Here is a 1,153,433-nt window from a genome sequence, read left to right on the forward strand (position 1 = left end):
TGTATTTTATCTCAATGTTTTATGCATGAGGGCAGGACGTAATTTCTTCCATCAGTACTCCATAATTAGCCCTGTTACCAACATCACTGAGAACCACCATTTGCTATGACTCAATTCTGCAGCATGGAAGGGACGTGAAATGTGATCTAAGTTGGATGTGTGTGCATACAAAAGGTGCAACACAAAGTCACCTTTCATCTTTATTCTCATGCCATCAATAGTTTAAAACTATACACAGCTATTTACTTGTAGCAGCTAGAGAAGCTGGAATTGTTCTGGAATGGGAACAGTTACTGAAAAAATTAATAGAGAAATTCAAAGTTCTGAAGGGTCTTGAAAGAGTAAATAAAGAGGAAACAATTTCTCTGGCAGGAGGGTTGGTAACCAATACATAGAAATTTAAGGCAATTGTTAAAAAAAACCTGAAACATTAGTTGTTCCGATCTGGGATGCACTGCCCGAAAGGGTAATCGAAGCATATTCAATAGTAATTTTCAAAAAGGAATTGGGTAAATATTTGAAAGAGAAGAATTTGAAGTGTTGTAAGGCAAAGAAAGAAGTGAATTTATTAGATAGCTTTTTCAAAGAACTGAGACAAACAAAATGGATTACTTCTGTGCTTATACAATTCCATGATTCTGTGGTTTACTATGTGGATTGAATAACTATAACTTAAGATACAGCTAGTGACAGAGTGGTACTGATGGTGAGGGTGATTTTATAGGAAGTGAGATGTCCTACCTCACTGTTTGACATACTAAATACAGTAGATGGGAGAAGGTGGTAAACCAACCTTTCACAAGACAATTAATTCGGAGTCCCATGCTTATATTTTGTGGGAGTGGGTTTAAATTCAGCTGTGGCAGATAGCTTAATAAAAATCTGGAATTAAAAGCTAGTGTTATGGTGACCATGTAACCATTGTTAATTGTCACAAAACTCTATCTGATTTCCTGATATCCTTTAAGGAAGGAAATTTGCCATCTCACCCCAGTCTGGCCTACATGTGAGTTAGACACACAGCAATGTGGTTCACGCTGAACTGGCTTCTGAAATGGCCTAACAAATCACTCAGTTGTACTGAACCATTACAGAATCTAAACAAAGGAATGAAACTTGACCAACCACACAACCAAATGCCAACAAAGATATCAGAAACAATAACAGCAAACACAGCTGTGTCCGTCATGCTAAGTCTTCCTCATAAACATCTGGGAACTGGGTCTCCCAGGCTAATTACATTATGGCCAGATTCAGTCATATTCATGGATTGATGGCTTACAAATAATGTTGAAGACACCACCATCACTATCTCTGGATATGTCTTGTTCCATTGAAAGGACAGACCGACTAGAGTTGGCGGCACAGTGGTATACAGTCAGGAGGGAGTTAACCTGGGCGTTTTCTTTATTGTCACCAATAAAGCCTTATGGCATCAGATTCTGTGTGGGAAATCATGTCTCACAAACGTAATTGAGTTTTTTGAGGAAGTAACAAACAGGATTGATGAGGGCAGAGTGGTAGATGTGATCTATATGGACTTCAGTAAGGCGTTCGACAAGGTTCCCCATGGGAGACTGGTAAGCAAGCTTAGATCTCACAGAATACAGTGAGAACTAGCCATTTGGATACAGAACTGGCTCAAAGGAAGAAGATGGAGAGTGGTGGTGAGGGTTGTTTTTCTGACTGGAGGCCTGTGACCAGTGGAATACCACAAGGTTCGGTGCTGGGTCCTCTACTTTTTGTCATTTACATAAATGATTTGGATGCGAGCCTAAGAGGTACAGTTAGTAAGTTTGCAGATGACCACCAAAATTGGAGGTGTAGTGGACAGCGAAGAGGGTTACCTCAGACTACAACAGGATCTGGACCAGATGGGCCAATGGGCTGAGAAGTGGCAGATGGAGTTTAATTCAGATAAATGCGAGGTGCTGCATTTTGGGAAAGCAAATCTTAGCAGGATTTATACACTTAATGGTAAGGTCCTTGGGAATGTTGCTGAACAAAGAGACCTTGGAGTGCAGGTTCATAGCTCCTTGAAAGTGGAGTCACAGGTAGATAGGATAGTGAAGAAGGCGTTTGGTATGCTTTCCTTTATTGTTCAGAGTATTGAGTACAGGGGTTGGGAGGTCATGTTGCGGCTGTACATGACATTGGTTAGGCCACTGTTGGAATATTACGTGCAATTCTGGTCTCCTTCCTATCTGAAAGATGTTGTGAAACCTGAAACAGGGAGAGGCTGAATAGACTGGGGCTGTTTTCCCTGGAGCGTCGGAGGCTGAGGGGTGATCATATAGAGGTTTACAAAATTATGAGGGGCATGGATAAGGTAAATAGGCAAAGTCTTTTCCCTGGGGTCGGGGAGTCCAGAACTAGAGGGCATAGGTTTAGGGTCAGAGGGGAAAGATATTAAGGAGACTTAAGGGACAACTTTTTCACACAGAGGGTGGTACATGTATGGAATGAGCTGCCAGAGGAAGTGGTGTAGTCTGCTACAATTGCAACATGTAAGAGGCATTTGGATGGGTATATGAATAGGAAGGGTTTGGAGGGATATGGGCCAAGCGCTGGCAGGTGGGACTAGATTGGGATGGGATATCTGGTCGGCATGGATGGTTGGACCGAAGGGTCTGTTTCCATTCTGTACATCTCTATGATTCTATGACTCTATAAATAAGGAAACCTTGAGCTGCTTATCCCTTTCTATTACCCCCTCCGTTGACTAATCACTCAGTACACTTCCATTTTGAAACCACTTGGAGGAAGCACTAACGATGGCAAATGCATAGCATGTACTCAAGGTGGAGGACTTCAATGTCCATCACCAAGATTGGGTTGGAAGCACCACCAGTGACAGAGTTGGAAGAGTTCTTTTGGGTCAGCAGTGAGTGATAAGAAAAAAAAACAAGAAGGAAAGATGTACTAGCCCTCATCCTTACCAATGTACCTGTTGTAGATGCATCCACCCATTGGTAGGAGTAACCATCACACCATCCTTGTGGAGACAAACCTGTCCTGGCATTAAGGATACCCTACAGTGTGTTGTGTGGGTCTATGAACGCGCTAAATGGGACTGACCTGAACAGATCTAATTTCCAGTTTTCCAGAATTATACTGACAGGTAAAGAGATCATCTGTGTTTCCACAATACTGGTTTTCATCTCAGTTTATGTCGAATGTTTTAAAACCCTGATGAGTGACCTCCCATGATCCGGCAAAGACCTGGTAACAATGTCTGCCAGGTTATGAAGGGACAACGTGTATATTGCCATTCCTGCACTGTCACTGGGACCAAGTCCTGGAACTGACTTCTTTACAAAACATATACCAAGGACTGCAGTGGTTTACAAAAGTAGTTCAACACCACCTTCTCCACGACATTTTAGCAAAGCAAGACAATAAATGTTGGCTTCACCAGTGATAATGACATCCTCATAAACAAATAAATAAAAACGTTTCCTTGTTTAACATGATGCACCATTGAATTTGATTCCCACCAGATGCAATGGTTGGATGGAGTGCTGGGTGACATTTTCAATTCAGAAACCTGCTGTTTTCATCTACACGGTTCAAAAGAGTTTGAGTGGAGCCGGCCGCTTTAATAGCAACAGGAGGAATTTAATTTTCAATTATTCAAAATTCTAACAATTAATTGCAGTTACAAATTTTACACATTTATCAAGCACATGTTCAAAGTTATTATTAACTTCAGAAAATTATGGTCCCAGATACTATCAACTCTGCAATGCAATGTATTCTGTTACTGCAATGATATGAAATCATGAACAGAAGTATTTTAAGATATTTAAGATAATTATGTACTCATGGAAAACTCGAACAAGAACATGCTTGACATCTGGAGTAGCTGCAATGACTCAAGAAATTCCACTATATGGAGACAAGCTCTTTTACCCACCAAGTCCGTGTTGAGATTTGATTCCATTTTCAACTTGTCTAACATTACTGCTACTTACTCTGCATTACATGTAACATTGTTCTTAGCCAAGCAATAACCTTATTTCCTTTAAAAAACATCATACTCTGTGCCTCAACGTGATTTGTAGCAACATAATAAGCCATTATGTTTTCCAACCTCCCCTACTGCTTATTGTGATCTCTCTTAAACGTGTGCCTTCTTGTTACTGTCTCATTGAAAGAAGTCAATTACTACTTGCCATAGCATCACCATACATAACTTAGAAGGTAACTATCAGACCATCCGTGACCCTTCTCCATTCTAATGAAATAAAGTCCGAACATCTCAAATCTCTCTTCACAAAAATAATTCCTCATCAGTAGCAACATGCTCATGAACCCAGAGTTAGATGTTTCCCTTCAGCCCTCTCCATTGTAACTTCAGCAGAGGTGCAGCAGAACTCTTGTTCAGACATTGCTTAATTAAAATCTTTTGAACATTCATGCTTTATTTTCTAACGCTCAGGCCTGAGTCATGTCCAAGCATGAACTGAGTGCAAACTGATGAATGTCAGGCAGCGATAGCCTGTGTCTGATCGCACACACCATCCGAACAGTAGTGTTTTTGGAGTTCAGGTTATTGCTTCAAGTAGTAGCCGCTACCTTTAGCCATTACAAGGAAACCTGATTCCTTTAAGGTGCTGCTGGGCATGTGTAAGCAATGAGGTAAAAACAATGACTGCAGATGCTGGAAACCAGATTCTGGATTAGTGGTGCTGGAAGAGCACAGCAGTTCAGACAGCATCCAAGGAGCTTCGAAATCGACATTTCGGGCAGAAGGGCTTTTGCCCGAAACGTCGATTTCGAAGCTACTTGGATGCTGCCTGAACTGCTGTGCTCTTCCAGCACCACTAATCCAGAATGTGTAAGCAATGACTGACTGTTAAAATGACCACTGTCCTTACCCTCTCACCTTTGGAATCATTCCAAACTTCTGCAGTGGCCCACAAATACATAAGATGTGATCCCAATGATTTGTTTGGATTATTCCGAGGCACTCCAGGCTGGTCTCCCACATTTCACGCTCTATAAATTCGCGGTCACTCAAAACGCTGCTGCCGATGTTTTGAATGGCACAAGGTACTGTTCCCTTGACAGCCCAGTGTTCACTGACCTATATTGTTTCACATTTTACTTTTAAAATTCTCACTTTTGTTTTCAATCCCCTCCACAGCCATGTTCCCTTGCTGTTTCTGTAACCTTCTCCAATCCAACAGCCTTATCAGATCTCAATGCTCCTCTCATTCTGACCTCTTGTGCATTCTCAGTGATAATTGCTCTAGCATTGGTTACCCAGCCTGGACTCCAAGCTGTGGAATTCCCTCATTATTTCTCTTTGCCTCCAAACTGCACCTTCTTTACGAAACTTCTTAAAACCTACCTCTTTGACCAAGAATCTGACTTAATGTCTCCTTATCTGGCTCTGTGCTATCATTTTGTTTTGCAATGCTCCTGTGAAGCACCTTGGGACATTTCATTCTGTTGCAGGTGTTATATAAATAAAGGTGGTTGTTGATGTTGTTTATCAGGGCCGGCAATGATTATGTCGTTGCATTTGGATATATCAATCCGATTGGATGGGTATTCAGGGTTAGAGCTCTGACTGGGGATTGTAATAAATGCAGAACGCCATCTACTGCACACAAACGAAAATATTTGCACCACTAAATCAACCAAGTGTATTCAGCAGCTGCAAGGGCTTCCATTCCATGAATGTGTTCCTGGAATTACTCGGAAAAAATTGGCAGGGAACAACCATAATGTTTTCAACCTCTTGTGATCAGAGAATACATGCAGTGTGGAAGCTGGCCATTTAGCCCATTGACTCCACACCAACCCTCCTACCCAAACTCAATCCCCTGGTCTATCCCTATAAGCCTGCGTTCCCCATGGCCAATCTACCTGACCTACACATCTTTGGACTGTGGGAGGAAACCAGAGCACCCGGAGGAAACTCACGCAGACAATGTGCAAACTTCATGAACCAGGTCCCTACTATGGTGAGGCACCAGTGCTAACAACTGAGCCACCTTGCCACCCAGTTATCTCTGCCCTCTTTGGACCTCCAAGCAGACCTGAAGAGTAGTAGGTAGGACACAAGGAAAATTAACAGCAAATTTGACTATCGACACTTGTCATCAATGTGGTCAATGAGAACCCATCAGCATGCATGGCACATTGGCTCAGTGGTTAACACTGCTGCCTCACAACGCCAGGGATCTGCGTTCGATTCTCGCTGTGGGGGACTGTCTGTGTGGAGTTTGCACACTCTCACTGTGTCTGCGTGGGTTTCCTCCAGGTGCTCCGGTTTCCTCCCACAGTCCAAAGATGTGCCGATTAGGTAAATTGGCCTTGCTAAATTGCCCAAAGTGTTCAGGGATGTGTAGGTTAGGTGCATTCGTAAGGGGTAAATATAGGGTAGGGGAATGGGTCTGGGTGGGTTACTCTTTGGAGGGTCAGTGTGGACTTGTTGGGCCGAAGGGCCTGTTTCCATATTGTAGGGATTCTACGATTCATTGCACTGAGCTCTATGGAGCCACCAGATGAGTGTCCTACCTGTCCATCTTCTTTCCCACCTATCTGTTCCACCCTTCCTTCCAACCTATCACCATCATCCCCCCCCTGCCCCTGCCTGCATCCACCTACCTTCTCTTCAGCCCTACCTGAACCCTTCTTATTATATTTCAGCCCTCTTCCCCCACCCCCCACATTCCTGATGAAGGGCTTATGCCTGAAATGTCGATTCTCCTGCTCCTCGGATTCTGCCTGACTTGCTGTGCTTTTCCAGCTCCACACATTTCGACACCAGCTGAGTGATACTATGAGTACCTCAGGTGATTAACAAACTTGGAACATGCTCCACATAAAATTATCTGCTACATTTCTTATATTTGAATAGAGACTACAATTCAAAAATACTTCAGTAGCTGTATAATACTTTGGGAATTATAGTGATAGTTTCAGGTGATGGAGAAATGCAAGACATTCTTTCTGTTAAAAACCAGCCATCCTTTGGACATACCCCTAGCTATTGCTCCCTGTCTACTCCATTTTCATGTCCACTGTCAGTCAAGTTAAAAGAGTTGTCACACAGCAACTAAAAATAGACAACGTGGAAGGTAAAATATTTTACTGCACTAAAGGATGGATACTTCACAACGTAACATGCTCATGTTGACATACTTGACAAATTTGAAAAGCATTCCTCTTTAAAACAGAACAAAGGACTGCAGATGCTGGAGATCTAAAACAAAAACAGAAATGGCTGCAGAACGTCAGCAGGTCTGGCAGAATCTGTGCAGAGAAAGCAGAGTTAATGTTTCAAGTAAAGTAGCTTTTTATTTATCCTTTCGACCATATGCAACTGATACAGTAAAAACGAGACAGCGTTCTTCCAGGGCTGAGGGTGCTACATGGACAGCACAAACTACACGATCATACATAGCATAAAGTGCATAAGAAGTGCAAAGCACGCGAATTACAGCATATTAGAAGAATGATAAATAATAGACATTTTTACGGCAGCAATTTCAAAGTTGTGTGAAGAATTTCACATGGGAAAGAGTCCGATCATACAATGTTAAGGAGCCTTGTGGCTTGGGGGAAGAAACTGTTGCACTGTCTGATCGTGAGAGACCAAATGTTCCGGTATCTTCTGCCAGATAGCAGGAGGGAGAAGAGTTTGAGTGAGGGGTGTGTGGGGTCCTCCACAATGCTCAACCTTTCGGCTGCAGTGTGTGGCATAAATGTTTGTAATGGAGGGGGGAGAGAGACCCCGATGATCCTCTCGGTTGTCCTCCCTCTCCGTTGTAGGGTCTTACGATCTGAGACAGTGCCATTCCCAAACTGGACAGTGATGCAGCAGCTCAGGGTCCTCTGAATACACCCTCTGTAGAATGCGGTGAGGATGGGGTGTGAGAGGTGGGCTTTCCTTAGCCTGAGCAGGAGGTAGAGATGCTGCTGGGTTTTCTTGACTATAGAGCTGGTGTTGAGGGACCAGGTGGGACTCTCCGCCAGGTAGATGCCAAGAAATTTGGTGCTCTTCACGAACTCCACCGAACGACCGTCGATGTCCAGCGGAGAGTGGTCACTCCGTGCCCTCCTGAAGTCAACAGTGACTTCTATTGTTTTGTCCACATTCAGAGACAGGTAGTTGGCTCTGCACCAGTCCGTGAGCCATCGCACCTCCTCTCTGTATGCTGACTCATTGTTTTTGCTGATGAGACCCACTACAGTCGTTGCATCAGTGAACTTGATGATGTGATTCAACCTGTGCATCGCTACACAGTCGTGTGTCAGCAGGGTGAACAGCAGTGGACTGACCATCCAGCCCCTGGGGGGGCCTCCGTGCTCAGTGTGATGGTGTTGGTGATGCTGTTCCCAATCCGGATTGACTGAGAACTCCCAGTCAGGAAATCGAGGATCCAGTTACACAGGGAGGTATTTAGGCCCAGCAGACTCAGCTTTCCAATCAGGTGCTGAGGAATGTGTGTTAAATGCAGAGCTGAAGTCTATGAACAGTAATCTGACTGAGGTGTCCTTCTCCTTCAGGTGGGTGAGGACCTAACAGAAGGTGGTGGAAATTGCATTATCTGTTGAGCGGTTTGGATAATATGCAAACTGCAGGGTTTCCAGCGGGGGTGGGGTGGTGGGGGGGGGGGGGGTGGTGGGGAGCAGAAGGCAGAAAGTGGAAAGCAGGGTCTTAATATGTCTCATCACGAATCTCTTGAAGCACTTCATGATGATGGGTGTTAGCGCAATGGGCGGTAGTCATTGAGACAGGACGCTGAAGACCTCTTCGGCATGGGGACTGTAGTACCAGTCTTGAAGCACATTGAAACTATGGAGTAGCTTGGGGAGATGTTAAAGATGTCTATGAGAACATCTGCCAGTATGTCAGAGAATCCTCTGAGCACTCCGCCAGGGATGTTATCTGGTCCATTAGCTTTACATGGGTTGACTCTGCGTCAGGTTTTTCTCACGTCGGCCATGGTAAGACATAGCGCCTGGTCATGGGGCGGGGACTGGTGGTGGAGTTCCTTGCTGCCACCTCATTTCGTGCCTCAAACCATGTGTAGAAGTTGTTCAACTCATCCGGGAGGGAGGCATCACCAGCACAAGCAAAAAACGCTGGTCTGTGGTTGGTGATGGCTTGGATGCCCTTCCACATGCTCTGGGTATCACTGCTGTCCCGAAAGTGGCTGTGTATTCTCTGTGTGTGCGCATGCTCTGCCTTTTGGATGGCCTGGGTCAGGTTGACCCTCATTGTTGTTAGGCCTGCCCTGTCATCTGTTCTGAAGACGGAATCACGGGGCCTCAGCAGAGCACATACCATTGCAGTCATTCATGGCTTCTGGTTGGGATGAGAAGGACCCAGTGACGTCGTCAGTATATTTGCTAATGTAGTGAATCACCAACACCATGTACTCCTCCAAGTTGATGAAATCGCCATCAGTTGCTGTCTTCCTGAACACGCGCCAGTCAGTGCACTCAAAACAGTCTTGAAGAGCAGAAGTGGCTCCTGCCAGCCATGTTTTCACCTGCTTCCAAACCGGTCTGACATGTCTGATGGGCAGCCTGTATGCTGAGATTAGTATGAGGAGCTGAGGTGGGGCTGGGTTGTCCAGGGAGCAGACATTGGAGAGCAGAATGCATGGGAGAGCTGGCCGCCTCCAAATTGTTTTAAGCCTGGTTTGTTTGAACTCCTATCTGCTTACCGTGCTTCTGCCCCCTCGCATGCTGCTTCCGATGGCTCAACATCCAGCTACTGGTATCAGGTGAGGCCGAGGCCTTGGGGCCTGGTCTCTGAAGCAACCAGAGATCGCGTAGCTCCTGCTGCAGCTCTCCATCCAAGTATCTTTTCAACCAGTTCCTGTTCTGTAGCAGCGTTTGCAGACTGTAAAAGTGTCTGCAAACATCGGGTTTTCTGTTTCTCCTGGAATTTTGTAGCTCTAGGTCCAGAGAGGCCACTGCAAGCTGCTGCCACACCGCCATCTTGGATTGATAAATTTGGTGACTCGTCATCAGAGAGCTTTACTTTTTCTCCTCCTACTGTTTGGACATTACACCCCTCTAGTTTCACTAGAGCTCACGGCAGGTTGTTCATATCCCTGCTATGATTCACGAAACTCTCTTGGTCAACGTCATCTGAGATTTCAATTTCTAATGGTCCCACCAAAGGCTGAGTAAGGGCTTAGTCCTGAAACATCGATTTTCCTGCTCCTCGGATGCTGCCCAACCTGCTGTGCTTTTCCAGCACCATTCTCTCGACTCTGTTTCAGCTGCACCCTCAGTCACTGAAGGACAAGCCAACAAGTCAAGGTTCTGACCGAGGGGGCGGGCAACATATGAAAAGCCAACAAGTGGCGTTCTCCTCACATGTTCCTTTTTACTATCATTGCCGTCCTGAGTCAATGGAAGATCACTCGTAATGCTAAGCTGGAGAACAGGCAGGTGAAGATTAATTACGTGTTTGAAGACCAAAAGTGGTTGTCATTCTGGTTAAGACAGGCAGATATTTTGACCTTTTCACCTTTTGACCTTTTGACATCCTGAGTCTCAGTTTAGGCAAAGCTCTAGTCACAACCGGCTGGGATTAATTTAAGAGCCATATTTGAAACTCTTCAAGAGATTCTCTCTCCATGGGAGACTTTCTCACAAATCCCTACAGCACCAATCTCCCATCAACTTAATTAGAGTCATAGAGATGTACAGCATGGAAACAGACCCTTCGATCCAACCCATCCATGCAGACTAGATATCCCAACCCAATCTAGTCCCACCTGCCAGCACCTGCCCCATACCTCTCCAAACCCTTCCTATTCATATACCCATCCAGATGCCTTTTAAATATTGCAATTGTACCAGCTTCCACCACTTCCTCTAGCAGCTCATTCCATACACGTATCACCCTCTGCATGAAAAAGTTGTCCCTTAGGTCCCTTTTATATCTCTCCCTCTCACCCTAAACAATGCTCTCTAGTTCTGGACTCCCCCACCCCAAGGAAGAGACTATTGTCTATTTACCCTGTCCTTGCCCCTCATCATTTTATAAACCTCTGTAAAGTCACCCTCAGCCTCTGACACTCCAGGGAAGGCAGGCCCAGCCTATTCAACCTCTCCCAACAACTTAATTAGGTTCATAGAGATATACAGCACATAAACAGACCATTCAAATCCCCCAACTCTGGCAACATCCGTGGAAACCTTTGATACTCCATCCTCTGTGTTGTTTCCTGGGAATCTGCATGGAATAGCTGACAAATTCTGACAAAGTTGCTCTCATACTTTCACTATACCTCTTTTCACTGTTATATCTAAGGCTCAGTATGTGCATCCAGCTAAGTGGAACTTAGAAAAGGTTATGTTCCTTGATGTAGACTTTTCACAGCTGTTTGTACCATTTGCCTGCTCCGGCTTGCTTGTGAATTGTGAATGACCAGGTGAAAACAGAACTGCCTAACACGAGCCACTGAAATGTGAATATCTGCAGTGGTGCATGGCTGTACATCCTTTGATGGTTCACCTTCAGAGAGACTGAGTTCCCTTGGGGAATCATGATCATGCAGCTTCAGTAACTCTTGCTGAGTGCATGAAAAACCTGGCAGATAAAAGAAAGGGAGATGAAGTAATTCAGAAAAAGTAAAGCGTTTGGGATGATCTGCCACTGGTAAAATCAACTAGGAGAAAGGGAGGACTGCAGATGCTGGAGATCGGAGCTGAAAAATGTGTTGCTGGAAAAGCGCAGCAGGTCAGGCAGCATCCAAGGAGCAGGAGAATCGACGTTTCGGGCTGAAGAAGGGCTTATGCCCGAAACGTCGATTCTCCTGCTCCTTGGATGCTGCCTGACCTGCTGCGCTTTTCCAGCAACACATTTTTCAGCTCTGGTAAAATCAAGTCAGAGTTATGTGTTTTCAGGAACCGAGATGTGCCACTTACCTTCATGAATTCTTTCACTGCATTAAATAATTGGAATTATTCATGGCCCTTATTAATATATAAATAAGCAGGCTAGTTTGTCCTTTGAGCCTGATCTGCCATTCAATAAGATCCTTGCTGATTGGTTTTATTGTACTTGGTGTCCTGTAGAAGTGTTACACACAAATGTCCACTTCTCCACCTCCTGATGCTGCCTGGCTTGGTGTGTCCTCCCAGTCTCCTGTCCGTCTACTGTACTACGTTATGTTGGGACAGAATCCTTTCACTGGTTAGTCACATGACACTGGTGAGTGTTCAACCTGTCCTTACAATTCTTGTTTAGACTTGTTTGAGCCTTTACAGAGTGCAAGGCTTCCAAATAAAAGCCTCCCTGTTGAGTTGCAGCTAATTACAGGTTTGTGTGTTCTTAGATCTGACTGGAGCCTAGTAACTGCCCAGTACAGAATGATCTGATTTTAACTTTAACTCTATATTTCTGCATATCCCAGATAACTTTCCAACCCCTTGGTAATCAGGAGTCTATCAACCTCTGCCTTTAGTAACTGCCCTGTACAGAATGATCTGATTTTAACTTTAACTCTACATTTCTGTATATCCCAGATAACCTTCTTAGTAATCAAGAATCTATCTACCTCTGCCTTAAAGCTTCTGCAGCCACTTCCTTTTGAGGAAGAGAATTCCAAAGACACTCTTCCCTCTGAGAGAAAGAAGTCTTTCCTCACCTGTGTCTTTCACCTCCAATCATTTTCCTTTCCCTTTCCCTTGTGCTTTGTGCTCTCTCCAATCCTGGGTGAAAGAACATTGAGAATGACCAAAAGTCTTCTATCTATCCAATAGGTCTGTTGTATATGATGATGGTGACCATCACATTGACTCACCACACACTGGTGGGACTGGGATTATACAGTCATAGAGTTATAGAGCTATACAGCTATACAGACCATTCGGTCCAACTCGTCCATGCTGATCAGATATCCCAAATTAGTCAAATCCAATTTCCAGAATTTGGCCCATATCCCTCCAAAACATTCCTGCTCATATCCCAATCCAAATGTTGTTTTAAATGTTGTTGATAGGAAGTTTATAGAGGATGGGTACTGCTGAAATATGAGCATATCTGAGGAGGGTTTTTTTTTAGACTGGAGGCCTGTGACCAGCAGTATTCCACAGAGATTGGATTGGGTTCACTTTTTTGTCATTTATATTAATGATTTAGATGAGAATACAGAAGGAATGGTTAGTAAGTTTGTGGATGAAACCAAAACTGGTGACACGGTGGACTGTGAGGAAGATTATCTAAGATTACAAAGAGATCTTTATTGATTGGGTCATTGGACTGAGGAGTGGCAGATGGAGTTTAATTTGGATAAATGTGAGGTATTACATTTTTGTAAAACAAATAAGAGCAGGACTTACATAATCAAAAGTAGGGCCTTGGGTAGTGCTGTAGAACTGAGAGACCTCGAGGTTCAGGAACATAATTCTTTGAGGTTTGTGTCAGAGTGGTTAAGAAAGCATTTTGCTCACTTCTCTTCATTGCTCAGACCTTTGAGTATAGGAGTTGGGAGTCATGTTGAGGTTGTACAAGACAGTGGTGAGGCTACTTCTGGAGTATTGTGTCCAGTTCTGGTTGTCAGGTTATCGGAAGGATATTATCAAACTGGAAAGGGTTCAGAAAGGATTTACCAGGATGTTGTGGGGAATGGAAGGTTTGAGTTATAGAGAGAGGCTGGATAGTCTGGGACCTTTTACACGCATGAGTGGGAGGTTGAGGAGTGACTTTGGAGGACTTTATAAAATCATGAGGGACATAGATAAGGTGAATAGCAAGGGTCTTTTCAGTAGAGTGGGACTAGGAGGCGTATTTTTAAGATGAGAGGTGAAAGATTTAAAAAGGACATGAGGAACAGCGAGTGGTTTATGTGTGGAATAAACTTTCAGAGGAAGTGGTGGATGTGGGTACACTTACAATGTTGAAAAGACATTTGGATAAGTACGTGAAGGTTTGGAGAGATATGGGACAAGCACGGGGAGATGGGATTAGTTTATTTTGGGATTATGGTCAGCATGGACTGGTTATACCCGAAGAGTCTATTTCTGTGCTGTTATGACTCTGCAATCCAGTGAGTGGGTCATAGTCAGTCCTGTAGCTCCATAACTGCCAGTCCAAGAGATAGGTCTAACGAGGTTGGGGAGAGGTACAGGCATCAGTCAGGGATCTGGGCACCACACCTGGGCAGTCCGTATCGGTCATTTATCAGGATGGGTCATGGTCAGTCCATCGGATCCATCCACAGGCACGAAGAGGAGCTGGATTAGAGGGTAACAAGGGAGCTGCTGCAATGGAATGGACTGGGAGGATGACAGTTGTAAAGGGGGAATTAACTGATTCTTGAAGAGGTAAAGCATGGATGAGAACAGAACCATGGGTGCGGGAGATTTTGTTTGTGGTGAGGAACATACTGGCTTCAAGTGAGGGACAGTATACAACAGTTCAGGACTTCTGAAGAAGAATCACATCAGACACAAATGTTAACTCTGTTCCTCGCTCAATAGACGTTACTTATTCTGCTGAGTTTCTCCAGTATTCTGGAGTCATATAGTCATAGAGCATGGAAATAGGCCCTTCAGCCCAACTCATCCATGCCAACCAGGTTTCCTAAACTGAGCCAGTCCCAATTGCCTGTGAATGCCCCAAATATCTCTAAATATTTCCTATCTATGTACTTATCCAAATGTCTTTTAAATGTTGTAATTGTACTTACGTCTACCACTTCCCCTAACAACTCATTCCATATACGTACCACCCTCTGTATGAAAAAGCTGCCCCTCAGGATCCTTTTAAATCTTTCCCCTCTCACCTTAAACCTATGCCCTCTAATTTTGGACTTCCCTACCTTGGCTTTGAAACCTTACCTCTGCCCCTCAAGGTTTTAGAAACCTCTACGCTTTCACCCCACAGCCTCCTACGCATCAGGGAAAAAATGCCCAGCCCATTCAACCTCTTCCTATAACACAAACCCTCCAGTCTCAGCAACATCCTTGTAAATAATTTTTCCACACATTCCAGTTTAATAACATTCTTCCTATAGCAGGGTGACCAGAATTGTATGCAGTCCTCCAAATGTGTCCTTACTAATGTCTTGTAAAGCTCTAACATGATGTCCCAACTCCTGTACTCAATGTTCTGCCTCATGAGGGCAAGTATACCAAACTGCCCTGCGTACCTTTGATACTATTTTCAAGGAGCTATAAACCTGCACCCCCAGGTCTCTCTTTCTATAACACTCCCCAGGGCCTTACCATTTAAGTTCTGCCCTTGTTTGTCTTATCAAAATGCAACACCTTGCATTTATTGAAATTAAACATTATCTGCCATTTCTGATCCCATAGGCCCTGTTGTTCTTTGAGTTAATCTTCACGCTACCACCAATATTGGAGCCATCTGTAAACTTACTGACCATGTCGCCTATATTCTCATCCAAATCGTTCACGTAAATGACAAACAACAGATTTCTCTTCCAGCATCTGCAGCATTTTGCCTTCATTCACCTGTCAAATTTGTATTTTGTCTACAGGTGACTACACAATACATGTACTTACCTGGCCAGGTAGCACCAGCGTGGATCTTATGCAGCTTAGGAACTTCAAAAGGACATTGACTTCTTGGTGAAGGAGATGGAGAGGCAACAGATGAAGTTCAATGAAAAGAGGTATGAAATGATACACTTTAGTATAAGGGATATGGAGAGATTGTATAAAACAAACTCCAAGAGGCATAAGAATCAGAGAGAGCAGTGTGTATGTGCAATGGTAGCACGACAGACAGTGTGGTGAATAAAGCACAACATAGGTAAAAACAATGACTGCAGATGCTGGAAACCAGATTCAGGATTAGTGGTGCTGGAAGAGCACAGCAGTTCAGGCAGCATCCAAGGAGCTTCGAAATCGACATTTCGGGCAAAAGCCCTTCATCAGGAATAAAGGCAGTGAGCCTGAAGCATGGACAGATAAGCTAGAGGAGGGTGGGGGTGGGGAGAAAGTAGCATAGAGTACAATGGGTGAGTGGGGGAGGGGATGAAGGTGATGGGTCAAGGAGGAGAGGGTGGAGTGGATAGGTGGAAAAGGAGATAGGCAGGTAGGACAAGTCCGGACAAGTCATGGGGACAGTTACTGAGCTGGAAGTTTAGAACTAGGGTGAGGTGGGGGAAGGGGAAATGAGGAAACTGTTGAAGTCTACAATAATGCCCTAGGGTTGAAGTGTTCCGAGGCGGAAGATGAGGCGTTCTTCCTCCAGGCGTCTGGTGGTGAGGGAGTGGCGGTGAAGGAGGCCCAGGACCTCCATGTCCTCGGCAGAGTGGGAGGGGGAGTTGAAATGTTGGGCCACAGGGCGGTGTGGTTGATTGGTGCGGGTGTCCCGGAGATGTTCCCTAAAGCGCTCTGCTAGGAGGCGCCCAGTCTCCCCAATGTAGAGGAGACCGCATCGGGAGCAACGGATACAATAAATGATATTAGTGGATGTGCAGGTAAAACTTTGATGGATGTGGAAGGCTCCTTTAGGGCCTTGGATAGAGGTGAGGGAGGTAAACGGAGGAGCCTTGGGAAAAGTTGATGAACAGAGAGATCTAGAAGTTCAGGTCCATTGTACCCTGAAGGCGGCTGCACAGATGGATAGAGTGGTCTCAAAGCATATGGTATGCTTGTCTTCATCGGACGGGGTATTGAGTATAAGAACTGGCAGGTCATGTTAAAATTGTACAAGACATTGGTTCGGCCGCATTTAGAATACTGTGTACAGTTCTGGTCGCCACATTACCAAAAGGATGTGGACGCTCTGGAGAAGGTGCAGAGAAGGTTTATGAGGAGGTTGCCCGGGGGATGGAAGGTGCTAGCTATGAAGAGACGTTGAGTAGGTTAGAATTGTTTCATTAGAGAAGAAGGAGATTGAGGGGGGACCTGATTGAGGTCTACAAAATCATGAAGGGTATAGACAGGGTAGATAAGCTTTTTCCCAGGGTGAAGGATTCAATAATGAGAGGTCACGCTTTCAAAGTGAGAGGTGAAAAGTTTAAGGGGGATACACGCAGCAAGTACTTTACACAGAGGGTGGTAGGTACCTGGAATGGCAGGCACAATAGATTCATTTAAGATGCGTTTGGACAGATGCATGAGTAGATGGGAAGCAGGGGGATACAGATGCTTAGGAATTGGGTGACAGGTTTAGACAGTAGATTTGGATCGGCTCAGGCTTGGAGGGCCGAAGGGCCTGTTCCTGGGCTGTAAATTTTCTTTGTTTTTTCTTTGCTCTTTGTTCTTTCTAGGTCCTCCAAACTAGAAGCAAATAAGCCAGGAGCAAATACGCAAATGCATCAAAAAACTAAAGGTTCCATATTGCTGGGTCAATAGCAGCAGCAGTAGTGGGCTGAAGCCCCAAAGTGGGCATTAAATGCCTGCTGAAGGGCCACAGCTGGCATCAGGGCAAGGCCATCCATGTGCCTTCCATCCACCTATAGACTTGGGGTGGAAGTGCCACAGAAGAAAATACAAAATTTCGGACTTGAATACAAGTGTGGACACTATTCTAGTAACAGAAAGGTTAAAAAATACATGATTGTATAATAATTGCCATACTGTTCACTTAAAAGTTAATTTGATGCAAAACTTCAGTATGTAACAGAACACCTTGACATAACGAAGCGATGATGTGTAGTTCAGATGACACTTTTTCAAACCTTTCTATCCTGAGAATAATTGCAGCAGCAATTTGCTTTCACACCCCACCCCCTAGTGGTAAAACTTTGAAGTACAAATTACAAACTGTTTGAACAAATAAAACACTATGCTGCCAACCGTCCAATAAGATGCAGAATCCATCCGATTCCCAGCACGCTATAGAGCTTGCTAGGTTAATTGTTAATCATTAAGTATGGTATTATTTTAATAATAATGTGAATAATTGCTATAATTTGCTTTTACAAGATCCTGAAGTTAAAGTTTTATGAACGGCAGCTGTGGAACAGTGCCTGATGAATGATGTTTGTTGTTTGTAATCAGATTGGTGAAACCAAGATTGTATTCACTGATGGTGCCAAATATGTGAATAACTGATAAGCAGTTGCAGGCCCAATGGTCACCATGGATTCAGACTGGGAAAATCTTACCCACTCTACTGCCTTGGCTTTGTTGAGCATTTGACAATTAAAATGGATACAGAATTGCCCAATTGCTGGCTGAGATTACTAATAAGGGACTTTAACTTGAATTATTAAAAGGGCTGACATGAAGTATGTTAATTTACAGTTCACTGGCCGCATGGTGGACATGCCAGGTGGTTGTGATATCTCCTCTGTAAGGGTCTGTGTCAACACTAATGTCATCCCTCAGGTGTGTGCTATCGGTTTTCCAGTGGGCACAATAACTGAGTACAGTACCTTGCCATATGACCACAGGCACCCATCAGAGATCTTCAAGTAAATAGAATTCATGCACGTTATTTGTGTTCCTTTCAGATAACAAGAGAATATTGTTACATTAGCAATGTCTGCAACAAGAATTTGTATTTATAGAACACCTTTGATGCAGTGAACTGGTCCAAAATGCTTCCCAGGTGACCAAAATCTGGCTAACCAAAGAGCTTTAAGGAACGTCTGCCAGGAGGAAAGAGAAGAAAGAGGTTTAGAGATAGAGTCTGGATTTTAAGTCCTTAGCAGCTGAAGACATGGCCACCAAGGATGGTGCAATTAAAATCAGGAATCCACAGGAGGTCAGCATTGGAGAAACTCGGATATCTTGGTACAACGTACAGCAGAACGAGACTACAGATGTATGGAGGAGGTGAGTCCATGGAGACACTTGAAAACAAAACGAGAGTTGTAAACTGAAGGCATTGCTTAACAAGGAGCAAGTAAAGGTAATGGGTGAACAGCATGTGCTGAGATGGGATGTGCACCACAGAGTTATGCATTAGCTAACTATATGGAGGCTGAAGGGTGGGTGTCCCACAGGGGTATATGCAGGCTTTCAGTTATACTGTTTTCAGTACCCACAACAATCCTGGAGAGAAAGTGGATAAGGATCTTCACCAGGTCAAGGGTCTCCTATAACTAACGTTTTGACCCAGAAGTGAGTGCAGAGCTGAGAAATTTTCAAACTTGCCACATCCACCTCAGGAAAAAAGTCTAGAGTCGTACAGCACAGAAACAGATCATTCAGTCCAACCAATCCATCGCCGATCATAATTCCAACTAAACTTGGCCCACCTGCCTGCGCTTAGCCCATATCTGTAGGGGCAGCATGGTGGTTCAGTGGTTAGCACTGCTGCCTCACAGCTCCAGAGACCCAGGTTTGATTCCAGCCTTGGATGACTCTCTGTGTGGAGTTTACACATTCTCCCTGTGCCTGTGTGAGTTTCCTCTGGGTGCTCTAGTTACCTCCCACAATTCAAAGATGTGCAGGTTAGATGAATTGGCCATGCTAAATTACCCATAGTGTTCAGGGATATGTAGGTTAGGTGCATTAGTCAGGGGTAAATGTAAAGTAATAGGGTTGGGGAATGGGTCTGGGTGGATTACTCTTTGGAGGGTCAGTGTGGACTTGTTGGACCAAATGACCTGTTTCCACATTGTTGGTGTACTATGGTGTTGAACAATGGGATCTTCATTCAAAGTCAGAGCTCCTCGGTCATGAAAGAGATAACTGTAAGATAAAGCAACAAAAAAAGAGGCATATGACAGTTTGGTAATACCAGTAAGAACCAGGCTGAATATTATAAAACTGAGAATGGAAATGAAAAAGGAATGAGAGGCTGAGGAAGAGTTGAGAAGAGACTGGAAGGTAAACTGAAAAGGGAGCCCAAAAGTCTTCTCAATCCTAAAAATGATAAAAGGGTGAGAAAAGGAGAAATGAGGCTAATCAATGGCTCTAAGATGACTTAATATGGAGATAGTAGGTTGACATACCAAATGTACTTGATTTTGCGAAGGAAGACGATACTGTCCAAGTCATGCAGAAAAAATGGTCGTCATGATTTGGAGATGCCAGTGTTAGACTGGGGTGTACAAAGATAAAAATCACACAACACCAGGTTATAGTCCAATAGGTTTAATTGGAAGCACTAGCTTTTGTATTGCTGCTCCTTCATCAGATAGTTGTCAACCACCTGATGAAGGAGCAGGGCTCTGAAAGCTAGTGCTTCCAATTAAACCTGTTGGACTATAATCTGCTTTTGTGATTTTTAACTATGCAGAAAAATGATCATTAAGACACTGGCTGGACTAAAAATTTATGAAGAGGAGATATTGGTAGATTGGTTGTACTTAAAAAGTTGGAACGTTATCAAAACCAGAGAAGACCAAAATTGTAGGAGACGTACAGAAGAGGATGAGATTAGGGAGTTTCCAAATCAAGTATCTGACACTGACAAGCGAGAACCTGGTTTGAAGTGTGTGTACTTCAATGCGAAGAGCATCCGAAATAAAGTGGGTGAACAGGCAGCGTGGGTTGGTACCTGGGACTTCGATATTGTGGCCATTACGGAGACATGGATAGAGCAGGGACAGGAATGGCTGTTGCAGGTTCTGGGATTCAGATGTTTCAGTAAGAACAGAGAAGATGGTAAAAGGAGGGGAGGTGTGGCATTGTTGATCAGGGACAATATTACAGTTGTAGAAAGGATGTTTTGGGACTTGTTAACTGAGGTAGTATGGGCTGAGGTTAGAAACAGGAAAGGAGAAGTCACCATGCTGTGAGTTTTGTATAGGCCTCTGAATAGTCCCAGAGATGTAGAGGAAAGGATAGCAAAGATGATTCTCGATAGGAGTGAGAGAGACAGGGTAGCTGTCATGGGGGACTTCAACTATCCAAATATTGACTGGGAACACTACAATACGAGTACTATAGATGGGTCAGTTTTTGTCCAGTGTGTGCAGGAGGGCTTCCTGACGCAGTATGTAGACAGGCCTACAAGGGGTGAAGCCACTTTAGATTTAGTACTGGGTAACAAGCCTGGCCAGGTGGTAGATTTGGAAGTGGGTGAGCACTTTGGAGACAGCGATCTCAATTCTGTTAGGTTTACTTTAGTGATGGAAAGGGATAGCTTTACTCCACTGAGCAAGAGTTACAGCTGGGGGAAGGGAAATTACGATGCAATTAGGAAAGATTTAGGAAGCATCGAATGGGGAAGGAAACTGCAGGGGATGAGCACATTAAAAATGTGGAGCTTATTCAAGGAAAAGCTCCTGTGTGTCCTCGATAAATATGTACCTGTCAGGCAGGGAGGAAGCTGTAGAGCATGGGAGCCGTGGTTTACGAAGGAAGTAGAATCTCTGGTCAAGAGGAAGAAGGTGGCTTATGTTTGGACAAAATGTGAAAACTCAGTTAGGGTGCTTGAGGGTTACAAGGAAGTCAGGAAAGACCTAAAAAGAGAGCTCAGAAGAGCCAGGAGGAGACATGAGAAGTTGTTGGCGGATAGAATCAGGGTAAACCCTAAGGCTTTCAGAACGCCTCATCTTCCGCCTCAGAACACTTCAACCCCAGGGCATCAATGTGGACTTCAACAGCTTCCTCATTTCCCCTTCCCCCACCTCATCCTAGTTTCAAACTTCCAGCTCAGTTACTGTCTCCTTGACTTGTCCGACCTGCCTATCTTCTTTTCCACCTATCCACTCCACCCTCTCCTCCTTGACCTATCACCTTCATTTCCTCCCCCACTCTCCCATTGTACTCTATGCTACTCTCTCCCCACCCCCACCCTCCTCTAGCTTATCTCTCCATGCTTCAGGCTCACTGCCTTTATTCCTGATGAAGGGCTTTTGCCCGAAACGTTGATTTCGCTGCTCCTTGGATGCTGCCTGAACTGCTGTGCTCTTCCAGCACCACTAATCCAGTATTTGATTTTCAGCATCTGCAGTCATTGTTTTTACCTTTCTATAGGTATGTCAGGAATAAAAGAATGATGAGAGTGAGCGGCACGGTGGCACAGTGGTTAGCACTGCTGCCTCACAGCGCCAGAGACCTGGGTTCAATTCCCGCCTCGGGCGACTGACTGTGTGGAGTTTGCACATTCTCCCCGTGTCTGCGTGGGTTTCCTCCGGGTGCTCCGGTTTCCTCCCACAGTCCAAAGATGTGCAGGTCAGGTGAATTGGCCATGCTAAATTGCCCGTAGTGTTAGGTAAGGGGTAGATGTAGGGGTATGGGTGGGTTGCGCTTCGGTGGGGCGGTGTGGACTTGTTGGGCTGAAGGGCCTGTTTCCACACTGTAAGTAATCTAATCTAATCTAAATTAGGGCCAATCAAGAATAATAGTGGGAAGTTATGTATGGAATCAGAGGAGATAGGGGAAGCACTAAATAAATATTTTTCGACAGTGTTCACTATAGAAAATGGAAAGATACAGAGATACTTGCATCTAGACTAGAAGAGATTGAGGTTCACAAGGAAGAGGTACCAGAAATACTGCAGAGTGTAAAAATAGACAAGTCCCCTGGGCCAGATGGGATCTATCCTAGGATCCTCTGGGAAGCAAGGGAAGAGATTGCCAAGCCTTTGGCATTGATCTTCAAATCATCATTGCCTACAGGAATAGTGCCTGAGGACTGCAGGATAGCAAATGTGGTTCCCTTGTTCAAAAAGGGTAGTAGAGACAACCCTGGTAATTACAGACCAGTGAGTCTCACTTCAGTTGTTGGTAAAGTGTTGAGAAAAGTTATAAGAGATAGGATTTATAACCATCTAGAAAAGAATAATCTGATCAGGACAATCAGCACGGTTTTGTGAAGGGTAGGTCATGCCTAATGAATCTTATTGAGTTTTTTGACAAAGTGACCAAACAGGTAGATGAGAGTAAACCGGTTGATGTGGTATATATGGATTTCAGCAAGGCGTTCGATAAGGTTCCCCACAGTAGGCTATTATACAAAATGCAGAGGAATGGGATTGTGGGAAACATAGCAGTTTGGATCAGTAATTGGCTTGCTGAAAGAAAACAGAGGGTTGTAGTTGATGGAACATGTTCATCTTGGTGTCCAGTTACTAGCGGCATACCGCAAGGGTCGGTGTTGGGTCCACTGCTGTTCATCATTTTTATAAATGATCTGGACGAGGGCTTAGAAGGGTGGGTTAGTAAATTTGCAGATGACACTAAGGTCGGTGGAGTTGTGGATAGTGACGAAGGATGTCGTAGGTTGCAGAGAGACAAAGATAGGATGCAGAGCTGGGCTGAGAGGTGGCAAAAGGAGTTTAATGTGGACAAATGTGAGGTGATACACTTTGGACAGAGTAATCGAAATGCAAAGTACTGGGGTAATGGTAAGGTTCTTGGGAGTGCAGATGAGCAGAGAGGTCTCGATGTCCATGTACACAGATCCCTGAAAGTTGCCACCCAGGTTCACAGGGTTGTTAAGAAGGCATACAGTTTTTGGCCTTTTATTAATAGAGGGATTGAGTTCCGGAACCAGGAGGTTATGCTACAGTTGTACAAAGCTCTGGTACGGCCACACTTGAAGTATTGTGTACAGTTCTGGTCACCGCATTATAAGAAGGATGTGGAAGCTTTGGAAAGGGTGCAGAGCAGATTTACTCGGATGTTGCCTGGTATGGAGGGAAGGTCTGATGAAGAAAGGCTGAGGGCCTTGAGGCTGTTTTCGTTAGAGAGAAGAAGGTTGAGAGGTGACTTAATAGAGACATATAAGATAATCAGAGGGTTAGATAGGGTGGACAGGGAGAGCCTTTTTCCAAGTATGGGGACGGCAAACACGAGGGGACATAACTTTAAAGTGAGGGGAGATAGGTATAAGACAGATGTCAGAGGTAGTTTCTTTACTCAGAGAGTAGTAAGGATATGGAATGCTTTGCCTGCAACGATAGAGGATTTGCCAAGTTTAAGTGCATTTAAGTCATCATTGGACAGGCAAATGGACGTATATGGAATAGTGTAGGTGGGATGGGCTTCAGATTAATATGACAGCGCGGCGCAACATCGAGGGCCGAAGGGCCTGTACTGCGCTGTAATGTTCTATGTTCTATGTTCTATAAGACGCATTCAGACGTCCCAAGAGCAGTAAACAGGAAATCACAGAGTCACTGGGATAATCCCTAGATACAGGGTGGTACCAAAGGACTGATGGACTACAAGTGTTGCACTCTTTTCGAAAAAAGAATGTTAGGATAAACTCAGAAACTAAAGATTAAACTGACCTTAACAGTGGGAAAGGTCAAAGAAACCAAAACTTATAGCAATATGAACAGTCACACGGACAGAGATTATAAAGCTGGCTGAAAATTAGCAGAAACTTGTTAAAGGCATGTGGCTGTCGTATAAAGGATAAAATCTGACTGTGTGAAAAGGGAATAAGACACTGTGGAAATAACCACAGGAAATAATGCAGCATCACATGACATGATGAAGGCTTGTGGGACAGGTGTGATAATTATGGGTGATTACGCTCGACAGAATTTATTGTTTTCTAGTTAACCTGGATCAGGTAGGACTGAAAGCTGAGTCTCCCAGTGAACATTACCACTGCACCATCTGAGGGCCCTTGTGATCAACATATAGATTAAACAAATCAAATTGGCATAGTTAACAAAGACAATGAGTTCTTGAAATATTTTCAGGACAGTTCCTTTTCCTTACATAAGCACATTCTATAGTAAACTAGAGAGAATGATCTTCTCGATTTAGTAACATGCAATGAGACCAGATTCATTAATATCCTCACTCTGAAGAAGCCCCTAAGTAGCAGTGATCAAATTATGTTTGAATATCATATACAGTTTGAGGGAGAAATCTAAGACTAGCATTTGAAGTTTAAATGAGATTAATTATGGGGACACGAAGACATTGCTGGCTAAAGTGAACTGGATTTAGGGGATAAATGAATAGAGATGTCGTGGCAGACATTTAAGTAGCGATTTCAGAATATCCGAAAAGGCACTTCCCAATGAGAAGGAAAGACTCCAAATGATGCACTGTCCAAGGACAACTAAAGAAGCCAACAATAGCAACAAATTGAAAGAAAAATTGTAAAAGTTCACAAAGGTGAACGGCAAGTTGGAAGATTGGGCAGAATTTAAAGAACAGCAAAAAATATCAAAAATAATAATCACAGTGAAATTGGAGTTTGCGTGAAATCAGTGTGAATCTCAACAGGCGTTTAACAAGCAAAATAAATAAAATGACCGTTGATCCTTTTGAGTCAGTCTGAGGAATTAATAATAGAAAATACGGAAATGGTGGATGAAATGGACAGATATTTTGAGTCTGCCTTCACAGTGAAGGATATAAACAATAACCCTGAAATGATTGTGAACCAAGAGGGGGAAAGGAGGAAGATCACATTTCACCAAACGGTCACTGTCACCATGGTGACGGTTGAGTGACAGATCATTGTCTACTGTTTTCAGGCCAGAAAGATCACAAATTTACCCAATAAAACAGATCAGCACAAGAAGATGGCTTTCAGTCCACTCCATGTATTTCAGTTTTGAGTCATTTAAACATTCAGTCTCAATTCCCTGAATGCTTTAATTACAACTTATTCAAATAATGTAACTCTTTTCCTTTTCTAAGCCGGTATGCTTACCCCATGGTTTCTGAGTGGACGTTCCATACTCTAATATGCTATTTTTAAAAAATTGTCCTTTCATCAAGCAGAGGGCAGCACGGTGGCTCAGTGGTTAGCACTGCTGCCTCACAGCACCAGGGAACCGGGTTCGATTCCAGCCTCAGGTGACTGTCTGTGTGGAGTTTGCACATTCTCCCTGTGTCTGCGTGGGTTTCCTCCGGGTGCTCCGGTTTCCTCTCACAGTCCAAAGATGTGCAGGTCAGGTGGATTGGCCATGCTAAATTGCCCATAGTGTTCAGGGATTTATACATTAGGTACATTGGTCAGGGGAAATGTAGGGGAATGAATCTGGATGGGGTACTCTTTGGAGTGTCGGTGTGGACTTGTTGGGCCAAAGGGCCTGTTTCCACACCGTAGGGAATCTAATCTAATCTAAAGCGATCTGATGTCACTTTCAGCAGAGAACTCAACATTTGTTGCCTATCTGCAGTTACCCTGGAGAGGATATTGGTGAGCACTGAACTGGCAGGAAATGAATGCCAGGATTTTGACCCAATAATAGTGAAAGATCAGTGCTATATTTCCAAGTCAGGATAGCATGTGGGTTGGAGGGAGATTGCAGATGGTGGTGTTCCCATGCACTTGCTGCCCTTGTCTCAGTGTAGTGGTTACAGGTTTGGAATGTACAATTGAAGGACACTTTGTGAGGTATACTACATCATATATATGGTACACCTGCTGCTGTGCACTGGTGATAGACGGAGTGAATCTTTAAGCTGGTGAATGGAATGTGGTGTGTTGATTTGTCCTGGATGGTGTCAAGCTTCTTGTATGTTATTGGAGTTGCATCCATCCAGGTAAATGGAAAGAATTCCATCATAGTCCCGAATTATGCTTTGTGGATAGCATTAGGATAACAGGAGATGAGGTACTCACAACAACATTACCAGCCACTGAATTGTCTCATCCCCACCTTATTTTATAAGGCTGATCCAGTTATGAATCTGGTCAGTAATAATAGGAAGAATGTTGATGATCGAGTATCTGGCATTGGTAATGCTGATGTTAAAAGGTGGTTGGATTCATTCTTGTTCAACATGGCAATTTCCTGACAACTAAAAGTGGCAAGAATGTTACTTGCTATTTATCAGCCCAAGCCTGAACATTGCCCAGGTCTTGCTGAACCCAACTTATAGAATGATGGAATCCCTACTGTGTGGAAGCAGGCCAATCGATCCATCGAATCCGCACCAGCCCTCCGAAGAACAACCCACCCAAAGCCACCTGATCCCATTAACCCTGATTTTCCATGGCTAATCCACCATGTCTTGGGACATTATGGGCAATTTAGTATGGCCAAATCACTGAACCTGCACATCTTTTAACTGCAAAAGGAAACTGGAGAACCCAGTGAAAAACCATGCAGACACATGCACACAGACAGGTGCCCGGAGTCAACCCCAGGTCCCTGGTGCTATGAGGCAGCAGTGATGACCACTGTGCCACCCATTGTGCTGTCTCCTTCTCTATTCCATTCTTGGCAGACCCTTTGGACTAAAGGATGCCTTTCTTCCACTTGTGTGTTGGGGCTACTGAGGTGAGTTAGCAATCCAGCACCAGACCTGCACAGACTGGCACAAACAGGCAGGTGATGAGGTAAGTGGGTAAGATGCGAGGGTTTTTGAAAACTCCTTCTGCTCTTTGCATTTGACCTCCACCTTCCAGGCATGCTTGGAATATTTGACATCTTTGCAAATGTTTCTTCTACAGTTTGGGCAGCCTTGGGCTAGAGATTTTGGGAATTTAACATTTTCTCAAGGAAAGCATGCACATCCTGTGCCCTCCTGGTGTCTGTTTGCTATGATGAAACTTGGAAAAGAGAGTTTATTTTAGAAGTCTTGTTTAATTTTAATTCAGTTATAGGATGTGGGTATCACTAGCTAGACCAGCTTTTATTGCCCATCCCTAATTGCCTTGTGGTAGGGCATTGACTGAATGGACTGCTGCCATGGTATAGCAGGCAATGTGGCCCCTGAACAATACAAATGCAGGCAGCAATTGCATCAATATCTGAAGACTCTCAACTTATACTAAACACAATGTAGTTATCAGCTAGCATCCCCACTTTACGTTGTGTGTGTGTGTGGGAGTCATAAAGGGGTAATTGAAGGTAGTTAGAGTTAGGACCTAAGGACTTCCTCCTGAGGTGTCATGGGGCTTTCAACAATGACACCCATCTTTCCTGTGCTAGGTATGACTCCACCTTTGAGGAGTATTCCTTCTGAGTCTCATTTTGTGAGGAAGCTCTGGTGCTATGCTCAATCAAATGCTGCCTTGAAGTCAAGAGCAGTCACTCTCCCCAAACCTCTGGAATTCAGCTCTTTTGGCCCAAGGTTACAGTATGATTACAGTGGCCCTAGTGGAGATCAGCTGGGCATCAGTGAGCAGGCTAGTACTGAATAAGTGCCTTTTGATATCATTGTTGATGGCACCTTCCATCAGTTTGTTGACTGGTGAGAGTGAGACTGATGGCTTAGTAAAAGGTCATATTGGATTTGTCCAGCTCTTAATGGAAGGAACATATCTGGGAAAATGTCCACATTGTTGGTTAGATACCAGTGTTGCAACAAAACCGATCAGGTACTGCAAAGTGAACAGCACAAGGTTTTGGTATTACAGCTGGTATTTTGACAGGGTCCATGATTTTACTGTATCCATTGCATTCAGTTGCTTCTCCACATCCTGTGGAGTAAACTGATTTGATTTTTTGTTGTTACATGTACCTAGGTGCAGTGTTGGTAACAGCAGCCTTTTTTACAAGCAGTACAGGCAGATTATAGACATACAGATCATAGGGTGAATAAAAAAACTTAAGACAGAGGCATACAGGCTATGTTGCACAGGACGTGCACTAGGCAAGATCAACATTCGCAAGATCAGTGTTATTTGAAGTGAGAGAGTCCATTCATCAGGCAAATAACAGCCAGGAAGGAGCTGTTCCTGAACCTGCTGGTGTGTGTTCAAGCTTCTGTATCATCTTCTTGACAGAAGGGGGTGTCAGAGAGCATTACCGGGCTGCGATGGGTCTTTGAGAATGTTGGTCGCCTTTCCATAGCAATGAGCCATGTAAATGGAGACCATGGATGGAAGATTGGCTCCCGTGAAGGTCTGGGCTGTTCACACCAGCTTCTGCCATTTCTTTCGGCTCTGGACAGAGCAGGAATGGTTGAAATGGTTGAGGACAGGCACCTCTAATGCGAGGAGAAGGCTGAGATGAACCATGTCTTGATTTACAAGAAAAACGTATTATTCCTTTATGAACACCACTTCCTCACCATTACCCTCCAACCCTTTGTTCAATGCCTCAACTGTTCCTGATTTGTCATCAAATACTGGATGTCTGATGTGTAATCTGAGCAGAAATTGTCTACAATGACATATTGGAAAGATTAAAGCCTTTGCTTTTTCACTCTCCCGTAACCTCTGACTCCAACCTTTTAATGTTACCTGTCTCCCTACCCACTGACTGAGGTGTGAAAAAGCCTGGTTACAGCCTTAGTATTCTATTTGACAGGGACTGTGTATCTGACCTTGTATCCTTTCCATAAACAAGTTCGCCTATGTCCGCAAACATTTTCGAGTCTGTTTGCCCTCCTCAGGAGAGTCGACGTTTTTCTGTCAGGTGGCGAGAAGTCTACCTTTATGTATTTGCATCTCATTAATTGTGCAACTCTAAAATTAACTGCATCTTCCCAATTCGCTTCTGCTTAATCGAAATACTCCATGCATCAGAAAGTCAATTACATCTAATTGCTACGTCCCTGTCAGCTTGGTCTTCCACCTACAGCCCAGGTGAACTCATTGCTTATGTTTTCATCGAATGTTGCTAATGTCCATGGTCTTCACTTTTGCTCTCAGCTCCGCTATTGACGCAGATATGGAGAGGATATCTCTTGTTGCCCAGCAACCATGTTTGTATACGCCTGCACCATACAGAGCAAACGCTGTCAGGGCCAGACCGAGACCCAGACGGGGCAATGGACGGACCGAGGGCCAGACGGGGCAAGGGACGGACTGAGGGCCAGACGGGGCAATGGACAGACCGAGGGCCAGACGGGGCAATGGACGGACTGAGGGCCAGACGGGGCAAGGGCCGGACCAAGAGCCAGACGGGGCAAGGGGCCGGACCATGGGCCAGACGGGGCAATGGACGGACCGAGAGCCAGATGGGGCACGGGCCGGACTGAGGGCCAGACGGGACAAGGGACGGACCGAGGGCCAGGCGGGGCAAGGGGCGGACCAAGGACCAGACAGGGCACGGGACGGACCGAGGGCCAGACAGGGCATGGGGGCAGGACCGAGGGCCAGGCGGGGCAAGGGGCGGATCAAGGACCAGACAGGGCATGGGGGCAGGACCGAGGGCCAGAAGGGACACGGGCCGGACCGAGAACCAGAGAGGGCAAGGGCTGGACCGAGGGCCAGACGGGGCACGGGCCGGACCGAGGGCCAGACGGGGCAAGGGACGGACCGAGGGCCAGACGGGGCAATGGACAGACCGAGAGCCAGATGGTGAATGGGATGGGATGAGAGCCAGACGGGGCGTTGGGGTGGGCTGCCTTTGCGTGGCCGGAAGGCGGGAGGGCCGGGTGCTTTGCTGGGTTGCGGGGGGTATCTGTGTTATATGCACTGTTTTATTGTTTGGTTTATCGGACTGCCTGTATGTGATTGTGTTCACTGTTTCCTTCTGGATAATGGAAAGTGGGATTAGATGTTACCTCATCTACCTGTGAACCGGTTGCACGGTGGGGTTTAGGGTCTGGCTTTGCCGCCCCTTTCCCTGTAACCTGCTGTTTCTTGTATACGGCTGTTCATGTTAACTGTTTGTTTATAATTTGTACTGATTAATAAAATATTAAACATCCAGAGCAAATGCAGTCAACCTTCATGAAGACCGTGGCAATGTGTGAGTGTGAATAGGAAGGGGTACTTCGTGAGCTGACAGTAGACTCCAGTCAGTCCATGGGTACTGCTGTAGTTAACACAGAGGCTAATCTGGTGGGTTGGTCTAATTCGGGTATGAATGAGTATGATTTAGTAGCCATTACAGAGACTGGTTGGTCACAATTTGGAATTAAGTATCCAGTAGTGTCAGACTACTTGGAAAGATGGATTGAAGGCAAAGAAGGTGGTGTAGCTCCGATATTTCAGGATGACATCAGGGAAGTGGTGTAGGTTCTATGGAGAGTAAGTCTGAATCCATTTGGGCGGAAGTTAGAAACTCTAAGTAAATGGCACTGCCAGGAGAGATCTGTAGGCCACCAAATAATAACATCACATTGGAACGGGCACGAAAGAAACAAATAACTAATGCCTGTAAAAATCGTACAGCAATTACCATGGATGATTTTAATCTACATGTCAATTGGCATAGAGGTTGATTAAAGTTTCTCTGTAAGAAGTAATCTTTAATAAATTCATACAGGACATTGGTTAGGCCACCGTTGGAATATTGCATGCAATTCTGGTCTCCTTCCTGTCGGAAAGACGTTGTGAAACTTGAAAGGATTCAGAAAAGATTTACAAGGATGTTGCCAGGGTTGGAGGATTTGAGCTATAGGGAGAGGCTGAATAAGCTGGGGCTGTTTTCCCTGGAGCGTCGGAGGCTGAGGGGTGACCTTATAGAGGTTTATAAAATCATGAGGGGCATGATAAACAGACAAAGTCTTTTCCCTGGGGTTGGGGAGTCCAGAACTAGAGGACATAGGTTTAAGGTGAGAGGGGAAAGATATAAAAGGGACCTAAGGGGCAATGTTTTCACACAGAGGGTGGTACGTGTATGGAATGAGCTGCCAGAGGATGTGGTGGAGGCTGGTACAATTGCAACATTTAAAAAGCATCTGGATGGGTATATGAATAGGAAGGGTTTGGAGGGATATGGGCTGGATGCTGGCAAGTGGGACTAGATTGGGTTGGGATATCTGGTTGGCATGGACGGGTTGGACCAAAGGGTCTGTTTCCATGCTGTACATCTCTATGACTCTATGCTGCTGTAGAGAGGGACCTCGGTGTCCTTGTGCATAAATCACAGATGGTTGGTTTGCAGGTGCAACAGCTAATTAAGAAGGCATGTAGAATTTTGTCCTTCACTGTTATAGGGATTGAGTTTAAGAGCAGGGATGTGATGTTGCAGTTGTATACGGTGTTGGTGAGGGTACAAAGAAGGTTTACCAGGATGCAGTCCGGACTGGAGGGCTTGTCTGACAAAGAGAGGTTAAGGAAGATAGGACTTTTCTCTGTGGAGAGAAGGAGGAAGAGAGGAGACCTGATCGAGGTATACAAGGTAATGAGAGGCGAGGATAGAGTCAACAGCCAGAGACTTTTCCCCAGGGCAGGATTGACTGGCACGAGGGGTCATAGTTTTAAGATATGAGAAGGAAGGTATAGAGGAGATATCAGAGGTAGGTTCTTTGTGCAGAGAGTTGTGAATGCATGGAATGCGTTGCCAGCAGTGGTGGTGGAAGTAGAGTCATTGGGGACATTTAAGTGACTGCTGGACATGCACGTGGACAGCAGTGAATTGAGGGGTGTGTAAATTAGGTTATTTTAATTTAGATTAGGAGTAATCCGCTGCACAACATTGTGATCTGAAGGGCTTGTTCTGTGCTCTACTTTTCTGTGTTCTTTCAAGTACAATTAGGCCAGGCTTTTCTGGTCAATCAGTTGGAGATTACAAACTCAGTCTGGGGTTTGGATCATGCATAAACCAGAGGGTTTCAACTGTTCTCTGGGACATTGTCAAGGCTGCAGGCAGCTTAGGTCTGGGGATTGACATTATAGCTGCTAGATAGGTATAGACATAATAGCGAAGCAGTCAATTCAATACAAACACAAGTCGGTACCAATGCAAAAAAGTCCCAGCGTTACTAGGAACAAAGTTACAATAACCTTTAAAACTAAACATACTACTTCTGATCCTGTTTGACCCCTTAAGGTTACAATACCTCCCCGAGTTCCTTGTAGATTTATGTAGTCACTCTCTTTCTCTGCCTCCTGCCACGCTGACCTCTAAGCACAAGGTCTGGGGGTGAACCCTGTTTTTAGAAGTTTAAGATAGTTTTCTGGAATTTTCTATTGTTTTTGCCAATCAGGGAGATACACTTTAACAGTTAAAACAGTCAATCATTTGGATGGTGTACTATTGTTAATGTCTTCATGTAGCAGGGCCTGGTGCGTTTCTGTCTGGACCCTCCTTTTAGTGGATAAGTTAGTGTGGGTTTGTCTGTCCAGGATAACTGCTGTCTTTGACATTATGCTAATGTCATTAGCACCTGGCTGCAGTGTTTGCATTGTGTCTGTGTGTTTACGGTTTCAGAATTTCACTTGGCCAATGTAACCAGCAACCCTTGCTGTTGGCCAAGTTAGCGGTCTGTGTTTTAGCACCATATCCCCCCCATTTGAACAGAAATAAGCTTATGTGAATGAAGTTCAAACCTAATTGTAAAAGTTGGTTATGTTTGTTGTCGGGGAGCCTAGGTGTTCACGTGAAAGCCATTGTGTACATAGGCTTGACTAATCATATAATTATATATACAAAAAAAAGGAAACTCCTATTGTGATAATCCATACAGGACTGAAATGCATAGACAACATTTGGAAGTATAGCACATGATCTCAGAAGCCCATACCAGGGCAAGACCCTCCTTATTGTTCACCACATGTGATTCACCAAGTCCCTCACACAACTCACTGTATAGACAATAAGGGATAAGCGTGCGATCATGTGAGCTAACCTGGTCTAGGCACTGGCTATGGGATTATATTTAAATTACATGTCACTGTACTTTAATTCCAAAATGAAAAATCCTGTACACCAAGCTTTTTAACCTGCCTGACCTTGATTTTGATTTATTAACTTGTTACTCTGAAGTTTGGTTCTGTAAACAAACAGCCATCGCCCAGAGAACTGCGATTAAGTTTAGGCCTTCAACATCAGCTGCTAAGGAATGTTAATCCCATCAGTTGAGACAGTATACTGCTGAAATTGTTGCAACCGAATAAAAACTACAATGTGCTACAATGAAATAAAGCAGCGAGTCACTGAATTGTTACAATGCGGGAGGCCATTGTGTTTGCAGTGGCTCTCTAACCTTTTGAGTGACGGACAATCTCCTGCATTTTCCCTGCAATGCTGCACATTATTTAAATAGAAACAATTATCCAATTCTCCCTTGAAAGCCTCAATTGAACCTGCTTCCAGCACATTCCCAGGCAGTGCATTCCACAATCTAACGTCGCTGAATGAAAACATTTTTTTTCTGAGCGTTACTTGCTTCTTTTGCAAAACATTTTAAAATATCTTTTCTGGTTCTTGAGATCCATTTACAAGCAGGAATATTTTCACTTTTGCCTCTCTGTTAAGACAGTCCATGAATTTGAATACTTCTATCCAATCCTCTCTTGACCTTCTCCTCTCCAAGGAAGACTGCCAAAGTTTCCAAATTTTTCCTCATAACTAAAATGTCTCATCCCTTGCACCTTTTCTGCACTGTCTTTAATGTATTCACATCCTTTCTATAATGTGGCACCCAGAACTGTACACAAACTCCAGATGTGTTCTAACTTGTATCTTACATAACATTAAATACACAGTGCAGGCCTTTTGGCCCACTATTTTGTGCCAAGCATTTATCTTAATCTAAGGTCAACCTAACCTACATACCCTTCAGTTTACTGTTATCCATGTGCTTGTCCAGCAGCTGTCTCTGACTCTACTACCACCACTGGCAGTGCATTCCACACACCTACCACTTTCTGTGTAAAGAACCTACCTCTGACATTTCCCCGAAACCTTTCTCCAATCACCTTAAAATTATGACCCCTCGTGACAGCCATTTCTGCCATGGGGAAAAGTCTCTGACTATCTACTCTATGCCTCACATTACCTCGTACACTTTTATCAAGTCACCTCTCTTCCTTCTCTCCAGTGTGAACAGCCCTAGTTCACTCAACCTCTCTTCATAGGACAAGACCTCCAATACAGGCAGTATCCTAATAAATTTCCTCTGCACCATTTCTAAAGCATCTACCTCCTTCTGACAATGCAGTGACTAGAACTGGACACAATATTCCAAGTGTGGTCTGACCAGAGTTTTTGTAGAACTGCCACAAAACCTCACAGCTCTTAAACTCGATTCCCCTGTTAATGAATGCCAAAACACCACACACCTTCTTAACAACCCTATCAACTTGGGTGGCAAATTTGAGGGATCTATGTATATGGATCCCAAGTTCCTGCTGTTCCTCCACACTGCGAAGAATCGTGCCTTTAACCCTGTATTGTGGTGGAGAAAATGTAGAGAATCACCAGGAATTGCAGAGAGTTCTTCAAGAAGCAGGTCTTTTATTTGCAAACAAAAAACTGTGACACTGAGAAAGCAGATTCTCGAATGCCCACAAACCCCAGGGTCATTTAATGTCCTGTTTCTGTTAGCTTATCAGCCTGTCCAACTTTATTAATCAAAGTACCTCACTCTAGCTACACAATAAACCAGTGATGTTAGTTCCCATTATCTCTTTAGTTGTACATTCTACTTAATGTTATTCTAATGTCACGGTTAGATATTTATTATCATCTCTCCTAGTGATCTTCCATCCCAGACTAACCTGTCACGATTAGATATTTAGCTATTCCATCTATTACAATAGTTTCCTGTCTCAAGCTGACTCTACTATTAATTAGATATTTAATGTCATGTCCCAAATATTTATGGTCCCAATCTTGTCATATTGACACATAACAGGGTGACTACGTTTACTGTTATCTTATCTCGCCATAGTGACCTTTCAGCCTTAACCTTACTCTGCTAATTGGTGTAAGAGCATTTCACTATTCTTATCCCATTCTGCCTTCCACAGACCACAGATTGCCAGTGGTCTTCATGCTTTAACCCTTCCCATGCTTTCACACTCCTTATTTTCCATAGTATTCAGCATTCAAATTCAACCTTCCAAAATGAATCACTTTGCATTTATCCAGGTTGAACTCCATCTGCCACTTTGCAGCACAGGTCTGCATCGTTTCAATGTCTTGTAGCCTGCAACAGCCCTCGACACTATCTACAACACCGACCTTTGTGCCATCGGCAAAATTACTAACCCACCCTTCTACTTCTTCATCCAAGTCATTTATAAAAATTACAAAGAGCAGAGGCCCAAAAACAGATCCCTGCAGGACATCACTGAGCACTGACCTCTAAGCAGAATCCCTTCCATCCACTACCACTCACTGGACGCTTCTAGCCAGCCACTCTGTATCTAAACATCCAAATTCCCCTGTATCCCATACCTCCTAACTTTCTGAATGAACCTACTGTAGGGCACCTTATTAAATGCCTTACTGTAATTCATATACACCACAGACCTTCGTCAACTTGTCTCGTTACATCCTCAAAGAACTCAATAAGGCTTGTGAGCCACGACCTGTCCCTAACAAGGCCATGCTGACTATCTTTAATCAAACTATGTTTTTGCAAATAATCATCAATTCTATCTCTCAGAATCCTTGCCAGTACCTTGCTTTCCACAGATGGAAGACTAACTGGTCTGTAATTCCCAGGGATTTCCCTTTTTTTTTCTTGAACAGAGGAACAACATTCACCTCCCTCCAATCATCCGGTACTGCTCTTGTGGAGAGTGAGGATGCAAAGATTATCACCAGTCTCATTCCTCACTTCCCATATGAACACTTGGATATATCTGGGCAGGCCCTGAGGATTTATCTATCATGATGCTTCCCAGAATTTCTAGCACATCCACTTTCTTAATATCAATTTGTTCAAACCAATTTACTTGGTCATCCTGGTGTTCTCACTGTCAACACGGTCCCTCTCTCTAGTGAATGCTGAAGCAAAACACTCATTTAGGGCCTCCCCACCTCTTCAGACTCCAGGCACAAGTTCCCTCCACTATCCCTGATTGGCCCTATCTCTCTCAGATCATTCTCTTATTCCTCACGTAAGTGTCAAGCGCCTTTGGGTTTTCCCTAATCCTTCCTGCCAAGGTTTTATCGTGCCCCTTCCTAGCTCTACTCAGTCCATTTTTGAGTTATTTCCTAGCTACCCTGTACTCCTCTAAAGCTGTGCCACATCATTGCTTCCTCAACCTTAACTAAGCTTCCTTCTTGTTGTCATCCAATGTTCCTTCACCTTACCATTCCTTGCCTGTCTCAGTGGGACGTTATCCAACACTCGCAACAAGTGCTCCTTAAACAGCCAATTTATACGCTACAGCTCCAGTCTAGTAGCAGTATAATTTCCCCTTCCCTTGTTAAATGCCTTCCCTTCCTGTTGGTTCTCTCCCGCTCTACGGCTATGGTAAAGGTGAAGCAGTTGTGGTCACTGTCATCGAAATGCTCTCCTACCGAGAGATCTGTCCCCTGGCCTGGCTCATTGTTTAGCACCAAATCCAGTATGGCCTCCCCCTCTGTTATCAGCCTACCTACATATTGAGTCAGGGATCCTTCCTGGACACACCTGACAAAATCAACTTCATCTAAACCATTGCACTAAGGAGGTTCCAATCAATATTGGGGAAGTTGAAGTCACCCATAACAACAACTCTGTTACATCTGCACCTTTCCAAGATCTGCTGTCGAATCTGTCCTTCCATCTCTCTGCTCCTTTTTGGCAGTCTATAGGAAACACCCAATAAAGTGACTGTTCCTTTCCTGTCACTAACCTCTACTCATACTGACTCAATAGACAAACCCTTCTCAACAACCTTCTTTTCTGCAGTTGTGATGCACTCCCTAATTAACAATGCTACTCCCCCTCCTCGTTTATTCCCCTCCCTGTTCTTTTTAAAGGATCATCCAGCAACCATTCCTGCCCCTGTGAATTTCATGTGTCCATTATGGCCACAACATCATAGTTCCAAGTACTGATCCATGCTCAAGTTCTAATTTCCTTGCTCTTGTATTCAATCCCCTATTAATTAAGCCTAGAATACTGTAAGATTTCTTAGCAGCTCTCTCCACCTATCTTGTCACCTGTAAAGACTTACGTACACATAGCCAGGTCTCCCTGTTCCTGCACATCACTTAGAATAGTACACTTCATGCAATCTCTTCGTGTTTTGTATCAAAGTCTATCACTTCACAGTTCTCTGCATTGAACTCCACCAGGTGTGTCCAGAAGGATCCCGGAGTCGATATGTAGATAGGCTGACTAGGGAGGGGGAGGCCAGCTACCTACTCCACCAGGTGTCAATGTCTTTTGACGATCTACATGAGACTCTTCTGAAGAAGGATCATTTGACTTGAAACATTGACTCTGTTTTCTCTCCATAAATGCTGCCAGACCTTCTGAGTTTTTCCAGCAATTTTTGTTCCTAATGTTTTTGTTCCCAATACCATCCCCTGGGGAGCTCCAGCCTGACAAATACCCATTAACCACTCTCAGTTTCCTATCCCTCAGTTAATTTTGTATCTAGCAAAACAAAGGTAATTCAGTTGGCATGATTCTCACATCGTAGTAAGCTCACAGACTTGAGGGAAGAGATTTTCCTCCTCAAAAGGAAAAAAAATAGTTGTTTTGGCAGCTGTAAAGTGTGCCAGGTTCTGGATGTCTTGGATAATGCAATTATACAAGTAAAATTTGTAACTCACTAATCATACTTTCAATGCAGTTTTGGTTTGATTGTACAGAGATCTTAAGCATCTCAGTCTGCCAAACTCTCCTTGTGATCTTCTCCTGGTACACTCCTGTCCTTTTCCTTTCAGTTTTCTCAACATTTGTTCTCTTGATATTATTGAATGTTCTCCTACGACTAAATCTATTAGTCATCCTGGGTTGCCTGAATACTGAAGCTGTTCATGTTCAAATGCAACAAGATCTGGACAATATCCAGGCTTGGGCTGACAAATGGAAAGTAACATTAGCACCAGACAAATGCCAGGCAACGACCCATTACCAATAAGAGACGATCAACCACTAACCCTCTTTATTTAATGGTGTTACTGTCACTGAATCCCGACTATCAACATCATTGGGGTTACCATTGACCAGAAACTCATGAACACAGTGGTTACAGGAGCAGGTCAGAAGCTAGGAATGCTGTGGTGAATAACTCACTTCCCAATTCCCCAGAATCTGTCCACCATTTACAAGGTACAAGTCAGGAGTGTGATGGAATACTCCCCACTTGCCCTGGATGGATGCAGCTCCAACTATACTCAAGATATTTGACACCATTCAGGACAAAGCAGACCACTTGATTGGCAGCACATCCACAAACATCCACTCCCTCAGTCACTGACACTCAGTAGCTGCCCTGTGTCCTATTTACAAGATGCACTGCAGAAATTCACAAAAAGTCCTTAGATAGCATGTTCTAATCCATGACCACTTCCATCGAGAAGGACAGGGCAGCAGATGTTTGGGAACACCACCACCTGCAAGTTCCCCTCCAAGCCACTCACCATCCCGACTTGGAAGTATATCTTCCTTCCTTCAGTGTTGCTGGGTCAAAATCCTGGAATTCCCTCACTCATGGCATTTTGGGTCTACCTACAGTATGCAGACTGCAACACACCACCACCTTCTCAAAGGCAATTATACTCAGGCAATATATGCTGGCCAGCCAGCAACACCCATGCCTGAGTGAATTAAAAAACATAATATGTTTGCTGTAAGCAAACTGACTAAAATAAGAACTCTACATTCCTTAATGCAACTAATAAAAAGGCTGGAAGGTGGTGATTTTTTTTTTGTGCAGGCATCGGGGGAACCCCCCCACCCAACAAAATGATAACCCCACTTTGGGTTTTCCTGCCTGGCTTCCAAAATCCATCCAACCATCTCCCTCCTTAAACTGCCTGATCTCTTTCTGCACTAATAGACTAACCTAAGTCTTTGGCTATTAGGCTAAAGTATTTTGCTGTTCTTCCTGCTTGAAGTCTGATGCTACTGAGACTGCTAGAGCTGCTGGCTGATGTGGTGATTACAAGTCCCACCGTGTGCCTGTTGAATCCATCTCCAACAGGTTAGGATGCATGGACTTCCAGGTTCATCTTGTTCTAGAGGCATGGATTCTCTTTACTGCTAATACATTCACTTTTTAAAGGGTCTTTTTGAACTAGAATTGAGTATATGCTCTTTATTTATATTGTCAAATTTTAAATATTTTATCATGTTATACAGATTATGTGCACCTTAGGGTTTATTTGATGCCACATTACAGCGTTACAGTGTGGAACAGTGCACAGCAGGTAGTAATATGGTGCAAACCTGAAGAAGGATCACAGATATTTAATCAAATATCTTTAGGCTCAAAAACAGCCAAGGAGAAAGCTCTCACAACCTTAAGAATCATCCAGGTTCAGCATGCTGGGATACTGAAATTCCTGTTTGTTGTATTTAGAAATGAAATTTTTTGTTCTTTTCACAGGTCTTTTCTTTTGAGTATCTTAATCACAATAACATTTAATCCAGAAACGGGAACCCAGAAAAATCCTCTTGTGTTGATGAAGCAGTTGCGGGTGACCTCCTGCTTGCTTATAGGTGAGGGGCCTGCCCTAACACAGAAAGGCTGATCCCTCCCTGTACAGTGTTTCTTCTACCTTGCCTTACAAGTTCATCGCACCTTTTGCATACAGTTTCTGCTTTTGTTTGCTATCTAGGTAAGGGCCAGAGTTGCATAATTCCAATGTATCGAGGTGCAAAAAGAAACAAGGATGAAAAATGTGCAACCCAAGGCAGATGGCTACATACCTGCATGGACCATTGAGACTTTACATTTCAATTCACAGAAATCACATTCAAAATGTCCCTTTCGCCTTAAATGAAAGGCAGAAGGTAATAAGTATTTTAAATATCAATAGTTTGACATTGAAGTATTGTTGGAGTCAATAAAATGTGGCGCTGGAAGAAACACAGCAGGTCAGGCAGCATCTGAGGAGCAAAAGAGTTGACGTTTCTGGCTTGACCTTTCATAAGGACTGTTTTAATAATCATGACACAATGCTGTATGCTGTTATAATCTTTTTATTACTATTTGTAACATCTAGAAAAAGAAGTCACTGCACTGTGTAGTGACAAAAAAAATTGCAATCATCTGCAATCACATAAACCAACATGAAAATACAATTACATAGCAAAAACTAGTAGTAAGTTCTTAAGATCATTAACAGCCAACAATATACTTGTCTGGCTTCCCTGGAATCTGAAACAATTTTCGTAAAATAAACGCATTACAATACAAAACGGATCAGTACCATTGGTTCACACTTTATGCTTAAAGGTACAGATGGAGCAAAGGGATAGAAAATGGAAACCATTTGTATTTGAAATGTTATCTGTAAACGAAAACAGAATCTCTACTGATACCTCATGAATCAAATCATGAACAGTCTGAAACATTCAGTTTATGGGTTACATAATATATCCAGCCTAATGTGTGACCGTATTGAAATAGCTCAAGACACTAGAAAAGAGATTTGCAAATCAGGCATTAACACACTGAATTCAAACTTAAATGTCCCCACCTACACACACAGTTGAGTTTCGGAGTGAATGGGATGAGAAATCAAAGTCACCTCTCACTGGATTAACAGAAAATACATATTTAAACAATGCATTACCAATCTTGGTAAATGAAATGGAGAATAAACTTGGCCAAGGTATACAAAAAGGAACCAATTTGTGTCACAACATCAGTAAATCAATTTGTATCAAAACTATACTGAAGTAGATTGGAGGGAGCTGGGGTCAAGAGGTTGTAACACAGATTAATCAGACAGTAAGGAATTGGATGTTAGGAGTGGCTCTACTGTACAGGTGGTGTAGAATAGTGACCTGTGCTCCTAATGCACAGCTCTCCAAACAACAGAATAATTCACTACAAGTGACAGTACCCTAGTACCTATCATGGAATAGATACAACTAGATCTGTAAACAGTTTAAATGTTGAATATTAAATTGTTGAGCAATTACATAATAGAACTTCTCTTTTGAAGCACACCTTATTTCAGATGTTGTAGTGTTGTGATCTTCCCTAGTGTTTATGATCTAGAGTGCTGCAATTGTAACATTCCTGACAGCCTCATAAACCAGCAACTGTAATTAGCAAAAATATTTCAGGCCCTACACAAATACAGGTCCTACCAATCCTGAAACAGGATGTTATGAATACTTTCCCCTGTTTTTTGATTATCTTATAAGTAAGTTCAGTCACAGTGCTACATTTGTTGTTTTCAATGGGGTTATAACTGTGATGTACCCCAGTGGCCCTTGTGCCAAGGAAAGGGAAAGACCATCAAGTCTCCTTGACCTGATCAATCTCCTGTGACTTCTGCTGGATTTGCAGATGAGTAGGCAGTAGGTGAGAACAGGATCAGGCAGTGATTGTCACTTGATGAGTTGCCATTTTAAAATATTTAAGTTTACGTAAAAGCTGCATTTCCTCATTGTAAACATTTCTCGTTTTCCTCTAACCAACTACCCTTGACTAATCCATATAATCTCCTTCTTTAATGGAATGTATTAACTGGACAAATATTTGTGCAAATCTGATGCTCTGCACTTTGAACCTTTTCCCTTGGCTGTTTTAATTGAGTTCTTGCTTCATATTTCACAGCATTGTTCTACGACAAACCGTTGAAGCTTCTTCTATCACAAGTACTTATTGAAACAAAATTTTCCAGAACTAGGCTGTGTCCATATTCTGGATAAGCCCAGACTGAATAGATTCAGAATTTTATGAATGACAGGCGCATTTGTTAAAACAAATGAGGAAAATTGTACACGGTATTCTTCATTTTATAACAAAATAAGACATTCAATGTAAATCATTTTAAATGGCAATCTTCATGTTGCTGTAAGCACCCAAGTGTTGGGTCACTATTAATGTGAGTTATGGAGTGTGTCCTAAAATGAGCAAAGGGAAAAATGCCTTCTCCAAGTCAAGGGGTGAAATTTTAGGAAGGAAAGGAATCCAGAATTTCCTGCTTCCATTAGACAATTCTGCACACCAATGAATCTGTACTCCCAGCTTTGCTGTGGCTTTCCACCATTGTATTGCTCCAAAAGTAGCTTTCACACAACTCCAGGACTTACACCATCATTAAACCCAACAGCAAGTGACCAAAGTCAACAGACTCCATTGCAGGAGAAAATACACAGTCCAAAATGAAAGCACCAATATTTATAATAAGTCTGTTATTTACTTCCATAAAAAAAAAAGAAAAAGCAGTCTTCCAAAATAGTTAATACCAGAGAAATAGTCCAATCACGAGATGTAGTATTTTGATTGTCAAATTTAAAGTATGCTAGATTCAAGTCATGAGTCACATTGGTTTAACAACAGAAGAATTGGGTATCTGTATAAACCATGCCTAGTACCATGTATGTGGAACAGTTTTCAATAGATTTTGGTTAAGATTTCTTGTCATCTTTAAATTCATTTTCGGTTAGACAACACATGGTCAACTTCTGAACTTGCAAAGAGAAGATACCTGGAAAAATATTATCAATCAAAAACTTTATTAGATATCAGAGTTTGGACTCCAAACTAAAAACATATTAAATGACTAAATACATAAAATTTGTGGGATGAAATTAGTCTCCACCAGGACCTTAAAATAGGCTCACAGTAAATCAGATGATTTTTCATTTGCTGAGATTTTAGATTCCATTGTTATGACTATGTAAGGCAGACTGAATCCATTCCCCATTTTTAACATAGTCTCAGTGAGCCACAAGAAAGATTTTTAATTTTTTTTAGCATGGGGCTACATCACCTTTCAATCAAAATGTAGTCACTTGGTCACAATTAAGGAACCAAATGCAAGTGAAAGAAACAGAAATTTTGTTACCAACTCTGCAAAAAAAAGGAAAACATAACAATCAAAACACAAGCCAAATTAGGTCTAAGTTTAAAAGAGGGAGAGGATCTAATTCAATATAAAGATGAAGAACATCTGCAGCCAAAGTGGGACTCAAGGCCTGGCGATGGCCTGGCCTGGCAGTGGAGCCAGATACTGGATTAGTGGTGCTGGAAGAGCACAGCAGTTCAGGCAGCATCCAACGAGCAGCGAAATCAACGTTTCGGGCAAAAGCCCTTCATCAGGAATAAAGGCAGTGAGCCTGAAGCGTGGAGAGATAAGCTAGAGGCGGGTGGGGGTGGGGAGAGAGTAGCATAGAGTACAATGGGTGAGTGGGGGAGGAGATGAAGGTGATAGGTCAAGGAGGAGAGGGTGGAGTGAATAGGTGGAAAAGAAGATAGGCAGGTCGGACAAGTCAAGGAGACAGTAACTGAGCTGCAAGTTTGAAACTAGGATGAGGTGGGGGAAGGGGAAATGAGGAAGCTGTTGAAGTCCACATTGATGCCCTGGGGTTGAAGTATTCCGAGGCGGAAGATGAGGCGTTCTTCCTCCAGGCGTCGGGTGGTGAGGGAGCGGCGGTGAAGGAGGCCCAGGACCTCCATGTCCTCAGCAGAGTGGGAGGGGGAGTTGAAATGTTGGGCCACGGGGCGGTTTGGTTGATTGGTGCGGGTGTCTCGGAGATGTTCCCTAAAGCGCTCTGCTAGGAGGCGCCCAGTCTCCCCAATGTAGAGGAGACCACATCGGGAGCAACGGATACAATAAATGATATTGGTGGATGTGCAGGTGAAACTTTGATGGATGTGGAAGGCTCCTTTCGGGCCTTGGATAGAGGTGAGGGAGGAGGTGTGGGCACAGGTTTTACAGTTCCTGCGGTGGCAGGGGAAAGTGCCAGAATGGGAGGGTGGGTCGTAGGGGGGTGTGGACCTGACCAGGTAGTCACGGAGGGAACGGTCTTTGCGGAAGGCGGAAAGGGGTGGGGAGGGAAATATATCCCTGGTGGTGGGGTCTTTTTGGAGGTGGCGGAAATGTCGGTGGATGATTTGGTTGATGCGAAGGTTTGTAGGGTGGAAGGTGAGCACCAGGGGCGTTCTGTCCTTGTTACGGTTGGAGAGGTGGGGTCTGAGGGTGGAGGTGCGGGATGTGGACGAGATGCATTGGAGGGCATCTTTAACCACGTGGGAAGGGAAATTGCGGTCTCTAAAGAAGGAGGCCATCTGGTGTGTCCTATGGTGGAACTTGTCCTCCTGGGAGCAGATACGGGATGGCATTTTTGCAAGAAATAGGGTGGGAAGAGGTGTAATCCAGGTAGCTATGGGAGTCAGTGGGTTTGTAAAAAATGTCAGTGTCAAGTCGGTCGTCACTAATGGAGATGGAGAGGTCCAGGAAGGGGAGCGAGGTGTCAGAGATAGTCCAGGTAAATTTAAGGTCAGGGTGGAATGTGTTGGTGAATTGCTGAATTGCTCAACCTCCTCACGGGAGCACGAGGTGGCGCCAATGCAGTCATCAATGTAGCGGAGGAAGAGATGGGGAGTGGTGCCGGTGTAATTACGGAAGATCAACTGTTCTACATAGCCAACAAAGAGACAGGCATAGCTGGGGCCCATACGTGTGCCCATGGCTACACCTTTGGTCTGGAGGAAGTGGGAGGATTCAAAGGAGAAATTGTTAAGGGTGAGGACCAGTTCGGCCAAACGAATGAGAGTGTCAGTGGAAGGGTACTGTTGGGGATGTCTGGAGAGGAAAAAACGGAGGGCTTGGAGGCCCTGGTCATGGCGAATGGAGGTGTAGAGGGATTGGATATCCATGGTGAAGATAAGGCGTTGGGGGCCAGGGAAACGGAAGTCTTGGAGAAGGTGGAGGGCGTGGGTGGTGTCTCGAACGTATGTGGGGAGTTCCTGGACTAGGGGGGATAGGACAGTGTCAAGGTAGGTAGAGATGAGTTCAGTGGGGCAGGAGCATGCTGAGACAATGGGTCGGCCAGGGTGGTCAGGCTTGTGGATCTTGGGAAGGAGGTAGAACCGGGCAGTGCGGGGTTCCCGGACTATGAGGTTGGAAGCTGTGGGTGGGAGATCTCCTGAGGTGATGAGGTTCTGTATGGTCTGGGAGATGATGGTTTGGTGATGGGGGGTGGGGTCATGGTCGAGGGAGCAGTAGGAAGAGGTGTCCTCAAGTTGGCGTTTGGCTTCAGCGATGTAGAGGTCAGTGCACCAGACTACCACTGCGCCCCCTTTATCCGCTGGCTTGATGGTGAGGTTGGGATTGGAGCAGAGGGATTGGAGGGCTGCGCGTTGTGAGGGTGAGAGGTTGGAGTGGGGGAGGGGGGACGACAGGTTGAGGCGGTTAATGTCCCGGCGGCAGTTGGAAATGAAGAGGTCGAGGGCAGGTAATAGGCCAGCGCGGGGTGTCCTGGTGGATGCAGTGTGTTGGAGGTGGGCGAAGGGGTCCTCAGAAGGTGGGCGGGAGTCCTGATTGTGAAAGTAAGCTCGGAGGCGGAGGCGATGGAAGAATTGTTCGATGTCACGTCGTGTATTAAATTCATTGATGCGTGGATGGAGGGGGATGAAGGTGAGTCCTTTGCTGAGGACTGATCGTTCGTCCTCAGTGAGGGGGAGGTCTGGAGGGATGGTGAAAACTCGGCAGGGCCAGGAGCTGGGATCTGGTGTAGGTGTGGAGCTGGGAGTGGGGTCGGAGCCAGTACCTGGAGTGGGTGTGATGGTGGGGGGAATGGGGGTGGAGGCATGAGCAGGGGTAATGTTGCCCTCGGGGTTCTGGGGTGTGGGTATAAGTGACAGGGGGGGTCTGTGGGGGCCGTGTCAGCAGAATGCAGGTGAGTGGCGCTGGTGGGGGTGGAAGTGGTGGTGATCATGGCAGTAGGGGTGGTGGAGGTCACTGAGCATGTGGCATCAGCGATGATGTGAGGGCCGGAAGTGGCTGTGGGAGTGGCCATGATGTGGGCGGAAGTGACATCATCACTCAGCGTGGGGGTGGTAGCTGTGTCAGCCGCATGGCTAATGGCGTTTCCGAGGCCAGGGAATCTTCTGGAATGTTTGAGGAGCGCTGGTTATGGAGGTGGGTGGATAAAAGTTTGTTGTACTTACAGTTTTTGATGTTTGAGATGGAATTGAAATACTGTTTGTTGAGAGAGACTCTTAGTTACAGGGAGAGTGCTGGGTGTTAGTGAAGTGGGCCCAGCAATGAAGAGATAGTGCCTAAAGTGGAGTGACTCCTACAATGGTGGGCCCAGTGCAGGCAGCAGCAAGGCACTGGAGGTGCCCCTTTATGTTAGGTGCCAGCATGGACTACGTCAGAAAGATTGGTAATCTGACCTTTTTACTTCTTTTTTTAAAAATTTATCCCTACGACCTACAATGCTGGACTACTTATTTCTTTAACTTTCTATTTTGTTTCGTTTCCTAAGAATTTGACCTTAAGTATCTGTACCGGAGTACCTAAAATGGTGCTGTAATGCAGTGACTGGAACCTTTTCACTGTACTCATTTGAGTATGTGACAATAAAGCTAATTTGATTCAATTCAAGAATATACAGTTTAAAAAGTTCTTGTAATGCTGTGCTCTTACAGTTGAAACGGAGATCATGACTGTCTTAGTTGATGTCCTGTATTGGCAATCATAGTGCAATTTGCAATATCCTTAAATTCTAAGTGGTAATATGTTTTCTCCAATTATCACCGGCAGTGGATTTTGAGATTATGAGAAGGACAAGAGACAAAAAAAATCTTCCAGTTCTTGCTATTACCAATCTTTTGTTTTAACTCTCTGTAGTTACTAAATATGGATTCATTTGTTTCTTTCAGAGTCTGGCTTCACTGTGTTTCAAAGATGGATAGTTTTGGGTGATCCTTCATGCCCAATACATGCAGCTTATTAGACAAGTGTAAACTAGAATAGATTATGTAATCTTTTTATGCCTCATACAGCTGACCAGTTTCAACATTCATAAAAAAAATGGTAATTCACTTCAGGCAATTCTTTGTTTAACATTGGTTTCCTGAACTTGCCTCAATTTCTGGTCAAGCGATTTCTGCAGCTGTTTGGTCCTTCTTAAAATCATTTTGGTATATAAATATTCCCAGTATTAACTCAGACAATCAAAGTTAAAAATTGATAGTCTACATTTTTTCCAATATTGTGACTTAGTATTGCCAAAATGTTTAATTTTAAGCTAAGTGAAAGGTGCAATGAAACTGGGAAATTACAATTCAAAAAGAGTTGAATCTTGTTTAATGAATCTCAGTGGAAATAAAAGACTGGGAGCTTTGAAAAATCGCTGAGTCTAATGTAAACCAACTTTTTCCATTCTAGATTTACTGAATAATGATATTAATGAAGAATGAAAATAACACTGGAATCATTTTCATTTAGGATTATTATTGCAAAAAATTAGCCACCCACTCACAATTTTAACATATGTGCATCAGGTTCATATTTACTAAGAAAAGAACATCAGTACAAGGGATGAGAGAAGGAGAGGGAGCGGGAAGGGGGGGGAGAGAGAGAGAGAAAGAGAGACAGAGAGAGATGGGGGAGAGGCAGAAGGAATCTGTGCTCCCTCAACAAACTTATTTTCAGTTTAATCACAATATCTGAGAAAAAGAATTCTGATTGGCTACATCATCGCCAAGCCTAATAGTGCATAGTTAGATGGGATTCGGGATATTGACACAATACATGAACAATTGATGGATAATATCTGACCCAATTCTATTGTCAGAGCTCAGGGAAAGATAATCAGGAGTGACAGCAAAATAACGGTAATATCTTAAACTGATTAAATAGCAACAATGAAGCTCAACAATAATGAAGCTCTTACTGCAGTAAGAAAAGCATCCTACTTGCTTCACAGAAGCATTATCAAATAACATTTAACTACATAATGAGACATTAGAGCAAGTAACCAAAAATTTGTTAGAAGTAGGTTTATGAAGCTTCATATAAAGCTATAAAGGGTGAGAGGTTCAGGGGGAGTTTCTGAACTTGGGCAAGATTGGGAAAGTCAAAATCTGATGTGCGTCAGGGACGAGAGTTGGAAGAGCAAAATTATGTCAGTGGATTGCAGGCATGTATTTGGGAAGGAATTTAAAAATAAAGAGGAAGATTTTAGAATTGAGGCATTGTTTGACCAGGAGCCAATACAGGTTGAAGTGCAGATGGGCGGATGGTTAAATGGGAAATTAAAAGAGAAAATGCTGGAGAAACCCAGCAGATCAGGCAGTATCCGTGGAAAGAGAAACAGAGTTAATGTTTTAAGTCTATATTGGACTTGAAACATTATCTCCTTTCTCTCTGTAGATGCTGCCAGACCTATTGAGTTACTCCTGCATTTCTTCTTTCTATTTTAAGTTTTCAGCATTCCCATTATTTTTCTTTTATTTGGATGGTTGAGTGGGATTTTGTACAAGTTAGAATAGGAGCAGCAAATGGACTTAAGTTGATGAAATATGCATGATGGGACACTGGTCAGGAGAATGTTAATATAGTCAAATCTAGGGGTAATAAAGATTTGGAACAAAATTAGATCTCTGCCCTCTGGAGTTCAGGTGAATAAGAGGTGACCTTTTTGAAAAGGTCCTGAAATAATTTGAGAGGCTAGATACCAAGTGGACTTTTCCCCTAGCTAGGGAGTCTAGAACTAGAGGTCACAGTCTTATCATAAGGACCATTCAGGGTTGGGATGGGAGTAAGTGTCTTCACCCAGACCATTATGAATCTTTAGGATTCTACACTCCAGAGAAGTATTCTTAAGAATATTCAAGACTGGAATTGATAGACCTTTGGACAGATACAGATAGTCGGTAATGGATCAATTACACAGTCTTACTTGAAGGCAGAACAGATTCAAAGGGCCTTCCAGTCCACTTCTGATCATATTGATGTTATGGAGACAGTTTCAGCAGATGAACTTGCCCATTTGGAAACTGAAGGGTTTATCTGTAGATTTTTCCTTCCTAAGTACAATTGGTAACTGTTCACTACCAAACATCTGACACACACAGACAAATGCACCATTTTTGAAAAGCTGTTATACGTAAAACACAGATCAACTGTGTCAGTGACCAGAGTAGTAACATACAGACCTCTGTTACTGTTACAAACGATTCACACTTTCGAACTGCACCACTGCACAAGCCATGTAACACAAGTTATGTATTTATTCATAACCACTTTGTCCCTGTAATGTGGCAGTGGATAAGGCATAATTGACACAAGTCTAACTACCAAAAAGCAGTAGATCCCTGTAGAACTTACGTAATAGTTTTTCAAGGCACTTGGGTCGTTTATCAACGGGGAGGTACACACAGAGGAAGTAAACTGGAGCTCCTGAGAGTGCAACTGCAATCCCAATTAGGGAATTAATGGTGTCACTGTAGAGGGGCATCAGCACGAGAAACAAGCTGCACAGGCAGTACACAATGGGAAAAAACAAGCTGAGCTGGAAAAAAATGGCAAGCAATAAAATTATAAACAATAGGTGGAGTTTTGTAGAGATGCACATTATATATTGCTATGATATTACATCTCTATCAAGCAATGCTAGCTTTTACAAAATAAAAATCAAATAATTTTGCTTGTACCACTCTTCACACCATCAAGTTGACAAGATCCTTCAATTAAATTACCAGTAAGTTGGAAAGTCTCTAATGTCGTTCCTCTATTTAACAAGAGGAGAGAGGTACAAATGAGTGAATTACAGACCAGTTATCCCAACAGCTGTTGTCAGGGTGTTACTGAAACTTGTAATTAGGGACAGGGTGACTGAAAATTCTGTAAATGTTTAACTGTTGAGACAGAGTCAGCATTAAATTGTAAAGGGTAGGTTATGCCTGGCAAACCTAATTGAATTTCTTGAAGAAATGACTTAAGTATTAGACAGGAGAACCCCTACAGATGGTATTTATATGGACTTCCAAACAGCCCTCAATAAAGTCGCTCTTAAGAGACAATGAGGTGAAGATGAGTTATAAAAGCCAATTTATTGACTTGGTTAGGATATTAACCAAACAGCAGGAGACATAATGAATAGGGATAATGAGCAGGTAATCGAATTCACAGGATGTATCTAGTGGTATTCCACAAGGATCATTACTGGGGATTCAACTATTCACTGAACTCATTACCAACTTGCAAGATAAAGCAAAAAAAAGGAAATGTTGGAGAAATTCAGCAGGTCTGGCGGCATTTCTGGACAGAAAAATAGTTAATGGTTTGAATTTAATGTGCAAAGTATTCTGGGTAATCCAAGATGGAGGATGGGGGAAATATTGTTACTGTAAGAGCTCCTCATTTTCTGAGGTATTTTCAGTATTGGAGCTGATTTCCTTGAATTCAAGGAACAGGAATTATGCTTTATAAGTTTATGCACTGTTCTGGAACGGGAAAATAAATCAAAACAATGGCACTTTAAAAAGGAGAAAGAGAGACAAAGGCAGTGACCATATGGAAATTGAATCAAACAGAGAAATAAATGTGTACAGCTGTCTGACCCAACAGTTAGCTGGACGGCTAACTGCCTTTGCTGTTTGATTTCAAGTATCGCTGGACACTGGCGTTCATCTAAGAAAAATTAATAAACAGTGAAATTCACAGTTGACCTTCGAGAAACCTGCATGGGGGAGCTCACAGCAAAGCAGCAGCTAACTGGCTAGTTCTTAAGTGTAACCTTACTGTTTTTAATTTGTAAATCAACAATAATGAGTAGAGTGTTTTTTTTAATTGTACATTTTCATTGAAGTGTCTTTTGATTAAACTTTAAAAATATAGGTACTAAACTAGCCTGAGTAGTATTTTGAGAGCAGTAAGACTGTGCTATTTTCTGGGTTTGCAGATTGTTAAGGTGCAAAGATGGCTTTCAGTAGAGTGATGCGCTCTTCTTGTCAGATGTGGGAGTTTAGGGAGAGTTTCCACATTACTGATGATTATGTCTGCAGGAAGTGAGTTTGGTTGCGAATCCTATCGGATTGCATGTATAGGTTGGAGCAGCAGTTAGAGGCAATGAGGAATTTACAGGAGCTACAGGTAGTTGCAGGGAGGGAGATAAACTGCAGGTAGATGGGTTACTTCCAGGAAAAGTAGGAGAGGAAGGCAGGCAGTGCAGGAGTCACCTGTGGCTATCCCTATCTCAAAAATGTAGGAAATGATGGACTTTCAGGGGAATGTAGCACTGACAGCCAGGTTTCTGGTATCGAGACTGGCTCTAAATGCAACGAGAGATACATTAGGTTCCAAATGATCAATTTTGATACAGGACTCTCCAGTTAAAGGTACAAAGAGACTATTCTGAGGCCAACAGCGACACATCAGAATGTATGTCGCTTCCCTGGTGCCAGGATTAAGGATATCTTGGAAAGAGTGCAGAATGTTCTCAAAGGGGAGTGAGACCAGCAGGAGGACGTTGGAACTAATGACATCCAAAGAGAAAAGGATGAGATTCTGAGAAGAGAAAATAGGAAGTTACACAAGAATTTGAAAAGTGGGTCCTCGAGAGTAGTAATATCTGGATTATTCTCAGTGCCACAAGCTAGTGAGGGTAGGAATAGGAGGATAGAGCAGATGAACGCATGGCTGAGGAGCTGGTGCAATGGAGAAGGATTCACATTTTTGGTTAATTGGAATCTCTTCTGGGGTAGAAGTTACTTGTATAAGAAGGATAGATTCAACTTGAAATACAAGGGGATGAATAAACTAGCAGGAAGATTTGCTAGAGCTGCTCAGGAGGACTTAAACTAGTAAGGGTGGGACCCAGGGAGATTGTGAGGAAAGAGATCAATTGGAGACTGGGACAGTTGGGAAAAGGGGCAAGTCAAACAGTCAGGGCAGGCAAGAAATTAGCAGAGAACAAGATGGGGCTCATAAATTAAACTGCATTTATATCAATGCAAGAGGCCTAACAGGGAAGGCAGATGAACTCAAAACATGGCTAGGAACATGGGACTGGGATATTACAGCAATCAGCTCAGGAATGGACAGGACTGGCAGCTTAATGTTCCAGGAAAGATAAAAAGTTGGGCAGAGGAGGGGGAGTGGTGTTTTTGATAAGGGATAACATTTTGGCAGTACTTAGGGAGGATATTCCTGGGAATATATCCAGGGAAGTTACCTGGGTGGAACTGAGAAATAAGAAAGGGATGGTCACCTTATTGGGATTGTACTGCAGACCCCCAAATAGTCAGCAGGAAATTGAGAAACAAATTTGTAATATCTCAGTTACCTGTAAGAATAATATGGTACTTATTGTAGGGGATTTCAACATTTCAAACAGACTGGGACTGCCACAGTGTCAAGGGCTTGGACAGAGAGAAATTTGTTAAGTGTGTACAAAAAAATTTTCTCGATCAGTATGTGGACATACCTACTAGAGAAGGTGCAAAACCTGACCTACTCTTGGAAAACAAGGCAGGGCAGGTGACTGAGGTGTCAGTGGGGGAGCACTTTGGGGCCAGCGACCATAATTCTATTGGTTTTAAAATTGTGATGTAAAAAGATAGACCAGATCTAACTGTTGAAGTTCTAAATTGGAGAAAGGCCAATTTTTACAGTATTAGGCAAGAACTTTCAAAAATTGATTGGAGGTAGATGGTTGCAGATAACAGGATGGCTGGAAAATGGGGAGCCGTCAGAAATGAGATAACCAGAGCCCAGAGACAATATTAGAGTGAAAGGCAAGGTTGGTAGGTGGAGGAAATGTTGGATGACTGGAGAAATTAAGGCTCTGGTGAAGAAAAAGAAGGAAGCATATATCAGATGTAGACAGCAGTGTATAGAGGCAGTAGGAGTATACTTAAGAGGAAAGTCAGGAGGGCAAATAGGGTTAAGGAGAATCCAAAGGGATTCTACAACTACATTAAGGACAAAAAGGAGAGAATAGTGTCCCTTCATGATCAGCAAGATCATCTATATGTGGAAACAAGGACTTGGGGAAAGATATTAAAAGTGTATTTTGCATCAGTGGTTACTGTGGAGAAGGATATGGAAGATACAGAATGAGGGGAAATAAATAGTGACACCTTGAAAAATGTTCATACTATGGGGAGGAAGTACTGGCTGTCTTAAAACACATCAAGGTGGATAAATTCCCAGGACCTGATCAGGTGTACCCTAGAACTCTGTGGGAAGCTAGGGATGTGATTGCTGGGCCCCTTGCTGAGATATTTGTCTCATCGATACCCACAGGTGAACTGAATAGAATCTCTACAGTGTGGAAACAGGCCATTAGGCCCAACAAGTCCACTTTCAAAGAGTAACCCACCCAGACCCATTCCCCTACCCTATTTACCTCAGACAGAGGTCATTTACCTTTGACTAATGCACCTAACTTACACATCACAATGAGCAATTTAGAATGGCCAATTCACCTGACCTGTGCATCTTTGGACCGTGGGAGGAAACTGGAGCACCGGAGAAAACCCATGCAGTCACGGGAAGAATGTGCAAACTCCACCCAGGTAGTTGCCAGAGGGTGGAATTGAACCCAGGTCCCTGACACTGTGAGGCAGCAGTGCTAACCACTGAGCCACCGTGCCAACCACTGTGCCACCGTGCCAACCCAAAGTGCCAGAAAATTGGAGGTTAGCTAATATAGTGCCACTATTTAAGAAATGTGGTCAGAAAAAGCTAGGGAACTACTGACCAGAGAGTATGACATTGGTGGTGGGCAAGTTGTTGGAGGGAATTTACCTGAGGGACAGGATTTACATGCATTTCGAGAGTCAAAGACTGCTTAGGGATAGTCGACATGGCTTTGTGCATGGGAAATCATGTTTTGAAGAAATAACCAAGAGGATTGATGAGGGCAGAGCGGTTTACGTGATCTATGTGGACTTCAGTAAGGCGTTTTACAAAGTTCCTAATGGTAAACTGGTTAGCACGGTTAGATCACATGGAATACAGGGAGAACTAGCCATTTGGATACAGAATTGGCTTGAAGGTAGAAGATAGAGGGTGGTGGTAGGGGGTTGCTTTTCAGACTGGAGACCTATGACCAGCAGTGTGCCAAATGGATAGGTGCTAGGTCCACTACTTTTCATCATTTACATAAATTATTTGAATGTCAACATAGGAGGTATGTTAGGAAGTTTGCAGATGACACCAAAATTGGAGGTGAAGTGGACAGCAAAGAAGGTTACCTCAGATTGCATTGTGATCTTGATCAGATGAGACAACAGGCCAAGGAATAGCAGATGGGAGTTTAATTTGGGTAAATGTGAGGTGCTGCATTTTGGAAAACCAAATCAAGGTAGGACTTTTACACTTAATGGAAAGTTCCTGGGGAGTGTTGCTGAACAAAGAGACCTTGGAATGCAAGTTCATAATTCCTCGAAGTGGAGTCACAAGTAGATTGGATAGTGAAGAAGGCATTTAGCATGCTTGTCTTTATTGGTCAGTGCATTGAGTTTCATTGTTGGGAGGTCTTGTTGCAGCTGAATAGGACATCGCTTAAGCCAATATCAGAATACCAGATGCAATTCTGATATCCCTGCTATCGGAAGGATGTTGTGAAACCTGAAAGCATTCAGAAAAGATTTATAAGAATGTTGGGCCAGGGTTGGAGGATTTGAACTATAGGGAGAGGCTGAATAGACTGGGGCTTTTTTCCCTGGAGCGTCAGAGGCTGAGGGGTGATCTTATTGAGGTTTACAAAATTATGACGGGTATGGATAGGATAAAATAGACAAGGTCTTTTCCAAATGGTATGAGAGTCCAAAACTAGAGGACATAGGTGGAAGGTGAGAGGAGAAAGATTCCTTTTAAATCTAAGGGGCAATGTTTTACACAGAGGTGTAATGAGGTGCGGATGAAGTGGTGGAGACTGATACAATTATATTTAAAAGGCATCTGGATGGGTATAGGAATTCAAAGGGATTAAAGGGATATGGGCCAAGTGCTGGCAAATGGGGACTAGATTACATTAGGATATCTGGTTGGCATGGACGAGTTGGACTGAAGGGTCTGTTTCCATGCTGTACGTTGCTATGACTCTCATGACTTCTTCAAATCGAAAGACAGGTTAAAAAGTGCTCGTGAATCCAAACGTCAAGGCTGAAGCACTTTCAATCACTGAACCATAAGGGTCAATTTGTTGCTGCGTCTCAGTATTTTGCTGAAATCCTCATCGTCAGAAATGCCACTATGTATCGCTGGAGACTTGTCCTCCAGAGACATTCAAGCTGTTTCACTACATGCACTGCCATTTACAATCTTTCCCCTATTGTAAGGTCAGACATAGGGCTGTTCAATGAAGTTTGCAATGTTCCAGAAACATTTGCAATTTCTCATAATTAATTAGTTCATTCCCACATGCAACAAAGCTTGGTCAACATTCATGTTTTGGCTGACACAAATAAACACTTGCAACGTTCAAACTGGAAAAGGCAAGCTTGAGGATTAGTTCATTGACTTTTTCAAAACAATTTTGTATAAAAATATGTTCTGAATGTGTTTGAAATCAGGATTAACTAATGGCCTCAGAGCAAATGATCTACTCAGTAAGAATGAACACATGTTAAACGTGGATCTGAAACTAGTGTCTTAAAATTAATTAAAAGATAATTACAAGTCTATGAAGGGAACTAGCCAAAGAGGAATTGGAAAATAGATGAATGTATCAACTAGGAACAGATGGAGGTCACATGGCCTTTAAGCCTACTCCTCCTGTCATTAGAATTATAGCTGCTCTGAGTCAACTGCAAATCCACTCCCTTGCCTTTCATCCATAACGCTAAAGTCCCTTGTAGATCAAACGTTCTCTGACTCAGTCTTGAAATTATTATGTAACTTAGCATCTATTGCTTTCTATTGGTTAGAATTACAAACATGAATGCCGTCAGAATGGAAATTGTTCCTTATTTCCATCTTAAATTGGACACCCCATTTTTTGATACTGTTCTAGATTCTCACACAAGAGGAAACATCTTCTCAGGATCTAACCCAAAAAGCCCCCTCAGAATCTTATATTTTTCAACAACTTCACCTTCCACTCTTATACATCTCAATGAGCCTGACCTGCTTATAAACCTTCCCCATAAGATAACCACTACATTCCTGAAAGCAGTCCAGTAAATTTACTCAAAACTGTTTCCGATCCAAGTATATCCCTGGCTAGGTGGCCAAAACTGTAAACTGTATGTGGTCTTATGCTCTGTACAGTTGTAGCAAGATGTCCTTACTTATATAATGCAATCACTTCAATAAAGGCTGTCATTATACTTGCTTTCTTGATTAAACTGCCTCTGCATGATTTCTTTTTGGGATGCATAACAAAGACACCCAGGACAGTCTACTGCGGAAATCTGCAATCTCTCTCCAACTCTATAATATCCCTCTTTTCTATTCATGTCGAAGTGGTGGAGACATCACACTTTCCCCTATTATATACCATCTGTCATCTATATTACTTTGCAGTGTCCTCCTCATAAGACAAAAAAAGCATCCCAAGTGAAGTAAAGCAGCAGGCAAAAGATAATCACCACTACTAGAGAAAATGTACTAGGAGAACCAATGAGACTAAAGGAGATAAATGAGATTTATAAGTCAGGTTAGGTGGATTGGCCATGCTAAATTGCCCAGAGTGTCCAGGGATGGATTAGCCATGGGAAATGTGGGGTGACAAGGATCGGGTAGGGGATGGGCCTGGGTGAGGTGCTGTTCAGAGGGGTGGTGTGGACTCCTTGGGTTGAATGGCCTGCTTCCGTAGTTAGGGATTTTATGATTCTAAATCCCCTGCACCCTAGTAGAAAGTGAGGACTGCAGATGCTGGTGATCAGAGTCGAAGAGTGTGGTGCTGGAAAAAGCACAGCAGGTCAGGCAGCATCTAAGAAGCAGGAGAGTCAACGTTTCGAGCATAAACGTCCTAGGGTTAGCAAAGAAGTGGCTGCTGAGAAACTTGATATATTGGTTGTAATCTTCTCGGATTTCCCAGATTCGAGAAAGATTCCAGATAATTGGAAAAAGCACAACTTTAATTCAAAAGGAGGGAGACAAAAGGCTGGGACACAGTAGGCCAGTTGGCCTAACATCTACCTTTGTGAAAATGCAAAAAAATCCTGTTATTCAGGAATGAGTAGCAGAATGTAGAGAATTATAATACTTGGGCAGAGTCAACATAGGGGTTTTATGAAAGTGTTTGACAAGTTTTCAAGAATTCTTTGAGGATGTCACATGCAGGGAGGGTTAAGGGTAACCTATCACTACTATATATTGAAATCAAAGTGGCATTCAATAAGGAGCCATACAAAAACAGTACCACAAAAGGTATGAGCTCATGATTTTGATGTGCTATATTAACAATGGATTGGCCAATAGGAAATGGAGATTCAAGATAAATGGACAAGCAGGGAGAAGTGTTGGTGCCTTTACAAACTACATTAATGACCCAATGAAGGACCTAACTGTATGACAATCACGATTTCTGATAATACCAGAAATAGTCAGGAGAACAAGTCATGATGAGGATACAAAGAGTCTGAAAATGATTGGAGATAGGTTAAGTGAGTAGGGAAAGATTGGTAGATATGGTCTGATGTGGAAAAATGTGAAGTTGTCCACATTGGCAGGAATTGAAAATATTATTGAAAATGAAAAATGACTGCGCTATAATACTACAGTATCGCGGGACCTAGGTGTACTTGTTCATGAGTCTCAAAAAATTAGCAGGCAGGTATTGCAAGTAAAATGTTGATCTTTATTACAAAAGGAATGGAGTATACAGATACGAAGTCTTGCTACAGTTACGGGATTAGCGATACCACCCCTGGTGTACTATATTTAGTATGCATTGCCTTACTAAAGAAGGGGTATAGTTGCATGAGAAACAGATCTGAGAAGGTTCATTAAACTGATTCCAGGGATGATGAATTAAATTATGAGTCAAGTTCAAGCAGGTGGAGTCTATACACATTGTCTAAAAGAAGAAAGTGATGTGATCTTATTGAAAAGTACCGAGGTTCTGCAGGGGATTAAAAAGGCAGCTGCTGAGAGGATGCTCCATGCCACTCTGCCACATGGCACAATCTAGGGGGCACAGTTAAGTTATTTTCTATTTAAATAAAGATGTGGAGGAATTTCTTCTAGGAGGGTCTTTCGACTTTGGAATTTTCCTTCCCAGAGAACAGTGCAGGCTGGTGACTGAACTGAGGTAGATCTTTCATTGACAAGAGGATCAATGGTTATCGGAGCTGGCAACAAAGTGAATTTAAGGCCATAATCTCTGTCTACTGAATGACAGAGAAGGTTCAAGATGGTGAATGACCTGCTCCTATTTATTATGATCTTATTCAGTTTGAGGCATTAACCAAATCATCCAGTAAGTGTGGGCCCAGCTACCTCTCCTTGATACTTAAGTCACATTGCCATCGTCAACATCTCAAGGCCTATACTGACAAGAAACATAAATACTGCAGTGCTTACAGCTGTTGGGAGGCTGGATATTAGATTAGATTAGATTACTTAGTGTGGAAACAGGCCCTTCGGCCCAACAAGTCCACACCGACCCGCTGAAGCGCACCCACCCAGACCCATTCCCCTACATATACCCCTTCACCTAACACTACGGGCAATTTAGCATGGCCAATTTACCTAACCTGCACATCTTTGGACTGTGGGAGGAAACCAGAGCACCCGAAGGAAACCCACGCAGACACGGGGAGAATGTGCAAACTCCACACAGTCGCCTGAGGCGGGAATTGAACCCAGGTCTCTGGCGCTGTGAGGCAGCAGTGCTAACCACTGGCTAGTAACTCAAAGCCTCACAATATATCAATGATGGAACACTATGTGTTGAATGTGACAAATAAGTGATAAAAAGATTTTCTCCAGACCAGTATAATGCAATAATGTTACGTGTTTGGTAACAGACCTTCACTTGACCGGATACCTCTTCCTACAGTTACAATATAATATTTATGATATTGATAATCAGACCTTCTATTAGACGGTTACAATGTAATGCTATAATATTTGGTTACAGACCATTCTCTGCTTAACTCTAGTACAACATTGATTGTACATAGGAACAAAGCTGTCTGGACAGTTACAATGAAACATCAACAGCACCTGGGTGCAACCCTGTCTCACTCTATTGCATGGAGCTTTTAACACTGATGGAAAAATGTCAGGGATTTAAACAGCTTTTAAAAAATGACGACAACAGTCAATGACTTGACCATGTTACTCTCCCAACAATATAGTCAGACCTGCTGAGCAGGTCCAGTACTTTCTGTTTTTATTTCAGATTTCCAGCCTTTTGCTTTTATAAGAGTTTTTTTTTTAAATCAGCAGGTGTCATTTTAAGCAATGTTCTTACCTTTACAGGTCGTGGTAGATCTGGAAACTTCCACCTCAGATAAATCTGACTTGCAACTGATAGGCCAATAAAGAGCCAATAGTTAAAACTGAAGTAATTAATAAGGTTGTAAATATCTTCTACGCAGAGAAAGATTAAAGCCATTCCTCCCTAAATAATAAAACAGAAACCAAGGCAGTCAATATAAAAACAAAGCACAAACAGCGAATGAAAACCATTTCAATTAATTTTGATGGTTTACAATTTTAAACACATTTTGATGTTTGTACAGTGTACTGCACGATAAAGAACATGGACAAAATGGAGGGAACTCAGTCTGATATTTGTCAGATTTGTGTACTGATGTTTGTTTGTGGCCTTGTTAGCATATAACTTGCTCTATGAAGATGTGCAAAAATTGCAGATTCACTTGGAAGTTAAATGAGTGAGTACCAGAAGTATGTTAAGGGGGAGGGGAGTATGTTAATTATACAATGGATTTTCAAGAATGCTCAAATGTTTTTTCAGATATCCTCCAAACTGCAGAGAGTGAAATCCATAGCACCAGAGTGTGCACTTGCAATCAATCAGTCTCCTGCTGTAGTTCCAATCTCAACAAAGGTGTCAGAATAAATGCCGAGGAGAGGCCAGAGTCCACCCAGTGAGGAGGACTAATCTGCCTACAGTCCATTGCTGGTTAGACAGTGGCACAGACCAAAATCTGGAGCATATTCTAATGCTCAGTTGAAGCGAAGTGTTGGGGGAAAATATGAAAACAAAATACAAAAGTATGGGTGGAGTGAGCTGTCCACTAATCTTTCTGTTATCAAGTTTACAAATTCAAGCCAAATATCAGCATGAAACTTGAACTTGCTGTTAGACTCATGTTTGCATGACATTGGACAATCATCAATGAAGTAAAGGAAAGCCCCTGTTACTGATATCATGAGTCGTATTGATATCTCAGTAGGAACAGCAGTCACTTTCACAGCAGATTTCTAACAAGGATTTCTTTTTCCCTGTGTCTTTCAACCTGTGTCCTTTTCCCAGACAAGACAGCGGGAATCCCAGAATTGGTTTCTGAATTTTTGAAGTCCTTCTGAGTCTGACCAATTCCATGGAAATCCAGGCTCAAAGCCTTTACGGTGAAAACTCCACTGCACTAAATCGCTCGAGGGCAGCTGGACAGCTTCTTCCAGTTTCAAGCCTGTATCCCTCTGAACTAGATAGCGAAGACAAAAACTTGGATTTTCGCAACCTGTTTTGTTATGGTTATTCTATCTATTGAGTAACAGTTTAAAAAAATGTTTTTAATTGAAAAGATTTCTTTTTTATAAAATTACAAAATTATAACAATAAACCAATAACCACACTTCTATATATTAAAAAAAGACAAACAAAACAAAACTATACTCATGTACAAGATAAACAAATCAGTCAAAGTAATAAATAAATAAATAAATAATTTAACACCGCTCGGTGCTACGAAATAATAGCTCCCAACCTTAGAGAGCCCTAAATATTATACACCCGCATCTATTCGAAACTCTGTTGGGACACCAAGTTCGCGTAAACAAAGCATTATGGCTATATAAAGGCCCTCATTCAAATGGCAAAGAAATCTGCTTCTAGGTAACCCAAAAAGGGCTGCCATGTCTTACAAAAATGTTCAGTTTTTTGGTGCACCATATCTGTGAGAACGTCCAGAGGATTATGCTCCATGATTAGCTTGCGCCAACCCAACAGACCCGGGGGGGGGGGGGGTTTCAGACATCTAGCACGTCAAAATGTTTTTTTTGCTCAAAAAAAAAAGAATATTAAAAAGTTTTCTCCCATGTCTATGTAAAGAAGATAAACTGGGCAGGCCGAGGAGAAGAGAGACTGGGTCCATCTTAACTTCCGTCCCCAAGACCCTCTCTGTTACTCTTGTCACAGCTTTCCAGTACATATGAAGCCTGTGGCAGAACCACAGGCAATCAGTGAGAGGACCACACTGAAGATACTCCCACCTTAAATTTCGAGAGAGGATCTGGTGCCAGATGGACACTATGTAGAATCTTCAATTGCATGGCATGGGTCCTGTTACAAATTGAAATCTTTTTTGCATTCTCACAAATATCCTCCCATGCCTCAGAAGAGATCTCAACTCCTAACACTCTCTCCCAAACCTCAGATCAATATCATCGAAGGGAACACCCCACAACAGGTGAGAGTGTGCTCTTGGCATGAAGCACCCTCTTCTCTATCAGATTTGTAGAAAATTGGTCAAAAGCATAGTTTCTTTTTGGATAAAATCTGTAATCTGGAAGAAACGAAAAAGGCCTCTGCTAGATAGTCCATACTTATGGATTATTTGGTTAAAGGATGTCATTATTTACCCCTCAAATAAATCACCCAAACACGAAACTCCCCTAGCTGTCCAGAATTTAAACTCGGTGCATTGTCCATGGCTGGAAACCTGGCATACCAGCTTTAGGGTAAGAAAAGATGTTTTAGACATATTACCCTCACACTGCTGAATTGCCCTCCATGCTTTGATAGCATTAATAATTATTGGATTATGGCAAGAAGAAGAAACAAAGAGAACAAAGAAAATTGACAGCCTAGGAACAGGCCCTTTGGCCCTCCAAGCCTGAGCCGATCCAAATGTACTGTCTAAACCTGTTAGCCAATTCCTCAGCAAGTTCTGCAACTGTCCTCATTTTGTCTAGAAATAACAAGCTAATAAGAGGAGACTTTGCTTGGGAGGCCTCAATATCCAACCATATTGACGCCGGGTCCTCACAGACCCAGTCACTTACAAAAGATAAAAGGGAGCTTAATTGATATCTTTTAATATCCAGGCAGTCCACTCCCCCCAGCTCATGGGGCAATTGCAATTTTGGGAGCTTAATCAGGGGTCACCTATGGTGCCAGATAAAAGAGCTAAACCAACCATTAAGTCTCTAAAAAGCTTGCCTGGGAAAAATCAAAGGGAGTATCTGCATAGGGTATAGCAGATGAGGAAGGGCATTCATTTTAATAAGAGCTACTTGACCTAACCAAGATATTGGAAGGGCCTCCCATCTTTGGGGATCCTGTTTAATCTCGTCTAACAAGCGGACAAAATTAGCCTTAAATAGCTGATCAAAGATAGGATTAACAAAAAGGCAGAGATACAGAAAACCTCTCTGTGACCACTTCAAGGGAAACTGTGACTCACCCTCAATGTCAGATTTTCCCAGAAGACTCCCCATAGACATAGCCTCTGATTTTGAAAAATTGATCTTGTAACCCAAGAAAGAGCCAAATGAATTGATACACTGTATCAAACGAGGCTCAGTAATTGTGGGGTTTGAAAGAAAACTAAGAAAGTCATCCGCATATAATGTGATCTAATATGCCTTTGATCCCACTTCTGTTAGGAACCCTACGAATAGCCTCTACCAGTAGCTCAATCACCAACGTAAAAAATAGAGGTGAAAGGGGACAACTTTGCCGACTGCCCCTACAAATATTAAAATTGCTAGATCTTACACCATTGGTGAGAACCGCTGCTACAGGATCACTATAAAAGGACCCTCACCCACCTAATAAAGACTTCACAGAGATCAAACCGTTCCAAAGTATAGAAAAGGTATGGCCACTCCACCCAATCAAATGCCCTCTTTGCATCTAAACAAATCACTAATCCTTGAACCGATTGCTGCTGAATCACATTGAGTAACCTCCTCATATTGTTGGAGGATCTGCGGTCCTTTACAAAACCCATCTGGTCCTCAAAGTTTGTGAGAAGATTGTAGCTTGGGTGTTCGTTGTTGTGGTTCTGTTCACCGAGCTGGGAATTTGTGTTGCAGACATTTCGTCCCGTGTCTAGGTGACATCCTCAGTGCTTGGGAGCCTCCTGTGAAGCGCTTCTGTAATGTTTCCTCCAGCATTTATAGTGGTTTGAATCTGCCGCTTCCGGTTGTCAGTTCCAGCTGTCCGTTGCAGTGGTCGGTATATTGGGTCCAGGTCGATGTGCTAATTGATTGAATCTGTGGATGAGTGCCATGCCTCTAGGAATTCCCTGGCTTGTCCCATAATAGTACTGTTGTCCTATTATAGGACAAGCCAAACAGAGGTCAGCCAGGATCACAAGTAAGAATCCCAGTCCCTTCCCTAATTGAAGCAATAGATTGGGGGGCATTCTTTTTCCTAGCCAGATATGCCAAATATTTGCCCGGCCTATCACCGTGCTCAAAGATCCTTTGCTTTGCAAAGGCAAGTTCCTTCCTCACTGTCTTTGAGAGAGTGGAATTTAAGGCAGACTGAAGAGCTGTGCCCCGCTGCAACTTAACCATGTCAAAACACGCCGACTCGGCTGCCTTCAGTTGTGCCTTGAGCAGGCGCTGCTGCTCTCCCTTCTGTTGCTTCTGACTGGCAGAGTAAGAAATAATTATCCCCCTAGCATAAGTCTTCGCAGTCTCCCAGAGAATAGACGGGTTACTAGCCGTATCCAAATTGATGGCCAAGAATGCTTTAAATTCATTAGAGAAGTACTTAATGAACTTGCTGTCCTTGGGAAGAAAGCGATTCACTTGCCAGTACCATGAACCTGTTACATTACCTTTAATCTCAACCACTAAATACTGATGCGTGATTGGAGATGGCAATATTCCCAACTGCGCAGAATATCACCGAATCCAAAAAAGTCACGGGGGTTAGGAAAAGATCAATCCTTGCATGGCACTTATGCAGATTAGAAAAAAATGTAAAGTCCCTAACCATAGGGTGGAGACATCGCCAAATGTCCACCAGCCCCAGTTCCACAGAGAAATCAGCTCGCTGCTTAGACTGTGGTGACGGTTTTGGGGGGGCCTTTGGGCATTCTATCCACTGTAGGGTCCATAAGGCAGTTAACACCCACTGCTATAACGATATGCCCTGATCCAAGGGCCATCAATTTGGAAAATGCATCAATCAACAATTTAAGGTGGTGTGCCGAGGGATAATAAACATTCAAATACCATACTCTTCACTGTATATTGAGGCTTTAAAAATTACAAACCACCCTACTCATCTTTAATATGACCTCACTTAAATGGGGGATTCTTCTGGACAAGTATGGCCTATCCCCTGCTCTTAGTATTGAAGGATGAGAAAAACACCCGATCAAACCCACCCTGCTGTAACTTCAGATGTTCCTTATCAAAGCGAGTCTCCTACAATAAGGTTCAACGGCACTTTTTCCCTCTTGACCGGCGAATGACTCCCCTTAAATGTTCTAGGTGCACTATTTAAGAACACAGTTAGCCATGACCCTCCACAACAACCTTTCAACTCCCAAGAAGAAGAATTTGACTTACAAAATTTGGAGCATGACTAAAAACAGACTCATGGAGTCTAAAAACTATATGCATTATAACTACTATACCTAACAGAACTTTCAAAAACTACATCTCCAAAAAAAACCAAAAAACTAAACCAAGTACAAAACACAAAAGGCATTTGATGAGGGACTCTAACCCCTGCCCACAGGGGGTGCTTTCACCTCCCATACACATCTCCATTCCTCCTACCAGCCTGAGCTATACCCCAAATCCAAGCAAAGGAGAGAAAAAAAAGAGGTAATATAAACTATTAAAACAAAAGTGAGCACACTGCCCATTGCCAACTATACATTAACACCAATTAACACTGGGGGAAAAAAATCCAATAATACTTTAAGGAAAAGATAGGAATACAGAAAGCAAAGGAAAAAAAAACATTATTGTCTATATCCTTCAGTCTATTTTGAAGTGTCCAAAAAGTTTTTCACTTTTTCTGAGAAATTAAATGATCATACAGAGTTCTCATGAGTAAAACAAAGCACCACTGGGTACCTTACAGAATATTGAATACCAAGGTCCCTCTGTTTTCTCTTATCCTCATCAAATGCTTTCCTTTTATGGATTATGGCCACAGAAAAGTATTGGAAGAACATTATTCTGGATCTCTTGTACATCAAGGCCTGTGGATCCTTCCCCAGCATTCTGGAAGCTCCCATAACCCTCTACTTGTCCCTATAGCACTGGAATTGCACCAAGACCGGGTGGGGGCATTAGTCTGGGCCAGACCTGCTCACCGCAACCCGATGCACTCTATTGACCTTCACGCGGTCTGCCCAACCAAGGCATCCCAACCAAGAAATCACGGCAGCCAGTCTTCAAAAAAGCTCACTGGCTGCTCACCTTCCACTCCCTCCGGCAGGCCAACAACCCGGATATTCTTTCTCCCACCTCTATTTTTGAGGTTGTCAACCTGTCTGGTTAAGGCCCAGACCTGTTTCAAGGGCCTGGATCCGCTTCGTCGAGGACTTGAACACGGTCTCTGACATTGCAGTTCACCGCTCGACTTCTTCCATCCACTTTCCGAGCCCTTCTAGCTCCTTCCCGTGCTTGAGCTGAATGGCCGAAAGCAGCTTCAGCCGAGTACGACTCTCCTCGATCATCTCCCGGAGCTTCCAAATTCTACAGCCAAGGGCTGCTGGGTAGGTGATTCCGTCGCAGTTGCCGTGGGCAAAGCCGATGCCATCGGCGAACGTCCTGTGCGTTGGGACTTAGTCAAACTTTTCCCTTTAGTCATTTGCCAAAACAAGATTTAAACAGTTCCATAACTGTTTAACAAGTTTTCTTGCAGAAAATATTGTTAAGTGGGGAGGGGGCAAAAACACCACTACGCCTGGGTTGGGGTGCAGAGCTCAGCATGGCTGGCCTTTTAGTTTGCTGCCATCTTAGATCCCAGAGAGGACCACATTTAACATACAAACATCTTCAAATAAGTTTCAGCAAACATTTTTTTAAATATTATTAAAACACAGTAATAAAAATAATTCCTAATTTTACTTACATTAAAACACAGGGCTGGAATCGGGGTGTACTTTAGAACATGGATCATACACAGAACACTGGGTAGATGACCCTCACGTGAAGCGACAAAGTAAAGCCTGTAATATGACAAGTTAGACTTAAAGGGGTGTGAACATGCTATCAACACAAGCAGCATCACAACTTAATGACCTACTTAATATACAGCGCAATGAAACCACAGACAGAGAAGTGCAGTTTAGCAAGTGAGCAGGTATTTTGAACACAGGATAGATTGCTAGTCTGGACTAGAAATGTCCCAAACTGGCTCTCAAACAGTGTATTTTGAAAGGAAACACAGAAAAATCAAAATTTCACACCTGTTACTGTTAAAGATCAAAAAATGAAAGAACATGCATATGTACAGTATATTTCACAACCTCCAAATATTCCAGAGCACTTTACAGCTTGGTGAGTACAAAGTTTTTTTGAAGTGGAGTAGGAAGAGCAGTAGAATAGTACAACAGATTGCTAAACAAAAATAGAAAACACTGCAAATACACAAAGATATCAAAATCAAAAATGGATCAGATATTTTCTGCTATTCACACTGACTATTAACACCAATTCTGCATCTATATCTCTCCGCGACTAATATTTGCCTCACATCAGGATACCCTCACATTGATTCCACTTGCTCCACCCCTACCTTTTTCAACTGCACAAAACAATTATTTTCAAACCTTGTTCAATTACAATGGCAATTCACATTGAATTTAAATTTGTGAAATTCTTTACCACAGATGGATATAGGGGTGGACTTGTTAAGTATATTCAAGACTCTCAGTCTTATAAAGTCAAATGAGTATAATGCAACCTACTCTAGCTTTCCTCATGAGAAAATTTCTCCAGAGCCAAAATCAGAGTTGTGAATGCATGGAATGCGTTGCCAGCGGTGGTGGTGGAGGCAGAGTCATTGGGGACATTTAAGTGACTGCTGGACATGCACGTGGATAGCAGTGAGTTGAGGGGTGCATAGGTTACGTTATTATTAGATTAGATTAGATTAGATTACTTACAGTGTGGAAACAGGCCCTTTGGCCCAACAAGTCCACACCGCCCCGCCGAAGCGTAACCCACCCATACCCCTACATCTACATCTACATCTACCCCTTACCTAACACTACGGGCAATTTAGCATGGCCAATTCACCTGGCCTGCACATCTTTTGAACTGTAGGAGGAAACCGGAGCACCCGAAGGAAACCCACGCAGACATGGGAAGAACGTGCAAACTCCACACAGTCAGTCGCCTGAGGCGGGAATTGAACCCGGGTCTCTGGCGCTGTGAGGCAGCAGTGCTAACCACTGTGCCACCATGCCGCCCAAAAGTGGGCCAAAGGGACTGATCTGTGCTGTACTTTTCTATGTTCTAACCTAGCGAACCTCCTCTGGACTGCCTCTATTGCCGGTATATCTTTCCCAAGATAAGGAGGCCAAAAACTGTTCACTACTCCAGATGTGATCTGAATAGTACTTTATATATTTTTAACAAGACCGCCCTAGGTTTACACCCTATTCATTTTGAAATGAAGGTGAACAATCCACTTGTCTTCTGTATTACCCGCTGAACTTGGAGGTTAACGTTTTGTGATTCATGCACGTGGACTCTCAAATCCCTCTATGTTACAGTTGTCTGCCGGCTTTCTCAACTTAAATAATATTCAGCTCCTCTATTCTTTCGGCCAAGTTGCACTGCATCATATTTTCTCAAAGATATTCCATCTGTTAAGTTTTGTCCCCTCAATCTGTTGATAATTTTGGGATGCTATTAGTGTGAAGACTGATGCAACTCCTCGGTCATTTCCTGGTGATCCATTATCTTTTCCCCAGCCTCATTCTTGGAGAAACATATGCTTACTGCGGTCTCTTTCTTCCTTTCCTAGATACTTAAAGAAGGTCTTACTATCTGGTGTTTTTGTATTATTTGAAAGATTATCCTCAATACTTATTTTCTCCCTTTTTTGGTCCTCTTTGGTTGGCTTTTAGAAAGTTCCTAATCCTGTGGTTTATCGCTAATCTGTGCTATATTGTATGTTTATTGTTTCAATTTGATATTAACATTAACTTTCTTGTACTTAGTGTCAATTTCATCAACACATTTGAGTATTGTGTATAACAAATGTTTTAAGAAACATAGTAGAAAGATAAATAATTCAAAAATATAAATACATTTCCTTAATAAAATATTCTAATACTGCATACATATTTAGTAACCAAGCAAGACAAGGGAGTGTTTCTTTAGTGTCAAGTTCCTGTTCATTTGCATCAATAGGCACATAACTTATTTGAGCAAACTGACAGCAACTAGAGAACAATCATAAGACTGTTAACACCATAAGATATAGGAGCATCATTAGGGCATTCGGCCCATCAAGTCTGCTGCACCATTCAATCATGGCTGATATGTTTCTCAACTCCATTCTCCTGCCTACTCCCCAGAACCTTTGACCCCTTACTAATCAAGAACCTCACTATCCCTACCTTAAACACACTCAATGATTTGGCCTCCACAGTCTTCTGTGGCAGTGAGTTCTACAAATTCACCACTCTCTGGCTGAAGAAATTAGTCATCATCTCATTTCAAAGGGTTGTCTCCTCACTGTCAGACAGTGCCCTCGGGTCCTAGTCTCTCCTACCAGTGGAAACATCTTCTCCACCTCCAATCTATCCAGGCCTCTCAGTATTCTGTAAGTTTCAATGACATAACCCCCACCCCTAAAATCCTTCAAAATTCCATCAGTATGGAGCCAGTGATCTCACCTGCTCCAGGAATGCCCATCAATTCTGGAAAGCCTCATCTGGATCTGCTCCAATACTGGTTCATCCTTCCTCAGATATGGGGCCCAAAACTACTCACAATATTCCAAAATGTTTTGACCAGAGCCTGATATAGCCTCAGTAGTACTTCTTTGCTCTTGTATTCTAGCCCTCATGAAATGAATACTAACACTGCATCGGTCTTCCCAACTGCCAACTGAACCTGCATATTAACCTTAACAAAATCCTGAACTTGGAATCCTGAGTCCCTTCGTGCTTCAGATATCGGAGACCTATCCCATTAGAAAATAGTCCACACCTCTATTCTTCCTACTAAAGTGCATAATCTCACACTTTCCTACATTGTATACCATCTGCCACTTCTTTGCTCACTCCCCTAATCTGACCAAATCCTTCTGCAATCTCCCAGCTTCCCCAACACTACCTGTCCCTCCACCTATTGATGTGACATTTGCAAATGTAGCAACAATGGGCCAAGGTGTGGCAGATGGAGTTTCATTTAGATAAAGCTGTGGTGCTGCATTTTGGAAAGGCAAATCAGGGCAGGACTTATACACTTAATGATAAGGTCCTGGGGACTGTTGCTGAACAAAGACACCTTGGAGTGCAACTTCATTGTTCCTTGAAAGTGGAGGTCACAGGTAGTTGGATAGTAAAAAAGCCGTTTGGTATAGTTGCCTTTATTGCTCAGTGCATTGAGTACAGGGGTTGGGAGGTAATGTTGTGGCTGAACAGGACATTGGTTAGGCCACTATTGGAATACTGCAAGCATTTTTGATCTCCCTGCTATTGGAAGGATATTGTGAAACTTGAAAGGGTTCAGAAAAAACTTACAAGGATGTTGCCAGGGTTGGAGGGCTTGAGCTATAGGGAGAGACTGAACAGGCTGGGGCTGTTTTCACTGGAGCGTCGGAGGCTGAGATCTTACAGAGTTATAAAATCACAAGGTGCATGAATAGGATAAATAGACAAGGTCTTTTCCCTGGGATGGTGGAGTCCAAAACTAGAGGGAATAGATTTAGGGTGAGAGGGGAAAGATATAAAAGGGACCCAAGGGGCAACTTGTTTACACAGAGGGTGGGGTGTGTATGGAATGAGCTGCCAGAGGAAGCGATGGAGGTTGGTACAATTACAACATTTAAAAGGCAACTGGATAGGCAAATGAACAGGAAGACTTCAGAGTGATATGGGCCAAGTCATGACTAATGGAACTAGATTTATTTAGGATATCTGGTCAGCATGGAAGAGTTGGACTGAAGGGTCTGTTTCCGTGCTGTATATTTCTACGACTCTAAAGTCAAAACTGCAAAATTGGCTTCATCATAGAAGACAGGGAGAAGCTTTGGAGGGACATTTTTCTGACTGGACGCCTGTGACCAGTACTGTCCTACATGGATTAATGCCAGGACCATTGTTGTTTGTAATATATATGAATGATTTGGATGAAAATACCCGCAGTTTGATTATTAAGTTTGTAGCTGACATGAAAATTGGTGGAGCTGTGGATAGTGAAGAAGGGTATTAAAAGGATACAGCATGTATACATCATTTGGAATGTTGGGTGGAGAAATAGCACATGGAGTTTAATCTGATCAAATACGAGGTGATGCATTTTAGGAGGCCAAATGCAAAAGCAAAGTATTTGGTAAATGGTAGGACCCTTAGGAGTGCTGAGGCACAGAGGGCTCTTGAATCCAAGTCCACAGCTCACTGAAAATGGCAACAAAAATGGATAAGGTATACAGGGGGTGTCTGGCATACATGCCTTTATTGGTTGGGGAATTGAGTACAAAGGTTAACAAGTCATGTTGCAATTGTATAAACTTTAGTCAGGCCAAATTTGTGCAGTCTCAGTCACCACAGTATAGGAAGGATATGGAGGCTGTGGAGAGGTTTACCAGGATGTTACCTGGATTGGAGTATATTAACCAAAAGGAGAGGTTGGACAAATATGGATTGCTTTCACTAGAACACTAGAAGGTGAGGGGCAATCTGATAGAAGTATACAAAATTATGAGAGGCATGGATAGGGTGGACAGTCAGTCGTATTCCCAGGGTGGAAATGTCAAACACTAGGTGGCATAAGTTAAACGTTAGCAGGGGCAAATTTAAAGGCAAGGTTTTTATACAGAAGATGATAGGTTCCTGTAGTGCGCTGCTAGGGGAGGTGATAGCAGATATGATAGCAACATTTAAGAGGCATTTGGACAGATGCATGAACAAGGAGAGATTAGAGGGATAAGGACCACATGCAGACAAATGGGATTAATTTAGAATGGCATCACTGTTGCCATAGACATGGTGCGCAAAAGGGCCTGTTCCTGTACTGTAATTCAGACAGCATTTCAAAGATATGTTGCAAATAAAAGGTTAAAAAAACTTAAATCTAGACAAACAAACACCAATGGTGTCCAAAACCTGATCAGTAAAAAGAAAATTTATAAAAAGGATTATTGTTGCTGCATCAGCATAACACTGTTTCTTTCTCAGGACCATAAGACACAGAATTTGTAACAAAAGATTACAATGTATCACTGCTTCACAACCACCTGATGAAGCAGCAGCGCTTCGAAAGCTAGTGCTTCCAAATAAACCTGTTGGACTCTAACCTGTGTTAGGTGATTTTAACTTTATTTAGTTACACTATAGGTACTGCAATAACATCTCAGGGTCTTTTCTATAAATCAGCAAGACTCAAAATCTGGCAGAGACCTGGTTTTGAGACTGCTGGTACTTGACCCATTTTTATGGGTTCCCCAAGAAAGGTGATGCAGGGATTTCATGAACTCTCCAGTCAAACAGTGTGACTCCTGTCCCCTCCAGTAAGGACTAAATGGACAGCATTTTCCACTCCATTGAGCAGGGTGGGCAACAGCAAGAATATTCGGAAAACATGAAAAAAATAAGTTTCTCAACGTTGAGAAAAATGTTTGATTTTCCCTTTCCAGTTTAAATGGTAGTTGCCAGCTTATTTAAACTGCATTTTGCACCTCATTAGCAGTCAATCTCAGCTCATTTCAATGCAGCTCCAAAGACTCCCTCCTTCCCTGAGAAACTGGACAATGCCATTCCCAATATGGAAGAGTGGGGTTAGTGGCAGCAACTCCCTCCTTGCTTCGCCAGGCCTTCAGCCAACTGTGTCTTCATGACTATTTCTCAGCATCCTCCACTCTTTATCTATTCAAGTAGGCGTTGCCCAGCCACCACGATGTCCACATTATCACGGCTACTTTGGCCCAACTCACACATCACCTCTGCCAGGTTACTTTGTCCACAAGGACACTCACATATTTCATGAACGTACACATAGCACATTTTACTATGCTTTGCTTACTTTTTTTTGGCACTCATTCCCTTTACTCTCATCTAGAGGCTGCCAAATCCTGCTGGCTAACATTGATCTTATCGCAGAGAGGGAGCTAGGTAGCATGTTACATTCCAGTAGTCAGCTACCTTACATTGTGCTCCATCAATGTCACATCTACAGCATGTGCCAGCCACTTACATGGCAAACACACTGCGAGTACTTCACGAAAATGGTCTTGTCTGAAGCTCCTGGCACACCAGTTCTGACTGGGTCCATGGGGGTCAGTGAGGGGGGGTATCGCCACACTCAGTCAAAGTGTTGGAAAAATCCCAGTCAAAGCATTGCTGGCTGTTTGTCAGGCACTTGGCCCAACGCGAATCTGGGAACTGAGCCATGATCAGACCTGCAGATCAAGGGCAGCTAGTCCAGGCTACCAATCACATAATGGCACTAGTCCAGGGGCTAGGCTGTTCTCAGTCAGGACTGTCCTCGTGTCAGTCTGGGGTGGGAATGGACCATGGTCAGCCCTGGAGAATGTGGGTATTATCCATCAGTGAGCTGAGAAGGGAAGCTATGGTCAGTCCTGGGGAAAAAGAGAAGCTGAAATCTGGGTACAAGGTTCATTGGACTGGGTCACTGAGGGAATGAAGATAGTGAAAACTGACAATTCATGATAGAAGTTTCAGATTTCAGAGCACAGGAGGGGATGTGAAGTTGTGGGAGAGGTGTCTTCACAGATTTCAATTATTCTGGCCTCAACATGTGCAGAGTGTATGGCCAACACAGGCATAGCAATTTACAAAGTCAGGGCTAGATTGGTTTATTGACAGTTACATAAAGGAGATGAATGGAAACAGGGTGACACTGAAAAGCAATCCTTTATTTGTGCAGAATTAACATTAAAAATTATAGCGGTTACATAGAATCATAGAATCCCGACAGACCATTTGGTCCAACAAGTCCACACCGACCCACCAAACAGTAACCCACCCAGACCCATTCCCCAACCCTATTACCCCATGTTTATCCCTAACTAATTCACCTAACACTATGGGCAATTTAGCATGGCCAATTCACCTGACCTGCACATTTTTGGACTGTGGGAGGAAACTGGAGCATCTGGAGGAAACCCACACAGACACGGGGAGAATGTGCAAACTCCACACAGTCAGTTGCCCAAGGCTGGAATCGAACCTGGGTCCCCTGGTGCTGTGAGGCAGCAGTGCTAACCACTGAGCCACCGTGCCGCCCTACAGCATCAACCAACCCATTGTGATGTAGATGCATAAAGCCACGCAGAGGCAATCTTAAAATTCTCATTTGTGTTTGCCACTTCTGTGTCATTTTTTGCAGCAGATATCAGATGCTGCTGCTTAGGAGCTGCCAATCTCACACAGTGAACTGTAAGTATAAACAACATTTAAAAGGCATTTGGACAAACACATGGATAGAAGAGGATTAGAAGGATATGGGCCAAGTGCAGGGAAACGGGGTTAGCGTGGACAGGTATCTTGGTCAGCAAGCACGAGTTTGGGCTGTCTGTAGGACTCTATGACAAGGTCAAGGTCTGTGATGCTCAAGAATGGACTTCTTTGACAGCATGATAGCATTCTCTCCAAAGCGCCTGCATTTTGTTTTCCCAGCGTAGCAGTAGCACTTTGGATCTGCAACATACATCTGAATAAGGAACCATAGCTCAGAGCTCCATATAAAAGCATGACATTGGCAAAGCTTCTGCAGGATTGTTAAAACAACAGCCACTTCAAAATAACTGATGAAGAGGATCAGGAGAAGGGTTACTGATGTGTTGTTCAATTCTCACAAATTAGTAGCTCACACACCTGAGGCAGAACCTACATTCCTGGAGCATTTCCTGTGGCCTTGTTGGAAACTAGACAAAAGAAAAAAGGGGGGAAAAGGAGGGGCAGGCATTTCTGGAGTTTCCCGAGAGGAATATTTTAAGAGTAATATTTGCTTTCCTTCCTCTCTATGGGGGACGACTAGCAGCACTGTTTCACCCTGAAAAGGAGAAGCATCTGGAGTGAGGTTGAGGTCTCTTTCCCCTTTCACCTTCACACTGATGCTGAGCCACCAAAAGCTCCAGAAATGGAGTGAAGGTCCATGTGCATATCTGCAGGAACTGAGCATACCAGGCATGGCTTTCCATAGCAGTAGCCAGCCTGTCCATGAAGGCAACCAGATGCCTACAGGCAAGAGACACCATGGTACTGATAACATTAGTGGAACTACCCTTGCAGGGTACAGCAGGTCATTCCATCTTCTTTTGGCCCTGCTTTGTATTGCGTTTGACTCTAGGCTGGCATTTCCTACCTTACAACACAAATTTTCTGTAAAAATGTGTTTGGGACATCTGAGGTTGTGAAAGACATTAAATAAATGCAAGTCTTATTTTCCTTTAAATTCATCAAACAGCCATTTTTATTTTATATAAAGTTTCTGAACAAGTGAAGATACTGACCTCATCTCTCAAGTTAGGTGGTTTGCAGTCCTTTCCCCATTACCTTAACTAAACTCATTGAACTTCAGAATTACCTGGAAGATGCAATGATGGACGAATTGAGGCCACCGTAACAGGATATTGCCACCGACAATGGTATGAGCCATTTTACATAACCCAGAACTTGATCTGCAAAGGTCTGGAGAAACACGGTCATCAATAATTCAGAATTTCACCTTCTGTTTGCAGAATCCAAGTGATAAAAACAATTCACTGGCTTTCATTGAGTTACAATCTTAACACATCTTCTGGTGACTTTTATTCATTTAACTAGTGAGAAGTTGTTTCTTAGGTACAGAGAACTAGAGTTACAGATTTGTTTAAATTAAAAACAACAAACAGAATAGGCTCATACAAGAATAAAAGCAAATATTCTTGTAATATTCAGTAATGCAACAACAATGAGCTGTATCAGATTTTATGATGTAAATCTTCTAAATCTAATCAAGCATGGAGTTTGGGATAATAGTTCAAGGGTTATTTCTCACAAATCAAGTAAAACTACTTAAACTCAACCTTCTGTGATGTCAATTCTTCATTTGGGTCATTCTCATCAGAAATGAACAGTGTGGAAACTAAAGAATTACTGAACAATCTCACAGCATCAAACCCCCTCGCCTCCCCCCCACCAACTGGTAACTGCAGTAGAGCAGACAATTGCATACCATGCTGCAGGAACAAATCATGAACAGTACTTGGATTTGTGCTGTATTAAAACCTCTCGCTTACTGAAAAAAAAATATTATACTTGTCACTTTAAATCTTGTAAAAATGGTCAAGATGATTCATATATTTCCTAATTAATGATATAAAACATCTGCCAGCCCTCAAAAGAATCAATAGCAGAAGGTTCTGATTAAAAGCAAAAGAAACCTATGAAACTTTAATGGGGAGATGACATGTGAGGACACATGATTCCAATTGAAGCTAATTCATGCTATTCTGTGTATATATGCTTTATTGTTACTATCTAGCTGAATTATTATTTGGTTTTCAATCTATTGTGGTTGCACACCATCAGTTTCACAAATTAAACTGATTGCGTAGAATAATTTAGAACAGATGGAGGTTATGCAGCCCATCATGTTGGTGCCAACTGTCTACAAGAGGGACTTTGCTAGTCCCACTGTCCCACCCATCCGCCCAGTCCTGCAAACTCTTGCTGTTCAGCTGTTTATCCAATTGAGTTTTGAAAGCCATGATTAAATTTGCCTCTATCACAGCCCCATGCTCCATTCTTCATGTGCTGGAACATTCTGTCAATGGCAACATTTTCTTCCTATTTACTTGATCTGCACCATTCCGGACTTGGAACACGTCTAACAAAATGCCCTTTTTAAGGAGAACATGTAGGCCCAAATTCTCCGAACCACTGAATAACATGAGCCCCTCATCCCTGAAATCATCTTCCTAAATCCTTTCTGCATGCTTCCTAACCCTTTGCATCCTTCCCACAGAGCACTGCCCAGAATTAGACAACAGGACTATTTTTAGGTGGCAAATCTGATTACTCCAAAATAGCTCTGAACCTGTTTTTAAGTTCCTTGAACAATTAACAAGAGGAGACAGCATGATGTGGCCATTTTGTCAGAGGACAAATAACTAAAAGTACCAGAGCATGCTTCAGAATCTCACCAAGACATAAATCTTTGACAGCTGCAGCATCCATCCAAATGATGACGAGACATCAGAAAGCTGGTGCCTAGCTCTGTCATCTTGAAAGACCACTTACGAATGTCAAAGACTATCTCTAGGTTAGACAGTTGCAGGCAGTGCAAACTGTAATTTTAAACTAACCAAGGCTCCTTAGACAGGAGCCTCCAAACCTGCAACCCATACCAGCGAGGTGAACAGCAGCTTCTAAACCTGCAACCTATACCAGCGAGGTGGACAGCAGCCTCCAAACCTGTAACCCATTCCAGCGAGGTGGACAGCAGCCTCCAAACCTGTAACCCATACCAGCGAGATGGACACTAGCCTCCAAACCTGTAACCCATACCAGCGAGATGGACACTAGCCTCCAAACCTGTAACCCATACCAGCGAGATGGACACTAGCCTCCAAACCTGTAACCCATACCAGCGAGATGGACACTAGCCTCCAAACCTGTAACCCATACCAGCGAGATGGACACTAGCCTCCAAACCTGTAACCCATACCAGCGAGATGGACACTAGCCTCCAAACCTGTAACCCATACCAGCGAGATGGACACTAGCCTCCAAACCTGTAACCCATATCAGCGGGATGGACACTAGCCTCCAAACCTGTAACCCATATCAGCGAGATGGACACTAGCCTACAAACCTGTAACCCATACCAGCGAGATGGACACTAGCCTCCAAACCTGCAACCTATACCAGCAAGATGGACAAGATGCATGAGGACACTGCAAGCTACAAGTTCCCCTCCAAGCTATTTACCATCTGACTTGGAACTGTATCACTATTCCTTCATTGTCACTTAGTGAGAATCCTGGAACACTTTTCCTCACAGCACCTTGAGTGCCCCTACACCTCAGGATTACAGCAATGAGAGATGGCAATAACCTAGCCGGCAGTGCTGGCATCTCAACAGCAAATAGAAAAAAAATGGTCCAACGTGGACCTACAGGTTGGGATCAGAATAAACTGGTTTGAGATGCAGAGGTCTCAGAGCATACTTGGTTCCAAGAGTTGCTACTTAACTAATGTAGACCTCTCATTTGCAATGGAAACAATTAGCAACTTTCAAACAAGTTCAGTACATTGAGGAAGGGAAATGCAAATAACATCATTGCAGGGCAAACTTCAACAGGTGTAAAGTGAGTCCCAAAAATGTTCATTGTGGGTATATTTCAATCTCAAAATGAGGACTTACCACAGCCACAGCATCACTGTGGAGGATGGTGGGAATATCCAGGACAGCATAATAAGCCACATTTGTTAGGATGTAGATACCAGTGACAAGAGGCATAGAAATGGCAATGGCTAACGGTAGATTCCTTTAGGAAAGCAAACAACATCGTTGTCACATACATAAATGCAAAAACACAGCAAATGAACAGTAAATGATTCTTTTACCATAGCTTCAACAACCAAACCTAAAGTCATTGTAGGTTTTATGGTTTACAACCCTCCTGGAATAACCAGCTGTTTTGTGGAATTGGTGGTTCCTGGTGGAAACAGCAGCCCAGATGTTTCAGTTATTTAAGCCTCCTTGCCACAGTGCTCAAACATCCCCAGTCACCCCCAATGTCAATCATGGTGGTTTGTGACACCACTACTGTAATAAATCAGGAATTGGAGTGCAGAGTGCTGGGAATTGGTTGAGTAAGGAATATCTTATTCTGTTCCTAAAAAAATAATTTTGCTTAGCATTTAAAAGTTATTTTAAAGAATTCTAATTTCCATTCAGGAGTAAGCAGGGATATACAAGCTCTCTACATGTGGTGCAGGGATAATATCACATTCTAGGCTAATGTCCAGGGAGTATGGGTTCAAATCTTATGTAGATAGTCCAACTAGGGAACAGGCTGTATTATTAGGGAATGTGCCTGGCCAAGTGATTAAAGTTCTAGTGAGGCAGCATTTTGGGAACGGTGATCATAATTCTGCAATTTTTAAAAATAGTTATGGGGAAGCATCTGACTGGTCCACAGGTAAAAGTGCTGAACTGAGCTAAGGCTAATTACAACAGTATTAGGCAGGGTCTGCAACGATTGGATGGGGGGATGGGGGAGGGGAGGAGGCAGCTGTTTGAGGGGAAATCCACATTTGACATGTAGGAGTCTTTTAAAAACCAGATGACCACAGTTCAGGATCAGCATGTTCCTATGAGGATGAAAGATAAGAATGGCAAGATTCAGGAACCTCAGATGATGAGAGATATTGTCAGTTTAGTTAAAACAGAAAAAGGAAGCATATGTAACGTTTAGGACACAGAAATCAAACTAGGCATGTGAAGAATATAAAGGAAGCAGCAAAGAACTTAAAACATGAATGAAGAGGGCTAGAAAGGGCCAAGCAATGTCCTTGGCAAGTAGGATTAAGGAGAATCCCAAGACTTTTCATATGTATATTTGGAGCCAGAGGGTCATTATAGAAAGGATTGGTCTACTTAAGGACAAAGGAGGGAATGTGTATGTGGAGCTACAGGAAGTGGATGAGGTCTTTAAATGAGTATTTCACATAGTATTCAACAAGGGGAAAGACACGGATGGTGTTTGTTGACACTTTAAGGTCATTTTGATATTAGATGGAGGAGTTGTGGGTGGTTTGAAATATATTAAGGTAGCTAAGTCCCCAGGACATGATGAGATCTATCCAATGATACTGAAGGAGACAAGGATGCAGACTGCTCGGGCCTTGACAGAGATCTTTGGATCCTATTTAGCCACAGGCAAGGTCCCAAAAAACTGGAGAAGAGCCAATGTTCTTCTTTGATCAAGAAAGGCAACAAGGATAATCCAGGAAATGTTAGACCTGTTATCCTTACAGCAGTAGTAAGAAAATTACTGGAGAAGATTTTTAGAGCCCAGATTTACTTGTATTTGGAAAAAAATGAGCATACTCGGGATAGTCAGCAAGGCTGTATGCAGAGGAGATCTTGTCTCGCAAACATGATTGAGTTTTTTGACAAAGTGATGAAGATGATTGATGAGGATAAGACAGTGGATGTTATCTACATGGACTAAAGTATTTGACAAGGTTCCTCATGATAGGCTGCTCCAGAAGACCAAATCACGTGGAATCCATGGTGACTTAGCAAGTTGGATACAACATTGGTTTGATTATAGAAGACAGAGGTGCAAGTTTCTGGCTGGAGATCTGTGACCAGTGGTGTTCCACAGGGATCAGCGCTGGGATCTCTTCTGTTTGTAGTATGAATAATGACTTGGATAAAAATACTGGTGGTCTCATTACTAAGTTTGCAGATGACATGAAAATTGGTGGAGTTGTGGCTAGGGAGGAGGGTTGTCAAAGGATGCAGGATATAGATGAGATGGAAAGTTAGGGGAGAAAATGCAAGTGGATTTTAATCCAGACAAGTGTGAGGTAATGCATTTTGGGAGGTCAAATGGAAGAGGGAAGTGGCCGGACCCTTGGGAGCATTAACATACAGAAGGATCTTGGGGTCTAAGTCCATAGCACCCTAAAAGTTGCACATAAGTGGATAAGATGGTGAAGCAGGTATATTGCATGCTTGCCTTCACTAATCAGAGTTTTAAGTAAAAAGGTTAGCAAATCATGTTGTAGCTATATATGACTTTGGTCAGGCCACATTTGGAGTACTGTGCACAGTTCTGGTTACTGCACTATTGAAAAAATGTAGAGGCTTTGGAGAAAATGCAAAAGAGGTTTACTAGGATGTTGCTTGGATTGAAGAGTATTAGCTATAAAGAGGAGTTTGGATTGTTTTCATGAGTTTCAGTAGCTGAAGGGTGACCAGATAGAAGTGTATAAAATTATACGGGGTATGGTTAGGTGGATAGTTGGAGTCTTTTTCCCAAGGTAATAATGTCAAATACTAGGGGGCATGGATTTAAGGCGAGAGCGGGAAGGTTTAAAGAAGATGTGTGAATAATGTTTTTTTACACGAAGGGCAGTAGCTGCATGGAACGCGCTGGCAGGGGAGGTTTGTGAAGCAGATACGATGGCATAGGTTAAAAGGCGCTTGGACAAACACATGAACAGGCAGAGAATTGAGGAATATGTATCATGTGCAGGCAGATGGGATTAGTTGAGAATAGCACGATGGTCAATGGACATGGTGGGCCAAAGCTAACTCAGAGCCTGTATGGAGAGGTAATTCACTGCAATGTAGCACTGACTGTGACTTTCAGCAAAGTGCTAGAGATGGATGAGTAAAGGAGTTAGGGGAAGGAGGCACTTCTTTGCTTTCTCTAACATTTTCTCCCCGTATCAACTGCTGCTTACTCAACGAGAGCACAAGTAATTTGGTGAGTATCTGTTAAATGGTTACAGTCTGGTCTATTCCTAAGGTTTTAAATAGTCCAGGAACTTGTGGTTGATATTTCCAATCACACTGTTCAGGGATATTAGAAGACACCTCTGCAGCAGCTGGGATTTGAATCCAGGTTTTCTGGCTCAGAGATAGGGACACTACCACTCCACCACAAGAGCCCAATACAAACTGGTGTAAGGTTCCTAAAACATGAAAGAAAGGAAAATAAGCAATGAAGACATTAACTAAAGTACAGTAAGATTGGCAGGACAGGTGATGTTTCATGGCTGCAACATGTATGAGCTCCTGGATGCCAATGTGATCGAGTTCGACAGGAAGTGTTTGAGGCTCGAGAAGCTTTGGTTGAGAGAATCGGAGGTGGGGGGCTGAGTTGTAGGCACTGCCTCACGTCAGGGAGGAAGAAGGTTCCAAAGATATTCATACCAGGGGGCACTCACGTGCCTTGTGACTGGGTCCATTGATTTGATAAGTGTTCAGTGACAGGAGAAGGTGGCTGCTCCTGAGGCAGATAAGTGAACCTTAGGCGCAGGTGCCCTAGCCTTTGCAATTGTCTAACAATTTTGAGATTCTTTCACCTTATTCGGATGTAAATTGAGAGATGCAGGGCGAGTGAGATAATTGGATATGGCACTGTGGGACAGGAAGCCATTCAAGTGCAGCAAACGAAAATGAATGTGGTAGCGGTGGTACAGGACAGAATAGTAAAGGGCACTGAACACTGTCCTCTGTAGCAAAGAGCAAAGTCTGCAAAGCGATGTTGACTGTCTGGTATCAAGGTTCAGGACATCTGCTCCGTGCTGGAGAGGAGCTTACAGTGGGAGGGGAGGATCCAGTTGTGTTGTTCCGTGGTCCCCTAACTGTACCAGACTGTAGGATAGATGATAAAGGAATAAATAATTGGAGCTTGCCAGAAAGGTATGGTGATAATCATGGGAGAGTTTAATCTATAGCAGACTGGGAAAATCAAACGGGCAAAGCTCGCCCAGATGAGGAGTTCATGAAATGCTACAGAATAGTTTCTTAGAACAGCATATTCTGGAGCCAACTGGAGATAAACAATTCTGCACCTTGTGTTTGAAATTAGGTAGCATTACTTAATCACTTCATAGTGGAAGTTTCCTGTAGCAGTGATCATTACATTCAGTTTGAGGGAGAGAAGGGGCAGGGGGACAGACTAATATGGGTAAATGCAAGAGCATGAAAGTACAGTTAACCCAAGTTAATTGGTAAATTAGGTTAAGTGATAGGTCAACAGAGATAGTGGCAGACGTTCAAAGGCATATTTCAGAATACACAGGATAGATACATTCCAAGGTGAGAATCTAATATCTGTGTTTAACTAAAAAAGTTAACAATACGGTGAAGCTTTTGTTTTAGAAAGTACAATTGCACAAAGATAGAGTACACATCAGAAGACTAGAAAGAATGTAAAACCAACAAGGAATGACTAAAAGATTAAATTAAGTAAAAAAAAAAGTAGAAGAGAAAGCTAGCTGAAAACATGAAAATAGATAAAAATGTGTAGAGATAATGTGTAGAGATAAAAACATTAGCAAAGTGAGTATTAGTCCCATAGAAATCTGGGAATTCATAACGGAAATTTAGGAGATCACCGATTAATTCATAGAATCATTACTGAGTGGAAACAGGCCATTTGGCCCATCAAGTCCACACTTACGCCCTGAAGAGCATCCCACCCAGATCCAGGCCTCCTAACCCTATCCCTATAATCCTCCATTTCCCATAGTGAATCCACCTAGCCTACACATCCCTGGACACAATGGGTAATTTGGCATTGCCAATCTGCCTAGCCTGTACGTCTTTGGACTGTGAGAAGAAACTGGAGCTCCCCCCCCCCACCCAAGGAAACCCAATCAGACACAGAGAGAATGTGTAAATTCTACACAATCATCTGAGGGTGTAATTGAACCCAGGTACCTTGTATTGAGCCACGGTGCCACCCCAAACTGACGTCTACTAACATCTGGAGGAAAGTGTCAAAATTGGGAAGGCTGTCACAGAGACCTGTCAAACAGTAGTCATGTTACTGAGAATTGTACCTTACAATGTGCCAGACATTACCACACCATCTCCTATATGTCCTGTCACAGTGATGGACAGAAAGGAGAGTTGCCCTGGGAATCCTCAATGTTGAATCCACAACTGACAAATGCTCATGGCATCAGATCGAACATGGACAAGGAAACCTGTTGCTGGTTACCAATCAATATTGTGTTTTTGACTGTAGACTGATTGGGAAAATAACTGTTTTAAAAGTCAAGAACTTTTGAAGGATTACGGCACTTCTTGAAAGCAATTAACCAGACTATCATTGTAAGTGATGTTTGCACAAGCGGTAGGGTAAATTGAATTGCAGATGAACCAGGACCAGGAGACTGTGTACAAATGGAGGTTTGACTGACAACAAGTAGCTGATTGGTCTGTGAAATGGTGACCATTTATCAATGACAAAGGCATTTTGCCTGCCAACAAGTATGTGATTGGTTCCAAGGAAACCAAACTACTTGGGGTAATAGTGTTTGAGTGGGGAGCCATTGGACCTCCAGTAGGGAAGGAGCCATTTTTCCTCTGCGTTACAAAACATCTCATACTTGAAGATTGTCAGTTTATGTTGGAAGTTGTGACTTTTAATTTATTATGTCAGAGATGTTGTGAGCAGAGGTCTTGGCTCTTCTTGTGGGGCAGCATACAACTAGAAGGCATAATCTCACAATAAGGGATTGCCCCTTTAAGAGGTGTGGAGGAATTTCTTCTCTCAGAGAATAATGAATCTGTGGAATTCTTTACCATACAGAGCTGTAGAGGCCGAGTTACTTAGTATATTCAAAACTGAGATCGAGAGATTTTTAATCAGTAAGGGAATCAATGGTAATGGGAAAAGGCTGAAAGTGGAGTTGAGGATTATCAGATCAGTCATGATCTCACTGCTTGATGGAGCAGAATTGATTGGCTGAATGGCTTACTTCAGCTCCTACATCTTACGGGCTGTTCTGATGAGTCCATACACCTTAATTAGCTACGCTGCTGGTGGCCATTATTTCAGAAAAGACAAGAGACATATCGAGTGACACTCCATATTTCTCTCAGATGGTCTTCTAATTCCACAGAGTGGAATGCATCAATAGACAATAGACAATAGATGCAGGAGTAGGCCATTCTGCCCTTCGAGCCTGCACCGCCATACAATATGATCATGGCTGATCATTCCTAATTAGTATCCTGTTCCAGCCTTATCTCCATACCCCTTGACTCCACTATCTTTAAGAGCTCTATCCAATTCTTTCTTAAAAGAATCCAGAGACTGGGCCTCCACTGCCCTCTGGGGCAGAGCATTCCACACAGCCACCACTCTCTGTGTGAAGTAGTTTCTCCTCATCTCTGTCCTAAATGGTCTACCCAGTATTTTTAAGTTGTGTCCTCTGGTTCGGCACTCCCCCATCAACGGAAATATGTTCCCTCCTGCCAGAGTGTCCAGTCCTTTCATAAGCCTATACGTTTCAATCAGATCCCCTCTCAGTCTTCTAAACTCAAGGGTATACAAGCCCAGTCGCTTCAGTCTTTCCGTGTAAGGCAATCCTGCCATTCCAGGAATTGACCTCGTGAACCTACGCTGCACTCCCTCAATAGCCAGAATGTCTTTCCTCAAATTTGGAGACCAGAACTGTACACAGTACTCCAGGTGTGGTCTCACCAGGGCCCTGTACAGCTGCAGAAGCACCTCTTTGCTTCTATACTCAATCCCTCTTGTTATGAAGGCCAGCATGCTATTAGCCTTCTTCACGACCTGCTGTACCTGCATGCTTGCCTTCATTGACTGGTGGACAAGAACACCCAGATCTCTCTGAACAGCCCCTTTACCTAATTTGATACCATTGAGGTAGTAATCTGCCTTCCTGTTCTTGCCACCAAAGTGGATAACCAGACATTTATCCACATTAAACTGCATCTGCCATGCATCTGCCCACTCACCTAACTTGTCCAGGTCACCCTGTAATCCCCTAACATCCTCATCACATTTCACCCTACCACCTAGCTTTGTGTCATCAGCAAATTTGCTAATGTTATTGCTGATACCATCTTCAAGTTTTAATCGAACAGGGGATTTATAGAAACAAAATATATAGTTACTAAATTGTACGAGAAGTCAGTCAAAGTTTGATAGTGACTTATTGAGTAAGCTGAATGATGAATTGCTAGTACCTTTCAACACTCAAAAATGCCATCTATCAATTGTTTCTAGCTGCCTCCACCAGATGGTTGTCAGCATAAGTGTCCAATAAAAATGAGAAACATATGTGGAGGGAGACATCCCAACAACTAACTGCTGGAACAGTTCAAGGAATGCGTAATATGAAAAGGTTTAGCTTGAAGTGGGTTGCTGTTAAATCAGTGTTTTTTTGGGGTGGAAAGAAGAGGAGAGAGAAAGAGAAGAGACTTAATGTGACTCATTGAAAATGATCCCTCAGGACTCAGAACTAAGTGCAGAAGAGAGGATAATATTTATCAGTTAGTGCACTTCATGACCATAGCCTCTTAAACTAAAACAGGGATTGCTCGAAAATATCTCAGCAAGACCAGCAGCATCTGTGCAGGGTTAAAGTTGCAGGTCCAGTGAACCTTCTTCAGTTCTGTTTTCTCTCCATAGATGCTGCCAGACCGACTGAGTAATTCCAACAATATCTGTTTTTCTTTCTGATTTCCAGTTTTCTCTGTATAGGCTATTTTCACCTTATATGATTTGTCCTCAGTTTCACAAATTGAGATAAAGTCTTGATACTCACCTCTCAGGGTTTTGGATCTCTTCAGTCACAAAATTAAGTGTGTCCCAGCCAGAATAAGAATATAATGCTGAATACAGAGCTAGAGCCATCTCACCACCATTTAATTTGGAACCTTGAAAGGAGTTTTGGAATTTATCTGTTTCTCCTGCAATAGACAATTCCAGTATTAAGAAATGGAATTTTGTACGTCTCTGTGAATAGGTCTTATAGAATCCAAGATTCCCCACAGTATGGAAACAGGCCCTTCAGCCCAACAAGTCCACGCCGATCCTCTGAAGAGTAACCAACCCAGACCCATTTCCCTACCCTATATTTCCCTCTGACTAATGCACCTAACACTATGGGCAATTTAGCATGACCAATTCATCTGACCTGTACATCTTTGGACGGTGGGAGGAAACCGGAGCACCCGGAGAAAACCCACACAGACACAGGGAGAATGTGCAAACTCCACAGAGACAGTCGCCCGAGACCAGAATTGAACCTGGATCCCTGGCACTGTGAGGCAGCAGTGCTAACCACTGAGCCATCCTGCCCTCAGGCGCCCCGTCTTCAAAAGGTAAAGGTCCTGAAACCTTTGTAAATATATGTAGTAATTTTTTAAATTTGGCACCAATAAGATTAGGAGTATGCTGGTTCATCAAATTGATTATATGAACCTCTTGATTATCTATGAAGTATTAGAAACATAGTACAGGGGATATACATGCACTGTTAAACTTTACTTACAGCATCACTCACTTAAGAAAGAATGCAACTTTCCCTTAGATATAGTGTACCAGCAGACAGCCTTCACCCTTGTCCCCTCAACTGACTGCTCAGACATCCCAGTATTTGAGGAGGAATCGACTCATTATTGAAACAACTTTTGGTATTTTGTGTGGCCATTCAATTGGACAATAAGTATATTTACATTGAGGTAAATAAATTAAAACCTATGATGATTGGACAGAATAAAACAGCAAACTTTGCAGTATTTGAGGGATATCATTTTTTTGTCAGTTTATCAAGAGTGCCAGTTCATAAGATGCCTGTTAAAACAATGTTTTCTGTATATAACCTTTTTACAAGGCACAAAAAAAATCTTTTTCAAAAGAACGGTTACATTTTCCAGTCTCAAAAATATAGGTACACTTTGAGAGTGTAGACAGTGACATGATAGGGTTCAACAGGCAGGTGCAGGGCTGAACAATACAAACTGCAGTCTTGCAGAATAAATCAAGGTTTAATTGGCCCAGTTGGTGGCACTAGAGTAATCCAACAATTATAATGAATCACTGAAAAACTGGGAGAGCTGCCAATAAATCCCACATTCCCATGGAGCAAAATTCTGTTCTTAAGTGCTGTGCAGAGTTCATAAACATACAGCATCAAGGAAGGAAAAGACAAATCTACAGGTACACAGCACTTTGCACATCCTCAACATGTATTTTGAATTGGAGGCAATGAGACCAATGAACTTCAATATTACAAAGTCCCACAAGCTCCCAAACAAACATAATATTTTTGAGTTAGCATTAGTGGAGGAAGAATAACCAACTGCACTTCTTCAATTAGTGCCATGGGATATATTAGATTTTACCTAGACAGGCGCTGGTTTAACATTTTATTTAAAGAACAGCTATTTGAATAATGCAGTACTGTCTCAATATGGTGCTGTGGTGCCAAGTTAGATTACATACTCGCCAGAGGGATAATTAAACATACAGCCTTCTGAGCCAGGCAAGAATCCAATTTAAACTAAAGCAGCTTATTATCTCCCATTATGTATTGGCAGAAGGATTGTACTAGAGACAGAGAGAGACATATTTCAACTCTCGTAACTTGTAACTGCAGTTTGCCAATGGGTCAAAGAATTTAAACAATGTTGGGACTCTTCTGCAGCAGTTAATTACTTTACAAACATAAAATGATTGTGTACTGTATGTCTCAAAAGATTTCCAGACAGTTAGAAATGTGTAACAAATTAAAGCGGTTTACCTTGGCAAAGCTGCACCAACCCAGCTATGATGATGATGATCAAGGCAACCACTTTAGCAAAGGTGGACACCACCTGTAGTGTAGCTCCCCACTTCACCTTGGCACAATTCACCAGTGTCAGCATACCTTTATATTCAAAACATATAGTCAATTATTGAACAAATTCAAGAAGATCCAAAACTACTCCAATCTGCCTTCCTATGTCATTGTCTTTGTCTGTGCTTCCAAAATATATTCAGTAGCTTATGTGGCAACCATATCTCAAAGTCCTAAATCAGGTCATGGGGGAAATACCTTCAGTTAGGGAACTTCCCACAGTCAAAAACAATGCATAATTTTTTTAAACATGCGTTCAAGGGATTTGATGTCACCAGTTAGACCAGCATTTTTTGTCCATCCTTAACTGCCCAGAGGGCATTTAGGAAACATTCACATTGATCTGGGTCTGGAATGTAAGCCTGAACAGGTAAGGACGGCAGTTTCTTTTCCCCTTATAGACATTAGTAAGCAGTTAGGTTTTTCTGACAAATCGTCACAAGGTCATTATTAGACTCTCAATTCGAGATTTTGTTTTAATGGAATTCAAATTTCACTACTGCAAGACTTGAACCCAGGCCCCAGAACATTTCTTGGGTCTCAGGATTAATAGGCTGGTCATTTTACCACAAGGCCAATGCCTTCCGATCTCTTAGTCCAGGGACTTGGTCACAGTTAGTCAGCTGCTTGATGTGGTCTGGGGTTTCATATCACTGTAGCCTGGGGAGTGAGACACACTGAGTCCTGCAGGCCCAGTGAAACCAGTCAAGAAACTGGACTGAGATCAGTCAGGAGCCTGGTCGCTCATCAGTCAGGGCTGTCCATCCAAGTTGGTTAAGGGGGTTGGCACAGTCCGATCTGGGGGCCTGTGCACTGCAAGTCAAGGTGAGTTATCAGAGGTCAGAGGTCATCGCTCTGGTAGAAAAGCTCGATAATTCAATGGGGGGGATGGGAGGCAGCATGCTGGGCTGGAGAAGAGACAATACGTGTATGGGGGGGGGGGCTCAAAATACAAAGCGGGGCACAATAGTGCATTGGAAAACATGTGTGACTGTGGGAAAGAGGTCATCGATGGTCACCAACACTCTGCAATCAATGGAAAACAATGCATTATTATGTCTGGTTATGGCTAAGTGTAAGCTCAGGGGTAATTTTAGAAAATGGAGATTTAAATTGAAGAGTTTAGAATGGTGGAACCTCAGAACTGATGAGTTTAATCGGGACCACAAGGAAGAAAAGAAAGTGAAGGTTTGAGAGGACTCCTAGATTACCAGACTGAGCCTGGGATTCACTCAGCAAAGCATGTTCCCTTCCTGCCTTATCCAAATCCCAAATCCCAAATCCACACTGGAAATGTGAAATGGTGCCAGCAAAACATGGATGGTGAGTTGGGTGGTTTTGTCTGTCTGAGCACATAGGTTCTACCTGTGAGTGATATGAGGCCTTTACAGGACCAAGTGCACTAACTACGCACTTACAGGTTGACGGTAGCTGAGTATCCAAGTATGTGCAATCAAATCCTGGTCACAAATAATCTTGACTATGCCATGGGGGGGGGGGGGGGAGGCAATTTCCTAGTGGTATAATTACTAGAGTGTTAATCCAGAAACTCAGCAAATGTTCTGGGGACTCGGATTTAAATTCTGCCATGGCAGATATTGAAACTTGATTTTAATGCAAGAGATCTGGAATTAAGAAGCTACTGATGTCTGTGAAACTGTTATTGAATGTTGGGGAAAAACTCACCTGGCTCACTTACGTCCTTCAGAGAAGTAAATCTGCCATCCTCACCTGATCTGGCCTGCATGTGACTCCAGAGCCACAGCAATGTGGTTGACTCTGAACTGCTCTCTGAAATGGCCGAGCAAGCCACTTAGTTGGAGCAATCGCTAAGAAGTCTCAACAAAGAATGAAACCAGATGGACCACCTGGCGTTGACCTAGGCACCAGAAAGACAACAGCAGAAACACTGTAAAGTTCACCTTGGGGACAGTGCAAATTGGGAGAACTTTTTCACAGACTAGTCAAGCAACAGCATGACATAGTCATAACTGACAGACAATGTCCCAGAAACCACCATCACCATCCCTCTAGATGTCCTGTTCCACCAGCAGGATAGACCCAGCAGCTTAGTGTGCCAGGGTGCAGGTGCTTGAGGTGGGACAGAGTTGGTGGAAGAAGGGGAGGGGGGAGTTACATTTTTGATCAGGGCGAGTATCATAACAGTAATCGGAGATAAAATAACTGAAGGATCATCCAATGAGGTTTTGTGGGTGGAGCTAAGAAGTAAGCAGGGGATGGTAATGTTATTGGGGCTGTACTATAGGCCCCCAAGTAGGCAATGGAAATCAGGGGAACAAATTTGCAGGGAAACTGGGGAGACTTGCAGGAGCAACAGGGTTGGTCTTAGCGGGGGATCTTAATTTGCCTAACATAGACCGGGACCGCCAGAGCGAGCATTAAGGACTATTTTTATTTTTGACTTTTATTTGTTAAGAGTGTTCAGGAAAGTTTCCACAAGCAGCATATAGGGAGTCCTACTTAGGAAGGGACAAAATTCAACCTCTCTTTGGGAAATAGGACAGGATACATGGTGGAGGGGACAGTGGGGGAGCACTTTGGGACCAGTGACCATAGCTCTATCAATTTTAAACTAGTTATGGAGAGGGACGAAACTAGTCCACAGGTTCAAGTTCTAAACTGGGACAAGGTAAATTTTGATGGAATTAGACAGGAGATTGGAGGGGTTGATTGGAGAAGTTTGTTTGTAGACAAAAGGACGTCTGGCAAGTGGGAGGCCTTTAAAAGGGAGATAGGTAGAGTTCAAGGTCTATGTGTTTCTGTGAGGGTGAAAGGCAAGGTTGGCAAGAATAGGGAACCCTGGATGACAAGTGATATTGAGGCTTTGACCAGCTAAAAGAAGGAGGCATAGCTCAGATGCAGGTAGCTGGGATCAAGGGAATCCCTGGAGATATATGGAAAATACAGGAGTTTACTGAAGAATGAAATCAGGAGGGAGGAAGAAAAGGGAGCATGTGATAGCCTTGGTGGAGAAGATTAGGGTGAATCCACAGAGGAACGTTAAGTATATTAAAGGAAAAAGAACAATAAGAGAGAGAGAGAGAGAGAGAATGAATAGGACCCCTCAAGCACCAAAATGTGTAGAATCGCGAGAGACGGGCAAGGTTCTCAATGAGTATTTCCCCTCTGTGTTTACCATGTTACCATAGAGAAAGGCGAATTGGGAACTTGCGGAAGTTATTGGTGATATCTTAGGGATAGTCCATATCACAGTTGAGGTGGTATTGGATGTATTAGAAATGTAAGAAATGTATGAAGGTGGATAAATCTCCTGTGTTGACCAGATATATCCAAGAACACTGCAAGAGGCTAGAGAAGAGATTGTGATGGCCCTGGCTGATATTTGTGCATCATCGTTAGCCATGGGTGAAGGCTAGCAAACGTGGTGCCATTATTCAAGATGGGCTGCAAAGAAAAGCCTGGGAATTATAGACCAGTAAGCTTAAGATCTGTTGCAGCTAAGTTATTTGAGAAGACTCTGAGGGATAAGATATACATGCATTTGGAAAGACAGGGTTTGATGAGGACTAGTCAGCATGGCTTTGTGAGTGGGAGATCATGCCTCCCAAATTTGTTAGAGTTCTTTAAAGAAGTGACCAGGAAGATGGACAAGGGCAGGGCGGAAGATGTCGTCAATAGGTATTTCAGTAAGGCCTTTTTTTATTGAAGATATTTTTATTAAACATTTCTTCGTTCCAAGACCTTAAAAAAGATAAATTACAACACCAGCAAACATTATTCTATATACATATAACAACAAAAAAAGGAGAAAAAAAATGCACAAGAGTAACAACAATACACCCAAAACACAACAATACCCATGTGCAAAACAGACAATCAGTAAAAGGTAGTTAATGAACAAATGAACAAGCAAAACAGCTCAGTACAAAACATTAGATCTTGACCTCCAAGAGCACCAAGTATTACACATAAAATATTCAGAATTCTTCCTTCAAGGATATTAAGAACATTTATCAGGATGCCAAGGCTACACAAAAGCTCGAGTTAAAGTGGCAGATCAATCTGCATCAGGCTGCCATACCCTATAAAAATGTTCTGTTTTCCGGTGCACCATAATTGTAAAAAAGTTCCAGAGGGATATTTTCCAGAATAAACCTATCCCAACCCTGCAGAGCCGGCAGGGGGGTGTCCAGAAACCAAACAATTAAAATATTTACCTTGCACAGAAAGTGAAGTTTCTTCCTATGAGCATCCAAAGAGGGTATATTGGGTAGGCCCAGGAGGAGAGAGATAGGGTCCATCTTAATCTTGGCCCTCAAGACTCTCTCTATAATCCCTGCCATAGAACTCCAATACTTACAATAGTAAGTTTGCAGATAACACCAAAATTGAAGGTGCAGTGGACAGCGAAGAGGGTTACCTCAGATTACAACAGGATCTGGACCAGATGGGCCAATGGGCTGAGCAGTGGCAGATGGAGTTCAATTTAGATAAATGCAATGTGCTGAATTTTGGGAAAGCTAATCTTAGCAGGACTTATACACTTAATGGTAAGGTCCTAGGGAGTGTTGCTGAACAGAAACCTTGGAGTGCAGGTTCATAGCTCCTTGAAAGTGGAGTCGCAGGTAGATAGGATAGTGAAGGCGGCGTTTGGTATGCTTTCCTTTATTGGTCAGAGCATGGAGTACAGGAGTTGGGAGGTCATGTTGTAGCTGTACAGGACAATTTTGGTTTAGAGCGTGCAATTCTGGTCTCCTTCCTATCGGAAAGATATTGTGAAACTTGATAGAGTTCAGAAAACATTTACAAGGATGTTGCCAGGGTTGCAGAATTTGAGCTATAGGGAGAGACTGAATAGGCTGGGGCTGTTTTCCCTGGAGTGTTGGAGACTGAGGGGTTTATAAAGTCATAAGGGGGATGGATTGGATAAAAAGAGACAAGGTCTTTTCCCTGGGGTGGGGGAGTCCAGAAGTGGAGGGCATTGGTTTAGGGTGAGAGGGAAAATATACAAACCTTTTAACACAGAGGGTGGTGCAAGTGTGGAATGAGCTACCAGAGGAAGTGGTGGAGGGTGGGACAATTACAGCATTTATAAAGCATCTGGATGGGTTTATGAATAATAAGGGTTTACAGGGATATGGTAAATGCATGCTGATAAATGGAACTTGTTTAGGTTAGGATATCGGATTGGCATGGACGAGTTGGACATCTCTACGACTCTATGATATGCCTTAATCAGAGATCTTCCCCCAGGTCAGACAGCATCCATGGAGAGAGAGCAAGCTAATGCTTTGAGACCAGATGTCTCTTCATCAGAGGTGAAGTAAAGTGTGGAGGGAGGCAGCATTTACTCTGTAGTTGGGAATGGGGGCGGGGGGGGGTGAAAGAGAGTGGGTGTGGTGGTGGTGGGTTTAAGAGTGCTGATGGAGAAAAAGATATTGATAGTTCAGATTAAGTGACTGGAATGTGAGAATGGCAGAACATCGGTGTGTGTAACTGCCAGACTTGAAAGAGAAGACAGCCCCACTGGAGTGGAGGGGAGAAAGGACATGGTGACAGAGCATGTAACAAGTAAAGCTACAAAGGGAAGAAATATGAATTGTTTCACAATTTGCAGGTATTGAACTCAATATTAAGTCCAGAAGGTTATAAAGGGCCTCGTCTGAAAGTGAGATGTTGTTCTTCCAGCTTGCGTTATGTTTCACTGGAACACTGGGGCATGCAAGGATAGACGCGTGTGCATGCTAGCAGGACGCAGTGTTAAAAAAACCAGCTACGGAAGGATCAGGGTCCTGCTTGTACACAGACCGGAGGTGTTCTGCAAAGTGGTCACCCTGTCTGTGTTGGAAGGAGGTATAGGTGATGTGCTGCTTTACCTGGAAAGACTATTTAGGCCCTTGGATGGTGAGCAGGGAGGTGGTGAAGGGGCAAGGTTGTTGCTTCTGCAGTTACAAGGGAAGGTGTGTGGGGGGGGGGGGGAAGAGAGAAAGAACTTGTGCATCCCGTAGGGAATGAGCCCTGCAAAATGCAGACTAGGGAAGTGAGGGGAAGCTGCGTTTGGTGGTGGTGTTGTTCTGCTGGTGGAGAATGGTGGAGAATGACCCTTTGAATGCAGAGCCCGGTGGAATGAAAAATGAGGGCCCAGGCTGTTGATAGTGATGAGAAGGGGCAAGGACAGAAGCATGGATGATAGGTCAAAACCCTTTGGGGAGCTCGTCAACCACAGTGGGCTGGAAACCACGGTTATGGGAGAAAGAAGCCATGTCAGCAGGTAGCATCATCTAAACAGATGTGACGTAGGCAAAGATCTCTGCTGTGATCACCCGTATTTGTTGCTTTTAGTACAGATTTCAGCATCTGCAGTAATTTACTCCTTCATTGCTTTTTATCTGGAGTTTATTTGAAGTAATTTACAGCTACAGGGTGCCTCTGATGAATCTCTGCAGGAGGTAGTTCCATGTGGGAAAGTCAGGGATTAGACAGTCGCCCGAGGCTGGAATCGAACCTGGGTCCCTGGTGCTGTGAGGCAGCAGTGCTAACCGCTGAACCACAGTGTTGCCCCCTTTTTTAAAAAAAAATCAGTAACCCACCCATTCCCCTACCCTATTATTCTACATTTACCCCTGACTAGTGCACCTAACAAACACATCCATCAACATTCTGGGTCATTTAGCACGGCCAATTCAGCTAATCTATTTACCCTATCAAAATCTCTCTTCCTTTTGAAAACAGCTAGAAGATAACTGCTTGTCCTGCTCTATTCCAAGGAGAACAATCCTCACCTTTCCATATAATTGAAGTCCCTCATCTCTGGTTACGTCTCTTGCGTCCTTTTAGGTTTTTGCATTTTAAACAGTGTGGAGTCCTGCATTGTTCACCACATTCAGGTAAAGTTCTGAAACTCTTTGATGCCATATTCTATTTTTCAATGTAAAAATTCAAGTAACATGTATTTTTTTCAAAAAAATTGTTTTACAGCCATTGAGAGTCTCACATATAAGCCCTACTCTCTCCTTGTAGGAAAGCTTCTTCATCTCAGCAATCAATTTAGTAAAACTTTACTGCATCCCCTTTTGAAGGTAAATATATCCTTGGTTAGGTGAAGAGACCAAAATTGTGCACAATTCTCCAGATGTGATCTCACCTGCAGTAAAGTTTCCTGGCAATTGGAAGCAGAACAGGAAACACGATTATCCTAGTGAAAACTTCTTCCTGCCTTATTTCAATGATGTTGTTGTACAGTAGCAGAAACTGTACTGGTGTCTGGTTGAACACATCAGCTGGGGCCTGTCATGACCAAGGATAACAACTCCAGATCATACTGAACTGAACTCCAACATTGTTTTAATTCCAACATGAAACAAGGCTGCTTATCTTTTTGTTCACGTTTGGGACATAAAGACTGGCCCAGCCAGTGACGCTTATTACCTACCCCTAGTTGCCCTTGAGAAGCTCGAACTGCTGCAGAACACCAGCTGGACATTGACTCACAATGCTATTACGGACGGAATTCCAGGATTTTGACCCAGTAATGTGTTTCCAAGTCAGGATGGTGAGCGACGTGGAGGGGAATTTGCAGGCGATGGTGTTCCCATGCATCCGCTGTCATGTCCCTCTAGATGGAAGTGGTCATGAATTTCCAAGGTGTTGTCTGAGGATCTTTGATGAATTTTTGCAGTCCATCTTGTAAACGATGCCACTGAGCATTGGTGATGGATGGAATGGATACTTGTGGATGTGGTGTCAATCAAGTGGGTTGCTTTCTCCTGGATGGTGTTCAGCTTCTTGATTGCTGCATTCATTCAGCTGAGTGAGCTGCCAGAGGGTGTGGTGGAGGCTGGTATAATTGCAACATTTAAAAGGCATCTCGATGGGTATATGGATAGGAAAGGGTTAGAGGGATTTGGGCCGGGTGCTAGCAAGTGGGACTAGAATGGGTGGGGATACTAGTCGGCATGGACGGGTTAGATCGAAGGGTCGGTTTCCGTGCTGTACATCTCTATGACTCTAAGTGGGGAGTATTCCATCACACTCCTGACTTGTGTCTTGTAGATGATGGACAGGCTCTGGGGACTCAGGAGATGGGGACTTACTCGCTGCAGTTTTCAAAGCCTTTGAACCTGCTCATGTTGCCCAAGTATTTATATGGCTGGTGCACTTTAATTTCTGGTCAACGGTAATAGCCAGGACAATGAGGGATTCAATGACGGTAACACCATTGAATGTCAAGGGATGGTGGTTAGATTGTCTGTTATTGGTGATGGTCATTTCCTGGCATTGGTGTGATGTGAAACTTCCTGGTCACTTGTCAGCCCAAGCCTGGATACCGCTTAGTTCTTTTTGCATTTGATCATGGACTGCCTCAGTATCTGTGGAGTCGCAATTGGGGCTGACCTTTGTCCAGTCATCAGCAACCATCCCTACTTCTGACCTTAATGATGGAGGGAAGGTCATGGCTGAAGCAACTAAAGATGGTTGGGCCTAGGACCCTAACCTGAGGAACTCCTGCAGAAATGTCCTGGAGGTGACCTCTGACAACCACAATCATCCTGTCAGTGTAGTGTTTCCCCCTATTCCCACTGACTGCAGTTTTGCTAGGGATCGATGATGTCACACTCAGTCAAACACAACCTTGATGTTATGGGCTGTCACTCTCACTCCTCTCCGGAAGTCAGCTATTTTGTCCATGTTTGAACCAAGGCTGTAATGAGCTGAGTGGCCCTGGCAGAATCCAAACTGGGCACCACTGAGCAGGTGCTGCTTGATAGTACTGTTGACGACATTTTCTACTACTTTACTGACAAATGAGAATAGAATGATGGGTTGGTAAAATCGGTCAGATTATTTTTGTCTAGCTTTTGTGTGCGCAGTACATACTTGGGAAATTTTCCACATAGTTGCAACACTGGCCTCTACAATAACTCGAAAAACTTGGTACAACCAAAAGACTGTGGGCATAAATTCAGTAGCTGTCAGCAAGGGGGAGACTCTAGGGGCCATGTCACATTTGATGTTGTGTCAAGGAAGCTTCCAAGTGATTGACGTGAAATGGGCAAAGGGCACAATAAGCTGAATTGTTGCCACCTGGGAGTTATCTCTGATTGAACCTAGTGGGAAAAGAGATAGCTGTATGGTCAGAGATATGTTTGGGTCTTCCTTTTTGAGAATACAAAAAGAACAGGGATTGTAAAGGAGTCTAACCCTGGTCTAGGTGAGCAGGCAAAAGAATGGGTGCTAGTGAACTGTGTTACAAGAGCAATAGACAGAAACAGAGCTCAATGGCATGGATTTAGATCAGAGGAGACAGATATAAAGCTTCAAGAGGTTCAATGATTGCACATGGGCAGTCAATGGCAGTGAATGCACCAGTTATGTCTCGCATTCTGTCCCATTCACAAGTCTCCATTCACTTACCTACTAACAACTTTGAACAAATTAGGACACCTTCCTAACACTCTTATATTTCACTGTGCCCTCACACATTTAGTACTGCTGCAAGTCTTATCACTCATATCTCAGTTCACACACACTGCTTGTTATTCAACCATGAGAGCCACATCCACCGGATACTCACTGATGTTCTTCCCTCTCCCGTTCATCGATGGTAATGTAGAAACGGAGGCAGATGGCGGGTCAGTGCATGCAGGTCTTAATCCCCATTCTTGGAATGATGAACTGGCCAGTTGCAGCTGTTATTGTATTGGCTTGCATACTCATACCTCATCCTCCTCCTCATAATCCACAATCCCTTCAGATTTATAAATTACAAACAGTGGAATTATGTATCTCTTATGTTGCCTCCTTCCATTACACTTTTCCTCTTAGATACCTTGGCAACTTGGCCATCACTGCTGGAGAAACAAAGACATTGAGACGGGATGTTCCACCTTATCAGAGATTGGGTTCACACCCAGATTCTTTTGCAGAGGACTGAAACAGACTCTGTGATAGGCTGCCTGCAGAGGAACACAGATGGGTGAATCAATAGTTGGTGAAATGGAAAACCTGCCAGTCAGTCTGTGGTTGAAGAATTTAGACGAGTCTACTACCAACTTGGCTGAAGTCCTTATGCAAATCTCAAGACCTATCTTTTCCAGCACAGCAATAGTAACCACTACATTTATAATGTATTCAAACATGGTGCAATGTCTAATCGTCTGTATCTCAGCTTTCATTGCAGCACATTCCACCAAATGCTGAATGTTGCAACAGAACCGAAGACTAACCGACAAGCTTACCTTCCTCGCATCAAGATTGTTACTTAAATTATTCAAAAGGGCTTTCATGATGTTTATTAAATCAGCAATCTGTCCTCTTGCATGCTGAGGACTGCAGAAGAAGTATCCCAGAAGAGTGATAGTGGTTCAGTGGAGGAGGAACTCAATGTCCCCTCTAAAAGGCTGGATTCACACTCTCACCCCTGCATCAAGACCAGTGGTCCCATCCATTGGTCAGGCAGGCTACTGCCACTCATGCCAAAATGATGCACCTCACAGCTGATCCTTCCATGCCCACAGCTCTTTGACACCCATCCTCCAAGATCATTTGTGTCTTCAAATCCCTAAAGTCAACAACGCACACACTCCCACCAACACCCCCAAACAAAGGTTGGCAGTTTTCCATGAGCCAGGCTGCTGCCATCGCTACAGAACTGAGGATCAGAAAGATTTGGAAATGTTTCATTTTTGCCCCATGGCCAAGCAAACACCATGAAGGCCAACTGCGAACAGGGAATGGGGTTTGTATTTAATGGTATTACAGATGGACGAGTTATCAGTAATAACCTGCTTTAGAAACTTGTCCAGTTGTGTGATACCTTTGCTCATTCCCTATCATCCTGTGGTCAAATTGGTTGTCAGAAACCATAACCCGATCTGGAAATAGGTGCTTTACCTAGATAAATTCATCCATCATCTATTACATTTTAAATCGTACTGATAGAAGTGAATGGGATTCAGTCCTCTTCCCAAAAGATGAGCTGTGAGAGGTAACTGGGGAGGGGGCATGGAAGGAAGTCAAAAATGCCACTGCTACAGACAAACTATTCTACATACATTTGGCAAAAGTCCCTTGCAAAAACATAAAAGCCCTCTGGAAAAATGGTTTAAACATGATGTCAGGACCAGAGGGATGAATTCACACTCTTGCACACCATCATACTTCAATTAAAACATGGTTTCCTGATTCAAAAATGAACTAGCTAATTACAAGGTTTTGAGTGTAAGAAGAATTTTATCACTATTAACTCTGAGGAAAAAAACATATCAAATACACACAGGTATTGAAGTTTAAAAAGGGGAGAATTTCCAGTACTAAAAATAAAATTCAAGACTAAACAGTTAAAAGAATATCCCTGGAGTATTTGAGGTAGTAGGTTTATCCTGAGATCACAGTTGTTGAATTAATGACTTGTATCCCAAAATGTGAAACTTCCTGAAATGTCTAAATCCAAACAGGAGGCTAGTTTGTCATTTTAATGATGCATTAATTTCGGTTCAGTGTGGACCTTGTTTATTTATATTTTAATGAACTGACTCCACATGTGATCACTGTGGTCACCTTCCTTCAGCTTTTTTTTGCCTTTTTGAAAACAATTTTAGGCCATAAAGGATCCTAAGTGTTAAAAATATGACAGAAGTTGAATATCATAACAGTGGCTAACAGCAGAGTCAAGTATCATTTTGGGGGTAAAACTGTACATCTAACCACAAAACAAAATCAGGATATCCAAATTTTGAACTTTAGCCTCTTCGGGGTGACGCAACCTACCAGATTACTGTGTATACCAGCTTGTGTTTCTAGATTGAGAAAAACTTATTGAAGTTCTCAAACCATCATTGTCCTGTTTGAACCATGGACAAGGCTCCTGAAGTTCATTACATAAAAGCAGTAATTGTTCTTAATTCAGGGTAAAGATCACAAAATGGAATTTAATGCAAATCTTGGAAGAGTAGGGTAGGTCGACCAAATCACTTTAACCAGTCTTCGTCTTCTCCTCAACATAAATTGAAAATTTTTTCTTTTGCTTCATGGAAACTTTTATCAAATGTTACACCTCACCAGGGTAGCACACTGGAAATCAAGCCCCACTACTGTATTCCCAGAGCCATCACAACAGTTAAAGATTTTATCAAAATGTGTAAATTCCCCAATTTATCTGTCTTTTAGACCCAGGCTGACAGAAAATATAGACCATATTTCTGTACTTGAAAGAATTATTTATTACAAATAAATAAATTCTAGCGACATGTAAATGACTATGAACCACTGACATAACTCTATGAATTAAAACTGTAATGTCTTTATAAAATTCCACACACTTGCAGACAGACTCAAAAATAATGATGTTCCAGATGGAGGGAATAATTGGGAGGGCAGCTTCATGGTCCCTGTCCACAGGGCTCACTGAGATGATACTTGCCTCAGACATGCTGCTCCTCAAATCTTTCTTTTCCGGGTATTTCCACTTGTTTGCAGTTGGCACAAAGCAACTGGTTCACAACTTAGAGTGTCTGACTGAGAGGTTAAAAACAACAGCTGAGAGCAACTGATGAGGAAAAACAAACTGAACCTCTTCTGGCTCCAAGTTTTGTTTTCACTCGAGAGAAAAGGACACTATTTCTCCTTCCAGAAGGTCTGAAGCTTCTGTCTATGTCATTGACACTAGTGAGCTGTTGGCTACTTCAAGACAGAGATGTACAGCACTGAAACAGACCCTTCGGCCGAACTAGTGTTGGGAGCCAATCACATAGTTGGTGGCAGACAGAAAGCCTTTGTCATGAACAACTAGTTATCGCGCCACAGACAAACTAGCTACATGCTGATGGCCGAATCTCAATTTATATATACCTCTTGGATGTCAGGCCGTCGACAGTAACCTGCGCCAGTGCTTGAACAAGCAACAGTGTAAACAACACTTACAAGGAGTGTCAAGTGATATGCTTTTAAAAAGTGCAACACTCCCTTCCACAATCCTTGGTTTTTAAAACATAGCCTGTTTTTTTAAAAAAAAACCTTTTCACATTCTAGTCGGCAATCAAAGCATGTTGCAGATATAAATACATGAATCAACTTCTAACAACTCAGTGATAGACTGAGCATAGATAGAGGTTTTAAAGGGACAGTGAAATACATCACTGCCATATGAAGAAGTATTTAGATTTAGAAGGATATAAAGCAATGGATCAATGGATTGTCCTTTCACCTGAAGGGTCTAGGTTTGAATCCTGACCAGGATGGATGAATCAATCCTACCATGCACTGCTGATTATATGGTCCTCTGTACAGGACATTTGATCAGTCTAAATTCAGCTTTCAAATGGGCTACAGCTTCACAACAAATACAACTTCTTCTCATTCAGTATTAATGACTAACCGACTTACTCAGAGATGTCATAAAAGTCACTGCAAACATTGGAACAGAATGCTGCTGTGGACAGTTCCCATAAAAAATGGACTGTTTCATTTCCTGCTGCGAATGTTTCTCACCCAGAACAGCAGGAATGAAACCCACAAATCTGAAGACGACAGAGAATTTTTAACTTTGTTTGTTTCTGTGAAGCTGCATCTTATTGATGCAGCTAAGAGTAATCAAACATAGTTACCTGCCAGTTTCTCATCTGTTTAAAGACAGCAAAGTGCCAACTGTGTAAATAAGAATTACAAACTACTTTCCATACATGCAATATATTACCTGGGATATTCTTGAATATGTATCAATTGCCTCCTCTGAGTGGAGTAATATTTCATTTATATCCACATACTGGGAAATAACTTGGTCAATACAATAAAAAGTGTCACAGTAAACATACAGTTAAAAAGAAATGTTAAATGACTGAGACTACTGTAGTTCGGTACATCAAACCTTCTGTAATATAAGGTAACAAACCATATGGGTGGCTCAATGGTTAGCACTGCTGTCTCATAGCGCCAGGGACACGGGTTCCATCCCAGCCTCAGATGACTATCTGTGTGCAGTTTGTGCATTCTCCCAGTGTCTGCTTGGATTTCCCCTGGGTGCTCTGGTTTCCTCCCACAATACAAAGTTGTGCAGGCTAGGTGAATTGGCCAGGCTAAGTTGCCCATGTGGTGCTTCGGGATGTGTAGGTAAGTGCATTAGTCAGGGAAGACATAGGGTAGGGGAATGGGTCAGGGTGGGATATTCTTTGGAGAGTTAGTGGACTTGTTGGGCCAAAATGGCCTATTTCCATACTGTAAGGATTCTATGATTAACATAAAAGCATTTGAAATATTATGAAACATGAAAACAGAAAGTGAAAAACGCTTGCATCCAGCATACCCCCCAGTTTCTTTTATATAAGTCAGCCTTCAAATAAAATTTGGAACTGTATATTGGCTCTCATAAGGTCACCTCACTAATCAAGGTCACAAAGCTTATCCGGATTTTCATCATGGAAGATATTACTTAAACGGACCTTAGAGGTTTATAAAATCATGGGGGGCATTGATTGGATGAATAGACAAGGTTTCTTCCTAGTGTGAAGGAGTTCAAAATTCAAGGGCATAGGTTTAAGGTGGGAGGGAAAAATCTTTTTAAAAACCTGAGGGGTAACTTTACCATGTGGAGTGTGGTGAATGTATGGAACAAGCTGCCAGAGGAATTGTTGGAGGCAGATACAATTACAACAATTATCTCCCCCATTACCTGCGGTTTCACACAGCTTTGCTGATCTTTGAGGGGCCCTATTCTCTGCCTAGTCACCCTTTTGTCCTTAATGTATTTATGGAATCTCTTTGGATTCTCCTTAGCTCGATTTGTCAAAGCTATCTCATGTCCCCTTTTGGCTCTCCTGATTTTCCTCTTCAGTATACTCCTACTGCCTTTATACTCTAAGGATTCACTCGATCTCTCCGGTCTATACCTAACATGCTTCCTTTTTCTTAACCAAACCCTTAAATTCTTTAGTCATCCAGCATTCCTTTCACCCTAACAGGGGTATACTGTCTCTGGACTCTTGGTCTCTCATTCTTGAAGGCTTTCATTTTCTAGCCATCCCTTGACCTGCGAACATTTGTTTCAATTTTTCTAAGTTCTCCCCTAATACCTTCAAAATGAGCATTCCTTCAAATCAGAACTTCAACTTTTAGATCCGGTCTAACCTTTTCCATCGCTATTTTAAATCTAATATAATTACGGCCGCTGGCCCCAAAGTGCTCCCCCACTGACACCTCACTGCCTTATTTCCCAAGTGTAGGTGAAGTTTTGCACCTTCTCTAGTGGGTGCATCCACATACTAAATCAGAAAACTTTCTTATACACACTTAAATTCCACTCCATCTAAACCCTTAACACTATGGCAGTCCCAGTCTATGTTTGGAAAGTTAAAATCCCCAACCATAACCACCCTATTATTCCTACAGATAACTGAAATGTCCTTACAAATTTGTTTTCAAGTTTCCCATTGACTATTGGGGAGATCTATAGTTCAATCCCAATAAGGTTATCATCCTTTCTTATTTCTCAGTTCCACGCAAGTAAATTCCCTGGATGTATTCCCAGGAATGTCTTAAATACAGCTGTCATGCTATCCCTCATCAAAAACACCACTCCCCCTCTTCTCTTGCCCCCCACTCCCCCATATTCTTCCTATAGCATTTATATCAAAGAACTGATCATGGAAATTAAACACGTGTACTTTGAGCCACTTAATTTTTGTATAAGACAGACAATGTCCAAAGCCAGTTACAAGACAGATCATTTTGAAAGAGACTAGTGATCATTTAATGAGCTAAATGTAGTATCTCCCAAGTTTGCAGCCAACACAATGTTGGATGGGAGGGTGAAATGTAGAGAAGATGCAGAGGTGCTTCAGTGTGACTTGGACAATTTAAGTGAGCAGGCAAATGCACAGCAGATGAAGTATAATGTGGATAAATATCAGGTTATCCACTTTGGAAGCAAAAGAGGGAAGACCGAACGGACAGAGATTGAGTAAGGGGAAGTTTCCACAGGACTAGAGTGTCCTTGTACACCAGTCACTGAAAATAAGCATGCAGGTGAAACAGGCTAGAGTACAGGGATGTCTTGCTGCAATAGTACAGGGCATTGAATGAGATCACACCTGCAGGTTTGGTCTCCTTCTCGGAAGATGGATGTTCTGGCTATGCAAGGGAGTTAAATGAAGATTTAATAGACCAATTCCTGGGATGGTAGGACTGATGAATGAACTGAACCTGGATTAGTTAGGATTATAGGAGAAAGTGAGGACTGCAGATGCTGGAGATCAGAGCCAAAAAAGCGCAGCAGGTCAGGCAGCATCAAGGAGCAGGAGAAATCGACATTTCGGGCATGAGCCCTTCTTCAGGAATCATTAGGATTATACTTACTGGTGTTTAGGTGAATGAGGGCAGGAATCTCAGAAACCTGTAAAGTTCCAGCAGGACTAGACAAGAAAACACATGAAGAAATATGCTGATGACTGGGGAGTCCAGAACAGGGGATCATGTTTTAAGGATATGGGTCTGTGGAACTCTTTGCCACAGAGAATGGTTCAAGCCAAAGCATCGAATGTTTTCCAGAAGGTGTTAGAAATGAACTCTCAGGATAAAAAAGATGATAAGGAAAGGGGGGAGAAAAGCAGGACGAGGGATGGAGTTGGATGTTCAGCCATGATCATATTGAATGGCAGAGCAAGTTTGATGGGCTGAAGGGCCTCCGGCTGCTCTTATTTTCTATGTTTCACAGTACTTTTGTAATGATATCTTTGTCCTCCCTGGAATTCTGGCCATTTGAAGGTTTAGAAACAGAACTTGGCAAGAGGGATTCTTTTCAGCCATCTTGATGCACTGTCCAGTCCAATATAGTAGGAGCTTTGCTTGAATGCTTGTAGAGTTGTCTTCAAGAAGGGCAGTAGTGTTTACTTGACAATGCTGCCATTGAATCCTCAGAATAAGAAGGAAATACAGAGACTGTCGAAGGGAACACGTCCAGAAATAGAAGAAAAACAAATGCATTCTTGAGGTTAAAATCTACTGAAGCTCCAAGAACTGTGAAAACAACATCTGGTGCGTAGATTAAAGTGCTTCATAGCTTTGGGCTCAAGAAAGAAACAGCTCAACGGCAGCTTACAATGACAATGCTGACAGAGTGATGCATCAAACCCTGTTTGTGCCACTCAGAATTATTCCACGATAATTCAAAAAGAGTTACTGCACCTTCTGTAGAAACTTTTGGGAAGTAAACAGAAGATTTGTTTACTTCGTTTTTTGCTAATTCTGTGAGGGCACAGTGACCTATGGTATTTGCTAGCTCTCATGATCTCAGGAGCCGAATCAGAGGCAATAACAGAGATACTTTATTTTTGTGTTGCATCAATACACGAATTTGATCCGACTGCTGACTGTTGAGCTGTCAATTACCACGACAGTTAGAGGAGCTATTCCTTTAAAGCTTTCCATGCACACATGAATGCTTCACCAAAAACATCAGACCAGATGAGGGATCAGCAAATTTGAAGCACGAAAGGTCAAATCAAAATTAATCTGACCAAATCGAAGCTGGCTTTCTTTTTTATCTCCAACTGCTATTCTGTGCATTCACAAGTTGAAGAGCTTCCATTATTTTTCAAGGCCTGCTTCCAAACTAGAAGACTGTTTTTGACATAATTAATAGTTTTATTCACTCGGCCAAACATTTAAAAACATCCATACTAAGCTCCCTCTCTTTCATTCAGAAGCAAAAACCAATCAAATGTTCCTGAAAGCATTCAGTCATCAATTATCATTCTTGTACATTTCGACAGCAGGGCAATGTGACTTACAGACTCAAACATTACACAGCTATTACAGCACCCGCCTTATACAACACTATTGAGAATAAACAGACTCAGGGGGGGCCCCCTTGTGGCACAGTGATAGTGCCCCTAGCCCAGGTCCAGGAGGTCTGGGTTCAATCTGCTCCAGAGGTACGCAACAACATCTCTAAACAGGTTGATTAGAAAAATAGGGTATTTTTTTAAATTAAAAAATTAAACAAATTCAAAAGGGTCCCTGTGCTACACTGGTTGCTTGCTTATCTCAGAGTAAGGAGAGTTAGGTTCAAGTTTCACTGCTTCCAGCGATATGTAACAGCTTCTCTAAACAGGTTAATCATAAAATATCCAAACTGACTCAATCACAAAAGCTAATTTATGAACTAATTAACACTATTGCCAACCTATCTAACCAAGTGTAAGGTTTTAGGATCTCCAAATATTTACCCTAAAAAAAAATTTTTGAATTTAAATTAAGAACTTATTTTATGTAACATTAAAAATCACAACACCAGGTTATAGGCCAACAGGTTCATTTGGAAGCACTAGCTTTCAGAGCGCCGCTCCTTCATCAGGTGCTTCCAAATAAACCTGTTGGACTATAACCTGAGTGTTGTGTGATTTTTGGCTTTGCAACCCCAATCCAACGCCGGCACCTCCAAATCATATTTTGTGTCAAGCAACATTCAGATTTCAAAGGCTGAATTCACAAGTGTCACCACACTTTGCTGGAACAAAGAAATACTAAATAAAAATAGGAGATCGACTGGTCAGCCATTGATCCTCTTCTTCTGATCAGGTTCAGATAACAGTTGAGAGGCGATGGTACCTGATATTAGAAATAGGGGTTTTAGAGAAATCTGCAGACAAATATTGGAATGACTTCTATTCATTAGCTTTAGCAGCAGTCTCAGCATAACAAACTGTGCAGCTGTCATATCTCACAAGGAACGGGTAAAGGATGGAGGTTTGCAGTATGATTGATAGTCTAGTGAGTTAATACCTGATGCAGACTGGAGGGAGGAGTCTGAGGTCAGGTTTTTAAATCTTTCGTTTACTCTCAGTCTGAAGAACTGAGAGACACGACGCATCACACATTCTCAATGAATGTAGCGAATTCAAGGTACAGGAGACCCTTTACTGAAACATCTTGTCAGCTTGTATTTGCAGATGATGAGAGTAAAAATATACCCAGTTTTAGGTTATAGCGGGCCAATTTATAAGATGACTAGTTAAGCAGAAATCAAGACAATATTTGCAGCACACTCAGAATTTGAACCATGTGTTAACACTAATAAATAAATACTAAAGTTCCTTCAGCATTGATATAGAGCTTGAACTTCCTTCCAGCATCAAAACCAGCAGCTCACTGTCAAAACTTTTATTCAATTCTTTTAACTATTAAACAAAATAGAACTCAGAATACGTCAGGATAGAAGCAGTGAAAGCATGAGACTGGACGAAAACCAGTTCTGAAGAAAGATTACCAAATTCAAATATCACACCTGGCGCCAGACACAGTCCAAGTGAGTATGCGGTTCGGGCATTTGGGAGTCTGTGGGGGAATTTGGTGCAAAGGGAAGAGGTGTTTACTGCTCACTTTTTCTGTTCGTGGTTTTTATGGGCTTTTTAACTGGATGAATTGAAGATCAGCATCAGGGGCGAAGCATAAAACAAAGTGATGTCACAGGAAAACCAGGTAAATTCATTCATTAGCTGCTAATTTGATTCCGTACTATTGATTATTTTCAGACTGAAGGTAAATAGGAGAAACGTTTACAGATTATAAACTAAAATACCAGTAGGAAACTTCAAAAAAACAATTAAAAGATAATTAAATAATTTAGAGATGTAGAGCCAGTGCGATGTATTGTAACTGCATGATGTGAGAGTTGGAGGACACCATTGTCATCATATGGACTACACCTGCAGCAGTTGTTGGTTGTTCGAGGAATTCTGGCTCAGAATTGACGAGCTGGACTCTGAGTCTCAAACACTATGACGCATCCGCGATGGGCAAAGTTACATGGATGCTTTACATCAAGAGGCAGCCACACCCCTTCGGTTACCTACCTCTAATTTGGACAGTGTGACTGTGAGCAAAGGGATCCAGGAGATAGTGCTGAAGGTGCTTCAGCCCTTGAACCTGACCAACTGGTTTGAGATTCTTCCTCCCTGTGCTGGGAATGTAGGGAGGATGAGCAAATTAACCATAGAACCATGGTACAGGGAGCCATGTATTTCCAATATCCCTGGAGATATTTTTAGTCACTCATGGGATGTGGGTGTCACTGACTGGGCCGGCGTTTGTTACCTGTTCCTAGTTGCCCTTGAGAAGGTGATGAGCTGAGCTCTTCAGCTGCTGCAATCTACATGTAGTATGTTGCCCCACAATATCCTTACGGATGGAATTCCAAGATTTTGAGCCAGCAACAACAAATGGTGATATATTTCCAAGATTGGACAATCTCTTGCAGGAGGTGGTGTTCTCATGCATCTGCTGCTCTTGACCTTCTTCGTGGATTTTTCCTTGGTTTGGAAGATGGTGTCCAAAGATCTCTGGGTAATGCCTGCAGGGCACCTTGCCTTATAGATGGTGGACAGGCCTGGGAGAGTCAGGAGATGAATTACTCAATGCAGTATTCCTAGGTTCTGACCTGCTCTTCAGCCACTATGTTTACGTGGCAAGTTCAGTCAAGCTTCTGGTTAATGGTAACCCTAAGAATGTTGGTAGTGGGGGATTCAGTGATGGTAACACCAATGAATGTTAAAGGGTGGTGGTTAGGTTCTCTCTTATTGGAAATGGTCATTGCCTGGTATTTGTGTCGTGCAAATGTTACTTGTCATTTGTTAGCCCAAGTCTGAACTATAATGTGCAGGGGTGTCCAGTTGCAGCTGCTGGTTAACAAGGTTTCAGAGCCAGAATAGTGGTGGACTCGCTGGAGCTTCCATGATGCTGAGACTTTTGTGCTCACCATGTTCAGTGAGGTGTTCACACCACAGGTAAAGGGTGAATAGGCAAAAATGGGTGACCCCCAGGCAGAGCACAGGAAGGCAGATGGTGCAGGAGCACCCTCTCTCTAACAGATGTACTTTCAAGAGGGAACTGGCTTCTCAGGCATAGCAGTTGAAGATAAGTCCATGGTGCCATGGATTGGTCTGGTGCATTAGAGGAGAAAGAATAAGAAGGCTACAGTGATAGGGGATTCAATAGTAAAGGGAATAGATAAGTGTTTTTGTAGTACAAAATAGTCTCCGGGATCATGTTACATCTCTGGTGCCAGGGTCAAGGATGGCTCTGAGCAGCTGCAGGACACTCTGAAGGGAGGAGGATGAATTGCCAGGGGTTGCAGTACAGATCAGGTTTTTTTTAAAATAAAGAGGTCCATAAGCAGAACGTAGGAGTTAGAAAGCAAAGAAGAAAGAAAGATTTCAAATAGGTAGTAAATTCAAAATTCCCAACAGTGCCACATTTTTATGAGTGTAAGCATAACAGGAGTGAGCAGGTGAATGTGTGGTTGGAGAAATGGTGTAGGAGGGAGGGATATAGATCCCTGGGATTGGTACAAGCAGGACGGGTTTTATCCGTGCAGGATTGGGAATAATGTCCTTGATGGGGATGTTGCAAGTGCTCTCAGAAGAGCTTAAATGAGACTGACAAGGGATGAGAACGTGAGCAGGGAGAGCAAGGAGGGAAAAACAATAGATAGAAAGATACGAAACAAAAGTGGAAAGCAGAATAAAGGGCAATGAATAAATGGGGCCATACAGCAAAATAAAGCAAAGATGACTACAATGGTTAAAAAGACAAGTCTAAAGGCTTTAGGTCCTGATGCATGGACAATTCACAATAAGAGAGTTGAATTATGAACACAATTAGATGTAAGTGGTCAGGAGATACCTGCATTCAGAGACATGGCTATAGAGTTACCAAGGATGGCTTTAATTTACATATAAATCAGACAAACCAAACTAGCAGTGGTATCATGTAGGAGGATTTACTGGAGTGCGTAATGTGATTTTTAGGCAAATATGTTGAGGAACCAACTAGAGAAGGCGATTCTAGTCTGGGTACTGTGCCAGATTAGAATCCTGTTGTACCAATGCCCTTGGGAAGAATTAGATTAGATTAGATTAGATTACTTACAGTGTGGAAACAGGCCCTTCGGCCCAACAAGTCCACACCGACCCGCCGAAGCGCAACCCACCCATACCCCTACATTTACCCCTTACCTAACACTACGGGCAATTTAGCATGACCAATTCACCTGACCTGCACATCTTTGGACTGTGGGAGGAAACCCACACAGACACGGGGAGGACATGCAAACTCCACACAGCCTGAGGCGGGAATTGAACCCGGGTCTCTGGCGCTGTGATGCAGCAGTGCTACCTACTGTGCCACCGTGCCGCCCACAATGACCAGAATACAATTCTTTGTCAAAGAGAAGAATGAAGTAGTCAAATGTGAAACTAGAATCTTGAACTATGAAGGTATGAGGTGAAAACTGGCATGGATGGATTGGGGAATCTTACCAAAGGGGTTGACAGTAGGTAAGCAATGAACCATATTTGAAGGACGTGTACATCAACTGCAACAATTATTCACTCCTGTCTTCCACGAAAATAAATATGGCGTACAAAGGAAATTAGAGATAATATTACATCCAAAAAGAGACATATAAAATTGCCAGAAACAAAATCAAAATCGAAGGACTGGAGCATTTTAGAATTCAGCAAAAGAAAGCAACAAGTGTCAAGAAGGGAAAAATACTGTGTGAGTAAAATTGCAGGGTACTTAGAATTGGATTTAAAAGCTTCTATAAACGTGAGGAGATAAGTGCCTTACAGTCAGAAGCTTGGGGTGGGGGAGGGGGTGGGGGGGGTGGAAATTATAAAAAGGGGAACAAACAAATAGCACAAGTGAACACATACAGTGATTCTGTCATCATAAAGAAGGAACAAATAACCTCCCAGAAATGTTCAGGAACTAAGGGTACAGTGAGACAGCAAATTAAAGGAAAATGCTGTTGGGGATGTTAATGTGATAAAAGGCTGACAAATCTCTTGGTCTAATAATACACTTCCAGAGCACTAAAGGAAGTGGCCCTGGAAAAATTGGAAGCATTGATGGTCATCTTCCAAAGTTCTACAGACTCTGGAGCACTTCGTACAGATTGGAGGAAGGCAAATGTAACTGTGGGCAGCACAGTGCCTCACAGCGCCAGAGACCCGGGTTCAATTCCTGTCTCGGGCAACTGTCTGTGTGGAGTTTGCACATTCTCCCAGTGTCTGCGTGGGATTCCTCCGGGTGCTCCAGTTTCATCCCACAATCCAAAGGTGTGCAGGTTAGGTGAATTGGCCATGTTAAATTTCCCGTAGTGTTAGGTGTAAGGGAATGGGTCTGGGCGGGTTGCTCTTCGGAGGGTCGGTGTGGACTTATTGGGCCGAAGGGGCTGTTTCCATGCTATAGGGAATCTAATCAAATATTTAAAAGAAAGGTCTGTTAACATCATATCATTAGTGGGGAAAATGCTAAAATCTAATATAAAAGACATGATAGTAAACATTTAGAAAGCATTTTTGGGATTGGCCAAAATCTGCACAGGTTTATGCAAGGGAAATCATTCCTTACAAAATCTACTGGAGAGGTTTTAGGATGTAACTAATAGGATTGATAAGGGATGCCAGGGATGTAGTGTATTTAGATTTTTAGTAGGTTTTTGATGAGGATCCCTCAGGAGGTTAGTTGGCAAAGTTAAAGCAAATGGGGTAGAGGGTAACATATTGGCATGGATTCTGAGTTGGCTGACAAACTGGAAACAGAGTGGGAATAAACGGTTGGCGATGGCAAGGATATCACAGGGATCATTGCTTGGGCCCTGGTTAGGAAACATTTCTTCATTCAAAGGGTAGCGAATCTGTGAAATTCTCAACCAAAGAATGCTGTGGAGGCCGGTCATGACATATATACCAGAAAGAGATAGATAAGAGTTTTAGATTTTAAAATCGTAACATGGTAGAAAGTGGGAATATGCTCTTGAGACTGAGGATCAGCCATGATCATTTAATGGTACAGCTGGCCCACAGGGCTGGGTGGCCTACTCCTGTTCAGTCTTCTTCATGGAGACACATGGAAACTGGATCACTCTCAGCTCCACGTTAAAGCCTCAGGGGCATATTGAAGAGATCTAGAACCAAGGAATGCAATGTGCAGCCCCAATCATACATCAACTCAACTTGATACTCATGAACCAAATTCCCAACCACAACCCGAAAGCACCAATACCTTTGGGCCAACTCAGTAAAGTTGAAGACAAAGGGAATAATTCCTGACAACCCTACGAGAATCCCAAAGATGTACTGATGTCCAAACCTTTTCATATATCTAACAACCCTGTAACCAAACCACAGCCAAACAGAGTGCTCTGCATTCTTTTGGAGTCGACCAGGATGGTGAAAAGGGGGACCACGACATTTGGACAGGCAGGGTCTCCAACCATTTTGTCTAAGCTTGTGCCCTATCGACAATAGTCCAGTTTATGAGAATGTGGTAGTGCACAGGGACAGCGGTAATGAGTGATAAAGCCAAAATAGATTGGTGTAAAGAATGGGTGCTTTGGGCAATGTGGCACTGGAAGGGACCCTTATGTCCTAATGGTCAGTCACTGCCCATCTCAAGGCAGGCAGTACACAGCGAGAAAGGTGCTGACCTGTCAAGGTTCATCTCCTTCAAGCTTATAACATCTACCCAACAAAGAATTAATTGCACCAAACAAGCAAGAAGAAGCCAACTTTTCAATTGATAAGCTGGAATGTCAGGACCATTAGCATGGGACTGACAGTAAATTTGCAAGTGGATAATTATGTGCACAAGTATGATCAACATGGCTAAACTCTTGATGTACAAGGATATAGCTCTAGGAGACCAGGCTCATCAAGCCAATTACTGAAAGAAAACATTATATATTCATGTGACCCAGGAAGCCCTCAAAGGAAACAGGCAAGCACTCTGTCTTGTTGATAGAACCCCCTCACACATGGTTCAAAACATATCCTCCATCCACTCTGAACTCAAACAGAAACAATTAACCTCAGTACCTATGCTCAAGCTGTGCCCCACTACAGAACTGAATGGCCAGATCCTCAGAAAATTGACAATTACCAGAATTCCTAATTGAAAATCTATTTACTTACTGGGGAGTTTCAACAGAGAGTGGGCATCGACTGTAAGGCACTGACATTGTACCCGGGACATCACAGCCTGGGAAACAAACAAGAACAGACAGGACTTTGAGCTTTGCTGCTATCACAAGCTTTGCGTAATTAACGTCTTCATTCAGAACAAACACTGCCAGCAGGTATCCCAGAGACATCCAAGATCGGTGCACTGGTGCCAACTGGACCCAATCATTACCAGGTAGGATTCTGAACAACATTGTCAACACATGTAGCTACACAGCACTCCTTTATGTACTAGACGTGGTGAAGTTTCCAAAAAGTAGAATTCCTGTTTTTGCATCGACATTAACCCTACTGCCTATACAAAACAAATCCACAATTCAATTAAACAGATGCTCACTAGCATTTTTACACAGTATGGTAGAGAAATGCAACATACTTTGAGACACCACCTCCAATATCGCATTCTCAACACAAGAAACAAAAGTGGAAAAGCACAGACTGGTTTGAGGGACGAAACTTCAATGAAGCCATGCAATCTGCTTTCAGTGATTACAGGATTGATCCAAGTGAATACTCAATGCACACTATATCAAGCTGCCTCTATTCCTGATGAAGGGCTTTTGCCCAAAACTTCAAGTTTCCTGCTCCTCGGATGCTGCCTGAACTGCTGTGCTTTTCCAGCACCACTCTAATCTAGACTCTGATTCCAGCAACTGCAGTCCTTGTTTTTACCTGCCTCAAGTAAAGTCCAACTAACTGCTGGGCAGTGCATCAGTGACTACTGGCCACACCTCTACAATTATCCAGATATCCTTTACACATGGAGCATCAGGGCACATATGAAGGGATCAAGAAACGCAACAGGTTGAGAGAAAACAGTTCCACTGAAAGCAAAAGCAGGGAGGTCACTACCATTTGCAATAAAACTGTTGGGGAAATGAGTGAACACTCTTGAATTGTACTCTCAAACAACAAGGGAGCTCCAGACAGTCATCCTTTCGAGACAGTGCTGTATATCAAACCCAAAGTGGAGGAGTTTAATAAAACAATTCTTCCCATTTCCACAAGTACAGTTCCATGCTAATGCTTTATCAGCTGAATACCGACCTCAAACTTGGAGAACAATCACTCTGGTAGTATCTGAGTAAACGCGAGGGGATAGGGAGTGGTTTCGAATAGGTTTACTGCAAACAAAAAAAAAATGGTGACCCCTGTGCAACAGCCAGGGTGACTGCAATGAAGAACAAGGTCAGAAGTCACATGACACCAGGTTACAGTCTAATAGGTTTATTTATAATCACAAGTTTTCGGACCACTTGCCCTTTGTGATGAAGGGGCAGTTCTCTGAAAGTTTATGATTTCAAATAAACCTATTAGACTATAACCTGGTGTTGCACGACTTCTGACCTTGTCCACCCCAGTCCAACACTGGCACCTCCAGATTGAGGCTGCAACGAAGAACATCAGAGCTGCCTGCTCCACTTTATGGGATGTGTATTTTCTTGTGTTGTCTTTGTCAGACTACAGGTTCTGGCTGACTGAGATTCAGTGTAAGAACAGTCCAGTTTCAAAACTGGAAGATCAATATTATCACCTCAGCTTAAAAGTGGCAAGAGTATTACTATGAACAAAAGAGATTGCAATGCATCACCTCCTCAACCTCGCCAACACATTTGACCAGGTAAGCAGAGGCAATTTAGTTAAGCTTGAAACAGTTGGTTAACGTGATCCTCTTTTCATGGCAACATGACAGCTGACCTTCCCTATGATGACGTCACAGTGGAATCAGGCCGGGTTGTGCTCTGGAAGCAACCCTCCCTGGCTTTGTTTTTTACTGCTGTCATATGACTTCGGGGCAGTTACATATTGAAGACTCATTCACCTCGGATCTTGTCAAAATCTTTTCCATGAAGTTGCTCTTCCTCACTACTGAGCCACACTAAGACTCCATATGGTGGATTGGATAGACTGTCACATGAATGGCAGAGTCTGCAGTTTGACTATCAGTGTGGAAGGCACATCATGGTCCAGGATGTTGCCAGATCATCATTTACCACCAATGACAACATGATGTTGGAGGCTGTTCGATAGCTTAACATATCACAATCACCGGCAACCTGTCACTTGATGCTGAAGTCAACACACAAATCGCAAAAGCTACAGCTGTTATGTTCAGATTGAGTAAGAGTATAGAACAGCATCAATCTCTTGGAGAATACTAAATTGAGAATTTACCAAGCCTAGTCCTTTAATACACTTCTTTGTAGAGGTGTGACCCTTACTATTTTCCAGGCAAGACAAATGCCCGAACAGTTCTCACCTTTTGTCTCAGATGTATCCTCATCATCTCTTGGAAGGTCTGGATCACCAGCTCAAGTCCTGGCATGTGCTAATTCCATCAACAATCATGCGATGCTAAGCCAATGATGTCTGCGGTAGCGAGGCCACATTCACTGGATGACTACCAATAAAGCCATGCCCTCCTGGGCTTTCATGCCTCCATTATCAGACAACCACATGTGACAGATGAAGTTAACGGACACTGACACCAGTGTCCACAGTTGTGACATCGAAAGGCTGGAGGTGGAAAGGCACTGGAACAAGCGAGCAGAAAGGAAAAGCTCAGCTGGTTGAGAAGAAAGCATTCTGCATTTTTGTCAGCCCAATCTTCCTCGGCAACAAATGTGGACTGCCTTGCCAGGAGGTAGCTTGCGAGCTGTACCGGGTGATCCTTAATGCAGGTGGCCAGCAAGTCACAAACTATTTCGAGATGGAAGGCTGCCGTTAGTGCATGGCCTTATGAGGCTTCACTACAATATTTATTACAGGCCTACACGGAAATAATGTCTACCCATAAATGTCTTACCCTTGATCCTTGACCCCCATGTTGCATAAAATCCCTGAGCCACTGGAATTTCTGACTTATTACAATGTCATGTTACCTCACAAAATAACTAAAATTTACTGGTAAGTTTGTTTTTATTTCGAGCATAATCATTTTTTTTAAAGTTAGGATGTGAACAAGTTGACTAGATTACGTTTTGACTGTTTTTCATCTTCCTTAATTATTTTTAGAATGAAATAGATTGCTTGACTACTTCAGAAGGCATTAGGAGTCAATTATGTTGTGTGAGACTGCAAATCAGATATATAGCCCAGAAAGGACAGACTCTCCTCTCTGAAAAACATGAGCAAACTATTCTATCGTAACAAACCAATAGGTTTCATGGTCACTTTTTTCATGATACCAGCTCCCAGGATACCATGTTCGTTGAATCCAGTTTCACAACATCATACTTAGTTGAATATTAGCTCCTTACCTATGCAAAATGCAGCCAATAATCGAACAGCAGAATAAGGTGGATCACAAGTTGGGAAAAAGGGCTGAATGAGATAATTGGCAAATGTGATGGCAATGACAGCTTGGCATGCTGGCTCAACAATCAGTAGAGATGTCCAGAGACGCAGAAATGCCAGAAAACCTCCAAACGACTCCAGAATGTAGGCATAGCTTGCTCCAGATTTCTTTATAGTTGTTCCAAGTTCTGCATAGCAGAGTGCTCCAAAGACAGAAAATACTCCTCCCATTGCCCAGATAATCAATGAAAGGCCATAGGAACCACTGAATATTAGGACTCCTTTGGGAGAAACAAAGATGCCAGATCCAATCATATTTCCAACGATCAGGCAAATGCCATGCAACAAGGAGATATCCTTCTTAAGTCTCAAGGAATCACCAGCAGATTTCTTAGAATCAACCTCCATGTTGTCACAGTGAAAAGGTGGATCAATTCACCTTACATTATCAGAAAACTACGTCCAAACTGAAGACATGCCTTAGGAATCTGTAGAAACAAACAATGAGAAAACAAAAAATTAGAAGATGCAGCACATAAATTTTAAAATGAAACAAAGTAATAAACAATGAAACGTTTTTCAGTCTCCTTGTGCTTAAACATTGAGTCTGTGGTTAAGCATGGTTTCTTATGCACTGGCACTTCAAATCCATCACTGTAACTCAAGTCCATCACATAAATAAAATTCTGTATGTGGATCCTAAACTACTTTGAATCAAAACATGACTGTCTAAGTACTGAGAAGGATGCAGTGTCTCCAGTGTTGCCAGTACATCATACTAGAATAAATATAGGCTGTCCAATGTTCAATCTATATTTTAGTCAGTAACCTCAAAAAGGCAAATTATAGCATTCAACTTAAAAATATGAAATTGTTCTAGGAGTGCAAACAAAAGTATTTCAGAATTCTGAGAGAGTCTTGTTCTTTCACCATGCTTTAACTAAAGAAAACATGAACAGGAGGAGCACTGACGTCCTGTGAGAGAGCAAGAGCGAGAGCGAGAGAGATGGTTTTGAAGTTAAAGACAGCAGGTTAATTAGAGAAGACAGGCAAGAGCAAGTCAGAGAATGGGGTAATTCTGAAGAATTAAACTGCATTTATTTCAATTCAAGGGGTTTTACAGGTAAAGGAGATGAATTCAGGGCACGTTCGGGAACATGGGACTGGGACATGATGGCTATTTCAGAAACACGGATAAGGAAGGGCAAGACTAGCAGTTCAATATTTTGGGGTATAGATACTATAGGAAAGATGGCAAAGAAAGCAAGAGAGGAGGGGATGTGGCATTTTTGATTAGGTCAAACATAACTGCTGTACGTAGAGAGGATATTTCTGAGGGATCATTTAATGAAGCTAAATGGGTGGAACTCAGAAATAAGAAGGGAATGATCACCTTGATGGGATCATACTACTGGCCTCCCGTGAGTCAGAGGGAAAAAAAATGAGGAGCAAATCTGTTGAGAGATCTCAGTTATCCTTAAGAATAATAGGATGGTAATGGTCGGAGACCTTAACTTTCCAAACATAGACTGAGACTGCCAGTGTTAAGGACTTGAACAGGGAGGAATATGTTAAGGAAAATTTTCTTGAACCCTTGTATCAATATGTGGATGTACCTATTAGAGGAGCAAAACCTGACCTCCTCTTGAGACATAAGACTAAAGTATTAGTTGGGGAGCACACTTTGGGTCTAGTGATCATAATTGAATTAGTTTTAAAATAGTTATGAAAAAGGATAGGCCTTTGTATAAAAGTTAAAGTTCTTAACTGGTGTAAGACAAATTTTAATGGTATGTGACAGGAATTTTCGAAAGTCGATTGGAGTAGTCTGTTCGTAGGTACACCTGGCAAGTGGGAAGCTTCTAAAGTGAACCGATGAGAGTTCAGAGGCAGGATGTTCCTGTTAGTGTGAACAGCAAGACTGGTCAGGGTCGGGAGCAATGGATGAATAAAGATATTGAGACTTTGGTCAAGAATACGGAGGCATGTGTTAGATATAGACAACTGGGATCAAGTGAATCTCTTGAAGAGTAGAAGGGATGTAGGTTCATTGTTAAGAGGGAAATCAAGAAGGCAAAATGGGTGGCACAGTGGTTAGCACTGCTGCCTCACAGTGCCAGAGACCCGGATTCAATTCCTGCCTCAGGCAACTGACCGTGTGGAGTTTGCACATTCTCCCCATGTCTGCGTGGGTTTCCTCCGGGTGCTCCAGTTTCCTCCCATAGTCCAAAAAATGTGCAGGTTAGGTCAATTGGCCATGCTAAATTGCCTGTAGTGTTAGGTGAAGGGGTAAACGTAGGGGAATGGGTCTGGGTGGGTTGCGCTTCGGCGGGTCAGTGTGGACTTATTGGGCTGAAGGGCTTGTTTCCACACTGTAAGTAATCTAATCTAATCTAAACTAAAATGGGGATATGAGATAGCCTTGGCAGGTAAGATTAAGAATAATCCAAAAAGATTCTACCAGCACGTTAACAGCATGATAGCAGCTTGGGAGAGAATAGGATCCCTTAAGATCAAAGGGGTTGTCTGTGTTTGGAACCACAAGAGATGGAAGAGATACTAAATGAATATTTCATGTATGTCTTTACTGTGGACAAAGACTTGGAAGCTAGGAAAAGCAGGAAACTAATTACTGATGTATTGAAAACAGTCTACATTACAGAAGAGGTGGTACTGGAAGTCTTAAAAAACAAAGGTGGACAAATCTCCACGACCTAATCTAAATTGAGGGGTTTGAATAGATTCATATATTGAATAATAGATGCTGAAGAGTGTGTACAGGCTGGACTCTACTACAGGGGTTTAAGGTGCTTTGTATATTGAAAATGGATATCAGAAATTGATGTACAAATTAAATCTAACTGAAGGGAATCAGGGTGTTTTATGTATAGAATAACAGACACTCCACAACATCTTCAAAACACTCCCAGGAGCAGGTATTGCACAGGGTTAGGTACAGAGTAAAATACCAGCTCCACATACTCTTTGGCCACAGGTTTGAAATATTATGGCCACACTGTCCAATGATTGTAGATCGGTCTCGGAACTTTGTATCATTATTTAGGGAGCTTTTCAGCTCAGTGAGCCTTCACAGCTCTCTCTCTCTTGCGCGCACACACACACACACACACGTCTGTGCCTCTCCCTTTTAGTCGCCCTCTTTGCCTCTCACTTCTCTACCTCCCTCACCACTCTCTTTCTGAGAGTACATGACAGTATTTTAATGTTAAATCAGACTGTGCAATTCGTGTAACAGTGTATGCTGTGTCCTGAAGGGTAGAGAATTGGCTGGCGGACAGTAAACAGGGTAATTTCCAGCTTGGTGAGCTGGTTCTCATAGGGGTGCCAGAAGGGTTGCTGTTAATGCCACAGCCATTTATAACTGATATCAATGATTTCGACAAAGGGAACAAGTCTCCAGATTACTGACAAGACTAGCTTCGGTGGGAGAGAAAGTTGTGGGGATGACCAAAGAGGCTGTAAACAGGTAAGTGGCAGATGAAATATTATGTGGAAAAAGTGTCTGTTTTGTGACAGAGATTTCCAAAGTAACTCAGTGACATACTAAAATATCCTTCCACTGCCTGTCCATACTTCCACACCTAATGAAAGCATGCCCGAGGGAGGTCAGCTTTCTGAATGATATAATAACATTGCATCATGAAGGTACTGAGTGTAACTGAATTCACTATATCTCATCACATCACCTTTTGTGCCACCTGTATTGCTCGAATTCTATTTTAAATAATGGCAGAGAAAATATGTGGTGATACATGATTCAGGTTTGTGAGAAAAAATATAGGAAAAAGTGTTTTTGCTTAAAATGATGAGAAATTATGAAATATTATTGTCCAGGGTGTTGATGGTATCAAAACATTAACGTGATGGTAGAGCCAACAGTTAGAAGGCAAATGATATGTTACCAAGTATTGCTAGGAGATTGTTAAAGGCTAGGCCAGACCCCCTCAAACATTTCAAAAAGGTAGCCCAGATCCTAACTTAGCGAGTTGGTTTATGATGTGGAGGAGCTGGTGTTGGATTGGGGTGGACAAAGTTCAAATTCACAACACCAGGTTACAGTCCAATAGGTTTACTTGAAAGCACTAGCTTTTGGAGCACTGCTCCCTCATCAGGTGATCACGGATTCTTAACCTAGTTGTTTTAAACAGGTGTAAAGTGAGTATTCCCGGTCAAACCACTTAGTCTTAAAAAAACACAATTTATTTACAAAATTACTGAATGAAACACAAAGGACAGAAAATAGAATGCCGAATAACTTATCCTATTCGAAAACCCAACAGACTTTCCCAACTTCATGATGCTGTTCCAAATGCTTGCCAATCCCCATAAACACCTCTTGGCACAAAAAGGTAAATTCAAACAAGTTCTTACGAGGTAGAGGTCAGTGAGATAGAATATCAGCTTGGACCTTCTTCTGGGTCCAGCAACGTTTTCATATGCTTACAAAAAAACCCCAGAAATCCTGAACTGGGAGAAGTGGCCCCTCCCTTTTCATTGTAAAAGTATTTTGTTCTTAAACTTGAAAGCGTTCTGCCTGAAGCAGTATCTGTTAGCTATGAACAAATTGACCTTAAAACCCTTCAAACTTTTTGGAGCTGGTGTTGTTTACAACTTCTCTGGAAAAAAATGCCTAGGACTGCATAATCTTGTTAAAGGAGCAGCTTCGTCATAAGATTGGATTAGGAATGTGAGGAGGTTTTGCTGTGAATCGCTCCAGGTCAGATATTCCTGTTCACTGAAGATATTAATATCCCTTTGGAGTTCCTCCTTCACACACACAGACACATGTCGACAAACACATGCTCACTCATTCTCTCACACAGGCATGCAGGTTATCTTACACAGAAACTCTCACATGGATACACACACAGAAGACTATCGTGCACTTGCACACTTTCATTCTCACACACATGCACAGGCACACTCTCACAGACATACATGTAGGGTAATACAAACTCACAGAATCACACAATCTTACACGCACCTCTGTCATACACTCCACCACAATCTCACAAACAAATTCAACCACAAACTCTCACTCCCTCAGTTACAGTCACTCCCTCAGGGTCACACTCACTCTCTCTCAAATATATGCAAAAGCACACATTTATCTCAGCGTCCAGGAGGTCTGTTTATTTGCAAATCTGTCTTTTTCTTAAAAAAAACTTTTAGATAGCTCAAAATTAAAGTCAAAGTATGTCAATGTAGGATTTGATAAATTCTGATTTTCTGGAAACTCCAGGTTAAAACTCTGACAGATTTGGAACAAGGCGTCACACCTACAATTCAGACAGGTTATATTTTGTATATCCCTATCGTATTTTCCTATTTGAAGTTTGAAAAGTGCTGACACTTCCAATTATCTCAGCACTCACACTTGAAACACTCTGGAATTTGCGTCATCAATTAAACGTGGGTCTCCTTTGTGACAGAGATTTCCATATGCTGTTTCTTCGAAGCAAATTAACTTTTCGACAATGCAGGGTTGTATGTATGAATGAAAACAGCTTTGTGCCTCTCCTGTACTGACAGAATTCCAGATGCAAGCCTAAGTCAAAGTTAAACTGCACTCAGTTTAACATTGTACCACTGAGTTTATATTGTTCTTCCTCAGTAAAACATCCAAAAGCATTGGTTCACATCTTGCTGTATTTCACCTGCAGGAGGCTGACAGATGGTAATGTATGAAGTGTGAGGTGTGTTTTAATCTGCAAAACTGGGATGAATGATTCCAAGGAAGCGAGTCTGCCATTTTAGGTTGTTCACAGCAGCCAGTTCATGTTAGCACAACACTGACATTGTTTTCTGTTTAGAAAGTCAGCAAGAAAGAGTGGGGACTTGGGAGTCTATATCAATGAGTCCGTTTCAATGTCATATCCAGTCTGTCCCTTTTATCCAGTATACTAAATCCAGGAACTGGATATGATGCTGGAGACCGGTAAAATTAAAACATTTAAAAATCACCTGGATGGGTAAATGAATAGGAAGGATCGAGAAGGATAAGGGCCAAATGCTGGCAAACATGACAAGATAAATTTAGGTTATCTGGTCAGCATGGATGTGTTGGACTGAAGGGTCTGTTTCCATGCTGCATTCAATGACCTGATTAAATGCATCCCAGGACACTGTGTGAAATTCGGGAAGAAATTACAGGGTCCCTAGCACAGCTATTTGTATCATCTATCAGGTGAGATGCCAGAGAACTGGAGAGTGGCTAATCTTATGCCTTTATTTAAGAAAGGCTGTCGGGAGAAGCCTGGGAACTGTAGACTAGGGAGTCTGACATCAGTGGTAGTAGGTTATTGGAGGGGATTCTGAGAGATCGGATTTGTGTGCAAAACTTGACTTTTCTTTCAGGATGTAATCATAAAGAAAGGTGAGACAGAGGACAGATGTTGTCTACATGGACTTTACTAAGGCCTTTGACAAGGTTCTGTGTAGTAGACCAGTTCGTAAAGTTAGATCACATGTGATTCAGGGAGCGCTTGTCAATTGGTCACAAGATTGTGTACCTCGGTGCCCTTGTACCTATGGTGGTGCCTGAAGTGGTACCTTGTAACGTTTTCACTACTTATAGGAGTACATGTGACAATAAACCTAATCCTAATTCTAAAACTGGCTTGCCAGTAGGGGACAGAGTGTTGTGGTGGAGGGTCATTGTTTGAACTGGAGGTTTGTGACCAACAATATTTTGCAGAGATCAGTGCTGGAACCACTGCTGTGTGAGTCATTTATATAAAAGATTTGGATGAGAATTTAGAAAGCATGGTTAGTACGTTTGTGGATTATATAAAATTAGTGGAATAGTCAATCGTGAAGAAGGTTATCTAAGGTACAAAGAGATCTTGATCAATTGGGCTACTAGGTTGAGGAGTGGCAGATGGAGTTTAATTTGGATAAATGCTGAGTGTTGCAATTTGGAAAAGAGAACAAGAGTAGGACTTGCACAATGAAATGTAGGGACCTGGGTAGTGTTGTCAAACAGAGAAACCCAAGAGGTCAGGTATATAATTCTTTGAAATTTGCGTCACAAGTAGACAGGTTGGTTCAGAGGACATTTAGCACACTTGCCTTCACTCCTGAGACTTTTGAGTACAGGAGTTGGGAAGTCATGTGGTGGGTGCACGAGGCCACTTTGGAAGGATGTGCTCAATTCTGGTCAACCTGCTTATAGGAAAGATATTACAGTATTAAATTGGAGAGGGTTCTGAAAAGATTTACCAGGATGTTTTCGGGACTGGAGGATGTGAATTATACAGATAGGCTGGGACTTTTTTCACTGGAGTGTAGGAGGTCAAGGGGTGATAGAACATAGAACAGTACGGTACAGACCCTTAGGCCCTCAGTGTTGTGCTGACCTTTCATCCTACTCGAAGATCAAACTAACCTAGATGCCCTTCATTTTGCTATCATCCATGCCCCTAATGTATGTTACTGTACGATCACTGTTAATGGCATATTCCATGCACCCACCACTCTGTAAAGAACAAACCTCTGACATCTCTCTCAAAACCTTCCTCCAATCACAGACATTTCCACCCTGGGAAAAAAATTTCTGTCTATCCACCCTTGTATTCCTCTATCAAGTCACCTCTCATCCATCTTCACTCCAATGAGAAAGCCCTAGCTCCCTCAACTTAAGACATGCCCTCCAGTCCAGGCAGCATCCTGGTAAATCTCCTCTGCACCCTCTCTAAAGCTTCCACATCTTTCTTATAATCAGGCAACCAGAACTGAACACAATATTTCAAGTGTGTTCTAACCAGGGCTTTATAGACCTGCAGCATAACCTCGCACTTCTTGAACTCTATCCCTCTGCTAATGAAAGCCAACACACCATATGCCTTCTTAACAACCCTGTCAACTAGGATGATGTTAGGAGGTTTATAAAATCATGAGGGGTGTTCAAAACTAGGTGTCATATTTTTAAGGCGAGAGGAGAAAGATTTACAAAGGATCTGATGGCCAACTTTTTCACATGGAGCTTGGTTTGTATGTGGAATGAACTGCTAGAGGACGTGGTAGATTGCAGGTACAGTTACAACATTTAACACACATTTGGACAGGTACGTGAATAGGAATGGTTTAGAGGGTTAATAGGCCAAACGCAGGCAGGTAGGGTCAAGTTTAGTTTGGGAATCTTTGACAGTGTGGACAAGTTGGACCAACGGGTTGGTTTGGTTGATGTCTTGGTGGACCCAAGCACCCCAAAACAACGAGTTATTCTATCCTGGTCTAAAAACATGTATAAGGTATGAGCAGGTAGGGAAACAGTTAACTTTAGGGTTGTGTGGCAAAGGCTCAGCTAGCATGACTTTGACCAGATAAGAACTTGCAGTAAACAGTGAGGTGCTGGAGGCAAGGGTAGTGGTTTAAGGAGGTAAAGAACATTGCCTGTGTAATGCCAGATGGCTTAATCTTTACTGTTGATGCTTGCTGATTGTAATGGTAATCAGTATAGATGTTGCCTTATTTAGAAGCTGCTCCCTGTAAGTGACTATATACTTCTTTAAGAATCTGTTATTCAAGAGAAGACCGAGAACTCATGTCCTTGTGTACATGGGCAATCACTCTCTCTCTCCAGGGCTTGGAATAAAAGGTGAAGAAGGTACAGTTAGTAAGTTTGCAGATGACACCAAAATCGGAGGTGTAGTGGACTGGTCCATTGCTTTAGTTACACTGATCATACAAGTACCAAAAAAACACCAAAGGGCTTTAAAGAAATTTATCACTACAATCGGATTTCAAATCAACATCAAACAGCACACTGAATATGAAACCCTTCAAAGCACAAAATTCAATAAGTAATCTAGGTCTCACATGTCCTAAGAAAGATTGTGGGGAAAGGAATCAGCTACTCCTTTGTTTTGGACTGTTCACATTAAATAATCTGCTCTCTCAAACAGCCCGATTCCATTCAAACAATAAGTGTTGGTAAAGTAGGATGGTTGCAACAAAACCACCAGAAGAGGAGGAGATAATTGTAATAGAAAGCTGGACCAGGTTAACAGACAGTGGGACTGGCAGTCTGAAGTGTATTTATTTTAATGCAAGGAATATAATGCAAGGCAGATGAGCTTAGAGTCTGAATTAATACATGGAACCTCAGTGTTTTCGCTATTACAGAAACTAGGGTGGAGAGAAGGAAGGATTGGCAGCTCAACGTTCCAGGTTTTAGACGTTTCAGGTGTGATAGAGAGGGATCAAAAAGGGGTGGGGGAGTTGCATTACTGATTGAGGAGGATGTCACAACTGTCCTACGATAGGACATCTTGGAATGTTCATCCAGTAATGTCATATGTGTAGAACTCAGGAATAAGAAAGGTTATGATGGGGTTATCCTAGAGGCCTCCCAATTTCCAGCGGGAGATAAGAGGAACAGATATGTAAGCAGATCATGGAAAGATGTAAAAAACAACAAGGTTGTTGTGGTGGGTGATTTTAACTTCCCCAATATTGACCTGGGGCTCCCTTAGTGCCAGGGATTTGGATGGGACAGAATTTGTTCAGGAGGATTTCTTGAAACAACGAGCAGATAGCCCAACAAGGGAAGGGGCCATACTCTACCTTACATAATGGAATGAGCCTGGCCAGGTAACTGAAATTTTAGTGGGGAAACATTTTGGGAACAGGGATCATAATTCCATAACTTTATCCTTAAGTTTTAACATAGTTATGACTGGTCATCAGGAGAAACTGCTAAAATGGGGGGCAGCTAATCACAACAGTATTGGGCAGCAAGTGCAGACATTACATTGGGGTCGGCTGTTTGAGGGTAAATCCACACTTGACATATGGGACTCTTTCAAGGCCAGTTGATCAGAGTTTGGGGCGAGTGTTCCTGTGAGGATGAAAGATAAAAACTGAAATCAAAAAAGGCCCTTGAGAAATACAAAGGGAGCAGAAAAGAAAATAACTTAAACAAGGAATTAGGAGGGTTAAAATGGGCCATGATGGATACTTGGCAAGGAGGATTAAGGAGAATCCCAAGGCATTTTATGGCATACTGGTAGCAAGTGATAGGAAAGGATAGGTCCACTCAAGGACAAGAGGGAATTAATACATGAAGCCAGAGGAAGTAAGTGAGCTCTTTGATTAGTACTTTGCATTGGCATTCACCACAGAGAAAGATAAAAATGTGATAGGATTAGGGAGCGATACTTTGATATTCTAGCAGATGTCACTGTTAAGAGAGAGAGAGAGAGAGAGATGATGGTGTTAGATGTCTTGATAAACATTAAAGTTGATAAGTCCCAGGGCCTGATGGGATCCATCCCAGGATACTGAAGGAGGGAAGAGAAGAGCTTGCTGGAGCCTTGTTAGAGATCTCTGTCTTCTTTAACCACAGGCAAGGTCCCAGAAGACTGGAGAATAACCAATTTTGCTTTTTAAGGACAACAGGAATAATCCTAGAAATTATTGGTCAGTGAGTTTTACATCAGTGGTAGATTATTGAAGAAGCTTCTTACAGACAGGAATTACTCATATTTATAAATGAATAGACAAATGATGCAGATAGCCAGCATGCCTTTAATGTGGGGGAGGTCTTGTCTCACAAATTTGACTGAGTTTTTTGAGAAAGCGGTAGAGATGATTCATGGAGATGGGTTAGTGGATGCTGTCTACGTGGACTTTACTCAGGCATTTGACAAAGTTCCTCATGGTAGGCCAGTCCAGAGGATTAATTCATACGAGATCCACAGTGAGTTAGTAAAATGGATATAAAACTGGCTTGGCCATAGAAGACAGAGGGTGGTTGTGGAGGGGTGTTTTTCTGACTAGAGATCTGTGACCAGTACAAAAACCTCTTGTTTGAAACGTACATAAAATATAGATAATCTGATTAGTAAGTTTGCTAACATGAAAACTGGTGGATTTCTTGACAGTGAAGAAGGTTTTCAAAGATATCGATTGGTTGGATAGTTGGATGGAGAAATGGCAGATGGAATTTAATCTGAACAAATGAGAGGTTAAGCATTTTGGAAGGTCAAATGCAAGACAAAATTATACAGTAAATGGTCCACACCAGGAGCAGTGATATTTAAAGGGATCTTGAGATGTTAGTCCATAGCTCCTGAAAGTGGCAACATAAATGGATTAACTGGTGAAGGCAGTATATGACATGTTTGAGATGTTGTGTTATAGGTATCATTATTAATTCACTCACCAGCTTGCTATATTCACTCATACCACATTCCCATTCATAACTCATTACGAGCTTGCTATATTTACTAAAACGTGCTTTCTTTCATTCATAAAACTACATTTTTGTAGTACATTTTACTATGACAAGGTAGACTAAATTAAAATATCCCTTCAAACCCATTATTGCTTCTTTACACCTTCAATCCTGATCAGACCTTCCTACATCAAAAACTCTCTCTGAATGAGTGTCAACATTGTAACCTATTCAGAAACAATACCATCCCATCCTCAGGTCTCCATGCCTCAACCGAAATTGTAGCAAGATTGCAACATTAAGCAGCCCTTACTGTCTCAGGACCTGAATAGATTACAGAATATCGAACAAACAGTTTCTTCAATTAGTATGTTCTTGTCAAATACACATTAAATAGGGTCGCCATTCCCTTTATGAAATTTACTATCAAAGCTGCACTTCCGTGAAATTGCATGAATGAAACGGTCAAATCCGTAATCTGAAATAAAATCTCATGACCCAGCTGCGGTAATCAGTTTAATGTCCTTTATACTTTCGTTTAATGCACATATAATTTCTACTATATTCCGATAATATAGGCCTTGTACTTTTACTAATACTCACTGACATACAAGATCATAGGACTAACACCTCTGAATTATGCAAACAGACCGGACACTTTAATCCCATCAGGAGCAGCAGCCAGTACTTAGCAAACGTTCAAACAATTTCCTGTTTCCCCAGCTCAGATGGCATGCAAACATTTTTGAATACAATAGGTAAAACTATGTAACACCATAGTGATAGGCTTTTACTGTATATAAGGCTGATGTATAAAGAGGCCAGTGTAAGAACTGTACTTTGGGGTTCCATCACCACCTTGAACTGTGCTACTGTGGATGCTTAATAAAGAGACTGTTTTTATCACTCACCGATTTCAGTCAATATTTGCACATGATCCCACGCATGCTTGCCTTCATCAGTCAGGGCATTGAGTATAAAAGTTGACAAGTCATGTTACAGCAATAGAAAACTTTGGTCAGGCCATGTTTGAAGTACTGTGCTCAGTTCTGGTCACTGCACTATTGGAAGAGAATGTGGAGGCTTTGGAAAAGGTACAGAGGTTTACGAAGACGTTGCTTGGATTGGAGAGCGTTAGCTAAAAAAAGGGGAGGTTGCAGAAACTTGGATAGTTTTCACAAGAGCATCAGAGGCTGAGCAACAACCTGATAGAAGTTTATAAAATTATTTGAGGCAAAATAGGAGGAATCAGTGGAGTCTTTTTCCCAGGGTGGAATGTCCATTACTAGGGAGCATGGGTTTAAGGAGAGAGGGAATAAATTTGAAGGAGATGTGTAAGGTATTCAGACACACACACACACAAACAGACAGGGAATAAAAGAATCAAGAGAGTGGTGCTGGAAAAGCACAGCAGGTCAGGCAGCAGAGGAGCAGGAGAATCAATGTTTCGGGCAAAAGCTCTTCATCACGGAATAAAGGAATAAGGACCTTGTGCCAGAAGATATGATGCAATTCTAAATTAATCCTGTTTGGCACAGATTTGATGGGCTGAAGGACCTGCTCCTTCACTGTACTGTTCTATGTGATTGGGAAGTGTATCTCTTTCAGATAGTGACATGGCCTGGACCTCTGGAGTCTTCCTGCCTCTCCATCCCATGCTACGTTTGTTCCGTATTTACCTCATGGTCTTTTGCCTTGCACTAGCATCGGTTGCAACTAATCTCTTGTGCTCCCCGCCCTAACACACTCTCCCTTCTGTTCCAGTATTCAGCCTATTAATCTTCTTAAATACATATAAATGGCTCATGTGTGCACCAGGCACTACTTCCAGTTCTGCGAGTGACAGGAAATGGAGAGATATTGTAAGGAGTGAGGTTCGAAGATGGGGTAGTAAGTTGGCCAGTAACACATTGGATAAAATTTAAATACAGAGAATTGTAAATTGGTAAAATTTTGGTAGGAAGAAGTAGGAGAGACAATATAAAGTAAAAGGCAAAATTCCAACGAGAGGGTATGAACTGCAAAACTGAGGTGAAGATGCGCACAAATTGCTGAAGGTGGCAGGGTAGGTTGAAAAGGTTCACAGGATGCTAAATTTCGTAAATAGAGAAACAGTGCAAAAACAAATATATTACGATGAATCTTCATGATTCAGCCTCTAATAAAAGTATAATGCTAATTTCTGGGTTCAGCACTTCAGGAAAAACATGAAGAGTCAGGGCCAATGGACTTCAGAAATGTACATTGATTGGGGAAGCAAATATTGGACTCCGTTTTAGGTTGTGAGGAAATATGATACAGCCGAAAGTGAGGACTGCAGCTGCTGGAGATTACAGCCATGAGAGTGGTGCTGGAAAAGCACAGCAGGTCAAGCAGCATCAGAGGAGCAGGAGAATCGACATTTCAGGCATAAGCCCTTCATCAGGAACAAAGCAGGAGAATCGACATCCCTCAACTTAATACATGCCATCCAGTGCAGGCAGCATCCTGGTAAATCTCCTCTGCACCCTCTCTAAAGCTTCCACATCTTTCTTATAATCAGGCAACCAGAACTGAACACAATATTTCAAGTGTGTTCTAACCAGGGCTTTATAGACCTGCAGCATAACCTCGCACTTCTTGAACTCTATCCCTCTGCTAATGAAAGCCAACACACCATATGCCTTCTTAACAACCCTGTCAACTAGGATGATGTTAGGAGGTTTATAAAATCATGAGGGGTGTTCAAAACTAGGTGTCATATTTTTAAGGCGAGAGGAGAAAGATTTACAAAGGATCTGATGGCCAACTTTTTCACATGGAGCTTGGTTTGTATGTGGAATGAACTGCTAGAGGACGTGGTAGATTGCAGGTACAGTTACAACATTTAACACACATTTGGACAGGTACGTGAATAGGAATGGTTTAGAGGGTTAATAGGCCAAACGCAGGCAGGTAGGGTCAAGTTTAGTTTGGGAATCTTTGACAGTGTGGACAAGTTGGACCAACGGGTTGGTTTGGTTGATGTCTTGGTGGACCCAAGCACCCCAAAACAACGAGTTATTCTATCCTGGTCTAAAAACATGTATAAGGTATGAGCAGGTAGGGAAACAGTTAACTTTAGGGTTGTGTGGCAAAGGCTCAGCTAGCATGACTTTGACCAGATAAGAACTTGCAGTAAACAGTGAGGTGCTGGAGGCAAGGGTAGTGGTTTAAGGAGGTAAAGAACATTGCCTGTGTAATGCCAGATGGCTTAATCTTTACTGTTGATGCTTGCTGATTGTAATGGTAATCAGTATAGATGTTGCCTTATTTAGAAGCTGCTCCCTGTAAGTGACTATATACTTCTTTAAGAATCTGTTATTCAAGAGAAGACCGAGAACTCATGTCCTTGTGTACATGGGCAATCACTCTCTCTCTCCAGGGCTTGGAATAAAAGGTGAAGAAGGTACAGTTAGTAAGTTTGCAGATGACACCAAAATCGGAGGTGTAGTGGACTGGTCCATTGCTTTAGTTACACTGATCATACAAGTACCAAAAAAACACCAAAGGGCTTTAAAGAAATTTATCACTACAATCGGATTTCAAATCAACATCAAACAGCACACTGAATATGAAACCCTTCAAAGCACAAAATTCAATAAGTAATCTAGGTCTCACATGTCCTAAGAAAGATTGTGGGGAAAGGAATCAGCTACTCCTTTGTTTTGGACTGTTCACATTAAATAATCTGCTCTCTCAAACAGCCCGATTCCATTCAAACAATAAGTGTTGGTAAAGTAGGATGGTTGCAACAAAACCACCAGAAGAGGAGGAGATAATTGTAATAGAAAGCTGGACCAGGTTAACAGACAGTGGGACTGGCAGTCTGAAGTGTATTTATTTTAATGCAAGGAATATAATGCAAGGCAGATGAGCTTAGAGTCTGAATTAATACATGGAACCTCAGTGTTTTCGCTATTACAGAAACTAGGGTGGAGAGAAGGAAGGATTGGCAGCTCAACGTTCCAGGTTTTAGACGTTTCAGGTGTGATAGAGAGGGATCAAAAAGGGGTGGGGGAGTTGCATTACTGATTGAGGAGGATGTCACAACTGTCCTACGATAGGACATCTTGGAATGTTCATCCAGTAATGTCATATGTGTAGAACTCAGGAATAAGAAAGGTTATGATGGGGTTATCCTAGAGGCCTCCCAATTTCCAGCGGGAGATAAGAGGAACAGATATGTAAGCAGATCATGGAAAGATGTAAAAAACAACAAGGTTGTTGTGGTGGGTGATTTTAACTTCCCCAATATTGACCTGGGGCTCCCTTAGTGCCAGGGATTTGGATGGGACAGAATTTGTTCAGGAGGATTTCTTGAAACAACGAGCAGATAGCCCAACAAGGGAAGGGGCCATACTCTACCTTACATAATGGAATGAGCCTGGCCAGGTAACTGAAATTTTAGTGGGGAAACATTTTGGGAACAGGGATCATAATTCCATAACTTTATCCTTAAGTTTTAACATAGTTATGACTGGTCATCAGGAGAAACTGCTAAAATGGGGGGCAGCTAATCACAACAGTATTGGGCAGCAAGTGCAGACATTACATTGGGGTCGGCTGTTTGAGGGTAAATCCACACTTGACATATGGGACTCTTTCAAGGCCAGTTGATCAGAGTTTGGGGCGAGTGTTCCTGTGAGGATGAAAGATAAAAACTGAAATCAAAAAAGGCCCTTGAGAAATACAAAGGGAGCAGAAAAGAAAATAACTTAAACAAGGAATTAGGAGGGTTAAAATGGGCCATGATGGATACTTGGCAAGGAGGATTAAGGAGAATCCCAAGGCATTTTATGGCATACTGGTAGCAAGTGATAGGAAAGGATAGGTCCACTCAAGGACAAGAGGGAATTAATACATGAAGCCAGAGGAAGTAAGTGAGCTCTTTGATTAGTACTTTGCATTGGCATTCACCACAGAGAAAGATAAAAATGTGATAGGATTAGGGAGCGATACTTTGATATTCTAGCAGATGTCACTGTTAAGAGAGAGAGAGAGAGAGAGATGATGGTGTTAGATGTCTTGATAAACATTAAAGTTGATAAGTCCCAGGGCCTGATGGGATCCATCCCAGGATACTGAAGGAGGGAAGAGAAGAGCTTGCTGGAGCCTTGTTAGAGATCTCTGTCTTCTTTAACCACAGGCAAGGTCCCAGAAGACTGGAGAATAACCAATTTTGCTTTTTAAGGACAACAGGAATAATCCTAGAAATTATTGGTCAGTGAGTTTTACATCAGTGGTAGATTATTGAAGAAGCTTCTTACAGACAGGAATTACTCATATTTATAAATGAATAGACAAATGATGCAGATAGCCAGCATGCCTTTAATGTGGGGGAGGTCTTGTCTCACAAATTTGACTGAGTTTTTTGAGAAAGCGGTAGAGATGATTCATGGAGATGGGTTAGTGGATGCTGTCTACGTGGACTTTACTCAGGCATTTGACAAAGTTCCTCATGGTAGGCCAGTCCAGAGGATTAATTCATACGAGATCCACAGTGAGTTAGTAAAATGGATATAAAACTGGCTTGGCCATAGAAGACAGAGGGTGGTTGTGGAGGGGTGTTTTTCTGACTAGAGATCTGTGACCAGTACAAAAACCTCTTGTTTGAAACGTACATAAAATATAGATAATCTGATTAGTAAGTTTGCTAACATGAAAACTGGTGGATTTCTTGACAGTGAAGAAGGTTTTCAAAGATATCGATTGGTTGGATAGTTGGATGGAGAAATGGCAGATGGAATTTAATCTGAACAAATGAGAGGTTAAGCATTTTGGAAGGTCAAATGCAAGACAAAATTATACAGTAAATGGTCCACACCAGGAGCAGTGATATTTAAAGGGATCTTGAGATGTTAGTCCATAGCTCCTGAAAGTGGCAACATAAATGGATTAACTGGTGAAGGCAGTATATGACATGTTTGAGATGTTGTGTTATAGGTATCATTATTAATTCACTCACCAGCTTGCTATATTCACTCATACCACATTCCCATTCATAACTCATTACGAGCTTGCTATATTTACTAAAACGTGCTTTCTTTCATTCATAAAACTACATTTTTGTAGTACATTTTACTATGACAAGGTAGACTAAATTAAAATATCCCTTCAAACCCATTATTGCTTCTTTACACCTTCAATCCTGATCAGACCTTCCTACATCAAAAACTCTCTCTGAATGAGTGTCAACATTGTAACCTATTCAGAAACAATACCATCCCATCCTCAGGTCTCCATGCCTCAACCGAAATTGTAGCAAGATTGCAACATTAAGCAGCCCTTACTGTCTCAGGACCTGAATAGATTACAGAATATCGAACAAACAGTTTCTTCAATTAGTATGTTCTTGTCAAATACACATTAAATAGGGTCGCCATTCCCTTTATGAAATTTACTATCAAAGCTGCACTTCCGTGAAATTGCATGAATGAAACGGTCAAATCCGTAATCTGAAATAAAATCTCATGACCCAGCTGCGGTAATCAGTTTAATGTCCTTTATACTTTCGTTTAATGCACATATAATTTCTACTATATTCCGATAATATAGGCCTTGTACTTTTACTAATACTCACTGACATACAAGATCATAGGACTAACACCTCTGAATTATGCAAACAGACCGGACACTTTAATCCCATCAGGAGCAGCAGCCAGTACTTAGCAAACGTTCAAACAATTTCCTGTTTCCCCAGCTCAGATGGCATGCAAACATTTTTGAATACAATAGGTAAAACTATGTAACACCATAGTGATAGGCTTTTACTGTATATAAGGCTGATGTATAAAGAGGCCAGTGTAAGAACTGTACTTTGGGGTTCCATCACCACCTTGAACTGTGCTACTGTGGATGCTTAATAAAGAGACTGTTTTTATCACTCACCGATTTCAGTCAATATTTGCACATGATCCCACGCATGCTTGCCTTCATCAGTCAGGGCATTGAGTATAAAAGTTGACAAGTCATGTTACAGCAATAGAAAACTTTGGTCAGGCCATGTTTGAAGTACTGTGCTCAGTTCTGGTCACTGCACTATTGGAAGAGAATGTGGAGGCTTTGGAAAAGGTACAGAGGTTTACGAAGACGTTGCTTGGATTGGAGAGCGTTAGCTAAAAAAAGGGGAGGTTGCAGAAACTTGGATAGTTTTCACAAGAGCATCAGAGGCTGAGCAACAACCTGATAGAAGTTTATAAAATTATTTGAGGCAAAATAGGAGGAATCAGTGGAGTCTTTTTCCCAGGGTGGAATGTCCATTACTAGGGAGCATGGGTTTAAGGAGAGAGGGAATAAATTTGAAGGAGATGTGTAAGGTATTCAGACACACACACACACAAACAGACAGGGAATAAAAGAATCAAGAGAGTGGTGCTGGAAAAGCACAGCAGGTCAGGCAGCAGAGGAGCAGGAGAATCAATGTTTCGGGCAAAAGCTCTTCATCACGGAATAAAGGAATAAGGACCTTGTGCCAGAAGATATGATGCAATTCTAAATTAATCCTGTTTGGCACAGATTTGATGGGCTGAAGGACCTGCTCCTTCACTGTACTGTTCTATGTGATTGGGAAGTGTATCTCTTTCAGATAGTGACATGGCCTGGACCTCTGGAGTCTTCCTGCCTCTCCATCCCATGCTACGTTTGTTCCGTATTTACCTCATGGTCTTTTGCCTTGCACTAGCATCGGTTGCAACTAATCTCTTGTGCTCCCCGCCCTAACACACTCTCCCTTCTGTTCCAGTATTCAGCCTATTAATCTTCTTAAATACATATAAATGGCTCATGTGTGCACCAGGCACTACTTCCAGTTCTGCGAGTGACAGGAAATGGAGAGATATTGTAAGGAGTGAGGTTCGAAGATGGGGTAGTAAGTTGGCCAGTAACACATTGGATAAAATTTAAATACAGAGAATTGTAAATTGGTAAAATTTTGGTAGGAAGAAGTAGGAGAGACAATATAAAGTAAAAGGCAAAATTCCAACGAGAGGGTATGAACTGCAAAACTGAGGTGAAGATGCGCACAAATTGCTGAAGGTGGCAGGGTAGGTTGAAAAGGTTCACAGGATGCTAAATTTCGTAAATAGAGAAACAGTGCAAAAACAAATATATTACGATGAATCTTCATGATTCAGCCTCTAATAAAAGTATAATGCTAATTTCTGGGTTCAGCACTTCAGGAAAAACATGAAGAGTCAGGGCCAATGGACTTCAGAAATGTACATTGATTGGGGAAGCAAATATTGGACTCCGTTTTAGGTTGTGAGGAAATATGATACAGCCGAAAGTGAGGACTGCAGCTGCTGGAGATTACAGCCATGAGAGTGGTGCTGGAAAAGCACAGCAGGTCAAGCAGCATCAGAGGAGCAGGAGAATCGACATTTCAGGCATAAGCCCTTCATCAGGAACAAAGGGCTTATACCTGAAACGTCGATTCTCCTGCTCCTCGGATGCTGCTTGACCTGCTGTGCTTTTCCAGCACCACACTCTTGAGGAAGTATGATGCAGCCATTCAAAATTATTAGGAATCTTTACAGAGTAAATAGAAAGAAGTTGTTCCCACTGGTGCAAGAGTCAATAACGAGAGAACAATGGTTCAAGGTGATTGACTAAAGAAGCATCAAGGGCACAAGCAAAATCCTTTTTTATGTAGCGGGTGGCTAGGATCGGGAATGCTCTGCCACGGGGGATAATGCAAACAAATGCAGTCACAATTTCAAAAGCATCTAAACGGAAAGAATTGGTAGGGCTACGATCATAAGGGTGGGGGGATTGGGGTCAGCTAATGTGCTCTTGTAGAGAGCTCGCATGGACAGAATGATTCTTATGATCGTCTTCTGTGCTGTAACCACATTATGAACCCTCGCTAACATTTCGGCACGAAGACTGAAAGAGATGTGTTAAGTTTTACACTTGAGGATTGCCTCTTGCTAAAAACCAAGTCAAGAAAATTTGATAAATGTGACAAACTCAAACTGGTGCCATAATTTGCAGAAATATCACTAAATTATTTTCTAAAAATTTAGACTTATCATTGTGACATTTATCTATGAAGAAGAAACATGCACAAAACTAGATATACCAATCTGATGGCAAATCACGCAAATCTCTTCAAGGTACATTACACGCTAGTTTCAGCATTTCAAAAGAATCAGCTCAAACTGCACGGAGCTAAACAAAAGACTGTCACAAAGCATCTCAATAAGCTTGCATTTTCTTTCTTTCTGGAATGTTACAAAGTTCTTGGGAAGGTGCACTGCTTCTCAAAACGCCATTACTCAGGGATCACCAGAAAATTTACAATTTATTCAAAGCTTGCAAATTTCCTGATTTACATGTCTGATGAAATCAAGCTAACAAAAAAAAAACATAAGAATAGAAACCTGGCCTAACAATAGTTATTTAGATACTTATTAAATCAACCAGTTCAGAAATGTTGTTATTATACACCCCTAGGAACAGGTGGTACTTAAACCCAGGTCTCCCGACCACTGCACCACAACACCTCTACAATAATCGCTACTTTTTTATCTAATGAACCTGTTCAGAGATGCTATAGAGTTATACTAATTTACAGCACAGAAACAGACACTTCAGTCTAACTCATTCATGCTGACCACATAGCCTAACCTAACCTAGTCCCATTTGCCAGCACTTGATCGATATCCCTCCAAACCCTTCCTATTCATATACCCATCAAGATGTCTTTTAAATGTTGCAATTGTACCAGCCTCCACCACGTCCCCCTGGCAGCTCATTCCATACACGTACCACCCTCTGCATGAAAAAGCTGCCCCTTAGGTCTCTTTTTTTTTTACTGTGTACAGTTCTGGTCTCCAAATTTGAGGAAAGACATTCGGGCTATTGAGGGAGTGCAGCGTAGGTTCACGAGGTCAATTCCTGGAATGGCAGGATTGCCTTACACGGAAAGACTGAAGCGACTGGGCTTGTATACCCTTGAGTTTAGAAGACTGAGAGGGGATCTGATTGAAACGTATAGGATTATGAAAGGACTGGACACTCTGGCAGGAGGAAACATATTTCCGCTGATGGGGGAGTGCCGAACCAGAGGACACAACTTAAAAATACGGGGTAGACCATTTAGGACAGAGATGAGGAGAAACTACTTCACCCAGAGAGTGGTGGCTGTGTGGAATGCTCTGCCCCAGAGGGCAGTGGAAGCCCAGTCTCTGGATTCATTTAAGAAAGAATTGGATAGAGCTCTTAAAGATAGTGGAGTCAAGGGTTATGGAGATAAGGCTGGAACAGGATACTGATTGGGAATGATCAGCCATGATCATATTGAATGGCGGTGCAGGCTCGAAGGGCTGAATGGCCTACTCCTGCATCTATTGTCTATTGTCTTTTATATCTTTCCCCTCACACCCGCAACTTATGACCTCTAGTTCTGGACACGCCCACCCCAGGGAAAAGACTTTGTCTATTTACTCTATCCATGCCCCTCATGATTTTATAAACCTCTATGAGGTCACCCCTCAGCCTCTGACTCTCCAGGGAAAATAGCCCTTGCCTATTCAGCCTCTCCCTATAGCTGAAACCTTCCAACCCTGACAATTCACACCTCTGGAGCAGGTAGGACATGAACCCAAGCCTCCTGGTCCAGATATGGAGACACTAACATTGCACCATAAGCAACCCCTAATTACTAATTATTACAAATGTTAATCACAAGTAAACAACTATGAACAATCAACATGTGGCTCAAACACTAACCCCCTTTTAAAACTGCCACACACGTTTGGACAGATAGACCCCAACAAAAAAAGCCCAATCTATTGCTAAATACTGCCAACAGGACCAAAACACAAGTACTGATACACAACAACTCACAGCATAACAAGTCATGTCTGCGGATTTCAGAATTTTTTGTAATCAAGACCACATTTTCTTTGCATAAAATCGAATGATAATTTGTATAAAGACCACCTAATTAACTAGATGTTTGGCTTCAAAGTTAAATTTTGGGTAACAAAAAACAAGTTTTTTGTACACTGCACTCTAGCTTAACTTCCCATGATCAAGTCACAATGTGGCATAGGAGTTTCTGTGATAGAGTTAGTGATCTTATGTCGAGTGCATGCATCTGAAAGCCTGCAACGTGCATGTCATTTTTGGCTTTCTAAAGTCTTTCGATAGTCACCCAAACATAGAAGATTTTGGATCGCTGCCATTTTAGCAATCATAGAGAGCAAAAGTAACAAATCACCATGGTACGGAAAGCATGAATTTCCCACACCTGTCGGCATACATTTGTTCAGTCTAATTCCTAAATTATACACAGCAAGTTTGGATCTCAGTACAGCCAATTAAGATTAATGATGTTCTTAGCTCAAAGCTATCAAATTTAATTGCATTCACTTCTATTCTGACCTCTTATTAACAATAATTCTATCTTAGATTAGATCATTGCCTGTTGGACTTCTTTGAAGGGCTGTCACTTTGGTTATGATTTTTTTTCAGATCAATAACCATATTTTCATTGAAGCAACACTAATCATACATTGATTTAAGACTGAACGCAAGCAGAAATTCACCCGAACCTGCTACTTATTAAATAAATTGACGTAATTTTAATTTTCATGGTTACCTCAGTTAAAGATGATCATAGTAAGGTTATTAAACAGTTTCTCCAGCAGGCTGGAAGAAATGTAAGATTGTGCCTGAATAGGTTTTAATGACATGATAACTACAACTGAATATCTCTTTGTATCCTTTAAAAATTAATCCAGATTTTATCTCCCTTATCAAAGTGTCAAAGACCCTCATTACACCTTTGGAAGCATGGCTTTTGCATTAACAGTTAACTCATTTTGCAATAGCACACCCCAAATATTTCACATATAAAGAACTATTATTTTGTAGGGTGAATGTCACAGCTATTTATACATTAGCTTCCACAAACATACGCAGAATGAGTGACATTGTTATCTGTTTTTTATGCTGGTGAGAGTAAACGTTAGTCAGAACATTGGGACAATTGCTATCTTTTTCAGACAGGCCCAAAGGATATTAAACATCCATTTGAAAAGGTTATGGCCCTTGGTTTAATGTTTCATTTAAACTTTGCGACCTCTAAATATAACCGTTAGCCTCAGTGAAACTTTCAAAAGACATTTTGAAGCAACAATTCTGAGCTGAGATGATAAACAGAACATCATGGATAGCAAGGCAGGAAATGAATATACTTTAAATCTTCAATATAAAAATCGCAATATTTGGTTTTGCACAACTAATTCTGGGTGTTTATTTGTTTTTATTAGAAACTAATTCTGTTTTTATATTCCAGTGTTTACTACAAGAGTTAAACTGATACAGTTGAAGAAAAACAAAAGAATGGTTAAATCCATGCCAGACTTTTGCAAGGTCACACTCATTCACTTGACGTTATCTTCTCATGTCCATTAACGTCAAAAGTTTCTCAGAAAATCAGCTCAATTTTACTTTCCCGAGCTTTTATGTCTCAGCTTCTTATTCAAATTTTCCTCTTGGATTAGGAAATAACTTGCACATGATATTTGTTCCCAGGTTGGGTGCACAGTAGAGGAAAAGCTTGCCTCTGTGAACCCAACATATTAAATGACCACCCCCATTTCTAATTGTTGCTGGATGTGCAGCTGGGGAGGCATCCAAACGGCCAAACATGTCACCTACACGCTCAATGACTTGTACAAGGAAAAGATTTCCTTGACCCTCATGTTTTTAATCCCTGATGTCAACAAAAAGGCATCCATTCAGCAAGAAACTGGAGCTGTCCATTGTTATGACCAAATCCAGGCTGAGTTTCAGCAAGTTTTTATAGTTCTGGATGGGCTACCCAAAATGATTAAACTCCCAAATGAGGAAGGTTGAACTGACTCCCCTTCTTCATCCACCTGCCAACTCAGTATATTCCAACAAGGTTAATTTTAAAAGAATTTATGTTTCACCAGGCCTTCATTAGTTATTGAACATAAATCAAAATAATAACATAACACACAGATTAGAAATAAGAAGGGAGTTCTAAAAGAAAACAAAAATGGAGATCTACACAGACCAGTCTTTCTGGGTGATCATGAAGAATAGGTAGTAGAATGTTGATAGGTGAACATCGAATTGTTTTGGCTTTTGCAGGTTAGTTATGTTTATTTGACCTCTTTCCTTTGGATGGTGATTGGCTGGCAGCACTCAGCGTGAGAAACCTTCAGTTGTACTCTTTCTAATGACTGGCTTGTTAGTTAGTTAAATTATAGCACTCAAAGCAGGGATAACTAGTGACTAATTCTACTAGCTCAAATCCAGGCCAGTGCACCTTCTTCCACTATGACACGTAAAACAGGCTTGCAGTCGATTTTAACCTTTTTTTTAAAACATATATTCAGCATGGGGCAAACACAAAAAATGTCTGGAAGAAGTGGCATTCTGCTGAGGTAAGATAGTTCATTGTTTGATTATCTGTTCCTATTACATCTTTCTCTCTGTTTGAGGTTTCCTGGATATTCCACAGGTATTTCATGACATTTTGCTAGACATTACTGAATTTACATCCACAGTCTTTTGTCTGTCACAGTCTTCTTATGTGCAAGTCTTCAGGCTAACAGGGCTGGAAAAAATGTCTTGAATTGTTCTAGCACTTCAAATCATCTGAGCTGAAAGGAAAGTTAAAGTGGTCTTTCGAATTCACTGAGAAAAGGGAGTGTATCTCAGGAACACAGAGAATGATATCTAGTGATTGTGCAGGTAGTCACAAAAGTGGTACACTTGCAACCTAACACTACCTTTAATGCAATTCATTCGCATTAGAAATTAAGAAGTGAAGATGGAGTGATACTTCAGTTTAATTGAATGCCTCTAAAGGATAATGTTAGGAAAAAAAAGGTTGAATTTCAGTTTTGCCATTTATTTTAAGACCTTTAAAAACTGTCTTTATAAAATACAGCTTTTTCTTTTCATTTGCATAATAAATGTTATTATTTTTAAATGCACGCATTGACATCTTTGTGTGAATATGATCAATGACTGACCATCACAGTAACAACATCACAAAAATGAAACTTATCGATCAAGCCAGGCTCATGCTGGATTAGGAGTGGTCCATTACTGGGATCATCGGCTTGACCATTATTATACTTTCTTTCCTTTCTCTTCCCTGTGCGTGTGTATGCACATGAAGTCACAAACACTATTCTCAGTTTGAATATGTGAAGATGTAATACGCCTGGTTTCACTCAAAAGGAGCTTGATATATATCACTTTTAATGCGACTTCACCAAAATAGAGGTTCATTTTCAAAAATAAACTAAATCTCTTTACAGAGAGAAGGCGAGGAGAATAAAGGAGTTCACACTCTCTCCTGCCCATCTTATCTTTCAATTAACTTCTTAGTTCGCCAAGAATGATGCATCATTGTTGTTGAGTGAGAGATATTGTGTTATGACATATGGTGTTATAGGTTATCTTTATTAATCCACTCACCAGCTCACTATATTTTTGCTTCCTTTTCACACCTTATCAGCCCAACAGCCTCTCTTTCTCACTAGAATATATATCTTTGTTGAGAGTTATGATACATCTCCTTGAAATGTCTGCAACTGCTTCTCTACCATATTGTCCTTTAGCCTTGTTTCCATTACAACCTACCTTTTACTCTGTCTTCGTACTCGTGAAATTACTGTCTTAAATTAACAGAATTACAAGTGCAAATTTTTCACCTGCAAACTGAATGTAAAATTCTATCATGATGGTATCAATCTTACCTAGAATAGTCTTGCCTAGAAGGCCATTAACTCTTTTTTTTCTGATTGCAGGTTGCTCAGTGGTTAGCACTGCTGCCTTACAGCACCAGAGACACAAGTTAAATTCCACCTTCAGGTGACTGTGCAAACACCAGAGATTCTCCCCGCGTTTGTGTGGGTTTCCAGCGGGTGCACCAGTTTCCTCCCACAGTCCAAAGATTTGCACATTAGTTGGATTGGCCATATTAAATTGCTGATAGTGTTCAAGGGTGTGTAGGTTAGTGCATTAGCCATGGGAAATGCACGGTTACAGGGGAAAAAGGGTAAGGCGATGGATCTGGATGGGATACTCGTCAGAAGGCCATTTGGACGTGTTGGGCTGAATGGCCTGTTTCCACACTGTAGGGGTCCTATGAAAATATGATCAGATTCAAAACAGTCCTTTACTTCTTTCTTTTTAGAAAATACTTATCTAAGAAACTGACTCAAATACATTCTTTGAACTTGTCCTCGAGACTCCCTTTGTCAATTTGTCTAATTTATAACAAGAATCTGAATTTCCTACAAATATTGCAGTACCTTTCTTAAATAAAAGGTTTTAAATAAATACTAGGTAGTTATCTTTTACAAATGACAGAAATTGTAGGAAGACAGGAAACAGAGAATGAGGGATTTGAATAAATAATTAGCAACAAAACAAACTTAGAAAGTGGGACTAAAAGCCAACAAATTTCCTGGACCAAATGGTGGACATTCAAATGCTTTAAAATAGATGACTGTTCTTCTTAAGCAGTACCTCAAGACAGAGATGACTTTCTTCCACTCTGGAGGTGTAGTTCCTGAGGAAACCAACAAGTACAATATTATATTATATCTGCACACCCGGCCACAGATGAGGCCAGAGGGTGAGACGATCAGATGTTTGCATGCTCCTTCCAGAGTTTGCTCCACTGGCCTCTATCTAGGCCTAACAGAAGTCCTGGAAATGACTAATATTTTTGCAGGGTGCCCTTTCTTTAGTTTCAACAGTTCAGGACAAGAGCTTCCCAAGCAATCCATCATGGCTGACAGCAAGCTGGTGAATTTCCTGTGCTATTTTCACCCGACATCTGCTCTTTATATCACAGAGGGGTTTTTTTGCTGGGCATTAGCCTTCCTTGGCGTTCAGATCTGCATTCTTTCCTACAGATTTTGGTGGTGCTTCCATTCATGAATCACCTTGTGTTTGAGAAATAGGAGCTCCCAGATTGCCTGGTCACTCTCGTGATTCCAGTCCTAATATCTTCTGGTACAGAAAACTAGATCCTCCGCATGTGTTGTTTATGATGGATTCAGGGACAAACCAGGTGCCTTGGACATTCTTTTGTTCCTATTTGCTGAACATTGACTGTATAAGGCCTTTCACCATAGAATCCTTAAGTCTCCAGTGACATGGCATTTCCTACAGAAGCATTTCTGCTGCTGCTGTCATTTTTGGGCCAGGCTAATGGTGATAGTAGACTAGCTAAGACAATAGTTGGTCTAGCAGTTGTCAGCTCCTGTTATGTTGTTAGTAATGCAAACATCCTTGTTGTCCTTTATCAGATGATAACATAGTCAAGCAGGTACCAATGTGAGGAGCAGGGTGCTGGTATATGGTCTTGCATTAATCTGTCTAATGAAATAAAGTGTTTGTTCTAACGAAGCCATGGTCTATGCATTTTGTCAAAGTGATGACTATACTGCTGCTTGCCTTCCCAATTCCTTCTTTGCCAATCAAGCTGTTCCAGAGGATTGTATCCCTCATAATACTGCAATGAAATCACCAAGCAGGATCAATTAATCTCTTATTACTACATGGGACAAAGCTTGGTCAAGGCTGGAGCCTCTTTGGTCTCATCCATTGCTTCCAGGGCAGGGTATGCACATAGATGACTGTAATGTACTGTTTCTGCTCTATGAATAAAACTATAATCAGGTCAGACTGCCCCTGATGGGGCACTATAGCAAAAACACAAATAAACAGTTCACAGAAAATAAAAAGTGAACAGAAACTTACTGAATCAGAACAACATTCTTTGGCGTGAAGATGGATTCCAACTCAGGTGGGGTACTGCCTCTGGGCTTGGGTGAACTGAAGGGTCAGAAGGTGTTTGCTTATCCCTTAGGGGAAAACACTGAGTTGGTGAGCTAGTTCACTTTTCATGGCAAAACCAACATCAGAATCGCATTCACAAACAAAATCAGATTTTGAGATTTGTAGCTCAGGTGGAGGTTCGGGATGTAAGCTTGCTCGCTGAGCTGGAAGGTTCATTTTCCAGATGTTTCGTCACCATCCTAGGCAACATCATCAGTGAGCTTTCAGTGAAGCACAGGTGGCATTGCCCGCTTTTTATCTGGGTGTTCAGGTTTCCTCAGGTTGGTGATGTCATTCCCTGTTCTTTTTTTCAGAGGGCGGTATATGGGATCCAAGTCAATGCGTTCCTTTGGCAAACAGGCTACGATAGCATTGTCGGCAAAAGGGAGGACTGCAGATTCTGGAAACCAGAGTTTAGATCAGAGTGATGCTGGAAAAGCACAGCAGGTCAGGCAGCATCTGAGGAGCAAGAAAATCAACGCTTCGGGCAAACGCCCTTCATCAGGATGAAGGGTTTTTACCCGAAACATCGATTTTACTGCTTTTCGGATGCTGCCTGACCTGCTGTGCTTTTCCAGCTCCACACTCTTGAGGAAGTATGATACAGCCATTCAAAATTATTAAGGATTGTTACAGAGTAAATAGAAATAAATTGTTCCCACTGGTGCAAGAGTCAATAACGAGAGAACAATGGTTCAAGGTTGTGCCCTTGATGATTCTTTAGTCAAAATCCTTTTTTATTAGTGGGTGACTAGGATCGGGAATGCTCTGCCACGGGGGATAATGCAAACAAATGCAGTCACAATTTCAAAAGCACCTAAACGGAAAGAATTGGTAGGGCTACGATCATAAGGGTGGGGGGATTGGGGTCAGCTAATGTGCTCTTGTAGAGAGCTCGCATGGACAGAATGAGTCTTATGATCGTCTTCTGTGCTGTAACCACATTATGAACCCTCGCTAACATTTCGGCACGAAGACTGAAAGAGATGTGTTAAGTTTTACACTTGAGGATTGCCTCTTGCTAAAAACCAAGTCAAGAAAATTTGATAAATGTGACAAACTCAAACTGGTGCCATAATTTGCAGAAATATCACTAAATTATTTTCTAAAAATTTAGACTTATCATTGTGACATTTATCTATGAAGAAGAAACATGCACAAAACTAGATATACCAATCTGATGGCAAATCACGCAAATCTCTTCAAGGTACATTACACGCTAGTTTCAGCATTTCAAAAGAATCAGCTCAAACTGCACGGAGCTAAACAAAAGACTGTCACAAAGCATCTCAATAAGCTTGCATTTTCTTTCTTTCTGGAAATGTTAGAAAGCTCTTGGAAAGGTGCACTGCTTCTCAAAACGCCATTACTCAGGGATCACCAGAAAATTTACAATTTATTCAAAGCTTGCAAATTTCCTGATTTACATGTCTGATGAAATCAAGCTAACAAAAAAAAACATAAGAACAGAAACCTGGCTTAACAATAGTTATTTAGATACTTATTAAATCAACCAGTTCAGAAATATTGTTATTATACACCTCTAGGAACAGGTGGTACTTAAACCCAGGTCTCCTGACCACTGCACCACAACAGCTCTACCATAATCGCTACTTTTTTATCTAATGAACCTGTTCAGAGATGCTATAGAGTCATACTAATTTACAGCACAGAAACAGACACTTCAGTCTAACTCATTCATGCTGACCACATATCCTAACCTAACCTAGTCCCATTTGCCAGCACTTGATCGATATCCCTCCAAACCCTTCCTATTCATATACCCATCAAGATGTCTTTTAAATGTTGCAATTGTATCAGCCTCCACCATGTCCCCTGGCAGCTCATTCCATACACGTACCACCCTCTGCATGAAAAAGCTGCCCCTTAGGTCTCTTTTATATCTTTCCTCTCACACCCTCAACCTAAAACCTCTAGTTCTGGACATGTCCACCCCAGGGAAAAGATTTTGTCTATTTACTCTATCCATGCCCCTCATTTTATAAACCTCTATGAGGTCACCCCTCAGCCTCTGACTCTCCAGGGAAAACAGCCCTTGCCTATTCAGCCTCTCCCTGTAGTTCAAACCTTCCAACCCTGACAATTCACACCTCTGGAGCAGATAGGACATGACCCAAGCCTCCTGGTCCAGATAGGACATGACCCAAGCCTCCTGGTCCAGATATGGGGACACTACCATTCCACCATAAGCAACCCCTAATTACTAATTATTACAAATGTTAATCACAAGTAAACAACTATGAACAATCAACATGTGACTCAATCACTAACCCCCTTTTAAAACTGCTACACACGTTTGGACAGATAGACCCCAACAAAAAAAGCCCAACGTGCATGTCATTTTTGGCTTTCTAAAGTCTTTCGATAGTCACCCAAACATAGAAGATTTTGGATCGCTGCCATTTTAGCAATCCTAGAGAGCAAAAGTAACAATCACCATGGTACGGAAAGCATGAATTTCCCACACCTGTCGGCATACATTTGTTCAGTCTAATTCCTAAATTATACACAGCAAGTTTGGACCTCAGTACAGCCAATTAAGATTAATGATGTTCTTAGCTCAAAGCTATCAAATTTAATTGCATTCACTTCTATTCTGACCTCTTATTAACAATAATTCTATCTTAGATTAGATCATTGCCTGTTGGACTTCTTTGAAGGGCTGTCACTTTGGTTATGATTTTTTTCAGATCAATAACCATATTTTCATTGAAGCAACACTAATCATACATTGATTTAAGACTGAACGCAAGCAGAAATTCACCCAAACCTGCTACTTATTAAATAGCTTTAAATACTTTTCCAGCATCACTCTGATCTAAACTACGATAGTTTTGTGACATTCAGCTCTGTCACCACTGGGGCTGTCCAAATGGATCCACATTCTCCTGTCTCTGTGCCACTTTTATCCACTCTGCTGCTCACGTTATCCCACTGCTCCCCTCGCTGTTTTTGTTTAAAGTAAATGACTACAGAGATAATGAATGCATTGATTTTGAACCTTCAGATTTTCCTGGTCTCTGTAATGTTAAAATTAAATAGGAATCTCTCACTGGACATTGATGTCATATCAAAGAGTTAAACTGCATTTAGTGAACATTCTCGAAGTGGGTGGGGTCGACAGTCAGGCAAGAGTGTGAATCACTCCCATCCTAATTAGACAGTCATTTGCTACTCGTCCCCAAATATTATTAACTTAAACTATCTCTTCCATTCAGAAATGCTTTCTCGCCATCCCCTGAAGCTAGGACATCTCACACCTGCATTGTCTTGGGGAAATCACTCAGTCCAGAAATCATCTACATAATGACTCCCCAGGATTATGGCATTAGCATTATCTCCGAGGATGATCTCATCATGTCATTGTACCTGGAGTAACATGTGACTGAGTGACTGGGGGTTGTCTTGAGTGGCATGTGACTGTGGGGGAGTGGCCAGAGCATCTGTACGCATTGCAACTGACCTGTATAAAGGAGAGGTGTTTCCTTTGTTCAGGGCCTCACTTTGACTCAACCTCGCATGTCTGCGATGGGGGTCAAAGGGGGGTCACCTAGCTTGTGCAAGCTTTAATAAACTTTTTATGTTTGCAGAAGCTGGTGTGTGCTAATTACATCACGTGTGAGAAACCTTGGGAAAAGAACCGAACAACTTCAGAATGGTTCCTGTGATCTGTAGGCAGCAAATGCAATGCCAGTATTAAAAAAAAAGAGGGAGACACAAAGCAGAGAATGCAGGAAAATGATCCTGATAATAGCCATAGGGAAAAATGTTAGAATCATGGCATGGTCTATTATGTGCTCATGATATGACTGGACAGAGGTGAGCACAGATTTATGGAAGAAATATCATGCTTTAACTAAATTGTTCAGTTTGTTAACAGTTGCAGCTCGTGGGGTAGTTGAGGGGGAACCAGTGGACAAAGTGTGTGGACTATCTAAAAGCACAATATATATCCACAGTAGAGTTTCTTCGACAAAATCAGGGCTCAGCTGAAGACTGGTTAATGTATATAAAACCAGGAGTAAGAATGTAAAAATAATTTCACATTATAATGAGTGGGATACCATTGAGAATGCGTACAGGGTATAAAGCAGGCAAGGAAACAGCTGAGTTTTGTGAAACAAGAGATTCAGCTGAGCAAGACTGAGATCAGATAAGAACTTACAGTTAACAATTGGGTGCTGGAGGCAAGGGTAATGGGTTAACAAGGTGGAAAAGTAGTCATTATGTAGAACCATTTCACAAGAAGAGACAGCAGTCAGTATGTAACCTCAGTTAACAAGGTGAAAAGTATTCATTCTGTGAACCAGTTATAGATTAAGCCAGCAGATGGCTTGATCTTTACTACTGACATTCTCTGATTGTAACGGTCACCCAATCAATATGTATGTGGCCTTATCAGGATGGTCCTCCCTGTAACATGACTACATAATTCATTGAGAAACTGGTCTTCCAGAGAACTCATGTTCTGTGCACATGGGTAAACGGGCTCTCTCTCTCCAGAGCCCGGAATACAGATAAAGGAGATAAAGCCATCCCTGCGTCTGAGTGTTTTGCTTTGACTGAGGTTGAGGGGGAAAAGAGGTGAACAGAATGACACCATGAGGCTAAGTACTGGGTCCTTTCTCGAGACCAAGAAGTGCAGTGACGATTGGAGTACTTGAATACAGCTTTATTCACAAACATGTATCACCTAACCCCTCAAATCAGACTTTCAACCCTTTCTCATTTACTGGAAGACAAAGTACAATCCCAACAATTTGTCTACCAAAAAACAATTAACAAGTTCATTAAATGAAAAATAGACTTCTCATTTACAACTTGCATTGAGAATCTGAATTAATTCAAACTTGTGATTGAGTCCTCTATTGTTTGTATTGCCATGAAAAGTCTTACCCGAGCAATGAAGGCTGAGGGATATTATTATTTTTAAATACAGAGACACCTGACCCAACTGTGTCTCCCACTCTTGAGTACCGTACACCAATTAGAATCAGTACCCTGCATTTGACACACCTTGTCACACAAGTACCAAACTAGGGATCACAAAACTGAACTATGTATAAGTGGTTGAAAATCTAATGAATCCATGATCAATCGCACCTGGAATGTCCATCTGTGACCTGAAATCTGTCAAATTCTGATAGTATCACACAAGCATTTAACAAATCATCTTTCTTATAGACATCACTCAGAAACTCTAAGACGACACAAACCATCACTGTCGCTTCACAGAAGATGTAAAAGCAGTAAACATGAAGGTCCTCCCTGGTTTCTCTTTTTGTAGAGTCAAAACACACTACAACTAAAATGGATACATGGTTCACAGTCTGAAAATACTGTAGGGTAATCACAACTCAATTCACACTGAAAATTTGCTACTAGTTTCCTCAATAACCACTCCTGTTTTAGATTTAAGGTAAAAATGCTAATTCTTAGTTTCCACCCTTTACTTTTACTTTTAACACTACCATCATCTGCTATGATGTTTAGTTTCCCAAAGTCTGTGGTTTTATGTCTAGCCTCCACCCAATCTTACACAATGTTTACTTATATCACCCACACCTCCAAACCCAACTGCCACAATTCCAGTCTGATTCTACTCATAGGAACAAGAAGTGAATCCCATAGTTAATGGCTATTATTTACATAAGTTAAGAAATTAATAGGATTAACAAACTTCAATGGGTTAGATGAAGGAACTGAGTACAGTTGACAAAGTCAGGTTGGAAAGGAAGCAATAAGGAAAACACAAACCCTATGAAAGGACACAGGCAGAGATTGAGCAAGAAATTGGAATTTGGAATGTAATGTGCAGAAGAATCAAGTTTTCCACTTAGTAGGAAAAACAGAAATAAAATTATTTAAATAGTGAACACAAAGCAATGCTGGCTGTCAGAGAGCCTAGATTTCCTTATACAGAAATTGGAGGTTTAGCTCGCAGTTAGGAAAACAAATGATATATTATACTCTAATCTGTCGAAATAAAGGCCAATAGCAAAGAAGTCTGACTGCAGTTATACATGGCCATGGTGAAGTTACACTTAGGAACATTGAGTACTGTTCTGGTCTTAGTCATGGAAAGATATATTTATCTAAGGGAAAATGCAACCTAAGCGTATTCGACAGATTTCCAAGAATGATGGGACTGTCATGTGACAGCTGAAATACAAGTCAGAGTATGTTTTTATATCAGGTCACAGAGTGTTTTTATACAAACACAAAAGATATGGAATAAATTAAAGGAATTGCAGACACAAATTCAATATGAAGAATCTAACATAGTAGATATTAGAGAGACATGGCAAAAGAAAAGTCAAAATTGGGATCTAAATTTGTCAATTTATAACATGTACATGAAAGGTAATGAAAATGGTACAGGGAGCAGTAGCCTTAATCATGAAGTATGAAACCAATTCCCTTCAATGATAGGATTGGAATAGGAGATGAGCAGATAGTGGCAATTAGAGAAATAGGTAAGAATGTAAAGTTGTACTCAGTTGTGTATCGGGTCTCTGGGGTAGCAGCTGTGAAGTGGTAAATGCAGCACTTATCTGAGCATGTAGGTAATATAGCAAATTCTTGTTTCATATTGCTGTGCTGTACTTTGCTTACTTCAATGTCATTCAATTGCAACCTGCAATCTTGTTTACAATTCCAAGATTCAGTTTGAAGTTGTTTTGCACAGGTATGACATCAGGCTAGATGACTGATTTGTGCCATATTAGAGCAGTCTAAGCAGTTCCCTAACCAACCCTCTTGGTGATGACTCTCCTGCTTACAGTTCTGCTGCTCCCAGACTCACCCCTTGCCAATCCTTGTCCATGCAAAAACATCCACCACATGCATGCACCCTGTGAGGCGAGGAAATGACATCAGCCAAGCCAGGTCGTTGTGGATGTGACAGGAGTAAAGACAATGGTCTTAACAGTTGCACCAATGCTTCCACATCAGGACCCCCACTTTCATCACCCAACAGCTCCAGTTTCAGAGCCTATGTCCCATTAACTGAAGGTCCGAGGTGCAGATCTGCCCCACTGTGAAGCAGGTTATTAAATATTCATTCATCGTGTGCAGGTTTCACTAGGTCAGCATTTACTGCCCATCCCTAATGGCTTGTGAGAAGTTGTTAGTGAACTGCCTTATTGAACTCTGCAGTCGTTATGGTGTAGCAACTTCCAAGATTCTGACCCAACATCTTAGAAGGAAGGTCAGGATTGTGAATGTCGTGGGGAGGATCTTAAAGGTTGTGCTGTTCCTAAGCTTCTACTGCCCTTGTCCCTAACAGGCCACATGTTTGGCATTTGGGGTGGGATGAGGCGGGTGGGCATGTGGAGAAATAGGAAATAAATATAATAGCTATCACTGGTGAAAAAAAAATTATTCAGGAGCGAATGGGGCTAAAGACCAAAAAGTCTCCTGGGCCTGATGGGAGGCATCCTAGGATATTAAAGAAAATAGCTGCTGAGGTAGCTGATGCAGTGCTAATAATCTACCAAGAACTCTTGGGTTCTAGAAATGTCCAATGTAACACTTTTAACTCAACAAAGAACCATGACCAAAATAAAGCCAGTTAGCTGAAGATGGAAAAATGTTCAGAACATATTATAAACAAGGGGTGGCACAGTGGCACAGTGGTTAGCCACACAGCACCAGGGTCCCATGTTCAGTTCCAGCTTCAGGCGACTGTCTGTGTGGAGTTTGCACATTCTCCCGGTGTCTGCATGGGTTTCCTCCGGGTGCTCCAGTTTCCTCCCACAGTTTCCGCCTACTTGCGGAACCTTTCAGAGAACAACTCTGGGACACCCGGACCAACCAATCCAACCACCCTGTGGCTCAACACTTCAACTCCCCCTCCCACTCCACCAAGGACATGCAGGTCATTGGACTCCTCCATCGCCAGACCATAGCAACACGACGGTTGGATGAAGAGCGCCTCATCTTCCACCTAGGAACCCTCCAACCACAAGGGATGAACTCAGATTTCTCCAGTTTCCTCATTTCCTCTCCCCCCACCTTGTCTCAGTCCCAACCCTCGAACTCAGCACCGCCTTCCTAACCTGCAATCTTCTTCCTGGGCTCTCCGCCCCCACCCCACTCCGGTCTATCACTCTCACCTTAACCTCCTTCCACCTATTGCATTTTCAACGCCCCCTCTCCCAAGTCCCTCCTCCCTACCTTTTATCTTAGCCTGCTTGGCACACCTTCCTCATTCCTGAAGAAGGGCTCATGCCCTAAATGTTGATTCTCCTGCTCCTTGGATGCTGCGCTTTTCCAGCAACACATTTTCAGCTCTTTCCTCCCACAGTCCAAAGATGTACAGGTCAGGTGATAACTGGGACTCCCACTCAATTCCTTCTGAGTTTGGAAGAATTAGAAGTAGTTCTAAATGGCGTTAAATAATTAATCAGAATGGCATTCTTATTGGCTGAAACTCACAGCTGAAACCAGATAATTTCACTTGTTTCTCATTTTTACAGGTAACTGGTTTATCTTGAACTTGAGCACAACTACAGAAATGCATCTGGTCTTTGTTCTCCCATGGTGCTCCAGCTCTCTTTCCATTTAACATCTCACCATCAAATATTTCTCCATGCACCCAAGCTAGCTGATATTGTAAGTAGTTTTTGCTCCTTACTATTTCCTCGGTGGCTACTATGCATTTCAAAGATGGCACGAGCTTATTATTGTACCCTCTTTTCATATTTTCATGTTCTCATTCATTAGTAACATTGTGAATGACAGCATGGTGGCTCAGTGGTTAGCACTGCTGCCTCACAGCACCAGGGTCCCAGGTTCGATTCCAGCCTCAGGCGACTTGTGTGTGGAGTTTGCACATTCTCCCCATGTCTGCGTGGGTTTCCTCCGGGTGCTCAGGTTTCCTCCCACAGTCCAAAGATGTGCAGGTCAGGTGAATTAGCCATGCTAAATTGTCCATAGTGTGAGGTGCGTTAGTCAGAGGGAAATCGGTCTGGGTGTGTTAATCTTCAGAGGGTCGGTGTGGACTGGTTGGGCTGAAGGGCCTGTTTCCACATTGTAGGGGATCTAATCATTACAGCATATATATTACATATTATTAAGCCAAACTTGTTACAATGAGAGTGTTGCAATTTATGGTTGTCATACACTATTTTCTTAAGTGTTCATGAGGAGCTATAAAGCCAAAGATTTCTATGAAGTTAGGTTTCTCACCTCCCTATGTTGTTCCCCCCCCCACCTGTAATAGGTACTAACAGGTACATTGAGGAGACTTCAGGAGGCCTAAACTTTGAGAAAGGAACATCAGTGAAAAGAAGCAACAGGAGCTGGGAACAGAGGAATAATGGGCCGACCAGAACGCTCCTTCAAGCACACGCACGGCAGGAGATCTGGGATTGATATTGTAAACAGCCTGCACACAAAATATTGCTTTCTGAGTACTTCCAATTCTTTGAAAAACTTAAGAGCATGAGGACCTCCCTGTGATGTACGCTAGTTACTCTAGAGAACTTCAGTAAAACTGTGTGTATCCCCTTTCAAATATACTACTGGATTTTTGTTGCCATTTGTAGTAGAGCTGTCCTTTATAGGCTTAAGCATGGAAGTGTTCTAATTAACATGATGGAACTCTGAGTCTTCCAAGTGTGAGGGTCTGTTTTGTCTGATTTCACTGAATTAGTTGCACCGTTCTCAACGGATGAAATCTTACTCTTGTGTTGAGGGTTCCTGCAAGAACATGGGCCACACATGTATCTGTGCAAGTGGCTGACTGTGCACAATCACATGGTGCCCAGTCAATTAGTTAGCAAAGACAAGGGCATTGGCATGGTGGGCAAGTGCAGGAATTTGCTGACCCTAACATTACCTCCTGGGGTCAGGCTGCATTTGGGTAGGTATCCCCTTCCTATCATCCTATAGCAATTGTTACTTGTTAGTTGTGTGTAATCCTCAAGAGTGCTGTTGCCCTCCCTGCTCACCTTTGCATCTGTCACTGCCTGGATCCCAAAAAGATCTGTGAACCTCACAATGGTTATTCACCATTACTTGCTATGTCCCAGAAAAGACAGCGAGTGCTCCCCAAGGTTCAACAATGCTTTTCAAGGAAGGTACAGTCTGCCAAATCCTGGGAAGAGAGATTTGCCATACAAGGAGAACTGGTGTTGACTAGCCATGTATTCACTAGGCAAATAACCCAAATGTCTTCTTTAACCACCTTGTACATCTCTCCGGTTGTCTTCAAAAATCTGTAAGAATAAGCACCAAGGACTCTTTGATCTTCAATATCCCCTAAGTTCCTACCATTCATGGTGTACTTCCTTTTCTTGTTAGTCCTCCCAAAACGTATCACCTCATATCTTTGTGGCCAACAGTGTAAGCAACTGGGCCCAACATAAAATTGAAAGCACGGCCTAACGAATGCAAAAAGGCCAAAAGCCAACAAATGTAGATCTGAGCTGATCATTGCGTTTGAACAATGGGAGAGTCATGATGATCTGAAACCCATGAAGAGGTACTCAGCCAGAACAAGAGGGAAATGCATTGTGTTTGTGTACAGAGGAACTTCGATTTTCCAAATGGCACAGGTGGGGAGTATTTTGTTCGGATAATCGAATGCCGGATAATTGAGATTCCTCTGTATTTCCTGGTTTTGACCAGACCCCTTGGCATCACAGAGTAATCATGTTTTATAAAGGGGATGGGTAAACCAACAATGACCTGACCTAACTTCATTGGACACTGTGACCCTGCCCGAGCTAAAGTCAGAGTACATTCTAGAAGGGCTGAGAAAAGGGGAGATAAGAAAGGATACCTGGCAAATGACTTGGCCAGCGAAGACGCCGCGTGTGACCCACTGTTGTTCGAAAATGACTCAAGTGCCCTCTCAACGTGCTCAGTGAACTGGATGAAGCAGCTCAATGAAGAAGTTCACCAGAGCAGGTCGTCGGTGTGTTTTTCAAACAGTCAGCCTAGTAGGGAAAAATTAACTTGTATAAGAGTAGTTTGCTTAACTTGCAAATATGTTTTAATAAAACTAAATTTGAACCACAGTTCTTTGTTTGTCTCAAATAGTAGGAGCGTCTGAACAAATACGTTTTATGAGTAATAAACTGGTTGCAGTATCAATATTTTTCAGGATTAAATGCCATTTGTCATTGGTCTGCCCATCTCATCAGCCCACCTATCTTGTCAGGTACTCAGAGGCTTTCCTCCTTGCTATTTACCATACCACCAATTTTTGCGTCATTTGCAAACTTACTGATCAAGCATCATACATTCAAGTGTAAATCATTAATGGACACAGCAAACAACAAAAAGACACAGCATTAAACCTTTTGCTATGCCCCTGCTGACAGGCATCGAAAGCACAAAAACAACCTTCGAGCAATATGGTGCAAACCAATTTCAGACCCAATTCACCAAACTGCCCTGACTCTTGCCTTCTTGACCAGTCTCCCATGCAAGGAGTCATAAAATGCCTTACTGAAGTCCATGTATACCACAACTGCTGTGTTACCATCATCCAGACATCTAGTCACCTTCACAAAAACCTCAAACAAACCTGTCAGACATGATTCCCCCAACAAAGCCACGCTGATTACCCTTGATTAATCATCGCTTGTGGAGCTATTCTGAGAATTTCTTCCAATAATTTCCCTGCCTCAGATGATATTTGACACACTGACCAGAGTGACTTGGTGTTTCCTAATACTCTTCTTGAGCAAATGGTACCACGTGAGCAGTCTTCCAGTTCTTTGCTACCTCTGCTGTGTTCAGAGAAATTTGAAAATTAAATGTTGTTATGGTCCCTGCAAATTTCTCTGTTGCCCCTCACTGCAGCCTGGGATATATCATTCCTGAGCTGAAAATGTGTTGCTGGAAAAGTGCAACAGGTCAGACAGCATCCAAGGAGCAGGAGAATCGACATTTCAGGCATGAGCCCTTCATCAGGAACATCATTTCTAGGCCAACATGGTGGCAGAATGGGCTCCTGTGCCAGAGCTCATCCACTCCATCATTTTTTTTTGTTTGTGTTTCTTTTAAAACTTGTAACTTCTTAAAAGCATTTTAAAAACTTACTCAGATGTCGCAGGAAGGAGAGGCCCTTTGCAGACTGGAGGCAAAGCCTTGAGCTTTGGAAACCCAGCGAGGTCTAGAGATTGAGCCCAGTGCAGTCTGGAGGCGAGTTTCTGCAATGGGCTGGGGTGGAAGGACTGTAAATTGAGTTTTTTAAAATTTTCTTTCATTCTTTTGCATGACTTTTTAACTTATTATTTTGTCTATTTTACACCAAATACTTAAGTATCTGTGCCATACTTGGTGACACTGCAAACTTCTTACTCTACTCAAAGTCTGAAAAGATTTGTAGCTCGGGTGCTCGTTGTTGTGGTTCTGTTCGCCAAGCTGGGAATTTGTGTTGCAGACGTTTCATCCCCTGTCTAAGTGACATCCTCAGTGCTTGGGAGCCTCCTGTGAAGCGCTTCTGTGTTGTTTCCTCTGGCATTTGTAATGGTTTGAATCTGTCGCTTCTGTTTGTCAGTTCCAGCTGTCCGCTGCAGTGGTCAGTGTATCGGGTCCAGGTCGATGTGCTTATTGATTGAATCAGTGGATGAGTGCCATGCCTCTAGGAATTCCCTGGCTGTTCTGTTTGGCTTGTCCTATAATAGTAGTATTGTCCCAGTCGAACTCATGTTGCTTGTCATCTGCGCGTGGTCGTGTCATTTCGTGGCTAGTTGGTGTTCATGGATACGGATCGTTAGCTGTCTTCCTGTTTGTCCGATGTAGTGTTTTGTGCAGTCCTTGCATGGAATTTTGTACACTACGTTGGTTTTGCTCATATTGGGTATCGGGTCCTTCGTCCTGGTGAGTTGTTGCCTGACAGTGGCTGTTGGTTTGTGAGCTATTCTGAGTCCTAGTGGTCACAGTAGTCTGGCTGTCAGTTCGGAAATGCTCTTGATATATGGTAGTGTGGCTTGTCCTTTGGGTTGTGGCATGTCCTTATTCCTTTGTCTTTCCCTGAGGCATCTGTTGATGAAATTGCGGGGGGTATCCATTTTTGGCGAATACATTGTATAGTTGCTCTTCTTCCTCTTTTTGCAGTTCTAGTGTACTGCAGTGTGTTGTGGCCCTTTTGAATAGTATCTTGATGCAACTTCTTTTGTATGTGTTGGGGCGGTTGCTTTCGTAGTTTAGGACTTGGTCTGTGTGTGTGGCTTTCCTGTATACCTTTGTGGTAAATTCTCCAATCGATGTTCTCTGTACCATCACGTCTAGAAATGGGAGTTGGTTGTCCTTTTCTTCCTCTCTAGTGAATCGGATTCCTGTGGATGTGGTGTTGACAATTGGTGTGTTCTCTATTTCTGTGTTTTTAATGATTACAAAGGTATCATCTACATATCTGACCCAGCGTTTGGGTTGAATTTGCGGTAAGACTGTTTGTTCTAACCTTTGTATTACCGCTTCTGCTATGAGTCCAGAGATGGGGGAGCCCATGGGTGTGCCATTGATTTGTTCATATATTTGGTTGTTGAATGTGAAGTGTGTTGTGAGACACAGGTCTAGTAGTTTGAGTATGCCGTCTTTGTTGATAGGTTCAACGTCCTGTTGTCTGTTCTGTATGTCCAGCAGGTTGGCTATTGTTTCTCTGGCTAGGGTTTTGTCGATGGAGGTGAACAGTGCCGTTACATCGAATGAGACCATAGTTTCTTCCTTGTTTATGTGTATATTTCAGATGATGTCCAAGAATTCCTGTGTCGATTGTATAGATTGTCTGGATCCGCTGATCAGGTGTTTCAGTTTCTGCTGTAGTTCTTTGGCCAGTTTGTGTGATGGTGTCCCTGGTAGTGATACTATGGGTCTGAGTGGGATGTCTGGTTTGTGCACTTTGGGTAGTCCATAGAATCTGGGGGTGTTGTTGCTTTCAGGTTTCATTCTTTGTAGGTCAAACCTGGTTATCCGTCCATTTGTCCACTACATAGGACAAACAGGAAGACAGCTAACGATCCGTATCCATGAACACCAACTAGCCACGAAACGACATGACCAGCTATCCTTAGTAGGCACACACGCAGATGACAAGCAACATGAATTCGACTGGGACAACACTACTATTATAGGGCAAGCCAAACAGAGAACAGCCAGGGAATTCCTAGAGGCATGGCACTCATCCACAGACTATCAACAAACACATCGACCTGGACCCAATATACCGGCCACTGCAACAGACAGCTCGAACTGACAACCGGAAGTGGCAGAGACAAACCACTACAAATGCTGGAGGAAAGATCACAGAAGCGCTTCACAGGAGGCTCCCAAGCACTGAGGATGTCACCTAGACAGGGGACGAAACGTCTGCAACACAAATTCTTACTCTACTCATTTGACTGCATTTGACAATAAAGCTAATTCAAATTCGATTCAAATTTATCCATCATCTGCTAAAACCATTAATATGTCTTCCCTCTCAAAATTGTAGTTTAATCAATTATTTCACAGTCCTCTTATCTGATTTCTAAATCTACACGGTGCTGCTCTGTCATGAATGCAGACGTAAACGCTCATTTAAAACTTCAGCTCTGCCTTACAGCTCTAAACACAGATTATCCTTACAGCCCTCCTGGGCATCATCCTTTGTTTAGTTATCCACCTAATATAGAAAACACCTTTGGATTATTACTTTATTTTATCTATCAGTGCTTTTCTATGTTCACTCTTACTTTCCTAATTGAGGTAATCTATTGGATGTTCTCTGCACCTCTAGGGCTTTTGAACCCTCAGTATTTACCATAAGCTTCTCTTTATTTTCCTTCATTTAATCCTCTATGTTCTTCAATACCCAATGTTCTCCTGAATTTCTGGTCTTCAACTTTACAGGAATATGTTGGCCCTGCTTTTTCATTACTTCATTTTGAAAGACTCTCACTGCTCTGATGTCTCTATTTTGACAAGACCCTGTCTTAAAATCACCCTTCCAACAACTCAAAATCATTATTTCCTGTCCATCTTTTAGCTTTTCTATGATTGCCTTAAATCTTACTGTGTTATGTTCATCATCAAAATGCTTGCCCACTGACACTTCTATCACATGCCTGGCTTTGTTCCCCAAATTCAAGTCCAGCACTGCTGTGTCTTGTAGGACTTTGTGTTGGCTTTAAAAAGTTCTCCTGGATAAATTTTAAGAATTCCATCCTCTCTAAGCCTTTTACACTTATGTCTATCTCAGTTAATAATAATGAAGTTGAAATCCACTATTCTTACCCAATGCTGAAACAATACTTTGAAATTTGCCTACTTATATGACCTTTTATTTCACTCTGACTGTTTGGAGATCTATAGTATTCCCAGTAATGTGATTTTCCCCCTTTTTATTGTTCTACTCACATGGCCTCAACTGAGAAGCCTTCTGGAATGTTGGCCCTCCTTTTCACATCAATACTGCTGAACAATTTTCCTCTTTTACATCCCTCCATATCTTGCCTGAAGGTTCTAAACTCAGGAATGTTGAGCTACCAGTCCTGGCTCTCTCTCAACCATATCTTCATGATAGCAATCATATCACATCCCCACGTGTCAATCAGCACCCTCAACTCATACGTTTTACTCAGAAGACTTCTTACATTAAATTAAATGCCATCTAACCTTGCTGAGCTCCCTCAAGTCTAAGCTTAACTATTTATCTCTGCCTACTAGACTGACTGACCTTTTTTTCTAAATTTGTCTGCACCACCTCTTACTGTTGCTCCACTCCATGTCCCACTAATCTGCCAAATTAGTTTAAACCCCAAACAACAGCACTGGCAGTCTCAGCTGTCAAGAATGTTGGCACCAACTGTACAGCCACACATCTATCTGCTCTAACCAGCTATTAGCTTACTCACAAGCACATGGCACCACAAGTAATCCAGAGACCATTAACTTTCACCTGCTTCTCAATCTGCTACCTAGCTTTCTCAATTCTTGTTGCAGATCCTCAACACTTTTTACCTGTCATTGGTAACAACGTGAACCACAATCTAAAGATTGTCTGTGCTTCTTCTCCAGAATCCCCTGCAGCTTTTCATTGCTATCCTTGACTTTATCCCCAGTGAGGCAACACACTGTCCTGGAGTCAGATCTGCAACTGCAGAAATGCCTGTATGCACCCTTCACTATGGAGTCTCCTATCATTATAGTTCTTCCTCTACCTGCTCCTGCTTTGTGCAGCAGGGCTCTGATTGCACTCCCCACAGGAGCCAACACTCCCACGAATTTCCAACACAGAAAGACTGTTCATGCCCTTGAGGGACCGACTGCCTGCCTTCCTTCTTCTGAAGGATTGTCACCCATGGCTTTCCTGACTAAATTTCCTCAAATCAGGGTGATGATGATGTCTAGAAACATTCATGTAACTCTCAGCCTCAAATATATTACAGTGCCACAAGTTAGCCTTCAAGCTCCACAATGCAGTGTGGAGTTGAGACAGAGGATTAGGACTAAATAACAGGCTTAATGGGTTTGATCTTGCTCCTATTTTCTATATTTCAGTACAAGTAGTGTACATATTGCACACTGGACCCATTCTCACACACCACAAATTGCTCCCTGTCAAGCAACACATCAATTTTTATATTTTGGATCCTGGTTTTAAGAAAAAACAAAAAACTTTGAAAGTGGAGTCACAGGTAGGTAAGATAGTGAAGGTGGTGTTTGGTATGCTTTTCTTTATTGGTCAAAGCATCAAGTTTCGGAGTTGGGAGGTCATGTTGCAGCTGTATAGGACATTGGTTAGGCCAATGGAATATTGTGTGCAACCCTGGTCTCCCTGCTATAGGAAAGATGTTGTGAAACTTGAAAGGGTTCAGAAAAGATTTACAAAGGATGTTGCCAGAGTTAGAGGAACTGAGCTATAGGGAGAGGCTGAAACTGTTTTCCCATGAGCATCAGAGGCTGAGGGATGACCTTATAGAGTTTTATAAAATCATGAGGTGCAAGGATAGGATAAATAGACAAAATCTTTTCCCTGGGGTGGGGGAGGGCAGGTCCACTACTAGAGGGCATCGGTTTAGGGTGAAAGGGGAAGATATAAAAGGGATCTAATGAGCAACTTTTTCACGCCGAGGGTGGTATGCGTATGGGATGAGCTGCCAGAGGATGTGGTAAAGTCTGGCACAATTACAAAGATTTAAAAGGCATCTGGATGAGTGAATGAGTAAGAAGGGTTTAAAGAGGGATATGGCCCAAGTCGTTTAGGTTAACTGGTCAGCATGGAGAAGTTGAACCAAAAAGAGTCTGTTTCCATACTGTACATCCCTGTGACTCTGTGACCCTTCTTCAGAACTCAATGCCAAGTGATTACCATGGCTTCTGGGAGTCAGGCTCAGAGAACTAATGAAAAATGCTAGACTTTCAGCACAACAATTCAGATATTGCCCAGGAGTGCCAGAAGGAAACCACCAGTGTGCAGGATTGAACAACTGCATGAACTGATAGATGGAGTGGTCTTCCTCTATGACCTGAAAACTATTTGATGCCAACCTTTTTCCAATGCTCCCAAAATTTTTCCTTCGAACAGAAGTTGAAGGGACTTGGTGGTACAGAGGCAATGCCAATGGACTAGTAATCCAGAACCATACCACGCCAAGTGATGAAATTTTAATTCAGTAACAATTTGGAATAAAAAAAAACTGGCCTAATGAAAACAACATAACTTTCAATTGACAAATAAAAACAACCATTTCATTCACTTATGCCTTTTAGGAAAGGAAATCTTCCATCCTTCACTCGTCTGGCCTGCACATGACTCCAGAATTACAGTAATGTACTGGAATCTTAACTGGTCTCTGGCAATTAAGAGTTGTGCAATAAAAGGCCTCTGGCCTCACAGCGCCAAAGACCGGGGTTCAATTCCCACCTCAGGCAACTGTCTGTGTGGAATTTGAACATTCTCCCTGTGTCTGTGTGGGTTTCCTCTCACAGTCCAAAAGATGTGCAGGTCAGGTGAAATGGCCATGCTAAATTGTCTGTGGTGTTAGGCGAAGGGGTAAATGTAGGGGAATGGGTCTGGGTGGGTTGCTCTTCAGAGGGTCGGTGTGGATTTGTTGGGCCGAAGGGCCTGTTTCTGCACTGTAAGTAATCTAAAAAAAATGCTGACCTAGGAATGAAAAATGACACAAATGTTCCCTCTGTCCCTCAACTCTCAGCGCTCCCATTGCAGGCAGACTTGACAGTGATTGCAGGAGAACTAGGAAACAGTGGCCCCACAAGTATAGAATGTAAACAAAGTGTTCAAATTACACCCGTCAGCACTGTCTTTGGTAAATATGCGATTGTGTGCATTCTTAATCATAGATACGCTTTACAGATGTAGGAACACACATACATATATTAAGGTTCATCAAATTTGAATAAATTTTCAAAGAAACCAAGCTTAAAAAATACAAATTCAGAACTCAAATTTAAATTAGTCAGCTTAGGCGCATATGTGGAAACTAGAGGTTTAGGTTTGGATGACGATGAAACACTCTCTCACAGCAGCAAACAGCATATTAAGGGATTTCCAGGTACATTGGTAGAGACAAAGATCTGACATGAATCAGTTCGATTGAAGGAGATTTAACAATGTTCCTTCCCTGCACGATCCAAATTCATACCTATCTGATGACTTTACATGGAAAGAAACTAGCAAGATTATCATAAATAGAACAAAAGAATTCTGAATGCTGGAAATCTGAAACTAAAACCAAGAAACTTAGCAGGTATAGCAGCATCCATGGAGAGAAAATAAAGTGAATGTTTTGACTCCAGTGACCATTCTTCAGAAGAATACCGATTACAAAAAGGCACTTCGAGAACTACTCAGTTGTCAAGGTGTAATGAAAAACAGTGTGGGGAATATAAATTTCATATGATGATCTGCAGTAAGAGAGGAGTCCTGATGTTTGTTGCCAAATCACTGATATGGGACAACAGATGATAAAAGTCAGAGAAATGAGAATTATTTTAACTATGATATTCAAAACAAATTTATGATTTTGGAGAGCCACTATAAATCCGTGACAAGAACAAGAAAACAAGTGGGATTGGTACTGAGTGAAATATGAACAATGGCAATTTGACAGTTAGATTTTAGGAAATGCGAAGGTGTAAAGATGACCAAAAATAGTACCACAGTCTGAATTAAAAGGGGAATAAATGAAGGTTTAACTGCAGATGAACTGACATTTGGGTGGGGACAAAATCTGTTACAATGACAGAATTAGTAGTCTGAGACAGGAAGAATTCCAGGGCGTGATGTTCAATTCCTTGGCAGGTTCAGTCTAAAAAAATAGTTGAGGAGAGAGAATTTGTGTTGTGCTGAAGTACGAAAATATTTCTTAAGGGTCGGTTTGGAGTATTGGCTTCAGTCATCTCAATACTTTGTTAAGATTTACTCAAGACTACATATTGAAAACACAGTCACTATTACTTCATGTCTCTGAATCTTTTCACCAAAGAACAAGATAACATTGGCAAAGAGGACAAGGAACAGATCCTTCACGGCCCCTAAAGCTATTGATGTTTGGGGTCCAGGTGGGAAAATAAAATGCTGTTCATAATGGTGTGTTAAGAATCAAATGGTGCAGAGTAGAAAAGGCAATGCAGTTAGAATCAGACAAACAGCAATGAAGTGCTATCGAATAAAAGCAAAACAGATGTTGGAAATCTGAAACAAACACAGAAAGTGGAGAAGCTCAACAGCTCTGACAGCATCCATGGAGAAGAAACAAATTTTCGTCCAAAATAACTCTGCTTCAGAACTATTAAAATGGACTTGGTTGAGTCAAAGAAAGTATCCTTAGCAGCATAGTGATATTTTTCATCATTGCAACATTAAACTTCCCCTTTGCTTTGTTTTTTTTTGGCACGAAGTATTTGTGTGGAATCATTTTTGTTACCTATGTTCAGTAACAAATAGTTAGAGTCATAGAGTTAAAGAGATGTACAGCACAGAAACAAACCCTTCAGTCCAACCTGTCCATGCCGACCAGATATCCCAACCCAATCTAGTCCCACCTGCCAGCACCCGGCCCATATACCTCCAAACCCTTCCTATTCATATACCCATCCAAATGCCTCGTAAATGTTGCAATTGTACCAGACTCCAACACTTCCTCTGGCAGCTCATTCCATACACGTACCACCCTCTGCGTGAAAAAGTTGCCCCTTAGATCTCTTTTATATCTTTCCCCTCTCACCCTAAACCTATGCCCTCTGGTTCTGGACTCCCAAACCCCAGGGAAAAGAGTTTGTCTATTTACCCTATCTATGCCCCTCATAATTTTGTAAACTTCTATAAGGTCACCCCTCAGCTTCCGACGGTCCAGGGAAAACAGCCCCACCCTGTTCAGTCTCTCCCTGTAGCTCAGACCCTCCAACCCTGGCAACATCCTTGTAAATCTTTTCTGAACCCTTTCAAGTTTCACAACATCTTTCTGATATGTAGAATCTACTGTTCTAAAATCTGATCGTTTCAAACACAAACAAACATTTTCCCAACTTAGAAAGCTCTCGTTTTGCATCGAGACTAAAAATGTTGCGAACCAATCCAAGTGTATCATATTAAAACTCTTAATAAATTTATCTAGCTCTACTCAATATGCTCTATTTTCCTTTTTAAATATTCCATCTTTATTTAAGTAATATGAACATATTTTACTATTTATTTAATGAATGGAGACATGAAACAATAAATACCCAAGCTGTAGCACAATGAATTTGATCACCAAAAGTACTGCTTCTGTTTCAGGTAAATTGTGACATTTTCAGCGACAAAGAGTTAGTTATCTTGTATCTACTAACATTAAACAGATCAATCTCCATCATAAACTGCACTAAACCCATCCCAAAGTAGCTAACGGTGCTCAATAATACCAACAGAGGCCATGTATACCTGAATACCTACTGTCTGATGCTCAATGCATATGTGAGCAGAACTATTCAGCTCTTGGTCTCATTGTAGCCTTGTCTCAGAATTGAATGAAAGAGCTAAACATCAGGGGAAAAAAGTATCATCCTGAGCATCAAGGCACTAAGTGTGACAAAGCAGTTCTTAGAAACATTGTAGTCAATAGCGGTTACTGACAAAATGATTCAAGTTAAATCATTTTCAACCCAGGTGGTGATTATTGATGTTGATGGTTAGTTAATCCAAACTTAGGATTTGGTTGCATTTCATATCGAGCAGCTTGCTATGCTCAGCTGTCTTCAGCAAGTATATTGATCATCTTCCCTCATCTCAAGTGGAATATGACAATTGCAGTGCTGAGCTCTGATGAACAAGTGACAATTTAACGTTGTGTCAGCTAAATACCAGGCAATGGTCAGTACAAACAGAAGCAACTTTTACCATATTTTCTGACTTTCAACAGCACCATGACCAGCAAGATTCGCACCATTGGCAGATTAAGGTTAGCAGCGACCAGAGCCCTGATTAGACTAACCACATTAACACAGGGACTAAAATAGAAATGTGCTCTACTCAACCCCTGACTCCTCAAGACTACTCCACCATACACAAGTTTCACATCTTTGGTTAATAATCAACATCGTCTTAGATAGGCTTCTAGTAGGTGTATCACTCAAGTTGAAGGACCAGGACAATTTAAAAGATTGGCATCCAGCTCCTTGCTTTGCAGCTGGTCTTCGTGTGGAACACTATTGCACTGTGACAGCAAAACATACTTTCACAAATCACCGTGTTTGCTTCACCGCCTCCCAATCTCGAATACAAAGAACAACGTCAGCAAAGAATCCCCATTAATTCTAACATTGAACTGGTGTGTGACCTGCTGGCAAAGGTACAAACAGTTCCCAAATAGTTTCATCCTTGCTGAATCATGGTCCGAAAATTTACAACCCAATCACATTTTGGGAGCATCATCATCGCAAGGTAAGCAAAAGATTGAGTAAGAAACCGCCAGTCACCGAGCGATATATCTGTATGACTAAATGCAATCAAGGTTGAGAAGTATCGGCCTACATCCCAAGGACAAGTTTTAAGCAAGTTATTTTAAGACTTCATTGTGTTGCCACATGATGTACCAATGACATATCGACAATTGCAACAATTGCCCTCCCATTTGTACACTATTATGGTTTCATTTATTTTCAATTCTGTACAACAAATTACAGGTACAAGTCTCAGGTTGGAATCGCCAGGCATGCATTCAACAAAGAACCAGAAGCAACGACATGCAATACCAAGGTGACCATTTAATGTTGGTTAAACCCAAATCCTTGGACGATGCAGAGAATATCCCTTCGTTCTGCTAACTACAACGTAACGATTCATTAATTCCGAGAACGTGCTGCATTTCAACAGACTGTTAAAAAAAAATCAAAAACACACGAACACAGCAAAACGTCTCAGCGTACGAGCGTATGTCTTAAATAACAACATTAGGACAACATCCAGAAACCAGCAAAAGCCGATCAACACTTGCGAAGTGACACAGTCAAAGCAGCCCCAAAGTGGGTAGGTGTGTTTACGCACCCACCATTCGAAAAATAACAATTCAAAAAAACAAAGGACAATTCTGTACCTTTCTGTAGCCGATTCTCTCCACCCTCTCAAACAATCAACAAGGCAGACAGTCCTCTTATAACCTGCTGCTTTCGGGTGAGAAATTTTATACTCCCCTTGCCCGGCGCACTGAAGCACGTGGTAGTTCCTGCTGCTCGGTGGGAGATGACGGAATTTAAGAATTGGCTTGAAGCAATCCAACATTTGAGAGAGGGTTCAAGTGAAGGAGAAAGGAGATTGCATCAGTCTGCACCCAGCAGTTTAAAGGCGGTCTTTCTTGTTTGGGTGGGGGCGGAGAGAGCAACACGCGCCCAATTTGGCACAGCAATGAAACAAAACATCGTTTACAGGGTTACATTTCTGAATATGGGAGAGTGAAAATGGCAAATGGAAAAAAAAAACATTGAGGAAATTTAAAAGAAATGCAGCAGAGAGAGGGAGAGAGAAGCCGCTCCGGCCTGGCTCGCACACAATGCCCGCCCGCAGACACGGGTTAGAACGTGGAGACACGATCCCATCAGCAACATAACATTCCAACCCCGCGGCACGCACTCTCTGCCATGGACAGCACTCCCTTCAATCACAGCTCACCTCTCAAAACAGCGAATCCCAGCGAGCCGGCCGCCAACAACACAGTCAATCCCAAAAATAAACACATCTCCTCCTCCTCTCCCGTGGGCCGTCTCCTTCACTCTGCGCGTTGCTAGAAAGCACTTTAAGATGTCATGGCAAAAAACGGGAAATTGCTGCAAAAGCTCAGCGGGTCCAATAGCATCGGTGGAGAGAGATCAGAGGTAACGCTTCGGATTGAGTCACCCTTCCTCGAAGGGTTTATTTTTTCTCCCTCATTTGAATTGCAGAATGACACAATATGACTTCGTGTAACCAGATTTTGCTGGCAATATCCGAATGGTCTGCCTTCAGTGTGTACACTCCCAGCACTGTTATCGTTATAGATAGTTTAAATGACGATTGCTATCCAAATGCTATTTTCAACAATTTTGAGCAAGTTTTTTTTTCTATGAGAAAGGTCACAATGTTCTTTTAAACTCCAATTTATTTGGCTTAATGAATGCCAAACTAACCAAAACAAAGAGTGGATGAAGAATACAAACTGTTTTTATTCCACTATTACCATAATGCCAGGGGCTGGTTCAATGGTGAGTGTAGGTCTTCCAGAGCAATGAGTTGACCTCAACTTAAGTGTTGCAGACTGGCACATTCCAAGGTCCAGGACTATGTGCTGAGGGACACATTAAAGCTTTGGACAGCTGCCACCAAGGTGCAGTGGGGAAAGACCACCATCTTAAGGTCGTTCTGCCAAAGTTAAATGGGGGTCCATTCAGTTATCAGGTACCTCAAACGTATGTAAATATACAAGGCAACCACACCCTATACCGGCGGAATTGTTCTCCGCGGTTTCAGTTACCAGTGAATTAGCGCACTCTGAACTTATTATAGGGAACCAGGGGGCTGCTGGGAAGGTAGATTTCCCATTGAAATGAATGGGTTTGCTCCTATCTGTGGTAGGTCCAGGAATATACCCCCCGCGGGTACGGGGGTACTACTGTAATGTAACAAATGCCTTTGGTTTATTTGCTGCATAAAGTCAAATCCACTGTTTGTTTGTTCCTTCATATGTTACTGTACAGAGCTGAACCATGTTACTGACTATGTTCTGAATGATATTATGAATAAAGCATATTTTTGAAGTAAAAAGAAAGAAAACAGGGGCAGGAGCAGCACCAGTCATACCTAAAAGAAAGCTGCCAAGCTGGTGAAGCTGTGAAATAGAGGTAGAAAAATGCTGAACAGCACCTTGGCGCAGGTATGGAAACACAGTTATGAAATGCTACCACTGATCTGATCAGATAAACGCTCTGCAGTACTGTAGTAATTTTGGTGGGCAACCAAACAAAGAGTCTTTTTCAAGAATACCCGCATTGTAAATAGTAACACAGCCCTGCGCGTCAGTACAAAAGGTAGTTGCAAACATCACCAGCCAAGACGTACAATCCATAACCCATTTGCACCTCCTCATGATCCTAACCATCAGATAAACTGGTCTTCAGCCATTTCAATTCACTCCAAGTATCATGAAGAAATAGTTGTGTACAGGTGGATACAGCTAGGGCCATGGACCCGAAAAACATCCAGAATGTATTGCTGAAAACATTTGCTCCAGAACTACCTGTGCTTTTTACTAAGCTGTTCCAGTGTAGTTACAGCGCTGGCATCTACCCAAAAAGATGGGAAATTGTCCAGGTAGGTCCACTGTAAAAAGGCATTACAAATCCAACCCTGCCTATCAGCCTGCTGTTAAACGTCAGTGAAGTGATGGATGTTGACATCATAACATGGGAACAGAAGAAGGCCATTCACTCAATAGAGGTTGCTCCACCATTTGATATGATAATGGCTGGTGATAAACTCTATCCTCATAACCCTTTATGCCATTGATAATCAGTAATCAATTGATCTCAAATATACTCAAAGACTGTGCTTCCACAGCCCTCTTGGTACAGAATTCCAAAGACTCAAAGCCATTTGTCTAAAAACTATATATCTCCATTTCAGTCCTAAATAGCAGCCCTCTTACTTAGATAAAATTCTGCCTCCTGGTTTTAGATTCCCAAAAAGGAGAAGCATCTTGCGAGTCAATGCTTTTAAATATTTTGTAAATTTCAATGAAATCACCTCTCATTCTTCAAAATGTGCCATAAGGATCGGTGCTGGGTCCTCTACTTTTTGTCATTTACATAAATGATTTGGATGCGAGCATAAGAGGTACAGTTAGTAAGTTTGCAGATGACACTAAAATTGGAGGTGTAGTGGACAGCGAAGAGGGTTACCTCAGACTACAACAGGATCTGGACCAGATGGGCCAATGGGCTGAGAAGTGGCAGATGGAGTTTAATTCAGATAAATGCGAAGTGCTGCATTTTGGGAAAGCAAATCTTAGCAGGATTTGTTCACTTAATGGTAAAGTCCTTGGGAGTGTTGCTGAACAAAGAGACCTTGGAGTGCAGGTTCATTGCTCCTTGAAAGTGGAGTCGCAGGTAGATAGGATAGTGAAGAAGGCGTTTGGTATGCTTTCCTTTATTGGTCAGAGTATTGAGTACAGGAGTTGGGAGGTCATGTTGCGGCTGTACAGGACATTGGTTAGGCCACTGTTGGAATATTGCATGCAATTCTGGTCTCCTTCCTATCAGAAAGATGTTGTGAAACTTGAAAGGGTTCAGAAAAGATTTACAAGGATGTTGCCAGGGTTGGATGATTTGAGCTATAGGGAGAGACTGAACAGGCTGGGGCTGTTTTCCCTGGAGCGGAGGCTGAGGGGTGACCTTATAGAGGGTTACAAAATTATGAGGGGCATGGATAGGATAAATAGACAAAGTCTTTTCCCTGGGGTTGGGGAGTCTAGAACTAGAGGGCATTGGTTTAGGATGAGAGGGGAAAGATATAAAAGAGACCTAAGGGGCAACTTTTTCACGCAGAGGGTGGTATGTGTATGGAATGAGCTGCCAGAGGATGTGGTGGATGCTGGTACAATTGCAACATTTAAGAGGCATTTGGATGGGTATATGAATAGGAAGGGTTTGGAGGGATATGAGCCGGGTGCTGGCATGCGGGTAAGTAAATAAATCGAAAATTTATTCTTTTGTGAGGTAAAAATCTATTTTTATTAATTGTGAAGTATAAAAGTACTTAAAATTAAACAATGTATTTTTTTCATCTAATTCATATTTTCTTTTGGTGAAGCAAACCTTCCAGTTTTCTAAAAATGTACAAACAGTGAATTCAGTTTTTCCACGAGGTTTTCTTTTTCCCTGACAGAGAAAGAATCTTGTACAAGAGATTGCTTGAAGTAGAGTCTGGACCATGATTCATCGGATTAGTACACTAACCTCAGCAGTTGCAGCACTCCATCTGCATTCTCCAAGTTGCCTGGTAAGGGCACAGAATTGTTGTTGCCATTACATGAACAAGGCAGCTTGATCCTCTTAAAGGCTCATCAGCTACTCCATCTGTAGTCATAATATGGGAGCAAACTACTGCAGATGCTGGCATTTGTACTGAAACCAACAAATGCTGGAAATCACAATGGCTCAAGCAACATCTGCGGAAAGACAGCAAGCTAATGTTTTGAGTTTAGATTACTCTTCATCTGAGTGGGCACCTATAATCATACTTGACTGAAACTAGTTCTGAACAGTAGGATGAGTAGAATCTTCAACATTTCACAGAGGTGGGTTTGAAGGGAGCACCACAAACAAATGTTGATTCTTCAGCTTTTGGGTGGTGGGTCAATGCATTTTGGTTCAATGCATGTTTATAATGCTGGAATCTGATAGCCAGTCCATGAAGGTGATTCCAGTTTCCATGGACTCGTGAGACTTTGGATCAAAAATAGTGAAGGAGACCTTCCTGTTGATTATGATTTACCACTCTCACAGCTGATGATTCAGTAATTATCTGTGTTGAACACCACTTGGAAAATCACAGTTGGTTTCAAGGCCATAGGGTGAATTCTGAGTGGAAAATTAAATATCTATCACTAAACTAAATCAGTAGCACCACCAATGACCCAGCTGGCCAAGTTCGGAAGGACATATCCTTCACAGGCTGGACATGCAGACTCTCATAGGATCAGTCTGCCATGCACTGCAGACCCAGTTGGGAAAGAAACCGTACCCCCACCCCCAAGACCATGCTAAAAATGGAATGAGAATGGGAATGAAAGCACACCAACATAGCTTGATATCAATCTTGTTCTGGATGGCAACAAGTTTAACTGTTTTTGGAGCTGCATTTGATCAGCAAAGTAGAGAGTATTCGATCACAAGAAGACTTGTTTGCAATCAGGAAGTGAGTGAATCGCTGCAGAGTTCACAGCCTCTGAACTGCTCTTGCAACTATACTAGTTATATGACTAGTCCCGTTCAGTTTTTGGTTATTGTTAATCTGCACGATGTTGATGGATGGCAATTCAGCAACAGTAATGCCATTGAATGTCAAATAGCAATGGTAAGGCTTGGTCTCTTGTTGGAGATGGTCATTATCTGGCATTTGTGTGGAACATTTGTTCTTGCCACTTTTCAACTCATGCCTGGATATTGTCCAGGTCTTGCTACACATGTGAATGTGTATATCTAAAGTCGTTAATTGTGTTGAAAATTGTTCACTTATTATCGCATATCCACAATTCTGATCTTCCGATGGAGGGAAGATCACTGGTGAACATTCCTGCATAGCCCCTGAGAATCTTTCATTCCCTTGGACATAAAGAATCTCATCCAGCTCTGAGCGAATAGACTGAGCAGGATCCACCCAGAGGAATGTGTACATTCTGATGGAATTTTGCTCAAGTGCAGGTACAGGCAAGGCTTGCTCATCTTGCCCAATATTTGAGCTTGCAGCATAATTCAGACCATTCAGCCTATCAGATTCCTTCCATCTGGCATACAGCAGGAAGGGACATGGTGAAACAGTGGGAATGACTCTTGAGAAGATATCCTGATATCAGGGTCATAGATCTAACTGTTTTCAGGAATTTGGAATCATCGAGATGTCCAGCACGGAAACAGACCCTTTGGTCCAACTCATCCATGCCGACCAGATATCCTAATCTAATCTAATCTAATCCCAATTACCAGCACTTGGTCCACATCCCTCATAACCCTTCCTATTCATATGCCCACTCGGATGCCTTTTAAATGTTGGAATTGTACTAGGCCCCACCAGTTCCTGTGTCAGCTCATTCCATACACGCACCACCTTCTGTGTGAAAAAGTTGCCCCTGAGGGGTCCCTATTAAATTTTTCTCCTCTCATCCTAAACCTATGCCCTCTCGTTCTAGGGTCCCCCACCCCAGGGAAAAGACCTTGTCTATTTCTACTATTCATGCCTGTCATGATTTTATTAACTCTTATAGAGGTTAGGATATCTGGTCGGCATGGACACTACAGGAAGCTGATATCCACGAGCTCCAATTTTGTATGGCTTCATTGATGCCATGTTTAGTTAAATGCTGCTTGATGTCAAGGGCGGTCACTCTCATCTCATCCCTGTACTTCAACTGTTTTGTCCACATTTGAACCAAGGCTGTAATGAGGTGGGGAGCTGAGCGCCCCTCGCAGAACCTGAACTCTGCATCAATTTGAAGATTATTGCTCAACAAATGCTGCTTGATAGCACTGGTTGCGACCTCCTGCATCTTTTTGCAAATGATCAGGAGTAGGCAGAGGAGAAGGTAATTGGCCATCTAACAAAAATTGTTTTTTGTAGACAGCACATATCTGGGCAGTTTTCCACATTTCCACATCAATGTCAGTGTTGTAACCATGTTAGGGTATAGCTTGGCTAGGGTGCAGTTAGTTCTGGAGCACAACTCTTCAATACTATTGCCTGAATATTGTTAGGGTCCAGCCCGATGCAGTAACCTATGCCTTCAGCTATTTCTTGATACCACACCATCTCAATCCATCTTTTAGTAGTAAGGCATCCCAGACAAAAGTCCAAAACAAATTCAAGGAACTAATTTACACCCTTCCACTCAATAGCATAACACCATCGAACCTCAGAACTAACAGGGTATTGTGGCTCATGTCCCTGAATAGGCCTTCTCAGGCTATAACTTACTTTTTCACAAAGTGATATGAAGTGTTGGACAAAACATAATGAGGGAAAATGATTTATTGAAGCAAAGGCACAGGTAAATTGAAGGAATAAATGGTTGCTTAAGCCAGACAGCTGAACAGGGCTTACTCAGTATATACTCAATAAAATACATATGCAAGCATGCCACAAAATCTGTATTGTGTCAAAGAGTCATAGAGATGTGCAGAATGGAAACAGACCCTTCAGTCCAACTCGTCCACGCCGACCAGATATCCCAACCCAACCTAGTTCGACCTGCCAGCACCTGGAACTTCCTCTGGCAGCAAATTCCATACATGCCCCATCCTCCGCATGAAAAAGTTGCCTGTTAGGCCCCTTTTATATTTTTCCCCTCTCACCGTAAACTTGTGCCCTCTAGTTCTGGACTCCTGCACCCCAGGGAAAACACACTGTGTATTTACCCTATTCATGATACCACATGAATAGTGGACCCAGCATCAATCTTTGTGGTCACAGGTCTCCAGTCTGAACAGCAACCTTTCTCCACTATCCGCTGTTTTCTATTTTCGAGCCAGTTCTGTATCTAAATGGCAAGTTGTCCCTGTATTCCAAGAGACCTTGCTAACCAGTGTCCCATGGGGAACCTTGTCGAACGCCTTACTGAAGTCAATAAAGATCACCTCCACCTCTCTGCCCTCATCAATCTTTTTTGTTACTTCTTCAAAAAACTCAATCAAGTTTGTGAGACATGATTTCCTATACACAAAGCCATGCTGACTATCCCTGATCAGTCCTTGCCCTTCCAAATACACGTACATCCTATCCCTCAGGATTCCCTCCAAAAACCTGCCCACCACCGAATTTAGGCCCACTGGTCCATATATCCCTGGTTTATCCCTACCACATTTCTTAAACATTGGCACCACGTTAGCCAACCTCCAGTCTTCCAGCACCTCACCTGTTACTATCGATGATACAAATATCTCAGCAAGAGGCCCAGCAATCACTTCCCTAGTTTCCCACAGAGTTCTCGGGTACACCTGATCAGGTCCTGGGGATTTATCTATTTTTATGTATTTCAAGACATCCAGCACTTCCTCCTCTGTAATATGGATACTTTTCAAGAAGTCACTATTTCCCCACATTCTGTATCTTCCATGTCCTTCTCCACAGTGAACACTTGGTAAAAAATACTGATGCAAAATTACATGCCTGATGTTGCTTTATGCTGTCTAAAGATGAGAAAATCATTGAATGACTAAACTGAAGTTGAAGTGGGATGATGAAAGCCATTTTCAAAGCCCCAGTAAAAGTAAGTGCGGTAATGGAGATGGGATAGTAGCATGATAGGCCAAATGTTTAACTTATACTTCTGATTAATGAGGATTTGTGAAATTGTCTGTATATATCAAATGCTGCAGTATTTCTAATATGCTTTTCCACCTTTAGATAAGTACATTTACAATTAGTTAAATCTTTCTATTTCAGTTAAAACCAGTAAAGATATCAATGTTGGGAACCAAACAGGTTTAACCAGGTTTAACAGGAGTGTGTTGTAATGCTCACTTGCAATGTCTTGTACAGCCGCAACATGACCTCCCAACTCCTGTACTTAATACTCTGACCAATAAAGGAAAGCATACCAAACGCCTTCTTCACTATCCTATCTGCCTGCTACTCCACTTTCAAGGAGCTATGAACCTGCACTCCAAGGTCTCTTTGTTCAGCAACACTCCCTAGGACCTTACCATTAAGTGTATAAGTCCTGCTAAGATTTGCTTTCCCAAAATGCAGCACCTTGCATTTATCTAAATTAAACTCCATCTGCCACTTCTCAGCCCATTGGCCCATCTGATCAAGATCCCATTGTAATCTGAGGTAACCTTCTTCGCTGTCCACTACACCTCCAATTTTGGTGTCATCTGCAAACTTACTAACAATACCTTTATGCTCACATCCAAATCATTTATATAAATGATGAAAAGTGGTAGACCCTGCATCGATCCTTATGGCACTCCACTGGTCACAGGCCTCCAGTCTGAAAATCAACCCTCCACCACCACCCTCTGTCTTCTTTGAGCCAGTTCTGTATCTAAATGGCTATTTCTCCCTGTATTCCATGAGATCTAACCTTGCTAATCAGTCTCCCATGGGGAACCTCATTGAATACCTTACTGAGGTCCATATAGATCACATCCATTGCTCTGCCTCATCAATCCCCTTTGTTACTTCCTCAAAAAACTCAATCAAGTTTGGGGCGGCACAGTGGCTCAGGGTCCCAGCACCAGGGTCCCAGGTTCGATTCCAGCCTCGGGCGACTGTCTGTGTGGAGTTTGCACATTCTCCCAGTGTCTGCGTGGATTTCCTGCGTGCTCCGGTTTCCTCCCACAGTCCAAAGATGTGCAGGTCAGGTAAATTGGCCATGCTAAATTGCCCATAGTGTTAGGTGCATTAGTCAAATGGGTCTGGGTGGGTTACTCTTTGGAGGGTTGGTGTGGACTGGTTGGGCCAAAGGGTCTGTTTCCACACTGTAGGGAATCTTATCCAAACACTGAAAGTTTGTGAGATATGGTTTCCCACACGTAAAGCCATGTTGCCTATCCCTAATCAGTCCTTGCCTTTCCAAATACATGTACATCCTGTCCCTCAGGATTCCCTTCAACAACTTGCCCACCACCAACGTCAGGCTCACTGGTTTTTAGTTCCCTGGCTTGTCCTTACCATCTTTCTTAAATAGTGGCACCACGTTAGCCAACCTCCAGTCTTCCAGCACGTCACCTGTGACTATCGCTGATATAAATATCTCAGTAAGAGGCCTAGTAATCACTTCCCGAGATTCCCACAATGTTCTAGAGTACACCTGGTCAGGTCCTAATTTATCCACTGTTATGCGTTTAAGACATCCAGCACTTCTTCCTCCGTAACACCGACATTTTTCAACACGTCACCATCTATTTCCCTACATTCTACATCTTCCATGTCCTTTTGCACAGTAAATACTGATGCAAAATACTCGTTTAGTATGTCATTTAGATGGAGCAACTACCTGCAAATGTCAGAGAGCCAATGTCCGAGATGGCTGTAAGTGTCAAAAGCTTATATAACTCACCTATTTCAGCTCCTTAGGAGAACTTCCATTAGGCAGTGAACCAATGCCTGTATTTGGTGGAGAAAGAGGCCACGGAGGGGGGAGGAGGAGGCTCCAAAAGGGTAGGAGAAGGAGGTTGAAAGAGGGGTGTGGCAGAAAATGCAGGATGCAAAATGCATTGGGACAGAAGGAGGCTGCAAGAGAAATTGAGGGAAAGGCAGTTGCAAAAAGATGTGGGAGAAAAGGTTTGCAAGAGATGTGGTGTGGGAGGAGGAGGCTACAATTAAGAGGGAACTGTTTTAAATCTGTCAACAAAGGATTAATCAGCTAATAGTCAGCTAACCAGGAAAATTTGAAAGCCCTGAGGAGATTCTATAAAAGTGAATGTGTAAACTCTATCTTAAGGCTGTATAAGTTCAGCAGATACTGCATAATGAAAAAAACATAATGGATACTCGAGTAATTAACACTGTCAATTGTCAAATTTAAATTTGACATGCAATAAAAAGGGAAGTTATTTGAATTTGAGTTTAGTAAATTTCTTTTCCTAATGTGTTGTGGCTTCAGGTTTAATGGGGTGTTGATAATTATTGAGGATGTTGATAACTTCTCCTCATTCTGCTTCAGTATGTGTGTAGATATCCATAAGTCAACAAAAATGTAGAGGGTATTGTTACTATAGGACTGTATCACCTAATTAATGGGTCAGCATGAACTGAGAAGGAACCTTGGAAAATTAAAAATTAGCCCCCAAAATCAAAAGGTGGCCCTCAAATGTTGAGAAGTGCCTTTGATAAAGAAAATAAATTTTGACTCTGTTCAAGTTTTAAGTTTGTTCTTAATTCTAAAACATTTTTGTAGAACCCAACATTGACCACGAAGTGAAGCAGCCTGCTGACCTCCATGTTCCATTGTCTGAGATGTCCTTGGTGGTTGTCCTCTCGTTATCTGAGGCCTAGAGGACTGTAGCCTGCTGAGGTTCTCCCTCATCTGCTGGAAACATTGGGGTCACTAACAGAGGGGAGGAGAAGCCACAGTGCACCCTTTTAGCACCCTGAGATGACAACCTCATGGCATCTTGCTGTGGTTCCATCTTTCTTACCTCCTTCAATCCACTAGCCTACAGTGTGCACAATCCATATTCCCATCAATGGATCAAGTGTATCTTCTGTTTGCTCAGTTCTCCACACCAGACTGGGGGTATCCTCACTCTCATGTCGTGGGACTCTCCCTTTTTATGGCTCACCTGCTAATTTGACACCCTCCTCTTCAACAGGTGTCAATATGCAGATGGTAGGCAGGTCACCACCAGTCTTGAAGCACCCCTCAGCGTGATGTGTTCTTTTGCCCTGAAAATGGATAGAAGGATTAAGTGTTACTTGAATGGGCAGTTAATGACAACGTATGCCTGTGACTACTCCTGTGCCCTTCCTAGTATGTGTTCCAGACATGCATCGTCTTGCAACTGGTGCAACTTTCACAGCTTTAACCAGTTCCCACACAGTCCGCCCAAGTGTACCATGTGATGCTCAAGCCTAGTACCCAAAATCCTTCTCTGCCTCCCTCTCCACTTGCACTTCAGTGACGACAGCTTGTCACTTATCCTTGCCAAATATAAGAGATGCTGAGCCCATTTCATAACACTAGACTCAATCCCATCTCAGGGCCTCCTGTTGCTATTACTTGAAAGAAAGACCCTCCAGTATTCCTGGGCAGCCTGGAACAAGGCTTATTGAAAAGCTTTATTGAACCTTGGGGAGCACTTGCTGTCTTTTCTGGGACATAGCAAGTAATGGTGAATAACCATTGTGAGGTTCACAGATCTTTTTGGGATCCAGGCAGTGACAGATGCAAAGGTGAGCAGGGAGGGCAACAGCACTCTTGAGGATTACACACAACTAACAAGTAACAATTGCTATAGGATGATAGGAAGGGGATACCTACCCAAATGCAGCCTGACCCCAGGAGATAATGTTAGGATCAGCAAATTCCTGCACTTGCCCACCATGCCAATGCCCTTGTCTTTGCTAACTAATTGACTGGGCACCATGTGATTGTGCACAGTCAGCCACTTGCACAGATACATGTGTGGCCCATGTTCTTGCAGGAACCCTCAACACAAGAGTAAGATTTCATCCGTTGAGAACGGTGCAACTAATTCAGTGAAATCAGACAAAACAGACCCTCACACTTTGAAGACTCAGAGTTCCATCATGTTAATTAGAACACTTCCATGCTTAAGCCTATAAAGGACAGCTCTACTACAAATGGCAACAAAAATCCAGTAGTATATTTGAAAGGGGATACACACAGTTTTACTGAAGTTCTCTAGAGTAACTAGCGTACATCACAGGGAGGTCCTCATGCTCTTAAGTTTTTCAAAGAATTGGAAGTACTCAGAAAGCAATATTTTGTGTGCAGGCTGTTTACAATATCAATCCCAGATCTCCTGCCGTGCGTGTGCTTGAAGGAACGTTCTGGTCGGCCCATTATTCCTCCGTTCCCAGCTCCTGTTGCTTCTTTTCACTGATGTTCCTTTCTCAAAGCTTAGGCCTCCTGAAGTCTCCTCAATGTACCTGTTAGTACCTATTACAGGTGGGGGGGGGAACAACATAGGGAGGTGAGAAACCTAACTTCATAGAAATCTTTGGCTTTATAGCTCCTCATGAACACTTAAGAAAATAGTGTATGACAACCATAAATTGCAACACTCTCATTATAACAAGTTTGGCTTAATAATATGTAATACATATGCTGTAATGATTAGATCCCCTACAGTGTGGAAACAGGCCCTTCAGCCCAACCAGTCCACACCGACCCTCTGAAAATTAACCCACCCAAACCCATTTCCCTCTGACTAACGCACCTAACACTATGGACAATTTAGCATGGCCAATTCACCTGACCTGCACATCTTTGGACTGTGAGAGGAAACCGGAGCACCCACAGGAAACCCACGCAGACACGGGGAGAATGTGCAAACTCCACACACAAGTCGCCTGAGGCTGGAATCGAACCTGGGACTCTGGTGCTGTGAGGCAGCAGTGCTAACCACTGAGCCACCATGCTGTCATTCACAATGTTACTAATAAATGAGAACATGAAAATATGAAAAGAGGGTACAATAATAAGCTAGTGCCATCTTTGGAATGCATAGTAGCCACCGAGGAAATAGTAAGGAGCAAAAACTACTTACAATATCAGCTGGCTCGGGTGCATGGAGAAATATTTGATGGTGAGATGTTAAATGGAAAGAGAGCTGGAGCACCATGGGAGAACAAAGACCAGATGCACTTCTGTAGTTGTGCTCAAGTTCAAGATAAACCAGTTACCTGTAAAAATGAGAAACAACTGAAATTATCTGGTTTCAGCTGTGAGTTTCAGCCAATAAGAATGCCATTCTGATTAATTATTTAACGCCATTTAGAACTACTTCTAATTCTTCCAAACTCAGAAGGAATTGAGTGGGAGTCCCAGTTATCACCAACATTTCTCAGCCACTTTTAACTGGATCCGGTTGTTTGATTTAACATTCTAATTGGTTGAATTAGAGCCCGGTTGCATACAAGTTCTTCCATGTCGGATCAATTGTCTTGTGGAAAGTTTCAGTTGAAACCAGCTGCAGCCAACTGACTTGGCTTGTATATTAAGTCAGATCATACCAGTTGAAATCAACAGGTCTGACTAGTTTATTTTAAGTGAAGGCAAATTAACTGAGTTGTTTACTCTCCAACGGACTTGCCCCAGTGGACAACAATTTCAACTCTTGAAAATCAAGATCTTGAGCATGATTGATTTCTGCCATAAGCAACAATTGGAATACGTCAATGCTGAAAGGATGGAATAATCAATATTCATTTGAGTGAAGCATATTTATTATTTCCTTTATTTTTCATGTAAAGAAAATCATGTGACAATTAGAATGGAGATTTGCACATATTTACTTTGACATCTGGTATTATAAGGTAACTAATACATTGGCAAGTTTCCAGTTCACGAAAGCGATAACATCAGGTTAACATACAGACTTTTATGATTCAGTTAAAGATAGTTTGAGTCTAAGTTTTAATTTATCCTTTGAATTCAGCAAACTTTCCACAAAATCAAATTTACGGAGCTGTGCTATCCAGTTGACCAACATGCACATTTCTTTCCCTTTGTCAGTCAAAGCTAAATGTTGGCTCCGCAAGACTTAGAGCAACTTTGGAAAGGCTTGACTATTTTATAATTTACGATGAAAATACACCAGATGCTGAAAATCTGATATAATTACAAATATTTTGGAAAATGCTGACTGAAGTGGACAAAGGATTATCTCTGCATAAAATTTAAACTGATTTCCAGAAGCTTTTCTCGCCAATTATACACTGTATTTAGTAACAATTTTGATAATGAAATGGGAAGATACATATATCCAAATTCACTGACACAAAGCTGGTTGGAACTTCAAATAGTGTGGATGGAAACACAGAATTATGTTGATGGGATTCAGTGATTGTGCAAAACAGTGGCAAGTGGATTACAATGTTTGCAAATATGAGGCCACTCAATTTGGACCCAGAAAGGACAGAATGGAGTATTTTGCTAAAGGAAGATAGCAAGAAACAGTGACCTTCTGATTTATATAGGTGTGCAAGTGCAAATATGATCAAAGTGTCAAGAACAGATGTAAAGAATAATTTAAAAAAAGATAATATGAAGCTGCCTCAAGGGACACTTGTGATACAGTGGGAGTGTCCTGACCTCTAACGCACCTAACCTACACATCCCTGAACACTGGTCAATTTAGCATGGCCAATTTACCTCGGAGATTTAGGTTCAGGTTGTACCTGTTCCAGAGGCGTATAATAAACTCTCTGAACAGGTTGATTAGAAAGTATCTGGTATAAAGCCTTTTATTTAGAGGACTAGAATACATAGAGGTGAGAGGGCTCTTGTGATACAGTGGTAGGTGTCCCTACCATAAACCAGGAAATCTGGATTCAAGTCCTATCAATTCCAGAAGTGTGTCATTACACATCTGAAGATGTTAATCAAAAAATAATTAAAGGGAATAGAAGTAATACTTCAGTTTAAGCCCCTGTTAGACTACAATGCATTATTGAGAGTGGCCATGGGCACTACACCCCAGGAAGGACATATTGGCCCTGAGACAATCTAGTGTAAATGTACTAGAATTTAAAACAAACACTGAGAATGCTGAAGAAACTCAACAGGTCTGGCAACGTCTGGTGAAAATAACAGAACTAACATTTTTGAGGCCTCTTATTCTGAAGAACTGTTTCTCCAAGGATCCTGCCTGACCTGCTGAGTTTCTCCAGCATTCTGTGTTTGTTTCAGATTTTCAGCATGTGCAGTATTTTATTTTTATTTTACTATACTGTTGTATAGTAAATACAACTCTCCAATACAACTCTTCTGTTGTAGTCTTGGAATTTAATAGATAAAGGAGGGCTTTTACTGAATTCTTCAAGTTCTTAAATTGAATAGGTACAGTAGGGAGGAAGAAATTATTTACTCTGCTTGGATGTCATGTTCTTGGGTATAACATGGCCAACATTAAGGGCTTTACTGCATACCACACGGATATCATTACCTGATGGGAGCCTTAAGAAGTACACATCATTAACACCATATGTTGATGGTGCATTGCCTTGCTACTATTGTTTCCCAACATTTATATTGTACCATTTGTGTGGATACGTTGAAGTGGTGGGGGTGGGGGGGAAGGGGGGCATGGTGACTCAGTGGTTAGCACTGCTGCCTCATAGTGCCAGGGACCCGATTCATTCCAGCCTTGGGCAACTGTCTGTCTGTGTGGAGTTTGCAAATTCTTCTCGTGTCTGTGTGGATTTCCTCTGGGTGCTCTGGTTTCCTCCCATAGTGCAAAGATGTGCAGGTTAGGTGAATTAGCAATGCTAAATTGCCCACAGTGATCGGGGATGTGTAGGTTAGGTGCATTAGATTTACCCCTGACTAGAGTAATAGGGTAGGGGAATGGGTCTGGGTGGGTTACTCTTCGGAGGGTCAGTGTGGCCTTTTTGGGCCGAAGGGCCTGTTTCCACACTGTAGGGATTCTATGGTAACTCCCAGAAATATGATCCTTGCAATCATCTGAATAATGAGATGTTTACCAATGTTGCAAAAGGAGAAGTGCTGCAAATATAACAAAGTTCACATGTCCTTTGCAGAAAGTGAGGGCTGCTTACCATATGAACAACAGAATCACAAGCAATCCAAACTAGGGCCCATGAAGGAGTCAGTAGCCACAGCAGTGAGGCCATGATCATTTGAAACCAACTCTGCTGAACCGACCAGGAGGTTATGATGTCTGAGTTCCAACTACCAAAGCAAATGTCCTTCACCCAGCTCAAGGGAGAAGCTTGTACGACACGAGGACAAATGAAGCATTTCAAAGACTTGCTGAAGGCTTCCCTCCGTCCTGAGAAAGGGTCACTGGACCTGAAATGTTAACTCTGATTTCTCTCTACAGATGCTGCCAGACCGCTGAGCTTATCCAGCAATTTCTACTTTAGTTTCTGATTTCCAGCATCCACAGTTCTTTTGGTTTTTATTTTAGTTTGGGCAAACGGTAATCATTAGATGTCGTCTCAAAAATTGTTAAATGGCAGGAGGCCATCGTGCTGGCAGTGGCTCTTCAAACAAGTACCTTTATCTGGTGTTGATCTCCTTCTTCCCCATACCATTCCACATCTATCCAAATAATTATCTTCTGTCCAACTAAAACTGCCTCCACACCTTTCCAGACAGTGCACTTCTTTCCCTAACTATTCTCTGTGAGAGTCAATAAAATGTGGAGCTGGAAAGACACAGCAGGTCAGACAGCATTGCGGAGCAGGAAAGCCAATGTTTGGGTCAGGACCCTTCATCAGGACTGGGGAGGGGGAAGGGGGCTTAGAAATAAATAGAGGGATGGAGGTGGGATGGGAGAAAGGTGAGGGGGTTGGGGCTGGGGGAAAAGTAGGTGGGATGGTGATTGGTGGATGCAGGGAGGGGATTATTGTAATTGGTCAGTGGGAAGGGTGGAGCTAACAGGTGAGAAGGAAGACATTCATCAATCTCCTCTCAGCCTTCTCTCCAAGGAGAACAATCCTAACTTCTTCAATCTATTTTCAACTAAAATTTCTCATTTATGAACATACCTGAAACTAGCCATTGAGTAATGTATAGTAAATCTTTACTGTTCATCAGGATTGAGCCTATCCTTTACTGAGAATTGTGTGGACATTCCTTCACAATATTAATAACTTAGATTATTACCAGGAAGATGGATCAATTGTAGTCAATTTACCCAAGGCAGAGCAGATGGTTCAGGTGAAAGACCATGCCATTGTAATAGCCATAACTGTTCAGGCATTTTCAATCATAACTTGAGCTTCTTTCTATCAGGGAGAAAGTGAGATGCTGGAGATCAGAGCTGAAAATGTGTTGCTGGAAAAGCGCAGCAGGTCAGGCAGCATCCAAGGAGCAGGAGCATCGACGTTTCGGGCATGAGCCCTTCTTCAGGCTCATGCCCGAAACGTCGATTCTCCTGCTCCTTGGATGCTGCCTGACCTGCTGCGCTTTTCCAGCAACACATTTTCAGCTTCTTTCTTTCAGTCCCATACCAACCTCCTTGGCTTAACTTCCCAATGATCCATGACCCACCAATTAGAGAACCTCCTTTTCCTTCTGCACCCTCCGTCTACTGACACAGTGGTAAATAGCCCAACACATCCTCCTCACATCACCTCACTTCCATACACCTCACTCATCCTTGAGCTTCCAACAGTTACCTTCAAGTCTTAGGAATTCAGAAAAAAACTTCCTAGTATGACCCTTGGTCTGCCACAATCACTCTAGACTCCAATCTTCTGATACTGAAGTTTTCTGTATGGTCCAGTATGTGTGCACTAAAGGAGATCATAGGGCTGTCAACCCCTTGTCTTATTCCCTCCTTTAGTCAGCAACAGCTATCCTTCAGTGCATCCTCTAGCCTTCTCCCAAACCTAGGGTCACAGAGATGTATATCACTGAAACAGACCCTTCAGTCCAACTCTCCAGGTCAACCACATATCCTACATTAATCTCATCCTATTTTGGCCTGTATCCCTCAAAACCTTTCCTATTCATATTCCCATCAGGTGCTTTTAAAATGTTGTTATCGTACGAGCCTCCACCACTTTTTCTGCCAGCGCATTTCATACACAAATTACTCTGCATGAAAAAAAATGCCCCTTAGGTCTCTTTTAAATCTTTCCCTTCCTACCTTAAACCTATGCCCTCTAGTTTTGCACTCTTACATCCCAGGGAAAAGACCTTGTCTATTTACCATATCCATGCCCCTCATGATTTCATAAACCTCTATAAGGTCACCCCTCAGCCTCCAATGCTACAGGGAAAATAACCCCAGCCTATTCAGCCTCTCCTTATAGTTCAAACAAACTGTTCCAGTACAGTAACAACACTGGCATCCACCCGACAATGTGGACAATTGCCCAGGTATGTCCTATGCATAAAAAGCAGGAACATCCAACCTGACCAATTACCACTCCATCGGTCTACTCTTGATCATCAGTAAAGTGATGGAAGGGGTCATCAAAAGTGCTATCAAGCAGTACCTGCTCAGTGATGCCCAGTTTGGGTTCTGCTCGGGCCACTCAACTCCTGACCACGTTACAGCCTTGATCCAAACGTGGACAAAACAGTTGCATTCCAGAGATGAGGTGAAAGTGAGAGTGACATCAAGGCAGCATTCGACCGAGTGTGGCATCAAGGAGCCCGAGCAAAATTGGAATCAATGGGTATCGGGGGCAAACTGTGGTGGTTGAAGTCATACCTGACATATAGGATGATTTAGGGTGTAGGTTTGCTCGCTGAGCTGTAGGTTTGATATCCAGACGTTTCATTACCTGGCTAGGTAACATCATCAGTGGCGACCTCCAAGTGAAGCAAAGCTGTTGTCTCCTGCTTTCTATTTATATGTTTGTCCTGGATGGGGTTCCTGGGGTTTGTGGTGATGTCATTTCCTGTTCGTTTTTGGAGGGGTTGATAGATGGCATCTAGATCTATGTGTTTCTTTATGGCATTGTGGTTGGAGTGCCAGGCCTCTAGGAATTCTCTGGCATGTCTTTGCTTAGCCTGTCCCAGGATAGATGTGTTGACCCAGTCGAAATGGTGGGTTTTTTTCATCCGTGTGTAGGGCTACAAGGGAGAGAGGGTCGTATCTTTTTGTGGCTAGCTGGTGTTCGCGTATCCTGGTGGCTAACTTTCTTCCTGTTTGTCCTGTGTAGTGTTTGTGGCAGTACTTGCATGGAATTTTGTAGATGATGTTGGCCATCCAGGACAAACAAATAAATAGAAAGCAGGAGACAACAGCTTCGCTTCACTTGGAGGTCACCACTGATGATGTTACCTAGCCAGGTAATGAAACGTCTGGATATCAAACCTACAGCTCAGTGAGCAAACCTACACCCTAAACCTCAACCTGAGCTACAAACCTTCACAACCTTGCATATAGGATGATGGTCATGGCTGTTGGAGGTTAGTCATCTCAGCTCCAGGACATTTTTGCAGGAGTTACTCAGAGTAGTGTCCTAGACCTAACCATTTTCAGCTGCTTGTTCAATGACTATCCCTCCATCATAAGGTCAGAAGTAGGGATGCTCACCAATGATCGCACAATGTTCAGCACCATTTGTGACTCATCAGACATGGAAGCAGTCCATGTTCAAATGCAACAAGATCTGGACGATATCCAGGCTTCAGCTGACAAGTAGCAAGTAACATTCATGCCACACTATGACCAGGCTATGACTATCACCAATAAGAGACAGTCTAACCATCAACCCTTGGCATTCAAAGGTTTTATCATCACTGAATCCCCCACTATCAACATCCTGGGGGTCATCGTTAGCAGAAACTCAACTGGACTCACCACATAAATACAAGGGCAGGTCAGAAGCTAGGAATACTGTGGCGACTAACTCACCTCCTGACTCCTCAAAGCCTGTCCACCACCTACGTTGCACAAGTCAGGAGTGTGATGGAATACTCCCCACTTGCCTGGCTGGGTGCAGCCCAAAAACACTCAAGAAGCTTGGCATCATCCAGGACAAAGCAGCCCGCTTCATTGGCACTACATTCACAAGAATCCACTCCCTCCACCATCGATGCTCAGTAGCAGCAGTGTACGCTATATACAAGACACACTGCAGAAATTCATCAAAGATCCTTAGACAGCACCTTCCAAGCCCATGACCACTTCCATCTGGAAAGACAAGGGCAGCAGATTTATGGGAACACCATCACCATTGCGTTTCCCTCCAAGCCACTCACCATCCTGACTTGGAAATATATCACTGTTCTTTCACTGTTGCTGGGTCAAAATCCTGGAATTGCTTCCCTAATGGCATTGTGGGTCAACCCACAGCAGGTAGACTGTAGCAGTTCAAGAAGGCAGCTCACCATCACCTTCTCAAGGGCAAGTAGGGACAGGCAATAAATACTGGTCAGCCAGAAACACCCACATCCTACAAATGTTTAAAAAAGAATGTCTGGAGCTGCTGTATCTTCAGGACCAGCTGAAAGAAATGGTGTTAGTCAGTTTTGAAACGTGATCCACCATTTAACCTCCCATTGCATATCCCTGAACACTAAGGGGCAATTTAGCATGGCCAGAGTATTCTCACCTGCATGTCTTTGGACTGAGAGAGGAAACCGCAGCATCCAGCAAAAACCCATGCAGAAACACGGAAACTGTGCAAACTCCACACAGACAGTCACTCAAATCTGGAATCAAACCCAGGTCTGTGAGCCAGCAGTGCTCACCACTGAGCCAGCATTCCCACATTATCACCTATCAAGATAGCCATTTTTCTCCCTGTAGCTTTGAAACTTCCCGCATTATCCATGATGTTATATGACCATCACCCTTTACATGTCTTTTCTCCTTTCTGTGCCTACACCTATTAGCATTTCCATGTCCACCCTAGTCCCTCCCACTTTCCACGCCACAATTCTGTGACTCCTCAATACAAGACTATCCAATACATGACCATCTAAGTTCTACGACCTTATAACTCTCATCTTACTGTCTCTCAATCTCCTGTTTAATGTGACCTTTCGCTCTGCTGCCAATACCCTGAGTTCAAAACCCAGAACCCCACCATTAATAATACCAGTCCCTCTATCTGGTCATCCATTCCCTGAATGCCTCTTCTCCACCAACAAGATCATCACCACAGCCATGATGTTTGGTTCTTTCCTCCTTCAGATGTACTTGCAACGTCACCTTCCCCCACCACCTCGGACAGCCTCTCTTCCTCTTGCCTGTCTCAAACAGCCTCTATCACTCTCTCCTTCCTTGCCTTGGACATCCTCCTTTCCCCACTTCCAACCACAACCAGACACCTCCATATGATTTCCTTTCTCCCCTGACTCAGTAAGCCTCCTTCCCTCCTTGTCTCAATCAGCCTTGCCTCAATGCCTTTTACTGCCTCCTTCCAATCTCTTTCTAAAGAGGAGAAAGCAGAGACTCCAGCAATGACACCACTTCACCTGCTGTATACCATATATACAGTATTCGCTTTTCACTTAACATGGAATTTAAATTGAAATCTTGCGAGATTTCCTTTCAATGAGCACTCAAGCCATGCAAGTATGTCGTGGTAGATTATTTTACAAAATAATACATGGAGATACATGTCAATGATCATTTATTGAGCACAAAATTTCAAGGTAGTTAACTCAATAAGGATTCATCAGATATGTATACATTGCAAGTCATATAGACAGTACATTTCTCAAATTCTGAAATGGTCTGTTTTAGACTTGTTTTTCACACACTCCAACAGGGTGCAAGGTGCCTGTTACCCCCTGGTCTCACCACTCCCTATCTTCCTAGGTGCCATCCAATCTACTCTCTGAAGCTTGGGCTTGGTTCCTATCCTTAACTAAACACTATTGCTTTGGCATTTCTTGGTGTGATACAGAGTCGCCTCACATTTCATTTCCAAATAATGCCTCTAGGGTTCATGCACATTGCATTTTCACAAAAAAGCTCTTATCTGTCTGCTACATCAGCATCTGAACATGTTTGCAATTTAACTATTTTTCTTTTAAACTGACTACTTTCTTGAAAAAGAATAAATGGCAAATTAATCTTAAATGATTTACATGACCATTGCTAACGAAATTACTTAAAACTCTCTCTCTCTCTCTCTCTCTCATTCTAATCACAGCTGGAATTTCATGTGGATTTATAGATTAATTCATGTGAGACCCAAACTCCCCCTTAATAAATGCATATGAAAGGTTCACTGTTGGGAAGCTCAGCTTTCTGTAAAAGTTTCAAGAACTTCATGCCAGAGTTTCATTCCCCTGCTGAGAAGCTGAACTTTGATCTCTCCCACAATTAACTTCCTGAGATTATCACAAGGTACCACGTGCAAGGAGGCAAACTGTGGACAATTAAGCAGAGCACACAGGAGTCATTTAACACAGTTCACTGATCCAGCCAACTACAGATTTTAAATGACAGTTGTAGACCTGTGCTGACTGGAATCATATATTTGATCTTGTGTTTAATTATTTTTGGGGGGGATTTTAAATCAGGGGAAAAAAAAGAATTTCTAAGCTTTAAATTTTAAGAGTTGAAAAATGTGGTGCTGGAAAAACACAAGAGGCCAGGTAGCATCCGAGTAGCAGGAGAATCGACATTTCGGGCATAAGCCCTTCTTCAGGATTTCTTTTGATTTGCAGACATGCATATGCCAAGTGTGTCAGCTTTCTTTGTTAGCAAGAAGCGATCCTTGTCAAATTTGCCCAGGTTGTCAAATGCAATACTCCAGATTGACTATTTTGCCTGAAAATTATATTCCATTAGGATACTACTCGAGATCAGTAGTGAGGCAGCTGATAGTCCTTGGAGTTTGTAAGCTTTGATTGTCTACAGCACGTCTGAACCACTCTATTGAATTGAACATAAAAGAACATATGGCTAATAGCTATTATAAAAAATACTCAATGTTTTCTACCATGTGGAACTGAACAAACTCCAAGCACATTAGTTCTATTGGTCTAAATAAATTCTGAAGACATTTAATCAGGTGGAACTGTACACACTAAACTAATTCAGCCCGTTCCATTGTGCAAGCTTAAACCTTGTCCCATTGAGATACTGTGATGAGAAGTGTTGGTAACAAAGACAAATCACAGGATCACAGAACTGTGGCAGCTCAGGAGGCCATTCATGTTACACTAGCTGTTCAAACAAGCATCATAATGTAGTAACAATCTCCTGCATTTTCCCACCATACACTTGCAAACTATTGATTTCCAAATGATCATCCAATCCCCTCTTGGATGCCTCAACTGAACCTGCTTTTACCACATTTCCAGTCAGTGTATTCCATACTTGGGACTAATTGCTGGGTGAAGAAGTTTTTTCTTACATTGTTCATGCTTCTTTTGCACGTCACTTTTTAAGTCTAGACCCTTTAGATCATCTTCCTTTTACAAACAGGAACAACTTCTCCCTATATATCTATTCAACCTGCTCCTGATTTTGAAAACTTCCATCTACCTTCTTTGAGCCCTCCTCTCTTCAAAGAGATCTTCCTCAATCTTTCCTCATAACTGATGCTTCTTATTCCTGGATTCATTCTTGTAAATTGTTACTACACTCTCTCTCCAATGCATTTACATACTGCTAAAATGTAGCACCCAAAACTGTACACAATACTCCAGGTGAGGTCTTACACGTGTTATACAAGTTCTACATCACCTCTTGCTTCTCTTTGTAAAGCTCAGAATAGTGTATGCCGTCATAACTGCTGGCTTGCAAATGACAAATGACTGTATCTGGATACATAGGGTACTGGAACTAATTTAGTTTTAATAAACTATTTATGGATAACAAAGATATTTCATGAAAAGTCATCCATCCGTGAAGACACTGCATCTAATAATTTCAAAACATTTCCAGGGTTGTGCCTCCAAGTAGTGATTACTCTCTTAAAATTGCCCTTCTTCCAGTTTAAAATTAGTTTCCAATCCGACATTTCACATTTCCTTAATATTAGTCATGGATGATTTGAATGTGGGTTTGGAAGTAATGATCTTAAAATTTTGTATATAATATGTAAAAATTATCATGATTACTACAGGCAGATTCAGATGCACTGTAGGGTTGTGCTTCCAACTGGCAAATTATGTTTGACTTAAAAATCTGCAGTATTAAGCATGTGAGCAGTGTGAATTCTGGACATATGCATACCTTTTAGATGAAAGAACCTGATGGATTTCATCCTGGGGTCTTGAAAGAAGAAGCTAGTAGTACAGTTGATGTGATAGTTTCAATTTTCCAAAACTCATTAGATTTGTGGTTCGTGTGTGGAATGAACTGCTAGAGGAAGTAGTGGATGCAAACACTATTACAATGATTAAAACACATTGGATAAGTACATGAATAGGAAAGGTTTGAAGGGATATGGAACAAAAGCAGGCAGGTGGGACTAGTTTGGTTTGGGAATGTGATCAGCTTGGACTATTGGACTGAAGAGTCTGTTTCCGTGCTGTATGACTCTATTTAAGGTAAGCTTCCTTTAGATTGGAGAATAGCTAGGCTAACTCCTTTTGTTCAAAAAGAGAGGCAGAAAGCAGGAAACTGCAAGCCAGTTAGCTTAACATTTGTCATAGGGAAAATGTTAGAAGTTATCAATGAAAACATTATAATGGGGCACTTCGATATGTTCAAGGTCATCGGGCAGAGCCAACATGGTTTTCTCAAAGGGAAATCAGGCTTAACTAATTTGTTGGATTTCCTTTGAAGAAGAGATCTGATCAGGTGTACCCCAAAACTCTGTGGGAAGCTAGGGAAGTGATTGCTGGGCCCCTTGCTGAGATACTTATATCATCGATAGCCACAGGTGAGGTGCTGCAAGACTGCAGGTTGGCTAATCTGATGCCATTACTTAAGGAAGGTGGTAAGGAAAGTATGACTCTATAATTCTATAACTGTAGGCTGGTGAGCCTGACATCAGTGGTAGACAAATTGCTTGGGGAGTGGTGGGGGGAGGGGGTTGAGTTGGGTTTGTGAGGAACAAGATTTACACACATTTGGAAAGGCAAGGACTGGTTATGGAGAGTCAACATGGCTTTGTGCATGGGAAATCACGTCTCACTGATTTGTTTTTTGAGAAACTGACTGAGAGGATTCATGTTTCAAGAGGGCCAACATCATCCCTGTGCCTAAAAAGGCTCATGCAGCATGTCTCAATGACTATCGCCCAGTGGCCCTAACTTCGGTGGTCATAAAGTGCTTTGAAAGGCAGTCATGGCATTAATCAACTCCAGCCTCCCCACTACTCTTGACCCACTCCAGTTTGGCTATCAGACCAAAAGATCCACGTCAGATGCCTTATCACTTGCCCTTCACTCCTCCCTCGAACATCTTGACACCAAGAACAGCTACAAAAGAATCCTACTCATTGACTATAGTTCAGCCTTCGACACTATTATCCCCTTGAGACTGATTACTAAATCAGGGCGGCACGGTGGCTCAGTGGTTAGCTATGCTGCCTCACAGGGTCCCAGGTTCGATTACAGCCTCGGGTGACAGTTTGTGTGGAGTTTGCACATTCTCCCCGTGGGGTTCCTCCCACAGTCCAAAGATGTGCACATCAGGTGAATTGGCCGTGCTAAATTGCCCATAGTGTTAAAAGCATTAGTCGGAGGGGAAATGGGTCTGGCTGGGTTACTCTTCGGTGGGTCGACTTGGGCTGAAGGGCCTGTTTCCCCACTTTTGGGAATCTAAAGTTAGTGATGTCAGACTAAGCCCCACTCTCTGCAACTGGATCCTCAGTTTCCTGACCCACAGGCCACAGTCAGTGAAGATTAGGGACAATATTTCATCCTCACTAACACTCATCATTGGAGCCCCTTGAGTGCGTACTCACTGTATACCCATGACTGCGTCGCCAAATACCAGACTAATGCCATTTATAAGTTCGCTGATGACACCACCATAGTCAGTCAAATCTCAGATGGCGATGAAACAGACCACAGACGGGAGGTGGAAGACCTGAAAACATGGTGCACTGAGAACAACCGAGCTCTCAACCAGCAAAACCAAGGATATCATTATTGACTTTTGGTGTGATGTTATTCATGTTCCCCTACACATTAACAACACAGAGGTGGAACAAGTGGGGAGTGTCAAGCCCCTGGGAGTGGTCATCCACAACAAGCTTTCTTGGACTCTTCATGTGGACGTACTGGTTACAAAGGCCCAACAACATTTCTTCTTTCTCAGGCAGCTGAGGAAATTTGGCATGATGGCGAATACCCTTGCGAATTTTTATAGATGCGCCATTGACAGCATTCTGTCTGGATGTATCACTACCTGGTATGGCAACTGTACCATTCAAGATCGGAGATGGTTACAGAGAGTGGTGAACTTGGCCTGGACAATCACAAAGGCCAACCTCCCATCTACAGAATCCATCTACCAGGCTCACAGTCAAGGAAAGGCCGCCAGCATTTTCAAAGATACATCTCACCCTCAATGTTTTTCTAGAACCTCTACCATCACGGAGAAGGTAAAGAAGCCTGAACACATGCACCAGCTGGTTTTGAAACAGTTCTACCCTACTGTTGTTTTAACATTTGCTCCAAATCATGCCTGTACCTGTATTTTTGTTTTTGCTGGTGTTTACCTATTATTTACTTATCTGTTCAACTTAACTCTGTGATCTGCCGATATTGCTAGCAAGACAAAGCTTTTCACTGTGCCTCGGTACGCGTGACAATAAATTCAATTCAATTCAATTCAATTAAGGCAGAGTGGTGGACTTCAGTAAGGTATTTGACAAGGTTAAATCACACGGAATACAGAGAGAACTGGCCATTTGGATATATAACTGGCTCAAAGGTAGGAGACAGAGGGTAATGGCAGAGGGTTGCTTAACAGACTGGAAACCTGTGCCCAGTGGTGTGCCGCAAGGATCGGTGCTGGGTCCACTGCTTATTGTCATTTATATAAATGATTTGGATGAGAATATAGAGGTATGGTTAGTAAGTTTGCAGATGACACCAAAACTGGTGCTTTGTGGACAGCCACAGGAGTCGGTGCTGAGGCCTCAACTCTTTAAAGTTCATGGAAATGATTTGAATGAAGGGACCAAAAATATAGCAGCGAAATTTGCTGACATCACAAAGATAGGGAGGTGAGTTGTGAAGATAATACTAGGAGCATCCAAAGATAGGTTAAGTGAGTGGGCAAAGATCTGACAAATAATTATAATGTGGGAAAATGTGAAAATGTCCACTTTGGTAGAAAGAATAAAAAGGAAACAGTTATGTAAATCACACAGCTCTGAGATAGAGTCACCCAGTTTTCACAATTGAACTCATCCCATTGCATTTGGTCCCTCCATACCTACCTCATCTATGTACTTGTCTAAAATGAAAACATTGTACTCGCTCCCACTACGATGTCTGGCAGCCCATTCCAGACACTCACCACCTTCTATGTAAACAAATTGCCCTCTGGACCCTTTCGTATCTCTCCTCTCTCACCTTAAACCTAGGCTGTCTAGTTTTATACTCCCCTAACATGGGCAAAAGCTTTTGGCTATCTACCTTAGCTAAGCCTCTCATGATGTTATAGACATCTATAAGGTCACCCTTCAGTTTCTACGCTCCAGGGAAAATAGTCTCAGCCTATCCAACCTCACCCTATAACTCAACCCTTCTAATCCAGGTAGCATTTTAATAAATCTTTTCTGCACTCTTTCTAGTTTAATAATATCCTTTCTACAGTACAGACTAGAACTGCACACAGTACTCCAAATTTGGCCTCATCAATGTTTTGTACAGCTGCAGCAAGACATCCCAACTCTTATACTCAATGTCCTGACTGATGAAAGCAAGCATTCCGAAAGCTGCCTTCACCACCCTGTCCACCTGTGACTGTCAAGGAGCTAGAGGCTGTACCTTGAGATCGCTTTCTTTAATAACACTCCCGAGGGTCCTAACATTGACTGTGTAAGTCCTGCCCTGGTTTGACCCACCAAAATACAAAACCTTACATTTATATAATTTAAACACTATCTTCAAATACTCAGCCACACTGGCCCAGTTGATCAAAATGTCACTTCATTCCCAGACAACGTTAGAAATCACACAACAGCAGGCTATAGTCCAACAAGTTTAATTGGAAGCGCTAGTTTTTGGAGCACTGCTCCTTTATCATGTGGTTGTGGGTCTCCTCACTGCCTGCTATAGCACCAATCTTGGTGTCATTTGCAAACTTATTAACCAAACCTTCTAAATTCTCATCCAAACCATTCATATAAGATTAGATCAGATTAGATTACTTACAGTGTGGAAACAGACCCTTCAGCCCAACCCTCCGAAGAGCAACCCACTCAGGGTGGAAAAATTTATCCTATTTATCCTATCCATGCCCCTCATGATTTTGTAAACCTCTGTAAGGTCACCCCTCAGCCTCCGACGCTCCAGGGAAAACAGCCCCAGCCTGTTCCGCCTCTCCCTATAACTCAAATCCTTCAACCCTGGCAACATCCTTGTAAATCTTTTCTGAACCCTTTCAAGTTTCACAAAATTTTCCGATAGGAAGGAGACCAGAATTGCATGCAATATTCCAACAATGGCCTAACCAATGGCCTGTACAGCCGCAACATGACCTCCCAACTCCTGTACTCAGTACTCTGACCAATAGAGGAAAGCATACCAATCGCCTTCTTCACTATCCTATCTGCCTGCGACTCCACTTTCAAGGAGCGACAAACCTGCACTCCAAGGGCTCTTTGTTCAGCAACACTCCCTAGGACTTTAACATTAAGTGTATAAGTCCTGCTAAGATTTGCTTTCCCAAAATGCAGCACCACGCATTTATCTGAATTAAACTCCATCTGCCACTTCTCAGCTCATTGGCCCATCTGGTCAAGATCCTGTTGTAATCTGAGGTAACCTTCTTCGCTGTCCACTACACCTCCAATTTTGGTGTCATCTGCAAACTTACTAACTGTACCTCTTATGGTCACATCCAAATCATTTATGCAGATGACAAGAAGTTGAGGACCCATTACTGATCCTTGTGGCACTCCACTGGTCACAGGCCTCCAGTCTGAAAAACAACCCTCCACCACCACCCTCTGTCTTCTATCTTTGGCCAGTTCTGTATCCAAATGGCTAGTTCTCCCTGTATTCCATGAGATCTAACCTTGCTAATCAGTCTCCCGTGGGGAACCCTATCGAATGCCTTACTGAAGTCCATATAGATCACATCTACTGCTCTGCACTGATCAATCCTCTTTGTTACTTCTTCAAAAAACTCAATCAAGTTTGTGAGACATGATCTCCCAAGCACAAAGCCATGTTGACTATCCTTAATCAGTCCTTGCCTTTCCAAATGCATGTACATCCTGTCCCTCAGGATTCCCTCCAACAACTTGCCCACCACCACCGTCAGGCTCACCAGTCTATAGTTCTCTGGCTTGTCTTTACCGCCCTTCTTCAAACAGTGGCACCACGTTTGCCAACCTCCAGTCTTCCGGCACCTCACCTGTGACTATCGATGATACAAATATCTCAGCAGGAGGCCCAGCAATCACTTCCCTAGCTTCCCACAGAGTTCTTGGGTACACCAGATCAGTCCTGGGGATTTATCCACCTTTGTGCATTTCTAGACATCCAGCACTTCCTCCTCTGTAATATGGACATTTTGAAAGTTTTTGAACAGCTTTTGAAAGTTCTTGCCTAATACCATCAAAATTGGTGTTTCTCCAATTTCGAACTTCAACTTTTAGATCTGGTCTATCCTTTTCCATCATGATTTTAAAACAAATAGAATTATGGTCGCTGGCCCCAGAGTGCTCCCCCACTGACACTCCAGTCACCTCAGCCTTATTTCCCAAGAGTCAGTCAAATTTTGCACCTTCTCCAGTAGGTACATCCACATACTAAATCAGAAAATTTTCTTGTACAGACTTAACAAATTCCTCTCCATCTAAACCCTTAACACTATGGCAGTCCCAGTCTATGTTTGGAAAGTTAAAATCTCCTACCGTAACCACCCTATTATTCTTACAGATAGCTGAGATCTCCTTACAAGTTTGTTTCTCAATTTCCCTCTGACTATTGGGCGGTCTATAATACAATCCCAATAAGGTGATCATCCCTTTCTTATTTCTCAGTTCCACCGAAATAACTTCCCTGGATGTATTTCTGGGAATATCCTCCCTCAGCGCAGCTGTAATGCTATCCCTTATCAAAAACGGCACTCCCCTCCTCTCTTGCCTCCCTTTCTGATCTTCCTGTAGCATTTGTAGCCTGGAACATTAAGCTGCCAGTCCTGCCCATCCCTGATCCATGTTTCTGTAATTGCTATGATATCCCAGTCCCATGTTCCTAACCATGCCCTGAGTTCATCTGCCTTCCCCGTTAGGCTCCTTGCATTGAAATAAATGCAGTTTAATTTATTAGTCCTACCTTGTCCCAGCCTGCCCTGACTGTTTGAATCACTACTGTTCTCAACTGTACCAGTCTCAGATTGATCTCTTTCCTCACTATCTCCCTGGGTCCCCCCCCTCCCCACCCCCCCCACCTTACTAGTTTAAATCCTCCCAAGCAGTTCTAGTAAATTTCCCTGCCAGTATATTAGTCCCCTTCCAATTCAGGTGCAACCCAAGTTTCTCATACAGGCCACTTCTACCCCAAAAGAGATTCCAATGATCCAAAAATGTGAATCCTTCTCCCATACACCAGCTCCTCAGCCATGCATTCATCTGCTCTATCCGCCTATTCCTGCCCTCACTAGCTCATCGCACTGGGAGTAATCCAGATATTACTACCCTTGAGGACCTCCTTTTTAAAGTTCTGCCTAACTCTCTGTAATCTCCATTCAGACTCTCAACCTTTTCCCTTCCAATGTCGTTGGTTCCAACGTGGACAATGACCTCTTGCTGGCCCCTCTCCCCCTGTGAGAACATTCTGCACCCTCTCTGAGACATCCTTGATCCTGGCATCAGGGAAGCAACACATCATTCTGCTTTTTTGCTGCTGGCCACAGAAACGTCTCTGTACCTCGGACTAAAGAATCCCCAAACACAATTGATCTCTTGGAATCCGACGTACCCCTCGTTGCATTAGAGCCAGTCTCAATACTAAAAACTTGGCTGTTCATGCTACGTTCCCCTGAGAATCCATCACCCCCTACATTTTCCAAAACAGCATACTTGTTTGAAATGGGTATAACCACAGAGGTCTCCTGCACTAGGTGCCTATCTCTCTTACCTTTCCTGGAGTTAACCCATCTCTGTGACTGTATCTGAGACTTTCCCCCTTTCTTGTAACTGCCATCCATCACATACTGTTGCTGTTGCAAATTCCTCATTGTCTTTCCAACCGATCCATTTGATGTGAATGACTCGCAACAAACAGCATTTATTGCATATTTAATCCGCAGTAACCCTTAAACTCTCTTTAAACTCCCACATCTGACAAGAAGCACATATCACTGTACTAATGGCCATTTTTGCTCCTTCACAATCTACAGACACAGAAAATAACACCATCTTATTCCTCTACAAAACACTGCCCCAGGTTAAATTAATAGTTATAGCTTATATTTTAAGTTTAATCAAGAGACATATCTCCAAAAAAAATCATCAAGAAAGAACCCACTCTACTCAGTACTGCAGACTTTCTGCAGGCCACTTAAAACAATTAACTTATCTGATTCTCTGCTGTGAACTTCACCAAAACAGGTTCCTCCAAGATCAGTTGTGAATTTCACTGTTTGTTAATTTTCCAAGATGTACTCCAATGTCCAGTGATACGTAAATTCAAACAGCAAAGACAGTAACTGTGCAGGTTCACTGCTGTGTCAGTTTCTTTCTCTCTCTCTCTCCTGCACTGATCTCACCATGTGTTTCCTTTGTCTGTTCTTCTCCCTTTTAAAACTGCTGTTGTTTTGACTTTTTTTTCCCAAAGTTCCAAAACAATGCAACAGCATATAAAACAGTAATTGCTGCTCCTGGAATTCGTGAAAATCACCTCCAGCACCTAAAATATCTCAAAAAAAAGGAGTAGCTCTTACAGCCAGAAATTTTTCCCATCCTCCATCTTGGATTACCCAGAATCCTCAATCAAAAAAAGGCAGTGAATGCAAAATCTTTACATGTTTTGAAGGCATAGGTAGGTAGATTATCAGTCATATGCAGGAGTGTAGAGTTAAGATTAAAATCAGATCAGCCATGATCTTACTGAATGGTGATCAGGCACAAAGGGCTATCCTTGTTCTCCCACCCTTGATATGAGAGATGTTGGAGTCAGAGCACCGGGCGTGGTTGGAGATTTGGAAGATGAATGTGAAAATAAAAGTTGGGTGCGAGGAAGAGGTGGTCGGTAACGAATTGAAGAGGGATATGTCTCTCCATATCTCCCAGTTCCAAAATTGAATTGGTCAGTTGTACAAGTCTGCATAGTCATGTCTCCCACTGGTCGACCAATGCTCAAATGGAGACTTCTAATAGGATATAAAACATGGCAAATATACCAAGTTGCTCTATAGTTAATTTCCCAATACATTCTAGAGTTTCGATGGGGCAACATACAAAGCAAGGCCAGACTTATATGTCCCTATCAGATCACCAGGATTTTATTGCAAACAGTCACCTGGCTTCATGGTTGTACATTCTGCAATGTTACCTTTCATTTAATGTTCTGACATTTTGCAAAGCAAACAGTTGAATAGTTACTTACCTCCAACCACACGGGATGAATGTACATTTCTCCAGCTTCCTCATTTCCCCTCCCCCCACCTTATCTCAGTCCCAACCCTCAGATTCAACACCACCCTTTTGACCTGCAATCTTCTTCCTGACCTCTCCGCCCCCACCCCCTCTCTGGCCTATCACCCTCACCCTCACCTCCTTCCACCTATCATATTCCCAGCGCCCCTCCCCCAAATTCCCTCCCCCCTACCTTTTATCTCAGCCCGCTTGGCACACCAGCCTCATTCCTGAAGAAGGGCTTATGCCCGAAACTTCGATTCTTCTGCTCCTCGGATGCTGCCTGGCCTGCTGTGTTTTTCCAGCACCACATTTTTCAACTCTGGTACTCCAGCATCTGTAGTCCTCACTTTCTCCTCGTTACTTACATAAGTAATGTTCCCTGTTCTAGCTCTCAAGTGTAAAAGCAATTTTAAAAGAACACATGACGTAAGGATTCTTAAGTGCCAGGATCATATTTCTTCTATGATTTTAATTAACCTGCTACGACATGTAATTACACACCTCTGACATAAATGGGACTCAAACCCAGACCTCTATTGAATGAATCAATGATTTTATTGTCACATATATTTTCGTGAGAAAAACAGTCAAATACAATGAAAGGTTTCCAGTCGCCATGATCTGGCACCGTTTTGAATAGATTTTACAGGCAGACTACAGAAGTGCCACAAGACCATTCTGTGTTGTTATATGGTGCCACCTAAAGGTCTACTAATTCAGTTTTGCTTCTTTCATCATTCAAAACAAGCTTTCAATTCTGACTCCATGTAAGTATATATTCAGAAAGGATGCGTTTTATTATCTTAATCATTTACGCTTTGGGTCTGTTAACATATTTGAACAAAATCAGGGTGGTTATTTGAACATGATTATAATTGCTCACCTTTTTAACTTACGGAGAATGAGTAGGGAGATACCTTTTCCTTTGTCTGCAGCGGAGTTGGATTTGGGAGAGAACGAGAGGAGACAGCAGAGGAGGAGACCTGAGAATGAGCAGAAAATAAAAATTGAGCGTACACATAAGACCATAAAATAAAAAAGTAGAATGAGGCCATTTGGCCAATCGAGTCTGCTCCACCATTCGATCAGAGCGGTTATGTTTCTCAACCCCATTCTTCAGCCTTCTCCCTGTAACCCGAGATCCCTTTACTAATCAAGAACCTGACCATTTCTGTTTTAAATCCCCCCAATGACTTGACCTTGACAGCCTTCTGTGGCAATGAGTCCACAAATTTTATCCCTTCTGGCTGAAGAAATTCCTTCTCATCTCTGCTCTAAAGAGTCATCCCTTCAGTCTGAGACTGTACCCTGGTGTCTCCTACTGATGGAAGCATCTTCTCCACGCCCATTCTACCCAGGCCTCTCAGTATTCTTTGTTCTCCATTGCATGTACACACAACCTTGGGAGCTTGGGAAGAGAGAACCAGGAGCAAGGAAGAGACTCCAGGATCAGACAGTAGAGAAAAAAGTAACATCACAGGAAAAGTCGTTAGTTCATTGGTTGGCAAGTGATTGCTCATTTGAATACCTATTCTAAATTGCTTTCAGATTAAAAGATTAATCAGAGAAACATTAGACTAAATGCTAGTAAGATAATTTTAAAAATATTGAAAGCCAAATAATTTAGAGATGAAAGTCCAGGAGATGTGTTGTAACTGTATGACTTGGGAGCTGCTGAACCCCATTGTAGGTTAAATTCCCTACAGTATGGAAACAGGCCCTTCAGCCCAACCAGTCCACACTGACTCTTCGAAGGGCGACCCTCCCAGACCCATTCCCCCTGACTAATGTGCCTAACTCTACAGGCAATCTAGCATGGCCAATTCACCTATCCTGCACATCTTTGGACTGTGGGAGGAAACCAGAGCACCCGGAGGAAACCCACGCAGACATGGGGAGAATGTGCAAACTCCACACAGACAGTCGCCTGAGGCCAGGATTGAACCCAGGTCCCTGGCACTGTGAGGCAGCAGTGCTAACCGCTGAGCCACTGTGTCGGCTGTGGTTCACAGTGACCACTCCAAGTCCTGGTTGCGCGTGGAACAACAGCTCAGAATTGATGAACTGGAGTTTGAACTTCATGCATTTTCACACATCAACAGGTGGGGAGACTTACTTGAATGCTGTGTTTTGGGAGGCAGCTACAACCTGTAGGTTAAATACTTCAAATTTGGCCAGGAACAGGAGGCTATGACAAGTGCGGCAGGTCGTGGGATCCTTAATTTAAGATTGGAAAAGCCTCAGCTCTTGACCCTTTACTTGCTCACTCTGTGGATGAAGAAAGGGACTGGAGGGAGGATAGTCATGTACTATGATGGAGTGGTCATTTAAATGGGAGGTGCGAAAAGTGATAGTGTTGGGGATTCTGTAATTGGGGGTACAGATAGGATCATTTGTAAATGAGAATGAGACTTCCACATGGTGTGTTGCTTGCCTGGTGCTGAGGCAAGGGACATCTTGAACTGCTTGAAAGGATATTGCAGTTGGAGAGGAAGGATCCATGTTGGAACCGACAACAAAGGCAAGAGATCTTGTTTGGGGAATATCAGGAATTAGGAACAAAACTAAAAAGAGGATCTCAATAGTTATCATCTCTGGATTATTACCCGAGCCATGTGCAAATTGGCAGAGATAAGAAAGTTAGGGAAGTAAACATGTAGTGAAAGAAGCAGTGTGGGACTGGGGGTCCATATTGTGGGGTATTGGCAGCAGTATTTGGACAGGAGGGAACTATACCATTGGAATGGACTCCACCTGAATCTATCTGGATCCAGTGTACAAATAGAAAGAATTTTAAACCAGTAAATAGCGTGCGGCAGGGGTGGTTTGGGAGAAGTCAATTCCATTTCAGAATCAAGTAACAGGATATAGAGAAAAGAAACAGTCAGGCATCCTACCTCTGGTTCATCAAATCTTGGCAATATAATAAAAAGAATGTTGATTAAACCATGTCAAGAATCACCAGGTTATAGTTTAACAGGTTTATTGACATCAAGCATTCTGAGCGCTGCCCCTTCAACAAGTGCAATGAAGAGAGCACCCAGGCACAGATTTTCTAATCAGACAGCTCAAAAGATCATACAAATGGTGTGAGTGGAGTACGGCTTCATGGGTACGGAACTTGGCTATCAGCTTCTGCTGGCTGATTCTGCGTTGTTGTGTATCTCGAAGGCTGCCTTGGAGGATGCTTACCTGAAGATCGGAGGCTGAATGTCCTAGACCACTGACGTGTTCCCAGACTGGGAAGGAACCCTCCTGTCTGACGATTGTTGCATTCATCTGTTGTCGTAACGCCTGCAGTCTTGCCAATATATCATGCCTCAAGGCATCCTTGCCTGCAGTGTATGAGATAGACGCCATTGGCCAAGTAGGAGAAAGTGAGGATTGCAGAGTCAAAGTGTGGCGCTGGAAAAGCACAGCAGGTTAGGCAGCATCTGAGGAGCAGGACATTTGACGTTTCGGGCATTGATTCCAGATTAAGGGCTTATGCCTGAAACATCACCACACTTTTCCATCATTGGCTGAGTCACAAGAATCTGCCATGTACATGGTGGGTGGTGTTCCCATCTGTGATTGTAGGAGCCATCACCAACAGAGAATAGCCAAGCAGAAACCAATATTGAAGTCCTGAACCCATGAAACTGGCCTCAACTATGATGTTGGGTTTATATTGCACTATGTGACCCTACTATACTGTTCTGTAAAATCTCCTTACTGTCCTGTTTTGACATCATCACCTTGATAACTTGTTATGATCACTCTACCTTAATTAGTTTGTCCAGTTTGTGCAACTTGTTCCTTTGATTATACCCTGAGCATACAACTCCTACACTGAGCATCTTATTCCAGTCATTTGGCGTGTCCTCAGCACCACCTTATTCTTAATGTTGTATCATCGATTGTCACAGGTGAGGTGCCAGAAGACTGGAGGTTGGCTAACATGGTGCCACTATTTAAGAAAGGTGGTAAGGACAAGCCAGGGAACTATAGACCAGTGAGCCTGACGTCAGTGGTGGGCAAGTTGTTGGAGGACATCCTGAGGGACAGGATGTACATGTATTTGAAAAGGCAAGGACTGATTAGGGACAGTCAACATGGCTTTGTGCGTGGGAAATCATGTCTCACAAACTTGTTTGAGATTTTTCAAGAAGTAACAAAGAGGATTGATGAGGGCAGAGCCGTTGACATGATCTACATGGAAGGTTTGTGAAGGTTTGTAGCTCAAGTTGCGATTTAGGTTGTAGGTTTGCTCACTGAGCTATAGGTTTGATATCCAGACGTTTTGTTACCTGGCGAGGTAACATCATCAGTGGCGACCTCCAAGTGAAGCGAAGCTGTTGTCTCCTGCTTTCTATTTATATCTTTCTCCTGGATGGGGTTCCTGGGGTTTGTGGTGATGTCATTTCCTGTTCATTTTCTGAGGGGTTGATAGATGGCATCTAGATCTATGTGTTTGTTTATGGCGTTGTGATTGGAGTGCTAGGCCTCTAGGAATTCTCTGGCATGCCTTTGCTTAGCCTGTCCCAGGATAGATGTGTTGTCCCAGTCAAAATGGTGGCTTTTTTCATCCGTGTGTAGGGCTACGAGGGAGAGAGGGTCATGTATTTTTGTGGCGAGCTGGTGTTCGCGTATCCTGGTGGCTAACTTTCTTCCTGTTTGTCCTATGTAGTGTTTGTGGCAGTCCTTGCATGGAATTTTGTAGATGATGATGGTTTTGTCCATGGGATGTACTGGGTCTTTTAAGTTTGTTAGTTTTTGTTTGAGAGTGTTGGTGGGTTTGTGTGCTACTAGGATTCCGAGGGGTCTTAGTAGTCTGGCTGTCATTTCTGAAACTTCTTTGATGTATGGTAAGGTCGTGAGGGTTTCTGGCTGTGTTTGTTCTGCTTGTCGTGGTTTGTTCTTGAGGAATCTGTGCACTGCGTTTTTTGAGTATCCGTTCTCCTTGAATACATTGTACAGGTGGTTCTCCTCTGTTTTGCGTAGTTCATCTGTACTGCATTGTGTGGTGGCTTGTTGGAATAGTGTTCTGATACAGCTTCGTTTGTGTGTGTTTAGATGGTTGCTGGTGTAGTTAAGTATTTGGTCAGTGTTTGTCGGTTTTCTGTATAGGCAGGTTTGTAGTTCTCCGTTGTCCTTTCTTTCGACTGTGACGTCCAGGAATGCGAGTTTGTTGTCGGTCTCTTCCTCCTTGGTGAACTTTATGCCTGTGAGGGTGTTGTTGATGATGTTAAATGTCTCTTCTATCTTGTTTTGTTTTGTGATGACAAAGGTGTCATCTACGTAATGGACCCAGATGGTTTGATGGTTGGTAGGGCTGTTTGTTCTAGTCTTTGCATTACTGCTTCTGCTATGAATCCTGATAGCGGAGATCCCATGGTTGTGCCGTTGGTTTGTTTATAGACTATGTTGTTGAAAGTGAAGTGGGCAGTGAGGCACAGGTCCACTAGCTTCATGATGTTTTCGTTGGTAACGTGATTGATGGTGGTTGGGGTGTGTGTGATGGTCTCTTCTAAAATTGTGGTAAGTGTTTCCTTTGCCAGGTCGATGTTGATGGAGGTGAACAGTGCTGTTACGTCGAATGAGATCATTGCTTCATCTTCCTCTATTTTGGTGTTTTGGATGATTTTTCGGAATTCTTGGGTGGAGTGGATGGAGTGCTGTGACTCTTCTACTAGGTATTTCAGTCTTACGTGTAGTTCTTTGGCCAGTCTGTAAGTTGGTGTTCCGGGTAGTGCGACTATACGTCTGAGGGGGGCTCCTGGTTTATGGATTTTTGGTAGTTCATAGAATCGTGGTGTGTGGGTCCCGTCGGGTTTCATTTTCTGGAATTCTGTCTTGTTTAATTGTCCGGAATTGTGTAATTTTCTGAGGAGATATGTCATTTTGTTTCCTAGTTGTGGGGTCGGGTCTAGCACCACCTGGTGGTAGGTGTTGGTGTCTGCGAGTAGCGCATTGGCTTTCTCGATGTAGTCCCTTCTGTTCAGGGTGACAGTGAGCCAACCTTTGTCTGCAGGTAATATAACAATATTTTTGTCTTTTTTGAGGTTTTCTAGGGCTTTCTTTTCTTGTGTGTTCAGTTTGTTTCCCTCTTTCGGCTCAGAGTAGGTGTAACTGTTTGTCTGATTGTTGTGGTTCTGTTCGGCGAGCTGGGAATTTGTCTTGCAAACATTTTGTCCCCTGACTAGGTGACATCCTCAGTGCTTGGGAGCCTCCTGTGAAGCGCTTCTGTGCTGTTTCCTCCAGCATTTATGGTGGCCTGTCTCTGCCGCTTCCGGTTGTCAGTTCGAGCTGTCCGCTGTAGTGGCCGGTATATTGGGTCCAGGTCGATGTGTTTGTTGATAGAATCTGTGGGTGAGTGCCATGCCTCTAGGAATTCCCTGGCTGTTCTCTGTTTGGCTTGTCCTATAATGGTAGTGTTGTCCCAGTCGAATTCATGTTGCTTGTCATCTGTGTGTGTGGCTACTAAGGATAGCTAGTCGTGTCGTTTCGTGGCTAGTTGGTGTTCATGGATGTGGATCGTTAGCTGTCTTCCTGTTTGTCCTATGTAATATTTTGTGTGGTCCTTGCATGGGATTTTGTACACTACATTGGACATTACTCACCAGAACGAAGGACCCGATACCCAACATGAGCAAAACCAACGTAGTGTACAGAACCACAACAACGAGCACCCGAGCTACAAATCTTCTCCCAAACTTTGTCTGTCTGATCGTTTGTTGTGTTTCTTCCGTGAGATTATTGTCCTTCAATGTGGTTTCTCATGCCGTTAGGAAATCCTTCTTGTAACGTCTTGGTAATTGAAATTTAATCCTTTGACTAGTACCGCTTTTTCTGTGTCTGATAGGGTCCGGTCTGATAAGTTCTTCATCAATAACCTGTGTTATCGGTTTTGTCTTTTTTTGTGAGTTTGTCAAGTTTTTTCTTCAGGTCCTGATTTTTCTTTATCTGTGTTTGTCGTTGTTTGGTGTTTATGGCTCGTTCTACCGCCTCTGTCCATTCTGGATTTGTTGCTTGTTTGAATAACGGTTTTTCGCGCACAATTTCCCATTTGTACTTTCGGAGTCTGTGGTGGGCGTCATTGAATAGTTCTTGGAGCATTGTTCTGTTAAACTTCTGGCTTGAGGTGTTTTTATCGGTGGTTTATATTGGAGACATTTTGGCAGTACCTGTTTTCTTAAACATTCATGCAGGAAGTACAGTTGTTCGTGGGTGGAACTCTTTCGGATGGCATTCCTTTCCCATCTTCGGGCAAGTTGTAGCATGTTGCGCCCATAGGCTTTTGCAAGGTTTGTGAAGGTTTGTAGCTCAGGTTGAGATTTAGGGTGTAGGTTTGCTCACTGAGCTGTAGGTTTGATATTCAGACGTTCGTTACCTGGCGAGGTAACATCATCAGTGGCATTACCTGCAGACAAAGGTCAGCTCACTGTTATCCTGAACAGAAGGGACTACATCGAGAAAGCCAATGCGCGACTCGCAGACACCAACACCTACCAACAGGTGGCGCTAGACCCGACCCCACAACTAGGAAACAAAATGACATATCTCCTCAGAAAATTACACAATTCCGGACAATTAAACAAGACAGAATTCCAGAAAATGAAACCCGACGGGACCAACACCCCACGATTCTACGGACTACCAAAAATCCATAAACCAGGAGCCCCCCCCTCAGACCCATAGTCGCACTACACGGAACTGGCCAATTTACAGACTGGCCAAAGAACTACACGTAAGACTGAAATACCTAGTAGAAGAGTCACAGCACTCCATCCACTCCACCCAGGATTCCTAAAAATCATCAAAAACACCAAAATAGAGGAAGACGAAGCAATGATCTCATTCGACGTAACAGCACTGTTCACCTCCATCAACATCGACCTGGCAAAGGAAACACTTACCACAATTTTAGAAGAGACCATCAAACACACCCCAACCACCATCAATCACGTTACCAACGAAAACATCATGAAGCTAGTGGACCTGTGCCTCACCACCCACTTCACTTTCAACAACATAGTCTATAAACAAACCAACGGCACAACCATGGGATCTCCGCTATCAGGATTCATAGCAGAAGCAGTAATGCAAAGACTAGAACAAACAGCCCTACCAACCATCAAACCATCTGGGTCCGCTACATGGATGACACATTTGTCATCACAAAACGAAACAAGATAGAAGAGACATTTAACATCATCAACAACACCCTCACAGGCATAAAGTTCACCAAGGAGGAAGAGACTGACAACAAACTCGCATTCCTGGACATCACAGTCGAAAGAAAGGACAACGGAGAACTACAAACCTGCCTATACAGAAAACTGACAAATACTGACCAAATACTTAACTACACCAGCAACCGTCTAAACACACACAAACGAAGCTGTATCAGAACACTATTCCAATGAGCCACCACACACTGCAGTACAGATGAACTACGCAAAACAGAGGAGAACCACCTATACAACGTATTCAAGGAGAACGGATACTCAAAAAATACAATGTACAGATTCCTCAAGAACAAACCACAACAAGCAAAACAAACACAGCCAGAAACCCTAACCACCTTACCATACATCAAAGAAGTTTCAGCAATGACAGCCAGACTACTAAGACCCCTCGGAATCCTAGTAGCACACAAACCCACCAACACTCTCAAACAAAAACTAACAAACTTAAAAGACCCAGTACATCCCATGGACAAAACCATCATCATCTACAAAATTCCATGCGAGGACTGCCACAAACACTACGTAGGACAAACAGGAAGAAAGTTAGCCACCAGGATATGCGAACACCAGCTCGCCACAAAAAGATACGACCCTCTCTCCCTCATAGCCCTACACACGGATGAAAAAAGCCACCATTTCGACTGGGACAACACATCTATCCTGGGACAGGCTAAGCAAAGGCATGCCAGAGAATTCCTAGAGGCCTGGCACTCCAACCACAATGCCATCAACAAACACATAGATCTAGATGCCATCTCTCAACTCCTCCGAAAACGAACAGGAAATGACATTACCACAAACCCCAGTAACCCCATCCAGGAGGAAGATATAAATAGAAAGCAGGAGACAACAGCTGTGCTTCACTTGGAGGTCGCCACTGATGATGTTACCTAGCCAGGTAACGAAATGTCTGGATATCAAACCTACAGCTCAGCGAGCAAACCTACACCCTCGATCTACATGGACTTCAGTAAGGCATTAACAAGGTTCCCCATGGGAGACTAGTTAGCAAAGTTAGGTCTCATGGAATAAAGGAAGAACTAGCCATTTGGATACAGAACTGGCTCAAAGGTATAAGACAGAGGGAGGTGGTGGAGCAGTGGTTTTCATCTTAGAGGCTACTTTTCATCATTTATATAAATAATTTGGATGTGAGCATAAGAGGTATAGTTAGTAAGTTTGCAGATGACACCAAAATTGGAGGTGTAGTGGACAGTGAAGAAGGTTACCTCAGATTACAACAGGATCTTGATCAGATGGGCCAATGGGCTGAGAAGTGGCAGATGGAGTTTAATTTAGATAAATGCGAGGTGCTGCATTTTGGGGAAGCAAATCTTAGCAGGACTTATATACTTAATGTCGACTAATGGTACACTAATGTCCTAGGGAGTGTTGCTGAACAAAGAGACCTTGGAGTGCAGGTTCATAGCTCCTTGAAAGTGATGTCGCAGGTAGATAAGATAGTGAAGGCGGCGTTTGGTATGCTTTCCTTTATTGGTCAGAGTATTGAGTACAGGAATTGGGAGGTCATGTTGCAGCTCTACAGGACATTGGTTAGGCCACTATTGGAATATTGCATGCAACTCTGGTCTCCTTCCTATTGGAAGGTTATTGTGAAACTTGAAAGGGTTCAAAAAATATTTACAAGGATGTTGCCAGGGTTGGAGGATTTGAGCTATAGGGAGAAGTTGAACAGGCTGGGGCTGTTTTCCTTGGAGCGTCGGAGGCTGAGGGGTGACCTTATAGAGGTTTATAAAATCACTGGGGCATGGCTAGAGTAAATAGACAAGGTCTTTTCCCTGGGTGGGGAGTCCAGAACTAGCAGGCATAGGTTTAGGGTGAGAGGGGAAACATTTAAAAGACACCTAATGGGCAACTTTTTCATGCAGAGGGTGGTACATGCATGGAATGAGCTACCAGAGGAAGTGGTGGAGACTGGTACAATTGCAACATTTAAGAGGCATTTGGATGGGTACATGAATAGGAAGGGTTTGGAGGGATATGGGCTAGGTGTTGGCAAGTGGGACTAGATTGGTTTGGGATATCTGGTCGGCATGGGCGGGTTGGACCAAAGGGTCTGTTTCCATGCTGTACATCTCTATGACTCTGCCTTAATTAATCGGATTATAGGTCATCCCTTCACTCATTATTCAGCTCACACTGTGCGACACTTTTGAACACCTGCAGAGATCTACTGTTTGGTCTGTCGAAACTCCAGTCACACCGTTTGCTTGATCTTTGACCTCTCTGATTATAAAGTCTGTGTCTGGGTGCTCTCTTACTTCATCTGACAAAGAGGCAGTGCTCTGAAAGCTTGTGATTTCAAATAAACCTGTTGGACTGTAACCTGGTATTGCGTGACTTTTGACCTTGTCTGCCCCAGTCCAACACCAGCACCTCCACATCATCATTAAACCAGGAGAGAGAAGTCCAGCGGCATGCTGGCTCAGTGGTTAGCACTACTGCCTCACAGCGCCAGGAACCAGTGTTCAACTCCCCCCTCGGGGGACTGACTGTGTGGAGTTTGCACATTCTCCCCGTGACTGCGTGGGTTTCCTCCGGGTGCTCCGGTTTCCTTCCAGAATCCAAAGATGTGCAGGTCAGGTGAACTGGCCATGCTAAATTGCCAATAATGTTAAGTGCATTAGTCAGGGGTAAATATAGGGTATGGGAATGGGTCTGGGTGGGTTACTCTTCGGAGGATCAGTGTGGACTTGTTGGGATGAAGGGCCTGTTTCCATACCGTAGGGAATCTAATCTAAGTAACAAACAGGTAAATAAAGCATCGATACTGAGGGACAGATTACAGTGTATGGCCCAAATAAGAGATCTATGTACAAATGCTTGGAAAGTAAGGAATAAATTAAATGAGCTGCAAGCACAAATTGAAATTGGATATTATGATACAGCAGCCATGTGTTTAGATTCAAACGTGACTTTGTTATTAAGCCTGCCATTAAGGATGGTGCTCTTGTTGTTTGTCGTCCTGCCCTCTCCTTTGCAGAGGCTGAGCGCCAACTCTTAGATACCTTCTTCTATTTCCCCCTGGACCAGGACCCCCAACATGGCATATTTGACCATTGTATCAAATACAGTCACCAACCTCATTTCATCTGGTGATCTCCACCCACGTTGCCTCTGAGCTGATAGTCCCCCAGCTTACTTCTAAAGCCTTCCAAAGATTCACAAACAAACTGCTGGGCAGATCCATTGTTTCTGCCTGTTTCTGCCCCACAGAACTCATCTCTTCCTACCTTGACTCAGTCATTTCTCCCCTTGTCCAGTCCCAGCTCACATACATCTGCGATTCCTCTGACACGTGTTGCAATTTCCAGTTTGCAGGTTCCAGCCTTCTCCTCTTTTTGCTATTGACGTTCCATCCCTTTAAACATTCATCCTGCACCAGGATGGTCTCACAGCTCTCTGCTTCTTCCTGGAGCAAAGGACTGAACCATCCCCACCCTCGCACTCTCCTCCCTTGCCCGGCCGAGCTCATCCTCACCCTGAACAACTTCTTTTTTAACTCCTCGTATTTTCAGAGGGGGTGGCCATGGGTATCTGCATGGGCCCCAGTTGTACCTGTCTCTTCGTGGGGTATGAGAAACATTCCTTGTTCTAGTCCTATTCCAGGCCCCACCCACAACACTTTCTCCAATATATCAATGGTATCATCAGTGCTATTTCCCTCTCTTGCCTGGAATTGGAAAGGTTCATCGATTTTGTTTCCAATTTCCACCCTGCCCTAACTTTCACCTGGTTAATCTCTGACTCTTCTCTTGCCTTCCCCAATATCTCTGTTTCCATTTCTGGGGATAGACTGACCACTAATATCCACTATAAACCCACCGACTCCAACAGCTATGTGGACTATACATCCTCACAACCTGCTTCTTATAAAGACTCCATTTTATTCTCCCAGTTCCTCCGTTTCCATTGCATATGTTTTGATGAGGCCAACTTTGACAAGGGAGCCTCCGAAATGTTCACCTTGTTCCTCAAGCGAGGATTCCCCTGCATCGTTGCGGACAGGACCCTCAATCAGGTCTGACCCATCTCCCGGACCTCCGCCCTCACCCTCCTGCAACATCCCACCAGCATCCATATCCAGAAGATCATCAGCCGCCACTTCTACCACCTCCAGCAGAGTGCTACACCAGACACATTGCCCCCTCCCCTCCTTTGTCCGCCTTCCACAGGGACCATTCCCTCCAGGATACTCTGGTCCACTCTTCCTTCACTCCCAAACATTTCCCCGACCACAGCACCTCCCCCTGCAACCACCAAAGGTGTAACACCTGCCCATTTACTTTCTCCCTCCTCAGTATCCAAGGGTCAAAACATATCTTCCAGGTGAAGCAGCACTTTACCTGCACTTCACTCAATCTATTCTACTGCATTTGCTGCTCACAATGTAGTCTGATAAATGTGTTGCTGGAAAAGCACAGCAGGTCAGGCAGCATCCAAGGAGCAGGAGAATCGACGTTTCGGGCATAAGCCCTTCTTCCTGAAGAAGGGCTTATGCCCAAAACGTCGATTCTCCTGCTCCTTGGATTCTGCCTGACCTGCTGTGCTTTTCCAGCAACACATTTTTCAGCTCTGATCTCCAGCATCTGCAGTCCTCACTTTTTCGACAATGTAGTCTCCCCTACACTGGAGAAATGAAGCAATCTAGTCTACTGCATTCAGTATTCACAATGTAGTCTCCTCTACACTGGAGAAATGAAGTATAGACTGGGTGACCGCTTCGCAGAACATTCAAAAAAGATCCTGAGCTCCCAGTTGCCTTCCGCTTTAACGGACCACCCTGTTCCCTGACCCACATCTGTGTCTCAGGTTTGCTGCAGTGCTCTAGTGAAGCTGGAAAAACAGCACCTCATTTTCTACTTGGGAACTCTGCAGCCCCCCGGACTCAATATCGAATTCAATAATTTTAGGGCTTGAACTTTGCCATATCCTAGCCCTGTACCCCACAACCAGGCCTTCTGCCGTTACATACGCCCTACTGTTAGCCACTAACAGTCTCCATTAACAGCTATTCACCAAGCCAGTCAAATTGTTATTGACACCTTTGTCTGTCCAACTGTTCTTCTCTCGTTTTGGACTCTTTCCGTCTCCATCATTTACTTCTTACCCCCTTCCCTCAATCCTATCTTCTGCATATAAACCAATATTTTCTGAGCTAGCACCAGTTCTGAGGAAAGGTCACCAAACTCAAAATGTTAACTTTGATTTCTTTTCACAGATACTGCCAGACCTGCTGAGCTTTTCCAGCAACTTGTTTTTGTACCAGATTATATTGTTTACAGGACATACAGGTAAAATGGTGGAGGTAGTGTAGCTCTACTGATTAGAAACAAAATGAATTCTATGGTTAAGGAAGGTACAATGAGGGGAAAGCATTCAGCGGAGACTGTATGAGTGGAACTGAGAAACAATAAAGGATCTAAAACTATAATTGGTATGTATACATAGCTGTAGGAGTGTTCACCAAGTTGGGAAGTTAATTTGCAGACATTTTGTCCCCTGTCTAGGTGACAGCTTCAGTGCTTTGGAGCTTCCTGTGAAGTGCTGCTGTACTGTGTCTTCTGGAGTGTATTTGGTTCCATTCCTGCTGCTTCTGGTTGTTGGTTGTAGTGGCCGGTATATTGGGTCTAGGTCTATGTGCTTGTTGATGGAGTCTGTGGCTGAGTGCCAGGCTTCTAGAAATTCTCTGGCCATCCAATATTTGGCTTATCCTATGTTCGTTGTGTTGTCCCAGTCAAATTTGTGGTCCTTGTCATTTGTGTGTGTGGTTACTAGGGCCAGTTAGTCATGGCATTTACTGGCTAGTTGGTGGTCATGGATGCGGATTGCAAGTTGTCTGCCAGTTTCTCTTACATTGTTGTGTGCAGTCTTTGCATGGAATTTGTAAATTATGTTTGTCTTGTACAGGATGGGTACAGCATCTTTTGTTCTGATGAGTTGTTGCCTGAGCATGGTTGTCTGTTTATGGGCTGGAGGAGTCTGGCTGTCAGTTCAAAGACGTTTTTATATAAGGTAATGTGGCTAGTGTGTTAGGGCATGGCACGTCCTTGTCACGTTGTTTGTCTGTTAGGCATCTGTGGATGCAGGACAAACTGGCAGACAAGTAGCGACCTGCATCCATGAACACCAACTAACCACTAAACACCACGACTAACTGTCCTTAGTAGCCACACACACAGAGGACAGGGACCACAAATTTGACTGGGACTACACAATGATCATAGGACAAGCCAAACAGAGGACAGCCAGAGAATTTCTACAAGCATGGCACTCAGCCACAGACTCCATCAACAAGCACATAGACCTAGACCCAATATATTGGCCATTACAATGAACAACTGGAACCGGCTACCGGGAACAACAGAAATGGAACTAAATAAATTCCAGAAGACACAGTACAGCAGCACTTCACAGGAGGCTCCAAAGCACTGAAGATGTCACTTAGACAGGGGATGAAACGTCTGCAAATCAACTTCCCAGCCCAGCAAACATACTCACAACCACAACAACCAACACCTGAGCTACAAAATCTTTCTGCACACCTGAGGTATGTACACAGACACCCTGGTAGCTATGGACTCGATTGTATAAATGCAGAAATTAGGAAAGTGTGCAGCAAAGCTAGTGTAGTATTATTGGGGCATTTTAACGTTAATGTAAGTTGAGGGAGGTAGACAGGCACCCCATCAGAAATTTCTGGAATATGTCAGGGATCGTTTCCTCGAGCAGTATGTCCTGGATGCAACAAGGAGGCAAGCAATATTGGATTGAGTAACCAGCCGGATTTAATTGGTAACCTAATTGTGAGTGAACATTCATCAAATAATGATCATAATATTATCGAGTTCAAAGTAGCATTTGAAAGTGAAAAATATAAATCAGCTATGAGAGTTTTAGATTTAGGTAAGATTAACTAACAGAATGAGACAGAAACTCTGAACTGTAAATTTTGGATAATCTACTGATGGGTGAAACAACTGAAGCACAGTGGAGCATGTCTAAAAAAACATTTAACAGGTGAGGGGTAGTCTTGGTGTTGGCCTATTCCCCTGAGCCACAGCAATCACCCAAGCCATCATCCACTTCAACTGGACATCAAAGATGGACTGTGTCTGAAGATATACCATACGTAAAGCTCTGAATAAGACAGAAGAATGAACATACCTAATGTCAGCATCAGCCTGATGGCCATCTTTTGCTTGTGGTTGTATCAAGCTGCGCATAGACACTTTGCACGCAAACACCAGGTGTCACTATGTGCTAAGTTTCTACCTGTTCCTGGTGTTATGAAGGATGGGCCTGGTCTTTTTTCCGTGAAACATTCCAAAAAGTTGGACCATTCTGTATCATCTGTCTCTTGTGGAAAAAAATTGCAAAGGAAAACACCTTTAAACTATAAGTCCATCAGGAAATGATCAGCATGGAACATCCTCAAGACCCTGTGGGAAAAGAAGAGGGTAGAGCCTATTGGTGGTTCCCTGAGCAGAATGAGAGTCATTTGGCAAAATGCCTCATCACCAGAACTTTCCAGCAAGCACCAAGACATTGCTTAGCTGGTGGTGAGAAGGGCATTAATTGTGAGATCCTTCATGTACACTTGAACTCTGTGCCACTCGAAGTGGTTATGGTGGGGGAAAAAAGAGACTGTCATACATTTCCTTCTGGAATGTGCTATTGCAAAGAGGGTCTGCAGAGAGATGCACTGGTTTTTGTTGAGACTCATCCTGAGCAGCTCTGTGACCCAGGACTCTGTACTCTATGGTCTGTTCCCTTGGACACACACTGAGAGCAACATTGACTGTGCCCATGGGGGCCATTAACTCAGTAAAAGGCACTCTTTGATCTGCCTAAAACCTGTTGCTCTTCAGTGTAAAGTGTTGACCTCCAACCAAATGTTGTAGACTGGCTCATTCCAAGGTTCAGGAATGCATGCTGAGCAACACAGAGCTTGGGGCAGCAGCTCCACCATTTCAGGTCTTTCTGCCAAAGAATAATGGGGGCAAGTAGGAGGCCAGAAGAACACAGCAAGCTAGGCAGCATTAGGAGGTGGAGAAGTCAACATTTTGGGTGTGACTCTTCTTCAGGACTTGGTGGGTTTCTGGGGAGCTGTAGATAAAAGCAGTAGCGGGGGCCGGGTGGTGAAGTGGGGATAGGTGAAGACAGGTAGAGGGTACGACCTGGTTGGTCAATGGGAGGAATTAATCCAGTTGGTGGCAGGGAGGAGGGGAAGAGAGGGGGAGGGGCTGGAAAGAGAGATTATTTGAAATTAGAGAACTCAATGATGAGTACTCTGGGCTGTTGGCTGCCCAGACGTAAAATGAAGTGCTGTGCCTCCAATTTGCAGTTTGGTTCATTGTGGCAATGGAGGAGGCCAAAGATGGTCATGCTGGAAAGGGAGTGGGAAGGGGAATTAAAATGGGTGGTGACTAGGAGTTCAGGTCGGCCCCTGCAGACCCAGCTGAGATGCTTGGTGAAATGTGTTTGGTCTCCTCGATGTAGAAAAGACCACATCAGGAGCACCTGATGCAGTAAATTAGGTTGGAAGAGAGGCAGGTGAACCTCTGTCTGGAAGGACCATTTGGGGCCCTGGATGGAGATGATGGGGGTGTTGTACCAGCAGGTTTTGTATCTTTTCTGGTTCCAGGGGAAGGTACCTGGGAGTTTTGGGAGGGAGGGGTCAGTGGAGAGAGTGGTGTAAATAAGGACTGTCAAAGGGAATGGTCCTTGTGGAAGGTAGAGAGGGGTGGGGAGGGGAATTCTGTGTTACGATCGAGCCCCCCATAATCACCTGATGAAGGAGCGTTGCTCCAAAAGCTAGTGTGCTTCCAATTAAATCTGTTGGCCTATAACCTGGTGTTGTGTGATTTTTAACTTTGTACACCCCAGTCCAACACCAGCATCTCCACATCATTTCTGAATGGCAACATGGAATGGTCTAATGGTTGATGTTCCATTGGTGGGCTTGTGCAAGGCAGAAATGGAGCATGAAAATAGATGTGGAGAATGTTAGCAAAATTAACCATCAAGAAAGCACTGACCAAATAGTTTCCAGCTATGCTGAGAGCCATTTGGGATTGCCAATCTCAGGAAATCTTGGTCGTGGGTAAGATCCTGGAATCCATTGTGAAGAATAAGATTTCTGAATACTTGGAAGGGTATGGTAAAATAGGGCGAAGTCAGCATGGTTTCATCAAGGGGAGGTCAAGCCTGACAAATCTGCTGGAACTTTTTGAGAAAGTAACAAGCAGGTTAGACCAGGGAGATCCAAAGGATGTTATCTGCCAGGACTTCAAAAAAAAGCCTTTGACAAGGTGCCATACAGGAGGCTACTGAATAAAGATATGGGCCCATGGTGTCAGAATACTGAATAGCCTGGGCACAGTGGATGTTGGGAAGATGTTCCCATTGGTAGGAGAGACAAGGAGAAACTTCTTCAGCTAGAGAGTGTGAATCTATGGAATTTACTGCCACTGAAGAGTGTGGAGGCCAGGTCATTGAATATAATTAAGACTGAGATAGATAGGTTCTTGAGTATCAAGGGTTATGTGGAGAAGGCAGGAGAATGGGTTTGAGAAACCTATCAGCCACGAAGCAGACTTGATGGGCTGAATGGCCTAATTTCTGCTCCGATGTCATATGAAATCAGGACTTGTTTGAACGAAGGGTTCTGTGGAGATTTAGAAAAGCTGGAGCAGAAAGGTGCTGAAGACTTGTCAAGGTGAAACTCGAGTAGAATGTTGGAAAGAGAACAGATTTTGTAGGGAGCAGGATCAGTTCAAACATGTGCCAGGAAAGGCACACTGCTGAAAGATAACAAAACTGGGAAAATCTGGGTCAGTAAAATAAAAATAGAAAAATGAAAATGGGAAAACAGGAAAGCAGGACAGTCTGATAGATAACAGAAAAAGGAAGGACTTGAGGGAACTGTCACTGTACAGAGTGGGTGAATGAACAGGAGAATGTAAGTAGCATGGGGAAAGAGAGTAAATCTAACACAGAAGGAAGACTGAAGAATAGGAAGTGATGAAAGAAAGTAAACAATGAGTGGTTGATCAGGGAATGGTATGAACAATCAGAAAAACGGAGAACTTGTAGAACAGGGTAGGATCAGGTGAATAGGGTTGAGGCAGACTGGGTTGGTGAAAATAGTGACGGAATCTGGGGTTAGATTGGTTAGGTCCTGGAGCAATGAGGAATGTTAGGGGATTCAGGATTGTTGAGGAATGTCGGGCAAAAGCCAAGGTAGCTAAGGAGGTTACCTCCAAAAAGGGGAAGGTCAGTTTGTAATTAGATAGTTGTAAAATTGATCTGTTTTTTCTCTTCTGTAGCAAAGAGATGTGTCAGTACTTAGAGTCATAGGGGTGTACAGCATGGAAACAGACCCTTCGGTCCAACCCGTCCATGCCGACCAGATATCCCAACCCAAACTAGTCCCACCTGCCAGCACCCGGCCCATATCCCTCCAAACCCTTCCTATTCATATACCCATCCAAATGCCTCTTAAATGTTGTAATTGTACCAGCCTCCACCACATCCTCTGGCAACTCATTCCATACACATACCACCCTCTGCGTGAAAAGTTGCCCCTTAGGTCTCTTTTATATCTTTCCCCTCTCACCCTAAACCTATGCCCTCTAGTTCTGGACTCCCCGACCCCAGGGAAAAGATTTTTGCCTATTTATCCTATCCATGCCCCTCATAATTTTGGTCACCCCTCAGCCTCCGACGCTCCAGGGAAAACAGCCCCAGCCAGTTCAGCCTCTCCCTGTAGCTGAAATCCTCCAACCCTAGTAATATCCTTGTAAATCTTTTCTGAACCTTTTCAAGTTTCACAACATCTTTCTGATCAGAAGGAGACCAGAACTGCACGCAATATTCCAACAGTGGCCTAATCAATGTCCTGTACAGCTGCAAAATGACCTCCCAACTTACTCCTGGCCTATCTATTTTAATTTGTAATTTAGATTTATTTGTGTAGTGTGGTGTCAGAGAGGGCTGATATCACTTCAGCATGTGGATATTTTAGGAAAGAAGTAAGCTACAATGGAAGGATCCTGTCACTATGGAAACAATTTGAACAGATTATGTAAATTTCAAAATGCGTGGCTGTAAAGGAGAAAACAATAGAGGAGATTTCAATCTTTTGGTGGGCAGCTTTACAAATTAATGATGACCATGGAATTTCTTACAAAGGGATAGTCAATCTCAACAGTTTGTGTATCTTTTGACACCATTGCTACCAGCATTGAATCTGTCCCTACAATATTAGAATTGTATAGGTACTTGGTCACACTTATAATAGGAACAAAATGAATGAATTAATTTTCTGAAAGAAAATATCACAAATATTCTAATACAATTTTTTTCAAATTTACATGTACTTAAATCTAAAGATTATTCTATGAGCATTTAAGTGATCAACATGTACAGTTTTCACATCAAAAGTTTCCTTTGTCAGTTTTCTTTCATCATCCAAGGTATGGGATTCTAACTAGGAAAAATGGAGGACTGCAAAATGCTGGAGATCAGAGTCAAGGGTGTGGTGCTGGAAAATTGCAGCAAGTCAGGCAGCATCCGAGGAGCAGGGGAATCGATGTTTTGGGCATAAGCCCTTCATCAGGATTGAGGCTTGTGGGCCAAGGGGGCTGAGAGATAAATGGGAGGGAGTGGTGGGGTTGGGGGTAGGTAGCTGAGAATGTGATAGGTAGATGGAGGTGGGGGTGAAGGTGAGAGATCGGAGAGGAGGTGGAGTGGATAGGTGGGAAGGAAGATAGACAGGTTGGACAGTTCAAGAGGGCGGTGCTGAGTCAGGAGGTTGGATCTGGGATAAGGTGGGGAGGGGAAAATGAGGAAACTGGTGAAATCCACATTGATCCTGTGGGCTTGGAGGGTTCCAAGGTGGAAGATGAGTCTTTCTTCCTCCAGGTGGCACGGAATTAGGGTTTGGCAATGGAGGTGGCCCAGGACCTGCACGTCCGTGGGGGAGTAGAGGGGGAGTTAAAGTGTTCAGTCATGGGGTGGTGGGTTTGCTTTGTGCGTGTGTCATGGAGATGTTCCCTGAAGCGTTCCACAAGTAGGCATCCTGGCTGTCCAGTGTAGAGGAGACTGCATCGGGAGCAACAGTAAATGATGTGTGTGGAAGTGCAGGTAAATCTCTGATGGATGTGGAAGGATGTGGATTCTAACTCACTAGTTTTCACTAACTGACACCAATTTCTTATTAACTCCCTGAGTTGTTTTGAAAAGAACACTTCGATTCTCAAATTAATCTGAATGCAGAATCAATTCAAGTATCTTTTTAAATGTTGCAACATGACATGCAATGTGTTGAGATTATTATCTTTTCCTTAACATGTTTCTGGAGACTTCAGTTTGTAGGGACATTCCAACAATGGAAATAGATGCAAATTTGTTTAACTTTCATAATAAATTTAGATGCACTGAAATACCCTTTGGTGATTTGTGGAGGTAAATCAATTATTGTAGGCCCAGCAGGAGGATGGAGGTAATCGGGAGTGATGGAGAGAGACAAAAGCAACATGTGCAACCCAGCACTGAAGGAAATGGAGATACTATAGTTAGCCCAGTGTGAGAGAAAAGATACAGCAGAATCATAGTCAATCCAGTGCAGAGGAAAATAGCAGAAACATGTCCAACCCAGTATAGAGGGAAGCAGCACAGCCAGACTAGCAGGGGTGTGGGGACAACAGTAGCACATCCATCTTCATGTAAGGATAAACAGCATCAGCATACCTGGGTAAACACAAAGGAAATCACCAGGACTGGGGTGCCATATTTTGGAAAGGCAAATCAGGGTAGGACTTATACACTTAGTGGTAAGGTCCTAGGGAGTGTTGCTGAACAAAGAGACCTTGGAGTGCAGGTTCATAGTTCCTGGAAAGTGCAGTTACAGGGAGATAGGATAGTGAAGATGATGTTTGGTATGCTTTCCTTTATTGATCAGTGCATTGAGTATAGGAGGTCATGTTGCAGCTGTATTGGACATTGGTTAAGCCATTTTTGGAATACTGTGTGCAACTCTGGTTTCCCTCCTATTGGAAAGGTGCTGTGAAACTTGAAAGGATTATAAGGATGTTGCCAGGGTTGGAGGGTTTGAGCTGCTGGAAGAGGCTGAAAAGGCTAGGGCTGTTTTCCCTGGAGCGTCGGAGGTTGAGGGGTGACCTAATAGAGGTTTATAAAATCACGAGGGACATGGATAAGGTAAGTAGATAAAGTCTTTTTGCTGGGGTGGGGGAATCCATAAATAGGGGGCATAGGTTTAAAGGTGAGAGGGGAAAAATATAAAAGGGACCTAAGGGGCAATGTTTTAAAGCAGAGTGTGGTGCATGTATGGAATGAGCTGCCAGAGGAAGTAGTGGAGACTGGTTACAATTACAGCATTTAAAAGGCATCTGGATGGGTATATGACGAGGAAGGAATTAAAGAGGTATTGGCCAAGTGCTGGCAAATGGGACTAAATTAGATTAGGTATCTGGTTGGCATGGACGAGTTGGACTAAAGGGTCTGTTTCTGTGCTGTACATCTATAAGGGAAGTAGGAGCAGCATAATTACCCAGCAGGGAGGGAACCAGCAGAATTGGCAGCCCATGACAGGAAATACAATCATACAGCAATCAACAGTTGACCTTTATCACTAACATAATGTATCACAATTAATTTTATTTTCAGTGATTCATTTAGAACTATTGCTGGCAATGAGAAGAGATTCCTTGACAGCATTAGGAACATTCATGTGGTATCTTAGTCAATACTTCTCTCTCAATTAACACTAAGGAAAAACAGATACATTTCTTATAAATTCACATGTATTTTAACTTATTCATGAAATGTGAGCATTGCTGTCAATTGTTAATTGCCCAAGAAAAGGTGATGGTGGTTCATCTTCTTGAACCATTATGAACCATGTGATGTAGGTACACCAGCAGTGCTGTTAGAAGGGAAATTCTGACATATCAGAATGGGGTACAGCTTGGAGGGAACCTTCCAGCAGGTTGCCATAGAATAGGATTGCGCACACTTGTGCCATTTCTGTTAAAGAGCAATCCAATCTGTTCTTTCCCAACACTTGAACAGTATTTCCTCCTTCAAACAATCTTCCAATTCCCTTTCCAAGGCTGTAATTGAAACTGTACACATCACTCTATGAGGCAGCAGTGGAGTAGCAGTGCAGCTTATCTATTCCATTCACCTTTATTATTTTTCTTTTTCTGTTTTTAATGTTTTTCTATTAGTATAGATAACATCTAATTATTTATTCCTTCATTTAAAAGCTTCAGCCATGAGTTTCTTCTAAGCAGCAGTCGCTTCCGGCAGTCCGAAGTGGTGGTCTTTCCCAGTGTGTTGGTCTCAGCCTGCAAAGTGGTCTCTGATGGAACAGTTTGAGATCTCGACGGCAGTTCAGCTCAACTGTAATCTTTGGCGAGCGTTTCCAGCTCTCGGTGTTCTGATGTTTCGTGTGGCAGTCTTGCCTCGGCACAATGATCCAATGGCTCAGCGTTTTTTTAAAGTGGTGTTCTTAGCAGCGATTTTTGTTCAGAGGCTTTTGGCCCAATGGAGCAGCATCCCGGCTTTTCAGTTTTTGGCCCGTCCTGTCATTCTTGTTGTGGATGTTGTTCTCATTCTACCTGTGTCTATTGTCTCTTAAGTAGCTTTGAGACCAGGAGCCTTTAAAAGGTCTTTGATGAACTTTGTCTTCTATTTACTCTTTGTAACTTATGAATTTACCATGACTTCCGTCATTAATTTCGGTTTAAGGTAGGGTGACTTAGAACATGTTTTGTTGTATTTTTCTTGTAAAAAATACATATGACAATAAATTCCAAAGTCTGGTTAACGATCCTTCTACCTTTAGACACGGTTTCTCTTTATTTATTTAAAACCTCAATGATTTTAAAATAAAAACCTCTATTTAATCTCCAACTCTGCTCTATGTAAATTCACAGATTGGAGGGACTGAATTGTAATCCCTTTGCCTGACATCTCTCGTAAATTTCAGCAAGGCCTTTGACAAGGTCCCAAAACAGAAAGCTGATAAAGAAGGTAAAGGTTTATGAAATCCATGGTAGCTTGGTAAGTTGGATTCAAAACAGTCTTAGTGAAAGAAGACAGAGAGTACTAGCAGAAGGGTGTTGTGGCTGGTGCCAAGTAAGCAGTAGCATACTACAGGGGTCAGTGCTGGATCCCTTAACTACTTGTGATTTTCATAAATGATGTCGATGAGAACGATGTGGAGGTGCCGGTGTTAGACTGGGGTGGACAAAGTTAAAAAATCACACAAACATCAGGTTATAGTCCAGTCGATTTATTTGGAAATACCAGCTTTCAAAGCACTGTGTGGACTATAACCTGGTGTGTGATTTGTAACTTTGTAGGTGAGATCGTGACGGGGGGAGATAACAAGTAAACTTGCAGATGACACAAAGATTGTCCAGGTGGTTGACAGTGAGATGGAACATGTTGGGCTACAGGCAGTTTTAAAGAGATTGACCAAATCGGCTAATCAATGGCAGATGGAATTGAACCTTGATAAATGTGAACTGATGCACTTTAGAAGAAAAACAGGAGAAGGAAATACTCAATGAATGGCAAGACACCAGGATCATTAGAGGGATTTTGGGTGCTTGCCTTTATCAGTCATAGACAGATTATAAAAGTAGGGAGGTCATGTTGGAGCTATACAGTATTTTGGTTAGGCCACAGCTGGAGAACTGTGTGCAATTCTGGTCATCACACTCTGGGAAGGACACAATTGCATGGAGGGGATTCAAAAGAGATTCAGCAGGATGTTAGCCTGGATGGAGTATTTCAGCTATGAAGAAAGGCCAAATAAAGTCAGCTTTCTTTTTTGGAGTCCAGAAAGTTGAAGAGGAACGTAATGATTGATCTAAGATTGAGGGGCATGGACAGGGTTAATAGAAACATCTATTTTCTCTTCGATAAAGGCTCAATAACAAGGAGGCATACATTTAAAGTGAAAGGCAGGAGGTTTAGAGGGGATTTGAGAAAAAAACTTCTTCACCAAAGAGGGGTGTCTGAAATGCTCTTCCTGGAAGGTAGTTGAAGTGGGAAACCTTGCAAATTTTAGAAAGTACATAGATAAGCACTTAATGTTTCATCACAGTCAAGGCTGTACGCCTAATGTGGGAAGGTAGCACCAGAGACCCAGGTTCAATTCCCACCTCAGGCAACTGTCTGTGTGGAGTTTGCACATTCTCCCCATGTCTGCGTAGGTTTCCTCCGGGTGCTCCGGTTTCCTCCCACAGTCCAAAAATGTGCAGGTCAGGTGAATTGGCCATGCTAAATTTCCCATAGTGTTAGGTGAAGGGGTAAATGTAGGGGGAGTGGGTATGGGTGGGTTGGTCTTCGGAGGGTCAGTGTGGACTTGTTGGGCCGAAGGGCCTGTTTCCACACTGTAAGTAATCTAGTAGTACAGAATCAATGGGCTGAAGGGCCTCTTCTGTAGTATACAATTCTATGAAATCTCTTCTGTACCCTATCCAAAACTGTGTGCAGAACTGGATGCTAGTTGTTGCTTTAGACTATGTTTTATATACATTTAGAATTACGCTCTTTTGTACTTCATGCATCTATTTATAAAACTCAGGAGTCTTGTCCTATTATTTTCAAAAATTTGTGCACATACACCCTGGGTCTCTCTCATCTTGCATCTCCATTAAAATTGTATCATTTAGCTTTTCTCTCCACAAATGCTATCACACCTGCTGAGTGTTTTGAGTAATTTCTGTTTTTGTTTCATTTAACTTACATTGTCTCTGCACAAACCTCCTGCCAAACTGTAGCATCAATTTTCTGTATGAGTTTCACTAGCCTAGGTCCCTTGAAATCTATAAATATCTTCCTCATTGTTACTACACTTCCAACTTTTGTGCAATCGGAAAATTTATGTTTTGTATTCCCAAGTTCAAGTTATTAATGTATAACAAAACTAGCCGTTAACGCAGTACTCAATTTTGGGGAAGACCTCTGTATCTTTACCTTCTGGTCTGAAAAATCCTTTCACCACAACCACTTTCCATCCCTTAGACAATTTGTGTTCATGCTACGATTAATCAGTTGGTTAACATAGTCTAACAAGTCCAATGTACAGCTTTTTATTGAACACCTTTTGAAATTTCATGTACACAACATTGCCCTCATCCATCCTCTCTGAATCATGCATAGTATATATAAGCTTTAGTATGCATTAGCTTGCAGGTTTCATTTTAAAGCACTTCTGACACTATGGTAGTGTTCCTATCCCCAGTCCATAGTTCAAATCCCACCTACTCCAGAGGTGTCTTAACATTTCAGAACGGGTTGATTTAAAAATATCCACACAGGCTTGGAATTACCTTGGTCCAAATAAAGCAGAATGCTCAATTACATTTAAAAATATTCATGACACATGGGACTATTCAACTAATGTATCTGAAGTTTATTAATTTTATCAGATGAAATTTACCTTTCATCACTTGCAAATTTAGCTTAGATCAATAATTCTAGTCAGGTTATTTATAACCCTGGGATTTCCTTACAAATATTAAACTAGAGTTACAATTTCTTATTACAACTAAGTGTATACTCTCTGGAATTTAGAAAAATGAGACATGATTTCATTTCAATATAAAAGATTCTGAAAGGCTTGATTGGGTAGGTGGGAAGTTGCTTCTACTGACAGAAGAATTCAGAGTACGGTCATAAATTTAGGGTAACGGATTGATCATTTAAATCAGAGAAGAGAATTTTCTTTACCCAGGGATTTTCCCATATGTCTGCTGCACCTGCTGTTTGAGATGGTACAGATTGGAGGTTTGTAAGGTGCTGTTAAAAAAGTCTTGTTGAATTGCTTCAGGGCTGTGTGGATGAGGAAAGCTACTGCCCTTATGTACCAATTGTGGAGGTAATAAACAGGTGAGGTGGTGAATAGAATGCTAATCAACAAGCTGCTTTGTCAAGGATGGTGTCATCTTCTGGAATTGCACTGATTCAGGCAAGGACAGTCCTGACCTGTGCCTTGCAGATAATGCATGGATTCTGGAAAGTCAGAAGGTGAGTTACTTAATACAAAATTACCAGTCTCAGCCATCCCCTTGTAGCCACAGCACTCTAATGCATATGCAATTAAGTTTCAGATCCATGATAACCCGGAGGTTGGTAATAGTGGGGAATTCAACAGGTTCTGTCTTTTAGAGATAGTCATTGCCAGGCACTTGTGTGGCACAAATACTTATCAAGTATGTATCAAATTGAATGTTATCTATGTTTTTGTATACAGGCTGCTTCAGTATCTATTGAGTTGATAATAGTATAGAACATTACACAAACAGCAAACATTCCCACTTGGATGTTCTATTGAAGGTTAGGTCATTGGTGAAATTCGACCCAAAACAGTACCCTGACAAGCTCCGGTAGTGATACACTGGGACTGAGATAATTAGACTCCAACAATCACATCCATCTCCCTTTCTGCAACACATGACTCCTTAGCAGTGGAAAATATTCCTCTTGATTCCCATTGACTTCAATATCATGACTCTTTCATGACCTAATTGATCAAGAACTGCTGGTCACTTTTGCCTCATTCCTTGAGTTCAGGCCTTTTGTTCAGGTTTTTAACCAAGGCTGTAGTGAAATTTGAAGTCAAGTAGCTAGGACAACAAAGGGAAATCATGGGCCCTTGCCCCATCCCTGACATCATGTGGCTACCCAGAATTAAGAATGATAGGTTAAACCCGACTGTGACTGTTTCACAGAGGTTTAGCAAAAATGTCTTCTCATTTGTTCTCTATTATTCTATTTATGGAGTGCATTAACAGGTTAGTTTTCAGCATTGTATATTTTATAACCACGTCTTTGTCAGACAACTCCACACAACATGGTAATTCATATCATGAAGAAGGAAGTGAGGACTGCAGATGCTGGAGATCAGAGCTGAAAATTGTGTTGCTGGAAAAGCGCAGCAGGTCAGGCAGCATCCAAGGAGCAGGAGAATCGACATTTCGGGCATAAGCCCTTCTTCAGGATTCCCGAAACTGTGCTTTTCCAGCAACACATTTTTCAATTCATATCATGAAGCTCACTGAATCTGGCCGATATCCAAACAGTAACATTCAAAACACTTAAACCTCACAGACATCACAAGCAACCACCCCAAGCACAAATCAGAACATCTTGAACTAACAACACAACATTCTATTTGTGCTTGACTCTTAGTATCACTGGTACATCACTCTTAGTATCACTGGTACATTCAAAAGTAGTGAATGGAAATCTGCTGCAGTAAATTAGAAACAACCAATTCACCTACAATAATATGCCATTTCTATCCACATAAGTGGGTTTTGTAACGCATAGGTTCGAAATGTAAATTTCACTCTGGCAGGTAGAGAATTTTAAATTCCTGTTTTAAAAACTAACGGCCGTGAAAGTATCAGATAGCCAGAAAAATAGAACTTGTTCCGTGTTGTCCATCAGAGGAGGAAACCCTCATCCCTAACTGGTTTGAGCACATATGTGATTCCAGTCCAGCACCAAGGTAATTGGTTTAACTAGTTTTTCATCTCGCCCAAGGAGACACCAGTCACATCCAAACTGTACCTAGTTTCAGTAGAAGGATGACAAGCACAAAGGCTAACCATAATTGGATCTTTCTCTGCCTTAATGACACCACTAACTCACCTTCCAAATTGAAAATGGTAATAAATGATAGCCTTGCTTGCAATACTGCTATCCTAAGAATGAATCAAAGCACAGTTTCTCTTGGTAGCCTTCCCTTCCTTCCACAGGGACGGCTGTGTGTGTCAAGATACACATCATTCAAAGACTGTGATCTTGTACAAGAACAAGGTTAATTAAGAGGCATTGCAACAGTTTTGAAGGCATCATACTGCTGAGCATCATGGTAAAATGTTCGCCTTGCTCGACTGGAGATCTTGCCTGAATAAAATTGTTTTGAATCCCAGAATGGTTTCAGAACTGAAAGATCTACAATCGATGTGATTGTCTCATTCCAGCAGTTGCAAGAAAAGTGACACAAACAAAGGATACCATTACAGCTCACGGCCATTGACCTAAACAAGACATTTGACCAAGTAAACTGAAGTGGTCTATTTAAGCTGCTGGAGAAGACTGATGACCTGCCAACGCAGCTCAATGTGATTCCCTTTATTAATGACAACATGAGGAGCAAGCACAGCTATGACAGGGCAACAACAGAACACTGAGATCTGCAAAGGGGTCAAACATGGTTGTCCTGTGACAAAAACATTCTTTGGCATATTCCTCTGTTTGCTGCTGTCATTGCCCTCAGCTATTTGACAGAGCGTGTCACATCAAACGTTATTCAGCCTTGCTCTACAGATATCCAAGATAAGTGTGCACCTCATCGAGTTGCTTATTGCTGGGGATGCTGCACTAACATTCCTTATCATGAAACATCTTCAGTAGTAAATGGACACTTTCTAAAGCCTTTAATATGTTTGGGTTGACCATCAGCATCAGGAAGCTTAATGTCATGGTCCAGGATGTTGTCATATTGCCTGCTGTCAGCAGATACAATGTGAGACTGGAGACTTATGATGGCTTCACAAACCTAACCTTCACAATCACTGGCAACATGTCACCAAATACAGAATTCAACACATATTGCAAAAGCTACAGTTGTTAAGTGCATACTGGGTCAAGCTGAAACAGCAACCTACGATTACAAGCCATCAAGCCTCTGCACTCAGTGCACTCTTCAACAGTAATAAAGCCTGGTGACCAGATACTAAAAACGAGGAAAACTTGAACAGTTTCCAACTCCACTGTCTCAGATGTATCCTCAGTAACTCAATGGGAACAGGTCACCAACTCAGACTCATGGAGTCTGTGAATTCCATCCACATATAGTTATTACTAAGCTTATCTGGTCACCGTAATCACTCAGGAAGCAGGACTGAAAAACATAGAGCCAGTAATCTTGGCAACAAAGGCTAGTCCCAACCCAGGACCGACAGTTCTGCAGAGCCATCCCTGGGTCTGCCTTCTTTTCCTTATCCACACATAACTGAATGTCCTTTTCTCCCCAGCACCAAATCTCCAAGGACACCGCTGCATGAACGATGCCGTGGGAGAGGAGCTGACAGTTGGCTGATGTGATCCCTCCACAGCCCACTGCCTAGACCCATTAATAGATAACTTGGCCCAGTCCAGGTTGGATCTGCCTTATAGATATTTGCCTCATTAACCTGTGGAGGGATTTATTGCACACCTCTGTAGCAGGTGGGACTTGAAACCAGGTTTTCCTGGCTCAGAGGTAGGGACACTACATTGTGCCAAAAGACACCCTCGGTCTGTTCTTTTTTTATACAAGTAGACTGCTTATTAAGAGGTTACAAAGGCAGGTTAAACAGAATCCAGGTACAAATTCATTTCAATCAATCCTGTTTGGACATAATTTGGAGTAGGTGGGACTTGAGCCAGATAGCCTGACTCAGAGGACAGGACACTGCAAGTGCACTACAAGAACCCTCTGGGTCTGCTTTAGTATTTTTCTAAATCAAACCCATTCTGAGATATTATTAAACACCTCTGCAGCAGGTGGAACTTGAACCCAGGCCTCCTGGATCAGAAGTAGGAACACTACCACAGTGGCACAAGAGCCCTCTGGCTGGGTCTGTTTCTTAGAATTAGTTAATTAACTGAGTATAAAATTCACCCAGCTCTTGTTAGGTTCTTTTTCTTGAGATTCTTACACATTTGATGCAACTGCAATTTGCCAACTTCTATTAAGCAAGTACAGTTACACGCTTTTTGGAAGAACCGATAATACTTGGACATGCTTGCGAAGCAGTGTCAGGAATTCTTCCTGAACAAATAATCAGTTCTTCCTTTATACAAAGTCTTTACATCACCATTAGTAATGCCCACAAGACAGCCCCCAGCCACTCCCTCACAGTCACATGCCACTCAAGACACAATGCATGACCTGATCATCTCCAGAAACAATGTAATGTAAATCATCTGTTAATGGCCAGATCTGTTGCAAATCTTTTATTTTGTAATTGGAGGCCATGGTCAGAATTTTAATTGCAATGTCTAATTGATTCTGAATGGGTGACAATGATGCAAATGGCTCTGAATGGCAAGGGATGGCTATGTAAAATCATGCTGAATAACTAGGAAATGGTTGTGCAAATAGCTCTGAATGGCAGGGGATGGGAATATAAATTCCTTACCTTCTACCTGTAGGACATAGACATACCACCCTAAGACAAAGGCTTAAACACTACCCTCGAGATATCCAATTTCTTGCAGATCAGCAGAGCAAATTAACCATTTAATATCTCACTCCCACAGTGGGATTTGAACTCATATCACTAAAGCATTAGTCGTAATCTCTGTATTAGTATCCTAATAATGTAACCACTTTGCTACCAAGTACCACTTGGGCTGCTTATTTCTTCCCTTTTTTTTCCCCAGAATGCTATCATGAACAACTAAGTGTCTTTCCCACCAATAAAATACCACTACTTCTTTCGCAAGTTCGAGAGCACTGATGGACACTGTGTGCTCCTTCCACACGAACACCTGGGCTGAGTCTTGCTTTTTATTCATTGTTTAACCTAGTTTTCTGATCAATCTGTTCAGAGAGCTCCAGCTGGACAGGTCATCACTAGTTACCAGGGAAAGTCATACTCAGTGAGCTTCATGAGAAGGTTGTTAAGTGATAACCAATCGGCCTTGTAGGGGTCATCATGATCACTTTTGTCCAATGGATGACAGTTATTTCTCCAAAGACCTTCTGGATCATTACCTTCAGGACATTCATAGTTCTACCACCAAAAAAAACCTGCAAATGAGATATAAAGATGACATTGATAGAACATCCTGGAAGCAGCTGCCAATGATTGGGGCCTTTGGAAACTCCATTCCAGAAAGGGCAGGAGAAATGGAAAGGTCAACTTGCTAAGATGTTTAACACTAAGTTGGCCACCACATTTTGAAAACCTGTCTCAGACGACTGCCTGAAGTGCAGTGAAAATGCACACAAATCTCTCTTATATTTAGTAAATTTACAGTGCAGAGGTTATTTTAAACTGACTTGTTGCTCACCATTTCTATTACAGATTTGATTTTCATCACTAACACTTCCTATTATCACCTCTGCAACATAGCCTGACTTCTTTGTCACAGTGCACCTGTGACTGAAACTCGTTCATATTTTAGTTAACTCTAGGTTTGACTATTAAACAAACTCCTCGCTGATCTCCCACATTTCACGCTCCATAAACTTCGTGTCATTCATACCATTGCTGCCCATGACCTTACTTTTTAATCAAGTCATTCTCATATATCATACCTTGGTTTTCTAACTGACATTGGATCCTGGTGAAGCAATACCTTGATTTTTAAAATTGCACATTGTTTTCAAATCCCCTCCACTGTTTCCCCTTTTCCACTTCTGTAATCTCTATAAACCCTGGACTTCCCTCCCTACACCTCTCCACCCTGCTTTAAGACACATTTAAAAGCCAAATTCTTTGAACAAGTTATCGGTCATCTGACCTAATACCTTATCACATAGTTCAATATTATTTTTTGCTGTGAAGCTTTATTACAGTCAAGATGCATCATCAATATAAGATTTTAATGTTGTTACAGTAACAAGTAAATTAAATGCAGGATCTACTGTATTCCTTAAGCTGTTCCCAATATATTGGAAGATTGCTAACTGCAAGAGTGTTACATTATGAAACATACTGGCTTCATGATGCTGGAGTTTCCGAATTTTTGAGGTAGTTTGCTGCCATTAATCCTCCTTTGACTTTGGCCTAAAAAAGGGATTCATGGGAGAGAACATGCCACCACTGAATATGTACAGAAGATAAAATAACCAGATGGTTTATTGCATGATGGCAATAAACACAACTACACTTAGACAGGTTTAATTAGTAGAACCTTTGGGAGATCGTTAAGAGACATCAGCTCCCTCTGAAAGTTGGAATGGAACCCCTTGCCACCTCCCACAGACTGTGTATTATCAATAGACAGGGTGGAGCCAATGTAACAGCAACATTAACTCCTTCAGAATCATTACCTTATACAAAACAATTCTTGATAGGCACCTGCAGCTGATAGTATTTAATACATTTACAATGATAAAAATCCTGTTTGATACCCCATGTCCAAATTAATCCTCTTTGAATAACATACTTCATCCTGATAATTGTTTCAAATAAAAGTTTTGGAGCTTTAATTATGCCACAGATGGCCATGGTAGAAATAGTGTATATAATCACTCATTTAGATGTCCAAGATTTCTAGACAAAAGCATGTCATAGATATTTTTACTACTGATATCATTCTTTTGTTGAATGTTGTCATTTGTTTATAATTAGGGGTTTAAATGTAACACTCTCAATTGGTTTATCACAGTCCAAAACCTAAAAAAAGTAGTGCCTACTGACATGACTGAACAATTTCACACCATTGCTTGCAGGTGTTGCTACAAATTTTAAAGTTTAAAAGGTAAAAGACAGTGTAGCATAGTCTTTCTAGCAATTTAAGCCATGCAATAAAAAGCCAAAGGTACGAATGTTCTCTTGGCAAGATTTCATTTCAAAGCAGATATTGATGGAAGAGGAATTTCCTTGCATTTTTTTAAACTTATTTTTGTAATCTTTTTGTCTCTCTCTAGGAAATGGAACAGTTGAGTTGGGTGTGGAGCATTAAGGGTCATTGCCTCATTGAGAGGCAATAAGACTGAAAGGGACAAATGTTCACAGCTGGTAGTTTGTTTATGAGAAGATATTGGTAACAACGAGAAAGACATGGATCAATGTGATTCAATAGTTGCAAATCTGGAAACCAAGCATATTAAAAAATCATTGCTGAGAATGGCCAGGAGTGGCAGATGGGCTTTAACTTAAATAAACGTGAGGTGTTGCATTTTGAAAGGCAAACCAGAGTAAAACTTATACAATTAATGGTAAGGCCTTTGAGAGTGTTGCTGAACAAAGGACCTGGGGGTGCAGATGCATTGTTCCTTGAAAATGAAGTCAGTGATGAACAGAGTGGTGAAGAAGTGTTTGGCACATATGCCTTCACTGGCCAGAACATTGAGTCTATGAGTTGGGATGTCATGTTAGGGCTGTGGAGGACATTGGTGAGGCCACATTTAGAGTATTGCATACAATTCTGGTTGCCCTTTTACAGGAAAAATGCTGTTAAACTTGAGAGGGTGCAGAAAAATTTTACAATGATGATGCCGGGACTGGAGGATTTGAGTTAAAGAGGGAGGCTCGATAGGCTGGGGCTTTCTTCCCTGGAGCATGGAGACTGAGGGGTGACCTTAAAGACAGGCATGGATAAGGTGAATAGCCAAGGTTTTTTTTCTCCAAGGGTGGGGGACTCCAAACCTAGAGGACATAGGTTTAAAGTGAGAGGGGAAAGATTTAAACAGAAACTGAGGAGTAACTTTTTTAAACAGAAGGTGGTACGTGTAAGGAATGAGCTGCCAGAATAAGTGATGGAGGCTGGTCCAATCGCAACATTTAAAATACATCTAGATGGGTATATGAAAAGGAAGAGTTTCGAGGGATGTGGGCCAATACTGATAAATGGGACTGGGTCAGATTGGGATGTCTGCTCAGCGTGGACGAGTTGGAGTGAGGGCTCTGTTCCATGCTGTATAACTCTATGGCTAAGTGCATAATGATATGCAGCCAATGTTAGTTCTTCTTGCCTTAACAATAGCATTAAGACTGGTTTCACTTATGAAAGTCTAAGTTAATCAATGCTTCACTGGTATCATAGTACATTGGAGGACTGAAAAAGCAGATTTCAGTGTCTGCAAGGCTGTGCAAGAAAAATGCATGAAAATTAATTATTTATTTCATGTAGTACAACATCTGGTAAAGAAAGTGATGAGAAGAAGATCATGCTTTATATCAAAATAAGCTTCCCACGAATTTCCTGGTATATTTGTGAATTGCTCATTTATCCATATTTGTTACTGGTTGATATATCTCAACTAGATTCTCAAAAATTAGTTGTCAACCCAGGAATACTTAAGAAGTAAGGCAGTGATAAAAATGTCTTCCAGCTGTAATTCCTAATATCTTCCACTTTTCTTAAAAGCACTCCATATTTTTTCTAAGGATAGTGATCTATTGTTGAAAGCAATGATTGAAATTATCTCCACAGGGGATTCAAGATGGCGGCAGTCTGAACAGTCTGTTGTGTTGGGCTCTGTGCCATATCCCAGGCAAGGTGGGGTGCCCCACACCCACCCTGCAATACCCACCCCAACCCCGCACCACTCCCCTGCTCCCTGCCCCCGCCGCACACTGCAACCAATTACTGCCATGCTGCCAAAGCATCACCAGGAGATCTGGGCTTTCGATCAGCACATCGAAATGGTGGAACAGAGGACCCCAGCCTTGGAGGCTGTGATGGACAGCTCTGAATCCTGGAAGGCCAAATTCAGGCCCTGCAGGAACAAGTAGATGACCTCAAAAATCGAGGTTGGAGAAAAAAATCTATGGATCTTGTGTTTACCAAAGCATGAAGGTGAAAACCTTGCTGGTTTTCTTGAGAAGTGGCTTCCGGGGTTGCTGGGGCTGGAGGTTGAGTCGGGCTGGGTGAGTGTGGAGCGGATCTATGGGATCGCAGTGAGCAGGTCCAGGCCGGCCCAGCACCCCTGCCTGGTCCTAGTGCGACTCCAGCATTACAAGCAAAAGCAATTAATAATAGAAACGTCAGAAGACTGGGAGGGAATCCACAGACTTTGGCTTATAAAGGTTCGAAGGTAATGCTTTTTCATAACTTTTCTGGGGCCATAATTAAGAAAAAGAAGACCTTTGATGATGTAAAGAGAAAATTAAGAGATTTAAACATTCAGTATTCTCTGAGGTACCCAACAGTGCTGTGTTTCAATTATGGGGGACTGTCTACAACTTCGACTCGGTGGACAAATTGGAAAAATATTTGAACTTGCTGAAATGATAGACTTTGGCCGAGGGGGAAGGAGGAAAAGATGTGTGTGGACAATGGCATAGTATAATTTTTTTTAATCTTCTGTCTCTTTGTTCTTTTCCCTTTTGGGGTCTCAGGCATTATAGGCTTGGCATTACTTTGGTGTAAATCTGGTATGTTTTATATTATATCTGTTTGGTGGAGCGAGCTCAGGGTGGGAAGGGGGTGTGAGAATGGCCTACACCCGCTCCTATTTCCAACGTCAGATTCACAAGGGTGCTGTGAGGAAGTGTCCTCCCACACCCACACCCCTTGCCATTTCCGTGTTTGCCATTTCTATCCACCTCTGGGTCTTACCTCACCAGTGGGCGCTGTCTCAGGTTGGCAAGGGGCACCGGGATCCGAAAGATACAAAGCAGACGACGCGCTCAGGTGACACGCTCTCATGTTTGTGTGCGATTCCCCGCCATCTCTATCAGCGAAACCACAACAACCCTCCTGAGCACGCACCCCTCCCATTTCTAGCCACTGACCCCTTCATGGCCTGGACTCCCACCTCTCTGGATTTTCCACCCTGGTCACTCAGTGACACCTTCCCCCATCCTCCGACACTTACCCGCCACTCCGCTTTACTACACTGCGGTGAAGTGCCATTGCCTTGGCTTTTCCAGGAGTTGTCAATGTCGCTTGTTGTTGTTGCTTGAGATCGCAAACCCTTGCTTGGTTGCCGCTCCATGATAAATTGTCCCCCCTCATTGGAAGGTATTGACAATGCCATTGGGATAAGGACTGGTGCAGTGGCTCTATGGTTAGCGTTGCTGTCTCACAGCGCCAGGGATCCGGATTCAATTCCAACCTCGGGCGACTGTCTGTGTGGAGATTGCACGTTCTCCCGCTATGTCTGAATGTGTTTCCTCCGAGCGCTCCAGTTTCCTCTCAAAGTCCAAAGATGTGCAGGTTAGGGTGGATTAGCCATGCTAAGTTGTCACATAGTGCCCAGGAATGTCAGGTGAGGGTAGATTGGCCATACTAAACTATCTCTCCCATGTCCAGGGACATGTAGGTTAGGGTGGATTGGCCTTGCTAATTTACCTGTAGTGCCCAGGATCATGCAGGTTAGGATGGATTGGCTGTACTAAATTGTCCCATAGTGTCCAGGAATGTGCTGGTGAGGGGCAACAGGGAGGGGGAATTAAAAAAAATGTGAGGTGCTGCATTTTGGGAAAGCAAATCTTAGCAGGATTTACAAACTTAATGGTAAGGTCCTAGGGAGAGTTCCTGAACAAAGGGAACTTGGAGTGCAGGTTCATAGCTCCTTGAAAGTGGAGTCGCAGGTAGATAGGATAGTGAAGAAGGCATTTGGTATGCTTTCCTTTATTGGTCAGAGTATTGAGTACAGGAGTTGGGAGGTCATGTTGCGGCTGTACGGGACATTGGTTAGGCCACTGTTGGAATATTGTGTGCAATTCTGGTCTCCTTCCTATGGGAAATGTGTTGTGTTGTGAAACTTGAAAGGGTTCAGAAAAGATTTACAAGGATGTTGCCAGGGTTGGAGGATTTGAGCTACAGGAAGAGGCTGAACAGGATGGGGCTGTTTTCCCTGGAATGTCGGAGGCTGAGGGGTGACCTTATAGAGGTTTATAAAATCATGAGGGACACGGATAGGATAAATAGGTAAAGTCTTTTCCCTGGGGTGGGGTAGTCCAGAACTAGAGGGCATTGGTTTAGGGTGAGAGGGGAAAGATATAAAAGAGACCTAAGGGGCAACTTTTTCACATAGAGGGTGGTACATGTATGGAATGAGCTGCCAGAGGAAATGGTGGAGGCTGGTACAATTACAAAAGGCATCTGGATGGGTATATGAATAGGAAGGATTTGGAGGGATATGGGCCAGGTGCTGGCAGGTGGGACTAGACTGAGTTGGGATATCTGGTCAGCATGGACAGGTTGGACTGAAGGGTTTGTTTCTGTGCTGTACATTTCTATGACGGTTATTAATTATTTTATTGTTCTGTTTTGCTGAGTAAAGGGTGGTTAGACCTTTGATGTAAAGATGTGTGGGGTTGAGATGTGGAAGGGAGGGGAGGGTGTCCATTGTTAACTTAAGGAGTGTAAGTAAGGTTTGGGGCGCAGTCTTAACTGGAAGGTGCTAGGATGGTTGATGTTGGGTGTGAACGATCCCTATGGGCAACAGGTGGGATCTCTGGAGATTTGTGTTTTTTGTGTTTATTTGTTCAAGTTAGGAGTAGGGGTTAATTTTTTTAGTTTTAGTAGTTTTGGTAATGTTTGTAGGAATACTCTTTAGATTTGACAAAGTTTGTTTTTTCTCTACTCATCGCACACTGGGGCTTCTTCCTCTCCGGGGACCGCGGGCTGTCATGTGCATTCATGGCTAGCGATCTGTTCAGGTGGTGCACCTGGGATATCAATGGGAGCCATTCCCCCATTAAAAGGAGAAAGGTGCTCTCAAATCTTCGGAAGGAAAGGGTTGACATCGCACTGTTGCAAGAGACACATTTAACTGATAGGAAACATCTTAACTTACAATGGGGGGGATACGATAGGGTATTCTTCTCCTCCACCAACTCCAAAAGCAGAGGAGTGGCCATACAGGTACGAAGGAACCTCCCATTTCAGGTGATAGATCAAATCAACAATGAACATGGATGGCTCATTATTCTCAAGGTGCTGATATCTGGAAAAGAGTACGGCATCCTGAAAGTTTACTGTCCTCCAGCGCATCCTCTCAAATTTTCAGTTGATGCAGTCTCTAAATGAATAGCTTTTGCGGTACGCTGTATGATAATAGGAGGAGACTTTAATTGTCTCATGGACCGTGGGGTAGACCAGATGCCAAGAGGGCTGTCAGGTACACCTCGGCAATCTAAACAGTTAGTGGACTTGTGTGAGGAGTTGGGGCTAGTGGATGTGTGGAGGTGTCTCCACCCGAATGGGAGGGACTTTACCTTTTACTCCAACCCACACAAGTGCCACACAGAATTGATATGTTCTTTGTTCCGTCGGTTTCTGTGGATTTGGTGTTGGCCTGCAGGTTTGGGAGCATAACTATTTCGAACCACGAAGCAGTGTATTAGATGTTGAGACCAAAGGTAGTGGAGTAGGCATGCAGCACTGACGCATGGATCCGTTTCTGTTGAAGAATGACAACATTGTACAATATATCACAAGGGAGTTCAAGGCTTTTTGGGACATCAATCAGGGTATAGCCAGTAATCCATCAGTGCTCTGGGAGACCACGAAAGCATTCTTAAAGGGTGCTTTTATTTCATACTCAACAATGAGAAGGAGGCAGAGAGGAGAGCAGCAGGTGATGCTTGAGGCCCTGCTGAAGGGAGCCGAATCGGCATATTATACCAGACCATCCGCGGTCAAATTGCAATGGGTCATGCCTCTCCAAGCTGCTCTGGACTCAGAGTTCACACAAGTGGCGAAGAGAGGGGTCTCCTTTGCAAAGCAAAGGCTGTTTGTTTAGGGGGATAAGCCCAGGTAACTACCTGGCTAGGAAGAAAGTGCTCCACGGTCTATTGTGCCCATCAGGCAGAGAACTGTGGGTGGCACAGTGGTTAGCACTGATGCCTCACAGTGCCAGAGACCCGGGTTCAATTCCCGCCTCAGGCGACTGACTGCATGGAGTTTGCACATTCTCCCTGTGTCTGCGTGGGTTTCCTCCGGGTGCTCCGGTTTCCTCCCACAGTCCAAAAACGTGCAGGTTAGGTGAATTGGCCATGCTAAATTGCCGATAGTGTTAGGTGAAGGGGTAAATGTAGGGGAATGGGTGTGGGTGGGTTGTGCTTAGGTGGGTCGGTGTGGATTGTTGGGCCGAAGGGCCTGTTTCCACACTGTAAGTAATCTAAGAACTGGCAATGTCACTCAGGAACTGAGGAATATCAACGCCAGATTCTGGGAGTTCTATGCAGGGTTATAACATTCAGAGGGCTGTGGGCATGGAGAAGCGAGAATGGAATCCTTCTTTGAAAACTTGGACGTCCCCGATATAAATACAGATCAGGCCTCCCTTTTAAATGCACCTCTGACAGTACCGGAGGTGCAACAGGTGGTAAGGTGCCCAGTCAAGACAGGTTCCCGAGTGAATTTTACAAGCAGATCATACACATTAGCTGAACCACTGGTAGAGCTATATGGTCATTCGTATAGCCAGGACTGCCTTCCGCCCTCTCTTAGGGAGGCTAATATCTCCATTATTTTAAAGAAAGGGAAAGACCCCAAAGATTGTGCATTGCACAGACCCACCTTGTTGTTAAATGTGGATTTTAAAATTCTATCAAAGGTGTTGGCTGTGAGGTTGGAGAGGCTGCTGCCCGTTATTATAAAAGAGGACCAGACGGGTTTTATCAAGGACCGCAGCTCCTCCAACTATATCAAGCTGTTGTTGAATACAGTCCAAATGTCAATGGAGAATGATTGCAGGCTTAGTGCTCTCCCTGGATGCAGAAAAGCCTTTTGATCGGGTGAAATGATCGTACCTCTTTGATGTTCTAGATCGTTTTGGTCTGGGAGGGGCCTTCGCCAGGTGGGTGGCAGTATTATATACAAGCCCCAAGGCGACAGTTATCACAAATGAGGTTAAATCATGCAATTTTGGTGTGGGGAGGGGTAGCCGACAGGGGTGTCCTATCACTGCTACTGTTTACCTTGGCACTGGCAGAGGTTATTTGAAAGGACCCTGAAAGAATGGCACCAAAGGTGGGATTTGTGGAACACAAAATCACTCTCTTTGCTGTGCCCTTCTGTTTTTGGCTAACCCTGAAAAGTCCACACACTGGCTAATACAAAATATTAAATTATTCGGCAGCTTTTCAGGATACATATCTTAAAATCGGAAGTTATACCCGTGGGGAGATTGGTGGAAGGACTGAAGTTGGAGGACGGAATGGAGTTTCCTTTCAGATGGTCACAGAAAGACCTCCCAGATCTGAAAAGGTACCAAACAGGCACCCTGTTGTCATGGGTGCACAATGACCTAAAATTGATACGGCTTGATATAGAGGCCTCGCAGGCGAGATGTCCCCTTATAAAGGTACTGTTCATGGATAAGATGAGATCTGTGGCTGAGCACTGTGTGAGCCCGATTATCATAATACAGTAAAAACATGGAGGATAATGCGGCAGGATGAGGGCAATTTGCTTAAGAAGTCGCCATTCACCCAATTTAGACTGGGGTCAATGGACTCCAGCTTCAGAGTATGGGAAGGTGAAGGAATCTCCTGTTTGGGAGATCTATTCGACGGAGAGGTTTATGTCTTTCAACCAATTAGATCAGAAATACGGGATCCCCAATAGGAACCGTTTCCGATATTTCCTGGTTCGGGATTAATTACAGAAGAAGGCCACGCTCTTGACCCAGCCATACAAGTCAGATCCAGAACGAAGAGTGCTCCGATATGGGGGCACTCTCTTGGTTAGTACCATATATCATCTGCAGAGAGGGAATGCCTTGGGGGAGCATGGAGAAACTCCATGAGATTTGGAATCAGGAAGAAATCGCATCAGAAACACAAGAGGATATATGGGGGAATGTAAAGAATATTTTGATATGCAATAAGGCACAAGTGATGCAACTGAAGATCCTCCACAGGGGCCACATGGCACCAGAGAGGTTAGTAAAGTTTAAGAAAGGATCGTCCCCGAAATGTCCCAAAATGTAAAAACAGTACTGGCACCCTTACACATTGCTTTTGGTCCTGTTACAAGATCTACAGATAGTGGGGGACTATAGTGAATGAACTGGAGAGGATCCAATGTCCCTCCTTTGGGACTACCAAATCTTCCTTCTTTGGGTGAGCACGGGGAAGAGATTATTCAACATTCTTACACCCGAATGAATTGGATATCAGAAAAGCCTCCAGGTCTTGCAGGGTGGCACAGATTTGTGATGGAACACAGCCCTCAAAATTACCTGACAAGTATGGTGTGCCACAGAACATAGCAATGAGACATGGTGGCCCTTACTCAATTATATAGACATAGATCTGTCGGCAGTACTGATTAGGGCCTTTATATAGACACAAGGGCCATATATGATGGTCTGGGGACCCCGGTGTGTGGAGGGGGCACGGAAGGAGTGGCCTAGTAAATACAGGTATATTTACTGTTGCTCCCGTGGATGGGAGTCTTGATGAAGGTGCAGCGAGTGGAGTATTGTAATAGAGTACAATGTAGTGTACTTTAATTTTAGTGGATTGTGATTTAATTTAATGTTATTTCTTTAATTTGAGTTTGTTAATTTGGGTTATGATTTGGAGATGCCAGTGTTGGACTGGGGTGTATCAAATAAACCTGTTGGGACTATAACCTGGTGTTGTGTGATTTTTAACTGGGTTAAGTAAATATGAGACAATTGTATCTTGAAGGATAGTAGGCAGTTTATTGTCAATGTTACTTTAATTTCATAGTACAATATTATTTCTACTTTTCTGTAGTTTTGTACTTCTATAACATTTTTGGTTTGTTATTTTTGTAATTTTTTTTTCAATAAATATACATTAAAAAAAAAGAAACTGACTCCACCACATTCTTAGGAAGTGCATTCCAGATCCTAATTGTCATGGTGTTAGGATGTTTATCCCCATGTTACCATCTCTTCTTTTTTAACTGAAATTGGTGTCTTTGGTTTGTGATCCTTCTACTAATGGCAATAATTCTTCCCTATCTACTCTGTCAAGATACATAAAAAAAGAAATTACTGGGAAAGCTCAGCAGGTCTGGCAGGATCTATAGAGAGAAATCAGAGTTAACGTTTTGGGTCAGGTGACCCTTTGAGGTCCATCTTGATTTGAATACTTCTATCAAGTGTTCTCTCAATCTCCTCTAGAGAGTACCATCCCATCTTCTCCTAATGTACCAAAATGTTCACAGCTATTGATTTGCATAAATTCTTCTCATGTGCTGAAGATTAGATTTTAATTCCCAGAGATGCAAACAATCATGGCTATCCTCTATGCATTCTATATATTTTATTAATCTTAGTTAAGTTCTGTAAAACTTCCCCTACACCATACCCAAAAGCAATTACTTATTCCTGCTTCCACGGTTCTCTCTCTCTATTGCTTCCACAGTTTGATGACACGAAAAACACAGACGTCCTCTGCCTGTCTCTCCAGATAGTTATCACTAGACCTCCCTTTCCTACACGTTTAAATGTTCAGACCAACACTCCAATGGCAGTGAGTTTTACACATTAAATTTTCATGGAGGCTTACATTTATAATTACCTCAGTTTGGTGCAGCTGAAGATGTCCTTTGAAATACAACTTACTCTAAAACAGCTTCATGGCGTACCATTGAGGACCATTAACAATGATAAACACCTCACAATTTTTTAAGCAAAAAGCTGTTGTTGCAGGAGGGCTATATCAGCAGGTGGCGACTTCATCCTTTTTTTTAAACGACAAATCCAGGAGAGTGCCTGCACTGGTTTGCGGCTGTCTCTACTCCCACCGAGGAGACGCCTTGTTTTGTGTGAGGGTTTTGAGGGATACGGGGATTTCCGGCCATGCCTAGATCTCGCGAGCTGAGGGGGTGGAGTGTTGCGGTTTTGTCCTTCCGCTTAGACCTGTCTGCAATCAACGTGAACGGCTGGAGGTGGAAGATGGTGTGAAAGGACTTGAGCGATTGGACAGCGGCAAAGCCCCGGGGGTCGTTGAGGAATAGGAAGGCGAAGGAAAAGCAAGTGGAGCGTTCACTAGGAGCAGTAAATCCAGGGGCACACACACACACACACACACAGAGAAAGGCTACATTGTGGAACACTGAGACATGGCAACATTGTAACTGGGCGATAATGTAACCGCTGTGCACCCTTCACAAGCTCCAGCAAGCAGCAAAGCACAAGGCAACTTTCACACAGCAACAGCAGCAGCACCGTGTTCTCTCCCGGAAAACATGACTGAAGAGGTTTCCGAGGTTCCCAAAGAGCTGCTCGGTGAGGAACGAGTTCAAGCTTCTTGAGAATAAGCAAGCCGATGTTGATTTTTTTAAAAATCTCGATAAGAAACGAAACAAAATCTGAATGGAATTGCTGAACCTTCTAATTTGTTCGGGGTTAGATAAATATTTTCTGTCGTAGTATCCAGAGGATATATCGCGTTTGTTTATCCACTTTCAAATGCGTGCCGTATTTAGCTTAGTTTTGCTCCTGCTGAATGTGTCGATATTTCCTGTGCTTTAATCGAGGTTTGTCATGTTTTTAGTCACATAGGGATTCTGTTTTGATTTGTACGGAATCAAGCAAGTGCGGGCAAGTGAGTTTACTTAGAAAAAGATAAATCAAAGATCTGGATCACACGTGATTCCCAAGGTTACAATATGGATAATGAGTGACTTTTTAATTTAGCCATTACTTTTATTGTTTCTCAGACAGCGTCAGGGATGTTATTGGGAGGAAGATTAAAATCATCGCAAAGAAGAAGGTGAAGCTCGAAGTCAAAGGCGACAAGGTGGAAAATAAAGTTTTGGTAAGAGATCAAAAACGATAAAATTATAAAATATACCAAGGACACGTTCTGGTCCGCTCTCCTGTTGATGCGATGTTCAACATTATAACACTATATAGACTGAAGTACAATGAGATAGATGCCGCGCTTTCACCCCGGATCAACGCGCGCCTCTTCCAAATCTGTTGCGTCAAAATTATGATAAACATTACTGCATCGTTCAAGTGGATTATCAAACCGAAACGGTGGGTGTTGAGGAGAAACCGTGTACTTTGCCAGGTTGGTGTACGCACAGCCTTGATTATGTTAGGGTTAGTGGGGGGTGTGATTTAAAAATAACAAATAGTTGTTGATGGCCATTTGGCCCCTCAAATCTGCTCTGCTCTGTCACAGCTCCACCATACTGTTGCACAATCCTTTTACTTACTTGGATCTCTTGAACATAATGACTACATATCCATTAAGGAATGTCATGTTGGAAGAAGAAGAGGCGGAGAGGTATAAGGAGGGGTTTTCAGTGATTTTATTTTGTTCCCAGGCTTAAGCAACTCAAGTCATGGCCACCAGTAGTAAAGCAAGTAAAATTCTTGAATACTGACTAGGTGAGACTGAAAGGAGTGTGGATAAGGGTTCCACTGGTTCAGTGACAGTGTCCCTACTTCTGAGCCAGAAGACCAGGTTTAATCCCACCTGCTTCAGAGGTGTCTAATACCATCTATGGTCTGGCCAGTTAGAAAATATTGCAGAGGAGTCTGAACATCTTGCAAGTGTTGTGCGACTCGAGATTACAGCAATAGGGATGGGGCAGAGTTAAGGATGATGTGAACTTTAAAATTTAAGTTGCTTTTCTGAGAGCCATCGTAGGTCAGAGAGCTCAGGTGATAGGTGAACAGAGCTCATCTGAGTGTTAAGGAACTGACAGCAGTTTTGGATGGTCTTCAGTTTAGAGAGGGTAGAAAGTGGGAACCGAGTAAAGCATTGTAATGGAATTTAACCGTTCCAGTAGTAATGAAGACATGAGGATGAACTGAGATGCCTGAAGACACTCGGCAGGTCTGGCAGCAGCAACAGTGAGAAAGCAAAGTTAATGTTTCCAATCTAGTTACCTTCAGAAATTAGGTGATGTTGGACAACATAATGAAGTGAAAGTAGGTTGTTTCAGTAATGTTTGCACTGAATGGCCGAGTCTTATTCTGAGACAAGAATGGAAACTGCTGGTGGAACTCAGCCATGGCTCTCTGACCATGAAAGATGATGGGTTGTATTGAAAACTCAGTTGCTTCACTTGAGACCTTCAGAACAGGAAACTTCAAACCTTTGCAAAGTCTGCCCTATTCGTGACTCTCACCAAGTGGTTAATGCAACATCCTCAGGACAAAAGTGGATGCATGAAATGTGCTAGATGAAAGTGAGGACTGCAAATGCTGGAGTTCAGAGTCCAAGTGTGGCGCTGGAAAAGCACAGCAGGTCAGGCATCCGAGGTGCAGGAGAATCGCCGTTTCAGGCATAAGCCCTTCGTGGATGAATAAAATGTGCTACTATGTTAGCATAACCTACAACCTAAGGATGTTAAAATGCTATTTCAGAAGTGCCACCCTTCTTTGTTTGCTTCTGTCCATAACTTACAATGAATTTAGTTGGATGGATAGGAAATTGGATTGGATTATGCAGAAGCTAAAGGTTCCAGCTTTTAACTTCTAGTGGGCAATGAAACACTTTCAAATCACCATTTTGGTATTGGTTAGGCCACTCTTTGAATACTGCATTCAAGTCTGGTCTGCTTGCTACTTGAGAGGGTTCAGTAAAGATTTACAAGGATTTACAGGTTTGGAGGGTTTGAGTTATTGGGAGATGTTGGGTAGGCTGGGGCTATTTTCTCCAGAGCATGTGAAGCTGAGGGCTGACCTTTTTTAGAGGTTTATGAAATCATGAGGGGCATGGATAGGGTGAATAGGCAACATCTTTTTCCCCAGGGTAGGGGAATCCAAAACTAGAGGGCATAGATTAAGGTGAGAGGGAAAAGTTTTAAAAGGGACGTAAGGGGCAATCTTTTTACACAGAGGGTAGTGTGTATATGGAATGAGCTGCCAGAGGAAGTGGTGAAGGCTGATACAATTACAACATTTAACAGGTATATGAATAGGAAGGGTTTAGAGGGATATGGGCCAAATGCTGGCAAATGGGCCTAGATTAATTTAGGATATCTGATCAGCATTGTCAAGTGAGACTGAATGATCTATTTTCATGCTGTACATTTCTATGACTGTGCTGGGAGCATCTGTGGGGAGAAAGTAGAGTTAACATTTTGAGTCTGACGACTTTGTAGTTCTTTGTTTTGTCTCTTATTCTGAGACGGCAGAGAAGACACTTTCACTGCATGTACCATGTCTAGTTCCTTAAGAACTTTGTTTCTGTTAAATTACCACTCATTCTGAGAAACTCCAAGGAATGTAGGCTTACTGAATGTGGTTTACTCAGTCTGTTCTTATTGTGGGGGGAATTAAAAGTCCTTATCCCAGGAATCAGTCTAGTGAACCTTCATTGCACTCCATTTAGGTCAAATATATCCTTCCTTCGACAAAGTGACCAAAACTACACAAATAATTCCAGTTGCAGCTTCACGAATGCTCTGTATAATAGCATTAGTTTATTTACTTTAATCCCTTGTAATGAAAACAGTAAATTATTTGTCTTTTCTGTTGTACCCCTATGTAACGTGGTGTGATGCATGTGTGAGGATGCCTAGATCCCTCTGAATACAAATTTCCCAATTTCTCACCATTTTAAAACATGTTACTTTTCCAAGCAAAGTGGATCATGTTCTCTTTTTTTATTCCATTTTGCTTTCCATCTGTATTAATTTTCTTGCCTGTTCACCCAACCCGTTTATTCTTAAAAATTCATTCATGGGATATAAGTGTGACTGGCTGGATCAGTGTTTTATTGTTGATCCCTAGTTACCCTTGAGAAGGTGGTGGTCAACTGCCATCTTGAACCACTGTAGTTCCATGTGCTGTAGGTACACACAATGCCCTTAGGGAGGGAATTCCAGAATTTTGACCCAATGACATTGAAGAAACAGCAATATATTTCCAAGTCAGGATGGTCAGTGGCTTGGAGAGGAGCTTGCAGATGGTGGGATTCCCACGTATCTGTAGTGGCACGATGACTCAATGGTTAGCACATCTGTCTTTCAGTGCAAGGGACCTGGGTTCAATTCCACCCTTAGGTTACTGTCTGTATGGAATGTGCACATTCTCCCATGTGTGCATGGGTTTCCGCTGGGTGCTCTGGTTTCCTCCCACTGTCCAAAAATGCACATTTTTGGGCAATTTAGCGCAGCCAATCCACCTTAGTGAATATGTGGATTATCCATGGGAAATGTAGGGTTGCAAGAATAGGATCAGGGGGTGGGGGTCTGGGTGGGATGCTGTTTGGAAGACTGGTGTGGAATCAAATGTTTGGTTGCACACTGTAGGGATTCTGTGATATGATATCTGCTGCCCTTGTACTTTGAGATGTAAAAGATCATGGATTTGGGATGATTGTCTAGCTATCACCATTGTTAACAGCTAACCCGAGAATACAACCTTTTTTAAAAAAAAGGTTTTGTGATTTACACATGAAACAAGTGAAACTATCACGGTATTCTAACAGATGAAAGGCTTAACAGACAATCAATTTTTCAATGTATAATTTCAGTTACATCACACTGTAAATTTTTGCTATAAATTCTGTGTTAGGATTGAGCCCTTCACTACCACCCGATGAAGGAGCGACGCTCCGAAAGCTAGTGTGCTTCCAATTAAACCTGTTGGACCATAACCTGGTGTTGTGATTTTTAACTATGGATTTGGAAGGTGCTGTTGAAGGATCTTTGGTGAATTTCTGTAGTACGTCTTTTAGGTACACACTGCTGCTACTGAGTGCTGAAGGTTGAGGAAGTGAATGTTTCTCAATCAAACGAGCTGTCTTATCCAGAATGCTATCAAACTTCTTGAGTGTTGTTAGAGCTGAATCCATGCAAGTTTGGGAATATTCTGTCACATTCCTGGCTTGTACCTTGTAGACGATAGGCTTTGGGGAGTCAGGAAGTGAGTTCATCACCAGAGGATCCCGAACCTCTGACTTGCTCTTGTCATGACGGCGTATTTATATGGCTTGTCCAGTTCACTTGCTGGTCAGTGGTAACCTCCAGAATGCTGATCGTGCAATTGAGTTCCAAGGGGCAGTGGTGGGATGGTTTCTTCTTGGAGATGGTCAGTGCTCAGCATTTATGTAGTGCAAATATTACTTGCTATTTGTCTGCCCAATCCTGGATATTGCCCCGGTCTTGATGCATTTTGTCATGAACTGCTTCACTTGGGCCTGGAACTCTACCTTGAGGAACTGGAATTAAAATGACTGACCTCCAACAACCGCAACCATTTTCCTGTGTGTCAGATATGACTTCAGCCATCAGAGAGTTTGTCCCCTGATTCCCATTGACTGCAGTTTTGCTGAAGATCCTCAATGCCACATTCAAGTCACGTGCGGTCTTGATGTCCAGGGCAGTTGTTTGAATTTTGTTGTTTTTGTTCATATTTGACCAACGCTGTAATGAAGCCAGGGGCTGGCTAGCCCTGGTGGATCCTAAACTGGGCAACTTTGAGCAGGTCATTGCTAAGTAACTACTTCTCAGTAGAACTGTTGATGACCCTTACGTCACTTTACTGATGATCAAGGGTAGACTAGGGCAATTAACTGGCTTGCTTGGATGTATCCTGCATTACTGAGCAATTTTCCACATTGGCAGGTAGATCTCAATGGTATAGCTATACTGGAATAGATTGCTTAGTGGTCCGCCAATTTCTGGAGCACAGGTGTGTTCAGTACTGTTGCTGGAATGTTGTCAGGATGCAGGGTATTTGCAGTATCTTGTGCTTTCAGTTGTTTTATTTTTGATATCACATGGGAGTGAATTGAATTGGCTGAAGACTGGTATCTGTGAAACTGGGGTCTGCTAGCTGAGGCAGAGGTGGATCATCTGTCATGATTGTATGAAGGTCAACCGCATGGACCTCATTGGATCAGGAAATTCATACTAATCAGGGAGCCCTGGCTAACAGATATAAACAGGACTGCGAGAGGCTCTGTTCGCTCTGAGGAAGCCAGACCAGTGTTAAGTAATTTGCATGTACAAATAGTGATTTAGTGAAGGTATATGGACCTCTGGAGTTATTTCAGTAGCGACCAGAAAATGTACGCTCCTGAAGACATCTTTGGTTTTGGTAAGCATTTGTGGCATCATGCTATGCCATTGTCTGGGAAGCTTTACTCATTTGATCCTGCCATTGAAGACTGGGTCCAGAATGTGGAAAGCATGCATTACTTTTTCCAGGCAAATGACATTGAGGCAGATGAAAAGCAACAAGTAATTCTCCTGACAGCTTGTGCACATTCAGCTTTCTCAGTTATTAGGAGCCTAACACTTCCTGAGGCACCAAATACTGAAACCTTTCAAGAGTTGATGGACTGAGCTAAGGAATATTATGACTCCAAGCCCCCTCTAATTCTGAGATGCTATCAGCAGTTTGAGAACCGGGGAATCCATGTTGGAATTTTGACAAGGTTAAGATGACTGGTAGAGGTGTGTGACTTTGTTGTGACTATTAATGAGTTGCTGAGAGACAGTTTGGTCTGTGGATTAACGATGTAACCATGTAAAAGTGACTACCAGCTGAAGCCCATCTAGACTTCAAACAGACACCATAACTGCCTTTGTCATTAAAAAATGCACCAGATGAAGAATGTATTAGTCTATGCTGATGGAAGTAGACACCCTCACCAGGCCAGCTGAGCTGGGGGTCGGGGGTGGGGGAGATACACCATTTGAGTGAAGGCAACTGCATAGCCTCACTCAGGATATATCCTGAACCGAGTCGCTCACGGTCAGCCCACAGAAACACCCCCAAAACAAGGCCAAGCCCAGGTCAAATGGTTCACACTTTCTGCAGGACCTGGACTGGCAAACCATTGTAGTTGTTGCTAGTATGTGGACTTGAGACAGCAAAAGAGACCCACTCGACCTAAATGGAATAAGAACTCAAGCTGGTATTCAGGAGAGTGCATGCACTGGAAAGCCCACCTACATCTGACTTAGAACAGTTAAATTGTTTAGCAACATCCAAATCAGAGCCATAAGCTTAAGGTGAGATAGGAAAGATATAAAAACAACCTGAGGAGTTACTTTTTTAACACACGATAGTGTGTGTATGGAACAAGCTGGCAGAAGAAGTGGTGGAGGCTGGTACAATTGCAACATTTAAAAGGCATCTGGATGGGTATATGACTAGGAAGGGACTAGATCAGATTAGGATATTTGGCCAGCACAGACGAGTTGGACCAAAGGGTCTATATCCTTGTTGTATGACTCTTAAGTATTAACCCTCTAAATACAGGTAGTTCTCATATTAAGCATGTTTCAGCAGTGGGATTTGGCTATAAAGTTGCTCAAGAATTGGGGAATGGTATTTAAGTATGCTCACCTCTGTTTGCAATAGTGTAATTCTAGCGGCTGTTGTTTTGCATGCTTTGTTCTGCACATTGGTGCTGACATCACTAGAGTCTTCTGCCCCGTTCTGCGCGTGTGCCGATGTCAGCTGCTGTTACAGCATGAGGGTCAGTACTGTACATGGAGCAGATTCATCTCAAACGTTAAACTAATGTATTCTCTCCTCTCTCTGCGCTCTCTCTCTGCGCTCTCTCACTCGCTCTCTCTCAGACAAGAATATTCTTGTCTACTTCCTGCAGGGCTGCATTACTCTTGCACATACTATTTGCCTTGCTTACTTGTTTTTGTACCTGCATATCTCTCGATCTAAACCAACCCCCAAGAAACCATCAACCACGTCCGCAACCACAACTGCACTTTAAGGTGGTGATGACCTTCTGTCCCTGCTTTAACAACAGTTTCTCAATGTAATGTGTTAAATTTTTACTTTTGTTTTGTTAATAAATTTTGATTTTCAACCTTCATTCAGACTGGGCTATACTTTGTGTTAGGACTTTTGAGTGATCGTGAGTGATTTTCTTTTCGTTTGCTGGTCTGCCCTAACCCCACTTTTCCCATAGACCCTATTATTTCTAATAAGTTAGATTTCGCTGGAAAACAGCTGCAGCGTTATAGGAGAACAATCTGTAACCTAAAACACATGTATGCACACCAAGGTAAGCAAATAACTTTCCCTGCATAAAGTGCTGGTCATAGACAATTGGCCATCATTTATCAACAGGGAGTTCAAGTATCTCTTCAAGTCGAATGGCATTTGACTTATAAGGACAGCTCCATACCATTGTCATCCAATGGTTTGGGAGCAAGAGCAGAACACCATTTCAAAGCAAATTAAGCAAAAGCCACAGTTTACTTTAGGGAACAGAAATTGTCCTACATGGGCAAGACATGTCCTACATGTGAGGTCAGGTCCCGTGATGTGATGTACAAAGTTTGGATAGGTGAGGTGATCCTGAACAGGCACGTGGATTGCATGAAAGCTGCAAATTCGCAAAAGAAGCAGGAGGACAACATACCCAGCCCCTTGGAACAGCAGGAAAGCCTGTTGGAACCCCTCCATCTCTCAGAGAAACCTCTGAATCTGAGATGGACGTGGCGTGAGCCTCAACTTCTTTACTGCCTCAAGAAGAGAATGAGTTTCTTAGAAGATCAGGGCACAAGAGGTGGGCTACTATTGGAATGTGCTGCCCGTATCAGAGGCTGAGTCAGTGGAACTGAACCCGGTGTGAAACTGCCCTAGCAGAGACTACAAGAAAAGCAACACGCCTACATCCTCGGACTCTATACCTGTGAGTGAGGTGTCTGATGTCTGGAAGATGGGTAATGTTGTACCTTTTTTTTAAGTAAAAGGTATGGTACAGGACAGTGGTAAGGCTCCTTTGGGAATACTGTGTCCTGTTGTAGTTATCTAGTTATAGGAAGGTTATTATTAAGCTGGAGAGGTTCAAGAAGAGATTTGCCAGGATGTTGCTGGGACAATAGATTGGATAGGCTGGACTGATGACCTTTACAGAAGTTTATGAAATCATGAGGGCTTTAGATAGGGAAAAGGCAACTACCATTAATGGTAAGATTGGGGTTTTCGAGACAAGGAAGGTGAGAAGAGAGATTTAAAAAAGGCATGAGCAAATTCTTTGCACCCGGGTGGTTCACTTGTGGAATGAACATCACGAGGAAGTGGTGGACATGGATATAATTACAACATTTAAAAGATGTTTGGATAAGTACACGAATAGGAAAGGTTTGGAGGGATATGGACCAGGAGCAGGCAGGTGGGATTGTTTTAGTTTGGGAATATATGTTTGGCATGGACTAGTTGGACCAGAGGGTCAATTTCTACGGTGTATGACTCGATGACTTAGAGGGTGGAGGATGTACTGATTTGTAACTAGGTCAGCCAGTTGGACCTCATTGAATATGGGTTCCATAATTGGGGCTGTAAACCTATTCTACTTAGGAAGCCATGGCTGACTAATATAAACAGGAGTGTCAGAAATTCTGACTGACAGCTGGCTTTGAGGAAGCTGGACCGATGTCCAGTACAATGTACGTGTTAATAAAGGCCCTATGCAGTTATTTTGTAATCCAGTTGGGTTTTTTTTTTAATGATGATTTCTGAGAATGCTCCTCAACCTTTCATTTATGCTCTAGCTAGGTTCTGCTGTCATTGAGGATGGAGATATTTGTGAATTATTCTCCGGTGATTTGTTTAATTGAATGTCTACCATTTCATGCCTGAGTGTGATTGAATTGCAGAGCTTAAGTCTGATCTGTAGGTTATGGAATTGCTTAGCTCTGCCTATCGCTTACTGCTTATGCTGTGTGGTACACAGGTCATCATGTTTTATAGCTTCAGTAAATAGACACCTCCATTTTAGGTATGTCTAGTGCTGCTGACACGCTGTCTTGCACTCTGCTGTAAACTCTCCATTCCTTTTGCAGTCTGTTGCAACCTCCTCATTACTCCCTTCCGATTTTAACTTTCTGTTGTCAACAGACTAGGATCAAATACTGATCCCTTTGAAACTCAAAGGGGAAATCTGTCAACCAGAAAGTGTTCCATTTATCCCTGTTTTTTTTTCAGTCTACCAATCAATCCACAGTTTGTGCTCATGTATTTCCAAACCTGCAGTTCCAAGTTTCGTTCAATTTCCCTTCTCTCACACCTGAAGATTTTTTAAACTCTATATGCTACATCTGCTAGTTACCCCTCATCCATTTTATTAGTGATATCCTCCCAAATCTTAAACAGATTTGTAAAACATGATTTCCCTTTCATAAATCCATGTTGACTCTATCTATCTGATGTTTTTATTTTGTGTGTCCTATCATAACATCAAGCTATAGATTTTAACGTTGTGCCTAATACTTTTTAGGCTAACTTGCTTATGACTTTAATATGGAAAGCAGAAATTAAATAGTGAGGTAATGATTTACTGTCTTCTCATCCTTGGGAGCTGTTGTAAAATCTTAAAGAATTCTACAAGATGAGCTTAGTTGGCTGGTCAGCTGGTTTGCAATGTAAAGTTATGACAACAACATAGGATCAGTTTCCATGTTGGCTGAGGGTATCATGGAGCGCTCTCCTTCTCAAACTCCTCCCCCTTCCCTGAGACATGGTGACCCTCAGGTTAAACCATCACCAGCGCTGTCTCTCGCGCTCTCCCACCCGAAGGAGAGAACAGCCCACTGTTCCAATAGGACTATGCTGATGTTACTTGTACCTTTCTCAGTAGCTATTTAATTCTATTGCTGAAGTTTTTAGCATTTAGGAGCAGCATTGAGCCATTCCTACGTTTTTAGCTTGCTCACTGTTAACTAAGTTTGTGGCTCATTTGCGTCTTAATTTCATTTAACTCACCTTTTGTTCCATTTCCATTCATACTCTTCCCAACCAAAATGTGTTGGGGAATTGTGCAACTTCAGTCTTGGGAGGGGCGATCAGAAAAAAGGTAATAATTACTTTCATAAAGTTGATATTTCTTTATTGTGAGCATCATTGATTGTTTTTGACATTGTCAATTATCTTGACTTCAGCATTAGTTGCATTACTGGAACAAGAAGTGCTGAAAATGAAGTGCTAGATGCACACAGTGGGTTTCTCAGTATCTGTCGAGAGAAAAAACCGGTTAATTTGTTAGGTGCAGGCTATACATTTAATGGCAAAATAGGGAATGGGGAGAGCAGACACTGACTTCAATATAATGAGGTAGCTAAAGGACTTGGATGAAACCGAGAAAAAGATGAAAATACGGTCTATCACTTTTCCACTGGTGTGCTCCTAATGGTAGGATTCAAATGGGTTTGCTTCTGATGTCGCACAATTGTTTAAATTGTAGTTGTGGTGTTAAACTGCCTAAAGATCTGCCTCAATTTGTACAGGATTCCAGTTCTCACAAACATTTTGTTTTACAAGTGTTTTGAAATCTTTAAATTGAACTTGTAACTTGAAGTTTGCAGGACTTGAACTGCATATATGTTGTGACTTCTGCATTTAACTTACCCTCTTTATATGGGCATTAGTTGGAAAATGGCATTGTAATGTTGGAATTAGATTGAGGCCTGTGATTGTGCATACAAGTAACTCCCGCTTTTCGAGCGTTCACTTTACACCAATTCGCTTTGATGAAAGGTCTACTTTAGTACCTGCTTTCTCTAATCGAAAGAGGATTTTCGCTGTTACAAAAAAGCGTGCACAGTGAGAGCAGCACCGCCAAGCACCTTCGCTGGGAACTACACTCAGCATCAAGCCGTCATAACTTTGAATGGTGTCTGTGAGCACCTGTACTTCATCTCAATTTTATTTTGTGCATCAGTTAGCAAGATGTGTCCTAAAGTATTCTGTACCTCCCACCACCCCAACCTCCGATGGCCTTTACTATATGTTAGTGTTCAGGTTTTGTGTGTTATTTGGTAGGTTACCTTTTGGGTCTGGGAACGCTCAAAAATTTTCCCATATAAATTAATGGTAATTCCTTCTTCGCTTTACGCCATTTCGTAAAGCTCTACTCTGATACCGGGGGACACCTCTATAAAGAAAGAGCTCATCTCTGTCATGTCGGTATGAATTAGTTCTCGCTATACCATTATTCCAATCAACTGCCAAGTTGAATTTTTAATATTAGAGAATTTTTAAAATTAGTGAGAGAAGTGATGCTTCTTGCATTACAGCTCCTTCCAGTGTATGAAGTGCATGTGTGTGAAATCCTCCTTTTGTTTTTGGTGATCTAACTGTGACCTGGATGGAGTCAACTCTGAGAATACTTCTGCATTTCTTTCCTGTGTTCTACAAATAACTGGTCTGCCTTTTCCAACGTGAGGACATAAAGAATCTCATTGGTTGTAAAGTACTTTAGATGAACAGTCACTAACGTAGAACAAGCAGTAGCAAGTTGTGAACAGCACTGTAGTAGGAAGCAGATAACCTATTGTTGCAGTGATATTGTTGGAGGAACATAGGAACAGGAGTAGGCCCCTCGAGTCTGCCCTGCCACTTGGTAGATCTGTGGCTTCTGCTTGCCTTGGGACCATAACCTTGCTACCTGTGCTTAATAATAAATTATCTTTCTCAGCTTTGAATTTAATAATTGAGTTGGCATCGACTGCCCTCTGAGAAAGAGTGTTGCAAATTTTCATGACTCTTGGATCGAAGTGCTTTTAAACGCCTATCTTGTGTGATCTGGCCCTAATTCTTAACGCCTGAAGTCAGGGTATCAACCTTGTAAAACCTGTGTTGAACTCCCTTCAGGGCCAACACATTGGTGTGGTGCCCTAGTCTGGTCTCAGTACTTTTAGTGGGGTCAATCTAGGGTTTTGTATAACTGCAGCATAATGTCTGCTTCCTTATACTACAGCTCTTTTCGATATGAGAGTGGGCATTCCATTAGCCGCCTTGACTATTTTTGCACCTGTTTGTGGCATCTTTAAAGAGCTATGCACTTGCACCCCCAAATCTAATTGGATGTTCATTGTATTTACATTTGTGCCGTCTTAAAAAAAACTCAGATCTATTGTTTTTCAGTCTGAAAGGGGAATCTCACACTTGTATTAAAATCCATCTGCCACAGCTTTGACCATTCACCTAAACTAGTAATATCCTGTTGTAACTTTATACTGTCAGAGGAAGTGGTGGAGGCTGGTACAATTACAATATTTAAAAGGCATCTGGGTAGATACATGAATAGGAAAGGTTTAGAGGGATATAGGACAAATGCTGGCAAATGGGACTAGATTGATTTGGGATATCTGGTCAGCATGAGCAAGTTGGACTGAAAGGTCTGTTTCCATGCTGTATGACTCTATATAACACTGTCTACAATGCTGCTCAATTTTGTCACCAGCAAATTTGTTTACTCTACTTTGTGCCATTATTGTTAATGAATATTGGCCTCATCACAGATCCCTGAGGGATGAGTCAAGTCTTGTCAATTTGAGTACTTACCCATCATTCCAACTCTGCTTCCTGCCACTCAACACATTTCCTAACCATGTTAGTAGCACCACAACTGTTGGACAATTTCAACTTAAGTAACTGAGATAATAGATGCAACCAGTTTATAAGATGGCACAGACCATGTTTTGGAATTGAATCTACCTCTTTCATTTATTTTTATAGTTTTCAACAAAATATTTGGGCACTCCAACATTTGTGATATATACTTATAAAGCATTTGGATTATGTTTGTGCTTCATAATGCACATTGTGGTTGAGGGTTTATTGTAATAATTTAGTTTATATATTTTATCTTAGACTCTTTGTAATATTCAAAATATATAAGGCAAATGCAGTACAGTAACCAGTAATTTACCAACAAAACTCTGAAATTCTGAATAGAAGTGGAACAGTTAGAATTAACTAATTCATTAGGAAATGTTATTAGATGAAATATTGTTTTGTGTTTCTTCCTAATCCTGCATAACTACACAATTAATCTTCAGTAACTTTCTAAAAATTTGATTTCCAGGTACTTTTGAGATGTTGTTTTGGCATTTGAAGTTATGTGTTGTTCAGGAACTACAGCAGGTCCACTTTTATTATTTGACCTCTGAATTAATCAGTGCACGTGCCCTGGAATTTAATCTTCCCTCCAATAACATCAGTAGACAAATCCATTAATTTTTATTAATGTTTTGACGGGAGGTGTGCTTGGCATGCACTATTTGATCTCATATTTGGTTATGCAACCTTCAAATTAACTAGTCTTCAAAAATAATTAATTGATTGTGAAATGCTTTGGAATGTCCTGAGGATATGATAATTTGTACTTGCAAAGCAAAGTTACTTATTATGTTGAGGGGAAGGGTGGGGGGGGAAGCATTTAAAAAAAAAACTTTGAGGCTGTTATCAACATTGTGTATTGTGATAAGTGACTCATTCCTTCATTGCATATTGTTTGTCAACAGTTCACTAAGTGCTACATAATGCTACCTCATCAGCTTTGAGTGTTGTGGGAAGTGATTCTGAAACCAGCAGGTTTTTGTACTGTTGCATTATATTTCTTGTGTTTAAAAAAAATTCCTCTTTTAAATTTCTCTGTTAAAACTAGCCATGATAGCCAGTCCTGAAAATACCCATGATTCATTCTGCTGCTTTTTAACTCCGATTTATTTTCAAATATGCTTTTTCAAGGATATTAAAAACTCCAGTGATTACTTTGCTAATGTGTAGGCTGTCAAGAAAATCATTTTTGACTTGACTGAACTATATGTTATATGTATTTGGACAGATCGTAGACCTGCCAAAGTTTGAGAAAAGATGTATTTTCAGGTGTGTTATAGAACCTAATTCCCTTTTTTTTAAAAGAAACTATTATTTTCCTTTTTTATTTATTCAAGGTGAAGTGTAAGCTGCTTACTTAATATGTGCTTTGTTGTCAAAGTATAATTTATTTAATGCTCTGAATCCATCCTAATATTATCAGTAGGATAATGATGGATCTGCTAATTTCAGCCATTTTCTTTGCTTGCAACTCGGGATTAAGGAGACTGGGATTAATGGAATTCTGTCTGAATATGCTTTTCTAAAATAATGTGTCATTTAGTGAACTAAAGCAGGAAACGAAGGATCATGTGGTGACACAGGCTTAATTGTGATTTGTGGTAAATACGCAAAACACAATTTCAACAGTGCTGTACAACTAAGGCCGCATTTTCCTTTCGGAATAAAATAGGCTTTCAGTTTTAAGAGAGCAAAGTGGACTTCCTACCAATTTTGTGGACTTAAAAAAGAAAGTAAGATTTTATATTTGGTATTAAAATAACATGCACATGACATAATGCCATGCGTGATAAAACAGGAAAAGATGCTTCAGAGGCATAATCAAAAATGACAACTGATTAATGGATATGTGAAGTGTTGCGAGGCTGCATGGAAGTTAGAATAGAAAAGAATAGAGAATTTAACTTTGGTTGATGGACTGAAGGACGTTGCAGGGTTGGCAATAAAATGTGGCTGAAGCAGTTTAAACATGAGGATGAGGATTTAAAATTTTTGAGTAATGAGTGTGAAGGGACTAATGAGTGAGACAGTGCAAGTTCAGATTTAGTCAGCATATTAGATGATGTGTAGCTTGCAGAGTGAATCAAGGATTGGAGGCTTGCTACCAAAATATTAGCATAAATATGGCAGGGGTGAACATTTCAGGGACACGGTTAAAAAACACAAACACATTTGTAGTGGAGGAAGTAAGCTAGTGTTTCACCTGCTCGCTGATACTGTTTCCTAAACAAAATTCCAACATTCGAATACTGCTGCATCTTGTGTATAGTCCATAGAAGCGTTATTTTGCCTTCATGGAAAATTGTGCTTTTACTGCAAACTATTATGTTTTGTTGGCCATAATAATCTTGTATTCAGGAGAATTGTGTTCAGTTCTCTCTCTGTACTGACTATTCAATTTTGACATTTTGCTTCCCTTGAACAGCCTTACTTTTAAAATTGGAGATTCTGTTCATATACAATTTAGGAGGATAATAGAAACAAGATGGGGAAGTCAAAAATAGAAACCTGTATGTTTGGAGTGATCTCCTCTTTTCATTTCAGTGCTTCTGAATTAATTTTTTAGAACTATTGCATGAATGTGTTTGAAAATTAATGCAGCATTCTCCTCTGCTTTATGACAATTGTTATGTCATGTAATGTACAGTGCCACATTCTGGTAAGGTAGAACTTTATGCCTTTTAAGGCCACAATGTCAAATTATTAGGTGTAAACAGCTTGAGTCATTCAGAGATCAGCTGTTTGTTTATGGATTGAAATGCAATTAGTAGCTCAGTATGAAAAGGTAGGGAAATTTATCAGTGGAATACATTTGAAAGCTTTGTATCTAAAATGCATGAAGCATTTGAAATAAAGTGGATGAACTAATTGTGCAGATGTAAACTGGTACGATTTAATTGGGATTATGGAGACACGGCTGCGTGGGAACTGGGTGTCCCAGGGTATTCGGGATTTAGAAAGGACAGGCAAAAAGGAAAAGGTGGTGGAATGGCATTGCTGGTTAAAGAGGAAATTCACACAATAGAGAGAAAGGATATTAGCTCTGACAATGTGGAGTCTGTCTGGGTTGAGCTGAGAAACACTAAGAAGCAAAAATCATGAGTAGGTGTGGTATTTAGACCCCCAAACAGCAGCGGTGATGTTGGGAATGGCATTGAACAGGAAATTAGAGGGGTATGTGATCAGGGAATGCCAGTGAGCATGCGTGATTTCAATCTGCACATAGATTGGGCACATCAAATTAGCCAGAATGCCATAGGGAAGGAATTCTTGGAGTGTATATGGAATGGTTTTCTTGACCCATATATGGAGGAACCAACTACAGAAGAATCCATCTTAGACTGGGTACTGTGTAATGAGAAGGGAAACATTGTCGATTGAGCTGTGTGAGACTCCTTGGAGATAAGCAACCATAAAATGATAGACGTTTTTTCTATCAAGCTGGAGAGTGAGTCGGTTTCCTTTATTAAGAATCAGCACTCTAGTCTCCAAGTCAACTATGACGATATGAGGTGTGATTGGCCTTAATAGATTGGGGAGAGTTACTTGAAGGGATGACAGTGGATAGGCAATGACAAGGTATGCATGGCGAACTGCAACAACAGTTTCTTCCTATCCAGCACAAAAGCAAAATGGGTCAGATCACTAATCCATGGATTATAAAGGAAATTAGAGCTAGTATCTGATCCAAGGAACAAGCATATAGATTGGCTAAGAAAAACAATAGGTCTGAGGATTGGGAGCAGTTTAAAATTTAACAAAGAACCACCAAGGAATTGATGAAGAAGGGGAACATACAGTAAGAAAGTAAGCTTGCAGGGAATATAAAGACTGACAACAAGTTTCAGTGGTATGTGAAGAGAAAGCAAATAGTGAAGAACAAATGTAGGTCCTGTACAGGCAGACAGAAACAGAATGTATAATAGGGGACAAAGAAATTATTGAGGAACTGAATACATATTTTGGCTCTGCCTTCACAAAAGAGGATACAGTCAGATACCAGAAATGTTGCAGAAGCGAGATTTGGTGAGAGGTAATAACTGAGTGACATCGCTATTAGTAGATATGATGTGGAGATGCCAGTGTTGGATTGTGGTGTACAAAGTTTAAAAATCACACAACACCAGGTTATAGTCCAACAGGTTTATTTGGAAGCACTAGCTTTCAGAGCAGTGCTCCAAAAGCTAGTACTTCCAAATAAACCTGTTAGACTATAACCTGGTGTTATATATGATTTTTAATATAGAGAAATGGTGCAGGAAAAATTGAGGAGATTGAATGTGGATAAATCCCTACGGTCTGAGAGGTTCTCTGGGATGTAGACTAAGGAAATAGCTCAAGAACTAGTGGATGTATTGATCGTCAGGATTCTATAGACTCTGGAAGGTAGCTAATGTTACTCCAATATTCAAAAAGGGAAGTAGAGAGAAAACTGGGAATGATAGACCAATAAGCCTAGCGTCAGCAGTGGGGAAAATCTTGATCCATTATCAAGGACTGTGTAGTGGAGCACTTGGAAAGCAGTGGCAGAATCAGAAGGGCAGCGTGGAATTAGGTCTGGGAAATCCTGCTTGACAAATCTGATGGAATTCTATGAAGATGCAACTAGTGGGGTTGACAAGAGGGAGCCAGTCAGAAATCCTGCATAAGAGATTATTGTGCAAAATTAAAGCGCATGGGATTGAGGGGGAAGTGTATTGAGATGGTTAGAAAATGGCTTGGCAGAGAGAAAACATAGGAATTAATGGGTCCTTTTCAAATTGGCAGGCAGTAACTTGTGGAGTGTCACAAGGATTGGTGCTAGGACCCCAGCTATTTACAATATTTATTAATGATTTGGATGAGGGAACAAAATGTAACATCTCAAAGTGTGCAAATGATACCAAGTTGGGTGGGATGGTGAACTGTGACAAAGATGCAGAGATGCTTCAGCATGATGTGGACAGATTGGGTGAGTGGGCAAATCCATGACAGATGCAGAATAATTTGGATAAGTGTGAAATTATTCACTTTAGAAGCAAAAACAGGCAGGCAGGTTCCTACCTGAATGGGTGTACATTGGGAGAGGGGAGTGTGCAGTGTGACCTAGGTGTTCTTGTGCACTAGTCACTGAAGGTAGGTATCCAGGTGCAGCAGGCGGTAAAGAAGGTAAATGGTATGTTGGCCTTCATTACGAGAGGTTTCAACTACAGGAGCAGGGATGTGTTGTTACAGTTATCCAGTGCCTTGGTAAGGCCACACCTAGAATATTGTATGCAGTTTCTGATTAAGGATCTGAAGGCTTACCAGGCTGAGTCCAGGGACGACAGGATGAGACATATGAGGAGAGATTGACTAGGTTAGGATTGTTTTTGCTGGAGCTCAGATGAGTGGGGGAGGATCTCAAAGAGACTTATAAAATTCTAACAGGACTAGACAAGGTAGATGAAAGGAGGATGTTCCTGATGATGGGTGCATACAGAACCAGGCATCCCATTCTGAGGATTTGGGGTGGACCATTTAGGTTGGAGATGAGGGGACATTTGCTCACCTAGAGTGGCAGGCCTGTGGAATTCATTGCCATAAGAAGTAGTTGATTCCAAAACATTGAATGTATTCGAGGGGTGGCTAGATATAGCACTTGAGGTGAATGGGACCAGAGATTATGGGGAGAAATCAGGTTTAGGCTGTTGAGTTGGATGATCAGTCATGATTGTGACAAATGGCAGAGCATGCTGGAAGGGCCAAATGGCCACTTCCTCTTCCTGTCTTCTATGTTTCTCTACAGTTTAGTAACAGTCATTATTGGCCATGATATACATGATTATAGGTAGAACAAAAGTTGTGTTTAAGTGCAGACAAAGTGTTCCTCATAATATTGCCAAGTTAAATATTACACAATTTCCAAAGACTATGAAAGAAATCCTGCATCACCTGAACTGCAGTCAGGATAGCCTGGTTACACGTGCACAATAGACACTTGATTGAGCCTTTTTGTGGCCAGCGCTACAAAGGAATCATATCTTCCTGAACTGATCAAGTAGTTAGTGGTGTCATATCACAGTGGTATCATATCTCATTGAACTGATCAGTTTCCTTTCCAAGTAGTTTGTGGTATCAGCCAGCAAAATCTATTCTTCTTTTTTTCAGAAATATTTGTGTGAAGCCTGTATACATTAGTCTGAGTATTGCTTTCCAGCAGTGGTTAGAAGGATAGGAAGCAAATAAATGAAGATCGAATAGGATATCCTTTATTGTAATGTATACTCAAGTATGGAGTACAGTGAAAATAGTAGTGTTTACAATGTTGCCCTATATGGTGCCATCTTAGGTACAAAGTACCTGGATACGGATCTTGGATACAAAATTACAGGAAGGGGAAAAGAAAGTTACATTACCTACAGTCGTTCATAGTGTGAGTTAAAGAAATGAGAATAAAGTTTAAAAAGATAAGCATGACAGTCTTTCAGGAGATCAGCGCAGGGGGCTTCCACACGTGGTCTGACTGGTTTCGCAAGCTGTTGACCGCATGCACCAGTCTCCAGTCCAACAACCACCAACCACTCCAGCCCACTGGCTGTTCCCACTTCGCTCCATGCCTCCAGGCCACTCTACTTCAAGAGAGAACACCAAGAGGGTAAAAAGGGGGAGATAAGGAAAACCGGAAATAAACAGAAGGTGTAGCGAAGCTCCTGTTTGAGCATCCTAATCTGCTGCCATCTTTACCGACACAATACTGTGTTTTCAAATTGTGATGGAGCAACTGTTTGTGGACATGACATCATTTTTATCATGATAATGATGAAAACAATGTATGTATTTCCATCCTTTGACTGATCTTTTACTTGTAAATGTTTTACGAAGGCTGAACTTAGCATACATGTTACACATTAAAATTGGGAAGATAGATCTTTTTAAATTAAATACCCCCACACCATTGCCATACAGCAGCAGTGCTTATTTTTCCCCACAGTACCCATGTTGTGCGTGTTGTGCAGGGATTTGGTCAAAACTCCATTTGTATAAAAAAAATTGTTATTCAATATTCTACCACAGGGAAAAACACCCGTGTGGCCAGGGAACAAGTATCGAGCAAAGCCCAGCAGGGGCAATGCTTCTGTGAGAGAAGTGAAAGGGGAGGGAAGGGATCAAACCGAATAGAATTGGAGGGGGAAATAAAGCACTTCATGCTCTATGGCCAGGCTCAGGAGCAAATTCACAAGGAGATCCTCCAACATCCATGCACCCCTCTGCACCATGTGCCCAAAGACCAGGAGCATGGGGCTGAAGTGCAACCAAACGTGGAGGAGAAAGTCCTTTTAGGTAACTAAAAACGGAGTGCAAATACCGTCAACAAATATACACATGGTCCACAGACTCCACAGTGCTGCAAAACAAATAGTTGGTCTGGGAGTCCATGAACCACCACAATCTGTGGTTGCGAGGGACAGCCGCATGCAACTTCCTCCACCCCAGATCCCTGAGGGAAAGAGGGAGGTCTCCTGCAGAGAGAGCCCTCCACTGGGAATCTCCACTGCCTAGTGGTAAGTCGGCACACCAAGGCGTGTCCAGCCAGAGTGTGAAGAAGAGGTGGATGGTGTGCAGCAGCAGTCTGTACATGGCCTGCTGTTTGGCCTCTCTAAACAACATGGAACATATATTTCAGAGGCAGCTCGGGTTGTGGGGCACAGGTGTCCAGGGGAAGTACAGGATCCTGGGGCCAGTATAAAATTCTGTCCATGCAGGCAGGATTCCATTGCACAACTGAGCATCCTCCAACTGGTGTATGACATCTGGTCTGAGCACCACCATGTTAAGGCATTGCCTGGCAGTGGTGGGAAGATAGTGAATTAGTGTGTTAGGTTGTTTTCCAAGTACATTGATTTCAATAAACAAATACATGGGTCTCCAATTAGTAGTGGTGATAGTTCGGTGAACTTGCTGTGGTTGAGTCTGACATCATGAAGCACCTAGAATTGGCATTTAGTTCCTGTCTAGTTAGCTGATCTTAATACTGATTGTGATGGTCTACTTCTGTGTCAATTTAAGCCATGGAAAAATGAATATAGTCAGGATCGGTGTCCCTGAGAGAACTGTAGTCAATACTGGGAAGCAAGCAAATGTATCTGTGTGGCTGGATACGAGGAGAGGACAAAATTGAGTTTGGTTGTGATTGTCAAATAACTTCAGGACACTGTAGATTTAGGGAAAAAGATTCTGGATTAGTGGTGCTGGAAGAGCACAGCAGTTCAGGCAGCATCCAAGGAGCTTCGAAATCGACGTTTCAGGCAAAAGCCCTTCATCAGGAATAAAGGCAGAGAGCCTGAAGTGTGGAGAGATAAGCTAGAGGAGGGTGGGGGTGGGGAGAAAGTAGCATAGAGTACAATGGGTGAGTGGGGGAGGGGATGAAAGTGATAGGTTGTGGGAGGGTGGAGTGGATAGGTGGAAAAGAAGATAGGGAGGTCGGACAAGTCATGGCGACAGTGCTGAGCTGGAAGTTTGGAACTAGGGTGAGGTGGGGGAAAGGGAAATGAGGACACCGTTGAAGTCCACATTGATGCCCTGGGGTTGAAGTGTTCCGAGGTGGAAGATGAGGCGTTCTTCCTCCAGGCGTCTGGTGGTGCGGGAGCGGCGGTGAAGGAGGCCCAGGACCTCCATGTCCTCGGCAGAGTGGGAGGTGAAATGTTGGGCCACAGGCCGGTGTGGTTGATTGGTGCGGGTGTCCCAGAGATGTTCCCTAAAGCGCTCTGCTAGGAGGCGCCCAGTTTCCCCAAAGTAGAGGAGATCACATCAGGAGCAACAGATACAATAAATGATATTGGTGGATGTGCAGGTAAAACTTTTGATGGATGTGGAAGGCTCCTTTAGGGCCTTGGATAGAGGTGAGGGAGGAGGTGTGGGCACAGGTTTTACAGTTCCAGCGGTGACAAGCGAAGGTGTCAGGATGGGAGGGTGGGTTGTAGGGGGACGTGGACCTGACCAGGTAGTCACAGAGGAAACGGTCTTTGTGGAAGGCGGAAAGGGGTGGGGAGGGAAATATATCCCTGGTGGTGGGATCTGTTTGGAGGTGGCGGTAATGTCGGCGGATGATTTGGTTTATGCAAAGGTTGGTAGGGTGGAAGGTGAGCACCAGGGCGTTCTGTCCTTGTTACGGTTGGAGGGGTGGGATCTGAGGGCGGAGGTGCAGGATGTGGACGAGATGCGTTGGAGGGTATCTTTAACCACGTGGGAAGGGAAATTGCGGTCTCTAAAGAAGGAGGCCATCTGGTGTGTTCTATGGTGGAACTGGCCCTCCTGGGAGCAGATATGGCGGAGGCAGACATTTCCGCCACCTCCAAAAAGACCCCACCACCAGGGATATATTTCCCTCCCCACACCACCACCCCCCCTCCCCCCACTTTCCGCCTTCCGCAAAGACCGTTCCCTCTGTAACTACCTGGTCAGGTCCATGCTCCCCCACCCCCACCCTACAACCCACCCTTCCATCCTGGCACCTTCCCCTGCCACCACAGGAACTGTAAAACCTGCGCCCACACCACCTCCCTCACCTCTATCCAAGGCCCTAAAGGAGCCTTGCACATCCATCAAAGTTTTACCTGCACATCCACCAATATCATTTATTGTATCCGTTGCTCCCAATGCGGTCTCCTCTACATTGGGGAGACTGGACGCCTCCTAGAAGAGCGCTTTAGGGAACATCTCCGGGACATCCGCACCAATCAACCACACCGCCCTGTGGCCCAACATTTCAACTCCCCCTCCCACTCTGCCAAGGACATGGAGGTCCTGGGCCTCCTTCACCGCCGCTCCCTCACCACCAGATGCTGGAGGAAGAACGCCTCATCTTCCGCCTCGGAACACTTCAACCCCAGGGCATCAATGTGGACTTCAGCAGTTTCCTCATTTCCCCTTCCCCTACCTCACCCTAGTTCCAAACTTCCAGCTCAGCACTGTCCCCATGACTTGTGCTACCTGCCTATCTTCTTTTCCACCTATCCACTCCACCCTCTTTCTCCCCCCCACTCCCGACCTATCGCTTTCATCCCCTCCCCCACTCACCTATTGTACTCTATGCTACTTTCTCCCCACCCCCACCCTCCTCTAGCTTATCTCTCTACGCTTCAGGCTCTCTGCCTTTATTCTTGATGAAGGGCTTTTGCCCGAAACGTCGATTTTACTGCTCCTCGGATGCTGTCTGAACTGCTGTGCTCTACCAGCACCACTAATCCAGAATCTGATTTCCAGCATCTGCAGTCATTGTTTTTACCTGGGGGGAAAAAGAGCCAGGTGCTGAATCTCAAATGAAAACTGGATAATTCTGGAAATACACATTGTTTGCCAGAACCTTGAATGTGGGAGTTGGGATGTCATGTTGGGGACATGTCCTGTACAGGACATTTGGTGAGGCCACTTTTAAAATACTACAAACCGTTCTGGTTGCTCTTCTATAGGAATGATTGTTGTTAAACGTGAGAGGCTTCAGAAAAGATTTTCGAGGATGTTGTTGGTGCTGGAGGGTTTGAGTTACAGCCAGAGGCTGAATAGGCTGATGCTATTTTCCCTGGAGTGTCAGAAGCTGAAGGGAGACATTATAGAGGTTTATGAAATAATGAGGGGTATGGGTTGGGTGAAGAGCCAAGGAGCTTTTTCTCCTCTTGTTCCAAGTCCAGATCAAAGGAGTCCCTGGCATGATGCCTTTGAGATTCCTAGGACATGTGCAATAAAGTAGAACAGAACAAGGAATGACTTTGCACAATTTTTCAGAAGTGCTAAATAGTTTTGAGGCCTTAATACATAGTGTTCCAAAAAGTCCTTAATGTGTCTTTATAAACTTCATCAAGTAAGTCTGAGTGTTGCTTTGAGAAATGCTGAATATCTTTAGCACTAATACCTTTACCACTTATTTATTAATCACTGTTAGTGGATATTATTTGAATTGTTAGTCATTAATGTTATATGCAGCCCCTTTGCTCACAGGCAGTATAAGTTGTTGGTCAGACCTCCCATGATTGTCAAGTTGGTTATTTCTGATATGCATTTTGCCTTTTTTACCTAAAGCAAGCCAAACTGTAATTCTACCTCACGCCACCATAGACATTTTGTAGGCTCACTCTGGAGTGCCTAAAGCATGCAGTATAGGGAAAAGTGCACCTTTTTGTTAATGTTTGGGCTTCTAGATCGAGATGGCTAATGCTCATGAACCTGTATGTCAGAGCAAATTATTTATTTCCTGGAAAATAGGAAGGAGAGGTATTGATGGTGCTGTGTAGTTGAGGAGAAACTGTGTTTGTGGAACAAAATATCTCAGCTGTCATAAATTATAGTGCCCTTCTGCAGTGACATTAAATACTTACCTCTGTTGGGAGCATTTTATTAAGTGGCTTGGCTGGTAGAAGAGTTAGATTTTTGGGTTTCTTTTTGTTTACTTTTGGCTTCCATGTTACTGACTTTGTAGTTGTTTCCTAACTGCCTATGTTCTTGTATGTTTTTATTTTCTTTGTACAACTAACTTTAATAATCCTGCCTTGGAGAATGAACAGAAAACTCAGTTTGATTCCCTTGCTTTCTGGTATTGCCTTATGCCTCAGAATCCTTCCTGGTCTAGAATGGGAATGGAATAATGCGACCATAGCCCATGTTTTAGGTTTTAATTTCCTAATAGATTTGTTAAAATAGTTGCATGTGGAAATTTACGGCTAGTACACATGTTTTGTTTATTCATGGGAAGTGGGTATTGCTGTCTCTGCTAACATTTATCGCTCATCCTTAGTCGCCCTTGAGATGGTGGGGTGAGCCTTGAACTGCTGAATCCCATTGAGTGCAGGCACACCCACAGTGTTATAAGGGAGGTGGTTCCAGGATTTTAACCATAAAAGAACAGCGATTTTAGTTCAATATCAAGTTGGTGTGAGATTGGGAGGAGAACTTTACAGCTGGTGATGTTCCCATGCATCTGCTGTCTGTACACGTCTAAGTGATCGTGTCACAGGTTTGGAGGGTGCCCTGGAGAGTTGTTGCAATGCATCTTGTAGATGTTACACACGCTGCCATTGTGTATCACTGATAGTGATTGTTTTGCCCTGGATAGTTGAGCTTCTTGAACATTGTTGGAGTTGAACGTTCCAGGCAAGCAGGAGTATTCCATTATATTCCAACTTAGGCCTTGTAGATGGTGGACGGGCTTTTAGGTAGGAGGTGAGTTACTTGATCAAAATTCCTAGCCTCCAACCTGCACTTGTAGCCACAATATGTTTATTGCTGGTGTAGTTAATGATTCTGAAGCAGTGATTGTTGGATTCTGGCTCATCTGTGAAGATCTTTGTCTGAACCATGTGTGATGTGATTGTGATTGTGATTGTTACTTGCCACTTAGGGGACCATGGTCAAAAATTGTGGAGCTGGAAAAGCTCAACACAGCAGTTCAGACAGCACTTGAGGAGCAGGAGAGTAGACATTTCAGGAATGTGTTAGGAGACCAGGTCTTGCTGTATTTAAACATGGGCTGCTTCAGTATCTGAGGAGCCACAAATGATGCTGAACATTGCACGGTCATCAGCAAGCACCCCCCACTTCTGATCTTCTTTTATGGAGGAATGATCATTGAAGCAGCTGAAGATGATTGGTCCTAAAACACTATCCTGAGGAATTGTGGGTTCTTCTGGTGCAGTGGCAGTGTCCCTATTTCTTGGCCATGAGGGTTCACCGGGTTCAAGTCCCACCTGCTCTGGAGATGTGTGATAAAATCTGTGAATAGGTTGATTTAGAAAACGTCTACCATGAGAAACTTCTGCAGTGATGTATGTGAATGAGATGATTGACCTCCAGTAATCACAGCTTCTTCCTTTTTGTGATTGGAATGACTGCAAGTAGTGTTAGAGGTACCCCTTGATTGTTGCTGACTCCAGACTTGCTCGGTCACCTTGATGCCAAACTCTATCAAATGCTGCCTTGATGATAAAGGACAGTCGCTCTTATCTTACCCTTGCAGTTCAGGTCTTCTGTCCATTTTTGGGACAACATTGTAATGAGATCAGGAGCTAAGTGGCCCTGGTAGAATCAGAGCAGAGTATCAGGGAGCAGGTTATTATTGAGTAAATGCCTCTTGACAACACTGACCGTGCCCACTGTGATCACTTTAATCAAGGGTGTGCTGATGGGATGGTAAGCAGCCTGGTTGGATTTGTTTTACTTTTTGTGGATAGGCCACATGGGCATTTTTTCATCTTGTCAAGTAGATGCATGTGGTGTAATGATCCTGGAACAGTTTGGTTAGGGGCTTGGCTTTTTCTGGAGCATGAGATTTCTGTACTAATAAATTTGCCATGGTGGAGAGTTATAGCCATGTCCTTAGAGTGTTAACCTGGGTCTCTGTGTTATGGACCAAGCAAGATCCCCCCCCCCACCCCCACCCCAAAACATTTCCAGAAAGTAGCTCAAACTCTAACTTTGCATTAAGCAGGTGTAATGTGGATATTCCAGGAGCAGTGCAGTTGGTCAAACCATTTAGTTTGACCACCAATGAATTGTTTAATAGCCAGCCATCATTCGTGATTGGATGTGGCAAACTTTGGATCTGATCTATTTCTTTTGGCATTGTATACTAATTCAATTTTTTATTCTTCATAGCTTTTTGAATTTTTTCAGCACTTTCAGAAGTGCCCAGCTAACCTTTTTTTGAGATGCATTTTCCTCAAAGACTGTCTCCTTTCTTGACTCATAATATACTGAATATGTGTCTGTTCTGATGGTGTCTGTTTAAATGATTTGAACATATGCAGGAAAGGACTGTCAACATATGGAATAGCCTGAAGAGCTATCATAATAATGATGCGTTATTAGAAAAGATTGCATTGTTTTTAAGGGCTTTTTTTTTAAAAAAAGAGTAATTTCTCCATGTCCAACACATTTGAACTTGGAACAAAAATGACGATTCAGTTTATTCTGGCATATCTCAAAACCTGATTAGAGCCAGTCAAAGGTTAATCTCTCTCCAATGCCATTTTTTGCTGCTGAAGATGAGCTTTTCAGTGAGCTGCCACCATCAAAGCATGTAGATTTCAATCAAGCTCTTTGTCCATCACGATGATATGCTTTGCAGCATCCTTGAAAATTGGAGGGGGGGGGGGGTCCCAGAGGACTGGAATTGCTAATGTTGTCTCCTTGTGAAAGAAGGGTAGCAGGGATAATCCAGGTAATTACAATCCTGGAGTCAGTGGTAACAAAGTCAGTGGTGAAGATACTAGGGGATCAGATATGTACCCATTTGGAAGAAAATAGGCTTGTCAGTGATAGACAGCATGGTTTTGTGCAGGGAAAGTCATGTCTTATGAACCTAATAGAATTCTTTGAAGAGATTACAAAGTTGATTGAGGGAAGGGGTGTGGATGTCATTTACATGGACTTCAGTAAGGCATTTGATAAGGTTCCTCATGGTAGGTAGGCTGATGAAGGTGAAGTCGCATGGAGTCTCGGGTGTCTGGCTAGATGGAGAAAGAACCGGTTGAGCAACAGGAGACAGTAGTAATGGAAGGGAGCTTCTCAAAATGGAGACCTGTGATCAGTGGTGTTCCACAGGGATCCGTGTTGGGACCACTGTTGTTTGTGATATCCGTAAATGATTTGGAGGAAGGTGTGGGTTGCCTGATTAGCAAGTTTGCAGATGACACTAAGATTGGTGGAGTAGCAGATAGTGAAGGGGACTGTCAGAGAATACAGCAGAATATAGACAGATTGGAGAGTTAGGCAGATAGAGTTCAATCCGGACAAATGCAAGGTGATGCGTTTTGGAAGACGCACTTCCAGAGCGAACTATACAGTAAATAGAAAAGTCCTGGAGAAAATTGATGTATGGACAGATTTGGGTATTCAGGTCTGTAGAGTGGTCAAGAAGGCACATGGCATGCTTTCCTTCAGTGGACGAGATATTGAGTACAAGAGTTGGCAGGTCATGTTACAGTTGTATAAGACTTCAGTTCAGTTGCATTTGGAATACTGCATACAGTTCTGATTGCTACATTATCAAAAAGATGTGGATGGTTTGGAGAGGGTGCAGAGGAGGTTGACATGGATGTTGCCTGGTATGTAGGATGCTAGCTATGAGGAGAGGTTGAGTTGATTAAGATTATTTTCATTGGAAATAAAGAGGATTAGGGTGGGCCTGATTGAGGCCTACAAAATCATGAGGGGTATAGACAGGGTAGATAGCAAGAAGCTTTTTCCTAGAGGGAAGAACTCACTTACTAGGTCCCAACACGGATCAGGAGTACAAAGTGAGAGGGGAAAAGTTTAGGGGAGATATACATGCAAAGTTCTTCATGCAGGGGGTGATGGGTGTCTGGGACGCGATGCCAGTGAAGTTTGTCGGGGTGGGAATAATAGCGTTATTTAAGGTGTATCTCGACAGATAAATGAATGGGCAGAAAGCAAAGGGATACAGATCCTTAGAAAATAGATGGCAGATTTAGATAGAGGCTATGGATCGGCACAGGCTTGGAGGGCTTAAGGACCTGTTTCTATGCTGTAATATTATTTGTTCTTTGATTGGCAACTGATTTGATTCCTCTAATTAATATTTCTGTATTTATGTCCATAAGTGGCTGGAACTGATCCTATTTAATGGATGAACCAAAATGAATGGTGTCCTGAAGTTGGTGATTTCTTTAGATCCTTCTGTCCTATTCACTGGTCAATATTAGTGTTTGTTGCTCAACTTCAAGAAGAAGTTGGCTTCCGTACATTTGGGATTCCGTTCCCTACGTGTTGGGATCTGTGTGAGCATTTCTTCAGAGCAGGGTTCGGACATTTTGGGCTCAAGCATAACTGTTTCTTTGGTGGGTACATGATAGAACTGCATCACTCAGTGTGCTGATTCACATGGCAGATGATGCCATAATGAACTCTGTTGGTTGGTTCACTCTTAATCTTCTGTATGTGCACACCACACTTTCTAAGATGGCTGATCTAAAAAACTGCATCTTATGTCGTGTGTTTCCCAATAGCACCGATTCTGTCTGGAAATATCTGTTGTATATCACAGACAAACTCTGTCATTACTCTCTTGACCTCTCTGCCATGTTAGGTATATTGGTGATCTTGTGCATGGTCAGCATTTATCCCATCGAGTCCTTAAGAATCCCCTATGTTTCAATGTGATCAACTCTAATTCTTCTAAATACCAGTGAGTCCAGTCCCAAACCTGGTTAGCCTTTGCCCAGGAGACAGTCCAATCATATCACAGATCATCTAGTGAACATTCTCTAAGCTGCCTCCAATTCAAAGATATCTTCCCTTAAAAAAATGGGACAAAAACTGTTCATAATACTCCAGATGTGGTCTCACCAGCACCATGTACAGTTGCAGTAAAATTTCCCTACTCTTCAATCTCAACTCCCTTGACATAAGAGCCAACATTGCATTCACCTTCCTGATTACCTGCTGCACCTATGTGCTACCTTCCTTTTTTGTGCACAAGTGTCATTACCTGTAACAGTTCAGTTACAGCTATCTGCAGCTTATCTCCATTTTAAATAATACTCTGTTCTTTTGTTCTCCCTTCCAAAATGAGTAATGTCACACATTCTTTTTACTGGGATCTGTCTCTTGATTAAAATTTAAAAATATAAGCCATAAGTATTAAGTTAGCCTGGAGCAATGTTTTGTCGAGGAATAAGATGGTGCTATTTTCTCCAACTGTAGATAGGAATGAGCCAAATGGCCTTTAGTAGAGTGATGTGCTCTTGTCAAATGTAGGAATTTCGAAAGAATTTCAGTGTTGCTGAGGATTATATTTGCAATAAATGCCATTGGTTGTGAATCCTGTCCAATCGAATGGATCAGTTAGAGCGACGTTTAGAGGCAGTGAGGAATTTACAAGAGCAAGGTTGTGTGATGGATGGCAGTGATAGGATGGAGGAAAAGCTGCAGATACAATCAGGTAGAAGGGTTAACTCCCAAGAAATGTACCAGAGGGAGGCAGGTAGTATAGGAGTTTTCTGTGGCTGTCTCCATTTCAAACAAGTTTGCTGTTTTGGAAAATGTAGGGGGTGATGGATTCTCAGGGGAATGCGGCATAAGCAGCCAAGTTTCTGGTGTCAAGACAGGTTCTAACATAATGAGGAGTATGTTGAGTTAGGGGACACTCTAGTCTGAGGCACAGACACAATTCTGCGGCCAGTAGGGAATAATCCGAATGGTGTGTTGCCTCCCTGGTGCCAGGATCCAGGATGTCTGAGGGTGCAGAATGTTCTCGACGGGGAGCAGGACCAGCAGGAGGTTATTGTACACATTGGTACTAACGACACAGGAAGGAAAAAGGATGAGATTGAGGGGTGAATATAGAAAGTTAGGCAGGGAGGACTTCCTTCATGATGGTCATGGTACTTAATTCCTCCGCTGTATTCTTCAGTGTTAGTAGAATGTTCAAAGTATTTTCACCCACAAATAATCTGTTTAACTCCTCTGTCATTTACTTGTTCCCCACAAATATTGGCCAGATTTGTTTTCTAAGGAGTTTTTGGTGACTTTGACTTCTCTTCCTTTTGTATATTTAAAGAAGCTCTTACTGTCAGATTTTATTTTCCTCTGGTTTTCTCTGATATTTTATTTTCTCACTATTCTGATTCTGAATTATCCCAATCTATGAAGCAAACACTGACCTTTTACCTCGTTTATATGCTTTTCTTTCAACTTTCTCCTTCACGTCCTTGGTTAGCCATGGTTGGTTTAACCCTTTCTTACGATCTTTCCTATTGTCTTTCATGCTTATCTGTCTGTACAGTCCGCTTTAGCTAACTCTACCCTTATCTCATTGGAATTCCCTTTAAGTTAAACACAGTTGTTTCCAACTCAAGTTTCTCACACTCCAGTATTAACTTCTATCATATTATGATTCCCTACTTTCTCCAGGGATCGTCTCCCCAGAAGTACTTTATTAAGCCTGCCTTATTGCCAGAACCTGGATAGCCTGTTCTCTGGCTCCATGAAATACAGTTCTGAGCTTATCCAAATGCACTGTATGGATTTGTTGTCATAGCTACCCTTTCCAACTTGATTGACCCAATTAATATGATGGTTACAGTCATCCTTTTCTTTTAATATGCTTCTATTATTTGATTTTGTAGCTTTTCCTTCAGAGTGGTTACTGTTTTTGGGGATGTGTTCTCTACTCCTACCAATGTTTTCTTTCCCTTATTTACTTTTTTGTTGTTTACCTACCTTTGCCCAAATCAACTCGACATCATCCAAGCCTGTCACATCTCTCACAACTGTCCTCATTTCATCGCTTATTGACAGTGCTACCCCAACAGCTTTTCCTTCCCTTCTGTCTTTTAAAAGGTCAACTAACCCTGAATGTTAGGTTTGCAGTTCTGCCTTCTTTGTAAGCATGTCCTCAATGGTTACAAGATCATATCCTTTTACTTCGATTTGCACTGTCAATCTATCCATCTTATTCTGAGCGCTTCACCCGTTTAAGATGCAAAGTGCTGTCTTTTTTTTTGCCATTTTAATCACACTAACATTTCTTTTGTATGGTGGTCCTCTTTACCTCTCAACCATTATTACCCTATCCCCCATGTTTGCATTTAATGTTCTTTCTTTTATTGCTGTCCTTGTTTCTCTTTTCCTTGTCATCTTGCTTAGGTTCCCATCCCACTGCGATTGTAGTTTAAACCCAGATATCTACCTGACAGAGAGAGAGAGAGGGGACTGAGAGACACCAGTCAGTGTGCAGACAAAGTGTGCAGCGTCCCAGCTCTAGTAAAAACTTGCACTAAATCATCATTCTTGGTTCTGCCCTGGTGTAACCTATTAGACCCTAAGGTATAGGAACAGAATTTGGCCATTCAGCCCATCACATCTGCTCTGCCATTGGTCAATGCTGATATATTTCTCAACATCATTCCCCTGCCTTCTCCCTGGAACCCTGGATCCTCTTGCTAATCAAGAACCTATCTATCTCTGTCTTATATGCACTTTAATGGGCTCTTGAAATCAAATAATATCAATTAATTTATGGTGATTCTTCTTTTGACATCATTAAAACAGAATATTGCCCTTTTCTCAACTATAATGCACAAAATAAAGTATTTTCAACTCTGAGTAATAACTGTAGAACACATACTCACCATCTACTCACCCAGTCAGCAGCTTCCTCTTGCCCTGTGTCAGTTTTGAATCCTGATGTCACCTTGGGATCTCTGCCTCTGGTTTGAGTAAAGGTGTTACAGAAAGTTTTCCTGTTGTTCTACTTGGCTGCTCCTAGCCAGATTTGTGCTCTTGCTGACCTCTAGAGCTCTGTACTGTAAGAGATGCTTAAGGTTGCTGTTTCCCCTCACGCCACAACGTCTTTCGAAACCTGCTTTTATATAAAGGAGCAGAAGTACACACCAATAAAAGAAATGGAGGGAGTGATCACCTCCTCCTTATTATCTAACTCCCTCGTTGCCCAAATTCCAGTAATGCTCTAATATAACAGTGCAACACGCCAGAGCATGCCCTGCAAAGCCTATGACTTGCACACAGATTTGCCACAGCTGCGTTTCCTTATCAATGCACACTATGCAAGGAATGGGTGACTCATTATGTACAGTTAATTGGTGTCAATGTTTGAATAACTAACAATGATCAGGATATAAATCCTTTTCAGGGGTCTGACTGGTAAGATGTGCTTGCTTCATTGTGAAATTTGGTTGTGGGCATGTATTTCCTTTTATTCTGGCAAATAATGCTAATAGCAGTAAAACATTCTAGTTGTTTGACTTCATCTCCACACCCCACTGTTTGCAAGGTGGTAAGTTTGTTGACTTTGTGACTGAAGGTTTTTTCCACACTGAATTTTCACCTTGGTTTGTCTGGCTGCTGACCTCACATATACACTGACAGGGATCTCTTGTTCACTCCTTGTTGCTGCAAGCACGGTGTACCTGATTACATATTGGCTGCATCTTTGTCTTCTCTGTAACTAGATTTCCTACATGAATTAGTCCAGTGTTTGTTTCCATCACGTGGCTTGCACAGATCTTGGAACGCATGACAGTTTCACGGTGTGTGCAGTAGACTAATTTCCCACTTGAATTGGTTCCTTTTTTGCATCCAGGCTACTGCGTCAATACTGATTAGTTGCACCTCAAGCTTGCAGGTGTTGTCCAGCTACAATGGCTTCATGTTTTCTGCCATCTTTTAGCAGTATGTTAGCCTTTTGACCTTTTTCTCCAAAAGTTCATTTTTGAAGGCTCCAAATATATAATCAGCTCAGCACTCTATAAATTTCAGTCCTTGCCCTTGTCATGGAATGTGCTGCTGAATTGAACAGTTATTTCTTGTGGTTGTCTGTCAGGAATTAACTCCACGTGGTAAACTCTGAAGTTCCTTTTGATGTAAAACTGATCCTCCAGCATGTTCCATAACTTAATTGGATCTTCCTGACCCTTAAGAGACAGACAGACAGACAGGCATCTCTTTTCATTTTCACTAGTTGATTGGTTATTTGGTTCAATGGTGGACAAATGTAAAAATCATAATTCTGTCTTTTGTTTGAAAAAACCCAACTTTTGATAGGACATCTGTAGCATTCCTGTTCAATTTGATTGTCACCTTCATAAGGTTTGCCAACTTTTACAAAAAAATATAACCTGCCTCTTTACTACTGTGTGGACAGTTTAATCAGTGTAGCTGCAATGTTTTTTCTTTGCTGCTCTGTCTTTGGCTGTGGTTTGGCTTTATCCCTCTGGGGTAATTAGGATTACTTGTTGGCCTGGAACTTTTGAAGTTTGAAACTGATTTGCTGGTCCCAAGAATCACTGATCTGACTAGTCCACAAGTCTTGCACTTACTGTACAGCCCTTGCAGAAGAATTCTGAGCATTGAGCTTTCAATATACATACAGACTATACTGTAAAAAGTATTGACTTTGAAGGTAAAGTAACTATTGCTGCAGGTTAGCACAGAGGAAATTATGAAATGTTACGATATACTGCACGGTATAATGTTCAGTAGCTGCTGGTCAGTGTTCTAGATCCTTGTCACCTGCTGATTACCATGTTCTCTCTGGAGTGTTATCTCAACAGCTACTTTGAAATGGGTATGTGTTCGGGGGCATTGAGAATGTGTTGTATTCAGAAAATCTAATTGAATGTGATGCAGTATTTATAATGAGTAGTGACACTTCTATGTTATATACATGAACAGCATACAGTAATGAAATGCAAGTGATGGCAGTTACTCCTAAATTTTGCTGATTTCTCTCATTTCTTGTTCTGTGCTGACGGAGGTTATTTTAGAAATTTTCAGCACTGGTTATGCCTTCAAAATAGGACTTCATTTTTCAGATAGCCTTGACATTTTTGATTTACCAAATGTGAACACTGAAGTGTGGTGAATAACGTAACTGAATACTGGATTAGTGGTGCTGGAAGAGCACAGCAGTTCAGGCAGCATCCAACGAGCAGCGAAATCGACGTTTCGGGCAAAAGCCCTTCATCAGGAATAAAGGCAGTGAGCCTGAAGCGTGGAGAGATAAGCTAGAGGAGGGTGGGGGTGGGGAGAGAGTAGCAGAGAGTACAATGGGTGAGTGGGGGAGGGAATGAAGGTGATAGGTCAAGGAGGAGAGGGTGGAGTGGATAGGTGGAAAAGAAGATGGGCAGGTCAGACAAGTCCGGACAAGTCAAGGAGAGAGTGCTGAGCTGGAAGTTTGAAACTGGGGTGAGGTGGGGGAAGGGGAAATGAGGAAACTATTGAAGTCCACATTGATGCCTTGGGGTTGAAGTGTTCTGAGGCGGAAGATGAGGTGTTCTTCCTCCAGGCGTCTGGTGGTGAGGGAGGGGCGGTGAAGGAGGCCCAGGACCTCCATGTCCTTGGCAGAGTGGGAGGGGGAGTTGAAATGTTGGGCCACGGGGCGGTGTGGTTGATTGGTGCGGGTGTCTCGGAGATGTTCCCTAAAGCGCTCTGCTAGGAGGTGCCCAGTCTCCCCAGTGTAGAGGAGACCACATCGGGAGCAATGGATACAATAAATGATATTGGTGGATGTGCAGGTAAAACTTTGGATGTGAAAGGCTCCTTTAGGGCCTTGGATAGAGGTGAGGGAGGAGGTGTGTGCACAGGTTTTACAGTTCCTGCGGTGGCAGGGGAAAGTGCCAGAATGGGAGGGTGGGTCGTAGGGGGGTGTGGACCTGACCAGAGGCCTCCTTCACCGCTGCTCCCTCACCACCAGACGCCCGGAGGAAGAAAGCCTCATCTTCTGCCTCAGAACACTTCAATCCCAGGGCATCAATGTGGACTTCAACAGCTTCCTCATTTCCCGTTCCCCCACCTCATCCTAGTTTCAAACTTCCAGCTCAGCACTCTCTCCTTGACTTGTCCGGACTTGTCCGATCTGCCTATCTCCTTTTCCACCTAACCACTCCACCGTCTCCTCCTTGACCTATCACCTTCATCCCCTCCCCCACTCACCCATTGTACTCTATCCTACTCTCTCCCCACCCCCACCCTCCTCTAGCTTATCTCTCCACGCTTCAGGCTCACTGCCTTTATTCCTGATGAAGGGCTTTTGCCCGAAACGTCGATTTCGCTGCTCGTTGGATGCTGCCTGAACTGCTGTGCTCTTCCAGCACCACTAATCCAGTATTTGGTTTCCAGCATCTGCAGTTATTGTTTTTACCTCGTTGATAATAACGTAACTGAGCCAGGACTTGGGCATAGGATATGAGGGAATTTGAAAGAAAGTGCTCAATTAACTTTGTTTTTGCAAAACTAAAGCACATGATTAAAAAGACAAGCTGGTTGACAGCTCCTGTAGTGAAATATCTAGTGTGCAAAATATACTGGGTCTGGCCAGAAATTTGGATGGAAAACGATATCATCCACTAATATCATTTATTGTATCCGTTGCTCCTGATGCGGTCTCCTCTACATTGGGGAGAATGGGCGCCTCCTAGCAGAGCGCTTTAGGGAACATCTCCAAGACACCCGCATCAATCAACAAAACCGCCCCGTGGCTCAACATTTCAACTCCCCCCTCCCACTCTGCCAGCAGCGGATACATGGGCACACCATCAACTGCAAGTTCTACTCCAAGCTGATCACCATTCTGACATGGAAGAAACAGCAGTGTAATGACAGCTGGGTCTATTCCAGCAGTGCCATAGTAAATCGTGTGGCAGGGAAATATCTCTGCTGCGAGGAACATGGAAAGTCATGAATAGTACTCTTCACCTTCCAATATGTTGCAAACATCAATCATCAACTGCTCTAATATAACTGAGACTTAACTTGGAACATTATGAAGAGTACAATTGTGATGGATTGAATAGGCAAAGAGTAAATAAACTAGCAACAAAATAAATGAATAAAGATAGCCCCTACTCTTCTGTTTGACCAGAGACAATAAAACAGTCTTCTCCAATAATGATGGCAACTAGGCAGGTAATGAGATGCAGTCATCATTTGTGATGCTAAAATGAAAATGCTGTCATGACTTGAAATTGCAGGCTGACATACACTCAAGAAGAAAATGATGAAAAAAATGTAATGCAGAACTGAGTACATCCTGTGCTATTGAATGGCAAGCACCTTGCCATGTAAACAGAATGTATTATATTTAGATGGTTTTCTGTGATTCATTTAAGGCTGCCTGTGAAGAGACCTGTCTATTATTGCAATACTGGTTTGACCAGAACAGGAAGGATGATTAGCTGCCTTGGTTCATTGAAGTGGATATGTGTTAACTATTCAAGGATAATTTACAGAATGAGTACCAGCAAGTTTTGAAAAGATTGGGCCGGAACTGAGCAAAGAGGCATTGTGCATTGCAAAGCACAGAATTCCCCCACTTCTTGACCTACGGTATTTATATGGCATGACCAGTTAAGTTTCTAGTTAATAGTTCCAGTTCTGTGTTAATGATCCAGCAATTAGTGATACCATTCAATGTCGAAGCGAGATAATCCCCTACACACCAGTACAGAAGGTCCATATTTGAATGTCTCTCTCATGAATATTTGTACTTCAGAGCATGATCTTATACAGGGTGTAACTTTTGAAGACCCAACATATGAACATTTCTTTTATTTAAGGTTGGCAGCTTTACACTGTCCTGCATTCTGTTCAGATTTGCATACAAATAAATTCTGGAATAGAATCCATACACAACCCAGGGATTGCCTTTTACGTGAAAGACCGAGGGACATGACACCATATGACCTGGAAGGACAAAGGCAGCGAATACATGGGAACACCATCAACTGCAAGTTCTACTCCAAGCTGATCACCATTCTGACATGGAAATATATTCGTGTTCCTTCAGTGTCACTGGGTCAAATCCTCAAACTGCCTCCCTGACAGCATTCTCGGTCTACCTGCAGCAAATGGATTACAGCAATTCAAAAAGGCAGCTCACCCCCCCCATCCTCTCTCTTGAGCAATTAGGGATGGGCAATAAATGCCAGTCCCATCAATGATGCTGTCAAACCATGAATGACTTTAAAAAGAATTCTTGGCTTCCCCATTCTAAGAGTGGAAGTCATTATAGATCCATCTCCTCCAATTGAGTTATTTCAGTTGTTGTTCAGCATTGACTGCTAGATGTGGCAGAACTGCAGTGCTCAGATCTAATTAGTTTGTTGTGTGATCATTTAGTTTTGACAGTCCCCTGCTGTTTATCCTATTTAGCATGCAAATAGTCCTCAGTTGAAGCTTCACCAGGTTGAAACTTAATTTTTCAGGGCTGGTTCTTGTATATGCAATTTAGGAGGAGGTTGTTAAGGTCTGTTGGCTGGACAGACAGACATGTAGGGTAATGTGAACAGTGTGGGTTCATTTACTGTACCAGCTGTAGGACTCCCATGAAGGACTCCCATCACAACCTCTCCTCTTTCGGCATGGTGACCCTCCCTCCAGTTAAACAACAGCCAGTCAACTCCCTTTAATGAGACAGTTGCCCTATGGTGCAGTAGAACTATGATGAATTTACTTCACTGAACCAGGGTGATCCCTTGGCTCTTTGGCAATGGTAGAGTGGGAGATTTGGCAAACCCTGAGATTACAGTTGTGGGTGCCAACTGGGCATGACTTTGAAGTGAAGTTGAGACCTTTTTCTCCATGAGATTCAAACAACAGTCATTCCTATCCATGCTGCTATGGACAAATTAATCTGACAGAATTCAACTAAATGGCTTACTAGGCCATTTCAAAACACAGCCACATTTCTGTGGATCTGAAGTCACAAGTAGGCCCGGCCATATAAGAATGGAATACTTCCTTCCCTGGAGAACCAGATAGATTTTTACAAGAGTTGAATAACAGTTTTGTGATTAGCAGCTGGCCCGGTGACAATTGCAGGACTGTAACTAAGATCCAATTCCATTATCCGAATAGGTTGAATTATAATTCACACTCCCTGAACATCACTTTCCTCTGGTTTCCTAGCCTAGTGACATTACAGTGATGCTACACCTCTTTATGGGAAATTTGAGAATGGGCCTTAGAAATTCTGTGGTTAGGGGAGCGCAGCAAAAGGACAAAGCACACACTATTTTTGAGGAATATATATGGCTGTGATATCAAAACCTGAAGCAGAAGTGAATTGCCAGGCTGATTTTATGTGAAAATTTATTTTAGTATGCATTTTTTTTATTGTTCCTTACACAATAGTAACTTTTTTTTGAAAAGAAAAACAACTTGAGTAACATGACTATGATAAGACAGCAGAGCTCCATGTTCTGAGCTGCAATCTGCTAGCAGAGTTCTATCACCTGATTGCTGAGACCACAGTTACATCATGACAAATGCAGAGGTTCACCCTCAAGCCTAATCCCGAGGAAAAAAAAGAGCAGCATCATCATACTTTTTAAATTATTTCCTCCTACCTATTTCTATTCCTTCCTATCATGGTAATTACACACAAGTGTAACAACATGAATGTTTGTTGAATGTATAGTTTCTACTGCTTTATTACATTTAAACACCTTTGTTAAAATTAATTATTTTTTTGTTTGACAGCTTTAGAGAGTTCTCTGGTTGGAGATGTGACCGAGACACCAGAACAGCCTTTGCCGTATGATTTGCATCAATATTAGTTCAATTCCACCGCGTAAAAGCAAGGCTTTTGAATTCTTCCTGAATCCAGAATTCTTCCACAATTTAAAACTTTGATTACAGTTTGAAATTAAAAATGCATGCTATTACAAATGTTTCAATGTTATGAAACAATGTAGTAAAATTACTTCTGTTGACTGAGTGTCTGCGAAAAATGAAACAAGCCATTTGTTCAGCATTGCAGTGATTAATAGTTTTGGAGTTTGTAACAAAGTACAGATAACGTACACTTTTTGTTTCTTATTTGTGCTTGTAATTGGCCAATTTACTCTGATTACATTTTACAATTTTCATGAGATGATACTATTTTGGTGTTCATGTTCTAGGTGTATCAACCGCCCTCCTGGTACCTTAACTCTACATGATTGTATTAGCATCGGGTCAGACAGTCGAGGGTGGAGTAAAGACCTAGGTCTCGAAGTTTGGAGATTAGTTTGGTTGGAATTATAACGTTGAAGGTTGAGCTATAGCCAATATCTAAGACCTATTCACAAATTGGTCAATTTTCCGATCATTTCCCATAAAGAGTGAGACATCATGGTAATGCCAGTTGACTTGTAATCGAAAAGGATATGATCTGTTAATACTTCACCGTTCTGAAGAAGGGTCACTGGAGCTGAAACGTTAACTCTGATTTCTCTCCACAGATGCTGCCAGACCTGTTTTTTTTTCAACAATTTCTGTTTTTGTTACATCACAGCTCAGGATAGTTCTTGATTTAATCTGATATTCATTATTCTATGCTTCCCAACAATAGTCAGATTTTTTTTCTCTTGACTTCCTTTTCTTTCTCTCCCACCTCCTAGCTGAGGATATTTGCAGCAATCCGGTCGGCTGTATTACCGGGCTGAGATCAGCAAATTTACACTCTTAATATCTTCTGGGTATTGAGCAAGTAATTTTATAATGTGCAGTGCATCAACAAAATAATATTGAAATGCTTAATACTCTAAGTCCTCTTGCTTAATCCTCAGTCTACCTGGAATTACATTTCATAATTACTTTTCATATAAGTTATTGCTATAACAGGACACAAGCTTGTTTGTACTTAATCACTTGACCTCATTTATTGCACACCATACATTTTAATTGGTTTGATATACTCTTGCGAACATTGCATTCGCTTACTTTTTCAGTGGCTTTCTTTTCATGTCATTTTCATTACATTGGATGCTCAGTCAATATTTAGCCATTTCCTCATGAGTGTGAGAAATTATAGATTATTTATCAGAATATTTTGAAAATATAGTCACCAATGCAGAATCTTCAACACACACGCTTTCACTTTTTTGTTGCTGTCGCTTTTTCAGCCAGGTGTTTACAAAGTTAGCATTGTTCTTTTTGTTTTTAAATCATGAACAGTTTTTTTTCTCAAAAGATATTCTCTATTAGATTTGTTTAATATTTAAAATAATATTTCTTAAATAATATTTATGATTTTATAGAAATTTTCCCAGAGGTGGTAGGCATGTGAATAAGAGTTGGTGGTAGTTTAGATGCACATGACTAATGTACATAAGGTGGAGCGAGCAACAAAGAAACAAGATTAGATTAGATTAAATTAGATTACTTACAGTGTGGAAACAGGCCCTTCGGCCCAACAAGTCCACACCGCCCCGCCGAAGCGCAACCCACCCATACCCCTACATCTACCCCTTACCTAACACTACGGGCAATTTAGCATGGCCAATTCACCTGACCTGCACATCTTTGGAGTGTGGGAGGAAACCCACGCAGACACGGGGAGAATGTGCAAACTCCACACAGAGAGTCGCCTGAGGCGGGAATTGAACCCGGGTCTCTGGCGCTGTGAGGCAGCTGTGCTAACCACTGTGCCACCGTGCCGCCCAAATGATGGGAAATGAACAGAAAAATAGATATATTGGAGATTACTTGAAGAAAATGTGTATTTTTGATGATGAGCATGGCACAATTGCTGTTCTGATCTCAGACCTTGGATAATGTTTTAAAAAAATGTTTACTGTTTAAAAGGAAAAGGCGGCAAAGGTATTGACATTTTTGAAATTCTGGAAGTACCTTTCATCCTTCATCCTCTTAAATGTCCATTTCTATTGATGCCAAAAAATAAGTGCTGCAGGGGTGGGAAATGATGTCAAATTATCCATGGTTGGCAGATTGCAGTGTATAAGGTGAACTGTGTACTGCCATCAAAGATCATTGATTGTGTGGGTAAATATTAGTATGCCTGAAGCTGGACTCAGTTAGGCAAACTGGTATCCTTATGATGTGAAGCTGCAACCATCAAGATGATCAGTCAGATTTGTCAGTTAAACCTTCTAGGTGGCAGACATGAGTTGTCCAGAGGCAGATGGTGGAGAATTTCTGAGACAATTGTTGCAGAATACCGACCCTCCACTCTGCACTTACAGTGAGAATGATGTTCTGATAATTCCAATTAACTGCTTGATAACTCTTAATGAATAACTATAGAAACAAGGATTCCTATGCCACTGTGGTCATGTGCATACCTCTGTATCATAACGCATCTGAACAGATTGATTGAAATATCTGCAATTATAGAAATTTGGCATCAGTTATACAGTTTAAAGGTTGGGGCGATAACTAAATTCCATTTTCCTTGTGATTACTAATTTGACACGAATGCTGTCATAGTCAGAGAGGACTGTGGGTCTGCTCTCCCATGAGAGAAAGCTAACTGGTAGTGGTCTAATCTGAGGGTCGCCATGCCTCAGGAGAGATTGAGAATGACTGTCCTTCCTGGTATCCTCATCCAGTGTGGAAATTGAACCCATGCTCTTGGCATCACTCTACATTGCAAACAAGCTATCCAGCCTGGTGTTATTCAGGTCCAAAATATGACGATCAAAGTGCCTTTTTGCAAGGAGGAGTATCTCAAAGTAAACCAAATGGGAGATTGGAATTTTGAACATGACAGTACTTTAAGAAACTTGGTGTAGGAGGTTAGGAGGAAAGCTGAGGCCTATCTGAAGTGATTAGATGATAAGTGGATTCATACTTCTCTGATGTCTGATACTCAATAACAAATTTAAGAATCTGCAGATATTTTAATCAATCTGTTCAGATGTGTTATGATACATCCCTGGAGCAGGTGGGACTTGAACATGAGCCTTCTGGCTCAGAGGTATGGACATGACCACTGTGGCATGGGAATCTATCAGCTATATGTAGCTCTTGTATTTCGCTTACTGCAATAGTGAGAAAGCTTGCATGACAGTTTAACGGAAGTGATTCCAGAACAGACGCAACCGGTTTCTAACATTACATCTGACTGTAAAGAAGTCACAATATATTGATCCTTTCTCTATATTAACAACACCAAATCAAAGCTTTGTTGTAGAATTAAATTGCCTTGAGTTGTCAGTGGAATACCATGCACTGGTGATGCTTTTTTTCCCCCACAAACAAAGCAATATGTTTTGTTTACACATTCTAAACATATCAGAGTTTCATATTCTATGATAAAACAAATATGAGCTTACTTGACTTGTGGAGAGATGTGTTTGTTTTTAAAACAAACATCTTTTTTGTATATTTTTTCACGTACTCATTACGGCAGCATTTTGTCTTAAAGAATTAGGAGCTGGAGTAGGCCATTCAGTTAGCTCTGCCACTTAATACAATTATGGCTGATCTTATCTCCCCCTTGCCTGTGGTTTTCTGCTTGCTTACCATGACCTTCAGCCCTTTATTAATTGCCAACCTATCTGTCTCCTCTAGTTCAGTATCTTGGCGTCCACTGTATCCAGTGCAATCTGGGTAGTAAACTCCACAGATTCATTCCTCTTTGTGAGAAGTAATTCCTCCTCATTCCTGTTTTAAATCTGACATCCCATAGCCTAAAACTACAACCTGTCACTCAAGTATGGAATTTTCCTTGTTTGCAGTAATCTACTTAGGGAGCCTGACCTCTTAGGTTTAACATAGTTATCCATCCAAATTCTTTTGTCGCAACAAGGAAAGGCATTTTTAACTGCAATATGAAGTATCATCTTCCCTCAGAATCGAGAGATAGAGCTGTACAGCATAGAAACAGACACTTTGGTCTAACCCGTCCATGCCGACCGGATATCCTAAATTAATCTAGTCCCATTTGTCAGCATTTAGCCTATATTCCTCTAAACCCTTCCTATTCATTTAGCTATTGAGATGCCTTTTAAATGTAGTTGTACCAGCCTCCACCACTTCCTCTGGCAGCTCATTCCACACATACATCACCCTTTGCGTGAAATAGTTGCCCCTTATGCTCACTTTAAACCTATGTCATCTAGTTTTGGACTCCCTCATCCTGGGGAAAAGACTTAGGGTGAATAGACAATCTCCTGGGCTGTGAGGTCCCCAAGACAGGTTTCTCCAAGATCAGCTGTGAATTTTAAAGTTTGTTTATTTTTTGGATGTAGGTTTGCTCGCTGAGCTGGAAGGTTCGTGAAAACATCCTCCAGAGATACTTGAAACCAAACAGCAGAGGCAGTCAACTGTGCACGTTCACTGCCTGGTTCCACAGCTTTGCAGTTCTCCATTTTTGTTTACACCTCCCACATGGTCACTGCTTTGTCTGTCTTCCTCTTTTTGAGCGTCACGTTGTTTTGATCTCAAGTTCGGAAACAATGCAACAACTTATAAAACAGTAAAACAGCTGCTCCTAGAGTTCATGGAAATCTGCTCCAACACTGAAAATACTTCAACAAAGGAGTAGGTCATACAGCCACAATTTTTTCCCATCCTCCATCTTGGATTACCTAGACTTCTTTAAACTTGCACAGTTATTGCAGCTGTGACTTTAAAAGAATGAAATCACTGTGGAAAAGGTCTGGTGCCATTAAGTACAGCTAGCAGATGTGGAGTTGTACGGTGTGCTTGTATTTTCAAATTCATGATTGCAAATAGAAGTATTGTTATAACATTTAACGTTATAATAAAGCGTATTGGTCCTCCTTTTAAAAAAGGAACCTGTATTTTGATCTACACTTGCCAACTGAAGTTTCGGCATGTTCACCATTATAAGAGCAATTTTATTTTCCTTGTCAAATGCTTGAGGTACTGTGATGAGGGGACTTTTGAATAACCCTGGACAAGAATTCTGTGGGAAGGGTAATGGCCTTTGTGTAATTACTACAATGTTTTATTTTGCAGACAGTAAAATTGGTTTAAGTATAGTATAATCATTGAATGTCTTGATAGTTGGAAGTATTAGACTTGAGATTGGTTCTGAACAGTATAATTAAAATCTTAAACTGTACTGTTGTGCACATGATTACTAGATTGTAATGGTGGATTTGCAGTCAGTAAATGCATTTGAGATTCTTGTGGAACCATTTCATATACATTGCATAAAGCTTCTGTTCAAGCTGAGCTCATATTAACTCAGTTCCTTGCACTAATTGACCTTCTGTTGCGATCAAGTGGATGCATAGAATGGTATTTGAGTGGAAAAAAATCATCTCCACAGAATGGTTTGGGTATTCTCATTAGGAGGATTCTACTTCAATAGGATACATGATGCTGTAGGGTTTGAGGAGCCCGTCAGTATAGAAATGCACCAGAATTGAAACATCAAGGGAAATAAGGACAGACTTGGCGAGAAAGAAAAAATCGCTATGAGAAAAACAAAATTTAGGAAGGAAAATAAGGAAAACAATTTCAAAGTAATCTGAACCGATTAAGGAAAGAATTTCAAGATTTGAAGTCTGACAGAATGGTGGGTCGGGGATGGAAATGCTTTACAATGGTGATTCCCATGTCTTACTATTAACAGTAAATATTTTCATGGTTTTGCACATCGTGAAGACTTTGTGAATTTCCTTGTCAGCAACATAGAGACCACCCAGCTGTCTCTGCTGCCCCACCTCCCAACTGGCAAACCAAGCTAACTCTCACTCCTATCCTTGACTTGAAGCCCATTTATTTTACTGTATTTGTTTCTCCACTTCTACTATATGTCTTGGTCCCCCTTCTGCTTTTTCCTGCCATACTTCTTTGCCCTTTCCATAATTCGTCGAATTGATAAAATGCAATTGTTGCAGCTCCCTGATCTCCTCGCTGAGCTCCTACCTAAGATCTCTTGCTATTTTCAGTTCACTTGATTTGGTAAGTAATTGGGGATTCCTCCCTTCACTTATTCTCAAAGATCATTGAATGTATCCTCTATTAAATTAGTGGCCGTACGTCCCCCAACTTTGTATTCCCTTCATCTTCCGTAAGACTGCTACCCAATTTCCAACATCCCCTTCAAGTCATGCTCGCAAAGTTCACTTTTTTTCTCACTAAATTTTGTTGAAATAACTGCCTAGCAGTGCCTTAGACTTGCATTTGGATCTCACCATACATTTCTAATCTTATTTATCTTGTCATATCCAGCCTTACAATCCTGTCTCCCTTGACTTCACCTTTTGCCTTGTTATGTATCTCCTTTCTCCTTTCCTTCATAGGATTACTTTCTGACACTTGCCCTAACATCTAGGATACACTTGCGAAAAACTGCTTCCTTTCTACTCCTCCATTTTGTTTGGAAACAGATTCTGTACTTATTTCGCAAAGAAGGAGAATGAGCGTGAAGAATATTCATTACTATTTTTAAGAGATTGTATTTGTGTGATCTTCCAGTGTTTCTCAGCAGTTCTCATTATAAACACTGACACAGGAATTTTATAATGGATAAGCAAAAGGAGAATTTCTTTGAAATGTCTGCATCCTGCTCCAAATGTACCTTGTCCTCTGTTCACTTGCTTATACAGTATTGCAGGAGTTTTGGCTAGAAGTTTGCATTGTAAAATTTCTAGCAGGTGCTGTGAACTTCAGTGCAAAATGTGCCTTTTTATTCAATTCCTTCTTGCAAAATTAATAAATGTTGACTTGAGAAATCCTAAGACCGTATCTAAACACCACCTCTATTATTAGAAAATGACAATTGAATCAAAATTTGTTACTGTGGAGCCTAGCGTTGCTTACCCCTTTACTCTGAGAATAGTTATTGAGCATTTGTGCAAGCAGCTCAGTCATAATCATATCAGGTCACATGAAACTGGAGCTTGAGTCTGTGGGGTTCCCAGGATATCCTGTCTTGCCATCCTTTGTGCTGCAAATAGTTGTGCTCAAATAAAATCTCTTATTGTTCCTTCACATGGCTGTAGCTTGGCTGCACTACATTTGACAAAGGAATGATGTGCTTTATCTGTTTAAGTTATGTAAGATAATATTTAAGAATTAACGTGCTCCTTCCTTATCTGTCACATATTCACATTAATGTTTTGTTTTTGACTATATTAGAATACAGTCTAGACAAGATTTAGCAGCTGTTTTTTTTTGAGAGCTATACACTGTGCCTTAATAGTTGTAGATCTATTTAGAGTTTATTTTCACTGACTCCTTGTGTATTGACTATGATTCTCGGATTGGAAACAGTTTGACAGTTTGTCAATGTCATGTAATTCTAATATATGTTAAAAATCTCACAACACCAGGTTAGAATCCAACAGGTTTATTTGGAAGCACTAGCTTTCAGAGCACTGCTCCTTCATCAGTAGCTAGTGGGGCAGGATCAAAAGACACAGAATTTACAGCACCAGATCATGCAACTGATATGATATATTGAACAAACCTAGATTGCTGTTAAGTCCTTCACCTTTTAGAATGAGTTGCAGGTTTCAATGTATTAATATCTAAATCCCAGAACTACTTTCAACACAATCCAGAGGTAACTTAAGGTTTTATTTTAAAAAAAAAAGTGACATCTCCGCTCAGACAGCGCATTAAAGGCATAAGTTTAGTGTCTGTCTGGAATCCAATCTTAATTCAGACTGATTCTATTTCCAAAGTAGGAATTTATAAAATGTCACATGAATTGACAGCCTGTAGATTGTGTGTTTTTTGAGCAAAATGGAATGCAACTGCAAAGACAAATCTGCAAATGCAAATTATTCCCATAGGGGCGTGTGTGTGTGTATGCGCGCACACATGCATGTGAGGGAGAAGGAGTGTGTGCATGCTTGGTTGAATATGTGTGAATGTGACAGAGCATAAGTCTGTGAGAGTGTGTGCTCATGGGTGAGTTTGGGGAGGGTGTGTGTGCATGAATGAGAGAGGGTCTCCCTGAGTGTGTGAATATGTAAATGTGTGTGTGTGTGTGTGTGTGTGTATGTGTATGTGTGCTTGTGTGCAACCTCATTCTATGTGACATTTTTATAAATTCTTACTTTTGGAGATAGAACTATCTGACTCAAGATTGGGACATAGACCGACTCGAAACCTCACACCTTTAATGCATTATCTGAGCTGAGGTGTCACTTTCCTTTTATTAAAAAAGGATTTTCAAAATGAATGAATAGTGATTATAATACCAAGTCAGGAGGGTATGTGGCTTGAAGGGGACCTTGGAGATGATGTTTCAAGTATCTACTTACCTTATCCTTCCAGAGAGTATTGGTTGTGTCAGGTGGGAAGCAGTACTGGCTTGGGGGAGGTAGGAGCTGAACACTTCTGTGGATTCTGAAATGTTGACTTAATTAAAATTACATTCCTGAACAGGCTTTGCACATGTCGAGTAATGCTCCAAGTGAATCCTTCGAAAAACGCAGGGTAAATATAGGGCAAAAAGCCCTACCCTGCCTGGTTCTTGCCAGCTGATTCAACTCATAGAAATAAGATTGGGGCAAAACCAGTAATCAGGTTTAAATTCCCATTTCTGTGCCACAGATCTGTGCACATTGTCTCTCCCTCAGGTTGCCGAGGCACATCATGTAAGTTGAGTAAGAAGCCTTTGCCCATATTGGAAGATTTGGGCCATTGGTTGCTCTTCCCATGTAATTAATTGGTTATAAAGCACTTTAGAATTCTCTGGTGGCATAACAAAGAGCTATAAAATGCAAGTCTTTTATAACTTCTTTGCAAAAGCACTAAATCAGCAAGTGAATGTTTTTTGAAGTGTTTCCAGGAGCTTCTCCAGCATTCTGTCTCCAAGGTCTGTGAATGAATTTAGCTGTTATTGTTTTAACAGGGTTACTGAATCATCCCTGTGTATAGAATATGCAATGAGTTTACATTTTTCACTTTGTCATCATTAAATACAATCTATAATGTGCAGTTCATAGAACATGTATGACACCATGGACCGAAATTGTGAAACAGAAAAGTACAAAAGACAGAAAAAAAAATCAAATGTTTTCTTTTTGTTTTAAGCTGTCTAATTTTCTGAATGTTTTTGCTTTGCCTGAGAGAGACTGTGTGCCAGGGTTGTTCTAAGTATCTTTTTGTTTCAGGCTGTCAGGCTGGATTAAGGTCCTGGTCATTGAGCAAACTTTCCCCAATGTTTCCAATGTACGTCTGCAGCAATTACTACTTCTAGAAAGAACTGTGAGAAATACAGAGCAGAGAACCGTTGCAAGTGTTTTTGGAGTGGAGAAAATCATTGTTTATAATGTTTGAAAAAGAAACTGGCACAGAGTTTGTGGGAGGTGAAGAGACTAGTTTGATCTATGTGAAGAACTTTCCATGTAAAAAACTGTCAATATTTGGAGAAAAAAACTATTTTGGCATTTAAATGTTTTGCAAAATTATTATTCTTGATGGCATTACAGACATTTAATGTGTAACCCAAAACGTTTCCAGAATTGGTTAATGGCCATTGTTTCTGAAAATTGCTCTATTGTAGTGATAGGCACTTCATTCAAGCTGTTTTTTTTTGACAATATTAAATAGCAACATGATGGAGCTCTGAAGTTTAAATTTATCATGCTGTTTAGAGGATTTATAATTGCATTTGGAAAAGCCATTAGATTTGCAAAGGCTTGAATATTGTTCCCTTGTTTGTTGCCCAAGCCTATTTAAAAATACTACTTTAAATCATTTTTTGAAAAAAAAATGTTCTTAATTATTTTTCTTATTTACTTTAAGTTCAAATGGATAACACATTGAAGTCCAGTATTTTTACATGTGGTGATGGACTGAAAATAGTGTGAGAGAAAAATGAGGTCTGTGTATTTCTCCGCAGAAACTGAATGCAGTTGTGAGAAACTGATCTTCCACACCGCATCCTTCAGGCGGTCCAGATCTGTGTTACCATGTGGTATGCCATGCACAGTATCTTAATTCTATTGCTACAAAGGCTGTGCCATTGAACAGTGAATTGGAGCGCTGTCCGATTGTCAAGGTGTATGAACTGCGAACTTAGCCACTTTGATGGGTTGGCTGTGCAGAATGAATCCAACTGAGTTGCTTTAAGAGAATTACAGCTTAAGAGCAATGCGTTATTGTGGTATTAAGAGACCTGAAGTAAAGTTGCTTGGTTGCATTTTGTGGAAGTATATAGTATATGGAGCACAGAGAAAAATACAAAATAGTTCATGGGAAAAGTGAAAATTGAATATGAATTTTAGTATCTATGACATTGAGGGAGATGTTACCTGTATTTGAAATTCTTTTTCATAATTATGATGGAATTATTTCAGTAATGGATCTGGAAAGTTGCAAATATGTGTAACTTTCAAGTATGCTTTATTGAAATGCAGGTTTTTTTCTCCAAATCATTACTTGGGTTATCCTTTTTCTTGTTTTTCTTTTTTGTTACTTTTGAATCTTATTCCTTTCAGTTTGCTTGAAATCTGACTTGCAAATCCAGTGAGGTTCCAAATCTGCTTGCCTAATGATCTGTGATCAGTGCAGCTAAGTTGACAACTGGTGGCAACCTACTTATTTTTACTCTTGCTCCATAAAATGCTCTTTGCTCTCAGCACTATATACTTTTGGTTCTAAAAGTTGACTTATTTTCACCACCTCAACAACAAATTTGACCCACTGATGGGAGTGGCTGGATTGAATCTGGATAGGGACACCCTGTGATACAAGAACCTGATTTGGAATCAGATGGAAACAGGATTGATGGACTGAATGACCTTCCGCAATGTTCTGTTTTCTGCAAAAGAAAAAATCGCATTCCCTGTCTACAATGAATGCCATTATACCTTGGGACAATCTCTCTGGATTGTTCTTAATTTGCTGTTCATGTCACCACTCTTTGAATCCATTATGCAGATTTTATGCTATTGAATATGCACATAATGATTTTTAGCAAGACTATCTGTAGCAACTTAAAATAGCAGTGAATCATGTTGATCACCGCAATACACTGTGAATGTTTTCACTCTGTTTCTTGAAGCTGTAGGAAAAAATAACTACTAACAAGCTTCGCCTTGGCCAGTCTGTTGCATTGGCCACATGATTTGGCAGTCAAATCAGATGCTTTCAGTGCAAAATGTAATCCAACAGTACCATCTTTGTTTTATCTCACAAAGAAAATAATGAAGGTCTGGGTGATGGGTCCTTGAGAACTTCTGGGGGATGCCTAAGATTGAGTTATGCAATATTTCATTCTTGTTAAATGACACCAAATGAGAGGAAATGTTGGTTTCACACTAAGTTCTTGTAGTTTTCAAAATGCTCACAGAGAAAAGCTCCCGAAACACTCAGCAGTTGATAGCTTTTTAAATTTATTTCCAGTCTCCATTTTCATCCTAACGTTGGACCGTACTGTTTTTACTGATGATTCTTCTATTGTTCACATTGTTAAATCATAGATAATTGTAATTGTGTTTAGGTTCTCATGTTTTAAGTAACTTACTTGTCTATCTGTTATACATGCTGGAACTGACTTGTTTGTTTGTATGCAAGTCTAGTTTGGATTGATGTCAAGGTCAATTCACTTTTTGATTTGAGAAAAGTCATTTTAATAAAACGAATTTCCCATGGTGTTGCAGCAGTACACCTAATTCTGAGCACAGTAGCGGAGGTGAATGGGAGTGCTTTGTTAGGCAGGATTTGGGAGAACTCCCGTTTCGTGAGTGGCAAATGATGCTTTTGAGAACAGTTGAGACTTCCAGGCAAGTTAAGACCTTTTTTAAATTACTGAAGTGAAGCATTTTGTTAAAAATGTTAGTTCAATTTAGCTTGCTAAATGCTACAGTACGTGAAATTCTGAAATGAAACCAGAAATTGCTAGAGAAGCTTAGCAGGTCTTGCATCATCTGTGGAGAGAAAGCAGTTAATTTCTTGAGCCTAGTGATGCTGTGTTTTATTTTCCAGTCTGAACCAAGCATTATATAGTTTATTTTGTACTACTGTCAGATTGTAATGCTTTCTCAGCCTGTTGTCAGAACGGGGTCCAAGACATAGACGATTCACATCTTCAGATTTGTTCAAATACAATTGATATTTCTTTGATAGTCCATGTTATCCGTTATGAGTAGATATCCTCATGGGTGGCACAGTAGCTCAGTAGTTAGCAGTGTTGCCTCCCAGTGCCAGGGGCCTTGGTTCGATTACCACTTTGGTCTGTGTGGAGTTTGCACGTTCTGCCTGTATCTGTGTGGGTTTCCTCTGGGTGCTCCAGTTTCCTCCCACAATCCAGGAGATAAGTGTTAGGTACATTTAGGCAGGGGTAAGTATAGGGTAGGGGAATGGGTCTGATTGGGTTACTCTTCATAGGGTTGGTGTGGACTTGTTGGGACAAATGGCTTGTTCCCACACTGTAGGGATTCTAATCCTCTGCCATTCAGTGCCACAGATCTTGGTTGCAGTGATTATTGTTAAATATCTGGTTCTAGCCAGAGCATTTGTAGAAATTCTTTTCATCCCTACATTGATTCCTCAGCATTTCCCCAAGGAGCCATCATTCCCCTTCTTGATGCTACTCCAGTTTGATGAATCAAATTCCATATCCAAGCTAATCGCTCCATGTCTATCTCTTAACAAGCTCCTTAGCCTTTCTTATGCTTTGCCTGATTGTTTTGGAGAAGCCATAACATTATCCAGCCAAAAGCTGGAAATCTTTAAGCCATTGTCTTTTTTGCCTCTGTACCCACTCTGTAGAAACTACTAATTATCTATCTCTGCACCATATTCTCCCTTACCCATTACCCCCCCCCCCCCCCCCAACCGCAACGTGAATATACACATACTCCGATCAAACTGTGACGGTTTAGAATATTGTTTGACCACATGTTTAATTTCCATCCCATGCAAAAATTACCTACTTTTCCTCCATGTATTGTTTGTTTCTTTTCTACAGCAGTCCACCTGCTGCTGACAATCTCACCATTGCTTTTATCACTTCCAGACTTTGTCTCCACCCCTACCCCTTCCATTCTTTGGAAACATTCACTCACTGGAAATCTGTTGCCTCCTTGCTGCCTTGTATTGGCTCTTTGGATACTGGTTGTGATTCTGTATATGTTTTATCACATGCCCTTCCTCCTTCAAAAGGTTTGACTAATGATGAGACTAATGTCCAGCCTCGTGGTGTATTTTCTTCACGTGACAAGGGGAAATCAAGTTGACTCTTCGTTATCAGCTTGGATGATGCTTAACAAACAGCGCTTTTCCCTACCTTGAATTTTTCTATTCAGAGCAAATGAAAAGATTCAAACAAAACAAAGTGTGGTATGTGATATTTATTTGTTGAAGATGGATCTATCTTTCTTATAATTCTAACACCAATGTTGTCATTACTATTGTCTTTTTACCCTTCTTCTTCTTTCTCCTTCTCCTTAGTGTTAGGCAGTTTTAAGTCCAAATCTTGGTCTAATATGATGTTCTTTTGCAGCTTTCCAAGAGGAAAAATTATTTGAGGACAAATTAACAACAAGGATTTTCTGTTCAGTCTGTGGTCATAGGACATATTCACTCAGATATCTGGGCAAGGGACAGCACTTGAGAGTTGTAGGAATCTAATATTTGCTATCAACGTTATAAATGATGCTGAAAAATCCCAGAATAACCTAGAGTAATAGGAAATTTAAAAAGCTGGAACCATGAGTGAAGTATATCTTTTTTTATGAATTCACTCACGGGTTTGGGCATTGCTGGCTGGTCCAGCATTTATTGCCTGTCCTGAGTTGCCTTTGAGAAGCTGGTGGTGAGCTGCCTTCATGAACCACTACAATCCATGTGCTGTCGTAGGACCATACGGCAGAAATTCCAGGATTTTCACGCAGCAACACCGAATCATGAGTGGCTTGAAAGGGAAGTTGAACGTGCTGATGTTGCTATGTATCAGCTGCCCGTGTCCTTTGAGATGCAAGTGGTTGAAGGTTTGGAAGGTCTTGTCAAAGGATCTTTGGTGAACTTCAGCAGTGCACCTTGTAGATAATACTGCTGCTACTGAGCGTCAGTGGTGGAGGATGTGGCTGTGGTGCCAATGGAATGGCCTCCTTTGCCCAGGAAGGTATCAGGTTTCTTGACTGTTGTTAGTGCTGCATTCTTACAGGCAAGTGGTGCGGATGCCATCATATTCCTGACTGTGCCTAAACCATTTGAAAACAACAGAGTTCAGAGAAGAAACAAAACTTGCACAAGTTCAGGACATCACAAAAAAAGTTGTGAAAACTTGATGAGTTAACTTGCAGGTTCAGTCATAGTTATGTTGTAGAAAATTGAAATATGTTCCCAAGTCCCTTCATAATCTTGTATCTCCATACTCTTCAGTTCTCTAACTCTCGGATTTCTGCCCCGGTCTGATTTCTTATATTGCTCTTCTTTTCATTGCTCATGCCTTTAGCTAAGCATTGAAATTACCCATCCAAGCCTTTCTGCCTCTCTACCTCTTTCCTGTTTATTCCCCTTCTAAGAATCTTCATAAAGCCTAACTCTTTGTCCAACGTAGTCTAATATTTCCTTATTTGATTTGATGTTAAATTTGTATGTTAATGTTACTGTGAAACATTTTTGATTGGGGTGGTGGGGGGAGATGTTTCACCACATTAAAGCTGCTGTATGAATGCATCCAGAGTAAGTTTCTAGATTTCAGGCTTCATTACTTGCATTGGGAATTGAAATGCCAAGAGGCAAAAACGTTTGTGGCACGGTGGCTCAGTAGTTAGCACTGCTTCCTCACAGCACCAGAGTCCCAGGTTCAATTCCAGCCTCAGATGACTGTCTGTGTGGATCTTGCACATTCTCCCTGTGTCTGCATGGGTTTCTTCCAGGTGCTCCAGTTTCCTCCCACAGTCCAAAGATGTGCAGGTCAGGTGAATTGGCCATGCTAAATTGCCCGTAGTATTAGGTGCATTAGTCAGGGGGAAATGGGTCTGGGTGGGTTCCTCTTTGGAGGGTCGGTGTGGGCTTGTTGGGCCGAAGGGCCTGTTTCCACATTGTAGAGAATCTAATCTAATCAAACATTTCATTATAAAGCCATGTCTATTATCATGAATTATTTGTGGTAATAACATGTTAAGCACATTTAATTCTCATTTGGATGTGGAGGTATGTTTTGGTGAGCAAATGACAATGTTTTGGATTTTTTTTGGGGGGGCGGGGTTTGGGGGAGGCATTACAGGTGGTGAATGCGAGGTAGCCTATTGATTGCATGGTGTCACAGATGGCATGAGGATTATAGGGGTGGTGGCAGGGTATGAGAGGTGGAATGGGGGTATGGGCTTTGAATCAGGGAAATGCGAAGTGGTATGTGCTGGATGGGAGATATGAAACTGGGGAGTTTTAGGCAAATTTGAAGCTGGGCAATTAGTTGGCTAGGCCTTCAAACCAGCATCAAGGACAGTGCATCCGAATTCAGTTTTATTAGATTGCTACAGATATAAATGGATTTCCAATTATTATCAAATCTATCACGTTGCTTGGCTTTTGAGCACTTCATATAATCACAAACCCAGTGCGCATTAATGAGGTGGCGCAGGGAACAGCCACACTCCTCTCAAATTCCACTAGGGCAGGCAAAATTCACTTGGAGCTTGACCCTCAAAGGACAGGTTGCTTTTTAAATCTCGACATGGTTGAATGTGCATTTGCAAGCTCTGCTTACAAAGGTTACATTTTTATCAAAATGGGCAAATACTCAGTCCAGTTAATCAGTCTGAGTACAGCAATTTGGAAACCGGAGTTAGAGGATTCACTGGACATTTTAATCAGATATAACCTTTTGAAAACTTCCCCTCAACAACTGGGACAAAGTAATGCTCTTCGGAGATAAAATTGTTTCACTTTTCAGTGAATCAACAGAACTTAGTCTGCATGTGATAGCCATAATACTACTACACAAAACTATATTAATTATTTAGATGTGGTGTGTAGATGTTTTGATACTTACAAAGCCTAAAAATAAGTCTGAGAGCCAAGTAATCTTTTTGGGCAATGCCTTAAGCCTTTGTAACCTATTAAACCCATTGAGACTTTGCTCAAGGCATCAAAGGAGAGGTGTCGTTCCCATGGTTGGATTGCTCTGATTGTTTTGTGATATAATCACTTTAATGAAAGTTTTGCAATAAAAATGTTTACATATATTTGTTCCCTTCAAAGAGTTGACATTAGAATGTTGAGGATGAGATTGGCAGGGGCACCTATATTCTACTGAGCAAACCCAAAGGCCCTTGAAAGATATTGAACAAATTACTAATTCAAACATTTTATTAACCTGCACTGGGATCGGGAGTGTGCCAGTTGATCAAATATTCTGGATAATCAAGAAGTCCATATTCAAAGTTTGGTAGAAGATTTGTAGCTCGGGTGCTCATTGTTGTGGTTCTGTTCGCTGAGCTGGGAATTTGTGTTGCAGACGTTTCGTCCCCTGTCTAGGTGACATCCTCAGTGCTTGGGAGCCTCCTGTGAAGCACTTCTGTGATCTTTCCTCCGGCATTTGTAGTGGTTTGAATCTGTCGCTTCCGGTTGTCAGTTCCAGCTGTCCATTGCAGTGGCCGGTATATTGGGTCCAGGTCGATGTGCTTATTAATAGAATCTGTGGATGAGTGCCATGCCTCTAGGAATTCCTTGGCTGTTCTCTGTTTGGCTTGTCCTATAATAGTAGTGTTGTCCCAGTCGAACTCATGTTGCTTGTCATCTGTATGTGTGGCTACTAAGGATAGCTGGTCATGTCGTTTTGTGGCTAGTTGGTGTTCATGGATGCGGATCATTAGCTGTCTTCCTGTTTGTCCTATGTAGTGTTTTGTGCAGTCCTTGCATGGGATTTTGTACACTACATTGGTTTTGCTCATCGGGTCCTTCGTTCTGGTGAGTTGTCTGAGAGTGGCTGTTGGTTTGTGTGCTGTTATGAGTCCTAGTGGTCGCAGTAGTCTGGCTGTCAGTTCGGAAATGCACGTGATGTATGGTAGTGTGGCTAGTCCTTTGGGTTGTGGCATGTCCTTGTTCCGTTGTCTTTCCCTTAGGCATCTGTTGATGAAATTGCGTGGGTCTCCCTTTTTCTACGTAGAACTACGAAAGCAACCACCCCAACACACACAAAAGAAGTTGCATCGAGATACTATTCAACGGTTTCATCGGTTCATAGATTAAGTAAAACTGATCAATATTAGCAAGAGTGAGATTCATGGAATCATGCAGTAGAGAAGAGGTCCTTTGACCCACAGTCCCACCTTTCTGCACTACTGAGGTAGCCTTGAGTGTTATGACTTCAAGTGCTCATCCAAGTGCCTTTTTTAAAGATTGAGGTTTCCCAACTACTCTCCCAGGTGGTGCATTTCAGATCCCCACAGTGTGAAAACGGTTTCCTCAAAACACCTCCTGCCTTTCACTTTCACATTATGCACCTTGCTATTGATGGTTCGATTAAGGGAGTAGTTGCTTTCTGTTCACCGTACTCATGTCCCTTATAAATTTATACATCTGTGGGCGCAAACCACCCCTCCCCCCACCCAACCTTCTGTCTGCGCCAAAGAAAATAACCCAAACATATTCAACATCTCTTCAGAGCTGAAATACTCTATTACGGGTAACATCCTGGTGAATCTCCTTTGCACCCACTCTAGTGCAATCACCTCGCTCCTATAGTGTCAAATAGCATGGTGCTGGAAAAGCACAGCCGGTCAGGCAGCATCCAAGGAGCAGGAGAGTTGACATTTCGAGCATGAAACCTTCATCAGGAATGTGTGATTGGCGGGGGGGGGGTGCCCAAGGGGGTTGAGAGATAAATGGGATGGCGGTGGGGCTGGTGGGAAGGTATCTAGAAATGTGATAGGTAGTTGATTGTGGGTAGTGATGATGATATGTCAGAGTGGACGGTGGAATAGATAAATGAGAAGGAAGATGGACTGTGTGGGACAGTTCAAGAGGGCGGTGCTGGGTTGGAGGGTTGGACTTTGGATAATGTGGGGGGAGAGAAAATGAGGAAACTGGTGAAATAGACATTGATTCCGTGTGGTTGGAGGGTTCCAAAACAGAATATGAACTGTTCTTCTTCCAGTCGTCGGGTAGCAAAGATTTGGCGGTGGAGGCTCAGAACTTGCATGTCCTTCGTGGAGTGAGAGGAGGAGTTAAAGTGGTGGGCCACAGGGCACTGGGGTTAGTTGGTGCTCTGATGTTCTCTGAAACATTCCCAAGTTGGTGTCCTGTCTCCTCAGTGTAGAGGAGACCACATTGAGAACAACGGACATAGCAACCACATTGAGAGCAATGGATACAGTCTTTGCAAGAGGTATAAAACCTGCACCCACATCCTCCCCACACCCCCCATCAAAGACCCCAAAGGATCCTTCTACATCCAACAGAGATTTTCATGCACCTCCAAACACCTCATCCACATGCACTGAACAACCCCACCGCCCTGTGGCCAACCACTTTGCCAAGAACATGCAAGTCCAGGGCTTCCTCCAACTGCCAAATCCTAGCAACCTGACACCTGGAGGAAGAACGCCTCATTTTCCGGCTTGGGCCCCTCCATGGGATCAATGTCAATTTCACCAGTTTGCTCATCTCCCCTCCCCCCACCTCATCCCAGATCCAACCCTCCAACTCGGCACTGCTCTCTTCAACTGTGCTACCTGTACATCTTCTTTCCCACCTATCCACTCCACTCTCCACTCAGACCTATCACCATAGTCTGCCTATCTCATTCCGAGCTACCTGGGCCCCCTCCCACATTCCTGATGAAGGGCTTTTGCCCAAAATGTCGATTTCCCTGTTCCTTGGATGCAGCCTGACCGGTTGTGCTTTTCTAGCACCACACTCTTTGACTCTGATCTCCGGCTTCTGCAATCCTCGCTCCCTCCTATGGTGTGGTGACCAGAACTGCATACAATACTCCAGCTGTGGCCTAACCAAAGTTCATTACAGCTCCAACATAACCTCCCTGATTGTATAGCCTGTACCATGATTGATAAAAGCAAAAGTCCTGGCTGCCACGCTAGTTAGCCGATGAACCTGTCCTACCACCTTCAGAGATCAGTGGAAAAGCAGCCTAAGATCCCTCTGTTCCTCTGATCCTTCTAGTATCTTGGAGTACTCCCTTGCCATGTTGATCATTCCAAAGTGCATCATCTCACATTTATTCACTTTGGATTTTTTGGCTAAGGTAAGTTTGAATTGTAGATGACAAAGGTATTTGTTAATAAAAGCTAATATTTTATATATTATCCTGGATAGACCTCACTTCGAGTATTGCAGTCAGTTTTGGACATTGACTATCTAAAAGATCTAATTGCTTTGGAAGGGATAGTACACAAATTCATTCAAAGTTACCAAGATTAAAAAGATTACATGATGAGGGCTGGTTATGTTAATTTCAGTTTAGAGGTAGGGGTGATCTAATTGAGGTATTAAATTAAGCAATTTTTTGGATAGATATAAGGAAACTGTCACATAGAAACCACCCAGAACAATGATTGCATTTAGTATTTCCTCCACCTGCATTTCCAATTGTTCAGGAAGAAACTGAAGCAGTGTTATTCCCGGGAAGTGAGATTAATTTTTGTGCAAGTAAGAAAACAACAAGAAAACATTTTAAACGAGTTAAGGTTGTGAATCTTGAGATTTTGAGGCTACAAAAGGCCATGTGTTCTGGAACTTCCAGATCCCAACTTTAACTATGCATGCGATCTTTGGCAGAGACTCAGTGGTCAGGTTTTACTGATGGTGACAAACTCAACTAATTGTTGGCACACACTGTATAAACTGATGCATGAATATTGACACTTGGCTGTGGTGCTGGGGAACTGTTGCCAACAGTTGTGGAACTGAGTGTGAATAAAATGTGATGCTTGTGTTAAATTTTGAAGCTACATCCACTTGGGTTGAAAAACACAGTAGCACAGTTACAGAATCTATCTCTAAACCTTTTGGTATTTCATAGAGAGACCATTATGAGCTAATGATCTGATGATGCAGCATTTAGCCTGGTACACCAGCAGACAGCAATATGTATCAGAAGTGCTGCTATCTGAATGAGATGTTAACTTAAGGAGCCATATGCCCTGCTCAGGCAAACATAAAAGATCCCATTGCATGATTGAAAAGAAAGGCAGGGATACCCTAGCATTTATCTCAGCCAACATCATTAAAACAGATTGTCTGGTTATTACCACATTTTTCTTTGTGGATCTTGCTGTATGCAATTTGGTTGTGGCATTCCTTGCAATCGTGATTGCATTCAAATAATTATTTGGTGGCAAAGCACTTGAATGTCCCAATGATGCAGTTGGTGCTGTATAAATACAAGTCTTTCTTCCTATTTTGTTGGTGAGTGTTGTTTTGTCACGTCTGATGATGAAACAATTTGAGGTGCTGAACAGGTGTCTGTATACTTGATAATCTGCGTAAGCGTTACTGCTGTGGTTTGGGACAGTCAACAAACTGATGAGAACAGTTAAGGCAGAGGAGCAACTCACAGCAGATATTTCACAATGTGAAAGAAGGCCTCTTTTTCATTCTACTCTGCTCACGTGAAAAATCACAATTATCACCGTGCAAAAGGAGGCCATTTGAGCCATTGTGCTTGCACCAACTCTTTAAATGAGCTTTATGATACAATGCCAGTCACTCGTTTTACCCTTGTAAGGCTGTGCAATATTTCTATTCAAATATTCATCTAGTGCCCACTTGATTGCCTGAATCAAATCTACCTCCATCGCAGTTCCTAGCAGGGTATTTCAGACCAAAATTATTATCCATATCTCTCAAATCTCCTTGCTAGTTTCTGTCAATGCTCAAGGCTAAATATAATCTAACCCTGAAAAGTTATTTCTTTTAACTCCTTTCAGGTTATCTCCAGGGTTCTACCCCTTTTAGGTTATTTCAAGCTTGCATTTTATTGTATTCTTTCCTGGGGTGTGAGCTTGCTGCTCATGATGAATTGCTGTTGAGAAGGTGGCAATGAAATGCCTTTTTTTTAACGGCTGCAGTCCATATGGTGTGGATTCACCCACAATGCTATTAGTAAAGGAGGTCCAGGTTACTGACCCAGAAACAACGAAAGAACAGTGATATCATTCCAAGTCAGGTTGATGTGTGGCTTGGTGGGGACTTGGCAAGTGATAATGTGTTCAATGTTGTCTTTGTGGCTTTGCTTCAGAGCCAGTATGTTGTTTGAGTGTACTGCGTTCCCTGCTCAGAATCCGGTCTTCTCCACATTTGTGGTGACCACGTGCAGCTTGGGTGGCCACTTTGTGGACGACTCCACCTCGTCTGCAAGCATGACCCCAAGCTGTAGATTTAGATTTAGGTTTTATTGTCATGCATATTGGTACAGGAGTACAGTGAAGGATACAAAGTTGCCACTCTCTGGTGCCATCTTACTATGCAAAAGACAGGATTAAAAACAGAAACAGAGGTAAACGAAACAGCCAAAATAAAAGGTGATGTCCAGATCACTCCCCCCACCTCCCCACCCCCCCCACCACCACGACACATCATGAGTCCTCATGCCAGGTAAACAAAGCCACAAAGTCCATCCCTCAATCTCTAAACACTCAGATGCCCTGGGTCCCTGTACACCACCACAGTCAGAATGCTACTGCCACACCATCAGGTACCCAGGCCCAGCTATTGCCTGGAGCTGCACTGCTGCTGCTGGAACTGCGTTGCCATTCTTCAGCACCATCTTGCCCCCACTGACATTGCTGCCATGGGCCCCTGCTGGGCCAATCCCAGCAATGCAGCTGCCGGCTCCCAAATGGGGCTCCAACTCAACGCTGGGCTGACAACACTGAATCAGTGTTGGTGACTCCTCCTGGCTTACATTGCAGCTGCTGCCACCACCTCCTGTGACTAGCATTTCAGGAAAGGAACCCACCACTGCTGACACTTCGGAAGGGGACTGATGCTGCCGAGAAAGGGGGGAGAAAAGAATAAAAGTGGAAGGAAGAGAAAAAAAGGAGAAAGAAAGAGACTTGATGTAAACTTGATAGAATACCACCTAGCCCTCCACTTTCTGAGCTCAGAGTTCACCAGTTTCAGACTAGTCTGTGCTATTTCCTTTCTTTCCTCTCCCTTAGTAAGTGTTGTTTTTAGTTAGTAGCAGCACACCTGCTCCAGGCATTGCTTTTGTTTCTTTCCTTATCCCATCACCTTTTTCATTCAGCCTTGTAAGTCTAACTCTTCAGTAATTCAAGCTTTCCTGACTTTCACTCCACCAGAGTTCTCCTTTTTGTCCATGTAGTATCCTCTACCAGCTCAAACCCTATTACATCTCTTATTTCCCAGTTCTGATGAAAGGTCACAGACCTGAAACATGAGCTCTATCTTTTCACTGATGTCGTTTATAGTCTGCTGAGTGGTCCCAGCAGTTTCTGTTTTAATGTCAAATTATTTCCTTTAGCTGCCAAACCCTATCTACAAGAACAAGGGCAACAGATTCATGAAAACACCACCCCCTGCAAGTTCCCTTCCAAACTGCACACCGTCACAAATCCTGCTAGTCCCTTTCTAGCAGCACTGTGTGCCCCTTCACCTCCAGGATGTGGCAGTTCAGGAAGACAGCTTATTACCACCACCACCTTGATGGCAGTTAAGGGTGGGAAACAAATGCTGGCCTAATTGGTGACACTGGTACATGATTCCAGCACTTATAATATTCTGCTCTTCAACGTTATTTCAACCTTAGCTTTTGAATACTGTTTGAGAATGTAATAATTCAAAATATTTACTATATAATGTTTTGTTTTTTCTGACCGTCCTCGTGCAGTTGTGGTTCTGAAAGAAATATATAGTAGTTTCCCTTCACCATCTGTGTCCTTTTCTTTTATGGGTATGTCTCTCCTTCTGAAACAAATTGCTTGTTCTTGTGTATGCCTTATGGATATTGTGATCAGATATTTACTGAAGTATTTTCATTGACTGACTTAAGCTGACTGGAAATTCTGGTTGGTATAATGGTTTGTATTCTGGGTAGCATCACTGGTCGTCCATGTTCCTTAGATAGGGGAAAAAACTAATAATGAAAGATGAAGGATACATTTTCACTCTTTAATCCCATGTTTCACAAAATTGATTGAGTTTTTTGAAGAAGTAACAAAGAAGATTGAGGGCAGAGCAGTAGATGTGATCTATACGAACTTCAGTAAGGCGTTCGACAAGGTTCCCCGTGGGAGGCTGATTAGCAAGGTTAGATCTCATGGAATACAGGGAGAACTAGCCATTTGGATACAGAACTGGCTCAAAGGTAGAAGACAGAGGGTGGTGGTGGAGGGTTGTTTTTCAGACTGGAGGCCTGTGACCAGTGGAGTGCCACAAGGATCGGTGCTGGGCCCTCGACATTTTGTCATTTACATAAATGATTTGGATGCGAGGATAAGAGGTACAATTAGTAAGTTTGTAGATGACACCAAAATTGGAGATGTAGGGGAGAGCGATGAGGGTTACCTCAGATTACAACAGGATCTGGACCAGATGGGCCAATGGGCCGAGAAATGGCAGGTGGAGTTTAATTCAGATAAATGCGAGGTGCTGCATTTTGGGAAAGTACATCTTAGCAGGACTTATACAATTAATGGTAAGGTCCTAGGGAGTGTTGCTGAACAAAGAGACCTTGGAGTGCAGGTTCATAGATCCTTGAAAGTGGAGTCGCAGGTAGATAGGATAGTGAAGATGGCATTTGGTATGCTTTCCTTTATTGGTCAGAGTATTGAGTACAGGAGTTGGGATGTCATGTTGCGGCTGTACAGGACATTGGTTAGGCCACTGTTGGAATATTGCGTGCAATTCTGGTCTCCCTCCTATCAGAAAGATGTTGTGAAACTTGAAAGGGTTCAGAAAAGATTTACAAGGATGTTGCCGGTGTTGGAGGATTTGAGCTACAGGGAGAGGCTGAACAGGCTGGGGCTGTTTTCCCTGGAGCGTCAGAGGCTGAGGGGTGACTTTATAGAGGTTTATAAAATTATGAGGGGCATGGATAGGGTAAACAGGCAAAGTCTGGAGGGTGTCCAGAACTAGAGGGCATAGGTTTATGGTGAGAGGGGAAAGATAGAAAAGAGACCCAAGGGCAACTTTTTCATGCAGAGGGTGGTACGTGTATAGAATGAGCTGCCAGAGGAAGTGGTGGAGGCTGGTAGAATTGCAACATTTAAGAGGCATTTGGATGGGTATATGAATAGGAAGGAATTGGAGGGATATGGGCTGGGTGCCAGCAGGTGGGACTAGATTGGGTTGGGATATCTGGTCGGCATGGATGGGTTGGACCGAAGGGTCTGTTTCCATGCTGTACATCTCTGATTCTGTGACTCTATGACCATTCCTGAAATTCATCATTTTCCTAAGTTTGTGGTCACCCTTCTGAATCACTCATTTAATTCTACCTCCATATTTGGATCCACCTGTGATCACACATTTTACAAGATGTTTAGATGACCCAAACCACACCTCCCACTTTATTCTGAGGTCATCACTCAGTGCCAACCACTGCCTTATGCAAACGTTTGACTTGTTTCTCCTCTGGTTATTCTCCACTTTCAATGAAGCGGAGTGAGAGAGAGAGAGACACTCGTCAGTTCACTCTGCCATTTACAATCTTGTGGCATCATCATCATCAAGTTCAGCAATTGCAGATTGTTGTCACTGCCTCCAATTGTTTTCAGACAACAGCTACTGATTATTTTGTTATACACACTTCTACCTCGTCTAGACTTGTCTTTTGCCCTATGAGCATCTTCCTTGTCTTACACCATTGTCACTTTCTCTCATTCTCCAAACGTTAATCACATCACTCTGTCTCTGAGCATGGTAAAGATCCAATAAATTAAATTCACTGGAAAATGGCAAACGTAGGACCGCAGAACCCTAAAGTGCAGTTAGAGACTATTTAGTCCATCGCGCTTTCACTAATCCTGCGAAGAGCATGCTACGCAGATGTACACTCCCACCCTATCCTCATAACCCTGCATTTACCATGACTAATCCACCAGCCTGCACATCCCTGGACGCTCTGGGGCAATTTAGCATGACAAATCCACCTAACCTGCACATCTTTAGACCGTGGGAGGAAACTGGAGCACCTAATGAAACCAACGCAGAAACGGGAAGAACATTGGAACTTCACATAGACAGACACCCAAGGTGAAAATCAAACCTAGTGTTATGAGACAGTAGTGCTAACCACTGAGCCACCATGCTGCCCCAAATGTAAGGTGAATAAACTGAAATATTGGGTTGAATGTTATTAAGAGTGAGCTAAGTGTCAATTTAGATGGAAAATCGGTCTTTTCTTTCCTTTGGAGGTTGAGAATATCACCATATTTTCTCAATAGTCTTGCCATTCTGAACGTGTGAAAATTCAGCCTCTTCACTCTATTTTTCTCTCAGCAGACGTTGCCTGACCTGCTGAATAATTCCAGTGTTTTCTGTTTTAGTTAATTGTTTTGTACATGTTGGTGAAATGTTATGGTGCATTTTGTCTACATCAAACGAAGTAGTTATTTAAATGACAGTGGTCAGACTAATATTTGTAGAACTTAATTTAGGGTATTTGGTTGATGAAAGTTGGGTCCCAGAGAGCTTCCTGAATAATATGGCCGGTTAAAAATAGAGTTTACTGCTATCACAATTTGAATTGTATTGCCCTGCTTCTGAAATGAACTTTGAACTGTTCTAATGCAGAGGATCACTGCAAATAGTGAAGCATGGTCTGGGCTTGGCCAAACGATCAACAAAAGTGTCAGCTGTAGAAAAAATGTTTTGTTCAGATACTGCATAAACTGGCAGTAAATCGACAAGCGCACAAAGTTTAAAACCAGGCACAAACCCTCCCCAAACCTTTCTGTTCCACACCCAGCCAAAAAGAGATCAAGGATACTGTAACTGGAGCTATTATCCAATACTGATAAAAGTTGCAAACAAAGTGAAATGCTGTATTTGGACAGCAAGTAGGAATCTGAGTAATGCTGTGCACGCCTGGTCTTGACAAAGATGAAAAGATTGAAAGTCGTCGTTTTAAGAATCCAGATATTCAAAAACATTTAATAAGTCTACAGCTTGAGATTTTGTGATATCAGGAGAAAGAGGCATGCTTCATTAGCACAGTTATGAAAGAGGCTCTGATTTCTACTTTATCTTGATTTTATCAGCCACTTATAGACTCGTGAATGGTAGCTATCAACTCGATTTAAAGACCAGATTAGTTTATTGACTGATTAGTTGCATACTGAAGCTGTTGTATTCTTTCTGCTCCATTCCAAATTCCATTCACTAGTTAACCAAGCTATCCCTTTCCCGGCAGTGATCTAAGATATAGTCTGTCGTTTTGCAACGTGCATTTCAAATTTTATCCTAAAAATGAGCTTTGAATCTCCTATTCTACCATATCTAAGTGGGCCTATTTTTCCCAAAAACAATATCACTTAACTTCTCTGCGTCTCAACTCTTCTGCTGCTGAAACTTCATTAACTTTAGGCCCAGCTATTCTGACACATTCCTGGCTTATCTTTCAGATTCTATCCTCCATGTACTCCAAAGTTCTGTCTGTATCCTCTTAACTTGCAAGCCCCATTCAGTCCTGTGCTTGTTGTTCTATATCGACTCCTGGTCAAGCAATGTTTTGGTAATTAAATTTTCATCCTTGCTTCTTAATTTCTCCATGGCCTGACCCTCCCTCCCTATCTCTCTCATCTTCTTCAACCCTACATCTCTCCCAGATATGTGCTAATTTAATTGAAATTTCGAACACTGGTAGCTGTGCTTTCAGCTGCCTAGCCTATAAGCTTTCAAATCTTCTCCCAAATGATATCTCAGTGCCTCTTGACTTCGCTTTTATCCTTTTTGGATGCTTCTTGAAATCAATTCTGTGACCAAGCTTTTACTCACCTGATCGAATATCTCCCTGTCTGGCTCATACTTTGTTTTAGTATGCATGTGTGAAGCATTTTGCAGTTGTTTCATTACATTAAAGACATTATCACATATGTAGGTTGTTAGATATTTGAGTTTATGTTGGGAAGCCTGCACAACATGTTGTATGCTCTTGTGTGAGGCCAGAAAGCCAAAGGTTGAAATACTTATTAACCATGAGTATTAACATCTCATGTTGCATGCTAGTTTGCAAGACCACACTTGTTTGTCAGTGAAATTCAAGTGGGACTTTATGAATTCCTTTGGTATGTCTGGTGAAGAGCTGGCTTTGAATAACTGACAAATATTTTGGGATTCACTTACATTAAAATTGTATATTTGATGAAAAACAATTGCCCTTTGCTTCAAATGAAGCCTGAATTCAGTATTGGGGGCTGATTGACCTGCAGCAAAACGAATTAAGTACAAAGCAGTTTCAGGCTAAAAGTAGTAAGATTTATAAACTTATCAAATGGCTGCAGTGAGAGGATTGTGTGTTAGTGTAAAACTGGTGTGGGAATGGAAGAAATAGTAATTGGGCCTGATGAAGTTGTCCAAGACGAGATGTGCTTTGAGATCAGCAATTAACGTTTGACTTGATCTTGAGAAGCATGTGCTGGAATGAGTTCTCCAAAATTGTTGAAATAAATACCACACACTTTTTGGGTCAAACCCTGAGTCCGGCAGAGATTTTAAACAAATGAAAACAGAAATTGCTAGAAAAACTGAGCAGGTCTGGCAGCAGTTGTGAAAACAGTTAACCTAATTTTGAGTCTTTAAGAATCAACAGTTAGTGGATATGGCCATTGAAGCAGTCTAGTGTTGCAACATTATTCAGAGAATTCCAAAATTACTAGTTTGCTATGGTTCACCATCATAGAACACACATGGAACATACATCAGTACAGGCCCTTCAGCCCTCGATGTTGTGCTGGCCTTTTATCCTACTCTAAGATCAGACTAAACCTACATACCCTTCATTGTACTTTCTTCCATGGGTCTATCCAAGAGCCGCTTAAATGTCTCTAATCTATTTGACTTTACTACCACTACTGGCAGTGCATTTCACACACCCACCACTCTGTACAAACAACCAACCTCTGACACCTCCTCATAACCTTCCTCCACTTTCTTTAAAATTATGTCCCCTTGTGATAGCCATTTTTGCCATGGGAAAAAGTCTCTGTCTATCCACTCAATGCCTCTCTTCTTCGCTCCAGTGAGAAAGGTCTTAGCTCCCTTAATCTTTCTGCATAAGACGTACCCTCCAGTCCAGGCAGCATCCTGGTAAATCTCCTCTGCACCCTTTCTAAAGCTTCCACACCTGTCCTATTATGAGGCGACCAGAACCGAACACAATATTCCAAGTGTGGTGTAACCAGGGCTCTATAGAGCTGCAGCATAACCTCATGGCTTTTAAACTCCATCCCCCTGCTAACCAAAGCCAACATACCATACGCCGCCTTAAAACCCTATCAATTTAGGTGGCAACTTTTGAGGAATCTATTGACATGGACCCCAAATTTGCTCTGTTCCTCCATACTGCCAAGAATCCTGCCTTTAACCCTGTATTCTGCAATCAAATTTGACTTTCCAAAGTGAATGACTTCACCCTTTTCCAGTTGAACTCCATCTGCCACTTATCAACCCAGTTCTGCATCCTGTCAATGTCCTGTTGCAACCTACAACAACCCTCCATACCATTGACAAATCCACCAACATTCGTGTCACCAGCAAACTTACTAACCTATCTCTCCATTTCCTCATCCAAGTCATTTTAAAAAAATCAAAAAAAATGGAGGTCCCAGAACCGATCCCTGTGGAACACCACTGGTCACCGAGCTCCAGGCTGAATACTTTCCATCTCCTACCACCCTCTGTCTTCTATGGACCAGCAAATTCCATATCCAGACAATCAGATATCTTTTTGTATCCCATGCCTCTTTACTTTCTGAATGAGCCTACCATGGGGAACCTTCTCAAATGCCTTGCTGAAATCCATGTACACTACATCCACTGCTCTACCGTCATGAACGTGTTTTGTCATATCCTCAAAGAATTCAATAAGGTTTGTGAGGTAGGACCCGTTCATCTCAAAGCCATGTGGGCAATTTCTAATTGCACTATGGTTTTCCAAGTAATCATTAAATCCTGTCTCTCAGAATCCTCTCCAATACTTTGACCACCACTGACTTAAGACTGACTGGTCTGGTCTGTAATTCCCATGATTATAGCTTTTTGAACAAAGGAATAACATTTACCACTCTCCAATCATCTGACTCTATTCCAGTAAACAGTGAGGACGCAAAGATCATCGTCAAAGGCTCAGCAATCTGTTCCCTCGCTTCCTATACTAACTGAGCTTATATCCTGTCTGGCCCAAGGGATTTATCTATCCTTATGTTTTTCAGAATTTTCAGCACATCCGCCTTCCGAACATCAACCTGACAAAGCATATCCGTCTGTTTCACGCTGTCCTCAGAAATGTCAAGGTCCCTCTCCATAGTGAATACTGAAGCAAAGTATTCATTAAGGACCTCCCCTACTTCCTGTGGCTCCAGGCACAAGCTCCCTTCACTATCCCTGATTGGCCCTACCCTCACAAGTGTAGAACGACTTAGGGTTTTCCTACCCACGAAAGCTATTTTTTTAAAAGCACTAATATTGCAGTTACGCCAAAGGGTTTGTTGTCTGATGTTCCGTCTTTGAACCTGTGCTTTAACCATTCAAAGGTCATGTTCACACTGAATGGAATAGATGGATGTTTAAGGGGAGAAAAGCTTCGAGTAGAGATATGTTTTTCGGCCCAGTTTAATGTTCTAATGCAATTTCATCATTGAATCATGAGATGCTTTTGGAGCACCAAGTCATTGGATCATTCCAAAAAAAATGGAACATCTAACTCTGGATTGTGAGGAAGATTTTTTGTGGAGGTTGATTCTAGAAGTGTTAATGCCATATGAGATCAGAATGGGTTACTTACAATGATGCCATAGCCAAAGCTCAAAATAGATTTGATAAACGTCTTCATGTTGGATGCTGAAGGTAATAAATTTGACCGCTTTAAAGGACTTCCATTGTGGTTAAAGATACCCTTGTACAGATAATTAATCATGAACCATGCTGATTTAAATTAATGAGCTGTGGGTGTTTTTGTTTCACATTTCAAAATTGAAATTACCCACGCTGGTGGTTACCAGTTTTGTTTTATTTGATGTATAAGTCACATGGATATTTGGAGATCTCCAACTTTCAGGCCACATTGAATGCATTCCTTTGATTTGTTTGTGGAAACAAATGTCTAGATTAGAGTGGTGCTAGAAAAGCACAGCAGTTCAGGCAGCATCCGAGGAGTAGTAAAATCGACGTTTCGGGCAAAAGACCTTCATCAGGAATATAGGCAGAGAGCCTGAAGGGTGGAGAGATAAAGGAGAGGAGGGTGGGGGTGGGGATAAAGCTCTATGCTACTTTCTCTCCACCCCCACCCTCCTCTCATTTATCTCTCCACCCTTCAGGCTCTTTGCCTGTATTCCTGATGAAGGGCTTTTGCCCAAAATGTCGATTTTACTGCTCCTCAGATGCTGCCTGAACTGCTGTGCTTTTCCAGCACCACTCTAATCTAGACTCTGATTCCAGCATCTGCAGTCATTGTTTTTACCTTGTGGAAACAAATGACAGCCCTGCTCTTGTACAGTTGATAGCGAGAAATCAGATTTGTGGTACATGGAAGTCAAGGAAGGCTAGTAGCGATTTGTTCCAGCTGTCACACTCGTGTAGTTTGATTGGACTTGAACAAGACCCTCCTGGCTCTGATTATGGTCTTCTGGGGTGAGTAGTAGCTTCATATTCTGACAACCCTGAATTACATCACCATTTATTTCTTTGTAAAAAAAAAACAGAATCTCTTTACTTTTGTGTTTGTTTTTAATTGTGGACTGAAATGGGAAAAGAACTGTTTTAAAAGCTAGAGTGTTGAAGGATTACTTGCACTTTTTAAAAAGTGAATGCTGTTTACACAACTGTTGGTCCAAACAGTGGGAAAAGCCTATTTGGAGGAGCTGGAGTCAGGAGTCTGTGTGCAAATGGAGATTTGACTGGGTAGCTAATTAGTCAGTAGAATGGTGACCAGTTATTGATGACACAGACTTGCCGACCAACCACTATGCTCAGCTCCCAGGCAGCTGAACAGTTTGGGGGTGTAAGTGTTCGGGGCAGAGCCATCGGAACTCCAGAATGAAAATTGTGTTATCTGCAGTAAAAAAGCGTCTGAAGCCTGAAGATATATCCCCTTCCCAGATGCTGTTGGCTGTGACTTACGTAAGTATGAACCAGTCACCCTGTGCACCTATAAACGAGTGAAAACATCTGGAGAAGGAAGATTAAGGAATAGCATTCTGATCAGCAAAAGAATAATTTCAGCAAATCATATGGAGCAGGAGCAGTGAGCTGCCTTCACAGTCTTGCCCTCTGTATATAAGACCCTTGTTTTTGTTTGTCTCTGTGTGCATGTGTAGGGTGAGTTTTATAAGTGGATTTGAGTTTTAACTTGTAGAGTTGTATGTCAAAGGTTCGCAATTGTTTACCTGTAGTTAAAATCTACTTATTTACAATAAATAGTCATTCTTAATAAGTATCAGAAACCGGAGTCTAAATGAAGGTTAAATCGGGGAATTCCGTGATAAATTCTTTAACTTTTTTCACAACATCAGGAATAGCAGGGCTTGATTTCCAGCATACTACCCCGTATGAAGTCTAAAATCCTTTTACAGAAAGAAACCTTAAACTTTAACTTTTGATGTCTGCTTGGACTCTCTGCAACATAGGCAGTACTGTACAATTAGAGATAGTTGCACTTGACCTATTTACTGACCAATTCTTGCATCCATTCACAGTTTCCATGATTTATACCTAGAGCAGCTTTCACCTCTGTCAACGTAGTTTATACTTATTACCAATGAACTCCACTCCATTCCGACCAATCATTTACTCCGTACACTCTCTCCCTCTGCTCTACCTTCTACATATAAACCGACATTTCCCTAGCTACCATCAGGTCTGAGGAAGGGTCACCTAACCAAAATGTTAACTGTGATTTCTCTTCACCGATGTTGCTTAACCTGCTGAGCTTTTCCAGCAATTTCTGATTTAAAGCATCTGCTGTCCTTTCAGCTTCTACAGCCCTCCCAGGTCTAGCAGGATTTCTCCAGGCACTGACGCGATATGGGGAGTACATTTGAATATACATTTTGATCTTTAGCTATGGTTGTGGAAAACAAAGTTGGTGCTTTAAAAGCTCAGCTAGCTGCAAGGAAAAAGATTTGTGCATCATGTTAGGCCTTCCTATTGGTCTCTGGCATATACTGCAATGTTTAGTGTGTTTCTCCTGGTTGTTTAAAACAAGAAGGCAGTACTAATTAAAAAGCAGTTAAGGCTCTTGTAGACATTTGCAAAATTGAATAAGTCATTCAGTCAATTTTCTTTTATCCTGTTTTAAACATTTCTTTATGAAGATTCATCCCTGTTTAAAGGGAGATTTTGTAATGGAGTTTTAATCTATTTGGATCATTGTTACAGTTAGCATTTAAACTATTTGTAACTGATTCCCAAAATACCTGCAGCAGTAAAATTGATGTACACCCTGCTAATTCATGATGGGATTGGGGATTTTGAAGGTCCAGTTCTCTTTCCCAGTATATACCCACAGAGGCCCCTGCATCCACTCAGCTCGTCTGAATACCATCTCTTTCCATAGTACCAAAGTGAATCCTCTTCCAGCTGTTGTTTCTTCACTTTTCCTGATGTTGAAGATGATTGTGGTCAGATTCTGACCAGCGGAAACACCTTGTGCACTCAGCATTGCTGCCTCATGGTGCCAGAGATCCAGGCTGGATTACACATTTGGGCGACTGTGTGGAGTATGCACATTCTCCCTGTGTCCGTGTGGTTTTCTGCTGGTTGCTCTGGTTTCTCCCTATAGTGCAAAGGCGTGCAAATTAGGTGCATTGGCCATGCTAAATTGCCCATAGAGTTCAGGTATGTGGGGGTAAGGTGTGTTAGCTATGGGAAATGCAGGTTTGCAGGGATAGAGTAAGCAGATGGGTCTGGGTGGGATGCTCTGTGGAGAGTTGGTGTGGACCTGTAAGGCCGAATGGCCTGCTTCCATGCTGTGGAGAATCTAAGATTCTTAGCTACTTTAAAGTTAAATTTGACATGCTTGTCCAGTTGTCAAAGTTACCTGCTAGTACAAATGGAGTTAATTCGGCTGTACCTAGATTTGTTACATAAAAACAATACGGGAGAAATGAAATATTGTATTGTATAAAGGTAAAGTTAGACACCTGTTTCACCAATGAGTTTTCAATGAATTCCGATATTATTTTTGGCATGACTTGAGAAGTAGTTATTGGAATTTTTAAAATGTTTAAAACGTTCCTGTGCAGAAGATTGCATTGATTCAATGCTTCATGATGTTGAATAGTGTTGTCTTCTACATTTTGGAGTAGGTATTTTTGAAGAATAAGACAAAAGTACCCTTTTTAAGAATGGAATATATTATGTAATAGTTTCAAGTGATAATTATTGGCTCTGATTCCTAATTTCGGGGCCTTTATGTAATTTATGTTGTATTTATTTGTTTGCATGGAACATCCTCCTGTTTATATTTCAGTTTCCCAGATATATCTCTTTACCGTTTTGTCATTTTGATGAACTTTTTAATTCCCACATTTAGAGTGAATTGACAACTCTCTTTGGAACATTGAAACAATATCCAGAAGAGTTGGTGCATTTAAAAAAAAGTAAACATTTGAACATTATAATTTAAAAGTATAGAATATAATTCTGTATGTTATCCTCTATGTAATGAAGTTAAATTAATTTGTGAAACCTCTATAATTTACGAGAAGATGAGTGAATAGCTCCATGTGCAGATGCTATCGTCTCGAATTGAGGTTCAGTGGAATTTGGTAGAATTATTGAAATGCTCCCTGTGAAACCCTGGTAATAGATAGGATTATAACTTTTCTACTAATCTTTTATAGGGCTTAGTGAAAATGGCCACCAAAGGATATTGAGGGGATTTTCAAAACCGTTCCTTTTATCTTCAGGATTGATATTATTAGTTGCTAAAAATCTAAGTTTGTCTAAAAATGCTATTGAATTTGTACCTTTTGAAAAATTATCAATGCTGTTTTATATGCATTCTTTATTTGGTTAAAGCTAACTGCAATGTAGAGCAGCATTGCTGCAACTTGACTAACATGTCAGTTATTGTTCTGCTTACTTCCACCATCTATTCAGTATTCCTGTCCTTTAATTGAATAAATACGTCCATTTAAGTTGACTTCACCTCCTTAATGATTTTGTAAATCAATTAGGTATTTATCTGGGCTCCATGGTTGGTTGAATTCATAAATTAATAACCAAATTTTTATCTTGCAGCTAATCAATTTTTTATATTGATGAATTTAAGTATACTGTAGTGACAGCTAACTGTTGAGTTTTTAATTCATCTAATGGTGCCAAATACTTGGATAAAATTTATGTAGGTAGCTCCATTCAAAAAAAATAATGTTTAGTTCTCAATTGGCTCAGCCCGTACTTCAGGAATATTCAAGGTTCAGATGGTATTCTAAAAACCACGTCCTTTTGTGTTTGGGGACTGATTTGGGGAAGTATACAGTCTTAAAACCAAGGATTGTGGAAGGATTGCCGCACTTTTAAAAAGTAAATTGTTGAGAATTGTAAGTTTTTTGTTTGAGCAGTGAGGGAGGCTATTTGTAGACTGGCACCAGTCTGTGTTTACAAACCGTAATCCAGCTGGTAACAGGTTGCTGATTGGTTGATTTGTGCAGTTGTGACAAGTTGTGGATGCCAAAGGCCATCGGCCTGACAACTGGCTCACAGATAGCTGGACAGCTTGTGTGGGAACAAAAACAGACATTGTTGTAAAAACTCAGCAGGTCTGGCAGCATCTTGGAGAGAAAGCAGGTCCCAGAGAACTCCTCTCTTCTTACCTCGACTTGACTTGATCTTTTTTTCCTCCCTTGTCCAGTCCCTTCCCACTTAGATCCATGACTGTTCTGTTGCTTTATGCCAGTTTTGGAATTTCCAGTTCGCAGGCAGCAGCTGCCTCCTCTTCAGCACGGATGTGCAATCTCTTTACATGTCCATCCCCCTCAGGATGGCCTAAGGGCTCTCTGCTTCTTCCTGGACAATAGGCCTGAGCTGTGCCCATCCACCACTAATCACCCTCCACCTGGCCAAGCTTGTGTCTTCACTTTGAATGATTTCTCCTTTGACCTGAAGAAAGTGAGAGGAGTTAAAGGTGATGCTGTTGTTATCTGAATGGGTCCCACTTATGTCTGTCTCTTTGTGTGGTATGTAGAACATTTCTGCCTCCACCCATAGCTCTTTCTCAGGTACATCGATAACATCGGTGCTGCTTCTCTCTCTTGTCTGGAATTGGAAATGTTTATCAGTCTCTAGTTTCCAATTTCCACCCTGTTCTCACCTTCATCTGGTCCAACTCTGACTTATCCCTTTCCCTTCTTTGACATCTCTGTCTCCATTTCTGGGGATAGGCTAGCTACCGATTAACTCTGGAAGTCAGTTGGTTTACAGTAAATATCTTGGCTATACATCCTCATCTGGTAAAGACCCCATTCTGTTCTCCCAGTTTCTCTGTCTCTTGTCGTGCCTGTTCCGATCATAACAACTTTGACAAAGGGGTCTCCAAAATGTCCATCATCTTCCTCCAAACAAGGATTTCCCAACACCGTAGTCGACAGGGCCTTCATTTATTGCACTTGAGCCCTCACCCCATCTCTTCTCCCCCCCTCTCCCCCCCACCCCACCCCAGCTGTGATAGGGTCCCCCTTGTCCTCACTTACCATCTGACCAGCATCCACATTCTAAAGATCTTTACCTGCCATTTCCAGCCAGACATATATTCCTTTCTCTCTCTCTGGTCATTTTTCTGCAAGGACCATTCCCTCAGGGTCACTTTGGCCTATGTCTCCTTCACTCCCAACACCCCCCTGCACCTCCATGGCACCTTTCCTTATGAGAGCTGAAGCAGCAACACCTACCCATTTAACCTCCTCGCTCTCATTTCCCCCCCGCCACCAACATCCCTATGCTGCTAAAATGGTTCCTTGTAGAACTCTGTCAAAAAATAATAGTTTCTTAAAATGATGAAGCATACTGACCCTTTTAGAAAGGATTCACATTGTTTAGGGACAGAAAACTAAAGTTGGATTAGAGGCAAGGCTGACTCACTATGTATACAATAGCAGAAAAAAACTGCAAATGAAAACTGTGATACCGTATGTTTCTGGATTCAAATATCAGTTCCCTTTCCCAGTTCTTTGGTTACTTGCTCAAAGTATTCTCAGGCTTTCATGCAGACAATATTTTCCTTGTACAGTCAGTTCTTCATGAAAGGGACCAACATCAATACAAATATACATTTTCTTGAAGTTGCTAGTCAGCAATTTTTCTGTATTCACAAGTGAAATTAAACAAAAATACGTTGTCAATTTCACTGCGCCTTCAATATATAAACTTTAAAAAAAACTTAAGAAAAATAAAAGCTAAATAACTGAAAAAATTAAAAATAATCAGAACAAGAAATTTATTTAAATGACAATTTGATAGAGTACAATTTAAAAAAATCCAAAACCATTTTGTTACTGTCTGAAGTTCCTTGCTTTTAATTTGCATAAATCCTCACTCTTTAGCCTTTCCCTGTAAAATGAGAAACAAAATTCCATGTTCCCTGTAAGCATCAAATAAACTGAGCAGCATGTTTCTCAAGAACTTAAAAAATTCTGAACGGTGATGTTACCTAGCATGGTGATGAAATGTCTGCAAACAGATTACTGTTGGTATGATCAGCAAGTTTGCAGATGACCCGAAGATTGGTGGATGAGCAGAAAGCATAAGGGACTGACAGAGAATACAGGAGAATATAGATAGACTGGAGAGTTGGGTGGAAAAGTGGCAGATGGAGTTCAGTCCAGACAAATGTGAGGTGATGCGTTTAGGCAAGACTAATTCTAGAGCGAATTACATAATGAACGGAAGAGCCTTGGGAAAAGTTGATAGGCAGAGAGATGTGGGAGTGCAGGTCCATTGTACCCTGAACTTTGCTGCACAGGTGGATAGAGTGGTCAAGAAGGCAGGGTATTGAGTATAAGAGCTGGCCAGTCATGTTAAAATTGTACAAGACATTGGATCGGCCGCATTTAGAATACTGTGTACAGTTCTGGTCGCCACATTACCAAAAGGATGTGGACGCTTTGAAGAGGGTGCAGAGAAGGTTTACGGGGATGTTGCCTGGTATGGAAGGTGCTAGCTATGAAGAGAGATTGAGTAGGTTAGGTTTATTTTCATGAGAAAAAAGGAGATTGAGGGGGGACCTGACTGAGGTTTACAAAATCATGAAGGGTATAGACAGAGTGGATAGAGACAAGCTTTTTCCCAGGGTGAAGGATTCAGTAATGAGAGGTCACGCTTTCAAGGTGAGAGGTGGAAAGTTTAAGGGGATACACATGGCAAGTACTTTAGGCAGAGGGTGGTGGGCGTCTGGAACACGTTGCCAGCAGAGGTGGTAGAGGCAGGCACGGTAGATTCATTTAAGATGTGTCTGGACAGATGCATGAGTAGGTGGGGAGCAGAGGGATACAGATGCTTAAGAATTGGGCGATAGGTTTAGACAGTACATTTGGATTGGTTCAGGCTTGGAGGGCCGAAGGGCCTGTTCCTGGGCTGTAAATTTTCTTTGTTTTTTGTTCTAAATGTACCAGCTCAGCAAGCAAACTTACAACCTGAACCTCATCCTACGTTACGAATCTTCTCAAATGTCGCAAATGACTGACTCTCGGCAGAGTTTTTAAATGTAACTTCAATCGACATTAGATAGAGATGCTGAAGTCATGTTAGATTACTGTAATCACATCCATTCTGTATTGGGTTATTTTGTAATGGGTGTTTCAATTGGATTTTGCAACTACGCAGAAAGGATTTTTTCATATTTGTCGACAGAAGATGCAAGAATGGCAAATGTAACCATGCCTTATGGACAATTTCTCCTTAATTCTGAAGGTGTTGATTGCACTGACAAAGTTAAAAATCACCCAACACCATGTTATAGTCCAACAGGTTTATTTAGAAGCAGTATCTTTTGGAGCACTGCCCCTTCACAACCGCCTGGTGGAGGAGCAGTGCTCCGAAATCTAGTGCTTCCAAATAAACTTACTGGACTATAATCTGGTCTCGTGTGATTGTCCACTCCAGTCCAACACTGGCACCTCACATCATCACCATTTGATGGAATAGGAACTACGTTGGACTGTGAAGTGAAAATTCCACTGCAGATAATGATCTATGCCTCATGGATTCCCAGTCTTGAGTTTGATTTGTTTGAAATCTTTCCCATTTAGCATTGTGTTAGTGCCCCACAATATATTGGAGGATATCCTCCTTATGATTCAGATATTTTTCTAAATGTGGGGCTGGGCACATTCAGTGGAAATTAACATGACACCTCTCCCACTGAGAACCACCTATCAGCATCTCTCTCCTTTATCAGATACCTCAAAACCAGTGCCCAGGGTTGCTAGAAGCTGTTAGCCAATCAGAGGCTGGCAGCTTTTGGGTCTGAAGGGTCACCAGTTGAGATGTACTCCTGAGGGAATCCAGTGGTAAGAAGGTATGGCTTTTTGGTGTGGACAGGGAGGGTTGGGAGAGGAGTGTTCAATAGCCAATAGCAGAGTGCTGGGGTTTAGAGGTTGCCTCCATGCCTGCCAACAGTGTCTTTGGTTTCCCACAGCTTGGGGCACAATTGAGTACTCCCAAATTTGACAGGCATGTCTATCTAATTTCCCAGTCAAACACCTAACCTCTTGCCTGCCTGGGAGACTGATGATTGAGCATCCAGTGAGTTGACGTCTTTTGGTGCCCTTAATGGATGACTCAATGACCTTTGATAGCAGGCAAATTGAGAAAATCTCTCATGGAATTTCTCATCCCGAATTTCTTGTTTAGTTGTTTTCCCTTTTTACCATCCCTCTTGGGGAAAGAATTTACAGTATCATGGATAAAGGAGAGGAGAGACAAAACCTAGTTAAATTGGTCTTGCTGCTGACTGGCACGGATTTGATGGGAAAATGGTCATCTTCACAGTCACCATTCTATGATTTGATTAAAACCACAATTTTTCTGGACTCCTTCAGCAGGCATCTGTTAGCCTTTTTCCATTCGTTGTTTGAAATTATTTAATTGCTTAGGCCTGAGAATGTGTACAGGATATGAACAGGCAGGGAAAGAGTTAAGTTCTGAGTTGTGTGAAACGAGGTTCAGCTGAGCATGACTCTGATCAGATAAGAACTTACAGTTAACAACTGGGTGCTTGGAGGCAAGGGTAATGGGTTAACAAGGTGGAAATGCAATCATTATGTTGAGCCATTTAACAATATTGGAGGCATTCAGTATGTAAGGTCAGTTTAATAAGGTGAAAAATATTCATTTTGTGAAGTCAGTTAAAGTTAAGAACATTCATTGTGTAACACCAGATGGCTTAATCTTTTGCTGTTGAGACTCGCTGATTGTAATGGTCACCCAATGAATAGTATGTTGCCTTATCTGGATCCTCCTCCTCGTAATATATAATTTATTAAGAAACTGCTCTTCTAGAGATGACCACGAGCTCATGTCTCTGTGCACATGGGTGATCGTTCTCTCTCTCCAGGGCCTGGAATAAAGATGAAGGAGATAAATCTACTGTGTTTCTGAGTGTTTTGCTTCGACTGAGGAGGGAACAGGACGACAGACTGACCTGAGCAATTTTCAGCCTTTGTTTGGTGTTGTACCCTCTAAGGTCACTTCCCTGCATTCACTAGCTACCTGAAAAAGGAGCTTGTCCCTCCAAGTAAACCTATTGGACGATAACTTGGTGTTGTGTGATTTTTAACTTCATTTTAAAAGCTTGTTTGTTCAAACAGTGACTTAATTAAATGAAATGAAACTTAAGTATGGCACTATGATATATGTTTCCTTAAACTCCCATGCTTGTGATTTTTGCATGTCTCTCCTAAATATCTAAACCAGTGGGAAGTTTTATGAGTTGTAATAGTAGGGGATTTTAATTTTCCAAAATTTGACTGGGACTACCATAATGTTAAACATTTGAATGGTGAAGAATTTAAATGTGTTCAAGAAAATGTCCTTTTATCAATTTGTAACTGTTCCTATAAAGCGAAAGAGCAAAACTTGACCTTCTCTTGGGTAATAAGGCAGCGCAAGGACTGAAATGATAGTAGGGGGGCACTTTGAGTCGTGATCATAATTCTATTAGTTTTAAAATAGTTATGGAAAAGGATAAGCATTATATAAAACTTAGTCTTTAATTGGAATAAGCAAATTTTGATGCTATGCAACAAGAAGTTGAAAAGCAAATTGGAGTAGACTGTTCACAAGTAAAGGGATATCTGAAAAGTGGGAAGCTTTCAAAAGTGTGATAATGAGAGTTCAGAGTCATTATGTTCCTGTTAGAATGAAAGGTAAGGCTGATAGAATTATAGACCATGGGTGAATAAAGGTATTGAGGTTCTAGTCAAGTATAAGGGCATTGCATATTAAATATAGACAATTGAGTTCAAATGAATCTTTTGAACAGGATAAAGAGTGTAAATTCATTCTGAAAAGGGAGATCAGGAAGGCAAAGAGGGGATATGAGATAGCCTTAACAGATAAGGTTAACAATAATCCAGAGAGATTCTACAAGTTCATTAAGAGCAAGAGAGAATAGATTCCCTTAAAGATCAAAGAGGTTGTCTTTGTGCTGAACCTCAGGAAATGGGAGATATATTAAATGAGTACTGCACATTTGGTTTTTACTGTGGAGAAAGAAACTGAGGTTAGAGAACTCTGGGAAATAAATATTGATGTTTTGAAAGCACATCACATTGCACAATAGGAAATGTTAAACGTCTTGGAAAACACAAAGGTGAATAAATCTCCAGAACCTGACCTAGTGTATCCCAGGACGCTGTGGGAAGTTAGGGAGGAAATTGTGGAGCCCCTTGCAGAAATATTTGTATGATTTATAATTAGGCATCAGATGATTGGAGAATGGCTTTCGTTGTGTCCCTTCTTTAAGAAGGGATATAAGGAGGAGCCTGGGATCAAAAGACCTGTGAGTCTGACTTCAGTGGTGGGTTGTTGAAGGTGTTACTTAAAGCTAGAGGATTTATGTATTTGGAGAGGTGAGGAATGATTTAGGGATAGTCAGCATGTTGTCAGGACACATTTTTAAGGTGAGAAGTGAGATATTTTAAAAGACATGAGAGGTAACCTTCCCCCTTACCCCCCCCCCCCCTCTCTCCAAGAGTGTGGTTTGTGTGTGTGTGTAATGAACTTCTAGTTAAAGTAGTGGATGCAGGTACAGTTACGGCACGGTGGCGCAGTGGTTAGCACTGCTGCCTCACAGCGCCAGAGACCCGGGTTCAATTCCCGCCTCAGGCGACTGACTGTGTGGAGTTTGCACGTTCTCCCCGTGTCTGCGTGGGTTTCCTCCCACACTCCCAAAGATGTGCAGGTCAGGTGAATTGCCCGTAGTGTTAGGTAAGGGGTAGATGTAGGGGTATGGGTGGGTTACGCTTCGGCGGGGCAGTGTGGACTTGTTGGGCCGAAGGGCCTGTTTCCACACTGTAAGTAATCTAATCTAATCTAATCTAATCTACAACATTTAAAAAGCATTTGGATAAGTACATGAAGAAATATTTGAACGGATATGGGTCAGGTACAGGCAGGTGGGACTAGTTTAGTTTGGGATTATGGTCGGCATGGACTGGTTGAACTGAAGGGTCTGTTTTCATGCTCCATGACTGAGTTAATAAATAAGATGTTCCCTGCATAAGCACATAATGTAGTACATAGTGTGGGATAATTGAATGCTTTTACCTAACAAAATGAGGTTGGAGGTGAAATGTAACAATTAAATTCTGAATACCAGCAGATCTGGTCTTTTCAGTTCACACCAGTGTACTTATGGAAGATTTCCATCAAAATGTGTTGTTGACAATTACTGATTGTGTACATGCTTTATGGCTGTGTGCACACTTTACTTTATAATTCATATAAAGATCTATCCCATTTGAAAGATATTAGAAGGAAATTCCACACATGATGTTCAAAAAATATATAATAAAAGAATCCTTGACCTTAATATATTGTTCCATTGAATAAATTAACAATGGAAGTTAGGATTTATGGTCTGATCCAGCACTGCCTTAAAAGCCTAACCTGTATATAGTAAGTGGGCATGAAACACATTAAGCTACGCAATTGCTTCGTGATGCTTTCAGTGTATGTAACATTCCACATGGTTCTTTGTGAAGGAGTAGACTTGGGATAATTCTGAAGTATATGGACCACATTATGTCTTTCAGAAGCCAAACCCTGTAGTGACTTTAGTTTAACAAGAAAAGGAACAGTAGGGTGCATGAGTCTTTAAGGTGGATACACATGAGTCTTTATTTAAGTGACTGCTAGCAGTTGACTATAAGAGGAAGTGGCTTATTATGAACTCACTTAATTCACTGTCAGATACTTGACTGATATGTTATGAAACCTGTGTCAATGATGACATGACTCTGATCTCCATTACTGTGTCTGTGAAATGTTTTTTTTTCTGCCAGTTGAGCCATTGTTTGAATGTTCATTGAATTTCTAAATATGAGAACCAAGCAGAACTGTGCACCAGTCTTTGAGCATTTTGGATAGACTAAGATGAACATAATTCCTTTATTTCTTGTTTGAAGTCATTTTATTCTCTTTGCAGTTAAAATGGTCTGCTACAATATGTAAATTGCACTAGTGGGTATAAATGATGTTTGCTACTTTTTCAAAAGATGATTTCTAAATTGCCCCCGAACTCAATTTCTAGGTTTCTGTTGTGAGGATGCTATGGTCTTTGCATCTGGCCACCTTTTCTCTTTGAAGTGTTCAAGTGATTTAAGTCGGCCTTATTTTTGCAGCTACAAAATAATCTATTTTGTAAAATGATTTCATTTCTAATTGACCTCAGACACAACCTAGGAGAGTTAGGCGCTATTTTTCTTAAGGTTTGGGGCCTGATATCATGCCAACTGAGAGCTGCAGTTTAGATCAATACAGCATACTATCGAGGTTAATTTCATGAAATAAAGAAGTGCCGGCAAATGTAGTGTCCAGGGGGTCAGCCAGCTCTCTTGGCTCCATGGCTGGCTTGTGATGTAGCTTGATGCCAGTAGTATGGGTTCAGTTGTTTCACCAGCTGAAGTCCGTATGAAGGTCCTGCCTTCTTGACGTGAGGTGTGCTAACTCTTGGATTAAACCCACCACCAGTGGTGAGAGAGAGCAGCCCTGTGATCCTTTGTCACTATGGCAACTTTACTAGATTTCCAAATGACACTCCGAAAGGCCCCATGTAAAAGGTTAATGGCTTTTGGATTTGTTGAGCTGGAAGATGAGGTAATGGATAGAAAACAGACAGTTGGGCAAAATTGAACATTTTCAAGTTGGCAGTCCGTACCATAAGGTATTGAAGTGAAGTGGCTCAAGGATCAGTGTTGGCCTCATCTATTTACAGTTTGTATTAATGATTTTATATGAATTACTGTTTCTTCATCCAAGTGACCCTCATTCCCAGGAATGAATAAATGTTCTTTCTCTGAACTGCTTCTAAAGCAATTGCATATTCCTTTCAAATAAGGAGATCACAAACTATGATAATACTCCAGATGTGATGTCTCTGAGTTGTGTACAGCTGTGGTAAAACATCTCCACTTTTCTGTTCCAGTCCCCTTGCAATAAATTCAGTATTGCAATTGCCTTCTAAATCACTTTCTGAACATCCATACTGATTTACAACTTAATGTGCCAGGACACCCAGAATCCTCTCTACCACAGTTCAGTAATCTCTCTGCATTCAAATAGTATACTGCTCTGTTTTTCATTGCAAAATGGAAAAGTTCATATCTCCTTCCAATATGGTTGGCGGAACTGAAAGCGGTGAGGAAGACACAAAGAGATGGCAAAGACAGGAGATTGACTGACTGGGCAAAAAGTGGTACAAGGAGTGTAATGTGGTAAAGTGGGAGGTTATTCACTTTGGTATTGTTAAGAATTGTTATGACCAGGTGAAAGGTGAATTGACTCTATTCTTTCCAACTGCCTCAGTCGATCTCAAATGAATATTTCATTTCTCTTTCACATACAGCGAAATCACACTTCAATTAAAGCATAGTTCAAAATGAAGTAGCTATTTACAAGGTTTTCTTGAGTGAAGGAAAGGAGTCTTATTCCTCACTAGCTCCAAGAAAAATAATTAAAAATGACATCAAACACATGGTAAAGATATAAAGCTTAAGAGGAGGGTAGTTAGTACAAAGAGGAATAGGCAATGGAATAAGTTCTTGGAGTTTTTGAGTTGTTACATTTGAACCTGAGACCATGCAGTATTGATGTCTAGCAGCCTTAGCAGGAGCAAAGTTTATAGAATCCTATGGTTCTTGGTGATTGGATGCTTTTCCAAATTGTTTTAGCACCAAAACTGGTTTTTCAGATGTTTGTGCATGCTGTTAGCAATCGTTGTTTGTTCCCTCTCCCCCTCCCATTCCCCCTTGGCAAAGAAGCTACTGAAATATTCCTAAATCTTCCTTCATTATCCATGGCCTGCAGCAGTCCAGCTGCACTGAGGTGGGTAGTCGCAAGAGTTTGTGTTTTCAAAATGCACAATTCTCCTGCAGTACTTGTGTAAATCAAAACAGGAAGTGCAACCCTATTGATTGACTCAGTTCACTAATTTCACAATCTTCAGATAAAGTTAAATTCCTGTTCAAGTGATATCATGTATTTGATAATGATATCCTGAGTTTTGCTCAATTGGTTTATAAGGTCATGGCAGACATTTAAAGGAATGGCTTTTACTACTTGAAAACCATTTAGTCTATGAAGATTTGAAGAAGGTTGCCATAATTTAAAATATCTTGGGAATCTGTCAATATTTTCAAGAATGTTTAAAAGGACTTTTTAAAAAATTTACAGGGAAAATAACAGGTGGCATTGGTGGCTCAATGGTTAGCGCTGCTGCCTCACAGTGCCAGGGACCCGGGTTCGATTCCTGCGTCGGGCAGATTGTCCGTGTGGAGTTTGCATGTTCTTTGTGTGGGTTTCCTCCAGGTGCTCTGGTTTCCTCCCACAATCCAAAGGTGTACAGGTCTAAATTGTACTAAATTGCCCATGGTGTTAGGTGCATTAGTCAGGGGTAAATATGGGGTAGGGGTTTGGGTTGAGGTGGGTTACTCTTCACAGGGTCGGTGTGGACTTGTTGGGCTGAAGGGCCTGTGTCCATGCTGTGGGGAATCTAATCTGAAATTTGAATGAACTATAAAGGGATTTGTTGTATTTTTCTTGGCTAATGAGAAATATTCATCCATGTTATCTGACTACCTTTGACCCAGACGCCGTGAGCTTTCACATGCAAACTGCGTGACCAGGCGCACAAGTATCTAGCATAAGGAGAGATGCAGCAGAGAGAATAATGGAGAAGTTACATTTATAAGGAGCTGTGTGCATGCTAAGCAGAAAGTCAAAGAGCAGAGATTGTGGATTGTTGCTGCTTAAGGTTTGCTACAGCTGATGAGAGAGTTTCACAGGTTGTATTAATTGGGTCACATGAAGTAGCCTCTAGGGAATCTGTGCCATCAACCTTGTTGCGAACTTAGCTAAGCATGCTGTGCAGGAGTTTGGCGTTTGGGGGACCAATGTCTTTCGGGTCAAGTCATATGAGGAATGTTTGAGGACTCTGGGTCTATACTCAGTGGAGTTTAGAAGGACGAGGGGGGATCTAATTGAAACATACAGAATACTGAATGGCCTGGACAGAGGGGATGTTGGGCACATGTTTCCATTGTTAGGAGAAATTAGGATCTGAGGGCACAGCCTTAAGAGTTAAGGGAAGACCTTTTTTAGAATGGAGATAACAAGAAACTTCGCCAGAGAGTGGGGAATCTATGGAATTCACTGCCACAGAAGTGGAGGCCAGGTCATTTTGTATATTTAAGACTGAGATAAATAGGTTCTTGAGTATCAAGGGTGACAAGGAGAAGGCAGGAGAATGGGGTTGAGAAACTTAGCGGCCATGGTTGAAAGGCAGAGCAGACTAGATGGGCTGGGTAGCCTAATTTCTGCTCCTATGTCTTATAGTCTTAAGTCTTTTCAATAAAAAAGCAAGATTGTGTAACAGAAGCTAAGTTAAGAACTTTGGACCTGCACATGGTGCAACATGTCTGGAGAATGCTGGAGGAGTTCATAGTTTGTGAGGTGTGTCTTTGTACTCATACTTCCAAGCTTAACTTTTTGCTCTCAAGTATCATTTGTCTGTTAATTCATGTTTAAATTGTTTTGGTTCTGTTTTCAGTTAAAAATACTATAGCGTGGAATCTTGTTGGCAATTTTGTTTGGGACTTGGTCAGTGAATTTTGATTATTTTGGTTCACGTTTCCTCACGTTGCCACATTCTTTTCTGTTTTTTTTTTGTTGTCCACTGGAGCTTTGAGGGAAGAGCAAAAACTCCTTTAGGAAAAAAATGCCATAGGGACCCCCTTTCCATGCCTTAAAACTTCAATTATATTTCCCCTGTTCAGAATGCAGTCACTAACACTACTGTTTTAATTGACACTGCTATTGCTGAACTGAGAATTTATTGTGAATAGGTTTATTTAGTGAGCAGAGAAAAGGTTAGTAAAATACGCAAGGATATTGCAGCTCAATTGGATGTGACATCCATGATTTAGTTTGCACCAAATGAATGGATGGCTTTTATGATTGAGATTGAATGGCCTCTCCATTTTCCCAGTTGTCATTTCATCATTGTGTATTTTTTTAAAAATTGATATTCCTGCCAATTAAGCAAGAGTTTATATTTTATATCCTAAAACCATTAAAGAGATAATGATAGGTTTTCTGCTGTTATAAAAAGAAAAGAGAGTATCTGGTGTAAGTACAATTTTTTTTTCCCCTCTCTCTGCCTGTCTGTGTCTCTCTCTTCCCCCAGCCCCCTCTCTCTGTCTCTCTCTCTCTCTCTCTTTGTCTCTGTCTGTCTGTCTGTGTCTCTCTCTCTCTCTCTCTCTCTCTCTCTCTCTCTCTCTCTCTCTCTCTCTCTCTCTCTCTCTCTCTCTCTTTCTTCCCCCCCATCTACTTTTTCTCCATCTCGCTCTCGCTTTCTTTCTCTGTGTCTCTCTCTGTCTGTGTGTGTGTGTGTGTCTCTCTCTCTCTTTTCCTTCCCCTATCTATCTAATTCTCATCTCTCTCTCTCTCTCTCTCTCTCTCTCTCTCTCTCTCTCTCTCTCTCTCTCTCTCTCTCTCTCTCTCTTCCCAATCTCTCTCTAGCTGTTTTTGTAGAAACAACAATACTTGGTTAGGTTTGTTTTTTTTTAAAGTAGCTATCTATGGAATCTGAGTCGTGAACTCAGCAGACAGGATTTAAAAACTTGCAAGTCACATGATGAGGGCTAAAAAATTCACTGCAGATCTTTATTCCTTTAGTGTCTTGGTTGATTGATTTATTCTGGCAACAAAGCAGGGATTTAAACAAACACAAACAAAACCAGAAATTTCTGGAAGAGCTCAGCAGGTCTGGCAGCATCTCTGGAGAGAAATCAGAGTTCATGTTTAAGGGCAGGTGGCCCTTCCTCAGAACGGCTCTCTGTTCTGAGCAAGGGTCAATGGAGCTGAAACATTAACTCCTCATTTCCTCCTTTGTGGAGGGGTGTAGACTACAGATGCTGGCATTTCAGATGAAGAGCCCTTCTGCTCCACGGATGCTGTCTGATCGATTGTGCTTTCCCAGCACCAAACTCTCTGACTCTTTCTCTCCACATATGCTGCCAGACCTGCTAGGGTTTTCCAGCAATTTCTGGTTTTGTTGATTTTCAGCATCCATGGTTCTTTCAGTTTCGTTTTTTATTAAGTTTTTCCTTACAAAATTATGAAATTACAAAATTAAGAAAATATGACATTGTAACACCAAAAACAATAAGCAACTACTATACTGTTCTACAAAAGAACTCCCAACTACACTCATTACACATCAATAACTAAATAAATAACACTGCTCAGTGTAACAAGACCACAGCTCTCAACCTTCGAGAGCATCAATTATTAAACCCACTTTTGCTCGAAATTCTTCCTCTCAGGACATTAGGCTTGTTAAACCAAACCACTATGGCTAGACAAAAGCCCTAATTAAAATAGTGGACAAATCTGCTTCCAACTAATTCAAAAAGGGCTGCCATGTTTCATAAAAATTGCCCGTTTTCTGGTGCACCATGTTTGTAAGAAAGTCCAAAGGAATGTGTTCCATAACTAACTAATGCCACCCTGACAGACCTAGGGGGGAGGGGGGGAGTGGCGGGGTTCTCAGACTCCCAGCACATCAGAATGCTCTTCCTTGCACAAAAAAGTGAGGATGTTAAAAAGCTTTTTCCCATGTACATCTAAGGGAGATAAATTCAGCGAACCCAGGAGAAGAGAAACCAGCTCTACCTTGACTTCAGTCCCCAAGACCCTCTATTACTCCTGTCACAGTGCTCCAGTACGCACGGAGTCTGTGGCAGGACCACAAAGAATGAGTGAGGGTACCTGTATTTATTTTACACTTGGGGCACATTGAAGATTCTCCCTGCTTAAATTTTGCAAGATGATCTGGGGCCAGATGAACTCTATGAAGAACCTTTAATTGCATGGCATTGGTCTTATTACATATCAAAATCATCTTCGCATTCTCACAAATATCCTCCCAAGTTTCCGGAGTGATCTCCACCCCAACTCTCTCTCTCTCCCAGACATCCGCAATTGCTGGATGTCACCTGAGGAACCCCCTCCCAGCAAATGATAGAGAGTACTCACTGAAAGAGTGCTCTTATCCTGAAGCACCCTCTTTTTCCATATCAGACCTATAACAGTCAGCCAGAAGGGTAGTCTGTTTACGGATAAACTCTCTGATCTTAAAAAATTGGAAGAGGCCCCTACTCGATAATCCATACTGAGGAGATTTTTGATCAAATGACATTAACGTTTCATCTTCAAACAGGTCAGCCAAACAAGAGAGTCCCCTATCTGTCCAGGCCTTAACCCGGGATCCAGTGTCCCCGGCCGGGAACCTGGCATACCAACTATGGGAATATGGAAAGAAAGCCTCCCTGTGCCCACTTAAATGGGAACCCACTTTCAATGTCTGGTATTCCCCTAAGATCCCTCGTAGGCATAGGCTCCAATTTTGAAAAATTGATCTTGTAACCTGAGAAAAAGCCAATGAGTTAACACTTATCAACTAGGGCACCAAAACTGCTGGGTTTGATAGAAAAATGAGAACATCATTCACATATAATGTGATCTTATGCACCTGCGACCCTACCTTTGGAGCAGCTATATTAGGGTCCCCATGAATGGCCTCTGCCAGCAGCTCAATCACCAATGTGAACAGCAACGGTGAGAGGGGACAGCCCAGCCCAGCCCTCCCCCTACCAGTGTTAAAATTATCCGACCGTATACCATTAGTGAGAACCGCTGCCAAAGGATTACTGTAAAAGACCCTTATCTATTTACTAAAAGCTTCACCCATGCCAATCCTCTCCAGGGTATAAAAAAAGATACGGCCATTCCACCTGGTCAAATGTCTTCTCCACGTCCAAGGAAATCACTAACCCTTGGACCGTCGCTGGGCCACTTTAATCATGTTAAGCAGTCTCCTAACATTATTAGAAGATCTGTGATCCTTTATAAAGCCCGTCTGATCCTCCTTAACAATAGAGGGCAATACCATTTCCAACCCCAATTTGATAAAATTTTAAATATCAGAGTTTAAAAGCGAGATGCGTCTGTAAGAAGTACAGTCTTCTGGGGTCTTCCCTTTCTCGGATAAGAGAGATATTAGCTTCTCTCAAGAATGGCGGGAGGCAATTCCGGCTATATGAATAGTTATACATGTCGTCCCCGACAGTACGCTTACAAATTCTTTATAAAACTCACTGGGCAAGCCATCAGGGCCAGGCACCTTCCCACTTTGAAGTTGCCTCACCGTCTCCTCTGTCTCTTGCTGTTAACGGAGCCCTAAGGAGAGACGTCTGCTCAGCAGACACCCCAGGAAGATCCAAATACCTAAGAAAAAACTCCATCTTATCCCATCTGTCCTCCCAGCATTCAGACTGGTAAAGTTCAGAGTAAAACCTCTGAACCTCCTCATTGATTTTTTTTTAGCATTGTAAGTAAGAGTCCCATTCCCGTCCCTAATAGACTGGGAGGCAACTTCTTCCTGGCCAAATATGCCAAGTGTTTACCTCGCCTATCACCATGCTCAAACAGGCTCTCCTTTGCAAAGGGAAGTTCCTTCCTTGCCGTATGTGTGAATACGGAGATTAAGGTGGATCGGAGAGCTGTGATCCATTGCAGCTTAGTCACTGATGGTCTACTGTAGTATGGCGTCTCAGCTGCTTCCAGTTATGTCTCAAGCAGATGTTGCTGCTCTCACTTCTGTCGCTTCGGGCTGGCAGAGTATGAGGTAATTATCCCTCTAGCATAGGCCTTAGCAGTCTCCCAAAGCATGGACTGATTATGAGCTGTACCTGAGTTGTTGGCCAAAAAAGCTTTAAATTCCCTGGAGAAGTATTCTACCAACTTGCTGTCCTTGAGGATGAAGGAATCCATTCACCAGTACTGTGAGCCTAGTATGTCACCCTTAATCTTAACCATTAACTATACTGCTGCATGATCAGAGATGGCAGTATTCTCAATTGAACAGGATACCACCAAATATAAAAAAAGCCACAGCAGTTAGGAAATAATCAATCCTTGTGTGTCGTTTATGAGGATTAGAAAAGAACATAAAATCTCTGCCTGTAGGGTGTAAATGTCTCCAAACATCTGCCAACCCCAGTTCTACACACTGATCACCCAACTGCTACAATTCGATGCTGCAATGCCAAGGCCATGAGCTTTGACAGTGCATCAGGCAGACATTTAAGAGAGTGGGCCGGAGGAACATAGACATTGAAAATATCATATTCTTCGCCATGTGTAATGACCTTAAGAAAAACAAGCCGGCCATACTTCTCTTTAACACACTCTATTAAATTAGATGGGAGGCCATTCCAGACAAGTATGGCCACTCCCCTGATCCTAGTGGTAAAAGACGAGAAAAACACTTGATCAAACCCATCCTAATTTATGTCTTCTGTCTTCATATGTTCTCATATTCAAATTTAAATTCTTCAGAATTAACCACCTCTCTTCCAAGCTGTGTAAAATTAGAACTTATTGTGGTCACTCATCCCTAAGAGTTCTTTTACAAAACGATTGTTCAGTAGCCCTTTTTGATTCCATAATAGTAGATCTAAACTAGTATAGCCCCTAGTTGGCTCCTTAGGATAATCAGAGGGTTAGATAATTTAGACAGTGAGAGCCTTTTTCCTCAGATGGCGATGGCTAGCATGAGGCAACATGGCTTTAAATTGAGGGGTGATAGATCGAGGACAGATGTCAGAGGTAGTTTCTTTACTCTGAGGGCAGTAGGGCGCGAAACGCACTGCCTGCAACTGTAGTGTACTTGGCAATGGGTCATTGGGTAGGCATAAGGACGAAAATGGGATAGTATAGGTTAGATGGGCTTCAAATTGGTTTCACAGGTTGGTGCAACATTGAGGGTTGAAGGGTCTGTACTGCGCTGTAATGTTCTATGTTCTATGCTGCAACTTCAAGTGTACCTTGTCATGAAGGTGGGTCTCATCCTAAGGCTCGACAACACCATTTTCCTTTTAGCTGGCGAATGAATCTCTCTGATATTCCAGGTGCACCATTTAAGAATGCTGCTAACCGTGATCCTTTACAATCACCTTTGACCTGCCAAGAGGAAGAATTCTAGATGAGAGTGGTGCTGGAAATTCCACTCGACCCTTCATCCCCCCCCCCCCCGACCTATCACCTTCATCTCCTCCCCCACTCACCTATTGTACTCTATGATACTTTCTCCCCACCCCCATCCTCCTCTCCTTTATCTCTCCACCCTTCAGACTCTCTGCCTTTATTCCTGATGAAGGGCTTTTGCCCGAAACGTCGATTTTACTGCTCCTCGGATGCTGCCTGAACTGCTGTGCTTTTCCAGCACCACTCTAATCTAGACTCTGGTTTTCAGCATCTGCAGTCATTGTTTTTACCAAGAGGAAGAATTTGTCTTGCAACACGCTGAGCATACTCAAAAGGAAACTCAGAGCCTATTTAATAAAAAAACAAAAAAACTAACTACAAAACACAAAAGGCACTTTATGGGGGAGTCTACCCCCTGTCCACAGAAGGGGCTTACATTTCCCACACACACCTCCATCCCCCTACTTCCAGCTCGAGCCGCACCCAAGCAATGGAAGAAACCAAACAAAGGACATTGTAAACACAAAGTTATAACAAAAACAGTGAGTACTCTGTGTGCCCCCCACCCCCCTCAATATATCAATATCACTCCAGCGTGGAGAGGAAAAACCACCCACCAACAACAGCTTCTTTGGGAAAGGAGTGAAAGTACAAGAAATAAAAGCAAGTCAAAAAAACCAGGCATTATTGTCTGTGTCCATAAATACATCAACATTAATTTAAAGTGTCCAAGAAGTTTTTGGTTTGCTCCAAGGAATCAAACGACTGCACAGTCTCCTCCTTAAGTAATGGGTATCTCAACGAACATTGAATACCAAGGTCCTTTAACCTTCTCTGAACCTCATCAAACAATTTCCTGTTATGGATCACTGCTTTAGAAAAGTCCTGGAAAAACAATATCTTAGTTCCCTGATAGGTCAGGGCCTGTGGATCTCTCCCCAACCTTCTGGAAATTTCCATGACTCTCTGCTTGTCCCTGTAGCATTGAAATTGTATCAGAACCAGGTGGGGCTGCTGACCCTGACCGGATCTGTGCACCGCAACCTGGTGAGCTCTGTCAACCCTCACCTGGTCCGCCTCGGCATCCCAGCCAAGAAATTGTGGCAGCAGTCTTCAAAGGACTTTGCTGGGCTGCCCACCTTCTATGCCCTCCAGCAGCCCAAGACCTGGATATACTTTCTCCTACTTCTGTTTTTCAAGTCATCAACTTACTCAGTCAGGGCCCGAATTGTTTCTCAAGGGCCTGGATCCACCCCGCTGAGGCCTCAACCTCTTTCTCTGACGCCACAGTCCACTGCTCAACCTCTTCAACTCGCTTCCCGAGCCCTTCCAACTCCTCATGGTTTTGCAGCACGGCCGAGATGGGCTCCAGTTGATAATGAGTCTCTTCCCTCATCTACTGGATCAGCTGTCGGATGGCTCCAAGTTCCTCCATGATGATCTGTTGTGCAGGCGTTTCTTTCACAGCTGCAAAGGGAGCTGCAGCTGCTTCCCCAGTTACAGTCTAGGGCCAGCCGAGACTTTTCGATTGTCCTGACTGTTGGGTGTTTGCTTCCCCTTTGTCATTCTCACACGCTCGAAAATTGATTTTGAATGGTTGTATTACTGTTTAATACTAATATTTTTCCAAAAAAGCAACTAAAGTGGGGGATGAAAAAATATTGCTACCCTGGTTTGGGGTGCAGAGCTCAGCAAGGCTGATCTATTCAGATTACCGCCATCTTGAATCCCCTTTTCAGTTTTGTTTCAATGTGAAAATGGCTGTTAGATTTCATGACCACCTCGCCCCAACTGCCTAGTGATTGTAATAAGGTCATGGCTTATGTATCCTCGTTGTAACTTGATGTCATAATTAGGAATCTTTTCCTCCGGCCGGGTCCCATTGTCCAAATGATAATGCCTGTTTGTTTGACTTTGTGTAGTTGCCTGGTTGCTATAATAATGAGCAAACTGATGCTTACAGCCACTACCGTTAATTCTCTTTCAAGGTATTGTTCCGAGAGCAGCTTTTTAGACAAGTGTCTTCATTTCAGATGTTTTTGAATTGCAGCAGGTATGATGCAAATATATAGCCATCTTTGACAGTGAACTCAAGTCAAGGGAATATGGCTTTATTGGGGATGTCCTGTCAGTAATTTGAAAATCAGCATGGTTTCAATATAATTACCAAACAGATCAAAAGTTTCAATTGACTTTTCCCACCAATACACGATAATGAGTTAAACTGAACTATTTGCAAGATGAGGTGGTTGTATTTGGAAATGGCCAATTGATAACTGTTATTGATAACTGAACATTTTATTAAACTGGTTAATGGGGGTAATAGTGAGAAATCCATAACTAGCCTGCTAGTTAAGACCGATGATGTCAGCCAAGTTTCCAGTCCTTGACCCAGACCGGGCTCAAGTATATTGATATCAGGTGAAGTTAATTAGATTTAGATTCCCAACAGTGTGGAAATAGGCCCTTCGGCCCAACCAGTTATCACCAACCCTCCATAGAGTAACCCATCCATACCCTTCCTTCTGACTAATGCACCTAGCACTATAGGGAATTTAGCATGGCCAATTCACCTAACCTGCACATCTTTGGACTGTGAGAGGAAACCCGAGGCTGGAATTGAACCAGGGACCCTGGTGCTGTGAGGCAGCAGTGCTAACCACTGAGCCACCATGCCGCTCTGATGTCAGCTATGATTTATTCTCTCTTTCTCTCTCTTCCCCCCTGCCGCTCAACTGCCAACCCTTTTTCTCTCCCTGTCCTCTGTTTGAATAGACTGCCAATATTTGCTGTTCAACCTCCTCCTTGAAAAATAATCAGGTGAACAAAACATCAGAAAAATGAGGAAATGCAAGATAAAAATAGAGGTTACCTCTAGCTTTTTTTGTAATCTTTTGGTAATTTCTTCAGTCATTGATCGTGGAGGGCACTGGGCTATTTTTGCTCTGATTATTTTGACCAAATTACACAATTGAATTCAAAAAGAATTTGTGTAGTCTCCTTTTTTTTTGGAATATGTTCATTTAACATTTCTAATAAAAAAAATTCAACAATTACATATATTTAAATAACATTCTTGAGATATTGCGTTTTGTTAGTTTTAGTTCAACACGTAAAAAATGTACTTGGTTTGTGACAGTGATCTAAGTGCAAATTAAATTCTCTGAAAATTGGTGACTACTCTCTTTATCCTTTCAGCAAAAAGCTGCTTCGGTTACATTAACACAGCTATGTGAAGTGAATGTGATCAGTATAACATCAGTTCTTATTATAGTGATTATGTATTTCAGTGATTGCAGTTGGAAAATTGTTATCATGGGTGAATGCTTGACTTATGTATCATTTTTGTCCATTGTAAAGAATTGTACATAAATTCTTTATACACAAATATAATTGGTTTATTCCACTGCCCTTTGTTTTGTCCTTGAAGTGAATTATGTCACCCTGCAAAAGAAATGGAGCTCCATATGGTCGGAGCTGATTTTAATGGGTAGTTGTTTTCAAACTGAAGTGCCTTAATTAATGAGGAAAACTATTTTCAGATGTTTTATTATATCTTGTTTCATATAGAATACTCTGCAACTTTTTGAAGCCGCCTCAAATGCTGATTTCCAGTTCTGTTGTGTGATCTCTGGTGGTCTATATTGAAGGGCAATTTCTATAACAACTGGACCAACTTAAAGTAACTTGGTTATTTAGTTATTCTGATTCTGCCATTAAGTATAGTATATTACTAATCAGCAAATACCACAAGACCCTAAGCTGAATTCCTAGTTTGTACAGAGCAGGCTGATTTCAGAGAAATAATAGAGAAAGCAAAACAGTGGGTGTGCTGGTCATGGCAGCTTGTCCAACCCATTTCTGCTCCAGAATTTGTTTCGCACCTGGTCAAAGAAAAACTGAAGTTAAAGGTGCAGCTTTACTTCAAGTACTTTCTGTTTTATTACGTATTTATTTAGCATCAACAGAAGACTCATCAAAAATTAAAATGCTATCAAACATGAATAACAATTAAATGAGTTGAAATTTTCATACTCGAAGAACAAATAATGTGAGGTTGGTACGTTTCACTGGCCTGGGGTGTTTAATTTGATTTTCACTTATTTGTGGTCAATGTCAAATTAAGTTTAATTTTGCATGTAGTTTGTGGATTGTCCCAACAGAAAATTCAGGCCAGGTGATCTTGTTGATAACTGTAAATTGGTTTTTTGGTGAAGTTGCCAACATTCTACTGTGCTTTGACTGTCAATGCAGCAAAAATAATGTTCGATGAAAATTTCTGCCTGAACCTCTTTATTTGCTGTTCCGGGATGTCATCCTCTCTGGCAAGGCCACCATTTATTACCCATCCTTAATTTCCTTGAAGGTGAATCCCCTTGAATCACTGAAGCCCAAGTGATGTGGCTGAACCTGCTGTGAGGGAGGAAATGTTTGGATTTTGATTCAGCGACCTTGAAGGAGGGGTAACTCTTCCATGTCAGGATTGTGAGGGGTTTGGAAACAAACTTGGAGGTTGTACTGTTCCCATGTGCTTGCTGTGCTTCTCACAGGCCGCTTGACCCTTGTCAATCTATGAGATAGTACCTGATATGGCATACATTATCCTTCATCATATAGTGGTGGTGCAGATGTGATGCGGATCAAGCAGCTGCTTTGTTTTGCACAAAATCATGAAATCCTGACTGTGTAGAAGCAGGCCAGTGGGTCCACACAAACTGTCTGAAGAGCATCCCACCCAGACCCAAACTACTAATCCATCCTTGTTACCCTGCATTTCCCATGACCAAGCCTCGCTACCCCAGACACTATGGGAATTTAGCATGGTCAATTCACCTAACCTGCACATTAAATTGAATTCAATTTATTGTCACGTGTACCAAGGCACAGTGAAAAGCTTTGTCTTGTGAGCAATTCAGGCAGATCACAGAGTCAAGTAGCATAGATAAGTAAATAATAGATAAACAGCAGCAAAAACAAAAACACTGGTACAGGCGAATGTTAAGAGTTTGAGTTTCCGTTCAGTTTCTATCTGCTGTTAGGATACTGTTTCAAAACTGGCTTGTGTGTGTGTGTGTGTGTGTGTGTGTTCAGGCTTCTGTACCTTCTCCCCAATGGTAGAGATTGTAGAAAAACATTGCTGGGGTGGGATGGATCTCTGAGAATGCTGGCGGCCTTTCCTTGACAGCGGGCCTGGTAGGTGGATTCTATAGATGGGAGGTTGGCCTTTGTGATTGTTCGGGCCGAGTTCACCAGTCTCTGTAACTGTCTCTGATCTTGCCATACCAAGTAGTGATACATCCAGACAGAATGCTCTCGATGGCACACCTATAAAAGTTGGCAAGGGTATTCACCATCATGCCAAATTTCCTCAGCTGCCTGAGAAAGAAGAGATGTTGTTGGGCCTTTGTAACCAGTGCGTCCACATGAAGAGTCCAAGAAAGCTTGTTGTGGATGACCACTCCCAGGGGCTTGACACTCTCCACTTGTTCCACCTCTGTGCTGTTAATGTGTAGAGGGCCATGAGTAACATTCCAGCGAAAGTCAGTAATGAGTTCCTTGGTTTTACCAGCATCGAGAGCTAGATTGTTCTCCGTGCACCATTTTTCCAGATCTTCCACCTCCCTCCTGTAGTCTGTTTTGTCGCCATCTGAGGTCCGACTGAATATGGTGGTGTCATCAGCAAACTTGTAAATGGCATTAGTCTGGTATTTGGCGATGCAGTCATGGGTATACAGTGAGTACATTAGGGGGCTGAGTACACACCCCTGAGGGGCTCCAGTGTTGAGTGTTAGTGACGATGAAATATTGTCCCCAATCTTCACTGATTGTGGCCTGTGGGTCAGGAAACTGAGGATCCAGTTGCAGAGAGTGGAGCTTAGTTTGAGATCACTAAGTTTAGTAATTAGTCTCGAGGGGATAATAGTGTTGAAGGCTGAACTGTAGTCAATGAGTAGGATTCTTACGAAGCTGTTCTTGGTGTCAAGATGGATTAGTGGTGCTGGAAGAGCACAGCAGTTCAGGCAGCATCCAACGAGCAGCGAAATCAACGTTTCCAGCACCACTAATCCAGTATTTGGTTTTCAGCATTTGCAGTCATTGTTTTTACCTTGGTGTCAAGATGTTCTAGGGAGGAGTGAAAGGCAAGTGATATGGCATCTGACGTGGATCTGTTGGTCCGATAGGCAAATTGGAGTGGGTCAAGAGTAGTGGGGAGGCTGGAGTTGATTAATGCCATGACCAGCCTTTCAAAGCACTTTATGACCACCGAAGTTAGGGCCACTGGGCAGTAGTCATCTTTGGACTATGCGAGGAAACAGGAGTGCCTGGAGAAAGTTCACACAGATACAGGGAGAACGTGTAAACTCCACACAGTCACCTGAGGCTGGAACTGAATGGAATCACCATGCGACCCAGGAAGTCCTCAGTGGATTTGTAATCCATCCCCTTTACCACTTGGCCACAACTACTTAACCCATGGTGTTCAGTTTTTGTTGGTGCCACACTCCTTCATTCACATGAAGAATATTCTATTCTCTTCCTGACTTCTGACTTGTAGATGATAGACAGATTTTGGGAAGTCCGGAGGTTAATTAGTTGCTGAAGGAATTCCAGTCTCCAAACAAGCCTTGCAGCTGCAGTATTTATATGGCTAGTCCAGTTGAGTTTCAGGTCAATGTTAACCCTTCAGGATACTGGTAGTGGGATTTCAGCCATTGAATAACAAGAGAAGATAGTTAGGTTTTCTTTTGTTGGATACGATCATTGACTAACACCTTGTAATGTGAATACGTAGGCTCAGGGCTCTCCTGGTGGCAGTTTTAGTGAGAGTTGTAGAGTTATACAGCATGGAAACAGGCCCTTCAGTCCAACTCCTCCAAGTGAACCAGACATCCCAATCTGACCTAGTCCCATTTAGCCTGTAATTCCTTCCTATTCATATACCCGTCCAGATACATTTTAAATGTTGTAATTATACTCTCCTTCACTACTTCCTCTGCATGAACACAGCACTCTGTGTGTGAGAAAGTTTCCCCCAGGTCCCTTTTTTTAAAAATTTTTTTCCCCTCCCACCTTAAACCTATGACCTTTAGGTTTGGACTCCTCTATGCAAGGGAGAAAAGATCTTGTCTATTCACCCTATCCATGCCCCTCATGATTTTCTAAACCTCAGTAAAAGTCTTTGGTTTTCGATGTTCTAGGAGAAAAGAGCTTCAGCCTCTATATAGCCTCTCCCAGTGACTCAAACCTTCCAGTCCCAGCAACATTCTGGTAAATCTTTTCTGCACTCCTTCAAGTTTAACAACATCATTCCAATGGAAAAGTGACCAGAATTGTATGCAGTATCCCAGTAATGACCTCACCAATGAATCCCAACTCTTGTGCTCAGTGTTCTGATCAATGAAGGCAAGTATGCCAAATTCTTCCTTCACTACCCGTTCCTTCTGGGTAACGAACCAGGCCAGGTATTAGAACTAGAGGTAGGTGAGCACTTTGGGGACAGTGACCACAATTCGGTGATTTTTACTCTAGTGATGGAGAGGGATAAGTGTGTACTACAGGGCAAGAGTTATAGCTGGGGGCAGGGAAATTATGATGCGTTGAGGCATGACTTAGGATGTGTGGATTGGAAAAGTAGATTCCAAGGCAAGAGCGTAATTGATATGTGGAACTTGTTCAAGGAGCAACTATTGAGTGTCCTTGATAAGTACGTACCTATCAGGCAGGGAGGAAAGGGTCGTGTGAGGGAGCCGTGGTTTAATAAGGAGTTGGAATCCCTTGTTAAATGGAAGAGGGCGGCCTTTGTAAAGATGAGGCGTGAAGGTTCAATAGGGGCAATTGAGAGTTATAAGGTAGCCCGGAAGGACCTGAAGAGAGAGCTAAGAGCAGCAAGGAGGGGACATGAAAGGTCCTTAGTTGGTAGGATTAGGGAAAACCCTAAGGCTTTCTATAGGTATGTTAGGAATAAAAGAATGACTAGGGAAGGAATAGGTCCAATCAAGGATAGTAATGGGAAGTTGCGTGTGGAGGCTGAAGAGATTGGGGAGGCGCTGAATGAATACTTTTCGTCAGTATTCACTCAGGAACAGGACATTGTTGTCGATATGAATACTGAGGCATGAATAAGTAGAATGGATGGCTTTGAGATATGTAGAGAAGAGGTGTTGGAAATTCTGGCAAGGGTGAAAATAGATAAGTCCCCTGGGCCTGATGGCATTTATCCTAGGATTCTCTGGGAAGCAAGGGAGGAGATTGCAGAGCCATTGGCCTTGATTTTTGTGTCCTCTTTGTCGACAGGACTAGTGCCAGAGGACTGGAGGCTAGCAAACGTGGTTCCCTTGTTCAAGAAGGGGAGTAGGGATAATCCTAGTAACTATAGGCCAGTGAGTCTCACTTCTGTTGTGGGCAAAGTCTTAGAGAGAATTGTAAGGGATAGGATTTATGCACATCTGGATAAGAATGATGTGATCAAGGATAGTCAGCATGGTTTTGTGAAGGGCAGGTCGTGCCTCACAAACCTTATTGAATTCTTTGAGAAGGTGACTAAGGAGGTAGATGAGGGGAAAGCGGTAGATGTGGTATATATGGATTTTAGTAAGGCGTTTGATAAGGTCCCCCATGGTAGGCTACTGCAGAAAATACAGAGATATGGCATTGAGGGTGAGTTGGAGGTTTGGATTAGGAATTGGCTCTCTGGAAGAAGACAGAGGGTAGTAGTTGATGGCAAAGGTTCATCTTGGAGTGCAGTTACTAGCGGTGTTCCGCAAGGATCTGTTTTGGGACCATTGCTGTTTGTCATTTTTATAAATGACCTGGAGGAAGGGTTAGAAGGTTGGGTGAGCAAGTTTGCGGATGATACGAAAGTCGGAGGAGTTGTAGACAGTGAGGAAGGATATGGCAGGTTACAGCGGGATATAGAGAAGCTGCAGAGCTGGGCAGAAAGGTGGCAAATGGAGTTCAATGTAGCTAAGTGTGAAGTGATTCACTTTGGTAAGAGTAATAAAAAGATGGATTACTGGGCTAATGGTAGACTACTTGGTAGTGTGGAAGAGCAGAGGGATCTTGGTGTCCATGTACACAGATCTCTGAAAGTTGCCACCCAGGTAAATAGTGCAGTGAAGAAGGCATATGGCGTACTGGCTTTTATTGGTAGAGGAATTGAGTTCCGGAGTCCTGAGGTCATGCTGCAGTTGTATAAGACTCTGGTGCGGCCGCATCTGGAATATTGTGTGCAGTTTTGGTCGCCATACTATAGGAAGGATGTGGAGGCACTGGAACGGGTGCAGAGGAAGTTTACCAGGACGTTGCCTGGTATGGTAGGAAAATCCTATGAGGAAAGGCTGAGGCACTTGGGGTTGTTTTCATTGGAGAAAAGAAGGTTTAGGGGTGATTTGATAGAGGTGTACAAGATGATTAGGGGGTTAGATAGGGTTGACAGTGAGAACCTTTTTCCACGTATGGAGTCAGCTATTACAAGGGGGCATAGCTTTAAATTAAGGGGGGGTAGATATAGGACTGATGTTAGGGGTAGGTTCTTCACTCAGCGAGTCGTAAGTTCATGGAATGCCCTGCCAGTAGCAGTAGTGGACTCTCCCTCTTTATGGGTATTTAAGCGGGCATTGGATAGGTATATGGAGGATAGTGGGCTAGTGTAGGTTAGGTGGGCTTTGATCGGCGCAACATCGAGGGCTGAAGGGCCTGTACTGCACTGTATTCTTCTATGTTCTATGTTCTATGTTCTACCCTCTCAACCTGCAACTCTACTTTCAAGGAACTACGCACCTACACCCCATGGACTCTGTTTGGCAACGCTCTCCAGGACCATATCACTAAATGTACAAGTCTTGCCCTGATTTGCCTTTACCAACACCTCATATTTAGCTAAAGTAAACTCCACCTGCCATTCCTCAGCTCATTGGCACATCTAATCATGGTCCTTTTGTATTCTGTGATCTTTTTCAATGTCCACTCCACTGTGAATTTTGGTGTCAACTGCAAACTTAATAACCCCATGCCTCCTATATTCATATCCAAGTGTTTTATATAAATGATGAAAAGCAGTGAACCCAGCACTGATTCTTGTGGCACACCACTGGTCACAAGCCTCTATTCTGAAAAACAGCCCTCTGCCACCACCATCTGTCTCGTGCCGTCAAGCTAATTTTGTGTCCACTTGGCTAGCTACTGCTGGATCCCATGTGATCTAACCTGACTAACCAATCTACCATGCAGTACTTGGTCGAGCGCTTTGCTAAAGTGCATATAAACAACATCCACTGCTCTGTCGTCTTCAATCTTCTTTGCCACCTCTTCAGAAAACTCAATCAAGTTAGTGAGACACATCTTTCCATTCACAAAACCTTGCTGACTATCGTTAATCAGTCCTTGCCTTTCCAAAGGTATGAAAATCCTGTCTCTTAATCCTTTTCATCAACTTATCCACCACTGATGGAAAACTCACTGGTCTATAGTTCCCTGACTTTTCCTTACCACTTTTCTTAAATAATGGCACCACATTAGCCAACCTCCAGTCTTCTGGCACCTGACCTGTGGCTATCGATGACACAAATGTCTCAGCAAGGGGCCTAGCATCTCTTTACTAGCTTCGCACAAGGTCCAGAGGATTTATCCACCTTTCTGCATTTTAAGACATCCAGCACCTCCTTTTGCCTCATGGACACTTCAAAATATTACATTTTTTTTTTCCTCCACCTTCTCTAATTTTCATATTCTTCTCCACAGTAAATGCTGACACGAAATACTTCTGTCGTATCTCCCCCATCCCCTGTCGTTCCACATATAGGTTGGCCTTGCTGATCTTTTGAGGGACTATTTTCTCCCTAGTTACCCTTTTGTCGTTAATGTATTTGTAGAATACCTTTAGATTCTTTTTAACCTTATTTGCCAAATCTATCTCCTGTCCCCTTTTTTGCCATACTGACTTCCTCTTAAGTACACAGCCTTTATACTCGTCTGTGAATTCATTCGATCCCCGCTGTCTATATTTGTCTAATCTTCCTTCTTTTTCTTAACCAAAACCTCAACCTCAATTTCTCGAGTCACCCAGTGGTTTCCAATACCTACCACCCTTGCCCTTCACACTAGTAGGAACATACTGTCACTCTGCATTCTCGTCCCGCAACTCCCCCCTCAAACCCCACCCTTCCAACCGGAACAAGGACAGAATCCCCCGGTCCTCCCCTTCCACCCCACCAACCTCCATATACATCGCATTAACCGCCGACATTTCCACCAACTCGAAATGGACCCCACCACCAGGGATATATTCCCCTCTCCACCCCTATCCACTTTCCACAAAGACTGTTCCCTCCGCGACTACCTGGTCCACTACCCCCAACAGCCCACTGTCCCCTCCCAGCAACTTTCCCTGCCACCGCAGGAATTGCAAAACCTCCACGCCCACACCTCCCCCCCTCACCTTTGTCCAAGGCCACAAAGGAGCCTTCCACATTCATCAGTGTTTCACCAATGTCATTTACTGTATCATTGCTGCCGATGCGGTGTCCTCTACATTGGGGAGACTGGACAACTCCTCGCAGAGTGCTTTAGGGAACATCTCCGGGACACCCGCACCAACCAACCCCACCATCCCGTGGCCCAACATTTCAACTCCCCCTCCCAATCTGCCAAGGACATGCAGGTCCTGGGCCTCCTCCATCGCCACTCCCTCACCAACCGACGCCTGGAGGAAGAACGCCTCATCTTCCGCCTCGGAACACTTCAACCCCAGGGCATCAATGTGGACTCCACCAGTTTCCTCATTTCCCCCCCCCACCCACCTTACCTCAGTTCCAACCTTCCAGCTCAGCACCATCCTCATGACCTGTCCCACCTGTCAATCCTCCTTCCCACCTATCCGCTCCACCCTCCTCTCCGACCTATCACCTTCATCCCCACCTCCATTCACCTAATGCACACTCAGCTACCTTCTCCCAGCCCCACCCCCCTCCCACTTCTCTCTCCACCCCTGAGGCTCCCAGCCTCCTTCCCGATGAAGGGCTTTTGCCCAAAACATCGATTTCCCCCACCGCCCCTCCCCGGTCCTCTGCTGCCTGCCTGCTGTGCTTTTCCAGCTCCACTCTAATCTAGACTCTAATCTCCAGCATCTGCAGTATCCACTTCTGCCTAGTCCTCTCCATCCAAGCCTGTAACACTGACAGTCCCAGTCTGTTAAATCACCTATTACAACACACTTTTTCTTTCAGATATCTGAAATCTCCTTGCATATTTATGTTGCAGTTTCCTGCTGACTATTGGGGGAGGGGGCTATAATACAACTCCAACAAAATGATCATCCCTTTTTTAAGTTCCACCCATATAACTTCATCGGATGATCTCTGAATAGAGCAGACTGGACCATCAGAAATTGAATGATGCTATAACTGACTATCAGAGATTTTGTTTCCTACAGCTTTCTTCCTGTGTCTCTGGAGACAGCTACATGTATTAGTGTAGTTTCACGAGTGATTGCAGTTCTGTTACCTCATTCAAACAATGACGCTGCTTATTTTTGAATCCAGACGGTTGTGTGTCTGGAGGCTATTATGCTATTGCAGCTCTTGTAATTTGCTTCTTGCAGTATATCTTCCGGTTGGAGCTACTGGTCAGGAATGGTGGTCCGTCTGACTTCTATTTTTGTCACTCATGGTCTCTCTTCAGACCACAAAGACCCTGCCTTTTACTTTATTAATAGTGTAGATGTTTTTTTTTATCTTTGCAGCTTCAGTAATTCAAGCACAGATGTGAGAATCTCCTTTGGAACATATCATCTGTCTGTGTTCTTCGGTGATTTATCAGGTGCTTGCTTGTTTAACACATGCACAGTTCCATCAGCATGTATAAGTTCCCAAATCAAAAAGTGCCTGCGACTGAGCCAGAGAGATGTTCACCATTTTCCACCACTATACCCCCCCCCCCCCCCCCCCCACCTCAAATACTGACTGAATGGCAGCTTGTTTGTGCGCCCCCACTTCTGGGCGAATTCTGCCAAAGCCAGCATCACATGTGTCACTGGAAAAGAATCCAAGGTCACTGTTGGTTTAAACCCAGCTCCTTTGCTTGGCTTTGTGAGGCCTATTGAACATTGACAGATTGCAGTCTGTCTTAGTACAGATGAGTTAAGGAAATGGGTTTCATCACAGTGACTGTACAACATGTACTGTTGAACAAATGATTTGTTTCCTGAGGGATATGAGGATTCGCCTTACTTCATTAATTAATGCAACCCTGTCCCTTATAACTTAACACCTAGATGTCTTGCCTCCTTGTCTAAAGTTATTAGTTGCTGTTTTGTATCATCTGGAACACATCATGCACACACTCCCTTTCTTTTTTTACATTATTCCCCTTTCCACCCTGGAAGTGGGCCAAAAGAAGCCCTGTTGAGGGCCAAGGAAGCCAGAAGAAATGGTCAAACACTTCTCTTACCGAACAGGTCACAGTTAATTGATTCTACTTTCCTGGCAAAATGCTAAGAAATATAAAAATATTCAGTGGAAAAGATATGCTTAAGAGACTGATAGAAGAAAATAAGGTTGACATAAAGGTGTGTCCCTTGGATAATGCAGGGGCTGAATGTGAGAAGTGAACAGTTAATGTTTCTCCTATATTTGGCTGTTTGACAGGTTATAAGAGTCAGCGAGCTAAGCCCAGCCTTGCCTTGAGTTTTTTCCATGAGCACAATCTGGTATTAGAAACAAAGCTGTACTCCGTCTGCTGATTGGGAAGATACTTGGAATTTTGCAACGATCTCCGTATCAATTTGCAAAATGTTCAGAAGCAAAGAGAGGCTAAGGAAATTGTGAAGCCATTTTTAAATCTTAACACCTTAAGTTTCAATTTGTTTTACCATCACTCTTGCGCGTTAGGAACAATGTCCTTACGAGTGTATTGAAATCAGGGTAATGATTTGGAGGTGACTGGGTTGGACAAAGTTAAAAATCACACAACATCAGGTTATAGTCCAACAGGTTTATTTGGAAGCACTAGCTTTTGGAACGCTGCTCCTTCATCAGGTGCTTGTGCAGTGTAAATCAAGGTAGTGTTTCATTATTTTGCCTTTGCCACACAGTCATATCAAAATAAGTATAATACTGAGCAGGTAAGGATTATATGTTCATATAGACCCAAAATTACAGATATATACCGAACCTGAAAATCTTGTCACAAATATGAGCCAGCCCTGCTTGTGAGCAGTTAGGAGATATTTTCCTTTGATCGCCAGTTCCCAGCCAGATTTGTGTCTGGGGATTCAGCAATAAAAGGTTGATCACTGGGTGTGACAGATCAGAATTTGGGTAATTGTCAAACTTCCTTGCAGCTGCAAAATTTAATTGCATTCCAAGTGTGAAGATGAAGAATACTCTATGCTGCTCTTCACCTTTTGCTTCCAAAGCATGAATCATTTTCTTGTTTTACACGTTATGAATTATATTGTCATCTTTCAATTCATGCACCTCTTTCTTTTGTACCGTTGACTAAAAGAAGCAGGGAAATTCCAGTGCATTAGAAAATAGGAAGGGCCCATGATGGAAAAGTAAAGATTGCAATTTTCAGGTGGTGATCAATATTGCTATCATTTTTGATGGATTGTTTATCTTCAGATTTCCTGAACTCCTCGTTCCTCTTTGTAATTTAGTTACATTCGGGCTTTGTTTTCTTATCCTATTGCCTTTTATCGAAGGATTGAAAATGGGACTTGCTCTTTTTTTTGTTTCATCGACAGAATGTGTGCAAGAACTGTCGAGATTTTTAATCAGTTCTGGAAGAAGAGATTGAGCTGCATTCAGAACCTCTGAATAAGTTTGCATTTTGTTTTTTTTCAATAGATTTCTGGTTCAGTTGATTGTTGTTTCCAAGTCTGTCTGTTTAATTACTCTGCTGAAGCCTTTGATTATACTTTATAACTGGTCAGAGGACTATCCTGCAGGTCTGTGGTTAGCTTGTGACCAGTGGTTATTAAATTTCCATGCATAAAGTACTGCAATTGATTCTGTCTTTGATTTATTTAAATTGAATTAAATGGATGGGGTAAGCACCTTAAATAATATACATTTTTTGGGGGGAGAGAAAATTATGTTGAAACAAGTCTTAAATTATCTAACTGCAGTATGTATTACTGCAGTTCAGTGTTACAAGATGATGGACTTTCAGCTCATGTTCATAGAGAAATCAGAAACAATCCGGAAGATTCCTTATTGCCAATAATTATTTCTTAAATGATTAAGGGCTTTTGCACAACAGATATACCTAGCACTCTCTTTGACACTTTGCTGATTGAGTTAAAGTAAACTTCCTATTATTAATCCTGAGTTTGACATGTACAGTCTTCGCCCATGTTTATTTAGATGTTGCAACTTCAAAGTAAACTTCATTTCTCTTCTGTCAAATTGAACTTTCCGGTCTCTCTGGTTTTGATATTTGAATTGATGTTTTGGCTTTGTCACCTATTAAGTATTCAATTCTTGCATCTTATTTTTGCTTGAATCAAGAAAGCTCCTTGGCTTGAGCTGCGTCATGATTATGAAGTAAACATTGTATAAAGTTGCAGCTTTGCTTCTGTTTTGCCAATTTCTTTCCTGGCTTGAGAGACCAAGAGCATGAAATGCTTGAGACCTTTTCCACTGAAGCAGAGAAGATATTTTTTACTTCGGAGCTTTGATAAAGCAAATAAAGAATGATTATTTCCTCTGGTCAAGTAGGTAGTGGCAATGAGGAGAAAGTGAGGACTGCAGATGCTGGAGATCAGAGCTTAAAAATGTGTTGCTGGAAAAGCGCAGCTGGTCAGGCAGCATCCAAGGAGCAGGAGAATCGACATTTCGGGCATAAGCCCTTCTTCAGGAATGAGGAGGGTGTGCCAAGCAGGCTAAGATAAAAGGTAGGGAGGAGGGACTTGGGGGAGGGGCGTTGGGAATACGATAGGTGGAAGGAGATTAAGGTGAGGGTCAAGGGAGGTCCTTGGTCGCCTCCATTGTCAGACCATGGCAACATGATGCCTGGAGGAAGAGCGCCTCATCTTCCGCCTAGAAACACTCCAACCCACAAGGGATGAATGCAGATTTCTCCGGCTTCCTCTTTTCCCCTCCCCCCACCTTTTCTCAGCCCCAACCCTCAGACTGAGCACCGCCTTCTTGACCTGCAATCTTCTTCCCGACCTCTCCGTCCCACCCCCTCTCCGGCCTATCACCCTCACCTTAACCTCCTTCCACCTATCATATTCCTAACGCCCCTCCCCCAAGTCCCTCCTCCCTACCTTTTACCTTAGCCTGCTGGACACACTTTCCTCATTCCTGAAGAAGGGCTTATGCCCGAAACGTCAATTCTCCTGCTCCTTGGATGCTGCCCGACCTGCTGCGCTTTTCCAGTAACACGTTTTTAAGGTAGTGACAATGGTCATCAATGTAGAACTGACCAAAGGGAAACATTAGCAGCAATTTTGAAATGTGAGGACTTTCCAAATTGAATTGCAGTAGAGATCATTGCATTGTCTAAGGTAAGAGTAGGTGACCATTGAGAGACAGGCTGTCAAGAGAGATTGCTGGAGCAATCAAACTTCTCTCTCACGAAACCAAAGATCGGGAGTGAGATGTAGTGAGTAGGATGTTTTTTGCTGGAACCATCAGTGATTCTGAAATAATGTGCGCTCTGTTTATCACTTGCCTGAATTTTACCGGAGACACTCTCTTGCATGCTTTGCTTCTGATGTTATTAATTATGTACCAACTGTGGACACACACAAGTTAATGCTGTACGAATGCAATAAGATCAGCTCCCATCCCAAAAAGGCTAATGAGTGGATAAAAAAGCAGATCTTGGAAGGACCCCATTTACTTTCAATATTGGAATGTTATGTTTATCAGATCCTCTTTAAATTAGATAACCAGCTGCCAACTAAGTTGACCGTCCGTGATCGTAGAGTAGGAACATTTTCTGGATTCTTTGACACCAAAGGCATGTTGCTGTTTATACATCTTGTACAATTGTTAATCTGATTTTTGATCCCAAACTAATTTGTTTGTTTAGAGGTTTTAGGTTTCTTTGCTTGCTTCTGAAATCGGTACTCCGAATGATACACTCTTCAATAGCGAGTTCGTGTTCAGATGATGTAACTCTAATGAAAAGTGGCAATGATATCTTGTGAAACTAACAGATTTAAGAAGCTTATGGTAACTGTTGAAGTCAGAGATTCTACTTCGAATTCCAAGTGACTTCAGATTGCCACCTGCCTTTCACTGTTCCAAATGAGGACTGGGTAGGATGACACTGAAGACTGCTCAGAGGCAGTTGCAAAGAAGTGTCATATTGGATTCAAAACATTAACTCTCTTTCTTTCTCCACTGATGCTGCCAGACCTGCTGAGTTTCTCCAGCACATTCTGCTTTTATTTAAGACTAGGAGGAGGCCTTTTTTTTTCCCCCATGATTTGGTTTGAAATGCTGCCTGGTTAGGATGAGGAAGAGAGATCTGATCCTTTTTGAGAAGTGATTTCTGTAACATGTGGAGAGTACTCCAATCTACCTTACTGAAACTGAGTATGGCACATCATGGTTGTGCCTTGGGTAAATAATGATGATTTGTCTGCTGAGAATCTAAAACTTGTTTTGTTTGAATAATGGGGGATGGGTGGTGTGGGGATGGGGAATGCAGTTTAAATGCAAAGGGAAAAGTAAAATGTTTGTTTAAAATTTTCTTGGAGGTAATCACATTTCAGTAGTCTTTCATTCTATTGTTAGTTTTGCTTTACATTGTATGGGTTATTATGGTACTTAATCGGTTATTTAAATTACCTACTAGAATTCACCGAATGTTTTGGCAAACTATATGCCATCAATCAACCAATCTGGGCAGGGCGAAAGACAAGTCCAAAAATAATCACATATGCATTCATTTTTGTCAGTGACCAGGAGATTCCACCCACCAGTGCAAGAAATCTGTAACAAACATGTGCATCATCACCCTCGATTGTTCATCCGAGTCCCTTTCAACAATGAATGCTGAGCAGTATCCCACTCAGCCACTCCACTACCTCCAAATTGTCCTGTCCAACATTCAGTACTGGATGAACAGAAATGTCCTATAACAAAACTCCACAGTGGTTAGCATTGCTGCCTCACAGCGTCAGAGACCCGGGTTCAATTCCCGCCTCAGGTGACTGACTGTGTGGAGTTTGCACGTTCTCCCCGTGTCTGCGTGGGTTTCCTCCGGGTGCTCCGGTTTCCTCCCACAGTCCAAAGATGTGCAGGTCAAGTGAATTGGCCATGCTAAATTGCCCGTAGTGTTAGGTGAAGGGATAAATGTAGGGGAATGGGTGGGTTGCGCTTCGGCGGGTCGGTGTGGACTTGTTGGGCCGAAGGGCCTGTTTCCACATGTAAGTAATCTAATCAAATCTAAAAAACTATTTGGTATCCACTACCAGGTTTACTTCCCCAGTCACCCATTTGGCAACAAGGAGATCGAACTAGACTAGCGCCACCTTTTGACTCTTCAAAGAGCACCTGATGATGTATCCAAACCATCACAAAGACTGTATATTTCCAACTCTGACTTTGCTGTTGAGCTCTCATTCATGTCTTTGTTATCACTGCAAATATTTCTGTGCACTCTGGGTCAGAATACTATTTTGCACTTTGTGTAAGCTGAAGCTTACTTTAAAACCAATTGTCCATTAAGCCCTACATACCATGAGTGCTGTTTACTGACTGTATTTTCTCCTGCTTAACGAATGTCACAATTTAAAAATTCTTATTCTTTTTTCCAAATATATCCAAGCCTCTCCTTTCATTATCTCTGTAACAATTCTAGCCTTGTAAGGCTCCAATTCTTATTTCTTGCATATCTATGACTTTAATCATTGTTGTGTGTACTAAAGCCTTGAGCCGTACCCTCTCAAATCCTTTCTTTCAAAATCTTTTCCTTTTCCATATCTATACTTTTTCCCTTTAAGGCACACATTCCTGAAAGTCTGTCTCTCATCCTTATCTATTGTCACTTCAAGTGGCTTCCTGTAAAATTCTTTCAATAATGCTTCTATCAATCCGCTGGACGAATTCTATTTTGTTAACTTCGCTAATATAAATGCAAGTTTGTTTTTGTTGTAATTGGTGCCACATCAGTTCAATCAAAAGGGATTTGACCAGCTCTTAAACAAAAATACTTCAGGAGTGGAGACAAGAACTAAATACTGAGGAATGCAGGATTAGAAAGCCAATTGAGGAGTTTGCTCTCGTCCACTTTTTGAATAAATGTAACTTATTCACATTAGTTCATTCACAAGAACACTTGAAATACCTGATTATGGTTGGTGCTGACTTCTGAACTGTAATCTATTGGATCTTAGTTATTGGTAGATCATTTTCAATTTAGTTTTATTTGCTGCTGTTTAGCACTGCCACATGTTTGTTTTGTTTACACTCCTCCTGTCGGGTTGTCTAGTGGCTTAACCTTTTGCTTCACTATTAAAATTGTGCAGTTCAACTTCAGTATTAGGCCTGATCTGGATCTATAGAACAAATGAGACTTAGACCCTCTACGTAAAACACTGATGCTGCAGCTGTAGGGAACACATACTATTTTTTAATTGATTTATATTCCATGCTGTACATCTCTATGACTCTATTCAAATCCAATAAAGTAATAATTTTAAACTATAACAGGAAAAGCAGTTTGTTTTAAATGTGCATGTTCTGAATTTTTTTTTCTTTTTTTAACTCCATAGGTGCTGACATCATGCCGGGTTTTTCTGTTAGCAGCCCGAATCCCTACCAAGGTACTACTTTATTTGACTATCTTTCATAATCCTGATTTCAACTTAGGGAATGAGCAGAAGAATATGGAGGGACTATGAAATTTACACTTGGTGGCTGTTGCTAGAAATTAAAATTCTTCAAGTGTATCTTGCTTTCATGAACACTTGAAGGTGGTTTTAGCCGTATGTGCAGAAGGAAAGCAAGCGGACAGTTTGAATTCTCAAAGTCTCCTGAAGCCTCTGGGAACTGCTGCTGCTGTGATTTTATTGCAAGTGATAGGGGTGCAATTGCAAAACTTTCAAGGTCCATTTTAGTGTGCACATGTCAGGTGCTGATGGTATGACAATGGACTGAGAGGGCAACTCTGCATGGCATTGGATCAAAGCCAGCTGAAAGCCTGGAATGTCGATTTTCATATATTTATTGCCTTGCTTTTGAGTACAGGAAGAGAATATGTTCTCTGATCCCGACAAAGAAACTTAATGTATCTGTTTCTTTCCAATTGTGTGGATCCAGCAGTTACGATAGCCAATCCTATCATACTTATTTAGTGGTCTGTCTCAGTACTTTTATGGAATTGCGATGCTTCCTACACATTACGTGCTTGAAACCTGGACTGTGGTCCAACACAACACAACATAGTGGCCAACTGCATTTCTTTCCAACACAACTCCGAAATCAAATAGTTAATCAAAAAAGGTAAAAATAATCTCAAATTGAAAGGAAAAAAAGATGGTGTGGAAACAATTAGTGGTAAATGTAGGATTAAAAGCAAACAAGAGGACCAAGCCAAAAAAAGGGGAGAAAATAACCTAAGCATAAACCAGCAAGCAATATAAAAATAGGTAGTAAGAGCTTATTAAAAAGTGAGAGAGCAAAGAAGAACATAGACCCTCCCCTCCACTTAGAGATGAAGCTAGAGAAATATTAACAGGAAACTAGGAAATGGTGGAGGCATTGTGTCAATATTTTCCATAAAGCTTCAAAGGTGAGGATATAAATAGCATTCCAAAAATAATAAATCAAGGACCAAAAGCTAGAAAGGATGCAAATATAATAACTATCACTGGAGGAAGAAGAAAGCACCAAAATAATGGGTCTAAAGATCGATTAACTCCTTTAGACCACCATTTCCTCCTCTAATTTTCTTTCTGGCTGGTTAGGCCTGAGGTCCACGCGTTGCAGTGAATTCTGGAATTGGAAGTCAGTGCTATGATGGCATGGAATGTTGGAGTGACCTCATGTGTGTGCAGCCACACACTCCGCTTAAGAGGGAATGTTGTCCTGGATGGGTTGCATTTTAAGACATTGAAGGAAGTAGATACAGAGATAGTGGTTACCTTGGAAACAGATGTTCAAGAATCCTTAGGAAAGAAAAATGCCATAGGATTAGAAAACTTGAGCATAACCCCTTACACAACAAGGACAATTACAGACTAGTTAGCTTGATATCTATCAATGGAAAAGTGCTAAAGTCTATCTTAAAGGAAGTAATAGCAGGGCATTTTGAAATACAATAATATAAACAAGCTGTCTCGGCATCAGTTTACAAAAGGGAAATCATGCCTGGCAAACTTATTAGCATAGTAGTTTGGTTAGCAAGATTAGATTGCATGGGATCAAGTGAGAGCTCCCCAGTTGGATACAAAATTAGCTTGATGGTAGGAGACAGAGTGTAATGGTAAAGGGTTGTCATTCACACTGAGGGCTATTGACCAGTGGTGTGCCACAAGGATCAGTGGTGGGTGTACTGTTATTTGTCATTTACATCAACAATTTGGATGAAAATATAGGAGGCATAGTTGGTAAGTTTCCAAAAAAACACCAACAATTGGTGGTAGAGTGGACAGTGGAAAAAGTTATTTAAGAGTACAAGGGGGTCTTGAACAACTGGACCAATGAGCCGAGGCATGGCTGATGGAATTTAATTTAGGTAAAGCAAACCAGGGAAGGACTTCTAAAGTTAATGATGGGAGCCCTTGGGAGTGTTGTCAAACAGAGACTTGGGGGTTACCGGTACATAATTCCTAAAACATGGCATCATAAGTAGACAGGGTGGTGAAGAAGATATTTGATGTGGTTGCCTGCGTCAGTCAGAGCATTGAGAACAGGAGTTGGGATGTCATGTTACAGCTTTATGAGACATAAGGACATATTTGGAGCAATGCGTGCAATTCTGGTTGTCCTGCTACAGGGAGGGTGTCATTAAACTAGAAAGGATGCAAAAAAGATTTACAAATATGTTAGCAAGACTGGAGGTCTGAGTTATAAGGAGAGGCTGGTTAGGCTGGGATTTTTTTTCCCTGGAGTATAGGAGGCTGAGGGGTGACCTCCTTGAGGTTTATAAAAGTATGAGAGATCTAGATAAGGTGAATAACCAAGGTCTTTCTCCCAGGGTAGGGCAGTCCAAAACTACAGGGCATAGCTTTAATGTGAGATGGGAAATATTTAAAAGGGACCTGAGGGACAACCTTTTCACACAGAGGGCGGTGCATATATAGAACGAGCTGCTAGAGGCAGGGACATAGGTGAGTACAGTTACAAGATTTTAAAAGTCAATTTGGACAGGTACTTGGATCTGAAAAGTATAGAGGGATATGGGCCAAATGGGACTAGTTAGCATTCAAAGGATTAGATTTTAGATTACTTACAGTGTGGAAACAGGCCCTTCGGCCCATCAAGTCCACACCGACCCACCGAAGAAGCGTATGCCACCAAGACCCATACTCCTACGTTTACCCCTTCACCTAACACTACGGGCAATATAGCATTTTTGGATTGTGGGAAGAAACCGGAGCACACGGAGGAAACCCACGCAGACACTGGGAAAATGTGCAAACTCCACACAGTCAGTCGCCTGAGGTGGGAATTGAACCCGGGTCTCTGGCGCTGTGAGGCAGCAGTGCTAACCACTGTGCCACCGTGCCGGCTGAAACTTTTTCTGTGTTATATTACTCTATGACTCTTATTCTTCGAGGAGGTAAAACCAGAAAAAATAAAGGGGAACCAAAAGATCTTCTGCATTTAGAATTGCAAAAGGCGTCAAATTTTAAAATAAAAAGCACATAATGTTTGGGTAAATATAACATGAAAATAGAATTGGCTAACTAATGAATTGGGATAAACAGGGATATTGAGGGTTGCAACCTGTAACTAGTGGAGTACCATATGGAATTAGGCCTCGATTAAAGATTGAATGGACTGTCACCATGTTTGCAAATGACATAAAATAGGTGCGAAGATGAGTGATGAGGAGAACAGAGTGTACAGAGGGATATGGACAGGTTAAATGATTGGGCAAAAACTTGGCAGATGGAAAATAATTTAGGAAAATGAGGTTATGCACTTGGGCAGTAAGAGTAGAGGATCTGAATATTATTTTAAATGGGCGAAGACTACAGAAAGCTGCAGCGCAGAAGGAATGGGGTCCTTGTGCATATATCACAAAACGCTAGCATCCACATTCAATGGGTAATAGAGAAGGGAAATGGAATTTTGGCTGTCACTTGAAAAGGATTGGAGTACAAAAACAAGGAGGTTTTGCTAAAATTGTACAAGACACCCACAATACTGTGAACAGTTTTGGCCTGCTTTTCAAATATAAGATATACTGACATTGGAGGCAGTCCAGAGAGAGTGTGTTTGATTAATCCTGGGTATAGAAGGATTTGAGGAGAGGCTGAGTAAGTTGGGATTGTATACATTAGTTTATTGGTGACTTTATTTTCAGAGCTTGACAGGGTAGATGTGGAGAGGTTATTCCTTATTTGTGGGAAGATCTAGGACCAGTGGACATAATCTCATCTTAAGGAGTTGCCTGTTTAAGGTGGAGGAAGATAGATTTCTTCTATCAGAGTGTAGTGAATTTTTAAATTCTTTACTGAGGAAGGTTGTTGACAATATTTAAGGCTGATATAGACCTTGTAATCAGTAAGGGAATGGAGGGTTAAAGGAAAAAGGCAGCAAAGTGAAGTTAAGGATGATTGGATCAGCCATGATCTCATTGAGTGACAGAGCCGTCATGGGCTGAATTGCACACTTCGCCCCTGCCTCAGTGTTGTCCATAAAGAAGCTTTCATGTGTAAGTGTCCTTTCGACCATTTTTTTAAAAAAGGAGCATAAATGCTCGTTTCTTGTGAGGAAAAATGTGCACATTTATAATCGTATAGTAGTTTTGACACCTTAACCATTTTTCCTATTATTTACCTTTGTGGTTATTTTTAAGATCTTTGTGAAGGGTAAATTGACTTCAGTGTCGACATTAAATTGCAGATAGTTTGTGTAGATATAATTTGGATGTTATCGCTCCTTGTGTAAATTTAATAAATTATTACTTTTTTTGGTTTGTTGAATGGCTGCCTACGTTAGTATTGATACTAATGCCAGTTGTTGTACTTCAACAAATCGAAGTGATCTTATGAAAAAAATCAATTCCTAACCTTTTGCACTGCACCTTGTGCTTCCTGTTCTATTTTTTTCCCCAAGTGTGTGAGACTGAAACTGAGGCTGATAATTAAGACACAGGTAGATCCAACAGGGAATATGGAAGAAATGTCTTTATCTAGGAAATTGTTATATGAAACCTGCTACTATACAGTAGATCCTTCTTCCTTTTATGCACTTTCGTATCTGTTTGTCCAGTGCAGCATCTTCTCACTGAGAAATCAAGTTTCAGTTTTCCATTTTAAAGTTTTAGCAGCGTTTGCTGGCACCCGTGTGCATGATTGAATAGAATGACATATTGTCATGTTGACAATATGTCGTCACACGTAAATGCTGCACGCGTGTACATTTGAAACAGGGAGGGGTAATGACAATGGAGGAGAGAATTTGGGATAAAGGTGGAAGATTAGGGTCATTAGGATCCAGGTGGCTCTTGCCTTCTCTCTGTATTCCATTCCACCCTTTTTATGCCTTTCCTCCCTCCTTCCCGCCTTGCTCTCTCTTTCCTCCTCCCCCAACTCCCCAACCAAACTGAAGAGTATATCAGCGGCTGTAATGCACTTTGAGATTTCCAGTGGTCATGAAAGATGTTTTATAAATGTGATTTTTAAAAAATATTTTTGAAACTAGGGACAATTGCAGTTTTTGAGAGAAAGGAATCTAACCACTGTCCATGACCATCACTTAACTCCCCCACACTCGACCTGGGGGCTAGCACCAACTAGAAACTCAACTGAGCTCGCCATATAGATACAAGAGCAGGCCAGAGGCTTGTTGCAGTAATCTTAAAGCAACTCTCCACCTTACTCCCAAAGCCTGACCTCTATTGATAGGGCACATGTCAGGATTGTAAAGGAATGCTCCCTACTTGCCTGGATGAGTGCAGTTCGGACAACATTCCAACTTGACACCATCCAGGACAAAAAAGCAGCCTCCTTGATTGGCATGATATCAAACATCCATTCTCTCCACCAGTGAAGCTTAGTTGCAGCACTGTGTACCATCAACAATATGCACTGCAGAAATTTACTAATGATCCTTAGGCAGTACCTTCTACACATTATTACCTCGAAGGACAAAGGCAACGTGGAAACATAACCACTTGCAAGTTATTCTTAGCCACTCACTGTCCTGTTACATGTCACTGTTTCTTCAGAGTTAATGGGTCAAAATCCTGGAATTCCTTCCATATGGGCGTTGTGGGTCTATCTACAGCACATAAACAACAGTATCTCGAGAAGGTAGTCCACCAGCCCCACCTCAAGGGCATCTAAGGACAGGCAACAAATACTGGCCCTGCCAATGGTGTGTGAGTCCCATGAGTACATTAAAAAAAATGTAACTGTGAGTAAGTTCTGAATTACAAAGCAGTTTTGACAAAGCAGATTGGACAAAGCAGATTGGACAAAGCAGATTGGACAAAGCAGATTGGACAAAGCAGATTGGACAAAGCAGATTGGACAAAGCAGATTGGACAAAGCAGATTGGACAAAGCAGATTGGACAAAGCAGATTGGACAAAGCAGATTGGACAAAGCAGATTGGACAAAGCAGATTGGACAAAGCAGATTGGACAAAGCAGATTGGACAAAGCAGATTGGACAAAGCAGATTGGACAAAGCAGATTGGACAAAGCAGATTGGACAAAGCAGATTGGACTGCTGCTCTTTGGCTGGCATCCAGAACAGACAATTCAAATGACAATTCTATCCTTCTATAGGAAACAAAAATGGAGTTGAACTCTAACAACACATTAGTGACCTGGTAGATTTGGGTTTCAAAACAAAAATGTCATTTTCAAGTCATCCGACAAGGATTATTTACTCCCATAGTTGAAAGGAAAATGCACCGAATCCACAAACTTGCACATTTCAAGGATAAAGCTTTAATATCTGCCTGAGAATATGTTTAAAGAACACAACTTTCATTCTTCTTTTAATTTTAAGGTGTGGGTATGGTGCTGCTCTGTCTAGTAATTCCAATTTGTGGTATCAAAAGATTTTTCTGCTCTCATACACCCAGTCATGCATGTAGTTCATAATCCTGTCTTATCAAAGGCACAGGACTGCAAGAGTAAATCAGCTATTAGCATCAAAATAAACTAATTAAACACATTTTTTTGTGGTATTTATGCCTGAGCATGATATGAGTAGATAAAAGTTCAGAATGTTGTAGAATTCTCTAGTTGGATTCTTGAGAAATGCTGCATTTAAAGGAACTTACAAATGTATTTCCATGTATATTGAATGTTTAATGATCTCAGTGCACTTCATAGTTCAAAAGTAGTAATGATATAAACAACAAAATCTTCTGGCCAGATTTCCCTGCTGATCTAGTGGATTTTGGATCCGGATAAGATCAGTCATAATCATGTTAAATGGCGGAATGGGCTCAAAGGGCAGAATTGCCTACTCCTGCTCCTCATACCTCTGTTCCTTTGAATAAATATTCTGAGACCCCTATGTTTACTCGAGGGGCAGAAAGGGTCTTAGTCTGATATCTCAAATGAAAGGTGACACTTCTTTCAGAATAGCACTGCTTCAGTACTGTGTACGGTTCATTTGAGTTTACAATTTCCTCTTCTTAAGTGAGGGTAAAGTATTGCTTTTTAACTCAAGAGATTCAATAGACAAGAATTCTATCACTGATTCAAGACTGATGCTCAGTTGGAAGCTTTGTGCTGAGCAGCAAATCATCATGATGCAGTGACCTTTGGGGTTTGGCAGTTCTCCGTTGTGAATTGTCTGTCTGTGCTAGCCTGGTGTGGTCATTGGATTGACTGCTAGTTGTTAAATTGCATTAATTTTCAAAACCTTTCTTTGATTCATACTTGTCTTATCTGAAAGCTGTTTGATTTATGGTTGCTTTTTTGTCAACCTGCAGTACCACAATTAAGCAACCTGTCTTCATACAGGAGAAAGCGAGGGTTGCAGATGCTGGAGATCAGAGTCGAGAGTGTGGTGCTGGAAAAGCACAGCTGGTCAGGCAGCATCCGAGGAGCAGGAGAGTTGACATTTTGAGCATGAGCCCTTCAGCAGGATGCCACACTTTTGAACCTGTCTTTATATGTTAACCTTAGCAATGAGAATCGGCAGGCTGTCATTGGCAGGGCTGAAACTCTGGTCATTTTCAGCTGCTTCAATTATCTTCCTTTCGGCACAAGTCAAAAATTGTAATGTTTGCTGATCTTCACACAGCCTTCAGTTCCACACTCAACTCCTGGTTGTTCAGAAATATAAGCCTATGTGCAGGAAAACCTGAACAAAGAAATGCAGAGCTCAGGCAGCATCCACAGGAAAGTAGGCTAATGTTTCAAGTCTAGATGACTCTTCATCAGAGCTGACAGAAGTATTTAGGCTTGGTTTGTGAAATGACAACTAACATTTGCACCCCTTGTGTCAGAGAATATCCATCATCATTGTCCTTGCTGAATCACCCACTGTCAATATCCTGGTGCTCACCATTGACCTGAAAATGTGTTGCTGGAAAAGCACAGCAGATCAGGCAGCATCCAAGGAGCAGGAGAATCGACGTTTCGGGTATAAGCCCTTCTTCAGGAATGAGGAAGGTGTGTCCAGAAGGCTAAGATAAAAAGTAGGCGGTCCTCACTTGCTCACCATTGACAACTTGATGGGAGAGACAAAAACAACTGCAGATGCTGGAATCCAAGCAGGAGACTGGAAGAACACAGCAAGCCAGGCAGCATCAGGAGGTGAAGGAGTCAATGTTTCGGGTGTAACCTACCCCTTGACTTGAAGAAGGGTTACACTCGAAACGTTGACTTCTCCACCTCCTGCTGCTGCCTGGCTTGCCATAAACTTAATGGAGCAGCAATGTTAATGCTGTGGCTCCAACAGCAGTTTGGAAGCTAGCTATTCTGCAGCAAATAGCTCACCTGATGTTTGAAACCACATTTATAAGTCGCAAGTCAAGAGTGTGATGGAGTACTCTCCATCTTGGTTTCAATTGGTGCGTTATGTCTGATTTTGAGTGCCGTACTTTAGGAAGTATATGAAAGCTTTGGAACACAATGCGGGGGAAAATAGAATGATTTTCTGGGGTGAAAGACTTAAGTGTGCAGATATTTTGGAGAATCTGGTGGTATTCTCCATGAGAATACAGTATTGAGAGGTGATCGAGATGCTGAAAAATCATGAGGGGTCAAGACAGAGCAGATAGCGGTATATACTTTGCCAGAAGGTGACTAAGGACCAGCTTTGTTGAGTTTTGTGATGGGATTCTCTAAGCTCTAATGAGATTTCTCTCTTCTTTGTTTAAACAGCTTGATTCATTAGCTACGCACCGTGCCTCTGTGGTGTCCCACTTGCATTATCTTCCACTTAGCAATGGCAGAAGTGCTTGCCAATGATGGGCCCTTCCAGGATTTCTGGCAGCATTGTTGCCAACTGGGAACTGCCCTTCACAGTGCACAGGTGTGCAAATTGCTCTACTGCTAGCCTTGAGACATTGTGGGACCCGGACTGTGAGATCCCATACATGGCCCCAGTGGATCTTCGGAAGCAGTTTGTAATGTTATAAAAAAAATTAGTACAGCTGTCACCTTTAATGGCCCCATGTATGGAATGGCCGCCCACCTCTTTGAATTACAGGTCCTGCTTCAACAATTGGGTTCATCCTGTGACAGGTTCCCTTCAGTCTGTGGTGACACTGTGACTTGCCTATCTGAAGGATGACAGACTCTGGGCCTCCAGTACTTCCTTTGCATCCTATGGGGAGCTTTAGTTGTGACTTCATATGAGCAGCTGCTGAAGGCTGCTACTACTCCTGGGTTTGCTGGCACATTTCTTCCTGTTCAGTTTCTCTATATCTATGGTACACTGCGATGGCAGCCACTGCTGTGCCTGGATCTATTGCCCACGTTCCAATGAATCTGTGGGGAAATCAGAAATAGAACAGTCCTTAATAATGTAAGCAGTCAGCAATGACCTCTCTTCCCCTTCCCTCTTGCTCACGTGTGTGCTGTCTCTCTCTCTGTCTCTCTCTCTGTCTCTCCCTCTCTTTCGCTTCCCCCCGCCCCCAACTTCGCTCACGCATGTCCTCTCTTGCAAATTTGCAAAAACCTTCTATGTAACAGGATGTGGAGCATTCCGACAATGAGGATGCTCAACATGTTCATCAGTTGATGTAGAGTATTGTATTCCAACATGTGCAGCACAAGCCATGCCATGCAAAAAAACAATAGGAGTTTGTAAGCGTTATGTGTTTATCAATAGCTTGTTCTACACTCATCCAAGAAAGGCAGCATCGTACACATGAGTGTGTTGCTGGATACTTCTGTTTCAAGGTGAGAGAAAATGATCTCTTGGCCCTTGTGCATCCTCAGGGATCTTTGTGAATTGTGACCAGCATGTGGTCTTTTCAGGGTGCCCGTGATTACTTTTCCTTCACAGAAATCATTTTTCTGTAAAGACAAATGAGATAGTCAAGATTGCTTGTAACCAGGGTTTGTATCCCACAGTTAGACACTGCAGGCATTTCACATGCAGTGTTCTATAATTACAGGTATCTTCAACCTTGACTCTGTCAGTGCCTGATTAATGCAATTAGTTGGCCCTTGAAGGGCCCCACATCGCTCATAAGTGCTCGGAAGACTAAAGGCAATGTAAGGTTGCACTTAGCAAAGTGTGCTACAGTCTCGGCCTCAAAGTTGAGGACCCTCACCTCCCAAAAGCTCAATGTTCCTTTCTGACTTGCATTCCTTGCCAACTCCATCAATACTGAGCTTTCACATATTCCCATTCAACTCCTTCATATATGTCTTCATGTTTCAACATAATCCCTGATCCTCAGGCCTAGAGTGTAACTATGCCAACCACTGTTCTGGATTATTGCCACCCTTTTGAAGCCAGGGTGATTGTGATCATCAATGACTCTCCTCTCCTGCAATTACCTATGTCTTCCATTGATACATGTTGAGTTGCCTCCTTTCGCAACTGTCTCCTCTGCTTCCCAGCATGCTGCCTCCAGCCCCCACAATGGGCATCCTCAGCTTTCCCACCATAGTTACTATTGATAATCATCTTTTGACTTTCATTGAGCAGATTCCCAGCACAGACTGTAGCACATACCCTTGAACCATTTGATGGGCAGCCCTGACTGATGAGTGACACGATCCCTAAATTATACTTGTGTAGCACCTTGACTGGCTTCCTGTGAATCTCCAGGCATGTTGCACTGGACCTGCAAAACTGACAGTGGCCCATTCCCAGACTATAGAGTTGCAGAACCCCTGATCTTGACTCACCAAAGCAGCTGACTGATGGTGCTCTTGACTAATTGTCCTGATATCCCTAACTGAAAACGATATTCCTTGACTTGACTGAAGGTTACTCCTCTTAGACTTTGAGACGTGGCCATTTGGTTGAAGCAGTTGCAGTGTTATTGGCACATGTTACATGTTTACCATTGATGTAGCATGGTGCTTTATAGCAAACAGTACTTCCTAAATGCTGAATTGAGCAAGTTAATTTTATACTGTTGCTCTGAAAATAATTTGTTTGGCAACGTGAACGATACAATTAGGCAGTCATTTTAAATGTAGGAGGCTGTGATTGTAAATATTTAAAAACAAGTAATGCCGTATTCAATGATATTTTAACTTTTAAAACAACACTTTTCCTATGTTGTACCATACTTGGCCTGTATATGGAGAAGACATTTTGCCCCACTGTGCTTATGTTACTTTTCACCAAATACCTGTAAGTGTAGTCATCTCATTTTCTTAATCTGAGACAATTCATTGACAGCATATTGAGAAAAACTGCAACAGCTTATTGAATTGCAATATAGGAATAGAATTAAGGGATTAAATTATAACTCCGACCACACAGAGTAATGCTTGAATTTATAAATTGGCCTTGTCACAGTGTGAAGTTACTGTCAACTACAGAACTGGAAAATTAATTTGCATAAAAGGGTGACATAGTGGCACAGTAAGGTAAAAACAATGACTGCAGATGCTGGAAACCAAATACTGGATTAGTGGTGCAGAAAGAGCACAGCAGTTCAGGCAGCATCCAATAAGCAGCGAAATCGACGTTTCGGGCAAAAGCCATTCATCATTCCTGATGAAGGGCTTTTGCCCGAAACGTCGATTTCGCTGCTTGTTGGATGCTGCCTGAACTGCTGTGCTCTTCCAGCACCACTAATCCAGTATAGTGGCACAGTAGTCAGCACTGCTCTCGTTCAATTCCAACTTTGGGCGAGATTCTGTATGGAGATTACAAATTCTCCCTGTGTCTGTGTAGGTTTTTGGCAAGTGCTCCAGTTTCCGCCCACAGTCCAGTGATTTACAAGTGAGGTGGATTTGCCATGCTAATTTACCCTTTGTGTCCAAGGATATGGAGGCAAGGTGGAGTGGGTCATGGGAAATATGGGATTAAGGGGATAGAGGGTAGGTTTGGGTGAGATGGTCTTCAGCGGGTCGGTATGGGCTCAATGGTCTCTCTCTGCACTGCAGGGATTCTATGATTAATTATAATTGTTGCCACCGTGCAACAGTGCATTTGCCTACAGTATTTTATAATAGAAGTAATGGAAAGTTGTCATTAAAGGTTTAATGAGAAAACAAATTTCAACAAATGGAAAGTTTAACATAAATAGGGAAGATGCTGTCCAAGTTTCAAACTCCTGCAAAAGCTGCAAAACCACTTATGGGAATTCTGCTGAGAGCCTTGCCACTCATGATGGTGTCACATGATAGATATTTACTCGACATGACAGAAAAGGTGGGACTTGTCCTTTCCATAAATCTTTAAGTGTGATAGAACTTAATTATTACTAATAACCATGCTGACCCTGAAAATGTACAATTCCTAGTGTGAAGTTTAATTTCTTCTTCAGTTTTTAATAATTAATGGAGCATTTCGTTTTTCTCCTTCTGTCTCCATAATCATGCTCCCTTTATTACATCCTTCCTTCCTTCTTTCATTTTTTCTTTATGCATAGAATCCACATTAAATCACATGTTCTTAATGTCACATTTTGGTTTAAACTTTGTTTAGCACAGTGTATCAGTCTGATTAGTTATGACGATAATGCAAAGATTGTGTCTTTTTTATTTTTGTGAGTTGTAAAATTGTGGGAGTGAAATGAGAGCGAAATGTTTTGGAACCAGTGTCTGGCAAAGAATGCTACACCTTGGGCAACTGAGCAGCTTTGGGCTGGAAACAAAATACAGAGAGGAGATTTGATCCCACCAGCTCAAGAGCTGTCTCTCTGTTCTTTGCAGACAAAAATCAGTTTATCTTTCCTTCACTTATCACAGTCGGTAATTTTTAATTGATATCAGCTTCCTAAAGTCTCTTGCAAACCAGTGGAAGTATCCAGAGAAAGACAACTGAAAAGCATTGTTCTGATCAAAGTAAGAATCACCTCAGCAGCCCATAAATATTCCTTCAATCCATAACCTATTCTTCCCTATTTGTTTTCCTGTGTGCATCCGTGTAAAGGGGAGTTTATTAAGTGACTAGAGTTTCAATTTGCAGTGTGTGTTTGCCTGCTCTGGGCTTTCTATCAACCTTGGTCTCAAAATTGTGTAAATTGGAGAATTTTGTGAACTTACTATAAAATGTTTAACTTGTGTGTAGACTCCAGGAATAGTGAGCTGGATCTCAATCCAGTGAGTCAGGACAGTATGCAATTCCTTGACCTGTGTTCTCACATTCCAGATCCTCTGTAGATAAAGACACAGATATAAATTAGATATAGGTGAAGATGCTATACCGTTAGCTTATAATTTATTTTAGCCTCTGTTTCATAATTTCCATCTTCCTCATTGTAGGGCTGTAGTTCGTTAGTTGATTTTAATAGGTCAATGTTGATGTAAGGATCTTGTCAAGTGAAGGATTCTTGGCAGATAATAGGTTTTCTGTAGTCACATTTTAAGAGTTTCACTCACAGGTCAACTTGAAGTTGGCACAAATCTCTGTTGGATCTCTTACATTCAGTGTTTTGATGTGAATGACTTGTAGTAATTTGATAGTTTTCTGGAAGATCTTTCTGCAAACAGCTCCTCCTAGCTGGTTTTAAAAGCAGACAACCACATGACTCCCTCAAATGTGACAGTGCAAAGTTCAGAGTTTATAGTTCAGTCCTTTTTCCAAATAAGGAATTGGTGTTAGTTGATTCCAGAGTTTCTTCTTATGGTTCAGCACCATGAGAGCTTGAAGCAGTTAGGATCTTCACTTTTGAATCACCTATTCAGGAATATAAATATCCTTTTTGATTGGCTTAAGAAATTTGAAATGACCCTTTCATTCCCTCTTTGGAACAGGTTTCAAGCCAGAAAAGAGGGAGATCGGGTAATATTTTTTGAGCTTTCCGTATCTAGATTTGAAAAATGATATTTTAATAGTCAGAATAAGACATGCTGCTACTGGGCACATTAGTTATGAAACTAAAACACACTTTTAGCACACTATAACACAGCCAGAGAGAACGCTTTTTGTTGCCTTCTGTGCTGTCCCCATTTCAAACATGTTTTTGCTGTTTTGGAAAATGTAGGGGTGATGGATTCTCAGAGGAATGTAGCACGAAGTTTCTGTATTGAAACCGGTTGTAATGTAATGAATTTATGTTAGGTTCCAAGTGATCGATTGTGATAGGAGACTCTCTAGCCTGAAGCACAGACAGATGTTCTGTGGCCAGCAGTGAAAAATCAGAATAGTGTGTTGCCTCCCTGGTGCCAGGATCAAGGATGTCTCAGAGAGGGTGCAGAATGTTGTCATGGGGGAGAGGGACCAGCAGGAGGTCATTGTTCACATTGGAACCAACGACATAGGAAGAGAAAAGGGGGAGATTCTGAAGGGAGGATATAGAAAGTTAGGCAGGAATTTAAAAAGGAGGTCCTCGGGGAACTAATGAGGGTAGGAGTAGGAGGATAGAGCAGATGAATGCGTGGCTGAGGAGCTGATACATGGGAGAAGGATTCACATTTTTGGATCATTGGAATCTCTTCTGGAGTAGAAGTGAACCTGTACAAGAAGGACGGATAGCACCTGATACCAAGGGGACTAATTTTCTAGCAGGGAGATTTGCGAGAGCTGCTTGGGAGGATTTAAACTATTAAGGTGGGGGATCGGACCCAGGAAGATAGTGAGGGAAGAGATAAATCTGAGACTGGTGCATTAGGGAATAGGAGCAAGTCAAACAGTCAGGGCAGGCAGGGACAAAGCAGAGAACAAGGTAGGACTGATAAATTAAACTGCGTTTACTTCAATGCAAGCGGCCTAACAGGGAAGGCAGATGAACTCGGGAGCATGGGACTGGGATATCATCGCAATTACAGAAACGTGGCTCAGGGATGGGCAGGACTGGCAGCTTAATGTTCCAAGATACAAATGCTACAGGAAGGATAGAAAGGGAGGCAAGAGAGGAGGGGGAGTGGTGTTTTTGATAAGGTATAGCATTACAACTGTATTGATTGAGGATATTCGTGGAAATACATCCAGGGAAGTTATTTGGGTGGAACTGAGAAATAAGAAAGGGATGATCACCTTATTGGGATTGTATTATAGACCCCCTAATAGTCAGAGGGAAATTGAGAAACAAACTTGTAAGGGGATCCGTTATCTGTAAGAATGGTAGGGGGTTTTAACTTTTCAAGCATAGACTGGGACTGCCATTGTGTTAAGAGTTTAGATGGAGAGGAATTTCTTAAGTGTGTACAAGACAATTTTCTGATTCAGTATGTGGATGTACCTATTAGAGAAGGTGCAAAACCTGACCAACTCTTGGGAAATAAGGCAGGGCAGGTGACTGAGGTGTCAATGGGGGAGCACTTTGGGGCCAGTGACCATAATTCTATTCGTTTTAAAATAGTGATGGAAAAGGAGAGACCAGATCTAAAAGTTGAAGAAAATACATTAAGGACAAAAACCTAACTAGGGAGAGATTTAGGCTGCTTTGCTGATCTTTGAAGGGCCCTATGTGTGGAGCTGTAGGGGATGAGGGATGTAAAATGAGTATTTTACATCAGTGTTTGCTATGGAGGAGGACATGGAAGATATAGAATGTGGGGAAAAAGATGGTGAAATCTTGAAAAATGTCCATATTACAGAGGAGGTGGTGCTGGATGTCTTGAAATGCATAAAAGTAGATAAACCCCAGGACCTGATCAGGTGTACCCGAGAACTCTGTGGGAAGCTAAGGCCCCTTACTGAGATATTTGTATCATCGATAGTAACGGGTGAGGTGCCAGAAGACTAGAGGTTGGCTAACGTGGTGCCACTGTTTAAGAAAGGTGGGTAAGGACAAGCCAGGGAACGATAGACCAGTGAGCCTGATGTTGGTGGTGGGCAAGTTGTTGGAGGGAATCCTGAGGGATAGGATGTACATGTATTTGGAAAGGCAAGGACTGATTAGGGATAGTCAGCATGGTTTTGTACGTGGGAAATCATGTCTCACAAACTCGAGCTTTTTGAAAAAGCAACCAAGAGGATTGATGAGGTCAGAGCAGTGAATGGGATCTGTATGGACTTCAGTAAGGCGTTCGACAAGGTTCCTCATGGGACACTGGGTTAGCAAGGTTAGATCTCATGGAATACAGGGAGAACTAGCCATTTGGATACAGAACTGGCTCAAAGGGTGGTGGTGGAGGGTTGTTTTTCGGACTGGAGGCTTGTGACCAGTGGAGTGCCACAAGGATCAGTGCTGGGTCCACAACTTTTCATCATTTATATAAATGTTTTGGATATGAACATAGGAGGTATAGTTAGTAAGTTTGCAGATGACACCAAAATTGGAGGTGTGATGGAAAGCAAAGAAGGTTACCTTAGATTACAACGGGATCTCGACCAGATGGGCCAATGGGCAGAGGAGTAGCAGATTGAGTTTAATTTAGATAAGTGTGAAGTGCTGCATTTTGGGAAAGCAAATCTTAGCAGGACTTATACACTTAATGGTAAGGTCCTAGGGAGTGTTGCTGAACAAAGAGACCTTGGAGTGCAGGTTCATAGCACCTTGAAAATGGAGTCACAGGAAGATAGGATAGTGAAGGCGGCGTTTGGTATGCTTTCCTTTATTGGTCAGAGTATTGAGTACAGGAGTTGGGAGGTCATGCTGCGGCTGTACAGGACATTGGTTAGGCCACTGTTGGAATATTGTGTGCAATTCTGGTTTCCTTCTTATCCGAAGGATGTTGTGAAACTTGGAAAGGTTCAGAAAAGATTTACAGGGTTGGAGTATTTGAGCTATAAGGAGAGACTGAACAGGCTGGGGCTGTTTTCCCTGGAGCGTCGGAGGCTGAGGGGTGACCTTATGGAGAATTACAAAATTGAGGGGCATGCATAGAATAAATAAAGTCTTTTCCCTGGGTAGGGGAGTTCAGAACTAGAGGGCATAGGTTTAGGGTGAGAGGGGAAAAATATAAGTGACCTAAAGGGCAACTTTTTCATGCAGTGGGTGGTACGTGTATGGAATGAGCTGCCAGAGGAAGTGGTGGAGGCTGGTACAATTACAACATTTAAAAGACATCTGGATGGGTATATGAATAGGAAGGGTTTGGAGGGATATGGGCCAAGCACTGGCAATGAGACTAGATTAAGTTAGGATATCTGTTTAGGATGGACAAGCTGGACTGAAGGGTCTGTTTCCATACTGTATATCTGAGTTGATGGTTTTTAATTTTGTTGTTAGTTGGTAGTTTTGGAAACCCCATGATCTGATTGTTATTCTTTGTTATCCTGAGATTATACAATAAAAAGCAGTCATTTTGTGTGTCTCACAGTGTATCTCCTTCGCTTTGAAAGTACCAGTCACTTTAAGGACCAACCATTTCTGCGTAGGGGTGCTGAGAAATTTTCACAGAAGACTTCCTTCCATACACACTATTATAAATATTATGTATTTCTTGTTTAGTGGAACTTCATCAGTTAATAAACCCATGATGTTTGCATGCTGTCTTAATGTGGCCATGACATTTTGAGTTTGCTATAATTTTTGCTTGAAGCAAGTGTATGTCTCATCACCAAATCAGCTCACTCTTCACATTGAGAGTGAAAGGAACAATGAGGTCTGGCCCACTCTGTTGGAACCAAGGAAAAGTTGGATGCTCCATAAAAACAGGAACTTCTGTAGAATTTTGCCAAGATTTGATCTGCACACTTGTGTCAGTGGGAACTTTTAAGGCTGCTTCAGGTTCGATACCTCCCCCTGTTTTACTAATTCAAAGCGTTTGTCACCTCCCCATTTACCCTTTAAAGTCTTCCAAATCCTCTGGCTTCCCATTAATCTTCAACACACTGCATGCTTTTTCTTTTGCTTTTATGCTGTCCCTGGCTTCCCTTATCAGACATGGTTGCCTCATCCCCCTTTAATATATTGCGTCTTCCATAGGATGAATTTCTGCTGTGCATGCCAAATAACCACACTTCTATTCTTACTGCCTAGAAAACCTTCTAAGCCACTGTGTTTTGGTCTGTGTAGTAGCTGTCCTTCCTGCAGTCTTTCCCTTCATCCTATCTGGTAGCAAGTACATTGGTCTTGTCCAACAAGTGCAATGTCTGTCATCATCCTGGCAAACTCTTGCTAATGGGTATGATTATCCATCTCAGAAATTCATGGGTTCTGCGCATCCTTGCACAGCTGATGGCCCCAATCCTGGAGCTGCTGTCTGATCTCATGCTTTGACAGGAGTTTCCAGGATCGCTTAGCCTTGGAATTGCGAGACAGCTTAGAAATAGGAAGGATGTTTCTGATGGTGGGAGAGTCAAGAACCGGGAGAGGGGTCATAACTTAAGGATAAGGGTTAACCTTTTAGGAATGAGCTGAGGAGAAATTTCTTCCCTGTATTTTGGCCCATGTCATTTGTGTTGGTAATGATCCTACAACTAGCCAATTAAATTGCACCTTCCTGAAATTTCTGTTTATTCTCCTGTAAAGATTTCATTTTCAAATTGTCATTCAAGCCATTTTACGTGGCTCTGTGGTCTCTTGCCTCAAAAAATATTATTGTAGTAAAATGTTTTATTTCCTTTGTAACTTCCTTGTAGAAAACAGTGCTCTTCTGAAGCCGTCCCACCCCCAACCACCACCACCACCACCACCACCATGTTAGCAATTCTCCAACGAGTTGTAACCGTCATTTACCTTTAACCAGGCATGCTTCATAATTTCGAAGGCCTCCGATTCCTTTCAGTCTTTGTTTTTATGATTGGAATAATCCAAGGTATGAAGATTATTAGTATACATTTGTTTCTTGAAATATATTTGAAAGCCTATTATGATAATTTTTAAATTATTGAAGACAGTAGCAAAATTAAATTTATCATTATTTAAGGTGTGTGAATAACATTTAGCAGCAAATGAGAGAGCTACAAGTTTGCTTTAAAATGCAGGTCATGGCTAAAAAGATCAGAATTCCTGAAAGGAAGCAATTCCACAATCTCTGAACAGAATATAAATCCAACACACAATTGTATTTAATCTTACAATTTACTCTAGATATCTAAACTTTCAAAAAAAATGAAATAACTTGTGACTTGAAGGAAGTGAATTTTAGCATTTTAGTGTTTTCCTGTATTGGTCCAAAAGGAAATTATAAGCATCATTGTATTCTAATATTTCCAGTAATTGTTCTGTGTAGGAAGTGGTTTCCTGAATTAGATCTGAAAATGTGTTGCTGGAAAAGCGCAGCAGGTCAAGCAGCATCCAAGGAGCAGGAGAATAGACATTTCGGGCATGAGCCCTTGAGGAATGAGGAAAGTGTGCCCAGCAGGCTAAGATAAAAGGTAGGGAGCAGGGACTTGGGGGAGGGGCTTTGGAAATGCGATAGGTGGAAGGAGGTCAAGGTGAGGGTGATAGGCCGGAGTGGGGTGGGGGCGGAGAGGTCAGGAAGAAGATTGCAGGTTAGGAAGGTGGTGCTGAGTTCAAGGGTTGGGACTGAGACAAGGTGGGGGGAGGGGAAATGAGGAAACTGGAGAAATCTGAGTTCATCCCTTGTGGTTGGAGGGTTCCTAGGCGGAAGATGAGGCGCTCTTCCTCCAGGCGTCGTGTTGCTATGGTCTAGTGATGGACGAGTCCAAGGACCTGCATGTCCTTGGTGGAGTGGGAGGGGGAGTTGAAGTGTTGAGCTACGGGGTGGTTGGGTTGGTTGGTCCGGGTGTCCCAGAGGTGTTCTCTAAAACGTTCCGCAAGTAGGTGGCCTGTCTCCCCAATATAGAGGAGGCCACATCGGGTGCAGCGGATGCAGTAAATGATGTGTGTGGAGGTGCAGGTGAATTTGTGCCGGATATGGAAGGATCCCTTGGGGCCTTGGAGGGAAGTAAAGGTGGAGGTGTGGGCGCAAGTTTAGCATTTCTTGCGGTTGCAGGGGAGGTTTGGTTGGTGGGGGATGTGGACTTGACAAGGGAGTTACGGAGGAAGTGGTCTTTTCGGAACGCTGATAAGGGAGGGGAGGGGCGGGAAATATATCCCTAGTGGCGGGGTCCGTTTGGAGGTGACGGAAATGACGACGGATGATATGATGTATATGGAGGTTAGTGGGGTGGTAGGTGAGGACCAGTGGGGTTCTGTCCTGGTGGTGATTGGAGGGGCAGGGCTCAAGGGTGGAGGAGCGGGAAGTGGAGGAGATGCGGTGGAGGGCATAGTCGATCACGTCTGGGGGAAAATTGCGGTCTTTGACGAAGGAGACCATCTGGGTGGTTCGGTATTGGAACTGGTCCTCCTGGGAGCAGATGTGGCGGAGACGAAGGAATTGGGAATACGGGATGGCGTTTTTACAGGGGGCAGGGTCCGCATCAACACGGACATTTACTATAAACCGACCGACTCCCGCACCTACCTAGACTTCACCTCCTCCCACCCTGCCACCCGTAAAAACGCTATCCCTTATTCCCAATTCCTTCATCTCTGCTGCACCTGCTCCCAGGAGGACCAGTTCCAATACCAAACAACCCAGATGGCCTCCTTCTTCAAAGACCGCAATTTCCCCTCAGACGTGATCGACTATGCCCTCCACCGCATCTCCTCCACTTCCCGCTCCTCTGCCGTTGAGCCCCGCCCCTCCAATTGCCACCAGGACAGAACCCCACTGGCCCTCCCCTACCACCCACCAACCTCCATATGCATCGTATCATCCATAGTCATTTCTGCCACCTCCAAATGGACCCCGCCACCAGGGATATATTTCCCTCCCCTCCCCTATCAGAATTCCGAAAAGACCACTCCCTCCGTGACTCCCTCATCAGGTCCACACCCCCCACCAACCCAACCTCCACTCCTGGCACCTTCCCCTGCAACCGCAAGAAATGCAAAACTTGCGCCCACACCTCCCCCCTTACTTCCCTCCAAGGCCCCAAGGGATCCTTCCATATCCGCCACAAATTCACCTGCACCTCCACACACACCATTTACTGCATCCGCTGCACCCGATGTGGCCTCCTCTACATTGGGGAGACAGGCCGCCTACTTGCGGAACGTTTCAGAGGACACCTCTGGGACACCCGGACCAACCAACCCAACCACCCCGTGGCTCAACACTTCAATTCCCCCTCCCACTCCACCAAGGACATGCAGGTCCTTGGACTCCTCCATCGCCAGACCATAGCAACACGATGGCTGGAGGCAGAACGCCTCAACTTCCGCCTAGGAACCCTCCAACCACAAGGGATGAACTCAGATTTCTCCAGTTTCCTCATTTCTCCTCCCCCCACCTTGTCTCAGTCCCAACCCTCGAACTCAGCACCACCTTCCTAACCTGCAATCTTCTTCCTGACCTCTCGGCCACCAACCCTCTCCGGCCTATCACCCTCACCTTAACCTCCTTCCACGAATCGCATTTCCAATGCCCCTCCCCCAAGACCCTCCTCCCTACCTTTTATCTTAGCCTGCTGGGCACACTTTCCTCATTCCTGAAGAAGGGTCTCATGCCCAAAATGTCAATTCTCCTGCTCCTTGGATGCTGCCTGACCTGTGCGCTTTTCCAGCAACACATTTTCAGCTCTGATCTCCAGCATCTGCAGACCTTACTTGATCTCCTGAATTAGATCTGCCTACCAGTCTTTAAGATCATAGTTTCTTTCAAGCACAAAATATATGAAATATTATGGAAATACTGATTCAAATTATCTGTTGACCCCTCTCAACACTACCCATTGGCACCACAATAATGATGAGAAAGAACAGGACACACTTTAAGCAAATATTACAAAAGAATATTCCTTAAATGTCAGGAATAAATGTAATTCCAGTTTGAAAGGCTATTGCAGCACTTGTGAAGAATTGAAAAGTAACATACTTGTGCACAAACCTGTGTGTGATGACCTTTTTCTTTCAAGGTTCATGAACTTGTGAAATGGAACTTGAGCTGCTTTGGCTGAACCATGAGAGTTGGTTGCCTGCCAGCTGTTATTGTTGTAATGATGATGGTATAGGGATGTCAGCGAAAATAGAAACATTAATGCATCTTGTGCATTTCTATCCTGTTTAAACCTATTTCCTTAACCCACTACTTTTATCTTCATGACCTGTAGGCATTCCTTTGATGCATTTGTGACACCTGTATAAAAACTAAAAGAGATTAATTAATCTGACTAGTCTTAACTCTCACTTTTGGAAACTTGGTGCAAAAATACTTGTTATTGCTATTCTTTGAGTTTGAGGGTTATTTGTAGATGCACTGAGGCAATATGTGAGCAAAGTTTCTTGGTAGATGACTTTGTTGGATAAATGTGGAATGCTAATCTGCTACAGAAATCTTTTTTTTCCCCCAGTAAAATTGAATTAATCATTTCTCTTCAGCTCCCTTAGATTCACGCAAGAATATATCAAGTATAAATAGGAGTCGATGATACAATCCCTCCGTTCTGCTTTACCAATTGGTACGATAATGGCTGATCGCATGCTTAAGCTCTCTCTTTTTCTACCTATCTCCCGTAACCATTGATTCCCTGGAATACTAAAATGCTGTCTACCTCAGCCTTGAATATAATTGAGGCTGGAGGCGACACAATTCTCTGGTGAGGAGTTTCAAAGATTGGAAAACTTCTGAAGTGAAGAAATTTATTCTCCATTCAACCTAAATGATTAATCTCCCTAACCTGAAACTCTGTTCCGTGCTGTACACTCCCCAGCTAGGGCAAACAACTTCATTTTCCTGCTCCTCGGATGCTGCCTGAACTCTGATGCTGTGCTTTTCCAGCACCACTCTAATCTACAAACAATTTTAGAATCTTGTGTCTCAATTAGATCACTTTTCATTTTTCAAAACTACAGAGTATAAGCTTAATTTACTCAGTCTCTCGTTGAATGAAAACCATCACATCCCATTCAACCAATCTAGTAAATGTTCACGGGGTGTCATCTTTACTATGGGTATCTACTTGCATAAATATGGAAATCAACTGTACAAGGTACTCCAGACCTGGGCTTTAAAGACCCAATCTAATTAGAGTCATAGAAATGTACAGTACGGAAAAAAGACCCTTTGGTCCAACTTGTCCATATCCCAATCCAATCTAGTGACACCTGCCAGCACCTGGCCCATATCCCTCCAAACCCTTCCTATTCATATACCCATCCAGATGCCTTTTACATGTTGCAATTGCACCAGCCTCCACCACATCCTCTGGCAACTCATTCCATACATGTACCACCTTCTGTGTTTAAAAAAAAGGTTGCCAGTTGGGACTCTTTTTATATCTTTCCCCTCTCACCCTAAACCTATGCCCTCTAGTTCTGGACTCCCCCACCCCAGGGAAAAGACTTTGTCTATTTATCTTATCCATGCCCCTCATGATTTTATAAACCTCTATAAGGTCTTGTAACAAGACAAACTTATTTTTATTCTCCCATTCCCTTGCAGTAAGCAAATGAGCTGATGGGCCAAGGAGTGGCAGATGGAGTTTACTTTAGATAAATGAGGTGTTGTATTTTGGTAAGGTAAATCAGAGCTGGACTTTTACACTTAATGGTTCGGTCTTGGGAAGTGGTTCTGAACAAAGACATCCTGGGGTGCAGATTCATAGTATCTTGAAGGTGGAGTCACAGGTAGACAGGGTAGTGAAGAAGGCATTTGGCACACTTGTCTTTATTGCTCAGTATAGGAGTTGGGATGTCATATTGTGGCTATAGAGCCTGGCCATTTCACCTAACCTACACATCTTTGGACTGTGGGAGGAAACCAGAGGAAACTCACGCAGACGTGGGGAGGATATACAAACTCCACGTCGTCACCCGAGGCTGGAATCAAACCCAGGTCCCTGGCACTGTGAGGCAGCAGTGCTCGGCACTGTGCTGCCCAGTTACTCTACGAAAAATTCCAGAAATTTACCAGGTGTGATTTCCTTTTTGTGAAGCTTTGCTGATTCTGCTTGATTAGATTATGTACATCTAAATGCTATGCTATTATTTATAATAATCTAACATTTTCCCAGTAACAGACTGTGAGCTAACTGGCCTTCAGTGAATGAATTAGTTGAGCAAATACATATAAACGGTATGATATAGTTGGGATTAGAAAGTCATGGCTCCAAGGTGATTAGGAATGGGAACTGAATATCTGGAGGATTCTATTTTTAGGAATGGCAAGGGAAAGGTGAAGCTGCATTGCTGGTTATAGAGAAAATTAATGCAATTGAAAGGAAGGATGTTGGCTTTTGAAATGAAACGTGAAGAGCTCAAACAGCAAAGGACAGAAGAAGGTGGTGGGTGTTGTATATAGATACCCAAACTGTAATGTTGGGAAAGACCTTAAACAGGCAATTGACATGCAAGTATTAAAGTTACACCTGTAAATATGGTCACTTTAATCTGCATATAGATTGGGCAAATGAAATCAGTAACCATACTGTAGAGGTGCACTTCGTGGGATTTATACTAGATGGTTTTCAGGATCAGTATGTTGAACCAAATAGAGAACAGGCATCCTAGATTGGGTATTGTGGAATGCAAAGTAAATAATTGACAATCATAGTGTGTGAGGCTTCTTGGGAAAGAGTTACCAGAGTACAAGGTTCCTCTTCAAGATGATGAGAGATGTAATTGATTTGAGACGAGGGACCTGAATCTAAAAGGAAACTATGATGGTGTGAGTCACAAGCTAACTATGATTAAATTTGTGTGTAACTTTAAAGGGATGATGGTGGATAGGCACCAGCAGACATATAATGATCATGTGGATGAACCGCAACAATTTTTCAAAAGATTTAAAAGATGTTGCCAGGATTGAAGAGTTTGAGCTCAAGCGAGAGGCTAAATAGGTTGTGGGGCTACTTTTCCTGGTGTGGAGGCTGAGGGGTGACCTTTATAGAGGCTTGTGAAATCATGAGGGGCATGGATAGGGTGAATAACCAAGGTCTTTTCCCGGGGTGGGGAAGTCCAGAACTAGAGGGCATAGGTGAGAGGGGAAATGTTCAAAAGGGGCAGCTTTTCATGCAGAGGCTGTGTATGGCTTGAGCTGAAGAAGGGCTTATGCCCGGAACGTCAATTCTCCTCTTCCTTGGATGCTGCCTGACCTGCTGCGCTTTTCCAGCAACACATTTTCAGCTATGGCTTGAGCTGCCAAAGAATGTGTTGGAGGCTGGTATAATTACAACATTTAAACTGGCATCTGGATGAGTGCATGAATAGAAAGGGTTTAGAGGGACATGGGCCGGGTGCTGGCACAGGGGACTAGATTAATTTAGGACATCTGGTCAGCTTGGATGAGTTCGACCAAAAGGTCTGATTCTGTGCTGTAAAACTCAAAGACTTTTATGTCCAAAATATGTTATTTGTCTTCCTAATTGTTAGTCGTGTCTGCATCTAACTTTGTCTGTATCTTGTATAAGTCTGCTCAAATTTCACAACATTTAGAAGCTCATTGCCTATGTTTCTACTTTGGATATCAAAATTAAAAACTTCACATATCCTGACCTATACTCTGAGCCACCTTGTTGCCACACGCTTAATTTAGGTCAATCTATTTGCAACCTGTTAGTATCCACCTTCCAGCGTACAATTATATGTAGCTTAGTAGCTACAGCAAACTTTGATATATTATTCATGCTCTCATCATCTAAATCAATGAGGTATATTGGAAGTAGTTAACGTCCCAGTATTGATCCTTGCCATATTCCACGAATTATTGCCTGTGAGCTTCAAAATGCCAGATCTGTCTTAACCTTCAGCTTTTTGTCTTTAATCAATTATGCGTCCATGCTGATATTACCCCCAACTTCACAAGCCGTTAACTTGTGTATTAATCTGCAAGCTCAAGTATACAATGCTTACTGGCTCCCCTTTATCTATCCTACTTACACTAACACTAACAAATTTGCCAACCTTGATTACTCATGCATGAAACCATGTTAAGTGTGTCATTATTTTCTGAGTGTACTAAACATTGCTCAATTATAGATTCTATAACTTTCCTCATAATGTCAGGCCGTAGTGCCAGGAATGTTGGAGAGTCTACGGAATTTAGGAAAATCAGAGCCAGAATATCTGTTAGCTCTCTCAAGCTATCTTTTGTTTTAAATCCCTAGGATGGCATGGTGCCACAGTGGGTAGCACTGCTGCCTCACAGCGCCAGAGACCTGGGTTCAATTCCCACCTCAGGCGACTGTCTGTGTGGAGTTTGCACATTCTCCCAATGTCTGCATGGGTTTCCTCCGGGTGCTCTGGTTTCCTCCCACAGTCCAAAAATGTGTAGGTTGGGGGAATTGGCCATGCTAAATTGCCTGTGATGTTAGGTGAAGGGGTTAATGTAGGGGAATGGGTCTGGGTGGGTTGCGCTTCGGCGGGTCGGTGTGGACTTCTTGGGCCAAAGGGCCTGTTTCCACACTGTAAGTAATCTAATTCTAATTTTTAAAAAAAAAAAGTCGTCTATCATGTCCTCTGGATTTGTCAACTTATAGCCCCTTAAATTTCTCCAGTTTTTCATCTTTGCTGCTATTAATTATTTATCTGTTCCACTACTAATTTGCCATTGTATATCTCTTCCTGTTACTTTATTTGTATTGTCTACATGAAGATAGACACAAAACATTTGTTAAATATCTTTTGCCATTTCCTCATTTCCCATGATAATTTCTCTCTCTGCCACCAAGAGACCAATGTTTACTTTGGTTTTTCTCTCTTTTTGATCTGCTTGTTGTTGTGACTGATTACCTCGAAGTTGATTTTTTTTCGTGTAGCTAAAAGAATGACACAGTTACTGTAAAAGACTAAAAGCATGATTGACAAAACACTATTATTGGAGGTGATACTTTGAGAAACCGATTGGAAATTACCCCACCTTCTCACATGTAAAAACACAGCACATCTATAGGTTACAGTGTCCCTTACATGGACATTACATTCTCCCTACAATAAATCCCAATTGATTCTTAGCCACTGAGAGTTTGTTCTTTTCTCACCCCTGGAAACTTCCAATCTTAGAGTTGTCTTTCAACATGAGATTTTACTTTCTTGGAGAAGTTTTTTTTCTGACCCATGCTATGTGACCAATACAGCCTTGTTTTTAGTCTTCATGAATCTGGTCTTTTCAATCAGTGTGTGCTTCCATTTTGCAGCATCTGAGAGATTCAAAACAGTATATGTATATCCTGTAAACTTATCTTTACAATGGCACCTTTTGTTTCCTTTCCCATGGCAATGGGATGCCTGTATAGAAATACTAATGAATCCTTAAGACCCGATTCTCTTTCACCTTGGACCTAAATGAATTTAAAATTTTCAAAATATATTGGTGTATAACATGACATTTTCAACTTTTTTTTGTGGGACTTTGGTGATTTAAAGCATGCAAGCTGCTACTTTTGTCCCAGTAAAACAATTGAAGCCTGCCTTGATTTCAATAAACCAACCAAGCCATCCAGACTTGCTTTCAAGTAGACTTCAGTATAATTTATTTGACTTCCTTAGCTTTATCTTAAAATTTTACATACAGTCCTAAAACAAAATCCTCTAAACTTCACATCTGTAAAATTATAAAAACTCTATTATTTTTCACAATGTTAATCTATAGTAAATACAATTTGTCTTGCGGAAATCAACTTTGAGTACAAAGAATTGCTTCCTTAAAAACAAGACAGAAAGGAAACGTCACATTGGCAGAATGACAACCTGTGTTGCTATAGGGGAGCACCTATATCACAGCCAAAAGAGAATTAAGAGAAATGGAGAAAGAGGAAAGAGTTCTTGTTTGCTCCTTCTGCAGCATAAGCTTATCTGGAAGGTTCATCTAAGTTTGTGAAATGGTGTTCTACAAACTTATCTTCCAGGCTATCTTTGGCAATTTGATCTGGCCAAAGTGCATGAAGATTACAGTCCCCAACGATCATTATAATAGTTAATGCTTGTTGTATGTGCTGCCATCCCAATGTTGTGAGTGTGTCGGTTCCATTGGGGTTTTGTGTGCAGAGGATGCCACCTTCCAGCTTAACAAGAAGAGTTTCTTGCAGCGTCAATAACCTGTTGTCTGTTGCATCTCTCCAACTATTCACAGATTCCCAAAATTGATCTCTACATTGCTACAAAGACTGTTGGGAAGACCTATCCTTTACTAACATCTGTTACTAACAAGTTCTCATGCCATCTGCTTATTATTCAATCAAATAGTTGCTGTTTCAAACCCGCATACAACATGCTTTGTCCAGTGGCTTAGCTCCTGTCAGGGGCCGACAAATTAATTCCACCAGCATTCTCTGACTCTTGTTATTCTCAGTCTCCGTCCATATTGATTTGTCTTCTGAGTTAAACTTACTTCTTATTAATGTTTCTAAGTCATCCTTTATTATGACAGCACAGTTCCTTTTCCATTTTGTTAGTCTTTTTGAAACTTGTTTATTTTAAAATTTTGTTCACCTTATGGCCATGTCTTTGTACTGGCAGTCAGATCTAAAACGATTATTGCTATTGCAAAGATGGTTTGGATGGTTTATAAACAGGACGAAGGTCAGACATTCTTTGCGAAAGCACACAACACCTCCAAACACTTTTTTTTTATAAGTAGTTACACACTTCTGAAGTCTAATCATTTGTTGTAATGTAGGAATTGGGGCAAATCATATGCACATAGTCATGATTTGGAGATGCTAGTGTTGGACTGGGTTAGACAAAGTTAAAATTCACACAACACCAGCTTGGAGTCCAACAGGTTTATTTGGAAGTTCTAGCTTTCGGAGCGCTGCTCCTTCATCAGTTGATTGTGGTTATTTTCCACAATGAAGGAGCAGCACTCCGAAAGCTAGTGCTTCCAAAGGTTGTGAGAAGATTTGTAGCTCGAGTGCTCGTTGTTGTGGTTCTGTTTGCCAAGCTGGGAATTTGTGTTGCAGACGTTTCGTCCCCTGTCTAGGTGACATCCTCAGTGCTTGGGAGCCTCCTGTGAAGCGCTTCTGTGTTGTTTCCTCTGGCATTTATCGTGGTTTGTCTCTGCTGCTTCCGGTTGTCAGTTCCAGCTGTCCGCTGCAGTGGCCAGTATATTGAGTCCAGGTTGATGTGTCTGTTGATAGAATCTGTGGATGAGTGCCATGCATCTAGGAATTCCCTGGCTGTTCTCTGTTTGGCTTGTCCTATAATAGTAGTATTGTCCCAGTTGAACTCATGTTGCTTGTCATCTGCGTGTGTGTGGCTACTAAGGATAGCTGGTCGTGTCATTTCGTGGCGAGTTGGTGTTCTTGGATACGGATCGTTAGCTGTCTTCCAGTTTGTCCTATGTAGTGTTTTGTGCAGTCCTTGTATGGGATTTTGTTAGATTTTATTAGAACAAACAGTCTTACCGCAAGTTCAACCCAAACCCTGGGTCGGATGTGTAGATGACACCTTTGTAATCATTAAAGCACAGAAATAGAGAACCCACACCGGATCATCAACGCCACACTCACAGGAATCCAAATCACTAGAGAGGAAGAAAAGGACAACCAATTCCCATTCCTAGACGTGATGGTACAGAGAACACCGAACGGAGAATTCACCACAAAGGTTTACAGGAAAGCCACACGCACAGACCAAGTCCTGAACTATGAAAGCAACCACTCCAACACAAACAAACAAAGTTGCATCAAGACACTATTCAAAAGGGCCACAACACACTGCAGCACACCAGAACTGCAAAAAGATGAAGAAGAATACTTGTATACTTGAGGAAGAAGAATACAATGTATTCGCCAAAAACGGATACCCCTGCAATTTCATCAACAGATGCCTAAGGGAAAGGCAACGGAATGAGGACATGCCACAACCCAAAGGACTAGTCACGTTACCGTACATCAAGAGCATTTCTGAACTGACAGCCAGACTACTACGACCACTAGGACTCATAACAGCTCACAAACCAACAGCCACTCTCAGACAACAGCTCACCAGGACAAAGGACCCGATACCCAGCATGAGCAAAACCAACGTAGTGTACAAAATCTCATGCAAGGACTGCACAAAACACGACATAGGACAAACAGGAAGACAGCTAACGGTCCGTATCCATGAACACCAACTAGCCACGAAACGACACGATCAGCTATCCTTAGTAGCCACACACTCAGATGACAAGCAACATGAATTCGACTGGGACAACACTACTATTATAGGGCAAGCCAAACAGAGAACAGTCAGGGAATTCCTAGAGGCATGGCTCTCATCCACAGATTCTATCAACAAACACATCGACCTGGACCCAATATACCGGCCACTGCAGTGGACAGCTGGAACTGACAACCGGAAGTGGCAGAGACAGGCCACTATAAATGCCGGAGGAAAGATCACAGAAGTGCTTCACAGGAGGCTCCCAAGCACTGACGATGTCACCTAGACAGGGGACGAAACATCTGCAACACAAATTCCCAGCTCGGCGAACAGAACTACAACAGCTAGTGCTTCCAAATAAACCTGGTGTTGAATTATAACCTGGTGTTGTGATTTTTAACTATGTGCACATAGTAAATTCTCACTAACAGTGATAGTAATGTAATCAGTGTTTTTGTGATATTATCTGAATAATGAATATACTTGGGATATATTCTAGCTTTTTGTCAAAGCAGCACCATGTGATCTCTAGATCCACCTGAGTAAACATTTGAAGCTTCAATTTATTGTCTCATCGGAAAACACAGCAGTCCTTCAGTGCTGCATTGAATCATTGGCTTTGGCTTTTTTCTACACCGCAACCTAGAACGCACCTTGAATCCAAGCAGTGTTAGTTGACAATAGATTGCTAATGCTAATGCAGATCTGTACCCAGTTTGAACCTGAGACCTTTGTGATGTTAGTGTTCTGCTATAACTATTTATGGTAATGAACCATGCTTTGCACATTTAAACAAAAAGCCTTTAGTTTTCATTTTCACTATGTTTAGTTTGACATTTAGGAGACTGTGGAAAAGAACAAGGTGCAATCCAGGCCAAGATTAGTTAACCAGGATAAACTGGCCTTACTGGGGTATGAATGGATTTGATTCTATGAATTGAAATCCAAAGTTTCAGTTTTTTTCTGCCAACCATCAATTGTCTGCCTTTAAAATGAGAGCACTTGAGCATAATCAAGGAATAAACCCACAAAGTGAATGGGTAGGCAAACAAATCTACAGCTGTCTAGAATGTGAAAAAGATAAAGCTTAAGAAGAAAAAGTGTGCTGCTGATAGGTGTCAAGAGGATACTGGTTGAATATAAAAGGTTCAAAGCAACATTGAAAAAGCAAGACAGAAAAGCAACATGGGTATGATAAAAGACCAGCTCCCAACAAAAAAGAAAGTTTTAATGTCATCTCGAGGCATATAAATCATAAAAGGAGGAGTATAGGAACCAAAAAGGGGATTTACGTAGAGGATTGGGTGTAGCTGAGGTATTAAATAATTATTTTGCATTCATCTTTACTAAGGATGACAATACTTTGCAGGTCCTGAAAAAAAGAGTTAGTAATTCATTCACTTGAGGAACTAAAATTGAAGAGATATTAGATAGGCTGCGTATACTTAAAGCTGCTAAGGCGTCATAGAGATGTACAGCATGGAAACAGACCTTTCAGTCCAACCCGTCCATGCCGACCAGATATCCCGATCCGATCTAGCCCCACCCGCCAGCACCCGGCCCATATCCCTCCAAACCCTTCCCATTCATGTACCTATCCAAATGCCTTTTAAATGTTGCAATTGTAACAGCCTCCACAACATCCTCTGGCAACTCATTCCATACACGTACCACCCTCTGCATGAAAAAGTTGCCCCTTTGGTCTCTTTTATATCTTTCCCCTCTCACCCTAAACCTATGCCCTCTAGTTCTGGACTCCCCGACCCCAGGGAAAAGACATTGTCTATTTATCCTATCCATGCCCCTCATAATTTTGTAAACCTCTATATGGTCACCCCTCAGCCTCTGACGTTCCAGGGAAAACAGCCCCTGCCTACTCAACCTCTCCCTATAACACAAATTCTCTAACATTGGCAACATCTTTGTAAATCTTTTCTGAACCCATTCAGGTTTCACGACATCTTTCTGATAGGAAGGAGACCAGAATTGCACACAATATTCCAACAGTGGCCTAATCAATGTCCTATACAGCCGCAACATGACCTCCCAACTCCTGTACTCAATACACTGATCAATAAAAGAAAACATACCAAACGCCTTCTTCACTATCCTATCTACCTGTGACTCCACTTTCAAGGAGCTATGAACCTGCACTCCAAGGTCTCTTTGTTCAGCAACATTCCCTAGGACTTTACCATTAAGTGTATAAGTGCTGCTAAGATTTGCTTTCCAAAATGCAGCATCTCGCATTTATCGAAATTAAACTCCATCTGCCACTTCTCAGCCCATTGGCCCATCAGGTAAAGCTCCTGTTGTGATCTGAGGTAACCTTCTTTGCTGTTCACTCCACCTCCAATTTTGGTGTCATCTGCAAACTTACTAACTGTACTTCTTATGCTCGCATCCAAATCATTTATATAAATGAAAAAAGTAGAGGACCCAGTACTGATCCTTGTGGCACTCCACTGGTCACAGGCCTCAAGTCTGAAAAACAACCCTCCTCCACCACCACCCTCCGTCTTCTAACATCGAGCCAGTTCAGTATCCAAATGGCTAGTTCTGCCTGTATTCCATGAGATCTAACCTTGCTAACCAGTCTCCCATGGGGAAACTTGTTGAACGCCTTACTGAAGTCCATATAGATCACATCTACCACTCTGGCCTCATCAATCATCTTTGTTACTTCTTCAAAAAACTCAATCAAGTTTGTGAGACATGATTTCCCACGCACAAAGCCAGGCTGACTATCCCTAATCAGTCCTTGCCTTTCCAAACATATGTACCTCCTATCCCTCAGGACTCCCTCCAACAACTTGTCCACCACCAACATCTGGCTCACTGGTCTATAGTTCTGGCTTGTGCTTACCACCCTTCTTAAATAGTGGCACCATGTTACCAACCTCCAGTCTTCTAGATCAGGACCCAATGAAATGCACCCAAGTTGACTGAGCAAAATGAGAATGGAATTGTAAAGGCCCTGGCCATCATCTTTTCAGTCATCTTTAGGCTCTGGCGGTACTGAAGGAGTGAGGAATTGCAAATGTTATACTCCTATTCAAAACAGGGAATAAAGATTATTGCAACATTACAGGCCAGTTAGTCTAGCTTCAGTCGTGGGACAACTTCGATAAAAGATGAGTTGAGGAAAAAAGTCATTTGGGTATCTGGGTTAATTCAGGAAAGCTGACATAATAAAAGTAATTAACTGAGATTTTTTTTTAATGAGATAAAAAAAGAGAGCTGATGAGGGTATTGCTGTAGTGATATACCTGGGCTTTCAAAAGGCATTATGTAATGTGCCACACAACAGAACAACTTCCTATTTCATGGAATAAAAGGGACAGTAATGATGTGAAATTGACTAAAAGGAAACAGAATGATGGGTCATGGATGTTTGCAGACCGGAGGAAGGTTTGTAGTGGGGTTCCCAAGTGTTTATTGTTAGGATCCTTGCCCCTTGACCTAAAATATATGTAGACTTGGTTCTTTTAATCTTTGGAAAACTTGGAAGCCTCTTGAACAGCGGGAATAACATCAACTTCAAAACAGCATTGAAAGGTTGATGGACTGAGTGGACAAGTGGTAGAGCAGTGTCAAAGGATTCACTTCGGTAGAAAGAATGCAGAGTGACAATATAAACACAGGTCCAGACTCATCTGTACAGTTCTAAGCATCACATTTCAGAGCAGACAAAAAGGCATTAAAAAAGGAGAGAAGATTCATGAGAACTATCCAAGAATGCTGAGCTTCATTGAAGTAGATAGGTTGTAGAGGATTTCACAGAGAAGAGAAGCTTGAAGAGAGATTTAATAAAAATATCAAAGTCCTGAGTCTGGATGGGGTAAATGGGGAGGAAGAAGTGTTCCCATTTGGTGGATGGATGAAGAATAAACAGGTACAGCTTCAGAGCAATTGACGGAAGAGCGCTGGTGATGTGGAAAAGTGTTTTCATACAACAAGGCACTGGGATCTGGGATGCACTTCCTCACAGTATGATAGAGGAGGGTCAGACAAGGCTTTCAAGAGCGATTGGATTATTATGTGAAAAGGAAGCATGTGCAGGGCTATGGGGAGATGGCCCAGACGTGGTACCAGGTGACTGGCGGCCTTTGGAAAACCAGCAGCCAAGAAGGGCAGAATAACCCCCGAGTGAATGTTAACTATTGTGTTATTTTGTGATAATTTTGCATTACTCATTCCTGTTTTTCTCTGCTTCCCTTTACCAAATTATTAAACTACTTTATTACCTTGGCTTTTCTCTTTAGATTGTTAATTTTCCATCACATGACTGTCCGTAACTCTACCTGCTGTGGTTTACCTTTCAGGTTAGATTCCCTACAGTGTGGAAACAAGCCCTTTGGCCCAACAAGTCCATACCGACCCACTGAAGAGTAACCCACCCAGACCCATTTCCCTCTGACTAATGCACCTAACACTATGGGCAATTTAGCATGGCCCATTCACCTGATCTGCACATCTTTGAATTGTGGGAGGAAACCGGAGCACCCGGAGGAAACCCATGCAAACACTGGGAAAATGTGCAAACAATCACCTGAGACTGGAATCTAACCCAGTTCCCTGGCATTGTGAGGCAGCAGTGCTAACCACTGAGTCACCATGCCACCCTTTAAAACCCCATTCTGGGACAATGGTGTACAGTTTGCTTGCCTATTGCTCCCATATTGGCTTCAGTAGAATCTGTACCAATGGATTAGTGCCCTCTTTCACATGTTTTTGTGCTAGTGCTGTAACAACTGAAGTTGTCTTCCCACACCACTCTTTGAGCCATCTGGTCAGTTCTCTTATTTGCTGTACTTTGCATGAATTGAAATATGCCTGGGGTTTCAAACCCAACATTATCTCTCAGGTTTTGCTTTTTAATTTGGACCCAAATTCCTCAAATGCTGTCAGCAGGAAATTATGCGTTGTATTACCCATGTAATTGGTTCCCATGTGGACCATGACAATTAAATCCTCCCCCTTTCACTTCAGAGTTCCCTTCCAGTGGCAAAGAGATGTCTTTAATCTTTGTACTTAGCAGGCAACACAACCCCCTTGTTAACCATGATTCATGGCTCCAGAGAACACATCTATCCCTTGAATTTTACTGTTCTCTGTCACTGTTTTTCCTTCACCTACTTGAATGGTTTTCTGCACCATGGTACTATGGTCAGTTTACCCATCCACACAGGCACCTACCTACTTCACACTTTTTTTGTCAAAGTTGAGGATTGACACTCCTTCATCACTATGTCGTAAATCCCCAGGCCTGCCTGTCTTGCAGTAACATCATCTCTCCCTGACTATTGACCAAGTCTTGTATTCAACTTCACCAAGGGGACATTGCTATCTACTCCATTGAAGTCTACCAATAACTCTTTCCCCCTTCCTGATACCTCTCGTCTGTAATTTGGATTTGAGATCAACAGCTTTGAACTAAAATTGTTTGGGATGCAGATGCCTGAAATTGAAATGCTGTCTGCAAACTTGCAAATATTGTGGTAACAGCACAGTGTCTGTCCTGCTGTATTTATCTGTGGAGTCAATATAGATACTGTATATGCAGAGTCAGACAATGTAAATTGTGCTTGAGTTACTTGCAAGCGTGGCAATAGATTACAGTTATTGAACTCTGTGATATGTATCTGCTCACACAAAATTTTAAATGATCAATATGCCCTTAGTATTGTAGTAATGTATAATGCAATAATCTTGCCTTTTTTTCCCCCCTGTTTATTTTGCAGTTGGAACTCACTTTCAACTATCTGGAGATTCAAGGAATAAGTTGCTGTAAGCCTGGACAGGTGAGTTTTGTTCTATAGAACACTTATCCGTAATCCTGAGAAATCAATCTTGACATTGTAATTGTAATGATGTTAATCCTGTAGGTATTTACTGGAATTACAAATGGAGGTCAAGCAATTTCCGGCTGGGTTAAAAACTGGTTGAATTGAGGAACAGAAAATAAACAAATCAAAGTGAAACTTGTTGTTTCTTGATGACAAATGAAATGCCAATATATAATTTATTGTTACCATTTGTAGGGCAGCAGTGCTTGAATCCACAGTTGCTGCCTAATCATAACATTTTTGGCTTTTATAATGGAGTTTGGATTTCTACTATTTGTAGAACCTTGATATTTTTCAAACTTCTATCTTGCTAGCTTAGCTTCAATTTTCTAACCAAAGTTTTGTTCTGTTTCCTTTCTTTCATATAATTTAAAACAAAACTTATATTTCCTTGTTGGCTTCCATTTTTGTTAGTTTTCCCCCTAATTTCTTCACCTTCATTTTCCATGTCATTGAGGGTCGTGCCACATTTTTCAACTGTAAATATGGCCCTACAACGTGGGTTAAGTTCATGGAACTGTAAATTGAATACTGGACAGTGCCCAGGAATATCATGCCTGGTCTTCCTCCCACCTTTTTCCATTTGTGAAAAACAGATCCAGGTCATTCTGCTATAACGTGCCTTCCTGTGAAACCCCATGCTATGGAAAATCGCATTATAGAAAATTGTGCTGCATAAGATCACTATAGAAAGTTGCTATACCCGCTCAGTATAAAGTTGGTTTTATCCAAACAGCATCCACAATTCATCAATCGCCTTTTAGCCAATTCATGTCAACGAAATGCATTGTACCAGAATGACCTGTAACTGCCTTGGGCATTCCTATGGCAAAAAATGGGAACCACTTATTTGGGGTATTTGCTGCTTTATCTGGGAATATCTCCATCAGTGTTGTGACATCCCTTTTGTCAAATGTGAACTACAGTCCTCGTTCACTCAGTAAATAAGTAGCATCAGTATGTATTTCTGTATTTTCCTGTTTGCTTGTAAAATTATTGCATATTAGGGTGTATCTATACTAGAGTAGTAATGTAGTTCTGTGGTTATCCAGGTCAGATGATGTACCTCACATGGAATGATCTGTTCCTTTATAGCGGTTTAAAAAACATTTATGATTCATTCATTGACTTCCAAGTTATAATTGTCATAAAGTCGCCAAAAATATTTGACTGATGGACCAATAAAAATAAATGCTGTTTCCAGTAGAAGATCAAGGCTCTCTGCTGTACATAAAATGACATAATGATGCTGCAGTAATTATGTAAATAACATGTTCTAATCTTTAATGGGAAGAAATGAATATTAATCCAGGAGTAGGCATATCATACCAAAACATAGCATGTAGTTCCTCAAAGTGAACATTCTATTAAAGCACACTTTTATGTGTATGGGACAATTTAAATTTGTAACGACAGTGTAAATACATCATTAGTTTTATTTATTTCACTAATATCTATTGTATGTTCTTAACCGTGGGAAGTGTAAGAAATGTCAGTTATGCTCAGTATACTGTATCTTTGTCAGAAGGCTGTCGTTCCAAGTCCAGCTAATGTAAGGGAGATGGAGATGTCCTGGCAATATTTCTGGAGCAAAGGTATTCTGCGGATACCGGTTCAAAACCCACCATGGCAGCTGGCGAAATTTGAATTCAATGAAAATTTGGAAGAAGCTGTTGGCCAATTTTGTAACCACTGTCAATTGTCATTAAAAGCTTGTTTGGTTTATTAACGTCCTTCAGGGAGGGAAATCTGCTATCCTTGCCTGATGTGTCCTAATATGTGATTTCAGGCCCACAGCAATGTGGCTGCCTCTTAAATGCCCTCTGGGCAACTAAGGATGATCAGGAAATGCTGATCAAGCCAATGCTGCTCTTAACCCAGGAGTGAGCTAAAAATAAAGTTGCAGCTCACATCAGCAGGAGAAGTAGCATGCAACAGGCTGTAAGGCAGTGCTGTCAGGAGGGAGGAGGAGAGAAAGTTGTTAAAAAGGACAGAAATACACTGAATGCACACAAGCACAAAAACTCCTTCTGCTCATGTAAAACATATTAACTTGTCCTTTTAATCATTATAAGAGATTTGGATCATCAATATCATCATGAACAAGTGTTTTTTTTGGTTTTCTAATTTTCCTCATGGCTACCCAATAGGATTTCCTTTGAAATCTGGAGGTACAATATCTTTGCAGAATGAAAGTTTTGCTCACAGAATAATAATATAGTTTCTAAAAAAAGATTGTTAATGTTTCATAGCCTCGAAAATAAAAGGCGAAAAGCTGTGTATTGCATTTTAAATCATTTTTATAATCTCCAGGCAAATGTGATGAGCAAAAATTGATTCAGCTGAAGTGGAAGTGTCTTGTTTCCACACTGTAATATAAGTACCCAGTTAATGTAGCATCTGAACTTAGTGAGATCAACATGAGTGCTCTTGCTGCTGTTTGTTGCTTCAGGGAAGCTGCCCAGCTAATATAATTAATTCATATTGGTCATGGAAGATTACTTACTAATTTCAGTTTTTAATAATAAAAGGGGATGAAGGAATTTCCAGCCCTTCAATCAGACATCTTAAGATCATCCTGGTTGAGGAACCCCTGTTATAAGTTACATCTGGTCTAGCTTTGGGTCATTAATAGTATGGGTTAATTTGAATCTCTTTATTCCCCAGCTTCTATGCAAAAGTATGTCTGGTACATAGAGCAGACAAGTTATAGTAATCAGATAGCACTATCAAGCACTAACAAAATTAGAAATTGCTGGAAAAGCTAACATTATTGAACTTGATATCGAATCTAGACGGTTGCAGGATTCCCAAGCAGAAAATGAGGTGGTGTTCTTGCAGTTTGCGCTGAGTTTTGCGTGAGCACTTCAGCAATCCAGAGATAGAGATGTTGTCCAGAGAACAGAATGGTGTGTTGAAATGGCAGGCAATCGGAAGCTCAGGGCCACTTTTGCAGGCAAAATGTAGGTGTTCTGCAAAGCTGTCACTCGGTCTACACTATGTCTCCCCAGTGTAGTGGAGAGCATGCTGCGAGCTGTGAATAAAGTAGATTATGTTTTGTGAAGTGCAAGTGAGTCACTGCTTCAATTGGAAGGTGTGTCTGGGACCTTGGATACTTTTGAGGAGAGAAGACATAAATGGGCAGGTGTTACAAGTTGCAGATGGAGGGGAAGGTGCTGTGGGGAAATGTTGGGAGTGGACCAGGGCATTCTGGAGGGAATGGCCCGTGCAGAATGCTGACAAGGGAGGGGAGGGGATTTTGTGTCTGGTGATGAAATCCCATTAGAGGTGGCCAAAATGGCATCTTTTGGATGTAAATGCTGGGGGGATGATTGGTCAGGACAGCAGGGACCATATCACTTTTGTGGGAGGGAAGAGAGGGGGTGAAGGCCAAAGTTTGGAAGATGGCTGAGGACAGTGATGGGGAATCCACGGTTGAGGATAAAGGTTGTCGAAGTTGTCATCATCAGAACAGATGAGATGGAGGAACTGGTAGATTGGAATAGAGTCTTTACAGGAAGCTGGTGTGAGGATAAATAGTTGAGGTAACTGTCAGATCTGGTGGGTTTGTAGTGGATATTGGTGGCCAGCGTATTCCCAGAAATGGAAACAGAGATATCGAGGAAGGGAAGGGAGAAGTGAGAGATGGACCAGGTGAAAGTGAGAGCGGAGTGGAACTTGCAAGCAAAATGGAATGTTTTCTAATTCCAACTGAAGGGGGGGTGGGGGGTGGGTAGCGCCATGATATCTGATTAACTTCTGATTTTGTTTCGGATTTCCAGCATCTGCAGTTCTTTGAGTTTTTTTGTTTCGTACGTACAGTTGAAACAGTTGGCAAAAAAGCACAATGTGCTAAATAACCACCTTCTGCGCCCACAATTCTGAAAGTGTGGAAAGAGCCCAATTTAATTTTATTGTGTTGAAACCATTTGATGCCCCACTCAAACTGTCTGAGGTGGGTTTTCCCATCTCCAAATGGTCACAATTTGGATATGGCACCACTAAAGAAAATGGACCCAGCTGTTCCTACCCTCCTCATGTTTCAAAATAAATTAAACTCCAACTGGCTTTTAATAACAATGATGTGGAGGTGCAGGTGTTGGACTGGGGTGGACAAAGTTTAAAAATCACACAACATCAAGTTGTAGTCCGCCAGGTTTAATTGGAAGCACAAGCTTTCGGAATGTTGCTCCTTCATTAGGTGGTTATGAAGCAGGACCATAAGACACAGAATTTATAGCAAAAGATAGAAGTGTTGAACAAACCAAGATTGTTCAACTAGGTTTGTTCAATGTATTATTGTATCACTGTGATCTTTTGATGCAAATTCTGTGCCTTATGATCCTGCTTCACAACCACCTGAAGGCGCAACATGTTGAAGGAGCAACATTCCAAAAGCTAGTGCTTCCAATTAAACCTGGTGGACTGTAACATGGTGTTGTGTGATTTTTAACTTTAACCAACGAGTTAGGCATAAAACTACAAAACAATTATTCCTTAGCGTTAATAGCTTAAGGGTAAACATGTAACATGGTTTTGGAGTGTCCATCCATTTGATGGAGTAACATCAAATTGTCTCCGTTTGTAACACTCAACTCTGACAAATAATTGTTAATTAAATTAACATGTAAGCACATAATCTTGGCATTTTTGACCATTTTATTGCCAAATTCATTTTATGTGTGGCTTTTTGAGGGTGAAAAGCCCAGGTTTCTGGAGTAATTCCTTATTGCTTAGACCAGCATTAGATATAGTGCACAAATAATGGTTTCACCAGACGGAGGGCACCTTGATTATGATTTCACTTTGCCCTGCATTACACTGTTTGGGCTGTACAGTTCAACCATTGGGCTTGTTGATTGCTGCTCCACATGTGGCTGATGGGAATGCAAATGTAATTAATTAAATTAATGGCTATGAATAAATGTGTGTAATGTCTCTGCCTTAACTCGCGTCAAGTCATATTCATCCACTACCCTTATGCTTGCTAGCTTAAGTAGATCATTGGTCAGTCAATACCTTCTGTGTCTGTCTGTTTATTTCTCTCTGTCTCCCTCTTCCTCCTGTCTCTCTCTGTCTCTCTCTTCCATCCCCTACCCCAACCCCTCCACTTCTGGTTCCCCTCCTTTTCTCCTCCTCTTTCTTTATCCCTTTTTTCTTCCTCTCTCTCTCTCCTCTCTCTGCCTGTCTCTTCCCCTCCCCGTCTCTCTATCTCTCTCTTTCTCTGTCCCCTCTCTCCCCCACTTTTTCTCGCTCTCTTACTCTCTCGCTCTGTCTTTCTCTCTCTCTCTTCTCCCCCCCCGCCCTTTTTCCTGTCTCTTTCTCTCTCACTCTCTCTCTTGTTCTCTCTCTCTCTTGCTCACTCTCTTTCTCTCTCTGCCTGTCACTCAGCAATTTCATCTGCTTAAAGGTAGTAGCTCTCTCTCCTTGTTAAGCATATCCCTCTTCAGATAAATGGGTCTCACAAAGGCTCCATACAACTGCAGCAAAACTCCTTTACTCATGTACTTGTATCATCTTGAATTGAAGGCCAATCTACTATCTGCCATTCTAATTGCTTGCTGAACCTGCCTAATAGCCTTTGGTGTGAACGAGAACAAGCAGGTCCCTTTTGGACAAGTGAATTACTCAGCAAAGGAAAACTGACCTTGATTCTGTGAGCTAACTGTAATAGGGAAATGTTGCTCAGAGTTGGACAAGTACAGTCTATTGTTTTGTTTTCAGGATCATTGTATTTCTTGTGTTTGGAAATGGCCTCTTTTGGGGAATCCGGCCAGTGAAACGACTGTAAAAATAGATTTTGGATTGCCTCTTGCATTCCTCACAGGTGTAATAGCACACAATTGTGTACGATTTCATCAAGATGTGAGCGCAATAACTAAAAACTGCAGAATAGATTCTAGTTGGAGTGCAGTATTTAATGAACAAGTCCCGCCATTTTCACTTAGGATATAATGTTTCCATGTCATAAGCACATTCTAATTTAATGTTCTTTTAAAATGCCCTTGTCCTGCTCATCAAACGCCTGATGCTGCACTTTTGAGCTGTTGCAGTCACCAGATGAAGAATCAAACCACATAAATGAATGAACATTTTCAAAGTGTACAACATAATGTGATTCCACAATAGTACTACCTGTGCAGGCAATCTACTGAGAGAGGGGGGACGTTGGGCCTTTCACAATCTTAGCTTTTTTTTTACTTGTTCACTTGTCTATATTCATGGAATCTATTTCATATCTCTCTCTCTCTCTCTCTCTCTCTTTCTTTCTCTCTCTCTCTGTATCTCTCTCTCTCACTCACTCACTCACTCACTCACTCACTCACTCACTCACTCACTCACTCAACAAAGTTTAGTCTATATTGTTGGCCTTGTCTTCCCCTGTTACGTTATATTTGTGTAAGTGAATCTCTGGTCTTTCAGATACATGCAAGCAAGGGATGAATTACCCATACAGAAGGTTGTGTAAATATGGTTCATACTAAAATAAATTTAACACAAATTTGTTTTTTAACGAATCCTTATATTGAATAATAAACATAGTTAAATGGTTGTCTACACCTCCGGGTATTTTAAATTCTCATACTTGTGGCCAGTTACAGAATGTACACCCTTTGGCACACAAGCATAAAGGGATAGGAAAGTTGATTTAAAATGTGAAAAGTAAAGATATGGATATTAATTCACAGATTGTCAGAGTCCAGTAAAATGGTGTCCAATGAAGTTTCTTTACAGTCAGAGCTTATATTCAGGCAGGCTCAACTCGGCAAGGCAATAGATTAAATGGCAAGATCTCAAAGGTTATAATCTTTGGATTACTGCCAGTACCGCATACTATGGCTTCCAAAAATAGGAGAATAAAGCAGATGAATGCATAAATCAAGAGTTAATGCAGGAAGGGAGAGCTTGAGATTCCGAGATCACTGGAAACATTTTTGGGCAAGTACAAGTGGGATGGTCTGTATCTGAACCAGAATGGAGCCAAGATCCTTATGGATGAGTTTGCAAGTGCTTTAATTTAAACTAGTTTGGCAGGTGGAGGTGACTCAGTGTTCAACAGGAACGCAACACACTTTAGTAAAGGAACCAAGGCAGAAGGTGTTCAACCATGTTGAATTTCAAGGGGAGTAAGATGAGGCTAAATATCCTATGGTGCTAGAAGCATTCTAGGTAAGACAGATGAGTTAAGGGCATGGATTTATACATGGAATTGTGAGGTTGCCATCACAAAAATGTGTTAAGGGAGGGGCATGAATGAAAGCTCACAATTCCAGGACAGAACATGAAATTCTTGAGGCAGGACAGGGAAGGATGTGAAATAGGAGATGGTGTCACGCTATTAATTAAGGAGTCCATAAAGAGGGATGATATTTGGAAAGGTTTTCAAAATGGCAGTCTTGGAATTAAAAGGGAGTAGTCGCAGTGCTGGATGTGTATTGTACACTCCAAACAGTCAGGCAGGAGAGGAGCAGATAGGTAGACAATTCACTGAAATGTGTTGCAACAGAGTAATTATGTTCGGGGATTTCAACTTCCCCAATTTTAATTGTTGACAGTCATACTGTAAAGTGTTTGAGGTGCTCATTTCTTGAAATGTATTTAGGTGAGCTTTTCATATCAATGTGTAGAAGGTGCATCAAGGGACTGTGCAGTGATTGAATTAATTATGGGAAAGCAAGCCAGGCAGGTGATAGAGGGGGCAGTGGGAGTGTGCTTTTGGGATAGCGACCACAGCACTAAGTTTTAAGTTTGTTATGGAAAGGGAAAAAGATGGACTGCGAAAGAAAAAGTTATTGATTTCGGGGAAGGTGGATTTAATTTAAATAGGGCAGACTCTGGCCAAAGTAGACTCGGAACAGTCCTTGTGAATAAATCTGAAGCAGAAGAGTGAGAAGGTGTTAAAAATTAGAGTGCACAGGCTCAACCTATCCTCTTTAGGGTAAAATGTGGGGGCATTAAGCCTGGGGAATCTTAAATGTCTAGGATAAGAAGGAAAAGAGAGCCTTTGAACAAATACAAAAGGAGCAAGTCAGTGGAGGCTCAGTTGTAGTATAGCATGTGCAGGGGGGGATAGTAAGAAAAGAATTAGAAGAGCAAAAATTGTGCATGAAACAACGCTGACAGGTAAAATTAGGGAGTCTCAAAATATTCCATAAGTATATCAAGGGAAGTGGATAACCAGGAAAAGGAGTAGGATCTATAACGGACCAAGGGGGCAATCTCTGTGGAGCTGGAAGACATTGGAAGTGTGTCAAATGAGAACTTCATACCTGTCTCAAGTCAGGAATTGGAGGGTGTTGGTACAGAATGTGGCAAGAGGAACTGAGACTCTTGAGCAATTTGACATAGAGAGGGAGGAAATCGTGGAGGTTTTAGTGGGCTTATAATTGGACAGTTCCTGGTTCCAGATTTGTTGTATCCCAAATCGTTTGGGAAATGAGGATGGAAATTACAGGGAGTCTGACCTAAATTTTTTATTCCTCTCTGGTCACAGGGGAGGTGCCAGAAGATAGGAGGACAACTAATGTGGTTCCACTTTTCAAGAAGGGCAGTAGAAATAAACCAGTAAGTTTCTAATCAGTGTTAGAGAAATTTATTGAGACGATTCTGAAGACGATTTGGGGAGGCAAAGTTTGAACCGTGTTACTCAGTATGGCTTTCTAGGAGGGAGGTTATGCCCAATAAATTGAACTGAATTTTTTGTGGAGGTGACAAGCTGTGTAGATAAGGGTAGTACAATTGATGTAGTTTATATAGATTTCAGCAAAGCTTTGACATGGCCCCACTTGGGACATTGATAAAGAAGGTAAAAGCATATGAGTCCAGGGTAAGTTGGCTCCACAATTGGCTGAGTGGCAGGAGACCGAGTGTGGTGGTACAGGGCTTTTTTTTTGTGTACCTGGAGGTCGGTGTCCAATGACATACCACAGCGATCAGTGCTGTGTCCTGTTATTGATTGTGATATGTATAAATGATATAGTAGGAACTAAGGGCGAATGATAAGTATGGTTCCGGATGATGAAGATTGGCCAGGTGGTTGACACTGCGGAAGAATGGCTTAGGTTCCAAGAAGATATAGACAGATGGGTAGATTAGTGGCAGATGGAATTTAACCTGGAAAAGTAAGAGTGATGCACCTTTGAAGAAGTAACAAGACAAGGGAATACTCGAATGGTAGGATACTAGGAAGCTCAGTGGGATCTTGAAAGGTCACTGAAGGTGGCAGGACAAGTTAATAGGGTAGTTAAGGAATAAGAATCATTTGCCTTTATCAATTATGCATAGATTAAAAGAGCAGGGATGGTTTGTTTGGAGCTGTAAAGGACTTTGGATAAGTTTTCGCTGGAATACAGTATGCAATCCTGGTCAGCACACTGCAGGAAGGATGTGATTACACTGGAGGGAGTGCAGGAGAGATATACTGGATGGAGCAGTTTAGCTATGACCTGATTGAGGTGTATAAGATTGAGGAGTGTGAAAAGGTTGGATAGGAAGTAGTTGTTACGCATAGTTAAGGGGTCAGTAACGAGGGGGCATTTATTTAAGGGGACAGGTAAAAAGTATAAAGGGAATTGGAAGAGATGTTTTCTTCACCCAGAGAATGATGGGAAGCTGGAATGCACTGCCTGGGAGGGTACTCGAGGTGAGAAACTTCGCTGCCTTTAACAAGTTCTTGGATGAGCACTTGAAATGTTATAATATTTGAGACTGTGGGTCAGGTGCTGGAAAGTGGGGCCTGTGTAGATTTAGAGTAGTTTTTTCAGTGCAGGTTTGGTGGGCCAAAGGGCCTCTTCTCTGCTTTATGATTCTGAGTTGCTAAGTATTTTAACATTGACAAAGGACACTAATATGAATAAGTTTATCTATTCTTCAATTTGAATACGTTGGGATTTTTGGAGCCAGACTTTCCGAGAAATGGCAGTCTCATGCCGATTTGTTTTTATGAAATGAGGGCCCTGCATGGCTCACAATGAGAGTCTGATCACAGCTTCTTCAGAAGTGCAAAGCCATACTTCTGTTTTGATGATTCGTTCATAGTGCAGAACTGTTTAATGGCGGATGTCAATCTATGCCCCTTTTTCATCACAGTCAGCTGCTGTATTTTGAATCCTAAAGATCTAGAGTCACAGCCACTGCTCTCACTGTGAAGTAAATGTGAGGTTAGGATGCCAAATAGGTAAGTGGGTAGGATTTCAAGTGTGTAAGAGGCTGGTTGCCAGATGGATAAGATGCCAAGTGGAATGGGGAAATGAAGCTGGGGGAATAGGGTGCCAGGTGGTTGGATACCAGGTGGGTTAGGGTGCAAGTTGCCAAAAGGCTGGGTAAGTGACTGATCGTTTAGGATAGGTCAGGATAAATGGGAGATATTGGGTCTGGCAGAGGATAGTTGTCAGATTGAATTTCACGGAAATGGGGGTTGGGCGCAGAGGCACATTGGGTTTTGACTGAGAGAGGGGTCCTCGAGGGCAGACTAAGAGTGGGGACAGTTGTGGCAAACCAGGTCCAGATTGGGGAGGGATGGAGGATAAATTGGGTCTGCAGTAGAGCCGAGGTGCAAGTAGATGCAAGGAGATAGTGGGGTATCCGTTTGGGTCCAGGAGAGTTGTAATTGGAAATATGAGAAATAAGTAGGGGGGGGTGGTCAGCTGAATCGACATTTGGGAGTTAGGCTACGTTTTCAGATGGTCTTGTGTCTTTTGTTGATCATATGGACTCAACTCACTTGTATGGTTAAAAACTAACAGATTTTCTGCCATCTGGTTAAAATATTAGCAACCTGAATGTTAACAACAAACAGACTCTTGTCAGATTTAAGCAAGAGGATCCAGGAATCACAAATAAAACTTTCAGAGATCAGTGAAGTTTTTATTATGTGACAGGGTTTCTGGGTTAGTCATTTTAGTTACTGGGGCAGTTTCAGTCCTGGTCAAAACCACTCTTCGGTTTTGAAGAAGGGCCAGTGGAATTCAATTGTAAACACTGTTTTCCCGCCACAGGTGCCAGTACACCTGCCGAGTTTTCTGTTTTGTTTCAGATTTCCAGCATTCGCTGTTCTTTTGTTTTATTTATCAAAATTATTGTTCATCTTCTGAGCTAGATCGTGTGCTGTAGGTGCCTTTTTTTTTGAGGTATAACCTGTTTCAGTAGTGCTCTTTATGTACCATACCCTGCTGGGGGGGGGAACACATCATCTGCAGTGCTTTTTCATTTATTGACTGCGACGTTCCCATAGTTACAAGGATGTGAGTTCCAGGAGGATGGTGCCTAAACTCTGTCCTATTTTTAAAAAGTCCAGAATTGTAGTCAGCTTGCATCCTGTAATTGCACCCTGATTTTGTCCAGCAAAGTTTGTGTGTTTAAAATTAGTTTTTAAACAGTTTATGGTCTGCTTTCATGTCTTAATGACATGTAACCTGAGATTTTGCAAGGTATTAGATTGTCTTCTACTTCTGCTTTAGCATTTTGAAAACCAAAACTGTTGTACAAATGTACAGTATGCAACTGGAAGATGTATATAGGCCCAACTAGCGAAGCTCCACTCAAACCTCACCTTTTTTTCATCTAACTCTACCAATATAATCATTTTACTCCTACTCTGTCATATGGTTGTCCTGTTTTCCTTTAAATGCTTTTGTATTATTTGGTTCAATACCTCCTTTGGACAGAGTGTTCCATGTTCTCACCACTCATGGGCAAAAAAAATCATCTTGTGAATTTTTAACGTGATTTTCTTTTTTGGTTGCTGTCTAATGTTGGCACCTTCAGTGATATTCTACCCCTCAAGGAAATATTGTTATTGTATCCATGTTGCTAAAAGCTTTTCTCGTTTTGACAACCCTATTAGGTCACCCCTCAGCCTTCACTTTCCCAGAGTAAATACAATCACCTGTTAATGCCTTCATTTTAGCACATTTCTGGAATGAACCTTGTTTATTTTCTCTGCCCTTTCTCCACTGTCTCAATATGCCTTTTTATAATAAGGGCTGGTTAGCTCAGTTGGTTAGATGACAGGTTTGTGATGCAGAGTGAATCCAACAGCTGGTGTTCAGTTCCTGCACTAAATCCCCATGAAGGACTTTCCTTCTCAACCTCTCCCCTTGCCCAGGGCCTGGTGCCCCTCTGGTTAAACCACCATCAGTCATGTTTCTCTGAGAGAGCAGTATTTCCTGGTAGGACTTTACCTTTACCTTTATATTATGACAACTGCAACAGCACACTGTTGTCTTAAGTATGATCCAGGTTTATCATCTCTCTTTTCTTCAATTCTGTCCCTTGAGAAATAAACCTTGGAGCTCAGCTTGCCTTTTTTTAATGGCCTTACTAAACTTTGCAACTTTTAGTGATTTGTGTAATGTTCTGAGACCTTTTATTCTGTTACACCAGCTAGCTTTGTACCTTGCAAGTAAGATATTAATTTCCCATTTTTCCAAAGTACTCCCTCATTTATCTGTGCTGAACTTCATGCACCAGTTGTTTGCCTATTCTGCAAGTTTGTTAATGCCCGGTAATTATTTGTATTCCTCCTCAGTATTTTCTATCTCCTCCTAACCCCTTCCAAAATTTTGTCATCCATAAATTCAGAAATTGTTTTTGTTTGTCTGCATCGCAAACCTGTCCTCCTGCCAACTGAGCTTACCCACCCCTATAATAAGGATATCGAAGCATTGGGGAAACTGCAGAGAAAATAGACAAGGCTGGTTCCAGAAGTGTGTTATCAGGAAGGAATTGACAGCTGAGGTTATTTGCTCTGGAAAAATTTAAGTACTTAGCATACATTATGGACAGCACTGGTACTTTCGGAACATCACTTCTTGCCTTCTGGCAATTTAACTACCTTTCGTTCCCATATTTGTCCTGAAGCCTGTTCAGTAATCCGTTCTTCTTTCGTTTTGGCAATACACCGAAAGAACACGCCCACTACATAGTTTATAGCTTCAGAATTGTTACACAAATACAACTGTTTGAATTATCCTGCAAGAAAGGGAAACTGCCACCACTCCTGCCTTGGGGTACACTTGATTCCAGCATCATACTATCTGCCTGCAAGGTAAATTGGGATTGGCAAAAATGATCAATATCAATAAATCCCATGAGAATATAAAAACAACACTACTGCAGTTTGTAGCTTTATATCTGAGGTTTGAACTGTTCAAAACAACAATAGAATTCCCCACTCTGCTGGCTGGTTGTGACATGATTCACAATTTCTCCAGGGCCATATGGTGAATCATCATGTTTTTAATTATTAAACGTTATTACTTTTTTTAAATCTTGGGATCGAACTTTGAGTCAGAGCACTATGCAATGTGAGAGCATGTTTTAGCTTCATGTGAATAGTGTTGTGTTTGTACTATTTACATGTATGAACAGATTCAGCTTTAGTTTGATTTATAGACTTTGATATTATGACAGTAAAATTTTAAAATCATTTATTTGTGAATATTTTCCTTGTAGTTCCACCCTAGTTGGGGCCACCGGTTTGCATTTTGCATGGAGAAATAGAATATGCGAGGAAATTACAACATTGCTAAAGCCTGGTGTCGCAACGTAATTAAAAAAAGCAATCTTATTTATACAGTCTTCCACCAGTAGGTGCAAACATGATTTAATCGGAATGACATTTAGATTTTGTCCAGGGGTTGGTGAAAGTGAATGTCAATGTAGAATACAGAACATAGAACATTACAGCTCTTGGTCCTTAATGTTGCGCTGCCCTGTGAAACCAATCTGAAGCCCATCTAACCTACACTATTCCATTCTTGTCCATATGTCTATCCAATGACCATTTAAATGCCTGTAAAATTGACAAATTAAGAACTGTTGCGGGAAATGCGTTACACACCCCTACTACTCTCTGCGTAAAGAAACAACATCTGACAGCTGTCCTATATCTATCACTGTTCAATTTGAAGCTATGCCCCTTTATGTTAGCCATCACCATCCAAGGAAAAAGTCTCTCATTGTCCACCCTATCTAACCCTCTGATTATCACATGTCTCAATTAATTTACCTCTCAAACTTCTTCTCTCTAACAAAAACAACCTCAAGTCCCTCAACCTTTCCTCTTAAGATCTTCCCTTCATTACCCGGCAACATCCTTGTAAATCTCCTGTGAATCCTTTCCAAAGCTTTCACATCCTTCCTATAATGCGGTGACCAAAACTGTATGCAATACTCCCAAGTGCGGCCGCACCCGAGTTTTGTACAGCTGCAGCATGACCTCATTGTTCTGAAATTCAATCCCTCTGTCAATAAAAGCTAACACACTGTATGCCTTCTTCACAGCCCTATCAACCTGGTGGCAACTTTCAGGGATCTAGAGATCTCTCTGCTCATCTAAACTACTAAGAATATTACCATTTCCCCAGTACTCTGCATTCCTATTACTTCTTCCAAAGTGAATCACCTCTCACTTTTCAGCATTAAACTCCATTTGCCATCTCTCAACCCAGCTCTGCAGCTTATCCATATACATCTGTAACCTACAATATCCTTGTCATTATCCACAACTCTATCGACCTTCGTGTCGTCTGCAAATTTACTACTCACCCTTCTATACCCTTATCCAGGTCATTTATAAAAATGATAAAACAACAGTGGACCCAAAACAGATCCTTGCGTTTCACCCCCAGTAACTGACCTCCAGGATGAACATTTCACATCAGCCACCACCCTCTGTCTTCTTTCAGCTAGCCAATTTCTGATCCAAACTGTTAAATCACCCTCAATCCATGCCCCCATATTTTGTGCAGTAGCCTACTGTGGGGAACCTTATCAAACATCTTACAGATATACATTACATCAACTGCTTTAACCTCATCCTCCTGTTTGGTCACCTTCTCAAAGAACTCAATAAGATTTGTGAGCCATAACCTACCCTTCACAAAACCGCGTTGACTATCCCTAATAAACTTAGTCCTCTCTAGATGATTATAAATCCTAACTCTTATAATCTTTTCCAACATTTTAACCACAACTGAAATAAGGCTCACTGGCCTATAATTACCAGCATTGTCTCTACTCCCTTTCTTGAACAAGGGAACAACATTTGCTATCCTCCAGCCTTCTGCTACTATTCTTGTATACAATGATGACATAAAGATCAAAGCCAAAGGTTTGGCGATCTCCTCCTTGGCTTCCCAGACAATCCTAGAATAAATCCCACCTGGCCCAGGGGTCTTATCTATTTTCACACTTTCCAGAATTGCTAACACCACCTCCTTGTATACCTTATTCCGGATTAATCTAGTAGTCTGTATCTCAGTATTCTCATCGACCACATTGTCTTTTTCCCATGTGAGTACTGATTAAATGTATTCATGTAGTGCTTCCCCCATCTCCTCTGACTCCATGCACAACTTCCCATGACTGTTCTTAATTGGCCCTGTTCTTAATTTTACTCTAGTCACTCTTGTACCCCTTATATACTTATAGAAAGCTTTTGGGTTTTCCCTGATCCTATCCACCAACAACTTCTCATGTTCCCTCCTCTCTCGTCTTAGCTATCTCTTTAGATCATTCCTGGCTACCTTGTAACTCTCAATCACCCTAACTGAGCCTTCACATCTCATTCTAACATAACCCTTTTTCTTCCTCTTGGCAAATGATTCAACTTCTTTAGTAAACCACAGCTCCTGCGCTTGACAACTTCCTCCCTGCCTGACAGGTACATACTTAGCAAGGACTTGCAGTAGCTGTTCCTTGAATAAGCTCCACATTTCTATTGTGCCCATCCCCTGCAGTTTCTTTCCCCAACCTGTGCATCCTAAATCTTGTCTAATCGCATCATAATTGCCTTTCCCCAGCTGTAGCTCTTGCCCTCTAGTGTATACCTATCCCTTTCCATCGCGAAAGTAAACATAACTGAATTGTGGTCACTATCACCAAAGTGCTCACCTACCTCCAAATTTAACACCTGGCCAGATTCATTACTCAGTACCAAATCTAATGTGGCCTCGCCCCTTGTTGGCCTGTCTACATACTGTGTCAGAAAACCCTCCTGCACACATTGGATAAAAACTGACTCATCTATATGACTTGAACTATAGTATTTCCAGTCAATATTTGGTAAGTTGAAGTCCCCCATTACAACTACCCTGTCATTCTCGCTCCTATCCAGAATCGTCTTTGCTATCCTTTCCTCTACATCTCTGGAACTATTTGGAGGCCTATAGAAAACTCCCAACAGAGTGACATCTCCTTTCCTGTTTCTAATCTCAGCCCATACTACCTCAATTGACGAGTCCTCAAACATCCTTTCTGCCACCATAATACCAACCTTGACTAACAATGCCACACCCCTCCCTCTTTTACCATCTTTTCTGTTCTTACTGAAACATCTAAATCCTGGAACCTACAACAACCATTGCTGTCCTTTATCTATCCATGTCTCTGAAGTGGCCATAACATCAAAATCCCAGCTACCGACCCATACTGCAAGTTCACCCACCTTATTCTGGATGCTCCTGGTGTTGAAATAGACACACTTCAAACCAACTTCAAGCTTGCCGGTGCCCTTTTGCGATCCTGAAATCTTATTTCAGATCTCCCTAATCCATCTCCTGTATACTTTAATTATAGTTTGGGTTCCCATCAGCCTGCTGAATTAGTTTTAAACCCATCTGAAGAGCATTATTAAATTTCCCCCACAGGAACCCCTCTGGTTCAGGTGAAGACCAGCCTGTTTGTAGAGGTCCCACGCACCCTAGAATGAGCCCCAATTATCCAGGAATCCAAAACCTTCCCTCCTGCACCATTCCTGTAGCCACAGTTCAACTCCTCTGTCTCCCTATTCCTCACCTCGCCAGCATGTGGCATGGACAATAAACCAGAGATAACAACTGTTTGTCCTTGTTCTATGCTTCCATCCTTGCTCCCTGAATTTCTGCCTTAAATCCCCATCTCTCTTCCTACCTGTGTCATTGGTGCCTATCTGGACCATGACTTGGACCTGCTCCCTGCCCCCCTGAAGGATCCTGAAAACACAATCCGAAAACCCTGGCACCTGGGAGGCAACACACCAACCGTGACTCTGTCTTGTTCCCACAGATTCTCCTCTCTGTCCCCCTAACTGTGGACTCCCCAATGACTAATGCTCTGCTTCTCTTGCCCCTTCCCTTCTGTGCAACAGGGATAGACTGTGCTAGACACCTGTACCCTGTTGCTTATGCCTGGTGTCCTGGAGATGGCTGTTACAGTATAAGTTTTCTTATGTTTTTATTATTTGTCATTATCAAAAACTGTCTTTTTGAGTAATCTTAATGTGGATATCATTATGTCCTAGTTATTGGACCTTGTATTGGATGTCGAGAAAGAATGATCCACCCTTGCTATTTGTGTTACTGATAATCAAGCTGCTTAGTGTTGTACTTTCCAAGCTTTGGTTTTGAAACAAATTGCTGGGAGTAAGGATGAAAGATAACTTGTCTGGTGACTTTAACACACAGATTGCTTTCAAAATTAGAAGAGGAGATGAAACTAGGTATAAATTAGGAAAGGTGACCGCAGTTCAGTTGAAAATCTGGCAGGTTGTTTAACACAGGTGCTGAGAACAACTAGACTGAGGACTATCAGGAATAAGGAGGACAGGCTGTACAAAGTATCGGAGTAGCAGGTTCTGAGTGGTGTGGCAAGATATAAGAAGTCTGGAGGAAGGAAGTAACGTAACAGAGGCAATGAATAGCTCTTCAAGAATATTATTAAGCTAGTTCAAAATCCCACAACACCAGGTTATAGTCCAAAAGTCATCATTTGGAGGTGCCGGTGTTCCATTGGGGTGTACATGGTTAAAACTCACACAACACCAGGTTATAGTCCAACAGGTTTATTTGGAAGCACTAGCTCTCGGAGCGCCGCTCCTTTGTCAGGTAGCTGTGGAGCAGGATCATAGACACAGAATTTATAACAAAAGATTACAGTGTCATGTAACTGAAATGATGTTTTAAGATTGCTGTTAAGTCCTTCATCTTTTAGAATGGAGTTGCAGGTTTTGGTTCATCAATATGTAAATCGCAGAACTTCTTTTAAGTCACATTCTCGAGCTAACTTTAGGTTTTATTTTAAAGTGACATCTTGGCTCAGATTAAAGGTGTGAGGTTCCAGTCTGAGTGTATCCCAATCTTGATTCAGACTGGTTCTGCTTCCAAAGTAGAAATTTATAAAATATTACATGGATTGACTACCTGCAGATTGTGTGCTTTTTGAACAAAATTGAATGTATCTGCAAATATAATTCTGCAAATGCTAGTTCACTCCATAGACTTGTGTGTGTATGTGCATGAGAGAGAGATTGTGTGTCTGTGTGTGTCTGTGTCTGATAGAGTCTGTATCTGCGTGTGTGCATGTTTGGTAAAGTGTGTGTGCGTGCGTGCGTGCGTGCGCGCGCGTGCGCGGATGAGAAAGGATCTGCGTGAGTGTGTGTTGTGTTTAAGAGATAGAGAGTGCGTATAGTGCAGTGGGTCACCTGTAGTGTGGCATGAACCCACGGTCCCAGTTGAGGCCATCCTCATGAGTTCCGAACTTGGCTATCAGCCTCTGCTCAGCCACTCTGCATTGTTGTGTATGCTGAAGTCCCCCTTGGAGGATGGTCACCTGAAGATCTGCGGTCAAACGTCCCTGACTGCTGAAGTGTTCCCCACTGGCAGCGATTGTTGTGCAGTGTCTGTTCATGGGTGTTCCCTTCCAGTGGGGAACATTTCAGCAGTCAGGGACGTTTGACCGCGAATCTTCAGGTGACCATCCTCCAAGGCAGACTTCAGCATACACAACAATGCAGAGTGGCTGAGCAGAGGCTGATAGCCAAGTTCGGAACCCATGAGGATGGCCTCAACTGGGTCCTTGGATTCATGTCACACTACAGGTGAGACCCTCACCCCCACCCCCACCCCCACCCCTACTCCCACTCCCACTCCCACTCCCTCACATACTCACACACTCTTACATACTCACACATTTATGCAGACTCTCTCACACACACACGTGCTCTATCTCACCTACGAGCGTGCACACACACCCTCTCGCAGTCTTACACTTCATCATACTCTCTCTCACACTTTACCAAGCATGCACATACGCAACTGCATACTCTCATATGCATTCTCACTCACATTCTAAATGATTACAAAAAAAAAGTTTTCAATTTCACCTATATGGACAGATTTTATTTTTAACATCTGAAACTGGCACTGCTGACATCTGCCTATTTGATATGCTGATCTCAAATAAAATTTGAAGCTGCAATTTTGTGTTTGAGGTTTGGGTGCCAGCAAGATGCTTCCTGTACAGTCATGCCCTGTGATAATGTGCTAAACTGTGGATGAAGAAGATTAAATGGCATAGATCTGAAACCAATGAGGGTGTTATCTACAGTGAATACTATGGTAATCATAGTTATACTTATATACTCATAATTACTTCATTAATTTGGCTAGTTTATTATCATCCTATCTAAATGGTGTTTATTCAAAAGGCTGCCACATTTTGCACTTGAAAGTAATTGATTATGACACCTGAGAAATGTCAAGGAGTTCAGTAACTACCTATCATAACATAAGGGATAGGAGCAGGAATGGACCATTTTATCCACGACCTGCCATGTCCTTTTATATGATTATAGCTGATTTGCCTCAAGCTGCAGCTTCTCTTCCATGATCGCTGTTTATGGCTCTCTATTCCCCAATATTGCAAAATTCTTTCTACCTCCTCTTCCAATTCTTTCAGCAGTCTAGTCTCTCCAGTTGTGAGGTATTGACTCCATTACCCTCTAGGAGAAAAAAAGTCCTTATTCAAGAGTATCTCCTTATTCTGTAACTCTGCTCATTAGTTCACGAAGCCTCAAATGATAGAAACATCATTTCAAAATCGATCCTGTCAAAGCTCCTCAGAATCCCATGTGTTTCAATAAGATTCTTCCAGATTGTAGTGAATAAATGTCTAACCTATTTCACCATTCTTGATAAGATATCCCTTTTATCCCAGCAATCAGCCTAGTTGACTTCTTTGGAACTGCCTCCAATGACATTATGTGCACCCTTAAATATGGAACCGCAACTGTACTCTAGGTGCTGCCTTATTTAATACCCTGCACCGTTTACAGCAGTGGGCTGTTCGGCCCCTCCAACCTGCTGCACCATTCAATAAGGTCTCTGCTGATCTGCCGTCCTCACATCCTCTTTCCTGCCCATTCCCCATAGATTCTTGTCTCAATAAGGGAATCAAGAGTTATCATTCTCAGCCTTAAATATACACAAGGACCCTCTAAGAAATGAAATTCCTTCTCCTCTCGCTCTTCAATTGGTGTCCCTTTATTGTGAGACTATGCCCTCTAGTTCTAAACTGTTGGGAAATATCCATGCTGCATTTATCTGTCAAGTCCCTTAAAATCCACATGGGGGATGATAGTGGAAGTGGGACACATTGGGGGAAGACAGATCTGAGACAGTGCAGTTGGCTTCAGGGGAGGGAAACTCAGTGAGTACCACTGGTCATGTAAGTGCACCTTGTCAGATAGAAGGTGAGGACAGAACCCATGTCAATGATGATGCCCACCCTGCAGTTGAGCAGTCTATTAAAGAAGTCCTGCACTTCAAAATGAAATTGTCCACTTCAGTGTGTTACCAGGGATGATGGTTGTCTCTTCCAGTGCAAGTAATGCAGTTATAAGAGGAGACAAATAATTGGTGATAAAATTAGAAGATCATTTAGAGTCATAGAGATGTACAGCATGGAAACAGACCCTTCGGTCCAACCCGTCCACGCCGACCAGATATCCCAACCCAATCTAGTCCCACCTGCCAGCACCCATCCCATATCCCTCCAAACCCTTCCTATTCATATACCCATCCAAATGCGTCTTAAATGTTGCAATTGTACCAGCCTCCACCACATCCTCTGGCAGCTCATTTCATACACGTACCATCCTCTGCGTGAAAAAGTTGCTCCTTAGGTCTCTTTTATATCTTTTCCCTCTCACCCTAAACCTATGCCCTCTAATTCTGGACTCCCTGACCCTAGGGAAAAGATTTTGCCTATTTATCCTATCCATGCCTCTCATAATTTTGTAAACCTCTATAAGGTCACCCCTCCGCCTCTGACTCTCCAGGGAAAACAGCCCCAGCCTGTTCAACCTCTTCCTGTAGCTCAGATCCTCCAACCCTGGCAACTTGCTTGTAAATCTTTTCTGAACCCTTTCAAGTTTCACATCTTTCCGATAGGAGGGAGACTAGAATTGCACGCAATATTCCAACAGTGGCCTAACCAATGTCCCGTACAGCCGCAACATGACCTCCCAACCCCTGTACTCAATACTCTGACCAATAAAGAAAAGCTGATGTCAATTACCATATGAAATATGCTGTAGATTAATATTCCATGTTGATTACATTTTTAAAGAGTTAATTGAGGTTTCCTGTTGCAGTTGGAAACTGCCCAGTCATATATTTTTTTTTAAATTTCTTCTTGACATTCCCACTCAGCATTTACCCTGTTAAGCCCTTAGAATTCTGTATGCTTCAATAAGATCACACCTTCCTTATTCTTTTCGGCTCCAGTGAGTATTGGCCTCATCTGTTTTACCTTTATTCAAAGGATAACACCTTCCTACTAGGGATCATCCTAGTGAATCTTCTCTGAACTGCCTCCAATGAAATGATATCTTTCCTAAAATAAGGGTACCAAAACTGCTCTCAGTACTCCAGATGTTGTCTTACCAACAATCTGTACAGGTGCTGTAAGATTACCCTACTCTTATACTCCAATCCCCTTGAAATAAGGCAAACATTCCATTGGCCTTCCTGATTACCTGTTGAACCAGTGTGCTTGCTTTGTGTCACATGCACAAGTTACCTCCAAGTCCCTTTATGTTGAAGCTTTCTCCAATTTGTCTCCATTTAAATGTTCTCTCTTCCAAAATGAACAACTTTGCATTTTCCCACATCATTCCATTTGGCAACCCTTTGCCCACATGGCTAACTTATCAGTATCTATCTGTAAACTGTTTTATATCCCCCTCTCAATCGGTCTTTCCACACATTTTTATGTCATCTGCAAACTTGGCTACAATACATTTGTTATTGTGAACTGGTGCAGTCCCAGCACTGGTCCCTGTGGAATCCCACTGGTCATGGGTCACCAATCTGAGAAAGAATCTTGTATCCTTACTTGCTGTTGCCTACCCATTAGCCAATTCTTTATCCATGTCAATATACTACTTCCAACACTCTGGACTGTTAGCTTATGACTTAATCTTTTGTGAGGTAACTTGTCAAGCACCTTCTGGAAGTCCTAAAACAGCTCATCCACTGGTTCCCCTCTGTGCACTCTGTTTGAGGCTTCCCAAAAAACTCTAATAGATTAATCAGACATGTTTTCATTTTCTTGAAGTCATGCTGACTCTGCTTGATGAGTATATGATTTTCCATGTGTTCTGCTAATTACTTCCTTAATTATTGATTACAACATTTTCCCAACAATAGATGTTAGGCTAATCGGCCTATAGTTATGTTTTGCCACTTCCCCTCTTGAAATAGCATATCACATTAGCAGTTTTTTAAATCATCTGGTCATAGAGTCAGAGTCCCCTTCTGTAGAATCCAAGGATTTTTGGAAACTCACAACTAATGCATCCATTATCTTTGTATCTACCTCCTTTCAAGTTCCCCCATTAGGGCCAGGGGACCTATCTGCCTCTAGCCCCATTAGTTTGTCCAATGCTACTGTGTTAGTGATGGTGATTATTTTCTCCTCCTTATTCTTTAGTATTAAAGGGGTATTCAAGGTATTTTCCACTGTAAAGACCAACACACATAGTTCTATAATGCGATGTTTGTGTTCTTGTGCAACGTCATCTTATAGAAAAATTGCACTTGTAGAAACGGCACTTAAAAGTGTTGGCAATGTAATTGCATTATAGCCAATACATGTTTTAAACATTCGAGCTTTAGAAACCATGTCCCCAGTTCGTCAATTGCGTTATAGCGAATTCACATTAATAGAACATACATTATAACAGAATGACCAGGGATAGAATGGAGCCCCTCAAAGATCAGCAAGGCAGCCTTTGTGTAGAGCCACAGGATACGAGGGGGAGATAATAAACAAATATTTTGCATCAATGTTTACTGTGGAGCAGGACATGGAATACATAGAATATGGGGAAATAGATGATGATATCTTGAAAAATGTCCATATTACAGAGGAGGATATGCTGGATGTCTTGAAACGGTTAAAAGTGAATAAATCCCCAGGACCAGATCAGGTGTCCCCGAGATCTCTGTGGGAAGCTAGGGAAGTGAATGCTGGACCCCTTGCTGGGATATTTGTATTATTGGTAGTCACATGAGGTGCTGGAGGTTGGCTAACATGGGGCCACTATTTAAGGAAGGTGGTAAGGTAAAGGCAGGGTACTACAGACCACTGAGCCTGACATCGGTGGTGGGCGAGTTGGAGGGAATCCTGAGGGACAGGATTTATGTGTTTGGAAAGGCAAGGACTGATTAGGGATAGTCAACATGGCTTAGTGCGTGGGAAATCCTGTTTCGCATACTTGATTATGTTTTTTGGAGAAGTAACAAAGAGGATTGATGAGGGCAGAGTGATGGACATGGTCTATATGGACCTCAGTAAGGCATTCGACAAGGTTCCCCATGGGAGACTGGTTAGCAAGGTTAGATATCATGGAATACAGGGAGAACTAGCCATTTGGATACAGAACTGGCTCGATGTTAGAAGACAGAGGGTGGTGGTGGAGGGTTGTTTTTCAGACTGGAGGCCTGTGACCAGTGGAGAGCCACAAGGATCGGTGCTGGGCCCTCTACTTTTTGTCATTTACATAAATGATTTGGATGCGAGCATAAGAGGTACAGTTATTAAGTTTGCAGATGACACCAAAATTGGAGGTGTAGTGGACAGCGAAGAGGGTTACCTCAGATTACAACAGGATCTTGACCAGATGGGCCAATGGGCTGAGAAGTGGCAGATGGAGTTTAATTCAGATAAATGCGAGATGCTGCATTTTGGGAAAGCAAATCTTAGCAGGACTTATACACTTAATGGTAAGGTCTTCGGGAGTGTTGCTGAACAAAGAGACCTTGGAGTGCAGGTTCATAGCTCCTTGAAAGTGGAGTCACAGGTAGATAGGATAGTGAAGAAGGCGTTTGGTATGTTTTCTTTAATTGGTCAGAGTATTGAGTACAGGAGTTGGGAGGTCATGTTGCAGCTGTACGGTACATTGGTTGGGCCACTGTTGGAATATTGCATGCAATTCTGGTCTCTTTCCTATCTGAAAGATGTTGTGAAACTTGAAAGGGTTCAGAAAAGATTTACAAGGATGTTGCCAGGGTTGGAGGATCTGAGCTATAGGGAGAGGCTGAACAGGGTGGGGCTGTTTTCCCTGGAGTGTCAGAGGCTGAGGGGTGACCTCATAGAGGTTTATAAAGTTATGAGACGCATAGCTAAGGTAGATAGACAAAGTCTTTTCCCTGGGATGGGGGATTCCAGAACTAGAGGACATGGGTTTAGGATGAGAGAGGAAAGATATAAAAGGGACCCGAGGGGCAGTATTTTCATGCAGAGGGTGGTGTGTGTATGGAATGAGCTGCCAGAAGAAGTGTGGAGTCTGGTACAATTGCAACATTTAAAAGGCATCTGGATGTGTATATGAACAGGCAGGGTTTCCAGGGATATGGGCTGGGTGTTGCAAATGAGACTAGATTAGGTGAGGAAATCTGGTCGCCCTGGATGAGTTGGACTGAAGGGTCTGCTTCATTGGTGTACATCTCCATAACTTTATCACATGTACAAAATGTCTGTTTAACTCTTCTGCCATTTCCTTGTTCCCCAAAATTGTCTCCCCAGATTCAGTTTCTAAAGGACCTATGTCTACCTTGACACCTTTTGTTTTAAAACGACAACTACTTAGCAATAAAGGTTAATATTAAATTTGCTGTCTTCATTACTTGCTACATCTATATGCTAATGTTATGTGCAGAAGTATATCCAAATCCTCCTTTGCTCCATCCTTTTCATCCGCTTTTTGATCCTTCCTACCAAAGTACACTTTACCAAGTTTTTGCCCAGTCTCTCAACCGATTTATTTCCTCTTGTGGATTACTTATTTCAAACCACCGTCCTACCAATATTCTTTCATCTGCACATTTCGATGTGTGATACTCTGCCCCTGCCCCAATCCAAGTTGTTTATATAGATAGTAAATAATTCAGGCACTATAACTGATCATTGTCACACTCCACTAATTACATCTTTCCAACCTGAAAAAGACAAAAGACTCTATCTTCTGTACGTTATTGTCATTACATGCTAGTACAATTCTCCCAATACTGTAAGCTTCTACCTTGAGTAGTAATCTTTTATGTGGTATTTATCGAATGCCTTCTGAAAATCCAAATACATTACATCTATCAGTTCCTTTTCATTAACTGTTATGTCCTGAAAGAACTCCAGCACATTGTCAAATGAGATTGCCTTTTTCACTAAATCTCGTTGACTCTGATTCTGGCTTTGTATGTCTTAGCTTTTTTTGGGTAATCTTCTTGGTCACCTTCGTTAATCATTGGTGGTTCATCCTTCTCATTCAGTCATTCTCTTTCACTCAATTGTTTGCTGAACATTATGAAACATCTGCTTCAATGTCTGTCACTGCTCATCACCTGACTTTCTCCTGTTTCTATTTTCACCCCCTGATTTATACAATTTTTTTCTTACGTGTGTGATACCCCTTATTTAAGCTGAGAGACACGGTCCCTCAAACTGAATTTGAAGTTCGACCATGTTGTGATCCCTAACCCAGAAGAACCTTATCTAAGAGATCTCTGATCATTCCTACATCATCATACGTTACTCGAATTAAAATAGTCTATTCCCAAGTAGGATGTGCAATGTACAGCTATAACAAACGCTCTCTGATGTCATCTACAAATTCATTTTCAGTGTTGCCCTTGTCCATCTAGTTGCCCAGTCAATATGTAAATTAAAATCACCCATGACAATTGTAGTGGCCTTCTTGCATGCCTCTACTACTTCCTGGTTTATACTTTATCCGATAGTGAAGCAACTCTTAGGGGCCTAGAGACATATGATTCTGTTTCCTTGCTGTTATTTCTTTCCATCCAAATTGATATCACTTCATGATTTCATGCACCTATATTACTTCTTGCCCCCCCCCCCCCCCCACCAATATTATTCCTTATCAACAATGCTATCCCACCTCTTTTTCCGTTTTGATTATCTACTGAAACATTAAATATGCTCTAATATTATAGTCCCAGTCTATGTCACCCTGCAGTCAGATCTCTGTAATAGCTATCAAGTCACATTCATTTATTTTCATCATCTTTGTCTTAGTATTTCAAAAGGTTCTAAAATTATTGAATTAAATATCTTTATTTAAAGCTCTGGCAGGCATACTTGTGTTCTTCAAGTGGGCTTGCTGTTTGGTTTACAGTATGTCAAAGTAAATTTAGAAAACTCTGCAATGAGATGCCAAACCTCACTTCGGCTAGTGGTGTGTTAAAGTCATACAGCATGGAAACAGGCCCTTCATCCCTCCGTATCTATGGCAATCAACAAACATCAACTGGACTAATCCCATTTACCTGGGATTAGTCTTGGTCCATAGCCTACTAAGCCCTGGTTTTAAGTGGTCATTCAGATGCTTCTTAAATGTTGCGAGAGTTTCTGCATTCACTACCCTTTTCGGAAGAAAGCTCCATATTTCTACCACTTCCTTGGTGGAAAAAAAAATTCCTCAGATCTCTAAATTACTTACTTCTCACCCTAACCTTGTGTCGTCTGGTCTTAGACAGTATGTGAAGCTGTTATCCATTTCACTAGAGCTGATTATTAAAGTCATTTGATAATTGAAACTAATGGTGCTCATCAGTGGGCCAGATTTAAGTGTTTACATGTCAAAAAAACACTTCCCATTAAAAAAAAACTGTATTTGCTTTATCAATATGGAATGTAAAGTATCCATTACTGTGTGAGCAATATTAACTTTCAAAAACAGAAGGAAATTCTGGCACAGTGTCTACATGTTGAGTCCTGATTCTTTCAGAACAATACAGCAATCTTTACTTCAAAGTCCACAGCCAATTCTGCCAAAAAAGTGCAGCTTTGGCAGTTTCAGGAAGAGTTTTTGTGAATCTTTTGTTCAATGTTTTGCAACTGCTCTGTGAAATGAACAGGTTTTTCACTGTAATGTGAATAGTTTTTTTTGGATTTGTAAAGAAAAAAGCTACTGCAATGGGAAGACCGTATCCTAGGCAATCCACAGCTTTTGCTATGGAACCCTATCTAATTTGCATATATCAATGTGGCCACTGCAGGAATGCTGTCCATGGCAACAACAATTTGTGTGCATGTGGAATCTTTAACCTTTAATATGGGATACCGTATTGATAATATCCTAGGGCTAGTAATAGAGACCCAGACTTATGCCCTGGTGACATGGATTTAAATTCACTTAATAAAAATGAAATCAAAAACGAGTCTTGGTAATAGCAACCATGAAACTATCGTTGATTAATTGTCTATTAGGGAAGAAATTTGCCATCTTTCCTGAGTCTGGATTACATTTGAGTTCAGAACCTAACCCTAATCCTATAGCAGCAATGTGGTTAATTCTCAACTTTCCCATGAAGTGGCCTAGCAAACCATTCAGTTCAAAGGCATTTAGCAATGGCAACAAATGGTGGCCTTGCCAGTGACACCCCCATCCATGAAAAAATTTAAATATAAGAACTAACTAGTCCTCATGCAACCTTGATTGAACATTGGTCAACATCTTATTGATGATAGCACTGTCAATGGCACCTTCCATTACTTTGCTTTTGAGTAGTTTGATGTACGTTAGTTAGGCAAATTGGATTTCTTCTCCCATTTGAGAGTAGACATAACTGGGAAAATCTTCAGGTACATGCAAATTCAATTACTGGAACTGCTCGGCTGGGGGCATAGCTTATGTAGAGCAAAAGTCTTCAGGTTGTGAGAGCTCATATCTTTTCTGGTATTCAGTGTCTTCAGTTGCAGTTTCCTGATATTACGTGGATTCAATTGATTTGGCTAAAAGCTGTCTTCATTGATGCAAGGTCCTCAGGAGAAGTTAAAGATGGAGCACCCACTAGAACGTTCTGGCTGAAGATGGTTGTAAATGCTTCATTGTTGTCCTTTGCCCTGATGATGATTTCTACCATTGTTAAGCATAGGAAGGTTTGTGGAGCTGCTGTTCCAGTAAACTGTTTGATTATCTACCACTGTTCACAATTGTGTACAGGGCACTGGTGAGACCACATTAGAGTATTGTGCACAATAATGATCTCCTTATCTAAAAAAGGATATAAGTGCACTAGAAACAGTTCAGTAAAATTTACATGGACTAATGAATGTGTTAAGAAGTAAGGTTGAAGAAGTTAGCCTTGCATCTACTGAATTTTAGATGAGTGAAGGTAACTTGATTGAAATGTGAAAGACCCTGATGGGTCTTCACAGGGTCCTTGTAAGGATGTTTTCATTTGTTGGAGAATCTAGATTGGTTTCAAAATAAGGGGGTCATCTATTTAAGACCGAAGTGAGGCTGTTATTTTCTCCTGAGGGTGTTTTGTTTTTTGGCATCCTTTCCTCAGTAATAGATGGAAGCAGAGCCTTTGGATATCTTTCAGGCTCTCTTTAACCCCACTTCCTTTTAGTAAAATATTTCCTCTTTGAGACAAATTATTTACAATCCAAATTTCGGATTTCCTAATCTTTCGATTTCCATTAATATTTGTGCACAACTCTTTTGTTTAAAGAAAGAAAAAAAAATCTTAATAAGCACCTTCTGAGGCCACAGAATGTCCCAAATGTTTTGTGAAGTGTGGCCACTGCTGTGACACAGGTTATGTGGGAATTCAGTTTGCATGCACAAATAACAATGCAATGACACACAGTCCATCTGTTTCCTGATGATGTTTGAGGTGTAAACATTGATTAGAACACCTGGGATAACTCCATTTGTAAATTTACACCATCACTTCCTTGCTTCTATCTCTGATTCCCCCCAGGAAAATCATCATCATCTATCCTCCCACTGGAATAACATGCATAAGTAAACAGATTGGACAAACCGTTGATTACTTATCTATTATCTGTTTTGGCAGGCCCACATACAGGTTAACTAGGCTATGTTGACCTTTGCCAAAATTTCCTTCTCTCAACCCTACTTCATAGAATCATAGAATTCCTACAATGAGGAAGCAGACCATTCAGCTCATCAAGTTTACTCCGACCCTTTGAAGAGCATCTCACCCAGACCCACCCACCTAAACTATCCCTGTAGTCCTGTATTTCCTATGGCTAATCCACCAAGCCTGCACTTCCCTGGATGCTATGGGGCAATTCACCTGACCTGCACACGTTTGGACTGTGGGAGGAAACCAGAGCGCCCAGAGGAAACCCAGACACTGAGAATGTGCAAACTCCACTCAGACAGTTGCCCGAGGGTGGAATTGAACCTGGGTCCTTGGCTCTGAGGTAGCATTGCTAACCACTGAGCCACTATGCTGAGTACTTATTTATTTCTGATGCCTCACAAATTTACATCAAGAAAGCTTCTTTTTGGAGTGCTCAGTTTGAGATTTCCTTGAGGATAGATTTCACATTTTTGGGGCCTGCTGTTTGGCTTTCAGAGTCTCCTTGAAGATAAGGCAACCTTAACGGTTAAAGATAGAAACCAAGCTGTTCTTGAAGCAGGAATTTGAAAACTCACTGCCCTCCTCCATTAAAGGATATTAACAAAACAAGAGACTGGCACGAGGCAGGCAGCCAAGAATTGAATAAGTAAACAATTTATCCTTTATTCATTCCCATCAGCCCGCAATCCAGTGTCCTTCAGTGGCTGAATTTAAGGTAAGTTCAAGGTCAAGAAGATTTTCAGCATTTAATGGTATCCCACACGTTCTCCACACACCAAAATAGTTTTCTTCAAAACAAAGACAGCCAAAAGAAAACCTGGCTACAGACCCCTGCTTCCATGAATCACGCAGAGAATAAACTAAGAAGAATTGCAAAAAACACAATTTCCCCTAAATTTCTTTCACACTCTACTCCAGAGCCACTTGAACCTGTACTTACATAATTTAATCGAAGTTTAAAATAGGAAGAAAATCGTTGGGAAGCATGTAACTACTTGTGTTCTTTGATGGTTTGACAGTAATTTGTAATGTTGAGAAACTAGGTACAGGCAGAGCATTTTGGAAGGGTAATTCAAGACTTTTTTTGAAAAAAAAGTTTGGGAACTCACATATTACATATCATATATTAAAATATTATCAGTTGTAAATATGCAAGTAATCAATTACCTGTTGTCCACATCTTCTTCCTCTTCACCCTGAGGTCTCCTCCTGACCACAGGCACCCCCCCCTCTTATGCATACACAGACTAAAGGATGGAGTGGCACGGTGGCTCAGTGGTTAGCACTGCTGCCTCACAGCTCCAGGAACCGGGTTGATTCCAGCCTCTGGCGACTGTCTGTGTGGAGTTTGCACATTCTCCCCTTGTCTGCGTGATCCAAAGATATGCAGGTTAGGTGAATTGGCCATGCTAAGTTACCCATAGTGTTCAGAGATGTGTAGGTTAGGTGCATTAGTTAGGGTTAAATATGGAGGAATGGAGAATGGACTTGGGTGGGCTATTCTTCGGAGGGTCGGTGTGGACCTGTGGGCCAAAGGGCCTGTTTCCACACTGTAGAGATTGTGTAGGCATTCTGTCATTTTTCCCCACCCTGGCTTTCCTTCTCCCTCTACTTAAAGTCATAGAGAGGTACAGAATGGTACAGAACATATCCAACTCGTCCATGCAGACCAGCTATCCTAAATTAATCTAGTTTCATTTGCCAGCACTTGGCCCGTATCCCTCTGAACTCTTCCTATGCATATACCCATCCAGATGCCTTTTAAATGTTGTAATCGTATCAGATTCCATCACTACTTGGCAGCTCATTCCATACATACACCACACTCTGCATGAAGAAGTTGCCCTTTTGGTTCCTTTTAAATCTTTCCCTTCACACCTTAAGCCTATGTCCTCTAGTTCTGGAATGAATACAGCACTGGAGAGGCAAAACTGGCTAGTAGAATCACTGAGTTCATAGTTTCTGCCCCTAATGAAGCAAATCAAAAAAAGGGAATTTGGGCCAATGTGAAGATTATATATTGAAGTATTGCTGTGAAGTAAATGCAGATGTGAACAATGCTTATGTGCAGGATTGTGTGGTCCCTCAACCATTGCTAGCTAATTCAAGCAGTGGTGTCTTATACATGCTTCCTGAAATTGTCCAGCTTTCCATGGTTACTGCAGGACACTGCAAATCCCAAGCCAACAAACCAAAGGCTCAACAGGCCGACCAGGCTCAGCTGGATGAATAGTTCTAGCTTTATTTTATAAAAGAGGCAGCATACCAAATATCACAAAACAGAAACATACCACATGACATTGGATAACCAGGCAATTAGCAGTGAGCAGCCAGTCCATACATGGAACACCACAGAAAATATTGACCCAGAACACCATACTAAGGCTTTGCCATTATACACATTGTGTGCCTTCTGAAGCCTAAAGATTCTTTGCTTTTCCAGGGAGTCTAAAGGTGAAGCGGGAAGATGGGAAAGTAGAGTTGAGGCCATAATCAAGTTAAACATGATAATATCAAATGGTGGAACAGACTTCGGGAGCCAGAAGGCTTACTCCTCCTTATTTTAATGCGTATATTTTGATGAAAATGAAAGATTTGGCTGAAGTGTTTTGTTACTGTGTGCTGCAAGTTTGATTTATTGGAGTTCTGGATTGGACATGTAGGTTTATTGTGTTCTTGCGGATGACACAAGGCTGGTGGGAGAGTGAGCTGTTCGGAGACTGCAGCGATACTTCATTGTGATTTGGGCAAGCTGAGTGAGTAGGCAAATGCATGGCAGATGCAGCATAAAGCAGATTAACGTGAGGTTATTAACTTGGAGAGAAAAAAGCAAGAAGGCAAATTATTATCTCAGTGGTGATAGATTGGGAAAGAGGGGGTTGTAACGAGACCCTGGGTGTTCTTATTCACCAATCATTGTGGTGAAGAAGGCAATTAGTATGTTGGCGTTCGTAGTGAGAGGATTCAAATACAAGAACAGCAATGTGTTACTGCAATTATATAAGCATTGGTAAGACCACACCTGGAGTGTTGTGCGCAACTTTGACCTCATTATCTGAGTAATTGTGTTCTTGCTTTGAAAGGAATGCAATGGAGATATACCAGACTAATTCCTAAGATGGCAGGACTGACTTATGAAGAGAGATTGGATCATTTAAGACTAGTCACTGGAGTTTTGAAGAGTCAGGATGAGGATCTCATCAAAACCCAGAAGATTCTAACAGGACTAGATGGTAAATGCATGAAGAATGTCCCCATTGAACAGTAAGTGCTGAACCAGGGGCCACAGTGTAAGGATATGGGTTAGACCGTTAGGACTACGATGCGAAATTTATTGACAGAGAGTGGTGAGTCTGCAGAAATCTCTGCCAAAGAAAGCATTTGTTGCTAAGATATTGACTGTTTTCAAGAATGTAATATCTGGATTACTCCTGGTGCTACAAGCTACTGATGGAAAGAGTAGGAGGATAGAGCAGATGAATGCATGGCTGAGGAGCTGGTATATGGGTGAAGGATTCACACTTTTGGATCATTGGAATCTCTTTTGGGGTAGAAGTGACCTGTACAAGGACAGAATGTCCCTAAGTTGGAAGGGGACTCATATACTGGCAGGGAGATTTGAGAGAGCTGCTCAGGAGGATTTAAACGAGTAAGGTGGGGGGGGGGGGAATCCCAGGGATATAGTGAGGAAAAAGATCAATCTGAGACTGGTACAGCTGAGAACAGAGGCGAGTCAGGCAGGCAGGGAAAAGGTAGGACTAATAAATTAAATTGCATTTATTTCAATGCAAGGGGCGTAAATGGGAAGGCAGATAAACTCAGGGCATGGTTAGGAACATGGGACTGGGATATCATAGCAATTATGGAAACATGGCTCAGGGATGGGCAGGACTGGCAGCTTAATGTTCCAGGATACAAATGCTACAGGAAGGATAGAAAGGGAGGCAAGAGAGGAGGGGGAGTGGCGTTTTTGATAAGGGATAGCATTACGGCTGTGCTGAGGGAGGATATTCCCAGAAATGCATCCAGGGAAGTTATTTGGGTGGAACTGAGAAATAAGAAAGGGATGATCACCTTATTGGGATTGTATTATAGAGCCCCCCAATAGTCAGAGGGAAATTGAGAAACAAACTTGTAAGGAGATCTCAGCTATCTGTAAGAATAATAGGGTAGTTATGGTAGGGGATTTTAACTTTCCAAACGTAGACTGGGACTGCCATAGTGTTAAGGGTTTGGATGGAGAGGAATTTGTTAAGTGTGTACAAGAAAATTTTCTGATTCAGTATGTGGATGTACCTACTAGAGAAGGTTCAAAACTTGACCTACTCTTAGGAAATAAGGCAGGGCAGGTGACTGAGGTGTCAGTGGGGAAGCACTTTGGAGCCAGCGACCATAATTCTATTAGATTTAAAATAATGATGGAAAAGGATAGACCAGATCTAAAAGTTGAAGTTCTAAATTGGAGAAAGGCCAACTTTGACAGTATTAGGCAAGAACGTTCAAAAGCTGATTAGGGGCAGATGTTCCCAGGTAAAGGAATGGTTGGAAAATGGGAAGCTTTCAGAAATGAGATAAGAATCCAGAGAAAGTATATTCCTGTCAGGGTGAAAAGAAAGGTTGGTAGGTATAGGGAATGCTGGATGACTAAAGAAATTGAAAATTGGGCAAGAAGAAGAAGAAGGAAGCATATGCCAGGTATAGACAGGATAGATCGAGTGAATCCTTAGAAGTGTATAAAGAAAGTAGGGGTATACTTAAGAGGGAAAGCAGGAGGGCAAAACGGGGACATGAGATAGCTTTGGTAAATAGAATTAAGGAGAATCCAAAGGGGTTTTACAAATATATTAAGGACAAAAGGGTAATTAGGGAGACAATAGGGCCCCTCAAAGATCAGCAAGGCGGCCTTTGTGTGGAGCTGCAGAAAATGGGGGAGATACTAAATGAGTATTTTGCATCAGTATTTACTGTGGAAAGGGATATGGAAGATATAGACTGTAGGGAAGTAGATGGTGACATCTTGCAAAATGTCCATGTTACAGAGGAGGAAGTGCTGGATGTCTTGAAAGCATGAAGGTGGATAAATCCCCAGGACCTGGTCAGGTGTACCTGAGAACTCTGTGGGAAGCTAGAGAAGTGATTGCTGGGCTTCTTGCTGAAATATTTGTATCATCGCTAGTCACAGGTGAGGTGCTGGAAGACTGGAGGTTGGCAAACGTGGTGCCACTGTTTAAGAAGGGCGGTAAAGACAAGCCAGGGAACTATAGACCAGTGAGCCTGATGTTGGTAGTAGGCAAGTTGTTGGAGGGAATCCAGTGGGACCGGATGTACATGTCTTTGGAAAGGCAAGGACTGATTAGGGATAGCAAACATGGCTTTGTGCGTGGTAAATCATGTTTCACAAACTTGATTGAGTTTTTTTGAGAAAGTTACAAAGAGGATTGATGCGGGCAGAGTGGTAGATGTGATGTATATGGACTTCAGTAGGGCGTTCGACAAGGCTCCCCACGGGAGACTGATTAGCAAGGTTAGGTCTCATGGAATAAAGGGAGAACTAGCCATTTGGATATAGAACTGGACCAAAGGTAGAAGACCGAGGGTGGTGGTGGAGGGTTGTTTTTCAGACTGGAGGCCTGTGACCAGTGGAGTGCCAAAGCGATCGGTGCTGGGTCCTCTACTTTTTGCCATTTACATAAGTGATTTGGATGTGAGTATAAGAGGTACAATTAGTAAGTTTGTAGATGACACCAAAATTGGAGGTGTAGTGGACAGCGAAAAGAGTTACCTCAGATTACAACAGGATCTGGACCAGATGGGCCAATGGGCTGAGAAGTGGCAGATAGAGTTTAATTCAGATAAATGCGAGGTGCTGCATTTTGGGAAAGCAAATCTTAGCAGGTCTTATACACTTAATGGTAAGGTCCTAGGGAGTGTTGCTGGAACAAAGAGGCCTTGGAGTGCAGATTCATAGTTCCTTGAAAGTGGAGTCGCAGGTAGATAGGATAGTGAAGGAGGCGTTTGGTATGCTTTCCTTTCTTGGTCAGAGTATTGAGTACAGGAGTTGGGAGACCATGTTGCGGCTGTACAGGACATTGAATATTGCATGCAATTCTGGTCTCCTTCCTATCGGAAAGATGTTGTGAATCTTGAAAGGGTTCAGAAAAAATTTACAAGGATGTTGCCAAGGTTGGAAGATTTGAGCTACAGGGAGAGGCTGAACAGGCTGTGGGGCTGTTTTCCCTCGAGCATCGGAGGCTGAGGGGAGACCTTATCGAGGTTTACAAAATTATGGGGGGCATGGATAGGATAAATAGACAAAATCTTTTTCCCTGGTATCGGGGGGTCAGAATTAGAGGGCATAGGTTTAGGGTGAGAGGGGAAAGATATAAAAGAGACCTAAGGGGCAACGTTTTCACGCAGAGGATGGTACGTGTATGGAATGAGCTGTCAGAGGATGTGGTGGAGGCTGGTACAATTGCAACATTTAAGAGACATTTGGATGGGAATATGAATAGGAAGGGTTTGGAGGGATATGGGCTAGGTGCTGGCATGTAGGTGGAACTAGATTGGGTTGGGATATCTGGTCGGCATGGACAGGATGGACAGAAGGGTCTGTTTCTATCCTGTGCATCTCTATGACTCTATAGTTCTTAGCACTGAAGAGATCAAAGAGTACGGGGACAAAGTGAGAACAGGTTACTGAATTAGATGATCAACTCTGATTATATTAAATGGCAGAGAAGTCTCAAAGGGCCGAATGGCCTGTCTTCCTCTTTTACATGCTTGGAATTGACTATTCACTTTTGAGGAAAAAAGTATAATACCAGTATTTTCAAGCGAAATGTTATCCAGAGTTGCTAGGAATTCACGCAGAGGGCATAGGGAGAGAGCATTCCACATTCAATCAGTTTGTAGTGTGAAGCCTTTTGAGAGTGATGGATGTACCAAGTTCTGAAGCACTGAGAAATCTTTAGATAAATTCAGGTGTGTTCCGAAGAAAAGGAGCTTAAAATTTTAAAAAATAATCTTGGAATATGAAGTGATTATTAAACCTCAGCCAAAATGTTGGAATGGAAAATAAGCAGAGGTTAGATTAGATTCCCGAAAGTGTGGAAAATGGCCCTTCAGCCCAACAAATCCACACTGACCCTCCAAAGAGTAACCCACCCAGACCCATTTCCCTCTGATTAATGCACCTAATTTAGCATGGCCAATTCACCTGACCTGCACATCTTTGGATTGTGGGAGGAAATCGGAGCACCCGGAGGAAACCCACGCAGACTGTCGCCCGAGGCTGGAATCAAACCTGGGTCCCTGGCGATGTGAGGCTGCAGTGCTAACCACCGTGCCACCCCTTTCTGGGGTTTAAAAATAGGGAAAAGAAGAATGGATTTGAAGTTGCAACAGGGATAATACAGCACTTGGGAAGGAACATGAGAACAGTTAAGGAAGAGTTACTTTGGTTTCACTTCAAAATTTTAATTACTTAAAACCCATTAAATTATTAATAAGAAAGTATTTTTTGTTCACCCGTACAAATAGTCTGGGCTGGGTCATGCTGACAGGACAAATCTAGATATTCTTAAAATGGAAACATTTGGGGCGGCATGGTGGCTCAGTGGATAGCTTTGCTACCTCATAGCGCCAGGGTCCTATGTTTAATTCAACTCTCAGGTGACTGGCTGTGTGAAGTTTGCACATTCTCCCCATGTCATTATGGGTTTCCTCTGGGTGCTCTGGTTTCCTCCCACAATCCGAAAATGTGCGGGTTAGGTGGATTGGCAATGCTAAATTGCCTGTAGTGTCCAGGGATGTGTAGGCAAGGTGGGTTAGCCATGGGAAATGCAGAGTTACGGGGAAAGGGATGGATCTGGGTGGGGTGCTGTTTCGACGGTTGGTGTGGACTCAATGGGCCTGCTTCCACACTGTTGGGATTCTGTGAATATAGTCAGCTGCCAAAGCATACTGATTCAGAGACGCAGCTGTTACTTCAGCTAAATTTATAAAGTGTGGATAGATTATTTCTAATGTGTTTTTAAAAATCTTTGAATTTGTGTTATATAAAAAAAGAGGTGATATTTTCCCTTGGCTATCTTCATACCTGTTCACAAACATTTTTGTTCCTTTATTTAAAAACAAAACTTCAACATGTCTGTTTATTTTTTCATAAATGATTACTTTGCTACAAAACCAAAAAGTAATTATGATCTATCCAGCCAGGTTCCTGTTGCAAGTCTGGCTTGTCTAGTATCATCGGTTGACATTTCCCCTGTAACTGTTATGAGACCAAAATAGTATACACTGTGGACAAAATTCAATTATAGATATAAGTGCTGTCATTCTGCCACTTTGCATGCAGAGAAGCGTATGTGGAAGATGATAGCTCAACCAGCCACTGCTAAGTTCATACCTAATAACTTGGGGATTCCATTCCTGATATCCATTACATTTGAATGTTGCTACATTAACATAACACAGTCATCCTGACTATTCTACACTGAGGTGACCACAGGTTCAATAATTGTAAGCCTCCTGAGATATAGAAATCCCGCCCCACCCGTCGTTAACAATTTTCTGTGTTGACAAGATAATGGTAAGGACAACAGACCACAATGAACGCTATCATCACTGTAGCTGATGTAACAAGTGAAGCATCAATCTAGATTAAACTGAAAGTACTACTTGATGTGATGGAAAGAGATGTCATATTCTATAAGGGGCAGATTTAGTGGTGGCACAGTGGCTCAGTGGTAAGCACTGCTGCCTCACAGCACCAGGGTCCCAGATCGATTCCAGCCTCAGATGACTGTCTGTGTGGAGTTTGCACATTCTCCCCGTGTCTGCGTGGGTTTCCTCCGGGTGCTCCAGTTTCCTCCCACAGTCCAAAGATGTGCAAGTCAGGTGAATTGGCCATTCTAAATTGCCCATAATATTAGGTGCATTAGTCAGAGGGAAATGGGTCTGGGTGGATTACTCTTCGGAGGGTCAGTGTGGACTGGTTGGGTGCTAAAGGGCCTGTTTCCATATTATAGGGAATCTAATCTATACTTGTGTAGCTCCATCACATCTTTAAAAAATGGTTGGCTATATACAAATTGGTTTAGTTTCCAGAAATGTAGCACTGAAATTATGCCCATATGAAGTTTCCATATTTAAGGAATTAAATGTAAAAGGTAAAGTCTCCGCAGTCTTACCTGACCTCATTAGGGAGAGATGACTGGTGGTGGCTTAACCTGACAGTCCACCATGCTTCAGGTGAGATGAGAGGTTGAGAAGGATGATCATTCATAGTAACATTAAAGAACTAAACCCTATGCGAATATCAAATTTTTCACAAATTGTTGTGATGAACGGATATTGTTTAGTACAATTTCGAAGAGATCACTCGGGAGTTATCATTGTTTCATACTTAATTTGAGACATACAGTTTCCAGCAACAACAATTTATACTTTCGATCTGAGAAGCTATTTTCCAACATGTGGGCTGTATCGCTTGTGAAATACCAAAACAACACGAGAACATGATTCAAACTTGCACCTCCTGTTGGAAGTTGTAGGACTGGTATCCCATTGCAGCAAGTGCAACATTGATGTAGATGACCTTTTTGTGTCGATATTTTCAGACGCTAACCTTCATTCTGAACCTGACAAATTAGATGGCATTAGTATAATGCTTAACCCATGAGATAAAGGCGATTGGCAGTGTTGCCTGGACTTGTTCAGCCGTCTTTAGCCGTACATACTAAATCTTACATAGAAAGCTTCATCTCTGTGAGAAATTCTGAAGGAACATCATCATTTACATGGCCGGATGATCGTCAGAGGAATCTGCAGTAGAGCCTAATGCCTCCCCAGAAGTTCTTGGACAGGCAACATATAAAAAGAGAAGCCTATGCTTTTTTTTTGCAATCTACCCATCGCCCTGTTATTTGAATTTTGTTGGCGAAATATTAACTTTGGATTTTGGGTCCAAAAGCTTTCACTTGTTTAGATAAAATTTTACCATAAAAAATGACTACAAACTGTTCACAATAACCTTGGATAAACTGATAACTAGTGCATCACTGAGATTACAGCATTTATGCATAAAATTACAAGGCTATGACTGTGACACATGCTACAAGCTATTCCAAGTAGTTCCAAGGTCACATCTGATTTTTCACATTCTTTACTCAACTCATCCAAAGCTACACACACTTCCTTGAAAATGCAAATACATCTCATCAGTATTGAAATAGAAGATGGTTCACATACTGGCCATGTGGGTTTTGACAGTATATAGTAATTGTTAGCAACTGCAATAAGTAACATTTGAAAGATCATATATTGCAACAATTATGAAAACATGGTGATTAATAGGTGGCCAGACCCCTTCCAGAGGTTTGAAAAACATTTTGTCGTTCCAGAGATGAGTGTTCTCAGAGATGTTATCTTCAGGGGCAAGCATGTCATAGAATCATAGATTCATACAGCACAGAAACAGATTCTTCGGTCAAACCAGTCTATGTCGAACATAATCCCAAACTAAACTAGTCCCACCGCCCTGCTCCTAGCCCATATCTCTCCAAACCTCTCCTATTCATGTACTTATCTAAGTATATTTTAGATGTTGCAACTGTACCCATATCCACTACTATCATCAGGAAGTTCATTCCACATGCAAACCATACTCTTTCAAAAATATTGCCCCATATGTCTCTTTTAAATCTCTCTCCTCTCACCTTAAAAATATGTCCCCAGTCTTGAAATCCTGCATCCTAGGGAAAAGGCACCTACCATTAATCCTCTCTGTACACCTCATGATTTTATAAATCTCTGTAAAGTTACACCTCAACCTCCCATGCTCCAGTGAAAATAAAAGTCCCAGCCTATCTAGCCTTTCTTTATAACGCAAACCTCCATACCCGGCAACATCCTGGTAGACTTGATGTCTAACTGTATCTGCCTGAAACACGTACAAAGATAGCTCAAGCCAAAGACTGGCTACAGAAACCATACATTGACCAGATGTAAATAGCTGGAAAAAATATGAGGCATGCCAAGCTTCTTGGTCCAATTAGCACCAAGAGCTATTGACACTTCACAAAGTATCTGCACATCCATGGAGCAGGATTGCAACTGATCTGTTCACTTTCTATCAATTTTGCCAATATTGGCCAGTTATACGGAACCTTCAGCCCAGTCTTTGCAGATTTATAGAGATCCAATCAATGCTGACGAGGGCAAGGCTTTGAACGTGAAGTCCAGTGAGATCTACCTCTATGTCAGGAGTAATTCGCTGCACCCTTTAACTATTTGTCGGCCATGAAGCAAGTTCCTCATTAGACAGGCATGAATTGCCAACTAAGTGGTATTATAGCTTGTTAAATGCCTTTTTAAAGACACAATGACAGGCACAAACAGCATTTGTCAGCAGGGTGTTGCCTGCATGGCAAACATGCTCCATGTTTATTCACTTAAATGGCCATGTCAGAAAGTGGGTGGGAGCTAGTTTTTGATCCAGTCAAGTGGGGAGTCTGTCAGCGATGGGCACAGTCTGCCCACAGTCTAAGGACTTGGCCTCGGTCATTCTTCTGCTTGGGATTGCCAAGGGATTTGTCTGAGTATAGTCTGGGGAATGGCTGATGGTCATTCCTATGGAGCCATCAAACCTGAGGAGAATTATGTATAGAAGGTGGGGGAGGAGGGGTGGTTAGTTTTGAAAGCAGGGGCATGTCTGGAGGTGATGGGAGAAAATTACAAAATGTTGAGTGGGGTATGTGGAGCAGCGTTGGAAGGTGTAGTAGGTGGTGGGAGGAGGAATTATTTCTAGTGATCACCACTGTGGCCTCCACAGGGGACCTCGAGGACCAGGGTGGGCATCATTGATGTGCAATATCAAGGCCCAGAAGACAGGGAGGAACAATTGTAGGTGAAGTTCAATGTGATGGCTCTCCATGTGGTATCCACCGTGCACTGCATTCCATGCCATGACTATCCTCAGCATGTTACCTCCACCTGGAAAATGGCTGAGATAAGTGCTCAGGGTAGGCAGGCCCAATGTCAGTTTGATGGGTGAAAGCACAGTACCCATGTTCATTGGTGGTTAACACACAAGTGTTAAAATACATGACGCATGAATTTACAAACTCCAGCCATATTTAACTTGCAGTCATCTCTTCTCCCATTTGCAGTGCATGCAGATTGAATGTGCTTAGGGTTCAAATGCAGGTTAAAGGTGATTAGCTTGATGATATTGGTGCATGCATATCTAGCCTTGCCATCTCAGTGATGTGGAAGTTAGCAATAATGACTTGGGGAAAAAAAGCAAATGTTGACCAAAATGTCCCATCACTTTTAAACTTAAGAGTGTTGAGGAGGAAGGAAATACTAAGTTCATCAAGTGTGATGTAAGTAAGACAATGGGCTCTGCTGAAAGTTTAATCCAGTTCAGTCTGGACCATGTGTGTGCCACCACAGCCTGGGTGTGATGTGCTCTGCACAACTGGAGCAGGCAGCAAGGAGAGGTACTGGATCAAGGAGAGAAACTGGGAGAACAGGAGCAGTCCTTCAAAGAGGAGGAGACATTGAGCTGGAGGGAACTCAACTTGTGTGCAAGAACAGAGAGCTCAGTCGTATCAGGTGCTACAAGTCGGCGAGGACCTGAATGATATCTGGTTCCAGAAGATGAGAGCTGAGTACAGCAGATCATCATGGACTATGGAACAGTTGTTGGGCATGATGACAGCATTTGGTTTGCTTTGTTGGGGTAAACTGCAGCCTCTCTTCATTTTGTTTGTGTTCATTTTCAGTGGATATAAATGAAAGCTCATGTTTAAAATTGTTCAGTTGCTGACCAATGTGTGGTGAACCCCTACTGGGCAATAGCAAACTATGGGTCTTCAGTGGGTGTTGGGGATGATTTAGAGAGGTTATTTATGTGGGATGTAGATAAGGACAGGTCAGTTTCGTGGCCAAATAGTTAAATAGGAAGTGGCATGAGAGAATGGGTTGTATGTTTGAGAGAGTCAACCATTAGAAGCACGGATTTGTGGCTGCTGTGCTATTCAGTTGCTGGGTTGCCAGTGCATATCTTGGTAATCAGCACCTTTTTAAAAGATGGCTCATATGCAGAGGATGCTGGTTGTTTGCAGATGTCCATTGAGTTTCTGGGAATGGCACATGGTAAGACGGAATGGGGTGGTAGTTAATGAGATGGGTTTATGTAAGAATTGGTGAGAAATATTGGTAAATCTTGCAGTGAAAGGGCCTCCCAAAACAAACAGTGAGCACAACTATCACTGAGCTGAATAACATAGGATTGAGTACATCGAGTTCAATCTTTAGCCTATTAAGGACATAATAAGAACTTGTTTCAAACAATAGGTTACAGTGCAGTGGAAGATGATTTAGGACAATGTGTGATAGGTGAAGAGTTGTTCAGACTAACTCATTGACACATTCTCCTGGGTCTAAAGATATATCTGTATTGTGTTGTAGTTAATTTTAACAAGGTCAGCAAAATAAACAAAACTTGCATGTCACAGTACTACCTCTTACAGTGACACTGCTCAGTGCAAATGTTACCTCACCATGAGAATGATCCTTTTGGCATACAAGTGCAGATAACTGTTCCCAGTCATCATCTGTTGATACTTCTAGGAGTAGGAAATCAATTCATGGAGAATGGAAGATGCAGGAGTGTGGGATGCAGGCAAAGAATTACCCAAATTAAACATTGACTAAAAAGTACAAATATAACACATGGAATACTCACATAGCACTAACCAGAACATCAATAATATCAACAGTAACATGCAACGATAAGACAAAATAAAGAAACATGCTAACCCCATTACATACATGAAATGATTCAGGCACAATATTCTTATTGACAACCAAAATGATGAGAACAGTGACCTCAAGTCAACTTCACAGTAACAAAGTCAGGGTGTACAAGCCACCATTCTTATACTTGACCCTTCCCCTTTCTAAGATTAGTGCTGCCCTTTGGCTATGATGTTTACAGATATGGAATCAATTTCCACATGAATGCTGATGTTTCCAAGGTTTTCCTCCATATTATCTCTCTGGACTGTAATGCCCAAATGGATGGTGGAGGTAAATTCTACCTCTTGCATAAAAAAACCTTTCACACATTATCTGTGCATCTCTTGCCCAAAAAGGTTTCAACTGCATACCTGTTCCTTGTTGGAACATCCTTGGTTCCTCCAACTTATCTAAACATATCAAATTCTTGTACATCTCTGAATTTTCTTTGCATCAAAAACAACAACGCACCTTCACAGGCAATCTCACTTGTGGCTTGGTTGAAATCACAGGGTGCTGGCTTTAATTCCCACCTAGGCTTGAGCACAAAAAAAATCAAAGCTAACACTTAAGTGCAGTGCTGAGGTAGCATTGCCCCATTGGAGGGTTCTGTCTTTTGGATCAACAGTTACTCAAAGCCCCATTCACCTGCTCAGGTGGATATAAAGGATGCTTTGGCACTATTTTGGAGAAGAACAAGATAGTTATCGCTGATCTATTCATCAGTATTTATCCCTCCGTCATCACTGTCATCAAAACAAAACTCTGTTCAATATCACATTGCCGTCTGGCAGCTTGCTGAATGGAGATTAGTGACCCATGTTTCCTGCTCGACAAGTGTCTACAATTTTCTGTATTTGGGGTCTAACTCTGTGACTCTGACGTAATTTTAGAATTATGTATGGTCATTGTACATTGTGATGCTAATTTTATTACTCCGACTTCATTTCAAGATGTACACATTGGCCACATCATTGATCTGCTGGCCAACCCTTCATAGCCAACACACCACAACAACCTGTCTGGAGCATCTGTGGCATAACCGAAAGACAACCTGATAGCCTGTTGCTCAATTAGGCCATGATACAAGTTGCTTTGATGTATCCAAACCGCAAAAGCAGAGAATGTTGCTGCAATGTATGTTAATAAAGACAATTAATTAAAGACTTCTGTTTTTCAAGTGCTACTTCACAAAGTCCATTAAAATTATTCACTCTGGATTACTCAAGACGAGGTCTGATGAACCGTTAGCTGAATGACTCCCTCAGCATTCTAATTTAAAGCTTTTACAGTTTTTTTTAAGCTTATTTCAACTTTCATTGCTGACTTCAGTATAATATTTCTTCATTACATATCCCCAGAGGACATCTAAATCTATTCTGAAGAATAGATCTTGGAAGATACTTGTCTATGCTTTGCATACTCAAAGCAGAAGGACTTCTGATTCAAAGCATTTGGTTTGCTTATGGTACTTGTCTGTATTGAACCAATTAACATGTCTACCCACAATATTTCTTTACAAATTTATGACGTTGGGGACTGCTAGCTGTAGTTTTGATTGCTCATTGGTTGTTGTAATTCATCTGTTTACCACAAGAAAATGTAATGAGGCCTCAGGCAAATGTGGATGAACAGACTTATCACATGTTTCATTGATAAAATGTTTGTGAGGAGATTTTGCAAAACTCTCTTAAAAGCAGGGTAAGCTGCAATGGGAATTTTAAAAAGTAATTTCACAGTAGCAGTGTTCCAAATTAATAACTTGAGCAACAGATGCTATAATTGTAAAACGTTTCATTGTTTTCACTTATGATAAATTAGGTGTGATGCCATTTCAAGTTCACTAGAAAATGGTTTGCTTTCTTGAGTTGCCCATTCTGTTTGAGTACTATCCAAATTATTATAATAATTTTGGGGAAATTGCTTGTGTAAAATGCATATTATTTTTGTGAAGCAACTGATGGCCTTTACTCCAGTTCCCAGACTAGAGAAACAGAGGTCACCTTCACTTTGAATTTGGAAAAACAATCAGAGTTTCTTTTTGTAAACAGTGTAATTTGGTCACCATTCTTATTTCATCCATATTTGATCAATTTTTCATGGGTAAAGTTAGTACATCTCAGAGTCAGTTCCAGTTTTCAAAGCTTTTATCATTGTGCAAGTATCCTGTTACATGTCCCATGCCCAGTAATGCCTGAAGGTGTCATCATTATTAAAACTCCATTTTAGAAAATAGACATTAATGAACAATTAAGGTGGCTGCCAACACGGGGAGTGGTCAGGTGATCTTTGAAATTACGACCAAGACTATCAAACTTGCAGAGAGTTTTGATTAGAATCATAATGAGTCTTGCCCTTGAATGAATGTCCCTACACTACTCTCATACATGGAAGTCATGCCACCATTGTTGAAGCTTAGCTCAAAACACAGAGCGAGTGGATTCCCTGACTCTATCTCCAGTTTAATGAAGGAAATGAGATCAGTTAACTGTTCTATTTGAACAGAGTATCAGTGGCAGTGGGCCATCTGACAGAAACTAGTTCTCTGATAGTGAAATGTTTTTAGTCCAACACTCAGAAGGAAGTTCCCACAATGTGTCATCTCACATCTCTGAAGGCCTGATTGGTATCTCCAGGCTCCAGAACTGATTCACTTTTGTAGCAGTTGAAGAGAAAGAGGAATCAATTACATGTTTTACTCCCTCCCTAGAGCAGGTACTGCTAATAATTCACATTGTTTTATTTTAAGTATTTAGTTATTACAATAAACACTTTGGATTTCTTTATGCTGCTATAAATCCAAAATCAGCAAAATGCAAAAGCATGTCACCAACTTCAAAACAAAAATTGCTGGATAAACTCAGCAGGTCTGGCAGCATCTGTGGAATGAAAACAGGGTTAATGTTTTGGATGGGGTGGTCTTTCTTCAGAACTTACTGTAACTCTTATCTGCTCTCTGAGCAGTTCGGGATGGGCTATAACTGCTGGCCTAGAAGTGACGCCCTCATCACGTCAATGCATTTAAAAAAAAGCTTGTTAGCCTGTTGAACAATATTACTGTGAGGCTGACCCAGCAGGCTTGTAATTTCATACATAGAAATGAATAGGATCGCAGAAAACCAAAGTTTAAGGTACATAGGTCCATAGTTTCCTTTGTAGGTTTGTCTACTTTATGCATTATTTACTTGACTGAGGCTCAAACGCTTATACGTTGTTTTGGTGTTTTTCAGTTGATTGTAGAAACAGATCGATGCACTTTTCCTTTGAAACTAACTTCATCAGAAGAGGTGAATGAAGTAGTGGGGAACCTGGGATCGTGCCTCAAGAAGATGCTTCCTGGTGTCTCTCCAATGTAGGTACCCTCTTTAATGTCATGGCCTTTGTAGCATTGATGGCAAAAACATCTCTACCCCGTTGTTGAAAATCTTTGTTTTGAAATCTCAAGTTGTGAAGGGCTTCTTGAGCTTGCTACTTTTTCATACTTTCTTCCATCTAATGGTACAGAGAAGCAGAAATTGGCTGCTTACCCATTCAACCTTTTGTTGTTATTCAGTGCGATTATAGTTGATCTGCGATTTAACACAGTAAATATGTTTTAGTTCCGCATACCTTAGATGTTTGTTAACCAACGGTGTTAACCAAACCAGTGTTAACCACAGTGGCACAGCGGTTAGCACTGCTGCCTCACAGTGCCAGAGACCCGGGTTCAATTCCTGCCTCAGGCGACTCTGTGTGGAGTTTGCACATTCTCCCCGTGTCTGCGTGGGTTTCCTCCGGGTGCTCTGGTTTCCTCCCACAGTCCAAAAATGTGCAGGTTAGGTGAACTGGCAATGCTAAATTGCTTGTAGTGTTAGGGGAATGGGTCTGGGTGAGTTAGGGGAATGGGTCTCAGCGGGTCGGTATGGACTTGTTGGGCCGAAGGGCCTGCTTCCACACTGTAAGTAATCTAGTCTAATCTAATCCGATAGACATTTAGCTGTACTTTCACGCAGATCTGCTGTATCCGTTGCTCTTGATGTGGTCTCCTCTACGTTAGGGAGACAAGACACCAATTTACAGAACATTTCAGAGAACATCTCTGGGATACCCACACAAAACAACCCCACGACCATGTGGCCAAACACTTAACTCCCCCTCCCCCTCCACCAAGGACATGCAAGTCCTGGGCCGCCTCCATCGTCAAACTCTAGCCACCCAATGCCTGGAGGAAGAACGCCTCATCTTCCACCTTGGGACCCTCCAACTACACGGGATCAATGTGGATTTTGCCAGTTTCTCATGTCCCCTCCCCCCACATTATCTCAGATCCAACCCTCCAACTTGGCACCGACCTCTTGAACTGTCCTACCTGTCCATCTTCCTTCCCACCTATCCATTCCATCATCCTCTACAACCTATCACCTTCGCCCTCACTTTCATCTACCAATCACGTTCCCAGTTACCTTCCCCCCACGTCCCTCTCATTTATCTTTCGGCCTCCTTGGGCCAACCCCCCATTCCTGATGAAGGGCTTATGCTGGAAATGTCAATCCCCTGCTCCTCGGATGCTGCCTGACTGCTGTACTTTTCCAGCACTATGCTCTTTGACACTGATCTCCAACATCTGCTGTCCTCATTTTCTCCCAACCAAAGGTATTGTCAATCTCTGCTTTAAAATTAACAATGGATCTACCATCAGTTGCTGCTTATGAAAGAATTCCAAACATTTATCATCCTTTGAAATGAAAGTGTTTCCTAATTTCACTGCTGAAAGGTCTGGCAAAGAGAGCCCATTGTGCCGGTGCCAGATCTTTGAAAGATAAATCTCAATAAATCCCAGTCCCAACTTTCATCTGACACCTTCCAGTTTTCTCCCTTCAAGCATGTATCTGATTGCCTTTTTGCTGACTACAATTTAATTTGCTTTTATCACCCTTTCAGGAAATACATTCCATGATCTTCAAAACTCATGCTTCTCAGCTTGTCTCTACTTCTTTAGCCAAATACCTTAAAATCCATGAAGTTTGGTTCGTCTGTCATTAATAACAGTGTCTGCTTATTCACCTACATAAAAACCATTCATCATTAGGAACAACACCATTTAAACCTCTCTTTATATCCTTTCCTCTAAGGACAATATTGCTAACATCTGAAAAGCAACAATTTGCTGGTCCATGGGGAAGGTGGTGGCTGTAGGCGAATTGCTGGTGCAGGACATTGGTGCAGTGGGCCAAATGGCTTTCTGTGTTGTAGGATTTAGGATTTATATGCTTCACTCAACTCCAAGTAACAAAGACCCACATTCCTATAATCATTTTGATAAGTTTTCTTTGCAGTTTGTCCAACCTTGCCACAACCTTTTTGTGATGTGTAGAATTGAAGAAAATACTCCAGCTGAGGCCTAAACAACAATTTACAAAAGATAGCTATTATATCTTCTTTGTACTGCTACCTTCAAACATTGACACTTGTTATACTTTCCATAACTTGTACCTGAATACATCACTTGATGCTACTTTGTGTTAAATATACATTCCATGCTATTTTATCAATCTGTTTCCTTCTGAATTGTCTTACTATTCTTTTTGTTGTTTATTACATCTCAGAGTTTCGTATCGTCTGCACACTTTTAAATTATGCCGTGTAAAACCAAATCTATATCATGAATAACAAATCAAAAGAGGAGTGGTGCAATGCTAACTCCTGGGAAACATAGTGATTACTTTCCACCAGCCTAAAAAGCAACCAAGCAAAACCACACTCTGCATTCTCTCTCTTAGTTAATTTCTTATTCACACTTTTACAATCCTATATATCAATGAACTTCAAGTTTGCTAACCAGTCTATTTAACACTAAATAAACTTGTAGTATGAATGGTAGGGTCCTGGAGAAAGACCTCTGGGTCCAGGTACATAATCCTTTGAAATTTGCATCACAGGTAGACAGGGTGGTTAAGAAGACGTCTAACATACTCAGACCTTTTGAGTATAGGAGTTAGGACATGTTGAGATTTTACAGAATAATGAGGTACTATGTGCAGTTCTGATCATTCTGTTATAGGAATGACATTATTAAGCTGGAGAGGGTTCAGAAAAGATTTGCCAGGATGTTTTGCTGGGAATGGAGGATTTCGGTCATAAAAATAGGCTCTGACTTGATTCCCTGGAGTGTGGGAGGTTGAGAGATGACGTTATAGAGGTTTATAAAATCAGGAGAGGCATAGATACGGTGAATAGCAAAGTTCAAAGCTAGGGGGCTTATTTTTAAGTTGAGAGGAGAAAGATTTAAAAAGACGTGAGGGGTAACCTTTTTTACACGGTAGTTAGTGTGTGGAATGAACTGCCAGAGGAAATGGTGGATGTAGGTACAGTTCCAACATTCAAAAGACATTTGGATAGGCACATGAATAGGAAAGGTTTGGAGGGATATGGGCCAGGGACATACTAGGTGGGACTAGTTTAATTTGGGAACTTAGTCAGCATGGACTAGTTGGACCAAATGGTCTGTTTCCATACTGTGTGACTCTACTTGGTGATAGTTTTCAATTAAGCTAATCAAGTTTGAATTACCTTTTATAATCTGTGCTAGCTGATTGACCTGTATTTCTCCAAGTTACAATTAAATTAATCTTGAATTCATGTCTCTCAAAGCTTTCCCTGTACTGTCATTTGACTGAACGATCTGTAGTTGTCAGGTTCATCTCTCTCCGTTTTTGGATCAGAGTGGTAACATTTCTCATTTTGCAGTCATCACCGATATTTCAAGGAGGATTAGAAGATTATGGGAGAACCTCTGCTATCTCCATTTTATGTGCAATAATTTAAGAAGCATCCCATGTGAATTGGATGACTTTTCTACTTTGCCAATCTTTTTAAGTTCCTCTGTTTTAACTATTTATGTGCTATCCAATTTCATTTTTACCTCTTGCTTTACTGTTTGTCTGCACGTCACTGTTAGGTTCTTTTACTATTTTACTTAAATCAGTGTCCTCTGGTTTCGAACCCTTCCCTTGTTGAGACAAGTTTGCTGTACTATGCCTTGATCCCTCATGACCTTGAACACCTTTACCATATCTCCTATCAATCTTCTCTCAGGAGAGAAAATACTGTATTGATTTAATTAAATTCTCTCCTCCCTGGAGCCACTTTCTTAATCTTAGAAAGTACAGAAAAGATCTTTTCCTACTGCTAAAATGCCGTGTCCAGGTTAGGCACAGTATGTCACTTGAGGCTAAGCCCATGTTTTGTCAACATTCTTCGAAACTTAGTTGCTTTTGTACTCCATACGTGATATAAAGTTTACTTCATAATCTTTTAAACGATTCCTCAACCTGTCTTCCCATCTTCAAAGTTTTCTGTGATAAATTTAATTTATGGTCTGTCTGTGGGTTTCCACCTGGCTGTCAGAATCCTTTTGAAGACTATTACTGTCCTCCTCGTGGTTCACAGTAATTTGAAATATTTCATCACATGAAACTTTTGAAATTTTGTCTTGCTCATCAAAATGTGTATTTGAGATCTTTTGGAAGCCTTGATATATCGATCATTATTGCCTTCAGACAGCTTCAACACTTCATTGAAAACTCGGTCAAGTTGGTTAAAACAATTTGCCCTTAACAAATCTGCGCTACAGGCCTTATTTAATTCACCTGTACGTGTATTGTGTCCAGGTTATTACTTCAAAACGTTTTACCACTAGTAAATTGATCGGTATGTATTTATTTTGCAACCTCTTCTGAACAATGGTTTGGGATTCTCTTGTCCTTTGGCACCATCTCTGTATACAAGAAAGACTAGAAGATTATAGTCAGTATCTCCTCAATTTCTAGCATGCTTTACCCTAGCATCTTCATCTCATCTCGTTTGTTGACTTAGCAACCTTAAAGATTAGCCAGCATGTCCAGTACCTTTTGTTTTGTTTTACCAATTTATGTACAATCCAGTCTCCCAACAATCTATTTTCTCGCTATAAGTTTGGGGTGGCACTTGGTAAAGAGGATTGCAGTGCACTCATTGAGAATTTAAGCCATGGTCTCTGTCTTCATGTAGAAATCCCCTTTCTGATCCAAATTAATCCCAATCTTTCTCTTGCCACTCTTTGGCTATTTAGATCTTTGAAGAAGACTTCTGAATTCTCTTTCATACTATCTGTCAGTCTCAAAGATAATTTGCTCTTTTTATTTTTCCATTGCTAATCTACAGTTTATAATACTATATTCAAAGGTCACCAACTGATACTTGATCCACTTGCCATACCTCATTTCCTAGAACCAGATCCTTTGGGGCAGCACGTTGGCTCAGTGGTTAGTGTCGTTGTCTCACAGCAGTAGGGACCAGTTTGATTCTAGCCATGGATGACTGTGTGGTGTTCGCACATTCTGCCTGTGTCTTTGTGGGTTTCCTCTGGGTGCTCTGGTTTCCTCCCACAGTCCAAAGATGGCAGATCCTAGTGGCACCTGCGCAGTCCACGGAAAGCTTGTTATTTCTGGTTCTTACAAATGTCGTAAAGATGATCAAGCAACTCAGCGGCTTGTTGGCCATTGTTGTATGTGATATACATAAATGATCTGGAAGAGGCCTCTGTTGGTATGATCAGCAAGTTTGCAGATGACACGAAGATTGGTGGAGTAGCAGAAAGCATAGGGAACAGTCAAAGAATACAGGAGGATATAGATAGACTGGAGAGTTGGGCGGGAAAGTGGCAGATGGAGTTCAACCCAGACAAATGTGAAGTAATGCATTTTGGGAAGTCTAATTCGGGAGTGAATTATACAGTAAACAGAAGAGCCTTGGGAAAGTTTGATAAGTAGAGATCTAGGTGTTCAGGTCCATTGTACCCTAAAGGTTGCTGCACAGGTGGATAGAGTGGTCAAGAAGACATATAGTATGCTTGCCTTCATCAGATGGAGTATTGAGTATAAGAGCTGGCAAGTCATGTTAAAATTGTACATAACATTGGTTCGGCCACATTTAGAATACTGTGTACAGTTCTGGTTACCACATTACCAAAAGGATGTGGACGCTTTGGAGAGGGTGCAGAGAAGGTTTATGAGGATGTTGCCTGGTATGGAAGGTGCTAGCTATGAAGAGAGGTTGAGTAGGTTAAGATTGTTTTCATTAGAAAAATGAAGATTGAGAGGGACCTGATTGAGGTTTACAAAATCATGGAGGATATAGATAGGGTAGATAGAGACAAGCTTTTTCCCAGGATGAGGGATTCAGTAATGAGAGGTCATGTTTTCAAGATGAGAGGTAAAAAGTTTAAGGAGGATACACGCGGCAAGTACTTTACACAGAGGGTGGTAGGTACCTGGAACACATTGCCAGCAGAGGTGGTAGAGGCCGACACAGTAGGTTAATTTAAGGTGCGTCTGGACAGATGCATGAGTAGGTGGGGAGCAGAGGATACAGTGGTTTGAATCGGCTCAGGCTTGGAGGGCCAAAGGGCCTGTTCCTGGGCTGTAAATTTTCTTTGTTCTTCTTTGTTTTTTTTAAAGGATAGATGGTTTGGCCATACTAAATTACCCATGTATCCAGGGATGTGTAGGCAAGGTGGATTAGCTACAGGAAATGCAGGGTTATAGGGATACAGTAGGGCCTGGGTCTAGGTGGGATGCTCTTCGGAGTGTTGGTGTGGACTCTGTGAGTGGACTGGCCTGCTTCGACACTGCAGGGGTTCTGGGTATGTATCCAGCGAAGCCTGTTTCCACATTGTGCTAGAAATGTGTCGGTCAAGAAAATTATCTTGATTACATCTCAGAAATTATTCCCTTCTCAGTTCTTTACAATATTGCTTACATAGAAAATATTTCCTGTCATTTTTTTTTCTCTCTCTTTCGCCCTCTCACTCTCGCTCTTTTAGCTGATCACAGTCTCGATTTTTCCAGATAATGAATTCAAAGCCTTGCTTCTGACTTCTGTATAATGTGTTGGCAGTATGTCTTCCTCTCCCTCAGGATCACCCGCAACACCATAACTGCCCTCAATGTTTTTTGTGCCATTTCAAGGGATCCCTCTCTGTCATGAGTAATGTCCTCGAACTGTTGATCATAATGCATATTTGAACAATTTTACATTGCAGTTTTGTTCATAGTCTGCAGGAACTCAGTTGTACTTTCACTGTGTGTCTTTCTTGATATACCTCATAAAAATGCAGCCTAATATTTGCCTTTATGAGCCTCTGCATAATTTGAGGCCTTTGACAATGTATGCAGCTTAAATAAATCACAATCAAATTGCACTTTTCATGGCACTGACCTGTGCTGTCACAGTAAAACAATGTTGCACACCCAGAAGAACTAAACGCCACAATCTATTCTGCTCTTCATCAAGAATCTTTCACAATCCACTGAAAATGATTTTATTTATAATGCATTTAACACCTGATTGAACAACCTGTGTCCTTTTGAATTGTAAAGGAATGATAAGTTTCAAATTTTGTTCTCTTACCTTTTAACTACTCTATCTATTTTTATTCTGTCCATTGTCTCCATTATCTCCTGACTGACTGTGATATTAGCAAATTCCTCTGCTTTGCAGAAAATGGTTTCAAAGTACTCATTTAATGTATCAACCATGCCACTCCTTCCATAAGGAGAGCTATTTTTGGTTCCTAATCAGCTCCATCATTCATTTGACTTCCCTTTTACTATTTATTCTTCAATGACTGATGGGTTCCTTTTAATGCGAGTTGTTGATGTGCACATGCACCTTGCTTGTCTTATCTCCTTTCTACGTTAATCCCTCTGCTTCCTATCTTCGATATTGCTTCTACTGTTGTGGAATTACTAGTCTCATAATATTAATGAGTATGTGTTTTAAAAACAAATTCTAGCATACCTACTGTTCGCTAGATATTTTGAAAATTGTATTGGTGCCATATGCTCAAATTAATGCGTGGGGACAAAGGAACAGTGCAACTTTCCTAAATTGACTTAATCTTCTGGGTTCCTACAGATTTTTTATTAAAAACCAAAGCTGCAAATTTCCCCATAAACTTGCGTTTACTGAAACTTACTAGGAGAAGTGCAAGAACATCAAATAATGCCTTGCCAGTACACTTTGACCGAATTGGCATTCAGCACAAAATGTTTTTTTGTTACAATACAATAACTTATTTCTCTGGTTGTCAGCTCCTTGATTTTCATTGGAAGTTTTTTGCTCTGATGCTTTAGTATCATATTTTAGGCTAGAAAGAGGCTTGTCACCTAGTCTGCTCGTTCCATTACCCAGTATCATCTACTCTTAATTACATTGCTCTGCTTTCCTTCAATTTGAATAACTGCATGAAAATAAATCATATAACTTACTTGCCCTCTGACTCGCCTGTGTATTTGCACAGCCATACTTCATTATACATGATTTGGAGATGCCGGTGTTGGACTGGGATGTACAAAGTTAAAACCACCTGATGAAGGAGCGACGCTCCAAAAGCTAGTGTGCTTCCAATCAAATCTGTTGGACTATAACCTGGTGTTGTGATTTTTAACTTTGTGCACCCCAGTATACATTTTCTTCAAAAATCTGATTCCTTGTAGACTATTATTCTCTCTGACAAGATGATTAGAGTTGTACAGCATGGAACAAACCTTTCGGTCTAACTTGTCCATGCTGACCAGATATCCTAATTAATCTGATTCCATTTGGGGCAGCACTAGGCGCATATCCCTCTTAAACCCTTCCAATTCCTTTTCCCATCCAGATACCTTTTCAATGTCGTAATTGTATCAGTCTCCACCACTTCCTCTGGTAGCTCATTCTATGTATGCATCACCCTCTGTGAAAATGATGCTCCTCAGGTCCTTTTTAAATCTTTCCCCTCTCACCTTAAACCTATGCCCTCTAATTTTGGACTCCCCCCACCTGGGGAAAAGACTTTGGCTATTCACCCTATACATTCTCTTCATGATTTTATAATTATTTATAAGGTTATCTGTCAGCCTCTGATGCCATAGGGAAAAGACCCCCAGGCAACTCAGCCTTTCCCTCTAGCTCAAACTATCGAGCACCAGCAACATTCTTTTAAATCTTTTCTGAACCCTTTCAATTTTAACAACATCTTTCCTAAAGCAGGGAGACCAGAATTGAATGTAGCATTGAAAAAGTGGCCTTACTAATCTCTTGTACAGCCACAACATGACATCCCAACTCCTATACTGAATGCTCTGACCAGTAAAGGAAAGCAAACCAAACACCGCCTTCACTACCCTGTCTACCTGTGACTCCACCTTCAAGGAACTATGAATCTGCATCTACAGAATCTTTGTTGAGCACTGATCCCCAGGACACTTCCATTAAATGTTTAAGTCCTGCTCTGATTTGCCTTCCCAAAATGCAACACCTCATGTTTATCTGAATTAAATTCAATTTATCAACTTTTGGCCACTCAACCCATCTGGTCAAGGTCCTGTTGTAATCTGAGATAATCTTCTTTGCTGTCCACTCTACCTCCAATTTTGATGTCATCTGCAAACTTACTAACTATACCTCCCATGTTCACATCCAAATCATTTCTATAAATGATGAAAAGCAGTGGACCCAGCATCGATCCTTGTGGCATATCACTGGTCACAGGCCTCCATTCTGAAAAACAATGTTCCACTATCACCCTTTGCCTCCTACCTTCAAGCCAACCTTGTATCCAAATGGCTAACTCTCACTCTATTTCATGTGATCTAACTCGCTGAACACCTTAGAGAAATCCATAAAGACAATGTCCATCACTCTGCCTTCATAAATCTTTATTGCCCTTCCAAAGCTTTTTTAAAAATTTTGTGCAAATATTTAGTTATCTTTCCCAGTACAGTAACAGTGACTATAGTTTGAAAAGTACTTAATTAGCTGTAAAGTACTTGGACTCTTGAAGACTTGAAAAAAAATTCAATCTCTCTCTCTCTCTCCTCTTGCTTTTTTACTTACTCTGTTTAGTATGGCAGCTGATCTGTGTGTAACTCCATTACCAAAATGGAGTATCCAAACCACGGTGAGGCCCACATGATAGAGTTGTGGTTCACTTGATCTGGGGGCTATGCGCTCCCTTGTAGTCATGCACTTTGCTAGTTTTGTTTTCTCTAATAAGACACGGACATCTGAGTCTGAAAGAGGATAATGCTCAAACAGAGTGAACCGGTGTTCGTGGAAAGCACGGTATTGCGCATACATCTGGAAATAAGTGGGAAAGATTGCTGTTACTAAGTTACAACAGATGGTCAATCATCTACGGGATCTTAAAGGTACCAAATTCATGGCCAGTGAAGATGCTGGAAACCTGAAAGCAAAACAAGAAATGCTGGGAATCCTCAAAAGGTCTGGCAGCAGCTATGGAACAAAGAAACAATGCTAATATTTGAGAACAGTGACCTTTTATCAGAACTGGGGAAGTAATATTTGAGTAAGTGAAAAGGATTAGAATGGAAAAAGCACAAAGGCTGTGATAAAATGAAAAACTGAAGCGATTAAATGACAAAAGAGCTGGTGAGTGGCTGCCATTCATAGCTTCTCAAGACTCATTTCTTTAATTCTGTACTCGTCCCGTTTGATACTGCACCACCAAATCGTTGTCATTTAATCGCTTGCATCTCCCTATTTATCTCACACCTTTCCCCATTCCTGATTCTCCACTTGTTTAAAGCTGATAAAATTTCTAACTTTTCCCAGCTCTGATGAAAGGTCATTGGCCTGAAGCATTCACTCTGTGGTTCTTTCTAGCATCACTGTGAGACCTGAGAGTTATGTCAGATCTGCTAAGTATTCTCCTGCATTTTATTTCATCCTTATTTTAGATGTCTGATTAAATTTGCAATGGAGAGTGACTTCATTCAAATCATGTATAGCTATCTATTTTGCCCAGAAATAGATTAATTTTCAATAAATCCATCTCAAGATTTGTCACTTTGTAATTAGATACCAGGTATATGTGGGTTTTCATCTTCATTAAATGAACAGCAGATACCAGCAGCATGATGAGCATATAATTTATGACTCAGTGCATCTTCCTAATCTGCTAGCTGCAATTATTCATGGGATGGGTATATTTTGTGCAAGTGGCGAAATCCTGGTGCAAGAATGAACATGATGAACTGAATGGCATCACATGAAGGGGGGAGGCGATGGTCTAGTTGTATTATCTCTGGACTGTTAATCCAGAGACCGAGGGAGTGTTCTGGGGCTCAAATCTTGCCATGAAAGATGGTGGAATTTGAATTCAATATAAAATTAATCTGGAATTAAGACTCTAATGATGACATGTATCCATTGTCTGTTCTCAGAAAAAAACTCATCTGGTTCACTGATGTTGTTTAGGGAAGGAAACTGACATCCACACCTGATCTGGCCTAAATATGACTCCAGACTCTCACCAACATGGTTGACTCTCAACTGTCCTCTGGGTATTTAGGGGATGGGCAATAAATGCTGACCCAGCCAGAGACACCCTCATCCCATGGATGTATTTTTTAAAAAGACCTTCTAACGGTATCACATAATGACTACTTCGTGGTATGTATTATTTTTAACAGGATTTGCCTGCATCTGATCTTGATCTCATTAGGATAAAGTTAAATATTGTGGTTCTGCGTTTGGGTTTTCCTCAAACGCCTTTGTGTCTTACTCTAAAGAGAGCTGTCTTCTGGTTTTTTTTTTAAACAATTCAAGCTTCTGTTTCTGTATCCATAAATCAGTTGCTTCCACAGCATTCTGCTTCATATTCTGAAGAATGAGTGACTAATATGTGAATTACTTAAACCACAGGTGCAATAAAATGAGCAGCATTATTTCATTTATTTTGTAGAGGTGTTGATTTCTAAAAATAAGTGGACTGTGGTCTGAAAAGAGGTTGAAGTGCCAGAAATATGAACCTGGAATCACTTCTGCTTTTTATTGTGGCAGAATGAGGGGTAGGCAACTAATTTGCTCACAATAAGTAAGTTGGTGATTTGAATGTTGCAACAAGGCAGTCTGCCTTAATTTTAAACACTTAGTTAAATTGAATTAAAATTGAATATGCGGGAAATCCATCAGCTGTAAAGAGGCAAGATCGCCTTTCGAGCATTGCTTGAGGAACAAGAGAAGCAGATGGATTTCTTGAAGTTACCACAAGCTACTCAGTAAAACCCCTCCCACTCATCTCTGCTGGACATCCCTTCAACTTGAGTTTGTCAATCTGTTTACCCCACACATTTCTAGGGATTTACCTGTTCCCCTCAAGCATTCTGAATTATCTGTTTCTTTTATATATATATGTAACAGGAGGGTATTGAAAAAAGTGACAATGGAACCTTCAGATCGACTGTCGTCTCTGCAGGCATTGTGGGATAGTCAGAATATTGCTGAACCAGGGCCTTGTGGTAAGTAAACTAACTGTGGATTTTAGGGGTCACTGCTTTGAAACCTAAAGTAGTAGAAAAACAACACTACAAGATGTTTGGTAATTATTGCCGTGTCACAAATAAAAATGGCTGTTCTTTGACCAATAAGTCAAAAATACAATTGCTGAAATAATATGCATTTCATAAGATGAAGTCACATCTTCTGGAAAATACTTTAAAATCCACCAATTTCAACTACTTTCAGATCTCAAGCCATGCTCTTCAAGTGCTGACTGTCATTCAAACCCTGACATAAAATATGTGCAAGAGCTCTATTTTTATTTTTATTAAGCTTTTTCTACTACTTTGCCTTTTTGATTTGTTCTCCGTATTAAATTGCTGTTTTGGTTTTACTCCACTTGAAGTGCTTCAAGTTTGTCGGCTACAATTTTACTTTGAAGGGGGAGATAAGCATTTGATGCTTGATGAGGTTTAAGAGAATTTGTGAAGTTTTTATTTCTGCATTTTTCTTTCAGAAATATTAGTGTGCTTTGTAATGATGTGTACAAATTTGATGAACTTTTGATTACAGTCAGATTTTTTTAGTTTGCATCTTCGGTATGTATGTTAGCTGAGGGAGCTTTTGATTGGGCTTCTTCAGAATATCTGGTAACCTTCTGGAATGAACTGTCATTCTTAATTGGAGCAACTTCCAACTTATTGAAATTTGTCAACTAAAATTAAAATTGTCCATGAAAATAAGGGCTAGCTATTAGTAATATCTAACTAGGTGTCTTACATCTTTAGTCAACCTTTAGTCAGGTGTATTATAACACACTCTTGAGCAGATGAACTTGAACGAAAGCCTTCTGGCTCAGAGGTAGGGACATTACCACTGTGCCATAAGAAACGCAGACCTCTTATTTATAAATATGCAATGGCTTTGCAACTTCAATCAGGAATATTATGCCGATGTTAATAGAAGTTGAGTAGAACTTAATATTACCCTTCTTGTACCTATCCGTGGACCCATATAAAGCATGGCTCAGTACGTGCTCCTAAATAGAAATTCCTAATATAGAACATACACTTCAAAGTAGCAAGAATTAAATTAGTAACAATCCTTAAATTATGTTCCAATACCTTTTTTAAAAAATTGTTCTCTCATGAGATGTCAATGTCAGTATTTATTGCCCATTCCTGAAGCCAGTAGTAAAATTTACTGACAGCAGTTTATTGTTTTTAAACCTGCTAGCACTTAGGAGCATTTGATTTAGCACAACAACAATGAGGAAGAATTTTTTGCTGCTACATTTTATTGTACCATGCCTTTTGGAGGTCAGTTAGTTCAGTTGGTTGGACAATTGGTTTGCAATGCAGTTCCAGTGCTGTTTGAGGTTACTATGAGGAACTCTCCTTCTGTACCTCATCCCTTCCCTGAGGTGTGGCGATACTCAGGTTAAATCACTGCAACTTGTCTCTCTCTAATGAGAGAGAGAGCATCCCAATGCTCTGGTAGGTTTATGGTGACTCACCATGTCTTTACATTGGTTCTTGTTGGTTCATGTTAATTTTGCATGATCTGAGCATTTTGTTTTGCATTTGTCCTCTCCATTAGAGAGATGTAAATAAAGCTGTTTTATAATGCTGTGAGTTAATTTGTTAATTTACCTCAGTGCAGTAAACAACAGAAAAATGGTGATAAAACTGGGTTGAAATGTTCTTTTCTGTTTTATTTGTGAAATTAAGGACCAAAGAACATAGTGACATGTTTTTGGAATTAGTGAAAATTTGACTTTGAGGGAATTGGGACAATTGGAAAAATTGGTCCAGGTGCGCATTTTGTTCGGGTACAGTGAGTGAGCACAATACATGGTGGATTAAAAATGGAGTATGTTTGGGGACAGTGTGGGAATTATGGATAAAATAAATGTTTTCCTCAACATGATGGAGTCAGGTGCTTTTGATTTGAAAAACACGTATCTGAGAGACCTCCGTTCATTGGATTATGTTGAAATTAATGAAAGTCTGGACTCAAGACTGCATTATTAAGAATGGGATTGCACTGGGAGTTGTGTTTCTTGAAAGAAAACAGTTGTCAAGTGAGACTGTTTCAGTTTATATTCTCAATAAAAGGAATTCTCATGTCACTGGTAATGGTGTAAACCTAAAAATTAGCTTTAGTGACATATTTGTAGGCAATTTAAAGAACAAGAAAATGCAGGCCAATCTTTGAGCAAAGACAGTAAGCTGATGTGATGGGTTGCTTGTGCTGACGCCACAGCTGTGAATGGCAGCAAGATCGAGTTGCAAATTGCATCTGAGTTCTTTACAGAACTGATACAGTGGTCAACTGGATCTGGGCCACTATGTCCCTGTTCCCAGTAAAAGAACTGTGCCTGTGGGAAACTCTATCATATCCAGATGGCATGCAGTAACAGAGGAAATAATAATGTTCCAAGTTGTGGTAAAACACCAGTTTGTAGCTATGATCTAGGGCAAAGTCATGGTAGATCAGAATTTAGTTCAAGAATCTGGAAATCCTAAAATGTGTATATGATAGATGAAACAGAGGTTGGGTGTTTTTGGGCAGGAAGATCAGGAGTTGTACTTAGTCACCGATCGCTTGCTAGATGAAAGTATAATTCCAAAGCCAACAGTGAAAATTATTGTGGAAGATATGCAACTTATTTCCATCATTGATACAATTGCAGCTCATAGCTGTTAACTCAAAAGAACATAGGAACTCTCGGAGTCATGATAATCTTGTGAAACTGACTAGTTATTCCAATAACAGTGTTCTGATGATGGGTGAAGTTAGTCTCATAGTGGCATACAATTCATTGCTTTTATTACTTGTCATTGGGAGGAGGGAACATTTGTCCCTGATAGGGAAGAATTGGCTAAAGAAGATATCATAAGGATAAGGATGTGTCTACCATTGAAGTGCTACCAGAATGCCAAATGTAGTTTGAGCAAGGAATATTGAATAATAAACTTAAACATCACAATACTGAAGTCAATACAAGGGATAATGTGCAGCCGACCTTTTGTGAGGGTAGGCCAGTACATTATGTACAGCTAGAAGCAATATGTGAAAGGCTGAGTAGAATAGAAAGAACAGGGGAGTTAAAAAAAAGGTCAAAAGCAGTGAATGGGTCATACCCGTTGTAGAAATTCAAAATACAGATGGGTTTGTTGCAATTTGTAAAGATTATAAGCAGCTATTAAGACACTTGTCCATTACCTTCCAGTAGGAGATTGTTTTCAAATTTAACCAGTGCAGTACAGTTAATTTATCAAATGCATACTTGCAATTAAAATTAACTGACAAGAACAAGGAACTGTATACCATGAGTACATACAAAATGGTGTACCGTCAGAAAGTTAACATTTAGCACTTGTCCTGCTCCTGTGTTCTACAGCATCATGGGTCAGGTGTGAAGCAGATGAAAGGAGTGTGCTGCTTCGGAGATGACATTCTAATTAGAGTAAGATAGAGAAAGAGCTCATTAATTTACACAGAATTGGAGGATTGCTTTCAATGTGGCATTGAAATTAAAGGTCACAAGTGTTGCTTCATGATATTGTGTGATCCATACTCAGGTCGCTGAATAGGTGATGAAAACATCACCAAATGCAGGACTAAGTTAAGGGGATTTTGAAGCTGAGAGATGAGAGGCAAAAGAAACAAGTTTGCTATATACTTTTTGAGGATCATCTCTGATTTAGGTCACATTTTTGCTTCCCCGTCACCTGCTCAAAATTGGCCTCGTCTGTGAAATCTCAAAACATTTGAAGTGAAGGAAGTACCGAATAGTGATGCTGTTTTGTCCCATTATGACCCAAAGAAACAATTAGTTTCAGCATGTGATATCTTGCCATGGGGGGGATAGGGATGGTATTATTTCACATTTTTTGGTTAGTGCTTCACGTGGTTTGATGAGTTACAGGTTGAGAAAGAGGCTTTAGTAGTCACAAGGTGTTACAAAGTTCCACAAATACTTCTAAATAGCAAGTTCTCTTGGTTAACTGATCATCAAACTCTTACATTTGTTTTAAAGAAGTGGGTGGCATGGCAGCACCTTAGCAGAGACGGGTGTTGATTTTTGATGGTTCGTTAATGCACTATCGATTTCACAAAGCCAGCAGGTCACATTAAAGTGGGCATTCTTTCAAGATTTGATGACTGATTCATTTCTAGCACTGACTTAACTGTGAATTACTTTAAGTACAAATTGCATGTCGGTATCTACGAGAGAAGACGATGAAGAAACTTCCAAAAATGTGGTGCTCCATAAAATGGTCAAGTATGTAATGTATGGTCACGAGAAATTGCAGGAGCATTTCATGTGTCTTCTAATGTGTTTAAGAATTAAAGTTCTGGCTAGGTTCAGAGAGAGATTAGAGGAGAAACTTCATCAGGGAACTTGTTAAGTTATGATATATTTTTAAGCCAACTAATGTTAAGGAAAAACTAATTTAACAAATTATTCTAGCATTTTTGTTTTGAAATTTAATTACAATATTAGCAGAGCGGCAGATCTGATCGATATGGACTTCAGTTCGACAAGGTTCCTCATGGCAGACTGGTTACGAAGAATAGATACATGGAATAAAGAGCTAGCTAGCTATTTGGATTCAGAACTGGCTCAAACATAGAAGACAAAGGGTGGTGGTGGTGCGTTGTTTTTCAGACTGGAGGCCTGTGACCAGTGGTGTGCCACAAGGATCGGTGCTGGGTCCACTGCTTTTTGTCATTGATGTAAATGATTTGGATGTGAACATCGGAGATATGGTTAATAAGTTTGCAAATTAGACCAAAATTGATGGTTTAGTAGACTGCAAAGAAGGTTACCTCCGAGTACAGCGAGATCTTGATCAGATGGACCAATGGGCTGAGGAATGGCGGATGGAGTTTAATTTAGATAAATGCGAGGTGCTGCATTTCGAAAATGCAAATCAAAGCAGGACTTATACACCTTAATGGGAAGTTCCTGGGGAGTTTTGTTGAACAAGGAGGCCTTGGAATGCAGGTTCATAGTTCCTTGAAAGTGGAGTCACAAGTAGATAAGATAGTGAAGAAGGCGTTTGGTATTCTTGCCTTTATTGGTCAGTGCATTGAGTGTAAGAATTGGAAGGTCATGTTGCAGCTGTACAGGATATTGGTTAGGCCACTTTTGGAATATTGAATGCAATTCAAGTCTCCCTCCTATAGAAAGTATATTGTGAAACTTGAAACGGTTCAGAAAAGATTTACAAGGATATTGCCAGGGTTGGAGGGTTTGAGCTATAGGAAGAGGCTGAATTGGCTGGGGCTGGATAGGGTAAATAGACAAGGTCTTTCCCCTGGGGTGGGGGAGTCCAAACCTAGAGGGTGTAGGTTTAAGGTAAGAGGGGAGAGATTTAAAAGGGATCTCAGGGGCAACTTTTCCACACAGAGAGTGGCACGTGTATGGAATGAGCTGCTAGAGGAAGTGGTGGAGGCTGGTACAATTAAAACATTTTAAAAGGCATCTGGATGGGTATTTGATTAGAAAGAGTTTAGGGAGATATGAGGCAAATGGGACTAGATTTATGTGGGATATCTGGTTAGCATGGACGAGTTGGACCGAAGTGTCTGTTTCCATGCTGTACGTCTCTGACTCTAAAAGAAACAAATGAAACTCTGTTAAATTTCAAGCACTGATGTTTGTTTAGTCATGTGGTGTATAATTTCGAAGCAAGTGACCCATTTTACATTTTAGTGTAGAAATTGTTCTTTTAGTACAGAAATGTTTAGTATATTGCAAGACTTGTGTGTTTTCTTTTATTGCCCCTCTTGCCTGTCCCATCTATTGTGAAGATGTCAATAAAGTTCTGGGGCGGCACGGTGGCTCAGTGGTTAGTACTGCTGCCTCACAGCACCAGGGACCTGGGTTCAATTCCCGCCTGTCTGTGTGGAATTTGCACATTCTCCCCGTGTCTGCGTGGGTTTCCTCTGGGTGCTCTGGTTTCCTCCCATAATCCAAAGATGTGCAGGTTAGGTGAATTGGTCATGCTAAATTGCCAATAGTGTTAGGTGCATTAGTCAGGGGTAAATATAGGGTAGGGGAATGGGTTTGGGTGGGTTACTCTTCGGAGGGGTGGTGTGGACTTGTTGGGCCGAAGGGCCTGTTTCCACAGTATAGAGAATCTAATCTAATCTAACCTCATAGTTTCTGTGGGTCTGCATGTTAATGTTACTCCATACATATACAACTTATGAATGCATACAAGCTGTCATATATATGTAAAGCTAGGGTATTTCTCACCTGGTTAGTCCAATTTTGTCCTTCATTATTTAATCTTCATTTCTGTGCTTTTATATTTAGTTCATGTTTAGAAATATGTGCAGTTCTCTTGTCACATGTGAAACCTTTTGATTCTAGGTGGTTTCTCTCAGATGTATGCATGTGTTTGTGACTGGCTTGGATTACCATATAGGGAGGAAGTACAATGGGTAAGAACACTCAACAAAATACTTTGAAAGCTTGCAATTATATTATTATTGGAAATACACCTGGTGTAAATGGATCAAATGGTTTTATGAATCCGTTATTGCGAAATTTGTGATTTTGCAAGTAACAAACTGGAAATGTTATACTGGTTTATTTATTTTCTATTGTGCCTTGAAATTGCTAGCAAAATGAAGATCAACTTTAAACTGAAAATATTTTCCCTGAATCTTAAATTTTTCTTTGAGACATTTAGACAATAGGTGCAGGAGTAGGCCATTCTGCCCTTCGAGCCAGCACCACCGTTCATTATGATCATCGCTGATCATCCTCAATCAGTATCCTGTTCCTGCCTTATCCCCATAACCCTTGATTCAACTATCCTTAAGAGCTCTATTTAAGCTTCATACAGATCTGATGATAACTCTAGTTTCCCACTGATAGAAATGCTTTCTGTTTTCAAGGATGTGGATACCATTTATCTTACACAGGACACTAGGGAACTGAACTTGCAAGATTTCAGCCATCTTGACCACAGGTAAATTGCATCTTTATGCTTGATGAAATTGGTCTGTTCACCTAGCTTTCTAAATTCATTCTCAAAAGTAAATTAAAAGCTGTACTAAAGTTGTTAACCCAATGTTGCTGTACTGAAGTTGTTAACCCAAAGTAACTGCCAGACCATCAGTTTAACAGTCTGGATTGGCAATTTATTTATATTACAAATGCAAACAAAACGGTTCCAAAATTTACGTAAAGGTAAGTTGTTTAATTCTATTGATGGGCCTGGTTTATGTCATGGATTTTGTTCTAATATAAATCATTCCACAGCAATATTCAAACCAAATTAAGTTACAGAGCAATATTTAATGCCTACTTCATGGCAAGTTTGTGGCGGTGGGACATTTTCTCAGGCAAGATGGTGGCAGATGGAGACCTTGACATCTTCCCATCTTTGCCCCAGTTAAGTCCATGACCACGTAGGCTTGTGGATAGCCTTGCTTACTGCTGCCACTAGTCTTTGCTTTGTGGTGGGGGGTACACATACCATGTGAGAAACCAGAAAAGCAAATCTTTTTTGGTGTGGGGCAAAGCAAGTGGAAACCTCCCCCCTACCTTTTTGTTTGGAAGCCCCTCCTGCCATTACCCACTTGTGGCCAAGCAGTCTTGGTGATCCTTGGTGAATATCTGGCAGGAAGAGCCACTTCCCCAATGATGCTACTGTGGAACAATGCTGCTAACATATCATTTTTCAGCTGGCACAACTCGTGCCCTGGAGTCCTTGATTCCAGGGAAGGGTTCGCTGCTATCCAGTTAATTGTCTGTTTGGCGGAGGAGACTCTCATCACCAAAACTAAATTTCACCCATAGCACAGTGACTTTGTTGTATAGTTGGGGTAAACACCTGCATCTGCTTTGGTGATAGCATTTAATTAGCTGTTGAATCAGAAATACATTGAAGCCAACATTTGTGTGGGTTGTACATTTGCTCAATCTGCAATTGAAATCTGTAACTGCTGATTCAGTATGTACATTTATAATGTTGTTGAAGATGTGCTTTCGCAGCCAAGAGTTTGAAATGAATTTCCCAATGAATTTGAATAAGTCTTCCATACGAGATTATTTATGGAAAGACACCTCTTCTGCATTGAAATTCATTGAATTTTCTACGTAGAAGCTGAGTGCTTCCAATGTTGAATGTATAGTTATGTTTGCCAGCCACCCCACTGGATGGAAATCTGCACTCTTAAGTTCACTGGCTTGTGCCTACTTTGACATCAAGTGAGAAAAATTTTGCTCTGTTATACAGGAACGTTTTGAACTCTATTTTAAGGTTCCAAATGTATTGAAGTGACCAATATATTGCATTAGTTGTTGAACATAGTCTGTTTATTGTATATTTAACAGCATCCTGTTTACATTAACGAAGAGTGATATTCAAATAAATGCTGGATTTGAGTGTGGATCAGGGATTTGTCTATAAAAATTTGAAACTTGCACAACTTCATTCAATCAAAAGCATCAATGTTGGTGATAATGAAAACCTGTGTTAATGTAACATTTTTAATGTACTGAGATATCTCAAAGTGTTTCATCAGAGCATCATCTCAACAATATATAACAACAGGCCAGAACAGAGATTAGACTAATTACTTAAATGCTTGATCAAAGTCATAGATTTCGAGGAGTCTCCGAAAGAAGGAAATGGTGGATTGTGAAGCGGAGATGCGTAGTGAGGTTATTCCAGAGGTTAAGGCTAAAGTAATAGGAGGTCAAATCAACAAATTGGAGTAATTATCATTAGAGGTACCAGAGTTGTGGTAGTGGTCAATTATGTCTGATGATGTTGCTGAAGAAGATTAGAGTTGAGGGGACATAGACATGAAAGATTTAAAAATAATAAAATGATATTATGTGCTAGGGAGCAGTATATATGGATAAGTACACCCAGGTGATCAATGAAATCGGATTTGATGCAAATTAAGACATGAGCCACAGAATTTAGGAAGACCTCCGATATGTCGAGAATAGAATGTGAGACACCAGCTGGAATTGTGTTGGATTGGTCAGGTCTAAATGTAACACAGGCATGAAAGAGGATTTCAGCAGCTATTGAGCAAAGTTCAGTAATATTATGGAGTTAGAATAAAAGCAATCTTAGTAATGACATGAAAATGAGGTCAGAAGCTCATTTTGGAACCGATATATGATACTGAGATAGACTAGCTTTATCTCTACGGCTGGGGAAAGAGAAAGGGAGTGCTGCTGAAGATTGTACTAGGTAACAGCACCACGCAACCACCAGATTACCACTGGACTGTCATAGCAGCCACCATATCCTCCTGGACACAACAGAACTGCTCCTGCCAGTTAGTTCCTCCCCCACCCACCATGCCTCAGCTGGTAGGGTTCCAGTCATGACTGAGTTCAGTAACAAACCCTGTCCAAACCCCCAGCTGCCAGGGTTTTGGCAATGATTAATCCCAGCACCCTCTACCCCCCAAGGTGATAGCCAGTATTGTAAAACTCCCATAGCAGACCATGACCCATGTCAAAAAGTGTGTCGCTGGAAAAGCGCAGCAGGTCAGGAAGCATCCGAGGAGCAGGAGAGTCGACGTTTCAGTTATGCCTTTTCCAGCGCCACACTTCTTGACTCTGATCTCCAGAATTTGTAGTCCTCACTTTCTTCTAAACCATGGCCCATGCTCAATTGAACTAGTGGCCAAGAGGAAGGGAAGAGATCAGACTGGACAGTTGTGAAGGTAAGAGGACCATGGAAATTTGAAGCAAAAGGTTGATGAAAGGTTTGAGTTTAGGGTGAGAGCTGGAAAGTGTGAAGATGCAATCTAAAATATGTTGGTACAGGTGAAGGACTAGTTCCGAGTAGAATTGTAACAAGCACTGCCTCACAAAGTCAGGTGTAGGTACAACATATATCGATACCCATAGCAGTACCTTCCATTCTGACAAAGTAAGTTGTGTTAAAGGAGAAGTTGTTCAATGAGGTTGAATATTTATGGCAAGAAAGAGATGGTTTGAGTCAGGAAATTTGAAGCTGTTAAAATGCTGGAGGGCATCAGAAGAGTCACACATGTGACCAGGAGAGAAAAGAATTGAGTTGAAATAAGGCAATTGCAAATCCTAATTGATGTCCTGTTTTATAAGCTTTATCTTTGCATGTTTTTCTCTTGTCCTTCCTTCCTTAGGGTGACTGTTCATCATTCTGACATTCACACTTCTCTGGACTTTACATGTCCCATTACTATTGCCTTTAGCCTAATCTTTTTGTTATTTCATCTCTTCTGCGTACCATCTTTTCACACCCTTCGTTTTTTTTGCCATGTTCTCTATTTCACTTAGATCTGTTAGTTTGCAGACTAGTCTGTTGTAGCTAGGCCAGTATTTATTGCTCATCTCTAGTTAACTTTGAGAAGTTGTGGTAAGCTGCCTTTTTGAACTGCTGTACTTCATGTGCTGTTGTTAGATCCACAGTGGCATTAGGGAAGGAATTCTTGACCCAGCAACACCGAAGCAAGGGTGGTATATTCCTAAATCTGGATAGTGAGTGGCTTGGAGGGGATGTTGCAGGTTTCCTTGTATCTGCTGCCCTTCTCCTTCAGGATGGTAGTGGTCATGGGTTTGGAGGATGCAATCTTAAAGACCTTTGGTGAATTTCTTTCTTCTTTACTAAAATACTTACTTCAATTATTACATTTCTAACTTTGCCTTCTTTCTGACCAAGGGTCATTGCTGCACACGTGTTGCCTGGCCCTAATTTTCTAGCATTATTTATTTTGATAATTTGCGGTTGATTGTGCACTCCTTTATTGCCTTTAAGGAAAGGTCAAACAAGGTGCATACCCCAGTTTCAGGAGAGTCTGCTGCAAATTGTTTAATGTCTCTCTTTGATTTCTCCAGAGCAGGTTGGTCGTATAAGAATTTTGTTACTCATTCGAATTTGAAGTTTTATCATCAGTTTCAGTAAAATGCTTTTTCTGCACATGTAATGCTAATGCTGGGCATGTCAAAAATTGCTTGACTTTAAATGAAAATCCTTCTTAAGTATGGCTTTATTTGTAACAGATACAAAAGAACTTCAGCGTGGGTTAATGCCTCACCTGATAGGAAACTCATGTTTCAGAAGTTACTCATTTCAGTTCCTCCTTGAACTGAGGTAGTGGATGATAGCCATGACAGAAATTTGGATAGTAAAATTGGTCTTAGTGTTTCTGGGTGAGGAAAAACCCTTGATATATAAAGGATTGCTATTGAAATCTTAATATTAATTGGGACTTTGAGTGAGAAGAGAATTGAGCTCTGCTCTGACAGTTCCAAAACCAGACGGCATTCTCTAACTAACCTCACATATAATTCCTTGAATGAATACTCAGCCTCTGTAAATTTGAGTAAGAGCAGGGAAGCACGTGGAACAGGAAACTTTTCAAATGTATGCTTAGTGTGACCTTCACTGTGTCCTAGCTTGTCTGCTTAGGTAAATTATGTTGAAAGAAATAAACCTAACGGAGACAAGTGTACTGCTGGCATGACTTAAATGTGTTCAGTTTTACTGGCATTTTAACTCTGGTGTAAGATAGTGAGAACTTTATGTAGACACACATGAATATGTCTCAGAACAATTTACAAAATTGTGTTATGTAAACAAAAATCAAGTGCCGTGTGGGGGGGAATCATCAGTATGATTAATAGCTAAGTATGGCAAATTTGGATGATGAAGATGCCCTGAACAAATGATGAACTATGAATGAAAGTTATTTGCCAGCATTGTTACATTATAAATCAAAAAGATAAATGTTTCTGTAAATAATCAAACTTCATTCACTTTTTATTAGAGACTTGATACCAATTGTTGCTGCGCTGGAGTACAACCAATGGTTCACAAAGCTCTCTTCTAAGGATCTTAAACTGGTAAGTATATATTGGACACTGAGTGAGCAGAAGGCAGCAGCATGCTCTAAGTATTTTAGTTTATTTCTAATGTTATGTTACCAGCTGATGGTATTACTGAGCAGGTCAGATCCCAAACATAAATCTGTCATTGCAGATTTTTTTTTTGTTGAATTTAATAACGTCCTCTTTCATTGGAACACAGGCATGCATTGCTGCTGATCTGGTATTAACAATTAAAGAGGACTTTTTTATGGAGAAAGTGAGGACTGCAAATGCTGGAGATTTGAATTGAAAAGTGTGACACTGGAAAAGCGCAGCAGGTCAGGCAGCATTCAAGGAGCATAAGCCCTTCATCAGGAATGTGTTTTATTACATGAAAGAAAAGAATTAGAATGAACCAGCTATTTATATATAACACAATTTGAAAGCTTTTAAAATACAATAAAATAAATCTTGCCCACAGCTGAACAACATCCCTTTACAGAAGTCCAAAATTAATGAGAATTTCCTTCTCTATTATCTCTATATTTAACCAAGCTATTACTTTCAATTCCCAGTCTTGAATCTACTGACTTCAGTGCATATTTTCACAACTTAGTTTTCCTTAGGGTCAGATAATCCTTTCAGGGTTCTAAGCAAACACTTCTGGTCCACAATTTACAAACTCAATCCTCACACTGAGGTAACCGATTCCTATTTCTAACATTTCTGAACTAACCCTTTCCTCCAGAAGGACAATGTTCAAATATCCAAATTCAACCAGAATGTCTGTGAATTGGGCTAAAGGAAGGTTCCAAGCTATGGTTGTTTCACCAAAGCAACCAAAAACTCAATCCTCTTGAAAGCAAGGTGATGCTCTTCAATGTTTATTCTGTCTACCAGTAAAACTCTCCTAATGCAAACAAATTTCCAATACCACTCCAGGGGCTAACTGTCTCATTGTGGTTTCACAATAAAACTTTGGCTCCAGAGAAATAATGACGAGTTAATTAAGTTAAATCCACTCTCACAGATCGAAATCCACATGCTACTAATTCAAACCCGAGCTCCCCGAAATCCCTCAACTTGCGTCACTCTGTTCAGAATCGTTAAATATAAACCTTTGGCATTCAGGAGCTGTATCTGATCGACATTCTGTTAATGCCTGTTTGCTTCTTCAAATAGATTTAAAACATGCTACAGCATTATTTTTTTTTCCCTGATTTGACACATCACCTAGATTATCTGCTAATTATTTCACTACTGTTTGTGGAACTTTGCTGACAATTGTATATTTGGTGGACTGTTTCAATTTAATGTCTTGGGACTGAGTCATAGAATAGAAAACATGGCATGATTCATTTCAAAAGCATTAACGCTTGAGACTACAATGATCTCATACGTTTGATGTTTGAGTGCCATTTAGAAAACCTTCAGATTAATTGCTCGTTATGTTTCGACAGAGGAGGAAGAAACTTAATAACTGTATTGGAGAATATTGATTTAAGTTTAATGTAAATTTATGTTCAGCACAAGTTGTATAGCAAACATTATTCTATGAGATGATGTTTAAGTCATGACTTTTAAAATAAGCATTTTTAATGCTATAATTTATTCACCTCACTCTAAAAACAATTGCAATTTATATACTTATGTCACATTTTGGCTTTTTTTTCATCTAAAACATCTATAGCCATCAGTAACACAATTGTTGAACAGATTCCATTATTGATCATTATTAATATACAAGAAGTACGAGAACGATTTTTTATTGATATTTAGCACAAAAAAAGTCGTTGAACATTGATGAAATATCTGCAATCATTCTTGAATAGATGTTAAACGAAACTGAGCAATAATAAAGTAAAAATTTGATTAGAAAATTACGCTATATTGAACCATAGTATAAGTTTGCACTGTGAAGTTCATAGCACAAAGTATTATGCACTAGCTATACTGAAGAATGTATGCATGAAGCTCAGCAAGCCAGATTCATGAGGCTCCCAATTTTCTCTTACCAGTATGACTTTGGTTAAATTTCTTGATTTTATGATATTGTTGAAATGATTTCATCAGTGATATTCTGTGATGTTTTTAATGCTGCTCATACGAAATCTATTGAGACTTATGATTTGCTAGTAATCACAAAGATATAAGTAATAGGGGTAATGGATTAAAGACACCATTTGCTTTTGATTTTTCTAACACATTCAAGTTTTTGCATTTTACCTTCTTCCACTTCTGCAGAAAAGTTCCCTTACCTATTAATCCTCTGTGGTTAGTCAGATGGGTTAAGCAATAGATTTGTCTATGACTATCAATACATCTACATTGTTAGGCAATGGAAAGTATGGCCTGTTTGATTTACTGCAATCTTCTCCATGGACCTGGAATTGTCATACATTAATAAAGCCATCCAAACCAGAACTGACCCAATTCTGTTGCCTGGGTTGGAGGATTTAAGCTATGGAGAGAGGCTAAACAGGCTAAGGCTGTTTTCCCTGGAGCGTCAGAGGCTGGGGGTGACCTTATAGAGATTTATAAAATAATGAGGGGCATGGATAGGGTAAATAGACAAAGTCTTTTCCCAGGGGGTCGGGGAGTCCAGAACTAGTGGGCATAGGTTTAGGGTGAGAAGGGAAAGATACAAAAGAGACCTAAGGGCCAACTTTTTTCACTCAGACAGTGGTATGTGTATGGAATGAGCTGCCAGAGGAAGTGGTGGAGGCTGGTACAATTGCAACATTTAAGAGGCATTTGGATGGGTATATGAATAGGAAGGGTTTGGAGGGATATGGGCAGGTGGGACTAGATTGGGTTGGGATATCTGGTCAGCATGGACAGGTTGGATCGAAGGGTCTGTTTCTGCTCTGTGCATCGCTATGACTCTATGACAATGAAAAATATGAATTTAAAAAAATCAAGATCTCACTTCTTTAGAGTTGAGGATCTTATACACTTGTGGGAAATACTTTGTAGTTTTTTTTTCTTTCTGTATTTAACTTAGGCAGATTTCATTTTCTAATTCTTCAGTCCACAGATGTTTGTGAGCAAATTCTACGAGTTGTTGGTAGATCGACACGTTTAGAGGAGCTAGTGCTGGAAAATGGAGGACTCCGAACGTGAGTATATTCGAGTATTGATTGTTTCAAATGAATTCTGTAGGTCAGGATCTTGAAACTTTATCTTTTAAGTATTGTTTAAAGAACACCTTTTGATATTCTGTGTGCTACCTCGCATGTTCATACAATTACAACTGCAACCTAATGTTTGTATTTATCTTTGGAATATCTATGCATTATTAACAAACTGTTTGCTGCAAAGTCATGCACTCTCCAATTCTAGCATTGAGCTAAACAGCAAATATTGCAGAGCCATATTGGTTTCTGAATGGGATAGTAAGTGATGTACACAATAAAATGAAAGAAAAACTGTTAATGGAATGGAGGTAGCAGTTCAATGAGGACACTTTGAAGAAATGCAGGACTTCTGTTTACGATGGCACTGCTAGAAGTGATCTCTGCACAATCCTTTTGAAAATGAAATATTTTCTTCACATACAGACATCTCTGTCCTATAGCATAATACATAAATGAAATTGGATTGAGTGCTAATGAGGCATCCAAAATGATCGCCACCAGATTGTGTAACGCAACTATAGTTACTCTCAGTACAATGTGCCTTCCACTCTTCCACCTCCATAGAGCCAAGACTTATGGCTAGGCTAATGAAAAGGATGGACAGATATTCTAGCAACAGCAACAGACTCACTTGGATGCTAACACCAAATGCTTAGGTTATAGAGCACAACAGCTCTAGAATGTTTAATTAGGCAAGCATTTTTTAATGCTGTCCACACCCAATCAAGAATTCTTCTGGATATCATGGTTGCCCCATCCATTGAACTACTTCATTATGTCCTTCTGCCATAATGAGTGAGTTTTTTCATGTATCACTTTTTACAGCGTTCAAATGATTCTCAGCTGCAAGTCTGTCACATCTCCGATAATATCCCTGAGCTTCCTTACCAATTGCAGGTTACATTTTCACGACAAATATGCTTCGCTGTGACTTAAGTTGAAGCAAATGCCAACCACTTTTAACTGACTGTCAACAACAACATCTGTCAATATTAATGGGAATTATTGGCAGCCTAACCATTTCCATGAGTGGCCAATTGTGCAAACAATGAAGGTCATGTTTTGTGTTTCATCACTATTTGCAAGTCTCAAATCAGAAGGGAGATGAAATATTACTGATCTAGAGATGGATACAACTGAAATAGCATGAACACCAGCACAAAGCCTAGTTATTTAATTGGCCTCAGTACCACTAGACTCTAAATTCAGTTCAGAACTGCCACTGCACAAATGCTATTTTATGTAGTATCTTTAAAATGGAACACATTCTATCAAATTTGCAATGTTGTGAGAACATCACCTGTACTGAAATGCCAGGCAAGTCACACCTTCATTCTGACTTAGACATGAACTTTTGCACTTTCATAGTCACTGTGAAAAACTTCTAGAATTATTGGAATTCTATCAGAATACAGAGGGAAGTGTTGGAAAGGAAAGGCTCACTTGGTAGCCTTTATTATTAGTAGTTACTTTATTCTTGAAAATTGATATTATGTGATTGAACACATAGATTTCCTTTGATTTCTTAATATTGTCCCCAGGCTATTTCTAGTTAAATCCACATAATGTGGCAGTTTTGAACAGTGTTCGAAGTGATTCTAATAGAGAGGTATTCTCAGAATAAATAATAACAACATAAATTTGCACATGTACTGTTGTATTGTATTGACACTTGACTAACAACGAAAGCATTCATCCATCTGCAGAGAGACACAGAGCTAATGTAAAGTGTCATTAACCTGAAATGTTAACGTTTGTTTTTTTTTCACTGATGTTGACTAACCTTATGAGGATTTCCAGGTTTTATTTCCGATTTCCAGCATCTGCAACATTTTGACTTTGCATTTTTATATTGCCTTTAATCATAGTAAAACACTTCAAGGGGAAAAATAACAAACCGACTTGATACGATAACAGCACTCAATCCATGCCTGTATCGGACAGTGTTGAAACAGATATATGCCTGTGAATAAGCAGTGACATTCCCTTGTAATGTATATTTAGATCCTGGCCTCTGGCTCATTTGATCCTTATGTATATTTCAATCAGTTCTGGATCACAGTTCAAGTGCATCTCTTCACACAATTTCTTTTCTTTCTCCCTAGGGATTTTGCACAGAAGTTGGCCAGTGCGCTTGCTCACAATCCGAACTCAGGACTTCACACAATCAATCTTGCCAACAATGCACTGGAGGACAGAGGTAGATGATCTTTCATCACTTATAATTTAGCTGCAAATCTTTTTTTCTTGGACACTGTATACTTCAGACATTTTTACTGCGGCACTCGGATTTATCTGTCAGCAATGGAAAATTTCATTCCCTCAGGGTTTAATTGCTGGAAATTTTAAAAAATGTATATTTAAAGTTTTCCTTTTTTCCTCCTCTCAATGAATCTAACTATTCTTTGTATAAATGCACTCTCTTTCTATCATTGATGTTAATAATGAACTTACCCAGCCTAACTTGCAATTTGTGTGGTACATGTGTTGTGTCAGTTATAAGAAAGGTAATTACTTGTCCCGTTCACTTGAGTCTCAAGTGACCTTGTCCCACACTGCATTGATATCAACTCACTTTCAGCAACTTGCATACAAACATTTACAAAATCTTAACCTGTAAGGCCAAGACTAAATAATGGCAGATGAAATCCTCGGATTGTTTACTTTGGAATTTATCGTCCTATATATTCATTCAACTTGTTGAAATATGTTCTCAATTTCTTCAGATTTAACACTGCTTTTTTTATCGTGGCTAATTTTCTATAAATTAAGTTTCTATTTTAGAATAGTTTTGGCTTCTTCAAACACTGCTATGTCAAATGCCTTAAAAGACCATCAATGGTTCTGACCTTGAGTTTTGGTCCAAATACTATGGCAAAAATAAATAAGCTTTTGAATACTTGTTTGTAATAACAGAAGAATAAAATGCATATGATTTTCATTGCATACGATTCTATCATGATCCTTTAGAATATCCTTTAAACTCGAGGATTACAGTGTCAGCCATGACTTGGTTGGTAGCACTCTCTGCTACAAGTCAAAAGGCTGAGAATTCAGATTCATTGCAGAGACTTGAGCACAAGGGTTTAGGCTGATGCTCCACAATAGGAATGTGAGAGTTCTATACACTTGGTGTTACCATCTTTCAAATGTTAAACCAAGGGCCCACTTTACTCTATTGTCGTAACAGAAAAAGGTACCATGTCAAGTCTTTTGAGGTGGAGCAGCTTGAGGTGGAGCCAACTAGGGAACAATGAACTAGGAGAAACTGAGGACTGCAGATGCTGGAGATCAGAGTCAAGAGTGTGGTGCTGCAAAAGCACAGCCAGTCAGGCAGCATCCGAGGAGCAGGAGAATCGACATTTTAAGCTCTTCATCAGGAATGTGTGTGGGGGTGGGGGAGGTGGATGCCAAGGGAGCTGAGAGATAAGTGAGAGGGAGGAATTTCCTGCTCCTCAGATGCTGCCTGATCAGCTGTGCTTTTCTTGCACCACACGTTTTGACTGTGATCTCAGCATTGTTCTTTAGTGGCCCCACCACAAACTGCTCCAAAAATCCACCTAGTAGGCATTCCACAAATTCCTTTTCTTGCAATCCACTACCAACCTGATTTTCCTAGTCCACCTGCATTTGAAATCCCCCAAGATCATTCTAACTTTGCCGTTCCTACATATCTTTTCTGACTGTTGGTATACCTTACACCCCAGCTCCTGATTACTATTTTGGAGGCCTGTACATAACTCCAACTATGGTTGTTTTGCCTTTGCGGTTCTTCAATTCCTCAATTAACTTTATTTAGAAAATTTCATCAGCATAAAATATTAATTAATATTTCATAAGCTAATTGGCTTCAACATGCTCAATGATCTTTTCATTTTGTCACTAGTTACTTGTCTCCTCTTACAACTGCATTACCTCCACTGGAAAAGAAGCTATCCTCTTTCATAACACAGTGAAGTGAACAGTTTCCTTTTGAAGTGCAGGACTACTTTAGACTCCTTTAGCAGACTGTTCAACCCAGGACGGACATCACTGACATGGGTTTTTCCTCATCTTCTATCTAACAAGATGTACCTGCATGAGTAGTAATACTGACTGAGTTTGTCTCCCTAAAGCCAATTGCACTGTCTCATATCTGTGTTCCCTCACTGCGTCCCTCTTGCACTATCATCCTCTACCCTAAAATGAAAGGAAACAATTCAGCAGAAAGATGGATCATTTTGTCTATTCCACTCAATTGTTCAGTGAATAAATGTGTTGATGCAGTCGTGCACTTTTTTAATATCTGAACTTAATGTTCTTGTCTGTGAGTTAAATCAACAGCAGAAGAGCATAATATTATTTTGTGTACTCTCTTTTAGTCATGTTTCCATGTCTTAAAGTTTTTTTCATTGCTTTGATCAAAATTAACACTTTGGTTGAGTATGAGTAGCATTATCTGCCTAGTTTTGGCGAATTAAAAAGGTTATCCTGAATGGTAAAAATTAAGCACATCTGTACTAAGGAAGGGTCACTCGACCTGAAATGTTAACTCTGATTTCTAACCACAGGTGTTACCAGACCTGCTAAGCTTTTCCAACAATTTCTGTTTTTCTCTCTGAGATATCTTAGTCTAGATTAGAGAAGGTGCTGGAAAAGCACAGCAATTCAGGCAGCTTCCAAGGAGCAGTAAAATCGACATTTCGGGCAAAAGCCCTTCATCAGAATACCACTCCTTGGATGCTGCCTGAACTGCTGTGCTTTCCCAGCACCTCTCTAATCTAGACTCTGGTTTCCAGCATCTGCAGTCATTGTTTTTACCACTGAGATATCTTTGTTTAGCTGTGGGTTTACATAAACATGGTACGAGAATAAATAGCTCACTAAGATGATGCAAGTTATGGATGAATTGTGTTATGAGTTAAGGATAAACAGTGGACCTGCTATTCTGGCAGGGTAAATGCTGTCCCTCATGGCAGAGTCTCAGATCAGAGGGCAAAATCTCAGAATAAAGGGGAGCCAACTTAAGACAGTGATGAGGAGGAATTTCTTCTTTAAGGTTTAAAATCTTTGGGGTTCGTTGCCCCAGGAAGCAGTGGGGGCAGAGTCCTTCCTGTGGGGTTGTGGTCAATAATAACTGAGATTGAAATAGCCTCTTTGTTGAGAATCTGCAGTAACACAATTGGAGACAATGATGGAATCTAATGTACAGTTTTACAGTAGCCTCTTTTATACACACTTTTTACATACATTAAAATTTTAGCACTATGGTTTCACATAGTTGTAAGTATTATATGCATGTTCGTGTGACATCTGTCCTGGGGAAGCAGGCAATAGGTTAAACCCTTGCCAAATGCTCGCTGTTACTGCTTGATGGCATTAGAATGTCTGAGCTTGCATAATTAAGAGGTATTAGTCATTTTTGTTTTTCAAATTAGATTGTACTATAAACCCTCCAATAGTCAGCAGGAAATTAAGAAGTAAATTTGGAAGGTGATCTCCATTAACTGCAGGAATAAAGGGGTGGTTATGGTAGGGGTTTTAACTTTCCAAACATAGACTGGAACTGCCATAGTGTTAAGGGTTTAGATGGAGAGGAATTTAAGTGTGTACAAGAAAATTCTCTGATTCGGTGTGTGGATGTACCTACTAGAGAAGGTGCAAAACTTGACCTCCTCTTGGGAAATAAGGCAGGGCAGGTGACTGAGGTGTCAGTGGGGGAGCACTTTGGGGCCAGCGACCATAATTCTATTAGATTTAAAATCATGATGGAAAAGGATAGACCAGATCTAAAAGTTGAAGTTCTAAATTGGAGGAAAGCTAATATTGACTGTATTGGGCAAGAACTTTCAAAAGTTGATTGACGATGGTAAAGGGATGGCTGGAAAATGGGAAGCCTTCAAAAATGAGATAACGAGAGTCTGGAGAAAGTATATTCCTGTTCGGGTGAAAGAAAGGCTGGTAGGTGCAGGGAATGCTGGATGACTAGAGAAATTGAGGTTTTGGTCAAGAAAAAGAAAGCAGCATATGTCAGGTATAGATAGCAGAGATAGAGTGAATCCTTCGAAGAGTATAAAGAAAGTAGGGGTATGCTTAAGAGAGAAATCAGGAGGGCAAAAAGGGGACATGAGATAGCTTTGGCAAATAGAGTTAAGGAGAATCCAAAGAGTTTTTACAAATATATTAAGGACAAAAGAGTAACTAGGGAGAGAATAGGGTCCCTTAAAGACCAGCAAGGCAGCCTTTGTGTGGAACTGCAGGGAAATGATTGTTGGCCCCCTAGCTGAGATATTTGTATCATCGATAGTCACAGGTGAGATGCTGGAAGACTGGAGGTTGGCTAACGTGCTGCCACTGTTTAAGAAGGGAAATCCAGGGAACTATAGGCCCGTGAGCCTGACATTGGTGGTGGGCAAGTTGTTGGCGGGAATCCTGAGGGACAGGATTTACATGCATTTGGAAAGGCAGGGATTGATTAGGGATAGCTAACATGGCTTTGTTCATGGGAAATCATGTCTCACTAACTTGATTGAGTTTGTTGAATAAGTGTCAAAGAGGATCGATGACTGCAGAGTGGTGGATATGATCTATATGGATTTCAGTTAAGCGTTTGACAAGGTTCCTCATGATAGACTGGTTAGCAAGGTCAGATCTCATGGAATATAGGAAGAACTAGCCATTGGATGTGAAGGTAGAAGACAGAGGGTGATTGTGGTGGTGGTGGAGGGTTGTTTTTCAGACTGGAGGCTTGTGACCAGTAGCATGCCACAAGGATCGGTGCTGGGTCCGCTGCTTTTTGCCATTTATATAAATGGTTTGGATATGAACGCAGAAGGTATAGTTAGTAAGCTTGCAGGTGGCACCAAAATTGGAGGTGTAGTTGACAGCGAAGAAGGTTACCTCAGAGTACAACGGGATCTTGATAAGATGGGCTAATGGACTGAGGAGTGGCCGATGGAGTTTAATGTAGACAAATGCGAGGTGCTGCATTTTGGAAAGGCAAATCAGGTCAGGACTTTTTTACTTAATGGTAAGGTCCTGGGAAATGTTGCTGAACAAAGACACCTTGGAGTGCATGTTCATAGTTCCTTGAAAGTAGAGTCACAGATAGATAGTGAAGAAGGTGTTTGGTATGCTTTCTTTTATTGGTCAGAGCATTGAATATACGAGTTGGGAGGTCATGTTGCGGCTGTACAGGACATTAGTTAGGCCACTTTTGGAATGATGTGTGCAATTCTGGTCTCCCTGCTATAGGAAGGATGTTGTGAAACTTGAAAGACTTCAGAAAAGATTTACAAAAATGTTGCCAGAGTTGAAGGGTTTGAATTATAAGGAGAGGCTGATAGTTTGGAATTGTCTTCCCTTGAGCGTTCGGGAGTGACTTTATAGAGGTTTATAAAATCATGAGGGCATGGATAGATAAATAGGTAAGGTCTTTTCCCTGGGGTGGGGGAGTCCAGAACAAGAGGGAATAGGTTGAAGGTGAAAGGAAAAAAATTGAAAGATATCTAAGAGGCAGCCTTTTTGTACACAGGGTGGTGCGTGGATGGAATGAGCTGTCAGAGGAAGTGGTGGAGGCTGGTACAATTACAACATTGCAAAGACATCTGGATGAGTATATGAATAGGAAAGGTTTGGGAGGATATGGGCCAAGTGCTTGCAAATGGGACTAGATTAGGTTGGGATATCTGATTGGCTTGGATGAGTTGGACCGAAGGGTCAGTTTCCATGCTGTACATCTCCATGACTGTACAAGTTAACATTCGTAAAATAGTGGACCTATATGATCTAAAAAGTGAGAAAGTATAGATATAGTAAATAAAAGTGTAGAGAATATTAAACTGATCTCCTGCAGCTGGGTTATGATATTTCATTTACAGTTGCTAGTTTTGGCAATTCCTACACTTCCATTCATAAAGTTTCATGGAAGCGCTGTTTTAATAGTAAAGTTCTTATAAGTCCAGTGGCCCTATTTAATGTGTATTTAAAAAGTATAAATCCAATATTAGTATAAGATGGTGGCCCTAAATAGAAATTCAAAATAGATTGTACCATGATATAGAAATAGGTAGTGCATGAGGAAATCTCAAAGAGATAAAGAGCAGCAGGCTTGTGGGGACATACTAATGAAAAACTATTTGATGTACTGCAGCTTTATCAAGTCCCAATAGACTTTGCTAAGGGTTAATGAATAGTATAATCTTTCCATTGTTTCAAGTGAGTTATCGAGACACGATGATGTGGGTGGCATTGTTCTGAGTAGGTTGCAGTATTAACGCTTATTCAGGGTAGCTTTGATATAGAAACATGTCTAATCACTGCTTGCATCATGTGGCCGATAAACTGAAATGTGTAAAGAAACAGTAATGGGTTGGAAGGGGTGTCTAATTTAGTTTATTGTGTCAAGAGTAAGATTATGGGCGGCACAGTGGTTAGCACTGCTGCCTCACAGCACCGGAGACCCGGGTTCATTTCCCGCCTCAGGCGACTGACTGTGTGGAGTTTGCACGTTCTCCCCGTGTCTGCGTGGGGTTCCTCCGGGTGTTCCGGTTTCCTCCCACAGTCCAAAGATGTGCAGGTCAGGTGAATTAGCCATGCTAAATTGCCCGTAGTGTTAGGTAAGGAGTAAATGTAGGGGTATGGGTGGGTTGCGCTTCGGTGGGTCGGTGTGGACTTGTTGGGCCGAAGGGCCTGTTTCCACACTGTAATGTAATGTAATCTAAATTTACTACAAAAATGTGGTATCATGAATGAGTCAGTGTAAACACGGCATAGTTACATAGAGTGCTTGTGAGTGATTTAGTAAAGAGAATCATTATACAATATCTCATATTGTGTATGTTTAAGGCTGTGATAGATGGATTGTGGATAAGTGGGAAAACCAAAGATTATTGGGAAAAGGCATGGAAGTAGACTTGATGGATGTTAGATCATCCACAATCCCATTGAATGGTGGGGCAGGCTCAAAGGGCTGAACAGCCTACTCCTGTTCTTATTTCATATTATCTTGAGATAGGAAAATCATACCAGTGGAAGTCAATTTTGAAGTCTTTGAAATGAAGGTCCGTGGTTTTTCGTGAAACTGACGTGGCTGAATTTTTAACAGATAAGTTGGTATTGAACACAGAAGCGAAAAATAAATCCTTCAATCTAGGCTTTTGAGCAAATGTCATGAAAAAGAAGAGAATCCTTGAAATCATTATAGTGTTTTACATTGTGTGCATGTTGAAAATTCCTTAGAGTGAATGAAATGCCTCCGTGTATTCTCTGTTGTAAAAAAAGGAGCATGAGAGCTAATTTGGAAACACAAAGCCTGACAAACATTTGTGCTACAAATGACCAGATACTCTATTTTTCTTAGTGTTGGTTGAGGCATAAGTGTTGGTCAGGACACCAAGAGAATCCACCTCATTTAATAGAGCCAAGGAATCTTTAACCTAACTGACAAATTGATCTCAATTTAAATTGTTTGAGAAATTACAGCTTGCCAACTGTGCCTCACTTTGAGTCCTCCACTGGAGAATAAGAGCAATTGTGAACTCAAGTATGTGGAGACAACTTGATCCTGTAACTTTCTGACCTTGGCAAGGGCACTACCAATTTGCTATGGTATGCATATTTAGTTGTATACTAATAATGTTGTATTGGGCACACATTGTTGTTGATAAATATTGCTCCATGTTCTCCTATTTTGACATAGTTTGATATCGACTTTTATCATGAAATGGGAAATGCTGATTAAGAGATTTTAAGATATTGCCATATGAAGAATTTTAATGCAATTCCAAGCTCTTGCCAGTTCTTCACATTGAGTTTCTGAAGTCCATCTGTCAGTGTTATTGCCATCTTTTATGTCAAATACTCAGTCTCCAACTAGTTGTGGACAAAACTGGTCAATTTTCTCTTTATAAGTTTTGATTGAATGTGTCTCCAAGGTAGATGAAATCACTGTATGACCACGTCATTTTATTATGATTAGTGCACTACAAACCTGCCTATACAATTTTTAGATTTGCATCATTGTCCTGTTTGTTTTACCGATTTCACACTAGCTGTATTTTTGTCCTCACTTTTGCTTGCTATAGTTTCTTATATTGCTGCCCTCTGCTATTTTAGGGCTGCCTTATTTGATTCATTATTTGCCCAGCTCCAATTTATACATTTTTTAGTGCTTTTGCATACATGCATTCACTTATCCTTACTTGTCGCTCATAATGTGCTTATTTTGTCTGGATTGTACAATTTGTATTGTTGGGACTTTTACTCTTGTTTATATATTTCCTCCTTTGCAAAATGCTAAAAGGCAGGTCATCCCAATGCCTTTGTATTCTCGTGATAGTAGATAATCCAAATATGTTTGGACTTGAATGTCTGTAACACTGTTTTTTGACTTCTGAGCACTAATTTCTTAATTCTGCTTTTGATAATACAAGAAAAAATTAAAAGTCAGCTCTGTAAAATGTGCATTTTTGTAAAGGTGCTCCAATAAGGTGACTCATTTCTACTGGTTAGGCAATAGTGCAATGTCATTTTGGTAAGTTCTTCTCTGTGCAGTAATTTGGTTAGAAGTAAAATTTGGCTTTGTCCATTCTGCCAAACAGCTGGTGGTGAATAAATAACATATTTTATACTCCATCCATTTTGATTGCCCAATTAGAAGGGTGTAAATTGAGCTTCCAGTTCACTTTTGCTTGTTTTGCATGACTGCTGAAACCACTTCTGCCCTCCCTTTTGATAAGTGCTTTTGCCTTCACTAATTTTCTAAAAGAATATTCTGTTTTGGGAAGAATTTTTGGACAGTAATTAATTTGTAGGAAATACCATTGTGAAATATTGCAATAAAGGCTTAAACTAATGTTTTCTTTGGACGATATGTCAAATTCTGGAGGTTGTCATACAGCTCTACAGGGTGTTGGTGAGACTGCATTGGGAATACTGAGAGTGTTTTGCTTTCCTTATTTTAAAAAATTTATTATTTCTGTAAAAGTAGTTCCTGAGGTGGAAGAGTTGTCTGTTGTGTTCCATTGGTGTTTCAACGTGACCTTACTGAAATAGAAAAGATACTGAGGATGTTGGATCGTGGTTACCTGGAGGATGTTCCATTTATGTGGAGACTAAAACTAGGGTACATAGTTTAAGCTTAAGAAGTCTCCTTTTTAAGTCTGATATGAGGTGCAAATAAATTATTTAGGAGAAAGTGAGGACTGCAGCTGCTGGAGATCAGAGCTGAAAATGTGTTGCTGGAAAAGCGCAGCAGGTCAGGCAGCATCCAAGGAGCAGGAGAATCGACATTTCGGGCATGAGCCCTTCTTTAGGAATGAGGAAAGTGTGCCAAGCAAGCTAAGATAAAAGGTAGGGAGGAGGGACTTGGGGGAGGGGCATTGGAAATGCGATAAGTGGAAGGAGGTTAAGGCGAGGGTGATAGGCCGGACTGGGGGTGGGGACGGAGTGGTCAGGAAGAAGATTGCAGGTTAGGAAGGTGGTGCTAAGTTCGAGGGTTGGGAATGAGACAAGGTGGGGGGAGGGGAAATTAAACTGAAGAAATCTGAGTTCATCCCTTGTGGTTGGAGGGTTCCTAGGCGGAAGATGAGGTGCTGTTCCTCCAACCGTCGTGTTGCTATGGTCTGGCGATGGAGGAGTCCAAGGACCTGCATGTCCTTGGTGGAGTGGGAGGGGGAGTTGAAGTGTTGAGCCACGGGGTGGTTGTGTTGGTTGGGTTGGTTGGTCCTGGTGTCCCAGAGGTGTTCTCTGAAACGTTCCACAAGTAGGCGGCCTGTCTCCCCAGTATAGAGGAGGCCACATCGGGTGCAGTGGATGCAGTAAATGACGTGTGTGGGGGAGGTGCGGGTGAATTTGTGGCGGATATGGAAGGATCCCTTGGGGCCTTGGAGGGAAGTAAGGGGGGAGGTGTGGGCGCAAGTTTTACATTTCTTGCGGTTGCAGGGGAAGGTGCCGGGAGTGGAGGTTGGGTTGGTGGGGGGGTGTGGACCTGACGAGGGAATCACAGAGGGAATGGTCTTTTCGGAATGCTGATACGGGAGGGGAGGGAAATATATCCCTGTGGTGGGGTCCATTTGGAGGTGGCGGAAATGACGACGGATGATACGATGTATGTGGAGGTTGGTGGGGTGGGTAGGTGAGGACCAGTGGGGTTCTGTCCTGGTGGCGATTGGAGGGGTAGGGTTCAAGGACGGAGGGGTGGGAAGTGGAGGAGATGCGGTGGAGAGCATCGTCGACCACGTCTGGGGGGAAATTGCGATCTTTGAAGAAAGAGGCCACCTGCGTTGTATGGTATTGGAGCTGGTTCTCCTGGGAGCAGATGCGGCGGAGGTGAAGGAATTGGGAATATGGGATGGTGTTTTTACAGGGGGCAGGGTGGGAGGAGGTGTAGTCTAGGTAGCTGTGGGAGTCAGTCGGTTTATAGTAAATGTCCGTGTTGATTCGGTCACCCGAGATAGAAATGGAGAGTTCTAGGGAGGGGAGGGAGGAGTCTGAGACGGTCCAGGTAAATTTGAGGTCGGGGTGGAAGGTGTTAGTAAAGTGGAGGAACTATTCAACCTCCTCGTGGGAGCACGAGGCAGCGCCGATACAGTCATCGATGTAGCGGAGGAAAAGGTTGGGGGTGGTGCCAGTGTAGCTGCGGAAGATGGACTGTTCCACATATCCGACGAAGAGGCAGGCATAGCTGGGGCCCATGCGGGTGCCCATGGCTACTCCTTTAGTTTGGAGGAAGTGGGAGGATTGGAAAGAGAAGCTGTTCAGAGTGAGGACCAGTTCAGTCAGTCGAAGGGTACTGGTTGGTACAGAGGGAAAGGAAGAAACGGAGGGCTTTGACTCCTTCGTGATGGGGGATGGAGGTGTACAGGGAATGGATATCCATGGTGAAGATAAGGCGTTGGGGGCCGGGGAAGCGAAAATCCTGGAGGAGGTGAATAATCTCAAGGGTTGTAAATATGTGCAATTCTCTTATCCAGAATCTTCAAATTTCACAAAGCTGAGTTGGTTAGGTTTTGATCTAAGGAAACCAAGCATGCAGACAAGAAAGCGGAACTGAGACAACAACCAGGTCAGCAATCGTCTTGAATGAACATGGAAAATAGTGGTGAAACTTAGCAGATCTGGAGAGAAAAACTGAGTTAACGTTTACAAGTCTTTAGAACTATTGAATGTGGAGTAGGCTGTAAGGGCTCAATGTCCTCTCCAAGTCCTGTCTTCCTATGGATGTTATCGGGCTCTCAGGGAATACTTTAAATTGTGTTTTTAATTATGTGATGGAGTCATCGAGATGTGCAGCATGGAAACAGACCTTTCGGTCTAACCCGTCCATGCCAACCAGATATCCCAACCCAATCTAGCCCCACCTTCCAGCACCTGGCCTATATCCCTCCAAACCTTTCCTATTCATATACCCATCCCAATGCCTCTTAAATGTTGCAATTGTACCAGCCTCCACCACTTCCTCTGGCAACTCATTCCATACACATATCACCCTCTGTGTGAAAATGTTGCCCCTTGGGTCCCTTTTATATCTTTCCCCTCTCACCCTAAACCTATGCCTTCTAGTTCCGGACTCCCCCACCCCAGGGAAAAGACTTTGTCTATTTATCCTATCTATATCCCTCATATTTTTGTAAACCTCTATAAGGTCAACCCTCAGCCTCTAACATTGCAGGGAAAACAGCCCCAGCCTGTTCAGCCTCTCCCTGTAGCTCAAATCCTCCAACCCTGGCAACATCCTTGTAAATCTTTTCTGAACCCTTTCAAGTTTCACAACATCTTTCCGATAGGAAGGAGATCAGAATTGCACGCAACATTCCAACAGTGGCCTAACCAATGTCCTGTAAGCTGCAACATGACGTCCCAACTCCTATACTCAATGCTCTGACCAATAAAGGAAAGCATACTAAATGCCTCCTTCACTATCTGCGACTGCACTTTCAAGGAGCTATGAACCTGCACTCCAAGGTCTCTTACCATTAAATGTATTTAGGCAAGATTAATTCTACAATGAATTATACAATGAATGGAAGAGCCTTGGGAAAAGTTGATGGGCAAAGAGATCTGGGAGTGCAGGTCCATTGTACCCTGAAGGTTGCTGCACGGGTGGATAGAGTGGTCAAGAAGGCATATGGTATGCTTGCCTTGATTAGAAGGGGTGTTGAGTATAAGAGCTGGCAAATCATGTTAAAATGGTACAGGACGTTGGTTCGGCCGCATTTAGAATACTGTGTCCAGTTCTGGTCACCACATTACCAAAGGGATGTGGATGCTTTGGAGAGGATGCAGAGAAGGTTTACGAGGATGTTGCCTGGTATGGAAGGTGCTAGCTATGAAGAGAGGTTGAGTAGGTTAGGTTTATTTTCATTAGAAAAAAGGAGATTGAGGGGAGGACCTGATTGAGGTTTACAAAATCATGAAGGGTATAGATAGGGTGGATAGAGACAAGCTTTTTCCCAGGGTGAAGGATTCCATAACAAGAGGTCATGCTTTCAAGGTGAGAGGTGGAAAGTTTGAAAGGGATACACGTGGCAAGTACTACACACACAGGGTGGTGGGCATCTGGCACGCGTCGCCAGCAGAGGTGGTAGATGCAGGTACAGTAGATTTATTTAAGATGTGTCTGGACAGATGCGTGTGTGTGTGGGGATCAGAGGGATACAGATGCTTAGGAATTGACTCGACAGATTTAGACAGTACATTTGGATTGGCTCAGGCTTGGACGGCCGAAGGGCCTGTTCCCTGGGCTGTAAATTTTCTTCTTTGTTCTTTGTATAAATCCTGCTAAGATTTGCTTTCCCAAAATGGAGCACCTCACATTTATCTGAATTAAACTCCATCTGCCACTTCTCGGTCCATTGGCCGATCTGATCAAAATCCAGTTGGAATCTGAGGTAACCTTCTTTTCTGTCCACTACACCTCCAAATTTAGTGTCATCTGCAAACTGACTAACTGTACCTCTTATGCTCGCATCCAAATCACTTATATAAATGATAAAAAGTAGGACTAGCTTGGGTTGGGATATCTGGTCGGCATGGACAGGTTGGACCGAAGGGTCTGTTTCCATGCTGTACATCTCTATGACTCTATAAGTAGAGGATCCTGCACCGATGCTTGTGGCACTCCACTGGTCACAGGCCTTCAGTCTGTAAAACAACCCTCCACCACTTCCCACTGTCTTCTACCTTTTGAGCCAGTTCTGTATCCAAATGGCTAGTTCTCCCTATATTCCATGAGATCTAACCTTGCTAACCAGTCTCCCATGGGAAACCTTGTCAAACGTCTTACTGCAGTCCATATAGATCACATCTACTGCTCTGCCCTCATCAATCGTCTTTGTTACTTCCTCAAAAAACTCAATCAAGTTTGTGAGACATGATTTCCCACGCACAAAGCCATGTTGACTATCCCTAATCAGTCCTTGCCTTTCCAAATACATGTACATTCTATCCCTCAGGATTCCCTCCAACAACTTGCCCACCACCGAGGTCAGGCTCACCGGTCTATAGTTCCCTGGCTTGTCCTTACCACCCTTCTTAAACAGTGGCACCATGTTGCCAACCTCCAGTCTTCTGGCACCTCACCTGTGACTATCAATGATACAAATATCTCAACAAGAGGCCCAGTAATCACTTCGCTAGCTTCCCACAGAGTTCTAGGGTACACCTGATCAGGGGCTGGGGACTTATCCATTGTCATGCATTTCAAGACATCCAGCACTTCCTCCTCTGTAATATGGACATTTTGCAAGGTGTTACCATCTATTTCGCTACTTTCTACATCTTTCATATCCTTTTCCACAGTAAATACTGATGCAAAGTACTCCTTTAGTATCTCCCCCATTTTCTGCGGCTCCTCCCAAAGTTTGCCTTGCTGATCTTTAAGGGGCCCTAGTTTCTCCCTAGTTACCCTTTTGTCCTTAATGTATTTGTAAAATGATTCAGGATAATCCAAGATGGCGGACAGGAAAAAATTCTGGCTGTAACAGCTGCTCCTTTATTGAGGTATTTTAGGTGTTGGAGGTGATTTCCTCGAATTCCAGGAGCGACAATTACTGTTTTATATGATGTTGCATTGTTTTGAAACTTTGGGGAAAAAAAGTCAAAACAACAGCAGTTTTAAAGGGGAGAAGAACAGACAAAGGAAACATATGGTGAGGACAGTGCTAGAGAGAGAGAGAAAGAAACTGATACAGCAGTGAACCTGCACAGTTATTGTTTTTGTTTGAATTCATGTGATGTATCAATAAAAATTGTCTTTGTATGAGTTAGACACCTTGGTTAGTTTCTACCTATCATTATTGCCCAGGGAGTTGAGAAAATTTAACTGGAATAAAACTTTGCTTGAGTTATGTATTTGTTTCATTGTAATAATGAATACCTCTTGTTTTACAGGCATGTCTTCTCTGAGCAACCAATTTGCCAAAATTCCAAAGGGATTGAAGCATTTAAATATGTCTAAAACCTCTTTGTCACCTAAAGGTACAGTAATTTTATTTACCAGTTCATTTCATTGAGGTCATAAAGGGAAGGTCATGTTAAGGATCTGACTGCAACTGAATTGACTATCAAGAGAAGTGTAGAGGGTGCTGCTGATTTGCTATTGACATCCACTATTATAATGTCAAAGTAAAACCCATGAAGGCCATTGGGCTCATTGTGTGTATAAATGTTTGAGAGAACAGCATAAAACTAAACCCTGCTATCTGCCTGATATCTTCCACTATTTCAAGTGTTTATCCTCTTTTCATTCAGAAAGTACAATTGTGTCTGCCTCATCTATTTAATGTGATACATAGTTCACGGTGCAACAATTGTCCGTAAAGCCAAATTCAAAGTCATCTTCTAGTCTCTACAGAATAGTGGATTCCAAATCTGCATAGCATCTCACTAAATTTGTGCAGCAAAGTATTAATGCTCTTTCTGTATCTGGGATATCAAAACAGCACACACTCATCTAATTATAGCTTAACTGTTGCTTTGTATGCATTTACCTTTGCATGCATTTGTAGTCTCTGCCTTATTTATAAAGTGCCAAGGACCTTATTTTGTAACCTGATCTATTTGCATTTATACTTTCAATGGCCTGTGCATCTTCCCTCTATGTTTGTATCCCTTCATATGCATCAATATTCCTTTTGACTGTGTGCCCTAATTCTTGTTTTTACTCCTAAATATTGTTAAATTGCAATAACTTTGTTACATGGATCATGTGTCAGTTTGGCTAACTAATGTCATTTATTTGCCAGAGACTACTCTGTTTTGAATTGTTTTTTGTCTTTTTACAAAATACTGTCATTTCATTCTGTAGTGAGTGTTTCCTGCTTCTACCGAAAATGGAGTTTTCAGTCAAACTGATATTTGTGGATTTATGGCTTCTTGTAAGTGTGTACCTGAATCTCTCCATTCAGGAGTGACATAGAATCTAACTGTTACAATCCAAGAGCACTTTCTTGGTTTAAAGTCTTAGTTTTTTCATTCTTGGAATGTCGATGAAACTGGCAAGACCACTTTTATTGTCCATTCCTGTTTGCCTTGAAAAAGAATGAATGTTATTGACCTGTTGAATCCTTGCAGTGATATTGTTTTTATAATAATGATGGAATTTGATCCAGGTACAATTACTGAATAGCAATATATGTTCAAGTCAGGATATTGTGATATGTTAAGAAGAGCTTGCAAAATGTGATGCTCCCATGCGGTTGTTGCTCTTGCCTTTTATTACATAAGGCATTTGGCTGAAAAGATTAACTGTGGACCATTTTATACATCCCCACTCACTGACATTGAAGTGAACGGCAGTCAGTCTGCTTCAGTTTGCACTTTCAGACTAGAGTCTAATGGTGTAGCGTAGACTATTCTCTAGGAAATAACATTACTTAAATCGCAATGTAGTTATTTAGTCTGACTCTACTGTAACCTTTTATTTTACGATTATGGAATAAAATGTTATTACTCAAAAATGTACCTCTTCCATTGAACCTTTCACGTGGTCATTCTTCACTATTTTTTATGAGTCTGCCTTAGACTAGTACCAGAAGAGGGATTTATGGCAGCTTTCTACCTAAGAACTTTGTACATGTTTAAGATGAACATCTAGCAAAGTTCTACCTTACAACAAGATGTGAGCTATAGACATCTCTTAAAAGCTTTCACAGACCTGGATCCAGGTGCAATTGCTGAAATAAATTTGGTGAGTTGCTGCAGTGAATGTACTGCATCATATTGTAGATATCAGTGAGGCCACTTTTGGAATACTGTGTTCAATTCTAGTCTCCCTGCTTTAGTAAAGATATTGTGAAACTTGAAAGGTTTCAGAAACAATCTACAAGGATGTTGCCAGGATTGGAAGGTTTGAGCCATAAAAGAGGCTGAATAGGCTGGGGCTTTTATTTTTACTGGAGTGTCAGAGGCTGAGGGGTGTCCTTAGAGAGGTTTATAAAATCATGAGGAGCATGAATAGGGTAAATAGACAACGTCTTTTCCCCAAGGTAGGGCATGCCAAAAATAGAGGGCATAGGTTTAAGGGGAATGATTTAAAAGGGGCCAGATGAACAACGTTTTCACACGGGGGGGGGGGGGGGGGGGGGCACATGTATGGAATGAACTGCCAGAGGAAGAAGTGAGTGCTGGTACAATTGCAACATTTAAAAGGCATCTAGATGGTATATGAATAGGAAGGGCTGTTGGCCAAATGCTGATAAATAAGACTAGATCAATTTAGGATATCTTGTCGCCATGAACAGATTGGATGAAAGGGTTGGTTTTCATGCTCCATGACTGAGTATTGGTCAGTTGAATGGATATTGTGTTTGGTGGTGGGCACCGAACGTAGATTTTTCTGTAGCGGATGAATATAGTTTACAACCAATTAAGGATTTTTGAATTGTTCATATTGAGGGCTTCCAATCTTCACCTCCTTGTCTCTGTTCTTTTCAAATTTTTTAGCTCATCCAAACTCCTAACACACATCAGGTCCTGCTCACATATCCCCTCTTTACTTGTCGACCTAGATCTCAGTACCATAGGTTTCCAATTCTTATCTTTGTATTTAAACCTTTCCATCTTGACGATGCTGCGCCTTTAACAAGATTATGTTGTCCTTGTTTTGTTTTCAAGAGGGGTCATAAAGACAGAGGTTCAGATATGACTAGAAATATCTACTTCAAACAATGGAAGAGGAGTGGCCAGTTCTCCCAGTTTAGGTTTTTTTTCTAGTTTGGTCTGTTTTAGCAGGGAGTCAGAAAACTGCTGGTAGCAGAGAAGCAGCTACAGTGAAAAGAGGTTCTGTGCTTCAACAGTGGTCTTGCCTAAACTTTCTGTCTGAAAACTCTTCTACCTGTGTGAACCTGTGTTCGAATTTACCTTTTGCCAAGGGGTGTGTTTATGGGATGTTGCAGGGATTGGAACAGCTTCATTAAGTTGCGATTTTGTGTCAGTTGAGTTTTCCAATAAGTTAAGTTATTCTAAATTCTGTTGTTTGTGTTTCATCCATAGTGTTTAAATGAATTCGGTTTTGTTTTAAAGCTGAGTGGTTTGATCAGCTGCATCACTCCTGGATATCCACTATACATCTGCCTTTACAAAAAATAAGAAGTTAGGGTCTAGCCTATCTTTAAAATGTTTTGAGGGGTCTGGCCTGGTCCATAATATCATGATCTTGCCCTTTCCTACAATCCTTTCATATTGTGTTTCTCCAACTTTTTCCTTAAATGAGAGATAATGCTTCAGTCATTAAGGTCCAATAATCTGAAATTCTCTCCGAGTTTCCTCTTCTATTCCCCTCCTCCTTTTCCCTTCATCCACTTAAAGGCTGTCCTTAAAACCCACCACTTGAACAACATTTATTCACTCCTCTTTATGTTTCTGTAAGCATATCTTTGTGAGGTGCTTTTGGATCTGGTTCTATGTTAAAGATGCTAGTGTTCACACCACCTTTTAATAACTGTGCTTCCAGCTGCCTTGGTGCAATGCTCTAAGATTCCCCACATTACCAGCACAAAATCTCATGTCTCCTCAACTCTGTTTCCTTCTCTAAGACTCAGTTCTTTGACTAGGCTTGTAGTCAGTCATTATTGGATTTTCTTCTTTGATTTGGTCACCAATTTTTTTTTCTCTCATGCAATTCTGAGGTAGCTTGGAAAGTTATTGGAGAGCAGATTCATAGTTCCTTAAAATGGAATTGCAGGTAGATAGGATAGTGAAGAAGGCATTTGGTATGCTTTCCTTTATTGATCAGAGCATGGAGTTGGGAGGTCATGTTGCGGCTGTACAGGACGTTGGTTCGGCCACTTTGGGAATAATATGTACAATTCTGGTCTCTCTCCTACTGGAAGGATTTTCTGAAACTTGAAAGAGTTCAGAAAAGATTTACAAGCATGTTGTCAGTATTGGAGGGTTTGAGCTACAGGGAGAGCTGAATAAACTGGAGCTGTTTTCCCTGGAGCGTCGGAGGTGAGGGGTGACCTTGTAGAGGTTTATAAAATCATGAAGGGCAAGTAGATAAGGTTTTTCCTTGGGGTGCAGGAGTCCAGAACTGGAGGCCAGATTTAGAGTGAGAGGGAAAAGATTTAAAAGGCACCCAAGGGGCAACGTTTTCATGCAGAGTGTGGTGTTTATGGAGTGAGCTAGCAGAGGAAGTAGTGGAGGCTGGTACAATTACAACACTTTAAAAGGTAACAGCCCAAATGGAACTCGTTTTTCCTCAAACAAGTCCAGGCCACTTATTTTTTGAACAAAAACAACATAGCTGGCATCTGTGTAGTACATTTCATGTAGAGTCAGAGTATTAGAGTCATAGAGATGTATAGCATGGATGGGTATATGAATAGGAAGGGTTTCGAGGGATATGGGCCAAGTGCTGGAAAATGGGACTAGATTAGGTTGGGATATCTGGTTGGCATGGGCAAGTTGGACCGAAGGGTCTGTTTCCATGCTATACATCTCTATGACTCTAATACTCTGACTCTACATGAAATGTACTACACAGATGCCAGCTATTTTGTTTTTGTTAAAAAAATAAGTGGCCTGGACTTGGTTGAGGAAAAACGAGTTCCATTTGGGCTGTTATCTCAACTTAACATGTATTGTCATTCATATTAAATCCAACTCCATTAGCTTGGGAGCGTTTTTCCTTCTTGGTAATTCAGAGGTATTGAAGGATTAATTTCATGAATAGCACTCCAGTGAAGGCTAAGAAGGAATATATTGCAGTGGAAAATGCCCACTTTAAATGATACTTGAAGGCACAATAATATGTTTGGAAATGATTCTGCATTAAGAGACAGATAACTTTTAATGTATTGTTAGAAAAACAGAGTTGAGAGTGTGTTGCTGGGAAAGCATCCAAGGAACACACTCTTGAATCTGATCTCCAGAATCTGCAGTCCTCACGTTTTCCCTGTTAGAAAAACAGATTCAGTATGTCTGTTTCAAATTCGATTCTACCTTTAATTTTTAAAGTTGAGATTAGAATTCCCAAAGTATTGAGAATTTCTGTAAAACATTTTGCATGTTGATCAACTTCAAGATGACACCGTATAAACTGAATCTTCAAAACAACTACTGTCTATCTCAGTGTATTTGAAACACCCACATCATTAGTTCAGGGAGTGTGTTCAACAAGAAGTGATTAGATAATAATGGAATTCCTGCCAAGCAATTACTAATAATAAACTAGACTGTATGTTTGGGATTTTGTTTTTGGCTTTCTTTTTAAAGTTGTTTTCATACTACACTGAATCCTATTTCAGTAGCCTTGACTCTCAGTTATGGGGCTGCAGTTCAGAAGTTAAGTTGTTGGTTTTGCAGTCAGGCAGATCATGTCGTCTTGGCCTCTGAATTTACACAAGTTTACATATTGATTAAAACCTATGGAGAAGAACCCAGCACCATGTGCATCATATAAGAGCTGTTTGTGGAAACAAAGAATAAAGGCAAAATTCAGACTAGTCAAAGCATGACATAATCTGAGTGACTTCACCAAGCTCTTGAAGGAGAACATTGATATAGGAGTTAAGAACAATGAGTGTTGTGTACTGAACACTAACAGCTTCCAATTGTTATGCTGGAGTGTTTACTCTGCAGACATTGCAGCTCTGAGATCATGGGGAATAGTACATATTTATTTTATCAAAGCCAATACAAAATACTACATTAAATTAGGATGCTGCATCATTTAACTAGTGCATAAATATGATGTGCATTGAAATATTGGGAAATTGTTTATGCCTCTTACACTGGCATGTAAAGATTTTAGAAATTTTATATAAGTAAATATGTGGTACTTGCTTTAAATTCTTGGGTGGTGAACCACTTCACTGATTACTTTGAGTTTTTATGATTTTGGTTGAAGTGTCTGAAATTTGTGCAAAAATCTTTATACCTTTTTATGTATGATTACTAACGATTTATATGAGAATTGGAATTTATAATTACGTAGCAACTTTATAATGTAAACCGGTCCCAAAGTGCTAGAAACTAAGCAATGCAAGTAGATCATGTGTGATTAAATTATGAGGGTATTAAAATAATTTCAGAATTTGCCTCCTTGCCCCATTCTTAGTTGAGGTCCGTAGTTATCAAGCGAGACTGGCAAAGAATGAAGACGTGACAATCAAGGAGCACTTCAGATATACTGAATATGAGTTTGAACTTGGAATAGAAACATTGACATTGTCAAGCACTTATCAATCAAACATGCTGATGTTGGTCTCTGGGGTCATCTCTGCAGCCAAGAAAAGTCCCATGATACTGTCAAAATTAGATTTGAATGAAAGTATGAAGCATATATTTAAATCATGAAAAATTTAATCTTGAAATGTTTCCTTCTCGAGCAATAATTTGATAATGGTTTGATTCAAATTGCATTACGTTGGTTGTGACAAAGTTAATTCAAGCACTATACATTTAATGCTGAAAGGTTGCATGCTCAAAAGTTTAACTTGTAAATGTTTGATCATGTGTGATTAAATTATGACGGTGTAAAGATAATTTCAGAATTTGCTGCCTTGCCCCATTCCCAGTTGAGGCCCTTAGTTATCAATTAGTGACCACTCAAGGGCCTTATCCTGCTTGGGTTGTAATTCTTTCCATTCCACATGTGATGAGAATGTATGTGCCTATCCGACTGGTAAACAAGTCCAGTCAGGCTTGTGGGGTAGTGGGTTTAGTTCTTCTTCAATAATCTGTGCATAATTAGCATTGGAATATCCTTTCGTGTCACATGTTCTCAAGTACAGATGTACAGAAGTATAGTGAAAAGTTTTACAATGTTGCCTCATATGGTACATCTTAAGTACAAGTACCTGGAGTCAAATCTTAGATACAAAAGAAGAATAAAAAAGAAAAATAGTTACATTACTATACGGAAATAAGACTTTGTTAAAATAATAGTCACAAGTTACAAATAAATATTACATTGCAGTAGCTAAGTGCAGAGGCTTCCACATGTGGTCTGGCTGCCTGCGCCAAACCCAGTCAACCCCTGCTCCACTCCAAGCCTCTAGTCCACTCAGCACTGGCTGTCAGCTGCTTCAAGGTAAGTTTTTCTCCAGGACTGCTTCCCCTCGCTGGCCTTTGGGTGAGACTGCTTCCCCTCGCTGGCCTCAGCCCAGGACTGCTTCCCCTCACCTGGCGTCCACCCGGGACTGCTTCCCCTGTCTGGCCTCCGGCTGAGACTACTTCCCTAATGAAACCCCAAGAGCCACGTTCTGCCCTTTGTTCCCTTCACAAAATGACCATTGCCCCATAAAACACTCCCCAGCAGCAGTAGTAAACCATCCTGGGAGTCCAGGAGTGCTGTATGAGCAAAAGCCACAGCCTCTGATTAGGCAGCAGTTCTCAGTGGCTGGAACCTCTTGTCCCAGATCTGTGTTATAGTAGAAAACCCTACAGTGGTAGTCAGCTGCTTAATTGCCATAAAGCCCTGTGGTTCCCTCCTTATTCTACCCTAGTTGTGGACTTTAGTCTAGATGAAAAGTTCTAGGTATCTGGCATCTGACAAAATATTTGCTTAACTGTTTACTTTCTGTACTCTGCATCATTATAGGAGTGAACAGCCTTGCCCAATCATTGAATGCCAACCAACAAATTCCTAACTCGCTCACACATCTTGATCTCTCAGGGAACTTCCTCCGAGGAGATGACCTATCGGTATGTTGGTTTTTAAAAAATTCTCTGGGTATTTGACAAAGCCAGGAATTGTTGCCCACTGTTAATTGACTTTGAGAAAATGGTAGCAGGTGATCTTCTTAAACCATTGCAATCTTTGTTGTGAAGGTACTTCTACAATCGATGTCGTGGCACAACATTGAGGGCTAAAGGGCCTGGACTGCGCTGTAATGTTCAATGTAATATTGCTAGCTAGGAAATTCCAGGAAGGATTGTCGGTGTAAATCAGAGTGCTGAAAGGTTAGAGAATATGAAGATGATCATCTCGTCAGGCAGTACAGTCTATTCTTCCAGATCCTGACTGTTGCGGAGGATGAGAAGCTGACTTTGTTTTCTCTTATTAGCTATATCGTGGTAATTTCTTCAGTGTCATGTGTTGATTTAAGACATTGATTTAATATATTGTCTGTTTTTACCACTATTATGCAATATATTCCTGTGTTGTGTACCTTAATTGAAATAAAATGGTGTTGGGAAGTGCATATACATTTAACACATGCATCATTATGTGCAATGCTGATGAGCTGCAGGATCTTCTTTTAACACCTTGCCTTAAGGATACTAAAGTGACAAGACTTTCTATAGCTGTGTGAGACTGCAATGGAGTTGTGATGTAATAATTTAATTAAACAATGATTAAAATATTCCTGTAACACCAGAAATGCCCAGGGAACACATTAATTTAATATGTAATGTATAAAATTTGATTTCTTCCACAAGTGTAGCCAAGCATCGAGGATGTACCTTTTATATTATGGGATAGTTTAAAGGTTATTTAAAATGTCAGTGTTTCAGCAATCATTTGAGAGCTGCAAATGGAAGCTGCAAATGCACTCATGTAAAACTTTGCATGTGACCAGTTGCGACATTGCTTATTTGTTGCTTAGATGGATTTCCTAAATGTGTTGAAGTTAACTGTTGTCATGAGGATTGCAAGATTTATTGATTTTATTTTTTAAACAATTTGTTCTCATTTGATATCTTTGAAAACTGTGCATTGGAATTTCACACTGGAATAAGAGCATTTGGCCCCTTGAATCTGTTCTGTTATTTGATATAGTCATGGCAAAATTATGATTGCGGCCTTAACCCATTTCCCTTGATATCCCTTATAATCTCTGACTCCGTCTTTAGTCAGAAATCTATCAGAAAATAATTCCACAGAGGCTGGTATCTCAACACCAAGTCAGTCTTTATTTACATGTGCATCCCACTTGACACTCTTCCAGTTTCCTCGGAGCCAGCTCTGCGTGAACAGCTCTGTTACTCCTGTTTATATCTGTCAGCCAGGGCTCCCTGGTTGGACAAGATAAACAGCCCCAATTGGGGAGCTCATACTCTGAGGTCCACCTGACTGACCTTGTTACCATCACTACACAATCTGTTTTTAAAATATTCAAAGATTATGCCTCCACTCTATTTTCCCTCCAAAATTTTCCAGCTGCTGCATGGGCCTCCAAGATCTGTACACAGCAGTGATTTTCTAAACCAGCTGTCAATATGTGGCACTGACCCACCTACTGGCCATGCAGGTTAGAGGGAACATTGCCATAACTTCCATAGATTCGCCAGTCACTGAGAGGAAAATAACCTCGTCTCTGTCTTATGTGGGCAATCCCTTATTTTTAAACTCTGTCTTCTAATTCTTGTTTCTCGTATCAGGAAAATCATCTTTCAGCAAGTCCCCTCTGGAACTTTGTTTCAATATAATCACTTCTGACAAACACAGGCTTAACCTGTCCAATCATTCCTCATTCCAGGAATGCTTCAAAAACTAATGCTCAGATTGAAGTAAGAAAATTAATGTGCACTGGCTCAGAGGAGTTGTTAAAAGTATGGTTAGAAATTCAAATTTTGAAAAAGATTTTGGGGAATGATGCAGTGGGGAGTAATGTTTATGAAGAATGCTCATCCTCCACTACACTTCTAGTTAGTTCAGTCTGTAACTACTCGCTACGTGAGAAAAAAAATTCTCGCCTTTCATTTACTTCTTTTGGAATATCTTTTAAAACAGTTCTGTGGTTATTGATCCTTTTTTTAATGGGAACAGTTTCTCCCTCTCTCCTCTAACCAGGCCTCTCGTAATTTTGGAAATTTCTATCAAATCTCCTCTTAGTCATGTTCTCTCACAAGAGAACGGTACCAACTTCCCCAATCTTTCTTCTTAACAGGGAATAATTCCATGAATATCATCTGCATTCCCTCCATTACATCCTTTCTATGACATGCGTTCTAGAAATGTACACAGTGCTCCAGCTGAGGACCAACCAATGTCTTATATAAGTTCTTCATAATTAACCAGCTCTTGCACTCTGTGCCATTGTTAATGAAGCTAGATAGTGTATGGTTTATTAACAGTTGTCGGTATCTGTCCTGCCATGTTTAATGACTTGTATATGCACACATATAATCTCAGTACACGGTAATCGCTCATTTTAGTTTAAACATTGGCCTCCAGTACTATTCTGGTAAATCAACACTCATGAGGTCAGTATCTCGTTCCAAAGGCATGATGCTGAACATTACTGCATGTATGGGTTGACCATCCCCAATTTTAATTGTCCAACCAACAGTGGGCAAATCGGCCAGGCCCAAAGCTCATTAAATCTCTCCATTGACTCTATGTACCTTCAATATGCTTTTAAACCTGACTGTTGTGATGGTCATTTTCCCCATTATCCCGTTAGATTCTTCCTTTTCAGGTCTCTGCCTGAACTGAGGTATGTTGCAGAGGGCTGCAAGCCTCCACTATAGGTAGAACAAGGAAGTAGGTGCTGAATCCATGCTAACTGGTATAGGAATCCAACCCACTGCTGTTGGTTCTGTCTGAGCCACTTTGGCCATCCAACCAATCTTCCCCTCAATGAAAAAGTTGTTGTCCTTTGGGACTGTAAGCCAATTCCTGCATGTGCAGGTCTCTGGCTGAGGGTGGAAGCACTATCGAAAGCACCTGTGTGTGGGTCTCTGGGCACGTATTGGGATGTGGGTGTGGAGCTGTGGGCAAGGCAAAGTGCAGGAGCTCTGGATGAGGGTTGCTTGTTTCAATGTGGAAGAGCTGTATAGATGTACACGTGTGAGTATCTGTGGTGGTTAATGTTCAGTGCTACACCGAAGACTCTGGCCAGGATCCCTGACATTGGAAGATGTTAGAATTCAAGGTGCATCTTTGTGACTGTCAGGATTTTCCCCTAATTTGATAGGTTCTATGATGGGATAGCAATCTGAATATTTCATTGTTTGATTGTGTTTAGTTTTTGAAGAGGGAAGAATTTGCATTTAGGTGTCACTGTTTCACCACAAGCTCAGCAGCATTGTATTCCAGAATAAATGGATAGAATGTGCTTTGTGGTGGTTTATCATGACCTAGGAAGAATTCATTATATTCTACCAGTCTCTTGAATAGATAAGATGGATGCTTAATGTCTCATCCTAGAGAGTCCTCCAAAAGCACTCCTTCAGTACTCTCCCCTCCCTACAGAGCAGTGCTTCTGCAGTATTGACACTGCTTCAGCGCTCACCCCCCAAACTGACCCATAATAGAGTGGCGCCCACTCAGTACTCACCCTTCAACAGTACATCTCAGTATGGCAGTTCTTCAGTCCTGACCCTCTGGCAGTGCAGCACTTCTTTAGAGTACTGAACCTCTGCTGCAGCACTTAAATGCGCATAATGTTCAGGTGTCTGTCAGTGTGGCGTTTGCACATTCTCCCTCTGTCTGTTTGAGTTTCCTCCAGTGCTCCAGAATATTCTGTGCATGTGCCGCTCCCTCCACTTCACCTGATAAAGGATCAGTGCACTGAAAGCTTGTGATTTTAAATAAACCTGTTGGACTCTGTCCTGGGTGTCATGTGACGTCTGACTTTATCCACCCGAGTCCAACATCAGCATCTCCACATCATGGTATTTGTTGGTCAGCATAGGCATGGTGGGCTGAAGGGCCTGTTTCTGTGTTATGCGATATATGTCTGAAATGCAAAGATTACATGGCTTGAGAATTCTTTGGATGAGCAAGATGGGGATAAAGCACAACAAGCTAGCATTAGAAAAAACAGAAGTTAAAGTCTGGCATACACAGCTAGAGGGGATGCAAGAGCAGCTCCGTAAGGCAATAAAATAATTTGCAAACATTTGCTGAGAAAGTGTGCTCGGGCAGTAAGTGAACATAGCCACCACCTATATTTTGATTGATATTAGGCCAGCTGAATAAAATGAAGCTTTAATCCTTGAGACATCATTAGCAAAACATTGGAAAAGCTAAGGTTAATTTGGATTAATGGGTTGGATTTTGGTCTCCCATTGGAGTGGGAATGAGATCAAGAATCCTAAAAGTTTGAACTTCTTGACAAATGAATCCTCTGCCTCTTCTGATCGTGCTGTATGTTTGTATGGCTTGAAGGCCTTTGACTGTGGCGCCACTAGCACCTCTTCTGGGTCGGATCTTTGATTGAGAACCCTATATGAAAGTGTTTTCATTCGCTATCTCTTTTTTTTTTGGTTCTCTCCTCCCTCTCACTCCCTCTATCTGTCTCTCTCTCTGTCCATTTGTCTTCCCCCCCCCCCCCACCTCTTTTTCACACTCATTCTCACTCCCGCTCGCTCGCTCTCTCTCTCTCTCTCTCATGCTCTCACTCACACACCACGTACATTTTTCTGTTCTGGTATGGGTTTATGATTGTGATGTAGAGGATAAAAGCTCCAACAATTTCAACTAGATGCTGTGTTTCAATAAACTGCAGCTTTCAGTCATAGGATTCTGTCATGAATGGTAACTCGACATTGCATTATCATAAATCACTATAATGTGGAAGCAAGCCATTCAGCCCATCAAGTCCACACTGACCCTCCATAGAGCATTCCACCCAGACCCATTCCATCCGTGTAACCCTGCATTTCCCATGGCTAATCCACCCAGTCTACCCATCCCTGCATACTATGGGCAATTTAGCATGGCCAATCTACCTAACTAATTTGCCCATTAACAAATAATGTTCGAGTGTTGAAAATCACCCTTAAGTTGGTGAAAAATGCTTTTATGATTCAAAACTAAAGAAAACTTTTGTTTTAGGATAACAGGGGTAAGACTTTGAAGTGGATTAAATGCCCAGAGTTCTTTTAAAAAGAATTCCAACAGCTGTCACTTAGAGGAGACAAAAGCAGGCACCTGCTCATGGGCTACTTTGATTTGGCAGGACATCTGCTGTAGTTTATCTTTTTAAAAGAAGGACATTCTCTCTTTTGCGATTTTCTGTTTTGTTTTCCCCAAGTTTGTTTTAACATCTGAGCCAATTGTGAATGTTTGAAAAAATTATAACCACTTATCACAGCAGGTGGCTGTGTTTATACTTAAATTGATCATTTTAAGATTTTATTTTAAGGATTGTCTGCGTTTGATGTAGTACAACAATAAGTTGTTGTAGAGTCGTAGCGACATACTGCATGGAAACAGACCCTTCAGTTCAACCAGTCCATGGTAACCATGTTCCCAAATTAAACCAATCTCACCTTTCTACGCTTGGCCCATATCCCTGCAAACCCTTTCCTATTCATGAACTTACCAAATGTCTTTTTAATGATGTATCTGCACTCACCACCTCCTCTGGCAGTTCATTCTACACACGAACCACGCTCTGTGTTTAAAAAGCAAGTTGTCCCTCGTGTCCTTTTTAAATCTTTCTCCTCCCATTTTAAAAATATGCCCTCTAATTTTGAACTTCCTCCAACCATATGGAAAAGCCCCATGTCATTCACCTTATCTATGCTTATCCCCTCCAGAACATTTGGCTGAAACTGCCTTCCCGGAGTCACGCTCCTGAGGCACACCATGAGATGCTGAACACAGAGGTAACCACATGGCACAAACAATCATTTTCCAAGATGAAAGTTTGTCACCAACATCTCATACCCAACACTGCTGCAGAAATTCTAGCTATCCTATTGGGCCAGGTTTTTCATGTTTTGGGGTAAACCGAATTCTGGCCCTATTCTGGTTTCTGAAATGCTAAATCCTCCCAGAAACACCACTCCTGTTGTATGTTGCCTCAGAGAGGAGGTTGTGACAGACTGAGTTTCAGAAGAGGTAATGCAATATGGGGAAGAGTGAGGATGTAGACGTGGACTGATTCAGAAGGCCCAACTTTGTTCTTGGGGATAATATCTCAACTTTCTATTATCATTGCTATTTACATTTCAACATCACTCTATACCTGCTCGACATCTCCCTCACAACTCCTACCACCCTTCATCACTTTCAATACCTACTGTGCCCCTTACACTCCCCCTGACACCTTCATTGATCCCCATGTTATCAGTCATAGCCATTCAGCCAGTTTGGGAAGGGCTCAGAATGTTAGTGAAGTGGATATTCAAACACACTTCTAACAACCTATTAGTGCTGTCATTTTAATGCACTTCACTCATTGAACAATCATGTTTTCAGGGGAGACAGTGGACTGAAATGGTCCACTGGCCTCTGTTTTCAGTGACCCTTTTATTCATTCATAGATTGTGGGATTCACTGGTTGGGCCAGTGTTTGTTGGCCATCTCTATCTCACCTTGACTAAGTGGTAGTGAACTGCCTTCTTGAACCACTGCAGTTCATTCACAGTGCTGCTGGGGAGAGAGTGCGAAGACATTGGGGAGAGAGTGCGGTGACACTGAAACAATATATTTCCAAGTCAGAATGGCAGGTGGCTTGGAAAGGGGACTTGTAGGTGGTGATCGCATGTATCTGCTGCCCTTGTCTTTCCAGATACTAGCAGTCATAGGTTTGGAAAGTGCTGCTGAAAGAGTCAAGATAAACCTCTGCAGTGCACTTTGTCGGTGGTATACTCTGCTGCTTGTATGCCTCTGAAAGCCTGTTTGTAACATGCCAATCAGATGGGCTACTTTATCCTGGATGGTGTCAAGCCTCTTGAGTATTGTTGCAGCTGCAATCATCCAGGCACATGGGAGGTGTTCCATCACTTGTGAATTTTGGTTGGTGGATAAGCTTTGGGAAGTCAGGAAGTGAGTTACTTGCTGCAGCATTTCTCATCTCTGACCTGCTCTTGTAGTAACAGTATTTGCAGGGATATTTCAGTTTCTGGTCAATGGGAAGTCCCAAGATGTTGATAGTAAAATTTTGTGTTGGCTAGTCTTGCCAATTCTGACACACTTCCAAACAGTCAGTCTGTATAGATCACGGCTATCAGTGACTATGTCCCATTTGTCAGTGTGAATGTCTGTGCCCTCCTTATTTTGCTTGCAGGTACCCTTTTAACAGAGCTATGGATGTCCAGAAAATGATAACCAAGTGGCCAGTTCACCATTCAAAAGGTCCATTGATTGACTGTCATCATCCATCTGATGAATGTGCTCATGCCTGTAGACGTTGTTGGCTTAGCAATTTGTGGCACTAATGGAGTTAGTGTTCTTCAGGACCTAGACTTGTTCACTTTGCCCTGCCAAGATGTTGATAGTGGAATTGTGTGGATATGTCAGACAGCGAATGTGGAAACTGTTCAGAATTTTCTCCTACTTAGTATAAATTATCCTGACCTCATAACTGTAACAAGGTTGGACTACTATTGTTCCACTCTCTCTCTCTTGATTCTTGGGCCTAACAGCTGCAGCCTTTGCAATGTGTGTGTTGATTTCAGCATTAAGTAACTGATGATTATGCAGTTTAGATATATCAAGGTACCAATACCTTCTGATGTCACATTGTCAATGCTGACAGATGATATTACATCCTAAACCATGATATTTATTGTCTTGAGGGTCAAACCACAAACTCTTTTACAAGCATTAGCCTGTCCACTTGTAGATGCAGGTATTCTGTTGTTTGGAATGTTAGTGTGGTATCATCAGCAAGGACCAACACTGACAAAAACTTGGTGCAATTTTGATCTCAGACTAGCAAGACAGAACAGCTTCCTGTCAGCTCTGGAGTGGAAGTTGATGACCTGAAGGCATTTTACAGCAGCAATGAGAAAAAAAAATGAATATTGGTGTCAGAACACAATCCTGATTAATCCTACTATGAATCTCAAATGTTCTAGTATTGCGTTGTCACAGCTGATCCTTCCTGAGATGTTGCAATGTGAAGAGGAGATTAGATTGCACAACTCCAGTAGACTACCAATTTTTAAGAACTTTTTAAATAGACCATCTCAGTACACTTGGTTGAATACCTAGTTGAGATCAATAAAGACAATGTACTAGGGATCCTCTTTGTTCATGGCATTTCCCTTGTGGCTGCTGATCTGAGCAAGCATGTCAATTGTAGATTTTCCAGTTCTGAAAAGGGTAGGTTGTGAATGTTTGGGAAAATTTTGAGTGCAATTAGTTTTGTGGGTGTTAAATTGTAGAAACATCTGGTTCACAAAGACCTATGTCAGACACAATCATAGATGGTTGTGGTGAGTTCCAGATAAATAGCATTAATATGCACAGGGAAATAACACCATGATTAAGTCGGAGAGTATTCATGCCAAGTTATAATGTAGAAAACAGATCATCAGAAGATATTGGCGGCGCAGACTCAGTTATTCTACAAGGTTCTGTACATGACTGTAAATAGCTTCAGTAATAAAACAAATGAGTTAGATTTATAACTTCAGTTGAAAGACTGTGACAATTGGACACCATCACAGTCTTCAGAAAGGGTTAAGAAATTAGGAAGGTACATATGTGTGTTGTGATGGAGTTGATGGGGAATAACAGACTCATTAAAAGAAGAAATTACTTAAGTCTAAAGAAAGAATTTTAGTCATAAAAATTGTATAGTAGAACAATATGGGAAGAAGTTATCTTTTTCTTGAATTCTGTGCCCAAGTGTAGGATTTTGGTGTTTGATCACCAAACCACAGTAAAGAGCTATCATTTCTATTGTGTGTAGGAAGCAGTACTGAATTACCTAACCTGGAACTGTGATCGAACCCCATGTTCTTGGTAGTAATCTGATTGTTGCACTACCTGTCTACCCAACTAAGCATACCGTCATCCAAGGGAAGAGACGAGGAGCATCAAAGGATGTCAGGCGGATAGATGGTACATACATCCCTACTGATAATATTGAAGATTTAAGTATAACATCCAATGAAGTACATTGTAATATAGATTAGTTCTATTGGGAGATTGTAATTTACACATAGATTGAGAGGAGCAGACCACCTCAAATGGAAAAGTCAATTTTTAGAAAGTGTTCACGCCGGTTTTTTTTAAACCAACAAAAGAACAAACTGTTCTAGGCTTAATGATAATTAGTGAACCAAAATAAGTTAATAATTTGACAGTGAGCATATTGCAAAGTGTAATCATGATATGATTGAATTTGCTATTAGATTTGGGAGGAACAAAGGTGAGTCCCAAACCAAGATGTTAAATTTAAATAAAATAAATTCCAAAGGGATGAGAAACAATTGACCACAGTAAACTGGTTTGAACTATTAGGGGATAACCCTACGCACAAACCATGGGAAGTACTTCGAGGTTTTTTGAGCAGGCATTAACGCAAATTAGCGTTCGCTTTGGTGGAGTGTTTATTCAAACACCTCAAAAGCACAGGTTGAACTCCCATTCCAGGGGTTTAAGAATAGAACTTGAGACTGATACCGTGGTGCAATGTGAAGAGTTTATTGCACTGTAGGAGGTGCAATCTTTAGGGTGAGATGCTAAACCTATCTACCATCTGCCTGTTTGGGTGTATGTATTTTGAAAAAGATTAGAGGAGTTAGCAACAGTGTCCAGGCCAATGTTCGTCCCTCTCTGATTTAAATGTTTGCTATTCTAACATTGCTGTTCCATTCATAAAATGTTTACAATATACAAATATTCGTCTATGATGCTGACACAACCAAAGCAGAAGCAGAAAGAGGAAATTTAACAAACTGAGAGCAAAGGAAGCACCACAGGGAGGTGGAAGCGTGACCCTGTAGTCAATGTCACTGAAAAGCAATCTGGGAAAAGTGCCTTCAGTTGGTAACAGTGATGGTGACAGGTAAAAGTGGCAAAATCATAAATTACTGGAAAACAAAATCAGGTCTGATGGTGTCAGTGCAGAGAAAGCAGAGTTAACATTTCAGGTCAAGTGACCCTTGCAATTTTTTCCAGCAATTTCTGATTTTGTTTCTGATTTCCAATATCCGGATTTTTGGGTTTCTGGAATGAGTGGCCTTCAGTCAGTTGTTGTTGGAAAAAATTCAATAAAAGAAGAGTATCTCGATTCATTGGCCCTTTTTGGAAGGATTTGAAGGCAGAAAGAACAAGGTGTGATGCAAGTGAGCCAGGTTCGGGGACCCAGAGGATGGGAGTGAAGGAGTGTCACCCTCTAGTTTTCCAACATGTTTGGTGTTCTCTCATCTTGTTTATCTGAGAGTGAAAGCTGTTGGATAGATCAAATAAGTTACCATGGCACTGTCTTATAGGAAACCATTCAAGTCAGTGGTGCCAAAGGAATGTAGTGGAAGTAGGGAACAGCTAGGGTCTCCTGCCTCTAGGCATGGGTTTCAGTCCCACTTGCTCCAGAGGTGTATTGTAACAGGTCGATTAGAAAATACCTACTTAAGTACTAACTTCACATCTAAAGGAGGGGAGAGGGGTGAAAAAGAAAGGTGAAAATCAGTAAAGCAAAGCCAAGGACTCTTGTGACACTGTGATAGTGTCTCTGTCTCTGGGCCAAGAGGCCTGGCTTCAAGTCCCACCTTCTTTAGAGGTGTGTAATAACATTTTAAAAAGAAGAGCAGATCCAAAGAGCTCTTGTGGCACAGTTGTAGTAACATCTCAACAGGTTGATGAGAAAACAGCTATGAAGCAAACTCTCGCTCCCTCTCCCTACAATTGATGTTTAGCATTGCGCTTAGTGGGCTTTGCATGTAAATATCTAATCGGCTGCAAGGGTGATTTACTGGAGTTGGCTAATTGTTAAAAACAAAAAGAAATTGTGGTAACGGGCAGAAACCATTTGGTTGCGTGTGGTAGCACTTCTAGGTATAGAAAGAAAATGGAAAAATAAAGCAGGCCTAAGGAAGGGCTCTTGTGGTACAGTGGTAGACTCTCCATCTCTGGGCGAGAGGGCCTGTGTTCTGTTCCATCTGCTCAGCTTTGTAGTGACATTTCCAAACAGGCCAATTGGAAAATATCTTGGAAGAAACCAATAATGAATGTAGTTTGTTCTGCTTCTGTTTTTTTGTGGTGGAGTGGCTATGTCTCAACTTCTGAGACAACAGAGGTAGATACTAACATCTCTAAGCACATTGAGTAAAAATATTAATTGATGTGGGGACTGGGGGATTCTTGTGGAGGTGAAAAGGTTTTAAAAAAAAAGCCCCAGGAGGGGTTCTCGTGTAATGGTATTGTCACTATCTGTGATCCAGGAGCCCCATGTTCCAAATCCCACCTACTCTAAAGATGTGTAATAAAATCTCCCAAACAGGTTGATTTTTTTTGTTTAGAAAAGTCCCATAATGCAGACCCAGCCACTTCCAACTCCATTTTGATTTAGTCCCTTCCCACTCTCCCTCACCTTTTTGCTATTTTGCATTGCCGTTGATGCAGTTTGTGTGCAAAGTATTCAATTGAAAATTCAGGTGATGTATTGCTGGTGGTCAATAGAAGGATCAAAAGAAAATGCATGATTTATTGATGGGGAAAAATATCATTCAGCTGTGTGATAGCACAGACTCAAGGGTTTTTGCAGAGCTGTATATCTTGGGCTGGGACTGGTCAATGAATGCCACAAGTCGTGGCTCTATTTTCATGTTCAACAATAAATTATGTCCCTTTCTAGTCAGGCTTCCTAAATTATTAGAATTCATAAGGAGGGAAAAATTAGAGTGTGTGTGTGTGTGTGTGTGTGAGAGAGAGAGAAAGATGATCAAAAATATAAAACAGATAGGAAGCATTTTTTAGATATTTCACAGTGAAAAATTAATTAAGTCAGTCTTGGCCCTATAGAATTTTTTTTCTAGAGAATTGGTAATGAGGATAAAGTAATGGCAGACAAATTGATCAGAGATTATGCATCAATAATGCAAGAAACAGCTGTCAATCAGGAATTGAAAACGAGGGAGAAACCCAAAAAAAAACTACAATTCCCAGGGAAATAGTGCTGAGTTAATTGTTGGAACTGTAAATTGACAAGTCTCTAGGACCTAATAGATTTCATCCTCTGGTCTTAAATAGAATATCGGTTGAGATAGTTGATACATTAGTTTTGATTTTTCAAAACTGGAGATTCTGGGAAGGTTCTTTTTAGATTGGATCAACAGGAATTACTATGGCCCGGACCCCAAACTGTAATTGTACAGACCCATAGAACAGTCCAAGTGGCTGAATGAAAGTGACTGAAGTTCAGGAGTTTGATAGCATATGGTACTCTTGACGAACTGTGCCAGGATCCCTTGACTGAAGGCTGTCTCCCTTAGCCTGACTGAGGACTACACCCCATTGACTTTGAGACATGGCCATTTGGTGAATTGTATGCAGTGTATTTGCTGTGAATACTGCTATCACATGCTGCCGGTGTGAGATTGTGATGGCATAATGCTATATAGAAACATGTCCACTCCTTTGAATGATCACTGCTGACAACTATGACAAGCTGCCTGACAGGAGTACTGAAAGCCTTTAGGCTCAAGCTGAGGGGGTAAGTGCAAAATGGAAAGCAGAGATGTTGTAAGCATCCATATAGACACAAAGTGAGCAAGGAGCCCTGAGCAGCTTGATTCTTACAATGTTTAAATTTACATTGTTTGCTTGTATTGGTAATGAAGTGTCAGCTGTGCCACCAGTATGTCCTGAGGCACAATCGTTTTTGGTTTTCTCATTGTACAGAGAAGGAAAACTCCTGGCTGGCAGCACTTGAACTGGTTCATGGCTGGGTTCTAAAATGGTGACGATGCTTGAAATCCCAGAATGTTCCTGTTAGTAGCGAGTGTGCTTTTGCCTCTGGCAGGAGGAGAAATAGGCTGAGAAGGGCACCATATAGAGGCACGATGAATAGCTAATCTGGTGAGCTGCAGAGAATAGCATAAGGACACTTATAGGGATATTACTGGAGAAAAGCTCTCTGTGAAACATTGCATAATTGCCATTTTGGTGATTCCTGGAGAATTCAACTGATAATGTTCAGACCTTATAATATCCTGCATCTTTGTCAAGTAGCTTTAAAAAGAATTAAAAGCAGAAATGTTGGAACACACTTATGTTGTTTCTGTGGAGAGGGAAACTGAATTAAGTTTTCAAATAAATTTTCATTCGTGTAGTTAGCATTAGTTTTAAAAGATCAATGTATGGCAGTCCTTATGAAGGTGAGGAACTTGACAATGTATAACTCAGTTCATCAGAAGTTGTAAAGATGATGAAAATAATTTTTGTATTATTTTTGATAAATCACCAATATGTCATATGTTTAGTGATTGAAAGTAGACAGTTCCATCCAAGACACAACTCAAGACTTAAATATGCTGACGGAATATTTAATACATAACTGGTTTTTGCTCTTTTTAGTCCAAATATTATTAGTTGCAAACCAGTGGTAATTGATAGGTGGCTGCTTATAGCAATAGTCATGTGGAACAGGCGGGTTTGGGATCTGGTAATAAATCAAACAAATAAATCAAATACCTGCATCCAGTGAATGATTTTATCTTGGGTATATGTTTGTATATTAGTTGTATTTGTGTACACAGACGCAGTTCAGATAACTGTGACTGAACCTATGATCCAGTACATTTTTCAAGGGATTTTAAATTGTAAATCCAATACAGATTACAAGCTGTAAGGCTATTATCAGAAACAATGATAGATGACACAAATCAGAGACCCTGTTGTGACATGTGTATAGCTAAATATATCAAGGAGCCTGTTTTTCAAGCCAGAGTTTAAAATTGAGTGTTAAGGCAAGAGAAATGACAATGTTTGATATTATGAGAATAAGTTTATACATACTGTAGATTTAGTCTCATTTAACAGTATTTATTTACTTGTTTTATTAAAATTCAAAATCAATCTGCAGTAATTAGAACCTGAGCCATAATCTGATATTGATTTATTAAGTATATTAAATCTGAGGAGTCAATGAAGAGTATGTTATCTTCAATTAGCCAAAACACAGAGAGAAGCATTCTCGTGAACCCTGAAGTTGCTCGATTCACCTAGAAGCTGAACAAGTAAAGGCACATTACTGGGCATAGACAGCAAGGATATTACAACTAGGAGTCATCTATAATGTTGGGGGAAAGCTGAATATAAGAGCTCAAACATGTTATGCATATTACCTGGAAATATTTTCAAGGGCAAACCAAAAGATTCAACTTGTGATTAATGATGGAAAATGACTAAAGTTGTGATTCTTTTGTGAAACTGTTGGCTCTACTTTATGGGTAATATGAACTGTTGAAGCAAGACTAGCCAATAATGTGTCAATCTTAGGTTGTTCCTTCACGCATATTTCTTACTGGTAGTTTTCATCTTTTACAGGTTATGATGATTGCTTTGAATGAATTCCTTTTAATTCCTTGTAGTTTACAAAATCATGAAGGGTATAGATAGGGTGGATAGAGACAAGCTTTTTCCCAGGGTGAAGGATTCCATAACAAGAGGTCACGCTTTCAAGGTGAGAGGTGGAAAGTTTAAAAGGGATACACGTGGCAAGTACTACACACAGAGGGTGGTGGGCATCTGGCACGCATCGCCAGCAGAGGTGGTAGAGGCAGGCACAGTAGATTCATTTAAGATGGGTCTGGACAGATGCATGTGTATGTGGGGATCAGAGGGATACAGATGCTTAGGAATTGACTTGACAGGTTTAGACAGTACATTTGGATCGGCTCAGGCTTGGAGGGCCAAGGGGCCTGTTATTGGGCTGTAGATTTTCTTTGTTCTTTGTTCTTTCTTTAAACTGTCGCTGAGTCTCCCTCAGATAAGATTTGTCTTTTTAAAATCAGAGTTGGAGTGAAATCAAAAAACAAAATGCTGCATATATTCAAGTCAGGTAGCATTGATGGAAAGGAGAGACATAGGAGAGATTGAATGACCCAAGAACCAGCTTTACAGAGTCAAGTGGATAGCTGCTGGCAAAAATAAGAAGCCGAGAGGTGCCGAGAGCAGCTTTGCTGTTCTCTGACAGCAAAACGTAATGAAACCAGAAGCATGCAAAATAGAAACCAGAGATTATGAACTCAAATTATCTGGCCATCTATATCTGTTGGTACAGTTGCTAGGTGGTCTTAGCTTAGCTGAGCCTCAAGATTTATTAATGGACCAGCCAATCAGTGGTCTGTTTACGGGTTGAAATTATGCATTGATTTTAATGATTGATATCCTTGCGGTGAAATTAAATTATTACTTTTTTGATCTGCTTTTTCATTGTATTCATTTGGACAAGAGTCGGAGGTGTGAAGTAGGGTAAAGCTTCTCTCATTGCAACTACAACCAGCCCCCTCTGGTATATATGTGGCTGTAAAAAACAGCAGTTTATTTCAAAGCTAATTTTTTATTAGGTGTTTTTTATGATTAATTCAAGATTTGCTGTTGTTTGTTGACTCATAAGTTCTGTGTCCATTATACCCACTCAGTAACTGGGCATGAATGATGCATAAGGCATGGAGTAAGGAAGGTGTATGGAAGGGACAAAGGAAAGGACAGAGAGTGAGGGAATGTGGAGGCCAAACAGCCTTTAATACAGTTGGACCAAGTCCTAGCAAACTGAGGCAAATCTTTATCACTAAGCACTTGCACTCTCCAGAGATATTGGGAATTGATTTCACCTCACACCTGCCTTCCCGAAATGTTTGTATTTTCCATGTCACTTCTCTCAGTATTCTGCATATTAATTAAAATTAAGCCATTACACTTCAAGGTCTGATCTCTTGAGTTATTGAAACCAAGTTGCAGTTTTGTTCAGTTTTATCTTCTTATTTTTACAGAATTTGTACAGTTTTCTGGCCCAGCCAAATGCTCTTACTCACCTTGATTTGTCGAACACAGACTGTGCGTTGGATATGGTATGTACTCAAGTAATACTCCAGTAATATTTTAATATGATAATGCCCATGATCAGGGGAAATTCTCTCACCCAGAGGGTTGTAGAGAACTGGAACACATTCTCTAAAATGGAGATAGAAATGGAAAACCTCATCACATTGAAGAAATACCTGGAATTGATCTTGATGTGCTGTAACCAGCAAAGCAGTGTTCAAGCAATGGGAAGTGAAATGAGACTACGTGCTTATTTGTTGGCTACTGCAGATATATTGTACTGAACACCTTTTCCTGTATTTATGCTGTGACTGTGAATGTCTATACCTTCAGCTTACTGACTGTATGGAATTGCTAATAAATAAGCAAGTGAAGAAAATTGAAAAATGGCTTTCAGAATGAGTTGCTGATTGGAAGTTTTGATTTTACCTGGACAAATATGGTCCAAAGGTCTGTGGACTTCCAACCAGCTCTCTCACTTCTCCTAAACCCCTCCCCACCATCCCCGCATAAGAAAAAGTTCACACAGACTGGAATAGGGGTTGAGGTGCGTTGGTTTGGATTGTATGAAATTGCATGTCATGATAAGTGTACACCATGTCTGTTGCCAGTTCACCTCCTATTTTGCCAGAGTGCATATCAGGCTCCATGCACACCGAATAGCTGAGTTGAGGCCATGAAGTGAACAATTCACAGCCCCCTTCTGTAACTGGTTATTTGCCAATGATGCATGGTGCCTAAACATTGTGGTAGGGACACCAGGTAAATCCTATACATAACACATGACCTTAGGATCCAGCCTCTATTACCCTTCCCTGCGTAGAAATAATACTGTACCAGGAATAGCCAACCTAGCAGTGATGCTGCTAGGACTGGGGAGCTGGTAGCTATCTAGTTAACCAGCAGTTCTTGGAGGTGCGACAGCCTCCCATATGGGGTGGAAGTCATGATCTGGGACAGGTAACAGCCTGATTACCATAAAATTTGGGCTTGGCTACTTGGCTACCTGGCCTGGTGGATATAGCCCTGGCACAACCTTCTTGTACAGACATAGAGCAATGCCATCTAAACATCCAAGTGTAGTTTTGGAAAAACATGTTCATTGTTTCAGGACTTTTGTCTGATTGCACTACTATAGCACTCTTTCGAAAACCTTATTACATTAATGGTGGTATCATTGCAAGTTGTTAATACATGAATATGAAACAACTAAACAATTGACATCACGTAATTTTCCAACAGCATCATGAATTTTACCAATGTACAGCTTTTCTTAATTTGTATACATTTTGCCCGTCCTTCCTTCCTCTCTCTCTCTCTCTCTCTCTCTCTCTCTCTCTCTCTCTCTCTCTCTCTCTCTCTCTCTCTCTCTCTCTCTCTCTCTCTCTCTCACCCCCTTCCTTTTTCTCTCCCTCCCTCCCTCCCTTCCTTCCTTCCTTTTTTCTTCTCCCTTCCTTCCTTCCTTTTTCTTTCTTTCTTTCTCTCTCTCTCTCTCTCTCTCACTCTCTCACACACACACACACACACACACACACACACACACACACACACACACACACACACACACACACACACACACACTCACTCTCCCCCACCCCGCCTCTTTCTCCTTCCCTGTCTTGGATCCATCTTTTTCTGACTGTTTCCATGTCTCTGGATCAACTTCCCCTGCTTAAACTCTTGTCTCTCCATTTGTCCCTTTTTGTCTCTGTCTGTTCTGTTCAGTTTTCCCTTCTGTATGCCTATCTCTTTCTCTGCAGTTAAGTATTCCTGGCTGTATTTCTCTTCTTTTGTTCTGTGTTCACTTAAAGTCGTAGTCATAGAGATGTAGAGCATGGAAACAGACCCTTTGGTACAACCCAATCTAGTCCCACCTGCCAGCACCTGGCTCATGTCCCTCCAAACCCTTCCTATTCATATACCCATCCAAATGCCTCTTAAATGTTGCAATTGTACCACCATCCACCATATCCTGTGGCAGCTCATTCCATACACGTACTACTCTCTGCGTGAAAAGGTTGCCCCTTGGGTCTCTTTTATATCTTTCCCCTCTCGCCCTAAACCTATGCCCTCTAGTTCTGGACTCCTCCACCCCAGGGAAAAGACTTTGTCTATTTATCCTATCCATGCTCCTCATAATTTTGTAAATCTCTATAAGGTCACCCCTCAGCCTCCGACGCTCCAGGGAAAACAGCCCCAGCCTGTTTAACCTCTCCCTGTAGCTCAGATCCTCCAACCCTGGCAACATCCTTGTAAATCTTTTCTGAACCCTTTCAAGTTTCACAACATCTTTCCGATAGGAAGGAGACCAGAATTGCATGCAATATTCCAACAGTGGCCTAACCAATGTCCTGTACAGCTGCAACATGACCTCCCAACTCCTGTACTCAATACTCTGACCAATAAAGGAAAGCATACCAAACGCCGCCTTCACTATCCTATCTACTTGAAACTCCACTTTCAAGGAGCTATGAACCTACACTCCAAGGTCTTTTTGTTCAGCAACACTCCCTAGGACCTTACCATTAAGTCCTGCTAAGATTTGCTTTCCCAAAATGCAGCACCTCGCGTTTATCTGAATTAAACTCCATCTGCCACTTCTCAGCCCATTGGCCCATCTGGTCCAGATCCTGTTGTAATCTGAGGTAACCCTCTTTGCTGTCCACTACATCTCCAATTTTGGTGTCATCTGCAAACTTACTAACTGTACCTCTTATGCTCACATTTAAATCATTTATGTAAATGACAAAAAGTAGAGGGCCCAGCACCGATCCTTGTGGCACTCCACTGGTCACAGGCCTCCAGTCTGAAAAACAACCCTCCACCATCACCCTCTGTCTTCTACCTTTGAGCCAGTTCTGTATCCAAATGGCTAGTTCTCCCTGTGTTCCATGAGATCTAACCTTGCTAATCAGTCTCCCATGGGGAACCCTTGTCGAACGCCTTACTGAAGTCCGTATAGATCACATCTACTGCTCTTCCCTCATCAATCTTCTTTGTTACTTCTTCAAAAAACTCAATCAAGTTTGTGAGACATGATTTCCCACGCACAAAGCCATGTTGACTATCCCTAATCAGTCCTTGCCTTTCCAAATACATGTACATCCTGTCCCTCAGGATTCCCTCCAACAACTTGCCCACCACCGAGGTCAGGCTCACCCGTCTATAGTTGCCTGGCATATCTTTACCGCCCTTCTTAAACAGTGGCACCACGTTTGCCTACCTCCAGTCTTCTGGCACCTCACCTGTGACTATCAATGATACAAATATTTCAGCAAGAGGCCCAGTTATCACTTCTCCAGCTTCCCACAGAGTTCTCGGGTACACCTGATCAGGTCCTGGGGATTTATCCACCTTTAATTGTTTCAAGACATCCAGCACTTCTTCCTCTGTAATCTGGTCATTTTGCAAGATGTCACCATCTATTTCCCTACAGTCTATATCTTTCATATCCTTTTCCACAGTAAATACTGATGCAAAATATTCATTTAGTATTTCCCCCATTTTCTGTGGCTCCACACAAAGGCCTTGCTGATCGTTGAGGGACCCTATTCTCTCCCCAGTTACCCTTTTGTCCTTAATATATTTGTAAAAACCCTTTGGATTCTCCTTAATTCTATTTGCCAAAGCTGTCTCATGTCCCCGTTTTGCCCTCCTGATTTCCCTCTTAAGTATACTCCTAATTTCTTTATACTCTAAGGATTCACTCGATCTATCCTGTCTGTACCTGACATATGCTTCCTTCTTTTTCTTAACCAAACCCTCAATTCCTTTAGTCATCCAGCATTCCCTATACCTACCAGCCTTCCCTTTCACTCTGACAGGAATATACTTTCTCTGGATTCTTGTTATCTTATTTCTGAAGGCTTCCCATTTTCCAGCCGTCCCTTTACCTGCGAACATCTGCCTCCAATCAGCTTTCGAATGTTCTTGCCTAATACCGTCAAAATTGGCCTTTCTCCAATTTAGAACTTCAACTTTTAGATCTGGTCGATCCTTTTCCATCACTATTTTAAAACGAATAGAATTATGGTTGCTGGCCCCAAAGTGCTCCCCCACTGACACCTCAGTCACCTGCCCTGCCTTATCTCCCAAGAGTCGGTCATGTTTTGCACCTTGTCTAACAGGTACATCCACATACTGAATAAGAAAATTGTCTTGTACATATTTAAGAAATTCCTCTCCATCTAAACCTTTAACACTATGGCAGTCCCAGTTGATGTTTGGAAAGTTAAAATCCCCTACCATAACTACCCTCTTATTCTTACAGATAGCTGAGATCTTCTTACAAGTTTATTTCTCAATTTCCCTCTGACTATTGGGGGGTCTATAAGACAATCCCAATAATGTGATCATCCCTTTCTTATTTCTCAGTTCCACCAAAATAACTTCCCTGGATGTATTTCCAGGAATATCCTCCCTCAGTACAGCTGTAATGCTATCCCTTATCAAAAATGCCACTCCCCCTACTCTCTTGCCTCCCTTTCTATCCTTCCTGTAGCATTTGTATCCTGGAACATTAAGCTGCCAGTCCTGCCCATCCCTGAGCCATGTTTCTGTAATTGCGATGATATCCCAGTCCCATGTTCCTAACCATGCACTGAGTTCATCTGCCTTCCCTGTTAGGCCCCTTGCATTGAAATAAATGCAGTTTAATTTATTAGTCCTACCTTGTCCCTGCCTGCCCTGACTGTTTGACTCACTTCTGTTCTCAGCTGTACCCGTCTCAGATCGATCTCTTTCCTCACTATCTCCCTGAGTTCACCCCCCCCCCCCCCCCCACCTTACTAGTTTAAATCCTCCCAAGCAGTTCTTGCAAATTTCCCTCCCAGTATATTAGTCCCCTTCCAATTTAGGTGCAATCCGACCTTCTTGTACAGGTCACTTGTATCCCAAAAACATTCCAATGATCCAAAAATATGAATCCTTCTCCCATACACCAGCTCCGCAGTCATGCATTCATGTGCTCTATCCTCCTATTCCTGCCCTCACTAGCTTGTAGCACTGGGAGTAATCCAGATATTACTACCCTTGAGGACCTCCTTTTTAAATTTCTGCCTAACACTCTGTAATCTCCCTTCAGAATCTCAACCTTTCCCCTTCCAATGTCGTTCGTTCCAATGTGGACAATGACCTCCTGCTGGCCCCTCTTCCCCCGTGAGAACATTCTGCACCCTCTCTGAGACATCGTTGATCCTGGCACCAGGGAAACAGCACACCATTCTGCTTTTTCTCTGCTGGCCACAGAAACATCTGTCTGTAATTCGGACCACAGAATCCCCTAAAACAATTGATCTCTTGGAAGCTGACGTACCCCTCGTTGCATTAGAGGCAGTCTCAATACCAGAAACTTGGCTGTTTGTGCTACGTTCCCCTGAGAATCCATCACCCCCTACATTTTCCAAAACAGCATACCTGTTTGAAATGGGTATATCTTCAAATGACTCCTGCACTACCTCTCTCACCCTTCCTGGAGTTGACCCATCTATGTGACTATATCTGAAACCCCACCCCTTCCTATAACTGCCATCCATCACATACTGTTGCTATTGCAAATTCCTCATCGCTTCTATCTGTCTCTCCAACCAATCCACTCGTTTGTTCGTTCTATTTTAAGGCTTCATCTTGTCTTTATTTCTATAGCCACAGCTGGCATCGAGAGAGACAACATTGGTGGTATCCAGGTGGGAGAAAGTGCATTGATGCCTAACTTAGTAACTAGGCAAGACTGAGATATTAGGGACCTTGAGTGGGGCAGGGAGAACCCATCTTTGTGGAGTTGAGATTACAGGATTTGTGGCATGTTAACTGAGATACAGTCATGTAGTGTATACATCAGGGTTTCCAATAAAGATTTTCTGCTGGATTCTAATCTGTCCATCGATTAGGTGACAGGCTGATTTGGTCTGATCCACCTTGGGATGTAAGGCCATCATTTCTTCTTGCTCCAACCTTGGCCTCATTTGATTAGTTTTCTTTCCTTTTGGCATTGTAGCTCTTAACTTTTCTCGCCTTAGTTCAGAATCTCTAGTTACCTTAAAGTAAGCAGCTAAATGCCTTTTTAATAAAACCAGTACATATGCAAACTTGATAACCTTGGAAAACCTACCGTCTGTTCATAGCCAAATATATTGTTCTGCGATTTGAGGATGTAATGCTAGAGCCTTTAATAAACAAGAACCACCAGCAGTTGCGTGCACAATATTCTTACCTACCTGTGTTCCAGCATAAATCAATGTTTCCTGGTAATATGACATCAAATCTTAGTGAAATGCTGTACTGCACAATGTCTCATTGGACCAATCTTTTGTTCGTGCTGAAATGCGTAAGCTTATTTCTTGGATTTTGGCAGCTTTACAATATTGCACTTGTTTGAATGGAGTTAAATCCATGGGAAATGATATTTGAAAAGATTAGAGAGGGTTCACAGGCAGTGCCTGCACACCCATCAGAATTGCCTATAGGAGATGGAAAATTATTTGCTGTGTACCAGCAATTACTGACCATTGTTCCATGCCAGTTTTACTCCCTGCTGAAAGCCCAGAGGGTGGAATTTATTCAGTTGTTAGGAGCTATTCACAGTCATGCAGCCTATAATATAAATTCTTGAGGAAGGAGTGAAATGTGTCCTCTTTTGCACTATGTCAACAGCAGATTGGTTTCTCAGCAGATTAGTAAATCATTCAAGCTGAAGATTGAATCCAGGTGGGACATTTTGTGATGTTTTTCCTGTGTTGAAGGTGCTATGGATTACAATAGAAACAGAAAATATTGGAAATAATTAGGTCTGACAACATCTGCAGAAAGAAGGAAAGAAAGAGTTAACATTTCAGTTTGATAACCTGTCATCAGATCTGTCGAGTATTTCCAGTGTTTTCCTTTATATCAAATTTATGACCTTTTGCTTTTCAGTGCAAGTTGTACACTGCTAAAGGAGATGCCTCCATTCTTTCCAACTTTTTATTCCTTTGAACCACGTTGGATCTATAACACTACTACTGTTATTCTCACCTGGAAGGTAGACAAGCTGAACTGCCTTCTTGAACCACTGCAGTCTCTGTCCTATGAACAGACCAAGATGCCCTTGGGGAGGGAATTCCAGGATTGCATTTGACCACGTAAAGTCCTCTGTTGACCCAAGAGTGGATGAAGAGCCCGATGACTCCCCGCCACATGTATAATTGTGAAGGTGACAAGGGCTATGCGATGCTGCAGGTTTGATTTTAACAATACGCTGGAAGTTTACTTACCCTAAAATGAAGATAAAATAGGATAAAACCAAGCTATTTACTTATGACACAATTTCTAAGATTTCAAAACATACAACAAAATAAAATCTCATCAATCCAAAGCAATCACTTTCCAGGACTCAAATACCAGAGAGATTTCCCTGTCACACCTACAGGTTTGACTTAACTGTTTTAACTCTTGGTCTTGAATGTTTGAAAGTTTTTTCCTTTTTGATAAGGTGACTTAGAACTAAACATGAAAGCAGACGTTGGTCGAAATGGACTTTAACAAGGCCTTTGACCAGATTCCGCATGCCTGTCAGCTTCAGTTCATAAGCTGTATTTCCAGTTCCCTCTGCTTCTGCATGAATGTTATCTTTGTATCCTTTATGTTTATATTGCGTCTCCTTTTACCCCTTAAAATTAATAACTTCAAAGCTTGCTGCATTAACTTGCACCTGCCATATGATTGCCCATTCTATCAACTGTTCTATGTCTTCTTTAGGTCAGTCCACACAGTTCACAGTATTTCAGAGAGGTTTTTTTTGTCAACCACAAATTTATAAATTGTACCCATGCCCCCATGTTAAAGTTATCAATTTTTATCAGTGAGAACCAATACTAATCTTGGAAATTTAGGCTATATAACTTAATCTGTCTGAAAAATGACTATTAATCACAAGCCTTGATTTCCTGTGATGTGACCAAATTTGTCGTTAATCTGCCACTGTCACTGTCATTTTAATTCCACGTTTTCTGATTTTGTTAGCAACCAATTATGGAGCATGTTTTCAAACACTGTTTGGAAATCTATGTACACTACATCACCTGCTTAGCCTCATCAGCACTCTGTTATACTTCAAACACTAAACCAGATTAGTTAATCATGATTTACCTTTAACTGATGAGCTGAAGAGCATTAATCAAATGGAAGCAGGAGGTGCCCATTCTACCCCTTATTCTAATTTCCTATGCCTTTATCCCTAAAAGCCCTTTGCTGGGAAAAAACTTTCTAGATCCACTTTAATAATTCCTTCCAAAAATCTCAATCGAATCACAATTTAACTTTCTGTATTCCCTAGTTTACAAGCCTGGTTGATTTAAACTGCCTTCTTTACTTACCCTTTTTATTCATAGCAGCAGTTTGGGGATCTGTTCTGATTGGGGATAGGTTAATTCAGTTCGCTGAACTGCTGGTTTGCAACGCATAATGGTGCCAACAGCGTGGATTCAACTTCTGTAAAGACTGAGGTTACCATGAAGGTCCCACCTTCTCGACCTCCCTCCTGGCCTGAAGTACAGTGACTCTCAAGTTAAATCGTTTCTTTGTAATGAGAGAGCAGCCCATGGTCTTCAGGAACGATGATGATTTTTCTTATTATTTCGAAGATGTAGTGTCCGGAATACTACCGAGTAATTCTGATATGATCTAACAAGTGCGTCGTTATAGAGTTTTCTATTTCCTTCATCATATTGTGCATCACTAGTGATAAAGACTAATGTTACATTAGCCTTTTTGTTTATTTTTTCTACTGGACTAATGTATTTCAGTGATCTGTATGTGAACTCCAAAATCTCTCTTTGCAGCTTTTCACTATTTGAAAAATACAGGAGCCATCCTTTTTGTCCAAAATGGATGAACTCACGCCTTACTGATATTGAAGTCCATCTACCATGATTTTGCCCACTCATTCATTTAATTAATAAACGTCTCTGCAATTCTTTTGCTACTATCTGCATTACATTGGCATTGACACACTTGGATAGATAGCTCCTTATTGTGTTATCTAAATTAATACAGTTCAACCTGGGGTCAACGAGAATATTTCTGCTGGAATGTTTGAAACAATGTTCTAGCTGGATCTGCCCCTGCCCTATCACCTCTTACAACTATAAAGAGACCATACCTTTTTTTTCAAAATATGAACCAAACATGAAAAGAATGGGATTGGCTTTAAAAAGGGGAAAATACAAGGGTCTGTTTGCAATTTTGGAGCTAACTGGTGCATATGAAGCAATGTCACTTTTGTGGGCAGATGTCAAGACAAAAAGGCACCACCTTGTGTTCAGGGCACTTTGCTGTCCAGAGTCAGATTTTGATTGGTTAGAGTTATGTGCTCAGAGGTCTATGTAGTAATATCTTTCTGATTAGTTTGGCTGTACAGGCTGTTCTGATATAATGTGATAATCCTGTTCCTGTGCGATCCTGCATTATAAGAAAATTGCACAGTAGCAGCACCATTTTAAACCAATGGGATAGGAATCATGTTATAGCCAAGACCGGTAAGGAAAGTTTGTGTTCTATAAACGATGGTCTAAATTCTTCAATTGTGTTACAACCATTTCACGTTGAAGAAAAGTGCGTTAGAGCAGAGCCGACTGTAATTTATCACAAACCCTGTGAGGGGGAATGATAACAGCAGAAAACTGAAGGGCCCAGCTGCTATCAACCTCAAAACCTATCTCTTTGTTCACTTGCTATGAAAATTTGCCTTCATTAACTCTATCAAAACAACAAGGAAAAACTACTTTGAATTGCTAAGGAAAAATCCTAAAATCCAAAGGGAAAAGAAAGACCTGGAATTCAACTTAGCTATCTAAATTAAAGACTGATCATTGCTGTGTGGATAACATCAAAACATCATTGAAGAATCAAAAGGAATGTGAAACCACCTCATTTAGCTTTGGGGTTTTGAACTGGTGAAATATAACTCAATATTTATGGGGTTTTTTGTGTGTCTGGGAATTTCTAGAAGGGGTAAATCGAAGTCATGCTAATTAATGATCCTGTCATTTCATTCTTGTTAAACTTTCAAGTGTTAGAATAAATAGCTACTTTTCATGTTACTGAGGAAAACAGAGTATCGTTTGCTTTTATCTTGAGTAGCAGTCAGAGGCAAACAATTTGGTAGCTCCATTAAATTTTAAGGTTTGTTAGAATGCTGGGAATTATGGGGCTTGGTTTCCAGTATATGACTTCAGCGAGTCATGACAAAGTTTAAGGGCTCTTCCTCTCACAAGGACAATGTTAGTTTGGGTATAGAGTTGTAAGTAATCGAGGATAAAAGGACAGGCACCAACTTTTGCATAGAAATGAAATGACACTAGACGTTGCTGAAGCCTTTCTGCAGATTGAATTTGGGAGGCAATAACCTAGTGGAATTGTTGTTGCACTAGTAATCCAGTGAACCAAGTCTTATTCTGCAGTCCCAAGTTCAAATCCCACCATGTAAGGTGGTGGAATTTGAATTCAATAAAAATATATAGACCTGAAAGTCTTAACAGTGACCATGACAACATTGTCAATTCTTCAGTTTAAAACAAAAACACCAGTTTATTAACATCCTTTCAATGAAGATTTGATTTATTGTTATCACATGTACCTGAGCACAGTGGAAAGTTTTGTTTTGCTAGCAGTACAGTCAGATAAGAATGTACAAGGACTCACCAATCATTGTGTATTTGTACAGATTGAGGCATACAGGGCTTCGGCTGCATTGGAGGTACACAAAAGAGCGATCAACACTAGATTTGAAAACCTAGAGGTCCATTCAGCAGTCTAATAACCCAGGGAAGAAGCTGTTTTTTGAACTTGTTGGTCCATGTGTTCAAGTTTCTGTATTTTCTGAACATTGCCATCCTTACCTGGCCTGGCCTACATGTGACTCCAGACTAACAGAAATGTGTTTAACTCTTGACCACCTTCTGAGATGGCCTAGAAAGCCACCCATTTGAATCCAAGGGATGGACAGTAAATGATGGCCCAGCTAGTGATGTCCATATTCCACGAGTGAATAAATTCTTTTAAAAAGAGATGTCTCTGACAAAAATACTAGTGATCACAAGAGTCAAGTTTATGAGTTAGCAAGCAACTTAGAAGTGGAAATACTGAGAAGGCAGATTAATTGAACTACTAACAAAGCAAATAGTGAGACATTGAAGTCAATTAATATTGAGTGACAATTCAAGTTAATAAATGAAACTGATTGAGTTAGAGCAGGATATGAAAAGAATGGAAATGGATTTGGAAAGACATGAACGAGGAATCAAGGAGAAAATCAAAGAAAAACAATTTGAACTTAAAATGATGCTTTTGGAATACGAGATCTTAGAAGCCAAAGAAGGTTGTCATGAAGAAAATGCTAGTCATAAGCATTTTCTTACAAGATTTTAATTTAAGTTTGTACAGGCCCTACCAGAAAAAGGATGTGGAAGTATTCTTTGACATCTGATAAAACAGCAAGACAAATGATTGATTGCAAACTGGATATTCCCCAAGCCAAGTAAATTGACATGTGCACATACATTGTCAGTAAGGATTATAATACTGTAAACCAGGCTGGTCTGATGCATTCAGGTAAGGTTTTGGAATTTGAGGAAACAGTCTGGATGAACCTACATTAAATTTGAAAGCATTAGATTGTAAAGCAAACTTCTTGTTGACCGGCACCTTTGGGACCAGGAGTGTGCCAGTTGATTAAATATTCTGGATAATCGAGAGTCCCACATAATCAGTGTAAAGGCACAACCTAAGTTATAGAAACGCCATTCTGTTGGGGACGGATAAAAACACATCACTGGTACATTTTATTTACAGCATCAGTCATTTAGGTAATAATACAATTTTGTTTTAAATAAAATTTATTAGCAGAGAGCCTTCTCACTCACATTCCCAACTGTCAATTGTATGTACATGAGTAATAGTCGATCTCATGTAAATGTTGACCCCCTATTTTTGGCCAAATAACCTGGAATTTTCCATATATCTCATGTAAAAGTTGACCTTCGTTCTTCACAGATAACAGATCAACATTTATGAGTCAGTGTGCCAGCCGTCACATCCCGCTCCGGTTTTCCAGTCTGCCGGTTGTTCTGCTCTGCTCCCAGTCTTTCGGTCCGCTGGCTGTTGTGTTTCTGCTCTGGGGTTTTCAGAATTACCATCATTCTTTTTGTTTTTTCTTTATTCATTTACAGATCAGTTGGGCTTTTGCTGATGATATGGCATGAATTTTAACGGACATGAATTTCAGCCCCTCAAAAGTAGTATCCATGTAATAGTCAGCCGCATAAATTTGACCTTATAAAGTAGTCAAAAAATTTGACTATTACTCAAGTATAGTTTGCATAATACAGTAAATTTTGGAATATGTGTAGATAATTTTTGCCAGTTTATGAAGAGTGCTGGTCATAAGATATTGTTAAAACGTATGCTGTAATTTGGATAGGTTGATACAAGCATTAGGAGTAAATACTAAGTATGAGACTCTCAGAACGTTCTCTGAGAATTTAAAACTCATTACCTTTTCTAATAAGAACCAAGATTATACTGGGTGACTGAAAGGGTTGATGGGGAAGAAAGGGGCTACAAGGATCGAAATGGAGAAAAAAGAAGATATAAGGTGGTGACAGGGGAGAGAGAGAGAGAGCTGAAAGTGGGGTAGGGGAAGAAGAGGTTTCGATGGGAGAGAAAATGGAAGCTGCAAGAGGCAATGGGGAAAAGTTGTGAGAGGGGGAGGCTGCAATAGGTGGCAAGAGAGTGAAGCTACAAAAGATGAGGCATTGAAGGGAGGTTGAAAGTCAGAACAGGTTTGAACACTTCAATAAAAGAATACTCTGCTAACTAGGAGCCATGAAAACTTGAAATCGTTATGGTAATGAATTGCTTGCAAATAATTTTGGAATCTCTATTTATGGCCACATCTGTTCAGGAGCTCCTGTATGAGGAAGAATATATTGGATGCTATTGTGAAAAAAAGACCTAGCATTCAGTTCATTTATATGCAGTACGAAGGTGAAAACTGCCAGATTAAAAGTGTCTGGTCTTGTGCATATGCAATGAAAACGCATTGGCCGTTCCCTTACCCCGGTCTGTAAAAGGTGGTGTTTGCATTGCTCATTATCTCCCATTCCTTAAGATTAAAAATTTGAACAACTCGGAAAAAAAACAGTTTATCCCATTCTCTATAGTCCTTAAAAGTGTCCCTCAATACTATTTGAAATTACACTAACACTTTTGGACCCACAAGCTCAAAAATAACAAATGCACAAGACCACGCGCAAGTTTTCTTCCAAACTATACATCACCCTGACTTGGAACTTAACACTGTAGCTTCACTTGCAGATTCAAATCGTTGAACTGCCCTCCTAACAAAACTATGGATCCACCACACCAAATGGACTGCAGCATCTCCCCTCTCTATGGCAATTAGGAACCCTTTATTGCACATGCTGTTTATCAGACCACCTGGAACATCTGAACTCTATATGTATTAAATTGTAAACTGGTTTTCAGCAAATCACAGCAGGTCAGAGATTGTGGTTTCAACTTTGAACTCCACTCAGAACTGTGTTGAACTGATTTATTTCACTTTGGGCTAAGAGAAGTATCAGTCAGGGAAATCTTAAGTACTTTTGTCTTGATTCAAATCTACATGCCCCTGTTCCTTCAAAAATGGAGGCATTAATTAAATTTTACTATGTATGTTTGAAAGCGAATCATTGCATCTCATACCTCCTGTTTAAACATATTGAAAATTTAAATTTCTGATTATCTTGTATAATATAATTTTATGTTGCTAGCATTGTGGGTGGCACGGTGGCACAGTGGTTAGCACTGCTGCCTCACAGCACCAGGGACCCGGGTTCAATTCCCACCTCAGGCAGCTGTCTGTGAGAAGTTTGCACATTCTCCCCGTGTCTACGTGGGTTTCCTCCGGGTGCTCCGGTTTCCTCCCACAGTCCAAAAAAAAATGTGCAAGTCAGGTGAATTGGCCATGCTAAATTGCCCATAGTGTTAGGTGAAGGGGTAAATGTAGGGGAATGGGTCTGGGTGGGTTGCTCTTCAGAGGGTCGGTGTGGACTTGTTGGGCCATGTGATGTGGCAAGGATGAAATTTCTATATGCCTGTGCTACGAAAAACATGTAGACTGATTATATTTGATGTTTCAATATGTTAGTCTGTCCAGAAAAGAAGTATGTTAAGCTGTGTAAGATTAGGTAACAAGTCTGATGGCAGTGATAATATGAACATTTTGGTGCAGTTTAAGGTTATTGTGCGGGCTTTACCATGATTGCTACATTGGTTTGCAATGTGCTGATGCTAATAACTAGGTAAATGTACTGCCAATGCTGACAAATGGTCTAGGAGAAATAAATACACATTTATATAGCTTCTTCATATCTTCAGTGGGTCACAGCTAATGGATTACTTTTGACCTTCAGTTTGTTCTTCTGTAAATGAGGGTTGGTTAAATTGTTTAATACTTTGAGGATTTGTGAATTATTTAATCTGTCACTCTGCTGTCTTGTGTATTTTTCAGGTGTGTGCAGCACTTCTGCGGGGCTGTTGTCAACAGCTTGCCTCTCTTCATCTGTCAAAGAGTATCTTCTCACACAGGTAGTCATTCTGTTCTTAAAGTTATTTTCTCTTTTTAGCAGGTCTTTAAAAGAACATCAACACCAAAATGATCCATGCCTTTTTTGAAAGGAGACTAAGAATGGTTTCTGTCTTAGACATGTGTAGAGTTTCATTCTGGTTACCTAGATTTTGTTTCCTTTACCCTTTTGAGGGAAAAAAGTACTCATGCAGGCGGTATAATCTGAGGACTTGGAGGGAATTGGAGACTGAGATCTGATTGTATTGGGTGAGCAGATGGGTTCAGGAGCACAGTGTAATTGTCATCATTTTTCTAGTTATTATTTTTATTTCCATTTAGCTGTGCTTCAGAGCTAGTTCCCAAAAAGTATGCAAATTCACACTAAAGAGTGTTCCCAAGAAATAAGCCTCCGGTCACAAGCATAAAATACATTTACCAGATTTGTGAAGGCTGATGGCCCTGAAGAGCTTGTTTAGCAAATATACGTTTCTGCAGTGATTAATCTTGAAAAATGTACTTCAAGTTAAATTGCTTTGGGAGAGCACAACAGTAATTTAGCACCTAAACAATATAAAACCGATAACTGTCCACCAGAAAATGGATCATAAAGAGTCCTCTGAGTCAGAGTCATTCATTGATCAGATTGCCTACTTTTAGTGTCCTCAAGGGCATCATGTTCCAAGTGATTACCACTCACATTTAAAAACAAACTGCTTCTTCACTTTTTCCCAACATTTTTCAATTCCTTTGTATTGTTTGACAGATTTAACATGAAGTACAATGTGTATTTAAATGAATTTCATTAATTTAGTTGTGAATGTAGTGGTGTGTCAAGGAGTGTGTAAAGGAGTGTTGATTAGTTTGAATTAATCATTATCAAAAGCATCTTGATTTGGAGATGCCAGTGTTGGACAGGGGTGTACAAAGTTAAAAAGCATCTTGTGTGTTATACTACTAATGTAAATCTCCAAGGAAGTCCATGTAGTCATAAAATTCTTTTGTATTCAAACTGAAGATTAAAGCCTTGGTCAGATAAGAATTAGAGCTGTTCTCCACTGAACCAGTTAACAACAATGACTGACTTGCCAGTGAGCTAATTATGTTTGTCTTCAGACATGTTCTGAGATACCTATGATCCCATGCCTCCTGACCTGCATGTAAGGATACTACCTCCACTAATTCTGATTAGTCAGGACAGTTGATTTCAAAAGCCAAGTGTAATAGAATTGTCGAATAGTCCTTAATTAAGACCCAGCCCTGCACAATGCCCACTATTCTCCCTCAACATTGTTAACCAGTCATCAATTACCTTAGTCTTTTCACTGATCTAAAGATAGGAAAAACAAACCAGAACTCTGTGTCTGTGTGAGTCCACATTAAATCATAGTTTACTGTTCCACTGCAGTCAGGCTTTACAAATTCTTCCACAAACCACACAATGTCAGCAGTGAGCCCAATGAGCTAACGAACGAACCGGAACAGTTGACACAGAGATCCACAGTGCAGCAACCAAAGAAGAACTAGTTGAATCGGACTGCTCTGGGAAGACTGCTGCCCTAGGGCCAACCTGTATGCTCAACGCCAGTTTCATCAGCTGTGCTCACAAGAGAGTGCAGAATGTCACTAAGCACAACGCAACACTATCCATACTCTCAACACCAACCACAACATTCATCAAAACAGCAAACAAAGCAGGAATTATCGTTAGGTAAAAACAATGACTGCAGATGCTAGAAACCAGAGTTTAGATTAGAGCGGTGCTGGAAAAGCACAGCAGTTCAGGCAGCATTTGAGGAGCAGTAAAATTGATGTTTCGGGCAGAGTGCCTGAAGGGTGGAGAGATAAATGAGAGGAGAAATCTTCATTATACTGAATAGAAGTGACTACTGAAAAGAAGCATTATGACAACATAACCCCACCATACTGTTCTGTGTTTGTAAAATCCTCGCTGTTCTGTTTTGACATCATCACCTTAATAACCTATGATCTCTCTACCTTTATTTAGTTTGTAAAGTTTTGGATTATTTGTTACTTTGGTTAGACCCTCGTCATGCAACTCTTATACCTATTATGTTATTCCAGCTGTTTGGTTTATCTTATTTTTGAATTTTTTTTTGTGATTATCTCTTACTTTAATTAATCGGATCATTGGTAATCCCTTCACTTGCTTTTCAGCTGTTGACACTTTAGTCACACAGTTTTACATTTTTGATCACTTACAAAGACTTATTATTTAATATTGCCATTATTTCTCTGCCTATAAATTCTATACCTGTGCACTTCTCTGCATTTCACCTGATGAAGGAGCAGCCTCCAAAGCTTGTGAAGTCAAATAAACCAGTTGGATTAGAACTTGTTGTCATTTGACTTCTGACCTCAAAATTGTATCTAATTATTTGTGAAATTTGCTGTTGAATCTGCTTCCACTGCATCTTTTTCCCAGGCAGGATATTCTAGCATACAACTCACTGCATCCAAAAAAATTCTTCGAGTCCCCAGTGTTTATGCTATGATGTGATCAAAAGGAATAAGACCAAGATTAGGCCAGTCAACCCCTCAAACCTACTCCACTGTTCACTAAAAGCATGGCGGACCTGATTGTCCACAACCTTCATTTGCCTGCCGCCTTACTTATAACTTGGACTTCCTTGTTAATCCAACATATGTGTAAGTCACGCTTGAATATAAGTCAGTAGCCCAGCTTGCACTGGGAAGAGAATTTCAAAGACTGTGAAGCCTTTGAGTGAAGATATCCGTCCTAATTACATCTCTTATTTTTAAACTATGCTTTCTAGTTCTGGATTTCCCCCTATGAGAACTTCTCAGCATCTACATGTCTGGCCTCCACTTGATCAGATGGCTTTGATCCAGATGGCTTCTCACTTTTCTAAGCTTCTATAAGCACAACCATCTGCAATCTCTGTCCATTTAAATAATAATCTGTGATTTTCCTGCCAATGTGCACAACCTCTGATTTTTTTTTTGTTTTCTTATTACCAGATTCTCAAGTGTCTTTGACTCATTTTTATGAGGAACATAGAAACAAGAATAAGCCATTCAGTCTGTTGAGCTTCGACATTTAATATGATCTTGGGCTGATTGAGCATTTCATTGAAGATTTTGTATGTCTACAGTTTCCACCCTCTTTCCATATAAAACAAATATTCTACACATTAGTTTCCATTACCCAAGTGAATAATCCCACATTTTATTCATATTATGTAAGGGACTGAATCATTTCATAAGATGTTATTGAATACAATCTTCAAAATGGTTTTGCAAGGCCAGTACTGAGTAGAGATGCTAAGAATACTATCTTATGATATAACTGTTCACTGCTCAGTGGTTAGCACTGTTGTCTCACAGCACCAGGGTTCCGGGTTCGATTCCAACCTCGGGTGACTGTCTGTGTGGAGTTTGCACATTCTCCCCAGGTGTTCCGGTTTCCTCCCACAGTCCGAAGATGTGCAGGTTAGGTGAATTGGCCATGCTTAAATTGTGAATTAGATGCAGAGGGAAATGGGTCTGGGTGGGTTACTCTTCGGAGGGTCGTGTGGACCTGTTGGGCCGAAGGGCCTGTTTCCACACAGCAGGGAATCTAATCTAATCGCGCTGCTACTTCATGTGACTCAGAGTGCAGGTCGTTCTGTTATGAAATGCCTCTTGTCAACGAGTAACACGGTTGACAAATTGGAGATGCTATTTCAGACTTTTAAAACATTTTAACGTGATTACAGTGCCAACAATTTAAGCGTGATTTTTCTATAACGCAGAGCTGCACAAGAATGCAACCATTGCATCATAGAAGAATTGACTGTAGTTCACTGTGGCAAATGAAGTGCTAGCCAACATCACATTTGTTAAAAGGATAGAAGTAATTGTTATAATGTCACTGATAAATTAATGTTGACCAAATTGATATGAAATGAGGAATTGCTGCTTTTTCATGTGCCGTAATTTCCTGTTTCACACTTTAGTGATTGAGTTGGTTAAATGGTGTACAGGTTATGTTAGCAGCTTAAATTACTTAGCTTTGTTTGTGACAAAATTGATTTTATTTCATATATTTGCTACCTACTGGAGTTGTAATGACCAGTTAACAATTTTGGGAAGGTAAATTTCTATATTGAAGTTATTCAGTTGTGTTTTCTTAAGCGCTGTTGTTGCAAAACATGGTCAATTCCTGGAATTTAAAATTTGCTGCAATAGGAGGAAATTAAATTAGACATATATCCTCGAAAAGAGAAGGTAGGTCAGATGTGATTTTAAATCCAACAAATGAGGGTTTTAAGAATGTAATTTTGATTTGATGGCTACCTCTTTCAGTCCAATGATAATACCAGCCAGCTAGCTTCACTGCTGCCCTTTAGGGAGGGAAACTGTCACCCTTACCTGCTTTGGACTACGTGTGACTCCAGACCTGCAACAATGTGGTTGACTCTCAAGTGCCCTATGGGATGGACAATTAATGCTGGCCTACCTGGTGATGCCCTCATCCCATGAATAATTTTTTTTTAAAAAAGGCTAAACAACAAATGAATCCAGTGTTGTAGTCTTGATGGCTACAGGCTCAAGGCAAGTATTCTAAGCTGAAATAATGATTTATGATTTGGACCAATTTCTAAATGACTGATCCTTTTTGAATCTGAGGTATTAGTCAATTTAAAATGCACAAAGTCCAGGGAGCACATGGCTATTCTGTTCAAAGTGAAATGTCTGTCAGAAGATGGAAAAGAAGCTAATCTGTGAAATATGCAAGACAAAAAAAAATGCTTTGAATTTTGAAGATACTGTTTAGGTTAATTTTATTCCTACTGTGGTAAGAAATATTAGAATCTTTTATCACTTTCTCTCATGAAAGGATGATGACTGCTATTGTTAAAATACTGTAATTATAGTGCTTCTCCATCTTTAGTAAATCAAATTTGTACTAATCAAATTTAAGATGAGCATTGATGTAATGGTTTACTCTTCCACAGATGGGAGTAATTATATGTGACATTGCTTTTAGCTATTGATCACTAAATAATTACCAAACAAGATTTTGCTGTTTTTCTGCTGGGCATATTAACCAAGGTTGTTTTCTTGCTTTAAGATTGTGAAAATGTTCCATAAAACAAGTAGTGATTCCCCCAGATTTCCTTTGACCTCCACCTACTGATCATGATTCCCCTTTCTCCCCATCTTCCCTCTCCCCACACTAATCACAAGCTTTGCTAGGCAAGTTGTGATCCGATCCTCTCTTGCCCACCTCTTTTATTTTCCCCCACACCTACCCCTGGTTGCCAAGCAAAGTTCCCTGCACCCTGTGTACTTATGTAAGCATTGGCACTGATGAGTTCTCTTCTTTATTGTTGTGGGTATGCTATGTTCCTGCCACCCATGCCACATTATCAATGCAATGTGTCAAAATGAATATTGTATCTGTGAGAATCACTTGAAAGTGTGAATTGAAAAATAAAAATTGCTGAGCCATATCCAGAAGGAGAGAACAAAGATTTTGACACCTCCTGTGTCCCTTAGCATCATTGTAAAATTGTTCTTAATCAATTGTCCTTAATATTAAGGTTTGCTTAGTGTACAGTCATAAAGACATCAGCCGTTTTCAAATGTCAGTTCCTTCGGGTTTCAGAAGTAGGAGAGGATTCAATCAGTCCAGATAGTAGGGTGGAGTCTGTAAAATTGTAAGCAATTTCCATCTGCCGGCAATTTCTCCTACTGATAACTGTTCTCATTAGTACAGGCTAAAGGTGGAGGATATCTATTTGAATTATGAGCTTAGAGGGTGGCTGAAAATTCGCATTCTCAAATTTGTGTGGGCTATGAAGAAAGTGCCTTCTGACACCTTCACTGATTCTAACCAGTACGTACCTAACTTGTTTCCCATTGCTACAAATAAAATGTCATGTCATGGAATGGAGGGTTTGAGTTATAAGGAAAGGCTAGGGCTTCTTTTCTTGGAGTAAAGGAGGTTGAGGCATGACCTTAGAGGTTAGCAAAATCATGAGGGGCAGAGATAAGGTGAATAATAAAGGTCTTTTTCCCAAGATAGGGGAGTTCAAAACTAGACGGCATAGGTTTAAGATGAGAAAGCTTTATAAGGGACCCATGGGACAACTATTTCATGCAGAAAGTAGTGTGTATATGGATGAATTGACAGAGGAAGTGGTAGATGCAGGTGCAGTTATATCATTTAAAAGACATTTGGACAGGTACATGAATAGGACATACTTAGAGGGATGCGGGTCAAATGTAGGCAAATGAGACAAGTTTAGTTTGGGAAACCTGGTCAGCACGGACAAATTGGACAGAAGGGTCTGTTTCTGTGCTGTATCATTCTATGACTCTAAACTGTTGTACAACACACTCACATTTATGATATCTAAGGAGTTATCCCAAGTGTTAAAATTTTCACCTCAAATTTGCAAGTTAAATATAATTAACCTGTCATCAGATCTGCTGTAAAAATAGAGAAAAAGATACAACTACTGGAAATATGAAATTGGATTAGTGATAAAGAACTAATCATTCTTATTCTTCTCATGTCTGAGAGGGGACACACTCAACTTTCTGTGATATGCCCAACCAAAGTCTCACGAAACATTTCTTCTATGTTTTAATTATTTCTTTCAGAGGATACAGAAATAATACTGGTGGTATGTTCTTGCAAGGTCAAGAGTGTTGTACTGATAGATGGCTTTTCAGATAGTGACCTCTTATTACTTCTTCAGAGTTAAGCTGTGTAAATGGATTGAATATCCAGATCAGTTTTTCTGTAGCACTCTCATAGGTCAGATTACATTAAAAGCTAACTCTCATATTATGTAAACCATAGATTTTGAAGCCAGGACAAAAGAATATTGTCCTTCATAAATCATAATAATTTGGCAGTTTCCAAAAGAGATTGATGAGAATGAAGGCGATGTTATTGATAGCAAAAGTTTGTTTGGGATTTATTTGTGCAAAGATATAAAGTATCGATACATGCCAGTAAGTCCAATAAGTTAATATAAGCAATTGTAACAGGAGTAGACCAGACAACCCTGTGAGCCTGCTATGCAACCAATAACATTGTGGATGATCTTCTATCTCAGCTGCACTATTCTGTATTATACCCAATCCCTGGATTCCCTAGTGCTCTATAATCCATTGATATTTCCAGAACCCAACTACTAAATACACAAACTTCACCGTTTACAAATTATAATCCTTTGAGTGAACAAATTGCTTCTCCTCTTGAACCCAAATGATTAGTTTTTCTGAGACTACTATCTCTTTTCAGGAGAAATATTCTCCCAACAACGACCATATTTAAGTCCTAGAAGAATTTTGACTATTTGAATGAGATCATCTCTGGCCCTCTCAAACTCTGGCAAATGCATTCCAATTTTGCTTAATCCTGGGGTTGAATTTTTAGCCCTATTGTGGGCAACCGCAGAGTCAACAAGTGGAAAAACTCTCCCTATCAGCTAACAAGCTGGTTTCCCATCACCACCCTGCCCAGAGTGATTTTAACCAGAAGTGGAAGAATGGGAAAAGCAGCTGAGTTACCTGCCTGCAAGCAGCATGTAACCAATTAAAGATTGCAACGAATATGAGCAGGAATAAACAACTTGACCCATTCAGCCCACTCTGCTGTTCAAGAAGATCATGGCTGATCTGCTAGTGGATTTAACTTTACGGTTTAGCTCCTATAACCTATCACTCTCGGCAGTCAAAACTCAAGCTTGAGTATGTTTAATGGGCAAGCCTCCAGGAAAGTTCTTTGATTAGATTAGATTAGATTTCTTACAGTGTGGAACCAGGCCCTTCGGCCCAACAAGTCCACACCAACCCTCCGAAGAGTAACCCACCCTGACCTATTCCCTTACATTTACCCCTTCACCTAACACTACGAGCAATTTAGCATGGCCAGTTCACCTAACCTGCACATATTTGGACTGTGGGAGGAAACCGGAGCACGCGGAGGAAACCCACGCAGACACAAGGGCAATGTGCAAACTCCACGCAGACAGTTGCCCGAGGTGGGAATTGAACTCTAGTCTCTGGCGCTGTGAGGCAGTGCTAACCACTGTGCCACCGTGCCGCCCACTTGCTCATCAATAACTTGAAATGGGAAACCCTTTATATTTAACTGGATTTCCTTGTCCTCCACTGCACAATGGGAGCATTTGCCCCCATTGCTCTCTCAGAAGCTTTATGTTTCATTCAGACCATCTCTCGTCCTTCTAAATCCAATGAGTGTAGACTTAACCCACTCCACCTTTCTTTCCAACAAAAAGCCCCTCATTCCACGAATCAGTCGGTGAGCATCCTGTAAACTATTTTTAATACAGGGGTCAGTGCTTGAGCACCAGCTATTCACAGTCTATGTTAATGGTTTAGTTGAGAGAACTAAATGTAATATCCTTCCAGTTTACAGATTGAGACAAAACTGGTTGGCAGAATGAACTATGAGGAAGATGCAGTTACTTCATTGTGATTTAGACAAATTGAGTGGGCAAATGAATGATGTGTGAAGTGTAATACGAGGTTATCTATGTGGGTTGCAAAAATAGGAAGGCAGATTATTATCTGAATGGTGATAGCTTTGGAAAGGGACGTGCAACAAGACATGGGTGTCCTTGTATATCAGTCGCTGAAAGTCGTCACGCAGGAATGGCAGACAGTGAAGAGGCTAGCTGGCTTATTGGCCTTCATTGCGAGAGGATTCAAGTACAGAGGCAGGAATATCTTGCTACAAGAAGTGAGTTGGCAGGACTGACATATGAAGAGAGACTTAATTGGTTAGGATTATATTCAGTAGGGGTAAGAAGAATAAGGGGGGAGCTCAAGGAAATTCCTAATAGGACTAGACAGGGTAAGCTTAGGAAGAATGTTCCTGATAATTAGGCAGCCCAGAACCTGGGGTCACAGTATAAGGATGCTGCGTAAGCCATTTAGGACTGAGATGACGAGAATTTCCTTCACTCAGAAAAAGGTGACCATATGAAATTCTCTGCAACAGAAAGCAATTGAGGCCAAAACATTGAAGGAGCTAGCTATTGTTTTGGGGGCTAAAGGGACCAAAGAGTATGGAGCAAATGAAGGAACAGCGTACTGTGTTGGATGATCAGCCTTGCTGACATGGAATAGTGGAACAAGCTCCAAGGGCTGAATGGCCTACTCCTGTTCTGATTTTCAGTGTTTGCAGTTTATGTCATTAAGATGGTCCTTTATGATTCTTCTGCTGTCCAGTCCATTGCAGTGGTCATCTTTCTCTGGTTGGTAAGAGATGTAAGGTGGATATTTCACTCAAAAAGTCCCAATTTATCAGTTAAAAGTTACAGTTTACATCAATTGTTGCAGGAAAAATAAATTCTGTTTTTCTTAGAGTTGCAGTGAGTTTTGATTACAGAGAACAAAGAAGCTGTTCACGAGCTGGGGTGGAGTGAACATTTCTCTGCCTGTCGCTCTCTTCCCTCTCTGTCTGTCTCTCATTCTGTTTTTCTCACTCTCATGCTCTTACACCCCCCATCTGTGTCTCTCCTGTTATCCCACTCCTCTCCCTCTCTGTCTCTCTCTTTCTCCCCACCCCCCACCCCCATCACACTCTCTCTCTCCGTGTCTCCTCCCATACTCCCGACTCTCTCTCTCTTTCCCCCCCACCAACGTCGCCGTCTCTTCCCCCCATGTCTCTGTCTCCACATCCTCTCCCCTGACATCTTTTCTCCTCGATTACCACCAATAGCTGCTTTACCTATGCATTTACTCAGCACCTGCTTTTCAAACACTGATTTTGAAATGGCTCATAGTCATTTCAATCCACTATTTTTAAAAACACTGAAATAAAAAGACATACTCTTCATTTGGTATTACTCTTTAACTCTCTTGCTATCTTTGGTTGGACCATATTCCTCATGGAGGTTTTCATTTCTTAACGAAACAGATATTCATTTGTACTTTATGTATTATTTATTTAAACTTTTGCTAAATCTTTTAATTTAGTTTTCCTTAACCAACATGTTCCTCATCCCTTTTTAATATTTTTTTGTACAGATTTCAGTCCCTAATCTCAGATTTATTTAAATCACTTCTAATCTCAGTCTAAATCTCTTCAATCTGTGAACGCACTTTCCCAGAGAATTCCATACTCTGTGACATTGTACATAACAATGTCTAAAATAGTCTACTCCTGATTTGCTTTATTGGCATACTGACCAAGAAAGCTAGATATGTTAGATGTGTTCCCTGAACTTATCCTCTGCACTTGCTAAAAATGTGCTTTCTAGCGTCTGTAGGAAGACTAAATTCTCCTTCGAATTACTATGTCACCATTGTTACCTAGTCCATTAATATCTTGATTTGCCCACTACCTGACACACCAGCAACTGTTACCAGTGTGTAAAACATTTTCAATTTAACCTTCCTCTGTTCCTCAGCTTCACTGATATCTTGATTTCTCAGCTAAGATCCTTTCTGCACTCTCATCTATTATTTTCAGGGCTACCCTTAATTTATTCTCCTAATAGTCAAATGTCCGAGAATATTTAGTTCCTAATTCTGGTTTCTCTGCAGGCACACCTCTAATGGTTCTTAGATTAAATCATTTTCTAATAATTTTTTTTGTGAATGTTTGACACAGAGTAGTCCCTTTACATTTATCCTTCAATTTCCCTGGTGCAGCTTAGTTTGAAAAAGAAAGCAGGGCAATAGTAACTGTCCAATCATTCCTGACCCTGTCTGCTTATTTTTAATCAAATTACTGCCCGATGATCATCATCTTGCTCTTACTGCTTTTGAATTTATTCTTTGTGAACCCCTTAATAACCAGAGTATTCAGTATGAGCAGATGAAGCATCGCGTTTATTGTGTCTTTGATATGCTCATGTATATTGAAATGCTTTAGTATATTGAACTGAATTAATGAATTGAATTAGATATCACACATGTCTTTCACTCTGTTGTATATTGTTGAGTTTATAACACTATTGCATGACTGATCTCAATATGGATTCATCTTCTCTTGATACTACAGGAAGGGGAAGGAAGTTCCTCCATCTTTCAAACTGTTCTTTAGCAGTTCACTGGCTTTGAGACACATCAACCTATCGGGCACCAAACTCCCTCCAGAAGCACTCAAGTCAGTATATGTTGCTTGTCTATGTTATGTTATTTTTAGCAATTCAGTCCCTTTGGTTTCTAATTATTTATGGGTTTGTTTTATGAAGACATATTGTCCTTCTGATCCTCCTATCTTGTCCGCCTCTTCTCTCATATCTCCTTATGCCAATTATCTGCTCCAGAGTGTCTATGATAACCAGCTTCTCAGTTGTCACATTTCTATAATGCTGGATATAAATTTATCATAGAAATTATTCTCTTCATTTATTGGAAAATCTGATCAATGTTTAATTTATTTTTTCCAGTAACATAATGTACATCAGCACAACATGCCTGGATTATGATTTTGAAGCAATGTCTTGCCATTTCATGCCACAGTACTCTGGATGGCAGAGGTCATGCTGTCAGCTGGATTTTAAAAATATTTGTTCTGTATTTGTTTCTGCTGGGCAAATTAGGTTAGCGGTGAGGAATTCAGCTTTCTTTGTTTGAAAGTATTCAATTTCAGTAACAAGCAATCACCAACATTGTCCATAAACAGTAAGATGCAGTTTAAAGCTCCCTTTGTTCTATCCTAATATTCTGGCAAATTCAAAATGCACCCTATACCCATCAGTGTAACAGTTTTGCTATTTTAATTGTCAATTAGTACTCAATTAGTCCATTTGCATATCGTGGGCTTGTTATCATAAAGAGCCCTTTTGAAAATGTCCATCCTCATTTCATGTGGAACTGTTAATAGCTAGCAGTCAGTGGAGATGTTTCATCCTGAATGAAAATTGATTTTGAGTCCTGGCTAGTGTCGAATCCATTGCAGCATCCAGTGTTCCTGAAGTTTAATTTCTGCACCAAGTGAAGTAGTAACTTTGAACTATTTACTTCTCTGTAGTGAATTGGAAAATCATGATTGCCCCTTAAGTACAAGGGGGATCCAATAATAGTGAAAATGTTAGGTGAAGACTTGGGATGCAACTTTATAGGGTTCTGATTAACACGACCTATGGTATGATGTGTGCCTTATTAATGGCACAACTCACTCACCTCATTAATATTCAGTTTGCTATCTTGCCAAACTATTCAAGCACGGTAGATATTAGGAAAACTCTACAAGGAAACTAGTGTGTGTACCTGACTGATTCAGTTCACCACTTGCTCCTAAATGGCCATTATGTTAGAACCTGGTGGACACCAACATCCCAGGATCTCTGGGCATGTTCCATTGGTATTGGCCCCACATCCCTCATGTTTACAGACATTGGCATCTGAATTATACCAGCTTCTAAAAATCCTCATGGTACATCACCAACACACCTTCTGTTGTTCAGTGCTGCTCTTAGTCTGTAGCAGTAACTATCATTGTAATGCTGCAGCAAAGACTCGCTCTGCTTAGGAACAGGCGCCTAGCTCATGGATTGGATTAAGCTGCATTGCAGTCTCTTTCATCACTGTCATAACGCTTACTCACTGTAAGCCTACTTGGGTGCTGCTTTGCCTTGCCTTGTGCATTGACCCAAAACCAGGAACCTTGTCTTAATTGTCAGCAGGCCTCAGTCAGGTGAAGGGAATAGACTTAGCTTAGAGGTTCCTGCAGAATAAACCAAGGGCAGCTTCCAGTACCAGTCCAGGACCTACTAAGGGCAGACAGAATCCGGATCCTCTTTTCACAAGGGGCGGGGAGCCGAATGTTAGGCAGCCCGTGACCTATCTAGACTCTTGCTGGCCTATTGTGGGCCGTTACTGCTGAAATGAGAAAACATCAGGTAATGAAAATGGGTAGCACGGCTGTTAATGATGGTGCATGTGGCCAACTGTCCTAATTTAATACATAGACAGCACAGAGGGCATGCATCAATAGCATCAGGAGTTGGGGCAAGTGAGGGCAAGTGGGGGAGAATGTTTGCAGGTAGTTGTGAGAGTGATAGAGCATGAGCCTTGGCGGGAGTTGGACACAATGGCAGGGATAAATGTAATTTGAGATATCAGAGAGGTTTTGGTGGCACTTACCCGAGCAGTGCAGAGCAGAGAAGGAACTTCTCCCTGTAATGGTGAGCATTCTTCCAGAGACTGCTTTAATCCCAGTTGAAACCTCAGACTAGGCTGGCATGGTCTGGAGTCTTGTGACCCTCACTGCTGGCCCTGGGAGGGAATAAAAACCCTGCATGGCACTACCCCATTCAACAGGGCTTCCAGGTTCCTGCTTTCAAGGCAGGCACTGATTACCCCCTTCTACCATATCCAGGTCAAATATCAGGAAAAGTGTAAGGCAACTTCAGCTGACTGTGCTTGTGTGGGTGCACAACCCATTTTAAAGGTTGCGTGGGATTCCGGTTTTTTAACGGATATCCAGTGTGTAACAAGTTGTGCCAGCAACAGCATGTGGGAGATCAGACTGAGAACAAATGTAAGAGATGCCATAGGAGCAGGGCGAGTTTGGTAAGATAGGATGGGAAAACTCACTCAGCCTTGAAGCAATTCGAACGTAGTCAAAACAACATAAGATTTAACCCGTGTGTTTTCTGTTTAGTATTGCCAAGGTTGGCAATGCAATATTCATTTGAAAGCAATTCTTTCTTTACAGAGCACTTTTACTTGGGCTTTCTTGCAATCCTCACCTAAAGGATGTTTCTCTTGACCTTAGCACTTGTGAGGTAAGAAGGAACAGTTTTATTTATTGAATTAATGTAACTTTCAAGAGTAGTAGAAAATTCTGTTAAACTTAGTTGATATTTCATTTTGAAGAATATACATTTTCTCCCGTTGTTGTTCTTGACATTGTCTCCCTCGTGAAAAGTTTGTTTTTTGTCCCAGATGCCCTTGAGTACTGTAACAAGTGTTCACAAAAAAAAGTCTCTCGAATGTCCTTTTGGCACCAGTGAACATCCTATCAAAATCTGTATTTGGTTGTGAAATTTCTTTTTTGTGGGGGCTCCTGAGTAGCCATGATAATTGGAAATCCCAGCTGATTCTTCCATCTCAGACTCAACAGTGCTATGGTGCATTCAGGTTCCCTAATACCATCCCAGATGGCATCGACTAACTGCATACATTTGGCTCAGCTCAGTGATGGTAATGCACTGACTCTTGGGAAATGCTGTGTATTTTAATTTTGGCCAAAAGCGTATTCCTGTCCTGACAGTTCAGATACAGGAAATCTAAGTATTGCTTATATCTTTGTGATAAGGTTGCTCAAGTTCAGGTAGAAATAGGAATTTATCAATTAACCTTATGTTATGAAAATGTGAATTTGAAAAGGGTGATTTGTTGCCAATTCAGTATGCATACTTAACCATTTATGCGCTGATTGAAAAAGCACGTAATCTAGACTGGTTTTTTTGAGTTAAAAAAGTTAGGTGTTTGTTTTGAGGGTTACAATGCAGTTTTTTTTTAAAAATGAGAATTGTTTATTAAAATAAGTCCCTGTGTTGCCAATGCACACTACACAATGGAGCTCAAGTATGCAGAAATACAAATTAAATTAAATTGGCCAAGGTCAAGTGCAAACCGAAGGAAGGACGGGAAAAAGAAAGTTAGTGCCCGGTGTCCAGAGTCTTCACCTGTCAACTAGGGCAGTTGTTTGAAGATCGTGGCCAGTGGGTCCTTTTTCTTTCTCAAATTGCGACTTCAGAAATTCAAAGGCTTTCTTCTATGAAAGTTCTTAGCCTTACATGATTCCAGCAAACAGGTCTCAAATCTTTAGTGGAAGTTTAGACAGAGAAAAGGGACAATTATTCCTTACTGCTGCTGGCACTTTCTGCTCTTCTGCAAATACAAGCTTCAGAAGCACACAGAGCTTGTACCACCTGCCTTTCCTTCAGTTTGTAAGTAGAGGTTAAAAATCTTGTGGAGTCCAAAAGGAAACTGATCAGCTGATGGAGTCATACAGCATGGAAATAGATTCTTTGGTTCAACTAGTCCATGCTGAACATGATCCCAAACTAAACTAGTCCCATCTTCCTTTGCTTGGCCCATAGCCCTAAACTATTCATGTACTTATCCAAATGTCTTTTAAACATTGGAACTGTCTGCGCATCCACCACTTCCTCAGGAGGTTCATTCCACACATGAATCACTCTCTGCCCCTCAAGTCTTTTTTCAGTCTCTCTCCTGTCACCTTAAAAATGTGCCCCTAGTCTTGAAATCCCCCATCCTAGACAAAAGACTCCTATCATTAACCCTATCTATAATCCCTCATGATTTTATAAGGTCACCTCTCAGCCTCCTATTCTCCAATGATAAAAGTCCTAATCTGTCCAGCCTTTCTCTCTAACTCAAACCTTCCATCTGGCACAACTTCTCTTTAACATTGTGTGATGGCCCAAGTAGGTAAATTATTTGGTGTTCCAGCAGCTAACTCATTGATGGTTCATTTCCTCCATTTGATGAGACTGTGAGGAAGCAATTACCTCTGAAGATGGCCTTTCTCTGGTGATCTGGAATCTTGTGATGTTGTATACCTCAGCCATCTTAAAGCAAACCAGTTCTTGGCATATTCTGTCCATTGGAACTATGTTTCTTCAAAGATTAATGATGAATTACAATGAGAAAAATAGTATTTGGTATAGCGATCAATTTGGTTCTCAAATTGGGTTGTTGTTGGATTACCATAGTTCCAAATAATTAGATGCCAATTTCTAAATCTGATGATCAATAATATGCTATAACCAATATAATTGATTAAATTGATTCAGATGATTGACTTCATAGCTGGTTTCTTATCAAGATGTTCTATGTAGAAGTATCTATTAACTGATAGAGTAACAATCTTCCTTTAATTGGTGAATCTGCATTTGCTGATGTTTATATAGTGATGTGTTTCAATACTAGCTGTATGACCAGATCAGTTTTGGGGCTTGTTTAGCCAATAATTTTAACAATTTTCAAGGGCTAGTGTGATCAGAATTCAGGGTTGCTGAACTGCTATGCTGTAATGCTATTGTCCACACCAGCTCTGCACTGATGTATGCTATTCTTTTCCCCCTTTACTGCTTTCCTTAGCTTGGTCACTGTGTAAGTACCCTCCCTGCCTTTTAACCACTGTAGATCCAGTAAGTGGCTTCCTTATCTATCTGTCAGGATTACCATTAGAACTGTTTGGCACAGATATTTTCTGCAATAGCATTTTTGGCTCAAGTCTAGTGTTTGATGAAGTGTTGGGCAAGTCCCATTTGATCACTTATAGAAAAATGCCTTTTTGTTCGTGTCAATTTACAGTCTATATTGTTTTGATGCTACTTGTTCATAAGTGTTCTGTTTTTTTGAATGTAAAAATCTGCATATTGAAACAAGTGTCGTAAGCAAACGTTCATTAGAAATTTCTAGGCTAGAAATTGTCAAGTTAATTAATCTACATTAATTTTGAGTACTATTTACAGTTTTCAAAATAGGTTTTCACTTTTATATTCAATTTCACACTCGCATCTAATTTTTTTTAGCTGTTAAATGTAGAAGTTTCATAAATATTTAGGTGGTATGGTGGCTCAGTGGTTATCACTGCTGCCTCACAGTGCCAGGAACCCAGATTTAGTTCCAGCCTTGGGTGACTGTCTTTGGACATACTCTGTGTGTGCATGTATTTCCTCTGGGTGCTCCGGTTTCCTCCCACAGACCAAAGACATTCTGGTTAGGTGGATTGGCAATGCTAAATCACCTTGTTGTTCAGGATGTGCAGACTAGGTGGATTAGCCATGGTAAATGTGGGGTAACAGGGATAGGATGGGTAGTTGGATCTGGGTGGGATGTTCTTCGGAGGGTCGGTGCAGAATCAGTAGTCTTTGATTCTATGATTAAATGCAATCAATACAAGTCTGTAAATTTCATATCACTTTTAAAATGTACTTAAATCAATATTGCTACTGAACATTAGGTAGAAAGTAGTCGGAAGCCAAAAGCAGGATTCATGATTTGAAACCCAGAACTTTTAGTGATGCAGAACAAATGGTTAAATGTCTACAGGATGCATATCTTGTTTTAAACTAGAATGCAAAATAAAAAGTTTCAAAAGAATGAACTGACATGTATTACCTGTACTATTGTAAGAATTTTGAAGTTTCCTGGCTACTTCAGGTAGGAACTTCAGTGCTGGAGGGTTGGGGGCAGTTTGTGAGGAAGAAGTTGGCAGAGAAATGTTGGGAGCCTTTGGAAACAATAATATCATTAGAGTAAGGAAGTAATCATTAAACTTTTTTATTCTTGCTTAATAATTGAAATATGATTCAGGTATCACAGTAACTGCGTTTATTTTGGTCCATTCACCAATTGCTGCTTCCTGCTGTTTTTGCATTGGTTTTGTGTTTGCAGTCTACTCAATTCAAAGGCACTTAATTCAAATGATCAGATAATTCAAATTTTTAGCTGTAACATCCCCCATTACTGTGCAACTGACATTGCTTAATTTGAATTATTTGATAATCCTTTCCATTTTACTGCAAAATAAAACTATCATGCTGTCTGCTTTTTATTGTTCCTTCTGCATCTCTCATAAAATGCTATCATTAGATTTTAAATTTTTCAGTTGAAAATCTGTGTTCAGTCATCTCTCATTTAATCAGATCTTTGTGTAATAAGTAATCATTTTGGGGCTTTTTTAGACAGCAGGGTGCTAGATGCCACCATGCTTAACTGCTTTTGTCGAATCGCAGTAGCCTTGAACATCGTTAATTATGTTAGAAATAACCAGTGCATCACCAAATGTTGTTTGAGCTGCATGTCATGAAATTTAACAGGCATCTATAAGAATTGAAAAGTATGCTTAAAATTGTCTTCTAGTTGCAGCCGCCTTCTTGAAAAGATATTGAGTTTGCAAAGTAAATTAAGGAATATACAGCTACATTATATTTCCCAGCAGATGATTAGCAAAACATATTTGTAATACCTCATTGAAACTGTGATAATCATTAAATATTGTGGCATCCCAGTTTTTCACTAAAATTAACTCCAAGCTTTTGTCCACAGCTAAGGTCAGGTGGGGCTCAGATTTTAGAAGGTTGCATTGCAGAAGTCCATAATATTTCAAAACTGGACATTTCAGACAATGGTAAGAAGAGTTATTTTTGAACTTTCTTACAATGAGTCTCATCTATAAAACAATATAGCTGTTTAATTTCATGTATCATGTGAAGAATTCACTACTAAGTCTTTGCACACTTCCATAAACCAAATGAAATCTCAGCAATACTTGTGCCATTCAAACCTTTGAGTAAATTTATTTTGGAACTAGCTGCCTTTTGTATTTGTTAAACTAGACTTTTTCAATGTAGATGTAAAATATTTATTAACAAGGATTATCCCTTCCTCCACTCCTATTATAAAATATCTTATTTAAACCTATTATCATAGTCAAACTTTGGGACAAATACTCTGTTTAATTAAAATTTTAATGCATCTTTATGGGCAGGTGATAACACTGATTATTTCAGATACCTGGAGAAATTAAGATCCTGAAAGCAGGAATAGGCTATTTAATGATCAGGTCTATTCTGCTATTGAGTGAGACAATGACTGATCTAAAATCTACTGCGAATAGTTGGCCTTGGCTCCAAATTCCATAGTACCTTCGGTTAACAAAAATCTATCCAGTTCCAATTTAAAATTAACGATTCATCTGGCACCAGTTTCTGTTTATGGAAAAGCATATCCAACTTGTAGCAGCCTTTGTGTGTGGAAGAATGACCAAATTTAAATCCTGAAAGATGTTTCTGTAATTTTTGAACTATGCCTCCTAGTCTCAGACTCTCCAACCAATGGAAATAGTTTCCTTTTATCTAATCTATCCCTTTATTACTTAAGTAATCTTAAACAATGATCAAATCAGCCTTTATAGCCCAGTTTGTGTAATCTTGCTCATAATTTAACCCTTGGTGTTCAAATACGATTATGGTAAATCGTATACGCACTTCCTCCAACATGGGTGTATCCTTCTTAAGAATCTGCACTCAGAATGGCTCGTCCTACTCTAAGTGTGTCCTAACTAGGGTTTTGTGTTATTGAAACATAATTTCCTCCACCCTGCCTTTATGTTGTAGTTTTCTAAATATACAATCCAGAATTGTTTTCACAGTTTGATTATTTCTGTACTCCCCCATGATATTTTAATGATCCTTGTACCTGGATACTTAAACCTTTCTGGAACTTCATTTCTATCTTTTTTTAACCACATAGAAAATACTTTTGTTCTACACTTTTTATGTCCATATAGGCTTTGCCAACATTGATGACAGCTTTGCTCATTTACTTAAGCTGTTAATCACTTTGTAACATTCTGCTTCCATCTATACTGTTTGCAAAGCCACATATACTTCTGTTATTGGCAAACTTGAATATAGCTTTTAGTCCTATCATTTGAGTTGTCAAATATGATGAGTTGGAACCGCAATTGTTTTACAAAAAAATGAATTACATCTTGTCAATTGCAGTTCCTACTTATTACATTTGCATTCTGTCTCCTGCTATGGAGCTAATTTGCGAAATAATTCCATATGCAGTAATCTGTCTTGATTTCCATGAGTGTGAACGTAAGCTGACAGTATCTTATGAGACAGTATCTTATCTTAAAGTAGTGTACAATATGAATCTAAAGAAACAGTTTTTTTGAATCAGCAATGCTGTGCAGATGATTATAAACTAAAATTAAAGCAAAATACTGCAGAGGCTGGAGATCTGAAATAACAAAAAAACACCAATGCTCAAACAGCTGATTGAATTATTTATGTCTGCTGCCTACTCGGGTTTGCTTTACGCATATTGCGTGCTGTGTTTCTTACATTACCGCAATGACTGTAAGAGTAGTTAATTGGTTTTGAATCACTTTGTGAATCCTGACATTTGTGATGACCACAACATAAATGCAAGTTTTTTTTTCCCCCTTTTCCTTATGTTTGAGGACAGCTGACCTCTGTCACTGGGCAGTAAAATTAATCACAAAATAATCAGCAACTAACAACCCCAGTTACACTGTTGGCTGGAGCTCCAGTGACACAAATATAGAAAGCACCTGTTTAGGTGGATTGCAACATTTCTGTATGTACTTTCCAGTTTAACTTCGAGTCAAAGTTGTAGAAGTCAAGGATTTACTGTAAAGAAAATGCATGTTTATAATTTAGTTTGCATCACATCCCTATATCCAGCTCTGCTGTCCTGTCGAATGTTCTCTGCATGTATGCTTTCTGCTACATGTACACCAAACCATTGATAAGACTGGAAATGACTATATTGCAACATTTGATTTAGAGACTGTGCAGCCTGTTCATATTTACAACATGTAACCTTCTTTTGTACAGGTTTAGACTCCGATCTTGCTACTCTTGTAGTGTGGATGGGCAAGAATAGGTCAATTCGCCATCTAGCCTTAGGCAAAAATTTCAACAATATAAAGACCAAGTAAGTAAGTTTTTGTGGATACCCAACTATGAAACAGACTAATAAGCATCAATTTTATTGTCTCTAAGTAAATTCATTATTTACTTGATTGTCCTAACAGTCTGTGTAATAGAAATATCTTATCGAACAAAGTTTAATCTTGTTCCATACAAGAGAATTATTTTACTGTGCCAGTGCAGACATGATGGGCCAAATGGCCTCATTTTGCAGTAACAGTTCTGTGATCTTTTCCATTTACTTTTTAGAATCCAAAATATTATTTCAGTGTGGCTGGTCTGATCCTCTGGCTGATGTAGGAGCAGAAGTAGGCCATTCAGCCTATTGAATCTGCTTGCCATTCGATAAAATCATGGCTGATCTGATAAGCCTCAGCTTCACTTTCCTGTAACCTTTGATTCTCTTAATTATTGAGATGTTGTCAATCTCAGCCTTGAATATACTTTAATGGCCAACCTCAATATCCCTCTGCGGTAAAGAATTCCACAGATTCGCACCTTCTGAGAAAAGATTCTTCCTCTTGTCTGTCTTAAACGGTTGACTCCTTACTCCAAGATTCTGCCATCTAGTCCTAGATTGTCACACATGGGAGATCAACCTCTTAGCCTTTACCCTGCCAAGCCTCCTATGAATCTTGAGTTTTTCAGTAAGATTTCCTATTTTTCAAAACTCTAAAGAGTACAAGCACAACCTATCTAACCTCTCCTCTTAAGAAAGTCCTCCATACCTGGATCAACATAGTGAACCTCTTCTGCTTGGCTTCCAATACTAGTATATCTTGCTTTATGTAAGGAACTAAAACTGTTATCTGACTAGCACCTCATATAGTTTTAGCAAACTCTGCATGTTTTTCTAATCCATTTCCTTTCAAATGAAGGTTAATGCTTATTTGTCTTTCCTATTGCGTCCTGAACATGTATGCTTGCTCTGAGTGTTTCATGCATTAGAGCCCTCTTCAAATCCTTCTTTTTGCAGTTGTTTTCCCATTTAAATAATATTCACCACTTCTATTCTTTCTGACAAATTGCATAACTGCATTATTCTTCTTCTATCTGCTGAATATTTTGCCAACTCACTTATCCTGATTTGCCTTCCTAGCTGGTTTTAATGTCATCCACAAACCTGGCTATAGTATCTTTACGTCTCTCATCCAAGTCATTCAAATATAATATTTTAAATAATTGTGGCCCCAGCACTGATCTTTCTGGCACGCCACTAGTTACAGGTTGCAATCCTGAAAATGTCCCCTTCATCCCAACTCTGTCTTCTGTTAGTTTGCCACTCCTTTAGCCAAGTTAATGTATGGCCTCTAATACCATGGACTTATCTTATTAAGAAACCTTATGTGTGGAATCTTATCAAAGTTTTGGCATTCTTTTGAAGATAGAGTGATTTTACCTGTTCCTTCTCAACACTTGGAAGTCTGCTGAGTATGACAGTATCATGACTAGATTTATCCAGTTATTAGAAGCAAGTCTGATACACAACCTTGAGAATCTTGTAGAACCAACTGTTTATATGATTGAGGTCTTACAGGGTTTTATGGCTATGGGTTAGCTCTGTCCGAGCTGCATGCATCTTTAAATACTTTTGTCAAATTGATTTAGACCTGGGAAATGAGATTGACAATAAACTGTATTTCCAAGACTACTTTTAAGAAAATAAAAATGTTAGTGAATTTAAGTACCATTTTTCATATTCCAAAATGTTGTGTATCAAGTGGTGACCTGCAGGGTTGGTCCACTCTTTGATCCTTCAGTTCAGGTCTTGTATTGTTGTAGGAAAGCTCTGGAGATCAGGCAATCACTTCAGGAAGAGGAATTGAGTCTTGCTGGTTACAGGAAGTTGCAAATTATTTGGGCATTTCTGACCTGAGTTGGGGTTTGGACCTGGATTTTCTGGTGAAGCGGGGACACCTACCACTGCTCCTGTGACTTCAACACTACAGTGGTTAAATACCGTGTTGACTGTTACTGTTTAGGAAGTTTCTGGAGATGTGCCAGTATTAATGGAATGGCACAACAGTATAGAATATAGAACGTTACAGCACAGTACAGGCCCTTCGGCCCTTGATGTTGCGTTGCCCTGTGAAACCAATCTGAAGCCCATCTAACCTACACTATTCCATTCTCGTCCATATGCCTATCCAATGACCATTTAAATGTGTCCTTAAAGTTGGTGGGTCTACTGTTGCAGGTGGCAGTGTATTCCATGCCCCGACTACTCTGAGTATCTGACTACATCTGTCCTATATCTATCGCCCCTCAATTTAAAGCAATGTCCCCTTGTGCTAGCATCACCATCCAAGGAAAAAGGCTGTCACTGTCCACCCCTATCTAACCTTCTGATTATCTTCTATGTCTCAATTAAGTCACTTCTCAACCTCCTTCTCACTAACAAAAATAGCCTCAAGTCCTTCAGCCTTTCCTTGTAAGTCCTTCCCTCTATACCAGGCAAAATCCTAGCAAGTTTCCTCTGAACCCTTTCCAAAGCTTTCACATCCTTCCAATACTGTACGCAGTACTCCCAAGAGCGGCTGCACTAGAGTTTTGTATAGCTGCAGCTTGACCTCATGGTTCCAAAGCTCAATCCCTCTACCAATAAAAACTAACACGCCATATGCCGCCTTAATAACCCTATCAACCTGGGTGGCAACTTTCAAGGATCTATGTACCTGGACGCTGAGATCTCTCTGCTCGTCTACACTACCAAGAAATCTTACCATTAGCCCAGTACTATGCACTCCTGTTACTCCTTTCAAAGTGAATCACCTCACACTTGTCTGCATTAAACTCCACTTGCCACCTCTCAGCCCAGCTCTGCAGCTACTCTGTGTCCCTCTGTAACCTACAGCATCCTTCTTCATTATCCACAATTCTACCGACATTAGTGTCATCCACAAATTTACTAACCCATCCTTCTAAGCCCTCATCCAGGTCATTTATAAAAATGACAAACAGCAATGGACCAAAAAAGATCCTTGCAGTATCCCACTAATAACTGAACTCCAGGATGGATATTTCCCATCAGCCACCACTCTGTCTTCTTTCAGCTAGTCAATTTCTGATCCAAACCGCTAAATCACCCTCAATCTCATGCCTCTATATTTTGTACAATAGCCTACTGTGGGGAACCTCCTTAAACGCCTGACTGAAATTCATGGCCACCACATCAATCGCTTTACCCTCATCCAGCTGTTTGGTCATCTTCTCAAAGAACTCAGTAAGGTTTGTGAGGCACAACCTACCCTTCACAAAACTGTGTTGACTATCCCTAATTAACTTATTCCTTTCTAGATTATTACAAATCCTATCTCATTTAACACTTTGCAACACTTTACCCACAGCCAAAATAATGTTCACAGGTCTATAATTTCCAGTATTTTCTCTATTCCCCTTCTTGAACAAGAGAATAACATTTGCTATCCTCCAGTCGTCTTCTACTGTTCCTGTAGACAATGACAAAATAAAGATCAAAACCAAAGGCTTGGCAATCTCCCCCACAGCTTCCCAGAGAATCCTAGGATTAGTCCCATTTGGCCCTGGGGAGGGGACTTACCTATTTTCACACTTTCCAAAATTGCTAACACTTCCTCCAAGTGAGCTTCCTGTACCTCAGTGTTCTCCTTGACCACATCATCTTTTCCTAGTGTGAATACGAACACAAAGTATTCATTTGTGCTTCCCCTATCTCCTGTGACTCCACGAACAACTTCCCTCTACTATTCTTGATTGGCCCTAATCTTAATGTAGTAATTCTTTTATTCCTGATGTACCTATAGAAAGCTTTAGGATTTTCTTTGATCCTGTCAGCCATTGGCTTCTCATGTTCCCTCCTGGCTCTTCTTAGGTCTTTCCTGGCTAACATGTAACTCTCAAGTGCCCTAAATGAGCCATCACATCTGATCCTCACTTAAGCTGCCTTCTTTCTCTTGACAAGAGATTCAACTTCTATAGTGAACCATGGCTCCCGCGCACGACAACTCCCCACCTGACCGATACATTCTTATCAAGGACCCACACTAGCAGGTCCTTAAATAAGCTCCATATTTCAGTTGTGCCCAAATGAAAAATAGTACTCATGTCACATTTTAGTAACAATCTTAGAATCCAGTGGGTGTGGAGGTGATAGTAGCTAGTTTTAAGATAATGATTGTATCTCTTCATACATTTGTGCAGTACTGGCTCTATAGAAGTAAGAAAAAAATATTACTTCAGCTCTGATGAAGAGTCAAATAGACTCAAAGCATTACTTGCTCTCTCTCTATGGATACTGCCTCACCCTCTGTGATCTCCAGCATTTGTTGTATTCAGTACAGATTCCAATTCTGTTGTAATTTGTTCCTCCATTCTGGAAATATTGAGCTCAGTTTGTTCTTTGAGGAGGTCAAACTAATATTTACGTGCTTTAAATCATAGAAATCTGAATTCTGAACGGACAGTGGTGAGCCTGTTGTATCCTGTCAAGATTTTGGGTAGATTTGCATATTGCTACAATTCGAGGATAGTCAGTGGATCCAGCAGTTTTCTCATCTGGAAAGCAATGTATCTTCATCAGTTGCTGTGATTGCAACTGTATCTCCCATCGCATGATAAAAATAACTAGTGACATCAACTAGAAATGCATTGCATTAGTACGTGATTACTCTTTATATTTGCTTGAAGTGTAAGTGTAATGATATTTTCAGGACATAAGTTGATATAGATAAAAATTAACTTGGAAAACTCTTGAACTGACATGTTTTGAGATACTTTTAGACCTTGTTGATGGCTTTATTTCTTGGCCCTGGTCCTTTTTGAAGTTATACTGAACAGGATAATGAACGCCAACAATGAGTAATCTTCTGAAATGTGTAAAAAAAAAAGTTTTAAAGAATAAAAACAGACTGAAAGTAGTGGTGTAGTATGTGGTGCATCTTTCTTTGTTGTGAAAGATTTACCACAAAAGCACTTGATTTTGGCAATTGGAGAGCAAACTACTGGGGCTTGTTTATGCATACAATAATTAGTTTGCTCCTTTCTGTGTTAAATTTGTTACAAAGACATCAGTGTGTATTTTTGTAAATGACATTCTCCTTTCTCATGCATATCACTCAACTTTTGCCTTTCACTGAATGGAGTGTGTAATTATAATGGGACATGTTTATACTGACAAGTTCCACTATTAATGTGAATAAATGCACTTATAATGGGAACCTGTAAGTAAGAGCAAAATAACATCACCATGCCCAAATCCAATTATTCATTTTCTCTCTCGCCTCAAAGACTACAACTTCTCTTAACTCGCTCTGATATTTAATTATGTTTATGTTACTGTTCGAAAACACGATGTCTCTTACATTGTTGCTGTCAGAAAATATATTGTCTATTGAGGAACAAGTAGTCAATGAAATCTGTAGAGGGTTTACCATTCATTTTTAAACTCTCTTGGCTTTGTCATTAAATCCCCAACTTATGCGTGCAACTGTATCTAAATGCAACTGAGTCTTAAAAGATTATTGACCTGTTATTTGGAATTACGACTTGTATTTTTAATATAAAATCTGATTTTCTTTTCCAAAGAGAACTTGTTGAGTAGATTGAACCTATATTTTCTGGAGTTTGAAAAAAAATGAAGTTGATTATTGAAATTTAGAAGATTCTAAGTGATTTGACAGGGGGATTTGAGAGGTTCTCAGGAAACCCAAAGGGTTTCCTGAGAACTAGGGCTATAGTCTCAGAACAAGGGATCAATCATTTTGAACTGAGATAAGGAATTTATTCAGAGTTGAGAATTTTTGGCCAGGGAAGTGGAATTGAGATCAAAGATAAGCAATGATCTTATTGAGTAGTAGAACAACTAAATAGAGCAGATGGCTTGCTACTGTTACTTCTCATCCTACAATTCATCTCTTCTGCTCAGTCTCATATTTTATTTGCTAACGTTGCTGTGAAGCATCTTAAAATGTCAAAGACATCCTATAAATCCACATTGTTAAAATAATAATAATGGCTGTTTAACATCTACTTTCGCTGATATACTCACTTTTCGACTTGTAAGTGCTGTTGTACTTAGAGTCATAGAGATATACACCACGGAAACAGACCCTTCAGTCTAACCCGTCCATCCTGACCAGATATCCTAACCTAATCTAGTCCCATTTGCCAGCACTTGGTCCACATCCCTCCAAACCCTTCTTATTCATATGCCCATGTAAATGCCTTTTAAATGTTGCAGTTGTACCAGCCTCCATCACTTCATCTGGCAGCTCATTCCATACACGTACCACCCTCTGTGTGAAAACATTGCCCCTGAGGTCCCTTTTATATTTTTTCTTTCTCACCCTAAACGTATGGCCTTTAGTTCTGGACTCCCTACACCCCAGGGAACAGACTTTGTCTACTTATCCTGTCCATGTCCCTCATGATTTTATAAACCTCTGGGAGGTCACCCCTCAGCCTTTGACTCTCCGGGGAAAACAGCCCCAGCCTATTCAGCCTTTCCCCATAGCTCAAATCCTTCAACCCTAGCAACATCCTTGTAAATCTTTTCTGAATCTTTCAAGTTTCACAATATCCTTCCCATAGGAAGGAGACCAGAATTGTATGCAATATTCCAAAAGTGGCCTAACCAACGTCCTGTACAGCTGCAATATGACCTCCCAACTCCTGTACTCAATACTCTGCCTAATAGAGGAAAGCATACCAAACGCCGCCTTCACGATCCTATCTACCTGCGACTCCACTTTCAAGGAGCTATGAACCTGCACTCCCAAGGTCTTTTTGTTCAGCAATACTCCCTAGGACCTTACCATTAAGTGTATAAGTCCTGCTAAGGTTTGCTTTCCCAAAATGCAGCACCTCATTTCTTGTACATTCCTTAAACAAGATTCCATGTTCACTTCCTCCGCTATGTTAGGTTTAGTGATCTCGGATAAAGCAAGTGTGATGCACACACAGTATCCCTCGGGACCAAATGGGAGCAAATGGGCCCAATTCATGTTCCTGATTGTTTTTACTATCTTTTGCTGCAAGGTTTGTGTCAATGGTTTGTGGGAATAGGATGTGACTTAGTTAGACTAACCTCCATTGTCAAATAGTCTTGCCACATTGTCCAGATATACACATAACAAGGTGTCAGTGATTGTGGAGCTGTAGTTCAGCAATAGTTGCTAACTTCAACAGAAGGAAAAGTGGATTTTTAGCTGTGTTTTGATTATAGAATTTCATTCCAACATTGTACGTACTTATATGTTCATATTTTTTTCCACAGGAATCTCGCACCCGTGCTTGATAACATTGTACAGATGATTCAAGATGAGGAATCAGTAAGTTTTTGCAAGGTTTCGATATTTGACTTGATATTTTAGTAGCAAAATAGCATTCTTATTTTATCTACTGGAGATTTTTAAACTGAAGAAGACACCAAATTGACTGCAAATGATGCATTTTTTTGGTTATTGGAAGAATTCCCAAAATTACAACTGTAACTATTTTAAATTCTTTTATTTTTTTGATTCCTTAATTCTAAATCAATTCTCAAAATGACTAAAATTGGAGGAACCACTAATCTCCAATAACTGACACTCGCACTGATTTGAGTGATCATTTATATATAGAAGGATGTATTGATTAGATTAGTTTACTGCAAAAAGATTTAGATTAGATTACTTACAGTGTGGAAACAGGCCCTTCGGCCCAACAAGTCCACACCGCCCCGCCGAAGCGCAACCCACCCATACCCCTACATCTACCCCTTACCTAACACTACGGGCAATTTAGCATGGCCAATTCACCTGGCCTGCACATCTTTGGACTGTGGGAGGAAACCGGAGCACCCGGAGGAAACCCACACAGACACGGGGAGAATGTGCAAACTCCACACAGTCAGTCGCCTGAGGTGGGAATTGAACCAGGGTCTCTGGCGCTGTGAGGCAGCAGTGCTAACCACTGTGCCACCATGCCGCTCACTATTGATATGGTGACATGTACAAAGTAGCATCTAATTTTTTGCTGTGAACTTAAGCACCTGTTTTTGACTGATAAAGGTGTGTCATATTTTCACTGCAGCTTTTTATTCATGATGAAGTCTGTTTGAAATTCTGATTGCATCTGTTGCATTGTCCCTGATATTTGTACCAATTGTCATGTTTCTTCACCTAATTCCTGCCTCACCCCACATTACTACTTCAATGAGAACCTTGAAGAGGAGTGATGAGAGAATAGGAAGGTCGGGGAATTACATGGATGTAAGGGATGTGGAGAAATGTACAGTACTGACCTCTACATGATATTACTAACATTATAATCCTAACTGCACAACATTGTGTTGAATGATTGGGCATTTTGTCTTTTTGAATGTTAAGAAGAAGGGGTACATTAGATACAAAGAGGAAAGCTAATTTTTCATTCCTTGCATTATTACTTTAAATCAGTTCAGTTCAAAGCTGTAATGTTGTCAGTAGGAGAAACATTCTTGCTATGAGGCGTACGAGCGAATGGGTGTCTACTAGCAAAACTGAAAGTAGAAGACAGGTTTGAATGTCCAGCTGACTGCATACAATTTGCATATTCCATATGAGGTGTTAAACTGAATTATACATAAACGCCATATTCCCTGCTCCCCCAGCTAAAACATTGTAGTGAAGGGGAAAGGGGGGAGCTAGAGGAGAGATTACCAATCACCTTGCACCAATTTAATGGCCACTTAATAGGCTGGGGGTGGAGCTTCCACTTCTTTGGAATAACCAGTCAGATGCCGTCAGCACTCCATTATTTCGGGACCGAAGCATGCATCATTGGGTTACAATTTTGGTATGGGTTTGGGCAACTTTCCAAGAACCAACCTGCCAAGGAATACAGGGAGCTCACCTTTGAGAGACCATGCCAAAAGGACAACTGAGTAGAATGAAATCCAGTCTGGCTGTCGAATGACAGTATCTCCTAATCTTGGTTACATCTGGGTGAGGGAGTTTAAGATCTTAGTTTAAGGGCCTCAATGGGCCCGCTGTTTGGGTTATTGAATGCTGCTACTATGATTTTTGAGAGGATTTGTAGCTCAGGTTGAGGTTCAGTTTGTAAGTTTGCTCACTGAGCTGGTAGGTTTGTTTTCAGACATTTCATCACCGTGCTAGGTAACATCATCAATGAGCCTCCGGTGAAGCACTGGGGTTCTGTCTCACTTTTTATTGTGTCTTGGTCTGTTACGGTGGGGGTTGATATCATTTCCACTTCTTTTTCAGGTTGGTAAATGGGATCCAAATTAGATTAGATTACTTATAGTGCGGAAACAGGCCCTTCGGCCCAACAAGTCCACACCGACCCTCCGAAGCGCAACCCACCCAGACCCATTCCCCTACATTAACCCCTTTACCTAATACCACAGGCAATTTAGCATGGCCAATTCACCTAACCTGCACATTTTTGGACTGTGGGAGGAAACTGGAGCACCCAGAGGAAACCCACGCAGACACTGGGAGAATGTGCAAACTCCACACAGTCAGTCACCTGAGACGGGAATTGAACCCGGGTCTCTAGCGCTGTGAGGCAGCAGTGCTAACCATTGTGCCACCGTGCCGCCCAATGTGTTTACTGATGGAGTTCGGTTTGAATGCCAGACCTCAAGGAATTCCCGTGCGTGTCTCTGTTTAGAGAGACATGTTGATGTGTTGTCCCATTTCGTGATGACAAAGGTGTCGTCCACCTAGTGGACCCAAAGCTTGGTTTGGATTGTGGGGAGGGCTGTTTGTTCTAGTCTCTGCGTCACTACTTCTGCTAAGAATCCTGATATTGGTATTCCATGGAGGTTCCATTGATTTGTTTGTAGGTCTTGTTGTTGAAAGGTGAAGTGGGTTGTGAGGCACAGGTCGACTAGCTTGAGGATGCTGTCCTTGCTGATGGAGTTGGTGCTGTCTGCGGTTTGTGTGTTTGGTTCATCTAGTAGTGAGATCTGTTTCTTTGGCCAGGCTGACGTTAATTGATGTGAATACGGCCGTTACATCGGAGGGTCCACTATGTGGTTTACACCTTTGTCATCACGAAATGGAACAAAGTAGAGGAACCTACAATATCATTAACAACATTCTTACTGGCATAAATTTCACCAAAGAGGAAGAGAACAACAACAGACCCCCTTTCCTTGATGTCACAGTGGAGCGAACAGTTAATGGAGAACTGCAGACCAGCGTTGACAGGAAAGCTACACACACAGACCAGATACTTAACTACTGGAACAATCATCCCAGCATCCAGCTGCATCAGGACATTATTTAAATGGGCCACAACACACTGCAGCACCCAGGAACTATGAGCAGCAGAAGAAAAATACCCATACAATGTATTCAAGAACAATGAGTACCCGATAAACCCAGTCTGCCGATTCTTAAACAACAAACCCAAACAAGAAGACACAACACACCCAGAGACCCTAGCCACATGACCATACACAGAAGACACCTCAGAGATGACCACCAGATGACTGCGACCACTTGGTGTGATGGTAGCCTACAAACCAACCAACACACTGAAACAGCTACTGATGAACCTAAAGGACCCTGTACCAACAACCAGTAAAATGAATGTCATTTACAAAATACCCTCCATGGACTGTCACAAACACTACATCAGACAGACTGAAAACTAGCCACCAGGATACATGAGCACCAACTAGCCACCAGAAGACATGACCAGCTTTCACCAGTATCTTTACACAGATGAAGAAGGTCACCACTTTGACTGGAGCAACACATCCATCCTAGGGCAGTTAAAATACACACAATGCCAGGTTATAGTCCAACAGGTTTATTTGGAAGCACTAGCTTTCGGAGCGCTGCTCCTTCATCATGTGATTGTGACCTGATGGCCAAAACCACCTGACGAAGGAGCAGCGCTCCGAAAGCTAGTGCTTCCAAATAAACCTGTTGGACTATAACCTGGCATTGTGTGACTATTAACTTTGTCCAGCCCAGTCCAACACCGGCTCCTCCAAATCATCCTAGGACAGGCTAAATAGAGAGACACACACACGGGACTTCCTAGAGACCTGGCATTCAAACCGGAACTCCATCAGTATTCACAACGACTTGGACTCCATTTACCAACCTCTCAGAAAAAAGAACCAGAAATGATATCACCCGCCGAAACAGACCGAGAGATACATCAATAGAAAGTGGGACAGAATCCCAGCGCTTCACCGGAGGCTCACTGATGATGTTACCTAACATGGTGACAAAACGCCTGAGAACAAACCTACCAGCTCAGTGAGCAAACTTAGAACCTGAACACTACTACTGCTGCTTATTTAATTCTTAGGAGGTTGCGGGTATATGTAGGGCAGGTTGTCTTCTAAGTCCAACGTGCTCCACGCCTTCAAACCTGTCAGTGGGGAGCACAAAATTCAGCCCCAAGTGCTGAAGTCACTTGATCAGAAATTTCTATGTGTTGTTCTACTTCAGTGGGAAGGCCTATTTAGAAGATTTTCAAGAGGGAAATGTGAATGCACTATTTATTGCATGAAGCAAGCGAGTAAAATAATATTGGAACTTTAAATTATTTGAGTTGAATGAAGCATGGTTGAGAGAGGGCAGCATCCAAGTTATTATAAAAGGTATGCAGACATAGAGATTAGGAGTTTAAGATAACTCTCTTAAATGAGATTTGACATAAACTGTTGATTTGCTCTCAGAATATTTCCCTCAAAAATTTGTGATCTGCTGTAGGTAACCTCCTTGAAGGATATACTTTAATAAGAGTTATTTTTTTAATATTATAGTTAATGGATCCTCTGTCCTTGTTTATTGCCTTAGCTAGCAAAGTTACATCTTAACACATGGCTGATGTAATAGCTGGAACTTTGTTCCTGTGGAAAGCAGGTCGACTCTAAAAGCAGAAAGTAAGCTCTGTTTCTCACAGAAATTCAAAGCTATCCTGTTCACATAGGAAGCCTATTCCTGCAAAATCAAATAAAACTGATTATTAACTTTTAATTCTGGAAGGTGTCCAACCTGCAAATCATGAGGATATCCAATCATCCATAATACGATTCATTTGTAAAGAGGTTTCTAACCTCTTCTTTTGTATATTCCTGGAGGTTAAAGTGAAAGTACCTGCAAGCGATAGAATTCTGCTGGGGATAAGGAAGCAGCAAGCTCCCTTGCTGTCTGTTCTGCCACATCTGTGTTTGAAGCTTCCCTGACACTTTATAATGTGATAAACCATGGGTTTCATACAGATCTTTGCTGGTCACTAAATATACATCCATAGTTTTCATTTTCTCTTAGAAGTCAAGTTTTATTTTAGATTAGATTCCCTATAGTTTGGAAACAGGCTCTTCGGCCCAACAAGTCCACACCAACCCTCTGAAGAGTTACCCACCCAGACCCATTCCCTCTAACTAGTGCACCTAACACTACGGGCAATTTAGCATGGCCAGTTCACCTGACCTGCTCATCTTTGGACTGTGGGAGGAAACCGGAGCACCCGGAGGAAACCCACGCAGGTATGAGGAGAACGTGCAAATTCCACACAGACAGTCACCCAAGGCTAGAATCGAACCTGGGACCCTGGTGCTGTGAGGTAGCAGTGCTAACCACTGCGCCACCAAAATAAATTTCAGAAATTGAGGTAAAAGATATGTCAGTGGTTTGATTCTGATTCAACATTATGTCAGTACCTAAAGGATTGCAAGTTGCGATTGCAATGTCTACATTGGACAAACAGGCAGAAAACTAGCCACCAGGATACATGAACGTCAAGTAGCCACAAAACGACATGACCCAGTAAGAAGGTGTTTGGTATGCTTTCCTTTATTGGTCAGCGTATTGAGTACAGGAGTTGCAAGGTCATGTTGCAGCTGTACAGGGCATTGGTTAGGCCACTGTTGGAATATTGCGTGCAATTCTGGTCTTCTTCCAATCGGAAAGATGTTGTGAAACTTGAAAGGGTTCAGAAAAGAATTACAAGGATGTTGCCAGGTTGGAGGATTTGAGCTATAGGGAGAGGCTGAACAGGCTGGGGCTGTTATCCCTGGAGCGTCGGAGGCTGAGGGGTGACCTTATAGAGGTTTACAAAATTATGAGGGGCATAGATATGGTAAATAGACAAAGTCTTTTCCCTGGGGTCGGGGAGTCCAGAACTAGAGGACATAGGTTTAGGGTGAGAGGGGAAAGATGTAAAAGAGACCTACGGGGCAACTTTTTCATACAGAGGGTGGTGCGTGTATGGAATGAGCTGCCAGAGGAAGTAGTGGAGGCTGGTACAATTGCAACATTTAAGAGATATTTGGATGGGTATATGAATAGGAGGGATATGGACTGGGGTGCTGGCAGGTGGGACATCTGGTCGGCATAGATGGGTTGGACCGAAGGATCTGTTTCCATGCTGTACATCTCTATGACTCTACGACTGGGACAATGCATCCATCCAAGGACAAGCCAAACAGACAGGCATGAGAATTCCTAGAAGCATGACATTCCAACTGTAACTCTATCAACAAACACATTGACTTGGATCCCATTTACCACACCCACGAAAAAGAACAGGAAATGGCATCAACAGAGAAAATGATGTCATCACAGGACGTGACATCATCAACCTTAGGAAACTCAGATATATAAATAGGAAGTGAGCTACACCACCAGTGCTTCATTCGGAGGCTCACTCAAGATGTTACCTAATATGGTGACAAAACATCTGAAAACAAACCTTCCAGCTCAGTGAGCTAACCTACAACCAGAACCTCAACCTGAGCTACAAATCTTCTCAAAACTCGCTAAACACTTCATATCTGTCTTCATGGTGGAAGATGGGAAAAAAATGTTCCACAAGTACCAGGGAACCAGGTATCTGGAGAGTTTAAGGAATTTAATGAAGTCAGTGTAAGTACAGAACTTGTACTGGTGATAGTGGTAGAACTAACAAATGCGCAATTCCCTGGGTCTACTGATCTGCATCAGATATTTTTAAAGGAGGTACCTGAAAATATAGAATCATAGAAGCCCTATAGTGTGGAGCAGGCTATTTAGCCCATTGAGTCCATGCCAACCCTCTGAAGAGCATCACACCCAGACTCTCACCCTCTACCTATGCCTGAAATCCTACATTCCCCATGGCTAATCCAGCTAGCCTGCACATCCCTGGACACTGTGGGAAAGTTTACCATGACCAGTCCATCTTAAGTTGCACATTTTTTGGACCTTGGAAGGAAACTGGAACACTCTGAGGAAACCCATGCAGACTGGGGGAATGTGCATGGACAGTCACCCGCAGGTGGATTGGACCTCCAGTCCCCAATGCTGTGAGGCAGCAGTACTAGCCACTGAACCGTGGTGAACTTTAAGAATTCCTTAGATTTTTGAATAATTTCTAAGCTTTGAAAAGTAGTAAGCGTGGTTCTGTTATGTGGTAAAAACAATGACTGCAGATGCTGGAAACCAGATTCTGGATTCGTGGTGCTAGAAGAGCACAGCAGTTCAGGCCGCATCCAAGGAGCTTCGAAATCGACATTTCGCACCAATCAACCACACCGCCCCATGGCCCAACATTTCAACTCCCCCTCCCACTCTGCCGAGGACATGGAGGTCCTTGGCCTCCTTCACCGTCGCTCCCTCATCACCAGACGCCTGGAGGAAGAACGCCTCATCTTCCGCCTCGGAACACTTCAACCCCAGGGCATCAATGTGGACTTCAACAGCTTCCTCATTTCCCCTTCCCTCACCTCAACCTAGTTCTAAACTTCCAGCTCAGCACTGTCCCCATGACTTGTCCTACCTGCCTATCTCCTTTTCCACCTATCCACTCTACCCTTTCCTCCCTGATCTATCACCTTTATCCCCTCCCCCACTCACCCATTGTACTCTATGCTACTCTCTCCCCACCCCCACCCTCCTCTAGCTTATCTCTCCACGCTTCAGGCTCACTGCCTTTATTCTTGATGAAGGGCTTTTGCCCGAAACGTCGATTTCGAAGCTCCTTGGATGCTGCCTGAACTGCTGTGCTCTTCCAGCACCACTAATCCAGAATCTGGTTCTGTTATGTGACAAGGAAAGAAGACAACATAATAACTAAAACTAGAACAGGTTGAGAAAAGTAGGTTAAAATGGATGATAGAACTATGGTTCTTGAGGTGCAGAGGCAGTCCCACCTGCACTGAAGGGATATAATAACATCTCGGAATGTGTTGATTAGAAAATATCAATGAAGAAGCCGGAGAGGTTGGGTGAACAAATGAGAACATGGCAGATATAATGTGATGTGAAAGTATGAAGGTAATAACTGTTGCTAGGAAAAGTAAAATAAAGAATATTTTTGAATCTTTTTCTCTTTTTACCTGAATCGCAAAGTTTATGCACAGTTGTAATAATCAATTATGAATGCATGATGTGTGAGTTTTTGTGACAAAGGAATTAGATATTAAAAGTAAAAAGGTATTGGGGCAAATCTACAAGGCGCTAATGAGGTTCCATCTGGAATATTATGTGCAGTTTTGAACCCCTTACCTAAAGTTAAACATACTTATCCTAGAGGAAGTACAATAAATGTTTGCTTGATTGGTTTCTGGAATGAGGTGATGTGGAATAAGATTACACTCATTCTTCTGCTAAACTATGAAGAATATAAATAATCTCATTGAAATATTTAAAATTCTTGAGGGACTGGACAGGGTAGATGCTGAAAGAATGTCCCTCCTGACTGGGGAGACCAGAACATGGGCTGATGGTCACCTCTTAAACATTCGGACTCTTGCTTTTGAAATAACATCTTCGTGTTGGCCCAAGTATGTATTTCAGAAGTGTCTTTCATTTATGGTTATGAGTTATATACTTCAGCAGATTGCATTTACTGTAGGAAAACTTTTGAGAATGCATTGGATGCTGATTGGAACAAAAATTATTTGAACCATTAAATAGTGACATTCACTGTAGGGACAATCTTTTTAAATCAACCTACTGAAGGAGACTATATTCATCATTGAAATCCCAATTTAAGAAGGAATCAAAATTACTAATAGGATTGAGTGTAATATAGAGAAATTACAAAATTCATTTCTGGACTTTTGAAGCATTCGAGATCTGCAGCATTGTCTGAGGTTAATCATGCTTCCAGCTGATAGTTTAATGAAGGTAAATTAATATTTTCCCACTGTGATAATTCATGATTATCAGAAAATGAACATTAAATTATGTGCTTTATATACATGCTGCAATATTTCTTGTGCTATTGGCTGAATATTCCTGGGCAAAACAATAACAGTGCTTCAGAGAGAGTCCCAAGAATATTTACTAAGTGCTGCTTTACAATCATAAATTTGTGTGTTAAAAGCTTATGAAATGTAATTGCTGTCTTAATATGTCAATATACTAATGTGCTCTGCCATCTAGGAGCAGTATGTTGGATTGTGTCATTGGCCCATATAGCAAGATCCTTATCAGCAGAAGTGAAGCACTTTTCAACGAATGGTGAAATAACTTAGAGGATCAGTTAATTGGAATCACCTCCTAAATACTGAAGGGGTCAGTGAGGCAGAAAATCTGAATGGGAACTAATTGGACTGAACCTACAATGAGACGTATCTCCTATTTGCTCCTTGTGCATGTAAAATTGCAAACTTGTTGTGTGTTTAGAGAACAAATTTTATACACAGTTGGTAACTGAAATTTAAAACAGAAACATTTCCTTTTATTCCTTGTAGCCACTGCAGTCACTATCGCTAGCAGATTCAAAGCTTAAGACTGAATTAACAATTATTATTAATGCTTTGGGGAGCAATTCTACTTTGACGAAGGTGGACATCAGTGGGAACGGAATGGGAGATATTGGTGCTAAGATGCTTGGGAAGGCCCTCCAGATCAACACAAAGCTCAGGTAAAATTAAGCTGCTGTCAATTTTTTTTTCAGGACTGAATTCTATATTGTATACATATATCTTGTTATAAGAGAAAGAAAACTGGATAGTTTTTGTTTATTCTTAATTCGATGACCTGCAGGGATTGAGATTACAAGGGAGAGAGAAATAACAGCAACCAATTCAAAGACATTTAGCTATCCTCGAATTGACTTCTAAACCTGTTTAGGGGCGACTTCCTTAGGGAACATGTATTGTGGCCTTGAAGAGTCTAGGTTGGTTGCATCCAAACATTGCAACTGAGTTGTAAATTGTTGGAGAAATACTAAGGAAACTTAAATGGCACCAAAACCTGTGCTGCCTTATTTATATTTCTATATTGGTGCCTGGGGCATGATTTTGTGAATTAAATTTAGTTTGTGCATTATTAAAAAGCGGCTGATCTTTTTTACACAGGACAGTAATTTGGGACAAGAATAACATAACTGCACAGGGCTTTCAGGACATTGCTGTGGCTTTGGAAAAGTAGGTACAATCAGATTACTTATTCTAAAAGGTGTAAATGTATGATTTGCTTGAATGAGTATTCTGTATAATTTATGAAAGTGACAGTTGTTGATATCTACTTTGCCTGGTTTCATTATGTTAAAGCTGTCAAGAACTACAGTAATGGAAGGTTGTCATCTCTGATGTGTTCTCTCGACAACCTGACTACTTTTAACAGCTGTGAAAGTTGGATATATATGTTCAGCCATCTGCTTTTTATTTCATTTTTTTAAAATGCTGCAGTTCATCTGTTTAAGCTCAGCCAGTGGTTTCAGCCAAATAAATGAAGTCATTTTTAATATAAAATGCTTAAATCAAGTGTTACCAATTAATGCCAATCTGAATTCTGCCTTCATTCCCTCCTCCTATTATTGTATGACTTTAAGATGCGATGTCTGCTGTAACCTTAGGAAGGCCTTAAGTCAGGCTCATGGAATGAAAGATGATCTTGGCATCAAAAAGACCAAAACCACCTCCCTCCAAAGATGAAAATTTAGATTCCACTGATTCGTCAGAGAATGATGCTATTCTTGTATTGGAGTCAGAATATAGAAGGTTGAATCCCTATTCCAGAAACAGAGTACATATCCTAGAGTGCTGAAATACTAAAGAAATGTGACAGTGGAAATTTTCAGCAGTGCATTATTGGCTATTATAAGGAAGTTAGCATTATCTCTAATAAGGAAGTTAGCATTAAGGCACTTTACCTGAATGCTCGTAGCATTCATAACAAAGCCGATGAATTAATGGCACAGATAATAGTGAATGATTATGATGTAGTAGGCATCACAGAGACTTGGTTACAGGGGGGTCAGGACTGGCAGTTAAACCTCCATGGTTTTTCGACTTATCGAAAAGACAGAGAGGTGGGCAGAGGGGGTGGAGTTGCCTTGTTAGTTAGGAACAAAATTAAATCTATGGTATTGAATGACATAGCGTCGGATGATGTGGAATCTGTGTGGGTGGAATTGAGGAACCACAAAGGCAAAAAAACCATAATTGGAGTTGTGTACAGACCTCCTAACAGTGGTCAGGACCAGGGACGCAACATGTACCGGGAAATAGAGAAGGCATGTCAGAAAGGCAAGGTTACATTGATCATGGGTGACTTCAATATGCAGGTGGACTGGGTAAATAATGTTGCTAGTGGATCTAAAGAAAGGGAATTCATGGAATGCTTACAGGATGGCTTTTTGGAACAGCTAGTCATGGAGCCCACAAGAGAGCAGGCTATTCTGGACCTAGTGCTTTGCAATGAACCAGACTCTATAAAAGATCTTAAAGTAAGGGAACCCTTAGGAAGTAGCGACCATAATATGGTAGAGTTCAGTCTGGAGTTTGAAAGGGAGAAGGCGAAATCTGATATAATGGTGTTACAGTTGAATAAAGGTAATTATGAGGGCATGAGAGAGGAACTGACTAAAATAGACTGGAAGCAGAGGCTAACCGGGAAGACACTAGAGCAAAAATGGCAGGAGTTTGTAGGTATAATTGAGGACACTGTACAGAGGTTCATTCCCAAGAAAAGAAAGATTAACCGGGGAGGGATTAGACAACCTTGGCTGACAAAGGAAGTCAGGAAATGTATTAAAGAAAAAGAGAGATCCTATAAAGTGGCTAAGAACAGTGGGAAATCAGAAGATTGGGAAGGATACAAAAGCCAACAGAGGATAACAAAGAGTGTAATAAGAAATGAGAGGATCAAATATGAAGGTAGGCTAGCCAGTAATATTAGAAATAATAGTAAAAGTTTCTTTCAGTACATAAGAAACAAACGACAGGCAAAAGTAGACATTGGGCCACTTCAAACTGATGCAGGGAGCCTAGTGATGGGAGATAAGGAAATAGCAGGAGAACTTAACAAGTACTTTGCGTCAGTTTTCACAGTGGAAGACAGGAGTAATATCCCAAAAATTAAAGGGTGTCACGGGGCTGAGTTGAGTATGGTTGCCATTACGAAAGAGATAGTGCTAGAAAAGTTAAAAAGTCTTAAAATTGATAAATCTCCTGGCCCCGATGGGATACACCCTAGAGTTCTGAGAGAGGTTGCTGAGGAAATAGCAGAGGCATTGGTTGAGATCTTTCAAGAGTCACTGGAGTCAGGAAAGGTCCCGGACGATTGGAAGATGGCTGTAGTAACCCCCTTGTTCAAGAAAGGATCAAGGCAAAAGATGGAAAATTATAGGCCAATCAGCTTAACCTCAGTTGTTGGTAAAATTCTAGAATCCATCATTAAGGATGAGGTTTCTAAATTCTTGGAAGAGCAGAGTCTGATTAGAACAAGTCAACATGGATTTAGTAAAGGGAGGTCATGCCTGACAAACCTGTTGGAATTTTTTGAAGAGGTAACAAGTAGGTTAGACCAGGGGAACCCAGTGGATGTGGTCTATCTGGACTTTCAAAAGGCCTTTGATAAGGTGCCACACGGGAGACTGCTGAGCAAGGTGAGGGCCCATGGTGTTCGAGGTGAGCTGCTGGGATGGATTGAGGATTGGCTATCTAACAGAAGGCAGAGAGTTGGGATAAAAGGTTCTTTTTCAGAATGGCAGCCGGTGACGAGCGGTGTCCCGCAGGGTTCGGTGCTGGGGCCACAGCTGTTCGCATTATATATTAATGATTTGGATGAGGGAACCGGGGGCATTCTAGCGAAGTTTGCCGATGATACAAAGTTAGGTAGACAGGCAGGTAGTACTGAGGAAGTGGGGAGGCTACAGAAGGATCTAGACAGGTTGGGAGAGTGGTCCAGGAAATGGCTGATGGAATTTAACGTGAGCAAGTGCGAGGTCTTGCACTTTGGCAAAAAGAATATAGGAATGGACTACTTTCTAAATGGTGAGAAACTTAATAAAGCCAAAGCACAAAGGGATCTGGGAGTGCTAGTCGAGGATTCTCTAAAGGTAAACATGCAGGTTGAGTCTGTGATTAAGAAAGCGAATGCAATGTTGTCTCTTATCTCAAGAGGGTTGGAATATAAAAGCAGAGATGTACTACTAAGACTTTATAAAGCTCTGGTTAGGCCCCATTTGGAGTACTGTGTCCAGTTTTGGTCCCCACACCTCAGGAAGGACATACTGGCACTGGAACGTGTCCAGCGGAGATTCACACGGATGATCCCTGGAATGACAGGTCTAGCATATGAGGAACGGCTGAGGATACTGGGATTGTATTCGTTGGAGTTTAGAAGATTAAGGGGAGATCTAATAGAGACGTACAAAATAATACATGGCTTTGAAAAGGTGGATGCTAGAAAATTGTTTCTGTTAGGCGAGGAGACTAGGACCCGTGGACACAGCCTTAGAATTAGAGGGGGTCATTTCAGAACGGAAATGCGGAGACATTTCTTCAGCCAGAGAGTGGTGGGCCTGTGGAATTCATTGCCACGGAGTGCAGTGGAAGCCGGGACGCTAAATGTCTTCAAGGCCGAGATTGATAGGTTCTTGTTGTCTAGAGGAATTAAGGGCTACGGGGAGAATGCTGGCAAGTGGAGCTGAAATGCGCATCAGCCATGATTGAATGGCGGAGTGGACTCGATGGGCCGAATGGCCTTACTTCCACTCCTATGTCTTATGGTCTTATGGTCTTATTAAGCAGCTATAATTATAATTGATTCATTTGGTTAGAAGGCATGTTATCTCGCAAAATTTGTGATGACTTAAGAGTATGTTAAGGAAATGTTAAGATCATTTATCCCTGTGCTCTATTTTTAATTCGGCCTTTGACTTTTATACTTTGATAAGTCAGAAGATTAATATTACTATTGTACTATAATGGAGAAAAGTAATTCCGTATTATAGTAAAAATGGCATTGTGTTTACTCACTAGTACAATTGTTTAGGGAAAGAATGAATTCACTGGAGTGTTGATATTGACTGTGCTTTTCACACACCCAAACCACCAAACAGCTAAGTAATTTGAAGAAGAAAGAAAATCATTTACCTGAATTAGATAAGGAATGAACATTAATGTCCTTTTTTTGTTATCAAGTTGCAGCAGTTTTTAGCTGAGCTGACATAAATTTAATAGCAATCTCATTATCTGATATCAATCAAAATGCAATGATGAATAATGCAGTGATGCTATTTTGGTAGTGAATGATTCAAATGATACCACATCTCTTAGCATTCCACAGTAAAAGGAATGACCCTCCAGCACTAAACAAAGGAATCATTCACTTTTGCAAAGAATATGTTGTTTGGTGCCATGAGTCTACAAGTTCTTTCCTATAATTACTTGGTTGTGAGTGCTGAAGACAGAGTCCTAGAGATGTACAGCATGGAAACAGACCCTTCGGTCCAACCCATCCATGCCGACCAGATACCTCAACCCAATCTAGTCCCATTTGCCAGCACCTGGCCCATGTCTCTCCAAACCCTTCCTATTCATATACCCATCCAAATGCCTCTTAAATGTTGCAATTGTACCAACCTCCACCACATCCTCTGGCAGTTCATTCCATACACGTACCATCTTCTGCGTGAAAAAGTTGCTCCTTAGGTCTCTTTTATATCTTTCCCCTCTCACCCTAAACCTATGCACTCTAGTTCTGGTCTCCCCGACCCCAGGGAAAAGACTTTGACTATTTATCCTATCCATGCCCCTCATAATTTTGTAAACCTCTATAAGGTCACCCCTCAACCTCTGATGCTCCAGGGAAAACAGCCCCAGCCTGTTCAACCTCTCCCTGTAGCTCAGATCCTCCAACCCTGGCAACATCCTTGTCAATCTTTTCTGAACCCTTTCAAGTTTCACAACATCTTTCCGATAGGAAGGAGACCAGAATTGCATGCAATATTCCAAAAGTGGCCTAACCAATGTCCTGTACAGCTGCAACATAACCTCCCAACTCCTGTACTCAATACTCTGACCAACAAAGGAAAGGATACCAAACACTGCCTTCACTATCCTATCTACCTGCGACTCCACTTTCAAGGAGCATTAACCTATACTCCAGGGTCTCTTTGTTCAGCAACACTCCCCAGGACCTAAATGGAATGTAATTAGGGCATTCTACTCACTTGGATCATGGAAGGTAGTTGCGCATGCTGTAATCAAATCATAAGCTGCAGGCAGGTCAGGATGGGAGCAATGGGAAGGAAAACCTCATCGTCACAGTCAAAAAGGCTGTCATTTATTTGTTTAAAAGTAATTGTTCAGTTCTGTGACCAAATTAGAAATTCAGTTAAAGGATTCAAACATAATCAGGTGGAAAGGGTGGGCAGATATTTGTGACACAACGATCTGTCCAGTGATTTTTGGAGAGGAAGGAGTGTACTAAAATGGTAAGGTATATTGACTGGTCTAGAGGGGTGAAGAATATATTTTTGGAGGAGAGGGGTGACAGCGGATTTAAAGTCAGCTGTTTAACAATCAACTAACATGGAGCTCAGTAAGGCAAGTCGCGTGATCAACAATTCACCTGGAGTAGGATCAGGGAACACAAAATGTATCCAATGGACAGTCATAGTCAGAGAGATTGTTACATGAAATGGGAATATTTAGCGATTAATTGAAGAATAGGACAGCAGAGAATGTTTGCAGACATTGGACCCCAAGTGCTGAGGATAGAAGGGAAATGGTCGAAGCTGCTGAACGTATGGTGTGGATCTTACAAAATACATGTCCACAAGCTCTTTCTGTTTCATGTTTGTGGTAGGGATGGTTTATCAAGATTGCATATAATGGAAAAAAGTCTGAGATAATGTCTGTATTGTGAAAGCTCTTACAGTTGTTGTCAATTCTTGTGATGGTGACCATATTCTAATTATTCTTCAAGTGATCTAAACAGAATGATAAGAAGTGAAATCATTTGTTTATCAAAGAAGTTCAAGTTTGCTTCCTTGAACTTCAGGGAACAGGATAAGGATTACATGTTTGAACATGATTAGAGTAGAGAAGAATTTTTAGAGGAAACAAAGGCATTAAAAGTGGTGAATTTAGTAAATCAGTAATTGCTGAACTACTGTGCTCAATTAAAGGTGGAATGGTAGGTAGTTATTGTTGCATTATTGTACAGACCTTGGAAAAGCACTAAATCTTTTAAGACATTCAGGTAGTGTCAAAGACATGATGCATAAGTAAAAAAGGTGTGTAGTTTTAGTCATCATTCAACCCCCCCACATCAGGCAAACAGCCAGTCTGCTAACCAATCAATTAACTGTGTTTGTAGTGAAACTGTAACTTAAGTGTGTAAAGTACTCCAATATATTATGCAGGTCTAAACCGTGTGGCACATGTCAATTATTAATAAAATTCCAGTTGTCTGACTCAATATAAACCTGATTCTTTGTGATATATGTTACCTGGGAAAACAATGAGGAGATTTTTTTTTATTCCCTCATGGAGTTGTGGGCATCACTGGCTGGGCCAGCACTCGCTGCCCATCCCTAATTGCCCAGATAATTGTTACAAGTAAATTTCATTGCTGCGGGTCTAAAGTTGCTTGTAGGCTAGACCAGATAAGGTCAGCAAAATCTCAAAAGGAATTAGTGAACCAGATTGGTTTTTAAACAATTGACAATGGTTTCATAGTCATCGTTAGATCCTTAATTCTCGATTTTTACTGAACTCAGAGTCCACAATCTGCCATGGTGGGATTTGAACCCAGATCCCCAGAACATTGTGGGTCTTTGGATTAGTAGTTTAGCAATAATTCCACTCGGCAGTTGCCTCCCCTTAACACCTCACTGTGTTATAACCAGGTGCCAGGTGAAGTTTCCCAATTCATTATTATTCCAGACAGGATCCTCATGCTGTTAAACTGTCAGCTGAGGAGGGATGAACTGCCTCTCTTACTTTGTTAACCCACACATTTGATTGCAATAAAACTAATTTTAGAAACGGATCCCTTCCCTTGTAGAATGTATTTTTCCCAGATCAAAATGAATGTATGTTTTAAAAGGACCCACACTTTAAACAGGTTTTCTTGAATTACCAAAAGGTGTAAGGTTATGAATTATTAAATGATTGGTTAAAATGTAGGAGTCAGTCCATCAAGTTTGCTTTGCCATTCACTGAGATCATGGCAGATCCAATAACCTCAACTCCACTTTCCTAGCTTTTCCCATAACCTTTGATTTGCTTTCTGATTAGAAATCTGTATATCTCAGCCTTGAATATATTAATGCCCCGGCCTCTGGAGCCCTCTGTAGTAAAGAATTCCACCGATTCACTACCGTATGAAAAGTAATACTTCCTTGTTCTGTGGTGACTAAGCTACCCCTTACTTTGAGATTATGGTCTCTGGTACTAGACTCTCCTACAAGGGGAAACAACCTTTCTACCAATTCCCTATCGAGCTCCCTACTGAAGCCATGTTAGATTATATCTGCTTGATTATATTGTGTTTCTAAATGTTTTACTATTGCATGCATTATAGTAGATGCTCACATTTTCCCAATAAGGGATGTTAAACTAACTGACCCACAATTACCTTTCCTTTTTGTCTCCTTCCCTTCAATAAGATCACCTGTCATTCTTCTAAACTTGAATGAGTACCTACTCAACCTCTACATAAGATAGTCCTTCCATAGCTGGTATCAACCTAATGAGAATCTTCTCTGGTCTGCCATCAATGCCAGTGTATCTTTCCTTCGATAAAGCCCCAGAACAGTTCACAGCATTCTGGGTGTGGTCTGATTCATGCCTTGTATAATTTTTGCAAGTCTTCCCAATTTCTGTGCCCCATTCCATTTTAAATAAAGACCAACATTCTGCTTGCCTTCCTTAAAACCTGCTGAATTTGCACGCCAACATTTAGTGATTTATACGTGAGAACTTCGAAATTCCCCTGTGGTGTAGCCTTTTTGAAATCCTTCTCCATTTAAAAAAACATTCAGCTCCTGCATACTTTCTGCCAAAGTGCACAACCTCACATTTTCCCACATTATATTCCATCTGTCAAGCTTTAGCCTATTTGTTAAACCTGTCCATGTTCCTCTACTGACAAGGTTTTCTAGGTCTTGGAAGATCACCTTAAGGTCCCAGTAAACCTGACCAATTGCCATGTGAAAATATCAACCATTTTGTATACTGATATCAGTGCAAATAAGCAGAATGTCATTTCATGGCAGCTAACTTAGCTGAAAGACTGCTGGTGCATGTCATTGCTTCTGTGCTGATAAAATTTTTCTGAATGGCTCTTCTGGCCAAACCTAAAAGCTGTACTGTTGAAGCGTTGCTTAAAGAAGGATGCACGTTCAAAACAATCATAACAGCACAACAGCATCTGTTTATACTTCTGCAGCAACGTTTTCAGCTATCAAGTTTAGTAAGTCATCCCAGTCCTGCATTAGATGTTGGTTGTCTCAATCAATGGACTAGTGCCCAGCATTTCATGACATATGCAAAATAGATTCTACAAATGACATTGATCTAAAATATGCAAGAAGCCTAAGAATGCCCAGAGAAATACAAAGTACGATATAATTTTCCACAGCAGAGTGTGCTGAAGAGCCAACCAAGGAACAATGCCAGAGTTGTTTCCAAATTCCCATCCATCCCACACAAGCATGTCCAACAAAGTCCAAGAGGCACTTGCAAAGTTATAACTTGCTGACTCTTGCCAGACAGTACATGTAGCCACTACATGGCTGCCATCAGAAAAGCTACAGTGTTTAACTCTATCTTTTTACACAATCATTCCCCAAGAGGAATGCCAAGATTGCAACTGCCTGTATCATCCCTTTGGACATCTTACATAAGGTCTATTCAGGAAATTGGCACAATGTGATGTAGTCCATGTGCAGTGAGTTAGCTGTTTACAATAGATTGGATATCTCATACACTGGCAGTATTTTCCTTAAATATCAGTCGAGCTCCTTGTGATGTACACCTGAAAGCATTCTTGAATTATCATCAGAACTTTGTTTTGTCTATCAGCACACACTGATTTGTGTGCTATCATGATCCACAAGATCATGAATATTCCAGGGTAGCGACCCAGCAACAGTGAAGGAATAGCAATGTATTTCCAAGTCTGGATGGTGTGCGGTTTGGAGGGTAATTTGCAGGTGGTGGTCTTCCAATGTATGTAACGACCCATGTCCTTCTAGTGGTTGTGGGTTGGAAGGTACTGGCTAAAGATCATCGTTGAATTCCTGCAGTGCATCATGTAGATAGTACAGAATATTACTACTGAGTATTGGTGCTGGAGGAAGTGGATATTGTGGATATGATGCCAGTTAAACAGGCTTCTGTGTCCTGATGGTGTCAAGCTTCTTCAGTGTTAGAGCTGCACTCATCCAGGCAAGTGGAGAGTATTCCATCACAATCCTGACTTGTACCTTTTAGATTTCTAAAAGCATTTTTGAGTTACTTGCTGCAGCATGTCCTAGCCTCTGACCTCCTCTGTAGCTACTGTATTTATGGTGAGTTCAGTTGAGTTTCTGGCAATGATAACTCCCAGGATGTAGGTGGTGGAGCATTCAGTGATGGTAACACCATTGAACATCAAGGGGCAGTAGTTAGATTTTCTCTTAATTGGAGGCGGTTATTGCCTGGCATGAATGTTACTTGCCACCTGTTGGCCCAAGCCTGGATATGGTCCAGATCTAATTCCATTTGGACACGGACTGCATCAGTATCTTGTTTATGGACTAGGTCAGACCACTCAAAACATTCTTGAGCAAGCAACCCAGAACATAACTTTGCAAATTGTTTCGGCAAGTGTACAGTGAAAGCTACCTGGAGTAAGTTAGCTAGATTGACTACTAGGTTTTAAAACAGACAGAAACTTATTCCCAAAATTACACAACGAAACACGAACAAATAAAGAACCCCTACAGAACTCAGTCTATCCAAACGAGACTTAATTATGCTATTCCAAATATACACAACAGTCCCCATAAGCAAACCCCCTCAAAAAGCTGTAAAAAAAATGCAACAGATGCTTACAAGTTGAAATTAGTTAGAAGGGCAAAAAGAGAGATAAAGCCTGTTCACACAGTCCACTGCTGAACTCCCAACTAGTTCTGGACTGAACTGCTCAGCTAGAGAGCTGACCACTCCCCTTTCATTGTACAGGTCACTTCTAAAACATGACCACTTTGGCCTGAAGTCTCATCTGTTTACATATAAACAAAAAGGCCTCTCAATACCCTTTAGTCTCTTTACCAAACCAGTCTAATCGGAGCCTGGCCCATTTACGACCCCTCTGAAAAAAATCAAGGGTACCATATCTTTGAGAAAAGGAACAGCTTTAGAAAAAAGGGACCAACTCTGTGACAATCTGAAGAGTTGCAAATGGTGCTGAACATTTTGAAATCATCAGTAAACATCCCCACTTCTGACCTTATGATGGAAGGAACATCATTGATGAAGCAGCTGAAGATGGTTGGACCCAGGACACTATCCTGAGGAGCTCCTGCAGAGATGTCCTGGGGCAGAGATGACTGACTTCCAACAACCATCTTCCCATGCGCCAAGTATGATTCGAACCAGTGAAGAGTTTGCCCCTGATTCACATTGATTCCAGTTTTGCCTAGGGGAGGTGACTTCCAAAGGTGTCAAATTCTTCAACTTTTTATTAATGTATATTGCACGCTTTGTGATCAAAGTGTCTCCTCTTTGAGATCTTCTCCACAAAGTTTCACCAACATATCTTTCATCTCTCAAAACTACTTTATCTTCTCGCAAGTGTGTTCTTCAATATTATGATCCCTCAAACTTAGCACATTGGAAGTCAATGTATCCCAGACTGTTCTTCTGTATATGTCTACCAGAGGAGAGCAAGCCCACTGTGTTTGTGTCCACGGCACTTATGACGAGCAAGAAATTGCTCCAGTGTAGAAATTATTCCAGTGTGGAAAGGGAAACCCCTGCCTCTGTTTCCAGAATACAAAGGTTCCATATGTAACCATTTGACAAGCAGTTTATTGCTCATACAAACACAAACTGTTGGAAATAAGCTGTTGAAAACTCTTCAAATGCAACTCCACAACTATAGTGTCTACTTGTAAATATCCAAGGGTGCAAGTTCTAAGTACAATACAAAACATGCTGATGGATGACTATTCCTAATGCCCTTAGCAGATTTCCAAATCTAGCCTTCAAATCAGTCAATCAACTACGTATATAATGTAATTAACTTCAGCATAGCACCTCGACTGTACATGCAAGTCTGAGATGTCATTTTAGTCTATATATTTGTTAATATATTTCCAGATATTTGACTCTCTCAAACAGTTGGGTTTGTATTTATATGTCACTTGGGCTAATGTATAGAAAACATGAAACACATTCAAACAATCTTGATTAATCTATACATTGGTAAATGATTTCTGGAGAGGTTTTCCACAGGCAGACACTGAAAATAGTGGCAAGGATTGGCAAATGTAGGTTGAGAGTATTAAAAGGGAATGACCAGAGGATACCTAAATTGTCAGTGACAGTTATGATTGGGGCTTTGAGGACATGTGAGATAATAAAATCAAGAGGTAGATGTGAGTAGTTTAGTTTGTGAAAGAAGAGATTTAAGGAGGAAAGGTGAACACAACTCTGAGGAGAACGAACAAGAGAGAAGTAGTGCAGGTTGCAATCACTGAGGAAAAGAAGTTGCATAGTTCAGAGGCTGAGTGAGTAAAGCAGATTTGGCTGAGTCAAAAATATGAAGTGAAACTATAATGGCAGCATGTTAGATGGGTTGTAAATGAAAGGAGTAAATGATGGCAAAGTGGGAGAGGTTTCCAGAGGAATAGTAAGACTAATCACGCTCTCACTTACAAATAAAGATGATAAATATCTGTGCAATGGTTTGAATAGACCAACTTGTGGAAACTGGTCAGGCGAGAAATATATCATCACCCCTCAACCAAATCTCCATTAAGGCCAAAATGTGCATGTGATTGTCCACAATAGGCTCCTGAAAGACCAGGGCTGTATTGATGAGTAAAAGTACTTCCTGGAGGGAGATGCAGAGGTAGCAGTGAAAGCTAAATCCAGTGGCAGGATTCATAGGGACAGAGCTGGATAAATTGAGATGGATAGGAAGGAGGATGGCAATATTTGTTGCACCCCAACAAGTGAGAATGTCACACACACTGGTCCAGATTGTTGCTGGTTAGGAGGCAGCAATATGTTTCCAGAGATGCCAAGGGAAACTTCAGGATTACTCGAGAGGGAGTCACATCTGGGACAGTGGTATGAGACTAGGAACACTGATAAGTACTGAGGAATTGAGGTTTAGGAGGGGAATTTACCCAAGGGCAGAGAAAAGGAAGGAGACATGATGGCGGGGAGAAGGAAGAGGGGAATTCAAAATAATGAACTCGCGATGGGAGCAGCTTCTGAAAAGCACGGTAAGGTCACATACTGAACCAAGTTAAAAATCACACAGAATCAGATTATAGTCCAACAGGTTTATTTGAAAGTACAAGCTTTCAGAGTGCTGCTTCTTTGTCAGGTAGCTAGTGAGTCAGGATCATAGTACATAGAATTTATAGTAGAAGATCAAAGTGTCATACAACTGATACAGTGTATTGAACAAGCCTAGAATTGTATTGAGTCTTTAATCACTTAGAATATCCATTATTAATATGTAATCCCAAAATTTCATTCGAGTCCGTCCTGAGACAACTTGAGGTTTTATCAGTATATTAAAAAAGTGACAACTCAGCACAGACAATGCATTCAAGGTTTTGAGGTTAGAGTTTGTCTATATCCCAAACTTGAGTTAGACTAGTTCTGTCGCTAAAGTCGGAATTTATAAAATGTCACGAGGGGTGACTGCCTAAAGATTGTGTGTTTTTTTAACAAAATAGAATGTATCTACAAATTCAAATTCACCCCATATATTTATGTGTGTGTGTGTTTGCTTGAGTGTGAATGAGTATATGCCTGAGATGGTGTACATGTGAATGTGTGTGTGAGAGAGCATTTGTATGAGAGAAGGTCTGTGTGAGTATGAGTGTGTCATCGTGTGTAAGCTTTGAATTACAAGAGGAGTCGAAAGGAGCTGAGAGGCGCATTAAAATTAATATCAAGTCAGTGATTTAAAAGGTTCGTGTTGTAAAATTGGCAAGGAATAATTGTCCATAGGCAATGCAAAGCACAGTGCAATGAGGAAAACGTTCTGTGTCTATTGCAATAACTGTTGCTGGGAACCAAAGTCTTTCAACGTGCCTGTGGATAATTCCTCAGGGATCACTACAGATGAATCCAGTCATTAAAAATGCATTGTGAGTGTACCTGCACCACATAGATTTCAGGGAGTTACCAGCTTCTTGAGCTTAAATGCTGGTTCAACCAGTGATGCCACAACCTATGAGAGAAAATGGAAAATTAATGAACGATCATATTCTTCAACTGTCACAATGGTAGATTAAAGCCACTGTTCAAATCACCAATTGAATTTTGAAACAGAGTAGCCTGGGGCTGAAGATTATTTAATTCACACTCTAACGCCAAGTCCAGACAAGAAGAATAAAGATCTGTTGAAATTGATTGGAGCTGATAGTTAGATCGAAGTCTATGTCACTCTTGTTACTGCCTATTATGGTTACATACTAGTTAAGGCGATTAAATGTCAGACCTCTTTAATCAGACACTATTTCAATCAATGAGACCTGCTGTAATCAAACCTAAGTGACATTGCTACAGATGGATGTTACAATGACCATGTTGCTTGTGGATATTTGTAAAACTGCATGATGTCAGTCATTTTCCCCTTTTACTAGCTGTCTGCATAATGTGATTATTAGGTCAGTTAATTGGAGACAGTTTACTTAAAAGCACATGTATTTTTTAATATACGTGTGACAAAGTAAGGCATTTTCCCTTCAGATTGATGCTTCTTTTAAAGTCAAAATAAGGAAGAAAGCTTTCAATAGCTGTGTGACCGGTAGTCTCTTTTTCTCTTTTGGGAACAAAGTGCAACAAAATTTAACAACGGGAAGTAAAGTTGTGCAGGCAAGATTTGCAAGCAGATATAATTTATAGATACACTACAGCATCTAGCTGGTACCTTGATCCTAGATAATTGCTCTGATATCTGCAAGGCCCAGGAGTATTGCTTGTGACTAATGTAGCAATTACTTAATTTTGTATTGCTCTTACTACCAAGCCCGTATGCTCTTTGCAATCCATTAGTGTGACTCTCTCAAAGAAAGCAGTTGGTGAAATATTGTCATGAAATATTCAATCATCTTGTATGCCCAATGTTTCATAGTCCTGTTTCTAACTTCCAACAGCTGATGGTGGGGACATGGAAATGTCAGTCAAACTGCCAATCATGCCAGTTTTACCAATGCTGTTGCCTTGTAAATATGGAACTGCTAGTGCTAGTAACATCAGTTCCAACTATCTCAGTTCCTTCAGTGTTCATAATCCTGTCACTCCATTCCTTCCTAATTGGTACCCACACCAAATGGATTGCATTGGTTCAAGAAAGCAGCTCACCATCACCTTCTTAAAGAGAATGACGGATGGATAATAACAACATTCCATGACTGAACAGAAAGAACTAGCATGAAATGGCTGCTTCTGTTGCTAGCTATCATTTTCTGAATACCTTGAGTGTATTTTTGTAATCAAATCATAGATGAATATACAATAAGTAAATTGAATTAAATGTGCTTAAAATTTATATTAAAATCAGTCGTTTTTATTTAAATGAAATTGCAATTGTAACCTAGTCAGTAAAATCCTTGAGCAAATTACCAGCGAAACTATGAAATGACAAGAAAAATCTCATTAGTGCCCTGCAACATTTGAAAGCATCTTTACATAGACACAATCTGTGGAGATAGTGAACTGGAGTCAGATCTTAACTAAACTGAGTACAAATAAAATTGACATATCACCATGTAATTCACTATCCTGGTTGTGTCTTCTCATGACATGGTACTTGCACACTGCACAGACCTGATCAACCATGTGAATTAGCATTGAACATAGCATCAGTGTTGGAAGCAGGGAGTCTTACAGTATAGTGGTAATGTGCGTACCCCTGGACCAGAATTCCTACCGTAGTGACATTGTGGGTCACCTACAGAACATGGACCTCATTGGTTTAAGAAGGCAGCTTACCACCACCTTCTCAAGGGTAATTAGGGACAGACAATAAATGCTGGCCAGCCAGCGATGCCCACGTCCCACAAGAAAATTTTTTAAAATCCTGGTTCAAGTTCACCTATCCCAGAGTCCGATAATAATGTGTCCAAATAGGTGAATTAAAATAACTATAAAGTATTGGGTACAATTTCCCATCACTGTTCTCTGAATCTGAACCCTTATTATCTTGGAAAAATAAGCTAGATATATGACGTGGGTATACCTCATTACCAAAGGAAAAGGAAGGTTATAAGTTTGGCATTATTTATTTTCTGCAGTTTTCTCTGAGCTAGAGAGTTGGGAAGGGGATACTGTGGAATGTTTCAATGATATAGTATTACTTGCAAACAAAGTTTGTAAGGAAGATGATCTGTTAAATGTATGCAAGGCATGATGACAGTTTCATAAATTTAGAAAGCTCCGAAGTTATTCCAGAGAAAAATATGTAACAAAATTAATCAAACTATATTCAAGATTGCAAATACTCTTGGAGAATCCCAACTTAATGTTTGCCACTAAGTGTTTGAATGTGCTAAGTTCAAACATGGATAGACTATTACCACTAACGGAAGTTAGCTTTTCAGAAAGCCACACGTTTTGGGAAAAGATATCGAACCCTACGAAAATTCCTTGCAAAAGATTAATTCCTAACAGTCTTCAAGACTCAATCCTCAAATGTTTGATTTTCAGTACTTTTGTTCAAAGATCTTTTGCATGTCATCAAAAGTTTTATTGAAAAGGTGGGATTTTATAATGTAGCAATAATTCAACCAGTGATTGGGGCTAATTGATTAACTGTAGCTATAAATGGGTAACAGATGGATTGTGTTTGGAAAATTCTGTAAGACTGAGCAGAGGAACTCTTGTGATGCAGTGGTAGTGCCCCACCTCTGGAGCAGGCAGCCCAAGTTTAAGGCCACCCGCTCCAGAGGGGTGTCATAACATCTCTGAACAAGTTGAGTAAGAATACCGATGAGAGCCTCTGTTCCTTACATTGCCAACAGAGACAAAAGAAACACTGAGGAGAGTGGCTCTTGTAGAGCACTGGTAGTGCCCCTATGTTTAAGTCCCACCCATTCCAGATGTGTGTCGTAACCGTTTTGAGCAGGTTGTTTATAATATTGAAGACTGAGCAGTAAATAAATTCTTTGTTTCTGCTACATTGACTGGCTCGGAACATTTTTGACATTTAAAGTTAAATCTCCTGTAAATCAGGAATTGAAGGTTTTCTTGTATTTAAAGGAAAATTGAATTGTCTCCTCTCACTTAACTGCAGACAGTCAAAATATTTGACAAGCTGCCACTTTCTGATAGCTGAGTCAATCTTCCAGATTTGTACAACATGCATAATATTGATTTCCTGAAACACTTTGAATAATAATTGTGAAAATATGCAAATTAATTGATTTATTTAACTTTCAAACATTCACTGAAATTGGGTGTCCTTGAAAGGGTACTGTAGAAAGTGAGTGTTTAGCAGGACTTCAATCGGCAAGACGTTGGCCGAGGATTCCACAAAATTGACTCTGTATCTCATGCCATTACGTGAATCAGCTGATGAATCAATCCTCCATGATGTACACTACTGGGAAGAAACTTTGATGTTTCTCCATTGGGTTGTGTAGCACTGTCACTTTAAGTGAAATAAATTTAGGGAAAAATCTAACCATTCAAGCTAGGTGTCCATGTGGTACTTTAGGGCATCAGCATCAGAAGAATTTATTTAACAACGTTCTGTAATGGCCTGGCATGTCCCTCCCTCTATCATAACCAGGTCATTAGGATATCAACCCTGGAGAGTACGAGAGCATTCCAGGAACAGCATCAGGCATATCTTTAAAAAAGCAAACGGTCTCAACATGGTGACTCAGAAGATCAAACCTCTGTTCCTGCCACAGCCAATTATGAATGATATTAGACAATAAAGCAACCCATAAGAGGGTGTAGCTGCGTGTGTGTTCCCACCTTCAACAATAGCAGGACCCAACATGTAAATACAGAAGACAAGGCTGAAGCATTTTCAGCCAGAGATGCAATCTGGATGATCCTTTTTACCCTCTTTCCTGAGTTTTCACAATATTGCTTATGGACAGTTTGATTCACTCCACAGCTAAAGGTTCTAGATATTGAAAAGGCTGTGGACCGTGACAAAACTCAGTTGTGGCATTGAAGCCTTCTGCTATAGAGCTACCCTTCCTCAGCCAAGGTATTCTAATACATCTCGACCAACTGCCTGACAATGTGGTAAATTGTTCTGTATAGAAAGCTGGATGAAGCCAACCCACCTCATTACTTATACATCAGCAAGCTGTGATTCATCCGTAAAGTAATGGAAGGTGCCATGAACAACATTTCAAGCAATACTTGCTTACCTATGTGCAGTTTGATTTCTAGAATGGCCACTCAGCTAAAGATCTCAAAACAGCCTTGGTCCAACAACAGAGAAAAACATACTTGACCTCATCCTCCCAACCTGCTTGCCACAGACTTGTCTGTTCAATAACAGTGATCCACCGTACAATTTTCATGGAAAAATGTCCTGACTTCACATTGAGGATACCCTCCATCGTTTTGTTTAGTGCTACCACCATGCTAAATGGGATGAATCATCTAGTAAATCAAAACGCATCATCCATGAGGCACTGCGGACTATCAGCACCAGCCGAATTATATTCACAATTGCTCCGCAACCTCATTATATAGCTATCCCACTCTGTACCACAGTGATCAAGCCAGGAGATCAACCCTGGTCCAGTGAAGAGTGCAGGAGGGCAGGCCAGGAGTAGCACCAGGCATATCTAAAAATGACATGTCAACTTGGTGAAGATACAAAACAGGACTACTTGTGTGTCAATCAGCATAAGCAGCAAGTGACACAATTAACCAATACCACAGCCGTGTTCAGTTCTCATCCAGTTGTAAAAGATTGGCAATTAAACAAGTCACTGGAGGAACATATGCCACAAATATCCCCACCCTCAATGATGGGGGAGTCCAATGCAATGGGTAAGATTTAAGCATTCACTCCAATCTTCAGCCAGAAGTGCCAAGTGGATGATCCATCCCTATCTTCTCCAATCAGCCAATTTGACTTATTCAACCTGATAATAAGAAAGGGCTGTAGGTACTGGCTACTGCAAAGGCTATGGGCCCTGAAGACATTCCAGAAATAGTACTGAAGACCTATGCTCCAGAGCTTGATGGACTGTTAGCCAAGTTGTTCCAGTACAGCTGCAACACTGGCACCCAGCGATGTACAGGGTATGTCCTGCACACACAAAGTAGAACAAATGCAACCCAGCTAATTACTGCTGTATCAGTTCACTCTTTGCAGGTTCTCTTTGTCTGTGTGGGGTTTCTCCAGATGCTTCAGTCCAAAGATGTGAGAGTTAGGTAGGTTGGCAGATAAATTGCCCATAGTGTCCAGGGGTGTGCAGGATAGTGAATTAGCCATCAAAGATGCAAGGTTACAGGGATAGGGTAGGGGGTGTGTCTGGTTGGGAGGCTCCTTGGAGGGTTGGTGTGAACTCGATGGGCCGAATGACCTGTTTCCACACTGTAGGGAGTCTTTGATAATAACCTGATCACTTGGCCCTCAGTTCAAATTCTGCCTCGTCCACTCAACTCCTTACCGCATTACTGCCTTGGATAAAGCAGCTGGACTCTAGAGGGTAAGGTGAGAGTGACTGCCATTGACATCAAGGCCACATTTGACCAAACATTAAATAGCAGAATTAGAATCATTGGGAATTAAGGGCTGAATTCTCCATTGGTTGGAATTATACCTGGCATAAAGGAAGACCGTTAGGCTTGTTGGCCAGCCATCTAAGCTCTTGGATCTCTCTACAGGAGTTTGTCAAGGCGATGTTCTTGGCCCAGTAATCTTCAGCTGCTTCATCAATGACCCTCCCTCTATAAAGTCAGAAGCAGAGATATTCAATGCTACTCATGACTCCTCAAATATTGAAACAGTCCATGGCCAAATGTAGCAAAACCTAGAAATAGTTTGCGGTGACAAGTAATATTTGTGCTAAAGAAATGTCAGGCAATCGCTGTCTCCAACAAGAGAGAATCTAACCATCACCCCATGACATTCAATGACATTACCATTTCTGAATGCCCATCTATCAATATCCAGGGGTCAAAGTTCCCTCTAACTGCACAGCCCACTTGGATGTTTCACATACTCCAAATAGCATGGCAGTGCCATTCAGTGCATTGAGTTGTGATTTGAGAAGCTGCTGCTGTGCATGGGCCTTGGAGGTCTGTGAAGTAAAAAATGATTAGAGTTGCTTGCAAGTTACCATTGACTAGAAACTGTACTGGAGTAGCCACGTAAATTCTGTGCCTACAGGAGTCATTGCAAGCTAAGAGTCCTGTAATGAGTATCTTAGCTGCTGACTCTCCAAAGATCTACCACCATCTGCAAGCCGCAAGTCAGGAGTGTGATGGAATACTCCTCATTTGCATGGATGAGTGCAGTTCCAACAGTACTCAAGAAGCTTGACACCATTGAGAACAAAGCAGCCCACTTGATTGGCACCATATCACCAACTTCCACTCTGTCAAATAGTAATGCTCAGTAGTAGTAGAGACCTTCATCAAGATGCTCTGCAGAAATTCTGCAAGGCTCCTTGAAGAGTAATTTCCAAACCCGCACCTACTAATTATAAGGACAAAGGCAGCATGTAGATAGAATAGCATCGTCCTGACTTCGAAATACTGTTCCTTCAATGTTGCTGGACAGAATCCTGGAACCTCCTCTGTCACAGTATTTTTGGGTCTATTTGCTCCAAATAGCTTAAAGCAGTTTAAGAAATCAGATTACCACCACCTTCTCAAGGGCAACTAGAGTGGGAAATATGAGCAAAAATGCTATCTGGCCAATAATGACAACATCCCATTGAATTTCTGAAGAGGTAACCAGGTGTGTAGATGAGGGCAGTGCATTCGACAATCTACATGGACTTCAAGGCTTTTCGTAAGGTCCCACATAGGAGTCTGATAGTGAAGGTAAAAGCCCATTGGATTCAAGGAAATTGGCATTTGGAGTCACAATTGGCTGAGTGGCAGAAAGCAGAGGGTGATAGTTGAAAGATGTTTTTGTGACTGCAAGTCTATGTCCACAGTGAGGTTTTACAGAGATCAGTGTTGGACTCTTGCTGTTTTTGGATACAAATGAGTTAGACCTGAAACAGAAGGGTTGATCAGTAAGTTTGTAGATAGTCCAAAAATTGTTGGGATGATAAATAGTGAGGAGAATATAGGTTGGTTGATCAGTGGCAAATAGAATTTAATCTAGATAAATGTGACATGATGCATTGGGTAGGACAAACTTGGCAAAGACATACTTACATACGGTGTGGTTTGTCTGGTCAGCATGCAAAACAATGTTTTTCACTATCCTGGTACGTGTGGCAATAAGTCAAATCAAATCAATACATGATGAATGGTAAGACCCTGGGAAGTACTGAGGATCAGAGGGATATTGATGTGCATGTCCACTGGTCCCTTAAGGTAATGGGATAGGTAGATAACATAGTTGCAAAGTTATATAGGATACTTGCACAGGGAGGTTATGGAACTGTGTAAAAGATTGGTTAGGCCACAACTAAAGCATTGTGGGCGGTTCTGGAATCCACATTATAGTAGGGATGTGATCGCACTGAAGAAAGTGCAGAGGAATTTTACAGGAATGTTGCCTGGGGATGGAGAGCTTTGGTTATGAAGTGAAATTAGATAGACTGGGTTGTCTTCCTTAGAGCAGAGGAGACTAAGGAGGGATATAATAGAGAGGCATAGACACTGCAGAAAAATGTTTTTGCCCAGAGGATGATGAAGATCTGGATCTCATGGCCTTGTAAGGGTGGTAGAGGCAGAAATCCACATAATATTTAAGAAGTGTTTAGATGCACAGCTGCGATGCCGAGATATGCAAGTGATGGGCTAACTGTTGGAAAATGGGAATTAGATGGTAGTTTTTGACCAGCACATACCGGATGGGCTGAATGGTCTTTTTCTGTGTTGTAGATCTCTTAAGGTGCTAGCTGTGGGTAGTGATGATACGAGCTTCAATTTCTTTCCAAACCTGGCTGACCAGGAACACCACCCCCCACTCTAAATGCCTGCCTTACTTCTGTAAGTGCTTACTGTATGTTGGAGGGACTTGCAATTTGATCTTTAACCTGCATCTCCTTTAGCTATCAAATCCTGGATTGGAACTTCAATCAGCCATTTCTAACTTAGTGTCAGAAATGCTCTCCACTGCGCCACAAGACCTCCTCCTAAAACACTTTACAATTTACAAGTTACCTTTTAACACTATTGTGTAGGCAAATGCAACAGTTAGTTTTCAAAGAGACTCATAAGCAACAATTAGGAGAAAGTGAGGACTGCAGATGCTGGAGATCAGAGTCAAGAGTGTGGTGCTGGAAAAGCACAGCAAGTCAGGCAGCAACTGAGGAGCAGGAGAATCACGTTTTGGGCATAAGCCCTTCATCAGTAAAGAGGCCTCATTCCTGATGAAGGGCTTATGCCCAAAATGTTAATTCTCCTGCTCCCCGGATGCTGCCTGACTTGCTGTGCTTTTCCAGCACCGCACTCTCGACTCATAAGCAACAGTTGGATGAATGAACAGGTAAGCTAAAACCAAAATGCTGTGAATGCGGGACATCTGAAATAAAGCAAAGTGCTGGAGAAATTCTGCACGTTTGGCAACAATTGGAGAGAGAAACCGACTTAAATGCTCTGAGACCAGTATGATGTCTTCAGAACATTGCCTAAATAATTTAGTGAGGATTAAATGTTGGCCAGGGCATGCATGACATCTCTCCTAAAACGTGATGGGATCATGTATATCCTCTTAGATCGGTCAACACTTATGTAAAATATTTCATCCAAAAGACTGTAAATTTAACAATGCAGCGCTGCCTCCAACTCCTGGTTTGGAGCAGGAATAAATAACCTCTGACAATGGTACGTGTGCTACCATTTTAGGAGAGGCTTGCTGCTTGGCTCTGCACATACTCATCTGAACTTAACCACATTGATCATTAAGATCAGCAACAAGTACATATTGTGCCCATATAAAGATTGATTTTTAACTCTGTACCTCTCATTCACAGGAACTACACTTTAAGGTTTATGCCTGTTCCTGTCAATGATGCCTCCCAGGCATTGAAGGCCAATCCAGAAAAAACCGAGGAAGCACTGCAAAAGGTAGACCATCTCTCCCATCATTGTATTGTGTATTTCAAACGACTTAGCCTGACTAAGCATTTAATTCGATGATCTTTGTAAGTCAACATAGTGTTTTGTGGATCACAATATTACCCATAAAAGCATTTGAAATTAATGCAACAAAAACAGCAGTTTGCAAGATTCCGTAAGTGAAGATAGCTTTCATGTGAAATTGGCAGTTTAACAAATGAGAAACTATTATGTGATTGTAGTATAGAGGCCACCATGAAGTGTTTTGCTTACAAAGCAAAGTGATACTTAGATATAGAAAGAGTGTTTTACCTTTGATGGGATTTGTTAAAGGGAGGATCAGAAACTGTTCTTCTGAAATGATACACCGTGGATGAGTTGGACCAAAGGGTCTGTTTATGTACTGTTTGTGTTGCTTTTAATTTCCCTAATTTATAAAGAGGCTGTCCTTGGGGATAGAAATTTATGCAGGTCTACTTGTATTCTTTCAATTCAGTTTTTTGCACTTAAATGTTCAGTTTAACCAGAAATAATAGAAATAAACCCAGCACAGCATGTTTTTTAAACAAGGGAAGAAGCTCTGTGTGGTAATTCAAGGTTATTCAAAGTGGATTAACGAGATTAGATTGTGTAAGTACTAATGCTATCATTTGCAATATAGCTAGGTTGATAGAAATGTGTTATTCCATTTTATTTTGCTGAAATCTTCTAAATTTTGATAGATTTACTGTTTTGTCTATTCTACTAACTGACCTGTTGGTCTATCAGAGGTATAAAGCACCATCCTTTTGATGCAAAGTACAGATACTTGGAAGTAGTTATTGGTGAAGCTTTGATTTGTGTTATAAAACACAAAATGATTGGAAACTTACTGTCCGTTTTATAAGCATTATGTTATTGGGTGTAAGTGATTATAAGAATTTTTTTATCGCTATAGTAACTTTCATTTTTAAGCAAAGAATGATTGCTCCTATTTTAGGAGGGAATCTTCTCTTCCTTTGCCTCTGTTTGTTGTGGTGTTTCAGCAGCCATTCAGCCCATGGTGTATGTGCTGATGTTTTCGAGAACTATCCAGATGGAACTATTACCCTGACTTTTATCGTTGCCCTGCAGTTTCTTCTCATTCAAATAGTTATCATCGCAACTTGCTGTGTGAAAAGCAAGAACCTCTCTTCTGATCCCCATGCAAATGTTCTTAACTTATCTGTAAATCTTAATCTTATCCTTAAACACTTCTTTTACCTTTATTTTCTTAATTTCTATCTAGTTTATCATTCAGGGAGCTCTGGATTTGTTTGCCCTATCTTTCCCTTTGGAAGGGCTTTTCTTAAACTGTTTACAAACCATCTCTTCTTTGAACAGAGACCATTGTTATGCTATTATTTTTCTGCCAGACTTTGATTCTAATTTATTCACACCCTTTTTTAAGTTGGCATTCCTATAGCGCTATTTTTGAAGAAGAAGAAGTATTCCTGGTGTCCTGGCCAATATATGTCAGTTGGTTAACAACACAAAGTAGATTATCTGGTCATTATCATATTGTTTTTTTTTTGTGCAACTTTGCTGTGCACACATCAACTACGACATTCCCTACAGGCCTGTCAGTTTAACTTCAATGATGGAGAAACTGTTAGAGATAATAGTTCAGAGCTAAATTAATAATGCGATGAAGTGTCCAGTTCTGGTCGCCCTACTATAGGAAAGATACAGAGGTTTTGGAGAGGGTGCAAAGAAAGTTTACCAAGATGCTGCCTGGATTGGAGGACTTGCCTTATGAAGAGAGATTGACTAAGCTCAGACTTTTCTCTCTGGAGAGAAGGAGGAAGAGAGGAGACCTGATCGAAGTACACAAGGTAATGAGAGGAATTGATAGAGTCAATAGCCAGAAACTTTTCCTCAGGGCAGGATTGACTGGCACAAGGGGTCATATTAGGAGAAAGCTATAGAGGGGCCATCAGAGGTAGGTTCTTTACTCAGAGAGTTGTGAATGTGAATGCTTGGAATGCATTGCCAGTGGTGGTGGTGGAAGCAGAGTCATTAGGGATGTTTAAACAATTGCTGGACATACACCTGGATAGCAGTGAATAGAGGGCTGTGTAGGTTAAGTTATTTTACATTAGGATTAATCCTCAGCACAACATCTATGTTTTTCTGTGTTCTAAGTGCACTTGCTGTTGTGCCTAGCTACACTGTCGAAGCTAGCAGTCTGTGAATTGGAACGTTCAGAGCATACTCAGTCCCAAGAGCTGCAAGGTGGCTCCTTTAATCTGCCTGACAATAGAGATGGAGTTTGTTACAGGATTTTCAGTGGGGAGAGTTCAGTGTTATTAAAGAGGAGGTCAAAATTATAAAGATTTGGGAATGTCAGCGAGTACATGAAAAGTAGAGAGATATTGACTCCACTCTAAGCAGTGCAGCCTTTTAGCCATTCTGGGAAGGCTGCTGAGCTATGCAGGCTCTGTACTGGGATTTGATCAGAAGTCAAGAGCATTTGGATGGCTCTGTGTTGATGGATTTCAGCTGCAGGACTTTCAGATAACTAACTGTTACAGTTAAAGTTCCGGAAAGGTCCTGAGTGCTGTGGGGAATTAGAAGAAACTGTGTACCACTGTAAGTTCTATACAGCTGAGCGTAAAGAAAACCTATAATTAGTATTTGCTCCCTGCAACAAGCCAAATTGTAGATCAGAAAAATCCAGGTTTGGTGAAGCTAGCTGTCAGTGGAGTTGTGCTATGCGTGAGAACTAGGATAGTGTGAAGTCAAAAAAGAAAGTAATAGAGTGATCACACAGATGGGGAATAGTTGGGACAAAACAAACTTCTCTTCAGAGGGAATTTCAAGGCCAGTTCAGCAAAAAGGAAGATTTGCATTACCTTGTGAGATTTAATGAGATTTCATTAACCACAGTGTCATTAGCTATCTGTAGTGGAGTTCTCCAGGGGTCAGTATTAGGACCTTTTCAGTGGATATTTTTGTGGCCTAGGGCTAGTGCTCAGGGCATAATTCCAAAGTTTGTGGGTGTGTTGTAAATTTGAAATATATGTAATGTGGAATTTCATAAGGACATGGACAAGTTGGTAGAATTGACAGCAAGGTCTCAGCTGAAGTCCGTTTCAGAGAACTGAGAGGAGATTCATTTGGTAGGAGGAACATGGAATGACAAAATAACATAAAAGGTATGATTCTAAAAGTAGGGGAGATTTGGTATTTAAGTACATTAGTCATTAGAGGGACTGGTTAATAAAATATTCAGTATCCTGGATTTTTAATAGTTTGTGTATGGAGTACAAGAGCAAGAGGTTGAGTTAAACTTGCAAAAGACACTAGTTAGGGCACATTTGGGGCTTGGCATCAAAGTCTAAACATTGCATGAGGAAGACTGAGAGCATTTGAGAGGGCGCCGAAACAATTTATAAAAATGGTTGCAAGGATTAGCAATTTCAATTGGATAACTGGACTGGTGAAGTGAGGATTATTTTCATTAGAGAAAAGTAGGCTGAGAGGAAATCTGATAGTGGTATTCAAATTTGTGGAGAATCTGGAGGCATTAGATAGGAAGAAATACTTTCCTCTGAAACAATAGAGAATGAGAGTGTAGATGTAAAGAAGCTGCTGACAGAAACAGATGATATGGGGGAGGGAATCCTCTTGACACAACAAGTGATTGAGTTATGAGAAATACAATGTATGAAAATCTGCTGGAGGCAAATTAATTTGTGGGATTCAAAAGGAAATCCATCTGTTATTTGAAAAGAAACAATATGCAGGGCTAGAAGGATAAGGCAGGAGAATGAGACATTGATATTCATTCAAACATCTTGAATAGACACAATGGATCAAATAATATTCTCCTCCTGCGCTTAAACAATTCTCTAATTACAACAGTGACTGCATTTCATTGGCTGTAAAGAGCTTTAAGGTATCTAATCATCATGAAAAAGATTTAACTAAATACAAATATTTCTTTCTCCCTTTCTATCCTGAGGCTAAGGAGGTGTCCTGTACTGGTTCTCCTCTGTCAGTTCTTTTGTATGACATCTTGCCCTATAAAAGAAAGGGGAGATGTTCATGATTGTTGTTGGGTTTTGTGGCAGTCATAACTGGAGTTACTTGGAGGCAGCAAGAATTAGGTGTGAGGCTTGCAGCAGAGGCAAGTATAAAAGGTAATCTGGAGCTTCTAAAATATTAGACATGCACTCCAAGTCCTGGATTGTACTTGCAAATGATTGATGGCTTTGGTGCAATGAGCATTCTGTCAAGTTGATGGTGTGGCAAGTAGGAGATGTAATGTGAAAATGTATTAGTTGGTAGTAATTATCTACATGAGACAATTAAACTCTTTGTGACACTGCTGCCATGTCCTTGGGTCCTGACTCCAGGAACTTACTTGCTCTCTACTCTCATTCCCTTATAAGGTGTTTCTTGAGTGTTTCTTTATATTTCTTCTTTCTCTCTCTCACTTATTCACTCTTACTCACTCATTCTCTCTCTCTCTCTCTCTCTCTCTCCCTCCTGTCCTTTCCCCTCCCAAACTGGATATCTCTCCTCCTGTCTATCTCCTGCACTATGCAGTTTGGCTGCCTCTGATCAGCTACCAACTCTAGGCAGCAGGATTTCTGCCTGACTGAACTTCCCACTAAATTAAATATAACACTGTCCAGTTAAGTTTGTACTGTCTTGAAATGTCATTGATCCTCATGGAAAGGCAATGGAGGGCTCCCAGCTATTCTACAACCAAACAGTAGTCATTTTGCTGCCACTAGATTTCATTTGATGTGTCTATTGATATCTGATTAAGCTGCTACTCTTGAGATGTGCTGCTCAGTTATTTAAATTTATTTATTTAAGAAGTAATTTGAGAACTTGTGCTGCAGTAATTGCCATCATGTGACAGGTCTGGAAAATGTTTTAATACCTTTCACCTTGGATAATGGTTTCCTTTGTGGTTTTGGTGCAATTTAATCTCCACATCCAAGTCCATCTCGTTTTCTTAGTTCTCATTCTGACCACATGTATTTCACAAATGTGTCCTTTGTTTGATCATACAGACTTTATCAGTTACTCTTGCTACTCTTTCTAAGGTCTGAAGTATAACTTCAGAGCAGCAGCTATATTTATTCTTCATAAGCCAGCTTTACAGTACAACCCATTGAATTAAAACTTCGAATGGGCCCTTTGACCCTTCTGACCTTCTCCACCATTCAGTAAGATCATGGCTGATCTGATTATTGCCTCCACTTCAACTCCTACCAGCCTCTAATAACCTTTGACCCTGTTAGTCAAGAATTTACCTCTGCCTTAAAACTATTCAATGGCATCACCACCACCACTGTCTGGATAAGACAGTTCCGAAGATGCATGAACCTTGGGGGGAAAAAAGTTCTTCTTCATCACTGTCCTGATTTTTGAAATGGTATCCTCTAGTTCTAGTATCCCCAACAAAGGGGACATCCTTTCAGCATCCACCCTGTCAAGTCTCTTCAGGACCTTGTATGTTTCTATAAGATCATCATCGTGCACTCTTCTAAACTCCATGGGCCTGTTCAACCTTTCCTCATCTACTGACCCTTCATCCCAGATACCAATCAAATGAACCTTATCTGAACTACTTCTAGTATATCATTTTTTAAATATAAATCTCCAGATATGGCCTCGCCAATGTTCTGTACAACTGTAACATTCCTAATTTTATATTTCATTCCCCTTACAATAAACTACAACATTCCATTTGCTTTGCTAATTGCTTGATATACCTGTATACTAACCTTTTGTGATCTGTGTACCAGAACACCCGGATCCTTTAAATACTTAAGAGTTCTGCAGTCTCTTTCCATTTAAATAATATGCTACTTTATTATTCTTCCTGTGAAAGTTCTCATTTTCCCATATTATACTCCATCTGCCACATTTTTGCCCACTCACCCAGGCTATCGTCATACAGACTCCTCATATCCTCTTTCCAACTAAATTTCCTATACAATCAAAGCAAAATACTGTGGATGCTGGAACTCTGAAATAAACACAGAAAATGCTCCAGGAGCCCAGCAGTTGTCTCAGTATTTGTGGAGAGAGAAATAGAGTTAACATTTCAATTCCAGTATGACTTCAGAACTGATCAGATTTACTTCCCTTACTTTCTCTGTATCACCAGCAAATTTAGTAACCACAAACTCCATCTCTCCATCTCTTTATGTGGATATTGAATTCTTGAGGTCTCGACCATGATCCTTGTGGTACACCACTCATTACCTCCTGCCAACCCAAAAATGATCCATTTTTGCCCACACTGTTCTTCTTAATAGCCAATCACTCCCATGAGTTGTTGTTTTGCAAAGTAATCATTAATGTGGTACAGTACTTTGTCAAATGCTTCTGGAAATCCTCGTACAGCACATTCACCAATTATCCTTCATCTCTGTTACTTTTAACTTCCTCTAAGGACTTTGATTGTGTTAATCTCTAATATTGGGGAATTTGTGACAGATGTAAGGCAAACTGGTCAGTAGTTTCTCATTTTTATCTCCATTCTTCCTTGAATAAAGGAACTACATTTACCATTTTCCAATCTGATGGGACCTTTCCAGAATCTAGAGACTTTTAGAAAATTAAAACCCTTGCATCTATCATCAATAAAAGCAAAATGCTGGAGATGGTGGAAAACTGAAGCAAACACAGAAAATGCTGGAGAAGCTCAGCAGGTCTGGCACATCTGTGGAGAAAGAAACAGAGTTAACATTTTGAACGTAGTAAGGCTGTTCTTCAGAACATCTACTATCTCAGCAGCCACTTCTTTAAATAACCTAAGTTGAAGTCCATGAGGAATAGGGGTCCAGTCAGATTTTAGTTCAATAATTTTCTCAGTCCCTTCTGAATGCACTTTTTCTAATTTCCTCTCTCCCTCTTGTATTCTGTTTCACAGTTATTCCTAGGGTGTAACTTGCATCCTCTACAGTGAATAAGTGAAACGTCAATTCTCCTTCTCCTTTGATGCTGCCTGACCTGCTGCGCTTTTCCAGCATCACATTTTTAAGCTCTGATCTCCAGCATCTGCAGTCCTCACTTTCCCCTTTGTTGATCCTCTACAGTGAAGGCAACCTCGCAATATGTGTTCATTTGTCATTCCCTCTATTTTAAATTTTAATAACACCATTATTACTCCCAAAGGACCAACATTCACTTTACTTATTCTCATCATTTTAAATACCTGCGGAAACTATAATATGTTTTAATTATCTAACTAACTTTCATTCATACTTTAACTTTTCCCTCATTATTCATCTTGTCATTCTTTGCTGTTCTGTATAGTCTGCCCAATCTTCTGATCTGTCGCACATCATTGTGGAACTAAATATTTTTCTTTGCCATGTTAACTTTCTTGGTTAGCCATGGATGGTGCATCCCTTCATTTTTCCCACTGGATTGTATCTTTTGAGTATTCTGATTGCCTTAACTATCTCTCTCTCACTGTCCTACCCTCCTGTCCCTGATTACTGACTGAATGAAAAGACCCTATCTTAAGGGGTGTCACTGCTTCCTGCAAGAAAATATCCAATTTATTTTCCCTGATGCCGTTGCAGTGTCTGCAGTTTAACCTCTAGCATTGTTTAATGGAGTCTCTCCGCCCCTTTTGTACTGTTTAATGGGCTCTCTCAATCACACTTGCAAGTAAAAGATAATATTACAGTATCTGGAAAGTAACTTTTTTTCAGAGGCCTAATGAATGTGGTCTACTTTGAATCTTAAAAATGGTATTGATTGTTAAATGTCTACATATGTGAATGTAACATGGAAACTTTGATAATCATGAGAGCACTGTTCACTCTACTGAAATAAGATTTATATCTTTGTATGCACAGCAAGTCTTCACTGGAGTTCAAAGCAAGTTTTATGAAGTAATTTGAGAAGTAACAGTTTGCTTTTCTGTCTCCTCTTGGCAAAGACAAAAGGTGTTTCTCTGACTTGAACTAGCCCTGACCAGTAGCATATCACCAAATTGATCCCAAGAGAAACCAGAAGGTTGGTTTTATGGCAGTCATTATTTCCACCTGAAATAGTTATGGATCATTTGGCTAAGCAAACAGTACAACTAATGTAGTCCTAGTATTTCACTGTTTAGTCCCTGGAATGTCATTGAACATCATTGTTGAGTAGCTCTGTTTCACAGAGCTGTTTGTCCTTCCTATAAATTTCGCATGCTCTTTTAGATGATAATGAATTGTTCTTGTGCTCTAAATCCTTGATGTTTAGCAGGGTAGCTTGGTATTTAAAGAACTCATTTCCTCGTACAGACATGTTCGTTATTCTGCTTGCACAGGAGATTTGCAATCTTTTCTAAATCGCAGAATTTTTTTCTTAGAATGTTCAAATGCTTCTTTTGTACAATCAGCAATGGTGATGAGAAGAGTTCTCTTAAAATTTTGTCTTTATCCTAGATTGAGAACTATCTGTTGCGAAACCACGAGACCAGGAAGTATCTGCAAGAACAGGCCTACAGGTTGCAGCAGGGTATCGTGACCAGCACTACACAGCAGGTGAAGATGCAATCACTCATCACTGCAGCCAGTAAATCATTTTGAGTCAGCAAGCATATTTGAATATATCCTTTGTTCATTTGTTAGATGAACGAACCTTGTTGTCAGCTTGCTACACTTGTATATCAAACTCAGATTAGCTTAAAAGTATTGTTTTGACCCAGTTCTTGAGTTTAAAACATGCACGCTTGCAGCCCATTAAAGTTGGTGTACAGTGCCTACTATTTATTTCATTTGTGTGTGCTCTGTTGAAAGCAGCTCCTTGTCTCATTGTTGTTTCATCCTGCGTCTCTTTCCCATGCAGCTTACGTAGCCTTCCAAACTGAGGTAGGGCAATGAGGCAGGTCTCGTGAAACCCCAGCCATGGCCCTGAGAGAAATAAATCCACGCTAGTGCTATTCTGAATCATGTGAGCCATGTGGCCAATTGACGCAACCAGCCCCCTTACCCATTATTGCCTGCTTTTTTTTGATGTTCCAAAGTAATATTAACTGCATAATATTTGCTGTTATCATTAATGTATAATTGTCCTTCCCTCATTGATTCATCTTTAAACACAACTTCAAATCCATTATCTTACAAAACCCTGTGCCTGAATAACAAAATGTGGAACTCTAGTTTGAGAAAACGGATATGCCATTGTGATGGACTGTGCAGATTCACTTGCTGATGGAATTTTGTTATCTTGTTCTTTCGTAACATTTTTAAATTGCGGAATCATTTTTACATATGCAATAATGTACCAAGGTACATTGCAGGAGGAATGGTGGATACACGTCAGGATTCAAGACATTTTGAGGAAGAAGGAAAGAAATTATGAGCTTGAGCTTTAGATACATGGTTTGATTTCAGCAGTTTAGTGACTAAAGACAACAGTTAGAGGGGCAGAGGGTACAAACTAAGATATAACGCTGTGAAACATTACAGACATGAACAGAAGTCAGTGATTGAGGGATCTGAGATTTAAAACTTGAGTGTCATGAGCCACAGAGTTTTGTATAAGATTTTTTTTCTGCAGAGTTAAACTGGTTAATGAAGAGATAATTGGTAAAAATTTAAATGTGAACAAAATGAAGGAATAAATGAGGAAAGGTTGGGATATAAACTAGAAGATAAAAGCAAATGGATTTGACAGTGGAACAAATATAATTTTAGCATTCCATTAGTAGTTAAACAAGATTTCAACAATTGCACAGAATGGAAGATTTGTGAGTTTAGTAATTGTGGGAGAATTTAACAGATAATTTCTCTTAAGAATTAACTATATTTAAAAACCAGGTGTTGGTTACATTAAGCATTTACCACTAAATTCCAAATCTAAAGTTTCTTTCAGGTGTAAATAAGGAAGCTGTCTACTGAGCGCAGCTGTCATCTGGTTGATTAATTAGAGACCAAGCTAAAGATGGATCTTAAACAAAAGCAGAACAGAGCTGACTCATCAAAGTCATTAACAGTATAAATGCAGTGGGTTCTGTTGAGCACTGTCAGGATTATGTGTAGGTTGTACTGGGTGGAAGGCTTTTCACAATTTATATCAGTGATTAACCCATCAAACTACATGGTGGAGGTGACGGATTGATGGTTTTGGTATCATTGGCATACAGCTTGATCTCACATGTATGGGTCATCTACGTAAAGAACCAATGGTCTGAGTACTAGTGAGAGGTTGGACAAGCTAGGACTCATTAAGATATAACGCTGTGAAACATTACAGAGATAAACTGAAGTCAGTGATTGAGGGATCTGAGATTTAAAACTGAGTGTCATGAGCCACAGAATTTTGTATAAGACTTTTTTTCTGCAGAGTTAAACAGGTTAGTGAAGAGATAATTGGTAAAAATTTAAATGTAAACAAAATAAAGGAATAAGTGCACTCACTCTTGTTCCCAGGGCTGAGGATTCGAGGACGAGAAGGCATCCATTTAAAGTTAGAGGGAAAGAATAAAAGGGAACCTGAGGGGGAACCTTTTTACACAGAGGGTGGTACGCATATGGAATGAGCTGCAAGCAGAAGTGGTTGAGGAGGGTATATTAACAACATTTAAAAGGCATTTGGACAAACACATGGTCCATATCCTTCTAATCCTTTCCTATCCAAGTGCAGGGCAACGGGTTAGTGTGGATGGACATTTTGATCGGAATGGACCAGTTTGGTTCAAAGGGCCTGTCTCCATGCTGTTTAACTCTGACTATATTATGTAAAATAATGAAACAGCAGGACCAGGTTTTTAAAATGTTTATCTTAAAAGAAAAACATTAGAAGGCACAAACTAACTTCATTGGATAAAAATAACATTCATGCCATGCAGGTACCTGGTCCCCATTATCAACATCCTGGGGGCTTACCATTAACCAAATACTGTGACTATAATAAGTAGATAACCAGCAGAGGTGTTGGAGGTGGTAGTGGGAAGTGAATGAAGTTCAAACCTGATTACAAATTTTAAAGATGGGTCTGATGTTTATTTTACCCACCCATTTCCGAGCCAGTTACAATGAAAGAGTGAAAATAAATGAGGAGAAATTGAGGACTGCAGATGTTTGACATCAGAGTCGAAAAGTGTGGTGCTGGAAAAGCACAGCAGGTCAGGCAGCATCAGAGGAGCAGAAGAGTCGACGTTTCGAGGATGAGGCTTTCATCAGGAATGAGCGAGTGGTCCAAAGGAGCTGAGAGATAAATGGGGGTGGGGAAGGGGGGAAGGTAGCTGCAAATGCGATAGGTAGATGAAGGTGGGGCTGATGGTGATAGGTCAGAGAGGAGGGTGGAGTGGATAGGTGAGAAGGAAGATGGACAGGTAGGACAGTTCAAGAGGATGGTGCCAAGTTGGAAGGTTGGGTCTGGGATAAAGTAGGGTGATGGAAAATGAGGAAACTGGTGAAATAGACATGGATCCCGTGTGCTTGGAGGGTTCCAAGACAGCAGGTGAGGCATTCTTCCTCCTAGAGTTTGACGGTGGAGGAGTCCCAGGACTTGCATGTCTTTGGCAGAGTGTGAGGGGGAGGTAAAGTGTTCAGCCACAGGGCGGTAGGGTTGTTTAGTGTGTGTGTCCCAGAGATGTTCTCTGAAACATTCCACAAGTTGGTGTCCTGTCTCCCCAGCTGTCTCCATGACTTGCTTGTTTGGTCCATGCTTCCCACCAACCCACCCTCCACTCTCGGCACCTTTCCCTGAAAGAGGTGCAAAACCTGCTCCCACACTTCCCCACTCACCTCCTTCCAAGGCCCCAAAGGATCCTTCCACATGCTTCAGCCTCCGACGCTCCAGGGCAAACAGCACCAGCTTATTCAGCCTCTCCCTATACTCAAACCCTCCAACCCTGGCAACATCCTTGCAAATCTTTTCTGAACCCTTTCAAGTTTCACAACATCTTTCCCTAGGAAGGAGACCAGATTTGCACGCAATATTCCAAAAGTGGCCTAACCGATGTCCTGTACAGCTGCCACATGACCTTCCAACTCCTGTACTCAATAAAGGCAAGCATACCAAATGCATCTACCTGTAACTCTACTTTCGAGCACTCTTAGGTCTCCGTTGAGTAACACTCCCCAGGACATTACCATTAAATGTACAAGTTCCTGTCCTGATTTGCCTTTCCAAAATACAGCACCTCACATTTATTTAAATTAAACTTCATCTGCCACTCCTCTGCCTATTGGCCCATCTGATCAAAGTCCCATGTACTCTGAGGTTACCTTATTCGGTCTTTGTAATTTCATTGAAATGGACAAATCGTTCTAGCCAATAAAAAGTATCGGGTATTTGCTCATGAACATTAAACTCTCAAGCAAGAAGGCTCATTGTCAAGCTGTTTGTCAACTTTCCTCTTTGATTCTGGATGATGATGCTGTTTTTGTCAACAGATGATTGACCGGATGTGTGTAAAAGTGCAGGATCATCTCAACTCATTGAGATATTCGGATATAGATGCTGTTCAAGAGGATTTGCGACTAGCTGAAAACCTGATGCGTGATGCTAAAAATTCCAAAACGGTGAGATATGAAATTGTTGGACAGTTAAATGTATATAAGTCTGAAATTCTCAATTCAGGACAAGGAAAACCATGTCAGAAGGCCTATATAGGAGGTTGCATCACCAGAACTAATGCATTTGAGATGGGATAAGTATAGTCCTGGTGGCTCAGAGTCATGGGCTTGCTCAGAATATTCATTGATGGCCTATCCCCAGAAACACTCACCAAAAAGGTGAAAAATTTGAATAAGTCTGAAATAGTCTCAGCCAAGTGAGAGACAAGTGGAATTGCCACCATCAAACCTCTTCCTTTTTGTTTCCTCCACTGTCATTTACTTCTTTTTCACTTCTGTCAAGTGCTCTTGCCCACAAGCAAATATTCCCTCTGTATCCACTCTATCAACACTTTTATTTGCCTTGGTAACCTTTATTAGATCACTGGCCAGCCTTTTTTTTTAAGCATTAGTGGAGACCCAGCCTGTCAACCCTTCCTGACGTCAATCATTCTTATAAATCATCTCCACACCCTCCCTAGTGTCTTTGTACTACAACCAGAGCTCCATGCAGTACTCTTAAGTGTGATCTAACCAGGTTTTGGTACAGGGTCATTATGACATCCCAACTTTTCAATTTCATCCCTCCAGAAGTAAAGCCAAGTGCATTGTTTGCTTTTTTTAATTTGGATTTACGAATGGCAGTAATGTGGGTTCAATTTGCCTAACGGCTGCGGTGAACATGAAGGACTCTCTTTCTCAATCTCTCCCCTCACCTCAGGTCTGCTGCCTGTTGAGTTAAACCACACCAGACTCTTTAATGACAGACCAGCCCTATGGTTCTCTGGGACTATGGCAACTTTACCTAGCCCCTTGCTAACACAACTTTTAGTGATCGATATATTTATACACCGAAATACCTTTGTTCCTCTACTCCATCTATATTTGCACCTTCCAAGTGACCTTCCTATTTGTGGAGCATATCGAACATAGAACAGTACAGTACAGACCCTTCGGCACTCAATGTTGTGCTGGCCTTTTATCCTGCTCTAAGATCAGACTAACCTACATGCCCTTCGTTATACTATCTTCCATGGGCCTATCCAAGAGTTGCTTAAATGTGCCTAATGTATCTGACTCTACTACCACTGCCAGAAGTGCATTCCACATACCCACCACTCTCTCTGTGAAGAACCTCCCTCTGACATCTCCCCTAAACTATCCTCCAATCACCTTAAAATTATGCCCCTTCATGATAGGTATTTCCGCCATGGGAAAACATCTCTGGCTATCCAATCTATCAATGTCTCTCAACATCTTGTACACCTCTATCAAGTCATCTCTCATCCTTCTTCTCTCCACTGAGAAAAGCCCTAGCTCTCCTAACCTTTCTTCATAAGACATGCCCTCCAGTCCAGGCAACATCTTGGTAAATCCCCTCTGCACCCTTTCTAAAGCTTCCACGTCTTTCCTATAATGAAGTGACCAGAACCAAATACAATATTCCAAATGAGGTCTAGACAGGGCTCTATAGAGCTGCAGCATAACCTCTTAAACTCAATCCCCCTCTAATGCAATCCAACACACCATACACCTTCTTAACAACCCTATCAACTTGGGTGGCAACTTAGAGGAATCTATGGAAGTGAACCTCAAAGTCCCTCTGTTCCTCCATACTGCCAAAAGTCCTGCCTTTAACCTTGTATTCTGCATTCAAATTTGACCTTCCAAAGTGAATGACTTCACACTTTTCCAGGTTGAATTCCATCTGTCATTTATCCGCCCAGTGCATTGTAATGTTCTATGCTCTGCATCCTAGGAGAAAGTGAGGACTGCAGATGCTGGAGATCAGAGCTGAAAATGTGTTGCTGGAAAAGCGCAGCAGGTCAGGCAGCATCCAAGGAACAGGAGAATCGACGCTTCGGGCATGAGCCCTTCTTCCTGAAGAAGGGCTCATGCCCAAAACGTTGATTCTCCTGCTCCTTGGATGCTGCCTGACCTGTTGCGCTTTTCCAGCAACACATTTTCAGCTATGCTCTGCATCCTGTCAATGTGCCATTGCAAGCTACAACAGCCCTCCACATTATCCACAACTCCACCAACCTTTGTGTCATCAGCAAGCTTTCTAACCCACCCTTCCACTTCCTTATCCAAATCATTTATAAAAATCACAAACAGCAGAGGTCCCAGAACAGATCCCTGCGAAACACCACTGGTCACCAAGCTCCAGGCTGAATACTTTCCATCTGCCACCCCTCTCTGTCTTCTATGGGCCGGCCAATTCTGTCTCCAGACAGCCAGATATCCCTTTATCCCATGCTTCCTTACTTTCTGAATGAGCCTACCATAGGGAACCTTATTAAACACCTCACTAAAATCTATGTACACCACATCCACTGCTCTACCTTCATGAACATGTTTTGTCACATCCTTGAAGAATTCAATAAGGTTTGTGAGGCACAACCCGCACATCTCAAACCCATGCTGACTATCTCTAATCAAACTATGGTTTTCCAAGTAATCTTAAATCCTATCTCTCAGAATCCTCTCCAATGGGCGGCACGGTGGCACAGTGGTTAGCACTGCTGCCTCACAGCGCCAGAGACCCGTGTTCAATTCCCGCCTCAGGCGACTCTCTGTGTGGAGTTTGCACATTCTCCCCGTGTCTGCGTGGGTTTCCTCCGGGTGCTCCGGTTTCCTCCCACACTCCAAAGATGTGCAGGTCAGGTGAATTGGCCATACTAAATTGCCCGTAGTGTTAGGTAAGGGGTAGATGTAGGGGTATGGGTGGGTTGCGCTTTGGCGGGGCGGTGTGGATTTGTTGGGCAGAAGGGCCTGTTTCCACACTGTAAGTAATCTAATCTAATCTAATCTAATCTAATACTTTGCCCACCACTGACATAAGACTGACTGGTCTGTAATTCCCAGGATTATAGCTTCTTCAACAAGGGAATAACATTTGCCACCCTCCAATCATCTGGCATTACTCCAGTAAACAGTGAGGATGTAAAGATCATCGCCAAAGGTGCTGCAATCCTTGCTTCCTGTAGTATCCTGGGTCCATCCTGTCCATCCTGGGTGATTTATCTGCCCTTATTTTTTTCAGAATTTTCAGCACATCCTCCTTCCTAACATCAACCTGTTCGAGCATAATAGTCTGTTTCACGCTGTCCCCAGAAATGTCAAGGTCCCTCTCAGTAGTGAATACTGAAGCAAAGAATTCATTAAGGACATCCCCTACTTCCTGTGGCTCCAGGCGCAAGTTCCCTCCACTTTATCTGACGGGCCCTACCGACGCTCTGGGCATCCTCTTGTTCCTTACCTAAATGTAGAATGCCTTAGGGTTTTCCTTAATCCTACCTGCTAAAGCTTTTTCATGTCCCCTTCTAGCTGTCTTCAGTCCATTCTTCAGTTCCTTCCTGGCTACCTTGTAAACCTGTAAAGCCCTGTCTGATTCTTGCCTCCTCAACCTTATGTAAGCTTCCTTCTTCCTCTTGACTAGATGTCCCACATCCCTTGTCACCCAAGGTTCTTTCACCCTACCATCCCTTCCTTTCCTCAGTGGGACAAACCTGTCCAGCACTATCAGCAAGTACTACCTAAACAACCTCCACATTTTGTCATGCATTTCCCTGAGAACATCTGTTCCTAGTTCCTGTCTGATAGCATTGTGATTTCCCTTTCCCCAATTTCTTCCCAGTAAAATGTTCTACTTCATACTGCATTGAACTTTATTTGATAGTTACTTGCCCATTCTGCAATTTTGAAGAAGTAATTGGTAATTAAGGAGAGGTTGTTGAATATATGGATAAGTTCAGCCAAGGCAGAGATTGATGATGCTTGGTGGACACTCATTGGGCCTCCATTGACTCTCAGACCATTCTGGTAGGCAATCATGGTCTACAGCAATTGCCAATTTTCTATCAGTTACCATCTAACTAGTGAATTCTCCACAGCAACATCTCTACCAGCCAGAGTGCACTTGACAAAAAAAACTGTTTTCACACAGCATAAAACATTTTTTCCTCCATTGTGTTGGTATTCTTGCAAATTGTCCTGATGAGTGCAAAATTTTTTTTTAAAAATCGATCAAATGTATTTTTCCAGCAATATATGTGATTTTATTTTATGTTCAGAACCTCAATGAAAGCCAAATGATGTCAACCATGGAAGACTAGATGAAGTTATAGCTTGAGAACTACAAAACTATTTGGACAAATTGTATATGTGCTGAAGTGATTAGTTGAATGATGAATATGATACGCTGCACCAGGAAGAAAAGATGATGAATAAAGCATTCAAAATAGGGTCCAAATAGCATCAAGAGATCTAGTGGTGATAATAAACTTAGCTATTTTTATTTGTTCCTGGGATATGGGCATTGTTGACGAGGAGCATATTTATTTTCCATCCCAGTTACCCTTGAGAAGGTAAAGTTGAACTTTCAATTTTGAATTACCACGAAGTAGCAATCAACAAAGGAAACAAATATTGATTATGATACAGTTCAGAGGAAACCATATTCTAAATTCTTCATTTACACTGCATCTTTTAGTACTGTGTCTAGTTTTGATTACTCAAACACAAGGAATACATTCAAATATCCGGAGCAATTTTGAGAAAAGCCTGACTTGATCTGCTAGCTCCAAATGGCTGAGTTCTGAGGAAAAATTTGATTAACTTAGGCTTTTTGGTCTAAACTTTTGAGGTAATAAATGGAAATGATACATCAAGCTTAACCATTAAATAATGGCAATAGGACATGCTTTCATGTGAGTAAATTATTAAATTAGGCCTGTCAGAAGTTTTTAATACTTGAAATGGACCTTCAGTTGTGATACTAGAAGTAAAATCATGGAAAATGTGACTGGGGCAGGAGACAGCCCGTCAAATCATTCTAGAAGGAGAAGTCAAGATCAGATTGAATGCCGTTTCTCATTTTCCCATCCCTCTTTGTAATTTTCTTTTATAAATTGCATTTCAATTATTTTTGTGAATCTTCCTGATGCTGTGATAAAAAGTGGGTATTGGATAAGTCTTGAGGCAGAGTGATATGTCTCTAACTCTGGGCCAGAAATTCTAGATTAAACTCCCCCTGCTGCCCTGATGATGTGTCATAACGTGTCCAAACAGGTTGATCGTTTTCTTAAAAAAAAAGATGACTTATCAAGGTGTCTGAAGTCACAGATTATAGTGCAAAACTTTTGGACTTCCCTGTGGTTTGCAATGCCATATGCCATTAATTTTGCATAAATAAAGCATTCCTGAAAATGACTAAAGTCTTCTAATCATTCTTAGTCAAGTTGTATATGGCTTCGGGAAGACTATTCTGTCTTGATATGAGAACTGTTCAGTCAGAAGCTAGATGAAGCTCCTTCTAGAGATGTCTTCAGCTCCAAGTTAAACATAATTTCTCAGAATTACAGAATCACAGAGGTGTTATGGCACAGAAGGAGGCCAATCAGCCCATTGTGCCTGCTCCTGTCCTATTAGCTAATGACAGTTTCCTGCCTTTCCCCATATCTGTGCACACCATTTCCATCCAAATAATCATCTAGTGTCCTGTTGATTGCCTCAACTGAATCTGTCTCCACCACATTTCCAAATAGTGCATTTTATATCCTAATTACTCGCTGTGTGAAAAAGATTTTTCTTTCCTCACTCTTGCTTCTTCTGCACATCATTTTAAACCTATGTCCTCTCTTTTCTTTCCTTTTTTGAAAGGAACAGCTTCTCCCCTATCTACTCTGTCCAGTCTGCCCATGATTTTGAAAACTTCTATTGGAACTCCTCAGTTTTCTCTAATGATAAATGATACTTGACAGAAAAATACTTTGTAATAAGTAATTTTAACAATTTATGTATACTGTATGTACTCAAATAATATTCACTTCATAAGATTCTACCATCAGGCTTTAGAGCAAAAAAAAACTTTCATTTATTCTTACACCTCTTGCTCATTTTGGGAGTAGAGTTGTTGGAAACTTTCCAGCAATTCTATTTCTACGAAGCTCTTTTCTCATTTGAGCATCCTAAATAATGGTAGATAGTCTGGACAGCCATACCAGTGCCAAACAACAGTGTCAGTTTGTTATCAGCAATTCCATAGATCTAAGTATGGATTTCAACATTATTACTCATGTGAAAACCAACCCTCTACTTTTTGCCTAGAAGTTTGGGTGTAAAACCTTGAACTTCACACAAGTATGTAATAATGTGAAGAGATGGCCATTGTGATCTGATCATTGATAATCTAAAGTTAGGCAGGGAAAATGGAGAAAGTGTTATCCAAATAATTAACCTGTCATGATGCCATCTATTTTTCCCTGACTTTCATTTCTTTTTCCTGTCCTGAGTATAATAGTTATTCCCTGGAATCTGTCAGAGCAGGCATGGGTTGTATGTGAACCCTCCATGTGAAAGTCCATTGTAAGACTTGACCTGGCTGATAACGGATTGAAATCTATGACAAAATCAGAATATCATGGATGTTGGAAGCTTGAAGGGGAAAAAAATTACAGCATCTATGTACAAAGATGTTTATCACCTTTTCATCAGAAGTGTTCTGTTTCTGTTTCTATGCAGGTGCTATATAACCAGATTTATTCTTTGTCCCCTAATGTTGCCCAGCTACCCTCTGATAAACTTTCAGGGTTTATAAAGAATCAGCCAACCACATTTAATTAAAAGTGGGGAATAGCAGATGTGTAATTTAGATACCAGTTTATCTCATCATAAATGTATTTTGCCTTTAGCTATTGCCCAGTCTTTATCATCTGCGAGGAGCTTCTTGGGCAGCAGGAATCACTAGCTCATCAAATCCAATTCAGGGAAAACTGGAGTCCATGGCTGGGGAAGTCACCCGGGTTGTCGAGGAACAGCTCAAGGTATCTGACATGTGATTGGATCATTAACCTGCCAACTATTCCAATCGTGTGTATTCATTGAGTTGGCCCTCGATGCTAATGTTGTGTTAATGTTATGTTGTGCAGTATGATTTATGCTCATTAAGGTATTTATTCAGTTGCAAGTAATTGCAAGTCTGGCATGTTTATTGTTTTGTAAGATGTAGCAATGCCAATTAACATGCTGCTCTTTGTGGAAAACATCTATTAAGTATAAAATGTGATATTAGGTTAAGATGTCACTAGATTACTCAAATTTAAATTATTAAAATTTTGTTTTCATCATTGCCTGAAGATGATAATGTATGTTTTTCCAAGGTTATGTGCTTCAGGAGTTATGGAATCTCAATAATTTGGGCCATTGACAGTGGCTGACTGAAGATGCAGAGTTTTTATGTTCTATTGACATAGAATAACATCTGGGACAGTTAAATAATAGAATGGAATCTATCAATGTGGATGAAAGTTTGCTGATGTTCCATGTGCAACTGAATAATATGGAAAAACATGTGGTTATTTTCTTAACATTTCTTATATTGGTTGCCTGTTCATAGTTTTGCATCCAATAGTTGGGGGACTCCCATATTCAGGGAAATGATAAAATGCTGATTTTTTTTTCCTTCATCTTGCAACACACTGATTTTTGAAATATTTACTTAAACAATTGAGATTTTTATTAAAGTGTAATGCCGCTATTTGATTATTTTTTTGGTGTCAAACCTTGTCGTTAAATGTAAACCTGACAACATTCTCTTCACTTATCTGAATATATTTTGGCTACATGAAGTATCTGTTTTTAATTCTTCGAGAGAAACAGAGATGATACACTCAGATTGTATATCAATAGAAGCTTTATTTACAATGTGATGATACTATGGCTTTAAGAGGAGTATTTTGACCTACTTCTTTGAAGAAAGGTTGAGAGAGAGGAGGTGAGGAGTCTACTCTGATCCAGTAGAGTAAACCGTTTGTGAGGCCTTGTTTTTTTTTTAAAGTTGGAACACTGGAAGCAGCCTCACAGAACTAGGATTTTTAGTTTTAATTTTCAGTAGAGTTTGCTGCTGGGGTCTTGAATCTGGGTGTGGAAGCTGCTTGTCAAGTCTCTGCTGTGGCTAAAAGCAGGGGATTAACTTCCTGCTGCTAGAATTGCATGTAAGACCATCTATTTTACTGAATTTGCCTTTGTCAATGGTGTGTTTATGGGATGTTACTACATCGGAATAGTTACTGCTTAATAGTGAAATAATCTATTATTCTGTTAAGCTTTCCAACAGAGTTAAATTTTTCCAATTATTTCTTTTGTTGTGTATGAATGAAATGTGTTTTGCTTCAAGACTGTTAGTTTGACAAATCGAATTGCATCTGGAACACAACACCTGGCATTTGCCTCCAAAATAAGAGATTAGGGTCTAAACTACCTTCTTAACAAATTTTGAGGGGGTTTGCCTGGTCCATAACAACAGGGTTTTAAAATGTCAACTTCGATGCCTATAGCACCCAGTTGTGGTATAGTTAACCTAGATAACCACACCTTGCCTGAACTGGTCAAACACTGAATGATGGGCTGTAGTAGCAAAATTTGATTTCTCCCAAAATATTTGTTGGCTCATTTGTGTTCCAAATCCTGATGTGTATTAATTTTCAATTATCTAACATTCCTTGCAGCACTAAATACATTTGTTCAATAAACCAGATAACAGCTGCTGTGCAAACATTCATCCCTCAATATACTCACTCTCCAAAGAATTCAGGCAGCTTCCAAGTCTCCTGTACAGTCCTGATGTCAGCATGTGCAGGTGATGTTGGGGTAAAGCACCAAACGTGCAGAGAAGATATTATCTACAGGTTAAAGTGCTAATATCTTTTATTTCGAAGAAATGTCAAGATCTCTTTTGCTTAATGGAGTTAGTCTGTTTTCCTCAGTTTATGCTGCTTCACGCAGCCACCACCATTGTATTGCCAAATATGATGCAAGTTTACTTCATGCAATTTGCCATATAATAACTGACATTCAAATGATAATGGTAGCTGGCTAGTTTCCTTTCTGGTCGTTGTGGGTTATAAAGTTGAAATGAAATCTCTTCAGTTTGGGTTTATGTGTGAAATTTTGCTGTACAAGAGGAACCTCGGTTATCCGAATGAGATGGGCGGACACTGTTTCGTTTGGATAATTGATTATTCAGTTAATTGATTTCCTCTGGGGCTTGGAGTTTTCTGTGAAGTCTGGTCCCTGTTTAGGAGACTAGGAAGCAGCGCACCACGCACAAACCCCCACCCCCCTGCCCACACCTCTGCCCGTCCCTAGCCCCATCCAACAACACCCCCCCCAACCCCATCTGCTCACACCCCACCCCATACCCACCTGCTCCCACCCTGACCCCACCCCCACCGCCTGCCCCCAATGCGGTCCAAGACCATCCCTCCACCCCAACCCCTCACCAGCGTCTGACTTTCCCCGTCCACACCCCCACCTCCTGTCCAACCCCCAACTTCAGGGCAGCCAAACTGTACACCAGCAGTAGGACTGCTGTTGCCTTTTTGGGGTAAGTCTCCAAACAGCGTTCGTATGCGTGCACATGCACACACTCACAACCTTTTACTGCAACTTTTTGACAGCTTCCACCTTTGCCCTCAGGACAATGTTGGAGCGATTATCTGGGGAAGGGGAGTTTAGGGTTCACCCCAATGTAGAACTCCACGGAAAGTGTAAGGGGAGAGAGAGAGAGGGGACAGGAGGTCAATCATTTGGAGACGGTGCCTGGACTGTCCAGGACTGTTGTCAGCAGCGTTTCAGTGAGCCGAGTTCACTTTTAACCATTGTACCTGTAAACAAAAGACGCGACCAGGATCGAAACAGCTCTTCGACGTAATGTTTCTATCAGGACCTTGAGATGCCCTTCACATAATCCGAAATTGGGATAATTGATGTTCGGATAATCAAGGTTCCTCTGTATATTACTTGGATGTTCCAATTTTAAGAAAGAAAGCTTATATCCATAATCAGTATTTGGGAATAATAAATCTGATTTACTTAAGTTTTTGCAACTTTACATTAACATGCTAATAATGCTCTGCCATTGTTATCAAAAAATTGACAGAATATCTAATTCTTTGGTGTAAGTTTTTTTCCTTTGGAGGATGCTTTTATTGGATGTAGGTTTGCTCGCTGAACTGGAAGGTGAGTTTTCAGACATTTCGTCACCATACTCGGTAACATCTTTAGTGAACCTCCAGATGAAGTGCTGATAGTTTAGCCCGCTTTCTATTTATATTTTTGGGTTTCTTTGTTTGGTGATGTCATTTTCTGTACTTTTTCTCAGGGGGTGGTAAGTGGGATCCAAGTCAATGTGTTTGTTGATAGAGTTCTGGTTGGAATGCCATGCTTCTAGGAGTTCTCGTGCGTGTCTTTGTTTGGCTTGTCCTAGGATGGATGTATTGTCCCAGTCGAAGTGATTCCCTTCCTCATCCGTATGTAAGGATACTAGTGAGAGTGGGTCATGTCTTTTTGTGGCTAGTTGATGTTCATGTATCCTGGTGACTAGTTTTCTGCCTGTTTGTCCAATGTAGTGTTTGTTACAATTCTTGCAAGATATTTTGTAAATGACATTAGTTTTGCTTGTTATCTGTATAGGGTCTTTCAAGTTCATTAGCTGCTGTTTTAGTGTGTTGGTGGGTTTGTGGGCTACCATGATGCCAAGGGGTCTGAGTAGTCTGGCAGTCATTTCCGAGATGTCTTTGATGTAGGGGAGAGTGGCTAGGGTTTCTGGACGCATTTTTTCTGCTTGTTTGGGTTTGTTGCTGAGAAATTGGCAGACTGTGTTCATTGGGTACCTGTTCTTTTTGAATACACTTTATAGGTAATTTTCCTCTGCTCTGTGTAGTTCCTCTGTGCTGCAGTGTGCGGTGGCTCATTGAAAAATATTGTAACGTAGGTTCATTTGTGGATATTGGGATGATTTGCTACCATAGTTTAGTACTTGGTTTGTATGTGTTGTTTTACTGTAGCCGCTGGTTTAAAGTTCCCCGTTGGCTGTTCACTCTACTGCAACATCTAGGAATGGCAGTTTATTGTTGTTTTCCTCCTCTTTAGTGAATTTTATGCCAGTAAAGGTATTTTTGATGGTCTTGAAGGTTTCCTCTAATTTGTTTCGTTTAGTGATGACAAAGGTGTCATCCACCTAGCAGCCCCAAAGTTTGGGTTGGATGGTTGGCAGAGCTGTTTGTTCGAGTCTCTGCATTACTGCCTCTGCTAAGAAACCTGATATTGGAGATCCCATGGGTGTTCCGTTGGTATGTCTGTAGGTTTTGTTGTTGAAGGTGAAGTGGGTGGTAAGGCATAGATCCTCAAGCTTGACAATACTGTCCTTGCTGATGAAGTCAGTGGTGTTTGGTGTATGTGTCTTTGGTTCTTCTAATAGTGTAGTTGGACGGGTTGGACAGAAGGGGCTGTTTCCGTACTGTACATCTCTATGACTCTATGTAGTCAGTGTTTTCTTGGCCAGGTTGATGTTGATGGATGTGAACAGGGCTGTTACATCAAAGTAGACTACTATTTCATCTTCTTCTATCTTGGTGTCTTTGATGGTCTTCAGGAATTCTTGGATGGAGTGGCGTGAGTCTTTTACGAAGTGTTTTAGCCTTTGGTGTAGCTCCTTGGCCAGGCTGTAAGTTGGTGTTCCAGGTAGCGAGACTATGGGTCTGAGGGGGGCTCCTGGTTTGTGAATTTTGGGTAATCTGTAGAAGCGTGGTTTTGGATCTGTCTGGTTTCATTTTTTAAGAAGTCAGTCTTATTTATTTCTCCAGATTTCTAAAGTTGTTTGAGTAGGGCTGTGATTTGGTTCCTCAGTTGTGGGGTCGGGTCTATAGTCACTTGTTGGTAAGTATTGGTATCTGCAAGTAGTGTGTTCGCTTTCTCAATGTATTTCTCTTTGATTTAAAATGGCTGACTATCAAGCATCCTTTGTCTGCAGGTAGGATAACAATTTTTTTTTAGTCTTTCCAGTGCTTTCCTTTCTTATGTATTGAGAGTGTTTCCTTCCTTTTTTCTGCTTAATGTTGGTGTGATTTCTTATCTGATGGCTTGCTGGGATTCTTCTGTGAGTTGGTTGTCTTTCAGTGTTTTTTCTAATGCTGCTAAGAAATCTTTCTTATGCCCGTCCTGGCAGTTGTAATTTAATCCTTTTACTAAGACTGCTTTTTCAATGTCTGCTAAGGGTCGGTCAGATTGGTTTTTTTATCCATGCTTCTGTGTTGTCAATGTTGTTATTTTGTGTAAGTTTGTCGAGTTTTCTGCAGGACTAGTTTGTTTCATTTTCTGTGTTTGTCTCTGTCTAATATCTGTGGCTTGTTGTACTGTGTCTACATGGTAGGCTACTGCAGAAAATACAGAGATATGGCATTGAGGGTGAGTTGGAGGTTTGGATTAGGAATTGGCTCTCTGGAAGAAGACAGAGGGTAGTAGTTGATGGCAAAGGTTCATCTTGGAGTGCCGTCACTAGCGGTGTTCCGCAAGGATCTGTTTTGGGACCATTGCTGTTTGTCATTTTTATAAATGACCTGGAGGAAGGGTTAGAAGGTTGGGTGAGCAAGTTTGCGGATGATACGAAAGTCGGAGGAGTTGTAGACAGTGAGGAAGGATATGGCAGGTTACAGCGGGATATAGAGAAGCTGCAGAGCTGGGCAGAAAGGTGGCAAATGGAGTTCAATGTAGCTAAGTGTGAAGTGATTCACTTTGGTAAGAGTAATAAAAAGATGGATTACTGTGCTAATGGTAGACTACTTGGTAGTGTGGAAGAGCAGAGGGATCTTGGTGTCCATGTACACAGATCTCTGAAAGTTGCCACCCAGGTAAATAGTGCAGTGAAGAAGGCATATGGCGTACTGGCTTTTATTGGTAGAGGAATTGAGTTCCGGAGTCCTGAGGTCATGCTGCAGTTGTATAAGACTCTGGTGCGGCCGCATCTGGAATATTGTGTGCAGTTTTGGTCGCCATACTATAGGAAGGATGTGGAGGCACTGGAACGGGTGCAGAGGAAGTTTACCAGGATGTTGCCTGGTATGGTAGGAAAATCCTATGAGGAAAGGCTGAGGCACTTGGGGTTGTTTTCATTGGAGAAAAGAAGGTTTAGGGGTGATTTGATAGAGGTGTGCAAGATGATTAGGGGGTTAGATAGGGTTGACAGTGAGAACCTTTTTCCACGTATGGAGTCAGCTATTACAAGGGGGCATAGCTTTAAATTAAGGGGGGGTAGATATAGGACTGATGTTAGGGGTAGGTTCTTCACTCAGCGAGTCGTAAGTTCATGGAATGCCCTGCCAGTAGCAGTAGTGGACTCTCCCTCTTTATGGATATTTAAGCGGGCATTGGATAGGTATATGGAGGATAGTGGGTTAGTGTAGGTTAGGTGGGCTTTGATCGGCGCAACATCGAGGGCTGAAGGGCCTGTACTGCGCTGTATTCTTCTATGTTCTATGTTCTATGTCTATGTCTGTCCATTCATGGTCTGTTGCTTGAGTGAGTAAAGATTTTTGGCGCAAACTTTCCCGGTTGAGTTTACGAGGGAGAAGGATGCTTTTACTTTCTGGAACAAAGATGAGAATTGTGTTGTCTACTGGTTACATTTGAGAGTTACAATAATATTAGCAAAACTATAATAGTATAGCACAAGATAATCCTGCATTCGATATTAAACAGTCAATAAATTAGTCCTGGCGTTGTGGCCAAATGGTTGAGAAATTCCCTGTCAAGCACAAGTAACTTCAGGGTGTGAGCTTCTTGAAAATGTGTGCGCTGAATGAAAGATATTCCTGAGGGGCAGAGTGACAGTTACCACAAAGAGTCAAAACACTTTAGGCTCATCAATAAGTATCTCTAGGATTTCTTTGTGTGTTCATTCAAACATAGCAAATCATTTCAAACTGACTGGCAGGGTTAAGCAATCTGAAAAGCTGAAGACATGTGGATTCAGTGCTATTGGATATAAAATATTCAAGTGAAGTAAATGTAGAATTATAAAAATAAAAGCTTAATGGTGCATGTTTCATCCAATAAATAACATGTTACCGTTTTGAGAAAATACTTCTGGTTAGTTTCTAGTACAGTCAGTTTTGAAATAACGTGGTAGTTCCATTCCCATGCAATTCCTAAGTTATAAGAAACTTGTGTAATAGCATCGTCATTTAAACTAATGGGACCAGGATCGCATTATAGCCAGTACAGGTAAGGAACGTTGCCTTTCTACAAATAACAGTCTCATTTCTTCAATTGTGTTTTAGGAAAACCAACTGTAAATAAATAAAATTGTTCTTTTATCAAAATATTAGTTCGTATTCAGCAAACCAAATAATAAAACACTAGAATTATGTGTGTCTGTTGCCACATTAAAATAGCAAATTACTTCTTGTCTTGAGTATCTGAGTGAGAAGGAAAGGCCATCAAAAATATTTGAGGCTCTACCCTGGAATTCAGAATCCTTTCATGGAACAGTAGTGCGCTCATACACAGCAAGTTTGACTTGCAAGCAGCTAATCACACAAAGCAAAAAGACTTGCACGGTCAGTGCATAAAAGCAGAAAATCCTAGAAATACTGAAATTAAACAACATCTACAGAGCAAGACCTGAAAAAATGGTGCACTGAGAACAATCTAGCTCTTGATGCCAGCAAAACCAAGGAACTCATTATTGACTTTCGGTGGGATCTTACTCATGCCCCCCTCCACATTAACAGCACAGAGGTGGAACAAGTGGATAGTGTCAAGCTGGGAGTGGTCATCCACAACAAGCTTTCTTGGACTTTTCATGTGGACGCACTGGTTACAAAGGCCCAACAACATCTCTTCTTTCTCAGGCATTTGAGGAATTTGGCATGATGGCAAATACCCTTGCCAATAGGTGCGCCATAGAGAGCATTCTGTCTGGATGTATCACTTCCTGGTATGGCAACTGTACCATTCAAGATCGGAGATGGTTACAGAAAGCAGTGAACTCGGCCCGGACAATGACAAAGGCCAACCTCAATTCTATAGAATCCATCTACCAGGCCTGCTGTCAAGGAAAGGCTGCCAGCATTCTCAAAGATCCATCCCACCCTGGCAATGCTTTTCTATAACTTCTACCACCGGGGAGATTCTGGGAACACATACCAGCCTGATGACACTGCCCTCTGTTATGCAGAAGATGACGTTCCTCCTGGTCAAGGTCTTTATCTTCCTATTCTCAAGACTGCTGCCACTGTCCCAATTCTTCAGCATCCATCACATCCCCTCTTTGCCGGCTCTGGTAGAGCAGAACACAGCATGCTAGGGTTATGCATCACACATGTCTGCCCCCGCCCCCCAGCAAACCCCAGTTAAGGAATGGCTTTACAGAGTCACCAACCATTGTTGCAGAGAGTAGTTAAAACAGATATTGGTATCATAGCAGCTTCCATGATTCCTGGCACAAATTTCTAAGATAACGTCTGACCGAAGTTGGCCGAATTGCAATATTGGGCTCTCAACGCAGTATGTGTAAGTTTGATAGTGCCTTGTACTAGCAATGTTACCAAAACCTACTGCCAGGCTACAGGACTGACCTGATCACCAGGAAATTGGCTGAAGAGGTATGATCTGGCATGTTGCACCAATAATGGCTTTGTTACCTTTATTGGTTGAGAATTCAGAGATCCCATGCAGATTTCCAGTAGAAGCAGCCAGCCAATTACTTTCCAGTATGAATTATATTCTACCTGTTATTTTAGTTGCTCCCCAACCTCTCTTCCTTTCTGCATTGCAGTCCCTGTCAAACCCACCAAGTTTGATTCTCCCCATTTTTCTACTTAACACTTTTTAACTGTTCATCTCACTTTAACCTCTGAGCGTCAGGCCTACTACTTAGTAATGCCCAATATAGACAGGCATGCTGCCACCCCTCCCCCTAACTGTTCTGAAGAAAAGTCATACCAGACTTCGAATGCTGCCAGACCTGCTGAGTTTCTCCAGCATTCGGTATTTATTTTTCCATTGGTTGCTGAAAGCTCTGACTTTTAATAAACCAGGGGCCTTTTATAAATGTGAACCAGTCACTTTGTGCCTCCTGCAATCAAGTCAAAGCATTCTGAGAAAAAAGATGAGGAAATAGGGCTGTGATCTGCACAAGGGTCATCTCAATAAATCTGGACCAAGGCAGCTGAACTGCCTTCCCAGTCTTACACTCCATTCATAACAGTCATGTTCTGTTTTTCCCATCTGTCTGTTTGCATGAGTGTGTAAGGGAGTGATTTTAAAAGAGGATTTAGAGTTTAACGAGTAGAGTTATATATTTTTGGTTTGTAATTGTTTACCTGTAGCTTGAGTCAGTTTACCTGTAAGAAATAGTAAATTCGTGTTGAATGTAGGTACTCTGTATACTCATTCAAGTCTTTACTTTTTGTGATGACTCCAGAAATTTCAGTGTTACCCAGTGAGGTGTAACACCCTCCAATCCAGAAAAAGAGACATTTATTCCTATTGTTCCTGTGTGATAATCAATTTTAATCTATACCAGTCTGTTAGCAGTGCTTTAATCTTGCATTTAACTTTTTGTATGGGACTTTATCAAAAACCTTCTGAAAATCCAAATTCATCACGTCCATGGTTCTCCCTCAATTATTCCACTAGTTATGTGCTCAAAAGAAATTCCAGTGGATTTTTCAAACACAATTTCCCTTTCATAAATTCATGTTGTGGAATCCTATCAATGTTTTTGAAATGTCCTGTTGTCACAAGTGTTATAACAGACATTAACACTTTCCCTACTCCTGATATTGGACTGACAAGTCTGTAATTCCCAGCTTTCTCCTTTTTCCTCCTTCAGTGAAGTTATATTTTCTACCTTCAAGTCTGCCAGGTCTGTTACAAAATCAGTGGAAATTTGGAAGATATTAACTAATGTTGTCACCCACTGTTTCCATGGCCTGCTCCTTTAGTACCAGAGGTTGTAAATGGTCAGATCCTGGGATGTATCAACTATCAGACTGTCAGTTCTCCAGAATTGTTTTTAACTAATAACTTCCTTTGTAATCCCTCCTTCAACATAGACCCTTGCTTTCCTTGTACTTCTTGGAAATTATTTGTCGTCTTCTGTGAAGACGAAACTAACTTAGTTGCTTTACCATTTCCTTGTTTTCCATTATTTTTAGATTCCCTACAGTGTTGAAACAGGCCCTTCAGCCACACTGACCCTCCAAAGAGTAACCCACCCAGACCCATTCCCCTGCATTCACCCCTGACTAATGCACCTATCACTAGGGCAATTTAGCATGACCAATTCACCTAACCTGCACATCTTGGACTGTGGGAGGAAACCGGAGCACCCGGAGGAAACCCACACAGAAACTGAACACTCTCTGTGTGGAGAATGTGCAAACTCCACACAGACAGTTGCCCAAGGCAGGAATTGAACCCGGGTCCCTGGCACTGTGAGGCAGCAGTGCTAACTGCTGAGCCACTGTGCCTTCCCATATAAATTCTCCCATTTCAGACAGTAGGGGACCTACATTTGTCTGTACTGATTTTTTTTCTCTCTTACCAAACCTTTTAATGTCTAATTTTCTAATGTCTAGCAGGTTTACTTTTATACTTGTTTTTTTCCCCTGTAACTTCCTTGGTCCTCTCTTGCTGAATTCTAAACAGTTCCCATTCCTTAAGCTTACTACTTTTTCTAGCAACTTTTTATAGGTACTCTTTGGATCTGGTACTATGCTTAATTTCTTTTGCTAACCACAGTTGGGCTACTTTTTCCTGTTCTTTATTCGCTGGAAAAAATGCATAATTATTGCAATGCTTTCATTTTTTTTCTGAAGTATTAATGATTGCCTATCTCCAGTCATGCCTTTTAATGACATTTGCCCACTCTATTGCGCCAAGTCACCCCTCATACCTTTGCAGTTTCCTTAGTTTAGCTTCAAGGCCCAATTTTCAGATTGGACAGCTTCCCCTTCTATTCTAAAGAATAATTTATCCATTTATGGTCACTCTTTCCTAAAGGACCTCTCATAAAGATTGACTAACCCCATCTCATTGCACAAAATCAAATCCAGAATACCCTGTTGTCTGGTTAGTTCCTCAACCTTCTTGTCTAAAAGTAACATTTTGTACACGTTCTAGGAATTCATCCACCACACTATTATTCCTGATTTGGCTTCCCCATTCTATATGTAGATTAAAATCACCCATGATTTCTGTAACACCGATGTTGGATGCATCTGTCATTCCCTGATGCTTTCCACCTTACCATTACTGGTTGAAGGCTTATGACAATTCCACAAATGTTTTCCATTTCTTGTTGCCTCTCTGCCCTACTTTATGCACAATACCCTTCATCACTATTGCATGGATTTAATTTTTCACTAACAATGCCATCCCACCCTTTCCTTTTTTGCCTAACCTCTTTAAAGATTGAATAGTAAAACAAAGTGAAGTTACCATAGCCTTATTAGACCATAAGAGTGCTCTCCCATTAGAGAGAGTCAACTGTTCATGTTTTAACCTGAGGGTCAACACACTTTTAGCAAAAAGAGAGGTTGAGAAGGTGAGTCCTTCATGATAACTTCAGTTGGTGTGGGAATTGAAACCATGCTGTTAGTGTCCCTCTGAACAACATACCAGCTATCCAGAAAATTGATTTAATTGACCCGCCAAGGAAAGTTTATTATGTTCCCAGTAGGAAATTATTGCAATATAACTTATTATGCTTCAAAATAACAGCTGATTTGCTAAACTTAAAGTTGTTGAATAAAGTAACATAAAATGCGCCAAATTGTACTTGGTACAAAGTCAAAACTTTGATACAAAGGCTCATGAACAATGAATGTAGAGATAGGATTAGCTATTTGCTGTAAAGTTGAGTGAAATAAGGGTTGAGGGGAAGGGTGAGAGCAGTAACAAATTAAAAATTCTATATATGAATGCACGAAGCATTAGACACAAGGTGGATGAGCTTGAGGCTCTTTTGGAAATTGGCAGATACGATATTGTGGGGATAACTGAGACGTGGCTTCATGGGGACAGGGCCTGGGAAATGAATATTCAAGGCCACACGTGCTATCGTAAGGATAGACTGACGGGCAGAGGGGGTGGGGTGGCCTTGTTGGTAAGGGAGGATATTCAGTCCCTTGCGCGGGCGGACCTAGAGTCAGGGGATGTAGAGTCAGTGTGGATAGAGCTTCGAAACACTAAGGGTAAAAAGACCCTCATGGGAGTCATCTACAGGCCCCCAAACAGTAATCTGGATGTTGGAGGTAAGTTGAATCAGGAGCTGAAATTGGCTTGTCGCAAAGATGTTACTACAGTTGTTATGGGGGATTTTAACATGCCGGTAGACTGGGAGAATCAGGATGGTATCGGGCCTCAAGAAAGAGACTTTGTGGAGTGCCTCAGAGATGGATTTTTAGAGCAGCTGGTGCTGGAGCCGACCAGGGATAAGGCGATTCTGGATCTGGTATTGTGTAACGAACCAGAATTGGTCAGTGACCTCAAAGTGAAGGAGCCATTGGGAAGTAGTGACCATAATACAATAAGCTTCAATCTGCAATTTGAGAGGGAGTGGGTACAATCTGAAGTGACAATATTTCAGTTGAATAAAGGGAAATATGGAGCAATGAGGGAGCAACTGGCCAAAGTTCAATGGTTCAATACCTTAACAGGGAAGACCGTGGAGGAACAATGGCGGATATTTCTGTGTATAATGCAGAAGATGCAGGATCAGTTCATTCCTAAAAGGAAGAAAGATCCCAGGAGGAGACATGGGCGGCCGTGGCTGACAAGGGAAGTAAAGAAACATATAAGGTTAAAAGAGAAAAAGTATAACTTAGCGAAGATAAGCGGGAAAACGGAGGACTGGGAAGCTTTTAAAGAACAACAGAGGATTAGTAAGAAGGAAATACGCAGAGAAAAAATGAGGTACGAAGGTAAACTGGCCAAGAATATAAAGGAGGATAGTAAAAGCTTTTTTAGGTATGTCCAAGGCAAAAAAATGGTTAGGACAAAAATTGGGCCCTTGAAGACAGAAGCAGGGGAATATATTACTGGGAACGAAGAAATGGCAGAGGAATTAAATGGGTACTTCAGATCTGTGTTCACTGGGGAAGACACAAGCAATCTCCCTGAGGTAACAGTGGCTGAAGGACCTGAACTTAAGGGAATTTCTATTTGCCAGGATTTGGTGTTGGAGAGACTGTTAGGTCTGAAGGTTGATAAGTCTCCGGGACCTGATGGCCTGCATCCCAGGGTACTGAAGGAGGTGGCTCGGGAAATCGTGGATGCGCTGGTGATTATTTTCCAGAGTTCAATAGAATCGGGGTCGGTTCCTGAGGATTGGAGGGCGGCTAATGTTGTGCCACTTTTTAAGAAGGGTGGGCGGGAGAAAGCAGGAAATTATAGACCAGTTAGTCTGACCTCAGTGGTGGGAAAGATGCTGGAGTCTATTATAAAGGATGAAATTACGGCACATCTGGATAATAGTAACAGGATAGGTCAGAGTCAGCATGGATTTATGAAGGGGAAATCATGCTTGACTAATCTTCTTGAATTTTTTGAGGATGTAACTCGGAAGATGGACGAGGGAGATCCAGTGGATGTAGTGTACCTGGACTTTCAGAAAGCTTTTGATAAAGTCCCACACAAGAGGTTAGTGAGTAAAATTAGGGCGCACGGGATTGGGGGCAAAGTACTAGATTGGATAGAGAATTGGTTGGCTAATAGGAAACAAAGGGTAGTGATTAACGGCTCCATTTCGAAATGGCAGGCAGTGACCAGTGGGGTACCGCAGGGATCCGTGCTGGGACCGCAGCTTTTTACAATATATGTAAATGATATAGAAGATGGTATCAGCAATAACATTAGCAAATTTGCTGATGACACAAAGCTAGGTGGTAGGGTGAAATGTGATGAGGATGTTAGGGGATTACAGGGTGACCTGGACAAGTTAGGTGAGTGGGCAGATGCATGGCAGATGCAGTTTAATGTGGATAAATGTCTGGTTATCCACTTTGGTGGCAAGAACAGGAAGGCAGATTACTACCTCAATGGTATCAAATTAGGTAAAGGGGCTGTTCAGAGAGATCTGGGTGTTCTTGTCCACCAGTCAATGAAGGCAAGCATGCAGGTACAGCAGGTCGTGAAGAAGGCTAATAGCATGCTGGCCTTCATAACAAGAGGGATTGAGTATAGAAGCAAAGAGGTGCTTCTGCAGCTGTTCAGGGCCCTGGTGAGACCACACCTGGAGTACTGTGTACAGTTCTGGTCTCCAAATTTGAGGAAAGACATTCTGGCTATTGAGGGAGTGCAGCGTAGGTTCACGAGGTCAATTCCTGGAATGGCAGGATTGCCTTACACGGAAAGACTGAAGCGACTGGGCTTGTATACCCTTGAGTTTAGAAGACTGAGAGGGGATCTGATTGAAACGTATAGGATTATGAAAGGACTGGACACTCTGGCAGGAGGGAACATATTTCCGTTGATGGGGGAGTGCCGAACCAGAGGACACAACTTAAAAATACGAGGTAGACCATTTAGGACAGAGATGAGGAGAAACTACTTCACCCAGAGAGTTGTGGCTGTGTAGAATGCTCTGCCCCAGAGGGCAGTGGAGGCCCAGTCTCTGGATTCATTTAAGAAAGAATTGGATAGAGCTCTTAAAGATAGTGGAGTCAAGGGGTATGGAGATAAGGCTGGAACAGGATACTGATTAGGAATGATCAGCCATGATCATATTGAATGGCGGTGCAGGCTCGAAGGGCAGAATGGCCTACTCCTGCATCTCTTGTCTATTGTCTATTGTCTATTTGACCAAATGCATTTTGGTGTTTGATTTAGGATTTATTTACCAATGAGACAGCTGTACTTAGTAATTCATTGCAAATTATTTCAGCACATGCAATTCAAACACAAAGAGTACTGTGTGAGTAGCACTGAGTTGTTTGAGCTTTGAGAGTTGGACTTTGGAACTTGTGTGTATTCCACAGGCTGTAATTGGATTTGGTTGCTCTCCAGAAAGAATGATGCAATGTTTCACTTGCACTGAGATTAATATTTTTCTTTGTATTCATGGGATGTGGGCATTGCTGGCTGTGCTAGCATGGGCTCTGTAAGCTGAATGGTTGATTTTCAAAGCAGTGTGATACCAACAGCATGGGTTCAGTTCCCATCACCGGCTGAGGTTAGCATGAAGACTGTCCTTCTCAACCTCTTCCCCCTTGTCTGAGGTATGACCTGGTAACATGATGGTGTCTCATGTTCGCACACATTCATTTGTTGCCCATGCCTAATTGGCAGTTAAGAGTCAGCTACATTGCTGTCGGTCTAGAATCACATGTAGGCAAGACGATGTAAGCACAGAATTTCCTTCCCTGAAGGACACCAGTGATTTGATTGTATTGTGAGTTGGTCAACATATTTTTCTTTTAAACTCCGTCAAAGCCTTTAGAAATTTTATCGAAGGGAACTTCAATTCAGTACTTTCTGTGATATAAGACTGTATCAAATGATAGGTTTGATCTCTTTCACCAAGAAGAGCAAGGCTGTGGAGATTGATTATTCTGATATTTGTTTGTTTATGGATTTTTTTTAGAACTTCCCTCGGCCTTAATGGATGATTGTTTAATTGATGGAGCATTGGGTTTTGCCCCTTTCTGATAAAGCTACTTGAAACATGTGCTTCATTAGCTTGCCTTAATTAAATTTCAGCTCACTCCTTATTTAAATACTAGTGTCATTTCCACTTGACTATAATTTTTCAAAATAAAGAACTCTTAAATCTCCTTCTGCCTTTGAATCGTTCCCTCTTTGCTTTATAGACTATGTTGGAGTCCATGGTGGATGTGGCTGAGGGACTATGTCCTCATGTGATGAGAAAAGCCCATCTACGCCAGGATTTGATAGAGGCCAGTACCGAGAAAGTTTCCATTCCCCGGACTTTCGTCAAGAATGTTCTACTTGAGCAATCTGGTATCGATATTCTTAACAAAATCAGGTATTTTAATGTTTCATTGTATTGTAGATTGTTGTAATATTAGCTTTCCTGGTGCATTAAAAGTAAGTTTCAAATTATATGAACAATTGAGACTTCAAATTCAGTGTGACTTAATTTTTAAATTCAGCCTCTCTGGTAGAACCACTGATCTATTCTTATACTTGAAGATAGGCTTTAACTTTATAATCTGCAGCATTTTGTTTTGTTAGTGATGTGAATTTGTTATGAAAACTAACCTAGCTCTTGGTAGATGGTAAGCATCATTATTCATTGCAGAAGTTGAAGTATTGATACAAAGTGCCTAATAATAGCTCGAGGGTTGCTTGGGAGGAACCTTTGGTGCTTTTTTATCCTGTGGATTCTTTCATCTGAGGCATTCAAATGAGTTCCATAGATTCTGGAACTCATTAATGAAAGAGTGATTATTGGGCACTTTGCTGAGATATTTGGATCATTAATAGCCATGATGAGGTGACAGAAGGCTGGAAGGTGGCAAATGTGTTGCCATTATTTATGAAAAGTGGTGAGGAAAAGCCAGGAAGCTATAGACAGGTGAGCCTGATGTCAGTGGTGGGTAAGTTGGTCTAAGGGATTCTGAGGAACAGGGTTGAGATATATTTGGAAAGGCAAGGACTGATTAAGGATCGTCAACTTGGGAAATCCTGTCACACTAATGTGATTGAGTTTTTTTAAGAAGTTACAAAGAAGATTCGAGAAGGCAGAGTGGTGGACGTTGTCTTCGTTATGGACTTCAGCAAGGTGTTCGATAAGGTTCTGCATGGTAGACTGGTTAGCAAGGTTAGATCATGTGGAATCCAAGGAGAACTAGCCAATTGGATACAAAATTGGCTTGAACGTAGAAGACAGAGCAAAGTGGTGGAGGGTTGTTTTTGGACTTCTGGCCTGTGACCAGCAGAGTGCGGCAAGAACCGGTGATAGGCCCACTGCTTTTTGTCATAACTTGGATGTGAATATAAGAGGTATAGTTAGTAAGTTTGCAAACGACACCAAAATTGGAGGTGCAGTGGGCAGTGAAGAAGATTGCCTCAGAGTACAATTGCCTCATTGATCAGATTGGTCAATGAGCTGAGGAGTGGCAGATGGAGCTTAATGCAGCACCTCACATTTATCTAAATTTTGGAAAAGCAAATCAGAGCAGGTTTTTATACAATTAATGGTAAAGTCCTGGGGAATGTTGCCAAACAAAAGAGACCGAGGAGTTCACAGTTCCTCCAAACCGGAGTCACCGGTTATCAAGATAGTGAAGAAGGCGCTTGGTGCCCTTGCCTTGTACAGGAGTTGGGAGGTCATGTTGCATCTGTACAGGACATTGGTTAGGTCATTGTTGGGATACTGCATTTAGTTCTGGTCTCCCTGCTATGGGAAAGATGTCATGAAACTTGAAAAGGTTCAGAAAAGATTTACAAGGATGTTGCTGTGGCTGAAGTATTTGAATTATACAGAGATTCTGAATAGACTGGGCTATTTTTCCTCAGCAGAGGCCTCACCTTCATCCCCCTATGCTCCCAGAATCCTCAGCAGAGGCCTCACCTTCATCCCCCTACGCTCCTGGAATACCTCCCAGCCCTGCCGTATTTTCACTGTCCCTCCAGACCTCCCCCTCTCTGAGGATGAGCAATCAGTCCTCAGCAAAGGCCTCACCTTCATCCCCCTATGATCCCGGATCAATGCGTTTGACACACGGCTAGATATCGAGCATTTCTTCTGCCGCCTTCGCCTCTGCGCCTACTTCTTCAATAAGGACTCTGGCCCACCCTCTGACGACCCCTTCTCCTGCCTCCAACACACCCCATCCACCTGGACATCCTGTACTGGCCTCTTACCCGCCCTCGATCTCTTCATATCCATTGATTGCCTCAACCTGTCCACCCCCTCCCCCACTCCAACCTCTCACCCTCACAACATGCAGCCCTCCACTCCGTCCGCTCCAACCCCAACCTCACCATCAAACCGGCAGACAAGGGAGCCAGGGTGGTAGTTTGGCGCAACAATCCAACCTCATATTCCCACAACCCTGCACCGCCTGTTTCTACCTCCTGCCCAAAATACACAAACCTGACTGCCCCGGCCGACCCATTGTCTCAGCCTGCTCCCTCCCCACCGAACTCATCTCTGCAAACCTCGACAGTGTCCTGTCCCCCTTAGTCCAAGAACTCCCACCTACATTCAGGACACCACCCACGCCCTCCAACTCCTCCCTAATTTTCGCTTCCCCGGCCCCCAACACCTTATCTTCACGATGGACATCCAGTCCTTATACACTTCCATCCCCATCATGAAGGCCTCCAAGCCCTCCGCTTCTTTCTCTCCCGCCGACCCAACCAGTACCTTTCCACTGACACCCTCCTTCGACTGACTGAACTGGTCCTCACTCTTAACAACTTCTCCTTCCAATCCTCCCACTTCCTCCAAACCAAAGGAGTAGCCATGGACACCCGCATGGGCCCCAGCTATGCCTGCATCTTCATCGGATATGTGGAACAGTCCATCTTCCGCAGCTACACTGGCACCAGACCCCACCTTTTCCTCCACTACATCGATGACTGTATTGGTGCTACCTCGTGCTCCCACAAGGAGGTTGAATAGTTCATCCGCTTTACTAATACCTTCCACCCCGACCTCAAATTTACCTGGACCATTTCAGACTCCTCCCTCCCCTTCCTAGACCTTTCCATTTCTATCTTGGGTGACCTACTCAACACAGACATTTACTACAAACTGACTGACTCCCACAGCTACCTAGATTACACCTCCTCCCACCCTGGCCCCTGTAAAAATGCCATGCCATATTCCCAATTCCTCCGCCTCCACCGTATCTGCTCCCAGGAGGACCAATTCCACTACCAAACAACTCAAATGGCCTCCTTCTTTAAAGACCGCAATTTCCCCTCCAACGTGGTCAATGATGCTCTCCACCACATCTCCTCCACTTCCCGCACCTCTGCCCTTGAACCCCGTCCCTCCAATCACCACCAGGACAGAACCCCACTGGTCCTCACCTTCCAACACCCCAATCTCCAGATACATCATATCATCCTCCGTCATTTCCGCCACCTCCAGACAGTCCCCACCACCAAGGATATATTTCCGGGATATATTTCCCTCTCTACCCCTATCAGCGTTCAGGAGAGACCACTCCCTCCGCGATTTCCTCGTTAGGTCCACACCCCCCACCAACCCAACCTCCACTCCCAGCACCTTCCCCTGCAACCGCAAGAAGTGCAAAACTTGCGCCCACACCTCCCCCTCACCTCCTTCCAAGGCCCCAATGGATCCTTCTATATCCGTCGCAAATTCACTTGCACCTCCACACACATCATTTACTGTATCAGCTGCACCCGATGTGGTCTCCTCTACACTGGGGAGACGGGCCGCCTACTTGCGGAACGTTTCAGGGAACACCTCTGGGGCACCCGCACCAACCAACCCAACCGCCCCGTGGCTGAACACTTTAACTCCCCCTCCCACTCCGCCAATGACATGCAGGTCCTTGGCCTCTTCCATCGCCAGACCCTGGCCACACGACGCCTGGAGGAAGAGCGCCTCATCTTCCGCCTAGGAACCCTCCAACCACACTGGATGAATGTAGATTTCTCCAGCTTCCTCATTTCCCCTCCCCCCCCCCGCCCCCCCCCACCTTATCTCAGTCCCAACCCTTTGATTCAGCACTGCCCTCTTGACATGCAATCTTCTTCCCCACCTCTCCGCCCCCACCCCCACCCCCACCCCCTCTCCGGCCTATCACCCTCACCTTCACCTCCTTCCACCTATCGTATTCCCAGCGCCCCTCCCCCAAATTCCCTCCCTCCCCCTACAGTTTATCTCAGCCCGTTTGGCACACCAGCCATTTCTGAAGAAGGGCTTATGCCCGAAACGTCGATTCTCCTGCTCCTCGGATGCTGCCTGGCCTGCTGTGTTTTTCCAGCACCACATTTTTCACCTCTGGTACTCCAGCATCTGCAGTCCTCACTCTCGTCTATTTTTCCTGGAGGATTGGAGGTGGACAGGTGACTTCATTGGGGTTTATAAAATTGTGAGGGACATCAATAGGGTGAATAGCCAAGGTCTTTTTTTCCCATTATAGGGGAGTCCAAAATTAGAGAGCATAGATTTAAGGTAAAAGGGGAAAAATTTAAAGGGGACCTAAGGGGCAACATTTCCTGCAGAGGGTGGTGCATGTGGAATGAGCTGCCAGAGGAAGTGGTGGAGGTTGGTACAATTCCAACATTTAAAAGGCATCTGGATGGTTACACGAATAAGAAATGTATAAACTGTAAATAGCTGAGACAACTTTATAACCCCTCACCAGTAGCAATCTGCCAAGCAAAAAATTATCTGTTAATTCCCATTTTCATTTTCTGTCCTTTTAATCAATCATTTATGTACCCTTTTATCTTTTGTCGCAAAGTTTCATTTGGCATCTCATAAAATTATTCCAACAAATCTAAATAAACACACCACATCCACTGGTCCCCGAAATGTATGCTGCTTGCATTTTTTTTTTAACTTTTTCTCATGGAACGTGGACTTCAGTAGCAAAGCCAATAATTATTAACCATTCCAAATTGCTGTTGTACTAAGTGTCTTGCTAGGGCATTTTCAGAGGGCAGTTAAGAGTCAGTGACATTGGTGTGGGTGTGGAGTACATCGATGTCAGGTCAGGTAAGGACAGCAGGTATCCATCCTAAAAAGACATTAGCAAACCAAATGATTTTTTGCAGCTATCAACAACAGTCTAAAGGTCAACATTACCAAAATTAGCTTTTAATTCCGGGCATTAAAGTTAAATTTTATGAGCTGCCATGGTGAAAGTTGGACCTATGCGGCTTTGTGATAGACTGGGCCTCTGAAATACACGAGGAGAAAGTGAGGACTGCAGATGCTGGAGATCAGAGCTGAAAATGTGTTGCTGGAAAAGCGCAGCAGGTCAGGCAGCATCCAAGGAGCAGGAGAATCGACGTTTCAGGCATAAGCCCTTCTTCAGGAAAGAAGGGCTTATGCCCGAAATATTGATTTCTCTGAAATACATGTCCAGTGACGTTGCCACTTTGCCAACGCCTTCCCTGAACATCTTCAAAATAAATCTAATTCGTTCATCAACTGACTACATGATGACCTTTTGAAATACAATTTTTTTAAAGCAATTTGCGAAATAAATGGCCTTTCTTATATGCATACTTTTAGTTTTGTTCACACAGACATTTAGGAATTGTGTATGAACAAGTCACATCATTCTGCATTATGTTTTGGTCCTTCAAACCACACATGTTATTTTTCACATTCATTAAATATCCAAAAGGAATAGTGTACGATTTCGGAAGTGTAATAGATTTTTACCTAAACGAAAACCTTCAAAGTCTGTCCAAGTATGGAATTGCTATTTTTTAAAATATTTGTTTAAATAATTGGAACACTTACGCTGCAGATATTAACACTTACAGCTCTCGTTTGTGGATTTTGTATGGCAGTATGGGAAATGGTTGATCTTGACTAGGGCAAGCAATGTGAATAATATCATTATAATCCTAAACTCAATTTAAGATTTCTACTTATCTGTTAACAGTTGAATAAAGTTAAAAATCACACAACACCAGGTTATAGTTCAACAGTATACTCCACAACCACCTGATAAAGGGGCAGCGCTCTGAAAGCTATTGCTTCCAAATAAACCTGTTGAACTATAGCCTGGTGGTGTGTGATTTTTAACTTTATAAACCCCAGTCCAACACCGGCATCTCCAAATCATAACAGTTGAATAGTTCAGATGATGATGATAAAGCCATTGCACAGAAGAAATCCTGAGGGAAAGTTAATGTTTTGCACAGTTCAACCAAGTCTTTTCTAAGTGTAGTTTGTCTTTGTTTCAAATCAATCCAATATTATTATGGCAAATTTTAAAAGGCATAATGTAAAAATCTTGTTAAATCTATTATTTGAAATTATTAGATACTTTTAGAAAAGGTATATTAGTTCTGTTCTTTGCACTTCTAGGATTGAACCTCACTTGCTTAAAAAAGCCTGATTCTTTGCTGCCTAAATCCTGAGTAAATCTGTCTGGGTAGCCTCACCCAATATAGTACAAGGGTCCTTCTAATTTCAGTCCGTCCACCTCAAGTATGTTTGAATTAATGAAAATATGTATGAATGTAAGTCGACTTGAGGTTTAGCTTATAATAGAGGACGGTGGCATAATAAAATATTTCTGGTAAAGCACATTGCATTTGCTTTAGGTTGCAGAAGGTTCCTTTAATACGTTGCTGTTTCTTTCCATTTTCATGCAGTGAGGTCAAGCTTACTGTAGCATCGTTTCTGTCTGACCATATTGTAGATGAAATTTTAGAAGCACTTTCAAGTTCACAACATAAACTGGTAAGTGGAAGAGCTGTAATGTTTGTGTTCATTTGGCAGTATTTTCATGATATGTCGTGAAATAACGTGCAGAAAATTGTAAATTTGCACATAAGACAAGAAAAAAGTATATAAAGCAAGATCTGAAAATAGTTCATTACGCTAGCATTGCAAATGGTTAAACTGTTCTTCACTCTAACATTTATGCTTCCTTAAAGTGAGAATATGAAACCAGGGAAATAGAGACCACTTAGCCTGCCATCTGTCATTGGGAAATTTCTAGAGTCTATAATTAAGGATAAGCCGGCTGAACAGCTTGAAAATGTTCAGCTGATCAAAAAGTGTCAGCATGAATTTCTAACAAGTAGGCCATGCCTAACAAATCTGACCATTTTTTTTGAAAATCTCACCATAATAGTGGAAAGGAGGATATTAATGGATGTTATTTTCAGATTTTTGGAAAATATTTGATGAAGTTCTTCTGTAGGAGACTTAGCTACAGTTGAAATTTGACATTGAAACCACATAACCTGGTTAGAACACTGACTAAATGGAAGAGATGGAGGCTTGGGATATTGGACAGGTATAGTAGTTGACAGAATATGAAGAGTGGTGTCCCACAAGGGTCTGTATTGGGGACTCAACTCTTCATTGTATTTATTAACAACTTAGCTGATAAAAGGCACACTTTCAAACTGGCCAATGCCAAAAAGATTAGTGTTACCTGGAAGCAGTGTCAATGGAAGCATAATAATTCAGAGATAGTGACTTAGATCTTCAAGTGTTCAGATAGTCAGAGACCAGGCATGCCCGAAAAGATTTGCATCAGGTACTCTCAGGAGTACTGGAACATGATTAAGAAGCTTAAGCCTCCAAGGGCAGTAACCCAGCATGAGAAAGCTCCCAGCTCTTGACTTAGAGGTAAAGGCTGTCAAGGTTTCCAACCTGTTCACCTTTGGAGTTACCCGGGAAAGTTAGAAGGTTAAATACCATCGCATCACTGAAACCTGAAACATTCACTGACCACCAGGCCCCTGCACAAGCACCTGACTGACCACATCACATGGACACTCTACACCTGACCCATTGTTCTCTCTCCCACTTACCTTCCAGCTGTGCCCATTATTCTCCTGCCAGTGTACTGCCTCACTGTTTACCAACTTACACTCTGGACAGCTAGAAAATGGGAAGCCTTCAAAAAATGAGATCACGAGAATCCAGAGAAAGTATATTCCTGTTAGGGTGAAAGGAAAGGCTGGGAGGTATAGGGAATGCTGGATGACTAAAGAAATGGTGGGTTTAGTTAAGAAAAAGAAGGAAGCATATGTCAGGTATGGACAGGATAGATCAAGTGAATCCTTAGAAGAGTATAAAGGAAGTAGGAGTATACTTAAGAGGGAAATCAGGAGGGCAAAAAGGGGACATGAGATAGCTTTGGCAAATAGAGCTAAGGAGAATCCAAAGGGTTTTTATAAATACGTTAAGGACAAAAGGGTGACTAGGGAGAGAATAGGACCCCTCAAAGATCAGCAAGGCAGCCTATATGTCAAGCTGCAGGAGATGGGGGAGATACTAAACAAGTATTGTGCATCAGTGTTTTTTGTGGAAAAGGACATGGAAGATATAGAATATGGGGAAATAGATAGTGACATCTTGAAAAATGTCCGTATTACAGAGGAGGAGGTGCTGGGTGTCTTGAAATGCATAAAAGTGGATAAATTCCCGGGACCTGATCAGGTGCACCCTTGAACTCTGTGGGATACTAGGGAAGTGATTGCTGGACCTCTTGCAAGGATATTTGTATCATCGATAGCCACAGGTGAGGTGCCAGAAGTCTGGAGGTTGGCTAATGTGGTGCCACTCTTTAAGAAGGGTAGTAAGGACAAGCCAGGGAACTATAAACCAGTGAGCCTGATGTCAGTGGTGGGCAAGTTGTTGGAGGGAGTCCTAAGGGACAGGGTTTACATGAATTGGAAAGGCAAGGACTGATTAGGGATAGTCAACTTGGCTTTGTGCGTGGGAAATCATGTCTCACAAACTTGATTGAGTGTTTTGAAGAAGTAACAAAGAGGATTGATGAGGGCAGAGCGGTAGATGTGATCTGTGTAGGCTTCAGTAAATCGTTCGACAAGGTTTCTCATAGAAGACTGGTTAGCCAGGTGAGATCTCGTGGAATACAGGGAGAACTAGCCATTTGAATAGAGAACTGGCTCGAAGCTAGAAGACAGAGTGGTGGTGGAGGGCTGTTTTTCAGACTGGAGGCCTGTGACCAGTGGAGTGCTGCAAGGATTGGTGTTGGGTCCACTGCTTTTCGTCATTTATATAAATGATTTGGATGTGAGCAGGACACTTCAACTTAATGGTTAGGTCCTGGAGAGTGTTGCTGAACAAAGGGACCTTGGATTGCAGGTTCATAGTTCTTTGAAAGTAGAGTCGCAGGTAAATAGGATAGTGAAGAAGGCGTTTAGTATGCTTTCCTTTATTGGTCAGAGCATTGAGTACAGAAGTTGGGAGGTCATGTTGCGGCTGTACAGGACATTGGTTCGGCCACCTTTGGAATATTGTGTGTAATTCTGGTCTCCTTCCTATTGGAAAGATGTTGTGAAACTTGAAAGGGTTCAGAAAAGATTTACAAGGATATTGCCAGGATTGGAGGATTTGAGCTACAGGGAGATGCTGAACAGGCTGGGGCCGGTTTCCCTGAAGCTTCGGAGGTTGAGGGGTGATCTTATCGAGGTTTATAAAATCATGAGGGGCATGGATAGGATAAATAGACAAGTCTTTTCCCTGGGGTGGGGAGTCCAGAACTAGAGGACATAGGTTTAGGGTGAGAGGGGAGAGATTTAAAAGGGACCTACAAGGCAACTTGGTCACAGAGAGTGGTGCGTGTACAGAATGGCCTTCCAGAGGAAGTGGTGGAGGCTAGTACAATTGCAACATTTAAAAGACATCTGGATGGGTATGTGAAAAGGAAGGGTTTGGAGGGATATGGACTAAGTGCTAGCAAATGGGATTAGATTAGGATATCAGGTCAGCATAGACGAGTTGGACTGAAGGGTCTGTTTCTGTGCTGTACATCTCTGTGGCAGTAGGCATCCAGCCCCTCTCCCATTTATCCTACACATTTATCTTCTCATTAACTTGTCAAAGTGGCTTGGCTAGCTGTCAACATTTTACTTACTGAGATATAACAGCTGTTGCTGTAAAAAAGGCAATCTTCATCAGATATCCATCCAGAAAATCCTGGAATGGTAAGTAGGCAACCTTTTTTCTGATTTGGCTGAATCACAGCAGAGGACTCCAGGAGTGATACTCGGGAACAGTCCTCAGGTGAAAGTTTGGTAATCACTTCTGCAATTGGTAATTAATGCTAGGTCAATGGTTAATTTTAAAACTGAAGTTTATCAATGTTTGTTTGGCAACTAATAAGGGATGTAGGGCAAATGTCGATAAATGAAATTAGTTTGTAGATGAGCCATAATCTCACTGAATGGCAAAACAGGTTTAAGGGACTCAAAGACTTACTACTCTTCCCACATTTCTATCAAGATATAGCTGTGAGTTGTCAAAGGTAGGAAAAGGGATAGAGATTTAAGACGGAAATTCAGGGAGCTAGGGTGGAAGCTTAGTACTAGAACAAGCAGAATTGTTATCTCTGGTTTGTTACCTGTGCCACATGCTCGCAAGGGTGAGGAATAGGGAGAAAGAGGAATTGAACACGCGGCTGTAGGGATGGTGCAGGAGGGAGGGTTTCGGATACCTGGATAATTGGAGCTCATTCTGGGGTAGGTGGAACCTCTCCAAACAGGATGGTCTTCACCTGAACCAGAGGGGTACCAATATCCTAGGGGGTTGGGGGGAATTTGCTAATGCTCTTCGGGAGGGTTTAAACTAATTCAGCAGGAGGATGGGAACCTAAATTGTAGTTCCAGTGTCCAGGATGTTGAGAGCAATAAAGTCAGAAATGAGGTTTCAAGGTCACAAGTTCACCGGCAAGTAGGAGGGTGGTTTGAAGTGTGTCTACTTCAATGCCATGAGCATCTGGAATAAGCAAAATGGGTTAGTACCTGGGACTTCGATGTTGTGGCCATTTCAGAGACATGGAAAGAGCAGGGACAGGAATGGTTGTGTAGGTTTCAGTAAGAACAGGGAAGATGGTAAAAGAGAGGGAAGTGCGGCATTGTTAATCAAGGACAGTATTATGGTGGCAGAAAGGATATTTAATGAGGACTCGTCCACTGAGGTAGTATAGGCTGAGGCTATAAACAAGAAAGGAGAGGCCACCCTTTTGGGAGTTTTCTATAGGCCTCCGAATAGTTCCAGAGGTGTACAGAGAAGGATAGCAAATATAATTCTAGGTAGGAGCGAGAGTAACTGGGTAGGTGTTATGGGGGACTTTAACTTTCCAAATATTGACTGGAAACGCTATAGTTTGAGTACTTTTAGATGGGTCAGTTTTTGGCCAGTGTGTGCAGGAGGGTTTCCTGACACAGTGTGTAGACAGGCCAACAAGGGGCGAGGGCTCATTGGATTTGGCATTGGGTAATGAACCAGGCCAGTTGTTACATTTGTAGGTCGGTGAGCACTTTGGTGATAGTGACCACAATTTGGTTACATTTACTTTAGCGATGGAAAGGGCTAGGTATATAGCACAGGGCAAGAGTTATAGCTGGGAGAAGAACAATTATGATGCAATTAGGCAAAATTTCGGATGCATAGGATGTGGAAGGAAACTACAGGGCTTATTCAATGAACAGTTACTGCAGGTCTTTGATAAGTATGGACCGCTCAGGCAGGGAAAAAGTGGTCGAGCAAGGGAGCCGTGCTTTACAGAAGAAGTTGAATCTCTTGTCAAGAGGAAGAAGGAGGCTTATACTAGGATGAGACATGAAGACTCAGTTAGGGTGCTTTAGAGTTACAAGTTAACTAGGAAAGACTGAAAGAGAGAGCTGAGAAGAACCAGGAGGGAACATGAGAAGTCTTTGGCAGATAGGATCAAGGAAAACCCTCAAGTTAACTATAGTTGTATCAGAAATTAAAAAATGACTAGAGTAAGATTGGGCCCAATCAAGTCCTTCCTGAAGAAGGGCTCATGCCCGAAACGTCGATTCTCCTGCTCCTTGGATGCTGCCTGACCTGCGCTTTTCCAGCAACACATTTTCAGCTCTGATCTCCAGTATCTGCAGTCCTCACTGTCTCCCAATCAAGGATAGTAATGGGAAGTTGGGCATGGAGTCAGAGGAGATAAGGGAATCTAATCTGTAAAATGAATATTTTTCGTCACTATTCGCACTGGAAAAAGATAATGTCGTTGAGAAGAATACTGAGATACAGGCAACTAGACTACATGGATTTGAGGTTCACAAGGAGGAGGTGTTAGCCATTCTGGAAAGTGTGAAAGTAGATAAGTCTCCTGGGCCAGATGGGATTTATCCTAGGATTCTCTGGGAAGCCAGGGAAGAGATTGCAGAACCTTTGGTTTTGATCTTTATGCTGTCATTGTCTACAGGAATAGTGCCAGAAGACTGGAGGATAGCAAATGTGGTTCCCTTGTTCAAGAAGGGGAATAGAGACAACCCTGGTATTTATAGACCCATTAGCTTTAATTTGATTGTGGGTAAAGTTTTGGAATGGGTTATAAGAGATAGGATTTATAGTCATCTAGAAAGGAATAAATTGATTAGGGATAGTCAACATTAGTTTTGTGAAGAGTAGGCCGTGCTTCGCAAATCTTATTGAATTCTTTGAGATAATGACCAAACAGTTGGATGAGGGTAAAGCAATTGATATAGTGTATATGAATTTCAGTAAGGTGTTTGATAAGGTTCCCCATGGTAGGCTCTTGCACAAAATACGGAGGCAAGGGATTGAGCGTAATTTAGTGATTTGGATCAGATATTGGCTAGCTGAAATAAGACAGAGGGTGGTGGTTGATGGGAGTCCTGGAGTTCAGTTCCTAGCGTTATACAGCAAGGATCTGTTTTGAGGCCACTGCTGTTTGTCATTTTTATACATGAGATAGATGAGGGCATAGAAGGATGGGTTAATAAGTTTGAGGATGACACTAAGGTCGGTAGAGTTGTGGTGAAGGATGTTGCAGGTTACAGAGGGACATTGATAAGCTACAGAGCTGAGCTGAGCGGTGGCAAATGGAGTTTAATGTGGAAAAGTGTGAGGTGATTCACTTTGGAAGGAGCAACAGGAATGCAGAGTACTGGGCTAATGGTAAGGTTCTTGGTAGTGTAGATGAGCAAAGGGATCTCAGTGTTCCACATACATAGATCCCTGAAAGTTGCCACCCAGGTTGATAGGGTTGTTAAGAAGGCATAAGGTGTGTGAGTTTTTATTTGTAGAGGAATTGAGTTTTGGAGCCACAAGATGATGCTGCAGACATACAACACTCTGTTGTGGCCCCACTTGGATATTTCATATAGTTCTGATCACCACAGTATCAGAAGAATGTGGAAGCTTTGGAAAGGGTTCAGAGGAGATTTACTAGGATTTTGCCTGATATGAATGGAAGGTCTTATGAGGAATGGCTGAGGGACTTGAGGCTGCTTTCATTAGAGGGAAGGAGGTTAAGAGATGATTTAATTGAGACATATAAGATAATCAAAGGGTTTGATCGGGTGGATGGTGATGGCTAGCATGAAGGGACATAGCTTCAGATTGCGGGTTGATAGATATAGGACAAATGTCAGAGGTAGTTTCTTTACTCAGAGAGTAGGGGCATGGAATGCACTGCCTGCAACAGTAGTAGACTTGCCAACTTTCAGGGCATTTAAAAGGTCATTGGATAAACATATGGATGAAATTGGAATAGTTTCCAATAGGTAGACTTCAGATTGGTTCCACAGGTCGATACGACATCGAGGGCCACTGTAATGTTTTGTGTCACTTTCTCCCCTCCCCCATGTGCAGTTTTAATGGAATACCATCCATCTAATTAAATTTAATATTACCTCATGCTGCCATACCAGTGGAATGTTAGACCATTTACATTGGCTATTTTATCTTAAAGAAATTCTGAAGCATGGCTGAAAATAGCATCATGTCATAGAGGAAAATACAATAGAAAGCAATTGTGGCAGTATTGACTCTTCACTAGAGCATTTTTGAATTAATCTTGTCTGTCCTTGCTTTTGTCATATCATTACTTGATCCTACTTCAAATATTTGTCCACTTTTCTCTTCAAAAGTGCAATGATTTCATCCGCAATTATTCTTTGTGGAAAATAATTTCATCCTCTAACAACCGTCTGTCAAAAGTAACTATTCTGCTCACTCTTTCAGTGAAACCATTTGTCCACAGTCACTGACTCTCAAAGTAGAGGAGCTAAGCTTTACCAACTCATCTTTGTATCAATTGCAGACTTAGCAACAATGCCCTCAATTCCTTTGTCCTGATTGTTAATATATAACATAAATAGTTGTAGTCCCAATATGGAACCAGCAGAACTCCATTGGCCAGCAGCTATGATCCTGAAAAAGATGCCTTTATCCAGACTCTACCAGTCAGCCAAAAGAGAAATCAGAGCATTTTGGAGGTAACTTAAACATTTAGAAGCATCTATTTCCATTGGCATCAGAAGGAATATTGAAACAAAGAGTCAAAGAACAATAAATATGAGCAATTTTCAAATAGGCTTGAAAGTATTCAGAATGATCAAGGATCCAATAAACAGAACAGCAGTTGTGATTCTTAATTGATTGGAAATTTTGAGTGCCATATGATTTAAGAAGGAACTGACTTAGGCAAATCTTCTTTGTCATCAGGATTGGCAATAGGTGGACAACATAGTAGTACTAGAGATATTGTGCAAATGCCTTGTAAACCAGTTTCCATATGTGTTTCATGGTTATAGTTTATTATTGGGAATTGTTTGATGAAGTAATGCTTTTCCATCCCCACCAGGTGTGATCAACTTATGATTTTCAATTCTGACCGTTCAACTGAAGTAATCCAAACCTAGATACAATATATTGGAATATTTTGATTTTAGCTGCACACGAGTAATTACAAACTAAGTTAGTATAGGATCAGGATGCTGATAAATACATTGCCCACAACCTCTAATCATGCATAATGTTGTTTGAGTTTTTGTTATTAATGCGGAGCTGTATAAAGTACAACTTTAATGTCCATTCCCTTTTTATGTAACTTCAAAAAGCAGCAGATACTTCCATGGATATGTGTTTTGCATGAAGGTATGACATGTTGAAAGTACCATTGTGTGCTGTACACTTAGATATTGTTCAAGGTGTAAAAACATCTGAACTGTTTTAAGAGAAAATTTAAATGGAATTCACAGGTTCTAGGAACCAGGAGGCAATATTCAAGAGGAATTCCTTGGTGCACAAAATGCTACAAGACAGAGATTGCCTTCGAGAGGGAATATTAAGTAATTAGTCTAGGTCATAGTAAGGAAGAAAGTAATAAATGTCAACAAAAGTTAGCATGGAGTATAAACATGCAAAGTGTGATAAATAAAACTGGTGAATTGCAGATGCTATGATTATAATGGAGGTTGAGTTGAAATATATGACTAGTTATTACATATTCTCATATAGAAGGTATTCAGGAAAGATTGGTAAAGGAAAGGGACTATAGTAGTGTTGATTAAGGAAAATGTTGCAATGCTGGAGAGAGAGGGTAACCCAGCAGGGTCAAAGACAATTTATTTTACTGAAGCTCAGAAACAGAAATACATCAATTGTATCATTTGATGTTGCTGTCAGCCAGAGTAAAGTAGGAAAGATATAGTGGAACGAATTTGCAAGAGTATTACAGAAAGCTGTAAGCGTTATATATTGGGAACTTCAATTCTAGATTAAGCAGTGATAGTGTGAAGGGCAAAGAGAAACAACTGTTCCTTGCATGCATTCAGGACAATTTTCCAGAACAGTGCAGTCTACTCTCGCAGTCAAGATATATTGCCAAGAGGAAGGAATCCAGAGATCCTTAATGGCAAAAGAGACAGCTAAAGAAGAAAAAGGTATTGCATCAGGTGAATCAAACAAATGAGAGGTAAAGAGAATATGTCAGGAGACTGACAGCTAACACAAAAGAAATCCAGCAGGCATATAGACAATTAAAGGAAGGGTGTGGCCAATTTGGAAGTATGTAGAGGGCATAGCCAAGATATCAAATGTAACACATTTACTTAGGGAAGAAGCTGCAGCACTGTACAGTGTCAAACAAGAGGTAGTTCAGATACTCAATAGATTTAAACTAATTTGGTGTTGGCTATTGGCTACACTGAGTGGACTTTGGGCTGGTAAGGATTGATGCGCAAACGGAGCATGGAAATTATGAAGATACAGGCCATAATTTTTCAGTCTTCCTTATACTCCAAGGTGGTGCGAGAGAATTGAAGAATTTTGCATGTTGAAATGGTGTAAAGCTAAACCCAGTGACGACTGGCCAGTTAGTCTAGCCTCTGTTAGGGAAACTTTTAACTTATAATTTGGGTCAATAATAGTCAGGTAGCAAATGTGGGTTAACGAAAGAAAAGCAGCATGGATTTGATCAGGGCAAATTGCATTCAACTAACCTGCTTGAGTTTTATAATACAGCTAATGCTGTTGATATGATATATATGAACTTTCAAAAGACACTTGATGTGGGGTATCACATCGGACTTTAAACAAAGAGTTTGTGGAGCGAAGGAAGAGTAACAACATAGATGTGAAAATGGCTGAGGAACTGGGAACAGCAAGTAGTAAATAAATGATGTTTTTCTAACTGAAGAACCTTTGTAGTGGAGTTTCCCGACGGTCTAAGATCTGACCCCTGCTGTTCCTGATTTCTAATAGTGATGTAGGCCTTGGTGTTTGATTTATTGTTGTCACGTGTACCACAATCCAGTTAACAGTAATGAAGCATATAGCTTAATGTTTGGAAGCATTGTGAACCTCAAAAGGACATGAGGAAGATAATGGAATGGGTAGACAAATAATAGAGTAAATTAAATGCAGAGAAATATGATGTGATTTATTTTGGTAAGAAGAACAAGGAGCGAGCATATAAAATTTAAATTATGACTCATAAGAGGTGCCAGAGCAGTGGAACTTGGACCTACTGATTCTTTAGTTACATAAGTATAGCATGGATTCAGATTGCAGCTAATATATCATAGAGTATCCTAGGCTTAATAAGCAAGAAAGCTGTGGTAAATGTTTATCAAATATTGGTTTGGCTTTAACTGGAGAATTGCATCCTGTGTGCACCATCCTTTGGATGGGTGTGATGGTATAAGGGCAAGTACAGAAAAGAGTTATGAGAATAGTTCCAAACTTTAGTTGTGTAGATCAGAGAATTTTGACTGGCTTCCTTGGAGAAAGTTGTGAGAAAATTTGATTGGGATACCTAAAATCATGACAGGTCTGGACATTGTAGATAGGGAAAAACAGTTTGAGCTGGCGTAAAGATCAAGAACCAGAGGCAAAGGATAAAAGGTGATTAACAAAGGGAGTAACAGCAACAAGTGATAAGGATCTGGAATGCACCAGCTGAAACCGTGGAGGAGGCATGTTTGATCACAGCATTCCACAGGAAGTTAGGATCTGAAAAGGAAGACAATGCAGGACTGTGGAGACGAGGCAAGGGACTGGCACTAAATTAATTGTTTCTTTCAGAGAGCCAGCACAGACATACCAAGCCAAATCCTATGCTGTAAATGTTGTGATTTTGCAATTCTTAAGAGGTTCCTCAACCTCCTCTGTCTAACTCGTGAGTCACTGGAAACCCCCCAATGAATAAGTTGAAGTAAGGGCTTTATAAGTTGGTGTTAGGGGGTGAATATTAATCCATTAGTAATGCATCTGGTTCTAATATTGTTATAGAGCACAAAACCACCTAAAGAAAGGGCACCCAAAAACATTGAGGCATGTTTCCTTTCTTGCTGATCATATTTCCTGTGCAGGCCAACCATTTGACAAAGCGTGGAAAGCCACTACCACGCCAGGAATCCACAGAAATAGAGGTATTGGAAGAGAAACCTACCAAGCGTCTTGCTGTCACCGCCGAGGAACTGACCGAATTGGAGAGGCTGGAAGAGCTTGACACCTGCATGGTAAGTTTGACAGTAGAATAATATATTAAGCTCAGAGTTTGGAAAATGTATATCCCAAAGAAAGTTATAACCAAATTCCTTTTGATTTAAAAGAAATGAACTTTTTCAAGTTTGTGGAAATTATTTCCCTTATATAAGTATACTAATTTTATTATTTACTTGTAGAAAACGTATGAATTTTACACATTTAAGGTTTTGGACAATATTGTTTTTGTAACAGAAGAAACCATGAATACAGTTATCTATCCACCTTGTGTGGATAAGAGACGGCTGTTCACTTGTGTCAGTAGGAAGAGCTAAATAACAAAACATTCCAGCAAAGCCATTTCTCTGTGTAACCTTGGAAAAATATTCAAAACACATCAACATTCACAGCATGTAATACACATGTTGCAAAAATGCTGTTGAAATCAGCAGAATTGACAACCTTTGAATTTGACAGTTACACATCACCAAAATTTCATAGCAACATTCTGGAGATTTTCAAAGCAGCAAAAACCCACTGTGCATCTCAGTAAAAGAAAGTTAATGTAATTCTTAATCAGGGCTCAGCTAGGGCAGATTGCAGTATCAAAGCACACAATTTGTAGTGGACAGCGGATAGACTGAAGCCCTTAAATCTCATTCACCTATGAGAAATCAATGTGGTGTAATTTTTAATAAGGCTGTTGCATGGTCCTAAACCTCCATTAGTGTGTAGTCAATTTAAAAGTCAGGGACACTGGACATTGATGGAATTAAACTTGGTTTAGTATTTATTCAAGAACACTCATCTCAAATAGCTCTATCACTATATAAAACACACATGACACATCCAAGAATGATACAATTAAAAAATGGAGTACTGATACAAATACTTACACAGAAGGAGAATAACAGTTCACATGACTTCAGGGGTGCAGTGAAGAAGGAAGCTTTTCCCACTCTCTCGAATTGAAGTTCAAATGGGTGGGGTCAAATCTGGATGGATTACAGGGTCCTTTGACTGTTCAGATTCTGAAAGCAGACCACAGTGATCCTTGGAGAGCCTTTTTCTTTACAGGTGAACTGTGAGCTTTTTGAAACAAAGTAGAGGAGACTTTTTGAAGCCTCACGTGTTGAAAAGGCAAGACGAGACCGCCTTTCTTAGTAGCTGTGATGTTGGTGTTCTACAGACTCTCTTAGTTTTTGGGTAAAATGATTTCACAATCAGGGTAGTTTCAATCCTGTGATGAATGGCCATTTTTGTATATTGAAAATAAAATGATGGTCTTTCATACTAACAAAATAGTTTTTTCTGCCTTCCATCAGAACAAAGAGCAATATAGAAGACCATTCAGTCTGTCCCTGTATTCAGTAGATTATGGTAATTCTATCTTAACTTGACATTCAGATGATTATATTTAGTGATTCATCAAGCTTGATAAAATGAAGGTGAAGGATGTTAAACACAAAGGTCATTTCTTTTCCCCCAACTTCTGAGATTGACCAATGCTTTATGTTCAATTTTTCACGACAACAACATGCACTTACACGACACCTTTAATGTAATCAAGCGTCCCATGCCACATCACAGAAGTGTGGAACTCATCCCAAGACTGTTCACAGCTTAAAGAGCAGTGAAGGACATTGTACAACTCAATAAAGTTTTTTTTTTCCTTTAAAGTCAGTATCGTATTGGTTACTGCTCCTGCTATAACTTTAAATTAGTGGTTGAGTTTTGGATTCAGTTTTTTGTAATAGTAGGTCCATCTGAGTAAGTAGTAACACTTAACTGATTTCTGAAGTGTATTGCACAAATTACTTGGCCTATGTATAATATTTGTGTATGTGGCATATGAATTACATCCAGACCCAAATGTATCCCATATCTGGGACTAGATTTTTAATCTGAGGTCAGAAACCCATTTCTCAAATCACTTTCTGCGTTCTGACCCTGAACTGAGTCTGCAAGGCTAGTACAGTGTTATTTTGGCATGGTAAGCCTGTGATTGGATTGGAAGGAAGCTTGTTGCCTAATACAAGGGGCTCGATTGCAGTGCTGAAAGGCAAACAGCAGCTATGTTGGATCTTGCTGTTGCCTTGTAGAATGGAGCAGGTCAATAAATCCACAAAAGTCTGATGTTAGTGATTTTCAAATTCAGAATACACAGCAGCTTCATGGTTGTTGTCATCTAATAAGGTATTTAATCTGCCAATACCATTCAACAATGGTCCATGGAAGTGGCAGCATTGTGATCCCCTCTGTTTGAATTACCCTACATTTCTTATCTGGTTTTTCATCAGCCATGTCACAAAGACTCTCAACATCACTATTTACAGTCTCCACTTTGAAAAGCTCTTTCTGGCCCTCTCCAGTCCATTACGCTCTTGAAGGAGCTGTATAGGCAGTAAATTGACAATGAGGTTATTGGCCCCTCCCACTAACCCCCAGTTTACCTACCAGCGCATCCCAAAAGCATCAAAAGACTGGCATATTATCAGGAGCACTGTTTTCAAAATGTACCCATCCCTGACCTCAACCCCACAGGTTTTTGAATAATCAGTCCCTGAAATCTTGATCAGTACGTGTTTTCTAATACTACAGCCAAGGGTTGCCACAATCAGTAATCCAAGAATTAATTGCATTCACAGTTGGACTAGTTTTGGTAAATTAATTGTTTTTGCTCAGATTGCTGTTCAAACTTAGTTGCATATTGGCAAAAACAAGATCTTCTGTGAATCAGCAATATTGAGCTGTGTTTTAAAACTATCATTTCTTGAAAAAAATTCCATTAAGCAATATTCTTCGTGGTTCGGAGTGATAACCAGGTGCAGTTTTATAAACATTGCTGCAAACAGGCTGATCACAAAAGAATGTTCATAAGGGTCCACAATCTGTGAGTAACATGGTTTTGAATATCTGAAAATGCCTTTTAAAACCATAAACAGAGCCATTTGTTAGTTATATTGATGCACAATAGTCAGCCTCTCTGCAAATTAAAGGAACGTCGTATTTTAAAACTTGTAAAAGATGCTTCAATGTAAGCCCTTCTTTGAAAGCCTTCCAACAGCCACAATTAACCACAAATTGCAATGGTAATTCATTTGATCAAAGTCATAATTCTGTGGTCAGGATCATTAGTAGGATTAATTTTAAGTTTCCTCAAAAGCTCTCCAGAACCGAACTTGGATTTGAAATTCCTCGTTCTTTTGCGTAGGGTTTGATTTGGAAGAGTCACTGCAACCTAGTGGAAGCCTCAAACCTGGATGTTTTAGTTTGTAATGAATGGACATTAAAATGTGAGGAACTATTGTCAAAAGAGGAAGCCACTTGCCCTGATGCCTTACTGATGATTTTGTTCTTCTACAGCGACATTTTGAGCTTAAACTCCATCTGAGTTTGTTTTATTGAGTTTGTAAAGTTAGAGAAAAGCTTATTCCTGGTGATTTAACTGCTCCCACTGCAATTGGTATCCAAATAATACTTTTTACAAGATTGTTGTGTGAGATGTAGTGCATACAGTTAGTCCACCTTTAATATGAGTGCATTGAGTAGTTTGGAAATAAATAATTTGTTCAGTTAAGATTTCCATTATTGAAAACAAAATGAATTTAAGAAAGAGTATCTGTAGTTTGATTACAGGCAGTTTGCAGTCACAAGAGAGCATGATTCTCATGAACTCAATGAGAGAAATTTTACTGGATTTACTATAGCACTGTATCTCTCTTCTCTTTCTCTCTGCAGCCCTACTCTCTTAGCATGCAGATTGCTTTAAACAAAACCTGATAATCCCATGCACCTTTTTCTCGAGGCCATAACCTGATGACAAGGTTACTGCTCAATGATAATTTCCCATATATTAAACTTACCCAGAAGATAGACAATAAGGTGTTCATTTTAAAGGAGAATTACTACACCAAAATCAAGTGAAGCTTTATCCTTTTCTGAATAGCTTTGTTAGGATTATTCTGATGATTAAATTCTCTATTTTGTTTGGAGTTACCATTTGTGGAGAAGGAATTTATTCTTTGGTGATAGAATATTTCAAAATATATTTCTGTTTCCTTGAAAAATGTTTGCAAGTTCCAATACATTTGTCACACTTTCATCTGATTGGGTCAAATCTGAGGTCATAAGGTAGCAATAGTGACTGAAGAGTCAGCAAACTTATAAACGACCAAGTGGCATTTTTCTCAGTAAGAGTCAATGTTTTCTATTCACCTGGTAGCACCCTGAATTAATCCAGTGCTACTGAACCATGGGTTATGCATGATTTTATAATGAGGCAGGGCAAGAAGGCAAGCCCCAGATTTACCTCAGCTGAAATAAACTCCACACTGTTGACATTATTCTGAACCACATAATAACTGTCTAGCCAACTGAGTTAACCAGTGAAAAATACTTTTCTTGGGCAATATAAAATATTATTGAGTATACACTTGAGTTAATCTGTCTACATGATGAGAGATAATGAAGTGCAAGGTAACTACAGTGACACTGTGGATTTTTTCCATGATTGAAGGTCCCTAGTGAGATGGTGAGAATGGGAGATAACTGAGCAAGTTGAGCCTGGAAAAATACTGGCCCCCTTCTGAGTAAGAAGGTCCATTGGGCAGGGACTTTCTTGACCCATCACCAATTAAGGCCCTATGTGGTTAGTTAATGGTCACTTAAGGGCTTCATCTTGACACAACCTCGATTACCTGACTTCTGAATGAGTGAAAAATGTATCTAGTTTCTTGACTGGGAAGCCAGAATGACCTGCCTGCCAAATTGGCGGTGGAGGCCTCCAATTTCTCCAATCTAGGTTTCCTTCAATGCGTTCCAAATCAACAGCATCTACTACTTGGAAGGACAAGGGCAGTAGGAGCATAAAAACACTTCCATCTGCAAGTTTCTCTCTGAGCCAAAAATCTATGTTTTAGTTCCTCCACTGTCACTAGACAAAATTCCTGAATCTCCCTAACAGGACTATAGGTTTACCTGCAACAGGTGATGGTTTAATAAGGTAGCTACTTTCTTGAGGGCAATTGGGGGCGAGCAAGTGATACATCCTGTGAAAAGAATAGTGGGAAAAAAAAGGTAGTGTAATTAGCTCATTTCATTGAGCATATAAACTTAATACATAACCTAAGTAAGCTGCTTAAAATATGAAAAGAATTTGATGGTGTAGATGGGAATAATTAACAACTCTGCTGGGATGATTGTGAGTAAAAAGAATTCCTCAAATTCAAGTTAGCTCATTCAGAAACCTTTTCAGGCAATGTTGGATGACTTGCTTCTTTTTCCAATATTCCAATGCTCCTATTAATTAGTTTGGGTTGTTATAAGCCCTGAGCTATGGTGTTCTTGTATTGTAAAGGTATAGGTGATGGTGCCACAGCTGTACTGTTCATGACTGGGTGAGATTGGCAGACCTCTTATGTTTTGTTTCTGTGTTTTCATCTGGATCAACACTGAAAGGACCATTCTCAGGGTCAAACTTTATGAGATAGGCACTCTGGTTGTAAGCGTTTTAGTGGACTTTGAATTCTTTTCCCTGTATCATTCTCCTAACCTTCATTTCCAGAGCATTGTCTTGTGGGGGATGGGTTTTGGTTTCAGTCAACGAATTAAGGTATGCAATTTCACCATTTGCGACATGCATTTCAAATGTTTTAATTATGGTGTTATATATGTCTATATCTCATTGTTACCATTTTTAATAATAGAGCTTGGCCATTTGGGAATGACTTGTTTTAGCTGCTGCCAGACATATCTTTGTATGAAGTGGTTCATCACTCAGAATGTTTACAATGCATTAAGCTAATGCTCACTTAAAAGAATAATCTCCTCTTGCAGTTAGCAAATACATCAATCATAATATCATCAGACTGATAGCACAACAGAGTAAGTGAGTTGTAGTAATAACCGTGACATTAATGAAAAGTAAGTGCAGTAACAAGAAAACATTTTGGCTACACATTTCTGATGTTTCTCAAGCTGTACGAGTTCAAATTGGTCTTGGCCTTTTGGAAACAGCATTTATTGCAAGATGTGATAGAAATGTTCTGTTCTGTAGAGAGATATTTCATTGGTATGGCACTATGCCATGTAAATTAGGGTGGTCTCTGGTTCACTCCATGGGCAGTGCTATGTTTGTTAATGTTAAACATTGATGCAGTATGATAATTACAAATGATCTTACTGTCCCTTGGCTGCAGAGGAAAAACATGCTCTAAACCTCCTCCTGATCACCTTCCAGTTATGTCGTTGGAAATGCATGTTCACAGATGGAGACAGGCTGTTCGCGGTCTGCAAATTATGTGAAACTGAGCCTGCGGACTGTTTTCCAATATACCCATCATAAATCAATTTCAATTCTGCAACTTTGAAATATGTAGTAACTAAACCGGTTTTAATTCAATATGCTTGCAGTTTATTAGTCAAATATATAAATTTTTCACAATTCTTGATGAAATATTTGGGGCAGCATAATATTTTATTGATGCCATTTGAAAACCTTGTGTGGTACCTATGGCCCTATGACTGTATGAAGCATCTTAAGAAGTTAACATCTTTTATCTGTTCTTGTGATGTGAACAAATCAGGCAAGGCCAGCATTTAATGCCCACCCCCAATTACTGTTGAGAAGGTGATTGTGAGCTAACTCATGAACCGCTGCAATCCAATATGATGTGGATGTTTCAACACAGTGCTGTTGTGAGAGATTTTGACCCAGCAATTGGTGGAATGATAATATAACAAGCCAGGATGGTATGCATCTTTCAGGAAAGCTTGTACATGGTGGCTCCTCATGTGCCAGCTACCCTTGTTCTCCTAGAAGGTGCAGCTTGTGGGTTTGGGAGATGCCTTGGAAGGAACTATGGTGAGTTCAACACTACATGGTGGAGAGACTGTATGTTTATGGTTGTGGATAGGATGACAGATAAATTGATTGCTTTATCCTGGATGTTGTCAGATTTCTTGAGTGGTGGGGTTGGGGTTGCACTCATTACTCCAGTTTGGGAGCATACCATCACACTTCTGATTTTGCCTTCAGATTGTGGGTGAGTTTTGGGGAAATAAACATCGAGATACTCACTGCAGAATTCCCTTCCTCTGACCTGCCTTTGTGACCGTAATTTACAGCAATTCCTCACTTAGTTTTGCACTTGGATTCCTGAAGAGTGAAATTTTAAATGAAACGAGGCAGATTCTCCACTGTAGCAACACGTGCAACAAGCACATGAGGCAGTGCTGAACTCACCATTGTTCCTTCAAAGGCAGCTCCCAATAGAATAGGCCGTGAAGATGTGTAGTAACAAGCAGGAAGAAAACTACAGGCTGAGAGCAGTTGGAATCATTGCAGAGGGCAGGACGGTTGACCAGCAAGAGGGTCAAGTAGGGGGAAGAACTACTCCAAACTTGTGACCATTGAGTCATACAACCCGAAATCACACCCAATGTAAAGCATTGCTAGTGTGCATCCACAACTAAATACAAGCATCAATGAAATTTAATTGAACAGCTTAAAAGGAAATAATATAAAATTATATCATGGAGTATATGGCTAGTTCAGTTAGGTTTCTGAATGTAACCCTCAGGGTGTTGATAGCAGGGGATTCGGCAATGGTAATGTCATTGGATGTTAAAGAGAAAAGATTAAATTCTCCATCACTGGTGATGGTCATTGCCTGGCACTTGTGTGGTGTGAACATTATTTGGTGGGCTAGTGAGTCTGTGGAACTATTTACCACAGAGGGCTGCAGAGGCTGGGTCATTAAGTATATTCATGGTTGAGATAGACAGTTTCTGATCAGTTAGGGATCAAGGGTAATGGAGAAAAGGTAGGAACGTGACATTGAGGATTATCTTATCTGCAGTGATCTAATCAAATGGTGGAGCAGAAAGCCCTACTTCTGTTCCTAAATCTTATGAATGGTCTTACTTTCCCAAACTTGAATGTTGTGTCGGTATTACTGGGCACTGCCTGTTTCAGAGTCTGGAGTTATGTATGGTATTAATATTTCAATAATCAATGAACATCCCCACCTCTGACTTTGACTTTGTGTCAGACAGAAGATCATTGATGAAACAACTGAAAATGATTGGGCCTAGGTCACAAGTCTGTAGAACTCTTGTACTGAAATATAATTGTTTTGGCTGTTGATTTTTATACATTTGTTTACATAGTTATTTAATCACACATTTGGGGCTATATTAATGCACATAAAGAATCAAGTGAATTGTTAAACCAAAGAGCTACATAGCATCTTATAACAAAATAATTCTGAGGTTAGAGTCAAGAAATGTAATGCTTTCGGCATAATGCTCATGCTTGCTACCTCAATCTGCCTCCCTTCTGTCTGGGGTCTTGGCAGTCTGATTTGCCTCTGAAGTTTTGGGATATATATTAGGAGAACCTTGTAAACAAATTGTATAATGATTTCTGATTTGCTGTTGCCCTCCTAAATCCCATCTGTACGTTAGCATGATTCACATAGGATTTGTATCTCGATAAAATTATCCCTCACCTGTTCTTTAGAGCCCAATTCAATTTGGTCTTGGAGTTATAACCAGTTTAAAGTATAGTTGTTTACAACCTGACATTCTTAAAACATACCCTGGGACTATGGAAAGTAATAATTTCACTACTGTCAGCATTGATGTCTTCACCATCTATGTCTACAAGTATAGTAAACATCATGTGGCTCCTCACTAATAAAAGAACCTAGAATCCTCTCCTCTTCTCTCCCCCCCCCCCCCCCCCCCAGTCTAATTTTAACAATAAGACCACTTAGGTTTACTCTTAGAAGAATTCAGAACTGTTCACATGCCTCACTCTCCTCAATCCTTCTGTTTTAGTCTTTGAATAGATATTAAGGGAGAGGATGGGAAGACAGCTGATTAAGATCAACCTATGGAAAAGGTTGACCTGGTGGTTTTTGCCTTTTTGCAGCCAGTTCAAGCAGTATACACTAATCTAATGATGCAGTGATCATGTTGGTAAAATTCTGTGAATGGTAGTACAACATGTTTCAGAATCCAAGTGCCCAAAAGATGATTATTTGAAGAACAAATTTGCAGTGAGTAGTAAATCGGTGGAAACCTCTTATCCAGACGTGTTCTTTATAGACAAAAGTGATTTATGAAAATTGCTGTGGCCCAGGGCTAGATTAGCTACTTATCTTGAAATTTTCAAATCTAAGTAACTATTACTGTAAATGTCTATCTAGGAAGGTTCTTGGCCTGATGTGCATCAGTTGTGCTCACCTTGTTAACTATCAATATATTTGTCTGATATATCACACAAAAATCATTGTCAGTTTTTAATCATTTGCTAATTTATCCGTGCAAAATTTGTTAAGTGAAATATGCCTAAAGGCAACAGAGCAGAATCAAACAATGGAAGATACATTCAATAAGATTAAGGTGGACAACTCATGCAATGCACCATTAGTAGACATTTTCCTGCACACTAAAGATCATATGTAATCTGCTGGAAATGAGAATTGTTAACGGCAAAATGAAAGCTATAGGATATCTGGAACCTTAATGAATGATGGAGCCAGCAGGGCACTCCCTTATCAATGAAATTTAAAGATTGACAAACAAGAGTAACAAATAAGATTGCCTAAATTAGAGTAGAACCAAGTATAGAAATATAAATAGAAAGAGTAGGGGGAAAGATTGGATTGAGAGAGTGAGGGAAAGACCAGAAGGCAACATATGGAATGCAAATATTTCAAAAGTTTTTAATAAAGAATTTATTGCATGCAGAATGAGACAGCATCTTAAACTGTTCAGGTTTTTTCTCCAGCCGTGTTGATTCACCCAGTAATAACAATTATCATCTTGTTAGGTATAAGTCCTTATTTCTTGCAGCAAGTTTAATGGACAACTTATGTGAAAATGCAGCAAGTTATTTAAGAATATTGAGAAGGTTGAAGATTTGCTAGAGTTTGATTTAAGTAAATTGTCAAGCTTGCAAATTGAAATTGGGGAGAATGTGGTACAATGGTAATGCTACTGGGCTAGAAATCCAGAGACTCAGGCTAATGATCAGAGGACATCTATTTCACATTCCAGTATGGCCGTTGGTGGAACTAAAATTCAATTAATAAACTTCATCTTCGAAATGGCAGTTATGACAGCTATCATCATTTTGTTATTATAAAATCATCTGGTTCATTGGTGTTTAGTCAGGGAGGGAAATCTACCTTCCTTACCTGGTCTGGCCTACAATCAGGCACCAGATCCACCCTTGACTGCCCTCCTAAATTGCCTTGCAGTTCAAAGATAGTTAGAGATGCACATCAAATCCTAGCCTTGGCAGCAGTCACATCGCATGAAATAGTGAAAACAAGACGTGTTCTTTTTTGATTTGGATATTATTGACTGCTTCCCAGCTTTGAAAATTTAATTCTTAGATTACTCAAATCAAGATCTTGAAACATTTGGCAAGGCAACTTACTTATTTTTCAATCGTGATTTCAAGCAAAATTCTTTGAAATATTTTTTGAAGCTGTGGTTGCTTGAAATATATGCTTGTTCCTTGTATTAAATTAGATTGTGAAGTTCATTTTGTTTTCTTTAGTATAAATTACGAACAACTTATTGTTGATTGACAATTACTGTATGATGGACTTCATTTTTAAGTGCATCATCTAACTTATCCTGGGTTTGGAGACAAAGTCAATAGATGTGAAGCTAGAAAAGTACAGCAGGTCAGATAGCATCCAAGGGACAGAAAGTCAATGTTTCAACTTGAAACCCTTCATCAGAACTCTAACTTCTAATGACTGGAGATGGTATGTCGTGATAATGGCACTGGACTGATAATGCAGAATCCCAGACTAATGTTCTGCAGATATGGATTCAAATCCCACCATGGTAGGCAGTGAAAGGTGAATTCAGTTTTTAAAAAATCTGTCCTCATGGCAGCCATATTAACTTGTGTCAATTGTGCTTAAAACTTGATCTGGTTCATTAATGTCCTTTCACGAAGGAATTCTACAATCCATACCCAATCTATCCTACGTGTGAATCCAGATCCACAACAGTTATGATTTTTAACTGCACCCTGGGCAACTCGGGATGGACAGTAAATAACAGTCTAGCCAGCAAAACCCACACCTCTTGAACAAATAAAACAAAAGTTCCCTGCATCCAGTCTATGTGCTTCTAAATACATTATTAAAAGAGTTGTGTATAAAGTCAACAAATAATTGTGTTGCTTCATTTAGTTTTCCTCTTTTTTTTCAAGTGAATTGCTATATTCTTAATATAAGGAGGTTTAAAACCACAACTGCAGATTGAAAATGTTGTCCAAGTTGGACCTGTGTTTAAATGAATTCTATTGCAGATTGTGTGTGTAAAATTGAGTTCCAGTACAAGTAGTGCACAGGATTGCAGTTCAGTTGGATTTCTATGCTGACTCATTGTGAGGGGAATGAGTTCAATTCTAAAGCTTCATCCACTCATTGAGGAAGCCCTTATAGCATTGACAATCGTTTCAGTTTTGCAGAATTTCAAGACAAAATTGTGAAGTTTTTTTCACACAGATACTAAAAGTAGTTGTAATCTTTCAGGAAACATGAGTTAATTGATTCTCTAATATCAGCTCCTATCTCACATATAATCACTCACTGACCCACATGCCATGCACTCTCCTCCTGTGGCCGCATCAATTCGTTTTAAATGACACCAGTCAGCTGAAGTTCTCATCATCTTGTCAAGGGAAGTGACCAAGCTGAATATTTAATTTAGAAACTGCCATTTATATGCTAATATTTCTATCAGTTCTTCAGTGTCAGATGCATAGTATAGTTTGCTAAATGTATTGATATATTAAATTTTGCTGAAATGTATTGAAATTTATTTGCTTAAATCTGGTCAACAACACCTACTTCATAAATTGTTGCTGTCTGTGCATTTCTGATTCACTAAGCTTTGTGTGTTCGGAATAACAGTCTGCAGTATATTTTCTTTTGTATGGTTGTACTTTCTTTCTGAAATGCAAACCATTTTCACCATATCTTCTCTTCCTCCATTTTCTGATTTCTCCTTTGCTGCATGGAGACTCTCTGCTGTACCAGTGTAAGTACCCCACTGTTTGCAGTCTTTTGTTGGGTAGTTGGTTTGTCTTCGTTGCTTTGTTTGCTTTTGTGTTGTATGGCAGTCCCATGAGAGAAGTCAGTTGTGCTGTGATTTTGTTTGAATATGTGCTTGAATGGAAAACAGCTTTTTATGTAAAGCATATAGTTTGCTTGAAATAATTATTAAAGCTTATTTTTGCAAATTAAACAATTGCATTGAGAAACAAAGAATGATTGCATATTTAAAGTCTGCATTACATTCAATTTTTTGCAATGCTTTTGACAAAACATTCTCAAGCCTGGTTCTATGATTTCATAAGTCACTTTTTCCAACATCAGGAAATCTCTAAGCTGCTTTAAAGAATTAAAGACCTATGTTTGTAAACCTTGATGATTTCAGTACATCCCAAAGTGTTTCAAAGCCAGTGATGTACTTTTGAATCTAGATAGCCAAGTTGCATACAGCAAGCTCCCCCAAAAATCAATGAGTGTCTTTTTTAGGTGTTGATTAAGGGATAAGTTTTGACCAGGTCATCAGAAACTCTACCCCACCCCACATTCTGCTCAAACTAGCCATAAGATCGTTTGCACCCACCCATGCTTGGTTTCATATTTTATCTGAAAGCTGGTTCCCCAGAGCTAATCATTTCCCCAGTAGAGTATTGAACAATAGTCTAGTTGTCAGCTTCTTGAAACCACAATTTTCTTAGTGAGAGCCAAAGTGCTACCACCAAGCCTAACTCTTGAGTGGGATTGTACCCAGCTAGCTTCTACTTCTGCTTAGTGTTACCGGCTTTCACTGGACTTGCTCCTGGAGGTTTAATCACACTGACTCATAACACTGTCCCACCCATAGTTACCTTTGTAAAGATTGGACCCTCTACATTACACACAACTAATGCCGCAAAGGCACAGTTAATATATGCATGGTTCTGAATATTGGAAAACCCCTTTTTAGTTTGCCGTAGGTCAGTTTAAGGCTTGTTTTGTGATTTTCTTACCTCGTTCACAAATCTGATATCAAATTTCTTCATATTATTGTACCATAGTTTTGACAAATGATTGACATGAGAAGGCTAAGAATAGGCAACAAAGGAGTTTTCCAGTGATTAACGTCACATACTTCAAGGAATTAATAAAAAGTATGTGCCAAGGGCACAGATGACACTTAGAAATATAATATCACTAGCTATTACTGAAATGTGGCTTAAGGGTAGAAATAGTATCTGACATTCCTAGTTACAAGGTCTTCAGAGTGAATGTTTTCAGCTTGAAGTATTAACGCTAATTCTCACTCTACAGATACTGCCAAACATACATTGAGTTTCTCCAGCATCTTCTGTTTTTATTTTGGATACGTTAGGACTGCATTTTTGGAACAAAGGAAGCTGAAGGCAATTTAGTTGATGAGTATAAACTTATGATGTGTATACCAAAGAGGTAAATAGTCATGGGGCATAGACTTAAAGCAAGTGGCAGAGGACATGCAAGATGGTGGGAGTCCGAAAGTAAAAGCCTGAAAGAGTGATAGAGGCAAGAAACTCCTACCATTTTAAGAAGCACTTGTACTTTGCAAGGCTACAGAACAAGCATTGGGAAGTGATACTACCTGACTTAATCTTGCAGAGGAGGAACAATCATGTCAGACCAAACGAACCCCTCTTTTGTTCTAACCATTCTGTAGTTCTATGAGCACTTAGAGTCATATAGTGATCATGATCTACAGCATGGAAACAGACTCTTTGTTCCAACTCATCCATGCTGATCAGGTATCTTAAACTAATCTAGTCCCATTTGCCAGCAGTTGCCCCGTATCCCTTTAAACCATTCCTATTCATATGCCTTTTAAATGCCTTAATTGTACCAGCCTCCACCACTTCCTCTGGCAGCTCATTCCATAAACGCACCACCCTCTTTGTGGAAAAGAGGCCCCTTAAGTGCCTTTTATATCTTTCCCCTCTCACCCTAAACCTTTGCCCTCTAGTTCTGGACTCCCCGACCCCAGGGAAACCACTTTGTCTATTTACCCTATCCATGCCCCTCATGATTTTACAAACCTCTATAAGGTCACCCCTCAGCTCTGAAGCTCCAGGGTAAACAGCCTCAGCCTATTCAGCTCTCCCTGTAGCTCAAACCCTCCAAATGAACTTAGGTTGCCAAGAGCCAGATTGTGGGATTCAGCTGGATGACTCTGTATTGAGCAGCACAGACATGTGGGCTGAATGGCACATCCTTTGACGTACATTTTGTATGTTTTTGATGGACTTGTTGATTACCTTCAGGTTCTTAGAGAGACATTGCCACCTATATTTGGATTAATTTCATTTGTATCTAAAGCTGAATTTTATTCGCAAATTAAATTATGTGCTTACATAGGGAAAAAAAATTGGTGCATCAAATCTCCTAGCATCACTTCATTAATAATGTACACTTATCGATATTAATTAATTCAAATCCCTGCAGAAGACAATTGGTAAAATAAGATACATCAAAAAGTGATACATTGAAGTTTTTCATTGGTCTCAAATACAGATCATTAAGTCAAGGTGCATCTGTGTGATTCAGTTAAAAGCATCATATGCAGCAATTCTCAAGTTGGGGCAGGACTCCAGTTCCAGTAGTTCAGCTGTGTTTGTATGACACTGTAATGTTCAACTCCTTCTTGTCCACTAACTGCACAAGTTTCGTTTAAGTAGAATAACTTGCTTTCATAATAATAAACATGTCTTCTATCATAATGTGTTTAACTAGTAGCTTGTTATAACATAGCAACAGTAGCTTGCTGGGTTGTGGTGATTGTGCATCAAAAGTGACTGCTGCAAAATTGGTGAATGAGTCATAAGTTGATGATGCTGGTGTGAAAAGAAATACCACAACTGCATCCTTGGGCTACGTTCTGGCCAGACTAGATTCATTTGCATTTTTAGTAACCAGATGACCAATTTGTGGTATAATTTGTACACACTCAAAACTCCAAGAAACAGACAAAACTACTGTCAACTCATTGGATTTGCATCGTCTTAATTTGACTTTACAAGCAGCCTCCATTCGTAAAACATTAGGATACATATTAACAAGAATAATTGATCTATTAATATTATGATCCTAGCTGATGGTAAAAGAGTAGACAAGTCAAATTCCACAGTGGAACCTGGCTTGATAGACCATAAATGGTGTTTTTCCAATTTGGTTATTGTGGTGGTCAGTCCCTGACCATACTCGCCCAGAGTAGTGGGGGGGTCGGTGGGGGGGGGGTTTGGCGGGGAGGGGTTCAGTATACTGCTTAAAATAATGCAATGGGTTTAGTACACAAGAAAAACCCATATGTGACAATTTGAAAGACCTTATTATAAATAACAAAAAGAAACAGTTAACCCTTTTCTGCTGCAGTTCACTAACTGTTTCATTTCAGCAACTTTAAGCAAACCAGATGTGATTCTCTCCATTAGTGCCTCCCCCCAAGCCACCCGGGCTAGTTCACTGACTTCTCTCACTGGATTCTTAAGACATAAACATAAAGATTAGATTAGATTCCCTACAGTGTGGAAACAGGCCCTTCGGCCCAACAAGTCCACACTGACCCTCCGAAGAATAACCCACCCAGAACCCATTCCCCTACATTTACCCCTTCACCTAACACTCTGTGCAATTTAGCATGGCCAATTCACCTAATCTGCACATTTTTGGATTGTGGGAGGAAACCCACACAGACACGGCGAGAACGTGCAAACTCCACACAGACAGTTGCCTGAGGCGGGAATTGAACCCGGGTCTCTGGCGCTGTGAGGCAGCAGTGCCGCCCAGAAAGCATTGACTGTCATGGAACTGCTGGTATTTATCTTTTCTTCTGAATTGCAACACACCTCTGATTCTTGTCTCCCCTTCTGGAGTTCATAAAGCACAGGTCATTAAGGAGGAGCAATTTTCTCACCAGATAGCTTATTAAGCTATTTAGCTTAAGTAACATGATTTCTTGGAAAGGACAATTTTCAGTCACTGTTCCAAATTATTTTCTGACACTTTATAGAAACAAAGCTGATCAGACTTTCACAGCAGCAAAAACCACAACCACAAGCACATTTACCTCTCTAGAAATCATGTTACAAATAATGGCCCAGATAATCCGAGGAATAGTGATCATAGCCAGATTGCTGCTTTGCTCCAACACTTGGCTGGCAATTCTGACCCCAGCTCCTTTAAAACTGTGAACCATACCGGAAATCCCGTATTTGTGCTCCTCTGCAGGATGGTGGGAGGAAGTCAAGCCAAGCTATTCCCTTTTTTTTTACACAGCAGTAGGTGCCGTAAACTGTGATTTAAGTGCCCCACATGCAGAACCAGCCACATCTTCTGTGAAAAGCTAAGTTTTTAGAAGGTTTGGGATAGAATGGGAGTTCGTTAAGGTCAAAAAGGGTGGCGCTGGAAAAGCATCCAAGGAGCAGGAGAGTCGCTGTTTCGGGCATGAGCCCTTCATCAGCATTCCTAATGAAGGCCTTATGCCCGAAACGTCGATTCTCCTGCTCCTCGGATGTTGCCTGACCTGCTGTGCTTTTCCAGTGCCAGCCTTTTTGACTCTGACTTGTCCAGCATCTGCAGTCCTCACTTTCTCTCAGTTAGTTAAGGGTTTAGGCTTCCAAGTAAGTTTGAAATGACATAGTTGGTGTTTGTTCCAATGGGAAGAGGGAAAGTTGGATCCATGGCTGTGGGGAAACTACTCTGGTCCAGGGCTTCAGACCAATGGTTGCTGTAGGGAATTTAAGGGGCTTCAAGGTTGTTCAGTTTGGTGGAGGTTATGAATTGGGAGTCAGTTTAGTAGTCAGCAAGATGGTAGAGTAACATTTTAATCCTAAAACCTGTCCTGAATAACTATTAGATTAATTGAAGCAAAGCCTCTGGAATCTCTGACTTTAGTGGATTCGAGAAGCAGGGAAATTGCCCATCAGAATCTTTGATTTCCTGAGCAATTCCAAAGGAGTCTGCTCCACATGGGAATCCCCATGGTTCCTGATGTGAAACTCCAGTCACTGCTTCTCTAGTGACTATCTGGCTATCTGGACCAATAATACTATATTTTAAACCTTCGCCACAATGCAAACCTAAAGATAAGCCTCTCTTCGCTTGGGCATAAAACATTTTGGTCATTTTTGATCTCTCGATTGATGAAGTTCCAGGCATCGCTGGAGTGAAATGGTGATCTACCGAAGTTTATTCCATGCTGCCTTGCATTTTTAAGCACAGTCATTCATGTACATTGCTTTAAATATGATGGTTTTTGAAGTGACCTATGCAGTGTCTTCTTATGGTTGCATGGTAGGGGACACACAAAGTTAGGAGATTATTGCTTTTTATCAGCTTTACCTAACCTTGAAACCATTGTCACAAATCATACATTTTTCCATAAATTTGCACACAAATATTCAGCTGTTGTTGAGAGTAGTATTAATGGATTATCTCGGATGCCTTCTTTTGGAACAGATTAAGGCTATGTCATCTCTTGCTGATGGACTTATAAAGATCACTTAGCATTCAAGAAAGAGCAGACTAATACATCTAATGACTTTTCCTGGTAATTTATTCCACAAACTGTAATATCCTGACCACCCTTATTTGCAAGCATTGGGAATGGGAAGTTCCTGACTAAGAATCCTCCTTTAAAGCCTTTAAAAACAGATTTATTTCCAAATCCTCAATCATATGAGATCCAGTTTTATATGTGACTGGATTAAATAGTACCCTATTCCCTTCCTGGCAGCATCGTTAATGTAAATCAACTGTCAGCTCAGTATCAACTGTAATTTATGGCAAGCTACAGTTTTGCAAAAGGGTTAAATGTACTGGATGGTGTGATTCATAGACACTGAAAGAGAACTTCCACTCCATCATGTTTTGAAACCCAGGCATGTTTAATTTGATGACTGCAACACCCAATGTGATCCAGTGAATGCAAACACATGAATTAATCTCATTTTGGGTTTCTTTCACCATCAAAATCTTCAGGTTTTTAAACTCCATCACACTTGTTTAAATTTCCACTGCATAAGTCACAGGAGCAGAGATCGCCCCTTCAACCTATTAAATCTGCTTTGCCATTTAATGAGATCATGGCTGATTCTGTAATCCTCAACTCCATTTTCTTTTCTTTTTGCATCACCTTCAATTCCCTAAAATCTGTCAACCTCAGCCTTGATCCAACCTCTACAGCTCTTTGCAGTAAAGAATGCCACTGATTCACTGTACTCAGAAGAAATGCCTTCTAAAGATGTACAGATTAGGTGGATTGGCCATGCTAAATTGCCTTGTAGTGCCTAGGGAATGTGCGGGCTTGGTGGATTAGCTGTGGTAAATGTGGGACAATGGGGATAGGTTTGGGGGGGAATAAATGCACTTAGGAGAATTGGTACAGATATGATGGGTCGAATGGCCTCTCTCAGCACTACCAGGAACCCTGTCATGTTTCTGTGATCTCAATGTCTTAAATTTGCCACCCCTTGTTCTGAGATTATGTCCTCAAATCATAGACATCCCACAAGGAGAAATAGTATTTTCACATTGAGCCAGTCAGGTCCCCTAAGAATCTTGTAGGTTTCAGTAAGGTTGTCTGTCATTCTTTTAAACTCTAATGAATATAAAATCAGTCTCTTCTAATAAGACAATCCCTCCATTCCTGGTATCGGCCTAGTGAAAGTTTTATAATCTGTGTCCGATGCCAGTGTATCTTTCCTTAGATAAGGGCCCCAACTTAAACTTGTGAAGTTACCACATAGTGTTTTACATAGCAAGTATGGGGATTTGCTCAAACAAGACACTGATCCTGCATTTCCCCCAAACTCTCAACAAAAGCCTGAAAAGCTGCTGCTCTCTCTTGAGTGAAAGATTTTATGCTTAAATCATTCTTAAAATAAATCTGGAACCCCTTGACTAAATTCGTTCTGAAATAAGAGGGATTGATGAAGTTAATGAAATAATTTTTAGTGGAGATAATTTCCAAGCTGACTGTATTCCGGTAGGGCGGCATGGTGGTTCAGTGGTTAGCACTACTGCCTCACAGCAACAGGGTCCCAGGTTCAATTCCAGCCTTGGGTGACCATCTATGTGGAGTTTGCACATTCTCCCATTATCTGCGTGGGTTTCCTCCGGGTGCTCCGGTTTCCTCCCACAGTCCAAAGATGTGCAGGGCAGGTGAATTGGCCATGCTAAATTGCTCATAGTGCTAGGTGCATTAGCCAGAGGGAAATGGGACTGGGTGGGTTACTCTTCGGAGGGTCGGTGTGGATTTGTTGGGCCGAAGGGCCTGTTTCCACACTGTAGGGAATCTAATCTAACCTAATCAGGTCATAGAGCTTTCGCTCAAAGTGACAACTCCGTGCCCTCTGATGTAGAGAGTTATTCTGCTGTACAAAGGTGGGCCACCTTATTAACTTGGCGAGGACAGAATCGGGAGTGACACATTTTATACTTGTGAACGGAGGAGCCTTGACGCACAATGGAGCTCGCAGTTACCTTCGTGACCCTTCATTTTTTGAGTGAAGCCTTAAATAATCTAACTTTTTAACTCTGCAAGTTGATTGACCTTTTCAAATCTCATGCAGACAGATCTGCTTTCACGATTGAAGTGATAGTTGTGGCACAGCACTCCTCCGAGTGTCTATGGCAAAGCTTCACTCTTCACGCACTCAGACCAACTGAAGTTTTCTTTCTGCCAAACTGAATCTGCTACTGGCATTTCAATAAGTTTCCATCGAATGAGCTTACCAACCTAACTGAAAAAGACTATTCGTTAGTTTTTGGTTCATGACTACAGAGAATTATGATCTTGCAGGCCAGTTATTTCAGCTTTTGTAGTTGCTTCTTCAGAGACAAAGCACCACTTTTCTTGGTGAGACATTCATTGGAACGTACAGATGGATTCAGGTTTATTAGAAACCTGAAAAGTCAAATCTTTTGGACTGCTAATACTTCATCTGAAATTGAAATTTTAAGTTGAATAAGGTCATGGTCAACCCGTATGTTTTGTTCGGTCTTTAAAATGCTTGAAGATGAATGTTTTGCTGCTTCTTTAAGCCTGTCGCGTAAGGACAGTTTCCACACTTCTGGTGTCACCTATCATGTTTAGTGCTTATACAGTGAAGGTAAATGGTATGTTTAATATGTTTATATCAAATAATGCTTCATTTGCTTAAAAATAAGAGCTAATGTTTTTCCTTGCATTTCATGACCTTCACATAGTTTACGTTACTTTAGTGTTGAATTGACAATTTGAGTAGATATTCAGTATGGACTGGTTGGACCAAAGGGTCTGTTTCCGTGTTGTATGACTCTATAACAGCTGTAGTTGTGCTCAGAATTAATTTTAACTTTGTGCTGATATATAGTTGCATTTTTGTATATTTTAGTTACTTGTTTGTGCTGAACAGGTGACTGAAGCTCGACAATAGGAAATGTATTTTATGCCTTTATGCCTTATTTTATGCCTTTACATAGAGTTTTTTTGCCCTTTGTAATGAGTTACCTTTCTCACCAAATGCATTTTTAAATTTGAGTTTGTCTGTAATCAAGAATGGAAATACAATTTTGATGCAGATTCCTGATTTGCAAGGATGGGTAAGACATCACCTTGCTGTCATATGATATCACATTGCAAAATAGGGAGCAAAAAACTAGGACACTATGTTTACTTGCACATTCCAAAATCAAGAATACGTGTAAAAGGAAGTGCAGCTTTTATTTCAGTGCTACTTTGTTGTGTCAGAGATTTTGATTTTTGGGGCAAAATAGTCCCATGATCTTCACTTTCTGGTTTCTGTTATAAGAACATAAGAATTGGAGCTTGGGAAGGCCATTCGGCCCCTCAAGCAATCCTGTCAGTCTACAAGATCATAGCTGATCTGCTCCAGGTTTCAACAGCTCTTTCATGCTAGGACCTCAGCAGTCAAACCCCTAACGTTTCAAAAATCTACCTCCTCTTTAAATACATTTTGATCCAGCCTGCACAACTCTCTGAGGTAAAAATTCCAGACATTCACTACCCTCTGCAAAAAGAAATTCCCTCGTATCTCAAGTTTAAATAAGTGTCCACTTAATCGAAAACTGTGTTCTCTTGTTCAAGATTCCCCACAACTGGGAACATCTTCTCAACATTTACCCTATTATTATGTGTTAAATTTGAACAATCTCTCTAAATAAAATGTGCACAAGATCCCTTAGCCATTAGAATGGTGCAAGGAGGAATATACAGTTTTAAAACAAAAAAATGCATCTGAAGCCTATGTATGTATTTAGGAGTGCATCCAAAAGTGTTCTAAAATGATGTATGTGATACATGCACAATGTTTAAGAACTTATGCTTCAGTGATTAACTGAACTTCTGTTTTGTGTGGCAGATGACCCCCAAGTCGAAGAGGAAAAGTATCCACAGTCGAATGCTCCGCCCTGTTTCCAGAGCATTTGGTAAATGAAGAAGCACATGTTCAATTTAGTTTTTGTGTAGAAGTAAAATAAGATCACTTGAACCTGGTGTTGATCATTATTCTTAAATTTAGCTTTCAGATATATTTCTAAGGAAAGAGTTGCTGGAAATATTGTCAGACAGCAAATTAAAGAAAATGACGACTAAAATTGTGGTAATTTTCCTCAAGTAACTTTGAGCCAAATACTGAGTTGAGAAAGGCATCCAATATTTTGCACTAATACTGGGGTCTTTTTTTTTTCATTTGTCATTGGCGTATTTTGTAACCGTACAAGTTTCAGATGCAACAGGAAATGGATAGGTTTATTTCTAATTAATCACAACATTCTCATCAGAAAATAATTTTGTTTTATTCCCTGCTGAAGACTCCAGTGAGGTGCTCATGTATAAACACTCCCATCTAGTGGTTGGGTGGTTAAGCGGTTTCACCTGTGTTCAGTTTATTGAAATTAAGCAATTTTTATTCCCTCCGTATTGACTTTTTTTTTAAAAAAGAACTCTTTCAGAAACACAACTAAAATTTACCTTTTAAGATAAACAATTTATAGAGGACTGTTTGAATAAAATAGTGATTCAAATCCAGTAATTTTGGGATATTGTCTAATAGCACTGCAGTTTTCTTTAATCTAGGTTTATAATAAGTAGATTATCACAAAATGGAATATTTAATTTTCTACTTTAGCATACTTGCAGAAATTTAACATATTGAAAGAAAACTTTTTTAAAAAAATGAAAGAACATAACAATTTAGTTCCCCAAATGAATATATTGTTTGCTTAACTTTCTCTAATTTTAATATATTCAATGAAAGAAGCAAACTAAAAGTTGAAATACAATAATTGCAGTGAAGAAGGATGAGATTTCTGCGACCATTACACACGAATAAATATAGCTTTATCAAATGGTAATAAAACCACATAGGACACACTCCATTTCTTTGAAAGAATGACACCTCTGTTATGTTGCCTCCCTCTCTCCTGTGTATTAAAGTTTAATAACAAGCAGTCCCTTTTCAGTCTTTTGTAGTAGTTCTAACTGGTCTTTGGTGGATTTTGAATTAATTTGTGTATTTGTATTATGGTTAGACAATTTGCAAAAATATTTCAAAAACAACATTAATTGTTATTATTTGTATAGTTTTCAACTTTCGGGCTTTCCTTCAAAGTGTGTTTCCGTTCAGATAATTGAATTTTAAATAAGCATTTGGTTAAGGTGTTATGATTCAAAATTAAGATTTATGGGATTGGGTGCTTACATTTGAAGGGATTGAGGGTTGCTCAATGGACAGAAAACAGATGAGGAATAAAAAGGCCATTCTTGGGCTATCAAGCTGTAAGTAATAAAAGCAATAGGATCAGTCTTGAGCCACCTTTATTTACAATCTATATGAATTGACTTGGATGAATGTAGCATCCAAGTTTGCTGACAATGCAGTGCTGGTAACGTCAGTAATGCGAAAGATATGAAGAGCTGGTGGGGAAGAGACTTGGGTTCTGTGAGCAAATAGAATATGGCAAAGTACAGCGGCTCTGGGCAGCATGGTGGCTTTGTGGTTAGCGGTGCTGCCTCACAGCACCAGGGACCTGGGTTAGATTCCACCCTCAGGCGCTTGTCTGTGTGGATTTTGGACATTCTCCCTGTGCCTCTGTGGGTTTCCTCCCAGAGTCTAAAGAAGTTTAAGTTAGGTAGATTGGCCAGATTAAACTGCCTGTAGTTTCCAAGGGTGTGTAATTTAGGTGGATTGCCCCTGGGAAGTCCAGAGTTGTAGGGAGGGCATGAGTCTGGATGGGATGCTCTTCAGAGGGTCACTGTGGACTTTTTGAGCCAGATGACCTGTTTCCACGCTGTGGGGGACTCTATGATAATAAAGTTATTCACTTCGTAAAAATCATGCCATTTAGGTTTCCTTACCGTAGTATATTTCTACCCTAGAAATTGTCATGAAGGTTCACTAGCCTGATGTTTGCAATGAGATACTTGTCCTAAGCAGAAAGATTAGACTTGTATTCACTAAAGTCTCAAACAGTGAGAGGAATTCAATTGCAACTTCTAAAATTCTTAAAGCATTTGACAAGGTACAGGCTGAGAAAATGTTTGCTTTTGCTGGCCAATCCAGAACACGTGATCATCATCATACAAAAAGGGATCAGAATAAGAGGGTTGACATAAGCAATTTCTTCACTTAAAATGCTGTAAATCTTTGGAATTCTCTACCTCAATGAACAGTGGTTGTTCAGTATATTCAGTAAATTGGTAAATTTTTTTTAAATACTGAGAGAATTCAGGACATAGGTCTAGTGAGAAATGGTGAAAATGCAGGCGTAATCTTTACTTGCAGAGCAGACTCATAGCATTAAATACTCCACTTCCTATTTCTTATGTTCACACATTCAACATGATAGGCTCTTGAAGAAGATAAATGCTTGCCCTATGCATTGACATTGATATTTTGAAGGACGGAAACCAAGTTGATAAATGAAAGAAACAAAACTCACATAAGCTTCAAGTCCCAGAAAGCTGAAAACCAGGGAGGCAAAGACTTCCAAATTTAGTTTGGTTTCAGCAAGTCATGAGTGAGGTAGATCAGTAAGAAATTCTATAGTATGGTCATCATCATTCATGAAACCGATTTCAACTTTTACAACATTTGAACAATCTGCCAAAATAATGGCAAGCTGCCATTTGCAGAGCATTTCCAATCATTAGCAGTTAAGTACCATCCCTGCAGGTTAGGTAATCATCCACACCCTGGCTGTATATAACAGTCTCATCTGAACACTATCTTTATTTATGCAAGAAAACATGGCAAACGCAATTTAGTTGAATATGAAGAAATTTAAATCCATCAGTTGAAACGGAAAAGCGAGTAGATAATTTGAGACAAGGTTTTAAGATCAACGGATGGTCAGAATTGATAATGGAAAGTGACAGAGACATTATAAAAGTTTCAGCAACAGTAGGAATGAGATGAGGATTGATAAGTATGATGTTGAGGTAGATAAAAACAAGTTTATTGATAAATATGATAGAAGCCTTATGACATGTGCTCCGACTGGGTGAGTAGCTGATTTGATGCCTAGGCCAAACAGAAACAGAAGTACTTGCCGTTAGCAATAATGACTTTGATCTTGCTAACATTTAGTTGGATAAAGAACAATGAGAAAGAAACTGAAACGTATTATCAATTTTTGGGGAAGGAAGAAAGTAGGCAGGCAACCTTTGAAATAGCAATTAACAATCTTCTTAACACTGGGCTTTAGGTGACTTTAATAGGAAAGCTGGGAGACGAGAGGAGGGCTGTGCTGGGAAGAGGGAGTTTGCTACTATCCAGAATAGTATTTGTACATGGAGAGCCAACAATGCTCATGATGGTCATGACCAGGCCATTAATACTGTGTGTGCTGCAGCATGCTGCAGACTGATATTTAAGAATTAACACCACAGGTATGAATGTTGTATCAGGAAGCACGGAGGCTGAGGCTTTCAACATCCTGAAAGAAGAGTTGTCCAGCAGTTACTAGGAGGTAAACAGCAGCAGAGAGAAGGCTGTGACTGCAGTGGTGCCTCGATGTGCAATCAACCAGTTGAACAGGATGTTGTAGAGCATTTGGACACATGTTGAACTAAACAGTTGAGGAATTGTTTTGTGCAAAGCCTAAATGAGAAAAATAGGGAATAAATTTCAGTGAAGTAAACATTGAGGACTTGGGAGCACAATGGATATTAAGGTCTTCAGAGTAGCTGTGGCAGAGACGTACTGAAGGACATTCTTAAAGATGAAACATGCTGAAGGTATAAGTGATGGACTGAGAAGAGAAGTACAACAAAGTTGTCTGGACTACAAAAATGTTAAGTAAAAAGCAGCCTGTGATGACAATGTACCATCAGTAATAAAATATTAGAATATCAAATATCTTAGATAAGTTATGTTTTAGTCATACTCATGATTATCAATGGATTAATTTATGATGATACTGTGATCTCAATGAGTCTTACTTGCAAGCAAGATATTTGGAAAGAGGTGATGATTCCGTTTTTTAGGTAATAACAGAGAGGAAGAGGGAAAAGGGTTTTGGAGGAAAATTGAGCAAAAACACCAAAAGAGTAAATTAGGTTGGATTTATATTGAAGGGCTGTTGGGTACATCACACAATTCCTAATGCGAGAGTAGAGAAAAATGATGAGTGTATCCAAAAAGGACTCAAACTTGAACTGAAAATAGGAAGACTTGAATCTTAGTCATCAGCAGGAAAAGAAGTGAATCGGTAAGAGCCAGCTGTGATAAAGGGTGTTTGTTGTAAATGTGGATATATTAACATAATTTTTAGAACTTGTGGTTAGTTATTTTTGTGAAGGGTTTAAAGAGTAACTAGGTTAGATATTCTTTCCAGAGCAGTAACCTAATCCGGTACATGTCAGAGAGCAGGGATCCCCTGTAATTTTAATGGAAAATAGTTTTTGTTGTGGTGATTTACAACAGGTAGGTAAATATTGAATATCATTCCTTTGTTGGGTTCAGAATAATCAGGGCTTGATTTTAGCTTTGCAAACTCAAATTGAGAGTTTTTGGAGACTTCACTGCAATCAGAAATATAGTCTTTCTCCTAGAAAGGAGTGTGGAACTGTTGATGAAATGCAATTACCTCAGTAGAAAAGTTTTTAGTTTGGGAAGTTTTCAAACCAGACATGTTTGGTCAGACACCATTAGTTTCCGAAAAATTGAAAAAGTCTAAGCTTTCAGTTTTGGGAGTATTCATGTGAGAAGATTTTTCCGTTCACAGGAGAAAACTGAGGAAAATTAGTTAAATCAAACTTACAGATTCAATATAAAAGAGTAGTTTATATGGATTTGAGTCTGTGTAACAGATAGTGTTGGGAAACAGGATAAGACTTTACTGCACATTTTCAGAACACTCAAACTATGTTTTATTTATGTAACACACTTCTGCTGTTTAAGAAACTCAGCAGTGATTATGCTTCAGTAACTGAGTAGGAGAAAGTGAGGACTGCAGATGCTGGAAATCAGAGTTGAGAGTGGTACTGGAAAAGCACTGCAGGTTAGGCAGCATCTGAGGAGCTGGAGAATCGATATTTCGGGCATAAGTCCTTCACCACTGACTACCATCTTAACAAAACTGAAATAGACAAATGCATGATCTGCTGAGCTAGATTTCATTCTGGTATCTGACTTGTTCAGTAGTATCAAAAACAGAAATTGCTAGAAAATCTCAGCAGGTCTGGCAGCACTTGTGGGGAGAAATGAGAGTTAATGCTTCAGGTCCAGTGACACTTTTTCAGGACAATGACCTTTACTCTCTTCTGCGGAAGGGTCACTCAAATTGAAACATTAACTCCTTTTTCTCTCCACAGATCCTGCCAGACCAGCTGAGATTTTCCAGCAATTTCTGTTTTTGTTTCTGATTTACAGCAACTGCTGTTCCATCATTTTGTTTTATTTTGTTCAGTAGTATCATCAGTGGGAATCGTAGCACAGTGGAAGTTATGCGATGGAGAGATGGATGACACAGAAGGAAGATTCTTGTGTTTATTTGGAGTCACTATACATTCCCATGGGCTCCAAGTGAATTGTGATGTTGTCACTATTAATTTATTGGCAAACATTACAGCTAATGTTTACAGAGCAAAATTAGACAAAAATGCAATAATTGACCCTGTGTTTTGATGGTTGTAGTTGAGTGAGGAATGCTGGTCAGGACAGGAAAGGATATGGATTTGGATTACTTGACCAGATGTTCATTCATCCACTTATTTTGCAATAAAGATGGTTGGGCTAAAAGGATGATGAGTCCATTCTGATTCTTAAAATCCCATCCCCATTCCTTTTGTCAGCTACTTGTGGCAGCATAAGATAACATACCTTCAGCTTACATCCACGTCTGGCTGCGTTGTTAGGCCTGGGAGTTTAGACACCCAACTATTTTTCATGGAATTAGGTGGTATTATGACTCAAGGAATCTCAGTGGATTTATGAACCATGGGGGAATCCTTCATATGAAGGTAAGAAAAATGTTGACGCAGTTTTAAAGCTGTTGCCAACTCATGTGTTATAAAATAATGGTGTATGTTAAATATGTTCCTCGTGAGGTGAATTTTGAGGGGCTTGGTTTAGAAATCCTGAGTGACCTTTAAATTGACCAGCATTCTAAAAATGGGAAAGTCTTCAGTTGCATCCGAATACATCATCCATTGGTAAAGTGCTGTTCTGCGTTGAACAATGTTGTGATGATTCAGATTTTACTGTGTTTTAATCACTTCGGCCATTTGTCCAGCCTCTGGAGCAATACAGCAGGTGGCTATTTTCTCCACTGTTCACAAATTTTAATGTATTTATCACTGGAGGTTACATTGATATTGTTGTGCAGTGAGATTGGTGTGATTGCTCAGCTAAGCTTTCGACCACAGTAACAGGTTCACTTTAACGGGGCAGCTGTCAAAAAAAAACGCAAGCGGTTGTGTTTTGAGTGACAGCTTGATGTATTTTAAGAGGTTTCTGAAAGGATGATTTTCTGCAGCTTTATGGCTATTTAATATATTTTGGGGATAGTTTGAGTGGATACATTTCATTGAGCTTCAGAAGTTTGTAAGAGGATTCCTTTCCAACATTATTATAGGGCTCATAAGTTCTGACCATTATGGAAATTGGGTGAGTTGGACATGGAGAATGAAGACCGTAAAAAGGAATCTATAAACCAGCTGGTCTAGCAACTTTAATTGGAAAAATTGCAAGAACTGATTATTAAGGAAGTAGTAGCAGGATGTTTAGAAAATCATATAATTAGGCAGAGTCAACATAATTTTGTGAAAAGGAAATCGTGTTTGATAATTATTAGAGTTCATTAAGAATGTTAAGGGTGGCTAAAGGGAGACTAGTAGATCTAATGTACCTGGATTTCCAAAAGAAAATTTGGTAAAGGTGCCCCATAAAAGGCTGCTAATGAAATAGGAGCTTATTGTATTGAAGGTGCTGTATTAGCATGGATAGAGGATTGACAAATAAGAAACAAAATTGGAATAAATGTATCACATTTTCAACTTAAACTGTACCGGATAGGGCTCTGCTGTGATCAGTGCCAGAGGCTCAACTATATATGACGTATATCAATGATATTGATGAAGGACCTGACTCTTATAGTTACATTTGCAATAGCTATTTATTCCAAAACCACTTCTTCAAAGCTGCTTTTGAATGTGCCATTTCCTAAATCTTCCCAATCCCCTCTTTATAGATGTAAAACCCTGGTCCCTGATAAGCCAAGACCCTAGTCCCAGTCCTAATAGGAAGAACCTCCCTTTGGAATAATTCCCATTTTAACCAGTTTTGGTGACAATGACCCATAAAGCAAAACAGCCATCTCTCTCACTATTCTTTTGGCAAGAGAATTAACCTGTTAATTTCTTTATCCCTCTGCCAATTCATGCATGGCAAAAGTATCAATCCAGAGATTATTACTTGGAACATAGAATATTACAGCACAGTACAGGCCCTTCAGCCCTTGATATTGCACCATCCGGTGAAACCAATCTATAGCCTATCTAACTTACATTACCATCCATGTTTATCGAATGACTATTTAAATTCCCTTAATTTTGGCGAGTCCACTACTGCTGCAGGCAGGGTATTCCATGCCATTAAAGAACCTGAGTAAAGAACCTATCTCTGATATCTGTCCTGTATCTATCACCCCTCAGTTTAAAGCTATGTCCCCTCATGCTAGCCATCACCATCCGAGGCAAAAAAGGTCTCCCTGTCCACCCTATCTAATCCTCTGATCATCTTGTCTGCCTCTCAAGTCACCTCTCAACCTTATTCTCTCTAACAAAAGCAGTCTCAAGTCTCTCAACCTTTCCACATAAGACCTTCCCTCCATAACAAGCAACATAATGGTAAATCTCCTCTGCACCCTTTCCATCACTGCCACATCCTTCCTACAATGCGGTGACTAGAACTCTATGCAATACTCCAAGTGCGGCTGCACCAGAGTTTTGTACAGCTGCAACATGACCTCATGGCTGCAAAACTCAATCCTTCTACCAATAAAAGCTAACACACCGTATACCTCCTTAACAACCCTATCAACCTGAGTGGCAATTTTCAGGGATTTATGCAAATGGACACAGAAACGTCTCTGCTTATCCACACTACCAAGAACCTTACCATTAGCTCAGTACTCTCTATTCCTGTTGCTCCTTCCAAAGTGAATCACCTCACTTTTCCACATTAAACTCCATTTGCCACCTCTCAGCCCAACTGTGCACCTTATGTATGTCTCTCTATAACCTGCAACATCCTTCCACACTGTCCACAACTCCACGACTTTAGTGTATTACGCAAATTTACTAACCCATCCTTCTACGCCCTCATCCAGGATATTAGTAAAAATGCAATCAACAATGGCCTCAAAACAGATCCTCATGGTATACCACTAGTAACTGAACTCCAGGATGAACATTTCCCATCAACCACCACCCCCTGTCTTCTTTCAGTGAGCCAATTTCCGATGCAAACCGCTAAATCATCCTCAATCCTATGCCTCCATACTTTCTGCAATAGCCTACTGCGGGGAACATTATCAAAGGCTTTACTGAAATCCACATACCCACATCAACTGCTTTTACCCTGTTTGATCACCTTCTCAAAGAACTCAATAAGGTTTGTGAGGCATGACCTACCCTTCACAAAACTATGCTGACTATCCCTAATCAAATTATTCCTTTCTAATGTTGATAAATCCTATCTCTTATAACCTATCTACAACTGAAGTAAGGCTCACTGGCCTATAATTTCCAAGGTTGTCGCTACTCCCCTTCTTGAACAAGGGGACAACATTTGCTATCATCCAGTTTTCTGCTACTATTCCTGTAGACCATGATGATATAAAGATCAAAGCTAAAGGCTCGGCAATCCCCCCCCGGCTTCCCAGAGAATCCTAGGATAAATCCCATCTGGCCCAGGGGGCTTACCTATTTTCACATTTTCCAGAATTGCGAACAATTGGGCGGCATGGTGGCACAGTGGTTAGCACTGCTGTTTCACAGCGCCAGAGACCCGGGTTCAATTCCCACCTCAGGCGACTGTATGCACTCTCTCCCCGTGTCTGCATGGGTTTGCTCCAGTTTCCTCCCACAGTCCAAAAATGTGCAGTATAGGTGAATTGGCCATGCTAAATTGCCCAGAGTGTTAGGTGAAGGGGTAAATGTAGGGGAATGGGTCTGGGTGGGTTGCACTTTGGCAGGTAGGTGTGGACTTGTTGGGCCGAATGGCCTGTTTCCACACTGTAAGTAATCTAATCTAAACACCTCCTCCTTCTGAACCTCAGTCCTGTCTAATCTAATAGCCTGTATCTCAGTATTCTCCTCAACAACATTGTTTTTTTCCTGTGTTAATATTGATGAAAAATATTCATTGATGAAAAATATTCCACGCACAACTTCCCATTATTGTTCTTGACTGGCCCTAATCTTGCCCTCGCCATTCTTTTATTTCTGACATATCTATAGTTACATTTGGGTTTCCCTTGATCCTGTCTGCCAAAGACTTCTCATGTTCCCTCCTCTTTCTTCTTAGCCAGGAAAGACCTAAAGAGAGAGCTAACTTGTGACTCTCAAGTGCCCGAACTGAGCTTTCACTTCTTATCTTTACATCAGCCTCCTTTTTCCTCTTGAGAAGAGATTCAACTACTTTAGTAAACTACGGTTCCCTTGCTCGATCACTTCCTCCATGCCTGTCCAGTACATACTTTTCAAGGACCTACAATATCTGTTCCTTGAACAAGCTCCACATTTCAATTGTGCCCATCCCTTGCAGTTTCCTTCCTAATCCTAGGCATCCTAAATCTTGCCTAATCGCATCATAATTGCTCTTCTCCCAGCTATAACTCTTGCCCTGTGGTGTATACCTATCCCTTCCCATTGCTAAAATAAACTTAACCGAATTGTGGTAACTATCACCAAAGTGCTATCACCTATCTCCAAATCTAGCACTTGGCCTGGTTCATTACCCAGTGCCAAATCCAATGTGGCCTCGCCTCTCATTGGCTTGTCTACATACTGTGTCAGGAAACTCTTCTGCACACATTGTACAAAAACTGACCCATCTAAAATACTCAAACTATAGCGTTTCCAGTCAATATTTGGAAAGTTAAAGTCCCTCATAACAACTACCCTGTTACTTTCACTCCAAAACCATCTTTGCAATCCTTTCCTCTACATCTCTGGAACTAATCAGAGGCCTATGTGACCTCTCCATTCCTGTTTCTAACCTCAGCCCATACTATCTCTGTAGACGAGTCCTCATTAAATATCCTTTCTGCCACCATAATACTGTCCTTGATTAACAGTGCCACACTTCCCCCTCTTTTACCATCTTCTCTGTTCTTACTGAAACATCTAAACCCTGGAACCTGCAGCAACCATTCCTGTCTCTGCTCTATCCATGTCTCCAAAATTGCCACAACATCGAAGTCCCAGGTACCATGTTCACCCACCTTATTCCGGATGCTCCTGGCATTGAAGTAGACACACTTCAAACTACCTTCCTGCCTGTCAGTACACTCCTGTGACCTTGAAACCTAATTTCTGACCTCCCTATTCTCAACCTCCTGGACACTTTAGGTTCCCATCCCCCTGCTGAATTAGTTTAAACCCTCCCATAGAGCATTAGCAAATCTCCCCCACCCCCACCCTCAGGATATCGGTACCCCTCAGGTTCAGTTGTTAGACCACCCCATTTGTAGAGATCCCACCTACTCCAAAATGAGCCCCAGTTAGCTAGGTATCTGTATCCCTCCCTCCTGCACCATCCCTGTAGTCACATGTTCAACTGCTCTCTCTCCTATTCCTCACCTCGCTAGCACGTGGCACGGGCAACAAACCAGAGACGACAAACTCCCTCCCTAGCTCCCTGAATTTCTGTCTCAAATCCCCATCCCTTTTCCTAACTATGTCATTGGTGCCTATGTGGACCACGAATTGGAGCTGCTCCCCCTCCTCATTGAGGATCCCGAAAATACGATCCAAGACATCACGAACCCTGGCACTGGGAGGCAACACACCAACCGTGAGTCTCTCTCATTCCCACAGAACCTCCTGTCTGTCCCCTAACTAAGGAGTCCCCAATGATTAATGCTCTACTCCTTTCCTCCTTTCCCCCTTTCCCTTCTGAACAACAGGGACAGACTCTGTGCCAGAGACCTGTAGCCCATGGCATACCCCTGGCAAGCCGTCTGCCCCGACAGTATCCAAAATGGTATACTTGTTGTTGAGGGAATCGGCCACAGGGGATCCCTGCACTGACTGCTTCTCACCCCTTCTAACAGTCACCCAACTACCTGCATTTCTAGGAGTAACCACCTCCCTGTAGCTTGTATCTATAACTGTCTCTGCCTCCCGAATGATCCTGAATTCATCCAGTTCCAACTCAAGTTCCTTAACACTGTCTTCAAGGAGCTTGAGTTGGGTGCTCTTCCTGCAGATGTACTCAGCTGGAACACTAATGGTATCCCACAGGAAGAACATGACACTGCTTGCGCTGCCATCCCTGCTAATGTCCCTTACTAAGAAACGAAAGAGAAAAGAAAGCTTACCTGATTTCGCTCTGCTGGTGTAAGGTTACAGGAGGTCGGTGGGTGGGAGGCCCTACTTTTAACTTTAACCTCATTAATAATGTTATTGGTTCTTTCATGCACCATGAAAAGATAATTCTCACCATTCTGCTATGACTCCAAAGGTGTTCTCCAGTTGCAAGGGGATGTCTTTATGCAGGCAGCATAACCTGAATAATCATGACAACCACCTGACGAAGGAGCGACGCTCCGAAAGCTAGTGCTTCCAGTTCAACCTGTTGGACTACAACCTGGTGTTGTGTGATTTTTAATTTTGTAACCTGAATAGAACTGACTATACAGTTCTTTATCACTACCACATTCCTTTTCAGTCTTCCCACTTGAACGGTTTCCTGAACTATGGTATTATAGTCATTTAAGTCCATTTACAGGAGTCCCCCACTATCTGAAAGTAGAGCGTTCCTATGAAACCGTTTGTAAGCCAAAATGGCATTATGCAAAGAAGCAATTACTATTAATTTATACGGGAAAAATGTTTGAGCATTCTCAGACCCAAAAAATAACTTACCAAATCATACCAAATAACACAAAAAACTTAAACTAACATAAACATACAGTTAAGGCAGTTGGAGGTTGGGGTGGTGGGAGGTACAGGATACCTAAGGACACATCTTGCTAATGGATGCACTAAATAAATCAAGATAAAGCACAGGTGCTCACAGGCACAGTTCAAAGTTATGACGGCTTGATGCTGAGTGTAATTCCCGGGGAAGACGCTTGATGGTGCTGCTCTCGCTGCGCACGCTTTTTCTTAAAGGCAGTACAGTGGCTCAGTGGTTAGCACTGCTGCCTCACAGCGCCAGGGACCTGGGTTCAATTCCCACCTCAGATGACTGTCTATGTGGAGTTTGCACATTCTCCCCGTGACTGCATGGGTTTCCTCCAGGTGCTCCGGTTTCCTCCCACAGTCCAAAGATGTGCAACTTAGATGAATTGGCCATGCTAAATTGCCATAGTGTTAGGTGCATTAGTCAGAGGTAAGTAAAGGGTAGGGAAATGGGTCTGGGTGGGTTACTCTTTGGAGGGTTGGTGTGGACTTGTTGGTCCGAAGGACCTGTTTCCCTACTGTAGGGAATCTAACCTCATTAAAGTGAAAATCCTCTTTCGGTTAGAGAAAACGGGTTCTAAAGTAGTTCTTTCAGAAAAACGAGTTGGCATAAAGCAAACGTTTGAAAAGTGGGGGATACCTGTACCTTGTAGTTCTTTTCTCATCACAGATAGCAAGCACCTTGTAGCTGTTTGTCAAAATCAAGCACCACAGTTCCCCAGTGGTACTATCGCTAGCATATTAATCCAGGCAGTGTTCAGGAGACCCAGGTTTGAAACCCTCCACGGGAGATGGAGTTTGAATTCAGTAAAACTCTGGAATGAAGATTCTGGTTTGCCGGTGTCCCTTGGGGAAGGAAATTGCTGCCCTGGTCTGGCCTACATGTGACTTCAGATCCATGTAGTTGGCTCTTAACTGATCTGGAATGGTCAATAAATGCCTGTCTAACCAGCGAGCTCCACATCCTGTGAATGAATAAAAGAAATTGCATCTTGGATCATCAAACTTCACTGATAGGAGAAAGTGAGGACTGCAGATGCTGGAGATCAGAGTTGAAAATGTGTTGCTGGAAAAGCGCAGCAGGTCAGGCAGCATCCAAGGAGCAGGAGAATTGACGTTTCGGGCATGAGCCCTTCTTCACTGAGAAGCAATTACACTCACTTGTAGCTAACTGTTGACTGGCTCTAAAGTTTTACTTCACTTTTTTAAAATGTTCTCCGTTGCCAATATTTGCCTCTTTGTGCACTTGGTCAGATTTATTTTCTATCTATGACAAATAAAACACTTGCGAGATAAAACAACATCAAGTTGTTTTCATGTTACTAATTATTATAGTAAATTCTATTCTTTTGTGCAGAAATGGAATTTGACCTGGATAGGGCCCTGGAGGAGATCCCAGTCCATTTTGATGACTCAACCCCTGCTTCAAGTATTTACAGCAAGCAAGAACGGTCATCACGGCCCAGCAGTATGATGACTGAACTACCCTCAGAAGAGGTAAAGAAACTGGAGCATTACACAAAATCGCGACCCAAGAGGAACAAGAAGTTACCGCCAAGCAAGACAGCTGTAAGTATTTTTGTGTTCAATGGATCAAAACTCATTCTGTTGAATCTTGTATTCATTTAAGACCACTGATTAATTGTGCCCAATATCAGCACAGTGCAACTATTCTTCTGTGGTCATTAATAGCAGTGTATATTATCAGAGCAGTAGTTGTTAGCTGAAAAGTAGTTTCATAGTGGAATGACATTCTCTGTACAGAATGAGGCTCTCTGTAGACTTCAGTGGTAACAATATTCAAAAAGAATGGCTTCAAAGTAGCAAAAGCAATTGGAATGTTAATTGCAGGAAATATATCTTAATCAGTAGTTACTTTTTAGATCTTTAAAGGTTTCTATTTTTATGAGATGTTTATTTGAGATTTTAGTGTCTGCTGACCTTGAGACAAAAGATAAAAGGAACTCCTCATCCACGTCAGTGTTTATTTAGTGAGACCATTAATTACTTGCAGGTTAGTTAATGACTGATTTTGGTTGCTATGATTCTACAAATACTTGGTACTTTCTATAATTGTTTTAAATTGCAAAAAGCTCCAGGGTGTAGCGTGCTCAGTGTCAAAGGATTTTTTTGTTGACTTCAGAGCACCTGTACAACCCCAGTTGCTCTCAAACACTAATAAACAGTCCCCTTGGATTCCAGCATAATTTAAAATGCAAAGAAGCCATACAATGCAGACCAAACTGTTGGAAGGCAAACATGGAGGGTAAGTAATGGCGTTTGGCAAAAAAGCCATGGTCAGACTGAAGTTCTCCTCCTGAGACTGTTTAAAAAAAAACAAAAAGATGAGATAGCTGCACTTCAGTAAGTATGGCTTCACTGAGGCATGTCAACTACTGCAATTGCAATCTCAGAGTAGGATAAGAATTGCAAAGCCTGACTTTTTCTCCAGTAACTAATCATACCTGCATTTCAAAGCCTATAACTCTAACTGAGAAACAGTTTACTTTGTGTCATGATTAATACCATCTCCCATGAAAATAAATAGCTCTGGTTGTCTGAACTTTCCTCATCCGTCCTTTCTTATGATCTGTCAAATCATATAGGTTATGATTGATGTAACAAGAACTATCATCTACTGCTGACCGTAATTTCAGTGAATGACCACCCAGTTATACAAGTTAATACTGTAATGCCTTGGAGATGTCATGATATTTTTATAGTCACCTTAGAAGTTAATTCTTGAGTCAACCTATTCTTATTATCAACCATGTACAATTGTGAGGTTCATATTTCAAAAGCAAATGTCTTCCGAGGTGTCCTTCCTAGATTTGGGTTCCTTTTGGTCCTCACTTCTCTGTATGGGTTCAACAGACCAGTAAAATTGTTGGATTAATTGCCATTAACATAATCCTGTGTGACTGTCCTTTTGTCTACATATCTAAAGTTTCACTCCGCACAGCTTAGTATGTCACCTGGTTAAGGTGAATTGCTTTGTTTTCTGTCAGTCCAAGTTTGCTTTTACCACCTTTGGTCAAAAGGTTAGCCTGTGGTTTGGGACCAAAGTGTATATACAGTGGATTTGGCAAGATAATCCGATAGATTGACCATGATCATCCGTGCCTAAAGATTGATATGAATTTTTGAAAAGGACTATCCCAGATATTGTTCTTTCCCCTCATTCTCACCTTCCACTAGAATGCAGAAGTTTAATTTGTGCACAGCAACTGAACTATAGTCCAAAAGTGAGTGGAGACATATCAAATACCCGCAATAGGTAATCAGCATTTAGTTTTATTCTTATTTGTTTTTTTGTAATAGGTGGCCATCTCTTGCAAATGATTCAACTTGCACATTGTCGAACAATGGACCCATGTTATTCTTTGTATGTCTTTTAAGACTCAGTAGTTAGTCTATGGTGGTCTCCCATTTAGCAACTTTGGCCAAAATCTGGCAAAACATGCACTTCGAACAGTAGCTGAGTTTGTAGACAATGACCTTGAACCTTGTGAATCACAGGCTGAAGTTTTACAACTTGATTTGCATAAACTGTTCTGGGAAAAAGATGCCTTGCATAGATTCCAGCATCTGCAGTAATTTGTTCCTACCTTCTATAAGGTAAATATTTCTGAACTAAAATTAAAGCAATGAATTTCTTTGTCAGCTTTCCACAGCAGATTCGCAGGAGGGTGAACAGAATGGCCTTATGAGTAGAATTGATGAGGGGGTGGATGAATTTTTCACCAAGAAGGTAACACGAATGGAGTCAAAGTAAGTTTTTATATTTTAGTGCCATGACTTCATGTGATACCATTAAGTATTGAAAGTAATGGATTAAAACACAAATTGAATTAAATAAATATTAATTGGCATACTTTTAATTCTTGATGGTATGATTATAAATCCTACATCTAATTAAAGCGGTTATGAATCATTCAGCTCTAATGAACAATCTTAGATTGAACAATTGTGTGACTTCTATGTCTTTACGTGATGTGCAGAGTCTCTCCGACATTTGCTGATCTTTTATTCAAAATTTCTAGCCATGCCTGAATTTGTGAAAACTCATATCACACAACACTCATTTTGACATTAAATGTTACACTGATCCAGGCAGGAAAGTTTTCATGTTTCCCTTTTCACGTATTGGCCCTACAAATAATTGACTTCAGCCCAAGCTGAATGACGTCCTTCCTCAAACTATGAAGAAAAAAAATGCCAAACCTCTTTTTCCAAATTTCTCAGAGCATTTCAAAAAGAGATTTGAATTGAGCCTCTGCTTTTACCAATGATTTGCCAAATGGCGGTTGTCATAATCCCTGCTGATGGCATGCTTATCAAGTTAGATTCCAGAGTGAATTTCATGGTTTGATAGGCAACTTGGCTGCTATGTTGGTCACTCGCTGAATAAAGTCACATATTTCAATAAAAGAACATCAGGTAATTATACAAAAGAAAAGTTAAGAAGGTACAAATATTTGTGGCATTTTGAAAGAGGTTATCATTATCAGGTTCAATCCTTTCTCCCAACGTTATCTTTTACGGTCAGTCATACCCAGTGAAATATCACTCAAATCTTCATTCATTAATTTCTTACTCAACTGGGTAAGTTTGCAAGCATTTCCTTTTAGTCATTTTCTGCACCTTCACCAAATGTGAGGCTCTCTATCTTTCTTTGAGATACACAGATGAGCTATCGCAATAACTTCTCTTTGACTTTGACAACTTTAAGGCTGCTAAAACTGTTTAAGATTTCTTTCCAGCTGTATCCTGAGAAATTCTACAAACTAAACCATTCCCATCTGCAGTAATGGATCATTTCTTCCAGATGATGCAACCTGCTTGTAGGCTCTGGCCAACTCTTTTTCTATATGCTATAGAAGCTCAAGTCAACAGTAAGCAATAGTTGGCTCACAAGGTATCTTCGTATGGTTTCTTAGGCTGTCTTTGGTTCACTGTTCCAAATTACTTTCTGATCCTTCTTTGAAAAGAAACTGATCAAATCTTCACAGTACTGAAAACCAAAACCCCTTTAACTTCACTGTGGAATCCAATTTCATGAATAATACTAACGTATTTTTTTTAAATCACATGACTTGTATTTCCAGTGAAAGATTCCTCAACTTGCAGGACAGGTGCTTTTGCAAATGATCAGAGCTCTGGTTTTGCTATCAAGTGCCAGCAATAATAACAGAAATGTGAACTTGTCCTTGACAATTCTAGTTATCAGACTGTTTAATCACATGTACTGTTTGTTGATCTTGGTTGTCTTTCATTTCATGACAATAACTGCAGTAAATTTGAGTAAGATCTGATTATGTAAAATTGCTTTCCTTTGGTCAGGATTCAGCGAGCATTTTTATAAGACTCCCTTTAGAATTCCACTATAAGTACAGGGGAATGCATCATATGTCTGCTCATTGCGATGGTTTCTACGATTAATACAAATCAGAATTAAAATGTAAGGTAGTTTGAATTCATATTACAATGCAAGTCATCAAATTGGCTAGAAATATCAACTGGTAAACCCCTTGATTCTCAAAAATGCTGTTGTCCAGTGTTTTATGAATACTGATTCATAAATTTGGAATAAAATAAGCCAGTATTTCATTTTCCTATAAACTTACGTTTTTTTATAAATGTCATTTAGTGTAATTTTGAAGGATTTAAAATACATGTATTCTGTAACTTCTCAGCATATTTCATTGACTCACAAATCAATCAAAGTGACCGATGTAGATTTTGCAAGTAAGACAAAAACAAAAAAATGAAGTTGCTGAAAAAGCTCAGCAGGTCTGGCAGCAGCTGTGAAGACTTGGTTTTGAAAAGTTAACATTTCTGTTATGGTGACCCTTCCTCAGAACAGATTTTATAAGTACAGAGGAACCTCGATTATCCAAAAGACGCAGGCAGGGAGTATTTTGTTCAGATAATCAGATGTTCAGATAATTGTTCAGATAACGCAGTTTAGCCAAGCATCGGGACTTTGTGATCTTGTCCTGATAATCCAAAAATCTGATAATTGCATGCCGGATATTAGAGGTTCCTCCATACTTGGTAATGGGAGAGTGGTTTGGCTTTCTCTCTAAGTTATAAAACACAAAATCTGTTGATTAACAGAGTGAGTAGCAGTTCTGCTTTTAGTTCTCTAACCAGTGGCTAGAAGCTAGCAAATGCAGACAGGTTGACATTATGTCTTAACTCTCCTAGGACTACTTAGAGTCAGGGATGTACAGCATGGAAACAGACCCTTCGGTCCAACCCGTCCATGCCGACCAGATATCCCAACCCAGTCAAGTCCCATCTGCCAGCACCCGGCCCATATCCCTCCTATTCATATACCCATCCAAATGCCTCTTAAATGTTGCAATTGTACCAGCCTCCACCACTTCCTCTGGCAGCTCATTCCATACACGTACCACCCTCTGCATGAAAAAGTTGCCCCTTGGGTCTCTTTTATATCTTTCCCCTCTCACCCTAAACCTATGCCCGCTAGTTCTGGACTCCCCGACCCCAGGGAAAAGACTTTGCCTATTTACCCTATCAATGCCCCTCATAATTTTGTAAACCTCTATAACATCACCCCTCAGCCTCCGACGCTCCAGGGAAAACAGCCCCAGCCTCTCCCTGTAGCTCAGATCCTCCAACCCTGGCAACATCCTTGTAAATCTTTTCTGAATCCTTTCAAGTTTCACAACGTCTTTCCGACAGGAAGGAGACCAGAATTGCATGCAATATTCCAACAGTGGCCTCACCAATGTCCTTTACAACTGCAACGTGACCTCCCAACTCCTGTACTCAATACTCTGACCAATAAAGGAATGCATACCAAACGCCTTCTTCACTATCCTATCTACCTGCGACTCCACTTTCAAGGAGCTATGAACCTGCACTCCAAGGTCTCTTTGCTCAGCAACACTCCCTAGAACCTTAACATTTAGTGTATAAGTCCTGCTAAGATTGCTTTCCCAAAATGCAGCACCTCACATTTATCCGAATTAAACTCCATCTGCCACTTCTCAGCCCATTGGCCCATCTGGTCCAGATCCTATTGTAATCTGAGGTAACCCTCTTCGCTGTCCACTACACCTCCAATTTTGGTGTCAGCTGAAAACTTACTAAATGTCCCTCTTCTGCTCACATCCAAATCATTTATGTAAATGACAAAAAGTAGAGAGCCCAGCACCGATCCTTGTGGCACTCCACTGGTCACAGGCCTCCAGTCTGAAAAACAACCCTCCACCACCACCCTCGGTCTTCTATCTTTTGAGCCAGTTCTGTATCCAAATGGCTCGTTCTCCCTGTATTCCATGAGATCTAACCTTGCTAGTCAGTCTCCCATGGGAAACCTTGTCAAACGCCTTACTGAAGTCCATATAGATCACATTGACTGCTCTGCCCTCATCAATCTTCTTTGTTACTTCTTCAAAAAACTCAGTCAAGTTTGTGAGACATGATTTCCCACGCACAAAGCCATGTTGACTATCCCAAATCAGTCCTTGCCTTTCCAAATACATGTACATCCTATCCCTCAGGATTACCTCCAACAACTTGCCCACCACCGAGGTCAGGCTCACTGGTCTATAGTTTCCTGGCTTGTCTTTACCACCCTTCTTATACAGTGGCACCACGTTTGCCTACCTCCAGTCTTCCGGCACCTCACCTGTGACTATCGGTGATACAAATATCTCAGCAAGAGGCCCAGCAATCACTTCTTTAGCTTCCCAGAGTTCTCGGGTACACCTGATCAGGTCCTGGGGATTATCCACTTTTAACCATTTCAAGACATCCAGCACTTCCTCTGTAATCTGGACATTTTGCAAGTTGTCACCATCTATTTCCCTACAGTCTATATATTTCATATCCTTTTCCACAGTAAATACTGATGCAAAATATTCATTTAGTATCTCCCCCATTTTCTGTGGCTCCACACAAAGGCCGCCTTGCTGATCTTTGAGGGGCCCTATTCACTCCCTAATTACCCTTTTGTCCTTAATATATTTGTAAAACCCCTTTGGATTCTCCTTAATTCTATTTGCCAAAGCTATCTCATGTCCCCATTTTGCCCTCCTGATTTCCCTCTTAAGTATACTCCTACTTTCTTTATACTCTTCTAAGGATTCACTCGATCTATCCTGTCTATACCTGACATATGCTTCCTTCTTTTTCTTAACCAAACCCTCAATTTCTTTAGTCCTCCAGCATTCCCTATACCTACCAGCCTTCCCTTTCACTCTGACAGGAATATACTTTCTCTGGATTCTTGTTATCTTATTTCTGAAGGTTTCCCATTTTCCAGCCATCCCTTTACCTGCGACATCTGCCTCCAATCAGCTTTCGAAAATACTTGCCTAATACTGTCAAAATTGGCTTTTCTCCAATTTAGAACTTCAACTTTTAGATCTGGTCTATCCTTTTCCATCACTATTTTAAAACGAATACAATTATGGTCGCTGGCCCCAAAGTGCTCCCCCACTGACACCTCAGTCACCTGCCCTGCCTTATTTCCCAGGAGTAGGTCAAGTTTTGCACCTTCTCTAACAGGTACATCCACATACTGAATCAGAAAATTGTCTTGTACACACTTAAGAAATTCCTCTCCATCTAAACCTTTAACACTATGGCAGTCCCAGTTGATGTTTGGAAAATTCAAGTCCCCTACCATAACTACCCTATTTTTCTTACAGATAGCTGAGATCTCCTTACAAGTTTGTTTCTCAATTTCCCTATGACTATTGAGGGGGTCTATAATATCATTCCAATAAGGTGATCATCCCTTTCTTATTTCTCAGTTCCACCCAAATAATTTCCCTGGATGTATTTCTGGGAATATCGTCCCTCAGCACAGCTGTAATGCTAACCCTTATCAAAAATGCCACTCCCCCTCCTCTCTTGCCTCCCTTTCTGTCCTTCCTGTAGCATTTGTATCCTGGAACATTAAGCTGCCAGTCCTGCCCATCCCTGAGCCACGTTTCTGTAATTGCAATGATATCCCAGTCCCATGTTCCTAACCATGCACAAGGTCACCTGGTTGAGTCTAAACACAAACGTAATGTGCCTACTGAAAACTTATCAACTTACAAATAATCTTTTCAAATGTCATATTTTTAGGAGATTGTCACTGAGAAGTTCAGAGTCCCTGGATTCTGATCCAGAAGATAAAAAGAGGAAGGACTCCAAAAAATCAAGTTTCCTAAATTTAATCAAATCTCGATCCAGTAAAACTGAACGGCCACAGACCGTGATTGTTCCAGAAGAGCCCTCATCGCCTAAAGGAGTTATGAAAAGTCCAGCCACAGACCTAACTAGGAGAGACTCAAAGCCGGTAGAACAAAATGGCAGCACAGAACACCCAGACGAACATAAAACACCCGATTCTGTGGATGCAGTGTTTGAGGATTCGAGCAAGTCCGAGAGGTTGGACAGCAAGAGCAGCCCACAAGGAGGCCGTTGGTATGGGGTGCAAGTTATGGGCAGTGGACTCCTGGCTGAATTCAAGGCTAAACAAGAAAAGCGGGCTGCTGTACAAAAGGTAATTAAAAATTTATACCATTATTTATGACAACGTGTTCATTACCTTCGTATATACAATCATTTTCAAAAAAACTCTGCAATTTGCTTCATAGTACTTGCTAAATTAACTTTTGGTAAATGTAGAAGCAGTACAAGTCAGGTAAGGGCAAAGTCATCATAGGTCCACATTCTCTCTCAATAGAGAGATGGACGATGGTGGTGAGTTTAATCTGTAGGTCACTGTGCCTTGGGCAATGGTGAGGTCAAAAAGTAGGGGCTTTCGTGGTAACCTCAACCAGTACAGAAATTGATCTCGTGCTTTTGGTATACTCTGCCAGCCATCCTGCCACTGAGCTAACCAACCCCCAAGTATACACATCCTCTGAATAAACGTATTAGGTAGAAATAAGCATACTCAATCTTTGTCCTGTGGAATTTTGGCAGTAATCTTTTAAAGTATTCAAGTAATTATAACTAACAGAGTCTGATGACTTTATAATTATACATGAACTGACTCCTGAGTGATTTAGAGGAAAATTTAACAAAGACACAGAGAAATGTGCACTTCTTAGCAGTACTAATTTTAAAAAAAGTAAAATCTGTTTACTCCTTCCAGAGTCCCATACCTAATAAAATGTGTCAACCTGCTGTCATGGATGGTTCACCTCTGGTTCGGAGTTGGTGACAAGGGGCATACAAATTTAAAATCCTTACATATCGTAACGGAAGAGGTTGAGAAGATTGCCTTTGTGTAGACAGTTGTTGGTATTTGAAATGCTTTGCCTCAGGAATAGCTGAGGCCGAAACCATTACAGATTAAAAGCAACATTTGAAAGAAGGGAATGTACAAGGCGTTTGGTGGAGGTGGGGGGGTGCGGGTGCGGGTTGCATGATGGCAGTGGGTTTGTTATGAATTGCACGAGCAGAGTGACTGACACAATTGATCAAATACCATTTTTCTTCCATTGTTGTAATTAGCTGGAGTCCTAGGTTCAGGAAGAAAGCAGATGCAGTGGTTAAATCGTGGACTGTGTTGCTGTATAGACAAATAGGTTTCTGATGGCATTGCACATATCTGGAGCACAAAGATTAGGGCCAGTAAACGTAAACAATTACTTGATGCTCTGATAAGCCATAAATCAAAGGACCAGATTATCTGGTCAGAAGGTAGTTGTTAGAATACCTATACATCAGGACTGTGCAGAAATCTAGTCTTGGCAGAATCCACAGGAAATCCACTAAGAAGCAGAAACTTACCCTGAACAATTACTGACATCCCAAATGTACTCCTTAATTCAAAATCCCAGAACCAACCCATAACCCCATGCATTGATCTGTCCTAAGCACTCACCCAATCAGCTGCCATCCTATCCTTGCCCGCTTGGCTCCCTACTCCACTTGCTGAACTGTAACCAGATCCCCTTCACCCACCTGATGCACTCATCTCCAACACACTTACCCACCTGCCATCCTATCTACTTACCCCTCTCACCCAGCTGCCATCCTAGCCTCACACTTAACTTACTCACTTACCTTCTCTCAGTTGCCGTTTAAGTGGCTGAAGGATCTTTAAATCACAGAATGCAGCACTGACTGTTGAAATGGTAAAAACAATGACTGCAGATGCTGGAAACCAGAGTCTAGATTAGAGTGGTGCTGGAAAAGCACAGCAGGTCAGGCAGCATCCGAGGAGCAGGAAAATCGACATTTCGGGCAAAAGCCCTTCATCAGGAATACCTGATTTTACTGCTCCTCGGATGCTGCCCTGTTGAAATGGTAGGGGTGGTTTGTATGTGAATCCTCTCCTTCTTGCCCTTGTGCATTGCACACTCATTTGCGTGGCTTTACCTGGAAAGGCTATTGGCCCAGAGGTTCACCACACCTGCACAAAAGCTAAGTGGATAATTCTCAAGCTCTTCTGGAAAATTTGGGCCAGTATATCTCATAAAAATATTTATTCCTCATTCATTTGACTTCAGTTTACAAATATGAACTTGATATTGTTTCAATTCGAAATATGAATTTGATTATAAGCAGAGCTATCTTATTTTGAAGATCACCCTTCAGGGTATAAGGGAAATTCTTGCGGAGCCAAAAAAAATCTCTACAAGTTTTGAAACTTCCTTTCCCTTTCTCGTTCCAAATCTATTGATTTCCACAATGATCTGTGTAGATTGTTTTGTTTCAATTTCTCACAGCTCAGCAGCTGCCTTTTCTTTATCTTGCACTGTCAGCAGAATGTGTAAATGTCCTTGAACAATCCCACAGGCTCCAGTGAGACTACCATGCATCCTTTTGCAAGGCAGTTCAAGCAATAACAAGGCTGGTAATGCTTTACAACTATAGCCCAGAAGCTTTTGTTTGTTTGGGTTTTTGTCACAGTCGATCATGGGTAGACTGACAATTCCATGTGTTTTTGTTTCAGTTATACATTGGCTGCACACCAGATATTCTTCTCTTGCTGCAAATTAGTAACTCATTCTACTGTTTAACATTGCAATTACTGTTTAAATCCTGGATTTCGAGTTCATTCTTCCGTCCCTCACATGGTCACTGGGGACCAATCCCGAACAGTTTACATTCTTTATACATGTTTAACTTTTCTGAGAAGATGTCAAGAATCCAAAATCTTTCAAAGGGTTTTACTTGACTTATTGATCAACAAATTTGTTGATTGTCTATTGATTTGTAAATACATCAGTTGAGCATTTTTAAAGATTTTGTATTTGCTCTGGATCTTCTCATTGATTCAGTCTCTCACATAAGCAGATAAACCATCCTTTATCATCAAGTTTACCCAGTGCAGAATCATTCAGTGAGACGGTCCAAGGCACTGTAGCCATGCAGCACCATGGGCTGGGTTTATGGAAGAATCAGGGGCTTGCCTCTTAGCGAGAGAGCCTGGTGGGCACACATGTTGCCTCCTCCAAGTAGGCCTGTCAGTGGTGCCACTCGAGCACCGCGGTAACCAACAGCCAGTCTTCCCTTCAGCAGAGAACCCCAGGGACAGAAATCACATCCCTTAAGAAATTCCTTTGCATTGCCACCCCTCTGTCTGTTGCTGGAGTGACACCTACTTGAGGGCCAGGATCAAGGAGTGACCCAGGACGCAGGTAATTATTGATGGGTAGGATTTCGTGCGGAGAACGGTGTATTGGCTCCTGATGCCAAAGTACATGATCCAGTTCTGTGCCTTTTAAAAAAGGCATCTTCCACCACCTTAACCAGATTTAAGGCAAAGTAAAATTATCTTGAATAGTTTCATGGATGTACAGTTGTCAGTTTTTGATAAAATTGATTTTTTTTTAAATATGAGAGCTTTTAAAATATGTCTAACTGTGTGTGTGTTCATCTGAGAAAAGGAGTCCAGTTGGAAAATCCTAAAACTGACAGATTTCCATTATCTCAACCTGGGCCATAGTTAGTTTTGAGCACAGGGTCTAATTCTGGTGAACTGTGTCTTGTGCCAATGTAAAACATGGTGGAAAATGCTACCCTAAGTAGTTATTGGTAAAACTCATTTATGTTTAAAATTTACAAATCTTTTACTCGATTTTGACCATTTCTGACAGATTGTACTGCTGAAGATAAAATTTTGTGAAACAAAAATTCATTTTCTATTAGACTGCTAAGTCCTGCTTAACATCGATTCACTAAACATCATTTTGTTTTAAGTGTCGTCAATAAAGTACCATATATACTCAAGTGAAAGTTGATCTAATGTAAAAGTTGACCCCCTGTTCTGGCCAAAATATCTGGAATTTTTCAGATATCTTGGGTAAAAATCGACTCTAGTTCTTCACAGATAACAGATCAACATTTGTGAGTCAAGGTATTACCCTCTGCAAAAATGTTATGATGAACAAATGATTTTTTTTTGTGTTGTTATGTGTTTTGATGTACAATTCACACCAATTTGGCATGAAAGTTTAAGATGCATCAGGTCAGGGTCAGGTGACAACCTCCCTTTGTGTGCAGCTCAGCTGAGCTCAGTTCGCCTGTAGCACTGGTGGAATACGGTCATATATCTAGTTAAGGTTTTGAAATTTCTTCTTCACTTTATGTAAAAATGTCTGCCAGAAACAACAAAAAATATACAGCATTGTTTAAATGGAAAGTTATTGAAGTTGCAGAGAAGATAATTAACTATAAGCGTACGACTTTTATTTTTGTTTCTGTTGTCTTTATCCAGTAATTACCATAATTCATTACAGTTTTTTTTCTTTATTTGTTTAGAGATCAATTGGGCTTCTGCTAATGATATGGTGTTTTGGTCTGTAGAATGAATTCCAGCCTCTCAAAAGCAGTGTCCATGTAATAGTCGACCCTGTAAATTTAACCTTAAAAATGTGACTTTTACACCAGTCTATACAGTAGAGCCAATGTAACTGTTTCATGCTGATAGTTCACTTTAACATTGTTTGGCATGCTGAAGCCTTGAGGGATGTCATAACCTTTCCCAGTACATCTGCTCTCGCCCTCGGTCACCTGGAGCTCTCAGTCTTGCTTCCTGTCATTGTTCCTTATCATGTCTATCTGCCTATCAACTATTCCTCATAATTCAGCATTCTGAAAGAGAACCACTGATCATTTGTGCAGTGCCTTTTTAATAAGTGGTATTAAGTGGAGTGCTGAAATTGGCCGTTTCATCTAATTTGTCCTTGTATATGTATAATCCTTTTTATTAGACTTTCTTTTATATATTAACATGATCTCTACAGTGTATCAATGTGATTTTCTGGTTCAGAGGTGTTGGGAGTAAATATCATGCAGTATCTGTCTTTTTCATTGTGTAACCCAATGAACAAATTCATTATTGCCACAGGGGGACACAACCCCAGTTATCTGGTGCAAAAGGTCAAGTGTAAGCTGATTGGTATTGTTTTGAGAATGGCAGAAATCCCAAGTTGGAAAAATGTAATTTCAACATAGTTATATTTGCATGCAGCTGTCTGAATAGCAGCACAAGTTCATTTTAAAATATAACTTGGTTCTCAAACTGTTAGTCCCAAATACAAGGTTTATGGTAACTGTTAACCAAGATTTTGGTTTAATGGTTTGATTCATAGGATGTCTTCAATTTTACTGTCTTGTCCTCAGAAACTTGAAAATGAAGCTGGAAGCAAGGAATTGTATGAAAATATGTCAAGTGTAGACCGATTAGATGAAGCTGGCAGAGGTGAGTGTGGATGATGATGATGATGTAACAGTGTCTTGAGAAAATATAAGTTAAGTTTGTCAGTTTTTACACCTAGATGGGATGGCTGCTATTTGACTATATTCATATTAAGCACAAACGTGTAAATATTTCCCTTTCGGCTTGTATTCAAACTCACTATGCCAAACTTATTTAATTTGTGCAGATTGTATTCAAAGAAAAGTACTTGTGACTATGTTTTCAGTTCTCGCTGATATTATACTTATAGCCAAGTAGATTACTACTGTGTGTTCGAAAGAAATGCATAAAATCTCCTACTGTTTTTCATTGGTTTTTGAGTTTAGGCCTGATCCCAATTTTATTGGGCTATAAATTATCCATACTGACCAGCCTTATTTGTAATGAGAGGCATAAATTAAAACTGATTTCTTATCTGATTTCTTTAAATTCATTTGTGGAACTTTGACTAACCAGTGTTATTAGGGAGGGAATTTTAGGAACCAAAAGAGAAAAAATGCTGGAAAATCTCAGCAAGTCTGGCAGCATCTGTAAGGAGAGAAAAGAGCTGACGTTTCGAGTCTAACTGACCCTTTGTCAAAGCTTAGACAAAGGGTCAGTTAGACTCGAAACGTCAGCTCTTTTCTCTCCTTACAGATGCTGCCAGACCTGCTGAGACTTTCCAGAATTTTTTGTCTTTTGGTTTCAGATTCCAGCATCCGCAGTAATTTGCTTTTATCCAGGGAATTTTAGGAAGTTGACCCAATGACAGTGAAGGAATGGAGATATAGTTCCATACCACGGTGATGAGTGACTTGGAGGGGAACTTGAAAATGGTGGTGTTCCAATGCATCTGCTACCCTTGTCCTTCCAGATGGTAGCGGTCATGGGTTTGGAAGCTGCTGTCTAAGGAGATGCCTTTAAATAATCCAGTTCCTGCATGTCAAAAATTTAGTAAGTTATACCCAAACTATTAGTTGGTAGAAATGATAAGGAACTGTAGACTGGTGAGCTTGACATCAATGGTAGGCAAGTTGTTGGAAGGAATCCTGAGGGACAGAACTTACATGTACTTGGAAAGGCAAGGACTGATTTGGGATAGTCAACATGGCTTTATGCATGGGAAATCGTGTCTCACTAACTTAATTGAGTTTTTTGAATAAGTAATGAAGAGGATTGATGAGGGCAGAATGGTGGACCTGATCTATATAGATTTCAGTAAGGCGTTCGACAAGGGTCCTCATGGTAGACTGGTTAGCGAGGTTTGATCATGTGGAATATGGCGAGAACTAGCCATTTGGATATCAAACTGGCTTGAAGGTAGAAAACAGAGGGTGGAGGGTTGCTTTTCAGACTGGAGGCCTGTTATCAGCGGGGTGCCACAATGATCAGTGCTGGGTCCTCTACTTCTCATCATTTATATAAATGATTTGGATGTGAACATAGGAGGTATTGTTAGTAAGTTTGCAGATGACACCAAAATTGGAGGTGTAGTGGACAGTGAAAAAAGTTACCGAAGAGTACAACAGGACTTTGATCAGCTGGGCCAATGGGCTGAGAAGTGGGAGATGAAGATTGGTTTAGATAAATCTGAGGTGCTACATCTTAGAAAAGCAAATCAGGGCAAGGTTTATACACTTAATGGTAAGGTCTTGGGGAGTGTTGCTGAACAAAGAGACCTTGAAGTGTCGGTTCATAACTCCCTGAAAGTGGATTCCCATATAAACAGGATTGTGAGGAAGGCTTTTAGTATGCTTGTCTTTATTGGTCAGTGATTTGAGTATAGGAGTTGGGAGGTCACGTTGCAGCTATACAGGTTGTTGGTTAGGGCATTTTTGGACTACTGCATTCAATTCTGGTCTCTCTGCTATAGGAAGGATGTTGTGAAATCTGAAAGGGTTCAGAAAAGACTTACAAGATGTTGCCAGATTGGGAGAAGCTGAATAGTCTGGGGCCATTTTTTCTGGAGAATTAGAGGCTTAGAGATGACATTATGGAGCTGTATAAAATCATGAGGAGCATGAATATGGTGAATAGCCAAGGTCTTTTCCCTAGAATGGGGGAGTCCAGAACTAGGGGGCATAGGTTTGGGGTGAGAGGGGAAAGATTTAAAAGGGACCTAAGGGGTCAACTTTTTCACTCGGAGGGTGGTGCATGTGTGGAATGAGATGCCAGAGGAAGTGGTGTATGCTGGTACAATTACAACATTTAAAAGACATTTGGATGGGTATATGAATAAGAAGGGTCTCAAGAGAAACGGGCTGATTGCTAGCAAATGGGACTAGATTAATTTGGGATATCTGCTCAGCATGGGCGAGTGGGACAGAAGACGCTGTTTCCTTGCTGTACAGTTCTATGACTTTATCCAGAGAAATTGATAAATTCACCATCTTAAAACAGAACTCTTCCCTCCAAAGCATGAGAACTCCTTGTCATTGAATGCTTCAGCAAGAAGCTTTAATCCATTTTCTGTCATTCCATTCCACAAGCAGGAATTTCTAGCTTCATATTCACCGTTTGAACATGCCTGCGGATACCAGATGCCCCAAGCCATCTAACTAACTGGCTGAGGCAACACTTCCAGGCTGAAACACTGTTGTGGTAAATTAGAGATTGAGATAAATTAGAGATTTACATAAAATTCTGCACTATACAGGTATCTGCAAAGATCAAGGTTGGTGCATTTTTTTGAGCAAGTGAATTTTTAACAACATAATAACTTACTAAAAAAAATCTGCCCTGGTCCTGAAACCTAAATTCTAGCAGTGTGGACATCAGTTCCTCTGAAGAAAATTAATGTTTCAGATTTGTAATTGTTTTTATTCTTTCTTTTTCTCTATTATATATCTCAATTAGACCCATCTACATCTTTTCATTTTACTTCCTGTACATTATCTAAATATAATTTATATTCCCATCTTGTGTTTTTAATTCAGGGTTTGAAGTCTGCATATTTCTAATGTATTCTGACACTATTGTGCCCCAAGAGATCATGAAAACACTTACCCTTTCATGCTAAACATCTGTGTCATGGAACAAGTTATTGCTTTCTGGAGAACAAAGAGAGCAGATTATATAAGATACAGATTTTTATACATGATTCCACATGGTTCATATGATAGACTGGTTTTGCTTTCTTATGAATAAAGCACGAATTGTCTAATAGACTTCACCATTTAATGCTTTCAAAAACAGATATTATTTACTATATTTTAAATCTCATTTTGGTAGCCAAGGGCCAACAAAAAGGAGATTCCAGCCTGACTTCACCAGAGAAACATACAAAACCTGAACCAAAGACTGAAACAGTGAAACCGAAAAGTTCCTCCTCTACACCTACCAGTCCAAAAACACCACCTCAAATTCTGAAGCCCAGCAATGTGGGGCGACCTAGTATTCCTCAGAAACCTAGGCCCAGCTGGAGCACAGGTGAGTAGAAATTGTCACTAACTCCTGACCAGAGAGTAGAATGATTGAATATTCATGAGATACATTTGAGAGAAGAAATTGAATATAATATGATGCTGCTGAAGTATCTGTAGTCTGGAACAGGTTATCGTAAAAGCTGGACAAGAGCCATGGGATTCCAAATTCCAAAAATGAGACAAACTGTTACTGGACCATTATCATACACCTTCAGTTGATCGATTCAAAGGGCACACAAGCTGGAGTAGGTCTCCTTTCTGCAGTAACCAATAAGATAGCAGATCAGGACAGGGAGATACAGGGGAAGGAAAATAGTTCAGCACTTCTATTCATCCTAGTCTATTGGTGGTGCAGCTGAAATACTCATTTTGATCTCCTTCCTAATTGGCTAAGTAGGTCTGTGCAGGATTAGTGAGCCCCAAGGTGAACGTTCTGCATCCAGTTACTTCCACAAAATCACATTTTAGAATTGAAAGGATACCCAGAAATGCAAGGACTATTCTGGAACAGCACATACTGATCTGTAAAGGAACATGTTTGAGCTGGAATTGATCCAGTCATAGGTGCATTCTGTTGCATTGATCATAAGTATTTTGCATCAGTTTTTACCGTGGAGAAAGAAATGGAAGCTAGAGAAGTTTGTAAATAAATAACAATATCTTGAAAAATGTCCGTATTACAGAGTAGAAGATGCTAGAGGTCTTAAAACACACAAAAGTGGATCAATCCCCAGAACCTGATCAGGTGTACCCCAGAACTTTGTGGGAATCTAGATTACTGGGTCCCTTGCTAGATATGTGTATCATCGATAGCCACAGGCGAGGTGCTGGAAAACTGGAGGTTGGTTAATGTGGTGCTATTATTTAAGAAAGGTGATAAGCAAAGGCTGGGGAACTACAGACCAGTGAGCCTAACATCAGTGGAGCATAAATAATTATAGGGAGTACTGAGGGATGGGACTTCCATGTATTTGGAAAGGCAAGGACTGATTAGGGATAGTCCTCATGGCTTTCTGTGTAGAAAATCGTGTCTCACTGACTTGAATGAGTGTTTTGAACAAGTGACAAAGAAGATTGATGAAGGCAGAGCAGTGGACGTTGTCTATCTGGACTTCAGAAGGTGATGGACAAGGTTTCTCCTGGTGGACTGGTTAGCAAGGTTGGATCACATGGCATCCAGGGAGAGCTAGATGCTTGAATATAAAATTGATTCAAAGGTAGGAGACAGTTGTGATGGAGGGTTGCTTTTCAGACTGGAGGTCTGTGACCACCAGTGTGTTACAAGGATCAGTGCTGGGTCCACTGCTTTTTGTCATTTATTTAAATTATTTCGATATGAATATAGGAGGCTTGGTTAGTAAGTTTGCAGAGGACACCAAAATTGGAGGTGTGGTGGACAATGAAGAAGGTTATCTCAGACGACAACGGGACCTTGGAGAAATGGGCTAAGGAGTGGCAGATGGAGTTTAATTTAGGAAAATATGAGGTGCTGAATTTTGATAAGGCAAATCAGGGTAGGACTTGTACACTTAACGGTAAGGTCTTGGGGGAGTGTTGCTGAACAAAGAGACCTTGGAGTGCAGGTTCATTGTTCCTCTGAGAGTGGAGTCCCTGGTAAACTGTGAAAGTGAGAACTGCAGGTACTGGAGAATCGGACACAAGGTGTGATGCTGGAAAAGCACAGCAGGCTAGGCAGCATCCGAAGAGCAGGAGGGTTGACACTTCGGGTATAAGGAGAAAGTGAGGACTGCAGATGCTGGAGATCAGAGCTGAAAAGGTGTTGCTGGAAAAGCGCAGCAGGTGAGGCAGCATCCAAGGAACAGGAAAATTGACGTTTCGGGCATCAGCCCTTCTTCAGGAATGTAGAGGGGGAAAGGGGTTAAGAGATAAATAGAGGGGTGGGGGAAAGCTAATTGGGAAGGCGATAGGTGGGTGCAGGTGGGGGACAATTGTGATAAGTCGATGGGGAGGGTGGAGCAGATAGGTGGGAAGAAAGAAGGATAGGTAGGACAGGTCAAAAGGGCAGTGCCGAGTTGGAGGGTTAGATCTGGGATGAAGTGGAGGGAGCGGAGATTTGGGAACTAGTGAAGTCGATGTTGATACTGTGTGTTTACAGGGTCCCAAGGTGGAAGATGAGACATTGTTGGTGGATTGCTTGGATTTGGTGGTGGAGGAGGCCCTGGATTTGCATGTCCTTGGGAGGGTGGGAAGGGGAGTTGAAGTGGTTGGCCACAGGGTGGTGTGTTTGTTTGGTGCATGTGTTTCAGAAATGTTCCCTGAACCACTCTGTGAGTTGGCATCCTGTTTCCCCAGTGTAGAGCAGACCACATCTAGAGCAAAGGATGCAGTAGCTGAGGTGGTGGATGTGCAGGAAAATCTCCACCAGATGTGAAATTGTCCTTTGAGGCCTTGGACAGAGGTGAGGGGGGAGGGAGGTTCGTAGGATTTACATCTCGTGTGGCGGCAAGGGAAGGTGCCAGCTGTGGATGGTGGGTTGGTGGGGTGTATGGACCTAAAAAGGGAGTCGCAGAGGGAATAGTCTCTGCAGAGTGCAGATGGGGTGGGGAGTCAGACCCCACCACCAAAGATATATTTCCCTTCCCATCCCTGCAGTTCAGATGCTGCCTGACCTACTCTGCTTTCCCAGCGCCACATTTTTTGACTCTCCCAGGTAAATAGGGTAGTGAAGAAGACATTTGGTACACTTGCCTTTATTGGTCAGTGTGTTCAGTATAGAAATTGGGAGGTCATGTTGCTTCTGAACAGGACATCGGTTAGGTCACTTTTGTAATATTGCCTCAGTTCTGGTCTCCCTGCTATAGTAAAGATGTTGTGAAACTTGAAACGGTTCAGAAACATTTACAAGGACGTTGCCAGAGTGGGAGAGTTTTAGCTATAGCGGCAGGCTGAATAAACTGGGTTATTTTCCCTGGTGCACTGAAGGCAGAGGGGTCACCTTATGGAGGTTTATAAAATCATGAAGGTCTTGGATAAGGTGAATAGACAAGGTCTTTTCCTGAGGGTAGGGGAGTCCAAAACTGGAGGGTATAGGTTTATGGTGGGAGGGGAAAGATATAAAAGGGACCTAAGGGGCAACATTTTAATGCAGAGGGTGGTGCATGTTTGGATTGAGAATCTAGATGTCTATGGACCAATTGCTGGCTAGTGGGACTAGGTTAATTTGGGATATCTGGTTGACATGGATGAGTTGGACTGAAGGGTCTGTTTCCATGCTATACAGCTCGATGACTTTAGTGGATCAGAATAATGTAAGCAGGAAATAAATGTGTCATTCAAGGCATCAATACAGATCGTAAATGTCTGAGGCCCAAGCTGTGATTCTTGTGGCTCTTCACTAATTATATTCTGCTGTCCCAAAAAAGATACATTTATCTCTGAACTACTCCTCAACCTACAAGCTCTAATGGCATATCAACCACTTGAGCAGCACTGAATTGAAAACGTTTTAAAAACCCAGACAGACTGTATCCACTGGTTTTCCAGTGTTTACTTTACTAATTACAGCCCCCCACCCCCACCCCGAATAAGAAAACTGACATAGAATGGTCAAACGTGATTTTCCTTTCACAAAATCATACTGGCTCTGCCTAGTCGTGTTGTAATTTTTGAAGTACCCTATTAACACATTCTTAAAAATAGATTCTAGCTATTTTACTCCCAGTGATGACTGGTTAGCTTGACATTAGTTGCCTGTTCTCTCTCTGTCTCCTTTCTGGAATAGTCAAGCTGCGTTTGCTAATTTTCAATCCAGTTGAACCATTCTGGAATCTCTGCTGTTTTGATAAGTCTGCTGTCACTGCGTTTAAAACCTCACAAAGTCAGCCATTAGCCTGTTTTTAGTCCCAGTATTTTTTTCTCTTACCTTTTGTGTGAAGTAACATGTTGCCATTTATTATTTCCCATTATGTTTCTCCTAACTTCATCTCTCGGGATCCCACAGTCACTTTTACTAGTCTCAGTTACATGCCTGTGAAGGCTCTTACCATATGTTTGTATATTTCTTGCTCATCTTGCCTTCTTTTCTCCTACTCTAAATAATTCTTGATTGGCCTTTGCTGATTTTTAAAACCTTCCCAATCCTCCTCACATTTACTAATATTTTTCAGCACTCATATATCCCCTTTTAATCAAATATGGTCCCTAGCTTTTCTTTTCTAGTTGGCCTTGTCTTTATCACTTTTCTAATTGAACTTTATTCCTCTAAGGAATATGTTTTTTGTGAGTTATGAATTATTTCGGTGTTTTCATTGCTTATCTAGCATCATATATTTCAACCTAATTTTGCAATCTACTTTAGCTAGCTCACCCCTTGTACTTCTGTAGTTGGCTTTGTTTAAACTTAAGGCCTGAGTCTTGAATTCAACAACCTCACTTTGAAATTTGACACATAGCATTCTCTACTCTTTGCCATATTATGGAAGGCTCCCAAATTATGTCACAATCTGGTTAGGGACCAGTAACCTTTTTTAAAGTAGACTAAAGGTGAAATCCAGGGAACTTACTAAGAGGATAAAATTCCAAGATTTTGAACATGAACAATATTTTACTACACAAACTAGAACAGTAATATACAATATATAACAATGATAATATACCGTGATTGAACACCCCACAGTACATGTCAAATATTAAGTGTGATCAAGACAAAGCTTACAGATATCTGAGCTATTTCCCCAGACATTAATGGCACAATGTGTCATCAAATTGCATTAAACTTCACAAAAGATTACAATTCTTTATTTTTGTTTAATCTGACATAGAACAGCTTGAGACAACTTTCAATTGTAGATTGCCCCAGTAACAACTATTCTGACAAACTCCCTCTGCACTCCACTTGTTTAAAGGCATAACACCAGCTTTTCACTGACAGCTAGCTTCACCAAACTAAAAACTTCCCGTGTTTTCTCTAAACTCTCATCTTGCTCAGGTGCTTGAAAATAATGCTTTTAGCTTTTGAACTGCACACTCAGTTATACTGACCTATTAATGGCCCACAGCTCCCAGAATCTTCCTGAGCCCATACTACTAAGAACTCTTCAACTGTTTTGGAACGTCATTGCCTAACATGGAATATGCTTCTGTCTCTGTGTTTTTTCCCCCAAATAACAGCTAAGCTCTTGCTGACAATTCCCTTAAGTGTTCCAAGCTCACATTTCATTGTGCTTCAGATGACACTGCCCTCCATAACAACCTGAACTGATCTGTGTCCTTTGGACTTCTCTTCAGTGACACCCAAAACTGTCCTGAGTGATCTATTGAAAACTTTACAATAGGCTTGTCACATGTTTCTGGGCAGGAAAAGCATTACCACCTCCAAGTTTTGGAATAATCTGTTCCCTGAACGTTAGATTCTATGAGAATGTGGAATTCCTGTACAATTAAATCCCAGGAAGTGCATTTAAGCACAAGTGGATGGTAGATTTTGTTGGCTTTCTTAGCATTGGTCTTCATCATTGGATATTTTAAAACTTTATTAAAGCTCTTAAAGCTTATCATTTAAATTTATAGATACTCACTTACAGATTTATTCCTGTACAGGAATATGTGATATGATTGTTCACCGAATTGATCATTTGAAGCTCAGGCAGACTTTACCAAGTATAAATGTTTAGTTTGATATTAATGAAACAATGATGTCTATTTTGTAAACTGTCAATAAGGATTTGTGCTGCATAGAAGAGAAAAATAACTGTGGGAAACCCTTGTAAATTTGACCCATAATCTATTGGGAGAGGATTAATTGAGATCCCACTATTAACCTATCTCGAAGCACTGCCAATTTTGTTTGGGAAACACAGCATTACAAAAATTTTCTTTATTACTCCTTTTTATAGAGGAAACCCCAGAATCACCATCTGGTCACACTTCCCCCAAAATTGCTCTGGTTCCACCTGTTCTAAGGAGAATGCCATCAGATAAAGATGGACAGAACAGTCCTCCTTTCAGTGGACCTAGCAGCTGGTCATCTTCACATGAAGGTAGGCTATCACTACTTAATGTGAGGCAAAGGAGACATAGACATTCTGAAGTTAGAGAGGAGAGAGGGCTTATATAATGCTTCATGATAATACAATTAACCAATACAGTAGACAGTAACTCTTCAACCTGCATTTGCAGATCTATCACCTTACCCGTTTCCCAAATGAATCGGATCAACTATTCTGTCACTGCACCACAAGAACTTTAAATATTGAGTGCATGAATATTGGAGCATATTTATGTATAGAAAGCATGAAACAAATTCTGCAATTTATTTATCTTGTCTCTGGCACTGATTGGACACTGATAAGGTTGCAGTATGTGTTGATTTAAGAGTTGTAAATTGGTGATACATAATAGCATAATGTTTAAGGGTTTGATGATAAAAGGTTTAATATACAAATTTAACTTCCTTGCATTTACATTTAATTTGAAAATTGCCAATAGTGCATACATTTTAGTTGTTGCAGTTGTGCAGACCATGGCAACTTGTGAACCATATTGCATGCATTTTACATGTTCAAAACATGCAATTAGAGTGTGTCTTTCATCATGTATTTCCATTTGTTTGTCTCCATTAACTGAAGCAGAAGTAAGATTACAAAAAAAAATTATAGTGAAGCTTAAAATTACTGCACTGGGACTTATTGTGATGGGAGCGTTAAAATCTACATGATCATGAAGCAAAATTTTATGCATTTAAATATTAAAACAACTCGAATTCATGTCAGTTATCTGCACAAATGTGTCTAAACATTGGAACAGTATTGAAGTAATGAGACAAGTACAAGTATTATGTCAGCATTGAGCATTGCTATCCAGAGGTAGGCAATATGAGTCTCACTGAAACTAGGAAAGCATAATTGCATTACACATAGCAATTCAGAAAGAGCTTTCAGTTTCCTAGAATATTGCTAAAATAAAATCTAATTCTGTAAATTTAAATTAATTCTATTATTTAAAACAAGGGACAGGCAATGTGTCTTAAAGAATTCTGAAATGGAAAACTTCTTAACACGCAAGACAACTTAGTCAGTTAGAGGTCATTTAATATCTTCAGGTTTATTTTGTGCTGCTCCATCATGCATTGAATGTGTATGTGAAGTAAAAATTAAAAAGTGCCCTTTTTCCCTAGTAGAGCTATTTGGACTTGATAGTAGAGCTGACACAGAACATGATTCTGAAATGGCAAAAAATGGAGCGCGTGTCAAAAGAACACTGAGGCAATCATCAACTGGCGCAGTGAATGATGCAAGCGAGATTGAGCGCAAGAAATCACAGCCAATAACTGGTCAGAAGTTTTGCCTTTGTGGAGTGGTGGTGGTGGGTGGAGTTGGCACCAGCAAGTATATAATTTATTTAAAGATATCCATACCAACTAAGAACAAGTGCATATAAGATGTAAAAATTATACACCCTTCCCGTAACCTAATTATGTTTCTAAATCTGGTATAATAGCATTTTTACACTGAAATGGTTTGGCTTGGGCCTGTGTAAAATGGATGTAAAATACAAGCCAGAAAATATGAGCATCCATGCTGAAGCATGTATCTGTCTTTGCTTCAAAAGCTACTAATTCCACCTCTCAAAGATTTCCTGACTATTGAGTTTCTACTCTCATCATGTCACCCAAAAGAATAAGTTTGGAACAGATCGGTCTGGGCTACAGCACAGTTATTTAGGTTACTGCTTTTTGAATCATTGCAATGAAGGAATTCGGTTTACAAAAGACAGTAAACCATGACGTACACCATTTCTTCATAAGTGGCACAAATTTGAACATTTTTTTAATTGGATTGCTATAAATTTGCTGGTGCCATTTTTGTGCTTGGAGGCTGGTCTTGTGTCTTGTAAAGTGTAGTATCTCATTCCATACCTCTTGTTTATTTTCAAAATCAAGTAATCTGTGGAATTTAAGTGAGCAATTTCAGATTTTCATTACAAGCCAGACTTCTGTTGGATTCAGATAAAATTAGCATTTTTAAAAAGCATTTTAAATTATTACAGAAATTAACAAGTTATTTTACTGAGTTTAAGCCTAAGTTCCAAAAGAATTGGAGATGGGGATACTACAGTTGCAAATGCTTTGCTTTGATTTTCGTTGCTACAGTAATGGTATCATTTGATTTTTGTTTGAACAGAACATTTCACCAGTTGCACAAACTTTGCCAGCAATGTGTGTGTGTTATAATTTAAATGTTAACTTCATTCATGTTCTTTGTGATCACCATGTGAACATTGACTGTGCTGTTTTTCCTGAATATATTAATTTAGGTTGATTAATGGACTCACTGCAAGATACCTTTCATCAATTTGGAAACACAACAATTTAATTTGCTACCAGTTTAGTATACCTGCACCCCTCATTTTGGCTTCCCTATGTATATAAACCTTTTGTCTTCTAATTATATCATTGAAGCATTTGATCTCTGTGAATGCAAGAAAGATTGGGTAGCAGTACTCTAAAGAAGAGTCATGTTGGATTCAGAACATTAACCCTGTTTCTGTCTTCACAGGTGCTACCAGATCTGCTGAGTTCCTCCAGCACGTTTTTGTTTTAGATCTCTAGCATCTACCGCATTTTGCTTATGAATTAGTAAAGGCGACAATAATCTTGTATAACTCCTTGCTAAGAAGAGGCTAAAATATCGATTGGTCATGGCTTGAAATTGTGGACACTTATGCCCATGTTAGTCTAGTCAGTCAATCCTTCAATTTCCAGTTCTGCTCAGATTGTGAAGATCGCTTTTTGACTCATATTCATTTCTCAGGAGTAGGATATTCAACCTCTTGACCCTGTACCACCATTTGAATCATTGCTGATTTATGCCTTAATTCCATTTACCAACCTTAGTTCCATATTTGTTGATAATTTTATTAAACAAAAAGTGACTTTAATGTAAAGATTCTGTGCTGGATTGTGGTTCAATTCAACTGGGCATCCTTTGTCCAGGAGGTGTATCTGTGTGAACTTTGACTATATTTATGTGCGCAGCATTCTTTTGTAAAAGAGTGCATACATACTTTGGTGTGGAGGGGTTATTGTGTATGGAGTGCACTCATTGCAACCAAGGAATATCAATTCTTCACTCTCAGCACTTTTGAAGTGCATGGCCAGGTTTATTAGATAGTAATCTAAAGAATGAACTCTATCTGCCTGCTGCTTAACTTGGAACATTTGAGATCAATTGATCTCCACATGCCCAATGGCTCAATAATAAAAACCAGGCATGGTAAGAGGAAACTGGAGTTCTGACTTGTGAGACTTGTAGGCTACCAGTTGATGGACAATGACTTAATAACAGAGAAGGGGAAAGGGGCCATTATTAAACCAGGAAATTGTTTAATGGCTTCTGAAAGATGATATTGGAAAACTCATTACAACACAATATTTAACAACCTGATTGTAAAATGTACTCCTGCTCGGTAGACTTAAATCTACATCAGTATTAAGAGACATTCAGCCAACTTGTAAAATTCCCCTTGGGATTAGTTCCAATTTAGAAACAATGCCCCTTTTATTTGTTTAGTACTAATATTGCTGTCTTAGTTTTAACAGCTGAAGATAATAAACGTTTGCTGTATTGCTCCAGCCTGTCCTAAAAATATACGACTTTACCCACTACCGCACTTTGGACTAAGAAACTTGCATTTCTGCAATAATTTTGACATCCTTATATCCCAGAATACCTCAGGTTGATTTTTAAAAAATCATTATTTGTAGTTTTGTACATAAATGTAATCTCGATTTGTAAGGTCCACCAACATTAAAACTGATTAAAGATCAGGATCTGGATGTTATGAGTATTGGCAATCATAGTAGTGTATGTCAGTATATATTAATAGTCTGTGTATATCATAATAGTCAGTATATATTAACAATCTGTATGTAACATAATAGTCAGTATATATTAATAGTCTTTGTATATCATAACAATCAGTATATATTAATAGTCTGTGTATATCATAATAGTCAGTATATATTAACAATCTGTATGTAACATAATAGTCAGTATATATTAATAGTCTTTGTATATCATAACAATCAGTATATATTAATAGTCTGTGTGTATCTTAGCAGTCAGCATATATTAACAGTCTGTGTATATCATAGTAGCCAGTATATATTTGAGATTCCACTGCTGCACATTTCTGGCCAGGCCTACAAAGCCCAGCTTTCCCTGAAATGTGGAGCATAACACCCCCCTCAGAACTCTGTAGGATCAGAGTAGAGTTGAGAAGAAGACTGAATGCATCCCCTTTTTTACTGTACTAACTGCCATGTGGTAAGTTTAAGTACTCAGTTTGAATTTTCATTATTGGATGACTTATGAGATCCATTGATAGGGTTGACAGAATCTTCTTCCTAGAGTTGAAATGTCAAATGCTAGGGGGCATGTGTTTAAGGTGAGAGGGGGGAATGTTTCAAGGAGATGTGAGGGGCAACTTGTTTTTACACAGAATGGTAGGCATCTGGAACACGCTGCCAGCGCTGGTAGTGAAGGCAGATACGATAGGGGCAATCAAGGGACTTTTAGTTAATCCATGAATATGCAAGGAATGGAGGGTTATGATTAATTTAATTTGATGTCATAATTGGCACAACATCATGGATTGAAGGGCATATTCCTATGCTGTACGTTCTATGTTCTCTGACTGCGTGTAAATGGATGGAGAGGCTGGTAGAGGGAACTGGTTAGCATTGGTGGGTTTGGAGAGGCAGCATGTTCTGTGTGAGTGAGGTGACCAGTTGGGGAGATTAGTTGGCAGGCCAGGGAAGTATTTGATGGTTTGAGGAGGCATTGGTAGGTCATGGTTTGAGATAGTCAGGGTCTATGATGATTCAGGTGTCAATTCTGACTTACGCAGGAATTAGACTCATTTCTTTATGCCTAACGCTTCCTGAGTAAATTATCAGGTAAGTTTATCAGAACTGTCCAAAGTCTCTGACTGTAGCTCACAATTGGAGACTTCTGCAGAGGATCCTCTGGAACTAATTGGAATCTTACTGGGCAGTTCCCATGTAGCTCAGCATACCAGGACCTTTACAGAATCCTGACACTCATCTCTGTTAATAAATCCAATCTCTGGCAATCCAGGATCAGAGACTACAGTAAATGGCCGAAATTTCTTTGAGGCCTGCAGAATATTCTCTGCAAAAGTCAACCTAAATGTAGCAAAGAGCTAGAAGATTGGGCAGGACCTGAAAATGTCTAAATTCCACCCGGAACTGCTTGTAGAAAATTTGACACGAGTGTCCACTTTACCTTTGGTTAAATGTTTTGGCCAAGTGCAAGTTGAATTGAGGTTTTGGAGAGTTTTTCACTTTGAGGCTTAGCATGGTTTTACTCCACATTGGAGCAAATGTGCTTCATTAATGAACTACATTGCTGGATAGAAATTGTCACATCCAATTCTATCCTCAGCTTTTCACAAAATAACTTGCCACTTGCATGTAGGATCCCAGGAAACATGGTCAGATGGATACAGAATTGGCCGAGTGGCAGGAAGTAAAGGGTGATTGTCAAGGAGTGTTTTTGTGATTGGAATCCTGTGTCCAGGGCTACTACTCCACAATAATCCATGTTGGGTCATTTCTGTTTGTAATGTATGTATCGACAATTTAGGTTTGAATGAGGGTGGGGATTGATCAGTAAGTTTGTGGATGATACAAAACTAGTGAGGTGATCGATAGTAAGGAAGATAGCCTTAGATTACAGGAGAATATTGTTGGGTTGATCTGTAGCAAATAGAATTCAATCCAGATAGGTGTGAGGTGATGCACTCGTGCAGGACAAACAAGGTAAGGGAATACATAATGAACAGTAGGACTCTAGGAAGCACCAAGGATCAGAGAGACTTTGGGGTGCATGTTCACCAGTCTCTTAAAAAAGCAGGACAGGTAGATGAAGTCGTCATATGGGATACTTTATTTAAGAGCAGAAAAGTTACACTGAAGCTGTATAAAATGTTGGTTAGACCACAGTGCAGTTCTGGAATCCACGTTATAGGAGAAGGTGATTGTACTGGAGAGGATCAGGAAATGTAAAAGGTTGGGATTGTTTTCCTTGAAGCAAAGGAGACTGAAGGATAAGTTTCTTATCCCCTAAGTAGAGCAAACCTTGGTCCAGTATTCCTCCTGTGGGATGCAGTGACATCCATTTGCCCCAACTAAGTCAGTACCATCCTTCAGTTGTTCTAGTCACCCTGCTGTCATTGCCCAGAAGCTATCGCAATGCAGTGAGTCATGGAGAGTTGGATGGCTGCCATTGGGAACCTGTTCCAGCACCCTCAGGGTCTGCTGAAGTGGTCTGTATACCTGCATTCCACTGCCCAGCCATTGGTCCTCAGGACCCAAAGTCATGGCGAAAGGAAATGGGAACCTTGCATGTACCCCAAGTACCTCTCCTCACACGGAAACATGGTAGTGCCAGGAGGTAGCCAAAAAGAGAGGAGAAACCACAGATGGGGCACTCCGAAATCTCCACTCGGCATTCCAGAGGTGGCTGGGCACCCTACCTCCACCCAATGTGACCCCCTCTTGATGTTGCCACCAGGGAGAGTCTGCTTGCATCTGGCAACAAGCCCTCAACATGTCTGGGCTGATCATACTCAAAGGCCCCCGAGGATAGCCCAGCCAAGCTCCAGGTCCAGCGGGCTCCACTGATGCTCAATGTCCCTCTGCCTCAGCTGCATAACTATGGAGTACACTAACACAAAGTGGGGGCACAGGAGAGGTTATGAGAAAGTTTATTGAGAGCACTTTGGTGGCACAGATGACAATATATTGTATGCTATTTGACATTTTTCTATAAATGGCATGATTTTGACATTTGCCCCTCCGGTCTTAGCCGTCTGTGAAGCCCTGAATTAACTGTGCCAGTATGATGCTTAGCTTCTTGGCCATGCATGATATATTGTGGATCAGTGCCTGTGTATAGAGCCAGCTGCAGCTTGTGGAAGCAAGAGGAACAAGCTCTATACAGGAGAGTAGGTTTTGCTGACACCAATGCTCCCTTGTCCTACAACATCCCTATTCTTTCCCTGACCTCTGTCTCCAAAAGTATGTGAATGAGTTGGCCAATGATGTCTGAGGCAATGCAGCAACCAGTAAAGCCAATGCCAGTGAATGGGGACCATGCAGGTTTATATCCTTTACAGTGCCTAGGACTGTGTTTGTGTGCAATGTTATATCCCTTTTAAAGACTTCACATTAGTGAGTATTGGGGCCCACTACCTCATAGGTTGAGTCAATTTTCTTCAATATTCAAGTTGCAAAAAGTACATCGCCAAATAAATGATCTATGAAAAGGCCAATTTATATAATCAATTTTAACTAGAAATTGGAATGTCGTGACTAAGTCCATTTTTTACAAAAAAGCTAAAAGTAAAGAATGAAGGTTAACATACTTAACCAGTGTCCTAAAAGATCATCTAGAAATACTCCAGATGAGAGATCCAATCTGAATGTTTTGTTCAACAAGAGTAATTAGGGATAAGGAATCAAGATGGGTAGATACAGTTGAGGTGCACAACAACCATTTGTTCCCAAATGAGTTGATGTTCCCATAGCGACTGAAACTATACAATGTTCCTATTAGTGAGTTCTGTAATGATTTATAAGGAGGTTGTAATAAAGTTAAGGTTTTCCTGGGATACATTGTGCTTTTAATTTTTCAAACTGTCTAGGAACTTATTTAGAGCTTTTAAACTCATCCAAATACTAAAGTAGAGGTTTATAAAATTATCAGGGGCATGGATAGGGTAAATAGGCAAAGTCTTTTTCCTGGGGTCAGGGAATCCGGAGCTAGAGGGCATAGGTTTAGGGTGAGAGGGGAAAGATTTAAAAGAGACCTAAGGGGCAACTTTTTCACTCAGCAGGTGGTACGTGTATGGAATGAGCTGCCAGAGGAAATGGTGGAGGCTGGTACAATTGCAACATTTAAAAAGGCATTTGGGTATATGAATTGGAAGGGTTTGGAGGGATATGGACCGGTAGGTGGGACTAGATTGGGTTGGGATATCTGGTCAGCATGGACGGGTTGGACCGAAGGGTCTGTTTCCATGCTGTACATCTCTATGACTTGATGTAAAAGTAGTGGTCCGAAATTGCAATTTTCACTTTCAAGTTGGTGTTGCCACATTAATTATTTTTTTAAAAACTGATGTATAAGATACTTAATACCACAAAACATTCTCAGTATCTGTTTTCATGACACAAATTAATTCAATTCTGCTTTCTTTTTGTAACTTAGTTTTGGATTTCATTACGTTAGCAGAAGTTAGAGCGTATGACAGGGAGTCCAAGAAGAAAAACACAATTAAACATGACTGACACCTAAAATATTATAGAGTAGCAAAATTACAACAAAAGTGAGCATTGGTACATCTTGATAAGAAGCATTTGACAAATGATTGAAGAGTGTTGTGCTGAGTAGACATTGAGGTAAGTTGAGAGAAGCCATGAAAGAAAGAACTCTTCAGATTGAATGTTGAAAATGATTTAAAATGAGAGAGAAAATCATAACATTTACATCAGAAATGGTCTTAGCATAACTTATATCGCTCCAAAGGCGTATAAAAATACAAGTAAATGAGTATTTGGGCTCACAGAGATGTAGAGCAAGGAAACAGACGCTTCGGTCCAACCAGATATCCCAACCCAATCTAGTCCCACCTGCCGGTACACATCCCTCCAAACCCTTCCAATTCATATACCCAAATGCCTTTTTAAATGTTGCAATTGTACCAGCCTCCACCACTTCCTCTGGCAGCTCATTCCATTACACGTACCACCCTCTGTGTGGAAAAGCTGCCCCTTAGGTCTCTTTTATATCTTTCCCCTCTCACCCTAAACCTTTAGTTCTGGACTCCTCCACCCCAGGGAAAAGACCTTGTCCATTTATCTTATCCACGCCCTCATAATTTTATAAACCTCTATAAGGCCACCCCTCAGCCTCCGACACTCCAGGGAAAACAGCCCCAGCCTGTTCAGCCTATCCCTATAGCTCAAATCCTCCAACCCTGGCAACATCCTTGTAAATCTTTTCTGAACCCTTTCAAGTTTCACAACATCTTTCCGATAGGAATGAGACAAGAATTGCATACATTATTCCAACAGTGGCCTAACCAATGTCCTGTACAGCCGCAACATGACCCCCCAATTCCTGTACTCAATACTCTTACCAATAAATGAAAGCATACCAAACACCATCTTCACTATCCTATCTACCTGCGACTCCACTTTCAAGGAGCTATGAACCTGCACTCCAAGGTCTCTTTGTTCCAGCAACACTCCCTAGGACCTTACCATTAAGTGTATAAGTCCTGCTAAGATTTGCTTTCCCAAAATGCAGCACCTCACATTTTTCTGAATTAAACTCCATCTGTCACTTCTCAGCCCATTGGCCCAACTGGTCCAGATCCTATTGTAATCTGAGGTAACCCTCTTTGCTGTCCACTACACTTTCAATTTTGGTGTCATGTGCAAACTTACTAACCATACCTCTAATGCTCGCATCCAAATCATTTCTATAAATTACAAAAAGTAGAGGACCAGCACCGATCCTCGTGGCACACCACTGGTCACAGGCCTCCAGTCTGAAAAACAACCCTCCATCACCACCCGCTGTCTTCTACCTTTGAGCCAGCTTTGTATCCAAATGGCTAGTTCTCCCTGTATTCCGTGAGATCTAACCTTGCTAACCAGTCTCTCATGGGGAACCTTGTCGAAAGTCGTTCTGAAGTCCATTCAGATCACATCCACCACTCTGCCCTCAATAATCCTCTTTATTACTTCTTCAACATATTCAATCAAGTTTGTGAGACATGATTTCCCACGCATAAAGCCATGTTGACTAACCATAATCAGTCCTTGCCTTTCCAAATACATGTACATCCTGTCCCTCAGGATTCCCTCCAACAACGTGCCTACCTCCGAGGTCAGGCTCACCGGTCTATAGTTCCCTGGCTTGTCCTTACCATCCTCCTTAAACAGTGGCACCACGTTTGCCAACCTCCAGTCTTCCGGCACCTCACCTGTGACTATCGATGATACACATATCTCAGCAAGAGGCCCAGCAATCACTTCTCTAGCTTCCCACAGAGTTCAAGGGTACACCTGACCAGGTCCTGGCGATTTATCCACCTTTATGCATTTCTAGACATCCAGCACTTCCTCCTCTATAATTTGAACATGTTTCAAGGTGTCCCCATTTATTTCCCTAAATTCTGTATCTTCCATATCGTTTTCCACAGTAAATACTGATGCAAAATATTCATTTAGTATCTCCCCCTTTTTCTGCACACAAAGGTCACCTTGCTGATATTTGAGGGGCCCTATTTGGTCCCTAGTTACCCTTTTGTCCTTAATATATTTGTAAAACCCTTTGGATTCTCCTTAATTCTATTTACCAAAGCTATCTTATGTCTCCTTTTTGCCCTCCTGATTTCCCTCTTAAGTGTACTCCTACTGCCTTTATACTCTTCTAAGGATTCACTCGATCTATCCTGCCGCGACATTAACCGCCTCAACCTCTCCACCCCTCTCACCCACTCCAACCTCTCACCCTCGAAATGTGCAGCCCTCCACTCCCTCCGTTCCAACCCCAACCTCACTATCAACCGGCAGACAAGGGAGGCGCGGTAGTAGATTGGCACACTGACCTTTACACCGCTGAGGCTAAACGCGGACACCTCCTCCTCCTGCCCCCTTGACCATGACCCCACCTCCCATCACCAAACCATCATCTCCCAGACCATCCATAACCTCATCACCTCAGGGGATCTCCCATCCACCGCCTCCAACCTCATAGTCCCACAACCCCGCACCGCCCATTTCTACCTTCTGCCCAAAATCCACAAACCTGACTGCCCCGGCCGACCCATTGTCTCAGCCTGCTCCTGCCCCACTGAACTCATCTCTGCATACCTCAACACGGTCCTGTCCCCCTTAGTCCATGAACTCCCCACCTACGCTCGGGACACCACCCACGCCCTCCACCTCCTCCATGATTTTTGCTTCCCCGGTCCCCAGCGCCTTATCTTCACCATGGACATCCAGTCCCTGTACACCTCCATCCCCCATCACGAAGGACTCAAAGCCCTCCGCTTCTTCCTTTCCTGCCGTACCAACCAGACCCTTCCACTGACACCCTCCTTCGACTGACTGAACTGGTCCTCACCCTGAACAACTTCTCTTTCCAATCCTCCCACTTCCTCCAAACCAAAGGAGTAGCCATGGGCACCCGCATGGGCCCCAGCTATGCCTGCCTCTTCGTAGGATATGTGGAACAGTCCATCTTCCGCAGCTACACTGGCACCACCCCCCACCTTTTCCTCCGCTACATCAATGACTGTATCGGCGCTGTCTTGTGCTCCCACGAGGAGGTTGAACAGTTCATCCACTTTACCAACACCTTCCACCCCGACCTCAAATTCACCTGGACCGTCTCAGACTCCTCCCTCCCCTTCCTAGACCTCTCCATTTCCATCTCGGGTGACCGAATCAACACGGACATTTACTATAAACCGACCAACTCCCACAGCTACCTAGACTACACCTCCTCCCACCCTGCCCCCTGTAAAAACGCCATTCCATATTCCCAATTCCTTCGTCTCCATCGCATCTGCTCCCTGGAGGACCACTTCCAATACCGTACAACCCAGATGGCCTCCTTCTTCAAAGACCGCAATTTCCCCCCAGATGTGATCGACGATGCCCTCCACTGCATCTCCTCCACTTCCCGCACCTCCGCCCTTGAGCCCCGCCCCTCCAATCGCCACCAGGACAGAACCCCACTGGTCCTCACCTTCCACCCCACCAACCTCCATATATATCGTATCATCCGTCGTCATTTCCGCCACCTCCAAACGGACCCCACCACCAGGGATATATTTCCTTCCCCTCCCCTATCAGCGTTCCAAAAAGACCACTCGCTCCGTGACTCCCTCATCAGGTCCACACCCCCCACCAACCCCCCACCAACCCAACCTCCACTCCCAGCACCTTCCCCTGCAACCGCAAGAAATGTAAAACTTGCGCCCACACCTCCCCCCTTACTTCCCTACAAGGTCCCAAGGGATCCTTCCATATCCACCACAAATTCACCTGCACCTCCACACACATCATTTACTGCATCTGCTGCACCCGATGTGACCTCCTCTATATTTGGTACACAGGCTGCCTACTTGTGGAACGTTTCAGAGAACACCTCTGGGACACCCGGACCAACCAACCCAACCACCCCGTGGCTCAACACTTCAATTCCCCCTCCCACTCCACCAAGGACATGCAGGTCCTTGGACTCCTCCACCGTCAGACCATAGCAACACGACGGCTGGAGGAAGAGCGCCTCATCTTCCACCTCCAACCACAAGGGATGAACTCAGATTTCTCCAGTTTCCTCATTTCCCCCCCCCCCCCTTGTCTCAGTCAAATCCCTCGAACTCAGCACCGCCTTCCTAACCTGCAATCTTCTTCCTGACCTTTCCGCCCCCACCCCTACTCCGGCCTATCACCCTCACCTTGACCTCCGTCCACCTTTCGCATTTCCAAAGCCCCTCCCCCAAGTTCCTCCTCCCTACCTTTTATCTTAGCCTGCTGGACACACTTTCCTCATTCCTGAAGAAGGGCTCATGCCCTTGGATGAGATTCTCCTGCTCCTTGGATGCTGCCTGACCTGCTGTGCTTTTCCAGCAACACATTTTCAGCTCTGATCTCCAGCATCTGCAATCCTCACTTTCTCCTATCCTGTCTATACCTGACATATGCTTCCTGCTATAACCAAACCCTCAATTTCTTTAGTCATCCAGTATTCCCTATAACTACCAGCCTTTCCTTTCACCCTGACAGGAATATACTTTCTCTGGATTCTCGTTATCTCATTTCTGAAGGCTTCCCATTTTCCAGTTGTCCCTTTACCTGCGAATATCTGCCCCCAATCAGCTTTTGAAAGTTCTTGCCTAAAACCATCAAAATTGGCCTTTCTCCAATTTAGAACTTCAACTTTTAGATCTGGTCTATCCTTTTCCATCACTATTTTAAAACGAATAAAATTATGGTCGCTGGCCCCAAAGTGCTCCCCCACTGACACCTCAGTCACCTGCCCTGCCTTATTTCCCAAGAGTAGGTCAAGTTTTGCACCTTCTCTAGTAGGTACATCCACATACTGAATCAGAAACTTTTCTTGTACACACTTAATAAATTCCTCTCCATCTGAACTCTTAACACTATGGCAGTCCCAGTCTATGTTTGGAAAGTTAAAATCCCCTACCATAACTACCCTATTATTCTTACAGATAGCTGAGATCTCCTTACAAGTTTGTTTCTCAATTTCCCTCTGATAATTAGGGGGTCTATAATAAAATCCCAATCAGGTGATCATCCCTTTCTTATTTCTCAGTTCCACCCAAATAACTTCCCTTGATGTATTTCTGGGAATATCCTCCCTAAGTACAGTTGTAATGTTATCCCTTATCAAAAACGCCACTCCCCCTCCTCCTTTGCTTCCCTTTCTGTCCTTCCTGTAGCATTTGTATCCTGGAACATTAAGCTGCCAGTCCTGCCCATCCCTGAGCCATGTTTCTGTAATTACTATGATATCCCAGTTCCATGTTCCTAACCATACCTGGAGTTCATCTGCTAGACAAGTATAAAGCATGGCAGGAAAATAGGACAGTGAAACAGAGCATAATGTTTCAATCTGATGTCTTCCCTCCAAATGGTGCGACAGTCAAGCCAAGGCTTAATATCCTGCCTAATTCTTCTCTTCCTGCAGTGATAGTTCAGCTGCAGCACCAACAGACATATCCCTTGCTGTCACTAGAGAGGATCCAGTTCTATCTGATTGTACATAATGATCCAGGAGACTGGACCTCGGTTATCATGGCTTCACGACGAATATGCAGTGTCTTGTTTTGTTCATGGAATTCCGAATCACAGAACCTTTATGGTTCAGAAGGAAGCCATTAGCCTGCTCTGTCTAGTTTGGCTCCCTGAACAATTTGACTTTAGTACAATGTCCAGCCTTTTCGCTGAATCATTACCATCATTTTGACTGAAATATCGAATCCCCTTGAATGCCTCGATTGAACCTGCCTCCACCATACTTCCAGGCAATCATTTCCAGAACACAACTATTGCTGGGTGGAAAAACAATTGTTACCTTGCAGATGCTTCTTTTGTCAAACTGTGCCTTTGGTTCTTGATCCCTTTGAGAGCAGGAATAGTTTCTCACAATCTACTCTGTCCAGATCCTTCAATATTTTGAAAATTTCTATCAAATCTCCTCTTGGCCTTCTTCTCCAAGGTAAACAGTCTTAACATCTCCAGTCTATCCTTATGACTGAAGTTAAGCAGCCCTAGAATCATTCTTTTCAGGCATAAGCCCTTCATCAACAATGGTTTTCCTGATGTTGATTCTCCTGCTCCTTGGATGCTGCCTGACCAGCTGTGCTTTTCCAGCACCACACTCTTGACTCTGATCTCCAACATCTGCAGTCCTCACTTTCTCCTAGAATCATTCCTGTCAACCTATTTTGCACTCTCTCCATTGGATTCCCACCTTCCTATAGTGTGGTGCCCAGAACAGTATGCAATACTGCAGCTCAGGTTTAGATTAGATTAGGTTCCCTACAGCGTGGAAACAAGGCCTTTGGCCCAACAAGTCCATTCCGACCCTCTGAAGAGTGACCCACCCTGACTCATTTCCCTACTTTTACCCCTAACACCTATGACCAATTCACTTGAACTGCATATCCTTTTGGAATGTGGAAGGAATCAGGAGCAGCCTGAGGAAACCCTCTCGGACGAAGGGGGAATGTGCAAACTCCACACAGTTGCCCGAGGCCGGAATTGAACCTGGATCCCTGGCACTGTGAGGCAGCACTGCTAACTACTGAGCCACCGTGATGCCTCAGTTTAACCAGTATCTTCTACAAGTTCATTTCTGCTTAAAAGATAGGTTGGTCACAGTTAGAATATTGTATGTTGTTCTGGAATCATGTTATAGAAGTAATGTTATTGCGATGACCAGGGAGCATAGATTTAAAGTTAGGGGCAGAAGGTTTAGAGAGGATGTAAGGATTTTTGTTTACACAGACAGTGGTGGGAATCTGGAATTCACTACCTGTAAGGATGGTAGAGACAGTGAACCTCTTAACGGTAAAGAAATATTTAGATGCGTACTTGAAATACCAGGGCAAATAAGACTGAGTTAACTGCTGAAAGATGAGATTAGAATAGTTAAATGGGTGTTTTTGACTGGGGCAGACTCGATGGGCTGAAGAACCTTTTCCAGTGCAGTAGACCTCTATGATTCTTGTAGTCTGAGCCACTATGAATTCCAGCTTACTGTACACTTTATTAACTGCTCTGTCCTGCCACTTTTAATTATTTATGCACACATACTCCCAGGTCTCCCTGCTCTGGCATACCCTTTAAAAGTGTACCCTTAATTTTTTACTGGCTCTCCATATTTTTTGTGCCAGTGTAAATCAGTGTATCTTTTTCCACATGGAACTTCACCTGAACCTATTCACCCGAACCTATTCACCCATTCCACCAAGCTGTCAATGCAGTTGAAGTTCTACACTAGTCTCCTCTCAGTTTCCAATTCCCTCCTCCAAAGTTTTCTGTCATCTACAAACTTGAAATTGGTCACTGGGGCACTCCACTATGAACTTGGTTCTAGCCTGAAAAATACTCATTAATCATTACTCCCTGTTTTCGGTCCTTCAGCCAGTATTGTTTCCAAGTTGCAAAAATTCCTTTTATTCCATGCCTATACCTTTCCTCAAGTGTATTGTGTGACATTCTATTGAATACATTCTGGAAGTCCATGTACACCACATCAACAAGCTTCCCCTTATCAGTCCTCTCTGTTACGCCTTAAGAAAAAGCTCCAAGTTAATTAGATATAATTTTCCCTTAACAAATTAGTGCTGACTCTTTCAAATTAACCCACATTTATTCCATGTGACTATGAATTCCTGAGTAATTATTTCTAAAATTTTCTCCACCACAAAGGTTTAACTGGTCAACCTGTAATTACTGGGCTTCTCTTTACAACCTTTTTTTGGTGAAGAGCATGATGTTTGCAATTCTTCATACCTCTGCATGACACTCAAACAGAAGATTGAAAGACTATTGACTGTGTCTCTATGATTTCCACTTTCTCCAATATCTTTGGATGCACTTTATCAACTTCAAGGACTGAAAGCTTTAAACTTTTCTAATGACTGAGTTTCCTCCTGTACCACCACGGCTGAGTAGCACCTGTTTTGTAGGAGAGAGACAAAGTATTAATTTAACACCTCAACCATGCTTCTTGACTCCATGTGTAAATCCTTCACTGCTGATGTGCATAAAGAACACTTTGGGATATACAAAGTTATAAATCACACAACACTAAATTATAGTCCAACAAGTTTATTTGGGAGCACTAGCCATCGGAGCACTGCTCCTTGGACAACCACCTGATTGGTGGGAATCTGGAACTCACTGCCTATAAAGATGGTGTTGGAAGAGAACCTCTCAACGTTAGTCCAACAGGTTTATTTAGAAGCACTACCTTTCAGAGGGGCAAATCATGACTTTAGGATATATCTGACATTTTTTATCAAACCTCTGTTTCTCTTATTTGCTTTTTTACCTCTCTTCAATAGTTTCTGTATTCAATTTGGCTCTCATTTGTATTTACTACTAGGAATATGTCATAAGCACACTTTCCTCCTTATTTTCTATCTACCTCCTTTGCCATCCAGGGAGCTGTGGATTTGTTTGTCCTGTCTTTCCCTTTCAAGGGAATATAACTTGACTGTGCCTGATCAATCCTTGCTTTGAAGGTAATCCATTCCTCCGCTACTTGCTTGTCCCACCAAACATTGGTCCTAGACTGTCTGCCCAGCCTCATTCTATCCTATTGAAGCCAGCTCTCCACCAATTGATTACTTCAAATCTGATATAACCAATGTCATTGCCATTCTTATCCCAAACCTTCTGATAAGGGGATCACTGTCCCTGAAATGTTCCCATCCTGTCACTTGATCTGCATGGCCCATTACATTCCCAAGATTGAGAATTCTAGCAGGGCTTGCTTTCTTGTTGGACGTGTACCTCAAAGAAATTCTCCTCATCCAAATCCAAATCCCTTTGCTGCCTCTTAAACTACCACTATCCCGATTTGCATGTGTATAATTAAATTCTCCCAATTCAATCACGGGAAAGCAGAAGCAGCAATTTCTGAAAATACACAACAGATCTTTCAGCATTTTAACAAAGAAAGGATCTAAGTTAGAATTCTGCATATCAATCCTTCATCCAAGAACTTCCATTTAAAATAAATCTGACCAAAATACTACATAGCCATTTTTGTTTCAGGTGCTTTGTGTTTCCAGTATTTACAGTTTAAAGTGGGTGCACGTATTGTGATTAATATTGTTTATAATTTCATTGTTCCTTCACTACACCTTTATTGAGCTTTTAATTTGCTTCAAATCCTTGCTGCATTATTTTTGTGGTATGAGAATTAACCTCCAGCACAACTTACCAACGCATTCTACCATCCATAGAAAGCAGGTTCATACCATGGCATTTTACTGTCTCTCATCTTCTCAAGTTTATCGAATAGAAGCTGAAAAAATCTGGTGTAGGTGGAATGAGATGTTCATGGAAATATTTGAAGCTACTGCCTCATCCACCAGCTTTTGATTAAAGGTGGCAATGATTTGGAAGTACATGTCTGGTCCGGCCCTTTTGTTAAAGATTGGTCATGTGTAGATGTGAGCCTAAGAAGAGAAAGGTAATTTCTTGAGCTAGAGAGTGGTGGTCCTGTGGAATTCATTGCCATAGAGCACAGTGGAAGCCGGGACGTTCAATGTCTTCAAGTCAGCGATTGATAAATTCTTCTTCTCACAAGGAATTAAGGACTATGGGGAGAGTGGAGATAAGTGGTGTTGAAATGCCCATCAGCCATTATTAAATGGTGGCATGGACTCAGTGGGCTGAATGGCCTTACTGCACTCCTATGTCTTTTGGGCTTAAATCTCATTTGAATTACATAACCTCATTTTTTTTTTCTAGCTATTATAAACCATACGTCAACCAACAGTTACAGAATTACCAGCTTATAGAGTTCTCCCCACTAAGTCTGAAAACATGTCCAGATTTAATGATTTGGGCACCATGTCCATCCATTATACATTACGATACAATACAGCAAATGAACAGGCCCTTCGGCCCACCAAGCATACGCCGATTCCCAGTCCTTACTTAGATCTGCTACTTATTGCCCATGTGCAATATCTATTCCTCTGTTCATCTCATGTTCATGTGTCTATCAAGATCAAGATACAGCTGAAACCCTACTAACGTAACTGCTTCCACCACCTCCACTGCATCCCAGATACCCACTACCGTCTTTATTAAAACATTTCCTTGCACTTATCCCCTAAACTTTCCCCTCTCACCTTGTACCTGTGACCTCTTTGCATTTGACCTTTCTATCCTAGGAAAAAGCCTTGACCATCCATCTTATCTATGCCTCTCATAATTTTGTAGACCTTTATCAGGTTGCCCTGCAGCCTCCGTCTTTCCAGTGAAAGTAATCAGAGTTCATCCAACCTCTCCTCATAACAAAAACCCTGCTGGCACCTTCCTGGTAAACCTTCTCTGAGCTGAAAATGTGTTGCTGGAAAAGTGCAGCAGGTCAGGCAGCATCCAAGGAGCAGGAGAATCGACGTTTTGGGAATGAGCCCTTCTTCAGGAAAGCAAGGAAAACTTCTCTGAACCCTTTTCAAAGCTTAAACATCCTCCTAGTAGTGTGGTGACCAGAACAGCGCACAGTATTTAGACAGCAGGACAGGCATGTTCCTGTGAAAATTAAGGACAGGTGTGGCAGGATTCTGGACCCTTGGATGACAGGAGAGGTTATCAGCTTGGTCAAAAAAAAGGTAGCATACCTCAGGTCTAAGCAACTAAAAACAGACAAAGTGGCCTAACTAAAGCTTTGTACAACTGTAACATAACCTGCCAACTTTTATATCCGATGCCCTGGCCAATGAAAGCAAGCGTGCTGTATGCCGCCTTGACTACCTTATTCATCTGTGTTGACACTTTCAAGGATCTATGGGTCTGTATACCCAGATCCTGCTGTATGTCAATGCTCGTAAGGTTTCTGCCATTTATTGTATAATTCACACCTGAATTTGATTTCCAAAATGCATCACTTCACATTTGTCCAGATTAAACTCGAACTGCCATTTCTTTGCAAATATCTGCAATCTATCTATATTCCACTGTATCGTTTGTTTAATATCTGTAATGCCACCAATTTTTGTGTCATCCACAAACTTACTAATCAGATCACCTACATTTTCTTCCAGATCATAATATATATATATATTACAAACAACGAGGATCCCAGCACTGATCCCTGCAGAGCATCACTAGTTACTGATCTCCATTCCGAAACTCCACTCTTTCCACCACTATTTTAGTCTCTCTGACCAAGCCAGTTTTGTATCTACCTCACCAACTCACCCCAGATCCCTCAAGACCGTGGGCGGCACGGTGGCACAGTGGTTAGCACTGCTGCCTCACAGCGCCTGAGACCCGGGTTCAATTCCTGCCTCAGGCGACTGACTGTGTGGAGTTTGCACGTTCTCCCCGTGTCTGCGTGGGTTTCCTCCGGGTGCTCCGGTTTCCTCCCACAGTCCAAAGATGTGCAGGCCAGGTGAATTGGCCATGCTAAATTGCCCATAGTGTTAGGTAAGGGGTAAATGTAGATGTAGGGGTATGGGTGGGTTACGCTTCGGCGGGGCGGTGTGGACTTGTTGGGCCGAAGGGCCTGTTTTCACACTGTAAGTAATCTAATCTAATCTAATCTAATCTAATCTAAAAAACCTATCTTCTGTACCAGCCTGCCATGAGATACCTTATCAAATGTTACTGAAGTCCATGCAGATAATATCCACTGCCCTTCCCTCATCAATCATTCTTGTCACCTCTTGAAAAAACTCAATCAAGTTGGTGAGACACAACACAACCTTCCCACACAAACCCATGCTGCTAATCATTAATAAGTCAATTTTTTTCCAAATGTGAATAAATCCTGTCTCAGTATCTTCTCCAACAGATTCCCCACCACTGACGTCAGACTCGCTGGTGTGTAATTACCTGGATTAGCTCTGTTTCTCTTCTTAAACAAAAGAACAACATTGGCCAATCTCCAGTCCTCTGAAACCTCACCTCGCGCCAAGTAGAATGCAAAGATATCTGCTAAGTCCCCAGCTATTTCCTTAGTTACCTCCCACAGGATCCTGGGATTGATCCCGTCTGGCCCTCGGAGTTGTCTATGTTAATGTATTTCAAGACATCCAACGCTTCCTCCTTCATTATATTGACCTGCCCGAAAGTGTTCATATACTTTTCCCAAATCTCAATATCCCTCTCTTCAGTCAATACTGATGTAAAGACTCATTAAGGATTTCACCCATTTCCTCTGGTTCCACCCGTAACCTCCCTCCTTTATTTTTGAGTGGGCCTACCCTTTCCCTATCCTCTTGCTTCTAATGTATGGATAAAATGCCTTGGGATTCTCCTTAACCCTGCTGGCCAAGGACATTTCCTAGCACCTTTTAGCCCTCTTAACATTCCATCTGTGCTCCTTCCTACTTTCTCGATATATTTCAAGGACTTTGTCTGTTTTTAGTTGCCTAGACCTGAGGTATGCTACCTTTTTTTTGACCAAGCTGATAACCTCTCCTGTCATCTAAGGGTCCAGAATCCTGCCACACCTGTCCTTAATTTTCACAGGAACATGCCTGTCCTGCTGTCTAATCAACTGGTCCTTAACAGATGTGGATTTACTCTCAAACGGCCACTCCCAATCAGCGTTCTCCTATTCTTGCTTAATTCGGTTATAGTTGACCTTCCCCTAACTTAAAAACACCATCTGAGGTCTATTCGTATCCTTATCCATAAGTATACAAAAACTTATGGAATTATGGTCACTATTCTCAAAATGTTCATCCACTGAAACTTTGATAATCTGACTGGGCTCATTTCCCAATATGAGGTCTAGTAGGGCCCCCCTCCCTCAATGAACTATCCACATGACTGCTTCAAAACACCCTCCAAGACAAGTCACCATTGTGATTGCCCCCTCCCTATTCCTGAGCTCTACCCATAATGCCTCACTGCAAGATCCCTCCAAGGTGTCCTTCCTCAATGCAGCTGTGATATGCTCCCTAACCAGTATTGTAACTCACTTACCTCTTTTGCTTTCTCCTCTATCTTGCCTAAAACATCAATATCCCAGAACATTAAGCTGCCAATCCTGTCCCTCTTTCAACCATGTCCTGATGGTAGCAACATCATCATAATTGCATGCTTTAATCCAGGCTCTAAGTTCATCTATTTTACCTGTTAAACTACTTGCATTGAAGTGAAGTACAGTCGAAGCCTCCAGTTCTACTGAACCCAGCAACATCTCCCTGATTGCTCCTCTCCTTTGCTATATTTGCCTTAGACTCAAGCTTGCTCATTCATTAGGTTTCTCTATTTATTGACCTGCTCTCATTCCCACCCTGCTACCATACTAGTTTAAACACTTCCAGGTGGCACTATCACACCTCCTTGTCAGGATGTTAGTCCACTTGCACTTTAGGTGGAAGCTGTCCTTTTTGTGCAGGTCCCACATTCCCTGTAAGACATCCCAATGGTCCACGTTTTTGAAGCCCTCCCCCTTCTCTAGCTTTTTAGCCACATGTTTAATTTTACTCTGTTTCTGTTCATAGCCTCAGTGGCATATGACACGGGAAATATTCCTGAGATTGCTACCCTAGAGGTCCTGCTTTTTATTTTACTACCAAACTCCCAGAATTGTCATTTCAGGACCCTGTCACTCTTCCTAGCTATGTCATTTGGACAATGATTTCTGTCTGTTTACCCTCCTGTTTCAGGATGTCCTGTACCCACTCAGACATCCATGACCCTGGTTCCAGGGAGGCAACATACCATCCCAGAGTCTTTTTCGCAGCCACAGAATCGCTTACCTGTTACCCAGGGGCTATCAAATCTCCAATTACTATTGCTCTGCTATGCTTTGTCCCTCCCCTCTGTACAGAGCCAGCTGTGGTGCCAGTGCTCTAGCTGCTGATGTCACCTGATGGGCCAACCTCCTCATCAGTATCCCAAATGGAAAATTAGTTTGATAGGAGGACAGCCGCAGGGATTCCTGCACTGACTGCTTGTCCTGTCTAACAGTCACCCATCTATCATTTTGGACTTTGGGGTTGTGACTATGTTTCTACCATTTCTGTCGATGACGCTCTGCAGCATTTGTGTGCTCTTTGTTATCTCCAACTGCAGTTTAAGCTGATCCATTCATTAGGTGAGCAGCTGAAGCTGGGTATACTTGCTGCTGATTTAATTGCTGTCAGCACCCATGACCTGAGCATACTTCGCAGTTGGAACACACAACCCCACCAACTGACATGGCTAACCCTCTACTGGCTGTTAGTTTGCAAGTTTAATTTTAATTAGCTACCTAAAAAGCATCATTATTACTTTCAAACATAGCCTCCCACCTCCCCCCCCACCCCCACCCCCACCCCCACCCCCACCCCCAACTTACTATCTGAACTCACTGAACTCGCCAAAAGATGAATTAACCGTACTCACTCTGTAATGAAGTAAGATTCCTTCACCTGGAGCACCAAGGGGATTGGGCTACATCCCCACCTGTACTTTACTCCTTCCCCCACCCCTACCTTTTCTCCAGCATGTATTCCAACCTTTTCCTAGCTACAATCAATTCTGAAGAAGGGTCACTAGACTCAAAATGTTAATTCTGCTTTCTTTCCACAGGTGCTGCCTGACCTGCTGGGTTTTTTCGGCAATTTCTTATTTTGTTAATGAATTTTTGTCGCAGGATCTTCAAATGAACATTAGTTTTGTTTAGGTTATATCTGAAGAAATGTGCTGGTATTTGTGTTAAGCTGATTTGTATTCCATGTATGCTGTAGATATTTCTAAGTTTGAATTCTAGCCTGCTGGATTGAACTGGTGAACTTTTCAGCATTTCAACTTCACCCACTGAGTGGTGTTTTTATTTTCCCATTGCACAGTGAGACAAAAATGGATTTCAAAACTTAAGTTGCTTCAGGACTAGGTGTGATAATAATCTTAGTCATTCAAACTTTCAGTGTAAAATTTAGTTTTCTGAACATGTTCTGATGCACTCATTGTCATTTCATGTACCGATTTTGTCAGCTATTTTATGTTTTTTTTGGATGCGCTTCACTGCAATATTTTCTTCTTCTTTCTTTTAAAAATTACCAGTACGCCAAAGCTCTGTGTCAGAAACAAGTTCCAGGCAAAGTCCACGCTCTGAGGATGGCAAACCAGGCCGGTTTTCAGAAGATCAAGAATTGCGGGGAAAGGAGAAGATGCCCAAGAGAGAGCGACAGCATTCAAAAGTGGAGGGAAAGAATGGCAGCAAGTCCAGTGATTCTGGAGAGGAAGGAGACAAAGACTACATATTTGTATAGAGGCTTTTGGATTGGGAGGTTGCGCAGCACAAGAGCACACAGTGATATGAATAATCAGGGTGTAAAGATGATCTGAGATGTTTCTACTCACCAGCCAGCCATCAAATTAAAACTTATCAAAACTGGAAAATGGCATTTAGATTCCTGCTTTGAAAGCAATCTTTTTTCTTAAAAGAAAGGCTTGGTTCTTTAAAAGATTGTTTGTTTGTTTGTTTGTTTGTTTATTACATTTATTTGCTGCATGCGTAATATTTTTCTCTTATCCCTGTGGTTCCTATCTTTTCCTTCTTCATTCTTCCCTGCTTCCCACCTCTGACAAATTGACATTCCTTTTTATTTTTAAATTTTGCTCCCATACGTGCAAATGTTGGCAGTTTTTCTCATATATCGGATTTCTGTTAACCAGCTGCCATGGGAAGACATGCCTTGTACAAAGACATCATAAACCAAGCAACCAAACTGGAATCTTTTTAAGGGCAGCTTCTGTACAATGAACAGCAAGCTTATGGATGTACTCCTGTGTGCTTATTTGTGTGTCAGATGTGCATGCAAGATATAATCCTGTATGCATTTGAGTAAAATAATGATACTAACTGAGCACAGTAAAGGCATAAATTTGTATAATTTATTATAAATAAAAGAGGAGCTTGGGTAGGTGTTTGTAATCATCTAACAGGGCATATTTTAGCCTCCAGGTGTACAGATACTCCATTTCAGATTATTAAATCTGTTTTCACAAACATTGCCATAAGCACAATGAGCAAGAATATGTGGGGATGGTGGGTCCATCATGTGGGGTGTAATGTTTAGCAGTTTCATGCTAATGGACTGTTGGAACTGGGAAGTTTATTTTTTATGTTAATCATTAGGCTAACTGATGATCTGTTTATCTACTTGCTTTTACATCTGAAATTATCTAATCATTATGCCTTCCAGTGGCATATATTGCTCTCTGTAAGTTAGTTCAGTGTAGAGGGGATTTCTTTCTGTATATATTTGTACCAATAAAGAGAATGATTCTACTATTCTGTTGCCTTTGTATTGTAAAGAAAGTGATTATGGACACAGCTTTCAATTATAATGAACACAATGCAGTCAGGGAATTAAACAAGAAGCTATAGGAATGATATTTGTTCACTTTGAGATTAATATTGAAATTAATTGTGACTAATCTATGTATGTTATCCTTCATGTGTATTGTGGTTCAGGATAATTTTGCACTGATAATTTTGTATTTCTTGCCATCTAAAATCTACATCCCCACAATATTTGTTTTTGTGGATTGTGGGTTCAAAAGTTAGAAATAATTTCAGTCGAGGTAAAATAAAATTGAAATTTACTCATTCAGTTAAGCAGATAATCACTGATACCACAGCCAGAAGTAATCAACATTGTTATTAAACTATTTCTGGATGAAGAGAATTAGATTTACAACGCAAATAGAGATCATTTACTCTCTGTCTCCACATTGATTTATTTGGTTCCATTGCAACAGCAATGATTCGGTGTTGACTTTATTGCGTATTTTAATGCTACTTTAAAGTAGCAATGTGTACCATCCAGAAAATGCACCCCCAGCAGCTTACCAAGGCTGAAGTCAAGCTAATGACCTCGACACCATGAAGACTACCTATGCATTGGTTGATCATCAGCTAGAACGTCCCCCTCCAAAACATATATCAAGCAATCCGACTTGAAATGACATCACCATTCCTTGGATGCTGCAGAGTGAAAATTCTGGAACGCCTTCCCTAACAGAGTTACCCACATCGCAGGCTAGAACAGTTTAAGAGGCATCTTACTACCATCCTTTTGAGAATACTAATGGATGGACAACCAATGCTGCTCTTACAGACAACGCACAAACTTGGTGCATTTATTTTAATGACTGGTTTAGAGCTTCTCATGGTGTTAAAAAGCAAAGGAGTGTTAATTAACTATTAGCTGTGGCCGAATGTTAATTTGCTTCATATTTTCTATACCTATTATTGTTAATATAACGTGTTCATTTAAGTCTAGCATAGCCAGCTTCCAGGAATCAACTCTTGCAGTAAAGTAGTAGAATTTAAGGCAAGGTTTACTGAAGAACTGGAATTTCAGCCTTGAGTCAGTGTTGGTAGTCTTGCTGAAGTCAAAAGGTCATGGGTTCAAGCTCCACTCCAAATATTTGAGAACGTGTCTGGTTTGACATTGAAGTGCTCACGGGTTGGAGTTGCTATTCTTAATGAGATGTTGAACTGAAGATTAATCAGGTTGGCTGTGGGAAAAAAAACTCTACACAGTTCTGAAAAGTGCAAGATCAAGTATTTTCTGGTGTCTTGACTAATATTCATACTTGAATCAAAACCACTGCCTTGTCCTTAATTTATCTCCCCATTGTTTGTGGGACATTACTGTGGAGATAACCTGCTATGTTTACTTGTATTTCAACAGTGAATGTATTTCAGGAGTACTTGAGTATTGGAGTGCTTTGGGATTACCTGATAAGACACTGTATAAATACACATTCTTTCACTGTACAGAGAAAATGTCAGACCAACAGTTCATCCATATCCTACGATCAGAAGTAACAAAATAACCATATTCAATATTTGGTGAAATTAAAACAGAATGATGAATTTAGTTGAGCAAGGGAAAATTTGTTCATTAGTTCAGTCAGGCAGAACTGAACACTGTTGAGGATGTCAACAGTGCGATCTGGTCTGGGTTTCTTTCTTTGTCACAAGCTGGTTTTGAAACTAATTACAGAAAGCATCTATAATTTCATTTTCTACACACACTCTAATTGAATAGCTTATACCAAAATATTAGATTCACTGTATGTAAAATAAAACCTCTTCATGGTCTGTACTAGGTCTTGTTTCAATATAAAGTATTTTCAATCCACTCACAGAACATCAAACGTTACAGCGCAGTACAGGCCCTTCGGCCCTCGATGTTGTGCTGACCTATGAAACCAATCTAAAGCCCATCTAACCTACCCTATTCCATTATTATTCATATGCTTATCCAATGACCATTTAAATGCTCTTAATGTTGGCAAGAGCAACTCCTGTTGCAGGCAGGGGATTCCACACCCTTACTACTCTCTGAGTAAAGAACCTACCTTTGACATCTGTCCTATATCTACCACCCCTCAATTTAAAGCTGTGTCCCCTTGTGCTAGCCATCACCGTGCGAGAAAAAGGTTCTCACTGCCTACTCTATCTAATCCTCTGATCATCTTGTATGCCTCTATTAAGTCACCTCTTAACCTTCTCTTTAACAAAAACAGCTTCAAGTCTCTTAACCTTTCCTCTATACCAGGCAACATACTGGCAAATCTCCTCTGCACCCTTCCCAATGCTCGCACATCCTTCCTATAATGCAGTGACCAAACTTCCCAACTGTGGCAGAATGAGAGTTTTGTACAGCTACAACATGACCTTATGACTGAAACTCAATCCCTCTGACAATAAAAGCTAACACAACGTATGCTGCCTTAACAACCTTATCAACCTGGGTGGCAATTTTCAGGGACACAGATCTATCTGCTCACCTACGCTACCAAGAGCATTACCATTAGCCCAGCACTCTGTATTGCTGTTGCTCCTTCCAAAGTAAATTACCTCAGACTTTTCGAAATTAAACTCAATTTGCCACCTCTCAGCCAGCTCTGCAGCTTATCTGTGTCCCTCTGTAACCTGCAACATCCTTCTGCACTGTCCACACCTCTACTGACTTTAGGTTCATCCGTAAATTTATTAACCCATCCTTCTATGCCCTCATCCAGGTCACTCCAAAATAACAGACAGTAGTAGCGCTACACCACTATTAACTGAACTCCAGGATAAACATTTTCCATCAACCACCACCCTCTGTCGTCATAAAGCTAGGAAATGTGTGATCCGAAACGCGAAATCACCCTGAATTCCATGCCTCCCTATTTTCTGCAATAGCCTATTGTGGGAATGTTTTACTGAAATCCATATACACCACATCAACTGCTTTACCATCATCCACCTGTTTGGTCACCTTCTCAAACAACTCAATAAGGTTTGTGAGGCACAAACTACCCTTCACAAAACCATGTTGACTATCCCTAATCAAATTATTCATTTCTGGATTATTATAAATCTATCTCTTATAGTCTTTTCCAAAACTTTGCCCACAACAGAAGTAAGGCTCACTGGTCTATAATTACCATGGTTGTCTCCACTCGCCTCCTTGAACAGAAATGGCTGAGGATGATGTGATGTATCCAGAGGTGGGTGGTGTTTAAGGTGAGGACCAGGGGGTTCTGTTATTATTACGGGACAGAATTGTGGGTAGTAGATGAGATGCACTGGAGGAAAGAGCTGACCATAACAAGCACAGACACCCACTGGTCCTCACCTTCCACCCCACCACCCTCTGGATACATGGCATCATTCTCAGCCACCTACAAACAGACCCAACTACCAGAGATATATTTCCCTCCCCACCCCTATCTGTGTTCTGTAGAGACCATTCCCTCCACCATCCCACCCTCCCCTCCCAGGACCTTCCCCATCACTGCAGGAATTGCAAAACCTGTGCCCACAGCTCTCCCCCACCTCAGTCTGTGGCCCCCGAGGAGCATTCCACATGCATCAGAGTTTTACTTGCACCTCCACACATGTCTTTTACTGTATCTGTGCTCCTGATGCGGCCTTCTCTACAGTGGGGAGACAGGACGCATACTTGCAGAGCAATTCAGAGAACATTTCCAGGACAAGCACAAAGCAGCCCACCTCCCTGTGGCTCAACACTTTAACTCCCCCTCTGCCAAAGACATGCAGGTCCTCGGCCTCCTCCATCATCAAACCCTAACTACCCAACTCCTGAAGGAAGAACACCTCATCTTCCGCCTTGGGCCCCTCCAACCACATGGGATTAATGTGGATTTCACCAGTTTCCTCATTCCCCCCACCTTATCCAATATCCAATCTTCCAACTTGGCAGTGCCCTTTTGACCTGTCCTATTTGTCCATCTTCCTTCCCACCTATCCGCTCCACCCTCCTCTCTGATTATCAACATTACCCCCCCCCCCCCCTTGATGAACAATACTGTCCTTGACTAACAATGTCACATTTCCCGCTCTTTTACCAGCTTCCCTCTTCATACTGAAACATCTAAACCCCGGAACCTGTAACAACCATTTCCGTCCCTGCTCAATCCATGTCCCCGAAATGGACATAACATCGAAGTCCCAGGTACCAACCCATGTTCCAAGTCCACCCACCTTATTCCAGATGCTCCTGGTGTTGAAGTAGTCACACTTAAAATCACCTTCCTGCCTGCCGGTACACTCCTGTGACTTTGCAACCTTATTCATGACCTCATTATTCTCAAACTCCTGTACCTTAGAGCTACAATTCAGGTTCCCATCCACCTGCTGAATTAGTTTAAACCCACCCCAAGAGCATTAGCACATCTCTCTCTCTCAGGGTATTGGTACCCCTCTGGTTTAGGTGTAGACCATCCAGTTTGTAATGGTCCCACCTACCCCAGAATGAGCTCCAATTATCCACTCACTTCACAGTAGTGATAAACATCAACAACAACACAGATGTGTAACTGTCTTGTCTAGCCATGATCCCAAGACAATCTTAATGTTACATCCTGTGTTATTTTGACTAAAGTAGGATACAAATGCTACAGGAAGGATTGAAAGGGAGGCAAGAGAGGAGGGGTGTGGCATTTTTGATAAGGAATAGCATTACAGCTGTGCTGAGGGAGGATATTCCCAGAAATGCATCCAGGGAAGTTATTTGGGTGGAACGGAGAAATAAGAAAGGGATGATCACCTTATTGGGATTGTCTTATAGACCCCCCAATAGTCAGAGGGAAATTGAGAAACAAACTTGTAAGGAGATCTCAGCTACCTGTAAGAATAATAGGGTGGTAATGGTAGGGGATTTTAACATCGACTGGGACTGCCATAGTGTTAAAGGTTTAGATCGAGAGGAATTTCTTAAGTGTGTACAAGACAATTTTCTTATTCAGTATGTGGATGTACCTATTAGAGAAGGTGCAAAACTTGACCTACTCTTGGGAGATAAGGCAGGGCAGGTGACTGAGGTATCAGTGGGGGAGCACTTTGGGGCCAGCGACCATAATTCTATTAGTTTTAAAATAGTGATGGAAAAGGATAGACCAGATCTAACAGTTGAAGTTCGAAATTGGAGAAAGGCCAATTTTGACGGTACTAGGCAAGAACTTTCGAAAGCTGATTGGAGGCAGATGTTCGCAGGTAAAGGGACGGCTGGAAAATGGGAAGCCTTCAGAAATGAGATAACAAGAATCCAGAGAAAGTACGTTCCTGTTAGGGTGAAATGGAAGGCTGGTAGGTATAGGGAATGCTGGACGACTAAAGAAATTGAGGGTTGAATTAAGAAAAAGAAGGAAGCATATGTCAGGTACAGACAAGATAGATCAAGTGAATCCTTAGAAGAGTATAAAGAAAGTAGGGGTACACTTAAGAGGAAAATCAGGAGGGCAAAATGGGGACATGAGATAGCTTTGGATATATAGAATTAAGGAGAATCCAAAGGGTTTTACAAATATATTAAGGACAAAAGGGTAACTAGGGAGAGAATAGGGCCCCTCAAAGATCAGCATGGTGGCATTTGTGTGGAGCCTCAGAAAATTGGGGAGATAGTAAATGAATATTTTGCATCAGTATTTACTGTGGAAAAGGATATGGAAGATACAGAATATAGGGAAATAGATGGTGACATCTTGCAAAATGTCCATATTACAGAGGAGGAAGTGCTGGATGTCTTGAAATGCATAAAAGGTGGATAAATCCCCAGGACCTGGTCAGGTGTACCCGAGAACTCTGTGGGAAGCTAGAGAAGTGATTGCTGGGCCTCTTGCTGAGATATTTGTATCATCGATAGTCACAGGTGAGGTGCCGGAAGACTGGAGGTTGGAAAACATGGTGCCACTGTTTAAGAAGGGCGGTAAAGACAAGCCAGGGAATATAGACCGATGAGCCTGACCTCAGTGGTGGGGAAGTTGTTGGAGGGAATCCTGAGGGACAGGATGTACATGTATTTGGAAAGGCAAGGACTGATTCGGGATAGTCAACATGGCTTTGTGTGTGGGAAATCATGTCTCACAAACTTGATTGAGTTTTTTGAAGAAGTAACAAAGAAGATTGATGAGGGAGGAGTAGTAGATGTGATCTATATGGACTTCAGTAAGGCGTTCGACAAGGTTCCCCATGGGAGACTGACTAGCAAGCTCAGATCTCATGGAATACAGGAAGAACTAGCCATTTGGATATAGAACTGGCTCAAAAGGTAGAAGGTGGTGGAGGGTTGTTTTTCAGACTGTGACCAGTGGAGTGCCACAAGGATCGGTGCTGGGCTCTCTACTTTTTGTCATTTACCTAAATGATTTGGATGTGAGCATTATGGTGCAGTTAGTAAGTTTGCAGATGACACCAAAATTGGAGGTGTAGTGGACAGCAAAGAGGGTTACCTCAGATTACAACAGGATCTGGACCTGATGGGCCAATGGGCTGAGAAGTGGTAGATGGAGTTTAATTCAGATAAATGCGAGGTGCTGCATTTTGGGAAAGCAAATCTTAGCAGGATTTATGCACTTAATGGTAAGGTCCTAGGGAGTGTTGCTGAACAAAGAGACCTTGGAGTGCAGGTTCATAGCTCCTTGAAAGTGGAATCGCAGGTAGATAGGATAGTGAAGAAGGCGATTGGTATGCTTTCCTTTATTGGTCTGAGTATTGAGTACAGGAGTTGGGAGGTCATGTTGTGGCTATACAGGACATTGGTTAGGCCACTGTTGGAATATTGAATGCAATTCTGGTCTCCTTCCTATCGGAAAGATGTTATGAAACTTGATAGGGTTCAGAAAAGATTTACAAGGATGTTGCCAGGGTTGGCGGATTTGAGCTGCAGGGAGAAACTGAACAGGCTGGGGCTGTTTTCCCTGGAGCATCGGAGGCTGAGGGGTGACCTTATAGAGGTTTACAAAATTATGAGGGGCATGGATAGGATAAATAGACAACGTCTTTTCCCTGGGGTGGAGGAGTCCAGAACTAGAGGGCATAGGTTTAGGGTGAGAGGGGAAAGATATAAAAGAGACCAAAGGGGTAACTATTTCACGCAGAGGGTGGTATGTGTATGGAATGAGCTGCCAGAGGATGTGGTGGAGGCTGGTACAATTGCAACATTTAAGAGGCATTTGAATGGGTATATGAATAGGAAGGGTTTGGAGGGATATGGACTGGGTGCTGGCAGGTGGAACTAGATTGAGTTGAGATATCTGGTTGGCATGGACGGGTTGGACCGAAGGGTCTGTTTCCATGCTGTATATCTCTATGACTCTAAGTCATCGTTACTTAGTTTTGTTTTAAATAATAGCTTTTTGTGTATTTATGGTTAGTTTTCATATGCCATTTAAAGTGCTTGCTTGGTTATTTATCATGGAATTAATTCCATGTTACAGTTCTTTCCTGTTAAGTGGTACTTTGCTGCTCTTTCATGAGGATGAAATGTAAGCCAGTCAAATGTAAGGGGATAAGTATAAATGTGTGTTTGGCACAGGTGGTCTATAATATGGAGGTCTCCGTGATCTGGGGAACAGTTAAATGAACATGGGAAAATGAATTGGAAAGGATCATCTGGTCCACTAAACTGGTCCCACCTTGGTTTGGTGCAATTTGCACTCAGCATGTCATAAATCCGCCCCCCCCCTCCCCAAAAAAGATCAATTTATGAAAAATCACCCAGGAAATCCCTCTGATTCCTGTATTAGGTCTCTGACTTCAGAAGTCTTCCAGAAACTCCTCTAGCTTGCTTCTGAATGTTTGCACTATAATTTGAGTCTGGTTCGATAAAGTATACTGATGTCACCTCAGTCCCTTCCTCTATAACCGAACTCATGACACCTTGTGGTCGAAGACATTCCCTTTGTTATTCTAAAGAGCTTAATTATATCCTGTCAAAATCTTTGTTTTTCAGAAGTAGAATTTCTTGATCGGTTTCTAACAGTTACATCAATCAAGTAACCCTCTTCTGAATCTTTGAAGGGTTTTAATTCCCTGGTATGTGAGCAGGCCAAACTGGATACCAGCTAGAGTAGAAGAAAGTAAAACTACAGATGCTGGAGATCAGAGTCGAAAAGTGTGGTGCTAGAATAGAACAGGCGGTCAGGCAGCATCCAAGGAATAGGCGAGTTGATGTTTCGAGCATAAGCCCTTCATGATGAATGTTGACTCTCCTGCAGCTAGACTACAGCCTTATACAATGAAATGATCTTATTTCCCTTCTATTTAATTACACCTAACTGTACTCCCTAATATTATATTCACTTTCACAAGGCTAGTTGTGGGCCCTCCGTGCATCATGATCTATTATCTATTTTTATCAGTATCAATGTCCTGGTATTTTTCATATTAATGGAATTTTGTTTGCAAAGAAATTAAGTGAGAATTTTGTTGCTGTTTTGGTGTTTGAATTGCATTAATACACTGTTGGAAAGTAAGTAGATAGCTTTACATCCCATGCAAATGTAATATGGAAAATTATAAATCAGTTCAGTGTGTCTACCCTGTACTTAGTCATAGGAAACAGAGTGCAATGGTGGATGGATGCTTTTCAGAATGGAGGGTAGTGGCAAGTGGTGTTCCACAAGGATCAGTGCTGGGACCTATTGTTCATGTTCTACATAAATGATTTGGAGGAAAATGTAGTTGGTCTAATTCATAAGCTTGCAGATGATACAAAGGTTGGGGTGCTGTGGATAGTGAGGAGGATTGTCAGAGGATACAGCAAGAAAGAGATCAGTTGGAGGCATGGGCAGAAAAATGGAAGATGGAGTTTAATCTGGACAAATGTGAGGTGACGTATTTTGGAAGGTCAAGTACAGGTAGAAATTATTTATTGAATGGCTGAACCTTTAGGAGTATTGATATGCAGAGGGATCTGGGTGTGCAAGTCCACAGATCACCAAAGGTGGCAGCGCAGGTAAGATAAGGTAATGGAGATAAACTTGCCTTCATTGGAAGGGGTACTGAGTATAAGGATAGGCAAACTATGCTGCAGTTTTATAGATATTTAATTTGGCCATACTTGGAATATTGTGTGTTGTTCTGGTGACCACACTGCCAGAAGGATGTGGATGCTTTGCAGAGGATACGGAAAAGGTTTAGCAGGATGTTGTCTGGGATGGGGGATTTTAGCTGTGAAGAAAGGATGGATAGACTGGGTTTGTTTTCACTGGAATGCAACAGGTTGAGGGGTGACTTGTTAGAAGTTCATAAGCTTGTGAATGGCTTGGATAGAGTGGAAAGCATGAGGCTTTTCCCAGGATGGAGGGGTAAACTATGAGGGGTCACAGGTTTAAGGTGTGTGTGGGGGGGGGGGTGGGGGAGGGGTGGAGTTTAAAAGAGATATACGAGGCAAGTTTTTCACAAAAAGGTTGGTGCGTGCCTGGAACATGCAGCCGTGGGTGGTGGTGGTAGCGGACATAATAGCAGCACTCAAGAAACACTTGGACGAATACTTGATTCGGAAGGGAATAGAGAAATATGGATCCCTTAAGTCAGGACAGTTTTAATATGGAAGAGCAAAATGTGTCTGTGCAGGCTTGGAGCGCCAAAGGGCCTGTTTCAATGCTGTATTGTTCTTTGTTCTTTGTATTAATTTGGTGCAACTGAGCATAAAGCAATGAGCCCATTTGGATCCAGCCACCAGCAAACCTTATGGAAGAATCAAAGAAATGAGAAAACTCAAAAAGAAAAACTAGTGAGGATATCTGAGAAATTATCTTCCAACTCCCCAAGGTAATCAAAACAAATTCCAAGCAATCAGCGACCCATGGTCACACAACATTCAATATGTCGCCTATCTCTTATATTCAGTGATCTCCTCAGGCTAATAAATCTTCCAGCACTTGTATAAACCCTTGCAGTTTACCTGAAAGAACTAGTAATTTAATCCAAAGTTCGATGACCTTTGATATTAGATGACCTGATATCTAACTTTGTTCAGTGTTTACATCATTTATTCTTATGTTCCCTGCCCAGCACAAACTTTGTGTCCAGATGGACAGAAAGTGCTCCTCCCATTGAAGGTATTTTCTAATACAACAACTCTCTGCTTCTGAAGGCTGCTTTTCTAACTAGGTTTGTTTAAAATTGATGTTCATCTCATGGCTCTCCAAAGCTTCTGTGACTCCCACCATGTAAGAATATTCTTATGTATTGGAATTTACCAGTAATGCAATGAAAAACACAATGTGCTTCTGCTGGAATTAAGAGGCGCTGATAATTAAAACACAAAATGGACCTTGACCCTTGATCCTTTTCAGACTCGTAGCTGCACCAAAGAATGAGGAAATTACCCATCATAGAACAGGACATACATGTCATAGAGTCATAGAGATGTACAGCATGGAAACAGACCATTCGGTCCAACCTGTCCATGCTGACCAGATGCCCCAACCCAATCTAGTCCCACCTGCCAGCACCCGGCCCATATCCCTCCAAACCCTTCCTATTTCATATACCCAACCAGATGCCTTTTAAATGCTGTAGTTGTATCACCCTCCACCACTTCCTCTATGCAGCTCACCCTATACACGCACCACCCTCTACATGAAAAAGTTGCCCCATAGGTCTCTTTTACATCTTTCCCCTCTCATCCTAAATCTCTAGTTCTGGACTCCCCCACCCCAGGGAAAAGACCTGGTCTATTTATCCTATCTATGCTCCTCGTGATTTTATAAATCTCTTTGAAGTCATCCCTCAGCCTCCAACATTCCAGGGAAAACAGCCTCAGCCTATTCAGACTCTCCCTATAGCTCAAATTCTTCAATCCTGGCAACATCCTTGTAAACTTTTTCTGAACCCTTGCAAGTTTCACAACATCTTTCTGATAGGAAGGAGACCAGAATTGCACACAATATTCCAACAGTGGCCTAACCAATGTCCTGTACAGCCGCAACATGACCTCCCAACTCCTGTACTCAATAGTCTGACCAATAAAGGAAAGCATACCAAACTCCTTCTTCACGATCCTATCTACCTGCGACTCCACTTTCGAGGAGCTATGAACCTGCACTCCAAGGTCTCTTTGTTCAGCAACACTCCCTGGGACCTTACCATTAAGTGTATAAGTCCTGCTAAGATTTGCTTTCCCAAAATGCAGCACTTCGCATTTATCTAAATTAAATTCCATGTGTCACTTCTCAGTCTATTGGCCCATCTGGTCCAGATCCTGTTGTAATCTGAGGTAATCTTCACTGTCCTCTATGCCTCCAATTTTGGTGTCACTTGCAAACTTACTAACTATACCTCTTAGGTTCACATCCAAATCATTTATATAAATGATGAAAAGCAGTGGACCTAGCACTGATCCTTGTGGCACTCCACTGGTCACATGCCTCCAGTCTGAAAAGCAACCCTCCACCATCATCCTCTGTCTTCTACCTTCAAGCCAGTTCTGTATCCAAATGGCTAGTTCTCCCTGTATTCCTTGTGTCGTCCTTGTGTAAAAGGCAATCCCTTACCCTTCGTGCCAAAAATCATACTTTGCAAATGCTCGGCTTGTTAATTGACCATCCGTTTCAATGACAAAGTGCTACACCCACAAGAATAATCTGCATTATTCCACAGGCTGCTGCATTAGAATAAGTAGGTGATGCAAGCTGTGTTGCAAGGGAGTTTAAAGTACACTTAGAACAGATCACATACTGCATGTTGAAGGTGAACAGAAATTTGTCCTCCAGAAAATTTAAATGAAAGACAAAACTGCTTTCAATCTAAAACTTGTAACATTTGTTAGTGAAAAATGGCTGTGAGAACTGAAGATTGACCAATCTACCCTGAAGAGGATGCGCGGGATTAAATGCACCATGAGAACAGGACCAGCTATTGGTCTGACCTTGAAAAGCATATACCAGATGGATCCACAAACAAAAATCAGAATGGTTATGTCAGCACCAGAAATCCATTGTGTGTACAGCCAATGAAATGGACTTCAGACCAACAGCTGGTTGGTGTAGCTGCTTTATGGAACAAAACAGTCTTGTGGCAGAAGATCAGCAGTGCTGTCAGCTGAGTCAATAAAACTCAATTATAAAACCCATTGCATCGTGGCAAATACACTATTCACATCAGCAAACTGAATAAAATGCTTATGAAGTCTGAAACACCTTGCAGCTAAGCTGTAGTGAGGAAAGGTTCAAAAACATATCTAGTGAAAATGATAGAACATGAGAAGTTAAGATCCATGGTGGTACCAGCTGCATGACCCACAAAACAAAATTAAATCGTACAATTTTCAAATGTACAATCATCCTGATCATCAGGTTTTCTACAGGGGGTTTTTATGTGTGATAAGGATGGAGACAAAGTTAGGGATCATTGATGTTTCCTGGTGTCCTATATGAAGAATTAAGTTTATCAGTGTGAGAAATGTTCAGATACTTTATATAACTGATGAGATTGAGAGGTGCGTGTGATAAATAACATCTACGTTGCTGACAGACTAGGGTTGAAGTTGTAGTTCAACCTTTGGATGCTTACTTCAACAAGTCATTCAAGAATTAACAAGCAATCACCATCTCCAACAAGAGCGATTTCAGCAATCTTCCCTTGATATGCAATGGCATTGCCATCATTGAATCTCTTATTATCAACATCTGATGGGTTACCATTGACCAGAAACTGAACTGGACCAACCATATAAATACTGTGGCTACAAGAGAAGAGCAAAGGCTGGGAAATGTGCAGTACGTAATTCACCTGCTTCCTCAAACTTGTCAACCATCTATAAGTCAAAAGGGTGATGGAATATTCTCTATTTGCCTGGATGAGTGCAGCTTCCGCAACACCCAAAGAGCTGGATGTCATCCAGGAGAAAGCAACCCTTTTGATCATACCACCTAAAACCTTCAGCATTTTCTCCCTCCCTCACCACATTATTGCAGCAGTGTGTACCAGCTAGAAGAGGTACTGCGACTACTCACCAGAAAGCCTTTGACAACACCTTCCAAATCTATGACCTGTACAGAAGATTAAGGGAAACAGAACACTGCGACCTGCAAGTTCTTCTCCAAACTATAAAGATGTTTGTTCTCTACACGACAATAAAATACTGGAGCTCCCTCATTAACAGCACTCTGCTTATAACTATGCCACATTAACTACAATTGTTCACCACCATCTCAAGGACAATTAAGGCTGGCCTAGCCGGTTATGCACAAATTCCATAAATGAATAATCAACAGATCACACAAAATAGAATAGGTGAACGAAGCTTCCCTGTTTGAAAGTTTGTGTGTGATTCAGTTGTCAAGTTGTAGGGTCTTATGAAGTGCACCAATGAAAGCAGTGAATGGACAGGAAGATGGGTTATTACAGAGTGGGATCCTTACTATGATGCCAAAGCCATTGTGAATCAGAATGAAAAAAATGTTCTCTGTTGAATGTGGAAAACAGTGAATTTGACAGTTTCGAAAAGTGCTTCTACTTAATGGCATCTTTGTACAATTAATTAACCATGACGCAATTATTTAATGTCTATTTGTTGGTGAGTTCTTGAAATAAGTCACACCTGTTTTCGGAGGTCAACTTACACTGTTCTACACATTGTAGCTGAGTGTGTAGGACTATATATAGACCCTAAATGAGTAACAGCAGCAAATAGCAATTAATTACTCACACAACTAATCCAGAACGAATGATTTTTATTGTCACACATATCAAGGCAAATACAGTGGCAAGTGTTTTGTCACCACAATCCAATGTCATTTTGAGTTACAATAAGGGTTAAAAGATGTTACTTATATAAGAGTTCATCTTATTTTCAAACTGGATCTCAAGTGCGGCCTGAAGGCTTCTGCAATGTCTCTGAAAGGTGTACCGGTCCTCGAGGAGTACCTGCCCTAGGTACAGCAATGATGGTGCTCCAGGAGACCCTGGCTCCCCTATTCCCGCCACCCCACCAACATCGGCAAGAGTCCTGTTGTGGAAATTAAATCGACTCGACTTAAATGCTAGCAAGAGCAAAGAAAAATTTTATTACAGGCATTTGCAAAGGGACCCTCTGCACTTGACAAAATGCCTTATGCAAGGGGTCCCGAGTATCATTCACATGTTTCCTTTATACCATACTTCGCTCAGCCTTATCTCACCTCAAGGACAATCAGCTTAGGAACAGTTTAGCCCTTTTCCACAGAAGGAGTTGTTTTCCCATTCCTTTACTGTTGAAAAAACTGCTCCTGCCCTTGTGTTTTCCCCTGACTCTGCCGAATTAGATTGTTTGCAAAACTTGCAAGGACAGGCTGTCTGTTCACAGAGTTCAGTGAAGTCAGGCCATCTGCATTAAATTGACTTAGGAAGGTAATCTTTTACAGATTTCACAATAAATGTTAATTTTGTTAAGTTTCCATTACAGTCCCCTATCCAGGCACCAGCACCACTGCAGCTAATCACCTGCTGCCACCACCAAGAATACAGGCTCCGGCCTGGGTCTCTGCTCTGGGCACCAAGACAAGACCCCACTCTGGGCCCACCCCAGCCAGGAAACCCCACTGTAGGCACTGCCAATGCCAAGAGTCCAAGCTCTGGGCACTGCTGCTGCCTCCATGAGTCCTGATCCACACTGCCAATGCTGCAGCTGCCAACCTGCTGGTAATGGTCCAGCCTTGAAGATGAAGAAAGAATTGAAAAAGAAAAACAACAAAAAGGAAAGAGAGAAAAGGATGCTGCCAGCCTGGAGCAGATGAGTTCAGGAGCCCAAACACTACCCACTGTGCCCGTGCCACTGTGTTAAAGTGACAAACAGCACAAACCAACCAACAAAGACAGTTGATTAATCTGTACTTTGGTTTTCTCTACACTTTTGTTTTCCAAATATCTGAATATATTGTATACCCTGCAGTGAGTAACATTTAAAAGGTACGCAAATTCTAAAGTTAACAAAGCAGGTAAGATGCTCATCCTTACTGTATGGCTCATGTTGTTCCTCCTGATCAATGGAGTCTGTGTCAGGACCTTTGAGCCGAGTTTACCTTTTCCTCTTTCTTTGATGATTCCTTATCCCGTAAATTGGCCACAGTTCCCAAGTATGTGTTTCACAGGTGCACAATTTTCTGTATTGTTAATAGCTTATTAAAGAAACTTTAAAAGCTCTGGGAGTAATAACACTGGCTGATTTGCAGTTCGTGAAAATAGATAATGTTCATTACATGATATGCTGCTTCTCAGACTTTCTTAATTTCACATTCTCAATTATGCGTGCATCATTTTTGTCACATTTCATTGGAAGAAAACCTAAAAGGAAAAAGAGCTTAAGATAAGACATTCAAAAGAATGCCATTCTGAATTTAATTGCTGTAAGCAACCAATTATTTTAAGGTTTGTTCTAACTTTAATGTGAAAAGTAATTACTTGAGTTAGCTGCCTTGAAATATATTAATATCTGTAGCATTTAATTTTTAAAAGTAAGTTAAGAGCATATATTTTCATACAGAGGGTTACAAACATAATCTTTATCTTTGACTGGTATGTTGAAGTACCACACAATATGACATGATGGTCAAAGAATGGTAGCCTGGCAAAGAACGGCTGCATTCTGGCAACTAATTTGCTTACAAAGAGTTACTTTTTAGCTAATGCTGGAGTTGTCAGCTGACTTGTTTTCTGTTTGGAGATCAAAAGTTAAAGGTTTCCAGATAGCTGAGAATTTCGATTAAATTATAGATATAATTCACAAAGGATCTTCTTTTGACTTTTTAAAATTTTGTCTCTGGTTTGGAATAAAATTGACCTCCTCTTTTGACTTTTAGATAAGTTAATTTAAATTAACATATTTAAATTAACTTATTTTTGAATTAATTAAATTAGCCTTGTGTCTGCCTGTGTGCAAGCTCAACCAAACTTGGCTGTTTTTCCTCCAGCTTTCGCTTTGAATACTTTTTGGTCTTTTGTATCTTTCCAGTACATCGCTCCTTTTATTTTGAGAGTTAGGAACAATGTTCACGATTTCCTATTGCACTGAGAAAATGAAGAGCCCCTGAAGAAAATGGAAGTACAAAACAACTTTGAATTCATACAGTCTGTAGTGAATAAAATCTGGTTGTATTTTTAGAGTAATTGGCTATTCTGACATCAAAAAAGTAACCATATGAGAAACCAAAATATTGTACTTTCTGAACATCTGGAACAAAAATAGAGAACACTGGAAACAGAGCAGTCAGCATTTGTGAAATGATAATGCAGCCTCTGCTAGCTTGTGTACTTCACAACTGATCTTTGCTATGGTTCAACAAGCATTTTAAATGAAGCAGACAAGTGCATGAGGAGGTTTCATTGAGAAATGCTCATTTAATATTGTAACAGATCATCACCATTAAATGGTGGAAAGAAGCATTCATGTGATTCAGAATTTAAAGAAACGAAGCATGTACAGATGAATGAGAGATAATTGTACTTCAGTGCAGACAAGGAGAAATTCTGAGTGAAGGTCACTGTTGCATTTTTGCTTTTTCTGCTTTTATTACTGAAAATGTGCTTTTTTGACTTCTGTATTTCAAGCTTTACTTCTAGGTTTGTGATAGTTCCCTGTTTAGATGGCTGATAAATTTCTAGTATATATTGGGAATGGAAGGAGAATCCTCTTGATTTTGTTTCATTTACTAGTTTGAGCCAGTATATTGAAGTGATCTCCCTGATCCTAAGAAGGTGGAAGAATAATACTATTTAAGACTTAAGCTTTGAACTGTCAAACAATATTGAACTTCTAAATTGCCTTTGTGTTACCAGTGCTAACTGGCATCATAGTCATCATCTACAGGATGATGATACACCTCATCCTGACTTCAATTTATCTGCCCCTCACTGGTTTGGAGACTGAAATGCTGTGAAACAATTGATGAAAGTCTCACAGTTGACTAGATACTTCAACATTGCATCACTTAAGCTGAAGTGAAGAAAGGTGGGATTAGACTAATGGAAATACCAGGTACAGGTGTCTGTGCAGGGTTTAGCTGAGGTCGTGAATGAGGTATAGGTTGACCAAATCAACAACTGCGGAAGTATCATGGTTGATGAATGATTTGAGAGTACCATTTTAAGTGAATTCTGCCACATAGTGTTTCCATCTGCACCCCTGCTTCCGCCACCCCACACCCCAACAGAAGCGACCTCTGTTAAAGGTTGTTTAAGAACGTAAGGATTTGCCAAAACGATATGGGTTGGGGAGTTGAGAGGGAAAGGTTTCGAGAGTACAGTGAGGTAGTGAATTTGAACGCAAGAGCATAAGTGGAACTGAGATGAAGAAGTTGAGATCCATAATTTAACCAACCCTTTGACAATGAGCTTGGATGCAGGAAGACGGATAAATTGAGTCGGGGAGGGGGTGGGCCATTGTCATTGGTAGGATGATTTAACTGGCCATTATGTGGTGAAAATTTCAGAAACTTGATAACATCAATTAGCTCCTCTTGGCATTCAAAAAATAATTTTTATATGCCTCCTCTCTGTCTCCCACCTCCCAACAAATTATCATGCTCTAATCATCGCTTCATCTTCAGTTCCATGGTCCTTCATTTCCTCATAATCTTTTGTGCAGTGGTTTATCAAAAGCCTTTGAGTCAACATCCATCAACACTTTCCTACCCATCAAATGTGCGACTTGCCCAAAGGTATTGAGCCAGATTAGTCAGCAATGACCTATCCCGGGAATTCACTGGGAATATGCCTCCCAGGGTCTTTTCCATGGCCTCAGAAGGGTCACATCATGTTTTCAACCCAGCTGATGGGACTTCTGTGCTAACTGTCAAATTTTGCCAAAGTCGTTCCTCAATGCCAGGAATAAATGGGGAAAGATTGGAAGAGCTTGAAGAAATGATGGATAATGGGTATAGACAAATTAAAAGAATGGAATAAGCTAAAGTGGCTAAAGGAGAAGTTGTTGGAATAGACTACATTTGGCTATTCCATTATCCTGGTGTTTGGAGCTGGACAAACTGTAGTAGTAAAACAAGGCAGGAAGATTTAATCACGAGTGAAATCAGCAACCTCTGATGAACAAACTAAGGGAAGGTATTTAGTGATTTTGTTTCAGATCTCCAGTACCTGTAATAGTTTGATTTTGTATACAACTGCCTAAATGTCCAATGAACTGCAGCTTCAGAAGCACTCAAAGTTCTCAGTGCCATTCAGAACAAAATAAGCCATTTTATCAGCAACCATCCAACATCTTAAATATTGACTGTCAAGTGGATCTGACCAGAGAGACTGGTGATGATTGGGGATGGGGGAAACAATTCATCTCTAATTAATACATTTCCAGAGAAAGTTAGCAATGTTAGAGGACAGCAGGTGGGTGATTATTTGGTGAGAACAAGACTTTATTTTAAAATTAGGAAAGTAGTTTAAAATAGGATTGGGAAACTAGAGTATGTTTAATTTATAGCCGAAGTAGTTAATTATTAGTAAATTTTCTTCCTATGGTTTAATGCAAGGTGGCCACAAGATGGTGCTATGGTTGTGTCAGTTAATTTTTGATCGCCTATGACAACCAATTACAGGATCTTATGAGTGTGATTGCACTGAATGTGTGTGTCAAAGGTTTTTCGTTTGTGAAGAAGGTACAAAATGTGCATTTATCTCTGATCAATACTGATATGCACATACCATAAAGGTAAACAGGAATTCTCCCTTTTCAAATGCCATAACCTTAATCCTAACCCTTCAGTTGTCCTCAACCATTTTACTCTCCTGTTATGACCCTAGACCTGCCTGTGGCTTTCCTTGTGCCTCATTTGGCATTCTCTGAAGGGAGCTCATTACAGCAGCAGCCCCAACTCTCCCATCCTGCCCCTCCTCAAACCCTTCTCACCTACTCAGTCTGCTGCAGGTTAATTTTAAACATTAAAGCTGAGAGTGTGAAGAAACTATTCAGCCCTTTGAGCCTGCTCTGCCACTAACAGACACCAGTAGCAGACCAGAGCATCAAACATCAGGGGCAGAGGTGAGCGCAATGGCCATCACTTACGGAGAAGGTGCTGGTGAATCTGAAGGTGGATAAACCACCCAGACTAGATGGACTACACACTGGGGTTCTGAAGGAGACAGCTGAAGAGATTGTGGAGGCATTGGTGGTGATCTTTCAGGAGTCATTTGAATCAGGGAGTGTCCCAGAGGACTGGAAAATGGCTAAGGTAACATCTCTGTTTAAGATGGGAAGGAGACAGAAGACAGGAAATTATGGAATGGTTAGTCTGACCTTGGACATCGGTAAGATTTTAGAATCTAGTAAGGCTGAGATTGTAGAGTACTTGGAAATGCAGGTAAAATAGGACTGAGTCAGCACAGCTTCATTTGGCAGAGGTAATGCCTGACAAATCTGTTAGAATTCTTTGAGAAGGTAATGAGAACGTTAGACAAGGACAACAAACCGATAACACCTATTTGGATTTCCAAAGGCCTTTGACAAGGTGCCGCACAGAATGCTAAATAAGATAGGAACCCGTGGGTCTTAGGTGCAAGGTACTGACATAAATAGAAGATTGGCTGACTGGCAGAAGGCAGAGAGTGGGGATAAAGGGACAATTTTCAGGATGGCAGCTAGTGAATAGTTGAGTTCCGTATGGGTCAGTGTTGGGACCACAACTATTCACGTTATTCATTAGTGATCTGGAGGAAGGAACTGAGGGCATTGCTGCTAAATTTGCAGATGACACAAAGAAAGGTGAAGGGAAGATAATGTTGAGAAAGCAGGGAGGCTGCAGAAGGACTTGGACAGACTAGGATAGTGAGCAAAGAAGTGACTGGTGGAATACAATGTGGGAACATGTGAGGGTATGCACTTTGGTAGGAAGAGTAGAGATGGAGGCAATTTTCTAAGTTGGGGAAAGGCTTCAGAAAGCACTGAGGGAGTCCTAGTTCAAGTTTCTCTTAAGGTTAACATGTAGGTTCAGTTAGCAGTTAGAAAGGCAAATAGAATGTTGGCATTCATTTCAAGGGGGCTGGAATACAAGAGCAGAGATGTACTGCTAAGCCTGTACCAGATTCTGGTCAGACTGTATTTGAAATATTATGATCAGTTTGGGCCCTGCATCGAAGGAAGGATGCGCAGACAATGGAGGATGTTCCAAGGAGGTTACAAGAATGAGCCTGGGGATGAAAGGCTTGAGATATGAGAAGTGGTTGCAGAATCTGGGTTTGTTGTTACTGGAGATTAGAAGGATGAGGAGGGATCTCATTGAAAATGCCAGAATACTGAGAGGCCTGGATAAAGTGGATGAGGAGAAGATGTTTCCACTACAGGGAAAATGCAGGGGAAATTGATTGAAAAGTATCTGATGGTGTTATGCAATGTTCTGTTGGATAGTGTCCTTTTAAAGAGGTGAACCACATGAGCACCGGTGATCCATCGACCAGGTTCATGGGCTTGTGCAGCTATAGGCAGGTCTAGGGTAATAACAGGAGGATAAAATGGCTGAGGAGAACTGAAGAGTTAGGATTAAGGCTATGGGATTTGAAAAGGGAGAATTCCTGTTTACCTTTATAGTATGTACATATCAGTATCGATCAGAGATAAACGCACATTTTCTACCTTAATCACAGATGAAAAACCTTACTTTTGACACAGTTGAGTTCTTACAGAGTGCACACCTTCTGAGTAGAACCAAGTATTTGCATGTTCTTTAGTTCTGACTGGAACCAAGATAGCTCTCCAGAACAGAACAGTTACACCCTCAAAAAAATCTAATAGCTTAGTTATGCATGATTTCCCTTTCATAAAGCTATGCTGACTTTGTCTCATCCCATTCATCTTTCGAAGTGTTCTGACACATCTTTTCCAATATATTTGGTTTTGTTTTCTCTCAATAACCCTTTCTTTAAATAATTTGGTTATATATGCCTACTTCCAGTCCAAAGTAACTGCTCCAGACTCTATAGAATTTTGGAAGTTGACCATCTAAACTTTCCAGGGCCACTTTCCTTAGTCCTCTGGATTTAAGTTATTGGGACTTGGTCATTTGTCAGCTTTTAACCCCATTGTTTTCTGAGCGTCATTATCTTTTTAACACTGGTTTTCTTCATCTTCTTTCCTCTCACTACAGTTTTCTAATTCCCTTAACAGAGGTGTCACAAGAACTGGTGGTTTTGTTGAACATATACTGAAACAATATCATTATCACATCAGGTATAATCAAAATCTCCAGATTTGGTGTGACATATTTGTAATCTCTTCTATATTCAATAAATTCAGTGCTTGTGATCAGTTTCAATCTTAAATCATAGGCTTAAGATATGGTCACATAATTGCAAGCTCACCCAAGTCACAATGTATGTGTCATTTTCTATGACCTGTACTGCATTTCACTGCTCACTGTCTGTTAGCACCCTCGAAGCAAAATAGTAAGGTCTCCTTCTCCCATAATGCTGAATCTGCAATAAGACTGCTGTCTTACTGCTACAACAGGAAGTTCTGGATCATAGTGTGCGAGGATTGATGAGGGCAGAGCGTTAGACGTGATCTATATGGACTTCAATAAGGCAATCAACAAGATTTCCCACAGGAGACTGGTTAGCAAGGTTAGAGCTCACGGTATACAGGGAGAACTAGCCATTTGGATACAGAACTGGCTCAAAGGTGGTGGTGGAGGGTTGTTTTTCAGACTGGAGGCCTGTGACCAGTGGAGTGCCACAAGGATCGGTGCTGGGTCCTCTACTTTTTGCCACTTACATAAATGATTTGGATGCAAGCATAAGAGGTAAAGTTAGTAAGTTTGCAGATGACACCAAAATTGGAGGTGTAGTGGACAGCAAAGAGGGTTACCTCAGATTACAACAGGATCTGGACCAGATGGGCCAATGGGCTGAGAAGTGGCAGATGGAGTTTAATTCAGATAAATGTGAGGTGCTGCATTTTGGGAAAGCAGATCTTAGCAGGACTTATGCGGATAATGGTAAGGTCCTAGGGAATGTTGCTGAACAAAGAGACCTTAGAGTGCAGGTTCATAGCTCCTTGAAAGTGGAGTCGCAGATAGATAGGATATTGAAGAAGGTGTTTGGTATGCTTTCTTTTATTGGTCAGCGTATTGAGTACAGGAGTTGGGAGGTCATGTTGTGGCTGTACAGGACATGGGTTAGGCAACTGTTGGAATATTGTGTGCAATTCTGACCTCCTTCCTATCGGAAAGATGTTGTGAAACTTGAAAGGGTTCAGAAAAGATTTACAAGGATGTTGCCAGGGTTGGAGGATTTGAGCTATAGGGAGAGGCTGAACAGGGTGGGGCTGTTTTCCCTGGAGTGTCAGAGGCTGAGGGGTGACCTTATAGAGGTTTACAAAATTATGAGGGGCATGGATAGGATCAATAGACAAGGTCTTTTCCCTGGGGTGGGGGAGTCCAGAACTAGAGGGCATAGGTATAGGGTGAGAGGGGAAAGATATAAAAGAGACCTAAGGGGCAACGTTTTCACGCAGAGGATGGTACGGGTATGGAATGAGCTGCCAGTGGAAGTGGTGGAGGCTGGTACAATTGCAACATTTAAAAGGCATTTGGACCCTATCCATGTTCCTCATGCTTTTATAAACCCCTATAAGGTCACCCCTCTGCCTCCAATGCTTCAGGGAAAACAGCCCCAGCCTATTCAGCCTCTCCCTGTAGCTCAAATCCTCCAACCCTGGCAATATCCTTGTAAATCCTTTCTGAACCCTTTCAAGTTTCACAACATCATTTCGATAAAGAGACCAGAATTGCATGCAATATTCCAAAAGTGGCCTAACTAATGTCCTGTACAGCTGCAACATGACCTCCCAACTCCTGTACTCAATGTTGTGACCAATAAAGGAAAGCATACCAAACACCTCCTTCACTATCCTATCTACCTGCGACTCTGGTTTCAAGGTCTGCACTCCAAGGTCTCTTTGTTCCGTAACACTCCCTAGGACCTTACCATTAAGTGTATAAGTCCTGCTAAGATTTGCTTTCCCAAAATGCAGCACCTCTCATTTATCTGAATTAAACTCCATCTGCCATTTCTCAGCCCATTGGCCCATCTGATCAAGATCCCTCTGTAATCTAAGGAAACCTCCTTCGCTGTGCACTACACCTCCTATTTTGGTGTCATCTACAAACTTACTAATTAAAGCTCTAATGTTCACATCCAAATCATTTTTATAAATGATGAAAAGTAGTGGACCCAAAACTGATCCTTGTGGCACTCCACTGGTCACAGGTCTCCAGTCTGAAAAACAACCCTTCACCACCATCCTCTGTCTTCTACCTTTGAGCCAGTTCTGTATCCAAATGGTTAGTTCTCCCTGTATTCCATGAGATATAACCTTGCAAACCAGTCTCCAATGGGGAACCTTGTCAAACGCCTTACTGAAGTCCGTATAGATCACGTCCACCGCTCTGCCCTCATCAATCCTCTTTGTTATTTCTTCAAAAAACTCACGTTCGTGAGACCTGATTTCCCACGCACAAAGCCATGTTGGCTATCCTTAATCAGTCCTTGCCTTTCCCAATATATGTACATCTTGTCCCTCAGGATTCCCTCCAACAACTTGCCCACCGATGTCAGGCTCACCAGTCTATAGTTCTCTGGCTTGTCTTTACTGCCCTTTTTAAACAGTGGTACCACGTTTGCCAACCTCCAGTCTTCCAGCACCTCACCTGTGACTATTGACGATACAAATATCTCAGCAAGAGGCCCAGCAAACACTTCCCTAGTATTCCACAGAGTCCTCGGGTACACCTGATCAAGTCATCCAGCACTTCCCCCTCTATAATATGGACATTTTTTCACAATGTCCCCACATTCTATATCTTCCATGTCTTTCTCCAGCATAAACACTTGTTTCGTATCTCCCCCATTTTCTGTGGCTCCACACAAAGGCCACCTTGCTGATCTTTGAGGGGCCCTATTCGCTCCCTAATTACCCTTTTGTCCTTAATGTATTTGAAAAACCCTTTGGACTCTGCTTAACCCAATTTGCCAAAGCTATCTCATGTCATCGTTTTGCCCTCCTGATTTCCCTCTTAAGTATACTCCTACTGCCTTTATACACTTCTAAGGATTCACTCGATCTATCCTGTCTATACCTGACATATGCTTCCTTCTTTTTCTTAACCAAACCCTCAATTTCTTTAGTCCTCCAGCATTCCCTATACCTACCAGCCTTCCCTTTCACCCTGACAGGAATATACTTTCTCTGGATTCTTGTTATCTCATTTCTGAAGGCTTCCCATTTTCCAGCCGTCCCTTTACCTGCGAATATCTGCCCCCAATCAGCTTTTGAAAGTTCTTGCCTAATATCATCAATATTAGCCATCCTCCAATTTAGAACTTCAACTTTTAGATCTGGTCTATCCTTTTCTATCACTGTATTAAAGCTAATAGAATTATGGTCGCTGGCCTTAAAGTGCTCCCCCACTGACACCTCAGTCACCTGCCCTGCCTTATTTCCCAAGAGTAGGTCAAGTTTTGCACCTTCTCTAGTAGGTACATCCACATACTGAATCAGAAAATTTTCTTGTACACACTTAACGAGTTCCTCTCCATCTAAACCGTTAACACTATGGCAGTCCCAGTCGAAGTTTGGAAAGTTAAAACCCCCTTCCATAAACACCCTATTATTCTTACAGCTAACTGAGATCTCTTTACAAATTTGTCTCTCAATTTCCCGCTGACTATTAAGGGGTCTAGAATACAATCCCAATCAGGTGATCATCCCTTTTTTATTTCTCAGTTCACCCAAATAACTTCCCTGGATGTATTTCCGGGAATATCCTCCCTCAGCACAGCTGTAATGTTATCCCTTATCAAAAATGCTACTCCCCCTCCTCTCTTGCCTCCCTTTCTGTCCTTCCTATAGCATTTGTATCCAGGAACATTAAGCTGCCAGTCCTGCCCATCCCTGATCCATGTTTCTGTAATTGCTATGATATCCCAGTCCCATGTTCCTAACCATGCCCTGAGTTCATCTGCCTTCCCTGTTAGGCCCCTTGCATTGAAATAAATGCAGTTTAATTTATCAGTCCTTCCTTGTTCTCTGCTTTGTCCCTGCCTGCCCTGACGTTTGACTCACTCATTTTCCCAACCGTACCAGTCTCCGATTGATCTCTTTCCTTACTATCTCCCTGGGTCTCACCCCCCTCACCTTACTAGGTTAAACCCTCCTGAACAGCTCTAGCAAATCTCCCTGCCAGGATATTCGTCCCCTTCCAATTCAGGTGCTATCTGTCCTTCTTGTATCAGTCACTTTTACCCCAGAAGAGATTCCAATGATCCAAAAATGTGAATCCTTTCCCCATACACCAGCTCTTCAACCACACATCCATCTGCTCTATCCTCCTATTCCTGCCCTCACTAGCTCACAGCACTGGGAATAATCCAGCTATTATTACTCTCAAGGACCTCCTTTTTAAATTCCTGCCTAACTTTCTATATTCTCCTTTCAGAATCTCAGCCTTTTCCCCTCCTATGTCATTGGTTCCAGTGTGTCCATTGACCTCCTGCTGGGCCCTCTCCCCCGTGAGAACATTCTGTACCCTCTCTGAGACATCCTTGATCCTGACACCAGGGAAACAACACGTCATTGTGATTATTCCCTGCTGGCCACAGAAACATCTGTCTGTACCTCAAACTAGAGGGTCCCCTAACACAATCGATCTGTTGGAACCTGACATAACCCTCATTGCATGAGAGCCAGTCTCAATACCAGAAACTTGGCTGTTCATGCTACATTCCCCTGTGAATCCATTCCCCCGCCCCCTACATTTTCCAAAACAGTGTATTTGTTTGAAATCGGGATTGCCACAGAGACTCCAGCACTGGCTACACAGCTCTCTTACCTTTCCTGGAGTTAACCCATCTATCTGACTGTATCTGCGGCTTTTCTCCCTTCCTATAACTGCCATCTATCTCATCCCTTGCTCTTGTAAATTCATCATTGCCTCTAACTGTCTCTCCAACTGATCCATTCAATATGATAGGATTTGTAACCAATGGCATGTATTGCAGATCTAATCCTCAGTAACACGTAAACTCTCCCTAAACTTCCACATCTGACACGAAGAGCATATCACTCTCCAAAAGGACATTTTGCTTCTTCCAATCTACAGACCCAGAAAATAACACCATCTTATTCCTCTACAAAAACACTGCTTCAGGCTAACGTAACATGTACGACTTCAGAGACACATCTCAATAAATCATATAACCAAGAAAGAACCCACAGTACTCACTACTGTAGATTTACAGCAAGGCTACACTTAAAACTATTCACTTATCTGTTTCTGTGCTGTGACCTCTCCCAAACAGGTTCCTGCAAGATCAGTTGTGAATTTCAGTGTTTGTTACAGTTTCCCAGATGCACTCTCATGTCCAGCGATACATGAGTTCAAACAGCGAAGGCAGTAACTGCGCAGGTTCACTGCTGTGTCAGGGAGCAGTGTGGGTTTCTTTCTGTCTCTCTAATTGTGTTGAATATTGCCGACACCTTCAAATAATTTATCTCTGTTATGTATTCCCACTTTGCAATATCTCTAATGCCTTCCTAAATTAGAGAAAAACAAAATTGGAGAAACTCAATAGGTTTGGCAGCATCTATGGAGAGAGAAACAAAGTTGATGTTATGACTCTTCCTTTAATCCTGCCCTTTAATGCTTCTGCCTTCCCTATGTTGACAGGCTGATGCTGACAATGCTTTTAGCCTCCAGCCATCAAATTTCTACTCTTAACCTCTTGCCTCCTTGAATCTGCAGAGCTGTGCACCCCTAAAACCATTAACAATCACCATGAAGTAACAGTCAATTGGCTTCTTAATGATTCCCAGCACATCTACCTGGGTGACATCATAGTCCTACTGTCCAAATACCTTGGGAGATACATAACAAGGTTTGACTGTAACAGGCCTCCTAACATTTTAATATCTATCATACCCCTCTGCCATGTCTTGAAGTCTGTCATCTCAGTGCTGGTCAGATTCCCTATTCATGTGATTCTCACTTCACAAATTCTGTCCATCTGAGTATTTCCAACATTTTGTGCTGTTACTGTTGGAATGATATATGTTGGTCATCTTGGAGACTTAAAGAGTTACTAATTGTCAATAATCCATATTCCTTGCATTTTGGAACAATAAGCTTTCCAGTGAAAAGGTTGGTTTCAAAATGTCATCTGAGAAAGCATAGCTAATCTCTGACTTTTAATGTCAAAGTAACAATTGCAGGAAATGCTTATAGAATTATTTAATAGAATTAAATCCTTATAGTAATAACATTATTTAGGAGTGATTAATACATAAATTTAGTAACTCACGTGATCAGCATATTTGAAGGATCCAATAACTACACTGGGAAAATTTAACAGTCAATATATTTTTCTAAAGATTTGAGAATATTTAAGTCAAAAGTCTTATTTGAGCAAAGGACATTAAGTTTATTTCTGAGCAGTGATTGAAGAGCACTACTCTCTGCTGGAGATATAGTGAGCATCTTTGGTCTTTTGAAAGTAATTGTTAACATAAATATTGGTAAATATGTAGTGTACACAGTGTTATTACAACAAAGACACGGCATACTTTCATAAAGGAACAAAGGCAGAAGGAGGTCAGCCATGTTGAGTTTCAAGGCAGTAAGGCAAGGATGTACACTCTCTGTCTTAATGCTAAAGGTATTTTAGGTTAGCAGATAAGTTTTTAAAAAAGGCTGTTTGTTTGACTCTAGTGGCATACCACAGGGATCAGTGCGAGGTGCCTTATCGTTCGTGATCTAGATAGGGGTATGATAAGTAAAAGTGTGGAAAACACCAAGGTTGGCTGTGTGGTTGGCAGTGAGGAAGTAGGTATTAGGTTACAGGATGGTCAGATCAATGGCAGATGTATTTAACCCTGATAAGTGTGAGGTGATGCACTTTGGAAGAAGAAACAAGACAAGGGAGTATACTGTGAATGGCTGAACGCTAGGAAACTGAGAGGAATAGGTGTCTAGGAACAGCTCGCTGAAAGTGGCAGTACAGATTAATAGGAAGGCATATGGGCACTTGCTTTTATCATTTGTGTCATAGATTATAATGGTAGGGAGGTTATGTTGGAGCTGAACAGGACTTTGGTTAGGCCGCAGTTGGAGTAATGTGTGTGATTCTGGCTGAACTAGAGGGAGTGCAGAGGAGATTTGTCAGGATATTACCTAGGGTGGAGCAGTTCTTCCATGAAGAGTGGCTGGATAAGATCAGGTTGTCTTCTTTAGGTTAGAGAAGGCTGAGAGGGAACATGATTGAGGTGTATAAGGTTATTGGGGGCATGGAGAGCGTGGTTCTCCTGAATTCAAAGGCCAATAAGAAGGAGGCATAATTTTAAGGTGAAATGCAGTAGGTTTAGAGGGGATTTGAGGAAAGTGTGGGAATCTGTTTTGCACTGGCTGGGAGGTAGTTGAGGCAGGAAACCTCAACTTTTAAAAAATAATTGGATTGCTACTTGAGCTACCATAACATTCAAAGCTATGGGACAAGTGCTGGAAAGTGGGACTTACAGAGTCATAGAACTGGACAGCATGGAAACAGACCCCTCGGACCAACTCGTCTATGCTGACCAGATATCCTAAATTAATCTAGCCCCGTTTGCCAGCATTAGGCCCATATTGCTCTGAACCCTTCCTATTCATATACTCATCCAGATGCCTTTTAAATGTTGTAATTGCACCAGCCTCCAACATATCCTCTGGCAGTTAATTCCATACACACACTACGCTTTAGTTAACCCTTAGGTCCCTTTTAAATCTTTCCTCTCTCACCCTAAATCTATGCCCTCTCGGTTTGGACTTTCCCCACCCAGGGAAACGACCTTGGGTATTCACCCTATCCATCATGCCCCTCATGATTTTATAAACCTCCATAAGGTCACCTCTCAGCCTCTGGTGATCCAGGGAAAACCAGCCCCAGCCTGTTCAGCCTCTCCCTATAGCTGAAATCCTCCAACCCTGGCAACATCCTTGTAAATCTTTTCTGAACTCTTTCAAGTTTCATAATATCTTCCCAATAGCAGGGAGACCAGCATTGCACGCTATATCCCAAAAGTGTCCTAACTCCTATACTCAATGCTCTGACAACAAAAACAAGCATATCAAATTCCTTCTTCAATCTCCTGTCTACCTGGGACTCCACTTTCAAGGAACTATGAACCTCTACTCCATGGTCTGTTTGTTCAGCAACAATCCTCACCATTAAGTGTATAAGTCCTGACCTGATTTGCCTTTCCAAAGTTCTGTAGAGTTAGAGAAGTTTTGTCAGTGCAGACTCAATCAGCCAAAGGCCCTCTTCTGTACTATATGATTCCACGATTTTAATGATGTTAATGAACAGTTGTATTTGTGACGGATACATTAAGGGTACAAAGAAGGTTATTTATTCATGTTGGATCATTTCACCATTTGTGGTGAATTGATCCTCCCAGTTTTACACTTGTTTTTACTTAGTGGTTTGAAACAACAAGTAATTTTTAGGCCACGCAGGAACACAGTTAAGAGTGAATTGCCTTGTTATCAGTCTGAAATCACATAATAGACTGAATAATAGTGACAGACTTCCTTCCTCAGGACATTGATAAGGGATCAATTGAGTTCTTTACAGCACTCTGACAGCTTTTATGGGAATGCTATTCCTGTACCAATCATAAAATGAACTCAGTTGTTTAATTTCACAGAATTTGAACTTTCAGCATAAGGTGCCATGATGGTTTATTATCTCAAAGACAATTTGTATTTATATTACACATGGAAAATATTCCAGTGTGGTTCCCAGCATGGGATGTGAATTTCAGGCTGTCTCCAAGAGGCAAACCGGCAGGTGGGGTGTCATAAAGTGGTATGCCCTGGTCACCTTTGGTAATAATTTAACAAGAATGGAGGAACGTTCCAGAACACTGTAAGATGTAGATGCAGCAGCAGGCCATTCAGCCCCACTGAGTCTGCTCCACCATTCAGTAAGATAATGGCAGATCTTAGAATCCTCAATTCCAATGTTCTGTGTTTTCCCTGTAACATTTGATTCCTTTCCTAATTAAAAACCTGTCCACCTCTGCCTTGAATATGTTTGATGACTCAGCCCATATAGCCCTCTCTAGTAAATAGTGAGGAGAAATCCCTCCTTCATCTCTGTTTTAAAAGGGTGACTCCTTAATCTACAATGATGATCCCTTGGCTCGACACTCTCCCACAAGGGAAGCAACCTTTTTGAATTTACCCTGTCACGTTCCCTAAGAATCTTGTATGTTTCAACAGAGTCACCTTGCATTCTTCTAAATTCCGATGAGTATAGACCCAACCTACTCAATCTAACCTCTTTAGGGTGTCCCACTATACTCGGCATCAGCTGAGTGAACCATCTCTGGACTGCCCCCAATTCAATATATCTTTCCTTAAATCAGGTCCCAGACTCCTCACAGTATTCCAGATGTCTTCTGTCTAGTACCTTGTATAGTTTAAACAAAGCTTTCATAATTTTACACTTAATTCCTTTTGAAATAAAAGGATAACATTCTACTTGCCTTCCCTATTACCTGTTGAACTTGTCTGTTGGTTTTTGCGATTTATGCTGGCAGACACCCAAATTTCTTGCTCTGTAGCTTTCTGCAGTTTTTCTCCATTTAAATAATGTTCAGCTCCTCTATTCTTACTGCCAAAGTGCAAACCCTCACATTTTCCCACATTGCATTCTATCTGCCAAGTTTTTATTGATTCATTTAATCTGCCAAATCCTTCTGTTGACCATTTCCTTATCCACCTACTTTTGTGTCTTTTGGAAACCTGGCTTAGTCAATTCACTTTCCTCTTAAACTCATTATTAATTATGGCCCCAGCACTGATCTCCAAGGCACTCCACTACTTACAAGTTGCCATCATGAAAATGTCCCCATTATCCCAACTCTGCCTTTTATTAGTTAGACAATCCTCTATCCATGCAGATAAATTGCCTCCAATACCATGGGCTCTTATTAAATAGCCTAATGTGTAGTGTCTTATCAAATGCCTTCTGAAAATCCAAATATATTACATCCCAGATTCCCCCTTATCTACTTTGCTTGTTACTTCCTCAAAGAATTTTAATAAATTAGTCAGGTGGGATTTCCCCTTCATGAAGTCATGTTGACTCTGTTTGATCATATTATGTATTTGTAAATGCTCTGTTATTGCATCCTCTATAATGGACGAACATTTTCCTGATAACAGACGTTGGGTGAAGGGCCTATAATTGCCTGATTTTTTTCCTCAATCCCTTCTTGAATAAGGGTCTTACATTGGCAGGTTTCCCACCCTCAGGGACTTTTCCAGAAGCTGAGGGTTCTTGGAAGATTCCAACCAGTGTATCCATCATCTCTGCAGCTACTACGTTTCATATCCTCGGCTGTATCCAGCTGATCCAGGTGTCTTAGCCCCATTAGTTTTCCTTGCATTCTTTCAGTAGAAATACTTACTGTATTTATTCTTCTCTTTTGTCTCTTAATTATATATTGTATTTTGGACTGCTCTTAGTGTCCTTTACTATGAAGACTTGTGCAAAGTATTTATCTTCTGTTATTTCTTGATTCCTTGTTGTTATATCCCACCTTCCTTCTCTAAGGCTTCTATGTTGACTTTGACCTTTCTCTTCCTTTTTAGTGTGGATTTAAAGAAGCTTTTGCAGCCTGTTTTGATGTTATCTGTGAGTTTACCCTCAAAGTTTATCTTACCCTCTTTTGTTTTTTTTATTTTAAAACTTTCCCAATTTTCATGTTTGCCAGTAATCTTTGCCACATTGTAGGTTTTTCTTCTTTAGATTAGATGGATGGTGCATACCCTTTCTGGAATTCTCCTTTCTCACTGAATTATATCTTTGCTGTGAACATAAACTATTTTCTTAAATGGCTGCCCATTTTTCATGAACCATCTTGCTGCCAAACCCCTTTCTCAGCCCACTCTAGCTAGCTTCATCCTCATTTCTTTGTACTTACCCTTATTTAGCACAGATTTTTTCCAACCCAAATAAAAGCTAAATTCTGGCATATTATGGCCGCTGTTTCTGAGGAGATCCTTTCTCTAACATCATTTATTAAACCTGCCTCATTACACGTTACCAGATGCAAAATAGCATGACCCCTTGTTGGATCCACAAATGTCATTCTCGGAAACTCTCCCAAACACACACTGTGAATTCCTCCTCGTGACTACCTCTGTCAATCTGGCTATCCCAATCTCCATGAAGATCAATGTGCTCAGTTTTTTGCAGGCTTGATTACCTCCTGATCTATTCTCAGTCCTACTAAATAGTTTCTGTTAGGGAGCCTATATATTATTCTCACCAGTGTTTCCTTCCCATTGTTATTTCTTACGTCTACCTAGATGGATTCAAGATGATTTCTTGTTGTGATTTTCATTTCATCCCACAGTGCTAACTCACCGTACTTTCCCTCCTGCATGTCCATTCAAAACTTCACAAACTTCTGAATTTTTAGTTTCCAGTTTTGACCTCCTTGGAACCATGTCTCCACAATGGTGATTAGGTCATACCCATTACCTGTGTTTGTCTCATCAATTCATTTACTTTGTTTCAACGACTACATGCATTCAAGCAGAGAGTCATCTCCCTTCTTTATTCCCTTTGACCCTATTTACTGATCTTTTTTATATTTGTACAATCTCCATTCCTGTCTTACTCCAGGTACTGCTGTTCAAACAGTTGCCCTGTAACATTTGCTTTGTAGACCTGAATTTCCCTCTCCCAAACCCTGCCTCCCTTCTTGTTAGTTTAAAGCGTGTGGTTCACCAGGACACTGATCCCGGCACAATTCAAACTTGTTTTTAATTACATCGTGTGACACTGGTGTGGATTGCTGTTCAGTATTTATTGTCCATTCTTAATTGCCCTTCCTGAACTCTGTAGTCCATGTGCTGTAGGTAGACCTAGAATGCCATTAGGGAGGGAATTCTAGGATTTTTACCCAGTGACAGTGAAGGAATGGCAATATATTTCCAAGTCAGGATAGTGAGCAACTTAGAGGGGAACCTGCAGATGATAGTGTTCCCATGGAAACACTGCTGTTGTCCTTCTAAATGGCAAGTCCAGTTGAGTTTCTGGTCAGTGGTAACCCCAGATATAAATGGTAGGGATTCAGGGATGGTAACACCATTGAATGTCAAGGGGGGGATGATTAGATTGCCTCTTATTGGGGATGGTTATTCCCTGGCATTTGTGTGGGGCAAATGTTACTTGTCACTTTTCAGCCCACAACTGGCTATTGTCCAGATCTTGTTGCAGTTGAACATGGACTGCTTCAGTATTTTAGGAGTTGTGAATAATGCTGAACATAGTGCATTTGTCAGCAAACATGCCCACTTCTGAACTTAGGATAGAAGGCCGGTCATTGAACCTGAAGATGATTGGGCCTTGGATACTATGCTGAGGACCTCCTGCAGAAATGTCCTCAAACTGAGATGATTGATCTCCAGCAGCCGTCACAATCTTCCTGCATACCAGGTATGACTCCAACCAACAAATTGTTTTCCCCTGATTTCATTTACTCCACTTTTGCTAGGGCTGTTTGATGCTACCTTCGGTCAACTGCAGCCTTGATGTCAAGGGCAATCACCCACACCTCACCCCTGCAGTTCAGCTCTTTTGTCTATGTTTGAACCAAGGCTGTAATGAGATCAGGAGCTGAGTGGCCTTGGCGGAACCCAAACTGGGCATCATTAAGCAGATTATTGTTAAGCAAGTGCTGCTTGATAGCACTGTTAATGACACCTTCCATCACTTTATCAATGTTTGAGATTAGACTCATGGGGTAATAGTTGGCTGGGTTAGGTTTGTGTACAAGACTTACCTGGATAATTCTCCACCTTGTTGAGTCGATGCTAGTGTTGCATCCATTCTTGAAGAGCTCAGGTTCTAGAGCACAGGTCTTCAGTACTATTGCTAGAATGTTGTCAGGGCCCATAGCCTTTGCATTATCTGGTGGCTCCAACCATTTCATAGTATCACGTAGAGTGATTTGAATTGGATGAGATGGATCATCCAGATCCGTGTTGCTGGGGACCTCTGGAGGAGGCTGAGTTGGATCGTCCACTCAACATTTCTGGCTGAAGATTGCTGCAGATGCTTCAGCCTTGTCTTTTGCACTGATGTGTTGGGCTCTTCCATTATTGAGGATGGGGATATTGTGGAGCAGCCTCCCCCCGTGGGTTGTTGAATTATCCATCACTACTTATGACTGGATGTAGCAGGACTGCAGAGCTTGGATATGATTGGTTGGTTGTGGAGGTGCTTAGTTCTGACTGTCACTTGCTGCTTATGTTGTTGGCACGCGGGTAGTCTTATTTGATAGCTTCATCAGTTTGATATCTCATTTGTAGGTATGTCTGGCGCTACTCCTAGCCTCCTGTAGTCTTGAACCAGGGTTGATCACCCGGCTTGATGGGGATATGCCAGGCTGTAAGGTTGCAGATTGTGTTGGAGTATGATTCTGTTGCTGTTGATGGCCCACACAGCCTCCTGGGTGCCCAGTCTTGAGTTGCTAAATCGGTTGAAAGTTTATTCCATTCAGCACAGTCACCATCAACATTGCCACACGATATGTTGGAGCTTATTCACAAGGTAAAGGTGAGACTTTGTCAGCACAAGGACACTCATACCAATACAGTCATGGTCAGATGCATTGAGAGCCAGCAGATCAGTACGGATGAGGTCAACTATGTTTTCCCTCCTATTGGTCTCCTAACCACCTGCTGCAGACCCAAATGAGAAGCTATGTCCTTTTGGACCTGACCAGCTCGATCAGTGGTGATGTTGCCAAGCTAAACTTGCTGGTGGACATTGAAATCCCCACCCAAAGTACATTGTGTGCCTTTCCTACTCTCAATGCTTCCTCCAGCAGTTGTTCAACACAGAGGAGCACAGAGCTGTCAGCTGAGGGAGGATTCTATGTGCCAATGAACAGATACTTATTTCCTTGCCCATGTTTGACCTAATGCCATGAGACTTCAGGTGTCAAGAGTCAATGTTGAGGACTCTCAGGATGACTCCCTCTGGACTGCTGGGCCTGTCCTACCAGTTGGGACAGGGACATGGTGTCTAAGGTATAGTGAAACCCATCTCACCAGAATTTCTACCCCAGGGCTGATGCCAGTACTGCATGAACTGAAAGCCATTTCACCCACACCAATACTTGAGCTACACATTTAATTCCTTGACTTTATTCATCCTATGTCAGTTTGCTCGTGGGTCAGGAGATTGTTACTTTGGCGATTCTGCTTTTTAATTTAGCTCCTGACTGTTCAAAATGTTTCAGTGGAAACCCTTTTCGAGTTCTAACAATACAGCTGTACAAATGTGGATGACGGTAACTTGATCCTCCCCCTTCCATTCCAGGTTCTTCTCCAACCCCAAGGTGATGTCCTTAACCCTGGCACCAGCAGGCAACACAGCCTTTGGGATGCTTGCTTACAGCTGCAAGAAAAGTATCTATCCTCCTGATAATGCTGTCCCCTATCACAACCACATTCATTTCCTCTCATCCACAAAGCTTACAGGAACCTCCTAACTGTTGAACAATTTCAGAGGCCAGGATTCCTCAATTGCAATCCCTCTTGTTCTTCACACCTGTCTCACCCACCGTCATATCCTCCTGTCCCTCATCACAGACCAATTTTGAATTACTTTGTCTGAGGCTATGTGATCGCCCTCTAGAGCAATGTAACCAGGTGAATTAGCCCACCCCTGAGTATCACAATGTCAGATTCCAGCTTATCAACTTGCAGTCCAAAGTCCCCCAAACTGCAAACACTTCTTACAGATGTGTTCATTCTGGATCACATTGCTGTCCAACAGCTTCCATTTTTGCAGCAACAACACATTCCCCAACCTGACATCAATGATGTAATTGATTCAATTTATTAACTAATGACTCTAGATTCCTTGCTCTTTACACTTTATTGTAGCAATATTTTGTTTTAACAAAACATCATCAATCTTATACTTCAACAACTATTTTTAAAAGAGAGAAGTAAAAGCATTAATACATAATCATAAAAAAGATTTTTCTTTTTCTTTAAAGACTGGAATTATTCCCCAATCCTACTTGATCAACTTCGTTCCTTACACTTGCGTCATGTGACATCACTCCACCACAGATCAGCTTCTCTTTCAATGCCTCCTGTCCTTTCCCACTCACCTCTCAGTCTGGAGAGTTTACTTTTTGCAGTAAACCCTAGTTAAAGCATCTCTGCCCCCCTTTGCAATGAATTCCCACCTTGAACCAAAGTTCCAGCTGAATAGTCAGAACTCATATGACTTCCATCTCAGCGTGCTGAAGTCTTTTGCACATTGTGTGCTGTAAGAATTCCCTTGTATGGATCTGGCTAGTGAATTCTTTTAATATATCCAGAATGCATTTTACACACCGCTGCATGGTGTTATCCACCAACAAATCACGTGTTACTTTTTTTCCCTTTATCCTCTACCACCAAACTCCTGTTTCTCAATCACTTCCCCATTTACATACAAAGCCCATCAGGCCAATGCAGCATCAATGAAAGTGAGGGATAGGTTCTGAGGTGGGTGAGGGCAGAGTGGGAAGGCTAACTCGAAATGGAGGTGGATGGGGAAGTAAGGCATTCCAACCCCTGCAGTGCCCACCTTTCTCTAAAGGCATCTGGAATCAGAGACACTTGTTAGCTATCGTGATCAAAACCTCACTCAGATAAAGGAACACGGGTGCTTGAATTCTAACTACCATAATCAGGCAGATATCTCCTTTAATTAGGCTATTTAACTTACTTAAAGGCTACTGTCTGAATCAAATTGTGACTTTAAAACTGAACTTGGAAAGGTTATGTCAGTTTAATTCCTACTTTCAACCAAATTTCCACGAGTCTATTTACTCAGCCCTTGTCTCGCACTGTTAGAGTCTTCCCACACTGACCATTCTCTTAACTGATGCCCTGCCTGTCTTTGGACCAACCGAGACCCTAAAGTGGCCAGATAATGGTGACTTACGAATCTTCTCCCATAGTTCTGCTGTTTCATCACTGACAAGAGGTAATGCTGCTTTTGAAACCTGACAGCAATTTGTAGGCTATAAGGGCAGTGGTGGAACACCTCAGGTATGGATATGCTACAGCAACAAGCTATCTCAACCTTGCATGTCCAGACCCTGTCCTCTCCAATCCAGTACTCCACTGTCTAGACTGACCTCATAGCAGACACCAACTTAACTTTTCACCCAGCTCCATCAAAGAGTGGCATTTTGGACTGCCTGCAGTCCCAACAAGGGCCATTGCTCCTGCTGGCACTGTGAAGGTGAGAAGGCTGCTGGATACTCAGTTGACTAGTAGCTCTGAGACATGCTCCCAGATGGCACTGGGAATTACTGGGTGACTGAAGTACAGTTTTGCTTTTGCAAACCATTCCATAAGACATTGAATCAACAGTACAAAAGGAGGACATGCAGCTGCTCATTACTTGGACCATGAACCTTCCAGATCAGGCATTTTGTGATGCATATATCTTTCAAGAAAGTAACAAATGCTGAAAGAAACGTTCCGTAGCTTTCTGGATCTCCCAGTACGTTTTCAGCAGATACTTGGATGAACAGTAAAATTAGCCACTCTGAGCCATTTATGTCATTCCTCTTGGAATATGGCAATAAATTTGTAGAACTTGTAAACAACGCGATATAGAAAAATTAATAAATTAAGCAGATATTTCATGGATTAAATTTAAAGCAGAGTAATACGGAGACTTGCATTGTAGGAAATATTTTTGCGAACAGTTTTAGCACATTTAGGAACAGTTCTGGAGAAGGGTCACTGGGCCTGAAATGTTAACTCTGAGTTCTCTCCACAGATGCTGCCAGACCTGCTTAGTTTTTCCAGCAATTTCTGTTCCGGTCAATGGGTCAATAATGTGTTTAAAATCATTTTTTTTAGTTGATTGGTAGAAAATAAGAACAGGAAGGTTATGCAAGTATTATATAAAATACCAGTTAGGCTACAACTTGAGTCCAGTAGGTTCTGCTATAATGAATGTTTCTTCAACACAAATGGCTTTAACACAATTGAAGAATTTAGACCGCTAGTTGTAGAATGTGAACTTTCCTTACCCGCATTGATTGTAACATAATTCCCACCCCATTAATTTAAATGGCACAGTTATTGCACGATTTTCTTATAATGCGAGATCGAGATTGCTCGAGAACTGAATTATCATGTTATATCAGAACCAGCCCGTACTGTGATCAGTTCTAGTCATTGCATTACAGAAGGGTGATACTAGAGAGGGCAAAGAGGAGATTTACAAGGATGTTGCTAGGCTTAGAAATTGCAGCAATGAAGAAGGATTGGATGGACAGGTTGTTTTCCTTGGAATAGAGGAGGATGAAGGGAGATTTGATTAAGGTGTACTAGTTTGTGAGGGTCCTAGAAACAGTAGATAAGAAGGACCTAATTCATTCAGTGGAGGGGTCAGCGATTAGAGGGACTTAGATGTGAAGTAATTAGCAGAAGGGGGATGGGGAAAAACACTTTCACCCATCAGGTGTTTGGGTCTGGAGCTCAATCCTTGAAAGGGTAGTACAGGTAGAAAGCCTCAATGCGTTTAAAAGGGATCTGGATATGTATCTAATTCCAATAACCTCCAGGGATAGGGTTCAAATACTGGAAAATGGGTAAGAATGTGTGGCTTATTTTTCAATCAGCACAGACAAAATGTTTTCCTACACTTCCTAAATATTCTAACTACGTAAGGATTTGGCTGGGATTGGGGCTGGGGAAAGGAGCAGTATATGAATTGCTCCTTAGAACCAGCATCAGCACAGTGGATGGAACGGCTGCTTTCTGTGCTGTAGCAAATGATCTGATATTCATATTCCTCTCTCATATTAGCCCTACCAAAGTACATTTAAATTCTTGTCACAAGCATTTGGCCAAGCCTCACAAGGAAATTTGCCCTAGTTCTGTTCAGCAGAGAGATTTCCAACATGCACAGTTCCATATCTCCCATTGTTCATCCCAGTATCCCAGGGATCCACTGCATATCTTATACCATCTTTCCAGTCTTGCATTCATCTACTTTATCATCTGCCACTGTACTCATTTGTACATGGGGCAATTTAGAGCTTACTAATTTTTGAGGTTCTGCTTGCTAATTTCCTATCTGACTTCCTAAATTCTGACTGCAGGATCTCATCTTTCCGTCTGTCCATGTCAAAGACTCTGATGGGAATAACGCTTTGGAACTCAGGTTCCACTATTCCATGTGTTATCACAAATGTGAAATCTGGCCAGTTTAATTAGGGTGATTTAATACCTGACTGTGATCACTACCTAGAATAAAAGAAACTCACACCAGCTTTCATCAATGAACAAGAAAATAAAAGTTTACTTATTATAGCAAACATATCCCAGCCCCTCAAATGTGTTAATAATGGCTAACAGACAAATATAAACTATAAGCAACTATAAGCAATACCCCCTTGATGAAATTCAATGTGAGCAAGTGCAAGGTCTTGCACTTTGGAAAAAAGAATACAAGCATGGACTATTTTTTAAATGATGAGAAAATTCATAAAGCCAAAGTACAAAGGGCGTGCTAGTCCAGGATTCTCTAAAGGTTGGTTTACAGGTTGAGTCCGTGATTATGAAAGCAAATGTAATTTTGTAATTAATCTCAAGAGGGTTGGAATATAAAAGCAGCAAGGTGCTTCTGAAACTTTATAAAGCTCTAGTTAGGCCCAATTTAGAATACTGTGTCCAGTTTTGGGCACCATATCTCAGGAAGGACATACTGGTACTGGAGCATGTCCAATGAAGATTCACATGGATGATCCCTGGAATGGTGGGCCTAACATATGATGATCAGCTGAGGATCCTGGGATTGTATTCATTAGAGTTTAGAAGGTTGAGGGGAGATCTGACAGAAACTTAGAAGACAATGCATGGCTTAGAAAGGGTGGATGCTGGGAAATTGTTTCCGTTCGGCGGGGAGACTAGGACCCGTGGACAGCCTTAAAATTAGGGTGGGGGGGGGTCAATTTAGAATGAAAATGAGACATTTCTTCAGCCAGAGAGTGGGCTTGTGGAATTCATTGCCAAGGAGCACAGTGGAGGTTGGGACATTGGGTGTCTTCAAGGCAGCAATTGATAAATTCTTGATCTCGCAAGGAATTAAGGGCTACAGAGAGAGCGCAGGTAAGTGGAACTGAAATACTCACCAGCCATGGATAAATGGCGGAGAGGACTTGATGGGCTGAATGGCCTTGCTTCTACTCCTATGACTTATTGTCTTAAACCCAAACACAAATAGGATGGACAAAACAAAACAGATTTTTCAGAAATATTGTAAACGGAAAATCTAGGCAAAAAGGAACCAAGTTTGTGGATCAGAATCTAAGCCACTAAGAAGAAATAAGGTACCTTCTCAAGATTTTGTTGGATTTTGGCAATAGTATCATATTTTTGTTGACAGTGATGATCCTCAGTTTAATAGCCAATCAATTGATCCCAGGTCTTGGCTTGAGTTAGCAGTTTTTCTTTTAGCAAAGTCTTTGGGAGTTGTTTCTTATCCACTCAGAGGAAGAGTGAGGGAGTGATCTCACTTGCTTGAAGACCTTTTGAAGGTCTAAGTCCCAACTGTGCTCTCTTCTCAGCTCTGTGATAAACAACCAATTCACAAGCTTTTGCTCGCCAGTTACATTATTTTCAAAGAATCTCTGCCTTGAAGACACCCAGTGTCCCAGCCTCCACTGCATGTCTCACAAAAGTATCAAGCCCATCTTCAGTAAAAGTGCACCACATGATTCCACTTTTCCTCTGAGTTGTTAAACAAAACTTTGTCATTCTCTACAACAAAACAATGTAAACTTCTCTTTTACAATACAACTCACTCTGCTATAATGTGCGTTTCATCAGAGCAAATTGGCAAGAATGCGATTGGCGAATTGTGGACGTTGTGTTAACCAAACAAACTTTCTGCTGAATAGGTATAGCAATTTTCTATAATTGTTTTCTGTAGCTTGGTTTGCAGAGGAACACAACTATCGCGTTATAGCAGAACGACCCCGCACTGATGTGGTCCAGGATTGCTGCAGTTCACCCTCCCTGCTGAGGATTCACTCCTACTGTTCAATTACATCTGTGACCTGAGCACCGAGGTAGACAGCATACTATCCTGGATTCATGTCTGCAGTAGAACTGTCTATCTGTTTCTGGATTCCATAACAAACAATTCTGCTATCGCTATTGCTCTTTGAATCTTTGTTGTCACCCCTCCCCTGTAGGTTCAGTCAACCATGATGCCTGTACTTGTTTCAGGTTGCACTCCCAAGATGAACCATCATTGAATCCCTACAGTGTGGAAACAGGCCATTTGGCCCAATGAGTCCACACTGACCCTGTGAAGAGCATCCTACCCAGGACCATCCCCCTACCCTATCTCCATAACCCTGCATTTCCCTGGACACTAGGCGTAATTTAGCATGGCCAATTCACCTAATCCCCACATCTTTGGACTGTGGGAGGGAATTAAAGCACCTGGAGGAAACCCATATAAACATGGGAGAATGTGCAAATTGAAAACAGACAGTCGCCAGAGAGTGAAATCGAACCCTGGTCCCCGGTGCTGTGAGGCCGTAGTGCTAACTACTGACCTCCATGCTACCCCAAGATACAGGCAAAGTCTGAACAAAATGGAATAGTCATATATAGGAATTCAACTACCCTAACATTAATAGGGATCAAATCAATGTAAAAGTATAGAGCACACAGAATTCTTGAAATGCATTCCAGAGATTTTTTTGGCCAGTGAGTCAGAAGCTGGGACAGTTCTAGACTTTACTTTAGGGAATAAAGCTGGATTGGGTAGGAGAATGTCAGTGTGGGAGTATTTTAATGACAGTGATCACAATTCAGTTAAGTTTACAGTATGTTATGTAAAAGGATAAAAATATATCAAAAGCTTTTTTGTAACTTGGAGGAAAGGCTAATTTTTCTAAGCTGAGATGTAATAAAGTGGTGGGAGACATTCAAGTGGAGACAGCATTCAGAACAAAAATATTCCAGTAAAGGAAAAGAGTGGGACTCTCAAACCTCATACCTCTGTTCTCCACTGCTCACTGGCCCACCCACATAGCAAAGATCATATAGAATAAGATGAGGCAACACAAGAGAAAACATAGCTCAAACGCTCAACACTTTGTAAAGTCGAGATGAGTATTGGAAGTACAGTGATAAAATCAAATAGAAAATTCAGAACGTAAAGAGCAAATGAAAATATATTTTAGAGTAAAACAAGCAAAACTCAAAGATGTTTTATAAATTGATAAAGCATGAGATGAAAACATGGGGAAGAGAAAGGTCAATGAGCGATTAAGGAAACAGCTTGGATGTGGAGGCAGAGGATACGAGTATGGTTCTTAATAAATACTTTTAGAATCTCTTCACAAAAACAGAAACTACATAGTCATTGCAGTTGAGGATGAATGTAAAATATTGGATGGGATACTAATACAGTGAGGGAGGAAATGTGATAGCTTTTAACATGAAATTGGTAAATCACCACATCTAGAAAGGTTCGGACCATCATTTTCCAATCTCTTCTTAGCTACAGGTGGCGCAAGACAGCTGGAGGATTGTAAACATTATGCAGCTGTTGAAAAAAGGGAAGGAAGGATAGACGAAGTAATAACATGCTAAGCAACCTTACTTCAGTGGGCAAATTACTGACTAACATTCTGACAGCATAAATTGTCACTTGGAAAGACAGATTAATTAAATCCAGTGAACAAGGATGTGTTAAAGGGAGACCATTTCTGATTAAGTGATCAAATGTTTAGAGGATGCAACGAGGTTTGCTGAAGCATATTTTATGTAGTGTACAGATTTTATACAAAGCTTTTGACAAGGATATGAAAGACTCAGCAAAATTAAATAATCATGGGATCCAAGGGGAGGTGGCAAATTGCATCCAAAATTGGTTCAGTGCCAGTAAGCAGAGATTTATGATGAACAGATGTTTTTATGACAGGATGTTTCCAGTGGGGCTCCATAGGCCCTCAGCACTGCATCTCTTGCTTTTGTGGGTACAGATTAATGAGGCCGGTCTAAAGGTAGGGGACACAATTGAGATGTTTGCAGGTGATACAAAAATTGGCCACGTGCTTGATAGTGACTGGACTAAATGAAGACATCAATTGACTCGTTAGGTGAGCTGCAAAATGACAGAAGGAATTCAATCCAGTGAAATGAGAGCCAATACATATGGGAAGGACTATAAATGCAAGGGAATATTCAACAAATTATAACATCGAAGTGTAGAGGAACAAAGGGAACACATCTCCACAGATCCCTGAAGATAGCATGACATGTAGATAAGGTGCTTAAAAAACATGCAGATGCTTTCATTTATTGGTCATGTCTCAGAACGTAAGAACACTGAGTTTTTGCTGAATCTGTGTAAAACACCAGTTAGGCACAGGAAATCTACAGGAATGTTGCCAAGAATGGACAATGTTAACTATGAGAAAAGATGAAATAGTTGTTTTCTTTAGAATCATGAAGTACAAAACGTATAAAATTATAAGGGAACTGATAGATGGATAGGAAGAACCTACTTCGGTCAGCAGAGAAATCAGTAACCAGAGGCAGAGTAAAGGAATCAGTAGAAATATTAGAACAGGTTTGAATCTTTTTGCTGTGTGTGGTTAAAATCTAAAATTCAACTTCTGAAAGGCAGTAAACTTCACAACATTAAAAAAAAACTTTGAAATGCACTTGAGGTGCTGTAACCTATAGAGTTCAGGGCCAAGAGATGGTTTAGGCTTTTCCCAATGGCATAGATACAATGGGCGGAATGGCTTCCTTCTCGGCTGTAAAACTTTGTTTCTTGTGCTAAATTCTACAGTAAATTTTCAGTGATTGTTCTCAATGTCAAGGCAGTATTTCACTGAATGCGTTATCAAGGATCATTAGCGAAATTGAAGTCATACCTTGCAGAAAGGAAAAACAGTTGTGGTTGTGTGAGGCCTCAGCCCCAGGATGTCACTGCACAGTTTCTCAGGTAGTGTTCTAGGCTCAACTGTCTTCAGCTGTTTATTCAATAAGGTCAGATCTGATGGTTGCTGATGAATACACAACGTTCAGCGCCATTTGCAGGTTCTGATATACTGAGCCACTCTATACTTGCAAGACCTGGAGAACATTCAGGTTTAGACTGATGGCAGCAATTAAGAGTTGTACCCCACAAGTATTAGGCAACTATCATCTCCAATGAGAGAAAACCACACCATTCCACTCTCCAGGATATTCAACATTACCATCACAGAATCCTCTGCAACTTACATTCTGGAGACTACTTTTGACTCAAAACATAACTCGTAATAAAGCACATGGGATTATACTGATATGGATTGAGAACTGGTTGGCGAACAGGAAGTTAAGAGTAGCAATGTGTAACTATTAACAAGACACAGCAATGATTTTGATAAGGGAACTAAATATAATATCATCAAGTTTGCAGAAGACACAAAGCTGGGTTGTAGCATGAACTGTGAGGAAAATTCAGTATGATTTAGACAAGTTGAGTGATTGAGCAAATGCATGCTAAATCAAGTCTAATGTGGATAAATGTGAGGTTATCCATCTGGTAGTAAAAACACAAAGGTGAATTGTTATCTCAATGGTGATAGAGTAGGAAAGAGGAAGGTACAATGTCACTGGGTGTCCCCTTCAACCATTCACTGCAAGTAAGTATGCAGATGCAGCAGATGAGAAGAAGGCAAATTGGATGTTGGCCTTCATAGCAAGAGAGTTTGTGTACAGGTGCAGGGATGTCTAGCTGTGATTGTACAGGGCCATGGTGGAACCATACCTGGAGTATTATGTGCAGCCTTGAACATAGAACATATAGCACAGAACAGGCCCTTCAGCCCACAATGTTGTGCTGACCATTGATCCTCATGTATGCACCCTCAAATTTCTGTGACCATATGCATGTCCAGCAGTCTCTTAAATGTCCCCAATGACCTTGCTTCCACAACTGCTGCTGGCAACACATTCCATGCTCTCACAACTCTCTGTGTAAAGAACCCACCTCTGACATCCCTTCTATACTTTCCTCCAACCAGCTTAAAACTATGACCCCTCGTGTTAGCCATTTCTGCCCTGGGAAATAGTCTCTGGCTATCGACTCTATCTATGCCTCTCATTATCTTGTATACCTCAATTAGGTGCCCTCTCCTCCTCCTTTTCTCCAATGAAAAAGTCTGAGCTCAGTCAACCTCTCTTCATAAGATAAGCCCTCCAGTCCAGGCAGCATCCTGGTAAACCTCCTCTGAACCATCTCCAAAGCATCCACATCTTTTCTATAGTAGGGTGACCAGAACTGGACGCAGTATTCCAAGTACAGTCTAACCAAAGTTTTATAGAGCTGCAACAAGATCTCACGACTCTTAAACTCAATCCCCTTGTTAATGAACGCCAAAACACCATATGCTTTCTTAACAACCCTGTCCACTTGGGTGGCCATTTTAAGGGATCTATGTACCTGCACCCCAAGATCCCTCTGTTCCTCCACATTGCCAAGAATCCTATCCTTAATCCTGTACTCAGCTTTCAAATTCAACCTTCCAAAATGCATCACCTTGCATTTATCCAGGTTGAACTCCATTTGCCACCTCTCAGCCCATCTCTGCATCCTGTCAATGTCCCGCTGCAGCCTACAACAGCCCTCTGTACTGTCAATGACACCTCCAACCTTTGTGTCGTCTGCAAACTTGCTGACCCATCCTTCAATCCCCTCATCCAAGTCATTAATAAAAATTACAAACAGTAGAGGCCCAAGGACGGAGCCCTGTGGAACACCACTCACCAGTGACTTCCAGGCAGAATATTTTCCTTCAACTACCACTCACTGTCTTCTGTTGGCCAGCCAATTACAGCTAAGTTCCCCTGTATCCCATTCGTCCTGACATTCTGAATGAGCCTACCATGGGGAACCTTATCAAATGCCTTGCTCAAGTCCATATACACTACATCCACAGCTCGACCCTCATCAATGTTTCTAGTCACATCCTCAAAGAACTCGATAAGGTTTGTGAGGCATGACCTGCCCCTCACAAAGCCGTGTTGACTGCATTTAATCAAGCCATGCTCCTCCAGATGGTCATCAATCCTATCCCTCAGAATCCTTTCTAACACCAACAGAAATTTTGGGTGGCACGGTGGTACAGTGGTTAGCACTGCTGCCTCACAGCGCCAGAGACCTGGGTTCAATTCCCGCCTCAGGCGACTGACTGTGTGGAGTTTGCACGTTCTCCCCGTGTCTGCATGGGTTTCCTCTGGGTGCTCCAGTTTCTTCCCACAGTCCAAAGACGTGCAGGTCAGGTGAATTGGCCATGCTAAATTGCCCGTAGTGTTAGGTAAGGGGTATGGGTGGGTTGCAGGTCGGTGTGGACTTGTTGGGCCAAAGGGCCTGTTTCCACACTGTAATGTAATCTGTAAACCTTGCAGACGACAGACATGAGACTTACTGGTCTGTAATTGCCGGGGATTTCCCTATTTCCTTTCTTGAAGAGAGGAATTACACTTGCCTCTCTCCAGTCCTCAGGTATGACTCCAGTGCAGAGCGAGGATGCAAAGATCTTCGCAAGTGGCGAAGCAATTGCATTTCTCGTTTCCCAAAGCAGCCGAGAACTAATCTGGTCCGGGCCTGGCGACTTGTCAATCTTAATGTTTGACAAACTTTTCAGCACATCAGCTTCCTCTATCTCTATCCATTCCAGCATGCACACCTTATCTGGTCCTTATCTGGGGAAGGATGTTCTGGCTATAGAGGGAGTTCAACAATGGTTTACCAGACTAATTCCTGGGAGGATAGAAATGACAATGAAGAGAGACTGGATCAGTTAGAACTATATTCAATCGAGTTTAGAAAAATGAGGAGGGTTCTCATTGAAATACATAAAATTGTAACAGGACGAAACAGGCAAATGCAGAATGGGCTTTTGCACTGAACAGGGAATCCAAAACTAGGTATCACAGTCTAAGGATACAGGGCAGGTCATTTAGGACTGATATGAGGAGAAAGTTCTTCAACCAGAGAACCTCTGCCACAGAAAGTACTTGAGGGTAAGACATTGATTGTATTAAGGCTAAAGGGATCAAACGTAATAGGGCAAAAGCAGGAAAAAGATGCCGAGTTGGATGATTATCCATATTGAATGGTGGAGCAGGATAGAAAGGCGAAAGGTTTCTATATTTCCATCAGCAAAATAGATACTGTGGCTCCAGTAGCAGGTCAGAGGCTGAGATTTCAGTGGTGTGTTACTCACCTCCTCGATCCTCATTGCCTCCCCACAAGGAGCCTGATGGAAGACTCTCTACATTCCTCATGCATAAATCTCCAGCAATACATAACAGGTTCAATACCATCCCATGTCAAAATAGTCCACTGATCTAACTTACATGCACTCGTAAAAGAGGGAGTGTAAGACCCCTTGTGGTGCAATGATAGTGTCCCTACCTCTGGACCAGGATTCCCAGGTTGAAGTCCTATCTGCTCTAAAGATGTGTGTAGTGATTGTAACAAGGTCAGCCAAATGGACCCCATCGAATATGCGTTCCCTGATTGGGGCTGTTTATCTGGTCCACTCAAGGAGCTCTGGCTGACAGATCTAAACAGGAACGTCAGAGGTTCTGTTCACTCAGAGCTGGCTCTGTGAGGGAGCTGGATCAGTGTCGAGGACCTGTCATGTGTAAATAAACCATGTGTGGCTTGGTGACAGGATATTGGCCTCTGTGGAGTTATTTCAAAGGCGAAGGGAGAAAAGCATGCTTCTGAAGGAAATGGGCTCGCAATAACCATCTTTGTGTTGGGGTAGCATTTCTGGCGTCAGGCCGTTATTTGAGAAGCTTCACTCGTTCAATCTTGCCTTTGAAAACTGGGTCCAGTATGTGGAAAGAATCCCCAGAACTATGCTGCAATGAATACTCCTAGGGTTTTGTACCAGGAGATGAGACTACCATTTGGGGTATTGTCAGCCTGTGCAATATTTCAGAGAACATTATATAAGACCTACCCTAGCTTGCTATTTATCTGGATGACATGCTAATAACAGGGAAGATGAATAAGGAGCACTTCGAGAACTTGGACATAGTCCTTAGATGTTTCTTCCAGACAGGCAAACACCTTAGAAGGGAAATATGTGTGTTTTAGGCACCCCAAGGGCTGCAGTGTTGACAAGACCAGATATCACCCGTTAGAAGAAAAAGTGAGGGCCATCAAAGGTGCCGCGGCTCCCATATATGGACCAGAGCTTTCCTTGGGCTTATTACAGAATTACTATGGAAAGTTCATACATCACCTGACCTCCATCCTGGCACCTTTTGCATCTACTCTTAAAAGGTCAGCCTTGGAAATGGTTGCATAACCAGGCCATAGCTTTCAGTGAAGTGAAGAAACAGCTATCATCCTCTAAGGCGATGGCACACTGTGATCTCAAGTGAGCTCTGGTATTGACATGTGATGCCTCTCTGTATGGTATCAGGGTAGTGTCGGCTCACAGATGGCCAATGAGAGGAACATCCAATCGTGTGTGCATCCAGGACTTTGGCTAATGCGGAGCATAAATATGGTAAAAACAATGACTGCAGATGCTGGAAACCAGATTCTGGATTAGTGGTGCTGGAAGAGCACAGCAGTTCAGGCAGCATCCAAGTAGCTTCGAAATCGACGTTTCGGGCAAAAGCCCTTCATATTCCTGATGAAGGGCTTTTGCCTGAAACGTCGATTACGAAGCTACTTGGATGCTGCTTGAACTGCTGTGCTCTTCCAGCACCACTAATCCCGGAGCATAAATATGCCTGGGCAGAGAAGGATGCTTTACGGACATAAACTTATAATAATATGGACCACAAACCCCTGCTACGTTACTTAAAGAGGACAAAGCAGTGCCTTGGTAGCTCCAGGCCTAATTCAGTGGTGGGTTCTAATAATAAGTGCATATAATTACAAGGTGGGACACTGTCTGGGAGGCCAAGTAGCAAATGTGGATGCAATGAGTGAATACCACCGATGGTACTGCCACTGGAAAGGTCTGTAATGGCTTCAAATCTTCAACACACACTTCCAGTCACTTCAGCTGAAAATATCAGACTTTGGGTGCAGAAAGATCCTGTCCTGGCCAAACTGAATCTGTTGGTGGTGATTGGAAACAAAAGGGCTGACACAACCAGCATTGACACCTCTCTGGAACCAGAGAGACCAGATCACAGGAGAGGACGGCATATTATGGGGAGCAAGGGTGATCGTCCCAAGCAAAGGTCGCCTCCAGACACTGGCAGATCTTCACTAGGGTCATCCAGAGGTTTCTAAAATGAACATGTTGGTGAAAGGTTATGCCTGGTGACCAGGATTAGATGCAGACATAGCCGTGTTGGTGGGGCAGAACCCAGAGTGCCAAAAAGGACAACAATTACTGCCAGAAGCTCCCCCACATTAATGGGAATGGCTGGGTAAACCCTGGATTTGGTTACATGTCAACTATGCAGGTCCTTTCCTTAGCATAATGTCCTTAGTCATGTGGACGCCCACTCAAGATGGCTGGACATGCACAGAGTTCATTCATCAAACAAGGGGATGACAATAGAAAAACAGCTCACATCTTTTGCAAAACATGGAGTCCCGGAAGGATTGGTCACAGATAATAGGCAGTCATTTACCTGCAGGGAATTTTGAATACTTCTTAAAGTCAAATAGTATTTGACAAATAAGGACATCTCCATACCACCCGTCATCCAATGGTAAGGCAGAAAGTGCAGTCCAAACTTTGAAGGCAGGCTTAAAGAAACAGTCCCCAGCTTCACTAGTTACCAAACTGTCCTGGTTCCTATTTGATTGTAGGACCTCCCCCTCGTGCAGCTACAGGGATAGCTCCAGCAGAGTTGCTAATGGGAAGAAGATTCAGCACCAGGTTAAATCTGATCTTCCCGGGCCTCAGAGGTGGGTGAAACGGCATCAGGAAGGCCCATGCCAGACACAAGATTCCGCTAAACTAGAGAAGCAGTTTACTTCAGGGGATGAGGTTTATTGTAGGAACCATAGGATTGGCCCTGCATGGGAAAGAGGAATGGTTAACGTGAGGTCAGCAGCCCTGAATAAGCACGTGGACCACATGAAAGCTGCAAACTCACAAACAGTGCAGGAGCAACACTTGCCTGGCCCCTTAACTGCCTTTCTGAATCTTCTGGAGCCTGTGGGTTCTCCCTCTCAGTCAAGCGTTGAAGATACGTAGGAATCTGAGAGGGACATGGTGGATGTCAATGCCTTTGCTGTCTGAAGAAGAGAATGAATTTCTTCTGAGAAGCTCCAGGCGCAAGAGGCAAGCGACTGTACGTTACACACTGCCTGTTCAGTGGCAGAGTTGGAGGAACCTGGCCCTCCCCCAGGAGGAGCCACAAAAAAGGAACTGACCTATGTCCTCAGACTGAGAGGGGGAAAAGGCAGTGATTGTAATGAGATCAGCTAGGTGGACCTCAGAATATGAGTTCCCTGACTGGGGCCGTTAATCTTGTCCAAACAGGGAGCCCTGGCTGACAGATAAGAATGGAAGTATCAGACATCCTGTTCACTCTGACAGCCAGCTCTGAGGGATCAGTGTAAATAACGGGTGAGTTAGTAACGGGATATCAACCTCCGTGGAAATATGTCAGTGTCTAATAACATCTCTGAACAGATTGATTATAAGATATCTACTGGTGTATGTCTGGCTGCGCCTGTACCAACTACTACAGTAATTCACTAAGGTTTCCTTGCAGTACTTCCCCAACCTGTGTCCTCTACTACATAGAAAACAATGGCATCAGACTCATGGGAATACCATCTCCAGGTATTCCTCCATTCCACACACCATTCTGACTGAGGAAGGTATCTCTCTTCTTTCATTTATCTGCAACTTCAAATGCAATACCTGTGATTTCTTGTCCAGTTCCACTTTTGAATAATATTTAGAGGTCTTTTTTGGGTAACTTGTGGCTTAATATAAATTAAGAAGATTTCCCTCAACCTGGAAGTGATTACTGATCTAACTCTGGTCGACTTTTGCAAAACCCCATTCTTTACACTACAATGCACTCTCCATATATGGTGAGTACTCAACTCTCTTTTCCAGATATGGCTAATCATTGTTTTCACAAGGATAGTTGAGGTTGGGCAATACATGTTGACGTTTCCAGTAATACCAATCACCTGTAAATATATATTTTAAAATACTGTTGGTAAATGTAGTGAAAATGCAATAAGTAAACAAGTGTGATTTGAAGACTACCAGGATGTGTTTTACTTATTGATTGAAGGAAAATGTAATTGCTTTGAATGGTTTTATTCCATGCTCATTTTAAACTATAGTGAGTCTTCATTGATATATAAGTATAGATTGCAGCAAAATGTACAAACAGGTGGCACACTCTTTGAACAGCTATTGCTCTCTTTCTCTCGATTATAACCAGTCTGTAACTTGTGGGCCCAAATATTTGCTGAAATCTGTAGCTTGTAGATGGTGAGCGATATAACATTGGCAATATCTTCAAATCCAGACTAGGGTTCCTCAATACAGAAAGATCTGGAAAAGAGCATCGTTAGAGATGTTTGAAAAACATCACAATGTCATTGTCAGGCGAAGTCAATTTTGTTCATGTAATTTATACTATCCCATTTATCTACATAACATTTGAGCATTAAATCTGTTATTTACCACCTGTTGACTGGTGTTCTGTGCGCTGTGATCCAGGATTGGCTGATTTATGGATTTGAAATTTGATCCAATCAAGTTAAAGAGCAACAAATTTGATTCAAGACTGCATGTGCTGTCTGAGTTTCAGCTGGCTCAGTGCCCACTATGCATTTCATAATTGGAATATTAGTTCACAATGCAATCCTGCATAAATATAAAATCGAATTAACTTGAGTAAAGAAGGAGCAGCAAAACTAAAACATATTATTTTTCCCATCGGCCTTACAGCTGGTAATATTGAGTATTACAATTTTGAGAGGGAAAGGATTCCATTGTTACAGCAAGGATTATATCTGTTCAGTCTTGCCTCTATCAGGTACAGAAATAGTTCTTAAAAGTCATAATTGCAATATGAACTTAGGTGATTTAAAAACTGTATTCTTATTAAGTGGAGCTGTTAACCAATGATTGCACAGTTTCAGCATTATTCGCATCTTCTTTTAAATAGGGTTATCTAGTGGATACAGAATAATGAATGGGTCAGGGCATCTCTCTGGACATCCAACACAAACATGCACAGTGTTCTTGTGATCACAGACAAGCTGCACATTAAAGTAATGGAAATCCTTAATAAAGAGTTAGTCTATAACCCTATTAATAAATACATCACAGATCTGAATGGCTTTTGGTTGCTTATGAGTATGATCAAACACCAGCTCAATTAGAAATCCTGCCAGTAAAACAAAGCAGACAGCAATCTGATTTGACTAGTTTCATTCCTGTCAAAGTGAATATAGTTGGTGGCTTTGACAAACAAGAGATTAATAAATCTGAGTGACACAATTATGAGCTGTAGACTGTAAGATCCAGAGATGTCCTCAGCAGCTCCCCCAAAAGGACCTGGAGATGAAGGAGTTGAGTGCTGTGATCACCTTGACAGCCAAGGCAGTGCCCGTGCACCGGCTGCTCTTGGGCAGAGATCAACTTCCTAAAGGCTACAGATGTTTATATAGCTGCCAGCGAGCCTGAGCCATCGGAGATATGTTGTTTAGATTTGTTGAGGAAGCAGATCCTTGGTTTTGATCTGAATCTATGCTGAGCATATCACCTCCTTCAAGATGCACCTCTATATCCATCTCCTCTGAGCTGTCAGGTTTCACCTGGTTTTGGAGAAAGCTGCTACTTTTGATGGTGGTGTTACCTCTGTTTCAGGCTTCTGGACTGGATCAGTCTGCTGCTGCTCTTTGGAGATCCAAGCTACTGTAGTATTGATAGCTCCGATACAGCAGGGAAGACTTACATTTTACTTTCAAAACATATGATTATTTTTAAGACTTGTAAAAATACATAAAACATTTTGGCTTAAGTTGCAGCAAGAGCAAAAAAATTTAACTTGTCTCTATGCAGCGTATTTAGATTTAGATTACTTACAGTGTGGAAACAGGCCCTTCGGCCCAACAAGTCCACACCGCCCCGCCGAAGCGTAACCCACCCATACCCCTACATGTACATCTACATCTACCCCTTACCTAACACTACGGGCAATTTAGCATGGCCAATTCACCTGACCTGCACATCTTTGGAGTGTGGGAGGAAACCGGAGCACCCGGAGGAAACCCACGCAGACACGGGGAGAACATGCAAACTCCACACAGTCAGTCGCCTGAGGCGGGAATTGAACCCGGGTCTCAGGCGCTGTGAGGCAGCAGTGCTAACCACTGTGCCACCGTGCCGCCCACTATTCTATTCTTAGGTTTCTCAATACAATTGTAATAACCTTAATGCATACAATAAACATCGAATGTTAGGCATGTAGCCTGTGGGCAAAAACTTCAAATTAAAGCCTATGTCCATGAACCACTGTGGGGTTCCCTTAATGTAATTTCAGTTTCACAGGTAAGAAACTGACCAATAAAGATACTATTCTCAGAAGAAGTGGTGAATTCAAGCTAAAACAACTACTCCTATCAGTACTACCTTTCACTTGCAGGTAAGCACAAGTTCCCTGATCTCAGAGAAAGAAAACAAAGAGGTGGAGGAACTCAGCAGATCTGGAAGCATCTGTTTGAAGAAAAACAAAACTAAAGTTCCAAGTCCAGCGACTCTTTGTCAGAACGGAAAGCAGTTGGGAAAGGGGGAGAAATAAGTCACCGAGATAGCAATAGTGCCCAGAGAGATTGAGGAAAAAAGGAAGCAGACAAAGGGACAGGTGATAATGGGAACTGAATAGTTGAAAATAGGTTGGTATGCTGGGAGCAGCTGGTACAGAACAGGACCTGGGGGTGTGGGGATAGATAATGAACATGAAAAGAAATGTTCACATGCTGAAATTTTAAATCCAATATTCAATCCTGTCAGCACAAAGGTACCTTGGCAGAAGATGAGGTATTGTTCCTCCAGTTTGTGTTGAGCATTGGTAGAGCACTACAACAGGCCTGAGACATGCATGTTGGCATGGCAACACAGTGGTGTGTTGAAGAGGCAGGCAACTGAAAGCTTGGGGATATTTTTATAGATAGGGTGGAGGTATTTGGTAAACTGACCCCCTTACCCTGTCGTCAGCATAAATACCACCTTTTCCCAACTGTTTTCAGTTCTGATGAGGGTCACTGGATTCAACTCTGTTTTTCTGTCCACAGACGCTGCCTGGTCTCCAGTACTGTCTTTTTTTGTTTCGGATCTCCTGCATCTACAGTTCTTTGTTTTATCTTGCTGATTTCAGTCTTTATGCTGTACTAGTGGGTCAGAATCAGACAACAATGGCTTCCCACTGTGCACTCACATCCTCCAATCTGATGAGATGTAGGAACAGTATGGACCTATTGACTGGCTGTGAAAGTTAGCATGGCAACTTGAAGAATGACTTAATTCGGGGGGTGGGGTAATGCTGTTTGTTCTTAATGCTGCCTGAGTGCAACTTGAAAGACCACTGGATAATCTTGAGATCCTGACCCAATGTCACCTTTGGGTATTTCACTCCCCAGGCCTGTTTCCTTACTGTAGGGAATCTAATTTAAATCCTTTTGATTGTGGGAATGATTGGGCCCGATGGGAGCTTGCCAATTTAGGAGATTGTTGGATATTGGGACCAAACATGATTCCAGAATCCAGTGGTATCCAAGTCCTGCCCACTTGAATACCCTTCCTGGAGGTTGCCAATCAACAGGCAATTTGGTTATGTACAGTGTGTGGAGCACAGTTAGTTGGAGGGCCCATTACAGCTCAGATGGATGCTGCTGATATAGGTGGGAGACCATGACAGCACCTCAAGTTGGAGTCACCTCTCAACACTTCAATAAACAGTTCAGTTAAGTGTGGTCATAACTGGCAAACCTTCAGTGTGCAGAGGGAACTGTAAAGTGGGCCCACAGTTGCCCTCAGGTACGGTGGGATTAAATATCCCCGCCTTTAAACTCGCCACCAGGGGGCACTAAATTGAGCCCAGTCTTTATTATTTGTGACTGGGTTAGGTCACTTGTTAAACTCTCTGGAAACATTATGATAGACAGAGAGTGCAGGCCTGTCAATTCCAGTTAGGCGGGAGCGATGTCAGGAAATGAACAGAGACTGTTAGCTACACCAGCGGCTTCTGCTCGACCGTGGAAAATGATTGCTCTATAAGCAGAAAAAAATATGCAATGTTCCCTTCATTCATCCCACAAACGCCAGTTGTATGAAACCTTTTAGAATATTGCCCAGGATTATGTTTTCTCCCCCCACCCCCACACATGACTTGTGAGTTCTGGGTCATTGCTATTCGACAGTTTAGTTTTTTGTGCAAACAAAAAGGGAAATATCTCGCAGGGATCCTACTTTCTGTGCTGGGGTGGTGTTATTATTCCAAACAGCCTTTCAATGCAGATTTCTCTCCATGACCTTAACAAGTGAGTGCATTGGAAGCTGATCAATAGGATGCTGAGATGGGAGGAGCCGGAGCTGGTCAGAGCTCCCTGGGGGACTCGGTGGGGAGGGTGAGCGTTGTATTTCAGTGGAGTTGCCTTTCTCCTGGCGGTGAGAAAGGACCATTGCCCATTCCCGAATTCTGGATCTCTCCTGAGAACTGCGGCACAGAAGCTCGCCAGCAATTCGAAACTTTTTTTCCCCTCACTCGGCAGCACCATGGACAGCCCGGGCTTCCACAATCTGGACGCTGTCGGTTTCCTTCAGATTTGGCAACGATTTGACGCTGATGGTAATTTAAACATTTATTTTATCACTTTTACTGCTCAATGGTGAGATACTTAAGTTCCTGTTATCTGTACGTGGACACGAAGGGGTGATTATATTTTCAAATCTGTCTGTAAAGTAGAAATGATTTTCCCTCTATTGTATCTCGGAAACTTTTGCGATCAAATTGAGACATGAAATATTCAGTAGATCTGAAAGGACGAAGGAAATTAGTTTGAACGAAATGTACATAAATATCAGGTGCTTGCATAGTACAAAAACAGAAGTGGCTGGAAAAGCTCAGCAGGTCTGGCAGCATCTGTGGAGAGAAATCAGAGTTAACTTTCCGGGTCCAGTGACCCTTCCTCAGAACCCAAAGTGTACAGTACATTTTGCCACATTTCTTTATGTGGGGGGTTTGATTGTCCCTTAAGTTATTTTCTGTTCTCGACATTACGTTGGTACAATGCTTCATTTTTTTCATTCTGTATGAGTGAAGTCAACTATTTATTCCATTGCAGCCTGAGACTTGTAGCAATAATTCACTTCCGTAGTTACCCTGGTTCTTAAGCCATCAGCGTTCCTTTTTCTTGCATAGTTTATTGTTTGAACAGACCCCACCCTTGCATTTATTTATTTTATTATGTTTATGCTATTTCCTTAGCAGCTGCATCGGTCTGGAGCTTTCGATTTTTATTTTGTTAATGATTGAGACAGGCCAGGTGAAACCTTCAATGTTGTCACCTTTAAATGTTACTTTTGAGAGATCCTGTGAAGAGTTTGTACAAGGGGCAGGAATTAGATTTACTGTCAATTCCTTGATCCATAATCACTGATTTCACCATTTGTTTCTTGTGGAGAAATTACAAAGAGGGAGGCAATGGTAGGATTGCTGCTAGACTGTTTTTCTAGAAACTCCATTAATGTTCTGGGGGCGTTCTTTTGTTTTTACTGAATTCAAATACCACCATCTGCAAAGGCGGGTTTCGAACCATTGGTGACTCTCCAGTGACTGAAGCAGACCATGCGCAAGTGATGTAAGACCTGGACAATATTCAGGCTTAGGCTGACAAGTAGTAACATTCTCACCACACATATGCTGGGCAATGACCATCTCCAATAACAGGCAATACAACCGTCACCCCTAGGCATTCAATGGTGTTATCATCACTGAATCCCTAACCATCAATATCCTTGGGGTTACCATTGACCAGAATCTTAACCGGACTTGTCACAAAAAACGCAGTGGCTACAAGAACAGATCAGAAGCTAGGAATGTATTGGTGAGTAATTCACTTGTTGGCTCCTCAAAGCCTTCACCAGCAGTTTACCATCTAGAAGGCACAGGCAGGAGTGTAGTGGAATACTCCCCACTTGCCTGGATTAGTGCAGGCTCCAATAATACTTAAGAAACTGAACACCACCCAGGACATTGCAGCCCACTTGATTGGCAGCACATCCACAAATGTCCACTCTTTCCACCACCGATGTTCAGTAGCGGCAGTGTGTACAATCTACAAGACGCACTACAGAAAAACTCCTTAGACAACACCTTCCAAACTTACGACCACTTCCATCTAGAAGTTCAAATGTGGCAGATGTATAGGAACACCACCATCTGCAAGTTGCCCTCCAAGCCACTCCCCATCCTGACTTGGAAATGTATTGACATTCCTTCACTGTTGCTGGGTCAAAATCCTCCCCCCACCCCCCCGCCCCAACTGCATTGTGGGTCAATGTACAGTGTGTGGTCTGCAGCAGTTGAAGGCAGCTCACCACCACCTTCTTAAGGGCAACGGGGACGGGCCAGACAGTGATGCTCCAATCCTAACAATGAATTTTTTTAAAAAACTATGAGTCAAGAGGATTCTAGTTTGCTTTTGGTCATTGGCCACCATTGCTCTTGCTTTTGCATTTTAGAATGAATTGTGCCGTCACAACATTGGTGCTCATCAGGGCAGTGTCCCTCATTTGAGGACCAAATGTATCAGCATCACCAGGGAATCACAGATTCCAAAGATGCAGCCGGACTTGTTGAGTATTTACAACATTTACTGTTCTATTTCAGATTTCCAGCATTTGTGATATTTTATTTTTATGTTTACATCGGTCCCATTGAAGAGTTCACTTAATCTATATTTGACAGAAAACTGTAAGGTTTTGCACACTCTATTGCACATTATTACCATTGCAGAAATGGGGAGTTGCAGAAGTTCTCATTTCAAATGTGCTCATCCTTTTGTGAAGTAAAAGTGATCTTTCAACCTTTCTGTGGTTTTTAAGAAGATGGGAACTTGCACTATTATAGTCAATAAAGTATTATTTTATTTTTATTTTATGATTGCTTACTCCAGTCAGGATAATATATTACATGGTGGGACCTGGTTCTTTGAGAGTACTCACTGAGCACATTTGTTCTTCACTGCTACATCTGTACATCCTTCTGCAGCAGCAATTCCAAGCAAAACCACAGTACCACTAAAACACACCAATGTTTTAAAATTGCAGCTGTTGAAACTTCTGGGTTTAGGGGACAGCAACATCCCCTAAAAAGCTGTAGTCACTACAAAAGCAACCTCGTCAGCCTTCCCAGCACATAGTTTCTATTGTATATTCTCAGGAGTTGTACACCTAGGTCTATTCAGAGAAATGTTGAATGCAGCACTTATTACATGTGAATAATGAGGTCAACTTGCTGAAATCAACATGACGGTGAAATAGCTCAGACTCTAGCTAACCATGTTTATCTCAGTGCAGATTTAAGGCTGGGTAAGTGGGATTTTGACATGTGCAATTTTATGTCTGAATAAATGCAGCTCGATTTACTGTGCTGTATTACATTTGTGCTGTTCATTCCATACCCAAAGGTCTTCAGACAGGATTTCCAGAATTCTTTTATGTTATTCAATTCTTCAAATGATTTTATTGAAATGGTCACACTATTTGTTGAAATCTCTTCTAGACAATGGCTACATTGAAGGCAAAGAACTGGATGATTTTTTCCGTCACCTTATGAAGAAACTTGGTGCTGAAGTGAGTACAAGTTCTACTTTAACTTGTTAAATAGACCTCATTGTAAGCATTTCCAAGGCAACCAACTTAGTTCCCTTCTGACAGCTGTTTGCCAAATGCACGTTTACAGAAATGGAAAGGACTCACACAAAAACAAGATACATAGCAACAAGGTCAGTTCTGCCTGAGACTAACAACATATTCTAAAAAAAAGGTTACTGGACCCAAGACGTTAACTCTGCTTTTTCTCCACAGCTGCTGCCAGACCCAGAGATTTTCCAGCAGTTTCCTTTTTTTGTTGCTGTTAATAATAATGTATTGTTGAAATAGAAGCAAAATATTACAGATGCTGGAATTCTGAAACAGACAGTGTAAGATTTTTTTATTTAAATGGAGGACCAACATCATAAGGTAATGCTCTGAAGTTGGGGAATTCAATGTCAAGCTTTTAAAATGTCTCAACAGAAAATTGAGGTGTTGTTCCTCAAACTTCATTAGAACATTGCAGCAGGCCCAGGACAGAAATGTTACCATGAGAACAAGGGGGCAAACGAGCTGGGAGTTCTGAGTCATTGCTGCAGACAGAATGGAGGTGTTCCACAAAGTGGTTTATTTGTCTGCTTGGTCTCGCCAACATAAAAGAGTCAGCATTGTGAGCAGCATATGTGGTAGACTGATTTGAATGAAATACAAGTAAAATGCTTTTTCACCTGGAAGATGAGTTTGGAGCCTTGGACAGTGAGGAAGGAGGTGGTGAAAGGAACAAAAATAAAGTAAAGAGAGGGTAGAATCAGAGATGGACCAAGTGAAGTGAGAGAAGGATGGAAATTGAAAGCAAAATTGATTAAGTTTCCACATTCAGAAGAGTTGTAGAGTGGGCCAGAGAAGGTCTGGAACAAGGAATGTTCCACTTTCCGTGTTCCATTGCTCTTTCAGCCCTGTTCTGAGGAAGGGTCACTGGACCCAAAATGTTAACTCTGATTTCTCTCTAGAGAGGCCACCAGGCCGACTGACCTTTTTCAACAATTTCTCTTTTTATTTCTTATTTACAGCATTCAGTTTCTTTCAGTTTTTATTCCTCTACATCATCTGATACCCTTGCTCTTCCTGTTCCTATAGAGAAAGTGAGGACTGCAGATGTTGAAGGTCAGAGTCGAGTGTGTGAACTCCCCAATGCATAAAGAACAGAATTCCCCCCCCCGCCCCCAAGTCCTCACCTTACACCCCATCAACCTCTGCATACGTTGCATCATCCTCCGCCACCTACAAACAGACCCCAACACTAGGGATATATTTCCCTCCCCACCCCTATTAGCATTCTTGAGAGACCATTCCCTCCACGCCTCCCTTGTCAGATCCACGCGCCCCCACCAGCGCTCACCCCCAATCCCAGCACCTTTCTCTGCCATTGCAAGAAGCGCAAAATCTGCACCCACACCTTCCCCCTCCCCTCAGTCCAGGGACCCAAAGGATCCTTCCACATCCAACAGAAATTTACCTGTACCTCCACAAATGTCATCTACTGTATCCGTTGCACCTGATGTAGTCTCCTCTACACCCTTGAGGATCGTTTCAGAGAACATCACTGGGACACCTACACCAACCAACGCCACTGCCCTGTGGCTGAACATTTAACTCCCCCTTCCACTCCGCCAAGGACATGCAGGTCCTGGGCCTCCTCCATCGCCAAACCCTAACCACCTGACGCCTGGAGGAAAGCACCTCACCTTCCACCTTGGGATCCTGCAACCCCACAGGATTAATGTGGATTTCAATAATTTTCTCATTTCCCCTCCCCCCACCTTATCCCAGTCCCAAGCCTCCAACTCGGCACCGTCCTCTTGACCTGTCCACCATCTTTCCCATCTATCCGCTCGACCCTCCTCTCCAACCTATCACCTTCTCCCCCACCTATCTATTGCACTCCCAGCTACCTTCACCCAGCCACACCCCCCTCCCATTTATTTCTCCACCCCCGCGGCTCCCAGCCTCATTCCTGATGAAGGGCTTTTGCCCAAAACATCAATTCTCCTGCTCCTTGGATGCTGCCTGACCTGCTGTGCTTTTCCGGCACCACCCTCTCGACTCTTCCTGTTCCTATGTCAAAAGTATAAAAACTACCATTTTCCAACTCCATTCAGTTCTGAAGCGTCATACCAGACTCAAAACATTAACTCTATTTCTGTCTACAGATGCTGCCAGACCTGCTGATTTTGTCCTGCATTTTCATTGAATATACTGTTCAAATTCTGTTTGCATTTGCAAGGACATAAAATAATCATCTGAAAAGGTTGTATGATGTTTTCATGGCATTCACTCTTTTTAAAGGTTCAACAATCTAAATCATTTCCATTAATATGCTTCCCATTATCTCTTTTTTATCCGATTTATTCTAGACTTCAAATTATAATTGTCTAAATCTTGAGTTTAATAGTTCTGACAAAATTATTGTTTTCAGTGAGATAATTTTCTGTACTGTTTTTTGAAGCTTTTAATTTTGTTACTTCTAATCAACAAAAACTTTTTCACATGAAATATTGTGAAGTAGAATTCAATATACATAGCACAGAGCAAATACTGTTTAAAAAGCAAGCAAACTGCAATTGTTTGAAAATGTGAAACATAAATTGCTGAAACACAGCAGATCAACTAGTCTTTATGAAGAGAACTGACAGGTACTTATGTCAGGTTGATGCCTTCTTGAGGACTGGAAAATAATAGAGGCTAGCCCTTAGAATCTGAAAAAAGGAAGGAACAAGCAGACAAATAAATCAACCAGCAATGCCACAAAGAGAAAAATGAAGTATCTTTTGAATAACCAGTTACCTGAACACAATGTCAATACAAGAGATCACCTTAGCCAGGCAATAATAATGTAGTGTTACAGAAACAAAGGATAGCAAAATAGTTAAAGTAGTGAACCAGCAAATGCACACAAACACGCATGCACAAAGACACACAACACACCATCAACAAATCAACACAGAAGAAGAAACTGGAAGAACTTATCAAATAATTTGTTCATTTTGTGAACATCTGTTTTAATAAGTTATTGTTTCTGGTCGGCTTCATTCTGGTAGAACAGTATTCTGTTGCTATCAACCTTTGTTTAGTGCCAGGATTACCTCTTGAGTCAAAGGGTTTGTGGGCTCAAGCATATTTATAGCTGGCATACAAATGCAATACAGAAGGTTCACTACAATATTGGAGTGCAATCATTCAGATGAAATATTAAGTTAAGGTACTGTTAGTCTCTGAGCTTATATAAAAGAATTGATTCAAAGAAGTGTAAAAATGCTGTCTTGTAATACTCAATGTAGGTACCTTAACCAGCACAACTAAGACAGTTTAATTAGTCAATTTTTTTCATTACTGTTTGTGGAACCTTTCTGTGTGAAAAATTGTTGCCTTATTTTCCTAGGTAACAGCAATGATCATGCTTCTGAAAAAATTCATTGACTTAGACATGCTTTGAGACCATCTAAGATTGGGAATGGTGCCATTCAAATGCATGTCTCTCTTTGTTTAGATTATACCTGAGTAAAGCAGCCAAATTAGATCATTTATTAAAAGTCAACAATTATTGCAAACATTTCAAAATCTTGAGTGAAAAGTAAAGATTCTCCTTGATTGATTTATCGGATCAGAGGAAAAGCTTGGAAGTAGATCTGGAAATGCAACAAAAGTTCAATGTCACCATTTAGCCGCAAACAAACTGTTTGCAGAAGGACTGGATCAATACATGTGCCTTTGGAGGGAAATTTGCACTTTCACTAGTTTTTCCACATTATGAGGCATCTGATCTGAGTCAAATTTTCAACATTGAGATAAAAGAAATTCTGCGTGGCAAATATATTCTGACCTCGAGAATATGAAAACTATATGAAGCTGTACAAAGTTAAAAATCACACAACACCAGGTTATAGTCCAACAGGTTTAATTGGAAGCACACTAGCTTTCGGAGCGACGCTCCTTCATCAGGTGATTGTCCTGATGAATCACTCGATGAAGGAACGTCCCTCCGAAAGCTAGTGGGCTTCCAATTAAACCTGTTGGACTATAACCTGGTGTTGTGTGATTTTTAACTTTGTACACCCCAGTCCAACACCGGCACCTCCGAATCATATGTGAAGCTGGGTGCAGTAAACTGTCAATCTGTCTCTTTTTGATAACATTGAATTTCAAAAAAAAGTTTAAGGTTGAAGAATTGAAATTAGAACCATCAGTTAGGAAGGCATTGCTATATAAAGATCAAAGTTGTATTCTAAAATATTCTGCACGATTGCTACTCAACCTTGCTGATTTTGTTATCCTGTCAAGTTATTAGGTCAAACTTATGGCTTTTAGACCAAAAGCTTTTCTGTGTTGGAGAATAATCTAATTTAAAGAGCTAATGTCAATTCGCAATTGCTTTATTTGTCAGTGCATGGAACATTGAAGTTTGACATTGATGAAGGAGTTTGTATAATGTACGAAAAATTGTGTTTTCAGGAGATTTGGACTTAGTTAATGGGCAGGGGGATTTAGATTAGATTATTTATAGTGTGGAAACAAGCCCTTCAGCCCAACAAGTCCACACCAACCCACGGCCCACCGTCCTACATTTACCCCTTCACCTAACACTACAGGCAATTTAGAATGGCTAATTCACCTGACCTGCACATTTTTTTTTGGATTGTGGGAGGAAACCGGAGCACCCGGAGGAAACCTGCACAGACACGGGGAGAATGTGCGTGTTTGTGTGCATTTGCTGGTTCACTACTTTAACTATCTTAAAGCACGGGGAGAATAACTACTTTAAGACAGAGAGTCACCTGAGGCAGGAATTGAACCCAGGTCCCTGACGCTGTGAGGCAGCAGTGCTAACCACTGTGCCACCGTGCTGCCCCTTTCAAAGTTTAATGCTACTTCAACATGAAAACTCTGAGTCACCTGTTAGAGGACTCCTTTAATGCCATTGGGAAAATGCTTGAATCTGTTGTTAAGGAGTTAGCAACAAGAAATTTAAAAAGCCTTAATACAATCAGACAGAGTCAGCATAATTTTAAGAAAGGAAACACCACATTTGACAAATTTATTAATGTTTTTTGAGATGTAACCAGAAGATTGATAAAAGGGAACCAAGAAATTTAGTGTAGTTGGATTTTGAAAAAGGCATTTGATCAGTTGTGATCAGTTTTGTGTCATGAGTCAATATCTATTAAAACCGATACTACCAGCATTGATTTAATTCACAGTATTAATGTCTATCATGTATATGGAGGCTTCTCATGTTCAATTTACGTGAATTTCTTACAATTACTAGGAACTCTTACCATTAATGAATAAGGAAATCCAAGAAGAAGCCATGTTAATTTTTCATGGATTGTTTAGATTCTCAGGTCAGAGAGGAATTATCCAGACTTTTCTTTTCCTTTATTGAATTTTTCTTTGTCTCACCAGAACATGACAAAAAGGTGGAAGAATTGGGGTGACATTGGGGTGGGTGATGGGTGTCATGTGTACCAAAAGAATTGCCTTGTCATTGTGCAGCAGCTATCATGAGTTCACACAACCAGAAATGCTTCATTGGAAATTTAGATGCACCCAAACTCATCTTGGCATCTGAATTCCTAATACTGCCCGATATTGTTGGTCGTTCCTTCAGTATCATTGGGTCAACTTCCTGAAACTCCCATTCTCACAACACTGTGGCATGCCATTACCCCCATGGGCTGCAGCAGTTCAAAACGGCAACACAGTACCACCTTCTCAAGGACAGGCTGATGGAACCAACTATCTGTCTTCCATTCAATTTCCTCTTTTCATTTGATTAGGGTTAGAGTCAAGTTCAGAGTCAAGTGGCAGAGTCAGGTTTTGGTAACGAAAGATGCATTTCTTGGTGGGAAACATTTTCAAATATTGAATGATCCCTTCAGCTTTGAATTCTCATCTCCCTATTTTAGTGAATTTGTTAAAGCTCTCTGAGTTAATGCCTTTTCAGAAAGAAAATGGGTAGCAGAATTTCAAGACAAACAGTACTTTGCCTGAAACCCCACAAAACAACGTCAAGGCTTATGTTTTTGTTTCATTTCACTGAAGAAAAACATACGCTGACAGCAACTCGTCAGTACAAACTAAGTCTGTGAAAAATAAACTTCATTGCATTTGTGGTAAAGCAAATGTGCGCAAACCATGTCACAGCAATGGTAGCACATTTGTAGATATAAATATTGTGTTCACACTAATCCACAAATTTAAGAGCTTCAGTTGTCAGATATTCATCTGTCTTTACATACTATTTGCAAGTTCCCCTTTACCATATATGGCTAGTTTCTGTTAAAAATTAAAGAGGACACATGCCAGATGCTTTGCAATTTTAACACCACTGTTAATGTAAAATTTAGCTTGTATCAATTGATCCACTATGTTTCTTCCTTGTGATTAACTTATCTGCTTCAGGCCAAATTAAATTAAATAATATTATCTTGTGCAATTGCATACTCAACGTTTTCAGTCCCAGTTTTCATGAAGGTTCAAAATGAATTTTTATCTTCGATTGACTCCTACGTATCTCAGAAGGTGCAGGACTTTGTAGAAGAGCAATGTGTGGAAATTAGTAGCTGATAAATATATTGCCCATAATCCTACTATTTGTTGCTTAAACAACTTGGTCATGAGTTTGTTATAAAAGGTCCATGGCAGTATTGTAACAGCAGATTTTTCTCCAGGGTTCTCTCAATGCTTGGCTAAAACTATCAAAAAATAAGTTACCAGAAAATTAGTCTCACTGGGATTGTGGGACATTGCTGTGTTCAAATTAACAGCTACTTTTGCCTTTATAAGAACAAATGGCCGCCGTTCAAAAATAATTATTTCTGAAACAATTTGAGACACCTTAAGTGTGCAATATAATTATAACATCCTCCTTCTAATCAACTTAATGATGATATGGACTAGCTGCTTTGCCTATAAATATTACTTAATTCATATCCCTTATTTTATTGGTCATGTAATATTATTTCAGACTTATTAAGCAAAAACAATGAGGAATAGCATTTTAGCATAAAAAGTAGCTGCCATGCTGATATTGTGATACCTTCAATCTAGTGAGACTCCCCTTCAAGAAGAACATGACTCGTGCAAAGGGGTCAATGCACTGACTTGGTATTTACACCAGGGAACCCCCACAAAGCGGGGAATGAGTCTGAGATGCAACTAGAACAGTGCAGTTCCAGTTTTGTTGATTTGTACTTTCCAATAGTGTCTTCCTTCCTCTTGGAGATGCTGAAATTTTGTATTGCCAATGCTGCATAGTGTGGTTTAGAGTGAAAGACCCAATTTTCTCTTACACGACGTCTGAGTCATGTTTGAAATGAACCCTAGTTGTCTGCTATCAAGCTGCACTCTCATGTGAATGGACCTCAATGAAGTGTGCATTTTTTTTAGTAAGAGAGTTTAGCATGATTTTGAAATGCTTGGGATAACTTTGTAACTAATGTTCAAAGCAATTAATTTCTTACCAATTCAAATGCATGCCATGTTGTCAGGGAAGACAAAGCTTTAGAGATTAGTTTTTGATTACATGTGATGTGATCCAGTCATTAACTGTGTGAGTAGATATCCAAGTTAGTATTCATGGCTCCTAGTTTCACACAACCAGAAATGCGACATTGCAAATTTGCATGCATCCAAACATGCCTTAGTGTCTGAATTCCTCATATTGGCACCTCATTATTTGCCTTTCCTTCACAATCACTGGGTCAAAATCCTGGAACTCCCATTCTAACAATGTTGTGGTGTACCATGATCACAATGAACCATAGCAGTTCAAGAAGGTGACTCATTACCACCTTGTGCAGGTTAGGTGAATTGGCCATGCTAAATTGCCCATAGTGTTCAGGGATGTGTCGGTTAGATACATTAGTTAGGGGTCAATGTAGAGTAATGGGAAATGGGTTTGGTTGGGATACTCTTTGGAGGGTCAGTGTGGACCTGTTGGGCCGAAGGGCCTGTTTCCACACTGTAGGGATTCTATGATTTTCAAGGACAGTTACGGATGGGCAATAAATAGCGAGTGTTACCCACATCCTGCGAATCAATTTTAAAATGTTACATGTAACTTGGTATTTAGAAATCAAATTAATCAAAATTACTTTCCAACAGAGCAGTATCCCCGCTGCCATAATCAAGGTGCTCGAACTATTGATATCTGTGGACAACAAGAGTCAATGCAGCAAGAGGCTATGCTTCAAGAGAAATGAGCACATAATTTGATTTGACAAGCATCATGAGTAAGACATAATATGACTTCAAATTCCAATTCAATTATCCTGAAACCTGCTGTTGCAAGTGTATGCAGTATTGGACATTAGCTAACATTAAAGTTAATTTGTCAGTATGTTATGTTAGGCTTGTTCAACTTTCGTGGATGGGATGGGAGGGGAGTGGCATACTTCAATCATTCTCTAACTCGAGGGCCAGTGATTAAACTTAAGAAAGTGAAGGTTTGAGACAATAGTAAGCAAGAATTTCAAAGTAAAAACAATTCCAGCCAATAAATTGATCATTTTAAATTATTAATAAGCAATTTATCAGAGTTTATTGAAGAATTAAGATATATTGTGGAGAAAGGAGACCAATGGATGTACTGTAATGAAGTTTTCAATAGACATCTGGATCGATGCCACATCAAAGATTATTATGGAAAATAAAAGCTCACAGCACATGAAGTACATATTGATATGGTTAGAGGATTGACTGGCTGACCGGAAATAATAGTCATAAATGCATCAGTTTCTGGTTGGCAAGATGTAATGAATGATGTACCAAGAGAATCGGTGCTGGGTCTCAATCTTTAACAATAATATAAAAGAATTGAGTGAAGGGACCAAAGGCATGGTAGCTAAATTTACTGATGACACAAAGGTAGGTAAGAAAATAAGTTGTGAAGAGGACACAAGGAGGCTACAAATGACATAGATAGTTAAGTGAATGGGAAAAGCTCTGATAAACAGTATCATGTATAAAAATGTGAAATTGTTCATTATGGTAGGAAAACTAAAAGTAAACATTTTGTCCACATGTTGAAAGAATACAGAGTTTTGAGATCTAGAGAAATCTATGTGATCTAGTACATGAATCACAAAAGGTAAAGTATGCAGGTAGAGAACCTAATCAGGAGAGCGAACAAAGTTATTGGTTAAAATGAGGGAAATCAAAAGTAGGGAGGTTATATCATTATACAGGGCACTGGGGAGACTGCATCTGGAGTACCATAGACAATTGTATTTCATTGCTTATTTTATTGAATGATACAAATGCGTTGGAAGAAATTCACAGAAGGTTTACAAGACTAATATCTGGGATTTGACAGGTGGATGTAGAAAGGATATTTCCTCCTGTGGCAGATCCTAAAATGAGGAATCAATGTTTTAAAAATAAGCATTTAAGACAGAGATAAGAATTATTTATCATGCAGAGGGTTATGTGTCTGTAGGACTGTCCTTCTCAAAGGGCGCTGTATGCAAAGTTTTTGCTGAGTTAGATCGCTTACCAGTAATCTAATTGATGATTGGCTATTGGGTGTAAATGGAAATGTAGAGTAATCAAATTAACCATGGTCGTATTGAGTGATGAGGAGACTAATCAGTCAGGGGATATTTTGTCTTGGTTGGTCAATGGGAGATCTCCTGGTAAACCCACTCCTGGTACACCAGACATATACACTTGCACCCTCCAACAGGCAACAGCAACTAAAGAGAATTTGAAGAACTTGTACCTTCTCCCTAGCTGAGGATTATTGAGCCCGACTGCAATGTTTATATTGAAACCTTCATTCTGATCAGATGACTCAGCACAGACTCATGTCTGCTATCTCCTACTCCTGTTCCTAATTTATATGCTCATTTATTTCTATTGTGCCATCTCTGCTGACTTTTTAGTCAGTTCAAGTGCACCTACTTCACTGTTTAATTTTAAATGTGTGTATTTTGTTATGTATGATTGATATATTTGCATATATCAAGCATATTATTATGTGTGTGTTATTATAAGCACATTGAACAAGGTGGCTCAATGGTCCATACTGCTACCTCACAGAGTTAGAGATCCAAGTTCAATTCTACCCTCAGGTGACTGTCTGTGTGGGTTTCTGCCAGGTGCTCTGGTTTCTTTCCATGATCCAAAGATGTGCAGGTTAGGTGGATTGACTATGCTAAATTGCCCATTGTATCAAGCGATGTGCAGATTAGGTGGATTATCTATGGGAAGTGCAGGGTCACAGGAATAGGATGGGGTGGGGGGAGGGTCTGGGTAGGATGCTTTTCGGAGGGTCAGTGTGGACTTGATGAGCTGAATGACCTGTTTTCACACTGTAGGGATTATAACTGGGCCATTTCATCTTTGATGCTATTTAGCAATGGAAAAATGAATGCTTTGCAGTTCAACATTTAACTAACTTTGATCCCTGCCCCTGAGCATCTCTGTCTTGAGAAATGCCTCAATGTCTCCAAGATTTTGGGGAAGCAAATTCCAGATTTCTTTACATCTCCTGAGTATTGTTGTTGATAAAAAGGATAGATAGGTTATCGAGGACCTTTACAACTTTGTACTCCAGGGATGGTATGAACGTATAAACCCAAGTTTCTAAAACGCTGCCTGCTGGCAAAACGTAGTAGCAGAAGTGTAAACCCAAAAAAGTTTAACATTCAGGATCTGCATTTTTCCATGCATATGCCTAGAGGCTGTACAGCAGCTATGTACTTTATTCAGAAGAATTTGAGGAGCTAATTTTATTTCCAAAAGCATTAAAATAACAGATTTGGCCCTCATTCCAACAGAAAATGATTGTATTTGCTGTTACAAATGTAAAATACTGCCACACAGCTACAAATCCTTTGTCCAGTTTATCATTATTCAATTATTGTTATAGTGTTTCTGCAGTTGCATCTATTTTTGGGATTTATTAGTTGTTCAGTACCTTGCTTCTGTTGCTATAGATAGTGTTTTTGACAATGTTAGTGTTGTTAGACTTTATGGACCTTTTACTGTTCTTATGGTAAGATAACCAGGTGATAAGCGATATGTTCAGAGAAGGCTGATAGCTGTTGTCATAGAGAATTGTGACCCTTGCAACTCTTTTTCAGTGTTCACGTGTGCCACTAGCTGGATCAGCATTTATTATCCATCCTTTATTGGTACAGCATTTTCATTCCTGGAATGAAACGACGGAACAGATTTCTTTTATTCCTCCCTTGGCCACTTGAAGATTGAAACTTAGACTAATACTACAAATTAAAAATTACGTTAGTTGCCATTTTACATAAACCATGCTGCCTTTCAGTAATAGTCAAGCCAGTTATTGGAAACAGATGTTACCATCTACCACAATGGGATTTCGTAGAACATCAATTTGCGGTTCTGGATTACTAATTGAGTGGCATTACAACTACACCATCATCACATTCTGCATCTATGCAGAGAAAAACAGTCCCATTAACATTTCAACTTCCATTAGTGATGTGACTCAGTGCCTATGCTTCTAGGCACAATTCAAGCTTGTATTTCTTTGGTGTGGGGGAGACAGGAATTGGGACTTTTGTTTAAGATATGCAAGTGCATGGTGCTTTTCTGTAGATGTGCTTGTTTTATTCTTATGAAGATGAACAGTGTGTAACATTAAGTAAACAAAGTGGCTGTGACAATTTCATGCTTTTTTCTCAAATGATCCAGAGCGAATTGTTCCCGTCATGGAGAAATTCATGTGATCATAAAGGCAAAGTTACCAAAAGCAGCAATATTACAAAAACAAAACAGAGTATTAATAAAGTCAAAGTAGATTTACAAAAGTAGTTATGTTTTGGACAACTGTGAAGTTACTCTCCTGGTTACGTGAAGCAATGGAATCCTTCACGTAGCATCCTTAACAAATACACTACCACAGGTTTACACTGGTGGTTCAACTGGAAAAATCACTGTCCAACAAGGCAGTCAGTTGAAAAACGTTTATTTTCAGGAGCATTAGAGAATCAAGCTTGGTCTTAACTGTGCTAGAGTTAAAATGCAATCTGCTTCATAACTGAAATTATGATTTATGGTTCAAAGTCATACAGGGACTCAGTAAAATTCTGTGCTGATCAAGATCAAAATGGCAGTACAATAATTTCAGTTGGCCTCAGTATTCCGCAGCTATGGAGAACTTACAAAGTCTTCAATTACTCTTCAGCTACTGTTGCCTGCTGGAAAGTGCAAGTGTACATGTTTGGTGTAGAGAGTGGTCTTGCTATGAGATCACTGATTGACCAAATGAGACAAAATATTCCCCAATAAATGACATTCTTCTGTAACTTATTGTTTGTGAATGCTAGCTTCAAACAAAACATGGGCTTCACCAGTCACCAAAGAACTCTTGTCAAAATATCAGATGATGGCCTGGCTGTTGTCTTCAGTACAAAGGATGAATGAATAAATAAAATTTGATGCAGGAAAGGCTAAATTGAAAGTCATTATAAATCTATCAGACAGTTATAAAAAGCCTCCTGATTCATGAGTGTCCTTAAGGGAAGGATATTGTGCTTGTTAATGTAGTACAGCCATTCAAGTGGTCAGGCTGTAGTTGGTGGCTAGATTACACTCATGTGCATAAAGGTTATGGTGACCTAGTGGGTCACATTGTTTGTAGAGAGAGACTTCCATAGTTCTCTGCATGACTTGGAACCAAGGATTCATGAATGTGCTATAATTTTAGTTATGAAGCAGATTTCATTTTAACTCTATCAGAATTAGGACCAAATCTGTTACTCTAATGCTGCTGAAAATAATACAGTTCCTCAAATTCTAGTGAATAAAATACATAGCTGCTGTATAGCCTTATGGCATATATATGGAAAGATGCAGATCCTGAATGTTAAACTTTATGGATTTACCCTCTAGTACGTAGCGTCTCCAGAGGAGCGTTTGTGTTAGAAAGTTGGTTATGTAGAATAATGCTCTTCCTGGAGTGCAAAGTTGTAAAATTGCTCTATAGTTGTCCTATTTATTGACAATAATATTCATTCATTATACCTTGAGTATCATGCAATTTTAGGTAAAAACATTAACCCATAAACTAAAGGATTTATGTTGAACTAACATACTCATGTAAATAGACAATAGACAATAGACAATAGATGCAGGAGTAGGCCATTCAGCCCTTCGAGCCTGCACCGCCATTCAATATGATCATGGCTGATCATTCCCAATCAGTATCCTGTTCCAGCCTTATCTCCATAACCCTTGACTCCACTATCTTTAAGAGCTCTATCCAATTCTTTCTTAAATGAATCCAGAGACTGGGCCTCCACTGCCCTCTGGGGCAGAGCATTCCACACAGCCACCACTCTCTGGGTGAAGTAGTTTCTCCTCATCTCTGTCCTAAATGGTCTACCCCGTATTTTTAAGTTGTGTCCTCTGGTTCGGCACTCCCCCATCAGCGGAAATATGTTTCCTCCTGCCAGAGTGTCCAGTCCTTTCATAATCCTATACGTTTCAATCAGATCCCCTCTCAGTCTTCTAAACTCAAGGGTATACAAGCCCAGTCACTTCAGTCTTTCCGTGTAAGGCAATCCTGCCATTCCAGGAATTGACCTCGTGAACCTACGCTGCACTCCCTCAATAGCCAGAATGTCTTTCCTCAAATGTGGAGACCAGAACTGTACACAGTACTCCAGGTGTATGTATTTAATATGTATATGTATATGTATTTAATGCTCAGGTGGTATTTGAACTACAAGTCATGTATATGCAAGACCAGGTAAGGACAGCAGATTCCCCTACCTGCAGGACTTCAGCAGGTGGGTTTTCATGATAAGTTTTTATTCTAGATTTTAAAAAAATTAATTCAGATTCCACCATCTGCCATGAGGGCTTTTGCCCGAAACGTCGATTTCGCTGCTCGTTGGATGCTGCCTGAACTGCTGTGCTCTTCCAGCACCACTAATCCAGTATGGTGGAATTTGACCCTCACTCTCTAGATTGCTAACCTAGTGACATTACTACGATACCACTCCCTCACCCTTTATATGCAGGGAGGAGAAAAGGTGGCATTAACATTTCAGTTTGCTAACCTTTACTCAATTAGTGATGTGTAATGGATTTGAAGCAAATGCAGAGACACAGAAAGAGAGTGAGAATTAAGGCTAAGGCCTGCAATAGGGCAGAGGACAGTGGAGATGAAATTGTGCAATAATTCCACAGAGGATAAATCCTGGTGAAGTTTTTACTGGTAGCTTTTCCTCTTGACCTAGAAAGAGACGGACAGCTAATGGCGAAGGTGCTGTTTTCATGGTCTCCAATTTTATACTCACCTACATATGCTGGTCTGGGGAGGAAGTGTGCAATGCATATAACTCCAACAATAGGCACACTTTCATGTATTATGGTGTTTAGTTAACCCTTCTCATTCTCTTTTGGAATTGAAGTTGATTTGTTTCCACTCCAATTCAATGGGTTTTGAGGTAAGTGCTAAGTCTGATGCTGACTAATAGACTCTCTGCAGGATAATTGGTACCTGAAGAATGGGCAGATAAGGTATTGAACAATTGTGCACTGTCTCTGACACCTCAACTCTGCTCCCATTGAAGATATGTTTGGTTCCTTTCAAATGAACCTTCTCCATTTTGGTGTCCACAAGTCAGGAACTCTCATCAGTTGATGGGGATGGTTTATCTGTAAAGCATCCCTAAAGCATCTGCACTGTCCTTCTAGGAGTCTCCCGCCATGGCTGAGCCTGGAGTAGAACAGTTCCTTCAGGAGCCTGGTGACAGGTCCACAAACGATTATATCTCGATCATGGAAGCTGATTTTGTGTGATTCTTACCTCAATATTTGGCATGTTAGATTCAGTAAGGAAGCAGCTGTTGGAGCAGCTTTCGTCTAAGTGAATTTGCAACTTTCTGTGAAGGGACTGCTGATGGTGCTTCTCCAGTGATGCAAGTTTTTCAAGTCTCTAAAGCAAATCAGGGCATTTGGATCTCTCATGCCCTTTAAACAGTGACTTTAGTATTGGGTTTGAAATTCTTATCCTAAAGTACTCTCTTTCTCACCCAGCTAAACTGTAAACTGGCACACTTCAGGTGCTGGTGAGTTTTGTTGTCTAAGTCTGCCTTCATCAAGGAGAAATTCCCCAGAAATGTGAATTTGTACAAGATATCAGTGTTCTTCTTGCTCCATGTGGGTAGGTGATCAACTGAGAGAGGTATTTGGAAGGGGAACTTAATTTTCTAGGTATTTAGTGAATGACCTGTCTCTCACTTCCTTCAGAGAAAACGTCACCCATTCTGTGGAGCTCAGTTTCTGGGTGAACCTGCACACTGTCATCCTCTGCATTTTGAAACACAACGACTGAGGTTGAAGTGATTTTAGTTTTGATTGAAGACTGTCCAGAGTTAAGCCATTTCCCATCTGTTCTGCAGATTATCTCCACACCTCTGAATAATTTGCTTCTACTTCTGCCCCACCACTCATGGTTTTACTTTAACATAATCATGATCACATTGTCCCCGACAGCATCCTGTATACTTTTGTCTTCCCAGGTGAAGAACATGAGGAGATGTGCAGCTATGGCAGGAGTGTAGCTTCACCATGTTTCAGAATTCTAGCAGAAGTTCCATCTCTCCCCAAAAGGCCCTGTAAACTTTTGACTATTGCAACTACCTGATGATGGAGCAGCGCTCCAAAAGCTGGTGCTTCCAAATAAACCTGTTGGACTACAACCTGGTGTTGTGTGATTTGTAACTTTGTACACCCCAGTCCAACACTGGCATCTTCAAATCATGAATATTTTTTCAGCTTCCATAATAGGGCATTCAAAGTGAACAGGGAAAGGTATTTCACAATGAAGTTGATGGTGTCCAAGTGGAAGCCAGAGTCTTGGCTGATAAGTTCTTCAAAATGTTCTGTCTAGCAAGCACTCGCTATCTCAATGTTGTGTTTTCCTCCATGATTTGGCTTTCAGTGGAAGGAGCACTTGAATACTTGGCCTATGGATCACCTTGACAGAAGAAACTACACATATATTTCTTCAGTATTTGCAAAGAGTTGGATTTCTTGTGGTCTTTCTACTTATCATTTGTTCTTTATACCATGACATTTATGTTGTAGCTACTGTCGTCAGCTGCTTATAGGATTGTTCCTTCTATCTTGACTATTGTAAAGTTTCCAGTTTGTGATAACTTTACACTGATATTTGATATGTCCTGTATCACTTGGTCCTTTTTGGCAAATCAGTCAAATCTTTCCTGGTAAAGAGAGTACTGAAGTTTCTGCCAATGTTTTTTGTGATGGAGGTTGTACTGTAGCTCCTGATGACTAACAGTTGAGAGTTTTGCAATGGAGTACTGACAGTCAAGTGCCCCTTTGGAAGCTTTAATGTTAATTTTTTTGTAGCATTGATTTTGTTGTTTTCTTTGTTTATGGACAGGCAGATGGAGATGGTAGATTAGACAAGGTTACATCAGCACCTAATGTAGCACAGTCAAATATACCTCCCTGTAATCCCTTGCCAGATGAGGTTGAGCAAGTGCCAATGTTTAACAGTGGGTGTTGCCATAGGATCTTGTGTTTGGCTCATTCGTGGGACAGTTGTTATAGAGTCATAGAGATGTACAGCATGGAAACAGACCCTTCAGTCCAACTTGTCCATGCGGACCAGATATCCCAACCGAATCTAGTCCCACCTGCCAGCACCCAGCCCATATCCCTCCAAACCCTTTCTATTCATACACTCTCTTTTATATCTTTCCCCTCTCACCCTAAACCTATGCCCTCTGGTTCTGGACTCCCTGGCCCCAGGGAAAAGACTTTGTCTATTTATCCTACCCATGCCCCTCATAATTTTGTAAACCTCTATGAGGTCACTCCTCAGCCTCCGATGCTCCAGGGAAAACAGCCCCAGCCTCTTCCTGTGGCTCAAACCCTCCAACCCTGGTAACATCCTTGTAAATCTTTTCTGAACCCTTTCAAGTTTCACAACATCTTTCTGATAGGAAGGAGACCAGAATTGCATGTAATATTCCAACAGAGGCCTAACCAATGTCCTGTACAGCCGCAACATGACCTCCCAACTCCTGTACTCAATACTCTGACCAATAAAGAAAAGCATACCAAACGCCTTCTTCACTATACTATCTACCTGTGACTCCACTTTCAAGGTGCTATGAACCTGCACTCCAAGGTCTCTTTGTTCAGCAACACTCCCCAGGACCTTACCATTAAGTGTATAAGTCCTGCTAAGCTTTACTTTCCCAAAATGCAGCACCTCGCAAGTTATGTTCTAGATATTTTGTTAGGAGGAGGACTCCATTAGAGGTGGCATTCCCTATCCTTCCATGCCAATCAGAGTTCTGTTCGAGTTTACATTGAAATCTCCAAGGAGGATCAGTTTATCCCCTGCTGGGACCAGAACTAAAGATTACTCAAGTTCAGTGTAGAATGCCTTCTTGATGTCATCAGTTGCTTCAAGTGTAGCAACACACGCAGTAATGACAGTGACATGCTGATTCCTCATTAGTCGAGAGTGTGGTGCAGGAAAAGCACAGCAGGCCAGGCAGCATCTGAGGAGCAGGAGAATCGAGGTTTCGGGCTTATGCCTGAAACCTCGATTCTCCTGCTCCTCGGATGCCCCTTAACCTGCTGTGCTTTTCCAGCATCACACTCTCGACTCTGATCTCCAACAGCTGCAGACCTCACTCTCTCTAGTTGATTCTGCATTAAGGTGAACTGGGCAGTCACAGAGCATTGTTTCTCCCACAGGGAAAGCTGTTGAGGTCCCAGACAAGTTGATTTTTGGTGTTGAAGCTCACCACATGGAGGTATAATTCTCCTTTGGAAAACCCCACTGGAAATTGGATGCCATCTGCCTTATTCATTGGTCTTCTCTTGAACATTTTGTCTCGTTCAAGATGGCAACATCAGTGTTAGGGATTTCCAAGTAATGACTATTGTGTAGTGCTCAGACTCGTCACAGTTTGGACTATCCATGAGCATGTTGACATCCCAGATTCCAAACTGAATCTTGATGAGTGGTGCTCGATTGTTCATGGTTTTAATTTCCTGTGGAGCAGTCATTGCACGTCAACCACACAGTTTCAAGAGCAAGGAACCTTGGTCAAACTGGAAGGATATTCTGAGATAACTGCAGACAAGCACAGTGTGAGACATTAACATAGTAAGTTTCGTGTACACAGCTGTGTGTGACTCCATGGGCAGGACAGACTGAAGCCGAAAAATCAGTAATTATATCTAGAGGATATCAGCAGGAGACTGACGACAGTCTCTCAATCATTCCAGTGCTGGAGAAGGACAATAGGCTGACCTGAGATACTTTAAATATCGCATTTTTATCAGATACCTACACACGCTAACACTCGAGAATTCATTGTATGACCACAAGGCAATGAAACTGCTGTCCAGTTTGTGGCAAAATTAAAAGTAATTCCAGTCATGAATGAGACTTAATTGTGACATATTGCAAACTAATTAATTCTATTTGCTATAAATTCTGTGTCTTACAATCTTATTCTCCACAATCACCTGATGAAGAAGCAGCGCTCCTAAAGCTAGTGCTTCCAAATAAACCTGTTTGACTATAACCTGGTGTTGTGTGATTTTTAACTAAATAATTATATCAATGTACAGGGGGCTGATGTGAATGTGTTGCCATAAATGGTAATTTGAAGAATTAGACATGCTGACATTGAAATGCATGGTGGTGGGGGTGAGAAAAGTTGTGTGATATCTCCAGAATCTTCATTGAGTTATCAGCTGGTTGGCAAACCTTGCATGGTTGGGCTGGATGTCAGTTGGATTCTAATATGTGTCAATCAAACCTTGCCTTTCACAGGATGACCTGAGTGCCGGGAAGGTCCAGAAAATTAAAGAGCGATTTATGTCAGCTTATGATGTCACTGCGGATGGAAGGCTGCAAATCCAGGAGGTAATCACATGTTACTAACTCCAGCTCAGTGTCTGTTCAGTGCAAGTCATGCAGATAAGTTATGAGGACTTGGAGTGGATTACTTACAGTGTGGAAACAGGCCCTTCAGCCCAACAAGTCCACACCGCCCCGCCGAAGCGCAACCCACCCAGACCCCTACATTTACCCCTTACCTAACACTATGAGCAATTTAGCATGGCCAATTCACCTGACCTGCACATCTTTGGACTGTGGGAGGAAACCGGAGCACCCGGAGGAAACCCACGCAGACACAGGGAGAACGTGCAAACTCCACACAGTCAGTTGCCTGAGGCGGGAATTGAACCCAGGTCTCTACGGATCATAATGGGATGATTTGCTTTTGATTTTTAGGTTGTTTAAAGCAGCTGGTAGAATAAATAGTAAGAAACTATTTCCTCCTGTGGTGAGGATAGCACAAAGAGGCAGAACTTTAAAACTGGAGTGAAGCCAGAGTGGGCTAGCACCAGGAAGCATATTTTCACCAATAAAGCCATAGGAATCTGGTGAGTTCTCACTCACAAGGCTGTCGAGGCTTGGTTAATTCAATGTTTCAAAATTCAGATTTTTCAGGTCAAGAATTCAATAGGATTTTGATCCAAAGCTGGTAAATAGAGTCACTGATTAATGGAATGGGCTTGAGAGACTGAATGCCTTATATATGTTCTTCTGTTCCTTAAAACCCGTTTCACTATCGTCAGCCATTTTAGAAAATTAAATCACGTTAAGAAAACCTGAGAAATTTCCATGCTGTTTGGCTTTGCTGTACTATTTGAGTATGTTTTATATGACTTGAATAATGTTCATGACAGCATAAAGAATTGTTGAGGAATTACTTGATTGTATGAGGGAACTAGATTAACATGAATAAAGCACTCATTCTCCTTCAGTGGTTTATATATTAATCTTTAATGTGTAAATTATATCAATTCAGAGTGTGGTAGAATACAATTCTGCTGATACAAGTGGCCTAAGTGCCTTATGGATGCCCCATTCTTGAGTTGCTAGATCTTTTCAAAATCTCTCAATTTAGCACAGTGCAGTGCCACTCAACTCAATAGAGGTAATGCCCATTGTGAAGGCAAGACTTCAGCTACAAAGAACTTTGCAGTGGCTGCACTTATCAATACTGTCATGGACAGATGCATCAACTACAGATAGTTTGATGAGGACAAGCTCAAGTACATTTTTCCCTTTTAGATTTCCTCATTAACAGCCAAAGGCCCAAACCACAACCTATGTCCTTTAGTCCTTGCTCTCTTTAGTCAGTGGTAATGCTATCCAGCCACATTCTGTAATGGACATTGAAATCTCCCAAACTAGAGTACGTTTAGTGCTCTCACCACCCTCAACGGGGTGTTCAACATGAAAGTGCACCATTTAATCAGCTGAAGGGGGTCACTAGGTGGTAAATCATAGGAGGTTTACTTGCCCACGTTTGATGTAATGCCACAACTTCAGTGGGTCCAGAGTCAGTGTTGAGGACTCCCAAGGGCAATCCCTTTCCAACAGCATTCTCCAGGTGGATCTGTTTTGTTGGTGGTATAGGACATACTCAGTAATGGTGGTAGTCTTTGTAAGGTATGGTTTTGTGAGAATGACTGTGTCAGAATGTGGCATTAATGCTGTGGGACAGGTCTTTCAACTTTGGCTCAGAGGATTTTATAGGGTCAACAGGGCTGTCTGTGCTGTGATCACATTTGGTACTTTGGTCAATGCCAGAAGATTTATTTTGATTTCATTTTTTAAAATCAGATTTTGCAGCAGTTAGATACAACTGAGTGGTTTGCTAGGCCATTTCAGAGGATACTTAAGAGTAAAACACATTGCTTTAGTTCTGGAGTCAAATGTGGGCTGATAAGGTGACTCTGGCAGACAACAGTGAACATTGAATACATTCACTGCTCACAATGGGGTCTCCTCGTCATTAAGGAAATGAAGTGTAGAAGTGGTGACTCTTTCGTAGGATACGTACGTTCCGAGTACTTTGCAGAACACCCACGTTCTGTCCACAAAAACAATCCTGACCTTCCAGTTGTTTGCCACTTCAACACAATCACATGTTCCCTGGCCAGCATCTCTGTCTCAGGCTTGCTACAATGCTCACTCAGTGAAGCTCAGTACAAAATGGAAGAACAGCACCTCATTTTCCACTCAGGAACTTTACAGCCTTCAGGATACAACATTAGGGCTTGAGCTGTCCCATGTCCTTTTCTCTAAATCCCTAACCCCACACACCAGGCCTTGTCATCTCATTGTCTGCTCTTATGCACATCATATTGTTAGCCACTAACAATCCCCAATAATAGTTATTCACTCTCCTAGCCTGCTTGTTATCCATGTCTTTGTTCTTGTCTCTCTTTGAGCTCTATCACCACCTACTGTTTACTCCTTATCCTCTGATCCCTACCATATCTTCTGCATGAAAACCAACATTTTCCTAGCTACCGTCATTTCTGAGGAAAGGTCACTGGATCCAAAATGTTAACTCTGATTTCTCTCCACAGATACTGTCAGACCTGCTGAGCTTTTCCAGCAGTTTTTGTTTTTGTTTCTGATTTCCAGCCCCTGCAGTTCTTTTGGTTTTTATTAACGAATGAGATTTTTGTTGACACCACTTGGCAAAGGTTTTATGATCACGATAAAACTAGATATTATTTCCAGATTTATTAATTCATTTTAATTCTCTCATGAGTGGATTTGAACTCATATCCCCAGTGTACGAGGTTGGATCTCTGGATTACTAGCCCAGTGCCAGCGCCGCTGCCAGAGTTCCTGTCGAATTTCCTTCCAACTGTATGAGCCTTTCTATCAATGTCTGGAACTGGAAACCAAGACTGTAATTGGCGTGCTGGCACTGATTACTGTCCATGCAACCTTGAAGTGGCTGCACAAATGCAATGTCGACCATCACCTCTCTGGTCGATATTTAAATCTGTGTCCTTTCACTTTAAAGGCTAACAGGGCTGTCATGTTATAGAAACTTATCATCAAAATGGAGTTGAATATTTAGTTCTGATTGAAATATGTTGTCAACATTTATTTAGTTAAGCAGTCCATAATTGATATGTAAAAAAAACTTCACTATGTCCACTGTTATGTAAAGGAAGAGGAGTAATCATGGGCCCTTGCACGTAGGATCTAAGACCTTCACAGTTTTTAAATAACAAATGCAGAATGTCTAACCTTATATCCCTGCTCTGAAATTTTCACAAACTACACTCTTTCTCCGATATAATGTATTTCCTTAAATGCTCCCAGCAAACCCCTTTAATTTGGAGAGACCATAGTGACATTTGACTTAAATCAGTTCTACGTCAGCTGCCCAATATCTTATCAATTTCCTGAGTTTTGGCAGGATCCAGTTGGGAAAACTAGAACATACAATGTAGATACTAGACATCTGGGTAAATACTTCTGAATACTTATAAATTTTTATTTTTTGGTGACCATCTAATATTGATGATCTCTAGTTGTATTCCTCTTCACAAATGGAAATACACTATCTTTGTGAGTGTGTTATTGAAACCTTTCATAATTTCAAAGACCTTTATTAGGACACTCTTCAATTTTCTCTTTTCAAGAGAAATGAGACTGAGGTAGTTCATCTTACTTTCTTAAGTATAACCTTACACGTTTATTTCATCCTTGTAAATCTTCAATACATCCCCTCAGTGTCTTAATATTGTCTTATAATCTAGAGACCAAAACATTACACAGTGCTTGAAGTGTGGTCTATCCAAGATTTGGGATGCATTTAGCATAGCTTCTTCATTGTTCACTTCTATCCTGCTAGAAATGGTTCCTGAGACTTGGTTTGCCTTTTATGTGGCCATCCTAACCTATGCCACTACTTTTTGGAAAAAAAGCAGTAAGTGCTAGAAATACTTAGTTCACAACCTGAAATATTGCACTGAATTTTTTCACTTTTGGCAAAGGCTTTTGATTGAAATTCATGGCTGGTAGTCAGCAATAGCACATGTCAACTTTTCTCAACCAATTCCCCACTCTTCAGCTCTTAATTATGAAGGTGACCCCTTGGGTGACCACCTGATGCTGTCATGTGACAAAATAGGCAGATGTGCTCGCTTACACATTCCCAGCATACATAACCTTCAGTCCCATCATAACATTATATACTGCCAATTTGTGGAGGCTTGGATTTAACATTAATTCAGTTTAGGTCATCATTTTGATTTGGTTTGAATGGCAAGAGAGCATGTTTTGAAGTTCACTCAGATTTTTTGTCAAAGGCAAAGGCAGAGCTTGAGTTTGCTTTCTTATTGCAAACACTGAACAGAAATCAAACTATACGTGGAAAATATCGTGATTAGAGGTAGAGGCAATTAAAGATTTGACTTGTTGACCCTTAATCCAATGCAAAGCAAAATTTCTATCCAACTGTTTCACATTCTGTAACTCCTTATACTGATGTATAAGGTGATGATTCTTAACAGGGTTCACGTTCACGTTCATGTTACACTGGCTCCTCTACTCTATTGACATCAGACACATTTAATGGGTGGAGACAAGAGGTTCTGCTATAGATTTCAGAAGGAGCAGATTGGTCAGTTCTGGCTCCCTACGCTCCTAATAATTATGCCTGACCAGAAATAGGTGTATTTACTTCTATCATGCAATAAACCTTCTGTTTATCTAACATCAGTGCCTATTGTGTAGATATTTAATAGTCTGTCTACCACAAATCCCTGAATAGGTCCAAGACAAAGCAACAACAAAGGCAGTGAACTATCTCAAGCAATCCTGACCCAATACCACATACTGGCAGAGGTAGCAAATGCCACACAGTACCAAAGGTGGTTATTGGGGGATAAAACTATATAGTTGCAGCAATGTGGACCTGACACCCACCACAAAAAGAAAAATCACTCTAACAATTTAAGAGCATTGCTGCTTTAAAAAGGTACAGTCAGTTGGCTGCTGAAATGCAAGCTCAGCTCTTCAAAGACAAAACTTCATTTGGAAACTAGTCGGAAATGCTGGGACCATGAGTTGTGATGAGGAAAAGCGAAAAAAGTCCATCACATTTAGAAAATACAGAACCCTTGGTGAATGTGCTCTCTATGGGGAACAACTGAAGGTACACAAAGGTAAAGTTAGATATCCCTAGGGGAAAAATTACAAAATAATGTACAAAGACGAGAAAGGAAAGGCAAAGTGTACAATAGAAAGTTCTCACCCCTCAGAATGAGCATAGCCGCCATTGGCAATCAACTCACAAGAGGATGCTACAGCAAGGAGCAGTGAAAGGGACAGAAAAGAAATTTAAACCAGGCCTACAGATTGGGAAAGTCCTCAGTTTATTTCTGCTCAAAATGAGTAAGTTCAAAGAAATCTAGTGAAAGTCTATCAGAAGAACAAACGTCAGGGAAAAAAAATAATTTTAACTGCATAATAATTAATTAAGCCATAATTTTAGCAGCAAGATTTAAAAGATCAGAGAAAGAACAGGTACAGGAGCAGATAAATAGATTGTGTGTGAATTAATCCTCAGTTTAAATGCAGTTGGTACCATTCTACTTTGCTGTGTTCTTAAAGAAGCAGCTCACTTTGGGGTCAAACTGCAATTATGCTAAAACTGAACTAAACAACTTCTCAACACTGCTGCAGAGAAAATGTAAAATGCTCATAAGAGTGCAGATTAATTTTGGCATGCAAACTCTGCTGTTGTGAATTCCTTGTTATTGGCCTTATGGATGTAAAATGGTGTCATAAATGCACAAGTCAGTGCTACCATCAGTCCATTTGCACTCAATGGTCAATATTTTTAATTGATGGAAATGATTACCATCAACCTAACAGCCAGGACCTGTACTAAAGAACACCCAAACACTCAGACTATTCTCATCCATATTAACTCTAAGGCTAATTGTTTGGTGTTAATCAGGATAATAGAGCATCGAAAGAAGCACTTAGCCCATCAGACCCAGGCTCAATACAAAAACTCTTTGAGCTATTTTTGTGAGGTTAGTCGTGATGTTTACCAATGTTAAATATTAAATGACGTAAAACTGATCTTGGAACACAAGCACAGAACTCAATTTCTAGATTCTTTTTTGAATAAAAATATATTGAGATTCTGTGATCTGACATTTAATCTTTTAAATCTGCAGTTGGCAAATATGATCCTGCCTGAAGATGAAAACTTTCTTCTGCTATTCCGCCGTGAGACTCCATTGGACAATAGTGTGGATTTCATGCGGGTAGGTAACCAGCCTCTGGGTTAGAAACGGAGGCTGATTTATACATAGCCCATAGTAAACTGTGGGATAAAACTCGTATACATAATGTATTCAGGCATTGAGTTAACAAATGCTGTAACACTTCACTTATTTATTACACGAGAGCAGAGACTGATTTTCTTTTGAATGGGCTCACCTCAGGGCCATAGTTAGTATAAAAGTTAGTTCTTTGTGCTATGAAGCATTCACATAGCTCCCCTCTGAACCCTTTCTAAGGTCACTAAAACACCATTACATGGGTGTATCAGAGCTGGACACAATACTCAACGTGTGGTCTGACCAGCTACAAAATGGTATGCTTTGATTTATATTTTATGGATCTATTCATATATCCCACTACCTTGTTAGTTTAACTAATGCTTCTCTACTTTGGACATGAAGCTTCAATGATCTGTGCATAAAAACAACAAAACCTTTTTCTCAATTGAACCATTTCAGTATTGTGCCTTATAAATTATGAATGTTCTTTGTGTTGATCCACTGAAAATGCTCGATACCATATTTATCGAAGTTAACTGCTATAGCCCCCTCCCTAGCAAAGTCTTTTTGCATGTAATTGCACCCCCCCTACCATCTAAAATCTTGCACATCATCTGCAGGCTGCCTGTACATGAAACACTTTATTAAAGATAGTGAAGTGTAGAAGTTTGAAGAGCAGTCTCTGGGCAACAGTCACAGTAATGTGTCTCCAAACTGAACTACATTTGTTAACTGCAGCTTTTTAGTAAAAAGATTAGAGTTAATTGCTCATAAAATATCTCAAAATTCCATTGATCTAACCTGGGTCGTTTTGAGTCTGTGATGGTTGTATTCAAACAATTGATGCACTTGTGTATTCTTATGTCTGTTGTAGTGCTACTCTTACATTAATCCACAACATGACTTTTGCCTCAGAAACAACAAATAACCATGGTGTCCTGCACGTGAGCAAAATGCAGGAAGCCCTGCAGGAAGTGGACTTGTGTTGACATTGGTGAAGTCAGAATCAAGTTTGGTTCTAACTCCACCCCTGAGGTATACATGAACACTATCACCTACAAATAGCCCTGCAAGTTGTTCCGCAGCATGAATAAGAAATACTGTATATCTTTATTTCTTCGTCACTGGGTCAAAGTCCTAGAACCCCCTACCCAACGGCCCTGTGAGAATACCTGGCAGGGAGAGGACAGGAAGGGATTCAAGAAGGTGGTTGGTCCATCACCGTCTTTTCTAGAAGTGTTAAGGATGGGCACCCACTTCTGGCTTTGCCAGTGATGTCCACAACCCAATAATGAACAAAAAAACAGCTTGCACCTATATTGGGAGAAGTGGAAGACATTCACCAATGCTTATCCCTGAGACAGCGTGACTATTTTAACAGTGCTTTTTATGGAACTTGCTCAACACAAACTGGCTGCCATCATTTTCTGTATTACAACAGGAATGCTTTGTTGGATTTTGAATTTCCTGAGGTCATGAAAGGTGCTTTATATGACAAGTCTGTTTTTAAACCACCATGAATTAGCATGAACTACACTTTGGTACCCAAAGTTGTACTGGAAAAAATCAAAAGTGCAAGGTCAATGGATCCAGATTCTGATTTCAATGCCTGACTGCAAAAGATCCAAACTGACTGAAATTGTTTTCAGAGTGATCTGTCTAATCTTGATTCAAGGTTGTCTCATTCAAATTTCTGTTGATTCAACTTTTAGCGCTGAAGACTTACTATGTTGTTCGAATTGTTTTACATGGCTCAAATTACTAAATTAAAACAAAATGATTTCATATTATCAGTAGTTGTTCAGACACATGTTGAGAAATTTGTGGATTTCAGTCAAATTTAATAATAAGTCTTGAAGTCATTGGTGGTTAAAGTAATAATTGGACCAAGAATTAAGATATAATCACATTGGAAGTCAATGCTTAATGGATGATGCATGACTCCTGCTTTGTACATCTATTGTAAGATTATAAATCTGATTGGTGCTGGAGTCTCCAAAACAATTACTTCCCCTGTTGTCCTTTTCAGATCTGGCGTAAATATGATGCAGACAGCAGTGGATATATTTCAGCCACTGAACTCCGAGTAAGTCACCTCTTGAGAGGAAACACAAATGTTATTCAAGTGATAGCGTGTTATGTGTAACATTTTCCACTGGAAACAATTTTTTCACAAGTTGGCTAGTTAGTGGCTAGAGGACAGATTCTCTAAACTGGATAGCCAATAGAAAGTTGTTCAGGTCTGGTTCAAGTTAAAAATCACACAACACCCGGTTATAGTCCAACAGGTTTATTTGGAAGCACTAGCTGTTCAGGTCTGGTTCATGAGACAAATGCCCTATCTGTCTATTTTAAACACTTCAATTTAGAAATGGCCTCACTAGCCAGGCTAACATGGTGATGGAGATCCTCCCCAGGGTATTTCTAGCTGTAGCCATGGCCAAACAGGTGACAGAGACTTATCAAGGTCTAACAGAGATGCTAACTCATTGGCCCTCTGTCGGGGGGGGCTTCCAGCAGCTAGCCTAGTTTCTGACAGCTTGGAGGACGCACAGGCCATCTGGAAACTTCCAGCCAGCCTCTGACAATAGGCCTAAATGTCCCATTAACCCTACTCAATTATTTATCCCTCTTGCGGCTGGTAGCTCTTCAGCCATCCCACTTTCAGAAAAATGGCCCAGGGTGGGATGGTGCTAGCACGCCTGCCAACAGCGTATGTGCTGCTTTCATACTCTCACCCTGTGACCCTGATTGTTGTAGGAGCATCTTCCTCTCTGTCCCCTCATTAGATAATCTGTGATTCACAAAATGTACAGGAAAAGAGCCCTTCAACCTGAGCTGTGCCTCCATGTTGGTACTTTCGTTTTAATGAGCAGGTTATGGGTTCAAGCCCCCACACCGGAGATTTGTGCAGCAAATTTACCTTCACACTTCAGTACAGTGTGAAGGAGCACTGCACTGTTTGCTATAAATTCTGTGTCTTACAATCTTATACTCACAACCACCTGATGAAGAAGCAGCGCTCCAAAAGCTAGTGCTTCCAAATAAACCTGTTGGACTATAACCTGGTGTTCTGTGATTTTTACACCCCAGTCCAACACTTGCACCTCCACATTACCCGCACCCGCACCAACCAACCCAACCATCCAATGGCTGAACACTTTAACTCCCCCTCCCACTCCGCCAAGGACATGCAGATCCTTCCGTCTCATCTTCTGCCTAGGAACTCTCCAACCACACGGGATGAATGTAGATTTCTCCAGCTTTCTCATTTCCCCTCACCCCCCCACCTTATCTCAGTCCCAATCCTCTTGACCTGCAATCAGCACCGCTCTCTTGACCTGCAATCTTCTTCCCGACCTCTCCGCCCCCACCCCCTCTCTGGCCTATCACCCTCACCTTCACCTCCTCCCACCTATCGTATTCCCAGCACCCCTCCTCCAAATCCCCTCCCCCATACCTTTTATCTCAGCATGCCTGGCACACCAGCCTCATTCCTGAAGAAGGGCTTATGCCCGAAGCATCGATTCTCCTGCTCCTCGGATGCTGCCTGGCCTGCTGTGTTTTTCCAGCATCACATTTTTCACCTCCACATTATGCATTGTCAGAGGTTCTATCCATCATCTTAAATGAGAGGCTCCATCTGTCTCCATGATCACCTGGCCCAGTTTTGAAGATAATCAGAATTTAGAATCCCATACAGTGTGAAAACAGGCCCTTCGGCCCAACAAGTCCACACCGACCTTCCAAAGAGTAACCCACCCAGACCCATTCCACTCCCCTATATTTATCCATGACTATTAAACTACACGATGGGCAACTTAGCATGGCCAATTCACCTGATCTGCACATCTTTGGACTGTGGGAGGAAACCGGAGCACCCGGAGGAAACCCACGCAGACACGGGGAGAATGTGCAATCAAACTCAGGTCCCTGGCACTGTGAGGCAGCAGTGCTAACCACTGTGCCACCATGCTGTCCTGTGGTGGTAACCACGGTGTTCTCCCAGATGTGCTGTTAATATTTATCCTTCAAACAGCATAACATGAAAATACTATGTAACCATTTGAATATGTTAAATGTGAGATCTTCCTCTGCACTTGATTGAGTGTCAGTTCTGACATTACAACAAAAAAAGGCAGTTCAAAATTCGTGAATTGTCTATAAGGCAATTTGGTCTGAGGTCATGAAAAGATTGTAGTCATTCACCTTTCAGAACAAGTTTTATAATTTATGATGGCTGCTTTATCTTTTAAAATTATAAACACTAAATAAGTAATAAAGATCTGATCATTCTTAAAAAATAGAAAATTAACTCATACTTCTTTGAATTTAGTGCTTAAAATGTATTTGTTCAGTACTATTGTACTTCTGTGTTTAAAATAATTTGTTACAGTACGGTTCCTCTAATTCTCTGTTTTACGGCTTCATTTTATAACAGGCTAATATGTTGCAAAGTTAGGAACCTATTGATTTGAATCTTATGGTCTGTGCATTATGTATCCTCTAGAATTCCTAATATCAGTCATTACACTGGGTCAATACATAGAGTTTATGATCAGGTTGTAGGCTTTATGGTGAATGCATTGTACTTATGATGATTGCTTAGAGTTATGGTTAGCATACAAGTTTACAGTCAGTATGGAAGTGTTACAGGTCAGTGTGCAGAGTTTATGGACGGGGCAGAAGATGTGTGACTCAGTGCATAGATTATATGTCTCAGTCACAGCATTATTACAGTGCAGGAGGAAACCATTCTCTATATGACCATTGCTTAAATCAACTCTCCTGTCTTCTTCCTATAATCCTACATAATGTTTCTTTTCAATAGAAGGCTATTCCTATTTAATGCATCAATTGAACCTGCCTCTACCACACACTCAGGCAGTGCAATCCACTTGCTATGTGACAATATCTCCTGTTAACACTGGGACAGTGCCTTGTGAATCAAGCCTTGCTATTCCCAAATTTTAAAGATTTTTCTTCAACTTGGACACATTGTCCCAAACTTACCTGACATTCAGATTAAGATTGATAGAAAGTATGGGCCAATTTCTTAAAAGAATTAAAACAAGAATTATTATTTATTACAAGTAATTGGGCTAATGCTACAGGTAAGAGATGTAAACCATTGGCATATGACATTACTAACTAAACTCTAATCTCCTTATATATTTCTCTTTACACAGAGACACAAGACAAGTAAATAAGGAAAATAGTTTACTGACAGAGATAGAAAAACTGGAAAGTCAGTTTAGTGATCTTTGTTTTCTGGTTTTGATATTGAGATGATCCTTTTTAAGCTGCCTGAATACCTTGTTTAGATGTCTTTCTCTAGTTTGTAAAAAGTACAGAGTGACTGATAGATTCACTTGGAAAATGTCTCTGATGCATCAATTCAAAAGCTTGCAGCAACTGCTGCAGGAAAATTACTGCAAGAAAAAGCATTTTTCATGCTTAAATTGAAGATTTAAGAGAATAGACAGCTTCTGGGCTCTGTATCTCCCTAATGTGTTCCCAGATCCACCCATGAACCAATTACACAGTTGTCAGCAAGCAAAAGATCTTGGTCATTGATAATTGTCACTAATCGAAGTTAAAAATCACACAACACCAGGTTATAGGCCAACAGGTTTAATTGGAAGCACTAGCTTTCAGAGCACTGCTCCTTCATCAGGTGATTGTGAGACACAACCACCTGATGAAGGAGCAGCGCTCCGAAGCTAGTGCTTCCAATTAAACCTGTTGGACTATAACCTGGTGTTGTGTAATTTTTAACTTAGTACACCCCAGTCCAACACTGGCATCTCCAAATCGTCACTAATCAACTTCTTGTCACCAACAAGAACTACATCGGTGCACACCCTCTGCCCCAGATTGCCTGCAATCTGAACTTCAATTCCTGCTTGTTCAAACCTTTTTTTACAATGCCTATCAGGTTACTTGCTTCAACATCCATTTCAAACTCTTCTTTTTAACTTTTCTTTCTTATTTCTTAAAAATGCAAAAATGAAAATCGTGGTCTTATGCTCGTATCTTATGCTCCTATTGCCAATTATTTAAATCAGTGTAATACAGCATTGTAAATAATTTTTAAAAAGGTTAAAATAGCAGAATAATCTTTCTTTTTTATGGGCTTTGAAAATGCTCTTAGTTGTTGTGTAAAATCCCTTTCCTGCCTGGACTACAGGTTCGGATCTTACTCTGTGTACACAATGGGTGTGCTTTAATCAACCTTCTTTCTTTCAGTTTCTATAATTACACTTATTAGTCCAACAGTTGGCCTTCACATATGCAAGGGTCCATCCTTGGGTGCTTGATCTGCCAAGCAAGGCCTCTTCACCACTTCAGTGGTTAACCAGACCATTCCCCTAAGCTGCAGGATGTTTTTAGTGTGAAATATATCTCTCATGCCTATGGTCTCATCCACTTCAGGAAGTCAAACACTCATGGCATATGTATTTATCCAATCACCTCTCAGCTGGGGTTGTTGCCAGGCAGTTGTATCTGCCTTTGCCCCTGCTCAGCTTATGGCCTCCTTCCAGTTTAACTCACCATTTATTATTCAAGGCTTTCTTGAAGTCTCATTTGTTATCAGGCTCAGGTGGAGAATAATAAATTCTTCCAAATTGTCAAAAAAGAAAAACAGACCTGTTTAAACTTTGTTTCACTATAATAGCAAATCATAAACTGTCCATTGTCTATTTCTTAAGTCATTGTTGGCTACCTTCCTTCAGCCTCCCTTTATTCATTCCCTGTACATAGGATTGCCAACACTATATCAGTACAACAGTAACAGAAATTAGCACATAAATAACTGGCACTAAAAATGACTAACTAATTACTATAAATGGTAAGAAACAGAGTTTAAAATCTATATAAAGTATGCAAGGGGTTGATCTTACAATTCAATATTTATCTGATATTTTTCATTTCCTTTTCAACAGTCCTCCCCAATTGAGCTGTTGTCCAGGTCTAGAAGTACATGACATTTTAATCCAACAGTTTACAACAGGATACTATGTTACTTCAATTTATATAGGAATTGACTGTGTATTTCTGATTTAGTTACAATATAACTGAATTAAATTGATTTTATCCTTTTTCTGATAAAAAAATTTAAATCTAACATAATTTCCTAATTCAGCAAATTAGTCAGGAAGAGTAGTAATGTCATTGATTGGATGGGATAGAGACTAAAACTCTAGAGAGAAGAGTTTAAATCCCACCTTGAATTTAAATTCAAGGATGAATCGTGACTGAAAAGCTAGGCTTAGTAATGGTGATTATGATAACTATCATTGATAATTATTAAAAATCAATCTGGGTTAATCCTTTTGGAAAGGAGATCTGCTGTCCTACATGTGACTCCGGATCCATATCAATGTGATTGACTTTTATTTGTCCCGGAAATAGGAAAGCTGCTGATTTTAAGGACAATTAAGGTTCAACAACAAATGCTGGCATTGCCAGCAATGCCCACATTCTCTAAAAGAATAAAGAAGCTGGACTGTCAGTTTGACCAACGCACTGGCATTACAAAAGATGCTATGTAATTGGGATGATGCTGACAACCTCCTACAAAAATTAGATTGGTACAAATTTTGCATGTACCAGAGTGGAATTACCTTACCCGCTCCATTTTTCATTGAAATACAATACTTTAACGAACAAAGCGCTAATTTAACTGGACGTTAGGCAGTTAACTTTGTTTGGTCTGTTTGATGAACAGAACTTCCTGAGAGACCTTTTCCTTCAACACAAGAAAATGATTTCAGATGACAAGCTGGATGAATACACAGACACAATGGTGAGCATCCTTGTTACTTGTTGCAAACTCCACCGAGTGCAGACAAAAAACTTGTTGGTCTTTTTAAAATCAATGTTGGCTTCAATGGCACTACAATTCACATTCCATTTATTCTGTAATTTTGCATATATCTGAACCCAAACATTTTTCTGCAATTTCCTAATGATTTAAGTATGCTCTTCAGTGTATTTCTAACCAATTTGGACATGACTGTTTACTTTCTTTTCATGTAATGGATATATTAGGTTGGATTTGAAAATCATGCCTGTAGATTTGTATGTCGGCTGATAATGAATGTCTTTATAGTGAAAGAATTGTCTGTCTATAATTGGAAATCAGAGACACATTGTCCTTATCAGTGAAGCTGACACAAATGAAGACCAGGTTTGGTTTATTGATTCTGATGAAGAGTCATTGGACTTGAAATGTTAACTCTGCTTTCTATCCACAGATGCTTTCAGACCTGCTGAGTTTCACCAGCAATTTCTCTTTTTGTTTCACATCTCCAGCATCCACACTTCTTTGCTTTTTTGTTTATAAGAGACTGGATTTTGCTAATTTGTTCCTTCATCGAAGTTAATAACTAGCCCTAATTCTCCCTCTTATAAATACCTGTTAAAGTATTTTGTGTTGCAAAGGAGAGGGAAGCAAGCAGGTTTGTCTAAAGTTTACATTTTTGAGCAGACTGCTGTGAGACTGAGTTACAGGGTCATCACATTTCCCCTTTTTAACTTTAGGGATGCCTATGGTTTGGGACGAGTCAATACAATGAGGGGCTGGAATGCACAGATTTGTGGTTTGTTTATCAAACAGACTATATTTACTTCCCCTCAGAACTGAGGTCAGTCATCACAACACAATTGCTGTCCTGACTGGCATCAGTTAACTCGGCACATGCTACAAAATTGAACCCAGGGCTCCCTTGGTTTGCAACCTTGGGTCTACACTAGGCAGTGAGTTAATCAGCTGTACTGCTAATGGAGCCAATTGATTTTGTGTCATGTAAAGCTCACAGTGGTGATTATTTATGAAGCAATGATAACACGTTTCCCAATAATGTCTAAGGTACTTAAATCATTCAAGCTATTTGCATAATAGCTTCATGCATAACTTTAGTTGTGGTTATTGTTAATATTTCATTCACAGCATTTGCGAGAGGTCTATGATAAAATTAATTTTCGAAAGTTATATCTGAGTATAATTCAATATTTTAAACAGAGATGCAAGAAGCTCCTATCCACCACCCTCAATCTTGTTGAACTTGTTCTGACATTGAACGATTTCTTTAACTCCACTTGTCCTTCAACCGAAAGGTGTTGCTATGGAAATCCACGTGGGTTCTACGACTGTCTTTTTATGAAATATATCTTTGCTGCAGCCCCAGTCCAGCTGAATCATTAATGTGTTTTCCGGCTCTCACCATAAACTGAAAAATGTCATATTTTTCAGGCTGACAGGAATGTCATGAGTGGTGTGTCTGAGAGATCAGTGCTGGGGCATCAACTGTTTTCAATTTATATAAACGATTCAGATGAAAGGACTAAGGATATGGTAGCTAAATTTGCTGGTGACACAAAATTAGGTAAGAAAGTGAATAATGAAGAGGACATAAGTCTGAAGATGTGCAGGATAGATGGATTGGCCGTGGGGGAATGCAGTCGAAAAGTGTGGCAGGAAAAGCACAGCAGGTCGGGCAGCATCCAAAAAACGACAGGTGAATCAACATTTCAGGCATAAGCCCTTTATCAGGAATGCAGGGTTACAGGGATAGGGTAGCTGGGTTGCTCTAGGAGGGCTGTTCTCTGTAGGGGTCGAAGTGGACTCAATGGGCCAAATGGCCTGTTTCCCTACTTTAGGGATTCTATAATAAGGAGCCTGTAAAGGGATATAATAAGCTATGTGAATGAGAAAAGATCTGGCAAGTGGAATAAGAAATTAATAAGTGTAAAATTGTCCATCTTGACAGAAAGAATAAAAAGAAAGATTGTCTAAATGGTGAACTGTTGTAGAGTTTTCAGATGCAGAGAGATCTGAGTGTCCAGGTACGTGAATCACAGAAGGTTAGTATGCAGGTACAGCAAGTAATGTGGAAAGTTAATAGGATGTTATGTTTTATTAAGAGGGGTATGGAATTCAAAAGTACAGAGGTTATGCTACATATACCGGGCATTGTATAGTCTACAGTTCTTGTCACTGTACTTACAGATATTAATGTGGAAGCAGTGTAGAGCAGATTTATGAGACTAATATCAGGAATAAGCAGATTGCCTTATGAAGAAAAGCTGGTCAGGGTGTCCTCTGGGGTTTAGAAGAATCAGAAGTGACTTAATTAGAACAAAGAAAATCGTGAGGGGACTTGACCCGGTGGATGGTGAAAGAATGTTTCCTCTTGTTGGAGAATCTAGAACTAGGGGTTGCAGTTTAAAAATAAAGGTCCCCCATTTAAAACAGATGAGGAAGGAAGCATTTCTGAGGGTTGAAAGCTTTTTGAATTCCCTTCTCCAAAAGGCTGTGGATGCAGAATCTTTAAATCCTTTTCAGGCAGAGTTGGATTGGTTCTTGATTACCGAGGGGATGAAAGGTATTCAGGAATTCAGAGTCAAGTTTAAAATTAGATCAGCCATGACCTTTTTGAATAGTGAAGCAGGTTTGGATAGCCAAGTGGTCTTCTCTTGTTCCTTGTTCATATATTCGTATCAACTTTGCTTCTAACTGGAACTCTTCCTTCTCTTGCCTGTGTGTTTCTTTAATTCTTCCTCTCCCTCCTTGAATTCTCTGTCTCATTTCCTGGTGATAGCCTTTTGACTAATATCCATTAAATGCTAATTGATCCCCAAGACACTTTGACTCCATTTCCTTTCACCTTACTTCCATTCCATTCTCCTGGTTTTTCTGTCTCCATTGTATTCTTTGTGAAATACTAGCTGTAATATTCAGAATGTCTCCCCTTTTTTCTAAATTGAGAATTCCCTCTCCTCCATGGTTGAATTGGACCCTTGACATTCTGTTCGGTTTTCCATTCTCTGCTGATGTCCTTTTTTTCTCTTGTGTGAATTCTATGGGGATCCCCTTCTGAACTTGGCACCCATCAGCTTTCACATTCAGTGAATCATCATCTGCCATCTTGCCAGCCCCAGTGTTGCCACAACCAAATACACCTTACCCTGATCCAGTCCTCAGTCTCAACCCGACCCCCACCACAATATAATCTAAATCTACACCCTCTCCAATTCCAACAATAAATTTTCATGTCTCTGCTTTATTATATTGTTTGTCCTCATAATCCCACACCCAAACAATTCTTCCAAGTGAAAGGTTGCTTTCCCACACCCACATCCAAGTGAAAAGTTGCTTTGCACATACTTTTACTAATTTAGTGTGTTGTATACACTGCTCAAAATACTTTGTGCTAAGGAGATAAAATACAGACTGTGACCACTTGATAGAACACATCTGGTTGATCCATAAATGGGACCCCAAGTTCCATGTCCCCTGCCATTTTAATTCTCTGCTTCACTCCCATTCTGACCTCCACTGCTCCTGTGAAATCTAATAGAAGCCAGAGGAATAGTACCTCATCTTTCAGATACTTTACCTCCTGGATTCAACACCATATTTAACAATTTCAGATCACAACTTCTCCTCTCTTTTATTAAATGGAAGTTATTGACTATGATGATGATGCTCCTTTAACAAGGTTGGGTTGTCCTTAGTTTTTATTTCAAAGGGGTCATAAACACATAGATTCTAACATGTCTGCTTTGGATGGGTTTTAAGGTCAATTTAATTGTTGCTACGGTAAAAGGTTGCCTAAGGTAAAAACCTTTCAAGTTTAAAAAAACACTTGTACAATAAAAGGGGAATGGCCGGTTCCCCCAGCTTAACTTTTTTCTGCTCTGGTTTAGTTTGGTTGGTTTGAGCAAGCAGTTAGTTTTTTTGAGGCAGTTGGTCAAAGTAATGGCATGCTATGATTTGATGTAAAATGTGAAACTAATTTACTGTTCTGGTCACTTACTAAAGCTCATCGCTGCTTTATTTCAGATGAAATTTTTTGATAAAAACAAAGATGGCCGTCTGGATCTCAATGACTTGGCAAGGTTAGATATTTAATATACTCAGAACAAAATCTGTTACAAGAAATTGTTTTGTTCGAGAAAATTTCAGATTCACACCATCCTTTAAGTGAAAACATAGTTCCTCATATCACTGTAGAATGACCAAGTTCTGATTTTAAGATTGTGTCCCATTGTACTAGATAAGATAGCCGCTCAGTCCCTAATCCAGCGAATCTTTCTAGAACATTAAACACCCCAATTTAAGTCAATTCTCTATCTATACTTGAGGGAAATATAGCCAAATTTATTATTCTTGTTCTCATAATAAAATCCTTGGAATCCTGGTCTCCTTGTTGAATTCAAACGCAGCATCCCTTTACAAAATCCTGCACCAATCTACACAGCTTACTGCCTTACAAAGTAGAGTTTCATATGAAATGTTGTGTATACAATAAGAGAGTTTAAGGGTTACTGCGGATTATATCTGCAATAAATGCTGTTGGATGCGAATCTTATCAGATCGAGTGGATCAGTTGGAGAGACAGATGGAAGCGATGAGGAAGTTGCAACAGCAACAGTATGTGATAGATGGCAGTTATAGAAAGGGGGGAAAGTCTCAGATACAGTCACAGAGATGGGTTAATTCCAGGAAGGGTAAGAGAGGTAGGCAGCGAGAGCAGGAGTCTTTTGTGGATATACCCATTTCAAACAGATATGCTGTTTTGGAAAATGTAGGGGGTGATGGAGTCTCAGGGGAACGTAGCACAAACAGCCAAGTTTCTGGTATTGAGACAGGCTCTAATGCAACGAGGGGTACGTCGGCTTCCGAGAGATCAATTGTGTTAGGGGATTCTGTAGTCAGAGGTACAGACAGACGTTTCTGTGGCCAGCAGAGAAAAAGCAGAATGGTGTGTTGTTTCCCTGGTGCCAGTATCAAGGATGTCTCAGAGAGGGAGCAGAATGTTCTCACGGGGGAGAGGGGCCAGCAGGAGGTTATTGTCCACATTGGAACCAACGACATTGGAAGGGAAAAGGTTGAGCCTCTGAAGGGAGATTACAGAGAGTTAGGCAGAAGTTTAAAAAGGAGGTCCTCAAGGGTAGTAATATCTGGATTACTCCCAGTGCTACAAGCTAGTGAGGGCAGGAATAGGAAGATAGAGCAGATGAATGCATGACTGAGGAGCTGGTGTATGGGAGAAAGATTCACATTTTTGATTCATTGGAATCTCTTTTTGGGTAGAAGTGACCTGTACAAGAATGACGGATTGCACCTAAATTGGAAGGGGACTAATATACTGGCAGGGAGATTTGCTAGAACTGCTTGGGAGGATTTAAAGTAGTAAGGTGGGAGGGGTGGGGGTGGGGGGGGGGGGGGGTGGAACCAGGGAGATAGTGAGGAAAGAGATCGATCTGAGACGGGTACAGCTGAGAACAGAAGTGAGTCAAACAGTCAGGGCAGGCAGGGACAAGGTAGGACTAATAAATTAAACTGCATTTATTTCAATGCAAGGGGCCTAACGGGGAAGGCAGATGAATCCAGGGCATAGTTTGAAACATGGGATTGGGATATCATCACAATTACAGAAACATGGCTCAGGGATGGGCAGGACTGGCAGCTTAATGTTCCAGGATACAAATGCGACAGGAAGGATAGAAAGGGAGGCAAGAGAAGAGGGGCATTTTTGATAAGGGATAACATTACAGCTGTGCTTAGGGAGAATATTCCTGGAAATACATCCAGGGAAGTTATTTGGGTGGAACTGAGAAATAAGAAAGGGATGATCACCTTATTGGGATTGTATTATAGACTCCCCAATAGTCAGAGGGAAATTGAGAAATAAACTTGTAAGGAGATCTCAGCTATCTGTAAGAATAATAGGGTACTTATGGTAGGGGATTTTAACTTTCCAAACATCCACTGGGACTGCCATAGTGTTAAAGGTTTAGATGGAGAGGAATTTCTTAAGTGTGTACGAGACAATTTTCTGATTCAGTATGTGGATGTACCTACTAGAGAAGGTGCAAAACTTGACCTACTCTTGGGAAACAAGGCAGGGCAGGTGACTGAGGTGTCAGTGGGGGAGCACTTTGGGGCCAGTGACCATAATTCTATTCGTTTTAAAATAGTGATGGAAAAGGATAGACCAGATCTAAAAGTAGAAGTTCCAAATTGGAGAAAGGCCAATTTTGACAGTATTAGGCAAAAACTTTCGAAAGCTGATTGAAGGCAGATATTTGCAGGTAAAGGGACGGCTGGAAAATGGGAAGCCTTCAAAAATGAGATAACAAAAATCAAGAGAAAGTATATTCCTGTCAGGGTGAAAGGGAAGGCTGGTAGTTATAGGGAATGCTGGAGGACTAAAGAAATTGAGGGTTTGGTTAAGAAAAAGAAGGAAGCATATGTCAGGTACAGACAGGATAGATCAAGTGAATCCTTAGAAAAGTATAAAGAAATTAGGAGTATACTTAAGAGGAAAATCAGGAGGGCAAAACAGGGACATGAGATAGCTTTGGCAAATAGAATTAAGGAGAATCCAAATGGGTTTTACAAATACATTAAGGACAAAAGGGTAACGAGGGAGAGAATAGGGCCCCTCAAAGATCAGCAAGGCGGCCTTTGTGTGGAGCCACAGAAAATGGGGGAAATACTAAATGAATATTTTGCATCAGTATTTACTGTGGAAAACGATATGGAAGATGTAGACTGTAGGGAAATAGATGGTGACAACTTGCAAAATGTCCAGATTTCAGAGGAGGAAGTGCTGGATGTCTTGAAACGGTTAAAAGTGGATTAATCCCCAGGACCTGATCAGGCGTACCCGAGAACTCTGTGGGAAGCAAGAGAAGTGATTGCTGGGCCTCTTGCTGAGATATTTGTATCATCGATAGTCACAGGTGAGGTGCAGGAAGACTGGAGGTTGGCAAATGTGGTGCCATTGTTTAAGAAGGGCGGTAATGACGAGCCAGGGAACTATAGACCGGTGAGCCTGACCTCGGAGGTGGGCAAGTTGTTGGAGGGAATCCTGAGGGACAGGATGTACATGCATTTGGAAAGGCAAGGACTGATTCGGGATAGTCAACATGGCTTTGTGCTTGGGAGATCATGTCTCACAAACTTGTTTGAGTTTTTTGAAGAAGTAACAAAGAAGATTGATGAGGGCAGAGCAGTAGATGTGATCTATATGGACTTCAGTAAGGCGTTCGACAAGGTTCCCCATGAGAGACTGATTAGCAAGGTTAGATCTCATGGAATACAGGGAGAACGAGCTATTTGGATACAAACTGGCTCAAAGGTAGAAGACAGAGGTGGTGGTGGAGGGTTGTTTTTCAGACTGGAGGCCTGTGACCAGTGGAGTGCCACAAGGATCGGTGCTGGGCCCTCTACTTTTTGTCATTTACATAAATGATTTGAATGCGAGCATAAGAGGTACAGTTAGTAAGTTTGCAGATGACACCAAAATTGGAGATGTAGTGGACAGCAAAGAGGGTTACCTCAGATTACAACAGGATCTGGACCAGATGGGCCAATGGGCTGAGAAGTGGCAGATGGAGTTTAATTCAGATAAATGCGAGGTGCTGCATTTTGGGAAAGCAAATCTTAGCAGGACTTATACACTTAATGGTAAGGTCCTAGGGAGTGTTGCTGAACAAAGAGACCTTGGAGTGCAGGTTCATAGCTCCTTGAAAGTGGAGTCGCAGGTAGATAGGATAGTGAAGGCGGCGTTTGGTATGCTTTCCTTTCTTGGTCAGAGTATTGAGTACAGGAATTGGGAGGTCATGTTGTGGCTGTACAGGACATTGGTTAGGCCACTGTTGGAGTATTGCGTGCAATTCTGGTCCCCTTCCGATTGGAAAGATGTTGTGAAACTTGAAAGGGTTCAGAAAAGATTTTCAAAGATGTTGCCAGGGTTGGAGGATCTGAGCTACAGGGAGAAGCTGAACAGGCTGGGGCTGTTTTCCCTTGCTTTCCCTGGAGTGTCAGAGGCTGAGGGGTGACCTTGTAGAGGTTTACAAAATTATGAGGGGCATGGATAGGATAAATAGACAACGTCTTTTCCCTGGGGTCGGGGAGTCCAGAACTAGAGGGCATAGGTTTAGGGTGAGAAGGGAAAGATATAAAAGAGACCTAAAGGGCAACTTTTTCACGCAGAGGGTGGTACGTGTATGGAATGAGCTGCCAGAGGATGTGGTGGAGGCTGGTACAATTGCAACATTTAAGAGGCATTTGGATGGGTATATGAATAGGAAGGGTTTGGAGGGATATGGACCGGATGCTGGCAGGTGGGACTAGATTGGATTGGGATATCTGATCGGCATGGACAGGATGGACCGAAGGGTCTGTTTCCATGCTGTACATCCCTATGACTCTATGACTGTTTCTTAGATTGGCCGATTGACTCTGATTTAAACCTAGGCGAAAGTGAGTGCTGCAGATGCTGGAGATCAGAGTCAAGATTAGAGTAATGCTGGAAAAGCACAGCAGGTCAGGCAGCATCCAAGGAGCAGGAAAGTCGATGTTTCGGGCATATATTTCTCGTACCTAATCTTGACTCTGATTTATACCTGCCTGTTTTAACTGCAAACACAGCTTAATAACTATCAGTCATAATCAAATTGGTGCATTCTTTATGTCAAAGCTTCTATCAATCAGAGTCCAACCTTCCAATCAATTAGCACGCTTTTTTATGCACTGTAAAATGTTGTTTTTCCTTTGCATTGGTGTTCTTGTGAAATATCCTGATGAGTGCATGACCAACTACAAGCGAAAATGGGATGTGCCTTAAATGGGCTGTAATCTCTACCCCACCCACGGCACGCACAGAATTTCAATCACTCCTTGAAAATCCAGCACATGGCCAATTTCACCTCACACATTGTTACCCAAAGGCAGACAGTGCAGCAGCAGAGGAGAGAAAAGTCAAGCCCTAAGTATTTGGCAACTTGAATTTGTTTGTTTGCTGTATAATTTGCACATGTCTGTACAATGAGTTCAGTTGCAGAGCAGGTACAATTCATTGTTGCAATTGTTATTTTCTCCAAAAAGACTTTTAAAAAGTGTGCATTTCCCAGTGACCAATGCAACATATTGGACTACAAGATTTCATGCTAGAAAACTTTTATTAGAACAAATACACTAAAATTCACATAGAATTAACATTATCAGGTAAGCATCTATTACACAAAACTGCAGAAAAATATATTCCATATTAAATCTTAACACAAGTGAAAATCCCTCGCCACATTTTACATTACGGTGCATTCTCAACAGAAATGTACAGCAGAATCTTCCAAATTCCTGAATGACATGGGCTGTGCTGAGGGAGCTGGGAAAATCACAGATGACATCCAGTGAGGAGTCTCTCGATGTTGAGAATAAGAAGTCCCATTTCCAACCAATTGTCAAATAGGAAGGCAAGAGTCTCACTTGTGAGCAGTGAGAGGCCAATTTGCATACATTAGCATTTCATTATTATTTAATCCCATCTCATTAATATACAGTATTCCATTCTCCCAATCATCAGATAGAAACTGGATGCTGAGAATTCCCAATATGAAAGTCAAAGTGGTTATCTAGTGACTCTAGCTCACTGCTTGCTCCTCTGGACCTCAATCTTGGATCTTGCACCTAAGGACACATTCCATGGGCAGCAACTGTGCACACCCCACATCCACAGACCTTAGGATTTGACTCACACAAGCCTCACTGCATTATTGTGGAACATTTCCAATCCACCTACAATCGGTTCTGGACTTCAGTTTCTCTCCCATTACATCTCAGTGCAGTCCCAGGGTGCACAGTTGGGGTGGATGGAACCAGCCATTGTGTGAAGCCCATTAGATTTGGAGTTTGGGTGACTCTAGGGGACCTCAAACATGCTGAGAGACTCCTGGTCAGAGGCAGCTGCACCCTCCTTGGCTTGATCTCCCACAGGGCTGACAGGATGTAGGAGGAAGGCCCATCCATCTCTGAGTGCAAGACTTCTGCAAGGCCTGTATGTAATTCCCCCTCTAGGTGAGTGCCTACTGGCACCAGCATGTCCCCTTTTGAGGAAGGGACACGCAGTGTGAAGTCAAGATCCCTTCATCCCCTGTTGCTTTGTCATTGATGCTGAGCACCAGTGGGTAGATTGAAAGGGTACTGGTTCGTCCACCTTTACAGCCAATATTAAGTGTGCTGGACCTGGCTTTCCAGAGCAGCCAGCTATCAGTCTGTGGAGGCAGCTAGACACTGAGATGCCTGAGGCAACAAGGTCCCACGGTATTGCTGCAGTCCTGCAGCCTTTGTGCCCTGATAAACCTGCCTGCTGCTCCTGAGCCTTCTTGGACATTTCACTGAAGTCCCTCATGGAGCCCTCTCCTAAACAAAGAACAAGACAGCTCAGGAACAGGCACTTCTACCCTCCAAGCCTGTACCGACATGTTTTGCCCTTCTATACTAAAATTGCCTTCACTTAAAGGATCCATATCCCTTTATTCCCCTCGTACTCTCCATATGCTTTTTGAATTCTACTATTGTTTCTGCTTCCAGCACCACCTCTAGCAATGCATTCCAGGCACTCACCACCCTTTGCATGAAACACTTGCCTCACGCATCTTCCCCACGTTGCACCTTGAACTTGTGTCCTAGTAAGTGACCCCTCAACCCTGGGAAAAAGCCCCATACTTCCCACTCTATCCATGACAATCTTTTATAAACTTCTATCAGGTTATCCCTCAAATTCCTGTGTTCCAGTGAAAACAAATCCCGTTTATCCGACCTTTCTTGATAGCTAACATCTCTCATTCCAGGCAACATCCTGGTAAACCTTTTTGTACCCTCTCCAAAGCATCCACATTCTTCTGGTAGTGTGGTGACCAGAACTGTATGCAATATTCCAAGTGAGGTCTAACTAAAGTTCTATAAAACTGCAGCATTGCCTATTCTTATAATCAGTGCCCTTTCCAAGAAGGCAAGCATGCCATAGGCCTTTTTAATTCCCTTATCCACCTGTGCTGCGCACCCAGATCCCTCTGCATATCATTGCTCCTAAGGGTTCTACCATTCACTGTAGAATTTCCACCTTAACCATCCAAAATGCATCCCCTCACATTTGTCTGCATTAACCTCCATCTGCTATTTTTCTGCCCATGTCTCCAACTTATCTATAGCCTGCTGTTTCCTCTGAAAATCCTCTTTATTAACTGCAGCTCTACCAATCTTTGTTTCATCTGCAAACTTACTGATGAGATTAGCCATGTTTTCCTCCAAATCATTTATGTAGACCACGAACAGCAGAGGTCTCAGCATTAATCCCTGTGGAACACCACTAGTTACAGCCCTTCATTCTGAAAGCATCCTCCCACTGCTACCCTCTGTCTCCTATAACTAAGTTGGTTCTGTATCCATTTTGCCAGCTCACCCCAATACCATGCGATTTCAACTTTTGTACCAGTCTGCCATGAGGGACCTTGTCAAAGGCTTTACTGAAGTCCATGTAGACAACATCAACTATTTTTCCCTCATCAATCATCTTCGTCACCTCCTCAAAAAACTTGATCAAGTTAGTGAGACATGACCTCCCCCTCACAAAACAATGCTGTCTTTCGCTAAATTGATAGATCTTGTCCCTGAGAATCTTTTCCAAAAGTTTGCCTACCACCAATGTGAGACTCACAGGTCTGTAATTTCCAGGATTATCCCTGTAACCTTTCTTAAACAATGGGAAAACATTGGATATTCTCCAATCCTCAGGGATCTCACCTGTGGCCAAACACGATACAAAGATGTCTGCCAGTGCTCCAGCAATTTGTTCTCTTGCTTCCTTAATATTCTGGGATCAATCCCATCAGGACCTGAGAACTTATCTACATGAATACTTCTTAAGGCACACAACACCACTTCCTTTTTAATACCAACTTGGCTTAGGAACTGTGCCAGAAACCTGGTGAATTCTCCCATGACCATCCACAGAGGCATAGCAGGGATGCACTCATGAGCATGCGTTCCTAATTAAAATATTTGCCAAGGTGTCAGTGTCAGCGTCAGAGCTTCTGGCAGGTGCAGAAGACAATCTTGCATGTTCATCTACTCGAGCACTGATGAAGAGGGGGTGGTCGGGTGGTAACTCTCCTCTTGGCTGCAAAGACCACGTTGATCCGCTCGTGTCTTCAGGACCAAAGGGGCAGGTTAACAAAATATTCGCATTGGCAGTAATGCAAGAACAGCCCAGTATGGATAATGTTTTCTCACCAGTGATGAACCAATCTTCTCTGTGTAGGCGGTAAGGAACCATTTGTCAGGCTCTCCGCCACCCATCCTGGCGTTTTAGGCCCAATTATAGGTGATTGTCTCCTGCAATAAACAAAGGGAGTGAGCTGTAAGTAGCAGGTACAGATGTTATTGCTGGTTCAGGTGGGGACATAGTGGTGAGGTGTCCTGGGTGAGTGAGTACAGAGGACATGCAGGGTTAGAAGTTTGGGGGATTTAGGTGGGTGAGAACGAACGAAGGAACATATTGGAGGCAACAGTGAAAATGAGAGCCTTGGTGAGATGTGTGCACTGTAGCAGAGATAAAGTGAATATGAGGTAACAGAGAGATGATGGTGACATTTATCCTGGCAGACTGCAGAAGGTCATTGACATTCTTTCTAAATTTCTCTGAATGGATGAGACCACATTGACCCTTTGTCTGGATTGGTAGGGTTGAATGTCATCACTGTCAGTGTTGGTGCTGGGTCAAGAGGGCAGTCTTCCTCTGCACCTCCCTATCTGCCAGGACTGCCTGGTCCCTGTACACAAAGTGAGACACCAATTTCCCCTTGTCTGCCATGTCTGGGAACAATGTTACAAATTGTGCAGGGCAGTTCCAGACTGACAGTGCTTGACTGGGTACACCGCAGCCTTTTCAATATGGTGCTGGTGCCAGGAATCTCAGGATATCCCAGTAGTGGGGAGTATTTCTACCTGCCATGAGTGGGAGAATTAGCCAAGGTGAGCACCACAGCGGCATGGTGCATGGAACTTGACAAAAATGACACTTAACTGATTTCTGATAAGATTCAACTCATTGTCGTGTTTTTAAAGTCCCGAGCATCATCCAGCTTTAACAAGATCTGTTCTCCCTGACCCACCAAGGTGAATCTTCTAAATCTCCTTCACTCAATCTTCTGAGCATAATTGAATGGACTTCCAGTAGCAAAGTATCCTCTAGTAATTCCTTAGTTCTTAACTTACTGCAAGTGTCGTTTCCCTTCACCAACCCTCTGTTTAGTGGTTAACCCAAAGTAATCCTTTCCAGCATGCATAGCTTAATCTTACCCATGCAAATCCCACTGTCTCTGTGAGTCTAGGCAGAAACAAAACCAGCTGCTTCCCTTTCATGTGAATGTTTTCAAATTTGTGATTGATTTTGAATAAATTTCATTATGCCTTTCTGTCTTCATAATAAACAGGTTGTGTTGCTTTGTCTTCAGGCAGATGTAGCATTAGGCTCATACCTGTGCAGATTCCACTGGATTTTCCCTCTCCAAACTATTCCAATTTACCTTGTATAGAAAGAGACAATTTAAAAGACATGCAATGTCATTCAATGGATATAAAGCAGGCCTGTTGTGTTCTTTCTTACCTGTTCTACCTGCCTTAGTTTTAGTATTGTAATACCATGAGTCTTTAACCAAGAGAATTGTAACTGATATTGATGATTGCTTTATGATTTGGATTTGATTTCTTTTCTGCCTTTTGAAGGATTCTATCACTGGAAGAAAATTTCCTTCTGCAGTTCAAAATGGATGTAAGTTCAACTTTTCTAGCAGGGAAACCTTTTATATTACTGTTCTGCAGCCTGACTGAAGTAACAGAGTACTTACATGTGAGCAATTTCATGGCCTGTTAGTGTACAAAGTATACAGAGTTGGCTTGGACTAAGTGAGAAATTGGGAGTTCGGTAAATGAGGGCATCTGAACGTTATCTCTTTAAAATCTAATCTGATCTGTAATTTACTGTTTGAGGTTATGTCTTTCCAGCCTTGGGTAGACAGATACTTTCATCAATCTGCCCAGAGATGTTACCACATATACCTCTGAGATTAGAATCTGGGCCTCCTGGCTCAGAGGAAGGAACACTATCACTACATCGTAAGCGCCCCCTAGCCTGAGGCAGGTATAAACAAGATCTTTTTAGGAAAGTAACTGTCACTAATTCAAAAGCTGGTCTAATCTTTCAGAAGGGCTCTCGTGTGGTGCAGTGGTACGAGGAGCCCTGCGTTCAGGTCCTTTCTGCTCCAGAGGTGTCTAATAACATCTCAGAACAGATTGACTGGAAAGTATCTCATTTGCTTTCAGTAGCTGAAACAGAGCTGACTCTCCTCTGATTGTTAGGTAGTATCAATATTGGGTCTGAGTGTACCTTGTAGGGAGTGCATCTTGGACTAAGTATGAAGCTGGGAGTTTAATGACTAGAGGAGTTGGAGCAAGGGTCGAAGGAGAGTCTTGTTTCTTTTTCAACCTTTTTCACCCTCCAGTAGTTGGTTCTTACTTGGTAAAAGCTAAGAACCTGATTGATGAATAGCTGGTAAATTATTTTACATGTAATGAATAATTATAAAGTTTAGGTAGAGGAGGGCAGCTCAGCCAGACAGAATATGCAACCTGTGACTTATGGAAAGGCATGGACAAACACATCTGCACAAAAGTGTCAACAGCAGCAAAAGCTTAACTTCCAAGCTTCAGAATTCAAATGACAGCCTCTGCTAAAGTGGTGCATCAATGAGTCAGAGAGGTATGTGTGAGCACATTTTAGAGAGGTAGCCACACCACAGATTAGGAGCATGCTGGCAGAGAATGAACGGTAACTTTGAGTCCAAGAAAACCAGGTAGGTAGTGAGGGTGTTCCTGAGATGATCTCACTCACTAATTGATGTGCCCTTTTGGATACTGGTGAAGGTGATGATTCCTCAGTGAAGTATAGCCAAGCCAAATACATTGCACTATCAGTGGAGCAATTACACAGGTCAGGACGTCAAAGAGTGGAAGAGCAATCATAAGAGGGGAGAGTGGATTTACTAATTAGGGGAAGAGATAGGCATTACACAGACTGCAGGTGTATTTCTTCTTTGATTTGTTGCCTTCCTGGTGCCAGGTTCAAGGATGTCACAGAGTGACTGCAGGATGCTATTCTGGTTGGAAGTGAGCAGCCAGAAATCATGGTTTATACTGGTACCAATGACTTAGCAAGAGTGATAAGGCCTGAAAAGCAGATTTTAGGGAGCTAAGATTGGAAAGAGATTAAAAGTCAAGACTTTAAATGCAGTGAAAATACGATTAATCTCTGTGCCATCTGACAGTGAGGGTGCGAGAATTAAGCATTTGAACACATGGCTAGAGAATTGGTGTTGGAGAAAGGCCGTCAGATTTCTGAGCCAATTTTGGAGAAGATGGGCATTGTATAGGATGGAGGGGTTGTACCTTTGCAGACCAGGTCTAACATCTTCCCAGGTAGGTTTGCTCGTGCAGTTGAGAAGAATTTAAACTAGATTTGCAAGAAGATAAGGAGCTGAGAGGGAGCTCAGATTGAAGGGGAAAGAAAACAGGTAACAGGAAGTAGAAAAATAGCAATAAGACAGCCATAGTGAAATCAAATAGGATCAAAATATGGAGTAATATTGAAGCCAACTCAGTAGTCATATATTGGTAAAATTTTCAAGATTGATCCATTTCATTTTGGGTGCCAGAATTTTGGCAATTCAAGCATTCCATTTATCTTGCAAAGGAAAGATTTGATTTTTGTCTTACCCTTGTACTTAGGCCTGTAGCCTGGAGGACAGACGGAAGGATTTTGAGAAGATTTTTTCTCATTATGATGTGGTGGGTTTTATTTTCTTTCTTAAATACTTTACTCTGAAGTACTTGTGTTTTATGTTTGTAAGTGCACACATATACTTTCTAAAAAAATTGAAAATCAATTGAATTTTAGGTCCAGAGTCTCAGATGAATTTATTTGGGGTGGCACGGTGGCTCAGTGGGTAGCACTTCTGCCTCACAGCACCAGGGTCCCTCGGGTGACTGACTGTGTGGAGTTTGCACATTCTCCCTGTGTCTGTGTGGGTTTCCTCCTGGTGCTCTGGTTTCCTCCAACAGTCCAAACATGTGCAGGTCAGGTGAATTGGCCATGCTAAATTGCCCGTAGTGTTAAAAAAGGGCGGCATGGTGGCTCAGTGGTTAGCACTGCTGCCTCACAGCGCCAGGGAACTGGGTTCAAGTCCCGCCTTGGGCGACTGTCTATGTGGAGTTTGCACATTCTCCCTGTGTCTGCGTGGGTTTCCTCCGGGTGCTCCGGTTTCCTCCCCACAATCCAAAGATGTGCAGGTCAGGTGAATTGGCCATGCTAAATTGCCAATAATGTTAAGTGCATTAGTCAGGGGTAAATATAGGGTATGGGAATGGGTCTGGGTGGGTTACTCTTCGGAGGATCGGTGGGGACTTGTTGGGCTGAAGGGCCTGCTTCTATGCTGAAAGAAATCTAATCAATTTTAATCAATACCTAACATATGACACCTCTAATCATGTTCATTATTCATAGGATCTTGCTATGTGCTGATGAGTTGCCACTTTTACATCATGAAAACACCAGAAATAGGAGCAGGAATAGGCCATTCGCCCACCATTCAGAAACATCATGGAGTCATAGAGATCTACAGCACAAATATGGTTTGGATGGCCTTTAGTCCATTGAATCTGAACCTGTCAAAAATAGGCACTTAGCTATTCTAATCCTAATTTCCAATACTTGGCCCATAGCATTGTTTGCCTTGGCATTGCAAGTGCACATATAAATACTACTTTAATGTTATGAGGTTATTGGCCGTCCGTTAACACCTTATGGGCATGAGTCTCAATTCCCACCACCCTCTGGGTGAAAATAGTTTTCCCTCACATTCACTCTAAATCACCTGCCCCTTATCTTCAATTAATGCCCCTGACCATTGCTCCCTCCACCAAGGGGAAAAACCTTTCTTTCCATCTACTCTGTTAATGCTCCTCATAATTTTATATATCTCAATCATTGTCACCCCTCAAGGAAAACAACTCCATTCTGTACAAACCTCCTTCAAAACTGAAATTCTCCAGCCTAGACAACATCCTGGTAAATCTCCAATGCACTTTCTCCAGTGGTATCACCTCCCTCCTATAATGTGGATTCCAGAACTGTGCATAGTACTCAGCTTGTGGTCTAACCAACATTTTATGTAGGTCCAACATAACTCTATGATAATATAGACAAGTATCCCACATGTATCCTTCACCTTTTTATCGACCTGTTCTGCTGTCATATGGGACTGATGGGCATTCACACTGATCCTCAGTGCTCCCCAGCGTCCTACTGCTCCTCGTTTTTCAAACTGGAGGCCTGTGACCAGCGGTGTGTGACAAGGATTGTGCTGAATCCATTGCTTTTTGTCATTTATATAAACGATTTGGATGTGAACATAGGAGGTATGGTTAGTATGTTTTTAGTTGACAACAAAATTGAAGGAGTAGTGGACAGTGAAGAAGATTACCTCAGAGTACAATGAGCTTGATCAGCTGGGCTGATGGGCCAATGAGTGGCAGATGGAGTTAAATTTAGATAAATGTGAGATACTGCATTTTGGAAAGGCCAATCAGGGCAGGACTTATATATTTAATGATAAGGTCCTGGGGAGTGTTGCTGAACAAAAAGACCTTGGAGTGCAGGTTCATAGCTCCTTGAAAGTGGAGTCATAGGTAGATAGGATAGTGAAGGCGGCGTTTGGTATGCTTTCCTTTATTGGTCAGAGCATTGAGTATAGGAGTTGGGAGGTCATGTTGCGGCTGTACAGGACATTGATTAGGCCACTTTTGGAATATTGTGTGTAATTCTGGTCTCCCTGCTATAGGAAGGATGTTGCGAAACTTGAAAGGGTTCAGAAAAGATTTACAAGGATGTTGCCAGGGTTGGAAGGTTTGAGCGAATAGTGGGACACCAAATAGAATGGGGCTATATTCACTGGAGCATTGGAGGCTGAGGGGCAACCTTTTAAAATCATAAGGGGCATGGATAGAATAAATAGGCAAGGTATTTTCCCTGGGGTGGGGGAGTCCAAAACTTGAGGCATAGGTTTAGGGTGAGACGGAAGAGATTTAAAAGGGACCTAAGGGGCAAATTCTTCACACAGAGGGTGGTGTGTGTATGGAATGAGCTGCCAGAGGAAGTGATGAAGGCTGGTACAAATACAACATGTAAAAGGCATCTGGATGGATATAAGAAAATGAAGGGTTTAGAGGGATATGGGCCAAATGCTGGCAAATGGGACTAGATTTATTTAAGATACGTGGTCAGCATGGACGAGTTGGACTGAGGGGTCTGTTTCTGTGCTATACATCTCCATGATTCTATGTATTCCCTTGCCTTGTTTGTTCTGGATTGGATTGGATTCCATTTTTCACCGATAAGCCCATCAATATTCTCCTAAACTCCCTTACAAAGAGAAATAGCCTTCCAGCGTTCACAGTGTCAATTCTCTCAGAATGTTTTCTGTTTCAATAAGATCACTGGGATTTTCTCTGTGGGCTGTGAGGGCTGCAGAGATATGTTAGTTCCTGAAGATTGAAGCAGGTCCAGGTTAAAAGAAGCTCAATGACCTTAGGAATTCAGGAAACATGATTGTCAAACCCCTTTCAGGTGTCAACCCTCAAACTCTGACTGCCCCTGCATTCTCCTGGGAACCCCCTCCCCCAGAACAACAAAACCTTGCAGCCACTTATTTCTCTTTCTCATTTTTCCAATGATATTGTTAACCTTTGGAGAAAGATTGGAGCAATCTGCCACCAACTTGAGTGACATTGAGTCTCAAATTGACACTAATATTCATGTCCATGGCGAATCAGATATGGCAGACAATTAAACACTTGCTTCCCCACACCCGTGGTCTACAGTAGGATAGAGGAAGGCCTTCCCATGGCTATACAGCACCTCAGCAGAGTGTTTTGCAGCTCTTTGGCAGCAGGGAAGTGATGATGGGCCATGGAATGAAGATAGAGCAAGGGTACACAGAATTGGGGATTGTGCTTAAGGTAGCCTGGCATTTCATTCCTGGACCTGTTCTCCCTTTTGTCTCTCACTCTTGAATAACTCTAGAATGTAGCTACACATATTCTTGTTAGAATCCCTTTAAATTTAAATCTTTCCATTCACATGAGTGGGCCATCAACATTCCTAAACTATACAACTGGTTGGGAGACTTGCGAATGAGACTAAACAATCACAGCAAAGCCCACTTCCCTTACATTCTACATCAGCTGTACCACCCTACAGGCGACATTCCCACCATCCCCAATCTTGCAAGTGGGTTCACTTGGTTAAAAGTGCTGCCCAATGGACCAGCAAAGAGGAATTAGAATGAAATCAGTCTGGTGACTTGCTGACATCTAATAGATAGATGTCTGTTTCCTGACAGGTCATCAGCTGTGGTCATCACCATGGCAGTGTGGAAGTGTTTGTTAAAACTCTTTCACCTGTATTGAGAGAAGACCGTGGATAGGCTATTGGCTAAAGCCCTCCCCACAAACACGCTACTGAATCTAGATATATCATTCTGCTGTGAATCTGGTTTCTGACTGCCAATTATTAAGTCAGAGCCATAAATAAGCAAAGTTACTGTTTTGTAAAAAGAAGCATGATAAAACAGCTTGAGTAGGTTGTACTAGTGTGTATTTCTGAACACTTTCTGAAAAGGTAATGGATGGTATTCCAGAAGGATATGATCGAATGAACTGCAAAGCCTCCTTTATCTGAACTTTATCTGACCTTTTGGGAAGTAATACATTATCACCAAACCTTTTTGTTGATTCCCAACTGTTTGCTTTATTGTAGAGTAAAACAGGAGCTCTGGAAGGTCCTGAGGTAGATGGATTTGTTAAGGATATGATGGAGTTGGTGAAGGTGAGTTTACAGCAAAGTGAATTAATATTTCATTTTTTAATAAAAATCTGTTTAAAACATATAGCTGCTCACATCAATCAAAATTTCAATTTCAATTCCTCACTATTAGAGTATTGATAGTATAATAAAAAGGAAAGCAGTATTTCCTCCTTTCAGTACTTCTCTAGTCCTTTATAAATCGGATAAAATAATAAGTATTCATTCCTGAGGCATTTGAGAAAGATTATTCAAATTACGCATCAAAGTCTGATTTTTGAGAAAAAGTCTCTTACATTAGTTCTTGAAGAATTCAGTTTACCAGTAAGGTAAGGTTTTTTTTTACATTAGTTATCTAGTAATGTTTTACATTAGTTCACTAACAAGGCTGGTACTTATTACGTTAATTCATCAACAAGATAAGTATATTAGTGCATAAGAAGGCCATCACAGAACACCAGGTTAGGTTTATTTGGAAACATTAACTTTTGGAATGCTGCTCCTTCATCAGGTGGTTGTGGAGTATATACTATTGGATTGTAACGTGGTGTTCTGTGATTTTTAACTTTGTACCCCCCAGTCCAATACTGGCGTCTCCAAATCTAATATATTGTGCACTAACAAAAGTAGAACTAATCAGTTACTGGAGAAAGGGCATGTATGCAGTGAATACATGTTACTTCTTCTCCAGTGATTAGTCAGATATATCTGCAGTGAGGTATTCCAAAGATCATCAGGCTTAAATCTCCACATTTCAGCATGTAGATAGATTTGCAATGCAGAGTGATGTCAATAGCATAGGTTCAATTTCCACACCAGCTAAAATTGTCATGAAGATTATATCTTCTCAACCCATTCCATAACCTGAGGCATGGTGACCCTCAGATTAACTTCACTGTTAGTCACCATCTTTCAGACAGAGTAGCCCTGTGGTCCCCTAGGGTGATGGTGACTTTAGCTTTTACAAATTTTGTTTTCAAAAATACCTTGAACAATATTAACTGAAATTTCATGAACTGACCTGATATAGCAACATAAGAGTGTATAGTTGCTTTTATGCAAATCTCAGTGTCTTGAGATGAAAGCCTCAAACAATCAATACTTCATGACTTCAGAAGGGCCAAGCAACATTTCAAGGGTTTTGCAGGAAAGGAGGAAATGTTATTAATACTAAATTAACAACAATTTCATTGGCAGTTAACACACCAGTTATAAATGTGATAAGATGTACATTGGTGATACCAGACATTGTAGGTGCACTGTCATCTCACAAACTAGCAGTTCAAGAAAAAGGCACACCACCAGCCTCAGTTAAGGATGCTATAGCACTGGTCTTGTTAATGAATTCGTGCAATAAATATAGGCCTTGCTGGTTAACTAATAATAAATTCTGGCTTTAATTGTAAACAAATTGTAATGAATGCTGGCATTACAAGTTAACTAATGTAATAAATGCTTACGTTGCTAGTGTATTCATTCACTGCTTGTGACTGAGAAAGGAAGCAGCTGTCATCAGCTCTGAATATTGCATTCACCCTCTCAGATTGGTTTAAAAATAAACTTTATTCCATTTTAGAATTAGTTCAACTTTAAATAATGTTTAGATTATAATCTGGGTCAACTTTGCAAAGTATTTTTTTTGCCAGAATTCTCTTTTAAAGCTACAATATTATTAAGGAGTAAGAAGGGTCTGGATGAGACTGAAAAATGACTAAGGAACTTAGTGATGCAAAGATACTGCCGATCTCAGCCACAGGAGGCCATTGACAATCTGTGGCTGTCTTCTACCTACAACTTAACCAAAAGGAGTTCTGACAAAGAGTTACTGGATCTCAAACGCTAACTCTGATTTCTCTCCACAGATGCTGCTGGACCTGCTGAGATTTTCCAGCAATTTCTGGTTTTGATTCTGATTTGCAGCATCCGCAGTTCTTTTGGGTTTTTACTAACCAAATGGATAGCCTGGTGGGAGGGCAAATGTGTCGCTCCTTTCGGGAATATTCAGGATCTGGCTTTCTGTATATGTAGACTCTGCAAATAGTTCTCCACAGTCCCTACCAATTTGATCCAACATAACTTGCAAAGATGATTAATTCTACTTTGGACAGTCAATCAAATTTTGATAGGAGGTGGTGTGGCATGTGATCATCATTCATGAACTAAAGGTTCGCTGTCAAATTTTCCTCTGAGAATACATGCACTAATCTGTTGCCATGATAAGGTGGAATCACACTGTCTTCCGATATGGATTGCTAGATACCAACACACTCTGTGTCTCATGCAACTTATCAAGCTTGTCAAGTAGGGGATTTCCCTTGGACTGAGCCCATTGATGCTGGCACAATTATACCAATTGACACAGGTTCACAAAGAACCTGAGTCAGCTAGAGAAAATGAATAACGATATTGCAAAAATGGCCTTCCAACATCTGAATCAATTTGCTAAAAGTTCCTTTTAAACTTACTGCCAAATTCAACACAACACTTAGCAACCTGGATAATCATCATATCTGGTTGAAATTTGCTGTAGCTTGATTGACATAAAATAGTGTTGAAGTTATGCATTTTTTTTACAATAAGACTGTAAGGAACCCCCTGCCTGTTATGGATGGGAACCTCCTCAGCATACTAACAGAAGTGTTTATAATTAAAGCGCTTATAAGGCATTGAAATCATGATAGCATTGTTACTCTTATAATAAACTCATCTTTTTTCTTGTTTTGTTCAGTCGAGTATTACTGGAGTTGACCTGGACAAGTTCCGTGAAATTCTCTTGCGCCACTGCGACGTAAACAAGGATGGAAAAATCCAGAAGTCAGAGCTTGCGCTCTGTCTCGGACTGAAATTAAACCAATGAGACAACCATGCAATGGAGTACTTCACACTGTCACAGAATGTAATCTTTCCTGTCAAACATTTAACATCACACTTATACAGGCAGCACTACCCACGATCATAGAAGCACCAAAGTATTACTAGTGTAAAAGGAGAGGCGGGTGTGATAAGTTAATTCTCCAAAAGGGCAATTCAAAACTTATATTTAAAAAAATTTATGGCTCGGGGCTTTTGAAATTGCATGCAAAGGTTTGACTTTAGGCTTTCATTTCAACATTGATGTAAATCGAAAGATTACAGCAGACCATAATTGGAGTGTGGATATACAGAGATCAAACTCCACCCAAACATTTTCACATCTTAGATGGAAAGCACTGTCTGTGCATTTTGACAGAATGTTTATGTGAATTCAGTTGGCCTACTTGTGCAATTAAGAATAAAAGTAAGTGTGCACTCCCAAAAATAAATTATTTGTGAAATATTAAGAATATTTTAAGAAAAGGTAAAGGACATATGCATCAGGCAGTGATATCCAGTAGTGCCTCTCAGAACATCAGTCATCCTACAGTTACAATACCAATTTGCACTCAGTAATACATTAAGAAGCGTTTGATATGCTGCCAGTGAAAGCTGCAGTTATAGTCAGTCTGTTAGCATACCAATGGTGACTGCTGAATTTCTGCTTATTTTACTTGCAACTCATCTGACTTTACCAGAAGAATTAATTGGAATATAATGTTCTGTTTTCATCAAGTAGTTAGGGTGATTATTATAGTTTTGCATTAAAATTTGCTCTGTTTGTTTTAACTGTCTCATCATATTACATTATTGCTATGAAATCTATGATATTGGAGAATAATAAACTATTATAGTGATAGTCAAATGGAGTTGATGCTTGGAAATATTTTAATTCATTTTCTTTGTCCTTATCTATGAAGAAAAACCATTTCTACAGATGAGAAAAGATATTCATTAGCAACCTTTTGGGGTTATACATGCGCTGTCAAAACTCCAAAAGAACATCTGCAATGTGAGTGAGCACACTTGTGCAGTGAATCCTACCACTGGATTGGTGAAGGTGAAGTGAAAGTTCACGAAAGGTTTGCATAGCAAACGAGTCATTATGTCACTCAGCAGCAACAGGGAGTTTGCATTGGTGCTGCCATTTTAGAGCTCCAAGACTGAGGTTAAGTGAACTCTGCACTAAATGAGGGTGGGCATCTTCAGGCACAACTGACCCTCACCCTCACCAGGGAGGAAACCAATCCAATCAAGTTGCAGTCAGTGACTGAAAAGCTGGCTGGCAGTCTTCTCTGCTTATCACTGAGTGCCATGTCACCAGAATCTGCCAGTAAATCAGAGACTGGGATCCTTGGGGAGCTGGAGAGAGTTGCTAGAGGCTTGGGCTGTGCAGCCATGAAGGCCTGCAATGACAAGTAGGGAGTGGATTCTCTTAGGAGAGAAATCTTGGGAGTGGCGTAGGCGAGCAAGGAAAGAGGTATTCAGCAACACTCTGCTACCTGCCATCTGCCTCCAGAATGGGGCAAATGGAAGCCTCTCTCCTACCTCCAACCCAGTGTGCTCTGCCTGGGAAACAGCCCAAATCTCTCACCTACCAAGAGGCAGTTAATGGGGCCAGTCATGAGCTGAAGCTCTCAGCGGCCAGGGCTTTAAATGATGACAAGGTTGAGAAGGTTGTCCACAGACCCCTTTGTCCAGAAATAAATGTTGAGATGAAAAGGTTGGGGGGAGGGTGTGTTTATCTGGAAGTGCCAGCCACAAATTAATAGCACTTTCTTCAACCTGCCCACATCACTAGGCAAGAGAAAATCCCATTCCTCTCTTAGCCTTTTCCAACTAATATGCTTTAAACAGCATAAAGACAACCTTTTTTCAAGAGATCATCAACCTTCAGATTACATACTGCTTGATTTATTCTGGATTGGGGTGGGGTGGAGCCTTGCATGTGGTGTGTGGGGAGTGGATGGGGAGTGGACTGAGCAAGTGCTTGCTCTGTCACTCCCATTGAACTGATTGGGGGAAGGGGGGGGAGTGGGATGTGGGAGGCTTCAGCAATGCTGCAGGTCCCTTACACACAAGTGTGTTTCTACTCAGAAACAAACCCTGAAGATAGAGAGAGGGAGTAAGGCAGGCAGAGGGAGGAAAAAAGGAAACTTCAGAAAACTCTGAGCCCCAGAGGAGAGGCATTGAATCAATTGACCGAATAATTAATTATCTGAATGAAATAGCCTGCCCATCTTGTTCGGATAATCAAGGTTCCTCTGTATATGGTTAGAGCAGTGGAGTGCGTGCTGAAGACATCTCCACAAGTTAGTTTCTCTCAGACATGAATATCCCTGTAGGCATTTCTCATGACATACAGCATGATTTGGAGAATGAACAAATGAACAAGGTGCAGATGGAGGAGGGGGTAAGGAGCTCATATTGACCCAGGTTATGCAGGAAGCAATTCTCCCATCGGAACTTTGTATATGAGACATCTTGACTGGGTCCAGGTTTGTTTTGCCAGTAGCTGTCAAAGCCTGTAACGATGAAATTTTGTACATCTGTCTCCACACAGATAGCAATTGGAAATATTTTGCAACAGCTTTGTTTGCCATTGAAATAAGATTGCATACAGTAGGTCACTGCGCTTTTAGTTCAAAAAGAGGCAACTAAATTTCATTCTCACAGGGAGAGTTCAGCAGATTAAGCATTCATTTTAACTGGCTTCACTATGGTTTAGGGTGTAATAGACAGCATAAATACTGCTTTGCGAGTACCAATTTCGATTTTGCACTATGTTGAAATTCACTCCCTTAATGTCTCACTGCTGTTTGAACAAAGGAATCAAATCATGCAGGTCATTGCATTTGAGTCACTCGATGAACCACAGCGGGGGACAGTGCAACAAACACAAACAAGATACCATGGATACAATGAAATCCAAGCTGCCATGAGAAAGGTATCAGAGCAGATCTTTGGGAGCTGAAGCACTTTTGTTGTCTGTACTACTCTAAAAGAGCACTACGTACTCAAGATTTGGTATCAAGATTCAAGATGCTGGACAACTGTCAGATCCTGAGTCACAAAAATGCGTGGGTTTCATCCGGGTGCTCCGGTTTCCTCCTATAGTCCAAAGATGTGCAGGTCAGGTGGATTGGCCATGCTAAATTACCCGTAGTGTTAGGTAAGGGGTAGATGTAGGCGTATGGGTGGGTTGCGCTTCGGCGGGGCGGTGTGGACTTGTTGGGCCGAAGGGCCTGTTTCCACACTGTAAGTAATCTAATCTAATCTAATTGCCATCAGCTATACAGTAAGCAGAAGTATGAAGAGGTTGAGGAAAATGAAGAAAGATGCATGCAAGAGAGAATCTCAACAGCCATTTTTCTCCCGTGTGGTCTGTGAAGAACTCGTTACTTTATCCCTGCATTTCCATCACAGTGCCCCTGTGGACACACAATGCAAAAAAAAATGCCATTGTACATGCAAGTCATATGATGCAGAAATTTTTCTACTGTGATAGTCAAAACATGTGGTGTTGGAAAAGCACAGCCGATCAGACAGCATCCAAGGAACAGGAGAGTCCTCCCTCCCATTTATCATTCAGCAGGAAATGACATGTGGTCTAGGAAATGATATCACCAACCCAAGGAAACCCAAATATATAAATAGAAAGCAGGCTACATCATCAGTGATTCATCCAGAGGATCACTGATGATATTACCTAGTTTGGTGACAAAACGACTGACAACGAACCTTCCAGCTCAGTGAGCAAACCTACCTCCAGAAGTTCAACCTAAGCTACAAATCTTCTCAAAACTCACTTACCCTTCAGGTCCTGCTTAAATTTTTCCACCTTACCTTAAACCTATACCCTCCAGTTTTGGATTCCCTCACCCTAGGAAAAAGATCCTATCCATGCTCCTCATGATTTATAAACCTTTATAAAGTAAACCTTCAGCCTCTGATAAGCTCCAGCTTATTCACCCTTTCCCCATAACCCAAACCCTCCAGTCCTGGCAACATTCTTATAAATCTTTTCTGCATCCTATCAAGTTTATCAACATTCTTCCTTGACAAGGGCAAGCAGAATTGTATGCAGTACTCTAAATGTAGCCCCACCAAATGTCCTCTACAGTCTCAACATCACATCCCAACTCCTATATTCCATGTTCTGATCAATGAAGGTGAGATTGCCAAATGCTACCTTCACCTCCCTGTCTACCTGCAAATTCCTTTTCAAGGGAATGTCCCCCTCATCTCTTTGTTTGACAACACTCTCCAGGGCCCTGCCATTAAATGCTGCCCTGATTTGCTTTTCCAAAATGAAACATTTCATATTTATCTAAATTAAATTCCATCTGCCAGTCTTTAGCCCATTAGCCCATATGTTCAAGGTCCTGCTGTACTCTGTGATAACCTTCTTCATTGTCAACTACACCACCTATTTTGATGACATCTGCAAACTTTTTAACCAAAACCCCCTATATTCACATCCAAATCATTTCTGTAAATGATGAAAAGCAAGAGACCAACACTGACCCTCTGGCACACCGGTGGCCACAGCCCTCCAGTCTGAAAAGCAACCCTCCACTACCACCCTCTGTCTCCTACCATCAAACCAATTTTATATTCAATTGGCTAGCTCCCCTGGATCCAATTTGATCTAACCTTACTAACTAGTCCAGCATGAGGAACCTTGTTGAATGTTTTGCTTATATCCAAATAAACCGAATCTACCGTTCTTCCTTCTTCAATCTTCTTAGTCACCTCTTAAATACACTTAGTCAGGTTAGGTGAGACACAATTTCCTATGCACAAAGCCATGTCGACTATCCCTAATCAGTCAATGCCTTTCCAAATGCATGTAAATCCTGTCCCTCAGAATTCCTTCTAGCAACTTATCCATCACTGACGTAAGACCCACCGGTCTATAGTTCCCTGGCTTTTCCTTACAGCCTTTCTTAAACAATGGCACTACATTAGTCAACCTCCAGTCTTCTGGCACTTTACACATGGATGTTGATGATATAAATATCTCAACAAAGGGCCCGGCAATCTCTTCCCTAGCTTCCCACAAAGTTCTGAGAAGCATCTGATCAGGTACTGACGATTTATCAACCTCTACGTGTTTTAAGATCTCCAACATCTCCTCTTCTGGACAATGAACTCTTTTCATGACATCATTATTTATTTTTCCAAGTTCCCTGGTTTCTATATCTTTCTCCAAAGTAGATACTGACTTGAAATATTCAGTTAGCGTCTCACCTATCTCTTGCAATTGCACACAAATGGCCATGTTAATCTTTACGGGACCCTATTCTCTCCTAAATTACTCTTTTGCCCTTAATGTATTTATAGAATTTCATTGGATTCTCCTTAACTATATTTGCCAAATATATCTCATGTTCCCTTTCTGCCGTCCTGATCTCCCTTAAGTATACTCCTACTGCCTTTATACTCTTCTAGGGATTGACTCAATTCCTGCTGTCTATATCTGACATATATTTCCTTCTTATTCTGAACCAGAGCCTCAACTTCTCTAGGCATCTAGCATTCCCTACCCCAACCAGCCTTGCCCTTTACACTAGCAGGAACATACTGTCTTTGAACTCTTGTTATCTCACTTCCCAACTACCTCGTTACTTATGAACAACCTCCCTCAATCAACTTTTAAAACTTCCTGTCTAAATGGCCTTACTCAATTTAGAATTTTAACTTTTTGATCAGCTCTATCGTTTCCATTACAATTTAAAACTGAAAGAATTATGATCACTTGCCCCAAAGTGCTCCCCCACTGACACCTCTGTCACTTGCTCTGCTTAATTTCCCAAGAGAAGGTCGAGTATTGCTCCTTTTCTTGAAGGTACAGCCACATATTGAATAAGAAAGTTTTCTTGTGCACACCTAACAAATTCCTCTCCATCCAAGCCCTTAACACCATGGCAGTCCCAGTCATGTGTGGAAAGTTAAAATCCCCTACCATTACAACCCTATTATTCTTACAGATAGCTGAGATCTCCTTACATATTTGCTTCTGAATTTCCTGTTGATTCCTGGGGTGGCCTAAAACAATCCCAACCAGTGATCGTCCCTTTTTTATTTTTCAGTTCCACCCATATAACTTTACTGGATGATCTCCAAGGAATATTCTTCCTTAGTACAGCAATAATGTTATCCCTAACCAAGAACATCACTTCCCTCCTCTCTTGACACGTTTTCCATCTTTCCTATAGCATCTATACCCTGGAACGTTAAGCTGCCAGTCCTGTCCATCCCTGAGCCACATTTCTGCAATCGCTATGATATCCCAATTCCATCTTCCCAACCATGTCCTGAGTTCATCTGCTTTACCCATCAGGCCTCTTGCATTGAAGTAAATTCATTTTAATTTATCAGTCCTACCTTATTCTGTGCCAAGCTCTTGTCTGTCTTGACTATTTGACTTGCTCCATTTCTCTACTGTACCAGCCTCGATTTGATTCCTACATGCCCCTTACTAGTTTAAAGCCTCCCACAGAACTAGCAAATATCGGTCCCCTTCCAGTCAAGAGAGCGATCACAGTATAACAAAAAGAAAAATAATTCCCTCACCTTATTATTATAGATTTACAATAAAAATTAAGATTTAGAAGTTACATAAGTCTTAAAATCAAACTCTTAGCTGATCAGACTAAAAAAACCAAAGGTTATCCTCTTCTCTTATAGTTTCAAGCAGTGATTTAAATAAAAATCACTGAGTACTGTACTGTTGCACATGAAGCTGGATATTAGACCTCCCATGTCAGCTATGAAACTGCACTGCTTTTTGTTGTTTCAGTGAAATCCAACCTCCAGAGCTCTTGTACAATTTCTCAGTCTGACAGCTATGAAACTAGACCTGTTAGCTGCTTCACAAAAAGCCAATCTCTGAGCCTTCTGCAATTCCTGAGTCTCCGACCTTCCTACATGGCCGCTCTCCCAGAACAATCTCTCCTTCCTCTCTTTGAAAGTATCTTTGTTTTTGATCTTTCTTTAAAAGTTCCCAAAACAACGCAAAACTTGTTGCAAAAAAAATCTGCCCCAAGGAAATGAGTAAATCCAGCTGAGCGCTGAAAAAAACCCTCAAAACCAAGAGCAGCTCTTACTGTTGCAATCCACGAAATTCACTACTCCAGAATGCAGTGAAATCCAGGACACCGAATACATTCAAGGAAGAAACAGACTGGTTTTTAATTAACAATGGGTTAATGGGTTATGGGGAGTGGGCAGGAAAGTGGAGTTGAGGCTAAGATGATTCTATAAAATGGCAGAGCAGAATTAAGGGGCTGAATCTTATGTTCTGTGCAAGAACCTCCTGATTAAAAGCTATCGCGACTTGACTGAAGCGTGCTGAAAACCATAGCAATCTTACTGGTTTTACTAAAAAGCTCAGAGTCACCGCAGATGATCAGCCTGGAGATGCAGCCTGATCCAGTTCATGCATTGAATGTCTGTCCCTGAGTGCACGATGTCCTTGCCACAGCATCCCAATCATAGGCACCACTGAAGTGCTTGGAAAAAAAGAGGAAATATACCATGAAGGTTTATAGACAATGGCACATAGAAGGTGTAATCTCTGTGGATGTTGGTGCATGTGACTGGTGCCCTGAGATGTTGCAGCTTGGTTTCCAAAAATGGGTTTGCACCAACAAGGCCTTCACACACACAGGCATGCACACTTATATATCTCACATGAAACTTTTGCTCGGGGGGACTTAGAATCAGGGAATGTAGAGTCAGTATGGATAGAGCTGAGAAATTCTAAGGGTAGAAAGGCCCTTATAGGAGGCCTACAGGCCCCCAAACAATAGTCTGGATGTAGGGTGTAAGTTAAAAAGGAGCTGAAATTGGCCTGTCACAAAGATATTACGACAGTTATTATGGGGGATTTCAACATGCAGGTAGACTGGGAGAATCAGGATGGTACTGGACCCCAAGAAAGGGAGTTTGTGGAGTGCCTCCGAGATGGATTCTTAGAACAGCTGGTGCTGAAGCCTACCAGGGAGAAGGCAATTCCGGATCTGGTGTTGTGCAACGAACCGGATTTGATCAGGGACCTCGAAGTGAAGCAGCCATTAGGAGGTAGTGACCATAATACAATAAGCTTCAATCTGCAGTTTGAAAGGGAGAGGGTAGAATCGGAAGTGACAATATTTCAGTTGAATAAGGGGAACTATGGAGCTATGAGAGAGGAGCTGGCCAAAGTTCAATGGTGCAATACCCTAGCAGGGATGGCAGTGGAACAACAATGGCAGGTATTTCTGGGTATAATGCAGAAGATGCAGGATCAGTTCATTCCAAACAGGAAGAAAGATCCTAAGGGGAGGCAGGGGTGGCCGTGGCTGACGAGGGAAGTTAAGGACCATACAAAGACAAAAGGGAAAATGTATAACATAGCAAAGATGAGTGGGAAATCAGAGGACTGGGAAGCTTTTAAAGAACAACAGAGGATAACTAAAAAGGAAATACGCAAAGAAAAAATAAAGTACGAAGGTAAACTGGCCTTAGATACGTGAAAAAAAATGGTTAAGACTAAAATTGGGCCCTTGAAGACAGAAACGGGTGAATATATTACGGGGAACAAAGAAATGGCAGAAGAGTTGAATTGGTACTTCAGATCTGTGTTCACTGGGGAAGACAAAAGCAATCTCCCAGAGGTAACAGTGGCTGAAAGACCTGAACTGAAGGGAATTTATATTAGGCAGGAAATGATGTTAGAGAGACTGTTAGGTCTGAAGGCTGGTAAGTCCCCGGGACCTGATGGGTACTGAAGGAGGTGGCACCAGAAATCGTGGATGCATTGGTGATCATTTTCCAATGTTCTATAGATTCAGGATCTGTTCCTGCGGATTGGAGGGTGGCTAATGTTGTCCCACTTTTTAAGAAAGGAGGGAAAGTGAAAACAGAGAATTATAGACCAGTTAGTCTGACCTCAGTGGTGGGAAAAATGCTGGAGTCTTCAATTATAAAGGACAAAATTACCTTTGGATAGCAGTAACAGGATAGGTCAGAGTCAGCATGGATTTATGAAGGGGAAATCATGCTTGATGAATCTTCTAGAATTTTTTGAGGATGTAACTCTGAAGATGGACAAGGGAGATCCAATGGATGTAGTATACCTGGATTTTCAGAAAGCCTTTGATAAAGTCCCACATAGGAGGTTAGTGAGAAAAATTACGGTGCATGGTATTGGGGCAAAATACTGACTTGGATTGAAAATTGGTTGGCTGACAGGAAACAAAGAGTAGTGATAAATGGCTCCCTTTCGGAATGGCAGACGGTGACCAGTGATGTGCCATAGGGATCAGTGCTGGGACCACAGCGTTTTACAATGTACATTAATGATATAGATGAAGGTATTAAAAATAATATTACCAAATTTGCTGATGACACAAAGCTGGGTGGCAGGGTGAAATGTGAGGAGGATGTTAGGAGAATACAGGGTGACCTGGACAGGCTAGATGAGTGGACGGATGCATGGCAGATGCAGTTTACTGTGGATAAATGTATGGTTATCCACTTTGGTGGCAAGAACAGGAAGGCAGATTACTACCTAAATGGAGTCAAATTAGGTAAAGGGGCAGTATAACGAGATCTAGCTGTTCTTGTACATCAGTCAATGAAGGTAAGCATGCAGGTACAGTAGGCAGTGAAGAAAGCTAATAGCACGCTGGCCTTCATAACAAGAGGGATTGAGTATAGAAGCAAAGAGGTCCGTCTGCAGCTGTACAAGGTCCTGGTGAGACCGTACCTGGAATATTGTGTGCAGTTTTGGTCTCCAAATTTGAGGAAAGACATTCTGGCTATTGAGGGAGTGCAGCGTAGGTTCACAATGTCAATTCCCAGAATGGCGGGACTATCTTACACTGAAAGATTGTAGTGACTGGGCTTGTATATGCTTGAGTTTAGAAGGCTGAGAGGGGATCTATTTGAGACGTATAAGATTATTAAAGGATTGGACACTCTGGAGGCAGAAAGCATGTTTCCGCTAATGAGTGAGTCCTGAACCAGAGGACACAGCTTAAAAATAAGGGGTAGGCCACTTAGAACAGAATTGAGGAGAAACTTCTTCATCCAGAGAGTTGTGGGTGTATGGAATGCTCTGCCTCAGAAGGCTGTGAAGGCCAAGTCTCTGGATATTTGGATAGAGCTCTTAAGGATAGTGGAATCAAGAGTCATGGGGATAAGGCAGGAACAGGATACTGATTGAGGATGATCAGCCATGATCATAGTGAATAGTGGTGCTGGCTCAAAGGGCAAAATGGCCTACTCCTGCACCTATTGTCTATTGTCTATTTTGGATTTTCACATTCAGATGCCAAGTGAAAGTTACATGTTTCCTAAATCAAAAGACAAGGGAGAAAGCGTTCTGGCTCGCTCAGCTATTTTTGGTGGAATTAGACAAAGGCCAGCCTATTCTTTGTCAAATGTGCATGTCTTACATCTTTATTTGTGAGATGCAGGAAGGAATTAGAGGAATATGGGCCAATTGCTGGCAAATGGGACTAGATTAGGTTGAGAAATCTGGTTGGCATGGACAAGTTGGACCAAAGGGTCTGTTTCCTTGCTGTACATCTCTATGACTGTATGTAGTGTCACTAATCGGGCCTACAATTTTCACCTGCCTTTCTGTTGTAACAGCTAGTTGAGTAACTTACAACCAGTAAGTCAGCCACTTGGTGTGGGAGTAGAGTTTCATTTAACCAGACCAGGTATGGGGAACAAGGGCAAAATTTACTGAAGTCTTGTCCCCTCAATTATATCGAAGAGTCAAACAGATCACACAGGATGTCATTTGTGAATTTGATGATGAACTATTTCAGTACTGTGTTGGGGTGGGAACCGGAATGGAGGTCCAGGAATGGTGTGAATGGGTTTGGAAGACAACCGTTATATAACTTTGGAAAGTTAGAAATGAGATGACAGTTTGCAAGGACAGAGAGGAGATGTGATGAGTTAAGATGAATGTTTTCTAATATGAATGTGCAACAGCATATCAGCAAGAACTCTGATTTCTTTCCACAGATGCTGCCAGACCTGCCAAGCTTTTCCAGCAATTTCTATTTTTGTGTCAACAACATATTGCATGTCTAACAATAAAAAGGCCTGCATTAATGATTTTTTATCACACCTCACATTTTCTGTAATCAATTAAATATCTTTGAAGTATATTCATTGTTGGAACATTTGCAATGCAACAGTCAACCTATACCCTATAAGATCCCAAAATACTAATGAGATATTGAACAGGTTATCGGTTTCAGCTTTTCTGATAAACGGTGAACTCTGGTTGAGGCTTTAAGAGTTAAAAAGAAAGCATATTGAATATATACTTAATTCAGAACTGCACGGACAGAAAGACACATGAACCATTTAGCCAAACAGAGTCATAACCACAATAACGTATGTAAAAGTAGAAACTTGATCCTTACAGAGAGATTGTTGCTGTAAATGGGAAAATGGGAATGTTTTCAATTTCAGGACATTGTCACTGGATGTGGGAACAGCAGGTGTTTGATTAGCCTTACAGCATCTTACTGACGACTAGTTCAGTTTTCCAATGAGAAGTCGTTACTGTAATAGTCTCATATGGTTTATGGTCACATGACAAATTCTATACTGGAAATGTAAAAAAACTCCTTGTTCATTAAACCGTCTCTCTCTCTCAAGCTAAATCTTTACATACATATGGTGGAGTAAAACCTATGCATTCTTTGGATCCCCAAATGTCTCCATGTTGAGAATCACTTGCAACAATACAATACTCCCTTCTTTATTTGAATTGTATCATGAGGTCTGTTATTTCCACCTGAGAAAGTTCTGTTTAATAGTTTCATGCGAGTGACAACCATATCTGACAGAATGATACTCCCTCAATACAGCACTGAAGTGTCAGCAGAGATCATGTGCTCAAATCTCAGGAGCAGGGTTAAAAATCCAACCTTCTGACGGATCACTGGGAAAATCTGAAGGAATATAGTCACTCCCATGTAGGTGGGCAGCTGAGATAGAAATTTTATTTGCCATTAAATGTCTCTGTTAACGTTTGTACTTCTGTTTGGGGGAATAGAAATAAAAATGTTGGTGTAACTCAAGAGATTGGAGTCTAGGGAACAGAATCTGTGAGCTGCCCATTGGGTAACACAGCACACATCTCAGTTGCAATTTGACTGATTCGACTATGTGTTGTAGGTGGGAGGATGGTTGCCCTGTTTGCCCTTCAGGATGCTCTTCTCCAGAGGATAAAAGGGCATCGTGTCAGCAAGAGGTAGAGGTCAATTTCAATGGTGCATTCAAAACTCCCATTACCTAGAGAAAGAAATGGAAAGGATTAGCCCACAATAAGCGAATTCTATTTACTGGCACAAAGCCAGTGTACACATGTACATTGCTTCCTTTAGGTTTACTTAACTCATTTTGTATTCAGATTGCTTTCTGTTTTGATGTTTTACAGTTCTACAGCTGTCAGTTTTAGTTTGCTTTGAAATAATGCATGCCCCTTGTGCAGAACTGGGATGTGCTACCATTGGAGGGCTTATTAATACAAATAGGTAATCTACAAAAACAAGCTCCAGAATAATGCTGAGACCAACAGAGTTGCTTCACTGGCTTTGTTTTTCAGGAATGGTAATGACTGCATAAAATAAATTAAAAGCATCCTAAAAAGAATGAAAGATTGATTAAAAAATACATTTCCATAAGAAGGAAATGGTTAGAATGTAGAATTATACACTACATTATTTAAATTGAACCTGTAAATTGTTTTAAAAGCCTTTAGATACTTAATGAAAGGAATATTGAAAAGTGGACAGAACAAGGAGGAGCATCAAGTTAGAATAACTGGCGTATGTGGATCCAAACACTAATGCATGTTTCAATTCTATAATAGATTGAAATTTATTATTATCTGTATTTGTGAAAATGCAGTGAAATTAGTATAAGTCACCAAAAACAGCGCCATTTACTATTTTATGATTCCAATGATTAGACCTCCTTTTCCAGCTGCTACATTGGGCTGAATCTTATGTTCTTTTGTCTAAGTCCAAGTTGCATCTTAGCACTTGTAATAGATATTCGAGCTAAATAATTTCAGCAGCAAACTTTCATAAGTTTATTTATTCTTATACACATGCTTGGAAGTAAATGCAATGTCACCCACCCCTGATCTCTTACACATACATACAAAATAGGTACAGAGAAATGTATTGCACCTCTACACATAATAATTACCTCAGTCTTCCCCATGGCATGCCTCGTTCCTTAAATGGTTTTGTTGATTTAAACTTGAACTGAGGACATTGTAAAGTGAAGGTTTAACAGCAGTTTGTGAGATTTCTTGAAGTTGAATAGCTAGGATTTGAATTCACAGCTGAACTTTGAACTGAATCAGGCCATAAACACAGAACTGCTGAATGTTCCACAGAATGTTCCAAAGTGTGATTCACAAACTAGCTGAACTGATCTTTCAATGGCTTTAGTGAATTGTCAGCTAATAGTTTCTAGTTGATCTTTCAAATAAAGATATTATGGCTATCACAGTATGAAAATTTTCACAAGTTGTGAGTTTTTTTAAAAAAGGATTTGTGTTCATACTGCATTGTGGATTCTGTGAAGTCATATAAACATATGAAGTAGGAACAGAATTTGGCCCTTTGGCCAATTTGGCCAGAATTTGGCCAAAAACAATTATTTGGCCCCTTGAACCTGCTCCGTTGTTCATAAAATACAAGGCTGTGATAAACAGATTTTTAATCAATCAGGGAATTAATGGTCCTGGATAAAAGGCAAGAAATTGGAGTTGAGGAATACTAGATCACTATGATCTTATGAACAATGGAATCTTATAGAGAAGATAAGAACATAAGAAATAGGGCAGGGTGACGCCATTGGGCTCCTCAAGCCTGCCCTTCCATTAAACAAGATCATAGCAGATCTGCCTCAGGCCTCAATTCATCTTTAATGCTGGTCCATCAAAGCCATCAACTCTCTGATATTTCAGAAATCTATTTACCTCCACTTTATGTACGTTCAGTGATCTAGCCTCCACAATTCTTTGAGATAGAGATTTCCAGACATTCAATAGCCTTTTGGAAAAGAAATTCCTTTGCATCTCTATTTTAAGTAAGTGTCCCCTCAAGGGTGTCTGGACTAGAAACTTAATTCTACTTCTCTCTCTACAAATGCTGTTGTACCTACTAAGTTTCTCCAGCACTTTGTTTGTCTTTCAGATTTCCAGCATCTACAGTTTTTTATTTTTATCATTTCTTAAATACAGGGACAAAGACTCTATATAACACTCCAGGTGTAGCCTCACCAATGCCTTGTATAGTTATAACGAGACTTCCTTGTTTTTAAACTTCAAGTCTCCAACAATAAATGCCACTCGCCTTCATATGAAAGACCAATGCTTAAGGAGAGATATAATTGCATTAGGAGCAGTCAGAGAAGGTTCATTAAATTGATTCCTGGGATGAAGGGATTGTCATAAGAGGAAGGGTTGAGCAGGTTGGACTGTGTTCATTGGAGTTTAGGAAAATGAGAGAGAGAGATGATCCTTTAAAGCAAAGACGATTCTGGCAGCTTGGATACTGAGATAATTCTTCCCTTCATGGGGTAACCTACAGCAAGGTGACACTGTTTTTTCAAAAAAGTTTCCCGATTATTATGAGGAGAAATTTCTTCTCTCAGATTCAGAGAGCCATTAGCTATTGGATTCTCAGTAGAAGCTGAATCGTTGAATAGATGAGGCAGACAGGACTTTGACCAACAAACGAGTGAAGAGTTATGGGGGCCAGGCAGGTCATACTCAGAGCAGCAATGATCTTTTTGAATGGCGAGGCAGTTTTGATGGACCAAATGGCCTACTCCTGTTCCTATTTCATAATTTTTTATGTCAACACCTGCACCCTTATTTAAAATCAATAATAAGATCTTGAGAATGTTGCTCAATTTCTACATCTGGGAGCCTCTTATGAATAAAGGCAGAGTTCAACAATAAAATTCATCATCTCTTCTAATATGTGAGCTCATTTTTAGCTGACGAAGGGAAAGTGAATTTTACAGGCCAGAATTTCAAACCTGAGACTAAGTCAAAGTTTACAGGTTAGCAGTGCTTCTCTATGCTTCAAGATAGCAGGGACCTCAAAGCCCCAAATAAACACCAGCTGCAATGCAGTTACAAAATTCTCCATAATCTGCTGAGATGGATAGAATCAGGTGAGGTAACTCACCCCTGGCATTGGCAGATACAACACTATCCAAAACATATAATTCTGTACTTCAGCTAAAAGGGAAAGTTCCATCTACTGAAAAGCCCAGACACTGCTGAGCTGGTGAGATTGCTGCCAAGTCCCAGTCTCTGCTTTTCGCTCACTGACTAATCAAATTTCAGGATAGGCAATGATCTGATATCCCAGAGTCAAAGCATGTTCAGTACCTTTCCATGTGTTTTGTTTTTCACCATCTTAGTTCTTTGAATCCATTCATCACTGCCTGTTATGTATTGTCCTTCTGGAGAAAGCAACTCCCCTATCAAACTAGTTAAATCCTTAATATTTTATATGCTTCAGGGAATACATCGCTTAACTTAATCTCCAGTGAATTCACTTGAGCTAAATTCCTTCATCCCTGGAACTGGATACCACTATTCTCTCTCCAAAGACTGTCTATCCTCAGAAAGTTGAATACAGTGCTCCAAATGAGGTATGACAAGTGCTGTGCTATAATTGCAATACAACCTCTTTGCTCTTATAACAGAAACCCCTTGGGATGAGGCTCAGCATCTCATTAGGTTTTAATGTTATACTTGTCAATCTTGTTTAGAGTTTCCTTCTACTCAGAGAAAAAAATAATTTTAATTTGGATCTTGTAACAAAACATCACTGTAAGAAATCTATCACAGATATCTAATTACTTAACACAACGAGTATCATGAAGTCTCAAACTGCCCTAACAGCACTCGGCCATTGGCAATTCTTGAATTCCAATTACTTGTGCGTAAGGTAACAAAGGGCGAGAGACACACACAAATGAACCTTTTAATAGAATGGCTTTGTTATGGTGAGTAGTTTATCCACCTCATTATTGAAGGATAAATGTCAAGCTATTAAATTGCCTGCCGTATATTACTATTAACCTTTTTAATTGCACACTAATTATACCAGGCACCTGAACATTGTATTTGCCAGAAACAAAAAACAGAAATTGCTGAAAAAAACTCAGCAGATCTGGCAGGATCTGTGGAGAGAAAGCTGAATTAGCATTCCGATTCCAGTGATCCTTCTTCAGAAATATCAGTAGATGGGAAAAGGTGGTTAACACGCTGAAGGTAAGGGTTGCGGGTTTGAGGAGGAGATTTTGGGAAATGTAAGTGAATAGATGGAGTCAGAGCCCGGAAAGAGATAGACAGGTAGACAAATGGATGGATAATGGTAAGCCAGGGAGAAAGAAAAGTTCATAATGGAGACAATAAGTAGGTGTAAACAGGTTGGCAGTGTTGAAAGCAGCCTATGTCATGACAGGACCACAGGTGCAGGGATGGGTTAAGGTCTTGGAAGGACGTATTCAGGTTATAAAATCATTGAACCTGATATTGAAACCTGAAGGCTACAGCGTTCCCAAGTGGAAAATGAGATATTGTCATTCCAGTTTGCACTGAGTTTTGCTGGAGCACTGCAGCAGGCCTGAGAAAGACATGTTGGCTATGGAGCACAGTGGTGTGTTGAAATGGAAGGCAACTCAAAGCTCAGGACCATTTTCGCAGATAGAACATAGATGTTCAACAAAGCGGTTGTCCAGTCTGTCTTTTATCTCCACAATGTAGGGAGACCACACTGGTGTGCAGCGCATACAGTAGACTAGACTGAGTGAAGTGCAGATGAATCACTGCTTTACCTGGAAGGTGTGTTCGGGCCTTGGATAGTGAGGAAGCAATTGCTTGGGAAGGTACAGGGATGTGTAGGGAGTGGAAGAGGAGTGGACCATGGAATCCCAGAAAAAATGGTCCCTGAAAAATGCTGGCAAGGGATGGGAGGGGAATATGTGTCTGGTGGTGGATCTTGCAGATGTGGATGCTGACAGGTCGAAAATGAGCACCAGTGGGGCCTCTAAGTGTTGTGGAAGTGAAGAGAAGAGATAAGGACAAAGGTGTGGGAAATTGGTCCGATCTGTCTGTGCGCCCTGTCAACAATGGTAGGGGGAGGCCTCGATTGAGGAAAATGGTGGTCATTTCTGAGGCCTCCCCTATGGAAGGTAACATCATCAAACAATGATGGAGAAAGTGGAAGAGTGGAGTTTTTAAAATTCATTCATAGGATGTGGGGGGTCACTGGCTGGCCAGTATTTATTACCTATCCCTTGAGAAGGTGGTGGTGAGCGGTCTTGCAGCCCATCTACTTCAGTAGAGTCACAATGCCATTAGGGAAAGAATTCCAGGATTTTGACTGAGTGACATTGAAGGTGTCATATTTCCAAGTCAGGATGGTGAATGGCTTGGAGGGGAACTTGCTGCTGGTCGACTTCCCATGTATCTGCTGTCCTTATCCTTCTAGACTGAAGTGGTCATGGGTTTGAAAAGTGCTGTCCACAGATCTTTGGTGAATTTATGCTGTGCTTCTTGTAGATAGTACATACTGCTGCTACTGAGTGTCAGCAGCAGAGAGTGTGAATACTTGTAGAAGTGGTGCCAATCAAGCAGGGTGCTTTGTCCTGGTGTCAAGCTTCTTGAGTGTTATTAGAACTGTACCCATCCAGCCAAGTTGGGAGTATTCCATCACACTCCTGATTCGTGCCTTGTAGATGGTGGATAGGTTTTAGGGAGTCAGGAGGTGAGTTACTTGCTACAGTATTCCTAATCTCCAACCTGCTCTTGTAGCCATTGTGTTTATGTGGTAAGTCCAGTTGATTTTTTGGTCAATGGTAACACCAACAAATTCGAGAGTGGGGGATTCAGTGATGGTAACACCATTGAATGTCAAGAGGCGGTGGTTAGACTGTCCCTTATTGGATATGGTCATTGTCTTTACTGGAAGCATTGGCATGAGGACATATAGTCCAGGTATCCTAGCATGTGACCTGATGGTATAAGTGTCTTAGTCTGCACCTTGCTTCATGACACGCTGAAGAATGCAAGCTACTGCTTACATCCAAATTACTCAACTTTAGCCCAGACATGCATGTGCCTGTGATTATAATGTAAGTAGATACGAAGAACTATAAGAAAGTTCTATTGAATCATTCAGTACTATATTCTTATATTTCAAGAGTTAACATAAGTATCATGTATATATACCCTGCTGAAGGTAAAAATATTGTTGCATCTATGGCAGATCAGCTGCTATGGGTTAACAGTGGAGGCTTCATGTTTATAAAGAAACAACTCCCATATAACGCATCAAACATTTTAAATTTAAATTACGGATTGAACAGATTCCTTAGCAAATATGTGACTTTCCCACATTAGTTTCCTCTGACATTCTTTGACATTAGTCCAAACTAATGTGCAGGGAGAACTGAATCCATCCCAGAATAGCAGTTTAGCCCTCACAATGATTTGCACAATAAATCAAACAAAATATTGGGCATGATCTTACAGGATTCTGAGCACATGAACTATGGGTTAGATGTGCAGCAAAATTGGGCAAAAAAGAATGCAGTGAGGCCCATCGCAACATGAGATAGTCTCACTGCACCTTTTATGATTTTCATAAGCAGTGTAGTGAGATTCTTGTGCAATTAATTTACCCTTACAGCTGGCTAGCTTGTATTGCAGTTAAGCAGTCCATAGTCTAGAGGTTGCACACCTTGCTGAACAGCAGTGTGCTACCATCAATATCATATCTGCTCTATGTACCAATAGCTTACCCAGAAAAAAAAAGCCATGGCCTGTGCAGCAAGCAGGCAGTCTTGCTTCTGACATTTAGGGAAGTAGTTCTCAATGAAATCCTTGGAGATAGTCATCAGGCTGGCATCTCAGCACAGCAAGTCAAGAGCAGACTCCCCTAATGATTCAGGGGATTGGTCATGGTCAGGCATCCAGTTGGGGGTCTTGGTCAGGGGATCCACGCCTCTGCAAGTCTAGGAAGTGAGCCATGGTAAATCCATTAGCGCTGTAGAGACCAGTCTGAGTGGGCTAGGGCAAATGCAGTCAAGAAGATCCATAGACACCTGTTAAAGGTCTGGGCACTTCTGGTCAGGGGCTGTCTGATCATGTTGGTCAAGGGGTTGATCCAGTGTCAGTCTGTCTGGACCATCATCAAGATCTGAGGGGGAAGGGGACAGAGAGCTGGGAGGGTGTGCTGGTAATTAAAATAGCAACTGCAAATACAGCTCTGTGCCCCTGGTCTTACCTTTGAGACTGGGGGGGCTGTAAACTTCACTGTCCAAGAGATAGGAGGGATTACTTTCAATTACACTGTTCCAATAATACCTGAAATTACCAGGGAAATTCTTCTTGCACTTGCTTTCCCAGTCTGGATCAAGGTTTCAAGGCCATTAATCATACTAGCAGAGAATGTAACTAACACTGATCTTCGCTGACTACTTTTTATCTTGCGTCGTCCAATTTTGGCTATACAAGAGATGTGGTCTTCTTCAGGGAGACAACTTTGATCATCAAGTTAATTCTTTCAGGGCAGCCCATATATCCTTTAGTAGTCTCCACATATTCTTTGCTGGACCTTGTAACAATATTTTCTTTTTATAGCATACCTTGTTACATGTTCTATCTCCAGTCCTAGCTGAGTTTTGAAAGCTGTCACTTCAACTTTGTAACCTGTTCTCTAAATCCTAACATTGTCTACTCAGCTGCAAAGCACACACATAGGTGCTGGAGGCTGGTTTATTACGGACTTTCTTTATCTTAATCTTACCCTCCTAAACCTCCTTAGAGAGTCCATCAAAAACAGACATGTAATCTCCATCAATCTACTACCAATCTTTTGCTCCACCTGCCCCAGTTTTCACAATCAAATTTTCTAGCAACTGCTGTCTGGCATATCAGAAAGGCACTGGTTAACTTAAGAATTACACAACACACATTCAGTTGCAATATAAGACTGTTGACTCCTCAGCTTCTCAACATAAGGCCTTGAACCTCTGTGATATCCTACTTGACTCAGTGCACTGAAGTAGCCTCTGGACAAGGAGGACCTCTGCTCCTCCTTGTGCAATTCTATGAAGTCCCTGATTGCTGACACCACAGGGTTATCTCCTGCCTGAATCTGAGTAGGTGCCTGGTCTCCCCTAGGCTTCCAAGTGACAGAGGCCTGGATCGCTTCTGCCTTGGCCAGCTGTGAAGCTGTCACAGTGACATCTCACTCTCTATCTCAATAGTTCCCACTGAGGTGTCAGTATCTGGCCTGGTGAGGGGTGCAGGAGATGGCCTTACTGATGCTTCCTCTGAGACCTCTGTACTCTTGTCCTCAGAGGTCACGTGTGGGCCTTGTGATGGATCCACACATTTTGATGCAGAGATTGAGACTGGGCTTGCAGAAGCTGCAAGGCAAAAGAGAGAGAAGCCATCCTGGCATGACTGGCCATTCCTCCTGGAGATGGCACTGACCTGAGTGGCAACCTCAGACCAGATTTGCCCTCATCTAACGGTCTTGCAGGAAGTGGAGAGCCATCCTCTGCACCACCCTGTCCACCAGGACCCTGTCGATAAATGTGGATTCACCCTTAAGCACAGCAGCTTCAGAATATCAATGCTTGTCTGGGAGCACCATGCCATTTTAAATATGGTACAGGTACAAGGGCAACCAGTCTTTGGCTGATATCATTGTGTGGTGATTTGTTCCAGGAGCAGCATGAAGTCAGATAAATCAAACCTGAGGGACACCATAGGGGCATGACAAACATTTACTTTGGCAAATTATGGTAACAAGGCAAGAGCTTGCACTCAAGAGAACCTCATGGTGATAAAGCTCCAAAAACCATGACACACCTTCAACTCAGCCAAGAAAACTTAAGACTTAACCCACTGCCCTTCATAGCAAAATTGGACTGTTTTATCCTTATTATTGATTTTCTTTAGGGTTTTTCTTTAGATGCTTTTAAACCACATTCCAGCAAACAAAAGTTCATAGAATATATAAAACAGAATCAATCCATTCTCCAAATCAATCCGTCAACATTCATTATTCTTAAATTAAACAGAGTTTGTTGTTGTAATCAGTTAGCTAATCAGTCAGGACTGACTGCAATTATTAGATTGGAGTATGTTGAGTTCAGTCAGAGTATAAAACAGGATTGGAACACCCTAGTTGAGTGGTAAAATCATACAGTTGTGACAAATGGTGATATTGGTCCAGCTTGGTGTGGATGACCAGCATGAGTAAACAGTTCTTCTTTTAATCTTTTCCTCTTTTTTGTGATTTGCTTCTTATGGAAAGATTTTTAAACTCCCCAACAATGCTGTACCAAAGCTGGTATTGATCCATTCTCAAGACCCCTTTGAGTCATAGAGTCATAGAGATGTACAGCATGGAAATAGGCCCTTTGGTTAAACTTGTCCATGCTGACTAGATATCCCAACCCGATCTAGTCCCATTTGCCAGCACTTGGTCCATATCCCTCTAAACCCTTCCTATTCATAAACCCATCCAGATGCTTTTTAAATGTTGCAATTGTACCAGCCTCCACCACTTCCTCTGGCAGCTCATTCCACAAACACACCACTGTCTTGTTTGAACAACTTTCCCCTTAGGTCCCTCTTATATCTTTCCCCTCTCACCCTAAACCTATGCCCTCTAGTTCTGGACTCCTCCACCTTCGGGAAAATACCTTGTTTACTTATTCTATCCATCTCCCTCATGATTTTACAAACCTCTATAAGGTCACCCCTCAGCCTCCGACACTTCAGGGAAAACAGCTCCAGCCTATTCAACCTCTCCCTATAGCTCAAATCCTCCAACCCCGACAACATCCTTGTACATTTTATCTGAAACCTTTCAAGTTCCACAACATCCTTCCTATAGAAGGGAGAACAGAATTACACACAATATTCCAAAAGTGACCTAACCAATGTCCTTTTTCTCAATACCTAAGGCCTTCAAAAACCCATGAGATCAGGGGCGAAGACACTGTTCATTATTGATAAGGTCTCTTAACCTATAAATCTCCCCTTTATACAAATATATTTTTGTCTAAACTATGGACTAACATCCTGGCCTTATTTTATGAACCACCTGCCATGCAGTTCTATAAACTTTGCATATCAGTCCTGTCCGATTATTATCTTCAGGACAGTTTTCCTCATTATATCCTTATATATTCCCCATGGCTATTCAATATCCCGATATGTCAGGATCCACAGTGTTCATTTCCAGCTGTTATTTATGCCCCATGTTCAGAATTGTTCCTGAAGCCTATTTAAACATTGTTTACAATGGTTACCATGAGGTGGAGGTGCCGGTGTTGGACTGGGTTGGGCAAAGTTAAAAAATCATACAACACCAGGTTATAGTCCAACAGGTTAGTTTGGAAGTACAAGCTTTCATAGCACTGCTCCTTCATCAGGTAATGGTTATCAGTTTCATTGCACTACTCTCTTATCAGATACTGAACCATAGGCTGATTCACTAAAGTAACCTCTATGCTGTTTTCAACCATTAACTTTCTCATTTCACTACACATCTCAATTAAGAAAGGACCACTGTAAAACCAGAGAGACTTTTACATTGTGGTTATTTGTTCAAGCAGTTACCAAACTCTGACCCTTTCTGGAGCAAACCAACATCACCCAAGAATAATTTTTGCACTATCTTGTTGCCAGAGAAAATAAACTCAACCAGTTTCCAATAAAATTAATCTTAGTGCACTAACCAAATCCTCCATCGATTCCAATGTGATTATATATTGATGTTGGTTTCCAACACCATTCATGCTTTCTCCAATCTGACCTCATCTAATTCTGAGTCTCTATTTCCTTCTTCCTCAATTGCTTTATCTCCCTTCCCTTAATGCATCTGCGCTTTTCGCTTCAATTATTCCCGATGGTACCAAGTTTCACATTTACACATTCACTTGCTGGCTATTTTTGAATTCCTTATTTGATTTCTGTCGAGGGCTATCTTATATTTCACACGAGTGGAAACATACTCTCTGTGTTTCCTCTATCACAATCTTTCACAATTTTAAACAGGTTCATAGAATGTTGGCAGGTTTTTGCTGCTTCAATCGTTTTGGGAAATTCTTTCCAAACAAAACGTGATTTGTATTAAACAATGTTATTTTCAAGGAGAGGCAGAGACTGGGATGTTACAAATGACAGCTCATCATTGAATGTGGCGTGTCTCTCCCACACTGCAAATGATGGGATGAATTTCGTTAGACCCCTGTGCTCATCACTGCTATCAGAGGGTAATGAGTTCAAACTGTACACCACAGAATTTAGCACATAATTGGTCACAAGGTTGACTTTTTAAATACAGGACTAAGAGAATACTGTACTGTCAGGTGGCTAATGAAGCACTGTTTTCAGTTCGGGTCACCCTATTACAGGAAGAGTATTATTAAGCTGGAGAGGGTTCACAAGCGATATAACAGAATGTTGCCTAGAGTGGAGGGTTACAGATATAAAGAGAGTCTTAATAGGCTGAGACATGTGTAAGAGGTTGAAGAGTGACCTTTAAAGAGGTTTATAAAAACATGAGGGATGTAATTCCCTAGGGTGGGGGATTTCAAGACCCCGGGGGCATATTTTTAAGGTGAGAGGAGAATGATTTAAAGAAGACAGGAGGGGCAATTTGTTTTTTACACAGAGTGGTTCATGGGTGGAATGAACATCCAGAAGACGTGGTAGATGCGGGTACAGTTACAAGGTTTAAAAGATGTTTCCTGAAGAAGGGCTCATGCCCGAAACATCGATTCTCCTGTTCCTTGGATGCTGCCTGACCTGCTGCACTTTTCCAGCAACACATTTTCAGCTTAAGAGATGTTTAGGTAAGTTCATGAATGAGAAACGTTTGGAGGGATATGAGCCAAGATTTACAAGGATGTTGCCAGGGTTAGAGGATTTGAGCTATAGGGAGAGGTTGAGTAGGCTAGGGCTGTTTTCCCTGGAGCGTCGGAGGCTGAGGGGTGACCTAACAGAGGTTTATAAAATCATGAAGGGCATGGATAGGGTAAATAGGCAAATTATTTTCCCAGGGGTGGGGCAGTCCAGAACTAGAGGGCCTAGGTTTAGGGTGAGAGGGGAAAGATATAAAAGAGACATAAGGGGCAACTTTTTCACACAGAGGGTGATATGTGCATGGAATGAGCTGCCAGAGGAAGTGGTCGAGGCTGGTACAATTGCAACATTTAAAAGGCATCTGGATGGGTATATGAACAGGAAGGGTTTGGAGGGATATGGGCCGGGTGCTGATAGGTGGGAGTAGATTGAGTCGGGATATCTGGTCGGCATGGATGGGTTAGTCTGAAGGGTTTGTTTCCATGCTGTACATCTCTATGACTCTAAGTGCATGCAGGTGGGACGAGTGTAGTTTAGGATTATAGTTGGCATGGACTAGATGGACCAAAAAGTCTGTTTATGTGCTGTATGACTCTGTGACTCAATGACACCACATCTTAAGAGGAGGGAAGTTCCTCAAGTGTCTTTTTCAGCGTTTATCCTTCAACTAACATCAGCAAGATATATGACCTGATCATTTATGAGCAACAAAAGGCCATTCAGCCCCTTCAAGCCTGGATTTTGCAGGATCTCTGCTAGATGTCCTACATTATAACAGCTCTTAGGTGGTAAAGAGCTTTGCAATTCTGTCTGAGTTGTGAAAAGCAATATCAAAATTTACATATCTGCTTGGTCCTACTGGGTACCCAACCATGCCTGGAGCTTAGCACAAGGTAAAGGAAAAGGATTAATCACCTGAATTTTGCACAGATGCAATGGCCTCACCCACTAGCGGAAAAGTCAGGCTGAACCTGCACCAACTGGTACATTAACCTGTAACACACAATGGATGGTTTAAGTTCATGGTTTCTGCCCCAGTGAGGGAGGAGGTTTCATGCCTGCAATCAGCCAGCAGATTAAATGGCTGGCATTTCTCAGGTCTCAGTAGTGCCATTGGGTTTGTTGGTCACTGCTGAGACTGCAGTCAGCCCTGAGGAGGATTGACACTGAGAGCTGATAAGTAAAACAAGTAAAGAATGTAAGTGGGATGACCTCACTGGAGCTTGTGAAACAGTGCCCGTTGAGAAGGAGAGGTGAGAGTGGCATTTGGCAAGCTAGAAGTGGGCTTCAAGTGGTCCTGGCCTTTTCCACTTGTTGGGCTTCCCTCATCAGGTACAAATACCTGGTTGAAGGCAAAATCCCATAATATGTTGGCAAATCAATCCTGACCTGGCTGACATCCCATCGTTGGTCCTCATCTTCTTCCTCCAAATACCACAAATCCAGTAGGAAAAATAGCACTATGGAGTTGAACAAAATAAAACCATAGCAAAAACATTGACACATAGACTCCTGACCTATTATTTGAAAAGAAAACAAGTTAAAGACCAAAGAAAAGTTTTAGAAAATATTTTATATTGGGCTGCTACAAATCCACTTGTTGTTCTCTTTAAATCCACTTCCATTAATAGCACATGAGCTGCCCTGACTGGTCATTATATAAAGGCAGCTCAATGACTGACGATTCTGTTCCATTAAATTACATGGCTGTCTGGGTGACACTCTCAAAGATTAGCATGAGAGTCATAAAGTCATAGAAATGTATAGCACAGAAACAGACCCTTTGGTCCAACTCATCCATGCTGACCAGATATCCCAAACTAATCTAGTCCCACCTGCCAGCCCATATCCCTCCAAACCCTTCCTATTCATATACCCAGATGCCTTTTAAATGTTGCAATTGTACCAGCCTCCACCAGTTCCTCTGGCAGCCCGTTCCACACACTCACCACTCTCCGCATGAAAATGTTGTCCCTTAGGTCTCTTTTATATCTTTCCCCTCTCACCCTAAACTTATGCGCTCTAGTTCTGGACTCCCCAGCTCCAGGGAAAAGACCATGTCTATTTACCCTATCCATTTCCCTCATGATTTTATAAGCCTCTACAAGGGTCACCTCTCAGTCTCTGATGCTCCAGGGAAAACGGCCCCAGCCTATTTAACCTCTCCCCATAGCTCAAATCCTCCAACCCTGGCAACAACCTTGTAAATCTTTTCTGAACCCTTTCAAGTTTCACAACATCTTTCCAATAGGAAGGAGACCAGAATCGTACGCAATATTCCAAAAATAGCCTAACCAATGCCCTCTACAGCCACAACATGACCTTCCAACTCCTATACTCAATCCTCTGACCAATAAAGGAAAGCATACCAAATGCCTTCTTCACTATCCTATCTACCTGCAACTCCACTTTCAAGGAGCTATGAACCTGCACTCCAAGGCCTCTTTGTTTAGCAAAACTCCCTAGGACCTTATCATTAAGCTAAGATTTGCTTTCCCAAAATGCAGCACCTCACATTTATCTGAATTAAACTCCATCTGCCACTTCTCAAGCCCATTGGCCCATCTGGTCAAGACCCTGTTGTAATCTGAGCTAACTTCCCTCGCTGTTCACTACACCTCCAATTTTGGTGTCATCTGCAAACTAACTATACCTCTTAAGGTCACATCCAAATCATTTATATAAATGATGAAAAGTAGTGGACCCAGCATCGATCCTTGTGGCACTCCTCTGGGCACAGGCCTCCATTCTGAAAAAACAACCCTCCATCACCACCCTCTGTCTTCTACTTTTGAGCCAGTTCTGTATCCAAATGACGAATTCTCCCTGTATTCCATGAGATCTAATCTTGCTAATCAGTCTTCCATGGGGAACCTTGTAAAACACCTGACTGAAGTCCATATAGATCACATCTGCCCTCATCAATCCTCTTTGCTAATTCTTCAAAAACATTTGATCAAGTTTGTGTGACATGATTTCTCACACACAAAGCCATGTTGATTATCCCTAATCAGTCCTTGCCTTACCAAATACATGTACATCCTGTCCCTCAGGATTCCCTCCAACAACTTGCACACCACTGATGTCAGACTCACTGGTCTATAGTTCCCTGCTTGTCCTTACCACCTTTCTTAAGTAGTGGCACCACGTTAGCCAACCTCCAGTCTTCCGGCACCTCACCTGTGACTATCGATGGTACAAGAGGCCTAGCAATCCTTTCTCAAGCTTCTCACAGAGTTCTAGGGTACACCGGATCTGGTCCTGCTGATTTATCTACACTTCCTCCTGTGTAATATGGGCATTTTTCAAGATGTCACCATCTATTAACAACCCAGGCACATATTTCTAGTACCAGTGCAAACTCTGATGCAGAATTCACTGGGCTGTTAACAGAATGGGAATCGGTTACCACAGGACCTTCACTAACATTGATCAGTTATGCTCACTTAATGTACGTTAACCAGATGTTGTGGATTGGGTGATCTACTTCTGTTTTGGTGCAAAGCATACAGGAAACTGTTAGCTGAGTTGATATGGGCCAAAATCTCTGAGGCATGGCAGTCTCAGGGAGGCTGTCACTCCATGCCTTTTTAACTCAATAAAAGAGCTCCGTATTTCTGATAGGAATTCTGATCAGGGCTCCTGCAAAAATGCACAGCCATTTTTCCAATCTGATGGGTCCCTCATCTTGCAGAACTGTCGGGGGAAGGCAAATCACACCCCCTCTTCACAGCAGTCAGCTGCTGTAGTCTGAAATTGAAATGCCCAGAATCAAAGACAAATGCTAAATATACAAGTGCAAGGTTAGGATGCCGGAGAGAAGGGTGCCAGGTGGGTAAGATGGGAAATGAGTAGAGGATAGAATGGCAGGCAATTAGAATGCCAGGAAAATGGAGCTCTATGGCACAAGTTGGCAAGGGGGCCTGGTAAGTAGGGTAGGTCATGGTGGGATTGAAAGATAACATGTCATGTCAAAGGTAGTATGGAGTGTCCAGTCCAGTTGTGATGGGGAAGGAGAGGTCTCGAATCAGGGTTGGGGTTAAGGATCTGGTACTGGGGCAGCAGTTCTAAACTGAAGTTGAATCAGGTCCAGTTTTAGGGAAGTGAGGGGAGTGGGTCAGATCTGGAGCAATGGAATGAGAAGGTTGACGCTAGAGCTTGGGGATGGAGTCAGGTCCTGGTTGAGGGAGAGTCGGGGGGAGCAGTTGGGGATATAAGGGGTTTATGGGCATGTGGGAGTGTGGCCAGGTATAGCTGGGGAGAACCAGGTAGTTGAGTCTGGAACTGGTCACAGCAGCAGGGAGAAGGTGGGCATATCAGGCCTGGCATCCAAGGGTAAAAGGGTCAAGCAACAGGGGAGGGGAGCGAATCAGGTCCAGTGCTGTTGGAAACTTGGTTTGTATCTCAAGAAGTGGATCAGGATCTAAAACATGGGAGACAGTTCAGGTTTTTGTTGGAGGTGATGAGGGTGATTGGGGTTAGGGGCATGATGGATAGCTGTTGGAGTGGGGGAGGGGGGTTGGACACATCCAGCAGGAGCAGAGCAAGGATGTTAGGTATGGAATGTGTGGAGGAGTAAGAGGTAGATCTGACAATGGTATGGAGGCAGGGGTTGGTGTTAGGCCTCCGACATGCCAGGTCGGAGTCTAGTCGTGTTGAGGGTCTGGGAAAGGTGTAGTTAGTGATGTGTGACATCATTTGTCGCTCAGTTTAAGAGCTACACATGTTATGGAACAGGCCAGAGCCCCTCAAAATATATTAAGAAGTTGGCCTAGACCCTAACTTTTTCTTATTTCAATGATAAATATGAGGCGCTATGTTCCAAATGTAATTCAATTGGTCAAACCACTCAAGGTTAAGCAAAACACAATTTGTTCAAACACTAGAGTTAACATACCACAAAACAACAAGGAACTTGGATTAATTTAGCTCTATTGGAGAACTTGACAGAATAACAGATTATTTTATTAAACAGCAACTGCTCCAACATAGCAACATCTCACAGACACACTTGTGGCAAAAAGGCAAATTCAGAAAAACAGATTGTCTCATGTACAATCTGGTCAACAAGCAAGAGATAAATGCAGTAGCTCCCCAGAGAGAGAGAATGTAACAGCCGGGAGGGATTCACTGCCTTCCAACCCTGCTGAGACTGTAGCAACAACTGACGCAAGCTAACTAAAAATCCTGGATCTGTGAGAGCTTGACCACACCCAGTCAGGCTGCTTTTATTGTTCCAGCCTCTCAAACAAAACAATTTTTAAAATCTTCTCATAGATTGCACTTTATCCTCAATCTCTCTCTAAAAGAAACCAGGACCAACATAACTCTTAAAGCCACAGCATTGTCACACTTACGAATTAGTAACTAATAATCTAATGTATCCTGAATAACGGTTTAATTCCTCCAACAGAACCTTCTGAACATGTCCATTTATATCAGAGAATTCAGTGTGTTCTAAGACTAGAACAATTGCCAAGTGAAAACTTCAATTTCCCAGCCAATTCCTTTGGACCCTACTCTGATAAGGATTCTGCAAGGTTATTGATGTACAGTTCCCATCTATACTGGGAAAACAAATATCAGGCCATCAGAAAATCCAGTCCGACATATCTTCAATAACTAATGCCACATTTTCATGGTGTATTACTGAAAATAATAAGTCACCAATTTGGCTTCTGTATAGATTTCCTTAATTGTTTTCCGCGACCATGATGCAGATAAGTGAGTTTAATTACAACGTAAGTGCGATTTTATTGGCATCCTGTCTCAAGGCAGATTGAACACACATTGTGATAAGTTTACCTGAAATGTCACTGTGATTGCTGAGCTCTCAGAGGTAAGCTCAGCACTTTGAGTTTAACATCTGTGTGGTGTTTACTTTGGATCACTGCAAATGAAACAGGTAGATGCGTGGTAAGGCCTTTGCTGTAATTATTTGAATTGGTAAGCAAAGGCAAGCACCGACTAAATGTTTTGAAGAATCATAAAACTTGCATTTGTATAGCATTTTTCACTTCAGGATATTAAAACTCAACTTAAGTTAATCAATGAATTCTGGAGTTGTGGTCATTAGATTAGATTACATTACAGTGTGGAAACAGGCCCTTCGGCCCAACAAGTCCACACCAACCCGCCGAAGCACAACCCACCCATACCCCTAACCTAACACCATGGACAAATTAGCGTGGCCATTTCACCTGACCTGCACATCTTTGGATTGTGGGAGGAAACTGGAGCACCCGGAGGAAACCCACGCAGACACGGGGAGAGCGTGCAAACTCCACACAGTCAGTCGCCTGAGGCGGGAATTGAACCCAGGTCTCTGGCATTGTGAGGCAGCAGTGCTAACCACTGTGCCACCGTGCCACCCACTGTTATAATGTAGGCAAGCACGGTAGCCAAGTTATGTACAGCTGGTTCCCACAAACAGTAGTGCGATGAAAGAATATTTTGTCATGGGTGGGGGTTTGAGGAACAAGTTTTAGACAATAGTCCCCTGCGTTTCTTCAAAAAGTGCCATGGGACTTCATTTGCATTCACAGGAATAGGCAAGTCATTTACCATTTCATCCACCAGACAGCAACTTTGGCAATGCTGCACTTCCCTGTAGCAACTGAAGTTTCACACTAGATTATTTATCAAAATCTTGAAGGGGGCATGAACTGCTAGACCTGCTTAAAAAAAAAGTGACACACTAGGATTTGGAGCCAGACCTATGTAATGGCAATGATGCAGACACATAAATTGGATTAAAATAAAATAATACCCTGGACTCAAAATGTTAACTCTGCTTTCTCTCCACAGATGCTGACGGACTTGCTGAGTTTCTCCAGCAATTTTCGTTTTTTTTTTAATCTTCAACGTCTGCAGTTTGTTGATTTTTGTTTAATATTTAACTCACTGACATATCTCTTCCAGGTAGAGTTGTTTTCGTTAGAACAGAGGAGGTTAAAGGTTGACTTGATTGATATGGTTATATCATGAAGGGCTTGGATAGAATGGACCGGGGAGACCTGCTGCCTCCAGTGGAGAAGTCAATCACCAGGCATACAGATTTATAGTGCTCAGTAGAAGCATTAAGGTGGACATGAGAAAAATCCTTTTACTCATATGATGCTGGGTGTCTGGAATTAACTACTCAACTCATTTGAAAGGAAGTTGGGTTTATACGCAAAGTGCTTTAAAACACAATGGCCTGGTAGTACATACAACTGGCACAGACATGAAGGGCTGAATGGCCTCTTTATATGCTGTAACCTTTCCATGATTCAATAACAACAACTGATCCATTACCCCCAATTCTGTGCCACTGGCTGAAATGAAGTTCAATCCCCTAATGCAGAAAAGCATCATAATATGAATCATACAGGCATTATCAGAAAGATGGATGCTGGACCACAGAATGAAATATTAGGGAGGGATTACCAAAGGCTTAATGGCAGAGGTGGTTTTAAGCGTGAAAATGCAGAGTGTTTTAGAGTGTTGGAGAACAAATTTCTGAATAATTTAGCAGGATATCCAATTTTATGATCGCGATTAAGAGTTGTATTTTTTGTGACAGAATAACTGGGATGTATTGAATGGCCCCCATCATTCGTGGTCTTCCCATCGTAAGAAGAAGTCATGATTGTATTGGAGACAGAGTAATATGATCTGTAATGCACAAGGGAATCATAGTCTGTGACTTATATTTTTAGAATCTCACAGCCCTTTGATGGTATTTAATTTAAACTGAGCTGGGATCTGAATGTTTCGAAGTGTTTTCTGCTGCAGTAAGCAAACAAAATGCACGCAAGGTGGAAACAATCTTCGCAAAGCCTTATGCACTGCTCCTTTATGCTCTAAAAATGTAAATCATTTCCTATGCTGCCTAAAGGAAGTTATATTATGGAGCAAATGTAATTTATACACTCAATATTTCATCCTTCCAAGCTGAGGAGAGGTCATTTACATTCTGTAAAATCTGGAACTCAATTCTGTGCTTTGAACAATCCACATCTGCACTATGGCCTGTCAACACGGGTTGCCAACTCCAGTTAAGTGATAGAGATTCCATCATACAAGCACCCATCTAGCTTGCCACAGCCACACTGCTGCCATTGATCCACCCTCCAGATGCTTTCCAAATCAACTGAAAATTGTAAAAGCCCTTTGAAGAAGAAATGCATTCATGTAAGGTTGCTTCTTGTCGCCTACACAGCACCACTTCAGAGCAGCGCGGTGCCAAACCATTTGCTACCTGCTTTGTTACCCAACTGAATTAATCCTGACCTAGTGTGACAATTGGATACTGTTGTCAATGTTGTAAGTAACAAGTTAAAACTGTTCAAAGAACACTTGAACAAAACAACAACATTTTGCTCTTGCATTTTTTGTCTGGGTTGCTTGCAGCAATGTCTTGGAGATTATTGTTCAATTCCTGAAGACTCCCAGTAATTAATGGAAAAATGCTTTAAACACTTTGGTAAAGAAATTTATTTTGGGTGGCAGCACTGTAAAGGTGGTATTTCAATCCCACTAAACCCAGAACTTTCAGGTTATACTAGAGTCAATGGTACTGAATGCGGAGTGGCGAGTGTGTTTGGCAGCCAATATGATGTTGCCCATTTGCAATTCTGCCCAAGAAAATTTGTACACTTTTATTTCTGGCTCTCAAGAAATAATGTGACCTCAGTGGTGATGAGAATGAAGAGTGTGGACATTTCATAAGGTATTAAAGCACTTTTTAAAATCAAACTGTTTTGGACACATCATGATACACATCCATGGTTATCATATCCTGAGACTGGACTTAAACTTGAACTTTGGGCCAAGGGTTAGGGACATTATAACTGGCACACAAGTATTAGTATATACTGAGTACTTTATACATTAAGATCTTTACAACTGGATACTGTTGATTATTTGTTAATCTAAAAATTGCCAGTTAGTTGAGTATTAAAGCAAAATTGGTTTCATAAAAATATTTAGCGTGGATCTAAGATGGCGGTGATCTGAAAAGATCACACTGCAGAGCTTCGCATCACAGCACGAGCAGGACGGTCCTTTAACCCACCCAACCCAGGTCATCAGGATTTCTTGGGATTCCAGAAAGATCGTGGAGTCCCAAGAAACATCTAAAAATTAACTTACCTTTATTTTCAGCCATCCAGAGATGCCGAAAAAGGGAGGAGGAGCATCTGAGGCCGGTCTACAGTCCAGCCTGCAGCAGCCTCAGAGCCGATTACTCTCCAGGACCTGGTGAACCAGCTCTCGAAATCTCACGAGATGCTGGGGAAACAGATTGAAGAGAAACTGGCTCATGCTGCAGAAGCATGAGCAGCAGCTGGGAGACCTGCAGAAGAGGACGGATGAGGTGGAGCACAGGGTCACAGTGGTGGAAGCTGATGCCAGTTCATTCAAGGATGAGATCCAAGCCCTGAAGACGCAGGTTCATCATTTGCGTGACCAAGTGGATGATCTTGAAAACAGGAGCAGGAGAAAAAACATTTGGATCATCGGTCTGCCTGAGGGTAAGGAAGGTGAGCGGCCTGCGGAATTTGTTGAGGATTGGCTTCTGAAATTCCTTGACTTGAAGACTGGCATGACAGGATTGAAGATAGAGTGGTCTCACCGTGCCGCAACGCGGACATCGGGTCTGGGTCAACGTCCTCGTCCTTTCCTGGTACAGTTCCATCATTACTGGGATAAAGAGAGAGTCATGGAGGCTTCCAGACTCCAGGGGAAGGATCTGAAGGCCCTCATTTGTGAGGGCTCTAAGATCATGTTTTTTCAGGACTTTTCAGCGGCGGTGATCCAGAAACGAGAATCGTATGATGGTGTCAAGAGGAGACTGAGGGAGCTTGGGATTCAGTACTGCCTGAGATATCCAGCAGTGCTTCAGATCACATTAGATGGATCCATGCATCTCTTTGACACATCGGAGAAGGCAAGAGACTTTGTGGACAAACTAACCTAATTTGAACAATTGTAATATGTGTTGTTTAGGTATGTGTTTATCATTTTGTAAAAGAAATGGAGGAAATCTGGTTGGAGCTTTATTTTTCTTTTTTTTCCTCTATTGATAATAATTTGGTTTAAACTATGTCTAGCGGTGGTTAAGATGTACATTTTCAATTTCTAAGTTAGGATATACCAAAGGATGGGTGGGGTATTTGTTTACCCCTTTTTTTAATAAAAGAAATTTTTTTATTCATATCGATATTGTATGTGGTGTTTATTCTTTTCAGCTTGTGCTTGCACTACGGCTCTAGCTGGGAGGTGTAAAGGTGGTTGAGATGGTTAGATGTCTATTTATGGGCAGTTCAGGATGGGTAGTTGCCCCCGTCTGCGCAGGGAGTGAGTTCCCCTACTCAGCGCTGTTGGTGCTTTATATGTTGGCTTGTTTTCTAGTTTTTGTTGTTTTTTATTTTTAATAATTTTGTAGGTTAGTTAAATGTAGTGGTTTTACTTTATGTAGTTTTTATATTTGATGGATCATGTGACACTAAGGCTCAGCAGTTTCAGGTTCTTCCTCTTTGGAATTTAAATGTACTTGCAGAAGCTTATGGCCAATGATTTGATTAAATGGTGTACCTGGAATATCAAGGGAAGTCACTCATCAATTAAGAGGAAGAAGGTTATCTTGAGTCTTAAAAAGGAGAAGGTGGATATTACTTTGTTACAGGAGACACATTTGGGTGACAAAGAGCATCTGAAATTACAGCAGAATGGCTTTGACTGATTTAATTTTTCATCATTTAATACCAGAAGTAGGGGAGTGGCTATATTGGTTAGGAAAAATCCCCCATTTAAATTGTTGGAATGTGTTAAAGACACATCCGGGAGGTTTGTAATTCTTAAAGCCTTGATAAATGGGAAAGAATATGGTGTTTTAAATCTTTATTGTCCCCCAGCTGATCCCCTTAAATTTTTGGTAGATGTTTTTTCTAAATTGATAAGTCTCAAGTTCCAGCACATCATTATAGGGGGAGATTTTAACTGTCTCATGGATCCCACAGTAGACAGGTTGCCCAAAGATCCCTCAATATCCTCTGTATAAACTAAAGAGTTAGTGGGTCTGTGTGGGGAGTTAGGGTTGGTGGATATCTGGAGGCGTCTCCACCCTACAGGTAGTGATTTCACGTTTTTCTCCAATCTGCACAGATGTCACATGAGGATTGATTTTTTGATGACCCTTGCCGTAACCCTGGATCTGGTGGCATCTTGTACGATTAGTAATATTACCATCTCTGATCATGCTCCAGGGTACCTTATGGTTAAGACTACGGACATTACAGTGGGTTCAAGGTACTGGTGAATGGATCCCTTTATCCTCATGGATAGTAAGTTTGTGGAGTTTTCTCTAGGGAATTTCGGGCATTCCTAGACATCAACACAGGCTCGGTTGATAGCTTATCCATTCTCTGGGAAACTGCCAAGCCTATGCCAGGGAGTTAGTTATTACATATTCCACCAGTAGGAAGTGGCAGAAGGGTGAACAGCAACCGCTCCTTGAAGCATGGTTGAAGGCAGCCGAGAAGGCCTACATTGACAGACCCTCGTAGGTCAAACTACAGAAGATTACGGCACTGCGGTCTGCACTAAATTCTGTGCTCACACAGATGGCAAAGAAGGAGCTGGCTTTTGCAAAGCAAAGGTTATATGATCATGGTGACAAGCCAGGCAAATACTTAGCATACCTTGCAGAAGGAGGAGTGCCCCACAAGCCATTACGGTGATTAGGGACGGGTCTGGGAACCCGACATGTGATTCTAAAAAGACTAATGTGGCATTCCAGAGATCTTACTTTAAATTATACCAATCTGAGTATTGTGAGGAGGGGCAGGCCAAAATGGAATCCTTTTTCAGAGATCTGAAGCTCCCGGGTGTGACTCCCGAACAACAGTCCTTTCTCAATGCCCCATTATCAGAGCAAGAAGTGCAGGAAGCTGTGAGGCAGCTTCAGAGTGGAAAGGCGCCCAGTCCTGACAGACTTCCCAGTGAATTCTATAAGGAATTTATAAGTAAACTGTCAGGCCCGATGCTGAATATGTTTAATGATTCATACAGTCATGACTGTCTCTCACCATCTCTGAGAGAGGCCAATATTTCACTTATCCTTAAAAACGAGAAAGATCCGGAAGACTGTGCTTCATACAGGCCCATCTCGCTCTTAAATGTGGACTTTAAGATCCTCTCGAAGGCTCTTAGGCTCTTGCGTTAAGGCTGGAGACTGTGTTACCCTCTATTATTAAAGAGGATCAGACAGGCTTTATAAAGGGTCGCAGATCCTTTATAATGTTAGAAGGCTGCTTAACGTAATTTAAGCATGCCAACAGCAGTCAATACAGGGATTGGTGATTTATTTAGATACAGATTAGATTAGATTACTTACAGTGTGGAAACAGGCCCTTCGGCCCAACAAGTCCACACCGCCCCGCTGAAGCGCAACCCACCCATACCCCTAACACTATGGGCAATTTAGCATGGCCAATCCACCTGACCTGCACATGTTTGGACTGTGGGAGGAAACCGGAGCACCCGGAGGAAACCCACGCAGACACGGGGAGAATGTGCAAACTCCACACAGTCAGTCGGCTGAGGCGGGAATTGAACCCAGGTCTCTGGCGCTGTGAGGCAGCAGTGAGAAGGCATTTGACCAAGTTGAGTGGCTGTACCTTTTCTATACTCTAGAGTGGTTTGGTTTGGGCGAAGATGGGTAAAGGTTCTCTACGGTGTACCTCTCACGGCGGTCATTACCAACAGGGTACGATCAAGCAATTTTAATATTTTGCTGGCTGCCCCCTTTCACCATTGCTTTTAACATTGGTGATTGAACTATTGGCAGAGGCCATTCGTGGGGATTCCAATATATCAGCTCCAGAAGTGGGGTCAAAATTATATAAGGTTTCATTGTATGCAGACAGTGTCCTAATTATTTTGACAAATCCAGCAGTTTCAGTGTCTCGCCTGATACAATGCAAACGTGCGTTTGGCGCTTTTTCAGGGTATAAGATTAATTTTGCTAAATCAGAGGATATGACTATGGGTAGTCTTACAAAGGAGCTAGCTGTTCAAGGCAACTATAGATTCCCATTTAGGTGGTCGGGGGGGGTTTTGTGTATTTGGGCATATTCATTCCTCCAGTTCTGGATTGGCTGTTTAAAGCCAATTTTACTCAATTATTTGGAAAAATTAAATAAGATCTTCAAAGATGGGAGGCGCTTCCAGTCTCGTGGTTGGGTCAGATAGCAGTTATTAAGATGAATATTCTCCCTCGTTTGCTATACCCTATACGGATGCTCCCCCGATTTTCAATAAACAAACACTCAGGAGACTGAACAGTTGGTTCAGCTCCTTTATCTGGCACCGTAAACGGCCCCTCATTAAATTAGCCAAACTACCTTTGCCTCACAGATTGGGGGGTGGTCCTTCCAGACATTAAAAATTACCAATTAAGCTCGCTTTTGACCTATGTGAGTGATTGGGTTTGTGGGGACCTTCTTTCAATACGGCTAGATATCGAAGTCTCCCAGGCAAGAGAGACTTCGATACCAGTTTGCTGTTTTTGGACAAGGTGACGACAGTTAGGGAATATTGTCATAACCCAATAGTCATCAATACCGTTAAAGAATGGAGGGCAATTCGGCAGAGGGAAGGCAACATTGGCAAAACATCTTTGTTTACAGCTTTAGTGGATATGCCGGGTTTTCAACCGGGTATGATAGATTCAGGATTTAAACGTTGGGCAGCTAGGGGTGTGTCTTGCATGGGCGATTTATTTGAGGGAGAGGTAATGATGTCCTTTGATCAGTTAGTACGGAAGTATGAGTTATCCAATAGAGACCTCTTTCATTTTTTTTCAAGTTAGGGGCTTTATTCAAAAAAAGACCACACTTTTGACTGATCCCTGCAAATCTGACATGGAGAGGGGGATGCTAAGTGCTAAGAGTACACTCTTTTCAGTAATTTATATCATCAGTTGGAGGGTGCCACCTCAGATGAGTCTGATCAACTCTGCAAGATGTGGGAAAGAGAGCTGGGTGTTGAGGTTTCTTCAGAGGCATGGGAGGATATTTGGGAAAATGCAAGGAAGATATCAATTTGCAATAGGACCCATGCTTTACAGTTGAAGATTCTCCACAGGGTCCACTTAGCCCCAGACCGTTTGTCAAAATTTAAACCAGGGGTATCTTCAGTATGTCCCAAGCGCAAGGTCTGCACAGGCACTCTTACCCATTGTCTTTGGTCTTGTGATTGGGTTCAAACATATTGGAGTGCTGTGGCGGGTGCAATGGAGATAATTTGGGTATAAGGGTGGAGAAGGACCCTATCTCTCTCCTTTTGGGCCTGCCCACTGTATTTTCTGCAGACATGCATAAGAAAAAACTTTTCAATATTCTCACGTTCTGCACAAGAAAGAATATTTTGCTAGGTTGGATATCAGAAAAAACACCAGGCCTGTCGGGTTGGTGGAAGATTGTTATGGAGCATATTCCCCTGGATTTTCGCACAAATATGGTACACCACAAAACTGAGAATTTTTACAAGACATGGCAGCCCTTTTTGGAATATCTGGACATAGACTTATCTGCCACACTAACAAGGGCTTTTATATAACCGTAACGATTGTACTTCATGAGTCCAATATCCAGGGAGGAGGAACTGTGAATGTATGAGTGTTTTGTTTGGCTGGGCTGAGTTATTACTATTTATTTGTTTGTTGTTGGTTATTTATTTATTTAGTTAAATAGCTAGTTTAGGGTTTTTAAAAATTTTATATTTTTCTATATATTTTTATACAGTTGTACAGGAGGGTGGTTTGGGGACTTTTTTTATTATTTGGGTTTATTTTTGTACTATTTTGAATAGCATTGTTTTGTACTTGTAATATTTAAAAATCTATTTTTTCTCAATAAAAATATATTATAAAAAAAATTAGCAATTTTTGTTTGTTTGCAAATACTTAAAGAAAAAAAAATATTTTGCATGTCACAGTGTTTCCTTAAATAAAACAAACATGCCAAAATGAAATTCAGGAAGAAAATGCCCTTTAAGATAATATGAGTTTGAAAGAAAAAAACAAATTGTGAATGCCTTGTTTTGAATGCTAAATTTATAATTGTTAAGTGTTCAGACAGAATCAACGTAACTGGAAAAACAATCTGCCCATTACTTCAACCAACAGAACAGCTGATTACTCTTCAGAAAGGCTAGTTGTGTATATTAATCTTGACTGGTGCCAGAGCTCAGCTATTAGAATGAGTTATTGCTTCTTTAACCTGGATTGAATTGGGTGGTGATGAAGTACTCTATTTTATTGGGTAGGAAAAAAAAACAAGCAAAGTAGACCTATTCCTGGAACAGAAATCGAATAACATATTCAATAATACTGAAGGTAACTATGAAATGTTTTGCAATATCTTTCTATTTGTCAGCCATGATTGTATTCAGTGACAGATCAGCCTGCGTGTTAACCCCTTTCATGCAGTGAGAAGGAACATGGGAGGGGTGAAAACTAAAATTCTACCTGCAAGCTCTAACTCAATGTATTCTTGGCTGACTGTCACTATCCTGAATTAGTTCATTGCTGAAGGCTCTGTTCAAGTCATTGGTGCAGCAACACAATATTATATTTAAACTAAGGACGTTCCATACTGGCTGCAGTCATCCTCAAAACTGTGGATCAGGAACTGACTGCCCAGCAGAGGCCAAATTAAGTTTGCAAAATGTGATTCTACTTGAGCTCCTTGCAGGCGGGGTCAGTAGACATACTTCCCGACAAGGCATTGGAAGGAGAGTGTGGGACTGACTGTCCTTTGTATCACCAACAGAAGGGTAGCAATCTGGTAGAGGGTGTAACTTTTCACATGCTGTTTAAATAACTGTGCACAATTCAGGCAGAGTATGAAGGAGGAAGTACCCTGACTCAGGACAGAGAACAAAAAAGCACAATTAAACAAGTAATATGTTCTGGATTTAGCAAGGGGACAAAGAAAAGGGGGAGTGTCATGTGGCTTAGTTAGTAACATATTTGCCTCTGAGCGTAGGGATCCAACTTCAGTTGAATATTAACATATTTTTCAAATAATTTATTTAAAATGTCAATGTGACTTCCTTCAGATCTTGAAAATTGTTAATAAAGTTAAATATCACACAACTCCAGATTATAATCCAACAGGTTTATGTGGAAGTATAAGCTAACAGAGCGCTGATCCTTCGTCAGAAAGCTGCACATCATTGAATTAATGAGGCAGTGCTTGTGTTGTGCATTCGCACAGAAACTGTGATTTCAGATTCAACAGCACTTAGGTAAACAAGAGTGACACCATTTCGAGATGATTGCCTCTCTCTATGTGAACATCACAGCAAGAATACTCTCAGATCTTGTGAGTAATGGTGGGAAAGATTGAAATATATAGAGTAGGTGGGAAAAATTGGACTTTTGCCATCAAGAAGCATATTTCCAATTGACCACTCAATAGCAAATAGCAATTTTGGAATCTCACCATTGAGGGGCAGCATGGTGGCTCAGTGGTTAGCATTGCTGTCTCACAGCAGCAGGGACCTGGGTTCAAATCCAGCCTCAGGTATCTGTCCGTGTGGAGATTGTACTTTCATGCTGTGTCTGCATGTGTTCCCTCCCACAGTCCAAAGATGTATAGGTTAGATGGATTGGCAATGCTATATCGTCCAGGGATATGTAGGTTAGGTGAATTAAGCACAGGAAATACAGGGATGGGGTGAGTCTGGGTGGAATGCTGTTTGGAGAGTCAGTGTGGAGTTGTTGGGCTGAATGGCCTGTTTCCATACTGTAGAGATTTTATTTTTAAAAATGAATTTATTTCCATGCATTTAGATTACTTTGAAACCCCAATTCACCTTGGTTTTTTTGCACTTCCAACTCTGCTGTCCTTCACCCAGAAACTACAAAGCTCAAGTTGCTCACATGTTAATCAGATGTGTACCCGGTGGCTGCAAGACTCTGATAGCTCACCCAATCCATCTTGCAACTGCTTCTTCAGAACAAAGTTGCTGCATGCTCCATGGCTATCATCCTTCTCTACTCTTCACTTACACAAACCACCAGATTCAACATATCATCATGCCTGCTGTCAGATCAACACGGACATCACTTCATTGCTTCAATGCATTACTTTGGAGCTCAGGCACACCTATGGCTTTCATGTTTTCCAGGTTGCTTTGTATGCAATGGCATACATTCACATTTCATGCATCTGCAAAGCTTGGATCTTATGATTCTTAACATGCTTTCTGCGTAGTTGCAGGCTTCTCGCCCCTATATACTTCACATTGCTTTCTTCACACACACTCACCGACTTGTGAGCTGACAGCTTCCTTGTGGCTCTCATAGTTTCCTTCGCACACAAGGTCTTCAGTGCTCATTTGCAGGCTGCCTCGACTCTGTGTCTTGCATTGCTCTTTAATGCAGAGGGACAGGCAAGCTGTTCATGATAGTGGGGAGTATTGAACAATCAATCTATCAGTTAGACATGTCACTGTGTGGTACTGTGCTGTGCCAACATTAGAACACATCACTTGCCAGATGCAGCAAACACACTGGATGTGTTTCAAGCAATTGGCCAAATGTGAAAGTCAAATGGGAGCAGTACTTAGTTAGGTGAAAGGAGACTGCTGTCAGACAAGGGGCTTATCCAATTAAATGACAAGGAGTTGACTGCCATTGGTCAGGCACCTTGTGATAGCAGAGTTCAGGGATCCTTGTCCTTGCAATCTGGAGATAGGGCCAAGGCAGCACAGTGGCTCAGTGATTAATACTACGCCAGAGACCCAGGTTCGATTCCAAATCTTGGGCAACTGTCTGCATGGAATTTGCACATTCTCCCTGTGTCTGCTTTGGTTCCTTCCAAGCGCTCCAGTTCCCTCCCACTGTCCAAAGATGTGCAGGTTAGTTAGATTGGCCGTGCTGACCATAGTATCCAGGGATATGCATACAAGGTGGATTAGTCATGGGAAATATAGATTTACAAGGATTGAGTAGAGGGTGGGTCTGGGCGGAATGCTCTTCAGAGGGTCACTGTAGACTCGATGGGCCAGGTGGCCTGCTTCCACATTATACAGATTCAGTGAGTCATTCCTGCAAATCAAATGCACCCAATTCAGAGATTATGGGTAGGTCAATCAGGGTGCTTTCAAGACATCAGTCCGAGCCATTTTTTTTCCTGCAATGAGACAAAGGGACAAATTGAGGATGATAGAAATAGATACAAGATCAGTAGTGGTCATGTGTAAGCAGGAGAGATTGTGAGTTGTCCCCACTGAGTGAAAAAAGTGCAGAGCAAAAACAGGATTAGTCATTAGGGAGGAAAAGGTAGATGAGAGCCATTGAGTGGAAATGAAAAAGGCAATAGTGAGAGTTGCAGACTATGAGTCTTGGTGATGTTAGTATGCAGTGGTAGGGTTAGATGTGCAGGTCAGGTGAATTGGCCATGCTAAATTGTCCATAGCTGCTAGGTGCATTAGTCAGAGAGGGGTGGGTTACTCTTCGGAGGGTCGGTGTGGACTTGTTGGGCCGAAGGACCTGCTTCCACACTGTTGGGAATCTAATCTAATCAAAAGCACAGTTGCATAATCAGTTACAAGATGAGCAGAAGATTGCATCAGAAATGTTGTTTTGAGCCATGGTACCATGAAACTCACATGACACAATTCACATTTGAACTGTGAATGTAAAATTTCCTCCCCAACTGCCCATGTGAGTTTCACCTCACCCAGTGATATATATAGATTTAGACGGAGAAAAGACAGAATATCTCAAATTGAAGATCTCTACCTGCAGGTTTCCTCATAATCCTAGTAACAATGTTTACCTTACTCAGGTAACATCTTGCTTAAGACAAGAGCAACTTCTCATTAAGACTTATTAGTGGTTTTCCTCTATCACTGTTAACTATGAAGGCCATTTGACCCAGTCAAGGAAAGGGGATGGTGGCAATAAGTTACCCTAACCACAGAGAGGTAGCGGTTGGCATTGGAACATCTACAACAAGATACCGCCTTGCAGCTACACCTTAAATAATGGCACACACTGAGTCACATAAATAATCACCACAGGGAATATACATAAACCTGAGTATGAGGCCTCAGCCTCATTTATTGGAAGCCTACAAACTGTAAACAATACCTAGACATCTTTAAGTAACTCTCTAGTGATAAGGATTTAAATATTAACCACTGCATTGTCAACTGCAGCCTTCAGATAGATTCTGGAAGGGGATGTGTAGGAGTAATTGGCAAGGAGGAGGGCAACTAGAAAGGACAGCAAGCAGGAGAGCAAGAGCAGTGATAGGGAGAAGGAATGGGACAATGATTGAGAGGATAGAGGTCATCTGTGTATGAAACATGTGTATACTGCACCAAAAAAAGCAATATTGTGGTTTTAGCAATTTTGCACACTGTTACTGATTCTTGCTCAACACACATTGCTGAGTGCCCCCTCTTCAACCAATCACCATGCTCCTCACCCTTGTCAATGCCTCTCCGTCCTTCAAATTGCTTCACCACGTTCCATTGCTGCCCTGTCCTCTCCTGATTGCTGACCCCCGAACTCCTCTGTTGTCCTTCTCAACCTTCTGATAACTGTCCCTTCCCAGTCATTAGCACCACCTTCCCACACACTGCTCCCTTGCTCATTTTTCCATAACCTCTTCAGCCCTGCATGTAGAGACATAGAGATGTACAGCACAGAAGCAGACCCTTCAGTCCAACTCATCCATACCAACCAAATATCCCAACCCAATCTAGTTCCATCTGTGACTCCACTTTGAAGGCACTATATCTCAAATAAAAATCTGCATTCCTCCAATTCTGACATATTGAGAATCCTTATGAAAAATACTTATCACCAGTTTTACAAAGATCGTTACAATCTATTCATACTGTAGCAAAGGAATTTTTCTGATCACAGTTCCTTATTTCTTAATGCGTTGACATGCAAGGTTACATGCAAGGTTCACTCACCTGACAGAGCAGGATGACCCCCATCTTCTGTCTCAGCAACAGCATGTAGCCTCTGTAAAACTGACATTCCACATAATCTAGCTCATACAACAGTGCAGTCAATTATTTCAAATACACATTAATCTCGTAAATGCATGTAGTAACAGAGAGAAGATATTTTAATGTAATATTGGCAGTTAGGAAGGCAAATACAATGTTAGCATACAAAGCAGGGATGTACTGCTGAGGTTGTATAAGGCTCTGCTCAGACTGAAATTGGAATTTTATGGATAGTTTTGAACTTCATACGTAAGGAAGGGTGTGCTGTGAAGTGGTGAATTTACAAATGAATTCACAAGAGTTCACAACAATAAAACCGATGCACTCACTCAAGATGGCGGTGGCGGAGTAGACAATGATTGGGCTCCTCAGACTGGGGCTTGTCAATCTGTCCGCTTTTTCTACACTCTTTTTTTCCTCTCTCTTTTTCTTCTAAGATTTTAAAGTGTTTTTTTTCAGCTAAGGAAACTTACCTTGGAGCAGCTGAGAGCTGGAGCAAAGCAGGCTGGAGGCCTTGGGGAGGGGTGTGGGGGAGCAACTGAGAGCTGGAGTGGAGTGGGCTGGAGGCTTAGGGCTCTGGATTGACAGTGTGTCGGGGTGCACAATGGGATTTTAATTATGGCAAGACTGCAAAATATTTTGGTTTATTCTGACATATCCTGACTGCGGTGACTTGTTCTGGGATTGTCACCTGCTCAGATGGGGCTAAATGAGAAGCAACTCTCACTTAGCTAAAAAAGTATAAGACTCAGCCCAAATTTCTTTTTTCATAAGCACGTACGCCATTACACTACATTGTTTTGTGTACCTTGCTTTTAAGAAACTTCAACTTTCAAGATTCCATGTGTTGTGCATACAATATTGAGATTCTGGTCAGTCTAATGTGAGTTTCCAAGCTGCTGGTTAGTCTAATGTGAGTTTCCAAGCTCCACATGCAGACACCAGTTGGCTGCCTGTACACATCCCTGTACATGTCCATCCGCCATGGCGAAGGCCTCTAAGTACTCCGTTATTTCCTCTCCTGCCGACCCAACCAGTACCCCTCCCCCAACACACTCATTCAATTGACAGAACTGGCCCTCACCCTGGACAACTTCTCTTTCAAACCTTCCCACTTCCTTCAGACCAAAGGGGTAGCCATGGGTACCGGCATGGGACCCAGTTATGCCTGCCTCTTCGCTGGATGTGTGGAACAGTCCATCTTCTGCAGTTACATTGGCACCATTCCCCATCTTTTCCTCTGTTACATTGATGATTATATTGGCCCCACCCCATGCTCCCATGAGGAAGTTGAACAGTTCATCAACTTTGCAAAGATCTTTCACCCTGACCTCAGGTTCACCTAAACCATCTCAGACACCTCCCTTCCCTTCCTGGACCTCTCCGTCTCTGGCAACCAACTCAACATGGACATCTACTTCAAACCCATCGACTCCCACAGCTACCTGGACTACACCTCCTCCCACCCCCTCCTGTAAAAATGCTATCCCTTACTCCCAATTCCTCTGCAGTATCTGCTCCCAGGAGGAGCAATTCCACTCCAGGACATTCCAGAAGGCCTCCTATTTCAAGGATCACAATTTCCCATCCCTCTACGTAATCAACAATGCCCTCCAGTGTAGCTCCTCCACTTCCTGCATGTCTGCCATTGAACCTCACCCCTCCAACCACAGCAAGGATAGAACCCTCTGGTCCTCACCTTCCACCCTATTAATCTTCAGACATTATCCTCCACCATTTCTGCCACCTATAATCAAACCTTGCCACCAGCGATATATTTCCTTCCCCACCCCTATTAGCTTTCCACAGAGACTATTTCCTCTGCGACTCCCTTATTTGATCCACGCCCCCTAACAATCCACCCCTCCACTCCGGACACCTTTCCTTGCTGCAGCAAGAAGTGTAAAACCTGCACCCAGAGCTCCCCCTCACCTCCGTTCAAGGCCCAAAAGGATCTTTCTACATCCGGCAGAGATTTTCCTACACATCCAGAACACCTCATCTACTTTGTCCGTTGCTGTTGGTGTGGTCTCCTCTATATTGGGGGGACAGGATGCCAACTCACAAAACGTTTCAGGGAACATCTCTGGGATACATGCACCAAACAACCCCACTGCCCTGTAGCCAACCACTTCAACTCCCCCTCCCACTTCCCCAAGGACATGCAAGACCTGGGCCGCCTCCACCACCAATTCCAAGCCACCCAACGCCTGGAGGAAAAACGCCTCACCTTCCACCTTGGGACCCTCCAACCACACAGCATCATCATCGATTTCACCAGTTTTCTCATCTCCCCTTCCCCACCTCATCTGAGATCCAACCCTCCAATGCGGCAACACCCTCTTGAACTGTCCTATCTGTCCATCTTCCTTCCCACCTATCTGCTCTACCCGCTTTTCCGACCTACCACCTTCACCTCCTACATCTACCATTGCTTCCCAAGCTACCTTCCACCCAGCTCTACCCCATCCTTCTATTTATCTCTCAGCCCCCATCCCCCTTCCCCCAACCCCCACCCCCATTTCCTGATGAAGAGCATATGCCTGAAACGTCGACTCTCCTGCTCCTCGGATACTGCCTGACCTGCTGTGCTTTTCCAGCACCATCTTTTTTGTTTCTGGTTGCCTGTAATGTCTGCTTCATAACTTATAGTGTGTTTTTCTGTTTTAAATAAATTGACCCATGGAGTTAATCAATCCCTGATTGATTATTAGACCATTATCACTAACATGACAATGTGAACAACGATGGTCAACATCTTGAAGCTTATCATACTGGAACAGTCAACGGGCAAGTTAATCTACAGATGATACACATGAGGTGACATGCACAAGGCAGCACTTAATGACTTTGTTACAATATTGGAGAATGTTAAAAACACAGCTTGCTGGTAAGCAGATGAAACCTTATTGATCGGGGGCAATTTATTTACTTGAGAAAAGCAAGCAATCAGCATGTGTACTGGATTGTTAGCAAGCAAGGGAAGGTCAAAGGCATATCGCCAGAATGTCCACAAAATTCCCTGGTTTAAAACTGGGACACAATAGACCTCCTGACAGAATTTAAATATTTAACTAGCATTCAGAGCCACAGTGTACAGAGAAATGAGATTTTTCCATTGCAGAAAAACAAACCATTAAAGATTTGCTTAACAGCTGGGGACAAAGTCCACACAGGCTTAACATGTGAAGATCAACAACTAAGGAGTTAAAGGATCCCCACAAGTTATGGACCACATTATGAGTCTAATTCAGAGTCAGATTAAACTTTCATATTGACTTGAACTCATGCTATTTAGAAAGAAGCCTATATAATTGGTAGACCACTAACGAGCAGAAATAGAGAAAAGGGTTCAGTATGTGATTTTTCACATGGTGAGCTAGCAAACAGAATTTTTCAGTTGTTGATTACATACACTCTCATCGAAGCTTTCCAGAAATATTTACTAGACAAACCAAGGACTTATAGTGTCAAAGAGCTACTGCAGGATAAACATAAGAATGAAGTGATCCATACAGGTTGTCAAAGTTTACAGGTTGTTAAGTAAAAATTTGATGGTACATCATAAACATGCTGAACCAGTGACCTCACACTAATCATGATCCATCACATATCAAGACACCAAATCAAGCTCAGAAACTTCACTTATCATTTGAGTTTGTGACTTAACATCAAAATATCCCCAGAAAGTTTTGATAAAATTGAAAAGTTCAAGAAATCTATAACATTTTACTTGAAGGGAGATGAAAACTCATCTCTTTGTAGTGTTCATTTAAAAGACAAATTGAGGATCGTTGAAAAGGTACAGCTGCACATAGACTGATGCAACTCAATAACATGGATGCTGACGCAAAACATGATCACTGGTCACTATATCTCACAATGGAGTCTCACATTCCATATCCCATTTGGATGATACTGTTTTCAATTACTCCCCTTTGGACTTTGTGATTGCCAGGTTTTCTTTCAAGGTCATATGGACCACATTACATCCACTTTGCCAAGACGCATCTGTATCTCTGGTGGCATTGCAAATAGTAGGAACAAGAAGGCAAGAACCTGACTACCCCCCTCACTTATTGATGCAAGCAACACACGCTGAACGATTGGTATTCAATAATCAGAAATATCATATTGATATGTCATACATCAGCTCTTTCAGTTTTACTTATTCTAGTGTGGACATACATCCTGATCCAAACAAAGTACTGGATATAAAAGCTATACTCTGTCCTGAAGACAAGGATGATTTTGAAGATGTTTCTTGTTTCTTGTTTCAATACAACCCAATAGCATTCCAATGGCATGTGGCTCTAGATCCTCTACCAAACACTCAAACAGTTACTAGTGGAGACATCAAACTTAAAATATTATAACTCAAGGGAGACAACTACCTGGAGATAGATGCCTCACAGGCAGGTCACGGAGAATGCAGACTACAAAAAGCAAATCAATTATATTGGCTCTTAAATCTCTGTCTGTACCACAGTCCAAACACTCAAACATTGAGCAGGAGACTTAGCTTTAGTTATTGAGCCATGCATTTTCACATCTATCTATTAGGCAAACTCTAGTGGTAGGGACAACCGCAAACCACTGGAGATGATATGGTGACAGCCACTGATCAGATTAGATTAGATTACTTACAGTGTGGAAACAGGCCCTTCGGCCCAACAAGTCCACACCGACCCGCTGAAGCGTATACCACCCAGACCCATACTCCTACATTACCCCTTCACCTAACACTACGGGCAATTTAGCACGGCCAATTCACCTAACCTGCACATTTTTGGATTGTGGGAGGAAACCGGAGAACCCGGAGGAAACTCCACACAGAGAGTCGCCTGAGGCAGGAATTGAACCCCGGTCTCTGGCAATGTGAGGCAGCAGTGCTAACCACTGTGCCACCGTGCGTCACTGCCAAGATTGCAATGTCATCAATAAGGACCCAAGGTTATGACTGCTAGCCTAGGTACATGCCATAATCTGATAGTCACACCAGAAATACTGAGCGGGCTGTGAAAACAGAACATATCAACTTGGACCTGCAAACTGACTTCGTTGACATTGAAGTTGAAAGTGTTCTCCAAAGAATCTTGGTATATTTTGCTCAATGCAAATATCAGCAGCAACAAGAAGAAACACAAAGGATCCTACACCACACAAACTACAGGCAGAATCATATAGAGGCTAACTGACATGGACTATGGTGAGAAATGTGGCAGAATCACGCAAGTAATCCAGTGAGGCCTATTTCAGCATTGGGAGCAACTTTCCGCAAATTTGCACTATGTTTCAGGTGTCAAGGCAAGATTTCACTAAGCAGTGCCATATTGTCTAATAAGGGGGATTACTGCTGATTAGTTACTTTATTAACAACACATCTCATCTCATTAATATTCAGCTTCCTATGCTACCAGCATCAAGCAAACTAGACAGAGAATTCTTTGAAGTTGAAGTCAGAGCTGGTACTTGGTGACATCAATCTGTTGCTGACTGTGGAGACCCTCTAAGTTGGTCAGCACACACAATCATCTCAGACATGATCCATGGACACCTGCTTTATGCACCCTTGTTCACAGATATTGGCATCTGATAACTGCCAGCCTGTTAGGATCCTCATGGCACCTCTTGCATCCACTATACAGTGGAAGTACAGATCTGCATTTCCAGGCAAGTGAGTAGGCAGCACAGAGGCCATGCAGGGTCATTGACATAGGGTTTGAGGGAGACCAAAAGCAAATGGGGAAGTTATGCAATAGTGAAAGTGGCTGGGACATGGGTCTTGGTGGCAGTATGTGCAGTAGCGGAGATGAAATGAGTGTGAGGTAGCATGGGGAAGAGTGTGGCACTTACCCTGGAGGAGTGAAGAAAGTCATTGACTTTCTTGTGTTGGCTTTTCCTTCATACCATTGAAGCAGCGCTGACCCAGATGGCAACTTCAGTCGAGGCTGGCAGGATCTGGAGGCAAGGCCTTCTCTGCTAGGAAGAGGACAGCTTTCATCTTGACCACCCTATTCACCAGGACCTTCAGGACCCCACTGGACAATCATAATGCTATTTTCCCTCCTCCATCTTTGGAAAGACTGTTGTTCAATGAGCAGGCTGAGCTTCAGGCGGCCAGTGTTTGTCTGGTCCACAATGGCATTTAAGATGGCATGTGCATATACGGATACTGGTACTATGACGAATATGCAGGGATTGAACAGTTTTTCTGGGAAGGGCAACAGGTAGCATGGAGCTACAATCAGGTGAGGGAGGTGCCATTGGGGCAGATTAAGCAGTTTTGTGATATACTGTGAGGGATTTTACTCAGCTTCATGGAGGGAAATACTCCAAGAAACTCAACAGAACTGAAACTTAGCCAAAACACATAAGATTCATCCCTCTGAAAGAAATATTGCTGAAGAATGGCCTAATTCAATTCAACATATCCACAAACATATGAGATCATATTGGTCTTTTTGAGATGATTGAAATATTTTCCAAGGAGTCATTTTTAAAAGAAGGTAGGTCATCTTACAAGAATCTTTGTGACTTGATATTCTGCATAAACATCATCATTCTCACATGGACATAATCCGGATGAGAACACTCTCAAGACAGTCAATAGGGTATCAAAGTCCTTGTTAAGAACTGTGAGGGAACAGCATGTTTCAAGTCAACACAAAACACCATTGAAACCATATGATCTCCTTGTGCATTTTTGATCCAAAATCACATTTAAGCTTTTCAAATCCATGGACTACATCATCATCATTGGCTACTCACCAGTGACCGCATCATTTGTCAATTGCACAATATGTTGAACACAATATAGTACATACAATAAGCTCCATTTTTATGTTATTTCACAGCTGTAGAGAAATCATTATGGACAATGGTCCACGAGTTACGAGCAAATAATTCCAGGACATATGTGAGAAATAGAACACTCCAGATCCAGTAGAGTCATAGAGTTTTACAATATGCATTTCGCTCTTTGGGCTAGCTGAATACATGATTCATACAATCAAAAATCTAATCATCAACTGGGAACAAATTATGCCAGGTCAACACTGCATTGTTACATTTCGGAGCAACACCTACTAGTATAATCATTCCATGACTGATAGAGCATGTGCTTGTCAGCTCAGTGCATACCAGTTTACTGACTCATATCCAAAATAGTCTTTCTAAATTCACGAGCAGCTTGTGAAACAGCAAGAGAAGGTGACTAATATGCATGATCAAAATGCAGATACAAAATTGCAAAAATTATGAGTGGGGCAATAAGCTCATGTCCAGGATCCCACAGAAAGTAGCGACTAACCAAGGTGACAAATATCTACTCAGAACTGAGATCTATAGGTCCATACATATGAAAGCGCAAGGATGTGACAGAACTGGGGAAAAAGTAGGTTGGTACCAATTTCCCAAACACCACCTAGTCCTGTTCTGTCACATGCAGGACTCTGAACACCGAAGGGAAAATAGATAATATCACTGATGACTGTAAACAATCAACTCCTCCAGACAAAATCACTATCACGAGATCTAGATGCATCACTAATTTACCTCCATGTAATACAGATTCATACGTTATCTTGATATTGTAAATAATTCAGCTTCCTTCTGAACTGTAACAGAGTTCATATTTAAGAACTTCATGTGCTCTGCCTGTCAGTTAATCTGCTTTTGATTTGTAAGCAGTACATACATAGAAGTCAGTCAGTCACTGTAATTTCTGCTTCACAACTTGTAATGTGTTTATTTTAGTTTCAAATGAACTAACCCATAAAGTTAATCAATCAGATAGTGATTGGTTATTAGATCATTGTCATTTGCATGATAAAGGCCTGTAAAAGTCTTCAAATTGGATTTTCTTTTACCAGGAATCAATGGTAAGCTCCCATTTTTCCCAAGCTGAAGGAGGAGCAGCCATTTATCCAGCAATTTGTGGTGATTCATAATTTAGTCTATCACATTGCAAATTGTTGGATTATTTAAATACTGAGAACAACATGGGCATTAGCTTACCATCATTTTCCCAGCAAATCCTCAAAGTGGCTTTTTTATTTGTGCTTTCTGACAGTGATTATAGGCTGCAGCTGGAAATCCTTTCTGAGTAATTTAGCGATCATTTACGGTAAATGGCCTTTTGAAAATCCATTGTACCATCTAATTTTCTCTCCTCCTTTTAGTCTACAGTTCCACAGCTAACATTGATTGCTCCCCCACCCCAGGACCTCAAGTAAGCATTATGTTTGTGTCGGACTTAGCAGCAATTATCATCAGGCTTATCGACAGTGACTGTTCTTGCAATTTGATGCAGTCCTCAAAGTGATATGCACATGCTCCCTTTCCAGTAAGACTATCACAATAACAATCAGGGATACAAGCCTCTGTAGATTTTCTCTTCTCACCTGGGACAGGTTTGTGGGAATGACTTACTGAATATGTCACTAAATCTCACAGACAGCCTGTTTTCCATCTCACTGTGTCAGTGGCACTGGTATATCAAAAATGTGAGCTAAAACCCATTCTGGAATTTGTGACTGATATAAGAATATTTTTAAAAATAACTTTGCACTTTAAAATTTAAATTTAGGCTTTTCTACAATGAAAACTGGACTCAAGAACAGTCAAGATAGGGTATCAAGGAGGAGACAGTGAAGTCTGCAGATGCTGGAGTTCAGAGTTGAGAGTGTGTTGCTGAAAAAGCACAGCAGGTCAGGCAGCATCCAAGGAGCAGGAGAATCGACTTTTTGGGCGAGAGCCCTTCATCAGGATAGGGCATCAAGATTATCTAGGATAGGGCATTTCACTCAATAGACAGTGTTTGTGCAAGTCTCACAATCCAACACCTTTCACTGAGGCATTATGACTGCAACATATTTATCTACAAAATACACTGCAGCAACTCACTAAAATTACCATCTCTGTCTATTGTAATCTCTCCCGCCGCAAAATCCACCACCTCCATGATTTGTCTCCAATTCATTACCAGACTGACCAGAACATATATTGTCATTCCTCCATTGTCACTGGTTGAGCACCCTGGAACTTCCTATGTATTCCAAGAAAATGATTCTGGGTAATCTCAGATGGAAGACAAGAAAATACTCTGGCTGTAAGAACTACTTTTTTTTTCCCAGTTGGAGCTGATTTCCTTGAATTTTTGGAGCAGTATTTACTGTTTTATAAGCTGTTGCATTTTTTGGGGAACTTTGGAAAAAAACAGATCAGAAGGGTTTCCTCCGGGTGCTCCGGTTTCCTCCCACAGTCCAAAGATGTGCAGGTCAGGTGGATTGGCCGTGCTAAATTGCCCATAGTGCTAGGTACATTAGTCAGAGGGAAATGGGTCTGGATGGGTTGCTCTTCGGAGGGTTGGTGTGGACTGGTTGGGTCAAAGGGCCTGTTTCCATACTGTAGGAAATCTAATCTAAAAAAAATGTTTAAAAAAGGAGGAAGAGAGACAAAGCAGAAACTACATGGGAGGTGAAAAACTGAGAAGTAAACCTGGACGACTGTCTGATGCAGCAGTGAACCTGCACAGCTGACTGCCTCAGCTGTTCAGAAGTAAGGATCTCTGGACATTGGAGTTCTTCTAAGAAAAATAAACAAACTGTGAAATTCACAGCTGATCGTGGAGAAATCTGCCTGGGGGGATCACAGCAAGGGAGCAGCTAAGTAGCTTTTCAAAAAAAAAATCTCTATTCTGGGATAGAAGGGTCCTGTACAAGAGGGACTAAATGTACCTGAATTGGAACGGGATTAATATACTGGCAGGGAGATTTGCTACAGCTGCTCATGAGGATTTAAGCTATTAAAGGCAGGGAGGGGGTTGCAGGGATATTGTGAGGAAAGAAATCAATCTGAAACTAGTATAGTTGGAAAAAGGAGCAGTCAGGGCAGGCAGGAACATAGCAGAGAACAAGGTCGGATTCATAAACTAAACTTCGTTCATTTCAATGCAAGAAGCCTGACAGGGAAGGCAGATGAACTCAGAGCATGGTTAGCAACATGGGACTGGGATATCACAGCGATTACAGAGACGTGGCTCAGGGATGGACAGGACTGGCAGTTTAATGTTCCAGGGTATAGGAAGGATAGAAAGGGGGCAAGAGAGGAGGGGAAATGGCACTTTTGATTATGGACAATATTAAGGCTGTACTTAGGGTGGATATTCCAGGGAGTATGTCTAGGGAAGTTATTTGGGTGGAACTGAGAAATATGAAAGGGATGATCATCTTGTTGGGATTGTACTATAGACCTCCCCGGTAGCCAGTGGGAAATTGAGAAGCAAATTTGTAAGGAGATCTCAGATAGCTGTAACAGTATAGGGTTTAATGGTAGGGGATTTTAACCTTCCAAACATAGACTGGGACTGCCATAGTTTTAAGGGTTTAGATGGAGTGGAATTTGTTAATTGTATACAATAAAACTTTCTGATTCAGTATGTGGATGTACTGACTAGAAAAGGAGCAAAACTTGACTCTTGAGAAATAAGGCAGGGCAGGTGACTAAGGTGTCAATGGGGGAGCACTTTGGGGCCAGTGACCATAATTCTATTAATTTCAAGTTAGTGATAGAAAAGGATAGACTGGATCTAATAGTTAAAGTTCTAAATTGGAGGAGGCTAATTTTGGCAGTATGAGTCAAGAACTTTCAAAACTTGATCATGGGCAGATGTTTGCACATAAGTGGCATCTCAAAAATGAGATAATGAGAGTCTAGAGACAGTATGTTCCTGTTGGGTTAAAGGGCAAGGCTGGTAGATGTTGGAAATGCTGGAAGACTAGAGATTGCTTTGACAAATAGGGTGCAAGAGAATCTAAAGGGATACTACAAATAGATTAACGACAAAAGAGTAACTAGGGAGATAATAGGGCTCCTTCAAGATCAGCAAGGCAGCCTATGTATGGAACCACAGGAGATGGGGGAGGCACTAAATGAGTATTTTGCATCAGTGTTTACTATGGAGAAGACATGGAAGCTAGAGAATTTGGAGGAATAAATAGCGACATCTTGAAAAATGTCCTTATTACAAGGAGGAGGTGCTGGATGTCTTAAAACAGATAAAGATGGATAAATCTCTGGGACCTGATCAGGTATACCCAAGAACTCTGTGGGAAGACAGAAAAGTGATTGCTGGGCCCCTTGCTGAGATATTTGTGTCATCGATAGTCACAGGTGAGGTGCTGGAAGACTGGAGGTTGGCTAACATGGTGCCACTGTTTAAGAAAAGTGGTAAGGACAAGCCAGGGTATTATAAACCAGTGAGCCCGACATCAGTAGTTGTAAGGGATCCTGAGGCACCAGATTTATATGTATTTGGAAAGTCAAGAACTGATTAACATAGTCAATATGGTTTTGTGTGTGGGAAATTGTCTCTCACTAACTTAATTGAATGTTTTGAAGAAGTAATGAAGAAGTTTGATGAGGAGCAATGGACATGATCTACATGGACTTCAGGAAGGCATTCAACAAGGTTCCCCATGGGAGACCAGTTAGCAACGCTAGATCGCACTGAATACAGGGAGCACTAGCTATTTGATACAGAGCCGGCTCAAAGGTAGAAGACAGAGGATGGTGGTGGAGGGTTGCTTTTCAGACTGGAGGCCTGCGATCAGCAGTGAGCCACAGGATCAGTGCTGGGTCCACTGCTTTTTATCATTTAAATAAACGATTTGGATGTGAACGTTGGAGGTATAGTGAGTAAGTTTGCAGATGACACTAAAATTGGTGCTGTAGTGGACAGCCAAGAAGGTTACCTCAGAGTACAATGGAACCTTTATCAAGATGGGTGGTAGGCCAAGGAGTGGCAGTTGGAGTTTAATTTAAATAAATGCTGCATTTTGGAATGGCAAATCAGGGTAAGACTTATACACTTAATGGCAAGGTCCTGGGGAGTATTGCTGAACAAAAAGAGCTTACAGTGCAGGTTCACAGTTGCTGGAAAGTGGAGTCGCAGGTAGATAGGATAGTGAAGAAGGTGTTTGGTATACTTGCCTTTATTGGTCAGTGCACTGAGTATAGGAGTTGGTCATGTTGCAGCTATACAGGACATTGGTTAGGCCACTTTTGGAATACTGCATTCAATTCTGGTCTCCGTCCTATAGAAATGATGTTGTGTAACTTGAAAGGGTTCAGAAAAGAATTACAGGATGTTGTCAGGGTTGGAGGGTTTGAACTATAGGTAGAGGCAAAATTGTCCAGGGCTTTTTTTCCTGGAGGCTGAGGGTGTAGAAGTTTGTAAAATCATGAGGGGCATGGCTAGAGTGAATAGCCAATGTCTTTTGCCCAGAGTAGGGGAGTCCAGAACTAGAGGGCATGGGTTTAGGGTGAGAGGGGAAAGATTTAAGAGGGACCTGAGGGGCAATGTTTTCTTGCAGAAGATGGTGCGTGTATAGAATGAGTTACCAGAGGAAGTGATGGAGGTTGGTACAATTACAACATATATAAGGCATCAGGATGGGTTTATGAATAGGAAGGGTTTAGAGGGATATGGGCTAAATGCTGGCAAGTGAGACTACATTAATTTACGATAGCTTGGTGGCATGGACAAGTTGTACTGAAGAGTCTGTTTCTGTGCTGTCCATCTCTTTGACTCTAAAATCACAGTGAGGTATCTTCATCCTAAAGGGCTTCATTTGTTTGAGGAATAGTATTGAGGAACAGCTTCTTGGGCAACTTAAGATAGGCAATAAATGTGACTGTCCTCACCACCTGTATCTCATAAACAAATTCTTTTTGCAGTGAGACATTCTGTAATTTTGAGATAACAAGTGAAAAAGGGACACCTTAGCTTGGAATCACTTGCTAATGAGTATGATTGTCCACTTAGGCATTCTGTAGACATTTGAACTACATTTTATATTCATATACCTTCTACTGTATGGTTGATGAAGCAGTAGAAGGTAGAGGGGTCCTTATTTATTAACGTCCGACTTGTGAATGCTTGTACCCACGAACATGATCCCATACAAGGATGTAATTTTAAATAGTGAACATATGAATGTTTCCTGTACTTGCAAATGGATATTTTACATTGCTCTGCATCATGTACTGACTGGCATACAAATTGCCTTATGAATGGACTCATGAACAGAACCCGCTGCAGCTTGGGGACTGCCTATATATGTGTGTAAAATGCCATCTGCAGAATGCCTCCAAGTGCCTTGCAACTATTCAGTTATTTGTGAAGAGCAGTATTATTTGTTTGCTCTCTGCTCATTCATTTTCACAATCAGTAATGTAGTCTTGGTCCCAATCCTCAAGGGATTTCCCTTTCCACTGAAAATCATAAGAGTGGTGAAGCAATTAGCATGGCCTCCCAATCCTGCTACAATTCTCAGGCCCTGTAACAATGTAGAGGAACCCAGCAGCAATTTACAAACTTGGTCCCACAGGCAGCAAATGAATGATCAACAGGATAACTTGTTGGTCATATTGGAATGTTAGATAGGAAATTGGGAAATGTGTTTGCTTTTCGTCAGATGAAATCATTTGAATCAGCAAAATATGATTTCACTGATCACACCTGCAGTTGCTCATATAGTTCTATTTGCTGTTTTTCCATTAGCAGAGGAAATATTTAATTTTCAATTACAAATCCTGTTCTGTTCTGAAACTTATTGCTGAATCTGTTTCTATAATCCTTTCCAGTATATTCCAGCTTGTATTAACTTGCAGTGTTAAGAGGAATTCTTCTCATTTATGTCATGTTCTTTTTGCTAATTATATCTCTGGGCTCTGTTTACTGACCATTCTCTTGTCAGAAATAGTTTTTCTTGACTCTATTTAGTCTGTCAAAATGCCTCAAACTTTAGCATACATGTATTAAATGCTAACCCTCATAAACTTCAATTGCTGCCCTCCTCCAACTCTCCTCAGTATTCCAAGTGGCTATCCCAAAGTGTCTGATGCTTTCTTGTTGTTGACATTTCTTCCTGGTCACCAGCCAGGTTGTCAATATGGCTGACTGCCAAGCAGGAATTGAAACAAAACACATTAATGAACTCCTGTCATAATATTGAGCAGAGGCTCCATGTCCCTGAACTTGCCAAGTTCTTCAAGCATTTCAGGCTGCTTTCACATCCTGTCCACTTTCTTGTAAACAGCAGGACTTTGTTTTGTATTTATTTTGCAAAACACTTAAAATGTTCGGGGAACACCACTGTATTGTTCTCTCTGGTCCAAATAAATAACTATTCCCCATTAGTCTCTGCTTTCTGCCTCTTAAGCAATTTATTTCCACACTGTCAATCTCCCTCTAATTTCATTGTCTTCAATTTTCCAACAAATTTATAATGTGATATTTTATTAAACAATATGTACACATCAAACACACAGCACTTCTCCACGACTTCAGCAAAGGACTCAGTCAAGTTGTCAGACAGGAATTTGTTTCAGAGCTGAAAATGTGTTGCTGGAAAAGCGCAGCAGGTCAGGCAGCATCCAAGGAGCAGGAAAATCGACATTTCGGGCATCAGCCCTGTTCCTTGGATGCTGCCTGACCTGCTGAGCTTTTCCAGCAACACATTTTCAGCTCTGATCTCCAGCATCTGCAGTCCTCACTTTCTCCTCGAGGAATTTGTTTCAGTAAATCCATGTTAGTTGCCATGTATTGACCAATGTCCTTCCAAGAGGGCATGAGGGAGTGGAAAATTAAGAAGCTGGAGTCTACCAGCTGATGCTAAGTGTAGTCTCACTGATCAGGTCAGTAAGTTTCATGGGGAGAGATCTCACAGAAAACAAGTGGATCACTTCAGGTCAGGGTAAGCTATGATTTCCCTGCTCTCCTTTGAAGAGAATAAAAAGTTTTATCATGACTTCAAAGGGCCTCATCCAACCGTTAACTGCAGGCCGCTTTCTGACAGTGAAAAATTGGTGGTGGCGACCCCACTCAGTTCATGAACATGTGTTTTATCGATGCTGCTTTCTGTGTATCACCATGTGCACTGCCTCAGAAGCCTGGGGATTAATGACCAGGTCTGGGGTGTGTCTGGGCCAGGGATTGTCCGGAGTAGGACGGGAATGATATCCTGGGTCAGCATTATGGCACTTGGGGCTAGATTGTCGGGTCCCATAATCTTGCCAAAAGCCACATCTGCCCCAACAACAACCTCCACACAGCAGACAATCCTGCTCCCAAAATCGAGGTAGAACCCTTTCATTGGGAGCATCCCATTTTTTAGACCTGTGTTAGTCACTATACCTGCTGATTACTGTGAACTCAACAGCTTTCATTCTCACCATCAACCAACAGAGGTATGGGAGTGGACAATATCACTAACAACAAATCCCATGGAAATAATTTGATTTAACTTGGAAACCATTGATATACTGATTAAAAGATAATGTAGCTAAAAAGCTGATATTTGGTGTATAAATATAATTGAACTTTAGAATCTTTTAAAACAGCCCATTAAATTTGTACTGGTTATTTACTCTAACAATCCAAAAAGAATCCCTGGAGTCCTATATCCTCTTCTACTTCAAATATTTAGCCAAGATATGAATTCCTCAATTCAATTTAAATGGGTAATACACATGTGGCAGCCTGCTTGTGTCACTGCTAACAGTTGGTGCTGTACAACCAGTGTTACTGCGTCCTGTGGCAATTTGATTGACAAATTGGCCTGAGAGGCTTGTCACCAACTACAGTGTATACTGTTTTTATTCTCTCCACATTCAGTCTGTCAGATAAAGCGTTGTTATTTCCTTCAGTACAAGCAGCCATTGGAATTCTGTTTTGTTTGTCAGTCAGGATCAGCTGCCTGGAAAACAATGACATACATCAGACTGTCTTTGATTGTACTGCTACAACAGTGGATTTCCCAGAAATGTCAGTAACATTCTAGCGGAAATTCCCTAAAGAACAATCTCCTAATTATGACACATCTGTCCTCACAACAGATTCTTAAAACCTTTGTCTTTAACAAGCTTCCTGCCAAAGCAGATTTTTTTTCTATCACTTCCTAAAGATCTCCCTAAAATGTCCACCTCAATTGCCACATTAACGCATGGGGATAGGATATCATTGAAATCACAGGGACATGGTTGAGGAAGAGTCAGGATTGGCAGTCCAATATTCCAGGGAATAAAATCTTTAGACAAGAAATGGACAGCATCTTTAAAAGAGGAGGTAGTGTTGCAATATTAATCAAGGGGTCAGTTACTGCAAGAAGGAGCGATGATATCTTAGGAAGTTCTTTAATTAAGTCATATGGGTAGAACTCAAAAACAGAAAGGGGACAGCCACATTGTTGGGAGTCATGGAGAAATAGAAAAACGTATATCTAAGAATATCTCAGAATGCAAAAATAGTAGGATAATAATATTAGGGAATTTCAACTTCACCAATATTATTTGGAATAGGCAAAGTCTGAAAGGCTGTGAGGGAGTAGAATTCTTAATGTGTGTCCAGGACAGCTTTTAGGCTGGCATGTAGAAATTCCTACAATAAACAAAAGGATACTAAACCTAAATTTAGGAAACAAAGACAGCCAAATGGTAGAAGTAACAGTGGAATGATAGTATCTGTAACTCGGTAGGTTTTAAGGTAGTCTTGGAAAAGGATAAAGTTGAGAGCAAATATATATGACAGACTGTTGAAGTCATTCAAAAGGAAAATCATGAGAGTGCATGGCAAATATGTTCCCATAAGTTGGAAGGTGGGAACTATAAGTTGAGGAAACACTGGATGTCAAGGATGGTATAGGATTGGATAAGGAAAATAAAAATGGAAGCTTGTGGTTAGTACAGAGGGAATAAAACAGAAGATGTAAAGGAAGAGAAAATGTGTAAAGAAGTTTGGAAAAAGAAAAACAATAAATTTGAGGAATTAAAAGAAAAACATATGGACAAAATAAAGGAATATCCAAAGGCCTTTGGTATGTGTATTAGAGGAGAAAGGATAGCAGGATAAGAGTAGGGTTCATTAGGAACTAATGTGTTTGTGGAGTCAGAATATGTTGGTGAAGTTCCAATGGAGAACTTTGCAATTGTATTCACGATGGAAAGGATGGTTTAAGTATGGATATCAGGGATGGGGACTATGATGAACTTTAATAAATTAGCATCAAGAGGGAAGAAATATTAATAGCTACAGCAGGACTAGAGTTGGATAAATTCTCATGCTCTGAAGAATTGTCTCCTAGGCTTCTAGGGGAGACAAGTGTGCCCTGACAATTTTCAAATCCTTTATGGTCATAGTTGAGGTACAACAGAATTGGAAGACAGTTAATGTGGTATCATTATTCAAGAAGGGTGGTCGGGATAAAGCAGGAAACTTTAGGTCAGTGACCCTAATATTAGTGGTAGGGAAATATTTGGAAAACATTCTGTGGGACAGAATTAATTACCGCTTGGAGGGACGAGGATTAATCAAGCATAGTCAACATGGTTTTGACAAGGGGAGATCCTGTCTAACAAACTTGATCAATTTTTTTTTAAGGACATATACAGATGAAGGTAATGCATTTCATGTAATATACATGGACTCATTAAGGCTCTTGGCAACATTTTCACAGGAGACTGGTCAAGGAGATAAGAGAATATAGGATCCAGGGCAATTTGGCAAATTGGATCCAAATTGACTTAATAGCAGGGAACTGAGGATGCTGGTTGAAGGTTGGTTTTGTGACTTGAAACCTGTGTCTAGTGGCATGCTGTAAGGCTTGGAGCTGGGTTTTCTTTGCTTTTATTTTGTAGATTAATGATTTAGACACAAATTTAGGAGGTTTGATCAGTAATGATACAAAAATTGATGGTCTGGCAAGTAGTAAGGAAAAAAATCTTTTGACGACAGGATGATAGACTTAGATAGGCAGAACAATGGCAGATGGAGTTTAATCCTGAAAAGTATGATGTGATACATTTGGGAGGCAAGGAGGTACATGTTTAATGGTAGGACCCTGGGTAGTACAGAGGATCAGATGAACCTTGGTATGTATGTTAATACGTCCTTGAAGGCAACACGCAGGTGGAATGGATGATTAGGAAGGTAAATGGGATACTTATGCTTATAAATTTAGGCATTGAATAAAAGAGCATGGAGATTATAAAAATGGAGTTCTGTAAGATGTCAGTTAGGCCATTGATGGAGTATCGTGCTCAATTCTGGTCTCACAGTTCAGGAAGCATGTGAAGGAGTATGTTCATCAAGATGTTTCTCAGGCTGGAATATTTCAGCTATTGAAGGAGTCTAGGTCAACTAGAGTTGTGTTCCATACAGCAGAGAAAGCTGATGGAGTTGTACAAAATTATGAGATGCATATATAGGATAGATAGGAAGGAATTTTTCCTTTACTGGAGGGATCAAACTTGATCTTTTTTTAAGGAGATATCTAGATGAAGATAATGTAGATCATGTAATCTACATAGACTCAGTAAATTACATTGGAGAGGTTGGCACTGTTCTCCTTGGAGTAGAAAAAGTTAAGAGGAAAGGTAACAGAGGTTTTAAAATCACAAGGAGACTGGATAGAATAGATAATAAGAAAATATTCCCATTTGTACATTTAAGGGAGAGAAGGTTTAGGGGAGATTTCAGAATTTATTTTTAATTTAGAGGTCGGCGGGTATCTAAAACTCACTGCATGAAAGTGTGGTAGAGACAGGAACTATCACATTTCAGAAAAACTTTAGATGAATATATGAAAATCAGTAGGACACAAGACTATGGACTAAGTGCTGGGAAATGGGATGAGATTAAGTAGTTTGATGACCCGCACAGACATGATGGGCTGAAGGACCTCTTTCTATGCTGTAATTCTCTTTGACTGTAAACTGTTCAAGATCATGTTTGCACTGAATGGAATGAGTGAATGCTTGATGGAGAAAAAAAACCTATCATAGAATCATAGAAGTCTTGCTTTGAAGAAGTAAGTCATTTAGCCCAAATGTCTCCATGAACTCGCTAAATGAGTATCATGACTGAAGGCTTTTTTCCTACATATTTGTTCATTGTTTCTATTCAATGCCACCTAATACCCTCTGGAATGCTTCAGTTGAGCCTGTTTCTACCAGACTTCAGGCAGTGCATTCCAGACCCAAACCACTTATTGTGTGAAAACTATTTTTCGCCCATTACATGCTTCTTTTATGATTATTTTAAATCTGTGCCCATTTATTCTCAATCATTTTACAAGTGGAAATATTTTCTTATTATCTACTCTATCCAGTCCCCTTGTGATTTTAAAAACTCTGTTAACTCCCCTCCTAGCCTTTTCCACTCCAAGGGGAACAAGTGCCAACCTCTCCGATGTAGCCTTATAACTGAAATTTCTCATCCCTGGAATCATTCTTACAAATCTTGATTGCATTCTCAAATGTCATCACATCTTTACTATAGTAAAGTGCTAAGAACTGACCACAGTGCTACAGCTGAGGTCCAACAAATGTCTTTTACAAATTCAGCATTTCCTTGCTCTTCTATTCTATGTCCCATTAATAAATCTCAGGATACAGTATGCTTTAACTTCTGTCTCCATCCGTCCACTTGCCTTGAATGATCTGTGCACATGTATATCTAGCTCCCTCTGTTACTGCATCTCCTTTATAAGTATACACCTTATTTTATATTGTCTGTCCATATTTATTCTGCTAAAATCTCAGGCACTGAATGTCATGATTATAAGTTTGCTCGCTGAGCTGGAAGGCTCATTTCCTGATGTTTCATCACCATACTAGGTAACATCATCAGTGAGCCTCCATTGAAGCACTGATATTAGTGACCCAGTTTCTATTTGTGTGTTTAGGTTTCCTTGGATTGGTGATGTCATTTCCTGTGGTGATGCTTACATCCAGAACAGAACATCAAACTGAGCTACAAATCTTCTCAAAACTGAATGTCATCTGCCACCTATCAGCCCATTCCACCAACTTGTATGTGTTCTTTTAGAGTTCTACACTGTCCTCCTCATGGTTAGAAATTATTCCCAGTGTTGTATCATTTACAAACTTTAAAACTGTCCCCTGCACACTAAGGTCTAGATCATTAACTAGTATCAGGAAAACCAATACCAACTCCAATACAACCTTTTACCAGCCTGAGAAACATCCATTGACACTTACTCTCTGTTTTCTACCTCTCACCAAATCTGGTATCTACTTTCTACTGTCCCTTTACTTGTATCTGCTATGACATTTTCCAAAGGTCTGCTGCATGACAATGTATCAAACACCTTTTGAAAGTTCATGTACACTACAGCAACAGCATTAACCTCATCGATCTTTCTTGTTAACTCATCAGAAAACTCATGCAAGTAGTATAATCAGATTTCCCCTTTTGTAACCCATGCCGGCACTTCCTAATCAACCCATCTTTTTCCATGTGATGGCTAATTGTATTCTTGATAATTGTTTCTAGTAGCTTCTTCACCAGCAAAGATAAATTGAGATGTTTGCAATTGCTGGGATTATCCTTACAACCTTTGTTGATTAGGGACATGATACCTGTAATTGTCCAGTCTTCTAGCATCTTTCTTGAATCTAGGGAAGAATAAAAGATTATTGCCATTGCCCCAACAATTTCCATTCTCACTTCTTTCAATATCCTTGGTTGCATCTCAAACAGTCCCAGTGCCTTGTCAACTTTAACTACTAATGCTTTACCAAACACTTCTTACTGGTTTTGAAACTTTCGGGTGACAGGGTTTCCTCCTCACAAAGTATTCATTTAACAACTTCACTATGCACCCTGCCTCCTTGTGTAAATCCCCTTTTTGGACCTTAAATGGACCTAATCCTTCTTTTACTACTCTTGTATAATTTATATGCCTTTGGAAGACCTTGGGATTCCCCATTATGTTGCCTGTCAGTCTTTTCTCATAATCCCTCTTTGTTTCTCTAATGTGTTCTCTCACTTCCCCTCTGAACCTTCTGTATTCCTCTTGGTTCTCAATTGTATTTTCTGTCATGTCACACATACTCGTCCATGCCACCACTTCTATCTCCTTCGTCATCCAGGCAGCTCTGGATTTCTTGGTCATACCCTGACTGCACCCAAAACATCTCGTTTTTGAAGGCAGCCCTTGCTTTGTTACGATCTTTCCCACCAAATGTTCATTTCGGTCTATCCTGCTCAGCTCTGTACTTGACCTATTGGTCCTCTTGATATTTTGTGTGGTTTTATCATTAAGTTGTGGGATGCTATTCATAAGTAATTTATCATTAGAGCAATAAACCAAAATATGCAACTTCCAAAATTAATAGATAAAAAAGATGATTTGTTGTGGAGCAATGATTCAGACACTGGAAACACCATATCTGATTCAGAATGGTCATTGTGATGACGCCATTGTCAGAGTGACTCAATGAACTTGGTGAACTCTTTACATCAGGTTCCAAAGACAATGAATTGATTGGCTTTAAAATGCTTTCATTGTGCTTAAAGACATTTTTGTATAAGTATTCAATAAACCAATGCACATTAATTTAGCATGAATTACCAGAATTTGTTTCTACATTTAAAAGTGGTGCCATCAAAACTGGTAGGTCATAAGACCATAAGAAATAGGAAGAGAAGTAGACCATTAAGCCCCTTGAACCTGTTCCACCATTCAACAGGATCATGGCTGATCTAACATTCCTCATGTTTTCTTTCCTCCTTTTTTCCATACATATTTCCCCTACAGATCAAGAGTCTACCTATCTAAATCTTAAATATTCACATGGACTCTACCTCCATAATCTCTGCGGCAAGGAGTTCCAAACACACTCAACTTTCTGAGAGAAAAAATTTTTCTTCATCTCAGTTTTAAATTGATAGACCTTTATTTTGAGATTGGACTTTCTGGTCCTAAACTCTCCCATGAGGGAAAATTCATCTCAGCATTTACCCTGTAAAGCCTTTAAGAATTTTATGTTTCAATGAGATCACCCCTCATTCTTCAAAATTCCAATAAGTAGTGTCCCAAAATGTATTATTTTGCTCACAAAATAATCCCTCCATAGCGGGGATCATCCTACTGAACCTTCTCTGAACTGCCTCCAATGAAATAATGTATTTCCTTGGAACCAATAGAGTACCTAGCTCAGTGAGACTTCCCTACTATTAGACTCCGACCCTTTGCAATAAGGGCCGACCTTCCATGAGCCTTTTTGATTACCTGCTGTTGGTGGTTTTCTGTGTTTCGTATACATATACCCCAAGCCTCTTTGAGTTGCAGCTTTCTGCAGTTTTTCTCGAGTTAAATAATTTTAATTAGTACTCTATTATTCTGTTCTCCCTTCAAAATTGAACAACTTCACATTTACACCATTTGCCAACTTCTTCCCCACTAACTTAACCTATCAATATCTCTTTATAAACTGTTTGTTTCCTTCTCACAACCGGCCTTTCCACCTCTCTGCAAATTCGGCTGCAGTACATTGGCATTCTTCCTCCAAGTCATTAATATATATTGTAAACAGTTGCAGTCCTGGCATTGATTACAGCTTGCCAACCTGAAAACCAACCCCTTAGTCCCAGGTTCCTGCCCATTAGTTAATTCTCTAAACATACCAATATACCATCTTCAATACCATCTTATGACTTCACATTTTATACCCAGAATATAGGACCCAATCAGAACCAGAAGTTCTATTTTAGAATTTGTTGAGTGAAAGCTAGGTATTGGCTAAAACACAAAGAAGAACTCTCCTGATCTTCTTTGAAGTAATTCCAAAGGAATTTTTGAATTCAGCTGGGAGCCTCAGTTTAATACAAGATCCAAAAAGTAATAGATTGGATGTTAACCAGGGATTGGAAGTGGCAGTCAGGAATTTTCCAGATCCTATGCTCCTATCTCAATCCTGGAGGACCCAGACAATCCTATTTATCTGTTTGGGGAGGTGGACATGGGCTGAGGACAGGTCTGCTGCCTCAGTTTATTGGGACATTGGTCCATCTGTTAGGAAATCTAGTCCTAATCCCCTACCCTTGCTCCCTCTATATCCAAATGCCCTTTCATCTTCTTTCACACCTCCCATTCTCCTATCATGTCTCCTGATATCAGAGATGTTCCCTCATATGTTTCCCATGCTCACTCCCCCAGGATGCAATAGTTACAAAGTTAGCAAGCCATAAATCACACTGGCAAGCCTTTGAATTGCTCACGTAAGGGAAGAAAGCAATCATTCAATATTTCCTTTGAAAATCATCATCCCTGGTATATTCATGTGAAACTGTCAATTAATCACAGACTGTGGGGGTCCCACTCAAGAAACCTTATATCCACTTCATACCTCTTACTCTTGGCCAAATTGACATACAAGCATTGAAATTCATTCTTCAAACAAAGGCCAGTTTATTACAAAGTAATAAAAATGTCGATAACACCATGCTAGTACTCCCCCTTACAACTGAGTAAGAACTACCTGCTGGCTTGAGTTCAATAAAAAATCTTGCAACTTGGTCAAATATTCATAATGAGGCCACATATCAATTGTATCAAATAAAGCAGGTGAGCAGATGATGAGACATCTGTTTTGCCCAATGCCCTCATTATGAATATCCATTATTTTGAAAGTGCGCTGTTTGTTCCAACTCAGGTGGACTCATGAAAATCTAGACCAGTATGCCTAAAGTGCAAATTCCTTCAGATTTACATTGATATGTGAGTCTAGATTTTTGTATTCAAGTCTCCCAATGTAAGCTCACAAAGTTCTGAGTCACAGGCAAGAGTGCTGCACGATGAGTTGCTGCTGACAAACTTCCGTCTCTGCTATAACACACCGCTCCTATTTCACCTTTCAAATAGTATGCCTCAACGCAACTCTCCCACAGCATTGTTTGCCCCATAACAAAGCATATAACCAGCATTTGTCTGCAATAATCTCTTCCAATTGGAAACAGTTGCAAATCTTCATCCAAAACAGAAATGCCCCTACATAATAAAAATATTAAGCGCATGAGAAACTTAGCAGTCTGTTGGGAGAAACAGGGTGAAAACTGATAGGGGTCTAAGTGACATGGCAAGATGTGTGACAGAATCAGATAGCAATTGTGGCAAGACCCATCTCAACATCAAGGTCAGTTCACCCTATCTTTTATGCTTTTCACAAGCAGTGTGGCAAGCTTCAATCTAGGCAGTGATTGATGGAAACTAATGCTTGTTTAAATGCTTTGTTAACAGCCCAACTCACCTCATGAATACTCAGACTCCCAGTTTACAAATTTGTCAAACAAACTCGACATGACAAAAACTCCAGAATTAAAACAATGTGTGCACCTGAGGAATTCAGCTCACCATTCATTCTGAATGAATGACCTTCATATTGGAAACCTTGCACCAACATCTCAGACAATGCCCCATGGGCACCAGCTATACATATCCCATATTTACAAACATTGGCATCCAACATCTGCCAGCCTCTAACAACTCTCATGGCACATCTATGATCCACTCACAGAAAGCTTCTGCACTTCAATGCTACACCATGGGCTTCACCGACAATTATATTTACAATGCTGCAGCAAGTACACTGAAGGACACAAACCCAGCTCATGGACTGGACCAAGCTGCATCTCTGGGCTCTTCACTTGCTGTAATTGTGAAGAGCCTATCGAGATGGTCATGTCATCCTTCCAATCAGCTGTGTACTTTAACCTAGTAACAACCTTGGACCAGGTTGGCAAGGTCTGGTGTTATGGCCTTCACTGCCAATATTGGGATGGAGGAAGTCCCATGTTAGCGCCAGGACACTGTCTGCAAAGCAGGGCAACCATTTGCCCCTGCGCAATGTTCAGAGTAAATTTCAGGAGCTGTGCAGGTCAGCTCTGGACTGACAGCGCTTGTCTGGGTACAAAAAGAGCTTTTAAAAATGCTGCGAGAACAAGGAATTAATTCCAGGATATCCCAGCAGTGGTGAGTTATTTTGCAGTCAGCGCATGATGAAATGGTGAGGAAATCAGTTGTGAGAGATACCTTAGGGGTGTGGTAGCTAATTAATAAGGCAAATTTGGTAAAATCTAGCAAAGGAACTTGCCAGACCTCATGTCAAAAAACCCTGCAAGATCTTAATGCAATTCAGACTTAACCAAAAACTGTAAGATTCAGCCCAGTTAATTTTTCAAATTCAATATGAGTCTTCCTCGGAAACCCTGAGTTCCAAAGAAGACTCAAGTTGGACATGAAATGTCAACTCTGTTTCTCTCTCTGTTGATTCTGCCAGACCTGGTTCACAAGCATTTTGTTTTAAGTTCAGATACACAGCAGTGACAGTGTTTTGCTTTTGTAAAATTGTTCGTATAAAAAAAGTCTTAATGCAATTTTTTCTGATGGTGATTGTAACTATTTTGTGCTCTTTGTAGGAACATGTGCTATCAAATTATTGGTATTCAAAAGTGCACAAAATATTGTTTATAGTTCGTTTTCTCAATTATTTTAATGTCAGTATTTCTATATAAAGAAGGTAGATAAAGAAAATAATTCTTTTTAACCACAGCTGTCTCACTTTTAAAGAGGTGAAATATTATTTCAGAGATTGTTGAAAAATGTTGACCAGGGTTTTGTTTATACATGTGGAATTTTGCTCAGAGAACTTAATCTTCCAATAATCCTCTGGATAACTGGCATCAACTGCTGTACTGTCCCACATTGAATAAATTTAAAATTCATTCTCAGTTGTGGATAGTTTATTGCTCATGATTAGTTTCACTTCAGTAAGTGGTGTGCCTTAATTCCTGAAGTGCTGCAGTCTGCTTTGTGAAGGTATATCCTCCAATGTTGTTAGGTAGGCAAGTTCAAACTTCTGAGCCAGTAATGATAAAGGAACAACAATCTCTGACCATTTCAGAATCATGCGTGACCTGTATGAGGACATTGTGGTAATGGTATTCTCATCCACTTGACTTTGACCTATTAGGAGTTGGAGTCAGCAAGTTTGGTATATTTTGTATCAAAATACAATATGTTTACATCAACGCTGTGTGCCCAACCTACTTTTACTTTTACTGGAATAGGCCATGGTCAGCAAAAATGAAATGTTTAGAAGCTTTTAGTGTACAATAACTGAAATAAATGCAGAGTTGGCAGATCCATCTGCAGGAATGATCCTTAGTTTAAATTTAAATCATAAATTAAATTATGGTTTCTAATACACTACTCTTAATCAATAGATTCATTTTCTGATACTTTGCTGATATCATTTTCAAAACTGGTCTATAAATTAAGATTGCTAAGCATTTAAGTCCCTTGATTTAAATAACAATATGCTAAGAGGTACCCTGTTTCAAACCAAGGAGTAGGTTAGTGCACAGATTGATCTACAAAGGAACCCTTGATATCAGATTATCCGTCAAGATTGCAAGATCTCAATGCTTGGCTAAACTATGTTATTTGGTATTCGATTATCCAGAATTCAATTAACCAAGGGAAATACTCCCCTGCCCTGTCTTTCCAATAATCGTGGTTCCAGTATTCAATTTCCCATTCATTAAAGAATGCATTAATGACCTTATTTAGCCTCTTGCCTGACCTTTTCACTTAGAACAATTTCCTGTGCACTTTAATTACCCATCCTTCCCATGTTATTATCATTAGGTTCTTCATTCTATTTTCCATCATGTATGGTCATATTAGCATTAACCTCCATAACAAATGGATAACACTCATAAAGGTTGAACCACCTTTGGTGCCCTCTCAATTGTCTTTGCATTTGTGTTCTCCATTTACGACTCACTGTGCCTTTATTTTCTCATCTGCTAGTCTACAGTCTGCCTTTTCTCTCCTCTTTGAGCAGATGCTTTGATTTAGTGAAGTCTCTATTCAGTTTAGGTTCCTTCATTACTTTTCAATCCACCCTTCTTGATGTTAAACTGATAAATCTCTTCCTGTATGCCATGTTCCAGTGGTGGAACTGTCACCTCTGTGTCAGAAGACTGTGGGATCAAATCCAGATGGACGCTGCAGTACCTTATGGAGGAAGTACTATATAGCATCATGAGTGATGTCATATTTCAGATGAGAGGTTAAACAAAAGCTCCAGGCAAGCCATCATATTGCTGCTGCCATATTCTCACAGACAGGATGAAGCCTGCTGGGCCAGAGTTCCTGTGGTAGATTAAGGAGTCTCTTGGCAGCTGCCTCATTACAAAACCACATGGACACTTTCCTGGGCTAACTAACGTGACATTCAGGTGATTATTACGCATGGGGAGAGATATTGTCAGGTTTGAAGGTAATCCTGCAGTAGTGTGTACCTTCAAGCATCTGTGCAAGGTCAGCAAGGAATTGACCTTCCCAGAATCGAATGCAGTACTTGTTGCCTGCGGCCTAGCCAAGGTGTGACATTATGCTCTAGGAGCTTAATGGGGCAGGATGTCAGCAGTCAAGTGTTCATTTATTATAACTACATAGTTTCTCTTACTAATATTAAAGCAAAAGCCTAGAAACCTGAAATAAAACAAGGAAATGCTGGAGAAATTCCACAAATCTAGCAGCATCTGTGGAGAGAAAATCAAAGCTAATCTTCTCAATCTAATATGGTTCTTCTAATAATAAACCAAAGAACTGCAGATGCTGGAAATCCGTACCAAAAACAGAAATTGCTAGAGAAACTCAGCAGGTCTGGCAGCATCTGTGGAGAGACAGCAGAGTTATCATTTTGGGTCCAGGGACCTTTTTTCAGAATGATTCTTCTTACTTTCTCTTACTGTTCTCACAGATCTGTTCTAAGTTCATAAAAAGCAGCATAAATCAATGCAAAATTTATCCATGCAATCATCCTGCTGCAAGTGAACCAATGCAGAAGTCAGCAGAGATAATTCCATTTGCAACTACAACTACAATACCAGCAGCCGACACTATGAGGAGGAGAGTGGAGAGGATTTAAAGGTTTAGGTGGAGCTACAAATGACGGTCAGCCATTGCAGACGACAATTAAGGATTTCTCAAGCCATCATGTCATACTGATGCCATCTGCTGGATGGCCCTGCAGTCACAGGAACTGCGTATCAAACACATCCGAGTAATTCTAAACGTTACAGCTGCTCTTAATTTCTTTGCTATCAGATCATATCAGGGTACTACTCAAGACCTTTGTGGAATTTTGTAGTGTTCAACTCATGAGCATTCAGGAGTTCACAAGAGCTCACCTAATCATGTCATTCCAATGTGACATGCAGAGTCAGCAGGTTAGATATTAGGATTCTCAGCTATCTCCGATTTCCCTCTGGTGTAGAGTGTAATCAGAGTACCCAACCATCAACCAACAGTTCTTGTGAGAAGAAAAGGGTTCCATTCTCTCAATAGCCAAGTCATTGTTACCACAACAGCTAGATATTGCAGCTCTGCACTAAATATTCAGACAGCTATTATCCTTTGAACATCCTGAACCACTCAAAGTGCCAACCTCTTTCAAGGCCTCAGCCCAGGCAAGGATGCTTGCTGGGTGACAAGGGATACTCCCTACACACTTGGCTGATAACACCTCTACAAAATCCTCAGATTGTCACAGAGGAGAGAGACAACACTGTCCACACTTTGACCAGGGGCATCATAGAACAAAGTATGGGCATTCTGAAGATGTGATTCCAATGCCTGGACCAGTTAGGTGATGCCATGCAGTATATCCCAGTTAGGGTATCCTACATCTTTATTGCACATTGAGTCTTCTACAATCAGTAATCACGTGTGAATTCATGAGATGCTGGAGTAAGAGGAAACCTCTGAGGAGAAAGATGAGGGTGAGGTGAGCCAAACAGACTGTCAAAAAAAGGAAAACAAGAACTGATCCGCTAAGCCAGAGAGGACCTTACAGTCTCCTGCTTCTAGAATAATTGATGAGGTGGGTTGAGACTTTTTTTGTCCTTGTTTTTATTTCATTTGCACAGTTGACTGCAGCACTCTATTTACTGTATGCTTAGGGAATATGGGTGAAATGCTCTTGGAGGGACAGATGGAAATAAAACAAAATGAAATGAACAAACATTTTTGTTCATGAATCATCATTTTCTTTATTGACTAAGCAGCTGCAAATGTTTGTTTGTCTTTATTTTTGAAAAGGCAAATGTCAAGAAATGCATCTGTCCACCGTGTGGCTGCTTTCAGATTAGCAAAAGAAGTTATTAAGGCTTGTACATATATCTTTATAAGAGATTGTTCTGCAGTTGAGAAATCATCAAACTCAAATCATATTTTTATTGTCTTTTACAGATGAATCAGTCAATTCTGCAGCACGGCACCATAGTAAGATATCTCTCCATCGTATCATTTCTGGGTTACTTTATAAAATCTCACATATAGGATTTGTAGACTTTAAGTAGGTTTAGTTTATTTGAAGACTCCAGCTGATACATATAAATACAGGATAGCTTAACAACAGATCTGTTCTAGTCATTCAGCAACCCAACAACACTTGTGACTCCTACTAACTAGTTTCTAGTTACATGCCCTAATTGTGTGATGATTTTTATATTCCCTTAAAGTTGTGCCACAATACCTACCTCCTGTCTCAAGGAACTAGCTGTGTCATATATGCTAATGAGTACCCATCCAAAATATTTAACTTCCACTGACCCAAGGAAACGGAGTCAGGAGTAAAGAGGCATAATTAGCGAGCATGCACACATCCTGATTTAGGATCCAAGCATCTTCAATGCTATTTTTTGCTAAATCTAAAATAGTGGATTTCAATGTTAGGCTAGCTTTGTAGTATAGACCATAGATTCCCCTTTCACAGCAAAGCAGAACACCGCTTCCTGCAAAATATTTTATGCTTTCTTACAATGTTTATAAATGCTCACTTGCAAAATTTACAATTAAGACCAAGCTGAGCCCCATATAGATCAGTGCTTGATTATTACTGCATAAGTGGGTTGAATGCAATTCTTCAGCTGATCAACACACAAAATACTTCAGATGAGTTAAAAGATGTTAGAGGAGAGATTGGATATATAGCACCCATTCGTTAGCCATGTTAGGATCAATGCTGGAGTTTCTGATATTCGCCTCATCTATAATGAATTAGAGAAAGAGACTGGATAATATGTCTATGTTTGCAGATATTACAAAGCTTGGTAAACTGACGGAAACACAGAGACTGCAAAAGGAAATTGACAGGTTAAATGACTGGGCAACAGGGTGGAATATAATTGGGAAATCCTGAGACTATTCACCTTATTGTAAGAACAGATGTTGATGTTCAGAAGGACATAAATATACTCATACAGAAATTTAGCAAGTGGATACAGCAAGGAATAAGGAAGGCAAAAGGCAGGGTCAGTTTATAATGCAAGAGGCCTGGAGCAGAGCGTACAATACTGTAATAAAGAAATCCTGTTATAATAGCTCAAGATTTTGGTGAGACTATAGCTGGAATATTGTGTACAGTTTTGGTCTCCATGTTTAAGGAGAGGTATGGGCGGCATGGTGGCTCAGTAGTTAGCACTGCTGCCTCACAGCACCAGGGTTCCAGCTTCGGGCAACTGTCTGTGTGGAGTTTGCACATTCTCCCCGTGTCTGCACAGGTTTCCTCCGGGTGCTCCGGTTTCCTCCCACATTCCAAAAATGTGCAGGTCAGGTGAATTGGCCATGCCAAATTGTCCATAGTGTTAGGTGCGTTAGTCAGAGGGAAATGGATCTGGGTGGGTTACTCTTCGGAGGGTCGGTGTGGACTTGTTGGGCAGAAAGACCTATTTCCACACTGTAGGGAATCTAAAAGAATCTAAAACAGATGGGTAAAGGTTCACCCCTGGTGGATCAAGATGTCTGTTAATGGAATGGCCACAATCCTCAAGGGTAATAAATTCCAAAGGTTCACAACACACCGTGTGAAGAAATTTCTTCGTATCTTAGTCCTAAATGATTGGTGCCCAATAGTTTTAGTCTCAGGATAAGGCACTAATTATTTAGTATGAAGATGGGAGAAATTTCTTCACACAGTTTGTTGTGAATCTTTGGAATTTTTACCTTTCGAGAATTGTGACTGTTCCATCAATGGACATCTTGGTCTACCAGATGTCTTGCTAGTCAAGTCCCACCTCACTTGAAACTACTGGCCTATCAGAGGCTGGCAACAACTGGAAACTGGAGAGCACAGCAAAGATGAGAAGGTAAGTGCTATTTTCATAATGATCACAGCATGGAGGATCTGACTGGGGGTGATCAAGAAGGTTGGGAGCAAGTGGGGGTGGTGGCTTCCAGCAGCAACCCTGTGTGTGCCATCTGTGTGTCCCCAAATTGCCTCTATATTGGGGTAAATGGAGGCACCTTCCCTCAGTCTAGAGGAAAGATGCACTGCTTTCCCTGTCACAAAAGTAGCCAATTATCTTGCCTGCCTGGAAAGCGGGTAATCAGTCCAATGGATGGGTTGAGGCCATTAAATGATTGCTAATTGACGACTTAATTGTCTTATTTGGTGAAGGGTGGGAGAGGTCATCCATGGACTTTATTGCGCAGAACTTGATTATTGAGGTATCAGAAAGATTGCAGATATGTCTGCAGTGCCCGTCTGTCTTATTATTTGCCATTTTTGCCACCTGTCCTACCTGAGGAAGGGAAAATTCCCACCTGGGGAAACGTTCTCAGGATAAGGCAGGAATCATTTAGGTCTAAGATTAAGAAAAATTTCTTCACGCAGTGTATTGTGAATCTTCGGAATTCTTCCCCTAGAGGATTGTGACTGCTCCATCGTGGATGATATATAAGGCTGAGAGAGAGAGTTTCTGTTTTAAGGGATATAGAGCATATGTGGCTTGGTGAAATTAATGCTGAAGATCAGCCATGATCATATAATGGCAGAGCAGACTCCAGTGGCTGTGTGATCTATTGATCCTATATCATATGTTCAATGTTCCCCATTCACCAATACTCTGAACTGTTTAGCTGTCAAACACTGACCATCGTATTATCTTCTTTCTGACAACACAACAATAAATACCATCAGAAAATGTACACTCTAACCCAAAGTTATATAGTTAATTGTTACATCATGCTCACAAAAATATTCGCATGCAGTGACCATTTTCTGTGTCTCTTTGCCTATCCTAGTGCTCCTAAAAAGTGTTTTGTCTCACTCTTCAGTAGGGTTTGGGTTGGATGCTGGTTGAGGAGATGGCCAATGGCCTTGCGAGGTGACCTCAATCAGCTCAGGGCTGGGAAGACTGGCTTTGGACTTATGCACCAACACGTACTTACCTGGTAATTCTGCTATCCTTCTAACCTCCTGAACTTTCTGTCCCTCCACATGAGGGTTGTAGCAGAATGTGCTGGTTAGTTGACAGGTAACCACAAGGGAACCAGCAGAAGATAAGAAGTGAAGGCATTCTGAGAGAGGACAGCAAGCTTGTTCTCAAAGGAGTCACTGCCATTCATCTGTCTTTGCAATACCACAAGGCCATTGGAGATTGATGAATTGTTGTGATGCCATGGAAACCCTTTTGAACAGTGGTATCCACAGCAATGACGCCAGCAGTCGGGAGATTGCAAGGGTGCAATGTGGCCTTTTATTGCATCAGTTGAACCTTTATTTGAAGCTGCTTGTGCTGCAAATAGACTAGAATTGTGCCTCCTCTGGCACACTGTGCATCACAGTCAAAAAGTGTGGTGCTGGAAAAGCACAGCTCGTCAGGCAGCATCCGAGGAGCAGGAGAGTCGGCATTTCGAGCATAAGCTCTTCATCAGGAATGTTTCTCCATGCTGTGCATCACACCTTCTTCCACATGTCTCAACAGTCATTTCAAATCCTTGTTCTCTAACATTATCCAAAAAACACGCTAATTTTCTCATCAAACCACCTTAATTTCTTCATCACTACTCCTGTTCTATCAGTCACAAGTAAGGCCACCTCTGCTCACTTTCTTGTATCACTTTCCACTTACATTGTGTTTCCCAGTCCCACCAGTACTTTTTTTCTGTAATGGCCCCCGCCTAAAAAATCTCACTCCCAATTCAACTACAAGTAATTGCAAAAGCGCAACTCTCTACCAACTCACAACAGCAGTATACTTAAAAAGAAACCAAAAGAGCTACAGACGCTGTAAATCAGAAACAAAAACAGAAATTGTTGGAAAAGCTCAGCAGGTCAGATAGCATCTTTGGAGAGAAATCAGAGTTATTGTTAAGAGTCTGCAGCCACAAGTTAGCTCAATCACACCCATAGTTTCACCTTTGATTCTCTGGTCCCCATTGAAGCACTTACTCTCTCTGATCCTGGCCTCTTCCCCCTGCTCTCAAATTTAGCTCAATGCTCATTGTCTATAGGATACAGACCTGAATATTTCTGGTGAGTAGCTGGTTCAGCAATTCACTCCCTGGACTACACTAAGCACTATCAGGTCTTCATCTTGTCTGTGAGAACTGCAAATGTCAAGAATTTTCTTGGAGTGTTAAAGTAATCCTTGGTTTCCATTCACTTGGGCAAACCATCTTCTTTAATCTTTCTCAGCATTTCTTCACTTGTTGCAACAAAAGTGAGGATCTCTTGAATTTCTTTGTCACCAAGACTGACATCACCTGATCACTTCCCTCTGTTCTATCCCTCATCTCCCCTATTGCCCTCTCCAAATTCATCTTGTCCATAAAACCACACTTCTGACTCTAATTACTGTTTCCATTGACCTACAGTACACCATTTCACACCCTTCTTTAAAACTATTATCATTACTTCTTTCCTAAAAAGAACCCTATTGGCCTTGAAAACTATCACCCCATTTCTAATGGCCCTTTCCTCTCCAAAATCTGTGAACATATGATCACCTCTCAAGTATATGTCTGATTCCGTGCTTGAATTCCTCCAATCAGGTTTTAACTCCTGTTACAGCATCAAATAGAATTCCTTGTGACTATGAGCAGAGAGTGGTACATGTATGAAATGAGCTGCCAGAGGAAGTGGTGGAGGGTGGTACAATTGCAGCATTTATAAGGCATCCAGACAGGTACATGAATAGGAAGGGTTTACAAGGAAATAGGTCAAATGCTGGCAAATAGGACTAGGTCAGATTAGGATGTCTGGTCAGTGTGGACGAATTGGGTCAAAGGGTCTGTTTCTATGCTGTATGACTCTGAGAACGTAAACTATTCCTCCTCCCTTTTTTGACTTATCTGCCATCTTTGAAATGTTTGGTCACATCATGCTTCTCCAAACACTCTCCACTGTCATCCTGCTGGATGAAACTACAAAATCCTGGCTCCAGTTTCAACTACCGAATCACAGCCAAACCATCATCTGAAATTACTCTTCTCTTTAATGGCCAACGTCATAAATCGAATCATGGAAAACCTACAGTGTGAAAGCAGGCCATTTGGCCCATCGAGTCCACACCAATTCTCTGAAGAACATCCTACCAGACCTGTAATCTTGCATTTCCCTACAAGATTTTGCAGAGTCTTGCAAGATGACCCAACCCTGGTCGGTACCCACAGTAATAAATCAAGCATTTTTAATGGCTTGAGCTTTGAACAATGTGCAGGCTGCTATTGATAAAAATAATTTCAGCCATATTCTCAACTGGAGGAAAATACTTCCATTTTTCAAAAAAATTTACATTATTAAACACTACCAGAGGATCTCTTCTTACACTGCAGCATTCCATTTATTAATTATTGATTTAACAAAGCTGTTTATACCCAAAATAAACAGTGTTTTTAAGATGCCTGAGCCACAAATTTGAAAATGAATGGGGGTCACTGTGTAATGCCTGGAAGATTTAATTCAACTAATTGTTAGTCAGTTCTACAGTCTATAACCAGGTAAGATACATCTTCGGAGATAAAAAGTCTCATACCAAATGTTAGTATAGTTAACTCTCTTAAGTTAATATTATCACCTTTTGCTTTATTATTATACAATGTTTCTTGTGACTCAAATACGTGTCTCTTGTGCGAAAGACTGTTGGAGGTAACCTTCACCATTTCATAATAGTAAGCCTAGAGGAGTAGTATTCCAAGAAGGTTTGTTGGCAGTACATCTATTCAAAGAAGTTCCTATCACAACCAGGTGCCAGCTATGTGTATCTCTCATAGTAGTTCCCACTTTTTTGCCCAATATAAGTCATTCTTTTTTTTTAATTACTTACTTACCAGTGTGGAAACAGGCCCTTCGGCCCAACAAGTCCACACCGACCCTCCGAAGAGCAACCCACCCAGACCCATTCCCCTGCATTTACCCCTTCACCTAATACTACAGGCAATTTAGCATGGCCAATTCACCTAACCTGCACATTGTTTGGATTGTGGGAGGAAACCAGAGCACCCGGAAGAAACCCACACAGCCACGGGGAGAATGTGCAAACTCCACACAGACAATTGCCTGAGGCAGGAAGTGAAGTGTTAAGAAGTAGGGACAAAATATAGGTAATTTCAGCAATGCTACTCTGCAAGCAAGGAGTCTTCCTTGACAGACATTGTTGTTGTCAGCCATCCCTCGCTACTGTGTATGAACATTCAATTAGGAAATTCGGTATCACTGGTCATGGGTTCTGTGGGTCCTTGTGTGGCTGATGAACCCAATCCTGGAGCCTCAGCTCTGACCATACAATTGGCATGTGTTTCTGAGAAGTGGAACTGGTCCTGGGACTTGGAATCATTGGCATTCCTATCTCCAGCTGCCTTTCCATCCGTTCTCCTGCCATTGAGTGTTCTCAAAGACATCACTTTCTCAAGATGATTTTTTCTGAGCAAAGGTTTCCCAGATGTTGATAGCCATGTGACATAGCAGGGATTCTTTGAAATGCTGTCACTGTCCTCCTCTCATTCAAGAGATTTCCTGAAGCTGGGCAGAGAAGATTTGGTTTGGCAGTCAGCACTCAGGCAAGGTAATCACATGGTCGGCCCAGCAGTGTTACTGTCGGATGATTGTGGCCTAAATACTGGTACGATTGTCTGCTTTAGGGACATTGATGTTCGTACACCTGTCCTCACAGCTGAGGGGCATATGTCACAGGATGGGCTGTTTAATTTTAAGGTTCTACAACTTCAGCTCCCAAAATGATGGCATTGAGATGGATCACTATCTCAAGGAAAACAAAAACCGGCCCATTTGGCCTTTTAAGATGAAAATGGTTAATTTTTGTTCTTTTGTAAAAATATTTCCTTCTGAAGTTAACAATCTCATTCTTGCTTACAAATCTCTCCGTGGTCTCATTCCTCAACCACCACAATCCCTGTATTCTCCTCTAGTTCTTGATCACACCAAGACCTAAAAGACAGGCATGCCATTAATTAAACCATTCATCATTTAACAAAATTGTTTATTTTCATCTGGTTGAATGTATGGCTGATATTATTTTAACCACTAGCAGTATGTGTATTGCTCAAATATCAAGTCATTAGCCATCTCTTAATTAGCCAATCCTATACTGACATGGATAGAGGATTGGCCAACTACAAGAAGACAGAGATTTGGGATAAAGAGACATTTTCAAGATGGCACATGTAATTAATGAATGCCACACAGATCAATTCTGCAACCACAATTATTTACAATATTTATTATTGACTCGGATGAGGGAAGTGAATGTATTACATACAAGTTTGTGATTGACACAAAAATAGGTGGGAAGGCAAGTATTGAGATGACACAAAGACCCTACAGAGAGATATAGACAGGTTAAGTCAGACAGAATATAATGTAGGAAAATGTGAGGTTAAGCACTTTGGTAGGAAAAATAGAAGAGTTAAATATCATTTACATTGAAAAAATGTCTGCAGAAATCTGCAGCATAGAGGCATTTGGAAATCTTTGTTCATAAATCACAAAACACTAGCATACAAGTTCATTAAATAATAGCGAAGCAAAATCAAATACAAGCTTTTATTTTAAAGGTTTTTTTAATGTTCACTAAGTTGATTCCAAGTATGGAGCTATTTCCTTATGTGAGAGGTTGAGTAGATTGGGCCTGTACTCACTAGAGTTGAAATGAATGAGAGGAAGCCTTGTTGAAATGTGCAAGATTCTTGAGGCCACTCACAGAGTAGATGTACGAGTTGTTTCTTCTTATTGGAGAGTCGAGGACCAGAGGGCATAATCTCAGAGTAAGGAGTCATCCTCTTAGGACAGAGATAAGAAGGAATTTCTTCTCTCAGAGTAGTAAATCAGTGGAATTCTTGAGGGCTGTAGAGGTAGAGACCATTAGGTATTTTCAAGGCTGAGATAGATAGACAGATTTTTAATCAGTTAGGGAATCAACGGTTATGGAGATTTGATTCCCTATAGTGTAGAAACAGGCCCTTTGGCCCAACAAGTCTATACCAACCCTCCAACAAGTAACCCACCCAGAACCATTCCCATATCCTATATTTACCCCTGACTGATGCACCTAGTACTATGGGCAACTTAGCAAGGCCAATTCACCTGACCTATATATCTTTGGATTGTGGGAGGAAACCAGATCACCCAGAGGAAAAAGTGAGAACTGCAGATGCTGGAGATCAGAGCTGAAAATGTGTTGCTGGAAAAACGCAGCAGGTTAGGCAGCATCCAAGGAACAGGAGAATCGACGTTTTGGGCATAAGACCTTCTTCAGGAATTCCTATGTTTAACATTCACTATGTTAAACATTGTGTAAATGCATATTACTGTTACTGAAAGAGGGTCAAGATTACTTTCACCTTATTTAATTTACAGAGAATGTAACCACACTCATAATGGTCAATGAGAAAGGAAAAGCTCTCCTACAGATCTTGCCTGTGGACTTACCCTTTTTTTTCTAATAGTCTCCAATCATATTTTAATTAAATAACCTATCTACATTAGCATTATCTGTGCCTTTGAAAGATCAAAATCTCTTCTACCAAAACCAAGCATCTTTATACATTTAAGTGCTCTAATCACAGAATGTTTTATGAATACTCAAATGCATTAAATTTGCTGAAAACCATCTCCTAATTTAATACATTCATCTTTTTGACAGGTTTGTAGCTGAATGTCAATTTCTTCTGAAACCTGATGGTCACTCTGAGAAGTTTATTGTATTCCTCATCCATTAGTCCTGTCCCTTTTTCTAAAACTTTTGACCTTTTGGAGGACAGTTGGACAATCCACATGTTGATGGGTAGTTTTAACACCAGTGAGTTTTTAACCCCAATGTCAATACATTTCCTTAATTACTTTAATGTAATCCAGTTTTATTTGTACTTTCTTCAACTGTTGGTCTATTTAATAATAATGGCATTCTACATTCAAGCTATTAAAATTATTAATTTGGTCTATGAATGCACGACTGCTTGTTTTACGATTTTAGTGTGTTCAGTTCCACAAATCTAAAACTGGGGGGCATTCTTAGATTCCTTAGCTTTGCTATAATTCTTATTACTCCTAAGATCCAAGTGGCATTTTAGCCAGTCTTTTCCACACACTGTAGAGTGAATCCACCATCTAACACCACACAATTGCCACCAGCAAATTCATCACAAGCTGAAACTTCTTGTGATTAATACAGTGCCCACATTTTGTTCCATATCCTTATCATCATCTTCTGAACCTTCTGATGATTGATGGCTGATTGCCCTATCTGCACCAAGAATGCTGCTGGAAGGGAATGCTTTCCAAGTATTTTTTTTTCTACTGAGTTCAGCATTTGTTCTGGAAGTGTGCATTTGTTTGCAAATTTAGATTATATTAGATTACTTACAGTGTGGAAACAGGCCCTTCAGCCCAACAAGTCCACACCAACCCGCCAAAGCGCAACCCCTACATTTTACCCCTTCACCTAACACTACGGGCAATTTAGCATGGCCAATTCACCTAACCTGCACATTTTTGGACTATGGGAGGAAACCGGAGCACCCGAAGGAAACCCACGCAGACATGGGGAGAATGTGCAAACTCCACACAGTCAATCGCCTGAGGCAGGAATTGAACCCGGGTCTCTGGCGCTGTGAGGCAACAATGCTAACCACTGTGCCGCCCATTTAGCTCCTGTTCAAAACTAGAAGATGGTCTAGTTTGGTGCACTCTAAAAGCTTAAAATCAGGACAGATTGAGGAACTTCTGAATAGAATCTCTACAGTCTTGCATACAATCTGTAGAATTCCAGATGCACTCTTCTATGAATCTTATCTCACAGTTAATTGAGCATAACTTTGTGGATGAGTTTAAAATTGTTCTTTCTCCTTTTCAGCTTTCTTCCTGCTTCCTCTTCCCTCTTGCAGCCTTCTGCTGTCCTTCTCCCTTGTAGCATCCCTTTGTCCTTCCCCTTCCTGCAAATTCAATTTTCTTTTTCTTCCCTCTTGTAGTCTCCACCTTTTCTTTCAGCCCATTGCAGCTTCCTCCGTTCCTCGCACATTTGCACCGTTCCTTTTTCCCAACACACCCTTACAGCAGCAGTTGGAATTCCTTGGAAGTAGCTCACCATAATCTCAAAGGCCAAGATTTGGGTCAATGCACTCCCCCCAGAGTCTGACTCAGACCTACTAGCTGAAAGCCATTCACTGCAGTCACTTACCATCCCAGCTGCTTCTCCAATCATAGGACAGCACTCTCCCATGGTTACTGCTTATGGGTTCAGTACTGAGCCTTAGCAGTGCATAGCATTTCCAAGATGCCATGTAGAATTTCTCAAAGGTTCCTAAGGCCGCACCTTCCAAACCCATGACCATTACGATGTGGAAGGCAGCAGATATAAGGGAACACCACCACCTGCAAGTTCTGCTCCAAGCCACTCACCATCCAGACTTGGAAATATATCACCTTTCCTTCAGTGTCCCTGGATCAACATCTTGAAATTCGCTCGCTAACAGCGTAGTAGGTCGACCAACATGAATTAGACTGCAGTGGTTCTTAAAAGCAGTTCACCACAAGCTTCTCAAGGGCAAATAGGAATGAGCAATAAATTCTGGTCCAGCCAGTGATGCCCATATCCCTTGAGTGAATAAAGTAAACTCTCAGATTCTCTTTCTCTTACAAATAGGCAAAGTATGAGATTTAGCAACTCTATCGCTGCTCCTTTGTGCAGCAATTAGAAACACAGTTCCAGCACAAAGAATTAAGAAATTCATCTAGGAAACATCCTGCATTTCAAGCTTTGGCAACTAACTTCCTCAAAGCCTCAAATACGCCTCTCTTTTACCTCCTTACATACTGTAAGCTTATTTAAATGTATAAATCAAGATCAATGAAGAAATTGAAGAAAATAAAGATTAGAATTTTCCAACATTAATGATCCTGTTGATCATATAATTCCCTTAATTACCTTCATTTCTTCATATAAATACTACTGGACTAGCAGCTAAGTTTTAGTCATGAATTAATACCCAGCCTGCTGCTCAAAGAGGCACATAAGGATAGCTATTACTGATGGTGATAATAGCAGACAAATTCTTCACATCTATATCTGACATTTCTCTGCTCTTGTAACTGAGATGTTAACTCTTAAGTATAAAGACTCAGGGGAATGTCATACAAACACGTTACATTTCTAACAGTTAAGCTGCAATGGTAATATCTAATACCTACAGAATTGTCTTTTATTGGTGCTATATCAACAAAAGAGTTTGAAAAATTGCTGATTTTAATTTTTTGTTTTTTTCCCCCTTCAGGTATCCTTTAAGCCCAGCTCACCTTTCATCCTAATGCTATCTATACTGACCAAGAATGACGGAGTGAGCCTAACTGTTGGTATGGTCGAATTCTGTGCAGCCAGTCTGGCAAGATTGGAGATATGCCAGACGCAACTTGGAGAGAGTAACAGAGAATGAGAGATTGAATATTGGCAGCTGCGGAGGCTGTGACCAAAGTAAGGAAATAAAACAAAATAGAAATTGGTTTCATGTTTCCAGCTGCCTGAGCATATTTGTTTTCTTATTAAGCAAATGGAAAAGTATGGCAAAATGTTTTGCTAATTGTACTAAATTAGAACTTAAAAGAAATGCTTAATTTGGGCTTCTAAATTCCTACCAGCTCCTCCAGAAAGGCATTTTCTTTGCAATTGTTGCTTATGACTGTTTCTCATGTTTCTTCGTAAACATCGACTTTGGGACACACATTGGAACATTTAGTGACATTAACAGCCCGTTGGGTGTCTGTACTTACAGTGTAATAAGTTCACAAGCAGGTTCAATTATAAATTCAGACATAGGAATCTATCATGTAAACGTTGTAAAGGAGTGCAGAAAGATGTCAAATTGTTTAATATATTACTTATCAAGTTAATAATCGGAGAATATCAGGTTAAATTTGACTGTAGCACCAGTCAAAACCAAATGATAGCCATCCATCAGCCTGTTTACACTCCTTCAGAAGGGATCTGTGACACAGTGGTAGTATCTCTATCAGTAGACCAGAAGGTCCAGTTTCAGGTTGCACCTCTCCTGGTAGTGTGTCATAACATATCTGAGCATGTTGATTTAAATTGTTACACTCCTTCAGCTGGAGAAGAAAATTAATGAGGTGCACAACTGGTTCATTTATTTTCAGCTGCTGAAGTCTAATTTTACCCCCAGGGTCTCTCTCTCTCCCTGTCCTGGCAATCTCAGCTTTCATGTTATTGCTGTTTCCCCTTGTCTCTTGTCCCCTAGTAACATCACACTCTTTGTATTCTCATCTTAATTGTCATTTTATGTTTCTCCATCTGCCTTCTTTCTCTTTGCCTGGGAAGTTTTGGGTTGTTTTATTTAAGCATCGTGAAAGCTTTGATTGACTCTGGGTGGGGAGTTGTAGAGAAATTATTGTCCTTAGCAATTCTCTTCCCATTGTCTCCAGAATGTACTTCTTATTATCCTTTTGCCACCTTATCCCTCCTTAATGTTTTTGCTATCAATTCCTCCTCCTATCATGCCCCCCAGCATTATCAACATCGCTTAACTACCCCAAGGTGGATACACTTGAAACTATCCACTGAAACCCTCAATTACCTTCCTTCCCTTACTCTGCTGTCATTAACCTCACGCATAAGCTTTAAATCATTCCTCCCATTCACTCATTCAATGAAATGTAGCAAGAGACCTTCATATTCAGTCAGTTGAATTTATAGCGCAAGATGTAGGTGGGGGAAAAGACAAAGTAGAGGAGGTATGGCAAGGGGAGAAAAGAAAGGGATAAAAGAAGGGAGGGAGTAAAATATATGAAGTCTAGATTAGAGTGGTACTGGAAAAGCACAGCAGGTCAGGCAGCATCCAAGGAGCAGGAAAATCAACATTTTGGGCAAAAGCCCTTCATCAGGAATAAAGGCAGGGAGACTCTGGGGTGCAGTAAAATATATGGAGACAAGAGGGCGGGGTGGCATGATGGCTCAGTCATTAGTACTGCTTCCTCACAACGCCAGGGACCCAGGTTCAATTCCCACCTTGGGCGACTGTTTGTGCGGAGTTTGCACGTTCTCCCTGTGTCTGCGTGGGTTTTCTCCGGGTGCTCCAGTTTCCTCCCACAATCCAAAGATATGCAGGTCAGGTGAACTAGCCATGCTAAATTGCCCATCATGTTAGGTGCATTAGTCAGGGGTAAATATAGAGTAGGGGTTACTCTTCGGAGGGTTGATGTGGACTTGTTGGGCCAAAGGGTCTGTTTCCATACTGTAGGACTCTAAGAGGTCAGGTAGAGAGGACAATGGGGATGGGAGAAGAAGTGTTAGGGTTGGGTTACCTCCTCATAGCTCCAGGGACCTGAGTTCAATTCCATTCTTAGGTGATTGTCTGTGTAGTGTTTGCACATTCTCGTCATGTTAGCATGGGTTTCCTTTGGGTGCTCCAGTTTCCTCCCACAGTTCAAAATGTGCAGGCTAGGTAGATTGGCCGTAGTAAATTGCCCATAGCCTCCAGTGAGGTGCAGGCTAAGTGGATTAGTCATGGGAAATGCAGGATTACAGGAATGGGGTTGGTCTGGGTGGATGCTCTTTGGAGGGTCTGTGTGGATTCGATAGGCTGAATGGCCTGCTTCCACACTGTTGAGATTCTATGATTCTATGTCCTCAGCTGTGGGGAGTGTGAGAGGCTGGTATAAGGAGTCATGACAAAAATCGCTTAATAGAACATACTTCTTGATGGAGTTGTGGGGGAGGGGATTTACATTTGAAAGATAAGACTTTCTATACAGCAGAGAGCATTTGGGGGAGGTTGAGGACATTGGAGAGATGCAATCTGTGTCCCAAGCTCACTTTTGCTCCTCATTGGGAGTGAATGAGACAAAGCTGGTGGACTGGATAAGTATCATAGCTCATTATTGGAGAAGGGGCAAAGGCTGGATAGTCCATTGGAATATTCTGTGGTAATTTGGAGGTTGGGGCCATCAGAGTGTTCCAGGTGGTTATGTTCCTGTTTATGAGTAAGGACTGAGGCAAAATCCAGCAAAAATGGGTGGCCTGAGAGGACTATTATGGATTTGAATTTTATGTCAGTGGGGATAGGTAGTACTTTAATGATCCAGCACTGAGTTACAATTGGGATTGGCACAATAATTAGGAAAAATATGTACTGAACACAATTGATGGACAGTGCATACAGCATGGACAGTTTTAGACAGAGTTTAAGCAATAGGTCATTGACTGTGCTGATCAGGCAAGAAATGTCTTAAATGGCTCTACCCATGACATATGAGGTGAAGACAGCTATGCACAGGCATGACCAAGGCCAACATCCTCGTTGGTTGCAGAATAGTCATACACCAGTGGCCATTAATCATCGGGTCGATTGCTACACTGACACAGCTGAATGGCCAGTTGCAGCAAGCCTTCCAGGGACAGACAAATAACAATGGATATGCCTATGGATGAAGGAGAAACTGGTCGTGAGTCTATGGAGTAGGGACAAACAGGAGAACCTTCACTGTTCTAGTGACACTGTTGAAAGAGGACAGGAGAGGATGGAGATGGATGGGTTGCAGTAAGGCAGCGTGTCACTGAGGTAAAAACAATGACTGCAGATGCTGGAAACCAGAGTCTAGATTAGAGTGGTGCTGGAAAAGCACAGTAGTTCAGGCAGCATCCGAGGAGCAGTAAAATCGAAATTTCAGTTCACTGAGGCTGTGTGTGTGTGTGTGTGTGTGTAGCCAATATAGAGTTAGTACATTAATTGATGCGGATATCAAATGTTCTGCCAATATTAACTATGGAATCATTCTGGGTCTTCATGAACAAAAGAGGCTAAAGATTGATGGCACGCAGCAAGAGTTACTTGAATGCATGATTTATTATCATCACTCTTGTCTTTTCTGCAGTTCCAGGAGCACTGGGACAACTTGACATCTTAAAGAAGACTCTTCAATCTGAGGAGCTAGCATCACATCAGTCCAGCACAACCTCCATCTGCAAACATTCTCTCATGCAGTAGATATTGATATGTTTAGGAATGGTGGCACCAGTTGCTAAGCATGGTACATAATAGACATAGTACAGCTGCAGCTGCTACCCAGTGGAACACTGCTCAAATCCAGCAATTGTCAGCTTCATAAAACTGTGGAGCCTCTGGGATTATCATCAAAACCGTACATGCTAGAATAGCAATGTGAAATATGCAAATTACTGTCAGAATTCCCAGAAACCATTCATTTCCATCTTTAATGATATCAGAACACTCAAAATGTTTTCTATTTTAAAGTATAATCCCTAATGTAGGAAAAAATGATAGCCGACTTATGCATGGCAAAGTTCCTGAAATAGATAGCAGATTGGCCTTTTTGAGGAACAGTTGGTGGCCAGGGGACCAGACAGAGCTCTCCTGGTCTTTTTTTGAAGAATTTCATGGGATATTTTGTTTCCAGCTGGGTGTGCTGGGACGTTAGCCGAAAGATGATGTCTTCAACACTGCAATATTCTCTTACTTCTGCACTGAAATATCATTCTAGTAAATTCCAACCTAAGTCTCAGTCCCAGACCTATTCCACTTTATTCCATTTTACTCCACTTTAAAATGGTCAGGTGTCAGCATCATGTCATGGTTCTAACCCTGCTCATGCTGAAGATGCACCCGGGAGTCTGATATTACAGCACTTGGCCAGTTAAATGCCACTTCCAGCTTCATTGTCCAATTATGGACTACATGCAGCACATGAAACTGGGAGCCATACTGAGAGGGCTTTCAGGAATGACCAATTGCCAACCTCACTGGGAGAGGCCAGAACTGTGGAAGTATGCAAGGGAAGGGAAATTATGCTTCAGTTATATAGGCAGTTTTGAGACTGCACCTGGAGTACTGTGTCCTGTGCTGGTCACTGTACTTACAGAAGGATGTTAATGCATTCAAAGCGGTTCTGAGAAAATTTATTAGACTGATATCTGGATTGAGCAGATTCCTTTATGAGGCCTGTATCCTCTAGAAATTAAAAGAGTCAGAAGTGACTTTATTGAAACATATAAGATCCTGAAAGAACTTGACTGGGTTGATGTGGAAAGGATGTGCAGCCATCAACAGCATTTCTTATTTGGCACAAACAACATATAGTGGTTGAAATTTGCTCCTATGGGACTGCATTCCTTAGAGGAATAATCTCAAAGAGATTAAAGTTTAGTGAAAAAAACAGCAGCAGTGAAGAATAAATAAAACAGAAGCAGAAAAAGGAAATATAAGAGGAGAGAAAATTACATCAAATGAAAGAAAAAGAATAAATAGATTAGATTACTTACAGTGTGGAAACAGGCCCTTCAGCCCAACAAGTCCACACCGCCCTGCCGAAGCGCAACCCACCTATACCCCTACATTTACCCCTTACCTAACACTACGGGCAATTTACAGTTAGTCGCCTGAAGCGGGAATTGAACCTGGGTTTCTGGCGCTGTGAGGCAGCAGTGCTAACCACTGTGCCACCGTTTCAGTTCAAATTAGCCTATGCTGGAAAATCAAGACCTTATTAACAAAAGTCTTCATCCACTGAAAGATTGTGATCTTTGAAGAATGAATTAGAAAAAGTGATGGAGAAAGATACAGAATGCAAACCCTCAACTTCTAACCCAATCCAAATTCTCAGGTGCGATCAAGACTAATAGGATTCTGCAAATCCTCTATTGTCCAATCTTATATCACATCTGAGGATCAGATCATTGCAGAAGTGCTTGCTAGAGATCCAATTTCATGAATCCTATTTAAAGATCCTATTTAGGGAATAAGCAATAGACCCAAAATTTTACTGCCTATTCCAGACTAGCCTCAAGGTCATGGAAGTGGGATAGTAACCCCATTGCTTTTACATTTCATTTATTTTCAGAGGTTGGAACTCGAATCTGTCAAAGTTCCAAGGAACATTACATGGAGGATTTACCTATCTTCAAAATGGGCTGAGAATATACTTGAAGATTGAAACCTTGTCTGGGAGAGATGCTGAAGGGCTGCAGAGTGGGAATCATGCTAAGTATCCATGGTTAAATGTAACTGGTAAAATGGTTAAAGAATTGGGTGAGATGTAGAATAAAGAGAATTATACCTTTATCATGAGTATAGCTTTGAGCTTGTACAAAATGAACTATGTCACAGTGATGCCAAATCATATGGATTGGATCCTGGGTCTACATCCTCTGTATCTAAGCATATTCACAAAGCCTGTTGCTGTCTGTTACTATTTGTTGGTTACTTTCTATATGTCTTTTTCACCAAATCTCTCCCTCTCTCTTTTTTCACCACTGTTGGTCTCTTTTGGTATCTCTATCATTATATTCATCCATCTTTCTATTATCTGTTATCTCTCTCTGGCTATCACTGTTTTTCTCTGTCTGTCCATCCCTGTCCCCTTTTCTTTTCAGGCAAGTTCTTGAATAGACGAATCCATTTTTAGGATATAGTTTGTATTTTTAATCCATCACGAAAGCATTCAAGAAAAATGCAGAAGAACATAAACATTTGTCAATTATACTATTGGAAAACATGGAAATCATGAAGAAAGTAGATGAGGTTCTTCAGTGAAATATTGAATGAAGCATGTGATTTGAGTTCCTCAACAATTTACAACATCAAGAAGCAATGTGAAAAGATCGAAGGTGCACTATTTAAACAAATAAAATTATTTTATTACTGCTTTATACAGTTTTTTTAACTATTTCTGTTGCAGGCAAATACTTACAACACTTTTTTCCAATTCTCACTTTTGTGATTAGATATTCTAATATAATTCTACAATCCAAAAATTTCTGAATCCAGAAATGAAATTGATTTCAAGCATTCTGAGCAGGAGAGGATAATGTGTGACATAATTATAATTGTAGTCATAATGGCAGGTAGTCAATCTAAATAAGTAAATTCTAATCTTATAAAGTGCATTTATAACTATATTCTGTGCTAGGCATAACAGTATTGTTTATTTCTATCATTTACAATTATAAATTGCATTTGCAAATGAGCTTTTACAGGCTGCATCCTAATGAGTCAAATGGCTGTCCTCTGCACTGTAAAGATTCAGTGATTCTGTGCTTAATATTGTAAACACATTTACAATCCCATGTGACGTGAGTACTTGAATACATTGACTTATCTCTTACTCCCCCATGACACTGTTCATTGTGACTATTATCTCATGACTCGGGTAAGCAGCTAATAAAAGCAGCAAGTGACAGAATTCAACAATTTCCCATTGAGGGAATTCACTGTTAGTTTCATTATCATTTGATTCTAGGCCATTTTCTTCCAAATTTAAATAAGTGACTTCTGACACAAACTCTATATAAAATATAAAACTGATTAAATAAAATATTAACATAGCTCTGGATGTTTTTTCTTGGTAGGCAACTCATATTACACACGATTAGTTTTCATTATTACAGCTAACTTCCATTTGAGAATACTGAAATTGCTATCTATCAATTTCCAGACAATATATAGACCAACGTTTGCATTTAAGTAGCATAGTCACCATAGCAAAATGGCCCAAGGTATTTCACAGTCGCATAATCATGAAACATTTTCATGAAAAACTTCAGGGTAGCTGACTGAAAACTTGGTCGAAGATGTAGATTTTAAGGAAACACATAAAGGAGAGAGAAGGACAGAGATGTGGAAAGGTTTAAGGAAGGGAGGATTTTATGATGGAAGGCACGGAATTTGAATAGTAGTTTAAAGGAAGGAAGATGGTGCCAGAGTTGGAACACATCCACAAAGATTTATAGAGCTGAAGGAGGTTACAGAGGTAAGAAGAGTGCATGGAATGATTCATATATGTGAATGAGAAATTGGAAATTAAGGTTTTGTTAGAACTTGGCATCAAAGTAGATCAATGAGGCAAGGGTGATGCGTGAATAAGGACTTTGCGTGATTTAGAGTATGGACAGCAGAGTTTTGAACAAGATTGCCTTCACAGAGAGTGGAAGATGGAGAATGCCCTGTAAAGCACTCAAATGTTCAAGTCTGGAAATGAGAAAACCATACACAAGGATGTCAACAGCACATGGGCTAAGATTGCGGTAGCAATAAGTGACATCAAGGAAGTGGAATTATGCAGATTTGGTGTTGGCAGAAGACATCAGACACAATGATGGTTTTCTGGTTATGAGTAATGAACTGCAAACTGAAATGTTACAAACTTGGTCATCAACCTGAAACGTTAGTTCTCTTTCTCTCCCCATAGATGTGTTCTGTTTTTGTAGAATATAATAGAAGCGGAATGTTCTGGACAAGGGGGTGTACACAAAAATATTCTGATGAACGATTCCACTTATGAAGAAGATGCCAGGATTCCATATATTCTCGACGTTTAGTAAGTTTATTGTGAAATTGAGGATTTCCTTAATGCTCTACAATGTGTTGAAAGTAATATTTTTAATCTCTTGTCAATTTTCCTCCTTTGTAATTTCTCACTCTAGTGTCAATTAGAATGGAAAAATAAACATATTTGAGACTGGTGTTCCCAAACAACACGAAAAGACTCTTGCACTATTACATGTGCTTGATGAGATGTTTATTATCCAGGCATTACATTTTGGGCTAGGTCTTGGTCAGGGTCTTGATCAGCCATGAGTATGAGTCCTGAAGATTGTGTTAGAGTAAAAAAGTGTGGTGCTGGAAAAAGCACCGCAGGTCAGGCAGCATCTGAGTAACAGGAGAATCAATGTTTCAGCCATAAGCCCTTCATCAGGAATTCAGCACCAGCACCACACTTTTCAACTCTGAATCTCCAGCATCTGTAGTCCTCACTTTCTCCCTGAAGATTGTGTTGCATTAATGATATCTCCTCGAGGCTGGAGCAGAATTTTGAGAAAAATAGGAGGAATCCAATAGTCATCGTTCACTTTGGTACCACCACATTGATAGGACTCAAAAGGACATTTTGCCGAAAGTCTTTAAACATTTAGGAGCTAAATTAAAAATAATTAATCCAAACTAATACTTACAAAGAATGGTAAATATAAAAGTAAATGTTCTAGTGAGATGGGCTTCACTTGAACTGTGCTGGGATTAGTGTCCTGGTAAAATAACCTAATTATTGAGCAGACCATCGTGAAAATGGCTCACATGAAACTGAATAACTGAGGGGATCTCAGGCTATGACTTATTCATGTGGAGACTATTGGCAAGCCACTAGAGGTTAATGTTGGTCCTGCACTTACTAAAAGCATTTCTTACTCCTCAATCTCTCTCTGCCTTTACTATTTATGGTCACAGTAATGGGAACCTTTGCAGTCGCTTGATCCATTGGTCTATGGAACAACTTGGAAAGTTTGCTCCAACCAGACCCCTGACTAATCATGTATTACATGTAAAACAGACATGGGCAGGAATTACACAATTAAAAGTTGAACCTTGGGTAGTGTTATAGAACAGTGAGATCTGGGGTTCAGGTACATAATTCTTTGAAGTTTGCATCACATGTAGAAAGGGTGGTTAAGAAGACGGTGAGCATGCTTGCTTTCATTGCTCAGATCTCAGTGCAGGAGTTGGGATGTCATGTTGAGATTGTACAGGACCTCTTCTGAAGTACTGTGTCTAGTTCTGGTTGCCCTTTCACAGAAAGGATATTTAGCTGGAGAGGGTTCAGAAAAGATGTACCAGGATGTTGCCAGGATTGGATTAAGTTATAAAGATTGGCTGGGACTTCTTTCACTGGAGCTTAGAAGGTTGAGAGTGACCTTAAGAAGTTTTATAAAATCATTAGGGGTATACACAAGGTGATGGTAGTTGTCATTTCCCAAGGTGTAGGACTTCAAGACAAGGTGGTATATCTTTAAGGTTAGAGAAGAAAGATTTAGTAGACATGAGGGGTAACCTTTTTACACAGACAGTGGTTCGTGTGTGGAATGAACCTCCACAGGAAGTGGTTGATGTGGGTACAGTTACAACATTTAAAAAACATTTAGGTGAGTTCATGAATAAGAAATGTTGAGAGGGATATGGGAGAAGCACAAGCAGCTGGCATTATTTTAGTTTGGGAATCTGATCGACATGGACTTGTTGGATGGAAGGGTCTGTATAACTCTATTTTAGATTTCAAAAATCTGCAGCATTTTGCATTCACATTGGCCAGAGGTTTGCTAATTATCAATGTAAACCACCACATGTTCTAAATGTAGACTTTATAAGTGATGGGGACTGTTTTTTTTTATACACAGCTGGGAGTTTACAAAACTGCGTATGACTTACCCTGAGAAGGTGATGATGTATTTTATTGCTGCAGTTTTCTCTGATATTTTTGTTAGGTTTCCATGCAGTCCTGATGATGAAAGGGGTCAAATGATTAACTCCTATGTCTCCAATATAATAATCTGTGTAGTTATTTAATTGAAGGACAGCCTATAGTAATTCTTTCTGCAAATCGTTACCTTGTTCTACAAAGAAATATCTGGGGTGGAATCTTACAGAGATCTGAGCAACATGGGCCTTGGTGAGATTTGTGGAAGAATCAGATCAGGATTCCGATGAGGCGTATCTTGATGACAGGATCAACTCATTGCAACTTTTATGCATTTGTTGAGTAGCAAGGCAAGTTTCTTGTTAGGCGGTGGCTAGTTGCCAAATAAGGGGGTTTATAGCTTGTTAAACTCCTTATTTATACTGCAATTTGCCTCATTACTAAGCAGTTTTCTATTTTAGCAAACATACCAAACAAACTCATCCTCAAGAACTCTCAACATGGCAGTTTGTTGTTGGCTGCAACAAGCCTCCATATTGCTCAAAGCCAAACTGCATCTTGGGCATGATTCATGGACACCAGTCACATCCACTCCTCATCCAAAGACATTGATATCTGATATTTGCAAACCACTCACAAACACAATAACACCTCTGCAATCCACTTACAGGCTGCTTAAAGCACAGACTTACACTGCAGGGGATGCCAGCGACCTGCATTAAGCAGCAGAAAGGAAACTTTACACGCAAGGGCAGATACCCAGCTCACAGATAAGACCTAGCTGCATCTCAGGACTGCTCATTTGCTCTCTTAGTACATGCTCCCCGCGATGCTCACAACATCCTGCCTTGCTGTGCCAATGAGCAGAGTTACACAACCAGGAAGCTTGCCTTGCTGTTCAGCAGTTCTCAGTCAAGGCTACATACATTTTACTGTATTGCAGTGTGCTATGTGAGTCCTCTAAGTGCAGCAAGCGAGCAGCCATGTTTCAAACTCTTAGACGACTAGTCCTCAACAAAGTCTATGAAGGCAGTGGTCAGTCATGGGTTCCCAGGACACTACAGCAAGGGCAGCCTCCAATGCCAGTCCAGGGCATAGACTGTGGTTCGACATGCAGTCAGCGTAATCTCAGTCAGGGGATTTGTACTTCCCCAATCCAGGCAGCACATTGCAATCAGTCCTGTTGTTCCATAGCAACCAGTTCAAGAGTAAGGATAATGTGGTCAAGGAGATGTACAGGCAGCAGTATGGGATCTGGCAATTCTTCCCTGGGCTGTACAGTTGATTTTTCAAGGGTGTGCACTACCTTCAAGTCAGTGCATTGGGTCCATCCACAGAAGCTAAAATGTGGGCGTGAGGAGGATAAAGGGAGCTGCTGCTGTAGGAAGAGCACTCAGGAGCTTATTCTTCAGGATTGGGGCTGTGGGCTGGTGGGAAGAGGTGTGATAATTGTGAAGACGGTAAGAGTATTTGTAAGGGGCATGTGGTAAAGTAAGCACGGGAAGGGGAATGGGAAGGAGTGTCATTGTGGTAGGGTGTTTCCTCCATGGTTTGGAGAACCCTGGCTTCAAGAGAAACATTGTCTATGCACACTGGTTACCTGCTAAGGCATGCTAAGGAAAGGTGGGCAAATGTAAGTTCATATAGATGGGTTGTGTAGGGACTTGGAGAAAAGTGAAGCCTATGGAGTTGATTAGAAGGGCTACCAGGAATGGGATTTAGATGGTCAGGCCCTCACTGTCATGTGTAGGTGAAGGCTAGAAGCCACTTGCCAAACTGCACTCAATATCACCTTCTATTGGACTGGAAACTGAAAGAACACAATGGGAAGGAAAATGGTTTAAAGCACTCCCTGAGTGAGTGGAGTATATGTTTGGACCTGTGAGGAAGGGAAAAGCAGGATCCGCCAATATGAGGCCATTTGAAAGGAAAGAACATTACACACAAATCCAGGCACATAGACCTACAGGGGCTCCAATTCTTAATGCATTGGCGCCCAGTGTATTGTACTGTACACATCCCTGCCTTAGATATAGCTGCCCACCTAATTCACACCAGCACATTTGGACACCGAGGTTAGGGAAAGAGTAGGGATGTATTAGAATGAGGCACAATGGTGCCAACAGAGTCCATTGCCTTATATATGCTGTGTTCATCTTGCTTCCACAATCAGCAGCAGACTCTCAACATTAATCAATGGTACATCTTGTGAGAACACAAAGTTATACAGTCATACAGCAGGGAAACAGACCCTTTGGCCCAACTATTCCATGCCAACCACGTTCCCAAACTAATCTAATACCACCTGCCTCCAGGCCCATATCCCACAAAACATTTCCAAACATGTACTGCTCCAAATGTCTTTCAAATGTTGTAACTGTCCCTGCATTCACCACTTCCTCTGGCAGTTCATTCCATGCACTAACCATTCTTTGTGCAACAATGTTGCTCCTCATGTCGTTTTTAAATGTTTCTCCTCTCATCTTGAAAATATGTCCCCTAGTTTTAAACCACCTGACCTTAAGGAAAAGACCTTTGCTGTTCACCTTAACTATGTCCCGAGAGATTTTATAAACTTCTGTAAGGTCACTCCTCAACCTCCCACACTCCAGGGAAAAAAGTCCCAGCCTATCCAACCTAATTTTATAATTCAATCCTCCATTCCAGTCTACATCCTGGTACCTCTTTGCTGAACCCTCTCCAGTTTGATAATATCATTCCTGTAACAAAGTAACCAGAACTGCACACAGTACTCCAAAGAGGCCTCACCAACATCCTGTACAACCTCAGTATGTGAAGACAGGGAACCTGACATGTACTCCAGGAGTCCCTTACTCAAATGCCTTCTTAGTCACCCTGTCTACATGTGAAGCAAAACCCCTGAGACTCTCTGTTCTACAATACTACTCAGGGCTGTACCATTAACTGTATAAGTCCTGCCCTTATTTGTTTTACCAAAATGCAATACCTCACATTTATCCAAATTAAACTCCATTTGCCACTCCTCAGCCCACTGACGTAACTGATCAATATCTCTTTGTAATCATGGATAACCACCTTCACTGTCCACTATACCTTCAATTTTGGTGTCATTTATAAACTTACTAACTGTGCCTCCTATATTTTCATCCAAATCATTTATATCAATGACATACAAAAGTGGACCCAGTACCCTATGGAACACTGCTGGTCACAGGCCTCCAGACCAAAAAGCAACCCTCTACCACAATCCTCTATCTCCTACTGTAAAACCACTTTTGATTCCAATTGGCAAGCTCACCCTGTGATCTAATTGTACTAATTAGTTCACCATGCGGAATCATGTCAAAGATTTTACTGCAGTCAAGTTAGTCATCATTCTCGCACAGTTGCATTCAGGGCTACAAAGAGAGTCAAACAGAGATACAATGCCAAAACAGTTAAACTTATCTAATGTGAGACTTCATGTCCAGGACGATGTGAGCTACCAGAGTGTTCTGCAGATTTTCTTCTTTCTCTCTCTCCCACTATGTCTCGGTATGGTCCCTGCTTCCACATCTGGAGTGTGGCGACCCTGCTAGACCACAGATCAGAGAGGGGCAGGCAGCATGGGCATGGAGAGCCTGGCCATTTCTGGAGTGTCCTTACTGAGGGGACTGGGAGTGGCTCCCTTTTCTCTTTCTGGGTTCCTCTTGGCACCACATGTGGCCTAGTGAGGAAGGAACCCCTGGAGTGCATGCCAGGTTCCCTGTCTCTATTGTTGCCATGCCTTTTGTCCTGACGACCAATGGCTTGACAATAGAGGTCAGGTTTGTGCACCCCTTCAGCAGACCTGGCTGTCCATGGCAGTCACTAATCTGCCCATGGAGGCAGCCAGACAGTTGCATGCATAACTGCACTCCTGCAGCTCCTGGGTAATGAGGGTCAGAAATTACTTTCCTGCTGCTCCTATTCTTCCCTGTACTTGTAGACGACGTTTCTAATTATCGACTCTTCAGGGTCATCTCCAGCCTGGGGCTGAGCAGGGAAGTGGTCTCTGCTACTCCTTCACGTGTCAGCAACCAAGGATGTATCTTCAAAGAGAAGGTGTCACAGCTGCTGGTCAGAAGCAGTGTGCAATAAATGACACTGACCACGGGCTTAATATGGTTGTTGCAGTGGAATGAAGAATGGTACTTACTCAGTTGGCGGGACATGGATGTCTCAGCATTCCTGCAGGAACAGTCCCGGTATGTTTCTGTTGTGAGGGTCAGGATTCGCTCCTCAGAGGGATTGACGAGCCTAAAGTTGCCACTCCTCCACCTGTCTGGGCCCCTTCTGCCCTTTTGTGGACTGCTTACTGAGAGAAAGGGAGGAATGGAGTGTGCTGAAAGTGGGTGGCATAACTATTACTGTTGGTGCAGATTGGGGGTACAGTGGTGAAACGTTCAGAGAAATGAGTTGGCAGTGCTCAGACTATACAGGATTGGTAGTAGGGAATCTCAGACTGAGTGAGGAAAGATATTGCAAGCAACATCAAGAACAGCAGAGTGTCAGCCTTGGTGGGAGGTGAGAACAATAGCAGAGAGCAAATCAGTGTGTAGTAGTAGAGGGAAGAGTGCGGGACTTGCTGTGGTGAAGCAGCGAAGGCCATTCACAGTTGTGTACTCACTGTTCCTCCACTCTGCTGAGGTCACCCTGACCTGGGCAACCCTCCTTTACACTCGCCCATTCTCTAGGATTTCTGGGTCCCTGATGGAGAATCGTGGCACCATCTTCCCCTTTCCTGACACGTTCAGAATCTGTCCATAAATGAGCAGGACAGCTTTGGAATGTCAATGCTGATTTGATGCACAGTGGTCTTTCTGATGTAGTATGAGTGCCAGGGATGTTAGCCTTTCACAGATATTCGGTTAATCATGCAGAGGGTGTTACGTTATGGAACAAGCTGCCAGTGGAAGTGGTGGATACAATTTAAAAGGAATCTGGATGTGTACATGAATTGGTTCAGAGGGATATGAGCCAAATGTTGGCAAAAGGGACTAGATCAGTTTAGGATATCTGGTCGGCATGGACAAGTTGGGCCAAAGGGTTTGTTTCCGTGTTGGACAGCTATATGACTCTATGAGTAATTCTAGGAAAGGCATGTGGAAAGATGGGAATAGAATTAGAGGGACGTTTCTGGGGCAGATCATGTTGGTAATGAGTCAAGTTTGCTAAGATACAGCAAGAAACCTCGCTAGGCCTCATGATGACAAATCCTCTAAAATCATGATGCAATTTGCACTTAGCCAAAGAAAATCATTAGATATAGACCTTGGTTTCTATTTGGTCACAATGCAAGTCAGTCCAACTGAGATTTGATGTTCACTTTGTGCAGAACAATGAGGGCTAGTTGTAACATTGAATGCAAGCCCAAAATGAACACTATCTGATCAATGCCCCAGCATACGTTTCTTCACTTGTTCAAATGGGAAAATAAATGCAAAGTGTAGGTTGTGACAGTGGTGGTTACTGATTTCAAATTGACTAGTCAACACCAATATCAACAACTCCATTTGGATCCAATACACAACAGTATTTCTCAACCTTTTATAGATTGCCGCATTTAAAAAATGATGAGTTTTGAAATTATATCGATGCTGGAGAATGGAATGTAAGCAATTTCCCCTCCTTTCCTGGTGTCTCTATGAACAGTATGATTCCTGGTGAAGGGGGAAGTGATGCATATGAAATAATAAATAACTGAGACAAACAAATGAGTTTCTCAAGAAGTGGGGGGGGAGGGGGGTGGAGGTGGAAAATAAGAATCTGGAATGTGGAGTTCAACTGATTCTATTAACTTTTAAGGACTGGCATGAAGTTGTTAGCAGCAATTGAAATTTATGATCGTTAATTGCCAAAGTCTGGCTATCCAGATTCCAAGTCTGTAACTTGATTTAATGTGGCAAGAATCTAATCACTTTCTCCCTTAAAAATATTCAATGAACACACCTCCGTTGTCTGCCTGGCCAGAGGGCGGGAACAACTTGCTAACAGTAAGAGGTTGTTTTGTGATAATTCCTGCAACAAGTTAAGGCAGCATTAGAGTCTAAATATTCCTACTTACATGGCTATTTTCTGATTTCCCCTCATATAAACATTAGCCAGTCATGCGGCTTCTTCTTTCTCAGCATGAATAGTGTCTAGGGCAACCCTTTATAATGGGCCTAAGATGTGAAATGTATTCATCTTCTCAAGGTACTGCCTTCATTTCTGATCTGTTTCCAGGGTCGGTGGACCCAACTCTATCCTGCTATTGCTTTGCCAGACCAAACATATGCATAAAGACCATTCCACACTGAGGCAGGTCATTCCACACTGAGGCAGGTCATTCCGCATTGAGGCAGGTCATTCCATACTGAGGCAGATCATTCTACACTGAGGCAGTTCATTCCGCACTGAGGCAGGTCATTCCATACTGAGGCAGTTCATTCCGCACTGAGGCAGGTTATTCCGCATTGAGGCAGGTCATCCCGTACTGAGGCAGGTCATTCCATACTGAGGCAGGTCATTCCATACTGAGGCAGTTCATTCCGCACTGAGGCAGGTTATCCCGTACTGAGGCAGGTCATCCCGTACTGAGGCAGGTCATTCCATACTGAGGCAGGTCATTTCATACTGAGGCAGGTCATTCCATACTGAGGCAGGGCTTTCCACACTGAGGCAGGTCATTCCGTACTGAGGTAGGGCTTTCCACACTGAGGCAGGTCATTCCATACTGAGGTAGGTAATTTATCTGTACATCTCCTAACTGCCTCATTACTGAAAAGTCTCAATGCAACCCACTGGTTGGGAGTCAAAATCTCACTTCAATGACTCAAGTATAAAATTCATACTGACACTTCAATGCAATACTCACTGACTGACATTATCAAGTGCACATAAAACATCTCTTAGCCAGAAAAGAAAGAGAGAACCCCCACAATGTCATGACTATTGTTTACCCCTCAACTGACATCACTCAAACAATTTATTTGATCATTATTACATTGCTGTTTGCAAGTCACTACAGTGTTTCAGTTGGCTACTGCATTTCTTACATTACAATGGTGGTTGTATTTAATTGGCTGCAAATACTTTACAACATCCTGAGGCTGCAAGCATGCTGCTTAAGTGTAAATCTTTTCTTTTGATTTTCTTTCTTCTGCCACACTATCATTGCACCCTAAGGGGGCTCAGCAGTTGTGCTTACGTTTTCCCTACGTCACCCATGGTTGTATCTGTATGTGTAGCGACTCAGTAAAATGACACCATTGTGCAAACATTTTAGATTTTAGATCTTAAAAAAGATCTCAGAGCAATTGAAGCTTGGATGATGGGGTTTAGTGATTCCAGTCCTTTTGCTGGTTGTTTTAACACAAGCTCAAAGTAACATTATTCATGGTCACCTGTGGCACTGTCCCTACCTCTGAGCCTGGGGATCTTGGTTCAAGTTCCACCAGCTGCAAAGGTATTTCATGTCTGAATTTCTTTCTTTCTAATCAACCTGTTCATAGATATTATTACACACCTCTGGATCAGGTGGGACTTGAACCCAGGCCTCCCTGGTCAAGGGCAAGGACACTACCACTACACCACAAGATGGGACCATGTAAGTTTAAGGTTGAACTGGGGACCTTTAGAGCTTTGGTCTAATGGTCTCCCAATTGAGCTATTTCAGCTGATAAAGCTTTTATTTAACCTATTTTTTCCCCTCATCAACCTGCTATTATTCTCTGCTGAAGCAGTGTTGACTTGAACCTGGGCATCCCAGAGTAGGGGTAGGGACACTGCTCCAAGACAGCCCTAAAGTAACATTCATACACAGCTGGGAATTGAACCCAGGATTTCCTGTTTATTAAATAGGTCCTTTAACTAACAAAGCCACAGCACCAGCAGGGAACTTACTTTATAGATGGGCTATTAAAACAAAACAGAGTCAAATGTGTTGCTGGAAAAGCACAGCAGGTCAGGCAGCATCCGAGGAGCAGGAGAATCAACATTTCAGGCAAGAGCCCTTCATCAGGGAGAGCTCTTCATCATCATTAAAACAAAACACACTTTCCAATCTGCTTTCTTACCCAACAAAGATTACTTCTTTTCAAACACAAGTGGAGTTCTAATATCATTCCCCAGGCATCAGCAGCCTCATCACTGCCACTTAGTGAAACACTCTCGACTATGAGTCTGCAACCACTGTCTCTTTTGATGGATCTTGCACCTGCCAATAGTAATGCATAGACACTATCCACAATAAAACTATTAAGCATATAATTGTTAATCAGTTCCTTGATGTTGTAGCATCACTTTATTGCTGGACACCAGCTGAGGTGGAATTCATCTTCATTACACGCAATGAGAAGCAAAAGTAGAATCAAATCATATCAGCCCTGAAGGATAAAAATGCATTATCAAGACAGGTTACAGAAGCAGTAAACTAATTATAATGGTGTCAAAAGCAAAAATCTGGAACTTTCAATATAAAAAAGCTTCACTGTTTTCACTTTCCATTTGAACAATAATTGCATAAATGTAATTAAGATCATGGAAATCGTTAACCAGTAGAAATCGAAGCATTGGGAAAAGGACTGATTGCAAATAAATCACAAATAAATGTTTGAAAAGAAGAAAAGATTCAGCAAATGAATTAATAGTTTTGCACGACATAAAAATAACAATGATTTATTTGAAAAATATTGAGGAATCAGTTGTGAAAATGAGCTTTGGAAATATAAAAGAAGAAATTTTTATTTATTAATTCAGACCATCTGATAACTGAAGATATTTCACAGCAATAAATTGTACTTTTCAAATGTCATAAAACATTGCAAAGCATGACAATAAGTTTTAGAGATGAAATGGTAGAGCTCGGAGCCAAGTCATTTGAAGGCAGAGTCAGGGATGTTAGAGATACTTGAGAGGTGATAAAAGCCTAAGACATCTGAGTAAAAGTAGACCATTTGGCCTTACAAGCCTGCCTCACCATCCAGCAAGACCCAATGGTGTCAGGTACATCAGGGTTGACAACAGTACATGTAAGCCCATTCATAGTGTAGGATAGCACCCAATCCCTGGTAACAATATCCATTACCAAAAGAGAAAATGCTGGAAAATCTCAGCAGGTCTGGCAGCACCTGTAAGGAGAGAAAACAGCTGACGTTTCAAGTCTAACTGACCCTTTGTCAAAGCTTTGACCTTACAGTGTGACAGTTACAGTAGGAGCTACACAGTGACTTGTGCAAACTCATTTAATGGCACTCTGAACATGTTTTAACAAACATTAGATTTCATTTGCAGTGAAATGTCATCCGTACTACCGATTTACCCTCAAGAGATCTTCCTTTTTCTTTTTCTCCTACTGCTTCTCAATATTGTCCGAGATTCCTCAGCTGCTGTAGATGGAGCATGCCCTAAACTCGAACCTGTTGCCTGGCAGGGTTGGTTAATGGGCTCCATGCGCATTTGTATCTGACATGTTCAGTGTGCCCTTACCAGAGCCAAACACACCATCCATAGCTTAAACTCCCACAGCTGCGAGAGTTGCAGAAAAGTTGGGGGTGGAAGGCCTTAACACATCTGCAGCCTCCTGAGAAGAGAATTCTGAGGACCTGTGTGACATTTCTCTTCCAGCTGGGTGCCCACTGGCACAGGCCTTTTTCTTTTTGAATACTGGCCCCCTGGTGTGAGGTCAAGGAGGTTCACTCCCCACTCCTCACCCCTGTCCCATTGTCATGCCTACTGATGACCAATAGATATGGTGATAGAGTACAGGTACTTGCACTTATCCAGCAATCCTGAGACTGCTCTTTATGGCAGCCACCAGACTGTCCATGGAGGGAGCCAGACACTTGCATGCTTGCAGCAGCTGGGTCTTCAAACCATAGCTACAGTTGTATAGCCGCTGAGGACCATTGCTTCCCACATGCTTATCTAGTGCTCCTGTGTCTCTTTGTACATGCGCACAAAGTCACTGATGGCCAACACTACAGGTTTTCTCCTGCCTGGGGCTGAACAGTTAGCTGGTCTTAAGTAGTCTTCTGAGTGCCAACAGAACTGGACATTTCTTCCTTGACCAGCTGCGGAGATGTGGTAGTGATATGTTCACAAGCTTGTGCTGCCAACTCTAAACTAGCTAAAGTTCTGATTGACTAGTCAGTATCTGGCAGCCTTGTTACTGCTTTCTCTGAGGCCTCTGTTCTCTCATCCTCAGAGGTTCTGTGGAAGGCCTTTCTTATGGGTTAGTTAACTTGAGTATCAAGGTAGTGGACATCCAACTCAGTAAGTGTGAGGTAACATAGAGAAAGGTTTAACAACTACCCCAGCAGGGCAGAAGTTACTAACATTCATATGGCATTAGATTCCCCACAGCATGGAAACATGCTCTTCAGCCCAACAAGTCCACATCAACCCACCAAAGAGCAACCCACCTATATCCATTCCCCTACACCTAACACTACGGGCAATTTAGCATGGCCAATTCACCTAAGCTGCACATCTTTGGATTGTGGGAGGAAACCCACGCGGACATGGGGAGAATGTGCAAACTCCAACAGACAGTTGCCCGAGGTGGAAATTGAACCCGGTTCCCTGGCACTGTGAGGCAGCAGTGCTAACCATTGAGCCACCATGCGCATTGCTGTGCATTCATGGTGGAGGATATTGGAACCTTCACAATAGTAAAATAAGAAGGTAAAATTGCCACAGTTCTACAAATCCACAGGGCTGCTCTCTCATTGGAGAAGAATGACTGGTGAAGGCTTAACCTGAGGATCTCACAGCTTAGGCAAGGAGTAAGCTTGAGAAGAAAGAACCTTCATGGTAACTTCAGCAATAGGAACAAGTAATGCAAAGGTTATAGAAAGGGAGGAACTTAGAATAATCATCATCACTAGAGAAAATGTGCAAATAGATTGTTAGGATTGAAAGCAGACAAGTACCCAGGGCCTAATGGGCTATATTAGGTCATAAAGTAAGTGGCAACAGAGATAGTGGCTCCATTTGTTATATTATTCTAAAATTTCCTGGATGTGAGAAAGATTCCAGGTGATTGGAAAAATCCTAATATAATACCCTAATAGATTATTTGTAGCTCGGGTGCTCGATGTTGTGGTTCTGTTCGCCGAGCTAGGAATTTGTGTTGCAGACATTTCGTCCCCTGTCTAAGTGACATCCTCAGTGCTTGGGAGCCTCCTGTGAAGCGCTACTGTGTTATTTCCTCTGGCATTTATAGTGATTTGTACCTGCCGCTTCCGGTTGTCAGTTCCAGCTGTCCGCTGCAGTGGCCGGTATATTGGGTCCGGGTCGATGTGTTTGTTGATAGAATCTGTGGATGAGTGCCATGCCTCTAGGAATTCCCTGGCTGTTCTCTGTTTGGCTTGTCCTATAATAATAGTGTTGTCCCAGTCAAACTCATGTTGCTTGTCATCTGCGCATGTGGCTACTAAGGATAGCTGGTCGTGTCATTTCGTGGCTAGTTGGTGTTCATGGATACGGATCGTTAGCTGTCTTCCTGTTTATCCTATGTAGTGTTTTGTGCAGTCCTTGCATGGGATTTTGTAGCGAACAGAACCACAACAACCCTTATTCAAAACGGGATGGAGGCAACAAGTAAGAAATTATAGACCACTTGCTACAATATCGATTGTTGGGAAATTTGTACAATCTATTATTAAGAAAATAATAACAGGACATTTGGAAAGACAAAATCCAAAACTTCAGAGTCATCATGGTTTTATGAACAGGAGATTGTGTATAATAAGTTTGTAAGAGTTATTTGAAAATATAACAAGCAAAATGGATAATAGGTAACCTCGACATATCATATACCTGGACTTCCAAAAAGCATTTGATAAAGTATCGCAAAAAAGGTAAATACACAAGATAAGACCACAAGGGGTTGGGATAATTTGTTAAGCAGGATAGAAGATTGGTTTACCAACAGAAAGCAGACAGGTTGGATAAATGTGTCTTTTTCTAGTTGGCAAGGTGTAACTTGTGGGGTGCCTCAGGATTTTGTCCTTGGGTCCTGACTATTTACAATGTATATGAATGATTTGATAGAAGACAGTCCAGCCAAATTTTCAGATGACACTAAAATAGGTGGGAAAGTATGATGCATTAAGTATTAAGAAATTTACAAATGCATATGGATAGGTTAGCTGAATGGGCCAAAATTTAGTAGATGTAGTTTAGCATAGATAACTGCAAGCTTATCCATTTTGGTCAGAAGAATAGAAAGGCATTTTTTCATTTAAATGGAGAGAGATTTTAGAGTGCTTCATTGCAGAGAGATCCGGATGTCCTTGTGCATGAATCACAGAAAACTAATATGCAGCTACAGCAGGTAATAAGGAAGGCAAATGGAATTTTGGCATTTGATGCAAAAGATATAAAATATAAAAGTAAGAAGTGCTGCTTCAACTGTACAAGGCATTAGTGAGACTGTACCTGGAGTTTTGTGTACAGTTTTGTTCCCCTACTTGAGGAGGAACACAGTTGCATTGGAGGCAGTTCAGAGGAGGTTCACTTGATTGATTCCAGAGGTGATGGAAGTGTCTTCAGAAGAGAGATTGAGGAGTTTAGGCCTACACTTTCTGGAGTTTGGAAGAATAGGAAGAGATCTAATTGGCCTGCATCAGACACAAAGAACATTGAAATGTAGACACAGAGAGATTGTTTCCATGTCTAGGCATTCTAGAATGAAAGGTCATAGTTTTAGGACAAGGGGTAGCAGAATTAAAACGGAGATGAGGAGAAATTACATAGAGTCACAGAGGTGTACAGCATGGAAACAGGCCCATCAGTTCAACTTGTCCATGCTGAGCAGATATCCTCACCTAATCTAGTCCCATTTCCCAGCACTTGGCCCATATCCTTCTAAACTCTTCCTAATCATATACCCATCCAGATGGCTTTTAAATGTTATAATTGTACCGGCCTTTACCACTTCCTCTGGTAATTCATTCCATACACACACCACCCTCTGCATGAGAAAATTGCCCCTTAGGCCCCTTTTAAATTTTTCCCCTCTCACCCTAAACCTATGCCCTCTAGTTCTGGATTCCCCCACCCCAAGGAAAAGGACCTACTATTTACCCTATCCATGCCTCTCATTATTTAATAAACCTCTATAAGGTAACACCTCAACCTCTGACGCTCCAGGGAAAACAGCCCAGCCTTTTCAGCCTCTCCCTATAGCTCCAATCCTCCAAGCCTGGCAACATCCTTGTAAAACTTTTCTGAACCCTTTCAAGTTTCAGAACATTCTACCGATAAGAGGGAGACCGAAATCATACACAATAGACCAGAATCGCACACAATAGACCAGAATTGCACACAATCTTTCAAAGAGTTGTGAATCTGTGGAATTCAGTACTCCAGAGTGGAGTGGATGCAGGAACATTGAGTAAATTTAAGGAGATAGACAGATTTTTATTTAATGATAGGTTAAAGGTTATGGAGAGTAAGCAGGAAAGTGTAGTTGAGGCCAAGATGTAATGATACTGAATGGCAGGACAAGTTCTATGGCTGAATTGCCTATCCCTGCTCACCGTTACTATGTTCTTGTATGTAGAAATATTAGCAGAACAAACAGGGCACAAACAGAGAAGAAAGGGTTAATATAAATGGTCATCTTCCAGAATTACAAAATAATCTCACAGCTCAGTGAAACAATAACAATGCTGTATGAACGACACTAGGCCGGGAGCATATTGTTCCTTTCCCATGAGAAAAAAGCCAGATGTGCCATCCTAAGACATTAAAACATAATACAGGGGCAATAAACAAATAGGGTGTTCCAGTCAGAAAAGATTAGGATATCCCATCAAAACAAGATTAAAAACATAGCAATTGGCCATCTGTTTAGCTTCCATTCCCTTTCTGTACATGTGACCTGATATTAATTTACTTTTCAAACATCATAGATGGAATTTGACCATCATTAGATGAATATAATCATATATATTGCAAACAGTTGGTACATTCAAATAACGTAACTTCCACATAAAAAGAGCATAATATCACCGTTTTGTAACAGCTCCGGGCAATCCATTTTTCCCACAGGACAAATGGCTCTCCCTCACAATGCACGAATGAACCTCAGTAAAGCTTTCAAGTGTCTGCATTTGGTTTTGTAAATTGAGTTAAAATAAGTAAAAACCTACCCTTTCTTCAAGCTTACATTATATTTCATTACACTGCAGCAAACCAGGTGTGTGGGTGGTGCATTAAAATGCTGGGCAACCAGAAAGTTGGGATGATGTTTGCAAACTTAGAGGAGGCATCTCACAAATCGCAAAGCAGCCACACAGTCTGTATTGGTCACCTCAGAGTAGAGGAAGCTGTATTATGGGTAATAAATACAGTATACAAAATGAAGTGGAAGTAAAGTCTTGCTTTTTACCTGAATGCCTTACCTGTTGTGCCTTTATGCCTCCAAATTCAAACATGGTACAGTAAGATTTTTAAATTAAAATCCTAAGTAATTGCTCACAAAAGATTTCGTTCCAGTCTTGATCATCTCCAGCCTTTTGCATTAAAAATGTAATTATTAAATATGTTGAATTAAGTGACATAAAGCAATGAATTGGGATTGCAGTCTTAGATAAAAAAAACTATTGGAACATTTGAATTAAGTAACTCTGAAGTAAAAGTAGATAGCAAATTACTAAAAACTATAATTATGTTCCCAAAATTAATATTTTGAATAAGACTATTTTTAAAAACTTCAACAGATATAATTGACATGCTGTTATAATACGCTCACTTTTGGAACTCAATACATAAAAAAGATAAGGGAGTTCCAATTTTGATCAATAATTCATGTTGGCCATTATGACTAATCACAAGATAAACAGAATCATCAATTATGGCTCCAGTCACATTTAGTGGCAGTATATGGAAGAAATGACCAAAAAGCACCAAACTCATTTAACATACACATGAAAAGTGCTTTAGGGTCTTTTGTGTTTGCATTTTCTCTAGCTTAAGACTTATAAATTATAGATTTCCTTTGAACTCATTTTTAGTATTTTTCAACTACACAACTTTCAAGGGGCTTGGTGCTTTTTGGTAGCAGCCCTGAGTTCTGGAAATTGTTAACTTGTGCCATCAGCTGCCACTACATGGTATTGCAGCTTTAACCATTGATTCCATTTGTTTTGTGATTGATTGCAATGATCAACATGAATTATTAAACAAAATTGTTCTATTTGTATAAAATCAATGTACTTCTACATCTGATTAAAATTTGGAGCAGTTCCCTCAGTTTCATTCTATTGCTCACAGCTATTCTCCTGATAATTAGAGATCTCTGGTAAACATCAACCAAAATCTATGAATGAAGGGTGTAAAACAATTTAGGGATGTACAGCTTAGTGCAGATACCAAGTCAATTCCCAGAACAGCAGCTGACAGCTGTATTCTAACTTCTTGTCTTGCAATTTCCCATGCACTTCAGGAATAACTGAAATTATGCAGATAACTTTCAGTTGAGGTAATTTTAGCTTCTGAGGTTATTTATTTCTTCATGCCACCCTAGCATTTACAGGAAAGATAAATAATGCTGCTTAAATGCTGTGCCTTACCTCTCCTCCTTTAGGTATAGATAAATCCCCTTCCTTCAGAATCAGGGACAAGGGTGGGGGGACTTGTAACATCGTACCTTCCTAATGAGAGTTACTTAACTAAAAATTCGATAGACAATGCTGAATAATAATTTCATATAAAATGATCACAAAAATGAAAAGAAGCTGTAATCTTACTGTCCTGTTGCTTTTCTTTTTGTAATTGATTTGATATTGAAATCATCTATTTTAATTTAAACTTCACATTCTGACCTGTATCGCTAGGATTAAAGTTCTTAAATCAGAGAAAGTTGCTTGCTATCTTTACTCAGGTCTCAGAGACCTCATTGTGAAATTATTTTCACTAATCAGCCACTCAAAAATTTTAAAACTAATTATGCAATGACATGTCTAACAGATGTACTGTTTTTATAAGTTTTTTAATGCATCTATACCAATCAGGCAATCAGTTTGATCCAGATTTGTACAACATAGAAGGCTGAATATTACAGGGGGTTTTTTTGTCTAAGTCATGTCAGGTGTGGTGGAGTGACACTTGCTGAAAGATCAAGCAAGATTTCTCATCGTATCTTACCAAACTTTCCATATTAATTGGCATTTCAGCTCCATTGTGAATATAATATCTGACTTCTGCTCCATCTTACCATGCACTGCTCACAAAGCAAATCACTATTCACTGAATATTCATCCTAAGACCAACACCCACTTGACCTGTGCTATCTTTCAAAGCCCACAGTGCACCTGCAGGAGTGCAGACATGTGGAAGCAATCCTGCTCTGTCATGAGAGGAGTCAGGAGAGGGATTTGGAGGTCCTTCTGGACAAAGTGATTGAGGCGAGAGAAGTTCTCTTTCCAGAGAATTGGCAGAGGACGCCGTGCCACCACACCATACCAGCCTGATTGGAGATTGTCACCTGCATTAGCGCCATCTCCATGATGAGGATGAGGCTGCAGTGCAGGCAGAAGGTGAATGACCCTTTTCACTCTGCCATCATAAGTGTCATACTCGTGTCTCTGCTATTTCACACTCACTCTATTTCTGCTACCAAACCTACCTCCCAAAAAGGCTCATCCTGACACTCCCTTTGCTGCACACAACAACCTCCCTCATTCACCATCGTTACTTCCCTCATGCTTCCATGCCCACTAAGTCTGCATGCCCATCACACTGCCTCCTCATTCCCTCACAGCATCTCAACCCCTGTCCCCACCATGTGTACCAGTCCTAATAGCCGTGCTACCCTCTTTTGTCTAACTCATTTGCCCCTTTCTGTCATTACAAGAGAAGAGAGTCCATAACAGGACAGAGTGACTTGGACAGGTGGGTGGATGGGGAGGGGGGGGGGGGTGATGCTAGATATCTATGTCCTCGCTTAACCCAGTAAAGAGTACTTACCCTGACAGGAGAAGATTGGGACCGCTCCAATGGAGATGCAGAGACATTCATACCAACACCCAAATAAGTGACATTTGTCATCCCCCTGCAATGGCCACATTAACCAGGCAGTCAGTGCAGTCTGCCTCCATGGACAGGGGAGCAATCCAACACCCGCAAAGGTTGATGGAGAGTTGACAATGGCTGCACTCCATTGCCTCCTAGTGCAGGTGACTCTCCTCACAAGGGGAAAGGATGGTGCCAGGAGGCACACAATCAGAGGAGGAACTACACAAAAGCCTTTTGGTAATATCCACTTAGAAGACTGCAGAGCTAGTCAGGCCTTCCACCTCCAATTTGCCAGTCCACTCTCTGAGTCCTAGAAGTTACAGTCGAGGAATGTCTCCTCACAAGGGGTAAGCTCACCCTCAGCAGGCCTGGTCTGTCCAGACCCAAATGCCCCAAGGTCACTGAACCAAAGCTTCAACACGGAGGAAGTTGCCTCAACCACATTTGTGGTATGAGGGAGCTCAGTGCAGTGCAACAAGAGGGACAGGAAGATAAAAGTGTACTTAGGACACATGGGGGTAATATAAAAATGTTTTATATAGAGAGGTTTGTCTTCCGCTATGCAAATAGTTTTTTCATTTCATAGACCCTTGTTTATTTGCCATTCACATAGTTGTTCCCTGGGGCATAGGTGCTTCATTGAACACTGCAGCACCACTCCTTGACCATTAAGGAGGCATAAAAATTAAGGGGATTGTGATGAACACTAAATACATTATGTGAGAGCAGGGGCAACAATATATGCATAGTATTGGCTGACCCTGACACCTTGTGTCTCCTCTCCTTCGACTTTGCCTCCTATCCGGCTGGCTGTGTGTGTGTGCAGGAGTGTGTATCTCAGAGCGACAGTGCTAAGGAAAGCAAGACAGAGTGTCTATGTTGCAGGATGGTCAGGGAGTAGACTCCCTGAATACATGTGTTGCCAAAGTATCATGTATTCATGGCCAATGTGATTCCCTTGCAAACACTCAGTGACTAGTTGCAAATGCGATCCCTTCCCTCATCTGTTGGCTCACTTACCTCAGTCACTGTGAGTGCCTCCTTGGCTGTTCTTCCCAAAAGCTATGCACATTCTTCACAACTGGGATGCCAGAGAGTACTCCTTTGCCAGTGGCTTTCAGCTTCTGCGTTAACATGCCACTGAGAGCCCCAACACCACCTTCTCCTTTCAAGATGCCCCTTCTGTCCAACAGACAGATTTTATACTTCTCCAAATCATCACCCAATCTTTGGAATTGCAAACAACCTAACTATCCATCCTTCCCGCTTTCCTCAGCACTCCTCTCCCTTAATTTCTACGAAAGGAGGCATGGGTGTCCCATAGATCTCAAGCAGCCTCACCTGCCAGTGCTTGCCCATACCTGCTGAGACTCCTATCTAGTGGATACAAACATCCTTGATGGCATCATCGCTAACCCCTGTACTGGCCCCCATGTCGACATGGGACTGCCTGTGACCTGTTCCTGGAGCAGAGTGGCATAGTGTCCCTGAGCAAAGCCACCCCGACCAGACATCTGACTGTGTACAAAGCCTAGAATTAGTATGGGAGGCTGCCCTTGATTAATTGTACTGGGTCCCCTGACTGACAGTACCCCCAAGACTCACACTGTGGACTACTACCCTTAGATTTTTAGATGAGGCAAAAAGGAAAAGGAGGTGATGTAGCTTTTGTTAGGAAAGTGCCGTAGTGAAAAATGAGCACTGGGCATCAAGTGTTGAATTAGTCTGGGTATAAATAAAAAAAATCAAAGAAAAAAGTCCCTGCTGGGAATAATCTATAGGTTCCCTAACAGTAATCCTGCAGTGGGTACAAAATAAACCAGGAAATACTAGGGGCTTGTAAGAAATGTACAGCAATAACCATGGCTAATTTAAAAAATATATATATATTTCTAATGAAATATTGATTTTTAAATATTACAACAAATACAAAACAATACAATTCAAAACAATACAAAGAAAGAACACAAAAAAAATTTTAAAAACCCAAACCGCCCTCAAGTACAAATGTATAAATATGTATTGAAAGATATTTAATAAAAACCCCAACTACTTAACTAAATAAATAATAACTAACAACAAACTAATAAATAAAATAATACAGCTCAGCTAGACAAAACACTAACTCTCAAATATCGAGAGCATTAATTTTCACATATTCGTACGTTCACAGCTCCCCCTCTCTGGATATTGGACTCATAAAGCACAATTGTTACGGCTAAATAAAAGCCCTTATTAGTGTGGAAGTCAAAAACGGCCACCATGTCTTCTACAAGTTCTCAGTTTTGTGGTATATCATACTTGTGAGAAAATCCAAGTGGATATGCTCCATAACAATCTTCCACCAACCCAATAGTCCCGGGGGATTTTTGAATACACAACCTAGCAAAATATCCTTTCTTGCGCAGAAAGTAAGGATGTTGAAAAGGTTTTCTTATGCGCATCTACAGGGATCACACTGGGCAGGCCAAGAAGAAGAGAGATCAAGTCCTTCACCACCCTTACACCCAAAATCCCCTCCATTGCACCTGCCACAGCACTCCAGTATTTTGAAGCCTGCCACAGGACCAGAGACAATGGGTAAGAGGGCCCGTACAGACCTTACACTTGGGACATGTTGAAGATACTCCTGGTTTAAATTTTGACAAACGATCCAGAGCCAAGTGGACCCTGTGAAGAATTTGGCAGAGGGAAAAGTGTAGCTTTATTCCTGATGAAGGGCTTTTGCCCGAAACGTCGATTTCACTGCTCCTTGGATGCTGCATGAACTGCTGTGCTCTTCCAGCAACACTACCCAGAATCTGGTTTCCAGCATCTGCAGTCATTGCTTTTACCCTGTGGAGAATCTTCAACTGTAAAGCATGGGTCCTATTGCAAATTGATATCTTCCCATACCTCTGAGGAGACCTCAACGCCTAGCTCTCTCTCCCACACCCTGCAGAGTTGATCGAACTCATCTGAGGGGGAAACCCCCAATTGATGATATAAAGTGCTATCAGAAAGCAACCCCCTCTCCATGTAGGATTTATAGGGATCAGTCAAAAGTGTAGTCTTTTTTTGAATAAAATCCCTAACTTGAAAAAAATGAAAGAGGTCTCTGTTAGATAGCTTGCATTTCCGTGCTAACTGATCAAAGGCATCATTGTGTCTCCCTCAAATAAATCACCCATGCAAAACATACCCCTAGTGGCCCAATGTTTGAATCCTGAATCCATCATCCCTGGCTGAAAACCTGGCATAACCCCTATAGGTGTAAAAAAAATGTTTTGCCAACGTTGCCTTCCCTCTGCCAAATTGCCCTCCATGCTTTATTAGTACTGATAACTGTTGGGTTGTGGCAATATTCCTTAACTGTCCTCATTTTGTCCAAAAACAGCAAACTAGTAAGGGGTTACCTTGCCTGGGAGGTTTCAATGTCTAACCATATGGAAATAGGGCCCCCACAAGCCCAATCACTCACCTAAGATAAAAGCGAGCTTGGTTGATAGTTTTTAATGTCTGGGAGATCCACTGCACCCAATCTGTGAGGCAATTGGAGTTTAGCTAACTTCATAAGGGATCGCTTACGATGCCAAATAAAAGAGCTCAACCAGCTGTTCAGTCTCCTGAACCTTTGCTTATTGAAAATCAGGGGGAGCATCTATATTGGGTATAATAAATGGGGGAGAATATTCATCTTAATAAGCACTATCTGACCTAACCATGAGACTGGAAGTGCCTCCCATCTTTGAAGGTCTTGTTTGATTTTGTCGAGTAATTGAACAAAATTAGCTTTTTAACAATCAATCAAGAACTGGAGTAATGAATATGCCCAAATACGTAAAACTCCCCTGTGACCACTAAGATGGAAATTGAAATTCACCCTCAAGACCTAGCACCTTCATAAGACCACCCATAGGCATAGCCTCTAACTTTGCAAAATTAATCTTGTACCCCGAGAAGGTGCCAAAGAGCTGATACATTGCTTCAGACGAGGCACCGAAACTGCTAGATTTGACAAAAAAATGAGGACATTAGATCCAATAATTGTTTAGTTTGTACAGAAGGTATCAAGGGGCCTTTGGGCAACCTGTCTACAATGGGATCCATAAGATAATTAAAATCTCCCCCTATAATGACATGCCAGGACTCCAGACTGATTAATTTAAAGAACGCATCTACCAGAAATTTGAGGGGATAGGCCGGAGGGCATTAGACATTTAAAACATCATATTCTTCTCCATTTATCAGGGCTTTGACAATTACAAACCTCCCACGTGTGACTTTAACACACTCTAGTAACTTAAATGGGTGATTCCTTCTAACCAATATCGCCGCTCCCCTACTTCTGGTAATAAAAGATGAAAAGTAAACCCAGTCAAAGCCATTCAAATGCTCCCCAACATCTAAGTGTGTCTCCTGTAATAAAGCAATATCTACCTTTCCCTTTCTAAGACTTGAAAGTACGTTCGTCCTCATAATTGATGAGTGACTCCCCTTGATGTTCCAGGTACACCATTTAATCAAGTCATTAGCCATAACCTTTTGTAGTAACATTTAGATTCCAGAGAGGAGGAACCTGAATTACAAATCACCAAGCCTTAGTGTCACAAGATCCATCAAACATAAAAATTACATAAACTAAACCCACTACAGTTAACAAACCTGCAAAGCTATCAAAGATTATATACAACAAAAACCAAAAAACAATCCAACATACAACATATGGCAGTGACGCTGAATAGGGGAACTCACCCCCTGCCCAAAGGGGGCATCTACACATCCCAGAATGCAACTTTCCATCCTGCTGCCAATACTGCAGCCAGGACATTTAAATACCTGAACCAGGCATAAACTGCCTGTAAGTAGGCATCTGGCCAGCCCAACTATCTTGCCTCCTCCTAGCTAGAGCCACACCACAAATGCAAGCAGAAAAGAAAGAAAATACACCATGAAATGGCAATGTGAACAAAGAAATTTTGAAAAAAAAGAATAAGTACCCTACCCATCCTTTGGTATAACTTAACTTAGAAATTGAAAGTACACATCTCAACTGCTGCCAAACATAGTTTAGACTAGATTATTACCAATAAAAACAGGACAAGAAAGCCTCAACCAGAGTTCCTTTTTTTAAATGAAAAACAGAGACATACCCAAACAACACTACTATTTGTACATACTATATTATTCAGATCAAGTTAATTTGTCCTCAAAGTCTCTTGCTTTCTCTGACATGTCAAAGAGATGTATGGATTCATCCAAGGTGACCCGAAGCAACGCTGGATACCTCATAGAGTACTGGATCCCAAGCTCCCTCAGTCTTATCTTGATGCTGTCATAGGATTTTCTTTTCTGGATCACTGCCACTGAGAAGTCCTGGAAGAACATGATCTTCGAGCTCTTGTAAACTTCAGCCTTTGGACCCTTCCACTGGATTCTGGAAGCTTCCACAATTCTCTCCTTATCTTTATGGTGATGTAACCGCACTAAGATAGGACAAGGAAGTTGGTCCAGACCTGACCTCCATGCTATGACCTGTTGAGCCCTCTCGACCTTCAAGCCTCACATTCCAGCCTCCAAGTTAAGGAATTTTGGCAACCAGTCCTCAATAAATTCCACCGGCCGCTCGCCTCCCTTACCCTCTGGCAGACCGACAATCCAAATATTTTTTCTCCTGCCCCTCGATGTCATCAACCTGGTCAAGCAAATTACAGACCTGCATCTCCAGGGCCTGGATCCTATCCTTGGAAGAATTGGTGTCAGCTTCCACCACTGTGACTCTGTGTTCTACCACAATCATCCTTTTCTCCAGGTCTCCCAGCTGCTGTTTATGCTTCAGCAGCATGCGAGAGATCGGAGCCAGCTTCTCCTCTATCTGCTTGCCCAACATCTCACAAGATTTCGCAAGCTCCTTCACCAGGACCTGGTAAGAAATCAAGTCCAGGGATTCTGCAGGCTGGGACGTGGGCTTGGCTTCAGATGTACCTCCTCACTTCTTCAGCATCCCTGGACAGCAAAAACCGAGGTAAGTTGCTCTCTGACCATTCTCTCAGGTTCAAAGACATTTGCAGGGTCCCAGGATATCGTGGTGGTCTGGGTAGGACGCGCTAGGACTTCGTCCTGCTTGTGATGTGGTGCAGAACTCCGCAACACGATCTTCCTAGATCGCCGCCATCTTGGAGCCCCCATGGCTAATTTTAACATACATATAAACCAGGTTAATTTAATTGGCAAGGGTAGCCTCAAGGGAGAGCTCATTGAATGCATTAGAGATTTTTATTTGGAGCAATATGTTGGGGAAACAACCAGGGATCAAACTATTATGGATCTGGTATTATACGATGAGTTGGATTTAATTAATGATCTAATAGCAAAGGATCTTCTCAAGAAGAGTGACCAAACAATGCTAGAATTTCAAATTCAATTGGAGGGTGATAAACTGGAGTCCCACACTAGCATTCTGGAGTTAAATAAAGGCAATTACGTAGGTAAAGGACACATCTAGTTCTAGCGGACTGGAAGGGGAGACTAAAAGGTAGGACAGTTCATGAGCAGTGGTAGATGTTTAAGGAGATGTGAGAATGCTCCCAACTAAAGTATATTCCAGAAGGAAAGAAAAGTTGTAAGAGGAGGGAAAATTTCCATAGTAAGCAAGGAAAATTTAAAGGCAAAATCTAAGGCATGCCATAGATATGGTATGATATCTATTATATACTAGACAATATAAAGGCAAAATCTTTATAGATAATGTAAAGGCAAAATCTAAGGCATACCATATGACAAAGACAAATGGGAAGCTGGAAGATTGGGAAATTTCTAGACATCAACAAAGGGTTACTAACAAAAAAAGAGCCAAGTTAAATTATGCAAGAAACTAATGTCAAATATTTTAAAAAAGGAAAGCTTCCATTAGTATATGAGAAGGAAGAGAGTAGCTAAAATGATTATTGGTTCCTTGAAGCTGACATTAGGGAGTTAATCTTTTTATTCACTCATGGTGTGTGAGCATCGCTGCCTGGCTAGCATTTATTCTCATGCATTGATGCCCTGAAGAAGTAATGGTAAGTTGCCTTTTTGAATCGCTGCAGTCCACATGCTATAGGTTGACCCACAGTGCCATGATTTTGACCCAACAGTGAAGGTACAGCGATATACTGTCAAGCCGAGGTGATGATTAACTTGCAGGGAACTTGCAGAGGGTGGTGTTCCCATGTATCTGCTGCTCTTGTCCTTCTAGATGGAAGTGGTTGTGTGCTTGGAAGATGCTGTCTATGAACCATTGGAGAATTTCTAGAGCATCCTGTAGATATTACACATGGTTGCAACTGAGTTTTGGTGGTGGAGGGAGTGAAAGCGAGTGGATTTGGTACTAAGCAAGCAGGTTGATTTTCTCTGAATAGTGTCAAGCTCCTTGAAAGCTATTGGAGCTGCATCCATCTAGGCAAGTGAGGAGTATTCCATCACACACCTGACTTGTGCCTAGTAAATGGTGAACAAACTTTGGGGAAATCATGAGGTGCATTACTCACCACAGTATTCCTAGCCTCTAACCTGCTGTTGTAGCCCCTGTAGTGAGTCTAGTTGATTTTCTCATTTATGGTAACCCCAAGGATGTTGATTATGGGGGATTCAGTGATACCAACACCATTGAATGTCAAGGGACAGTGGATATTGGAGATGATCATTGCCTGGCATTTTTGTGGTGTGAATATTACTTGCCACTTGTCAGCCCAATCCTGGATATTGTTAAGATCTTGTTGGATTTGAACATGGACTGCTTCAACATCTGAAGAGTCACATTAGTGCTGAATACTGTGCAATCATCGGCAAACATCCAGATTTTTGATCTTATGATGGAGGGAAGTTCACTGATGAAGATGGTTGGGCCAAAAACACTATCCTGGCAACTCCTGCTGAGATACCCTGGAGTTGAGATAATTGATCTCCAACAACCACAACCATTATAGTAGAGAACACAGAAATGACAGAGTCACTAAATCAATATTGTGCTTCAGTTTTCACATTAGAATACACTAGCACCTTCCCAATAGTAATAAGTAATGCAGAAGTTATAGAAAGGGAGGAACTCAGCAGATCTGGCAGCATCTGTGGAGAGAAAACAGAGTTAACCATTTGAGCCTAGTGACCTTCTACAGAACTTAACAGCAGCTAGGAAAATGTGTTACTTATGCCGATGACAGGAGGTGTGGTAGAAAATGAATGAGTAGATAGGTGAAGACAGAGTTTAAAGAGACAGCAAGACAGCTAGGCAGATAAAGGGATAGCTTATAGTATGTCAAGGAAGGAGAATAGCTGATAATGGGAACAATGAGTAGGTGAAAATGGTTGGCTGTGCTGGTAGCAGCCCAAGTAATGATAGGGCTAGGATTGTGGGGGTGAGTGGAAGACATCGAAGGAGGTGTAACAGGCCCTAAAATTATTGAACTTGATGTTACAGCTGAAGGCTGCAGGTTCCCAAGCGGAAAATAAGATGCTGTTGTTCCAGTCTGCACTGAGCACTGCTGATGCACTGTAGCAGGACCAAGACAGAAACGTTAACCAGGGAGTATGATGGTTTGTTTAAATGGCAGAAAACTGGAAGCTTGGGGTCATTTTTACAGGCAGAACCCAGTCTGCCTTTCATCTTCCAATATAGAAGAGAGCACATTGTAAGCAAAGGGGCATGAATATCTATGAGTTGTTGCAATATATGTTGCCTGAAAGGAAAATAAAAGTTTCTTGTCAGCTATTTCTTGCATTTCTGCCATCACCCCTTCTCTCCCTTCCAACAACACTAATTGGTTCCCCTGGACTTTACTTGCCACCAACACGCTTCTGCATTCAAAGGATCATCAGCAACCATAAAGCCATAGAGTTATAGAGGTCTACAGCACAGTAAAAGACTCATTGGCCCATAGAATCTGCACCACTTAAAAACAACCATCTGTCTTGTCTGATCCCATTTTCTACTGTTCTAATCCCATTTTCCAGCTGTTGTTTTCTAAATTTTAAATGGCTTGTTTTCTTTCCAAGTTGACTGGTTTTGTTCAGTATAAGATATATGGATGAATGGTAGACAGATGTTTAGTTACTAAAATGTAAATGCTATATACAATTTGAATATTGGAAAATGTGGAACAAAAGCACACCGTGGAAGGTCTGATAGTTTCAGAAAATGGTTATGTATCTGTTTATCTACATGAAAAACATTTCAAGAGATGCAAATCAGAGCAGGACTTATACACTTAATGTGGAGTGTTACTGAACAAAGAGACCTTGGAGTGTAGATTCATAGTTCCTCGAAAGTGGAGTCACAGGTAGATAGGATAGTGAAGAAAGCATTTGATATATTTTCCTTTATTGGTCAGAGCACTGAGTATAGAAGTTGGGAGGTCGTGTTGCAGCTTTACAGGATATTGGTTAGGCCACTTTTGGAATATTGCGTGCATTTCTAGTGTCCCTCCTATCGGAAAGATGTTGTGAAACTTGAAAGGGTTCAGAAAAGATTCAACAGGATGTTGCCAGGATTGGAGGGTTTTAGCTATAGGGAGAGGCTAACTAGGCTGGGGCTGTTTTCCCTGGAGCGTCAGAGGTTGAGGGATGACCTTATAGAGATTTATAAAATCATGAGGGGCATGGATAGGGTAAATAGGGTCTTTTTCCTGGGGTGAGGGTGTCCAGAAGTAGAGGGTATAGGTTTCGGGTGAGAGGGGAAAATTTTAAAAGGGATCTAAGGGGCAACTTTTTCATGCAGAGTGTGGTGCATGTATGGAATGAGCTGCCCAGAGGAAGTGGTGGAGGCTGATATAATTACAACATTTAAAAGGTATCTGGATGGGTATATGAATAGAAAAAGTTTAGAGGGACATGTGTCAATTGTTGGCAAATAGGACTAGATTAGGTTGGGATATCTGAGTTGGACTGAAGGGTCTGTTTCTGTGCTGTACATCTCTATGACTCTATGACTACTACATAGGAAGATAACTTATATTGCAAAAGTGTTAATGATGCAAAAGTGTTAAGGGACTTGAGTAGCCCCTCAAGTATATTAACTTCGTGGCCAGCATTATGGAGTTTAGAAAGTTGTCATAGAGTCATAGAGATGTACAGCACGATGAAATCAATAGCCGTGCAATGTTGCTTTGTTCCTCTTATGCACCTTGTGTTTACTCCTCAGCGTAAAGCGAAACAGCACAAATCTGACCAAATGTGGAGACTCGAATGCTGGCTACAGGAATGTTGGAGCAGATGTAGGTGATTATATGTAATTAGATGGAATGCCCTATAAGTGTAACCATGTATAATTAGGAACAGTGTATAAATATATGCATGTAATAATATAACTATATATTAAAATATAACTAATTGTATGTAATTATGTCAAAATATAATTTTATGTACTTCTGATTTCTTTCTCTGTTGCTCTTGTTCGGGTCACATTTGTTTATTTATTTTTGGTCTTTTTTGGTGACGTTTGTATCTTTGCTCTTCTGCTGCTGAACATCATGCTCAACCATCAGTGGGTTTGAAAGAGGAGAGGTTTGTAAAATTAGACCTCCTTGCAGACTGCATACCTATGCACCCATCTGGATGAAATTTTATGTTGGTGGGGAGATGCAGGATAGACACCTGGCTCCTATCCATCCTTGGGCCTATTGAGGTCATTAGTGACCAATAATAGCTAAATCTTGGCAGCTAAGGGAAGCCTATCTCACTGGAAACCTTAGCTAAGCAGGCTGACATCTGACAATGGGGAGGCATCCTATGAGATTTGTTTAAGGTCACCTTCCCCCTTAACTCACCCTCTCAGGCTCTCTCACTAAGATTCTTAACTTACCCAGGCTCTTCAGCAGCACGAAGCTGCCTCTAATCCCACCAGTAATCCTGAGCTGCCCCCTGACCTTTTAGCTGGGGCTGCAGCACCCCGTACAATCTAGCCTGACATTTTCTTTTCCTTGTAGACTGTTGGTTTTATTTGGAATGTTTGTTGAGTTGTTGGATTTTGATTTCTGTAGCAGTTTTCTTTTGAAGAATCCCTATAGTATGGAAACAGGCCATTCAGCCCATTGAGTCCACACTGACCCTCCGAAGAGCATCCCAACCAGACCCACCCTCTACCCTATCCCTGTAACCCTGCATTTTTCCATGGCTAATCCACCGAACCAGCATATTCCCAGACACTATGGGGAATCCATCTAACCTGCATATCTTTGGGAGGAAATCAGAGTACATTGAGAAAATCCATGCGGCCAAGGGGAGAAAGTACAAATTCTACACAGACAATTGCCCAAGAATGGAATCGAACACGGATCCCTGGCACTGTGAGACAACAATGCTAACCACTGAGTCAGCGTGCCACCCCTATTCATTATGTTTGTGAAAGGAAATGCTAGGGGAGTACAAATCTGAATGGAAATGGTCTTAGAAGTATGAATGAAGGAAAAGAAAAAAGGGCTCCACTGAATTAAAATAGGTTTGTAATATTATACAGTGGAATTGAAAACTCCAAAAGCAAGAGGGATAGAGTGGTCAGTGATGGGAAAGCATTCAGCGTGGGCCGTAAAGTATAATCCATTGCAATAATTCCTTTTTAATTTATTCCTGGCTTATTAAAACTCCTGAAACACATTCAAAATTATGGAGTATTCCAGATACTGAAAGTGAGCTATATGAAAAGGAAGAAATAAAGTAACAGTAAAACCAAAAAATCATATTATTTTTAAAAGTCTTGTCCTGCAAAATAAATGAGAGCAAAATTGTCTGAGCAAAAGCTTTGACCGAAAAATCGCACAAAGAAAATTGCATCTCTGGCTTGTCAATGGAAAATGAATTCCAGTAACTGATTATCTAGAGAGATTCTCATGGATCAACTCCTTTGCAATCTCCATACTCAGTGGATCAACCTTTGCAATTTTTGCCACTTGCAGCATGAAGCCAACACTAACTTATCCAGCCCTGTACCTCCCTATCATTATCACAGATTCCCTCAGTGACAGCACCCTGATCAAATATCTCCAATACAAGTACTCCACCAGCATCCACCCAATAATGTGGAAAATTGCTCAGGTATGTCCTGTCCATAAAAAAAAGTAGGACAACGAAATATTGCTCAACCAGTCTGCTCTTGATCATGAATAAAGCGATGGACCAGTAGTACTTTTTAACCAATATCCTGCACACAGTTTGAGCTCCGCCAGGGCCACTCAGCCCCTGACCTTATCTCAGCCTTGGTTCAAACATGGACAAAAGAACTGAATTTCAGAGGGAAAGTGGGAGTGACTACCTTGAGCATCGAGGTGCATTTGACTGAGTCTGGCATCGAGTTGTCCCACCAAAGCAGGAGTCAATGGAAATCAGGAGGAAACCTCTTTGCTGGTTAGAATCATTAAAAAAGCTAAAGGAAGATGATTGTGGTTGACGGATGTCAGTCATCCCAACTCTTGGACATTTCTGCAGGAATTTCTCAGGGTAAAGAGCTAGGCCCAACCATCTTCAGCAGCTTCATCAATGACCTTCCCGCCATCGGAAGGTCAGAAGTGGGGGTGTTTGCTGATGATTGCACAATTTCAGCACTTTTCATGATCTTCAGATATAAATGTAGGCCATGCCCAAATGCAGCAAGACCTGGACAATATCCAGGACAAGTGGCAAATAACATTTGCGCCACACAAGTGCTGAGCAGTAACCATCTCCAAAGGAGAGAATCTAGTCATTGCTCTTGACATTCAAAGACATTACCATCACTGAACACCCCGATTATCAACATCCTGAGGATTACCTTTGGCAGAAGCTGAACTGGACCAACCAAGTAAATGCTATGGATACAAGAATAGCTCATAGGCTAGGAATACAGTAATAAGTAATTCACCATCTGACTCCACAAAACCTCTCCTCCATCTACAAGGGACATGTCAGCTGTGTGCTGGAATAATCCTTACTTGCCTGGATGACTGCAGCTCCTACAATACTCAAGAAACTTGACACCATTTAGGACAAAGAAGCCTGCTTGACTGGCACCACATCCACAAGAATTCCCTCCTTGTACCACCAATACACAGAAATAGCAGTATGTATCATCTACAAGATGCATTGAAGAAATTCACCAAATCTCCACAAGTAGCACCTTCCAATGCATGATCACTACCATGTAGAAGGACAAGGGCGGCATATACTTGGGAATGTCACCACCTACAAGGTCCCCTCACCATTCTGATTTGGAAATATATCAACATCCTGTGAGGGTTGCTGGATCGAAACCCTGAAACTCCCTCCTGAACAGTAATTTGTTTCGATCCTTGATAAATGGACTACAACAGTCCAAAAGGTAGTTCATCATCACCTTCTCCAGGGCAATTAAGAGTGGCCAATAATGCCAATAATGCTTGCCTACATTGCTGGCCACAGTGAAGCTCATATCCTATGAAAGCATAAAAGCCCCCATCAACTTAATGTTGTATTTCTTGCAGTTAATAGGTCAGTAAACTCCCATCAATTTAATGCTGTATTCCTTGCAATCAGTATAACTTTAAGAGGCATGCTTACCACATGATCCCTATATCATAGCATTTGACCATAGGGTATAAATATCTCAAATTCCATCTTACCTTGGATCTCTTTAAGAATGGCACATTACAGGAAGCATACTACTCTTTGCAATTGAACAGATTAATATTAGTGCACACACTTATGTATCTGTGAATATAATTTCTGTATATAATTGTTAGTTATAAAAAAAAGTCTGTTGAATTTCTCAATATTGCAATGTCCACACATTGTGTTTCTAATGTGGGATAACATAACCATTGCCACATCAGGTAAAATTCTCTGCTGGAAGCTAAATCATATAACCAACATTACCTTTTTTTAATGTCGGATTCTGGATCTGTTACTGACAATTCTCTTGACATTGGGGGAGATTGGACAATGGATTTGGGAAAAAAACCTCAGTTCAGTTCATAATCATGGCTCTGAGCATTCAGTTCCCTATAATTTTAAGTCCCACGTGCTCTCACACTGGCCTCTCTCACCTTCATCTTCTGCAATGAAACTTACTGTAGGCTTGAGGTACACACATCATCTTCCAATTAGGCACATTATAGACTTCCAGATTCAATATTGAGAGGATCAATTTAAGTTTGTGGTCTCTGCTTGAATTTGTTTCTATTTTCTTTGCACGATTTGGTTTTATTCTTATTTTACTTTGGGTTTGATTTCAGCTGACGGCTGTTGATCATTCTGCAATTACAACTTTCTTACAGACATCTCTTCACTCTTTACTTCCCATTACAAATCCTATCACTCTGCCCGACAATCATTTTTGTTATTTAATCTCTCGTGTCTTCCATTGTATTACTTCTCTAGTGGCTTTTCCAATTCCCCCATTTCATTTGCTCAAGACCAATTACATTTTTAATTGCTCCCATTTCTGATGAAAGGTCATTGACCTGAAATATTAATACTGTTTCTCTCTCCACAAATGGTGTCTGACCCTCCTGGATATTTCTTGCATTTTCTGTTAAATTCCCTGACCTTGCTTTCAATCCAGATGGTGGCTGTGTACTAATCAACTTCAACTAAAGCCATAGAGCTACTGATTGGTTGCAACTTTGAAATTATTAAATACAATTGCATTTCTTTCAATTTGGGAAGGATGCTAGATATTTGCTACTTGAAATCCCAATAGTATGGTTCTATATCTCTACACACAGGATGTTTATGAACATCTCAAAAGTAGGATAAACATTCTCAATTTAACATTATCAAAATTTGTAGGAAATGAGAGAGGTTCGGCTACTCTCCCTTGTACTGTTGCCCCTTGTGTTTAGCATGTTTCTCCAAAAAAAACGTTGATCTTTTACTTGGCTTAGCAATGGATAAAGGTAAAGTCACCTTAGTTCGAAAGGACCATACTTAATTTGTGTCAGACTGTTCGGAAAGCTGTGGTTGGATGCAGTTGTCGCTTCTTATTTGCATTGTTTGATTAGTTTCCAGCTTTCATTTCAATGTTGAGTTCTCACAAATTCACACTACCATGAAATACAAATTGCAGAATTGAAGCAAAGCATTCATTTTACAAATTCACATTGTTTGGTTTCATGCTTATGTACACAAATGATTGTATCATTCATTGAATAAAATGTGCAATTATTTCTGTGCAGACTGTTAAAGTTATTGCCACCTTGGTCAAATACAATGTAACGTTTGTAGAAAATTAACCTTCTACTGAATTTACAATGTTACTCCCCTCAAAATTTAATTTTTTTTTAACCGGATTACCAGAAATAGCATAATATGGCAAATGGCCTTCTAGTATTGAACTGTGCTGAATGTAAAATGTTAACCAAATAGACATGAATTATGACAATTCACTCACATAGCTGAATTATTATAATAGTCTTCATTTCACAACTTCATTTAAACCTAATCTCTACACATTAGCTAGTTCATTTTTTAAACTATAATCAATGATTCATTAGTGTGGTATTTCTAATTTAAAACAATGGCCAAATAATTGTTACATATAAGGATTGAATTAATTCAACCTTTTTTAAAATGAAATCTTACTTTCATTTTCCTACACAATTTTTAATGTATTAATTTGTTTGTTTATTGGTGAGGGAAATTCTATGTGAAGGGCATTACCTACATTCAGGGAACATTGTAAAACAAAAGAGATAATAAATTAATACTAATGCCAAAAATTAGTTTTAAAAGCGTGCAAATTATCAGAAAATGATAAGACTTAGCTATCACTCCTGTCATGCTTCGTATTTTCCAGCATAGACAGCTCTGAAATAAATGAAAAATTGCTCAAATTATTTGTCGATGAAAGGGAAGCATTTAATGCAGCACATTTTCTTTCTAGTTTTCACTGTTGAAGATTCACACTTGCTAATACTTCATTGTGATATGATGGGAGCAATCTGAACTGATTGCAGTATTCATCTCCAATCATGACACATCAACATTGATTTTAATTCAATTCTATTATAGTTAAGACCTCAATCAATCTGTCTTTTGTGGTTGCTGTTTCTTTTATGTCAATTAAGCTTCTGCACCTCATTTGCCATACTAATTAGAAATCAGAAGGGAACTGACATATACCAGAACATAACCTCCAGTTAACAGTGAAGGAGAAGAGATGTCGAGTTTGAATCAGTCCTACCCTGATATAAAATGAACTGAGCTAAATATAGGTTTTTGTGCTAGAGTCCAATATAAATGAATGATATTTAATTTAACCTCACACAATCTCTCTGTGACATTATATATGTACTCAGCTGCAATATCCTACACATACAAAACACAAATAAAAATGATCTAGGGATACCTTACCAACAGAATACAACACATATGCATTCCCCAAGTGATTTTACAACATTCATCTCACATTAAACACTGTGGACTAAGGCATTGCACCATTTGTTGTAAATGGTTTACTCCTGTTAAACAACATAAAATGGTTCCTAACTGAATTTTAGATGTTTTAAACCACTAGCATGTCCAAACTCAGAAGTTTCAAATTTTCTTTCAGTTTGGTAAATATGGAAGTTGTTAGAAGAGTGCTTCTTGATTTGTGTATATAGTTAGTGGACCACAGGGTTTACTCCCTGCTTTCATAACTGCAGGTTTCTTTATAGCTGAGATACGTTGGGATGAGTCACGTTCATGGGAATCTGGTAACATTCCTTGCGGTAGGAAGTGAATTAATTTCACATGCCCTCATGGACTGAGAAACACTTGTTAAAATAAGGCTCACTTATGAAAAGTTGAGCTGCTTTATTTCACAGGAAGGGAATGAGCAGAGAAAGTTTTTTTTTAAATTTTACTTATTCCACCCACTCTCAGTTCTCTCCTTGAGAATACAGAAATGAAATTTGCCCTGTTTGACCTCAATTGTCATTTTAGGAGAATTCTGGGTGAAGCTCATAGCATCCAGACTTCATCTGGCATCTGCTGCCCAGCAAGGTAAGGAAGAACCTGCAGTCATGTATGTACTAACTTTGGTGAGGCCAGGAGGAACATGAAGGATCCTCTGGGCTGCATAAAATCAGCTCAGTCACATCTATTCTCCACTCCCACCTCCTCTTCTAAATCTACCTTCTTCCAGACAGAAGATTATAAGCTACCACAAGGCATCAGATTCCTATTGGAGCCTGCTGGCCTGATGTGAGTATGATCCAGCACGTCAAGTGGACTGACTGCATCAACCACTTAATTGGTCAGCGATTTGATGCTTAAAATAGACTATATGATCTACATTAAGCAACTAAGCTTCAAAACATTCATCCTTCTTTAAAGCACTAAAAGTAGATTTAAATATTAGAGAATTGTTGAGGTGGAAATCAATCCCACAAAAAAATCTAGTTACTTATTGAAATAAATTGTTTGTGTTATCAAACACAAGTAGTTTTGTAAGTGTTGCCCTAATAACCAACACTGTTAACTGGGATTATTCAAACATTTATAATTGATCTCCAGATGATGCCCTTGAACATAAACTTTTACTTAACCTAAATTTATTTTTCCTAATCAACCTGTTCAGAAGTGTTATTACACACCTCTACAGCAGGTGGGACATTTTGGTTCAGAGGTAGGGACACTACCCACCAGAGGGCATTTGATTCACCAAAGAACTGGGATCAAGTGCAGTGAGGTCAGGGGGGCAAGCATAAATCCCTCCCATTGGAACAGTTCCTACCGAGAAAAATCCTGGCCTTGTATAGAACCTCTACTATTACACCATTGAGCCCTTGGAGAAGACATTTGTCATAGAAAGTTAAAACAACATATCAAGTTTAATGCACATCTTACTTCAAAAGTTTTAAGTTTACTTTAAATAGGAGCCAGAGCTAACTAGCAATCTCATTCTAGAGATAGTGAGGACTGCAGATGCTGGAAAGTTAAAATCGATAAAATGTGGAGCTAGAAAAAGCACAGGAAGACAAGCAACATCAGAGGAGTGGGACAGTCATTAATTCAGAACAGGACCTTTCATCAGGAAGTCTCACCTTCTCCTCTGATGCTATTTGACCTGCTGTACTGTTGCCAGTTCCACATTTTATCGACTAGAAGTCTCATCCTCAAAAGTAATGTTCTTTGATCAATGCTACATAACAAAAACAGTGAAAAATCTTTTTCTGAAGAAGGGACACCGGACCTGAAATATTTCTCTTCACAGACACTGCTGAGATTTTATATGAATTTCTTTTTTTGTTTCAAATTTCCAACATTCACAGTTCTTTTGTTGTTTTTTAAAATAACTATTCTAACTGTTTCTGAGTGCTGCACAACTATGAAAAAATACCAAAAGGTGCCAGTGAAAGAACATAAATGTAGTGCATGAAAATCTTGAAATCGTCATAACTGAGCTTTACAGCATCCATTATTCATACACAAAGTTACTAACAAAGCTCCCAATATGATTGGAAGGAGGCATACTTACATTTTCATAGAGAACTGTCAAACTGAATAACTCAGACATGCTCGCCATATGAAATACATGCTGTGAGCATTCAAAATACAGAACACTATATTTAAATTTAGGCTCCTGTGAATCTTGTAGGATATATTCTTGGTTCTGGCCCGTTCTTTGATTCACTCGTGAAATGCTGAACACATTGCACACAATGGTACTACCCAGCAAGAAGACCATCAATATTTGCCTAAGTGTGAAGCCAGGTGCAGCAGGGTGTTACTTCTCAATATATTTGAAAAAGATGGGCTATTTTCCTGCACAAGTCACCAATTTTCATCCCAGGACACAAGGTAATCATCCTGAAAGGGTTAATGATGTAGATTGCTTCAACTCAATAAGGTCCACCCAATCTGATGATGTCATACAGGCTTGAGTGGAAAAAAGGAAGAACCTCTTAAGATCCCATGAAGTGAAGATCTATATCTTTGGCTTCCTTTCTGGGGATTGATCTGAACATAAATTGGTTACCATTTTTGGCAATTATTGAGGAAGGCTTTTCTCTGCAGAGTTTTATTGCACTATCTTCCCAAAGTTGCCTTATTCCCTATGCACCACACCACTATGGCACCCCATTTATTCTATTCTCACACTTGCCATAGGTGAAAGTATTCACCAATGCTGGGACATCACAGGATTGCTGGCTTTGCCCTAGCACCATATTTGGAAGCTTATTGGGTTAATTCCTATCACTGCTATATCCTACAAGATTCACAGGAGCCTAAATTTAAATATAGTGTTCTGTATTTTGAATGCACACAGCATGTATTTCATATGGCGAGCATGTCTGAGTTATTCAGTTTGACAGTTCTCTATGAAAATGTAAGTATGCCTCCTTCCAATCATATTGGGAGCTTTGTTAGTAACTTTGTGTATGAATAATGGATGCTGTAAAGCTCAGTTATGACGATTTCAAGATTTTCATGCACTACATTTATGTTCTTTCACTGGCACCTTTTGGTATTTTTTGCCCGACGTAGTTCCTATGAATTTCCCCAGATATGGTAGACAGGGAACATGGGGTGGGGGGGTGCCAATTTGCAGTCAAGAAAATGGAGGGCCTGTTGCAGTTGGTGGAAAGTAAAGGCATCCTTTTTTCCCCAGGACAAGCAGAGGAAGCCAGAAAGGCAGATTCTGCCACACTAGGCAAAGTCACGAGTCAACTTAAGAGTGCAAGCAAAAGGTCCCATTTTCCAACCAAGGATTGAACAGCAAGAGGTTTTTATATATTAGCAAAGGGATAGGGTCTTTGATCTCACTTCAGGTGACCCTTCCTCAAAAGGGGAGAGGGTGGTGCCAGTAGGCATCCAGCTGGAAGACCAACCACATACAAGACCCTAGAAGTCTACTCTGATGACACACCACAGGTGACTTCCATGTCCACTTCCACCTTGCCCAATGGGGCTTTAAGATGAGAATGATGCACTTGCCACTGGGCAGGACACACTCAGCATGTCTGGGCTCTCCAGACACAAATACCCCGTTACATTATGTTACAATAATCATGGATGACTTTAATCTTCATGTAGTATAAGATAGTCAGATTAGCAGAAGTAGCCATAGAGAAGAATCCATAAGTGTATTTGGGAAAGTTTCCGAGGGCAATATGTTGTAGATTCAACTAGGGAATAATATGTTTTGGATTTGGTAATGTGAAATGTTGCAAATTTAAGAAATGATGTCAGAGTAAAAGATCCCGTTGGAAGTAGGGACCATAGGTGGTAGAATTTAGAATTCAGTTTGGGCCGGAGAAACTTTTGTGGAAACAACTACGCTAAACTTAAACAAAAGTAATTATGAAGGAATGAGGGCAGAGCTAGCTCGAACGGACTGGGAAAGGAATTTAACAGCAAAGATGGCTGAGGCACAATGACAGACATTTAAGTAAATACTTTATTCCGCACAGCAAAGATATATCACAGTGAGAAAGGAGTATTCCAGGAAAGGGATAAGCTAATTGTGGTTGACAGAGAAGTCAAGGACAGCATCAAATTGGAAGAAAAAAACATATGCTGTGGCAAAGGTTAGTGGTACGCCAAAAGATTGGAAAACCTTTAAAATCAATAATCAAATAAAAAAGAGGAAGAAGATAAACATTGAGGGTAAACTTGCAAGTAATAGCAAGTTAGACAGCAAGAGCTTATTAAATATATAAAAGGGAAGCGAGAAGTCAAACTGAACATTAGCTCTTTAAAGAATTAGGCTGGGAAAATAACAATGGGAGGCAGAGGAATGGCAGAGGAGTTGAATAAATACTTTGCGTCAGTCTTCATAGTAGAAGGTACTAATAGCATCCCAAAATTACTATGTAATCAAGGCAAAAAGGAGGAGAGAAGATAAATATAACACCTATCGCCAGGGAAACTAATGTGGCTAAAGATTGGTAAGTCTCCTGGACCTGAGGTATACATACTAGGATATTGACAGAATTGGCTAAGAGATAGAAAAAGAGATAATGGATACAACTGATAGTAATCTTCAAAGAATTCTTAGATCCTGCAAAAGTCCCAGAGGATTAGAAAACTGCCAATGTAACACCCTTATTCAAAAAAACAGGCTAACTACAGGCCAGTTGGCTTATTGCCTATTATTGGGAAATGTTAGAATCTATTATAAAGGATGTAATAGCAGAGCATTTAGAAGTCTATGACATGATCAATCAAGTAACAAAGGGCTTCACAAAGTGGAGTCATGGCAAACAAATTTGTTAGAATTATTTTAGAAGTTAACAAACAGGATAGATAAAGGGGAAGCAGTGGATGTAATATATTTGGGTTTTCAGAAGGTGTTTGACAAGCTGGCCTTGATAATAAAATAATTGTCTGTGGTATTTGAGGTAATATATTAGCATAAATGAATGATAAGATTTGAAAAAAGGAGTCTTTTTCGGGATGGCAACCTTTAAATAGTGGAGTGCCACATGGATCAGTGCTGAGCCGACAATTATTTACAAAAATGGGTTGGAAGGCAATTGGTGAGGATGACACAAAGTGTCTGCAGAGGGACATAAATAGGTTGAGCAAGTGAGTAAAAGCTTGGCAGATGGAATACGCGAAATGCAATGTTATGCACTTGGGCAGAAAGAATAAAAGGAGCTGACTATTATTTAAATGAAGAAAGACTGCAGTAAATTATAGAACAGAAGGAATTTGGGATCCTTGTCCATGAATCACAAAAAGGCAGCACCCAAATTCAGTGGGTAGAGGGAAGGCAAATAGAATGTTGGCCTATATTTCAAAGGGAATGGAATATAAAATAAGGAGATCTTGCTAAAAATAAACAAGGCACTTGTCAGATCACAGCTGAAATGTTGTGAACAGTTTTGGACTCCTTATCTAGGAAAGATACATAGCATTGGAGACAATCCAGACAAGGTTCACTATGCTGATGGCACGTATGGAAAAACTTCTATGAGGAGAAGTTGAGTAGATTGGCCTGTACTCATTAGAGTTCAGAGGAATTCGAAGCAACCTAAATGAAACATATAAGATTCTGAAGGGAAAACATTTGGATGTGAACATAGGAGGTATAGTTAGTAAGTTGGCAGATGACACCAAAATTGGAGGTGTAGTGGACTACAAAGAAGGTTACCTCAGAGAACAGAGTGATCTGATGGACCAATGGGCTGAGGAGTAGCATATGAAGTTTAATTTACACAGTGCACAGTGCTGCATTTTGGAAAAGCAAATCAGAGCAGAACTTAATGGTAAGGTCCTAGGGAGTATTGTTGAACAAAGAGACCTTGGAGTGTAGGTTCATAACTCCTTGAAAGTGGAATCACAGGTATGTAGGATAGCGAAGAAGGTGTTTGGTATGCTTGCCTTTATTGGTTAGAGCACTGATTATAGGAGTTGGGAAGTCATGATGCTGCTGTACAGGATATTAGTTAGGCCACTTTTGGAACATTGTATGCAATTCTGGTCTCCCACCTATTGGAAGGATGTTGTGAAACTTGAAAGGGTTCAGAAAACTTTTACAAGGATGTTGCCAGGGTTGGTGGATTTGAGCTATAGTGAGAGGCTGAATAGGCTGGGGCTGTTTTCCCTGGAGTGTTGGAGGCTGAGGGGTGACATAATAGAGGTTTATAAAATCATGAGGGGCATGGATAGGGTAAATAGACAAGGTATTTTCCCTGGGGTGGGGAAATCCAGAACCAGAGTGCATAGGTTCAGTGTGAGAGGGTAAAGATATAAAAAGAGACCTAAAAGGCCACTTTTTACATGCAGAGGGTGGTACGTGTATGGAATGAGCTGCCAGAGGAAGTGGTGGAGGCTGGTACAATTACATTTAAAAGGCATCTGGATGGGTATATGAATAGGAAGGGTTTAGAGGGATATGGGCCAAGTGCTAGCAAATGGGACAAGATTAGGTTGGGAGTTCTGGTCAGCATAAACGAGTTGGACCGAAGGGTCTGTTTCTATTCTGTATATCACTATGACTCTATTACTCTATTTGACAGGTTAGGTATAGATTGGCTGTTTCCTCTTGTGAGAGAGTCAAGGACCAAATTCAAGGATCAATTCAAGAGTCAAGGATCAATCTCAGAATTTATCACAGACATGAGCAGGAATTTCTTCTCTCAGAGGGTAGTGAATTTGTGGAATTCTTTATGATAGAGGGCTTGTAGAGACTGGTCATTAATTGTAATCAAAGTTGAGAACAATAGACTTTTAACCAGTAAGGGAATCAAGGGGAATGGGGAAAAGGCAAGAAAGTGAAGTTGGAGATTACCATGATAGCCACCATCTCATTGAATGGTGGAGCATACTTGATGGGTTGAATGGACTCATTCCACTCTTACATCTTATGGCCTTTCAGGTTGCGATACATTATTTGTACATCAGGGCCCTTAGTGGGATTGAGTCCTGATGTTGCATGTGGTCAAGAGTGCAAGAGGCTAGCATTTGGACTCCATACAGTAGATTGATGCTGTTGACTGTCTTCATCTCAGACAACGATTAACCTCAGTGAAAGTGAGTTTAGACGGCACAGAGTATTCTTTAACTTAATCAATTCACTCTTACATTCTCAAAAGTCTCAAAAGTATTAAGTATCAAAATATCACGTTTCAAAGTATCAAAAATATCCAAATATCAAATTATTCTCAAATACAAATTGAAAACAGGCAAAGAAAATCACACTAATCACTCCTCTTCTACCTGTTACGAAGTCAAAGATGTATACTGTAACTTTAAAAGAGAGTGAATGTTGGTCTGAACTGAGAGCTTACAAACACCTATATATATGACCATATGTCAGTCTCAGAGTTTACTGGAAGATTGAAAATAAGCAACATTTGGCCATGAAATGGATACCTGAGTTGGTTGCTATTTTGACAACAATTTGAATTTAACCAATCAGTTTAAACTATGCCCCGGGACACTAAAACTCAATCAAGTTTGAATTTATTGTTTTGCCAACATTGAACCAATGAGACAATCCAATGTTGGGGATATAAAAATGCATTATGGATTAGTGGTGCTGGAAGAGCACAGCAGTTCAGGCAGCAGCCAAGTAGCTTCGAAATCGACGTTTCGGGCAAAAGCCCTTCATCAGGAATAAAGGCAGTGAGCCTGAAGCGTGGAGAGATAAGCTAGAGGAGGGTGGGGGTGGGGAGAAAGTAGCATAGAGTACAATGGGTGAGTGGGGGAGGGGATGAAGGTGATAGGTCAAGGAGGAGAGGGTGGAGTGGATAGGTGGAAAAGGAGATAGGCAGGTAGGGCAAGTCCGGACAAGTCATGGGGACAGTGCTGAGCTGGAAGTTTAGAACTAGGGTGAGGTGGGGGAAGGGGAAATGAGGAAACTGTTGAAGTCCACATTGATGCCCTAGGGTTGAAGTGTTCCGAGGCTGAACTGCTGTGCTCTTCCAGCACCACTAATCCAGAATCTGGTTTCCAGCATCTGCAATCATTGTTTTTACCTCGATATAAAAATGCAGGCATTTTGATGAGTGGAGACAGAACAATTGCCATCAAGAGAGACCCAAGAAATTAGGAAACACTCTCTATCAAAGGTACCTTCTCATATGAAACATATTTGCAGTAAACTGAAAGAAAATGACCCAGGAAGATCTTCATCCAGAAGAATAAAACCACTGAGGATGACAGCCGCTGTGTGGCTTTGAAATTAAGTTGATGTAATTTAACTAATGACCTATTGGAACAGCTTATTGCTATAGAGCTGGAGGCAGATAATAAGAAGCTAAGAGAAAGGGGGGCTTACAGTTGTGAATAGTTCTTGTTCAATGTTCACTTTTAGAGTTAAAAAGTGAATTGATATTATTTTCTTTAAATAGTGGAGTTTAGGAGTTCTCTGTCAGTCATGTTTTAACAGCTAACAAGGCGAGGTGAGCTTTTCTGGGTGTTTGGTTTAATTAACAGAGGGATGTGCTGTGTCATAACTTACTCCAATACTGCACTTAAATTGAAACAAATTTGCCAAGAATGTTTCATTGGCCAGACTGCACAGTTTCTTTGTTCACCTCACCTCCCCTCCCCTCCCCTCCTGGCAAAGGGTTGTTCATGGCTGTTTCTTTCCAGGAGTTATGCTAGAGGGCTTAAACGATACTGGGTTTTACCTCTTGTCTCTTATTGGTTTCCGTCCAATCAGAAATGTTCACATTGTGTTTCGAAGCACCAATCCTTCCAATCAGGTATCAGAACTGCTTCTCTTCTCCTTCATTAGTCTGAGCAGTTGCCATTGTGTACATGATTGTAGCATGTCCATTTGTTCAGCTTAAAGCAACTCAGTCTCTCCATTTGAGCTCTAACTCTTTGCAGTACCAGCCAACAATGTCGAAGATTCACATAGTATGTACTGCTAACATCTGCCTGTATAATCCAGTTGTCCTTTGATGGGCATCACATGGCTCGAAAGTGAACCCCACTTCTTACAGCTCAAAACTGTCAGCCTGCCTACTTGGGGTGTGGTGGTAGCCATTTCTGGCTTTATTACACACTAGTTAATTGCAGCACAAAGGAAGGAAACAGTGGATGCACTTCACACAGTGAGACTCAGACACAGCCTCTTATCCATGGTGAAAACCCAAATGTAAAGATTCCTTCTTTGTAAATGTTTCCCATCAACCCTATCAACTTAGAACTTCCCCATATTCCCAGCCCATCTACCTAACTCTTCAGCTTATTACTTTAATCCCCAAGATCCAGATGTATTGAGTCACTTTGCCAGATAAAGTAGTCCACTGACCTCCATCAAATCCAGAGTGTTGCTAATGATCTCTTCTTGTGCATTATTCTTTTCCCTTATATGCCCTTTTGTTTCACTCTTTTATTTTGAGCTGTTCCCCTCCATTTTTTATCCTCCATTCCTTCCAACATATGGCCTCCAATCCCCAGAACTGTGTTCCCCAGCTTGCATCCAGTAACAGGAGCCGCTGATAACACACATTCACTTTTAATGGATGGATCCTCAGGACTGAACATGAGTTTGATGAACTAGGACAGACAACTCAAAATGATGACTGAGTAGATCCATGGTGGACGTCCATGAAGTTCTCCAATTGATTTTGTGTGCTTCACTGGACTGGTTACATTGGACTCACAGAGCTGACCAGGACACCCAGACTGTAGGCATACAGACACCCTGACCATCTCAAGTTGAGTACTGACCATTCCCAAGCCCTTGAACTGACACCAGAGGATGTTCTTGACTTGATGTACTGGAAAATTCTGGGTGAAGGGCATCTCCTTTCACTTATCTGATGACTATTCCCCTTAGACTTTGAAACATGGTCTTTAGTTAATGCATATGCAGTATGTATGTGGCTGGCACACGGTACAGATGTGTGAGATCGCTTAGAACAGTGACATACAACAACAGATCCACCTCTTCACTGATCATTGCTGACAAACACGACAAGTTGCCTGATTTATGTTTGTTAAAAGACAAGGCAAGTCAGAAGTAATGTTAGCCCTTAAGCTCTGACTAAGTGGGGGAGGGGGGGATGCAAAAAGGCGATACAATGCAAGACAAGGCAGTGATGATGTGTGCATTGAAGTTGATATATAGTGAGTGAGTGCTAAAAGAACAAGCCAAGATACCTGAAGATGCATCTTGGTCAAATCCATGAGGTGAGTGCCTGATCCTGTGCACAAAGTGTCCTAGGAGCAGCATGACAATGAGAAGTGTCAGTGTGTTCCAAAGTGCAGCTTTGAAATGCAGACATGTGTAAATGTCATAATGATGTGGTGTATCTGGTAGGACCACAAAAGTTACTGTCTGTGCCACACGCTAGTGAGGGCAAGAGTAGGAAGATATGGCAGACAGATGTGTGGCTAAAGCATACCTGCTGGGGGCAGGTTTTCAGATTTGTGGATCATTGAGTTCTCTTCTGGGGAAGGTAGGACCTGTACTAAAGGGATGGGTTACACCTGAACCGGAGAGGGACCAATATCCTTGCAGACAGTTTTGCTAGAGCTATTGGGGAAGCTTTAATCTAGAGGGTTGGGAGCCAAGGCACCAGGTCAGAAGATCAGCAGTTGGTGTAAAGGCAGATGCAGTGAGCAGAGAGACTGTGAGGAAGGGTAGACTAAAACGGCAAGAGGATGGGAGTCCAGGCAGAAAGGCAGAAGGAAGCAATGCAGAGACTAGAGCAAAAATTAGAAAAGAAGGAAGTAAAATTGGGTTACAGAATCATATGCAAAAGACAGGGAGATTGCTAGATTCTAAAGGTACGATGAGTATAAGGGCACTTTATCTGAATGCCCGTCGATGAACTTGTTGTGCAAATCAGTACAAAGGGGTATGATTTATTTGCCATTACAGAAACGTGGTTGCAGGGAATTAAATATCCAAGGGTATCAGATAATTAGGAAGGATAGGCAGGAAGGTAAGGGAGGTGGGGTCATGCTCTTAATTAAGGATGAGATTAGGGCAATAGGGAGAGGTGATATAGCATCCAAGGAGCAAAACGTTGAGTCCATTTGGGTGGAGATCAGGAACAGTAAGGGGAAGAAGTCATTGGTGAGAGTAAACTATAGGCCACCCAATAATAATGCTACAGTGGAACAGGCAATCAATCAAGAATAATCTGACGCATGTAAGAATGTAGTCATGGGAGACTTTAACATGCACTTTGATTGGCCAAATCAAGTCGACAGAGGCAGTCTTGAAGAGGAGTTCATAGAAATCATCTGTGATAACTTTCTAGAACAGCATGTTAGCGAACCTACAAGGGCGCATGCAATCTTAGATCTGGTCCTATGTAATTAGACAGGTAAAATTAATGATTTTGTAATTAAGGATCCTCTTGGAAAGAGTGATCACAGTATGATTGAATTTCAGATACAAATGAAAGGTGAAATAGTATCATCTAAAACTAGGGTGTTGTGCTTAAACAAGGTCGACTATAACGGGATGAGGAATGAGTTGGCTAAATTAGACTGGGAGCACAAGTTTAATGGTGGAACAGTTGAGGAACAGTGGACGACGTTCACAATGCTCAAGGAAAGTATATTCCGGTGAAAAACAAGGATAGCATGGGTGGGAAGAGCCAGACTTGGATAACCAAAGAAATAATGGAAGGCATCCAATTAAAAGCTCAGGTTTACAAAGTAGCCAAGAGTAGTGGGAAACAGGAAGATTGGGAAAACTTTAAAAAGCAACAAAGAACCACGAAGCAAGTAATGAAGAAAGGAAAGATAGATTGTGAATGCAAACTAGTACAGAATATAAAAACAGGTAGAAAAAACTTTTATAAATATATAAAACAAAAAAGGCTAAAGTGGATGTATGTGTCTAGCGGGAAGAGAAAGAGGAATTACTATTGGGTAATGCCAAAATGGCCAAGGCCTTAAATAACTGTTTTTTGTCAGTCTTCACAGTGGAAGCTGTGTCTGACATGCCAAAGAATGATGTTAAGGATACAGTGGGAGGAACTGAGACGATGGATAATTCAGCCATGATCTTAATGAAAAGCAGACTCAACAGGCCAAATGGCCTACTCCTGCTTCTATTAGTATACAACTATGAAACAAAAATGCAGTCAGCAGGCATACATGCAAGGATCAAAAAGAAGAAACAGCACTAGAGACTAAAATCCTTACTTCAGATGTGGTAACAGGTGCAGAAGAAGTTAGAAAGGGCTTAAAGACTAGTTTTACCTGGTAGTGGACAGATTGATTCAGGAAGTGAATATTTGTAGGAGCATGTACAGTATATAGGTATAGCTAGGGAATGAACATTTCAGAGCTCATGCCGAACTTTAAAATCTCTGTTGGGCAAGAAGAAAAAAATATTTAAAGTAATGGCACAAAAGACAATGTTGAAAAGGCTAGAAGTAGTAAAAGCAGTACTTACAGTTCACAATGAACTATGCAAGTGAACACCACAAGGTGCAGCTGCAATGGAGAAATCCAGAATCTGAAAAGTACTTTGCACCAAAGTTGCCACACCTGGATTGTTATAAAGCAGAATTAAAACACTAAAAGGGGCAATTTGAAAGTTAAAACAAAGTTTAATAAAAGAACATGGGGGAGGTCTAGGGCTACGATAAAGGCAGGAGATCCATAATTTTAACTGGGCTCTGGTGGAAAGAATCTATTATGGTTGCAGGTAAGTTATTAAGGTCAAATTGTGGAAAATAACAGACTTTGCTTATTTGGCAGTGAAAGATTAGAAATTGCCCGTTAAATAGGGGGAAATCCTCAATTTTGGCCACTGAAGGCAGAAAATCTACATATTGACCCCAAATGGCTGGGCATACTCCAGCAAGCAGCTTGGCTACACATTACTATTTCACAGAATGAAAAGTTTTAAAAGAAGAAAAACGTACAGTATTTCTATACCGCAAAGTTTGAAAGCTCGAAGTCAAAGAAAATGCAGCACCATTCCATTTTACAGAAGTAAAATTCTTCAAGGGACCATTTTGAATGCTTTAAAGTAAGCATAATAAATAATCACATTCAGCAGATCTGAGAAGAGAAATGACAGTACATGCAAGATTTAATATCAAAAGTGAGCCAAATAGAACACAGGATTAAAGATCTTGGAGAAAACAGTTCTAAAGTTACAAAATTGTGTCAAATTGGAATTCTAAATCATAAACTGTTTACATGAACGCTCTGTTGTATTCCATTGAATTTACATCATATGACATGGTAAATCACCAAAGCGTACAGGAAGGTACACACATCTTTGAATAAGTTCTACAATCTTTTGCAATTACTATAACCTGGGAACAAATAAGATCCCTGAAAGATCAATATTTAATCCAGGAAATTTATCAATATTTTAATTATTGATCTCCCCAGATTTATTGCAGTTCAAAGAAGATTTTATTTTTGAGATAGCTATTTAGATAGTGTTGGAAACATTAACCAGGAAGAATCACAGAGAAATTTTGTAGAAAGAAAGACAATCTCATCATTGGAAAACAGAAACATCCATTTTATAAGCTATAAGTACTTTAGAGACATAAGTGACAAGCCAATAGAAAGAGTACATACCGGATACCAAGAGTCACTGTGGAAGAAAAAAGCCCCAGAGACTCAAGCAGTACTCAGCTAACATGCACAGAAATAGCTTCAGAGTAGCAAGAAGTCAAATACCAGCTCATACTAAGATGTTCATTCAATAGATCCTCCAGCATTAGAAAAGATATATGATACATTTGTTGGGGATTTAAAGAGCTAACACACTCAAGTTTGACAGAACCTATTTAAGTCAATGGACATTAATTTCAAGATTGAAATAGGAGTAAGTGTCACTGTCTGTCAGATTTTGGTTTTGGAAACAGAAGCTATAGCCTACATAGATGAAACTACATAATCTAAGTGGCAAAACTCTCAAGATTGAACATGTGTTATATGTAACACAAAAAGCACGAGAATTGAGAATGACTTATAATCAATATTTCTCATTTTTGCGCCTGCACACAAGCCTTGACCTCAACATTCTTGAGGCAGCAGAAGGTTTTCAACTAGTTCCAAGAAAAAGCAAACAGATCAAGAGAAACCAAGTTGTGTTAAATTCAGAGTTATTAGTATCACTGCCAGAGTTAATACAAAGAAAGCAAATGTTACTGAAGATAACAATTTTTCCAATGCTCCAATGCAACAATCACAGAAGCTGATTGAAGATATCCAATCTAATCCACAAGTTGGAAGTAAAGAGTTTACATACTTTAACATAGATCCATCAGCATTTTCAGAATAAAGTTGTTCTTGCACAAAATGAAACCAACTTTCATTTGACTCTATTGAAGCTAGATCAACACAGATTCAGAACGTGCTCAAAAAAAAGAAATTGCTTGGTGCAGAAATCCAGGAGACTGAAAACATGGACGTCTCCAGCTGTCATCCATGATAGACGCTCATGAGATTAAGGGTCTCCCAAGGGCCTCCCAAATGATGTTAAGGGACAAATACCTGACTCTGCAAAGGACACTTAGAAAATTAAGGCTCCTCCTGATGAGGTAATATACCAGCCATCTGAGACAGCAGGAATGATGATCTTCTTAAAGGACATGCAAGGTTCTCCAAGGAGAGATAACTTATTGATCACACAGTTCAAGACCAAAATCAAGATCAACAGTCCTCAAGATAAAGACGTATGAAGTTTCCAAGTCCAAAAAGGTAAGATTGTTGAAGAGATGAGATGAGTTTATTCAAGAAGAGATGAGATTATTAAAGGAATTATGGAAGGACTGTGAAATCTGCCAATAGCCTAAATTTATGAAGTCAGAGAGTTGAGAGGTTGATGAATGTTTAAATATGTTAATCAGGGGAAAATAAACTTTAGGAGAGATATTGTGTAAGATAATGATTATGAAAGGGTTAATGTCAGAGGCAGCATTAAGCACCACTCAATCTGATGATTTGATGCTGGCTTGGGTAGGGATAAAGCAGAACATCTTAGGATTCATGGAATGAGAATTTATATTCTAGATCTTCTCACAGTCTTAGTAATAATGTCTGTCACTGATTTAGCTTGTACCTAATTGCCAGCATGCAAGAAACTATATTTTGTTAAGACAAGAGACTCTTTTGGTTGAGATTCAATAGTAGTTAATCGTCTTCCACTGTAAACTAAATAGGGCCTTAGACCTAGTCAAGGAAAGAAGATCGGTATACCTTCACCACAAATACCACAGCCGCTACCCCCACATCCAGTGCTGGCACCCTAATTGCATATAACCACTAACAAACCCTCTGATGTCAGCCAAATTGTTCACTGCTAGCAATGCAACTACACACCACCATCACAGTCAACCTGATCCCCCACCACAAACTTGCACACTACCACCATCCCAAATTCCATATTTTCAATGCATCTGTGCATTGTTGCATTGCAAATTATAATTTTTAGCATTTCTGTCATACTAGGGTAATAATGATTGTTCTATGCTTCCTCAACCACCAATTTTCAATGATGGACTGGTGGGGAGCTGACAGATCCCCAGCTACCAGCAAATTTCCCTCTAACCTATTGGTGTTCCCACCACTTCTCAAAGTTGCCATGGGACAGTAGCAGCAAGACTGAGGGAGTACCATTAACAATCCTGAGCACTACTAGTCCAAGGGAAAGCCTTCTTAAAGCTCTCCTGTCTCTTGATTCTGACTCCCACTTACACACAAGAATCAGGGTGCCACTGTCTTTCACCGGTCTGGCCAATATTTTATTAGCTTCCCTGCTGAAACATTCCTGTGACTTTGCAGTCTCAGAGGAAGCTTTCCAGAGTGCTACCATGTACACTGCATTAACTTAGAGAATGAGATCAGGTTGTATTGAACAGATAGACAAGTAGAAATTCCTCCCTCCTGGAACATTTACCAGTGAGGAAGATCCTGGCTATACAGAGCCATTGTGCTATTGAGTCCTTGTTGGAGACATCCATCATGGATACTTCCCTAGCAAAACCTCAAATCACTGTTGATCTTACTTTAAAACTTGTAAACTCACTTTAAACTGCATTAATCCCAAACTGATATCACTCTAAAATAATGGCTTATCAATCAATGCTAGAGATTTGATAGTTAAACAAAGCCTGACCAAAGTGGTTCATACCTTTATACTGAATTGGTATCTAAGCAACCAATCAATTGACACCACACATAAAAATCATGAAGGCTATAGAAAGTCAGTACATCTTAGGTTTGATGCTATATGGGCTAAGTGATCTCAATCAGGGTGGCAAGGGGTATCTCAGTCACCCTTCATTCATAACAGAAAAAATTAGCTAGTAATATTGTTTTGATCACTATCTAATGATCCCTACTAACAACTGAGAGAACATTAAACCAGAACATGGCCCAGTTCAATAATTTGTCTTGTGTCACAATGTGTACTTGGTCTGGTGCAAGAGGGAGGCTGGCAGTGGGCAAACTTTGCAATAAACTACAATTTCAAGAAGAGACATTAAGAAATGAGATGGTAAATATAAATCCAACAAAAAAAAGCCAGCCTGTTTAAAGCAGCGAACACGTTTATGTTTGTTTTTTATATAATATGGATATAGGTTTTGTTAAAATAAGCAATACTCAGGTTAGCATTGAAGTTCAATAGCGACATGTAGGAAATTATATGGTGACCTCATGTCTAGGAACACTATCGAGACTAAATAACAGTTGATATATGATGTACTTTAAGGAGTCTGGCTGAAGTTTTATTGCTATTATAAAAATGGGCCTAAGTCCTTATAGCTGGATAGTATTTTCATAAAAGCAGAGTTTTATGGTGTGGAATGACATGGCTGACATATCAATGCATTGCATTTGCTGCAGCTAATGAGGAACAAAGTAATTTGATTGAGAAATGCCTTTGGCGATAATTATGTTCTTTGCAAAACTATAACTTACATGTGAATTTACACTTTTGTAAATGCACAAAGGTTTCAACACAGAACCACTATCATACCTGTTCTTTTTTTAACGTTGTTCACTAACATTAATATTTTTTTCAGCTGAGTCAGTGTTTTAAATTTGCTGCAGTTAAGGACAATTCAAATACATTCTTTCTCCAAAGCTGGTATATCTGTGAAAATTTATACTTTGAACAAGTATATAAGGAGCTGTGATCCTGAATAACTGGTGAATTTAGCTTTCTATGCAATCATCAAGAAGAAAAATCATAACAGTTTACAAATGGAATTTTAAAAAAGTACATTTTAAGAACCAAAAGCATGTATTTTAATAGTAATTTAAAAGATTTTAACTTTTACAAACACTTCTGAGCCATCAAAAGCTTTCATAATTACACAGAAAGGAAAGTAGTTAATATTAAGGAAAAGCATTCCACATGACACAATAGTGTAAGCGGCTTTGATGTGGTGTAACACTTAAAATCATTACACATTACAAGCTGTTCTTAGGCCTAAAAACAGTTAAAACTTTCAACCTGTCTGTACAGGAGGCCAGGACCCTGGTGAGTTTGAGAAGGGAAATGTTTGTTTCCATTCAACCTTCTACTCTACATGTCCTGATATCTCTGACTCAGATATTCTCTGATTACACTTAGAGTATTGTGAACTATTTGAGTTCTTCATTTTACAAAAGATGACATAGAGGCACTGCAGAAAATCCCCCATAAAATCAACAGCATGATCATGAGACTGACTGAGAGATTATTAATGCCAGAAAAGGACTGAACAATCTGGGGCTCCCTTCTTTAGAAAAGGGAATGCTGAGGGGTGGTCAGATGAAATGACAAAGGCGCTTCATAAGATCAATGTAGAGGAGATGTTTCTGGCTGTGCAGCAAGTCTAAAACTAGGGATCACAAATCTACACCATATGCTAATAAATTCCGATGAGAATCCAGAAGGAATTCCTTCAGCCAGAGAGCTGTGAGAATGTGGACCCTGCTCCCGGAGCAAGTTGTTGAGGAACGCTGCTTGTTGAATGATTTCATTAATCTTTATTCTGTTCTACGCAAACTAAGGTTATAGGAACAGTGGCACAGTTAGCCAAATTAAGATATAATTCTTCCAAAAGTACATTTCTAATTGTTTCTACTTCAGGAGTGACCAGGTGAAGATAATCTAAAGCCCAGATCTTTGTACCTCCATCCATGTTGAAACTGAGGCAGAAAGGCTTTAAAAATGGCAGATGGGACCTGAATTTTAGATTCCAGCCCTCATTCCTGTTTCTGACCATTTTTACCAGGCTATGATGAGGGTGCATGAGCCAAGACCGCATTCAGTACTCCCGACCTTGTTGGCTTCATTGCAGAGGTTAGCATTTAAGGCCTGTCACTAATTTCACAGAGCTTGGCCAGTTTTGTTATGAGATGTGGTCAATGACACCTTTAACAAGTTACGGACAATGGGGGAGATCTTGCCTTGAGTTGTGCATCAAAAACAAGGCATTCACAATTCCCTTTGAAAAATACTGCCCCTTTTAACTCCTCATAAAGCTGTCGATCCACTGCATGCATTGAACATTCTTTGAAGAAGCCTTTTATCTCCACACCCTTTAATCTTTTATAAATAAATGAAAAGACAGTGAAAAATAAATCTTCAAAGAGGGATAAATCAGCAAGTGCTAGAGATCTGAAAAAAAAACAGAAATTGCTAGAGAAACTCAGCAGGTCGGCAGCATTTATAGAGAGAAAGCAGAGTTAATGTTTTGAGTCCAGTGATTCTTCATCAGCAACTCTGAGTTCCACCACCAATTTACGCCTTTGTCTTCAAAGAAGGATCAAGTTTTACAAGGTAAGGAAGATGTCAATCAAACAAAGCTAGAAATCTCTTTGCAAGTGAGAAGACATATTCTGCTCAGCTTATCCTTAATCATTATTGGAGCACATCTAAAAATTCATAATGATACCATTTGGCACTGTTCAATCTGGCAGTTGATATAGTAACCAGATGGCAACATTATGAAGAATGTTTAAGGGAGTCAGGTCAGCAGGATCTGTTTATACAAATGCATTGAAAGATTTTTCTTTGAATGACAGCTGTATGAGACTGCAGTGTGCAATTCTCTCTTTGATTGGCTTTCTTAATTATTATTTGGACTAAAGTAAGAGATTTTTAAATACAGTAGCGCCTCAACTTACGAACTTAATCCGTTCCAGGACCCGGTTCGCGAACCGAAAAGTTCACGAACTGAATCGATTTTTCCCATTGTTCGGATAGCGTAAGAATGCTTGGACGTAGCAACAAACGATATTCACAGCGAGCGTGCGCCAAAGACGAACTGAATGAGATCACGTGGGGCCCGAGAGCTTTTGCATTCAAAGCGCGCGTAGCAAAGCAGAACAATGAAACCACGTGGTCGCACACGGGCTTTTTGCGTTCGGACCTTCGTTCGTACCTTGAATTTCGTACGTCACTGAAGCAAATTTTATGTACAATCCTGTTCGTAAACCGATTTGTTTGTGAACAGGGTCGTTCGTATGTCGAAGTGCTACTGTAGTTTTTTTTGTCACTGATACCATGAATAGGTATCTATCATTGACACGTTTAAGAGGCTGTAAGATAAACAGTTATTTTCAAAGTATGTTTGCTTATTTTGTCAGCTTCAGGGGCATCTCAAAGACTTGTCAGTTTCTCTAACAACTCATTAGTTCTGTAAATTTTTAAGAGTGGGTGTGGAGAATGTATAAGGGCATGGAAGGACCATGGAGTGTGGGGATATGAGAGGGCATGCAAAAACATGCTGGAGCTGATAAGTTTATTTGGACATAATTAATTGGGACATAGTTCAGTCATCATCATATGGGTTGGATGGTGGACTGAGGGGGAGTGAGGACTTAGAGATCCTAACATCCGTGATTACAACTAGGCCAGTGTTCCACAGGCTAGCCTTCTAATCTGTAGGTTCACTAACCACCCACCTCTGGTGCTACGTTAGGCTTATCTCTGGAGGTAACAGACCATTTCTAGTACAAGTCTGCTTCACCAATACAAAATTATGTCAGGCAGGTTTATCTGGGGTGAGAATGGAATCATGGAGTTGGGAAAATTCTGGACCCAATATCTGTCCCCATGATGAAAACTAGTCACAAATCCACTTACAGAACATGCTACTAAAATAACTCCATTTGGGCCAGTATCCAGTCACTAAGTCACCCCTGATTTACATGTGCTTAGTACTCAGTGGTTAACACTGCTGACTCACAGCACCAGAGACCCAGGTTTGAGTCCAGCCTCACGAGACTGTCGGTGTGGAGTTTGCACATTCTCCCCATGTCTGTGTGGGTTTCTTCCAGGTGCTCCGGTTTCCTCCCACAATCCAAAGATGTGCAGGTTAGGTGAATTGGCCATGCTAAATTGCCATAGTGTTCAGGAATATGTAGGTTAGGTGCAGTAGTCAGAGGGAAATATAGAATAATAGAGTAGGAGAATGGGTCTGGGTTACTCTTCGTAGGGTCAATATGGACTTGTTGGGCTGAAGGGATTCTATTACAAATTCTCTACTTGACACTGATCCAGCTCCCTCAGAGCCAGCTCTGACAGTGAACAGAACCTCTGACACCCCTGTTTATATCTGTCAGTCAGAGCTCCCTGATTGGATCAGGTTATCAGCCCCTATCAGGGAACTCATATTCTATGAGGTACACCTGGCTGACCTCATTACCATCACTACACTACATCATACAACCGACAGCTGTCTCTGGTGGAAAATATTGTCTGCTGCTGAAAACTGGCAGAAGCAGTGTTTAAACCCAACTTGCATTGAAATTGGTTTTAGATACTATTTATAAATGGTTTATTTCAGCAATTACATTGACAATGTTTGTAATCTAAAGCTGGAAGACTGAGTAATATGAACAATTTGCAGATTATAATATTTTGGTAACACCATCACCTTGATCATCAAATAAATAAATTCTTGCATTTATACTCTGTCTTTCATAATTTCAGAACAATTCAAATTAGTCAGCTTATAATTAATTAGATTTAAAGAATAGTGAGTCATTGTAACTCACTGCTGTTCTGTAAGAATCAGCAGTGAATTGACACACTAGGGCCTACAAATCGCAATAATAGATAATGTGTTCCAGATTGGTTGAGACACCAAGAGAAAATCTTTGTTCTTCTGCAACTACCAAGGGGGGATCTTTACACATCCCCTCCCAAAGATGGCACATCAGAGCTGCAAATATTGTGAACATCCGAAATTAAAGATTTTCTGTTGCATGAGTCAAATCCTGAATGCAGTACTTTACACATTTGTTCATGAAGGAAAGTGTTGCTAGTACAAAAAAAGAAAACATCTGGAAATGGTGATCTCAGGCCAGAGATGAAAGGTGTTGGTGGTAACATTAAAAGCAATGAGACCAATACCGGCCAAAAATGGTCAACTTTGAAGGACAAAAACTTTACAAGCCAAAATTTGAAAAGATCTAGTCATCTCTGCTTTTGATCAGTAAAATAGTTCAGGCAACAGAAGGCTATTGAGCTTCCTACATTTACTTTCAAGTTACATTTGGAGATTCGTTTTTCTCTACTACAGAAGAATGTGTACAGTTACTACTCATCCCCTTTTGATTTCCAACTTACTTTGCGAAGAAACTCAAAAAATCGTCCTTGCACCTGATGTCTCCACGGAGGTTATTTTGCTTTACTTTGCACCTCTTATTTACAGACATATCCTGATCTAGTTCTGTCTAATGAGCAGGCTGTGGTATGTCCGCCTCTCTATCTCTCTATCCACCTCTCTAAACTGCAATCAGGATCTTCCTGATGGTGGACCACAACTTGCATAAATTGCATGGCCTCAACCTATTTTAGTAACCTCTAAAATTGTGCCAGTTAGAATCACACATAGGTAAGTAACCCATTTCAACTGCTCACAGGCCTAATTGCTACATGAGTAAAATAAAAATTAATTCTGAAATAACTCTTCAGAATCCAGCATTCCATCACCAATCACCCTCTATTTACAAATGCGTAGCCATTGACATTAGCACTGCTTCTTGGACCTGATAAACAACCCCATTCTAGGAACTCACATTCTACAAGGTCCAGCTGGCTGACCTCATTACGGTCACCACCCACCCCATGTATCATTTACAATATCTAGTGTCCTTCAAACAGTTTGTTCTTAAAAGGTATCAATGTAGGAAGAGTCTTGAGTCTTTGGATTGGAAAATCATTTTCAGTATGGGAAGAAGAGCTTATGCTAATTCTGTCAGGCAAATTCTGATTGCTGTTTCTTACACAAATGTATTGCTGCAATCAAAAGCCCAGTCATTGCCATAACGTATCCTTTTGAAGCATTTTATGCAAACTCAGCATTTGACACAGATGTCAAACTAAATTGGGCTGTGGTTAACTGCTCATTCTACACAGGGTGCAAATACTTGGAAGCAACCTGCAAAACATGTGGTTCTACTGGTTGCCAGAACTTGAATGAAATTGGAGCCAGTTGCTTGTGATGTTTTTAAAATGCCCCTCCCTTTCAACCCACCACCATTTCCCCTGGCCAACATGATCCACAGGTGGGAAGACATCAAGTTGACAGTCTTCCCTTCAGCAAGAAACATGGCATGGAAGTTTCAAATAGGAGGATAAAGGGCTTTTATTGATAATTTTATGTACCAGGTTTTTAGATTTTACTATAGAAAAGGCTGAGTTTGTTTATTCATAGTTTTTACTTCACTGAAAGAAATAAGTCAAACATAAAACACACAGAAGTCAGATTTCAATATGATCTTAATCTAGCCAGACCAAATATCATAGTCTGAAAATGGATCTCTGTCTGCAACAACTGCTTCACAGCACATCTTGCTGCAGTTAGCAATTTGAAAATATCTTTCGAGACTATTAAAACTGTGCACATAACTTACAATTACAGTGTGTTCTACTATAATGCGTATTTCTTCAATGCGAATTGGCTTTAACAAGATTGAAGAATTTAGACCGTTATTTGTAGAACACAAACTTTCCTGATTACAATGGGATTCCAGCCCGATTAGTTTAAATGGCGTGGCTATTGCACAATTTTCTTATAACGCAAAAATGCATGAGAACAGAACTATCGCATTATATCAGAAATGACTGCAGCATTTTAAGTTTACTTCAAAGCTTTGTTAGTAACACAGGAATAAAATGCAAACGGTCTGTATTCCTGTTAAAAAAATGTTTTTTTTAATGAGGAAGAGTCTTGAGTCTTTAGATTGTAAAATCATTATCAGTATGGGAAGAAGGGCTTATGCTAATTCTGTCAGGCAAACCCTGTAATGAGGTCAGCCGGCTGGAAGACTTCAGTCTTTCTAAGTTGATGGAGTCCCTGTTCGCTACCTTAAGCAAGAAACCATTCCAATAGTGAATTTGCCATTGGCCTGGTTAGACAGGTGCATGTAGCACCTAATCTGATGACAGCCTGTTTTGTAATGCCTTGAAGTCATTTGTGACAGATGCTCAATAGATTGCTGCTATTTCCCACATAGTTTTACTGGTTAAAATAAACTGGTGTCTTCATTTCTGGTGTGAGCTATTTATTTTCGAATTCTGCAGTATTCTTCTATAATGGAACTAAGTTGTTGGTTCCCTGAATATTTTCCTGCCTGATCTTTGTTCTGGTGAATGTTTTCTGAGTGGCCAGCATGTTGACCTCTGTTACGTTAATCAGGTTAACATCTGTCGTCTGAAGAGATTTCTTTACTAAACCTTCACATCCTCCTAACCTCAATAGAGATTTTGTTTAAGAATTGCACTGTGATTCACCTCTTAAATTGTAAATATTTTTCTCATACTACTTCATTCTAAAGTCTGCTCTTTTTAATTATAATTAAATAAAATACAACACGTTGTCTACATGGACTTTAGTAAAGCCTTTGATCAGGTTCCACATGGTAGTCTGATTAGTAAAGTAAGATCACATAGATTCAGGAAGAGCTTGTCAACTGGATATAAACTGGCTTGACAATTTTGGACAGGAGGCTAATGACCAGCGGTGTTCTGCAATGCTGCAATGCTCCTGTTTGTCATTTATATAAATGATTTGGGTGAGAATTTAGGAGGAACGGTTAGGAAGTTTGTAAATGACACCAAAATTGGTGGTACAAGTCATTCTTTTATAATGTCCATTTCAACAATGCAAATTCGCTGTGACGTGATTGATGAACTGGGGACACTGTTTCTCCAGCGCGAACCTTTAGAACATGTGTTGCCTGGAACACTTTAGGCACTGTTTCTAAAGCGTGATTATTGTCTAGTGCCGGTTGCACAAGAACGCAACCATTGCGTTACAGAAGAACTGATTGTATAGTAGACAATGAAGAAGATTTTTTATGATTAAAAAGAGATCTTGATCTGTTGGGCCAATGGGCTAACAAGTAGCAGATGGGGTTTAATTTGGATAAATGTGCGGTATTGAATTTTGGTAAAACAAACAAGTTCAGGACTTATAAATTAATAGTGGAGCCCTGGGGAGTGTGGCCCAGAGAGACCAAAGGGGTTAGTTAGATAGTATTTGAAAATTGCCTAAAAGGGTGGTTAAGAAGGCAATTAGCAGGTTTACCTTCATTGCCCAGACCAGGCCTGCAGAACCTTTTTACATTGGAAGGCCACGTTTTATTTAACCGAGATCCTATTAGGCTGCTGCTGAGCATTTAACATATGCAACAAAATGTTATATTTTTGTCAACATATTTACTAATTCTAATTAAAGCCTGATGATGACTTTAAACAAAATTAAAATTCAATAAGTACACATTTATTTGTTTGGCAAAGTGGACAATAGAACTGATAATAAATGAAAACCTTAGACAACAAACCATTTAATGACATTTTTGTAATTGCTTATTGCGAGATAGGAATTAAAAAGTTGGTTCCAACATTGTTGACCATAGTTTTAATTCGTCCTCCGAGTGAATATCTGTCATGTGAGATCTCAAGTGTGTTTTAATTTATGTCATGTATGAAAATGTTGACTCACAACATTAGGTTGTGCCAAAACAAGACAGCATTTGATGAGCATGTTGACATAGACATGGATATTCAACAGCATTTTTCCATATTTCAATGGGATCCTGCTTTAGCATCAAATAGAGACTTCAGAATACTATCTTCTGAGAGCTCAACTGATTTCATCTGTACGTCATTAGGTGCTTTGGAGGCATCAACCAGGTGTGGTTGAAAAGCTAGTTTCAGTGTGAGATCATGTTTCTCAAAATCAGCAAATCTTTCATTGTGTTCTTCAATCAGGGAATCTAGAGCAGCTGTGTGTTTTTTTCACATCACATTTCCTTAATGATTTGCTTGTATCCTGTTCAGTAAATACCTTTGCCAGTTCAGGAAAGTGTTCAGCTGTAAGCTCCAATCGAGTTAGGAGAGTTTTGAAAAAGTTCAGCTTTTTCGGAAATGCCTGGATTTTTAGTCACATATCTTCTTTTGACAATTCACATGGTTCAGTCAGTTCCTCAAAAAACTTATTTATTTTTGCAAAGACAAAAGTTTTACAAGTATTTGTCCTTGTGACAACCAGCGTACTTTTGAATGATATGGCAGATCCACACTGAATATTTCATCATCAAGCTGAAGCATGTTGCAAAGTTGGCGATGCTGTGATGCATTTGCACAAATGTAGTTTACAATACCTCTTTCTTTCTTTAACATGTCACTTAAAACAGTAGATTTGGCACAGAGATTCTGTTAATGCAAAAGACAACAAAAGAAAATCTAAGTATCTGGATCTAGCAATTGTTTTTGTGGTAACACAACAAATCCTTCACATCTTCCTCCATGAAAAGTGCACCCTAGTGCATATGCTCACTAAATTGCATAAATTCAGTTTTGCTTCATGGCATTTTCCTTTGAAGATAATGAAGATGTCCATTCTACATTTCCTCGGCATAAGGGTACCCAGAGCCAGTAACTCCTTATGGCAATGAAAATCTGCAGTTATAACACAAATAAAAAATAACACCTGCACTGAGTCAGTGGATTCATCCAAGGCAATCGAATAATGAATGTCTTCGCTTTGGCATATTGTATGAAGTTGTTCTATTACATTAATGGTTAATTCATGTTGCCAATCAGTTATGGTCCATCTTGAAAGAAGTAGTTGGTCATACTTATTAACCTTATCTGAATCTTAGCATCCTACAACTTCAACAATGCATTTTTTTTTAATGATTTCCACATCACTAAATGGCTTATCTTTTCTTCAACTATCCTTTCTTACATTACGTTATAAATTGCTTCAGTAATGTCAGTCCTTTGTCCTGACATTGTTTCAAATACTTGCTGCAGCTGCAGCTGCTTCATTTTCTTAAGTGCAGATTTTCAGGCTTCTCCTTCCAGTTCAGCATGTTTGTGGTTCTTATGAGTTGCATAATGCTGATACACATTGTACTTCTTCATTGCTGCTAATTATGACATCGGAGAGCAAAAATGTCATTTTATCTTTCACAGCAACTGCATAATACTGCAATTTCCATTGTTCGTTGACTACTCTGATCTTTTCAATTAATGTTCTTTTCTTAGTTTTTGACATGACTGGGTTACCAGTAAAAGTTTAAAAAATAGTACATGGATTTAAAAAGGTGGATTCAGTATTTGTGGACAAATAGGCAGAAGGCCGCAACTAGTACCTCAAATGGCCGCATGCTGCTTTAAGGTCACAGGTTCCACATCCCTGGCCCAGACCATTGGCAGAGGAGTCAGAAGGTGTGGTGCTGGAAAAGCACAGCAGGTCAGGCAGCATCCGAGGAGCAGGAGCGTCGACATTTTGGGTATAAGCCCTTCATCAGGAATGCCATTGAGTAGAGGGATTGGGACATCATGTTGAGATTGCTTAGGACATTGGTGAGGCTACTGTTGAAGTACTGTGTACAGTTCAGGTTGCCTTGCTATAGGAATGAAATGAAAGGACCAGGAGAATCGACATTTCGGGCATGAGCCCTTCTTCAGGACGATGCCCGAAATGTCGATTCTCCTGCCCCTTGGATGCTGCCTGACCTGCTGCGCTTTTCCAGCAACACATTTTCAGCTCTGATCTCCAGCATCTGCAGTCCTCACTTTCTCCTATAGGAATGATATTACTAAATTGGACAGGGCATATTTTTAAGGTGAAAGGAGAAAGATTTAAAAGGGATCTGAGGGGCAACTATTTCATACTGAGAGTGGTTCATATGTTGAATAAACTGCCAGAGGAAGTGGTAAATGCAGGTACAATTACAACATTTATAAGTCTTTTGGACAGACACGTGTATAGGAAAGGTTTGGAGGAATATTGGTCAAATGCAGGCAAGTGGACTAATTTAGTTCTAGTTGGCATGGATAAGTTGGACTAAAGGGTCTGTTTCTGGGCTGTATGACTATATGACTCTGCCTAAATACAGGAGGGAGTTGGATTTGTTTATTTCTGAAAGGCTGCTTACTTTGGCTTATTGGTTTTCTTGCCAAATTGAAGGCAATCTATATAGTTCTATTTACTTTGTAGCTTCAGTTTTATAAAGCAATAATAACTCCTACAAAATCAACATTATAATAATGATCAGATAATCTTGATTTTATGTTGCTGATAACTGAATAAATATTAGACAGGACATTCTCCTGTATTATTAGTTTAATCTGATCCAAGAATTACAAAATATAATCCCATTCTGACTGTTTTATTGCTTGAAGTTGAGTTCAATCTTATTTTGGATCTTCAGATAATGTAATAGTGATCATAAAATGCAATGTAGATATTTGCAGAACTATACTTTATGGCAAATAACTTGGATGTATCCACTGTACGGTGCATATATAAAGGGTATAGCTGTAAAAATCAATCTCAAATAAAAGTAGACGCATGAAAAATTAAACCTTGTAATCTAAATTAAATCAAGTCGACCTTCATTTCTCAGGGATTAGTCAAAAATTTGAGAACTAATGTGTAATTGTGGAGTTGTTTAGAATGGTTTACAGTGCTAAAGATCAGAAGATAAATCAATAATCAAGACAAAATGCCATTAGTCACAAGTACCAATTGCCCTAAAATTCAGGTGCCAACAGATACTCAAAATGTCTTTGAAATAGAGTATCAAGGAGCCAGCTGTATTTAAACTCAAAGTTAAACAATTAACCAAGGAGACAAAAAATTGTGCAGTTTCAAGAAAGCTTAATGCTTTTGATCACTTAAAGACCGGAGAACGATATCAAGAAACAAGAAGAGATGTCAAATTATTTTTATACTTTATTCCATTGGTTATTTAAAAGATGAAAAATGATGGAGGAATATTATTGGAGAACAGACAAGGGAAATAATGACTGCTGACAGTCAAAAATAAATCTACAAAATGTTTAAGATGACAGAATAAAGTTTATCTTTGATTTAATTTGAGTTTTTATTTGTTTTTTGTTTCATGCTGTATGAGTCCAAATCACCTCTCAATAATATCATTCATATGAAACTTGAACTTTAATTCTAGCTCAATATGTTTGAAAATTTGACTTTTCAGTTCGTATGTAGTATAATTAGGACAAATACAGCCATGGAGTTAGCACAATCATATACAACAACTGGCAGTGTTTCGGCAATATTGTTCATGTAGCTGTATTAACTGCAGCATGTTTGACGATAATTCAGCCAGAATTCTCCAAAATGCTATCGTTGCTGATCCTGTAAGATGAATCCTCACCATAGTTCATCATGGTGTAAGATCCATCTGGTAGATTTGCTGACACCATTTACTTTCTTGGTAGGGGTCTACAGGTTTTCTTGGTAATAATCAGAGTTGTACAGCATAGAAACAGTCTCTTTGGTCCAACTTGTCCATGCTGACCAGATATCCTAAACTGATTTAGTCACAACTGCCAGCATTTGGCCCATATCCCTCTAAACACTTCCTATTCATTGTCATAGAATCAAACAGAACAGAAACAGACCCTTTGGTCTGAACAGTCCATGTCAAATATAATCCCAAACTAACTAGTCTCACCTACCTGCTCCAGGCCCATATCCCTCCAAACCTTTCCAAATCATGTACTTATCCAAATATTTTATAAATGTTATAATTGTACCCATATCCACCACTTCCAAAGTTCATTCCACATGCGATCCACCCTCAATGTAAACAATTTGACCTTTATGTCGTTTTTAAATCTTTGTCCTCTCACCTTAAAAATATGCCCCCCAGTTTTCAAATCCCCTATCCTAGAGAAAAGAAAACCATCATTAAATCTATCTATACCCCTCAAAATTTTATAAACTTCAATAAGGTCGCCTCACAATCGGAATTCAATGTGCTCAGTTAAAGTGATGCATTGAAGTTGGGGGGTTTGGGCATTTTCTTGTTAGAAATGGTCAGTACTGACAAATATTGCCTGTCTTTGCTCACCCAATTGTTTATGTACCCTTCTAGATGCCTTTCAAATGTTGGAACTGTACCCACCTCCACAAGCTCCTCTGGCAGCTTGTTCCATAAAATCACTATCCTCTGTATGGAAGAGTTGGCCCTCAGGTCCCATTTGAATCTTTTCCCTCTCACCTTAAACTTATTTTCCTCTCATTCTTTTAAACTCAAGTGAGATTATTCCTAAACTGCTCAATCTCTTCTCATAAGACAAGCCTTTCATGTCCGGAATAAATCTAGTGAACCTTCTCTGAACAGCCTCCCATGCAATTACATCCTTAATAGGTGGAATTCACTGTGAGTAAACCTGAGGTGTTCCAACCTGATCTGAGATAGATACATAAAAGTATATTCTAAATGGTGAGAAGCTGAGAATGGTGGAGGAAGAAGAGAAAGTGAGAGAGTTCAGAATTCAAGTGCAGAAGTCACAAAGCCAGAGAACACACTTAACTGACCGCACTTTCAACTGCCCAAACTCAGCAGAAAACAGATCAAACCTATACAGCCCAACTTCATAATTTAACCCTTTCAGCTCTTCCACCACCAACCAGAATCTTGTTCTAGCAAATCAGTGCCTATTGATAGGTCACCCCTGTCAGGTAAAATGCACGATTGGTACCTCTACAGTATTTGGGGTTTTAACCAGGCTATTGAGCAGCTATCCCATCAACTATAGAAGTGGTTACAAATAGGCTTTCCAAAGCCCGAGGAGCTATAGAAGTGCAAGCTGTTATTTTTAAAACAACCATCAGTGAGGCCTTCAAACATGGCAAGTTCTGGTTCATGGGACTTTTGTTCATTTGCTTCTGCCTCTCACTGAATAGCCATGTGATTATGAGCATGTTAGCAGGATCAAGCTGTGTATAAATGCCCTTTCATCACAACAATGATTGTACTTTAGATGTATATAATTGGTTCTAGTTTAGAGTGGTGCTGGAAAAGCACAGCAGTTCAGGCAGCATCCAAGGAGCAGGAAAATCGATGTTTCAGGCAAAAGCCCTTCATCTATTCCTGATGAAGGACTTTTGCCCGAAATGTCGATTTTCCTGCTCCTCGGATGCTGCCTGACCTGCTGTGGTTTTCCAGCACCACTCTAATCTAGAATCTGGTTTCCAGCATCTGCAGTCCTTGTTTTTACTTAGTATATAACTGGCTGGAAAGCTCTGTGGGATGTCTGATGCAAGGTGCAATAGAGGTGCAATTTCCTTCTGTTTTGTTAGTCTGTGCATATATGCATACAAACAAATATTTGTACAAATTGTTGCCCAATCATCTCAAACTAGGCAAGTGCATTTGAATTAAACTTGATCCTGATTTCAAATCCTGTCTTGTATCTGTTTAAACTGTTTTAGGAGTGTGTGCTGTTAATCTGAACTGGAGAATGATTAATCTCAGCAGCAAGGCCAATTGGCCCTGAAACTGCCCAGTCTGAATGCACAGACCGAATATATGGGTGCCAGTTGGTCCCAGTATAGTGGTATTTGGAGAATAAACAGGTCATTTGACCCATCAAGCCTGCTCTGCCTTTCAGTAAGATCATGGCTGATCTGACTTTGGCCTCAACTCCACTTTTTTGTTAACCATTGATTCCCTTGTCAGTGAAGAATTTATATTCCTCTCCCTTAAAAGAGTTCAATGATGCCCCCATTTCCACCACCCTCTGGGGAAAGTTCCAAAGACAAAAAAATTCTCTTCACCTCTGAAATACCTCCACAGAGGCTGGTATCCTGTCACCGATTCACCATTTATTTACACATGGAGAGTCCTTGAGATTGATCCAGCTCTCTCAGAGCCAGCTCTCGGAGTGAACAGATCCTCTGACACTCCTGTTTATATCTGTCAGTGGTGTACTTACAGACACATTGAATCTCTAATTGCAACATGTGTTTTTACAAGACATATAAAAGAGAACTGGAGATGTGAATTCCATGGCTCTTTGCCAAAGCCCTGTGTGGATCAGACTAGGTCCTGAGAAGAATCCCGAAATGTCACACATGAAGGTGCCAATGGAATTTCAATCAGCAACCCTTCAAAAGGAAAAATGCAAATCAAAGCAAACTGAACAGTAATCTGTGGCTACAGAAATAATGAGCAGCTGACTGTTCCTTTTCACAGAATGCTATCTCTTGTGAATTACGTCCCAAACTGCAAACAAGTTTGCATTTTATCCTTCCTGCAATATATAAAAAAGGGCCGAAAAACAGTCTCAACCTCTGGTCTGTGTAGGTTAGTGGGCTGAAATGCTAATGTATATTAGAATGCTATGAAATGCTAGTGAAATTAAATGCAATCAAATGCTATGAAATGCTAGTGTGGATTAGAATGCAATGAAGGTTTAACTTGAGGACAGCTGTTAGATATCTCTGCACTGCTGGAAGCCAGGTGAGCTAGTGGTATGGACTAGGCCAGACCACTCAGAACACTCTTGAGCCAGCAACCCAGACCCTTTGCAATTTGCTTTGGTAAGTGTACAGTGAAAGTTACCCGGAGTAAGCTAGTTAGGTTGACTACTGGGTTTTAAAACAGACAAAAAATATATTTGCAAAATCGCACAATGAAACACAAAGAACAGAATAAAGAACCCCTACAGAACTCCGTCTATCCAAACTAGACTTAATTATGCTATTCCAAATATACGCAACAGTCCCAATAAGCAAAACCTCTTAAAACACAGTAAACAAATATGGAACAGATGCGTACAGGTTGAAGTTAGAAGGGTAGAAAGAGGGAGAGAGAGTTTCTACACAGCTCACTGTTGAACTCCCAACTAGTTGAACTGAACTGCTAGAGAGCTGACCACTCTCCTTTCATTTTACAGGTCACTTCTAAACATGACCACTTTGGCCTGAAGTCTCATCTGTTTACATGTAAACAAAAAGGCCTCGCAATACCCTTTAATCTCTATATCAATCAGGACCAGGAGATGTTTACAACCCCTATGAAAAAAACCAAGGACACAGTTTCCTTGAGAAAAGGAACAGCTTTTAGAAAAAAGGGACCAGCTTTATGACACTAGTGAGGTCACAGTTAACAAGGAAACCAGACAAAAGGCCTACTCACGGTTCCACATTCCAGGGTTTCCAAAGGCCCATTTTAATGGAAGCAGCTGGTCATTTAAATGGAAACCTGCACCTGGGAACTGAATATGATGAAACAAGACCCACCTTCCAACACACTCCCATGAAAATGAGAGTAACCAGTTTTGGGGGCAGGACTCATGACTCTGGCCTTTTTTCCAGGCAGAATGTCTCACAATCCTGATGAAAATTGAGACGTGTGAGTTGTGAAAAGAAGTTATTTTTTCAAATAATATTATGTTTTTGAAATGATGACAAAGGAACTCTGTAGTACTAACAGTCATATTAAACTTTTGAAGTTTGTTTTTTTGTAAAAGAAAGGGACATGCAGCCTAAAAATGGCTGCTGATATAAACTCAGTGAATATCTTAAGGAATTTCACAACCAATGAGGTGTGAAGGAAGCTTCCAAGCTTAAAAGACAGAAGTGCAAGACAAACTGAACTGTCATCTCATGGAAGTTATGTCAGACTGTGAACCTTAGTATAAAAAGCCGTTCAAGCCTGCTCTGGCATTTGTTACAATCATGGCTGAACTCATCTCAGCCTCAACTCCATTTTGCTGCCCATTGTCCATAAACCTTCAACACATTATTTATTAAAAACCTGTCTGTCTTCTACTCAATGTCAGCATCCTCCGCACTCTGGAGTAATGAATTCCATAGATTCACGACCCTTTGAGAAAAATAATTTCAGCTCATTTCTGTTATAAATCTACTACCCCTTATCCTAAAACTATAACCTTCCATGCTAGATTACCCCACATGAGGAAACACCTTTCTGCGACTACCTCGTCAAACCTCTTTAGCATCTTATATACAACAATCAGATGAGAGAAAAGGTAGCAGTCTGGGCAAGAGGCGTATTTTATGTTTCCCTTTCAAGCATACACAAGAATAGGAGTTAAATGCCAATTTAATCGTGGTTGGTGTGCATGTGGATGAAGACGTGCTTGTGAACTAAAGTGCTCATGTGTGCCAATGAGGTAAGCTCCTTACGTGTACTATCCTGAATTCAAACATCTGTGTGCTGTGATGATCACAATCAAATAACTGCCCACTAGTTATCACTACGTTGTAAGGAAAGGACTCTCACTTTGTCCCCTAGAAATCAACTAACAAGCAAGCCAGTCAAAAATAAACAGGACAGAAAGATTTCAAATAACCTGGAAAGCTAGGAATGTAGAAATTAATTGTTCAACTAGCAACATTCCATTATCTAATCTTCATGAAGAACCCATAGTGTCTGATCCATATCTGTAATTTTAACTTATTTTGGATTAACTTTTCAGTTTTAATCTGTGTGTATATGTGTTACATTATTATGCCTTCTTGCAATTAGTAATTAATAAACTCACTCATTCATTAACTCTAGAAAGGCTGGTTAAATTGGCTCCTTTTAAATATAAATTCATTTGGTCTGGGAGAAATGCACAAGGAAAGGGATCCATTGTAAATTAATTTTTCTGCAACCAACTGAAGGGACGAGTGAACAAAAAGTGGAGCCAATTCATCCTAGCTCACCTAGGAGCTTGACAGTTTAGGGTATCTTGTTCAGAATAGTAATAACTTGGGGAATCAGACTTGGGATCTGGTCATGACAGGAGGTCTACTCTTGGATCTAATGCACTGAGCTCAACATTTTTCCTAGCAAAATATTTTATATTTCATTCTTGCTTTGTCCCTGTGTGTGATGACATTGCAGTGGCATAAGGACAAAGAATATTAGAGACGTAAAGTGTATTGTTAGATACGTTAAGCCAAATGATGTAACATCGTTGACCATAAAACACTTTTTAGCAATTCTGAGGTTGCGTAAAATGCTAAAGAAGTAATAGTTATTATTTTTCTTTCCTCCTTTCATTCAAAAAAGAGTATTTAAAGGTGAATTAGACAAGTACATGAGGGAAAAAGGAAGAGAACAGAACGCTGTTAGATTTAGATGAAGTAGTATGGATGGAGCATAAGCAGCCAGACAAACCCAAGAGGTTAAATAGTTTTGTTTCTGTGCTGTTAATTCAATGTAATTTTAAGTCATAAAGAATTAGGATTTCAAGTTCATAACTTCAAAGATTTTGGTTAAATAATTCAAAAAGTGTTTTCAAACATTACAATTTGATGTCACGAGGAAATTAAACATACTTTGAGTGAGTATCTGTAACTGCTGTAGTAGCAAAATAAAACATTACCTGCAGACTGAGTGCCAGTTATCCCGCAGGGCAGATCATTCCTATTAGCCAGACGGCTGATGTTCCCTTTGAATATAAAATGTAACACAATGAAGTAATTAAAGCACTTAAATGAGCTAATCTTGAAATAAATTAGGGAGGAGAAGAAAGTTTCTCCCTAGTCTCCTCACATTTTCAAACAACTGAAGCAAATGATAGTGAAATTCACATCTAAAGAACTTCCTCTAATGCCTCTGGTCATTGCACCTTCTCTATTAATTTCACCAATACTCTCAAATTATAAATGCAAAACTACCTGCAATAATAATAATAAAAGGGTGGTTTGCAACACCTACAGGCATTATATAATACTTTTGATGTCGTAAACATCCCAAGGCAGATCAAATTAAGGTTGGCAGTGAGCCAACAAAGTGACTTTTGGACAGGTGGCTAAAGAGAGTGTAGGGTTTAAGCAGCAACTTAAAGGTGGAAAGGCACAGAGATTTGGGAACATATTTCCTGGTTTTCAATATTAAAACACAAGGGATTATTTGTAATATCAATGCCAGTTAACATCTTCACAACCAATTGGTGGTAAATCTGTTACATTAACCTTTAATAATATTCACCAGCATCAGGAGGCATTAGGCCTTCACAACAGTTTCCTACAGGTCAAGGGATTTAGTAATATTTCTTTCAGCAGAAGAATCCTCTGAAATCAACTGCTCTGTCAGAAAACGGTTGACCTTTCAAATGGGTAAAGAGTAGCTGTGTTTGCTAAATCTAGTGAAATTATGAACATTCATGTTGAATATACTGATGATTTAATTATATGTGGAGTAACCAAAGCAATTTTCTTGTTTTGGTGATCTGTATCCATCAACAGATCACAGCTCTATTTATCATTGGCTGCATCCCTTTATGAAGTCCTTTGATTGGCCTAAGGACCAGAAGGAAAATAATTGACATTTTCTGAGAATTCCATTGACTATTCCAGAGTGAAAATGTTTACAAAATGCGAGTGCGATTCCTAGTTAGTGTCAGAATAAAACTCTGAGTAGTTACAATGTAATTTGACGTTAAATACAAAATTGGTACAATACTAAAGGTTATTTCATTTAAGAACCAGTATAAATTTAGTCTTGGATTAGTGTGTGTCGTTATCATCAGGATTGGATTAAATCAGCAAGATTTTGATTATTTGAATAGATGTTTGAAAATTGCAAGTTAGCATTTATTTATGTCAGTAAGCTTCTTAATTTTTGATTTTTATTTTGCCCATTAATTGCATGTGGTACTATTTTCTTCATTGCCTAATATTCTACACCAGTCTCAATATCCTAGTTACTCTTCTAACCTCCTATGTACTATTCTAGACTCTACATACTCATATATGGTGCTAGCTCTGAGTCCAGTGTTCTGCTGTAGACTGTGAATCCAGTCTTTTGCCCCAGTCTCTAAATAAAAATCAGAAGAACTGCTGTTGCAGAAAGAAAAATAGAGATTGCTGGAAAAGCTCAGCAGGTCTGGCAGCAATATAGAGAGAAATCAGTATTAACGTTTCAGGACAAGTGGCCCTTCCTAGAACAGTTGACCTAAAATGTTAACTCTGATTTCTCTCCACAGACCTGCGGAGCATTTCCAGCATCTCTATTTTGGTTGCTCCAATCTCTACTGTACTGCAACAGCTCCAAGTAATAATCTGCTACATTCTTTGAGTTAAGACAGTGCCTTCAATATGTTGCCTCAGCTCTTAAGTTCCCATGTGCTTCACCTGGTTTTGATCCTCAATATTCTTCTCTAGCCTCTGACTCACAGATACTTAGCTTCTTCTGTGTTCCTTCTTAAAACCAGAAAAAGCTGACAAAGAGCAGATTAAATTTAATGCAGACAAATGTAAGGTGATACATTTTTGGACGACCTGGGATTCATGTGCATTGATCTTTGAATCTGGCAGGACCTACTAAGGAAGAGATTAGCAAAGCTTATGGGATCTTGGTTTTCATAAATTGAAGTACTGAGTGCTACAACCTGTCTTCTGAAACCCCCACCCTCCCTGACTCCTCCAAGCTGATGTCTAACAACAAATGTGAGGAGCTCATGGATTTCTTGTCATGAAGAATAAGACCATCCAACCAGTTCCCACTGTCACTTCACTTCTTCCTCCAGGTCACTGGGCCTAACTTCCTCTAAACCTTTGCCCCCTGCCGTGGCCCTGATATCACAGCATCCTGTCATTTATTTTCTGGGTCTCCCTTGTAGTCTCTGAGCTCTATTTGGGACCCAACTCCTGCTCCATTGACCATATTCTGGCAATACTGCTGAGCATCTAGCCTCTCTACCTGGCCCCCTGTAAACTAATATTGTTAAAAGTTCTCTTTTTCAGACACTGCTCACTTCTCCTTCAAAGAGATTTTCTCCCCTTTCCTTAAAGAAAACCTAACTCTCGACTTCTCTGCCCGGCAAAATATTGCCTCCTCTCCAATCTCCTTTTTCTCTTCAACATGTTGTCAAATTTAAAATCAGTTCAACTCTTTCCCAATGTTCCATGTCCGAATTGTCATAATTCAGTTTCTTCCTCTGCCACAGTATGAAAATGATTCACATCAAAATCCCAAGTTGTACCTTATGTGACTGTGACAAAGTAAACTATCTTTGTGCTGGTTCACCTGACTAGAACCATTGACATGAATGACCATGACATACTCCTCCATTATCACTCCATTGTTATCCTGTCATCCAATGGGGAGGGGGGAGGTGTAATGCATATTACAAGGATGCAAACAAGGACAAATGTAAACCTTGCTCCACCAAGTAATAATGTCAGGACTGATCTAATTTAACCTCAACTCTACATTTCTGGATCTCCCTGCTAACTTTTCCAACCCTTGGTAATCAGGAATTTATCCATTCCAGCCTTAAAAATATTGAAAGGCCATTGCCTTTTGATTGAAGGGATTTCCAAACACTCAATACCCTCTCAGTGAAAAAAAAATTCTTCATCTTGGTCTTAAATAGGTTCTTTTCAACCTATGACTCCAACTCCTAGATTCTCCCACAAGAGAAAACATGCTTTTGACATCGCCGGCTTCAGGGCGCACTGTATAGGTAAGGAGGTGAAGGGGACCAATGCTGTGGATATAGGCTGGAGCATGTGATGCAGAGGGAACACGATGCATGGGATATGGTGTGCTGCAGGAGGGAAGATAGATGATAGGCATGGCCTTGACAGACAGTAGTGCAGCATGCTGGAGGGTATCATCAAATGTTAGTCATGGGCTCACGGGTAGACAAGACATTGGAGTCTCAATTTGAGGTGATAGTCAGGACACACCGGGTTTCAGCTGAGATGGGGTGTCCAGGCTGTGCTAGGTAGAAATGCATATGGTTTTTGGGGAGAGGGGGATATGATGACAAGGCTGAGCCTGGTACTCACAGTGTCCAGCATGACCTGTGCTGCCTTCTATGATCTGTGGATTGCTAAAAAGAGACTTGCAAATAGAAAATGGCTGCAAACACACTCAGTTCTGTGGAATGGGAGATTTTTCAAATAGCAATTGTATCTATTATGCACGTGCAAAGTGAAGGTTCACACTAGTTTCATTGATATCATGTGTGCATGTGAAACGCTGGTCACAGGCAATGTTCACTATGTCCTTGCTTCTTGAAAATCGCAGATAGACACCGCCTTGTAGCATAACTATCACAGACAACCTTAAAAGAGGCCCCTGTAGCTCACAATCAACATAATTAATGCAAAACCTACAAGGGTGTAAAACTGATTCCTCAGCTGTAAGCAAAATGTAAGAACCCCCATTATGCAGTGATGCCTTTCATGAGTGATGTGATGCTGGGGAGAGGGGTTCAATGCTCATGCAGCATTTATACTCTGCTGTTATCTCTTTGCTACATGAGCAGTAGAACATTTGCCAAACTAAAATCCTATGCAGAAGTATCAAAAATCTGTTATTCGACAACTCTCCCTATTGGAATACAACATGTTTCATTCTATGGAGAACCATTGGCTCTCATTTGTACAGGATGCGATGCTGATTATTCTCATTGGTACAAACCTGTTCTGTTCCAAATGTTCACGGCACAGATTTACTGTAGGCATGACTGATGGACCCTGCCATAGCAGGAGTTATTATTGCAATTGCTGCCATGCAACAACAGTGAAGGGACATGGAAGAGCAACAAACGGGCTAGCATGCCCTGGACCAGCAGCAATCTACAAGGAAAATTGAACAGCATCTACCACATGAGGAGGTCCAGAGTCAGAGACAGAGGAGGGCCTCAAGACATTTCCTCCAGATGAGTGAGCTGCAATGTCAGCGCAGGCTAAGGATGAGCGGGGAACTCTGACCGAACTATCACAGATGCTGGAGTGGGATCTACAACCTGTAGGACTGGGTGGGCATCCTATTCTGTTTGCTGAAAAGGTCACAGCTACATTGACTTTCTACGTGACTGGGGACGTCGGTGGGAAGTCTCAATTGTCCACCCACAAATGCATCAAGAGTGATACCATTTAAACCTGATCAGACTGGTTCATTTTGTTTGCCCGTGGCAAGGTCAGCACTGCAATCCAGACTGCAAGTTTCAGCAACATAGCTGACTTCCCCAGTTGGAGGGCGCAATTGACTGAATACATCACACTGAGATGGCCATATCACAATGCAGCTGAGTTCATCCATGGGAAAAGCTTCCATTCCATCAATGTGCAAGTGATCTGTGATCATCGGTATCACATCTTAGAGATTTGCATCCGATATTCTAGGAGCCACCATGACTCTAATCATTGAGAATTTCCTTGCAAGGCCTGTTACTTAAGGACAAGGATTACCCACTGTGATCATGACTGATGACTCTGTTACACAGTCTCCTGACTGAGGATGAGTGTAGATACAATGCTGTCACTCTCCAACCAGGATCATGCTGGAGCAACTGTTAGGTCCACTGATGGTGAGGCCCCATTGCATGGACTGTTCTGGGGGGACCCTGCAGTACGCTACTGACACAGTGTGCTGCATAATTCTAGCATGAAGTGCTCTGAACAACTGGTGCAGGAAATGAATGGAATGCTGAGGAATTGAGACAGGGCCTCCTCCAAGGAGAGGATGAGGAGGTGAAGCAGGAGGAACATCACCTGGTGCATGTCAGAGTGCAGCAATGCCAGGCACTCTTAGCCATGCAGGACCTCACTGACACCGAGTTCCAGTAGATGTGAGCTTGGTGCATTGATCATTCATTGACTGTAAAATACTTATTGCTAAGTCTGCAAGCAGTTTTCATTTATATTCCAGGAGAGAAATTCAGCTTCTCTCTGATTTCTGTTCTGTTTACTTTCTTGAAACAAAAGATTTTTTTTGTATCATTTGAAGTTCTCCTTGTATATGATGGCACCAGAATGAATAATGATAAGAAGCTGGACCACAGAGGTCATTGGGGAAAAAGTAGCATTGCCTTGCAGAGGGTTGCAAGACGGGATGTACCTATGGGCCAATGAACAAAGAACAAAGAACAGTACGGCACAGCTACAGACCCTTCGACCCACCAAGACCTCACTGACACCTGATGTCTCTCAGCGAAAAACCTTTTGCCTCTATGCTCCCCATATCCCTCTATTTCCTGCCTATTCATATATCTGTCAAGATGCCTCTTAAACATTGCTATTGTATTGGCCTCCAACAACACCTCTGGCAGCACAATCCAGGCACTTCCCACCTGCCTCTCAGGTATAAAAAACCTACCTCTCACATCTCCTGTAAACATATCCCTTTTTACCTTAAATCTACATTCCCTTCTAGGTGACATTTCTACACTGGGAAAAAAGACTCTGACTATCTATTCTATCCATGCCTTTCATTATGTTGTAAACTTCTATCAGGTCACCCCTTCATCCTTCAATGTTCAAGTGAAAACAAACCAAGTTTGTCCAATCTCTCCTCATAGCTAATACTGCCCAAACCAGGCAACATCCTGGAACATTGTTTCTATTCCCTCTTTAAAGCCTCCATATTCTTCTGATAGTGTGCAATTAGAACTGTACATAATATTCCAAATGTGGCTAAAAACTAAAGTTCTATACAGCTGCAACATGACTTGCCAATTTCTATACTCTATGCCCCAACTGATGAAGGGAAGAATGCTAGATACCTTCTTGACCACCTTATCCACTTGTGTTGCCATTTTCAGGAAACTGGACCTAAATGCCTAGATCCCTCTGTGTGTTGATGGTAAATTTGCCATTTACTGTACACTTCCCTCCTACATGACATCTCCCAAAATGTATCACCTTATATTTGCCCTGATTAAACTTCATCTGCCATTTCTCCTCCCAAGTCTCTATGTCCTCTGGCAATTCTCCTTACTATATAAAGCTCTCCCAATCTTTATGTCATCTGTAAACTTACTAATCAGGCTATTTACATTCTTTTCCAAATCATTTACAGAGGAACCTTGATTATCCGGCATTCGATTATCCGATTATGGGATTATCCAATGATTGGCTCAACTATGTTATCAAGCATTCAATTATCCAAAATTTGATTAACCAAACAAAATACTCCCTGCCTGTGTCCTTCAGATAATCAAGGTTCTTCTGTAAATACATATTACAAAACAACCAGGGTCCTAGCACTGATCCTAGCGGAACACCACTGGTCAGAACTCTCCAATCTAAAAAAAACCCTTCCACTGCTACTCGCTGCTCTCTCTTTGGAGGGATATGTGCTGGGTGCTGGCAGGTGGGACTAGATTGGGTTGGGATATCTAGTCAGCATGGACGAGTTGGGACTGAAGGGTCTGTTTCTGTGCTGTACATCTCTATGACTCTCTGACTCTAATTACCCCAAGAATCATGTTGACTTTTCTCAAGTCTTCTGGGACCTGTCCTGTGACTGAAGAGGATACAAAGATTTCGTGCCAGGCCCCAGCAATTTCCTCACCTACCTCCATCAGCATTCTTGGATAGATCCCATCAGGTCCTGGGAACATGTCTACCTTAATGCTTTTCAAAATACACAACACCTCGTCCTTCTTTGTATTGACATACCCCAGAATATCAATATACCATTCCTGAGACTCATCAGCCACCATGTCCTTCTTCTTTGTGAATACCATGCAAAGGTTTTGTTAAGGACCTCACCCACTTTCTCCAAATTCCTTAAGTAAGGACATTTCCAGTGTATGGCCAGGCACTTAAGCAGTGAGTGGGGTAGGAATATGCTGCTGCATATGGAAGGAAGTGTTAGGTATGCCTCCCCATGTCTATGCTGTGAGAAACACTGGTTTGTGGCTACAGTGCCACTTCATTGACTTTGAAGGGCATCTCTGAACAATCAATGTTTGTCTGAGTGCATGATCAGGATTTTCCAAAATGACACACCAGCAGGGATGACAGTCTAACTGAGGACCTCCCATCGGTGCTCAGTGTTTCCAGAGTATTAGAACTGGGGAGTACTGGTGAGAAGTAGAATTGGGCTAGCACTAGACAAGAGGGGCACTTTAGCAGTGGGGTAAGTTTTTAATGGGTTGAGTTTGGGACAACTGTGCGAAAAAAAACTAGTGAGGCATCCTGGAGTGAAATGCTCCATGAAACCTGAGAAAAATGACACTTTTCAAAAATATTGAGAGGTTCAGCCCAATGAGACTGCTGACTGCTTTTAGTGCTATATGTGTGGTGTGTCAGCCCTTTAGGTTTTAGTATAGAGAAACCAAAGCAAGCAGTTAGCTCATACTATTACCAGATTCCATCACTGCCTCAACTCTTCCGATGTTTACATCTCACATCTCCATGTCTGTTATCTTCTCTAATCCCACAATCCTCCAAAGTCTGAGCTCCTCTAATTCTGGCCCCTTTAACAATATTTCCTTTTAAGCTGTGAGATCACTCAGAAGTGATCGTCTTCACATTGACTTCTGCTTCTGAAAGTCTCACAGTGACTGGAAAAATTAAAAGCACCACAGATCTTCAATTTCAATTATTCCACTATTCTTTAGTGGGTCTGCTGTCAGTTGGTGAGGCCCATAATACTGGAATTCCTTCCTTAAGCATCTCTTCTCCTTCAAAAAGCTCTTGGAAACCTACATTCTTACCAATGTTTCATTCCTTTGCCCTTATATTTCTCCATGTGGTTCAAAGCCTTTTTTTAATATAATGCTTTTGTGAACTATCTTGAGATGTGGTGTTAAATAAGCACTTGTTGTTGATGATGAATCCTCAACATACTCCTGCAGCCTCTTTTTCTTGAATGAGCTCCTCCAATTTCTTAAAGAGTGAAACAATTACAAAGTGCTAATGGACAAGCTTTGAAAGATTCAATTTTAACTGTTTTCACAAGGGTCACGAGGAAACGTCAACTTCAAACTGATTCATTTGGAACATCTGTCAGTTCTTAGGGATTGAATTTTATTGTGAAAACTATACAGAGATGAAAATGTGTGGAAAATGTCTTTTTCGAGAGAGTACCTTATGGTAGAATTTCCTTTTCCTGCAGATAAAATTGTTTTTGAGAGACTGAGCTGCACATTTAGCACCTATTTAAATAAAAGCAAGAAGGATGCTGGAAATCTGAAATAAAAACAGAAAATTCCAGAGAAACCCAGTAGGTCTGGCAGCAGTGCTATAATAAAAACAGAAACTCATATTAACTCTGTTGCTTTCTCCACAGTTGGTGCCAGACAGGCTGAGTTTCTGCCTCATTTTCTGCTTTATTATAGCACCAATTCAATACTACCATTTTAAAGGGTAGAAATACAAAGAATATAATGCACTTGCATCAAATTTCATTCTTGTTACCTTTCAGGCTGTGTGTCACTCTTTTGTTAAAACAGAGAAGAAAGGAACTTGAAGCGCTCAGTGTTCACATGGTAACAACCTCAACAGTAACTGCTACTACTAGGTGTACCATGGTAGTATTGTTTCCTGGTGTGGTGAAATACCAATAAATATTGCTCATGAATTAACTGTTTTAGTTGCTAGAGAGGTCAGAATGGTTTTAGTTTAAAGTGTTCCTTAGCAACACTTCCCCTCTTGAAACAAAAGAAATGAAAGAGAGAAAAATTAAAATAAAATAACAGGAGATAACGAAATTTACAAAAGGGGAGAATCAACGAGTGAGAGAAGAACTAGAGGTAAGAGAAGGTCAGAAAAAGTAATTGGAGGGGATAAAATGTACTTTTTTCTGATTTTCCTCTCTTCATTTATAAGTTTTTTTTAAATCAATGATAACACACACAATAGCTTATTATACAAATGTAATCTTAAATAACGGGCATAAACAGATTTGCGGCCATACAGGGATAGCTAGAGTTAAGCCTGTTCCTGTTTAAATTGCGCATTGATCCATGCATTCTTTTAATAACAATCACAATAGTGAGCTGGACTAGGAAACCTAGCTGATGATTCTCTTCCTGATAACTGAAACTAATATAACACCATTAATCTAATTGAAGTAATGCAATTTGAGCCAGATCAGTCATCAAATGTATGGCTAATTTTAGCAATATTTTAAATTTATTTGCTGACCTATTGTAGCATATTGACAAAAGTATTCTGTGTTTGAATTTGTAATACAAAATGAACTGCCCTGAAAACTTGCATCATACTAGTGGTGTATTTACAGTATATATAATAGCTTGTACCTTCAGGATATGTGGCATAAGTGGTGTCTATCAATACTACTCTACAACAAAGTTAAAAATCACATAACACCAGGTTATAGTCCAACAGGTTTATTTGGAAGCACTAGCTTTCAGAGGGCTACTTCTTCATTAGGTGGTTGTGGAATATAAGATCGTAAGACACAGAATTTATAGCAAAAGTTGACAGTGTGATGCAGCTGAAATGATACATTGAAAACGACCTGTGAGAGGATGCATGCGCACAACCATCACCAGCCAGGAGGGTTTCCTCCCGGGGGGAACGCTTCAGCGGTCCGGGACATTTGGCCTTGGACCTTCGGGTGACCATCCTCCACTTTGGGTCAGGCAACAACGCAAAGTGGCCGAACACACACCACACACAACATACACACACACACACACACACACACTCTCCACCACCCCACCACACATATACACTTTTAAGTTTGTGGGATGAATTCGTACTTGCAGAATTATATTTTATTTTACTCAACATGAATCCATGTAAGTTTCTGTAAATCTCTTTTTTAGAAATCGAATCAGTCTGAAAATTGGGGTACAAACAGACAGACTTTAACCTCACACCTTCAATGCATTGTCTGAGCTGACATAGCACCTTTTGTTAAATTTCACTTGAGGATGTAATTTTTAAAAATGTTCTGAGATTTACATATGACAGAACTGAAACCAACATGGTCATTCGAAAAGATGAGGGACTTAACAAAAACCCAGGTCTTTTTCATTACATCATCTCAGTTGCATCACACTGTAAACTTTCGCTATAAATTCGGTGTTTTACAATCTTGTACTTCACAACCACCTGATGAAGGAGCAGCGCTTCGAAAGCGAGTGCTTCCAAATAAACCTGTTGGACTATAACCTGGTGTTGTGTGACTTTTCACTTTGTACACCCCAATCCAACACTGGCACCTCCAAATTCACAAGCTACCTGTGACAGTCTACTAAGCTGTTAAATATTAGTTATTAATGTTGAACCTATCAACCCATCAAAACATGACTGACTCACACTAGTTGCTGTGCCATTTACAGACATGCTGATAATGGCCTGAGCAAATGGACCAGGGAGAAGTAGGAATTTGTATCGATTTATCATGCATAGGATCTGCTGGCACTGACCTTTATTTCCACATCTTTTTATCTTCTTACTGTTACTTGCTAACAACTTCATATTTCATGGGTCCCCTAAGATAATAGTAGAAAATTATATGTTTGTGCCTTATTTATCGTTTCTGGTTTAGAGTTATGTTAGGTGTCAGGATGGCTTTGTGGGTGAGAGTCTCACCGTACAGCTTGTGAAATCAAACTACATATCAGAGATGTAAGTGCAAAATCTAGGTCAATGCATAATTGAGGCAGTGCTGAATCACTGGAGGCTCCATCTTTCAGATGAGATGTTAAAACAAGTTTCTGGCTGCTCTCTTGAGCAGTTGTAAAGATTCAATGATACAATTTTGAAGAAGAGAAGAAATTCCCTCCCCCCAGCGTCAACCAATACAAATACAAATTAGCAAGAAAAAAACAGTAGACCTGAGGATTGGGAATAACTTAGAAATCAGCAAAGAGGAACAAACGAATAGGTTAAGAAGTAAAAATAGAGCATGAGAGTAAACTTGAAGGGAATATAAGAACTGGCTGTAAAGGTTTCTGTAGATATGTAAAGAAAGATTGTTGAAAACTGATATAGGTAATTTACAGTCAGAAACACAAGAATTTATAATGGAGCATAAGAAATGGCTGAAATGTTAATTTCTTACTTTGCTTCTGTCTTCACAAAGGAGGATACAATTAATATACATAAATAATTAGGAGCACAAATTTTAGTGAGTGGGAGAAACTGAAGAAAATCTGGATTAGTCAAGAAATTGTGTTGGAGAAATTAATGAGATTGGAGTCTGATAAAATTACGTTGCCTAATCTATATCCCAGAGTACATAAGGAAGTAGCTCTAGAACAGTGAATCCATTGATAATTATCCTCCAAGATCCTTTAGGTTCTGGAACAGTTTCTACAGATTGGAGGGTATCTAATGTAACCCCACCAATAAAATTAGATTAGATTTCCTACAGTGTGGAAACAGGCCTTTCGGCCCAACAAGTCCACACCGACCCTCCGAAGAGTAACCCACCCAGACCCATTTCCTTCAGACACTACGGGCAATTTAGCATGGCCAATTCACCTGACCTGCACATCTTTGGACTGTGGGAGGAGACCGGAGCACCCGGAGGAAACCCACGCAGACACGGGGAGAATGTACAAACTCCACACAGACAGTCGCCTGAGGCTGGACACGAACCTGAGACCCTAGAGCTGTGAAGCAGCAGTGCTAACCACTGAGGTGCCGTGCTGTCCCATAAAAAAGGGAGGCAGAGAGAAAACAGGGAATTATAGTCCAGTCGACAGTGGCGAAGATGCTAGAGTTCAATATCAAGGATTTTATAGCACTTAGAAAACAGTGGTAGAATCCAAAAAGGAAATCATGCTTGACCAAATTACGATAATCTGTCAAGGATGTAACTAGTAGAGTTAATCTGGGGAACTAGTTGATGTAGTTTATTTGGAATTTCAGAAGGTATTCCACAAAGTGGAATTAGGGAAGTGTATTGATATGGTTAGAAAATTTGTTGCTGGAAAAGTGCAGCAGGCCAGGCAGCATCCAAAGAGCAGAAGAAGCTCTGATCTCCAGCGTCTGCAGTCCTCACTTTCTCCTAGAAAATTTGTTGTCAGAAAGGAAAGAAAGAGTAGAAAAATGGATCTTTTTCTAAATGGCAGGAAGTGATTGGTAGGGTACCAGGACCCCAACTATTCACAATGTACATTTGTTATTTAGATGAAAGAACTAAACATAATAGCTCAAAATTTGCAGAAGACACAAAGCTGGGTGGCAGAGTACAATTTGAGGAGGATGCAGAGATGTCGCAGTGTGATTTGGACATGTTGTGTGAGTGGGCAAATGCATGGCAGATGAAGAATAATGTGGACAGATGTGAGGTTAGCCTCTTTGGTAGTAGAAATAGGAAGGCAGATTATTATTTGAATAGCTGTAAATTGGAAGAGGGGAATGCTTAATAAGACCGGCATGTCCAGTGCACAGTCTCTGAAAGTAAGCACACAGCTGCAGCAGGCAGTAAAGAATAGTGAAAGACTTTGAGTACAAGAGTAAGGATGTCCTGCTGCAATTACACAGGGCATTGGTGAGACCACAATTGTATGGTACATAGTTTAGACCTGCTTTTTTGAGGAAGAATGTGCTTGCTAAATAGGGAGTACAATAAAGTTTTACCAGATTCATTCCAGGACTGACGTCTGAGGAGAGATTCAGTCAGTTTGGATTGTATTCACTGAATGTACGAGAATGGGGGGGTGGAATTCTCATCGAAACCTATAAAATTCTAAAAGGACTAGTCAGGTTAGATGCAGGAAGAATGTTCCCGATGTTGGGGGGAGTTCAGAACCAAGCTGTTACAACATTTTAACGGTAAGTGGTGAATCTTTCAGGACTGAAATGAAAAGAAATTTCTTCGGCCAAAGACTGGTGAACCTGTGGAACTCACAACCACACAACATGGTTGAGGCCAAAATTAAGAAAGAGTTAAATAGAGTTCTTGTGGCTGAAGTGATCAAGGTAAATGAGATATTAAGTTTGATAATCAGCCATGACCATAAAGAATGGTAGAGCAGGCTCAAGGATTGAATGGCCAACTCCTGCTCCTATCTTCTATGTTTCTATGTTTCTATATCACTAACACAGATTCTCTGGTTGTGATCACATTGCTGTTTCTGCAAATTTAGCCTGTGTAAACTGGCTGCTGCATTTTCTATGACATCTACACTTGAGAAGCATTTTGTTTTAGCTACATAGCAATTTTGGAAGTCCTGAAGGCTTAACAGTCTCCCTTTCCTTTATAATGCAATGGGAGTTTGCCACGCCATGAAGTAACAGAACATAATTCGCTGCTGCTGATGACCCGCAGTGCCTCATGGATGACAGTTTGAGTTGCGAGAACATTCTGAAGTCTGTCCATTTAGCACAATGGCAGTACCAACCTTGGCTATCTATTTCCGCTACCTGGATTTATCTAGGCAATAAGTTCGGAGTTATCTTTGGATGATGTGTCACATTATAATGAAAGTTTGACAAACAAGTTACGGTTATGAAGGAATAACATCCAGAAACATCAGCATGATTAAAACAATTGGCAAAAAATCAGCAAGTCTGTAACAGTAGGTAAATGGTGGCTCATCAAACTGGAGAATGGTACACATTGGTGTTTCCCAAGGTTCAGCACTAGAAACATTGTTTTATATATTCTTCACCCTGGAATACAGAGGAAAATATTGAAACTTGGAGATGTGGCAAACAGTATAGATGATACTAATTAACTGGAACAGAATATAGCAGAATGGGTAGACAAGTGGCAGATGGAATTTAACACAGAGTATGTTTCGGTAGAGGAAACAGGAGAAGGAATATAGATTATAAACAAAAACAGAAATTGCTGGAAAGCTCAGCAGGTCTGGCAGCATCTGTAGAGAGAGATCAGAGTTAACAAGTCCAATGAGCGAACCAATGGTAGCCAGGAAAATGTTTTTTTATGCAAAGTATAGGGTGTGTGGAGAAGGGAGGGTGTAAATGAAAGGTGAAGGTAGGGCCCAAAGAGAGAGAAGAACAGTTGGACAGACAAAGGAATGGATAACAATCAGCCTAGGAGAATGAACAGCTACTACTGGGTACTATTAGTGGCTAACAATAGGTTGTGTGTAATAGCCTGGTGATTACAAGGCCTGGTGTGTGGGGATTGCGGTAAGGATATGGGAAAAGGTGCCACAAGCCCTAAAATTGTTGAACTCAATATTGAGTCTAGAAGGCTGTAGGGTCCCTAAGCAAATAATGAGGTGCTGTTCTTCCAGCTTGCACTCAGCTTCGCTGGAGCACTGCAGCAAACCTGAGACAGAGATGTTATTCAGTTAACAAGGTGGTGTGTTGAAGGACATAGATTACATCTGTCTGTAATAAAGATTATATCAGCAGAATGAGAATGAAGATTCGGTTGTACAAAATGAAAATCAGACTCCATGTAAAGCAGAGTCGAAGAGTGTGGTGCTGGAAAAGCACAGCCGATCAGGCGGTATCCAAGGAATAGAAGTGTTGGCGTTTCGAGCATAAGCCCTTCATCAGGAATGAGGCTGTGGCCCAAGGGGCCCAATGCTGCCTGACCTGCTGAGCTTTTCCAGCACCACACTCTTAATCTCTGATCTCCAGCATCCATGGTCCTCATTTTCTCAAAGGACATCCAAAACAATGACAATCCTCCAGTGGAGAAATTATTTGTAGAAAATCAGAATCAAAGTCAATGATCTTCAAACCAAAGACTTGTCAATATTTCCTGTAAGAAGAAAATGTATCTGGAGAAAAATGCAACCTCCAGACCACCAAACTTGTGAAGTCATAGACACATGGGGAAATAGGTTAATGGTAAATGCATATAGGTATAGAAATAAATGTAGAAATGTTAACTTTGGAGACAAAGGTTTGGAGTGAAATTTTGTAAATGGTAATAATTATGAAAGAGTTAATATTGAAGTTACATTAGCTCCGCCCAATCTGATGATGTCACACAGTATTTGGTTACAGAATCAGGCAGCCTTGCATGAGGTTCTGACGAAAACAGACATATCATTTCTGGCTCCAGATAGCTGTAATCATACTAGCTAAGTGGACATTAATTGCACCCATTGCTATCACACAGAATTATACTTGTTCTGTAAGCCACAAGCTCTTTTTTTTTAAACTCGCTAGTAGTCTATCTTGTACCACTGACATTTAGTCAGGCCCTTAGACATAGCATAGAAAAGAGAATAGGTGGCAGCGAACTATCCTAATCACAAACCAACAATGGGTTGTTACCCAAAGCACAACACAAAAGTAATGACCTTCAGACTTAGAAATACGGAACAAACTCCAGTAGCAATCTTGTATATAACTCTTAGCAGGAATATATGGAGTTCCATTATTTTCTATTTTAAAAAAAAATTAAGCTGCTTATGAAATTGAATGCAGAAATTTATATCCTTTAATTTCATACATGAATATTTTAAGTACTGGTGAATGGAACATATGCTGTTAAACTTAACTTCAACTGTCTAACAATGGACTCACACTAAATGTTACAAATTTGCATTTAAAAAAAAAATTAAAAGTAAGCGTTTTCAATGGCTTATGTGCCAAAAAGGAGAGACATGTTGAGAAGAATACAGTAGTCATATCATATTACTTGCACTTTAAATATTTGGAATTTAGTTTGAAACAGTTAAGTGCTTTAATCGTTTAGAAGTCTGTTTCAAAGGTTTCCTCTGAGTTTTAGGAAACAGTGGCTGCCTAAATCGTAGAGGTCAAGATTTGTTTATCTTGATGATTTGCAATCTACTGAACAATTCATTACAACAACAATGGGGATTGGGAGAATTTTAAAACTCAGAAAAAGACCAATTGATAAAGAAAGAAAGAAACAGAATATGAGAGTAGACTAGCAAGACATTTAATCGTATCATTGCAAACTTTGCCAAAAGGAGACAAGAAGTCAAAGTTTTTCATCTTGCACTCATTATAACAAGAATGTATGAAACAGACCTGACAAAAAAAATACACATTTTATACAGCATGAGAAAAGATTGCTGATTGGTTGAGACATCATTGGTATGGAACTCCAACAAGAATAATTAACTGTCAATCTTAATTCTCAGATTCTCTTAATTCTAGGCAGATAGATTCTAATAAAATAAACAGCAATAATAAATAATCAAGGGGAAATAAGAGAAGAAATAAATACAATAATTATCACTAGAGAAAAAACACTAAAGGAACTAATGGGTCTAAAGACCATAGTTCTAGACCTAATGGGATGCATCCCAGGATATTAAAGGAAGCAGCTACAGAGGTAGTGAATGCACAGGTAGTTATTTTCCAAGAATCCTTAGGTCTGGAAAAGTCCCAGAGGATTGAAAAACTGTCAATATAATACCTCTGTTTTAAAAGTGGCAGAAACAAAAGCAGGTTAACTATAAGCCAGTTGGCTTGACATTTGCCATTGGGAAAATGGTACTATCTACTATAAAGGATGTAATGTGATCAAGCAGAGTCAGGATTGCTTCATGAAAGGGAAGTGATACATGAAAAATGTACTAGAATTTTTGAGGTAATGAAAAGGATAGATAAAGGGGAAGGAGTGGATGTATCATATTTGGATTTTCAGAAGGTATTTGATAAGATCACATGTTCGGCTACGTATTAAGACAAGAGTAAATGACATGAGTATGGGTGGAGGATGGCTAACTTGGTGAAAATAAAGTTGGGATCAGGCGAACATTTTCAGGTTTACAGGCCTATGACTAGAGCATTGCCAATGTTGAGGTCAACATTATTTACAATATATACTAATAACCTGAATGTAAAATGAAAATACTATTGCCAAGTTTGCAGATGATACAAAAAAAGATGCAAAAGACAAATAATGAAAAGACACAGAGTCTGCAGAGGGATATAGAAAGGGTAAACAAGTGGGCAAAAACTTGGCAGATAGAATATAGTTTGGAAAATCTAAGGTTATGCACGTTGGCAGGAAGAATAGAGGAAGTGAATATGATTTAAATGGAGAAAACCTTCAGAACACTACAGAACAGAGGGATTTTCCTCCTCCGTTAATCACAAAAAACTGGCGCTCGAGCTCAGCAGGTAATAGGGAAGGCCTTTATTCAAAGAGAATGGAGTACAAAAATAAGGAGATTTTGCTGAAACTATTTAAGGCATTCATCAGACCACAGTTAGAATACCATAAACAGATTTGGGCCCCTTCTAAGGAAAGATATATTGGATTGATGGTACCCCAAAGAATGTTCATTAGGCTAATACCAGGTATGGCAGGTCTGTCTTATGAAGGGATGCTAAGTAGGTTGGGTCTGTACTTGGAAGAATGAGGGACAACCTTATTGAAATATATAAGATTCTTAGGGGACTAAACAGGGTAGATATAGAAAGGTTGAAAGAAACACTGAGAATGCTGGAGAAACCCAGCAGGTCTGTCAGCGTCTGTGAAGAAAGAAACAGTTCTGAAGAAGTCATACCAGAATGGAAACCTTAACTTTGTTTCTCTGTCCACAGATGTTGCCAAACTTGCTGAGTTTTTTCCAACATTCTCTGTATTTGTTTCAGATTTCCTCTGTACATAGTATTTTTCTTTTTTTTAAGTAGAAACATTGTTTTCCTTTGTGGAACACTCAGACCAGGGGGCATAATCTCAGAATAAGTGTAGAGATGAGGAGAAATTTCTTCTCCCAGACAGTAGTGAATCCATGGAATTCTTTACCTCAGAGGGCTAGAGGTTAGGTCATTAAGTAAATTCAAGGTTGCTGTAGACATATTTTTAATCAAGGGTTCTAGGAAAACAATCAGGAAAGTGGAGTTCTGTTAAAAATCTCCCAACACGACCTTATAGAGGTTTACAAAATTACGAGGGGCATGGATAGATAAATAGGCAAAGTCTTTTCCCTGGGGTCAGGGAGTCCAGAACTAGTGGGCATAGGTTTAGGGTGAGAGGGGAAAGATCTAAAAGAGACCTAAGGGGCAACTTTTTCACGCAGAGGGTGGTAAGTGTAAGTGTACGAGCTGCCAGAGGATGTGGTGGAGGCTGGTACAATTGCAACATTTAAGAGGCATTTGGATGGGTATATGAATAGGAAGGGTTTGGAGGGATATGGGCCGGGTGCTGGCGGGTGGGACTAGATTGGGTTGGGATATCTGGTCGGCATGGATGGGTTGGACCGAAGGGTCTGTTTCCATGCTGTACACCTCTATGACTTGGAAGCACTACCTGTTGGACTATAATTGGTATTGCGTGATTTTTGACTTTGTCCACCCAGTCCAATACCAGCTCCTCCACATCATCATCTCATTGAATAGCACACCTGACTCAAATCTGACTGTCCTACTTCTGCCCCTTCATCTTCATTTTGAAAATATTTTTATAGGTATGTAATTAGGCACAGATTAGTGGAAATACATGTTAGCCCATTAGATGCAGAAAGATATGAAATGGGGAATAGGTAAATGGAACAAATAAATAAACACACAGGGTAGAATCTTTCCAGACACTTAACAAATGTGGGCAATGTTGAAAAATTTTGAAAAATCATGCGAGAAGTTCAGTTTTGACTTCCTACTAGTTAGGAGCATCAAATTGCATTTTCCAATCAAGTTCCTAATGTTGAGTTAAAAATCTTGCTAGTAAATCACATAGGGGACCATTGCTCATTATCTCCTTAATTACTACCTAACTTTACCTTATTAATATGCAGATTCCTATTCTAACACTGCTGGATAGGAACCATTGTCATCCTTCACTGGATTAATGAGTTGGAAAGCAAGCCTCATTACTCTTGCAGTTGTCACAAAAGTTAAACATTTTTAAAATTATGTAAAATCCCCCAATTTACCTGTCTTTTAGACCAAGTTTGACAGAAAATATAGAGCAGGTTTCTATACTTGATAAACATTAGTATTTATTACAAATAAGTAGATTCTAATTAGAGATAAACAATAATGAACTATCCATATATAAGTACTAGTAAAAATTCTAACCACTTATGAACTCCCTTAAACATGCACACAGACAGAAACAAGTCAAAAAAAAGGGTGGAGGGAAGGACTAGAAAGACCATTCAATGGTTCTTGTCCCCACGCTTTGCTGAGATGATGCTTTTGGTTTGATAGGATGCTTCACTTTAATTTTCCTTCTCCAGGTACTTCCATCTGCTTACATGGGTACAGGAAAAAATAATTTGGCTTTCTTCAGGCTTGAGATGGTTATTACTACAGTGCCAAAGGTATCGCTTTTTCCCTCTCAATGATCCAAATCTTTTTCCATCAAACATTCAAACACACAAGATGTTCTGCTATCAGTGAGCCCATCATTGTTGTTGGCAGACTAAGACAACCTTAACTAGACACCATACCACAGATCAATCAGCTACCCAATCTACATATATAATTTGAAGTTGGGGACCAATGTGTAGTGTGTCAAAGTTTGCAGATGACACTAAGATGAATGGTAGAGCAAAGTGTGCAGAGGACTACGCAACTTTGCAAAGGGACATAAATAAGTTAAACAAGTAGGCAAAACTCTGGCAGAGGGAGTATTCTTCCTATGCATGAATCCCAGAAGGTTGGTCTGTGAGTCCAACACATGGTTAAGAAGGCAAATGGAATTTTGTCCTTCATTGCTAAAGACATTGAGCTTAAAAGCAGAGAGGTTGTGTTGCAGCTGTTCGGCTATGCTGATGAGGCCACACCTGGAGTACTGTGTGCAGTTCTGGTCTCCTTACTTGAGAAAGGATGTACTGGCATTGGAGGGGGTGCAGAGGAGGTTCACTAAGTTGATTCCCAAGTTGAAGGGGTTGGCTTATGAGGAGAGATCAAGTAGACTGGGATTATGTTCATTGAAATTTAGAAGAATGAGGAGGGATCTTATAGAAACATATAGAATTATGAAGGCAATAGAAAAGATAGAAGTAGAGAGGATGTTTCCACTCGTGTGTGAAACTAGGATAAGAGGGTACAGCCTCAAAATTAGGGGGAACAGATTTAGGTCTGAACTGAGGAGGAACTTCTTCACCCAGAGGGTTGTGAATCTGTGGAATTCCCTGCCCAGTGAAGTAATTGAGGCTTCCTCAGTAAATGCTTTCAAAGTTGGATAGATTTTTTTTTTGAACAATAAAGGAATTATGGGTGATATGAAGAGCCTTCATGTTTAAAAAAGAATGAAACACCATTATAAAAAACACATTTCACCACAAAATAGGTTTTGTTGTTACCATGTTAGACATGGACGTTCAACATGTTGAATTGCCAATGACAATCCCAAGGACTTTTGTTTTTGTTTCAGTAGCAGGAAGAGCTGGAGTGTTGACCGGGGGCTGCCGGGAAGTTGAATCACTGATTTAAAAACTTACCTCGTGAATAGGCAGAGCACACGCTGAGCAGGAGCGGACATGGGACTGCTGAGTAAGTGAAGTAATATATTTGGGTGGTTGCTCCTCCTCTAAACAAAGAAAAGGTTCTATGCCCCAGATTGGTAAGGTAACTTTTCTTTTATTGTCTGCTCTTCAACAGTCTCTTTGGGAATTTAGAGTAGTAGGAATGGAGGTTAGTGCAATTGAAGGCGCCTCCTGCAGAATGTGAGAGGTAAGGGTCACCACTAGTGTCCCTGTTGACAGCTTCTGTGGGAAGTGCACCCAACTCGAAACTGCATTAGGGAACTGGAGCTGGAGCTGGATGAACTTTGGATCATTCAGGAGGTGGAGTGGGTTATTGAGAGGAGTTACAGGTAGGTAGTCACACCTCAGGTACAAGAAAAAGACAGGTGGGTTACGTCAGGGGAGGGAAAGGGAACCGGCAGGAAATGTAAGGATCCCCTGTGGCCGTTCCCCTCAATAACAAGTATACTGTTTTGAATACTGTTGGGGGTGGGGGGAAACTTACCAGGGTAACCCATGGGGTACAGGTCTCTGGCACAGAGTCTGTCCCTATTGTCCAGAAGGGAAGGGGGGAAAAGGAGTAGAGCATTAGTCACTGGGGACTCCACAGTTAGGTGGAAAGAAACAGGTTCTGTGGGAATGAGAGAGACTCACGGTTGGTGTGTTGCCTCCCAGGTGGCAGAGTTCATGATGTCTCTGATTGTGTTTTCGGGATCCTTGATGGGGAGGGGGAAGCACCCCCAAGTCGTGGTCTACATAGGCACTAAAGACATAGTTAGGAAAAGGGATGGGGATTTAAGGCAGAAATTCAGGGAGCTAGGGTGCAAGCTCAGAACTAGAACAAACAGAGTTGTTATTTTTGGTTTGTTGCCCATGCCACATGCTAACGAGGCGAGGAATAGGGAGACAGAGGAGTTGAACACGTGGCTACAGGGATGGTGCAGGAGGGAGGGTTTCGGATACCTGGATAATTGGAGCTCATTCTGGGGTAGGTGGAACCTCTACAAACAGGATGGTCTTCACCTGAACCAGAGGGGTACCAATATCCTAGGGGGTAAATTTGCTAATACTTTTCAGGAGGGTTTAAACTAACTCAGCAAGAGGATGGGAACCTAAATTGTAGTTCCAGTGTCCAGGATGTTAGGAGTAGTAAGGTCAGAAATGAGGTTTCAAGGTCGCAAGAGTGCACTGGCAAGCAGGAACGTAGTTTGATGTATGTCTACTTCAATGCCAGGAGCATCTGGAATAAGGTCGGTGAACTTGCAGCATGGATTGGGAGGTGGAACTTCAATGTTGTGGCCATTTCAGAGTCATGAATAGAGCAGTGACAGGAATGGTTGCTACAAGTTCCGGGGTTTAGATGTTTCAGTAAAAACAGAGAAGATGGTAAAAGCAGGGGAGATATGACATTGTTAATTAAGGACAGGATTACGATAGCTGAAAGGACGTTTGTGGACTCGTCTACTGAGGTAGTATGGGTGGAGATTAGAAACAGGAAAGGAGAGGTCACCCTGTTGAGAATTTTCTATAGTCCTCCGAATAGTTCCAAAGATGTAGAAGAAAAGATAGCAAAGATGATTCTGGATAGGAGCGAGAGTAACAGGGTAGTTGTTATGGGGGACTTTAACTTTCCAAATATTGACTGGAAATACTATAGTTCGAGTAGATGGGTCAGTTTTTGTCCAATGTTTGCAGGATGGTTTCCTGACACAGTATGTAGACAGGCCAACAAAGGGCCTGGATTTGGTACTGAGTAATGAACCTGGCCAGGTGCTAGATTTGGGGGTAGGTGAGCACTTTGGTGATAGTGACCACAATTCAGTCATGTTTACTTTCACAATGGAAAGGGATAGGTATATACTGCAAAGGGATAGGTATATACTGCAGGGCAAGAGTTGCAGCTGGAGGAAAGGTGATTATCATGCGATTAGGCAAGATTTAGCATGCATAGGATGGGGAAGGAAACTGCAGGGGATGGGCACAACTGAAATGTGGAGTTCAATCAAGGACACATGTCAGAGGTAGTTATTTACTCAGAGAGTAGCAGGAACATGGAACACGCTGCCTGCAACAGTAGTAGACTCGCCAACTTTAAGGGCATTTAAATGGTCATTGCATAGACATATGGATGAAAATGGAATAGTGTAGGTTAGATGGATTTCAGATTGGTTCCACAGGTCTGTGCAACATCGAGGGCCGAAGAGCCAGTACTGCGCTGTAATGTTCTATGTCCTATGTCTCTTTTGTTATTTACAGCAAAGTACTGTTAAATTCCAAGAAAGTCAGGAGGCCACAGTGTTAAACAGCAAGTATTTTATTATGCAAAAAACTCCAAAGAACCGCAGTTGCTGGAAATCAGAGACAAAAACAGAAATTGCTGAAAAACCTCAGGCAGCATCTCAGGAGAGAAAACAGAGTTAACATTTTGTGACCAGTGACTCTTCTTCAGAACTGACTTTAGCTTTGAAAAAGGTGGCATATATGCTAGAGAAAGGGTTGGAGGGAGGGAGAAGGAATAACTGATAAAGAAGGCAAAAGTCAGAGATGGACCAAATGAAGGTGAGAGCACAGTGAAAATTGGAAGCAAAATTGATAAACATTTCCGATTCTGGATGAGAGAGGTAAGCAACACTGATGATGTCATTGGCATACCAGAAAAAAGGTTGTGCGATCTTCACACTCTGCTTCCTGTAAACACTCTATTCCATTCTCCCAGTTCTTCCATCTCTGTCACAGCTGTTCTGATGACGCCAACTTTGACAAGGGTGCCTCTGGAATGCCTACTTCCTTTGTTCGATGATTCCAGTTATTGGTTACTCACACACCCATCCCCCTACCCAACTCTTACTTTTGCATATATACCAACCTTTTCCAAGCTACAATCAGGTCTGAAAAAAAAAGGTCACTGGACCTGAAACATTGACTCTGCTTTCATTCCACAGATCTGCCAGAACTGCTGAGACGTTTCCAGTGATTTCTGCTTTATTATGGAGATGTTTACTCTACTGGCACCAGGGTGAGACTAAGTTGTTTCCCAGCCAACAATGGCCAATAATGTCACCATTAAAGTGACCGTCCACCATATTTACACAAATACACAAGTATTTCTTCTGATACCAGGCTAGTTTCTTACAGAGGTTGGCCTCTCAATTCCTGACTCATCATCCACGACAAGACTGGACATATTCCCATGTCACTCTCATCAATTGTTATTTTAAAAGGTCTGAAAAAAATCAGGGGTGACCAATATTGATTCATTTATTTAAAATGCCTTCTGATTCTCAAAAGCTGCCAAACATTCTGGTGACCTGGCCACCTTTGCTTGTTTCTTCAACAAATTTGTTAAATGTATAATTGTTATGCTGAAGTTGCACACAAATTTGCAGAAAAACTCACACATTCCTAAAAATCTTATGAATTCTCATTTGCACAGGAATAAAGAATTCTATGGAAATCATTTTCACTGTCTTTTGCTACACTTGTCTTTGTAAGTGACTCTTACTTTTTCAAATTCACTTTTGGCTAAATGCATTACTGAGCAAGCCAATAGCAATTACCTAAATAGATTTTCTGCTTGTCTCACATGGTCTTCCCAACGTACCTGGGACATTCTTGAACACAAATGGTATCACTTAACATTGGTATAACCCCATTTGCTGGAACAAAAGTGGCTATTTCTTCAGCTCTTGATATTGATGGTATTTGCCATCACTCCTTCAACAGCTGAATCTTAAACAGGGATGAGGTACTGCTAACCTTAGTACTGCAGTCTTCAAACTGTAGAATTGGGTATGTATCTGCCTTTGCGACCGTATATGGTCTTTACAACTAGATACCTCAAATTCTCAACATGCGAGTCAAAGCAAGCATCTGGCAGATTGTTGCTCTGGACCTCCATCTACAGCATCTGGTACCAATGTCTCAGGGCAGGGTCCAGGGTGATGGCTGCATATACCTCACATTCACAGATGCTGGCATCCAACTTGTGCAGCCTCCACACACCATAATAGCATATCTTCAACGCAATTACAGTATGCTTCTGCATTGCTGTGCTTGCACTTTGAAGTGCAGTAGCAACTATCATTGGAAAGCTGATACAAGGACACTGTGTTCTTGGACAGGCACCCAGCTCACAGAATCCAAAGATGTGCAGGTTAAGCAATTGCTAAATTGCCCATAGTGTTCAGGGATGCATAGGTTAGACACGGATAAATATTGAATAGGGGAATGGATCTAGGTGGGTTACTCTTCAGAGGGTCGGTATGGACTTGTTGGGCCGACACTGTAGGGATTCTAATTCTAATTAAACCAGACTGCATCTCAGGGCTGCTCATTTGTTCTCTTACTGCTCATTCACTTCGGACTTAACTGGATGTTTATAGCATCCCTGCCATGTCTTTTTTTGCCCTTCAGACAGAGCTAGCAGACACACAATACTTCTGTCCTAACTTGCTTTTGAGCACAGGCATAAATGACACAAAGGTTGTCATGATTGTCAGCAGTCATCAATCAGGGGTGTGGACCTGTTGCTATAAGGCACAACTACATCAATGTCACATCTGCACCTAGCGTCAGCAGCGTAAGTAGCAAACACATTGCATTTGCTTCATGGAAATGACCATACCTTAAAATCTAAGGGGTGTCGTCCTCAGTCAAGTCACCTGCACAGGAAGTCAAGTTCACTCCATATCAGTCCAGGGCTTGTGCATGGGTATTTGGCAATTTTTCTCCTCAGGGGTAAAGAGCCAAATGTTGGGAACTCCACCATCTGTTTTGGCTCTTTCTACCCTATTGTAGACTGTTTTCTCCTGAAAGGAGAGAAAAAGAGAGATTGAGTTAGATCAAAGTGGGTGGTGCAGCTGTTACATTTTGATTTTATTTTTATTAATGTAATGACTGCATTAAACATTTTGATCAAATTTCTAATTAGTGCTTCAAGGAACTGAGAAAAATTTTCATTCAGCTTAGTTTTACTACGAACTACTCTACCATTAAGAACTCACATTTAGATAATGCCTTTAACATACAAAAATATTGAACATACATACAATATGAGAATAAATTATAACAGTTTGATCAAAGTAATTTTTAAGGGACATCAGAAAGGAGTAGAGAGAGTTTGAGAATACTGCAGTTTAGGAGAAGCAGTGTGAATGTTTAAATCTTTCCCTTCATCGGAAAATTGAGTTTAATTCAAAGGATTTGCTAACTTGAATTTCAAAATTGCTCTTTCATTTCTTTAATAGGTGTGTTGAACCTATTGGACTTTAGGGAAAACATTAAACACGTCTGCTGTAGCTTGCTCACCATTATATTTGCAGTCTATTAAGGTTCACTTGGAAAGCTCACCTCCTTTCAAATGTCAAAGCAATTGAAAGATGATCATTTACAGTGCATAGAGCATTGTTTACTTTGTTCACACCCTTCTGATTTGTCCCTCATTAATGTAGCTAAAATAGCACACTTCCTTCCTTGCTTATGCAGTCTTTATCAAATTATTTGATCTGACTGCTGAAAGGTATTTTTTTCTATCAAAATCTACTATTTTATCATCGATAGGAGAGAAGGCATTAAAACTATTATATACTGCCTTGAACCACAGTTGTTTAACTAATTGTGACAGGGCTCAGGAATTTCACCTTTTCTGTGTGCAGGCATTTACCTGCCCCCGCATACATCAGAAAATAAACTCTTTCAAATTATTCAAAGTTGTTAGAGGCAATCAGTTGCAGTCAGGCAAGCTGAACATGTACAGGCTAGCTGTTTATCCTTTCAGTTTTCAATAGAAGAACACTTCCTCAAGAAGAATATTTGGTAAACCTTTTTTGATTTATTTACAAATACATGACATAATGATATATATTGCAACGTGACACATCACGTGCATGTGATGTTATTGTGACAATAATAATTCCAGAATCTTCCAGATCATCTTATTCAGGCAAAGGTTGACTAAAAAGACTATTTCGCAAGACATTGATTGTCCCTTTTTTAAAAAAAGCATTAGCTTTGTTCATACTGCGTGGTGAAGGCAGTAAGTTACTGTGCCATTACACCTAAGGCATAATTGCAACTCTTCTATGAACAGACAAGCCCTGGCTTATGCTTTATTTTATATGTTGCAATATACAGCAGGTATGTACACATGGATATTAGTTAACCCTAAAGGTTGTCACTCAAATTATATAATAGCTACATTATTTTGTTGCCTTACTCTGCACAGGCTGCTCTTTAGGTCCATCTCAAACTACATTCTAATTGTTTTAGTGAGGAAAAGGATAAAAGTATAAATATTCAGCATTGTAAAGAGTAAATTTAGGGGAAATCAGAGCTTGAATGTTAACATGAGGTGGTGGTCATTAGACAAAGTCAATGGAAAATCATTAGTGGGCCTTATATGCATTGGTTCCATCAGTCTGCCATCTACAATTGGTGGAAAGTTCCTGCTAGCACCCAGGCAAAAGTGCAGTATCAGCTGGTAGGAGGTTGTTGCAAGAAACTATGTCTATTACTCAGGTAATTGATTTAGAATGAATGCAAGTGGGTCCTGTGATCTGAAATGGTATAATACCCTGACGCAATGGAAACTTAGTTCTCCTTGAGGTACCTAAAGGAGCACCCATGACTACACAAGGAAGGTGAAAAAAAAATGAAAACCTGTCTTATAGTCCTTCACTTATCTGGAACCATCTTCATTCAAGTCTAATCTGGCAGATAAGCGACAATGGCATCCTCATGCTATCTGCTAGTAAACATTCCAGTTTGGCCCTAATGACAACATTGGAGTCTGACCTACATATCTAAATCAAGACCCCACATGCTTCTGCTTGGTGTTCCTGTTACCTATTCAAAAAAAACGAATAACTGCAATCCACCAGATAACAGCAGAACCTTGGTATGAGTGAGTGTACAAGCAATTTTAATTCCCTAGTAACCTCGTTTATGCCAGTTGGATAGGATTAAAATTGGCTCTCAGCAAGTATTTTCTCAAGCAGAAAGTGACTGACCCTAGGGCCATGCTGTTGAGAACAACACATTCATGTTGAACTCACTTCAGAGACAACAGAATATTAAGATATTATCAGAGGCTCTTGTATTATCATGGCAACATTCCTATCTCCGGAAGTCAAGGCCCAGTTTCAAGTTCCATCTGCTCCAGAGGTGTGTAGTAACATGAATGAACAGGTTGATTAGGAAAACATCCATAAGTTAGTTTTGGTCAAAATGTTTAAACAATAATACCTTCAACTTGGGGCCTAAAAGAAAGGACTTGAATTATATAGCACCTTTCACAACTGTTTCACAATTAGGGGATGAGAGAGCCAGATAATGATCCTGGCATCTGATTTTGAATTCTGTCCTTGGCAAATGGTGGAATCTGAACCTAATGAATATCTGGAATTAAAAGTCCAGTGACAACAATTAAATAATTGTAAAATCCCATCTGGTTCACTGTTGTCTTTACCTGGTTTATGGGATTAACTCTTAACACCCCCACTGAATAAGTAGGAATGGACATAATACTGGCACTGGCCAGTGATGCCCACATGCTGTTAATTAATTTTTTTTAAAATTACTGATAATCATACAGGAAACGTGGCAATTTGTACACAGCAAAATCCTGAAGATAGTGAGGATTGCAAATGCTGGAAAGTCAGAGTCGCTAAAATGTGGAGCTGGAAAAATGCACAGCATCAGAAGGAGCAGGAGAGTCAACTTTTCTGGCAGGACCCGTCATCAGATTTGGGGAAGGGGAAGAGGGCTGAGAAATAAAGGTGTTTGGGGCTGGGGGATAGATAGGTGGGATGATGATAGGTGGATGCAGGTAAGAGGTGAGTGAGATTGTCAGTAACAGAATGCGAAGTAGTGATCTCTTAATCTGTTTGATGTTGTGGTTGAGGAATGGTGAGAATACCTCTGCTGAGCTTTGCTTCATTTCCCACCTAAACCAAAGACTCCCTGCAGAAAATCATCCACATATGTTGCTTGGGTAGATATTCATGGCACTTTGTAAGCAGAGCATTTCCACTTACACAGCTATTGTCTCAATGAAATGATTATGGAGATTTTATCTAAGGCCTGTTATTACACATTCCAAGTTATGAGTCTCAGAATTACACTTATTCCAATGCTTTCCTCAATTGTTTCTCTATGAAGGTTTGTATCTTTAAGAGGTAAATATTGCTATTATGTTTATTTTTCAAGATCAAACCACTGCATTGAGTAAATGCAATATCATTTTGTTTATTTACATTTAAATCCTAGAGTTGCAAATAGAGACTGCTGATTCCCTTATCAGAGCAACTGGCACTGAGGAATTGCAGAGCCCGATACTGTGAGGGAGTTGATGTGTTTACATTTCAGAGAAACATCAACTGGAAACAAATCTGTAAGCTGGCCTCCCAGTGTACAGGAGCTTACACTATTTATACTGCATTACAGATTCTGCCACACCAGCAACAATAGACAAAAACATGTGTGAAAGTTTGTTTGAGTCCATTTGTCTGATGGCTGTAAATCATGAAAGAAGAATTTTGCACAACAATAATGGATATCTGAATTCAGGTGTGGAACTCAGGGCATTCTGCATACTTTTCAATCCCAAATGGACAGAAAGTACTGTAAAATGTGCTAATCTCTGCATCCTGATAGACTCTCTTGTAGGGCAAGGCTTTATTCGGAGAGTGCCAACTTATAAAGCCTGCTCATTCATTTAAAGCAATAAAAATAATGTGGTCTGATCTTAGTGAAACATACAACACTTTCAGGGGATTTGGGGTGTTACTAAAAGGATGTTCTCCTTAGGGGACACAAAACAATTTAAAAATGAGTGCTCTTCTGTTTAAGACATAGATGAGTAACAACATTTTCAAAGGTCTGTTGGTTTGTAGGATTCTCTTTCCTAGAAAACAGTGGAGGTAGGATCATTTAATATTTTTAACCCTGAGATAATTACATTCTTGACTGCGAGAGAGTCAAATTATATAGAGAGAAGTATAGAGTTGAAGCCACAATCAGTCATGATTTATTCTTCCAAAGGATTTGAACATTCATTAAATAAAGACTTGAAGGCCAGAGTCACTTTATTGTATTAGGTATGTGCTGGAAGAAGGTATCAAAGGAAATAGGAAATGTTTCTTAAGTAATAAGGAACATAGAAAATAGGGGCAGGAGTAGGCCATTCATCCCACTGAGCACATTCCCCCATTCAACATGATCCTCTATCTCAATACCATACTCCCACTCTCTTCTCATATCCCTTAACACCTTTGGCTTCTAGAAATTTATATTTTTCTTAACTATGTTCAGTAGCTTGATCTCCACAGTCTTCTGTAGTAGAAAGTTCCAAGGTCCACCTCCAAATTAAGAAAGGTGGTAAGGACAAGCCAAGGAACTATAGACCAGTGAGCCTGACGTTGACGTTGTTGGAGGGAATCCGGAGGGATAGGATGTACATGTATTTGGAAAGGCAAGGACTGATTAGGTATGGTCAACATGACTTTGAGAGTGGGAAATCATGTCTCACAAACTTGATTGAGTTTTTTGAAGAAGTAACAAAGAGGATTGATAATGGCAGAATGGTAGACATGATCTATATGGACTTCAATAAGGCGTTCGACAAGGTTCCCCAAGGTGCTGCACTTTGGGAAAGCAAATCTTAGCAGGTCTTATCCACTTAATGGTAAGGTCCTAGGAAGTATTGCTGAACAAACAGACCTTGGAGTGCAGGTTCATAGCTCCTTGAAAGTAGAGCTGCAGGTAGATAGGATAGTGAAGAAGGCGTTTGGTATGCTTTTCTTTAATGGTCAGAGTATTGAGTACAGGAGTTGGGAGGTCATGTTGCGGCTGTATAGGACATTGGTTAGGCCATTGTTGAAATATTGCATGCAATTCTGGTCTCCTTCCTATCGGAAAGATGTTGCAAAAACTTGTAAGGGTTCAGAAAAGATTTACAAGGATGTTACCAGGGTTGGAGGATTTGAACTATAGGGAGAGGCTGAATTGGCTGGGACAGTTTTTCCTGGAGCATTGGAGACTGAGGGATGACATTACAGAGATTTATAAAATCCTGAGGGGCGTGGATAGGGTAAATAGACAGGTCTTTTTTCTGGGGTGGGGGAGTCTAGAACTAAAGGGCATAAGTTTAGGGTGAGAGGGGAAAGATATAAAAAAGACCTAAGGGGCAACTTTTTCACGCAGAGGGTAGTGCATATGTGGAATGGGCTGCCGGAGGAAGTGGTGGAGGCTGGTACAATTGCAACATTTAAAAGGCATCTGCTGGGTATATGAATAGGAAGGGTTTGGAGGGATATGGGCCGGGTGCTGGCAGGTGGGACTAGATTGGGTTGGGATATCTGGTCAGCATGAACAAGTTGGACCAAAGGGTCTGCTTCCGTGCTGTATATTTCTATGACTCTATGACTCTGAGAAAGGAAACTTTTCCTCATCACAGTCTGAAATGTCCTACCCCCTCAATCTGAGACTGTGAGTCTTTCTCTGAACCCTCTGGGCAGGGGAAAAATCATCCCTGCATTTAGTGTATCCAGCCATGGCAGATTTTATATGTTTCAATGAGATTCCCTCTCATTCCTCTAAATTCCAGTAAACACATGCCCTATTGACCCAATGTCTCCTCATGCAACAAACTTGCTGTCTCAGAAATCAGTCGGGTGTACCTTTGCTGCTTTCCTTCCTTAGCAAGTATATATTTTCTTAGGTAAGGAGACCAAAACTGAACACAATACTTTGGGTATGATTAGATTAGATTCCCCTTCAGTGTGGAAACAAGCACTTCAGGCCATCAAATCCACACTGACTCTCTGAAGGGTAACCCATCCAGACCAATTTCCCTCTGACTAATGCACCTAACATTATGGGCAACTTAGCATGGCCAATTCACCTGACCTGAACGTCTTTGGACTATGTGAGGAAACCCATGTAGACATGAGCAGAATGTAAAAACTTCATTCAGACAGTCGCCCAAGGCTGTAATCAAACCCGGTTCCCTGGTGCCATGAGGCACCACTGAGCCACCGTGCCCCCTCAAGTGTATGGTGTCATTGCCTTTACAGCTGCAGTAAGACTTCCTTGCTCCTATACTCAGAACCTCATGCAATGAAGGCCAAAATACCATTTGTTTTCCTAATTGTTTGGTTGCCATGGCATGTTTGCTTTCAGTGACTAATGTACAAGAACATCCAGGTCCCTTTTCACATCCTAATCTATCACCATTTATATAATATTCTGCCATTCTGTTTTTCTTACAAAGACAATCTGAGGGTAAGTACCTTTTTTTCCCAAATGTAACTCCTTACTTGTCCAAAGTACTTTTAAGATAAAATTATAGATTTTGTTTTACAGGCATGGAGGAAGTTTTGCATTTTTGTGTGAGCTATTTGTTTGGAACAAAAGGTGGATATGTTTGCTCGTTTTAACCATTTGCTGATTATCTTTACATCTTTGCTTTAGTGAGTCTTTTTCTGGCAACAGGCTTGCTTTTTTTGTTAGCATAAAAAATTTAGCATGCCTGTTTCCGATACTATTTTAACAGACAAATATATCACCTGCTTATTGGTAAACATCACCTCCCTTTTATATTCAAATGCTATTGTGCTCAGTAGAAAACTGAGACAAGAAAATAAATCAGTCCACGCCTCCCAACTGGGTCATAGCAGTAGGAACTTAAGAGTAGGGCATAAAATAATAAAACTAGCACTTATGTAGACATTTTGGAGAACAAGAGAGAAAACTGAAAAGGAATATATTAGAAGGAATAAGATAGGTGAGAGAAAAGAAAGATGAAAGAAATAGATTGGAAGTCAAAAGTGAGAGGCAATGAACCTATTAGTCAAGTAAATCTTCCGTATTATATCCTGTCCAATTTTGACAGAGAAGATTAGATTACTTACAGTGTGGAAACAGGCCCTTCGGCCCAACAAGTCCACACCGACCAGCCAAAGAGCAACCCAACCAAACCCATTCCCCTACATTTACCCCTTCACCTAACACTACGGGCAATTTAGTCTGGCCAATTCACCTAACCTGCACATTTTTCGATTGTGGGAGGAAACCGGAACACCCGGAGGAAACCCACGCAGGGAGAATGTGCAAACTCCACACAGACAGTTGCCTGAGGTGGGAATTGAACCCGAGTCTCTGGCGCTGTGAGGCAGCAATGCCACCGTGCCGCCCACAAAGAGCCTCTAGAATTAAGATTGAACTTGTTTACATAAAATGATATTTATAAATATTTATTGTCACCTGCAATATAGGATTTCTATCTGTACCAAAGCATTCGAATAAATTACTCGTAGAGTCATAGCCATAGAGCACAGAAACGGACCCTTCAGTCCAACCATGCTGACCATAGTCCCAATCTAAACTAGTCCCACCTACCTGTGCTTGGCCCATATCCCTCCAAATATTTCTTATTCGTGTACTTAGCCAAATGTCTTTTAAAGTATGCTCCCCATTCAGGAGACGAGGCAGCAGCACACCATGCACCAGCCCCCGACCCCCAACCCTATCTAACACTGACCCCGCCCATCCCCTACCCACCTCCAGTCCCTGTCCAACACTGCTCCCTCCCGCCTCCGTCCAACACCTCCCCCACCCAACAATGCCCCCGTCCAACACCGCCTCCACCACCCACCTACCCCCCGTCTGCCCTGACCCCTGCCTCCTCTTCAGGGCAGCAGGACTGAACATCAACAATAAGACTGCTGCTGCTGCCTTTTGGGGGGTGAGTCTCCAAATAGAGCATGCGCACAACTCCAGGGAAAGTGTGTGGGGAGAGAAAGAGGGCAAGCAGTCAGTCATTTGGATATGGTGCCTGTTTAAACACCATAAACAAAAGACGCGATCAGTACTGGAAGCATGTCTTTGATGTAACGTTTCTATCAAGAACTTGTGATCTCCTTTGGATAATCCGATATTCAGATATTTGATATTCAGATAATCGAGGTTCCTCCGTATTTGTATTTTTAATACTAATCAGTATAAGACTGGTACAGTTGAGAACAGAAGTGAGTCAAACAGTCAGGGGAGGCAGAGACAAGGTAGGACTAATAAATTAAACTGCATTTATTTCAATGCAAGGGGCCTAACAGGGAAGGCAGATGAACTCAGGGCATGATTAGGAACATGGGACTGGGATATCATAGCAATTACAGAAACATGGCTCAGGGATGGGCAGGACTGGCAGCTTAATGTTCCAGAATACAAGGATAAAGGATAAAAAGGGAGGCAAGAGAGGAGGGGGAGTGGTATTTTTGATAAGGGATAACATTACAGCTGTGCTGAGGGAGGATATTCCCAGAAATATATCGAGGGAAGTTATTCGGGTGGAACTGAGAAATAAGAAAGGGATGATCACCTTATTGGGATTGTATTATAGACCCCCAATAGTCAGAAATTGAGAAACAAACTTGCAAGGAGATCTTAGTTATCTGTAAGAATAATAGGGTGGTTATGGTAGGGAATTTTAACTTTCCAAACATCGACTTGGACTGCCATAGTGTTAAAGGTTTAGATGGAGAGGAATTTCTTAAGTGCGTACAAGACAATTTTCTGATTCAGTAGGTGGGTGTACCTACTAGAGAAGGTGCAAAACTTGACCTACTCTTGGGAAATAAGGCAGGGCAGGTGACTGAGGTGTTAGTGGGAGAGCACTTTGGGGCCAGCAACCATAATTCTATTTGTTTTAAAATAGTGATGGAAAAAGATAGTCCAGATCTAAAAGTTGAAGTTCTAAATTGGAGAAAGGCCAATTTTGACAGTATTAGGCAAGAACTTTCGAAAGCTGATTGGAGGCAGATGTTCACAGGTAAAGGGACGGCTGGAAAATGGGAAGCCTTCAGAAATGAGATAACAAGAATCCAGAGAAAGTATATTCCTGTCAGGGTGAAAGGGAAGGCTGGTAGGTATAGGGAATGCTGGATGACTAAAGGAATTGAGGGTTTGGTTAAGAAAAAGAAGGAAGCATATGTCAGGTTTTGACAGGATAGATCGAGTGAATCCTTAGAAGAGTATAAAGGAAGTAGGAGTATACTTAAGAGGGAAATCAGGAGGGCAAAAAGGGGACATGAGATAGCTTTGACAAACAGAATTCAGGAGAATGCGAAGGGTTTTTACAAATATATTAAGGACAAAAGGGTAACTAAGGAGAGAATAGGGCCCCTTAAAGATCAGCAAGGCGGCCTTTGTGTGCAGCCACAGAAAATGGGGGAGATACTAAATGAATATTTTGCATCAGTATTTGCTGTGGAAAAGGATATGGAAGATATAGACAGTAGGGAAATAGATGGTGACATCTTGCAAAATGTCCAGATTACAGAGAAGGAAGTGCTAGATGTCTTGAAACGGTTAAAGATGGATAAATCCCCAGGACCTGATCAGGCATACCCGAGAAGTCTGTGGGAAGATAGGGTAGTGATTTCTGGGCCTCTTGCTGAGATATTTGTATCATCGATAGTCACAGGTGAGGTGCCACAAGACTGGAAGTTGGCAAATGTGGTGCCACTGTTTAAGAAGGGTGGTAAAGACAAGCCAGGGAACTATAGACCGGTGAGCCTGACCTCAGTAGTGGGGAAGTTGTTGGAGGGAATCCTGAGGGACAGGATGTACATGTATTTGGAAAGGCAAGGACTGATTAGGGATAGTCAACATGACATTGTGCATGGGAAATCATGTCTCACAAACTTGATTGAGTTTTTTGAAGAAGTAACAAAGAAGATTGATGAGGGCAGAGCAGTCGATGTGATCTATATGGACTTCAGTAAGGTATTCGACAAGGTTCCCCATGAGAGACTGGTTAGCAAGGTTAGATCTCATGGAATACAGGGAGAACTAGCCATTTGGATACAGAACTCGTTCAAAGGTGGAAGATAGAGGGTGGTGGTGGAGGGTTGTTTTTCAGACTGGAGGCCTGTGACCAGTGGAGTGCCACAAGGATTGGTGCTGGGTCCTCTATTTTTTGTCATTTACGTAAATGATTTGAATGTGAGCAGAAGAGGTACAGTTAGTAAATTTGCAGATGACACCAAAATTGGAGGTGTAGTTTACAGCGAAGTGGGTTACCTCAGGTTACAACAGAATCTGGACCAGATGGGCCAATGGGTTGAGAAGTGGCAGATGGAGTTTAATTCAGATAAATGCGAGGTGCTGCATTTTGGGAAAGCAAATCTTAGCAGGTCTTTGCTGAACAAAGAGACCTTGGAGTGCAGATTCATAGTTCCTTGAGAGTTGCAGGTAGATAGGATAGTGAAGAAGGTGTTTGGTGTGCTTTCCTGTATTGGTCAGAGTAATGAGTACAAGAGTTGGGAGGTCATGTTGTGGCTGTACAGGACATTGGTTAGACCACTGTTGGACTATTGCATGCAATTCTGGCCTCCTTCCTATCGGAAAGATGTTGTGAAACTTGAAAGGGTTCAGAAAAGATTTACAAAGATGTTGCCAGGGTTGGAGGATTTGAGCCATGGGGAGAGGCTGAACAGACTGGGGCTGTTTTCCCTGGAGTGTCGGAGGCTGAGGGGTGACCTTATAGATGTTTGCAAAATTATGAGGGACATGGATAGGATAAATAGACAAGGTCTTTTCCCTGGGGTTGGGGAGTCCAGAACTAGAGGGCACAGGTTTACGGTGAGAGGGGAAAGATATAAAAGAGACCTAAGGGGCAACGTTTTCACGCAGAGGGTGGTATGTGTATGGAATGAGCTGCCAGAGGATGTGAATGAGGCTGGTACAATTGCAACATTTAACAGGCATTTGGATGGGTATATGAATAGGAAGGGTTTGGAGGGTTATGGGCCGGGTGCCGGCAGATGGGACTAGATTGGGTTGGGATATCTGGTCGGCATGGACAGGTTGGACCGAAGGTTCTGTTTCCATGCTGTACATCTCTATGACTCTATGAGGTGATGTCTGCATTAGTGAAATTTCATGGAAAGGTAGTACACACTAAAGTTATTTCATTTCTATAATGTACTATCCTCAGGAAGGGGCAGCCTATCCAAGAATAGTTAGGTAGTTTTTCAGGATCAAGGACGTTTTTTTCCACATCAGTGGTGTGGGTCCTAAGATGACTCTGCTATAAGTGGATCCATCAACCTTTCCACAGATATGGAAAGTAGTGTTTGCTGAAGCAATGGATAAAAATCACACAACACCAGGTTATATTCTAACAGGTTTAACTGGAAGCACTAGCTTTTGGAGCGCTGCCCCTTTATAAGGCCTCAGCAGTGCTCTGAACTAGTGCTTCCAATTAAACCGTTGGACTAAAGCCTGGTGTTGTGTGATTTTTAACTTTGTACTCACCAGTCCAACACCGGCATCTCCAAATTATGAAGCAATGGATTGAATGGTCAGAGTTTTCAAATGCTCCTTCCAGCGTTTGAACTTGACCTAATTGGGATGAGCTCAAACATTTGGCACCTTCGCAGATGTTTCTTCTCCAGTTTGGGTGGTGTTGACTAGAGTTTCCCATAAATCAGTGAGATTTTTTCAGAAGGTCCTTGAAGCATTTCATCTGCCCTTCTGTCAACTGTTGACCATGAGAGTTCAAAGTAGAGTTTGTTTTGGAAGTTTGCTATCTCAGGATATGCAAACCATGTATCTCAACCTCTTCGCCCAAAAATCTGGGTTCAAGTCCCACCTTTATGTGTCAAGGACAACACCTTAGAATATAATGCGTCGTGTATAACAAGTTCATACAGATCAATTTTTAAAAATACCTGAAATTAAAGATGAACCTGCCGCTACAACGCCATCTCCAGTTTGGGATGAAGAAGACTCCGATTTACCAGCGACCGTTCGGGGCAGGAGCTGAACGGTTTTACGTGATGACATCAGCACGTGCCAGAGACGGTGTTGGAGCGAAGCCGTTGGAGAAAGAAAGGGTCTGCGCGCGCACGTAGGTGCTTGCTCGCGGGGTTGAGTCCGTTTGACAACAATCGGAGCGAGATTACGTTAACGGTCCGACCGTTTCGAATTCCAGTTGGAACGGCGCCGGGGAGAAGCTCGTGCCGGGATTGGGCGCCGCCAGTTCCCATTCGCAGAGGGAGAAAGAAACAGGGAGAATGAGCAGAAGTTACAACAAGTCCGGCACGCTGAGGTGTTTGGACAGGGTGGCGGTGGAAGTGAAGAGTAAGGTGAGCGGGTGAAAATTACACAATAAAAGCCTGGACTGCAGGTTGGCGAGAGTGGCTCTTCCCTCATTCGGAGCGCGGTGCCAGCGACTTTAAATGGGCGCAACTTGTTTAGTGTTTACTGCAGGACGGCACTGTGAATCCTACTCCCTTAGTTCCCCCCCCGCCACCCCCTTCCTATTTAAATGTGGAGCGCAACATGTCGGTATAAACCGAATGGGAGACGGAGAATAGGTTTCTTTCTGAATTTATTTTTAGATATTTATTTCTTCCGTTTTCGTTTCTTTTTCCTTTCTTTCGATTGAAGGGGTGGTATATCCCTGCACACTTTGATGTGAACCAGTGCTTTCTTTATTTTACCCCCCCCCCCCCCTCCTCTGGCGCGTAGTAAAAGGTTCAAGGCCAACATCTGGAACGTGGTTCACAGACAGACATTGCTGGCGAAACTCAGCAGCTCCGGTAGCATCTGTGCGGAGAAAGCGGGGCTAACGTTTAGGGTCCAGTGACACTTTCAGAGTGTTTCGCTCACTTGTCCTTCTTGCCTTCCCCCCTCTCCCTTAAGTTAGCCGTGCACTCCGGAGAGAAAAGTGCCGAAACTCGCATAAACTGGCCACTAAACAAGGCGCTTAAACCCCACGGCTGGAGAATTGCTGCCTTTCTCTCCTGCACATTGTGAAGCATTGCCATTCTCAATACTGTATAGTTAACACTTCGGTATTTCTGGGGATCTGTTTGCCTAGGATCAGATCAGGAGAGGGAAATTACATCTAGGAGGATCTTTGATGTTTACGGGTTGGTATTCACTTAATACCAAGGCAGTTCAAGCGTGTAAATGAATGACAGCTACAATTACCACACCGTTTTGATTGATTTGATATGCCATTTGAGATTGTGGTTTTAATAAAATGTGCTTGATGTAAGATTTTGCTGAAAGTTGTATTTCAGAACAATGGGTGCAGACCATGGGTCTAAACATTGTTGTCACTGAGACTGATTCAGTGAAAATAATGCTGAAATATTTGACCACCTAAAACTGAAATGGACAGCATTCATTGCCTGGCAGACAACTCAACATCCAAACTCAAAAAGACAGCATTCCAACAGCTTGAGGCTGAATCCCAAAGACAGACCTGGAGAACAAAGGGGCAAATGGTGAGAAGAGAGAGCCATTAAATCTGATAGTATGCTGGCCATCATTACATTTAACGATCTTTTGAAGCCAGCAGGGCATCTCTAGACCAAGGTCAAATGGACAAGATTTCTTTCATTCCAGGATGGAGTCCCTTCAAATGGATGCAATTGCTGGAAAGAACATTTACTACAACTCCTTACCTGTTAGATGATACTGTCAAGGTTATCTCCCCCATGCCATCCTCCAGAATCCAGAAAAGAGACCATTGTAACTGTCTTCCAGAAGGGGGATGATTTCTGCTGTGAAAACTATTGTGCTGTTTTCCTCTTGGATATACAGGGACCATCTTGACACATTTACCTGAATTGTCTTATTTCCTGTGGTTTTAGATCTTTCACAGAAATTTCTGGTCTTTGCTTTTAATTTGTCCGGTAACAAAACGTCAACATTATCAGGAACTCTACATTATATTCATCCAAGCACTTGACTAAGTAAATTACAAGGCTCTGTATATGACTGTCCAAAGATTTTGATATCCATGAATCTTCTTTGCAATCCTGCAATTACTTCATGGTGATATGACTACAACAGTCTTGATAATCTGGCCCATTGTCAAGCAGGGGCGTATGATAGTGTCCCCATGGTTTACAGTCTTAACAGTGGAATTTCCCTCATCAAAGATCAGCTGCCGCCTTGTGTGAATATTAAGCACTATAGATAGAAAATCCCTTCATCGAAGTCACAGCTAAATGGACTGTCATGAACATAACTTACAGTTTGCAGAAGACTGGACTGTCATTTCTCATAATATACTAGATTTGCATATCACTCTTCAATTCATACACGCACTTCAGTTGAATCTTGAATGTTGCTAAAACAAAAACTCCTAGCAATCCTGATGTGGTAAGTCAACTATTCCAACTTTCATATATATTGAAGAGGAGAGACTGGAATGCATTCTTACACATTCTGTACATTTACAACCATCTCTTTTGCAAGGCCACAATTGATGAGATTCAGCATAGAAGTAGCTATACCAGTTCAGCCTTCTATGTGCCATGGCAGATGTATTTGGTCACAGAGCCTTCTTCCAACAAAACACGTAGTGTACAGCTCAGTTGTTGTTCTTACACTCCTGTAATACAGTGAAATCTGGACTGTGATTCATTGACACATAGGAACACTGGGTCAGTGCCTGTGTCACATCCTTTGATCCAATGAAAGACTGCCACACAAATGATTGAAGGCAACTCTATAACATGCAGGTAAATTCCTGTAAAATCAACAATGATGGAGTGGAAGCACTTTTCTGATGGTCAAAAAACATCTCTCATTCAATTCCGTTTTTCAACCCTCATAGTTTTTATGGGACAATAATGGAAACTCCACAAAAACAATATGAAGCTCTCCTTTAAATGCAACAACATCGATCTTAATAACTAGAAGGAGCTTATTTCCAGTCATTCAAAATGGCGACATAATATCTATTAAGCTTAAATCCAAATGCCTTAATACTGAAGCAGAGTGGCAGCAGAGAAGGGAAAAAAAAGCAAATCCTGCACTGCAGATCTGTTTAGGATGTTTTGCACCGTGTATCCACAGACTTGCAGGTCAAGAATTGACCTGTAGAGTCATACCAAATTCATGGCAGAAACTCGCAACCCTGAATAGATATCATCTTTGAATGAAAGGACAGCTGACAGCAAGAATACGAATGATGAGACCAGTTAGCAAACTTAACAAATTGTTGGCAACTTGCTGCCTTTCTCTTTCTACATGAGGAAGCTCATCATTACCTGACTTTTTTCATGATTTGGGGATGCCAGTCTTGGACTGGGGTGAACAAAGTTTAAAATTCTCACAACACCAGGTTATAGTCCAACAGGTTTAATTGGAAGCACTAGCTTTCGGAGCGCCGTTCCTTCATCAGGTGACAACCACATGATTTTTGACTTTTTTCAGATCTGTTTGAATTCATCCAGTCAGGTCCTCACCCTTGCCATACCACAAAGTGGTTTTAGCAAAGGTAAAGGTGACTGTCTCATTCCTTTTGCCATGCTTTTACCCTTTGAAATGATCAACTGCATCATTTTTCAATGTTTCTTATGCCATTCAGTTGAATGGGAATGCCCTTGATTGGTTTTATTTCAATTCATCCAGATTGTAACCCCTGCAATAGCTTGTCTTTGTGCTCCCAAACTGTTGCCGATAAAATACCAAAGAGTCTGTCTGTTTTGCTTCCTTTTTCCCCCCCATCTACACGCTGTTTCTAAAACAGTGTCAGGTATGCATTTTTGCCAATGACATAAATTCTTCCTTGTCACCACCTGTATCAACTCTTGCACTGTTTGTACAGTTTGTTTAACAGCCAATACTAGATAAGCATACATTTCCTGGAATTACTTTGAAAAACCAATGCATTTCCTTTGATTTCCTTCACATATATAATGATGTCTTGGCTGTCTTCAAGTTTTTTACACCCTATAAAATGGAAATCCAAAGATTTGCTGCCCCATTCTAATTCACTGAGTTACATTACCCCTCAGTCTGGCTATGCCTCAATTTTTAAATAAAAACAAAACATTGGGATTTTCTTTTTGCATCACTGCATTTCTCCCGTTCTGACCTCTTGCGCATACTGGATTTTAATCAGTGCTGGCCATGTTCTTAGGTGCCCAGACCCTAATTTCTGGAATTTCTTCCCTCTCCTGCTTTGTCTCTACCTCTTAAACTTACTACTTTACTAATTTTTGGTCACCTATCCTGATACTTCATTGCATAGTGTTGTGTCAAGTTTTGTTTGATAACAGTACTGTAAAGTGCCATAGGATGTTTTACCAAATGAAAAGCACTATCAGTACAAGTCGTTAATTTGAGGTTACTTTCCAATGTGCAATTGATGGACAGAAGTATCAAATGCTTATGTCACAGTGCATGCTGTATTTTGTATTTCCCTACCTATCTGCAGTCTGCCAGTCCCATTCGATGGAAAGCACAAGTTGATTCAGGATTCTTAGTTACAAATATGTTCAAATAAATTTCAGGAATCTGCCTAAGGGCTAAATTGAGTTGTGGCATTGTGGAATCTGTTCTATTTAAGCTGCAGGGTGGATTCCACCGCATCATCAGTAACACCACAAAACAGCTTTTGGCAAGTAATGTTCAGTACAGATAATAACATGCAAAAATTATTGTTCATGTGCGTTCAACCCAAGGACTTTCCTGTAGGGTTAATTGGTCATTGAGACACAACCTCCTGGATGCCCATATCTGCTACAGAGACACCTAGCAAGATATGTGACCTTCAGACATTTTGAAGGTGCACTGGGAGAGCAGAAACAAAAAAAAACTCAGCTAGTCCAGAGAAATCAGGACAGCGAGTTGTGCACTATCTCAGTCCATTTTTTCCTTTGCAACAAGTCCAGTAGTGATTGCTGTGCCAGAGTGGAGCTTCTAAATCACATCACATGATGCTTAACACAGTTCAGTACCACAGTGTAAACTACCTTCTTGAGTTATCCCTGGCAAAATTGTATTTAGCTTATCCATGCTGAAAACTGAGTGGTTGGCCCACTCTTCTATGATCCTATTTCACATTGATTATGGTGCAGGAAAGCAATATCACTTGAATTGGAGCTCTACTTAAGGTGGGAGAATGCTTATTTTGCATTAGATAATCTTTAATTGTTAAATGATCAACACTCTGTAAATTTTCAACACTTCCTTTTGGGCCCACTTTTTTTTATTTATATAAATGATTTAGATGCGAACATCGGAGGTATGGTTACTAAGTTTGCAGATGACACCACAATTGGTGTTATAGTGGACAGCGAAGAAGGTTCCCTCTGAGTACAACGGGATCTTGATCAAGGAGTGGCAGATGGAGTTTAATTTAGATAAATGTGAGGTGCTGCACTTTGGAAAGGCAAATCATGGCAGGACTTCTGCACTTAATGGTAAGATCCTGGCGAGTGTGGCTGAACAAAGAGACCTTGGAGTGCAGACACGTAGTTCCTTGATAGTGGAGTCCTAGGTAGACAGGATAGTGAAGAAGGCATTTGGTATGCTTGCCTTGATTAGTCAATGCGTTGACTATAGGAGTTGGGAGGTCATGTTGCAGCTGTATCGGACATTGATTAGGCCACTTTTGAAATACTGTATGCAATTCTGGTCTCCCTGCTATAGGAAGGATGTAGTGAAATTTGAAAGGGTTCAGAAAAGATTGACAAGGATGTTGCCAGGGTGAGGGGGTTTGAGCTGTGGGAAGAGGCTGAATAGGCTGGGGCTCCAGATTAATGCTCTGCCGAGTCTCAAGTGATGACCCTTATTTTTTGGGATGTGTCTTTCTTGGTAAGATGTGTACCTAAACAATGACTATCTGCCTGCAATTAGTCAGTTAGTTCTCAACACTTACAAATATTATTAGGTTGTTCAACTCCTTTGAGAAAATTCTGCCATTTACATTTTAGGTTTTACTATGGTATTAAGGCATTGGGAATCAATGTACATGCTTGTAGTCGTAAATTATTCTGTTCCTTGTTAGCCATTTTAAACTAGTTTTACTTTAATCATGAACTGAATAGGAAGAGTTTAGAGGGATGTGGGCCAAGTGCTGGCAAATGGGGCTAGGTTAAATTAAGATATCTGGTTGGCATGGATGAGTCTCTTTCTGTGCTGTACATCTCTGACTCGACTGTTCCAGTGTCGTCATGTTGTATCTTCTTGAGAGATTTTCAATATGTTTTTGAAGCTTCAAGTTAATTTTGAGCCAAGGAGAAGGTTGCATTGGCATAGTCTGACACAGAATAGACTAATGGAAAGAGTGCACTCGTAGTTCCTGCTGAGGGTATATTCTGTAGCTACTGATTTCAGATTGCAACTGCAGTAACAAAACAGTGTTTTGTTAATGTTAATTGTAGCAATCTGGAGAGAATTATACAATTTCTAGTATTGAGTGTTCTCTCCTGTTAATTTAATTAGTGCTTGTAATTTCGTCATTGAGGCAAAACTTGCCATGTGCGTCATCTGGAATGTTCATTCGGATTCTGATGGATACAAGGTGATTGAAATGCCAATCTGTGATAAGTTCTGTCACAAAGAAAAAGATACAGCAGACAGTTGAGGTTTAGATCTTCCTTTGCCTTTTCCATCTACTTCTGATATGCTGTTACTTCCAAAGGAGGCTACAGTTTTGTTTCAAAAATATAAATTGCTGGAAACACTTTAGCAGGTCTGGCAGCATCTATGGAGTGAAAGCAGAGTTAATGTTGCAAGTCCAGTGATCCTCCTCAGGAATTTTCTTAAATACAGATGTAATTAAAAGGAAGGTCGCAGGCAACTCTGTGTTCCCAAAACTGCTTTACAAACTTAAACTTTCAGAGCTTTATTACACTGTATATGTTCTCTTTGTATGGGTATTGTTATGCTGAACTGCCAACTCCTCAAGTGGTGTTGTCTATAAAAATCCCAAAAATTCACACTAATATTTAAAACTGATATATTTAAGCTAGATTTAAGTTATCCATTCTTAATACTGTACTGTCTTAGAACCTCGATTTGAGTGGTGCTGGAAAAGCATAGCAGGTCAGGCAGCATCTGAGGAGCAGGAAAATCGATGTTTCGGGCAAAAGCTCTTCGTCAGGAATGAAGGCAGAGAGCCTCCGGGGTGGAGAGATAAATGGGAGTGGGGTGGGGCTGGGGTGAAGGTAGCCAAGAGTACAATAGGTGGATGGAGGTGGGCATGAAGGTCAGAGATGAAGGTGAAGCGATAGATGGGAAGGAAAATTGGCAGGTAGGACAGGTCATGAGGAAGGTGCTGAGCTGGAAGGTTGGAACTGGGGTAAGGTGGGGGAAAGGGGAAATGAGGAAACTGGTGAAGTCCACATTGATGCCTTGGGGTTGCCAAGGAGGAAGATGAGGCATTCTTCCTCCAGGTGTCAGATGGTGAGGGAGTAGAAGTGGAGGAGGCCCAGGACCTGCATGTCCTTGGCAAAGTGGGAGGGGGAGTTGAAATGTTGGGCCATGGGGCAGTGGGGTTGATTGGTGCGGGTGTCCCGGAGATGTTCCCTAAAGCGCTCTGCGAGAAGGTGTCCAGTGTCCCCAATGTAAAGGAGACTGCATCAGTAGCAACGGATACAATAAATGACATTAGTGGATGTGCAGTTCAGGCAGTATAAAAGGAGGCCTGAATCATCAAAAATGGCTCCATTTTTAAACAGTGCAATAAAATAACTGAGGTAAACTAAACTTATTTATGCTGTGTTTCAAGTATTTGTAGCTCTCAGTAATCTTAACCAGCTTGAGATGCCGAACTAAAATGATCCTTATTTTTGTTTGGTGAGTTGCCCTGGTGTTCCAGCCACTAATGTTTTTATCTGTTCTGAACATGTTTCTTTTAAGAAACTAGTTCTGTTTTTTAAACTTGTAAAGAAAAACTCTTTCTTTAACTCAGCCATTTCTAATAATCACAAGAAGGTAATATATCTAGTTATCCTTTGTAGCTCTTGCAATTCTCTTCCAGTTTGACCATTTGAAGTAAAGGGTTTGACTAGGTTAGAAGGAGTTGTTTAAAATTGACATAATGTGGATTCCACATTATTGTTGTAATTTTTTATATTTTGAGCAAAAGTTTCAAATAAGGTGCTTCCACTATTTATAGTCTGTTTCAATTAAATGTTTTAACAGCATCTTAATGGAACCAGTATAAATAAGTTATTTTCCATATTTTAATTACTGCTTAGTATTCAGTAAAATGCCTTAAAATTCTTATGAGTAGAAATGAACTTGTGGGTTGCTATGTAGAGCTAGATAATTCTAGTGCAGCACGCTTACAGATGGGAAAATGACATTATAAGGTAAACTGCCTCCACAAACTTGTCAAGATGCAAATAAGACTTGGTACAGTTTTTTTAAAAAAAACTTTCTCATCATTGGGAGACTAATTCCATTGTGACAAATTTACATACAGTTTCTGTTTGAAATTTTGAACTAAAAGTTTATTATGTTTATCATTTTCTGTGTATTCATCAGTACATTGGAGCTTAAGTACAGAATGTAACTGAGTTCAGTGTCATCTTTCAGTTCAAACATCTGCCAATTCAGATGGATGTAAAAAGTCCCACAAACTGAAACCAAAGTCTTTGTTCTTTGCAGTATTAAAATCATAGTTGCTTACGGATGAGTAATTCTGGTAATGATACAATGGAGCAGAAACTCACTACTCCTATGTAGGTGGGGTCTATGATTAGCAGTGTGCCGCAAGGATCTATGCTGGGTTCCCTGTTTTTTTGTCATTTTAAATAAATGATTTGGATATGAATATAGGAGGTATGATTGGTAAGTTTGCAGATGACACCAAAATTGGTGGTGTAGTGGACAATGATGAAGGTTATCTCAGAATACAATGGGACCTTGATCAGATGGGCTGAGGAGTGGCAGATGGAGATAATTTTAGATAAATATGAGATGTTGCATTTTGGTAAGGCAACTCATGGCAGCACTTAATACTTAAAGGTAGGGTCTTGGAGTGTTGCCAGACAATAAGACCTTGAGGTATAGATTCATAGTTCCTTGAAAGTAGAGTCATAGGTGAACAGAGTAGTAAAGAAAGCTTTTGAGCGCTTACCGTTATTGGCCAGTGCTTTGAGTATAGGAGTTGCGAGGTCATATTGCAGTTGTACAGGACTTTGTTTGGGCCACTTTTAGAATTCTGCTTTCAGTTCTGGTCTCTCTGGAAAAAGAAAGATATTGTTAAACTTGAAAGAGTTCAGAAAATATTTACAAGGATGTTACCAGAGTGGGAGGATTTGAGCTATAGGGAAAGACTGAGTAGACAGAAGTTATTTTCCTTGGAGCATTGGAGGCTGTTGGGTTACCTTTAGAGGTTTGTAAAATCATGAGGGGCATGAGTAGGGTGAATAGTCAGGGTCTCTTCCCCCGGCTAAGAATCCAAAACTAGACAGCATAAGTTTAAGTTGAGAGGGCAAAGATTTAAAAAGGGTCTGAAGGGTAACTTTTCATACAGAGGGCAGTGGCAGAAGAATTGATTGAAGCTCGTACAGTTACAACTTTTAAAAGGCGTCTGGATGAGTACATGAATAGAAACGGTTTACAGCGATCTGAGCCAAATGCTGACAAAGGGACTAGATTAATTTAGGATATTTAATCAACATGGATGATTTGGACCAAAGGGTCTGTTTCCATGCTGTACAAATCCATGACTCTGAGTATATGTAGGATAATGTCTTTGCCTCCTGTCAGACATGAGAATACAAAGTAACACAAATTACATTTTAAATTTTTCATGTGAATTCTGTTTCACTTTCAAAATATATTGGCTTGGATCTTCCATGAGGCGTTAATCATGGTTGGATTATCACTCTGTCCGGCCTTCCTTCCACTATGATGCTATTCCACGTTTCTGGACCAGTCTTCCAAACCCAGCTTTTTTAGAAATGTGTAGTGTACAGTTCTGCAAAGAGCTTTATTGCGGTGCTGGAACATGGGAGGGATTCACTAGGCACCAGCATGAATGAATGAATGAATGATGGCGAATAGGTGGGTTGGGTGTGGAAGGCAAATTGGTCGATGATTGGGGATAGTTTCATTGGGATGCATTGTTGGATTAGGCGTGGCAGTAGATAGACCAAGGAGTGCCTGAGGAAGGGGCAATCGGGGGAAGGGTTGTGCAGTTATCCAGGAATTCAAATTAAGATTTTTCAGTGTTGTAAAGAAAGGGCAATTTTCTCAAAGCAACATACCGCAGCTGCTGGAAGTGTGAAATAAATACACAGTACTGGACAGACCCAGCAAGTTTGGCAGCATTTGTGGAAAGAGAAACAGAGTTAACATTTTTAATCCTCTCCAATTCAGATTGAACTTACAATGTTAACTATTTTTCTTTTCTAAGATACTGCCAGATCTGCCGTGTCTGTCCAGTTTGTCTTTAGTTCAATCTTTTCATCTTGCACTCATGAAATCAATTGACAGGAATACTAATATACAGGAAAACCAACATTTGTTTTGCATGTGAGGAGAATGCTGATTGACTCGTGGACTCAGAATGGTAGAGGCATTGCCATGCAGAGTGCAGCTGTTAATGATTGACTATTAATTGCAAGATTTTATTTAAATTTTGGTCCATACAGGTTGACTCCAGTCAGCATTGCAGATGTTCTTTCTGTATGCAATAAACAGGGTCCTGTTTATTAATATGTGTAACTCAGTATAAGCATGTGTGTTCTCTCAGTGCAGACTGACTGACTATCTTAGGTTGGATGTTGGATTCATTCTTTGCACTCAGGATTATCCAGCAAATGTTGCCACATCAATCAAATTTATAATTGAGATCCCGGAGTTAAATGCTGTAGTGACGTAATTGACCAGACTCCATTTCAGTTGACCTTACCCCTGGACAGGCAGTGCAGCCATTGGCTATCCCCCACCATTAGACCACTTGCTTTATTAAAGTTGAAAAAAATGCTTGAGACTGTATCTTAGGCAACCAATGTTGGAGATGTTTAGAATGATGAGTAGGAGCTCGTAGTGTATTTTACCATATGAAACTTTAACATTCTGTAACCACACTGGTCTGTTTTCTGGTTCTGGACTTAAAGCTGGACACGTTGAGTCAATTATTTGTGGTCTCAGTGTCTTTCCCTAATCACACTAGATATGTCTCTGTTACTAATCAGTGGTTGGAATGTAGGCTGTTTTCTACATCCAGGAAGCTTCTAGATGAATATTAATTGTATTCCACCCCATTCCTCACTTCCACTTTTAAATACTGAATTGAATGGACTTAAGGTCCTACAGTTTTGTTCCTTTTTATTCCTGTTATAGTTTACAAATATTCAGTTGTTCCAGTCAAAGTTCTAAAATATGTATACTGACCTCCTCTGGACTTTCCCAAATTAATATATTCAATCACCTTACACTTTAGTAAGTTATTCCAAGTTCTCATAACAAAACTTATTTTTTTAAAATCTTTTAACATCGACATTGCACTATTCTCGCATTCATGAATCTAGGCAAATCTTTACTCTCTAGTAAAATGATTGTTCAATATTTTTAAAACATTTGTATGATTTCCGGCACTAATATCTCTTGAATGTTCAATCTTTGTTTGGCTATCTCAGTTTTTCAAAAGTAACTTGCTAAGTTCCTTTAAATATTTCAAAATTATTGAGCAAGTGTCAAGCTAACAAGTTTCCTTTTATTTTAAATTACCTCTTCTAAACTTGTTTGACATAGAAACTACTTCTGTATGTGCATGTTGTATGTTCATTCATTACTTTTTATGTCCCTTGACCTTGACAAGAACTTGTTGTGTGCTGCAAGCTGCTTCCCAGAAAAGGAAGCAGAAAATACAAAACATGTGGCCCATGTTAAACTCCAAATGGCATGTTCCTGAATGTGACTTTTATCTTTAACAAGTTCTATTTCAAACTTTACCTTTTGTTTTCTATTTTCCGAAAAACGTTTTTAATGTATTTTCATAAGACATTCTTTAGCCCTGCATGTTCTAAGTTTCCCACCCAGTGTGGTTTTCAGCTGACTTGTTCCACTAATAGCTTCTTGAGGTGTGACCTATCTGTGCAGATTTGGCTGTCCCACCCCAGTAGCACAGTTCTACTTCCTCACCTGTGACCACCTGTCCTGAGTCTTGTTCAGTTGCCAATGCCAGGCTAATGCCACTTGGTTGCCTTATAATATATTCAACTGAATGCAGTCCTGGTCTCAGGGATGTGGTACAGGATCCTGCCATCTTTGCCAGATTCTGTTATGGTTCAATTTGATAAACCACCAGGAACCCCAGATACAGATTGTGATCACCTATTTAAGTGAACATAAGGATAGTCTGCCTTAAAAGGCTTAAGATTATCTCTGAAAATAGCCACCAGTTTCTAGCTTTTCTACTCTACAGGTCACATGTTGACCACATTTGTATTAGATTACTCATTTCCTACTGTACAACCAATACTGTTGGTTGTATCCAACCAATGTCACATTTATCTTTGATTGTGTTGTCCAGTTGTTCCCAGTCTTATCATGTTTCATGTAATCCTTCAGTTCTTTCCACATTTATTTTTTGCTAAAAGCACTTCTAACTGAAACTACTTGACTCCGATTCAACTCCTTCAACAAGCTGGTTGCGAATGGTCACTAGTTGAGAACAGCTAGAAGGATGGGTTGTTGATATCATACTGGCACTGAAATTCAATACTGTATTGCCCTTGTTGGCAAAATTGTAAATAGGCCCAAGTCATTTGCTTACCATGGAAGCTTGATGGAGTATGATGCATCAAAGCCTTCCTTCGGGATAATGCCAGTATGATACCAGGTATGTGTTTTGTAAGTCCCAAAGACTGGCAGATTGTATCAAATAGAATAACCCTTGCGCTGTACGAAATAAGATACTGATCATCCCATACCCAACTAGCCTATGCTTGCAAAATTCACAGCGACAAAAAATAGAAATGATTCTGTAATTTGGTGACATTTGCTGATTTATCCATTGTGTATAGAATTACATTGACCAATTTAGGGTTGTCAGTCAGGATTGCAGTGTGGTACAGTTGCTTGCATTGGAAGCTACATACATTAATAGACAAGGCATTGTTCTTTGCAGACTGGCAGAACTTGCATGCACTGCACCTATTTCAACTCAATAGAATACATGACAACTATTTGCTGATGCATTGGTCAGGGCACTGCTCTGAAAAATCAAGTAATGTCTTTGGTTTGAAGTCTGAACAAAGCCTGACAGTTAATAGTCAAGCATCACTAACCATTGCATTCTCCATGGCTTATCTCGACAATTAGAATCCACTTACCAACCAATCAGCACTTTCCTTTCATACAGTTCAAATTTTTGTTTTCCCTTTTATTGGTATTATTGTGAATTGTCCTAGAGAGAACAATGAAAGTTTTGACAAATGTCTTTTTTCAGCATTATTAGGACTTCTCTTAGTTAACTTTTCAGGTGAAGCACTGGGCCATTAATTTAAAAATGGTAGAAAAATAATATACAGAAAAAAGACAAAATATTAATATAAACATATAAATGTTCTGTATTAAATATTTAATGTCTGATTTATCATACCTGGAAACCAAAACAGTTACATAATTTGTGTTCAGGTGATAAATGTAGAACTGTTGAGAATTGGTTGTCTTTGTCAGAACCATTGACTTGCTGTAATTATTCATTCACTATTATCCTGAAGATGCTTTATTTCAAAATGTTTCAAACCCGTACTTAGCACATTGTGCCCTTTTTAAAATTTCTTTCCCCCTTCCCTTATCAACTTGCCTTCAGTTGGTAATCATACCCAATCTTCAGAAGAGATCCTGACAGGTCTGCTACTTCTAGAAACTTCACTCTGTTTTTGAAGCAGCAGCCTATTGGAGTTTCTTGAGAGTGGATAAAAGTTAGTTTCATGTAACTGATAATACTTATTAAGTATAGAATAACCAGTATATTGTATGTTTTTAAAAATTTCCTTTTGTAATGTTAATATGCTCTAGGGCAGTTACTAATACATTTTTTTTGTTTTTAATAAGTTTGGGGCAGAATTTCGAAGATTTTCCCTCAGCCGCTATAAACCTGGAAAGTTTGCTGAATTCTACAGCCTTATTATTCATACACATAACATTTCGAACATGGATATATTAATTGGATATGCTGATGTCCATGGTGACCTGCTGCCAATCAACAATGATGACAACTTCTGCAAAGCCATTTCCATGGCAAATCCATTGCTAAGGATTTTTGTACAACGAAAAGGTAAGGCTTTAAAAGATTATCATCTGAAAATAAGTTGTTGAACACATTAGGTGCTTTGGCCTAATCTAGTTCGAATTTTTATTCCCCGTTATTTAATTCCAACATTCTCACTCCTGTTGTCTGTGGTCTCTCATGTTCTTTCATTTTTGTTTTAAGTAACTCTTCCACTTTTTATAATTGAAACTTGTTTCATGTGACAGATGAATTAACTAGAAAGTATATTTTTCTATGTTGCAAATACTTGATCCAGTTAATTTAATTGATCAACTATCAATCAAAAAATGCACTGTAGGTTTCGGTTTCCTCATGAAATGACAGTCGTATAAATTAGGTATACTATGCCGATGAACTTTTTTTTTTCTATTTTAAATTTTGAATTACTTAAGTTTTAATGAGAGTTGCAATCTTGTAAGCTGCCAGCATAGATATTGCAAACTCAAAAAGTCCTGAAAAATCCTTTTTTCTTAAATATCTGTCACTTCTGTTAGAACTGAGTCCTAATTAACATATGACTAAAAAATTAGGACATACTGTGAATATTCAGATCTGATTGCATAAATAGAATAAGAATATCTTAATCTGGATACCATAAGAAATAGGAACAGTTGTAGACCGTTTGGCCCTGAGACCTGCTCTGCTATCCAATAGGATCATAGCAAGCCAGGCAGCATCAGGAGGTGGAGAAGTCTATGTTTTGGGTGTAACCCTTTTTCAGCACTGGGGATGGGTGTGGGGAGCTGCAGATAAAGGGAGAGGTGGGGACAGGGTGGTGAAGTGGGATAGGTGAAAACTGGTAGAGGGTACGACCTGGTTGGTCAATGAAAAGAATGAATCCAGTTGGTGGCAGGGAACAGTGGAAGGGACGGGGAGGGGATGGGGAGGGAGGTTATTTGAAATTGGAGAACTGTGTTGAGTACTCCAGGTAGTAGGGTGTCCTCGTATATAAGGTGCTGTTTCTCCAGCAGGAGTTAGTTTGTTTTAGCAATGGGGGAGGCCAAGGATGGTCATATTGGAAAGCGAGTGGTTGGGGGAATTGAAATGGGGTTATTTACCTCCACCCAAATGGACTTTACATCATCCAAGTCTAGATAGTCCCTCACAACTGTCCTCATTTCAGCTCTTCCTAACAGTGCTATCCATCAACTGTCTCTGAAAGGTTCGATATCCCTGAGTATTAAGTTCCCAGTTTGACTTTCTTGGAACCATGTCATCTTCGTAAGGCTATGAGAGCATATCCATTTAGCTTGATTTGTGTTGTCAGTTTGTCTACCTTATTTCAACAGCTTTGATACAAAACCTTTAGGGTCGCCTTTTTGGCATTTTTCATCATCTTTACTTTTCCTTGTATTGTGGCACTATTTGCCTCTCACCCTTGATTACACTGTCAAACAATTTTGTATTTTATTGCCATCCTTGTTTCTCCTTCCCTTGTCACCCTGCTTTGGTTCCTACCCCTTTACTATTCTAGTTTTAAACTCACCCTCACAACATTAGCATGATAGTTTAACAAAATGCAGTTCCATTCAAAAGAAACATGGTACGCTAAAAGTTGTTTGACATAATAAACATACATCATCAGTTGAAGGTACACCAGTTTGTCATGTACCATGCCTCCCCCCCCCCCCCCCCCCCCATACAAATTAGCATTAGCATACTATTATATTTAGATAAATGATCTTGATTGAACCAAGTGAATTTGATCATAACTGTGCTTCCATTATTAATGGAGAGGAGCTCAACAGTAGATGACAAGGAGTGCCTACCAAATTTAATTCCATGGCCTGATTAGAATAATTTTGAATAGATTCTCTCTTTAGCAGACTGACTGACTGACTTATGGAGGTGATCAAGTAGCCAATGCACCTCAACATAGATAAGTATAACAGTATGCACTGAAGACTTCTAATAATCGGGTGGTTATAGAATTCAGCAGGAAACAGTAACAAGATAAAGCAGGATAGAAACCTTGGAACCAAACAGGCAAAGTAGTTGTTTGTTATGGAATGAATATCGAAGGCAGTTTTGTTGCCATTGTATACAACATTGATTAGTTTACAAATGCAGGTTTATATACAGTCCTGAACCTTTTAGTGCAGGATAGGTATAGCTAAGATGAATAAGGTATCTTATGATGAGTTGTCTGTCAGAACAAAGTCTGTTGTTGAAGAAAACTGATGGACACATTCAAGTTAATGAAACTCAAATCGATGCAAGATCATTTGGGTCTGTTTAAACATTGTATACAAAATAAAGTGAGATAGGTAGGTGCTAAAAATGAATGATTTTCAAATAGAGCATAAGAAAGAAATACTCCATTGGGGAAGCTAAGATCTAGTCACTTTCAAAGTGTACAAATATCTTGAAATAAAAGTTACCATTTGGTTTGTACATTAGAAGGTTGAACTGGACAGATCCAAAACCTTTTCTAATCTTGAGATCTTCTAGTTTCTACTGAACTGTGAATCATGAGAGCATTTGTTGCCCTAAAATAGAACTTAGATCGTTTGTTTTCTACCATAGACGTTTCATGGATGTATATAAAGGATGCCCGCTTGCATGATGTCATTCATTCAGTCTTGTCATTATCAGTTATCTCTCATTTAGTTCTTACCATTCTTAAAAGATATTCATTTTTGATTCCGTAGTTTTTAAGATACCAATTGATGTTGGCATTTAATCAACATTTGAAACCTCAAACTTCTTCCAAAATTGTAAGTTGGTTGATTTTATGAATATAGAACTGTGTTGCTGGCCTCAGTTTGGGTGATAATCATTTTGAAATGTCATCAGAACCCAGTGCAATACAGCTCATATTACCAGCTTGATTCTTTATACCCAGTTATAATGTACAAGTGAGCAAACCAAACATTAGTGGTGAAAATTCAAGACTGATTATTGATGCAAAAACAGCACATAAGGCTGAAAAATGGGTGTGATCAACTTGAACATCTGCAAAAACATGATTTTTGGAACCAGAAAATTGGAGTTGCTGTATACGCTGTGACTTGTAGTAAGTTCTATCACATTGGCTAGCCATGAAAAACAAGACAATATCAAATGATTTAAGCTACATTACTGATTAAGCCCCAAAGTAAAGGATTCTTGCTGAGGTAATCCAGAGCATTTTTCAAACAGTGTGGGAAAAGGCCATTCAGCCCAACAAGTCCACACCGACCCTCCGAAGAGCAACCCACCCAGACCCATTCCCCTACATTTACCCCTTCACCTAACACTATGGGCAATTTAGCATGGCCAATTCACTTAACCTGCACATTTTTGGGCTGTGGGAGGAAACCGTAGCACCCGGAGGAAACCCACGCAGACATGGGGAGAATGTGCAAACTCCACACAGACAGTTGCCTGAGGTGGGAATTGAACCCGGGTCTCTGGCACTGTGAGACAACAGTGCTAACTACTGTGCCACCGTGACGCCCCAAAGCAAAATGATCTTCAAATTCTATCATCATGTTTAACAATCAAAGATAATGTGAACATTGAAGTCAAATGTTTCTGTGCAGATTTTCTGTTTTCCCTTGAATCCACTAATACAGGCAATCCATCCTCAAAGAAGAGATGTGAATGTAGCCTGATTATCCTTGGTAGGCTATCTAGTCATAATTGTGGGGTTAATTTTGCAGCAGAATCCAGCAATCTTTAAACATTTAGCCTAATATTAGGCAAGGTAATTGGTAGAAACATTTCCTTTAATTATTTTTGGAGTGCTTGGATAATATATTGAAGTGCATAGCTCCTTTAAATAATGTTGTGCCACCTGTTTGGAAATTTCCTGCTTCTATGCATATACCGACATTGTTTAATTGATAGACCAACATAATTACTGTTTCGCCACATTTGAGGTTCCAGGCAGAGTTTGAATTGCACTCCTCAAAAACCAGTTGAAAAATTTACTTAGTTTTGTAGATCCTTAAAACCACTGTTTTATCATAAAAACTTGTGAAGTTCTTCCAAGTTAATGTCCTTTTCAACTCCATGTAAACCTATCATGATATTATGACTTACCTGGTACCTTGTTAATTGTACATGTGTCATTACCACCCAATAGTAGGAAATCTTCAGCCTTGATGACAGATCACTCCATCCATTCTTCTGCTATTATGTTGCTTTTGTAAACAGCTATGCATACACACTGGGTTGGTTTTGTTTTTGTAGTAACAACTTTGCTTTACTGGAGTAAATCAGGTAGCAGCTTCACATGTCCATACAAACACAAATGAACACGCAAATTTCCAAGTTGATGTCAGATACCTTATAAAATAACAGAATGTACTATTGCGGTTCTCACTGTGATGTCCATTCAAATGACTACAGTGGTGCACTTACTGTGCTTGATTGTTTGTGCAGAAGATGAGTGAAAATTTAGGGATAGTGTATTCTGGAGTAAATGTGAATACTGGTAATTATACCTGAACCACCTGTTTGGCTCAGAAAAATATTTTAACAAGTGTGGTGTTTTATATTCAAGAAAATTAGAAATACAGAATTAGGGATAGAAAGTTAGCCTTCCCTGTATATGACTTTTATCTCTCCCTTAATTTCATCTATATTTGCCTGTCTTCATTTTACTTTCTGTTCATCATTCAAATTTAATTTATAATCCTTGCTTTATACTTCTAATATGTACTTTGCATCGCTTTTAGGAATTCCCTGGTCTAAACTTGCTTAAACAGCCTCTCTCGCTTCCAGAGACCTTGAATGTGTTATGCTGGAAGGAACACCTATGAGAAGGAAATTATTGGAATGTTCACGAAAACTCTGGGCAAATAACAATGATGTGAGCAACCAGTGCTGTTTCTTTCCTGATCTGGGCAAATAAGAGAAGCAGCTGTGTTCAGTAAATGTGTTGATAGATGCAGTAGAACTATCTTTCCCCTTCCTTTAACATGGTTTCTAACAGTTTTGTGCCATTTTTTAGGCATTAGGCATCAGGCCAGACCCCTCAAAATATCTTAAGCAGGTAGCCTAGACCCTAACTTTCTTTCTTTAAAGAAGTGGACATTCCAGATGTGATGCAGCTGGTCAAACCACTTGGCTTTAAGCAAAACAGAATTTATTTAAACACCACAGTTGAAACATGAATAAAAGAAAACGGAATTTTAGATAACTTAACAATTGGAAACCTTAACCAACTCGATACAGCAACTTAACAAAGGAGCTGTTCCAATCCAGCAACATCCCAAAAACCCCTCCCCCTCGCCAAAAAGCTAAATTGGAACACACATTCTTACAGGCAGGAGGGAGCAACTTCCAAAGAGATTTCAGAGAGAAAAGTCAGTCAGGAATCTTCATTGAAGCTTGTATCCTTCCAGCATCTTGACTGCCACAGCTAAACAAAACTAGAAAAGACCTGAACTGGGAGAACTGGCCACTCCCCTGCCATTGTTAAACTAGACACTTCAGCACACCTCTGTCTTTATGACCTCTCTTGAAAAAACCAAGAGCAAAATAACCCTTTTTAAAATGACCACATCGTCACACCATGTTCAGAAGTAAAAAGGCTACATACTTGGAATGCTCATCTTTATTCTGCATTTGTTGCATCCCTAATTTCGAGGTGAACTATTTTTCTTAGTTCAGTAGTTTTGCACAAATGGAATAATTTTCCCTATTTAACCTAATCACTTATAACCTATAGCCTGGAAATTACTGTGAAATATATTGTAGGAGTATTTAAATTGGTTAACATCTCTGTTAAATAATGGAAGAGTTTAATGTGTGTTTAAGCATTTACACATTTAATATTGCTTGGTGTATGGAACCCAGAATACAAGAGGTGTAACAGCTTAGAGAATATCAAACATGATTCTGAAGTTCAAACATTGGGATGCATTCCTAAAAATTGTAGGATAATTAATCCAGCAGTAATGAGGAAATTGACAAGTTTGCTTTGTGGCATACTATCAGTTTTCATCTTAAAACTGAGAGGTTATGAGAAGTATATTTCATGTCTCTTACTAGATTCAGCAGTTAGAAATTAAGTTAATGTTTCTGAATTTAAATGAAAACTAGCTGAATATTGCACCTCTTCTGCATTGCAAAGAATAGTGATTTACCAATATTATGTCAAGGCAACGTTTACTAATGACATTTCAGTCATTTACTTATGGTACCCTCTTGAACATCATATTTTTCATCACCTTAATGAGATAAGCAATGTGTCCAGCTGACAAGTGTAACATGGATTTATAGGATCGAATGGCATTTGAACCAATTGGGTAGAAAGAGTCAGAAGTAATAATTGAATAGAATGTTGAAGAAGATCAGGATCTAACTTTGGTAAGCATGGAAAATAACATTGTTTTAATTTCCTTTTCAATTTTGCAATTATCTTTGATTATTCACTATCAGTTGGTACATTTTAAGTATGACTGTAGGTTGTATGGACCAACATTGCAAACAATGCAATAATTTCTCCATCTGGTGATCATTATCATTTGCAAGAAGTTATTACCCAAACTGAAATAGCTATTATGTATAGATGAAGATTGGAGATTTTTGATTAATGTTCTGAGACTTAGAAGATATTTAAAAAGTCTTTCCTGGTCTATTGGAAAATACATATTCAAATCCCATTTTGAATTTTTTTCATTTGTATGGTAGGTTTATTAATTTTTAGTGATGCATTGATCAAGTGATCAAAATTCCTTACAATTGCAAAAAGTGAAAATAATTCCATGGATGAATATTTCACACATAAGTACACTGTTTTAAAAAAATTGAAGGAGTTGCAGATGGTTTTGATTTCTGTAGAGTCTGTTTAGACCTGTAGAGGTCTGCAACACTGAAAAAAGACCTTTAGTCCATCAAGTCTGCACTGGTCAAAAATAAGCACTTAAGCATTCTAATTTCATTTTCCAGCATTCCATTCCTATTTTCTGTCTACAGTTTTATAAATCTTAAATTGCTTGTTCTCTTTCCAGTTACCGTATCACACTGTAGTTGTGTTCCAGTGAATCCTTGCATAATATGGGAAAAGTGGGGTTGGGGGAAACCAGCAAAAAATATCACTCACAATCCCTCAAAACTCACCCATACGTCGAACACAAAGTATAGCACAGCCTGAATGAAGGCTGAAATCATATTTATTAATGAAATAAAAGCAAATTTAACACGGTACATTTAAAAAATGTAAGAAAGCTGCTCCCTGTACAGTACCCCTCACAGAAAGCTGCTCTGTTGTCAGCTGACATCAGCGCATGCGTAAAACAGCACAAAGACTGGTGCTGACATCGCACATGCGCAGGACAGCACAAAGACCAGAGCTGACGTCGTGCACTTGCGGAACAGTGCGGACACCATCGCATGCACAGGAAGGCACAGATATCAGCGAATGCGCAGAATGGCACAGTGATTTTGCGGACATTGCGCAGTACGGAGCATGTGAACTGATCCCTGCTGGAATTGTGCGATTGCCAATGGAGATAAGCGTTCTCGAAAATACCGTTTCCTAATTCTTCAGCGACAATATAGCCAAATCATGCTGCCAAATTGCGTGTTATCCCAGAACCACCTATTCTAGGTTTTGATTAGTATTTCCTATACGTGTTCGTGTTAGCTTTTCATTTCAATGATACGCAAAGTTTTATTTGCTAAGATGCAAATGCCATGTTGAATTTGAATATTGGAAAATGAGCAACAAAAGCACTCTGTAAAAGGTATGACAGTGACAGAAAATATATCTATGTACATAAAAACTATTTCAAAACCATTGTCTAGAACAGTAGAAGACTAATGTGGAGTTTAGCAAGGCCTTTGACAAGGTTCAGTATGGTAGACTGGTTAGTAAGGTTAGATCATATGGGATCCACAGAGCTTGCCAATTGGATATAAAGTTGACTTGATGGTAGGAGGCAGAGGGTGATTTTCTGACTGCAGTCTTACCAGCAATATGCAGCAAGGATCGATGCTAGGTCCACTATTGTTTGTCATTTATATAAATGGTGTAGAATATAGGAGGTATGATTACTAAGTTTGTGGATTACACTAAAATTGTTGGTATAGTGGACAGTAAAGGTAGTTATTTGAGAGTACAATGACCACTTGATCAGATGGCCAACGGGCTGAGGAGTGGCAGATGGAGTTTAAATATATGTGAAGTGTTGCATTTTGGTAAGACAAACCAGGGCAGGATTTGCAGTTAATGGTAGGGCCCTGATGAGTGTTGTCAAACAGAGGGACCAAGGGATGCAGGTTCATAGTTCCTTGACTATAGCATCATAGGGTAGGCAGGGTGATGAAGGCATTTGGCGTGCTTACCTTCATTGGTCAGAGCACTGAATACAGGAGTTGGGACGTCATATTACAACTGTTCACAACATTGGTAAGGCCACACTTGGAGTGCTGTGTACAGCTCTGGTCACCCTGCTATTGGAAGGATGTTACTAAACTGGATAGGATGCAAAAATGATTTACAAGGATGTTGCCAAGACTGGAAGTTTTCAGTTACAAGGAGAGGCTGGGTAAGGTGGGACATTTTTCCCCTGGAGTGTAGGAGGCTGAGGGTGACCTGATAGAGGTTTGTAAAATTGTGAGGGGCATAGATAAAGTAATAGCCAAAATCTCCTCCCCAGGATAAGTGAGTCCAAAACTAGAAGGTACTTCACCTGTTTCCTAACTGGACCAACTTCCAGTGCCACAGGTGGTGACCTAGAGTTCCCCTTGCCTTGCAGTCTAGTCACACTTTCTGCTGTGACACCGGGCCTCCCTCCAGGGCCACAGGTGACCAAACAACCCTGGTTGCCCAATCATCTGTTCCTGCATCACCCTGTTGCTCTTTCCTGCCTGGGTCACACCTGGGCTTTCAGGCAAACCATGCCCACTGCCTGGGACAGAGCTAGGCTCAGCTTATGGGATATGCTCCTGGCAGGGACCGTGCTCTCTCCTCTGATACCCTTCACTCTAGGTTATCTTCCAGGCTGCCTGCAGATAGCTTTCCCAGATCGCTCTTTTCCTCCTTTAGGGCCTGTTTATTATTCTTGGCTTCTGTGACCTGACACTGCAGATATCTATCTGGTTTCTATATTTTTCCACTGTTTGCCACTTCTCTCGCTGCAGACCTACGTACAGCATTTCTCCTTCCCTGGTTCTCATGCTAGAACCTCTCTTAACTCTGCCTTTCTGATCCAGTATGCAGACGTATTGCTGAAGGCAGAGGAGCCAGATCGCCTTCTCTACAGAGCACTTATGTTCCTTGCAGTCAGTCCATTGGGCTGCTGCTTCCCCAAATGCTCACCTCGTAAGAGATTTAGGACCCATTTCTTTGATACGTTTACCTTTTTAAACACATAGAAGATCATCTTCTCAGTCAGATGCTTTGCTTCTGAAACACCCTGTATCACATCACATTCCTTATGCCAGTGTCCTGTCGTGATTCTGTAGGGGTCTGGTTTGCAATCAGTAATTTGCTACTTTTAGATGGTTTGAATCACTCCCAGGTCCCTGGTTCGAGACCGTGGACTTAGGGAATGTGAAATGAGGAAAACAGTAGGGGTCTTGGGGTTTTAAGCTCACCACAGGGGAAAATGTAATTTTGAAGTACATCTGGCTGTTCCCGCTTGCCATACCTGGTGACTGAACGAAGACTTTGGACTGCATAGGCCTTCGGTCTGGGTTGACTCTGCTGTTGCAGTAGGATGCGTATTGAGTCTACTGAGTAAGTACTTGGTTTTCCTTAATTTCTGGTGGTTTTGCAGACTGGTTTTCACCTCAGGATGAGTCTGAGGCCTTGTGGTATCTGTTGGGTCAAAGATTGTGGGTTCTTAGCTCTGCAGTTTGTGGTCAGTTGCTGTTGGTTCCCCGGTTCAGAACAGGCCTATGTTGGTAGTTTTCGGAATTAGTAAACCAGTGAGACTGGTACAGTTGGGTCAAGGAACAAATCAAATAGTCAGCGCAGGCAGAAACAAAGCAGAGAATGAGGTGGAATTAATAAATTAAACTGCAAGAGGCCTAACGGGGAAGGCAGATGAACTCAGGGCATGGTTAGGAACATGGAACTGGGATATCATAGCAATTACAGAGATGTGGCTCAGGGATGGACAGAACAGGCAGCTTAATGTTCCAGGGTATAGATACTATAGGATCAAAAGGGGAGTGAGAGGAGGGGGAGTGGTGTTTTTGAATAGAGTTAGCATTTCGCCTGTACTTAGGGAGGATATTCCTGCGAATATGTCTAGGGAAGTTATTTGAGTGGAACTGAGAAATAGGAAAGAGATGATCACCTTATTGGGATTGTACTGATACCCCCAAATAGCCAGTGGGAAATTGAGAAACAAATTTGTGTGAAGATCTCCGTTAACTGTTTAAAAAAAAATAGGGTTGTAATGGTAGGGGTTTTTAATTTTCCAAATATAAACTGGGACTGCTATAATGTTCATAGTGTAGATGGAGAGAAATTTAAGTGCGTACAAGAACATTTTCTGATCCAATGTGCATGTACATAATAGAGAAGGGACCAAACCTGATCTATGCTTAGGAAATAAGGCAGGGCAAGTGACAGTGGGGAAGCACTGTGAGGTCAGTGACCATAATGCTATTAGTTTTAAAATAGTGATGTAAAATGATAGACTGGATCTAAAAGTTAAAGTTCGAAATTGAAGGAAAGCCAATTTTGGCAATATTAAATAAGAACATTCAAAAGTTGATTGGGGCTGGATGTTTGCAGGTAACGGGACAGCTGGAAAATGGGGAGCCTTCAAAAATGAGACAACGAGAGTCCAGGTTAGTATGTTCCTGTTAGGATGAAAGGCAAGGCTGGTAGCTGTGGAGAATGCTGGATGGCTAGCGAAATTGATGATTTGGTCAAGAAAAAGAAGAAAGCATACGTCAAGTATAGACAGCAGAATCCTCAGAAGAGTATAAAGGCAGTAGGAGTATACTTAAGACGGAAATCAGGAGTGCAAAAATGGGATATGAGATAGCTTTGGCAAGTAGGGTTAAGGAGAGTCCAAAGCAGTTTTATAAATACATTTAGGACAAAAGGGTAATTAGGGAGAGAATAAGACCACTCAAAGATCAGTAAGGCAGCCTATGAGTGGAACCTCAGGAGACTGGGGAGACACTAAATGGGTATTTTGCATCAGCGTTTACTGTGGAGAAGGACATGGAAGATATAGAATGTGGGGAAATAGATGGTGGTGTCTTGAAAAATGTCCATACTACAGAGGGGGGAGGTGGTGGATGTCTTAAGGTGTATAAAGGTGTATAAATCCCCAGGAGCTAGAACTCTGTGGGAAGCTAGCAAAGTGATTGCTGGGCCCCTTGCTGAGAAATTTGTATCATCGATAGCCACACGTGAGATGCTGGAAGACTGGAGGTTGGCTATCATGGTATGCCGCGATTTAAGACCGGTTAAAAGGTAAAACCAGGGAACTAAAGACCAGTGAGCCTGACACCAGTGGTGGGCAAGTTGTTGGTGGGAATTTTCAATACTCTGTTTTGGATCCACTGCTTTTCGTTATTTATATAAATGAATTGGGTGCGAACACAGGAGGTATGGTTACAAAGTTTGCAGATGGCATCAAAATTGAGGGTGTAGTGGACATTGAAGTAGGTTCCCTTGAAGTAGAACAGGATCTTGATCAGATGGACCCTTGAGCCAAGAAGTGGCAAGTTTTCACACAACTTTTCATGCAGAGGCTGGTACATGTATGGAATGACCTGCCAGAGGAAGTGGTGGAGGCTGGTACAATTACAATATTTAAGACGTTAGGATGGGTATATGAATAGGAAGGGTTTAGAGAGATATGGGCCAAGTGCTGGCAAATGAGACTAGATTAAATTAGGAAAGCTGGTCGGCATGGACAAGTTGGACCAAAGGGTCTATTTCTCTGCTGTACGTCTCTATGACTCTAAGAGAAAGTTAACTTTAGAATTTCCTTTCTGTTACCATTTTATTAGTAAATTTGTCCATTTCTCCGCCCATAACTGTTCTGGATTAGGGATCTAGATTAGAGTGGTGCTGGAAAAGCATAGCAGGTCAGGCAGCATCTGAGGAGCAGGAAAATCGACGTTTCAGGCAAAAGCCCTTCATCAGTCCTAATGAAGGGCTTTTGCCCGAAACGTCAATTTTCCTGCTCCTCAGATGCTACCTGACCTGCTGTGCATTTCCAGCACCACTCTAATCTAGACTCTTGATTTCCAGCTTCTGCGGTCCTTACTTTTGCCCTGTTCTGGAGTGGATTTGCTTCAGTATTCCTAGTTAATGAGCTGAAGGGTAAATTTTCTGCATACTTCCTACTATGGAAGTGGTGTAAAACATTTAGAAATTGATATTGTTTTGTTGGTTGACCAAAATGTTCCTGTCCTCATGATGCATATGTGTCAGTACTGTATATAGGTTTGTATCACTTAGTTTCCCTGAAACATTGATCACTTTTTTTTCCAACGTGGGAAAGCTACTTGGGGTGAAAAATATCTGCTGCACTATATGCTTTTTTAAAAAAAAAAGCAGACCTGCCAGTAAAAGTGTTTTCAAATGCACCTTTCCCAGAAGAGAATTTGGAAACTTGGAATCTTCACTTGATCTTATAATATCTGTTTAGGAAGTCAGAATGTGTTTAGATACTGTTTTTCTTAATTGCACTTAAGTCAATGGCAATGTTTCAAAAGCTATTCTTTGTAATTGTACAGGGAGCAAATAAAAGTAAATAGAATTAGATTTATTGTTGATGTAACTTGGTAGATTTGTTTATGATATACGTTGACAACAGTGTTTATTAATCATTTACCATTTGACTACATTTAGTAGTTGATTTTTCTAGTAACGCTTAACCTCTGCTGTAAGCATCTTTATTAAATGCACAGCAACAAACATGTTTAATTGTAGATTTATAAACCATACAATCTTTTGATACATTTTCCAAGGTTCATGAATTAAAATAGGGTTACGTACTATCACATAAGATCATCCTTCAGCATTTTCTTCTGCCACATTTTCTAATCATCAGCTAGCTGTCTATGGAATGCACCTTTGTGATCCTCTTAACTTTAAATAGTGACAGCAGTTGCAGTCAGTATAGTTATGCCTTTACAACCAGAATACTGATCATTAAGGCCACTCAATGTTGACTGCTAGGATGTAGGAGTTTGAGAGGTGACCTTACAGAAGTTTGGGCAGCACCATCAGTGGTTAGCATTGCTGTCTCTCAGTGCCAGGGACCCAGGTTCAATTCCAGCTTCGGGCAACTGTCTGTGTGGAGTTTACATATTCTCCCTGTGTCTGCGTGGGTTTCCTCTGGGTACTCCAGTTTCCTCCCACACTCCAAAGATGTGCAGGTTAGGTGAATTGACCATTCTAAGTTGCCCAGAGTGTTAGGTGCATTAGTCAGAGGGAAATGGGTCTGGGTGGGTTACTCTAAGGAAGGTCGGTATGGACTTGTTGGGCTGAAGGGCCTTTTTCCACACTATAAAATCATGAGGGATATGGAAAGGGTTAATGGTAGGCATCTTTTCCTTAAGATAGGGAATATCAAGATTATGGGCCTCATTTTTAAGATGAAAGGAGAGAAATTTAAAAAAGATTTGAGGAGCATATTCTTTACACAGATGGTGGTTCACTTGTGGAATTAACTTTCTAAGGAAGTGGCGGTTGTGGGCACAGTTACAACATTTAAAAGATGTTTGGGTAAGTTTGGAGGAATATAGGCCAGAAACAGGCAAGTGGGATTATGTTCAGCATGGACTGGTTGGATCAAAGGATCTGCTTCCATGCAGTATGACTCCATGACTCTCATGCTTTGTCAACCATATTGTCATTTGTTTTATGAATTTTCTTAAATTCCATATTAATAGTAACCTTATCCTATTGTGATAGATTCCATGGCCCTGGTGTCAAGTGCAATTTCTATTTGCCAAACTCCATGTGAAAAATAAATATTGCTAAAGGTTTGTATCTGTTACTGTATAAAACTCTAGTTAGGCCACAACTGGAGGACTGTGCATTTCCAGTCACCCCATTAAGCGAAAGATATGATTGCCCTGCAGAGGAAATTTATGGGATGTTTGCTGGGCTGGAGGGTCTGAGATTTGGGAAAGATTGGATAGGCTGGGGCTGTTTTCCTTGGAGCAGCTAAGTTTGAGAGAGGACCTGAGAAGTGGATAAGAAAATGAGAGGCATAGGAGGATAGTACTAGCATTAGTAGAGTCATTAATAACTGGGGAGTGGTGGGGGTGGGCTTACATATAAGGGGTAGATGCTAAGAGGAGAGCTGAGAATTTTTTCTTTGAGGGCAGTAAAAGTCTGGGATTTATGTCCTGAAAAAGTGAGTGAGAAACATCCTGTAATATTTAAGCAGTGTTTAGATATTCACTTTTATTGCCACAGTCTTCAGGGATGTGGACCAAAGCTAGAAAATGCATTATTGTAAACACTTTTTTTGTTGTTGTTGCTTGGCATGGACATGGCGGCCTCCTGTGCTGTACAGTGATCTGTTACCAAATAAGTGGTGATGGCTTCTGTATTTTGTTCCTATTCGTAGGATGTGAGCTTCACTGACTGGGCCAACATTCATTGTTGTCCCTAGTTGTCCTTGAGAAGGTGCTAGTGCATTGCCTTCTTGAAACTTTACGTTAAGCCACGACCAGTGTTTCTTTTTTAATGAGAGCAGCCTTATGGTCCATTATGATTGTAGCGACTTTTGTAAAACACATTTTATACAGTTTTATATTTAGTTTTGTTTTTATATATTTAATTAATCTTCTCATTAGTTGCTATATTCTGTTGAACCCTAGGAATAGATTAAACCTTAGTCACATGACTTAGATACACGCCAAAAATTAGCTGAAAATTGAAGTTTAGGAAATGCAAAATCAGTGGAGCACCCATGTACTAGTCCTTCCCTACATATCTTAATTACTTATCTCTCGCAATCTATTATCAATCACACTCAAGTGCTGGGTTGGCAAGTTTTACCTTCTCCTACAACAAAAGATTTTGCCAACTCACTTAATGAGGTTCCAAATTCACCTTGTTCTTAATTAATCCATTACTTCAGTGAAAGCCTCGTTAAAACTTTAAGGCTGGTAATTACAGAATTTAAATTAGATTTCAGTTTACTACTAACTATAAATAAACTATTTGAGTACTAGATAAACATTTAGATTTTCTTAGCGCAGTGCAAATGCACATCTATTCTGCATCATCAATTTTGTGTTAATAGCAAACAGAAGTTCTCTTGCACACTTAGTAATTTTTCCCAACTTTCCAAAGTACCATTCACCAAGTGCTTTAGAAATTGACTGAATAAAATTAACTTGCTCTTACTTACACTTTTTCACATCGTCAGCCATTCCAAGAGTGCTTTATAAATTGTAATGGATTGCTGTTTCATTAAGTCCAGTTTCAAGTTCTAATGCTGGTCTTCGGATAATGAGTTGAGGTCAGGACATTCAGTGAAACACCAGGAGAATTCCTTGTTTTTACTTAAATTCTGATATTTGGGTCATTTAATAAATCCATGTCATCCATCAGATTTGAAGCCAGGACATAGTTTAACTTCACTTTGCATTACAACTGGAATATTAGATAGATTGTGCTGAAACTCAAACCTCATTAGCTACAGATAAAGGTGCTGCATAAATTTTGCTGCCGTCAGATATTTGTCACCATTCTCAACTTGGTCTGAAAGAGCATTTGAGTTGTGGTTCTCATCAATGGGCCACCACTAATTCTATCTGTGAAAATTGGGACAAACAATAACCTCTCCTGCATTTTCAAATGTTGGACCTTACCGCTAGCAAATTACCCTTAGGCATTAAGATTTACAGAACAGATTGACAGTTCAACATAAACTACCTGCAGTACAGAAGCAAAATCAATCCTGCCTTGGTCATTAAGGAAAATTGTGTTTAAATCAATTTATTGGAATTAGTGTAGGTAAGGGGGAATTGTTAGATGTATTGCATATGGGTTTCCAAAAGGCATTTGGTAGTGTGCTATTTAAAAATCTATTAATATGCAAGATGGGTGTGGAAATAATGCATTAGCATAGATGAAATATTGGCTAATAGACTGGAAGCAAAGAGTAAGGAGATGTGGAAATTTTCAAATTTGTCTTGTTGAGAGACATATAGATCAGTTGTGTCCTTGGCTTTTTAAAATCAATATTAATGTTTTCGATGAATAAACAGAGCAGTGTAAAATGTTTCTGATTATGCAAATGAAGATGGAAAGCGATTGCAAACTTTGAGGAGAACACAGCTGCGAATAGATCTGAACACGTTAAGTGAGCAAAAAAAAATCAGATGGATTATGATATGGTAAAGCATCTAATTTACTCACTTTGGTCATATAAGACTGAACTAAAACATATGCATGTTGATGTTCACAAAATGTAGATGTGCTTATGTAAGAATCTCAGAACATTAGCATGGGCTGTAGCAAGGACTCTGGAAGATAAGTGGCATGTTGATCTTAATTGCAAGGGAATTAGACATGGGAAATAAGGAAGTCCTGCCACAGTTATACAGGTCTTTGGTGAGACATCACCTTGAATGTTTTGGTTTCCGTATTTGAAAGGATATGCTTACACTGGAGGCAGTGTAATTGGTCACTGGGTTGAGAGAGTTGTGCAATGACAGGTAGAGTAATTTGGGTCTGTTATTTAGGTGAATAAAAGGTGATCTTATTTTAAGATTGGACTTGATAGAATAGACATTAAGAGGTTGCTAGTTGTGGAATCTGGAATATAGGGTGGAGTCTCAGGATAGGGATTAATTATTTCAGGCTGAGAAGGAGAGATATTTTGTTCACTGGAAAGGTTGTGACTCTTTGGAGTTCTGTAACCCAGCTGGGCATAGGTTCTTTGTTTATTACACTTACCTGGGCTAGGCAGATCTTTGGTGTCTCAAGAAATCGAGACCTATGAGGAGGAGATGAAACATTGAAGTTGAAGCCAAAGTTTTTTCATTTTTAATGGTGGAGCAAATTCTGTGTCCCCTATAGTCTACTCCAGCTATCTCTTGTATTCATGTATATAAATGATGCTCAGGTGTTCATTCACTCGAACCGAGCTCCAGGTTATTGTCAGCACTCTTTGGAGAATAAGAGGAAATGGATTTTTCTCTAAACATGCAAAAAACTAAAGTTCTCTTCAAACCAGTCCTTAGAATAGGACATAATCCACTCCCCATACATTTAAACAAAATGCTATAGACATACATCACTGTTGAATATCTAAATTGCAGTAAGACCACATTTCAATATCCATAGACCATTTTGAATATAGCTGTTAACTAGGTACAACACAGAAAATGGTCAGCAAGTAAATCTGTGGGGAAAAACGAACAACCTTTATTTCCGAGGCCCCTTCCAATTTAATAAAAATTCCATGTACCTATAATGTGTTTTTTCGCTATAGAAGTTAGGGATGCAATTCCCTATAGTCATATATATCACCTTTCCTAACTACCCTCAGTTCTGAAGAAGGGTCACCGGACTCCAAACGTTAACTCTGCTTTCTCTCCGGATGTTACCAGACTACTGAGTTTCTGTATATGTCACATTTTGTTTCACTTAATGGGAAATGCTGCTTTTTCGCAGCAGAGAGAGGCGGGAGCTGGGCAGAAGTTCAGGCGGAGCGCAAAGCCGGTCAGGAAGGTAAGTGATTGCTATTAGAGTGGGTGTGTTCTAAACACCAGGCCTTACAAAGTAGGGTCTCCCTCCCTCCCTCCTCCTCTAACCTAAATTAAGAGTCCACAGACTTGTCACAAAAAGAGGGTCTAAGGAAGATTGGATCGAAGAGTGAGGCTTCAGTTCAGGAGTCTTTGACAAGGAGGTTGAGTGAAGTGATTATGCCACAGTTGAAGAGGGTGAAGACATGACTGCCCAGCTGGTTCTGTGCGCTATGTGCTTGATATGGGAGGTCAACGACTCTGGTGTGTCTGGCTCGTATATGTGTGGAAAGTGTGAGCACATTCAGCTATTGACCGAGCATATTGCAGCGCTGATGAAAGAACTCGAGGACCTTAGGCTCATCCGAGAGAATGAGATCTTTCTGGACAAGACCTTCAGTGAGGTTATTACACCAATCATGCCAGAAGAGAGCTGAAGAGAGCAGACGATGAGGAAGGCAGAGAGGAGACAGGTGCAAGAGACCCCAGGAGAGCACCTGTCAGGAACAAGTTGAAGCTTTTGGAAACAGTAGAGACTGATGACACTGTCAGTTCGCAAGGCGGCCAGGTCTGTCAATCAATAGTTGGCGGTGAGGCAGAGCGGAAGAGTCGGACATCGCACAGAGCCGTGGTAATAGGGCACTCCATCGTGAAAGAAACTGACCGGGGTTTTTGTGGCAACAGACGGAATTTAAGGATGGTGTGTTGCCTTCCTGGTGCCAGGGTGAAAGACATCGCGGACAGAGTGCAGGAAATCCTCAAGGAAGAGGGTGAAGAGCCAGAGGTGGTGGTACATGTCGGCACAAATGATGTCGTGAAGAAGAGGAGGAACATACTACAGCGGGACTTCGGACAACTAGGAAGAATGCTGAAAAGCAGGACGTCCAAGGTGGTTATCTCCGATTTGCTTCCAGTTCCTCGGGCTGGTATGGCCAGAAACAGGGAGATAATGGACTTGAACGTGTGGTTGGGGAACTGGTGCAGGAAGCAAGGATTTAAGTTCTTGGATCACTGGGGTATATTTTGTGGCAAGCATAAATTCTACAAGAGAGACGGTTTGCACCTTAATAGGTTAGGGACCAGCATTCTGACAGGCAGGTTTTCTACTGCAACACCGCTACATTTAAACTAAGTAGCGGGGGGGAGGGGACAAACTGGATGCTTAAAAAGGAGATTGAAGGGAAAGTTAGAACAAGAGAAGTCAAGAAAGACAACTGTATTAATGAGGCAGAAAACTCGGAAAGGGATCATGCTGTAAGGTTGAGTGAAATAGGGGTTGATGGGAAGGGTGAGAGCAGTAACAAATTAAAAATACTATACATGAATGCACGAAGCATTAGACATAAGATGGATGAGCTTGAGGCTCTTTTGGAAATTGGCAGATACGATATTGTGGGGATAACTGAGACGTGGTTTCAAGTGGACATGGCCTGGGAAATGAATATTCAAGGCTACACGTGCTATCGTAAAGACAGACTGATGGGCAGGGGGGGGGTGGGGTGGCCTTGTTGGTAAGGGAGGATATTCAGTCCCTTGCGTGGGGGGACCTAGAGTCAGGGGATGTAGAGTCAGTGTGGATAGAGCTGCGAAATACTAAGGGTAATAATACCCTCTTGGGAGTCATCTACAGGCCCCCAAACAGTCATCTGGATGTCGGATGTAAGTTGAATCAGGAGCTGAAATTGGCCTGTTGCAAAGATGTTACTACAGTTGTTCTGGGGGATTTTAACATGCAGGTAGACTGGGAGAATCAGGATGGTATTGGATATCAAGAAAGGGAGCTTGTGGAGTGCCTCCGAGATGGATTCTTAGAGCAGCTGGTGCTGGAGCCTACCAGGGACAAGGCAATTCTGGATCTGGTATTGTGTAACGAACCAGAATTAGTCAGAGACCTCGAAGTGAAGGAGCCATTGGGAAGTAGTGACATAATACATTAAGCTTCAGTCTGCAAATTGAGAGGGAGAGGGTACAGTCGGAAGTGAATGTACTTCTGTTGAATAAAGGGAACTATGGAGCTATGAGGGAGGAGCTGGCCAAAGTTCAATGGTGCAATACCTTAGCAGGGATGACTGTGGAGGAACAATGGCGGATATTTCTGTGTATAATGCAGAAGTTGCAGGGTCAGTTCATTCCTAAAAGGAAGAAAGATCCCAGGAGGAGGCATGGCCGTCCGTGGCTGACGAGGGAAGTTAAGAAACATATAAAGTCAAAAGAGAAAAAGTATAACATAGCAAAGATAAGTGGGAAAACTGAGGACTGGGAAGCTTTTAAAGAGCAACAGAGGATTACTAAGAAGGAAATACGCAGAGGGAAAATGAGGTACGAAGGTAAACTGGCCAATAATATAAAGGAGGATAGTAAAAGCTTTTTTAAGTATGTGAAAGGCAAAAAAATGGTTAGAACTAAAATTGGGCCCTTGAAGACAGAAACAGGGGAATATATTACGGGGAACAATGAAATGGCAGAAGAATTAAATGGGTACTTCAGATCTATGTTCAATGGGGAAGACACAAGCAATCTCCCTGAGGTAACAGTGGCTGAAGGACCTGAACTGAAGGAAATTTATATTTGCCAGGAATTGGTATTGGAGAGACTGTTAGGTCTGAAGGTTGATAAGTCTCCAGGGCCTGATGGTCTACATCCCAGTGTACTGAAGGAGGTGGCTCGGGAAATCGTGGATGCGTTGGTGACTATTTCTAGAGTTCGATAGATTTGGGGTCGGTTCCTGAGGATTGGAGGGTGGCTAATGTTATACCACTTTTTAAAAAAGGAGGGAGAGAGAAAGCAGGAAATTATAGACCAGTTAGTCTGACCTCAGTGGTGGGAAAGATGCTGGAGTCTATTATAAAGGATGAAATTACGGCACATCTGGATAGTAGTAACAGGATCGGACACAGTCAGCATGGATTTATGAAGGGGAAATCATGCTTGACTAATCTTGAATTTTTTGAGGATGTAACCCTGAAGATGGATGAGGGAGATCCAGTGGATGTAGTATACCTGGACTTTCAGAAAACTTTTGATAAAGTCCCACACAGGTGGTTAGTGAGTAAAATTAGGGCGCATGGAATTGGGGGCAAAGTACTAGATTGGATTGAAAATTGGTTAGCTGATAGGAAACAAAGGGTAGTGATAAACGGCTGCATTTCGGAATGGCAGGCAGTGACCAGTGGGGTACCACAGGGATCCGTGCTGGGACCGCAGCTTTTTATGATATATGTTAATGATATAGAAGATGGTATCAGCAATAACATTAGCAAATTTGCTGATGATACAAAGCTGGGTGGCAGGGTGAAATGTGATGAGGATGTTAGGAGATTACAGGGTGACCTGGACAAGTTAGGTGAGTGGGCAGATGCATGGCAGATGCAGTTTAATGTGGATAAATGTATGGTTATTCACTTTGGTGGCAAGAACAGGAAGGCAGATTACTACCTAAATGGAATCAATTTAGGTAAAGGGGCAATACAGAAATCTGGGTATTCTTGTACACCAGTCAATGAAGGCAAGCATGCAGGTACAGCAGGTAGTGAAGAAGGCTAATAGCATGCTGGCCTTCATAACAAGAGGGATTGAGTATAGAAGCAAAGGAGGTGCTTCTGCAGCTGTACAGGGACCTGGGAGACCACACCTCGAGTAATGTGTGCAGTTCTGGTCTCCAAATGTGAGGAAAGACATTCTGGCTATTGAGGGAGTGCAGCGTAGGTTCACTAGGTCAATTCCTGGAATGGTGGGATTACCTTTCACTGAAAGACTGAAGCGACTGGGCTTGTATACCTTTGAGTTTAGAAGACTGAGGGGGATCTGATTGAGACATATAAGATTATGAAAGGATTGGACACCCTGGCAGCAGGAAACATGTTTCAGCTGATGGGTGAGTGCTGAACCAGAGGACACAGCTTAAAAATACGGGGTAGACCATTTAGGACAGAGATGAGGAGAAACTTCTTCACCCAGAGAGTGATGGCTGTGTGGAATGCTCTGCCCCAGAAGGCAGTGGAGGCCCAGTCTCTGGATTCATTTAAGAAAGAGTTGGATAGAGCTCTCAAAGATAGTGGAATCAAGGGTTATGGAGATAAGGCAGGAAGAGGATACTGATTAGGAATGATCAGCCATGATCATATTGAATGGCGGTGCAGACTTGAAGAGCTGAATGGCCTACTCCTGCACCTATTGTCAATTGTCTATTGAAACTTGTTGGTGCAGTGCATCAAGAATTGGATGGTATTTTTGACAAATGCATATGCATGCCTGAGTAAATGTTCATTCTGAATTGGTATTCAGTTTTCATCAATCTCATTGCTGAAAAGCCAGCTTTTCAAAGATTGATCCTGTATGGTACAGCCTATACTTTCAGAAGAAACAGTGTTGTATCAATCACATTCATACCTTGAGCCCCCCCAGTCTCCAATAGAATAGAATTATTGAATAGTACACCTAAAAGGAAGCTATTCACCCTGCTGCACTGCTCTTCTGAATAGCAGTCCACTTTGGCCTGTTCCCAAGTTTTCTTCCCATTTTAAAATGAATAGTGTTCTAGGCATCATTGTCTAGGCCAGTTCTTATTGTTCATCCCTAATTGGATAGAAGGCATTTGAGAGTCAACCACATTACTTTGGGTGTAGAGTCCATGCAAGCCAGACTAGGTAGGGAAAGCAAATTTCCTTTCCTGAAGGACAGTAGTGAACTAGATAGGTTTTTGCAGCAATAGTTGCCATTTGATTAACTTGAATTTATTCCTGATTTTTATTATATTCAACTTTCCCCATCCACTGTGATGGAATTTGAATCCATGGCCTAAGGACATTAACTAGGTTTCTGGATGAAAAGTCTAGTGACATTACCACTTCAGCACTGCCTCCCCTTGAATAGCCATGCAATTTATCTTCAAGTAACTTCCTAATTTTCTTTTTGAAAGCTGCTGTTGAATCTGTCGCTTGTCCCTTTTTTAAATATGGACAGGCTTTAGGGAAATTAGTCACTTAATGTTCAATTCTTCATCTCTGGCCTGCTTTTATAACCAAAGTATTTATGTGGCTAGTCCAGTTTAGTTTCTAAAAATGGTAACTCCAAGATGATGCTGGGACATTCAGCTCTGGTGATGCTATTAAACAACAAGAGGCGATGGTTAGATTCTCTCTTTTGGAGATGATCATTGTCTGATCCTTGTGTAATGCAAATATTACTTGCCACTTATCACCACATAGCTGAATACTGTTCAGCTCTTGTTGCAATTTTGATCAATACCTGAGGAGTTATGGTAGTTAGCATTGTGCAGTCATAATAAGCATCCTAATTCTGCCTTTTTGATAGAGGCAAGATCATTGAAGCACCTCAAGATGGTTAGACCTTGGATACTACCCTAAAGAACTCCTGCATTGATATCCTGTTACTGAGATGATTGATCGCTACTAGTGTTTTGTATGACTCCAATTATTGGAGAGTTTCCCTGATTCCTATTGTTGTCAGTTTTCTTTCGGCTCCTCACATCAAGTCACACTGAATCAATTGCTTCCTTGATGCTGAACGCAATCACTTTTTTAGCTCCCCACTGGATGTCAGCTCTTTGTCTATTTGGACCAAAGGTGTAATTAACTCAAGAGCTTAGTGGCCCTGACGAAAAATGAGCATCGATGTGCAGCATATTGTGTAATTGTTGCTTGATAGTACTGTCAACCAGACCTTCTGTCAATTGGCTGATAATAGAAGATAAACTCTGACTCATTGGCCAGCCTTGAGGGTAAACCTGGGAACTTTTTCATTCAATGCATAAATGCCAGTGTTTTAACTGTACTGAAAGAGTTCAGCTAACAACAAAGCTAGTTCTGGAGAAGTAGTCTTCAGCGCAACTGCCGAGGTGTTGTCAGGGACTGCAAACTTTACAGTATTGTATTTGCTGAAGACTGGCATTTATACTGCTGGGACCTTTGGAGGAGGCTAAGATGAATTGCCCACATGGCACTTCAGACTAGACATGATTGCAAATGCTTCAGTCTTTTGAAGTGATGCACTTCTTCCCAAACCCCACTTATTGACATCAAAATATTTGTGGAGCTTCCTCCTCCATTTAATTGTTTGTTTTTTCATCACCAATCATGTTGCAAAACTGCAGAGTTTTGATCTGGTCCATTGGTTGTGGGATTACTTGGCTCTTGCAGACCTCTAGATCCAAATTCAGCAAGTAATTGGGAAGGCAAATGGAATATTGGCCTTTATTTGAAATTGAATTGAGTATACAATAGGGAACTTAGGCACTAGCCAGACCATAACTGGAATACTGTTAATGGTTTTAATCCACTTGTCTAAGAAAAGGTATGCTGGCATTAGAGACTGGTATGGAGAGATTGAGTAGGTTAGGCCTGTGCCCATTGGAGTTTGGAAAACTGAAGTTGCCCTTATTGAATTCCTTATCAGAGATTTTTCAGGGCTTGACTGGGTAAATTCTGAGTCATTATTTCCTCTTGTGGATAGTTTAAGACCAGAGGGCAGAGTCTGAGTAAGGAGTCATCCATTTAAAACAGATGAGGAAAAATTTCTTCTGTCAAATGGTAGTGAGCCGGTGGAATTCTTTACCACAGTAATGAAATCAAGAGGTAAGGCAAAAAGGCTGTTAAAGATTATAAGACCAGCATTACCTCATTGAAAAGCAAAGCAGACTCAGTGGGCCAAAAGGCCTGCTTCAGCTTCTTTGTCTTAGAGCCTTTTACCTTGGTTCCATATCCCTCAAAAATTTATCCAACAGCCCAATTAAATCCATAATATATTAAACAGAAATTAGAACATAGAACAATGCAGCACAGAACAGGCCCTTCGGCCCACGATGTTGTGCCGAACATTTGTCCTAGCTTAAGCACCCATCCATGTACATATCCAATTGCTGCTTAAAGGTCGCCAATGATTCTGACTCTGCCACTCCCACAGGCAGCGCATTCCATGCCCCCACCACTCTCTGGGTAAAGAACCTACCCCTGACATTCCCCCCATTCCCCCCATCCCCCCCGCCCCATACCTTCCACCCTTCACCTTAAATTTATGTCCCCTTTTAACACTCTGTTGTTCCCGGGGAAAAAGTTTCTGACTGTCTGTCTATCTATTCCTCTGATCATCTTATAAACCTCTATCAAGTCACCCCTCCTCCTTCGCCGTTCCAATGAGAAAAGGCCTAGCACACTCAACCTATCCTCGAATGACCTATTCTCCATTCCAGACAGCATCCTGGTAAATCTTCTCTGCACCCTCTCCAAAGCTTCCACATCTTTCCTAAAGTGAGGCGACCAGAACTGCACACAGTACTCCAAATGTGGCCTAACCAAGGTCCTATACAGCTGCAACATCACCTCACCACTCTTGAATTCAATCCCTCTGCTAATGAACGCTAATACACCATAGGCCTTCTTACAAGCTCCATCCACCTGAGTGGCAACTTTCAAAGATCTATGAACATAGACCCCAAGATCCCTCTGCTCCTCCACCTTACTAAGAACCCTACTGTTGATCTCTGTGTCTGTGTCGTGCCTGATTGTTTTTGCTTGTCTCATCTCCAAAATCTGCATATATTTTTGACATTTGAACTGGACATCTTCATGTTTTGAGCCATTGCTGTCAACTCTAATGGCAAATTGTCCAGTGTATCTGAAACTATTTGTAAGCTTATTGACGTGCCTTCAGTAAGTTCATCCCTTCAGGTCAACTGCAAAGTTAATGTGTGATCTCACTGCCTGACAAGCTGATATCTTGTCTGTTGAGTTGGTATCTGCATACTTGTACTTTTAGATCATTTTTGGGTAGTTTTATTTCTCTTGTAATATTCAAACTACAGTATGGTAGAGATCAAGATGATCACTTCTGGTTACAGTTTGTTGGCACCTGTCTTGAAGGAGGTTCTCACCTCTGCCTGGGACATCTGCTATTCAATATTCCTTCGTTCTTGCCCCACCTGGAGTATCATCTTTTCAGTGGTCCTTGGTTCTTACCTCGTGGCTATTTTCTGTGCTGCTTACCAGGGTCTGAAGTCTTGATTCTACCCTGATGACTTCTTCAACCTGATTCTGCAACCGGTTTCTATTTTATGCCATTTTAGAGGTCAACTGTAGAGAATGATATTAGCACAGGTGTGTGACATTTTCTAGCCTTTTTAAACATGCCCATTGAGTCATCTTGTGCCTTTCAAACAAAGGAAGAATCATCAATTCACACCTTTTCCCAGCCTTTCAGAAGAAAGGGGGATTGCTTGGTCTTGAAAGATGTCATTTCCCTTTGGTTGGCCAACTATCAGCATGTGACAATAGGTTGGGACTAATTCTTATTCTTATGTTACTTCCAAAATTCAGTCAGTACATTTGTGCTCCTATGGTACAATCTAGGTCTGTTTTCAGCCTTAAAATTATAGAGCCATGTGGTAGGAAGAAGACTGTCTTATTGATTGTGATTGGATTGTTTTAGTGTGGCTACAGTTACTGCTGTATTGGAAAAGCCATTGAGCATAGAATGTTGCTTTCATCACAGTTTTGCAAATGTTGACAATTTTTAGATTTATATGGTATCCGGCATCATTTTGTGGGATATATCTGTATAATTGTGATTAATACAAAAAAAGCCAAGATATTAAAGAATATGCATCCAAGGGTGACTGTACCCAAAGGCATCAAGGTTTCATTGGTATTTCCATTCTGTCACTAGTCACTGGTTTCATATTTTGTTAATACACAGATGACTACACAAAGTACTATTTCATACAGATTCAACACATAATGGAATCAACTTTTGAACCCCTCCTTTTCTCCATCAGCTAAGGGTTTCTGGGATGAGAGCAAGTGACTATGTATTTTCAGAGATCTGGACCCTATCCTGAAGTGGCAGAAGGGTATTTACATATCAATACTTAAGTGAAAGAAAGGGGCTAGTTAACTTATATAGAACATAGAAAAATACAGCGCAGTACAGGCCCTTTGGCCCTCGATGTTATGCCGATCCAAGCCCACCTAACGTACACTAGCCCACTATCCTCCATATGCCTATCCAATGCCCGTTTAAATGCCCATAAAGAGGGCGGGTCCACCAATGCTACTGGCAGGGCATTCCATGAACTCACGACTCGTTGAGTAAAGAATCTAACCCTAACATCTGTTCTATACCTATCACCCCTTAATTTAAAGCTATGCCCCCTCGTAATAGCTGACTCCATATGTGGAAAAAGGTTCTCATGGTCAACCCTATCTAAACCCCTAATCATCTTGTACACCTCTATCAAGTTACCCCAAACCTTCTTTTCTCCAATGAAAACAGCCCCAAGTGCCTCAGCCTTTCCTCATACGATCTTCTTGCCATACCAGGCAACATCCTGGTAAACCTCTTCTGCACCCGTTCCAGTGCCTCCACATCCTTCCTATAGTATGGCGACCAAAACTGTACACAATACTCCAGATGCGGCCGCACCAGAGTCTTATACAACTGCAACATGACCTCAGGACTCGGGAACTCAATTCCTCTACCAATAAAAGCCAGTACGCCATATGCCGCCTTCACTGCACTATTTACCTGGGTGGCAACTTTCAGAGATCTGTGTACATGGACACCAAGATCCCTCTGCTCGTCCACACTACCAAGTATCCGATAATTAGCCCAGTACCCCATCTTCTTGTTACTCATACCAAAGTGAATCACCTCACACTTACCTACATTGAACTCCATTTGCCACCTTTCTGCCCAGCTCTGCAGCTTATCTATATCCCGCTGTAACCTGCCATATCCTTCCTCACTGTCAACAACTCCACCGACTTTCGTATCATCCGCAAACTTGTTCACCCAACCGTCTAGTCCCTCCTCCAGGTCATTTATAAAAATGACAAACAGCAATGGTTCCAAAACAGATCCTTGCGGAACACCGCTAGTAACTGCACTCCAAGATGAACCTTTACCATCAACTACTACCCTCTGTCTTCTTCCAGCCAGCCAATTCCTAATCCAAACCCCCAACTCACCCTCAATGCCATACCTCTGTATATATACTCTGTGACTTTATGAATGGAGATCAGAGAGATGTGGCTGATGTTTGTTTTTAACAACTCTACATTTACCCTGAAGTAAGTTCAGCATGAGATAGAAGCACAAAGACAATTAGATGATGTATGAAGAAACTCTAAATGATATTTCCTTAGTGCTGCCTCTCGCTAAGGCCATTACGCGTTCCCTGTCCGGTACATTTCTTTCAAAGCGGGGATGTGTAAATGGGCATGTCTTCCTCTTGTCACAGGTTGTAAAGGACCTTCTGAAAGAAAGAATAGAGAGGATACAGAGAGCAGCCCCAGTCATGTGTAAAAACAATCTGGTGATGTTACAGCAAAGGTAACGCTAAACAGCCAAAGCAGCATGTTGCTGAAAAGAATTAAGCCTATTCCAGAGATCAAATCAAAGCTCTGCTGTTTTGTCACATCCAGTAGTCATGATGGATGAGTTGCTTCCAGTATGTCAATATAAGAGCGATGGCTGAAGCTTTCAAAGACATTTAAGTCATGAAAGGCAACTGGATAACCCATTTCTGCCTGTTGAGATCCCACTGTCACAGATGTCAGCCTTCAGTCAATTTGATTCATTGCATGAACATCAAGAAATGGCAGATTGCTTTGGATACAGTAAAAGATAATGGCCCTGACAATGTCCCAATATAGTAATTGACTTGTTCTCAAGAACTAGCTGCACCCTTAACCAAGCTGTTTCACAATAGCTTAAAAAAACTGGCATTATCTGACAATATGTAAAAATGCCCAGTTATACCTTATCCAGAAAAAGCAGGACAAATCCATGCGTCGAAGCTGCTCCTTCAACAAAGTTATGTTGTCCTTGGTTTTATTTTCAGAAAGGTCATAAAAGACACAGACTCTGAAAAGTCTAAGTTGAAGGGTTTTAGGGCCAATCTGATTATAGCTAACAGATACTGCCTCAGGCAACTGGCTTTCACATTTTTGAAAAAAACACTTGTAGAATGAAAGGGACAAACCAGTTCGCCCAGCTCAGCTTTTCTCTGGTTCAGTTTGATCTTTAGCAGTAGCATTGGAAAAGCTGCTGGACCCAAAGAAGCAGGTTCAGGCTGATATATCTCTGACATTTGTCCTGTAAGACCCTGTGTTTGATTTTACTGTTTGTGCCAAAGAATGTCTATGGCGATTGTTGCAAGTATTTGGAACAGCATCATTACGTTGGGATGATCTGTTGGGTTTTCTGTTCTGTTTTGTTTGTGTTTCATTTGGTAATCTTGTAAATAAATTGTTTGTTTAAAACCCAGGGGGTTAGGCCAACTGCAACCCTCCTAGAATATCTGCTTTACACCTGCTTAAAACAGCTAGCAAAGTTAGGGTCAGCGCTCCATTTTAAAAATGTTTTGAGGGACTCTGGCCTGGTCCATAATACCCAATCCTGCTAATTATCACTACATCTTTTAGATGATAAATTAAAATACCTCGTCTACTTGCTTTCCTGCTCAGGATTGGATATAAATTATAAAAGAATTCATAACACTATTTTGAAGAAGGACAAAGGAATTATTTCTGGCCAATATTTATCAAATTTACATCATGCAAATCAGATTTGGTTTTATGTGAGAGTTTGCTTAGCGTAATTACTTGTCCCTTTAAAAAATGTACTTGATTAACTATAAAATTGGGTACCATAGTGCTCAGTGGTTAACACTGCTGCCTCACAGCACTAGGTACCCCAGTTCGATTCCAATTTTTAGTGACCGTTTATGTGGAGTTTGCACGTTCTCCATGTCTGTGTGGGCTCCCACCGGGTCTTCCAGTTTCCTCTCAGTCCAAAGATGTGCAGGTTGAGTGGTTTGGCCCTGGTAAATGCATGGTTATGGGGATAGGGTGGGGGCGCTAGGTCTGGGTGGGATGTTTTTCAAAGGGTCAATGCAGACTCAATGAGCCGAATGGCCTCTTTCTGTACTGTAGGGATTCTATGAAAACATTTTGAGATATCCAATGAATCTGGAAAGCAATATATAAACGCATTGTTTCTATATAATGAATCATAACAGTTCAGTTTCACAGCCACTCTTTGGTCTGAAGTTTAATGCAAAAAGCTGTTAGAATAGCGTCAACAAGCACGCACACTGCAAATGACCCATGCACTCACCAACTACTTTCTAAATTGATGGTCACATTTTGTTTTTTGAAGGTTGCAGCTAACGATACTGCATGATTTGTCCTAATTCACAGATGTTATGATTCTCTTGAGTACAATTCTGTGTTAGAGATCCTGTTTTGAGAAGAGTCCTACCTCCAACTGATGATTTAAATATGGTTGTGATGTCTGTATTAGTGACTGTCTTTAATCCGATAAAATTATGTGATCCAAGTGTGCAATTGACTGTTCAGTCTGCTACCTGTTAAACTTTTCAAAGCCAGCTGACCACGATGGATGGAAAAGAGGTCAAATTGGGTTGGCTCCGACTATGTCAGAAAACAATTGCTGTCACTCATTTTATGCTAGGTTAAAGACAAAAACAAACTGCTGGAGAAACTCAATAGGTGTGATAACAAAACAATTAGTATTTCATGTTCTGTGACCCATCTTCAGAAGTTTATGAACTAAGATCTGAAGAAGGGTCACAGAACTTGAAATGTTAACTCTGAGTTTCTTGAACAATTTCTGCTATTCATTTATTTCACATCTTCAGCGTTCACACTTCATTGTTTTGTAGTACCAGACTGGGGTTGGTGCCCATTGTCATTTAGGAAACAGCATTGAACAATACATCAGTGTTGTTCCACTTGGAAATGCACAAGTTGCCCTAAAGTCCTACTCGGGGTTTTGTGAAAATAAGTCACAAACATTCTTCTGCGAACTTAGAAATGCATTTTTACCACTACCACAGCCTACCATAGAAATTAATAGACAATAGGTGCAGGAGTAGGCCATTCTGCCCTTCGAGCCAGCACCACTATTCATTATGATCATGGCTGATTATTCCTCAATCAGTATCCTGTTCCTGCCTTATCCCCATAACCCTTGATTCCACTATCCTTAAGAGCTCTATCCAACTCTTTCTTAAATGAATCCAGAGACTTGGCCTCCACAGCCTTCTGGGGTAGAGCATTCCACACACTCACCACTCTCTGGGTGAAGAAGTTTCTCCTCAACTCTGTTCTAAATGGCCTACCCCTTATTTTTAAGCTGTGTCCTCTGGTTCAGGACTCACCCATTAGCGGAAACATGCTTTCTGCCTCCAGAGTGTCCAAACCTTTAATAATCTTATACGTCTCAAACAGATCCCCTCTCAGCCTTCTAAACTCAAGCATATACAAGCCCAGTCGCTACAATCTTTCAGTGTAAGATAGTCCCGGAAATTGACCTCGTGAACCTATGCTGCACTCCCTCAATAGCCAAAATGTCTTTCCTCAGATTTGGAGACCAAAACTGCACACAATATTCCAGGTGCGGTCTCACCAGGGCCCTGTACAGCTGCAGAAGAACTTCTTTGCTTCTATACTCAATTCCTCTTGTTATGAAGGCCAGCGTGCTATTATCTTTCTTCACTGCCTACTGTACCTGCATGCTTGCTTTCATTGACTGATGTACAAGAACACCTAGATTTCATTGTATTGTCCCTTTACCTAACTTGACTCCATTTAGGTAGTAATCTGCCTTTCTGTTCTTGACACCAAAGTGGATAACCCCACATTTATCCACGTTAAACTGCATTTGCCATGCATCCGTCCACTCACCTAGCCTGTCCAGGCCACCCTGTAATCTCCTAACATCCTCCTCACATTTCACCCTGCCACCCAGCTTTGTATAATCAGCAAATTTGCTAATATTACTTTTAATACCATCATCTATATCATTTATGTATATTGTAAAAAGCTGCGGTCCCAGCACTGATCCCTGCGGTACCCCACTGGTCACCACCTGCCCTTCTGAAAGGGAGACGTTTATCACTACTCTTTGTTTCATGTCAGCCAACCAATTTTCAATCCAAGTCAGTATTTTGCCCCCAATACCATGCACCCCAATTTTGCTCACTAACCTCCAATGTGGGACTTCATCAAAGGCTTTCTGAAAATCCAGGAACACTACATCCACTGGATCTCCCTTGTCCATCTTCAGAGTTACATCCTCAAAAAAAATTCCAGAAGATTAGTCAAGCATGATTTTCCCCTTCATAAATCCTTGCTGACTCTCACCTATCCTGTTACTGCTATCCAGATGTGTCGTAATTTCATCCTTTATAATTGACTCCAGCATCTTTCCCACCACTGAGGTCAGACTAACTGGTCTATAATTCCCTTCTTTCTCTCTCCCTCCTTTCTTTAAAAAGTGGGACAACATTAGCCACCCTCCAATTCGCAGGAACTGATCCTGAATCTATAGAACATTGGAAAATGATCACCAATGCATCCACGATTTCTAGAGCCACCTCCCTAAGTAGCCTGGGATGTAGACCATCAGGTCCTGGGGACTTATCCACCTTCAGACCTAACAGTCTCTCCAGCACCAATTCCTGGAAAATATAAATTCCCATCGGTTCAGATCCTTCAGCCACTATTACCTCTGGGAGATTGCTTGTGTCTTCCCCAGTGAACACAGATCTGAAGTACCAATTCAACTGTTCTGCTATTTCTTTGTTCCCCGTAATATATTCACCCGTTTGTGTCTTCAAGGGCTCAATTTTAGTCTTAACCGTTCGTTTTCCTTTCACATACCTGAAAAAGCTTTTACTATCCTCCGTTATTTTTGGCCAGTTTACCTTCATACCTCATTTTTTTCTGTGTATTTCCTTCTTAGTAATCCTCTGTTGTTCTTTAAAAGCTTCCCAGCTCTCTGTTTTCCCACTCCTCTTTGCTATGTTATACTTTTTCTCTTTTGACTTTATATGTTTCTTAACTTCCCTCGTCAGCCACGGCCACCCCTGCCTCCTCTTAGGATCTATCTTCCTTTTTGGAATGAACTGATCCTGCATCTTCTGCATTATACCCAGAAATACCTGCCATTGTTCCTCCACTGCCATCCCTGCTTAGGGTATTGCACCATTGAACTTTGGCCAGCTCCTCCCTCAGCTCCATAGTTCCCTTTATTCAACTGAAATATTGTCACTTCTGATTGTACCCTCTCCCTTTCAAATTGCAGATTAAAACTTATTGTATTATGGTCACTACCTCCTAATGGCTCCTTCACTTCGAGGTCCCTGACCAATTCTGGTTCGTTGCACAACACCAGATCCAGAATTGCCTTCTCCCTGGTAGGCTCCAGCACCAGCTGTTCTAAGAATCCATCTCGGAGGCACTCCACAAACTCCCTTTCTTGGGGTCCAGTACCATCCTGATTCTCCCAGTCTACCTGCATGTTGAAATCCCCCATAATAACTGTCGTAATATCTTTGCGACAGGCCAATTTCAGCTCCTTTTTAACTTACACCCTACATCCAGACTACTGTTTGGGGGCCTGTGGATAACTCCTATAAGGACCTTTCTACACTTAGAATTTCTCAGCTCTATCCATACTGACTCTACTTTCCCTGATTCTAGGTCCTCCCACGCAATGGACTGAATATCATTCCTAACCAACAGGGCCACCACACCCCCTCTGCCTGTCAGTCTGTCCTTACTATAGCACGTATAGCCTTGAATATTCATTTTCCAGGCCCTGTCCACTTGAAGCCACATCTCCGTTATCCCCACAACATCGTAACTGCCAATTTCCAAATGAGCCTCAAGCTCATCCATCTTATTTCTAATGCTTCGTGCATTAATATATATTTTTAATTTGTTACTGCCCCCACCCTTCCTATCAATCCCTATTTCACTCAACTTTACGGCATGATCCCTTTTTGAGTTTTCTGCTCCACTGATACCGTTGTCTGTTTTGACTTCTCTTGTTCTAACTTTCCCTTCAATTTCCTTCTTAAACTTCTAGTTTGTCTCCTCCTCCCCACCCACCCTCCACGCTATTTAGTTTAAACGCAGTTGTGTTGCAGTGACAACCCTGCCTGCCAGAATGCTGCTCCCCCACCTATTAAGGTGCAACTCGTCCCTCTTGTATAATTTATCCTTACCGCAAAACATACCCCAGTGTTCCAATAATTTATATCCTTGCTTCCTGCATCAGTTCCCCAGCCACACATTCAAGTCCATTATCTCCCTGTTCCTGGCCTCTCCAGCCTGAGGAACTGGAAGCAAACTGGAGATAACCACCCTGGACGTCCGGCTTTTCAGCTTTCTTCCGAGTTCTCCGAAGTCCTGCTGTAGAAGTCCCTCCTCTTCTTCCCGACATCATTTGTGCCGACATGTATCACCACCTCTGGCTCTTCACCTTCGCCCTGGAGGATTTCCTGCACACTGTCTGCGATGTCCTTAATCCTGACACCAGGAAGGCAACACACCATCCTCAAATCCCGCCTGTTGCCACAGAAACCCCATTCAGTTCCCCTCACTATGGAGTCCTCTATTACCACGGCTTTGTGTGATGTCTGACTCCTCGGCTCTGCCTCCACGCCAACTTTTGATTGGCAGACCTGACCACCTCGCGAACTGGCAGTGTCATCTATTTCTACTGTTTCCAAAAGATTCAACCTGTTCCCAAAAGATTCAACCTGTTCCTGACAGGTACTTCCACTTGGGTCTCTTGCACTTGTCTCCTCTCTGCCTTCCTCATCGTCTTCTCCCTTCTACTCACTTCTGGTATGGTCGGTGTAATAACCTCGCTGAAGGTCCTGTCCAGAAAGGTCTCGTGCTCATGGATGAGCATGAGGTCATAGAGTTCTTTCATCAGTGCTGCAATATGCTTTGTCAGAAGCTGAACGTGTACATTCCACAGTTATACGAGCCAGATACACCAGAGTCCTTGACCTCCCACATCATGCACGTAGCACACTGAATCAGCTTGGCAGTCATGTCTTCACCCTGTTCAACTGTGGCGTAATCACTTCACTCAACCTCCTTGTAGAAGACTCCTGAGCTAAAGACTCACTCTTTTCTCAACAGAAACTTCCCTGGACCCCTTTTTTTTTGGTGCAAGTCTGTGGACTTTTAATTTAGGTTAGAGGAGTAGGTTGGGAGGGAGGCCCTACTGTGTAGGACCTGGGGTTTAGATCGCACCTACTTAAATAACAGTCACTCCCCTTCCCAACCACCTCTGCGCTCCGACTTCACTTTTGCCCAGCACCCGCCGCTCTCTGCTGCAAAAACAATGATATCTGTTCTATCTCTGCCATAAGGAATAATCAACAGTGAGTATTAGTCTAGGCCTCTGGATTTCTAATCCAATAATATTGCACTTCATTTGTTCCTCTTGGGAATACAGGAAGTTGTGAAAAACATTAGGTGAATGCACATTTGTTTTTTTGCTGTTGAATATCTAGGGAGGTGATCAGACGCTGTTTCCAGAAACAATCATCGATTGCATTTTGTATATTGCTTTTCAGCCCACTACTTAATGGTTCCGTGGAAGAGTTTTGGTAAAGCTTTTGTGATTTCCATAGATAAGACTGCTTGAATAAATATAATAGCATTCAAAATGGGAGCAAGACTAGGCTATTTGGCCAGTCAAGTCTTTCAGTATGATCATCTTGGCTGATTTTTCGGCTATCAACTCCATTTTCTCAACCAATGTCCATGTACCTTCATTCCTTGAGAAATTAATATTTTGTCTTTCTTACCCCTAATAAATTTAATGATGGAGAATATCCAACCCTTTGGTGTGGAGAATTCCAAAGGCTTGCTATTCTCTGGAAAATTACAACCATACCATCCATTATCTCTGTCGCTACTTCTTTTAGGATTCTAGGATGCAAGCCATCAGCAGGCCAACGGGCTTACCCTCCTTTAGACCTAAAAAATTCTCTTTGTTTCAGTCATAGTCATTTCAGTCACATGCCATGAAGCCAAACAGGGAATAGGCTAACTTGGATCTGGCAATGGGTAATGAGTCATGCTTAATAAATGACCTTTAAGTAAAAGATCCCCTCAGAATCATAACATGGAATTTAATATTCAGTCAGTGTCAGAAATGTAGGTCGGAAACAACTGTTTAACTTAAGTAAAGGGAAGTACGATGAAATGAGGATGGAGTTAGCTAAAGAGTACTGGGCAGATAAATTAGCAAAAGAAACGGTAAGCAAGCAGTGGCAGTCTTTTAAGGGAGTAATTCACGAATGTCAGCAAATATATAAGGAAGAAAGATTCCAAGGGAAGTATAAATCAACCATACCTAACCAAGAAAGAAAAAGCTATAAAAGCAAGTAAAAGGCAATGATAGCCCAGAAAACTGGGGTAAATTCACCTACTAGCAAAGGAGGTCTAAAAAGAGAATAGGGTGAAAAAAGAACTATGAAGGCAAAGTAATGAGGAATATAAAAAAAATCACAAGGGCTTCTTCAAATATATAAAAAGGAAGAGAGTGGCCAAAATGAACATAGCCCCCTGAGAAAATGAGCCTGGGGAAATGGTTATGGGGAAGAAGGAAATGGAAGCAGCATTAAACATATTTTGCACCAGTCTTTGCAGTGGAAGATACATCAAATATTTCATTAATACAAGTAGTTCTGCTATTACGTGGTAGTTGCGTTCCCTTGTGACCTGTGCTATACAAAAGTCGTGCAAAACAAATACACGTAAAACTTTTGGCAATGTCATCACATTATAGTCATCACATTATAGCCAACACACACTTTAAGAATTCTCATTTTAGAAAAAGCATTCCCTATTCACTCCATTGCATTACAGCCAATTCGTGCTAATGAAAGACTCATTATAGCAGAACTACCTGTAGCAATGAATATTTGGAGCAGTTAAATACCATCACTAGAGTAGTCGTGTCAAACAAAGTATCATAGGTCTAAAGGCAAGTAAGTCAGTTACTGGAAAAATGTAATAAGTAAATAATAGCACATTTAGAAACTTATAATCTAATTAAGCTGAGTCAATATGGCTTAAAAGCAAATTGCTGGAAAAACATAGCAGGTCAGGCAGCATCCGAGGAGCAGGAGAATCTATGTTTTGAGCATAAGCCCTTCATCAGGAATGAGTTCCTGATGAAGAGCTTATGCCCGAAACATCAATTCACCTGCTCCTCGGATGCTGCCTGACCTGTGCTTTTCCAGCACCTCTCGCTCGACTCTGATCTTCAGCATCTGCAGCCCTCCCGTTCTCTTCCTTAAAAGCAAATTGCATCTGGCTAATTCATTAGAGTTTGTTTTGAGGAATTTTCCACCAAGGGGATTGAAGGGAGCTAGTAACTGTGTTATATTTTTGACTTCTACAAGGCATTCAACAAGTTAGCCTGCTAAAGGTAAAGTCAATAGAGGGAGTACAGAGGAACTATTTTGGCGGCACTATTTTGTTTGGATAATTGATTTTACCATAAACAAGGGAATCCATGCTGATGTAATGCTGTACTTTCCTGGAGAATTTATTTAAATCTAGAATTTTAATGTATTGAGCGCAAGAGGACACAGATTTCACATGATGAACAAAATAAAGCAATGATAACATGAGAAAACGTTTAAAAAAATATAGCACTAATTACCATTTGACAAGGAGTGGTGAAGACAGCATTAAACAAATTCCCCAACAGCTTCTACAATCTCAACAGCATTTGTCAGTTTCCAGGAATGCAGTCTCATGATAAAAAGACTGAAGCACCGCCTTGCGCACGCGTTTATGTTCTCAGCCATTTTTTTAATGAACGACCCGGTAAAGTAATGGGAACTTTTACAAAGGGCTTAAAAAAATCCAGTCATTGATGCTTGAGCTGCTTGTGTGCAAGTTTAAGAATGAGATAAGCAGGAGTTTCTTATCTCAAGGTTTGAGAGGTTTTGGAACTCCTTGCCACAGAGCTATGGGAGCAGAGTCATTGTGTATGTTAAGGCTGAGTTAGATTCTTGATCAGTCTGGGAAAAGACAGGAAAGTGGACATGAGGAATTTCAGATCAGCCACGATCCTGTTGAATGACAGAGCGGGCTCGAATGGCTCACTGTTGTTCCTGTTTCATATGGAGTTATGTTCCTAGATGATCTACTCCATATCATGAGACTATAGGACAGTATTCCAAATTCCTCTGGCTGAGAATCATCATGCTTAATCATTGGGACATGAAAAGTGTAAGTAAGACAAGGAGGAAAATAGAGTACCTTCAAATAATAGATGTCAACTTGTTGGCATCCTGCCCAATTGTCCCTATACTTATTTCAGGATTGCCGAAGTCAGGGATTCTCAACTGTTTTTTGGCCATGGCCCCCCAGGAGCTTGTCTCAAGTTCGAGGGCCCCCTTTCAAACAAGGATACAACATGAACAGATAGACAGAAATCATTTACTATTGGACACCAGGAAAATGTGAACATTCCAACAAACTGGACAAAACTTTTTTTAAAAAAAGACTATGAAATTTAACATCTATTGGGCCTAATGTGACCCTTGAGCTTGGTGCTTTTCTGCAAGTTTCATGATATTGGCCTCGTAATGAGCTTGGGTTCAGTTCAAAGATCAGGGTTCCCACAAACTCTTGGCGCTTCCCTTCTCACAGTTTTCAGTCTGTGGCCCCTTCAAATGTCCCAGAGCCCCTAAAGGGGCCATATGGTCCCTGATGAGAATGGTTGGTCTAGGTTGTATAATTTTATATTGTGACAGCAGATGTAAGTCGATAGGCTCAGTTCATATCCTATACCTCAATATATGGGAATTATAGAAATAAAGAGCTTTAACCTCTCTGATTCAATTTACAATCCAATTCTCAATCCACTTATAAAACAAAACAGAAATAAAAGCTTTAATCAAATGAAATTAAACCAGTTTCTAATCTTTTGTATATAAATCAATCTGTAGGAATACTGTTTGTGCCCTGTTTAATTTAAGATAACAGCAAAGTTTTGAATTAAGTACCCATATTAACATTGTGTACACACACACAAAACCATTAAGATACAAGAATTCTAGGTTCTATTTCTTATTGCTCCCAAGCTTAAAATCTTAGATCAGCTACTAGCAAAGCAAAACACTCTTCCTGATGAAGAGTGTGCGCGCTACTGGGTGAGTATGCCTCGTATTTTGTCAACATGTTTTCCAGTGTGACCCAGAGTTATTTTCAGGCTGGTCCAAAGTAGTGAGATCACAAAAGGGAATTGAATGTAAGACTTCGTACTACATGCATTTTCTTTTCTCTAACAAATCTTAAATGTAATGAATTTTCACTGCACAAGTGTTGGCAATATGAGATATTACTATATTGTACATTTTTCTGAAGCATAAAATTAATGACTTGATATTCAGAGTTTTCTTCTTTGAAATTGTAATTGATGTTTTCCTTGTCTAATCTGTATTATTGTGAATTCCAATTGCTGTTTGAACATGAACATTCATTTTTCCAGTTGACACCTAAAATCAAATCTGAATAAGCTTTATATTATTTTCGGAAACAGCTTTTGCACTGATACATTCTTATTCAGAATCTAATGAAAGCATATTAAGGATATGCTTCAGCCTTTTTTTTTGGTCTGTACATTAAGTCGAATTTCTAAATACATTGTTTTAAAATCTTTTTTCCAACTGTTACAGAAGAGGTCGACTACAATCTCTTTGGCACAGATTCATTGACACGAAAGAAAAAGCCTTTGGGAGGTCTCCGTAATGATACCCTCCGAAAACGAGTTCAGCTCAGCATTAGTATTCCTCAAGACTTCAGGCCTGTTTCTTCCATTATTGATGTGGATATTCTGCCTGAAACTCACCGGAGAGTCCGATTATACAAACATGGATGTGAAAAACCTTTAGGGTTCTACATACGCGATGGCACAAGTGTGAGGGTGACAGCTCATGGACTAGAAAAGGTTCCAGGTATCTTCATCTCACGGCTTGTACCTGGTGGTTTAGCTGAAAGTACAGGCCTCCTTGCTGTTAATGATGAAGTCCTTGAGGTGAATGGGATTGAGGTGATGGGTAAAACGCTTGATCAAGTTACAGACATGATGATTGCGAATAGTCACAACCTTATCATTACAGTAAAGCCAGTGAACCAGAGGAACAATGTCAACCGCAGCAGTCGTATGTCTGGTAGCTCTGGCCATTCCAATGACAGTACAGCCAGTCATCATAGTCTGCCCTCTGCCCATATGGTGCAGAACTATAATCCTGAAGATGAAAGTGATGAGGAAGCTGACATTATTATTGAAGGCTGTATTGAACCACAGAGCATTCCATTTAAATCGCCATCTTCCTCCTTCACCAGTTCTCGAAATAATCTGAGTCAGAGACGGCAGAAGGAGCTGCCACTCAATGGCTCCGTTAGAAAAACTAATGGAAGTATACTTAAAACATTGAGTGCACTCAAAGCTGAGGCAAGGCATAGCCTAGCTTTCAGTAGAGGAGGCATTGAAGAGGATGGAACAGTGATTACACTTTGAAATTTTGGTCTGGATTGATGTAAAGTGCCAACAGAGAACAATGAACAATAGATGTGTTCATTTCTACTTTTTTAATTGCAAGCATATTTTTGGGAACATTTCCGTTGTTTACTGGAATTCAGTACCTTACAGGATGTTCTTTCAATTGCCTTCAATGTGGAGGCTAAAACTATTATTCAGATATAGTTAATAAGTGGATGCCAACACAGAAGCTTATTTTAAATGATAGGAAAGTTTTTAATAAAAATGTATCAAAAGGTATGACACCAAATTATTTTTAAACACAATCATGGAGATCCTGTGAGCAAGAATGATTGTGTTATGTAGCATCACTTGCTGGATGTATTTGTTGCAATAATTGTGGGAGACCAATTTAATTATTTTAAATTCTTCAAATATCAGCCTGATCCAGTACATTGCAGTTGTTTATCCATACATAACCAATAAATTTTAGATTGTTTAAAATTATTTTTAATAGATGTTACACTAGAAACTAATAACTGGGGAATTAGCCACTTTTTAGTTAGAATTTGCAAGCATAACAATGTCCAATCCAATGTACATCTGCAGTGTTTTGCGTTTGTATCTTTTATTGTTTGAATATGTTTGGAATTTAGTTGCTGAAGATATTGAGAATATGTGTACAATATGTCTTTAAAAATACACTTTGGAATTGAAAATAATATTGCCTTGTCAGCAAATTAGAGACCACGGCCTTCGGCAGTTTGTAACAATTAATAGGTATTTAAGAGTGATGTACATGGTATTGATAATTGAACAAAATAATTGAAATTTACAGAACAGTTGAAGGCCATTTATGTCATCCTGACAAGTAGCCATCCAGCCTAGTCCAACTGTCCAATTCTTAGCCAGTAAACCTTATAGATTCCAGTGATTAAACTGCATATCCAAGAACTTTTTAAATGTTATATCCTCAAACCACCTTTTTAAGATCCTTCTTGATCAGTCTGTTGATGAAACAATTTCTCCTCCATGTTTTATTTGAATAATTCATGAGATATGGGTGTTGCTGGCTGGACCAGCATTTAGCGCCTGGCCTTAGTTGCCTATGAGAATAAGGTGGTGAACTGCTGTCTTGAAGTCCTTGTGCACGTTAAAGAGTTCTCTCTAAAGCTACTGTCTATTATAATAGATATTTCTTCCCAGACATTAACTTCTCAATTAAAGGGAAAACATCTTGCCTAGCTAGGTTCTTCATAAGTTTATACTCTGAATTAGATCTCTCTTTAGCCTCCTCTGTTCCAAAGTCAATCCAATCTTGCCTCATAATTAATATTCTCCAATCCAGGCAAGGTCCTTGTTTATATCGTTTATACCCTCTCAAGTGCAATCACATCTTTCTCCTGATGTAGTGACAAACTGTTGCTTAAACCTGCATTTTATACAGTTCCTGTATAGTCTCAGGGCTTTTATGTTTTTATTGCTTGGATGTAAAAACAGTATCCTGTTTGCCACCTTGATCATCTTGTTTACCTGTCCAGCCATCTTCAGAGATCTGTTGATATGCTTTCACAAATTCCTCTGTTCCTCTACACTTCAACAAGTATTTATTCCTTTCAGTATCTCGGTATTTATTGTAAATTCCTTCTCCTTGTTAGCTTTCACCAAGTGCATTACTTTAATTCTCTGGACTGAATTCAACTGCTCCCTATTCTGCCCAACTGACCAGTCCATTGAAATCTTATGTCCGTCAATTGCAGGACTTGCCAAAGTGGGAGTCAGGGCTCCCACTGGGGTTATAAGCTGACATCAACACTTGAGTTCTGAGGCAGCAGTGCCACTGTGGTGTGTTGACCAGGTTATAATAGCTGTGCTTCCTCTTGAACAGGCCTCCATGCCTTCAATCATTACTGAGGGATCGCACCAATTTTTAAAAGGGTCACAATGGGAAAAAGTTTGTGAAGCACTGTGTTACAGGCTCATTATCAACCCCGTCTCACTACAAACTAGTTTTTGGATCATCAATCACGTTAATCAAGTGCTACATTTAAGTCTAAATCATTGTTATATAGTATGAACACCAAAGGACTCAGTAATGAGTCATTCAAAACTCAGTGGAAGGAGTGTTCCAGTGTCTCAAACACCAACCAACTCAATACTGTTTGCTTCCTGACTCTAAGCCAGTTTTGAATCCAATTAATCACTTGCCCATGAATTTTGTGCTTTTTCTTTTGTTTTGATAAGGTGGCGAGGGCCACCTTATCAAAAACCTTGCTAAAATCCAAATCAGTTACATCAAATGGCTACCCTAACTAATCCTCCTTGTAGTCTTCTCAAAAACTTCATTCATGTTTGTCAGAAACGAACTTTCCTTCACAAATGTCTTTAGTTAATTTTGTCTTTCCAAATGACGATTTATCCTGTGTCACAGAAATTTTCCAATCTGTTTCCCACTACCAAGGTTCAGCTGACTAACCTACTTGGTGTAGCCTTTTTTTTATACAGTGGTACAACATTATCTGTCCCCTCGCACCACACTTGTAGCCAGAGCAGACTGGAAATTGAAGGCCTCAGTCTCAACTATATCTTCTCTGGTTTCCAATAACAGCCAAGGACACATCTCATTTTGATTAGGGATGTTTCTGTCACAATGTTAACATCATCTTATATTTGACATTCCTCCTCCCTGGTTGCAGTGTGTGTGTGTGCTATCCCTTTCCTTTGTGAAAACTGATGCAAAATATTGATAAAGAACAATACTAACATCATTACTTTTTCAATTAATTGTTTTCAATCCAATTTAGCTAAATCACAGTACAGTAAAATCAGCTTTACAAACGAGGAACTTTTATTTCTGATATTCCTTTATTCTTTGCTTACCTTAACTCTAACTGAATTGCTGTCTCTTCTACCGGTGTGCTCCTCAATTGTTACCTCTTCTATCTGTCCAGTTTTGTTCCCTAAGACTGAGTCCATAAACTCTCCCCCTCTTGCTTGCTATGTGCAGCAAGTTCTTCTAAAATAGTTCTGAATGCATATTTTAAAACCTTCTCTCTTCCTTTCACAATGATTCTATCCTAGTTATATTGAATAGTTGAAATCTTCTACTATTACTATTGTTATTTGCAGTTCTCAGATTTGCCTACATATTTCCAATTCTGTTTCCCCCTCGAATGTAATGCACTCCCATAGTATGATGGCCCCTGTTTTGTTTTTTCGTTCAGCCCATATGCTCTCAACTGATGATCCGTTTACCATATTCTTCTCTGTGTTATTTCTTGGGTCAATTTTGCCACATTCTTCTCAAGCCTCCTCTGCATTTTTTCTGAAAACTGTATCTAGGAATGTTGAGTTGCCATTCCTGTCTTTCTTTTAGCCATGTCTTAATAGCTATAATATCATATATGAGGGTGGCACAGTGGCTCAGTGGTTAGCACTGCTACCTCACAGTACCAGGGTCCCAGGTTCGATTCCAGCCTTGCGTGACTGTCGGTGTGGAGTTTGCACATTCTCTCCATGTTTGCATGGGTTTCCTCCGTATGCTCCGGTTTCCTCCCACAGTCCAAAGATGTGCAGGTCAGGTGAATTGGCCATGCTAAATTGCCCGTAGTGTTAGGTGCATTAGTCAGAGGGAAATGGGACTGGGTGGGTTACTCTTCGGAGGGTTGGTGTGGACTAGTTGGGCCAAAGGGCCTGTTTCCACACTGTAGGGAATCTAATAGCTATATATTTCAATATGTGTTCTCATCTCAACTGCCTTACTCTTTGGACATCTTGCATTGAAGTACATTATACATTTAGTATTGTCAAACTGCTTTGCTGTCTATTTTCTAGCTCTGGTTTACTCTACCTTCCAAACATGTTTACAAACTTTCTGCCTTCCATATCCACTGAATCTTCTGAATCACTGTGTTAAATTGCTTCAATCCCTTCCCAGCGTCACTATAAAATCCCCAGCGAGGATATTATTCCCAGCACTATTGACATAAAATGAGTCTGACTTGTGAAGGCCCCACTCCATTGCCCCAGGAATCTGAAGTTGTCCCTCCAGCATCAATCTTCTAGCCATGTGTTCATTAGTGCTATCTTCTTATTTCTCACCAGCACATGACCCCAAGAGTAAATTAGCAATTACTACTTTTTGATTCCTATTTTTCAGTTTCTCTTCCAGAATCTAAACACTACTTTCAAAACAAATATTTTTCTACTTTTATATCTAAAATTTGTACCTAGGTACCTTTGTATCTAAGCGCCAAGAATGGTGACTTTGTATACTTTTCACTGTACTCCTGTATCCATCTACTTGAGTACACGTAACGGTAAAATATAATTCACATTTTTTCTGTTTGTCTCATTTGTGCCGATATGGACCAGGACCTGTTGCTGTACACCTACACCACTCAACAGCAGCTCAGTGACACCCTTGACCCTGGCAGCAGGGAAGCAATATACTTTCCAAAAATGGCAATAACAGCTGCAAGAGTCCAGGTCTGTTTCCCTCCTTATCAAATCTGCAGCTACTATTGCTCCTCATGTCCTCCTGTTTCCCCAGTGAAGCTGAATTATTTGGGATGCTGGTTGTTCCTGCACTTCACAGATGAGCCTTTACCCATCACTGTCACCAGTATTCAAAATTAAATATCGCTTGTAGGTTGAGATGCATATCTGAGATTCCTGCCCTGTCCCCCTTATCCTTCTGAAAGTCATCCATTCCCCCTCTTCGAGCATATGTTTAAGCTATGCTTTCCAAGTAGCTGCCAGCCTCATAGATCCCTCACATTGACTCCAGCTGCTAATTGAAACCTGGAGTTCAAGCTACTCTAGCTGGTCATTCAGATTTTCTGCCACGCTGTTACTTTAGATTATTGCCCAGAAAGACCTATTATCTGCTCAAAATTTGACTCGTTCCTTGGTGGGGATACCACTAAATCATTAAATGGCAATAGTATAAAGAGCAATTTGTAGCAATAGCAATTGAGCAGTTTATAGTTTTCATTTAAAGTTTACCCTAAACTGAGGATAATTTTAAAAGTCTCTAACCCAGGCTGCATGGCACATTATATGGACTGTTGTTTATAGTGTACAGGTATACATTACCAATTTTGTATGTAAGATGTATTTTATTTCAGGTCTATTTTGTATTGGATTGGCTACTCTGCATCTAATTGTCCACCAAATACAGATTGTGAAATAACTGTACTTGAAAAAAATTGAGATTTTTGGATTAGTATTTCATTCATACTTGATTTTATTTTCAGTTTCTTTGTGATATGGATGAATTTTCAGTTCCTATCCCTTTTTTTCATGTTCACGTTGCCCTATCAGTGAGAGTACAAGCTTGTAATCTTTGGGCAATCAATGATTTTGTATTATTTTGTAAAAAAGTTGATTGTAAAGTGCCATTATGTTCTGCACCAAAGAAATTATTTTAGTCTGTTAATTAGTGACTTTTTATTACAAAGTTTAAACAGTTTGCATAATTTTCAACTGCTTTCAGGAGCTTTTAAACAACCTGTTTGAAATTTTTTTCTACTTTTAGTTTTAATTAAAATCCTGTACTCTTTCTATCCAGTTTCCAAGAATCTGCATCAGCAATGTTTCAAGGAGATTTATATGCCTCCTGCATGAAACTATTTTTGTGATCACTTTGCAATCACTGGTCAAGAACTTTACCATGATGGTCACACTGTAACACTCCCTAAGATTCTTTCTTTGCAGTCCTGTGTACTCAATCTTTTAGATTGGATTTACTTCTGTCCAACAAATCCTGCTATATTTGTCTTTATTATGAGATATCTCTACAAATATTGGTCCATATTACAATACATTTGTCAGTTCTTCTGTTCTCTCGGGTAATGTTCTCTGCCACAATTATTTATTAGAGTCTAAATAAAATATCTCCAGCAATCTTTAGCTGTTCATCTCTTTGCCTGTTCTTTGCTGTTTTCTAATGTGCTTGTAAAAGTGTTTGTATTCCATTGCTGTTATTTCAAGGTACCTCTGATAACTGGAAGTTCCCAATTATTCCTACAAACCTTTGAGTTACCAACGTTTATCATTTATTTCTCATTATTTTGTCTTGTGCCTTGTAGATAGTGAACCAGCTTGAGGAGTCAGGAATTCCTACTCTGTGACTTGCTCTTGTAACAGGTCCCTGGAACAGTATGCTATTTAAAAACTAAAGTAGACTGGAAGGTGAAAATGAATAGGTCAGATAGTCAATATCATTAATAGTCAAAATACTAAGAAATATTATTGTGGACATGGTAACAGGAAACATGACTGGGGGGAAAGCAGTGAATGTAATGTCAAAATGCATTCAGTAAGGGGCAAATTGAGGTTATTAGTATTAGACAAAATTAGGACATTAAGAGCAGGAGTTGGGTTTCAAGTTCTCTAGTCTGTTCCACCATTCACGAAGATCATGGCTGATGTGACTGTAGCCTGACTCCACATTCCCAGATTAAATTTGATTCCTATGTTAGCCTTGCCCTGCCTTAAAAGTATTTAATAGTCTGATTTCACCATACTCCTGAGAAGAGGTCCAAACACCCTCCAAGGAAAATTGATCCTCACCTCTGTCTTGAATGGGAAACCCCTTATTTTTAAATTCTTGTCATCTAGTTCTGGACTCTTCCTCGATGGGAAACATTATTTTAGCATTGATCCTGTCAAGTTCCTGAAAGTGTAAAAATAGATAAGTCCCCTGGGCCGGATGGGATTTATCCTAAGATTCTCTGGTAAGCCAGCAAGGAGATTGCCAAGTCTTTGATCTTTATGTCGTCATTGTCAACAGGAATGGTGCCAGAAGACTGGATGACATCAAGTGTTCTCTTCAAGAAGAGGGGGGGGTAGAGAGAACCCTGGAAATTAGAGACCTGTGAGCCTTACTTCGGTTGTGGGTAAAGTGTTGGAAAGGGTTATAAGAGAGAGATAGGATTTGTAATCATCTAGAAAGGAATAAGTTGATTAGGGATAGTCTACACGGTTTTGTGAAGGGTGGGTCATACCTTTCAAACCTTATTGAGTTATTTGAGAAGGTGATGGATGAGAGTATATGGATTTCAGTAAGGTTACTCCATGGTAGGCTATTGCACAAAATAAGGAGGCATGGGATTTAGCAGTTTGGATCAGAAAAAAGCTTAAAGACAGTGCTGGTTGATGGGAAATACTCAACCTGGAGTACAGTTATTAGCGGGGCACTGCAAGGATTTGTTTTGGGTCCACTGTTGTTTGTCATTTTTATAAATGACCTGGATGAGTTAGTAAATTTGCGGATGGCACTAAGGTCATGTGGAGTTGTGGATAGTGCTGAAAAATGTTGTAGGTTACAGAGAGACATAGTTAAGCTGGGCTGAGGTGTGGCAAATGGAGTTTAATGTGGAAAAGTGAGGTAATTCACTTTGGAAGGAATAATAGGACTGCAGAGTACTTGCGAATGGTAAGTTTCTTGGTAATGGAGATGAGCAGAGATCCCTGTGTCCAGATACATAGATCCTTGAAAGTTGCCGCCCAGGTTGATTGGGTTGCTAAGAAGGCATAGGGTGTGTTAGAGGGATTGAGGATCATGTTGCAGCTGTACAAAACTCTGGTGTGGCCACATTTGGAGTATTGCGTGCAGTTCTGATCACCACGTTATAGGAAGGATGTGGAAGCTTTGGAAACGGTACAGAGGAGATTTACTAGGATGTTGCCAGGTATGAAGGAAAGACTGAGGGACTTGAGGCTGTTTTCATTAGAGAGAAGATTGAGAGGTGATTTAATTGAGACATTAATCAGAGGATTAGATGGACAGTGAGAGCCTTTTTCCTCGGATGGCGATGGCTAGCATGAGGAGAAGTGCCTTTAAATTGAGGGGCGATAGATATCAGACAGATGTCAGAGGTAGTTTCTTTACTCAGTAGTAGAGGCATGGAATGTACTGTCTGCAACAGTAGTGGACTTGCCAACTTTAAGGGCATTTAAATGATCATTGGATAGGCATATGGATGAGATTGGAATAATGTGGGTTAGATGGGCTTCAGATTGGTTTCATAGGTTGGCGCAACATCAAGGGCCAAAGGGCCCTTACTGTGCTGTAATGTTCCATGTTCCAAGTTCAGTCAGGATTTTTTTAATGTTTCAGTTATATCGCTCCTAAACTTAAATGGATACAAGCCCTTGTTTTTAAAAAGTCAGAATAAACAGGGGATTTTTAGTTTGGCATTCTTCAGTTTGTCAGTTTACAACCAGCAGGGTACTACAGCTGTTTACAGTCTTAGTTGAAGGGACTGAGTGTAATGAAGGAGAGGAAGCAGTGCACTTAACCAAAGTGACTGCAGAAGGATATAGAACATGATAGATGGAATTCAATGTTATAAATGTCATAAAATAAGAGGCTAAGTTTGAAGTTAACCATTTTGGTAGAGAAAAAATAATGTTTTGAATGGTGAAAGACAGGAAAATGTTTACGTTCACAGATATCTGGGTGTCTTGTACATGATTGAAAAGTTAGAAGTATTTACAGTTAGTAATTAGGAAGGTTTTTTAGCTTTTAAGAATGTTAGCAATTACATCTAACGACGGTTCTACAGGGCCATGTTTAATCTTGCAGTTTTAATGTTCGGAAACCTACTTTCCAAAGAAGGGGCGCATTGAAAGTTCACTTCATTCATTTCTACAACATGATTATCATTGAGGAGAGATTAAAAAGATGATCTAATTGGAAGACATATAATTCTTATGTGACTGAATGCTTATAAAAAGTCCCTGTTTGATGATTCTGGAATCGAGGGTCACTGTCTCAGAATAAGGCAACAACTACTGATGACTGAGATGAGATATTTCACTCAAAAGGCTGTGGTAGAATTCTCTACCACTCGCAGAGAGCTGTGGATGTTGAATATATTTAAGCCAGCGTTAGGCAGATGTTTTGAGTAGTTAGAAAATTGATGGATATAGAGAAAGTACAAGAAGGTTGAGAAGTGGTACATCAGTATAGCATTTATTGAATTGTAGATTGGCTCACAAGGCCTACTAGAGGTATTCTTTGTTGTAAATCATTCTGCTCCTTTCCTTTACACAGCACCATTTCTGCAAGTCTTAGCCCTGCTTTTTCAGCTCATCTCGTTGGTCAAGCTTTTGATTACCCTCCTCATATCCTGACCCATGGTTGAACATGCTTTATTAATTGCATTCTGTTAAACAGTTTTTCTTGGAAGAGGTTCATAAATGTAAATTATTATGGGAATTATTATTGAAATTCCATCATTAATTTCCATAATAATCAGATGAGTAAATAACAATGACACACCGCTCAATTTGTTGAAAGTTTATGTACTGAATATCATGCAATAAGCCAAAGCCATATGGTTATTGCAAAACAAAACCACCATAAGGTTGTAAATGGCACAGTTTCTGTAATTAACAGACATGTACAGAGCACTGTGGAGTAACATGAAAACACAAAGAAAATAATTTTGAAATTGTACCTTTTGTATGCATTAATGTAACACTACTGTACTTGTTGAGTTGTAAATCTTTTGATTTGAGGTCTGACTGCATGTGGTTTTAGCAAAATTTTGATTTGTACTTTTGTATATTTTAAATTAATTGAATGCAAAACATTGTTAACATTAGGGTATTAAGTGTGCAGTGTTATAGCTATATTTTTAATAGATTTAGGGAGTTGCACTTTTTAATTTTACAAAGCAAACATTTTTGCACTGAAGTCCAATTCTCTCATCATCCAGCTTTCTCCATTTTTTTGGCATTTTTTATTATTGTTACTGAAATAACTCCACAGAGGCCAGTATCCTGTCACTAAGTCACTCTTTGTTTACAATGGGTGTAGTGATTGACATCTGTCCAGCTTCTTCAATGGCAGCAGTCAGAATGAACAGAATCTCTGACACTCCTAACAAGGCTCCCTGATTGGACCAAGTTAATGGACCTAATCAGGGACCTCATATTCTTTGATGTCCACCTGGCTGACCTTGTTACAATCACTGCATCCCTCCCTCTTGTCCAGACATGTAGGTCAAGTTCTTTTTTATGTAGCCTTTCCTGGGGCATTTTTGCATTGGATCTGGTTCCTCCACCTCTGCCTCAGATACAGGCAGTGTTTACCAGACTGTAGGCAAAAGTGAGAATTGCAGATGTTGGAAATCAGAATAGAGTGCTGCTGGAAAAGCACAGTCAGTCAGGCAGCAGCCGAGGAGCAGGAAAATCGACAGTTCGGGCAAAAGCCCTTCATCAGGAATGAAGGCAGGGAACCTCCAGGCTAGAGAAATAAATGGGAGGAGTGTGGGGCTGGGGAGAAGGTAGCAAAGAGTACAACAGGTGGATGAAGGTGATAGGTCAGAGAGGAGGGTGGGAGATGGTGGCAAGGAGTCTGGTAACAGGTCTGTTTCAGTACCTGGTTGAAGAGCTTCAGGGCAGAGGAGATGACCTGGGGTTGCAGAGTGTGTGTGAGAGAGAGAGACTCAATGAAATTATTTTGGAGAGGTAGGCATCCTTGCAAGAGGATTCGCAGTAAGGTTAAAATCAACTAGGTAAATGTGAGGATTGCAGATGCTAGAAATCTGAGTCTACAATAGAGTGGTGCTGGAAAGGCACAGCCGGACAGGTAGTATATGAGGAACAGGAAAATCGATGTTTCGGGCAAAAGCCCTTCAGGAATGAGGGCAGGAAGCCTTCAGGGTAGAGAGATAAATGGGAGGAGGAGATCCCACAGGTTCCAAGAGCCTTTAAGTGTCTGGGTGTTTTGCTCCTGCCCCATATGCAAGTCTGCAGCTTTTATGTGGTCCACATGCTTCAGGACTGTCTCCCCTACCTGAACTTTGTACATCACAGCACCTCACCTTGTGTCAACCACACCTGTAACCCATGCAGGGCCATCTCTGTAGTTTTGGCACCAAACATCATTCCCCTAACTAAACCGTCTTTTGTTGTGGTTCTGTTCGCCGAGCTGGTAATTTGTCTTGCATCAGCTTGGCGAACAGAACCACAACAACGAGCACCCAAGCTACAAATCTTCTACCAAACTTTAAACGGTCTCTTGCTTAGAGGAGTCTGGTGACCAGCTTTGGTGTTCCTAATGCCTTTTCAATCCCCACCAGGTCCAGGAAGATCAGATTTAATTTGGTATGGAATCTTCTTCCCATTAGCAACTCTGCTGGAGCTATTCCTGTAGTTGCAGGAGGTGTGGTCCAATAATTAAATATGAACCTGGACAGATTCGTATTGAGTGAAGCTGTAGATTGTTTCTTTAAGTCTACCTTCAAAGTTTGGACTGCTCTTTCCACCAAACCATTGGACAATGGATGATATGGAGCTGTGCCTATGTATCAAACTCCAACAGCTTTGAGGCTGCTAGCTGCTCCTTTACTTCCCTAAAGGCTACATCTTGACTACAAGACTATTTCTAAGGTTGACTGTCTTTTTTTTCAATAGCATACACAAGAGAGCCAAGACATAGGCTGGACTGCATATGAACTTTCCATCATTCACCAATCCAAGGAACGACTTAAGCTTTGGTACAGACGTGGGAACCGGGGCACCTTTGAGTGCCTTCACTTTATCTTCCAATGAGTGTAATCCAGTCTTTTCAACTCTGTAGCCCAAGTATTGGTGTGCTTGGAACACGTTTTTCCCTTCTAAGGTGTCCACCTGCCTGGAAGAAACATCTAAGGACTGTGTCCAAATTCTGTTATTTATTGGTCTTTCCTGTTATTAACACATCATCCAGATAAATGACGATCTGGGGTAGATATTGTAAAATGTTCTCCAGTGTCTGCTGAAAAATTGCACAGGATGAAGATAACCCAAGTGGCATTCTCTTGGGTATTAATTGTAGCATACTTCTGGGAATCCTCATTTAACTTGCAATTGCACATACACGTGGCTCCTATCCAGCTTCATGAAGGATAGCCCTCCCTGCCAGTTTTGTGTACAAGTCCACTATTCAAAGGATTGGGTACTTATCGAGCTGCAAGAAGTAGTTTACTGTTTGTTTAAAATTGCTGCAAAGGTGAACTGACCCATTGGGCAACATGACGGATATGACCAATCATGCTGTCCATTCTATAAGCTGTAAGGTTTGAGGATTAATTCACTTTGTAGTATCTTGATTTCTGCCTCCATTTTTGCACGAAGGCAAGGCATTCGGTGGGCCTTGCATTATCGTGGAATTGCTTTCTGGTCAACATGCAATGTGGCCTTGGTTCCTTTGATAGTCCCTAGTCTTCCTGAAAAACTTCCATGTACTTCATTAGCGCTTCACTCAGGAAGCCATTTCCTAATCACAAAATGTTGAGCCAGGTCAAGGTGAATCTTTCTCAACCAATTTCACCCCATCAGGCTTGGGACCAAGCCTTTGAACCAGCTGCTTTTCATACAAGACCGAAACCAAAGTTGTACTTTTAATCCAGAAAGGTTCCCCGGTGTAGGTTCTCTGTCTAGCTCAGGCCTTATGCAAATTTAAGAGTTGGAGTCTAGTGCAAATTTTGTTAAAGACTGGTTCTGCAATCACTGCTCTAGCTGTTCCAGTATCAACATCCATTAGAATCCGGTGACCATCTAACCAGATGTTTATTTTCATTGGTTCTGATTTGGATGTCACTAAGCAATTTAACTGTTCCAAGTCACATGTTGGTGGGCTTCCCAGGGTGTACCAGCCTTTGAGTTCTCCTACTCAAGTCACAGCGAGCGAGTCTCTCTTGCTGTCTCTGCAGCAACTACAATGGTTTACCAGCCTGGATCCTGAATGAAATGTTAACTGTTAGGCTAAGACGTAGTTTTGTTTTGGGGTTTTGCTATGGACTGACCTAGAGTCCCTCAAATGTGTTCCTGAGTGATGCTATGCAATTGGTGCAGCTTATTCAAGCTCAGTTGGCCTGGTAAGAGTGATGTAGTCATAGGGATGTGCACCATAGAAAGAGACCCTTCGGTCCAACTTGCCCACGCCGACCAGATATCCTAACCTAATCTAGTCCCATTTGCCAGCACTTGGCCCATATTCCTCTAAATCCTTCCAGATGCCTTCTAAATGCTGTAATTGTACCATCCTTCACCACTTCCTCTGGCAGCTCATTCCACACACTCACCACCCCCTGTATGAAAAATTTGCCCCTTTGGCCACTTTTAAATTTTTCCCCTGTCAGCCTACATCTATGCCCTGGTGTCCACTTCCATTTGCAAATCCTGTAACACTCATGCTCCACTTGCTACATTTTCTAATGACAAAGCCAGCCATGGTGCCTGTTTGAAGTCCAGTTGGGCTTCAGCTAGTAGGCACTTTTGTATGGTTACATCATCAGTCTCACTTAGCAAATGGTACTTAATTGGAAGCACTAGCTTTCAGAGCACTGCTTCTTCATCCTTCCAGGTGTTGTCATTTTTAACTTTGTACACCCCAATCCAACACCAGCATCTCCAAATCAATCTTAGTGGCAATCAACATCCTATTTACATCATTCGGACTTGTCACCTTATTACGACAAGAATTTTTACACCAGATGTAGGCCTCTCCTTCAAATGACACTAGTTGCATTGCAAGTTGATGAGGCAGTAGGATGACCTATTCCAATCTGAAGCTGTTATTACCACATTAGGATCATTGACATTGAGCAAAAGTCATGCCATGTTTGCAGAAATTAGAATCAGATTTTATTGTCACATTATTCATGTTCAAAAATCATTTGGGATTTAAAGATTCAATGCTTGAATCCTTTCCCCCAGCATGATTAGAAAAACAGCTTTTCAATGAAGTTGTGGATCTCTACCCTAGAGATAGCTCAGCTAATGCTAAGCTAATAGAAATTAGTATAAATTTAAGAATAAGTGTTAAGTTCGAGACTTGAGGGGTTGATAACCAGAGTATTCACAGAGTTAGGTAAAGATTGTAATTTGGGCATTCTGCCACTGAGCTCAGCATTGCAACCTTGCTTTCTGGTACAACTCCGTTTCGAAGGTGTGAATCTGTATTTGAAAGGCATCATCATATTATCAAATCATTTTCAACACTTAAATAAAAGCAAAATGTTGGAGATCTAAAGTAAAAACAAAGTCAATTAATTATTTTTGTGGGTCATATTAGTATTTGTGCAAAGCGAGATTCCATAAAATAATTCATGAGTCAGTGGACCAGATCAGTATTTTCCAGTTATACCTAATAATTTAAAAACAGTGAAGCAACAAATGAATAAAAAACAGGGATTGCATATTTTAAAGGGATGAGTAGTAGAGTTAATGAATTGCTCATAATCCTCAATAATAAATCAAATGAGAAATGACCAGGGAGACATGTGCCAGAATTGGTGAAAACAGCAGTTTTCCCCATATGGAGGATATTCAACAATAGATTGAAGTCTGTCTGTGTCCCAAAGTTGACTCAGACTGACAAGCCCTCTGCATAGTTTTACATGGATTCAAGCAATTTTTGAGCAAAATAAAATATAATTCTGCAAAAACAAATTCTCCCCATAAACTTGTGTGGGGGGGTGTGGGTGTGAATACACATGACAGACTCTGTATATATGTGTGTGTGTGTAGGCTTGGTTAAGAGCGAGTGTTATTGGGTACATGTCTGTGAGGGGATGTGTGTGTGTACATATGAAAGCTAAGCTATCTTGAGAAAGTAATTTAAAAGAAGCTCTGAGATTTACATATCAAAAAAAAAATCAGCACATCCCATTCTAAAAGATGAAAGATTTAATCTAAAATTGTTCATTGTATCACATCTGCATGACATTGGACTCCTTTGGCTATAAATTCTGTGATCATGATCTTATTCTCTACAACCACCTGAAGAAGTAGCGGCGCTCCAAAAACTAGTGCTTCTAAATAAACCTATTGGACTATAACCTAGTGTTGTGTGATTTTAGCTATGTACACCTCACTCCAACACCGGCACCTCCAAGTCATGGGTAAAAAGAAAGGAAGTCTCATTGACAGAAAGTAAATGAAACCACAATTGAAAAAAAAGGACAAAGTCCTTTCAGCTGACCAGCAAAGCTAAGCACATTGAAATCTACCATTCACCTACCAGCAATGCTATGGATTTCACCCAACATTACTGATATCACCCTACAAAATCTCATTATCTGCTCTCCACAGAATTCAGAACTATTTTTTGGCAATCGTCTCATTTCTAATCTGTGTATTGCATTATTTTTTATTTTATCTAGTTCCTAATAATTTCATTCTTCCATTATCTCAAAGCCTAGTCTCCTTTTAAATTGACTCCTTTTATGGAGGTATGGAGGAAAGGCTTTCACGTGAGAAGAACTCCTTTTAAAATTAACGCGGTTGCAACTAACTGAGGACAGCATCAGAGAGCACACAGCCCAACTCATCCATACTGACTTGTTTCCGAAACTGAGCCAGTCCTATTTGGTGTATGGTCCCACATCTCTCAAACTTTTCTTAACCATGTAACTGTCCAAATTCTTTTAAATGGTGTAATTGTACCTGCCTCTATCATCTTCATTAGCAGCTCATTCCATATACACACCACCCTCTCTGCCCCTCAGATCCCTTTTAAATCTTTGTTCTCTTGCCTTATATCATCTAATTTTGGACTCCCCTACCCTGGGGAAAGACCTTGACTATTCACATTTATAGATCACCCCTCAGCCTCCTACACTCCAGGGAAAGAATTCCCAGCCTATCCAGCCTTTCCTTATAATTCAAACTTTCCAGTCTCAGTAACACCCTTGTCATTCATTTTTGCACGTTTTCCGGTTTCATAACTTTCCTGTAGCAGGGCAATCAGTGTTGTCTGCAGCACTCCAAATGTGGCCTCATCATCGTCTTGTACAGCTATGACATCATAACTCCTGTACTCATTGCTCTGACCGATGACGGCAAGTGTACCCAACGCCTTCTTCACCACCCTGTCCACCTGTGATGCAACTTCCAAGGCACTATGTACCTGTACCCTTGGGTCTCTCTGTTCAACAACACTCCCCAAGAACCTAACATTAGTTGTGTAAGTCCTGAACTGATTTGTCTTACCAAAAATGTAACACCTTCCATTTATCTGAATTAAACTCCATCTGCCACTCCTTGGTCCACTAGCCCAGTTGATTAAGATCCAATTGTACTCTTACATAACTTTCTTCTCTGTCCACCATACCACCAAATTTTGGTGTCATCTGCAAATTTACAAACAATGCCTTTTATATTCCATGCCATTTATATAAATGATGAACTACAGTGGATCTAGCCCCAATCCTTGCGGCATATCATTGGTTGCAGGCCTCCAGTCTGAACAACCCTCTACTACCAACTTCAATCTCCCATCATCAACCCAATTGCATCCAACTGGCTGGCTCTTCCTGGATCCCACACAATCTAGTCTTACTAACCAGTCTACCATGCAGGACCTTTAGATTAGATTACTTACAGTGTGGAAACAGGCCCTTCAGCCCAACAAGTCCACACCGCCCCACCGAAACGCAATCTACCCATCCCCCTACATCTACCCCTTACCTAACACTACGGGCAATTTAGCATGGCCAATTCACCTGACCTGCACATCTTTGGATTGTGGGAGGAAACCCACGCAGACACGGGGAGAATGTGCAAACTCCACACAGTCAGTCTTCTGAGGCTGGAATTGAACCCAGGTCTCTGGCACTGTGAGGCAGCAGTACTAACCACTGTGCCACCGTGCCACCCGTAATAATCTAATCTTACTAACCAGTCTACCATGCAGAACCTTGTCAAAGGCCTTGCTAAAAGTCCATGTAGAGAAGTTCTTGCACTTTGCCTTCACCTATCTTCTTGGTCACCTCTTCAAAACAACTTGATCAAGTTTGTGTGACATGATTTCACATGGACAACGCCTTGCTGACTATCCCTAATCAATCCTTGCCTTCCTAAATGTATGTTGATCCTGTCTCTCAGAATCCCCTCCAACAAGTTACCCACCACTTACATTACGCTCACCAGTCTGCAATGTCTGGCTTTTGCTTGCAGCCTCTCTTAATAATGGGACAACATTAGCTACCCTGCACTCTTCCAGCACTTCACCTGTGGCTGTCAATATCTCTCCTCGAGGCCCCGCAATTTCTTCCCGAGCTTCCCAAAATGTCCTGGGATAAACGATCTAATCCTCAGGATTTATCCATCTTTATGCTTGTTTTTAATATATATTTAGTTAAATGTTCTCGTACAAACAATTATATAAAACTGTTTTAAACCACTCCAAAGTGCAACCAAGATCATAGAGTGTTTTGAATGATATCTGTTTTTAAGACTGCTGTCCATCTCTCGGTCCTGTGCCTGCTAACAGATGGGTAATTATTAAATGAGCCTTTAGAAACAGTGATACAAACATCACCACCAATGACAAGCTGTAAAAGCCAATGCACAATCCAAAGCATGTAACAGCAAATGGCAACTGGCTAGCAGGGAATCCTACACAGAGAAATACTGCTTCATTAGGCAATGGCATTAAAAACTTAACACTTCTTGTCTCTTTAAGGTGACTTGAAATAATATTCAGCAAAATCGCTTGAAGTAAACAATGACCTTAAGAAGTTGTGTTTAATATTTCAAAGGCAGGACATTTTCTTGACATTTTATAATTATCTGTTACCTTCAGTTAAATCAAGATCTTGATCCACACAGTATCACTAACATCCCTCCCTCCCAGCTCCAACATTTCATCTCTTCATTTTACCATTTTCCGCCCCTCACTTCCTGGTTTCTTTTCTCCAGCATTTTATCCTGATTTGTTTGTGTTTAGTCATTAGCTCCCTATCCTTTGTTTCTCTGTATTGAATATTCTACAATGGAGCAAATGCAGCTAGAGTATTGATGAATTTTGAGAGAGTTGAAGGCTGTATAGGAAGCAGATTAGCAATTGGTTGGACCAAGCTTCTCTGTGACTAACTCAGTTAATCACAGCAGTTAATCCTGCGCTGGGACCCAGTCCGTGGTCCTCATCGCTTCACAAAATTCCTCTCGCGCCACGAGCATTGCCAATCCGAATCCACCAATCAGGATGTAGAAAACCCCTGCTACATTGCTGAGACTCAGCGCACTTGTCCTTACAGCTGGAGTCCTTGCTTCCACATTGAACTTTATTGTACCACTATTTGTTTTCCAGCTTGTCTAAGATGCCTTGCTCACTGAGTTTCAATACTGCAAGGTTTACTCAATTTCTTCACGTGAAACATAACATAAATAACATTGTTATCCATGACAAAATGCATTACCGATTCACAATTCCAAGCGATAGGTACTCAATGCTCCCCCTGGCTGGGTGACCACCTTTATGCTTTTTAAGACCTCCAGTACCTCCTCTTCTGTAATGTGGACTCTTTTTGATTCATCGTTATTTATTTCCCTGAGTTCCCTAGCTTCCATCTCTTTCTCCATAGTAAAAACTGATGAGAAATCTTCGTTTAGGTTCTCACCCATCTCCTGTGGTTCCACATGTAGAGGACCACATTAACCTTTAAGGGGCCCTATTTTCTCCCTAGTTACTCTTTTGCTCTTAATATATTTATGGAAGAATCTCTTTGGACTCTCCTTTACCTCATATGTCAAAGCTATCTCATATCCCCTTTATCCCTCCTGATTTCCCTCTTAAGTGTACTCCCAGACCATCTACACTATACTCAAGGGATTCACTTGATTCCAACTATCTATACCTGACATATGCCTCCTCTTTCTTGGCCAGATCCTCAATATCTTTAGTCACTCAGTGTTCCCTGCTCCTGCAGCCTTGCCCTTCATACTAACAGGAACATGCTGGCCCTGAAATCTCGCTTTCTCTCTTTTGAAGGCCTATCACTTGCAAGATGTCCCTTTAACTGCAGCCTTCCACAATCAACTTGTGAAAGTTCCTATCTACAACTGTCAAAATTGGCCATGCCTCAGTTTACAACTTTAACTTGTGGATCAGATGTATTCTTTCACATATCTATTGTAAAACTAATAGAATTTTGGTCACTGGTCCCAAAATGCACCTCCCACTAGCACCTTAGTCACTTGCCTGCCTTGAAAAAGCCGAAACAAAATGTGGAAGCAATGTGTTTTTAGACTGTCACTCAAATATTTCAAGATAGACAAAAAAGATCTATATATGGCTAAATAAACAGGAAAAAAAAGGTTCTGAAAGCTTCAGTTCTTGAGGAGTAGTGGTGAACTATAACAATCCTACTCTCCCATTCTTTCAAAACAGTATAAAATCAACAAGTTTAATACTATTTGTAACAGCCAACTATAATTTATTGATACAGTGTCTCTTGATATCCAAACCAGATGAAGAATATAAGTAAATTATATAGATGTAAATCCTGAGGCAAATAGAGAAGACAGTGATTTTTAAAAAAAAGAGACTTCACACAACATTAGAGAATCAAATATCTGGCAGAGACAAAAATCTCAACAAGATTTTGTAAATGTTTGTCATTAATATATTGTAACAAATAGTCCCTTGAGAAAATAACTCAATAGTTTGCTTTGAGGCCCAAGAAAAAAAACTTTGATGTTCAACATGTAGCCTGCACTACACACAACAAAACAGTTATGTTACATACATTAGCCAATGAGTAAGGTTTGGGTATGCAGTCATATTTTAGCAACTGATTAAAAAAATGAGGTGCTGCTCCTCAAAATTACTTTGAACTTCAATGCAACAGTGAACCAGGCTAAGGACAGAGATGGCAGTGTAAGTGCAAAATGAAAAATTAAAATGATAAGCCTCTAGAAACTCAGGTTCATGCTAGCAGAAACGTTCCACAAAAATCATACAACCTGCATTTTGTCTCACCAAACACAAAGCAAAGGGAATGTAGTGAAGCAACAAAGCATAGATCCAGAGTAGGTATTAGTAGTAGAATTAAAGGTTATCTCTACCAGAAAATAAAACGCTATAACAACTTACACAGCAGTGGGGAAATAAGATCAAAATGGAGAACAGCTTTCATGGTCTTCAGTTGCTGAATTTGATGTTGAGTCCAGAATGCTGTAACATGCATACACAGAAAGTAGTGCTTTCATCCAACTTGCATTTAAACATTGTAGCAGGCCTAGGACAGAAATGTGAACAAGATAATGTACTGAAACTTCAAGCAATGGGAAGATTAGGGTCTTGCTTGCAAGTTGAGTAGAAGGGTCCTACAGTCACCCAGTCTGAGTGTGGCATTCCTTGTGTGAAGTAGACTGCATTGTGACCAGCAAAAACAATAAATTGAAAGAAGTACGAGTTAATTGCTGTTTCACTTAGCAGGTGGTTTTGGGATCTTGAATGATAATAAAGGAGGAGGTAAACAGTAAGTGTATCATGGGATGATGCCATGGAAAGGAATGAGATGTTAGGAGAGACAGAAGAGTGAATTAAGTTGATTCAGAGAGAATGATCCCTTCAGAATGGTGATAAGGGAGACAAGAGAAAGAAGTGTTCAGTGGTAGCATCAGTAGGTAGAAAAAAATGGCAGAAGATAATTCTTTAAATTTGGAGACTGGTGGGATGGAAAGTACAGATAAAGAAGAGAGATTGGAAAACCCTGAGACACATGGGGATCTTAGTCTGCTGTTCCATAAATCACAAATATTTAATGTGCAGGTGCAGCAAATGATTAGGAAGTCAGATGAAATCTTGCTATTGTAAGGCAAATAGGAATACAAAAGTGAGGATGATCTTATTGAAACATGGAAGATCTTGAAGGGACTTGACAGATTGTATGTTGGAAGGATGTTGCCCCTTGTGGAACAGTAGTCTTGCAGTGCAAAAGGAGACTATGCAGCCCACGTGGTCTGTACCAGTTCTCTAAATGTGCATCGTGACATAATGTCATTCCCATGCCTTTTTCTACTCTTGTACATAGTTTCTATTTAAGTATTCCCCAATGCCGCCTTGAATGCCTCAATTGAAATTGCCTCTCCCATACTTCCATGAAGTGTATTCTAGACCTGAATCAATCATATGAAGAAGTTTTTTCTCACCTTGTATTTACTTCTTGTGCAAATCTGTGCCCTTTTGTTCTTAATCCTTTTACAAGTGGGAACATTTTCTCATTATGACTTTATTCAGTTCTCTCATAATTTTGGAAGTTCTGGCAAATTGTTTCTTAGCCTTCTTCTTTCCAAGCAAAATGGTCCTAATCTCTCCATTTATCCTCATAACTGAAGTTTCTCATCTCTGGAAATATTCTTGTGCATCTGTTCTGCTTTCTCCCCAATGTATTCACATCCTCCCTATAATATGGCATCCAGAACTACATAGAATACTCAAACAAGTGACTTATACAAGTTGAACATCCCTCCTTAGTATATTACACAATTGAAAATTGAAAGGTCTTCCATTTAAGCAAAGATGAAGAAGAATGTTTTCTTTTGGAGGCTTGTCTTTGGAATGCTCTTCCCCAGACAGCAGTGGAAGTGAAATCAATTAATGCTTTTCAAGATAGAGGCAGATAGATTTTTAACTAACAAGGCAGTGAAAGGTTTCTTAAGAATGAACAGCAATGTAGATTTGAAGCCAAAAATGATGAAATAGCTTAGAGGGGCTGAATGTATTACTCCTGATCCTAATTTATATGTTATGAGGAGAAGGTGAAAGGGTGAGGTCAAAAGAATGGCAAATGGGATCTAACATGGTTGAAAATCCTATCAGGAGCATCGGAGGTTGAGGGATGACCTTACAGAGGTTTATAAAATCATGAGGGGCTTGGATAGGGTGAACAGACAAGGTCTTTTCCCCAGGTGGGGGAGTCCAGAACGAGAGGGCACAGGTTTAAGGTGGGAAAGGTTTAAAAGAGACCGAAGGGACAATTTTTTCACACAGAGGGTGGTACATGTATAAAATGAGCTACCAGAGGAAGTGGTGGAGACTGATACAATTACAACATTTAAAAAGGGATTCGGATGGTAAATGAGTAGGAAGGTTTTAGAGGGATATGGGCCAAATGTTGGCAAATGGCACTAAATTAGTTTAGAATATTTGGCTTTGACATGTACCACACAAAGGGTCTGTTTCTGTGTGGTACAGCTCTATGAATCTATAACCCACTGTGGGAGAGAATCCTTCGCTAAGGAACAAGGAGGATATCTCGGAAGTAGCTTTGTGGACAGTAGTATCAGAAAAGAGATTCATCAGGTTTGACCACATCTGTGGGGAGAGTCACCAGACTCAAAACAAGGGGAGAAAATAAAACATTGTGCAGTAGGAACAGACTAAAATGATGGATCTTTCAGGGTAGGAGAAAGTGGGGATTGCAGGTGCTGGAGATCAGAGTCGAGAGTGTGGTGCTAGAAAAGCACAGCAGGACAGGCAGCATCCGAGGAGCAGAAGAATCCACACTTCAGGCATAAGGTAGCCCTGGTTGTGGATTCTGCGAAGAAAGTTGAAGCAAACTATACAGGGTTTTGAAACTGTAAAGTATAGCTGTGGAGGGACATTCTCCACTGGGAATGAGGTCAGTGACCTCATGTTCAGTGATAGGTCATGGTCTAGAGAGAAATAGGAAGAAATGTCAGAAGTTTTCCCTCGAGCATCAGAGGCTGAGGGGTGACCTTATAGAGGTTTATAAAATCATAACGGGCATGGAGAGAATAAGTAGACAAAGTATTTCCCCTAGGGTGGGGGGGGTCCAGAACTAGAGGTTTAGAGTGAGAGGGGAAAGATATAAAAGAGACTTAAGGGGCAACGTTTTCACACAAAGGGTGGTGCATGTATGGAATGAGCTGCCAGAGGAAGTGGTGGAGGCTCATACAATTGCAACATTTAAAAGGCATCTGGATGGGTATATGAACAGAAAGGGTTTAGAGGGATATGGGCCGGGTGCTGGTAAATGGGATTAGATTAGGTTGGGATATCTGGTCGGCATGGACGAGTTGGGCCAAAGGGCCTGTTTCTGTGCTGTACATCTCTACGACTATATTTGGCAGTCTACAAGGCAGGTGCCAGTATGCCCAATACAATAGTATCATCAGCAGGATTTAGAACAAAGTCAGGGAGACAGGGTTAGATTTGACCTAACCAAATTCATCAAATTCAGGCAAAGACAGGTCAGGGTATAAGAGAGTAAAATTAAGAAACTGATATCAGGTCAACAGTTCTTAATTAGAAGATCAAAAGTGGTTAGAGACCAGAGGGAGGGGTTCACAGAGAGAACTGGAGACGGGTGAAAGAGTCCAACCCAAAAAGGTGGCCACAGGTGGCCCAGTTTAGGCTCTGCCAGGCCCACTCAACTCCTTACAGCCTTGATTCAAACACGGGACAAAATAATTGATTTCTAGAGGCGAGAGCGACAGCCCTTGACATCAAGGTTGCATTTGACTAAGTGTGGCATCAAAGAGCAAAACTGGAATCACTGGGTATCGGCGGCAAACACTTCGATGATTAAAGTCATACCTGACACATAGCAAGATAGTCATGGTTGTTGGAGGTCAGTCATCTCAGCTCCAGAACATCTCTGCACGGGTTTGTCAGGATAGTGACCTAGGTCCAACTATCTTCAGCTGTTTCATCAATTACCTTCCTTTCATTATAAAGGTCAGCAGTGGGAATGTTCACCGATGACTGCACAATGTTCAGCATTATTCGTGACTCCTCCGATATTGAAACAGACTGTGTCTAAATGCAACAAGATCTGGACAATATCCAGGCTTGGGCTGACAAGTAACATTTGAGCCACACAAAAGCCAGGCTATGGCCATCACCAATAAGAGACAATCTAACCATTACCTATTGGCATTCAATGGTGTTACCATCACTAAATCGCACATTATCAACATCCTGGGAGTTATTTTTGATCAGAAATTCAACTGGACTCACCACAAAAATGCAGTGTCTACAAGAGCAGGTCAGAGACTAGGAATATTGTAGCAGGTAACTCACCTCCTGTCTCCTCAAAGCCTGTCCACCATCTACAAGGCACAAGTCAGGAGTGTGTTGGAATACTCCCCACTTGCCTGGATTACTGCAGCCCCAACAACTCTCAAGAAGCTTGACACCACCCAGGACAAAGCAACCCACATAATTGACATCACATGCATAAACATCCAAACCCCCCCACTGCTGAACACTCAGCAGCTGTCATGTGTTCTATCTACAAGATGGACTGCAGGAATTCACCAAAGATCCTCAGATCCTTCCAAACTCGATGACCACTTCTATTTAGAAGGGCAGCATATATATGGGAACACCATCTTCTGCAAGTTCCCCTCCAAGCCACTCACCATCCTGAATTGGAAATATGTTGTCAGTCCTTCACTGTTGCTGGGTCAAAATCCTGGAATTCCCTCCCTAATGCCATTGTGGGTCAACCTTCAACAGGTGGACTGTAGTAGTTCAAGAAATGGAGGACCTTGGTGTTGCACTGAGGTGTACAAAGTTAGAAATTGCACCACACCAGGTTATAGTCCAACAGGTTTATTTGGAAGCACTTGCTTTTGAAGCGCTGCCCCTTCACTGACCATCTGACAAAGGAGCAGCGCTGCGAAAGCTAGTGCTTCAAGGTAAACCTGTTGGACTATAACCTGGTGTGGTGTGATTTCTAACGTGGTTAAAGAAAGCAGCTCACCACCATCTTCTCAAGGGCAACTAGAGACAGACAATAGATACTGGGCCCAGTCAGTGACACCCACATCCCACAAATACAGAAAAACACCGTTATTCCAGAGACAAAGGGGACAAAACAAGAATTCAAATAGTGCTACGCCTGAAACGCATTATCATCCACTTTTTAAAAACTACTCATCCTGAGCGGAAACAATACAATTCATTCTCGGTTAAAGACACGACGCAGAGAAAGTTCCAGACGAAAAAGTGCAAGATTACAATTAGAGGGAGGAGCGGAGAGTGGGGTCGGCGGAAGAGGCGGAGCCTCCTGAGGAGGCGGGGTCAATGCAGGGGGCGGGTCCAGAGGTGTACCAGGAATACTGCGGCGGGCGGTACCTCCGCTCATTTACGGGTCGGAGTCTGGCGCGAGGATGGGCCGGTGACAACGAGGCAGCGAAGGAGGCGGGGTCAGTGTAGGAGGGCGGAGCCTGTTGTACAGACTGCGCTCAGTGCGGAGGTCCGTTTGAGGCGGGGTCAGAAATTAGGGCGGGGTCTGCTGGGACGATGTTAGTGTTTGGGGCGGGGTCAGAGCTGGGCCCAGAGCCGGGCCCAGAGCCAGGATGCGCGATGGGGATCCGTCTCGGGGGCGGGGTCAGTGTTTGGGGCGGGGTCAGAGTTGGGCCCCGAGCCAGGATGCGCGATGGGGATCCGCCTAGGGGGGCGGTCCTGCGCTCAAGTATGGGGTGTGCCCACGCCGAGGCACGAGCTCGGCTTGGCGGTTGAGTTCAGGCGATGGAGGAAGAGGGGCCTCAGGCTTTGAGTGAAGCCGCTCCGTGTGGGATTGTGCAGCAACAGTGTGAAGACGGGACAGCGTGCCCTGTAGAGGCCGGTGTGGAGTCTGAGCAGGAGGCGTTGCTATGGAACACGGCGAGCTGCTATTCGAGTTATTTAACAGCTACAGCCCAAGCGGAGGTGAGTAGCCTGGGCCGGACAGGGCCTGGTAAAGTAAATGGATAGAGAGGGTTGGGTTTTACCGGCCTCACTGGAGGGGACCTGAGATTCTCTACCTGTCTGAATTCACTTCTTCCAGGAAAATTACAACTTAGATGCTGCATACAAAACTGAGGAAACTAGTAAAGGAATAGTGCATGTAACTCGTAGTCTAGTACTACTGAACAGTAACGTGGACGTACGTCAGTTAAATGTCTATAAAGAGGAGTTAATATTTAGAGTGTGATTTTTTTTGGTTTGATTCTGCTGTGTTCCTATCGCCCCTTTCGTTGACAGATCTAAATTCTTGTTCAACACCTCTTGTTTTAAAACTCTCCTCCCATGGGTCCAAGTAAATGTTCTGTCACTTAGATCAACCCCTTGTCCAATGGTGATACTTTTTTTTTAAATTATGGATTTTCTTCCCTAAATCAAACTTCTAAGACACCCCTGAAAATAGAGTCCTTTAACAAAACGTTGTCTGCTGTTGTTGAAAACAGAGTGCTGGGAAAAATCATGATTTGGAGATGCTGGTTTTGGACTGGGATGTACAAAGTTAAAAATCACACAACATCAGGTTATAGTCCGGCAGGTTTATTGGAAGCACTAGCTTTGAGTGCTGCTCCTTCCACAGATGGTTGTGGAGTATAAGATCATAAGACACAAAATTTGTAGCAAAACTTTACAGTGTAACTGAAATTATATGTTGAAAAAGACAAGCAATCCAGGTCTTTTTCAATATAACTTCAGTTACATCACACTGTAAATTTTGCTATGAATTCTGTCTTATGAACTTATACTCCACAACCACCTGATGAAGGAGCAGTGCTCTGAAAGCCAGTGCTTCCAAATAAACCTGTTGAACTATAAGCTGGTGTTGTGATTTTTTTTTAAACTTGGAAAAGTCCAGCATGTTTGGCAGCACCTTTTAGGAGTAAAAGCACAGTTAACATTTTTGGTCAAGTGATCCTCCTTTAAAACGGATTGCGGCTAGGAAAAAGGTCTATAAATGTGCTGAAGATAGGGGTTAGGGGATGAGTAAATAATAGATGGAGATGGTGCCCAGAGAGGGAGAGCACCATTTGGCCTAATTGATAAGGCTAGTCTGAAAGAATCAGCAGCTCTGAATGGGGCCCATCAGTGGTTGACAAATGTGTTGTTGTATGGCTTTAAGAGGTATGTTGTCTTGGGTTGTTTTTATGAAGAAAGGTTGAGAGAGTTGCTGAGCAGAGCCACTAGAGTAAATCGTTTGTGAGGCCTTGGTTTTTCTCCCCCCTAAAGTTGAAACAGCAGAAGCAGTATGAATGGTGAAGTCTTGCACCCATCGAACCAATTTTTTTTAGTTCTTCATTAATAGCAGTTGCTAGTATCTTTTGAAGTTGGGTGTGGAAGCTGGGTTTTTTTCCCCCCACTGTTACAGCTAAAAGCTGGGAGTTCTCTTCATGGCACTAGAGTTGCATGTGAGGTAATCTGTTTTTCTAAATTTGCCTTTGTCAAGTGTGTTTATGGGATGCTACTACATTGGAGTGGTTACTATTTCGTAGTTAAATGATCTATTATTATATTGAGTTATCCGATGGTTAAGTTATTCCAATATCATTTGTATTTTAACTAGTGGACGAATGAAGTGCCTTTTGTTTCAAATATGGTAGCTTGACCAATTGAATTGCATCTGGAGTGCAATATCTGGCAGTTTCCTTCATAATAAGAAAGTTAGGTTTAAGGCTACCTCAATTATATTTTGACTGGGTTTGGTTCTGGTCCATAACAATGGGAACAGCCACCGCATTGGGGGTTTTCTACAGACCACCTAATAGCAGTAGAAAGATTGAAGAACTCATAGGTGGGCATATTCTGGAAAAATGCAGATGTAGCAGGGTTGTTGTTATGGGGGATTTCAACTTTCCCAATTACGATTTGGAACCCCCAAGTGCAGGTGGATTGAATGGAGCTGTTTTTGTCGGGTGTGTTCAGGAGGGTTTCCTTACCAGTATGTAGACAGACCGACGAGGGGAGAGGCCCTTTTTTTTGATTTGGTTCTCAGCAGTGAGCCAGGACAGGATCTCAGTGGGAGAACGCTTTGACTGTGATCACAACTGCCTCGCGTTTACCATAGCCTTGGAGAGGGAAAAGAGCAGTTACCGAGGGAAGATATTTAATTAGGGAAAAGGAAATTATGATCCTATCAGACAGGAGTTGGAAGTACAGACTGGGATCAGTTGTTCCACAGAAAGGACACAGCAGACATGTGGAGAGTATTTTAAGGAGCAGTTGTTGTGAGTGATGCACAAATTTGTTCTTCTGAGACAGGTAAGAAGGGGTAAGATTAAGGAACCTTGGATGATGAGAACAGAGGAGTTTCTCGTCAAAAGGAAGCAGGCAGCTTACATAAGGTGGAGGAAACCAGGATCTAGCCCAGGTTTAGAGGATTACAGGCTTGCTAGAAAGGAGCTCAGAAATGGACTGAGGAGAGCCAGGAGGGGTCACGAAAAAGGCTTGGCAAGAAGGATTCGGAAGAACCCAAAGGTATTTTACTTATATGTGAGGAATAAGGGAATGATCAGTGAGAAGATAGGGCCGAGGGAACTTGTGCGTGGAGTCTGAGCAGATAGGGGAAGCCCTAAATGAGTTTTTTGCTTTGGTTTTCCAGGTCTCTGCTCAGAAATTAGTGATGAAGTAGCACATACAGAGTCCTTGCCATTCTCAGTATTTCTTCTAAATGGTGTTCAAAATTGAGTACTGATTCATCAACTAATTGGGGAACGTGAAAGGTAATTAGCAGAAGGTTTCCATGCCCACATTTGAGCTGATATTGACTCTGAACCCCATGAAGTCTCAACATGAAAGGTGGCTTGCTTTTGACTGTGTGCTACTGTGCTGCCTCCTCTGCAGTATTGTCCTGTCCTGTTGGTGGATTGGCCATACTTGGTGACAGTGCTATCTCTTACATTGTCGGTCAGGTGCTATTGCTTGACTAGTCTGTGATACTGCTGTCCCAATTCTGACACTGGTGCACAGATGTTGGCGTGGAGGACTTCACAGGGTCAATGTTGTCTGAGTTAATACTAGGTGATCCATCCTTTTGACACTTTTGGTATCGTTCCAACAAGTGGTTTATTGATTGTTTTAAAGGGCTGTTAAGACAGAAATTGCATTATTGTTGCTCTGGAGTCACAAGCTAGACCGGGTAAGGATGCAGATTTTCCTAAACAACATTAGTGAGCTAGGTCAGTTGTTTTATGACAGCTGACTGGTTAAATACTCACCTGAGACTTGAATTTAATATTTTGTTAATTTAAATTTCATGATATGTTGTGATATTCAAACCTAGGACCCCAAGGCATTACCTGGGTCTCTGGATTAATAGTTCAGGGAGACTGCCACTACAACATCTGTTCTAGGGTTTGAGCAGAAGGGTAAAGAGTGACACCAGAGGGATTGCCATCGGTGTTCCCTCTAAGCTCTGCAATCGCACAGCCACTCCAAGGTTCTGTGGACACCAGCTGCCATGCTGCCACATTCCTCAACAGAAATGGAATCACTGACCTTAGAGGACTGCACATTGGGGGGGAAAAAAGCAAACTGGAGATAGTATTGAATGCTGTGCTGTCAGTTTCAAAATAATAGGTCTCTCATTTAAAATCAGAGTCATAGAGATGTACAGCATGGAAACAGACCCTTCGGTCCATCAAGCCAGCAGATAAAGGGGGCGCAGTGGTAGTCTGGCACACTGACCTCTACACTGCTGAAGCCAAACGCGAACTCAAGGACACCTCTTCCTACTGCCCCCTCAACCATGACCCCACCCCCCCATCACCAAACCATCTTCTCCCAGACCATACAGAACCTGATCACTTTAGGAGATCTCCCACCCACAGCTTCCAACCTCGTAGTCCGGGAACCCCGCACTGCCCAGTTCTAACTCCTTCTCAAGATCCACAAGCCTGGCCGACCCATTGTCTCAGCATGTTCCTGCCCCACTGAACTCATCTCTACCTACCTCGACACTGTCCTGTTCCCCCCCCTGTCCAGGAACTCTCCACATACGTTCGAGACACCACCCATGCCCTCCAGCTCCTCCAAGACTTCCGTTTCCCCGGCCCCCAATGCCTCATCTTCACCATGGATATCCAATCCCTCTACACCTCCATCCGCCATGACCAGGGCCTCCAAGCCCTCCATTTTTTTCCTCTCCAGACGTCCCCAACAGTACCCTTCCACCAACACACTCATTTGTTTGGCCAAACTGGTCCTCACCCTTAACAATTTCTCCTTTGAATCCTCCCACTTCCTCCAGACCAAAGGGGTAGCCATGGGCACACGTATGGGCCCCAGCTATGCCTGTCTCTTTGTTGGCTACGTAGAGCAGTTGATCTTCCGTAATTACACCGGCACCACTCCCCACCTCTTCCTCCGCTACATTGATGACTGCATTGGAGCCACCTCGTGCTCCCACGAGGAGGTTGAGCAATTCATCAACTTCACTAACACATTCCACCCTGACCTTAAATTTACCTGGACCATCTCTGACACCTCCCTCCCCTTCCTGGACCTCTCCATCTCTATTAATGACCAACTTGACACTGACATTTTTTACAAACCCACCAACTCCCACAGCTACCTGGATTACACCTCTTCCCACCCTACCTCTTGCAAAAATGCCATCCCGTATTCCCAATTCCTCCGCCTCCACTGTATCTGCTCCCAGGAGGACCAGTTCCACCACAGAACACACCAGATGGCCTCCTTCTTTGAAGACCGCAATTTCCCTTCCCACATGGTTAAAGAGGCCCTCCAACGCATCTCATCCACATCCTGCACCTCTGCCCTCAGACCCCACCTCTCCAACCGTAACAAGGACAGAACGCCCCTGTTGCTCACCTTCCACCCTACCAACCTTCGCATAAACCAAATCATCCGCCAACATTTCTGCCACCTCCAAACAGACCTCACCACCAGGGATATATTTCCCTCCCCATCCCTTTCCGCCTTCTGCAAAGACCGTCCCCTCCATGACTACCTGGTCAGGTCCATGCAACCCCCCCCTCCCCCTACAACCCACCCTCCCATCCTGTCACTTTCCCCTGCCACCGCAGGAACTGTAAAACCTGCGCCAACACCTGCTCCCTCACCTCTATCCAAGGCCCTAAAGAAGCCCTCCACATCCATCAAAGTTTTTCTTGCACATCCACTAATATCATTTGTTGTATCCATTGCTCCTGATGCCGTCTCCTCTACATTGGGGAGACTGGGTGCCTCCTAGCAGAGCGCTTTAGGGAACATCTTCGGGACACCCGCACCAATCAACCACACCGCCCCATGGCCCAACATTTCAACTCCCCCTCCCATTCTGCCGAGGACATGGAGGTCCTGGGCCTCCTTCACCGCCGCTCCCTCACCACCAGACGCCTGGAGGAAGAACGCCTCATCTTCCGCCTCGGAACACTTCAACCCCAGGGCATCAATGTGGACTTCAACAGCTTCCTCATTTCCCCTTCCCCCACCTCACCCTAGTTCTAAACTTCCAGCTCAGCACTGTCCCCATGACTTGTCCTACCTGCCAATCTCCTTTTCCACCTATCCACTCCACCCTCTCCTCCCTGACCTATCACCTTCATCCCCTCCCCCACTCACCCATTGTACTCTATGCTACTTTCTCCCCACCCCCACCCTCCTCTAGCTTATCTCTCCACACTTCAGGCTCAATGCCTTTATTCCTGATGAAGGGCTTTTGCCCGAAACGTCGATTTCTCTGCTCCTTGGATGCGGCCTGAACTGCCGTGCTCTTCCAGCACCACTAATCCAGAATCTGGTTTCCAGCATCTGTAGTCATTGTTTTTACCACCTTGGTCTTGTAATAGTTAGTGTCTTAGACTGATTATCGTTTTGCGATTAATATACTCTTGAGAGCCTGTCACTTCCTTGCACTCAGCTGCATCATTGGTTTTGACATTGTCACTAACTTTTGGTACATTACCGCACTGCCCAGCCACCCCAGCGTGGCTACTCTATAATCTTTCTATTAGCCTGGAATCTGGGAGTGAACATACGATTCAGGCTATATTACAGAAGAAACTCTGTCAAATTTTCTCACTATGGGTCCAGTTGACTCACCACCTCTGTTTTGTGGCTCTGCTGCTACTTGTAATTTTCCTCCCCTGAGTTGTTGTCTGTAATAATAGATATTCAGCACTGTAAAGTGTTTCAGATTTCCTGAAGTCTCCTTAATGCCTCTTTTCACCAATTGTGTTTATTGATGTACTGTTCCCTTTTTCAATTATAGACCACAGAGACTCATCGTACTTCATACTGTAGAGTGCCTCTCTAACTATTTTAGCAATTTTAAGTGAAACATCGAGTCTCCTGCTCCTCAGATGCTCCATGATCTGTGCTTTTCCAGTGCCACACTTGACTCTGACTCTCCAACATCTGCAGTCCTCACTCACTCTCCTGAATACATCAAAGGCACTTGTTAGACATCCAGTTCCTAAACAAAATTCCAAAATGTTCAAAATCTACCTCATAACTTTTGCTGTCTTATAATAAAACACAAGATTTTGGAAAGTCAAAATACTGACCAGAGAATTGCTTCAGGCCGAACATCACTGCCTTCTCACACTCTCTCTTGCTTCTAGACTTGATTTATTTCTAGGTGGTATAAACTGCTCACAATCTCAACTCAAACATGACCAATGTGAATGTAGTTAGGTCTTATATTTTTATAATTAGTTTCCTGTTTTTTTTTCCCAAGCTTATTTCCACTATTGGCTTATCAATATTTTTGAGAGAAATTGAAAGACTCAGAATGGTAGCAGAGACCATGAAACGAGTTGGTACTGTTAAGTCACTGTAGCTCAGGAGTTCCTGCTAGACTAGTGATTAGAGCCCTTGAATAATGACTCAGACTTTATTTGAGCTCCTGTTGGTAAAATGGTACTTCATTATGACAAGCTTCAGTTTGACCTATTTGTATCACAGATTCAACAATTGGAACAAAGTTTAGAAGAAATGCTCACTAGAGTAGATGAATTCTGTGGGATGTTGGACATGGTAAGTAGTCATATCTTATCTGTGCCCCCTCTACGTTCCCTCCTTTTTGTTAAAGGGTTGCCTTTTGAGCTGAACACTCTGGAACAAGAGGATGGAAGCATTCTCTTTTGGTTTCTCTATAGACTTGTCAATGTGTGATTTTTATTTTTCTTTTATAAGCTGGGATGATTTGGGTTGTATTTGTTCCTTGAGTGAGTTCTCCACTTCCAAACAGCAGTCACCTAGTTGTCCAAACAGCCTGATTCACATTCACAACTGGGGTCCAAAAACAGGTGTTAACTTTTGCAGGTGTCTGATGCAGGATACTGAAGTACCAAGTTGATGAATCGTGAGTACACTCTAATTGTAACGTGGTTACCACACGGGAGGTCATTCCATCCGTTTTTTGTTTGTACCAGCTGAGAGCAATTAAGCTAGTCCCAAAACTCTACTTTTCCCCAGAACCTTAAATATTTCTTTCGATGCTTATCCAACTCCCTTTAGAAAACTCCAGTGAGTTTCTCCTTTCCCAAACAGAAACTCTCTGATCAAAGCCATCATTGTTTTGAACAGCTTTAGGAGATCTCGCCTTCAGCTTCTCTACTCTGAGCACAACTCCAGTTTCTTCAAACTAGTCATGTAATTATGGCTGAGAGAACCTAGAGGTGTCAAAGTGAATGATAATTTCAAGCTATATATATATATATAATATATATATTGTATATATATTTGGTAGAGGCTAGGTAAGACCATGAAACTAGTTGGTAATGTTAAGTCACTGTAGCTCAGGAGTTCCTGCTAGACTAGTGATTAGAGTTCATCAAATTGATCACCCCTTTCTCAGTTCCACCTGTATAGCCTCACTAGATGATCCTCTAAGTGAGCAATTTATTTTAATCAGGAGATTGAAAGCTGACAGTTGTAGGAATTGAGGCTTTTTCCAGTTGTTTCAGCTAAGTGCTTGATTTTTAAGATTTGTATGTTTAATTTTTAAAAATCTTTTGCACAATTCAAGATTAAAATCTGTGGCTAAGGAACGACAGTTTATTTTCATATATATGGTGTAATTGTGAGTTTCTTTTCTAGGCTTAATGTCACTGAGGGCATTCAAGCGACATTGTGATGACTAGTAGATTTAGAGAAGTGATTACTCAGCAGAATCAGCCAGATGGGTGACTGTCAGCAAAGGTAAGGTAGCTCAGAAGTCCCCTGTGACTATTACCCCCTCAAACAGATATTCCATTTTAGCTACTATGGAAGGGGATAGGGACTCAGATGAAAAAAGAAGCAGCAGTCAGATCTTGGGCACTAAGAATGAATCTTGTGTTAAGCAGAGTATGTCAAGCTTTAAAAGAATAATTGTTATAGGGGATTCTCCTGGTGCCAGGGTTAAGGGTGTCTCAATGTTTGAAGTATATTGTCAAAAGGCAGAGTGAGAAGCTAGAAGTTATTGTACACCATTTGTAGGAATGACTTAGTTTGGGAAAAGGTTAAGGCTTTGCAGAGTGAATACAAGAGGCTAAGTAGAACGTTTAACAAAATCTCAAATAGTAATCTCTCTGGTTTACTCCAGTGCAAAGTTCTAATAAGGAAGGAATAGAAGGATAGGGCAGATAAGTCAATGGCTGAAATACTAGTGCAATGTGCAGGAATTCAGATTATTGGATCATTGGGATCTCTGGAGTAGAAAATCCCTTTTCAAAAGAAATGGGTTTCACCTGATTTAGAAAGGGACCCCTGCCTGGGGAGATTAATTAGTTCTACTTCGGGAGCGTGTAAACTTTAGTGTTTGGGGGTAGTAGGAGGGGGAGTTCCTAAGTAGCAGTGAAAATTAAAGACAAATGAGGATGGTTCTAAATCAGAAAAGAGCAAGTTAATTAGAAAAGACTGAACAAGCTAACTCTGAAGAATTAAACTGCATTTATTTCAATGCACAAGGTCTTACAAGTAAGGCTGATGAACTTGGCTTGTATTGGAACATGGGACTGGGATATCACAGCTATTACAGGAACTTGGCTGAGGGAAGGGCGGGACTGGCAGCTCCATGTTCCAGGTTTTACATGCTATAGAGAGGGAGGTAAGAGAAGAGGGATAGTAGCATTTTGAGGGAAATATTACTACTCTAATTTGGATATTTGAGGGATCGTCCAGCCAAAATATTTTTTTGAAATTAAAAATAAGAATGGGATGATCACCTTGATGGGATTGTACTATAAGTTCCCCAATAGTCAGAGTGGAAATTAAGGATCAAATATGTAAAAAGATTAAAAATATATGTCAGAATAATAAGGCTGTAATAGGGGATTTTAATTTTCCAAACATTGACTGGGACTATCATAGTGTTTAGGATTTGGATGGTGAGGAATTTGTGTTCAGAGTAGGTTTTTAATCAATATGTATTTGTTTAGAGAAGGAGCAAAACGTCTCGATTTTCTCTTGGAAAATAAGGCAGGGCAAATGACTGCATTGTTAGTGGAGGAACAATTTGAGACTAGTGATCCTAATTCTATTAGTTTTAAAATAGTAATGGAAAAGGATGAGCCTTGTTTAAAGTTCCAATTTTTAATTTGAGTAAGGTAAATTTTTAATGTATGCGATAGAACTTGCAAAAGTTGATTGGCTTAGACTATTGGCAGGTAAAGGGGAGACTCACAAGTGGGAGGCTTTCAAAAGTGTGATAATGAGAATTCAGAGGTATTATGTTCCTATTAGAGTGAAAGGTAAGGGTGGTAGGATTAGACAACAATGCATGAATAAAGAGATTCTAGTCAAGAATTAAAAAAGATTACACACAGGGATATGAGGTACCTTTTGGCAGGTAAGATGAAAATATTCTAGTACATTAAGGGTAGCTAGAGAGAGTGGGGTCCTTAAATATCAAAGGGGTCATCTTTGTTGAACCTTAGGACAGATATTAAATGAATATTTTCAGTTTTTCCTGTAGAGAACGAAATGGAGGCTAGAGAACTTGGAAATCAGTATTGATGTTTTGATAACAGTTCACATTTACAGAAGAGCAAGTGCTGGAGGTCTTAGAAAACATGAAGGTGGATATATCTCCAGGACCTGACCAAATATATCCCAGGACATTGTGGGAAGTTGGAGAGGAAGTTGCAGGGCCGCTAAAATAAATACTTGTATCGTCTTTAACCACATGAGGTGCCGGAGGACTGGAAATTGGCTAGTAGTCATATGGCATGGAAACAAACCCATCAGACCAGCTCAATCATGCTGACCAAATTTCCAAAACTAAAGTTGCTCTACATGACTGTTTGGCCCACATCCCTCTAAACCTTTCCTATTTATGTGCCTGTTTGAATGTCTTTTAAATGTTGTAACTGTATCTGTATCTACCACTTCCTCTGGCAGTTCATTCCATGTACAAGTCATTCTCTGTATGGAAGTGTTGCCCCTCAGGTCCATTTTGAATCTTCCCTTCTCGCCTTAAAGATAAACCCTCTAGTTTTAAACTCCCACATCCTAGGGCAAAGATCTTTGCTCTTCATCTTATCTATGCCCCTCATCAACCTCTATAAGGTCACCCCTCAATCTCTTATGCTCCAGTGAAAAATGTTCCAGCCTCTCCAGCTTCTTATAACTCGAGCCGTCTAGTTCTGGCAACATCAGGTAAATTTTTTCTGACTCTCTCCAATTTAATAATATCCTCCCTATAGCAAGGTGACCAAACTGGACACAGTACTCCAAAAGAGGCCTCCCCAATAATGCTGTACAACCTCAATATGACATCCCAACTGCTATACTCAATGAGCAATGAAGACAAACATACTGAATGCCCTCTTAACCACCCTTCCTACCTGTGACACAACTTTCAAAGAACTATATACCTGAACCCCTAAGCTTATCTGTTTGACAACGCTACTCTGGGCCCTACCATTAACTGTAAATTCTGCCCTTGTTCGCTTTACTGAAATGCAGTACGTCATATTTATCCAAATAAAACTCCATCTGCCACTCTGCAGCCCATTGGTCCAATTGCTCAAGATCCCTTTGTAATCTGAACTTTCTTCACTGTTGGCAATGCCACCAATCTTGGTGTAATCTGCAAACTTAATAACCATTCCTCCTAAAATCTCATCCAAATAGTTCAAAACTCGGAGGCATTTTAAAGGTAAGAGGAGAGAAATTTAAAGAGCAGAAGAGGTTTGAGTGGTTAGTGTGTGGAATGAACTGCCGGAGGAAGTGGATGCAGGTACAGTTACAATATTTAAAACAAATTTGGAGGGATATGGGTTAAATGTAGGCAGGTGTGATTAGTTTAGGTTTGGGAACATGGTCAGTGTGAACTAATTGGACTGAAGAATCTGTTTCCATGCTTAATGTCACTTACTGCCATGATGCTTTCCCAAATCAAAAGCACCATTCTCCCCCCTCTTGCCTCCCCTTCTATCCTTCCTATAACATCTGTACCCTAGAACATTGAGCTGACAGTTCTGACCCCCTCTTGGCCATGTTACTATAATAGCTATGATATCCCAGTCCCATGTTCCCAACTATGTCCTAATTCACATGCTTTACCTGTCAGGCCTCGTCTTCCCTTGTTCCCAGCTTTGTTCTTGCCTGTCTTGTTTGTTTAGCTTGCTGTTTTTAACTTCTTCACAAGCCTCAACCTCCTTTGTCTCACTACTGTAGTGAGTCCCACTCCCTGCCAGACTAGGTTAAACCTTCTCTAGTAGCTCTAGCAAATCTCCCCACCAGGGTATTGTCGTCACCTGGTTCAGGTGTAACCTGTCCCACTTGTACAAGTTTATCTCTGCCCCAGAAAAGAGACCAGTGATTCAAAAATGAATCCCAGCACCAGCTCCTTAGGCAAACATTCATCTACCCTATCCTCCTATTCCTGCTCTGACGAACACATGGCACTGGGACTAATCCAAAGATTAGTCCTTGAGGTCCTGCTTTATATCCTCCTGCGTAACTCCATTTATTCACTCTGCAGGATTTCTTCCCTTTTTCTGCCTATATCATTGGTACCATTCCCCTTTGAGAATATTGTGTAACTGCTCTGAGACTTCTTTGACCCTGGCACCATGAAGGCAACAGGCCATTCTAGAGTCTTGTTCGTGGCTGCGGAAATTGCCTGTCAGTGCCCTTGACTAGAGTTCCCTGTCATAATTGCTCACTTAGACTTTACAGCAGAGCCAATCGTAGGCCAAAGACCTGGCTGTTGCTGCTAATTTCCCCGAAACAGTATCCTTGCCCAACCGGCTCGCAACAGTATATCTGATGGTTTGCTTATTTGAGAGGGGGATAGCAACCTGAGACTTCTGCAGTGCCTGCCTACCCTTCCTGGCAGTCACCCATCTATCTGACTAAACCTGCAGTGTGACCATCTCCCTGAAACTACCACACTCTGCCTCCTATCTACTCTGTGCATCCAACTGTTGCTCCAAGAGAGGAGCTGCAGCCAGGTACACTTCCCGCAGATAAAGTAGCCTTGGGCACTGATTGCTGCCTGATTTCCACATCTGACAAGGGGTGCATACCATTCCACAGCCATGTCTGTCCCTTCTTAACAACTAGAAGACTTAAGGAAAAATAGGCTTTACCTTGCCCTTACCTTGTTGCTTGCTATCCTCAACAAAGCCTGGGACTCACCTAATCCCTAACTTAGACCTACCAGCAGCATGACAACCACAAAAATATCTGGAACAAAACACAGTAACTTCTCTTCTCCCCAATAACCTTCTCTTACGCCCCCTACACCCCCACACCCCCAACTTTCCTAAACATTCTCATTTAGTGCCACTACCAGCATTTCACTCTCTGCAGCCCATAACGTAATGTGGGAAATTTAAATTACGCACTTTGGAAAGAATACAGGAGCTAAATATTATTTAACTGGAGATAAGGACTGCTTTCTGCAGCCTATGCATGAATCACGAAACAGCTAGAATCTGAGTTAATTCACTCAATGAATGGATAGGCTTTATTTCAAGGGGAATGGAATGTAAAAAATTGGGGAAGTCTCGCTAAAATTATCCATGGCACGAGTCATATCACACCTAGAATATAGTGAACTGCTTTGGCTCCTTTACCTAAGGAAGAATATACTGATGTTGGAGGTAGGGCAGAGAAGGACTAGGTGACTGGACTGTAGTAGTTCGAGAAAATAGCTTACCACCAGCTTGTCAAGAATAACTGAATCAGCAATAAACACTGGCTTAGCCAGCAACACCCACATCCTGTGAATGAATAAAGAAAGGTTGATTACACACGCAAGGATTTTGAGGTGAGGTTGAGTAGATTGGATTAAGCCTATACTCATTGGAATCACACTAAGAAGACCTTACTGGAGTATGAGTGCTTGGCAAGCTTGACAGGACAGATGTGTTATGACCCAGACCAAATCCCCTCCACATATATCAGAGATAGCAGGCACCCTAACTTTTAAAGGTAAGTATAAGCCCCTGTCTTCCAGATGTGATTTTTTGTAGATTCCTCAGTGTGTTGTTTATCCTGTTGGTGAGCTGTGGGGTGGGGTCAAACTCTCTCTTTTGGTGGTGTTGGTATCTGCAAGTAGTTGTTGTGCTTTTTGCATGTATTCTGCTTTGTCCAGGATGACCGTCATTCTGCCTTTGTCTGCTGGTAGTATAATTATGTTCTTATCATTTCTTAGTGATTTTAGTGCTTCCCTCTCCTTGGTGTTGAGGTTATGTGTTTGTCTTTTTCTTGTTATCAGCGGTACGATACTTTGTCTCACTGTTTGTTGTGTCTCTTCTGTCAGTCCATTGTTCCTGAGTGTGCATTCTAGTGCTGCTAGGAAGTCTGCTGTCTTGGCGTCCCTGTGATTGTAGTTGAGTCCCTTGGCCAGTATTGTTCTTTCCGTGTCTGTGGGAGAGGTTTTTAACCCAGGTGTGTGTTGTGGTGTCCTCTTCTGTGTTAGTTTGGCCATTTTTTCTTTTAGTGCCGTTTTTTTGCGGTGTGTGGTCCTGTTCTGTCCTATGGTGACGGCCTGTTCTATGGTCCGGGTCCATTCCTGATTGGTGGTTTTTGAAATTAACGATTTTTGGCGCGCAATTTCTTGTCTGTATTTGTGTAGTCTGTTGTGAGCGTCTGTAATCATTACCTGGATCATCCTGAATCCGTTCTGTCTGGCTGTGTCCCTGGCTTGTGGATTGTTGACTGGTGGTCTGTATCTGACACATGGTGGAAGGATTAGATTCTTTCGGCATTCATGCAGGAACCGGAGTTGTTCGTATGTGGCGCTTAGGCGGTTGGCACAGGATTCCCATTTCCTAGCTTGTCTTAGCGTCTCTCGCCCGTAGGTGTTCAAAGTTTGGGAGAAGATTTGTATATAGAAATATACACATAGACAAGGAAGAAACTATGGTCTCATTCGATGTAACGGCACTGTTCACCTCCATCGACAAAACACTAGCCAAAGAAACAATAGCCAACCTGCTGGACAGACATAACAGACAACAGGACGTTGAACCTATCAACAAAGACGGCATACATAAACTACTGGACTTGTGCCTCACAACACACTTCACATTCAACAACCAAATATACGAACAAATCAACGGAACACCCATGGGCTCACAGATCTCTGGACTCATAGCAGAAGCAGTAATGCAAAGGTTAGAACAAACAGTCTTACCACAACTTCAACCCAAACTCTGGGTCAGATACATGGATGACACCTTTGTAATAATTAAAAACACAAAAATAGATAACACACACCAGATCATCAACGCCACATTCACAGGAATCCGATTCACTAGAGAGGAAGAAAAGGACAACCAACTCCCAATCCTAGAAGTGATGGTACAGAGAACACCGAACGGACAATTCACCACAAAGGTTTACAGGAAAGCCACACACACAGACCAAGTCCTAAACTATTAAAGCAACCACCCCAACACACACACACAAATGAAGTTGCATCAGGACACTATTCAAAAGGGCCATAACACACTGCAGCACACCAGAACTACAAAAAGATGAAGAGGAACACCTATACAAAGTATTCACCAAAAACGGATACCCTCGCAATTTCATCAACAGATGCCTAAGGGAGAGACAACAGAACGAGGACATGCCGCAACCCAAAGGACTAGCCACACTACCATACATCAGGAGCATTTCTGAACTGACAGCCAGACTACTGCGACCACTAGGACTCATAACAGCACACAAACCAATAGCCACGCTCCGACAACAACTCACCAGATCAAAGGACCTGATACCCAACATGAGCAAAACTAATGTAGTGTAGAGAATCCCATGCAAGGACTGCACAAAACACTACATCGGACAAACCGGAAGATAGTTAACGATCAGTATACACGAACACCAACTAGCCACGAAACGACACTACCAGCTATCCTTAGTAGCCACACACACAGACGACAAGCAACATGAATTCGACTGGGACAACACTACCATTATAGGGCAAGCCAAACAGAACAGCCAGGGAATTCCTACAGGCATGGCACTCATCCACAGACTCTATCAACAAACACATCGATAAACCGGCCACTACAGTGGACAGCTCGAACTGACAACCAGAAGTGGCAGAGACAGGCCACAATAAATGCTGGAGGAAACAGCACAGAAGTGCTTCACAGGAGGCTCCCAAGCACTGAGGATGTCACCTAGACAGGGGACGAAACGTTTGCAAGACAAATTCCCAGCTCGGCGAACAGAACCACAACAACGAGCACCCGAGCTACAAATCTTCTCCCAAACTTTGAATGAGTGAGAGTACCAACTTCTATTTTACACTTGGGAGTGTACCCAATGTGCCCTATCTTAAACTTTGCAAGCTGCTCTGGTGCCATATGGGCCCTATCAAGTATCTTCAATTGAATAGCTTGAGTTCTGTTACAGATAGAGATCATCCTGGCATTTTCACAGATGTCCTCCCACATCTCTGAGGAGATTTCCACCCCCAATTCTTGAGTCCAGGTTTTATATAGCCATTCCATTTCCTTCGACACGTTATTACCCAGCGAGTCATCGAGAGGGCTGACCCGGGGGCACCCATTGACCGAAGCACACTTCTCTCCATAACCGATTTAGAAGGATTGGCTATCAATGTGGTCTTTGTATAAAGTCTCATACTTGAAAATATCAAAAGAGGTCCTTGCTAGGTATCCTGAACTTCTGATGTAACTGTTCGAAGGACATCATGACCTCCCCATCGAATAAATCTCCCAAGCAGGAGATTCCTCTGGACTCCCGATGTTTAAAGCCAGCGTCTATCTGAGTCTGGCTGAAATCTCAACATTCCCACTATAGGAGGGAAGTGGGAGGTTTTTTTGTAGATCACCCTCACTGTCGGATCATCCTCCAAGCTTTGATTGTGTTTAAGACAATTGGGCTTTTACAATGATCCATGACGGTTCTCATCTTATCCATAAGCAATAGGTTGAGGGGCATTTTGCCTGGGAAGCCTCGATATCCAACCGTGTTGATTGGGCCTCTCGTGATGTACAAACAGCCACATATGATAGCAGAGAGCTCAGTTGGTACTTCCTAAACTCCGGGAAATCTAGAACCCTCCCCCCCCCCCCCAACCCTCAGCCCTTTCTTGTGAGAGCTGCAATTTATCTAATTTGATAGGAGGCCGTCAATGATGCCAAACAAAGGAACCGAGCTAACCATAAAGCCTTGCCTCAGAAGCATTCTCATGGGGTATAATAGGTGAGGGAGAACATTCATCTTGACCAGAGCTATTCTTCCTAACCAGGATATCGGGAAATCTTCCCAGCACTGAAGATCCTGCCTTCTAACTATATGCATCTGTTGGAGAAAAGCTTTATATAACTGATCAAATGCTGGGGTATAAAAATACCTAAATAGAGAAAACCGCCCTGTGACCACCAAAAGGGGAAGTGGGTTTCATCCGCAAAGTTGGATATACTAGTAAGACCTCGTAGAGGCATGGCCTCTGATTTCATAAAATTAATTTTGTATCCTGCAAACATACCAAATTAACCACTTGTATTAAGCGGGGCACAGATGTCAATGGATTGGTTAAGAAAACAAGGCCGTCATCTGTGTACAGTGTAATTTTATGCCTGCCTGATCCTACCTCCAGGGCCATTATACTGGGGTCCATTTGGATGGCTTCCACCAGCAGTTCGATCACTAGTGTAAGTAACAGTGGCGAAAGAGGGCACCCTTGATGACAACCTCTGCCAACATGAAAACTATCTGATCTTATGCCGTTAGTAATCACTGCTGCTTTCGGGTCATTATGGGTCGCAGTGCTATATTTGGTAAAAACCTCTCCAAGGCCAAATAGCTTCATGATCTAAAAAAGGTACAGCCATTCCATCCAATCAAATGCTTTCTTTGTGTCGATGCCAAGCCCGGTATTGCTCTTTGCTGGCAGACTTGTACCATATTTAGCACCCTTCTGATATTATTAGTAAATCTGCGACACTTAATAAACCCCGTCTGATTCTCTTTTATGAAAAATGGCAATAGCCTCTCCAATCTTAATGCCAGCATTTTTGACAGAATTTTAAAGTCCACATTCATAGTCATAGCATGGAAACAGACCCTTCGGTCCAACCAGATATCCCAACCCAATCTAGTCCCACCTGCCAGCACCCAGCCCAAATCCCTCCAAACCGTTCCTATTCATATACCCATCCAAATGCCTCTTAAATGTTGCAATTGTACCAGCCTCCACCACATCATCTGGCAGCTCATTCTATACATGTACCACCCTCTGCATGAAAAGATTGCCCCTTGGGTCTCTTTTATATCTTTCCCCTCTCACCCTAAACCTATGCCCTCTAGTTCTGGGCTCCCCGACCCCAGGGAAAAGATTTTGTCTATTTACCCTATCCATGCCCTCATAATTTTGTAAACCTCTAAGGTCACCCCTCCGCCTCCAATGCTCCAGGGAAAACAGCCCAAGCCTGTTCAGCCTCTCCCTGTAGCTCAGTTCCTCCAACCCTGGCAACATCCTTGTAAATCTTTTCTGAACCCTTTCAAGTTTCACAACATCTTTCCGATAGGAAGGAGACCAGAATTGCACACAATATTCCAACAGTGGCCTAACCAACGTCCTGTACAGCCGCAACATGACCTCCCAACTCCTGTACTCAATACTCTGACCAATAAAGGAAAGCATACCAAACGCCGCCTTCACTATCCTATTTACCTGCAACTCCACTTTCAAGGAGCTATGAACCTGCACTCCAAGGTCTCTTTGTTCAGCAACACTCCTAGGACCTTACCATTAGGTGTATAAGTCCTGCTAAGATTTGCTTTCCTAAAATGCAGCACCTCGCATTTATCTGAATTAAACTCCATCTGCCACTTCTCAGCCCATTGGCCTATCTGGTCCAGATCCTGTTGTAATCTGAGATAACCCTCTTCGTTGTCCACTACACCTCCAATTTTGGTGTCATCTGCAGACTTATTAAGTGTCCCTCTTATGCTCGCATCCAAATCATGTATGTAAATAACAAAAAGTAGAGGGCCAAGCACCAATCCTTGTGGCACTCCACTGGTCACAGGCCTCCAGTCTGAAAAACAACCTTCCACCACCACCCTCTGTCCTCTACCTTTGAGCCAGTTCTGTATCCAAATGGCTAGTTCTCCCTGTGTTCCATGAGATCTAACCTTGCTAATCAGTCTCCCATGGGGAACCTTGTCGAACGCCTTACTGAAGTCCATATAGATCACATCTACTGCTCTGCCCTCATCAATCTTCTTTGTTATTACTTCAAAAAACTCAGTCAAGTTTGTGAGACATGATTTCCCACGCACAGTCATGTTGACTATCTCTGATCAGTCCTTGCCTTTCCAAATACATGTACATCCTGTCCCTCAGGATTCACTCCAACAACTTGCCCACCACCGAGGTCAGGCTCACCGGTCTATAGTTCCCTGGCTTGTCTTTACCGCCCTTAAACAGTGGCACCATGTTTGCCAACATCCAGTCTTCCGGCACCTCACCTGTGACTATCGATGATACAAATATCTCAGCAAGAGGCCCAGCAATCACTTTTCTAGCTTCCCACAGAGTTCAAGGGTACACCTGATCAGGTCTTGGGGATTTATCCACCTTTAACTGTTTCAAGACATTGAGGGGCTACCTGGAAAGGATATTAGTCCTGTAAGAAGTACAGTCGTCTGGGGCTTCCCTTTCTTGAGGATGAGCGATATTTGCTTCTCTCAGGGAGAGCGGGAGACCACCCTGACTAAATGAGTAGTTGTACAAGTCTATAAGTGGTCCGGCCGGTTCATCTGTAAACTCTTTATAAAACTCAGTCTGAAATCCATCTGGCCCCAAGGAAGACTCCATCTTCATTCCTTTATCCTCACAGCCCTTTGACTGACACAGCTCAAAATAGAACTTTCTAAATGCTGCATTGATCCTTTTAGATCACAAGTCAAAGTACTAGCACCTTCTCTAATAGATGTAATAGATTGGGGAGCCGCTTTCTTTCTGGCAAAGTATGCAAGGTACCTGCCGGCTTGATGCCATACTCGAATAGTTTCTGCTTCAAAAATAGTATCTCCCTCTTTGCTGTTTAAGTTTAGAATTCAAAGTAGCCCTGAGGGCTATAATTTAGTAATGGAGGGCCGATCAACATAAGCTGACTCAGCTGCCTTCAGGCGAGTCTCGAGCAAACGTTGTTGTTCTTCTCTCTGTTTCCGGGTTACAGAATAAGAAATAATTAAGCCCCGCACCTAGGCCTTGGCAGTTCCCCAGTGCTCATTTGTGTCTGTATAATGCTGGAGTCACATTAGGACCAGGTGGGGGCACTGGTCCAATCCAGGCATGTGCATTGCGACCTGGTGGGCCCACTCAACCTGCACCCGGCCTATCTCAGACTCCAGCCTCAGTAGTTGTGGGAGCTATTACTCCAGAAAATTAACAAGCTGGCCGCCTTCCTCCTGTTCGGGAAGGCCCAGCAACCGATATTCTTCAACGACCTCGATTTTCGGTTGCCTGTTGCTCCGCCCCTCCAACATGCTGCCCGAGGCTCTGGATCTCCAGGTCACGCTTCTGTAACATGACTGAGATCGGTTCCACCTGGCTCAGTTCTCCTCCATCGATGCATTGATCTTCTTTGAGTTTTACAAACTCAAAGACCAGGCTCACCTCTGGAGGTTAAGTCCCCCTGGGCAGCTGCAGGTGCTGCTGTTGCTGCCAGGGTAGGGGGCTCCGTGCGAGCTCAGTGTTCCTTTGCCTTTGGTCATTTTAAAATACACCAAACTGCTCCAGTTTCATGCAAAATGGCTATAGCAGCTGGGAAAGAATATTTTTATCAATTTAAAAGGTGAAGGGAGGGTAGGTGCCCCACTTTGTCTGGGTCCTGTGCAGAGCTCAGCAAACTCTGACCTACTGGGTCGCCGTCATCTTGAATCCCCACTTTTGTGTCACTTTTTTTAAAAAGCCACACACTGAGCTCAGAGCTTTTTACCCACTGTTTTTTGAAGCAGACATTCCACACCACTGTGGCAACACCTCTCTTCAAGTGAAACAGCACAGACCAAATCTCTTAAAGACACAGTACTGTCACAGCAGAGACATTGATTCTCCTGGTGGGAATGTCTAGGGTTGTCTGTGTAAGACAGATGAAGATGAATTTCTTGAGGGTAATGAATCTATAGACATCTTTACCAAACCAAACGTTGAGAAGTCCCCTCGCTCTGATAGACTTCAGACTAGTGTCTTAAAAGACATAAAATTCCCTAGATTCTGAGAAGGTTCCATCAGATTAGAAATTAGCAAATGTGGCTCCTCTGTTCCTCAAAGGATGAAGACAGAAAGCAGAAAACCTACAGGCCACTTAATCCCATTTTCCTGCACTTGACCATATCTTTCTAAATCTTTCCTATTCATGTATTTGTCCAAATGCCTTTTAAATGTTAATGTACCAGCCTCAACCATTTCCACTGGCAACTCATTCCAAATGCGTGCCACCCTCTGTTTTCAAAAAAAAACTTGCCCCTCTGCTTTCCTTTTATTATTTCCCCTATAACTTTAAACTGCCCTCTAGGCCTCAATTGTCCCCAACCCTGGGGAAAAAGATGGAGATCATTCATCCAATCCATGCCTTTCAGATCTTTTACACTTCTTTTGAGATTTCTGCGCCCCCCCCTCGCCGGCCATCAGTCTCCTACACTGTAAAGACAAGAGTCTTAGCTTGTGCCCTGGCAGCATCCTTTGTTGATTTTCTTCTGCACTCTTTCCAGTTTAATAATGTCCTTCCGATAGCGAGGTGACTAAATCTGAACAATACTCAAGTATGGCTCACCAATGTCCTGTATACCTGCAACACAACTTCCCAACTTTTATATCCAATGCCCTGACTGATGAAGAGCAATGTGCCAAAAGCCACTTTTGCTGCCCTTTCAGAGAACAGTCCACCTGAACTCCAAGGCCCCTCAGTTCCACTACACTCCTTAAGGCCCTACCATTCACCATGAAACTCCTACCTTAATTTGACTTTCCAAAATGCAAGACCTCACACTTATCTATATTAAACTTCATTTGCCATTTCTCAGCTGACTTCCCCAGCTGATCAAGGTCCTGTTGCAATTTCTGATAACCGTTCTCACTGTCTTACCACCTGTTATAGTGTCCTCTGCAAACTCAGTAATCCTGCCTTGTAATTCTCATCCAAATCATGGATATAGATAACAAACAGCAATGGGCCTGGCCCAGCACCAACCCCTGAGGTACAGCACTAGTCACAGGCCTCCAGTCTGACTACTCTCTAGAATCCCTACAATGTGGAAGCGGGCCATTGGGGCCCATGAAGTTCACACAGATCCTCTGAAAAGCATCCCACCCCTGTAACCCTGCATTTCCTACATCTAATCCCCTTACTCTACACATTGCTGGACAGGGTGTTAGGCAAAAGCAGCATTTATTTACTGAGGTAGGTCTTGTCAGAAACTGAAATGTAAAAATTAAAGGGAATCTGTGGATGTGCTGAACTTAAGTGGCTGGGTTTTCAAGGAGTGGTAATCATACTCCGATTGCCACACTGCTCAAACTTCTTTACATTAAGAAAGAACTCCATATTTCTTGCACGAGATACCAAAAGCAGATTCTGTAAAAAAAAAAATGTAGAATGTGCTTCCAATCCAACTGTCCTTGTACTGTAGGATAGCCAAAGGAAGACAAACCAATGGCTCCTTTTTAACAGCACTGGTTACTGTTTTCTGCCACTTAAAAATATCCAGCAGCACTGACAACCACTTTGAGAGCTCCTGTAAAAGATAAGTATGTTAGCTAAGTGTGAGGTTAAAGTGCCACTTGTAGTGTCAGGGTGTGAGGTGGGTCAGGTGTCAGGTAGGTGGGTACTATGATGCAAGTTGGAAAGCATGGCAGGTCACTGAATGCTTAGGGTAGCTCAGCTGGGTGGTGGGTTTGACCTCTGAGTGTTAGGTCCCAGGGCAAATGGAATGTTGGATCAGAGTCCAGGGGGCATAAGGGGTCTGGGGGAGATATAGTGAAGTTAGGAGTCAATTTATTAGGTACCCAGGTGTTAGACTCGATTTTTAATTTTTTACCTCTTCTCGAATAACTGAACTGCAAAAACCATTTTTAAAATCTTTGATTTTAAGAGGCTACTTTCAGGGTGTCCCAGGTACAGGAAAGTTGCTCATCAGAATCTTCAAAGTTTTGCACAAATCTTTTGGGTTTGTCACATCTGGGCTTCTGCAGGGTTCCCAATGCGAACCTCCAGTCTGCAGTGCAGAAACTACTAGCTGGCCTTTGGAAATTCCTGCATTTAGGTTTACAGAAGGAATGTGCCATTGTGTCAAAGATTACTACATATGCGCTGATGGTTCAGGCGATAACCTATTTGGATGGATAGAGAATTGGTTCGCTATCAAGAAACAATAGGAAAAATTGAGTCATTTTCAGGTTGACCAGTGTGGAGGGGAGTGCTGTAGCATTTATAGAAACATTGAAAATAGGATCACAAATAGACCATTCAGCCCTTCGAGCTGCTCATCTATTCAATATGATTGTGGCTGATCATCCTACTTAATACCCCGGTTCTGCTTTTGCCCATTACCCTCTAATTTCTTTAGCCATAGCAACCATAAATCTCCCTCTTAAAACAAATCAATGTTTAGGTATCAGCTGCTTTCTTTGGTAGAGAATTCCAAAGGCTACTCTTTTCAGGTGAAGGTATTTCTTCTCACTTCTGTCCTCAATGGCCGCCTCATATCCTTTCAATTATGACCCTGGTTCTGGGTTCCCCGGTCATTAGGAGCGTCCTTCCTGCATTTGCCCTGTCTAGAATTTCCTGTTTAAACTTAGTGCTGGCATCTTCACTACTTACAATTTTCTGTTAATGATTTGGATGAGGGAACCAAATATGATTTCTAAATTAATTGGAAGATAAGTCTAAAGGGATATGGATTAGTTAAGTGAGTGCGCAAACATTTGAGCTGGACTGTGATTGTGAACTTTACCACTTTGCCAAAATAATAATGTAGTGGATTATTTAACTACAGAACCCTGATTCCTTTGTATCTCAGTGTCATGGTACATGAATCACCAAGTTAATATGCAGGTAGGTACATCAAGAGATGAGGAAGGCAAATGGAATACTGCCATTTATTGCAGATGGAACATTAGTTAAAAGTATGAATGTTTTCCTGCTTTTATATAGGGCATTGGTGAGATCATATTTGGAATCCAGTGTATAATTCTGGCCTCCTTTATTTAAGAGGGTATAAATGTTGGAAATAGTTCAGAGAAGATTCATTTGACTGATTACTGGGATTGGGGATCTTAGAAAGGTTGGGTCTATATCCAGTGAGTTTAGAAGAATGAAAAATGATCTCACTGAAACATGGAAGATCCTGAGGCACCTTGATGGGATGCATGCTGAAATGATCTTCCCAATTGTGGGAAGTAGTAGTACCTCAGGACAAAATTTTAAAATGTCATTCATTTAAGATAGAGATGAGAAAACTATTGACTATTGAGAGTATTTTAGCACACTCAAAGAGGAGTGGAGGCAGAGTCATTAAATATTTTTAAGGCAGAGGTAGATTCTTGACAAGGGAGTCGGAGGTTATCTGGGTAGGTCAGAATGTGGAACTGAGACCACAGTCTTATCAGTCTTGATCTCATGGAATGGTGGAGCAAGCTCGGGGGGTTGAATGTTTGTTTGTATTCTTGGAAATTCTTTCCTGCCTCCTCCAAGGCCTTTGCATATTTTCTAAATATGCGGTGCTTAGAATTAATCATTCTTTCAGTTGAGCCTACAAGAGTCTTAGATAGGTTTGTAATAAGTTAATTGCTCTGTGCTATGTCTGTTATAAAACCCAGAAGTTCCCTTTCCATTTTAACCCTTGCTTAACCTGCTAAACCAACTTCAACAATTTATGCACATATGTGCCAAGTTCTCTGCTGCTGCATCCCCTTTTGAATTGTATCTTTTATTTCATATTATCTCCTTCTTTCAACAAAAATGCATCACTTCACAATTCTCTGCATTAGATTTAATCATCTTCCTGTCACTTGTTCCACCACCCAACTTGTCGTCTTGAAGTCCATTATTCTCATGGTTCATATGTTTAAGTTTTGCGGTAACTGCTCCAAAATTTGGAAATTGTGCCCTGGGCATTTGAGTCTAGGTCATTAATGTAGATCAAGGAAAATAGTGGTCTTAATACTTCTGTCAAGTTTGTTAAATAACCAGTGACCATTCATGTTGACATTCCCTAGTTAACAGTCACTTGGTGGAATAATATTCTGAATTATTGTGTCTGAAAGATTTCCCACCACCAAAGTTAGATTGGCTGTAGTTTGAGTTTATACCTTTTTATTTTAAAAATACAAGATAATATTTTTGAAAGACTTACTGGAACATTGCATTGCAGATTTCACGATTCACTTCATGGGTTAAAATGTTTTCTGCTGTAGATTCGAAATGATTCTTCTCAGATAATGAATGAAAATATCCCTGAAATCCATGCGAAAGCAGATGAAATGAAGCAATTATACAACAAGATTGATAAATTAGAGGTGGGCTATTTGTATTATTGTTTGGACAGTTGCTTTGTGATAACAATGAAAAAGTTGTAATTCAAAAGCTTAATGTAATTATTTATAACAAACATCTTGTATCAATGTGGTCTTCCTATTTCCAATTTTCATTGGAAATGAGGACACAGGTGCTTATCTTTATAATTTCCTGTGTAAAATTTCATTTTATTCTGTATGCTATCAACTTGGAATCATTCAACAATTGAAAAAACTTAACTACTCCAGTTCCTTGACACTTTGCTATAGATCTGCAAACCTTTTCCTTTTCTGGTATAATATATATCTCTATTTGAGTAAATCCTATTGAAGCTCCTTCCCCAACCACCCAAGCTCACAACAGCTCACTGTATTTCTAAAATAAAACTAAAGTTTTCTTCATCTCTCCAGGTTATTTTGCCAATTACTCCTGTAACTCCAGTTTTATTGGCTGTTCTGTTGATCGATTTAAAACAGGACAGTTTAATGTTAGTTCTATCAAAACCTGTTTGTGACTTAGACACAGCAAAGAAGTCTAATCTAAGAAAAAAAATCTTTTTTTGCTTTGATGTTTTATAACAACTCTTAAAGTGCCTATTAATCCTACTTAATAAATTTTCAATAAAAGGGAATCTGCACTTGCATTGAAATATGAGAGGAACATGCTGTTAAATGACGACTGTGTGTGTGTGTGTCAGTACAGATCAGGAAGGTCTCTGGTGCTATACCTAAACTACCACCTGACTTTGAGAATAAAGGTGCTCAAAATGTATTCTAAACTTAATTAGAAATAAAAAATAATCAGCTAAGTCACCATTATGCTTGTCAACCATTATTGAAGAAGTACCTTTGTGCATGTTGGAAATAGGTTTGATTAGACCATGCTATATAATGTCCTCACTGGTTAATAGTTTAGATTCTAAGTTCACAGACAATGGTTATTTAGACCGAAGAGCATTTGTAGAACTGTTCTTGAGCAAAACATTAATTTGAAGGGGGGAATAAACTTGAAGCTTAATACTTGTACAAATGTTTGCACAATGCTAGAGTGAAAGAGGACAACCAGATACGAGCAGCAAAATTTTTTTGAGTAGCAGGTGAAACTACTTTTCAAAGAAAGCTCTCAAAACTACAAAAATGCAATCAGGTGTATATTTAACTAACCATATGCTGTTTGTAAATTACAGGCCTTTGTCAAGATGGTTGGACAAAATGTATGTGTTCTAGATAATCAAGTGACACAAGCTGAAGCCGAAGTTGGAAGCTTTCCCAGTGCATTTAGAAAAATCTGGAACTCAATCGGATCTCCAGCATTCCTTAATGTGAGTATTGTTCCTTTTTTCTTTTTAATATAAAAATTCATAGCATATTGTGGTTAACTACTTTATCCCATTCTTTTGAAGTTAACAATGCCTACTGATACTATCTAAATAGCATTAGCCAATCCTGAAACTCAGCTAATGTTCTGGGGATCCAGGTTTTGAATTCCTAAAAAACAAAACTCTGGAATTTAAGAATCTAATGACAGCCATGAAACCATTGATTGTCAGCTGATGAATCTGTATTCCTCCATGTTAAACAAGCATTGAGGGTGGCAAGTGTGCAGAATGTAGTCTGGTTGGGGGATTTCAATGTCCACCACCAAAAATGGCTCTGCAGCACAACTGTTCAAATTGGTCAAGTCCTATAGGACGCAGCTGCTGAACTGTGACTACAGCAAGTGGTGAGGGAATCAAAAAGTGGGAAAACGTATTTGATCTCCTCCCCAATCTGCCTGCTGCAGATAGGTCTGTTCATGACAGTATCTGTAAGACTGACCACCACATAGGCCTCGTGAAGGGACAGTCCCACTTTAACATTGAGAATAGCCTGAGTGATGTGTGCCCAGTAGGACAGACTTCACACTGGGTATCTGAGGCTTTGTAAACCACCAACAACAGCAGAATCATTGTACAAAAAAAAAGTCTTTTGGACTGGTTTATCTCCCTCTCAATCGTTACCATCAAGCCAGGGGAATCAACCCTGGTTCAATGGAGCAGCATCAGGCACACCTGAAAATAAAGCAACAAGCCTGGTGAAGCTCGCAAAAAGGATTACTTTGAATATCATCCAGCATAATCAGCAAGTGACAGAGACAAATTATGTTTCATTCTTGCCAGATAAGGTCTAAGCCTAGCAGACCTGCCTCCTACTAATTGAACAATTCACTGGAGGAGGATGCAGCACAAATATTCTCGTCTTCAATGATGGAAGAAGCCAGCACGTCAGTACAAAGGATAGGCTGATGCATTCACAGCAATCTTCAGCCAAAAGTGCTGATTGGAGGATGCTGCAATAGATCATTGTGGTCCCCAGCATCACAGGTGCCAGTCTTCAGCCAATTTTATTACTTCATGAGATCAAGAAACAGTTGGAGGCAATGGATACTGCAAAGGCTAAGGGCCCTGACAAAATTCCTGCAAGAGTACTGAAGACTTGTGCTTCAGAAATTACTGTCCCACTACAGTTACAACACTGGCATTTACCTGACCTGTGCACAAAAAGCAGGACAAATCCAATTGGGCCAGTTACTGTCCTCCATCAGTCAATCCTTAAAGTGGCAAATATCATCAGAGTTATTGAGCGCCTTCTCAGCAATAACTTGCTCTCTGATGTCCAATTTGGGTTCTGCCAGGGCCACTGAGCTCCTGTGTCTTTACTGCCCTACTTCAAACCTGAGCAAAACAGCTGAATTCTGTGAGGTGAGTGAGACCATTGAGATCAAAGCCACATTCAACCAAGTGTGGCAACAAGCAGCTTGAGCAACATTGATATTTATACTGAAGTTGTGCTGTGGAGAGGTGACTGCACAAGTAGAGACACAATCCAGAGATATGAAGGGGTAGGCAAAAGAGGGGAAAAGCCAGGGCAGAAAGAGAAGCTGAATAAGTGATAGCTCAGTAGGAGAGAATAGGTAGGCTGTGCTAAAGTAACCCGTGTAATGTGATAGACCCGAGAGTGGGTGAGAATAGGTTTGCTATGCTAAAAACAACTCCTGGGACCAGGGGTGTCGAAGGCAAAAATAAACTGAAAGATGGACTAGGCAGAAAATGGATACTGTTCTTCAAGGTTGCATTGAGGTTCGCTGGAACACTGCAACTGGCCTGCGACAGAAATGTTGGTATGGAAACACTGTATTTAAGTGACAGGCAACTGGAATCTTGACTTTTTTTTTAATGCCAGACTGAGCCTGGTGTTCTGCAAAGCAGTCGCCCAATGTGCATTTCATCTCCCAATGTAGAGGAGATCAAGCTGTAAACAATAAACGCAATGGACTAGATTGAGTGAAGTACAGAAATTGTTACTTCACTTGGAAGGTGTGTCTGGAGCCTTGGATAATGAGGAAATAAACAGGCAGGTGCCACACCCTCTGCAATGGTGTGGAGAGGTGTTGGGATTGGAGGAGTGCACCAGAGGGAATGGTGCCTGCAGAATGCTGACACTGGAGTGGACAGAATATGTCTGGTCATGTCATCCCGCTGAAGGTGACAGAAATCACGAGAACAGGGAATCCTCAGTTGGGGGGTGGAATGCCCCCAGGGTTAAGGGGGTAAGTGTCAAGTTAAATTCATTGCCTGAAACTTATGATGTGACTGTCTCCAACAAGAAGGAAATCAAATCTTCATCCTTTGACAGTCGGTGGGTTTACCATTGATGGATCCTTCATTATCCGTATCCTGAGGGTTACCATTAGAAGAACTGGATCTGCCAACTTAAATACAAGAGCAGGTCAAGAGCTTGGAATTCTGCGGTAAGTAACTATCTTTCTGTCTCTCCAAATCCTGCCCTCCATCTGATGTACAGTCCAACAGTGCAATGGAATGCTGTCCACTTGCCTGGATGAGTACAGCTTCAGAAGCAGTCAAGAAGTTTGACACCATCCAGGGCACAGCCACCTACTTGGCACCTCCATGCACCACTTAGAACGTTTGCTGCCATTGTGCACGGGTGACAATGTGTATAGTTTCCAAGGTGCACTATAGTAACACTCTGGCTCCTCCAACAGCACCTTCCAGACCCTCAATCTCTCTCACCTAGAAGGGCAAAGGCAATACATACATGGAAATGCCAACACCTACAAGTTCCCATCAAGCCACTCACCTTATTGACCTGGAAATGTTCTCTATCAATTAGGATTGGGCTTAGCTAGCTCATCCATGAATGAATAAATTAAAAAATATACATTTACTCCCTGTAGTTATGTAGCTGCTGTGACAGGCTGTACTGGATAATTTTCTACTTTTGTTATAGCTGTATTTGAACAGTTTTACTCAAGGTATGGCTAGGGGCACGGTCTTAATCACCAAAGCAAGGATGTTGTCATTCCTTGTAGTCATCCAGTATGCTCAACGGTTCCTTAATTATCACGTAAAGTGAATCGACTTTGAAAACTGCCATCCTCTGGTGGGAACCTTAAGTGTACTATCAGTTCAATAGATCTGGCTGAAGATGTGTAAATACATTGTCTTTGCTTTGCTTTCATGTGTTAAGTATAGGGATCATCACTGAGCCTGTAAATTTGAACTGCAGCACTTCAATCTGATCCACTGGTTGAAAAAATGCTTACTCTTTCTATTGCATGTTACTTCCACATATATTTTGCCCTTTTTCATCTTCTCATTGCATTTCTGGTTTTGTTTGGTTGTGTGATTTGAAGGTCATTGTGGAATGAGGTATATGTTGGGCTGAGCAGTTTCAGTTGGTGTGGAAATATAATCCTACGTAATAGCTTCCAATACCTCATGGCATATCTGTTGACCCATTTACCAGTATTTCTACCACAAGTGATGGATTGAGGATAACCTGTATGAAAAATGGGTTGTGTTCTCCACAGGGACTGTGCAGTGATCTCTCCTACAAGTATTATCATGGGCCGATGCATCTGTGACAGATTTTGATATAAGTGAAAGTAGTTTCCATTTCTGATGGTGATCTCAGTGCCTCTTGCAAGATCAGTCAAACGGCTGTGTTTCTCGGAGCTCAGTTGCTGTAGTAGTACTTAGGAGTTACTCAGTGATGAACATTGAAGCCTCCCATTCAGATTACACTGTGTCGTTGTCACCTTCAATGCTTTTTCCAAATAGTCTTCATCAGAAGAGTACTGATTCTTCATCTGACCGAGTGAGTAGGTAATAATAAGAAGGTTTCTTTATTGGAACTGATGTTACAAATCATTGTTGAAAATTGTCAGTGCCACTCTGTCCTGTGTCATCACTTCTGTTAGTGGGAAAGGGAGAACTCTAGGATGGTGACTGAGTAGATTGATGAATGTGATTCTGTAAGTATGACTATCCGGTTTGATTGGTCTGTGGCAGAACTGCCCAAAATGAATGGGCTGAAGTGACTTTATTCTCAAGATTTTTTTTAGGTCAAGTTTGTTTTTGTCCAGTTTTATTCATTTAAGGTGTATTGTTTGCTGCAGTTGGATGTCTTGGAAAGCAATTGTGTGTCAACCGTGTTCCATTTGGACTTTTATGGGCCAGGCAGCATAAAGCAGACTGCTTCCTTACCTAATGAGCATTTGGGAATTGGTTCAGTTTTTGACAATCCACTAGCTTCAGTCACTGATCTAGATTTAATGTTGTTTAGTCAGATTCACACACTACCATGATGGGATTTGAACAATTATCTCCTGGTTATTAGTCTAGATTTCTGGATTTCTCATTCAGTAATAAATATTACTGTATCCTGACACCACACTTGATTTATACTATGCTGTAACTTTGCTTAATATATTTAAATGAGCTCACCTTTTTATTGGGGCACTGGACCTTTTGGTTTGGTTTTTGTTTGGTCAGTTGTCAAATCATGAATAATTAAATGGCTGGTGCACATATCTGTTGATATGTCGGTCACTTACTTGGAAGACTTTTAGAAGAGAGATCACTTTTTCTCCTAAAAGCAATGCTGAGATCAAGGCTTTTTTTAAAAAAAAAGTGACCAAGCAATTTTTGTACTGAAGGACAAAATAGAGCGAGTCTGATCATAACTGATTTGTTTTTATCATTCTAGAAATCATCATTGCCTAAGAGACAACAGCAAAAATGTGAACCTCCAACCCTCTTCCGGACAGAAGATTACTTCCCAGTGCAGAACTCTTAGCACATGAATTATAACATTGAAAGAATAGCAGCACAAAGGAGGAAACCTACCTGCCTAAACCTACTGGATGCACTGTCAATCACTTCAATAATGAAGCAATGGTCATTTCCTTTATGAAACAAGCTGGTGTTCAAAATCTCAGAGGCCAACATTCTTGTCTTCCTTTTTAATATCAAAATATTGCTTTTGATATGAAACTGCTTAAATATATGCACAAAGTTAATATTGCTAACAGATCAGATTTGAACAGTATTGATATTTGTCTACAGATTTATAGTTGCCAAAGATGAGTTTTTATGCTGATCTCAAGAGTTTTATTTGAGACTCTTTTGATATTTGCTGATTTAATGATATATAATATCCATGCTCATGCCAAGGCATTTTTTTGCACTTTGTTTGCCTTAAAACACACATTGAGCTTCCATTACTTACTTTCTGTAAATGGAGGGTGAAAAAATTACCTGTTTTGTTTTTCTGCAGAACCAATGGTTTGTTTTTTAAAAGAAATTATACAATTAACTACTTTAGACACTGGGTTTTATACACTTTCTTTTTATGTTGGAAATTATTAAATTGCTGTTCAACATTGTATCCCCCAACAGTGCATGGTTTATTTGCTTTTAAAGGTACAAGATGTATTCAATTTCCAAAGAAAATTGAAAGCAAGTCAGGTATGTCACTGTCAGTATTGGATACACTAGTATTATTTAAATTTGCATTAGTGCAAATCTGAATCGGTGAAACTGAGTTGTCGATGATGCTACATAAATTCTGCAGCAAGGTGAAATAACCCATTCTCTAAAACTCCTGGTTTGGAGAATGGTTTTGGATTTAGGCTGCATTAACACTTAACCGCAGTATCAGCGTGAAATAAAATTGATTTTTTTTTCTGACACTACAGCTGAAGCACACATATTTTTTTCATTGCTTGCAATTTAATGTTTTAGATTGGAAGGTATACCTCACAAATCCAAACTTTTGAGAAATACAGATATGGGCTGGAGGAAGCAAGCTCACATCTGAGGACTGAAGTGTGCTCAACAGTCTGATTTTTATTCTTGTTTTCGATTGTTACACCGTCAAAATGACTTGATTTAAGTCACAATGGGATCATACAATTGTAAGCAAAAACAGCAATAAATTGGATTGATATAGGAAAATGTTACCTCAAGATAAACCAAACAGCTTCCGGGTGATAGAATCAGAAAGGCATAAAGAGAAGTAACCAAGGTTATGTTGCAAGAGCTGGATTTTATGTTCAGCAGAGTTGGAGAAGTTAAATAAAGAGGTATAATGGAGTCCTGTTTGTTAGTTTGGTAAATTTTTAATGAACTAAATTGATATTAATTATCTATGCACTTACATTCTGCATTATGGTTACATTTAACTGTTTTTAAATCTGTTTTAAAATACCTGTTAAAGCGATCTTCTAGAAGTTTATAAACTAATGAGGGGTATCGATAGAGTTAATGGCGGTTGTCTTTTCCCAAAGATGGGGGTTTCAAGCCTAGGGGCACATTTTTAAGGTGAAGAGAAATTTAAAAATACATTAGGGGCAGGTTTTTTTGCACAAGGTGGTTCACATGTGGAACAAACTTCCTGAGGAGGTGGTGGATATGAGTACAATTAATGTTTAAGAGACATAGACAAGAGTGCATACTTGTCAAGTTTTCTTTTGAAGCTGTTAACCTTGTTAAAAGGCTGGCCTTTGTACATTCACAGTGGGCCGAATGGCTTCCTCTCTGCTGTAATAATTCACAGGGAGAGGCGCTTTACACTTTGTTCTCTACACCCTCTTGCGATGTTAAGTGTTTGCAATCGGAACAGGCTGGGCACTCCACTACAACGCCTCTGACCCCATTTTCCTACAGCTGTCTGGCAGCAGTCTTGCTGGGGTTTATTTTCAAGTATTGTACTATTTGTTGTGGCTGTTGAGTGAGCTATTACCCTGCTTTTTCCTGCCAGTTTTATAAAACAGTTCACAACTTTGGACCTAATAGACAGAGCACTTTGGAACTTGTAGAGAGATTTGTGCTGAGTGTTTTGTTCATGTAGATGGATCAGTTAAAATCAGATGGTTTCCTACTTCATTGGAAAAATCCTAATTCTCTTGAAGATTGTGATGCACATACACCAGTTTTGTTAAAAATATCTGTCCAAGGAAGAGCTTTTTAACATCCATTAGGATTTGGAATGTACTGTCGGAGAGTGAAAAAAGCAGATTCATGTGTAGCCCTCCAAAGGAAATTACTTAACTAGTTGAAAGAAGAAAAAAATTGCAGATATGTGGTGCTGTGTAGTGGGATAAACTGGATTGCTTCTTGAAAGAGACCATTCAAACATGTTTGGGTTGAATGACCACCTGCTATTCTATGCTTAGTGTTTTTTAAAAAAAAGTTGCTCAAGTGTCATCTATGGTCAGTAGTACCCCTCGCCCCAAAGTTTTGGTTTTAAATACCACTTAAAAGCTTGAGCACACTTCAACACCGTCCTAGGGTTGTGCTGCCTTACTGAAGTTACCTACTGCGCAACCTGTGGGTGGGGGGTAAAAGTATGTTGCAATACGTATTTAGTGTAAATTCTTGTTCCCATAATCCCAAAGGGTCTTCTGTTTTTCTGCCAAGAGCTATCAAGGGAGGATTGTAGGTCAATATCATCAACCGATTTTGTTTTTAGACAGTAAAATTACTGCACTATAATTAACTGAAACCACACCAGCAAAAGAACAGTGCGCCATTTTGTTCTGGCCACAATAATTGTTGAACTCTATCTAGGCAGCAACCTCCCATTAGCATACACATTCAATCTGATCCAGAGTTATGTAAGTGTTGTCAACATGAGTCAACTTTAGCATGTTGACATGATTGCGAATGTCCAGAATAGCATCTTCGAAATATTGTTGTGGTTGAAATTTGTTCTGGTCTTTGTCATCTAGAAGAGAAATACATTATAATTATTAGGATCAGAGTAGGGTTGCTGTAAACTCAGTTGTCATTTTTTAAAAAATCTGGTTCATTGGTGTCCTTTAGGGAAGGCAATCTGTCATCCTTGATCTGTCTTAAATGTGACTCCAAAGCAACAGCAATGTAGTTCACTCAAGTGCTGTCTGAAGTGATCTAGCAGTATTTCAGTTCAAGTGATAATGGAAGATGGCCAATAAATGCTGGTCTTGCTAGTCACATCCATATCCCATGAAGGATTAAATAAAATCAGATTCTCATCATACCATTTGAAAGTCCATTGGTCTATGTTCACTTTGTAACAACTTGCAGGTCTATTTCACAATCTGCAATTAGAAATTTACTAGAATCACCAGTCGCAAATCATACATTTATAGATTCCTTAACCATCACACTTCAACACAGTGAATAAGATTGTTCTATTCAGAATATTAAATTATCAGTGTCTTGATGAATATTATCTCATACTTGTCAAATTTCCAAGTAAATCTTGTAGATATTGTGAATATCAGACTCTAGGTTATTCTCATTTAATTACCATTCTATTTAACATTCAAATCCAAATGTGACTAAAGCAGAGCCTTATTCAGCCTCCGTATTCTAGTCCTCTTGAAATTGATGCTAACATTGCATTGCCTTCCTAACTGCCAAATGTTAACCTGAAGAGAATCCTATATGAATACTCTGGTCCCTTTGGTTTTGCAAATGCAAAGTACATTGAGAAAATGGTCTGTGCCTCTATTCTTCCTCCCATAGTGCATAAGCTGAAACTTTTGTACACTATATTGCATATGTCACTTCTTTGCCCATTGTCCTTCCCTGTCTAAATCCTTCTGTAGTCGCTCCACTTCCTCAATAATACCTGTCCCTCCACCTATCTGTGTCATCTGCAAACTTAGCAACAATTCCTAGTTTCTTCATCCAGATCATTAATGTATAATGTGAACAATTGTGGTCCCAATAGGCACCTCTACAGAACTGCACCAGTCACTGGCTGCTATCCTGAAAGATTCCTTTATACCTACTCTTTTGCCTACTGCCAGTCAGTCAGTACCTTGCTCCTAACACCAAAAGCTACCTTAAGGTGCCGCACAGGAGGCTGCTAGTCAAAGGCTTCTGGAAATCCAAATAGATCACATCCACTGCCTCTCCTTTGTCTAACTTGCTTGATATCTCAAAAAAAGTTCTAATAGAAATGTCATGTATGAACTCCCCTTGATGAAGCAGTGCTGAATCAGCCCTATTTTACTATGCACTTTGCAAACTCATCTTTAGTAATGGTCTCAAATCTTACCAATGACCAAGGTAATTTGCCTCCCATATTTCCTAAACAGGAATATTACATTAGCCATTTTCCAGTCATCTGGGACCCTCCCTGACTCCAGTGATTCCTGAAAGATCACCACCCAATGCCACCACGATCTCCACCTTCAGACCTTTCAGTTTTCCCAGCACCATCTTAGTGATGGCCATTACACACCTCTCCATGATTCTTGAAGCTTTGGGATGCTGCTGATGTCTTAGATTAGATTTCCTATAGTGTGGAAACCGGCCATTCGGCCCAACAAGTCCACACTGACCCTCTGAAGAGGAGCAACCTACCCAGGCCCATTTCTCTAAATTTACCCCTGACTAATGCACCTAACACTACAGGCAATTTAGCGTGGCCAATTCACCTGATCTGCATATCTTTAGACTGTGGGAGGAAACCGGAGCACCTTGAGGAAACCCACACAGACACTGGGAGAATGTGCAAACTTCACACAGTTGCCACAGGCTGGAACTGAACCTGGGTACCTGGTGCTGTAAGACAGTAGTGCTAACCAGTGAGCCACTATGCCACCCATTTCTTCCCCCTCTCATTTCTTTGTTCTCCATTAGTACTTCTCCAGCCTCCATTTCCAGTGGTTCGATGTCCACTCTTGCCCCTCTTAACCTTATAGATATTTTGAAAATAAACTCTTGCACTTTTCTTTTCATGTTATTATTAGCTTATGTTTATATTTCCTCTTCCCTTTCTCCTTTTATTGCATGTTCTCTGCTGGCTTTTAAAAGCTTCCCACCAATCTTCACCACATTGTATGCTTTTTTTCTTTTGCTTTTCTGCTGTCCGTGACTTCCCTTGTCAGCCATGGTTGCCTGATGCTTCCTTCCCTTAGTATGTTTCCCCTTCCTTGGGATGAATTTCTGCTCTGCCTTCTGAATTCCCCCCAAACATTGCTGCTCCACCATCTTCCCTGTAAGGTCCCCTTCCAATCAATGGTCAGCTCTTCTCTCTGCATCTTAATTGTAATACTTTTCCCTCTAGAATTCATTCTGCAGTTTTATCATATTATGCTCACTGTACCCTAGAGGTTCCTTCACCTGAAGCACTCTAGTCAAATCTGTCTCATTACACATCACCATATCCAGAATTGGCTGTTTCCTATTGGGCGGCACGGTGGCACAGTGGTTAGCACTGCTGCCTCACAGCGCCAGAGACCCGGGTTCAATTCCCGCCTCAGGCGACTCTGTGTGGAATTTGCACATTCTCCCCGTGTCTGCGTGGGTTTCCTCCGGGTGCTCCGGTTTCCTCCCACACTCCAAAGATGTGCAGGTCAGGTGAATTGGTCATGCTAAATTGTGTTTAGGCAAGTGTTAGGCAAGGGGTAGATAAAGATGTAGGGGTATGGGTGGGTTGCGCTTCGGCGGGGCGGTGTGGACTTGTTGGGCCGAAGGGCCTGTTTCCACACTAAGTAATCTAATCTAATCTAGTGGGTTTTACCACCACCTGCTCAAAACAAATCTCTGGTATTCCATAGATTCCTTTTCTTGAGATCTGCTACCAATTTGATTTTTCCCAGTCCACCTACACATTGAAGATCCCCATGATTATTGTAATAAAGCCTTTCTTCTATGCCTTTTCTACTTCCTGATTTATTTTCTTCCCCAAGTCCTGACTACTGATATATTTGGTTAATTCATCCAATAGTCACTGACCATTCAGAAATTTGGAACTTTACAATACATTGGATATTAAAACTGTGCAGACAACTTGAGCTGTGCCTGGAATGATCTACTGGGTTTTAAAGGGTGGGGCAAAAGTTCTTGAATGCAATTATATCATCACCCACTTTTTCAGACAAAGACAAAAGCTACATGTTGTAGTTTGATTTTTCAGGACAAACCTACATCCTGTTACAACACAGGGATAGCAAGCTAACCTAAATCAACTTTACTATTGATGGCTTTTTTTGGTTTTTTTCTTTTTCTCTTTTTTTTTTTAAAACCCTCCCCCCTCCACGCACGCACACACAACTGCCTAACTGTGGTAGTGCTTATTTTTTCCCCAGCACCCGTGTGTGTGTGTGTAGGTACTATCAATGGCTTTACAACGTAATGAACTTAAATATTCAATGACACTCAAATTTGCTCAATTGTTCTGAACCAGACCTTTACTGGTTAAATTGTTAACTTTTGTTCATGGTATTATTAAGAATGTAACTGGCAGAAGACAAACTACAAGGCAAGCTAATATCTGTGATCTAAGCCTAATCTTCTTTGAATATTAAACCCCAATCACACACCTACAGACTGACATAATTAAGTGATAAACTAAAAAAACCATCCTAACTTGCTAGTTAAATAAATCTTTCAACAATGAATATCAGGCTTTCATGAAATCCTTTGACGATGGGTTAGATTGCAGGTAAATAGGTCTGTGCATCTCGCTTGAATTCTAAAGTCACCAGTCAATGTAAACTGTTTCCCCACACTTCCTGGAGACATTTAGTTATTACAGATTGGGGCTGTTTTCTCAGAACTTGCAGTACGTCAACAACTGGATAATTACTCGATAGGGAAACCAAAAAGACTGCTTACCACTCCGGCTGCATCTAAAGTAAAACTGCTGTTTGCCAGAGTCTGTTCGCTCTTTGTTTTCTCTTTGCTAACATCCCCTGTAGTTAGCTGGTCAGCACCAGTCCTCCTTTGATTGGCAACTCCAAATTCATGTTATATTCGTCATTGTTGGATTGGGGTGGACAAAGTTAAAAGTCACACAATGGCAGGTTATAGGCCAACAGGTTTATTTGAAAGTACAAGCTTTCAGAACGGTGCTCCTTCATCAGGTAGCTAGTGAGGCAGGTACATAGGACACAATTTTAGATTTTAAAAATCAAAGTGTCATACAACTGATGCAATGTATTCAACAAACCTAGACAGCCATTAAGTCTTTAATCACTTAGAATGGGGTTGCAGGTTTCAATTAATCAATATGTAAATTCTAGAATTTCTTTCAAGTCACTGCTCTGAGACAACTTTAAGGTTTTATAAGTTTTTTTTAAAGTTAATAGCTCAGACAATGCATTAAAAGTGTGAGGTTAGAGTCTGTATTCTAACCTGGAGTCAGACTAGTTTTATTTCCAAAGTAGGAATTTATAAAATGTCACATGGACTGACTGCCTACAGATTGTGTGCTTTTTGAACAAATAGAATGTATCTGCAAATACAAAATCACCCCATAGAGTTATGTGTGCTAGTATGTGTGAGTGTATGAGAGAAGGTCTGTGAAATGTATAATGTGGTGGGGTCACCTGTAGGTGTGGGAAAGTGGCGAATTTTCCAAAGTGTCTGTGCTGTCGTGATCGTGTTCGCCTCCCGCGCGGAAAATCGCAAAGTGTTGGTAGTGTGGCCGAGCGGTCTAAGGCGCTGGGTTCGAATCCCACCGCTGCCATTTCCTCTGAACAGCTCCATCGGCACAGCTTGTTAAAATGCTGTTTCGATCCCTGCTGCATTTCTGTTTAAAACAGAAGAAAAATGGGTTTGCTTCCCGGGGAATTGACTGCGGTGTGGGAAAGTGGCGAATTTTCCAAAGTGTCTGTGCTGTCGTGATCGTGTTCGCCTCCCGCGCGGAAAATCGCAGTGTTGGTAGTGAGACTAGAACCCCCAATTCTTTTTGCACTTCAGATTTCTGAATTTTCTCCCCATTTAGAAAATAGTCCATACCACTCTTCTTCCTACCAAGGTGCATGACCACACACTAACCCTCATTATACTCCATCTGTCACTTCTTTACCCAATTCTTTGTCTAAATCTTTCTGCAGCCTCCTATCCTCCTCAATGCTACCTGTCCCTCTCCCTATCTTTGTATCATCTGCAAACTTAGCCAGAATGCCCTCCGTTCCTTCATCTAGATCGTTAATGTATAAAGTGAAGAGTTGTGGTCCCATCACTGAGCCTTGTGGAACTTCACTTGTCACCGGCTGCCATCCTGAGAAGGACCTTTTCATCCCCATTTTCTGCTTTCTCACAGACAGCCAGGCTTCTATCCATGCTAGCACCTTGCCTCTAACACCACAGGCCCTTATCTTACTCAGCCACCTCCTGTGTGGCACCTTGTCAAAGGACTTCTTGAATTCCAGGTAGATAACATCCATTGGCTCTCCTAGATCTCATCTGCCCATTTCTTCCTCAAAGAATTCTAGCATATTTGTCAGGCATGACCTCCCCTTGATGAAACCATGCTGACTTTGCCCTATTCTACCATGCCCTTCCTAGTATTCAGAAATCTCATCCTTCATGATGGATTCCAGGATCTTACCCAGGACCTAGCTAATCAGTCTGTAATTTTCTGTCTTTTGCCCTCGTCCCTTCTTAAACAGGGGTGTCACGTTAGTGATTTTCCAGTCTTCTGGGACCCTCCTGATTCAAGCGATTCCTGAAAGATCACCTCTAACTCTTCAGCTATCCCCTTTAGAACTCTGGGATATAGTCCACCTGGTCCAGGTGATTTATTCACCTTAAGGCCATTCAGTTTTTCTAGCACCTCTCCTTGGTGATGGCCGCCATACGCACGGCCTCTGCCACCTCACTCCCTTGATTTTTTTGGGATATTACTGATAGTAATATGACATGAAGTAATTATTAATTCTTCAGCTGTTTCTTTGTTCCCCACTACCATCTCTCCTGCGTCATTCTCCAGCAGCCCAATGTCTGCTTTTGTCTCCCTTTTGCCCTTAATATATCTAAAGAAACTCTTACAGCCTTCCTTTTAAATTACTGGCTAGCTTACCCACATATTTAATCTTGTCCTCCCTTATTTCTTTTTTTGTTGCCCTCTGTTGGTCTTTGTAAGTTTCCCAATCTTCGGGTTTCCCACTGCCTGTCGCTACTTTATTTGCTTTCTCCATTGTTTTTATGCTATCCCTGACGTCTGTACTCAGCCATGGTTGCCTCACCCTCCCTTTACCATGCTTCTTTTACCTGAGGATGAATCTCTGCTTTGTCTCCTGAATTACTCCCAGAAACTCCTGCCATTGCTGTTCCACTGTCTTTCCAGCTAGGCTTCTCTACCAGTCAATTCTACTCAGCTCCTCCGTCATGCTTCTGTAATTGCCTTTATTCAGCTAAAATAGCATTACCTCTGATTCTATCTTCTCCCTCTCAAATTGCAGAGTGAATTCGATCATATTATGATCACTGCTGCCCAAGAGTTCCTTCACCTTCAGCCCCCAAATCAAGTCTGCCTCATTTCACAACACTGAATCCACTATTTCCTGTTCCCTGATGGGCTCCACCGCAAGCTGCTCCAAAAAGCCGTCTCATAGACATTCCACAAATTCCTTTTCTTGCAATCCACTACCAACCTGATTTTTCAAGTCCACCCGCACATTGAAATCTGCCATGATCACTGTAACTTTGCCTTTCCTACACATCTTTTCTATTTCCTGGTTTATCTTGCATCCCAGCTCCTGATTACTGTTTGGAGGCCTGTACATGACTCCAGCTATTTTTATTTATCTTTGTGGTTCCCCAATTCTATCCACACAAATTCTACACCATCTGACTCTACTTTGTTTCTTACTATTGATTTAATTTCATTTCTTACTAATGGGGCAACCCTACTCCCTCTGGCCACCTGCCTATTTATTTGATAGGATGTATACTCTTGAATATTCAGCTCCCAAACCTGATCTCCTTACGTCTCTGTAATGCTCACCATGTCATACCTGTTCATTTCGATCAGCGCCACAAGCTCATTTACCTTATTCCTTATGCTGTGTGCATTCAGATATAACACCTTCAGTTCTGTATGAACCATCCCTCTTCTCCTTGTCATTTGTTTGTCCAGTGTGCTTGAAGTTTGATTGCTAACCTTTTCCTGATACTCTGTCCTATTTGTGTATGTGCTGGAGATTTTAATAATCTCTCCTGCGTTCTGCACTCTTACCTCCTTTTTTAATTCAGGTTTTCTAATTTCCCCTATAACTGAAACCTCTCTCCCGATTTAGTTTAATGCCCTGTCCACGGCCCTAGTTATGTGATTCGCTAGGACTCTGGGCCCAGCCCGGTTCTGATGAAGACTGTCCCTTCTTCCCCTGTACTGGTGCCAATGTCCCATGAATTCAAATCCATTTCTCCCACGCAATCTTTGATCCACACATTTACCTGCTTAAACTTATTGACCCTGTGCCAATTAGCTCGTGGCTGTTCATACTCCCTTAGCAGAACCTTTGCCCCGAGTTTTATCAATGTTATTGGTACCTACATGTATCACGACCACTAAATCTTTACCCTCCCACTCTAAGTTCCTCTGCAGCCCAGATAAGATAAGCCAAAACCGAGCACCAGGCAGGAAACACAACCTGAGAACAGTGTCTATGCCCCTAACTATACTGTCCCCATTACAACACCATTTCTTTTCTCTTCCCCCACTTGAAGGGCTCCCTGCACAAAGGTACTGTTCAAAGTTCGATAATCAATTGCAACTCACAGTTCCAAACAAAATTGAGTTTAAAAAGACAAGAAAAATAGTGATAGTCTCAACAATCCCTTCCTGAATTTTGATCATTTTTGTTTCAAAATTCTAAACTCTCCTTATTTTCTCTAACATACTAATTCACCCTAATAAACATTTGAACTGAGTAAACAATATCATCTGGAATTAAAATACATCCGTATATAAAACTAATATTAGAAGATAATTTTGGCCAGAAAATGAAATGTCGAACTTGACAATTCAATCTTAAAATGCTGAAGTCATTGATTTATCTAAAACTTTTTCCTTAAACTAACTTTCTTCAAATAGCTTATATACAACCTCTTACAAGTTTTTTTTTCCCTTTCACACAACAAAGCTGATTGACTTCAAAATATTTTGTCTCAGCAAGTCTTCTAGGGTCCTCATTATGCTCTTGAAACCTGTTTTAAAATGCAGAAACAAAAGACACAGCAGCTACAGAAGAAGCTCAATGGCTTCTACACCATCTGACCCTACTTTGTTTCTTACTATTGATTTAATTTCATTTCTTACTAATGGGGCAACCCCACTCCATTTGCCTACCTGCCTATCTATTCGATAGGATGTATACCCTTGAATATTCAGCTCCCAATACTGATCCCCTTGCAGTCATATCTCTATGACGCCCACCACATTATACTTGCCAATTTCAATCTGCGCCACAAGCTCATTTACCTTATTCCTTATGCTGTGTGCATTCAGATATAACACCTTCAGTCCTGTATTAACCATCCCTCTTCTCCTTGTCATTTGTTTGTCCAGTGTGCTTGAAGTTTGATTGCTAACCTTTTCCTGATACTCTGTCCTATTTGTGTATGTGCTGGAGATTTTAATAATCTCTCCTGAGTTCTGCACTGTAAATTCTGTAAATTTAGAAATCCAAAGTTTTAGTCCTGTCCAAAACCCCACACTTCACAACACAGAAGGTGCACGATAAGATTTAAAAAGCGCTCAGCAGAAAGAGGTAGCTTTTGCTGTTCTGCGAAGGGGCGGGGCAGAAGTCACCAGGTGATGTCATATTATACTTTCTTATACTTTCAAACTGTCTTTTTAAAAGTTTATTGTCTTAAAGAAAACTTTTTTAAAAAATTTTTAACACCACCTTAAAATGAAACAAGTATACAGACAAAATGTTTTTTATCCCAGAAGTCGCATGCCTTCCAAAACATATATCTATGTTTTGAGAACAAGGCAAAGCTTTTCTTTCCACAACATGATCATCTTTCCAGCACTTTAAATGAAAATCACTTTTTAAACTTTTGATGGAATAAGATTTGAACAACTCGATTCATTGATGCTTTCAGGCAATGTTTTAAGACAGTCTTCAGTCAAATGTAAGGGATGCTCGCGTTGTAACAGGCATGAGAACCTTTGTGAATACAATCCAATTTTCACAGGGACTTCTTTAACCAAAGTGGGGGAAGGGATATGTCAATCTCTTCCATAACTATGCTATGGGTCCTACTCCGTTGCCCAACCCTTCCACTTCCTGGGTGACTTTATACACCAGCTTTATCTCACAACACAGAAATGCAACAGTGTGGGAAGCACTGTTAGCTCTGCTCCCAAGATTACCTACCTTGTTTTGTGAGATAGCAGTTCTTAGCTCTGTCTGTTCTCAGATTTCTGCATGCCATGTTTTAATTTTAGCTAAATTCGGGGAGAAGTCTGGTTTATGATCCATCTCAACATCAATATTCAGTTTGTCTGGTCATAACATTGGGTCTACCTCTAGCTTTTTTCTTGTGCTGTACATAGTGAATTAATTGCACTCATGTTGCCAAACATTTTTACCCTTGCAGTTCATTTACCAGTTCCTGCAGCTTCTTATATTCCTTATCCAACTGTAAAGCACACAGTTGGGTATCATGAATCAACTTATTCAGGACTGTTTCTAACTCGATTGTTCCTTTTATAACCTCTTCCAAGAGCCTGTCAAGGTCAGACTCGTACCATTCATATATTTCTACAATTGCCGGTACAGCTCCCATTACTAATGGGTGGTACAGTGGCTCAGTGGTTAGCACTGCTGTCTCACAGTGCCAGGGACCCGCGTTTGATTCCACCCTCGGGCAACTGTCTGTGTGGGATTTGTACATTCTCCCTGTGTCTGCTTGAATTTGTTCTGGTTTCCTCCCACAGTCCAAAGATGTGCAAGTTAGGTGGAGTGGCCAAGCTAAATTATCCATAGTGTCCAGGGATGTGCGGGATAGATGGATTAGCTATGGGAAATGCAGAGATACATTAGGGAGTAGGTCTGGACAAGATTCTCTTCAGAAGGTCAGTGTGGACTTGAAGGTTTGAATGGCCTGCTTCTCCACTGTAGGGATTCTATTTTCCACTTAAATATCCATCACTCAATCTAAAGTAATCCCAGTGCCGTTGTTACTTAAAGACTGCTGCTTCTCCAAGCCCCTCCAATGTAAAGTCAATCAACCCAATTTCTGTGCATCCCCACTTCTAACACCAATGTTGATTTTAGGCAATTTGTAGTAACTACCTCATATGGGCAGTCAACAATTTGTTGCAACTTTCTGATAGTTTATTGAGTACCTCAAGAAATCAAGTTAACTTCATGTTTATTCAAACAGCCTGAGTGGAGAGTCTGTCTTAAGATGGCTAAACTGAACTCTGCCTGATACCAAGTCTGGCTCTGCTCAGCTCTGACCCACTCTGTCAATCTCTATCCTAAGTGTATAAAAATACCATCAACCTTTATTTCCCTTCAATCCCATACATATACATAGTTTATATTTTACTCTTGTACAATAAACAGAAATCTTCTTCCCTGCATCTTTGCCTTATCTTGTCTACCATTGTCCCCCCAGTGTCTTTCTTGGTGGGTGGGCATCTTACCGAAACCTGAAGTCAAGTATTGGCGCTCCGATTGGCATGTACAGAACCTCAGAGCTCCCACACACCATAGAGGGAATGTTGGTTATAACCTCATTCTACAAAGATTAGTGAAGTGTCTCAGACCAAAGGGCATAAGTTTAAGATGAGGAGTAAGTAGTTTAGAGTAGATCTGAGAAAAAATGTTTTCACGCAGTGGGTGGTAGAAATATGGAACACACTGCCTGAGACAGTGATGGAGCTAGGTACACTTGCAACATTTAATAAGCATCTGGATGAGCACTTAAAATGCCAGGGCATTGTAGGTTATAGACTATGTGCAGGTAAATAGGATTAATATAGTTTGTTTGTCAGCATAGGCATGCATTAACAAGAAAACTAATGTTTGTAATATAGAAAAAAAACTCATAAAGTGCTTCCTACATCCACATTCCTACGTGCCTCAGAAAACTGGACAATAAGTAAATATCATTGGAAGCAAGAGGCCTTTGGAATGTGAATGCTAAATAGTATGCTACAAACTTAATATATAGACCATAAGTCAAATGACAAGGTATTTGAGATTGCAAAAACAATAAACTCTACAAAGTGACATCTGGAAAAGAAATTGTCAGTGTTTGGCAATTTGATCAGAGCTGAGAAATATCGAAGTCATTTTTAGACAGCAGAGAAAAGAGGAACAGAAAATGGGATCGACCTAGGCATAAGTCACTGTATACAATGGATGTGTGAGGGTGGCAATGGACAGACAAGCATAGCAACTGATAACAGCGGATCTCCCAGCAGGAGTAGCTACAACATAATGACATAAATGATGGAGGTAATGCTGAGGTCCAGTCAAGTCCAACTCTTTCAATTCATCCTCATAAACGATTTAGAGTCAAAGGGTTGTATACAGCATGAAAACAGACCCTTTGGTGCAACTTATCCATGCTGACCAGATCGTCTAAATTAATCCCATTTGCCAGCATTTGGCCCAAATGAATTGTTGTCAAGTCTGCCCAAGGAATCAAAGAGGCATTTAGCTAGTCATCCTCTATATCTTGAACACTAATTGAACACTGGCTACTATAAGGCTCTGAAACCAAAGATGACAAACTAGATAGAGAAGGGAGCAGTGGCCATTCTCCTGAAATGGAATCTGGGGCTGCTTTCGAGAGCAGGAAGCAAGTGAGTGGGAGAGATTAATTGTACGAGAGGCCAAAACTCAGATCTCCAACTGCGAGATGAAAGTTTGCAATCAATATCTCTGAACTTTAAAACAGGTTTGACACTCCTGATGGCAACCACCTATAAGCCCTTTTGCCGCTGTTTACCAATTATTTACCATCTATTCTACTTAGCTCTGTGATCTGCTTGTATTGCTCACAAGACAAAGCTTTTCACTGTGCCTCAGTACATTTACTTGTAATACATGCTTATTAATGGACAGTTGAAAGTTTGGGCAGAGGTGGGGATTGTGTGATCTGGGGGCTAGTTGATGAAGTTTGGGGGGTTTAGTGGGATAGACTATGGATCTTTTATACATCCTGAGTTGTTTAGAGGTCAGAAGGTGTCCAAGGGAGGGAAGCTGGAATCTAATGGACATGGGACAAGGAGGTAGGTCAGGAGTCGAGAGTGTGGTGCTGGAAAAGCACAGCAGGTCAGGCAGCATTCGAGGAGCAGGCGAATCGACATTTCGGGCAAAAGCTCTTCATCAGGAATGAGGTTGTGAGCCGAGAGTGTGGAGAGATAAATGGCCTGGTCAAAGGTGACTAATGGTGAGCTGGTCAAAGAAATCTGCCTGGTCAAAGGTGAACACTGACTGGAGAAGAGTGGAACAGCCATAATATTTAGCTTCAAGCAATTA

The 1,153,433-nt window shown here is 41.2% G+C and overlaps 5 protein-coding genes and 2 long non-coding RNA genes across 20 annotated transcripts; 4 read left to right on the forward strand and 3 right to left on the reverse strand.

Annotated features, from left to right (window-relative positions):
- Positions 1-40,505: 40,505 nt before the first annotated feature.
- On the reverse strand, positions 40,506-167,581 carry LOC140465033 (Y+L amino acid transporter 2). Of its 4 annotated transcripts, none has more exons than XM_072560845.1 (11): positions 167,451-167,581; positions 155,133-155,289; positions 116,220-116,744; positions 87,866-87,991; positions 85,886-86,030; positions 77,976-78,099; positions 75,153-75,256; positions 66,496-66,592; positions 59,668-59,817; positions 49,620-49,803; positions 40,506-42,983 (listed from the first exon to the last, which is right to left on the reverse strand). In XM_072560845.1, the coding sequence occupies exons 3-11, from the start codon at positions 116,662-116,664 to the stop codon at positions 42,904-42,906; spliced, it is 1,455 nt and encodes a 484-aa protein (XP_072416946.1). In that variant the 5' UTR covers positions 116,665-116,744; positions 155,133-155,289; positions 167,451-167,581; the 3' UTR covers positions 40,506-42,903. The 4 variants fall into 4 exon arrangements, with proteins under 4 accessions (XP_072416946.1, XP_072416945.1, XP_072416948.1 ...); XM_072560844.1 differs by lacking the exon at positions 167,451-167,581 and adding an exon at positions 166,879-167,029; XM_072560847.1 differs by lacking the exon at positions 155,133-155,289 and having other exon boundaries at positions 167,451-167,574.
- Positions 167,582-177,825: 10,244 nt separating this feature from the next.
- Positions 177,826-242,167, reverse strand: LOC140465035 (uncharacterized). Its single transcript, XR_011955052.1, has 6 exons — positions 241,879-242,167; positions 235,242-237,776; positions 200,275-200,374; positions 179,765-179,900; positions 178,999-179,154; positions 177,826-177,917 (listed from the first exon to the last, which is right to left on the reverse strand). It is a non-coding gene; the product is annotated as an uncharacterized lncRNA (long non-coding RNA).
- Positions 242,168-242,219: 52 nt separating this feature from the next.
- LOC140465031 (F-actin-uncapping protein LRRC16A-like) lies at positions 242,220-712,523 on the forward strand. 8 transcript variants are annotated; one of them, XM_072560836.1, is made up of 39 exons: positions 242,222-242,588; positions 243,023-243,120; positions 353,458-353,508; positions 389,139-389,198; positions 435,463-435,584; positions 447,458-447,555; positions 453,927-453,997; positions 454,457-454,530; positions 459,344-459,419; positions 462,414-462,502; positions 464,626-464,720; positions 478,892-478,978; positions 486,546-486,649; positions 502,577-502,654; positions 517,177-517,253; positions 528,251-528,355; positions 530,915-530,984; positions 535,288-535,369; positions 537,612-537,711; positions 544,960-545,014; positions 554,374-554,546; positions 554,983-555,051; positions 577,242-577,335; positions 585,759-585,857; positions 589,719-589,847; positions 596,576-596,707; positions 612,539-612,714; positions 619,017-619,104; positions 630,009-630,158; positions 642,184-642,201; positions 651,581-651,647; positions 665,213-665,424; positions 667,520-667,626; positions 672,967-673,387; positions 678,469-678,547; positions 681,755-681,952; positions 687,804-687,947; positions 689,084-689,239; positions 711,293-712,523. In XM_072560836.1, exons 1-39 carry the CDS (start codon positions 242,549-242,551, stop codon positions 711,499-711,501), a joined length of 4,353 nt encoding a protein of 1,450 aa, XP_072416937.1. In that variant the 5' UTR covers positions 242,222-242,548; the 3' UTR covers positions 711,502-712,523. The 8 variants fall into 8 exon arrangements, with proteins under 8 accessions (XP_072416944.1, XP_072416943.1, XP_072416941.1 ...); XM_072560837.1 differs by having other exon boundaries at positions 689,087-689,239; XM_072560842.1 differs by lacking the exon at positions 689,084-689,239 and having other exon boundaries at positions 242,221-242,588.
- Positions 712,524-768,215: 55,692 nt separating this feature from the next.
- On the forward strand, positions 768,216-828,145 carry scgn (secretagogin, EF-hand calcium binding protein). The gene is made up of 11 exons (XM_072560848.1): positions 768,216-768,445; positions 771,383-771,453; positions 790,292-790,384; positions 796,537-796,626; positions 798,674-798,730; positions 804,377-804,454; positions 808,496-808,551; positions 818,234-818,279; positions 820,292-820,351; positions 824,379-824,447; positions 827,152-828,145. Exons 1-11 carry the CDS (start codon positions 768,373-768,375, stop codon positions 827,278-827,280), a joined length of 822 nt encoding a protein of 273 aa, XP_072416949.1. The 5' UTR covers positions 768,216-768,372; the 3' UTR covers positions 827,281-828,145.
- Positions 828,146-989,623: 161,478 nt separating this feature from the next.
- On the reverse strand, positions 989,624-1,027,055 carry LOC140465133 (uncharacterized). Its single transcript, XR_011955110.1, has 3 exons — positions 1,026,611-1,027,055; positions 1,014,921-1,015,104; positions 989,624-989,689 (listed from the first exon to the last, which is right to left on the reverse strand). It is a non-coding gene; the product is annotated as an uncharacterized lncRNA (long non-coding RNA).
- A 116-nt stretch (positions 1,027,056-1,027,171) lies between these two features.
- On the forward strand, positions 1,027,172-1,086,774 carry LOC140465037 (partitioning defective 6 homolog gamma-like). The gene is made up of 3 exons (XM_072560849.1): positions 1,027,172-1,027,443; positions 1,041,134-1,041,356; positions 1,080,529-1,086,774. The coding sequence occupies exons 1-3, from the start codon at positions 1,027,372-1,027,374 to the stop codon at positions 1,081,371-1,081,373; spliced, it is 1,140 nt and encodes a 379-aa protein (XP_072416950.1). The 5' UTR covers positions 1,027,172-1,027,371; the 3' UTR covers positions 1,081,374-1,086,774.
- Positions 1,086,775-1,106,530: 19,756 nt separating this feature from the next.
- bloc1s4 (biogenesis of lysosomal organelles complex-1, subunit 4, cappuccino) lies at positions 1,106,531-1,139,289 on the forward strand. Of its 4 annotated transcripts, XR_011955053.1 has the most exons (6): positions 1,106,531-1,106,808; positions 1,113,805-1,113,876; positions 1,131,752-1,131,853; positions 1,133,038-1,133,172; positions 1,135,526-1,135,640; positions 1,137,902-1,139,289. XR_011955053.1 is itself a non-coding variant. In XM_072560851.1 (5 exons), exons 1-5 carry the CDS (start codon positions 1,106,629-1,106,631, stop codon positions 1,137,989-1,137,991), a joined length of 579 nt encoding a protein of 192 aa, XP_072416952.1. In that variant the 5' UTR covers positions 1,106,535-1,106,628; the 3' UTR covers positions 1,137,992-1,139,289. The 4 variants fall into 4 exon arrangements, 3 of the variants coding, with proteins under 3 accessions (XP_072416953.1, XP_072416954.1, XP_072416952.1); XM_072560851.1 differs by lacking the exon at positions 1,135,526-1,135,640 and having other exon boundaries at positions 1,106,535-1,106,808; XM_072560852.1 differs by lacking the exons at positions 1,113,805-1,113,876; positions 1,135,526-1,135,640 and having other exon boundaries at positions 1,106,532-1,106,808.
- The last annotated feature ends 14,144 nt before the right edge of the window (positions 1,139,290-1,153,433 follow it).

The sequence above is a fragment of the Chiloscyllium punctatum genome, chromosome 41 (genome assembly GCF_047496795.1).
Source record: "Chiloscyllium punctatum isolate Juve2018m chromosome 41, sChiPun1.3, whole genome shotgun sequence".
NCBI classification, from domain to species: domain Eukaryota; kingdom Metazoa; phylum Chordata; class Chondrichthyes; order Orectolobiformes; family Hemiscylliidae; genus Chiloscyllium; species Chiloscyllium punctatum.

Bases quoted from the DNA above. Each gene is read 5' to 3' on its own strand.
- bloc1s4 (XM_072560851.1), top strand. From the start codon at position 1,106,629: ATGGAGGAAGAGGGGCCTCAGGCTTTGAGTGAAGCCGCTCCGTGTGGG. The intron at 1,113,877-1,131,751 runs GTAAGTAGTCAT...TTTCTGCTGTAG, and splicing joins TCTGTGGGATGTTGGACATG to ATTCGAAATGATTCTTCTCA. The intron at 1,133,173-1,137,901 runs GTGAGTATTGTT...TTATCATTCTAG, and splicing joins GATCTCCAGCATTCCTTAAT to AAATCATCATTGCCTAAGAG.
- LOC140465033 (XM_072560845.1), bottom strand. From the start codon at position 116,664: ATGGAGGTTGATTCTAAGAAATCTGCTGGTGATTCCTTGAGACTTAAG. The intron at 75,257-77,975 runs GTAAGTCCTCAT...GTGTTTCTCCAG, and splicing joins ACAGTGATGCTGTGGCTGTG to ACCTTTGCAGATCAAGTTCT. The intron at 49,804-59,667 runs GTAAGAACATTG...ATTTTTTTCCAG, and splicing joins ATCTACCACGACCTGTAAAG to CTCAGCTTGTTTTTTCCCAT.
- LOC140465037 (XM_072560849.1), top strand. From the start codon at position 1,027,372: ATGAGCAGAAGTTACAACAAGTCCGGCACGCTGAGGTGTTTGGACAGG. The intron at 1,027,444-1,041,133 runs GTGAGCGGGTGA...GTTTTTAATAAG, and splicing joins CGGTGGAAGTGAAGAGTAAG to TTTGGGGCAGAATTTCGAAG. The intron at 1,041,357-1,080,528 runs GTAAGGCTTTAA...CAACTGTTACAG, and splicing joins GATTTTTGTACAACGAAAAG to AAGAGGTCGACTACAATCTC.
- LOC140465031 (XM_072560836.1), top strand. From the start codon at position 242,549: ATGACTGAAGAGGTTTCCGAGGTTCCCAAAGAGCTGCTCG. The intron at 447,556-453,926 runs GTAAGTAAACTA...TTTTGATTCTAG, and splicing joins TGCTGAACCAGGGCCTTGTG to GTGGTTTCTCTCAGATGTAT. The intron at 545,015-554,373 runs GTAAGTTTTTGC...TATTCCTTGTAG, and splicing joins TGATTCAAGATGAGGAATCA to CCACTGCAGTCACTATCGCT.
- scgn (XM_072560848.1), top strand. From the start codon at position 768,373: ATGGACAGCCCGGGCTTCCACAATCTGGACGCTGTCGGTTTCCTTCAG. The intron at 790,385-796,536 runs GTAATCACATGT...TTAAATCTGCAG, and splicing joins GAAGGCTGCAAATCCAGGAG to TTGGCAAATATGATCCTGCC. The intron at 796,627-798,673 runs GTAGGTAACCAG...TGTCCTTTTCAG, and splicing joins ATAGTGTGGATTTCATGCGG to ATCTGGCGTAAATATGATGC.